Source organism: Chiloscyllium punctatum, chromosome 13 (assembly GCF_047496795.1).
Source record: "Chiloscyllium punctatum isolate Juve2018m chromosome 13, sChiPun1.3, whole genome shotgun sequence".
Classification (NCBI taxonomy): Eukaryota; Metazoa; Chordata; class Chondrichthyes; order Orectolobiformes; family Hemiscylliidae; genus Chiloscyllium; species Chiloscyllium punctatum.
Genome location: NC_092751.1, coordinates 28,415,274 through 29,568,706, shown reverse-complemented (window position 1 = coordinate 29,568,706; position 1,153,433 = coordinate 28,415,274). Strand labels below are relative to the sequence as shown.

The 1,153,433-nt window shown below is 45.2% G+C and overlaps 2 non-coding genes across 2 annotated transcripts; both read left to right on the top strand.

Annotated features, from left to right (window-relative positions):
- Window positions 1-167,091: 167,091 nt before the first annotated feature.
- trnas-uga (transfer RNA serine (anticodon UGA)) lies at window positions 167,092-167,173 on the top strand. Its single transcript has one exon. It is a non-coding gene; the product is annotated as a tRNA-Ser (tRNA).
- A 23,426-nt stretch (window positions 167,174-190,599) lies between these two features.
- Window positions 190,600-190,680, top strand: trnaf-aaa (transfer RNA phenylalanine (anticodon AAA)). Its single transcript has one exon. It is a non-coding gene; the product is annotated as a tRNA-Phe (tRNA).
- Window positions 190,681-1,153,433: the final 962,753 nt, after the last annotated feature.

The window sequence follows — 1,153,433 nt, the reverse complement described above, 5'->3', positions numbered from 1 at the left end:
CTCTGAACCTCAAACTCTTCACTTTAAAAGTGTGCTCTTTTGTTCTTGACCCTCTGACTAAAAGGAACATCTGCTGTCTATCCACCCTGTCCGTGTCGCTCATCATCTTATCCTTCTGAATCAATTCCCCCCCAGCCTTCTCTGCTCCAAAGTAAACAACCCGCGTTTATCCAGCCTCTTTCCATAGCTGATATGCTCCATCCCAGGGAACATCCTGGTGAATCACTTCTGCACCCTCTCCAGTACAATCACATCCTTCCTGGAATGTGGCTCCCAGAACTATATACAATACTCCATTTTGGCTGAACCAAAGCCCTGTATTGCTCTTATAATCTACACCCTGATTATGAAACGCAACACCCAAGGTCCAATTCTTAACTGGTCCATTAACCTGTCCAGTTACATTCAGGGATGTGTGGAGAAGCACACACTGAGGTTCCCAGTGTGCTGCCTTTCAATGAGTCCTTCCCTGGCTGGTTCCATCTCCCAAAGTGCATCACCTAATATTTATCAGGGTGACATTCTATCTGCCATTGATCTGCCCATCTGACCATTCCATCTGCATCTTCCTGTAACTAAAGGCTTCCCTCCTCACTGCTAACCACCCAGCCAATCTTTATGTCAAACATACACTTACTTATCACACCTTCCCTACTCTCCACTTAGCCCTCTCCACATTTAGATCTACATTTTGTTATGAATAACACAAACAATAAGGGACACAACACTGATCTCTGTGGTACACCCGGTGATACTGGTCTCCAGTCACACAAACAGCCTTCTCCCACCAGCCTCTGCCTCCTGCCAGTAAGACAATTTTCATTCTCACTTGTCAAGTTATCTTTCATATTGTGAGATTTTACTTTATTTTTCAGTTTCTCAGGTGGAAATTTGTCAAAGGCCTTCCGACAAAACTAAATAATCGACCTCCTCAAACTAATTCAATCAAATCCATTAGATGCAACTTCCTTCTGATAAAGTCATGATGAATATCCCTGATCAAACCTTGCAACTCTGATTGTAATTCGATTTCCTCCTTTTCTATTTTATCCAGTAGTTTCCTTAACTCGCTCGTTTATAGTTCCTTGGCCTATCTCTCCCACTCTTACTGTGAAGTGCAATCGTATGAGCAGTTCTCCAGTTCTCCGGCACCTCCCCTATGGTCAGATCCTTAATAAACTATTCAGTCAGGGTCGTTCCTCCTTTGACCCCAACAGCCGCCTGTGATACAACTCATTCAGACATGGAGATTGGTCCAAATTTGTACAGAACAAAACCTCAAATCCCTGCTCGTATTTTACATCAATCTGTTCAAGAGCTTTCCAGTCCATCTTCTTGAATTCTGTACCTGCCTCCTCCTTCTCCCAAGTAAAATAGATGTGAAGGTCTCATGTAACAATCCATCAATGTTCTCCAGCTTGACACACAGATTGTCCCTTTGGTTTCTAATGGACACTAACTGTTTGCTGATTATTCTGTTCTACTTGTCCGTGTAGAATATCGTGGGATTCTCCCTTATCTCGCCTACTTGTACTTCTTAATGTCCCTCTGTTATTAAGTCCTTTCGGTGTTTCTAAGATTCACTACAATCAACTCTCATGTTTTGAAACTCGAGATTACAGGCTGAGGTTCCCCATCAGACAATCTTGTCATTTTACGGAGTAATCTGGATAATACCTTTTAAAGTTCGTCTGTAGTCAATATATTCTTTCTTAGATTGGGACTCCGAAAGATACACAATATTCTATGTTTAGTCTCACCAACGCTTGATGCAACTGGTGCACGACATCCTCTATCTTCCAATTACATTCACATGAATGTAAACCTAATTTTTACTTTCCCATTTGCATATGTTCTTCCCAATACCTCTCGCTTTATTTTTTCTTATGAACTTGCTGTGTGAGTTCTTTAAAAAAACCTCATAAATATCCAACTATACGTTATCCAATGGTTCATTATTGCTTATGTCCACAAGAATCATCTTCAAACCATTCCAAAAATATGTTTGCCACTTCTGGTTTTCCTTTCATCGGTACATTCTCATACTCCCCAGTTATGTTATTACCTTCTAAATATCTAGTCGCATGTTCTTTGTAATCGAGTCCAACAGATACCTGACTGCGGATGACAAGATTACTGGTCTGTAGTTCCCCACTCTCCAAATTCATCCTTTCTTAAACTATTGGACAATATTTATAACCTTTGCCTTATCCAGATTGGCTAAATGCCTTTCGGGAATGTGTCGGAAAATAAAGTGAAAATCCGCGATGCAATCAACATGTCTATTGCTACTTCCTCTGAAATTCTTGTATGAAGTACATCTAGTCTGTCAGATTTATCAATACTCAATCCAGCTTTCTTTTCAAAGATGACCCCAACAATGATAAGAATGATCTTAGACTTTACTTACACAAGTCCCATGGACACTTGATATTTCTGGGAGAATTTCTGGACATCCTTCCATGAAGATAGACACAAAGAAACAGTTTCTTTTCCCTGCGGTTTCTCTGTTCTCTGCAATAAATTATCCTGAACACGCACCAACTGTTCCACATTTGACCTTATTTTTTTTTTATTCATTGATAGACGCTTTATGTTTTTCTTTCATTTGAACGCTTTTTCTTTTTTTGATTTTCTTCTCAGTTTCTTGGGCATCCTTTGCTGGTCCTTCATTTCTCTGAATCCACTGGCTTACTGCAACACTTGGCATTTTTCTAAGCTGCCTCCTTTCATCTAATAGGTAGATGAAGGTGGGGTTGAAAGTGATAGTCGGAGAGGAAAGAGGGTGGACCAGATTAATAGGAAGGAAGGTGGACACATAGGATCGTTCAAAAGGACGGTGCTGACTTGGGAGGTTGGAGTAGGATAAGGTGGGCTTAGGGGACTTGGGGAAATCCACTCTGATCCTCTATGGTTTAGAACATAAGACATTGGAGCAGAAGTATGCCCATTCAGCCCATCGAGTCCCCTCCGCCGTTCAATAACGGCTGATGGGCATTTCAACTCCACTTACCCGCATTCTCCCTGTAGCCCTTAATTCCTTGTGACATCAAGAATTTATCAATTTCTGCCTTGAAGACATTTAGCGTCCCAGCCTCTACTGCACTCTGTGGCAATGAATTCCACAGGCCCACCACTCTCTGGCTAAAGTAATGTCTCCGCATTTCTGTTCTGAATTGACTCCCTCTAATTTTAAGGCTGTTCCCAAGATCCTAGTCTCCTCGCCTAACAGAAACAATTTCCTAGCGTCCACCCTCTCCAAGCCATGTATTATCTTGTAAGTTTCTATTAGATCTTCCCTTAATCTTCTAAACTCCAATGAATAGAATCCCAGGATGCTCAGCTGTTATTCAGATGTTAGACCTACCATTCTAGGGATCATTCATGTGAATCTCTGCTGGACACGTTCCAGTGACAGTATGTTGTTCCTGAGATGTGGGGACCAAAACGAGACACAGTACTCCAAATGGGGCCTAACCAGAGCTTTATAAAGTCTCCGTAGCACAACAGTGCTTTTATATTCCAACCCTTTTGAGATAATTGACAACATTGCATTCACTTTTGCGAGGGTCCCAAGGCAGAAGAGGAGGCTTTCTTCCTCCAGGTTTCTGGTGGCGTGGATTTGGCGATGGAGCAGGCCCAGGATCCTCATGTACTTGGTAGAGTGGGAAGGGGAGATAAAGTGCTCAGCCATAAGGTGATGGAGTTGTTCAATGTGGCTGTCCCAGAGATGTTCTCTGAAATGATCAACAGGTTGACCTCCTGCCTCGCCAATGTAGAGAAGACCACACTGGGTTTAATGGATGCAGTGGATAGGGCGTTCTATCACTTGTCACCTATCACTTTCAACCCCACCTTCATCTACCTATCACAATCCCAGCTACCTTCCCCCTGCAGCACCCCCTTCTCATTTATCTCTCAGCACCCTTGGCCCATAAGCTTCATTCCTGATGAAGGGCTTATGCCCAAAACATCGATTTATATGCTCTTAGTATGCTGCCTGACTGTTCTTTCACAGCACCACACTCTGATCTCCAGCATCTGTAGTCCCCACTTTCGCCTCACACCTTCGTGGCTTGCATGATTCAGATTTATAACGGTTACTTCAAATAAAACAAAAACTGTCGTATCCTCAAACAGCATAAAAGAAAACCAATACATTGTGGAAACTGTTCCCATAAGGTCCTTTCTAGCAAAATTGTCAATTAGCTCTTCTGATCTCTCAACACCAATTCCTAAATAACCTGATCTCGAGATCAGTTCTCGACATAATGTTCCTGTAAACCATCTCACACCTGGTCATGAAATCCATTTTTCCCAGCATTAGGATTCAGTTAGGTTAACACAGTTCAGATAAAATTTAAGCAGTGCATTATTACTGCAGTACTCGAAAATGTGTATATCTCATTTCCTGTTTTATAACAGCTCCAGCATTTGTATTGCAGCTTTAACTTTGATATATAACTCCCATCAATGTTTTCTCCTCCTTGCTGTTTTTGTGCTTCACCTTACTAGATTCGGTGGAATCTGAGTGACATGGGCTCTGGGGAGATTAATGACAAAGATCATCTCACCACATCATTTATGATCTTCTCAAACGTTAATTTCTCCAGATCTCCCGTTATGCTGATGGAGTAGAGAAGGACAATGATCTTCCAAAAATGTTCTGTATTCCCCCAGAGAGCTGAGACAGCTCTAACCTGTGTGGGAACATTACAGCAGGCTGGTAAAGTGTTGCTGCTGCTGTACAGGGAGATCATATCTGGAGTAGTGTGTACTGAGTTAGCCTCTTCTGTGAAGATAGGATATTGTGATATTGGAAACAGCTCAGAGATGGTTCCCTCAACTGATTCCTGCAATGAAGGTGCTAGCTTATAACGAAAGGATGATCAGGTTGACCCAGTAGCCATTGGAGTTTACAAAAATTAAAGCTGATCTTATTTCAACATAGCTGACAGAAGGAGTCAACAAGTGAAGCGAATTACACAGATAATGGAGGAATCCATTCCATTCTCCAGCCTGTTACACAGGAACAACAGGAGGATATTCAGGCCTTCGACCCTGTTACACCAAAACATGACGAGGCTATTCAGCCCCTAGAGGCTGATATACATTTACAGAAGGAGACCAATCAGCCACTCGAGCCGATGACACTGGCCCCAGAGTAGGCCATGCTGCACCAGTATCCTGTTAAACAGCAACAGGATCAGTCCATTCAGCCTCCTCAAGTCTGTAACATAGCAACTGGAAGAGGTCACACAGTGACTGGAGATTGTTACACTGGGATAACAGGAGGCCATTCAGACCCACCGAGGGTATTTCAAGGAAAATGGATCGGATAAAAACTATCTGCGACTTCTTTCATGAGAAAGGAAGAGGTAATTTAGTCACGTGTCTGTTGCATGGGAACAAGAGAAGACCAATCAATCCCCTCGGTCCCATCTCTGGGATACATGAGGAGACCGTTCAGTATATCCACCTGTTATGGAGAAGTATGAGAAGACCCATCAGCCCCTCAAAATGTTACGCAGCAACAGGAAGATTCCATAATCTCCCAATCCTCTAAAGCATCAATAGGAGGAAGTCGTTCTGCCCTTGGAGGTGGCAACATGGGAACACCAGAAAGATGTCAGCCCATCGAGTTTGTACACCAGCAGGATGATGAGTCCAGTCAGCTGCACATGGCTCTTACACAGCAACTGGAGCAGATCTCTTAAAGCCTTGTGCTCATTAAACAGGAATTCAAAGAAAACATAAAGGTTTTCGAAAGGGAAGAACTCGTAATAATGTTATACATCAGGGACTAAAGTGTAACAATACACTAGTGTAATTTAAGGCAAATTTTTAGAGTCCATTGTTCAGGACATTTGCAAACTCAAACAATAATTCGTCAGAGTCAACATGGTTTTACGAAGGCTAAATCGTGTTTGAATTGTTTGCGTGAGTTATTTGAAGATGTCACTAACAAGATGGATAGTGGGAATCCTGGAGATGGAACATATCTGGTCTTCCTGAAGGCATCGGATATGTCGCTTCTCCCAAGAGTAAATGGTAAGATCAGACAACATGGGTTTAGGAATAATTTATTAGCTTGGATGGAGGATTGGTTATCCACCAAATATAGTCAGGTGGAATAAATATGTCATTTTCTTTTGGCAAATGCCAAATTTTGCGCCATTGATTTCAGTACTCATGCCTCAACCATTTGCAATCGATAGTATTACTGTACTCGGTTGACGGGATAGAAAATACAATGCCACATTTTCAGATGACACTAACATCAGTGGGAAATTACTTCGGAATGATGATGCAAGAGATTTTAAAACACGTGGATAGGTTGGGTGAACGGTCCAACATTTGGCAATGAAAATTAAAGTGAATAAATATGGGGCTATTCAAGTTGGCCAGTATAATAGAAAGACAAATTATTATCGAAATGGAGAGAAAATTCAAAGTGCTTAGGTGCAGAGGGATCTGGGTGTCTGCTTGCATATCACAGAAATCCTGCCTGTGGGTACTGCAAGTAAACAGAAATGCAAGGAGAATTTCAGTGTTTATTTATAAAAGGATAGTGTAGAAAGGTAGGGAGTGTTGGTGTAGCTATGCAAGGCATTAGCGAGGCTGCAACTGAAGTACAGTTTGGGTGTCCTGCAGAATGAGGTATTTGCATTGGAGGCAATTCAGAAGTGCTTCACTAGATTGATTCCATATTTGAAGTATTTGTCTTATGAAGAGAAATTGAGCAGTTTAGCCCTATACTCTCGAGAATGAAAGGAGATCTCATTGTGGTCTGTAAAATGCTAAAAGTAATTGAAAGTGTAGATGTGGAGTGGATTTTTTTCATGTGTTGCAATCTACAACAAGAGACTAGAGTTTTTGGGTGGAGAGATGGCAGGAAAGTTGAACAGAGGCCGTGTTGACATCAGCCTCATCGAGGGGTTGGATTCCTCACAGATGCTCTTTGTACTTATACAACTCTTCGTCTGTGTTTCCCAGGAATGGGAGAGGACTGGGTATCATACAGGAAGCAGGCACTCAGGATAAATCAGTTCGAGCGAACGTAACCAGTAGGGTCATACAGTGACCAGCGCTGGGTTCTCAACGATTTACAGTCTATATTAATGATCAGGAGGATGGAACAGATATACAGATGCTGAGATTGGTGATGTCCATAAGACCATAAGACATAGGGGTGGAAGTAAGGTTATTCGGCCCATCGAGTCCACTCCGCCATTGAATCATGGCTGATGGGCATTTCAACTCCACTTACCCCCATTCTCCCCGTAGCCCTTAATTCCTTGTGACATCAAGAATTTATCAATCTCTGCCTTGAAGACATTTAGCATCCCGGCCTCTACTGCAATCTACGGCAATGAATTCCACAGGCCTACCACTCTCTGGATGAAGAAATGTCTCTGCATTTCTGTTCTGAATTGACTCCCTCTAATTCTAAGTCTGTGCCCACGGGTCCTAGTCTCCTGGCCTAGCGGAAACAACTTCCTAGCGTCAACCCTTTCCAAGCCATGTATTATCTTGTAAGTTTCTATTAGATCTCCCCTTAACATTCTAAACTCTAATGAATACAATCCCAGGATCCTCAGCCATTCCTCTTTTGTTAGACTTACCATTCCAGGGATCATCCGTGTGAATCTCCGCTGGACACACTCCAGTGCCAGTATATCCTTCCTGAGGTGTGGGGACCAAAACTGGACACAGTATTCCAAACAGGGCCTAACTAGAGCTTTATAAAGTCTCAGTAGCACAACGGTGCTTTTATATTCCAACCTTCTTGAGATGAATGACAAAATTGCATTTGCTTTTTAAATCACGGACTCAACCTGCATGTTTACCTTTAGAGAATCCTCGACTAGCACTCCCAGATGCCTTTGTACGAATTTTCTCACCGTTTAGCAAGTAGTCCATGCTTGCATTCTTTTTTTCCAAAATGCAAGACCTTGCATTTGCTCACATTGAATTCCATCAGCCATTTCCTGAACTACTCTCCCAAACTGTCTAGATCCTTCTGCAGCCTCCCCACTTCCTCAGCACTACCTGCCTGTCCACCTAACTTTGTATCATCGGCAAACTTCGCTAGAATGCCCCCAGTTCCTTCATCCAGATCATTAATATAATGTGAACAGCTGCGGCCCCAACACTGAACCCTGCGGGACACTGCTTGTCACCGGCTGCCATTCCAAAAAAGAACCTTTTATCCCAACTCTCCGCCTTCTGTCAGACAGCCAATCCTCAATCCATACCAGTAGCTCACCTCAGACACCATGGGCCCTCACCTTATCAAAGGCCTTTTGGAAGTCTAGATAGACCACATCCACTGAGTTTCCCTGGTCTAACCTAATTGACACTACTTTAAATAATTGTTACGTCGCTGTGATAAGCAAGAGATTAAATTATCAAGAGAGGGTGGAGAGTCTACAGATAAATTCAGAGAGGTAAAGACAATAGATAATAGTTTGGCAGGTGGAATTTAACATGATATAACCTGTCATTCCATTTATAGGAATAATGGAAGACAGTATGTTACTGAAATGGAGAGGGATTACAGGACTTAATGATACTCTGTACTAGGGGTCACTTTGATCCGTTCAGACATGGGAGGTTTTGCTCCATCCCTGATCGCCAGCTCCCAGACACTCCAAGTGATCCCATTGCTCTCTGGACACATGGAATACTTTGAGGTGGTTGATTGGTGGTGGGGATGCTGTTTTGACACATGCATCAAGGGGACGGCCTTTATCCAAGATATATATATTTCTTTCTACGTGGAGACCCGATGACGATGGGAATGGCTGACTGCATCTGAATGAAGAGGCCGTGACTGCTGCCAGGACAGAGGGTATTCACCAACATGATGTACTGTGCATGGGTACACTGTAACATTAATAGAGAGAGAGCTCCTCCAGTTACTCCACCTCTCCCCATTGACATGGGTACTCTGCAGATGCCATGTACACCATCGGGAATCCCATTATACTGGATACACAAGGTAGCTTCCAGCTGTGGGAGAAACAATCTAATTTCCTAATCCACCATATATATCCTGCATCACCGAATGGTGACATCAATGTTGAGATACAGGGAAATGATGGATAGGTCACCTAGTCCTGCCTGGAAAATTCTGGATCATAGAAGCTGAATGAAGCAGTGACACTAACAGCCACTGGCAGCACCATCCTCCCCCTGTGTGAAGCTGAAGGACGTGTTGAAGGAGGTGACACCGCTCTGTGACCATCCCCTTGTTCAGACAGGGTCCCCTCACACTCTTCTCCTGGTTCAAGTGAAGCTTGGGAAGCTGTTCCTGGAAAACCCGATGTGGGTACAGCAGATCCCTTTCCCCAAACACACTCACTGCGTGGTTTCAGAGTTTCCCCACTCTGCAGCCTCTGCTCCATTTGTTGTTCATGTTACACACCCAGATGCTGTAACTACAGTCCCCAGGCTCCATTCAGAGTTGGGTCACCAAATCCTCAGGTCTCCCTGAATGTCTGAGGCAGCTCAAAGCACAACCTCCAGAAAACTATCCCAAGCACCTCCACTAAATATTCAATTACAGGAGTCAGTCAGAAACCCCTCAGTACAAGTGTTGTGGACCAGACCAGATCCCCCAGAATGTTTTAAGAAGGCCACTTAGACCCAAACCTTTCCTTATTTTGAATATAGATGTGAAGTGTGCATTCCAGATATGTTGTTACTGGTCAAACCACTCGAAATTGAGCAAAATATAATCTATTAAAATGTTTTAGTTAAAATACAATCAAAGAAAAGAACATCTTGGGATAATTTATATGTTGGAACTCTTACACAAACATTAGATACCATACCTTCTTGGTTAACACCGCTTGGCACAAAGATATATTCAAATTCAAATCCTTACAGCAGTTTTCCAATCCAGGAGGAAACAACATCAACAGAGATCTCAGAGAGAAAAGCAGCTGGAGATCATGTATTGAAACTTCCAACACTTTTGGGATCCCCAGCAGCTTCTGAATGCTTCAGCTAAAAACAAATTGAGAAACCTGATCTGGGAGAGCTGGCCACTGCCCTTCCCTTGTTGTCACCGTTTTAATGAAACCTAAAGCTTTCTCATTTATTTACTTAAACTGTTTTCAGACAGCAGTTCTGCACCTCTACCTTTAAAACCTCTCTTCAAAATAAAACCCAAGAGAAAATAACCTTTTCACAGTGATAGTATCCTCACAATTTCATCTTTAATAAAATCATCCATCAATACACAAAGGTGGATTCATTTTAGACCTCCTAATATTCCTCTATAAGTAGACTGAAATGCATATATATTACACTAACTCTGAGCATACAAATGTTCACAACTAGTTTCGATTTCAGTCATTTTACTCCTGCTACAGAATGCCTTTGTCTTTCTTCATCCGTCTCCACAACGTGTCAAAACGTAGGTTTTCTCGCCCTGTCACCTGTATAGTTTCAAACTGAATGGTAGCAATAATAAGCTCAATCGAAACAGATTGGTATTTCTCTCCCAAACTTCTCCAAAACCTTTCACGGGTCACGATCGGTGATCAAGATTTTTCTCATGTACGTTATTCACATTTTAAATGTTGAAATGTTGTAACGCCAACGTGAAGCTCAAGGCCTCCTTCCCCATTGGGGAATCAATCTGTTGATGTTTCCACTGGACACTCCAACCACACGTTACATAATGGAGCACTTCTCATCTCTCCAATAGTCCCTCTGAATTACATAACTCCTCATGTCTCAACATAAAAGAGTTACATACTTCTGTACCTCTTAATGCTCTAATCTCTTTACCTGCTACTCCTGGCCTATGCCAGTAAACCTGACTCTCACGGGTATATGTTTTAAGAAGATCTCGCACATTCATCTCAATCTCTCACAGAAACCATATTTTGATTTCAGAACTCAATCATCATCATCAGTCATTTCAGCTTCTAATCTTCCCATTGTTACTCTCTGCTCTTCCACGTGAGTTCTCACGACTGCAGGAAGTGAACTGTTGAACTTCTCCAAAATAAGAATCTCTCTAAGAGTGTCATTGGTTTGCTCTGATTTAATAACCTAACCACCTTTCAAAATTACTTTGTTTGATACTTTCAAACTCAATGTGCGTTTTATCAGCGACCCTTTTTTAGATTCCTGAAATGCTGTCTGTCGGCTTCTGGCCCAACCTCATATGGACTTCAGACGGCTTTCTTCACCACCCCATACTGGGCAGATACCGTCTCCAATAGGGATGCAAATACCTATCAGCTTTGTTTGGATATACTAAATCCACATGATCACTTGCCACTGCATTAGCCACTTTCTCAAATGAAATTCAAAAGGCTTCTCCATCCTTCTCATCAAATTTAGATAATGCCTGGATGTATTTAAACAGAACCCCTTTAGGGAATTAGTTCCAATAGGGTTGTTCAACCTCACTATCCTCCTCATTCCGCCAATCGTCTACCTTCATCTCTGCCTTCTGTGTCAACTTTCCTCTCTAACTGCTAACTGTTTAAATTGAAACTCTCTGCTTTTCTTCTCTCCCTTTCTCTCTTTCTTCTTAATTTCCTTTCCATTTTATTTCTACTTTTCATCATAATTCAAACTGTTTCAATTCCTTCTCATGTTCAAAGTGCCTCATTTGAAATTGAATTCTCACCATTTCCAAAGAGTCTGGTGGCGTTTCCACAAAACGCAATTGCCGAGCTATAGCTGAAATTGTCTGCCATTTTCTCACAGACAAACGCAACCCCAATTCCAGATTGTCTGTCAATTCCTACAGCTTTGCCTTCATTACCTTTTGTAAAACCCCCAACTTCACTTCTTCCACACCAAGAGAACTCTTAGTGACTGAAGGAATCTTTATACACAAAACACTGTTTAAACCAACCGAGTTCGGAACAAAAGATGCTAACAGCTACCATGCGCGACCTTTGAACCCAATAGCCTCCCGTTGCATAATCTCCAGTGTCTGCATGGGCTTATTCTGGATTATCTGGTTTCCTCCCACAACCCAAAGATATGCATGTCAGGTGAATTGGTCATGCTAAATTGTTTGTAGTTTTCAGAGATGTGTGGGTTAGGAGCCTTTGTCGGGGTAAATGTCTAATAATAGGGTAAACGAATGGGTCTGGGTAGGTTAATTCTCGGAGGGTCAGTGTGGACTTGTTGGGTCGAATGGCTTGTTTGCACACTGTAGGGATTGTAATTCTGAACAACAATTTGGTATTATCGATTTAAAACCAGACAAGAGTTCCCAGATTGCAAAAGACCAACCAGACTGCCTCAAACAATTTTAAGAAGGTAGCTTGGATGCCAAACTTTCCTTATTTTAAAGGTAGATGTGAAGTGGGCGTTCCAGATGTCATGCTACTTGTCGCACCACTCACCATCAGCAAAACACAACATACTCAAACACTCTAATGAAAATCCATACAAAATGAAGAAGAATTTAGATTAATTTAACTATTGGAAACCATGACTGAATAATGGATACAGTACCTTCTACTAATGAACTATTCCAACACACCAACATCCCATAACCACACCCCTTCGCAAAATGGAACATTCAGACATACATTCTTGCATACAGTTCTCCAATTCAGGAGGAAACAGCATCAGAGAGACTAGCAGCGAGGGATAAGTTATAGGCCGTTGTTACTACTATTTATGAAAAACCGTAAAAGCGTCGTCAGTTATTTACTTGAGCCATTTTCAGTAGGCAGTTTGGCCTTTAAGATCTCTTATATGAAAAAAAGAGAAATTAATCTTTTTTTAAGTGACATCATTGTCGCACACTTTAGATGGCTGGTCCTTTACTTAAGGGGCTTCCTCGATCGCAATATCACCTGAGAGGGACAGATACAAGTACAGAGCAAGTTACAAGGATGTATCTCATAACTTCTGAAACACCCCTGTCCATGGACCATCACATGGGACATACCGGGAAGTGAACAAGAGCCTGACACACAACATTTCACTGTTTTTGAGCTTCACAATGCTAGCACTCGATACACAAGAGAGCCAAAAACAAATGCCAGGAAAAGATACAGAGGGACAGGAAGATTCACATTAAAGACAGAAAGAGACAGTTAATTAACTGAAAAGATATTGTGGAAATATGGGGAAAAAGACAAGGCAGTGGGACTAACTGGAGAAGTGAGATCTTTGAGAGTAAAATTACAAGAACGAGAACATTGAATACAGGCATTGTCAGATCAGCTGGAATGGTTTGTTACATCAAATTCTGAATCTGCTTCACAGAACACCACAAACAATATAAACTGGGACAAGATGACAGCCCAGCATAAAGAGCTGTGCAGACCATGCTAGTGTGTTGCTCAGTAAACTGCACTATCTGCCCAGCATAGAGAGTATTGCAAACTTTACTGTCATATTCAAACTATACTCGCATCAGATTACTATAATGTTTACAATGAGAAAGTTTGCTGTGTGTGTGTTCATCAAAGACTGAGAGAGAGTCCATTTGTGCGCATGATTGGCGTGGTTGAATGTGAAACTCATTGTTTGAGAAGGAACGCACATGGAGGAAACTATTTTAAGTAAGAACAACTCTGTGTTAATCGACAGAGAGAACGCGGGAAGCTTCATGGACAAATGAGGTAAAGTGTTTGAGAATGTTAAAATAAAGGCATTTCCAGACACAATAGCAATATACATTGGCGTGCACATGAATGACATTTGGATGGGAGTTTGGTGTGTGGTCGAATCAGATTTGTTTCAGCAGGTGTGAAGCCGGGAGTGTCAGCAGCAGATTTTTGGCTTCATTACGACTGTACATCATAGCTCAAGGTTCAAACAGCAGCTGGACTAAACCAGTGAGATATATTCTGGGGTGGCGAGCATTTCAAGTCAGAAATGGTCAGGGTATGGTGTCATGAATCAGCTCATGGTCAAAGGGATCTCCTACAGTTGTGACTTGTCTGCTTCAGCCGCAGATATTGGCCAGGGATGGGATGGAAACAGTGGAAGGAAGTGGAGTTTGTAACCAGAGCAGTAGAGAGTGACCTCCCTGCTCTTAATATTTAAAAAAACAAAGGCAATGATACAGTAAATTGCAGTTCTCCGCTGGAACTGAGTAGGTCAACATAGAGAGTAACACTGCCAGCTCAGTGAGGGAGACAGTCATTGAACACATTCATTGATGTAGTTAGTAGTGGTTGTAGAGTGAATATATGGAATGAGAGTTTCAACAGAAAAATAATAGTGACAACATGTGTAGAAAATATAAAAGAACAGTAATATAGTCATAATCGGTTTTTAGAACAAAAACATCTGGACGTTGACACTTACCAGGAACACCAACGATAGCCAGGAAAGGATAATAAAAATATTGAATAATGAGAAGAGCGTCATAGATCCGCCATGATAATGGCCACCAAGAAAATGCACAAAGACGCCAAACATAATAGGATAAACTCCTGTCTATTGTTGGAACATGCCAGTCAAATGTTCCCAGATTCTGATCCATTTTTGGAACATTCCAGTCCAATGTTCTCAGATTCTGATGTCTCCTCCCCCTCTCTCTGGGTCTGCTGTTCCCTGTCAGTGCTGTTGGTGGTGCTCCCGCTCATGTTATGGGATAACACATTGAACGACGCCCATTTATCATTAAAAGATGGAAACTCTCCACTGGGACAATTAGAATCCATGGAGATTCGCATTAAGCACAATCACTGAACAAACATTGGGAAACTGGGCAAAGGCTACGACAACGGATGAATGGGCACTGCAAAACAATCAACAGACAGGAGGGTTCCCTCCCAGTTTGGGAACACATCAGCAATCCCGGACATTCAACCTCGGACCTTCTGGTGACCATCCTTCAAGGTGGACTTCAGGACAGGCAGCAATGAAAAGTGGCCGAGCAGAGGCTGATTACAAATTTCGGTTCCCATAGGGACGGCCTCAACTGGGGCCTTGGGTTCATGTCACATTGCAGGTGACCACCATTGTACTACACACACACACACACACACACACACACACACACACACACACACAGGCACTCCTATAAACACACATACATACGGACACATATGTACACAGACACGCACAGACACACAGACACACCCTTACAGATATACACACTCTCACAGGCATATGCTTAGAGACTTAGACCACTCGATACTCATGCACACACATATATACTCTCTCTCACTGATACTCAAAACTGCATGCATTCATGCAGAACTCTGAGCTCAAAAACTGCATCAATTTATGTAAAACTCTGTTATCTCACTTTTTAGATTAGAATCAATCTAAACATTATGGTATAGACAAAGAACACAGGGGCTAACACCTTCAAAATATTGCCTAACACTTGTTATTACTGCTAACCTGAGAATGCATCTTTAAAATAAAAAGGTTTTGTAATTTACACATGAAAGAAATGAAACTATCATGATATTCGTACAGATGAAAGACTCAACAGACAATCAAGGTATTTTTCAATGTATAATTTCAGTTACATCACACTATAAATTTTTGCGATAAATTCTGTGCCTTAGAAGTGTGTCCTCCACTATCACCTGATGAAGGAGTGGCGCTTTGAAAGCTAGTGTGCTTCCAATTAAACCTGTTGGACGAAAACCTGGTGTTGTGTGATTTTTAACATTGTACACCCCAGGCCAACACCGACATCTCCAAATTATGACTAAACCAACAGGCTCAGTTAACCAGTTCCACACATCATTTTCCATATCACTATAAAAGGGAACATTTACCAGGTTTGGATGGAATGGATGAGGGTTACTGAGGGATGGCCCAAAAATCTTTAAATCTTTTGAATCTTTTTTAAAAACTTGTATATGAGAGTATTAAAAGGCACTGCAGGTGTCTATATGTGTTCCACTCTGTTTATGAAAGGAGGCAGTTATAAAATAACAGATCGGTTGCAAAAGAAAAAGTCGGGTGGGCAAGATACCTTATCTCAAAGTATAATACCTATTGACCAGTGTGAGGCTCCTCCTGGTTTTAAGTGCCTTGTTATCAAATCCTTTCAAAACCTTGAGACAGAGCATTGAGATTGATGCTCAGCAACATTCCGAAGCAATTCTGTCCCTATGGGCCTCTTACAAAGGGATACGAGAAGGCCATTCAGCCTATATTAGCCTGTTGCAACTTGAAAAGGTGGAAATCTAAAATATTGGTGCATTTTGCCAACAGAATCATTGAAAACAAAGAGATGTGTCAATGCTGCGCTGTGAAGTGTTACTGAGAGGGCACCTGGAGTAAATAGTGTTGTCTGTGTTTCTGTAACTGAGAAGGGATGGACGTCCATCAGATACAGTTTAACGGCTGCTCGTAATCCACAGGTTGCTGTGTCATTTAAAGTCTCGGGTCTACACAAGGACAGGAGGAGGCCATTCATGCTTTCCAGTGTATTACAAAAGGACACGAGGAGCCTATTCCCGACTCTGTTACAGAAGGGCAGGAAGTGTTTCTTTAACTTTCTGTTACACATAAATACTAGTTTTAAATTAGTTTTGGAATAGTACAGACCTGATGAAAGCATTACGGTTCTAACTTTGAACAAGGCCAACTTTGAAAGTGTTACGCGAGCCGTGTAAAAGGCTGTTTGGAATACCCTAGTCACAGTAAAGGGATGGTTGGAAAACGCAAGGCCATCTAAACTTTGTTTCAGAGAGTCCAGAGCCAACATGTTCCCATTAGTAAGAGGGGCAAGTCTGGTGGGTGCAGGGAGTGCTGGATGGCTAGATATATTGATGGTCCGGTCAAGGTAAGGAAGGAGGGATATGTCAGGTAAACAGAGCTGAGATCAAGTGAATCCCGAGAGGTGTATAAGGGCAATAAGTGTATCGTCAATGTGGAAATTGGGTCAGAAAAATATGGACAAGAGATGGCTTTAGAAATACAGTTAACAAGGCATTGAAGAAATTATACAAATCCTTTAATGTCAAAAGATTAACTAGGGAGAGAATAGGGCCCCTTAAAGATCAGTAAGGCTACCTATGTGTGGAATCACAGGAGATGGGAGGGATACGAAACATGTATTTCTTCTCAGTATTTAATGTGGAGGAGGTTAAAGAGCGAGAGAATGAAGAAATATATAGTGATACCTTGAAAGTGTCTATATTACAAGGAGGTGTTGGACATTTTAAAACACATAAAGGTGAACAAATCCCTGGGACCTGAGCAGTTGTTTCCCAGATGTTTGTGGGAAGCTAAGAAAGAGATTGCTCAGCATTTTGCTGTTATATTTTTAACATTGATTTCCACAGGTGAGGTGTAAAAAGACTGGAGGGCTGCTAACATAGTGTCATTATTTAAGAAAGTAAGGAATAAACAGGTAGCCATAGATCGATGAGCCTGACGTTAATGGTGACTAAATTGTTGGAGGGGATTTCGAGGAAAAAAATCGATATGCATTTGGAAGGACAAGGACTGAAGAGGGGCTTTGTACATTGGAGATCACATCTCACTGACTTGGTGGAATGTTTTGAGGAAGTGATGAAGATGATTGATGAAGGCAGGAGAGTGGATGTTGTCTTTATGGAATTCAGTAAGAAAACCAAAATGTTCTACATGGTAGACTGGGTAGCAAGGTTAGACTGCCTGGGATCCAGGGAGAGCTCACCATTTCGATCCAAAATTTTCTTGAATATTGGAGACAGGGTGTGGCAGTGGACATTTGTTCATTAAACTTGGAGACCTGTGACCAGTGGTGCTGATCGCAAAGATCAATAGTGGGTCCACTGCCTTTTGTCACTTATACAAATCATTTGCATTTGAGTATACGAAGTATGGTCAGTAAGTTTCTAGATAATACCAAATTGGTAGGTGTAGTCGACAGTGAAAAATTAACTCTCAGACTATAATGGGACTTTGCTGAGGTGAACCGAGGAGTGGCAGATGGAGTTTATTTTAGATAAATGTGAGGTGTTGCAGTTTGGCAAGAAAAATCAAGGCAAGACATGTAGGTAGGGTCCTGTCGAAAGCTGCCAATCAAAGAGAACTCCATAGAAATTATTGAATCCCTACAGTGAGGAAACAGCCAATTCGACCCATCGAGGCCAAATGAACCTCTAAACAGTATCCTACTGGACAAACCCCTGCCCTATCACTCTGAGCCTGCATTTCCCATAACTAATCCACCTCGCCTGCACATTCCTGGGTACTATACGCAATTTAGCATGGCCAATCTACACTTATCTGTTTATCTTTATACTGTGGGAGGAAAACATAACATCCGGAGGAGACTCATGCAGACACGGGGAGAATGTGCAAACTCCACTCAGGCTGTCATTCAAGGATGGAGTTATACCCAGATCGTTGTGCTCTGAGATAGCAATGCTAGTCACTGAGCTACTGTGTCACCTTGTGGGGCAGGTTCTCCGTTCCTTGAAAGTGCCGTCACAGGTAGACAGCGCAGTGAAGAAAGCACTTGGTGATCTTCCCTTTTTGGTCCATGCTTTGAGTCTAAACATTTTCACGACGTGTTGCATCTGTACAGGACATTGGTTTGGCCACTTTTGTTATATTGCCCTTAATTCTGGTCTCCCTGCTGTCGGAAACATGTTGTCAAACTTGAAAGGTTGCAGATGAGAGTTAAAATAATGTTGCAGGTGTTGGAGGGTTGGCGTTACAGGGAGAGTTTGAATCGGTTGGGACTACTTTCAAGTGTTGAGGCTGAGGGGTGACCTTAAAGAGGTTTATAAAATCATGAAGGGCAAAGATAAGGCAAACAGTCCACACATTTTACCCAGGATAGGCGAGTCCAAAATTAGAAGACAAAGGTTTAAGGTGAGAGGGGAAAGATTTAAATAGGGACATGAGGGATAACATTTTCACACAGAGACTGCTGTACTGTATGGATTGAACAGCCAAATGAGGTGGTGGAGGCAGGCACAGTTACACCATTTAAAATGCAGTTAGATGGATACATGCATGGGAAGTGTTTAGACGGAGATGGGCCAAATGCTGGCAAGGGGGACGAGATTTATTTAGGATATTTGTTCGATGTGGGCGATCAGACCGAAAGGTATTTTTCCGTGCTGCACATTTCTGAGACTCTATTGCCTCTTGAGTGTATAACACAGGAACAGGAGGAGTCTATTCAACTTCTGAATTCTGACAGGCAACTTATTTGTTCAATTACTGAGAGTAAAATACAAACATATATCATTCAGATTTTGATGGTGTTTTACAAAGGCTTTTACTCAAGAGTAGCTGTAAGGAATGTGAAGAGGCCATTGAGGCCCTTGACTCCATTCCACAGGAGCAGCAGGTGAGCACAGAGATATTGGAACCTGTCAGTCAGTAGGAGGAGGGGAACATCTACTTTCGCAAACCTTGGATCAGGAGGCAGTCACTCAGCTGCTCAAGATTGGGACACAGGAACAGGACACAGTCATTCAACTGCTTGAGACTGTGACACAGGGACAGGAGGGAGTCACTCAGAGCTCGAAACAGGGGCACAGGGAAATCTGGAGGTTAGTGAGGCCCCATCATCCTGTTATGCAAGGACAGCAAGAGGTGACTCACTCCCCACCAGTATGAGACACTGGGAGAGAAGGGGAGTTTGCTTGGAACAAACAGAAATATATGAATATGTTACATTAGTGGTCCATTCAATCCTGCCCCAACATTCATGCAGTACACAGCTGATCTGATGGTGATTCCCTCATTCCATTTTACGGAGACTCCCCTCTCTGCAGCCTCTGCTCTGTTTCTTGGTCATGTTGCAGACTCAGATGCTGCAAGAACACTCACCATGACTCATCCAGAAGGATATGTCTAACAGGATGAGTCAGGATTTGAGGGGTCCAATGACAAGAATGAAAAGACAAAATAAAGGTATTGTCAGATATTTAGTTCTCTCACATTCGCAATCCAACTCACATAACCAGCCCATCCATTACATATTCAGGATGGAGCACTGCGTAGATCCGGCGAGTGTACAGCTGTATGCAACCCAGCAATGTCCAGAGTGAAACTCTGTGCAGTCCACACCAATGCTTGATCTATAATCCTGGACTAAATGTCCAGCGTGAGGAGCTGTGCAGACCGCACTGGGTCATTCATATATAAACCCAGGCTGTTTCATTGTTCGGCAACACTGCGTTAGATCACTGCCCAGTGTGGGGAAACATATAACCAATGCTGGAAGTGACAGAATATGCAGTTCCCATCCATTTACAGCTCCATATCTGTACTGTACCTTGACAAGGCGTGCTGCGAATGTGAAAATCAATGTGAGGAAGAGATATAAATGGAAACAATTTAAATACCAACAGTTCTGATTAAGACGCATATCTCTCTAGTATTTAAAGTTGAAATAACTGAGATAATATCCAATAAGGTTTTGTGAACGGTGCAAAGAATCAAGAGGGGGATGGTGATGTTATAGTGGTTGCACTATAAGCCTCCAAATAATCAATGGGAATTAGAGGAACAAATATTCAGAGAGACTGGCGAGACTTGCAGGAGCAATAGGGTTGTCATTAAAGGTGATGTTAATTTTTCTAACAGACTAGGACTTCCAGATGGTTCCAGATGGTTCCAGAACTTAGATGGAACATGAGTTGTTAAGTGTGCTCAGGAAAGCTTCCACAAGCAATATAGAGAGGTTCCTATTGGGGAAGGGACAAACTCGACCTACTGTTGAAAAATAAGGTCGGATAGGTGACGGAGGTAAATTGGGCGAGCATTTTGGGAATAGTTACTAGAGCTGTGTTAGTTTTAAAATAGTTTTGGTAGGGACAAAATTGGTCCACAGATACAAGTTCTAAATTGGGGCAAGGCGTACGTTGTTGGAATTAGACAGAGGATTGCAGGGGATGATTGGAGTAGTTTGTTTCGAGGCAAAACGATCCCAGGCAAGTAAGGGGGCTTCAAAAGTGAGATAGCTCGAGTTCAAAGTCTATATGTTCCTGTGAGGGTGAAGGGAAAGTGAGGCTGGAAGAGAGAACCCTGGATTACAAGAAATCTTGAGGCTCTGACCAGAAAAAAAATGAGGCATGGCTCAGGTACAGGCAGTTCGTATCAAGGGAATCCCGGGAGGTACACAGGGGATAGAGGAGTATACTGAAGAAGGAAATCAGCAGGAAGAAAAGGGAGTATGAGATAGTTTTGGCTGAGCAGATTAGGGTGAATCCAAATTCAGAATAGTAAAGAAAAAGAACAACCAGAGAGAGAATAGGACGTCTTCAAATCCAAAATGGGCGCGCATGTGTAAAACCTCAAGAGATGGGTGAGTTCCTCAATTCCCCATCTGTGTTTATCATGAAGAAAGACATGAAGACCTGCGACTTTTGGGAGGTTAGTTGTGATATCTTGGTACAGTCCATATCACAGTAGAGGTGCTGATGGGCATATTAGAATGCATAAAGTCTGATAAATCTCTTGGTCCTGACCAGATATTTCCAAGAACACTGCAGGTGGCGAGAGAAGACAGTTCAGGGGCCAAGGACCTGGAAGACTGTGTGGTAACAAATGTGCCCTTATTCAAGAAGGGTTGAAAAGAAAAGCCTGGGAAAGATAGACCAGTAAGCTTCATATCTGTTTTCACTAAACCGTTTGAGAAGGTTCTGAGATATTAGATATGCATGCATTTGGAAAAACAGAGTTTGACTTGGAGCAGTCAGCATAGCTTTGTGTGTAACAGATCGTGCCTTAGAACTTTTGTTAGAGTTTTTGAGGAAGTGACCAGGAAGGTTGACAAGGGCAGGGTGGTGGACATAATCTATATGGATTTAAGTAAGGCCTTTGATAAGGTTCCACATGGTAGGTCGATCTGGAAGGTTAGATTACATGGACTCCAATGTAAACTGGCAAATTGGTGACACAATTGTCTTGACGTTATGAAGCAAATGGCTATGTTGGAGGTATGCTTGACCGACTGGAGGCCTGTGACTAGTGGAGTGCCTCAGTGTTTGGTCCTGGGCCCATTGCTGTTCGTTGTCTTATACCAATGATTTGGACCAGAGTGCACAACGAAAGGTTAGTAAGTTTGCACATGACTCGAAATTAGGAGGCATCATTTACAATGAGAAACATTATCAGAAATTGCAGCAGTACCTTGGTCAGCTGAGGAAGTGGGCTTAGAAATAGAAATTTGTGTTTAATACAGATAAGTGTGACGTCTTACATTTTGGAAAGTCAAATCCAGGTAGGAGTTTAATGATGAATGAGGGGGCCTTAAGGAGTGTAGTGGAACAAAAGGACATTGGAGATCAGGTGCACGGATGTCTGAAATTTGAGTCACAGATACACTGGACAGTGAAGAAGGCTGTTGGCACATTGGCCTTCATCAGGGCATTGAGTATAGACGTTGGGACGTTATATTGCAGTTGTATAGGATGTTGGTAAGGCTGCAGTTGGAGTATTGTGTTCAGCTTTGTTCACCTTGCTGTAGAAAGGATATTATTGAACGAGAAAGAACGAAGAACAAATTTCCAAAAATGTTTCCTGGGCTAAAGGCTCTAAGTTATAGGCAGAGGTTGGACAGGTTAGAACTTATTTCTTTACAGCGTAGTATATCGAGGGGGTTCTTATAGAAGTGTAACTCTTATAAAATTATAGAGGCATGCATGGGGTGAATACTTCAATTTTTTTCCCAACGTTGGGGAATCGAGGATTAGAGGACATCCATTAATGTTTGGAAAGGAAAAAAAGTATATAAAAAGGGACCTGAGGGGCAACATTTTTACATAGAGTGTGGTATGCATACAGACTGAGCTGCCAGTGGAAGTGATTGAGGTGTGTACAATAACAACATTGAAAAGGCATTTGGACAAATACACAGATAGGAAAGGATTAGAGGGATACAGAACAAGGGCAGGGGAATGGGGTGAGTCTGGATGGACATTCTGGTTGCCATGGTCCAGTCATACTGGGAGTCTCGTGCAATATGTCTGCAAATGAGTGTGTTTTGGAGTGGAAACAGAGTGGGGGAGACTGAGAAAAAATGTCATTGAAGGATATGTTCACAGGTTTCAGAATGCTGAAATAAAGACATTTCGATAGTATCATGCAACACGGGTCGGTACTTTGAAGAATGATGAGTGAAAGGGATATTGCTGTGAGTTTAGACAATGGAGACTTTTGGATGAGCATTTGTTCTGCAGCTTTGTAACTAGGAGTGAGGACAGCAGAGTCTTCGCCTCACTGGGCTGAATCTAACAAAATACTGTCTCAGTGACATTTTCATTAAGTGTGACAGAGGGATTGTCTGCACGAGGCTGAACTACTTTCCTGGTGCTATCTTACCAAACTCATCTCATTAACTACCCACCCCACTCCATTGTGTCCCACTCATACAATGCCAGCCAGATTCTCCCACCCATCATGACTGGAGGTACTCAAAATCGCCCGGATGCCCCTCGATATTCCATGACCCCTGACACTGGGGCCATCTTTAAAAGGCCAAGGGGCACATGGTTGAGCTTTCTCAGTTTGCAGCTGCCCTGCACAGTTTACCCTGAGCATGGCAGATAAGGGGAAATTACATCACGTTTTTCGACAGGGGCACGGAGGTCCTGTTGGATGGGCTAGTACAAAAGGGGACCATTCTCTTCCCAGAGGGATCACACCACCAGACCCACCGAGCCTGGTCTGAGCTCACCACCCAGCTCAGTGCAGTATCTGTGGTCTGAGTAAATGTCCAGCAAAACAGGAAAAGCTTCAATAACCTTCCCCACTCTGTTAGGATAAGGGTCACCATATTCTCTCTGCTCCCTCAGACTCACTGTATGTCTGTTATAGCACCGGTTCCCGAACAAGGCTCATGCTCTTCCACTCTCACTACTGCATACCGCACCATCCCTATCTTTCTCTCTGCATCTCTAATGCCCCCCACAGAGTTATAGAATATTCTGGAGAATGCCAATTATGGAATTTTCCAGATCATGTTCCAAGTTTCAATAAAGCGGCTGTGCCCCAGTGTGTGACATGTAAGAGGATGGAGTAGATGTGTACGTTTTGCAAATCACACACAATTGAAATCCATCATGAGGCCATTCAGTACTTCAAATATGCTCCAACATTCAATACGTTTGGAGGTGAAATGATGGTTTTCTCAGCTCCACCTGACAGGAACTTTCAGTCATTCGACCCCCAGGCTCCAGTTACCGAGCAGACGATTCTCAGAAACTTTCTACCCCATGTTTCTTCTTGCATGTGTTCCGAAGGCATTTCCCATGGGGACAGACTCTCCTAACAATATATTTCATCTGCTTTATACATTCATACAATAGTCAGCATGCTTTCCACAGACCAATCAAAAACATGCACTTATTTTACGGTTATCGATATCCAATCACAATTAGTCATTCTGGTTATTTCACTTGTCTCACCTTATTGTATTCAGCCAAAGAAAGCTTCCAAACACTTGTCTCAATGTAAAATACAATTTCAAGCAGAGAACGTTTTTATCCTCAGCCGTTACCATGACCGTTATCTCAAATATACCTTTTTCCTTGTCATGAATGTTTCTCTTGCCCTTTGTCTGGGACTGATTCTGTGTGTAGCAGTTACACAGTCTCCCACTCAGTTGGCTGGATGGTTGGTTTGTGATGCAGAGGGACGTCACCAGCGCAGGTTCAATTCCCCACACTGACTGAGGTTACCATGAAGGGGATGCTCTCTCAACCTCACCCCATCACCCAAGGTGTGGTGACATTCAGCGTAAACCAATATGAGTGGTCTATCTAGTGAGAGCTCTTTGGGACTCTATTCTATCAATGTTAGCATTTTATTTTTTTTTAATTTTTTGACTGAAAAATAGATTTTTATTATTATATTAAAACAATAACAAAACAACACAAATAACTGAACAATATTTCACTCATGTGCATGTACATACAACATAAGTTAAAGTCTATAAATGGACAGAAGAAAAACAAAAATATACAATAAATAATAATAAATAATACAGCTCAGAATAAGAAAGCGATATCTCTTGTTCTTCGAGAGCATTAACTGATACACATTCATATGTTCACAATTCTTCATATTAGATTAATTAGACAACATCGTCATTGCTATATAAAAGACCTTTTTAGAATGGCAGATAAGCCTAATCGTGGTAATCCAAAAAAGATTGCTATACCTTATATAAATCTCTGCTTTCTGGCCCACCATAGAGGTGAAAACGTCCAAAGGGATATTCTCCATGGCGAGCTTACGATGAGCCAACAGACCCGGGGGTGGGGGGGAGACGGGGGTGTTTCAGACATCAGACACAACACAATACTTTTCCTAGCACAGGAAGTGTTGGGGAGATACTAAACGAGTATTTTGCATCAGTATTTACTGTGGAAAAGGATACGGAAGATATCACATGTAGGGAAATAGATGGTGACACCTTGCAAAATGTCCATATTACAGAGGAGGAAGTGCTGGGTGTCTTAAAACAGGTAAAGGTGGATAAATCCCCAGGACCTGATTAGGTGTACCCTAGAACTCTGTGGGAAGCTAGAGAAGTGTTTGCTGGGCCTCTTGCTCAGATAGTTGTAATATGGATAGTAACTGGTGAGGTGCCAGAAGACTGGAGATGGCTAACGTGGTGCCACTGTTTAAGAAGGGTGGTAAGAACAAGCCAGGGAACTATAGACCAATGAGCCTGACGTTGGTGGTGCTCAAGTTGTTGGGGGGAATCCTGAGGGACAGGACGTGCATGTATTTGAAAAGGCAAGGACTGATTAGGGAGAGTCAACATGGCTTTGTGCGTGAGCAATCATGTCTCGCAAAACTGATTGAGTTTTTTGAAGACGTAACAAAGAGGACTGATGAGGGCAGAGTAGTAGATGTGATCTACATGGGCTTCAGTGAGGCATTCGACAAGGTTCCCTATGGGAGACTGATTAGCAAGGTTAGGTCTCATGGAATACAGGGAGAACGAGCCATTTGGATACAGAACTGGGTCAAAGGTAGAAAACAGAGGGTGGTGGTGGACGGTTGTTGTTTTTTAGACTGGAGGCCTCTGACCAGTGGAGTGCCACAAGGATCGGTGCTGGATTCACTACTTTTTATCATTGACATAAATGACTTGGATGCGAGCATATGAGATACAGGTAGTAAGTTTGCAGATGACACCAAAATTGGTGGTACAGTGAACAACGAAGAGGTCACCTCAGATTGCAACAGGATCTTGACAAGATGGGCCAATGGGCTGAGAAGTGACAGATGGAGTTTAATTCAGATAAATGCGAGGTGCTGCATTTTGGGAAAGCAAATCATAGCAGGACTTATACACTTAATGGTAAGGTCCCAAGGAGTTTTGCTGAACAAAGAGACATTGGAGTGCAGGTTCATAGCTCCTTGAAAGTGGAGTCGCAAGTCGATACGATAGTGAAGAAGGCGTTTGGTATGCTTTCTTTTATTGGTCAGGGTATTGAGTACAGGAGTTGGGAGGTCATGTTGCAGCTGTACAGGATATTGGTTAGGCCAGTGTTGGAATATTGCGTGCAATTCTCTTCTCCTTCATATTGGAAAAATGTTGAGAAACTTGAAAGGGTTCAGAAAAGATTTATAAGGATTGGAGGATTTGACCTATAGAGAGAGGCTCAATAGTCTGAGGCTATTTTCGCTGGAGCTTCAGATGCTGAGGGATGACATTATAGAGGTTTTCAAAAATATAAGGGGCATGGATAGAGTATATAGGGAAAGTCTTTTCCCTGGGGTCAGGGAGTCCAGAAGTGGAGGGCATAATTTTAAGGTGAGAGGAGTAAGATATAAAAGAGACCTACAGGGTAACTATTTCACACAGAGGGTGGTACGTGTATGAAATGAGCTTCTGGATTAGTGGTGTTGGAAGAGCACAGCAGTTCAGGCAGCATCCAAGAAGCTTCGAAATCGATGTTTCGGGCAAAAGCCCTTCAACAGGAATAATTTATTCCTGATGAAGGGCTTTTGCACGAAACGTCAATATCGAAGCTACTTGGGTGCTGCCTGAACTGCTGAGTTCTTCCAGCACCACTAATCCAGAATCTGGTTTCCAGCATCTGCAGTCATTGTTTTTACCTATGTAATGAGCTGCCAGGTGAAGTGGGGGAGGCTGGTACAAGTGCAACATTTAAGAGGCATTTGGATGAGTATATTGAATAGGAAGGGTTTGGAGGGTTATGGGCCGGGTGCTGGCAGGTGGGACAAGATTGTATTGGGATATGTGGTCGGCATAGACGGGTTGGACCGAAGGTTCTGTTTCCATGCTGTCCATCTCTCTGACTCTATGACTTATATTAATCTGTTTTTGGTGCATCATACTGGTGAGAAAGTCCAAAGGGATATTCTCCATGATGAGCTTACAAAGACCCAACACATCCTGGGAGTTTCAGACATCCAACACATCAGAATATTATTTCCTAGCACAGAAAGTAAGGATACATTTTTTCACATGTGCATCTGCGTAAGATACTCTGGGCAGGCGCAGGAAAAGAGAAACTATCTCCAATTCGGTCCTCAAGACCCACTCTACTACACCGAACACAGTTTTCCAATATATCCAAAGCCTGCAGCAGGACCACATTCAATTAGTAAGAGTGCCTGTAGTCATTCTGTATTTAGGACATGTTGAAGATAATCCCACATTGAATTTTGAGAGAAAATCTGGTGGTAGATCGACCCTATGAAGAATTTGCAACTGCATAGAATAGGTCCTATTAGAGATCAAAATCCTTCGAGCATTTTCACAAATATCCTCCCATGTCTCTAAAGAGATCTAAAGCCCCCAACTCTCTCGCACAGACGTCACGAAGCTGCACAGTCTTGTCTGAGGGGACACTCTCCAACAAATGATAAAGGGTACTGACGTTAAGATTGTTTGTTCTAACTTTTGCAACAAACACATCGGCCTGGACCCAATATACCGGCCACAACAGCGGACAGCTGGAACTGACAACCGGAAGCGGCAGAGACAGGCCACTATAAATGCCGGAGGAAACATCACAGAAGCGCTTCACAGGAGGCTCCCAAGCACTGAGGATGTCACCTAGACAGGGGACGAAACGTTTGCGAGACAAATTCCCAGCTCGGTGAACAGTTGTTATTTTATCTAAGAACAACAGACTAATAAGGGTTCACTTTGTCTGAGAGGGCTTAATGTCTACCCATATTGACGCCGAGGCCTCAGCGGCCCAGGCACGAACATAGAATGATAAAAAAGCTTACTTGATAGCTTTTAATCGGTGGGGTAGTTGGAATTTTGTGAGCTTGATAAGGAATCGCTTATGGTGACAAATAAAAGAGCTAAACCAGCCATTAAGTATCCTAAATATCTGTCTGGGAAACATCAAAGAAAACATTCACAAGGGATATAGGAAATGAGGAAAGACATTCATTTTAATAACAGCTATCTGACCTAGCCAGGATATTTGAAATGACTCCCATCTTTGAAGGTCTTGTTTAATTTTGTCAAACAAATGGACACAGTTCACGTTAAATAAATGATCAAAGACAGATGTAATGAGTATACTGAAATAGGGAAACCACCCCAGTGACCATTTAAAAGGAAACCAGGATTTGCCCTCAGTATCAGGTATTTCCCTAAGACCTCCCATAGGCATGGGCACCAACTTTGTAAAATTAATCTTATCGCCCAGAAAGGCAACAAGCGAATTAATGCATTGCATCACATGACCTACCGAAATTGCGGGATTTGACAAAAATCATAAGACCCTCATCTGCATACAATGTAATCTTACATAACTTCTATCTCACCTCTGTGGCAGATATGTTGGCACCCCTACGGATGGCCTCCGCCAGTGGCTCAATCCCCAACGTAAACAACAATGGTGAAAGGTGTCAACCTTGTCGGCTGCCTGGAGAAATATTAATATTACTGGTTGGCCACACCATTAGTGAGAATCACAGCCAGAGAATCACGGTAAAGGATCCTCACCCACTTGATAAAAACTTTGCGTAGACCAAACCGTTCTAATGTACAGAAGAGATAAGGCCACTCAACCCAATCAAGTGCCTTCTCTCATCGAAAGAGATCAGTAATCACTGGACAGATTGTTGTTGACACTCTTGGATCATATTGAGTAAATTCTTAACATTGTAGGAAGATCTGCGGCCCTTTATAAAGCCTGTTTGGTCCTCTTTGGTAACGGAAGGCAGCAAAGTTTCCAGCCTAAATGCACGGGTCTCAGATAGGATTTTTGAAACCAACATTTAAATGTGAGATTGGCGTGTAAGCAGCACAATCCTCCTGGCTCTTCCTTTCTTCATCATCATAGAGATATGAGCCTCTCTTAAGGATGGAGGGAGGGGTTCGTGACTGTATGAGTGACAGAACATGTTAAACATCAGTCCTGACAATAGGTTTATAAATTATCTATAAACTTCACTAGGAAATCTGTTAGGAACGTGCACCTTTGTATTCTGAAGCTGCTTCACACCCTCCCGCACTGACAATGTTGCATTAAGGCACACCACTTATTCAGGGTTACTCCTGAAAAATGAAAAGTGACTCAATTTTAATCCATCTGTCCTCATAATGCTCAGTCTGAAATAATTCGGAGAAAAATCTTGGACAGGAGACACTAATCTTTTTGGAATTGAATTTAAAGATCCCAATATCTTCCCTAATTGAGGTAATGGCTTAGAGAGGCGCTCGTTTTCCTGGCAAGATTGAATAAATACCTGCCTGACTTATCACCATGTTCAAACTGCCTTTGTTTTGCAAAAGTAAGTTCCTTCTTGGCTGTCTGTGTGAGCGTGAAATTTACTGTAGACCGAAGCGTTGTGATCCTCTGCAGCTGAGCCACTGAGGGTCAATCACAGTATGCACTCTCGGCTGCCCTCAGCTTTGCCTCAAACCAGCGTTCCTGCTCCCCCTTCTGCTGCATCCTAAGGAATAATTATTCCCTTGAAATAAGCCTTAGCAATTTCCCATAGTATGGATGGGTTACTGGTTGAATCTGAATTAATGGCTAAGAAAGATCTGAATTCATTACAGAAATACTCAATGAACTAACTAGAATTAACAATAAAGGGATACATTCGCCAGTGTCTCGAATCTGTTATATTTCCCTCAATCTTTCTCAATAAGTATGGTCAGCAATGGTAATAAGTATGGTCAGAAATGGTAATTGTGCAGGATGCCTCCGAATCTAAGATTGTTGCAGGGATGGGGAAGAAATCAAACCTGGTGTGGCATTTCTGCGGGTTAAAGAAGATATTAAAAGCCCTACTTGTGAGGTAGATGTGCCTCCAGACATTCACCAGCTCTAGTTCTGCACACAAATCCACCAATTGGTTATATTATAACGAGGGTATTGAGGGGCCTTCGGACATTCTGTCCACCGTGGGTTCCATAAGACAGTTGAAACCTCCCTCTACGATAATGTGCCATGATGCAAGATAACTGAATTTGGAAAATGCATTTCCCAGGATTTTAAGAGGGTGCGCCGGGGTGGGGGTGGGGTGTCGCAATTACTTTTCAAAATATTGGATTATTTACCATAGTTCAAGGCTTGGGGGATTATGATTCTTCTGTGAGTATCAAATACAATCTAGTAATTTAAATGAAAGATTGTTCTTATCTGGTACGGCTTCTCCCCTACTCCTAGTATTTAAAGACGAAAATAAAAACCCGTTCAAACCCGCCCTGCTGTAACGTCAAATGTTCCTTGTCATCGAGGTGCATCTTCTGCAATAGGACAAAATCCACCCTCTCTTTTTTAAGACTAGAAAGTAAGTTTTCCTCTTGACTGGGCAATGGCGTCCCTTAATGTTCCAGGTGCACCATTTAAGCACATCATTTTCCAGAACACACTGTAGCAACATTTGAACTCGAGAGAGGAAGAACTCGAATTACTGATCATTAATAAACAAAGTCTTATAGAGCTTAAAAACCACACAGTCTAAAAGTATTACAACTGACAAGCTCTCAAAACTTTCCAAAACTAAACATAAAAAAACCCAAAAAACTAAAAAAATCAATAGGGGAATTTAAAATTTCCACAAAGTTTTTGCTTTCTCTGCAGAGTCAGACGAGTTCATGGATCCATTAAATGCAATACGGAGAATCGTTGGGTACCAGAGGGAATACTGATTTCCGAGTTCCCTTACTCTTCTCTTGATAGGTGTTAGACTTGGAAGCAGGTGAGCACTTTGGTGATAGCGATCACAATTCTGTTATGTTTACTTTATTGATATCAAGCGATAGGTGTATACCACTGGGCAAGAGTTACAGCTGGGGGGAAGGCAATTACGATGCGATTAGGCACGATTTAGGAAGCATAGGAGGGAGAAGGTAACTGAAGGGGATAGGCACATAAGAAATGTGGAGCTTATTCAAGGAAAAGCTACCGTGTGTCCAAGATAGGTATGTACCTGTCAGGCAGGGAGGAAGCTGTAGAGCGCGGGAGCCATAGTTTACGAAGGAAATGGAATCTCTGGTCAAGAGGAAGAAGAAGGCTTATTTTAGGATGAGATGTGAAGGCTCAGTTAGGGCGCTTGAGGTTATAAGGTAGCCAGGAAAGACCTAAAGGGAGAGCTTAGAAGAGCCAGGAGAAGACATGAGAAGTTGTTGGCGGATAGAATCAGGATAAACCCTAAGGCTTTCTATAGGTATTTAAGGAATAAAAGAATGACCAGAGTAAGATTAGGGCTAATGAAGGATAGTAAGGGGAAGTTGTGTGTGGAGTCAGATGGGATAGGGAAGCACTAAATGAATATTTTTCAACAATATTCACTCTAGAAAATGACAATGTTGTGAAGGAAATTACTGAGATACAGGCTATTCGACTAGTTGGGATTGAGGTTCACAAGGAGGAGGTATTAGAAATCCTGCAGAGTGTGAAAGTCCGTAAGTCCCCTCGGCCGGATGGGATTTATCCTAGGATCCTCTGGGAAGCCAGGGAGGCGATTGCCGAGCCTTTGGCATTCATCTTCAAATCGTCATTGTCTACTGGACTAGTGCCAAAAGACTGGAGGATAGCAAATGTGGTTCCCCTGTTCAAGAAGGGGAGTAAAGACAACCTGGTAATTATAGACCAGTGAGCCTTACTTTAGTTGTTGGTAAAGTGTTGGTAAAGATTATAATATATAGGTTTTATAATTAGCTAGGAAAGAACAATTTGATTAGGGATAGTCACCACGGTTTTGTGAAGAGTAGGTCGTGCCTCACGAACCTTATTTAGTTCTTTGAGAAGGTACCAAACAAGGTAGGTGAGAGTAAATCAGTTAATGTGGTGTGTATGGATTTCAGCAAAGCGTTCGATAAGGATCCCCATAGTAGGCTATTGTACAAAATGCGAAGTAATGGGATTATGGGAGATATAGCAGTTCGGATCAGTAATTGGCTTGCTGAAGGAAGACAGAGGGTCGTGGTTGATGAGAAATGTTCATCCTGGAGTCAAGTTAGAAGTGGGTCGGTGTTGGGTCCACTGCTGTCCGTCATTTTCATAAACGACCTGGATGTGTGTAGAAGGGTGGGTTAGTAAATTTGCAGATGGCACGAAAGTCGGTGGAGTTGTGGATAGTGAGTAAGGATGTTATAAGTACAGAGAGACATAGGTAAGCTGCAGAGCTGGGCTGATAGGTGGCAAATGGAGTTTAATGCGGACAAGTGTGAGGTGATTCACTTTGGTCAGAGTAACCGTAATGCAAAGTACTGGGCTAATGGTAAGATTCTTGGTCGTGTAGATGAGCAGAGAGATCTCAGTGTCCAGGCACACAGATGCTTGAAGGTTGCCACTCAGGTTGACAAGGTTGTTAAGAAGGCATACAGTGTTTTAGTTTTTATTAATAGAGGGATCAGGTTCAGGAACCATGAAGCTATGCTATAGCTGTACAAAACTCGAGCGCGGCTGCACTTGAGTATTGTGTACAGTTCTGGTCACTGCATTATAAGAAGGATGTGGAAGCTTTGGAAAGGGTGCCGAGGAGATTTACTAGGAAGTTGCCTGGTATGGAGGGAAGGTTTTACGAGGAAAGGCTGAGGGACTTGAGGCTGTTTTCATTAGAGAGCAGAAGGTTGGCAGGTGACTTTATCGAGACATATAAGATAATCAGAGGGTTAGATAGGTGAGCCTTTGCCTAAGAATGGTGACGGCGAAGATGAGGGGGAATAGCTTTAAATTGAGGGGTGATAGATATGGGACAGATGTCAGAGGTAGTTTCTTTACTCAGAGAGTAGTAAGGGTATGGAATGCTTTGCCTGCAACGGTAGTAGATTCGCCAACTTTAAGTACATTTAAGTCGTCATTGGACAAGCATATGGACGTACATGGAATAGTGTAGGTTAGATGGGTTTCAGATTGGTATGACAGGTCGGGGCAACATCAAAGGCTGAAGGGCCTGTACTGCGCTGTAATGTTCTATGTTCTATATCATCAAAGTATTTTTTTCTGAATCACCGCCGCCGAAACGTTCCGAAAGGACATAATCCTGGAGCCCGTGAATTAAAGCCATTGGATCCTTCCCCTGAGTTCTGGAAGCTTCCATTCGTCTTTGTTTATCCCCATAACTATGTAACCGCACGCGGACAAGGCGAGAGCGCTGGTCTGAGCCTGACCTGTGCACCGTAACCCAATGAACTGTCTTAGTCTTCACCCGACCCTCTTCAGTTTTGAAGTGAAGGAATCGCTGCAGCCAGTTCTCAAAAAATACTCACTGGCTGACCACGTGCTGTCTGGGCCAGCAGACTGACGATGTGAACATTCTTCATCCTGGCCCCTGTTCTCAAGGTCGTCATCATTTTCAATTAACATACGGACCTGTTTTCCAACCGTGACGATCCTCTCTTGTGAGGAATTTATCGCAGACTCTGTCATGCAGTTCGGCGCTTGACATCGTCTATTTTGTTTCCAAGGCTGTCAAGTTGCTGCTCATGTTTTTTGGAGCGCGTCTGAGAGTGGTAGTGGTTCTAGCCACGGCTGAACCTTTCTTTAATCATGCCTTCAATCATTTCTCATAACTTGGTGAACTCAGTGACCTGGTGAGTAACTGGGTCCATGGAATGAGCAGAGTGGGTTGCAGCTACAGCCTCATATATGCTCGATGCTTCTGATGGCTGCACCACTTGTTGGGACTGACTCGATCCTTTCCCATTTTTTGTCATTACCACTTGACAAACCGGGATCAGTAAAGATTCTATCACTCTTTTAGGGTTGAATTTTAAGTAATTTGATGGGATGGAGTGTGTTAGGGAACCACTTTGCCCGTGCTGTGATGCAGAGCCCAACAAAGCAGACTTTCCGGATCGCCACTATCTTGGATTCCCCCTTAACATTTTATCGATATCATCATTTCGGTTTGCATTATATTCCTGGATGTTCTGGAGCAGTGTGATTTTGTATCACTGTCTACATTTTCCCCTACACTGCAAATTGCTGCCCATTGCTCGATAATCCTTGAGTCTGTTGTTACTTATGAACCTCTGTCTGTGCCTCAAAAATATTTAATACCTCTTCCTCCAAAGCTCTGCGGGGAAGAGAGTTCCAAATACTCTCACCACTGAGAAAACAAAAATTAACCTCAACTGTGTGTGAGATCATTTTTGCCTCCTTACTTGACAAAAGGATATAATTAATTTGGAAGCAGTTTGGAGATGTTTCACTTCATGTATTCCAGGAATGAGGGTCTTATATTATGAAAGCTTTAACAGGTTACTCTTGGAATGAGAGGTGATCTTATTGAAACATACAAAACCTAGAGGAGAGTGATCAGATAGATACCCACTGGGTGTTTGTATCGTCCAAACCTCTTGTTGTTTTTATAGAATTTCTACAGTGTGGAAGCAGGATATTCCATCCATCAAGTCCACATTGACCTTCGTAACAGTATCCCCTCCGGACCTGCCCCCGTACTCTATCCATTAACCCTACATTTCCCATCACTGACCTGTCTAATCTACACATCACTGGGCACTATGGGCAGTTTAGCATGGCTAATCCACTATAAGCTGCACATCTTTGGACTGAGGGAGGAAACTGGAACACTGGTAGGAAATCCAAACAGACATGGGGAGAATGTTCAAAATTCAAATAGAGGGTTGCCAGAGGTTGGAATTGAACGCAGCTCCTTGGCGATGGGAGGTAGCAGTGCTAACCACAGATCCACTATGTGCATCCGTTAGTTCGATTAGTTACTTGTGGCTGACTTAAGAAATCTGCCTGACTTGTTCCTGTCACTGAACCTCAACCAGTCTGAGACCTTTATCATGGGCAATATTACCAACCTAGTTACATTTAAAGTTTGTTGTAAGCAGTGGAAGAGTGGGACTAGAAAAGGAAAGAGTGACACCCTCCATCCTCAGTCACAACTGGAGTGAGAAAAAAATCACAAAGTGGTATTTCATTCCAGTGGGAATTCTCTTTCCTAGAATTTGGTCTGGCCAGATATTTATATTATACTGAGGCTGGCTTTGTCTATAGACAGGTGAATCAGGGATAATGGTGCATGGAAAGCAAAGTGCAACTGGGACCACAATGAGATGAGCCACGACCTTATTTACTGGTGAAGTAGTGTCAAAGGGCCGAATGACCCCCTCGTGTTCCTCAGCCCTGTGTTCTGATGTTCCATTCAGACCTTCGGACCTGCTACACAGGGACAGGTCGAGGCCACTCCGATGGTTAGGTGCAGTTGTGGAAATGTACGTGGAAAATGCAGGCTGGGCCAGAGAGTGCTCCCGCCAATTCCCCCCCCCCCCTCCCCCCTACAATCCCTGCTTTCAGGCTTCCCCTCTCTGTAAGTTCTGCTCCAGATGAGGAGCATATTGCAGCCCCAGATTGGCTGGGAATAAAACCCCATACCCCCACGCAGGGTGAAAACAACAAATCCTCTGTCCTCCCTGAATGCAACATTGTACAACACGATTTCCATGAAAATGGCCCGTTACTTTCCAAAAGCATAGCATGTGAAATGAATAAATAGGAACAGGAGTAGGTCAATCGGCTCCTCAAGCTAACCCTGTCATTTAAAAAGTACATGGCTGATCTACTCCAGGGCTCAACTCCACTTTCTTGCCGACTCCTTGTATCCGTCCACACCTCTCTGGATTGGGGAATTCCAGACATCCACTACCTTCTGAGAGAAGACATCGGTTTGCATCTCAGATTGAAATCGATGTTCCTTATTCGGTATCTATATCCTCGAGTCCGACACTTTGCCCAGGAATGGAAACAACTTCTCAACATCTAATTTTTCAATCCCCTGCCGTGTCTTGTATGTTTCAGCAGTATCACTCATCATTCATTTAATGTTGTTAGATTTTCAGGCATCTCCAGAAGTACTTTGCATGATTTTACGGGCAAAATATAATTTCTCTTTCACAGATCCACACTGACTCTGCGTGAAGCTTTTCTAAATGTCCATTCTGGCCAGGTTTTCCAATCTAGACTGGTCCCATCTGCTTTCCTTTGACCCATATGCTTCTAAGTGTTTCCTAGTCATATATATGTCCAAATGATGTTAAATGTTGCAGCTGTACACGCAATCTACCACTCTTCCTCTGGCAGCCCATTCCATACCCACACCACACTCTGTGTAGAAATGTTGTCCCTTCATCCCTTTTAAATATTCCCTCTAACACCTCTCTATGCTTGAACCCCCCTCCAGCCCATGGAAAAATCTTGGCTATTCACCCTATCCATTCCTCTCATGATTTTATAAGCTTCTACAATGTCAGCCCACAACCTTCTACACTCTGTCTGATACTAACTTCAAGAACAAGCATTTAAAGATAGGCACTGCAAATTTGAAGTGATATTAAACATCTCAGGTAACCAATACTCAGCCCAATCTTCATACTGTTATTTGTTTTTCTCCATGTTACAATACTAAGGCGACATGAAACGCTTACTAGTGCCAATAAGAAGTTAAGCATCTGAATTCCTTTGTCTAAAGGGGATGATGATCACTCCAGTGAAAATGTATCTGTGGCCATATCTATATAATACCATATGGTCAACATTCTCCCTCCTGGCCTCCCTGTGACTGTGGTTGTGTCTTCTTTATCTTGCACATAATAGAGAGAACCCCTTTCCCCTATTTACACCTTAATGAAAACCCCTTTTACAGAATATTCTCATTCACCACTGCTAAAAGCCCGTTGATCTTTTGCCACTCCCTCTTTTCCCTGCCCCCCCCCCCCCCCCCCCCACCATTCCCCACTTCTGGCAAGGGATTAAAAGACTATTTTGCAATTAAATTCAGTTTTGAAGAAGTGTCACACTGGACTGGAAACGCTAACACTGTTTCCCTGTCTCTGCAGATGCTGACAGACCTGCTGAGTTTCACCAGAAATGAATAGGCACAGAAAAAAATTCAATTATTGATTGAAACTATGGATACTGGAAATGAGAGTACAAAAAATGCTGGAGATACTGGTAGCTTTATAGAAGATTATCTGGACCTGAAAGTTTAACACTGTATTCACTCCAGAAGATGCTGCAACACCTTTAGCAATTTCTTCAGCAATTTCTGTTTTTGAACAATTTCCAATGACGTATGTCAAAGATGCCCAAACATCTTGTCCAACATGGAGCACTGTACACTGGGAACTGAACAATAACGCATGGTGCAGATGTTCGTTGACTCTGAAATTGCATCAGATTGGCATCACTGGCACTACAGAGCTCTGAATCATGGTCAGGGAGAAAAACAGAGGGAAACACGTTCACTTCAAATACAGAAGATGGCATTATGGAAAGGAGAAGATTCAGATTAGTACCTTAAATTGATTGAGTTTATGCAACAAATTAGAGGCGTGGCACCAAGGATAGACTTCCAGCAGAATGAGAATATGAAATTGGAAGTATTTCCGCATCAGAAACCAGAGTAGGTCACTGAGTACAGGGCTGGTGGGTGAATGGGTCTCGGTGTGAACTGAGGGGCAGTCAGTAGAATTGAATTGCAAATATTGCGGCTAAAACTGGGTTATCATCTGATGCTGTAGATCACAGCAACAGAAGAAGCAGAATTGTTTTCAATGACAACCTGTAACATTTTCCTGACGATACTTCATCAGTCTACCATTACCATCAAGCCGATCCATGGTTCAGTGATGAGTGTTGGTGAACATGTTCGGGTCGGAATCACGTGCACCTAAGCCTGATGATAACCCATTAATGCGACCACACTTGACTGGTTACACTCCAAACAGCAGGACTAACATCTGATACAGAGGGAGAAATGATCCCAAGACTGACAAATCAGATCTCAGCTCTGTCGGCCTGTCAAATGCATGCATAAATGTCGAGAGACCATTAAACAACTTACTGGAAGAGAGGACTCCACAAATATCCGCACCCTAAATAATGGAACAGCCCTGTACGTCAGTGTAAAAGGTGCAGTATCTGCACCATCCTTAGCCAGAAGTGTTGAGTTGATTATCCACCTCACCCTCACCATGATGCCCACAGAATCAGAGATGGCAGTCTTCAACCAATTCAATTCACTGCGCGTGACATGAAAAAACAGCTGGACACTGTAGATAAGACCCTGACACCATTCCTGCGATAGGACTGAAGACTTGTGCTGCACAACAAGCCGTGCCCCGGGAAAGCTGTTTCATTCCAGCTCCAACTCTGACATCTCCCTGGCAATGTGGAAAATTACTCAACTGTATCCAATCCGCTAAGAGTACGATTACTGCAATCTGACCCTTTACTAGTCCTTCAGTCCCATCACGACAGTTAAATCGGTGGGAGTTCTACTTGACAGAGATGCCAAGCAACACAGAAATAATCTGCTCAGTGTGGTTTCCGATAGGTCCCCATGTAGAGATGGTGCTGTTTTGGAAATGTCACTGGATTACTAACCTAGACCAGGCTAATGCTCTGGCAGCTGGTGCAAATTAAAAACAATTAATAAAATACCAAGATCTAAAATCTGGTGTCAGTAATAGTGATCTTGTGTTCAATATCAGTTGTAAACTTCGATTTCCTTCCCCAATGTACTTTCAGGAAGTGAATCTCTCGTGCTTTCCTGGTCTGGCCTAAAAGTGACTCCAGACACAGAGACGTGTGCTAAACTCTTCAATGGTCTCTGAATCGGCCAAGCAAGACACTCAATTATATCAAACTGCACTGAGGTCTTAAAGGATAAACCCGTACCGAACACCAGGCCCCAGCCTCGTTAGAAGAAAAAGGAATGGGAAACACAATCCTGTCGACCATGCAGAGACCTCTTTCCTAACAGTTGAGAGCTTGTGACAATATTTGCAGAGCTTTCCCACACACTGCACTGAAACATGGTGACAGGAGTAGGTCATACAACACATTGAGCTTTCCCTGTGCTAGTTAATGGCCGAACATCGCCTCAGTGCAGTTTTCCCCATACAATAGTCATATCCCTTAATATATTTAAACTTTGTGATAGCCTCTCCATAATTTTGCTAAAAGCCATTTTCTCAAATATGATTCCTATTTCATAAATCTCTGTTGACTTTGACTATGCCCATTAATTTCAGTCCAATACTTTCTCTAAACTGTTTAGTTGCTAATTTCATTCTATTCCCCTTATCTCACCAGACTAAAGATCCCTAGTATTGCTAGGAAGTTTTCTTTTTGTTTTGTTTTCTTCTGTGAAGGCATAACTGAAGTATTTGCTCCATAGTTCTGCTATTTCCCGATCCTCAATTATCTGGTATCAAATTGTAGGAAAGCTGCACATTTCTTTTGCTTAATTTTGCCATGAACATATTTTCAGAAAATATCACAAGTTCTGTCTTATAAACTTTGTTAAGACATTCTTCAGAAACCTATCAATTCCTATTTTAAGATACTCAGTGATTGGCCTTCCACAGCCATACAATCACAGAAGCAAAGACTGTACTATCAGAAATACAGCACTCTCTAAATTAGTCCCAACTTCCGACACAATACCAGTAGCTGTGAATCTTAAGGCATTTCAATTGCACATAATAGTTTTGAGGTTACGATGACAACTCGCCTCTCAAGAAAAGCATTTCAGACCCTAACACACTCTGGATGAAAAGAAATCCTCAAATCGTCACTAAACCCCAAACCCTTCACTTTAAAAGTGTGGCCCTTTGACTAAAAGGAACAGCTGCTGTCCATCCACACTGTCCATGCTCCTCGTAATCCTATCCATCAGAATCACGTCCCCCTCAGCCTCCTCTCCTCCAAACTAAACAACTCAAGCTTATCCAGCCTCTCTCCATAGCTGATATGCTCCATCCCAGGGAACATCCTGGTGGATCTCCTTTGGACCCCGTCCAGTGCAGTCACATCCTTCCTGTAATGTGATTCCCAGAACTACACACAGTATTCCATCATGGCATCACCAAAGTTCCGCATAGCTCTTATAATCTGTGCCTCAATTAATCCAGGTTATGTTTACAGTCCCCTATGCTTTCCCAAATTGTGTATTAACCTGTCCATCACATTCAGGGATGTGTGGAGAAGCACCCTCTGAGCTTACGAGTGTGCTGCCATTCATTGAGTCCTTCCCTGCCTGGTTCCTTCTTCCAAAGGGTATCACCTCATATTTATCAGTGTTACATTCCATCTGCCATTGATCTTCCGAGCTGACCATTCTATCTGTATCTTCCCGTAATTTAAGGCCTTCCTCCTCACTGCCAACCAACCGGCCAATCTGTGTATCAAATACAAACTTACTAATCCCACTCTCCACCCCTCGTCCATATTCACAGCGACATCATTTATGAGTACCACAAATATTAAAGTTGAAAATCACACAACATCAGGTGAGAGTCCAACAGGTTTATTCGGAGGCACTAGTTTTCGAAGCGCTCCTTCTTCATCAGGTGATTGTGTGCTTTGATGAAGAAGCAGAACTTTGAAAGGTAGTGCCGCCAAATAAACCTGGTGGACTATAATCTGGTGTTATGCGATTTTTAGCATTGTCCACCCAGTCCAAAACCAGCACCTCCGAATCACAAATAATAAGGGACACAGCACTGATCTCTGTCGTATACCATTGGACACTGGCCTCCAGTCACACAAGCAGTCAACCACCACCTCGTGTCTCCTACCACTAAACTTTATTTGGATTAAATTTGGCAAGTCACTAATGAGTCCTACCTGTTCCCTGGTCATTCTGTTCCGCTGGACACACTTGTATATTATCTGGGAATTCTCCCTAATCTTGCCCTGCCAGCAGGTTTCCATGTCCTGCGTTACTTAATCCACTACGCGTGTTGAATTTCCTCCTTATTGCAGTCTTAAATGGTCTGTCCTTTATCCTGCCATTATTTCCCTTGATTGTGTGTTAGGCAGCCGGAGAAACATCCTGTTAATTTCCAACTTGTCACATGTTTTGTGAATTTTATACATTTCACAGTGACCAACCTCTCATTCTTTGAAACTCGAGAGAACACAGGCGGAGATTCCTCATCACGCAATCTCGCCAATTGAGGGATTAATCTGGGGAATGTCCATTGAACTTCCTCTGTGGTCTGTATATTCTTTCTCAGATTTGGTGACCAAAACTGTACTCAATATTCCAGGTACAGTACTCACCAACACGCTGTTAAACTGCTCCAACATGTCTTTACATCTATATTCTGACTCCCTTAAAGGAAGGCAATCCAAACTTTAACTTACTACTTGCATATAATCCTCCAAATACCCTTCACATTCATTGCATTTACAAACTCATTGCGTGAGTTCATATAGAAAGCCTTCTGATAATCTAGAATATGCCAATTGTACTTGTTCCCCATTATCTATGCTGTAGGAATCAACTTCAAACAATTCCAAAGCTTGTCAAGTATGATTTCCCTTTCAGAAATACATACTGATTCTCTCCAATGTTGCTGTTAATTTCTAAATAACGAATATCACATCCTATATAATAGACTCCAACAGTTTCCCCACAAATGTCAAGTTAATTGGTCGGCACTTCTCCACACTATCTCTTTTTCCCTTAGTAGATGCTGGGATCACTACCGTTCATCTATAGTGCTTGGATCCAGACTATGCAGAATGCACTTCGTAATAAACACAGTCATCGACAGTGCAACGAATACTTCTATCAGTGGTTTATTTCTGAAGATTTTGGTATGAAGTATATCTGGTTTGTCAATGTTAGCAATGCTCAATCCAGCTGTATGTTAAGTAGAGCCTTGTTACTGATATAAATTGACTTTATGTCTTTCGATCCACAAGTCCTATATGATGACGTCGTATTTCTGGGTGATTTTCTGGATCTTCCTCCATGAAGACAGATGCGAGCTAACTGGTTATTTGCTTGGCCATTCCCCTGTTATCCATAATAAGCTCGTCTCTCCTGATTGCAGATTTCCACATTTAACTATGCTTTTCTCCTTTCCTTTGAAATATAGAACATAGATTTTTGCAGTCTTTGTGTTCCTGTTTGTTTGCATGCATGGTCGCTTTTTGATTTCCTTACCCGTTTCATGGCCCTCCTTTTCTGGATCATAAATTTCTGAGAATTCTCAGGATTCCACAACGTGTGGAATTCTTCTGAAGTCACTTCCAGTGATTAATATAATCTTCAAATTATTATGCTAATCATTGTTAACTCACTTTCTCACTCTTGGGTGTTTTACCTGAAATAAATAGACATAATTTTTTCAGATTTTGTAGTATTTCTATAAATCTGATCCTGACCATATATATTCAGGAACACTGCAGCAGGACAGGAAAGAAATAGCGGGGGCCCTGGTTGGTACTTTTGTATCATCGGGAGCCAATGGGTGAGGTCTTGGAGGAATGGAGGGTAGTGAATGCTGTGCCGTTATTCAGGAAGGGCTACAAATACAAACCGGGGAACTTTCGACCAGTAAACATAAAATCTGTAGCAGGAAAGTTCTTGAGAAGATTCTGAGGGAGAAGATATACATGCATTTGGAAAGACTGGGCCTTGTGAATGGGGGATTATGGCTCACAAATTTGTTAGACTGCTTTGATGAAGTGACAAGTAACTTTGACAAGGGCATGGTTATATGTATAGTCCATATGGATTTCAGTCAGGCCTTCAATAAGGTTCCACATGGTACGCTGCTCTGGAAGGTTAGATCACATGGAATTGAGGGGGAGCTGGCAAATTAGGTCGAAAATTGTATTGATGATAGGAAGAAGAGGGTAATCGTGATAGGATGCTTGTCGGACTGGAGGCCTGTGATGAGTGGAATGCCTTAGGGGTCGGTGCTGGGACCATATATTCATATATTACACATATCTATGATTTAGATGAGAATGTACAGGCATGATTTATAAGTTTCAAGGTGACACTAAAATAGGTGGTATCGTGGACAGTGAGGAAGGTTATCAGAAATTACAGCAGTACCTTGATCAGGTGGGGAAGTGGGCCGAGAAATGGCAAATGGAATTTAATTCAGATAAGTGTAAGTTCTTGCATTTTAGAAAGTCAAATCAAGGCAGGAGATTCATGGTGAAAGGTAGGGCCTTAAGGAGTGTAGTGGAACAGAGTGACCTTGGGAATTCAGGTGCACGGTTCTCTCTAAGTGGAGTCCCAGGTAGACAAGGCACTGAAAAAGGCTTTTGACTCACTTGCCTTCATCAGTTAGAGCACTGAGTATCGGAATTAGGGAGTTATGTTGCAGTTATACAAGATGTTGGCGAGTCCATACTTGTGGCGTCATGTTCAGTTTTGTTCAATTTGCTCGAGGAAGGATGTTATTAAACTGGAAAGAGTGCAGAAGAAATTTACAAGGATGTTGCCAAGTCTCAATGGTCTGAGTTATAGAGAGAGGTTGAACAAGCTAGGAGTTTTTACTTTAGAATGTATGAGGCTGAGGGGGATCTGATAGTAGTGTATGAGGTAATGGGAGGCATGGATAGAGTCAATGCACTCAATCTTTTTCTTCCCCAGGATTGAGCAATCACTAAACTTGCTCTGAAGCAACTTTGGAGGAATTGTGACATTAATATGTTATATTTTACACGGCGTCAGCATTCAATGTGGAATGTGTGAACATTCTGGTCAAACATCATGTAAGCCCAGAGGTTAGAGGGTCAAGTTCACTCCAGTGAATTGGGAAAATACAATATAACATTCAGTAGGAGAACAATGGTTGTTAGACCCATATACACTTACCGCAGGGAGACAGGCCATTCGGCCCAAACTGGTCCATCCCGAAAAAAAGGTCCATTCACACTAACCCCATTTCCCCGCCATTTCCCGGTATGCATATGGGATGAGCTGACAGCAGAAGTAGTTGAGGCGGGTACATTCACAAAATTGGAAATGCATTTGGACAAATACACAGGTAGGAAAGGATTAAATTGATGCCCTCTAGGATTAAAAGGATACAGGGAAATGGCGGGGAAATGGGGTTAGTGTGAATGGACATTTTGTTCGGAAAGGACCAGCTTAGGCCGAATGGCCTGTCTCCGTGCTGTAAGATTATATGGGTCTAACAACCATTGTTCTCCTACTGAATGTTATATTGTACTTTCCCAATTCACTGGAGTGAACTTGACCCTCTAACCTCTGGGCTTCCATGATGTTTGACCAGAATGTTCAAACATTCCCCATTGAATGCAGACGCCGTGTAATATACAACATATTAATATCACTATTCCTCCAAAGCTGCTTCAGAGCAAGGTTAGTAATTAATGCTTCCGACCACAGAATAGACAATAGACAATAGACAATAGGTGCAGGAGTAGGCCATTCTGGCCTTCAAGCCTGCATCACCATTCAATATGATCATGGCTGATCATCCTTAATCAGTATCACCCAACCGAAATAATCTGCTCACTAGTTTGGTTCACAACATACTCTCCAACCTACCTGATATACACTAAAGGAATTTATTTTTCACAACATTAGCAGTCACTTAGTTAACTCAGTTTCGATGCAACTTGACACCATCCATTATTACTGCAGAACCCACGAGAATTTGTTACACATTCACAGGATGAGGGCTTAGCTGGATAACCAGCATTTACTGGCCATGCCAGACGGCATTAAAGGGTCCACAGCGTTGCCTTGGATCTGGAGTGACATGCAGGTCAGACCAGATAAGAACAGCCGTTTCCTTCCCTAAAGGACATCAGTGAACCAGATGAGTTTTTCCAACAATCAGGAATGGATTCCTGATCATCGTACACCCTTGATTCCAGATACTTATTGAATTCAAATTCCACAGTCTGCCATAGCAGGATTTGAGACCATGTCCCCAGAACATTACCTGGGTCTCTGGGCTAAGAGCTCAGCGATAATATCACTATGTCATAACTTCCCTTTCCATATAGTTGCATATATAATTTCCAGAGCATATGATGCAAAATATTTGCGCGATAGTTTTGGTTCAGATATATAACACAAGTTTGTTTCTCCTTGCTATTTGTAGGACCCACCCAAAGTCATTCTGTGGAATCTGAGGGACAGAGCCTGTGTCGTTATTAGTGATCGACTTGGATAAGACATTCGGGGAGGCTCACCTCTATACTGAGATGATCTGAAGACAGGTCCAGCAATATAGGACAAGCATGAATATCCATTCCGCTCTGTCAGGATAAGTGTCACCGGATATTCTCACTGCTCCCTCACACTCACTGTTTGTCTCTTATAGCACCGACCCTCGTCCAAGACTCACACTCCAAAAAGGCTCAAGCATGACCACTCCCGCAGTTGAATTCAGCACCTTCCCTCCCTTACATTTTCTGTCCCTGATGCAATAGCCCCGCACACTAATAACACGACATTGATACAACACTATGGGCAGACTCCCTCCGCCCACCTCACCATGTCACACCTTACCTAGTCCAGCACTAACAGCAGGACCATCCACTTCCACCCATACTCATTCCTTCCCTTTCTCCCATTCCAGGAGAAACAGCCTGGAATAGGACAGAAAGGGCCACGCCGGGTGGTGGAGTGCCAGATATCCGTTCCCTCAACCCCCTACCCTGATATGTGGGAGGATCCTGGAGAGAGCCGGAGAGGACAAGGAGGCCTTGGGTGGAGATTCGGAAACATCCACATCCCTCCAACCTAATAAGGAGCAGTGTTTAGTAAAGGGCAATTCTCAATTCAAACCTACTGTCAGTTCCAACCTCATCTCTCTCACTCGTAGAAGAACAGATATCCCATTGCACAGAGATGCAGGCATTGAAATACACAGACGTGTTGGTAAATACCCCAATATACTGACATACACAATGCATACAAGGAGATAAGCATGCACACATGGAGAAGCACACAAAGACATAAAAAGTCACACACAAATGGACACAAACACAAATAGAAACACACAGGCTGAAACAAAGACAGACAGACTTAGTCACACAAATAGAAAAATAACAAGTACGTGGGCACACACTTAAATACACATTAAGACACAGACACGAGTGCCATTAAGATAAATAAATAATTTTTTGATTTATAAGGAGATCAAGGATTCTGGGAGAAGGTAGAAGAATGATGTTGAGGAACATATTAGAAATGACTGAATGGAATATCAGACTCGATGGACCAAATGGTCTAATTCTGCTCCTTTTTTTAATGCTCGTCTGGTGTTCTGCTATCAGGTATTCTCTTCCTGAGACAGCAACAGCAACATATTTGATTGGAAACAGTCAGTGGTAATGTGGGAAAAGATTGGACGGCAGAAATGTTAATGTCTATTCCTCGTTATTGTACCACTATATCCGAAAAGGGGCAGTGGTTTGATATGAGGTTAACACAGTTTTGAAAAAATGTGTCCCACAATGAAAGAAGGATGTCCCTTTCCCTTTATTGTTGAGCTATCTGTGGTGTCCTCATCCTCAGGGAGCTGTGAAGACTCGGTTAATTTAGGTATTTTAGTTTGAGCTTGACTGATCTTTGCTGGACAGGAGAGTCAATGTTTATTGGGTACAGACAAGAAACGGATGGTCAGACACACTCAGATCAGCCATGAGTATTCTGAATGGTGCCACCAAATGGCCAACTGCTGCCCCTTTCCAATGTGTTGTTCCCTCAATCCACCCTCCCGGCCGTTACATAGATAGACTGCTGCTCTTACCCCATGTGTTGTTCCCTCAATCCACTCATCGATGCTTTTACAGAGATATACTGCTGTCCCTACCTCATGAGTTGTTCCCTCAATCCACCCCTCAAAGCAGTTGCAGAGATATACTGCTGACCCAACCCCAATCCACCCCTCAGTGCTATTAGAGGGTAGAGGACCATCCCATTCAGCCAGACTGGATCATTGCAATGAGATGGGAGGAGACCATTCTACCACTCTAAGGAATTACACAGGAATAAACGATGAAGTAATTCAGCTCGTTGAGTACATTTCACAGCCCAGGACGAGGCCATTCAACCCGACTGAACTGCTGCACAGGAACAAGGATGTTGTCACTAACAGGAAATAGGCAGTAGTGACATATGATTTTTTAAAATAAAACTGTAACTAGTTTTGACTCAGAGATCACTGTAGGGTCATCAATGATCAATAATCTATGTAAAATATCTGGATGAAGGGACTGAATGGATCAAAGCTGATGTACCTTGTACACCAAAATGATCATTCAATAGATCTTCAAATGGAGGGAGTGAATCTGCATTATGATGTAGACAGGGAAGGTTAGTGAGCAAACCATCAGCAGAAATGATATAATGTGAGTTGTCTATTTTAGTCGGGAACAATTTAAATGGAGAGAGATTGCAGAACTCTGTGATGCAGATGTTTTTCATATTCTTGGTACATGAATCATATGAAGTCTGTCTGCAGATGCAGCACGTGATTCAGAAGGTAAGTGGTATGAGGTTTAATTAGCAATATTTCACTGTATCTGTGCAAGGATTGCTGAGACCACATCAGATACACTGGGTGCAGTTATGATCCTCTAAACTAAAGAAAAGAATTCAATTCCTTTCAAAGATGTTCAAAGATGCTTCCCTTTACTCATTCCTGAAATGAAGGCCTTTTGTTATCGGGGATTATCTGTTTAGATCTGAGATGAGAAATCTTACTGAACCACGATTTTCAGAGAAGTCTTTCAGCTGGATACATATTTTCTCTTGTTAAGAAGACTAAAGCTAGATAATATATTTTTGAATGAGATGCATTGGTATTAAAACAAATATTATGAAGATATCAACCCATTTTTAAAAATTACGCAGATGCATATAAGCATCCCATCAAATCATAAAACGGACACATTATTTTCATTTGCTAATGCAAGGCACTGTGCACAACAACAGCAATGATGCTGCATACAGCATACAGTCTATTATCATCCATTCCAGGGAATGTACATGGAGAGTGCACATGGCCCAGTTTGGTGTTCAGTTGACATTCTTGTATTTTTCCACACAGAGACGGAGAAAAATATTACTTGCTTCTGGAGCAGCAACCAATTGGTCTCTCTCTCTCTCTTACTTTGTTCTGCCTGAAAACAAGGTGTAAGAGCAGAAAAATCCTGAGTCATCTTTACCACTCGTGGAGGATTCCTGATTAGGATTCATATGAATTTCTGTACAGCTCGAAGCAAAGGGAATTCAGACCAATCCAAATCCAACTGGTCCGGGAAGAAATCCGCATTCCCAGACATTAGTGTGAGCAGAATAAATTCAAAGCCAGAAACATATTTGAGACACTCTATCATTTTACCATTTGTTCACAGTTCAACTTTCTGTGTCTCAGATTTTTCTAGAAAATTACTCAGTCTGAGACCTATATCATTGGACACAGCACTCAACTGGTTACATTTAAAATTTGCTTTCACCAATAGAGGAGTGGGAAAAGACATGAGTGACCCTCCAACATTGGTCAGAACACGAACAAGAGATTCTCAAAAGGTTTTTAAGGTGTGAATTCCCTTCCACAGAAAATTGTGATGCCTGGATATTTCCATTTGTTCAAAATTGTCTATGTAAGGCATTTGAAAGACAAATGAATGTAGGGAAATGGTACTGACAGAAAAGTGCTGCTGAGACCTTAATCAGATCATAGTGCATGGTAGAGCCGTGACAAAGTGTCTGATGACCCACTCTTGCTCCACAGTCCCGTGTTACTATGGTGCATTCAGCCTCTCACAGCTCCTGCAAGGTGCAGATGGGGGCCAATGCTCCACAGTAACACAGGATTTCATTTAATCCCTCACATCTGTCACACTCAGATTGGGATGGATTGGAAAATATTATTTGGAAATCCAGGCCGGTTTTGAAAGACGCCTCTCGTCTGTTTACAGAGTGCCCCGTCTCTACAACTTGTGTTTCATCTGTTGGTCTGGTCTAGACCAGGATTCGTTATGCATAAAGCTCCATACCTCAATCAGAGATGACTCAAAAATGTTTTGCTCTCTCTGATTACAACATACAAATACAGTACATCCAGGAAAATTACAGCCGTTTACTTTGAAATTACTGGAAATGAAAGCATAAGGAATTCGGACGGTCAAGCCATTGTATACGACCATGGCTGATCTACTGTTCGCATTAACCCCTCCATAATGCCCAGTTCTTCACACTCCACAGCTCTCTGACAGGTCAAAGATTCATGTACCACCTCTTTAAATACATTCAGTGATGTAGCTCCCCTAACTCTCTAGTCCAGATAATCCCTGACATTGATTACCCTCTGTGAGAGGAAAACACTCTCTACACATACACCGTTACCTATTGATTTGGACAAGAGGTGAACACAGGGGCTCAGGAAAGAATGAATGGCCTTGATATCAATGCAGTAGTTGACTGAGGGTGTCATCGGGACCACCTAATTTTTTGAGCTTAATGGGAATCAGGTCTAACCTCCTCACTCTTTGGGGTCTTTCAGAGCACAAAGGAAGGTGTTTGTGGTCGGTGGCCAACAATCCTCTCAGTCCCCGGACATCTCTTCAGGAGATCCTCAGATTAACTTCCTCAGCACAAACATCTTCAGCTCCTTCGTCAACGTCTATGTGCCTCCATTCCCGTCACCCCTCATCTATCCCAAGATCAGAAGTGGAGTCATCATTGAAGATCACACAATATTCAGAACATTTTGTCCCCACTCAGCTCCTGAACGGGTCTGTGTCCATATTCAGCAAGACCCAAACAACATTCACGTTTGTGCTGTTAAAGTGTCGGTAACATACATGTAACAGAACGGCCAGGCACTGCACATTTCCACAGTTAAAAGCGGAGCTCATTCATCATCTCAAGCTGGTTACACGCGGATATGTGGAAACTATTCAGCCCATCGAAATGACTGATCAAGAAGAGGGACAGCCCATTCAATCCTCCTGCCTGTTCCACAGGAAGAGGAGGCGTTTGATCAGTAAATTGAACTGTTAAACAGGAGCAGGCAGAGTCCAGTAAGACCCCTAAACCTGTTCTATGGAACCAGGAGGAGACCATTCACCCCTCGAGACGCTTTTACATGAATAAGAGGGTGTCATTGATGCTCCAACCTGGAAAACGAATAGAGCAGAGACTGCACTCATAGATTGCTCACAATGTTCCTCGTGGCTCCATTGCCTGTGGAACAAATGATACTTTAACGTGTTTTGCCGGCAGTGAGGGAGGAAACCAAATGTTTTGTGCCAAGCCTCAAGGAGGCATCTTCCATCTCCAAGAAGAAAGACCCATGTTCTCCGTTGGGGTCAGAAGCTGGTGGGGATAGTTAACTGTTTTAGAATGAAGGTATTGTGGCTCTTGTTGCGATGGTGAATAACTTGAAGTTCTATGTATGATCACACACCAAATGCACTGTATTAATGTTGGAAGAGTTTAGTTAAAGACTGGCTCTCTCTCAATCGAAATGGGGAGTGGCGTGTAGTGAGAGGAACGTTCTCAAAATCTTTTAAGCCATCGAGAATCATGTAAACCAAGTTAAAAAAAAAAACATGGAATTTATCACCGTATTAGTTCTGTTTGGAATATAATGAATGACTGTCCATCACCTTACGTTTCAATGCAATCACCTCTTATTCTTCAAAGCGCTACAGAATAATCCTCATGCATTCCCGATGGTACAATCAACCCAACAATTAGTCTGGTGAAACTCCTTTATACTCTTTCTGCAAAGAAGATTATTCCTTATAGAGGAGAGAAAATCTGTGCGCAATACCCCAAATACTATCTCAACAACACTCTAGGGTTGATCACAATAATTCTGTTCCCTCACTTAGCTGTCTCAGCTTCTTTCCCGTGGTATAAAAAAACCATTCCTTCTCTCTGCACTGCGAATGATGTGGAATTTTGAAGTTTCTTGCATCTGTGCATCGGTCATTACCAGAGGTGTCGATGGAGATGCATATCACGTTCAGAGGGAGGCTCAATCAGAAAGAATTCACTTGAAACAGGGAATGGTCACCTACCTGAAAGAAAATGCCTTACAGGAGAATGGAAATCAGGCAGAGAAAGGGAGCTATCTTTCCTTTTGTTCTTCCCTCACGGGATGTGTGCAGCCGTGGTCAGGCCAGCATGTTATGCTGATCTTGGACTGAGTGGCTGATTCAGCTAATGCACAGGATAATAAAGAGTAAACCCCATTGCTGTGGGTTTGCAGTCACACAGATTCCTCAACATGGAAGGATAACCCATTGCCTTCTCTAAAGCAAATAGATATGCTTGTGTTGAAAACTCGTGGTGATGACTTCATTTGCATTCCATCAACTTCCTTCATGTGATACCAACAGATTATTAATCTGTGCCGTTTGATTATGAGTCAATGACTTGACCACCATGCACTGTCTGTCCATCTGACAGAGTCTGTGGAAAGGACAAATTAACCAGCTCAAGTGCAAATATTTTGTGACGTAAGCATAGTTAGAAGGGACTTGAAACGGTTATATCTGGATCTACAAAAGGCACAAACGATGGATTATTTAGTAGTTGCATTGAAGCTGAGAAGGTGACTGAAATATCCTGACAGTGGCCTTGGACAGGATTAGTGAGTGGGGAGAATATGTAGAAATGTAAATATGAATGAAGAAAAAAGATAATGGAGATTAGGAACAGTCTGGTTTCTCCTTGCGTATTGTTGAGTAACTTGTGAATAGTAATTTGCTAGTTATAATCAGTAAGAAATAAAATATTTGACTGGATCTGAAATTGATGACTTCCAAATTTTAAAATTTGAATATGAACAGCAATTCAGTTCAATTCAGTTTAATGGTCAGATGGAATGACTTACCAGGAACACCAACTATAACAAGGATGGGATAATAACCACCTTGAATAATCCAAAGGATATCTTCGACCCACGATGCTAATGATATCCAAGGCTGAGAAAGGTAGAAAAACCCCAGGATAAACTCCTGTCTGTTATTGTAATATTCCAGTCTAATGTTCTCAGATTCTGATCCATTAATGGGAACATCCCAGTCTAATGCCCTCAGATTCTGATCTCTCCTCCCCCTGTCTCTCGAGCTGCTGATCCCTGTTAGTCCAGTCATTGATGCTCCTGCCCATACTGGGATAACACATTGAACCGAGTCCTTAATTAATAGAAGAGGCAAACCCTCCAGTGACACATCGCGGATCCACGGAGACTGACATCAATCTCAGTCACTGAACAAATAGCTCCAGCCAACGCCTTTCAATTCAATATTGTTTTATTCAAATTTAAAACAATGTCATTTTCTGGATGGGATATGTGAGGGTGACTGATGGAAGAAATCTTGGGTCTGGTAGATCAATTGAGTGTAACCATTCAATCTGTCGTGGATGCAGAAGTAATGCCATAAGTTTATCAGAACGTCTCTGATTACAAATGGAAACATACATCCTGGAACTATTGATCAAGCATCATAATTTCAATAAAACATTGATACAATTTTTATAGTTCATGATCTGAGGCGAATGTGCGTCTGAGAAGCGTGGGGTTGTCACAGACAAGTAGCATGGATATGTTAACAGAGAATTGAACGTGACAAATGCAATTCACATTGTTATTCCAGGTTTAGAGAGAGGCAGATGAGGCCTGTGCTGTTGATGTTATCGATGTTAGTGAACTGTGATGAAATGTCATTTACTGGACTTCAATTACAGTGTGATTATGGCATTGTGGAGGAGACAGGAAACAGAGAGAATTGTGAGACTTGGCAGTTCAGACTGGAGGGAGGGGCAATAATATTCCTCAGTCATCAGTATTGGAATGTTATTCTTTATACCGCATATGAAGAACAGATTCAAGGATATATCTAAAGTGAGGAATGAGGAGTAAAATCTGTTTATTGAACACAAAATACGGGGACAAAATGATTTTCTATTCGTACTAAACTATGGGAAGTACAAAGAAATAAGATACACTCATGATATTGAGCTACATAAATTGAAATGTGTATTACAAAACCATGGAAGTGGTGTCTAATCTTTATCAATCATTATTTGGCTCACAGATAATATGCTGATTTACCCTCTGATAGTGATCCACCTCAGTGAGATTCTCTGGCGCAGTACCTCAGTATCGATCACGATTTACAGTTCCTGTTGTTGTTCACCCAGTCTATTTAAATTAAATCGCCTTATCACTGTAGAGAAAAAGAAAAATCACTCGGCCTTTTGGACTCTGTTTAACTGTCAGCAACTCAGCTATGTGATATTATTGGCGATAAATGCTCTGGGACCACAGCCAGAATCTGCACAATGCTCAAACGGTATGGCAATAGATAAAGGCCTTGCAGTCAGTGAGAATTTCTAAATAAAACTTCCAATTTCTGTCTGTTCCTGTCTATCTCCCCTCATGCTGTCTTCTGATCTATCCAACTCACCCTCTTTTAACATCCCTCCTATCACTCCCTGTTTCCAAATTGTGCAGTTGTACAGCTTGATGTTTTGGCCGTTTTGGAGAAATGGATAGAGCAGGGATAGGACCGATTGTTGTAGGGTCCGGGGTTTAGATGATTCAATAATAACAAGGAAGGTACTAACAGTGGGGCAGGGGTGGGGTTTGGGGTGGCATTGAAAATCAAAGACAGAATTACGTTGGTAGAAAGGATGCTTGATAAGGACTCGTCTAGTGAGGTCGTATGGGAAGATGTTAGAAACAAAAATGGAGAGGTCACCCTGTTGAAAGTTCTCTATTGCCCTCTGAAAAGTTCCAGAGATATAGAGGAAAGGATTATGAAGATGATACTGGATAGGAGCGAAAATAACAGAGTAGTTGTTATGGGAGAATTTAACTTTCCAAATATTGACTGGAAGTGCTGCAGTTCACTTACTTTATATGGGTCAGCTTTTGTCCAATGTGTGCAGAATTGTTTCCTGACACTGTGTGTCGATAGGCCAACAAGGGCCGAGGCCAAATTGGATTTGGTACTGAGTAATGAAACAGACCAGGTGTTAGATTAGGAGGTAGGTGAACACTTTGCTGATAGTGACCACAATTCAGTTATGTTTACCTTAGCGATGGAAAAGGACAGGTGTATACCGCAGGACAAGAGTTAAAGCTGGGGGAAAGGCAATTATGATGCGATTAGGAAAGGTTTTAGGATGCATAGGATGGGGAAGGAAATTGCAGAGGATGGGTACAATTTAAGTGTGGAGGTTTTTCAAACAACAGCTACTGTATGTCCTTGATAAGTTTATACATGTCAAGAAAGGAGCAAGTGGTCAAGTGATGCTGCTGTGGTTTCCTGAAGCAGTTGAATCGCTTGTCAAGAGGAAGAGGGAGGCTTATGTAAAGATGAAACGTGAAGGCTCAGTTCGGATACTTGACAGTTACAAGTCAGCCTGGAAGGACTTTAAAAAAGAGCTAAGAATAGCCAGGAGAGAGCATGAGAAGTCTTTGACAAGTAGGATCGTGGAAAACCCTCAAGCTTTCTATCAGTGCGTCATGAATAATAGAATGAACAAATGAAGATTAATGGCAATCAAGGACAGTAGTGTTAAGTTGTGTGTGGAGTCCGAGGAGATAGGACAGGCTGTAAATTAATATTTGAATCAGTATTCACAATGGAAAAAGAAAATGCTGTCGAGGCCAATACTGAGATACAGGCTATTAGACTAGACAGGATTGAAGTTCGTAACGTGGAGATGTTAGCAGTTCTGGAAAGTGTGAAAATAGATATGTCCCCTGGGCCAGATGGGATTTATCCTCGAACTCTCTGAGAAGCTAGGAAGGAGTTTACGCAACCATCTGTTCGGATTTTTACATCGCCATTGTCTACAGGAATAGTGCCAGAAGACTGGAGGACAGCAAATGTGGCCCTTTGTTCAAGACATGGAGAAGAGACAACCCTGGTAATTAGATACCCGTCTTACTTTGGTTGTGGGTAAAGTGTTGGAAAGGATTATAAGAGATAGGATTTACCATCATCTAGAAAGGAATCATTTGATTAGGAATAGTCAACAAGGTTTTGTGAAAGGTATGTCATGCCTCACAAATCTTCCCGAGTTCATTGTGAAGGTGAGCAAACAGGTGGATGAGGGTAAAGTGAGGTATGTGGATTTCAGTGAAGCGTTTGATAAAGTCCCTCATGGTAGGCTATTGAAGAAAATATGGAGAGCATGGTGTTGAAAAAGCCGAACAGATGAGGCAGCGTCCACGATGCATGCAAGTTGATGTTTCTCTTGGTAGCCTTTCATCAGGAATCAGTTTTCTGGTCTGCAGCGTCTGTAGTTTTCATTTTCTCCTCGATCCTCGGATGTTGCCTGACCTGCTGTGTGTTTCCAGCGACACACTCTCGACTCTGATCTCAAACATCTGCAGTCCTTACTATCTCCCAGAAAATATGGAGACGTGGAATTGTGGGCGATTTAGCGTTTGGATCACAAATCGGCTAGCTGAAAGCAGACAGAAGGTGGTAGTTGATGGGGAATGTTCATCCTGGATTTCAGTCACTAGTGGTATACTGCAAGCATCTGCTTTGGAGTGACTGCTGTTTGTCCTTTTGAATAACCTTAATGAGTGTATAGAAGGATGAGTTAGTAAATTTACGGTTGACAGTAAGGTCGGTGGATCTGTCGGCAGTGCTGAAGGATGTTGCAAGTACTGAGCTGTAATGTTCTATGTGCATGGACCTACAATGGGCTAAATAGCTTCCTTCTGTGATGTAACGATTCTGAGGTACTCTGGCCCACAATAAAAGCTTTAGGTGCCTGGAGAGACAAGCTGGTCCAGTAAAGGACACACACTGCATAATCATCCATCATCTCTTCCTGTTTTCTGACATACAGCGGCCTCAAAATATCAGTCCAAACAAAATAGATTGATTCAAATTCAAGCAGTCAGGAGGACGTTCACCCGAGGGTATTGCCGTCAGAGGATTCAATGAATAATAAGATTTCAGAATAACACAAAAAATAAAGCAATATCACAGCAGCATAATAATTTGCAGCAGAGTAAAGCTTACAGTTCCAAATATTTCCAAGTTCAGCATTGTGTTCAGTTTTAGTCACCTTGCTGTAGGAAGGATGGTATTAAACTGGAACTTTACAAGGATGTTGCCCGGACTCAAGGGTCTGAGTCATAGGGAGAGGTTGGATAAGCTGGGACATTTCTCTTCAGAGCGCAGGAGACTGAGGGGAGTGAAGTGCTTCGAGAAGCTCGTCATGGTCCACATCAGTTCCCATCTCCCAGCCTACCTCGATCCCCTACAATTTTCCTACCCGTGGAATGGGTCCATAGCGGGTGCCATATCCCTGGAACAGCTGGACAACAAGGACACCCACGTCAGATTCCTGCTCATTGACTATAGATTCACCTTCAACACCATTATTCCTTTCAGAATAATCACAAAACTTCCTGACTTTAGTCTCGGCTCCGCCCTCTGAAGTTGGATCCTCAGCTTTCTGACCCACAGTACACAATCAGTGAAAATAGGTAAGTGTGTCTCTTCCATGATAACATTCAACACTGAAATACCAAAGGATGTGTCCTCAGCCCACTAATATACCCCTGTACACCCACAACTGTATTGCCAAATTTGGAACAAATGCCATCTACATGTTCACTGAAGACACCATCATAGTAGGACAGGTATGTAATGATGGCAAGTCAAAATACAGAACGGAAATAGAGGACTTAATGATGTGCTGCACTGAGAGCATTCTCTAATTCAACGTCGGCAGAACTAACCAACTGATCAATGACTTCAGAAAGAAATGAGGAGAACATGCCCCCATCTGCATCAATGGAACTGAAGTTGAAAGAGTGGAAAGCATTAAGTTGCTTGGAGTGAGGATAACCGACCTCTCACGTAGATATGACAGCCGAGATGGCAGAAGAACGCCTCTTCTATCTCTGGCAGCTCAGGACATTTGACATGTCCACAAGGACCCTCACCAATTTCTACAAATGCACCACTGACAGCAAAGTATCTGGGTGCATAATGACCTGATGTGGCCACAGACCTGCCCAGGATAGTACGAGAAATGACAGAAGGTTGTGTGCATAGCCCATGCCATCACGGAAACCAACGTCCTATCCATTGTCTCCATTTACACAGCTCACTGCCGTGGAAAGTCTGACAGCATTTACAAAGACCCATCGTACCCTGGATCTCCTACAATCTCTTCCATCATGCAGACAATACAGAAGCTTGAACACACAAACCAGCGGCTCATGAACAGCATCTTCCCAGCCCATTATTAAACTGAGGAATGGACTCTCTAACTTCAAATAATGCTGATCTTGCACACATTGATGTTGCCTATTGCATGCCCTTTCTGGTGTAGCCTTTATGCCTCAGTATTGAATCCTTCACCCTGGGAAAAAGCTTGTCTCTGTCCACCCTGGTTACACCCTTCATGATTTTGCAAACCTCAATCAGGTCCCCCCTCAATCTAATTTTACCTAGTGAAAATAAACCTAACCTACTCAGCCTCTCTTCATAGCTAGTATTTCATTCTGATTAGTAGACAGATTAGTAAGTTTCAGTCACATAAGATACAGAATAAGCTAGTCACAAATGGCTTGAATGAAGAGGGATATTTTTCAAACTGGAGGATTGTGAGCAGCAGTGTGCTGTAAGAATCACTGCATTTCATCATTTATGTAAAGGATTTAGATGTGAATAGTGGGGCCATAGTTAGTAAGGTTACAGATGACATCAGAAAGGTGGTGTAGTAGATTATCTCAGAGTACAACAAGACCGCAATTAGATGAGACAAAGAGGCAAGGAGTAACAGATGAAATTTAATTTAGATAAATATGAAGCTTTGCAGTTTGGGAAGGCAAATCAGGGCAGACATTATATCATGGTCAGGTCCTGGGGCGTGTTGTGAAACAAAGGGACATAGGGCTGCAGGTGCATTGTTCCTTGAAAGCGGAGTCGCAGGTAGACAGTGTGGTGCAGAACACATTTGGCACATTTGCCTTAATCCGTCAGAGCATTGAGTATAGGAGTTGTGGTGGCATGTTGTATCTGTACAGGATATTGGTGAGGCCACTTTAAGAATACTGTGTACAATTCGGTTTTCTGCAGAAATAACTCACACGGATGTTCCAGGACTGGAGGTTTGAGCTTTAGGGAGAGGCTGGTTAGGTTGAGGTGTTTCCCCCTAGAGTGTCAGAGGCTGAAGGGTGACATTATAGAGGTTTATAAAACCATCAGGGGCATGGATATTCTGAACAGCCATGTTCTGCTCTCCAGGATTGGGGAGTCAAGAACAAGAGAGCATAGTTTGAAGGCGAGGGGGATTGATTTAGAATGGACTTGAAGATATATGTTTCACACAGAGAGTGGTGTGTACCGAAAGTGCTGTCAGAAGAAGTGGTGAAGGTGGTTACAATCTCACATTTAAAAGATCTGAAAGAAGAGGCATATTGGTCAAATGCTGGCAAATGGGACTGGATCAGATTTGATGTCTGATCGGAGTGAAAAGTTAGGACTAACGGGTCTGTTTCCGTTCTGCATGACTCTCTGATTCGATAAGAAAGATGACGAATAATTCTGAATGGCCCTTTCAAGTGGGAATTCTCTTCAATGGAAGTTTATCGTGCCTCTATGTTCACATTGATTGAAAGCTGCATTAGTTAAATATTTGACAGAGAAGTGAGTCATGCGCAATGGGATATAGACAGGGAAGTGGGGCTGAGACCACAACCTGATCAGCCACAATCTTATTGCCAGGTGGAGAAGGCTTAAAGTAACTAATGACCCACTCCTGCTCCTCAGTCCCATGTTTCTGTATTCCATTCAGCCCATCAAACCTGCTAGACAGGAGCACTTAGATGCTACTTACTGCTATAAACTGGTGCACAGAAACAGAGGAGACCATTCAGCCCTTCAAAAATGTCACACACGCTTTGAGGTGATTTGGGAAATGTAATTGGAAAACCCAGGCACGGGTATGAAAGAAGCCCCTCATCTCTTTTTACAGAGCTTCCCCTATTTGCAACTTGTGGTCCATTTGTTGGTCATGTTTAGACCCAAGTTCACTGAGAATACAACCCCCATACCTCACCCAGAGATGGCTCACAGAATCCTCTGGTCTCCCTGACTGCAATATGCAACAACAGAGCATTCATGAAAATAACACCCACTAACTTTCCAATAACAGAATGGGAGAACATCAGAAACAGGGGAAGGTCGTTCACTCCCCAAGCCTGCCTTGCTCTTCACTAAGATCATGACTGACCTGCTCGTGGCCTCAAATCCTCTTTCATACCCAATTCCTCATAGCCCTCACCTCTCTGACAGGGCAATATCCATCCACCTCCTCTTCAAATACTTTCAGTCATCTCACTCCCCAACACTTTTGAGAAGAGAAATCCTGACATTCAATACCACCTGTTTGAAGAAAACACTTGCTGCTCCTATATCATGGTTTATTGATATGAACAAAAGAGGTTGACACATCAAGGAGCTTAACAAAACTGAACTTACTGGGAATCAGAGTAAACTCTCCAGTGTTTGGAGTCAAACGTGGCACAAAGGAAGATGGTCATCATCTCAGTCCTGGGTCACCTCTGTGGGAGATCCTCAGGGTAGCTTCCTCTTCACAAACAGCTTCAACTGCTTCATCCATGTCTCCCTGCCCCCACCCTCCCCACCATAAGATCAGAAGTGGGGATGGTCGCTGAAGATTCCACTATGTTCAGAACATTTTGCCCCCCTCAGCTCCTGAACTGGTCTGTGTCCATGTGCAGCAAGACCCAGACACCACTCAGGCTTGTGCTGTTAAAGTGTCGGTAATATTCATGTAACAACACTGCCTGACACTGCACATTGCCACAGTAAAACAAGAGTTCATTCAGCACCACACGCTGGTTTCACAGGAATGTGAGGAAGCCATTCAGCCCATTGATATTATTGGAGTAGAACAGGGACAGCCCATTCAGTGCCTCCGGCCTATTACTCAGGAAGAGAAGTCTCGTGTGATGGACCACACCAGAGCTCCTCGAAAAGATTTGAAGGCAATAGCCTAGACTCTAATGTTTTCTTACTTTAAATGGAATGTAAAATGTCTGTTCCAGATGCAATGTAACAGCATCAAGAGAAAATTCAGAGAGAGTAACAGCCAGGAAACATTCCCTGAAGCTTCCAACTCTGTTGAGACCCCAATAGTTTCTGATGTTACTGAGAAACCAAAACCCAGAGATCCTAATCTGCGAAAGCTGGCCACACCCATTCAGGCTGCATTGAAATAAACCTAAGGCCTCCCTCGCTGTTTACTCAAAAGTCATAACTAGCCAGCTTGGTAACGATCGTTCAATCACTCTCTTAAAAGAAACCAGGACAAAATAACCTCGAAGAGCTACAGCATCATCACACTTGTCAGTACATTGAGCTGTCAAACAGGAACCAGGGGTAACCCAGTCAGGCCCTTGGCCCTGTCCAATTGGACGAGGAAGAAGCCATTCAATCCCTTGAGTCACTTACACAGGAACAGTCGGAGGCCATTCCCACCTCAATGCACTTACACAGGGGCAGAATGAGATAATTGATGCTGATTCCTGATGAATGTCATATTCCCGAAACGTCTATTCTCCTGCTTCTCGGATGCTGCCTGACCTGCTGTGCTTTTCCAGCAATCGACGCTCTACTCTGATCTCCAGCATCGGCAGTCTTAAGTGTCTCCAGATTGATGCTCTAACATGATGACCAAGTGATTTACATATATTGTAAAAAGCTGCGGTCCCAGCACGGATCCCTGCGGTACCCCACTGGTCACTGCCTGCCATTCCGAAATGGAGCCGTTAATCACTACCCTTTGTTTCCTATTAGCCAACCAATTCTCTATCCAATCTAGTACTTTGCCCCGAATACGATGCGCCCTAATCTTACTCACTAACCTCTTGTGTGGGACTTTATCAAAAGCTTTCTGAAAGTCCAGGTACACTACATCCACTGGATCTCCCTCGTCCATCTTCCGAGTTACATCCTCAAAAAATTCAAGAAGATTAGTCAAGCATGATTTCCCCTTCATAAATCCATGCTGACTCTGTTCTATCCTGTTACTATTATCCAGATGTGCCGTAATTTCATCCTTTATAATAGACTCCAGCATCTTTCCCACCACTGAGGTCAGACTAACTGGTCTATAATTTCCTGCTTTCTCCCGCCCACCCTTCTTAAAAAGTGGCACAACATTAGCCACCCTCCAATCCTCAGGAACCGACCCCGATTCTATTGAACTCTGGAAAATAATCACCAGCGCATCCACGATTTCCCGAGCCACCTCCTTCAGTACCCTGGGATGCAGGCCATCAGGTCCCGGAGACTTATCAACCTTCAGACCTAACAGTCTCTCCAACACCAAATCCTGGCAAATGTAAATTCCCTTAAGTTCAGGTCCTTCAGCCACTGTTACCTCAGGGAGATTGCTTGTGTCTTCCCCAGTGAACACAGATCTGAAGTACCCATTTAATTCCTCTGCCATTTCTTTGTTCCCAGTAATGTATTCCCCTGTTTCTGTCTTCAAGGGCCCAATTTTTGTCCTAACCATTTTTTTGCTTGGACATACCTAAAAAAGCTTTTACTATCCTCCTTTATATTCTTGGCCAGTTTACCTTCGTACCTCATTTTTTCTCTGCGTATTTCCTTCTTACTAATCCTCTGTTGTTCTTTAAAAGCTCCCAGTCCTCAGTTTTCCCACTTATCTTCGCTAAGTTATACTTTTTCTCTTTTAACTTTGTATGTTTCTTTACGTCCCTCGTCAGCCACGGCCGCCCATGTCTCCTCCTGGGATCTTTCTTCCTTTTAGGAATGAACTGATCCTGCAACTTCTGCATTATACACAGAAATATCCGTCATTGTTCCTCCACGGTCTTCCCTGTTAAGGTATTGCACCATTGAACTTTGGCCAGTTGCTCCCTCATAGCTCCATATTTCCCTTTATTCAACTGAAATATTGTCACTTCAGATTGTACCCACTCCCTCTCAAATTGCAGATTGAAGCTTATTGTATTATGGTCACTACTTCCCAATGGCTCCTTCACTTCGAGGTCACTGACCAATTCTGGTTCGTTACACAATACCAGATCCAGAATCGCCTTATCCCTGGTCGGTTCCAGCACCAGCTGCTCTAAAAATCCATCCCTGAGGCACTCCACAAAGTCTCTTTCTTGAGGCCCGATACCATCCTGATTCTCCCAGTCTACCTGCATGTTAAAATCCCCCATAACAACTGTAGTAACATCTTTGCGACAAGCCAATTTCAACTCCTGATTCAACTTACATCCGACATCCAGACTACTGTTTGGGGGCCTATAGATGACTCCCATGAGGGTCTTTTTACCCTTAGTGTTTCGAAGCTCTATCCACACTGACTCTACATCCCCTGACTCTAGGTCCCCCCGCGCAAGGGACTGAATATCCTCCCTTAACAACAAGGCCACCCCACCCCCTCTGCCCGTCAGTCAGTCCTTACGATAGCACGTGTAGCCTTGAATATTCATTTCCAAGGCCCTGTCCCCATGAAGCCACGTCTCAGTTATCCCCACAATATCGTATCTGCCAATTTCCAAAAGAGCCTCAAGCTCATCCACCTTGTGTCTAATGCTTCGTGCATTCATATATAGAATTTTTAATTTGTTACTGCTCTCACCCTTCCCCTCAACCCTTATTTCACTCAACTTTACAGCATGATGCCTTTTCCAGTTTTCTGCCTCCTTGATACAGTTGTTTTTCTTGACTTCTCTTGTTCTAACTACCCCTTCAATTTCCATTTTAAACATCCAGCTTGTCCCCTCCCCCCCGCTACTTAGTTTAAATGTAGCGGTGTTGCAGCAGAAAACCTGCCTGCCAGAATGCTGATCCCTGATCTATTAAGGTGCAAGCCGTCTCTCTTGTAGAATTTATGGTTACCATAAAATATACCCCAGTGATACAAGAACTTGAAACCTTGCTTCCTGCACCAGTTCCCCAACCACACGTTCAAGTCCATTATCTCCCGGTTTCTGGCCACACTAGCCTGAGGAACTGGAAGCAAACTGGAGATAACCACCTTGGACGTCCTGCTTTTTAGCCTTCTTCCTAGTTCTCTGAAGTCTCGCTGTAGTATGTTCCTCCTCTTCTTCCAAACACCAAACACCCAGAAAAGTTCGGCTCACCTTGTAATCTGTTAAAATATGAGCGACACAGATCTCCTACATTCCACTATTTAAACAAAAATTAACAAGTTAGTTTCTTAACTTTAATAGTGAACACTAAACAACAACTATTCACAAATACAAGCTCCTCTTTTCTTAACTACTTACTATCTGACTCCAACTCTGCAAAAATATTCTGTTCCAACAGCCTACATATTAAACATTACAATCTCAAGAGCACACAGTCTCCATCTTCCCCACTGTGTTCACTCTTGCAGCTGCTGATCTCCCTGGGTCATGTTTTTTATTGCAAGTAGTTTTACATGAACATGTGTCTTTGATAGAGAGTGTTTAAGATGGCCAGTTAGCACTCCTGCTCTACAGCAGTTACTCTGCTGTTGGATGGCAGTGGCTCTCCCTCTAGTGTTCAAATGCGGGGCTTATATACTTCCAATGATACAATAATTCTCACATTTGATTGCTTTCCAGGTACCCAAACGATAATATTCAAATTCCGTTGGCTTCTGGTATCCTGAACGTTATTTAAACTCTTTGGTTGTATTTGAATTGTTGTCAAAACAGCAACAAAAACTCAGGTATCATTTCCCAGCTAATTGTGACATATGGAACAATCTGACATTTAGCTGGCATCTGTGCTGTACTTTCTATTCAACAAAACCCATTCTGTCTTAAAGTGACCTGACATGCTTTCGGCTTCATAACACCTCCCCCCTGCAGAAAAAAACGAACCATCCAAATGAAAAGATGGCTTCGTTTCTTTTCATCTAATTCTTAATCACATTGTGATGAATTACAAAAGAATTAATCTCATTTAAATGATTCATATTAATTTTGCACACATATAAAACACTGGGATAAGTCAAATCTTATCAACACCTGTTCCTTTAAATCTGCGATAACACATCTGCTATTACATTTTAGGACCCACAGCATGTACATTGTGTAAGTTAAAAGTCGGTGTGATAAGACTGCAATGAAATACTCTCATATTCTGGTCTTTAAATATTCCAAAAAACGCGAGAGGTTTGTCGTTGTCCACAACCATCTCCGACAATTTGTTTGTCACATAAACATTAAAATATTGTCAGGCCAGTGCGAAACCTAATCATTCTTTTTCAGTCATGGAGGTGTTGTATTTTGTTTCTGGTGGATATTGAGTTTTTTCGACAAGTAGCCAATTGGCCATTCAATCCCATCATCATCTTTCTGTATCAATACATCTCCGACCCCGACATCCCGAGGGTTTCAGAATACTTGGTATATCTAAAACAGGTGCGGTGATTAATCCTGATTTAACATTCTCAAATACCTCCTGGCATTGTACTGTCCACCACAATTCTGTGTTCTTCTTTACTAAGTCCATCAGTGGTGCCAATACGCTGCTGAATTTTGGAACAAACTTCCGAGAGAATCCACTCACTTCCAAAAATTGAAGCATCTCTTTCTTCGAGGATGGTCGTGGAAATTCCTCAAAGCACTTCGTTTTTATGTTCCATGGGGTCAAACTTCCATGTCCAATGTAATATCCCAAGAACGTCACCTCTGCCTTCGTGAATTCTGTTTTCTTTGAGTTTATTACCAAGTTTGCTTCTTGTTATCGTTCAACATGCTCTGCCAACTGTAACATGTGAGCTTTCAATCACTTGCTAAAGGTCACTACATCATACAGATAAACTACACCATTTGTTCATCTGACTATAACTCTGTTCCTGAGTCACTAAACCTGGCTTTGAAGGGAATTCCTATCACTAGTGGCAATACTAATATTTCATTCCCACAGGAAATCGTCAAAATTTCAGAGTTTTCATCTGCCACGTGCTTCATTCTATGCTGTGCCCTTCAGGTGCTGTTCAGCGAACTCACCTACTCCATCTAATCTCTCCCACACCTCACATATATAATCCGAGTGTGAGATCTCTGACTTCGGTCCTGGCAATTTATATTCAATTAATTCCAAAGGACCTCTCATTTCAAATATTAACTCAATGGAAGTAAACTGAGTAGATTTATTTGGGCAAATAATTTTTGTCTAATGGCAAACAATTCAATGAGACACCTTCATTCCAATCATTCCGGTAATCCTGACAATACACTGTTAATATGGTCTTCAGCGTCTGATGTTAACTCTCCAAGGATCTCTGGGATTCAGGATGGGATGCCCTTGATGAAAACTGCTGTATGCCTAAGCCATCCATGACTTCCTTAAACAGCTGAGCGGTAAAATGACACCTTGGTCTGACTGAATCTCTCTGCGGAGCCCACAGTGAGTAAAGAAAGCCGCCAACCCCTTCACTTACCTTTTTACCTTAACAGTCCATAATAGAATAGCCTCTGGAAATCTCGTAGACACATCCATTATGGCTAGCAAATAATGGTTTCCACTTTTATTTTAGATAGGGGAGCGACACAACTAATCATAACCTCCGTAAAATGTTCTTCGAATGCAGGAATTGGGAACAAAGGTGCTGGTTTTATTACTGTCTGTGACTTACCTATCGTTTAGAATGTTTGACATGTGCAACAAAAAATAACCACGTCCTTGTGCATTCCAGTCCACTAGAAATGCCTCTGTACCTTAGCCTGAGTCTTCTGTACACCTAAGTGACCCCCTGCAGTTAGTTTATGTGCTAACCGTAACACTGTACGCTACCTCTAAAACAATCTGGTGCACTTCAGCCCATTTCCCTTCTGCAGTAACCTATCGGGGTCTCCATTTTAATTTTATGATTCTATATTTAAGTTAATAACGTTCGATAATATATTCTGATTCCTTTTCTGTGTGTGTGCATGTGTATGTGTGTGTGAATGTGTGTGTATATATCTGTTGTAAGTCCATTAGCCTTTCAGGACTAAACCCCTCTGCCTGACCCTCTGCCTGTTCAGGTTTTTCCTGCACCGTGACATCAAACAGGGGGTCAGTTCACTAATCATCAACTCCTTTGGCTTTTTATTTTGGTTTTCCTTCCTGCTCTAACTTATGACAGTGGAATCTTGTTACTATACAGTCTGGAAAAATCCTGGGTATTTTTCTTTTAACTCCCCAATTCCCTAGTTTTCCTTTTGCCTTCTCCAATACAAGGGGTGCCACTCCGACCTTGGATTCTGTTAAATCGTTCACAAGAATAAACTATATTCCTGGAAATGACACTCTGTTACTCACTGTCACTGTTACTTCCCCAACCTTGATTTGGCATTCCATCCTGATGTCACACAAGGGAATACTTAATTTCTAACCCCATTCCACAAATTGTTACGATCTTGATTAATATGTCAGAAAGAGTGAAAATACTTTCATCTCTCACTATTAGAGGCCCAGGGAAAGTGAGGGCTGCAGATGCTAGAGGTGAGAGTTGAAAAGTGTGGGGCTGGAAAAGCATAGCCAACCAGGCAGCATCTGAGGGGCAGAAGAGTTGACGTTTCAGGCATAAATTCTTCATCAGGAAAGTGAGAGGTGGGGTAAGGGAGGGGGAAGGGGGCCGAGAAATAAATAGGACAGTGGGAGTGGAGCTTGGAAGGCAATAGGTAGACGCAGGTGGGGTGTGATGGTGATAGGCCGGAGAGGAGGGTGTTGTGGATAGTTGGTAGGACAACTAGAACCATCATCAACGTTGACTTCACCAAATTCCAAATCTCCCCTCCCCAACTTCTGCCAGATAGAACCATTCAACCCAGCACTGCCCTCTTGAACCGCCCAAACTGGCCAGCTTCCTTCCCACCGACCGACTCCACCCTCCAAACCGAAATATCACTATTACTCCCACCTACATCTTCTTATCGCCTTCCCTCAAACTAGAACCATCATCAACGTTGACTTCACCAAATTCCAAATCTCCCCTCCCCAACTTCTGCCAGATTGAACCATTCAACCCAGCACTGCCCTCTTGAACCGCCCAAACTGGCCAGCTTCCTTCCCACCGACCGACTCCACCCTCCAAACCGAAATATCACTGTTACTCCCACCTACATCTTCTTATCGCCTTCCCAGTGACCCTCCCACCAGCCCAGCTACTACCCTCGTAATTATCTTTCAGCCCCATTGTCCCCCCACGAAATTCCTGACAATCGGTTTCTGCCTGATATTCGATTGGCCTGCTGTTTTGATGCTGACGGATCTTTAGTGCTTTTCCGGCGCCTCACTTCTCAACTATTCGAGACTGAGCAGATCCCATATCTCACAAAATTATAACTTCTTGTCCTTCTCCCCCTGATCTTTCTAAGTAAACTTTATCTACTGTGGCGAATTATTTCAGAGATCAGGTACCGACTCCATACCCAGACCCTGCCTCGGCTGTGCACTCTCCTGCAGCTCCTCGGCTCTACTTGGGGTCTCCTTTATCAGTTTCACTAATGCCACTGGGCTTAGCCTCTTCTACCGCATCTTTCCCCAAAGTGCCTTCCTTCAACGACCATCACAGTGTGTCCCAGCTTACTTCAATGAAAGCACCTTTTCCCAGTGCCCTTCTTAAAACATCAGCACTGTCATTTTATGTGTTCCACGCCCTTATATTGAGAACACCTGAGGCCTTTCACCTCCTTTCAACCCCTTTGGGCTTCTTTCTTCACCTGTGGTAAACTATTGTGCGCTAATGTTCGCTTTGCAATGTGTGAACTGCCTTTCTTCCAATTTCTATCCCTCATAGCATGAAAATTCTCCTGGAAGCTAAATTTAATCTCATGCACCAATTCATATTTACCTGCCATTTCTGCCGCGCTTCTCGCTTCTTGAACTTTCTGTTCGTGCACATGAATTTTTACCATCTCTGGAAGTGAGTCTTTCAACTTCTCCAGCAGAATAATCTCCCTTCGAGCCTCACAGGTCTTATCTATTTTTAAGTCCAGCACCCATCTATCAAAATGACTGTAGTTAATTCTTTCAAACTTAACATAAGTCTGACCTGGTTCCGTCTCTACTTTTATGAACCTCTGTCTATATGCTTCTGGTACCAATTCATAACCAATCAAAATAGCCAATTTGACATCTTGATAATCTCTTGACCCCTCATCTGACAGCGCTGCACATACCTCACCAGGTGTGCCCACCAGCTTAGTCTGAATGAGCATTACCCACCAGTTCACTGGACACGTCATTTGCCGAGTCATTTTTTTCAAATGAAATAAAAAAGGTTTTGACATTTTTCTCACTGAAATATGGCAAGGCATTAACATAGTTGTATACATCCCGACGTTCTCCCTTCATCTCCATCCTGTTAATTTGACTTTCTTGTCTAATTCCCAACTTCTGATTCTCAAATTCTCTCTCTCTCTTTCTTTTTCCTCTCCTTCACTTTTTTTCTCTCTCTGTTTCCGTCTCTTTCTTTATCTTCTAACTTCAGTTGCCATATTTGCAATTTAAGTTTTATCTAACTCGACTGCACTTGTCTGTTTCTCTGATACATCAAAGTGCTTTACTAACTCCATTACAATTTCAGCTTTCCTTTGGTCCCTGGTTAAACCCAATTCCAACCTATTTGCTAATTCTAAAAAATATCCTCCTTTTGTCTTTCTAAACTTTCTTGGCAAATTTGGGAACCTCTTTAGTAATGTTAAAAGCCTTTTCCCTCACTTTTAATTTAAACCACCACCAGTAAACAAAATTAAAAAGAATTTCTGACCGGTTTTATTTGAAGATTTAGGTCACTAATTGCAACGTGTTGGAATTTGCTGGGACATTTTGTACCAGAAATCTGTTCAAATCTGTCCAAGTCCCATACAGCAGGGCCCCAAACTGTGCAGACATCTATGTCGAGCACTTCTGTTAATTAAAACCACAAACCTAAAAAGCTCACCTCACCTCGTAATCTGTTAATACATGAGTGACAAAGAACTCCCAAGTTCCACTAATAAAAGAAAAATAACAGTTTGTATGTATGCAAGTTAGCTCGCTGTGCTCGAAGGTTTGTTTTCTGACGATTCGACACTATGACTAGGTAACATCATCAGTGAGAGTCTCTGCTGAAGTGCTGGTGGTATGTTGCGCCTCTCTATTTATAGGTCTTGGGTTCTTAAGATGGGTGATGTCATTTCCAGTTCTTTTGTTTTACAAGAGAATGTAGATAGGATCTAAACTGATGTGTTTATTGACAGACTTCTGGTCAGAATGCCATTCCTCTAAGAACGTCCTTGAGTGTCTTAGTATGTGTGTGCGTTGTCCCAATCAAAGTGGTGCACTTCTTTGCCTGTATGTATGGAACATAGTGATAATGGGTCATGTCTTTTGGTGGCCAGCTGGTGTTCATGTATCCTGGTAACACAACAACAGGACCAATTCAATGGCAGAAGAATGATTTTATATACACTGTTTAAATAATGTGTGTGTGCAGATAAGTAACATTTTTCATATGTGCTCAACACATTCTAAATGAACAACGGAGACACAGTTAACAAAAAGTGATGCATAGGATATATATAAATTGATAAATCATTAAAACGTCTTTTTATTCTCATCTAAAATGATATGTTCCCCTTCCCTCAACGTTCCCTGTTTTTCTGGAATTCTCCACTCCAATCTCTCATTCTTATCAGGATGTGTTATAAATTCTTGCTTCTGGTGTCCCAACTTATTTCAGTTAATCCCCTTTCTACCAGAATTCAATATATTGGCCTGTTGGATACTTTCCAAAGCTAGTGTCTGTCATATTATTGGAGATGAAAATTCTGGCATCAGACTCAGCATTTGAACATATTGCTTTGTTGTACATGCACGATACAAAGGACCACGGCACACAGGAATTGCCAAAACATTGAGGGATGTGCATCTACTTCTTTCGATGATCTAGTTTTCTCATTTTTCATATTTTCTCATCTATGTTGTCTCGCTCTTTCTCTCTTTGTATCTAGTTAAGAAATTTACTAATTTTTTTTTGCGTCTCCTCTCTCAAAGCTCCTTCTTTTGGTTTATATCTATTGGTCTCTTCTTGATGTAATGTGATTATAATTGAACAATGTAACTACAGTGACAGGTGGGAGGAGCTGGCCAGAGTTAATTGGAAAGGGAGCCGAGCAGGGCAGACCATGGAACAGCAAAAGCAGGAATTTCTGGGGATATTTCGGAGGATATCAGAAATTCTCCCAAAGGTGATGAAACGTACTCATGGCAGGACACGGCAACCATAAGGCATCAAACCAAAAGAGGAAACATACAATGTGGTGAAGATGATTGGGAATCCAGAGAATTCATTGGCTCGGAAACTTCATAAGGCTGGCATCACTGACACTACAGAGCTCTTTATCATGGTCAGGGAGAGAAACAGAGGAAACACATTCACTTTAAACACAGAAAATGGTATTACTCAAGGAAAAAGATTCAGACGAATTAAACAATTGATTAAAAACAGTTAATTGGTTTTGCAGAATGTCAGATTGAAAGCATGACCCGGGAAGAGACCCTCAGCAGAATGAGAATATGAAAATAGAAGTGTTACCACATCAGAAACCAGAGTAGGTCACTGAGTACATGACTGATGGGTGAATGGGTCTCGATGTGAACTAAAGGACAGACAGCAGAATTGCATTGCAGATATTGCAGCTCAAAACTGCGTATCGTATTTATGTAGCGCTGTAGACTACAGCAGCAGGAGAAGCAGAACAGCATTCAACCATAACCTGTAACTTTTAGCCTCGAATAATTTCCACAGTCTGCCATTACCATCAATACGATCTATGTTTCAGTCATGACTGTGAGTGAACATGACCGGGTCAGAACCACGTGAACCTAAACGTGATGCTAACCCATTAAAGCTACCACTCTTGACAAACAGATCTGATCGAAGCTCCGCAATCCTGTCACATTCTGTCATAAATGGTGATGGATGATTAAACAAATTTTTGGAGCAAAGGGCTCCACAAATATCCCCATCCTCAGTAATCGAACAGCTCTGCACATCAGTGTAAAAGACCAGGATGTGGTATCTGCACCACTCTCAGCCAGAAGTGTTGAGTTGATGATCCACCTCACCCTCGCCATGATACCCACAGAATCACAGATGCTCGTCTTCAACCAATTCAATTTGCTGTTCGTGACATGAAGAAACAGCTGAACACAGTACGTACGAAAAAGGCAATGGTCCCTGACACCATTCTTGTAATAGGACTGAAGACTTATGCTGCACAACAAGCCGTGTCCCTGGGGAAGCTGTTTCATTCCAGCTCCAACTCTGACATCTCCCTGGTAATGTGGAAAATTACTCAACTATGTCCAGTTCCTAAAAGGATTATAATTTCAATCTGGCCAGTTACCTCCCCCTCCGACCCACCACGACAGTCAAATTGGTGGGAGTTCTTTTTGACAGAGTTACCAAACAGCACAGAAATAACCTGCTCAATATGATTTGAGATAGGTCCCCATGTAGAGATGGTGCTGCTGTGGAAAGGTCACTGGATTACTAATCCAGACCAGGCTAATGCACTGGCAGCTGGTGGAAGTTAAACACAATTGACAAAATATTAAGATGCAAAATCTGGTGTCCGTAAATAGTGACCTTCAAGCCAATGTCGATTGTACTCACCAATTTGCTTCACAAATGTCCCATCAGGAAGTGAATCTCCCGTGCTTTCCTGGTCTGGCCTAAACGTGACTGCAGACACAGAGACATGTGATAAACTTTGCAATGGTCTCTGAATCCGCCAAACAAGACATTCTATTGTATCAAACTGTTCAGGGGTCTAAAGGATAAAACCAGAGAGGACACCTGGCCCCAGCCTCGGTATCGGAAAAAGGGAATGAGAAACACAGTCCTGTTGACCCTGCAGAGACCTCCTTCCTAACATCTGAGAGCTTGTGACTAACCTTGGGAAGCTATAAAGTAGGATGTGCAGTAGTCCATTTGGTCTGTCGAGTTTGCTACCCAATTCGATATAATGATACCTGGCCCTTTATTTCCATATCGTTCTCCTTCTCTCCCACCATTCCTTTACTGTCTCTAAATCCTTATTTATATTCAGTGTCTTGGCTTCCAGGTTCGAGCACATTCCCCAGGTTCACCAGTCACTGTGTGCAGACATTTATTGTCATCTCATTGCAGAATGGTCTGTCTGTACCTAATAGTGTGGACCCTTGTTTTAGACACCACAGCCAGGGGAATTATTATCCCTGCTTCCAATCAGTCTCACCCTGTCAGAGTTTTATATATCTCACTGAGATCTCCACCCATTTTCCTAAAACCCATGGAATACAGGCTCAGTCGCCCCAAACTCTGCTCCCACAACAAGCCTGTCATCATAAAGATCGGTCTGGTCATCCTTCACTGCTCTCCCTCAATGTCAGGTTTGTCATTTATTATGTACTGAGACCAAATCTGCAGAATACTGCACAGTGTTTGAGATAGGGTCTCACCAAAGCTCTCTACAGCTGTAGTAAGACACCCTTACTCCTGGACTCAAATCCCCCCTGAAATGAAGGTCAGCACATCATTGATCTTCCAATCTGGTTCTTGCTCCTGCAATATTGCTTTCAGTGACTGGTGTACAGGGAGATCCAGATCCTTTGGAATGTTACAGCTCCCCACTTCGTAGGTCTATGTATACTGGGCAGCGTGTGAATGCCATTCCCAGTATTGCCTTGTGGGTTCAGACCTCACTGTGCTGCAGGGACCTCGGAGGGCCGCGCAGAAGGAAACAACAAAAAGGCCCATACATTGCTTTTCAGATCAACATGTTTCAAACAATCCCTTTTCAAACGAAAAGCTGCCAATCTCTTGTTCCAACCAAAGGGCACACTGTCACATAACCCACCTTGCTGTCCATCTGCCACGTATTTGCCCATTCACTCCTCTTGTCTTAGTCACATTGAAGCTTTTTTACAACCTCCTCACCCACTCGCAATCCAACATCCTTTAGTTGTATCAGCAGGTTGGGATATATTGTATTTGATTCCTGCAACCAAATGTTTAATGGGTATTGTGAACAACTGGGACTTGAGCACCGATCTCTGTGATATCCCAGAAACCTTCCTCTGTTATTTTATTTAAATAATATTTATTTCCTGAATCTGGGTGTGACTGGCTGGGCCAGCATTTGTTGCCTGTCCCTCATTCCCCTTGAGAAGGTGGTGGTGAGCTGCCTTGTTGAACCGCTGCAGTCCACTGTGGATTCAGTGACAGTAACACCATTGAATGCCAAGGGGCAGGTTAGATTGTATTTTAGTGGTGATGTTCACGGTCTGGCATTTGTGTGACGTGACTATTACTTGCCACTTGTCAGCCTGGATACTGTCCAGATCTTGTTGTATTTGAACATGGACTGCTTCAGTATCTGAGGAGCCACAAATGTTGCTGAACATGGTGCAATCATTGGCAAACATCTCCACTTCTCACCTTAAAATGGAGGGTAGGTCATTGAGGAAGCAGCCCTGAAGATGTATGGGCCTAGGCCACTGCCCGAGGGACTCCTACAGATTTATCCTGGTGCTGAGTTGACTGACCTTTATCAACCATGACCATCTTCCTACGTGTCAGGTATGATTCTAACCAGCGGGGAGTTTGCCCCTGATGCCCATTGATTCCAGTTTTGCTAAGGCCCCTTGATATCACACTTGGTCAAAGACAGCTTTGATTTAAAGGGCTGTCACTCTCACCCCACCTCTGGAATTCAGCTCTTTTGTCCATGCTTGAACCACGGTAATGACATCAGGAGCTGAGTGGCCCTGGTGGAGCCCAAACTGGGCGTCATTGACCAGGGTATTGCTGAGCAGGTGCTGCTTAAAAGCACTGAGACCTTCCACCACTTTACTGATGATCGAGAGTAGACTGATGGGGTGGTAATTGGCCAGATTGGATTTGGTCTGCTTTTTATATACAGGTGATACTTGGGGTAATTTTCCATGTAATCGGGGAAATGTTGTTGTAACGGTATTGGAACAGCTTGGTGAGGGCAGTGACAAGGTCTGGAGAACAACATTTCAGTCAACTATTGCCAGAATGTTGTCAGGGTATGTACCCTCTGAGGTATCCAGTGTCTCCAACTGAACTGGATATCGTGTGGAGTGAATCAAATTGGCTGATGACTGGTAACTGAATTGTTGAGGGCCACTGGAGGAGGCCGAGATGGATCATCCACTCAGCACTTCTTACTGAAGATTGTTGCGAATGCATAAACGTTATCTTTTGCACTGAAGTGCTAGGCTCTTCCATCATTAAGGATGGGGATACTTGTGGAATGTCCTGCTCCGATGACTTGTTTAATTGTCCATAACTATTCTCTACTAGAAGTAGGACTGCAGAACTGAGATCTGCACCGTTGGTTGTGGGATCCCTTAGCTCTGTCTATGACGAACTGCTTATGCTGTTTGGTACGCAGGTAGTCATGGATCTTCATCAGGCAGACACCTCATTTTCAGGTATTCCCAGTGCTGCTGCTGCCCTCCTGCACACTCCATTGAATCAAGGTTGATCCTCTGGCTTGATGGTAATTGTTGTGAGGGGGATATGCCAGGCCATGAGGTTGTGCTGGAGTACAATTCTGCTGCTATTGATGACCCACAACATATTATCGAAACCCAGACTTGAGCTGCTAGATCTGTTCGAAGTCTGTCCTATTTAGCATGGTGACAGTGCCACCTAAAATGGTGGAGGTTATTCTCAACATGCAAGTGTGTCTTTATCTCCACAATGACTATGCGGTGGTCACTCTTATCCGACACTGTCATGGACAGATACTTCTGCAGCTGGCAGATTTTTAAGGCTGTGGTCAAATATGGCTTTTCCCTCTTGTGGGTTCCTTCACCACCTGCCGCAGACCGAGTCGAGAAGTTATATCCTTTCGGACCCAACCAGCTCAATCAGTAATGCTGCTGCTGAACCACTCTTTTTGTGGACATTGACATCCCTAACCCAGAGTACATTTTGTGCCTTTGCCACCCTCAGCGCTTCCTCCAAGTGTTGGTCAGCTTGGAGAAGTACTGACTCATCAGTTGGGAGAGGCTGGTACATGGTAATCAGCAAGAAGTTTCCTTTCCCATGTGCAAACTAACGCCATGAGAGTTCATGGGATACAGAGTCACTGTTGAGGACTCCCAGAACAATTCCCTTCAAACTGTATCCCACGGTGCCACCACTTCTGCTTTGTCTGTCCTGCTGGTGAGAGAGGAGATATCTGGGAAAGGTATGGGGTGTCAGGGATATAGTCATACTCACAGAATCAGACCTTAAATACAATGTCAGGCTGTTGCTTCACGTGTCTGTTTATTTCTATTCACTGTCTCCTGCCAGGTGTCCCATTCTAGAAGCGTGGCCATATGTTCACCCCAATCCACGAAGATTTGATTTTGCAAACTAGGCTTGGAGCTTTACCAAAATCTTTCTGAAAATCCACATGTTTTACATCCATTGCTTCTCTTTCATTTCTCTCCCAGTCTGTTTCTCAAACATAATTCCCATTTCATAAACCTGTGTTAGTGTTGTCTATGACCATTATTTTCAGTCCCAATAATTTCTCCCAAACGATTTACTTACTATGTTCTATGTTCCACGTACTATTTCGTTTTCCACGCCAGACTTGGTTTTCCTGGTATTGTCAGAAAGTTCTGTGAAGACAGAACTGAAGTAGTGGATTCATAGTTTTGCCATTTCCCTGTTTCCCATTCTCCATTCTCTGGTTTCAAACTGGAAAAAACCTGCACTGTTTTTCATACTTCTCACATTGACATAATTTGACAAGCTATAACAGTTCACTCTTATAACCTTTGTGAACATTATCTTCAGAAACCCATCAATTCTTGTGTTAAGCTGCTCAATCATTGACCTTCTACATCATACAATCACAGGAGCATAGTCTCTGTGCCAACAGAAATACAGCACGACCTATATTAGTCCCACTTTCCGACAAAAGGTTCATAGCCTGGAATGTTATGGCACTTCCAAGTGCTTGTCCAAGTACTTTTAACAGTCGAGAGGTTAACCTTGATAACTCCCCTATCAGAAAGTACTTTCCAGAACCCAACACCCTCTGGGTGAAGAAAAAGTCATCTTTAAATCCTCTCTGAACCTCAAACCCTTCACTTTAAAAGTGTGCTCCCTTGTTCTTGACCCTCTGTCTAAAAGGAACAGATGCTGTGTCTCCACCCTGTCGATGCCCCTTGTGAACTGATCCTTCTGAATCACATCCCCCGCAGCCTCTCTGTCAAAAGTAAAAAACCCGAGCTTATCCAGCCTCTCTCCATAGCTGATAGGCTCCATCCCAGGGAAAATCCTGGTGAATCTCCTCTGCAACCCCCTCCAGTACAATCACATCCTTCCTGTAATGAGGCTCCCAGAACAACATACAGTACTCCATCATGGACTAAACCAAACCCTGTATAACACTTATAATCTACTCCCTGATTAATAAACGCGACACCCAAGGTTCAATTCTTAACTAGTCCATTACCCTGTTCAGTCACATTCAGGGATGTGTGGAGAAACACCCTGTGAGCTCCCTAGTGTGTTGCCAATCATTGTGTACACCCCATGTCTGGTTCCTCCTTGCAAAGTACATCACCTCATATTTATCAGGATCACATTCCATCTGCCATTGATCTGCCCATCTGATCATTCCACTTGTATTTTCCTTTAAAATCAGAACTTCCTCCTCACTACAAACCACCCGGCCAATCTTTGTGTCAAACACAAACTTGCTTATCACAACTCCAACCCCTACACCCACTCCCCGTCCAGATTCACATCTATACCATTTATGAATGCTACAATCAATAAGGGACACAACACTGATCCCTGTGGTACACCAGGGGACACTGGTCTCCAAACACACAAACAGCCTTCTCCCACCATTCTCTGCCTCCTGACACTAAGACAATTTTCGCTGTGATGTTTCAAGTTATCCTTGATACTCTGAGATTTTACTTTATTTTTTCAGTTTCCCATGCGGAACTTTGTCAAAGGCATTGCATCAAAACTAAATAAGCGACCTCCTCAAACTAATTCAATCAACTCCATTAGTGTGACTTCACTCTGATAAAGTCATGATGATTATCCCTGATCAAACCTTGCCATTCTGATTGGAGTTCAATTTTCTCCTTCTCTATTTTCTCCAGTAGTTTCCCGAACAGTGATTTAATACTCGCTCGTCTAGAGTTTCCTGGTCTATCTCACCACCCTTACTGTGAAGTGCAATCATAATAGCTGTTCTCCAGTTCTCGGGCACCTCCCCTATTGTCAGATTCTAATTAAAATTTCCAGTCAGCGTCTTTCCTCCCTTGACTCCAACAGTATCCAGACCTGCAGATTGGTCCAATTTTATACCAGACAAAGCCTCAAACACCTGCTCGTATTTTACATCAATCTCTTTCCAAGAGCTTTCCAGTCCATCTTCTCGAATTCTGTACCTGCATCCTCCTTCTCCCAAGTAAAACAGCTGTGATGTTTACATGTAACAATCTATCAATGTTCCCCGGGTTGACACACTGATTGCCCCTTTGGTTTCTAATGGACACTAACTGTTTGCTGATTATTCTGTTCGACTTGTCGGTGTAGAATATCATGGGATTCTCCCTCATCTCTCCTGCTTGCACTTCTCCATGTCCCTCGGTTGTTGTCTCCGCTCTTAGTTTCTAAGTTTCACGAAAATCACCTCTCATCTTTTGAAACTCGAGATCACAGGCTGAGTTTCCACATCAGACAATCTTGCCATTTTAGGGATTAATCTGGAGAATACCTTTTGCAGTTCGTCTGTAGTATATCCTATCTTAGATTGGGACTCCAAACGGTACACAATACTCTCAGTTTAGTCTCAGCAACACTCTTTGCAGCTGGCGCATGGCATCTTCTATATTTCAATTACATTCACATGAATGTAAACCTAATTTTTCGTTTCCTATTTGCTTGTGTTTAGATTACATTGCATTACAGTGTGGAAACAGGCCCTTCGGCCCAACTAGTCCACACTGACCCGCCGAAGTGCATCCCAACCATACCCCTACATTTAAACCTTACCTAACACTACAGGCAATTTAGCATGGCCAATTCACCTGACCTGCACATCTTTGGACTGTGGGAGGAAACCGGAACACCCAGAGGAAACCCACGCAGACACGGGGAGAATGTGCAAACTCCACACAGTCAGTCACCTGAGGTGGGAGTTGAACCCGTGTCTCTGGCGCTGTGAGGTAGCAGTGCGAACCACTGTGCCACTGTGCCGCCCAATTCTTCCCAATTCTTTTCACTTTAACTTTTCTGATGATGTTAGTGGGAGAGTTCTTAAAAAAAAGATCCTCTTGAATATCCAACTATACGTTATCCATTAGCTCCTCATTGCCTACGTCCAAAAGAATCATCTTCAAACCATTCCAGAAAATGTTTGCCACTTATGGTTTTCGTTTCATCGATGCATTATCATCCTCCCTAGTTTTCCCATTACCTTCTATATATCCAGTAACACGTTCTTTATAATCGAGCCCAACAGACACCCGACCGCGGATGACAAGTTACTGATCTGTAGTTCACCACTCTCCATCTTCATCCTTTCTTAAACTGTTGGATAATATTTGTAACCTTTGCCTTATCCAGATTGGTTCAATATCTTTCGGGAATGTATTGGAAAACAACGTGATAATCTGCGATGCAATCAATACATCTATTGCTGATTCCTCTGAAATTCTTGTATCAAGGACATCTGATCGGTCAGATTTATAAATACTCAATCCAGCTTTCTTTTAAAACATGACCTCAACACTGATAAGAATGATCTTAGATTTTACTGACACAAGTCCCATGGTCACTTGGTATTTCTGGGAGAATTTCTGGATATTCTGCCTTGAAGATAGACACAAAGAAACTGTTTCTTTTCCCTGTGATATCTCTGTTGTCTTCAATAAATTATTCTGTCAGCACACTCGCTGTTCCATATTTGACCTTGTTTTTATTTTTGTTTCATACACTGATGTACTTTTTTTTTAGCAGTCTTTATATTTTTCTTTTGTTTGTATGCTTTTTCGCTTTTTGATTTTCTTTTCTTGGTCATCCGTTGCTGGGTCCTATATTTCTCCGAACCACTGGCTTACTACGGTACTTGGCATTTTTCTAAGCTAATTCCTGTGATCTAATAGATAGTTGAAGGTGAGTCTGAAAGGATTAGGTCGGAGAGGCGGGTGGACCAGATTGATCGGAAGGAAGATGAACACATAGGAACGTTCAAAAGGGGGGAGGATGCTGAGTTGGAAGATTGGACTGGGATAAGGTGGAGTTAGGGTAAATGGGGAAACTGGTGAAACCTACATTAATCTCCTGTGGTTGGAGGGTCACAAGGTAGAAGAGGAACCTTTCTTCATCCATGCTTCGGGTGGTTAGGGTTTGGTGATGGAGGAGGCCCAGGACTCTCACGTCATTGGCAGAGTGGAAAGGGGAGTTAAAGTGTTCAGCCACAAGGCAGTGGAGTTGGTCAATGTGGCTATCCCAGATATGTTCTCTGAAATGATCCACCTGCCTTACCAACGTAGAGAAGACCACACTGGCTTTAATGTATGTAGTAGATGAGGCGTTCTGTCTCCCTTCATCACCTATCACTTTCAACCCCACCTTCATCTACCTATCGCATTCCTAGCTCCCTCCCTCCTGCCACACCGCCTTCTCATTTATCTCTCAGCCGCCTTCATCCATAAGCCTCATTCCTGATGAAGGGCTTATGCCCAAAACGTCAATTCTCCTGCTCCTAGTACACTGCCTGACTGTGCTTTTGCAGCACCACACTTTTCGACTCTGATCTTCCAGCACCACACTCTTCGACTCTGATCTTCCAGCACCACACTCTTCGACTCTGATCTCCAGCATCTGCAGTCCCCAATTTCTCCTCACACCTTCAGGGCTTGCACGATTCAGATTTATGACAGTTACTTCAATTAAAACAAAAACTACCGTGTACTCAAACAGCATAAAGGAAAACCAATGCATTGCGGTCACTGTTCCCAAAAGGTCCTTTACAGCAAAGTTTTCAATTAGTTCTTTTGATCAGCCAACATCAATTTCTAAATAACCAGATCTCTAGCTCAGTGCTCGACATAATGTTAATGTAACCATTTCACACGTGGTCATGAGATCCATTTTCCCAGCCTTAGCATTCAGTTGGGTTAACACAGTTTAGATATAATGTAAACAGTACGTTATTACTGCAGTAGCCACAAATGTGTATATCTCATTTCCCGTTTTATAACATGTCCTACATTTGTATTGCAGCTTTCAGTTTGATATATTACTCCCATCAATGTTTCCTTCTCCTTGCTATTTTTGCACTCCACCTTACTAGATTCTGGAGAATCTGAGCGATGTGGGATTTGGGGAGATTAATGGCCGAGATCATCTCGCCACATCATTTATGATCTTCTTAAGCATCATTGTGAAATTTTCTCCAGATCTCCCGTTATGCTAGTGGAGTAGAGAAGGACAATGATCGTTCATAAATGCTCTGTATTTCCCCCAGAGAGCTGAGACAGCTCTAACCTGGGAGGGAACCTTACAACAGGCTGGTAAAGCATTGCTGCTGCTGTACAGGATCTTAGTGAGATCACATCTGGAGTAGTGTGTACAGATTTAATCTCTTCAATGAAGAAAGGATGTTGTTATATTGGAAGCAGCTCAGAGATGGTTCCCTCAGCTGATTCCTGCAATGAAAGTGCTAGCTTATAACGAAAGGATGATCAGGTTCATCCAATAGCCATTGGAGTTTACAAAAATAAAGGATGATCTTATTTCAACATAGATGACAGAAAGGAGTCAAAAACTGAAGAGAATTACACAGATCGTGGGGGAATCCATTCCGTTCTCCAGCCTGTTACACAGGAACAACAGGAGGATATTCAGGCCTTCGAGCCTGTTACACCAGAATAGGACGACACTGTTCAGCCCCTCGAGCCGGATGTATATTTACAGGAGGAGGCAATCAGCCCCTCGAATCTATAACACTGGACACAGAGTAGGCCATGCTGCACCAGTATCCTGTTACACAGCATCAGGATCAGTCTATTCAGCCTCCTCAAGTCCGTAACATAGGAACTGGAAGTGGTCACACAGTGACTGGAGATTGTTACACGGGGATAACAGGAGGCCATTCAGACCCACCGAATCTGTTGCAAGGGAAATGTGTTAGGATAAAAACTATCTGAGACTTTTTTCATGAGAAAGGAGGAGGTAATTCAGACACGTGTCTGTTGTATGGGAACAAGAGAAGACCAATCGCTCCCTTGGTCCCATCTCTGGGATACATGAGGAGACCATTCATTATCTCCACCGATTATGGAGAAATATGAGAAGACCCCTCAGCCCCTCAAAATGTTACACAGCAACGGGTAGATTCCATAATCCCCCAACCCTCTAACGCATCAACAGGAGGTGGTCATTCTGGCCCTGGAGATGACAACATGGGAACCCCAGAAAGACTTCATCCCATCGATTTTGTACACCAGCAAAATGATGAGTCCAGTCAGCCACACATACCGCTTATGCAGCAATTGGAGCACATCTCTTTTGCCTATCAAACAGGAATTCAAAGAAAACGTAAAGGTTTTCAAAAGGGAAGAACTTATAATAACTGAATACATTAGGGAGTAAAATGTAACAATAAAGTATTGTAATTTAAGGCAAATTATTAGAATCCATTGTTGAGGACATTTGCAAACATAAACCACAATCCATCGGACTCAACATGGTTTGCAAAAGATAAATCATGATTGAAGTGTTTTCTTGAGTTATTTAAAGATGTGACAAACAAGGTGGATAGTGGGAATCCTGGAGATGGAATATATCTGGTCTTCGTGAAGGCATCGGATATGTCGCTTCTCCAAAGAGTGGTAAGATCAGACAGCATCAGTTTAGGAGTAATTGATTGTCTTGGATGGAGGATTGGTTAACCAACAAAATGCAGTCAGATGAATTAAATGTATCATTTTATATTGGAAAATGCAATTTGTTGGGTGCCATAGATTTCGGTTCTCACGCCTCAACCATTTGGGATCGATATTATTACTCGGTTTACAGGATAGAAAATACTATAGCTACATTTTCAGATGACACTAACATTGGTGGAAAGTTACTTCGAAATGATGATGCAAGAGATTTAAAAACTATATGAATAGGTTGGGTGAATGGGCAAACATTTGGCAATGAAAATTAATGTGGATAAATATGGGGTTATTCAAGTTGGCCAGCCTAATAAAAAGGCAAATTATTATCTAATTGGTGAGAAACATCAAAGTGCTAAAGTGCAGAGGGATCTGGGTGCCTGCTTTCATATCACAGAAAACCTGCCTGTGGGTACTTCAAATACTGAGAAATGCAAGTATAACTTCATCCTTTATTTGTAAAAGGATAGAGTAGAAAGATAGGGAGTGTTGCTGTAGCAATGCAAGGCATTAGTGAGGCTGCAACTGGAGTACAGTTTGGGTGTCCTACAGAATGAGGTATTTCCATTGGAGGCAATTCAGAAGAGCTTCATCAGATTGATTCCATATTTGAAGTGTTTGTCTTATGAAGAGAAATTGAGCAGTTCAGGCCTTTATTCTCGAATTTATAAGAACGATAGGAGAGCTCATTGAGGTCTGTAAGATGCGAAATATAATTGAAAGTGTAGATATGGAGAGGATATTTTTTTCATCAGCCGTAATCTCCAACAAGAGACTAGAGTTTGACGATCGAGAGATAGCAGGGATGTGGAACAGAGACCGCGATGACATCAGCCATGATTGTATTCCATGGCGTAGCAGATTCGAGGGGTTGGATTCCTGACTGATTCTCCTCATTCATATTCAGCTTTTCCACTGTGTTACACAGTAATGAGAGAGGACTGTGTATCAAACAGGAAGCAGGCACTCCGGATAAATCAGTCTTAATCAGTTTGACAGAACGTCACCAGTGGAGTCGCACAGTGACCAGTGCTGGGTCCTCAACTATTTACAATCTATATCAATGATCAGGAGGATGGAACAGATATACAGATACTGAGTTTGGTCATGTTGCTGTGATAAGCAAGAGATTAAATTATCAAGAGAGGGTGGAGGGTCTACAGATAGATACAGAGAGGTAAAGGCAATGGAGAATAATTTGGCAGGTGCAATAGAACATGATATAACCTGTCATTTCATTTACAGGAATAATGGAAGGCAGTATGTTACTGAAATGGAGAGGGATTACAGGGATTAATGATACTGTGTACTGGGGGGTTCACTCAGCACCGTTCAGACATTGGAGGTTTTGCTCCATCCCTGATCGTCTGCTCCCAGACACTCCAAGTGACCCCATTGCTCTGCGTACACATGGAATATTTTGAAGTGTTTGGTTGGTGATGGGGATGCTGTTTCAAACATGTATTAAGGGGACGGCCATTATCCAAGATACATTCATTCATTTCTACATGGAGACCCGAAGACGATGGGAATGCTGTCTGCTTGTGAATGAAGGAACTGTGGCTGCTGTCAGGACAAGAGGTATTCACCAACATAGTGTACTGTGCATGGACACACGGTAACATTAACAGAGAGAGAGCTCCTTCAGTTCCTCTACCTCTCCCCATTGACATGGGTACTCTGCAGATGCCATGTACACCATCGGGAATCCCATTATACTGGATACACCCGGCAGCTCCCTGCTGTGGGGGAAACGATGTATTTACCTCATCCACCATATATATATCTTCATCACCGAATGGTTACATTGATGGCAACATACTGGGAGATGATGGCTATGTCACCCAGGCCTGCTTGGAAAGTTCCAGAACATAGAAGCTGAATGAAACTGTGACCCTAACAGCCACTGGCAGCACCGTCCTTTCCCCGGGGTGGAAGCTGCAGGATGCGTTAAAGGAGGTGACACTGCTCTGTGACCAGCTCCTTGTTCAATACATGTCCCCTCACACTCTGCTCCTGGATTAAGTGTAGCTTGCGAGGCTGTTAATGGAAAACTCGGTTGGGTCCAACAGATCCCTTTCCACACATACACTAACTGTGTTTTCAGAGTTTCCCCGCTCTGTAACCTTTGCTCCATTTGTTGCTCATGTTACTGACGCAGGTGCTGTAACTACAGTCCCCAGGCTCCACCCAAAGATGGGTCAGTAAATCCTCATGTCTCCCTGAATGTCTCAGGCAGCTCACAGCACAACCTCCAGCAAACCATCCCCAACCCCTCCACCAAATTTTCAATAAGAGTCAGTCAGAAACTCCTCATCTATAAGTGTTGTGGACCAGACCAGATCCCTGCAAAATATTTTAAGAAGGTCGCTTAGACCTTGCCTTATTTTAAAAATAGTTGTGAAGTTTGCGTTCCTGATATGTTGTGACTGGTCAAACCACTCGACATTAAGCAAAATATAATCTATTCAAATGCTTTAGTTAAAATACAATTAAAGAAAAGAACATTTTGAGATAGCTTATATGTTTGAACACTGACACAAACAATAGATCCCGTAACTTCTTGGTATACACTGCTTGGCACAAAGATACATTCAAATACAGATCCTTACATGCAGTTTTCCGATAGAAGATATATCAACATCAACAGAGATCTCAGAGAGAAAAGCAGCTGGGGATCATGTATTGAAACTTCCAATCCTTTCCGGGATCTCCAACAGCTTCTGAATGCTGCAGCTAAAAGCAAACCGAGAAAACCTGGTCTGGGAGACCTGGACGCTGCCCTTCCGTTGTTACCAATGTTTTAATAAAACCTAAAGTCTTTCTCAATTATATACTTAAACTGTTTTCAGACAACAGTTCTGCACCTCTGTCTTTATAACCTCTCTTCAAAAAAAAATCCCAATAGAAAATCACCTTTTTATAGTGATAGTATACTCACAACTCCACCTTTAATATAATGATCCATAAATATACAAAAAGGGATTCATTTTAGACCTCCTAATCTTCCTCTATGAATAGACTGTCGGGAATGGCGGGATTACCTTACACTGAAAGACTGAAGTGACTGGGCTTGTATCCCCTTGAGTTTAGAAGACTAAGAGGGGATTTGATTGAGACATATAAGATTATGAAAGGATTGGACATTCTGGCAGCAGGAATCATGTTTCTGCTGATGGGTGAGTGCTGAACCAGAGGACACAGCTTAAGAATACGGGGTAGACCATTTAAGACAGAGATGAGGAGAAACTTCTTCACCCAGAGAGTGGTGGCTGTGTGGAATGCTCTGCCCCAGCGGGCAGTGGAGGCCCAGTCTCTGGATTCATTTAAGAAAGAGTTGGATAGAGCTCTCAAAGAGAGTGGAATCAAGGGTTATGGAGATAAGGCAGGAAGAGGATACTGATTCGGAATGATCAGCCATGATCATATTGAATGGTGGTGCAGGCTCGAAGGGCAGAATGGCCTACTCCTGCACCTATTGTCTATAGTCTATTGACTGCAATGCATATATATTACATTGACTCTGAGCATACAAATGTTCACAACGAGATTCGATTTCAGTCATTTTACTCCTACCACAGAATGCCTTTGTCTTTCTTCACTCAAGTTTCCACAACGTGTCAAAACTTAGGTTTTCTAACCCTGTCACATGTATAATTTCATATTGAATGCCGGAAATAATAAGCTCAGTCGACACAGACTGGTATTTTTCTCCCTAAACTTCTCCAAAAACTTTAAGGGGTTACGATCAGTGGAAACTATTTGTCTCAAATAAGTTATTTGCAATTTAAATGCTGAAATGTTGTAACGCCAACACCAAGCTCAAGGCCTCCTTCCCCATTGTGGAACAAATCTGTTGATGTTTCCACTGGACACTCCAACCACACGTTACATAATGGAGCACTTCTCATCTCTCCAATAGTCCCTCTGAATGACATAGCTCCTCATGTCTCAGCATAAAAGAATTACATCCTTCTTTACCTCTTAATGCTGTAACCTCTTTACCTGCTACTCCTGGCCTATGCCAGTAAACCTTACGCTCACAGGGATATGTTCTAAGAAAATCTCACACATTCTTCTCAATCTCTCACAGAAACCAAACTTTGATTTCTGAACTCAATCATCATCATCAGCCATTTTAGCTTCTAACCTTCCCATTGTTACTCTCTGCTCTTCCACATGAGTTCTTAAATCTGCAGGAAGTAAATTGTTGAACTTCTCGAAAATAAGAATCTCTCTAAGGGTTATAGGTTTGCTCTGTTTTAATACCATTCCCAACCTTTCAAAATTTGTTTGATCCTTTCAAACACAACGTGCGTTTCACCAGGCATGCCATTTTAGATTCCTGAAACACTGTCTGTCAGCATCTGGCACAAGCTCATATGCACTTCAAACGTATGTCTTTACCTCCTCATACTCAGCAGATACCTCCTCTGATAGGGATGCAAATGCCTATCAGCTTTGTTTAAATCAACGAAATCCATATGTTCTCTGGCAACTGCATTTGTTTGGCCACTTTCTGAAATGATATTAAAAAGGCTCCCTCCATCGTTCTCATCAAATTTAGGTAATACCTGGATGTATTTAAACAGATCCCCATCAGACCTTTGGCTATATAGGGTTGCTCATCCTCACTATCCTCCTTATCCAGCCGACTGTCTGCCTTCATCTCCACCTTCTATGTCAACTTTCCTCTCTAATTACTAAATTTTGAAGTTGAAACTCTTTGCTTTTCTTCTCTCTTTTTTCTCTCTTTCGTCTTCATTTCCTTTTCTTTTATTTCTACTTTTCATCATAATTCAAACTGTTTCAATTCCTCTTCATGTTCAAGGTGCCTCATTTGAAATTGAATTCTAGCCATTTCCAAAGACTCTGATGGCGGTTCCACCAAATATAATTGCCGAGCTATAGCTGTACTTATCTCTCATTTTCTCACAGACAAACACAACCCCAACTTCAGCTTGTCTGTCAATTTCTACAGCTTCCCTTCATTACCCCTAGCTTTACTTCTTCCATACCCAGAGAACTCTTAGTGACTGAAATTGTCTTTATACTCAACACACTGTTTAAACCAACCGAATTCAACATCTAGAACCAAAGACATTAACAACTAACATACGGGACCTTTGAACCCAATAGCCTCCCAGTGCATACTCTCCAATGTCTGCATGAGCTTATTCTGGATTCTCTAGTTTCCTCCCACAATCCAGAAGTGTGCATATCAGGTGAATTGGCCATGCTAAATTGTTTGTAGTTTTCAGGGATGTGTGGGTTAGGTGCCTTAGTCGGGGTAAATGTGTAATAATAGGGTAAAGGAATGGGTCTGGGTAGGTTACTCCTCGGATGGTCGGTGTGGACTTGTTGGGTCGAACGGCCTGTTTGCAGACTGTAGGGATTGTAATTCTAAACACAATTTGGTATTATCGATTTAGAACCAGACAAGAGACCCCAGTTTGTTACAGACCAACCAGACTGAATCAAACTAGTTTAAGGAGGTAGTTTGGATGCCAACCTTTTCTTATTTTAAAGGTAGATGTGAAGTGGGTGTTCCAGATGTGATGGTACTCGTCAAACCACTCACCATTAAGCAAAACACAATGTATTTAAACACTCTAATCAAAATCCATACACAATGAAGAGGAATTTAGACTAACTTAACTATTGGAAACCTTAACGGAATAATGGATACAGTACCTTCTACAAATGAACTGTTCCAATATACTACAATCACCTAAACACACCCCTTGGCAAAAAGGAACATTCAGACATGCATTCTTGCATACAGTTCTCCAATCCAGGAGGAAAGAGCATCAAGTGAGCTTCCAGAGAGAATAGCAGCTCGGGATAATTTACTAAAACTTACACCCGTTCTGGGACCCCAAGCACCTGGTGATTGTTATTGCTACAATGAAAAGAAACCTAGAAAGCCTGGTCTATGCGAGCTGGCCATGGTTACCAATATTTATTAAAAACCCTAAACCCCCGTAAGTTATTTACTTGAGCCGTTTTCAGTAGGAAGTTTGGCATTTAAGACCTCTTACTAAAAATAAGGAGAAAATAACCTTTTATTAAAAAAGTGACAGCATTGTCAGGCAATTCAGATGCCTGGTCCTTTACTCAGTGGTCTTCCTCGTGTTACTGATCGCAAGGTCACCTAAGAGGGACAGCCACAGGTACACACCAAGTTACAAGGATGTGTCTCATAACTTCTGAAACACACCTGTCCATGAACCATCACATGGGAGACACCGGGAAGTGAACAACAGCCTGACACACGCCATTTCATTATTTCTGAGCTACACAATGCCAGCACTCTATACACTAGGGAGACAAAACCCAAGGCCAGGGAAAGATACAAAGGGACAGAGAGATTCACATTAAAGACAGAAACAGGCAGTTAATTAACTGAAAAGATGTTGTGTAAATATGGGGAAAAAGACAGGGCAGTGGGACTAACTGCAGAAGTGAGATCTTCGTGAGTAAAATTACAAGAATGAGAACATTGAATAAAGGCATTGTCAGATCAGCTGAAATGGTTTGTTACATCAAATTCTGAACCTGCTTCACCGAACACCACAAACAAACATAAACTGGGACAAGATGAGTGCCCAGCATGGAGAACTGTGCACACCATGCTAGTGTGTTGCTCAGTGAACTGCACTATCTGAAGAGGATTGAAAACTATACTAACATATGCTAACTATACTTGCATCTGATTACTGCCTATAATGTGAAGGTTTGCTCTCTCTGTGTGTTCATCAGAGACTGAGAGAGTGTGCGCGATAGGCGTGGTTGAATGCGAAACTCATTGTCTGAGAAGGAACGCACATGGAGAAAACAATTTTAAATAAGAACAACTGGCAGGCTTTTTGGTTATCAATAGGGAAAATGAGGGAAGTTTCATGGACAGATGAGGTAAAGTGTTCAAGAATGTTAAAATAAAGGCATTGCCAGAAAAATAGCAATATACATCCGCATGCACATGAATGAGAGATGGATGGGAGTTTGGTGTGAGGTCGAATCAGATTTGCTTCGGCAGGTTTGAAGCCTGGAGCGTCAGCAGCAGGTTATTGGCTTCATTAAGCCTGCACTTCATAGCTCAAGGTTCAAACAGCAGATGCAATAAACCAGTGAGATATATTCTGGAGTAGTGAGTAGTTCAAGTTAGAAATGTCAGGGAATGGTGTCAAGAATCAGCTCATAGTCAAAGAGATATCCCACAGTTGTGACTTGTCTGCTTCAGCTGCAGATATTGGCCAGGGATGGGATGGAAACAGTGGAAGGAAGTGGAGTTTGTAACCAGAACAGTCGACAGTGACCTCCATGCTCTTAACAGCAAAGTCAATGATACGATGCATTATGATTCTCCCCTGAAACTGAATAGTTCAACATGGAGATCCGTGAGTAACACTGCCAGAGCAGAGAGAGAGAGACAGCAATTGAACACCTTCATTGATGCAGTTAGCAGTGGTCTGTAGAGTGAATATCTAGATTGAGAGATTGGATTGGATTGGAACAATAATAGTGGCAGGAAGTGTAGACGATATGAAATAACTATAATACAGTCATAACTGGTTTATAAAAAAACAAAATCTGGACAGTGACACTCACCAGGAACACCAACGATAGCCAGGAAGGGATAATAAAAGTATTGAATAAAGAGAAGAGCGAAATAGATCCGCAATGATAATGACATCCAATCAAATGCAGAAAAATACCAAACATAATCGGCTAAGCTCCTGTATATTGTTGGAATATTCCTGTCTAATGTTCTCAGATTCTGATCCATTGTTGGAATATTTCAGTCTAATGTTCTCACATTCTGATCCATTGTTGGAACATTCCAGTCTCATGTTCTCAGATTCTGATCTCTCCTCCCCTTCTCTCTGGATCTGCTGATCCCTGTCAGTGCTGTCGGTGATGCTCTGCTCATGTTATGGGTTGAAACATTGAACGGAGCCCTTTTATCATTAAAAGATGGAAACCCTCCACTGGGATAATTAGAATCCATGGAGAGTGGCATTAATCGCAGTCACTGAACAAATAGGCTCAGTTAACCAGTTCAATAAATCACTTTTCATATACTGGATGCAATGGATGAGGGTTGCTGAGGGATGGACCATAAATCTTTCAATATTTTATATCTTTTTTTCCTTGTATATGGGAGTATTAACAGAACACTGCAGGGGTCTATGTATGTTTCCATTCTGTTTATGAAAGGAGGCAGTTATAAAATAACAGATTGGCTGCATAAAAAAGGGGGGGGGGAGGGGGGGGGGGCAAGTTTCTAGATACCTGAACACAAAGTACGGTGCTTATTGACCAGTGTGCGGCCAATCCTGGTTTTAATGTCCTGTTATCAAATCCTTTCATAACCTTGAGATAGAGCATTGGGACTGCTGCTCAGGAACAGGCCGAAGAAATTCTCTCCCAATGGGCCTCTTACAGAGGGAGAAGAGAAGACCAATCAGCCCATATTAGCCTGTTGCTACTTGAAAAGGTGGAAAGCTGGAATATTGGCACATTTTGTCAACAGAATCATTCAGAACAAAGAGATGTGTTGCTGCAGCTGCATAAAGTGTAACTGAGAGGGCACCTGCAGTACATTGTGTTGTCTGTGTTTCTGTATCTGAGAAAGGATGGACCTCCATCAGATACAGTTTAACGGCTGCTCGTAATCCATGGGTTGCTGTGTCTCGGATCTGTTACACAGGGACAGGAGGAGGCCATGCAGCCTCTCGAGTGTGTTTAGAACAACTGGAGGAGGCCATTAAGCCTCTTGAGTCTATTACAGAGGGACAGGAGGAGCCTAGTCAGACTTTCGAGCCCGTTTTAGAGGGGCAGGAGGTGTTGATTTAACTTTCAAATCTGTTTCGCATAAATATTAGTTTTAAATTAGTTGTGGAATAGGAAATACCTGATGTAAACATTAAAGTTCTAACTTTGAACAAGGCCAATTTTGAAAGTGTTAGGCGAGCCCTGTGAAAGGCTGATTGGAATACCCTATTCACAGGGAAAGGGATGGTTGGGAAATGCAAGGCCATCAAAACATGGTTTCAAAGAGTCCAGAGCCAACGTGTTCCTATTAGAGAGATGGGCAAGGCTGGTGGGTGCAGGGAGTGCTGGATGGCTAGATATATTGATGTTATGGTCAAGGTAAGGAAGGAGGCATATGTCAGGTAAACAGAGCTGAGATTAAGTGAATCCCGAGAGGAGTATAAGGGCAATAAGTGTATAGTCAACGGGGAATTCGGGACAGAAAAATGTGGACATGAGATGGCTTTAGAAATAGGGTTAACGAGGCATTGAAGAAATCCTACAAATCCTTTAATGGTAAAAGATTAACTAGGGGGAGAACCGGGCCCCTTAAAGATCAGTAAGTCTACCTATCTGTGGAACCACCCGAGATTGGAGGGATATGAAACAAAAAATTCTCCTCAGTATTTAATGAGGAGGAGGTTACAAGAGCGAGAGAATGAATAAATATACAGTGAAACATTGAAAGGTGTCTATATTACAAGGAGGTGTTTGACATTTTAAAACACATAAAGGTGAACAGATCAGTTGTATCCCAAATGTTTGTGAGAAGCTAAGAAAGAAATTGGTCAGCATTTTGCTGATGTATTTGTATCATTGATTTCCACAGGTGAGGTGTCAAAAGACTGGAGGGCTGCTAACATAGTGTCATTATTTAAGAAAGTAAGGGAAAAAAAAACAGGTAACCATTGATCGCTGAGCCTGACGTCAATGGAGACTAAATTGTTGGAGGGGATTTTGTGGGAAAGGATGTAAATGCATTTGAAAAGACAAAGACTGAAGAGGGCTTTGTACATTGGAGATCACGTCTCACTGACTCGGTGTAATCTTTTGAGGAAGTGATGAAGATGATTGATGAAGACAGGACAGTGGATGTTGTCTTTATGGAATTCAGTAAGATTACCAAAATGTTCTACATGGTAGACTGGTTAGCAAGGTTAGACTGGCTGGGATCCAGGGAGAACTCGCCATTTAGATCCGAAATTTTCTTGAATATTGGAGACAGGCATGATAATGGACATTTGTTCATTAAACTTGGAGACCTGTGACCAGTGGCGTGCCGCAAAGATCAATAGTGGGTCCACTGCCTTTTGTCACTGATACAAATCATTTACATTTGAGTATATGAAGTATGGTCAGTAAGTTTGTAGATAATTCCAAATTTGGTGGTGAGGTCGATAGTGAGGAATGATCTCTCAGACTGTAATGGGACTTTGCTGAGGTGAACCGAGGAGTGGCAGATAGAGTATATTTTAGTTACATATGAGGTGTTGCATTTGGGCAAGACAAATCAAGGTAAGACTTACAGGTAGTGCCCTATCGAAAGCTGCCAGTGAAGGAGAACTCCATTGAAATTATCGAATCCCTACAGTGGGGAAACAGGCTTTTCGGCCCATCGAGGCCACACCGAACCTCTAAACAGTATCCCACTGGACAAAAACCTGCCCTGTCCCTCTGAGCCTGCCTTTCCCAATTTAGCATGGCCAATCTACCCTTATCTGTATATGTCTATACAGTTGGAGTAAAACATAGCACCCGAAGGAAACTCACACAGACACGGGGAGAATGTACAAACTCCACACAGCGAGTCATTCAAGATTGGAATTAAACCCAGGTCGCTGCCCTGTGATGCAGCAAAGCTAGACTAATGGTGCAGGTTCTCCGTTCCTTGAAAGTGCCGTCAAAGGTAGACAGCGCAGTGAAGAAGGCACTTGGTGATCTTCCCTTTATTGGTGCGTGCTTTGAGTCGAAGCATTTGCATGACATGTTGCATCTGTACAGGACATTGGTTTGGCCATTTTTGTAATATTGCCTTTAATTCTGGTCTCTCTACTGTCGGAAAGATGTTGTCAAACTTGAAAGGGTGCAGAAGAGATTTAAAAGAATGTTGCAGGTGTTGGAGGGTTAGATTTTAGGGAGAATTTGAATAGGCTGGGGCTATTTTCAAGTGTTGAGACTGGCGGGGGGGATCCTTAAAGGGGTTTATAAAATCATGAGGGGCATAGATAAGGTAAACAGTCAATGTCTTCCCAGGATAGACGAGTCCAAAATTAGAAGACAAAAGTTTAAGGTGAGAGGAGAAAGATTTAAAAAGGGAAATGTGGGACAACATTTTCACACATAGACTGCTGTGTGTATGGATTGAACAGACAAAAGAGGTGGTGGAGGCAGGTGCAGTTACACCATTTAAAAAGCATTTGGATGGATACATGCATGGGAAGTGTTTAGTGGGAGATGGGCCAACTGCTGGCAAGGGGGACGAGATTAATTTAGGATATTTGGCGGTATGGATGACCAGACAGAACGATCTTTTTCCGTGCCGTACATCTCTGAGAGTCTGTTGACTCTTCAGTGTATAACACGGGAACAGGAGGAGGCCATTCAGCATCTGAATTCTGCCAATCGGCTTGTTTGCTCAATCACAGAGAGTCAAATACAAAAATACATCATTCAGATTTTGATGGTGCTTTACAGAAACGGGAAAAGGCCTTTAGTCAAGAAAAAGCTGTAAAGAATGTGAAGAGGCCATTCAGTCCCTCACCTCCATTCCACAGGAGCAGCAGGTGAGCACAGAGATATTGGAGCCTGTTACTCAGGAGCAGGAGTAGGACATCTACTTACACAAACTTCGGATCAGGAGGCAGTTATTCAACTGCTGAAAACTGGGGCACAGGGAAATCTGGAGGCTAGTGACGCCCGAGGATCCTGTTACGCAGGAACAGGAGGAGGTGACTCACTCCCCACCAGGATGGGACACTAGAGAGAAGGGGAGTTTGCTTGGAACAAACAGAAATATAAGATAAGTTGCATGAGTGGTCCATTCAATCCTGCCCCACCATTCACTAAAACCACGGCTGATCTGATGGTGATTCCCTCATTCCCTTTCACAGGGACTGTCCTCTCTGCAGCCTCTGCTCCATTTGTTGGTATGTTGCCGACACAGATACTGTAACAACAGTTACCATGACTCATCCAGAGGGTCGGGTCTGACTGGATGAGTCAGGATTTGAAGAGTCCAATCACAAGAATGAAAACATAAAATAAAGGTGTAGCCAGATGTTTAGTTCTCTCACATTCGCACTCTAACTCACATAACCATTACATGTTCAGGATGGACCACTGTGTAGATCCGGCTAGTGTCTGCTGAATGCAACCCAGCTATTTGCAGAGTGAAACTCTGTGCAGTCCACACCAATGCAGGATCTATAATCCTAGGTTAAATGTCCAGCGTGGGAGGCTGTGCAGTCCGCACTAGTTCATTCATATATAAACCCAGATTGTTGCATTATTCGGTAACACTGTGTGAGATCGCAGCTCAGTGTGGGGAAACTTGCAACCACTGTTGGAACTGACAGGATGTGCAGCTCCCATCCATTTACAGCTCCATATCTCCACTGTGCCTTGACAAGGGATGCTGTGATTGTGAAAGTCACTGCGAGGAAGAGATGTCAATGGAAACAATTTAAATACCAATAGTTCTGATTAAGGCGCGTATCACTCTAATATTTAAAGATGAAATAACTGAGGTAATATCCAATGAGATTTTGTAAATGATGCAAACAATCAGAGGGGTTGGTAACGTTATAGTGGTTGCACTATAAGCCTTCAAATAATCAATGGGAATTAGAAGAACAAATATGCAGGAAGACTGGCGAGACTTGCAGGAGCAATAGAGTTGTCATAACAGGTGATTTTAATTATCCTAACATAGACTGGGACTTCCAGAGGGTTAAGAACTTAGATGGAACGTAATTTGTTAAGTGTGTTCAGGAAAGCTTCCGCAAGCAGCATGTACAGGGTCCTACTCGGGAAGGGACAAACTTGACCTACTGTTGGGAAAGTAGGTGACGGAGGTAAAGTGGGGGAGCATTTTGGGAAAAGTGACCAGAGATGTATTAATGTTAAAATAGGTATGGTCGGGACAAAATTGGTCCACAGATTCAAGTTCTAAATTGGGGCAAGGCGAATTTTGTTGATATTTGACTGCGGATTGCAGGGCTTGATTGGAGTAGTGTGTTTCCAGGTAAAAGGATCCAGGGCAAGTGGGAGGGCTTCAAAAGTGAGATAGCTCGAGTTCAAGGTCTACATGTTTCTGTGAGGGTGAAGGGAAAGTGAGGCTGGAAGAGAGAACCCTGGATGACAAGAGATATTGAGGCTCTGACCAGAAAGAAAGGAGGCGTCACTCAAGTTCAGGCAGCTGGTTCCAAGGGAATCTCTGGAGGTACACAGGGGTTACAGACGTTTACTGAAGAAGGAAATCAGCAGGGCAAAAATGGGGTATGATATAGCCTTGGCTGAGCAGATTAAGATGAATCCAAATTCAGTATAGTAAATAAAAAGAACAACTAGAGGGAGATAGGACGCCTTACAATCCAAAATGGGCAAACATGTCTAAAACCTCAAGAGATGGGTGAGGTCCTCAATTTCCCCTCTGTGTTTATCATGAAGAAAGACATGAAGACCTGTGACCTTTGGGAGGTTAGTTGTGATATCTTGGTACAGTCCATATCACAGTAGAGGTGCTGTTGGACATATTAGAATGCAGAAAGTCAGATAAATCTCTTGGTCCTGACCAGATATATCTAAGAGCACTCCACAATGCGAGAGAAGGTAGTTCAGGGGCAAGGTCTCGGAAGACTGGGCAGTAGCAAATGTAGTGCCCTTATTCAGAAGGGCTGCAAAGAAAAACCTGGGAAATATAGACCAGTTAGCTTCACATCTGTTTCGGAAACCACTTGAGAAGTTTCGGAGATATAAGATATAGATGCATTTGGGAAGACAGAGTTTGACTTGGAGCAGTCAGCATAGCTTTGTGCGTGGCAGATCATGCCTTACAAATTTTGATCAAGATTTTTGAGGAAGTGACTTGGAAGGTTGACGAGGAAAGATGGTGGATATAGTCTATATGGATTTCAGTAAGGCCTTTGATAAGGTTCCATATGGTAGGCCGCTCTAGAAGGTTAGATCGCATGGACTCCAATGTAAAATGGCAAATTGGCGACACAATTGCTTAATGTTCTGAAACAAATGGCTATGGTGGAGGTATGCTTGTCGGACTGGAGGCCTGTAACTAGTGGAGTGCCTTAGTGGTCGGTCCTGGGCCCATTGCTGTTTGTTATCTACATCAATGATTTGGACCAGAGTGCACAACGCAACGTTAGTAGGTTTGCAGATGACACTAAATTATGAGACATCATTTACAGTGAGGAACGTTATCAGAAATTGCAGCAGTACCTTGATCAGCTGGGGAAGTGGACTGAGAAATAGCAAATGGAGTTTAATATAGATAAGTGTGGCGTCTTGCATTTTGGAAAGTCAAATCCAGGTAGGAGTTTAATGATGAATGATAGTGCCTTAAGACGTGCAGTGGAACGAAAGGACGTTGGAGATCAGGTGCAAGGTTGTCTGAAATTTGAGTCACAGATACACAGGACAGTGAAGAAGGCTATTGGCACATTGGCCTTCATCAACGCATTGAGTATAGAAGTTGGGACGTTATGCTGCAATTGTACAGGATGTTGGTAAGGCTGCAGTTGGAGTATTGTGTTCAGTTTTGTTCATCTTGCTCTAGAAAGGATATTATTGAACTAGAAAGTATGCAGGAAAAATTTCCAAAGATGTTTCCTGGGCTAAAAGCTCTAAGTTATAGGCAGAGGTTGTACAGGTTAGAACTTATTTCTTTACAGCGTAGGAAACCGAGGGGGTTCTTATCGAAGTGTAGCCCTTATAAAATCATGAGAGGCGTGCATGGGGTGAATACTTCAAACGTTTTTCTCAAGTTTGGTGAATCGATGACGAGAGGACATCCATTAATGTTTGGAAAGGATAAAAAATATAAAAAGGAAACTGAGGGGAAACTTTTTTACATAGTGTGGTACGCATATGGACTGAGCTGTCAGTGGAAGTGATTGAGGTGGGTACAATAACAACATTGAAAAGGCAATTTAACAAATACACAGATAGGAAAGGATTAGAGGGATACAGAACAAGGGCAGGGAAATGGGGTGAGTCTGGATGTACATTTTGGTTGCCATGGACCAGCTAGGCCAAATGACCAGTCATACTGGCAGTCTCGTGCAATATGACTGTAAATGTGTGTGTTTTGGGGTGGAGATAGGATGCGGGGGGGGGGGGGGGGTGGAGAGACTGAGATAAAATGTCATGGAAGGATATGTTCACAGGTTTCAGAATGAAGACATTTCGATAGTATCATGCAACACGGGTCAGTATTTCGAAGAATTATGAGTGAAAGGGATATTGCTATGAGTTCAGGCGATGGAGAGTTTTGGATGAGCATTTGTTCTGCAGCTTTGTAACTAGGAGTTAAGACAGCAGAGTCTTCGCCTCACTGGGCTGAATCTAACAAAAAACTGTCGCAGTGAATTTTAATTAAGTGTGACAGAGGGGTTGTCTGCACAAGGCCGAGCTAGTTTCCTGGTGCTATCTTACCAAACTCACCTCATTAACTACCCACCCCACTCCATAATGTCCGTCTCATACAATGCCAGCCCGATTCTCCAACCCATCAAGACTGGAGGTACTCACCATTGCCGGGATGCCCCGGATATTCTGTGACCCCTGACACTTGTGCCATCTTTAAAAAGCCAATGGGTACATGGATGTGCTTTCTCAGTTCAGAACTGCCCTGCACAGTTTGCCCCGAGCATAGCAGCTAAGGGGAAATTACACCACGGTTTGTCAACAGGGGCACGGAGGTCCTGGTGGATGGGCTAGTACAGAGGGGGAGCATTCTCTTCCCAGAGGGATCACACCACCAGACCCACCGAGCATGGTCTGAACTCCTCACCCAGGTCAGTGCAGTGTGCGGTTTGAAGAAATGTCCAGCAAAACAGGACAAGCATCAATAATCTTCCCCACTCTGTCAGGATAAGGGTCACCATATTTTCTCTGCTCCCTCACACTCACTGTATATCTGTTATAGCACCGACCCCCGAACAAGGCTCATGCTCCACCACTCTCACTACTGCATGCAGCACCTTCTCTCTCTTTCTCTCTTGCCTTTCTAATGCACCCCCCCCCCCCACACACACACACACACAGAGTTATAAAATATTCTGGAGAATGCCAATTATGGAATGTTCCAGATAATGTTCCAACTTATTCCCACTTACAGAAAAACGGCTGTGCCCCAGTGTGTAACATGTAAAATGATGGAGTAGAGATGTGCGTTTTTCAAATCACACACAATTAAAATCCATCATGATGCCATTCAGTACTTCAAATATGCTCCAACATTCAATACGTTCGGGGGCGATCCGATGGCTTTCTCAGCTCCATGTTACAGGAACTTTCAGTCATTCAACCCCCAGCTTCCTGTTACTGAGCAGACGATTCTCAGACACTTCATACCCTGGGATTCATCTCGCATGTGTTCAGAAGGCATTTCCCATGGGGACGGATTCTCCTTACAATATATTTCATCTGATTTATAAATTCATGCAACAGTCAGTATGCTTTCCACAGACCAATCAAAAACATGCACTTATTTTATGGTCATCGATATCAAACCACAATTAGTAATTCTGGTTATTTCACTTGTCTCACCTTATTGTATTCAGCCAAAGGCAGCTTCCAAAAACTTGTCTCATTATAAAATACAATTTCTAGCAGAGAACGTTTTTATCCTCAGCCGTTACCATGACGATTATCTCAAATATACCTTTTTCCTTGTCATGAATGTTTCTCTTGCCCTTTGTCTGTGACTGATTCTGTGTGTAACAGTTACACAGTCTCCCACTCAGTTGGCTGGATGGTTGGTTTGTGATGCAGAGGGAGGACACCAGGGCAGGTTCAATTCCCCACACTGACAGAAGTTACCATGAAGGGGATGCTCTCTCAACCTCACCCTGTCACTGGGGTGTGGTGACGCTCAGGATAAACCACCATGAGTAGGCTCTCTAATGAGAGTCCTTTGGGACTCTATTCTAACAATTCTGGCATTTTTATTTTTTTAACAAACATTTTTATTGAAAATGAGGTTTTTATTATTATATTAAACCAATAACAAAACAACTCAAATAACTGAACAAAATTACACCCATTTGCATGTACATACAAAACAAGTTAAAGTCTCTAATTGGACAAAAGAAAAACAAAAATAAACAATAAACAATAAATAAATAACATAGCTCAGCATAACAAAATGATTGTTCTCGTTCTTCGAGAGCATTACACATACATATGTTCATAATTCTTCATACTAGATTCATTAGACAATATCGTCATGGCTATGTAAAAGCCCTTTTTAGATTGGCAGATAAGCCTGTACCGCGGTAATCCAAAAAGGGTTGCCATATCTTATATAAATCTCTGCTTTTCGGTGCACCATACTCGTGAGAAAGTCCAAAAGGATATTCTCCATGATAAGCTTACAAGGACCCAACAGACCCGGGGGCTTTTCAGACATCCAACATAACAGAATATTCTTCCTAGCACAGGAAGTATGGGGGAGATACTAAACGAGTATTTTGTATCAGTATTTATTGTGGAAGACATAAAATGTAGGAAAATAGATGGTGACACCTAGCAAAATGAACATATTACAGAGGAGGAATTGCTGGATGTATTAAAATGGGTAAAGGTGGATAAATACCCAAGGATGTCTTGAAACGGGTCCCCAGGACCTGATCAGGTATCCCCTAGAGCTCTATGGGAAGCTAGAGAAGTAATTGCTGGGCCTCTTGCTGAGATATTTGTAATATGGAAAGTCACAGGTGAGGTGCCGGAAGACTGGAGGTTGGATAACGTGGTGCCACAGTTTAAGAAGGGTGGTAAGGACACGCCAGGGGACTATAGACCAGTGAGCCTGACGTTGGTCGTGGGCAAGTTGTTGGAAGGAATCTTGAGGGACAGGATATGCATGTATTTAGAAAGGCAAGGACTGATTAGGGATAGTCAACATGGCTTTGTGCGTGGGGAATCATGTCTCACAAACTTGATTGAGTTTTTTGAGGAAGTAACAAAGAGGATTGATGAGGGGAAAGGGGTAGATGTGATCTACATGGACTTCAGTAAGGGTTTTCATAAGGTTCCCCATGGGAGACTGATTAGCAAGGTTAGATCTCATGGAATACAGGAAGAGCTAGCCATTTGGATACATAACTGGCTCAAAGGTAGAAGATAGAGAGTGGTGGTGGAGGGTTGTTTTTTCAGACTGGAGGCCTGTGACCAGTGGAGTGCCACAAGAATCGGTGCTGGATTCACTACTTTTTGTCATTGACATAAATGGTTTGGATGCGAGCATAAGAGGTACAGTTAGTAAGTTTGCAGATGACACCAAAATTGCAGGTGTAGTGGGCAGCGAAGAAGGTCAACTCAGATTACAACAGGATCTTGACGAAATTGCCAATGGGCTGAGAAGTGGCAGATGGAGTTTAATTCAGATAAATGCGGTGTGCTGCATTTTGGGAAGGCAAATCTTAGCAGGACTTATACACTTAATGGTCAAGTCGCAGGGAGTGTTGCTGAACAAAGAGACCTTGGAGTGCAGGTTCATAGCTCCTTGAAAGTGGAGTCGCAGGTAGATAGGATAATGAAGAAGGCGTTTGATATGCTTTCCTTTCTTGGTCAGAGTCTTGAGTACAGGAGTTGGAAGATCATGTTACGACTGTACAGGACATTGGATAGGCCACTGTTGTAATATTGCGTGCAATTCTGGTCTCCTTCCTATCGGAAATATGTTGTGAAACTTGAAAGGGTTCAGAAAAGATGTATAAGGATGTTGCCAGGGTTAGAGGATTTGAGCTATAGGGAGAGGCTGAACAGGCTGGGGCTGTTTTCCCTGGAGCGTCGGAGGCTGAGGGGTGACCTTATAGACGTTTACAAAATTATGATGTGCATGGATAGGGTAAATTGGTAAAGTCTTTTCCCTGGGGTCGGGGAGTCCGGAACGAGAGGCCATAGGTTTAGGGTGAGAGGGGAAAGATATAAAAGAGGCCTACGGAGCAATTATTTCAAACAGAGGGTAGCACGTGTATGGAATGAGCTGCCAGGTGAGGTGGGGGAGGCTGATACAAGTGCAACATTTAAGAAGCATTTGGATGGGTATATGAATACGAAGGGTTTGGAGGGTTTTGGGCCGGGTGCTGGCAGGTGGGACCAGATTGGTTTGGGATATGTGGTCGGCATGGATGGGTCTGACCAAAGGTTTCCATGCTTTACATCTCTCTGACTCTATGACTTATACTAATCTCTGTTTTTTGGTGCACCATACTGGTGAGAAAGTCCAAAGGGATATTTTCCATGAGGAGCTTACAAAGACCAACAGCCCCAAGGAGTTTTCAGACATCAAACACAACAGAATAAGTTTCCTAGCACAGAAAGCAAGAATTTTTTTTCCCATGCGTAAGATACTCTGGGCAGGCCCAGGAAAAGAGAAACCGGGTCCATCTCCAATTCTGTCCCCAAGGCCCACTCTACCACACCGAACACAGTGCTCCAATATATATGAAGCCTGCAGCAGGATATTATGCAATGAGCAAGAGTGCTGTTGTCATTCTGCATTTAGGACATGCTGAAGATAATCCCACTTTGAATTTTGAGAGAAACACTGGTGTCAGATTGACCCTATGAAGAATTTACAACTGCATGCAATGTGTACTCTTGCAGATCAAAATCCTTTGAGAATTTTCACAAATATCCTCAAATGTCTCTGAAGAGATCTAAACCCTCAACTCTCTCGCACAGACGTCACGAAGTTGCATAGTCTTGTCTGATGGGATATTATCCAACTGACGATAAAGGGTACTGACAGAGAGTGTATTCTTAGCAAAAAGAACCCACTTCTCTGTATCGGATCTATCAGTCTCCGTTAATTTATTAAAAATCATATCTCTAATCTGGAAAAAAAAAAGAAGTCTCTACTATGTAGTCCATACTTAACGAGTTATTTGACCAAATGAAATCATTGTTTCTCCCTAAAGTAACACGTGGTGGCTCAGTGGTTTGCACGGCTGACTCACAACACCAGGGTCTCGGGTTTGGTTCCAGCCTTGGGTGACTGGCTGTGTGGAGTTCGTATATTCTCAACTGTGACTGCGTAGGTTTCCTCCAACAGTTACAAACGTGTGCAGGTTAGATGAATTGGCCATTGCTAAATTGCTCATAGTGTTCCAGGATCTGTAATTTGGGGCATTAATCAGGGTAAATATAAGATGGTAGGGGAATGGGTGTGAGTGGGTTACTCTTCAGAGGGTCGAAGTGGACTTGCTGGGCCCAATGACCTGTTTCCACACTGTAGGGATTCTACTAATTCTAAATCACTCAAGCAAGGTATCCCCCTCAGTGCCCACACTTTAAACCTGGAATCCATTATCCCCGGTTGACAACCCGGTATACCAATTATAGGGGTAAGAAACATGTTTTGGTCTGTATTGCCCTCGATCTGACGCATTGTCCTTAAAGTTTTAACAGTATTGATCATCATTAGTTTATGACAATACTCCATAAACGTTGTCATTTTATCTAAGAACAACAGACTAATAAGGGTTCACTTTGTTTGATAGGGCTCAATGTCGAGCCATATTGATGGCGAGACCACAGTGGCCCAGGCACTCACATAGGATGAAAAAAATCTAATTGATTGCTTTTAATCGGGGAGATGAACTCCCCAAAATCTGTGGGGCAGTTGCAATTTTGTTAGCTTGATAAAGAATCACTTATGGTGCCAAATAAAAGAGCTAAATCAGCCATTTTTTTCTAAAAATCATCTTAGATTACTTAAAGTTTGCAAACAGGCCCTTCGGCCCAACAAGTCCACACTGATTCGCCGAAGCGCAACCCACTCAGACCCATTCCCCTACATTTACCCCAACATTCATTTTAATAACAGCTACCCGACCTAGCCAGGATATTGGAAATGCCTCCCATCTTTGAAGGTCTTGTTTAATTTTGTCAAACAAATGGATACAGTTCACGTGAAATAAATTATCAAAGACAGATGCAATGAATATACTGAAATAGAGAAACCACCCCAGTGACCATTTAAAAGGAAACCAGGATTTGCCCACAGTATCAGGTATTTCCCTAAGACCTCCCATAGGCATGGCCTCCAATCTTATCGCCCGGAAAGACAACAAGCGAATCAATGAATTGCATCACATGAACTACCGAAATTGCAGAATTTGACAAAAAAACATACAATGTAATCTTACGTGACTTCTATCCTACTTCTAGGGCAGATATGTTGGCATCCCTACGGATGGCCTCCGCCAGTGGCTCAATTCCCAACGTAAACAACAATGGTGAAAGATGTTAACCTTGTCGGCTGCCTGGAGAAATAGTAATATTACTGGTTGGCCACACCATTAGTGAGAACCGCAGCCAGAGGATCACGGTAAAGGACCCTCACCCACTTGATAAAAACCTTGCATAGACCAAACCATTCTAATGTACAGAAGAGATCCGGCCACTCAACCCAATCAAATGCCTTCTCTCATCTAAAGAGATCATTAATCCCTGGACAGATTGTTGTTGACACTCTTGGATCATATTGAGTAAACTCTTAACATTGTAGGAATATCTGTGGCCCTTTATAAAGCATGCTTGGTCCTCTTTGGTAACGGAAGGCAGCAAAGTTTCCAGCTTAATGTACAGGTCACAGATGGGATTTTGAAACCAAAATTTAAAAGTAAGATTGGCGTGTAAGAAGCACAATCATCCAGGGTCTTCCATTCTTAAGCATCAGAGAGATATGAGCCTCTCTAAAGGATGGAGGGAGGGGTTCGTGACTGTATGAGTGATGGAACCTGTTAAACATCAGCCGTGACAATAGGTTTATAAATTATTTATAAAATTCACTCAGAAATCCGTCAGGAACGTGCACCTTTACATTCTGAAGCTGCTTCACACTTTCCCGTGCTGACAATGGTGCATTAAGGCACAACACCTATTCAGGGGTTACTCCTGGAAAACCCAGGTTCCTGAAAAATGACTCCATCTTAATCCATCTATCCGCAAAATGTTCAGGCTGAAATAATTCGGAGAAAATTCTCGGACAGGCTGCATTAATCTTTTTGGAATCGGAGGGAAGGATCCCAGTACATTCCCTAATTGAGGTAATGGCTTGAGGGGGCGCTCATCTTCCTGGCAAGTTAGGCTAAATCCTTGCCTGGCTTATCACCATGTTCAAACAGCCTTTGTTTTTCAAAAGTAAGTTCCTTCCTGGCTGTCTGTGTGAGCGTGGAATTCACTGTAGACCGAAGCGTTGTGATCCTCTGCAGATTAGGCACTGAGGGGCTATCACAGTATGCACTCTCGGCTGTCCTCAGCTGTGCCTCAAACCAGCGTTCCTGCTCCCCCTTCTGCCGCTTCCTGATGAATAACTATTTCCTTGGCATGAGCGTTAGTAGTTTCACAAAAAATGGATGTGTTACTGGTTGAATCTGTATTAATGGCTAAGAAAGATCTGAAATCTTTACAGAAATACTCAATGAACTAACCAGCCTTAAGAAAAAAAAAGGATCCATTCGCCAGCGTCTCAAAACTGTGAAACTGCTTCATGGTCAGAAATGGTAATTTTCCCAATTGTGCAGGATGCCACCGAATCTAAGATTGTTGCAGGGATGGAGAAGAGATCAACATTCGTGTGGCATTTATGTGGGTGATAGGAGAAAATAACATCCCTATTTGTGATGTGGATCTGCCTCCAGACATCCACCAGCTCTAGTTCTGCACAAGAACCAACTAATTGCTTACATTATGACGAGGGTATTGGGTGACCTTTGGACATTCTGTTCACTGTGGGGTACATAAGACAGTTGAAATCATCTACACTAATGCACCATGAGACAAGATAACTTAATTTGGAAAATGCATCTACCACGGTTTTAAGAGGGTGCACCGGGAGGCAATAACTATTCAAAATAATGTATTATTTCCCATAGTTCAAGGGTTTGGGGATTATGACCCTCCTGTGAATGTCTAATGTAATCTAGTAATTTAACTGGAAGATTCTTCCTATCCAATATGGCTTCTCCCCTACTCCTATTATTAATAAAACGAGAAATAAACCCGATCAAATCCGCCCTGCTGTAATATCAAATGTTCCTTGTCATCAAGGTGCATCTCCTGCAATAGGACAACATCCACCCTCTCCTTCCTAAGACTAGACAGTACATTTTTCCTCTTGACTGGACGATGGCTCCGCTTATTGTTCCAGGTACCCCATTTAAGCACATCATTATCCATCACACACTGTAGCAACATTTGAGCTCTAGAGAGGAAGAACCCGAATTACACATCACTGATCATAAATGAAAAAAGACTCATAGAGCTTAAAAACAACATGAACTAAGACTACTACATCTAACAAGCTCTCAAAACTTTCCAAAACTAAACACACAAAAAAAACCAAAAAGTGAAACAAAATCCAAAGTGCCAATGACCCTCCCCCCCACCTGCCCACCACCCCCCCCACCCCCACCACGCCCGTCTAGTGGGGACGGTTACATACCCCAAAGCTTCATCCTCTGCCTGCTACCAACATGACATTCAGGGCAATTAACGACAAAAATTGGGCTTCAACTGCCCTTTGGTTGGTATTTAGTCATCACAACTACCTTTGTAACCCGCTCCAGCTTGGGTTGCTCCCCAGACACAAGCAAGGAAAGAGAAAAAGTGTAGTAAGACTAATGAAGAAGTTATAAGTGAGTACTCTACCCATCCCCGACTATAATTTAACACTGGTTAATACCAGAAAAATCCAAGAAAATTTCCTTAAGAGAGAAACATGATTATCTAAACATCCATCTTACTTTAAAATGTCACAAAGTTTTCGCTTCCTCTGGAGAGTCAGACGAGTGTATGGATCCATTGAAAGCAATACGGAGCACCGCTGGGTATATTAAGGAATACTGACTCCGAGTTCCCTTACTCTTCTCTTGATATCATCAAAAGATTTTCTTTCCTGAATCACCGCCATTGAAAAGTCCTGAAAGATCATCATCCTGGAGCCCTCGTGAATTAAAGCCATCAGATCTTTCCCCTGGGATCTGGAAGATTCCATCTGCCTATGTTTATCCCCATAACTATGTAACCGCACAAGGACAGGGCGAAGACGTTGATCTGAGTCTGACCTCCGCACCATAACCCGACGAACTGTCTCAGTCTTGACCTGTCCCTTTTCAGTTTTGAAGTGAAGGAATCGCTGCAGCCAGTTCTCAATAAACTCACTGGCTGACCACCTTCCATCGGTTCCAGCAAACCGACGATGTGAACATTCTTCATCCTATCCCTGTTATCGAGGTCGTCATCATGGTCAGTTAAGGTATGGACCTGCTTCTCAAAGGCGAGGATCCTCTCCTGAAAGGAACTGATCGCGGTCTCTGTCGCTGCAGTTCAGCGCTTGGCATAATCTGTTCTGTTTCCAAGGCTGTCAAGTTGCTGCTCATGTTTTTGGAGCACGGCTGAGAGCGGATCTAGCCACTGCTGAACCCTTCTTCAATCATTACTTCAATCATTTCGCATAACTTGGTGAACTCAGTGACCAAGGTCTGGTGAGTAACTGGGTCTATGGAACGAGCAGAGTGGGTTGCAGCTACAGCCTCAGGCATGTTCGAATCTTCTGACGGGTGCACTGTGTGTTGGGACTTACTCGATCCTTTCCCATGTTTTGTCATTTCCATATGATAAAACGGGATTAGTAAAGATTCTATCGCTCTTTTAGTGTTGAATTTTACGTAAATGGCTGGGATGGGATGGGTTAGAGAACCACTTTGCCCGTGCTATGATGCAGAGCCCAGCAAAACAGACCTTCCGGATCTCCGGTATCTTGGATTCCCCCTTAATGTTTTATCGATATTATCATTTCATTTTGCATTATATTCCTGGATGTTCTGGACCGGTGTAATTTGCCACCACTGACTACATTTTCCTCTACGCTGCAAATTGCTGCCCATTCCTCGATAATCCTTGACTCTGTTGTTATTCATGAACCTTCTGTCGGTGCCTCAAAAATATTCAATATTTCTGCCTCCAACGGTCTGTGGGAAAGAGTGTTCCAAAGACACTCAGCACTTTGAGAAAACAAATATAAACTTTATGATCTGAGTGTGAGATTTTTTTTTGTGTCTCCTTATCTGAGAAAGGATATAATTACATTGAAAGCAGTTCAGAGATGTTTCATTTCACATATTCATGGGCTTATATTATGAAGGCTTTGACAGGGTACGCTTGGAATGAGAATAAAACATACAAGACCTTGATAAGTGTGGATTAGGTATGTACCCACTGGGTGTTTGTATAGGCCAAATTTGTAGTCATTGTCATAGAACCTCTGCAGTGTGGAGGCAGGAAATTCCGTCCATTAAGTCCGCACCGATGCAGTAAACTGCATCCTACCTGGACGTGGCCACCTACCTTATCCATGTAACCCTACATTTCCCATTACTAACCCACCTAACCTACACATCCCTGGGCACTATGGGCAATCCACTTTAAACTGCACATCTTTGGACTGTGGCAGGAAACTGGAGCACTGAGAGGAAACCAACACGATCACGGGGAGAATGTTCAAACTCCACATAGAGGGTTGCCCGCGGTTGGAATCGAACCCAGCTCCTTGGTGATGTGAGGAAGCAGTGCCACCCACAGATCCACCATACTCCTCCGTTTGTTCTGTTAGTAACTTGTGGCTGACGAAAGAAATCTGCCTGACTTCTTATCACTGAACCTAAGCCAGTCTGAGACCTTTATCATCGGTCATATCACCAACATGGTTTCATTTAAAATTTGCTGTGAGCAGTGGAGGATTGGGACGAGAAAAGGAAATAGTGATACCCTTCATCCTCAGTCACAAATGGAGTGAGAAGAAATTCACAAAGTGGGAATTCAGTCAAGTGGAAATCCACTTTCCTAGAATTTTGGGATGGCTGAATCTTTATATTATATCGAGGCTGGCTTCATCTGATTTTCCACAGACAGGTGAATCAGGGATAATGGTGCATGGAGAGAAAAGTGCAGCTGGGACCACAATGAGATGAGCCACGATCTCATTTACTGGTGGCGTAGTGTCAAAGGGCCGAATGGCCATTCCTATCCCATTCAGCCCTTCGGACCTGCAAATCGAGGCCACTCCGATGGTTAGGTGTAGTTTTGGAAATGTACTTGGAAAATCTAGCCTGGATCAGGAAGTGACCCTCACCTCCAATCCCTGTTTCAAGGCTTCCCATCTCTGTAACTTCTTCTCCAAATTTAAGCCATGTCCCAGACCCAGGTTCGCTGTAACTACAGCCCCCATACCCCACCCAGCGTAAACTCAAACTAATCCTCTGCTCATCCGAATGTAGCATTACATAACACAACTTCCAGGAAAATAACCAGTTACTTTTCAAAAGCATAACATGTGAAATTAGTAACAGTAGGAACAACAGTAGGCTATTCGGCCCCTCAAGCTTGCCCTGTCATTTAATACGAACATGGCTGATCTACTCCAGGACTCGACTCCACTTTCTTGCCGACTCCTTGAGGAGAGTGAATGAGTTATATATACCCGCTGGGTGTTTGTATAGTCCAAATTTGTTGTCTCTCCACACCTCTCCGAGTTAGGGAATTCCAGACATTCACTACCTTCTGAGAGAAGACATCACTTTGCATTTCAGACTGAAATCGATATTCCATAATCGGTATCTATGTCCTCCATTTCGGAACTCCACCCAGGAATGGTAAGAACTTCTCAACATTTACAGTGTCAACCCCTCTCTGTGTCTTGTATTTTTCAGCAGTATCACTCCTCATTCATTTAAACCCCAATGAATGATCGCCTCACGATTGTAGAGATTCTCATTAACACAAACCTTTCGTCCCAGGAACCCATCTTTTGAAACAACCCAGTTACTTATTGCACCAGCATGCTGACTTTATCTTTCATACTCAGGAAGACTCCAATCCCTTTGTACTGCTCCTTTTCTGGAAGTCCTCTCCATTAAATAACAGCCTGCCTTTGGTTCTCAGTGTCATCCACAAATTCGGATGTTATGTTGCACTCAACTCCCTCTTTCAGGCTATCAGTATAGATTGTAAATAACTGATGCCATCGGACTCAGAGCTGTGGTACTCCAGCAGATACACCTTTATCATGAAGATTCATTAATGCAGACTCTCTGATTTCTATGTGCGAACCAATCATCATCCCTTGTTAATACATTATCCATCATCCTACGACCTTCTGTCATGTGTAAGAACTTTTATTATGTAATACATTGTGGAAAATCTCTGGAAAGCCTGGTGTCAACCAGATCCCCTTTATGAAGTCTGCTTGTTACATTCACTGGCATCTCCAGAAATATTTTGCATGATTTTCCAGGGAAAAGTATAATTTCCCTTTCACAAAACCACTCAGACCCTGCGAGAATCTTTTCTAAATGTCCATGCTGGCCAAGTTTTCCAAATTAAGCTCGACCCACCTGCTTTCATTTGACCCATATGCCTCAAAATTTTTCCCATTCATATGTTTGTCCAAATGAGTTTTAAATGTTGTACCTGTGCTGGCATCTACCACACTTCCTCTGACAGCTCATTCCATACCCAACCATCCTCTGTGTAAAAAAGTTGCCCCTTCGTTCCTTTTAAATCTTTCCTCTTTCACCTTAAAACTGTGCCTTCTATGGCTGAACTCCCCCATGCCGTTGGAAAGATCTTGGTTATTTACCCTATCCATATCTCTCATGATTTTAGAAGCTTTTACAATGTCACCACCCAACCTCCTACAATCCATCTGATACTAATTTCAAGAACAAGCATTTAAAGATAAGCACTGAAAATTTAAACAATATTAAACATGACAGGTAAACAATACTCAGCCCAAACTTCATATGGTGATTTGTGTTTTCTCCATGTTACAATACTAAAGCAGCATGAAACGCTTACTAGCGCCAATAAGAAGTCAAACACCTGGATTCCTTTGTATAAAGGGGGCGATGATCTCGACAGTGAAAACGTATTTAAGGCCAGATCTATATAATGCCACATAGTCAACATTCTCCCTCCTGGCCTCCCTATGACCTTGTGCGGTTGTGTCTTCTTTATCTTGCACTCAATAGAGAGAACCCCTTTCTCCATTCACACCTTAATGTAAACCCATTTTACATCATCCACTCGTTCAGCAGTGCTAAAAGCCCGTTTATCTTTGCCGCACCCTCTTTTCCCTGTCATCCATCCCCCATTTCTGACAAGGGATTAAAAATCCCAGGTTCCAATCCTTTTCAGTTCTGAAGAAGTGTCACATTGGGCTTGAAGTGTTAATGCTTTTTCTCTGTCTCTGCAGATGCAGACAGAACTGGTGAGTTTCTCCAGAAATGAATAGGCACAGAACAAATTTTCACTAAAACAAATAACTATGGATTTTGGAAATAAAAATACAAAAATTGCTGGAGAAACTGGGAGCTTTGTAAAGGGTCACTGGACCTGAAAGTTTAACTCTGCATTCATTCCAGAAGATGCTGCAACATTTTCAGTAATTTCTTCAGCAATTTCTGTTTTTGGACTATTTCCAATGAAGGATGTCAATGATGCTCAAACATCCCGTCCAACCTGGAGCGCCGTACACTAGGGACTGAACGATAATGCATGGTGCACAAGTTCCTATATTCTAAAACTGCATAAGACTGACATCACTGACACTACAGAGCTCTTAATCATGGTCAGGGAGAATAACAGAGGGAAGCACATTCATTTCAAATACCTAAGTTGACATTGTGGAAAAGAAACGATTTAGATTATTACCTTAAATGGATTGAGATAAAGTAACAAATTGGAGGTGTGACACCAGAGAGATGCTCTCAGCAGATTGAGAATATGAAAATGGAAGTGTTACCGCATCAGAAACCAGGTTAGGTCACTGAATACAGGGCTGATGCCAAGGTCGTAATCACGTGCACCTAAACCTGTTGACAACCCACACGTGACTGTTTGCATTCCGAACAGCAGAAATAACTTCTGATGGTGAAGGGGAAATGATCCCAAGACTAACAGAACGGATCTAAGCTCTGCCGTCCTGCTAAATCCAAACATAAATGTCGATGGATTATTAAACAATTTAATGGAGCAGAGGACGCCATAACTATCCTCATCCTAAATATCGGAACGACTCTTAATCAGTGAAAAAAAGTCAAGGATATGGTGTCTGCACTACCCTCAGCCAGAGGTGTTGACTGGATGATCCAACTCACACTCATCATGATGCCCACAGATTCACAGTTGCCAGTCTTCAAGAAATTCGATTTTGTGTATGTGACATGAAGAAACAGCTGAACACAGTAGATGCAACAAAGGCCCTGAAACCATTCCTGCAATGGGACTGAAGACTTGTGCTGCACAACAAGCTGCGTACCTGGGGAAGCTGTTTCATTCCAGATCCAACTCTGACATCTCCCTGTGGAAAATTGCTCAGCTATGTCCAGTCCCCGAAGAGGAGAATAATTACAATCTGACCAATTACCACCTCGAACTCCTATCACGACAGTCAAATTGGTGGGAATTCTTTTGGACAGAGCTGTCAAGAAGTACTGAAATAACCTGCTCAGTGTGGTTTCCGGTAGGTCCCCATGTGGAGATGGTGCTGTTGTGGAAATATCATTGGATTACGAATCCAGACCAGGTCAATGCTCCAGCAGCTGGTGGAAGTTAGAAACAATTAATAAAATATTGAGTCCGAAAATCTGGTGTCAGTAATAGTGATCTTATGTCCAATGTTGATTGTAAACATCGATCTACTTCCCCAATGTACTTTCAGGAAGTGAATCTCCAGTGCTTTCCTAGTCTGGCCTAAAAGTGATTCCAGACGCACAGACATGTGATCAACACTTCAATGGTCTCTGAATCGGCCAAGTAAGACACTCAATCGTATCAAACCGCTCTGAGATCTTAAAGGATAAAACCGGCCAGAATACCTGGCACCAGCCTTGTTATCAGAAAAGGGAATGGGAAACGCAGTCCTATCGATCCTGCAGAGGCCTCCTTCCTAACACCTGAGAGCTTGTGACAACATTTACAGAGCTTTCCCACATACTGCACAGAAACATCGGGAAAGGAGGAGGTCATTCAATACGTTGAGCTTTCCTCATGCTACTTCAGGGCCGAACATCTCCTCAATGCAGTTATCCCCATACAATGCTCATATCCCAAAATATGTTTAAACATTGTGAAACATAAAACGAGAACGGATGTACTGCTTTCGGCCCATCAAGTTTGCTTCTCTATTCAATATACACGCGGTTCTTTGATAACGCTTGTGTATTAAGTACGATTTGACTGTTTTCTTTAAAGTGAACTGTCATCCCTGCCTCCAATCTGTCTCACACTGTCAGAGTTTGTTATATTTCCTCGGGCTGGTGAGGCCAGAAACAGGGCGATAATGGACTTAAACGTGTGGCTGGGGAACTAGCACAGGAAGCAAGGATGTAAATTCATGGATCACTGGGGTATTTTTTGTGGTAAGCATAAATTATACAAGAGAGACGGTTTGCACCTTAATAGGTTGGGGGACCAGCATTCTCGCAGGCAGGTTTGCTAATACAACACAGCTTCATTTATACTAAGTACCTGGGGGGAGGGGACAAACTGGATGTTTGAGAAGGAAATTGAAGGGAAAATTAGAAAAGGGGAAGTCAAGAAAGTCAACTGTATCAATGAGGCAGAAAACTGAAAATGGGATCATGCTGTAAGGTTGAGTGAAATAGAAGTTTTTGGGAAGGGTGAGGATAGTAACAAAATTAAAAATACTATATATGAATGCACGAAGCATTAGAAATAAGATGGATGAGCTTGAGGCTCTTTTGGAAATTGGCAGATACGATATTGTGGGGATAACTGAGATGTGGCTTCAAGTGGACATGGCCTGGGAAATGAATACTCAAGGCTACACGTGCTATCGTAAGAACAGACTAACGGGCAGAGGGGGTGAGGTGGCCTTGTTGGTAAGGGATGATTTTCAGTCCCTTGCACGGGGCGACCTAGAATCAGGGGATGTAGAGTCAGTATGGATAGAGCTTAGAAATTCTAAGGGTAAAAAGATATAAAACAGACCATCAGTCACTGACACCAATCTCGCCCTGTCTGATATAAACCAGACCGACAGTCCCTGACACCAATCTCCCCCTGTCTTATATCACATTTTTTCTTCCCTTTTCTTCGCTTTCTATATTCATACAGTCATCGCGCATACAAGCACAATCTTTGGTCCAACTTGTCCATGCCGGCCAGGTTTTCCAAACTAAACTATTCCCATCTTCTTGCATTTGGCCCATATGCCTCTAAACGGTCCCCATTCACATGTTCATCCAAATGTCTTTTAAATGTTGGAGCTGTACTTGCATCTGCCAGTCTTCCTCTGGCAGCTCATTCCATAAACACGTCACCCTCTGTGCAAAACAAAAATCCTTCTTCCTCCCTTTTAAATCTTCCCTCTTCCACCATAAACCTATGGCTCTATCAGTTACTTTACCTATCCTGTGGAAAAGACCTTGGCTTTTCACCCTGCTCAAGTCTCCCCTGATTTTGTAAATTACTATAATGTCACCCCAACCTCCTACAAACCATCTGATACTAACTTCAAGAACAAGCATTTAAAGATAAGCACTGCAAATTTGAAACAATGTTAAAAGTGACAGGTAAATAACGCTCAGCCCAAACTTCATCCTGTTATTTGTTTTCTTCTTTATGTTACAGAACGAAGGTAGCATGAAAATCTTAATAGTGCCAATAAGCCGGCAAGCACCTGAATTCCTTTGCCTGACGGCAGTGATCTCTACAGTGAAAATGTATCTCTGGACAGATCTACATAATAACACATGTTCAACATTCTCCCTCCTGGCCTCCGTATGACCTCATGTGGTTTTGTCTTCTTTATCTTGCACTCATTAGAGAGAACCCCTTTCCCCCATTCACATCGTAATTTAAACTCATTTTATACCATCTTCTCTTTTCACCACTGCTAAAAGCCTGTTTATCTCTTGTCACACCCTCTTTTCCCTGTCACCTACCCCCCACCTCTGTGGCAAGGAACTAAAATGCCCAGTTTCCAATCCTTTTCAATTCTGAAGGGTCACACTGGACTTGAAAAGCTAACTCTGTTTCTCTGTCTCTGCAGATGCTGCCAGCCCTGCAAAGTTTCTCCGTAACTTTCGCTGGACACGAAAGATGAACTCAGCTTTCACTTCACAAGATGCAGCCAAACCTCCTTAGTTTCTTCAGCAATTTCTGTTTTTGAACATTTTCCAAAGACGTGTGTTGAATCTTCTCAAACGCCCTATCCAGCAGTGAGCGCTGAACATTGGGAAGTGAACAAAAACGCAAAGTGCACAAGTTCATTGGCTCTGAAATGACATAAGGCTGGCATCACTGACACGACCGAGGTCTTAGTCATGGTCAGGGAGAAAAACATAGGAACAAACATTCACTTCAAACAAAGAAGATGTTATGATGGGAAAGGAAATGATTCAAATTAATATGTTAAAGGATCTGAGTAATGTAACATATTGGAAGCATGACATCAGGGAGAGACCCTCAGCAGAATGAGATTATGAAACTGGATGTGTTTGCACATCAGAAACCAGGTTAGTTTACTGAGTACAGGGCTGTGGGATGAATGGGTATGGGTGTGAACTGAGGGAAAGTCAGTAGAATTGATTTGCTGATATTGCAGCTCACACAGGGTTTTCAGCCGCAGCAGAATTGCATTCAAACACAATCAATAACTTTCCCCCCAGGGTAATGCATCGCTCTACCATTATCATCAAGCCGAATGATGGTTTAGTGCCGAGTTTGGGTGAACATGCCAGAGTCAGAACCATGTGTATCTAAACCTGATGACAACCCATTAAAGCTACCGCACTTGACTGGTTACATTCCAAACAGCAGATCTACCATCTGATGGAGAGGGGGAAATGATCCCAAGACTAACAGATAAAATCCGAAACTCTGCAGTCAAGGCACATCCAGTCATCAATGTCGATGGACTAATAAACAACTTACAGGAGGAGAGGGTGACACAAATATCCCCAGCCCTGTACATCAGTGTGAAAGACAAGGATGTAGTATCTGCACCATCCTCAGCCAGAAGTGTTGAGTCGATAATCCACCTCACCCTCGTCATCACAGATGCCAGTCTTCAACCAATTCGATTCGTTGCACGTGACATGAACAAAACAGCTGAACACAGTAGATATGACAAAGACAATGGGTCCTGACACCATTCCTGTAATAGGACTGAAGATTGTGGTGCACAACAAGCCGTGTCGCTGGGGAAGCTGTTTCATTCCAGCTCCAACTCTGACATCTGCCTGACCACGTGGAACGTTCTTCAACTATATCCAGTCGCATAACAAGGGAATGACTACAGTCTGACCATTTACCACACCTCAATCCCGTCGGGATAATCGCATTGGTGGGAATTCTTATTGACAGAGCTGACAAGCAGCATATGAATAATGTACTCAGTGTGGTTTCTGATCGGTCCCCATGTGGAGATGGCGTTGTCGTGCAAATATCACTGGATTACTGGTCCAGACCAAGATAATGCTCTGGCAGCTGGTGGACGTTGAAAACAATAAAGAAAATATCGAGACATAAAATCTGGTCCAGTAATATTGACCTTGAATCTAATGTCCATTGTAAACATCTGTCCCTTCCCCAATGTACTTTCAGGAAGTGAATCTCCCGTGCTTCCCGGTCTGGCCTACAAGTGTCTCCTGACAAACAGACATGTGCTAAACTCTGCAATGGTCTCTGGAAAGGCCAAGCAAGACACTCAATTGTATCAAATTGCTCTGAGTTCTTCAAGGATAAAACCAGACAGAACACCGGCAATGAGCTTTGGAGAAGGGAACAGGAAAGACTGTCCTTTCAACCAGACAGATGCTGCCTTCCTAAAGTTTAGGAGCTTGTGAAAACAATGACAGAGCTTTCCCACAGACTGCACAGAAACATCAGGAAGGGAGCAGGGCATTAGACACGTCTAGCTTCCCTGTTCTAGCACATGGAGACAAGTTTACTGTTATAACCCTGGTTAATGCATTCTTCAGAAACTCGTCAATTCCTGTCTTATGCTGCTCAATGATTGACCATCCAACCCATACAATCACAGAAGCACTGAATCTGTACTGTCAGAAATACAGCACGATCTACATTAGTCCCACTTTCTATACGAGACCCATAGCCATGTATGTTATGGCACTTCAAGGGCACGACCATGTATTTATTAACGGTTGTGAGGTTACCTGTGCCAACTGCCATCTCAGGAAGTTCATTCCTGACCCCAACAGCCTCTGGATGAAAACCAATCCTCAAATCCTCACTAAACATCAAACCCTTCACTCTAAAATGGTCCTCCCTTCTTCTTCGCCCTTTGACTGGAAGGAACAGCTGCTGTCTATCCATCCTGTCCATGCCCCTGGTAAGCTTATCCTTCTGAAGCACGTCCCTCTCAGCCTTCTCTGCTTCAAAGTAAACAACCCGACATGATCTACTCCAGACAAGGGAACATCCTGGTGAATCTCCACTGCAATCACATAATTTCTGTAATGTGGCTCCCAGAACTGAATATAGTATTCCATTTGGACTAACCAAAGTTACACATAGCTCGTATAATCTGTGCCTCCATGAATAGAGTCTATGTTTATGGTCGCTATGATTTGTCAACTTGGGCATTAACCTGTTTAATCGCATTCAGGGACATTAGATTAGATTACTTACAGTGTGGAAACAGGCCCTTTGGCCAAACAAGTCCACACCGACCCGCCGAAGCGCAACCCACCCATTCCCCTACATTTACCCCTTTACCTAACACTACGGGCAATTTAGCATGGACAAATCAACTAACCTGCACATCTTTGGACTGTGGGAGGAAACCGGAGCACGGGGAGCAAACCCACGCAGACACAGGGAGAATGTGCAAACTCTACACAGTCAGTCGCCTGAGTCGGGAATTGAACCCAGGTCTCTGATGCTGTGAGGTAGCAGTGCTAACCACTGTGCCACCGTGCCGCCCAATATGTGCAGGAACATCCTCTGAGCTTCCTAGTGTGCTGCTATTCTTTGAGTCCTCCCCTGTCTGGTTGCTTCTTCCAAAGTACATCACCTCATACTTATCAGGGTTACATTCCATCGGCCATTGATCCACCCATTTCATTATTCCATCTGTATCTTCCTGTAATATAAGGCCTTCTTCCTCACTGCCAACCAACCAACCAAACTTTGTGTCAAACGCAAACTGATTAATCACACTCACCCCAATCTCTTCCATATTCATAGCAGCATCATTTATCAATACTACAAATAATAAGGTTAAAAATCATAAAATACCAGTTTATAATCCAACAGTTTTATTCGGACGCACTAGCTTTCTCAGCGCTGCTTCTTCATCACGTGATCATGCTCTTCGAAAGATCGTGCCTTCAAATAAACTGTTGGAATATCTTCTAGTGTTTGTAACTTTTTTTAACTTTGCGCAAGGCAGTCCAGCACTGGCATGTCCGAATCACAGATAATTTGGGACACAGCACTGATCCCGTTGTTACATGATTGGATACTGGTATCCAGTCAAACAAAAAGACTTCTACCAGCAGACCTTCTGTCTCATGCCACTAAGTTGATTTTGATGCAACTTGGCAAGTCACTAATGAGTCCTACCTGTTCCTTGGTTATTCTGTTCCACTTGACGTACCTGTAGAATATCTGGGGATTCTCGCTAATCATGCCCTGCCAGCAGGTTTCCATGTCGCTGTGTTTGTCAGTCCTCTTCAAATGAAGAATTGCCTTCTTATTGCAGTCTGAAATGGTCTATCATTTACCTGCCATTATTTGCCTTAAATGTAGAGTAGACAGCCAGAGAAAAATCCTGTTTACTTCCATCTTCTCATATGTTTAGTAACTTTTCTAAATTTCACTATGATCACGTCTCATTCTTTGAAACTCTAAAGAACACAGGCTGAGCTTCCATATCAGGCAATCTCACTATCTGAGGGATTAATCTGGAGACTGTCCATTGCACATCCTCCATGGTCAGTATATTCTTTCTCAGATTGAGATACCAACACTGGACTCAATACTCTATGGACAGTCAAATTAACAAGCTGTGAAACTGCTTCAAAATGACCTTCCGACTTTGTTCTGATTCACTTAAATGAAGGCGAATATGACTTTAACTTTCCACTTCTATATATTTCTCCAATTACCATTTACATTACTTTATTTATGAATTCACTGCATGAGTTCTGATTACAAAAAAGCCTTCTGAAAATCGATCTATGCCATTTCTATGTTGCAATAAACAAGTTCTAATCGTTCTGAAGTTTGTCAAATATGAACATTCTGTCAGACTCTGTCAGTGCATTTTGATTCTCTCCAATGTTGCTGTTAATTTAGGAATATCCAATATCTGACCCTATATAATAAATTCCATCAGTTTCCCTACAAATGTCAAGTTAATTGGTATGCAATCCTCCACAAGACCTCTTCTTCCCTTTGCAGTTGCTTGAATCCCTCCCATTCATCGACAATGCTTGGAACACATTTACTAACTTCCAGCCTCGGCAGAATGTACAGGGAAAAAAAACAGTCATCGACAGCACCATTAATGCGTCTATTGCTGATTTATTTCTAATGTTTTGATCCGAAGTACAACTGGCTCATTATAGTTTGCAATGCTTAATCCAGCTACAATACTACTATGCTAGCCTTCAACAACTACCTTGTTACTGATATGAATTGAGTTTTTGTCTTTAGTTCCACAAGTTCCATGTGATCACTTAGTATTTCTCAGCGATTTTCCTATGTGATGACAGATGCAGAGTAACTGGCTGCTTTCTTCGTCATTTCCCTGTTCTCCACAATAACCTCTCCTCTCCCAATTACAAAATTCCACATTTGACCTTGCTTTTATTTTGTTTTCTTTGCAATACAGATTGTAGATTTATGTAGTCTTTATCTTCTTCTTTCACAGAATCGTTAAAAGCCCACAGCATGGAAAAGGCCCTTGGGCCCAACAAGTCCATCCTGCCCCTCCGAAGAGTAACCACCCAGACCCATTCCCATCCGATTCTACATTTTGAGAGTGATACAGCAAATCTACACATCGATTAACACTTTGGGCAAATAAGCATGGCCAATTCACCTAACGTGTAAATCTTTGGACTGTGGGAGGAAACCGGAGCACCCGGAGGAAACCCACGTAGACACGGGGAGAATATGCAAACTCCACACAAACAAATTTCTGAGAATTTTCCGGTTTCCACCATGTCTAAAATTCTTCTGAAATCACTTCCTACGATTAATATAATCTTTAATTTAACATGTTAGCCTTCATTAAGTCACTTGCCCTTTCCTTGGTGATTCTATCTTAAAGAAGTAGACATTTTATTTCACACATTGCAGTATTTCTGCAGAGCTTCTGGTCTTGACCAGGTGTATCCAAGAACAGAGCAAAAGACAAGAGAAGATATTGCAGGGGTCCTGGCTGATCTTTTTGCATCATCGCTGGCCACGGTGGAGGTCCTGGAAGACTAGAGGGTAGAGAACGCTGTGCCCTTGTTCAAGGAGAGCTGCGAAGAACAACCTGTGAACTGTAGACCAGTTAGCTTAACAACTGTAACAACTTGAGAAGGTTCTGAGAGATAACATATACATGCATTTGAAAAGACACAGATTCATAAGGACCAGTCAGCACTGCTTTGTGGATCGGATATCATGGCTCACAATTCTTTAGCGTTCTTTTGAAGACGTGACCTGGAATGTTGATGAGGTTAGGGTGGTAGACATAGTCTATCTAGATTTAAGAAAGGCCTTTGATAAGGTTCCACATGAGATGCTGCTCTGAATGGTTCGATAGCATGGAATCCAGGGGACTCTGGCAAATTGGATATCCAATTGGCTTGATGGTAGAAAGCAGAGGCTAATACTGGAAAGATGCTTGTGGAACTTGAGGTCTGTGACTATTGGAGTGTCTCAGGGGTTGGTGCTGGGCCTATTACTGTTTGTTATCTATATCAATGATTTGGATGAGAATGTGCAAAGCATGATTAGTAGTTAGGCTGATGACAGTAAAATAGGCAGGACTGTTAACAGTGAGGTTATCAGAAATTGCAGCAGGATCTTTATCAGCTGGGAAAGTGGGCTGAGAAATGGCAAATTGAGATTAACATATGGGATGTTGCTTTTTGAAAAGTCAAATCCAGGTTGGAATTTCGTGGTGAATGTTAGACCCTCAAGAATTGTAGTGGAACAGGGGGACCTTGGTGCTCAGATCCGTGGTTCTCTGAAAGTAGTTGAACGTAGACAGGGCAGTGAAAAAGGCTTTTGGCACACTGGCCTTCATCAGTCAGGGCATTGATTATAGACGTTCGAGAGTGATATTGCAATTGGACAGGACGCTGGTGAGACATGCACTTGGAGTATTGTGTTCGGTTTTGTTCACTTGCCATAGGAAGGATGTGATTAAATTGGAAAGAAGACAGAAGAAATTTACAAGGATGTTGCCAGTACTCAATGGTCTGAGTTGTAGGGAGAGTTTGGAGAGGCATTTTCCTTTAAGTGGAAGAAACTGAGGGGAAATCGTATAGAAATGTATAAGATCATGAGATGCGTCAATAAGGTGAATGCACTCATTCTTTTTCCCAGTTTTGATAATCAAAGACTAGAGGACATCAGGTTAGAGGTGAAAGAATAAAAATGATCCTGAGTGCCAAGTTTTTTTACGCAGAGGTTAGTAGTCATATGGAATTAGCAGAGAGCAGGTGGTTGAGGCACATTCATTAACAACATTTAAAAGGCTTTTAGACAAATACGCAGATAGGAAAGATTTAGAAGAATAAGGGACATAGGCAGGGAAATGGAATTAGCATGGATGGACATTTTGGTCGACACGGATCACTTTGGTGCAAAGGGCCTGTATCCAACCTACAGGACTTCATGATTCTAATACTCTAACGACAATTTCGTGTCTACCACTCCGTGTTCAAACATTCGAGATTGTATGCAGGCGCCGTGTAAAATGCAGTATATTAACCTCTCTAGTCCTCAGAGCAAGGTTATTAATGAGTCCTTCTGACCACACAACACCAAATCCAAAATAACCTGCTCTCTTGTTTGAGTCACAACATACTCTTCAACCAACCTGTTATACGCTTATGGAATTTACTTTTCACAACATTGGCAGTCACTTAGTTAACGCTGTTTAGATGCAATTTGAGATCATGCAATAATACAATATTTGCATCTCTAATTTACAGAGCATATAATGCACAGAATTTGCCCGAGAGCAAATAATACCCTAATACACTAACACTTGCTTCTCCTTCCTATTTGTAAGATCTACCCAAACTGATGCTGTGGAAGCTGAGGGACAGGGTCTGTGGAGTTATTAGTGATAGACCTGAACAAGCCATTCTGGGATGGTCACCTCGACGCTGACATGGTCTGATGAAATGACCAGTGTCACAGGACAAGCATCAATATCCTCCCCACTCTGCCAGGTTAACTTCAACCGTACTCTCTCTGCGCCCTCACACTCACGACCTGTTATAGCACCTATCCCCTAACAAGGCTCATATTTTATCTCTAAATAAGGCTCAGGCACTACCACTCTCACTATTGAATTCAGCACCTACCATCCCCCCTCCCCACCCCCCACCCCCACCCCGCGCACCCTCTCCCTCCACTATACTCCCAACACTAAGAACACTGTTCAAAGTTTGGGAGAAGATTTGTAGCTCGGGTGCTCGTTGTGGTGGTTCTGTTCGCCGAGCTGGGAATTTGTCTTGCAAACGTTTCGTCCCCTGTCTAGGTGACATCCTCAGTGCTTGGGAGCCTCCTGAGAAGCGCTTCTGTGCAGTTTTCTCCTGCATTTATAGTGGCCTGTCTCTGCCGCTTCCGGTTGTCAGTTCCAGCTGTCCACTGTAATGACCGGTATATTGGTCCCAGGTCGATGTGTTTGTTGATAGAGTCTGTGGATGAGTGCCATGCCTCTAGTAATTCCCTGGCTGTGAACACCAACTACCCACTAAACGACACGACCAGCTATCCTTAGTAGCTACACACACAGACGACAAGCAATATAAATTCGACTGGGACATCACTACTATTATAGGACAAGCCAAACAGATAACAGCCAGGGAATTCCTAGAGGCATGGCACTCATCCACTGCTCGTTGGATGCTGCCTGAACTGCTGTGCTCTTCCAGCACCACTAATCCAGTATTTGATTTTCAGCATCTGCAGTCATTGTTTTTACCTAACTCATCCACAAACTCTATCAACAAACACATCGACCTGGACCCAATATACCGGCCACTACAGCAGACAGCTGGAACTGACAACCGGAAGCGGCAGAGACAGGCCACTATAAATGCCGGAGAAAACAGCACAGAAGCGCTTCACAGGAGGCTCCCAAGCACTGAGCATGTCACCTAGACAGGGGACGAAACGTTTGCAAGACAAATTCCCAGCTCGACGAACAGAACCACAACAACTAATAACACTGCATGGATACAACACTGTGGGCTGACTCCCTCTGAACACCTCACTATTCCCCCTCGCCCTCCATCTGCACCGGCATTAACACAGGGACACACACTCCCACCACCTCTCCCTCCCCCCCCTTTCTCCCATTCCCACAGAAACGGACTGTAATAGGAGAGAAAGGGCCAAGCCAGATGGTGGAGCACCCGATATCTGATCCGCCTCCACCCTCCCCCCCAACCATGTGGGGAGGACCCTGGTATGAGCCAGAGAAGACCGGGACGTGTCGTATGGAGATTCCTTGACATCCATGTCCCTCCAACTGAGTAAAAAAACAATGTTCAGTGAAGGGCAATTCGCACTTTAACCATTCTGTCTGTTCTCACAATTTTCTCCCTCCCAAAACAACAAACAACTCATTGCAGAGCGATCCAGACACAAAAATATTTAGAGACATATGTAAATACGCTAATATACTGTCACTCACCGTACATACACGGAGATAGAACCGCACACGTGTAGTGGCATACGGAGACATAGACAGTTGCACACAAATAGACACAAGCACAAGTAAAACTCACAAGCTAATACACAGATGAACCGATGTCAGCACATAAATACACAAACACACAGATACATGAACAAACACACACAAGTGCACATACAGACTCACAGAGACACAGACACTAGTGCTTATAAGACAGAGATAGATAGGTTTTTGAAGAATAAGCATGTCAAGAGTCATGGAGAGTAGTCAGGAGAATGATGTTGAGAAATCTCTAATCTCTCTGGCATTCAGAGTCGATGGGCCGAATGTCCTAATTCTGCATTTTTAATGCTCGTGCGGTGTCATGCTATCAGTTATTCTCTTCCTGGGACAGGAACAGGGAATGAGTTTAATACATATTTGATTGAAAATGGTCAATGGTCCTATTGGACAGGTTTAGAGGGCTGAATGGTTTATGTCTATGCCTAATTAATATGTCCTTGTATTTCAAAAAAGGTGGCGATTTCATGTTAGGTTAACACAGTTTAAAATAAAAGGTTCCACACTGAAATAAGGTCGCCCCTTTAATTTTAGTGGTGTACTCTTGGTAGGGTCCTCATCCTCAGGGAGCAGTGAAGACTCGGTTTTTGAAGATATTCAAGGCTGACCTCGACTGATCTTTGCTGGACAGGAGAGTCAATATTTATTGGGAACAGACAGGAGATGGATGGTCAATCACAATCGGATCAGTCAGGAGTATTCTGACTGGTGGCGCCGAATGGACAACTAGTTCCCCTACCCCATGTGTTGTTCCTCAATCCACCCTTCGATGCGCTTACAGAAATATACTGCTGGCCCTACCCAATCTGTTGTTCCCTCAATCCACCCTCGATGCTGTTACAGGGATATACTGCTGCCACTACCCTATGTATTGTGCCCTCCATCCACCCCTCGAAGCTGTGACAAAGATAGGGGGCCATCTCATTTAGCCAGTCATTATCGTTACCATGAGACTGGAGGAGTATATTCTCCCTATTTAATAAGTTACAGAGGAAAATAGAACGAATCATTTTAGCTCATTGAGTACATTTTACTGCACAGGACGTCATGTAAACATCTGAGCTGTTACACAGGAAGCTATTGCTAACAGGAAATAGAGAATAGAGATTAATGCTTATTTTCACATTACAAAGCTGTAACTGGTGGAGTGCCTCAGAGATCACTATGGGATCATCAACAATCAGTACCTGGACCAAAGATCTGGAGGAAGGGTCTGAATATATCAAAGCCCAATTAGCTTAAACACCAAGCTGGTCATCCAGTATGTCATCAAATGGAGGTCGTGTGTGATCAATGTCATATAGGCAAAGGGAGATTAGTGAGCAAATCTTCACCAGATATAGCATAATGTGAATTGTATATTTTGGATGGAAGGATAAAACAATGGAAAATAATTTAAGTGGAGAGAGATTGCAGGCCGTATGCATGATCCTGCTACACGAATCAGATGTAGTTAGTCTGCACTTGTTGTAAGTGATTTGGAAGCTAAGTGGAATGATTGTGTTTCTGGCAAAGAGTTCCAGGTTTAATCAGTAATGTTTTACTGCATCTGTACCGGTAAAAGTGAGGAGTGCAGATGCTGGAGATCAGAGTCGAACAGTGTGAGGCTGGAAAAGCACAGCCAATCAGGCAGCGTCTGAGGAGCAGGAAAATTGGCGTCACGGGTATAAGTCCTTCATCAGGAATATGACCGAAACATCGAGTCTCCTGTTCGTTGGGTGTGCCTGACCTGTTGTGGTTTTCCAGCATCACATTTTTCGCGTCTGCGTCTGTACAGGGCGTTGCTAAGACCACATCTGGCACATTATGTGCAGTTTTGATCCCTTAAGCTAAAAACATTTCTTGAAGCTTATGAACAATGTTTTGTTCACACTTTTCTGGAATGAAGGCCTTTTGTTCTGAAACACTATCAATTTTGGTCTTAGATGAGAAATCCTTTAGAAGCATACACAATTTTGAGAAAAATCAGTGGGATGCACATTTTCTCTTCTCAGGGAGACAAAAACTATGGAATAAATTTTAAGAATAAAATGCATTGATTTTAGCACAGATATTATGAAAACATCAGCCGATTTTAAAAAATTAAGCATATGCATACCAACAAATCATCAAATTATAAAGCAGGAATTTTCTCTATTGCTAATGAAAGGCACTGTGTATAACAACAGCAATGATGCATTTGCATATCGTCCATTATGATCCATTCCAGAAACCGTTCACGACGAGCGCACACGGCCCAGTTTGGTGTTCAGTTGATATGATTGCATGTTTCAAGACAGAGAGGGAGAACAATGTTCCCTGCCTGAGAAGCAGCAGCCGACGGATCCCTCTATCTTTTTTTGTTCCAACTGGCAACAGTAAATCTCTGATTCACCTCTACCTGATTAGTCGTGGAATATTCCTGATGAGAGGTTCATTGGAATCTCTCTCCCATCTGAAGCAAAGGGAATTCAGCTAAATCCAACTATTCTGGGGAGAGGTCACATCACAAGTAGCTTGCCTGAGCAGAATGGGTGGCACAGCGGCTCAGTGGTTAGCACCACTACCTCCCAACACCAGGGTCCTAGGTTTGATTGCAGCCTCGGGCGACTGTCTGTGTGGAGTTTGCGTATTCTCCCCGTGTCTGTGTGGATTTCCTCCAGGTGCTCCGGTTTATTCCCACTGGTTCAAAAATGTGCAGGTCAGGTGAATTAGCCATGCTAAATTGCCCATAGTGTTCGGTGCATTAGCCAGAGGGAAATGGGACTGGATCAGTTAATCTTGGGAGGGTCGGTGTGGACTTGTTGAGCTGAAGGGCCTGTTTCCACACTGTAAGGAATCTAAACTAATGACTTCAGAGGACCGATTAACATTTGGGACAGTCTGTCATCTATCCATTTGTTATGAGTTCAAATATTATGAAACTCTGGAAAGCTTTCATTCTTCTGTTTGTCTTAAGATCTCTGTGTGTTTCACATTATTGTAGATGAGCCAGGCTGACATTTATAGCATTTGCCATATGACTAAACTTTGAAATTTGTTGTAATAAGTGGAGCAGTGTGACAGCAAAATGAAACACTGATCCTACAATATTGATTGGACCACGGATGACAAATTCTAAAAGGGCTGTTCAAGTGGGAGTTCCCTTCCCCAGACGTTTGTGGTGCCTGGATGTTTACATTTATTCAAAGTTGTGTCTGTTAAATATTTGATAGACAAGTGAATGTAGGAAAATCGTGCACGTGCAGAAGAAGTACTGCTGAGACAACAATCAGATCAGCTACGATCTTAGTGCGTGGCAGAGCAAAGACAAAGTGCCTAATGGCCCACTCCTGCTCCTCAGTCCGATGTTCCTATATTCCATTCAGTCCCTCACAGGAGTAGACAGAGGCCAATTGCTCGAAATACCTGGTCCACAGTAATACAGGATCTCCTTCTGTCCCTCACAATTGTCACACAATGTTTGGCGTGGGTTGAAAAATGTTAATTCAAAACCCAGGCTGGGCTCAAAAGACGCCTCTCATCTATTAATAGAGTGTCCCCTCTCTGCAACTTGTGCTTCATTTGTTGGTCATGGTGCAGATCCAGATTCACTGTGAATAGAGTCCCCATACCTGACCCTGAAATGACTCATAAAATGCTTTGCTCTCTGCAACTGTAACATCCAATAACGGAATGTTCAGGAAAAGTACAACTATTAACTTCCTAATTACAGAATATGAAAGCATAAGGAACAGGATCGGATGGTAATTCGGATGGCCAGGCCTGCCGTGCCATTGTATAAGATTATGGATGATCCAGTGTTGTTATCAACTCTGCTTTATTTCCCAATTTTTCACATCCCTAAATTCCATGGCAGGTAAAAAAAAACCCACCTACCTCATCTGTAAATACTTTCAGCGATATAGCTCCCCGAACTCTCTTGACCAGATAATTTCTGCCATTCACTGTCCTCTGTGAGAATGTTACACGCCCCAAACATACACAATAACCTATTTGTATGTTCAAAAGAGTGAACACAGCAGCTCATGTAAGAGTGACAGACCCTGATATCAAGGCAGGAGTTGACTCAGAATGGGATCAAGAAAAGTTGACTAAATTAAATTTAATAGGAATCAGCCACAGTCTCTCCCCTGGGGGTCAGCCATCGCACAGAGGAAGATATTCATGGTTGTGGACATCAATCCTTTCAGTCCCGGGACATCCCTACACGAGATCCTCAGGGTAGCTTCCTCGACACAATCATCTTGAGCTGCGTCATAAATGTCATTCCCCATCATTAAATCAGAAATGGGGATGATCACTGAAGATCACACAATGTTCAGAATATTTTCCCCCCTCATCTCCTGAAGCAGTCTGTGTCCATGTGCAGCAAGGCCCTGACAGCATTCCAGTTTGTGCTGTTAAAGTATTGGTAAAATTTATGTAATAGTAGGGTCAGACATTGCACATTTCCATAGTTAAAAGAGGAGCTCATTCAGCATCTCAAGCTGGTTACACATGAATATGAGCTAGCATTCAGCCCATCAAATTTACTGAACAGGAAGAGTGGCAATACATTCAATATTTCTGCCTGTTACATAGGAAGAGGAGGGGTCTGGTCAGCACATCGAACTGTTAAACAGGAACAGGTGGAGCCAGAACAGTCTCGAAACTGTTCCACGGGACGAGGAAGAGGCCATTCAGCCTCGCAAAGGCTTATAGAGGAACAGGAGGATGTCACTGATGCTCCAACATGACAAATCACAGGAGTAGATCTTGATGTTTATCGTGGCTCCATTGTCTGTGGAAAAATGGCTACTTTAACGTGGTTTGCTGGCAGTGAGGAGGGAAGCGAGATGTTTTCTGTCAAGTCTCAAGGAGACATCTTCCATCTCTGAAAAGGCAGACCAATGTTCTCCGTGGGGATCAGAAGCTGGTGGGATAGTTAACTGTTTTAGATTGAAGGTATTGTGGCTGATGTTGGGATTATAAATAACATGACATTCAGTGCAGGATCACTTAACAAATGCACTGCATTAATATGTGGAGTTTTCATTCAAAGTCTGGATTTTCTACTCTCTCATTGATATGGGGAGTGAGGAGTGGCTGGTGGTTGGGGGAATGTTTTCAGAGGTCCTAAAATTATCTAGAATTTCATAAAGTTAGCAAAAAAAAAGAGGCCGTGGGATCTCTCACAGTATCAGTGTCTGTTTAGAACATCATGTGTGATTGTCCATCCCCCTGAAGTTCCAACGCAATCCCATCTTATTCTCCCACAGTGCGACAGATTAATCTTCACTCACTCCTCATGGTACCATCATCCCAGGGATTAGTTTGCTGGAACTCCTTCGAACTCTCTCTGTGGTAACGAGATCATTCGTTATAAAGGAGAGAAAATCTGTGGACAATTTCCCAAATACTGCCTCAACAAAACTCTCAGGGATGATCACATTAATTACTTTCCCTCACTTCGCCGTCTCCATTGCTTTCTAATGGCATAAAAAGCATCATTCTCTATATGTTGCCACTGATGCGAAATTTACATTTTCCTTTCATCTGTATGTCAGTGTCAATAAAACCAGCACCAGAGGAGCCTATCAAGATGGACATCACTCTTGGGGACAGATTCAATGAGATGGATTACACCTAAAATAAGGAATATTCGCCTACCCGATGGAAATGAGCAGTAGCAATATGAGGCCCTGGTCAGACCAGCATGTTATCCCTATCTTCAACTGAGTGGCTGGTTCAGCTGTTCCACTGGACAGTAAACAGTAAACCACATTGCTGTGGGTTTGCAGTTACACGGAGACCTGACCAAGGAAGGATAACTCATTGACCTCTCTAAAGGACATGACGCAAGCAGATGGGCTTCTGTTTATTACATATAATGATGTTTTCTTTTAAATTCCATCAATTTGCTTCATGAGACATCAACAGATTACTATCTGTACCTCTACATGAAGAGTCAGTGAGTTGAGCACCACGCAATATCTTCCTGTCTGACAGATTCTGTGGAGAGAACAGGTTAAACATCTCAAGTACAATTCTCTTGTCATGGACATGTGGTTAGAAGGAACTTGAAACAAATGAATCCAAATTCAATAGTGACACAAATAAACAAGTTTATTCAGAAGTTGCACTGAGGCTGACGATTAGACTGTGACATCATAATAGTGGTACTGGACAGGATTGGTGAGTGGGGAGGATATGGAAATGTAGATCTGTGCAGGGCTAGAAGGTTCATGGAGTTTGAGAAGAGTCTGGTTCCTTCTCGCATATCAGTGAGCAATTTATTAATAGTAATTTGCTTTGTAGAATTTATCAGGAAAGGAATTTTTGATTGGAAATGAAGGCACTGATTTCCCCTTTCCCACAATTTACCTAACATGAGCAGAAACACAGTTCAGCCCGGTTTAATAGACAAAGGGAATGACTTACTAGGAAAACAACTATACCATTACCTGTGATTCTATCTTCTCCCTCTCAAATTGCAGAATAAATTCAATCATATTGTGATTATTGCTTCCTTCGTGTTCCTTCACTTTAAGTTCTCTTAAATAGTCTGCCTCATTGACACCACACTAAACCCAGTATTACCTATTCCTGAGTGGGCTCCACCACAAGCTGCTCCAAAAAGCCCTATCAAAGATACTCCACAAATTATTTTTCTTGCAAACCACTACCGCCCTGATTTTCCCAATCCCCAACCCCCCCTCCCCAGTGTATTAAAATCTCCCAGGACTACTGTACTTTGCCTTTTCTATGCATCTTTCCTATCTCCTGGTGTATATTGTGACGCAGCTCCTGAATAATTTTTGGAATCCTGAACATAACACCATTTATGTTTCTTTATTCAACCTTTGGGGATACTTAATTCTACCCACACTGATTCTGTGCCATCTGACCCTACTTTATATTATACAGTCAGAAAGTTGTACAGTCAGAGAGATGTACAGCATGGAAACAGATCCTTCGGTCCAACTCGTCCATGCCGACCAGATTACCCAACGTAATCTAGTCCCATTTGCTTATATCCTTCGTACCCCTTCTATTTACCAACCCATCCAGATGCCTTTTAAATATTGTAATGGGACCAGTGTCCACCACTTCCTCCAACAGTTGTTTCCATACACACACCACACTGTGCAAGAAAAAACTAGCTCTTTTGGTCCCTTTTAAATCTTTCCCTTCTCAACCTAAACCTATGCCGTCTAGTTCTCCCCCACCCCAGGGAAAATACTTTGTCTATTTATCCCATGCATGCCCCTTGTGATTTTCTAAACCGCTATAAGGTCACCTCTCAGCCTCTGACGATCCAGGGCAAACAGCCCCAGCCTATTCAACATCTCCGTGTAGGTCAAATAGTCCAATCCTTGTAAATATTTTCTGAATACTTTCAAGTTTCATAACATTCTTCCAATAGCAAGGAGACCAGGATTCTAACGATTGATTTATTTTCATTCTTACTCCCCCCACCAACCTATCTTTTCGTAGGATGCATACCCTTGAATATTGTCAATCCTGATCACCTTTCAGCACGTCTCTGCCAATTTCGATCTGCGCTACAATCTCATTTACCATATTTCATATGCGGCATATGTTCAGCTATAACACTCTCAGTCCTGTATTAACCGTGCCTCCTCTCAATTTCATTTGTCTGTCCAGTGTGCTTGAAGTTTGATTGTTTACACTTTCAATACACTGTGTCCTATTTGTGCCTGTGCTGGAGATTTTAATAAACTATCCTGCGTTCTGGACTCTTCCTCCTCTTTGAATTCGAATTTTCTAATTTCCCCTATAACTGAAACCTTACCCAAACCTAAAACATTTGCTGAAAGATCTGACCGAAGCCCTAGTTATGTGATTTGTTAGGATTCTGGTCCCAGAATTGTTCAGATGAAGACCAGACCATCAGACAGGTCCCTTCTTCCCCGGTAATGCAATATGTTTATGCAACACAAAATGCAGGGTCAAAATGACTTCTCATACATTCCTAAATATGGAAATTACAAACAGATATGAAAGTTAAAATACACTTATGACCTTGAGCTATATAAATTGAAATGTGAATTCCAAAACCATTGAAGTGCTGTGCAAACTTTATCAATCATTATTCGGCACACAGCTGAGATATTGATTTCCCCTTTGTCAGTGTTCCCCTTCACTGAGATTCTCTGGTCCAGTCCCACACACTGTATTTCGGGGGATTATCAGTTCCTGCCGCTGTTCGCCCGGCCTATTGAAGTTAATCTACCTTCTCCCTGGATCCATTCAATTGGTCTATTGGATTCCGTTTAATTGTCACCAACCTAGCTCTGTGATGTTATTGGAGTTAAATGATCTGGAATGACAGCCAATATCAGGACAGTGCTCACAGGGTATGGCACCAGACAAAGACTTGCAGTCCAGGGGAATATCGAAATAAAATGTCCATCTTCTGTCTATTTTCCTCATGTTGTCTCCTGATCTACCCAGCTTCGCTCTCTTCTCACACCCGTTTCTCCCACGCAGTCCATGCTTCCGATCCACGGTGTTGACCTCCCTTCACATTCTTTCTTTCTGTTTCATTCTCTCTCTCTCTGTCTCTCTCTCTCTCTCTCTCTCTCTCTGTATCTCCATTAACACTCTCTGCTTTTGGATAGTGCAGTTGGAGAGGTTGTGGATGTAGGATAGGCTAAATTGCCTCCATCTGTGCCATATTAATTCTGAAGGTCTCTGACCCACAATAAAGACTTTAAGTGCCTGTAGAAACAAGTTGGTCCTGCGAAGGACACAGTACACAATCATCCATTGTCTCTTCCTGTTTTCTGACATGCAATGTCCTGTAAATATCAGTTCAAACAAAATAGATTGACATTCGAGCAGTTGGGAGGACATTCAACAGACGATAGCGAAATCAGGATTTAATAAACAGTTCCACCATGCAAAATGTGGATTTGTCTGATAGCAGCTACTCCCAATTAGCAGCCCCTCGCTTCTTCCTGATGCGGATTTGCCTTCCACCAAGTTATTAAATTCCACAAGGTCCTGACTTATTCCACGATCGTAGCTATGTCAAACCTGAGGGCATTGTGATCACTGTTTCCAAAATGATCTTCTACTGAATGGTCAGTCACCTGGACAGACTCATTTTATAATACAAGTTCCAATATGGCCCCTTCCTGTGGTTGGACAAGCCCCATACCGCTGTAAGTAACTTTCTTCGATGCACTTAAGAAATTCTATCCCGTCTAAGGGATTCTCAGTCAATATTGGGGATGTTAAAGTCACTCATTATGGTAACTCTGTTTTTAATAACCGTTTCAATAATCGGCCGACATGTTTGTTCCTCAATCTCTCGGTGGCTGTTGGAGGGACAACAGTACAATCCTAACACATGCATCCATCATATCTTGAGCTCTTTTCATGTTGCCTCAGTAGAAGAGCCCTCTAATACGTCCTAAGTGCAGATGTAACAACCTCCCTGATTAGTAATGCAACTCATCCGCCTCTTTTAGATACTGCTCTATCTTATCTAAAACAACAAAACCCTGGAAAGTTGAGCAGCCAGTCCTGTCCCTTTCTCAACCAAGTCCCGATAATGTTTGCAACATCGTAATCCCATCGTAGTCCCATTCAGGCTCTAAATTCATCTGTATACCCATAACAATACTTGCATTGAAATAAATACACTTCAGCCAAACACATCACACACTGACTTGATATTTGGTTTGAGATTCCCTGAAGTATTTTCTGCTGCTATTTTCACGTGACAGGAGATTACAAAAGACTATCAGTAAAGCAGAAAACATTGTAGACAGACAATTCCAGTTTCGTCCTTTGTCACTTCAATTAGTACATTGCATTACACATGGTCCGATTTCGATAGAGTGCTGGATAATTATTTCACTTCAAACAACTGTCTCCAGCCACTCACTGCACATTCAGAAACTATTTCTGGACCCACTGGATTGATTGCTCTCTTGTCCCTCTCTCATGAAATCTCTGTAATATTTACATTGGAGTTATATGTACTCATTCAATCTCCAGATTCCTACAAGTCAGTGTCCTCACATTAAACTAAAATAACACTTGAGGTTGCCAGTCCCATTGTGTTCAGTGCCCTCTGCGTCTTTTCTGTTGGTTTTAGATGCACTGGTTTGCCTCCAATTCCTTCTCAGTCACTCTATTGTGGACCTACTGCTCTGGTTCCCACTCCCCAGTGCCACACTAGTTTAAATTCTCCTGAGTGACAACAGCAAACCTGCCTGCCAGGAGATTGCCGGCAGTACAGGTCCATTCCGTACTTCTTGTGCAGGTCCTACTGACCCGCGAATCCCAATGATCCACATATTGGAGATTGCTGCCAGTTCAGGCCCATCCCTTCTTTCTTGTGTGTATCCTACTAACCCGCGAATCCAAATGATCCACATATCGGAGATTGCTGCCAGTTCAGGTCCAACCCGTCCTCCTTGGATAGAGGGAGGATGAGGCAACCATAGCTGACTAGGGAAATCAGGGACAGCATAGAATAAATGAGAACGCATATAATGTGGCGAGGGGCAGTGGAAACCAGAGGATTGGGAAGCTTACGAAGACAAAACAGACAGCAAAAGAAATATGATAAGGATGGAGATTATTAAATATGAAGGTAAGGTAGCCACTAATATAAAGGAAGTCTGTAAGAGCTTCTTTCAATATATAAAGTACAAAAGAGAGGCAAAAGTGGACATTGGACTGCTGGAAAATGATACTGGAGAGGTAGTAGTGGTGAACAAGAAAAGGACGAGGAACTGAAAAGTTAGTTCACGGTGGAAGATACGAGTAATACCTTAACATTCAAGATAATGAGGGGCCAGAGCTGAGTATGCTGGCCACCACCATGGAGAGCGTGCTAGAAAAAACTGAATGGCCTGAAGGTGGTTAACTATCCTGGACCGGATGGACTACATCCCAGAGATATAAGGAAGATAGCTGAAGAGGGGGTGTAGGGATAGTGGTGATCTTTCAGGAACCATTACAGGAAGAAACGATCCCAGAACGTCGGAAACCCACGAACGTGACACTCCATTGTAACAAGGGAATGAGGAAAAAGACAAAAATATCCACAGTTAATAGCTTAAATTCGGTCGTGGGTAAGATCCTGGAATACGTTGTGAACAATGAGATTTCTGAATACTTGGAAGTGTTTGGTAAAATAGGTCAAAATCACTTGATCAAGGGAAGGTCATGCCTCACAAATCTGTTGGAATTATTTGAAGAGGAAATGAGCAGGCTTTACCAAGCACAGCCAATGGCTGTTATCCACCTGGATTTCAAGAAGGCCTATGACAAGGTGTCACAAAGGAGATGACTGAGTGTGATAAGGGTCCGTGGTGTTAGACGTAAGGTAGCGGCATAAATGGAAGCTTGTCTGTCTGGCAGAAAGCAGAGAGTGGGGATAAAATAGTCCTTCTCAGGATGGCAGTCGGTGACAAGTGGTGTTCTACAAGTCTCAGTGTTGGAATCGTAACTTTTTATTTGTTACGGTAACAATCTAGATGATGGAACTGAGTGTATTCTGGCTAAGTTTGCAGACGATACGTAGATAGGCAGATGGACTGGTCGTATTGAGGAGGCGGAGAGGCTGAAGAAGGAGATTAGCAGATGCATTCCAATGTTGGAAAGTGTGTGGTCATGTACTTTGGCATGAAGAATAGAGGCATGGTCTATTTTTTTAAATGAGGAGGACATTCAGAAATCTGAAGTGCAAAGGGACTTTGGCGTTCTAGTGCAGGGTTCTCTCAAGGTAAGCTTGCAGGTTGAGGCATTAGTCAGGAGGGCAATTGGCATTTATTATTGATGGCATTTATTATGAGAGGAATTGAATATAAAACAGGTATTACACGTCTCTGGTCAGACTACATTTGGAGTATTGTGCGAAAATTTGAGGCCCATATCTCAGGACAGACGTAGTGGCTCTGGAGCTTGAGCAGAATATTTTCTCGAGAATGGTCATAGGAATGAAAAGATTATCGTATGAGGAATGTTTGTGGGCTCTGGGTCTATCCTCGGTAAAGTTTAGAAGGATGAGAGGAAATGAAATGGAAGCACAGTGTACTGAAATAACTGAACAGAGTTGGTGTTGGTAAGATGTTTCCATTGGACCAGAGCTCGAGAGCAGAGACTTAGATGAAAGGGAACACCTTTTCGAAGAGTGATAAGGAGAAATGTCTTTACCCAGAGAATGTCGAATCTTTAAAATGTATTGCCACAGAAGGCAGTGGGGGCCAGGTCATTAAGTACAGTTGAGACGGATTTAGGTAGGTTCTTGATTATACAGGGATGAAGAATTACGAGGAGAAGGCTGGAGAATGGATTTGGGAAACCTATCAGCGATGATTGAATGATGGGCAAACTCGACAGGCTAACTAGCCTAGTGTCTGCTCCTGTGTCTTATAGACTAATATTCTAAACCTTAAGGATACACTTACATCTCTGAGAAGATGGATTCATGTTATTCATGAATGTCAGAAGCTGGTGGGAATAGTTAACTGTTTATGAATGAAGGTATTGTGGATGCTGTCGGGGTGGTGGATAAAATGACATTCAGTGCAGGATCACACACCAACTGCACTGTATTAATGTGGTGAGAGTTTATTCAAAACCTGGACCTCTCTGTCTCTCAATCACCGTGGGGAGTGGAGGTTAAGGTGGGCGGGCGTAAGGTCCTCAGAGGCACTTAAACAATCCAGAATCATGCATTCTGAGTGAAAGAGCAGACATGGAATTTAACACCTTCTCATTGTCTGTTTCGAATATAATTTGTAAATAATAATTTGCTAGTTATTATTTCTAAGGAATGAAATCTTTGGTTGGAACTGAAAAAGTTGACTTGCACCTTTCAAAAATTTACAAGTCATCAGCATCAATTCAGTTTAATCGACAGACTGAGTGACTTACCAGGAACACCAACTATAGCAAGAATAGGATAGTAACCAGCTTGAATAACCAGCAGTACATCTTCAATCCGTGATGCTAATGATATCCAAGGCTGGGAAAGCCAGTAAAGACCATTGGATAAACTCCTGTCCATTGTTAGAACATTCCAGTCTAATGTTCTAACAGTCTGATCTCTCCTCCACCTCTCTCTGGAGCTGCTGATCACTGTTACTGGTGTGGATGGATGATGGTCCCGCTCATACAATGGGATAAAACACTGAACACATTCCCTTATTGATATTAGAGAGAAACTCTCTAGGGATGCTTAGGATCCATGGAGACTGACATAATCACAATCGCTGAACAAATAGCTCCAGTTAACCGATTAGACTTCAATACTGTTTTATTAAAGTTCAAAATTACTTTGAACGTTTATGCATTCTGGGTATGATATGTGAGTGTGACTGAAGGGAGCAATGTTGAAGATGGCAGATTGATTGTGTGTAATCATTCAGTTTGTCTTGGATATGGAAGTAATGCCAGAGATTTAACGGAACATAAACATGCTTCTCTGCTCATAAATAGAGAAATAAATCCTGTAACTACAGACCAGTCATTGCAACATCTGTAAAACATTGAGAGAACATCTTTCGTCCATGATCTGGTGGCAAAATGCGCCTAAGAAAACATCGGTTATATTAAACAAATGGTATGGATATGTTAACAGAGAATTGTACGTGACAAACACAATTCAGATTGTTATTCCAGAATGAAACAGGGCAGGTTTGGGTCATGTTTTTGATGGTTTCCATGTTAACGAACTGTGATAAAGTGTCATTTCATGGACTTCAATTACGTTGTGATTATGACATTGGGGAAAGACAGAAGATGGAGAGGACTGTGTGGCATGGAGGCTTAGACCGGGTGGAGGAGCAATGATGTTCTCCAGTCACCAGTATTGGAACGTTTCACTTTATAACTCACACGAGGAACAGATTCCAGGATACATTTACAATGAGGAATTACCAGAGACAATATTAATGAAATGCACTCATACGATATAAAATCCACAAACTAAATGATTTTCTGCACATACCAATAAATGCAAAGTACAGAGATAAGGTTGATAAAAAGCACTCCTGATACTGTGTTATATAAACTGAAATGTGGATTACAAAACTAGGTAAGTGGTGTGCAAACTTTATCAATCATTATTTCACCCACAGTTGAGATGCTGATTCCCGTCTGTCAGTGATCCCCCTCACTGTGATTCTCTGGCCCAGTCTCTCACACAGTCTAGCAGGAGCGGGGGTGGGGAGGTGGGCATCATTTCCTGCTGCTCTTAGCACAGTCTATTTAAAGAAAACTCTGCTTTCTGCATGGAACCAATTTATTGGCCTAATGGGTTCTGTTTAGCTGTCAGTACATTATGTGTTATTATTGGAAATAAATCCTCTGGGCTAACCGCCAGTATCAGTATAGTGCTCATAGGGTACGGCGCCCAGACAAAAGGGCTTACAGTCCAGAGGAATTTCTAAATAAAGCATCTAACTTCTGTCAGTCCATATTGGTCACAAGGCGGTTTATGGTATTTTTATTATCCAAGCCTTCGATCAATTATATAAAGCTAACTTCGCGCAGTTGCTAGAGAATATAAGACAGAATCTTCCAATATCCTGTATGAGTTAGATCTGGTTAAAATGAATGTCCTTTCTTGTTTATGATGCCTCATGCCAATGCTCCCTTTGACGCTGCCCAGGCAGGCGCTACGGAGGCTTAACAGTTGGCTTTGATCTTTCATCTTGCGTCACAGAAGGCCTCCTCTTAAGCTGGACAAATTGCAGCTTTCACAGTGAATGTGGGCGTGTCGATGTTCCATAGTTTAAGAAATACCAACCAAGTTCCTTGCTTTCTGACGTGGCTGATTGGGCTTGTCAGGACCCATGGTCAATTTGGCAGGATATCGAGGCTTTCTAGGCTAATTGTCCCCTCATTAATCTGTTGTTCACGGACAAGATGAGGACTGTTATGGAGAATTGCAAAAACCGATTGTCCTTAACTCAGTGAAAGCGTGGAGAATGATGGGACAAGTTGAGGGCACTTTACAAAACAAAAACTTCGGCTTTCACTCCCATTGTAGGATTGGTAGGATTCCAGCCGGGATTTATGGATTCTGGCTTGAGGCTCTAGGAGTCCAGATGAGTTTCTTGTTTGGGAGAATTATTTGACGGGGAGGTCATGATGAATTTTGAGCAGCTGAGGCAGGAATATGAGGTATGTGGGAGGGACCTCTTTTCCTACTTTCAGCTTCAGGACTTTATACAGAAAAAACACTATATTAATGGTCCGTCTCTGTAAGTCAGACATGGAGACGAGAGTGCTTCAGAGTACGGGCACTCTCTCGTTCAGCACCTTCTGTCATCTGTTAGGAGGTAGTGTCTCGAAAGACATTGACCCTGTTACACCGGAACAGGAAGAGTTTATTCAGACCCTGGAGCTTGATATACAGTTACGGGAGGAGGCCAGTCAGCTCCTCGAGTCGATGACACTGGGCCCAGAGTAGGCATGCAGCACCAATACCCTGTTATGCAGCAATAGGATCAATCTATTCAGCCTCCTTAAGTCTGTAACATTGGAACTGGAAGAGAGACTGGAGATTGGTGCACTGGGATACCAGGAGGATATTTAGTCCCTTCGAGCCTGTTGCACGGGAATTGGAGAAGGATGCAAACTATAAGATTTCTTATGGGAAAGTAGGAAGAAGTTTACCTCACGTGTCTGGTGTATGGGAACAGAAAAAGGCCAATGATTCCCTCAGTCCTATATCAGGGATGCAGGAGAGACCGTTCAGTATCTTCAGCCTGTGATGGAGGAATATGATAAGGTGCTTTCAGCCCCTCAAACTGTGACACAGCAACAGGAAGATTGCATAAGCCCTTACAGCTCTTACGCATCAACAAGCAGACCATCGAGATGGTGATGTAGAACACCAGAAAGACATCAGCCCATCGATTTTGTGCACAAGGAAGGGAATGAGTCCATTCAGCGACTCAGACCTCTTACAGAGCAATCAGAGCAGGTCATTTCACGCCATGTGTCAATTTTCCAGGATTGGAGCGAACAAAGAGATTATAGAGCTGTAAGAATTTAGAATTATCACCTTCACGATGGAATATAGAGTAGTCAGAAAAATGTTGAAATTTAAGAAATATTGTTAAAGTCGATTATTCAGGAATTAATGACAAGAAATTTGAAAAGTCAAACCACAATCCATCAGAATCAACATGATTTGAATGATTGTGGTCCGAGAGATGATATATTTGGACTTCCAGAAGGCATTGAATAGCTCTGCAAAAATGATTAGTCTGCAGAATTATTTCGTTTACGATTAAAAGTAATTTTTCAGCTTGGATACAGGCTTGTTGAAGCAACAAAATGCAGTGAGATGGACAAAATATGGGTCATTTTCTATTTGGCAAAATTCAACTTTTAGGAAACCATATGTCTTGGTCCCCAGGCCCCAACTACTTAAAATCTATAGTCTTAAGTAGTTAAGAGGATAGAGCATGTTATAACCAAATTAACAGATTACACTAACTCAGGTGAGAAATTGCAATGAAGATGCAAGAAATTAGAAAATGTATATGGATAGGTTGGGGCAACAATTGACAGAAGAAATTGAACAACGAAAAGTATGAGAGTATCCGTTTAGATCAATGTCGCAGAAAGGCAAATTATTATCCAAATGGAGAGAGACTTCAGAATGATTAGGTACAGAGGGATCTGGCTGCCCGCGTCCATACTACAGAATACTCCGATGTAGGTACAGCAGATAATGTGAAAGGCAAGTGCACCTTTGGCACTTATTTCTAAAACACTGGATTATAAAGGGACATAGATGTGAGATCGCAACTGAGTACTGTGTGCAGTCTTGGTTTCCTGACTGTAGGAGGGATATATTTGCCATGGAGGCAGTTCAGAAGTGGTTTACTTGTTTTATTCCAGAGATGAGGAGATTGTCCTCTGAAGAGAGATTGAGCAGTTCAGGCCAACACTGCCTTGAGTATAGAAAAATGAGAGGAGATGTCAGAGTTCTGGACGATGTTAAAGGTGATTGACAATGTAGATGTGAAGTGGATATTTCCTCATGTGGGACAACCTTGAACTATCCTAAAACCATAGTTTTAGGATGAGGTGGGGGAGAAGTGAAACAGGGGTGAGGAGAACATACCTCTGTCACAGGGTTTGGAATCAGTGTAATTCACTGCCCCAGAGTGCAGCAGGTGCTGGGATATTGAGTAAGTGAAGGAATATGAAGAGCAGAAAGGAACGTGGAACTGAGGCCGCAATGACATCAGCCATGATTGCATTCAATGTCGGAAGAGGCTTGAGGGGCTGGATTGCCGAACTGATGCTCCTCGTTCTTATTCAGCGCTTTGAATGTATTACACATAAATGGGGAGGACTGGTTATCAGACAGGAAGCAGGCACTTCGGATAAATCAGCCTTAGTCAGTTTGACAGAAGGAGTCACACAGTGACCAGTGCTAGGTCCACAGATCTTTACAATCTGTATCAATGATCAGGAGGAGTGGAACAAATGTACTGTAACTATGTAATCTGGAAGTGTCAAGATGTGCAGCTCCAATCCGTTTGCAGCTCCATATCTCCATTGTATCAATGGATGCAGAATATCTCAAGAGGAAGGAGGAAAATGACTTAGGGTTAAGTAGGCAAAGATCAGACAAGGCTCTAGAGGGTTACAAGGTCGTCAGGAAGGAAGTGAAGAATAGTCTCAGGAGAGCGAGAAGTGGGCATGAAAAAGACTTGGTGAGTAGGATTAAGTTAAAACTTAAGATGTTCTATACTTTTGTGAGGAACAAGATGATGGCTTTAGTGAGGGTAGGGCTCATCAGGATCGTGGAGGGAACTTGCGCCAAGAGTCGGAGGAGGTAGGGGAACATCGAACGTAGAACACTACAGCACAGTCCAGGCCCTTCGGCCCTCAATGTTGCGCCGACCTGTCATACCAATCTGAAGCCTATCTAACTTACACTATTCCATGGACTTCCATATGCTTGTCCAATGACGACTTAAATGTACTTTTTTTGGCGAATCTACGACTGTTGCAGGCGAAGCATTCCAAAGCTCTCTCTTTAGGTCTTTCCTGGCTACCTTGTAACCCTCAAGCACCCTAATGGAGCCTTCATATCCCATCATAACAGAGGTGGCTTTCTTCCTCTTGACCAGAGATTCCACTTCATTCGTAAACCACCGCTCCCGTACTCTACAGCTTCCTCCCTGCCTGACAGGTACATACATATCTAGGACACACAGTAGCTTTTCCTTGAATAAGCTCCACATTTCTAATGTGCCCATCCCCTGCAGTTTCCTTCCCCATGATATGCTCCCTAAATCTTGCCTACTGGCATCGTAATTGCATTTCCCCCAGCTGTAACTCTTGCCCAGTGGTATACACCTATCCCTTGATATCACGAAAGTAAATATAACAGAATTGTGATTGCTATCACCAAAGTGCTCACCTACTTCCAAGTCTAATACCTGAACAGGCTCATTACCCAGTATCAAAACTAATGTGGCTTCGCCCCTTGTTGGCCTGTCTATTTACTGTGTCAGGAAGACCTCCTGAACACACTGGACAAAATCTTACCACTCTATAGTACCCGTACTATAGTGTTCTCGTTCAATATTTCAAAAGTTGAAGTTCCCCATTACATCTACCCTGTCTCTGTCACTCCTATCGAGAATCATCTTTGCTATCCTTTCCTTTACATTTCTGGAACTATTCGGAGGCCTATAGAAAACTGCCAACGGGGTGACCTCTCCTTTCCTGTTTCTAACTTCAGCCCATACCACCTCAGTCGATGAGTCCTCAAAAATCCTTTCTGCAACTGAAATACTGTCCTTGACCAACAATGTAACACCTCCCGCTCTTCTACGATATTCTCTGTTCTTACTGAAACATCTAAATCCTGGAACCTGCAACAACTATTCCTGTTCCTGCTGTAACCATGTCTCCAAAATGGCCACAACATTGAAGTCCCAGGTACCAACCCATGCTGCAAGTTCACCCACCTTATTCTGGGAGCTGCTGGCGTTGAAGTGGAGGCACTTCAAACCAACCTCTTGCTTGCCGGTGCCATCTTGTATCCCTAAAACTTGATTTTGGTTCTCAGTACACTCCACCCTTTCTGTACTCTAACTACAATTTTGGTTCCCATCCCACTGCTGGATTAGTTTAAACCCACCCCAATAGCCTTAGTGAATTCCAACCCCCCCCCCCCCCCCCAGGATATTGGTCCCCCTCTGGTTCGGATGAAGCCCATCCTGCTTGTAGAGGTCCCACCTACCCCAGAAAGAGCCCCAATTATCCAAGAATCCAAAACCCTCACTCCTGCACCATCCCTGTAGCCACGTGTTCACCTTCTCTCTCTCCCGATTCCTTGCCTCACTAGCACGTGACACAGGCAAGAAACCAGAGCCAACAACCCTGTTCATCTTAGCTCTAAGCTTCCATCCTAGCTCCCCGAATTTCTGCCTTAAATCCCCATCTCTCTTCCTATCTATGTTGTTGGTGCCTATGTTGACCACGACTTGGGGCTGCTCCATCTCCCCCTTAAGTATGCCAAAAACACGATCAGAGACAACACGAGCTCTGGCATCTGGGAGGCAACACAACAACCGTGAGTGTCCCTCCTCCCCACAGAATCTGTCCCTCTAACTGCTCAATGACAATGACAACCGCTCTGCTCCTCTTCCCCTTTCCCTTCTGAGCAGCAGGGACAGACGCTGTGCCAGAGCCCTCTACCCCACTACTTTCCCCTGGTACGTCCCCCCCCATAGTATCCAAAATGGTATATTAATTGTTGATGTGAATAGCCACAGGGGATCCCTGCACTGCCTGCCGGTTCCCTTTCCGTCCCCTGACTGTAACCCATTTGCCTTTTTCTTGTACCTTAGGTGTGACTACCTCCCTGTAACTCCTCTCAATAACCCACTCTTCCACCCGAATGATCCGAAGTTCATCCAGCTCCAGCTCCAGTTCCCGAACGCGGTTTTCAAGGAGCTGGAGTCAGGTGCACTTCCAGCAGATGTAGTCAGCAGGGACACTGGTGTTGACCCTTACCTCCCACATTCTGCAGGAGGAACATTCAACTGTCCTAACCTCCATTCCCACTAGTCTAAATTCCCAAAGAGACTGTTGGAAAAAAAAGGAATAAAAAACTCGTTAACTTTCCAAGCTGTGGCACAGGTACTTTGTTTTTGGTTAGAGGAGGAGGATGGGTGCTTTAATAGATTATAAGGCAAGGTGAGCTTCTCTGGGTTTTTGGTTTAATTCACAAATGGGTTCATTGCTGTGTCGTAACAGCACACTTGGAGCATTGTGTTCAGTTCTGGTCGCCTTGTTATAGGAAAGATGTAGAAGCTATAGTGAGGGTGCAGAGGAATCCCTAGGGATCAACAGAAATATTGGCACACACCACACGATCGAGTGAAATATTGAGGAAGTCACCACGCGAAAAATAAATACTGGCAGATTCTGCATGTCTGTATAAACGTCAGTGTGTCAGTGTTTGTGGTGTGACTGTACTGGTGCCTGTATATCTGTGTGTGCACGTGCATCAGTGTATTGGTATTTCTCTCTGTGTGCTTTCGTATCTGTGTGACTGCATCAATCTCTATGTGTGCCTGTGTATCTATATTCATATCTGTGTGTATCTGTGTGTCTCTGTGTGTATCCGTGTGCACAGCGGATCTGCCAGCCTCTGTGGTGTTTAAAGTGATGCAATGTCTGCCTCTGCTGGTCTTCACACTCCACTGCATTGATGGCAGTGGAGGGAGAAAACCATAAGGGATTCAGTCTAGGAGGTGGGGTCAGGGAGGTAGATCATAGCACCATCCAAACTGACAGTGCCATCTGCACATGCACAGACACACACACAGTTGGGTAGAGGGAGGATCATAATTGTACTGAGGACACTCAGAGTGGCAAATGCTCCTGAGTAATAGTTGTGCTCGCTCTGCAACGTGAAAGTGATTTGTCTTTGAAGATTATTCGTAACACAGAGTGGACACCTTAAAGAGTATTTCCACTGCAACTGCATCCAAGCAATTCTGACCAAATCATCGGTAAGGTGATGCGATGAATTTATTACACGTTCTTTAAATTGAAATATTCTGTAATTCACCCCAACAAGGTGTAAGTGAGAATCGATTGAAAAATCCTGAAACTGGCCCAGTGGTGATGGTAATATATCTAGGTATCAGACAAAGCTGCTCTGTGCATCCAGAGATATTTGCAAAACCAAACAGCCGTGCAATGTGAGAGATTCACAGTATTTGATGTCCCCTGATAGAAAAAAAACTGACACCTGTGCAGCGGCATGGGGAGACCAGCAGAGGGTGGCATTGTATGACTATAACCTTAACAGGGACAGACGTTGAGGTGGAGGAAAGGAGTAAAGGTTTATCTCAATTTCAATGGATTTACCCCCAAAATCACCGAGCCATCATTTCACAGAGATGCACACAAACATACATAGACACATTAAAACAACGACACGCATGTATACAGATATGGACACTTACACACAAACACATGCACACACATGCACACAGACACAGTGGTTTCTTTAAGATGGAGATAAGTATGTTTTTCATGAATAAGGGAATCAATGGTCAGTTGGTGAAGGCAGGAGAATGTGGCTGAGAAACATTTTTGCTGTGATCAAACGGCACAGCAGATCCAAGGGGCTAAATGGCCTAATTCTGTTCCAATTTCCTATTTTGTGAAGGGATTCATTTTGAAAGTCGAAGTTGAATGCAGATTATTGGGTCAAATGTAGGATTCATAGCAGTGTGGAGGAACAAACAAATCTTGGGGTCCATGTCTGCATGTCTCTCATTTGCCACCTAAGTTGATAGGGTTAGAACATAGAACATAGAACATAGAACAATACAGCACAGAACAGGCCCTTCGGCCCACGATGTTGTGCCGGACTTCTAACCTAGATTAAGCACCCATCCATGTACCTATCCAAATGCCGCTTAAAGGTCGCCAATGATTCTGACTCTACCACTCCCACGGGCAGCGCATTCCATGCCCCCACCACTCTCTGGGTAAAGAACCCACCCCTGACATCTCCCCTCTACCTTCCACCCTTCACCTTAAATTTATGTCCCCTTGTAACACTCTGTTGTACCCGGGGAAAAAGTTTCTGACTGTCTACTCTATCTATTCCTCTGATCATCTTATAAACCTCTATCAAGTCACCCCTCATCCTTTGCCGTTCCAACGAGAAAAGGCCGAGAACTCTCAACCTATCCTCGTACGACCTACTCTCCATTCCAGGCAACATCCTGGTAAATCTTCTCTGCACCCTCTCCAAAGCTTCCACATCTTTCCTAAAGTGAGGCGACCAGAACTGCACACAGTACTCCAACTGTGGCCTAACCAAAGTCCTGTATAGCTGCAACATCACTTCACGACTCTTGAATTCTGTTAAGAAGGCGTATGGTGTGTTGGTTTTCATTAGCAGGGGGACTGAGTTAAAGAGCCGCAAGATTATGCTTCAGGTCTATAAAGCTCTGGTGAGACCATATTTGAAATGTTCTGGTCGCCTCATTGCAGAAAGGATATGGAAGCTTTAGAACAGGTGCAGAGGAGATTTACCAGAATTCTGCCTGGACTAGAGGGTTTGTCTTATGAAGAAAGGTTGAGGGAGCGATGGCTTTTCTCATTGAAGCAAAGAAGGATGAGAGGTAACTTGATAGAGCTGAACATGATGGTGAGAGGTACTGACAGAATAAATAGCCAGAGACTTCTTCCCAGGGTGGAAATGGTTGTCACGAAGTGAGCATAATTTTAAGGTGTTTGGAGAAAGGTTTTGGAAAATGTCAAAGGCAGTGATCCCAGCCCCCCTCCCCCTCCCCTCAAACCGGGCCCCTGGTCCTGTGAGACAGCCGTGCTAACCACTGAGATACCATGGCCCCCTCCGCCTCCCCCCAAACCGGGTCCCCGGTATAGTGAGACAGCCGTGCTAACCACTGAGATATCATGCCCCTCTCCCCCTCCCCCAAAACCTGGCCCCTGGTACTGTGAGACAGCCGTGCTAACCACTGAGACACTATGCCCCCACTCCCCCTCCCCACAAACCGGGTCCCTGGTATAGTGAGACAGCCGTGCTAACCACTGACACACCATGCACCCCCTCCCACTACCCACCAAACCGAGTTCCTGGTACTGTGAGAGAGCCGTGCTAACCACTGAGACATCATGCCCCTCTCCCCCTCCCACCAAAGCCGGGTCTCTGGACCTGTGAGACAGTCGTGCTTACCACTGAGACACCATGCCCCGTCCCCCTCCCCCAAAACAGGGTCTCTGGTACTGTGAGACAGTCGTGCTTACCACTGAGACACCGTGCCCCTTCTCCCTCTCCCCCAAACTGGGTCCCTGATACTGTGAGACAGTCGTGCTAACAACTGAGACAACGTGCACCCCTCCCCATCCCCCCCAAACCAGGTCCCTGGTATAGTGAGACAGCCGTGCTAACCACTGAGACACCATGCCCCCCTCCCCGCTAAACCGGGTCTCTGGTACAGTGGAACAGCTGTGTTAACCACTGAGACACCATGCCCCCCTCCCCTCCCACCAAACTGGTTCCTTGGTACTTTGAGACAGCCGTGTTACCCACTGAGACACCATGTCCCAATTCCCCACCGCCACCCCTCAAACTGAATTCCTAATAAAGTGCGACAGCCATACTAAACACTGAGACACCATTCCCCCCTCCCCCTCCCCACAAACTGGGTCCCTAATACTGTGAGACAGCCGTGCTGACCACTGAGACTCATGCCTTCCTCCCCCTCCCCCCCAAACCGGGTCACTGGTACTGTGCGACAGCTGTGCTAACCACTGAGACACCATTCCACCCTCCCCCTCTCCCCCAGCCGGGTCCCTGATACTGTGAGACAGTCGTGCTCACAATTGAGACACCGGGCCACCCTCTCCATACCCCCAAAACCGGGTCCCAGGTAGGGTGAGACAGCCGTGCTAACCACTGAGACACCATGCCCCCTTTTCCCTCCCCACAACCCGGGTCCCTGGTACTGTGAGACAGCGTGCTAACAACTAAGACATCATGCCCCCCTCCCCCCCCCAAACGGGGTCCATGATACTGTGAGACAGCCGTGCTAACCACTGATACACCTTCGCCCCCTCCTCACTAAACCGGGTCTCTGGTACTGTGGAACAGCCGTGTTAACCACTGAGACACCATGCCCCCCTCCACTCCCACCAAACCGGTTCCTTGGTACTTTGAGACAGCCGTGTTACCCACTGAGACACCATGTCCCAATTCCCCACCCCCACCCCTCAAACCAGGTCCCGAGTACTGTGAGACAGCCGTGCTAAGCACTGAGACACCATGCCTTCCTCCGCCTCCCCCCCAAACCGGGTCCCTAGTACTGTGAGACAACCGTGCTAACCACAGAGACACCATGCACCTCCTCCCACTCCCTCCCAAACCCGGTCCCTGGTACTGTGAGACAGCCGTGCTAACCACTGAGACACCATGCACCCTCCCCCTCCCCCGTCCCCAATCCGGGTCCCTGGTACTGTGAAACAACCGTGCTAACCACTGAGACACCATTCCCCTGTCCCCGCCCCCTCCCCCAAAACGGAGTCACTTCTCTGTACTACTGGGGAAAATGTAAATAAAAGTGATGAGCATAGAGCTATGATGTCGTGGCCGTAACAGAGACGTGGGTTTCTCAGGGGTAGGAATGGTTGCTGGATGTTCCAGGGTTTAGAACATTTAAATATAAAAGGGAGGGGGAAAAAAGAGGACGGGGTGTAGCACTGCTAATCAGAGAGGGTATCACAGCTACAGAAGTTACCATTATCGAGGAGATTCTGTCTACTGAGTCAGTATGGCTAGAAATTAGGAACAGTAAGGCAGCAATCACCTCATTAGGGGGTCTTTTACAGGCCCTCCAATAGAAGCAGAGAGATTGAAGAAAGCATAGGTTGGCAGATTTTGGAAAAGTGTGAATGGAATAGGGTAGTTGTAATGGGTGACTAACTTTCCCAATATTGATCGGAACCTCCTTCCAGCAGATGGTTTGGAAGGAGCTGTTTTTGTAAGGTGTGTTCAGGAGGATTTCCTAACACAGTACGTTGACAGGCCAACGAAGGGAAAGGACATTTTGGATTTAGTGCTCGGCAATGAGCCGGGGCAGGTGTCAGAGCATTTTGGTGATAATGACCACAACTGCCTCACATTCTACATAGCTATGGAGAAGGAGAGATGCAGGCACAATGGGAGGATATTTAATTGGGGAATAGGAAACTGTGATACCATCAGACTGCGTTGCGAAGCATGGACTGGGAGCAATTGTTCCATGGAAAGAGCAGGATAGACAAGTGGAGACGGTTGAAGGAACAGTTGTTGCGAGTGATGCACAAATGTGTTCCTCTGAGACAGACAAGAAGGGGTAAGATAAAGGAACCTTGGATGACGAGAGTGGAGGAGCTTCTTGTCAAAAGAAAGAAGGCAGCTTACGTAAAGTGGAGGAAGCTAGGGTCTTGCTCAGCTCTAGAGGATGACAGGCAGGCGAGGAAGGAGCTCCAAAATGGTCTGAAGAGAGCCAGGAGGGGGCAGGAAAAAGGCTCGGCAAGAAGGATTAAGGAGAATCTAAAGGCATTTTGCACATATGTGAGGAATAAGAGAATGATCAGAGAAAGAGTAGGGCCGATCAGGGATAGCAAAGGGAACTTGTGTATAGAGCCTAAGGAGGTAGGGGAAACCCTAAATGAGTTTTTTTGCTTCTGACTTTACGAAAGAAAAGGGCCTTGTAGTGAATGAAACCATTGAGGAGCAGGTAATCCTGCTGCAACGGATAGATTGACGAAGCTGATGTTTTGAAAATTTTGACAAACATTAATATTAACAAGTCGCCAGGGCCAGACCAGATTTGACCTCGGCTGCTATGGGAAGCGAGAAATGTGATTGCTTCGCCGCTTGCGAAGATCTTTGCATCCTCGCTCTCCACCGGATTCGTACCTGAGGACTGGAGGGAGGCAAATGTAATTCCTCTCTTCTAGAAAGGAAATAGGGAAATCCCCGGAAATTACAGACCAGTTAGTCTCACGTCTGTCATCTGCAAGGTGTTAGAAAGGATTCTGCGGGATAGGATTTATGAACATCTGGAAGAGCGTGGCTTGATTAAATGCAGTCAGCACGGCTTTGTGAGGGGCAGGTCATGCCTCACGAATCTTATTGAGTTCTTTGAGGATGTTACTAGAAACGTTGATGGGGGTCGAGTCGGTGGATGTTGTGTATCTGGACTTCAGCAAGGCATTTGATAAGATTCCCCATGGTAGCCTCGTTCAGAATGTCAAGTGGAATGGGATACAGGGAAATTTAGCTGTCTAGATATAGAATTGGCTGGTCGACAGAAGACAGCGAATGGTTGTGGAAGGAAAATATTCTGCCTGGAAGTCAGTGGTGAATGGTGTTCCTCGGGCTCTGTTCTTGGGCCTCTACTCGTTGTAATTTCTATTAATGACTTGGATGAGGAGATTGAAGGATGGGTTAGCAAGTTTGCAGAGGACACAAAGGTTGGAGGTATCATTGACAGTATACAGGACTGTTGCAGGCTGCAGCACGACATTGCCAGGATGCAGAGATGGGCTGAGAGGTGGTAGATGGAATTCAAAGTGGATAAATGCGAGGTGATGCATTTTGGAAGATCGAACTTGAAAGTTGAGTACAGGACCAAAGGCAGCATTCTTGGCAGTGTGGAGGAACAGCAGGATCTTGGTGTGCAGGTACATAGATCCTTTAAACTTTCCACCCAGGTGGACAGTGTTGTTAAGAAAGCCGAAAGTGTTTTTGGCTTTCATTAACAGGGGGATTGAGTTTAAGAGCCGTGAGATCTTGTTGCAGCTCCATTTACTCATACCCCTATACTTATTCTCCCATTTCCTCATACTCCGACACTGAATTCTCCTGCTTTTTCATATAACGATACTAATTCTGCCATTTCCTCATATCCCAGTATGATTCTCTCATTTTCTGATGCCCGAGTTCAAATCTCGCATTTAGGAGTGCCCTACTCGAATTCTACATTTTAATGGTGACTTGCACCAAATATCTAATTTAGGTCCACTCCGCACCACTTCTTCCATTAACTATGTAGCTGCAATGATTCTCCCATGTCGTGGTCCACTGCTGTAATTCTCCAATTTGGGCGTTTACTGCATCAAATTCTCAAATTGCCAATTCTGCACTAATCCACCCTTTCGTCATGAACTGAAGAAACTCTCCCACTGAGTATTGCCTTGCCCCAACTCTCCTGTTCTGCTGTTTCCTGACAAACATCTTCCACATAATGGTTTACTGCTCAAAGTTTTTTCATTAATTACGCCCTGCAGCGAATGGCCACTTTCCTGCACTTTACAACATTTCTCCGACTTACTGATTCCTGCCTGTGTTCTCCCATTTAACTATGCTCTGTTCCAACTCTGCATGTTTGAAGCACCCCACACCAATTCTCGAATTCAATATTGCCCTGAAACAATTCTCATGTTCATTGATATCCAAACCAACTTCTCCCAGTCTGGGGTACGCGACTCTGACTCTCTGAGATAGTGGTGCCATACCCCAATTCGCTGTTAAAGTTCCACTGTACAATTTTTTCCATTTTGTGGTTCGTGCAACAATTGTCCCAAACACAGCTTCACTTCCGTGGACCATTCTCCCATTTTCGAATCCTGCACGAATCTTCTTTTCATCAGCAACTGCACCTCCACCACATTTAATATTATTCAGCACCAGTTCTCCCACGTCTTCCACCAATTCTCGACTTTCGTGACATCGGCACCAACTCTCCCATTATTGATGCCCTGTGTCAATTGTCCCATTGCATTGTTTCCTGACACACTTCCTCCACGTATTGGCTTCCCTGCTCCAAAGTTTTTTTTTCATTTCTTGGTGGGCGGAATCGAATCTCGACTTTACTGCTGCTTGCAAAATTGTTATTTCTCAATGATTCCCTCCCCCTATTCTCCCATTGAGAGGTGTTCTGCTAAATTTCTTTAATGAATAGGCAATTTGTACTAATTTTCCAGTGTAATGGCACTGTGCAGCAATTCTCCCATTTACTGATACCCAACAATTCTCCCACTGCCTGACACCCTGACACCTTTCGTGGAAATTTGATCGACTCGAATCAACTGCTTGCAAGAGCAAAGGAAAGGCTTTTTTTTCAACCTCTGCATGCAGAGCGGCCAATATACTTGGCAAAAGTGCCTTATGTACGGGCTGTGACCAAACTTCACATATTCGTGATCCTTATCACATGCTCAAGGACAAGTGTTGGGAAAGATTCGAGCTCATATTTTCTCATTCCCATGCCTTGGACATAATTGTCTTTATGTTTTCCGAAGATTTTCTTCTGAACTCGGCTGTTCACAAGGCCAGGTGAAACGTTTGCAAAGTTCCACAAAGACAAACTGACTCCTCGACGCAGAATTCAGGAAAGTATTTGCATATTTCAGCGAAGTATTAAATTTTGCAAAACATTCTCTGACAGATTTCACAGTAAATGTTAATTTTGTTAACTTTCCATTGCATTTTTCAATTTTTTGTCATTTTACAACAAGGACAACAACCAAAAAAAAAGCCAGATTGCTATATATCAAAAATAATTTATGGACACCAGGCATTTCCTCAGACACCACCTAACTCTAACAAAGCTTTGTGGTGGTCATTTCCATTTCCCTGGTTTGCCCGATACACAGCCCATCTTCACACGTCACATTCGTCAATGTCGCTGTAGGGTGCGGACAAGCAATCGGATCTTCCTTCTTTGGGGCCACTGATTGTTTAGCATTTCGTATCTTACTGCATTCATAAGCAAGTGGTGTAGGCAGGTACACAACTAGGGTCTTATTCAAAGAAATATGAGTAAGACCATTCCTACAACTAGTAGAACGATAAGGGTCCATTACCCACATCCTCCATAAGGGACGTGAGCCATCGGGAGGAGGAGTCATCTGCTCGTGGAGGCGGTAATTTAGCTGCCTTCATACCATTTATTAAACCAGTAATATCTTGGGACTCATCAGGAACATTAATACAGCACGAGGTACCTAACGTTTTGCAGACACCCCCTCTCTCGGCCATCAGGATGTCTAGTACTAATCGATTTTGTGTCACTGCTTCCTAACCACCATTAACTCAGTGTTAATGAGTGCTAGGCCTTCCTCTGTCTCATTTGCGAATACACCATATGCGAGGATGTTCTGCGAGTGTGTACCCATTCCAATGCAGAGGGATGCCCCTTCGACTTCTGCAATTGCTGCCTTTTAGGGCGAACACTGCTGTGTTGGTGGACAGTATCGCGGTGTAGCAGCACCCCTTTCTCCCGGGGGAGTGGTGGTACCCTTTCTCGCCACCTGCCCATATTATACCTGCCATCCTGATTCGATTAGATTACTTACAGTGTGGAAACAGGCTTTTCCGCCCAACAAGTCCACACACACCAGCCGAAGCGCAACTCACCCATACATTTACCTAACACCTAACACTACAGTCAATTTAGCATGGCCCATTCACCCTACCTGCACATCCTGGTGACTGTGGGGGGAAACTCATGCAGACACAGGGAGAATGTGCAAACTGCACACTGTCAGTCGCCTGAGGCGGGAATTAAACCGGGGTCTCTGGCACTGTGAGGCAGCAATGCTAACCACTGTGCCTATCATGCCGCTCATGGTCTGAACATTGATAAAGGAACAAGCAATGTTTATGGTCGTATCATTCGTGTATGTTGCTGTACAAGAGTCATTGTTCAAGTACAGCATCAAGGTACACTGTGAGACACCCAAAAGGAGTTTCCCCCGATTGGTGCAAATACAAGTTTCTCCCCTGCAATCCACTATCTGGAATGCTGTGGACGGTAGCGTGTCAGGCTTGGGGCTGTAGTTCGCCTGGAGTTCGGGTGGTGATACGAGATTTGCCCAAATTGCCCCGCACTATCACGGTCAGGCTAGTGGAAGCAGACAGCTGGCATTTCTCGCCAGGCTCTCAGTAATTTGCTGGGCAATCTACCTTTGGGCTGTGTGCAAACATATCCAACAAGTGTAGCCAACGTCTAATCTCTCGTTTTGTCTTATGACCAAAGCACATGCTCTGTTCCCTTCACGCAAACAATGACCCTTCGCAGCTCCCAACCTACTGGCGTCGCATTTATGCCATTTATATCCAGCAGGCAAATCCCCCTCCTGCTTTAAATTCGCTCTCTCGTCACGGCCGTCTCCCTTCAGGTTCGCGTTTATCAATAATTCCCTTTGCCCGACTTGGGGTTAGGTCCATGATCTGGTTGCCATGCCCCACTGCTCCTATCGTCTGTAGTACATTCTGCACTGCATCTCGGATGGCGGGGGTGGGGCGACTGCACCACTATATTCACCTGTCTATAGATGTCAGAGAAGGATCTATATATTCCACACCACGAGACTCCCTCATTGCTCTTCTGAGTCTTACTTTGATCATAGAATATCTATTTCCCATGTCAGGTGCCCCTTTTGCCGTGGTGGCTACTACTAAATGCCAGTCACCGGCGCGGCATGGATCCCTGCATAAATCTTAATTATCCAATTTATAGTCGTCCTTGTTACTGAACGGCTATGGGTCGCATGTAAAGATCCACTTCGTCCTATCAGTTAAGATTACCGTCAGCTGCTGCATCCCAGACGCCCCTGCCCATATGAATAGTCCTACTAGGGCGCTTGCTAACAGTGTGAACTGGGGCAGCCCCACACTTGCTTAAGTCTTCTAATAAATACTTGCTCTAAATTTGTTTTGGTGCTGTGCGATGTCTCCTCAGTCCCAGCTGCAAGTTTGTAAGGGCGGGCGTGTATCCACGTGGCTGTTCCGGCGACCTTAACAGCTGTCTGTGCTGTAAGACGTACTTGAAACGGTCCCAGCCACCTCTTCGCCTTCCTGTTTTCCCTCCTGAAGTCTTTCACCACCATTCAGGCTCCAGGTTATAGATCGTACATCTTCCCTTCTGCTGATTGGTGTAGTGCTGTCTTCAGTTGATTCGGTATTTGGGACAGAAGTGTAGAGTGTTTCATGCAGTAATACAACACCTCATCCTTACAGTGGCCTGTTATCTGGCTTTCCTTACGTCTTGGGACAATTCCTGTCTGTGACGGCCTACCAAACAAAATTTCAAACGGGCTAAGGTTAGCGCTCCCTCTCCTCCTAGATCCCATACACATTAGCACAATTGGAAGTGCCTTTGTCCATGTCATCCCTAGATCCTCACAGCATTTTCTCAATATATTTTTTAAGGTAGAATTTTCTCTTTCCGCTGCCCTACCGCTCGTTTGGTGGTAGGCACAGTGTTATCCCATGTTTATTCCCAAATACTCACTAATCTGCTGTAGGGCATTATGGACAAATGGTGTCCCACTGTCACTACTAAGCCTAGAGTGTAGGTTTGCTCGCTGAGCTGTAGGTTTGATATCTAGACGTTTCAGTACCTGGAATATGGAGGTTATTGGGCTAGTGTAGGTTAGGTGGGCTTGGATCGGCGCAACATCGAGGGCCAAAGGGCCTGTACTGCCCTGTATTTTTCTATGTTCTATGTTCTAGGTAACATCATCAGTGACGAACGCCAAGTGAAGAGAAGCTGTTGTCTCCTGCTTTCTAGTTATATGTTTGTCCAGGATGGGGTTGCTGGGGTTTGTGGTGATGCCATTTCCTGTTCGTTTTCTGAAGGGTTGATAGATGCTATCTAGATATATGTCTTTTTTTATCGCGTTGTGGTTGGAGTGCTAGGCCTCAATGAATTCTCTGGCATGTCTTTGCTTAGCCTGTCCCAGGATAGATGTGTTGTCCCAGTCGAAATGGTGTTTCAATTTCATCCGTGTGAAGGGCTACGAGTGAGAGAAGGTCATGTCTTTTTGTGGCTAGGTGGTGTTCTGTATCCTGGTGGCTAACGTTCTTCCTGTTTGTCCTACGTATTGTTTGTGGCAGTCCTCGCATGTAATTTTGTATATGACGTTGGTTTTGTCCATGGGTTGTACTGGGTCTTTTAAATTTGTTTGTTTTGTTTGAGACTGTTCGTGGGATTCCGAGAGGTCTTAATAATCTGGCTGCCACGTTTGAGACTTCATTGATGTATGAAAAGGTCGATAGTGTTTCTGGCTGTGTTAGGTCTACTTGTCGTGGTTTGTTCCTGAGGAATCTGTGGACGGTATTTTTTAAGTATCCGTTCTTCTTGAATACATTTTATAGGTGTTTCTCCTCTGTTTTCCGAAGTTCGTCTGTGCTGAAATGTGTGGTGGTTCGTTGGAATAGTGTTCTGATACAGCTTCCTTTTTGCGTGTTGGGGTGGTTGCTGGTGTAGTTAAGTATTTGGTAAGTGTTTGTCGGTTTGCTGTATATGCAGACACACCAGATAATTCCGAGAGGCCTCTTAGTCCAATCACAACGCCATAAACAAACACATAGATCGATTTACCATCTGTCAACCCCTCAGAAAACGAATAGGAAATGATATCACCACAAACCACAGGAATCCCATCCATTACAAACTTATAAATCGAAAGCAGGAGACAACATCTTCACTTCACTTCACTTCACTTGGAGATCGCCACTGATGATGTTACCTAGCCAGGTAATGAAACGTCTGGATAACAAACCTACAGCTCAGCGAGCAAACCTACATCCTAAACCTCAGCCGGAGCTATAAACCTTCACAAACCTTGGGACTACTAAGCCTCTCAGGCATGCTCAATCTCGCAATTATTTCAGTTAGGAAAGCTTTGGTTATGGCAGTGGCATTTTGTTTTGCCGTGTGGAACGCTTGCACCCATTTGGAAAACATATCAACTATTACCAGACAATACCTTCTTCCTTCGCAGGGTGTTAGTTCTGTAAAATCCAGTTGTAAATGTTCAAATTGTTCTTGGGGTTTCGGAAGTGCTACATGACTCATCTGTATTCCCCTCCCCACATTATTGTGGCAGAGATAACACATCATTCACAATATTTCTGGAAGTAATGAGTAAATCCCTCAGTGTACCAATGTGCTGAAATGCTGTCATATCGCCCCTCTTTTGACGCATGTTCCTTACCGTGTGTCAGTTTGGCATAGAATGGAAATAATGATCGTGGGAGAAAAGGTTTAACATTGGGGCCACATCATACCCGTTACCCCAAACTGAACTCTGCTTTTTCCCACTCAAACGTGTCTTCAAGCCTGGACTTCGACTGTGACTCCCATGCGTCTGCTGTTGGGGTAAGGATTTTTGTCATTCTCATGTCAAACTGATCATTTACTGGCTGCTGAGCTGCCGTCCTTGCCGCTGAGTCTGCCCTTGCATTTCCTTGAGAAACGGATTCGTTATTTTTCGTGTGGGCATCATATTTACACACAGCGATTGATTTAGGCAATAGGACCGCTTCCAAGAGGTCAGAAATCTGATCACGGTGTGTGGTGGGCTTTCCGGTGAAGGTCAAGAAGTCCCTGTATTTCCATAGGTTTCCAACATCATGTGCAACTCCGAATGTGTATATGCTATCGGTTAAATATTCTCTTTCTTCCCCTTGGCCAATTTACATGATTCAGCCAAGGCAACCAGCTCCGCTGCTTGCGCTGACAGTTGAGAAGGGAGTGATCCCGCTTTGAATACCTCATGGGTAGTTACTACAGCATACCCAATACAATTCTGGCCTATCTCCTTGCTCCTGAATGCTGACCCATCGACAAAAAAAACCGCCATATTTGGATTCTGAAGTGGTGAATTCTGCAAGTCTTGTCGAGGCAGCACATTTCATTAATTACAGCGATACAATCATGTGGGTCTCCGTCTCCTTCTCTAGTGAGAGGACTAGCAGCATTAAGGACGTTACATCGTTTTATTGCAATGTTAGGCTTCTCCAAGAACACAGTATTATATCTGAGTCAACGTGCTGCCGACGTATGTGCTGTCTTTTGCTCGGAAAGCAGTAAGGTTACTGCATGTGCGATCAGTTTGGTTAAGTCGCCATAGCCGATTATATCGCAAACACAGCGTGCAGGCATTTACGCAATCCTGCCGCTACGAGGTCTAGCTTAGCCGAAAAATAAGTTGCCAGCCTGAATTTTCCCCCATGATCCTGCGACAACACAGCTGTCATGCAGCCATGTTTTTCATCTACCATTTGACAGAAGGCTTGTTTGGATTCGGAATCCCCATTGTAGGTGTACTTTGAAACGTCTTTTTCAATTCAACTCGGCCGCTGGGATCCATTGCAACGGACCTTGGATCTGCTCCCCTTTTCTATGGGCCATGTCACTTCAGGGCGCCTCAAGATTTGTGTAATGTGGGATAAACGTTCTTCAGTAGGAGCGTAAATCCAAAAAGGATAGCAATTGTTTCCTCATGTGAGGCCTTGGAATTTGTTGAATTACTTGCACTCTGACTTGACCTTCCCTTGGTCTTCCCTTGTTCAGATATTAAGTGACCGAAGAACTTCACCTGTTGTTGCATAAATCGAAGCTTTGCGAGACTGGCTTTGTGCCCTTCCCTCGTGCAATGCAAGGGAATCCTTCTCGAATTGTTCCTCTGTCGGTGCTACTATGCACCAATCGTCTACAGATTGCAGAAGCGCAGACCCAGCGGTTAAAGCAAAAGTCTCCAGACTCCTGCATAGAGCTTCATTATATATGGTGGGTGACTCACAGTAACATTGACAAAGTCGTGTGAACTCATAAGACTTCCCTTTGAATGAAAAAGTGAACCAGAATTGACTATCTGTATGCACCATTCCACTAAAGAATGTATTTGCTAAATCCACAGCAGGGAACCATTTACTGTCCTGTGGAAATTGAGCTAATGCAGTATAGGGTTTGGGAACATTTGATGCGCACGGGACAACACTGTTATTGACTGGCTGCAGGTCTTGAACAAACCTCCATTCCTCCGGTTCACTTGAAATTTTTGCCTTTTTGATCAGAAAAATGGGAGTTCTCACCGGTGAGTTTACACAGGGGATTATCTCTCTAGCCTTTGGGAAGGATTGAAAGACTGGAGTAACTACGTCCATGGCCTCGGGTTTTAACGGGTATTGTGCTCTGCAAGGACGATACTCCGACTTCGTGGTTACACGTATTGATTCACAACCTCGTATATGCCCCACATCATGTTTGCCTTTTACCCATAATTCAGTAGGGACCGTTATTAATCTTGGGTCTGAGAAGTTTATCTTAGGGAAACGCCGGGCCAGCCTTCTAGGCTCTTCATGGCTAGAGGGGGTAACCTCGACTGTTCTATTGCCTGAGTTAGACAAATTAATTTCTTCCTATATGTCGACACATCTGCAATGAACCACATACCCACATCGTCCCAGAACATCCAACATTTCGTTCTTTATGCCTTTAGTACCCATGGCCGAAAATCCTGCCACCAGTCACTGGACACCTTCGCCAGTGACACGCGAGGAGCATAGCCTTCCACATCAAAAATATAGAGATAACTTGCCATCGCAGGTACTTTACATAAGTTCACACTGACTGCACATCTGCCATCCCTTCAATAAAATTTGCACAATAACAACTGACCAGGTTTAACCAATCTCCTGAACCAATACTTCTCTTATGGTTCCTCAGGGCTACCGTGGTGTATGTGTGCTGTGCAGTGCAGCATATTCCCGCAAAAAAAAAATCGGTGTTAATAGGATTAACATGGTTACCTGCTTCCAGGGCGAGTGAATTACTCACTGAACTCATTGCTCTCTGGCTTAATCGCCACTCAAAGACATACACCAGGGGTCGTGGGTTGAATTTTATAGTTTACACTTGTGAATCTTCCCTTTGAATTACCTGCAAGCCCGTCGGAGTACTGAGCAAATACAACCCCAGTCTCACTATGAGATCCCGAGCCATCAAATGTAAAGGACAGAATTCCGCTAACAGAATTGTCAATTAGAATGGATACACATTGCTGATTTCACACAATATAGGTGCGGTTAAACTCTCTCATATCACGTCGCCTGATGCCTCCATTGAGTTCAGGAACATTCTTTATTGCCGTCAAATCTCTGAACTGTCTTGATTTGAGGAGTGAATATGCTGGCTATGCATCTACCAAAAGGGTAACTGGTGTACCTTCCACATATAACATAGAGGTAGGTATCGACATATATGCATCATTGTTATATTGAACATATTGTCCACACTTCACAATCTCGATGTTCAATATAGAGTTGGGATACATCTCAGTGCCCGTTAGGTTAGTAGAAGTGATTAGTATTAGGGATTCTTCATTGCCAAGTATAAAGGAAAGAGGTTAACCTGTACCTTGTGGCCTGCCCACCTCAACCTCAGTCGTCCCCTGTCAGTCACCATGCTGTCCAGCCTCCAGGAGCGATTGAGGCTGTCTGTGCAGGCACTGTCTGGACCAGTGGTCCATTGCTCCGCAAACAAAGCACCAGCCAGATCGATCTCTGCAAGCGCACTTTCGCGATCCCTTCCTCTTTTGCGAACTCCACCTGTGCCTCTCTCTTTTCCCGCAGTTCCTCCTTCCAATGGCTGAACGACCATTTGCATCATAATAAGCTGAGGTTCATGTGATTGCTGTTCCATCTTTAATTTCCGATTATGGTTCTCTTGAGCCAGTAGTTTTTCAGCATGTATCACGTATTGTTCTATCGAATTCAACTTTCCCGTGTCCCAGGTAATACACGTATATTATTAGCTATTTTGTTGATTTGTACTTCATTCCATTGATGAAGCTGCTCCTCAGGTGTGCCACATACGGTGTGATCTCTGCCATCGTTATGTCCTTGGGGGGGTATCAGTCCACAATAGACGTTATCGACTTTCGTGAGGTGCTTAAGGTACTGGGACATTGTCTCGACTTCTTTAGGGATTCTTGCTTCAATTGATTGTGGGTACGATATGCTATTGGTGATTAAGCAGACCCTGAGGCGGCGACCGTTGACTTGGAATCTTCGTGAAGTGGATCTCGTACGGGGGCTGTAGCTCTTCGAGGACACCCATTAAGGTCAGGATCTGATCCAGTCTTAAGACTCTGTCCAGCTTCATTAGGTTGTTTTCCGTGTGTGTACTTGATCTATCTTTATTTCGAGATTTTCTTTCCCTGAAATCAGGCTCAGCCTTCAACATGTGATAAGCACTCCAATTCACAGGTTCTATTTTACCTTTCCGTTTCTCCTTCTCTCTCTTCTCCAACGGTGAACTCAGCATTTGCAACTGAATATTACTAAAACTTCCTTCCTCCAGAAAAATACATTCCTTGATTTACATTTTTAACTGTTTTACAGAAACTGGGACATAATTATTTAGCATATATTGTATTTTTTCTTGACCATTCCGCATTGTCTGTCGACCCTCTTTTTGTTCGCTCTTGCTGGAGCCGATTATCATGGATATTGGAAAAGTGTTCATCTCTCTCTCTCTCTGTCTATCTGTCTGTCGATCTGACTATCTCTCTCTCTCACGATACCATAATCTTCTCTTTGCCAATATAACTTACTTTTACCTCCGGAGCTCCCCTCTCATTGGGTGCAACCCTCATTGACTTGGTTTTCACAAACCAAGAACCAACGTAACCGGTACAGATTTGGCGACTCGAACTCTGCCCATGGTGGCTCCAAGTCTCAAACCACCGTTAATCTTGCTGTCTCTTAAACTCTCTAGAGACGGCAATCCTTTCCCTTGAGTTTTACTCGAATACCACGTGAGAGCTCACTGTTCCCTCTTCCCGGTTCGTCTATTCTCTTCGAACGAGTCTCTATGTCAGATTACTTTAGCCACAACTCTTACCCTGACCCTATTCGATTCGGAACGCGACTCTGGGGTGATCCACTTATTCCCAGTCCTCTCACTCAAAGGGGCCAATTCAGCGCTTGAGATGAAGTGAAAGACCTTCAAGGCAGTGGCGCGTACACCTTCTGGGAATCTTCAAAATCTTACCCAATCGCAGGGGCCCAGAACGAGCCCCCGAGTTTACTGCCGTGGAATTTCAATCGACTCGATGCAAATGCTACCAAGAGCAAAAAAAAAGATTATTTTTGAAATTTGCAGAATGGACCCGACACATTTGCAAGACGCCTCATAAAATGGAGCCTGACGGTTTTCACATATTCCCTTTATACTATATATCGCCTTGCCTTATCACACCTCAAGCCAGGAACCTGGATCAGGCGAGTTCCTTTCAACACATGGAGTTGCTTTTTCTAATTCATTGACTGCTGATATAATAGATTATTGGCCTTGAGAGTCAGCTGAAAATTAGGTTGAACTTTACATTTTTTCTGTCTTTTTGCAAAGTTAGGTCCATACTTCTTTTTTTCAACCATGCTTTCACAGATTTCACAAAAAATGATAATTTTCCCTTACAGGGGATCAGGCTGACAGTGACTCAAAAAGTGTGAACGGAATGAGGATGATAGTGACACAATGAGGGTGAGATGTCAGCGTGGTAGTGACGCAGATTGTGTGAGTGGATCAGGTCGATAGTTACGCAGTGAGGGGGGTCAGAGTGATAGTGATTCAGTAGGTCTGAGCGATCAGACCAATAGTGACGCAGTAAGTGTGAGGTGGTCAGGGTAATAGTGAAGCACTACGTGTGAGGGGTCCGTCTGACAGTGACACAGTAAGAGTGAGTGGTCAGGCTGTTAGTGACGCAGTAATTGGAAGGAGATCAGGCTGATAGTGATGCAGTAAGTGTTACAGTGTCAGGCTGATCCTGACGCATAAAGTGGGAGGGGACAGGGTGATAGTGACGTAGTAAGTGTGATGGGGTCAGGCAGAGACTGACGCAGTGAGTGTGAAACAGTCAGGGTGATAGTGAGGGAGCAAGTGTGTGTGGCCACGCTGGTAGTGACACAGTAAGTTGAGAGCGTCAGGCTGATAGTGGCCAATAAAAGTGAGGTGTTAGGGGAATAGTGACGCAGTAAGTGTGTGGTGTCAGACTGTTAGTGATGTGGTAAGTGTGAGGGGTCAGGCTGATAGTGAAGCAGTAAGTGTGAGGGGGTCAGGCTGATAGAGACGCAGCAAGTATGGTGGGGTCAGATGATAGTGTCACAGCATGTGTGAGGGGTCAGGCTGATAGTGATGCAGTAAGTGTCGGTGAGTCAGAGTGATCCTAATGCAGGAAGTGAGAGGGGACAGAGTGATAGTGACGCAATGAGAGTGAGGGGGTCAGCGTGATGGTGACAGAGTAAGGGTGAGTGTTCAGGCTGATATTGATGCAGTATGTTGAGGGAGTCAGGCTAATACTGGCCAGTAAGTGTTCAGTGACAGGGTGATAGTGATGCAGGAAATGTGAGGAGTCAGACTGATAGACACGGTGAAATTGTGAGGGGTCAGGCTGATAGTGATGCGGGAAATGTGTTGGGAGCAGAGTGATAGGAACGCAATAAGTGGGAGTGGCTCTAGATGATAGTGCCAGGTCAGTATGGGGGGAGGATGGTAGTGATCCAGATAGTGTGAGGTGTCAGGATGACAGTGAAGCAGACTCTGTGAATGTGTCATTGTGATGGTGACATGGCAAGTGTGATGGGGTCAGGGTGATAGTGACGCAGATGCTTTCAGGGGGTCAGGTTGTAGTGATGCAGCAATTGTGAGGGGTCAGGGTGGTAGTGACGCAGTGAGTGTGAGATGTCAGTGTGACAGTGACGCAGAACATTTGAGGGGCCAGGCTTATAGTGACGCAGTATGGGCAAGGGGTCAGGGTGACAGTGATGTAGATGCACTCACAGGGCCAGGTTGTAGTAAAGCTGTAAGTGTGAGTGTCTCACGCTGATAATGATGAAGTAAATACGAGGGGGTAAGGCGGTTAGGGATGTAGTATGTGTGCAGGGGTAGTGCTAGAAGTGACACAGTAAATGTGATTGTTGAAGCTGATAGTGACACATTAAGTTTAAGGGGATCAGGCTGATCTTGACACAGTAAGTGTGATGTTGTCAGGATGATCGTTAGATTGTAAGTGTATGGGGGCACAATGATCTTGACGCAGTAAGAGTGGGGAGTAAGGGAGATAGTGACGCAGTAAGCATGAGTGGGTAAGCCTGACAGTGACGCAGTATATGTGAGGGAATCAGCCTGGTAGTGGCGCAGTATGTCTGTAATGGTCAGGCTGATATTGATGCAGTTAGTGTGTTGGGGTCAAAGTGATAGTGACGCAATAGGTGTAAGTGGCTCAGGATGATAGTGACACAGTGGGTGTGAGATACCAGTGTGATAGTGACGCAGTAAGTGTAAGGGGTCAGGATGACAGTGACACTAAGTGTAAGGCCCTCAGTGTGATAGTGCCACAGCAAGTGTGGGGTGTCAGGGTGTAAATGACGTCGTAAGTGAGAGAGGGGCATTGCGATAGTGAAGCAGTAAATGTGAGGAGGTCAGGGTGAGAGTGACGCAGTAAATGAGAGAGGATCAGAGTGAGAGTGACGCAGTAAGTCTGAGGAGTCAGACTGATATTGATGCAGTAAGTATGAAGGGGTCAGGCTGAGAGTGACACAGTCAGTGTGAGGGGGGAGAGGTTTAGTTACACAGTAAGTGTGAGGCGTCAGACTGAAACTGATGCAAAATGTGTGAGTGGGTCAGGGTGATATTGACGCAGTACGTCTGAGGGGTAAGGCTAATAGTGACGCAGTAGGTTTTAGGAGTGAGGGTGACATTATCATGGGAAGTGCGAGCGCGTCACTGATAGTGACACAATATGTGTGTGGCTGTCAGGCTGATAGTGACGCAGTAAAATTAAGGATGACAAGGTGAAACTGGTGCAGTAAGTATGAGGATGGCAGATGGACAGTGATGCAGTAAGTGTGAGGGGTTCACGCTGATATTGAGGCATGCAACTGTGAGGGGCCAGGTTAATAGTGACGCTGTGTGCTGGCGGGTCCGGCTGATAACGACGCAGAAAATGTGAGTGTCTCAGTGTGACAGTGATGCATTACGTGTGATAGGGTCAGGGTGATAATGACAGAGAAAGTGTGAGGGCGTCAGGTTGATAGTGATGCTGTAATTGTGAGCTTGATCAGCGTGATAATGAGGGGCTCAGGCTAATAGCGACACAGCAATTGTGAGGGGGTCAGGGTAGTAGTGACGCAAAATGTGTGAGCGGGTCAGGCTAATAGTGATGCAGTACGTGTGAGGTGTCAGGCCGATAGTGATGCAGTAAAGGTAAGAGTGTTGGTGTGCTAGTGACGCAGTAGGTGTGAGCTGCTCAGGATGATAGTGACGAAATAAGCGTGAGGTTTCAGGTTGACACCCATGCAGTAATTGTGACGTGTTTGGGGTGACAGTGACGCAGACACTTTGAGGTTGTCAGATTGAGAGTGACACAGTAAGTGTAAGATGTCAGGCTGATAATGATATTCTAATTGTGATGGAGTCAGGATAATAGTGGTGCAGTGAGTATGAGTTGTCAGGGTGATAGTGACACACGGTGAGAGTGGGATAGAGTTATAGTGATGCAGCAAGTACGAGGAGGTCAGAGTGACAGTGTGCAGGGTCTGGCTGAAGGTGACGCAAGAAGAGTGAAAGGTTCAGTGCGATCTGGACGCACTAGGTTTGGGAGGTCAAGGTGATAGTGATGCTGTAAGCATGAGTGGGTCAGTCTGATAGTGACACAGTACATTTGAAGGGATCAGGCTGGTAGTGATGCAGTAAGCGTGAGGGGGTCAGGCTGATATTGATGCACTAAGTGAGAGAGTGTCAAGATAATGGTGATGCATGAAGTGTGAGCAGGTTAGAGAGAGAGTGACGCCGTTAGTGAGTGGGGTTTGGCTGACAGGGATGCAGTAGGTGCGCATGTGTCAGGGTGTGAGTGATGCAGGAAGTATGAGGGTGCCAGAGGGATAGTGATGCATTAAGAATGAGGGGGTCAGAGTGATTGTGACGCATTAATTCTGAGGGGATCAGAGAGATACCAACGCAGTAAGCATGAGGGGGTCAGGCTGTTAGTGACGCTGTCAGTGTGAGTGTTGAAGCTCATAGTGAAGCACTGGGTGTGATATGGTTAGTTTGATTGTGGTGCAGTAAATGTGAGAGGGTCAAGGTGATAGTGAAATACTAAGTTTGAGCAAGCAGTGTTGTAGTGATACGGTAAGTGTGAGGCGTCAGTCTGGTACTGACATAATAAGTGTGATGGAGTCAGGCTGATAGTGACACAGTAAGTGTAAGGAGTCAGGGTAATAGTAACATAGGAAGTGTAAGGGCGTGACTGATAGTGACAAAGTAAGTATTTGGCAGACCGGCTGATAGAGATGCTGTCAAAATGAGGGTCTCAAAGTGAAAGTGGCGCAGTAAATGTGAGGGCGCCAGATGGGTGGTGATGCAGTAAGTTTGAGGGGTTCACGCTGATATTAAGGGGGTAAGTGTGAGGGGTCAGGTCTATAGTGATGCAGTAAGTGTCGGCGGGTCAGGCTGATAGTGATGCATTCAAAGACCAAATATCCAAGGCTCACTGTAGTGCTGAATAGCGAGAGTTCTCAAGGCTAAGACAAAAATCAACAGTTCTCATCCTGGTCAAAAATCACAATGCTTCATTTTAAAATTGTCCTCTCCTGCTTCTAGATTCACCAATGAGGGAACAAAATTTAATTGCACCACCCTGTTTATCTCTTCAAATATTTTGCAACTCTCAATGAAATTACCTCTCTTGTTTTGAAACTGTTAAAAAAAAGACCGGATTTGCCCAATTTCAATTCACAGGACTAACGTTCATCCATGATATCAAGGCTAATCACCATTCGTGGTATTCCTCATATGGCATTAGTATCTTTCCTAAATTGAGGATTATAATTCCTCATACTGTAGTCCAAGTGCGGTCGAACTGAGCCACAAGACATTGGAAATAATGCTTTGTTCTCGTGCCCTGAAATCCTTCTGCAGCTTTCACAACAGACTTCTACAACTGCTACTGGACTTCAATGCCTTATTAAAAACCTCTCCAAGATGCAATTCTAAAAATCTGTACATCAGACTTTCTACTTCAAACCTTCGATAATAATCTCCACACATTTCCCTCCTGATAAGTGTGATAAAGTCAAATCGTTGCTATTTATTAAATCATGAGGGACATGGATAGGTTGACTCATCAAGGTGTTTTCCTGCTCGTGAGGAAGTCAAAATTTAGAAAACATTGTTTTAAAATTAGTGGGTAAGGATTTAAAAAAAAAGTCAGGGGCAACTTTTTCAGTCTTGTCCAGAATGAGCTGCCAGAGAAATTGTTGGAGACTGGTACAACTGTAACATTTAATGGCATCTGGATGGAAATATGAGTAACAAGATTTAGATGGATGTGGGCCAAATGTTGGCAAATCGGACCTATTAATTTAGGGTAACTGTCCACCATGGTCAAGTTGGAAAGAAGGCACACTTTCCTTGTTGTATTGTTCAAGGACTTGATGACTCTAGAACAACCGCAAAAACTTTGCAAATAATTCCGTCAAGACGATTTCAAGTTCCAAATCTTCGGTCAATCTTCCTCTCTTGTGCTCACAAGTTCATTACCTGATGTCAGAACTTACGGATTAGTTGCTGGATCCATTTCTGTAAATTGGTTCTGCATTCTTTCTAATTCCGACTTTTTTTACGAATGTAGCTAGTGTTTATGGACTTTGCATCAATATTTCTAATACCATATTCTGATGAATATTAAAACACAACAGCATATCTACTTTGGCACCAGATGATGAGCAATTGAGTCAAAATCGATCGGACGCAGTGAGACAATGATCCTCTCTTCGTGTGTTGTACATCCGTGACTCTATAATTCGACGAAGAATCATTCCCACAACTTCAGCTGTGTCAGGATCTAGTTTGCGGTGAAAGCCTGTCAATCTGCTAAGGTAACGTTCGTCTGGGTCTCTGCAAAGGATTTGGCGAAATCTTTGGGTCTTGACAATTAGTTCTTCAAACAAATTACGTATTTCATGAACTCAGTTCTTTTACTATGAAAATGGGCAATTTGGATGCAGCTGTGATGGCCGAGAGGTTAAGGCGTTGGATTTGAAATCCAGTGGGGTCTCCCTGCGCAGGCTCGAATCTTGCTCACAGCGTTGACTCTTTTAAAAGTCATTAATTCCTTTGCAGAATTTGGATTTCATGGAGCTTGAGCTTTGCATTCAATCAAAAGTAAATTTTCAACTGTGAAGAATCCGAAGTAATTTCAAGACGTCTAATTGAATGAATTATATGTCGAGAAACAAAAAGCCACCAACTTCCAACACGAATCAGTTTCCAAACATTTGTCGAATTATCGTGAAATTTGGATGTTCGGGAGTGAGGCGGGGGGTGGGGGGTGGGGGGTGGTGGTGGTGGAATTAAGCAAAACAAGAAGCAATGCAATACATTTACCTGCAGGTGATGAGTTTTTTTTTTAGGATCAGTTGAAAGTCAAGCTGAGAAAGTTCAACCTAATTTACAGCTGACTCTCAAGGCCAATTATCTATTATATCAGCAGTCAATGAATTAGAAAAAAACAATTCCATGTGTGGAAAGGAACTCGACTGGTCCAGGTTCCTGGCTTGAGGTGTGATAAGGCAAGGCGATATCAGCGGAGTAGAATTTTCTGGAAATATGATAAATGGAATGTTAACAGTCTTCTGCTGTCCACATTCTTAAGAAACTGTGCATTAAGAACTGAAATTGAAAATTAACGATGAAAATCAGACTTAGCCCTCTGCTTGTGGGGTAGCATTGTTCAGAACAATAGGTTGTTGTTGAGACTAAAATTGACCAAAATAATCGATGGGGATCTTATCCACGACCTCCGTTGGAGCAGTTGGTGTGGAGAGCTCAGCTTGAAGAACCAAATGCCAATTATTCATCTTGGCTGTCTGAATTGCTCAGTTAAACATACTCCCAGTTTAATGAAAAAACACCTTTGCTATCAGTGCTAGATGTTTTCATGTCAGCATGTTCCGATATGAGAAGACACTCCATGAAGTAGATGTGACTTAAATTTTGACTCCAACATCAGAGATGTTGACACATTTCTGCACCAAAACAGCACTACCATTGGTATCAAATCAAACTGAACAAAGGACTAGTTCCCTTAGACATTTCCTTTCTGTAGACTCTGCTAATGGACCGTTCAGGCCCGATGTAGGAATAGGGCTTTGTGACATCTGTTCGCAAGTGAATCACTTCATTCTTGCTCACGATCCATAAACCGTAATTCATTTTGAACTTCTTAGCCATCAGCATTATAAATGTTACATAATGCACAGGTTTGCTTCTCGAAAGAAAGAGCGAAATCTTATTCAATGCAGAAGCAAATTCAAGTTGTCCCTGGTCGACCAGAAGACAGATATCGCGAAACAAAGTGAATACAGAAAACAATCAATGTTTTCTGGGAGTCAAAAAGCTGTATTGGAAGAACGGAAACATATATTTGGAACTAAAGTCACATACCACTTCCAGACTAAATGTTCTTGAACCGTTATCTTAATTTGACCTTCATGTCCACCATTGCTGCAAAAATTATCTTAACAACTCAGAACTTTGTGTTCTTTGATATTGTCTCCTTCATGTTTCTCTTGATTTTGAAACTAAAACCGAGCAACAGTAATGCACACTATTTCACTTGCAAAGATCAGAAGGAGATCAATTTATAAGAGAACAGAAATAAAGCTACGTCTGTCTTCCGAGAGAAAACACAGTTACCATTTCGACTCCAAAAAGTCTTCTTCAGAAGTCTGCGCAATGAACTCGAAATAGTAGACCGAAAACGAAAAAAAGAAGCCATAATGCCGCGAATACACCACCCGCAAGCGCATCAAGTCCTACCCGAATATGCTGTATTACTACTCTCAACGTCAGTGGAGAACGGAACAAAGCTCATTCTGCAGTTGCCAACCTGGTATGACGGAGATTGTAAAGTCAGAAATATGATTAGGTAAAAAGCGGGATGAAAGCGGGATATCAGAAGTCTGAAAATAGCAAGTGCGTGTTTTGCTTTGAAGAAGGTTGGCAGTGATGAAAATGGAATTTAACTCCAGTGAGGGGGGGGGGGGGCTTCATTAATCCTCAGAATCGTTACAACACACAGGGACGCAATTCTTTTTGCTGGGTTTCTGTTCTGCCATTTTATAATCACGACTGCTGTCGGGTTTGGTTTCCATTCCAGGTTTAGGTGACTGCCTGATGGAAGTTTGCACATCCGCCCAGTTTCTGTGTGGTAGCTCTGGTTTGCTGCCACATTCTAAACATTTGCAGGTTATTTGGATTCGCCATTGAACGGACATGGTTACAGAGACAGTGATGTGGAGAGTGTCTGGATAGGACGGACTTCAGAGGATTTTTGTGAACTTAAATAGACAGAGTGGGGTTAGTCTGCTGTTTCCTGGGTGAGCTACACGGACAGAGATGGGTCAGGGTATTCTTCCCTGAGGGAGATACATTGACAGATTTGGATTAGTTGCTCTTACTTGTGTCAGTCACGCAGATACAGTAGGGTCAGTCTGCCCTTCCCTGGGCGAATTTCTTTCACAGAGTGCTGACAGTCTGCTCTTCCCTGCCTGAGTGAAACAGAAAGAGCGGGATCAGTGTTCTCTTCCCTCGATAATTTATGTTGACAGTCTGGCTTCCGTCTGCTCTTCTCTGGCGAGTTACATTGGTAGAGTGGGGTTAGTGTTCATTCATTGGGTGAGTGCCATTGACAGAATGGGATCAGTCTGCTCTTCCCTGAGTGAATTACATTTGTAGAGTGGGGTCAGATTGCTCTTCAGTGAATGACTTATATTGACCGTGTGGGATCAGTCTGCTGAGTTACACTGAGAGTATGGGGTCAGTCTGCCCATCCTTCGGTGAGTAACACTGACTGAATGGCGTCAGTTTGCTCTTCCCTCAGTGAGTTACATTGACAGAGTGGCATCAGTCTATTCTTTCCTGTGCGAGTTACATTGACAGAGAGGCATCAGTCTGCTTTTCACGGAGTGAGTTACTTGGACAGTATGGGATCAATCTGCTCTTTCCTGGGTGAGTTGCATTGACAGAATGCGGTCAGTCTACAATTTCCTAGCTGTGTTAAAGTGATCACGTGAGGTCAGAGTGCTCTTCCCTGGTTGAGTCACATTGACCGATTGGGCTTCATCTGCTCTTCCCTGGGAGAGTCATATTAACAGAATGGGGTCAGTCTGCTCCTTTCTGAGTGAGTAATATCACAGAGTGCACTCAGTCAGTTCTTCCCTGGGTGATCTACGTTAAGAGAGTGGTGTCAGTCTGCTCCTCCACGGGCGTGTTACTTTCTCAGAATCGTGAGAGTCTGCTCTTCTCTGTCTGAGTTTAACAGCAAGTATGGTTTCATTATTGTCTTCGCTGGATGATTCACAGAGACAGAATGGAATAAGTCTTCTCTTCTTTGAGTGAGTCACTTTGACAGAGTGGGGTCAGGCTCGTCTCCCTGCTTGTGTTTCATTGACAGAATCAGATCAGCCTGCTCTTTCCCTGATGGGTGACAGAGACAGAATGGGTACAGCCTGCTCTTCTCTGAGTGGTGTCAGTCTGCCATTTACTGGGTGAGTTACATATAAAGTGATGGGTCAGTCTGCTGTTCCCTGGATGACTAACATTGACAGAGTGGCGTCAGTCTACTCTTCCCTGGGTGAGTTACATTAACAGAGTGCGGTCAGGCCATAATTTCCTCGTTGAGATACAATGATCGTGTGATATCAGACTTCTGTCCCCTGGTTGAGTTACATTGACAGAGTGGGGTCCAGCTGCTCTTCCCTGGGTGAGTTACGTTTGCAGTTTGGGGTCGGTCTGCTCTCCGCAATCCAGGAACTCCATCTCTAGCGGTTTCTTGTCAATACCTCCATACTAAGGATTTGAGGAGTTAACAAAAGTAACTCGTCCCCTACATCTTTGGAATAATTAGTGATGGGCAGTGAATCTTATCTCATTGAAAGACAACTGTGTCCCAGAAATGCATTTCTAATAATTGCATGTTCAAATTCGACACTGCAAGCGGTCGGGAATAAATTGAGGAGAGGTGCAAGGAAGAATAATTAAAGTCAAATGCACTGATGGCTACGAGACAGAACACAAGATGTGAGTGTGGAGCTGATGGTGCAAGGCTCAGTGTCAGTGCTATTGGTTCAGCATTTATTGCTCACTGTTCGCAATGACTCACACACCACTGCTGTCAATTCACAACAATGAGCCTGTTCATCTTGGTTTGAAAATTCCTGCGTGTGTATTAACGTGGTTAATGGGACGTGAGAGAAGATGAGCACATCCTCTTTATTCTGTCAGTTTAAACAGACGAAAATATCTGTTGGATGCCAATGCAAGAGGATACTGTCTTTTTCTGTGCCTTTATAGTGGGGCATGCTCAGCATTGAAATGTCTGTTTTTGCGCAAGCAGAGTTTGATTGCCATTCATACTGAGCAACATTAATACAGAAAACGCGTTTTCGAATTCCTGTGATCAAGTGGTTCATGCATTGCACATATGGACGAGAAATCTGGCTTTGAACGTGGCTCCATGTATTAGCTGGTGAAAGCAGCTCCCATCACACTGGTGCCTGCTCATTGTATTGAAAGCTCGTTATTTCTCGCAAGTATTGTATTGCTGATCGAGAAACTCAGTGTCCTGTTTGAATTGCTGTACATTCTGATTTCGCGTTCTGGCTTCATTTTCCTGGTTTAAAACCAGTAGTGTAGGTTGCTCTTTTTAACTACTATTTTAACCTGGAAATTCTTCCCGCAGTTCCACAAGCACTTCTGCTTCTCATCCTCTTATTCTCATTCCTTCATTCCCAGTTTTGGGGAAATTAAGTGGTGAGGCAGGAGACACTGCAGCATTCCCTGGAAATGTTGTGGTAATGGCACTGACACCACGACATGATCACCCTCATTCTCTGCTGTCACCATTCATTCGTTGTAGACCAACAGTAAATGCATCGTTGTTCTTCTTCAGCTATCATGTAATTACTTTCTTTTTCTGTTGGATAAGGAACTCAACTTTAACTTCGAAAGGGTTTTTAGATTTTGAGGAAGAAATATCTCCTTGTCTCAGGTCGAAGTGACAGACGCATTATCCAGAGAATGTGAGACTACTTCGACCAACTCCAGCCAGGAGTCAGAAAGCCTCTCAGCAGTTCGAATCTCAAACTGTCTCTGAATGTCAGGCTTTTCAATAGCAGAAATGGGAAATGAGGGATATGATCAGCCAGAGAGTCGGAGAATGTGAAAAAGGCCCAGGAGGATACAGAGACAAATAGAGAAAAAACAAAGACACATATTGAAGCAGACACTGAAAGAAACAATCCTCCATTCGGCGTGACTGCTAAATAACGGAACCTAAAGGAAATGTAGCCAATAAAACATAGCCTTCCACCAGCTCAGGAAAATGAAAGTAGCATGACAGCTGATTAAGTCCTTTTAAGATTGTAAATTCGATGTTTGTAAGCTCAAGAGTGATTTTGATAAATATCCTGATTCGACAGGGAAGATTATCCTTTTCCCAAAAGTACAATCTAGAAATCTATAACTAACCTATTTCCTGTCCATCTTAAGAAAAAAACCTGTTTATCTCCACAGATGTTGCCAGGTGTACCGGGTTTCTCTATCAATTCTCGTTTTTAGTTCATATTTACAAAACCTGTACCTTTTTGATTTTTGATAACCTGGCACAAAACCAAGCATTACCAGGTTCGGGCCAGTGGTAAGAAATACTGGTACCATGATTCATTTGCACAATAAAACATGCATTCCCTGTCCGAGAATAGAACCAACACTATTGCAGTTAGAGTTCCAAATCCTAACTACAAGATTACACGGAATGAAGAAGACACTCTTGCACTTATTCTCAATGAAATGGATTTTCCATTTCATTTCTGATCAGATTCACTGCAGATTGGTTTCTTCTCGCATTCAAGTTTTGCAGAATGGAAAATCCCATTTGGCCCATTGGGCAGTCTGGTTTAAAGACATTCATCTGTTCTATTCCCAGTTTCCAGCTTTGATCCATAACCTTATGTGTTCTGATTTTTCCAGTGCAAATGGCAGTGAGGTTCTCGCTTTGATCTTAGATGACACAACAATGGGATTGAAGTTTGACATAGTCACACTGTGTTATTACCCACGTCGTGTCTCCCACAGAAAGAGACACACAGACAGATTCCCCGAGAGTGTCAGAGTTCTCAGGATTTGACCAGCTCCTAGTGCTTCACTTCAGATGTCCGCGCCAACATGCAAGTTCCACCTCCAAAAGGCAGCTTTTGGTTAAACCAAAGCTAGTTCTACAGAGAATGAGTGACGTTGATCTGAGCTAGAATTTGAATTGGACGAAAGAAACTGTAAATTCGAAAACCCAAACCCTTCCGTTCCTGACAGACAACAGGAATGGACTAGCACGTGATTTTAAATGCGAACCGACAATCCCCTAATTCGACATCAGGCGTGTTACCAATTCCGTAACTGACCCAAAGACCAGGTTTGGATGTGACAGTTTGTCTATTGGTAATGTAATCGTCCACATCAGGGAAACAGCATTCACAAGGTGAAAAATCAGCAAACATAATCACCGTCACTGTTTCACTTGGAAGGCCGCACTCTGTGAAACATTTCCTTTCACTGTACTTTCACACTTGAAGTTTTTTATATTCCAGAGCCTGAACTAATTCAGCGAGAACCCACTGGTCATTTCGAGCCCGTCATCTGGAATAAGGCGAGTTGAACGTTGCCTTTCTTGCTGCCAACTCATCAGCGCAGCTCAAAACGAGCTAGTGTTAGCATCAGTCTTTACTTATCTTGCTGCAATATATCTGCTGAACAACAGCAGATTATCACAGAATTGCCTTCATCACATTGAAACCAATGGTGATAATATGAACCGACTTGGAAACTTTGAGAGAGAAACACTGCTGACGAAGACGATTATGACGTGAAGAGCAGGCACTAGAGTTTGTTCAGGTCCCAAAGGCTACTGCAGTATCAATGGACATCCCTGCATACGAGTCTGTGTTTGCATTAACCAGAACAGGCTTTCATTCCCAGTCAGGAAATGAAGATTTAATTCTCTTCTTGTGAATTATCCGAAGGAAAACTAAATCCTGGTTGCACCCAGAACACACACACACGGATCCTGCCAGAACAATTCAGTGATCGATCAGCATCTGTCTGGAAGGACAATGGCAGCAAGTATAAGCGAAAGCTATCACCGCAATTACCCCTCCAAGGTTTTCACGTTTCCCAGTCGAAAATATTTCGCTGCTTCTTCAATGTCACTACTTCTAAATCCTTGCCTCAATGCATCATGCCTCTACCCCGCTACTGAGGACATCCAGAGTTCTGCGGAGTAACTCAAAATCTCAATCTCTCGAGTAATTAGGGATTGACGGTGCATCCCATCACATTGAGCAATGACTTTGTCCCAGTAATACGTTTCCAAAAGCTGCAGTTTCTAAGGGAACACTTGCAAGCTGTCGGGAATAAATTGTGATTCGGAGATGCTGGTGTTGGACTGGGGTGTACCAAGTCAAAAATCACACAACACCAGGTTATAGTCCAACAGGTTTAATTGGAAGCACACTAGCTTTCGGAGCGATGCTCCTTCATTAGGTGTTTGTGGAGGGCACGATCGTAACACATAATTTATACCAAAAATTTGCAGTGTGATGTAACTGAAATTATACGTTGAAGAATTGATTGTCTGTTAAGCCTTTCATCTGTTGAAAGAAGTGAAAATATCACTGTATTCTATGTGTAAATCACAAAACTCTTTTTTTTAAAGTTGCATTCTCGGGTTAGCTATTAACAATGGTAATAGCTAGACAATATGTTGAAGGTGTTAGCCCCTGTGTTCTCTGTCTATGACCTGATGTTTAGATTGATTCCAATCCAAAAAGTGAGATAACAGAGTTTTACATAATTTAATGCAGTTTTTGAGCTCAGAGTTCTACATGAATGTATGTAGTTTCTGAGCAAAGTGCAATGTAACTCTGAAAGTACCAAAAAAATTCATCACGCAAAATATATGTGTGCGTGTGGGTCTTTGTCTGTGTGTGTCTCCAGCGAAACCAAAAACTGACAACTCATGAACAGAAGCAGAACTGACAAAGAGTACCTATTTTCAGACACACGGACTCATGAATGCTGTCTGTGAGGCAGAGCGAGTCGTCTGGGTCATGAGCTGCTCACACAAATTGCAGCGAGGCAATTCCAAATGGTGCTTTCAACGTACTGGCGCCTTAGAGCACCAATACTTCCAGGAAAGTGCTCAAGTAACATGAATCAGAACTGACTAACAATGAACCATGGAAAGTGAAGATTACCAATTACAGTCTCGATTAGATGAGGTTAACAATTGGGCTGATGTCTCCACCGGATCGAGAGGACCAATCACCAGCCTCTCTCATCAGGACAGAAATTAAGGAAATTAGGGAAAAGTAACCAAGTTTCATATCGCAATTTCCCTCCTTTTCGCAACAACAAAAGAAAATTGCGAGCAGATTCAATGTAGAACCTAATTTCACATCAACAGGGAAATAAATATCTCCATTCACTTTCAGAGAAACGGTGAAAAATGCAAATTGTCTGGAATATGAAAGTTTGGCGCAGCCTGTTTTTGAGTCGCATATTATGCTGGTGGCCTTTCGAGCTGGAGGGGAACGTGACAACTACAGCAGAAGGGGAAACCAGCGTGGGCACTGACATGTTGGTTGTTTTCTGCTGTGCCACATCACAGCCGGGTTCGAAGAAATGACTGCTTTTTTTTCTGTTCAACTTTAACACAGCTCATCCCTGCAAAACGTTGCCAGCTTAATCCATTAGCACACGTGGCCGCGCAGGGATACAAACACAAGCCTTCTTAAGGAGTGGAATCTGAAATCAGAGTCTCAGATTGCTCAGCCACGCGAGCACACAGGCCAAAACCGGAAACCCAAGATCATGTACCTGATTATACCCTGCAGCATACTCACAGCAACTGTACCAGTTCTGCAGAATAACCGGTGGGAAGGAATTGCTCTGTCTGAGTGGTCGTGCTTGTTGTTCTCATCAGCAAATCTGGCTTTGAAATTGCTAACCCATATCTGCTGCCATGCTGAAACGGAATGCAATTCCGATTAGTCGCTGTGTGAAACTTTGTTCATTCTCTCTCCTCAGATAAAGTGATCACTGGAGATGATGAATTCTGCTCCTGCCAGAAACGCCGACTCTCCTGCTGCTCAGATGAACTGAAAAACTGGTTTAGCACTGGAATCCGAGAATGGCAGAACACGTAGCAAGAGTATTCGAAACCCAGAGCCAATAAGAGTTTCAACTTTCATTTTATTTCTCCATAATAGTGCATTATCCAGCAGAGCCATGAGCAACTGCCACCTGGCTGCAAGCTGAGTTAGAAACCTATGTGGGAATCAAGGACATGTGATTCACTTATTGTCGGTAAATCAAACAGTTCTCACTTTGAGGTGTGCAAACATTAGATCCTATACATATTCAGGGAAGGTCAAAGGCGATCTGAGATGTCAAAGAGGTGGTCACTGTTCGTGATTGTGCTTTGTTCGATTGTGAAAAGGTTTTACGCTTTAGTCACATTCACGTTTCTTGTTGATGACTGAATCAGACAAAAGGTGTTTCACTAGAGCTGCACGTGACTTGCATTCCTCTCCCTCGCTGTCATACTTTCCTGGAACTCTGTGAGAACAAGAAAACAAAATACATACTGTCATTCGGCAGCCTGTCTGTGATTTCCTCATTTTCAGTTACAACATGGCTTAGACTTCAGGCCACACGGTAATATTAGTAACAGTATGAGAACAAGAGTCTATAGTTCATCTGTGCCTGTAAATCTTTTCATTGTGAATGAACTGTATCCGTGTCTGCTGCTTCGAAACTCGAATATGTGAACTGCTCCAAACTATGATTGAGGATTTCTGGTTTTGGTTGACACACGTTGAGAAACGCCAGACAGCGTTCAAATGAAGCTTTCAGAGCACATTTTCGGATGCATTTGACAGAGACTAACATCATGAATCCAGTGTATCCTGTGATAGAAGGAAATGAATGCTCTCCTTGTTTCTGATACGGGACACCTTCGCATCTAAAGTAAATGCGGTACTGTTGTTACAGAAAGGATCAGTGCCCTGTAACTGAATCCTTAAAGTGGACATGAATGAAAAAAATAAAGAATACCATGTTGAAATATCCAGGAAATATTGGCTGAAAAGGCGCAGACAATTTTCCCTGCAGCTCCAAGACAGAGGAACATATGTAACTGCACTCTTAAACAGGATGGCCAGCAGTGATATAAACATCACCACATATGAAGGACCACTGCGAATAGAAATTTGAAAATGATATTCACGCAGCAGGTATTCAGAATTGTATTCTTTCCACCGCTACAGTAGTATTGGGCGAGTAAATTCAAAACAAGGCTTGCTGATAAGTATGCAATAAAGCCCCATCGATCATGATATGAAAGACTGTCGTCCGTAAAGAGGGAACAACAATGGTTCTTCTAAGCTTTGTACTGGGACACTTTCGCACAAACTGATACTGCTACTCTCCAGAAAAGATCAGGGCCCGCGGCATGCACTCTTAGAAATGGTGACCATCAGTGCTGGAAATATCCCTGCATATTCAGAACAAGGAAGAATACATATCGAATAAAAGCGTAGATGGCAATTAATTGGACTTGTATTCCCTTTCAACACAACAGCTAGAATGTGTGGGGATATACAGAGTAAGGTTTACTGACCAGGTCAGAAAGCAATTACCTCCACATATCTTGACACACAAGCCTATCTTTCTTTCTGTCCATTTTCTGTTTGAAGCGCTGATCCTTTCTGTAGGAGATGAAGATGATTACTGCTCCCCCGCAGGATCACAGTGGGTCAGAGACCCGATCGAGCTGCTCAGAACAGTTCGTGTTTCCCTAGAATCACTGAAACTGAGATTGATGACACGTAGACACGGTGTAACAGTTGCCAACAAATGTGGAGGGTTTTGAGACGGATTAGGACCCGCTCTAGGAAAAATACTGGATCCTAAGACTGGGGAGTAAGTGTTCAGGGAGAGGACTGGAGAATGGGGTTAAGAACGATATTAGCCAAGATCGAATGGCGGAGCAGACTAGATATTCTGGAAGCGCCAACCGTCCTCCTATGTCTCCCAATCTCTGGCCATCTGGTATCTAAGGAAATAGAAACAGAGTTATTTATTCAGTTGGAAGTCCTGGGCAAAGTGAGAGATAGAACAAGCATGATACAATTTTAGAGACTGGGAAAATGTTTGGAGAGGAAGCAATAAATGTGAAGCTGAATATAAGGTTTGAAGTCAGGACAAATTCAGTAAAAAGGAAGTTTGTAGAATGGCAGAGGGACATGGAGATGGAAAAAGAAGTGTCATCAGTCCCGAAATATCATTCGGTTTTCATTTTCAAGATGCGACCGGACCTGCTGAGAGTTTCCAGCAATTTCATTTGTTGATTCTGAAACAGAAGATGGGAGTGATCCTGGACTAATCAGCTCACCCATGTTCTAGGAATATTTGACTTACCCGTTCGATCAGATCACGTTTGTCCCACACTGAAACCTCAGACACCTTCCCCACCCGCGCCCTCGTTACTGGCAATAAACTGGTCATTACATAAACTTACATGAGCACACAACAAGAACAATTGCAAAACGTTCAGGGAGAGCTCCGTTCGGTTCCATCAGCACATTCTGAATCAGTTAATTGTTGTTCCGGACCCATGAGACATTAAGCCGTCTCTGTCAGACCACTAACAAATGGCCATTCGAGTTCTTTGTCTTTGAACACTTTGGTTGGTGCACGGATGTAGTGGAATCTCACGTTTTGAAATGGACATCATTCATAGTATTTTCAGCTGCACTGATAAAGTTGTCTCTGGCGCTTCCAGTAAAGTGCAGACAGTTTTCACTCAGAAACCGACATGTGATCAAAGCAGGAGGACATATGCGTCAACGAAAGCAACAAGAATGCTCCACCAGCGTTGCTTTGCAATTCTGCATGTGGAACGATGAGCTGGAGCTCTATTAAACAGAGAAAACGAATATTGTGGGGCTTGGACACACGACTCTCTGATTAAACACCTCACATTTCATCGAACTGAGGTATCCAGACTTGGCACACGACGAATTAGTTTGCTATTTCATTCTGAGCACAATTCACCTGACACAGCAATTTGCAAAGATCCAGCTCATTCCTCCCAATCACAAAGGACATAATTCACATCTTTCACTTTTTTTATTTCTTCAAAACATTACAATCTATTTAACACTTGTCCCAGCATTTAAGATTCAACCCGAATATTTTCATATGAAGTGATTTCCAGTCACTCTGGCAGACAGTAAATCAGTCGGAAAATTACCTCAGGAAACCCAATCATTTCCGTTTACAGTGTTGGGAATTTCCCAACTGCTGACGAGACAGAGTCCTCACAATCAACATTTTCTTCGTTCTTCCTGCCTAAACCGTTTACCACTTCTTATTTTCAAGACAGGAGTTTTGTTTATAACACGTTCCAAGAACAGGAGCAAATTTCCAATCTCCTGAAGCCGTTTCCAATTTAAAATGGAAGTTTAGTTCCTTTCCCACGGGAAGAGCAGTTAATGAGAAAGGAGTTTCCACGAGTTGAGTCCCAGGGTTTGGCAGGAAGACCTGATTGAAGCTGCAGTGTCCGCTTTCAGTTGGCATCGGGGGAATTGGAGAACATGGTGTCGTATTCTGCTGCGTGTAACCGTCTTGCTCCCTGTGGACTCGGGGTGAATCATGGATGAGTTTTCGGAAAAACACTGCCTTCCAATCTCTGGCCATCTGCTATCTCAGGAAATAGAAACATAGTTATTTGTTCAGTTCTATGTCCTGGGCAATGTGAAAGATGGAACAGGTTTGATACAAAATTGGAGACTGGGAAAATGGTTGGAGAGGAAGTAATAAAAGAGAAGCTGAATATAAAGTTGGAAGTCAGGAGACATTCAATAAAAATGAAGGGTGTGCAAAAGCAGGTGGAGATGGACATAGAAAAGAAGTGCCACTAGTCCCGAAGTCTTAAATCGATTTATATTTCCAAGATGCTACCAGACCTGCTGAGATTTTCCAGTAATTTCATTTGTTGGTTTAGAAACAGAAGATGGCAGTGATCCTGGACCAAACAACTCTCCCGTGCTTTGGGGATATTTGACTTACTGTGTCGATGTCCCACACTGAAACCTCACGATCCTGCCGCACCTCCACTCTCGTTACTGACAATATACTGTTCATTACGTTAAACACAAGAAGAACAATTGCAAAACGTTGAGGGAGAGTACCCTTCGGTTTCCATCAGAACAATCTGAATCACTTAAAATTGGTTCAGGGCCCATGTGACATTGATCCGTCTCTGTCAGACCTCTCGCAAGTGGCCATTCGCTTTCCGTGCCTTTGAACACTTTGGGTGGTGCACGGTTGGTTTGGAACCTCACGTTTTCAAACGGACATCATTCATTGTAGTTTCGGCTGCACTGATAAAGCTGGCTCTGGCGCCTCCAGTAAAATGGAAACAGTGTTCACTCAGAAACCGACGTGTGATCAAAAGCAGGCGGACAGATGTGTCAATAAAAGCAGCAAGAACATTTCCCTGCGAAGGGTTGCAATACTGGACGTGGAACGAAGAGCTGGAATTGTATTAAGCAGTGAAAGCGCCCATTGTGAGGCTTGCACCCACCACCCTCAGATTAAGCATCTCACACTGCACCGACAGAGATAAACAAGCACGTTGCGCTGTGGATTAGTTTGCTGTTACATTGCGAGCATAATTCATCAGCAATTTGTTAGGATCCAATTAATTCTTCCTAATCACAAAAATATCATTCACACCTTTCACTTCAGTTATTCCTTCAAAGCATTACAATCTATTCTGCACTTGTCCCGGGATTTAAGGTTCAACCTTAATATCTTCATATTTTTACCTTCACCTTTATGTCGCTGATGTGATTTTCAATCTCTCTGGCAGACAGTAAATTACTCGGGAAATTGCCTAAGGAAACCAAATCATTTCCGTTTACAGTTTTGGGTATTTCTCATCTGCTGACGAGACAGAGTCGTCTCAATCAACACTTTCTTTGTTCTTTCTACCTAAGACCTTTACCACTTCTTATTTTCAAGTCAGGAGTTTAACTTATAACTCGTTCCAAGAACTGGAGCAACATTCCAATGGCCTGAAGTCCTTTCCAATTTAAAGTGAAAGTTTTGCTCCTTTCACACGGAAAGAGTTGTTACTAAGGAAGGAGCTTCCACGAGTTGTTTCCCATGGCTTGGCAGAAAGTCGCTGATTGAAGCTGTAGTGGCCGCTTTCTGTTGGCATCGGGAGCTTGGAGAAAGTGATGTCGTATTCTGTTGCGTGTAAACGTCTCACTCCCTGCGGACTTGGGGTGAATCATGGATGAGTTTTCCTGGTTACAATGTCAATACATGGTCGCGGGAAATGATTGTGCTGAAATATTTGAGGCTTATTCCCTGGGTGGGCTCGAACCACCAACATTTCAGCCAACTGCGCTGACCATTTGAGATACAGAAACTGGCAACGCAGATAACCAAAAGCAAAGTTCTTGACGGGATATTAGGATCTGTCGGACAGCAGGAACTTGCATTGTTTTTAGAGACGGTCGCTAATTTTATCACTGAGAGGGTAAGCACACTGAGGAGCTGCAAACACACAAATTAAAAGGCATCCACACATGCGCAGTTCTCTCACATACGTCTCCACATAGTTGCCCACTGACAATGCTGGTATTTGAAGCCACGATTCGATAGAAACTGAAGCTTAAAATCCAGCACATTAGACGGCTCAACCACGCTACCACACAAAAGCCAACACTCAGATTTGTTATGACTAGTGTTTCCGCATGGATTCACTTCAGACACTTAGACCTCGCAAATCTTGTAATGAAATTGGCGTAATTTAAGAAGAAAGACCAACAAAAATGTACAGACAAGGAACAGGTCCTTCATCCATTCAAGCCTGAGCCGATCCAAATCTACTGTTTAAACCTGTTGCCCAATTCCTAAGCATCTCTATCCCTCTGCTCCCCACCTACTCATGCATCTGTCCAGACGCCTCTTAAATATATCTACCGTGATTACCTCTCCCGTCTCTGCTGGGAACGCGTTCCAGACACCCACCACCCGCTGTGTCAGGTAGTTGCCGCGTGTATCCCTCTTAAACTTTTCACGTCTCACCTTGAAAGCGTGACCTGTCGATATTTAATCCTTCAATGTGGGAAGTAAAACTTTTCTCTATCTACCCTGTCTGTACCCTTCATGATTTTGTAAACCTCAAAAAGGTCTCCCTCAAACTTTCCTTTTTCCTAATGAAAACAAACCTAACCTACTCAACATCTCTTCCTTGATTGCACCACCTATATGAGGCAACATCCGCTTAAACCTTTTACACGCCCTCTCCAAAGCGTCCACATCCTTTTGGTAATGTGGCGACCACAAATTTACACAGTATTCTAAGTGTGGCCAGACCAATGTATTGTTCAATTTTAACATGAATTGCCAGCCATTTTATTCAATACCCCATCCAATGAAGCCAAGCATACTCTATGCCTGCTTGACCACTCTATCCACCTGTGCAGCAACCTTCAGTGTATAATCGACCTGCACTCCCAGATCTCTCTGTCCATCAACTATTTTTCCCCCAAAGCTCTTCCGTTCATTGTATCACCCCATCTAGAATTAGACTGACCGAAATGCGTCACCTCACATTTGTCTGTTTTGAACTCCAGCTGCCACTTTTCCGCGCAACTTTCCAGTATATTTATATCCTCCTGTATTCTTTAATGGTCACTTATAATTTCTGCTAGTCCAGAAATCTTCGTGTCATCTGCAAACTTTCTGATCATTGCAACAGTGCTGTCTTCCAGATCATTTAAATATATCACAAACAACAGTGACCACAACACTGACCCCTGTGGAGCACTACTGGCCATCATTCTCCATTTCCAGAAACTCCATTCAACTGCCACTCTGTCTCCTATTGCTCAACTAATTCTTTATCCACCTTTCTAGAACACCCTGCACACCATGTTACTTTACGTTCTGTATTTGGTTACCATGGGGAACCTTATCTAACTCCTTACTGTAGTGCATGTATATGACATCAACAGCCTTTCCTTCATCTATCAACTTGGGCACTTCCCCGAAAAACTCTACGCCTCTCACTGATATGCACATCATTTTCTAAATATGAATAGATCCTATCCCTCATTACCTTCTCCAGCAACTTTCACAACACTGATGTTAGGCCCATTGTTCTGTAGTTATCCGGAATATCCCTACTATCCTTCTTTTACAGGGGACAATATGAGCAACGTTCCAGTCGGCCAGAATCTCACCTGTGCTGAAGGATGCCACGAAGATATCTGTCAGGGCCCCAGCTATTTCCTCTCTCACATCACTCAGGAACCAGGAATAGATCCCCTCCGTTCCTGGGGATTTGTCCACATTAATTACTCCTAGCCTGCCAAACACAGCTTCCCTACTTATGTCAACATGATCCAGATTAATCAAATGTCTTCCTCTAGACTCAACATTCATCATGTCCCTCTCCTCAGAGAACACTGATGCAAAATAATCATTCAGAATCATACCCACTCTCTCAGATTTGACATACAGCCTTCCTTAATTTTCCTTTAGTGTCCCAATCCTTTCTCTGGTTACCCGCTTGCTTCTTATATATGAATAATAGGCTTTAGGATTCTCCTTAATTGTGCTAGCGTGAAGTTGTTTTATGACCCCTTTTAACACCCTTGATTCCTCGTTTAAGACTTGTTCTACTCTTCTCATGTTCCTCCAGGGACCATTATGTTGTTAGCTGCCGAGGCATTATGTATGCTTCCCTTTTCCTCTTGGCGAGTTGTACAATTATCCTGTCATCAACAGTTCACCAATATTGCCTCTCAAATCCTTTGCCTTAAACGGGACATGCCTATCCTGCACTATATTTAACCTATCTTTGAAAGCCTGACACATATGAACGGTGGACCTTCCTACAAATAGTTGTGTCCAATCCACATTTCCGACCTCCTGCATAATTTTGATATAATTAGCTTTGGCCCAGTTTCGTACTCTTTCCTCAGGACCACTCTCATCTTTGTCAATGAGTATTCTAAAACTTACAGAATATTGGACACTTCCCAAAGAAATCACCCACTGCAACTGCTATCACCAGCCCTGGGTTATTCCCCAATATCAGTTCCAATATTGCATATTCCGTCGTCGGACTATTGATATACCGTTCCAGAAAACCTACCTGGAGGCTTCTTACAAATGGTATCCCATCCAGACCTCTGACGCTAAGAGTATCCTGGTCAATGTTGGGAAAACAGAAATCTCCAATCAACACTAAATTATTGCCTCTACGTCTTTCCATGATCTGTTTAACTATTTTTTTCTTGCACCTCACGCTCTCTGTAATACAGCCCCAAAAGTCTAACCTCACTCTTCTTATTTCGCTGCTCCATCCATAGTGTCTCACGACCCAAGCCCTACATGGTGTCCTCCTTTTGCACAGCCATGATATCAACCCTGACCAGCAATGCAACTCCTTCCCCTTTTACTTCCCTCCCTGTCCCGTCTGAAGCGTCTATATCCTAGAACATTTGGTTGCCAACCATGCCCTCCATCTCACTGCCAACTTGTTTACTCTTGTGGTTCCCAGCCCCCTGCCACATTAGTATAAAACCTCCCCAACTGCAGTAGCAAAACCTTCCGAAAGGACATACGTTACCGCCTGGTTCAGATGTAGATCGTCAATTTTCTTATAGTTCCACATTCCCCAGAACTGGTCACAAAATCCAACAAATCTGAAACCCGTCCTGCAGCACCATTCCTCATCTCACGTGTTCACCGTGCCGTTTTCCTATTCATTTCTACGCTGGCAGTCACATGGCACTGGCAGTAATTCCGAGATTACTACCTATGAGGTCCTCCTCTTTAATTTCTCTCCTAGCTCCTTGAATTCTCCCTGCAGGTCCTCATCTAGTTTTTGTTTTCGTTGGGGCCTGTATGCACCAAGACAGCTGGCTGTTCATGATCCCCTTTTCAAATGCACTTCAGCCGATGGGCGACATCCCTGGCCTGAGCACCTGGGAGGCAACATAACTCTCCAGAATTGCTGATGGTCCACAGTGAGTCCACCCGCAGCTCCAGAGTGGTCACGCTGTCAAACAAGTGCTGCAGCTGGACACACTTCTTGCAAGTGTAAGTTTAGAAAACCTTTACAAGGATTTGCAAGGTTTGCACTGCTTGGACATGAGAACGAAACTGAATAGGCTTCGTCAGTTTCCCAGGAGCTTCAGTGCTTAGAGATGGCCTCACAGAAGCTTATAAAATCATGAGAAAGACAGACAGAGTAAATAGTCAGGGAGCACTTCTTCACAAGACACGCGAGTTAAAGCTACGTAGCAAACGTTTAATGTGAGAGAGGAAAAATTTAAAAGGCATGTGAGGGACACATGTTTTTCACACAGAACTTTTGTGTGTGTGGAATGAATTGCCACATTTAGTGGCAGAGTCTGGTGCACTCACAACATTTCAAAGGCATCTGAATGGGTGTATAGACAGGAAGACCTCGGAGAGATAAGGCACAAATATTGGCAGAAATGTACGGATTAATTTCGGTTATCTATTCAGCAAGGGCAAGTTGGATCGCGGGATTTGTTTCCATGCTCGACAAGTCTGAGATGCTCCAGCCACCGGCAACAGTTTGAATTACACCATTTGCAAAAAAAACGCATGATGTTTGTAACTCAGCCAGCGAGTTTGGCTATTTTTTTTGGACGGTGGATGAGCCCAACCGATCCAGAGATGAAGGTTTTCCGGATATTTGCTGCCAATGACCATTCTTCTTGACACTTTCCCAAGTTCGCCATCAAAGATTTTGGCTGAAGAAAAATACCTCACATATCACATTACCCACTTTGCTCTCCAGCGAATCCAAAAACTGACAGCTCATATCGTGGAACAGAATCAAAACTGAGAAGGCAGTACCATGATCAGACACACCGAAGCTGAAGTGCTGTCTGTGAGGCACTGTGAGTCATCTCTGACATGAACTGCTCGCACAAATAACAGCGAGGCAATTCCAAACCTACTGGAGATTTAGTGTATTGCCAAGTCCCAGAAAGTGCTCAAGTATCATAAAACAAAACACAACAACGAACCATTAAAAGTGAACATTTCCAAGTATATCCGTGATTAAATTAGGCCATCAATGCGCTGGTACCCCCATCTGATCGAGAGAGCCAATGACCTTTCTCCCTCACCAGGACAGGAATGAAGGAAATGAAAGTATAGCAACGTTTCACATCGCGATTGCCCACCTTTTCGCCACAACATCAAAAAACGGCGAACAGATTCAATGCAGGATCGTCTTTCGAAATAACGGTGAAATAACTATGTGTATTCACTTTCAGAGTAAACGGGGAACAACGCAAGTTGTCTGGAATATGAATAACCAACATAGACAACTTTGGTCCCAGATTCTACTGATACACAGACTTTCTTATGAAAAGGTACCTTGGGTGATTGCCCTACACCCAGAAATCTTCTGGCTGCCTTCTGTTTGTCCTGTCAGATTAACCTTGTGCTGCTCTAATCGAATTTGTAGTTCTTGCCAATTGTCCGTATTGCTACTCGGGATAGCTGGTCGTGGCAACTCGTGATTGCCACACAAATTCTTTGCCAAAATTGGATAGTCCCGCAACGTGATTCACAGTGCACGAACTTTGCAACACGTATATGCCACGCCGCAATTTAAAAAGCACGCTTCCATTTATTAAAGTAAGTTTCTGGGAACTGACAGCCAGATTCCTCCTTACACTCGGAATTATGACAACACATAAACCAACAGCCTCTCTCAGAGACAAGTGACCAATGCCCATCTTGTGCCGGACAAACGTAGTTGACAAGATTGCACGCAGGGACTGCACAGAAAACTATCGAGGAGAAGCAGACAGACGACCATCGAGCTGCATTCATGCAGTTCAATTACCCTGTAAACCCCATGCACAGCTGTTCCTTGTAGGTACACACAGGGCACTGAGTGTCTCTGACTCCGGGACTTGGAACTCGGATTATATGACCGTCTGCAGCACTGGTTACTTCCTTGTGTGAGGTAACTCCCGATGGAACATAAGTAAAACACGATAGCTCATTGAGAAATACGTCCAAAATAGTACCCAAGAGACGTATTTCTGTTGTGTTTCTAGTCCTGTTCCTGACATGACATCCAGCATTGTACTTACTGTGTGCTTCCTGATGGTTCGGTGCATGCTTCCGTGATCGCATTGTGTGCAGTAATCTGCGCTTTAGCTGCAATTACGTGTGTTTGAAACCCAGGACCACCGGCCTCTATTTTGTTTTCCTCTTCTCGTGAGCAACTGCAACACAGTAAACGATCAATTAATATTGGGAAATGACATACACAGGGGTGTGAAAAGCTCAGTTTCCGTGGCAATTATTCAATGGTTAGAGACTACTTTGATTCAGGAGATAAGGATGGAAAGTGTGTTTGGGTAGAGATGAGGAACATTGAGGAAAGAGGAAACCAGCTGCTGTGGCTGACAAGAACACTAACAGTAACCAGAGTTTAAAAAAAAATGTACAGGAAAAAACACCACCTGTGAATGATAAAAGAAGGCAAGAATTACGGGAGACATTCATTTCCCTTCTTCCTCTCCCGTTTGAATTGTCAAGAAATTGTAAAGAAAAACAATCGAAAAGTCATATATGCCCCATCGAACAACGTGCGCCGTACCTTGATTACTGTAGATTAGAATACTTACAATGTGCAAACAGGCCCTTCGTCCCAGCAACTCCACACCGACCCGCCCGAGCCCAAATGCATTCCTCTCCTTTAACCCCGTCAATTTAGCACGGCCATTTCAACTAACCGGTCCATTTTTGGACTGTGGGAGAAAAACAGAGCAAGCGCACGCAGCCACGGGGAGAATGTGCAAACTCCACACATTCAGTTGCTTGAGGCGGGAATTGACCCTGACTCTGTGGCATTGTGAAACAGCAGCGCTCACGATGGTGTCAGCATGAGATGGGACTTATTTGCCGTCTTTAATTGGGAAAAATCTCTGTCATTGTGAGCATCTGGAAAGACCAGTTCCTTCGCCAGAAAAAGAAATGAATACGTCATTAACCTTTGTTTGTTTCATGTCCAAGAATACTCAGATCAATAGCTCCTTTGATTACCTCTGCTGGTCATGTTCGCAAAGAGATCTATCAAATTGCCAAGTGTGATTTTCCTTTCAATAAATAATTTTGACTCAATTTGGCTGCAAATATCTTTTCCTAACTTTGTGCTTTTCTTCTTTTACATTGGTGTCTCGCACCTTACAAATGACAGCAAAGGTATGAAAGGAGATGGAAGCATTTAACTCATGAAGTCAGCGGCAGCTTTCAATGAGATCACGGCTGATTTGGTCAATGCTCAAGGGTGCGGTGCTGTCTGTAGTCATGGCCGAGTGGTTAAGCAAATGCATTGCAGGAAGGTTCAAATCAAGCTGATACTAACAACGGCTCGTTTTGAGCAGCAAATTTGCAGTGAAGTGGCGGCGCCAATAAAAGGTGTCACTCATCTCGTCTAATTCCACATCCTGAGCTCGAAATGACCAGATGTCTCTCGCTGAGTTTCGGCAGGGTCTTGCTTAGACGACACCATGACACGTTTTCACTGGAGTGGATCATGAAATCGTGTCGTGACTGTGAATAAAATGATGGAAACTTCCAGCAGAGAAGGAGGCGACCCTGAAGCAGACAGTTGAGGACAAATGTTTATCCTTTGCCAGTGAAAGGCACTGCTTCACAAATTGGAAACTTCGAAGTGAAGCAGTGTTGGTGATTATCTTCGCTGCTTGTTCACCTTTTTAATTCTGATTCCGTGAAAGTCCATGGCATTACATATCAACATTCTGCCAAGCGTCGCCATGTCTCTTGGGCCAGTGGCGTAATGGGTAAGGTGTCCGACTTCAGATCCAGAAGATTGTAGGTCCGAGTCCCACCTGGCTCGAGGGAAATGTCTCACTTTAACCGTGGTCCACGTTGACGCTCCCCTGTGAATTGCTGCTCGGAAGTCGCTTCTGTGCTTCCTCATTTAAAACTTGCATTTGTCCTCTTGTCCATTTCACATTCCAGCTCACCACAACGGAGCCCTCTGTCCCTTTGGGGGTATCTTTCTGTGTGTCTCCCTTTGTGGGTGAAAATGAGCCTGAGTTCCTCCAAAGAGTTACAAGTCGCTGTGGAAGTGTCATACATCTGCCCCATTATTGTGCCATTTAAGAACACAGGATAAAGTCATTGACATTTGCCCTGGGAACATTAGAACACACGAGACTTTGGGCCAAAGTTGGAAACTGCGACTGGAATGCATGGCTCTCTGATTAGCCGCAATGCACACAGGCGGAATGGCCTTTTCCCACTTTGTAAATCTTCGAGGACAAGTTGAAAATAATCTGCAACGAAAATATTCAGAAAGGGTGTTTTGTTTACACCAAATACGATAGAATCAAAAAGCCTTTTCTTGTTATTTACTTGTGAGGATTCGGTACTCTCAGCACCGTGGCCCGGATCGTATTCCCGCTCATGGAGTGGTTGTATTGTTGAGCTAACATGTCGGTGTCCCAGTACTTCTGCCGATTTTCCGATGCGAGCAGGTCATTGGTTTTGTCCAAAACATGATGAATGTTCACATAATACAAATAGCTGCAGTTGCTGGAAATCTGAGCCAAAACGAAAATTGTTTGTGGAACGCAGAAATACTGGCAACAGAAACGTCGACTTTCCTGTTCCTCGGATGCTGCCTGACCTGCTGTGCTTTTCCAGCATTTTCTGATCTAAAATCAGGTTTCCAGCCTCTGCAGTCCACACTTTTGCCTAGTTCCTTCAGTGTCGCTGGTTTCCAATTCAAGAACTCCATCTCTAGCGGTTTCATGTCTGTACCTCCACGCTGTGGAGTTGAAGAGTGAAGAAAAGTAACTCACCCCCTCCATCTCTGGGGTAATTAGGGGCTGAAAGTGAATCGTATCACATTGAGTTATATCTACATGCGACTTAATCTCTGTCTTTTGTGGGGAACCATCTCTTTCATTGTAACCATCAGGAAAGACCATTTCGTTCGCCAGAAAAAGAAATGAATATGTCACTAACCTTTGTTTGTTTCATGTTCAAGAATACTCAGATAAATGGCTCCCTTGATTACCTCTGCTGTTCATGTTCGCAAAGAGAGCTAGCAAATTGCCAAGTGTGATTTTCCTTTCAATAAATAATTTTGTCTCAATTTTGCTGCAAATATCTTTTCCTAACTTTGTGCTTTTCTTCTTTTACATTGGTGTCTCGCACCTTACAAATGACAACAAAGGTATGAAAGGAGATGGAAGCATTCAACTCATGAAGTCAGCGGCAGCTTTCAATGAGATCACGGCTGATTTGGTCAATGCTTAACGGCGCTGCCCCGTCTGTAGTCATGACCGAGTGGAAAGGCGATGGATTAAAATTCCATTGGGGTTTCCCCACGTAGGTTCGAATCCTGCTGTCTACGCTATGAATGCTTTCCTGCTGGAACAATTTTCGCTTAAAGTTCAGAAAGCCTGTTTTGCAAACCAGTCCTGCAATTTGATTAGACTTGGGAAATTCGAGTTCTTCAGCAGAAATATTCCACATTAAAAACATTATCTCTGTTTCTATTTCCAGATACACTGCTCGATGCATCGGGTGAAACCCTGTATTCCTGATGAAGGGCTTTTGCCTGAAACGTCGATTTTACTGCACCTCGGATGCTGCTTGAACTGCTGTGCTTTCCCAGCACCACTAATCCAGAGAAGTTTAATGTGCTGGGTTTAAGATCCAGTCTCTATTGCGCCGTGGGTTCGAAACCCAACTTTGCAATAAAACAACTGCAGGCAGCTATTTATGACAGAACTACACAGGTCCTGATATTGTTTTATGGGTGTGTTTGTTACTCCTCGGGTCTCTCACCCTCTCTGCGATAAACACGGGGACATGAGCAACTGATTCTTTCAATAATGAGAACTAAAGCTGTCCACATCCTCTCGATCCCTGTGCGTTTGGATGTGTACACGCACAATTTTGCTGCCAGTTGCTGTGTCTCAAATGGTCAGAGCATTTGGCTGAAATGTTGGTTGTCCAAGCCCAAAAAGAGCACAGAGCCTCAAATATTTCACATCAAGCATTGAGATCGACCATGTACTGACAATACAACCACGAGAATTCATCCATGATTGACCCTGAGTCCGCAATGAGTGAGACAGTCACGTGCAGCAAAATGCGACCCCACTCTCTCCAAGCCCCTGCTGCCAACAGAAAGGGGCCACTGCAGTTTCAATCAGCGGCTTCCTGCCCAGCCCTGGCACACAGCTCATGGAAACTCCTTCCTCAGGAACGGCTGTTACCGTGTGAAAGGGTAAAACATTCTAAGTCAAATTGGAAATGTCTTCAGAAGATTGTTCCTGTTTTTAAAATATTTTATAATCAGAATTCCTTTCTCGAATATTAGAAGAGGTAAACTTTGTAGGCAGGTAGAACAAAGAAAGTGTTGATTGTGAGGACTCTGTCCCTTCAGCAGATGGGATTCCCTGCACTCTAATCAGAAATGATTTGGTTTCCTGAGGTATTTTCCCGATTGATTTGCAGTCTGCCAGAGTGTCTGGGAATCACTTCGGTGACCTAAGGATCAGGGTCAAAATATGAAAATATTAACAGAGAATCGAAAATCCCGGGGCAAGGCCTAAATGAATTGTAATGGTCTGAAGGAATAAATCTGAGAATTGAAAGACTTGGATAATGTGATTTGCAATGGGGAGGAATGAACGAGATTTGAACGTTGCCGTGTCAGCTGAATTAAACTCAGTATGAAATGATAAATTAACCAACACCAATCCTGTTCTGGTACGCTCAGTCGGTAGAGCTTGAGACCTTTAATCTCAATGGTGTGGGGTCGAGACCCACGCAGGGCGCTGTTGTTTGTTAATAGGTTTGCCGCTCTCCTTTAATGTTGCAAGAGCGAATTCGCTCGCTGAGGCACGTTTTGTTGACACATTTTTTCCTCCGTTTTTGATCATCTCTTGGCTTCTGAGTGAAAACTGTCTCCACTGTACTGCAGGTGGAAGAGACAAGGTTATCAGTTCAGCCGAATATGGTATTAAACGATGTCCCTTCCAAAACGTGAGGTTCCATTCCAAACGTGCCCCAACCAAAATATCCAGATACGTCGAATGCGAATGGCCACATGACAGTGACAGCTGCATGTCAAATGGTGCTGCAATAGAATTAACTGAATGAGAATGGTCTGATGGAAACCGAATGGAACTCTCCCAGAAATTTTCCCAATTCACTCGGTAAATGATGTTGTTGTGTACCCATATGTGTTCACGTTATGAACAGCTTATTGTCAGTAACAGGAGTGGGGATGATGCAGGATAGTGAGGTTTCCGTGTGGGTCAGAAGTGATTTGTTCGAATAGGGAAATCAAACGTCCACAGAGCAGACATAGCTGATTGGTCCAGGATCAGACTTTTCCCTTCTGTATCAGTACCAACAAAAGGAATTGCGGGAAAATCTCAGCAGGTCTGCTAGAATCTTGGAATGGAAAACCGAGTTAAGACTTCAAGACCAGTGACACTTATTACTCCATGTCCATCTCCGTCTACCTTTTTATTGAATATCTCCTGACTCTCAACTTTATACTCAGTTTCTCTTTTATTACTCCGTCCCCAAACATTCTCCCAGTCCCAAAATTTAATAGCAGAACTGTTCCATCTCTCACCTCGCCGAGTTATGAGAGGAGGACTTCGAAATGCACGATTAACTCTGTTTCTATTTCCTTAGATACTGGATGGTCAGAGACCAGAAGGCATCGGAGGACAGTTAGAGCTTTCAGCCCATCTAGTCTGCCCGCCATTCGATCATAACTCATATTGTTCCCAAAACAATTTTCAGCCTTCTATCTATGACACTTATCTCCCCTGAATTTAGGATCCAGTCTCTTTCCCAGAGTGCGAATGAAACTGTCCCAACTGTCTCCACATCTGCTGGCAGCTGTTACACCGTATCTGTGTGTGATCGAGCTCAGTTTCAGTCCCACACAGCAAACACGTATGTTCTGAGCAATGCAATCCCCGCTGCATGACAGATCGATCGGGTCTCTGACCCCACGGTTTTTCTGCGAGGCAGTAGTTAGCTGCTTCAACACCCACAGCAAAGACCGGTGCTTCAAAATGTGGGGACAAAGAACGATAGGCACAAGAGTTTGTACAGGTTAGGTCGAAAAGGTTATTGTCAACTTCAGTGGAGTCCCTGCTTCAGAGTTTGGGTTTGAATCGCCCAGGCCTGGATAAAATTCCCAAGTCAGGCAATGAAGATTTATTTCTCTTCTTGTGGCTACTCTGAATGAAAACCATTTTCTGCTTCAACAGAGAGCACAGACCCGGTTCTGCCAGAAGGAATCCAGTGACTGATTGCATCCAACTGGAATCTTAGAGTCATAGAGATGTACTGCAGGGAAACAGACCCTTCGTTCAAACCTGTCCATGCTGACCGGAAATCCCAACCCAATTTGGTCCCTCTTGCCAGCACACGGCCCATATCCCTCCAAACCCTTCCTCCTCATATAAAATTTCAAATGCCTCTTAAATGCTGCAATTGTACGAGCCTCCACCACATCCTCTGGCAGCCATGGCAGCACATACACCGAATAAATTGTCACTGCAAATCCCCTCTAAGGATCTCGCCTTTCTGAGCTGAAACTATCTCGCTGTTCATTCAATGTCGCTATGTCTAATTCTTGGAACTCCCTCTCTATCGACATCATATCAGGAAGTGTCAGAGAGTGTCACAGTCTCTCAGAGAGTGTCACAGTCCGTGAGCGAGCATCACAGTGTGTCAGAGTGTCATCATTTGTCCCAGAGTGTCACAGCTTCATAGTGAGTCTCAGAAAGTGCCAGAGAGGGTCATATTGTTTCACAGTGTGTCTCAAAGAGTTAGAGAGAGTCAGAAAGTGTCACAGTGTGTCTTAGAGAGTGTCACAGTGCATCTGAGAATATCACATTGTCTCAGAGAGTGTCACAGCGCGTCACAGTCGGTCTGAGAAATTCACAGTTTGTCTCAGGAAGGGTCAGAGAGTGTTACAGTGTGTCACAGTCTGTCAGAGAGTGTCACAGTCAGTCCGAGAGCGTTGCAGTGTGTCAGAGTGTCACAGTTTGTCCCGGAGTGCAACAGTGTCGCAAAGAGAGGGAGAGACAGAGAGTGACACAGTGTCTCAGCGAGAGACAGAGTTGGTTATTGTGTGTCTCCACGAATGTCAGAAAGTGTCACAGTGTCTTAGAAATTGTAACTGTGTGTCCGAGATTGTCATAGTGTGTCTCACAGAGAGTCAGAGAGGTCAGATTGTTTCACAGTGTGTCTCAGAATCAGAGAGAGTCAGAAAGTGTCACAGTGTGTCTTAGAGAGTGTCACAGTGTATCAGAGAATGTCACAGTGTGTCAGAGAGTGTCACAGTGTGTCCAAGTCGGTCTGAGAGTGTCACAGTGGGCCTCAGGAAGTGACAGAAAATGTCACAGTGTGTCACAGTCTGTCAGAGAGTGTCACAGTTTGTCCCAGAGTATAATAGTGTCTCAGAGAGAGAGACAGAGAGTGATACAGTGTCTCAGCGAGAGACAGAGTTGGTTATTCTGTGTCTCAGAGAGTGTCAGAAAGTGTCACACTGTCTTAGAAAGTGTTACTGTGTGTCAGGGATTGTCACAGTGTACCTCAGAGTCAGTCAGAGAGTGTCAGAGAGATAGTCAGAGAGTGTCAGAGAGAGGCAGAGAGAGTCCCAGTGTGTTCAAAGAGTGTCACAGTGTCTCTCAGAAAGTGTCAGGGAGAGTTAGAGAGTGTCACAGTGTATGACAGTCTGTCAGAGCATGTCACAGTCTGTCTGAGATAGTGTCAGAGAGAGTTAGAGAGAGACCGAGAGTGTCACAGTGTGTCTCAGAGAGAGTCAGATATGGTCCGAGAGTGTCACAGAGTATCACACTCTGTCAGAGAGTGTTATAGCCTGTCTCGAATAGTATCAGAGAGTGTCACAATTTGTCTCAGAGAGTGTCAGAGATTATCACAGTGTGTCTCAGAGAGTGTCAGAGAGACTCAGTGAGTGTCAAAATGTCTCAGAGAAAAAAGTGAGGGTCACAGTGCGTCAGTGAGGGTCACAGAGTGTCACAGTGTGTCTCAGAGAGCGAGGGAAAGCAGAAAGTGTCACAGTATGTATCAGAGTGTGTCACAGTGTCTCAAAGAATGTCATCGTCTGTCAGAGAGTGTCACAGTGTGTCAGAGAGTGTCACGGTGTGGCACAGGGAATGTTACAGTCTGTCACAGAGTGTTACAGTGTGTTTCAGAGAGTGTCAGAGAATGTCACAGTGTGTCTCAGAGAATGTCACCGTGTGTTTCAGAGAGAGACAGAGGGTGTCAGAGTGTGTCTCAGAGAGAGACACAGTCTGTCTCAGAGTGTGTCAGAAGAAGTCACAAAGTGTCACAATGTCTCAGACTATTTCACAATGTCTCAGAACGTGTCACTGTGTGTCAGAGAGTGTCCCATTGTGTCAGAGAGAGAACCAGAGAGTGTCACAGTTTATCTCCGAGAGTGTCAGACAGTGTCTCAGTGTGTCTCAAAGAGAGTCAGAGAGTGTCACGGTGTGCCTCAGAGTCACAGTGTGTCAGAGAGAGAGATGCAGAGATTGTCACAATATGTCTCAGAGTCAGAGATTGTCAGAGAGTGTTACTGTGTGACTCCGAGAGAGTCAGACAGTGTCACAGTGTGTCCCAGAGAGAGTAGGAGTGTCACAATGTGCCTCAGAGAGTGTCACAGTATGTCGGAGAGAGTGTCCGACAGTGTTAAAATGTGTGTCAGAGAGTGTCACAGTGTGTCAGATAGAGAGAGTCAGAGAGTGTCACTATGTTTCTCAGAGTCAGAGAGAGTCAGAGAGTGTCACAGTGTGTCTCATAGAGTCATAAAGTGTCACAGTGTGTCTTAGAGAGTGTCATATTGTATCAGAGAATGTCTCAGTGTGTCAGAGAGTGTCACAGTGTGTAACAGTCGGTCTGAGAGTATCACAGTGTGTCTCAGGAAGTGTCAGAGAGTGTTACACTGTATCACAGTATGTCAGAGAGTGTCACAGTGTGTCTCAGAGTGTCACGGTTTGTCCCAGAGTGTCGCAGTGTCTCAGAGAGAGACGGAGTTGGTTACTGCATATCTCAGAGAGTGTAAGGGAGCGTCAGAGAGAGTTAGAGTGTCACAGTGTATTTTAGAGAGTGTCAGAGAGAGTCAGAGAGTGCCACATTGTGTCTCTGAGAGTGTCAGAGAAAGTCAGAGAGTGTCACAGTGTGTCTCAGAGAGAGTCAGACAGTGTCACCGTGTGTCTCAGCGACAGTCAGAGAGTGTCACATTGCACCTAAGAGAGTGTCACAGTGTGTATCAAAGAGAGTCAGAGAGTGTTACTGTGTTGTCTCAGAGAGTGTCAAAGAGGGCCAAAGTGTGTCACAGTGTGTCTCAGAGAGTGTCATAGTGTATCAGAGAATGTCACAGTGTGTCAGAAAGTGTCCAGGTGTGTCACCATCCGTTTGAGAGTGACACAGTGTTTCTCAGGAAGTGTCAGAGAGTGTCATAGTGTGTCCCAGTGTGTCATAGAGTGTCACAGTCTGTCTCAGATAGTGTCAAAGCGAGTCAGACAGTGTCACAAGGTGTCTCAGAGAGAGAGAGAGAGTGAGACTGAGAGCGTCAGAGCATCTCAGCGGGAGATAGAGAGTATCACAGTGTGTCTCAGAGAGGGTCAGAAAGTGTCACAGTGTGTCAGTGATTGTCACAGTGAGTCAGAGAGTGTCACAGTGTGTCAGAGAGTGCCACAGTGTGTTTCAGAGAGTGTCTGAGAGAATCAGAGAGTGTCACAGTGTGTCTCAGAGAATGTCACAGTGTGTCACAGAGAATGTCACAGTGTGTCTCAGAGAGAGTCAGAGGGTGCCACAATGTGTCTCAGAGAGTGTCACAGTATGTCTCAGAGTGTGTCAGAGGGGGTCACAAAGTGTCACAATGTCTCAGGCAGTTTCACAATGTCTCGGAAAGTGTCACAGTTTGTCAGAGAGTGTCCCACTGTGTCAGAGAGAGAGTCAGAGAGTGTCACAGTTGTCTCCAAGAGTGTCAGGCAGTGTCTTAATGTGTCTCAGAGAGTGTCACAGTGGGTTAGAGAGAGAGAGAGTCAGAGAGTGTCACAAAGTGTCTCAGAGAGAGTCAAAGCTTATCACAGTGTTCGTCAGAGGGTGCCACAGTGAGTCAATAGAGTGTCAAAGTGTGTCTCAGAGACTGTCAGAGAGTGTCATAAAGTGTCACAGTGTGTCACAGTCTATCAGAGAATGTCACAGTGTGTCAGAGTCCATCAGAGTATGTTTTAGAGAGTGTCAGAGAGAGTCAGAGAGTGCTCCAGTGTGTCTCGGAGAGTGTCAAAGAGGGTCAGAGTGTGTCACAGAGAGTCAGAGAGAGTCAGAAAGTGTGACAGTGTGTCTTAGAGAGTGTCACAGTGCATCAGGAAATGTCTGAGTGTGTCAGGTAGTGTCACAGTATGTCACAGTCGGTCTGAGAGTGTCACAGTGTGTCTCAGGAAGTGTCACAGTTTGTTCCAGAGTGTCACAGTGTCTCAGGGAGAGACCAGAATGTTTACTGTGTGTCTCAGAGAGTGTCAGAACGTGTCACAGTGTCTTAGGAAGTGTTGCAGTGTCAGAGAGTGTCACAGTGTATTTTAGAGAATGTCAGAGAGAGTCAGAGATTGTCACAGTGTGTCTCTGAGAGTGTCAGAGAAAGTCGGATTGTCCCAGTGTGTCAGAGAGTGTCACAGTATGTCAGCGATTGTCACAGTGTGTCAGAGAGAGAGTCAGAAAATGTCACAGTGTGTCTCAGAGAGAGAGTCAGAGAATGTCGCAGTGTGTCACATTCTGTCAGAGAGAGTCACAGTGTGTCTCAGAGTGTCACAGTTTGTCCCAGAGTGTCACAGTGTCTCAGAGTGAGACCACATTGCTTACTGTGTGTCTCAGAGAGTGTGAGAAAGTGTCACAGTGTCTTAGAAAGTGTTACAGTGTCAAAGAGTGTCACAGTATAGTTTAGAGAGTGTCAGAGAGAGTCAGAGATTGTCACAATGTGTCTCTGAGAGTGTCAGAGAAAGTCAGAGATTGTCCCAATCTGCCAGAGAGTGTTACAGTATGTCAGCGATTGTCACAGTATGTCAGAGAGAGAGAGAGTCAGAGAGTGTCACAGTGTGTCCCAGCGCTTGGAAGGGAGTGTCAGAGAGAGTTAGGGAGTGTCCCAGTGCGTTTCAGACTGGCGGAGGGAGTCATAAAGTGCCACAGTGTGTCTCTGAGAGTGTCAGGGAAATTCAGAGAGCATCCCAGTGTGTCAGAGAGTGTCACCTGTGTCAGAGTAGAGTCAGAGAGTGTCACAGTGTGCCTCAGATTGATTCAGAAAGTATCTCAGTGTGTCTCAGATTGTGCCAGAGAAAGTCATAGAGCTTCCCAGTGTGTCAGAGAGAGTCACATTGTGTCTCAGACAGTGTCAGAGAGAGCCAGAGAGTGTCACAGTGTCACAGTCTACCAGAGAGTGTCACAGTGTGTCTCAGATAGTGTCAAAGCGAGTCAGACAGTGTCAAAGGGTGTCTCAGAGAGAGAGAGAGAGAGAGAGAAAGACAGAGAGCATCACCGAGTCTCAACAGGAGACAGAGAGTGTCTCAGTGTGTCTCAGAGAGGGTCAGAAAGTGTCAAGGTGTATCAGAGATTATCACAGTGCGTCAGAGAGTCTGTGAGAGAGTTATAGAGTGTCACATTCTGTCAGAGAGTGCCACAGTATATTTCAGAGAGTGTCTGAAAGATTCAGAGTGTCACAGTGTGTCTCAAAGAGAGCCAGAGAGTGTCACACTGGGTCACAGTCTGTCAGGGAGTGTCACAGTGTGTCTCAGATAGTGTCAAAGCGAGTCAGACAGTGTCACAGGGTGTCTCAGAGAGAGAGAGAGAGAGAGGGATAGAGAGAGAGAGACAGAGACCGTCAACGAGGCTCAGCGAGAGACTCTGTGTCTCAGACAGTTTCACAATGTCTCAGAGAGCGTCACTCTGTGTTAGAGAGGGTCACAGTATGTCAGAGAGATAGTCAGAGAGTGTCACAGTGTGTCTCAGAAATTTGCAGTAAGTGTCTCAGTTTGTCTCTGAGAATGCCAAACAATGTCACAGTGTGTCTCAGAGATTGTCAGAAAGTGTAAAAGTGTGTCAGAGATTGTTACAGTGTGTCAGAGAGTCTGTGAGAGAGTCAGAGCGTGTAACATTCTGTCAGAGAGTGCCACAGTATATTTCAGAGAGTGTCTGACAGATTCAGAGAGTGTCACAGTGTGTCTCAGAGAGTGTCAGAAAGTGCCACAGTGTATCAGAGATTGTCACAGTGCGTCAGAGAGTCTGTGAGAGAGTCAGAGCGTGTCACATTCTGTCAGAGAGTGCCACAGTATATTTCAGAGAGTGTCTGGCAGATTCAGAGAGTGTCACAGTGTGTCTCAGAAAGTGTCACAGTCTATCAGAGATTGTCACAGTGCGTCAGAGAGTCTGTGAGAGAGTCAGAGCGTATCACATTCTGTCAGAGAGTGCCACAGTATATTTCAGAGAGTGTCTGACAGATTCAGAGAGTGTCACAGTGTGTCGCAGAGAGTGTCAGAAAGTGTCAAAGTGTGTCAGTGGTTGTTACAGTGTGTCAGAGAGTCTGTGAGAGAGTCAGAGCGTGTCACATTCTGTCAGAGAGTATATTTCACAGAGTGTCTTACAGTATCAGACAGTGTTACAGTGTGTCAGAGAGGGTTACAGTGTGTCAGAGATTGTCACAGTGTGTCAGAGAGTGTCTGAGAGAGTCAGAGTGTAATAGTCTGTCAGAGAGTGTCTCAGTGTGTTTCAGAGAGTGTCTGAGAGTGTCAGAGAGTGTCACAGTGTGTCGTAGAGAGAGCGAGTGTGTCCCAGAGAGTGTCGGAAAGGGTCACAGTATCACAGAGAGAGACACAGTGTCTCAGAGTGTATCACAGTGTCTCAGAGAGTGTCGCAGTGTGACAGAGACGGAGTGGGAGAATGTCACTGTGTGTCTCAGACAGTTTCACAATGTCTCAGAGTGTGTCACTCTGTGTCAGCGAGTGTCACAGTATGTCAGAGAGTGTCACAGTGTGTCTGAGAGAGAGGGAGAGACAAAGAGTGTCACAGTGTGTCACAGAGAGTGTCAGGAAGGGTCACAATGTGTCTCAGTGAGTGTCAGAAAATGTCTCAGTGTGTCAGAGATTGTCACATAGTGTCAGAGAGTGTCTGAGAGTGTCAGAGAGTGTCACAGTGTGTTTTAGAGAGTGTCTGAGAGAGTCATAGCGTGTCACAATGTGTTTTAGAGATTTTCTGAGCGATTCAGAGAATGCCATAGTGTGTCTCAAAAATTTGCAGAAAGTGTCTCGTTTTGTCTCAGAGAGTGTCAGACAGTGTTACAGTGTGTAAGAGATTGTCACAGTGTATCAGAGAGTGTCTGAGAGAGTCAGCGAGTGTCACAGTCTGTCACAGAGTGTCACAGTGTGTTTCAGAGAGTGTCTGAGAAAGTCAGAGAGTGTCACAGTGTATCGCAGAGAGAGGGAGAGACAGAGTGTCACAGTGTGTCTCAGAAAGTGTCAGAAATGGTCACAGTATCACAGAGAGAGACACAGTGTCTCAGAGACTTTCACAGTGTCTCCGCGTGTGTCACAGTGTGACAGAGACGGAGTCAGAGAATGTGACTGTGTCTCAGTGACTTTCACAATGTCTCAGAGTGTGTCACACTGTGTCAGAGAGGATCACAGTATGTCAGAAGGAGAGTCAGCGAGTGTCACAGTGTGTCTCAGAGAGAGGGAGAGACAGAGAGTGCCACAGTGTGTCACAGAGCATGTCAGAAAGGGTCTCAGCGTGTCACAGAGAGTGTCAGAAAGGGTCACAGTGTGACAGAGAGTGTCACAGTGTGACAGAGACGGAATCAGAGAGTGTCACTCTGTGTCTCAGACAGTTTCACAATGTCTCAGAGAGCGTCACTCTGTGTTAGAGAGGGTCACAGTATGTCAGAGAGATAGTCAGAGAGTGTCACAGTGTGTTTCAGAAATTTGCAGTAAGTGTCTCAGTTTGTCTCTGAGAGTGCCAGGCAGTGTCACAGTGTGTTTCAGAGAGTGTCAGAAAGTGTCACAGTGTGTCAGAGATTGTCACAGGCTGTCAGAGATTGTCTGCCATTGTCGGAGAGTAACACAGTCATTCTGACAGTGTCACAGTTTGTTTCTGAGCGTGTCTGAGAGAGTCAGAGAGTGTCACAGTGTGTCTGAGAGAGTGTCAGAGAGTGTCATAAAGTGTCATAACGTGTCACAGTCTATCCGAAAGTGTCACAGTGTGTCAAAGATTGTCACAGTGTGTCAGAGATTGTCTGACATTGTCAGAGAGTGACACAGTCATTCAGACAGTGTCACAGTGTGTTTCAGAGCGTGTCTGAGAGAGTCAGAGTGTGTCACAGTGTGTCTCAGAGAGAGAGAGAGAGTATTACAGAGAGTATCAGGAAGTGTCACAGAGGCTCAGAGAGAGTTACTGTGTTTCAGAGAGTGTCACAGTGACTCAAGGAGTGTCACAGTGGGTCAGAGAGAGCGTCAGAGAGTGTCATTGTGTGTCTCAGAAAGTTTCAAATTGTCTCAGAGAGTGTCACTGTGTTTCAGAGAGTGTCACAGTATGTCAGAGGGAGAGTCAGAGAGTGCCACAGTGTGTCTTAGAGATTGTCACAGTGTGTCAGCGAGAAAGTCAGAGGGAGTCAGAGGGTGCCACACTGTGTCTCAGAGGGAGAATCACTGTGTGCCTCAGAGAGAGTCAGAGAGTGTGACAGTGCGTCTCAGAGAGAGTCAGTGAGTGTCACAGTGTGTCTCCACGAGTGTCACAGAGTGTCATAAAGTGTCACAGTGTGTCACAGTCTATCAGAGAGTGTCGCAGTGTGTTTTAGAGAGTGTCAAAGATAGTCAGGGAGTGCCACAGTGTGTCTTAGAGTGTGGCAGAGAGGTTCAGAGTGCGTCACATTGTATCGCAGAGAGTATCACAGTGTGCCTCAGAGAGTATCAGTGTGCATAGAGTTTGTCACAGTGTGTCTCAGAAAGTGTCAGGGAGTGTCAGAGAGTTTCACAGTGTATCACAGTCTGTCAGTGTCACAGTATGTCTGACATAAAGTCAGAGAGTGTCAGAGAGTGTCACAGGCTATCTCAGAGACTTTCAGATATGGTCCGAGTGTGTCACAGATTATCACAGTCTGTCAGAGAGTGTTACAGCCTGTCTCAAATAGTATCAGAGAGTGTCACAATGTGTCTCAGAGAGAGTCAGAGAGTATCACAGTGTGTCTCAGAGAGTGAGTGAGAGAGTCAGGGAGTGTCATCGTGTCTCAGAGAAGAAAAGGGAGTGACACAGTTTGTCAGAGAGTGTCTCAGTGTGTCTCAGAGAGTGAGGAAGAGACGGAAAGTGTCACAGTGTGTATCAGAGTGTGTCAGAATGTCTCAGAGAATGTCACCATATTTCAGAGAGTGTCACAGTCGGTCAGAGAGTGTTACAGTGTGTCAGAGATTGTCACAGTGTGTTTCAGAGAGTGTCTGAGAGAGTCAGAGAGTGTCATAGAGTGTCGCAGAGAGAGACAGAAAGTGTCACAGTTTGTCTCAGTGAGTGTCAGACAGTTTCACAGTGTGTCTCAGAGAGTGTCAGAAAGTGTCACAGTGCGTCAGAGATTGTCACAGTGTGTCACAGAGTGTCTGAGAGTGTCAGATAGTGTCACAGTCTGTCAGAGAGTGTCACAGTGTGTTTAGGAGAGTGTCTGAAGAGACAGATAGTGTCACAGTTTGGCTCAGAGAGAGATAGGAAGTGTCACGGTTTGTCTCAGAGAGTGTCAGACAGTGTCACGGTGTGTCAGGGAGTGTTACAGTGTGTCGGAGACTGTCTGAGAGAGTCAGAGTGTCACAGTGTGTCTCAGATTGAGAGAGAGACAGAGAGTGTCAGAGTGTGACAGAGAGAATGTCAGAAAGGTTCACAGTGTGTCACAGAGTGTGTCAGAAAGGGTCTCAGTGTCACAAGGAGAGTCTCAGTGTCTCAGAGAGTATCACAGTGTCACAGAGAATGTCACAGTGTGACAGAGAGAGACGGAGAGTGTCACTGTGTGTCTCAGACAGTTTCACACGGTCTCAGAGAGTGTCAGTCTGTGTCAGAGAGGGTCACATTATGTCAGAGGGATAGTCAGAGAGTGTCACAGTGTGTCTCAGAGAGTGTCAGTATGTCTCAGAGACTGTCAGAAAGTGTCATCGTGTGACAGAGAGTGTCAGAGAGTGACACAGTCTGTCAGAGAGTGTCACAGAGTGTTTCAGAGAGTGTCTGGGAGTGTTAGAGAGTGTTACAGTGTGTCACAGAGAGACACAGACAGAGAGCGTCACAGTGTGTCTCATAGGGAAAGAGAGACTGAGTGTCACAGACAGTATCAAAAAGTGTCACAGTGGCTCAGACAGAGTCCGTGTGTTTCAGAGAGAGTCTCAGTGACTCAAAGAGTGTCACAGTGACTCATACAGAGAGTCAGAGAGCGTCATTGCGTGTCTCAGACACTTTCACAATGTTTCAGAGAGTGTCACTGTGTTTCAGAGTGTGTCACAGTATGTCAGAGAGAGAGTCAGAGAGTGCCACACTGTGTCTCAGAGAGAGTATCACTGTGTGTCTCAGAGAGTGTCGGAGAGTGTCACAGTGTGTCTCAGAGAGAGTCAGTGAGGGTAGAGCTTGACACAGTGTACCTCAGAAAGTGTCACGGAGTGTCAGAGAGTGTCACAGTGTATCACAGTCTGTCAGAGAGTGTCACAGAATGTCTGAGATAAAGTCAGAGAGTGTCTGAGAGAGTCCGAGAGTGTCACAATGTGTCTCAGAGACTTTCAGATATGGTCCGAGTGTGTCACAAAGTATCACAGTCTGTCAGAGAGTGTTACAGCCTGTCTCAAATAGTATCAGAGAGTGTCACAATGTGTCTCAGAGAGAGTCAGAGAGTATCACAGTGTGTCTCAGATAGTGACAGAGAGCGTCAAACCGTGTCATAATGTGTCACAGAGAGCGTCATAGTGTGTCTCAGAGAGTGAGGGAGAGACAGAAAGTGTCGCAGTGTGTATCAGAGAGTGTCACAGTGTCTCAGAGAATGTCACCATATTTCAGAGAGTGTTACAGTCGGTTAGAGAGTGTCACAGTGTGACTCAGAGAGTGTCACAGTGTGGCACAGAGAATGTTACAGTCTGTTACAGAGTGTTACAGTGTGTTTCAGAGAGTGTCAGACAGAATTAAAGAATGTCACAATGTGTCTCAGAGAATGTCACAGTGTGTCTCAGAGAGAGTAAGAGGGTGTTACAGTGTGTCTCAGAGAGTGTCACAGTCTTTCTCAGAGTGTATCAGAGGGAGTCACAAAGTGTCACAGTGTGTCTCAAACTGTTTCACAATGTCTCAGAATGTGTCACAGTGTGTCAGAGATTATCCCAGTGTGTCAGAGAGAGAGTCAGAAATAATCCCAGTGTGTCAGAGAGAGAGTCAGAAATAATCCCAGTGTGTCTGAGAGAGTCAGAGAGTGTCACAGTGTGTCTCCGAGAGTGTCAGACAGTGTCACACTGTGTCTCAGAGAGAGTCAGAGAGTGTCACAGTGTGCCTTAGAGAGTGTCACAGTGTGTCAACGAGAGAGAGTCGGAGAGTGTCACAGTGTGTCTCAGAGAAAGTTAGAGAGTGTCACAATGTGTCACAGAGTCAGAGAGTGTCGCGGTGAGTCTTAGAGAGTGTCAGAGAGTATCAAAAAATGTCACACTGTGTCACAGTCTATCAGAGAATGTCACAGTGTGTCAGAGTCTATTAGAGCGTGTCACAGTATGATTTAGAGAGTGTTAGCGAGAGTCGGAGAGTGCTCTAGTGTTTTCCAGAGAGTGTCAACGAGGGTCAGAGTGTGTCACAGTGTGTCTCCGAGAGTCAGCAAATGTCACAGTGTGTCTTAGAGAGTGTGACAGTGTATCAGAGAATGTGACAGTGTGTCAGAGAGTGTCACCTTGTGTCGCAGTCAGTCTGAGAGTTTCACAGTTTGTCTCAGGAAGTGTCAAAGTGTCACAGTGTGTCACAGTATGTCAGAGAGTTTCACAGTGTGTCTCAGAGTGTCACAGTGTGTCCCAGAGTGTTGCAGTGTCTCAGAGAGTGACAGAGTTGGTTACTGTGTGTCCCAGAGAGTGTCAAAAAGTGTCACAGTGTCTAAGAAACCGTTACAGTGTGTCACAGTCTACCAGAGATTGTCGCAATGTATTTTAGAGAGTGTCAGAGAATCAGAGAGTGTCAGAGAAAGTCAGAGGTTGTCCCAGTGTATGAGAGTGTATCACAGAGTGTCATCGATTGTCGCAGTGTGTCAGAGAGAGAGTCAGAGAATGTCACAGTGTGTCTCAGAGAGAGTCAGAGAGTGTTACAGTGTGTCACAGTCTATCAGAGAGTGTCACAGTGTGTCTCAGAGAGTGCAAGGGAGTGTCAGAGAGAGTCAGAGAGTGTCACAGGGTGACTCTGAGAGTGTCAGAGAATGTCAGAGAATGTCACAGTGTGTCTCTGAGAGTGTCAGAGAATATCGCAGTGTGTCACAGTCTGTCAGAGAGTGTCACAGTGTGTCTCAGGGAGTGTAAGGGAGTGCCAGAGAAAGGTAGAGAGTGTCGCAATGTGTTTCAGAGAGAGTCAGAGAGTGCCACAGTGTGTCTCTGAGAGTGTCAGAGAAAGTCAGAGATTGTCCCAGTGTGTCATGGAGTGTCACAGTTTGACAGCGATTGTCACAGTGTGTCAGAGAGAGAGTCAGACAATGTCACAGTGTGTCTCAGTGAGAGTCAGACAGTGACACAGTGTGTCACAGTCTGTCAGAGAGTGTCACAGTGGGTCTCAGAGAGTGTAAGGGAGTGTCAGAGAGAGTTAAAGAGTGCCACAGTGTGTCTCTGAGAGTGTCAGAGAGTCAGAGAGTGTCCAAGTTTGTCAGAGACTGCCACAGTGTGCCAGAGATTGTCATAGTGTGTCAGCGAGAGTCAGAGAGTGTCACAGTGTGTCTCAGAGAGAGTCAGACAATATCACTGTGTGTTTCAAAGAGTGTCACAGTGTCATAAAGTGTCACAGTGTGTCACAGTCTATCATAGAATGACACAGTGTGTCAGAGTCTATCAAAGAGTGTCAGAGTATATTTTAGAGAGTGTTAGAGAGAGTCAGGGAGTGCTCCAGTGTGTCTCAGAGAGTGTCAAAGAGGGTCAGAGTGTGTCACAGTGTGTCCCAGAGAGTCAGAGAGAGTCAGGAAGTGTCACAGTGTGTCTTAGAGAGGATTACAGTGTATCTGTGAATATCACAGTGTGCCAGAGTGACACAGTGTGAATCAGTCGCTCTGACAGTGTCACGGTATGTCTCAGGAAGGGTCAGAGAGCGTCACAGTGTGTCACAGTACGTCAGGGAGCGTCACAGTGTGTCAGAGTGTCACAGTTTTTCCCAGAGTGTTACAGTGCCTCGGAGAGAGACAAAAATGGTTACTGTGTGTCTCAGAGAGTGTCAGAAAGTGTCACAGTGTCCTAGAAAGTGTTAGTGCATCAGAGATTGTCACGGTGTGTCTCAGAGAGTCAGAGAGTTTCAGAGAGAGTCAGAGAGAGTCACAGTGTGTCTCAGAGAGTATCACAGTGTGTCTCAGAAAGTGTCAGAGTGTCATAGTGCGTCAGAGATTGTCACAGTGTGTCGGAGAGTGTTAGAGAGATTCAGAGTGTGTCAGGGAGTTTCACAGTGTGTCTCAGAACGTGACAGAGAGTATCATTGTGTGTCTCAGAGGGTATCACAGTGTGTCTCAGAGAGAGGCAGGGAGAGACAGAGAGAGTCACAGTTTATCATAGTCTGTCAGAGAGTGTCACAGACTGTCTCAGATTGTGTCAGAGAGTGTCAGAGAGTGTCAGAGAGTGACACAGTGTGTCTCAGGGAGAGACGGAGAGTGTTAAAGAGTGTCACAGTATGTCAGAGAGGGTCACAGTGTGTCTCAAGGAGTATAACGGAGAGTCAGAGAGTTAGCGTGTGTCGCAGTGTGTTTCAGAGAGTATCAGAGAGAGTCAGATTGTGCTACAGTGTGTCTCTGAGAGTGTCAGAGAAAGTCAGAGAGCGTCCCAGTGTGTTAGAGGGAGTCACAATGTGTCAGAGATTGTCACAGTGAGTCAGAGGAGAGTGAGAGAGTGCCACAGTGTGTATCAGAGAGAGTCAGAGAGTATCACTGTGTTCCTTAGAGAGTGTCAGAGAATGTCAAAGAGTGTCCCAGTGTGTCGGAGAGTGTCACTGTGTGTCTGAGAGAGTGTCAGAGAGAGCCAGGGAGTGTCACAGTGTGTTGCAGTCTGTCAGAGAGTGTCACAGTGTGTCAGAGAGAATCTGTTTGTCTCAGAGATGGTCAGAGAGAACCAGAGAGTGTCACAGTGCGTAACGGTCTGTAATAGAGTGTCACAGTCTGTCCCAGATAGTGTCACAGCGAGGCAGACAGTGTCACAGGGTGCCTCAGAGAGAGAGAGAGAGACAGAGACAGAGAGAAAGAGAGAGCGTCACAACGCCTCAGCGGGATACAGAGAGTATCACAGTGTATCTTAGAGAGAGTCAGAAAGTGTCACAGTATGTCAGAGATTGTCAGAGTGTGTCAGAGAGTCTGTGAGAGAGTCAGAACGTGTCACATTCTGTCTGAGAGTGTCACAGTGTGTTTCAAAGAATGTCTGAAAGAATCCGAGAGTGTCACAGTGTGTCTCAGAGTGCGTCAGACAGTGTTGCAGTGTGTCAGAGATGTCACAGTGTGTCAGAGAGTGTCACAGTGTGTCAGAGAATTGTCTGAGAGAGTCAGAGAGTGTCACAGTCTGTCAGAGATTATCACAGTGTGTCAGAGAGTGTCTGGGAGAGTCAGAGAGTTTCAGTGTGTCTCAGAGAATGTCAGACAGGGTCACAGTGTCACATAGAGAGTCACAGTGTCTCAGAGAGTATCACAGTGCCTCAGAGAGTGGCACTGTCTGTCTCAGACAGTTTCACAATGTCTCAGAGAGTGTCACTCTGTGTCAGAGAGAGTCACTCTGTGTCAGAGAGATAGTCAGAGAGTGTCACAGTGTGTCTCAGACATTTGCAGAAAGTGTCTCAGTTTGACTCAGAGAGTGTCATAAAGTGTCTCGGTCTACCTCAGAGAGTGTCACGGTGTATCAGATAGTGTCACATTGTGTCACAATCGGTCTGAAAGTTTCACAGTGTGTCTCAGGAAATGTCAGAGAGTGTCACAGCGTGTTACAGTCTGTCAGAGAGTGCCACAATCTGTCAGAGAGCGTCACAGTGTGTCAGAGAGTCAGAGTTTGTCCCAGAGTGTCGCAGTGTGTCATACGGAGTCTCAGAGAGTGTCAGAGAGTGTCACAGTGTGCCTCAGAGAGTGTCACAGTGTGTCACAGAGAGAGTCAGCGATTGTCACAGTGTGTCTCAGAGAGATTCAGAGAGTGTCTCAGTGAGTTTCCGGGAGTGTGAGACAGTGTCACAGTGCGTCTCAGAGAGTGTCACAGTGTATCAAAGAGAGAGAGTCACAGAGTGTCACAATGTGCCTTAGAGACAGAGAGAGTAAGAGAGTGTCACATGATATCTCACTGAAAGTCAGACAGTGTCACAATGTGTCTCAGCGAGAGTCAGAGAGTGTCACAGTGTGTCAGAGAGTGCCACGGTTTGTCTCATAAAGTGTCAGCGAGTGTCATAAAGTGTCAAAGTGTGTCACAGTCTATCAGAGAATGTCACAGTGTGTCAGAGCCTATCATAGAGTGTCACATTATGTTTTATAGATAGTTAGAGAGTGTTACACAGTGTCTCAGAGAGTGTCAAACAGGATTAAAGTATGTCACAGTGTGTCTCAGAGAGTCACAGAGAGACAGAAAGTGTCACAGTGTGTCTTAGAGAGAGTCACGGTGTATCAGTGAATATCATAGTGTGTCAGAGAGTGTCACAGTGTGTCTTAGAGAGTGTCACAGTGTATCAGAAAATGTCACAGTGTGTCAGAGAGTGTCACAGTGTGCCTCAGAGAGTGTCACAGTGTGTCACAGAGAGAGTCAGCGATTGTCACAGTGTGTCTCAGAGAATGTCACAGTATATCAAAGAGAGAGAGAGTCAGAGAGTGTCACAATGTGTCTTAGAGTCAGAGAGAGTAAGAGAGTGTCGTATGGTATCTCACTGAAAGTCAGACAGTGTCACAATGTGTCTCAGCGAGAGTCAGAGAGTGTCACAGTGTTCCTCCGAGAGTGTCACAGTGTGTCAGAGAGTGCCACGGTTTGTCTCAGAGAGAGTCAGAGAGCATCACTGTGTGTCTCAGAGTGTCAAACAGGGTTAGAGTGTGTCACAGTGTGTCTCAGAGAGTGTCACAGTGTATCAATGAATATCATAGTGTGTCAGAGAGTGTCACAGTGTGTCTTAGAGAGTGTCACAGGGTATCAGAAAATGTCACAGTGTGTCAGAGAGTGTCGCATTGTGTTCAGTGAGTGTCACAGTTTCTCACAGAAAGTGTAAGGAAGAGTCAGAGAGTGTAACAGTGTGCCTCAGAGAGTGTCACAGTGTATCAGTGGATAACATAGTGTGTCAGAGGGTTTCACAGTGTGTCTTAGAGAGTGTCACAGGGTGTCAGAAAATGTCACAGTGTGTCAGAGAGTGTCGCAGTGTGTTCAGAGAGTGTCTCAGTTTCTCTCAGAAAGTGTAAGGAAGAGTCAGAGAGTGTCACAGTGTCTCAGAGAATGTCACCGTATGTCCAAGATGTCACAATCAATCAGAGAGTGTCACAGTGTGTCAGAGAGTGTCACAGTGTGACGCAGAGAATGACACAGCCTGTCACATAGTATTACAGTGTGTCTCAGAGAGTGAAATGGAATGTCAGAGAGAGTTAGAGTCTCACAGTGTTATTCAGAGAGTGCCACAGTGTGTCTCAGAGAGTGTCAGAGAATATCAGAGTGTGTCCCAGTGTGTCAGAGAGTATCACAGTGTGTCAGAGATTGTCACAGTGTGTCAGAGGAGAGTCAGAGAATATCTCTGTGTGTTTCAGAGAGCGTCAGAGAAAGTCTCTGTGTGTCTCAGAGAGTGTCAGAGTGGGCCAGAGAGTGTCACAGTGTGTCACAGTCTCTCATAGAGTTCACAGTCTGGCTCAGATAGTATCAAAGCGAGTCAGACAGTGTCACAACCTGTCTCAGAGAGAGAAAGAGAGAGAGAGAGACAGAGAGAGACAGAGAGACAGAGAGAGATAGACAGAGAGTGTCACAGCGTCTCAGCAGAAGACAGAGAGTGTCACAGTGTGTCTCAGAGAGATTCAGAGAGTGTCTCAGTGAGTTTCCGGGAGTGTGAGACAGTGTCACAGTGCGTCTCAGAGAGTGTCACAGTGTATCAAAGAGAGAGAGTCACAGAGTGTCACAATGTGCCTTAGAGACAGAGAGAGTAAGAGAGTGTCACATGATATCTCACTGAAAGTCAGACAGTGTCACAATGTGTCTCAGCGAGAGTCAGAGAGTGTCACAGTGTGTCAGAGAGTGCCACGGTTTGTCTCATAAAGTGTCAGCGAGTGTCATAAAGTGTCAAAGTGTGTCACAGTCTATCAGAGAATGTCACAGTGTGTCAGAGCCTATCATAGAGTGTCACATTATGTTTTATAGATAGTTAGAGAGTGTTACACAGTGTCTCAGAGAGTGTCAAACAGGATTAAAGTATGTCACAGTGTGTCTCAGAGAGTCACAGAGAGACAGAAAGTGTCACAGTGTGTCTTAGAGAGAGTCACGGTGTATCAGTGAATATCATAGTGTGTCAGAGAGTGTCACAGTGTGTCTTAGAGAGTGTCACAGTGTATCAGAAAATGTCACAGTGTGTCAGAGAGTGTCACAGTGTGCCTCAGAGAGTGTCACAGTGTGTCACAGAGAGAGTCAGCGATTGTCACAGTGTGTCTCAGAGAATGTCACAGTATATCAAAGAGAGAGAGAGTCAGAGAGTGTCACAATGTGTCTTAGAGTCAGAGAGAGTAAGAGAGTGTCGTATGGTATCTCACTGAAAGTCAGACAGTGTCACAATGTGTCTCAGCGAGAGTCAGAGAGTGTCACAGTGTTCCTCCGAGAGTGTCACAGTGTGTCAGAGAGTGCCACGGTTTGTCTCAGAGAGAGTCAGAGAGCATCACTGTGTGTCTCAGAGTGTCAAACAGGGTTAGAGTGTGTCACAGTGTGTCTCAGAGAGTGTCACAGTGTATCAATGAATATCATAGTGTGTCAGAGAGTGTCACAGTGTGTCTTAGAGAGTGTCACAGGGTATCAGAAAATGTCACAGTGTGTCAGAGAGTGTCGCATTGTGTTCAGTGAGTGTCACAGTTTCTCACAGAAAGTGTAAGGAAGAGTCAGAGAGTGTAACAGTGTGCCTCAGAGAGTGTCACAGTGTATCAGTGGATAACATAGTGTGTCAGAGGGTTTCACAGTGTGTCTTAGAGAGTGTCACAGGGTGTCAGAAAATGTCACAGTGTGTCAGAGAGTGTCGCAGTGTGTTCAGAGAGTGTCTCAGTTTCTCTCAGAAAGTGTAAGGAAGAGTCAGAGAGTGTCACAGTGTCTCAGAGAATGTCACCGTATGTCCAAGATGTCACAATCAATCAGAGAGTGTCACAGTGTGTCAGAGAGTGTCACAGTGTGACGCAGAGAATGACACAGCCTGTCACATAGTATTACAGTGTGTCTCAGAGAGTGAAATGGAATGTCAGAGAGAGTTAGAGTCTCACAGTGTTATTCAGAGAGTGCCACAGTGTGTCTCAGAGAGTGTCAGAGAATATCAGAGTGTGTCCCAGTGTGTCAGAGAGTATCACAGTGTGTCAGAGATTGTCACAGTGTGTCAGAGGAGAGTCAGAGAATATCTCTGTGTGTTTCAGAGAGCATCAGAGAAAGTCTCCGTGTGTCTCAGAGAGTGTCAGAGTGGGCCAGAGAGTGTCACAGTGTGTCACAGTCTCTCATAGAGTTCACAGTCTGGCTCAGATAGTATCAAAGCGAGTCAGACAGTGTCACAACCTGTCTCAGAGAGAGAAAGAGAGAGAGAGAGACAGAGAGAGACAGAGAGACAGAGAGAGATAGACAGAGAGTGTCACAGCGTCTCAGCAGAAGACAGAGAGTGTCACAGTGTGTCTCAGAGAGTGTCAGAAACTGTCACAGTGCATCAGAGATTGTCACAGTGTGTCAGAGAGTCTGTGAGAGAGTCAGAAAGTGTCACATTCTGTCTGAGAGTGCCACAGGGTGTCAGAGAGCGTCAGAGAAAGTCTCTGTGTCTCAGAGAGTGTCAGAGAGGGCCAGAGAGTGTCACAATGTGTCACAGTCTCTCATAGAGTGTAACAGTCTGGCCCAGATAGTATCAAAGCGAGTCAGACAGTGTCACAACCTGTCTCAGAGAGAGAGAGAGAGATAGACAGAGAGGTAGAGACAGAGAGCGTCACAGCGTCTCCGCGAAAGACAGAGAGTGTCACAGTGTGTCTCAGAGAGTGTCAGAAAGTGTCACAGTGTGTCAGAGATTGTCACAGTGTGTCAGAGAGTCTGTGAGAGAGTCAGAGAGTGTCACATTCTGTCTGAGAGTGCCACAGTGTATTTCAGAGACTGTCAGAGCGAATCAGAGAGTGTCACAGCGTGTTCTGAGAGAGACAGAAAGTTTCACAGTTTGTCTCAGAGAGTGTCAGATGGTGTTACAGTGTGTCAGAGATTGTCACAGTGTGTCACTCTCTGACACTCTCTGAGACACACAGTGATACTCTCTGACTCTCTCTGAGACACATTATGCCATTCTCTGACTCTCTCTCTGACACACTGTGACACTCTCTGAGGCATACTGTGACACTCGCTGACTCTCTCTGAGACACACTGTGCCACTGTCTGACTCTCTCTGAGAAACACAGTGACACTCTCTGACTCTCTGACTCGGAGACACGTTGTGACACTCTCTGACTCTCCATCGCTAACACACGGTGACACTCTCTGGCTCTCTCTGACACTCTCCGACACACTGTGTCACTCTCTGACAGACTGTGACACACTGTGACACTTTCTGTCTCTTTCTGACACGCTCTAAGACACACTGTGACACTCTCTGACACAGTGGGACACTCTGTCATTCTCCGACACTCTCTGAGATACACAGAGATACTTTCTGACTCACTCTGAGACACACTGTGACACTCTCTGACTGTCCTCTGGCACACTGTGACAATCTCTGACACACTGGGACAATCTCTGACTTTTAATGACATTCTCAGAGACACACTGTGACACTCTCTGACTCTCTCTGACACTCTCTAAAATACACTGAGACACTCTCTGATAGATTGTGCCACACTGTAACACTTTCTAAGACACTGTGATACTTTCTGACACTCTTTGAGGAACACAGTAACCAACTCTGTCTCTCTCTCTCTCTGAGACACTGTCACACTCTGGGACAAACTGTGACACTCTGAGACACACTGTGACACTGTCTGACATACTGTGACACACTTTGACACTCTCTGACACTTCCTGAGACACACTGTGACACGGTCTGTCTGACTGTGACACTCTCTGACACACTGTGAAATTCTCGGATAGACTCTGACACTCTCTAAGACACACTGTGACACTTTCTGACTCTCTCTGCCTCTCTGAGACACATTGTGACACACTCTGACCCTGTCTGACACTCTCTGAGACATACTGTAGCATTTCTGACTCTCTCTGACACTCTCTAAAACATACTGTGACACTCTCTAATAGACCCTGACACACTGTGACATTCTCTGCTAGACTGTGACACACTGTGACACCTTATGACACTCTCTGACACTCTCTGAAACACACAGTGGTACTCTCTGACTCTCTGAGACACACTGTGATACTCTCTGATTCTCCTCTGACAAGCTGCGACAATCTCTGACACACTGTGACACTCTCTGACACACTGGGCCGCTCTCTAACTTACTCTTACACTCTCAGAGACACACTGTGGCACTCTCTGACTCTCTCTGACGCTCCCTTACACTATCTGAGACAACTGTGACACTCTCCGACAGACAGTGACACACTCTAACACACTCTGACTCTCTCTGAGACACACTGTGACATTCTCTGACTCTCTCTCTGACACACTGTGATAATCGCTGACATACTGTGACACTCTCTAACATACTGGGACAATCTGACTTTCTCTGACACTCTCAGAGACACACTGTGCACTCTCTGACTCTCTCTGACACTCTCTAAAATACACTGTGACACTCTCTAATAGACAGTGACACACTGTAACACTTTCTAAGAGTGACACTTTCTGACATTCTCTGAGAGACACTGTAACTAACTCTGTCTCTCTCTGAGACACTGTGACACTCTGGGACAAGCTGTGACACTGTGACACTCTCTGACATACTGTGACATTCACTGATACACTGTGACACTTACTAAGGCACATTGTGACACTTTCTGACTCTCTATGACTCACTGAGACACACTGTGACACACTCTGACCCTCTTTGACTCTCTCGCAACACCCTCTATCACTCACCCCCACTCTCTTACACACCTCTCTCTCTCACCCGTTCTCTCTGTTTCACTTCACTTTTTCACTCACCTCTCTCTCTCTCAACCCTCTCTCTCATCCCTCTAACTGTCCCTCTCACCCTCTCTCTCACCCCGTCTCTCTCTCACCCCTCTCTCTCTTTCACCCGTCTCTTTCTCACCCCTCTCTCTCCTCCCCTCTCCCTCACATGACTCTCTCTCTCACTCTCTCTCTGTCTCTCACTCTTCTCTCTCTCACACCCTCTCTCTCTCAGCCCTCTCTCTCTCACACTCTCTCTCTCACACTCACCCTTCTCTCTCTCTCTCTCTCACCCCCTCTCTCTCACCCCTCTCTCTCTCACCCTCTCTCTCTCTCGCTCTCACCCCTCTCTCTCTCACCCCTCACTCTCACCCCTCTCTCTCACCCCTCTCTCTCTCATCACTCTTTCTCCCACCCTCTCTTGCTCTCACCCTTCTCTCCCTCACCCCTCTCTCTCGCCCCCACGCTCTCTCACCCCATCTCTCTCTCTTTCCCCCTCTCTCTCTCAGCTCTCTCTTTCTCTCTCACACATCTCTCTCTGTCTGTCTGTCTCATTCCTCTCTTACCCCGTCTCTCTTATACTCCTCCATTTTTCTCTCACCCCTCTCTCAGCCCTCTCATACTCTCACCCCTCTCTCTTACACCATTTTCTCTCTCCCCACTCTCTCTGCCCCTCTCTCTCATTCCACTCTCTCACCCTCCTCTCTTACACCTCTCTCTATCTCTCCTACCCCTCTCTCATCCCCCTCTCTCACCCCTTTCTCTCTCCCCCCCTCTCTCACTCACGCCCCTGTCTCACCCCTCTCTCTCACACACCCCCTCTCACTCCGCCTCTCTCTCTCCCCTCACACTCTCCACCCTTGCTCTGTTCCCCCCCTCTCTCTCCCCCGTCTCTCAGCCCCTTTCTCTCTTTCACCGCACTCATTCACACACTGCCTCTCTCTCTCCCCCTCTCTCTCTCAGCCCTCTCTCACCACGCTCTTTCCCCTCCGCTCTCGACCCCTCTCTCTCTCATCCATCTCTTACTCACTCTCTGTCTTACACTCCTCCCCCTCTCTCTAACCCCTCTCTCAGCCCTCTCATATTCTCACCCCTCTCTCTTACACTGTGCTCTCTTTCTCTCCCCCTCTCTATCATCTCACTCTCTCATTCCAAACTCTCACCCCTCTCTCTTACTCCCCTCTCTATTTCTCTCACCCATTACCCCTCCATTTCTCTCTCACCACTCTCTCAGCCCTCTCATACTCTCACCCCTCTCTCTCTTACACCACTTTCTCTCTCCCCCCTCTCTCTACTCATCTCTCTCATCCCACTCTCTCACCCCTCTCTCTCTCACACCCCCCTCCCTCTCACCCCTCTCTATCTCACCCCTCTCTCACTCACCCTCTCTCCCTTTCACCCCCCTCTCTCACACCCCTCTCTCTCTCTCACCCCATGCTCTCGCTCTCCCCTCTCGCTCACCGCTCTCCCTCACCCTCTCTCTCACCCCATCTCTCACACACCCTCTCTCACGCCCCCTGTTTCTCTCTCCACCTCTCTCTCTGCCCCTCACTCTCTCGCCCCCTCCCTCTCTCTCTCGCCACTCTCTCTCTCCACCCTCTCTCTGTCTCCCTCTCTCTCCCACTCTCTCTCTCCCTCTCTCTCTCCCCCTGTCTCTCAGCCTCTCTCACTCTTTCACCACCCTCTCTCACACACTGCCTCTCTCTCGCCCCCTCACCCGCATCCCGTCTCTATCTCTCCCCCTCTCTCTCACCCCTCTCTCTCTCACCTCTCTCTCTCTCTCCCCTCCGCTCTCTACCCCTCTCTCTCTCATCCCTCACTTACCCCGTCTCTCTCTTATGCTCCTCCCTCTCTCTCCCTCCCACTCTCTCTCATCCCACTCTCTCACTGCTCTCTCCTACTCCCCTCTCTATTTCTCTCACCCACTCTCTCTCACCTCCCTCTCTCTCTCACCACTCTCTCAGCCCTCTCATTTGCTCACGCCTCTCTCTTACACCACTTTCTCTCTCCCTCTCTCTCTACCCCTCTCTCTCATCCAACTCTCTCACCCCTCTCTCTTACACCCCTCTCTATCTCTCTCACCCCTCTCTCTCACTCACGCCCCTCTCTCTCATCCCTCTCTCTCTCACCCCTCTGTCTCACTCTTCTCTCACACACACCCCTCCCTCTCTCTCTCTCAAACCTCACTCTCTCTCGCTCTCACCCCCTCTCTCTCACCCCCTCACTCTCTCACCCCTGTCTCTCTCACCCCTCTCTCACTCGCCCTCTCTCTCTTTCAATCCCCTTTCTCACACACTCCCTCTTCTCATCCCTCTCTCTCTCACCCCATGCTCTCGCTCTCCCCTCTCATTCACCGCTCTCCGCCACCCTCTCTCTCTTTCACCCCGTCTCACACACTCCATCTCTCTAACCCCCTGTTTCTCTCTCTGCCTCTCTCTCTCCCCGCACTCTCTCGCCTCTCTCTCTCTCGCTCCTCTCTCCCTCCCCCCTCACGCTCACCACCCTCTCTCTGTCTCCCACCTCTCTCTCCCCCCTCTATCTCTCCCCCGTCTCTCAGCCCATTTCTCTCTCACCACCTCACTCTCTCTCCCCCTCTCTCATCGCCTCTCTCTCAACACCCTCTCTCACTCATCCCCCTCTCTCTCACCCCTCTCTCTCTCACCCTCTGTCTCACCCCATCTGTCTCACTCCCTGTCTGTCTCACCTACTCTCTCTCCCACCCCCTCTCTCTCTCTCACCCCCGTCTGTCTCTCCTCCTCTCACTCACCACACACTCTCTCTCCTGCCTCTCTCTCAACACCCTATCTCACTCGCTTTCACCCCTCTCTTTCTCACCCCTCTCTCAGCCCTCTCTCTCCCTCACGCGACTCTCTCTCTCATTCTCTCTCTGTCTCTCACTTCTCTCTCTCTCACCCCCTCACTCTCTCTCTCTTTCACCGCCCTCTCTCACACACTGCCTCTCTCTCGGCCCCTCTCTCGCACCCCGTCTCTCTCTCTCTCTCACACCCTCTCTCTCTCAGCTCTCTCTCTCTCTCACCTCTCTCTCCCCTCTGCTCTCTACCCTCTCTCTCTCTCATCCCTCCCTTACCCCCTCTCTCTTACACTCCTCCCTCTCTCACCCCTCTCTCACCCTCTCTCTCTCACCGCCCTCTCTCACACACTGCCTCTCTCGCGGCCTTTCTCTCGCACCCCGTCTCTCTCTGTCTCTCCCCCCTCTCTCTCTCTCAGCTCTCTCTCTCAGCCCTCTCTCTCTCTCTCTCACCTCTCTCTCCCCTCCGCTCTCTACTCCTCTCTCTCTCATCCCTCTCTTACCTGTCTCTCTCTTACACTGCTCCCTCTCTCTTTCACCCGTCTCAGCACTCTCATACTCTCACCCCTTTCTCTCTTACACCGGTCTCTCTCCCTCCCACTCTCTCTCATCCCACTCTCTCACTGCTCTCTCTTACGCCCCTCTCTATTTCTGTCACCCCTCTCTCATCCCCTCTCTCTCACACCCTCCCTCTCTCAGACTCCTCTCTCTCACTCACGCCCCTCTCTCTCTCACCCCTCTCTCTCACTCCTCTCTCTTTCACCCTCTCTCTCAGCCCTGTCTCTCTCACACCCTCTCTCACTCACAACTCTCTCTCTCTCACCCCTCTCTCTCTTGGTATCACTCCTCTCTCTCTCACTCCTCTCTCTCACCCTCTCTCTCTTTCACCCCCTTACACACTCCCTCTCTCTCACCCCTCTCTCTCTCACCCCTCTCTCTCTCGCTCGCACCCCATCCTCTCGCTCTCCCCTCTCTCTCACCCCTTTCTCTCGTACCCCATGCTCTCGCTCACCCCTCTCTCTCACCCCACTCTCTCACTCACTCTCTCTCTTTCACCCCGTGTCTCACACACTCCCTCTCTGTCGCCCCTGTCTCTCTCGCCACCTTTCTCTCTCCCCCTCTCTCTCCCCCTCTAACTCTGCCCGTTTCTCACCCCCATCACTATCTCACCCCATTACTCGCTCCCCCTCTCTCTCTCACCGCCTCTCTCTCAACACCGTCTCTCACTCCTCTCCCCTCTCTTTCACACCCCTCTCTCTCCCCGCCTCTCTCACCCTCTCTCGCACCCCCTCTCTCTCACCTCCTGTCTCACCTCGTCTCGGTCTCTCACCCCCCTCTCTCTCTCTCAACACCATCTCTTACACACACTCTCTCTCTCTCACCCCCTCTCTCCCTCACACCTCTCTCTCTCACCCGTTCTCTCTATCTCAACTCACTATCACACTCATCCCTCTCTCTCACTCTCTCTCAAACCCCACTATCTCACACCCCCTCTCTCTTTCTCTCAATCTCTCTCTCACCACCTAACCCTCTCTCCCACGCTTACCCACGCTCTCTCTCACCCACTCTCTCTCACCCACTCACCCGCTCTCTCTCAACAGCTCACACCCCCATCTCTCTCATCCCCTTCTCTCTCACACCTCTCTCTCTCACCCCTCTCTCTCACCCCTCTCTCTCACCCCTCTCTTTCTTTCACCCCGTCTCTCACACACTCCCTCAATCTCACCCCCTGTCTCTCTCGCCACCTCTCTCTCAACACCCTGTCTCACTCATCCCCTCTCTCTCTCACCCCTCTCTCTGTCTCACCCCTCTCTCTCACCCTCTCACCCCCCACTCATACCACCTGTCTGTCTCACCTCCTCTCTCTCCCACCCTTTCTCTCTGTCAACCCCTCTCTCTCCCACCCGCATCCCTCTCTCTCACACCTCTCTATCTCTCTCACCCCTCTCTCAGTCCCACTCTCTCTCATCCACCCTCTCTCTCACCCCTCTCTCAAAACCCTCTCTCTCACTCTCTCTCTCCCCTCTCTCTCTCACACCCATCTCTCTCTCACACCTCTCTCTCTCACCCCTCTCTCTCACCTCTCTTTCTCACCCTCTCTCTCTTTCACGCCCCTCTCTCACACACTCCCTCACTCTCGACCCTTTTATTCCTGATGAAGGGCTTTTGCCCGAAACGTCGATTTCGCTGCTCGTTGGATGCTGCCTGAACTGCTGTGCTCTTCCAGCACCACTAATCCTGTATTTGGTTTTCAGCATCTGCAGTCATTGTTTTTACCCTCTCTCTCTCACCCCTCTCCCTCACCCTCTATTTCTTTCATCTCATCTCTCACACACTCCCTCAATCTCGCCCCCTCACTCTCTCACCGCCTTTCTCTTGCCCCCTCTATCTCTCGCCCCTCTCTCTCTCTCACCCCTCTCTCTCTCTCTCTCGCCCCTCTCTCGCACCCCATGCTCTCCCACACCCTCACTCTCTTTCACCCCATCTGTCACACACTCCCTCTCTGTCGCCCCCTGTCTCTCTCGCTGCCTTTCTCTCGCCCCCTCTATCTCTCGCCCCTCTCTCTCTCACCCCTCTCTCTCTCTCACCCCATGCTCTCGCTCACCCCTCTCCCTCACCCTCTTTCTTTCACCCCGTCTCTCACACACTCCCTCAATCTCGCCACCGTCTCTCTCGCCACCTTTCTCTCTGCCCCCTCTATCACTCCCCAGTCTCTCACCCCCTGACTCTCTCACCCCATCATTCTCTCTCCCTCTCTAGCTCTCACCGCCTCTCTATCAACACGCTCTCTCACTCATCTCCCTCTCTCTCATCCCTCTCTCTCTCACCCCTCTCTCACCCTCTCTCACCCCATGTCTGTCTCACCTCCTCTCTCTCACTCCCCTCTCTCTCATCCTCTCTCTCTCACCACCCCTCTCTCGTTCACCCGTCTCTCAGCCCTCTCTCTCCCTTACCCGACTGTCTCTATTGCTCCCTCTCTGTCTCTCACTCCTCTCTCTCTCTCACCCTCTCACAGTCTCACCCTCTCTTCAGCCCTTCTCTCTCTGTCACCCTCTCTCTGTCTCACGCCCCCTCTCTCACCCCTATCTCCCTCTCACCCTTCTCTCTCAGCCTCTCTCTCTTACACCTCTCTCTCTCTCAACCCTCTCTCTCACCTCTCTCTCTCTTACACACACACTCTCTCTCTCGCTCTCACACTTCTCTGTCTCACACCTCTCTCTCTCACTCCTCTCTCTCACTCCTCTCTCTCTCTCACCCTCTCTCTTACACTGCCCTCTCTCACACACTGCCTCTCTCTCGACACCTCTGTGTCACCCCTTCTCTCTCTCCCGCCTCTCTCTCTCTCACTTATCTCTCTCACTCCGGTTTCTCTCATCCTTCTTTTACCCCACTCTCTCTTACACTCCTCCCTCTCTCTCACCCCTCTCTCAGCCCTCTCATACTCCCTCCCCCCTCTCTCTTACACTCCTCTGTCTCACCCTCTCTCTCCCTCTCTCCCCCCACGTCTGTCTCACCTCCTCTCTCTCACTCCTCTCTCTCACACCCGCTCTCTTTCACTGCCCTCTCTCACACACTGCCTCTCTCTCGACCCCTCTGTCTCACCCCGTCTCTCTCTCCCGCCTCACTCTCTCACTTATCTCACTCACTCCGGTCTCTCTCATCCCTCTTTTACCCCTCTCTCTTACACTCCTCCCTCTCTCTCACCCCTCTCTCAGCTCTCTCATACTCTCACCACTCTCTTTTTTACATTACTCTCTCTCTCCCTCTCTCTCCCTCTCTTTCCCTTCCCCTCTCTCTCATCCCACTTTCTCAAACCCTCTGTCTTACACCCCTCACTATCTCTCTCACCCCTCTCTCCCTCTCACCCCTCTCTCTTCCACACCCCTCTCTCTCACTCACGTCCCCTCTCTCACCCCTATCTCTCTCACCCTCTCTGTCTCAGCCCTCTCTCTCTCACCACCCTTTCTCTCTCACACCCATCTCTTTCTCACCATTCTCTCTCTCTCACACCCCTCTCGCACTCTCGTTCTCACATCTCTCTCTCTCACTCCTCTCTCTCTCACCCCCTCTCTCCCTCACCCTCTCTCTCTTTATCCCCCTCTCTCACACTCTATCTCTCTCTCAACCCCCCCCTCTCTCACACACGCTCTCTATCACCCCCTCTCACGCTCACCCTTTTCTGTCTCACCCCTGTCTCTCTCTTACCCCTCTCTCTCCCTCACCCCTCTCTCTCTCACCCCTCTCTCTCAACCTTCTCTCTCTCATGCCCTCTCTCTCTCACCCTTCTCTCTCTTTCACCCCTTCCTCTCTCACCCCTCTCTCTCAGCCCTCTCTCTCCCTCACCCTTCTCTCTCTCTCACCCCTCTGTCTCACCCCTCTCTCTCTCACCCCTGTCTCTCTCACCCCTCTCTCTCTCATCCCTCTCTCTCTCACCCCTCTCTCTCAACCCTCTCTCTCTCTCATGCCCTCTCTCTCCCTCATCCGACTCTCTCTCTCACTCCCTCTCTGTCTCTCACTCCCTCTCTCTCAACCCTTTTTCTTTCACACCCTCACTCTCTCTCCCCTTCGCGCTCTCTTCCCCCTCTCTCTCTGCCCCTCTCTCTCATCCCCTCACTCTCTCCCCACTCTTTCTCCACCTCTCCCTCCCCACTGTTTCTCAACTACTCTCTCTCTCATGCCCTTACTCTCTCACAGCCTCTCTTTCTCTCACCCCTCTCTCTCTGTCAACCCCTCTCTCTCCCACCGCATCCCTCTGTCTCTCACCCCTATCTCAGCCCCTCTCCCTCTCACTCCCCTCTCTCTCACCCCCTCTCTTCCTCACCCCCTCTCTTCCTCACACTCTCCCTCTCTTGCCCACTATCCCTCTCGCCCAACCGTCTCGCCAACTCTATCTCACCCACACTCTATATCTCACACTCTCTCTCTCATCCTCGCTCTCTCTCACCCCTCGCTCTGTCACGCTCCCTCTCTCTCAGCCCTCTCTCTCCCTCTCTCACCCCCTCACTCTCTCACTCCTTCTCTCTCTCACCCTCTCTCTCTCACACACCTCTGTCTCACCCCCTCTCTCTCAGTCCTCTCTGTCTCACCCCTGTCTCTCTCACACGGCCCTGTCTCTCACCCCTCTCTCTTATACCCCTCTCTCTCCCTCTCTCTCTATCCCTCTCTCCCATGACACTCCCTCAGCCCTCTCTCTCTCTCACCCTCTCTCTCTCTATCGCCCCTCTCTCTCACGCCTCTCTCTCACACGCCCTATCTCTCACGCTCTCTTTTTCACACACCCCCCCCGTACTCTCACCCCGCCTCTCCCCCACTCTCTCTCTCAGCCCTCTCTCTTTCACCTCTCTCTCTCGCCGCTATCTCTCTCCCCCTCTCTCACCCCTCTCTCTCTCACGCCCCTCTCTGTCACCCCTCTCTCTCGCTCACCCCTCTCTCTCACCCTCTCTCTCTCTCGCCCCCTCTCTCACCTCTCTCTCTCTCACACCATGCTCTCGCTAACCCCTCTCTCTCTCACCCCTCTCCCTCTTTCACCCCCCCACACACTCCCTCTCTCTCGAACTTTCTCTCTGTCACCCCTCTCTCTCTCACGCCCTCTCTCTCACTCCTCTCTCTCTCACCCCTCTCTCTCTCACCCCATGCTCTCGCTCACCCCTCGCTCTCACGCCTCTCTTTCTTTCACCTCCTCTCTCACACACTCCCTCTCTCTCGCCCCCTCTCTTGCCCCCTTTCTCTCGCCCCTCTCTCTTGCCCCGTCTCTCCCCTTCACTCTCTCTCCCCCTCTATCTCTCTCCCTGTCTCTCAGCCCCCTCTCTCTTACCCCCTCACTCTCTCACCCCATCAGCCTCTCTCTCCCCTTCTCTCTCTCCCCTTCTCTCTCCCACACCCTCTCTCCCTCTCATCCTCTCTCTCTCACTCACTTCTCTATCTCACCCCCTTCCCTCTCTCTCTCTCTCTCTCTCCATTTCTCCCTCCCTCCCTCTCTCCCTCACTCTCTCACTCTCCCCCCCTCTCACTCACTCCATCTCTCACTCACAGCCCTCTCTCACACACTACCTGTCTTACCCTCTCTCTCACCATTTGGGCTCTCTTTCACCCCTCTCACGCTCTCCCCTCACTCTCTCTCTCACCCCTCTCTCTTTCTCATCCCTCTCTCTCACCCCCCTCTCTCTCGCCATTAACGTTCTCTCTCACCCCCTCTCTCAGCCCCTCTCTCTCACCCCCTTCTCTTCCTCACACCTTCTCGCTCTTGACATTATCTCTCTCACTCCTCTCGCGCCCTCACACCCTCATTCTCTCTCTCACCTCCCTCTCTGACATGTTCTCTCTCCCTCGCCCCCTACACTCTCCCACTCTCTCTTGCCCACTCTCTTTCGCGCCCACTCTCTACTTCTGCCCCCCTCTCACTCTCTCTCTCGCCCACTCTCTCTCACCCACTCTCTCTCTCACCCACCCTCTCTATCGCCCAGTCTGTCTCTCGCCCATTCTCTCTCTCAGCCACTCTCTCTCACTCCCTCTCACTCTCACACCCTCTCAATCTCACTCCCTCTCTCTCATGCCCTGTCTCTCTCTCACACCCCTACCCTCTCACAGCCTCACTATCTCACCCTGTCTCTCTCACCCCTCTCACACCCATCTCTCTCCCGCCTCTCTCTCACACACACCCCTCTCGCGCTCTCTCACCCTCTCTCTCACCTCTCTCTGTCGCCCACTCTCTCTCTCTCCCATTCTCTCTCGTCCTCTCTCTCTCCCACACTCTCTCTCTCGCCCACTCTTCTCTTTCACCCACTCGCGCTCTCACCCACCCTCGCTTTCGCCCAGTCTCTCTTTTGCCCACTCTCTCTCTCGCCCAATCTCTCTCTCGCCCACTGTCCCTCGCCCACTCTCTCTCACACACTCTCTCTCTCGCCCACTCTCTCTCTCAATCCCTCTCTTTCTCACACCCTCTCACTCTCACACCCTCTCTCTCTCACTCCCTCACTATCTCACCCCGTCTCTCTCACCCCTCTCTCTCCCCCCTCTCTCTCTCCCCCCTCTCTCTCCACCCTCTCTCTCTCACTTCTCTCTCTCGCCCACTCTCTCTCGCCCACTCTCTCTCTCACCCACTCTCTCTCTCTCACCCCAGTCTCTTGCTCGGCCATTCTCTCTCTCGCCCACAATCTCTCTGCACACTCTCTCTCGTCCACTCTCTGTCTCGTACATTCTCTCTCACCCTCCTCTCTCTCTCTCACCCTCCTCTTTCTCTCACCGTATCTCTCTCTCTCTCGCCTCTCTCTCACCCCTCTCTCACCTCTCATTCACGCTCTCACTCTGTCAGCCTCTATCTCTCTCTCAAACCCCTCCCTTCCTCACCTACTCATTTCTCACCCAGGGGCAGCATGGTGGCACAGTGGTTAGCACTGCTGCCTCACAGCGCCAGCTGACCCAGGTTCAATTTCCGCCTCAGGCAACTGACTGTGTGGAGTTTGCACATTCTCCCCGTGTCTGCGTGGGTTTCCTCCGGGTGCTCCGGTTTCCTCCCACAGTCACAAAGATGTGCAGGTCAGGTGAATTGGCCATGCTAAATTGCCCGTAGTGTTAGGTAAGGGGTAGATGTAGGGGTATGGGTGGGTTGCGCTTCGGCGGGGCGGTGTGGACTTGTTGGGCCGAAGGGCCTGTTTCCACACTGTAAGTAATCTAATCTAATCACCCCTCACTCGCTCTTCCTCTCACTCTCTCTGCCCCGTTTTCTCACCCCCGCACTCTCTCCCATCTCTCTCTCCGCCTCTCTATCTCCCACGATCTCTCACACACGCTCTCCCTCTCACGCACTTACTCTCTCACAGCCCCTCTCTCTCTCACTCATCTCTCTGTCACTCCCTCTCTCTCCCACCCGCATCCGTCTCTCTCACCCCCTCTCTTACCCCTTTCTCAGCCCTTCTCCCTCTCACACCTCTCTCTCTCACCCCTTCTCTTCCTCACCCCCTCTCTTCCTCAGCCCCTCCCTCTCTTGCCCACTGTCTCTCTCACCCACTCTCTCTCTCAAACTCCCTCTCTCAACACCTCTCTCTCTCGCCCCTCTCTCTCACCCCCTCTCTCTTACTCCCTCTCTCTCACACTCTCTCACTCTCACTCCCTCTTTCTCAGTCTCTCTCTCTCACTTCCTCTCTCTCTCTCACACTCCCTCCCTCACACACCCTCACTATCTCACACTGTCTCTCTCACCCCTCTCTCACCCATCTCTCTCTCACTCTCTCTCTCGGCCACTCTCTCTCACCCACTTTTTCTCACCCACACTCTCTCTCGCCCACTCTTTCTCACCCACACTCTCTCTCGCCCAGTCTCTCTCGCCCACTCTCTCTCTCTTGCCCACTCTCTCACACCCACTCTCTCTCGCCCACTCTCTCTCTCTCTCGCCCACTCTCTCTCTCGTCCACACTCTCTCTTGCCCACACTATCTCTCGCCCGCGCTCTCTCTCACCCACTATTTCTCTCTTGCCCACTCTCTCTCCCGCCCACTCTCCCTCGCCCACTATCTCTCTCGCCCACTCTCTCTCTCGCCCGCTTTCTCTCTCGCCCGCTTTCTCTCTCTCGCTCATTCTCTCTCGAACCCACTCTCTCTCTTGCCCACTCTCTCTCCCCTCCACTCCCCCTCGCCCACTATCTTTCTTGCCCACTCTCTCTCTCACCCACACTCTCTCTTGCCCACTCTCTCTCTTGCCCACTCTCTCTCGCAAACTCTCCCTTGCCCATTCTCTCACTCTCTTCCACTATCTCCCTCTGCCCCCTCTCACTATCACCCACACTCTCTCTCACGTACACTCTCTCTCACGTGCACTCTCTCTCGCCCACTCTCTCACTCTCGCCCACTCTCTCTATCGCCCACTCTCTCACTCTCACCCACACTCTCCCTTTGCCCCCTCAGTCACTCTCGCCCAAACTCCCTCTCGCCCCCTTTCTCACTCTCGCCCACACTCTCTCACTCTCACCTGCACCACCCTCACTCTCTCCAGCCCTTTGTTCTCACTTGCACCCTCTGTCGCTTATTCCCATCTCTCTCGCTTATCCCCCTCACTCGCGCTCTCTCGCTCTTGCTCTATCTCTCTCTTGCTCTTCCTCAGTCATTCTCTCCCTCTTTTGCTCATCTCCTCTCTCTCTCGCCATCTCCCCCCTCTCTTGCTCCCCCTTTCTCCCCATCATTGTCCCCTCTCCCTTCCCGCCTCATATCCCCTCTCCTCCCCTCTCTCTCCCCATCCTCTCTCTCTCTATCATCCCTTCTCTCGTCCCCTCTCTCGTCCCCCCTCGCGTCCACTTTCTCTCCTGCTCTCATCCCCTCTGTCCCCCTCTCGTTCCCTCTCTCCCGCTCCCTCTTTCTCTCGCACCCCCACTCTCTCTCCCCTCTCTCTCTCTCCCCATATCTCTCTCAACCCTCACTCTCTACCCTCTCTCTCACCCCTCTCTCTCTCCCACTCTTTCTCTCACCCCCTCACCCGCTCACCTCCACTCTCTTGCCCCCATTCCCTATCTCGCCCACTCTCTCAACTCCACTCTCTCTCTCGCCCAATCTCTCTCACCAGCACTCTCTCTCTTGCCCACTCTCTCTCACCCCCACTCTCTCTCGCCCAATCTCTCTCACCAGCACTCTCTCTCTTGCCCACTCTCTCTCACCCCCACTCTATCTCTCCCACTATCTCTCCCTCCCCATCTCTCTCACCCCTCACGCTCTACCCTCTCTCTCTCACCCCTCTCTCTCTCTCCCCCCTTTCTCTCACTCCCTCACTCTCTCACCTCCACTCTCTTCCCCCCATTCCCTATCTCGCCAACTGTCTCTCATCCCCCACCCTCTCTCTCCCACCGTCTCTCTCTCCCCATCTCTCTCACCCCCTCACTCTCTACTCTCTCTCTTGTCCCCTCTCTCTCCTCCTCTCATCCCTTCTCTCCCTCTCTCTTCCCCTCTCTTTCCCTCTATCGTCCCCTCTCTCTCCCCCATCGTCCCCTCTGTCTCCCCCATCGTCCCCTCTCTCTCTACCTCTCTCATCCCCACTCTCTCCACCTCCCTCTCTCTCTCTTGCCCCCATTCTCCCCTCTCTCTCCCTCATTCGTCCCCTCTCTCTCCCTCTCTTATCCCCGCTCTCTCCCCCACTCTCCCATTCTCTCGCCAACACCGTCTCCTCCCTCTCCCGATATCGTCCTCTTTCAGTTACTCTCTCTCCCTCTCTCGCCCCTTCTCTCTCTCCCCCACTCTCGTCCCCCCTCTCTCCCCCATCATTCTCTGTCTCTCCCTCTCTTATCCTGGCTCTCTCCCACTGTCGTCCCCCCTCTCTCTCTCCTCTCTCTCCCACTCTCTCCCTCTCTCTCCCCCCATCGTCCCCTCTCTCCCTCTCTCGTCCCCTGTCTCTCCGCATCGTCCCCTCTCTCACCCTCTCTGGTCCCCTCTCTCTCCCCCATCGTCTCCTCTCTCTCCCCCATCGTCCCTTCTCTCTCCCCCATCCTCCCCTCTTTCTCTCCCATCGTACTTTCTCTGGCTCTCTCGACCCCTCTGTCTCCCCCATCGTCCCCTCTCTCTCTACCTCTCTCATCCCCGCTCTCTCCACCTCCCGCTCCCTCTCTTGCCCCCATTCTCCCCTCTCTCTCCCTCATTCCTCCCCTCTCTCTCCCTCTCTTATCGCCGCTCTCTCCCCCACTCTCCATTTCTCTCGCCACCATCGTCTCCTCTATCTCCGGTATCGTCCTCTTTTTCTCCCTCTCTCTCCCTCTCTCGTCCCTTCTGTCTCCCCAACTCTCGTCCCCTCTCTCTCCCCCATTGTTCTCTCTCTCTCCCTCTCTTATCCTGGCTCTCTCCCACTCGTGTCCCCTCTCTCTCCCCATCATCCCCTCTCTCTCCCCCATCGTCCCCTCTCTCTCTCCCCCATCGTCCCCTCTCTCTCTCTCTCCTCTCTCTCCCCCTCTCTCCCTCTCTCACGCCATCGTCCCCTCTCTCTCCCTCTCGTCCCCTCTCTCACCCCCCCATCGACCCTCTCTCACCCTCTCGCCCCCTCTCCCCCATCGTCCCCTCTCTCTCCCCCATCATCCCTTCTCTCTCCCCCTTCCTCCCTTCTGTCTCTCTCTCTCCGTACCCTCTCTCTCCACACATCATCTTCTCTCTCCCTCTCTATTCCCAACTCAATCCATCATTCGTCCCCTCTATCTCCCCCATCGTCCCCTCTCTCTCCCTCTCTCGTCTCCTTTCTCTCCCCCATCGTCCCCTCTCTCACCCTCTCTCTCCCCCTCCCCCCCATCGTCCCCCCTCTCTCCCCAAAAAATCCCTTCTCTCTCCCCCATCCTCCCCTCTGTCTCCCTCTCTCGTCCCCTCTCTCTCCCCACATCTTCCTCTCTCTTTCTCTCTTCCCCATTCAATCCCTCATTCGTCCCCTCTGTCTCCCCCATCGTCCTCTCTATACCCCATCGTCCCCTCTCTCATCCCCTGTCTCTCCCCATCGTCCCCTCTCTCTCCCTCTCTCGTTCCCTCTCTCTCCCTCTCTCGTCCCCTCTCTCTCCACCATCGTCTCCTCTCTCTCCCTCGCTGTCCCCTCTCTCCCTCATTCGTCCCCTCTATCTCTCCCTCTCTCTCCCACTCACTCTCTCATTCTCCCCTCCTCTCCCCATTGTCCCGTCTCTCTCCCTCATCATCCCCTTTCTCTCCCCCATCGTCCCCTCACTCTCCCTCTCACTCCCCTCTCTCTCCTACATCGTCCCCTGTCTCTCCCCCATCGTCAACTCTCTCTCCTTCTCTCGTCCCCTCTCTCCCCTCCCATTGTACCCTCTCTCTCCCCCCTCGTCTCCTCTCTCTCTCCCTCTCTCTACCCACTCTCTCCCCCTTCAGCCTCTCTCGCCCCCTCTCTCTCCCCAATCGTCCCCTCTCTCTCCCTCTCTCGACCCCTCTCACCCCCTCTCTCCCCCTCTCTCCATCATTTGTCCCCTCTCTCTCTCGCCCACTCTCTCTCTCTCACCCACCATCTCTCTCACCCACTTTCCCTCACCCACTCTCTCTCGCAACTCTTTCTCTCTCGCACACACTCTCTCTCGCCCAACCTCTCTTTCGCCCACACTCTCTCTCGCCAACTATCTCCATCTGCCCCCTCACTTACTCTCGCCCACACTCTCTCTCGCGTACACTCTCTCTCGCCCACTCTCTCTTTGGCCCAGTGCCACTCTCAACCACTCTCTGTCTCGCCCAAACTCTATCTCGCCCACACACTCTCTCGCCCACTCTCTCTCTCTCGCCCACTCTATCACACTCTCCCACTCTCTCTCTCGCTCACTCTCTCTCTCACCCACTCTCTCTCCCATACACTCTCTCTCGCGCCCACTCTCTCACTCTCTCCAACTCTCTCTCTCGCCCAGTCTCTCAATCTCTCCCACTCTCTCTCGCTCACTCTCTCTCTCACCCACTCTCTCTCCCAACCACTCTCTCTCTCGCCCATTCTCTCACTGTCGCCCACTCTCTCTCGCCCACACTCTCTCTCGCCCACACCATCTCTCGCACATTCTCTCTCTCTCGCCCACTCTCTCTCTCGCCCACTCTCTCTCACTCGCCCACTCTCTTACTCCCTCCCACTCTCTCTCTCGCTCACTCTCTCTCTCACTCACTCTCACTCTCACCCACTCTCTCTCGCCCACACTCTCTCTCGCCCACTCTCTCTCTCGCCCACTCTCTCTCACTCGCCCACTCTCTTACTCCCTCCCACTCTCTCTCTCGCTCACTCTCTCTCACTCACTCTCACTCTCACCCACTCTCTCACACCCACTCTCTCTCTCGCCCATTCTCTCACTCTCGCCCAATCTCTCGCCCACACTCTCTCTCTCGCCCACACCCTCTCTCGGACATTCTCTCTCTCTCGCCCACTCTCTCTCTCGCCCACTCTCTCACTCTCTCCCACTCTCCCTCTTGCCCAGTCTCTCACTCTCGCCCGGTCTCACACTCACCCACTCTCTCTCACCCGCATTCTCACTCGCCCACTCTCTCTCTCGCCCATTCTCTCTTTCACCCACTCTCTTGCGCCCACTCTCTCACTCTCTCCCACTCTCTCTCTCGCCCAGTCACACTCTCGCCCAGTCACACTCTCACCCACTCTCTCTCACCCACAATCTCTTTGGCCCAGTCTCACTCTCACTCACTCTCTGTCTCGCCCACACTCTCTCTCGCCCACACTCTCTCTCGCCCACACTCTCTCCTGCCCTCTCTCTCTCTCGCCCACTCTCTCACTCTCGCCCACTCTCTCTCTGGCCAACACTCTCTATCACCCACACTCTCTCGCACACTCTCTCACTCTCTCCTACTCTCTCTCTCGCTCACTCTCTCTCTCGCCCACTCTCTCACTCTCTCCCACTCTATCTCTCACCCACACTCTCTCTCGCCCACACTCTCTCTCTCTCGCCCAGTCTCACTCTCACCCACTCTCTCTTTGGCCCAGTCTCACTCTCACCCACTCTCTCTCTCGCCCACTCTCTCTATTGCCCGCGCTCTCTCTCGCCCACTCTCTCACTCTCGCCCACTCTCTCTCTCTCGCCCACTCTCTCTCTCTCACCCACTCTCTCTCGCCCAATCTCTCACTCTCGCCCAGTCTCACTCTCACCCACTCTCTGTCTCGCCCACACTCTCCCTTGCCCACTCTCTCTCGCCCAATCTCTCTCTCGCTCACTCTCTCTCTCTCCCACTCTCTCACTCTCGCGCAGTCTCACTCCCGCCCACTCTCTGTCTCGCCCACACTCTGTCTCGACCACTCTCTCACTCTCTCTCGCCCACTCTCCCTCTCGCCCACTCTCTCTCTCGCCCACTCTCTCTCTCTCGCCCAGTCTCACTCTCACCCACTCACTCTCGCCCACACACTCTCACGCCCACTCTCTCTCTCCCATTCTCTCACTCTGTCCCATTCTCTCTCTCTAGCCCACACTCTCTCTCCCACTCTCTCACTCTCTCACTCTCTCAAACTCTCTCTCTCGCCCACTCTCTCACTCTCGCTCAGTCACACTCTCGCCCACTCTCTCTCACCCACTCTCCGTTTGGCCCAGTCTCACTTTCACCCACTCTCTCAATCGCCCATTCGCTCTATTGCCCGCGCTCCCTCTCGCCCACTCTCTCACTCTCGCCCAATCTCTCTCTCTCGCCCACTCTCTCTCTCGCCCACTCTGTCTCTCGCCCATTCTCTCTCTCTCGCCCACTCTCTCGCCCACTCTCTCACTCTCGCCCACTCTCTCTCTCTCACCCACTCTCTGTCTCGCCCACACTCTCCCTTGCCCACTCTCTCTCGCCCACTCTCTCTCTCGCCCACTCTCTGTCTCGACCACTCTCTCACTCTCGCCCAGTCTCAATCTCGCCCACTCTCTGTCTCGCCCACACTCTGTCTCGACCACTCTCTCACTCTCTCTGGACCACTCTCTCTCTCTCTCGCACTCTCTCACTCTCTCCCACTCTCTCTCTCGGCCACTCTCTCTCTCGCCCACTCTCTCACTCTCGCACACTCTCTCACTCTCTCCTACTCTCTCTCTCGCTCACTCTCTCTCTCGCCCACTCTCTCACTCTCTCCGACTCTATCTCTCACCCACACTCTCTCTCGATCACACTCTCTCTCTCTCGCCCAGTCTCACTCTCACCCACTCTCTCTTTGGCCCAGTCTCACTCTCACCCACTCTCTGTCTCGCCCACACTCTCCCTTGCCCACTCTCTCTCGCCCAATCTCTCTCTCGCTCACTCTCTCTCTCTCCCACTCTCTCACTCTCGCCCAGTCTCACTCTCGCCCACTCTCTGTCTCGCCCACACTCTGTCTCGACCACTCTCTCACTCTCTCTCGCCCACTCTCCCTCTCGCCCAGTCTCACTCTCACCCACTCACTCTCGCCCACACTCTCTGACGCCCACTCACTCTCTCTCCCATTATCTCACTCTGTCCCATTCTCTCTCTCTAGCCCACACTCTCTCTCCCACTCTCTCACTCTCTCACTCTCTCCCACTCTCTCTCTCGCCCACTCTCTCTCTCGCCCAGTCTCACTCTCACCCACTCACTCTCGCCCACAATCTCTCACGCCCACTCTCTCTCTCGACCATTCTCTCAATCTCTCCCACTCTCTCACTCTCTCCCACTCTCTCTCGCCCACTCTCTCTCGCCCACACTCTCACTCTCTCCCACTCTCTCTCTCGCCCACTCTCTCACTCTCGCCCAGTCACACTCTCGCCCACTCTCTCTCACCCACTCTCCCTTTGGCCCAGTCTCACTTTCACCCACTCTCTCAATCGCCCATTCGCTCTATTGTCCGCGCTCCCTCTCGCCCACTCTATCACTCTCGCCCACTCTCTCTCTGGCCAACACGCTCGATCACCCACACTCTCTCGCACACTCTCTCACTCTCTCCTACACTCACTCTCACCCACACTCTCTCTCTCCCACCCTCTCTCTCTCTCGCCCAGTCTCACTCTCACCCACTCTCTCTTTGGCCCAGTCTCACTCTCACCCACTCTCTCTCTCGCCCACTCTCTCTATTGCCCGCGCTCTCTCTCGCCCACTCTCTCACTCTCGCCCACTCTCTCTCGCCCACTCGCTCTCCCTTGCCCACTCTCGCTCGCCCACTCTCTCTCTGGCTCACTCTCTGTCTCGACCACTCTCTCACTCTCGCCCAGTCTCACTCTCGCCCACTCTCTGTCTCGCCCACACTCTGTCTCGAACACTCTCTCTCTCGTTCATTCTCTCACTCTCTCGCACTCTCTCTCGAGCCCACTCTCTCTCTCTCCCACTCTCTCACTCTCTCCCACTCTCTCTCTCGCCCTCTGTCTCTCGCCCACTCTCTCACTCTCTCCCACTCTCCCTCTCGCCCACTCTCTTACTCTCGTCCAGTCACACTCTCGCCCACTCTCTCTCACCCACTCTCTCTTTGGCCCAGTCTCACTCTCACCCACTCTCTCTCTCGCCCACTCTCTGTATTGCCCGCGCTCTCTCTCGGCCACTCTCTCTCTCTCGCCCAAACTCTTTCTCGACCACTCTCTCACTCTCGCCCAGTCTCACTCTCGCCCACTCTCTCACTCGCTCACTCTCTCACTCTCTCATACTCTCTCTCTCGCCCACACTCTCTCTCGCCCACTCTCTCTCTCTCGCCCACTCTCACTCTGGCAAACACTATCTATCACCCACACTCTCTCGCACACTCTCTCACTCTCACCCACTCTCTCTCTCTCGCCCACTCTTTCTCTCTCGCCCACTCTCTCGACCACTCTCTCCCTCTCGCCCAGTCTCACTCTCACCCACTCTCTGTCTCACCCACACTCTCCCTTGCCCAATCTCTCTCGCCCACTCTCTCTCTTGCTCACTCTATGTCTCGATCACTCTCTCACTCTCGCCCAGTCTCACTCTCGCCCACTCTCTGTCTCGCCCACACTCTGTCTCGAACTCTCTCTCACTCTCTCTCGCCCACTCTCTCGCTCTCGCCCAGTCACACTCTCGCCCACTCTCTCTCACCCACTCTAACTTTGGCACAGTCTCACTCTCACCCACTCTCTCTCTCGCCCACTCTCTCTATTGCCCGCGCTCTCTCTCGCCCACTCTCTCTCCGGCAAACACTCTCTATCACCCACACTCTCTCGCACAATCTCTCACTCTCTCCTACTCTCTCTCTCACCCACTCTCTCTCTCTCTCCCAGTCTCTCACTCTCTCCCACTCTCTTTCAACCACACTCTCTCTCGCCCATTCTCACTCTCTCCCAATCTCTCTCGCCCTCTATCTCTATCGCCCACTCTCTCTCTCGCCCACTCTCTCTATTGCCCGCGCTCTCTCTCCCCCACTCTCTATCTCGACCACTCTCTCACTCTCGCCCAGTCTCACTCTCGGCCACTCTCTGCCTTGCCCACACTCTGTCCCGACCATTCTCTCACTCTCTCTCGCTCACTCTCTCTCTCGCTCACTCTCTCAGTCTCTCCCACTCTCTCTCTCGCCCACTCTCTCTCTCTCGCCCACTCTCACTCAGGCAAACACTTTCTATCACCCACACTCTCTCGCACACTCTCTCACTCTCTCCCACTCTCTCTCTCGCCCACTCTCTCACTCTCGCCCAGTCACACTCTCGCCCACTCTCTCTCACCCACTCTCTCTTTGGTCCAGTCTCACTCTCACCCACTCTCTCTCTCGCCCACTCTCTCTATTGCCCGCGCTCTCTCTCGACCACTCTCTCTCTCTCGCCCAGTCTCACTCTCACCCACTCTCTGTCTCGCCCACACTCTCTCTCGCCCACTCTCTCTCGCCCACTCACTCTCTCGCTCACTCTCAGTCTCGACCACTCTCTCACTCTCGCCCAGTCGCACTCTCGCCCACTCTCACTCTGGCAAACACTATCTATCTCCCACACTCTCTCGCACACTCTCTCACTCTCTCCCACTCTCTCTCTCGCCCACTCTCTCATTCTCGCCCAGTCACACTCTCGCCCACTCTCTCTCACCCACTCTCTCTTTGGCCCAGTCTCACTCTCACCCACTCTCTCTCTCGCCCACTCTCTCTATTGCCCGCGCTCTCTCTCGCCCACTCTCTCACTCTCGCCCACTCTCTATCTCTCGCCCACTCTCTCTCTCTCGCCCAGTCTCAATCTCACCCACTCTCTGTCTCACCCACACTCTCCCTTGCCCAAACTCTCTCGCCCACTCTCTCTCTCGCTCACTCTCTGTCTCGACCACTCTCTCACTCTCGCCCAGTCTCACTCTCGCCCACTCTCTGTCTCGCCCACACACTGTCTCGACCACTCTCTCACTCTCTCTCGCCCACTCTCTCGCTCACTCTATCACTCTCTCCCACTCTCTCTCTCGCCCACTCTCTCGCTCTCGCCCAGTCACACTCACGCCCACTCTCTCTCACCCACTCTCTCTTTGGCCCAGTCTCACTCTCACCCACTCTCTCTCGCCCACTCTCTCGATTGCCCGCGCTCTCTCTCGCCCAGTCTCTCTCTCTCCCACTCTCTCTCTCTCTCTCTCTCTCGCCCACTCTCTCTCGCCCACTCGCTCACTCTCGCCCACTCTCTCTCTGGCCAACACTCTCTATCACCCACACTCTATCGCACACTCTCTCACTCTCTCCTACTCTCTCTCGCCCACTCTCTCTCTCTCCCAGTCTCTCACTTTCTCACACTCTCTCTTTCAACCACACTCTCTCTCGCCCATTCTCACTCTCTCCCATTCTCTCTCGCCCTCTCTCTATCGCCCACTCTCTCTCTCGCCCACTCTCTCTCTCGCCCAGTCTCCCTCTCACCCACTCACTCTCGCGCACACTCTCTCACGCCCACTCTCTCTCTTGCCCATTCTCTCACTCTCTCCCACTCTGTCTCGAGCCCACTCTCTCTCTCTCCCACTCTCTCACTCTCTCCCACTCTCTCTCTCGCCCTCTGTCTCTCGCCCACTCTCTCACTCTCTCCCACTCGCCCTCTCGCCCACTCTCTTACTCTCGTCCAGTCTCACTCTCGCCCACTCTCTCTCACCCACTCTCTCTTTGGCCCAGTCTCACTCTCACCCACTCTCTCTCTCGCCCACTCTCTCTATTGCCCGCGCTCTCTCTCGCCCACTCTCTCTCTCTCCCCCACTCTCTCTCTCGACCACTCTCTCACTCTCGCCCAGTCTCACTCTCGCCCACTCTCTGTCTTGCCCACACTCTGTCCCGACCACTCTCTCACTCTCTCTCGCTCACTCTCTCTCTCGCTCACTCTCTCACTCTCTCCCACTCTCTCTATTGCCCGCGCTCTCTCTCGCCCACTCTCTCACTCTCGCCCACTCTCTCTCGCCCACTCGCTCTCTCTCGCCCACTCTCACTCGGCCACTCTCTCACTCTCGCCCAGTCACAGTCTCACCCACCCTCTGTCTCGCCCACACTCTCCCTTGCCCACTCTCGCTCGCCCACTCTCTCTCTGGCTCATCTCTGTCTCGACCACTCGCTCACTCTCGCCCAGTCTCACTCTCGCCCACTCTCTGTCTCGCCCACACTCTGTCTCGACCACTCTCTCACTCTCTCTCGCCCACTCTCTCTCGCCCACTCTCTCACTCTCGCCCAGTCACACTCTCGCCCACTCTCTCTCACCCACTCTCTCTTTGGCCCAGTCTCACTCTCACCCACGCTCTCTTTGGCCCAGTCTCACTCTCACCCGCTCTCTCTCTCGCCCACTCTCTCTATTGCCCGCGCTCTCTCTCGCCCACTCTGTCACTCTCGCCCACTCACTCTCTCTCGCCCACTCTCTCTCTCTCGCCCACTCTCTGTCTCGCCCACACCACACTCTCCTTTGCCCACTCTCTCTCGCCCAATCTCTCTCTCGCTTACTCTCTGTCTCGACCACTCTCTCACTCTCGCCCAGTCTCACTCTCGCCCAGTCTCACTCTCACCCACTCTCTGTCTCGCCCACGCCACACACTCCCTTGCGCACTCTCTCTCGCCCAATCTCTCTCTCGCTCACTCTCTGTCTCGACCACTCTCTCACTCTCGCCCAGTCTCACTCTCGCCCTCTCTCTGTCTCGCCCACACTCTGTCTCGACCACTCTCTCACTCTCTCCCACTCTCTCTCTCTCGCCCACACTCTCTCTCTCGCCCATTCTCGCACTCTCTCCCACTCTCTCTCGCCCACTCTCTCTCTCCCACTTTCTCACAATCTCCCAGTCACACTCTCGCCCACTCTCTCTCGCCCACTCTCTCACTCTCTCCCACTCTCACTCTCACCCACTCTGTCTCTCGCCCACTCTCTCTATTGCCCGCGCTCTCTCTCGCCCACTCTCTCACTCTCGCCCACTCTCTCTCTCGCCCACTCTCTCTCTCTCACCCACTCTCTCTCGACCACTTTCTCACTCTCGCCCAGTCTCACTCTCACCCACTCTCTGTCTCACCCACACTCTCCCTTGCCCACTCTCTCTCGCCCACTCTCTCTCTCTCGCCCACTCTCTCTCGACCACTCTCTCACTCTCGCCCAGTCTCACTCTCACCCACTCTCTGTCTCACCCACACTCTCCCTTGCCCACTCTCTCTCGCCCACTCTCTCTCTCGCTCACTCTCTCTCTCGCCCACTCTCTTACTCTCGCCCACTCTCTCACTGGCCAACACTCTCTACCACCCACACTCTCTCGCACACTCTCTCACTCTCTCCTACTCTCTCTCTCGCCCACTCTCTCTCTATCTCCCAGTCTCTTACTCTCTCCCACTCTCTCTTTCAACCACACTCTCTCTCGCCCATTCTCACTCTCTCCCATTCTCTCTCGCCCTCTCCCTCTATCGCCCACTCTCTCTCTCGCACACTCTCTCTCTCTCGCCCAGTCTCACTCTCACCCACTCACTCTCGCCCACACTCTCTCACGCCCACTCTCTCACGCCCACTCTCTCACTCTCTCCCACTCTCCCTCTCGCCCACTATCTTACTCTCGTCCAGGCACACTCTCGCCCACTCTCTCTCACCCACTCTCTCTTTGGCCCAGTCTCACTCTCAACAACTCTCTCTCTTGCCCACTCTCTCTATTGCCCGCGCGCTCTCTCTCCCACTCTCTCACTCTCGCCCACTCTCTCTCTCTCGCCCACTCTCTCTCTCGACCACTCTCTCACTTTCGCCCAGTCTCACTCTCACCCACTCTCTATCTCGCCCACACTCTCACTCGCCCACTCACTCTCGCCCACTCTCTCTCTCGCTCACTCTCTGTCTCGACCACTCTCTCACTCTCGCCCAGTCGCACTCTCGCCCACTCTCTGTCTCGCCCACACTTTGTCTCGACCACTCTCTCACTCTGTCTCGCCCACTCTCTCTCTCGCCCACTCTCTCACTCTCTCCCACTCTCTCTCTCCACCACTCTCTCACTCTTGCCCACTCTCTCTCTGGCCAACACTCTCTCTCGCCCACTCTCACACTCTCCCACACTCTCTCGTTCACTCTCTCTCTCGCCCACACTCTCTCTCTCTCGCCCATTCTGTCACTCTCTCCCACTCTCTCTCTAGCCCACTCTCTCTCTCCCAATCTCTCACTCTCTCCCAGTCACACTCTCGCCCACTCTCTCTCGCCCACTCTCTCACTCTCTCCCACTCTCACTCTCACCCACTCTGTCTCTCGCCCACTCTCTCTATTGCCCGCACTCTCTCTCGCCCACTCTCTCACTCTCGCCCACTCTCTCTCTCTCGCCCACTCTCTCTCGACCACTCTCTCACACTCGCCCAGTCTCACTCTCACCCACTCTCTGTCTCACCCACACTCTCCCTTGCCCACTCTCTCTCGCCCACTCTCTCTCTCGTTCACTCTCTGTCTTGACCACTCTCTCACTATCGTCCAGTCTCACTCTCGCCCACTCTCTGTCTCGCCCACACTTTGTCTCGACCACTCTCTCACTCTGTCTCGCCCACTCTCTCTCTCGCCCACTCTCTCACTCTCTCCCACTCTCTCTCTCCACCACTCTCTCACTCTTGCCCACTCTCTCTCTGGCCAACACTCTCTCTCGCCCACTCTCACACTCTCCCACTCTCTCTCGTTCACTCTCTCTCTCGCCCACACTCTCTCTCTCTAGCCCATTCTGTCACTCTCTCCCACTCTCTCTCTAGCCCACTCTCTCTCTCCCAATCTCTCTCTCTCTCCCAGTCACACTCTCGCCCACTCTCTCTCGCCCACTCTCTCACTCTCTCCCACTCTCACTCTCACCCACTCTGTCTCTCGCCCACTCTCTCTATTGCCCGCGCTCTCTCTCGCCCACTCTCTCACTCTCGCCCACTCTCTCTCTCTCGCCCACTCTCTCTCTCTTGCCCACTCTCTCTCGACCACTCTCTCACACTCGCCCAGTCTCACTCTCACCCACTCTCTGTCTCACCCACACTCTCCCTTGCCCACTCTCTCTCGCCCACTCTCTCTCTCGTTCACTCTCTGTCTTGACCACTCTCTCACTATCGTCCAGTCTCACTCTCGCCCACTCTCTGTCTCGCCCACACTCTGTCTCGACCACTCTCTCACTCTCTCCCACTCTCTCTCTCTCGCCCACACTCTCTCTCTCGCCCATTCTCGCACTCTCTCCCACTCTCTCTAGCCCACTCTCTCTCTCCCACTTTCTCACAATCTCCCAGTCACACTCTCGCCCACTCTCTCTCGCCCACTCTCTCACTCTCTCCCACTCTCACTCTCACCCACTCTGTCTCTCGCCCACTCTCTCTATTGCCCGCACTCTCTCTCGCCCACTCTCTCACTCTCGCCCACTCTCTCTCTCGCCCACTCTCTCTCTCTCTCGCCCACTCTCTCTCGACCACTTTCTCACTCTCGCCCAGTCTCACTCTCACCCACTCTCTGTCTCACCCACACTCTCCCTTGCCCACTCTCTCTCGCCCACTCTCTCTCTCTCGCCCACTCTCTCTCGACCACTCTCTCACTCTCGCCCAGTCTCACTCTCACCCACTCTCTGTCTCACCCACACTCTCCCTTGCCCACTCTCTCTCGCCCACTCTCTCTCTCGCTCACTCTCTCTCTCGCCCACTCTCTTACTCTCGCCCACTCTCTCACTGGCCAACACTCTCTACCACCCACACTCTCTCGCACACTCTCTCACTCTCTCCTACTCTCTCTCTCGCCCACTCTCTCTCTATCTCCCAGTCTCTTACTCTCTCCCACTCTCTCTTTCAACCACACTCTCTCTCGCCCATTCTCACTCTCTCCCATTCTCTCTCGCCCTCTCCCTCTATCGCCCACTCTCTCTCTCGCACACTCTCTCTCTCTCGCCCAGTCTCACTCTCACCCACTCACTCTCGCCCACACTCTCTCACGCCCACTCTCTCACGCCCACTCTCTCACTCTCTCCCACTCTCCCTCTCGCCCACTCTCTTACTCTCGTCCAGGCACACTCTCGCCCACTCTCTCTCACCCACTCTCTCTTTGGCCCAGTCTCACTCTCAACAACTCTCTCTCTTGCCCACTCTCTCTATTGCCCGCGCGCTCTCTCTCCCACTCTCTCACTCTCGCCCACTCTCTCTCTCTCGCCCACTCTCTCTCTCGACCACTCTCTCACTTTCGCCCAGTCTCACTCTCACCCACTCTCTATCTCGCCCACACTCTCACTCGCCCACTCACTCTCGCCCACTCTCTCTCTCGCTCACTCTCTGTCTCGACCACTCTCTCACTCTCGCCCAGTCGCACTCTCGCCCACTCTCTGTCTCGCCCACACTTTGTCTCGACCACTCTCTCACTCTGTCTCGCCCACTCTCTCTCTCGCCCACTCTCTCACTCTCTCCCACTCTCTCTCTCCACCACTCTCTCACTCTTGCCCACTCTCTCTCTGGCCAACACTCTCTCTCGCCCACTCTCACACTCTCCCACACTCTCTCGTTCACTCTCTCTCTCGCCCACACTCTCTCTCTCTCGCCCATTCTGTCACTCTCTCCCACTCTCTCTCTAGCCCACTCTCTCTCTCCCAATCTCTCACTCTCTCCCAGTCACACTCTCGCCCACTCTCTCACTCTCTCCCACTCTCACTCTCATCCACTCTGTCTATCGCCCACTCTCTCTATTGCCCGCGCTCTCTCTCGCCCACTCTCTCACTCTCGCCCACTCTCTCTCTCTCGCCCACTCTCTCTCTCTTGCCCACTCTCTTTCGACCACTCTCTCACTCTCGCCCAGTCTCACTCTCACCCACTCTCTGTCTCACCCACACTCTCCCTTGCCCACTCTCTCTCGCCCACTCTCTCTCTCGTTCACTCTCTGTCTTGACCACTCTCTCACTATCGTCCAGTCTCACTCTCGCCCACTCTCTGTCTCGCCCACACACTGTCTCGACCACTCTCTCACTCTCTCTCGCCCACTCTCTCTCTCGCTCACTCTCTGTCTTGACCACTCTCTCACTCTCGCCCAGTCTCACTCTCGCCCACTCTCTGTCTCGCCCACACTCTGTCTCGCCCACTCTCTCACTCTCTCCCACTCTCTCTCTCGCCCACTCTCTCGCTCTCGCCCAGTCACACTCTCGCCCACTCTCTCTCACCCACTCTCTCTTTGGCCCAGTCTCACTCTCACCCACTCTCTCTCTCGCCCACTCTCTCTAATGCCCGGGTTCTCTCTCGCCCACTCTCTCTCTCTCCCACACTCTCTCTCTCCCACTCTCTCTCTCGCCCACTGTCTCTCGCCCACTCTCTCACTCTCGCCCACTCTCTCTCTGGCCAACACTCTCTATCACCCACACTCTCTCGCACACGCTCTCACTCTCTCCTACTCTCTCTCTCGCCCACTCTCTCTCTCTCCCAGTCTCTCACTCTCTCCCACTCTCTCTTTCAACCACACTCTCTCTCGCCCATTCTCACTCTCTCCCATTCTCTCTCGCCCTCTCTCTCTATCGCCCACTCTCTCTCTCGCCCACTCTCTCTCTCTCGCCCAGTCTCCCTCTCAACCACTCACTCTCGCCCACACTCTCTCACGCCCACTCTCTCTCACGCCCATTCTCTCACTCTCTCCCACTCTCTCTCTCTCCCACTCTCTCACTCTCTCCCACTCTCTCTCTCGTCCTCTCTCTCTCGCCCACTCTCTCACTCTCTCCCACTCTCCCTCTCGCCCACTCTCTTACTCTCGTCCAGTCATACTCACGCCCACTCTCTCTTACCCACTCTCTCTTTGGCCCAGTCTCACTCTCACCCACTCTCTCACTCGCCCACTCTCTGTATTGCCCGCGCTCTCTCTCGGCCACTCTCTCTCTCTCGCCCAAACTCTTTCTCGACCACTCTCTCACTCTCGCCCAGTCTCACTCTCGCCTACTCTCTCTCTCGCTCACTCTCTCACTCTCTCACACTCTCTCTCTCGCCCACACTCTCTCTCGCCCACTCTCTCTCTCTCGCCCACTCTCACTCTGGCAAACACTATCTATCACCCACACTCTCTCGCACACTCTCTCACTCTCACCCACTCTCTCTCTCTCGCCCACTCGTTCTCTCTCGCCCACTCTCTGTCTCACCCACACTCTCCCTTGCCCAATCTCTCTCGCCCACTCTCTCTCTCGCTCACTCTCTCTCTCGCCCTCTCTCTCGCCCTCTCTCTCTCTCTCGCCCACTCTCACTCTGGCAAACACTATCTATCACCCACACTTTCTTGCACACTCTCTCACTCTCACCCACTCTCTCTCTCTCTCCCACTCTCTCTCTCGCCCTCTCTCTCTCGCCCACTCTCTCACTCTCTCCCACTCTCCCTCTCGCCCACTCTCTTACTCTCGTCCAGTCACACTCTCGCCCACTCTCTCTATTGCCCGCGCTCTCTCTCGCCCACTCTCTCTCTCTCCCCCACTCTCTCTCTCGACCACTCTCTCACTCTCGCCCAGTCTCACTCTCGCCCACTCTCTGCCTTGCCCACACACTGTCCCGACCACTCTCTCACTCTCTCTCGCTCACTCTCTCTCTCGCTCACTCTCTCACTCTCTCCCACTCTCTCTCTCGCCCACTCTCTCTCTCGCCCACTCTCTCTCTCTCGCCCACTCTCACTCAGGCAAACACTTTCTATCACCCACACTCTCTCGCACACTCTCTCACTCTCTCCCACTCTCTCTCTCGCCCACTCTCTCACTCTCGCCCAGTCACACTCTCGCCCACTCTCTCTCACCCACTCTCTCTTTGGCCCAGTCTCACTCTCACCCACTCTCTCTCTCACCCACTCTCTCTATTGCCCGCGCTCTCTCTCGACCATTCTCGCACTCTCGCCCAGTCTCACTCTCACCCACTCTCTGTCTCGCCCACACTCTCTCTCGCCCACTCTCTCTCGCCCACTCACTCTCACGCTCACTCTCTGTCTCGACCACTCTCTCACTCTCGCCCAGTCGCACTCTCGCCCACTCTCTCTCTCTCGCCCACTCTCACTCTGGCAAACACTATCTATCACCCACACTCTCTCGCACACTCTCTCACTCTCTCCCACTCTCTCTCTCGCCCACTCTCTCATTCTCGCCCAGTCACACTCTCGCCCACTCTCTCTCACCCACTCTCTCTTTGGCCCAGTCTCACTCTCACCCACTCTCTCTCTCGCCCACTCTCTCTATTGCCCGCGCACTCTCTCGCCCACTCTCTCACTCTCGCCCACTCTCTATCTCTCGCCCACTCTCTCTCTCTCGCCCAGTCTCGCTCTCACCCACTCTCTGTCTCACCCACACTCTCCCTTGCCCACTATCTCTCGCCCACTCTCTCTCTCGCTCACTCTCTGTCTCGACCACTCTCTCACTCTCGCCCAGTCTCACTCTCGCCCACTCTCTGTCTCGCTCACACACTGCCTCGACCACTCTCTCACTCTCTCTCGCCCACTCTCTCGCTCACTCTCTCACTCTCTCCCACTCTCTCTCTCGCCCAGTCTCTCGTTCTCGCCCAGTCACACTCTCGCCCACTCTCTCTCACCCACTCTCTCTTTGGCCCAGTCTCACTCTCACCCACTCTCTCTCTCGCCAACTCTCTCTATTGCCCGCGCTCTCTCTCTTGCCCAGTCTCTCTCTCTCCCACTCTCTCTCTCTCTCACTCTCTCTCTCGCCCACTCTCTCTCGCCCACTCGCTCACTCTCGCCCACTCTCTCTCTGGCCAACACTCTCTATCACCCACACTCTCTCGCACACTCTCTCACTCTCTACTACTCTCTCTCTCGCCCACTCTTTCTCTCTCCCAGTCTCTCACTCTCTCCCACTCTCTCTTTCGACCACACTCTCTCTCGCCCATTCTCACTCTCTCCCATTCTCTCTCTCCCACTCACTCTCTCTCTCACTCTCTCTCTCGCCCACTCTCTCTTGCCCATTCTCTCACTCTCTCCCACTCTCTCTCGAGCCCACTCTCTCTCTCTCCCACTCTCTCACTCTCTCCCACTCTCTCTCTCGCCCTCTCTCTCTCGCCCACTCTCTCACTCTCTCCCACTCTCCCTCTCGCCCTCTCTCTTACTCTCGTCCAGTCACACTCACGCCCACTCTCTCTCACCCACTCTCTCTTTGGCCCAGTCTCACTCTCACCCACTCTCTCTCTCGCCCACTCTCTCTATTGCCCGCGCTCTCTCTCGCCCACTCTCTCTCTCTCCCCCACTCTCCCTCTCGACCACTCTCTCACTCTCGCCCAGTCTCACTCTCGCCCACTCTCTGTCTTGCCCACACACTGTCCCGACCACTCTCTCACTCTCTCTCGCCCACTCTCTCGCTCACTCTCTCACTCTCTCCCACTCTCTCTCTCGCCCACTCTCTCGCTCTCGCCCAGTCACACTCTCGCCCACTCTCTCTCACCCACTCTCTCTCACGCTCACTCTCTGTCTCGACCACTCTCTCACTCTCGCCCAGTCGCACTCTCGCCCACTCTCTCTCTCTCGCCCACTCTCACTCTGGCAAACACTATCTATCACCCACACTCTCTCGCACACTCTCTCACTCTCTCCCACTCTCTCTCTCGCCCACTCTCTCATTCTCGCCCAGTCACACTCTCGCCCACTCTCTCTCACCCACTCTCTCTTTGGCCCAGTCTCACTCTCACCCACTCTCTCTCTCGCCCACTCTCTCTATTGCCCGCGCACTCTCTCGCCCACTCTCTCACTCTCGCCCACTCTCTATCTCTCGCCCACTCTCTCTCTCTCGCCCAGTCTCGCTCTCACCCACTCTCTGTCTCACCCACACTCTCCCTTGCCCACTATCTCTCGCCCACTCTCTCTCTCGCTCACTCTCTGTCTCGACCACTCTCTCACTCTCGCCCAGTCTCACTCTCGCCCACTCTCTGTCTCGCTCACACACTGCCTCGACCACTCTCTCACTCTCTCTCGCCCACTCTCTTACTCTCGTCCAGTCACACTCTCGCCCACTCTCTCTATTGCCCGCGCTCTCTCTCGCCCACTCTCTCTCTCTCCCCCACTCTCTCTCTCGACCACTCTCTCACTCTCGCCCAGTCTCACTCTCGCCCACTCTCTGTCTTGCCCACACTCTGCCTCGACCACTCTCTCACTCTCTCTCGCTCACTCTCTCTCTCGCTCACTCTCTCACTCTCTCCCACTCTCTCTCTCGCCCACTCTCTCTCTCACCCACTCTCTCTCTCGCCCACTCTCACTCTGGCAAACAGTATCTATCATCCACACTCTCTCGCACACTCTCTCACTCTCTCCCACTCTCTCTCTCGACCACTCTCTCTCTCTCGCCCAGTCTCACTCTCACCCACTCTCTGTCTCGCCCACACTCTCTCTCGCCCACTCTCTCTCGCCCACTCACTCTCTCGCTCACACTCTGTCTTGACCACTCGATCACTCTCGCCCAGTCGCACTCTCGCCCACTCTCTCTCTCTCGCCCACTCTCACTCTGGCAAACACTCTCTATCACCCACACTCTCTCGCACACTCTCTCACTCTCTCCCACTCTCTCTCTCGCCCACTCTCTCATTCTCGACCAGTCACACTCTCGCCCACTCTCTCTCACCAACTCTCTCTTTGGCCCAGTCTCACTCTCACCCACTCCCTCTCTCGCCCACTCTCTCTATTGTCCGCGCTCTCTCTCGCCCACTCTCTCATTCTCGCCCAGTCTCACTCTCACCCAATCTCTGTCTCACCCACACTCTCCCTTGCCCACTCTCTCTCGCCCAGTCTCACTCACGCCCACTCTCTGTCTCGCCCACACACTGTCTCGACCACTCTCTCACTCTCTCTCGCCCACTCTCTCGCTCACTCTCTCACTCTCTTCCTCTCTCTCTCTCGCCCACTCTCTCGCTCTCGCCCAGTCACCCTCTCGCCCACTCTCTCTCACCCACTCTCTCTTTGGCCCAGTCTCACTCTCACCCACTCTCTCTCTCGCCCACTCTCTCTATTGCCCGCGCTCTCTCTCGCCCACTCTCTCTCTCTCCCACTCTCTCTCTCTCTCACTCTCTCTCTCTCGCCCACTCTCTCTCGCCCACTCTCTCACTCTCGCCCACTCTCTCTCTGGCCAACACTCTCTATCACTCACACTCTCTCGCACACTCTCTCACTCTCTCCTACTCTCTCTCTCGCCCACTCTCTCTCTCTCTCCCAGTCTCTCACTCTCTCCCACTCTCTCTTTCAACCACACGCTCTCTCGACCATTCTCACTCTCTCCCATTCTCTCTCGCCCTCTCTCTATCGCCCACTCTCTCTCTCGCCCACTCTCTCTCTCTCGCCCAGTCTCCCTCTCACCCACTCACTCTCGCCCACGCTCTCTCACGCCCACTCTCTCTCTCTCCCACTCTCTCACTCTCTCCCACTCTCTCTCTCGCCCTCTCTCTCTCGCCCACTCTCTCACTCTTAGCCACTCTCCCTCTCGCCCTCTCTCTTACTCTCGTCCAGTCACACTCACGCCCACTCTCTCTCTCGCCCACTCTCTCTATTGCCCACGCTCTCTCTCGCCCACTCTCTCTCTCTCCCCCACTCTCTCTCTCGCTCACTCTCTCACTCTCACCCAATCTCTCTCTCGCCCTCTCTCTCGCCCACTCTCTCTCTCTCGCCCACTCTCACTCTGGCAAACACTATCTATCACCCACACTCTCTCGTACACTATCTCACTCTCTCCAACGCTCTCTCTCGCCCACTCTCTCACTCTCGCCCAGTCACACTCTCGCCCACCCTCTCTCACCCACTCTCTCTTTGGCCCAGTCTCACTCTCACCCACTCTCTCTCTCGCCCACTTTCTCATTCTCGCCCACTCACTCTCTGGACAACACTCTCTATCACCCACACTCTCTCGCACACTCTCACTCTCTCCTACTCTCTCTCTCTCCCACTCTCTCTCTCACCCACACTCTCTATCGCCCACTCTCACTCTCTCCCACTCTCTCTCGCCCACTCTCTCTCTCGGCCACTCTCTCTCTTTCGCCCAGTCTGAATCTCACCCCTCAATCTCGCCCACACTCTCTCACGCCCACTCTCTCTCTCGCCTATTCTCTCACTCTCTCCCACTCTCTCTCTCTAGCCCACTCTCTCTCCCACTCTCTCACTCTCTCCCACTCTCTCTCTCGCCCACTCTCTCTCTCGCCCACTCTCTCATTCTCGCCCACTCTATCTCTGGACAACACTCTCTATCACCCACACTCTCTCGCATACTCTCTCACTCTCTCCTACTCTCTCTCTCTCCCACTCTCTCTTTCGCCCACACTCTCTCTCGCCCACTCTCACTCTCTCCCACTCTCTCACGCCCACTCTCTCTCTCGGCCACTCTCTCTCTTTCGCCCAGTCTGACTCTCACCCCTCACTCTCGCCCACACTCTCTCACGCCCACTCTCTCTCTCGCCTATTCTCTCACTCTCTCCCACTCTCTCTCTCTAGCCCACTCTCTCTCCTACTCTCTCACTCTCTCCCACTCTCTCTCTCGCCCACTCTCTCATTCGAGCCCACTCTCTCTCTGGCCAACACTCTCTATCACCCACACTCCCTCGCACACTCTCTCACTCTCTCCTACTCTCTCTCTCTCCCACTCTCTCTCACCCACACTCTCTCTCGCCCACTCTCACTCTCTCCCACTCTCTCTCACCCACTCTCTCTCTCGCCCACTCTCTCTATCTCGCCCATTCTCACTCTCTTCTCTCATTCTCGCCCACACTCTCTCATGCACACTCTCACTCTCGCCCATTCTCTCACTCTCTCCCACTCTCTCTCTTTGGCCAATCTCTCTCTCTCACTCTCTCACTCTCTCCCATTCTCTCTCTCGCCCACTCTCTCACTCTCTCGCACTCTCTCTCTCGCCTACTCTCTCACTCTCGCCCACTTTCTCTCGCCCACTCTCTCTCTCGCCCAATCTCTCTCTCGCCCACTCTCTCTCTCTCGCCGAGTCTCACTCTCACCCACTCAATCTCGCCCATACTCTCTCACGCCCACTATCTCTACTCGCCCATTCTCTCACTCTCTCTCGCCCACTCTCTCTCGCCCACTCTCTCTCTCGTTCACTCTCTGTCTCGCCCACTCTCTCTCTCGCCCACTCTCTCATTCTCGCCCACTCACTCTCTGGACAACACTCTCCATCACCCACACTCTCTCGCACACTCTCTCACTCTCTCCTACTCTCTCTCTCTCCCACTCTCTCTCTCACCCACACTCTCTCTCGTCCACTCTCACTCTCTCCCACTCTCTCTCGCCCACTCTCTCTCTCGGCCACTCTCTCTCTCTTTCGCCCAGTCTGACTCTCACCCACTCACTCTCGCCCACACTCTCTCACGCCCACTCTCTCTCATGCCCATTCTCTCACTCTCTCCCACTCTCTCTCCAGCCCACTCTCTCTCTCTCTCTCCCACACTCTCACTCTCTCCCACTCTCTATCTCGCCCTCTCTCTCTCGCCCACTCTCTCACTCTCACCCACTCTCCCTCAAGCCCACTCTCTTACTCTCGTCCAGTCACACTCTCGCCCACTCTCTCTCACCCACTCTCTCTTTGGCCCAGTCTCACTCTCACCCACTCTCTCTCTCGCCCACTCTCTCTATTGACCGCGCTCTCTCTCGCCCACTCTCTCTCTCTCCCCCACTCTCTCTCTCGACCACTCTCTCACTCTCGCCCAGTCTCACTCTCGCCCACTCTCTGTCTCGCACACACTTTGTCCCGACCACTCTCTCACTCTCTCTCGCTCACTCTCTCTCTCTCGCTCACTCTCTCACTCTCTCCCACTCTCTCTCTCGCCCACTCTCTCTCTCGCCCACTCTCTCTCTCTCGCCCAGTCTCACTCTCACCCTTCATTCTCGCCCAGTCTCACTCTCGCCCACTCTCTGTCTCGCCGACACTCTGTCCCGACCACTCTCTCACTCTCTCTCGCTCACTCTCTCTCTCGCTCACTCTCTCACTCTCTCCCACTCTCTCTCTCGCCCACTCTCTCTCTCGACCACTCTCTCACTCTCGCCCAGTCTCACTCTCACCCACTCTCTGTCTCACCCACACTCTCCCTTGCCCACTCTTTCTCGCCCACTCTCTCTCTCGCTCACTCTCTCACTCTCTCCCACTCTCTCTCTCGCCCACTCTCTCTCTCGACCACTCTCTCACTCTCGCCCAGTCTCACTCTCACCCACTCTCTGTCTCGCCCACACTCTCTCTCGCCCACTCTCTCTCGCCCACTCACTCTCTCGCTCACACTCTGTCTCGACCACTCTCTCACTCTCGCCCAGTCGCACTCTCGCCCACTCTCTCTCTCTCGCCCACTCTCACTCTGGCAAACACTATCTATCACCCACACTCTCTCGCACACTCTCTCACTCTCTCCCACTCTCTCTCTCGCCCACTCTCCCATTCTCGCCCAGTCACACTCTCGCCCACTCTCTCTCACCCACTCTCTCTTTGGCCCAGTCTCACTCTCACCCACTCTCTCTCTCGCACACTCTCTCTATTGCCCGCGCTCTCTCTCGCCCACTCTCTCACTCTCGCCCACTCTCTATCTCTCGCCCACTCTCTCTCTCGCCCAGTCTCACTCTCACCCACTCTCTGTCTCACCCACACTCTCCCTTGCCCACTCTCTCTCGCCCACTCTCTCTCTCGCTCACTCTCTGTCTCGACCACTCTCTCACTCTCGCCCAGTCTCACTCTCGCCCACTCTCTGTCTCGCCCACACACTGTCTTGACCACTCTCTCACTCTCTCTCGCCCACTCTCTCGCTCACTCTCTCACTCTCTCCCACTCTCTCTCTCGACCACTCTCTCGTTCTCGCCAAGTCACACTCTCGGCCACTCTCTCTCACCCACTCTCTCTTTGGCCCAGTCTCACTCTCACCCACTCTCTCTCTCGCCCACTCTCTCTATTGCCTGCGCTCTCTCTCTTGCCCAGTCTCTCTCTCTCCCACTCTCTCTCTCTCTCTCACTCTCTCTCTCGCCCACTCTCTCTCGCCCACTCGCTCACTCTCGTCCACTCTCTCTCTGGCCAACACTCTCTATCACCCACACTCTCTCGCACACTCTCACTCTCTCCTACTCTCTCTCTCGCCCACTCTCTCTCTCTCCCAGTCTCTCACTCTCTCCCACTCTCTCTTTCAACCACACTCTCTCTCGCCCATTCTCACTCTCTCCCATTCTCTCTCGCCCTCTCTCTATCGCCCACTCTCTCTCTCGCCCACTCTCTCTCTCTCGCCCAGTATCCCTCTCACCCACTCACTCTCGCGCACACTCTCTCACGCCCACTCTCTCTCTTGCCCATTCTCTCACTCTCTCCCACTCTGTCTCGAGCCCACTCTCTCACTCTCCCACTCTCTCACTCTCTCCCACTCTCTCTCTCGCCCTCTCTCTCTCGCCCACTCTCTCACTCTCTCCCACTCTCCCTCTCGCCCACTCTCTTACTCTCGTCCAGTCACACTCTCGCCCACTCTCTCTATTGCCCGCGCTCTCTCTCGCCCACTCTCTCTCTCTCCCCCACTCTCTCTCTCGACCACTCTCTCACTCTCGCCCAGTCTCACTCTCGCACACTCTCTGTCTTGCTCACACTCTGTCCCGACCACTCTCTCACTCTCTCTCGCCCACTCTCTCGCTCACTCTCTCACTCTCTCCCACTCTCTCTCTCGCCCACTCTCTCGCTCTCGCCCAGTCACAATCTCGCCCACTCTCTCTCACCCACTCTCTCTTTGGCCCAGTCTCACTCTCACCCACTCTCTCTCTCGCCCACTCTCTCTATTGCCCGCGCTCTCTCTCGAACACTCTCTCACTCTCGCCCAGTCTCACTCTCACCCACTCTCTGTCTCACCCACACTCTCCCTTACCCACTCTCTCTCGCCTACTCTCTCTCTCGCTCACTCTCTGTCTCGACCACTCTCTCACTCTCGCCCAGTCTCACTCTCGCCCACTCTCTGTCTCGCCCACACACTGTCTCGACCACTCTCTCGCTCTCTCTCGCCCACTCTCTCGCTCACTCTCTCACTCTCTCCCACTCTCTCTCTCGCCCACTCTCTCACTCTCGCCCAGTCACACTCTCGCCCACTCTCTCTCACCCACTCTCTCTTTGGCCCAGTCTCACTCTCACCCACTCTCTCTCTCGCCCACTCTCTCTATTGCCCGTGCTCTCTCTCGCCCAGTCTCTCTCTCTCCCACTCTCTCTCTCTCTCACTCTCTCTCTCGCCCACTCTCTCTCACCCACTCGCTCACTCTCGCCCACTCTCTCTCTGGCCAACACTCTCTATCACCCACACTCTCTCGCACACTCTCTCACTCTCTCCTACTCTCTCTCTCGCCCACTCTCTCTCTCTCCCAGTCTCTCACTCTCTCCCACTCTCTCTTTCAACCACACTCTCTCTCGCCCATTCTCACTCTCTCCCATTCTCTCTCGCCCTCTCTCTCTATCGCCCACTCTCTCTCACACCCACTCTCTCTCTCTCGCCCAGTCTCCCTCTCACCCATTCAGTCCCACGCACACTCTCTCACGCCCACTCTCTCTCTTGCCCATTCTCTCACTCTCTCCCACTCTGTCTCGAGCCCACTCTCTCTCTCGCCCACTCTCTCACTCTCTCCCACTCTCCCTCTCGCCCTCTCTCTTACTCTCGTCCAGTCACACTCTCGCCCACTCTCTCTCACCCACTCTCTCTTTGGCCCAGTCTCACTCTCACCCACTCTCTCTCTCGCCCACTCTCTCTATTGCCTGCGCTCTCTCTCGCCCACTCTCTCTCTCTCACCCTCTCTCTCTCTCGACCACTCTCTCACTCTCGCCCAGTCTCACTCTCGCCCACTCTCTGTCTTGCCCACACTCTGTCCCGACCACTCTCTCACTCTCTCTCGCTCACTCTCTCTCTCACTCTCTCTCACTCTCTCCCACTCCCTCTCTCGCCCACTCTCTCTCTCGCCCACTCTCTCTCTCTCACCCACTCTCACTCTGGCAAACACTATCTATCACCCACACTCTCTCGCACACTCTCTCACTCACTCCCACTCTCTCTCTCGCCAACTCTCTCACTCTCGCCCAGTCACACTCTCGCCCACTCTCTCTCACCCACTCTCTCTTTGGCCCAGTCTCACTCTCACCCACTCTCTCTCTCGCCCACTCTCTCTATTGCCCGCGCTCTCTCTCGACCACTCTCCCACTCTCGCCCAGTCTCACTTTCACCCACTCTCTGTCTCGCCCACACTCTCTCTCGCCCACTCTCTCTCGCCCACTCACTCTCTCGCTTACACTCTGTCTCGACCACTCTCTCACTCTCGCCCAGTCGCACTCTCGCCCACTCTCTCTCTCGCCCACTCTCACTCTGGCAAACACTATCTATCACCCACACTCTCTCGCACACTTTCTCACTCTCTCCCACTCTCTCTCTCGCCCACTCTCTCATTCTCGCCCAGTCACACTCTCGCCCACTCTCTCTCACCAACTCTCTCTTTGGCCCATTCTCACTCTCACCCACTCTCTCTCTCGCCCACTCTCTCTATTTCCCGCGCTCTCTCTCGCCCACTCTCTCACTCTCGCCCAGTCTCACTCTCACCCACTCTCTGTCTCACCCACACTCTCCCTTGCCCACTCTCTCTCGCCCACTCTCTCTCTCGCTCACTCTGTGCCTCGACCACTCTCTCACTCTCGCCCAGTCTCACTCTCGCCCACTCTCTGTCTCGCCCACACACTGTCTCGACCACTCTCTCACTCTCTCTCGCCCACTCTCTCGCTCACTCTCTCACTCTCTCCCACTCTCTCTCTCGCCCACTCTCTCGCTCTCGCCCAGTCACACTCTCGCCCACTCTCTCTCACCCACTCTCTCTTTGGCCCAGTCTCACTCTCAACCACTCTCTCTCTCGCCCACTCTCTCTATTGCCCGCGCTCTCTCTCGCCCACTCTCTCTCTCGCCCACTCTCTCTATTGCCCGCGCTCTCTCTCGCCCACTCTCTCTCGCCCACTCTCTCACTCTCGCCCACTCTCTCTCTGGCCAACACTCTCTATCACCCACACTCTCTCGCACACTCTCTCACTCTCTCCTACTCTCTCTCTCGCCCACTCTCTCTCTCTCTCCCAGTCTCTCACTCTCTCCCACTCTCTCTTTCAACGACACGCTCTCTCGCCCATTCTCACTCTCTCCCATTCTCTCTCGCCCTCTCTCTCTATCGCCCACTCTCTCTCTCGCCCACTCTCTCTCTCTCACCCAGTCTCCCTCTCACCCACTCACTCTCGCCCACACTCTCTCACGCCCACTCTCTCTCTTGCCCATTCTCTCACTCTCTCCAACTCTGTCTCGAGCCCACTCTGTCTCTCTCCCACTCTCTCACTCTCTCCCACTCTCTCTCTCGCCCTCTCTCTCTCTCGCCCACTCTCTCACTCTTTCCCACTCTCCCTCTTGCCCACTCTCTTACTCTCGTCCAGTCACACTCACGCCCACTCTCTCTCTCGACCACTCTCTCTATTGCCCGCGCTCTCTCTCGCCCACTCTCTCTCTCTCCCCCACACTCTCTCTCGACCACTCTCTCACTGTCTCTCGATGACTCTCTCTCTCGCTCACTCTCTCACTCTCTCCCACTCTCTCTCTCGCCCACTCTCTCTCTCGCCCACTCTCTCTCTCTCGCCCACTCTCACTCTGGCAAACACTATCTATCACCCACACTCTCTCGCACACTCTCACTCTCTCCCACTCTCTCTCTCGCCCACTCTCTCACTCTCGCCCAGTCACACTCTCGCCCACTCTCTCTCACCCACTCTCTCTTTGGCCCAGTCTCACTCTCACCCACTCTCTCTCTCGCCCACTCTCTCTATTGCCCGCACTCTCTCGAGAACCACTCTCTCACACTCGCCCAGTCTCACTCTCACCCACTCTCTGTCTCGCCCACACTCTCCCTCGCCCACTCTCTCTCGCCCACTCTCACTCTCGCTCACTCTCTGTCTCGACCACTCTCTCACTCTCGCCCAGTCGCACACTCGCCCACTCTCTGTCTCGCCCACACTTTGTCTCGACCACTCTCTCACCTTCTCCCACTCTCTCTCTCGCCCACTCTCTCTCTCGCCCACTCTCTCATTCTCGCCCTCTCACTCTCTGGACAACACTCTCTATCACCCACACTCTCTCGCACACTCTCTCACTCTCTCCTACTCTCTCTCTCTCCCACTCTCTCTTTCGCCCACACTCTCTCTCGCCCACTCTCACTCTCTCCCACTCTCTCTCGCCCACTCTCTCTCTCGGCCACTCTCTCTCTTTCGCCCAGTCTGACTCTCACCCCTCACTCTCGCCCACACTATCTCACACCCACTCTCTCTCTCGCCTATTCTCTCACTCTCTCCCACTCTCTCTCTCTAGCCCACTCTCTCTCCCACTCTCTCACTCTCTCCCACTCTCTCTCTCGCCCACTCTCTCATTCTCGCCCACTCTCTCTCTGGCCAACACTCTCTATCACCCACACTCTCTCGCACACTCTCTCACTCTCTCCTACTCTCTCTCTCTCCCACTCTCTCTCACCCACACTCTCTCTCGCCCACTCTCACTCTCTCCCACTCTCTCTCACCCACTCTCTCTCTCGCCCACTCTCTCTATCTCGCCCATTCTCACTCTCACCTCTCATTCTCGCCCACACTCTCTCACGCCTACTCTCTCTCTCGCCCATTCTCTCACTCTCTCCCACTCTCTCTCTCTAGCCCACTCTCTCTCTCCCACTCTCTCACTCTCTCCCACTCTCTCTCTCGCCTACTCTCTCACTCTCGCCCACTCTCTCTCGCCCACTCTCTCTCTCGCCCAATGTCTCTCTCGCCCACTCTCTCTCTCTCGCCGAGTCTCAGCTCACCCACTCAATCTCGCCCATACTCTCTCACGCCCACTATCTCTACTCCCCCATTCTCTCACTCTCTCTCGCCCACTCTCTCTCTCGTTCACTCTCTGTCTCGCCCACTCTCTCTCTCGCCCACTCTCTCATTCTCGCCCACTCACTCACTGGACAACAATCTCTATCACCCACACTCTCTCGCACACTCTCTCACTCTCTCCTACTCTCTCTCTCTCCCACTCTCTCTCTCACCCACACTCTCTCTCGCCCACTCTCACTCTCTCCCACTCTCTCTCGCCCACTCTCTCTCTCGGCCACTCTCTCTCTCTTTCGCCCAGTCTGACTCTCACCCACTCACTCTCGCCCACACTCTCTCACGCCCACTCTCTCTCATGCCCATTCTCTCACTCTCTCCCAATCTCTCTCGAGCCCACTCTCTCTCTCTCTCTCTCTCCCACTCTCTCACTATCTCCCACTCTCTCTCTCGCCCTCTCTCTCTCGCCCACTCTCTCACTCTCTCCCACTCTCCCTCTCGCCCACTCTCTTACTCTCGTCCAGTCACACTCTCGCCCACTCTCTCTCACCCACTCTCTCTTTGGCCCAGTCTCACTCTCACCCACTCTCGCTCTCGCCCACTCTCTCTATTGACCGCGCTCTCTCACGCCCACTCTCTCTCTCCCCCACTCTCTCTCTCGACCACTCTCTCACTCTCGCCCAGTCTCACTCTCGCCCACTCTCTGTCTCGCCCACACTTTGTCCCGACCAAATTCCCACTCTCTCTCACCCACACTCTCTCTCGCCCACTCTCACTCTCTCCCACTCTCTCTCTCGCCCACTCTCTCTCTCGCCCACTCTCTCTCTCTCGCCCAGTCTCACTCTCACCCTTCATTCTCGCCCAGTCTCACTCTCGCCCACTCTCTGTCTCGCCCACACTCTGTCCCGACCACTCTCTCACTCTCTCTCGCTCACTCTCTCTCTCGCTCACTCTCTCACTCTCTCCCACTCTCTCTCTCGCCCACTCTCCCTCTCGACCACTCTCTCACTCTCACCCAGTCTCACTCTCACCCACTCTCTGTCTCACCCACACTCTCCCTTGCCCACTCTCTCTCGCCCACTCTCTCTCTCGCTCACTCTCTGTCTCGACCACTCTCTCACTCTCGCCCAGTCTCACTCTCGCCCACTCTCTGTCTCACCCACACTCTGTCTCGACCACTCTCTCTCTCTCTGTCGCCCACACTCTCTCGCCCACTCTCTCACTCTCTCCCACTGTCTCACTCGCCCACTCTCTCACTCTCGCCCAGTTACACTCTCGCCCACTCTCTCTCACCCACTCTCTCTTTGGCCCAGTCTCACTCTCACCCACTCTCTCTCTCGCCCACTCTCTCTATTGCCCACTCTCTCTCTCCCAGTCTCTCACTCTCTCCCACTCTCTCTTTCAACCACACTCTCTCTCGCCCGTTCTCACTCTCTCCCATTCTCTCTCGCCCTCTCTCTCGATCGCCCACTCTCTCTCTCGCCTACTCTCTATCTCTCGCCCAGTCTCCCTCTCACCCACTCACTCTCGCCCACACTATCTCACACCCACTCTCTCTCTTGCCCATTCTCTCACTCTCTCCCACTCTCTCGACCCCACTCTCTCTCTCTCTCCCAATCTCTCACTCTCTCCCACTCTCTCTCTCGCCCTCTCTCTCTCGCCCACTCTCTCATTCTCGCCCACTCTCCCTCTCGCCCTCTCTCTTACTCTCGTCCAGTCACACTCTCGCCCACTCTCTCCCACCCACTCTCTCTTTGGCCCAGTCTCACTCTCACCCACTCTCTCTCTCGCCCACTCTCTCTGTTGCCCGCGCTCTCTCTCGCCCACTCTCTCTCTCTCCACCCCACTCTCTCTCTCGACCACTCTCTCACTCTCGCCCAGTCTCACTCTCGCCCACTCTCTGTCTCGCCCACACTCTGTCCCGACCACTCTCTCACTCTCTCTCGCTCACTCTCTCTCTCGCTCACTGTCTCACTCTCTCCCACTCTCTCTCTCGCCCACTCTCTCTCTCACCCACTCTCTCTCTCTCGCCCACTCTCACTCTGGCAAACACTATCTTTCACCCACACTCTCTCGCACACTCTCTCACTCTCTCCCACTCTCTCTCTCGCCCACACTCTCACTCTCGCCCAGTCACACGCTCGCCCACTCTCTCTCACCCACTCTCTCTTTGGCCCAGTCTCACTCTCACCCACTCTCTCTCTCTCGCCCACTCTCTCTATTGCCCGCGCTCTCTCTCGACCACTCTCTCACTCTCGCCCAGTCTCACTCTCAACCACTCTCTGTCTCGCCCACACTCTCTCTCGCCCACTCTCTCTCTTTCGCCCAGTCTGACTCTCACCCCTCACTCTCGCCCACACTCTCTCACGCCCACTCTCTCTCTCGCCTATTCTCTCACTCTCTCACACTCTCTCTCTCTCGCCCACTCTCTCTCCCACTCTCTCACTCTCTCCCACCCTCTCTCTCGCCCACTCTCTCTCTCGCCCACTCTCTCATTCTCGCCCAGTGTCTCTCTGGCCAACACTCTCTATCACCCACACTCTCTCGCACACTCTCTCACTCTCTCCTACTCTTTCTCTCTCCCACTCTCTCTCTCACCCACACTCTCTCTCGCCCATTCTCACTCTCTCCCACTCTCTCACCCACTCTCTCTCTCGCCCACTCTCTCTATCTCGCCCAGTCTCACTCTCACCCCTCATTCTCTTCCACACTCTCTCACGCCCACTCTCTCTCTCGCCCATTCTCTCACTCTCTCCCACTCTCTCTCTCTAGCCCACTCTCTCTCTCCCACTCTCGCTCTCTTGCCCACTCTCTCTCTTGCCTGCGCGCTCTCTCGCCCACTCTCTCTTTCTCACTCTCTACCAGTCTCTCTCGCCCACTCTCTCTGGACCACTCTCTCACTCTCGCCCAGTCTCACTCTCACCCACTCTCTGTCTCACCCACACTCTCCCTTGCCCACTCTCTCTCACCCACTCTCCCACTCTCTCCCACTGCCTCTCTCTCACCCCCTCTCTCATTCTCGCCCATTCACACTCTCGCCTGCGCTCTCTCTCTCCCACTCTCACTCTCGCCCACTCTCTCTCGCCCACTCCCTCTCTTGCCCAATCTCTCTCTCGCCCACTCTCTCACTCTCACCCACTCTTTCTCGCCCACTCTCTCTCTCGCCAACACTCTCTCTCGCCCACTCTCTCTCTCGCCTGCGCTCTCTCTCGCCCACTCTCTAACACACTCTCTCTCTCGCCCACTCTCTCTCGCCCACTCTCTCTCTCTCCCACTCTCTCTCTCGCCCACTCTCTCACTCTCTCCCACACTCTCTCTTGCCAACTCTCCCTCGCCCAATCTCTCACTCTTTCCCAATCTCTCTCTCTCACTCTCTCTCTCTCTCTCTCTCTCTCCCACTCTCTCTCGCCCACTCACTCTCTCCCCCACTCTCTGTCTCGACCCCTCTCTCACTCGCGCCCAGTCTCACTCTCGCCCACTCTCTCTCTCGCCCACTCTCTCTCTTTCGCCCAGTCTCACTCTCGCCCACACTCTCTCTCGCGCATTCTCTCTCTCACCAACTCTCTCACTCTCGTCCAGTCACAATCTCGCCCACTCTCTCTCACCCACTCTCTCTTTGGCCCAGTCTCACTCTCACGCACTCTCTCACTCTCTCCCACTCTCTCTCTCGTTCACTGTCTCACTCTCGCCCAGTCTCACACTCACCCACTCTCTGTCTCGCCCACTCTCTCTCTTGCCCACTCTCTCTCGCCCACTGTCTCACTCTCGCCCACTCTCTCTCACGCAATCTTTCGCCCAGTCTCACTTGCCCACACTCTCTCTCAACCACTCCCTCTTGCCCACTCTCTCTCTCTCTCTCGCCCACACTCTCTCACACCCACTCTTTCACTCTCTCACTCTCTCTCTCTCTCCCACTCTCTCACTCTCGCCCACTCTCTCTCTTTCACCCCCTTTCAATCTCGCCCACACTCTCTCTCGCCCATTGTCTCTCTTGGCAACTCTCTCTCGCCCACTCTCTCACTCTCTCCCACTCTCTCTCTCGCCCACTTATCTCGCTCCCACTCTCTCTCGCTCACTCTCTCTCTCGGCCATTCCCACGCTGTGCGCCCACTCTCTCACTCTCTCCCACTCTCTCTCGCCCACTCTCTCTCTCGCGCATTCTCACACTCTCGCCCAATCTCTCTCTCGCCCACTCTCTCACTCTCACCCACTCTCTCTCGCCCACTCTCTCTCTCGCCAATACTCTCTCTCGCCCAGTCTCTCTCGCCTGCGCTCTCTCTCGCCCACTCTCTCTTGCCCACTCGCTCACTCTCTCCCACTCTCTCTCTCTAGCCCACTCTCTCTCTCCCACTCTCTCGCTCTCTCCCACTCTCTCTCTCGCCCACTCCCTCACACTCGCCCTGTCTCACTCTCGCCCACTCTCTCACCCACTCTCTCAATCTCGCCCAGTCATACTCTCGCCCAGTCTCTCTCGCCCACACGCTCTCTCGCCCACTCTCACTCTTGCCCACTCTCTCACTCTCTCCCACTCTCTCGCCCATTCTCTCTCTCGCCCATTCTCACACTCTCGCCCACTCTCTCTCGCCCACTCTCACTCTCACCCACTCTCTCTCTCGCCCACTCTCTCTCTCGCCAACACTCTCTCTCGCCCACTCTCTCTCTCGTCCATTCTCTCTCTCTAGCCCACTCTCTCTCTCCCACTCTCTCACTCTCTCCCACTCTCTCTCGCCCACTCTCTCTCTCGCCCACTCTCTCATTCTCGCCCACTCTCTCTCTGGCCAACACTCTCTATCACCCACACTCTCTCCCACACTATCTCACTCTCTCCTACTCTCTCTCTCTCCCACTCTCTCTCTCACCCACACTCTCTCTCGCCCACTCACACTCTCTCCCACTCTCTCTCGCCCACTCTCTCTCGCCCACTCTCTCTCTCTCTCGCCCAGTCTCACTCTCACCCCTCACTCTCTCCCACAATGTCTCACGCCCACTCTCCCTCGCCCACTCTCTCCCTCTCTCCCACTGTCTCTCTCTCACCCCCTCTCTCACTCTCGCCCATTCACACTCTCGCCTGCGCTCTCTCTCACCCACTCTCTCACTCTCGCCCACTCTCTCTCTTGCCCACTCTCTCTCTCGCCCACTCTCTCTCTCTCGTCCAGGCTCACTCTCACCCACTTACTCTCGCCCACACTCTCTCACGCCCACTATCTCTCTCGCCCATTCTCTCACTCTCTCCCACTCTCTCTCTCTCTAGTCCACTCTCTCTCTCCCACTCTCTCACTCTCTCCCACTCTCTCGCCCATTCTCTCTCTCGCCCATTCTCACACTCTCGCCCACTCTCTCTCGCCCACTCTCACTCTCACCCACTCTCTCTCTCGCCCACTCTTCTCTCGCCAACACTCTCTCTCGCCCACTCTCTCTCTCGTCCATTCTCTCTCTCTAGCCCACTCTCTCTCCCCCACTCTCTCACTCTCTCCCACTCTCTCTCGCCCACTCTCTCTCTCGCCCACTCTCTCATTCTCGCCCACTCTCTCTCTGGCCAACACTCTCTATCACCCACACTCTCTCCCACACTCTCTCACTCTCTCCTACTCTCTCTCTCTCCCACTCTCTCTCTCACCCACACTCTCTCTCGCCCACTCACACTCTCTCCCACTCTCTCTCGCCCACTCTCTCTCGCCCACTCTCTCTCTCTCGCCCAGTCTCACTCTCACCCCTCACTCTCTCCCACAATGTCTCACGCCCACTCTCTCTCGCCCACTCTCTCCCTCTCTCCCACTGTCTCTCTCTCACCCCCTCTCTCACTCTCGCCCATTCACACTCTCGCCTGCGCTCTCTCTCACCCACTCTCTCACTCTCGCCCACTCTCTCTCTTGCCCACTCTCTCTCTCGTCCACTCTCTCTCTCTCGTCCAGGCTCACTCTCACCCACTTACTCTCGCCCACACTCTCTCACGCCCACTATCTCTCTCGCCCATTCTCTCACTCTCTCCCACTCTCTCTCTCTCTAGTCCACTCTCTCTCTCCCACTCTCTCACTCTCTACCACTCTTTCTCTCTCGCCCACTCTCTCTCGCCCACTCTCTCACTCTCGCCCACGCTCTCTCTCGCCTGCGCTCTCTCTCGCCCACTCTCTCTTTCTCACTCTCTACCACTCTCTCTCTCTCACCCACTCTCTCTCGCCATCTCTCTCACTCTTTCCCAATCTCTCTCTCACCTACTCTCTCACTCTCTCATACTCTCTCTCTCGCCCACTCTCTCACTCTTGCCCACTCTTTCTCGCCCACTCTCTCTCTCGCCCACTCTCTCTCTCGCCCACTCTCTCTCTCTCGCCCAGTCTCACTCTTACACACTCACTCTCGCCCACACTCTCTCACGCCCACTATCTCTCTCGCCCATTCTCTCAATCTCTCCCACTCTCTATCTCTAGCCCACTCTCTCTCTCCCACTCTCTCACTCTCTTACACTCTCTCTCTCTCGTCCACTCTCTCTCGCCCACTCAGTCACTCTCGCCTACTCTCTCTCTCGCCTGCGCTCTCTCTCGCCCACTCTCTCTTTCTCACTCTGTACCACTCTCTCTCTCTCGCCCACTCTCTCTCGCCCACTCTCCCTCTTTCCCAATCTCTCTCTCACCCACTCTCTCACTCTCTCCCACTCTCACTCTCGCCCACTCTCTCACTCTCGCCCAATCTCACTCTCACCCACTCTCTGTCTCGCCCACACTCTCCCTTGCCTACTCTCTCTCGCCCACTCTCTCTCTCCCCCACTCTCTGTCTCGACCACTCTCTCACTCTCGCCCAGTCTCACTCTCGCCCACTCTCTGTCTCGCCCAAACTCTGTCTCGACCACACTCTCCATTGCCTACTCTCTCTCACCCACTCTCTCTCTCCCCACTCTCTGTCTCGACCACTCTCTCACTCTCGCCCACTCTCTCTCTCGCCTGCACTCTCTCTCGCCCACTCTCTTTTTCTCACTCTCTACCACTCTCTCTCTCTCGCCCACTCTCTCTCGCCCACTCTCTCACTCATTTCCAATCTCTCTCTCACCTACTCTCTCACTCTCTCATACTCTCTCTCTCGCCCACTATCTCACTCTCGCCCACTCTCTCTCGCCCACTCTCTCTCTCGCCCAGTCTCACTCTCACCCACTCACTCTCGCCCACACTCTCTCACGCCCACTATCTCTCTCGCCAATTCTCTCACTCTCTCCCACTCTCTCTCTCTAGCCCACTCTCTCTCTCCCACTCTCTCACTCTCGACCACTCTCTCTCTCTCGCCCACTCTCTCTCGCCCACTCTCTCACTCGCCTGCGCTCTCTCTCGCCCACTCTCTCTTTCTCACTCTCTACCACTCTCTCTCTCTCGCCCACTCTCTCTCGCCCACTCTCTCACTCTTTCCCACACTCTCTCTCGCCCACTCTCTCACTCTCACCCAATCTCACTCTCACCCACTCCCTGTCTCGCCCACACTCTCCCTTGCCTACTCTCTCTCGCCCACCCTCTCTCACCCACTCTCTCTTTGGCCCAGTCTCACTCTCGCGCACTCTCTGTCTTGCCCACACTCTATCTCACCCACACTCCCTCTCACCCACTCTCTCTCTCGCCCACTCTCTCTCTCGCCCACTCTCTCACTCTCTCCAACTCTCTCTCTCTCGCCCACTCTCTTACTCTCGCCCAGTCACTCTCTCTCGCCGACTCATCTCGCTCCCACTCTCTCTCGCCCACTCTATCTCTCGCCCATTCTCACGCTATCGAACACTCTCTCACTCTCTCCCACTCACTCTCTTTCACCCCCTCTCAATCTCGCCCACACTCTCTCTCGCCCATTGTCTCTCTTGGCAACTCTCTCTCGCCCACTCTCTCACTCTCTTCCACTCTCTCTCTCGCCCACTTATCTCGCTCCCACTCTCTCTCGCTCACTCTCTCTCTCGGCCATTCCCACGCTGTGCGCCCACTCTCTCACTCTCTCCCACTCTCTCTCTCGCCCACTCTCTCTCTCGCCAATACTCTCTCTCGCCCACTCTCTCTCGCCTGCGCTCTCTCTCGCCCACTCTCTCTTGCCCACTCGCTCACTCTCTCCCACTCTCTCTCTCTCGCCCACTCTCTCTCTCCCACTCTCTCGCTCTCTCCCACTCTCTCTCTCGCCCACTCCCTCACACTCGCCCTGTCTCACTCTCGCCCACTCTCTCACCCACTCTCTCACTCTCGCCCAGTCACACTCTCGCCCAGTCTCTCTCGCCCACACACTCTCTCGCCCACTCTCACTCTTGCCCACTCTCTCACTCTCTCCCACTCTCTCGTCCATTCTCTCTCTCGCCCATTCTCACACTCTCGCCCACTCTCTCTCGCCCACTCTCACTCTCACCCACTCTCTCTCTCGCCCACTCTCTCTCTCGCCAACACTCTCTCTCGCCCACTCTCTCTCTCGTCCATTCTCTCTCTAGCCCACTCTCTCTCTCCCACTCTCTCACTCTCTCCCACTCTCTCTCGCCCACTCTCTCTCTCGCCCACTCTCTCATTCTCGCCCACTCTCTCTCTGGCCAACACTCTCTATCACCCACACTCTCTCCCACACTCTCTCACTCTCTCCTACTCTCTCTCTCTCCCACTCTCTCTCTCACCCACACTCTCTCTCGCCCACTCACACTCTCTCCCACTCTCTCTCGCCCACTCTCTCTCTCGCCCACTCTCTCTCTCTCGCCCAGTCTCACTCTCACCCCTCACTCTCTCCCACAATGTCTCACGCCCACTCTCCCTCGCCCACTCTCTCCCTCTCTCCCACTGTCTCTCTCTCACCCCCTCTCTCACTCTCTCTATCTCGCCCATTCACACTCTCGCCTGCGCTCTCTCTCACCCACTCTCTCACTCTCGCCCACTCTCTCTCTTGCCCACTCTCTCTCTCGCCCACTCTCTCTCTCTCGTCCAGGCTCACTCTCACCCACTTACTCTCGCCCACACTCTCTCACGCCCACTGTCTCTCTCGCCCATTCTCTCACTCTCTCCCACTCCCTCTCTCTCTAGTCCACTCTCTCTCTCCCACTCTCTCACTCTCTACCACTCTCTCTCTCGCCCACTCTCTGTCGCCCACTCTCTCACTCTCGCCCACGCTCTCTCTCGCCTGCGCTCTCTCTCGCCCACTCTCTCTTTCTCACTCTCTACCACTCTCTCTCTCACCCACTCTCTCTGGCCATCTCTCTCACTCTTTCCCAATCTCTCTCTCACCTACTCTCTCACTCTCTCATGCTCTCTCTCTCACCCACTCTCTCACTCTTGCCCACTCTTTCTCGCCCACTCTCTCTCTCGCCCACTCTCTCTCTCGCCCACTCTCTCTCTCTCGCCCAGTCTCACTCTCACACACTCACTCTCGCCCACACTCACTCACGCCCACTATCTCTCTCGCCCATTCTCTCACTCTCTCCCACTCTCTCTCTCTAGCCCACTCTCTCTCTCCCACTCTCTCACTCTCGACCACTCTCTCTCTCTCGCCCACTCTCTCACTCGCCTGCGCTCTCACTCGCCCACTCTCTCTTTCTCACTCTCTACCACTCTCTCTCTCTCGCCCACTCTCTCTCGCCCACTCTCTCACTCTTTCCCACTCTCTCTCTCGCCCACTCTCTCACTCTCACCCAATCTCACTCTCACCCACTCCCTGTCTCGCCTACACTCTCCCTTGCCTACTCTCTCTCGCCCACCCTCTCTCACCCACTCTCTCTTTGGCCCAGTCTCACTCTCGCGCACTCTCTGTCTTGCCCACACTCTATCTCACCCACACTCCCTCTCACCCACTCTCTCTCTCGCCCACTCTCTCTCTCGCCCACTCTCTCACTCTCTCCAACTCTCTCTCTCTCGCCCACTCTCACACTCGCCCAGTCACTCTCTCTCGCCCACTCATCTCGCTCCCACTCTCTCTCGCCCACTCTATCTCTCGCCCATTCTCACGCTATCGAACACTCTCTCACTCTCTCCCACTCACTCTCTCGCCCACTCTCTCTCTCGCGCATTCTCACACTCTCGCCCAATCTCTCTCTCGCCGACTCTCTCACTCTCACCCACTCTTTCTCGCTCACTCTCTCTCTCGCCAACACTCTCTCTCGCCCACTCTCTCTCTCGCCTGCGCTCTCTCTCGCCCACTCTCTAACACACTCTCTCTCTCGCCCACTCTCTCTCGCCCACTCTCTCTCTTTCCCAATCTCTCTCTCGCCCGCTCTCTCACTCTCTCCCACTCTCTGTCTCGCCCACTCTCTAACTCTCGCCCTATCTCACTCCCACCAATTCTCTCTCTCGCCCACTCTCTCACTCTCGCCCACTCTCTCTCTCGCCTGCGCTCTCTCACGCCCACTCTCTAACACACTCTCTCTCTCGCCCACTCTCTCTCGCCCACTCGCTCACTCTTTCCCAATCTCTCTCTCGCCCGCTCTCTCACTCTCTCCCACTCTCTGTCTCGCCCACTCTCTCACTCTCGCCCAATCTCACTCTCACCAATTCTCTCTCTCGCACACTCTCTCACTCTCGCCCACTCTCTCTCTCGCCCAGTATGTCCCACTACCCGCCTCTCACTCTCACCCACACTCTCTCTCTCGCCCACTCACTCTCTCTCGCACACTCTCTCTCTCGCCCACTCTCTCTCGCCCACTCTTTCTCTCTCTCGCCCACTCTCTCTCATCCACTCTTTCTCTCTCGCCCACTCTCTCTCACCCAATCTTTGGCCCAGTCTCACTTGCCCACACTCTCTCACACCCACTCTTTCATCCTCTCACTCTCTCTCTCCAACTCTTTCGCTCGCCCACTCTCTCTCTCGCCCACTCTCTCTCTTCCGCCCAGTCTCACTCTCGCCCAAACTCTCTCTCGCCCATTCTCTCTCTCATCCACTCTCTCTCGCCCACTCTCTCACTCTCTCCCACTCTCTCTCTCGCCCACTCTCTCACTCTCTCCCAGTCACACTCTCGCCCACTCTCTCTTTCACCCAGTCTCTCTCGCCCACACACTCTCCCGCCCACTCTCACTCTCGCCCACTCTCTCACTCTCTCCCACTCTGTCTCTCGCCCACTCTCTCTCTCGCCCATTCTCACACTCTCGCCCAATCTCTCTCGCCCACTCTCTCACTCTAGCCCACTCTCGCACTCTCGCCCACTCTCTCTGTCCCCCACTCTCTCAATCTCGCCCACTCTTTCACTCTCGCCCGGTCTCACTCTCACCCAGTCTCTGTCTCACCCACACTCTCTCTCGCCCACACATCTCTCGCCCACACTCTCTCTCGCCCACTCTCTCTTGCCCACTCTCGCACTCTCTGCCACTCTCTCTCTCGCCTACTCTCTCTCTCGCCCACTCTCTCTCACCCCCTCTCTCACTCTCGCCCAGTCATACTCTCGCCCACTCTCTCTCGCCCACACACTATCTCGCCCACTCTCTCTCTTGCCCACTCTCTCACTCTCTCCCACTCTCTCGCCCCCTCTCTCTCTCGCCCATTCTCACACTCTCGCCCATTCTCTCTCGCCCACTCTCTCACTCTCACCCACTCTCTCTCTCGCCCACTCTCTCTCTCGCCAACACTCTCTCTCGCCCACTCTCTCTCTCGCCTGCGCTCTCTCTCGCCCACTCTCTCACTCTCGCACACTCTCGCTGCCCTCCACTCTCTCAATCTCGCCCACTCTCTTACTCTCGCCTGGTTTCACTCTCACCCACTCTCTGTCTCACCCACACTCTCTCTCGCCCACTCTCTCTCACCCACTCTCTCACTCTCTCCCACTCTCTCTCTCGCTCACTCTCTCTCACCCACCCTCTCACTCTCTCCCACTCTCTCTCTCGCCCACTCTCTCACTCTCTCCCACTCTCTCACTCTCGTCCAGTCTCACTCTCACCCACTCTCTGTCTCGCCCACACTCTCTCTTGACCATTCTCTCTCTCGCCCACTCTCTCACGCTCGGCCACTCTCTCTCTCGCCCAGTCTCTCTCTCACCCACTCTCTCTCTCTCGACCAGTCACACTCTCGCCCACTCTCTCAACCACTCTCTCTTTGGCCCAGTCTCACTCTCACCCACTCTCTCTATCGCCCACTCTCTCTCTCGCCAACACTCTTTCGCCCACTTTCTCACTCTCTCCCACTATCTCTCGCCCACTCTCTCTCTCGCCCGCTCTCTCACTCTCGCCCATTCTCTCTCTCGCCCACTCTCTCACTCTCGCCCACTCTCTCTGTCTTGCCCACTCTCTCTCTCCCGCACATTCTCACTCACCCATTCTCTTTCCCTTGCCCACTTACCCTCTCTCTCTCGCCCACTCTCTCACACCTCCACTCTCTCTCGTTCACACCCTCTCACGCCCACTCTCTCTCGCCCACTCTCTCACTTTCGCCCACTCTCTATCTCTCACCCATTCTCCCTCTCTCGCACACTCTCCCTCACCCACTCTCACTCTCTCCCCCAATCTCTCTCTCACCCACTCTCTCTCTCGCCCACTCTCTGTCTCGCCCACCCTCTCTCTCGTCCATTCTCTCTCTCGCCCACTCTCTAACACACTCTCTCTCTCGCCCACTCTCTCTCGCCCACTCTCTCTCTTTCCCAATCTCTTTCTCGCCCGCTCTCTCACTCTCTCCCACTCTCTGTCTCGCCCACTCTCTAACTCTCGCCCTATCTCACTCCCACCAATTCTCTCTCTCGCCCACTCTCTCACTCTCGCCCACTCTCTCTCTCGCCTGCGCTCTCTCACGCCCACTCTCTAACACACTCTCTCTCTCGCCCACTCTCTCTCGCCCACTCGCTCACTCTTTCCCAATCTCTCTCTCGCCTGCTCTCTCACTCTCTCCCACTCTCTGTCTCGCCCACTCTCTCACTCTCGCCCAATCTCACTCTCACCAATTCTCTCTCTCGCACACTCTCTCACTCTCGCCCACTCTCTCTCTCGCCCAGTATGTCCCACTACCCGCCTCTCACTCTCACCCACACTCTCTCTCTCGCCCACTCACTCTCTCTCGCACACTCTCTCTCTCGCCCACTCTCTCTCGCCCACTCTTTCTCTCTCTCGCCCACTCTCTCTCATCCACTCTTTCTCTCTCACCCACTCTCTCTCACCCAATCTTTGGCCCAGTCTCACTTGCCCACACTCTCTCACACCCACTCTTTCATCCTCTCACTCTCTCTCTCCAACTCTTTCGCTCGCCCACTCTCTCTCTCGCCCACTCTCTCTCTTCCGACCAGTCTCACTCTCGCCCAAACTCTCTCTCGCCCATTCTCTCTCTCATCCACTCTCTCTCGCCCACTCTCTCACTCTCTCCCACTCTCTCTCTCGCCCACTCTCTCACTCTCTCCCAGTCACACTCTCGCCCACTCTCTCTTTCACCCAGTCTCTCTCGCCCACACACTCTCCCGCCCACTCTCACTCTCGCCCACTCTCTCACTCTCACCCAGTCTCACTCTCGCCCACTCTCTCTCGCCCACTCTCTCTCTCGCCCACTCTCTCTCTCGCCCAGTCTCACTCTCACCCACTCACTCTCGCCCACACTCTCTCACGCCCACTATCTCTCTCGCCAATTCTCTCACTCTCTGCCACTCTCTCTCTCTAGCCCACTCTCTCTCTCCTGCGCTCTCTCTCGCCCACTCTCTCTTTCTCACTCTCTACCACTCTCTCTCTCTCTCCCACTCTCTCTCGCCCACTCTCTCACTCTTTCCCAATCTCTCTCTCACCTACTCTCTCACTCTCTCATACTCTCTCTCTCGCCCACTCTCTGTCTCGCCCTCCCTCTCTCTCGTCCATTCTCTCTCTCGCCCACTCTCTTTCACCCACTCTCTCACTCTCTCCCACTATCTCTCTCTCGCCCACTCTCTCTCTCGCCCAGTCTCTCTCTCACCCACTCTCTCTCCCTCTCGCCCACTCTCCCTCACACCCTCTCTCTCTCCCCCACTCGCTCTCTATCACCTACTCTCTCTCTCGCCCACCCTCTCTCTCGCCCACTTTCTCACTCTCTCCCACTATCTCAATCGCCCACTCTCTCTCTCGCCCACTCTCTCACTCTCGCCCACTCTCTCTCTCGCCCACTCTCTCACTCTCGCCCACTCTCTCTCTCGCCCACTCTCTCACTCTCGCCCACTCTCTATCTCTCACCCATTCTCCATCTCTCGCCCATTCTCCCTCGCACACTTTCTCTCACCCACTCTATCTCTCGCCCACTTTCTCTTTCTCGCCCACTCTATTTCTCGCCCACTCTCTCTCTCTCTCACACTCTCTCTCTCTCGCCCACTCTCTGTCTCGCCCACACTCTCTTGCCCACACTCTCTCTCGCCCGCTCCCTCTCACACACACTCTCCCTCTCACACACTCTCTCTCGCCGATCTCTCTCGCCCACACTCTCACTCTCTCCCACTCTCTCTTTCGCCCTCTCTCACTCTCGCCCAATCTCACTCTCACCCACTCTCTGTCTCGCCCACACTCTCCCTTGCCTACTCTCTCTCGCCCACTCTCTCTCTCCCCCACTCTCTGTCTCGACCACTCTCTCACTCTCGCCCAGTCTCACTCTCGCCCACTCTCTGTCTCGCCCAAACTCTGTCTCGACCACACTCTCCCTTGCCTACTCTCTCTCACCCACTCTCTCTCTCCCCACTCTCAGTCTCGACCACTCTCTCACTCTCGCCCACTCTCTCTCTCGCCTGCGCTCTCTCTCGCCCACTCTCTCTTTCTCACTCTCTACCACTCTCTCTCTCCCACTCTCTCTCGCCCACTCTCTCACTCTTTCCCAATCTCTCTCTCACCTACTCTCTCACTCTCTCATACTCTCTCTCTCTCTCGCCCACTCTCTCACTCTCGCCCACTCTCTCTCGCCCACTCTCTCTCTCGCCCACTCTCTCTCTCGCCCAGTCTCACCCTCACCCACTCACTCTCGCCCACACTCTCTCACGCCCACTATCTCTCTCGCCAATTCTCTCACTCTCTGCCACTCTCTCTCTCTAGCCCACTCTCTCTCTCCTGCGCTCTCTCTCGCCCACTCTCTCTTTCTCACTCTCTACCACTCTCTCTCTCTATCCCACTCTCTCTCGCCCACTCTCTCACTCTTTCCCAATCTCTCTCTCACCTACTCTCTCACTCTCTCATACTCTCTCTCTCGCCCACTCTCTCACTCTCGCCCACTCTCTCTCGCCCACTCTCTCTCTCGCCCACTCTCTCTCTCGCCCAGTCTCACTCTCACCCACTCACTCTCGCCCACACTCTCTCACGCCCACTCTCTCTCTCGCCAATTCTCTCCCTCTCTCCCACTATCTCAATCGCCCACTCTTTCTCTCGCCCACTCTGTCACTCTCGCCCACTCTCTCTCTCGCCCACTCTCTCACTCTCGCCCACTCTCTCTCTCGCCCACTCTCTCACTCTCGCCCACTCTCTATCTCTCACCCATTCTCCGTCTCTCGCCCATTCTCCCTCGCACACTCTCTCTCTCACATACTCTCTCTCTCGCCCACTGTCTCATTCTCGCCCACTCTATTTCTCGCCCACTCTCTCTCTCACACTCTCTCTCTCTCGCCCACTCTCTGTCTCGATCACACTCTCTTGCCCACTCTCTCTCTCGCCCGCTCTCTCTCACACACACTCTCCCTCTCACACACTCTCTCTCGCCGATCTCTCTCGCCCACACTCTCACTCTCTCACACTCTCTCTCTCGCCCTCTCTCACTCTCGCCCAATCTCACTCTCACCCACTCTCTGTCTCGCCCACACTCTCCCTTGCCTACTCTCTCTCGCCCACTCTCTCTCTCCCCCACTCTCTGTCTCGACCACTCTCTCACTCTCGCCCAGTCTCACTCTCGCCCACCCTCTGTCTCGCCCAAACTCTGTCTCGACCACACTCTCCCTTGCCTACTCTCTCTCACCCACTCTCTCTCTCCCCACTCTCTGTCTCGACCACTCTCTCACTCTCGCCCACTCTCTCTCGCCCACTCTCTCACTCGCCTGCGCTCTCTCTCGCCCACTCTCTCTTTCTCACTCTCTACCACTCTCTCTCTCTCGCCCACTCTCTCTCGCCCACTCTCTCACTCTTTCCCACTCTCTCTCTCGCCCACTCTCTCACTCTCACCCAATCTCACTCTCACCCACTCCCTGTCTCGCCCACACTCTCCCTTGCCTACTCTCTCTCGCCCACACTCCCTCTCACCAACTCTCTCTCTCGCCCACTCTCTCTCTCGCCCACTCTCTCACTCTCTCCCACTCTCTCTCTCGCTCACTGTCTCACTCTCTCCCAGTCTCACTCTCACACACTCTCTCTCTCTCCCACACTCTCTCTTGCCCACTCTCTCTCGCCCACTGTCTCACTCTCGCCCTCTCTCTCTCACGCAATCTTTGGCCCAGTCTCACTTGCCCACACTCTCTCTCCCACACTCTCTCTTGCCCACTCTCTCTCGCCCACTGTCTCACTCTCGCCCACTCTCTCTCACGCAATCTTTGGCCCAGTATCACTTGCCCACACTCTCTCTCAACCACTCCCTCTTGCCCACTCTCTCACTCTCGCCCACTCTCTCTCTTTCACCCACTCTCACTCTCGCCCACTCTCTCTCTTTCACCCACTCTCACTCTCTCCCACACTCTCTCTCACCCATTTTCTCTCTTGGCAACTCTCTCTCGCCCACTCTCTCACTCTCTCCCACTCTCTCTCTCGCCCACTCTCTCACTCTCTCCCACTCTCTCTCTCACCCACTCTCTTACTCTCGCCCAGTCACTCTCTCTCGCCCACTCATCTCGCTCCCACTCTCTCTCGCCCACTCTATCTCTCGCCCATTCTCACGCTCGCGAACTCTCTCTCACTCTCTCCCACTCACTCTCTCGCCCACTCTCTCTCTCGCGCATTCTCACACTCTCGCCCAATCTCTCTCTCGCCCACTCTCTCACTCTCACCCACTCTTTCTCGGCCACTCTCTCACTCGCCAACACTCTCTCTCGCCTGCGCTCTCTCTCGCCCACTCTCTAACACACTCTCTCTCTCGCCCACTCTCTCTCGCCCACTCTCTCACTCTTTCCCAATCTCTCTCTCGCCCGCTCTCTCACTCTCTCCCACTCTCTGTCTCGCCCACTCTCTCACTCTCGCCCAATCTCACTCTCACCAATTCTCTCTCTCGCCCACTCTCTCACTCTCACCCACTCTCTCTCTCGCCCAGTATGTCCCTCTACCCGCCTCTCACTCTCACCCACACTCTCTCTCTCGCCCACTCACTCTCTCTCGCACACTCTCTCTCTCGCCCACTCTCTCTCGCCCACTCTTTCTCTCTCTCGCCCACCCTCTCTCACCCACTCTTTCTCTCTCGCCCACTCTCTCTTACCCAATCTTTGGCCTAGTCTCACTTGCCCACACTCTCTCACACCCACTCTTTCATCCTCTCACTCTCTCTCTCCAAATCTTTCGCTCGCCCACTCTCTCTATCGCCCACTCTCTCTCTCTTCCGCCCAGTCTCACTCTCGCCCAAACTCTCTCTCGCCCATTCTCTCTCTCATCCACTCTCTCTCGCCCACTCTCTCACTCTCTCCCACTCTCTCTCTCGCCCACTCTCTGTCTCGATCACACTCTCTTGCCCACTCTCTCTCTCGCCCGCTCTCTCTCACACACACTCTCCCTCTCACACACTCTCTCTCGCCGATCTCTCTCGCCCACACTCTCACTCTCTCACACTCTCTCTCTCGCCCTCTCTCACTCTCGCCCAATCTCACTCTCACCCACTCTCTGTCTCGCCCACACTCTCCCTTGCCTACTCTCTCTCGCCCACTCTCTCTCTCCCCCACTCTCTGTCTCGACCACTCTCTCACTCTCGCCCAGTCTCACTCTCGCCCACCCTCTGTCTCGCCCAAACTCTGTCTCGACCACACTCTCCCTTGCCTACTCTCTCTCACCCACTCTCTCTCTCCCCACTCTCTGTCTCGACCACTCTCTCACTCTCGCCCACTCTCTCTCGCCCACTCTCTCACTCGCCTGCGCTCTCTCTCGCCCACTCTCTCTTTCTCACTCTCTACCACTCTCTCTCTCTCGCCCACTCTCTCTCGCCCACTCTCTCACTCTTTCCCACTCTCTCTCTCGCCCACTCTCTCACTCTCACCCAATCTCACTCTCACCCACTCCCTGTCTCGCCCACACTCTCCCTTGCCTACTCTCTCTCGCCCACACTCCCTCTCACCAACTCTCTCTCTCGCCCACTCTCTCTCTCGCCCACTCTCTCACTCTCTCCCACTCTCTCTCTCGCTCACTGTCTCACTCTCTCCCAGTCTCACTCTCACACACTCTCTCTCTCTCCCACACTCTCTCTTGCCCACTCTCTCTCGCCCACTGTCTCACTCTCGCCCTCTCTCTCTCACGCAATCTTTGGCCCAGTCTCACTTGCCCACACTCTCTCTCCCACACTCTCTCTTGCCCACTCTCTCTCGCCCACTGTCTCACTCTCGCCCACTCTCTCTCACGCAATCTTTGGCCCAGTCTCACTTGCCCACACTCTCTCTCAACCACTCCCTCTTGCCCACTCTCTCACTCTCGCCCACTCTCTCTCTTTCACCCACTCTCACTCTCGCCCACTCTCTCTCTTTCACCCACTCTCACTCTCTCCCACACTCTCTCTCACCCATTTTCTCTCTTGGCAACTCTCTCTCGCCCACTCTCTCACTCTCTCCCACTCTCTCTCTCGCCCACTCTCTCACTCTCTCCCACTCTCTCTCTCACCCACTCTCTTACTCTCGCCCAGTCACTCTCTCTCGCCCACTCATCTCGCTCCCACTCTCTCTCGCCCACTCTATCTCTCGCCCATTCTCACGCTCGCGAACTCTCTCTCACTCTCTCCCACTCACTCTCTCGCCCACTCTCTCTCTCGCGCATTCTCACACTCTCGCCCAATCTCTCTCTCGCCCACTCTCTCACTCTCACCCACTCTTTCTCGGCCACTCTCTCACTCGCCAACACTCTCTCTCGCCCACTCTCTCTCTCGCCTGCGCTCTCTCTCGCCCACTCTCTAACACACTCTCTCTCTCGCCCACTCTCTCTCGCCCACTCTCTCACTCTTTCCCAATCTCTCTCTCGCCCGCTCTCTCACTCTCTCCCACTCTCTGTCTCGCCCACTCTCTCACTCTCGCCCAATCTCACTCTCACCAATTCTCTCTCTCGCCCACTCTCTCACTCTCGCCCACTCTCTCTCTCGCCCAGTATGTCCCTCTACCCGCCTCTCACTCTCACCCACACTCTCTCTCTCGCCCACTCACTCTCTCTCGCACACTCTCTCTCTCGCCCACTCTCTCTCGCCCACTCTTTCTCTCTCTCGGCCACCCTCTCTCACCCACTCTTTCTCTCTCGCCCACTCTCTCTTACCCAATCTTTGGCCTAGTCTCACTTGCCCACACTCTCTCACACCCACTCTTTCATCCTCTCACTCTCTCTCTCCAAATCTTTCGCTCGCCCACTCTCTCTATCGCCCACTCTCTCTCTCTTCCGCCCAGTCTCACTCTCGCCCAAACTCTCTCTCGCCCATTCTCTCTCTCATCCACTCTCTCTCGCCCACTCTCTCACTCTCGCCCACTCTCTCTCTCGCCCACTCTCTCACTCTCTCCCAGTCACACTCTCGCCCACTCTCTCTTTCACCCAGTCTCTCTCGCCCACACACTCTCCCGCCCACTCTCACTCTCGCCCACTCTCTCACTCTCTCCCTCTCTGTCTCTCGCCCACTCTCTCTCTCGCCCATTCTCACACTCTCGCCCAATCTCTCTCGCCCACTCTCTCACTCTCGCCCACTCTCGCACTCTCACCCACTCTCTCTGTCCCCCACTCTCTCAATCTCGCCCACTCTTTCACTCTCGCCCGGTCTCACTCTCACCCACTCTCTGTCTCACCCACACTCTCTCTCGCCAACACTCTCTCGCCTACTCTCTCTCTCGCCCACTCTCTCTCACCCCCTCTCTCACTCTCGCCCAGTCATACTCTCGCCCACTCTCTCTCGCCCACACACTCTCTCACCCACTCTCACTCTTGCCCACTCTCTCACTCTCTCCCACTCTCTCGCCCCCTCTCCCTATCGCCCATTCTCACACTCTCGCCCATTCTCTCTCGCCCACTCTCTCACTCTCACCCACTCTCTCTCTCGCCCACTCTCTCTCTCGCCAACACTCTCTCTCGCCCACTCTCACTCTCGCCTGCGCTCTCTCTCGCCCACTCTCTCACTCTCGCCCACTCTCTCTGCCCCCCACTCTCTCAATCTCGCCCACTCTCTTACTCTCGCCTGGTCTCACTCTCACCCACTCTCTGTCTCACCCACACTCTCTCTCGCCCACTCTCTCTCACCCACTCTCTCACTCTCTCCCACTCTCTCTCTCGCCCACTCTCTCTTGCCCACTCTCTCACTCTCTCCCACTCTCTCTCTCGCCCACTCTCTCTCACCCACTCTCTCACTCTCTCCCACTCTCTCTCTCGCCCACTCTTTGACTCACTCCCACTCTCTCACTCTCGTCCAGTCTCACTCTCACCCACTGTCTGTCTCGCCCACACTCTCTCTTACCACTCTCTCTCTCGCCCACTCTCTCACGCTCGGCCACTCTCTCTCTCGCCCAGTCTCTCTCTCACCCACTCTCTCTCTCTCAACCACTCTCTCTTTGGCCCAGTCTCACTCTCACTCACTCTCTCTATCGCCCACTCTCTCTCTCGCCAACACTCTTTCGCCCACTTTCTCACTCTCTCCCACTATCTCTCGCCCACTCTCTCTCTCGCCCGCTCTCTCACTCTCGCCCATTCTCTCTCTCGCCTACTCTCTCACTCTCGCCCACTCTCTCTGTCTTGCCCACTCTCTCTCTCCCGCACATTCTCACTCACCCATTCTCTTTCCCTTGCCCACTTACCCTCTCTCTCTCGCCCACTCTCTCACACCCCCACTCTCTCTCGTTCACACCCTCTCACGCCCACTCTCTCTCGCCCACTCTCTCACTTTCGCCCACTCTCTATCTCTCACCCATTCTCCCTCTCTCGCACACTCTCCCTCACCCACTCTCTCTCTCTCCCCCAATCTCTCTCTCCCCCACTCGCTCTCTATCACCTACTCTCTCTCTCGCCCACCCTCTCTCTCGCCCACTTTCTCACTCTCTCCCACTATCTCAATCGCCCCCTCTCTCTCTCGCCCACTCTGTCACTCTCGCCCACTCTCTCTCTCGCCCACTGTCTCTTTCTCGCCCACTCTATTTCTCGCCCACTCTCTCTCTCTCACACTCTCTCTCTCTCGCCCACTCTCTGTCTCGCCCTCACTCTCTTGCCCACTCTGTCTCTCGACCGCTCTCTCTCACACACACTCTCCCTCTCACACACTCTCTGTCGCCGATCTCTCTCGCCCACACTCTATCTCACCCGCTCTCTCTCTCGCCCAATCTCTCACTCTCGCCCACTCTCTGTCTCGCCCACACTCTCTCTTGCCCACTCTCTCTCTCGCCCACTCTCTCACTCTCGCCCACTCACACTCTCGCCCACTCTCTCTCACCCACTCTCGCTTTGGCCCAGTCTCACTCTCACCCACTCTCTCTCTCGCCCACACTCTCTCTCGCCCACTCTCTCTCTCGCCCAGTCGCACTTTCGCCCACTCTCTCTCACCCACTCTCTGTCTCGCCCACAATCACTCGCCCACACTCTCTTGCCAATTCTCTCTCTCTCCCACTCTATCACTCTCTCCCTCTCTCTCTCTCTCGCCAACTCTCTCACTCTCGCCCAGTCTCACTCTCACCCACTCTCTGTCTCGCCCACACTCTCTCTTGCCCACTCTCTCTCTCGCCCACTCTCTCACTCTCGCCCAGTCTCACTCTCACCCACTCTCTGTCTCGCCCACACTCTCTCTCACCCACACTCTCTCTCACTCATTCTCTCACTCTCTCCCACTCTCTCTCTCTCGCCCACTCTCTCACTCTCGCCCAGTCTCACTCTCACCCACTCTGTATCTCGCCCACACTCTCTCGTCCACGCTCTCTCTCGCTCACTCTCTCTTGCCCACTCTCTCACTCTCTCCCACTCTCTCACTCTCGCCCACTCTCACTCTCTCCCACTCTCTCTCTCGCCCACTCTCTCTCTTGCCCACTCTCTGTCTCTCGCCCACTCTCTCACTCTCGCCCAGTCTCACTCTCACCCACTCTCTGTCTCGCCCACACTCTCTCTCACCCACACTCTCTCTCGCTCATTCTCTCACTCTCTCCCACTCTCTCTCTCTCGCCCACTCTCTCACTCTCGCCCAGTCTCACTCTCACCCACTCTCTATCTCGCCCACACTCTCTCGTCCACGCTCTCTCTCGCTCACTCTCTCTTGCCCACTCTCTCACTCTCTCCCACTCTCTCTCTCGCCCACTCTCTCTCTTGCCCACTCTCTGTCTCTCGCCCACTCTCTCATTCTCGCACACTCACTCACTCTCGCCCACTGTCTCTCTCTCACCCCCATTCGCTCTCGCCCACCCTCTCTCACCCACTCACCCTCTGCCCCCTCAATCTCGCCCATTCCTATTCGCTCCCTCTCTCTCTCGCCCACACTCTCTCACACCCACTCTCTCACTCTCTCACTCTCCCACTCTTTCGCTCGCCCACTCTCTCTCTCGCCCACTCTCTCTTTCACCCAGTCTCACTCTCACCCACACTCTCTCTCGCCCATTCTCTCTCTCGCCCACACTCTCTCTTTCACACAGTCTCACTCTCGCCCACACTCTCCCTCGCCCACTGTCTCAATCTCTCCCACTCTCTCTCTCGCCCACCCTCTCACTCTCGCCCAGTCACACTCTTGCCCACTCTCTCTCACACACTCTCTCTTTGGCCCAGTCTCACTCTCACTCACTCTCTGTCTCGCCCACACTCTATCTTGCCCACAATCTCTCTAGCCCACTCTCTCAATCTTTCCCACTCTCTCTCTCGCCCACTCTCTCACTCTCGCCCAGTCACACTCTCACCCACTCTCTCTCACCCACTCTCTCTTTGGCCCAGTCTTACTCTCACCCACTCTCTCTCTCACCCACTCTCTCTCTCGCCAGCGCTCTCTCTCGCCCACACTCTCACTCTTGCCCACTCTCTCTCTCCCACTCTCTCACTCTCTTACACTCTCTCTCTCTCGCCCACTCTCTCTCACCCACTCTCTCACTCTCGCCCACTCTCTCTCTCGCCTGCGTTCTCTCTCGCCCACTCTCTCTTTCTCACTCTCTACCACTCTCTCTCTCTCGCCCACTCTCTCTCGCCCACTCTCTCCCTCTTTCCCAATCTCTCCCTCACCCATTCTCTCACTCTCTCCCACACTCGCTCTCGCCAACTCTCTCACTCTCGCCCAATCTCACTCTCACCCACTCTCTGTCTCGCCCACACTCTCCCTTGCCTACTCTCTCTCGCCCACTCTCTCTCTCCCCCACTCCCTGTCTCGACCACTCTCTCACTCTCGCCCAGTCTCACTCTCGCCCACTCTAGTCTCGCCCAAACTCTGTCTCGACCACACTCTCCCTTGCCTACTCTCTCTCACCCATTCTCTCTCTCCCCACTCTCAGTCTCGACCACTCTCTCACTCTCGCCCACTCTCTCTCTCGCCTGCGCTCTCTCTCGTCCACTCTCTCTTTCTCACTCTCTACCACTCTCTCTCTCTCGCCCACTCTCTCTCGTCCACTCTCTCACTCTTTCCCAATCTCTCTCACACACTCTCTCTTTGGCCCAGTCTCACTCTCACTCACTCTCTGTCTCGCCCACACTCTATCTTGCCCACAATCTCTCTAGCCCACTCTCTCAATCTTTCCCACTCTCTCTCTCGCCCACTCTCTCACTCTCGCCCAGTCACACTCTCACCCACTCTCTCTCACCCACTCTCTCTTTGGCCCAGTCTTACTCTCACCCACTCTCTCTCTCACCCACTCTCTCTCTCGCCAGCGCTCTCTCTCGCCCACACTCTCACTCTTGCCCACTCTCTCTCGCCCACACTCTCTCGCCCACACTCTCTCGCCCACACTCTCTCGCCCACGATCTAACTCTCTCCCACTCACTCTCACCCGCTCTCTCTTGCCCACTCTCTTTCTCTCCCACTCTCTCTCTCGCCCACTCTCTCACTCTCTCCCACTCTCTCTCTCGCCCACTCTCTCTCTTGCCCGCTCTCTGTCTCTCGCCCACTCTCTCACTCTCGCACACTCACTCACTCTCGCCCACTGTCTCTCTCTCACCCCCATTCGCTCTCGCCCACCCTCTCTCACCCACTCACCCTCTGCCCCCTCACTCTTGCCCATTCCTATTCGCTCCCACTCTCTCTCTCGCCCACACTCTCTCACACCCACTCTCTCACTCTCTCACTCTCCCACTCTTTCGCTCACCCACAATCTCTCACGCCCACTATCTCTCTCGCCCATTCTCTCACTCTCTCCCACTCTCTCTCTCTAGCCCACTCTCTCTCTCCCACTCTCTCACTCTCTTACACTCTCTCTCTCTCGCCCACTCTCTCTCACCCACTCTCTCACTCTCGCCCACTCTCTCTCTCGCCTGCGTTCTCTCTCGCCCACTCTCTCTTTCTCACTCTCTACCACTCTCTCTCTCTCGCCCACTCTCTCTCGCCCACTCTCTCCCTCTTTCCCAATCACTCCCTCACCCATTCTCTCACTCTCTCCCACACTCGCTCTCGACAACTCTCTCACTCTCGCCCAATCTCACTCTCACCCACTCTCTGTCTCGCCCACACTCTCCCTTGCCTACTCTCTCTCGCCCATTCTCTCTCTCCCCCACTCCCTGTCTCGACCACTCTCTCACTCTCGCCCAGTCTCACTCTCGCCCACTCTAGTCTCGCCCAAACTCTGTCTCGACCACACTCTCCCTTGCCTACTCTCTCTCACCCACTCTCTCTCTCCCCACTCTCAGTCTCGACCACTCTCTCACTCTCGCCCACTCTCTCTCTCGCCTGCGCTCTCTCTCGTCCACTCTCTCTTTCTCACTCTCTACCACTCTCTCTCTCTCGCCCACTCTCTCTCGTCCACTCTCTCACTCTTTCCCAATCTCTCTCGCCCACACTCTCTCTTGACCACTCTCTCTCTCGCCCGCTCTCTCACGCTCGGCCACTCTCTCTCTCGCCCAGTCTCTCTCTCACCCACTCTCTCTCTCTCGACCAGTCACACTCTCGCCCACTCTCTCAACCACTCTCTCTTTGGCCCAGTCTCACTCTCACCCACTCTCTCTATCGCCCACTCTCTCTCTCGCCAACACTCTTTCGCCCACTTTCTCACTCTCTCCCACTATCTCTCGCCCACTCTCTCTCTCGCCCACTCTCGCACTCTCGCCCATTCTCTCTCTCGCCCACTCTCTCACTCTCGCCCACTCTCTCTGTCTTGCCCATTCTCTCTCTCCCGCACATTCTCACTCACCCATTCTCTTTCCCTTGCCCACTTACCCTCTCTCTCTCGCCCACTCTCTCACACCCCCACTCTCTCTCGTTCACACCCTCTCACGCCCACTCTCTCTCGCCCACTCTCTCTCATTCGCCCACTCTCTATCTCTCACCCATTCTCCCTCTCTCGCCCACTCTCCCTCACCCACTCTCTCTCTATCCCCCAATCTCTCTCTCACCCACTCTCTCTCTCGCCCACTCTCTGTCTCGCCCACCCTCTCTCTCGTCCATTCTCTCTCTCGCCCACTCTCCCTCGCCCACTCTCTCTCTCCGCCAATCTGTCTCTCACCCACTCTCTCTCTCGCCCACTCTCTGTCTCACCCACCCTCTCTCTTGTCCATTCTCTCTCTCGCCCACTCTCTTTCACCCACTCTCTCTCTCTCTCCCCCAATCTCTCTCTCACCCACTCTCTCTCTCACCCACTCTCTCTCTCGCCCACTCTCTGTCTCGCCCACCCTCTCTCTCGTCCATTCTCTCTCTTGCCCACTCTCTTTCACCCACTCTCTCTCTCCCCCACTCGCTCTCTATCACCCACTCTCTCTCTCGCCCACCCTCTCTCTCGCCCACTTTCTCACTCTCTCCCACTCACTCTCACCCACTCTCTCACTCTCCCACTCTCTCTCTCTCTCCCACTCTCTCTCTCGCCCCCTCTCTCACTCTCTCCCACGGTCTCTCTCGCCCACTCTCTTTCTCGCCCACCCTCTCTCTCGCCCACTTTCTCACTCTCTCCCACTCACTCTCACCCACTCTCTCTCTCACCCACTCTCTCTCTCACCCACTCTCTCTCTCGCCCACTCTCTGTCTCGCCCACCCTCTCTCTCGTCCATTCTCTCTCTCGCCCACTCTCTTTCACCCACTCTCTCTCTCCCCCACTCGCTCTCTATCACCCACTCTCTCTCTCGCCCACCCTCTCTCTCGCCCACTTTCTCACTCTCTCCCACTCACTCTCACCCACTCTCTCTCTTGCCCACTCTCTCTCTCTCCCACTCTCTCTCTCGCACACTCACTCACTCTCGCCCACTGTCTCTCTCTCACCCCCATTCGCTCTCGCCCACCCTCTCTCACCCACTCACCCTCTGCCCCCTCACTCTCGCCCATTCCTATTCGCTCCCACTCTCTCTCTCGCCCACACTCTCTCACACCCACTCTCTCACTCTCTCACTCTCCCACTCTTTCGCTCACCCACTCTCTCTCTCACCCACTCTCTCTCTTTCACACAGACTCACTCTCGCCCACACTCTCCCTCGCCCACTCTCTCAATCTCTCCCACTCTCTCTCTCGCCCACTCACTCACTCTCGCCCAGTCACACTCTTGCCCACTCTCTCTCACACACTCTCTCTTTGACCCAGTCTCACTCTCACTCACTCTCTGTCTCGCCCACACTCTATCTCGCCCACACTCTCTCTAGCCCACTCTCTCACTCTTTCCCACTCTCTCTCTCGCCCACTCCCTCACTCTCGCCCAGTCACACTCTCGCCCACTCTCTCTCACCCACTCTCTCTTTGGCCCAGTCTTACTCTCACCCACTCTCTCTCTCACCCACTCTCTCTCTCGCCAACACTCTCTCTTGCCCACTCTCTCTCTCTCGCCAGCGCTCTCTCTCGCCCACTCTCTCACTCTTGCCCACTCTCTCTCGCCCACACTCTCTCGCCCACACATTCTCGCCCACACTCTCTATCGCCCACTCTCTCTTGCCCACTCTCTCTCTCTCCCACTCTCTCTCTCGCCCACTCTCTCACTCTCGCCCAGTCTCACTCTCACCCACTCTCTGTCTCACCCACACTCTCTCTTGCCCACTCTCTCTCGCCCAATCTCTCACTCTCGTCCACTCTCTCTCCACAACACTCTCTCTCGCCCACTCTCTCTCTCGCCCACTATGTCCCTCTTCCCCCCCTCACTCACACCCACAGTCTCTCTCTCGCCCACTCACCCTCTCCCTCGCCCACTCTCTCTCGCCCACTCTTTCTCTCTTTCGCCCACTCTCTCTCACCAAATCTTTCGCCCACTCTCTCTCTCGCCCACTCTCTCTCGCCCACTCTCGCACTCTCTCACTCTCTCTCTCGCTCCCACTCTCGCTCGCCCACTCTCTCTCTCGCCCACTCTCTCTCTTTCGCCCAGTCTCACTCTCGCCCACTCTCTCTCTCGCCTACTCTCTCACTCTCTCACTCTCTCTCTCCCACTCTCTCTCACACACTCTCTCTCACCCACTCTCTCTCTTTCGCCCAGTCTCACTCTCGCCCACACTCTCTCTCGCCCATTCTCTCTCTCGCTCTCGTCCAGTCACAATCTCGTCCACTCTCTCTCACCCACTCTCTCTTTGGCCCAGTCTTACTCTCACGCACTCTCTGTCTCGCCCACACTCTATCTCGCCCACACTCCCTCTCGCCCACTCTCTCGCCCGCTCTCTCTCTCGCCCACTCTCTCACTCTCGCCCACTCTCTCTGGCCAACACTCTCTCTCACCTACACTCTCTCTCGCCCACTCTCTTAATCTCTCCTACTCTCTCTCTCTCGCCACCATCTCACTCTCTCCCACACTCTCTCGCCCACTCTCTCTCGCCCACTCTCTCACTCTCGCCCACTCTCTCTCGCCCACTCTCTCTCTCGTCCACTCTCTCTCACCCACTCTCTCATTCTCGCCCACACTCTCTCTTGACCACTCTCTCTCTCGCCCACTCTCTCACGCTCAGCCACTCTCTCTCTCGCCCAGTCTCTCTCTCACCCACTCTCTCTCTCTCGACCAGTCACACTCTCGCCCACTCTCTCAACCACTCTCTCTTTGGCCCAGTCTCACTCTCACCCACTCTCTGTCTCGCCCACACTCTCTCTTGACCACTCTCTCTCTCGCCCACTCTCTCACGCTCAGCCACTCTCTCTCTCGCCCAGTCTCTCTCTCACCCACTCTCTCTCTCTCGACCAGTCACACTCTCGCCCACTCTCTCAACCACTCTCTCTTTGGCCCAGTCTCACTCTCACCCACTCTCTCTATCGCCCACTCTCTCTCTCGCCAACACTCTTTCGCCCACTTTCTCACTCTCTCCCACTATCTCTCGCCCACTCTCCCTCTCGCCCACTCTCTCACTCTCGCCCATTCTCTCTCTCGCCTACTCTCTCACTCTCGCCCACTCTCTCTGTCTTGCCCACTCTCTCTCTCCCGCACATTCTCACTCACCCATTCTCTTTCCCTTGCCCACTTACCCTCTCTCTCTCGCCCACTCTCTCACACCCCCACTCTCTCTCGTTCACACCCTCTCACGCCCACTCTCTCTCGCCCACTCTCTCACTTTCGCCCACTCTCTATCTCTCACCCATTCTCCCTCTCTCGCACACTCTCCCTCACCCACTCTCTCTCTCTCCCCCAGTCTCTCTCTCACCCACTCTCTCTCTCGCCCACTCTCTGTCTCGCCCACCCTCTCTCTCGTCCATTCTCTCTCTCGCCCACTCTCCCTCGCCCACTCTCTCTCTCTCCCCCAATCTCTCTCTCACCCACTCTCTCTCTCGCCCACTCTCTGTCTCGCCCACCCTCTCTCTCGTCCATTCTCTCTCTCGCCCACTCTCTTTCACCCACTCTCTCACTCTCTCCCACTATCTCTCTCTCGCCCACTCTCTCTCTTGCCCAGTCTCTCTCTCACCCACTCTCTCGCCCTCTCGCCCACTCTCCCTCACACCCTCTCTCTCTCCCCCACTCGCTCTCTATCGCCCACTCTCCCTCTCGCCCACCCTCTCTCTCGCCCACTTTCTCACTCTCTCCCACTATCTCAATCGCCCACACTCTCTCTCGCCCACTCTCTCACTCTCGCCCACTCTCTCTCTCGCCCACTCTCTCACTCTCGCACACTCTCTATCTCTCACCCATTCTCCGTCTCTCGCCCATTCTCCCTCGCACACTCTCTCTCTCACCCACTCTATCTTTCGCCCACTCTCTCTCTCGCCCACTGTCTCTTTCTCGCCCACTCTATTTCTCGCCAACTCTCTCTCTCTCACACACACTCTCTCTCGCCCACTCTCTGTCTCGCCCACACTCTCTTACCCACTCTCTCTCCCCCACTCTCTGTCTCGCCCACTCTCTCTCTCGCCCGCTCTCTCTCACACACACTCTCCCTCTCACACACTCTCTCTCGCCGATCTCTCTCGCCCACACTCTATCTCGCCCGCTCTCTCTCTCGCCCAATCTCTCACTGTCGCCCACTCTCTGACTCGCCCACACTCTCTCTTGCCCACTCTCTCTCTCGCCCACTCTCTCACTCTCGCCCACTCACACGCTCGCCCACTCTCTCTCACCCACTCTCTCTTTGGCCCTGTCTCACTCTCACCCACTCTCTCTCTCGCCCACTCTCTCTCTCGCCAACACTCTCTCTCGCCCACACTCTCTCTCGCCCAGTCGCACTCACGCCCACTCTCTCTCACGCCCACTCTCTCTCACCCACTCTCTGTCTCGCCCACACTCTCTCGCCCACACTCTCTTGCCAACTCTCTCTCTCTCCCACTCTCTCACTCTCTCCCTCTCTCTCTCTCTCGCCAACTCTTTCACTCTCGCCCAGACTCACTCTCACCCACTCTCTGTCTCGCCCACACTCTCTCTCACCCACACTCTCTCTCGCCCATTCTCTCACTCTCTCCCACTCTCTCTCTCTCGCCCACTCTCTCACTCTCGCCCAGTCTCACTCTCACCCACTCTCTATCTCGCCCACACTCTCTCGCCCACGCTCGCTCTCGCTCACTTTCTCTTGCCAACTCTCTCACTCTCTCCCACTCTCTCTCTCTCGCCCACTCTCACTCTCTCCCACTCTCTCTCTCGCCCACTCTCTCTCTTGCCCACTCTCTGTCTCTCGCCCACTCTCTCACTCTCGCACACTCACTCACTCTCGCCCACTGTCTCTCTCTCACCCCCATTCGCTCTCACCCACCCTCTCTCACCCACTCACCCTCTGCCCCCTCACTCTCGCCCATTCCTATTCGCTCCCACTCTCTCTCTCGCCCACACTCTCTCACACCCACTCTCTCACTCTCTCACTCTCCCACTCTTTCGCTCACCCACTCTCTCTCTCGCCCACACTCTCTTTCACCCAGTCTCACTCTCGCCCACACTCTCTCTCGCCTATTCTCTCTCTCGCCCACACTCTCTCTTTCACACAGTCTCACTCTCGCCCACACTCTCCCTCGCCCACTCTCTCAATCTCTCCCACTCTCTCTCTCGCCCACCCTCTCACTCTCGCCCAGTCACACTCTTGCCCACTCTCTCTCACACACTCTCTCTTTGGCCCAGTCTCACTCTCACTCACTCTCTGTCTCGCTCACACTCTATCTCGCCCACAATCTCTCTCGCCCACTCTCTCACTCTTTCCCACTCTCACTCTCGCCCACTCTCTCACTCTCGCCCAGTCACACTCTCGCCCACTCTCTCTCACCCACTCTCTCTTTGGCCCAGTCTTACTCTCACCCACTCTCTCTCTCACCCACTCACTCTCTCGCCAACACTCTCTCTCGCCCACTCTCTCTCTCTCGCCAGCGCTCTCTCTCGCCCACACTCTCACTCTTGCCCACTCTCTCTCGCCCACACTCTCTCGCCCACACTCTCTCACCCACACTCTCTATCGCTCACTCTCTCTTGCCCACGATCTCACTCTCTCCCACTCACTCCCACCCACTCTCTCTTTTGCTACTCTCTCTCTTGCCCACTCTCTGTCTCTCGCCCACTCTCTCACTCTCGCACACTCACTCACTCTCGCCCACTGTCTCTCTCTCACCCCCATTCGCTCTCGCCCACCCTCTCTCACCCACTCACCCTCTGCCCCATCACTCTCGCCCATTCCTATTCGCTCCCACTCTCTCTCTCGCCCACACTCTCTCACACCCACTCTCTCACTCTCTCACTCTCCCACTCTTTCGCTCACCCACTCTCTCTCTCGCCCACTGTCTCTCTTTCACACAGTCTCACTCTCGCCCACACTCTCCCTCGCCCACTCTCTCAATCTCTTCCACTCTCTCTCTCGCCCACTCACTCACTCTCGCCCAGTCACACTCTTGCCCACTCTCTCTCACACACTCTCTCTTTGGCCCAGTCTCACTCTCACTCACTCTCTGTCTCGCCCACACTCTATCTCGCCCACACTCTCTCTCGCCCACCCTCTCTCACCCACTCACCCTCTGCCCCATCACTCTCGCCCATTCCTATTCGCTCCCACTCTCTCTCTCGCCCACACTCTCTCACACCCACTCTCTCACTCTCTCACTCTCCCACTCTTTCGCTCACCCACTCTCTCTCTCGCCCACTGTCTCTCTTTCACACAGTCTCACTCTCGCCCACACTCTCCCTCGCCCACTCTCTCAATCTCTTCCACTCTCTCTCTCGCTCACTCCCTCACTCTCGCCCAGTCACACTCTCGCCCACTCTCTCTCTCACCCACTCTCTCTCTCGCCAACACTCTCTCTCACCCACTCTCTCTCTCTCGCCAGCGCTCTCTCTCGCCCACTCTCTCACTCTTGCCCACTCTCTCTCGCCCACACTCTCTCGCCCACACACTCTCGAAAACACTCTCTCTCGCTCACTCTCTCTTGCCCACGATCTCACTCTCTCCCACTCACTCTCACCCACTCTCTCTAGCCCACTCTCTCTCTCTCCCACTCTCTCTCTCGCCCACTCTCTCACTCTCTCCCACTCTCTCTCTCGCCCACACTCTCACTCTCGCCCAGTCTCACTCTCACCCACTCTCTGTCTCACCCACACTCTCTCTTGCCCACTCTCTCTCGCCCAATCTCTCACTCTCGTCCACTCTCTCTCGACAACACTCTCTCTCGCCCACTCTCTCTCTCGCCCACTATGTCCCTCTTCCCCCATCACTCTCACCCACATTCTCTCTCTCGCCCACTCACCCTCTCCCTCGCCCACTCTCTCTCGCCCATTCTCTCTCACCAAATCTTCCGCCCAGTCTCTCTCTCGCCCACACTCTCTCTCACCCACTCACTCTTGGCCACTCTTTCTCTCTCTCTCGCCCACAGTCACTCACACCCACTCTCTCTCTCGCCCACTCTCTCTCGCCGACTCTCGCACTCTCTCACTCTCTCTCTCGATCCCACTCTTTCGCTCGGCCACTCTCTCTCTCGCCCACTCTCTCTCTTTCGCCCAATCTCACTCTCGCCCACTTTCTCTCTTGTCTACTCTCTCACTCTCTCACTCTCTCACTCTCTCGTCCACTCTCTCGTCCACTCTCTCACCCACTCTCTCACTCTCGCCCACTCTCTCACTCTCGCCCACTCTCTCTCTCGCCCCCTCTCTCACTCTCGACCAGTCACACTCTCACCCACTCTCTCTCTTTCGCCCAGTCTCACTCTCGCCCACACTCTCTCTCGCCCATTCTCTCTCTCGCCCACTCTCTCACTCTCGTCCAGTCACAATCTCATCCACTCTCTCTCACCCACTCTCTCTTTGGCCCAGTCTTACTCTCACGCACTCTCTGTCTCGCCCACAATCTATCTCGCCCACACTCCCTCTCGCCCACTCTCTCGCCCGCTCTCTCCAATCTCATCCACTCTCTCTCACCCACTCTCTCTTTGGCCCAGTCTTACTCTCACGCACTCTCTGTCTCGCCCACAATCTATCTCGCCCACACTCCCTCTCGCCCACTCTCTCGCCCGCTCTCTCTCTCGCCCACTCTCTCACTCTCGCCCACTCTCTCTGGCCAACACTCTCTCTCACCTACACTCTCTCTCGCCCACTCTCTTAATCTCTCCTACTCTCTCTCTGTCGCCACCGTCTCCCTCTCTCCCACTCTGTGTCGCCCACTCTCTCTCGCCCACACTCTCTCGCCCACTCTCTCTCGCCCACTCTCTCTCTCGTCCACTCTCTCTCTCGTCCACTCTCTCTCACCCACTCTCTCACTCTCGCCCACTCTCTCTCGCCCACTCTCTCACTCTCGCCCACTATCTCTCTCGCCCCCTCTCTCACTCTCGCCCAGTCACACTCTCACCCACTCTCTCTCACCCACTCTCTCTTTGGCCCATTCTCACATTCACCCACTCTCTCTCTCGCCCACTCTCTCTCGCCAACACTCTCTCTCGCCCACACTCTCTCTCGCCCACTCTTTCTCTCGCCCGCGCTCTCTCTCGCCCACTCTCTCACTCTCGCCCACTCTCTCTCACCCACTCTCTCTTTGGTCCAGTTTCACTCTCTCCCACTGTCTCTCTCTCCCACTCTCTCTCGCCAACACTGTCCCTCGCCCACACTCTCCCTCGCCCACACTCTCTCTCGCCCACTCTTTCTCTCGCCCACGCTCTCTCTCGCCCACTCTCTCACTCTCGCCCACTCTCTCACTCTCGCCCAGTCACATTCTCACCCACTCTCTGTCTCGCCCACACTCTCTCGCCCACACTCTCACTCGCTCACTCTCTCACTCTCTCCCACTATCTCTCTCGCCCACTCTCTCACTCTCGCCCAGTCACATTCTCACCCACTCTCTGTCTCGCCCACACTCTCTCGCCCACACTCTCACTCGCTCACTCTCTCACTCTCTCCCACTATCTCTCTCGCCCACTCTCTCACTCTCGCACAGTCTCACTCTCACCCCCTCTCTGTCTCGCCCACAGTCTCTCTCGCCAACCCTCTCTCTCGCCCACTCTCTCTCTCGCCCATCTCTCTTGCCCACTCTTTCTCTCTCTCACCCACTCTCTCACCAAATCTTTCGCCCATTCTCTCTCTCGCCCACGCTCTCTCTCACCCACTCACTCTTGCCCACTCTCTCTCTCGCCCACAGTCTCTCACACCCACTCTCTCTCGCCCAATCTCTCTTGCCCACTCTCTCACTCTATCACTCTCTCTCTCCCACTCTTTCGCTCGCCCACTCTCTCTCTCGCCCACTCTCTCTTTGGTACAGTCTCACTCTCAAGCACTCTCTGTTTCGCCCACACTCTCTCTCACCCACACTCCCTCTCTCCCACTCTCTCTCTCGCCCGCTCTCTCTCTCTCGCCCACTCTCTCACTCTCACCAACTCTCTCTCTGGCCAACACTCTCTCTCACCTACACTCTCTCTCGCCCACTCTCTTACTCTCTCCTACTCTCTCTCTCGCCCACTCTCTCACTGTCTCCCACTCTATCTCTCTCCCACTCTCTCTCGCCCACTCTCACTCTCTCCCACTCTCTCTCTCGCCCACTCTCTCACTCTTGCCCACACTCCATCTCGCCCACTCTCTCACACTTTCTCTGTCGCCCACTCTCTCACTCTCGCCCACTCTGTCACTTTCTCAAACTCTCTCTCTCGCCCACTCTATCACTCTTGCCCAGTCTCACTCTCACCCACTCTCTCTCGCCCACTCTCTCATGCCCACTCTCTCTCTCGTCCACTCTCTCACCCACTCTCTCACTCTCGCCCACTCTCTCGCCCACTCTCTCACTCTCGCCCACTCTCTCTCTCGCCCCCTCTCTCACTCTCGACCAGTCACACTCTCGCCCACTCTCTCTCACCCACTCTCTCTTTGGCCCAGTCTCACTGTCACCCACTCTCTCTCTCTACCACTCTCTCTCGCCAACACTCTCTCTCGCCCACACTCTCTCTCGCCCACTCTTTCTCTCGCCCGCGCTCTCTCTCGCCCACTCTCTCACTCTCGCCCACTATCTCACTCTCGCCCAGTCTCACTCTCACCCACTCTCTGTGTCGCCCACATCCTCTCGCCTACACTCTCTCTCGCTCACTCTCTCTTGCCCACGATCTCACTCTCTCCCACTCTCTCTCTCGCCCACTCTCTCACTCTCGCCCAGTCTCACTCTCACCCACTCTCAGTCTCACCCACAGTCTCTCTTGCCCATTCTCTCTCTCGTCCAATCTCTCACTCTCGTCCACTCTCTCTCGCCAACACTCTCTCTCGCCCACTCTCTCTCTCGCCCACTCTCACTCTCGCCCACTCTCTATCTCTCGCCCCCTCTCTCTCTTGCCCACTATGACCCTCTTCCCCCCTCTCACTCTCACCCACATTCTCTCTCTCGCCCTCTCACCCTCTCCCTCGCCCACTCTCTCTCGCCCACTCTTTCTCTCTCTCACACACTCTCTCACCAAATCTTTCGCCCACTCTCTCCCTCGTCCACTCTCTCTCACCCACTCTCTCACTCTCGCCCACTCTCTCTCTCGCCCCCTCTCTCACTCTCGACCAGTCACACTCTCGCCCACTCTCTCTCACCCACTCTCTCTTTGGCCCAGTCTCACTCTCACCCACTCTCTCTCTCGCCCACTCTCTCTTTGGTACAGTCTCACTCTCAAGCACTCTCTGTTTCACCGACACTCTCACTCACCCACACTCCCACTCACCCACTCTCTCTCGCCCGCTCTCTCTCGCCCACTCTCTCACTCTCACCAACTCTCTCTCTGGCCAACACTCTCTCTCACCTACATTCACTCTAGCCCACTCTCTTACTCTCTCCCACTCTCTCTCGCCCACTCTCACTCTCTCCCACTCTCTCTCTCGCCCACTCTCTCACACTTTCTCTGTCGCCCACTCTCTCACTCTCGCCCACTCTCTCACTCTCTCCCACTCTCTCTCTCGCCCACTCTCTCACTCTTGCCCAGTCTCACTCTCACCCACTCTCTATCGCACACACTCTCTCTCACCCACACTCTCTCTCGCCCATTCTCTCACACTCTCTCCCACTCTCTCTCTCTCGCCCACTCTCTCTCTCGCCTACTCTCTCTCACCCACTCTCTCTCTTGCCCACGATCTCACTCTCTCCCACTCATTCTCACCCATTCTCTCTCGCCCACTCTGTTACTCTCTCCCACTCTCTCTCTCGCCCACTCTCTCACTCTCGCCCAGTCTCACTCTCACCTACTCTCTCTCTCGCTCACATACTCTCTATCGCCCATGCTCTCTCTCGCCCACTTTCTCACTCTTGCCCACTCTCTCTCTCTCTCGCCCACTCTCTCTCGCCCACTCTCTCTCTCGCCAACACTCTCTCTCGCCCACATTCTCTCTCGCCCACATTCTCTCTCACACACTCTCTCTCTCGCCCGCGCTCTCTCTCGCCTACCTCTCACTATCGCCCACTCTCTCTCTCGCCCACTCTCTCACTCTCGACCAGTCACACTCTCGCCCACTCTCTCTCACCCACACTCTCTTTGGCCCAGTCTCACTCTCACCCACTCTCTCTCTCGCCCACTCTCTCTCGCCAACACTCTCTCATACCCACTCTCTCTCTCGCCCAATCTATCTTGCCCACTTTCTCACTCTCTCACTCTCTCTCTCTATCTCCCACTCTTTCGCTCGCTCACTCTCTCTCTCGCCCAAACTCTCTTTGGTACAGTCTCACTCTCAAGCACTCTCTGTTTCGCCAACACTCTCTCTCACCCACACTCCTACTCTCCCACTCTCTCTCGCCCGCTCTCTCTCGCCCACTCTCTCACTCTCGCCAACTCTCTCTCTGGCCAACACTCTCTCTCACCTACATTCACTCTCGCCCACTCTCTTACTCTCTCCCACTCTCTCTCGCCCACTCTCACTCTCTCCCACTCTCACTCTCGCCCACTCTCTCACTCTTGCCCACACTCTCTCTCGCCCACTCTCTCACACTTTCTCTGTCGCCCACTCTCTCACTCTCGCCCACTCTCTCACTCTTGCCCAGTCTCACTCTCACCCACTCTCTCTCTCGCCCACTCTCTCACTCTTGCCCAGTCTCACTCTCACCCACTCTCTATCGCCCACACTCTGTCTCACCCACACTCTCTCTCGCCCATTCTCTCACACTCTCTCCCACTCTCTCTCTCTCGCCCACTCTCTCTCTCGCCTACTCTCTCTCACCCACTCTCTCTCTTGCCCACGATCTCACTCTCTCCCACTCATTCTCACCCATTCTCTCTCGCCCACTCTGTTACTCTCTCCCACTCTCTCTCTCGCCCACTCTCTCACTCTCGCCCAGTCTCACTCTCACCCACTCTCTCTCTCGCTCACACTCTCTCTATCGCCCATGCTCTCTCTCGCCCACTTTCTCACTCTTGCCCACTCTCTCTCTCTCTCGCCCACTCTCTCTCGCCCACTCTCTCTCTCGCCAACACTCTCTCTCGCCCACATTCTCTCTCGCCCACATTCTCTCTCACACACTCTCTCTCTCTCGCCCGCGCTCTCTCTCGCCTACCTCTCACTATCGCCCACTCTCTCTCTCGCCCACTCTCTCACTCTCGACCAGTCACACTCTCGCCCACTCTCTCTCACCCACACTCTCTTTGGCCCAGTCTCACTCTCACCCACTCTCTCTCTCGCCCACTCTCTCTCGCCAACACTCTCTCATACCCACTCTCTCTCTCGCCCAATCTATCTTGCCCACTTTCTCACTCTCTCACTCTCTCTCTCTATCTCCCACTCTTTCGCTCGCTCACTCTCTCTCTCGCCCACTCTCTCTTTGGTACAGTCTCACTCTCAAGCACTCTCTGTTTCGCCAACACTCTCTCTCACCCACACTCCTACTCTCCCACTCTCTCTCGCCCGCTCTCTCTCGCCCACTCTCTCACTCTCGCCAACTCTCTCTCTGGCCAACACTCTCTCTCACCTACATTCACTCTCGCCCACTCTCTTACTCTCTCCCACTCTCTCTCGCCCACTCTCACTCTCTCCAACTCTCACTCTCGCCCACTCTCTCACTCTTGCCCACACTCTCTCTCGCCCACTCTCTCACACTTTCTCTGTCGCCCACTCTCTCACTCTCGCCCACTCTCTCCCACTGCCCCCTTCTTACTCGCTCCCACTCTCTCACTCTTGCCCAGTCTCACTCTCAACCACTCTCTGTCGCCCACACTCTCTCTCACCCACACTCTCTCTCGCCCATTCTCTCACACTCTCTCCCACTCTCTCTCTCTCGCCCACTCTCTCTCTCGCCTACTCTCTCTCACCCCACTCTCTCTCTTGCCCACGATCTCACTCTCTCCCACTCATTCTCACCCATTCTCTCTCGCCCACTCTGTTACTCTTTCCCACTCTCTCTCTCGCCCACTCTCTCACTCTCGCCCAGTCTCACTCTCACCCACTCTCTCTCTCGCCCAATCTCTCTATCGCCCATGCTCTCTCTCGCCCACTTTCTCACTCTTGCCCACTCTCTCTCTCTCGCCCACTCTCTCTCGCCCACTCTCTCTCTCGCCAACACTCTCTCTCGCCCACATTCTCTCTCGCCCACATTCTCTCTCACACACTCTCTCTCTCGCCCGCGCTCTCTCTCGCCTACCTCTCACTCTCGCCCACTCTCTCTCTCGCCCACTCTCTCACTCTCGACCAGTCACACTCTCGCCCACTCTCTCTCACCCACTCTCTCTTTGGCCCAGTCTCACTCTCACCCACTCTCTCTCTCGCCCACTCTCTCTCGCCAACACTCTCTCATACCCACTCTCTCTCTCGCCCAATCTATCTTGCCCACTTTCTCACTCTCTCACTCTCTCTCTCTCTATCTCCCACTCTTTCGCTCGCTCACTCTCTCTCTCGCCCACTCTCTCTTTGGTACAGTCTCACTCTCAAGCACTCCCCTGTTTCGCCAACACTCTCTCTCACCCACACTCCTACTCTCCCACTCTCTCTCGCCCCTCTCTCTCGCCCACTCTCTCACTCTCGCCAACTCTCTCTCTGGCCAACACTCTCTCTCAACTACATTCACTCTCGCCCACTCTCTTACTCTCTCCCACTCTCTCTCGCCCACTCTCACTCTCGCCCACTCTCTCTCTCGCCCACTCTCTCACTCTTGCCCACACTCTCTCTCGCCCTCTCTCTCACACTTTCTCTGTCGCCCACTCTCTCACTCTCGCCCACTCTCTCCCACTGCCCCCCTTCTTACTCGCTCCCACTCTCTCACTCTTGCCCAGTCTCACTCTCAACCACTCTCTATCGCCCACACTCTCTCTCGCCCACTCTCTCTCTCGCCTACTCTCTCTCCCCCCACTCTCTCTCTCGCCCACTCTCTCACTCTCGCCCAGTCTCACTCTCACCCACTCTCTGTCTCGCCCACACTCTCTCGCCCACACTCTCTCTCGCTCACTCTCTCTTTCCCACGATCTCACTCTCTCCCACTCACTCTCACCCATTCTCTCTAGCCCACTCTCTCACTCTCTCCCACTCTCTCTCTCGCCCACTCTCTCACTCTCGCCCAATCTCACTCACCACCCACACTCTCTCTCGCCCACTCTCTCTATCGCCCGTGCTCTCTCTCGCCCACTTTCTCACTCTCGCCCACTCTCTCTCTGTCTCGCCCACTCTCTCTCGCCCACTCTCTCTCTCGCCAACACTCTCTCTCTCGCCAACACTCTCTCTCGCCCACATTCTCTCTCGCCCACATTCTCTCTCACCCACTCTCTCTCTCGCCTGCGCTCTCTCTCGCCTAACTCTCACTCTCGCCCACTCTCTCTCTCGCCCACTCTCTGTCTCGCCTACTCTCTCACTCTCGCACAGTCTTACTCTCACCCTCTCTCTGTCTCGCCCACACTCTCTATCGACCACACTCTCTAGCCCACACTCTCTCACCCACTCTCTCGCTCTCTCCCACTCTCTCTCGCCCACTCTCTCACTCTCTCCCATTCTCTCTCTCGCCCACTCTCTTTCTCACACACTATGTCCCTCTTCCCCCCCTCTCACACTCACCCACACTCTCTCTCTCGCCCCCTCACTCTCTCTCGCCCACTCTCTCTCGCACACTCTTTTTCGCCCACTCTTTCTCTCTCTCGCCCACTCTCTCTCACGCAATCTCTCTTTCGCCCAGTCTCTCTCTCGCCCACACTCTCTCTTACCCACTCCCTCTTTCCCACTCTCTTAATCCCGCCCACTCTCTCTTTCCCACTCTCTCTCTCGCCCACTCTCTCACTCTCTCCCACTCTCTCTCTCTCGCCCACACTCTCTCTCTTTCCCACTCTCCCTCTGCCACCTCACTCACTCTCACCCACACTATCTCTCGCCCTCTCTGTCTCACCCCCACTCTCTCACTCCCACTCTCTCTCGCCCACGCTCTGTCACACACTCTCTCACCCATTCTCTCTCTCGCCTACTCTCTCTCTCGCCCTCTCACTCTCTCACCGAGTCTCTCACTCTCGCCCATTCTCTCTCTCTCACGCACTCTCTCTCTCGCCTTCACTCTCTCTCACCCATTCTCGCCCACTCTCTCTCTCGCCTTCACTCTCTCTCACCCACTCTCTGTCCCCCACTCTTTCTCTTGCCAACTCTTTCTCTATCGCCCACACTCTCTCTCGCCCACACTATCTCGCCCTTCCTCTCTCTCTCCCACTCTCTCTCGCCCACTCTCTCACTCTCTCCCACTCTCTCTCTCGCCCACTCTCTCACTCTCTCCCACTCTCTGTCTCGCCCACACTCTCTCTTGCCCACTCTCTCTCTCGCCCAATCTCTCACTCTCGCCCACTCTTTGTCCCCAACACTCTCTCTCGCCCACTCTCTCACTCGCCCACTCTCATTCTTGCCCACTATCTCTCACGCCCACTCTGTCCCTCTTCCCCCCTCTCACACTCACCCACACTCTCTCTCTCGCCCACTCATTCTCTCTCTCGCCCACTCTATCTCTCGCCCACTCTCTTTCGCCCACTCGTTCTGTCTCTCGCCCACTCTCTCTCACCCAATCTCTCTTTCACCCAGTCACTCTCTCGCCCACATTCTCTCTCACCCACTCCCTCTTGCGCACTCTCTTACTCTCGCCCACTATCTCCCTCTGCCCCCTCTCTCTCGCCCACTCTCTCTCTCGCCCACTCTCCCTCTGCCACCTCACTCACTCTTGCCCACACTCTCTCTCGCCCACTCTGTCTCAGCCCCACTCTCTCACTCCCACTATTTCTCTCGCTCACTCTCTCTCGCCCACTCTCTGTCGCACACTCTCTCACCCATCCTCTCTCGCCCACTCTCTCACTCGCCCTCTCACTCTCGCACCCACTCTCTCTCTCTCGCCTTCACTCTCTCTCACCCACTCTCTGTCGCCCACTCTTTCTCTTGCCTATTCTTTCTCTATCGCCCACACTCTCTCTCGCCCACACTCTTTCGCCCTCTCTCTCTCGCGCCACTCTCTCTCTCGCCCACTCTTTCTCTCAACACTCTCTCACCGACTCTCGCCCCCTCTGTCTCTCTCGCCCACTCTGTCTCTCTCCCACTCTCTCTCTCACCAACTCCTAACTCGCCCAGTTTCTCTCTCACCCACACTCTCTCTCTTCCACTATCTCTCTCTCCCTCACCCTCACTCTCGCCCACTCTCTCTCTTGCCCACCCTCTCTCTCTCCCACACTAACCCTCACCCTCACTCTCTCTCACCCATTCTCTCTTTCGCCCAGTCTTACTCTCGCCTATTCTCTCTCTCCCTCACTCTCGCCCACCCTCTTTCTCGTGCACTACCTCTCTGCCCCCTCTCTAACTCTCACGTGCACACTCTCTCGCCCACACCTGATCTTGCCCACTCTCTCTCTCGCCCACTATCTCCCTTGCCCACACTCTCTCACCCCCAATCTCTCTCTCGCCCACTCCCTCTCTCTCACCCACTCACTCTCACACCCACTCTCTCTCTTTCCCACTCTCTCACTCTCGCCCACTCTCACTCTCGCCCACTCTCTCACTGTCGCCCACTCTCTCCCACTGCCCCCTCTCACTCTCTCCCATCTCTCTCTCACCCACTCTCTCACTCTCGCCCAGTCTCACTCTCACCCACTCTCTCTCTCGCCTACTCTCTCTCTCGCCCTCTCACTCTCTCACCCAGTCTCTCACTCTCGCCCATTCTCTCTCTCTCACCCACTCTCTCTCTCGCCTTCACCCTCTCTCACCCATTCTCGCCCACTCTCTCTCTCGCCTTCACTCTCTCTCACCCACTCTCTGTCGCCCACTCTTTCTCTTGCCAACTCTTTCTCTATCGCCCACACTCTCTCTCTCCCACACTATCTCGCCCTTCCTCTCTCTCACCCACTCTCTCTCTCGCCCATTCTCTCACTCTCTCCCACTCTCTCTCTCTCGCCCACTCTCTCTCTCGCCTATTCTCTCTCACCCACTCTCTCTCTCGCCCACTCTCTCACTCTCGCCCAGTCTCACTCTCACCCACTCTCTGTCTCGCCCACACTCTCTCGCCCACACTCTGTCTCGCTCACTCTCTCTTGCCCACGATCTCACTCTCTCCCACTCACTCTCTCCCACTCTCTCTCTCTCGCCCACTCTCACTCTCTCCCACTCTCTCTCTCGCCCACTCGCTCACTCTCGCCCAGTCTCTCTCACCCACTCTCTCTTTGGCCCAGTCTCACTTTCACCCACTCTCTCTCTCGCCCACTCTCTCTATCACCCGCGCTCTCTCTCGCCCACTTTCTCATCTCGCCCACTCTCTCTCTCTCGCCCACTCTCTCTCGCCCACTCTCTCTCGCCAAAACTCTCTCTCGCCCACATTCTCTCTCGCCCACATTCTCTCTCACCCACTCTCTCTCTCGCCCGCGCGCTCTCTCGCCTACCTCTCACTCTCGCCCACTCTCTCTCTCGCCCACTCTCTGTCTCGCCTACTCTCTCACTCTCGCCCAGTCTCACTCTCACCCACTCTCTGTCTCGCCCACACTCTCTCTAGCCCACATTCTCTAGCCCACACTCTCTCGCACACTCTCTCACTCTCTCCCACTCTCTCTCGCCCACTCTCTCACTCTCTCCCACTCTCTCTCGCCCACTCTCTCACTCTCTCCCACTCTCTCTCTCGCCCACTCTCTTTCTCACACACTCTGTCCCTCTTCCCCCCTTCACTCTCACCCACACTCTCTCTCTCGCCCCCTCACTCTCTCTCTCGCCCACTCTCTCTCTCGCCCACTCTCTTTCGTCCACTCTTTCTCTCTCTCGCCCACTCTCTCTCACTCAATCTCTCTTTCGCCCAGTCTCTCTCTCGCCCACACTCTCTCTCACCTACTCCCTCTTGCCCACTCTGTTACTCCCGCCCACTCTCTCTCGCCCATTCTCTCTCTCTCGCCCACACTCTCTCTCACCCACTCTCCCTCTGCCACCTCACTCACTCTCACCCACACTATCTCTCGCCCCCTCTGACTCACCCCCACTCTCTCACTCCCACTCTCTCTTGCCCACGCTCTGTCACACACTCTCTCACCCACTCTCTCTCTCGCCTACTCTCTCTCTCGCCCTCTCACTCTCTCACCCAGTCTCTCACTCTCGCCCATTCTCTCTCTCTCACCCACTCACTCTCTCGCCTTCACTCTCTCTCACCCATTCTCGCCCACTCTCTCTCGCCTTCACTCTCTTCACCCCCTCTCTGTCCCCCACTCTTTCTCTTGCTACTCTTTCTCTATCGCCCACACTCTCTCTCGCCCACACTCATTCTCGCCCACACTCTCTCTCGCCCACTCTCTCACTCTCTCCCACTCTCTCTCGCCCACTCTCTCTCAACCACTCTCTCTCTCTCACCTTCGCTCTCTTCACCCACTCTTTCTCTTGCCTACTCTTTCTCTATCGCCCACACTCTCTCTCGCCCACACTATCGCGCCCTCCCTCTCTCTCGCCCACTCTCTCTCTTGCCCACACTCTCTCTCGCCCACTCTCTCTCGCCCACTCTCTCACTCTCTCCCACTCTCTCTCGCCCACTCTCTCTCGCCCACTCTCTCACTCTATCCCACTCTCTCTCTCGCCCACTCTCTCCCTCTCTCCCACTCTCTCTCTCGCCCACTCTCTCTCGCCCACTCTCTCACTCTCTCCCACTCTCTCTCACGCCCACTCTCTCACTCTCTCCCACTCTCTGTCTCGCCCACACTCTCTCTTGCCCACTCTCTCTCTCGCCCAATCTCTCAATCTCTCGCTCACTCTTTGTCGCCAACACTCCCTCTCGCCCACTCTCACTCTTTTCCACTATGTCTCTCGCCCACTCTGTCCCTCTTCCCCCCTCTCACACTCATCCACACTCTCTCTCTCGCCCACTCATTCTCTCTCTCGCCCACTCTATCTCTCGCCCACTCTCTTTCGTCCACTCTTTCTGTCTCTCGCCCACTCTCTCTCACCCAATCTCTCTTTCACCCAGTCACTCTCTCGCCCCCATTCTCTCTCACCCCCGCCCTCTTGCCCACTCTCTTACACTCGCCCACTATCTCCCTCTCCACCCTCTCTCTCGCCCACTCTCTCTCTCGCCCACTCACCCTCTGCCACCTCACTCACTCTTGCCCACACTCTCTCTCGCCCACTCTGTCTCAGCCCCACTCTCTCACTCCCACTCGTTCTCTCACTCACTCTCTCTCGCCCACTCTCTGTCGCATACTCTCTCACCCACTCTCTCTCTCGCCCACTCTCTCTCTCGCCCTCTCACTCTCGCACCCACTCTCTCTCTCGCCTTCACTCTCTCTCACCCACTCTCTGTCGCCCACTCTTTCTCTCGCCTACTCTTTCTCTATCGCCCACAATCTCTCTCGCCCACACTCTCTCGCCCACTCTATCTCTCGCCCACTCTTTCTCTCAACACTCTCTCTCGCCGACTCTCGCCCCCTCTGTCTCTTTCCCACTCTCTCTCTCACCAACTCCTAACTCTCCCAGTTTCTCTCTCACCCACTCTCTCTCTCTTCCACTATCTCTCTCTCCCCAACCCTCACTCTCGCCCACTCTCTCTCTTGCCCACCCTCTCTCTCCCCCACACGAGCTCTCACCCTCACCGTCTCTCTCACCCATTCTCTCTTTCGCCCAGTCTTTCTCTCGCCTATTCTCTCTCTCCCTCAGTCTCGCCGACCCTCTTTCTCGTGCACTATCTCCCTCTGTACCCTCTCTCACTTTCGCACACTCTCTCTATCGCCCACTCTCTCACTGTCGCCCACTCTCTCACTGTCGCCCAATCTCTCCCTCTGCCCCTCTCTCACTCTCGCCCACTCTCACTCTTGCCCACTCTCTCACTGTCGCCCACTCTCTCCCACTGCCCCCCTCTCACTTTCTCCCACTCTCTCTATCGCCCACTCTCTCATTCTTGCCCAGTCTCACTCTCACCCACTCTCTCTCGCCCACACTCTCTCCCACTCTCTCTCTCTCGCCCACTCTCTCTCTCGCCCACTCTCTCACTCTCACCCAGTCTCACTCTCACCCACTCTCTGTCTCGCCCACACTCTCTCGCCCACACTCTCTCTCGCTCACTCTCTCTTGCCCACGATCTCACTCTCTCCCACTCACTCTCACCCACTCTCTCTTGCCCACTCTCTCACTCTCTCCCACTCTCTCTCTCTCGCCCACTCTCACTCTCTCCCACTCTCTCTCTCGCCCACTCTCTCACTCTCGCCCATTCTCACTCTCACCCACTCTCTCTCACCCACTCTCTCTTTGGCCCAGTCTCACTCTCACCCTCTCTCTCTCTCTCGCCCTCTCTCTGTCTCGCCTACTCTCTCTCTCTCGCCCAATCTCACTCTCACCCACTCTCTGTCTCGCCCACACTCTCTCTCGCCCACACTCTCTCGCCCACACTCTTTCGCCCACTCTCTCACTCTCTCCCACTCTCTCTCTCTCGCCCACTCTCTCTCGCCCACTCTCTCTCTCGCCAACACTCTCTCTCGCCCACATTCTCACTCTCGCCCACTTTCTCACTCTCGCCCACTCTCTCTCTCTCGCCCACTCTCTCTCGCCCACTCTCTCTCTCGCCAACACTCTCTCTCGCCCACATTCTCACTCGCCCACATTCACTCTCGCCCACTCTCTCTCTCGCCCACTCTCTGTCTCGCCTACTCTCTCTCTCTCGCCCAATCTCACTCTCACCCACTCTCTGTCTCGCCCACACTCTCTCTCGCCCACACTCTCTCGCCCACACTCTTTCGCCCACTCTCTCACTCTCTCCCACTCTCTCTCGCCCACTCTCTCACTCTCTCCCACTCTCTCTCTCGCCCACTCTCTTTCTCACCCACTCTGTCCCTCTTCCCCTCCTCACTCTCACCCACACTTTCTCTCTCGCCCCCTCACTCTCTCTCTCGCCTACTCTCTCTCTCGCCCACTCTCTTTCGCCCACTCTTTCTCTCTCTCGCCCACTCTCTCTCACCCAATCTCTCTTTCGCCCAGTCTCTCTATCGCCCACACTCTCTCTCACCCACTCCCTCTTGCCCACTCTGTTACTCCCGCCCACTCCCTCTCGCCCACACTCTCTCTCGCCCACTCTCTCTCTCGCCCACTCTCACTTTTGCCCACTATCTCTCTCGCCCACTCTGTCCCTCTTCCCTCTTCTCACACTCACCCCCAATCTCTCTCTCGCGCACTCCCTCTCTCTCACCCACTCTCTCTCACCCACTCTCTCACTCCCACTCTTTCTCTCACCCACTCTCTCACTCCCACTTTCTCACTCACACGCTTTCTCTCACCCACTCTCTCTCATCCCCTCTCTCTCTCTCTCAACCACTCTTTGTCACCCCCACTCTCTCTTGCCCACTCTCTCCCTCTGTCCCCTCTCTCACTCTCGCACGCTCTCTCTATCGCCCACTCTCTCACTGTCGCCCACTCTCTCACTGTCACCCAATCTCTCCCTCTGCCCCTCTCTCACTCTCTCCCACTCTCGCTCGCCCACTCTCTCACTCTCGCCCACTCTCTCTCTCACCCACTCACACTCACACCCACTCTCTCTCTTTCCCATTCTCTCACTCTCGCCCACTCTCACTCTCGCCCACTCTCTCACTGTCGCCCACTCTCTCACTCTTGCCCAGTCTCGCTCTTACCCACTCTCTCTCGCCCACACTCTCTCTCACCCACTCTCTCTCTCGCCCACTCTCTTACTCTCGCCCACTCTCTCTCTCGCCCACTCTCTCACTCTCGCCCATTCTTTCTCTCGCCCACTCTCTCACTCTCGCCCATTCTTTCTCTCGCCCACTCTCTCACTCTCGCCCACTCTCTCTCTCGCCCACTGTCTTACTCTCGCCCACTCTTACCCGCCCATTCTCTCACTCTCGCCCATTCTTTCTCTCGCCCACTCTCTCACTCTCGCCCACTCTCTCTGTCTTGCCCTCTCTCTCTCTCCCGCACACTCTCACCCGCCCATTCTCTCTCCCTCACCCACTCACTCTCTCTCTCTCGCCCACTCTCTCTCACCCCCACTCTCTCTCGCTCCCACCCTCTTGCTCCCCCTTTCTCCCCCTCATTGTCCCCTCTCCCTCACACTGTCTCATCTCCCCTCTCGTCCCCTCTCTCTCCCTCTCTCTCTTCCCCTCTCTCGTCCACTCTGATGTCCCCCTCTCGCATCCCCTTTCTCTTCCCCTCACATTCCCTCTCTATCCCCCATCGCCCCCCTCTCCCTTGTCCCCTCTCTCTCCCTCTGTCACCCCCCCATCATTCCCTCTCTCTCTCCCTGTATCGTCCCCTTTCTCTGCCTCTTTCTCCCTCTCTCTGCCTCCCTTGTCCCCTCTCGCTCCCCCCATTGTCCCCTCTCTGTCCCTCCCTCATCCCCTCTCTCTCCCCCTCTTGACCCCTCTCTCTCCCTCCTTCGTTCCCTCTCTCTCCCCTCTCGTCCCCTCTCTCTCCCTCCCTCATCCCCTCTCTCCCCATATCGTCCCCCTCTCCCTCTCTCTCCCTCTCTTTCCCCCCATTGTCCTCTCCCTCTCTCTCTCTCTCTCTCCCTCGTCCCCCCTCTCTCTCATCCCCTCTTTCTCCCACTCTCTCTCACTCTCCCATCCCCATCATCCCCCCTCTCTCCCCGTATCGTCCCCTTTCTTTCCCTCCCTCTCCTTCTCTCGTCACCCTCTCTCTCCCCCACTCTCGTCTCCTCTCTCTCCCCCAAACGTCCCCTCTCTCTTCCTCTCTCATACCCGCTCTCGCGCCCTCTCTCCCTCTCTCGCCCCCCATCGTCCCCTCTCTCACCCTCATTCGTCCCCTCTCTCTCCGTCTCTTATACCCACTCTCTCCCCCTCTTGTCCCTTTCTCTCCCCCATTGTCCCCTCTTTCTCCCTCTCTTCCTTCTATCTCCGTCTCTCTCCATCTCTCTCCTCCATCGTCCCCTCTCTCCCCCCTGTCTCACCCCATCGTCCCCTCTCTCCCCCTCTCTCTCCCTCTCCCCCATCCTCCCCTCTCTCTCCCCCTCTCGTCCCTTCTCTCTCACCCCCGTCCCCTCTCTCTGCCCTATCATCCCCTCCCTCTCCCTCTCTCCCCTCTCTCCCTCCCCTCCCTGTCCCACTCCCGTCCCCTCTCTACCTCTCTCGTCACCCCTCTCTACCCCTTCGTTCTCTCTCTCTCTCCCTCTTGTCCCATCTCTCTTACCCTCTTTCTCCCCCCCTCGTCCCCTCGCTCACCCCTCTCATCACCTCTCTCCCCCTCTCTCTTCCCCTCTCTCTCCCGCCATCGTCCCCTCTCTCTCCCATCGACCACACTCTCTCCCTCTCTCATCTCCTCTCTCCCCCTCTCGTCCCCTCCCTCTCCCTCGCTTGCTCCCACTCTGTCCCACTCTCGTCTCCCCTCTATCCCTCATTCTTCCCCCCCTCTCGTCCACACTCTCTCCCCTATCATCCCCTCTCTCTCTCTCTTCTCCCTCCCCTCTCTGTCCCACTCTCGTCCCCTCTCTACCTCTCTCGTCCCCTCTCTCTAACACCTCGTCCTCTCTCTCTCGCCCTCTTGTCCCATCTCTCTTACCCTCTCTCTACCCCACTCTCGTCCCCTCGCTCCCCCATCTCATCACGTCTCTCCCCCTCTTTCTTCCCCCCTCTCTCCCTCTCTCTTCTCGCTCTCATCACTTGCTCCCCTCTCTCCCCCATCGTCCACTCTCTCTCCCCATCACCCTTTTCTCTCCCTCTCCCTATCGACCACTCTCTCTCCCTCTCTCAGCTCCTTTCTCTCTCCCACCTTGTCCCCTCCCTCTCCTTCACTTGCCCCCACTCTCTCCCACTCTCGTCCCCCCTCTATCCCTCTTGTTCCCCCCATCTCATCCACACTCTCTCCCCATCATCCCCTCTCTCTTTCTCCCCTCTCCCTCACCTCTCTGTCCCACTCTCGTTCCCTCTCTACCTCTCTCGTCCCCTCTCTCTACCCCCTCGTCTTCTCTCTCTCCCCCTCTTGTCCCACCTGTCTTACCCTCTTTCTCCCCCCTCTCGTCCCCTCGCTCCCCCTCTCGTCACCACTCTCCTCCTCTCACTTCCCCTCTCTCTCCCGCCATCGTCCCCTCTCTCTCCCTCTCTCATCTCCCCTCTCTCTCCCCCCTCGTCCCCTCCCTCTCCCTCACTTGCCCCCACTCTCTCCCACTCTTGTCCCCTCTCTATCCCTCATTATTCCCCCTCCCTCTCTCGTTCACACTCTCTCCCTCATTCGTCTCCTCTTTCTCCCTCTGTCTCCCTCTCTCTCCACCCATCGCCCCCTCTCCGTTCCTCTATCTCCCCTCTCTCCCCTATTGTCCGCTCTCTCTCTCTCTCTTCCCCTCTCTCTCCCCCATCATCCACTCTCTCTCACCCCATCGTCCCCTCTCTCTCCCTCTCTCCCCCATTGCCCCTTCTCTCTCCCTCTCCCTCCCCTTCTCTTTCCTTCTCTCGTCCCCTCAATCCACTCCTCTCATCACCTCTCTCTCCACGCTCTCCCCCCATCGTCCTCTCTCTCCCCACATCGCCCCCCTCTCTCTCCCTCTCGTCCCCTTGCTCCCCCATCACCTCTCTCCCCCCATCTTCCCCTCTCTCCCCCTCACGTCCCCTCACTCTCCACCCCTCTGGTTACCTCTCTCTCCCCTCTCTCTCTCTCCTCTCTCGTTCCCTCTCTCTCCTCCTCTCATCCCCTCTCTCTCCCCTTTCCCGCCCTCTCTCTCTCCTTCCCTCGTCCCCTCTCTATCCCTCTCTCGTCCCTCTCCTCACCTCTCTATACACCCATCTTGTCACCTCTCTTTCCCCTCCCTCGCCCCTCTCTTGTCCCCTCTCTCTCCCCCATTGCCCCCTCTCTCTCCCTCTGAACCCATCGTTCACAGTCTCTCCCCCATGGTCCCATCTCTCTCCCTCTCTCGTCCCCTCTGTCTCACCCTATCATCCCCACTTTCTCCCCCCATCATCCCCACTCCCTCCCCCCATCAACCCCCTCTCTCCTCACCGTCGTCCCCTCTCTCTCCCTCCCTTGTCCCCTCTCTCTCCCCTTTCCCCTCTTTCGCCCCCTCCATTTCCCCCTCTCTCTCCCTCCATCGTCCGCTCTCTATCCCTCTCTTGTCCCCTTTCTCCCCCTCTCGTCCCTGCTCTCCCCCTCTCCTCACCTCTCTCTCCACCCCTCTCGTCACCTCTCTTTCCCCCCTCTCGCCCCTCTCTTGACCCCCCTCTCTCTCCCATTGTCCCCTCTCTCTCCCTCTCTCCCCCTCTGCACCCATCATTCCCTCTCTCTCCCTCATGGCCCCCTCTCTCTCCCTCTCTCGTCCCCTCTGTCTCACCCCACCGTCCCCTCTCTCTCCTCCCATCAACCCCTCTCCCTTCACCCCATCGGTCCCTCTCTCTCTCCCTCTCTCTTCCCCTTTCTCTCTCTTCCCCTCTCTCCCCCCTGACCCCTCTGTCTCCCTCCCTCTTCCCCCCTCTCTCTCTTCCCCTCTCTCTCCCCCTCTCGTCCCCTCTGTCTCCCCCCATCATCCCCTCTCCCTCCCCCCATCATCCCCTCTCCCTCCCCCCATCGATCCCTCTCTCTCCCTCTCTCTTCCCCCTCTCTCACCCCCTCTCTCCCTCTCTCTTCCCTCTCTTTCTCTTCCCCTCTCTCTCCCTCCCTTGTTCCCTCTGTCTCCACTTTCCCCTCTCTTGCTCCCCTCCATTTCCCCCCTCTCTCTCCCTCCCTCGTCCCCTCTCTATCCCTGTCTCGTCCCCTTTCTTCCCCCTGTCTTCCCCGCGGTCCCCCTCTCCTCACCTCTCTCTCCACCCCTCTCGTCACCTCTCTTTCCCCTCTCTCGCCCCTCTCTTGTCCCCTCTCTCTCCCCCTCTGCACCCATCATCCCCTCTGTCTCACCCCATCGTCCCCTCTCTCCCCCCACCGTCCCCTCTCTCTCCCCCATCGACCCCTCTCTCTCCCTTCTCTCCCCCCACCGTCGTCCCCTCTCTCTCCCCCTCTCTCTCCCTCTCTCATCCCCTCTCTCTCTTCCCCTCTCTCCCTCTCTTGTCCCCTCTCTCTTCCTCAATCTCTCTCCTTCTCTCTTCCCCTCTCTCTCTCATTTCCCTTCTCTCTCTCCCTCTCGTCACCTCTCGCTCCACTCTCCCCCCTCCCCATCATCCCCTCTCTCTCCCTCTCTCGTCCCCTCGCTCCCCCATCACCTCTCTCACCCTCTCTCTTCCCCTCTCGCTCTCATCCCCTCCCTCCCCCTCTCGTCACCTCTCTCACCCCTCTCTTGTCCCCTCTCTCCCCTCTCTCGACCCCTCTCCCTCCCTCTCTCTCCCCCTCATCCCCATCGTCCACACTCTCCCCCTTTCACTCCCCCTCTCTCTCCCCCATCGTCCCCTCTCTTTCCTTCTCTCGTTCCCATCTCTCTCCCCCTCTCGTCACCTCGCCCCATCACCTCTGTCCTTCCATCGTCCCCTCTCGTCCCCTCACTCCACTCCTCTCATCACCTCTCTCACCCTCTCTCTTCCCGTCTCTCTCGTCCCCTCTCTCTCCCCCTCTCGTCACCTCTCTCTCCCCTCTCCCATCCTTCTCTCGACCCCTCTCCCTCCCTCTCTCTCCCCCTCATCCCCATCGTCCACACTCTCTCCCCTGCTCGTCCCCCTCTCTCCCCCCATCATACCCTCTCTCACCCCATCCCCATCTCTCCCCTCTCGTCCCCTCTCTCTCCCCCAATCGTCCCCTCTCTGTCCCTCGCCTCTCTCTCCCTCTCTCGTCCCCTCTCTCTCCACCCTCGTCCTCTCTCTCTCCCCCTCTTGTCCCACCCTCTCTTATCCTCTCTCTCCCCATCTCACTCCCCCTCTCTCTCCCCCATCGTCCTCTCTCTTTGCTTCTCTCGTCCCCTCTCTCCCCCTCTCGTCACCTCGCTCCCCCATCACCTCTCTCCCGCCATCGTCCCCTCTCTCTCCCCTCTCGTCGCCTCACTCCACTCCTCTCGTCACCTCTCTCTCCCCTCTCTCCCCTTCCTGTCACCTCTCTCGTTCCCTCTCTCTCCTCCTCTCATGCCCTCTCTCTCCCCTTTCTCTCCCCTCTCTCGCCCCCTCCCTTCCCCCCTCTCTATCCCTCTCTCGTCCCCTTTCTCCCCCTCTCATCCCCGCTCTCCCCCCTCCTCACCTCTCTCTCCACCCCTCTCGTCACCTCTCTATCCCCTCTCTCGCTCCTCTATTGTCCCCCCTCTCTCTCTCTCTCTCCCCCTCTGCACCCATCATCCCCTCTGTCTCACCCCATTGTCCCCTCTCTCCCCCCATCATCCCCTCTCTCACCCCCATCGACCCCTCTCTCTCTCTCACTCTCCACACCGTCATCCCCTCTCTCTCCCCCTCGCTCTCCCTCTCTCATGCCCTCTCTCTCTCTTCCTCTCTCTCTCCCTCTCTTGTCCCCTCTCTCTCCCTCTCTCTCGTCCCCCCTCTCTCTCTTCCCCTCTCTCGTTACCCCTCTCTTTACCTCTCTCTCCCCTCTCTCGTACCCCCCTCCCCCCTCATCCCCTCTCTCGCCCTCAATTTCTCCCCGTCTCACTCCCCCTCTCTCTCCCCCCATGGTCCCCTCTCTGTCCTTCTCTCGTCCCCTCTCTCTCCCCCTCTCGTCCCCCCGTTCCCCCATCACCTCTCTCCCCCCATCATCCCCTCTATCTCCCCTCTCGTCCCCTCACTCCACTCCTCTCGTCTCCTCTCTCTCCCCTCTCTCTCACCTCTCTCATTCCCTCTCTCTCCTCCTCTCATCCCCTCTCTCTCCCCTTTCTATCCCCTCTCTCGCCACCTCCATTTCACCCCTCTCTATCCCTCTCTCGTCCCCTTTCTCGTCCCTCGCGTCCCCTCTCTATCCCACTCGTCACCTCTCTCTCCACCCCTCGCGTCACCTCTCTTTCCCCTCTCTCGCCCCTCTCTTGTACCCTCTCTCTCCCTCTCTCCCCCTCTGCACCCATTGTTTCATCTCTCTCCCCCATCGACCCCTCTCTCTCTCCCTCTCTCTCCCCACTGTCGTCCCCTCTCTCTCCCCCCCACCTCTCTCTTCCCCTCTCTCTCTCTCTTCCGCTCTCTTGTCCCCTCTCTCTCCCTCTCTCTCTTCCTCTCTCTTCCCCTCTCTCTCCCCGTCTCGTTACCTCTCTCTCCCCTCTCTCGTCCCCTCTCTCCCCCATCTCGTCCCCACTCTCTCCCTCAATATCTCCCCCCTCTCTTCCCCTGCCTCTTTCACTTCCCCTCTCTCGCTCCCTCTCGTCACCTCTCTCTCCCCTCTCTCCCCTCTCTCTCTCCTCTCTCGTCACCTCTCTCTCCCTCTCTCTCCCCCTACCCATCATCCCCTCTCTCTCCCCGTCTCGCCCCCTCTTTCTCCCCCATAGTCACCTCTGTCACCCTCTCTGTCCCCTCTCTCCCTCTCTCACACCCCCTCTCTCTCCATCATTGGTACCCCTCTCTCCCGCTCTCGTCACCTCTCCCCCCTCATTTGTCCCCTCTCTCTCCCCCATCGTCCCCTCTCTCTTCCACACTCGTTCCTTCTCTCTCACTCTCCTCCCCTCTCGCTCCCTCGCCACTCTCTGCTTCTCTCGTCGCCTCTCTATCCCCCTCTCGTACCCTCGCTCCCCCCTCTCATCACCTTTCTCACCCTCTCTCTTCCACTCTCTCTCTCGTCCCCTCTCTCTCCCCCTCTCGTCACCTCTCTCTCCCCTCTCCCGTCCCCTCTCTCCCCTCTCTCGGCCCCTCTCCCTCCCTCTCCTACTCTCTCTCCCCCTCTCTCTTCCCCTCTCTCTCTCTTTTTCCCCCCTCTCCCCCCTCTCATCCCCTCTTTCTCCCACAATCTCTCCCCCTCTCTTTCCCCTCTCTCTCTGCCTCTCGTCGCCTCTCTCTCATCCCATAGTCCCCCCTCTCTCCCGTCCCCTCTCTCTCCCTCTCTCGTCTCCTCTCTCTCCACCCTCGTCCTCTCTCTCACCTCCTATTGTCCCACCTCTCCTACCAGCCCTCTCCCCCTCTATCCCCCCATCGTCCCCTCTCTCTCCCTCCTTCTCCCCTCTCTCTTGTCTCTCTCTTCCCGCATCGTCTCCTCTCTGGCCACCCATCGTCCCCTTTCTCTCCCTCTCTTCCCACATCGTCACCTCTCTCTCCCTCTCTGTCCCCTCTCTCTCCCCCATCGTCCACTCTCTCTCCCTCTCTCTCCCCTCTCTCTCCCTCTCTCTACTCTCTCTCTCCCCCTTTCGTCCCCTCACTCTCCCCACATCGTCCCTTCTCTAACCCATCGTCCCCTCTCTCTCCGTCTCTCGTCCCCTCTGACTCCCCCCATCATCTCCTCTCTCTCCCCTCTCACTCCCACCCCTCTCTCTACTCCTCTCGTCCCCCTCTCTCTCTCTCCTCCCCTCTCGTTCCCACCACTCTCTCTCCTACTCTTGTCCCCTCTCTCTGCCCCATCGTTACTTCTCTCTCCACCTCTCGTCCCTTCTCTCTCATCAAGTCCCTCTCTCTCTCCTCTCGTCCCCTCTCTCTCCCCCCATCGTCCCCCCTCTCTCCTGCCCGTCTTTCTCCCTCTCTCGTCCCCTCCCTCTCCAACCTCGTCCTTTCTCTCTCGCCCTCTCCCCCAGTTGTCCCACCTCTCTTTCCCTCTCTCTCCCCCTCTCACTCCCCTCTCTCTCCCCCCATCGTCCCCTGTCTTTCCTTCTCTTGTTCCTTCTCTCTCCTCCTCTAATCCCCTCTCTCTCCCCCATCGACCCCTCTCTCTCCCCTCTTTCTCCCCCATTGAGCCCTCTCTCTCCCCTCTCTCTCCCCCTCTCTCTTCCCCTCTCTCTCTTCCTCTCTCTTTCTCCCTATCTTGGCCCCTCCCTCGCCCACCTCTCCCCTCTCACTCCCACCCTCTCTCCCCCCATCGGCCCCTCTCTTTCCTTCTCTCGTCTCCTCTCTCTCCCCCTTTCGTCCCCTCGCTCCCCCATCACCTCTCTCCCCCCATCGTCCCCCTCTCTCCCCGCTCGTCCCCTCGCTCCCCCATCACCTCTCTCCCCCCATCGTCCCCCTCTCTCCCCGCTCGTCCCCTCACTCCACTCCTCTCGTCACCTCTCTCTCCCCTTTCTCTCCCCTCTCTCGCCCCCTCCCTTTCCGCCTCTCTCTCCCTCCCTCGTCCCCTCTCTATCCCGCTCTCATCCCCTTTATCCTCCCTCTCGTCCCCTGTCTCCCCCTCTCATCACCTCTCTCGTCACCTCTCTTTCCCCTCTCTCACCCCTCTCTTGTCCCCTCTCTCTCTCCCATCGTCCCCCTCTCTCTCTCTCTCTCTCTCTGCCCCACTCTCCCCCTATCGTCCCTCTCTCTCCCGCGTTAGTCCCTTCCCTCCTGCTCTCATCCACTCTCCCCCCTCATTTGGCCCGTCTCTCTCCACCCATCGCCCCCTCTCTCTCACCCATCGTTCCCTCTCTCTCCCCCTCTCGTCCCCTCTGTTTCACCGCATCGTCCCCTCTCTCCCCATCTCGTCACCTCTCTCTCCCCCCATCATCTCCTCTCTCACACCCCATTGTCCCCTCTCTCTCCCCCTCCCGTCTCAATCCCTCGTTCGTCCCCCCTTTCCCCCCGACCCTCTCTCTCCTCCAGGGCCCTCTCTCTCCCTCTCGCCCCCTCTCTCCCCCATCGCCCCCTCTCTCTCCCCCTTTTGTCCCCACTTGCTCCATGTCTCGTACCCTCTCTGGCCCACCATCGTCCCCACTCTCTCCCCACATCGTCTCCTCTCTCTCCCCCTCTGGTCCCCTCTCTCCCCCCATCGTCCCCTCTCTCTCCATCTCTCATCCACTCTCTCTCCCCCATTGTCCCCTCTGTCTCCCTTCACTCTCTCCCCATCATGCCCTCTCTCTTCCCCATCGTCCCCTATGTCACCCCAATCTCTCCCCCATCGTCCCCTCTCTCTCCCCATTGTGCCCTCTCTATCCCACCATTGTCCCCTCTCTCTCCCTCTCTCCATTCTCTCCCCTCTCTGTCCCCGACTCGCCCCCTCTCTCTCCCCCATCGTCCCCTCTCTCTCCCCTCTCTCCACCCCTCTCCATCCCCTCTCTCTTCCTCTCTCTCTCCCTCTCCATACCCCCTTCCCCATCGTCCCCTCTCTGTCCCCCCATCCCCTCTCTCTCCTCCCATCGTCCCTTTTCTCTCCCCTCTCTCTCCCCTCTCTCTCCTCTCTCTCCCCCTCCATCGTCCCCTCTCTCTCCCTCTCTTTCTCCCCGTCTCTCCCCTATCACCCCCCCTCTCTCCTTTTCTCCCCCTCTCTCCTCCTCTTGACCTCTCCCTCTCCCTCTCTCGTCCACTCTCTCCCCCATCATCACCTCTCTCATCCCACATCGTCTCCCCTCTCTCCCTCCCCTTTCAATCCCTTGTTCCCTCACTCCCCTCTCTCTCCCCCTCTCTCCCCCATTGTGCCCTCTTTGTCCCCCTGTAGTCCCCTCTCTCCCCCTGTCTCGTCCCCTCTCTCTCCCACCATTGTCCTCATTCTCTCCCCCATCGTCCCCTCTCTCTCCCTCCCTCTACCCTCTCTCACACCATCCTCCCCTCTCTCTCCCCATTGTCCCCTCTCTCTCCCTCTCTCTCCTCTATCTCCCTCACTCTCCCCTCTCTCTCCTCCCATCGTCCTCTCTGTCCCCCATCATCCCCTCTCTCTCCCTCTTTCTCCCCTCTCTCTCCCTCTCTCGCTCCCCTCTCTCTCTCCACATCGTCCAGTCTCTCTCCCTCTCTCTCCCCTCTCTCTCCCTCTCTCGCTCCCCTCTCTCTCTCTCACCACATCGTCCAGTCTCTCTCCCTCTCTCTCTCCCCTCTGTCTCCCATCTCTCTCCCTCCATCGACCCGTCTCTCTCCGTCTTTCTACTGCCCATCGTCCCCTCTCTCCCCTCTCTCTCCCCTCTATCGCCCCATCGTCCCCTCTCTCGTCTTCTCTCATCCCCTCTCTCGTCCCCTCTCTCTCTCCCATCGTCCCCCCCTCTCCCTCTCTCTCCCCTCTCTATCCCTCTCTCGTCCACTCACTTCCCTCCCATCGTCCCATCGGTCTCCCCTCTCTCTCCCCCTCTCGTCCCCTCCCTCTCTCTCTTTTGTCCCCTCTCTCTCCCCCCATCGTCCCTCCTCTCACCCTCTCTCTCACCCTCTAACCCTCTGTTGTCCTCTCTCTCTCCCCCATCGTCCCCCCTCTCTCCCTCTCTCTCCCCTCTCTCTCCCTCTCTCGTCCCCTCTCTCTCACCCCATCGTCCCCTTTCTCTCACTCTCTCTCCCGCCATCATCCCGTCTCTCTCACCCTCTCGTCCCCTCCCTCCACTTCTCTCGTACCTTCTCTCTCCCCCATCATGCCCTCTCTCTCCCCCATTGTCCCCTCTCTCTCCCTCTGTTTCCCCCCATCGTCCCCTCTCTCCCCCTCTCTCGTACCCTCTTTCTTACCATCGTGCCCTCTCTTTCCCCCAGTCGTCCCCTCTCTCTCTCCCTCTCTCTTCCCTCATTGGCTCCTCTCTCTCCCCCTCTCTCCCCTCTCTCTCCCTCATTAGATCCCCTCTCTCCCCCTCTCGTCCCCTCGCTCCGCCTCTCATCACCTCTCTCCCCCTCTCGTCCCTTCTCACTCACCCCTGTCCCCTCTCTCTCCCCTCGCTCTCTCTCTCCTCCCCTCTCGCTTCCTCCCCTCTGTCTCCTTCTCTCGTCCCCTCTCTCTCCCCCTCTCCCTTCCCCATCGTCATCCCCCTCTCATCACCTGCTCCCCCCTCTCTTCTCTCTCTCTCTCATCACCTCTCTCCCTCTCTCAACCCTCTCTCTCCACCCTCGTCCTCTCTCTCTCTCCCCCTCTTGTCGCACTTCTGTTACCCTCTCCCTCCGCCTCTCTCCGCCTCTCACTCCTCCACTCTTCCCCCATCGTCCCCTCTCTCTCCCTCCCGTCCCCTCGCTTCCCCCTCTCATCACCTCTCTCCCCCTCTCTCTCTTCCCCTCTCTCTCTCGACCACTCTCTCTCCCCCTCACGTCACCTCTCTCTCCCCTCTCTCGTCCCCTCTCTCCCCCTCTCATCCAATCTCTCTCCCCTCTCTCGTCCCCTCTCCTTCCCCCTCTCTCTCTCTCCCTCTCTCGTCCCCTCTGTCTCCCTCTCTCTCCCCGTCACCCCCATTGTCCCCTCTCTCTCCCCCTCTCATCCCCTCTCTCTCCCCCATCGACCATTCTCTCTCACCCCCATCCCCCCTCCCCTCTTGTATCCTCTCTGTCCCTCTCTCCTCTCCTCTCTCTCCCTCCCCTCTCTTTCCCTCTCTCGTCCCCTCTCTCTCCACCCTCGTCCTCTCTCTCTCTCCTCCTCTTGTCCCACATCTTTTGCCCTCTCTCTCGCCCCTCTCTCCCCCTCAATGCCCCCTTCTCCCCCCATCGTCCCCTCTCTCTCTCCCTCTCGTCCCCTCACTACCCCCTCTCATCACCTCTCTTCCCTCTCTCTTCCCCTCTCTCCGTCTCTCTCTCTTCCCTATCACCTCTCTCGTCCCCCTCTCTCCCCCTTTCTCCCTCTCTAATCCCCTCTCTCTACTGCCATCATCCCTCTCTGCCCCCTCTCTCCCCCTCTCTCTCCCCTCTCTCTACCCCCATCGTCCACTCTCTCTCCCTCTCTCATCACCTCTCTCCCCCTCTCATGCCCTCTCTTTCCCCCATCGCCCGTCTCTCTTCCCCATCGTCCCATCTCTCTCCCCCTATCGTCCCTTCTCTCTCACACCCATCCACTCTCTCCCCTCTCGTCACCTCTCTCTCACCGCTCTCCTCTCCTCTTTCTCCCTCCCCAACTCCCTCTCTCGACCCTCTCTCTCCCCCTGTCATCCCCTCTCTCTCCCCCCATCGACCATTCTCTCTCACCCCCATCACCCCTCTCCCCTCTTGTATCCTCTCTGTCCCTCTCTCCTCCCCTCTCTCTCCCTCCCCTCTCTTTCCCTCTCTCGTCCCTTCTCTCTCCACCATCGTCCTCTCTCTCTCCCACTCTTGTCCCACCTCTCCTGTCCTCTCTCTCGCCCCTCTCTCCCCCCTCACTGACCCCTCTCCCCCATCGTCCCCTCTCTCTCTCCCCCTCTTGTCCCCTCACTACCCCCTCTCATCAGCTCTCTCCCCCTCTCATGCCCTCTCTCTCCCGCCATCGCCCCTCTCTCTTCCACATCGTCCTCTCTCTCATCCCTTATCGTCCATTCTCTCTCACCCCCATCTCTGTCTCTCCCCTCTTGTCTCCTCTCTCTCCCTCTCTCCTCCCCTCTCTCTCCCTCCCCTTTCTCCCCCTCTCTCCTCCCCTCTCTCTCCCTCCCCCCTCTCTCCCTCTCTCGTCCCATCTCTCTCCACACTCGTCCTCTCTCTCCCCCCCTGACCCACCTCTCTTACCCTCTCGCTCAACCCTCTCTCCCCCTCTCACTCCCCTCTCTCCAACATCAACCCCTATCTCTCCTTCTCTCGTCCCCTCTCTTTCCCCCTCTCATCCGCTAGTTCCCACTCTCATCACCGGCTCCCGCCCTCTTCCCCCCCTCTCTCTCGTCCCCTCTGTCTCCCCCTCATGTCACCTTCTCTCCCCTCTCTCGTCCCCTCTCTCCCCCTCTCATCCCCTCTCTCTCTCCCCATAATTCCCTCCCTCTCCCCCATCATCCCATCTCTCTCCCTCTCTCGATCCCTCTCTTTCCCCCTCTCGTCCCCTCTCTCTCCCCCTACCGTCCCTTCTCTCTCACACCCGTCCACTCTCTCCCCTCTCCTCCCCTCTCTTTCCCCCTCTCGTCCCCCCTCTCTCCCCCATCATCCTCTCTCTCCTTCGCTCGTCCCCTCTCTCCCCTCCTCTCTTTCCCCTCGCTCCCCCCTCTCATCATCTCTCTCCCCCTCACCTCCGCTCTCTCTCTCTCTCTCGTCCCCTCTCTCTCCCCCTCATGTCACCTCTCTCTCCCCACTCTCGTCCCCCTCTCCCCCTCTCATCCCCTCTCTCTCCGCTCTCTCATCCCCTCTTCCTCCCCCTCTCTCTCCCCCTCTCCTCCCCTCTCTTTCCCCCTCTCGTCCCCTCTCTCTCCCCCTACCGTCCCTTCTCTCTCACACCCGTCCACTCTCTCCCCTCTCCTCCCCTGTCTTTCCCCCCTCGTCCCCTCTCTCTCCCCCATCGACCCTTCTCTCTCACCCCCATCCCCCCTCTCCCCTCTTGTATCCTCTCTGTCCCTCTCTCCCTCCCCTCTCTCTCCCTCTGTCAACCCTCTCTCTCCACCCTCGTCCTCTCTCTCTCCCCCTCTTGTCCCACTTCTGTTACCCTCTCCCTCCCCCCCTCCACCTCTAACTCATCCACTCTCTCCCCATCGTCCGCTCTCTCTCCTTCTCTCGTCCTCTCTCTCTATTGCCTCTCGTTCCCTCGCTCCCCCCTCTCATCACCTCTCTCCCCCTCTCTCTTCCCCGCGCTCTCTCGTCCACTCTCTCTCCCCCTCACGTCACCTCTCTCTCTCCCCTCTCTCGTCCCTTCTCTCCCCTTCTCATCCAATCTCTCTCTCCCTCTCTCGTCCCCTCTGTCTCCCTCTCTCTCCCTGTCACCCCCATCGTCCCCACTCTATGCACTTCTCATCCCCTCTCTCTACCCCATCATCCCCTCTATCTCCCCAATCATCCCATCTCTCTCTCTCTCCCACTCTCTCTCCCCCTCTCATCTCCTCTCTCTCCCCTCATCGACCCTTCTCTCTCACCCCCATCCCGCCCTCCCCTCTCGTCCCCTCTCTCTCCACCCTCGTCCTCTCGCTCTCCCCCTCTTGTTCCACCTCTCTTGCCTTCTCTCTCCCCCGTCTCTCCCCCCTCACTCCCCTCTCTCCCCCATCATCCCCTCTGTCTCATCTCTCTCGTCCCCTCTCTCCCCCCCCATCTCGTCCCTCTCTCTCCCCTCTCTCTCCACTCTCTCTCCACTCTCTCGTCCCCACTCTTTCTCCCTCTCTCTTCCTCTCTCGTCCCGTCTCTCCCTCACTCTCGTCCGCTACCTCCCCCGTCTCGTCCACACTCTTTCCCTCTCTCTCTCCCCTCTCGTCCCCACCTCCGCCCTCTTGTCCCCTCTCTTCCCCCTCTCGTCACCTCTCTCTCTCCCCCTCGTCACCTCTCTCTCTCCCCCTCGTCACCTCTCTCTTCCCCCCCCCTCCATGGTCCCCTCTCACTCTCTCTCTCCCTCTCTCTCTCCCCCTGTGCCTCCATCGACCCCTCTCCCCCCCCCATTCGTCCCCCTCTCTCCCCCTCTGGTACCCTCTCTCTCTCCCTCCATCGTCCCCCCACTCTCGCTCTCTCTCCCCTATCTCTCCCCCCATCGTCCCTTCTCTCTCCCCCTCTCGTACCTTCTCTCTCACCCCCGTCCCCCCCTCTCCATCTCTCGTCCCCTCTCTCTACCTCCCACATCCTCTCTGTCTCCCCCTCTTGTCCCATCTACATTACACTCTCTCTCCCCCCTCTCTCCCCCCTCACTCCCCTCTCTCCCCCATCATCCCCTCTGTCTCCCTCTCTCGTCCCCTCTCTCCCCCTCTCATCCCCTCATTCTGCCCCTCTCGTCACCTCTCTAGACCCTCTGTCTCACTTCTCTCGTCCCCTCTCTCTCCCCCCATCTCGTCCCCTCTCTCTCCCCTCTCTCTCCACTCTCTCTCCACTCTCTCGTCCCCACTCTTTCTCCATCTCTCTCCCTCTCTCGTCCCCTCTCTCCCTCACTCTCGTCCGCTACCTCCCCCGTCTCGTCCACACTCTTTCCCTCTCTCTCCCCCCTCTCGTCCCCACCTCCGCCCTCTTGTCCCCTCTCTCTCCCGCCCTCGTCACCTCTCTCTCTCTCTCTTGTCCCCTCTCTCTTCCCCCCCCTCCATGGTCCCCTCTCACTCTCTATCTCCCTCTCTCTCTCCCCCGCGCCTCCATCGACCCCTCTCTCCCCCCCCCCATTCGTCCTCTCATCAACTCTCTCCCCTCTCTCCATCTCTCTCCCCTCCCTCTCGCCTCTCTCGTCCGCTCTCTCTCTCCCTCTCTCCAACTCTCTCTCCCCATCATCCCTTCTCTCTCACCCCCGTCCCCCCTCTCTCCCCTCGAGTCCCCTCTGTATCCTCCACTCTCTCTCCCTTTCTCGTCCCCTCTCTCTCCGCACTCGTCCTCTCTCTCCACCTCTTGTCCCACCTCTCTTACCCTCTCTGTTCCCCTCTCTCCCCCGCTCACCCCCCTCTCCCCCATCGTCCCCTCTCTCTCCTCCTCTCTTCCCCTCACCCCCCTCATAATCTCTGTTCCCCTCTGTCTTCCCCTCTCTCTCCCTCTCTTGTTCCCTCTCTCTCCCTCTCTCGCCACCTCTCTCTCCCTCTCTCGTCCCCTCTCTCCCCCTCTCGTCCCCTCATTCCACCCCCTCTCATCACCTCTCTCTCCCCTCTCTCTCACCTCTCTCGTCCCCTCTCATCCCCTCTCTCTCCCCTCTCTCGTCCCCGCTCTTTCCCCTCTCTCTCCCTCTCTCGTCCCCTCTCTCACCCCCCATCGTCCCCTCTCTCTCCCATCGTCTCCTCTCTCTCCCTCTCTTTCCCCTCTCTCTCCCCCATCGATTCCTCTCTCTCGCCCCATCATCTCCATATCTCCCCCCGTCGTCCCCCTCCCTCCCACCATCGTCCTATCTCTCACCCCCTCTCATTACCTCTCTCTGTCACACTGTTTGTCTGTCTCTCTCAGCTCTCCCTCCCTCTCTTGCCTTCTCTGTCTCTCTCGTGCCCTCTCTTTCATCCCTCTATCTCTCATTCGCCTCCCCTCTCTTTTGCTGTCTGTCTCTCTCCCACTCTCTCTCTCTATCCCTCTCTCTGTCCCCCTCCCACACTCGCATCCTCTCTCTCTTACTTTTCCTATCTCTCTCTCACTCTTCCTCTCTCTCTCTTGCGCTCTCACCCTCTCTCACGCTTTCTCTCTCCCTCTCTCTTGCTCCCCTCGCTCGCTCATCTCACTCTCTCTCTCGCTCGCTCACTCGTGCTCTGCCTGTCTGTCTGTCTGTCTGTCTCTCTCTTCCTCTCTCTCAGTCCTCCCTCCCTCTCTCACCTCTTCTCTCTCACTCTTACTCTATATCTCTCTCTGTCATCTCTCTACCTCTCACTTGCCCCATTTCTCCATTTTGCTCTCCCCTATCTCTCGCTCCCTCTCCCTCTCTAGCGGCCTCTCTCTCTCACTCCCCCCTCTCTTTCTCTGTAGCCCTCTCTCTCTATCCCGCCCCTTCTCTCTCTCTCTATTGATCCTCTCTCATACGATCATCTCTCTCCCTCTCTCTCTCGCAGTCTCTCTCGTATCTGCCCCCTCTCTCCCTCCATCTTGACCTCTCTCTCTCTCGCCTCCTCTTTCTCTCGCTGTCTCTCTCGTGCACACTCTCTCCCCCTTGCTCACCTCCTTTCTTCATCTCTCTGCGACTCTTTCTCTCATTATGGCCTCTCTCTCTGTCACCTCTCCCTGTCGCCATCTCTCACTCTCCTCTATCACTCTTTCCCTCTCTCTCTCTCGACATATCTCTCCCTCCTTTGCGCTCTCATCCCATCTCACTCTCGCTCTCGCACCCTCTCTTCCTCTCTCAACCCCGTCGCCCTCTCTCATCTCTCTCTCTCTCGCTCTCCCTCACTCTCTGTCTCTCTCGACCCTCCCCCCCCACTCCCGTCTCCTCTCTCTCCCTACCCCCTCTATCTCTGTCTCTCTCAATCTCTCTCTTTCACACCCCCCCTCTCTCATCTCTGTCACTCGCTAGTCGCCTCTCTCTCACTCTCCCCCATCTCTCTCACAAACTCTCTCCCTCATTCCCGCTCTCTCATCCCCTCTCTCTCATTCTCGCAACCTCATTTCCTCTCTCACCCCTCTCCCTGTCGCTCTCTCGCCCATCTCTCTCTCTCTCTCACGCCCCTCTATCTTTCCCTTGGTCACTCTCTCCCTCTCTCTCTCTCACCCATTTTCTCCCTCCCTCCTTCTCGCTCTGTCTCATCCTCTCTTGCTCCCTCACGCTCGCTACCACCCTCTCTCTCTCTCCTGCCCCCTCTCTCTCGACCACCCCCCTCACACTCCTCTCTCCTTCTTGCCCTTGCTCTCTCTCACCATTTCTCTCTCTCGCCCTCGCTCTGTCTCTCATCCCGTCCCGTCTCTCTCTCTCGTCCCGTCTCTCTCTCCCTTTCTCTCTTGCCCCCTCCCTCACCCCTCTCTCAGTCTCACACTTTCTCTCGCCCACTCTCTCTCGCAACCCTCACTCTCATTGTCTCCTCCCGTGTATCTCTCTTTTTTTTCCTCACCCTATCTCTCTCTTGCCCCTCTCTCTCCCTGCATCTCACTCTCTCTCCACCTTCTCCCACTCTCGATCCCACTTCCTCGGTGACTCTCTCTCTCTCCACCTCCTTCCGTTTCTCTTCGGCTGAATCTCTCTCCCTCCCCCCCTGTCTATCTGCCACACACTGTCTCCCTGGTCCTTCCCTTCCCCTCTGACCCAGAGACGAGGGTGTTGGTGATGGGGCTGCGTGTGCGATGGTGGGGTTGGGATATGGGAGGAGGGGGGGAAATGTGGTAGAGATGGAATTGTAGAAGGGAGACAGAGGCGGCAAGAGAGAGAGATGAGGGGGAGGGGGAGAGGGAAGAATGGAGGCAGGTGGAGAAACCAGTTTTGGGGTGTGTGAGAGAGAGGGATGAAGGAGAATGAAGAGGAGAAGTGGTGGAAGAGAGAGAGGAAGAGAATTGAGGAGGAAGAGTGGGGGATAGGAAATGGGGAGGCCAGGTTGGATTGGGGGGATAGAGGGAGTTAAACCCAGCTCCTGAGCTCAGGGCGCGGTGCCCTCCCCTTCCCTGAAAACCAGGACTTGGAGCGGAGTCTGTCTTTCTCCAGCTCAGCTTCTCCAACACAAAGACGCACAACAACATCGGTCACTCTGCTGCTCGGCACGCTTTAATCAACATTTTTATTGGTTACAAATGGAAGTGATGGATACAGTCAGTGGGATGGTGCCATTTCTCACTGGCCCCTGAGTTGTGAGATACATTGAAATGTTTCCCTGTTACCCCCCTGTGGGATAAGGATGGACAAACCAGTGCTACCCTCAGTCTGTTACCATAGCGACAGGCTGCTCCATCGCTGAAACACTGAACTGAAATGAGAAAATCCCGGATGGATTGATTAATGAGGGAATTTGATGGATGGATGGATTTGGGTGAAGGGATATTTCAGCACATTCTTCAGCTGCTGCCTGAACTTAGTCTGGGTCACGGCATAAATCGCGGTGTTTGTGCAGCAACTGAGGAGCTGCAGCATGAAGCCCAATTCCTGCACAAAGGCATGGAGATACACAGACCGATACCCAATCCACCACATCCGTACCCATACAGAAAACAGCATTAACGTTGACCATAACAGGATGAAATTGGCCGAGATCACAAACAGTAAAACGATGGATTTTTTTCGGTTTCTCATTTCAGTGTCAGACTGAGCGTCCCCATTGGTGTGAGTGCGGAGTCTCCTGCGGGCTCTGCTGGTCACTAAAATGTGTCTGACGGTGAGAACATTGAGCAGCAGAATCAGGAGAAATGGGACACACGGGGCTAGAATGTGGTGGAGGGACTCGATTGTGACCCAGACAATGGAGAATAGAACAGCGACTGTTACATCACAAAACCAGGGGGCGTTCCACAGCAAATACCGAGCCTTGAACATAAAATACCAGGAAATGTTCTTTAAACAGCTCAGCACAGTCACTGCTCCCAGAACCACAGCCGCCGTTTTCTCACTGCAATATTTACTTTTCAGCTTCTGGCAACAAATGGCCACAAACCGATCAAAGGTGAAAGTGACGGTGAAACAGACAGAGCAGTCAGTGGCTGCATAAAGCAGGACGGCGTGGATATTACACACGGGGACGGAGAACTTCAGGAAATTAAACTGTTCCCGATAAACAATGGGAATGTGTCTCAGGATCAGGTCGAGGATAATGACCAGGAGATCCGCCGCTGCCATGGCCCCCAGGTAACGTCTGACACATGGAGACAATCCACAATCTTTATAAAGCAGGACGTAGATGGTCACTACGTTAACTGTGAGGAAGGAAAACAAACCCATTATCCATCAGCCTGGAGGCAAAGGGATCCGTTTGATCGGGGCCCAATGAGATTTTCAAATGTGTCCCTGTATTCAGGGATTTATTAAAATAATTGAAGCTGGAATAACAAATGGGAAGGTTGGAATTACTGACAAATATGTGACATAAACCACAAGAAACCCTCCCTCCCCAAACACACAGAGACACATCCATAAGGACAGATGGTTTCTAGAACATTCCCACACATTCGATCACTCGAGAGCAGACACAGGTCACTCCTTCCCAGTTCCTAATACGGAGGGTGGAAACATTGCTGTCCTGAAGGATTCTCTCCCAGTTTCCTGAAGACAAACGGAGTTTGGGAATTTCTGTGTTTTGGTCTAAATTGTTTTTGATCCTGTGTCGGGAAGAAATTTAAACGCAGGGAAAACGTATTCACCCCTTTAACTGCCTGAGGGGCCTTCGGAACAGTGTGTCCTTTTCCCTGGAACGGGATCTCTTCCCTCCGGATCTTATCGTTTGTTCAATTCACTGACGTCCGGCCGTTCACAAACAATGTCAGGGACAGAACGTTCCGGGGAATGTCAGTTATAGAATGTTGGGGACAGAACGTTCCGGGGAATGTCAGTTATAGAATGTTGGGGACAGAACGTTCTGAGGAATGTCAGTTATAGAATGTTGGGGACAGAACGTTCCGGGAATGTCAGTTATAGAATGTCGGGGACAGAACATTCCGGGGAATGTCAGTTATAGAATGTTGGGGACAGAACGTTCTGAGGAATGTCAGTTATAGAATGTTGGGGACAGAACGTTCCGGGAATGTCAGTTATAGAATGTCGGGGACAGAACATTCCGGCGAATGTCAGTTATAGAATGTCAGGGACAGAACGTTCCGGGGAATGTCAGTTATAGAATGTTGGGGACAGAACGTTCTGAGGAATTCCTTGAGCTGTCCATCACCTTTCACCCCTATCCACCCCACCAACATGGTGTACTGTGCAAAGGCCACATATCCATCCAGCGTGGGGAGCGGCACTGACCACATCATTGCATTATCAATAAACCGCAGATAGTCTGACCAGCACAGCAGGATGTGCAGTGATCGCACGGGAATTAATCTGTAACACAGGAACAGTTATCCTCCCAGCATGTAGGACTGTGTACACCACCCCAGTGCATTGATCTGTAACCCAGGAGCAGTTACCCTCCCAGCATGTAGGACTGTGTACCCCACCCAGTGCATTGATCTGTAACCCAGGAGCAGTTACCCTCCCAGCATGTAGGACTATGAACACCACCCCAGTGTAATGATCTGTAAACCAGGAGCAGTTACCTTCCCAGCATGTACGACTGTGTAAACCACCCTAGTACATTGATCTGTAACCCAGGAGCAGTTTCCCTCCCAGCAAGTAGGACTGTGTACCCCACCCCAGTGCAATGATCTGTAACCCAGGAGCAGTTACCCTCCCAGCATGTAGGACTCTGTACCCCACCCCAGTGCAATGATCTGTAACCCAGGAGCAGTTACCCTCCCAGAATGTAGGACTGTGTACCCCACCCCAGTGCATTGTTGTGTAAACCAGGAGCAGTTACCCTCCCAGCAAGTAGGACTGTGTACGCCACACCAGTGCATTGATCTGTAACCCAGGAGCAGTAACCCTCCGAGCATGTAGGACTGTGTACACCATCCCAGTGCATTAATCTGTAACCCAGGAGCAGTTACCCTCCCAGCATGTAGGACTGTGTACCCCACCCCAGTGCAATGCTCTGTAACCCAGGAGCAGTTACCCTCCCAGCATGTAGGACTCTGTACCCCACCCCAGTGCAATGATCTGTAACCCAGGAGCAGTTACCCTCCCAGAATGTAGGACTGTGTACCCCACCCCAGTGCATTGTTGTGTAAACCAGGAGCAGTTACCCTCCCAGCAAGTAGGACTGTGTACCCCACCCCAGTGCAATGATCTGTAACCCAGGAGCAGTTACCTTCCCAGCATGTAGGACTGTGTAAACCACCCTAGTACATTGATCTGTAACCCAGAAGCAGTTTCCCTCCCAGCAAGTAGGACTGTGTACCCCACCCCAGTGCAATGATCTGTAACCCAGGAGCAGTCACCCTCCCAGCATGTAGGACTCTGTACCCCACCCCAGTGCAATGATCTGTAACCCAGGAGCAGTTACCCTCCCAGCATGTAGGACTGTGTACCCCACCCCAGTGCAATGATCTGTAACCCAGGAGCAGTTACCCTCCCAGCATGTAGGACTCTGTACCCCACCCCAGTGCAATGATCTGTAACCCAGGAGCAGTTACCCTCCCAGCAAGTAGGACTGTGTACCCCACCCCAGTGCAATGATCTGTAACCCAGGAGCAGTTACCCTCCCAGCATGTAGGACTGTGTACCCCACCCCAGTACATTGATCTGTAAACCAGGAGCAGTTACTCCCCTCCAGCATGTAGGACTGTGTACCCCACCCCAGTGCATTGTTGTGTAAACCAGGAGCAGTTACCCTCCCAGCATGTAGGACTGTGTACCCCACCCCAGTGCATTGTTGTGTAAACCAGGAGCAGTTACCCTCCCAGCATGTAGGACTGTGTACCCCACCCCAGTGAATTGATCTGTAACCCAGGGGCAGTTACCCTCCCAGCATGTAGAGCTCTATACACCACCCCAGTGCATTGCTCTTTAACACTGTGTTAGATCCCTGCCCAGTGTGGGGAAACTTGCAGCCCGGGCTGGAAGTGACAGGATGTGCAGCTCCCACCCATTTACAGCTCCATATCTCCATTGTTGCCATGACAAGGGGGTGCTGTGGGTGTGAACATCACTGCCAGAGAGAGATGGCGTGGAAATCAGTTTAAAACTCACCACATGGGAGGGGATTGGGGTATAGACAGAGAGGGGAAGACTGAGAGACAGTGTCAAGGAAGGATATGTTCCCAGGTTGCAGATTGCTGAAATGTAGAAACTTCGATAGCATCCTGTAACATGAGCCAGTCTTCCTAGGAAAGATGGGAAAAAAGGATCCTGGTGTGAGGTCAGATGAAACAACAGCTGCTGTGTGGTTTTGAAATTACGTTTATGTAATTTTAATAAGTGCCTTTTTGAAACAGTACATTACTGTAGAGTTGGAGTAGGGTAATAAGCAGTTAAAGAAAGGGGGTCTCAGAGTTGTGAATAGTTGATGTAAAATGTTCAGTTTCAGAGTTAAAAAAATAAATAGATGTTTTTATTTAAACAGTGGAATTTGGGAGTCCTCTGTCACTCATATTTTAACAGTTTACAAGGCCAATTGACCATTTCTTTATGTTTAGTTTATATTACCAGATGAGCTCAATGTTGTGTCCTAACAATTGCTGTGTGTATCTGTGTGTCTCTGTATGGGGCAGGTCTGGCAGTCTCCGTGGTGCTAAAAGTGATGCAATGCCTCCATCTGCTGGCCTCCCCACGCCACTGCACAGACATTGGCAAAGGGTGAAAACCAACAGGGATTCATTCAGAGATGGGGAGGGAGAGGGCAGCTGCTCACAGCACCATCCAGACTGATGTCTTATCCATGGACTGATCTAAATATCCTTTAAATGTTGTAACTGTCCCTGCTTTCACCACTTCCTCTGGAAGTTCATTCCACACACAAGCCAGATTCGGTCTAAAATAATTACATCTCGTGACATTTGTGAATCATTTTTCCTCGCAAATTAAAATATCCCTCAGTTTTGAATCCCCAACTCTAGGGAAAAGACATCAGCCCTCCCTTCTGCTTCTCTGTAACCCCCATTATTTTATAAATCTCTGTAAAATTACTGCTTAATCTCATATTCTTCAGTGAAAAAAATCCCAGCATAGCTCAATCCCTCCTTTCCCAGCAACATCTAGGTTAATCTCTTGTGAATCCTCTCCAGCTTAATAATATCAAGGTCAGTAATATCAAAGTGAATAGTCAAGGTATTTTCTTAGGGTACGGGGAGACCAAAACTAGCGGACATCAGCTTAAGGTGAGAGGGGAAACATTTAAAAGTGACCTAAGGGCAGCTTTTTCACCCAGAGGGTGGTGTGCCTATGGAATGAGCAGGCAGGATGACCAGACTGGACACAGTATTCCAGTAGAGGTCTCACCAATACCCTGTACAACCACAACATGACGTCCCAATTCTGATACTCAAAGGTCTGATCAATGAAGACAAGTGTGCTAAACACCTTCTTAACCACGTTATCTATATGAGATGCAAATTTTAAAGAATTAAATCTGACGGCCTAGGTTTCTGTTCTACAACATTGCCAAAGGCCCTGCTTTTAATTGTATAGGTCCTGCTGTTGTTTGATTTACCAAATCCAATGCCTCGCATTAATCCAAACTAAACTCCATCTGCCACCCCTCAGCCCAGTGTGTGATATTACTGCCACCTCCCCCTCCTCCTTCAATTTTAAAATGCCCATCCCCCTCTCCAGAGTGCCTGCAAACTCCAGCCTTGAGTTTCACAAAGACCCTGAGCTTGGTTTGCCTTGTGTGGTTGGGGGGAGGAGGAACAGATTGCAAATACAGTCAGTGGGGAGGAGAGAATGGGCAATAATCAGCGGCCTGGTGTAACTTCATGGTTTTAGGAAGAGGGCAGTCGCACGTTAGAGGTGGGTAAGAGTGATCGGTATTTTGGGACCAGAAATTAAGCTCTTCCTTCGTCTCTGGTGTTCAGTAATAAATATCTATTTGAGACCCTTCGTTGGGCAGAGTGTGGCTGCAGGATTTCTTTCCTTAATATTGCAGACTTCAGATAATAGCAATTGAAGATGGTCATAGTTAATTTCGATAGCATAGCATATAGACTCAATATCCTACAGTTGAGACAAATATCTTGCATTTGTTTAATAATACAAAGTGTTTTTTGTAATTCAGTAATGGCAACCTGATTATAATCATCCACACCGAACTGAAAATGGGCACTAAAATATGACCCAAAATCTGAGTATGGTAGTTGTATTGGGTAGTGTCCCTGTCTCTGAGCCGGGCTCTGGATTTGATTCCAATTCCTGAACTTGTGTGGTAGTGTTCCTAGCTCTGGACTAGAAGGCCTGGATTCGAGTCTTGCCTGTTGCAGAGGGACATCCCAGCATGTCAGGACAGTCTGATGAACAAACACACGGGAGAATACTGTTACAGCTTTATGGGTATTGTCGAGCGATGCTAGGGGGAGGTGGCAGTAATATCACACACTGGGCTGAGGGGTGGCAGATGGAGTTTAGTTTGAATTAATGCGAGGCATTGGATTTGGTAAATCAAACAAGAACAGGCCCTAAACAATTAAAAGCTGGGCCTTTGGCAGTGCTGTAGTACAGAAAACCTAGGGCCGTCAGGTTTAATTCTTTAAAATTTGCATCTCATATAGATAGTGGGGTAAAGAAAGTGTTTAACACACTCGGCTCCACCAGGATAGGGGGGTCCAAAACAAGAGGGCATAGGTTGAAGGTGAGGAGGATTGATTTAGAAGGGACCTGAAGATAAATGTTTCACACAGAGAGTGGTGTGTGTACAGAAAGTGCTGTCAGAGGAAGTGCTGAAGGCGGGTACAATCGCACATTTAAAAAGTATCTGAGAGGAGGGATATTGACCAAATGCTGGCAAATGGGACTGGATCAGATTTGATATCTGATCGGAGTGAACAGATTGGACTAACGGGTCTGTTTCCGTTCTGCATGACTCTCTGAGTCTTAAAGAGGGATGACAAAAAATTCTGAAAGGACCTTTCAAGTCATAATTCTCTTCGCTGGAAGTTTATCGTGCCTTGATGTTCATGTTGATTGAAAGCTGCGTTAGGTAAATATTTGACAGAGAAGTGAGTCACGGATAATGGGATATAGACAGGAAAGTGGGGCTGAGTCCACAACCTGATCAGCCACAATCTTAGTGCCTGATGCAGAAGGCTCAACGCATCTAATGACCCACTCCTGCTCCTCACTCCCATGTTCCTGTGTTCCATTCAGCCCTTCAAACCTGCTAGACAGGAGCAGTTGGAGGCTACTTACTCCTATAACCTGGTGCACAGAAACAGAGGAGTCCATTCGACCCTTCAATACTGTCCCACACGGTTTGAGGTGATTTGGAAAATGTAATTGGAAAACCCAGGCTGGGTATGAAAGAGGCCCCTCATCTCTCTTCACAGAGCTTCCCCTCTCTGCAACTTGTGATTCATTTGTTGGTCATGTTGTAGACCCAAATTCACTGAGAATACAGCCCCCATGCCTCACCCAGAGATGGCTCACAAAATCCTCTGGTCTCCCTGACTGCAACATTCAATAACAGAACTTCCATGAAAATAACACCCACTAACTCTCCAATAACAGAATGGGAGAACATCAGAAACAGGGGCAGATCATTCACTCCCCAAACCTGCCTTGCCCTTCACTAAGATCGTGACTGATCTGCTCTCGGTCTGAAATCCTCTTCAATACCCAATTCTTCATAGTCCTCAACTCTCTGACAGGTCAATATCCATCTACCTCCTCTTCAAACACTTTCAGTCGTCTTGCTCCCTAACTTTCTTGAGAAGAGAAACCCTGACATTCAATACCATTTGTTTCAAGAAAACACGTGTTGTTCCTATACCATGGCCTATTGATATGAACAAAAGAGGTTGACGCAAGGGTTCAGATAAAAATGACTGGCCCCGATATCAAGGCAGTTGTTGACTTTTATTGACATCAAGGAGCTTAACAAAACTGGACTTAATGGGAATCAGAGTAACCTCTCCAGTGTTTGGGGTCAAACATGGCACAAAGGAAGATGGTCATCATCTCAGCCCTGGGTCACCTCTGTACGCGATCCTCAGGGTAGCTTCCTCTTCACAAACATCTTCAGCTGCTTCATCAATGTCTCCTCGCCCCCACCCACCCCACCATGAGATCAGAAAATGGGGATGGTCACTGAAGATTCCACAATGTTCAGAACATTTTGTCCCCCGTCAGCTCCTGAACTGGTTTGTGTCCATGTGCAACAAGACCCAGACTCCATTGAGGCGTGTGCTGTTAAAATGTCCACAACATTCATGTAACAGCACTTCCTGACACTGCACATTGCCACAGTAAAACAAGAGTTCATTCAGCACCTCACGCTGTTTTCACAGGAATATGAGGAAGCCATTTAGTCCATTGCAACTTTTGGAGAAGAACAAGGACAGCCGATTCAGTGCCTCCAGCCTATCACTCAGGAAGAGAAGGAGTCCAGTGTGATGGTCCACACCAGAGCCCCTCGAAAATATTTGAAGGCGGTAACCTAGACTGTAATGTTTTCTTATTTTAAAGGAAATATAAAGTGTCTGTCGCAGATGCAATGTGACTGGTCAAAATACTCGGTGTGAAGAAAACACCATTTATTTAAACACGGAAGATAAAATAAAACCAAATAAAGAGGAATTTAGAAGAACGTAATTGTATTCGGCAACTAAACAGAATAATCGATCTAGGAGCTATTACTAATGAACTAGTCCAACATAAGAAATTCCCATAAACACAGCCCTTAGCAAAAAGGAAATTTCAGGAATTGAAAACAGCATCAAGAGAAAATTCAGATAGAGTAGCAGTCAGGAGACATTCCCTGAGGCTTCCAACACTTTGGAGACCACTATAGTTTTTGATGTTACTGAGAAACCAAAACCCAGATATCCTAATCTGTGAGAGCTGGTCACACCTATTCAGGCTACATGTAGGACTGTGTACCCCACCCCAGTGCATTGATCTGTAACCCAGGAGCAGTTACCCTCCCAGTATGTAGGACTGTGTACCCCACCCCAGTGCATTGATCTGTAACCCAGGAGCAGTTACCCTCCCAGCATGTAGGACTGTGTAATCCACCCCAGTGCATTGATCTGTAACCCAGGAGCAGTTACCCTCCCAGTATGTAGGACTGTGTACCCCACCCCAGTGCATTGATCTGTAACCCAGGAGCAGTTACCCTCCCAGTATGTAGGACTGTGTACTCCACCCCAGTGCATTGATCTGTAACCCAGGAGCAGTTACCCTCCCAGTATGTAGGACTGTGTACCCCACCCCAGTGCATTGATCTGTAAACCAGGAGCAGTTACCCTCCCAGCATGTAGGACTGTGTACACCACCCCAGGGCATTGCTCAGTAACACTGTGTTAGATCCCTGCCCAGTGTGGGGAAACTTGCTGCCCATGCTGGAAATGACAGGATGTACAGCTCCCATACATTTCCAGCTCCATCTCTCCTTTGTGTCACGACAAGGGGGTGCTGTGTGTGTGAACATCACTGCCAGAGAGACCAGGCGGGGGAATCAGTTTAAATATCACCACATGAGAGGGATTTGGGGTATAGACAGAGAGGGGGAGACTTGAGACAGTGTCATGGAAGGATGTGTTCCCAGGTTTCAGAATGGAGAAATGTAGACACTTCGATTGCATCCTGTAACATGAGCCTGTCTTCCCAGGAAAGATGGGAAAAAGGGATATTGGTGTGAGGCCAGATGAGCATTCGTTCTGCATCTTTGTAACTGCAATTAGTTTCAACAGAGTCTATGACTCATTTGGCAGATCCTAACAAATAATTTATCTTTGTTTGATTTTCCTTCAGTGTGACGGAGGGATTGTCCACACGAGGCTGAGCTAGTTTCCTGGTCCTATCTTATCGGACTCACCTCATGAACTACCCAGCCCACCCCATAGTATCTCTCTCATTCAATATCCGCCTGATTCTCCCACCCATCATGGCTGGAGATCCTCACCATCACCCACGTGCTCCTGGATATTTGGTGATCCCTGACACTGGTGCCATTTTTAAAAGGCCAATGGGCACATGGTTGTTTTCTCAGTAAGGAGCTGCCCTGCATAGTTTACCCCGAGCATGGCAGATAAGCGGCAATTATACCATAGTTTGTTGACGCTGCATGGTGTGCATAGTGGATGGGCTAGTACAGTGCGGGACCATTGCCTTCCCAGAGGGGACTTTCCACCAGACCCACCGAGCATGATCTGTGCTCACCACCAAACTCGGTGCAGTATCTGCTGTCTGAAGAAATGTCCATCAAAACAGGACAAGCATCAATAACCTTCCCCGTTCTGTTAGGATAAGGGTCACTGTATTCTCTCTCCTCCCTCACACTCACTGTATATCTGTTATAGGACCTATCGCTGAACAAGGCTCATGGTCCACCACTCTCACTGCTGCATGCAGCACCTTTCCCCCACATCCCCATCTCTCTCTCTCTCTTTTTCTTTGTGTCACCCCTTCCATTACACTAATAACACTGCATGAATACAATACTGTGGACTGACTCTCCCCATCCCTCACCTACACCAGCACTAACAACAGGGCCACCCACTCCCACCCTCCATCCCGCCCCCCCTTTCTCCCATATCCGTTCCCACCCCCCCTCCCACCCCCCCCCCCCCCCCCAATGTGGGGAGGACCCTGGTACGAGCCGGAGAGGACCAGGACGTCTCGTGTGGAGATTCTGAAATATCCACGTCCCACCGACCAAGTAAGGAGCAATGTTCAGTGAAGGGCAATTCTCACTTTAAACCCACTGGCAGCTCCGTTTCCCCCCGGCACAACTTAGAAGCCGTGGCCCTGATGCCATCTCCCTTTTGTGTCGAGCTGGTACAAATGGAATCCCCACGGTCTCGGTGGGCAGGAGGGTGGGGTCACACCACATCGTCACCACCATCTCCCAGGAAGGGAGCACAGAGGCTCCCTCCTACACCTCCCCCTGTAAACAGCTCAGATACTGAAACTAATCTGTGATAGTTACTGCTCTCCTCACTTGTCCTGATATCTTCAATAATCTGTGCTCATATACACCCAGCGCTGTCTGCTCCTGCAGTCCCTTTATAATGGTACAGCCTGTTTCAAACTGCCTTTCAATGTCCTTCCTACCACAGTACATCACCTCACACTGCTCTGCACTGATCCCCATCTGCCCGAAAACTACTCCAACGTATCACTGTCCTGTCAGAGTTCCACACTGTCCTCCATAGACTTCAGAGTTCTTCCAGGTTCGGTGCCACCTACAAACATTGAGATTGTCATAGCGTCACAGTCCCCATGAAACAACTGAAATCCTGCCCCACACTCGCGAGTGTGAGCAAGTGAAATACTGATATATTCCCACGGATGGAATCGAATAATGACGTGCAGCAAAACTCCTGACACACACCAGATGGAGCGAATGAAATATTGACAAACCACAGAGCAAGAGAAATCCGGTTAGTTCCCACTTATCAATATTCATCAGGGTATAATGTGATGAAGTTGAAAGTTTGTACTGTACCTTTAAGAGAGAGGGTGAATGCTGTTCTGAACTGAGAGCTTACAAGCTCCTGTGGTATGAGAGGATGGCAGACCCAGAAACAGTATAATGCTATAGAGCTGGAGTCGGGTAATAAGCAGTTAAGAGAAAGGGGGTCCCAGAGTTGTGAATAGTTCATGTAAAATGTTCACTTTCAGAGTGAAAAAATAAATTGATGATTTTATTTAAACAGTGGAATTTGGGAGTTCTCTGTCCCTCATATTTGAACAGTTTACGAGGCAAATTGAGCATTTTTTAATGTTTAGTTTAAGTTACCAGATGAGCTTCACGCTGTGTCCAAACCATTCCCCTGTGTGTATCTGTGTGTCTCTGTGTGGGGCAGGTCTGGCTGTCTCTGTGGTGCTTAAAGTGATTCAATGCCACCCTCTGCTGGCCTCCACACGCCACTGCACAGGCCTTGACAGAGGGTGAAAACCAACAGGGATTCAGAGATGGGGAGGGAAAGGACAGCTGCTCACAGCACCATCCAAACTGATGTCTTATCCATGGACTGATCTAAATGTCCTTTAAACGTTGTAACTGTCCCCGCTTTCACCACTTCCTCTGGAAGTTCATTCCACAGACAAGCCAGATTCTGTCTAAAATAATTACCTCTCATGACTTTTGTAAATCTTTTTCCTCGCATTTTAAAATATCCCTCAGTTTTGAATCTCCAACTCTAGGGAAAAAATATCAGCCCTTCAGCTTATCTGTCCCCCTCACGATTTTATAAACCTCTGTAAAGTTACCCCTTAATCTCATCCTCTCCAGTGAAAAAAGTCCCATCAGACCCAGCCTCTCCTTATAGCTCACTCCTTCCAGTCCCAGCAACCTCCAGGTTAATCTCTTTTGAACTCTCTCCAGCTTAATATTATCAAGGTCAGTAATATCAAAGTGAATAGTCAAGGTGTTTTCTAAGGGTACGGGGACACCAAAACTAGAGGACATAGGTTTAAGGTGAGAGGGGAAATATTAAAGTGACCCTAGGGGCATCTTTTTCACCCAGAGGGTGGTGTGCCTATGGAGTGAGCGGGCAGGATGACCAGGCTGGACACAGTATTCCTGAAGAGGTCTCACCAATGTCCTGTACAACCTCATCATGATGTCCCAATTCCGATACTCAAAGGTCTGTCCTATGAAGACATGTGTGTTAAATACCTTCTTAACCACACTATCTATATGAGATGCAAATTTTAACGAATTAAACCTGACAGCCTAGGTTTCTGTAGTACAACACTGCCAAAGGCTCTACTTCTAATTGTATAGATCCTGCTCTTGTTTGATTTACCAAATCCAATTCCTCGCATTAATCCAAACTAAACTCCATCTGCCACCCCTCAGCCCAGTGAGTGATATTACTGCCACCTCCCCCTCCCCCTTCAATTTTAAAACACCCATCCGTCTCCAGGAGGCCTGCACACTCAGGCCTTGATTTTCACAAAGACCCTGAGCTTGGTTTGCCTTGTGTGGTTAGGGAGAGGAGGGACAGATTGTAGACACAGTCAGTGGGGAGGAGAGGCTGGACAGTAATCAGCGGCCAGGAAAAGGGCAGTCACACGTTGGAGGGGGCTAAGAGTGATCGGTGCTTTGGGATCAGAAATTAAGCTCTTCTTCCATCTCTGGTGTTCAGTAATAAATATCTATTTGAGACTCTTCATTGTGCAGAATGTCTGCAGGATTTCTTTCCCTAATATTGCAGACTACAGATAACAGCAATTAAAGCTGTTCATAGTTAACTTCGATGGCACAGCACGTGCACTCAATATCTTACAGTTGAGACAAATATCTTGCATTTGTTTAACAATACAAAGTGTTTTGTGTAGTTCAGTAATGGTAACCTGATTATAAGAAATCCACACCGAGCTGAAAGCTGACACTTAAAATATGACCCAAAATCTGGGTATGGTCGTGTAGTGTGTAATGTCCCTGTCTCTGAGCCAAAGGTCTGGATTTGATTCCAATTCCTGAACTTTTGTGGTAGTGATCCTAGCTCTGGACTAGAAGTTCTGGATTCAAGTCCTGCCTGTTGCAGAGGTATGTCCCAGTATGTCAGAACAAGCTGATGAACAAACACACAGGAGAATACTGTTACAGCTTTATGGGTATTGTTGAGTGATGCTTGCGTCCCTACCTCTGGGCACAAAGGTCGAGGTGTAAAGCTCACAGAAGTGTCTCATGATACATCTGAACAAACTGATTAAATGGAATTAGAATTGTGACCTGATGGAGAAGGAAGAGGTGTCAGTATGGCACTTCAGAATTTTGGCCCAGGATGACTGAAAGTACAGCCATTCGTGTTGATTGGAGTCACATTTCGCAGCAGTAAAGGTTTCTAAAATCAAAATGGTCATAGGTAGGGTGAATAGTCAGGGGTTTTTCCCCAGATTAGGGGCGTCCAAAACTAGAGGCATTGGTGGAAAGTGGGAGGGGAAAGGTTTTGATGAGACCTAAAGAGCACCTTTTCACACAGACGGTGATGTGCGTATGGAATGAGCTGCCAGAGGAAGTGGTGGAGACTGGTACAACTACAGCATGTAAAAGGCATCTGGATGCTGACAGACCTGCCGAGCTTTTCCAGCAATTGCTGTATTTAAAAATACATGCATTTTAACACGGATATTCTGAATACATTAAATATTTTATTTTTTTAATGACGCAGGGCCATGTAAACATATTTCAAATCGGCCGAGACCATTTTTCTGCTCAGGGTATTGCTCTGTGTGTGACAGCAGCAATGATGCACCTACATGGAACAGGGAATGTGATGGAGACATAGTTTGGACAATGTACAAGGAGACCTCACATGGTCCAGTTTGGGAATCACACATTACTGCGTGTTTCAACTCAGTGAGGGAGACAATGTAATCTGCCTGAGAAGGAATGGTCTATTGCACTCTCTCTCCTTCATTGTTCCTCATCACAGCAATGTGTGCGAGCTAAAAAAAACCTCGACAGTCATCGTTGCCGTTCTTATTTTTATGGAATCCCTGCAGTGTTGAACTAGGCCCTTCGGCCCAACAAGCCCATACCAACCTTCCCAACCCATTTCCCTATATTTACCCCTGACCAATGCACCTAACCTAGAATTCAGTGAACACTACGGACAATTTAGCAAGACCAATCCACCGAACGTACACAGTTTGTGGGAGGAAACTGGATCACCCATTAGAAGCTCACACAGGAAAGTGGAGAATGTACAAACTCCACAGAGACAGTCACCCAAGGCTGGAATCGACCCCAAGTCCCTGGTGCTGTGAGGTAGCAGTGCAAACCACCGTGCTTCCCTTTGGGTGCTCCCTGACCAGAATTCACTGGAATCTACTCACTGCCTAAAGCAAAGGGAATTCAGCCAAATCCAACTGTCCCATGATGAAATCCCATTGCTAGCAGCTGTGTGAGTACAATATCTTCAGAAGCAGAATAACGTTTTGGACAATCTCAATTTTTACTTTTGTCATGAGTTCCATTAATATCTGGACAAAGTTCTTTCAAATTAAAATTGCAAAAACTTTGTTAATCTGTGTGTCTGTGTGTTTGTGTGTTTCTTTGTCTGTAAGTGTGTGTGTGTGATTAGAAAGGGAAGTATTAGACCATAAGACATAGAAGTGGAAGTAAGGCCATTCGGCCCATCGAGTCCACTCTGGCATTTAATCATGGCTAATGGGCATTTCAACTCCACTTACCCACATTCTCCCCGTAGCCCTTAAGTCCTTGTGACATCAAGAATTTATCAATCTCTGCCTTGAAGACATTTTGCGTCCCGGCCTCCACTGCACTCCATGGCAATGAATTCCACAGACCCACCACTCTCTGGCTGAAGAAATGTTTCTGCATTTCTGTCCTGAATTGATCCCCTCTAATTTGGGAACCTCTTTAGTAATGTTAAAAGCCATTTCCCTCACTTTTGATTTAATCAACCACAAGTAACAAAACTAAACGAATTTTCCCACTGGTTTTATTTGAAGATCAAAGTCACTCATTGCAATGAGTTGGAATTTGCTAGGACCTTTTGTTTCCCCAAATCTGTTCAAGTTTGTCCAAATCCCATACGGCAAGGCCCCAAACTGTTATGACATCAATGTCGAACCCCTCTGTTAATTTAAACCACACACCCAGAAAAACTCACCTCACATCATAATCTGTTAAAACGTGAGCGACAGAGAACTCCTAAATTCCACTAATAAACAAAAAGTAATAATTTATATCTCTGCCAGTTAACTCACTGAGCTTGAAGGTATGTTTTCGGAAGTTTCGTCACCATGACTAGGTGACATCATCAGTGAGAGTCTCCGCTGAATCTCTGGTGGTATGTCCCGCCTCTCTATTTATAGGTCTTGGTTTCTTAAAGTGGGTGATGTCATTTCCGGTTATTTTAACAAGAGAATGTAGACAGGATCTAAATTGATGCGTTTATTAATGGACTTCTGGTTAGAATACCATTCCTCTAAGGAGATCCTTGCGTGTCTTCGTATGTGTGTGTGCTTTGTCCCAGTCAAAGTTGTGCCTTTCTTTGTCTGTATGTATGGAACATAGTGATAGTGGATCATGTCTTTTGATGGCCAGTTGGTGTTCATGTATCCTCGTAACATGACAACAGGACAGTTTCAATTGTCGAAAAGTGATTTTATACACACTGTTTAATCAATGTTTGTGTGCAGTAAAGTAGCATTTTTCACATGTCCACAACACATTGTAAATGAACAACAGAGACACAGTTAACGAAAAATGATGCATATGATGTATAAAATTGATAAAACATTAAAACATGATTTGATCCTCTCAACGTTCCCTCCTTTTCTGGAATTCCCTACTCTACTCTCTCATTCTAACCAGGATGTGTGCTCCAAATTCTTGATTCTAGTGTCCCAAATTATTCCAGTTCATCCCCTTCAATATATTGGCCTGCTGGGTTCTTTCCAAAGCTAGTGTCTGTCATATAATGGGAGATAAATATTCTGGCATCAGACTCAGCATTCGAACATATTACTCTGTTGTACATGCACTGTACCAAGGACAACAGCACACAGGCATTGCCAAACCATTGGGGAATGTTCGTCTACTTCTTTCGATAATGTAGTTTTCTCATTTTACACATCTCCAGATCTATATCCTCTCTGTTGTTCTCCCTTTGTATCTTGTTAAGAAATCCACCAATTATTCTTTGTGTCCCATCTCCCAAAACTCCTTCTTTCGGTTTATATCTAACACTCTCTTCAAGATGTAATGTGGTTATAATTAAGCAATGTAACTACAAGGACATTCGGGCGTAGCTGGCCAGAGTTAATTGGAAGGGGAGCTGAGCAGGAAAGACCATGGAGCAGCAATGGGAGGAGGTTCTGGGGATAATTCGGAAGATAATACCAGAAATGCAACGCCAAAGAACTTGAAACATACTCATGGGAGAACAAGTCAGCCATGAGTGATAAGGCATCAAACCAAAAGGGAAAACATACAATGAGGTGAAGATGATTGGGAATCCAGAGAATTCATTGGCTCTGAAACTACATAACGCTGGCATCACTGACACTACAGAGCTCTTAATAGTGGTCAGGGAGAGAAACAGAGGAAACACATTCACTTTAAACACAGAAGATGGTATTTCTCAAGGAAAAAGATTCAGGTGAATTTAATATTTGAATTAAGATCAGTTAAATGCTTTTGCGGAATGTATCATATTGGAAGCAAGACCCGGGGAGACAGACCCTCAGCAGAATAAGAGTTTGAAAATGGAAGTATTTCCACATCAGAAACCAGGTGAGGTCACTGAGTGCAGGGCTGATGGGTGAATGGGTCTCAGTGAGAATTGGGGAACAGACAGCAGAATTGCATTGCAGGTATTGCAGCTTGAAACTGTGTATTCATGTGGTGCTGTAGACCACAGCAGCAGGAGAAGCAGAACAGCATTCAACCACAACCTGTATCTTTTTGCCAGGGTAACACTTCAGTCTGTCATTACCATGAACACCATGGTAATGGAAAATAAGGCTCAGTGACGAGTGTGGGTGAACATGTCAGAGTCAGAATCACATGAACTTTAACCTGATGCTAACTCATTAAAGCTACCAGACTTGACCAACAGATCTGAACGAAGCACTGCAGTCCTGTCACATTCAGTCAAAAATGGTGATGGACGATTAAACAAATGATTGGAGGAGAGGGCTCCACAAACATTCCCACACTAAATAATGGAACAGACCTGCACATCAGTGTAAAAGAGAAGGATGTTTTATCTTTTATCTGGCACCATCTTCTGCCAGAAGTGTTGAGTCGATGATACACCTCACCCATATCATGATGCCCACAAAATCACAGATGCCAGTCTTCATCCAATTTGATTGGCTGCATGTGCCATGGAGAACAGCTGAACACAGTAGATACGACAAAGGCAATGGGCCCTGACACAATTCCTGCAAAAGAACTGAAGACTTGTGCTGCGCAACAAGCCGTGTCCCTGGGGGAAGCTGTTACATTCCAGCTCCAACTCTGATATCTCCCTGGCAATGTGGAAAATTACTAAGCTAAATTACGTCCCCAAAGACCGGAATAATTACAATCTGACCAATTACCACCCCTTCAGTCCCATCACGACAGTCAAATTGGTGGGAGTTCTTTTTGACAGAGCTGTCAAGCAGCACAGAAATAACCTGCTCAGTGTGGTTTCCAATAGGTCCGCATGTGGAGATGGTGCAGTTGTGGAAATGTCACTGGTAAATATGGGGAAATGGGTCTGGATGGGTTATTCTTCTGATTAGATTCCAGGCTGTAACTCACGCTGGGCTATCTGTTATTTTGTATATAAACCACACTCAACCCCTCGATTAGATTCCAGGCTGTAACTCACGCTGGGCTATCTGTTATTTTGTATATAAACCACACTCAACCCCTCGATTAGATTCCAGGCTGGAACTCAACCTGGGCTATCTGTTATTCTGTATATAAACCACCCTGAACCCCTCAATTAGATTCCAAGGCTGTAACGCACTCTGGGCTACCTGTTATTCCGTATATAAACCACCCTGAACCCCTCAATTAGATTCCAGGCTGTAACTCACTCTGTGCTATCTGTTATTCTGTATATAAACCAATCTGAACCTCTCAATTAGATTTCAGGCTGTAACGCAATCTGGGCTACCTGTTATTCTGTATATAAACCACCCTGACCCCTCAATTAGATTCCAGGATATAACTCACTCCGGGTAACCTGTTACTTTGTACATAATCCACCCTGAAATCAGCAATTAGATTCCAGGCTGTAACTCTTTCCGGCCTTTCTGTTATTCTGTATATAAACCACCCTGTACCCCTCAATTAGATTCCAGGCTGTAACTCTTTCCGGCCTTTCTGTTATTCTCTACATAAACCACCCCTTCAGTCTGTCCCTCACTCCTGGGTACCTCATATGCTGTATGTAAACCCGAAACCCCTCAATTAGATTCCAGTCTGGAAATCACTCCTGGGGATCTGTTATTGGATCTGTGTAGTGATCCTTGTTGGATGTTAGACCGAAGACAAGATAAACTAACTGGTCAAATGTTACATTGGGAGCAGGAACACAGAAAGCTGTTGGTTCATTTCTGTCCTGTTACATATCTCCAAGTTTCAGATTGGGGCTGAATTTCTGTCACAATGGGGAAAGTCTCAAAAGCTGTTTACTGTCCTGCATGAATGCATCATCATGACATGAATTCTCTTGCAAGATAGGAAATGGAGACAGCTTCTGGAAGGTGTCTGTATCCCTGTGTGTGTGATTCGATGTGTCTGTGATTCTGTGTGCATGTTCAATGTTTAATATATTTTCAAACTGTATTGATGTTGCCAGTCTCTCTTGCTTTTCCTTATTTATAAACTCAATGTCATCGTTTTGCTGATATAAAATGGTGGCTGTGGACAAATCTAAAATGTCTGCCTGACTGATTTGTGTCAGGAATACTTTCAGCAAGGGAGAGGGGGTAATGTGTCAAAAGCCATTTCCATTCATTGATGCCAGCCGAGATAGGAAATGGAGACAGCTCTTTGAAGGTGGTTAAAATGTAAATCCCAGAACCTTTTTACAGTGAATGTGGAGAGACAATGTGACATTCCAGTAAGGTCTGCCTTACTTTCCAAGGTCCTAATATATGAGAGAAACATAATATACAAAACCTGAAAGAGCTCAGCCACTGAATTGTAGATTTGGAGCATTGCATCAGAATAATGCCTGGAGAGGCGTTATCCCAAACTGAAGGGTTTCTCAATTCCCACACTGACCTTCTGTGGGTTCAAATTGGGAACCCATTAACTAGATTCAAGGCTGTAAATCACTCCGGGCTATCTTTTTATTCTGTCCATAAACCACACTGAACCCCTTGATTAGATTCCAGGCTGTAACTTACTCTGGGATATCTGTTATTCTTTATATAAACCACTCTGAACCCCTCAATTAGATTCCAATCTGTAACTCACTCGGGGCTATCTGTTAATCTATATATTAACGATTCAGAAACCCTCAATTAGATTCCAGGCTGTAACTCACACTGGGCTATTTGTTATTTTGTATATAAACCGCTCTGAACACCTCAAATGGATTCCAGGCTATAACTCACACCGGGCTATCTGTTATGCTGTACATAAACCACTCTGATACCCTCAATTAGATTCCAGGCTGTAACTCACTCCGCGCTATCTGTTATTCTGAATATAAAACACTCTGAACCCCTCAATTAGATTCCAGGCTGCAACTCACTCCGCGCTATCTGTTCTTCTGAATATAAAACACTCTGAACCCCTCAATTAGATTCCAGGCTGTAAATCACTCCGGGCTATCTGTTATTCAGTATCTCAACCACTCTGAACCCCTCAATTAGATTCCAGGCTGTAACTCACTCCAGGAATTCTGTTGTTCTGTATATAAACCACTCTGAACCCCTCAATTAGATTCCAGGCTGTAACTCACTCCGGGATATCTGTTATTCTGTATATTATCCACGCTGAACCCCTCAATTAGATTCCAGGCTGTGACTCTAACTCACTCCGGGCTAGCTGTCATTCTGTATGTAAAACACCCTGAACCCCTCAATTTGATTCCAGGCTGTAACTCACTCCGCGATATCTGTTATTCTGTACATAAACCACTCTGAACCCCTCAATTAGATTCCAGGCTGTAACTCACTCCGGGCTATCTGTTATTCTGCATATTAACCACTCTGAACCCCTCAATTAGATTCAAGGCTGTAACTCACTCCGGGATATCTGTTATGCTGTACATAAACCACTCTGATCCCCTCAATTTGATTCCAGGCACTAACTCACTCCGCGCTATCTGTTATTCTGTATATAAACCACTCTGAACCCCTCAATTAGATTCCAGGCTGTAAATCACTCCGGGCTATCTGTTATTCTGAATATAAAACACTCTGAACCCCTCAATTAGATTCCAGGCTGTAACTCACTCCGGGCAATCTGTTATTCTGTGTATAAACCACTATGAACCCCACAATTAGATTCCAGGCTGTAACTCACTCCTGGAAATCTGTTATTCTGTATAGAAATCACACTGAACCCCTCAATTATATTCTAGGCTGTAACTCACTCCGCGCTATCTGTTATTCTGAATATAAAACACTCTGAACCCCTCAATTAGATTCCAGGCTGTAAATCACTCAGAGATATCTGTAATTCTGTATATAAACCACTCTGAATCCCTCAATTAGATTCCAGGGTGTAACTCACACCGGGATATCTGTTATTTTGTATATTATCCTCGCTGAACCCCTCAATTAGATTCCAGGCTGTAACTCTAACTCACTCCGGGCTAGCTGTTATTCTGTATATAAAACACCCTGAACCCCTCAATTTGTTTCCAGACTGTAACTCACTCCGCGATATCTGTTATTCTGTATATAAACCACACTGAAGCCCTCAATTAGTTTCCAGGCTGTAACTCACTCCGTGCTATCTGGTATTCTGAATATAATACACTCTGAACCCCTCAATTAGATTCCAGGCTGTAAATCACTCCGGGCTATCTGTTATTCAGTATCTCAACCACTCTGAACCCCTCAATTAGATTGCAGACTGTAACTCACTCTGGGTTATCTGTTATTCTGTATATATTCCACTCTGAACCATTCAATTAGATTCCGGGCTGTAACTCACCCTGGGCTATATGTCATTCTCTATATAAACCACTCTGAACCCCTCAATTAGATTCCATGCTGTAACTCACTCTGGGATATCTGTTATTCTGTATATAAACCGCTGTGAACCCCTCAATTAGATTCCAGGATGTAACTCACCCCGGGCTGTCTGTTTTTCTGTATATTAACCACTCTGAAACTCTCAATTAGATTCCAAGCTGGAACTCACCCTGGGCGATCTGTTATTCTGCATATAAGCCACTCTGAAAACCCTCAATTAGATTCCAAGCAGTTACTCACTGTGGGCTATGAGTTATTCTGTATATTAATGATTCAGAACCCCTAAATTAGATTCCATTCTGTAATTAAATCTGGGCTATCAGTTATTCTGATATAAACCACTCTGAACCCCTCAATTAGATTCCAGGCTGTAACTCACTTTGGGAAATCTGTTATTCTTCATATAAACCACTCTGAACCCCTCAATTAGATTCCAGGCTGTAACTCACTCCGGGATATCTGTTATTCTGTATATTAACCACTCTGAACCCCTCAATTAGATTCCAGGCTGTAACTCACTCCGCGATATCTGTTATGCTGTACATAAACCACTCTGATCCCCTCAATTTGATTCCATGCTTTAACTCATTCCGCGCTATCTGTTATTCTGTATATAAACCACTCTGAACCCCTCCATTAGATTCCAGTCTGTAACTCACTCTGGACGATCTGTTATTCTGTATATAAACCACCCTGAACTCCTCAATTAGATTCCAGACTGTAACTCGCTCTGGGCTATCTGTTCTTCTGTATATATTCCACTCTGAACCATTCAATTAGATTCCAGGCTGTAACTCACTCTGGGATATCTGTTATTCTGTATATCAACAGCTCTGAACCCCTCAATTAGATTCCAGGCTGTAACTCACCCCGGGCTATCTGTTATTCTGTATATAAACCTCTCTGAAACTCTCAATTAGATTCCAGGCTGTAACTCACCCTGGGCTATCTGTTATTCTGCATATAAACCACTCTGAACCCCTCAATTAGATTCCAGGCTGTAACTCACTCCGGGATATCTGTTATTCTGTATATTTACCACTCTGAACCCCTCAATTAGATTCCAGGCTGTAACTCACTCCGGGATATCTGTTATGCTGTACATAAACCACTCTGATCCCCTCAATTTGATTACAGGCTGTAACTCACTCTGGACTATCTGTTATTCTGTATATAAACCACCCTGAACCTCTCAATGAGATTCCAGACTGTAACTCACTCTGGGCTATCTGTTATTCTGAATATATTCCACTCCGAACCATTCAATTAGATTCCAGGCTGTAACTCACCCTGGGCTATATGTCATTCTCTGTATAAACCACTTTGAAACCCTCAATTAGATTCCACGCTGTAACTCACTCTGGAATATCTGTAATTCTGTATATAAACCGCTCTGAACCCCTCAATTAGATTCCAGGGTGTAACTCACACCGGGATATCTGTTATTTTGTATATTATCCTCGCTGAACCCCTCAATTAGATTCCACGCTGTAACTCTAACTCACTCCGGGCTAGCTGTTATTCTGTATATAAAACACCCTGAACCCCTCAATTTGATTCCAGACTGTAACTCACTCCGCGATATCTGTTATTCTGTATATAAACCACACTGAAGCCCTCAATTAGTTTCCAGGCTGTAACTCACTCCGCGCTATCTGGTATTCTGAATATAAAACACTCTGAACCCCTCAATTAGATTCCAGGCTGTAAATCACTCCGGGCTATCTGTTATTCAGTATCTCAACCACTCTGAACCCCTCAATTAGATTGCAGACTGTAACTCACTCTGGGTTATCTGTTATTCTGTATATATTCCACTCTGAACCATTCAATTAGATTCCGGGCTGTAACTCACCCTGGGCTATATGTCATTCTCTATATAAACCACTCTGAACCCCTCAATTAGATTCCATGCTGTAACTTACTCTGGGATATCTGTTATTCTGTATATAAACCGCTGTGAACCCCTCAATTAGATTCCAGGCTGTAACTCATTCCGGGCTATCTGTTTTTCTGTATATTAACCACTCTGAAACTCTCAATTAGATTCCAAGCTGTAACTCAATCTGGGCTATCTGTTATTCTGCATATAAGCCACTCTGAAAACCCTCAATTAGATTCCAAGCAGTTACTCACTGTGGGCTATCTGTTATTCTGTATATAAACCACTCTGAACCCCTCAATAGATTCCAGGCAGTTACTCACTGTGGGCTATGAGTTATTCTGTATATTAATGATTCAGAACCCCTAAATTAGATTCCATTCTGTAATTAAATCTGGGCTATCAGTTATTCTGATATAAACCACTCTGAACCCCTCAATTAGATTCCAGGCTGTAACTCACTTTGGGAAATCTGTTATTCTTCATATAAACCACTCTGAACCCCTCAATTAGATTCCAGGCTGTAACTCACTCCGGGATATCTGTTATTCTGTATATTAACCACTCTGAACCCCTCAATTAGATTCCAGGCTGTAACTCACTCCGCGATATCTGTTATGCTGTACATAAACCACTCTGATCCCCTCAATTGGATTCCATGCTTTAACTCATTCCGCGCTATCTGTTATTCTGTATATAAACCACTCTGAACCCCTCCATTAGATTCCAGGCTGTAACTCACTCTGGACGATCTGTTATTCTGTATATAAACCACCCTGAACCCCTCAATTAGATTCCAGACTGTAACTCACTCTGGGCTATCGGTTATTCTGTATGTATTCCACTCTGAACCATTCAATTAGATTCCAGGCTGTAACTCACCCTGGGCTATATGTCATTCTCTATATAAACCACTCTGAACCCCTCAATTAGATTCCAGGCTGTAACTCACTCTGGGATATCTGTTATTCTGTATATCAACAGCTCTGAACCCCTCAATTAGATTCCAGGCTGTAACTCACCCCGGGCTATCTGTTATTCTGTATATAAACCTCTCTGAATCTCTCAATTAGATTCCAGGCTGTAACTCACCCTGGGCTATCTGTTATTCTGCATATAAACCACTCTGAACCCCTCAGGTAGATTCCAGGCAGTTACTCACTGTGGGCGATCTGTTATTCTGTATATAAACCACTCTGAACACCTCAATAGATTCCAGGCAGTTACTCACTGTGGGCTATCAGTTATTCTGTATATTAATGATTCAGAACCCCTAAATTAGATTCCACTCTGTAACTCACTCTGGGCTATCAGTTATTCTGATATAAACCACTCTGAACCCCTCAATTAGATTCCAGGCTGTAACTCACTTTGGGATATCTGTTATTCTTTATATAAACCACTCTGAACCCCTCAATTAGATTCCAGGCTGTAACTCACTCCGGGATATCTGTTATTCTGTATATTAACCACTCTGAACCGCTCAATTAGATTCCAGGCTGTAACTCCCTCCGGGATATCTGTTATGCTGTACATAAACCACTCTGATCCCCTCAATTTGATTCCAGGCTTTAACTCATTCCGCGCTATCTGTTATTCTGTATACAAACTACTCTGAACCCCTCAATTAGATTCCAGGCTGTAACTCACTCTGGACAATCTGTTATTCTGTATATAAACCACCCTGAAACCCTCAATTAGATTCCAGACTGTAAGTCACTCTGGGCTATCTGCTATTCTGTACATATTCCACTCTGAAACATTCATTTAGATTCCAGGCTGTAACTCACCCTGGGCTATATGTCATTCTCTATATAAACCACTATGAACGCCTCAATTAGATTGCAGGCTGTAACTCACTCTGGGATATCTGTAATTCTGTATATAAACCGCTCTGAACCCCTCAATTAGACTCCAGGCTGTAACTCACCCGGGCTATCTGTTATTCTGTAGATAAACCGCTCTGACTCTCTCAATTAGATTCCAGGCTGTAACTCACCCTGGGCTATATGTCATTCTCTACATAAACCAATCTGAACCCCTCAATTAGATTCCAGGCTGCAACTCACTCTGGGATATCTGTTATTCTGTATATAAACCGCTGTGAACCCCTCAATTAGATTCCAGGCTGTAACTCACCCCGGGCTATCTGTTTTTCTGCATATAAACCACTCTGAACCCCTCAATTAGATTCCAGGCAGTTACTCACTGTGGGCTATCTGTTATTCTGTATATAAACCACTCTGAACCCCTCAATAGATTCCAGGCAGTTACTTACTGTGGGCTATGAGTTATTCTGTATATTAATGATTCAGAACCCCTAAATTAGATTCCACTCTGTAACTCACTCTGGGCTATCAGTTATTCTGATATAAACCACTCTGAACCCCTCAATTAGATTCCAGGCTGTAACTCACTTTGGGATGTCTGTTATTTTTTATATAAACCACTCTGAACCCCTCAATTAGATTCCAGGCTGTAACTCACTCCGGGATATCTGTTATTCTGTATATTAACCACTCTGAACCCCTCAATTAGATTCCAGGCTGTAACTCACTCCGGGATATCTGTTATGCTGAACATAAACCACTATGATCCCCTCAATTTGATTCCATGCTTTAACTCATTACGCGCTATCTGTTATTCTGTATATAAACCACCCTGAACCCCTCAATTAGATTCCAGACTGTAACTCACTCTGGGCTATCTGTTATTCTGTATATATAATCCACTCTGAACCATTCATTAAGATTCCAGGCTGTAACTCACCCAGGGCTATCTGTTATTCTCTATATAAACCACTTTGAACCCCTCAATTAGATTCCAGGCTTTAACTCACTCTAGGATATCTGTAATTGTGTATATAAACCGCTCTGAACCCCTAAATTAGATTCCAGGCTGTAACTCACCCCGGGCTAACTGTTATTCTGTGTATAAACCACTCTGAATTTCTCAATTAGATTCCAGGCTGTAACTCACCCTGGGCTATCTGTTACTCTGCATACAAACCACTCTGAACCCCTCAAGTGGATTCCAGGCAGTTACTCACTGTGGGCTATCTGTCATTCCGTATATAAACCACTCTGAAACCCTCAATAGATTCCAGGCTGTTACTCACTGTGGGCTATCAGTTATTCTGTATATTAATGATTCAGAACCCCTAAATTAGATTCCACTCTGTAACTCACTCTGGGCTATCAGTTATTCTGATATAAACCACTCTGAACCCCTCAATTAGATTCCAGGCTGTAACTCACTTTGGGATATCTGTTATTTTTTATATTAACCACTCTGCACCCCTCAATTAGATTCCAGGTTCGAACCCTTTCCGGGATATCTGTTATGCTGTACATAAACCACTCTGATCCCCTCAACTTGATTCCATGCTTTAACTCATTCCGCGCTATCTGGTATTCTGTATATAACCAACTCTGAAACCCTCAATTAGATTCCAGGCTGTAACTCACTCTGGACTATCTGTAATTCTGTATATAAACCGCTCTGAACCCCTCAATTATATTCCAGGCTGTAACTCACCCCGGGCTATCTGTTATTCTGTATATAAACCACTCTGAACCCCTCAAGTTGATTCCAGGCAGTTACTCACTGTGGGCGATCTGTTATTCGGTACATAGACCACTCTGAACCCCTCAATAGATTCCAGGCAGTTACTCACTGTGGGCTATCAGTTATTCTGTATATTAATGATTCAGAACCCCTAAATTAGATTTCACTCTGTAACTCACTCTGGGCTATCAGTTATTCTGATATAAACCACTCTGAACCACTCAATTAGATTCCAGGCTGTAACTCACTTTGGGATATCTGTTGTTCTTTATATAAACCACTCTGAACCCCTCAATAAGATTCCAGGCTGTAACTCACTCCGGGATATCTGTTATGCTGTATATCAACAGCTCAGAACCCCTCAATTAGATTCCAGCTGTAACTCACTCCGGGATATCTGTTATGCTGTACATAAACCACTCTGATCCCCTCAATTTGATTCCAGGCTTTAACTCATTCCGCGCTATCTCTTATTCAGTATATAAACCACTCTGAACCCCTCAATTAGATTCCAGGCTGTAACTCACTCTGGACTATCTGTTATTCTGTATATAAACCACCCTGAACCCCTCAATTAGATTCCAGACTGTAACTCACTCTGGGCTCTCTGTTATTCTGTATATATTCCACTCTGAACCATTCAATTAGATTCCAGGCTGTAACTCACCCTGGGCGAAATGTCATTCTCTATATAAACCACTCTGAACCCCTCAATTAGATTCAAGGCTGTAACTCACTCTGGGATATCTGTAATTCTGTATATAAACCGCTCTGAACCCCTCAATTAGATTCCAGGCTGTAACTCAACCCGGGCTTTCTGTTATTCTGTATATAAACCACTCTGAATCTCTCAATTAGATTCCAGGCTGTAACTCACCCTGGGCTATCTGTTACTCTGCATACAAACCACTCTGAACCCCTCAAGTGGATTCCAGGCAGTTACTCACTGTGGGCTATCCATCATTCTGTATATAAACCACTCTGAACCCCTCAATAGATTCCAGGCAGTTACCAACTGTGGGCTATCAGTTATTCTGTATATTAATGATTCAGAACCCCTAAATTAGATTACACTCTGTAACTCACTCTGGGCTATCAGTTATTCTGATACAAACCACTCTGAACCCCTCAATTAGATTCCAGGCTGTAACTCACTTTGGGATATCTGTTATTCTTTATATAAATCACTCTGATCCCCTCAATTAGATTCCAGGCTGTAACTCACTCCGGGATATCTGTTATTCTGTATATTAACCACACTGAACCCCTCAATTAGATTCCAGGTTGTAACTCACTCCGGGATATCTGTTATGCTGTACATAAACCACTCTGATCCCCTCAATTTGATTCCATGCTTTAACTCATTCCGCGCTATCTGTTATTCTGTATATAAACCACTCTGAAACCCTCAATTAGATTCAAGGCTGTAACTCACTCTGGACTATCTGTTATTCTGTATATAAACCACCCTGAACCCCTCAATTAGATTCCAGACTGTAACTCACTCTGGGCTATCTGTTATTCTGTATGTATTCCACTCTGAACCATTCAATTAGATTCCAGGCTGTAACTCACCCTGGGCGAAATGTCATTCTCTATATAAACCACTCTGAACTCCTCAATTAGATTCCAGGCTGTAACTCACTCTGGGATATCTGTTATTCTGTATATAAACCGCTCTGAACCCCTCAATTAGATTCCAGGCTGTAACTCACCCCGAGCTAACTGTTATTCTGTATAAAAACCACTCTGAAACTCTCAATTAGATTCCAGGCTGTAACTCACCCTGGGCTATCTGTTATTCTGCATATAAACCACTCTGAACCACTCAAGTAGATTCCAGGCAGTTACTCACTGTAGGCGATCTGTTATTCTGTATATAAACCACTCTGAACCCCTCAATAGATTCCAGGCAGTTACTCAATGTGGGCTATCAGTTATTCTGTATATTAATGATTCAGGACCCCTAAATTAGATTCCACTCTGTAACTCACTCTGGGCTATCAGTTATTCTGATATAAACCACTCTGAACCCCTCAATTAGATTCCAGGCTGTAACTCACTTTGGGATATCTGTTATTCTTTATATAAACCACTCTGAACCCCTCAATTAGATTCCAGGCTGTAACTCACTCTGGACGATCTGTTATTCTGTATATTTACCACTCTGAACCCCTCAATTAGATTCCAGACTGTAACTCACTCTGGGCTATCTGTTATTCTGTATATATTCCACTCTGAACCATTCAATTAGATTCCAGGCTGTAACTCACACTGGGCTATATGTCATTCTCTATATAAACCACTTTGAACGCCTCAATTAGATTCCAGGCTGTAACTCACTCTGGGATATCTGTAATTCTGTATATAAATCGCTCTGAACCCCTCAATTAGACTCCAGGCTGTAACTCACCCCGGGCTATCTGTTATTCTGTAGATAAACCACTCTGACTCTCTCAATTAGATTCCAGGCTGTAACTTACCCTGGGCTCTCTGTTATTCTGCATATAAAAAACTCTGAACCCCTCAATTAGATTCCAGGCAGTTACTCACTGTGGGCCATCTGTTATTCTGTACATAGACCACTCTGAACCCCTCAATAGATTCCAGCCAATTACTCACTGTGGGCTATCAGTTATTCTGTGTATTAATGATTCAGAACCCCTAAATTAGATTCCACTCTGTAACTCACTCTGGGCTATCAGTTATTCTGATATAAACCACTCTGAACCCCTCAATTAGATTCCAGGCTGTAACTCACTTTGGGATATCTGTTATTTTTTATTTATCCACTCTGAACCCCTCAATTAGATTCCAGGCTGTAACTCACTCCGGGATATCTGTTATTCTGTATATTTACCACTCTGAACGCCTCAATTAGATTCCAGGTTGTGACTCACTCCGGGATATCTGTTATGCTGTACATAAACCACTCTGATCCCCTCAATTTGATTCCATGCTTTAACTCATTCCGCGCTATCTGTTATTCTGTATATAAACCACTCTGAAACCCTCAATTAGATTCCAGGCTGTAACTCACTCTGGACTATCTGTTATTCTGTATATAAACCACCCTGAACCCCTCAATTAGATTCCAGACTGTAACTCGCTCTGGGCTATCTGTTCTTCTGTATATATTCCACTCTGAACCATTCAATTAGATTCCAGGCTGTAACTCACCCTGGGCTATATGTCATTCTCTATATAAACCACTCTGAACCCCTCAATTAGATTCCAGGCTGTAACTCACTCTGGGATATCTGTTATTCTGTATATAAACCGCTCTGAACCCCTCAATTAGATTCCAGGCTTTAACTCACCCCGGGCTATCTGTTATTCTGTATATAAACCACTCTGAAACTCTCAATTAGATTCCAGGCTGTAATTCACCCTGGGCTATCTGTTATTCTGCATATAAACCACTCTGAACCCCTCAAGTAGATTCCAGGCAGTTACTCACTGTGGGCGATCTGTTATTCTGTATATAAACCACTGTGAACCCCTCAATAGATTCCAGGCAGCTACTCACTGTGGGCTATCAGTTATTCTGTATATTAATGATTCAGAACCCCTAAATTAGATTCCACTCTGTAACTCACTCTGGGCTATCTGTTATTCTGTATATAAACCACTCTGAACCCCTCAATTAGATTCCAGGCTGTAACTCACTTTGGGATATCTCTTATTCTTTATATAAACCACTCTGAACCCCTCAATTAGATTCCAGGCTGTAACTGACTCTGGACGATCTGTTATTCTGTATATAAACCACCCTGAACCCCTCAATTAGATTCCAGACTGTAACTCACTCTGGGCTATCTGTTATTCTGTATATATTACACTCTGAACCATTCAATTAGATTCCAGGCTGTAACTCACACTGGGCTATATGTCATTCTCTATATAAACCACTTTGAACGCCTCAATTAGATTCCAGGCTGTAACTCACTCTGGGATATCTGTAATTCTGTATATAAATCGCTCTGAACCCCTCAATTAGACTCCAGGCTGTAACTCACCCCGGGCTATCTGTTATTCTGTAGATAAACCACTCTGACTCTCTCAATTAGATTCCAGGCTGTAACTCACCCTGGGCTATATGTCATTCTCTATATAAACCAATCTGAACCCCTCAATTAGATTCCAGGCTGTAACTCACTCTGGGATAACTGTTATTCTGTATATTAACCGCTGTGAACCCCTCAATTAGATTCCAGGCTGTAACTCACCCCGGGCTATCTGTTTTTCTGTATATCAAACACTCTGAAACTCTCAATTAGATTCCAGGCTGTAACTTACCCTGGGCTATCTGTTATTCTGCATATAAAAAACTCTGAACCCCTCAATTAAATTCCAGGCAGTTACTCACTGTGGGCTATCTGTTATTCTGTACATAGATCACTCTGAACCCCTCAATAGATTCCAGCCAATTACTCACTGTGGGCTATCAGTTATTCTGTGTATTAATAATTCAGAACCCCTAAATTAGATTCCACTCTGTAACTAACTCTGGGCTATCAGTTATTCTGATATAAACCACTCTGAACCCCTCAATTAGATTCCAGGCTGTAACTCACTTTGGGATATCTGTTATTTTTTATTTATCCACTCTGAACCCCTCAATTAGATTCCAGGCTGTAACTCACTCCGGGATATCTGTTATTCTGTATATTAACCACTCTGAACGCCTCAATTAGATTCCAGGTTGTGACTCACTCCGGGATATCTGTTATGCTGTACATAAACCACTCTGATCCCCTCAATTTGATTCCATGCTTTAACTCATTCCGCGCTATCTGTTATTCTGTATATAAACCACTCTGAAACCCTCAATTAGATTCCAGGCTGTAACTCACTCTGGACTATCTGTTATTCTGTATATAAACCACCCTGAACCCCTCAATTAGATTCCAGAATGTAACTCGCTCTGGGCTATCTGTTATTCTGTATATATTCCACACTGAACCATTCAATTAGATTCCAGGCTGTAACTCACCCTGGGCTATATGTCATTCTCTATATAAACCACTCTGAACCCCTCAATTAGATTCCAGGCTGCAACTCACTCTGGGATATCTGTTATTGTGTATATAAACCGCTCTGAACCCCTCAATTAGATTCCAGGCTTTAACTCACCCTGGGCTATCTGTTATTCTGTATATAAACCACTCTGAAACTCTCAATTAGATTCCAGGCTGTAATTCACCCTGGGCTATCTGTTATTCTGCATATAAACCACTCTGAACCCCTCAAGTAGATTCCAGGCAGTTACTCACTGTGGGCGATCTGTTATTCTGTATATAAACCACTGTGAACCCCTCAATAGATTCCAGGCAGTTACTCACTGTGGGCAATCAGTTATTCTGTATATTAATGATTCAGAACCCCTAAATTAGATTCCACTCTGTAACTCACTCTGGGCTATCTGTTATTCTGTATATAAACCACTCTGAACCCCTCAATTAGATTCCAGGCTGTGACTCACTCCGGGATATCTGTTATTCTGTATATTAACCACTCTGAACCCCTCAATAAGATTCCAGGCTGTAACTCACTCCGGGATATCTGTTATGCTGTACATAAACCACTCTGAACCCCTCAATTAGATTCCAGGCTGTAACTCACTCTGGACTATCTGTTATTCGGTATATAAACCACCCTGAACCCCTCAATTAGATTCCAGAATGTAACTCACTCTGAGCTATCTGTTATTCTGTATATATTCCACTCTGAACCATTCAATTAGATTCCAGGCTGTAACTCACCCTGGGCTCTATGTCATTCTCTATATAAACCACTTTGAACCCCTCAATTAGATTCCAGGCTGTAACTCACTCTGGGATATCTGTAATTCTGTATATAAACCGCTCTGAACCCCTCAATTAGATTCCAGGCTGTAACTCACCCCGGGCTATCTGTTATTCTGTATATAAACCACTCTGAATCTCTCAATTAGATTCCAGGCTGTAACTCACCCTGGGCTATCTGTTACTCTGCATACAAACCACTCTGAACCCCTCAAGTGGATTCCAGGCAGTTACTCACTGTGGGCTATCTGTCATTCTGTATATAAACCACTCTGAACCCCTCAATAGATTCCAGGCAGTTACTCACTGTGGGCTATCAGTTATTCTCTATATTAATGATTCAGAACCCCTAAATTAGATTCCACTCTGTAACTCACTCTGGGCTATCAGTTATTCTGATATAAACCACTCTGAACCCCTCAATTAGATTCCAGGCTGTAACTCACTTTGGGATATCTGTTATTCTTTATATAAACCAATCTGAACCCCTCAATTAGATTCCAGGCTGTAACTCATTCCGGGATATCTGTTATTCTGTATATTAACGACTCTGAACCCCTCAATTAGATTCCAGGCTGGAACTCACTCCTGGATATCTGTTATGCTGTACATAAACCACTCTGATCCCCTCAATTTGATTCCAGGCTTTAACTCATTCCGCGCTATCTGTTATTCAGTATATAAACCACTCTGAACGCCTCAATTAGATTCCAGGCTGTAACTCCCTCTGGACTATCTGTTATTCGGTATATAAACCACCCTGAACCCCTCAATTAGATTCCAGAATGTACCTCACTCTGGGCTATCTGTTATTCTGTATATATTCCACTCTGAACCATTCAATTAGATTCCAGGCTGTAACTCACTCTGGGCTCTATGTCATTCTCTATATAAACCACTTTGAACCCCTCAATTAGATTCCAGGCTGTAACTCACTCTGGGATATCTGTTAATCTGTATATAAACCACTCTGAATCTCTCAATCAGATTCCAGGCTGTAACTCACCCTGGGCTATCTGTTACTCTGCATACAAACCACTCTGAACCCCTCAAGTGGATTCCAGGCAGTTACTCACTGTGGGCTATCTGTCATTCTGTATATAAACCACTCTGAACCCCTCAATAGATTCCAGGCAGTTACTCACTGTGGGCTATCTGTTATTCTGTATATTAATGATTCAGAACCCCTAAATTAGATTCCACTCTGTAACTCACTCTGGGCTATCAGTTATTCTGATATAAACCACTCTGAACCCCTCAATTAGATTCCAGGCTGTAACTCACTTTGGGATATCTGTTATTTTTTATATAAACCACTCTGAACCCCTCAATTAGATTCCAGGCTGTAACTCACTCCGGGATATCTGTTATTCTGTATATTAACCACTCTGAACCCCTCAATTAGATTCCAGGCTGTAACACACTCCGGGAGATCTGTTATGCTGTACATAAACCACTCTGATCCTCTCAATTTGATTCCATGCTACAACTCATTCCGCGCTATCTGTTATTCTGCATATAAACCACTCTGAAACCCTCAATTAGATTCCAGGCTGTAACTCACTCTGGACTATCTGTTATTCTGTATATAAACCACCCTGAACCCCTCAATTAGATTCCAGACTGTAACTCACTCTGGGCTATCTGTTATTCTGTATATATTCCACTCTGAACCATTCAATTAGATTCCAGGCTTTAACTCACCCCGGGTATCTGTTATTCTGTATATAAACCACTCTGAAACTCTCAATTAGATTCCAGGCTTTAACTCACCCCGGGTATCTGTTATTCTGCATATAAACCACTCTGAAACCCTCAATTAGATTCCAGGCTGTAACTCACTCTGGACTATCTGTTATTCTGTATATAAACCACCCTGAACCCCTCAATTAGATTCCAGACTGTAACTCACTCTGGGCTATCTGTTATTCTGTATATATTCCACTCTGAACCATTCAATTAGATTCCAGGCTTTAACTCACCCCGGGTATCTGTTATTCTGTATATAAACCACTCTGAAACTCTCAATTAGATTCCAGGCTTTCACTCACCCCGGGTATCTGTTATTCTGCATAAGAACCACTCTGAAACCCTCAATTAGATTCCAGGCTGTAACTCACTCTGGACTATCTGTTATTCTGTATATAAACCACCCTGAACCCCTCAATTAGATTCCAGACTGTAACTCACTCTGGGCTATCTGTTATTCTGTATATATTCCACTCTGAACCATTCAATTAGATTCCAGGCTGTAACTCACTCCGGGATATCTGTTATTCTGTATATTAACCACTCTGAACCCCTCAATTAGATTCCAGGCTGTAACACACTCCGGGAGATCTGTTATGCTGTACATAAACCACTCTGATCCTCTCAATTTGATTCCATGCTACAACTCATTCCGCGCTATCTGTTATTCTGCATATAAACCACTCTGAAACCCTCAATTAGATTCCAGGCTGTAACTCACTCTGGACTATCTCTTATTCTGTATATAAACCACCCTGAACCCCTCAATTAGATTCCAGACTGTAACTCACTCTGGGCTATCTGTTATTCTGTATATATTCCACTCTGAACCATTCAATTAGATTCCAGGCTTTAACTCACCCCGGGTATCTGTTATTCTGTATATAAACCACTCTGAAACTCTCAATTAGATTCCAGGCTTTAACTCACCCCGGGTATCTGTTATTCTGCATATAAACCACTCTGAAACCCTCAATTAGATTCCAGGCTGTAACTCACTCTGGACTATCTGTTATTCTGTATATAAACCACCCTGAACCCCTCAATTAGATTCCAGACTGTAAATCACTCTGGGCTATCTGTTATTCTGTATATATTCCACTCTGAACCATTCAATTAGATTCCAGGCTTTAACTCACCCCGGGTATCTGTTATTCTGCATATAAACCACTCTGAACCCCTCAAGTAGATTCCAGGCAGTTACTCACTGTGGGCGATCTGTTATTCTGTATATAAACCACTCTGAACCCCTCAATAGATTCCAGGCAGTTACTCACTGTGGGCTATCTGTTATGCTGTACATAAACCACTCTGATCACCTCAATTTGATTCCAGGCTTTAACTCATTCCGCGCTATCTGTTATTCAGTTTATAAACCACCCTGAACCCCTCAATTAGATTCCAGAATGTAACTCACTCTGAGCTATCTGTTATTCTGTATATATTCCACTCTGAACCATTCAATTAGATTCCAGGCTGTAACTCACACTGGGCTCTATGTCATTCTCCATATAAACCACTTTGAACCCCTCAATTAGATTCCAGGCTGTAACTCACTCTGGGATATCTGTAATTCTGTATATAAACCGCTCTGAACCCCTCAATTAGATTCCAGGCTGTAACTCACCCTGGGCTCTATGTCATTCTCTATATAAACCACTTTGAACCCCTCAATTAGATTCCAGGTTGTAACTCACTCTGGGATATCTGTAATTCTGTATATAAACCGCTCTGAACCCCTCAATTAGATTCCAGGCTGTAACTCACCCCGGGCTATCCGTTATTCTGTATATAAACCACTCTGAATCTCTCAATTAGATTCCAGGCTGTAACTCACCCTGGGCTATCTGTTACTCTGCATACAAACCACTCTGAACCCCTCAAGTGGATTCCAGGCAGTTACTCACTGTGGGCTATCTGTCATTCTGTATATAAACCACTCTGAACCCCTCAATAGATTCCAGGCAGTTACTCACTGTGGGCTATCAGTTATTCTGTATATTAATGATTCAGAACCCCTAAATTAGATTCCACTCTGTAACTCACTCTGGGCTATCAGTTATTCTGATATAAACCACTCTGAACCCCTCAATTAGATCCCAGGCTGTAACTCACTCCGGGATATCTGTTATGCTGTACATAAACCACTCTGATCCTCTCAATTTGATTCCATGCTATAACTCATTCCGCGCTATCTGTCATTCTGTATATAAACCACTCTGAAACCCTCAATTAGATTCCAGGCTGTAACTCACCCTGGACTATCTGTTATTCTGTATATAAACCACCCTGAACCCCTCAATTAGATTCCAGACTGTAACTCACTCTGGGCTATCTGTTATTCTGTATATATTCCACTCTGAACCATTCAATTAGATTCCAGGCTGTAACTCACCCTGGGCTATATGTCATTCTCTATATAAACCACTCTAAACCCCTCAATTAGATTCCAGGCTGTAACTCACTCTGGGATATCTGTTATTCTGCATATAAACCGCTCTGAACCCCTCAATTAGATTCCAGGCTGTAACTCACCCCGGGCTATCTGTTATTCTGTATATAAACCACTCTGAAACTCTCAATTAGATTCCAGGCTGTAATTCACCCTGGGCTATCTGTTATTCTGCATATAAACCACTCTGAACCCCTCAATAGATTCCAGGAAGTTACTCACTGTGGGCTATCAGTTATTCTGTATATTAATGATTCAGAACCCCTAAATTAGATTCCACTCTGTAACTCACTCTGGGCTATCAGTTATTCTGATATAAACCACTCTGAACCCCTCAATTAGATTCCAGGCTGTAACTCACTTTGGGATATCTGTTATTCTTTATATAAACCACTCTGAACCCCTCAATTAGATTCCAGGCTGTAACTCACTCCGGGATATCTGTTATTCTGTATATTAACCACTCTGAACCCCTCAATTAGATTCCAGGCTGGAACTCACTCCGGGATATCTGTTATGCTGTACATAAACCACTCTGATCCCCTCAATTTGATTCCAGGCTTTAACTCATTCCGCGCTATCTGTTATTCAGTATATAAACCACTCTGAACACCTCAATTAGATTCCAGGCTGTAACTCACTCTGGACTATCTGTTATTCTGTATATAAACCACCCTGAACCCCTCAATTAGATTCAAGAATGTAACTCACTCTGGGCTATCCGTTATTCTGTACATATTCCACTCTGAACCATTCAATTAGATTCCAGGCTGTAACTCACCCTGGGCTCTATGTCATTCTCTATATATAACACTTTGAACCCCTCAATTAGATTCCAGGCTGTAACTCACTCTGGGATATCTGTAATTCTGTATATAAACCGCTCTGAACCCCTCAATTAGATTCCAGGCTGCAATTCACCCCGGGCTATCTGTTATTCTGTATATAAACCACTCTGAATCTCCCAATTAGATTCCAGGCTGTAACTCACCCTGGGCTATCTGTTACTCTGCATACAAACCACTCTGAACCCCTCAAGTGGATTCCAGGCAGTTACTCACTGTGGGCTATCTATCATTCTGTATATAAACCACTCTGAACCCCTCAATAGATTCCAGGCAGTTACCAACTGTGGGCTATCAGTTATTCTGTATATTAATGATTCAGAACCCCTAAATTAGATTACACTCTGTAACTCACTCTGGGCTATCAGTTATTCTGATACAAACCACTCTGAACCCCTCAATTAGATTCCAGGCTGTAACTCACTTTGGGATATCTGTTATTCTTTATATAAATCACTCTGATCCCCTCAATTAGATTCCAGGCTGTAACTCACTCCGGGATATCTGTTATTCTGTATATTAACCACACTGAACCCCTCAATTAGATTCCAGGTTGTAACTCACTCCGGGATATCTGTTATGCTGTACATAAACCACTCTGATCCCCTCAATTTGATTCCATGCTTTAACTCATTCCGCGCTATCTGTTATTCTGTATATAAACCACTCTGAAACCCTCAATTAGATTCAAGGCTGTAACTCACTCTGGACTATCTGTTATTCTGTATATAAACCACCCTGAACCCCTCAATTAGATTCCAGACTGTAACTCACTCTGGGCTATCTGTTATTCTGTATGTATTCCACTCTGAACCATTCAATTAGATTCCAGGCTGTAACTCACCCTGGGCGAAATGTCATTCTCTATATAAACCACTCTGAACTCCTCAATTAGATTCCAGGCTGTAACTCACTCTGGGATATCTGTTATTCTGTATATAAACCGCTCTGAACCCCTCAATTAGATTCCAGGCTGTAACTCACCCCGAGCTAACTGTTATTCTGTATAAAAACCACTCTGAAACTCTCAATTAGATTCCAGGCTGTAACTCACCCTGGGCTATCTGTTATTCTGCATATAAACCACTCTGAACCACTCAAGTAGATTCCAGGCAGTTACTCACTGTAGGCGATCTGTTATTCTGTATATAAACCACTCTGAACCCCTCAATAGATTCCAGGCAGTTACTCAATGTGGGCTATCAGTTATTCTGTATATTAATGATTCAGGACCCCTAAATTAGATTCCACTCTGTAACTCACTCTGGGCTATCAGTTATTCTGATATAAACCACTCTGAACCCCTCAATTAGATTCCAGGCTGTAACTCACTTTGGGATATCTGTTATTCTTTATATAAACCACTCTGAACCCCTCAATTAGATTCCAGGCTGTAACTCACTCTGGACGATCTGTTATTCTGTATATTTACCACTCTGAACCCCTCAATTAGATTCCAGACTGTAACTCACTCTGGGCTATCTGTTATTCTGTATATATTCCACTCTGAACCATTCAATTAGATTCCAGGCTGTAACTCACACTGGGCTATATGTCATTCTCTATATAAACCACTTTGAACGCCTCAATTAGATTCCAGGCTGTAACTCACTCTGGGATATCTGTAATTCTGTATATAAATCGCTCTGAACCCCTCAATTAGACTCCAGGCTGTAACTCACCCCGGGCTATCTGTTATTCTGTAGATAAACCACTCTGACTCTCTCAATTAGATTCCAGGCTGTAACTTACCCTGGGCTCTCTGTTATTCTGCATATAAAAAACTCTGAACCCCTCAATTAGATTCCAGGCAGTTACTCACTGTGGGCTATCTGTTATTCTGTACATAGACCACTCTGAACCCCTCAATAGATTCCAGCCAATTACTCACTGTGGGCTATCAGTTATTCTGTGTATTAATGATTCAGAACCCCTAAATTAGATTCCACTCTGTAACTCACTCTGGGCTATCAGTTATTCTGATATAAACCACTCTGAACCCCTCAATTAGATTCCAGGCTGTAACTCACTTTGGGATATCTGTTATTTTTTATTTATCCACTCTGAACCCCTCAATTAGATTCCAGGCTGTAACTCACTCCGGGATATCTGTTATTCTGTATATTTACCACTCTGAACGCCTCAATTAGATTCCAGGTTGTGACTCACTCCGGGATATCTGTTATGCTGTACATAAACCACTCTGATCCCCTCAATTTGATTCCATGCTTTAACTCATTCCGCGCTATCTGTTATTCTGTATATAAACCACTCTGAAACCCTCAATTAGATTCCAGGCTGTAACTCACTCTGGACTATCTGTTATTCTGTATATAAACCACCCTGAACCCCTCAATTAGATTCCAGACTGTAACTCGCTCTGGGCTATCTGTTCTTCTGTATATATTCCACTCTGAACCATTCAATTAGATTCCAGGCTGTAACTCACCCTGGGCTATATGTCATTCTCTATATAAACCACTCTGAACCCCTCAATTAGATTCCAGGCTGTAACTCACTCTGGGATATCTGTTATTCTGTATATAAACCGCTCTGAACCCCTCAATTAGATTCCAGGCTTTAACTCACCCCGGGCTATCTGTTATTCTGTATATAAACCACTCTGAAACTCTCAATTAGATTCCAGGCTGTAATTCACCCTGGGCTATCTGTTATTCTGCATATAAACCACTCTGAACCCCTCAAGTAGATTCCAGGCAGTTACTCACTGTGGGCGATCTGTTATTCTGTATATAAACCACTGTGAACCCCTCAATAGATTCCAGGCAGCTACTCACTGTGGGCTATCAGTTATTCTGTATATTAATGATTCAGAACCCCTAAATTAGATTCCACTCTGTAACTCACTCTGGGCTATCTGTTATTCTGTATATAAACCACTCTGAACCCCTCAATTAGATTCCAGGCTGTAACTCACTTTGGGATATCTCTTATTCTTTATATAAACCACTCTGAACCCCTCAATTAGATTCCAGGCTGTAACTGACTCTGGACGATCTGTTATTCTGTATATAAACCACCCTGAACCCCTCAATTAGATTCCAGACTGTAACTCACTCTGGGCTATCTGTTATTCTGTATATATTACACTCTGAACCATTCAATTAGATTCCAGGCTGTAACTCACACTGGGCTATATGTCATTCTCTATATAAACCACTTTGAACGCCTCAATTAGATTCCAGGCTGTAACTCACTCTGGGATATCTGTAATTCTGTATATAAATCGCTCTGAACCCCTCAATTAGACTCCAGGCTGTAACTCACCCCGGGCTATCTGTTATTCTGTAGATAAACCACTCTGACTCTCTCAATTAGATTCCAGGCTGAAACTCACCCTGGGCTATATGTCATTCTCTATATAAACCAATCTGAACCCCTCAATTAGATTCCAGGCTGTAACTCACTCTGGGATAACTGTTATTCTGTATATTAACCGCTGTGAACCCCTCAATTAGATTCCAGGCTGTAACTCACCCCGGGCTATCTGTTTTTCTGTATATCAAACACTCTGAAACTCTCAATTAGATTCCAGGCTGTAACTTACCCTGGGCTATCTGTTATTCTGCATATAAAAAACTCTGAACCCCTCAATTAGATTCCAGGCAGTTACTCACTGTGGGCTATCTGTTATTCTGTACATAGATCACTCTGAACCCCTCAATAGATTCCAGCCAATTACTCACTGTGGGCTATCAGTTATTCTGTGTATTAATGATTCAGAACCCCTAAATTAGATTCCACTCTGTAACTAACTCTGGGCTATCAGTTATTCTGATATAAACCACTCTGAACCCCTCAATTAGATTCCAGGCTGTAACTCACTTTGGGATATCTGTTATTTTTTATTTATCCACTCTGAACCCCTCAATTAGATTCCAGGCTGTAACTCACTCCGGGATATCTGTTATTCTGTATATTAACCACTCTGAACGCCTCAATTAGATTCCAGGTTGTGACTCACTCCGGGATATCTGTTATGCTGTACATAAACCACTCTGATCCCCTCAATTTGATTCCATGCTTTAACTCATTCCGCGCTATCTGTTATTCTGTATATAAACCACTCTGAAACCCTCAATTAGATTCCAGGCTGTAACTCACTCTGGACTATCTGTTATTCTGTATATAAACCACCCTGAACCCCTCAATTAGATTCCAGAATGTAACTCGCTCTGGGCTATCTGTTATTCTGTATATATTCCACACTGAACCATTCAATTAGATTCCAGGCTGTAACTCACCCTGGGCTATATGTCATTCTCTATATAAACCACTCTGAACCCCTCAATTAGATTCCAGGCTGTAACTCACCCTGGGATATCTGTTATTCTGTATATAAACCGCTCTGAACCCCTCAATTAGATTCCAGGCTTTAACTCACCCTGGGCTATCTGTTATTCTGTATATAAACCACTCTGAAACTCTCAATTAGATTCCAGGCTGTAATTCACCCTGGGCTATCTGTTATTCTGCATATAAACCACTCTGAACCCCTCAAGTAGATTCCAGGCAGTTACTCACTGTGGGCGATCTGTTATTCTGTATATAAACCACTGTGAACCCCTCAATAGATTCCAGGCAGTTACTCACTGTGGGCAATCAGTTATTCTGTATATTAATGATTCAGAACCCCTAAATTAGATTCCACTCTGTAACTCACTCTGGGCTATCTGTTATTCTGTATATAAACCACTCTGAACCCCTCAATTAGATTCCAGGCTGTGACTCACTCCGGGATATCTGTTATTCTGTATATTAACCACTCTGAACCCCTCAATAAGATTCCAGGCTGTAACTCACTCCGGGATATCTGTTATGCTGTACATAAACCACTCTGAACCCCTCAATTAGATTCCAGGCTGTAACTCACTCTGGACTATCTGTTATTCGGTATATAAACCACCCTGAACCCCTCAATTAGATTCCAGAATGTAACTCACTCTGAGCTATCTGTTATTCTGTATATATTCCACTCTGAACCATTCAATTAGATTCCAGGCTGTAACTCACCCTGGGCTCTATGTCATTCTCTATATAAACCACTTTGAACCCCTCAATTAGATTCCAGGCTGTAACTCACTCTGGGATATCTGTAATTCTGTATATAAACCGCTCTGAACCCCTCAATTAGATTCCAGGCTGTAACTCACCCCGGGCTATCTGTTATTCTGTATATAAACCACTCTGAATCTCTCAATTAGATTCCAGGCTGTAACTCACCCTGGGCTATCTGTTACTCTGCATACAAACCACTCTGAACCCCTCAAGTGGATTCCAGGCAGTTACTCACTGTGGGCTATCTGTCATTCTGTATATAAACCACTCTGAACCCCTCAATAGATTCCAGGCAGTTACTCACTGTGGGCTATCAGTTATTCTCTATATTAATGATTCAGAACCCCTAAATTAGATTCCACTCTGTAACTCACTCTGGGCTATCAGTTATTCTGATATAAACCACTCTGAACCCCTCAATTAGATTCCAGGCTGTAACTCACTTTGGGATATCTGTTATTCTTTATATAAACCAATCTGAACCCCTCAATTAGATTCCAGGCTGTAACTCATTCCGGGATATCTGTTATTCTGTATATTAACGACTCTGAACCCCTCAATTAGATTCCAGGCTGGAACTCACTCCTGGATATCTGTTATGCTGTACATAAACCACTCTGATCCCCTCAATTTGATTCCAGGCTTTAACTCATTCCGCGCTATCTGTTATTCAGTATATAAACCACTCTGAACGCCTCAATTAGATTCCAGGCTGTAACTCCCTCTGGACTATCTGTTATTCGGTATATAAACCACCCTGAACCCCTCAATTAGATTCCAGAATGTACCTCACTCTGGGCTATCTGTTATTCTGTATATATTCCACTCTGAACCATTCAATTAGATTCCAGGCTGTAACTCACTCTGGGCTCTATGTCATTCTCTATATAAACCACTTTGAACCCCTCAATTAGATTCCAGGCTGTAACTCACTCTGGGATATCTGTTAATCTGTATATAAACCACTCTGAATCTCTCAATCAGATTCCAGGCTGTAACTCACCCTGGGCTATCTGTTACTCTGCATACAAACCACTCTGAACCCCTCAAGTGGATTCCAGGCAGTTACTCACTGTGGGCTATCTGTCATTCTGTATATAAACCACTCTGAACCCCTCAATAGATTCCAGGCAGTTACTCACTGTGGGCTATCTGTTATTCTGTATATTAATGATTCAGAACCCCTAAATTAGATTCCACTCTGTAACTCACTCTGGGCTATCAGTTATTCTGATATAAACCACTCTGAACCCCTCAATTAGATTCCAGGCTGTAACTCACTTTGGGATATCTGTTATTTTTTATATAAACCACTCTGAACCCCTCAATTAGATTCCAGGCTGTAACTCACTCCGGGATATCTGTTATTCTGTATATTAACCACTCTGAACCCCTCAATTAGATTCCAGGCTGTAACACACTCCGGGAGATCTGTTATGCTGTACATAAACCACTCTGATCCTCTCAATTTGATTCCATGCTACAACTCATTCCGCGCTATCTGTTATTCTGCATATAAACCACTCTGAAACCCTCAATTAGATTCCAGGCTGTAACTCACTCTGGACTATCTGTTATTCTGTATATAAACCACCCTGAACCCCTCAATTAGATTCCAGACTGTAACTCACTCTGGGCTATCTGTTATTCTGTATATATTCCACTCTGAACCATTCAATTAGATTCCAGGCTTTAACTCACCCCGGGTATCTGTTATTCTGTATATAAACCACTCTGAAACTCTCAATTAGATTCCAGGCTTTAACTCACCCCGGGTATCTGTTATTCTGCATATAAACCACTCTGAAACCCTCAATTAGATTCCAGGCTGTAACTCACTCTGGACTATCTGTTATTCTGTATATAAACCACCCTGAACCCCTCAATTAGATTCCAGACTGTAACTCACTCTGGGCTATCTGTTATTCTGTATATATTCCACTCTGAACCATTCAATTAGATTCCAGGCTTTAACTCACCCCGGGTATCTGTTATTCTGTATATAAACCACTCTGAAACTCTCAATTAGATTCCAGGCTTTCACTCACCCCGGGTATCTGTTATTCTGCATATAAACCACTCTGAAACCCTCAATTAGATTCCAGGCTGTAACTCACTCTGGACTATCTGTTATTCTGTATATAAACCACCCTGAACCCCTCAATTAGATTCCAGACTGTAACTCACTCTGGGCTATCTGTTATTCTGTATATATTCCACTCTGAACCATTCAATTAGATTCCAGGCTGTAACTCACTCCGGGATATCTGTTATTCTGTATATTAACCACTCTGAACCCCTCAATTAGATTCCAGGCTGTAACACACTCCGGGAGATCTGTTATGCTGTACATAAACCACTCTGATCCTCTCAATTTGATTCCATGCTACAACTCATTCCGCGCTATCTGTTATTCTGCATATAAACCACTCTGAAACCCTCAATTAGATTCCAGGCTGTAACTCACTCTGGACTATCTCTTATTCTGTATATAAACCACCCTGAACCCCTCAATTAGATTCCAGACTGTAACTCACTCTGGGCTATCTGTTATTCTTTATATATTCCACTCTGAACCATTCAATTAGATTCCAGGCTTTAACTCACCCCGGGTATCTGTTATTCTGTATATAAACCACTCTGAAACTCTCAATTAGATTCCAGGCTTTAACTCACCCCGGGTATCTGTTATTCTGCATATAAACCACTCTGAAACCCTCAATTAGATTCCAGGCTGTAACTCACTCTGGACTATCTGTTATTCTGTATATAAACCACCCTGAACCCCTCAATTAGATTCCAGACTGTAAATCACTCTGGGCTATCTGTTATTCTGTATATATTCCACTCTGAACCATTCAATTAGATTCCAGGCTTTAACTCACCCCGGGTATCTGTTATTCTGCATATAAACCACTCTGAACCCCTCAAGTAGATTCCAGGCAGTTACTCACTGTGGGCGATCTGTTATTCTGTATATAAACCACTCTGAACCCCTCAATAGATTCCAGGCAGTTACTCACTGTGGGCTATCTGTTATGCTGTACATAAACCACTCTGATCACCTCAATTTGATTCCAGGCTTTAACTCATTCCGCGCTATCTGTTATTCAGTTTATAAACCACCCTGAACCCCTCAATTAGATTCCAGAATGTAACTCACTCTGAGCTATCTGTTATTCTGTATATATTCCACTCTGAACCATTCAATTAGATTCCAGGCTGTAACTCACACTGGGCTATATGTCATTCTCCATATAAACCACTTTGAACCCCTCAATTAGATTCCAGGCTGTAACTCACTCTGGGATATCTGTAATTCTGTATATAAACCGCTCTGAACCCCTCAATTAGATTCCAGGCTGTAACTCACCCTGGGCTCTATGTCATTCTCTATATAAACCACTTTGAACCCCTCAATTAGATTCCAGGTTGTAACTCACTCTGGGATATCTGTAATTCTGTATATAAACCGCTCTGAACCCCTCAATTAGATTCCAGGCTGTAACTCACCCCGGGCTATCCGTTATTCTGTATATAAACCACTCTGAATCTCTCAATTAGATTCCAGGCTGTAACTCACCCTGGGCTATCTGTTACTCTGCATACAAACCACTCTGAACCCCTCAAGTGGATTCCAGGCAGTTACTCACTGTGGGCTATCTGTCATTCTGTATATAAACCACTCTGAACCCCTCAATAGATTCCAGGCAGTTACTCACTGTGGGCTATCAGTTATTCTGTATATTAATGATTCAGAACCCCTAAATTAGATTCCACTCTGTAACTCACTCTGGGCTATCAGTTATTCTGATATAAACCACTCTGAACCCCTCAATTAGATCCCAGGCTGTAACTCACTCCGGGATATCTGTTATGCTGTACATAAACCACTCTGATCCTCTCAATTTGATTCCATGCTATAACTCATTCCGCGCTATCTGTCATTCTGTATATAAACCACTCTGAAACCCTCAATTAGATTCCAGGCTGTAACTCACCCTGGACTATCTGTTATTCTGTATATAAACCACCCTGAACCCCTCAATTAGATTCCAGACTGTAACTCACTCTGGGCTATCTGTTATTCTGTATATATTCCACTCTGAACCATTCAATTAGATTCCAGGCTGTAACTCACCCTGGGCTATATGTCATTCTCTATATAAACCACTCTAAACCCCTCAATTAGATTCCAGGCTGTAACTCACTCTGGGATATCTGTTATTCTGCATATAAACCGCTCTGAACCCCTCAATTAGATTCCAGGCTGTAACTCACCCCGGGCTATCTGTTATTCTGTATATAAACCACTCTGAAACTCTCAATTAGATTCCAGGCTGTAATTCACCCTGGGCTATCTGTTATTCTGCATATAAACCACTCTGAACCCCTCAATAGATTCCAGGAAGTTACTCACTGTGGGCTATCAGTTATTCTGTATATTAATGATTCAGAACCCCTAAATTAGATTCCACTCTGTAACTCACTCTGGGCTATCAGTTATTCTGATATAAACCACTCTGAACCCCTCAATTAGATTCCAGGCTGTAACTCACTTTGGGATATCTGTTATTCTTTATATAAACCACTCTGAACCCCTCAATTAGATTCCAGGCTGTAACTCACTCCGGGATATCTGTTATTCTGTATATTAACCACTCTGAACCCCTCAATTAGATTCCAGGCTGGAACTCACTCCGGGATATCTGTTATGCTGTACATAAACCACTCTGATCCCCTCAATTTGATTCCAGGCTTTAACTCATTCCGCGCTATCTGTTATTCAGTATATAAACCACTCTGAACACCTCAATTAGATTCCAGGCTGTAACTCACTCTGGACTATCTGTTATTCTGTATATAAACCACCCTGAACCCCTCAATTAGATTCAAGAATGTAACTCACTCTGGGCTATCCGTTATTCTGTACATATTCCACTCTGAACCATTCAATTAGATTCCAGGCTGTAACTCACCCTGGGCTCTATGTCATTCTCTATATATAACACTTTGAACCCCTCAATTAGATTCCAGGCTGTAACTCACTCTGGGATATCTGTAATTCTGTATATAAACCGCTCTGAACCCCTCAATTAGATTCCAGGCTGCAATTCACCCCGGGCTATCTGTTATTCTGTATATAAACCACTCTGAATCTCCCAATTAGATTCCAGGCTGTAACTCACCCTGGGCTATCTGTTACTCTGCATACAAACCACTCTGAACCCCTCAAGTGGATTCCAGGCAGTTACTCACTGTGGGCTATCTGTCATTCTGTATATAAACCACTCTGAACCCCTCAATAGATTCCAGGCAGTTACTCACTGTGGGCTATCAGTTATTCTGTATATTAATGATTCAGAACCCCTAAATTAGATTCCACTCTGTAACTCACTCTGGGCTATCAGTTATTCTCATATAAACCACTCTGAACCCCTCAATTAGATTCCAGGCTGTAACTCAATCTGGGATATCTGTAATTCTGTATATAAACCGCTCTGAACCCCTCAATTAGATTCCAGGCTGCAATTCACCCCGGGCTATCTGTTATTCTGTATATAAACCACTCTGAATCTCTCAATTAGATTCCAGGCTGTAACTCACCCTGGGCTATCTGTTACTCTGCATACAAACCACTCTGAACCCCTCAAGTGGATTCCAGGCAGTTACTCACTGTGGGCTATCTGTCATTCTGTATATAAACCACTCTGAACCCCTCAATAGATTCCAGGCAGTTACTCACTGTGGGCTATCAGTTATTCTGTATATTAATGATTCAGAACCCCTAAATTAGATTCCACTCTGTAACTCACTCTGGGCTATCAGTTATTCTCATATAAACCACTCTGAACCCCTCAATTAGATTCCAGGCTGTAACTCACTTTGGGATATCTGTTAGTTTTTATATAAACCACTCTGAACCCCTCAATTAGATTCCAGGCTGTAACTAACTCCGGGATATCTGTTATTCTGTATATTAACCACTCTGAACCCCTCAATTAGATTCCAGGCTGTAACTCACTCCGGGATATCTGTTATGCTGTACATAAACCACTCTGATCCTCTCAATTTGATTCCATGCTATAACTCATTCCGCGCTTCCTGTTATTCTGTATATAAACCACTCTGAAACCCTCAATTAGATTCCAGGCTGTAACTCACTCTGGACTATCTGTTATTCTGTATATAAACGACCCTGAACCCCTCAATTAGATTCCAGACTCTAACTCACTCTGGGATATCTGTAATTCTGTATATAAACCGCTCTGAACCCCGCAATTAGATTCCAGGCTGTAACTCACCCCGGGCTATATGTTATTCTGTATATAAACCACTCTGAATCTCTCAATTAGATTCCAGGCTGTAACTCACGCTGGGCTATCTGTTACTCTGCATACAAACCACTCTGAACCCCTCAAGTGGATTCCAGGCAGTTACTCACTGTGGGCTATCTGTCATTCTGTATATAAACCACTCTGAACCCCTCAATAGATTCCACTCTGTAACTCACTCTGGGCTATCAGTTATTCTGATATAAAACACTCTGAACCCCTCAATTAGATTCCAGTCTGAAACTCACTTTGGGATTTCTGTTATTTTTTATATAAACCACTCTGAACCCCTCAATTAGATTCCAGGCTGTAACTCACTCCGGGATATCTGTTATTCTGTATATTAATCACTCTGAACCCCTCAATTAGATTCCAGGCTTTAACTCACTCCGGGATATCTGTTATGCTGTACATAAACTACTCTGATCCCCTCAATTTGATTCCATGCTATAACTCATTCCGCGCTAGCTGTTATTCAGTATATAAACCACTCTGAACCCCTCAATTAGATTCCAGGCTGTAACTCACTCTGGACTATCTGTTATTCTGTATATAAACCACCCTGAACCCCTCAATTAGATTCCAGACTGTAACTCACTCTGGGCTATCTGTTATTCTGTATATATTCCACTCTGAACCATTCAATTAGATTCCAGGCTGTAACTCACCCTGGGCTATATGTCATTCTCTATATAAACCACCCTGAACCCCTCAATTAGATTCCAGGCTGTAACTCACTCTGGGATATCTGTTATTCTGCATATAAACCGCTCTGAACCCCTCAATTAGATTCCAGGCTGTAACTCACCCCGGGCTATCTGTTATTCTGTATATAGACCACTCTGAAACTCTCAATTAGATTCCAGGCTGTAATTCACCCTGGGCTATCTGTTATTCTGCATATAAACCACTCTGAACCCCTCAATAGATTCCAGGAAGTTACTCACTGTGGGCTATCACTTATTCTGTATATTAATGATTCAGAACCCCTAAATTAGATTCCACTCTGTAACTCACTCTGGGCTATCAGTTATTCTGATATAAACCACTCTGAACCCCTCAATTAGATTCCAGGCTGTAACTCACTTTGGGATATCTGTTATTCTTTATATAAACCACTCTGAACCCCTCAATTAGATTCCAGGCTGTAACTCACTCCGGGATATCTGTTATTCTGTATATTAACCACTCTGAACCCCTCAATTAGATTCCAGGCTGGAACTCACTCCGGGATATCTGTTATGCTGTACATAAACCACTCTGATCCCCTCAATTTGATTCCAGGCTTTAACTCATTCCGCGCTATCTGTTATTCAGTATATAAACCACTCTGAACACCTCAATTAGATTCCAGGCTGTAACTCACTCTGGACTATCTGTTATTCTGTATATAAACCACCCTGAACCCCTCAATTAGATTCAAGAATGTAACTCACTCTGGGCTATCCGTTATTCTGTACATATTCCACTCTGAACCATTCAATTAGATTCCAGGCTGTAACTCACCCTGGGCTCTATGTCATTCTCTATATATACCACTTTGAACCCCTCAATTAGATTCCAGGCTGTAACTCACTCTGGGATATCTGTAATTCTGTATATAAACCGCTATGAACCCCTCAATTAGATTCCAGGCTGGAATTCACCCCGGGCTATCTGTTATTCTGTATATAAACCACTCTGAATCTCCCAATTAGATTCCAGGCTGTAACTCACCCTGGGCTATCTGTTACTCTGCATACAAACCACTCTGAACCCCTCAAGTGGATTCCAGGCAGTTACTCACTGTGGGCTATCTGTCATTCTGTATATAAACCACTCTGAACCCCTCAATAGATTCCAGGCAGTTACTCACTGTGGGCTATCAGTTATTCTGTATATTAATGATTCTGAACCCCTAAATTAGATTCCACTCTGTAACTCACTCTGGGCTATCAGTTATTCTCATATAAACCACTCTGAACCCCTCAATTAGATTCCAGGCTGTAACTCACTCTGGGATATCTGTAATTCTGTATATAAACCGCTCTGAACCCCTCAATTAGATTCCAGGCTGCAATTCACCCCGGGCTATCTGTTATTCTGTATATAAACCACTCTGAATCTCTCAATTAGATTCCAGGCTGTAACTCACCCTGGGCTATCTGTTACTCTGCATACAAACCACTCTGAACCCCTCAAGTGGATTCCAGGCAGTTACTCACTGTGGGCTATCTGTCATTCTGTATATAAACCACTCTGAACCCCTCAATAGATTCCAGGCAGTTACTCACTGTGGGCTATCAGTTATTCTGTATATTAATGATTCAGAACCCCTAAATTAGATTCCACTCTGTAACTCACTCTGGGCTATCAGTTATTCTCATATAAACCACTCTGAACCCCTCAATTAGATTCCAGGCTGTAACTCACTTTGGGATATCTGTTAGTTTTTATATAAACCACTCTGAACCCCTCAATTAGATTCCAGGCTGTAACTAACTCCGGGATATCTGTTATTCTGTATATTAACCACTTTGAACCCCTCAATTAGATTCCAGGCTGTAACTCACTCCGGGATATCTGTTATGCTGTACATAAACCACTCTGATCCTCTCAATTTGATTCCATGCTATAACTCATTCCGCGCTTCCTGTTATTCTGTATATAAACCACTCTGAAACCCTCAATTAGATTCCAGGCTGTAACTCACTCTGGACTATCTGTTATTCTGTATATAAACGACCCTGAACCCCTCAATTAGATTCCAGACTCTAACTCACTCTGGGATATCTGTAATTCTGTATATAAACCGCTCTGAACCCCGCAATTAGATTCCAGGCTGTAACTCACCCCGGGCTATATGTTATTCTGTATATAAACCACTCTGAATCTCTCAATTAGATTCCAGGCTGTAACTCACGCTGGGCTATCTGTTACTCTGCATACAAACCACTCTGAACCCCTCAAGTGGATTCCAGGCAGTTACTCACTGTGGGCTATCTGTCATTCTGTATATAAACCACTCTGAACCCCTCAATAGATTCCACTCTGTAACTCACTCTGGGCTATCAGTTATTCTGATATAAAACACTCTGAACCCCTCAATTAGATTCCAGTCTGAAACTCACTTTGGGATTTCTGTTATTTTTTATATAAACCACTCTGAACCCCTCAATTAGATTCCAGGCTGTAACTCACTCCGGGATATCTGTTATTCTGTATATTAACCACTCTGAACCCCTCAATTAGATTCCAGGCTGTAACTCACTCCGGGATATCTGTTATGCTGTACATAAACCACTCTGATCCCCTCAATTTGATTCCATGCTATAACTCATTCCGCGCTAGCTGTTATTCAGTATATAAACCACTCTGAACCCCTCAATTAGATTACAGGCTGTAACTCACTATGGACTATCTGTTATTCTGTATATAAACCACCCTGAACCCCTCAATTAGATTCCAGACTGTAACTCACTCTGGGCTATCTGTTATTCTGTATATATTCCACTCTGAACCATTCAATTAGATTCCAGGCTGTAACTCACCCTGGGCTATATGTCATTCTCTATATAAAACACCCTGAACCCCTCAATTAGATTCCAGACAGTAACTCAAACTGGGCTATCTGTTATTCTGTATATATTCCACTCTGAACCATTCAATTAGATTCCAGGCTGTAACTCACCCTGGGCTATATGTCATTCTCTATATAAACCACTCTAAACCCCTCAATTAGATTCCAGGCTGTAACTCACTCTGGGATATCTGTTATTCTGGATATAAACCGCTCTGAACCCGTCAATTAGATTCCAGGCTGTAACTCACCCCGGGCTATCTGTTATTCTGTATATAAACCACTCTGAAACTCTCAATTAGATTCCAGGCTGTAATTCACCCTGGGCTATCTGTTATTCTGCATATAAACAACTCTGAACCCCTCAAGTAGATTCCAGGCAGTTACTCACTGTGGGCGATCTGTTATTCTGTATATAAACCACTGTGAACACCTCAATAGATTCCAGGCAGTTACTCACTGTGGGCTATCAGTTATTCTGATATAAACCACTCTGAACCCCTCAATAGATTCCAGGCAGTTACTTACTGTGGGCTATGAGTTATTCTGTATATTAATGATTCAGAACCCCTAAATTAGATTCCACTCTGTAACTCACTCTGGGCTATCAGTTATTCTGATATAAACCACTCTGAACCCCTCAATTAGATTACAGGCTGTAACTCACTTTGGGATATCTGTTATTCTTTATATAAACCACTCTGAACCCCTCAATTAGATTCCAGGCTGTAACTCACTCCGCGATATCTTTTATTCAGTATATTAACCACTCTGAACCCCTCAATTAGATTCCAGGCTGTAACTCACTCCGGGATATCTGTTATGCTTTTCATAAACCACTCTGATCCCCTCAATTTGATTCCAGTCTTTAACTCATTCCGCGCTATCTGTTATTCAGTATATAAACCACTCTGAACCCCTCAATTAGATTCCAGGCTGTAACTCACTCTGGACTATCTGTTATTCGGTATATAAACCACCCTGAACCCCTCAATTAGATTCCAGAATGTAACTCACTCTGGGCTATCTGTTATTCTGTACATATTCCACTCTGAACCATTCAATTAGATTCCAGGCTGTAACTCACCCTGGGCTCTATGTCATTCTCTATATAAATCACTTTGAACCCCTCAATTAGATTCCAGGCTGTAACTCACTCTGAGATATCTGTAATTCTGTATATAAACCGCTCTGAACCCCTCAATTAGATTCCAGGCTGTAACTCACCTTGGGCTATCTGTTACTCTGCATACAAACCACTCTGAACCCCTCAAGTGGATTCCAGGCAGTTACTCACTGTGGGCTATCTGTCATTCTGTATATAAACCACTCTGAACCCCTCAATAGATTCCAGGCAGTTACTCACTGTGGGCTATCAGTTAATCTGTATATTAATGATTCAGAACCCCTAAATTGGATTCCACTCTGTAACTCACTATGGGCTATCCGTTATTCTGATATAAACCACTCTGAACCCCTCAATTAGATTCCAGGCTGTAACTCACTCCGGGATATCTGTTATTTTTTATATAAACCACTCTGAACCCCTCAATTAGAATCCAGGCTGTAACTCACTCCGGGATATCTGTTATTCTGTATATAAACCACCCTGAACCCCTCAATTAGATTCCAGACTGTAACTCACTCTGGGATATCTGTAATTCTGTATATAAACCGCTCTGAACCCCTCAATTAGATACAAGGCTGTACCTCACCCCGGGCTATCTGTTATTCTGTATATAAACCACTCTGAATCTCTCAATTAGATTCCAGGCTGTAACTCACCCTGGGCTATCTGTTACTCTGCATACAAACCACTCTGAACCCCTCAAGTGGATTCCAGGCAGTTACTCACTGTGGGCTATCTGTCATTCTGTATATAAACCACTCTGAACCCCTCAATAGATTCCAGACAGTTACTCACTGTGGGCTATCAGTTATTCTGTATATTAATGATTCAGAACCCCTAAATTAGATTCCACTCTGTAACTCACTCTGGGCTATCAGTTATTCTGATATAAACCACCCTGAACCCCTCAATTAGATTCCAGAATGTAACTCACTCTGGGGTATCTGTTATTCTGTATATATTCCACTCTGAAACATTCAATTACATTCCAGGCTGTAACTCACCCTGGGCTCTATGTCATTCTCTATATAAACCACTTTGAACCCCTCAATTAGATTCCAGGCTGTACCTCACTCTGTGATATCTGTAATTCTCTATATAAACCGCTCTGAACCCCTCAATTAGATTCCAGGCTGTAACTCACCCCGGGCTATCTGTTATTCTGCATATAAACCACTCTGAATCTCTCAATTAGATTCCAGGCTGTAACTCACCCTGGGCTATCTGTTACTCTGCATACAAACCACTCTGAACCCCTCAAGTGGATTCCAGGCAGTTACTCACTGTGGGCGATCTGTTATTCTGTATATAAACCACTCTGAACCCCTCAATAGATTCCAGGCAGTTACTCACTGTGGGCTATCAGTTATTCTGTACATTAATGATTCAGAACCTCTAAATTAGATTCCACTCTGTAACTCACTCTGGGCTATCAGTTATTCTGATATAAACCACTCTGAACCCCTCAATTAGATTCCAGTCTGTAACTCACTTTGGGATATCTGTTATTTTTTATATAAACCACTCTGAACCCCTCAATTAGATTCCAGACTGTAACTCACTCTGGGCTATCTGTTATTCTATATATATTCCACTCTGAACCATTCAATTAGATTCCAGGCTGTAACTCACCCTGGGCTATATGTCATTCTCTATATCACCCACTCTGAATCTCTCAATTAGATTCCAGGCTGTTACTCACTCTGGGATATCTGTTATTCTGTATATAAACCGCTCTGAACCCCTCAATTAGATTCCAGGCTGTAACTTACCCCGGGCTATCTGTTATTCTGTATATAAACCACTCCGAAACTCTCAATTAGATTCCAGGCTGTAATTCACCCTGGGCTATCTGTTATTCTGCATATAAACCACTCTGAACCCCTCAATAGATTCCAGGCAGTTACTCACTGTGGGCGATCTGTTATTCTGTTTATAAACCACTCTGAACCCCTCAATAGATTCCAGGCAGTTACTCACTGTGGGCTATCAGTTATTCTGTATATTAATGATTCAGAATACCTAAATTAGATTCCACTCTGTAACTCACTCTGGGCTATCAGTTATTCTGATATAAACCACTCTGAACCCCTCAATTAGATTCCAGGCTGTAACTCACTCTGGACTATCTGTTATTCGGTATATAAACCACCCTGAACCCCTCAATTAGATTCCAGAATGTAACTCACTCTGGGCTATCTGTTATTCTGTATATATTCCACTCTGAACCATTCAATTAGATTCCAGGCTGTAACTCACCCTGGGCTCTCTGTCATTCTCTATATAAACCACTTTGAACCCCTCAATTAGATTCCAGGCTGTATCTCACTCTGAGATATCTGTAATTCTGTATATAAACCGCTCTGAATCCCTCAATTAGATTCCAGGCTGTAACTCATCCCGGGCTATCTATTATTCTGTATATAAACCACTCTGAATCTCTCAATTAGATTCCAGGCTGTAACTCACCCTGGGCTATCTGTTACTCTGCATACAAACCACTCTGAACCCCTCAAGTGGATTCCAGGCAGTTACTCACTGTGGGCTATCTGTCATTCTGTATATAAACCACTCTGAACCCCTCAATAGATTCCAGGCAGTTACTCACTGTGGGCTATCAGTTATTCTGTATATTAATGATTCAGAACCCCTAAATTAGATTCCACTCTGTAACTCACTCTGGGCTATCCGTTATTCTGATATAAACCACTCGGAACCCCTCAATTAGATTCCAGGCTGTAACTCACTCCGGGATATCTGTTATTTTTTATATAAACCACTCTGAACCCCTCAATTAGATTCCAGGCTGTAACTCGCTCTGGGATATCTGTTATTCTGTATATTAACCACTCTGAACCCCTCAATTAGACTCCAGGCTGTAACTCACTCCGGGATATCTGTTATGCTGTACATAAACCACTCTGATCCTCTCAATTTGATTCCATGCTATAACTCATTCCGCGCTATCTGTTATTCTGTATATAAACCACTCTGAAACCCTCAATTAGATTCCAGGCTGTAACTCACTCTGGACTATCTGTTATTCTGTATATAAACCACCCTGAACCCCTCAATTAGATTCCAGACTGTAACTCACTCTGGGATATCTGTAATTCTGTATATAAACCGCTCTGAACCCCTCAATTAGATTCAAGGCTGTACCTCACCCCAGGCTATCTGTTATTCTGTATATAAACCACTCTGAATCTCTCAATTAGATTCCAGGCTGTAACTCACACTGGGCTATCTGTTACTCTGCATACAAACCACTCTGAACCCCTCAAGTGGATTCCAGGCAGTTACTCACTGTGGGCGATCTGTCATTCTGTATATAAACCACTCTGAACCCCTCAATAGATTCCAGGCAGTTACTCACTGTGGGCTATCAGTTATTCTGTACATTAATGATTCAGAACCCCTAAATTAGATTCCACTCTGTAACTCACTCTGGGCTATCAGTTATTCTGATATAAACCACTCTGAACCCCTCAATTAGATTCCAGTCTGTAACTCACTTTGGGATATCTGTTATTTTTTATATAAGCCACTCTGAACCCCTCAATTAGATTCCAGACTGTAACTCACTCTGGGCTATCTGTTATTCTATATATATTCCACTCTGAACCATTCAATTAGATTCCAGGCTGTAACTCACCCTGGGCTATATGTCATTCTCTATATCACCCACTCTGAATCTCTCAATTAGATTCCAGGCTGTAACTCACTCTGGGATATCTGTTATTCTGTATATAAACCGCTCTGAACCCCTCAATTAGATTCCAGGCTGTAACTTACCCCGGGCTATCTGTTATTCTGTATATAAACCACTCCGAAACTCTCAATTAGATTCCAGGCTGTAATTCACCCTGGGCTATCTGTTATTCTGCATATAAACCACTCTGAACCACTCAATAGATTCCAGGCAGTTACTCACTGTGGGCGATCTGTTATTCTGTATATAAACCACTCTGAACCCCTCAATAGATTCCAGGCAGTTACTCACTGTGGGCTATCAGTTATTCTGTATATTAATGATTCAGAATACCTAAATTAGATTCCACTCTGTAACTCACTCTGGGCTATCAGTTATTCTGATATAAACCACTCTGAACACCTCAATTAGATTCCAGGCTGTAACTCACTTTGGGATATCTGTTATTCTTTATATAAACCACTCTGAACCCCTCAATTAGATTCCAGGTTGTAACTCACTCCGGGATATCTGTTATTCTGTATATTAACCACTCTGAACCCCTCAATTAGTTTCCAGGCTGGAACTCACTCCGGGATATCTGTTATGCTGTACATAAACCACTCTGATCCCCTCAATTTGATTCCAGGCTTTAACTCATTCCGCGCTATCTGTTATTCAGTATATAAACCACTCTGAACCCCTCAATTAGATTCCAGGCTGTAACTCACTCTGGACTATCTGTTATTCTGTATATAAACCACCCTGAACCCCTCAATTAGATTCCAGAATGTAACTCACTCTGGGGTATCTGTTATTCTGTATATATTCCACTCTGAACCATTCAATTACATTCCAGGCTGTTACTCACCCTGGGCTCTATGTCATTCTCTATATAAACCACTTTGAACCCCTCAATTAGATTCCAGGCTGTAACTCACTCTGGGATATCTGTAATTCTGTATATAAACCGCTCTGAACCCCTCAATTAGATTCCAGGCTGTAACTCACCCCGGGCTATCTGTTATTCTGTATATAAACCACTCTGAATCTCTCAATTAGATTCCAGGCTGTAACTCACCCTGGGCTATCTGTTACTCTGCATACAAACCACTCTGAACCCCTCAAATGGATTCCAGGCAGTTACTCACTGTGGGCTAACTGTCATTCTGTATATAAACCACTCTGAACCCCTCAATAGATTCCAGGCAGTTACTCACTGTGGGCTATCAGTTATTCTGTATATTAATGATTCAGAACCCCTAAATTAGATTCCACTCTGTAACTCACTCTGGGCTATCAGTTGTTCTGATATAAAGCACTCTGAACCCCTCAATTAGATTCCAGGCTGTAACTAACTTTGGGATATCTGTTATTATTTATATAAACCACTCTGAACCCCTCAATTAGATTCCAGGCTGTAACTCACTCCGGGATATCTGTTATGCTGTACATAAACCCCTCTGATCCCCTCAATTTGATTCCATGCTTTAATTCATTCCGCACTATCTGTTATTCTGTATATAAACCACTCTGAGACCGTCAATTAGATTCCAGGCTGTAACTCACTCTGGACTATTTGTTATTCTGTATATAAACCACCCTAAACCCCTCAATTAGATTCCAGACTGTAACTCACTCTGGGATATCTGTTATTCTGTATGTATTCCACTCTGAACCATTCAATTAGATTCCAGGCTGTAACTCACCCTGGGCTATATGTCATTCTCTATATAAACCACTCTGAACCCCGCAATTAGATTTCAGGCTGTAACTCACTTTGGGATATCTGTTATTCTGTATATAAACCGCTCTGAACCCCTCAATTAGATTCCAGGCTGTAACTCACCCTGGGCTATCTGTTATTCTGCATATAAACCACTCTGAACCCCTCAAGTAGATTCCAGGCAGTTACTCACTGTGGGCGATCTGTTATTCTGTATATAAACCACTCTGAACACCTCAATAGATTCCAGGAAGTTACTCACTGTGGGCTATCAGTTATTCTGTATATTAATGATTCAGAACCCCTAAATTAGATTCCACTCTGTAACTCACTCTTAGCTATCAGTTATTCTGATATAAACCACTCCGAACCCCTCAATTAGATTCCAGGCTGTAACTCACTTTGGGATATCTGTTATTCTTTATATAAACCACTCTGAACCCCTCAATTAGATTCCAGGCTTTAACTCACTCCGGGATATCTGTTATTCTGTATATTTACCACTCTGAACCCCTCAATTAGATTCCAGGCTGTAACTCACTCCGGGATATCTGTTATGCTGTACATAAACCACTCTGATCCCCTCAATTTGATTCCAGGCTTTAACTCATTCCGCGCTGTCTGTTATTCTGTATATAAACCACTCTGAACCCCTCAATTAGATTCCAGGCTGTAACTCACTCTGGACTATCTGTTATTCTGTATATAAACCACCCTGAACCCCTCAATTAGATTCCAGACTGTAACTCACTCTGGGCTATCTGTTATTCTGAATATATTCCACTCCGAACCATTCAATTAGATTCCAGGCTGTAACTCACTCTGGGATATCTGTAATTCTGTATATAAACCGCTCTGAAACCCTCAATTAGATTCCAGGCTGTAACTCACCCTGGGCTATATGTCATTCTCTATATAAACCACTTTGAAACCCTCAATTAGATTCCACGCTGTAACTCACTCTGGGATATCTGTAATTCTGTATATAAACCGCTCTGAAACCCTCAATTAGATTCCAGGCTGTAACTCACCCTGGGCTATCTGTTACTCTGCATATAAACCACTCTGAACCCCTCAAGTGGATTCCAGGCAGTTACTCACTGTGGGCTATCTGTTATTCTGTATATGAACCACTCTGAACCGCTCAATAGATTCCAGGCAGTTACTCACTGTGGGCTATCAGTTATTCTGTATATTAATGATTCAGAACCCCTAAATTAGATTCCACTCTGTAACTCACTCTGGGCTGTCAGTTGTTCTGATATAAAGCACTCGGAACCCCTCAATTAGATTCCAGGCTGTAACTCACTCCGGGATATCTGTTATTATTTATATAAAGCACTCTGAACCCCTCAATTAGATTCCAGGCTGTAACTCACTCCGGGATATCTGTTATGCTGTACATAAACCCCTCTGATCCCCTCAATTTGATTCCAGGCTTTAACTCATTCCGCGCTATCTGTTATTCCGTATATAAACCACTCTGAACCCCTCAATTAGATTCCAGGCTGTAACTCACTCTGGACTATCTGTTATTCGGTATATAAACCACCCTGAACCCCTCAATTAGATTCCAGAATGTAACTCACTCTGGGCTATCTGTTATTCTGTATATATTCCACTCTGAACCATTCAATTAGATTCCAGGCTGTAACTCACCCTGGGCTCTCTGTCATTCTCTATATAAACCACTTTGAACCCCTCAATTAGATTCCAGGCTGTAACTCACTCTGAGATATCTGTAATTCTGTATATAAACCACTCTGAACCCCTCAATTAGATTCCAGGCTGTAACTCACCCCGGGCTATCTGTTATTCTGTATATAAACCACTCTGAATCTCTCAATTAGATTCCAGGCTGTAACTCACCCTGGGCTATCTGTTACTCTGCATACAAACCACTCTGAACCCCTCAAGTGGATTCCAGGCAGTTACTCACTGTGGGCTATCTGTCATTCTGTATATAAACCACTCTGAACCCCTCAATAGATTCCAGGCAGTTACTCACTGTGGGCTATCAGTTATTCTGTATATTAATGATTCAGAACCCCTAAATTAGATTCCACTCTGTAACTCACTCTGGGCTATCCGTTATTCTGGTATAAACCACTCGGAACCCCTCAATTAGATTCCAGGCTGTAACTCACTCCGGGATATCTGTTATTTTTTATATAAACCACTCTGAACCCCTCAATTAGATTCCAGGCTGTAACTCACCCCGGGATATCTGTTATTCTGTATATTAACCACTCTGAACCCCTCAATTAGACTCCAGGCTGTAACTCACTCCGGGATATCTGTTATGCTGTACATAAACCACTCTGATCCTCTCAATTTGATTCCATGCTATAACTCATTCCACGCTATCTGTTATTCTGTATATAAACCACTCTGAAACCCTCAATTAGATTCCAGGCTGTAACTCACTCTGGACTATCTGTTATTCTGTATATAAACCACCCTGAACCCCTCAATTAGATTCCAGACTGTAACTCACTCTGGGATATCTGTAATTCTGTATATAAACCGCTCTGAACCCCTCAATTAGATTCAAGGCTGTACCTCACCCCGGGCTATCTGTTATTCTGTATATAAACCACTCTGAATCTCTCAATTAGATTCCAGGCTGTAACTCACCCTGGGCTATCTGTTACTCTGCATACAAACCACTCTGAACCCCTCAAGTGGATTCCAGGCAGTTACTCACTGTGGGCGATCTGTCATTCTGTATATAAACCACTCTGAACCCCTCAATAGATTCCAGGCAGTTACTCACTGTGGGCTATCAGTTATTCTGTACATTAATGATTCAGAACCCCTAAATTAGATTCCACTCTGTAACTCACTCTGGGCTATCAGTTATTCTGATATAAACCACTCTGAACCCCTCAATTAGATTCCAGTCTGTAACTCACTTTGGGATATCTGTTATTTTTTATATAAACCACTCTGAACCCCTCAATTAGGTTCCAGACTGTAACTCACTCTGGGCTATCTGTTATTCTATATATATTCCACTCTGAACCATTCAATTAGATTCCAGGCTGTAACTCACCCTGGGCTATATGTCATTCTCTATATCACCCACTCTGAATCTCTCAATTAGATTCCAGGCTGTAACTCACTCTGGGATATCTGTTATTCTGTATATAAACCGCTCTGAACCCCTCAATTAGATTCCAGGCTGTAACTTACCCCGGGCTATCTGTTATTCTGTATATAAACCACTCCGAAACTCTCAATTAGATTCCAGGCTGTAATTCACCCTGGGCTATCTGTTATTCTGCATATAAACCACTCTGAACCCCTCAATAGATTCCAGGCAGTTACTCACTGTGGGCGATCTGTTATTCTGTATATAAACCACTCTGAACCCCTCAATAGATTCCAGGCAGTTACTCACTGTGGGCTATCAGTTATTCTGTATATTAATGATTCAGAATACCTAAATTAGATTCCACTCTGTAACTCACTCTGGGCTATCAGTTATTCTGATATAAACCACTCTGAACACCTCAATTAGATTCCAGGCTGTAACTCACTTTGGGATATCTGTTATTCTTCATATAAACCACTCTGAACCCCTCAATTAGATTCCAGGTTGTAACTCACTCCGGGATATCTGTTATTCTGTATATTAACCACTCTGAACCCCTCAATTAGTTTCCAGGCTGGAACTCACTCCGGGATATCTGTTATGCTGTACATAAACCACTCTGATCCCCTCAATTTGATTCCAGGCTTTAACTCATTCCGCGCTATCTGTTATTCAGTATATAAACCACTCTGAACCCCTCAATTAGATTCCAGGCTGTAACTCACTCTGGACTATCTGTTATTCTGTATATAAACCACCCTGAACCCCTCAATTAGATTCCAGAATGTAACTCACTCTGGGGTATCTGTTATTCTGTATATATTCCACTCTGAACCATTCAATTACATTCCAGGCTGTAACTCACACTGGGCTCTATGTCATTCTCTATATAAACCACTTTGAACCCCTCAATTAGATTCCAGGCTGTAACTCACTCTGGGATATCTGTAATTCTGTATATAAACCGCTCTGAACCCCTCAATTAGATTCCAGGCTGTAACTCACCCCGGGCTATCTGTTATTCTGTATATAAACCACTCTGAATCTCTCAATTAGATTCCAGGCTGTAACTCACCCTGGGCTATCTGTTACTCTGCATACAAACCACTCTGAACCCCTCAAATGGATTCCAGGCAGTTACTCACTGTGGGCTAACTGTCATTCTGTATATAAACCACTCTGAACCCCTCAATAGATTCCAGGCAGTTACTCACTGTGGGCTATCAGTTATTCTGTATATTAATGATTCAGAACCCCTAAATTAGATTCCACTCTGTAACTCACTCTGGGCTATCAGTTATTCTGATATAAAGCACTCTGAACCCCTCAATTAGATTCCAGGCTGTAACTAACTTTGGGATATCTGTTATTATTTATATAAACCACTCTGAACCCCTCAATTAGATTCCAGGCTGTAACTCACTCCGGGATATCTGTTATGCTGTACATAAACCCCTCTGATCCCCTCAATTTGATTCCATGCTTTAATTCATTCCGCACTATCTGTTATTCTGTATATAAACCACTCTGAGACCCTCAATTAGATTCCAGGCTTTAACTAACTCTGGACTATCTGTTATTCTGTATATAAACCACCCTAAACCCCTCAATTAGATTCCAGACTGTAACTCACTCTGGGATATCTGTTATTCTGTATGTATTCCACTCTGAACCATTCAATTAGATTCCAGGCTGTAACTCACCCTGGGCTATATGTCATTCTCTATATAAACCACTCTGAACCCCGCAATTAGATTCCAGGCTGTAACTCACTCTGGGATATCTGTTATTCTGTATATAAACCGCTCTGAACCCCTCAATTAGATTCCAGGCTGTAACTCACCCTGGGCTATCTGTTATTCTGCATATAAACCACTCTGAACCCCTCAAGTAGATTCCAGGCAGTTACTCACTGTGGGCGATCTGTTATTCTGTATATAAACCACTCTGAACACCTCAATAGATTCCAGGCAGTTACTCACTGTGGGCTATCAGTTATTCTGTATATTAATGATTCAGAACCCCTAAATTAGATTCCACTCTGTAACTCACTCTTAGCTATCAGTTATTCTGATATAAACCACTCCGAACCCCTCAATTAGATTCCAGGCTGTAACTCACTTTGGGATATCTGTTATTCTTTATATAAACCACTCTGAACCCCTCAATTAGATTCCAGGCTGTAACTCACTCCGGGATATCTGTTATTCTGTATATTTACCACTCTGAACCCCTCAATTAGATTCCAGGCTGTAACTCACTCCGGGATATCTGTTATGCTGTACATAAACCACTCTGATCCCCTCAATTTGATTCCAGGCTTTAACTCATTCCGCGCTGTCTGTTATTCTGTATATAAACCACTCTGAACCCCTCAATTAGATTCCAGGCTGTAACTCACTCTGGACTATCTCTTATTCTGTATATAAACCACCCTGAACCCCTCAATTAGATTCCAGACTGTAACTCACTCTGGGCTATCTGTTATTCTGAATATATTCCACTCCGAACCATTCAATTAGATTCCAGGCTGTAACTCACTCTGGGATATCTGTAATTCTGTATATAAACCGCTCTGAAACCCTCAATTAGATTCCAGGCTGTAACTCACCCTGGGCTATATGTCATTCTCTATATAAACCACTTTGAAACCCTCAATTAGATTCTACGCTGTAACTCACTCTGGGATATCTGTAATTCTGTAAAAAAACCGCTCTGAAACCCTCAATTAGATTCCAGGCTGTAACTCACCCTGGGCTATCTGTTACTCTGCATATAAACCACTCTGAACCCCTCAAGTGGATTCCAGGCAGTTACTCACTGTGGGCTATCAGTTATTCTGTATATTAATGATTCAGAACCCCTAAATTAGATTCCACTCTGTAACTCACTCTGGGCTGTCAGTTGTTCTGATATAAAGCACTCTGAACCCCTCAATTAGATTCCAGGCTGTAACTAACTTTGGGATATCTGTTATTATTTATATAAACCACTCTGAACCCCTCAATTAGATTCCAGGCTGTAACTCACTCCGGGATATCTGTTATGCTGTACATAAACCCCTCTGATCCCCTCAATTTGATTCCAGGCTTTAACTCATTCCGCGCTATCTGTTATTCCGTATATAAACCACTCTGAACCCCTCAATTAGATTCCAGGCTGTAACTCACTCTGGACTATCTGTTATTCGGTATATAAACCACCCTGAACCCCTCAATTAGATTCCAGAATGTAACTCACTCTGGGCTATCTGTTATTCTGTATATATTTCACTCTGAACCATTCAATTAGATTCCAGGCTGTAACTCACCCTGGGCTCTCTGTCATTCTCTATATAAACCACTTTGAACCCCTCAATTAGATTCCAGGCTGTAACTCACTCTGAGATATCTGTAATTCTGTATATAAACCGCTCTGAACCCCTCAATTAGATTCCAGGCTGTAACTCACCCCGGGCTATCTGTTATTCTGTATATAAACCACTCTGAACCCCTCAAGTGGATTCCAGGCAGTTACTCACTGTGGGCTATCTGTCATTCTGTATATAAACCACTCTGAACCCCTCAATAGATTCCAGGCAGTTACTCACTGTGGGCTATCAGTTATTCTGTATATTAATGATTCAGAACCCCTAAATTAGATTCCACTCTGTAACTCACTCTGGGCTATCCGTTATTCTGATATAAACCACTCGGAACCCCTCAATTAGATTCCAGGCTGTAACTCACTCCGGGATATCTGTTATTTTTTATATAAACCACTCTGAACCCCTCAATTAGATTCCAGGCTGTAACTCACTCCGGGATATCTGTTATTCTGTATATTAACCACTCTGAACCCCTCAATTAGACTCCAGGCTGTAACTCACTCCGGGATATCTGTTATGCTGTACATAAACCACTCTGATCCTCTCAATTTGATTCCATGCTATAACTCATTCCACGCTATCTGTTATTCTGTATATAAACCACTCTGAAACCCTCAATTAGATTCCAGGCTGTAACTCACTCTGGACTATCTGTTATTCTGTATATAAACCACCCTGAACCCCTCAATTAGATTCCAGACTGTAACTCACTCTGGGATATCTGTAATTCTGTATATAAACCGCTCTGAACCCCTCAATTAGATTCAAGGCTGTACCTCACCCCGGGCTATCTGTTATTCTGTATATAAACCACGCTGAATCTCTCAATTAGATTCCAGGCTGTAACTCACCCTGGGCTATCTGTTACTCTGCATACAAACCACTCTGAACCCCTCAAGTGGATTCCAGGCAGTTACTCACTGTGGGCGATCTGTCATTCTGTATATAAACCACTCTGAACCCCTCAATAGATTCCAGGCAGTTACTCACTGTGTGCTATCAGTTATTCTGTACATTAATGATTCAGAACCCCTAAATTAGATTCCACTCTGTAACTCACTCTGGGCTATCAGTTATTCTGATATAAACCACTCTGAACCCCTCAATTAGATTCCAGTCTGTAACTCACTTTGGGATATCTGTTATTTTTTATATAAACCACTCTGAACCCCTCAATTAGGTTCCAGACTGTAACTCACTCTGGGCTATCTGTTATTCTATATATATTCCACTCTGAACCATTAAATTAGATTCCAGGCTGTAACTCACCCTGGGCTATATGTCATTCTCTATATCACCCACTCTGAATCTCTCAATTAGATTCCAGGCTGTAACTCTCTCTGGGATATCTGTTATTCTGTATATAAACCGCTTGAACCCCTCAATTAGATTCCAGGCTGTAACTTACCCCGGGCTATCTGTTATTCTGTATATAAACCACTCTGACTCTCTCAATTAGATTCCAGGCTGTAATTCACCCTGGGCTATCTGATATTCTGCATATAAACCACTCTGAACCCCTCAATAGATTCCAGGCAGTTACTCACTGTGGGCGATCTGTTATTCTGTATATAAACCACTCTGAACCCCTCAATAGATTCCAGGCAGTTACTCACTGTGGGCTATCAGTTATTCTGTATATTAATGATTCAGAATACCTAAATTAGATTCCACTCTGTAACTCACTCTGGGCTATCAGTTATTCTGATATAAACCACTCTGAACACCTCAATTAGATTCCAGGCTGTAACTCACTTTGGGATATCTGTTATTCTTTATATAAACCACTCTGAACCCCTCAATTAGATTCCAGGTTGTAACTCACTCCGGGATATCTGTTATTCTGTATATTAACCACTCTGAACCCCTCAATTAGTTTCCAGGCTGGAACTCACTCCGGGATATCTGTTATGCTGTACATAAACCACTCTGATCCCCTCAATTTGATTCCAGGCTTTAACTCATTCCGCGCTATCTGTTATTCAGTATATAAACCACTCTGAACCCCTCAATTAGATTCCAGGCTGTAACTCAATCTGGACTATCTGTTATTCTGTATATAAACCACCCTGAACCCCTCAATTAGATTCCAGAATGTAACTCACTCTGGGGTATCTGTTATTCTGTATATATTCCACTCTGAACCATTCAATTACATTCCAGGCTGTAACTCACCCTGGGCTCTATGTCATTCTCTATATAAACCACTTTGAACCCCTCAATTAGATTCCAGGCTGTAACTCACTCTGGGATATCTGTAATTCTGTATATAAACCGCTCTGAACCCCTCAATTAGATTCCAGGCTGTAACTCACCCCGGGCTATCTGTTATTCTGTATATAAACCACTCTGAATCTCTCAATTAGATTCCAGGCTGTAACTCACCCTGGGCTATCTGTTACTCTGCATACAAACCACTCTGAACCCCTCAAATGGATTCCAGGCAGTTACTCACAGTGGGCTAACTGTCATTCTGTATATAAACCACTCTGAACCCCTCAATAGATTCCAGGCAGTTACTCACTGTGGGCTATCAGTTATTCTGTACATTAATGATTCAGAACCCCTAAATTAGATTCCACTCTGTAACTCACTCTGGGCTATCAGTTGTTCTGATATAAAGCACTCTGAACCCCTCAATTAGATTCCAGGCTGTAACTAACTTTGGGATATCTGTTATTATTTATATAAACCACTCTGAACCCCTCAATTAGATTCCAGGCTGTAACTCACTCCGGGATATCTGTTATGCTGTACATAAACCCCTCTGATCCCCTCAATTTGATTCCATGCTTTAATTCATTCCGCACTATCTGTTATTCTGTATATAAACCACTCTGAGACCCTCAATTAGATTCCAGGCTGTAACTCACTCTGGACTATCTGTTATTCTGTATATAAACCACCCTAAACCCCTCAATTAGATTCCAGACTGTAACTCACTCTGGGATATCTGTTATTCTGTATGTATTCCACTCTGAACCATTCAATTAGATTCCAGGCTGTAACTCACCCTGGGCTATATGTCATTCTCTATATAAACCACTCTGAACCCCGCAATTAGATTCCAGGCTGTAACTCACTCTGGGATATCTGTTATTCTGTATATAAACCGCTCTGAACCCCTCAAGTAGATTCCAGGCAGTTACTCACTGTGGGCGATCTGTTATTCTGTATATAAACCACTCTGAACACCTCAATAGATTCCAGGCAGCTACTCACTGTGGGCTATCAGTTATTCTGTATATTAATGACTCAGAACCCCTAAATTAGATTCCACTCTGTAACTCACTCTTAGCTATCAGTTATTCTGATATAAACCACTCCGAAACCCTCAATTAGATTCCAGGCTGTAACTCACTTTGGGATATCTGTTATTCTTTATATAAACCACTCTGAACCCCTCAATTAGATTCCAGGCTGTAACTCACTCCGGGATATCTGTTATTCTGTATATTTACCACTCTGAACCCCTCAATTAGATTCCAGGCTGTAACTCACTCCGGGATATCTGTTATGCTGTACATAAACCACTCTGATACCCTCAATTTGATTCCAGGCTTTAACTCATTCCGCGCTGTCTGTTATTCTGTATATAAACCACTCTGAACCCCTCAATTAGATTCCAGGCTGTAACTCACTCTGGACTATCTGTTATTCTGTATATAAACCACCCTGAACCCCTCAATTAGATTCCAGACTGTAACTCACTCTGGGCTATCTGTTATTCTGAATATATTCCACTCCGAACCATTCAATTAGATTCCAGGCTGTAACTCACTCTGGGATATCTGTAATTCTGTATATAAACCGCTCTGAACCCCTCAATTAGATTCCAGGCTGTAACTCACCCCGGGCTATCTGTTATTCTGTATATAAACCACTCTGAACCCCTCAAGTGGATTCCAGGCAGTTACTCACTGTGGGCTATCTGTCATTCTGTATATAAACCACTCTGAACCCCTCAATAGATTCCAGGCAGTTACTCACTGTGGGCTATCAGTTATTCTGTATATTAATGATTCAGAACCCCTAAATTAGATTCCACTCTGTAACTCACTCTGGGCTATCCGTTATTCTGATATAAACCACTCGGAACCCCTCAATTAGATTCCAGGCTGTAACTCACTCCGGGATATCTGTTATTTTTTATATAAACCACTCTGAACCCCTCAATTAGATTCCAGGCTGTAACTCACTCCGGGATATCTGTTATTCTGTATATTAACCACTCTGAACCCCTCAATTAGACTCCAGGCTGTAACTCACTCCGGGATATCTGTTATGCTGTACATAAACCACTCTGATCCTCTCAATTTGATTCCATGCTATAACTCATTCCACGCTATCTGTTATTCTGTATATAAACCACTCTGAAACCCTCAATTAGATTCCAGGCTGTAACTCACTCTGGACTATCTGTTATTCTGTATATAAACCACCCTGAACCCCTCAATTAGATTCCAGACTGTAACTCACTCTGGGATATCTGTAATTCTGTATATAAACCGCTCTGAACCCCTCAATTAGATTCAAGGCTGTACCTCACCCCGGGCTATCTGTTATTCTGTATATAAACCACGCTGAATCTCTCAATTAGATTCCAGGCTGTAACTCACCCTGGGCTATCTGTTACTCTGCATACAAACCACTCTGAACCCCTCAAGTGGATTCCAGGCAGTTACTCACTGTGGGCGATCTGTCATTCTGTATATAAACCACTCTGAACCCCTCAATAGATTCCAGGCAGTTACTCACTGTGGGCTATCAGTTATTCTGTACATTAATGATTCAGAACCCCTAAATTAGATTCCACTCTGTAACTCACTCTGGGCTATCAGTTATTCTGATATAAACCACTCTGAACCCCTCAATTAGATTCCAGTCTGTAACTCACTTTGGGATATCTGTTATTTTTTATATAAACCACTCTGAACCCCTCAATTAGGTTCCAGACTGTAACTCACTCTGGGCTATCTGTTATTCTATATTTCTTCCACTCTGAACCATTAAATTAGATTCCAGGCTGTAACTCACCCTGGGCTATATGTCATTCTCTATATCACCCACTCTGAATCTCTCAATTAGATTCCAGGCTGTAACTCACTCTGGGATATCTGTTATTCTGTATATAAACCGCTTGAACCCCTCAATTAGATTCCAGGCTGTAACTTACCCCGGGCTATCTGTTATTCTGTATATAAACCACTCCGAAACTCTCAATTAGATTCCAGGCTGTAATTCACCCTGGGCTATCTGATATTCTGCATATAAACCACTCTGAACCCCTCAATAGATTCCAGGCAGTTACTCACTGTGGGCGATCTGTTATTCTGTATATAAACCACTCTGAACCCCTCAATAGATTCCAGGCAGTTACTCACTGTGGGCTATCAGTTATTCTGTATATTAATGATTCAGAATACCTAAATTAGATTCCACTCTGTAACTCACTCTGGGCTATCAGTTATTCTGATATAAACCACTCTGAACACCTCAATTAGATTCCAGGCTGTAACTCACTTTGGGATATCTGTTATTCTTTATATAAACCACTCTGAACCCCTCAATTAGATTCCAGGTTGTAACTCACTCCGGGATATCTGTTATTCTGTATATTAACCACTCTGAACCCCTCAATTAGTTTCCAGGCTGGAACTCACTCCGGGATATCTGTTATGCTGTACATAAACCACTCTGATCCCCTCAATTTGATTCCAGGCTTTAACTCATTCCGCGCTATCTGTTATTCAGTATATAAACCACTCTGAACCCCTCAATTAGATTCCAGGCTGTAACTCAATCTGGACTATCTGTTATTCTGTATATAAACCACCCTGAACCCCTCAATTAGATTCCAGAATGTAACTCACTCTGGGGTATCTGTTATTTTGTATATATTCCACTCTGAACCATTCAATTACATTCCAGGCTGTAACTCACCCTGGGCTCTATGTCATTCTCTATATAAACCACTTTGAACCCCTCAATTAGATTCCAGGCTGTAACTCACTCTGGGATATCTGTAATTCTGTATATAAACCGCTCTGAACCCCTCAATTAGATTCCAGGCTGTAACTCACCCCGGGCTATCTGTTATTCTGTATATAAACCACTCTGAATCTCTCAATTAGATTCCAGGCTGTAACTCACCCTGGGCTATCTGTTACTCTGCATACAAACCACTCTGAACCCCTCAAATGGATTCCAGGCAGTTACTCACTGTGGGCTAACTGTCATTCTGTATATAAACCACTCTGAACCCCTCAATAGATTCCAGGCAGTTACTCACTGTGGGCTATCAGTTATTCTGTATATTAATGATTCAGAACCCCTAAATTAGATTCCACTCTGTAACTCACTCTGGGCTATCAGTTGTTCTGATATAAAGCACTCTGAACCCCTCAATTAGATTCCAGGCTGTAACTAACTTTGGGATATCTGTTATTATTTATATAAACCACTCTGAACCCCTCAATTAGATTCCAGGCTGTAACTCACTCCGGGATATCTGTTATGCTGTACATAAACCCCTCTGATCCCCTCAATTTGATTCCATGCTTTAATTCATTCCGCACTATCTGTTATTCTGTATATAAACCACTCTGAGACCCTCAATTAGATTCCAGGCAGTAACTCACTCTGGACTATCTGTTATTCTGTATATAAACCACCCTAAACCCCTCAATTAGATTCCAGACTGTAACTCACTCTGGGATATCTGTTATTCTGTATGTATTCCACTCTGAACCATTCAATTAGATTCCAGGCTGTAACTCACCCTGGGCTATATGTCATTCTCTATATAAACCACTCTGAACCCCGCAATTAGATTCCAGGCTGTAACTCACTCTGGGATATCTGTTATTCTGTATATAAACCGCTCTGAACCCCTCAAGTAGATTCCAGGCAGTTACTCACTGTGGGCGATCTGTTATTCTGTATATAAACCACTCTGAACACCTCAATAGATTCCAGGCAGCTACTCACTGTGGGCTATCAGTTATTCTGTATATTAATGATTCAGAACCCCTAAATTAGATTCCACTCTGTAACTCACTCTTAGCTATCAGTTATTCTGATATAAACCACTCCGAACCCCTCAATTAGATTCCAGGCTGTAACTCACTTTGGGATATCTGTTATTCTTTATATAAACCACTCTGAACCCCTCAATTAGATTCCAGGCTGTAACTCACTCCGGGATATCTGTTATTCTGTATATTTACCACTCTGAACCCCTCAATTAGATTCCAGGCTGTAACTCACTCCGGGATATCTGTTATGCTGTACATAAACCACTCTGATCCCCTCAATTTGATTCCAGGCTTTAACTCATTCCGCGCTGTCTGTTATTCTGTATATAAACCACTCTGAACCCCTCAATTAGATTCCAGGCTGTAACTCACTCTGGACTATCTGTTATTCTGTATATAAACCACCCTGAACCCCTCAATTAGATTCCAGACTGTAACTCACTCTGGGCTATCTGTTATTCTGAATATATTCCACTCCGAACCATTCAATTAGATTCCAGGCTGTAACTCACTCTGGGATATCTGTAATTCTGTATATAAACCGCTCTGAACCCCTCAATTAGATTCCAGGCTGTAACTCACCCCGGGCTATCTGTTATTCTGTATATAAACCACTCTGAACCCCTCAAGTGGATTCCAGGCAGTTACTCACTGTGGGCTATCTGTCATTCTGTATATAAACCACTCTGAACCCCTCAATAGATTCCAGGCAGTTACTCACTGTGGGCTATCAGTTATTCTGTATATTAATGATTCAGAACCCCTAAATTAGATTCCACTCTGTAACTCACTCTGGGCTATCCGTTATTCTGATATAAACCACTCGGAACCCCTCAATTAGATTCCAGGCTGTAACTCACTCCGGGATATCTGTTATTTTTTATATAAACCACTCTGAACCCCTCAATTAGATTCCAGGCTGTAACTCACTCCGGGATATCTGTTATTCTGTATATTAACCACTCTGAACCCCTCAATTAGACTCCAGGCTGTAACTCACTCCGGGATATCTGTTATGCTGTACATAAACCACTCTGATCCTCTCAATTTGATTCCATGCTATAACTCATTCCACGCTATCTGTTATTCTGTATATAAACCACTCTGAAACCCTCAATTAGATTCCAGGCTGTAACTCACTCTGGACTATCTGTTATTCTGTATATAAACCACCCTGAACCCCTCAATTAGATTCCAGACTGTAACTCACTCTGGGATATCTGTAATTCTGTATATAAACCGCTCTGAACCCCTCAATTAGATTCAAGGCAGTACCTCACCCCGGGCTATCTGTTATTCTGTATATAAACCACTCTGAATCTCTCAATTAGATTCCAGGCTGTAACTCACCCTGGGCTATCTGTTACTCTGCATACAAACCACTCTGAACCCCTCAAGTGGATTCCAGGCAGTTACTCACTGTGGGCGATCTGTCATTCTGTATATAAACCACTCTGAACCCCTCAATAGATTCCAGGCAGTTACTCACTGTGGGCTATCAGTTATTCTGTACATTAATGATTCAGAACCCCTAAATTAGATTCCACTCTGTAACTCACTCTGGGCTATCAGTTATTCTGATATAAACCACTCTGAACCCCTCAATTAGATTCCAGTCTGTAACTCACTTTGGGATATCTGTTATTTTTTATATAAACCACTCTGAACCCCTCAATTAGGTTCCAGACTGTAACTCACTCTGGGCTATCTGTTATTCTATATATATTCCACTCTGAACCATTCAATTAGATTCCAGGCTGTAACTCACCCTGGGCTATATGTCATTCTCTATATCACCCACTCTGAATCTCTCAATTAGATTCCAGGCTGTAACTCACTCTGGGATATCTGTTATTCTGTATATAAACCGCTCTGAACCCCTCAATTAGATTCCAGGCTGTAACTTACCCCGGGCTATCTGTTATTCTGTATATAAACCACTCTGACTCTCTCAATTAGATTCCAGGCTGTAATTCACCCTGGGCTATCTGTTATTCTGCATATAAACCACTCTGAACCCCTCAATAGATTCCAGGCAGTTACTCACTGTGGGCGATCTGTTATTCTGTATATAAACCACTCTGAACCCCTCAATAGATTCCAGGCAGTTACTCACTGTGGGCTATCAGTTATTCTGTATATTAATGATTCAGAATACCTAAATTAGATTCCACTCTGTAACTCACTCTGGGCTATCAGTTATTCTGATATAAACCACTCTGAACACCTCAATTAGATTCCAGGCTGTAACTCACTTTGGGATATCTGTTATTCTTTATATAAACCACTCTGAACCCCTCAATTAGATTCCAGGTTGTAACTCACTCCGGGATATCTGTTATTCTGTATATTAACCACTCTGAACCCCTCAATTAGTTTCCAGGCTGGAACTCACTCCGAGATATCTGTTATGCTGTACATAAACCACTCAGATCCCCTCAATTTGATTCCAGGCTTTAACTCATTCCGCGCTATCTGTTATTCAGTATATAAACCACTCTGAACCCCTCAATTAGATTCCAGGCTGTAACTCAATCTGGACTATCTGTTATTCTGTATATAAACCACCCTGAACCCCTCAATTAGATTCCAGAATGTAACTCACTCTGGGGTATCTGTTATTCTGTATATATTCCACTCTGAACCATTCAATTACATTCCAGGCTGTAACTCACCCTGGGCTCTATGTCATTCTCTATATAAACCACTTTGAACCCCTCAATTAGATTCCAGGCTGTAACTCACTCTGGGATATCTGTAATTCTGTATATAAACCGCTCTGAACCCCTCAATTAGATTCCAGGCTGTAACTCACCCCGGGCTATCTGTTATTCTGTATATAAACCACTCTGAATCTCTCAATTAGATTCCAGGCTGTAACTCACCCTGGGCTATCTGTTACTCTGCATACAAACCACTCTGAACCCCTCAAATGGATTCCAGGCAGTTACTCACTGTGGGCTAACTGTCATTCTGTATATAAACCACTCTGAACCCCTCAATAGATTCCAGGCAGTTACTCACTGTGGGCTATCAGTTATTCTGTACATTAATGATTCAGAACCCCTAAATTAGATTCCACTCTGTAACTCACTCTGGGCTATCAGTTATTCTGATATAAACCACTCTGAACCCCTCAATTAGATTCCAGTCTGTAACTCACTTTGGGATATCTGTTATTTTTTATATAAACCACTCTGAACCCCTCAATTAGGTTCCAGACTGTAACTCACTCTGGGCTATCTGTTATTCTATATATATTCCACTCTGAACCATTAAATTAGATTCCAGGCTGTAACTCACCCTGGGCTATATGTCATTCTCTATATCACCCACTCTGAATCTCTCAATTAGATTCCAGGCTGTAACTCACTCTGGGATATCTGTTATTCTGTATATAAACCGCTTGAACCCCTCAATTAGATTCCAGGCTGTAACTTACCCCGGGCTATCTGTTATTCTGTATATAAACCACTCTGACTCTCTCAATTAGATTCCAGGCTGTAATTCACCCTGGGCTATCTGATATTCTGCATATAAACCACTCTGAACCCCTCAATAGATTCCAGGCAGTTACTCACTGTGGGCGATCTGTTATTCTGTATATAAACCACTCTGAACCCCTCAATAGATTCCAGGCAGTTACTCACTGTGGGCTATCAGTTATTCTGTATATTAATGATTCAGAATACGTAAATTAGATTCCACTCTGTAACTCACTCTGGGCTATCAGTTATTCTGATATAAACCACTCTGAACACCTCAATTAGATTCCAGGCTGTAACTCACTTTGGGATATCTGTTATTCTTTATATAAACCACTCTGAACCCCTCAATTAGATTCCAGGTTGTAACTCACTCCGGGATATCTGTTATTCTGTATATTAACCACTCTGAACCCCTCAATTAGTTTCCAGGCTGGAACTCACTCCGGGATATCTGTTATGCTGTACATAAACCACTCTGATCCCCTCAATTTGATTCCAGGCTTTAACTCATTCCGCGCTATCTGTTATTCAGTATATAAACCACTCTGAACCCCTCAATTAGATTCCAGGCTGTAACTCAATCTGGACTATCTGTTATTCTGTATATAAACCACCCTGAACCCCTCAATTAGATTCCAGAATGTAACTCACTCTGGGGTATCTGTTATTCTGTATATATTCCACTCTGAACCATTCAATTACATTCCAGGCTGTAACTCACCCTGGGCTCTATGTCATTCTCTATATAAACCACTTTGAACCCCTCAATTAGATTCCAGGCTGTAACTCACTCTGGGATATCTGTAATTCTGTATATAAACCGCTCTGAACCCCTCAATTAGATTCCAGGCTGTAACTCACCCCGGGCTATCTGTTATTCTGTATATAAACCACTCTGAATCTCTCAATTAGATTCCAGGCTGTAACTCACCCTGGGCTATCTGTTACTCTGCATACAAACCACTCTGAACCCCTCAAATGGATTCCAGGCAGTTACTCACTGTGGGCTAACTGTCATTCTGTATATAAACCACTCTGAACCCCTCAATAGATTCCAGGCAGTTACTCACTGTGGGCTATCAGTTATTCTGTATATTAATGATTCAGAACCCCTAAATTAGATTCCACTCTGTAACTCACTCTGGGCTATCAGTTGTTCTGATATAAAGCACTCTGAACCCCTCAATTAGATTCCAGTCTGTAACTAACTTTGGGATATCTGTTATTATTTATATAAACCACTCTGAACCCCTCAATTAGATTCCAGGCTGTAACTCACTCCGGGATATCTGTTATGCTGTACATAAACCCCTCTGATTCCCTCAATTTGATTCCATGCTTTAATTCATTCCGCACTATCTGTTATTCTGTATATAAACCACTCTGAGACCCTCAATTAGATTCCAGGCTGTAACTCACTCTGGACTATCTGTTATTCTGTATATAAACCACCCTAAACCCCTCAATTAGATTCCAGTCTGTAACTCACTCTGGGATATCTGTTATTCTGTATGTATTCCACTCTGAACCATTCAATTAGATTCCAGGCTGTAACTCAGCCTGGGCTATATGTCATTCTCTATATAAACCACTCTGAACCCCGCAATTAGATTCCAGGCTGTAACTCACTCTGGGATATCTGTTATTCTGTATATAAACCGCTCTGAACCCCTCAAGTAGATTCCAGGCAGTTACTCACTGTGGGCGATCTGTTATTCTGTATATAAACCACTCTGAACACCTCAATAGATTCCAGGCAGCTACTCACTGTGGGCTATCAGTTATTCTGTATATTAATGATTCAGAACCCCTGAATTAGATTCCACTCTGTAACTCACTCTGAGCTATCAGTTATTCTGATATAAACCACTCCGAACCCCTCAATTAGATTCCAGGCTGTAACTCACTTTGGGATATCTGTTATTCTTTATATAAACCACTCTGAACCCCTCAATTAGATTCCAGTCTGTAACTCACTCCGGGATATCTGTTATTCTGTATATTTACCACTCTGAACCCCTCAATTAGATTCCAGGCTGTAACTCACTCCGGGATATCTGTTATGCTGTACATAAACCACTCTGATCCCCTCAATTTGATTCCAGGCTTTAACTCATTCCGCGCTGTCTGTTATTCTGTATATAAACCACTCTGAACCCCTCAATTAGATTCCAGGCTGTAACTCACTCTGGACTATCTGTTATTCTGTATATAAACCACACTGAACCCCTCAATTAGATTCCAGACTGTAACTCACTCTGGGCTATCTGTTATTCTGAATATATTCCACTCCGAACCATTCAATTAGATTCCAGGCTGTAACTCACTCTGGGATATCTGTAATTCTGTATATAAACCGCTCTGAACCCCTCAATTAGATTCCAGGCTGTAACTCACCCCGGGCTATCTGTTATTCTGTATATAAACCACTCTGAACCCCTCAAGTGGATTCCAGGCAGTTACTCACTGTGGGCTATCTGTCATTCTGTATATAAACCACTCTGAACCCCTCAATAGATTCCAGGCAGTTACTCACTGTGGGCTATCAGTTATTCTGTATATTAATGATTCAGAACCCCTAAATTAGATTCCACTCTGTAACTCACTCTGGGCTATCCGTTATTCTGATATAAACCACTCGGAACCCCTCAATTAGATTCCAGGCTGTAACTCACTCCGGGATATCTGTTATTTTTTATATAAACCACTCTGAACCCCTCAATTAGATTCCAGGCTGTAACTCACTCCGGGATATCTGTTATTCTGTATATTAACCACTCTGAACCCCTCAATTAGACTCCAGGCTGTAACTCACTCCGGGATATCTGTTATGCTGTACATAAACCACTCTGATCCTCTCAATTTGATTCCATGCTATAACTCATTCCACGCTATCTGTTATTCTGTATATAAACCACTCTGAAACCCTCAATTAGATTCCAGGCTGTAACTCACTCTGGACTATCTGTTATTCTGTATATAAACCACCCTGAACCCCTCAATTAGATTCCAGACTGTAACTCACTCTGGGATATCTGTAATTCTGTATATAAACCGCTCTGAACCCCTCAATTAGATTCAAGGCAGTACCTCACCCCGGGCTATCTGTTACTCTGCATACAAACCACTCTGAACCCCTCAAGTGGATTCCAGGCAGTTACTCACTGTGGGCGATCTGTCATTCTGTATATAAACCACTCTGAACCCCTCAATTAGGTTCCAGACTGTAACTCACTCTGGGCTATCTGTTATTCTATATATATTCCACTCTGAACCATTCAATTAGATTCCAGGCTGTAACTCACCCTGGGCTATATGTCATTCTCTATATCACCCACTCTGAATCTCTCAATTAGATTCCAGGCTGTAACTCACTCTGGGATATCTGTTATTCTGTATATAAACCGCTTGAACCCCTCAATTAGATTCCAGGCTGTAACTTACCCCGGGCTATCTGTTATTCTGTATATAAACCACTCTGACTCTCTCAATTAGATTCCAGGCTGTAATTCACCCTGGGCTATCTGATATTCTGCATATAAACCACTCTGAACCCCTCAATAGATTCCAGGCAGTTACTCACTGTGGGCGATCTGTTATTCTGTATATAAACCACTCTGAACCCCTCAATAGATTCCAGGCAGTTACTCACTGTGGGCTATCAGTTATTCTGTATATTAATGATTCAGAATACCTAAATTAGATTCCACTCTGTAACTCACTCTGGGCTATCAGTTATTCTAATATAAACCACTCTGAACACCTCAATTAGATTCCAGGCTGTAACTCACTTTGGGATATCTGTTATTCTTTATATAAACCACTCTGAACCCCTCAATTAGATTCCAGGTTGTAACTCACTCCGGGATATCTGTTATTCTGTATATTAACCACTCTGAACCCCTCAATTAGTTTCCAGGCTGGAACTCACTCCGGGATATCTGTTATGCTGTACATAAACCACTCTGATCCCCTCAATTTGATTCCAGGCTTTAACTCATTCCGCGCTATCTGTTATTCAGTATATAAACCACTCTGAACCCCTCAATTAGATTCCAGGCTGTAACTCAATCTGGACTATCTGTTATTCTGTATATAAACCACCCTGAACCCCTCAATTAGATTCCAGAATGTAACTCACTCTGGGGTATCTGTTATTCTGTATATATTCCACTCTGAACCATTAAATTACATTCCAGGCTGTAACTCACCCTGGGCTCTATGTCATTCTCTATATAAACCACTTTGAACCCCTCAATTAGATTCCAGGCTGTAACTCACTCTGGGATATCTGTAATTCTGTATATAAACCGCTCTGAACCCCTCAATTAGATTCCAGGCTGTAACTCACCCCGGGCTATCTGTTATTCTGTATATAAACCACTCTGAATCTCTCAATTAGATTCCAGGCTGTAACTCACCCTGGGCTATCTGTTACTCTGCATACAAACCACTCTGAACCCCTCAAATGGATTCCAGGCAGTTACTCACTGTGGGCTAACTGTCATTCTGTATATAAACCACTCTGAACCCCTCAATAGATTCCAGGCAGTTACTCACTGTGGGCTATCAGTTATTCTGTATATTAATGATTCAGAACCCCTAAATTAGATTCCACTCTGTAACTCACTCTGGGCTATCAGTTGTTCTGATATAAAGCACTCTGAACCCCTCAATTAGATTCCAGGCTGTAACTAACTTTGGGATATCTGTTATTATTTATATAAACCACTCTGAACCCCTCAATTAGATTCCAGGCTGTAACTCACTCCAGGATGTTTGTTATTCTCTATATTAACCACTCTGAACCCCTCAAGTAGATTCCATGCTTTAATTCATTCCGCACTATCTGTTATTCTGTATATAAACCACTCTGAGACCCTCAATTAGATTCCAGGCTGTAACTCACTCTGGACTATCTGTTATTCTGTATATAAACCACCCTAAACCCCTCAATTAGATTCCAGACTGTAACTCACTCTGGGATATCTGTTATTCTGTATGTATTCCACTCTGAACCATTCAATTAGATTCCAGGCTGTAACTCACCCTGGGCTATATGTCATTCTCTATATAAACCACTCTGAACCCCGCAATTAGATTCCAGGCTGTAACTCACTCTGGGATATCTGTTATTCTGTATATAAACCGCTCTGAACCCCTCAAGTAGATTCCAGGCAGTTACTCACTGTGGGCGATCTGTTATTCTGTATATAAACCACTCTGAACACCTCAATAGATTCCAGGCAGCTACTCACTGTGGGCTATCAGTTATTCTGTATATTAATGATTCAGAACCCCTAAATTAGATTCCACTCTGTAACTCACTCTTAGCTATCAGTTATTCTGATATAAACCACTCCGAACCCCTCAATTAGATTCCAGGCTGTAACTCACTTTGGGATATCTGTTATTCTTTATATAAACCACTCTGAACCCCTCAATTAGATTCCAGGCTGTAACTCACTCCGGGATATCTGTTATTCTGTATATTTACCACTCTGAACCCCTCAATTAGATTCCAGGCTGTAACTCACTCCGGGATATCTGTTATGCTGTACATAAACCACTCTGATCCCCTCAATTTGATTCCAGGCTTTAACTCATTCCGCGCTGTCTGTTATTCTGTATATAAACCACTCTGAACCCCTCAATTAGATTCCAGGCTGTAACTCACTCTGGACTATCTGTTATTCTGTATATAAACCACCCTGAACCCCTCAATTAGATTCCAGACTGTAACTCACTCTGGGCTATCTGTTATTCTGAATATATTCCACTCCGAACCATTCAATTAGATTCCAGGCTGTAACTCACTCTGGGATATCTGTAATTCTGTATATAAACCGCTCTGAACCCCTCAATTAGATTCCAGGCTGTAACTCACCCCGGGCTATCTGTTATTCTGTATATAAACCACTCTGAACCCCTCAAGTGGATTCCAGGCAGTTACTCACTGTGGGCTATCTGTCATTCTGTATATAAACCACTCTGAACCCCTCAATAGATTCCAGGCAGTTACTCACTGTGGGCTATCAGTTATTCTGTATATTAATGATTCAGAACCCCTAAATTAGATTCCACTCTGTAACTCACTCTGGGCTATCCGTTATTCTGATATAAACCACTCGGAACCCCTCAATTAGATTCCAGGCTGTAACTAACTCCGGGATATCTGTTATTTTTTATATAAACCACTCTGAACCCCTCAATTAGATTCCAGGCTGTAACTCACTCCGGGATATCTGTTATTCTGTATATTAACCACTCTGAACCCCTCAATTAGACTCCAGGCTGTAACTCACTCCGGGATATCTGTTATGCTGTACATAAACCACTCTGATCCTCTCAATTTGATTCCATGCTATAACTCATTCCACGCTATCTGTTATTCTGTATATAAACCACTCTGAAACCCTCAATTAGATTCCAGGCTGTAACTCACTCTGGACTATCTGTTATTCTGTATATAAACCACCCTGAACCCCTCAATTAGATTCCAGACTGTAACTCACTCTGGGATATCTGTAATTCTGTATATAAACCGCTCTGAACCCCTCAATTAGATTCAAGGCTGTACCTCACCCCGGGCTATCTGTTATTCTGTATATAAACCACGCTGAATCTCTCAATTAGATTCCAGGCTGTAACTCACCCTGGGCTATCTGTTACTCTGCATACAAACCACTCTGAACCCCTCAAGTGGATTCCAGGCAGTTACTCACTGTGGGCGATCTGTCATTCTGTGTATAAACCACTCTGAACCCCTCAATAGATTCCAGGCAGTTACTCACTGTGGGCTATCAGTTATTCTGTACATTAATGATTCAGAACCCCTAAATTAGATTCCACTCTGTAACTCACTCTGGGCTATCAGTTATTCTGATATAAACCACTCTGAACCCCTCAATTAGATTCCAGTCTGTAACTCACTTTGGGATATCTGTTATTTTTTATATAAACCACTCTGAACCCCTCAATTAGGTTCCAGACTGTAACTCACTCTGGGCTATCTGTTATTCTATATATATTCCACTCTGAACCATTCAATTAGATTCCAGGCTGTAACTCACCCTGGGCTATATGTCATTCTCTATATCACCCACTCTGAATCTCTCAATTAGATTCCAGGCTGTAACTCACTCTGGGATATCTGTTATTCTGTATATAAACCGCTCTGAACCCCTCAATTAGATTCCAGGCTGTAACTTACCCCGGGCTATCTGTTATTCTGTATATAAACCACTCTGACTCTCTCAATTAGATTCCAGGCTGTAATTCACCCTGGGCTATCTGTTATTCTGCATATAAACCACTCTGAACCCCTCAATAGATTCCAGGCAGTTACTCACTGTGGGCGATCTGTTATTCTGTATATAAACCACTCTGAACCCCTCAATAGATTCCAGGCAGTTACTCACTGTGGGCTATCAGTTATTCTGTATATTAATGATTCAGAATACCTAAATTAGATTCCACTCTGTAACTCACTCTGGGCTATCAGTTATTCTGATATAAACCACTCTGAACACCTCAATTAGATTCCAGGCTGTAACTCACTTTGGGATATCTGTTATTCTTTATATAAACCACTCTGAACCCCTCAATTAGATTCCAGGTTGTAACTCACTCCGGGATATCTGTTATTCTGTATATTAACCACTCTGAACCCCTCAATTAGTTTCCAGGCTGGAACTCACTCCGGGATATCTGTTATGCTGTACATAAACCACTCTGATCCCCTCAATTTGATTCCAGGCTTTAACTCATTCCGCGCTATCTGTTATTCAGTATATAAACCACTCTGAACCCCTCAATTAGATTCCAGGCTGTAACTCAATCTGGACTATCTGTTATTCTGTATATAAACCACCCTGAACCCCTCAATTAGATTCCAGAATGTAACTCACTCTGGGGTATCTGTTATTCTGTATATATTCCACTCTGAACCATTAAATTACATTCCAGGCTGTAACTCACCCTGGGCTCTATGTCATTCTCTATATAAACCACTTTGAACCCCTCAATTAGATTCCAGGCTGTAACTCACTCTGGGATATCTGTAATTCTGTATATAAACCGCTCTGAACCCCTCAATTAGATTCCAGGCTGTAACTCACCCCGGGCTATCTGTTATTCTGTATATAAACCACTCTGAATCTCTCAATTAGATTCCAGGCTGTAACTCACCCTGGGCTATCTGTTACTCTGCATACAAACGACTCTGAACCCCTCAAATGGATTCCAGGCAGTTACTCACTGTGGGCTAACTGTCATTCTGTATATAAACCACTCTGAACCCCTCAATAGATTCCAGGCAGTTACTCACTGTGGGCTATCAGTTATTCTGTATATTAATGATTCAGAACCCCTAAATTAGATTCCACTCTGTAACTCACTCTGGGCTATCAGTTGTTCTGATATAAAGCACTCTGAACCCCTCAATTAGATTCCAGGCTGTAACTAACTTTGGGATATCTGTTATTATTTATATAAACCACTCTGAACCCCTCAATTAGATTCCAGGCTGTAACTCACTCCGGGATATCTGTTATGCTGTACATAAACCCCTCTGATCCCCTCAATTTGATTCCATGCTTTAATTCATTCCGCACTATCTGTTATTCTGTATATAAACCACTCTGAGACCCTCAATTAGATTCCAGGCTGTAACTCACTCTGGACTATCTGTTATTCTGTATATAAACCACCCTAAACCCCTCAATTAGATTCCAGACTGTAACTCACTCTGGGATATCTGTTATTCTGTATGTATTCCACTCTGAACCATTCAATTAGATTCCAGGCTGTAACTCACCCTGGGCTATATGTCATTCTCTATATAAACCACTCTGAACCCCGCAATTAGATTCCAGGCTGTAACTCACTCTGGGATATCTGTTATTCTGTATATAAACCGCTCTGAACCCCTCAATTAGATTCCAGGCTGTAACTCACCCTGGGCTATCTGTTATTCTGCATATAAACCACTCTGAACCCCTCAAGTAGATTCCAGGCAGTTACTCACTGTGGGCGATCTGTTATTCTGTATATAAACCACTCTGAACACCTCAATAGATTCCAGGCAGTTACTCACTGTGGGCTATCAGTTATTCTGTATATTAATGATTCAGAACCCCTAAATTAGATTCCACTCTGTAACTCACTCTTAGCTATCAGTTATTCTGATATAAACCACTCCGAACCCCTCAATTAGATTCCAGGCTGTAACTCACTTTGGGATATCTGTTATTCTTTATATAAACCACTCTGAACCCCTCAATTAGATTCCAGGCTGTAACTCACTCCGGGATATCTGTTATTCTGTATATTTACCACTCTGAACCCCTCAATTAGATTCCAGGCTGTAACTCACTCCGGGATATCTGTTATGCTGTACATAAACCACTCTGATCCCCTCAATTTGATTCCAGGCTTTAACTCATTCCACGCTGTCTGTTATTCTGTATATAAACCACTCTGAACCCCTCAATTAGATTCCAGGCTGTAACTCACTCTGGACTATCTGTTATTCTGTATATAAACCACCCTGAACCCCTCAATTAGATTCCAGACTGTAACTCACTCTGGGCTATCTGTTATTCTGAATATATTCCACTCCGAACCATTCAATTAGATTCCAGGCTGTAACTCACTCTGGGATATCTGTAATTCTGTATATAAACCGCTCTGAAACCCTCAATTAGATTCCAGGCTGTAACTCACCCTGGGCTATATGTCATTCTCTATATAAACCACTTTGAAACCCTCAATTAGATTCCACGCTGTAACTCACTCTGGGATATCTGTAATTCTGTATATAAACCGCTCTGAAACCCTCAATTAGATTCCAGGCTGTAACTCACCCTGGGCTATCTGTTACTCTGCATATAAACCACTCTGAACCCCTCAAGTGGATTCCAGGCAGTTACTCACTGTGGGCTATCTGTTATTCTGTATATGAACCACTCTGAACCGCTCAATAGATTCCAGGCAGTTACTCACTGTGGGCTATCAGTTATTCTGTATATTAATGATTCAGAACCGCTAAATTAGATTCCACTCTGTAACTCACTCGGGGCTATCAGTTATTCTGATATAAACCACTCAGAACCCCTCAATTAGATTCCAGGCTGTAACTCACTATGGGATATCTGTTGTTCTTTATATAAACCACTCTGAACCACTCAAATAGATTCCAGGCTGTAACTCACTCCGGGATATCTGTTATTCTGTATATTAACCACTCTGAACCCCTCAATTAGATTCCAGGCTGTAACTCACCCTGGTCTATCTGTTATTCTGCATATCAACCACTCTGAACCCCTCAAGTAGATTCCAGGCAGTTACTCACTGTGGGCTATCTGTTATTCTGTATATAAACACTCTGAACCACTCAATAGATTCTAGGCAGTTACTCACTGTGGGCTATCAGTTATTCTGTATATTAATGATTCAGAACCCCTAAATTAGATTCCACTCTGTAACTCACTCTGGGCTCTCAGTTATTCTGATATAAACCACTCTGAACCCCTCAATTAGATTCCAGGCTGTAACTCACTTTGGGATATCTGTTATTCTTTATATAAACCACTCTGAACTCCTCTATTAGATTCCAGGCTGTAACTCACTCCGGGATGTTTGTTATTCTCTATATTAACCACTCTGAACCCCTCAATTAGATTCCAGGCTTTAACTCATTCCGCGCTATCTGTTATTCTGTATATTATCCACTCTGAGACCCTCAATTAGATTCCAGGCTGTAACTCACTCTGGACTATCTGTTATTCTGTATATAAACCACCCTAAACCCCTCAATTAGATTCCAGACTGTAACTCACTCTGGGATATCTGTTATTCTGTATGTATTCCACTCTGAACCATTCAATTAGATTCCAGGCTGTAACTCACCCTGGGCTATATGTCATTCTCTATATAAACCACTCTGAACCCCGCAATTAGATTCCAGGCTGTAACTCACTCTGGGATATCTGTTATTCTGTATATAAACCGCTCTGAACCCCTCAATTAGATTCCAGGCTGTAACTCACCCTGGGCTATCTGTTATTCTGCATATAAACCACTCTGAACCCCTCAAGTAGATTCCAGGCAGTTACTCACTGTGGGCGATCTGTTATTCTGTATATAAACCACTCTGAACACCTCAATAGATTCCAGGCAGTTACTCACTGTGGGCTATCAGTTATTCTGTATATTAATGATTCAGAACCCCTAAATTAGATTCCACTCTGTAACTCACTCTTAGCTATCAGTTATTCTGATATAAACCACTCCGAACCCCTCAATTAGATTCCAGGCTGTAACTCACTTTGGGATATCTGTTATTCTTTATATAAACCACTCTGAACCCCTCAATTAGATTCCAGGCTGTAACTCACTCCGGGATATCTGTTATTCTGTATATTTACCACTCTGAACCCCTCAATTAGATTCCAGACTGTAACTCACTCTGGGTTATCTGTAATTCTGTATATATTCCACTCTGAACCATTCAATTAGATTCGAGGCTGTAACTCACCCTGCGCTATATGTCATTCTCTATATAAACCACTCTGAACCCCTCAATTAGATTCCAGGCTGTAACTCACTCTGGGATATCTGTTATTCTGTATATAAACCGCTCTGAACCCGTCAATTAGATTCCAGGCTGTAACTCACCCCGGGCTATCTGTTATTCTGTATATAAACCACTCTATAACTCTCAATTAGATTCCAGGCTGTAACTCACCCTGGGCTATCTGTTACTCTGCATATAAACCACTCTGAACCCCTCAAGTGGATTCCAGGCAGTTACTCACTGTGGGCTATCTGTTATTCTGTATATGAACCACTCTGAACCGCTCAATAGATTCCAGGCAGTTACTCACTGTGGGCTATCAGTTATTCTGTATATTAATGATTCAGAACCGCTAAATTAGATTCCACTCTGTAACTCACTCGGGGCTATCAGTTATTCTGATATAAACCACTCAGAACCCCTCAATTAGATTCCAGGCTGTAACTCACTATGGGATATCTGTTGTTCTTTATATAAACCACTCTGAACCACTCAATTAGATTCCAGGCTGTAACTCACTCCGGGATATCTGTTATTCTGTATATTAACCACTCTGAAGCCCTCAATTAGATTCCAGGCTGTAACTCACCCTGGTCTATCTGTTATTCTGCATATCAACCACTCTGAACCCCTCAAGTAGATTCCAGGCAGTTACTCACTGTGGGCTATCTGTTATTCTCTTTATAAACACTCTGAACCACTCAATAGATTCTAGGCAGTTACTCACTGTGGGCTATCAGTTATTCTGTATATTAATGATTCAGAACCCCTAAATTAGATTCCACTCTGTAACTCACTCTGGGCTATCAGTTATTCTGATATAAACAACTCTGAACCCCTCAATTAGATTCCAGGCTGTAACTCACTTTGGGATATCTGTTATTATTTATATAAACCACTCTGAACTCCTCAATTAGATTCCAGGCTGTAACTCACTCCAGGATGTTTGTTATTCTCTATATTAACCACTCTGAACCCCTCAATTAGATTCCAGGCTTTAACTCATTCCGCGCTATCTGTTATTCTGTATATTATCCACTCTGAGACCTTCAATTAGATTCCAGGCTGTAACTCACTCTGGACTATCTGTTATTCTGTATATAAACCACCCTAAACCCCTCAATTAGATTCCAGACTGCAACTCACTCTGGGATATCTGTTATTCTGTATGTATTCCACTCTGAACCATTCAATTAGATTCCAGGCTGTAACTCACCCTGGGCTATATGTCATTCTCTATATAAACCACTCTGAACCCCGCAATTAGATTCCAGGCTGTAACTCACTCTGGGATATCTGTTATTCTGTATATAAACCGCTCTGAACCGCTCAATTAGATTCCAGGCTGTAACTCACACTGGGCTATCTGTTATTCTGCATATAAACCACTCTGAACCCCTCAAGTAGATTCCAGGCAGTTACTCACTGTGGGCGATCTGTTATTCTGTATATAAACCACTCTGAACACCTCAATAGATTCCAGGCAGTTACTCACTGTGGGCTATCAGTTATTCTGTATACTAATGATTCAGAACCCCTAAATTAGATTCCACTCTGTAACTCACTCTTAGCTATCAGTTATTCTGATATAAACCACTCCGAAACCCTCAATTAGATTCCAGGCTGTAACTCACTTTGGGATATGTGTTATTCTTTCTATAAACCACTCTGAACCCCTCAATTAGATTCCAGGCTGTAACTCACTCCGGGATATCTGTTATTCTGTATATTTACCACTCTGAACCCCTCAATTAGATTCCAGGCTGTAACTCACTCCGGGATATCTGTTATGCTGTACATAAACCACTCTGATCCCCTCAATTTGATTCCAGGCTTTAACTCATTCCGCGCTGTCTGTTATTCTGTATATAAACCACTCTGAACCCCTCAATTAGATTCCAGGCTGTAACTCACTCTGGACTATCTGTTATTCTGTATATAAACCACCCTGAACCCCTCAATTAGATTCCAGACTGTAACTCACTCTGGGCTATCTGTTATTCTGAATATATTCCACTCCGAACCATTCAATTAGATTCCAGGCTGTAACTCACTCTGGGATATCTGTAATTCTGTATATAAACCGCTCTGAAACCCTCAATTAGATTCCAGGCTGTAACTCACCCTGTGCTATATGTCATTCTCTATATAAACCACTTTGAAACCCTCAATTAGATTCCACGCTGTAACTCACTCTGGGATATCTGTAATTCTGTGTATAAACCGCTCTGAAACCCTCAATTAGATTCCAGGCTGTAACTCACCCTGGGCTATCTGTTACTCTGCATATAAACCACTCTGAACCCCTCAAGTGGATTCCAGGCAGTTACTCACTGTGGGCTATCTGTTATTCTGTATATGAACCACTCTGAACCGCTCAATAGATTCCAGGCAGTTACTCACTGTGGGCTATCAGTTATTCTGTATATTAATGATTCAGAACCGCTAAATTAGATTCCACTCTGTAACTCACTCGGGGCTATCAGTTATTCTGATATAAACCACTCAGAACCCCTCAATTAGATTCCAGGCTGTAACTCACTATGGGATATCTGTTGTTCTTTATTTCAACCACTCTGAACCACTCAATTAGATTCCAGGCTGTAACTCACTCCGGGATATCTGTTATTCTGTATATTAACCACTCTGAACCCCTCAATTAGATTCCAGGCTGTAACTCACCCTGGTCTATCTGTTATTCTGCATATCAACCACTCTGAACCCCTCAAGTAGATTCCAGGCAGTTACTCACTGTGGGCTATCTGTTATTCTGTATATAAACACTCTGAACCACTCAATAGATTCTAGGCAGTTACTCACTGTGGGCTATCAGTTATTCTGTATATTAATGATTCAGAACCCCTAAATTAGATTCCACTCTGTAACTCACTCTGGGCTATCAGTTATTCTGATATAAACCACTCTGAACCCCTCAATTAGATTCCAGGCTGTAACTCACTTTGGGATATCTGTTATTCTTTATATAAACCACTCTGAACTCCTCAATTAGATTCCAGGCTGTAACTCACTCCGGGATGTTTGTTATTCTCTATATTAACCACTCTGAACCCCTCAATTAGATTCCAGGCTTTAACTCATTCCACGCTATCTGTTAATCTGTATATTATCCACTCTGAACCCCTCAATTAGATTCCAGGCTGTAACTCACTCTGGACTATCTGTTATTCTGTATATAAACCACCCTGAACCCCTCAATTAGATTCCAGTCTGTAACTCACTCTGGGTTATCTGTAATTCTGTATATATTCCACTCTGAACCATTCAATTAGATTCGAGGCTGTAACTCACCCTGCGCTATATGTCATTCTCTATATAAACCACTCTGAACCCCTCAATTAGATTCCAGGCTGTAACTCACTCTGGGATATCTGTTATTCTGTATATAAACCGCTCTGAACCCGTCAATTAGATTCCAGGCTGTAACTTACCCCGGGCTATCTGTTATTCTGTATATAAACCACTCTATAACTCTCAATTAGATTCCAGGCTGTAACTCACCCTGGGCTATCTGTTATTCTGCATATAAACCACTCTGAACCCCTCAAGTAGATTCCAGGCAGTTACTCACTGTGGGCTATCTGTTATTCTGTATATAAACGACTCTGAACCCCTAAATTAGATTCCACTCTGTAACTCACTCTGGGCTATCAGTTATTCTGATATAAACCACTCTGAACCCCTCAATTAGATTCCAGGCTGAAACTCACTTTGGGATATCTGTTATTCTTTATATAAACCACTCTGAACCCCTCAATTAGATTCCAGGCTGTAACTCACTCCGGGATATCTTTTATTAGGTATATAAACCACTCTGAACCCCTCAATTAGATTCCACTTTGTAACTCACTCTGGGCTATCAGTTATTCTGATATAAACCACTCTGAACCCCTCAAATAGATTCCAGGTTGTGACTCACTTTGGGATATCTGTTATTCTTTATATAAACCACTCTGAACCCCTCAATTAGATTCCAGGCTGTAACGCACCCCGGGCAATCTGTTATTCTGTATATAAACCACCCTGAACCCCTCTATTAGACTCCAGGGTGTAACCCACTCCGGGATATCTGTTATTCTGTATATTATTCTCTATATTAGCATGGCCAATTCACCTGGCCTGCACATCTTTGGACTGTGGGAGGAAACCAGAGCACCCGGAGGAATCCCACGCAGACACGGCGAGAACGTGCAAACTCCAAACAGTTCGTCGCCTGCGGCGGGAATTGAACCCGGATCTCTGGTGCTGTGAGGCAACAGTGCTAACCACTGTGCCACCGTGCCGCCCAATTCTCTTGCACCTGCCAATGCTTTCAATATAATTCACAAAACACTGACAGCAAAATAGATGACATGATAGGATGTAGCAAACTGTTACACTCAGTACCTTCATGTTACAATGTAATAATATCCAGTCAGAAACATGCCCTGGGTCAGGGATAAAGCATCCCTGGGTCTGGAAGTGGGGACTGGGCAGAGAACGGGGTTTTCGTCTGTCACTGAGTTAGTTTGGAAATCTGTGCTGCACATGGACATTTCTCCACATTATATTCATTTTCTATGTGTGGGTGTGTGTGTGTGATGGAGAGAGTTTAAAATGAGTTTAACTTGCGTCTCTGCTTAGGGATTCCCTGTCTTCAGATATTTGACTGCAACATCATAGAAAGTGTGGGTATCTGTCTGTTTCTCTCCCATCTTTCAGAACACATGGAAACCTCCACGTAAAGCAGTTGAATCCTGTCTGGCTCAGCTCATTGTTAAGTTGGTCCATAGTGGGTAATTTCTCCTCTGCTTTCTCTCCTCTCGTATCCCGTTGCTCTGTCGATAAATCGCCCAATACCCTCAATTTGAATGCAATCTGCAACTCACTCCAGTCTATCTGTTATTCTGTATGCAACCCACCCTGAACACCTCGATTTGATTCCAAGCTGTAACTAACTCCAGGCTATCTGTTATTCTGTATATAACCCACCCTGAACACCTCGATTCAATTCCAAGCTGTAACTCACTCCAGGCTATCTGTTATTCTGTATATAACCCACCCTGAACACCTCGATTCAACTCCAAGCTGTAACTCTTCCAGGCTATCTATTATTCTGTATCTTACCCACCCTGAACACCTCGATTTGATTCCAAGCTGCAACTCACTCCAATCTATCTGTTATTCTGTATATAACCCACCCTGAACACCTCGATTCGATTCCAAGCTGCAACTCACTCCAGGCTATCGATTATTCTGTACATAACCCACCCTGAACACCTCGATTCAATTCCAAGCTGCAACTCACTCCAGGTTATCGATTATTCTGTATATAACCCACCCTGAACACCTCGATTTGATTCCAAGCTGCAACTCACTCCAGTCTATCTGTTATTCTGTATGCAAACCACCCTGAACACCTCGATTCGATTCCAAGCTGTAACTAACTCTAGGCTATCGATTATTCTGTATACAAGCCACCCTGAACACCTCGATTCGATTCCAAGCTGCAACTCATTGCAGTCTATCTGTTATTCTATATGCAACCCAACCTGAACACCTCAATTCAATTCCAAGCTGTAACTCACTCCAGGCTATCTGTTATTCTGTATATAACCCACCCTGAACACCTCGATTGGATTCCAAGCTGTAACTCACTCCATGCTATCTGTTATTCTGTATCTTACCCACCCTGAACACCTAGATTTGATTCCAGGCTGTAACTCACTCCGGGCTGTCTGTTATTCTGTATATAAACCACCCTGAACCCCGCGATTAGGTTCCAGGCTGTAACTCACTCTGGGCTATCTGTTATTTTGTGTATAACCCACCTTGAACACCTCGATTCGAATCCAGGCTGTAACTCACTCCAGGCTATCTGTTATTCTGTATATAAACTACCCTGAACCCCGTGATTAGATTCCAGGCTGTAACTCACCCTGGGCTATCTGTTATTCTGTACATAAATCACCCTGAACCCCACGATTCGATTCCAGGCTGTAACTCACTCCGAGCCATCTGTTATTCTGAATATAAACCACCCTGAACACCTCTATTGGATTCCAGGCTATATCTCATTCTGTGGCATCTGTTATTCTGAATCTAAACCACCCTGAACCCCTCGATTAGATTCCAGGCTATATCTCATTCTGTGGCATCTGTTATTCTGTATATAAATCACTGTGAACTCCTCAATTAGGTTCAAGGCATTAGCTCACTCAGGGCAATCTGTTATTCTGTATATAAACAAGCCTGAACCCCTCAATTAGATTCCATGCCTTAACTCACTCCAGGGTATCTGTTTTCTGTATATAAACCAACCCGAACCCCTCGATTACATTCCAAGCTTTAACTGACTCCGGGATATCTGTTATTCTGTAACATAAACCAGCCGGAACCCCTTGATTAGATTCCAGGCTGTAACTCACCCCGGGCTATCTGTTCTTCTGTATATAAACCATCCTGAACCCCTCAATTAGGTTCCAGGCTGTTACTCAACCTGGGCTATCTGTTATTCTGTATATAAACCACTCTGAACCCCTCAATTAGATTCCAGGCTGTAACTCACTCTGGGCTATCTGTTATTCTGTACATAAACCATCCTGAACCCCTCAATTAGGTTTCAGGCTGTTACTCAACCTGGGCTATCTGTTATTCTGTATATAAACCACTCTGAACCCCTCAATTAGATTCCAGGCTGTAACGCACCCCGGGCTACCTGTTCTTCTGAATATAAACCATCCTGAACCCTTCAATTAGATTCCAGGCTGTAACTCACCCCGGGCTACCTGTTTTTCTGTATATAAACAACCCTGAACCCCTCAATTAGATTCCAGGTTGTAACGCACTGTGGGCGACCTGTTAATCTGTACATGAACCACCCTGAACGCCTCAATTAGATTCCAGGATATAACTCACTCCGGGTTACCTGTTATTTTATACATAATCCACCCCGAAATGAGCAATTAGATTCCAAACTGTAACTCTTTCCGGCCTTTCTGTTATTCTGTATATAAACCACCCCGAACCCCTCGATTAGATTCCAGTCTGTCCCTCACTCCTGGGTACCTCATATGCTGTATGTAAACCCGAAACCCCTCAATTAGATTCCAGTCTGGAAATCACTCCTGGGGATCTGTTATTGGATCTGTGTAGTGATCCTTGTTGGATGTTAGACCGAAGACAAGATAAACTAACTGGTCAAATGTTACATTGGGAGCAGGAACACAGAAAGCTGCTGGTTCATTTCTGTCCTGTTACATATCTCCAAGTTTCAGACTGGGGCTGAATTTCTGTCACAATGGGGAAAGTCTCAAAAGCTGTTTACTGTCCTGCATGAATGCATCATCATAATATGAATTCTCTTGCAAGATAGGAAATGGAGACAGCTTCTGGAAGGTGTCTGTATTCCTGTGTGTGTGATTCGGTGTGTCTGTGATTCTGTGTGCATGTTCAATGTTTTATATATTTTCAAACTGTATTGATGTTACCAGTCTCTCTTGCTTTTCTTTATTTATAAACTCAATGTCATCGTTTTGCTGATATAAAATGGAGGCTGTGGACAAATCTAAAATGTCTGCCTGACTGATTTGTGTCAGGAATACTTTCAGCAAGGGAGAGGGGGTAATGTGTCAAAAGCCATTTCCATTCATTGATGCCAGCAGAGATAGGAAATGGAGACAGCTCTTTGAAGGTGCTTAAAATGTAAATCCCAGAAACTTTTTACAGTGAATGCGGAGAGACAATGTGACATTCCAGTAAGGTCTGCCTTACTTTCCAAGCTCCTAATATATGAGAGAAACATAATATACAATACTTGAACGAGCTCAGCCACTGAATTGTAGATTTGGAGCATTGGTTCAGAATAATGCCTGGAGAGGCGTTATCCCAAACTGAAGGGTTTCTCAAATCCCACACTGACCTTCTGTGGGTTCAAATTGGGAAAACATTGACAAGATTCAAGTCTGTAAATCACTCCGGTCTATCTTTTTATTCTGTCCATAAACCACACTGAACCCCTTGATTAGATTCCAGGTTGTAACTCACTCTGGACTATCTGTTATTCGGTATATAAACCACCCTGAACCCCTCAATTAGATTCCAGACTGTAACTCACCCTGGGCGAGATGTCATTCTCTATATAAACCACTCTGAACCCCTCAATTAGATTCCAGGCTGTAACTCACTCCGCGCAATCTGTTATTCTGAAAATTAAACACTCTGAACCCCTCAATTAGATTCCAGGCTGTAAATCACTCCGGGCTATCTGTTATTCAGTATCTGAACAACTCTGAACCCCTCAATTAGATTCCAGGTTGTAACTCACTCCGGGATATCTGTTATTCTGTATATAAACCACTCTTAACCCCTCAATTAGATTCCAGGCTCTACCTCACTCCGCACTATCTGTTATTCAGTATCTCAACCACTCTGAACCCCTCAATTAGATTCCAGGCTGTAACTCACTCCAGGATATCTGTTATTCTGTATATAAACCACTCTGAACCCCTCAATAGATTCCAGGCAGTTACTCACTGTGGGCTATCAGTTATTCTATATATTAACGATTCAGAACTCCTCAATTAGATTCCAGGCTGTAACTCACTCTGGGCTCTCAGTTATTCTGATATAAACCAATCCGAAACCCTCAATTAGATTCCAGGCTGTAACTCACTCTGGGATATCTGTTATCCTTTATATAAACCACTCTGAACCCCTCAATTAGATTCCAATCTGTAACTCACTCTGGTCTATCTGTTATTCTGCATATAAACCACTCTGAACCCCTCAATTAGATTCCAATCTGTAACACACTCTGGGCTATCTGTTATTCTGTATATAAACCACTCTGAAACCCTCAATTAGATTCCAGGCTGTAACTCACCCTGGGTTATCTGTTATTATGTATATAAACCACACTGAACCACTCGATTAGATTCCAGGCAGTTACACACTCTGGGCTATCTGTTAATCTGTAAATTAACAATTCAGAACCCCTCACTGAGATTCCAGGCTGTAACTCACCCTGGGCTATTGTTATTCTGTATATAAACAACTCTGAACACCTCAATTAGATTTTAGGCTATAACTCACTCCAGGCTATCTGTTATTCTGTATATAAACCACTCTGAACCCCTCAATTAGATTCCACGGCTGTAACTCACTCCGGGCTATCTGTTATTCTGTATATAAACCGCACTGAACCACTCAATTAGATTCCAGGCTGTAACTCACTCCGGGCTATCTGTTATTCTGTGTATAAACCACTCTGAACCCCTCAATTAGTTTCCAGGCTGTAACTCACTCCGGGATATCTGTTATGCTGTACAAAAACCGCTCTGATACCCTGAATTTGATTCCAGGCTGTAACTCACTCCGCGCTATCTGTTATTCTGTATATAAACCACACTGAACCCCTCAATTAGATTCCAGGCTGTAACTCACTCCGCGCAATCTGTTATTCTGAATATTAAACACTCTGAACCCCTCAATTAGATTCCAGGCTGTAAATCACTCCGGGCTATCTGTTATTCAGTATCTCAACCACTCTGAACCCCTCAATTAGATTCCAGGCTGTAACTCACTCCGGGATATCTGTTATTCTGTATATAAACCATTCTGAACCCCTCAATTAGATTCCAGGCTGTAACTCACTCCGCGCTATCTGTTATTTAGTATCTCAACCACTCTGAACCCCTCAATTAGAATCCAGGCTGTAACTCACTCCAGGATATTTGGTATTCTGTATATTAACCACTCTGAACCCCTCAATTAGATTCCATGGTGTAACTCACTCCGTAAATCTGTTATTCTGTATATTGTCCACGGTGAACCCCTCAACTAGATTCCAGGCTGTAACACTAACTCACTCTGGGCTATCCGTTATTCTGTATATAAAACACCCTGAACCCCTCAATTTTATTCCAGGCTTTAACTCACTCCGGGATATCTGTTATTCTGTATATTAACCACTCTGAACCCCTCAATTAGATTCCAGGCTGTAACTCACTCCGGGATATCTGTTATGCAGTAAATAAACAACTCTGAACACCTCAATTAGATTCCAGGCTGTAACTCGATCCGGGATATCTGTAATTCTGTATATAAACCACTCTGAACCCCTCAATTAGATTCCAGGGTGTACCTCACTCCGGGATTTCTGTTATTCTGTATATTATCCACGCTGAACCCCTCAATTACATTCCAGGCTGTAACTCTAACTCACTCGGGTTATCTGTTATTCTGTATATGAAACACCCTGAACCCCTCAATTTGATTCCAGGCTTTAACTCACTCCGGGATATCTGTTATTCTGTATATTAAAAACTCTGAACCCCTCAATTAGATTCCAGGCTGTAACTTACTCCGGGATATCTTTTATGCTGTACATAAACCACTCTGATCCCCTCAATTTGATTCCAGGCTGTAACTCACTCCGGGCTATCTGTTATTCTGAATATAAGACACTCTGAACCCCTCAATTAGATTCCAGGCTGTAACTCATTCCGGGCAATCTGTTATTCTGTATATAAACCACTCTGAACCCCTCAATTAGATTCCAGGCTGTAACTCACTCCGGGCTATCTGTTATTCTGTATATAAACCACTCTGAACCCCTCACTTAGATTCCACGGCTGTAACTCACTCCGGGCTATCTGTTATTCTGTATATAAACCACACTGAACCACTCAATTAGATTCCAGGCTGTAACTCACTCCGGGCTATCTGTTATTCTGTGTATAAACCACTCTGAACCCCTCAATTAGTTTCCAGGCTGTAACTCACTCCGGGATATCTGTTATGCTGTACAAAAACCGCTCTGATCCCCTGAATTTGATTCCAGGCTGTAACTCACTCCGCGCTATCTGTTATTCTGTATATAATCCACACTGAACCCCTCAATTAGATTCCAGGCTGTAACTCACTCCGCGCAATCTGTTATTCTGAATATTAAACACTCTGAAACCCTCAATTAGATTCCAGGCTGTAAATCACTCCGGGCTATCTGTTATTCAGTATCTCAACCACTCTGAACCTCTCAATTAGATTCCAGGCTGTAACTCACTCCGGGATATCTGTTATTCTGTATATAAACCACTCTGAACCCCTCAATTAGATTCCAGGCTGTAACTCACTCCGCGCTATCTGTTATTCAGTATCTCAACCACTCTGAACCCCTCAATTAGATTCCAGGCTGTAACTCACTCCAGGATATTTGGTATTCTGTATATTAACCACTCTGAACGCCTCAATTAGATTCCATGGTGTAAGCACTCCGTAAATCTGTTATTCTGTATATTGTCCACGGTGAACGCCTCAATTAGATTCCAGGCTGTAACTCACTCTGGACTATCTGTTATTCTGTATATAAACCACCCTGAACCCCTCAATTAGATTCCAGACTGGATCTCACTCTGGGCTATCTGTTATTCTGTATGTATTCCAATCTGAACCATTCAATTAAATTGCAGGCTGTAACTCACCCTGGGCTATATGTCATTCTCTATATAAACCACTCTGAACCCCGCAATTAGATTCCAGGCTGTAACTAACTCTGGGATATCTGTTATTCTGTATATAAACCGCTCTGAACCCCTCAATTAGATTCCAGGCTGTAACTCACTCTGGACTATCTGTTATTCTGTATATAAACCACCCTGAACCCCTCAATTAGATTCCAGACTGTAACTCACTCTGGGATATCTGTAATTCTGTATATAAACCGCTCTGAACCCCTCAATTAGATTCAAGGCTGTACCTCACCCCGGGCTATCTGTTATTCTGTATATAAACCACTCTGAATCTCTCAATTAGATTCCAGGCTGTAACTCACCCTGGGCTATCTGTTACTCTGCATACAAACCACTCTGAACCCCTCAAGTGGATTCCAGGCAGTTACTCACTGTGGGCGATCTGTCATTCTGTATATAAACCACTCTGAACCCCTCAATAGATTCCAGGCAGTTACTCACTGTGGGCTATCAGTTATTCTGTACATTAATGATTCAGAACCCCTAAATTAGATTCCACTCTGTAACTCACTCTGGGCTATCAGTTATTCTGATATAAACCACTCTGAACCCCTCAATTAGATTCCAGTCTGTAACTCACTTTGGGATATCTGTTATTTTTTATATAAACCACTCTGAACCCCTCAATTAGGTTCCAGACTGTAACTCACTCTGGGCTATCTGTTATTCTATATATATTCCACTCTGAACCATTCAATTAGATTCCAGGCTGTAACTCACCCTGGGCTATATGTCATTCTCTATATCACCCACTCTGAATCTCTCAATTAGATTCCAGGCTGTAACTCACTCTGGGATATCTGTTATTCTGTATATAAACCGCTCTGAACCCCTCAATTAGATTCCAGGCTGTAACTTACCCCGGGCTATCTGTTATTCTGTATATAAACCACTCCGAAACTCTCAATTAGATTCCAGGCTGTAATTCACCCTGGGCTATCTGTTATTCTGCATATAAACCACTCTGAACCCCTCAATAGATTCCAGGCAGTTACTCACTGTGGGCGATCTGTTATTCTGTATATAAACCACTCTGAACCCCTCAATAGATTCCAGGCAGTTACTCACTGTGGGCTATCAGTTATTCTGTATATTAATGATTCAGAATACCTAAATTAAATTCCACTCTGTAACTCACTCTGGGCTATCAGTTATTCTGATATAAACCACTCTGAACACCTCAATTAGATTCCAGGCTGTAACTCACTTTGGGATATCTGTTATTCTTTATATAAACCACTCTGAACCCCTCAATTAGATTCCAGGTTGTAACTCACTCCGGGATATCTGTTATTCTGTATATTAACCACTCTGAACCCCTCAATTAGTTTCCAGGCTGGAACTCACCCCGGGATATCTGTTATGCTGTACATAAACCACTCTGATCCCCTCAATTTGATTCCAGGCTTTAACTCATTCCGCGCTATCTGTTATTCAGTATATAAACCACTCTGAACCCCTCAATTAGATTCCAGGCTGTAACTCACTCTGGACTATCTGTTATTCTGTATATAAACCACCCTGAACCCCTCAATTAGATTCCAGAATGTAACTCACTCTGGGGTATCTGTTATTCTGTATATATTCCACTCTGAACCATTCAATTACATTCCAGGCTGTAACTCACCCTGGGCTCTATGTCATTCTCTATATAAACCACTTTGAACCCCTCAATTAGATTCCAGGCTGTAACTCACTCTGGGATATCTGTAATTCTGTATATAAACCGCTCTGAACCCCTCAATTAGATTCCAGGCTGTAACTCACCCCGGGCTATCTGTTATTCTGTATATAAACCACTCTGAATCTCTCAATTAGATTCCAGGCTGTAACTCACCCTGGGCTATCTGTTACTCTGCATACAAACCACTCTGAACCCCTCAAATGGATTCCAGGCAGTTACTCACTGTGGGCTAACTGTCATTCTGTATATAAACCACTCTGAACCCCTCAATAGATTCCAGGCAGTTGCTCACTGTGGGCTATCAGTTATTCTGTATATTAATGATTCAGAACCCCTAAATTAGATTCCACTCTGTAACTCACTCTGGGCTATCAGTTGTTCTGATATAAAGCACTCTGAACCCCTCAATTAGATTCCAGGCTGTAACTAACTTTGGGATATCTGTTATTATTTATATAAACCACTCTGAACCCCTCAATTAGATTCCAGGCTGTAACTCACTCCGGGATATCTGTTATGCTGTACATAAACCCCTCTGATCCCCTCAATTTGATTCCATGCTTTAATTCATTCCGCACTATCTGTTATTCTGTATATAAACCACTCTGAGACCCTCAATTAGATTCCAGGCTGTAACTCACTCTGGACTATCTGTTATTCTGTATATAAACCACCCTAAACCCCTCAATTAGATTCCAGACTGTAACTCACTCTGGGATATCTGTTATTCTGTATGTATTCCACTCTGAACCATTCAATTAGATTCCAGGCTGTAACTCACCCTGGGCTATATGTCATTCTCTATATAAACCACTCTGAACCCCGCAATTAGATTCCAGGCTGTAACTCACTCTGGGATATCTGTTATTCTGTATATAAACCGCTCTGAACCCCTCAATTAGATTCCAGGCTGTAACTCACCCTGGGCTATCTGTTATTCTGCATATAAACCACTCTGAACCCCTCAAGTAGATTCCAGGCAGTTACTCACTGTGGGCGATCTGTTATTCTGTATATAAACCACTCTGAACACCTCAATAGATTCCAGGCAGTTACTCACTGTGGGCTATCAGTTATTCTGTATATTAATGATTCAGAACCCCTAAATTAGATTCCACTCTTTAACTCACTCTTAGCTATCAGTTATTCTGATATAAACCACTCCGAACACCTCAATTAGATTCCTGGCTGTAACTCACTTTGGGATATCTGTTATTCTTTATATAAACCACTCTGAACCCCTCAATTAGATTCCAGGCTGTAACTCACTCCGGGATATCTGTTATTCTGTATATTTACCACTCTGAACCCCTCAATTAGATTCCAGGCTGTAACTCATTCCGCGCTATCTGTTATTCTGTATATAAACCACTCTGAACCCCTCAATTAGATTCCAGGCTGTAACTCACTCTGGACTATCTGTTATTCTGTATATAAACCACCCTGAACCCCTCAATTAGATTCCAGACTGTAACTCACTCTGGGCTATCTGTTATTCTGAATATATTCCACTCCGAACCATTCAATTAGATTCCAGGCTGTAACTCACTCTGGGATATCTGTAATTCTGTATATAAACCGCTCTGAAACCCTCAATTAGATTCCAGGCTGTAACTCACCCTGGGCTATATGTCATTCTCTATATAAACCACTTTGAAACCCTCAATTAGATTCCACGCTGTAACTCACTCTGGGATATCTGTAATTCTGTATATAAACCGCTCTGAAACCCTCAATTAGATTCCAGGCTGTAACTCACCCTGGGCTATCTGTTACTCTGCATATAAACCACTCTGAACCCCTCAAGTGGATTCCAGGCAGTTACTCACTGTGGGCTATCTGTTATTCTGTATATGAACCACTCTGAACCGCTCAATAGATTCCAGGCAGTTACTCACTGTGGGCTATCAGTTATTCTGTATATTAATGATTCAGAACCCCTAAATTAGATTCCACTCTGTAACTCACTCTGGGCTGTCAGTTGTTCTGATATAAAGCACTCTGAACCCCTCAATTAGATTCCAGGCTGTAACTAACTTTGGGATATCTGTTATTATTTATATAAACCACTCTGAACCCCTCAATTAGATTCCAGGCTGTAACTCACTCCGGGATATCTGTTATGCTGTACATAAACCCCTCTGATCCCCTCAATTTGATTCCAGGCTTTAACTCATTCCGCGCTATCTGTTATTCCGTATATAAACCACTCTGAACCCCTCAATTAGATTCCAGGCTGTAACTCACTCTGGACTATCTGTTATTCGGTATATAAACCACCCTGAAGCCCTCAATTAGATTCCAGAATGTAACTCACTCTGGGCTATCTGTTATTCTGTATATATTCCACTCTGAACCATTCAATTAGATTCCAGGCTGTAACTCACCCTGGGCTCTCTGTCATTCTCTATATAAACCACTTTGAACCCCTCAATTAGATTCCAGGCTGTAACTCACTCTGAGATATCTGTAATTCTGTATATAAACCGCTCTGAACCCCTCAATTAGATTCCAGGCTGTAACTCACCCCGGGCTATCTGTTATTCTGTATATAAACCACTCTGAATCTCTCAATTAGATTCCAGGCTGTAACTCACCCTGGGCTATCTGTTACTCTGCATACAAACCACTCTGAACCCCTCAAGTGGATTCCAGGCAGTTACTCACTGTGGGCTATCTGTCATTCTGTATATAAACCACTCTGAACCCCTCAATAGATTCCAGGCAGTTACTCACTGTGGGCTATCAGTTATTCTGTATATTAATGATTCAGAACCCCTAAATTAGATTCCACTCTGTAACTCACTCTGGGCTATCCGTTATTCTGATATAAACCACTCGGAACCCCTCAATTAGATTCCAGGCTGTAACTCACTCCGGGATATCTGTTATTTTTTATATAAACCACTCTGAACCCGTCAATTAGATTCCAGGCTGTAACTCACCCCGGGATATCTGTTATTCTGTATATTAACCACTCTGAACCCCTCAATTAGACTCCAGGCTGTTACTCACTCCGGGATATCTGTTATGCTGTACATAAACCACTCTGATCCTCTCAATTTGATTCCATGCTATAACTCATTCCACGCTATCTGTTATTCTGTATATAAACCACTCTGAAACCCTCAATTAGATTCCAGGCTGTAACTCACTCTGGACTATCTGTTATTCTGTATATAAACCACCCTGAACCCCTCAATTAGATTCCAGACTGTAACTCACTCTGGGATATCTGTAATTCTGTATATAAACCGCTCTGAACCCCTCAATTAGATTCAAGGCTGTACCTCACCCCGGGCTATATGTTATTCTGTATATAAACCACTCTGAACCCCTCAATTAGATTCCAGGCTGTAACTCACTCTGGACTATCTGTTATTCTGTATATAAACCACCCTGAACCCCTCAATTAGATTCCAGACTGTAACTCACTCTGGGCTATCTGTTATTCTGAATATATTCCACTCCGAACCATTCAATTAGATTCCAGGCTGTAACTCACTCTGGGATATCTGTAATTCTGTATATAAACCGCTCTGAAACCCTCAATTAGATTCCAGGCTGTAACTCACCCTGGGCTATATGTCATTCTCTATATAAACCACTTTGAAACCCTCAATTAGATTCCACGCTGTAACTCACTCTGGGATATCTGTAATTCTGTATATAAACCGCTCTGAAACCCTCAATTAGATTCCAGGCTGTAACTCACCCTGGGCTATCTGTTACTCTGCATATAAACCACTCTGAACCCCTCAAGTGGATTCCAGGCAGTTACTCACTGTGGGCTATCTGTTATTCTGTATATGAACCACTCTGAACCGCTCAATAGATTCCAGGCAGTTACTCACTGTGGGCTATCAGTTATTCTGTATATTAATGATTCAGAACCCCTAAATTAGATTCCACTCTGTAACTCACTCTGGGCTGTCAGTTGTTCTGATATAAAGCACTCTGAACCCCTCAATTAGATTCCAGGCTGTAACTAACTTTGGGATATCTGTTATTATTTATATAAACCACTCTGAACCCCTCAATTAGATTCCAGGCTGTAACTCACTCCGGGATATCTGTTATGCTGTACATAAACCCCTCTGATCCCCTCAATTTGATTCCAGGCTTTAACTCATTCCGCGCTATCTGTTATTCCGTATATAAACCACTCTGAACCCCTCAATTAGATTCCAGGCTGTAACTCACTCTGGACTATCTGTTATTCGGTATATAAACCACCCTGAACCCCTCAATTAGATTCCAGAATGTAACTCACTCTGGGCTATCTGTTATTCTGTATATATTCCACTCTGAACCATTCAATTAGATTCCAGGCTGTAACTCACCCTGGGCTCTCTGTCATTCTCTATATAAACCACTTTGAACCCCTCAATTAGATTCCAGGCTGTAACTCACTCTGAGATATCTGTAATTCTGTATATAAACCGCTCTGAACCCCTCAATTAGATTCCAGGCTGTAACTCACCCCGGGCTATCTGTTATTCTGTATATAAACCACTCTGAATCTCTCAATTAGATTCCAGGCTGTAACTCACCCTGGGCTATCTGTTACTCTGCATACAAACCACTCTGAACCCCTCAAGTGGATTCCAGGCAGTTACTCACTGTGGGCTATCTGTCATTCTGTATATAAACCACTCTGAACCCCTCAATAGATTCCAGGCAGTTACTCACTGTGGGCTATCAGTTATTCTGTATATTAATGATTCAGAACCCCTAAATTAGATTCCACTCTGTAACTCACTCTGGGCTATCCGTTATTCTGATATAAACCACTCGGAACCCCTCAATTAGATTCCAGGCTGTAACTCACTCCGGGATATCTGTTATTTTTTATATAAACCACTCTGAACCCGTCAATTAGATTCCAGGCTGTAACTCACCCCGGGATATCTGTTATTCTGTATATTAACCACTCTGAACCCCTCAATTAGACTCCAGGCTGTTACTCACTCCGGGATATCTGTTATGCTGTACATAAACCACTCTGATCCTCTCAATTTGATTCCATGCTATAACTCATTCCACGCTATCTGTTATTCTGTATATAAACCACTCTGAAACCCTCAATTAGATTCCAGGCTGTAACTCACTCTGGACTATCTGTTATTCTGTATATAAACCACCCTGAACCCCTCAATTAGATTCCAGACTGTAACTCACTCTGGGATATCTGTAATTCTGTATATAAACCGCTCTGAACCCCTCAATTAGATTCAAGGCTGTACCTCACCCCGGGCTATATGTTATTCTGTATATAAACCACTCTGAATCTCTCAATTAGATTCCAGGCTGTAACTCACCCTGGGCTATCTGTTACTCTGCATACAAACCACTCTGAACCCCTCAAGTGGATTCCAGGCAGTTACTCACTGTGGGCGATCTGTCATTCTGTATATAAACCACTCTGAACCCCTCAATAGATTCCAGGCAGTTACTCACTGTGGGCTATCAGTTATTCTGTACATTAATGATTCAGAACCCCTAAATTAGATTCCACTCTGTAACTCACTCTGGGCTATCAGTTATTCTGATATAAACCACTCTGAACCCCTCAATTAGATTCCAGTCTGTAACTCACTTTGGGATATCTGTTATTTTTTATATAAACCACTCTGAACCCCTCAATTAGGTTCCAGACTGTAACTCACTCTGGGCTATCTGTTATTCTATATATATTCCACTCTGAACCATTCAATTAGATTCCAGGCTGTAACTCACCCTGGGCTATATGTCATTCTCTATATCACCCACTCTGAATCTCTCAATTAGATTCCAGGCTGTAACTCACTCTGGGATATCTGTTATTCTGTATATAAACCGCTCTGAACCCATCAATTAGATTCCAGGCTGTAACTTACCCCGGGCTATCTGTTATTCTGTATATAAACCACTCTGACTCTCTCAATTAGATTCCAGGCTGTAATTCACCCTGGGCTATCTGTTATTCTGCATATAAACCACTCTGAACCCCTCAATAGATTCCAGGCAGTTACTCACTGTGGGCGATCTGTTATTCTGTATATAAACCACTCTGAACCCCTCAATAGATTCCAGGCAGTTACTCACTGTGGGCTATCAGTTATTCTGTATATTAATGATTCAGAATACCTAAATTAGATTCCACTCTGTAACTCACTCTGGGCTATCAGTTATTCTGATATAAACCACTCTGAACACCTCAATTAGATTCCAGGCTGTAACTCACTTTGGGATATCTGTTATTCTTTATATAAACCACTCTGAACCCCTCAATTAGATTCCAGGTTGTAACTCACTCCGGGATATCTGTTATTCTGTATATTAACCACTCTGAACCCCTCAATTAGTTTCCAGGCTGGAACTCACTCCGGGATATCTGTTATGCTGTACATAAACCACTCTGATCCCCTCAATTTGATTCCAGGCTTTAACTCATTCCGCGCTATCTGTTATTCAGTATATAAACCACTCTGAACCCCTCAATTAGATTCCAGGCTGTAACTCACTCTGGACTATCTGTTATTCTGTATATAAACCACCCTGAACCCCTCAATTAGATTCCAGAATGTAACTCACTCTGGGGTATCTGTTATTCTGTATATATTCCACTCTGAACCATTCAATTACATTCCAGGCTGTAACTCACCCTGGGCTCTATGTCATTCTCTATATAAACCACTTTGAACCCCTCAATTAGATTCCAGGCTGTAACTCACTCTGTGATATCTGTAATTCTGTATATAAACCGCTCTGAACCCCTCAATTAGATTCCAGGCTGTAACTCACCCGGGCTATCTGTTATTCTGTATATAAACCACTCTGAATCTCTCAATTAGATTCCAGGCTGTAACTCACCCTGGGCTATCTGTTACTCTGCATACAAACCACTCTGAACCCCTCAAATGGATTCCAGGCAGTTACTCACTGTGGGCTAACTGTCATTCTGTATATAAACCACTCTGAACCCCTCAATAGATTCCAGGCAGTTACTCACTGTGGGCTATCAGTTATTCTGTATATTAATGATTCAGAACCCCTAAATTAGATTCCACTCTGTAACTCACTCTGGGCTATCAGTTGTTCTGATATAAAGCACTCTGAACCCCTCAATTAGATTCCAGGCTGTAACTCACTCCGGGATATCTGTTATGCTGTACATAAACCCCTCTGATCCCCTCAATTTGATTCCATGCTTTAATTCATTCCGCACTATCTGTTATTCTGTATATAAACCACTCTGAGACCCTCAATTAGATTCCAGGCTGTAACTCACTCTGGACTATCTGTTATTCTGTATATAAACCACCCTAAACCCCTCAATTAGATTCCAGACTGTAACTCACTCTGGGATATCTGTTATTCTGTATGTATTCCACTCTGAACCATTCAATTAGATTCCAGGCTGTAACTCACCCTGGGCTATATGTCATTCTCTATATAAACCACTCTGAACCCCGCAATTAGATTCCAGGCTGTAACTCACTCTGGGATATCTGTTATTCTGTATATAAACCGCTCTGAACCCCTCAATTAGATTCCAGGCTGTAACTCACCCTGGGCTATCTGTTATTCTGCATATAAACCACTCTGAACCCCTCAAGTAGATTCCAGGCAGTTACTCACTGTGGGCGACCTGTTATTCTGTATATAAACCACTCTGAACACCTCAATAGAATCCAGGCAGTTACTCACTGTGGGCTATCAGTTATTCTGTATATTAATGATTCAGAACCCCTAAATTAGATTCCACTCTGTAACTCACTCTTAGCTATCAGTTATTCTGATATAAACCACTCCGAACCCCTCAATTAGATTCCAGGCTGTAACTCACTTTGGGATATCTGTTATTCTTTATATAAACCACTCTGAACCCCTCAATTAGATTCCAGGCTGTAACTCACTCCGGGATATCTGTTATTCTGTATATTTACCACTCTGAACCCCTCAATTAGATTCCAGGCTGTAACTCACTCCGGGATATCTGTTATGCTGTACATAAACCACTCTGATCCCCTCAATTTGATTCCAGGCTTTAACTCATTCCGCGCTGTCTGTTATTCTGTATATAAACCACTCTGAACCCCTCAATTAGATTCCAGGCTGTAACTCACTCTGGACTACCTGTTATTCTGTATATAAACCACCCTGAACCCCTCAATTAGATTCCAGACTGTAACTCACTTTGGGCTATCTGTTATTCTGAATATATTCCACTCCGAACCATTCAATTAGATTCCAGGCTGTAACTCACTCTGGGATATCTGTAATTCTGTATATAAACCGCTCTGAAACCCTCAATTAGATTCCAGGCTGTAACTCACCCTGGGCTATATGTCATTCTCTATATAAACCACTTTGAAACCCTCAATTAGATTCCACGCTGTAACTCACTCTGGGATATCTGTAATTCTGTATATAAACCGCTCTGAAACCCTCAATTAGATTCCAGGCTGTAACTCACCCTGGGCTATCTGTTACTCTGCATATAAACCACTCTGAACCCCTCAAGTGGATTCCAGGCAGTTACTCACTGTGGGCTATCTGTTATTCTGTATATGAACCACTCTGAACCGCTCAATAGATTCCAGGCAGTTACTCACTGTGGGCTATCAGTTATTCTGTATATTAATGATTCAGAACCGCTAAATTAGATTCCACTATGTAACTCACTCGGGGCTATCAGTTATTCTGATATAAACCACTCAGAACCCCTCAATTAGATTCCAGGCTGTAACTCACTATGGGATATCTGTTGTTCTTTATATAAACCACTCTGAACCACTCAATTAGATTCCAGGCTGTAACTCACTCCGGGATATCTGTTATTCTGTATATTAACCACTCTGAACCCCTCAATTAGATTCCAGGCTGTAACTCACCCTGGTCTATCTGTTATTCTGCATATCAACCACTCTGAACCCCTCAAGTAGATTCCAGGCAGTTACTCACTGTGGGCTATCTGTTATTCTGTATATAAACACTCTGAACCACTCAATAGATTCTAGGCAGTTACTCACTGTGGGCTATCAGTTATTCTGTATATTAATGATTCAGAACCCCTAAATTAGATTCCACTCTGTAACTCACTCTGGGCTATCAATTATTCTGATATAAACCACTCTGAACCCCTCAATTAGATTCCAGGCTGTAACTCACTTTGGGATATCTGTTATTCTTTATATAAACCACTCTGAACTCCTCAATTAGATTCCAGGCTGTAACTCACTCCGGGATGTTTGTTATTCTCTATATTAACCACTCTGAACCCCTCAATTAGATTCCAGGCTTTAACTCATTCCGCGCTATCTGTTATTCTGTATATTATCCACTCTGAACCCCTCAATTAGATTCCAGGCTGTAACTCACTCTGGACTATCTGTTATTCTGTATATAAACCACCCTGAACCCCTCAATTAGATTCCAGTCTGTAACTCACTCTGGGTTATCTGTAATTCTGTATATATTCCACTCTGAACCATTCAATTAGATTCGAGGCTGTAACTCACCCTCCGCTATATGTCATTCTCTATATAAACCACTCTGAACCCCTCAATTAGATTCCAGGCTGTAACTCACTCTGGGATATCTGTTATTCTGTATATAAACCGCTCTGAACCCGTCAATTAGATTCCAGGCTGTAACTCACCCCGGGCTATCTGTTATTCTGTATATAAACCACTCTATAACTCTCAATTAGATTCCAGGCTGTAACTCACCCTGGGCTATCTGTTATTCTGCATATAAACCACTCTGAACCCCTCAAGTGGATTCCAGGCAGTTACTCACTGTGGGCTATCTGTTATTCTGTATATAAACGACTCTGAACCCCTAAATTAGATTCCACTCTGTAACTCACTCTGGGTTATCAGTTATTCTGATATAAACAACTCTGAACCCCTCAATTAGATTCCAGGCTGAAACTCACTTTGGGATATCTGTTATTCTTTATATAAACCACTCTGAACCCCTCAATTAGATTCCAGGCTGTAACTCACTCCGGGATATCTTTTATTAGGTATATAAACCACTCTGAACCCCTCAATTAGATTCCACTTTGTAACTCACTCTGGGCTATCAGTTATTCTGATATAAACCACTCTGAACCCCTCAAATAGATTCCAGGTTGTGACTCACTTTGGGATATCTGTTATTCTTTATATAAACCACTCTGAACCCCTCAATTAGATTCCAGGCTGTAACGCACCCCGGGCAATCTGTTATTCTGTATATAAACCACCCTGAACCCCTCTATTAGACTCCAGGGTGTAACCCACTTCGGGATATCTGTTATTCTGTATATTATTCTCTATATTAGCATGGCCAATTCACCTGGCCTGCACATCTTTGGACTGTGGGAGGAAACCAGAGCACCCGGAGGAATCCCACGCAGACACGGCGAGAACGTGCAAACTCCAAACAGTTCGTCGCCTGCGGCGGGAATTGAACCCGGATCTCTGGTGCTGTGAGGCAACAGTGCTAACCACTGTGCCACCGTGCCGCCCAATTCTCTTGCACCTGCCAATGCTTTCAATATAATTCACAAAACACTGACAGCAAAATAGATGACATGATAGGATGTAGCAAACTGTTACACTCAGTACCTTCATGTTACAATGTAATAATATCCAGTCAGAAACATGCCCTGGGTCAGGGATAAAGCATCCCTGGGTCTGGAAGTGGGGACTGGGCAGAGAACGGGGTTTTCGTCTGTCACTGAGTTAGTTTGGAAATCTGTGCTGCACATGGACATTTCTCCACATTATATTCATTTTCTATGTGTGGGTGTGTGTGTGTGATGGAGAGAGTTTAAAATGAGTTTAACTTGCGTCTCTGCTTAGGGATTCCCTGTCTTCAGATATTTGACTGCAACATCATAGAAAGTGTGGGTATCTGTCTGTTTCTCTCCCATCTTTCAGAACACATGGAAACCTCCACGTAAAGCAGTTGAATCCTGTCTGGCTCAGCTCATTGTTAAGTTGGTCCATAGTGGGTAATTTCTCCTCTGCTTTCTCTCCTCTCGTATCCCGTTGCTCTGTCGATAAATCGCCCAATACCCTCAATTTGAATGCAATCTGCAACTCACTCCAGTCTATCTGTTATTCTGTATGCAACCCACCCTGAACACCTCGATTTGATTCCAAGCTGTAACTAACTCCAGGCTATCTGTTATTCTGTATATAACCCACCCTGAACACCTCGATTCAATTCCAAGCTGTAACTCACTCCAGGCTATCTGTTATTCTGTATATAACCCACCCTGAACACCTCGATTCAACTCCAAGCTGTAACTCTTCCAGGCTATCTATTATTCTGTATCTTACCCACCCTGAACACCTCGATTTGATTCCAAGCTGCAACTCACTCCAATCTATCTGTTATTCTGTATATAACCCACCCTGAACACCTCGATTCGATTCCAAGCTGCAACTCACTCCAGGCTATCGATTATTCTGTACATAACCCACCCTGAACACCTCGATTCAATTCCAAGCTGCAACTCACTCCAGGTTATCGATTATTCTGTACATAACCCACCCTGAACACCTCGATTTGATTCCAAGCTGCAACTCACTCCAGTCTATCTGTTATTCTGTATGCAAACCACCCTGAACACCTCGATTCGATTCCAAGCTGTAACTAACTCTAGGCTATCGATTATTCTGTATACAAGCCACCCTGAACACCTCGATTCGATTCCAAGCTGCAACTCATTGCAGTCTATCTGTTATTCTATATGCAACCCAACCTGAACACCTCAATTCAATTCCAAGCTGTAACTCACTCCAGGCTATCTGTTATTCTGTATATAACCCACCCTGAACACCTCGATTGGATTCCAAGCTGTAACTCACTCCATGCTATCTGTTATTCTGTATCTTACCCACCCTGAACACCTAGATTTGATTCCAGGCTGTAACTCACCCTGGGCTGTCTGTTATTCTGTATATAAACCACCCTGAACCCCGCGATTAGGTTCCAGGCTGTAACTCACTCTGGGCTATCTGTTATTTTGTGTATAACCCACCTTGAACACCTCGATTCGAATCCAGGCTGTAACTCACTCCAGGCTATCTGTTATTCTGTATATAAACTACCCTGAACCCCGTGATTAGATTCCAGGCTGTAACTCACCCTGGGCTATCTGTTATTCTGTACATAAATCACCCTGAACCCCACGATTCGATTCCAGGCTGTAACTCACTCCAGGCTATCTGTTATTCTGTATATAACCCACCCTGAACACCTCGATTCAACTCCAAGCTGTAACTCTTCCAGGCTATCTATTATTCTGTATCTTACCCACCCTGAACACCTCGATTTGATTCCAAGCTGCAACTCACTCCAATCTATCTGTTATTCTGTATATAACCCACCCTGAACACCTCGATTCGATTCCAAGCTGCAACTCACTCCAGGCTATCGATTATTCTGTACATAACCCACCCTGAACACCTCGATTCAATTCCAAGCTGCAACTCACTCCAGGTTATCGATTATTCTGTACATAACCCACCCTGAACACCTCGATTTGATTCCAAGCTGCAACTCACTCCAGTCTATCTGTTATTCTGTATGCAAACCACCCTGAACACCTCGATTCGATTCCAAGCTGTAACTAACTCTAGGCTATCGATTATTCTGTATACAAGCCACCCTGAACACCTCGATTCGATTCCAAGCTGCAACTCATTGCAGTCTATCTGTTATTCTATATGCAACCCAACCTGAACACCTCAATTCAATTCCAAGCTGTAACTCACTCCAGGCTATCTGTTATTCTGTATATAACCCACCCTGAACACCTCGATTGGATTCCAAGCTGTAACTCACTCCATGCTATCTGTTATTCTGTATCTTACCCACCCTGAACACCTAGATTTGATTCCAGGATGTAACTCACCCTGGGCTGTCTGTTATTCTGTATATAATCCACCCTGAACCCCGCGATTAGGTTCCAGGCTGTAACTCACTCTGGGCTATCTGTTATTTTGTGTATAACCCACCTTGAACACCTCGATTCGAATCCAGGCTGTAACTCACTCCAGGCTATCTGTTATTCTGTATATAAACTACCCTGAACCCCGTGATTAGATTCCAGGCTGTAACTCACCCTGGGCTATCTGTTATTCTGTACATAAATCACCCTGAACCCCACGATTCGATTCCAGGCTGTAACTCACTCCGAGCCATCTGTTATTCTGAATATAAACCACCCTGAACCCCTCTATTGGATTCCAGGCTATATCTCATTCTGTGGCATCTGTTATTCTGAATCTAAACCACCCTGAACCCCTCGATTAGATTCCAGGCTATATCTCATTCTGTGGCATCTGTTATTCTGTATATAAATCACTGTGAACTCCTCAATTAGGTTCAAGGCATTAGCTCACTCAGGGCAATCTGTTATTCTGTATATAAACAAGCCTGAACCCCTCAATTAGATTCCATGCCTTAACTCACTCCAGGGTATCTGTTTTCTGTATATAAACCAACCCGAACCCCTCGATTACATTCCAAGCTTTAACTGACTCCGGGATATCTGTTATTCTGGAACATAAACCAGCCGGAACCCCTTGATTAGATTCCAGGCTGTAACTCACCCCGGGCTATCTGTTCTTCTGTATATAAACCATCCTGAACCCCTCAATTAGGTTCCAGGCTGTTACTCAACCTGGGCTATCTGTTATTCTGTATATAAACCACTCTGAACCCCTCAATTAGATTCCAGGCTGTAACTCACTCTGGGCTATCTGTTATTCTGTACATAAACCATCCTGAACCCCTCAATTAGGTTTCAGGCTGTTACTCAACCTGGGCTATCTGTTATTCTGTATATAAACCACTCTGAACCCCTCAATTAGATTCCAGGCTGTAACGCACCCCGGGCTACCTGTTCTTCTGAATATAAACCATCCTGAACCCTTCAATTAGATTCCAGGCTGTAACTCACCCCGGGATACCTGTTTTTCTGTATATAAACAACCCTGAACCCCTCAATTAGATTCCAGGTTGTAACGCACTGTGGGCGACCTGTTAATCTGTACATGAACCACCCTGAACGCCTCAATTAGATTCCAGGATATAACTCACTCCGGGTTACCTGTTATTTTATACATAATCCACCCCGAAATGAGCAATTAGATTCCAAACTGTAACTCTTTCCGGCCTTTCTGTTATTCTGTATATAAACCACCCCGAACCCCTCGATTAGATTCCAGTCTGTCCCTCACTCCTGGGTACCTCATATGCTGTATGTAAACCCGAAACCCCTCAATTAGATTCCAGTCTGGAAATCACTCCTGGGGATCTGTTATTGGATCTGTGTAGTGATCCTTGTTGGATGTTAGACCGAAGACAAGATAAACTAACTGGTCAAATGTTACATTGGGAGCAGGAACACAGAAAGCTGCTGGTTCATTTCTGTCCTGTTACATATCTCCAAGTTTCAGACTGGGGCTGAATTTCTGTCACAATGGGGAAAGTCTCAAAAGCTGTTTACTGTCCTGCATGAATGCATCATCATAACATGAATTCTCTTGCAAGATAGGAAATGGAGACAGCTTCTGGAAGGTGTCTGTATTCCTGTGTGTGTGATTCGGTGTGTCTGTGATTCTGTGTGCATGTTCAATGTTTTATATATTTTCAAACTGTATTGATGTTACCAGTCTCTCTTGCTTTTCTTTATTTATAAACTCAATGTCATCGTTTTGCTGATATAAAATGGTGGCTGTGGACAAGTCTAAAATGTCTGCCTGACTGATTTGTGTCAGGAATACTTTCAGCAAGGGAGAGGGGGTAATGTGTCAAAAACCATTTCCATTCATTGATGCCAGCAGAGATAGGAAATGGAGACAGCTCTTTGAAGGTGCTTAAAATGTAAATCCCAGAAACTTTTTACAGTGAATGCGGAGAGACAATGTAACATTCCAGTAAGGTCTGCCTTACTTTCCAAGCTCCTAATATATGAGAGAAACATAATATACAATACTTGAAAGAGCTCAGCCACTGAATTGTAGATTTGGAGCATTGGTTCAGAATAATGCCTGGAGAGGCGTTATCCCAAACTGAAGGGTTTCTCAAATCCCACACTGACCTTCTGTGGGTTCAAATTGGGAAAACATTGACAAGATTCAAGTCTGTAAATCACTCCAGGCTATCTTTTTATTCTGTCCATAAACCACACTGAACCCGTTGATTAGATTCCAGGCTGTAACTCACTCTGGACTATCTGTTATTCGGTATATAAACCACCCTGAACCCCTCAATTAGATTCCAGACTGTAACTCACCCTGGGCGAGATGTCATTCTCTATATAAACCACTCTGAACCCCTCAATTAGATTCCAGGCTGTAACTCACTCCGCGCAATCTGTTATTCTGAAAATTAAACACTCTGAACCCCTCAATTAGATTCCAGGCTGTAAATCACTCCGGGCTATCTGTTATTCAGTATCTGAACAACTCTGAACCCCTCAATTAGATTCCAGGTTGTAACTCACTCCGGGATATCTGTTATTCTGTATATAAACCACTCTTAACCCCTCAATTAGATTCCAGGCTCTACCTCACTCCGCACTATCTGTTATTCAGTATCTCAACCACTCTGAACCCCTCAATTAGATTCCAGGCTGTAACTCACTCCAGGATATCTGTTATTCTGTATATAAACCACTCTGAACCCCTCAATAGATTCCAGGCAGTTACTCACTGTGGGCTATCAGTTATTCTATATATTAACGATTCAGAACTCCTCAATTAGATTCCAGGCTGTAACTCACTCTGGGCTCTCAGTTATTCTGATATAAACCAATCCGAAACCCTCAATTAGATTCCAGGCTGTAACTCACTCTGGGATATCTGTTATTCTTTATATAAACCACTCTGAACCCCTCAATTAGATTCCAATCTGTAACTCACTCTGGTCTATCTGTTATTCTGCATATAAACCACTCTGAACCCCTCAATTAGATTCCAATCTGTAACTCACTCTGGGCTATCTGTTATTCTGTATATAAACCACTCTGAAACCCTCAATTAGATTCCAGGCTGTAACTCACCCTGGGTTATCTGTTATTATGTATATAAACCACACTGAACCACTCGATTAGATTCCAGGCAGTTACACACTCTGGGCTATCTGTTAATCTGTAAATTAACAATTCAGAACCCCTCACTGAGATTCCAGGCTGTAACTCACCCTGGGCTATTGTTATTCTGTATATAAACAACTCTGAACACCTCAATTAGATTTTAGGCTATAACTCACTCCAGGCTATCTGTTATTCTGTATATAAACCACTCTGAACCCCTCAATTAGATTCCACGGCTGTAACTCACTCCGGGCTATCTGTTATTCTGTATATAAACCACACTGAACCACTCAATTAGATTCCAGGCTGTAACTCACTCCGGGCTATCTGTTATTCTGTGTACAAACCACTCTGAACCCCTCAATTAGTTTCCAGGCTGTAACTCACTCCGGGATATCTGTTATGCTGTACAAAAACCGCTCTGATACCCTGAATTTGATTCCAGGCTGTAACTCACTCCGCGCTATCTGTTATTCTGTATATAAACCACACTGAACCCCTCAATTAGATTCCAGGCTGTAACTCACTCCGCGCAATCTGTTATTCTGAATATTAAACACTCTGAACCCCTCAATTAGATTCCAGGCTGTAAATCACTCCGGGCTATCTGTTATTCAGTATCTCAACCACTCTGAACCCCTCAATTAGATTCCAGGCTGTAACTCACTCCGGGATATCTGTTATTCTGTATATAAACCATTCTGAACCCCTCAATTAGATTCCAGGCTGTAACTCACTCCGCGCTATCTGTTATTTAGTATCTCAACCACTCTGAACCCCTCAATTAGAATCCAGGCTGTAACTCACTCCAGGATATTTGGTATTCTGTATATTAACCACTCTGAACCCCTCAATTAGATTCCATGGTGTAACTCACTCCGTAAATCTGTTATTCTGTATATTGTCCACGGTGAACCCCTCAACTAGATTCCAGGCTGTAACACTAACTCACTCTGGGCTATCCGTTATTCTGTATATAAAACACCCTGAACCCCTCAATTTTATTCCAGGCTTTAACTCACTCCGGGATATCTGTTATTCTGTATATTAACCACTCTGAACCCCTCAATTAGATTCCAGGCTGTAACTCACTCCGGGATATCTGTTATGCAGTAAATAAACAACTCTGAACAACTCAATTAGATTCCAGGCTGTAACTCGATCCGGGATATCTGTAATTCTGTATATAAACCACTCTGAACCCCTCAATTAGATTCCAGGGTGTACCTCACTCCGGGATTTCTGTTATTCTGTATATTATCCACGCTGAACCCCTCAATTACATTCCAGGCTGTAACTCTAACTCACTCGGGTTATCTGTTATTCTGTATATGAAACACCCTGAACCCCTCAATTTGATTCCAGGCTTTAACTCACTCCGGGATATCTGTTATTCTGTATATTAAAAACTCTGAACCCCTCAATTAGATTCCAGGCTGTAACTTACTCCGGGATATCTATTATGCTGTACATAAACCACTCTGATCCCCTCAATTTGATTCCAGGCTGTAACTCACTCCGGGCTATCTGTTATTCTGAAAAAAAGACACTCTGAACCCCTCAATTAGATTCCAGGCTGTAACTCATTCCGGGCAATCTGTTATTCTGTATGTAAACCACTCTGAACCCCTCAATTAGATTCCAGGCTGTAACTCACTCCAGGATATCTGTTATTCTGTATATAAACCACTCTGAACCCCTCAATTAGATTCCAGGCTGTAACTCACTCCGGGATATCTATTATTCTGTATATAAACCACTCTGAACCCCTCAATAGATTCCAGGCAGTTACTCACTGTGGGCTATCAGTTATTCTGTATATTAACGATTCAGAACTCCTCAATTAGATTCCAGGCTGTAACTCACTCTGGCCTCTCAGTTATTCTGATATAAACCAATCCGAACCCCTCAATTAGATTCCAGGCTGTAACTCACTCTGGGATATCTGTTATTCTTTATATAAACCACTCTGAACCCCTCAATTAGATTCCAGGCTGTAACTCACCCTGGGTTATCTGTTATTATGTATATAAACCACACTGAACCACTCGATTAGATTCCAGGCAGTTACACACTCTGGGCTATCTGTTAATCTGTAAATTAACAATTCAGAACCCCTCACTGAGATTCCAGGCTGTAACTCACCCTGGGCTATTGTTATTCTGTATATAAACAACTCTGAACACCTCAATTAGATTTTAGGCTATAACTCACTCCAGGCTATCTGTTATTCTGTATATAAACCACTCTGAACCCCTCAATTAGATTCCACGGCTGTAACTCACTCCGGGCTATCTGTTATTCTGTATATAAACCACACTGAACCACTCAATTAGATTCCAGGCTGTAACTCACTCCGGGCTATCTGTTATTCTGTGTACAAACCACTCTGAACCCCTCAATTAGTTTCCAGGCTGTAACTCACTCCGGGATATCTGTTATGCTGTACAAAAACCGCTCTGATACCCTGAATTTGATTCCAGGCTGTAACTCACTCCGCGCTATCTGTTATTCTGTATATAAACCACACTGAACCCCTCAATTAGATTCCAGGCTGTAACTCACTCCGCGCAATCTGTTATTCTGAATATTAAACACTCTGAACCCCTCAATTAGATTCCAGGCTGTAAATCACTCCGGGCTATCTGTTATTCAGTATCTCAACCACTCTGAACCCCTCAATTAGATTCCAGGCTGTAACTCACTCCGGGATATCTGTTATTCTGTATATAAACCATTCTGAACCCCTCAATTAGATTCCAGGCTGTAACTCACTCCGCGCTATCTGTTATTTAGTATCTCAACCACTCTGAACCCCTCAATTAGAATCCAGGCTGTAACTCACTCCAGGATATTTGGTATTCTGTATATTAACCACTCTGAACCCCTCAATTAGATTCCATGGTGTAACTCACTCCGTAAATCTGTTATTCTGTATATTGTCCACGGTGAACCCCTCAACTAGATTCCAGGCTGTAACACTAACTCACTCTGGGCTATCCGTTATTCTGTATATAAAACACCCTGAACCCCTCAATTTTATTCCAGGCTTTAACTCACTCCGGGATATCTGTTATTCTGTATATTAACCACTCTGAACCCCTCAATTAGATTCCAGGCTGTAACTCACTCCGGGATATCTGTTATGCAGTAAATAAACAACTCTGAACAACTCAATTAGATTCCAGGCTGTAACTCGATCCGGGATATCTGTAATTCTGTATATAAACCACTCTGAACCCCTCAATTAGATTCCAGGGTGTACCTCACTCCGGGATTTCTGTTATTCTGTATATTATCCACGCTGAACCCCTCAATTACATTCCAGGCTGTAACTCTAACTCACTCGGGTTATCTGTTATTCTGTATATGAAACACCCTGAACCCCTCAATTTGATTCCAGGCTTTAACTCACTCCGGGATATCTGTTATTCTGTATATTAAAAACTCTGAACCCCTCAATTAGATTCCAGGCTGTAACTTACTCCGGGATATCTATTATGCTGTACATAAACCACTCTGATCCCCTCAATTTGATTCCAGGCTGTAACTCACTCCGGGCTATCTGTTATTCTGAAAAAAAGACACTCTGAACCCCTCAATTAGATTCCAGGCTGTAACTCATTCCGGGCAATCTGTTATTCTGTATGTAAACCACTCTGAACCCCTCAATTAGATTCCAGGCTGTAACTCACTCCAGGATATCTGTTATTCTGTATATAAACCACTCTGAACCCCTCAATTAGATTCCAGGCTGTAACTCACTCCGGGATATCTATTATTCTGTATATAAACCACTCTGAACCCCTCAATAGATTCCAGGCAGTTACTCACTGTGGGCTATCAGTTATTCTGTATATTAACGATTCAGAACTCCTCAATTAGATTCCAGGCTGTAACTCACTCTGGCCTCTCAGTTATTCTGATATAAACCAATCCGAACCCCTCAATTAGATTCCAGGCTGTAACTCACTCTGGGATATCTGTTATTCTTTATATAAACCACTCTGAACCCCTCAATTAGATTCCAGGCTGTAACTCACCCTGGGTTATCTGTTATTATGTATATAAACCATGCTGAACCACTCAATTACATTCCAGGCAGTTACACACTCTGGGCTATCTGTTAATCTGTATATTAACAATTCAGAACCCTTCACTGAGATTCCAGGCTGTAACTCACCCTGGGCTATTGTTATTCTGTGTATAAACAACTCTGAACCCCTCAATTAGATTTTAGGCTATAACTCACTCCAGGCTATCTGTTATTCTGTACATAAACCACTCTGAACCCCTCAATTAGATTCCACGGCTGTAACTCACTCCGGGCTATCTGTTATTCTGTATATAAACCACACTGAACCACTCAATTAGATTCCAGGCTGTAACTCACTCCGGGCTATCTGTTATTCTGTGTATAAACCACTCTGAACCCCTCAATTAGTTTCCAGGCTGTAACTCACTCCGGGATATCTGTTATGCTGTACAAAAACCGCTCTGATCCCCTGAATTTGATTCCAGGCTGTAACTCACTCCGCGCTATCTGTTATTCTGTATATAATCCACACTGAACCCCTCAATTAGATTCCAGGCTGTAACTCACTCCGCGCAATCTGTTATTCTGAATATTAAACACTCTGAAACCCTCAATTAGATTCCAGGCTGTAAATCACTCCGGGCTATCTGTTATTCAGTATCTCAACCACTCTGAACCTCTCAATTAGATTCCAGGCTGTAACTCACTCCGGGATATCTGTTATTCTGTATATAAACCACTCTGAACCCCTCAATTAGATTCCAGGCTGTAACTCACTCCGCGCTATCTGTTATTCAGTATCTCAACCACTCTGAACCCCTCAATTAGATTCCAGGCTGTAACTCACTCCAGGATATTTGGTATTCTGTATATTAACCACTCTGAACGCCTCAATTAGATTCCATGGTGTAACTCACTCCGTAAATCTGTTATTCTGTATATTGTCCACGGTGAACGCCTCAATTAGATTCCAGGCTGTAACTCACTCTGGACTATCTGTTATTCTGTATATAAACCACCCTGAACCCCTCAATTAGATTCCAGACTGGATCTCACTCTGGGCTATCTGTTATTCTGTATGTATTCCAATCTGAACCATTCAATTAAATTGCAGGCTGTAACTCACCCTGGGCTATATGTCATTCTCTATATAAACCACTCTGAACCCCTCAATTAGATTCCAGGCTGTAACTCACTCCGCGCAATCTGTTATTCTGAAAATTAAACACTCTGAACCCCTCAATTAGATTCCAGGCTGTAAATCACTCCGGGCTATCTGTTATTCAGTATCTGAACAACTCTGAACCCCTCAATTAGATTCCAGGTTGTAAGTCACTCCGGGATATCTGTTATTCTGTATATAAACCACTCTTAACCCCTCAATTAGATTCCAGGCTCTACCTCACTCCGCACTATCTGTTATTCAGTATCTCAACCACTCTGAACCCCTCAATTAGATTCCACGCTGTAACTCACTCCAGGATATCTGTTATTCTGTATATAAACCACTCTGAACCCCTCAATAGATTCCAGGCAGTTACTCACTGTGGGCTATCAGTTATTCTATATATTAACGATTCAGAACTCCTCAATTAGATTCCAGGCTGTAACTCACTCTGGGATAACTGTTATTCTTTATATAAACCACTCTGAACCCCTCAATTAGATTCCAATCTGTAACTCACTCTGGTCTATCTGTTATTCTGCATATAAACCACTCTGAACCCCTCAATTAGATTCCAATCTGTAACTCACTCTGGGCTATCTGTTATTCTGTATATAAACCACTCTGAAACCCTCAATTAGATTCCAGGCTGGAACTCACCCTGGGTTATCTGTTATTATGTATATAAACCACACTGAACCACTCGATTAGATTCCAGGCAGGTACACACTCTGGGCTATCTGTTAATCTGTAAATTAACAATTCAGAACCCCTCACTGAGATTCCAGGCTGTAACTCACCCTGGGCTATTGTTATTCTGTATATAAACAACTCTGAACACCTCAATTAGATTTTAGGCTATAACTCACTCCAGGCTATCTGTTATTCTGTATATAAACCACTCTGAACCCCTCAATTAGATTCCACGGCTGTAACTCACTCCGGGCTATCTGTTATTCTGTATATAAACCACACTGAACCACTCAATTAGATTCCAGGCTGTAACTCACTCCGGGCTATCTGTTATTCTGTGTATAAACCACTCTGAACCCCTCAATTAGTTTCCAGGCTGTAACTCACTCCGGGATATCTGTTATGCTGTACAAAAACCGCTCTGATACCCTGAATTTGATTCCAGGCTGTAACTCACTCCGCGCTATCTGTTATTCTGTATATAAACCACACTGAACCCCTCAATTAGATTCCAGGCTGTAACTCACTCCGCGCAATCTGTTATTCTGAATATTAAACACTCTGAACCCCTCAATTAGATTCCAGGCTGTAAATCACTCCGGGCTATATGTTATTCAGTATCTCAACCACTCTGAACCCCTCAATTAGATTCCAGGCTGTAACTCACTCCGGGATATCTGTTATTCTGTATATAAACCATTCTGAACCCCTCAATTAGATTCCAGGCTGTAACTCACTCCGCGCTATCTGTTATTTAGTATCTCAACCACTCTGAACCCCTCAATTAGAATCCAGGCTGTAACTCACTCCAGGATATTTGGTATTCTGTATATTAACCACTCTGAACCCCTCAATTAGATTCCATGGTGTAACTCACTCCGTAAATCTGTTATTCTGTATATTGTCCACGGTGAACCCCTCAACTAGATTCCAGGCTGTAACACTAACTCACTCTGGGCTATCCGTTATTCTGTATATAAACACCCTGAACCCCTCAATTTTATTCCAGGCTTTAACTCACTCCGGGATATCTGTTATTCTGTATATTAACCACTCTGAACCCCTCAATTAGATTCCAGGCTGTAACTCACTCCGGGATATCTGTTATGCAGTAAATAAACAACTCTGAACACCTCAATTAGATTCCAGGGTGTAACTCGATCCGGGATATCTGTAATTCTGTATATAAACCACTCTGAACCCCTCAATTAGATTCCAGGGTGTACCTCACTCCGGGATTTCTGTTATTCTGTATATTATCCACGCTGAACCCCTCAATTACATTCCAGGCTGTAACTCTAACTCACTCGGGTTATCTGTTATTCTGTATATGAAACACCCTGAACCCCTCAATTTGATTCCAGGCTTTAACTCACTCCGGGATATCTGTTATTCTGTATATTAAAAACTCTGAACCCCTCAATTAGATTCCAGGCTGTAACTTACTCCGGGATATCTATTATGCTGTACATAAACCACTCTGATCCCCTCAATTTGATTCCAGGCTGTAACTCACTCCGGGCTATCTGTTATTCTGAATATAAGACACTCTGAACCCCTCAATTAGATTCCAGGCTGTAACTCATTCCGGGCAATCTGTTATTCTGTATATAAACCACTCTGAACCCCTCAATTAGATTCCAGGCTGTAACTCACTCCGGGCAATCTGTTATTCTGTATGTAAACCACTCTGAACCCCTCAATTAGATTCCAGGCTGTAACTCACTCCAGGATATCTGGTTTTCTGTAACATAAACCACTCTGAATCCGTCAATTAGATTCCAGGGTGTAACTCACTCCGGGATATCTGTTATTCTGTATATTATCCACCCTGAACCCCTCAATTAGATTCCAGGCTGTAACTCACTCCGGGCAATCTGTTATTCTGTATGTAAACCACTCTGAACCCCTCAATTAGATTCCAGGCTGTAACTCACTCCAGGATATCTGTTATTCTGTATATAAACCACTCTGAACCCCTCAATTAGATTCCAGGCTGTAACTCACTCCAGGATATCTATTATTCTGTATATAAACCACTCTGAACCCCTCAATAGATTCCAGGCAGTTACTCACTGTGGGCTATCAGTTATTCTGTATATTAACGATTCAGAACTCCTCAATTAGATTCCAGGCTGTAACTCACTCTGGCCTCTCAGTTATTCTGATATAAACCAATCCGAACCCCTCAATTAGATTCCAGGCTGTAACTCACTCTGGGATATCTGTTATTCTTTATATAAACCACTCTGAACCCCTCAATTAGATTCCAGGCTGTAACTCACCCTGGGTTATCTGTTATTATGTATATAAACCACGCTGAACCACTCAATTACATTCCAGGCAGTTACACACTCTGGGCTATCTGTTAATCTGTATATTAACAATTCAGAACCCTTCACTGAGATTCCAGGCTGTAACTCACCCTGGGCTATTGTTATTCTGTGTATAAACAACTCTGAACCCCTGAATTAGATTTTAGGCTATAACTCACTCTAGGCTATCTGTTATTCTGTATATAAACCACTCTGAACCCCTCAATTAGATTCCACGGCTGTAACTCACTCCGGGCTATCTGTTATTCTGTATATAAACCACACTGAACCACTCAATTAGATTCCAGGCTGTAACTCACTCCGGGCTATCTGTTATTCTGTGTATAAACCACTATGAACCCCTCAATTAGTTTCCAGGCTGTAACTCACTCCGGGATATCTGTTATGCTGTACAAAAACCGCTCTGATCCCCTGAATTTGATTCCAGGCTGTAACTCACTCCGCGCTATCTGTTATTTTGTATATAATCCACACTGAACCCATCAATTAGATTCCAGGCTGTAACTCACTCCGCGCAATCTGTTATTCTGAATATTAAACACTCTGAAACCCTCAATTAGATTCCAGGCTGTAAATCACTCCGGGCTATCTGTTATTCAGTATCTCAACCACTCTGAACCTCTCAATTAGATTCCAGGCTGTAACTCACTCCGGGATATCTGTTATTCTGTATATAAACCACTCTGAACCCCTCAATTAGATTCCAGGCTGTAACTCACTCCGCGCTATCTGTTATTCAGTATCTCAACCACTCTGAACCCCTCAATTAGATTCCAGGCTGTAACTCACTCCAGGATATTTGGTATTCTGTATATTAACCACTCTGAACCCCTCAATTAGATTCCATGGTGTAACTCACTCCGTAAATCTGTTATTCTGTATATTGTCCACGGTGAACGCCTCAATTAGATTCCAGGCTGTAACTCACTCTGGACTATCTGTTATTCTGTATATAAACCACCCTGAACCCCTCAATTAGATTCCAGACTGGATCTCACTCTGGGCTATCTTTTATTCTGTATGTATTCCAATCTGAACCATTCAATTAAATTGCAGGCTGTAACTCACCCTGGGCTATATGTCATTCTCTATATAAACCGCTCTGAACCCCTCAATTAGATTCCAGGCTGTAACTCACCCCGGGCTATCTGTTATTCTGTATATAAACCACTCTGAAACTCTCAATTAGATTACAGGCTGTAACTGACACTGGGCTATCTGTTATTCTGCATATAAACCACTCTGAACCCCTCAAGTAGATTCCAGGCAGTTACTCACTGTGGGCGATCTGTTATTCTGTATATAAATCACTCTGAACACCTCAATAGATTCCAGGCAGTTACTCACTGTGGGCTATCAGTTATTCTGTATATTAATGATTCAGAACCCCTAAATTAGATTCCACTCTGTAACTCACTCTGGGCTATCAGTTATTCTGATATAAACCACTCTGAACCCCTTAATTAGATTCCAGGCTGTAACTCACTCTGGGCTATCTGTTATTCTGAATATATTCCACTCCGAACCATTCAATTAGATTCCAGGCTGTAACTCACCCTGGGCTATATGTCATTCTCTATATAAACCAATTTGAAACCCTCAATTAGATTCCACGCTGCAACTCACTCTGGGATATCTGTAATTCTGTATATAAACCGCTCTGAACCCCTCAATTAGATTCCAGGCTGTAACTCACTCTGGACTATCTGTTATTCTGTATATAAACCACTCTGAATCTCTCAATTAGATTCCAGGCTGTAACTCACCCTGGGCTATCTGTTACTCTGCATATAAACCACTCTGAACCCCTCAAGTGGATTCCAGGCAGTTACTCACTGTGGGCTATCTGTTATTCTGTAAATGAACCACTCTGAACCCCTCAATAGATTCCAGGCAGTTACTCACTGTGGGCTATCAGTTATTCTGTATATTAATGATTCAGAACCGCTAAATTAGATTCCACTCTGTAGCTCACTCGGTGCTATCAGTTATTCTGATATAAACCACTCTGAGCCCCTCAATTAGATTCCAGTCTGTAACTCACTCCGGGATATCTGTTATTCTGTATATTAACCACTCTGAACCCCTCAATTAGATTCCAGGCTGGAACTCACCCTGGTCTATCTGTTATTCTGCATATAAACCACTCTGAATCCCTCAATTAGATTCCAGGCAGTTACTCTCTGTGGGCTATCTGTTATTCTGTATATAAACACTCTGAACCACTCAATAGATTCTAGGCAGTTACTCACTGTGGGCTATCAGTTATTCTGTATATTAATGATTCAGAACCCCTAAATTAGATTCCACTCTGTAACTCAATCTGGGCTATCAGTTATTCTGATATAAACCACTCTGAACGCCTCAATTAGATTCCAGGCTGTAACTCACTTTGGGATATCTGTTATTCTTTATATAAACCACTCTGAACCCCTCAATTAGTTTCCAGGCTGTAACTCACTCCGGGATGTTTGTTATTCTCTATATTAACCACTCTGAACGCCTCAATTAGATTCCAGGCTTTAACTCATTCCGCGCTATCTGTTATTCTGTATATAAACCACTCTGAAACCCTCAATTAGATTCCAGGCTGTAACTCACTCTGGACTGTCTGTTATTCTGTATATAAACCACCCTGAACCCCTCAATTAGATTCCAGTCTGTAACTCACTCTGGGTTATCTGTTATTCTGTATATATTCCACTCTGAACCATTCAATTAGATTCCAGGCTGTAACTCACCCTGGGCTATATGTCATTCTCTATATAAACCACTCTGAACCCCTCAATTAGATTCCAGGCTGTAACTCACTCTGGGATATCTGTTATTCTGTATATAAACCGCTCTGAACCCGTCAATTAGATTCCAGGCTGTAACTCACCCCGGGCTATCTGTTATTCTGTATATAAACCACTCTATAACTCTCAATTAGATTCCAGGCTGTAACTCACCCTGGGCTATCTGTTATTCTGCATATAAACCACTCTGAACCCCTCAAGTAGATTCCAGGCAGTTACTCACTGTGGGCTATCTGTTATTCTGTATATAAACGACTCTGAACCCCTAAATTAGATTCCACTCTGTCACTCAGTCTGGGCTATCATTTATTCTGATATAAACCACTCTGAACCCCTCAATTAGATTCCAATCTGTAACTCACTCTGGTCTATCTGTTATTCTGCATATAAACCACTCTGAACCCCTCAATTAGATTCCAATCTGTAACTCACTCTGGGCTATCTGTTATTCTGTATATAAACCACTCTGAAACCCTCAATTAGATTCCAGGCTGTAACTCACTTTGGGATATCTGTTATTCTTTATATAAACCACTCTGAACCACTCAATTAGATTCCAGGCTGTAACTCACTCCGGGATATCTGTTATTCTGTATATTAACCACTCCGAACCCCTCAATTAGATTCCAGGCTGTAACTCACTCCGGGATATCTGTTATTCTGTATATAAACCACTCTGAACCCCTCAATTAGATTCCACTCTGTAACTCACTCTGGGCTATCAGTTATTCTGATATAAACCACTCTGAACCCCTCAAATAGATTCCAGGTTGTGACTCACTTTGGGATATCTGTTATTCTTTATATAAACCACTCTGAACCCCTAATTTGATTCCAGGCTTTAACTCACTCCGCGCTATCTGTTATTCTGTATATAAACCACTCTGAACCCCTCAATTAGATTCCAGGCTGTAACGCACCCCGGGCAATCTTGTATTCTGTATATAAACCACTCTGAACCCCTCAATTAGATTACAGGCAGTAACTCACTCCGGGCTATCTTTTATCCTGTATATAAACCACCCTGAACCCCTCAATTAGACTCCAGGGTGTAACCCACTCTGGGATATCTGTTATTCTGTATATTAGCATGGCCAATTCACCTGACCTGCACATCTTTGGACTGTGGGAGGAAACCAGAGCACCCGGAGGAATCCCACGCAGACACGGCGAGAACGTGCAAACTCCAAACAGTTCGTCGCCTGAGGCGGGAATTGAACCCTGATCTCTGGTGCTGTGAGGCAACAGTGCTCACCACTGTGCCACCGTGCCGCCCAATTCTCTTGCACCTGCCAATGCTTTCAATATAATTCACAAAACACTGACAGCAAAATAGATGACATGATAGGATGTAGCAAACTGTTACACTCAGTACCTTCATGTTACAATGTAATAATATCCAGTCAGAAACATGCCCTGGGTCAGGGATAAAGCATCCCTGGGTCTGGAAGTGGGGACTGGGCAGAGAACGGGGTTTTCGTCTGTCACTGAGTTAGTTTGGAAATCTGTGCTGCACATGGACATTTCTCCACATTATATTCATTTTCTATGTGTGGGTGTGTGGGTGTGATGGAGAGAGTTTAAAATGAGTTTAACTTGCGTCTCTGCTTATGGATTCCCTGTCTTTCAGATAATTGACTGCAACATCATAGAAAGTGTGGGTATCTGTCTGTTTCTCTCCCATCTTTCAGAACACATGGAAACCTCCACGTAAAGCAGTTGAATCCTGTCTGGCTCAGCTCATTGTTAAGTTGGTCCATAGTGGGTAATTTCTCCTCTGCTTTCTCTCCTCTCGTATCCCGTTGCTCTGTCGATAAATCGCCCAATACCCTCAATTTGAATGCAATCTGCAACTCACTCCAGTCTATCTGTTATTCTGTATGTAACCCACCCTGAACACCTCGATTTGATTCCAAGCTGTAACTCACTCCAGGCTATCTGTTATTCTGTATATAACCCACCCTGAACACCTCGATTCAATTCCAAGCTGTAACTCACTCCAGGCTATCTGTTATTCTGTATATAACCCACCCTGAACACCTCGATTCAATTCCAAGCTGTAACTCTTCCAGGCTATCTGTTATTCTGTATCTTACCCACCCTGAACACCTCGATTTGATTCCAAGCTGCAACTCACTCCAATCTATCCGTTATTCTGTATATAACCCACCCTGAACACCTCGATTCGATTCCAAGCTGCAACTCACTCCAGGCTATCGATTATTCTGTACATAACCCACCCTGAACACCTCGATTCAATTCCAAGCTGCAACTCACTCCAGGTTATCGATTATTCTGTACATAACCCACCCTGAACACCTCGATTTGATTCCAAGCTGCAACTCACTCCAGTCTATCGATTATTCTGTATACAACCCACCCTGAACACCTCGATTCGATTTCAAGCTGCAAATCATTGCAGTCTATCCGTTATTCTATATGCAACCCAACCTGAACACCTCAATTCAATTCCAAGCTGTAGCTCACTCCAGGCTATCTGTTATTCTGTATATAACCCACCCTGAACACCTCGATTCGATTCCAAGCTGTAACTCACTCATTGCTATCTGTTATTCTGTATCTTACCCACCCTGAACACCTAGATTTGATTCCAGGCTGTAACTCACTCCGGGCTGTCTGTTATTCTGTATATAAACCACCCTGAACCCCGCGATTAGATTCCAGGCTGTAACTCACTCTGGGCTATCTGTTATTTTGTATATTACCCACCTTGAACACCTCGATTCGAATCCAGGCTGTAACTCACTCCAGGCTACCTGTTATTCTGTATATAAACTACCCTGAACCCCGTGATTAGATTCCAGGTTGTAACTCACCCTGGGCTATCTGTTATTCTGTATATAAATCACCCTGAGCCCCACGATTCGATTCCAGGCTTTAACTCACTCCGAGCCATCTGTTATTCTGAATATAAACCACCCTGAACCCCTCTATTGGATTCCAGGCTATATCTCATTCTGTGGCATCTGTTATTCTGAATCTAAACCACCCTGAACCCCTCGATTAGATTCCAGGCTATATCTCATTCTGTGGCATCTGTTATTCTGTATATAAATCACTGTGAACTCCTCAATTAGGTTCAAGGCATTAGCTCACTCAGGGCAATCTGTTATTCTGTATATAAACAAGCCTGAACCCCTCAATTAGATTCCATGCCTTAACTCACTCCAGGGTATCTGTTTTCTGTATATAAACCAACCCGAACCCCTCGATTACATTCCAAGCTTTAACTGACTCCGGGATATCTGTTATTCTGTAACATAAACCAGCCGGAACCCCTTGATTAGATTCCAGGCTGTAACTCACCCCGGGCTATCTGTTCTTCTGTATATAAACCATCCTGAACCCTTCAATTAGATTCCAGGCTGTAACTCACCCCGGGCTACCTGTTCTTCTGTATATAATAAACCATGAACCCCTGAATTAGATTCATGCTGTAACTCACTCTGGGCTACCTGTTATTCTGTATATAAACAACCCTGAACCCCTCAATTAGATTCCAGGTTGTAACGCACTGTGGGCTACCTGTTAATCTGTACATGAACCACCCTGAACCCCTCAATTAGATTCCAGGATATAACTCACTCCGGGTTACCTGTTATTTTATACATAATCCACCCCGAAATGAGCAATTAGATTCCAAACTGTAACTCTTTCCGGCCTTTCTGTTATTCTGTATATAAACCACCCCGAACCCCTCGATTAGATTCCAGTCTGTCCCTCACTCCTGGGTACCTCATATGCTGTATGTAATCCCGAAACCCCTCAATTAGATTCCAGTCTGGAAATCACTCCTGGGGATCTGTTATTGGATCTGTGTAGTGATCCTTGTTGGATGTTAGACCGAAGACAAGATAAACTAACTGGTCAAATGTTACATTGGGAGCAGGAACACAGAAAGCTGCTGGTTCATTTCTGTCCTGTTACATATCTCCAAGTTTCAGATTGGGGCTGAATTTCTGTCACAATGGGGAAAGTCTCAAAAGCTGTTTACTGTCCTGCATGAATGCATCATCATAACATGAATTCTCTTGCAAGATAGGAAATGGAGACAGCTTCTGGAAGGTGTCTGTATTCCTGTGTGTGTGATTCGGTGTGTCTGTGATTCTGTGTGCATGTTCAATGTTTTATATATTTTCAAACTGTATTGATGTTACCAGTCTCTCTTGCTTTTCCTTATTTATAAACTCAATGTCATCGTTTTGCTGATATAAAATGGTGGCTGTGGACAAGTCTAAAATGTCTGCCTGACTGATTTGTGTCAGGAATACTTTCAACAAGGGAGAGGGGGGAATGTGTCAAAAGCCATTTCCATTCATTGATGCCAGCAGAGATAGGAAATGGAGACAGCGCTTTGAAGGTGCTTAAAATGTAAATCAAAGAACCTTTTTACAGTGAATGCGGAGAGACAATGTGACATTCCAGTAAGGTCTGCCTTACTTTCCAAGCTCCTAATATATGAGAGAAACATAATATACAATACTTGAAAGAGCTCAGCCACTTAATTGTAGATTTGGAGCATTGGGTCAGAATAATGCCTGGAGAGGCGTTATCCCAAACTGAAGGGTTTCTCAAATCCCACACTGACCTTCTGTGGGTTCAAATTGGGAACACATTGACAAGATTCAAGGCTGTAAATCACTCCGGTCTATCTTTTTATTCTGTCCATAAACCACACTGAACCGCTTGATTAGATTCCAGGCTGTAACTCACCCCGGGCTATCTGTTCTTCTGTATATAAACCATCCTGAACCCTTCAATTAGATTCCAGGCTGTAACTCACCCCGGGCTACCTGTTCTTCTGTATATAATAAACCATGAACCCCTGAATTAGATTCATGCTGTAACTCACTCTGGGCTACCTGTTATTCTGTATATAAACAACCCTGAACCCCTCAATTAGATTCCAGGTTGTAACGCACTGTGGGCTACCTGTTAATCTGTACATGAACCACCCTGAACCCCTCAATTAGATTCCAGGATATAACTCACTCCGGGTTACCTGTTATTTTATACATAATCCACCCCGAAATGAGCAATTAGATTCCAAACTGTAACTCTTTCCGGCCTTTCTGTTATTCTGTATATAAACCACCCCGAACCCCTCGATTAGATTCCAGTCTGTCCCTCACTCCTGGGTACCTCATATGCTGTATGTAATCCCGAAACCCCTCAATTAGATTCCAGTCTGGAAATCACTCCTGGGGATCTGTTATTGGATCTGTGTAGTGATCCTTGTTGGATGTTAGACCGAAGACAAGATAAACTAACTGGTCAAATGTTACATTGGGAGCAGGAACACAGAAAGCTGCTGGTTCATTTCTGTCCTGTTACATATCTCCAAGTTTCAGATTGGGGCTGAATTTCTGTCACAATGGGGAAAGTCTCAAAAGCTGTTTACTGTCCTGCATGAATGCATCATCATAACATGAATTCTCTTGCAAGATAGGAAATGGAGACAGCTTCTGGAAGGTGTCTGTATTCCTGTGTGTGTGATTCGGTGTGTCTGTGATTCTGTGTGCATGTTCAATGTTTTATATATTTTCAAACTGTATTGATGTTACCAGTCTCTCTTGCTTTTCCTTATTTATAAACTCAATGTCATCGTTTTGCTGATATAAAATGGTGGCTGTGGACAAGTCTAAAATGTCTGCCTGACTGATTTGTGTCAGGAATACTTTCAGCAAGGGAGAGGGGGGAATGTGTCAAAAGCCATTTCCATTCATTGATGCCAGCAGAGATAGGAAATGGAGACAGCGCTTTGAAGGTGCTTAAAATGTAAATCAAAGAACCTTTTTACAGTGAATGCGGAGAGACAATGTGACATTCCAGTAAGGTCTGCCTTACTTTCCAAGCTCCTAATATATGAGAGAAACATAATATACAATACTTGAAAGAGCTCAGCCACTTAATTGTAGATTTGGAGCATTGGGTCAGAATAATGCCTGGAGAGGCGTTATCCCAAACTGAAGGGTTTCTCAAATCCCACACTGACCTTCTGTGGGTTCAAATTGGGAACACATTGACAAGATTCAAGGCTGTAAATCACTCCGGTCTATCTTTTTATTCTGTCCATAAACCACACTGAACCGCTTGATTAGATTCCAGGCTGTAACTCACTCTGGACTATCTGTTATTCGGTATATAAACCACCCTGAACCCCTCAATTAGATTACAGACTGTAACTCACTCTGGGCTATCTGTTATTCTGTATATATTCCACTCTGAACCACTCAATAAGATTCCAGGCTGTAACTCACCCTGGGCGAGATGTCATTCTCTATATAAACCACTCTGAACCCCTCAATTACATTCCAGGCTGTAACTCACTCCGCGCAATCTCTTATTCTGAAAATTAAACACTCTGAACCCCTCAATTAGATTCCAGGCTGTAAATCACTCCGGGCTATCTGTTATTCAGTATCTCAACCACTCTGAACCCCTCAATTAGATTCCAGGTTGTAACTCACTCCGGGATATCTGTTATTCTGTATATAAACCACTCTTAACCCCTCAAATAGATTCCAAGCTGTACCTCACTCCGCGCTATCTGTTATTCAGTATCTCAACCACTCTGAATCCCTCAATTAGATTCCAGGCTGTAACTCACTCCAGGATATCTGTTATTCTGTATATAAACCACTCTGAACCCCTCAATAGATTCCAGGCTGTAACTCACTCTGGCCTCTCAGTTATTCTGATATAAACCAATCCGAACCCCTCAATTAGATTCCAGGCTGTAACTCACTCTGGCATATCTGTTATTCTTTATATAAACCACTCTGAACCCCTCAATTAGATTCCAATCTGTAACTCACTCTGGTCTATCTGTTATTCTGTATATAAACCACTCTGAAACCCTCAATTAGATTCCAGGCTGTAACTCACCCTGGGTTATCTGTTATTATGTATATAAACCACACTGAACCACTCAATTAGATTCCAGGCAGTTACACACTCTGGGCTATCTGTTAATCTGTATATTAACAATTCAGAACCCCTCACTGAGATTCCAGGCTGTAATTCACCCTGGGCTATTGTTATTCTGTATATAAACAACTCTGAACCCCTCAATTAGATTTTGGGCTATAACTCACTCCAGGCTATCTGTTATTCTGTATATAAACCACTCTGATCTCCTCAATTAGATTCCACGGCTGTAACTCACTCCGGGAGATCTGTTATTCTGTATATAAACCACACTGAACCACTCAATTAGATTCCAGGCTGTAACTCACTCCGGGCTATCTGTTATTCTGTGTATAAACCACTCTGAACCCCTCAATTAGTTTCCAGGCTGTAACTCACTCCGGGATATCTGTTATGCTGTACAAAAACCGCTCTGATACCCTGAATTTGATTCCAGGCTGTAACTCACTCCGCGCTATCTGTTATTCTGTATATAAACCACACTGAACCCCTCAATTAGATTCCAGGCTGTAACTCACTCCGCGCAATCTGTTATTCCGAATATTAAACACTCTGAACCCCTCAATTAGATTCCAGGCTGTAAATCACTCCGGGCTATCTGTTATTCAGTATCTCAACCACTCTGAACCCCTCAATTAGATTCCAGGCTGTAACTCACTCCGGGATATCTGTTAATCTGTATGTAAACCACTCTGAACCCCTCAATTAGATTCCAGGCTGTAACTCCCTCCGCGCTATCTGTTATTCAGTATCTCAACCACTCTGAACCCCTCAATTAGATTCCAGGCTGTAACTCACTCCACGATATTTGGTATTCTGTATATTAACCACTCTGAACCCCTCAATTAGATTCCAGGGTGTACCTCACTCCGGGATTTCTGTTATTCTGTATATTCTCCACGCTGAACCCCTCAATTACATTCCAGGCTGTAACTCTAACTCACTCGGGCTATCTGTTATTCTGTATATGAAACACCCTGAACCCCTCAATTTGATTCCAGGCTTTAACTCACTCCGGGATATCTGTTATTCTGTATATTAAAAACTCTGAACCCCTCAATTAGATTCCAGGCTGTAACTTACTCCGGGATATCTATTATGCTGTACATAAACCACTCTGATCCCCTCAATTTGATTCCAGGCTTTAACTCACTCCGCGCTATCTGTTATTCTGTATATAAACCACTCTGAATCCCTCAATTAGATTCCAGGCTGTAACTCACTCCGGGCTATCTGTTATTCTGAATATAAGACACTCTGAACCCCTCAATTAGATTCCAGGCTGTAACTCATTCCGGGCAATCTGTTATTCTGTATATAAACCACTCTGAACCCCTCAATTAGATTCCAGGCTGTAACTCACTCCGGGCAATCTGTTATTCTGTATGTAAACCACTCTGAACCCCTCAATTAGATTCCAGGCTGTAACTCACTCCAGGATATCTGTTATTCTGTAACATAAACCACTCTGAACCCGTCAATTAGATTCCAGGGTGTAACTCACTCCGGGATATCTGTTATTCTGTATATTATCCACCCTGAACCCCTCAATTATATTCCAGGCTGTAACTCACTCTGGGCTATCTGTTATTCTGTATATAAACCACTCTGAACACCCTCAATTAGATTCCAGGCTGTAACTCACTCCAGGATATCTGTTATTCTGTATATAAACCACTCTGAACCCCTCAATAGATTCCAGGCAGTTACTCAATGTGGGCTATCAGTTATTCTGTATATTAACGATTCAGAACTCCTCAATTAGATTCCAGGCTGTAACTCACTCTGGGCTCTCAGTTATTCTGATATAAACCAATCCGATCCCCTCAATTAGATTCCAGGCTGTAACTCACTCTGGGATATCTGTTATTCTTTATATAAACCACTCTGAACCCCTCAATTAGATTCCAATCTGTAACTCACTCTGGGCTATCTGTTATTCTGTATATAAACCACTCTGAAACCCTCAATTAGATTCCAGGCTGTAACTCACCCTGGGTTATCTGTTATTATGTATATAAACCACACTGAACCACTCAATTAGATTCCAGGCAGTTACACACTCTGGGCTATCTGTTAATCTGTATATTAACAATTCAGAACCCCTCACTGAGATTCCAGGCGGTAACTCACCCTGGGATATTGTTATTCTGCATATAAACAACTCTGAACCCCTCAATTAGATTTTAGGCTATAACTCACTCCAGGCTATCTGTTATTCTGTATATAAACCACTCTGAACCCCTCAATTTGATTCCACGGCTGTAACTCACTCCGGGCTATCTGTTATTCTGTATATAAACCACACTGAACCACTCAATTAGATTCCAGGCTGTAACTCACTCCGGGCTATCTGTTATTCTGTGTATAAACCACTCTGAACCCCTCAATTAGTTTCCAGGCTGTAACTCACTCCGGGATATCTGTTATGCTGTACAAAAACCGCTCTGATCCCCTGAATTTGATTCCAGGCTGTAACTCACTCCGCGCTATCTGTTATTCTGTATATAAACCACACTGAACCCCTCAATTAGATTCCAGGCTGTAACTCACTCCGCGCAATCTGTTATTCTGAATATTAAACACTCTGAACCCCTCAATTAGATTCCAGGCTGTAAATCACTCCGGGCTATCTGTTATTCAGTATCTCAACCACTCTGAACCCCTCAATTAGATTCCAGGCTGTAACTCACTCCGGGATATCTGTTATTCTGTATATAAACCACTCTGAACACCTCAATTAGATTCCAGGCTGTAACTCACTCCGCGATATCTGTTATTCAGTATCTCAACCACTCTGAACCCCTCAATTAGATTCCAGGCTGTAACTCACTCCAGGATATTTGGTATTCTGTATATTAACCACTCTGAACCCCTCAATTGGATTCCATGGTGTAACTCACTCCGTAAATCTGTTATTCTGTATATTGTCCACGGTGAACCCCTCAATTACATTCCAGGCTGTAACTCTAACTCACTCGGGCTATCTGTTATTCTGTATATGAAACACCCTGAACCCCTCAATTTGATTCCAGGCTTTAACTCACTCCGGGATATCTGTTATTCTGTATATTAAAAACTCTGAACCCCTCAATTAGATTCCAGGCTGTAACTTACTCCGGGATATCCATTATGCAGTACATAAACCACTCTGATCCCCTCAATTTGATTCCAGGCTTTAACTCACTCTGAACCCCTCAATAGATTCCAGGCAGTTACTCACTGTGGGCTATCAGTTATTCTGTATATTAACGATTCAGAACTCCTCAATTAGATTCCATGCTGTAACTCACTCTGGGCTCTCAGTTATTCTGATATAAACCAATCCGAACCCCTCAATTAGATTCCAGGCTGTAACTCACTCTGGGATATCTGTTATTCTTTATATAAACCACTCTGAACCCCTCAATTAGATTCCAATCTGTAACTCACTCTGGGCTATCTGTTATTCTGTATATAAACCACTCTGAAACCCTCAATTAGATTCCAGGCTGTAACTCACCCTGGGTTATCTGTTATTATGTATATAAACCACACTGAACCACTCAATTAGATTCCAGGCAGTTACACACTCTGGGCTATCTGTTAATCTGTATATTAACAAGTCAGAACCCCTCACTGAGATTCCAGGCTGTAACTCACCCTGGGCTATTGTTATTCTGTATATAAACAACTCTGAACCCCTCAATTAGATTTTAGTCTATAACTCACTCCAGGCTATCTGTAATTCTGTATATAAGCCACACTGAACCACTCAATTAGATTCCAGGCTGTAACTCACTCCGGGCTATCTGTTATTCTGTGTATAAACCACTCTGAACCCCTCAATTAGTTTCCAGGCTGTAACTCACTCCGGGATATCTGTTATGCTGTACAAAAACCGTTCTGATCCCCTGAATTTGATTCCAGGCTGTAACTCTCACTCACTCCGGGCTATCCGTTATTCTGTATATAAAACACCCTGAACCCCTCAATTTTATTCCAGGCTGTAACTCACTCCGAGATATCTGTTATTCGGTATATTAACCACTCTGAACCCCTCAATTAGATTCCAGGCTGTAACTCACTCCGGGATATCTGTTATGCTGTAAATAAACCACTCTGAACCCCTCAATTAGATTCTAGGCTGTAACTCGCTCCGGGATATCTGTAATTCTGTATATAAACCACTCTGAACCCCTCAATTAGATTCCAGGGTGTAGCTCACTCCGGGATTGCTGTTATTCTGTATATTATCCACGCTGAACCCCTCAATTACATTCCAGGCTGTAACTCTAACTCACTTGGGCTATCTGTTATTCTGTATATGAAACACCCTGCACCCCTCAATTGGATTCCAGGCTTTAACTCACTCCGGGATATCTGTTATTCTGTATATTAAAAACTCTGAACCCCTCAATTAGATTCCAGGCTGTAACCTACTCCGGGATATCTATTATGCTGTACATAAACCACTCTGATCCCCTCAATTTGATTCCAGGCTGTACCTCACTCCGCGCTATCTGTTATTCAGTATCTCAACCACTCTGAACCCCTCAATTAGATTCCAGGCTGTAACTCACTCCGGGCTATCTGTTATTCTGAATATAAGACACTCTGAACCCCAAAATTAGATTCCAGGCTGTAACTCACTCCGGGATATCTGTTATTCTGTATATTATCCACCCTGAACCCCTCAATTATATTCCAGGCTGTAACTCACTCCGGGCTATCTGTTATTCTGTATATAAACCACCCTGAATCCCTCAATTTGATTCCAAGCTGTAACTCACACCGGGATATCAGTTATTCTGTATATAAACCACTCTGAACCCCTCAATTAGATTCCAAGCTGTAACTCAGCCTGGGCTATCTGGTATTCTGTATATAAACAAGCCTGAATCCCTCAATTAGATTCCAAGCCTTAACTCTGTGTTTTGTATATTAACCACTCTGAACCCCTCGATTACATTCCAGGCTTTAACTCACTCCGGGATATCTGTTATTCTGTATATAAACCACCCTGAACCCCTCAATTAGATTCCAGGCTGTAACACATGCTGGTCTATCTGTTATTCTGTACATAAAACACTCTGAACCCCTCAATTAGATTCCAGGCTGTAACTCACGCTTGTCTATCTGTTATTCTGTATATAAATCACTCTGAACGCCTCGATTAGGTTCCAGGCATTTGCTCACTTAGTGTTATCTGTTAATCTGAATATAAACAAGCCTGAACCCCTCAATTCGATTCCAGGCTGTAACTCACTCTGGGCTATCTGTTATTCTGTATATTAACCACCCTGAACCCATTGATTTGATTCCACTTCCTGTCATGTAAAGCTCATGTTCCCAACACAATCTAATCTCAATAATGATCAATGTATCACTGGTCCTCCAATCTGCTGGCACTACCATCATGTTAACTTACTGATGTTTACGTGCATGATCAGCTGTAGCATCTGAACAATACTGCTTCAGAATTTCTTCTCATTTTACACAGAAACATTCAGCTTTTTCTATTCTTACTGCAAATCACCTTCCAGAATATTCTCTTGCACCTGCCAATGCTTTCAATATAATTCACAAAACACTGACAGCAAAATTGATGACATGATAGGATGTAGCAAACTGTTACACTCAGTACCTTCATGTTACAATGTAATAATATCCAGTCAGAAACATGCCCTGGGTCAGGGATAAAGCATCCCTGGGTCTGGAAGTGGGGACTGGGCAGAGAACGGGGTTTTCGTCTGTCACTGAGTTAGTTTGGAAATCTGTGCTGCACATGGACATTTCTCCACATTATATTCAGTTTCTATGTGTGGCTGTGTGTGTGTGATGGAGAGATTTTAAAATGAGTTTAACTTGCGTCTCTGCTTAGGGATTCCCTGTCTTTCAGATATTTGACTGCAACATCATAGAAAGTGAGGGTATCTGTCTGTTTCTCTCCCATCTTTCAGAACACATGGAAACCTCCACGTAAAGCAGTTGAATCCTGTCTGGCTCAGCTCATTGTTAAGTTGGTCCATAGTGGGTAATTTCTCCTCTGCTTTCTCTCCTCTCGTATCCCGTTGCTCTGTCGATAAATCGCCCAATACCCTCAATTTGAATGCAATCTGCAACTCACTCCAGTCTATCTGTTATTCTGTATGCAACCCACCCTGAACACCTCGATTTGATTCCAAGCTGCAACTCACTCCAGGCTATCTGTTATTCTGCATATAACCCACCCTGAACACCTCGATTCGATTCCAAGCTGCAACTCACTCCAGTCTATCTGTTATTCTATATGCAACCCAACCTGAACACCTCAATTCAATTCCAAGCTGTAACTCACTCCAGGCTATCTGTTATTCTGTATATAACCCACCCTGAACACTTCGATTGGATTCCAAGCTGTAAATCACTCCATGCTATCTGTTATTCTGTATCTTACCCACCCTGAACACCTAGATTTGATTCCAGGCTGTAACTCACTCCGGGCTGTCTGTTATTCTGTATATAAACCACCCTGAACCCCGCGATTAGATTCCAGGCTGTAACTCACTCTGGACTATCTGTTATTTTGTATATAACCCACCTTGAACACCTCGATTCGAATCCAGGCTGTAACTCACTCCAGGCTATCTGTTATTCTGTATATAAACTACCCTGAACCCCGTGATTAGATTCCAGGCTGTAACTCACCCTGGGCTATCTGTTATTCTGTATATAAATCACCCTGAACCCCACGATTCGATTCCAGGCTGTAACTCACTCCGAGCCATCTGTTATTCTGAATATAAACCACCCTGAACCCCTCTTTTGGATACCAGGCTATATCTCATTCTGTGGCATCTGTTAATCTGAATCTAAACCACCCTGAACCCCTCGATTAGATTCCAGGCTATTTCTCATTCTGTGGCATCTGTTATTCTGTATATAAATCACTGTGAACTCCTCAATTAGGTTCAAGGCATTAGCTCACTCAGGGCAATCTGTTATTCTGTATATAAACAAGCCTGAACCCCTCAATTAGATTCCATTCCTTAACTCACTCCAGGGTATCTGTTTTCTGTATATAAACCACCCCGAACACCTCGATTACATTCCAGGCTTTAACTGACTCCGGGATATCTGTTATTCTGTAACATAAACCAGCCGGAACCCCTTGATTAGATTCCAGGCTGTAACTCACTCCGGGCTCTCTGTTCTTCTGTATATAAACCACTCTGAACCCCTCAATTAGATTCCAGGCTGTAACTCACTCTGGGCTATCTGTTATTCTGTGTATAAACCACTCTGAACCCCTCAAATAGATTCCAGGCTGCAACTCACTCCGGGATATCTGTTATGCTGTACAAAAACCGCTCTGATCCCCTGAATTTCATTCCAGGCTGTAACTCACTCCGCGCTATCTGTTATTCTGTATATAAACCACACTGAACCCCTCAATTAGATTCCAGGCTGTAACTCACTCCTCGCAATCTGTTATTCCGAATATTAAACACTCTGAACCCCTCAATTAGATTCCAGGCTGTAAATCACTCCGGGATATCTGTTAATCTGTATGTAAACCACTCTGAACCCCTCAATTAGATTCCAGGCTGTAACTCACTCCGCGCTATCTGTTATTCAGTATCTCAACCACTCTGAACCCCTCAATTAGATTCCAGGCTGTAACTCACTCCAGGATATTTGGTATTCTGTATATTAACCACTCTGAACCCCTCAATTAGATTCCAGGCTGTAACTCACTCCGCGCTATCTGTTATTCAGTATCTCAACCACTCTGAACCCCTCAATTAGATTCCAGGCTGTAACTCACTCCAGGATATTTGGTATTCTGTATATTAACCACTCTGAACCCCTCAATTAGATTCCAGGGTGTACCTCACTCCGGGATTTCTGTTATTCTGTATATTCTCCACGCTGAACCCCTCAATTACATTCCAGGCTGTAACTCTAACTCACTCGGGCTATCTGTTATTCTGTATATGAAACACCCTGAACCCCTCAATTTGATTCCAGGCTTTAACTCACTCCGGGATATCTGTTATTCTGTATATTAAAAACTCTGAACCCCTCAATTAGATTCCAGGCTGTAACTTACTCCGGGATATCTATTATGCTGTACATAAACCACTCTGATCCCCTCAATTTGATTCCAGGCTTTAACTCACTCCGCGCTATCTGTTATTCTGTATATAAACCACTCTGAACCCCTCAATTAGATTCCAGGCTGTAACTCACTCCGGGCTATCTGTTATTCTGAATATAAGACACTCTGAACCCCTCAATTAGATTCCAGGCTATAACTCATTCCGGGCAATCTGTTATTCTGTATATAAACCACTCTGAACCCCTCAATTAGATTCCAGGCTGTAACTCACTCCGGGCAATCTGTTATTCTGTATGTAAACCACTCTGAACCCCTCAATTAGATTCCAGGCTGTAACTCACTCCAGGACATCTGTTATTCTGTAACATAAACCACTCTGAACCCGTCAATTAGATTCCAGGGTGTAACTCACTCCGGGATATCTGTTATTCTGTATATTATCCACCCTGAACCCCTCAATTATATTCCAGGCTGTAACTCACTCTGGGTTATCTGTTATTCTGTATATAAACCACTCTGAACCCCTCAATTAGATTCCAGGCTGTAACTCACTCCAGGATATCTGTTATTCTGTATATAAACCAGTCTGAACCCCTCAATAGATTCCAGGCAGTTACTCAATGTGGGCTATCAGTTATTCTGTATATTAACGATTCAGAACTCCTCAATTAGATTCCAGGCTGTAACTCACTCTGGGCTCTCAGTTATTCTGATATAAACCAATCCGAACCCCTCAATTAGATTCCAGGCTGTAACTCACTCTGGGATATCTGTTATTCTTTATATAAACCACTCTGAACCCCTCAATTAGATTCCAATCTGTAACTCACTCTGGGCTATCTGTTATTCTGTATATAAACCACTCTGAAACCCTCAATTAGATTCCAGGCTGTAACTCACCCTGGGTTATCTGTTATTATGTATATAAACCACACTGAACCACTCAATTAGATTCCAGGCAGTTACACACTCTGGGCTATCTGTTAATCTGTATATTAACAATTCAGAACCCCTCACTGAGATTCCAGGCTGTAACTCACCCTGGGATATTGTTATTCTGCATATAAACAACTCTGAACCCCTCAATTAGATTTTAGGCTATAACTCACTCCAGGCTATCTGTTATTCTGTATATAAACCACTCTGAACCCCTCAATTTTATTCCACGGCTGTAACTCACTCCGGGCTATCTGTTATTCTGTATATAAACCACACTGAACCACTCAATTAGATTCCAGGTTGTAACTCACTCCGGGCTATCTGTTATTCTGTGTATAAACCACTCTGAACCCCTCAATTAGTTTCCAGGCTGTAACTCACTCCGGGATATCTGTTATGCTGTACAAAAACCGCTCTGATCCCCTGAATTTCATTCCAGGCTGTAACTCACTCCGCGCTATCTGTTATTCTGTATATAAACCACACTGAACCCCTCAATTAGATTCCAGGCTGTAACTCACTCCGCGCAATCTGTTATTCTGAATATTAAACACTCTGAACCCCTCAATTAGATTCCAGGCTGTAAATCACTCCGGGCTATCTGTTATTCAGTATCTCAACCACTCTGAACCCCTCAATTAGATTCCAGGCTGTAACTCACTCCGGGATATCTGTTATTCTGTATATAAACCACTCTGAACACCTCAATTAGATTCCAGGCTGTAACTCACTCCGCGATATCTGTTATTCAGTATCTCAACCACTCTGAACCCCTCAATTAGATTCCATGGTGTAACTCACTCCGTAAATCTGTTATTCTGTATATTGTCCACGGTGAACCCCTCAATTACATTCCAGGCTGTAACTCTAACTCACTCGGGCTATCTGTTATTCTGTATATGAAACACCCTGAACCCCTCAATTTGATTCCAGGCTTTAACTCACTCCGGGATATCTGTTATTCTGTATATTAAAAACTCTGAACCCCTCAATTAGATTCCAGGCTGTAACTTACTCCGGGATATCCATTATGCAGTACATAAACCACTCTGATCCCCTCAATTTGATTCCAGGCTTTAACTCACTCTGAACCCCTCAATAGATTCCAGGCAGTTACTCACTGTGGGCTATCAGTTATTCTGTATATTAACGATTCAGAACTCCTCAATTAGATTCCATGCTGTAACTCACTCTGGGCTCTCAGTTATTCTGATATAAACCAATCCGAACCCCTCAATTAGATTCCAGGCTGTAACTCACTCTGGGATATCTGTTATTCTTTATATAAACCACTCTGAACCCCTCAATTAGATTCCAATCTGTAACTCAATCTGGGCTATCTGTTATTCTTTATATAAACCACTCTGAAACCCTCAATTAGATTCCAGGCTGTAACTCACCCTGGGTTATCTGTTATTATGTATATAAACCACACTGAACCACTCAATTAGATTCCAGGCAGTTACACACTCTGGGCTATCTGTTAATCTGTATATTAACAAGTCAGAACCCCTCACTGAGATTCCAGGCTGTAACTCACCCTGGGCTATTGTTATTCTGTATATAAACAACTCTGAACCCCTCAATTAGATTTTAGTCTATAACTCACTCCAGGCTATCTGTTATTCTGTATATAAACCACACTGAACCACTCAATTAGATTCCAGGCTGTAACTCACTCCGGGCTATCTGTTATTCTGTGTATAAACCACTCTGAACCCCTCAATTAGTTTCCAGGCTGTAACTCACTCCGGGATATCTGTTATGCTGTACAAAAACCGTTCTGATCCCCTGAATTTGATTCCAGGCTGTAACTCTCACTCACTCCGGGCTATCCGTTATTCTGTATATAAAACACCCTGAACCCCTCAATTTTATTCCAGGCTGTAACTCACTCCGAGATATCTGTTATTCGGTATATTAACCACTCTGAACCCCTCAATTAGATTCCAGGCTGTAACTCACTCCGGGATATCTGTTATGCTGTAAATAAACCACTCTGAACCCCTCAATTAGATTCTAGGCTGTAACTCGCTCCGGGATATCTGTAATTCTGTATATAAACCACTCTGAACCCCTCAATTAGATTCCAGGGTGTAGCTCACTCCGGGATTGCTGTTATTCTGTATATTATCCACGCTGAACCCCTCAATTACATTCCAGGCTGTAACTCTAACTCACTTGGGCTATCTGTTATTCTGTATATGAAACACCCTGCACCCCTCAATTGGATTCCAGGCTTTAACTCACTCCGGGATATCTGTTATTCTGTATATTAAAAACTCTGAACCCCTCAATTAGATTCCAGGCTGTAACCTACTCCGGGATATCTATTATGCTGTACATAAACCACTCTGATCCCCTCAATTTGATTCCAGGCTGTACCTCACTCCGCGCTATCTGTTATTCAGTATCTCAACCACTCTGAACCCCTCAATTAGATTCCAGGCTGTAACTCACTCCGGGCTATCTGTTATTCTGAATATAAGACACTCTGAACCCCAAAATTAGATTCCAGGCTGTAACTCACTCCGGGATATCTGTTATTCTGTATATTATCCACCCTGAACCACTCAATTATATTCCAGGCTGTAACTCACTCCGGGCTATCTGTTATTCTGTATATAAACCACCCTGAATCCCTCAATTTGATTCCAAGCTGTAACTCACACCGGGATATCAGTTATTCTGTATATAAACCACTCTGAACCCCTCAATTAGATTCCAAGCTGTAACTCAGCCTGGGCTATCTGGTATTCTGTATATAAACAAGCCTGAATCCCTCAATTAGATTCCAAGCCTTAACTCTGTGTTTTGTATATTAACCACTCTGAACCCCTCGATTACATTCCAGGCTTTAACTCACTCCGGGATATCTGTTATTCTGTATATAAACCACCCTGAACCCCTCAATTAGATTCCAGGCTGTAACACATGCTGGTCTATCTGTTATTCTGTACATAAAACACTCTGAACCCCTCAATTAGATTCCAGGCTGTAACTCACGCTTGTCTATCTGTTATTCTGTATATAAATCACTCTGAGCGCCTCGATTAGGTTCCAGGCATTTGCTCACTTAGTGTTATCTGTTAATCTGAATATAAACAAGCCTGAACCCCTCAATTCGATTCCAGGCTGTAACTCACTCTGGGCTATCTGTTATTCTGTATATTAACCACCCTGAACCCATTGATTTGATTCCACTTCCTGTCATGTAAAGCTCATGTTCCCAACACAATCTAATCTCAATAATGATCAATGTATCACTGGTCCTCCAATCTGCTGGCACTACCATCATGTTAACTTACTGATGTTTACGTGCATGATCAGCTGTAGCATCTGAACAATACTGCTTCAGAATTTCTTCTCATTTTACACAGAAACATTCAGCTTTTTCTATTCTTACTGCAAATCACCTTCCAGAATATTCTCTTGCACCTGCCAATGCTTTCAATATAATTCACAAAACACTGACAGCAAAATAGATGACATGATAGGATGTAGCAAACTGTTACACTCAGTACCTTCATGTTACAATGTAATAATATCCAGTCAGAAACATGCCCTGGGTCAGGGATAAAGCATCCCTGGGTCTGGAAGTGGGGACTGGGCAGAGAACGGGGTTTTCGTCTGTCACTGAGTTAGTTTGGAAATCTGTGCTGCACATGGACATTTCTCCACATTATATTCAGTTTCTATGTGTGGGTGTGTGTGTGTGATGGAGAGAGTTTAAACTGAGTTTAACTTGCGTCTCTGCTTAGGGATTCCCTGTCTTTCAGATATTTGACTGCAACATCATAGAAAGTGAGGGTATCTGTCTGTTTCTCTCCCATCTTTCAGAACACATGGAAACCTCCACGTAAAGCAGTTGAATCCTGTCTGGCTCAGCTCATTGTTAAGTTGGTCCATAGTGGGTAATTTCTCCTCTGCTTTCTCTCCTCTCGTATCCCGTTGCTCTGTCGATAAATCGCCCAATACCCTCAATTTGAATGCAATCTGCAACTCACTCCAGTCTATCTGTTATTCTGTATGCAACCCACCCTGAACACCTCGATTTGATTCCAAGCTGCAACTCACTCCAGGCTATCTGTTATTCTGCATATAACCCACCCTGAACACCTCGATTCGATTCCAAGCTGCAACTCACTCCAGTCTATCTGTTATTCTATATGCAACCCAACCTGAACACCTCAATTCAATTCCAAGCTGTAACTCACTCCAGGCTATCTGTTATTCTGTATATAACCCACCCTGAACACTTCGATTGGATTCCAAGCTGTAAATCACTCCATGCTATCTGTTATTCTGTATCTTACCCACCCTGAACACCTAGATTTGATTCCAGGCTGTAACTCACTCCGGGCTGTCTGTTATTCTGTATATAAACCACCCTGAACCCCGCGATTAGATTCCAGGCTGTAACTCACTCTGGACTATCTGTTATTTTGTATATAACCCACCTTGAACACCTCGATTCGAATCCAGGCTGTAACTCACTCCAGGCTATCTGTTATTCTGTATATAAACTACCCTGAACCCCGTGATTAGATTCCAGGCTGTAACTCACCCTGGGCTATCTGTTATTCTGTATATAAATCACCCTGAACCCCACGATTCGATTCCAGGCTGTAACTCACTCCGAGCCATCTGTTATTCTGAATATAAACCACCCTGAACCCCTCTTTTGGATACCAGGCTATATCTCATTCTGTGGCATCTGTTAATCTGAATCTAAACCACCCTGAACCCCTCGATTAGATTCCAGGCTATTTCTCATTCTGTGGCATCTGTTATTCTGTATATAAATCACTGTGAACTCCTCAATTAGGTTCAAGGCATTAGCTCACTCAGGGCAATCTGTTATTCTGTATATAAACAAGCCTGAACCCCTCAATTAGATTCCATTCCTTAACTCACTCCAGGGTATCTGTTTTCTGTATATAAACCACCCCGAACACCTCGATTACATTCCAGGCTTTAACTGACTCCGGGATATCTGTTATTCTGTAACATAAACCAGCCGGAACCCCTTGATTAGATTCCAGGCTGTAACTCACTCCGGGCTCTCTGTTCTTCTGTATATAAACCACTCTGAACCCCTCAATTAGATTCCAGGCTGTAACTCACTCTGGGCTATCTGTTATTCTGTATATAAACCCTCCTGAACCCCTCAATTAGGTTCCAGGCTGTAACTCAACCAGGGCTATCTGTTATTCTGTATATAAACCACTCTGAACCCCTCAATTAGATTCCAGGCTGTAACTCACCCTGGGCTATCTGTTCTTCTGAATATAAACAACCCTGAACCCCTCAAATAGATTCCAGGCTGTAACTCACTCCAGGCTATCTGTTATTCTGTGTATAAACCACTCTGAACCCCTCAATTAGATTCCAGGCTGTAACGCACTCTGGGCTACCTGTTATTCTGCATATAAACCACTCTGAACCCCTCAATTAGATTTCAGGCTGTAACGCACTGTGGGCTACCTGTTATTCTGTACATGAACCACCCTGAACCCCTCAATTAGATTCCACGATATAACTCACTCCGGGTTACCTGTTATTTTATACATAATCCACCCCGAAATCAGCAATTAGATTCCAGGCTGTAACTCTTTCCGGCCTTTCTGTTATTCTGTATATAAACCACCACGAACCCCTCGATTAGATTCCAGTCTGTCCCTCACTCCTGGGTACCTCATATGCTGTATGTAATCCCGAAACCCCTCAATAAGATTCCAGTCTGGAACTCACTCCTGAGGATCTGTTATTGGATCTGTGTAGTGATCCTTGTTGGATGTTAGACCGAAGACAAGATACACTAACTGGTCAAATGTTACATTGGGAGCAGGAACACAGAAAGCTGCTGGTTCATTTCTGTCCTGTTACATATCTCCAAGTTTCAGATTGGGGCTGAATTTCTGTCACAATGGGGAAAGTCTCAAAAGCTGTTTACTGTCCTGCATGAATGCATCATCATGACATGAATTCTCTTGCAAGATAGGAAATGGAGACAGCTTCTGGAAGGTGTCTGTATCCCTGTGTGTGTGATTCGGTGTGTCTGTGTATGAACGTTTATGTGTGATTTTGTGTGCGCGTTCAATGTTTTATGTTGTTGTGGTTCTGTTCGTCGAGCTGGGAATTTGTCTTACAAAAGTTTCGTCCCCTTTCTAGGTGACATCCTCAGTGCTTGGGAGCCTTCTGTGAAGCGCTTCTGTGCTGTTTCCTCCGGCATTTATAGTGGCCTGTCTCTGCCGCTTCCGGTTGTCAGTTCCAGCTGTCCACTGTAGTGGCCGGTATATTGGGTCCAGGTCGATGTGTTTGTTTGTAGAGTCTGTGGAGGAGTGCCATGCCTCTAGGAATTCCCTGGCTGTTCTCTGTTTGGCTTGCCCTATAATGGTAGTGTTGTCCCAGTCGAATTCATGTTGCTTGTCGTCTGTGTGTGTGGCTACTAAGGATAGCTGGTCGTGTCGTTTCGTGGCTAGTTGGTTTTCATGTATACGGATCGTTAACTGTCTTCCTGTTTATCCGATGTAGTGTTTTGTGCAGTCCTTGCATGGGATTTTGTACACTGCAGTAGTTTTGCTCATGTTGGGTGTCGGGTCCTTCGTTCTGGTGAGTTGTTGTCTGAGCGTGGCTGTTGGTTTGTGTGCTGTTATGAGTCCTAGTGGCCGCAGTCGTCTGGCTGTCAGTTCAGAAATGCTCCTGATGTTTGGTAGTGTGGCTAGTCCTTTGGGTTGCGGCATGTCCTCATTCCGTTGTCTCTCCCTTAGGCATCTGTTGATGAAATTGCGAGGGTATCCGTTTTTGGCGAATACCTTGTATAGGTGTTCCTCTTCCTCTTTTTGTAGTTCTGGTGTGCTGCAGTGTGTTGTGGCCCTTTTGAATAGTGTCCTGATGCAAATTCGTTTGTGTGTATTTGGGTGGTTGCTTTCATAGTTTAGGACTTGGTGAATTCTCCGTTCGGTGTTCTCTGTACCATCACGTCTAGGAATGGGAGTTGGTTGTCCTTTTCTTCCTCTCTAGTGAATCGTTTTATGTATTTTCGAACTGTATTGATGTTGCCAGTCTCTCTTGCTTTTCCTTATTTATAAACTCAATGTCATCGTTTTGTTGATATAAAATGGTGGCTGTGAACAAATCTAAAATGACGGCCTGACTGATTTGTGTCCGGAATACTTTCAGCAAGGGAGAGAGTGCAATGTGTCAAAAGCTATTTCCATTCATTGATGCTAGCAGAGATAGGAAATGGAGACAGCTCTTTGAAGGTGGTTAAAATGTAAATCCCAGAACCTGTTTACAGTGAATGCGGAGAGACAATATGACATTCCAGTAAGGTCTGCCTTACTTTCCAAGCTCCTAATGTATGAAGAAACATAATATACAAAACCTGATAGAGCTCAGTCACTGAATTGTAGATTTGCAGATTGGGATCAGAATCCTGCCTGGCTAGGCCTCATCCCAAAGTGAAGAGTTTCTCAAATCCCACACTGACCTTCTGTGGGTTCAAATTGTGTGTTGTCTACAAATCAAAGAAAGTAATGCACCTGCAATTGAACAAAACTCTTTCTGGAACTTTGTGTTTTTATTTGGTTTACGTATCTTTCAACAGGATTGAAGATAAATGAGACAGTGAGAGATAGGTAGCACTGTAACCAGAATGGCAGTGCAGTATAAAAGATATATTAATACTTTCAGTGAAAGGGGAAAACAGAGGAGGATAGTTCTCAAACAAGGAAAGTTGGGAGTCAGTAAAGTTGTGTAGTTTGTGACTGCATTCTGTTTATGTGAGTCAAGATTTGAAACCACTTGGCCAATCGTGCACTTTGTGACTCACTCCTAGTTACAAGTTATTGCATATAAAAACGTGAACATATCCCTCGATTAGATTCCAGGCTGTAACTCACTCCGGGCTCTCTGTTATTCTGTATATAAACGACCCTGAACTCCTCGATTAGATTCCAGACTGTAACTCACTCCGGGCTATCTGTTATTCTGTATCTAAAACTCCCTGAACCCCTCGATTAGATTCCAGGCTGTAACTAACTCCAAGGCATCTGTTATTCTGTACATAAACCATGCTAAACCCCTCGACTAGGTTCCAACCTGTAACACATTCCAGGCTATCTGTTATTCTGCAAATAAACCACCCTGAATCCCTCGATTAGATTACAGACTGTAACTCACTCTGGACTATCTGTTATTCTGTATATAAACCACCCTGAACCCTGCAATTAGATTCCAGGCTGTAACTCACTGCGGGCTACCTGTTATTCCGCATATAAACCACTCTGAAATCCGAGATTAGATTCTATGCTGTAACTCACTCTGAAATATCTGTTATTCGTACATAAACCACCCTGAACCCCTAGATTAGATTCCAGATTGTAACTCACTCCGGGGTATCTGGTATTCTGTATATTAATCACCCGAACCCCTCCATTAGATTCCATTCTGTAAATCACTCCGGGCTATCTGTTATTTTGTGTATTCACTACCCTGAACCCATTGCTTTGATTTCACTTCCTGACATGTTAAGCTCATGTTTCCAACACAATCTAATCTCAATAATGATTAATGTATCACTGGTCCTCCTATCTGCTGGCACTACCATCATGTTAACTTTCTGATGTTTACGTACATGATTACCTGTAGCAGTGAGTCGCAGGTAGACAGAATGGTGCTGAACACATTTGGCACATTTGCTTTAATCAGTCAGAGTATTGAGTATAGGGGTTGTGGTGGTATGTTACATCTGTACAGGATGTTGGTGAGGTCACTTTAAGAATACTGCGTACAACTCGGTTTTCTGCAGAAATGACTTACACGAATGTTCCAGGACTGGAGGCTTGAGCTTTAGGGAGAGGCTGGTTAGGTTGAGGAGTTTCCCCCTGGAGTGTGAGAGGTTGAGAGGCAACATTATAGAGGTTTATAAAATCATCAGGGGCATGGATATTTTGAACAGCTATGTTCTGATCCCAGGATAGGGGAGTCCAGAACAAGACAGCATAGGTTGGAGGTGAGAGGGCGAATGATTTAGAAGGGACCTGAAGGTAAATAATTCACACAGAGAGTGGTGTGTGGACAGAAAGTGCAGTCAGAGGAAGTGGTCAAGGCCGGTACAATCACAGGAGGAATATTGGCCAAATGCTGGCAAATGGGTCTAAATCAGATTTGATATCTGATCAGAGTGAACAGATTGGACTAACGGGTCTGTTTCCATTCTGCATGACTCTCTGATTCTATAAGATGGATGACGAATAATTCTGAAAGGACTTTTCAAGTCGAATTCTTTTCAGTGGAAGGTTATCGTGTCTCTATGTTCACATTGATTGAAAGCTGCGTTAGTTAAACATTTGACAGAGAAGTGAGTCATGCATAATGGGACGCAGACAGGAAAGTGGGGCTGAGACCACAACCTGATCGGCTACAATTTTAGTGCCTGGTGGAGAAGGCTCAAAGTATCTAATGACCCACTCCTGCTCCTCACTCCCAAGTTCCTGTGTTCCATTTAGCTCCTCAAACCTGCTAGACAGGAGCAGTTAGAGGTTGCTTACTCCTATAACCTATGGCTTTGAAAAGGTGGATGCTAGAAAATTGTTTCTGTTAGGCGAGGAGACTAGGACCCGTGGACACAGCCTTAGAATTAGAGGGGGTCATTTCAGAACGGAAATGCGGAGACATTTCTTCAGCCAGAGAGTGGTGGGCCTGTGGAATTCATTGCCACGGAGTGCAGTGGAAGCCGGGACGCTAAATGTCTTCAAGGCCGAGATTGATAGGTTCTTGTTGTCTAGAGGAATTAAGGGCTACGGGGAGAACGCTGGCAAGTGGAGCTGAAATGCGCATCAGCCATGATTGAATGGCGGAGTGGACTCGATGGGCCGAATAGCCTTACTTCCACTCCTATGTCTTAACCTGTTGCACAGAAACACAGGAGACATTTCAGCCCCCTCTGTACTATCCCACACGGTTTGAAATGAATTGGGAAATGTAATTGGAAAACCCAGGCTGGGTACGAAAGAGGCCCCTCATCTCTCGTCACAGAGCTTCCCCTATCTGCAACTTGTGCTTCATTTGTTGGTCATGTTGTACACCCAGATTCAGTGTGAATACAGCCACCATACCTCACTCAGGGATGGCTCACAAAATCCTCTGGTCTCCCTGTCTGCAACATTCAATAACAGAACATTCATGAAAATAACACCCACTAACTTTCCAATAACAGAATGGGAGAACATCAGAAACAGAGGCATGTTGTTCACCTCTCCAAGCCTGCCTTGCCCTTCACTAAGATCATGACTGATCTGCTCTTTGTCTCAAACCCTCTTTCATATCCAATTCTTCATAGCCCTCAACTCTCTGACAGGTCAATTTCCATCTACCTCATCTTCAAATACGTTGTCATCTAGCTCCTCGAACACCCTTGAGGAGAGAAATCCTGACATTCAATACCACCTGTTTGAAGAAAACACTTGCTGCTCCTATATCATGGTTTATTGATGTGAACAAAAGAGGTTGAGACAAGGGATCAGGTACAAATCACTGGTCCCGATATCAAGGCAGTGGTTAACTTCTGTTGACATCAAGGAGCTTAACAAAACTGGACTTAATGGGAATCAGAGTAACCTCTCCAGTGTTTGGGATCAAAGAAAGATGTTCATCATCTCAGTCCTGGGTCACCTCTGTGGGAGATCCTCAGGGTAGCTTCCCCTTCACAAACATCTTCAGCTGCTTCATCAATGTCTCCCCGCCCCCACCCTCCCCACCATAAGATCAGATGTGGGGATTTTCGCTGAAGATTCCACAATGTTCAGAACATTTTGTCCCCCGTCAGCTCCTGAACTGGTCTTTGTCTGTAACTAGCAGGATCCAGACTCCATTGAGACTTGTGCTGTTAAAGTGTCGGTAACATTCATGTAACAGCACTGCCTGTCACTGCCTATTGCCACATCAAAACAAGGGTTCATTCAGCACCTCACGCTGGTTTCACAGGAATATGAGGAAGCCATTCAGCCCATTGACACTATTGGAGATGAACAGGGACAGCCCATTCAGTGCCTCCAGCCTATTACTCAGGAAGAGAAGGAGTCTAGTGTGATGGAGCTCACCAGAGCCCCTCGAAAATATTTGAAGGCGGTAGCCTAGACTCTAATGATTTCTTATTTTAAAGGAATGTAAAGTGTCTGTTCCAGATGCAATGTGATTGGTCAAAATACTCGGTGTGAAGCAAAACACCATCTACTTAAACACGAAAGAGAAAATGAAACCAAAGAAAGAGGAATTTAGAATAACGCAATTCTATTGGATAACTTAAGAGAATAATACATCTAGGAACTAGTACTGATGAACTGTTCCAATATAGGAAAATTCCATAAACACAGCCCCTTGGCCAAAAGAAATATTCAGGCACAGATTGTCACAAACATTTCTCCAATCCAAGAATTAAAAACATTATCAAGAGGAATTTCAGAGAGAGTAGCAGCCAGGAGACATTCACTGAAGCTTCCAACTCTGTAGAGACCCCAATAGTTTCTAATGTTACTGAGAAACCAAAACCCATAGATCCTAATCTGTGAGAGCTGGCCACACCCATTCAGGTTGCATTAAAATTAACCTAAGGCCTCCCTAGCTATTACTCAAGTGGTCCTAACTAGCCAGCTTGGCAACAATCGTTCAATCTCTCTCATAAAATAAACCAGGACAAAATAACCTCTTAAAGCTGCGACATTGTCACACTAGTCAGTACAATGAGCTGTCAAACAGGAACCAGGGTTAACCAGTCAGGCCCTTGGCCCTGTCCAATCGGACGAGGTTGAAGCCAATCTCTCCCTTGAGTCACTTACACAGGAACAGCAGGAGGCCATTCCCACCTCAATGCACTTACACGGGGGCAGAATGAGGTAATTTTTGCTGATTCCTGATGAATGTCTTATTCCTGAAATGTCGATTCTCCTGGTCCTCGGATGCTGCCTGACCCGCTGTGCTTTATCAGCAATTGATGCTCTCCTCTGATCTCCAGCATCGGCAGTTTTAAGGGTCTCCTAATTGATGCACAATATGATGAACAAGTGGGGCAGAGGCTGCACAGACAGACTGTTCCACGTTGTTCCTCTTGGCTCCGTTGTTTATGATACACATGTGGGACATTAACATGGTTTTCTAGAGGTGGGCAGGGAAGCCATGTGTCTTGTGTGAAATCTCAAGAAGGCATCTTCCATCTCCACAAAGACGGCCTGGTGTTTTCTATGTAGGTCGGAAGCTGGTGGGAATGGCGATCTGTGTCAGACGGAAGGTATTGTGGCTGCTGTTTGGGATTGTGAACAACCTGACGTTCAGTACAGGGTTCACTCGCCGACTGCACTATAACATGGGGAGAGTTAATTAGGAAAGTCATGTTAGACTGATGAATGGACTCTCTAAGTTCAAATAATGCTGATCTTGTTCATGTTGACCTTGTCTAGTGCATGTCCTGTTCAGTGTAACCTGTATGCCTTACTCTGTCCAAGTCTATTTCCACCCTATGATCTGTCTGGCCATGCTTACTATGATCTTCCTCCACTGCTCATAAATAAAGTGTTTCCCTGTACTGAGATACACGTGAAAATAAATCAAACCAATAAATCCTGGGTAAAGTATGGAATTTCTGTCTCTGTCAATGTCTCTTTTGGAAATAAGAGATAGCTGCCACTCCTTGTGTTTCAGCATCACCATTTCTTCGTCTCTCACAGCTCTACAGATTAAACACTCAGTTTATTCACTCTATCCCCATGTTACCATCACCCGTGTCTGTGGTAAGGAGATCATTCCTTACAAAGGAGATCAAATCTGTACAGAGTGCCCCAAATGCTCTCTCAGCAAGTCTCTACAACAGCAGGAAGATGGCTTTACTTATGTACTCGGATCATCTTACAATGAAGGACAGCGTACCATTGTCTGCACCCATTACTGACACAGGGTTTGATTCGGAGCAGTCAGCATAGACTTGTGAGTGGGAGATCATGCTTCCCAAATTTCTTAGAGTCCTTTGATGAAGTGACCAGGACGTTTGATGAGGGCAGAGTGATAGACGTAGTCTCGATGGATTTCAGTAAGGCCTTTGATTAGGTTCCACATGGCAGGCTGCTCAGGAAGGTTCCATCTCGTAGAATGCGGGGGGAACTGTCCAATTGGATACACAGTTGGGTTGATGGTCGGAAGCAGAGGGTTTAGTGGAAGGATGTTTGTCAGGCCAGAGGCTTGGTCCATTGCTGTTTGTTATCTATGATTTGGTTGAGAATGTACAAGGTATGATTAGTAAGTTTGCAGATGACATTAAAGTAATTGGGAGCATAATCAGTGAGGACGTTTATCAGAAATTGCATCAGGACCTTAATCAGGTAGGAAATGGGCCGAGAAATGGCAAATGGAATTTAATATAGAAGCGTGAGGTCTTGCATTTTGGAAACTCAAATCAAGGTAGGACCTTCATGGTGAATGGGAGGGTCTTAAGGGTGCAGTGGGTAGAGGGACTTTGGTGTTCAGGTGCACGGTTCTCTAAGAGTGGAGTCACAGGTAGACAGGGCAGTGAAGAAGGCTTTTGCCACATTGGCCTTCATCAGGCAGGATATTGAGTATAGAAGTTGAGAATTTATGTTGCAGTTACACAGGACTTTGGTAAGGCTGCACTTGGAGTATTGTGTTCAGTTTTGTCACCTTGTTATGGGGAGGATGTTATTAAATTATAAAGAGTGCAGAAGAAATTTACAAGGACATTGCCAGGACACAATGGTCTGAGTTACAGGGAGAGATTGGACAAGCTAGGACCTTTTCTTTAGCGTGTAAGAGACTGAGGGAGTCCTTATAGAGCTGAATAAAATCACGAGGGGTATGGATAGGGTTAATGCTCTCAGTCTTTTTCCAAGGTGCAGAGAATCGAGGATTAGAGGGGATCGGTTTAAGGTTAAAGGAGAAGGAATAAAAGGGAACCTGAGGGGCCACTTCTTTATACAGAGGGCTGGTACGTGGATGAGTTGCCAGCAGATATGGTTGAGGGGGGTACATTAACAACATTTCAAAAACATTTTGATAAATATGTGGATAGGAAAGGACTGGAAGCGTATGGGCCAACTGCAGGAAAATGGGATTAGTGTGGATGGATATTTACAAGGTGGACTCGTACCCCTCTGTTAATTAAACCCAAACACCCAGAAAAGCTCGCCTCACCTTGTAATCTGTTAAAATAAGAGCGACAAAGATCTCCTACATTCCACTATTCAAACAAAAATTATGAAGTTAGTTTCTGAACTTTAATAGTGAACACTAAACAACAAGTATTCGCAAATACAAGCCCCTCTTTTCTTAGCCACTTACTATCTGACTCCAACTCTGTAAAAATATGCTGTTCCAACAACCCACATATGAAACATTAAAATCTCAAGACCCTACAGTATCCATCTTCCCCGCTGTGTTCACTCTTCCAGCTGCTGATCTCCCTGGGTCATGTTTTTTTCTATTGCAAGTAGGTTTACATGAACATGTGTCTTTGATAGAGAGTGTTTCGCATGGTCAGTTAGCACTCCTGCTCTACAGCAGTTACTCTGCTGTTGGATGGCAGCAGCTCTCCCTCCAGTGTTCAAAATGCTGGGTTCATGTACTCCCCATGATATAATAATTCTCATAATTTGATTGCCGTCCAGCTGTCCAAACAATAATATTCAAATTCTGTTGGTTTCTGGTATCCTAAGCATTATTTAACCTCTTTGGTTGCGTTTGGATGGCTGTCAAAACAGCAACCAAAACTCAGGTATCCATTTCTCAGCTAATGGTGACATGTGGAACAGTGTGACCTTTAGGTAGCATCTGTGGCTTTAATTTCTATTCAACAAACCCGATCTGTCTTAAAGTGCCCATACATGTTTTTGGCTTCATAACATCTTCCTGCTTCAGAAAATAAAATGAACAAGCAGAATGAAAAGATGGCATCATTCCTTTTCCTCTCATTCTTCATCCCAATTATGTGAAATACAAAAGTATTAATCTCAGTTATATCATTCATATTAATTCTGCACACCAATACAACACTGGTATAAGTCAAATCTTATCTACACTGCTTTCCTTTAAATCCCCGAAAACCCATCTGCTATCACATTGTAGGGGCCACAGGCTGTACATTTTGTGAGTTTAAAGTCGGTAAGGTAAGACTCCAATTAAATAGTCTCATATTCTGGTCTTTAAATATTCCAAAAAATGCGAGAGATTTGTCGTTGTCCACAACCATCTCTGACAATTTGTTTGTCATATACACATTTAAATATTGTCAGGCCACTGTGGAAGATAATCATTCTTTTTCAATAATGGAGATTTTGCATTTTTTTCTGGTGGATATTGAGTTTTTTCGACAAGTAGCCAATTAGCCATTCAATTCCATCATCCTCTTTCTGTATCAATACATCTCCGACCCCGATATCCAGAGCATCAAACAAAATTTTCAAATGCTTTCAAAATATTTGGTGTAGCTAAAACTGGTGTGGTGATTAATCCTGCTTTAAGATTCTCAAATGCCTCCTTGCACTGTTCTGTCCACCACAATTCTGTGTTCTTCTTTACTAAGTCCATCAGTGGTGCCCATACGCTGCTGAAGTTTGGAACAAACTTCCGATAGAATCCAATCAGTTCCAAAAATCGAAGCATCTCTTTCTTCGAGGATGGTTGTGGAAATTCCTCAAAGCCCTTCGTTTTTGTGTTCCATGGGGTCAACCTTCCATGTCCAATGTAATGTCCCAAGAACGTCACCTCTGCCTTCGCGAAATCTGTTTTCTTTAAGTTTATTACCAAGTTTGCTTCTTGTAATCGTTCAACATGCTCTGTCAACTGTAATGTGTGAGCTTTCAATCACTTACTAAAGGTCACTACATCATACAGATAAACTACACAATTTGTTCATCTGACCATAACTCTGTTCCTGAGTCACTAAACCTGGCTTTGAATGGAATTCCTATCACTGGTGACAATACTAATACGTCATCCCCACAGGAAATCGTCAAAAGTTCAGAGGTTTTATCTGCCACTTGCTTCATTCTATGCTGTGCCCTTCAGGTGCTGTTTAGCGAACTCACCTACTCCATCTAATCTCTCCATCACGTCACATACATAATCCGAGTGTGAGATCTCTGACTTCGGTCCTGTCAATTTATATTCAATTAATTCCAAAGGACCTCTCACTTCAAATATTAACTCAATGGAAGTAAACTGAGTAGATTTATATGGGGCAAATAATTTTTGTCCAATGGCAAACAATTCAATGAGACACCTTCATTCCAATAATTCCGGTAATCCTGACGGTACACTGTTAATATGGTCTTCAGCGTCTGATGCTAACTTTCCAAGGCTCCCTGGGATTCAGGATGGGACGCCCTTGATTTAAACTGCTGTATGCCTAAGCTATCCATGACTTCCTTAAATAGCTGAGCGGTAAAATGAGACCTTGGTCTGACTGAATCTCTGTGCGGAGCCCACAGTGAGTAAAGAAAGATACCAACTCCTCCACCTCCCTTTTTACCTTAACGCTCCATAATAGAATTGCCTCTGGAAATCTCGAAGACACATCCACTATGGCTAGCAAATATTAGTTTCCACTTTTATTTTAGATAGGGGAGCTACACAACTCTTCATAACCTACGTGAAAAGTTCTTCGAATGCAGGAATTGGTAACAAAGGTGCTGGTTTTATTACTGCCTTTGACGTACCTACCATTTAGAATGTTTGACATGTACGTCAAAAAATAACCACGTCCTTGTGCATTCCAGGCCACTAGAAATGCCTCTGTACCTTAACCTGAGTCTTCTGTACACCAATGTGACCCCCTGTCGTTAGTTTATGTGCTACCCGTAATACTGTACGCTACCTCGAAAACAATCTGGTGCATTTCGGCCCATTTCCCTTCTGCACTAACAATCGGGGTCTCCATTTTAATTTTAGCATTCCATCTTTAAGTTAATAACGTTGGACAATATATTCGGATTCCTTTTTGTGTGTGTGCATGTGTATGTGTGTGTGAATGTGTGTGTATATATCTGTTGTAAGTCCATGAGCCTTTCAGGACTAAACCCCTCTGCCTGATCCTCTGCCTGTTCAGGTTTTTCCTGCACCGTGACATCAAACAGGGGGTCAGTTCACTGCACATCAACTCCTTTGGCTTTTTATTACGGTTTTCCTTCCTGCTCTAACTTATGACAGTGGAATCTTGTTACTATACAGTCTGGAAAAATCCTGGGTATTTTTCTTTTAACTCCCCAATTCCCTAGTTTTCCTTTTGCCTTCTCCAATACAAGGGGTGCCACTCCCACCTTGGATCCTGTTAAATCTTTCACAAGAATAAACTGTATTCCTGGAAATGACACTCTGTTACTCACTGTCACTGTTACTTCCCCAACCTTGATTTGGCATTCCATCATGATGTTACACAAGGGAATACTTAATTTCTAACCCCATTCCACAAATTGTTACGATCTTGATTAATATGTCAGAAAGAGTGAAAATACTTTCATCTCTCACTATTAGAGGCCGAGAGAAAGTGAGGGCTGCAGATGCTGGAGGTGCGGGTTGAAAAGTGTGGGGCTGGAAAAGCATAGCCAACCAGGCAGCATCTGAGGGGCAGAAGAGTTGACATTTCAGGCATAAATTCTTCATCATGAAAGTGGGAGGTGGGGTAAGGGAGGGGGAAGGGGGCCGAGAAATAAATAGGAGAGTGGGAGTGGAGCTGGGTGTAAGATAGCTTGGAAGGCGATAGGTAGACGCAGGTGGGGTGTGATGGTGATAGGTCGGAGAGGAGGGTGTTGTGGATAGGTGGTAGGACAACTAGAACCCTCAAACTAGAACCATCATCAACGTTGACTTCACCAAGTTCCAAATCTCCCCTCCCCCACCCTCTCCCAGATTGAACCATTCAATCCAGCACTGCCCCCTTGAACTGCCCTAACTGGCCATCTTCCTTCCCACCTACCGACTCCACCCTCCAAACCGACATATCACTATTACTCCAACCTACATCTTCTTATCGCCTTTCCAGTGACCCTCCCACCAGCTCAGCTACTACCCCCGTATTTATCTTTCAGCCCCATTGTCCCCCCACGCCATTCCTGACAATCGGTTTCTGCCTGATATTCGATTGTTCTGCTTTTTGGATGCTGCCAGATCTTTTGTGCTTTTCTGGCGTCTCACTTATCAACTATTAGAGACTGAGCAGATCCCATATCTCACAAAATTATAACTTCTTGTCCTTCTCCTCCTGATCTTTCTGAGTAAACTTTATCTACAGAGGTGAATTCTTTAGAGAGATCAGGCACTGCCTGCATACCCAGCCCTTGCCTCGGCTGTGCACTCTCCTGCAGCTCCTCAGCTCTACTTGGGGTCTCCTTTACCAGTTTCACTAATGCCACTAGCTTAGCCTCGTCTACCGCATCTTTCCCTAAGTTCCTTCCTTCAACGACCATCACAGTGTGTCCCAGCTTACTTCAATGAAAACACCTTTTCCCAGTGCCCTTCTTAAACCATCAGCACTCTCATTTTATGTGTTCCACTCCCTTTTACTGAGAACACCTGAGGCCTTTCAACTCCTTTCAACCCCTTTGGGCTTCTTTCTTCACCTGTGGTAAACTATTGTGCGGTACTGTGCGCTTTGTAATGTGTGAACTTCCCTTCTCCCAATTTCTATCCCTCATAGCATGAAAATTCTCCTGGAAGCTAAATTTCATCTCATGCACCAATGCATATTTACCTGCCATTTCTGCCGCGCTTCTCGCTTCTTGAACTTTCTGTTCGTGCTCATGAATTTTTACCATCTCTGGAAGTGAGTCTTTCAACTTCTTCAGCATAATAATCTCCCTTCGAACCTCACAGGTCCTATCTATTTTTAAGTCCAGCGCTCATCTATCAAAATAACTGTAGTTAATTCTTTCAAACTTAACATAAGTCTGATATGGTTCCGTCTCTATTTTTATGAACCTCTGTCTATATGCTTCTGGTACCAATTCATAACCAATCAAAATAACCAATTTAACATCTTGATAATCTCTTGACCCCTCATCTGACAGCGCTGCACATACCTCACCAGCTGTGCCCACCAGCTTAGTCTGAACGAGCATTACCCACAAGTTCACTGGACACGTCATCTGCCGAGTCATTTTTTTCAAATGAAATAAAAAAGGTTTTGACATTTTTCTCACCGAAATATGGCAAGGCACTAACATAGTTGTATACATCCCGACGTTCTCCCTTCATCTCCATCCTGTTAATTTAACTTTCTTGTCTAAGGTTCCCCATGGTAGGCTTATGCGGAAAGTCAGGAGGCATGGGATAGAGGGAAATTTGGCCAATTGGATAGAAAACTGGCTAACCGGTCGAAGTCAGAGAGTGGTGGTAGATGGTAAATATTCAGCATGGAGTCCAGTTACAAGTGGAGTTCCGCAGGGATCAGTTCTGGGCCCTCTGCTGTTTGTAATTTTTATTAATGACTTAGATGAGGGAGTCGAAGGGTGGGTCAGTAAATTTGCAGATGATACAAAGATAGGTGGAGTTGTGGACAGTGAGGAGGGCTGTTGTCGGCTGCAGAGGGACTTAGATATGATGCAGAGCTGGGCTGAGGAGTGGCAGATGGAGTTCAACCCTGCCAAGTGTGAAGTTGTCCATTTTGGAAGAACAAATAAGAATGCGGAATACAGGGTTAATGGTAGGGTTCTTGGTCAGGTGGAGGAACAGAGGGATCTTGGGGTCTATGTACATAGATCTTTGAAGGTTGCCACTCAGGTGGATAGAGTTTGTAAGAAGGCCTATGGAGTATTATCGTTCATTAGCAGAGGGATTGAATTCAAGAGTCGTGAGGTGATGTTGCAGCTGTACAGGACTTTGGTTAGGCCACATTTGGAGTACTGTGTGCAGTTCTGGTCGCCTCACTTTAGGAAAGATGTGGAAGCTTTGGAGAGGGTGCAGAGAAGATTTACCAGGATGTTGCCTGGAATGGAGAGTAGGTCATACGAGGATAGGTTGAGAGTTCTCGGCCTTTTCTCGTTGGAACGGCGAAGGATGAGGGGTGACTTGATAGAGGTTTATAAGATGATCAGAGGAATAGATAGAGTAGACAGTCAGAAACTTTTTCCACGGGTACAACAGAGTGTTACAAGGGGACATAAATTTAAGGTGAAGGGTGGAAGGTATAGGGGAGATGTCAGGGGTGGGTTCTTCACCCAGAGAGTGGTGGGGGCATGGAATGCGCTGCCCGTGGGAGTGGTAGAGTCAGATTCATTGGCGACCTTTAAGCGGCATTTGGATAGGTACATGGATGGGTGCTTAATCTAGGATAGAAGTTCGGCACAACATCGTGGGCCGAAGGGCCTGTTCTGTGCTGTATTGTTCTATGTTCTATGTTCTAATCCCAACTTCTGAATCTCAAATTCTCTCTCTTTCTTTTTCCTCTCCTGCACTTTTTTTCTCTCTCTGTTTCCGTCTCTTTCTTTATCTTCTAACTTCAGTTGCCATATTTTCAAGTTAAGTTTTATCTAACTCGACTGCACTTGTCTGTTTCTCTAATACATCAAAGTGCTTTACCAACTCCATTACAAATTCAGCTTTCCTTTTGTCCCCGGTTAAACCCAATTCCAACCTATTTGGTAATTCTAAAAAATGTCCTCCTTTTGTCTTTCTTAACTTTCTTGGCAAATTTGGGAACCTCTTTAGTAATGTTAAAAGCCGTTTCCCTCACTTTTAATTTAAACAACCACCAGTAAACAAAATTAAACAGATTTTCCGACCGGTTTTATTTGAAGATCTAGGTCACTAATTGCAACGTGTTGGAATTTGCTGGGACATTTTGTACCTGAAATCTGTTCAAATCTGTCCAAGTCCCTTACAGCGGGGCCCCAAACTGTGGAGACATCTATGTCGAGCACTTCTGTTAATTAAAACCACAAACCTAAAAAGCTCACCTCACCTCGTAATCTGTTAATACATGAGTGACAAAGAACTCCCAAGTTCCACTAATAAAAGAAAAATAACAGTTTGTATGCATGCAAGTTAGCTCGCTGTGCTTGAAGGTTTGTTTTCTGACAATTCGACACTATGACTAGGTAACATCATCAGTGAGAGTCTCTGCTGAAGTGCTGGTGGTATGTTGCGCCTCTCTATTTATAGGTCTTGGGTTCTTAAGATGGGTGATGTCATTTCCAGTTCTTTTGTTTCACAAGAGAAGGTAGATAGGATCTAAATTGATGCGTTTATTGATGGACTTCTGGTCAGAATGCCATTCCTCTAAAAACGTCCTTGCGTGTCTTAGTATGTGTGTGCATTGTCCCAATCAAAGTGGTGCCCTTCTTTGCCTGTATGTATGGAACATAGTGATAATGGGTCATGTCTTTTGGTGGCCAGTTGGTGTTCATGTATCCTGGTAACACAACAACAGGACCAATTCAATGGTGGAAGAATGATTTTATTTTCACTGTTGAAATAATGTGTGTGTGCAGATAAGTAACATTTTTCATATGTGCACAACACATTCTAAATGAACAACGGAGACACAGTTAACAAAAAGTGATGCATATGATGTATAAAATTGATAAAACATTAAAACATCATTTGATTCTCATCTAAATTGATATGTTCCCCTTCCCTCAACGTTCCCTGTTTTTCTGGAATTCTCCACTCCAATCTCTCATTCTTATCAGGATGTGTTATAAATTCTTGCTTCTGGTGTCCCAACTTATTTCAGTTAATCCCCTTTCTACCAGAATTCAATATATTGGCCTGATGGATACTTTCCAAAGCTAGTGTCTGTCATATTATTGGAGATAAAAATTCTGGCATCAGACTCAGCATTTGAACATATTGCTCTGTTGTACATGCACTATACAAAGGACCACAGCACACAGGAATTGCCAAAACATTGAGGGATGTGCATCTACTTCTTTCGATGATCTAGTTTTCTCATTTTTCATATTTCCTCATCTATGTTGTCTCGCTCTTTCTCTCTTTGTATCTAGTTAAGAAATTTACCAATTATTCTTTGCGTCTTCTCTCTCAAAGCTCCTTCTGTCGGTTTGTATCTATTGGTCTCTTCTTGATGTAATGTGATTATAATTGAACAATGTAACTACAATGACATGTGGGAGGAGCTGGCCAGAGTTAATTGGAAGGGGAGCCGAGCTGGGCAGACCATGGAACAGCAAAAGCAGGAATTTCTGGGGATATTTCGGAGGATATCAGAAATTCTCCCAAAGGTGATGAAACATACTCATGACAGGACAAGGCAACCATGAGTAATATGGCATCAAACCAAAAGAGGAAACATACAATGTGGTGAAGATGATTGGGAATCCAGAGAATTCATTGGTTTGGAAACTACATAAGGCTGGCATCACTGACAGTACAGAGCTCTTAATCATGGTCAGGGAGAGAAACAGAGGAAACACATTCACTTTAAACACAGAAAATGGTATTACTCAAGGAAAAAAATTCAGATGAATTAAACAATTGAATTAAAATCAGTTAATTGGTTTTGCAGAATGTGTCAGATTGAAAGCATGACCCGGGAAGAGACCCTCAGCAGAATGACAGTATGAAAATGGAAGTGTTACCACATCAGAAACCAGAGTAGGTCACTGAGTACATGACTGATGGGTGAATGCGTCTCGATGTGAACTAAGGGACAGACAGCAGAATTGCATTGCAGATATTGCAGCTCAAAACTGCGTATTTATGTAGTGCTGTAGACTACAGCAGCAGAACCAAAACAGCATTCAACCACAACCTGTAACTTTTAGCCTCGAATAATTTCCTCAGTCTGCCATTACCATCAATATGATCGATGTTTCAGTAATGACTGTGGGTGAACATGACTGGGTCAGAACCACGTGAACCTAAACCTGATGCTAACCCATTAAAGCTACCACATTTGACCAACAGATCTGATCGAAGCTCCGCAATCCTGTCACATTCTGACATAAATGGTGATGGATGATTAAACAAATAACTGGAGCAAAGGGCTCCACAAAAATCACCATCCTCAGTAATCGAACAGCTCTGCACATCAGTGTAAAAGACCAGGATGGGGTAGCTGCACCAAACTCAGCCAGAAGTGTTGAGTTGATGATCCACCTCACCCTCGCCATGATACCCACAGAATCACAGATGCCAGTCTTCAACCAATTCATTTTGCTGTACGTGACATGAAAAACAGCTGAACATAGTACGTACGAAAAAGGCAATGGGTCCTGACACCATTTCTGCAATAGGACTGAAGACTTGTGCTGCACAACAAGCCGTGTCCCTGGGGAAGCTGTTTCATTCCAGCTCTAACTCTGACATCTCCCTGGCAATGTGGAAAATTACTCAACTATGTCCAGTTCCTAAGATGATTATAATTACATCTGACCAGTTACCTCCCCCTCAGACCCACCTCGACAGTCAAATTCGTGGGAGTTCTTTTTGACAGAGTTATCAAGCAGCACAGAAATAACCTGCTCAGTACAATTTCAGATAGGTCCCCATGTAGAGATGGTGCTGCTGTTGAAAGGTCACTGGATTACTAATCCAGACCAGGCTAATGCTCTGGCAGCTGGTGTAAGTTAAAGACAATTGACAAAATATTAAGATGCAAAATCTGGTGTCCGTAAATAGTGACCTTCAAGCCAATGTCGATTGTACTCACCAATTTGCTTCACAAATGTCCTTTCAGGAAGTGAATCTCCCGTGCTTTCCTGGTCTGGCCTAAACGTGACTGCAGACACAGAGACATGTGATAAACTTTGCAATGGTCTCTGAATCCGCCAAACAAGACATTCTATTATGTCAAACTGTTCCGAAGTCTAAAGGATAAACCCAGACAGAACACCCGGCCCCGCCTCAGTATCTGAAAAAGGGAATGAGAAACACAGTCCTGTTGACCCTGCAGGGACCTCCTTCCTAACATCTGAGAGCTTGTGACAACATTTACAGACTACATAGAAACATCGGGAATGGAGTAGGTCATACAACACATTGAGCCTTCCCCATTCCAGTTCATGTTCAAATACGTACACAATGCATTTTTTCCACACACTGTACACATCCCTTAATGTGAATTACTGTGGGAAGCTATAAAATAGGAAGTGCAGTAGTCCATTTGGTCTGTCGAGTTTGCTACCCAATTCAATATAATGATACCTTGCCCTTTATTTCCATATCGTTCTGCTTCTCTCCCACCATTCCTTTACTGTCTCTAAATCCTTATTTATATTCAGTGTCTTGGCTTCCAGGTTCGAGCGCATTCCCCGCGTTCACCAGTCGCTGAGTGCAGACATTTATTGTCATCTCATTGCAGAATGGTCTGTCTGTACCTAATACTGTGGACCCTTGTTTTAGACACCACAGCCAGGTTTCTATAATCCCTGCTTCCAATCCGTCTCACCCTGTCAGAGTTTTATATATCTCATTGATATCTCCACCCATTTTCCTAAACCCCATGGAATACAGGCCCAGTCGCCCCAAACTCTGCTCCCACAACAAGCCTGTCATCCTAGAGATCGGTCTGGTCATCCTTCACTGCTCTCCCTCAATGTCAGGTTTGTCCTTTATTATGTAATGAGACCAAATCAGCAGAATACTGCACAGTGTTTGAGATAGGGTCTCACCAAAGCCCTCTACAGCTGCAGTAAGACACCCTTACTCCTGGACTCAAATCCCCCTGAATTGAAGGTCAGCACATCATTGATCTTCCTCTCTGGTTCTTGCTCCTGCAATATTGCTTTCAGTGACTGGTGTACAGGGAGATCAAGATCCTTTGCAATGTTACAGCTCTCCACTTGGTAGGTCTTTGCACACTGGGCAGCGTGTGAATGCCATTCCCAGTATTGCCTTGTGGGTTCAGACCTCACTGTGCTGCAGGGACCTCGGAGGGCCGCGCAGAAGGAACCAACAAAAAGGCCCATACTTCGCTTTTCAGATCAACATGTATCAAACAATCCCTTTTCAAACGAAAAGCTGCCAATCTCTTGTTCCCACCAATGGGCACACTGTCACCTCAACCCACCTTGCTGTCCATCTGCCACGTATTTGCCCATTCACTCCACTTGTCTTAGTCACCTTGAAGCTTTTTTACAACCTCCTCACCCACTCGCAATCCAACATCCTTTAGTTCTATCAGCAGGTTGGGATATATCGTATTTGATTCCTGCAACCAAATGTTTAATGGGCATTGTGAACAACTGGGAACTGAGCACCGATCTCTGTGATATCCCAGAAACCTTCCTCTGTTATTTTATTTAAATAATATTTATTTCCTGAATCTGGGTGTGACTGGCTGTTCCGGCATTTATTGCCTGTCCCTGGTTGCCACTTGAGAAGGTGGTAGTGAGCTGCCTTGTTGAACCACTGCAGTCCACTGTGGATTCAGTGACAGTAACACCATTGAATGCCAAGGGGCAGGTTAGATTGTATTTTAGTGGTGATGTTCACGGTCTGGCATTTATGTGGCGTGAATATTACTTGCCACTTGTCAGCCTGGATACTGTCCAGATCTTGTTGTATTTGAACATGGACTGCTTCAGTATCTGAGGAGCCACAAATGTTGCAGAAGATTGTGCAATCATTGGCGAACATCCCCACTTCTGACCTTAGAATAGAGGCAAGGTCATTGATGAAGCAGCCCTGAAGATGTATGGGCCTAGGCCACTGCCCGAGGGACTCCTACAGATTTATCCTGGCGCTGAGTTGACTGACCTTTATCAACCATGACCATCTTCCTACGTGTCAGGTATGATTCTAACCAGCGGGGAGTTTGCCCCTGATGCCCATTGATTCCAGTTTTGCTAAGGCCCCTTGATAACACACTTGGGCGAAGACAGCCTTGATTTAAAGGGCTATCACTCTCACCCCACCTCTGGAATTCAGCTCTTTTGTCCATGTTTGAACCACGGTAATGAGGTCAGGAGCTGAGTGGCCCTGGTGGAGCTCAAACTGGGCGTCATTGACCCCGTTATTGCTGAGCAGGTGCTGCTTAAAAGCACTGAGACCTTCCACCACTTTACTGATGATCGAGAGTAGACTGATGGGGAGGTATTGGCCGGATTGGATTTGGTCTGCTTTTTATATACAGGAGATACTTGGGGTAATTCTCCATGTAATCGGGGAAATGTTGTTGTAACTGTATTGGAAAGGCTTGGTGAGGGCAGTGACAAGGCCTGTTTCAGTACTATTGCCAGAATGTTGTCAGGATATGTACCCTCTGAGGTATCCAGTATCTCCAACTGAGTCTGGATATCGTGTGGAGTGAATCAAATTGGCTGATGACTGGTAACTGAATTGTTGAGGACCACTGGAGGAGGCCGAGATGGATCATCCACTCAGCACTTCTGACTGAAGTTTGTTGCAAATGCAAGAACGTTATCTTTTGCACTGAAGTGCTAGGCTCTTCCATCATTAAGGATGTGGATACTTGTGGAATGTCCTCCTCCGATGACTTGTTTAATTGTCCATAACTATTCTCTACTAGAAGTAGAAGGACTGCAGAGCTAAGATCTGCACCGTTGCTTGTGGGATCCCTTAGCTCTGTCTATGACTAACTGCTTATGCTGTTTGGCACACAGGTAGTCATGGTTGGTGACTTCATCAGGCAGACACCTCATTTTCAGGTATTCCCAGTGCTGCTCCTGCCCTCCTGCACACTCCATTGAATCAAGGTTGATCCTCTGGCTTGATGGTAATTGTTGTGAGGGGGATATGCCAGGCCATGAGGTTGTGCGGGAGTATAATTCTGCTGCTATTGATGACCCACAACATATTATCGAAACCCAGACTTGGGCTGCTAGATCTGTTCAAAGTCTGTCCTATTTAGCACGGTGACAGTGCCACCTGAAATGGTGGAGGTTATTCTCAATATGCAAGTGTGACTTTATCTCCACAATGACTATGCGGTGGTCACTCTTACCCAATACTGTCATGGACAGATACTTCTGCAGCTGGCAGATTAGTAAGGCTGTGGTCAAATATGGCTTTTCCTTCTTGTGGGTTCCTTCACCACCTGCCGCAGACCGAGTCGAGAAGTTATATTGTTTCGGACTCAACCAGCTCAATCAGTAATGCTGCTGCTGAACCACTCTTTTTGTGGACATTGACGTCCCTAACCCAGAGTACATTTTGTGCCTTTGCCACCCTCAGTGCTTCCTCCAAGTGTAGTTCAGCTTGGAGGAGTACTGACTCATCAGTTGGAAGAGGCTGGTACATGGTAATCAGCAGGAGGTTTCCTTTCCTATGTGTAAACTTACGCCATGAGACTTCATGGGATACAGAGTCACTGTTGAGGACTCCCAGAACAATTCCCTTCAAACTGTATCCCATGGTGCCACCACTTCTGCTTTGTCTGTCCTGCAGGTGAGAGAGGAGATATCCGGGGAAGGTGATGGGGTGTCAGGGATATAGTCATACTCACAGAATCAGACCTTAAATACAATGTCAGGCTGTTGCTTCACGTGTCTGTTTATTTCTATTCACTGTCTCCTGCCTGCTGTCCCATTCGAGAAGCATGGCCATATATTCACCCCAATCCACGAAGATTTGATTTTGCAAACTAGGCTTGGAGCTTTACCAAAATCTTTCTGAAAATCCACATGTTTTACATCCATTGCTTCTCTTTCATTTCTCTCCCAGTCTGTTTCTCAAACATAATTCCCATTTCATAAACCTGTATTAGTGTTGTCTATGACCATTATTTTCAGTCCCAATAATTTCTCCCAAACGATTTACTTACTATGTTCTATGTTCCATGTACTATTTCGTTTTCCACGCCAGACTTGGTTTTCCTGGTATTGTCAGAAAGTTCTGTGAAGACAGAACTGAAGTAGTGGATTCATAGTTTTGCCATTTCCCTGTTTCCCATTCTCCATTCTCTGGTTTCAAACTGGAAAAAACCTGCACTTTTTTTCATACTTCTCACATTGACATAATTTGACAAGCTATAACAGTTCACTCTTATAACCTTTGCGTACATTATCTCCAGAAACCCATCAATTCTTTGTTAAGCTGCTCAATCATTGACCTTCCACATCATACACTCACAGGAGCATAGTCTCTGTGCCAGCAGAAATACAGCACGATCTATATTAGTCCCACTTTCCGACAAAAGGTTCATAGCCTGGAATGTTATGGCACTTCCAAGTGCTTGTCCAAGTTCTTTTAAAAGTTGAGAGGTTAACCTTGATAACTCCCCTCTCAGAAAGAACTTTCCAGACCCCAACACCCTCTGGGTGAAGAAAAAGTCATCTTTAAATCCTCTCTGAACCTCAAACCCTTCACTTTAAAAGTGTGCTCCCTTGTTCTTGACCCTCTGTCTCAAAGGAACAGATGCTGTCTGTCCACCCTGTCCATGCCCCTCGTTACCTTATCCTTCTGAATCACATCCCCCTCAGCCTCTCTGTCAAAAGTAAACAACCCGAGCTTATCCAGCCTCTCTCCATAGCTGATATGCTCCATCCCAGGGAACATCCTGGTGAATCTCCTCTGCAAACCCCTCCAGTACAATCACATCCTTCCTTATAATGAGGCTCCCAGAACGACATACAGTACTCTATCATGGACTAAACCAAGCCCTGTATAGCACTTATAATCTACTCCCTGATTAATAAACGCGACACCCATGGTCCAATTCTTAACTAGTCCATTACCCTGTTCAGTCACATTCAGGGATGTGTGGAGAAGCACCCTCTGAGCTCCCTAGCGTGCTGCCAATCATTGTGTACACCCCATGTCTGGTTCCTCCTTCCAAAGTACATCACCTCATATTTATCAGGATCACATTCCATCTGCCATTGATCTGCCCATCTGATCATTCCACTTGTATTTTCCTGTAAAATCCGAACTTCCTCCTCACTACCAACCACCCGGCCAATCTTTGTGTCAAACACAAACTTGCTTATCACAACTCCCATCCCTCCACCCACTCCCCCTCCAGATTCACATCTATACCATTTATGAATGCTACAAACAATAAGGGACACAGCACTGATCCCTGTGGTACAGCAGGGGACACTGGTCTCCAGTCACACAAACAGCCTTCTCCCACCACCCTCTGCCTCCTGACACTAAGACAATTTTCGCTGTAACTTTTCAAGTTACCCTTGATACTCTGAGATTTTACTTTATGTTTTTCAGTTTCCCATGCGGAACTTTGTCAAAGGCATTGCATCAAAACTAAATAAGCGACCTCCTCAAACTAATTCAATCAAATTCATTAGATGTGACTTCACTCTGATAAAGTCATGATGATTATCCCTGATCAAACCTTGCGACTCTGATTAGAGTTCGTTTTCTCCTTCTCTATTTTCTCCAGTAGTTTCCCGAACAGTGATTTAATACTCGCTTGTCTAAAGTTTCCTGGTCTATCTCTACCACCCTTCCTGTGAAGTGCAATCATAATAGCTGTTCTCCAGTCCTCTGGCACCTCCCCTATTGTCAGATTCTAATTAAAATTTCCAATCAGCGTCTTTCCTCCCTTGACTCCAACATTATCCAGACCTGCAGATTGGTCCAATTTTATACCAGACAAAGCCTCAAACCCCTGCTCGTATTTTACATCAATCTCTTTCCAAGAGCTTTCCAGTCCATCTTCTGGAATTCTGTCCCTGCATCCTCCTTCTCCCAAGTAAAACAGCTGTGATGTTTACATGTAACAATCTATCAATGTTCTCCGAGTTGACACACTGATTGCCCCTTTGGTTTCTAATGGACACTAACTGTTGCTGATTATTCTGTTCTACTTGTCCTTGTAGAATATCATGGGATTCTCTCTCATTCTCCTGCTTGCACTTCTCCATGTCCCTCGGTTGTTCTCTCCCCTCTGTGTTTCTAAGTTTCACTAAAATCACCTCTCATTTTTTGCAACTCGAGATCACAGGCTGAGTTTCCACATCAGACAATCTTGCCATTTTAGGGATTAATCTGGAGAATACCTTTTGCAGTTCGTCTGTAGTATATTCTATCTTAGATTGAGACTCCAAACTGTACACAATACTCTCAGTTTAGTCTCAGCAACACTCTGTGCAGCTGGCACATGGCATGTTCTATATTTCAATTACATTCACATGAATGTAAACCTAATTTTTCGTTTCCTATTTGCTTGTGTTTAGATTACATTGCGTTACAGTGTGGAAACAGGCCCTTCGGCCCAACAAGTCCACACCGACCCGCCGAAGCGCAACGCACCCATACCCCTACATTTACCCGTTACCTAACACTACGGGAAATTTAGCATGGCCAATTCACCTAACCTGCACATCTTTGAACTGTGGGAGGAAACCGGAACACCCAGAGGAAACCCACACAGACACGGGGAGAATGTTCAAACTCCACACAGTCAGTCACCTGAGGCGGGAGTTGAATCCGTGTCTCTGGCGCTGTGAAGTAGCAGTGCTAACCACTATGCCACTGTGCCGCCCAATTCTTCCCAATTCCTTTTACTTTAACTTTTCTTATGATGTTAGTGGAAGAGTTCTTTAAAAAGATCCTCTTGAATATCCAATGATACGTTATCCATTAGCTCCTCATTGCCTACGTCCAAAAGAATCATCTTCAAACCATTCCAAAAAATGTTTGCCACTTATGGTTTTCGTTTCATCGATGCATTATCATCCTCCCTAGTTTTCCCATTACCTTCTATATATCCAGTAACACGTTCTTTATAATCGAGCCCAACAGACACCCGATCGCGGATGACAAGTTACTGATCTGTAGTTCACCACTCTCCATCTTCATCCTTTCTTAAACTGTTGGATAATATTTGTAACCTTTGCCTTATCCAGATTGGCTAAATATCTTTCGGGAATGCATTGGAAAACAACGTGATAATCTGCGATGCAATCAATATGTCTATTGCTGCTTCCTCTGAAATTCTTGTATGAAGTACATCTGATCTGTCAGATTTATAAATACTCAATCCAGCTTTCTTTTAAAACATAACCCCAACACTGATAAGAATGATCTTAGACTTTACTTACACAAGTCCCATGGTCACTTGGTATTTCTGGGAGAATTTCTGGATATTCTGCCTTGAAGATAGAAACAAAGAAACTGTTTCTTTTCCCTGTGATTTCTCTGTTGTCTTCAATAAATTATTCTGTCCGCACACCCACTGTTCCATATTTGACCTTGTTTTTACTTTTGTTTCATACACTGATGTACTTTTTTTTGCAGTCTTTATGTTTTTCTTTTGTTTGTATGTTTTTCGCTGTTTGCTTTTCTTTTCTTGGTCATCCGTTGCTGTGTCCTATATTTCTCCGAATCCACTGGCTTACTATGGTACTTGGCATTTTTCTAAGCTAATTCCTGTGATCTAATAGATAGTTGAAGGTGAGGCTGAAAGGGTTAGGTCAGAGAGGCGGGTGGACCAGATTGATCGGAAGGAAGATGAACACATAGGAACGTTCAAAAGGAGGGAGGATGCTGAGTTGGAAGATTGGACTGGGATAAGGTGGAGTTAGGGGAAATGGGGAAACGGGTGAAACCTACATTAATCCCCTGTGGTTGGAGGGTCCCAAGGTAGAAGAGGAACCTTTCTTCATCCATGCTTCGGGTGGTTAGGGTTTGGCGATGGAGGAGGCCCAGGACTCTCACGTCCTTGGCAGAGTGGAAAGGGGAGTTAAAGTGTTCAGCCACAAGGCGGTGGAGTTGGTCAATGTGGCTGTTCCAGCGATGTTCTCTGAAATGATCCACCTGCCTTACCGATGTAGAGAAAACCACACTGGCTTTAATGTATGTCGTAGATGAGGTGTTCTGTCTCCCTTCATCACCTTTCACTTTCAACCCCACCTTCATCTACCTATCGCATTCCTAGCTACCTCCCTCCTGCCATACCGCCTTCTCATTTATCTCTCAGCTCCCTTCATCATAAGCCTCATTCCTGATGAAGGGCTTATGCCCAGGACGTCAATTCTCCTGATCCTAGTACTCTGCCTGACTGTGCTTTTCCAGCACCACACTCTTTGACTCTGATCTTCCAGCACCACACTCTTCGACTCTGATCTTCCAGCATCTGCAGTCCCCAATTTCTCCTCACACCTTCAGGGCTTGCACGATTCAGATTTATGACAGTTACTTCAAATAAAACAAAAACTACCGTGTACTCAAACAGCATAAAGGAAAACCAATGCATTGTGGTCACGGTTCCCAAAATGTCCTTTACAGCAAAGTTTCCAATTAGCTTTTCTGATCATCCAACACCAATTCCTAAATAACCTGATCTCGAGCTCAGTGCTCGACAAAATGTTAATGCCACCATCTAACACATGCTCATGAAATCCATTTTTTCCCATCATTAGCATTCAGTTGGGTTAACACAGTTCAGATATAATGTAAACAGGACATTATTACTGCAGTAGCCACATATGTGTATATCTCATTTCCCGTTTTTAAACATGTCCAGCATTTGTATAGCAGCTTTCACTTTGATATATAACTCCCACCAATGTTTCCTTCTCCTTGCTGTTTTTGCACTCCACCTTACTAGATTCTGGAGAATCTAAGCGATGTTGGATTTGAGGAGATTAATGGTAGAGATCATCTCGCCACATCATTTATGATCTTCTTAAGCATCATTGTGACATTTTCTCCAGATCTCCCGTTATGCTAGTGGAGTAGAGAAGGACAATGGTCGTTCATAAATGCTCTGTATTTCCCCCAGAGAGCTGAGACAGCTCTAACCTGGGTGGGAACCTTAAAACAGGCTGGTAAAGCAGTGCTGCTGCTGTACAGGGTCTTAGTGAGATCACATCTGGAGTAGTGTGTACAGATTTAGTCTCTTCAATGAAGAAAGGATGTTGTTATATTGGAAGCAGCTCAGAGATGGTTCCCTCAGCTGATTCCTGCAATGAAGGTGCTAGCTTATAACTAAAGGATGATCAGGTTGATCCAATAGCCATTGGAGTTTACAAAAATACAGGATGATCTTATTTCAACATAGATGACAGGAAGGAGTCAACAACTGAAGAGAATTACACAGGTAGTGGGGGAATCCATTCCGTTCTCCAGCCTGTTACACAGGAACAACAGGAGGATATTCAGGCCTTCGAACCTGTTACACCAGAATAGGACGAGGCTGTTCAGCCCCAAGAGCCGAATGTATATTCGAGGCCAATCAGCCCCTCGAATCTGGAACACTGGACCCAGAGTAGGCCATGCTGCACCAGTATCTTGTTACACAGCAACAGGATCAGTCCATTCAGCCTCCTCAAGTCCGTAACATAGGAACTGGAAGTGGTCACACAGTGACTGGAGATTGTTACACTGGGATAACAGGAGGTCATTCAGAATTTCAGACTCGATAGGCTGAATGGCCTCAACCTGCTCATTTCCCTCATGCTCCTGCGGTATTATGTGATCAGGCATTCTCTTCCTCAGACAGCAGCAGAGACTGGGTGTGATACATACTTGATTGGAAAGGGTCAGTGGGAATGTGGGATAGGTTTGGAGTCTGGAATGGTTAATCTTTATTCCTAATTATTCTGTCCTTATGTCTGAAAAGAGGTGGTGATTTGATGTTCAGTAAACACAGTTTTAAAATAACAGTTATCCCACAATGAAATAAGGACGTCCCTTTCACTTTAGTCTTGTGCTACCTGTGGTGCCCTCATCCTCAGGGAGCAGTGAAGACTCGGTTATAGAAGATATTCCAGGCTGAGATCTTTACTGGACAGAAGGGTCAGTGTTTATTGGGAACAGACAGGAAATGGATGGTCAGGCTCACTCGGACCAGCCATGGGCATTCTGAATGGTGCAGCCGAATGGGTAACTTCTGCCCCTACCCCATGTGTTCCCTCAATCCACCCCTCGATGCTGTTACAGGGTAAGGGACCACTCCATTAAGTCAGACAGGAGGAAACCATTCTGCCCCTCTCAGGAATTACACAGGAATATAGAATGAAATAATTCAGCTCGATCAGTACACTACACAGTCTAGGAGGAGGCCCTTCAACCCACCTGAGCTACTACACAGGAACAGGGAAGCTGTCACCAACAGGAAATAGAGAGTAGAGACAAATGTTTATTTTCAGGCTGTAACTGATGGAGTGCCTCAGAGATCACTGTGGGGTCATCAATGATCAATAATCTTTATCAAAGATCTGGAGAAAGGGGAGGGAATAGCTTGGAGCTCAATTAGCTCGTACAACAAGATGGCCATTCAATGTGTCGTCAAATGGAGGTAGTGAGTCTGCAATGTGTTACAGGCAGGGAAGGTTAGTGAGTAAACCTTCAGCAGAAATAACATAAGGTAAGTTATTTATTTTGGCATGAAAGTGAAACATGGTAAACAATTTAAATGGAGAGAGATTGCCGAACTCTGTGACACAGGAGGTTTCCATGTTCTTGTGACATGAATCATATGAAGTCAGATGCAGCAAGTGATTTGGAAGGTAAGTAGAAGAATGCTTTTTTGCCAAAAAAGCATCAGGTTTAATTGCAGGAATGTTTTATTGTATCGGTACAGGGCATTTTTGAGACAACACCTAATCCACTGTGTGCAGCTTTGATCCCCTAAACTAAAATAAAAAGATATAATTCTTTTCGAAGATTTTCAAAGAGGTTTCCCTTTACTCATTCCTGGAATGCCAGCCTTTTGTTTTGGGGGATTATCAGTTTTGATCTTAGCTGAGAAATTTTATTGAACCATCCATGACTTTCTGAAAAGTGTAGCAGCTGGATATATATTATCTCCTGTTAGGGAGACTAAAGCTAGAGAATAACTTTTAAGGAAAAGATACATTGATATTAACACACATACTGTAAAGACACCCCTGCCAATATTTACAAATTACACAGACACATGTTAGCATGTCATCAAATTATAAAGTGGGGACATTTTTGGGATTGGAAGGAATTGTGTACAGCAAGAGCAATGACGCACCTGCATATAATCCATAATCAGGTTTTCCAGAGAATGATCCAGTTTGGTGTTCAGTTGACATAATTGTTTGTTCCAACACAGAGAGGGAGTAAAATGTTCCCTGTCTGAGAAGCAGCAGCCGATTGATTTCTCTCTCTTACTTTGTTCCACGTGATAGCAAAGTGTGAGACCAGAAAATCCCTTAGTTATCTGTAGCACATGCGAAGGATTCCTGGTGAGGGTTCAGTGGAATCTTTCCACTGCCTGAAACGAAGGGAATTCAGCCAAATCCAAATGATCCAGAAAGAAATCCCACTAGCAGTAGCTTGTGTGAGCAGAGTAACTTCAAAGGCAGAATAATATTTGCGGCACTCTGTCATTTTACCATTTGTTATGAGTTCAACTTTCTGTGTCTCACATTTTTCTTGAAAATGACCTACTCTGAGATCTACGTCATTGGCCACCTCACTAAACTGGTTGCATTTAAGGTTGGTGTAACCAGTGGAGGAGTGGGACTGGAAAAGGACATAATGACCTTCCAACATTTGTTGGAACACAAATGAGAAATTCTCAAAGTGCTGTTGAAATTCCCTTCCCCAGAGGATTGTGGTTTCTGAATGTTTGCATTTATTCAAAGTTGTTTTTGGTATGTAGTAAAATGGCATACAGACAGAAACGTGCTGCTGAGACCAAAAACACATGGAGCAGTGATAAAGTATCTCATGGCCCACTCCTGCTGTTCAGTCCTGTGTTGCTATGTTGTATTCAACCCCTCACCGCTCCTTCAAGGAGCAGATGGAGGCCACTTGTCCCAGATACCTGGTCAACAGTAACACAGGATCTCATTCAGTCCCTCCAGACTGTCACACATGGGTTGGTGCAGGTTGGAAAATGTTATTTGGTTCAAAAGATGCCTCTGATCTCATTACAGAGTGTTTCCTCTCTGCAACTTGTGATTCATTTGTTGGTGATATTATAGACCCAGATTCACTGTGAATACGGTCCTCATACCTCAACCAGAGATGACTCACAAAATACTTTACAGTCTCTGATTGCAGAGTTCAATAAAAGAACGTTCAGGAAAATTACAAACATGAACTTTGCAATTACGGAATATAGAGGACAAACGGAACAGGATCAGGTAATTTGGATGATCAAGCCATTGTATACCATCATGGCTGATCTACTGTTGAAATTAACTCCTCTTTAATGCCCAATTCTTCACCCCGTAGCTCTCTGACAGGTCAAAAATCCAACTACCTCCTCCTTAAATGCTTTCAGTAATGTAGCTCCCCTCGCTCTCTAGCCCAGATAATTTCTAACAGTGATTACCTTCTGTGAGAGGAAAGCCCTCCCTACACATACATTGTCACCTATTGATATGAACAAGAGGCGAACACAGGGGCTCAGGAGAGAGTGTATGGCTATGATAACAATACAGTATTTGACTGAGGACGGCAAGGGGACCACCTATGTATTTGAGCTGAATGGGAATCAGGTGCAACTTTCCCACTGGACGCGGTGTTTCAGAACACAATAAGGTTTGAGGTCAGTCGCCAACAATCCTCTCAGTCCCAGGATATCTCTGCAGGAGATCCTCACGTTAGCCTCCTCAGCACAAACATCTTCAGTTGCTCCATCAATGTCTTTTCACATCATAAGATCGGAAGTGGGTATGATGACTGAAGATCACAGAATGTTCAGAACATTTTGTCCCCCATCAGCTCCTGAACCATTCTGCGTCCATGTGCATCAAGACCCGGACAGCATTCCGGTTTGTGCTGTTAAAGTGTCGGTAACATTTATGTAACAGCACGGCCAGACACTGCCAATTTCCGCAGTTAAAAGAGGAGCTCATTCAGCATTTCAAGGTGGTTGCACACAGGTATGAGCTAACATTCAGGAACAGGAAAAGTGACAGCACATTCAATACTCCTGCCTGTTACACAGGAAGAAGAGTGGTCTGTTCAGTGCATCGAGCTGTTAAACAGGAACAGGCAGAGCCCAATCAGACCCTTAAACCTGTTCCATGAGACCAGGAGGAGGCTATTCATCCCCACAGTTATACAGGAACAAGAGGGGGTCATTTATATTCCAACACGACAAACTAATGAAACCAAGACTGCACTGATAGAGGGGTCCATGATGTTAATCATGGTTCCATTGTTTGTAGAACGTTTGCTACTTTAACAATGTTTGCTGGCAGTGAGGGGGGAAGCCAAATGATTTGTGCCAAGTCTCAAGGAGGCAACTTGCATCTCCAAGAAGACACACCCATGTTCTCCATGGGGGTCAGAATCTGGTGGGAAAGGTTAACTGTTATAGCATGAACGTATTGTGGCTGCTGTACGGATTGCGGATAACGAGACTTTCAGTGTAGGACCACACACGGAATGCACTGTATTACTGTGGGGAGGGTTTATTCAAAGACTGATTCGCTGTCTCTCTCATGCGAAATGGGGATTGGGTGTGGAGTGAGGGGAATATTCTCAGAGGGTCTTAAACTATTGACAGTCATGTAACCCGAGTAAAAAAGAAGCCATGGAATTTTTCACCGTATCAGTGCCTATTTAGAACATCGCGAGTGACTGTCCCTCCCCCCAAGGTTCAATGCAATTGTCTCTCATTCTCTCACAACGCTGGAGATTAATCATCATTATCTCCTCATGGCACCATCATCCCAGGGATTAGTCTGGTGAAACCCCATTGCACTCTCTCTGTGGCAAAGCGATCATTCCTTATAAAGGAGAGAAAGTCTGTCCACAATATCCCAAATGGTGCCTCAAAAACACTCTCAGCAATGATCACAATAACTCTTTTTCCTCTTAGACATCTCCATTTCTTTCCTGTCGCGTAAAAAGACTTTCCTTCTCTCTACACTGCTGGAAAGAGATCATACTTTTATAATGATGGCATTGTTGTTGCTGTCGAGATTATGGATAACATGAGGTTCATTGCAGGATCACCCACCAATTGAACTGTACTAACGTTGGGACAGTTTATTCAAAAACCTGAACTCCCCTCTCTCTCTCTCCCCCCTCTCTCTCTCCTCCCTTTCTCCTCTCTTTCTCGGTCGAAATAGGGAGTGGGAGTGGTTATGTGGAAAGTTCTCAGAGGCTCTTAAACTATCGAGAATCATGTAATCTGCATGAAAAAAACCATGGAAGTTATCACCGTATCCGTGTCTGTTTAGAACATCATGAGTGATTGTCCATCCCCCTTAAGGTTCAATGCAATCACCTCTTATTTTCTCACTGAGCTTCACTCACTGGTCATGGTGCCATCATCCCAGGCATTAGTCTGGTGAAACTTGGGAGAAAGTCTATCCACAGTACCCCAAATACTGCCTCAACAGCACTCTCCTGGATGATCACAAAGCACCTTTTCTCTCACTTAGACATTGCTATTTCTTTACTGTGCCACAAAAAGCCATTCCTTCTCTATGAACTACGACTGACATGGAATTTGTAAGTCACTTACATCTGTACGTCAGCATCAATAAAGCCAGCACCAGAGATCCCTATGGAGATGTGCATCACACTCGGGGAGAATGTCACTGAGACTGAACCCAAAATCGGGGATGGTCACGGACCTGAATGGGAATGGGATGGAGCAATACAGAAAACAGGCAGAGAAAGGGAGCTCTCTTTACTTCTGTTCTTCTCTCACAGGATGGATGAAGGCCTGGGCACGGCAGCATGTTAGGCAGATCTTGAACTGGGTGTTTGGTTCAGCTGTTCCACTTTACAGTAAAGAGTAAATCGCATAGCTGTGGGTTTGTAGTGTTACAAAACAGGATAAATCTTTCTGCTTAATTTAAACCAGCGACAGAGAAAAGATTTATCCCATGCAGTATTTTGTTATAATTCGCGAGGACAAATCTATTTAAAGTTAAAATTAATAACTTTATTTCTTAAAGTATAACAGAGAATAATAAACGAATGACTATTTATAACTTCTTCCTCTAACCTGTCTTTTACCTTCCCCCTCCACAATACTAGTCCGATAAGACTCCTAATTAAGATTTACAAAACAAACCTTCTTATCTCAAAATCAGGAAGCTTTCGGTTCTTCTCCATATTCCTGACTTCTTTTCTTCTTGGGTATTCTGCTTCACCAGTTACTAATCAATAAAGGTACCTATAGGAAAGCTATTTTTCAGGCAGTCTTTGAACGCTGGTAGCTTGGCAGTTCTCCTCTCAACTGTTCAATTTTCCCATGGTCTTTTCCCGCTAAATTATTGGAGATTGTATTATTGGCTTTTAAGATTGTCAATATAATAAATTCATACTTGGTTGGAGGTGGGTATTTTGGGGTATAATTTAAAATGTTTTGCTGAATTTGTTTTTGTTTCGAGACAATGAGCTAATCGGGTTGTTCGACCAAATGTTACATTATGTCTATTTTTCAGAACACTTGGTGCTGTCAGATAGTTATTGCTGGCTTTTAATTCTCTCAATGGTACAGTACACCCATGTGTTCATCACAGAAGTCAGACCGAAACCTGACGAAGTAAGCATGACACATTGACTTCCCTAAAGGTCTTGAGGCAAGCATATTGGTTTTTATCAACAAGGTAAAAACAATGACTGCAGATGCTGAAAATCAAATACTGGATTAGTGGTGCTGGAAGAGCACAGCAGTTCAGGCAGCATCCAACGAGCAGCGAAATCGCCGTTTCGGGATTCCTGATGAAGGGCTTTTGCCCGAAACGTTGATTTCGCTGCTCGTTGGATGCTGCCTGAACTGCTGTGCTCTTCCAGCACCACTAATCCAGTATTGGTTTTTATAACAAATGATAATGGTTGCTTTTAAACACCCCAATTTCCTTCATGAGATACCAACAGACCATTATTCTGTGGCTCTAAATTATCAGTCAATGGCTTGACCACCATAAGCTGTCCTCCCGTATGTGCAGAGAACAAGTTAAACATCTTCAAGAGCAATTATTTAGTGATGGACATGTGGTTAGAAGGAACGTGAAACTATTGCATTCGGATTGAACAAAGGCACAAATGTTTTATTCAGAAGTTGCACTGAGACTGAGGACGAGACTGGGATATCATCATGGTGGTATTGGACAGGATTGGTGAGTAGGGAGGACATGGAGATATAAATCTGTGAAGGACAAAATGGATTATGGAGTTTGAGAACAGTCTGGTTCCTTCTCGCATATCAGTGAGTAATTTATAAATAGTAGTTTGTAGTAGTTTGATAGTTATAATATATAAGGAAAGGAATGTTTGTTTGGAACTGAAGGCATTGACTAGCACTTGCCAAAATTTATATATAATGAGCAGAAATTCAGGTCAACCCGGTTTAGTCGACAAATATAATGACTTGAAAGCTGAAAATTGTGTTGCTGGAGAAGCGCAGCAGGTCAGGCAGCATCCAAGGAGCAGGAGAATCGACTTTTCGGGCTGAAGCCCTTCTTCAGGAACTTATGCCCGAAACGTCGATTGTCCTGCTCCTTGGATGGTGCCTGACCTGCTGCGCTTTTCCAGCAACACATTATTCAGCTCTGATCTCCAGCAACTGCAGTCCTCACTTTCTCCTATTAAATATAATGACTTATTAGGAGCACCAACTATAGCGAGGATGGGATAGTAACCACCCTGAATAATCCAAAGGATATCCTGGAATCGCCATGCTAATTATATCCAAGGCCGAGAAAGCCAGTAAAGACCCGAGGATAAACTCCTGTCCATTGTTGGAACATTCCAGTCTGATGTTCTCAGATTCTGATCTCTCCTCCCCGTCTCTCTCTCTCTTTCGATCTGCTGATCCCTGTTAGTGCTGTCAGTGATGCTCCTCCTCATACTATGGGATAGCACATTGAACAGAGCCCATTTATCTTTCAACAATGAAAACTCTCCATTGTGATAATTAAGATCCATGGAGATTGACATTAATATCAGTCACTGAACAAATAGCTTCAGTTAACCCCTTTGAATTCAATATTGATTTTATGAAAATTCAAAAAAACGTTGAAAGCTACACATTTGGCATGGGATATGTGTGTGTGGGGGGCGGGGGGGGAGGGGTGAACAGTGGGAAGAAATATTTGAGATGGTAGATTGATTGTATGTAATCATTCAATCTGCCTTAGATATGCGAGTATGTCAAAGAATTGTCAGAACTTTAAAAAAAGTTTCTCCTTTGATAAATCGAAACATAGTCTGTAACGACTGATCAGTGATTATAATGTCAGTAAAATATGGAGAGAACTTTTCTAGTCCAGACTCTGACAGGAAAATGTGCATACAACAACATGAGGATAACAGACAAATGGCATGGATATGTTAACAGAGAATATGATGTGACACACAATTCAGATCGTTATTCGAAGATCAGAGAAGGCAGGTGAGGGTCATGCTGTTCATGTTATCGATGTCAATCAACTATGATGAAGTAAATTTCACTGGATTTCTATTGCAGTGTGATTATGATATTGGGGACATGGCTGCTGAGACTGGAGGGACGGAATATGATATTTCCCAACTATCAGTATTGGAATTTGATTCTTCTTAAAACATATGAAGATCAAATTCCGGGATACAACTCCAATGAGGAATGAGGAGAGCCAATATTAACCATACAAATAGAAGACATTGGAGCAGAAATTTGGCCATTAGGACATTTGAGCCTGCTCCGCCATTCCATGATGGCTGTTAAGCTTCTCAACTGCATTCTCCCGCTTTCTACCTGTAACCCTTGATCCCCCTTACAATCAAGAACCTATTTGTCTCACTCTTAAATATACTCAGTGACCTGGCGTCGACAGCCTTCTGTGGCGGTGAATTCCATAATTCACCACTCTATGGCTGAAGAGGTTCGTCCGTATCTCTGTTCTGAATGGTCTTCTCTTTACTCTTTCCCATCGGGGCCTAGTCTCACCTAACATTGGAAATATCGTCCCAAAATCCACTCTGTCCAGGGCATTCAATATCCTGTAAGTTTCGAGTCGACCTCCTAACATGTTCTGAACTCTATCATATATAGAACCAGAGCCCTCAGATGTTCTTCATATGTTAAGCTTTTCATTCCTGGGACCATTCTCGTGAATCTCCTTGGAAAACGCTCCGGGGGCAGTAAATCCTTCCTGAGATATGGGACACAAAAGTGTGCACAATAATCCAAATGTCGCCTGACCAAAGCCTTATACAGCCTCAGAAGTACATCCCCGCTTTTATATTCAAGCCCTCTTGAAATAAATGCCATCATTGTATTTGCCTTCCTAACTATTGACAACCTGCAAGATTACCTTTCGAGACTCCTGGACTGGAACTCCCTCGGCTTTTTGCACTTTTGACTTCTGAACCTGCTTGCTATTTAGGAAATAGTCCATGCCAGTATTCTTCCTGGCAAAGTGCATGATGTCACACTTGCCCACATTATACTCCATCTGCCACATCTTTTCTCACTCCCCTAACCTGTAGGAGAAAGTAAAGACAGAAGATGCTGAAGATCAGAGTCAAAACGTGTGATGCTAGAAAAACACAGCGAGTCAGGCGGCATCCGAGGAGCCGGAGATTCGGTGTTTCAGGCGTAAAGTCTTCATCAGGAACGAGGGGGTTGGGCGGAAGGGGGCTGAGAGATAAATGGGAGGGGCTGGGGCTGGGAGGAAGCTAGATGAAGGTGAGTGGTGATAGTGAAAAGTCAGAGTGGAAGGTGGAGTGGATAAATGGGAAGGAAGATGGACAGGTTGGACAGTTCAAGAGGGCGGTACTGACCTAGAGGGTTGGATCTGGGATAAGGTGGTGGGAGGGGAGATAAGGAAATTGGTGAAATTGCCTTTGATATCGTGTGATTGGAGGGTCTCTCGGTGGAAGATGATGCATTCTTTCTCCAGACGACTAGTGGCTAGAAATTGGCCATGGAGGAGGCCAAAAACTTGCATGTCCTTGTTGTAGTGGAAGGGAGAGTTGAAGTATTCAAGGATAGGGAAGTGGGGTTGTTGGGTGTGTGTGTCTGAGTGTGTTACCTGAACCGTTCTGCAAATTGATGCCCTGTCTCCCCAATGGGGAGGAGATCCGTTGCAATGGACAGAGTAGATGTGGTGTTTGGATGCACAGGATGTTCTTTGCCTGATGTGGAAGGATCCTTTGAAGCCTTGGATGGAGGTGAGGAGAGAATGTTGACATAGGTTTCATACCATTTGCAGTGGCAAAGAAGGTGTCAGGAGTGGAAGGTGGCTGGGTGGGGTTGGGGGGCGCGTGAACCTCACGAGGGAGTTGTGAAGAGAATGGTCTCTGCTGATATGGGTGGGGAAGGAATTATACCTCTGGTGGTGGGGTCTGACTGTTGGTGGCGGAAATGGCGGAAGATGATGCGTTGTATCCTGTGGTTGGAGGGATGGAAGGCGAACACCAGAGGTGTTCTCTCCTTGTTGTATTTGGAATGGTGGAGATCAAGTGCGGAGGTGCGGGAAGTTGAGGAGATTCGCTAGAGCACCCTTGTGCAGCCGAACTACCTCTTCAATGTCCCTCTATCTATCTTTGCACTTTTTGAAAACTTAGCCAGAATACCCTCAGTTCCTTCATGCAAATCATTAATGCATAAAGGGAAAAGTTGTGGTCCCAACATTGAGTCTTATGGAACACCACTGGTCCCTGGCTGCCATCCTGAGAAGGACTCTTTAATCCCAACTCCCTGCTTTCTGTCAGACAGTCATGCTACTATCCATGTTCGTACATGGCTTCTAACACCATGGGCCCTTATCTTTCTCAATAGCCTCCTGTGGGGCACCTTGTCAAAAGATTCTTACTGAGCAAGCGGATAACATCTATAGTTTTTCTTGGTCTAATCTGCTCGTTACTGCCTCAGTGAATTCTAACAGGTTTGTCAAGCCTGACCTCCTCTTGAGGAAACCATGTTGACTCTGTTCTATTTTACCAAAGACCTCCAAGTATTCAGAAATCCCATCCTTCACGATGGATTCCAGGTTGTTACCCATTACTAAGGTAAGGCTAATCCGTCTGTAATTTTCCATTTTCTGTTGAACTCCCTTATTAAACGGGGTGTGACATGAGCAATTTCCAGCTTCTTGGTCCTTTCCTGATTTTAGTCATTCCTGAAAGATTACTACTTATACTTGCACTACCTCCTCAGCTATCTCCCTTCCAAGACTGGGTGTGTAGTCCATCTGGTCCAGGTGATTTCTCCACATTCAGGCCATTCAGTTTTGTAACATGTTATTCTTGATGATGGCCACCATACTCAGCTCTGCCCTGTCACTCTCTTCAACTTTTGTGAAATTATTCATGTCTTCCACCGTGAAGACTGACGCCAAGTTCCTCGTTCATTTATTTGTTTCCCACTACTGTCTCTTCAGCATCATCTTCCAGTGTCCAATATGACTTTTACCTCTCTTTTGCCCTTTATATATCTAAAGAACCTCTTACAGTCTCCTCTATATTGCTGGTTCGGTTACCCCTATATTTAATCTTTTCCCTCCTTATTGTTTTGCCCTCTGTTGGTCTTTATAAGTTTTCCAATTCTCTCATTTCCCACTGCCCTTCACCACATTGTATGCTTGCCCTTTTGCTTGTATGCAATCCCTGACTTCCCTCGTCAGCCCTGGTTGCCTTATCCTCACTGTATCATGCCTCTATTCCTCAGCATGAAACTCTGCAGTGTCTCCTGAATTAATCTTGGAATCACCTGCCATTGCTGTTCCACTGTCTTTCCTGCTATACCCCTCTCCACATATCAGAGATTGCTGCAAGTTCAGGTCCTTCCTGTCCTTCTTGTTTAGGTCCTAGCGACTCGGGAATCCCAATGATCCACATATCAGAAGTGCTGCCTGCCCTGCCAGCTGTTTGGCCATGTATTTAACTGTGCTACCTTCCTATTCCTAACCTCACTCACACGTGACGTATTCTAGTGTCTCCAAATTCAAATATCCTTTCAACAGAACTCTCGCAAGGCCTTTTCTTTAAAGTGGATAAACTTGATAATAAAAACTTAAGTGTGACCTCAGGAAAGTGGATTCCACTGAATCAGTCCAATGCCCAGAGGATCTGATATCTATCCCCGACACTAAACCTGTTTGACAAGGTATACATATGGATTCGTGGTGCTGGAAGAGCACCACTGAACGGCTGTACTCTTCCAGCAACACTAATCCAGAATCTGGTTTCCAGCATCTGCAGTCATTGTTTTTACCAAGATATATATATGAACCATATAATTGCAGATGGAGGAGGATAAACAGAAAACTAGAAAATGTCAGAGCAGATGGATGTCATGCAGCTTGTTTACTCTGCTTTGCTATTCAATTGGACTTTAGTTATTCTGTTCCTTTCAATGGCAGGATCTTTACCCAGCGTCGCCAATGGGTCAGAAAGTGCCCAGTGTCATTGTGTGCACAGTCCTGCGAAGTGAGTGTCCAGTGCCAGGCAATGGGGTGTGGGGAGTCCCAGGGGTGGCACAAGAAAAGGCTGCATGTAGTGACGATGGACTGAGGGAATAAAAGGGATGGAATGGGTATCCAGGGACACTGCACACACGGAAGGGCCCGGGCAAGATTCCTAAACAACCAGGGAACTCGCGATGCACGGCTGCTTTTACAAAAACCTGTCATGTTTGCTAGATTTCTCTGTCGAACCAAAGCAAAAATACTGTAGATGGTAGAAATCCGAAGCAAACACAGAGACATACTGTGGAGAAATGAAAGAGTTAATGTTCCTAATGTAGACACGGGAAGAATTTCCAAAGCCCACACACACAGGGTCCAGAGATTGGAATTGAACCCGAGTCCCTCGCACTTTGAAGCGGCAGTGTTGTGTCACCGTGCCGCCCAATGGTGGATAATCGGAGTTAGAGACATAGCTACTGTTCTCTGTGATTGGGATTGAGAGTCCTGAATGATGTGTTGCCTACCTGGTACTTGGGTTTGGGATATATCATCTGGGCTACAGAAGAACTTGGATTGGGCGGGGAATGATCCAGTGGACAGGGTCTGTGTAGGTACCAACGGCTGGACAAATAAATGACAGTGAAAAGAGCGACTGATAATACAGGACTAAACTATCATATCGAAATGCTTGCAGCATAAGGAATAAGAGGCTTGTATAGGGAGGATGAGGCAACCAAACCTGACTAGGGAAGTCAGGTATAGCAGAAAAGCAAAAGAGAAAGGATATAATGTGGCAAAGTGCGGAGGGAAATCTGAGGATTTGGAAGCTTACCAAGATAAAACTGAGGGCAAACAAACTAAAATAAGGAGGGAGATGATTAAGTCTGGGGTAATGTTAAGGAAGACTGTAACAGGTTCTGTCGATATATAAAGTACAAATGAGCGGCAAAAGTGAACATTGGATTGCTGAAAATTGATACTGGAGAGATAGTAGTGGGGACCGAGAAAATAGCCAAGGAACTGAAGAATTACTTCGTATCAGCTTTAGCGATGGAAGACACGAGTAGTACATTAAACATTCAAGCGATTGAGAGGCCAGAGCTGAATATGTTGGCCACCACCATGGAGAACATGCTAGAAAAGAATTGAAGGTAGTTAAATAACCTTGACCAGATGGACTACATCCCAGCGTTATAAGGGAGATAGCGGAACAGAGAAGGGAGGCGATCGTGGTGATCTTTCAGGAATCACTCGAGTAATGAATAATCTCAGATCACTGGAAACCCACTAACGTGACACCCGTCTTTAACTAGGGAGTAAGGAAAAAGACAAAGGATCCACAATGAATAGCTTAAACTCGGTCGTGGGTAAGATCCTGGAATCCATTGTGAATGATGAGTTTTCTGAATACTTGGAAGTGTTTGTTAAAATAGGGCAAAGTCACTACAGTTTCATCAAGGGAAGGTCATGCTTGATAAATCTGTTGGAATCCTTTGAAGACGAAATGAGCAGGCTCGACCAAACACAGTTATCCACCTTGTCTTCAAGAAGGTCTTGGACAATGATTCACACAAGAGATGACTGAGTACGATAAGGGTCCATGGTGTTAGACGCAAAGTAGTGGCATTGGTAGAAGCTTGACTGTCTGGGAGAAAGCAGAGAGTGGGGATGAAATGGTCCTTACCAGGAAGGCAGACAGTGACAAGTGGTGTTCCATAAGGCTCAGAATTGGAATCATAATTTTTAATCATAGCGTTAACAGTCTAGATTTGGGAATTGAGGGCACTCTGGCTAAGTTTGCAGACGATACAAAGATAGGCAAATGGACAGGTCATATTGAGGAGGTGGAGAGGCTGAAGAAGGAGTTGGACAGGTAAAGAGATCGGCAGCTGCAATCCAACGTCGCAAAGTGTGAGGTCATGCATTTTGGCACGAAGAATAGAGACATGGTCTATTTTTTAAATCGGGAGAAAATTCCGAAATCTGAAGTGCAAAGGGAATTGGGAGTTCTAGTGCAGGGTTCTCTCAAGGTAAGATTGCAGGTTGAGGCAATTGTTAGGAGTACAATTGCATTTATTATTGATGGCATTTATTATGAGAGGAATTGAATACGGTTGTATTCGGCTCTGAATAGACCATATTTTGAGTATTGTGCGTAATTTTGAGACACATATCTCAGGAAGGATGTACTGGCCCTGGGGTATGTTCACAAGATCTTCACAAGAATGGTCGTAGGAATGAAAAGCTTATCGTATGAGGCATGATAAACACAATTCAGATTGTTATTCCAGAATCAGAGAGGGCAGGTATGGGTTATGTTGTTGATGTTTTCGATGCTAAAGAACTGTGATGAAGTATCATTTACTAGACTTCATTTACATTGTGATTATGACATTGGGGAAAAGAGAGAAGATGACGAGGACTCGGGGACATGACTGTTCAGTCTGGGCGGAGGAACAGTGATGTTCCCCAATTCCTAACATTGGAACATTACTCTTTATAACTCATATGAAGAACAGATTCAAGGGTACATCTGCAATGGGGAGTTAGCAGAGACAATATTAATGAAATGCATTTATGCAATACAAAATACAGGGAAAAGTGATTTTCTGTACAGACGGAAATATGCAAACTACAAAGAAATGCGGTTGTTAAAATGTACTCCTGATATGGAGCTATATAAATTGAAATGTGGATTACAGACTATGTAAGTGGTGTGTGATATTTATCAATCATTATTTGATCCACAACTGAGATCCTGATTTCCCCTCTGTCAGTGTAATAGAAAAGAAACAAACTTAACATTTTCTGTAAAACCTGAAAGAGAATACTATGCTAATTCTAAAACTTTTCTGAACGTTGCAAACACTTTGTTGAATTCTGCAGTCGAAGAGACAGCTTGTCTTTGCTGAACTTTGTACACATTCAACCTGGTGTGGCGAGCAGGCGAATTCAGCAGAAAAGCTAAAGAAAACATTATTGGTGTCATTCCTGACAGATAGGAAGATGGTCATTATTGTTGGAAGTCAGTCATCTCTGCTCCAGAACATTTCTGCAGCAGTCTCTCAGGATAATGTGAATGTAGTTTTGCTCGCTGAGCTGGAAGGTTCATTATCAGACGTTTCATCACCATACTAGGTAATATCTTCAGTGACACTTCAGATAAAGCCTCGTTCCAAGCATCTTCAGCTGCTTCATCAATGCGCTTCCATCCATCATAAGGTCAGACGTGGGGATATTTGACAATAACTGCACAATGTTCAGCACCATTCGCAAATGGTCAGATATGGAAGTAGTCCATGCCCAAATGCAACAAGATCTGGTTCATCTCCAGGTTTGGGCTGATAAGATTAGATTTAGATTTAGATTTAGATTACTTACAGTGTGGAAACAGGCCCTTCGGCCCAACAAGTCCACACCGCCCCGCCGAAGCGCAACCCACCCATACCCCTTACCTAACACTAGGGGCAATTTAGCATAGCCAATTCACCTGACCTGCACATCTTTGGACTGTGGGAGGAAACCGGAGCACCCGGAGGAAAACCACGCAGACACGGGGAGAATGCGCAAACTCCACACAGTCAGTCGCCTGAGGCGGGAATTGAACCCGGGTCTCTGGCGCTGTGAGGCAGCAGTGCTAACCACTGTGCCACTGTGCCGCCCATTAGTGGGGAGTAACATTCAAACCACACAGAAGCCAGACAATGACCATCACCAATAAGAAACAATATAACAACTTGGTATTCAGCAGCATTACCTTTACTAAATTGCCCACGATCAATATCCTGGGGGTTATCATTGACCAGAAACTCAACTGGACTCGCCACATAAATATAAGAGCAGATCAGAGGCTAGGAATACTGTGCGAGTAACTCACCTCCTGACTAACCAAAGCCTGTGCATCATCTACTAGGCACAAGTCAGAAATGAGATGGAATTCTCTCACTTGCCTGAATGAGTGCAGACCCAACAGCACCAAGAAGTTTGACACCATCCTGGACAAAACAGTCCATTTGATTGGCATCACATCCACAAGCATTCACTCCCTCCACCACCGTCTCTCAGTAGTTGAAGTGTGTACTATCTACTAGACACAATGCAGAAATTCCCCAAAGATCCTCAGACAGCATCTTCCAATCCCACGAACACTTTCGTCTAGAATGACAAGGGCTGCAGACTTATGCGAATACCGCCACTTACAAATTCCCTTCCAAACCAGTCAACATCCTGATGTGGAAATATATCGCCGTTCCTTCACTGTTGCTATGTAAAAACGCTGGATTAATCTCCTTAATAGCATTGCGGGCCAACACACAGCAGGTTGACTGCAGCGGTTCACGAAGGCAGCTCAGCGTCAATTTCTCAAGGGGGCAATGAGGGACGGGCAAGAAATGGTGGGACCATCCAGCAATGCCCGCATCCAAAAAAAGATTTTTAAAAAATAGTTCCAAGTTGAGCATCTCAATGGGAAAGGTTATCTGATTTGAACATGAACAGGAAAGCAGTGTTTCTTATACAGAACATTGTAGACTTTTTGTTATTAGGAGGGTGTTCAGTGTTCGATGACTTATTGTTGCTGTGTGCTGTGATAAATTGCATCTGTTTTGTTTAATTCATCAATACTGGCGTAACAGGATCAATCCTTCGAAAATACCAAACTGAAAATGACAATCATCGGAGAGACAATGTACTCCCGCCAGATGAGACTCACAGATCACTGTTTATATTCAACGTTTAATGGACTACTGGCTGACACTGAATACTCCAACCATTCATATGATAGGGGTTACCATTGAACAGAACGTGAAGTAAAATCACCATACAAATACAAGGCTTACAAAAGCAGGTCACAGACTTACAATTCTGCACTGAATAATAGACCCTACTACCTATAGAGCATGAGATATAGTCATAGATTTAGGCCATTCCACCTATTCTTTCACTCTGAAACTGCCATTTTGTCATTGTCTGTATGACTAGAGGAACTATCTTCTACACACTGACTGTATCAATCTTTGCAGTGATCAATCAGTTTCGATCGGATATCTCACCTCCCATTCTTCTAAATTCCATCGAGTACACACACTGCAGTGTATATGACAAATCACCATCCCCAGGATGGATCACCTCCAACACCAGCAGATCTTCCCCCAGAGATAGCGCCCAAAACAACTTCCAAATGATGTCTGAACATAGCCCATTACATTCTCAGCAGTATGTCTCCTCTCCTGTATTCTAGATCCCTTGAAATGAATGCTAACATTGCATTTGGTTTCCTACGTGTCAACTGAACCTGCACATTATCCAAAAAGAGAGGATGAGTGCTTCAAAATCCTTTTGTGCTTCAGATTCAATGGATCCTATTAGAACATAGTGTCTGCCTCTATTCCGCCTATCAAAGTGCATAATCTCACACGATTCCATATTGTGTTCCATCAGCCACGTGTTTGCCCACAGCCCGAAACTGTCCAAGCTTTAATGCAGCCTCCCCACTTCATGAATATCGCCTGCCGATCCAACCATCACTGTATCATCTCTAAACTGAGCAAAACTGCCCTCAGGTCCTTTGTTCAGGTGATTCATGTAAATGGCACTTCCTGACTCCCTAAGAACTGCCCACCATTGAAAAGACACAGCACTCAAGGTGGTTGACTACATTCAGGTTAAAGCAGTGGCTTGACTGGAATTATACCTGTAACATCTTCACTCCCTACACCACTGACGCCCAGTAGGAGCACACCCTGCCCCCGAATTGTTATGAATTTACCCCGTTATGGTGACACAAGACTTGATGCTGCACAATCCCAATCTAATGATATCACTCTGTCTCAACACTAACTGTGTGTTGCTCACAACAACCAATGTCACTGTGTGTTGATGATGATGGAGAGGGCTGGGGGAGGGAATGTCTATGATGAATGACGTGTGACTGTCAGTGTGAAACCTGCTCTGACAGCATCAGATGTACCTGTGCCTGCTATCACCACAGCAGACATGATCAGTCTTCCTGCAGGTCAAATCAAAGAAAATGACAGGCCTGCAGAGTATTCCTGGCTGAGCAGTCAGATCCTGTGAGGACCAACTGACAGAGGTATTTAAAAACAACTTCAACTTCTCCGTCCTGAAGCCGAAATCCCAACCCACTTCAAGAAGACCACCATCATCCTTGTAAGTGAGAAATCACATGCAACGTTCCTTAATGACTCCCTCACAGTGGCTCTGACTTCAATCAACATAAAGTGCTTTGAGACGCTGGTTATGGCCCACAACACCTTCAGTCTCCCAGCCTGACCTACTGTCCTATAATGTGCCGACTGTTGTAACGGGTCCACAACAGATCCCATATACCTGCCCTGCCCTCATCCATGGAACACCTGGACCACAAGAACGCCTACACCAGCCTCCTGGTCATTGACTACAACTCCACCTTCAATATCGTTATCCCCTCCAGACTCATCTCAATACTTTGTGACCTTGATCACAGCTCCACCCTCTGCAACTGGATAACCTGGTTTTGGACACACAGACCACAATCTGTGAAGATAGGTATCTGCACATTCTCCACAATAAAACTCAACACTGGAACTCCTGGAGGATGTGTTCTCAGCCCCCTGTTGTACTCTCCGTGCACCCACAGCAATGTCCTCAGCCCCCTACTGTACTCCCTGTATATCCACAGCTGTGCCCTCAGCCCCCTACTGTACTCCTTGTACACACCTGGCTGTGCCCTCAGCCCCCAACTGTACTCCCTGCACTCCCATGGCTGTGTCCTCATCCCATACTCTACTCCCTCTACTCCCAAGGCTGTGTCCTCAGCCCCATATCCTACTCCTTCTACTCCCATATCTCTGTCTTCACCCCCTACTTTACGCCCTGTACACACGCGGTTGTGTTGTCAAATTCCAAACAACGCCAGCTACAAGTTCGCTTATAACATTACCAAATCAGGAGGGATATCAAACAACGATGAGTCAGAATACAGAAAGGCGATTGAGGGCTGAGTGGCATGGTGTAATGATAATAATGTCTCTCTCAAATTCGGCAATAGTAAGGAACTGATCATTGAGTTCAGAAAGAAAGGAGAGGAACACACCGTCATCTACATCAGTGGTTGAGGAAGTGCAGAGCATCAACTGTCTTGGAGTGACGATAACTGACAACCTACCCTGGTCTTCTTGCATAGGTGTGACAGTCAAGAAGGTTCAATAACGCCTCTTCTTCCTCAGGAGGCTCAGTAAATTCAGCATGTACTACTTCGACAGATACACCATTGAGAGCATACTGTCTGGGTGTGTCACGGCTTCATACAGCAACGCTCTGCCCACGAACATAGGAAACTACAGAAGGTTAGGTTCACAGCCAATCTCCCATCCATTGACTCTACTTACACGGCTCGTTGCCGCAGAAAGGCTACCATCATCTAGAACAAAGAACATAGAACAGTACAGCACAGAACAGGCCCTTCAGCCCACGATGTTGTGCCGACCATTGATCCTCATGTGTGGACCCTCAAATTTCTGTGACCATATGCATGTCCAGCAGTCTCTCAAATGTCCCCAATGACCTTGCTTCCACAACTTGCTGGCAACGCATTCCATGCTCTCACAACTCTCTGTGTAAAGAACCCGCCTCTGACATCCCCTCTATAGTTTCCTCCTACCAGCTTAAAACTATGACCCCTCGTGTTAGCCATCTCTGCCCTGGGAAATAGTCTCTGGTTATCGACTCTATCTATGCCTCTCATTATCTTGTATAATCAGTCAGGTCCCATCTCCTCCTCCTTTTCTCCAATGAAAAAAGTCGAGCTCAGTCAACCTCTCTTCATAAGATAAGCCCTCCAGTCCAGGCAGCATCCTGGTAAACCTCCTCTGAACCCTCTCCAAAGCACCAAAATCTTTCCTATTATAGGGCGACCAGAACTGGACGCAGTATTCCAAGTGCGGTCAAACCAAAGTTTTATAGAGCTGCAACAAGATCTCAGGACTCTTAAACTCAATCCCCCTGTTAATGAAAGCCAAAACACTATATGCTTTCTAAACAACTCTGTCCACTTCGGTGGCCATGTTAAGGGGACTATGTACCTGCACACCAAGATCCCTCTGTTCCTCCACACGGCCAAGAATCCTATCCTTAATCCTGTACTCAGTTTTCAAATTCAAACTTCCAAAATGCATCGCCTCGCATTTGTCCAGGTTGAACTCCATCTGTCACCTCTCAGCCCATCTCTGCATCCTGTCAATGTCCCGCTGCAGCCTACAACAGCCCTCTATACTGTCAACGACACCTCCAACCTTTGTGTCATCTGCAAACTTCCTGACCCATCCTTCAATCCCCTCATCCAAGTCATTAATAAAAATTACAAACAGTTGAGGCCCAAGGAGAAAGCCCTGTGGAACACCAATCACCACTGACTTCTAGGCAGAATATTTTAATTCTACTGCCACTCGCTGTCTTCTGTTGGCCAGCTAATTCTGTATCCAGACAGCTAAGTTCCCCTGTATCCCATTCCTCTGGATCTTCTGAATGAGCCGACCATGGAGAACCTTATCAAATGCCTTGCTGAAGTCGATATACACCATATCCACAGCTCGACCCACATCAAAGTTTCTAGTCACATCCTCAAAGAACTCGATAAGGTTTGTGAGGCATGACCAACTCCTCACAAAGCCGTGTTGACTGCATTTAATCAAGCCATGCTCTTCCAGATGGTCATAAATCCTATCCCTCAGATTCCTTTCTGACACCTTGCAGAAGACAGACATGAGACTTACTGGTACACAATTGCAGAGGATTTCCCTATTTCCTTTCTTGAAGAGAGGAATTACATTTGCCTCTCTCCAGTCCTCAGGTACGACTGTGGTGGAGAGCGAGGATGAAAAGATCTTCGCAAGTGGCGAAGCAATTGCATTTCTCGTTTCCCAAAGCAGCCCTAGACAAATCTGGTCTGGGCCTGACGACTTGTCAATCTTAATGGTTGACAAAATTTTCAACACATCAGCTTCCTCTATGTCTATCCATTCCAATATACACACCTGCTCTTCAATGGTTTCATTCACTACAAAGTTCGTTTCTTTCGTAAAGACAGAAGCAAAAAACACATTTAGGGCTTCCCTTACCTCCTCAGACTCCACACAGAAGTTCCCTATGCTATCCCTGATCGGCGCTACTCTTTCTTTGACCATTCTCTTATTCCTCACATAAGTGTAAAATGCCTTTGTGTTCTCCCTAATCCATTCTGCCAAGCCTTTCTCGTGCCCCCTCCTGGCTCTCATCAGACAATTTTTGAGCTCCTTCCTCGCCTGCATGTAATCCTCAAGAACTGAGCTTGACCCTAGCTTCCTCCACCTTATGTAAGCTGCCTTCTTCCTTTTGACGAGCAGCTCCACCGCTCTCGCAGCTTACTGAGGGAAGGGAGACAGGAAATAGCTGGGGGATTAATAGATGTCTTTGTAGCATCCTTGAACACAACGGAGGTCCCGGAGGACTGGAAAGTTGTTGTTTAAGAAGGGTAGCATGCATAATCCACTTAATTATAGACCAGTGAGCCTGTCATCAGGGGTGGGGGAGCTGATAGAAAAGATTTTGAGGGATAGGGTCTTTTCTCATTTGGATGAAAATGGTCTTATCAGTGATAGACAAGATGGTTATGTGCAGGGAAGGTCATGTCTTACCAACTTAATAGAATTCTTTGAGAAAGTGACAAAGTTCATTGATGAGGGAGGGACTGTAGATGTCATGTACATGGACTTCAGGAAGGCGTTTGGTAAGTTTTTCCATGATCGGATTATGGAGAAAGTGAAGTCATATGGTGTCCAGGGTGTGCTAGCGACATGGATAAAGAACTGGCTGGGCAACAGGGTACAGAGCGTAGTAGACGAAGGCAGTTTCTCAAAATGGAGAACTGTGACCAGTGGTGCTCCATTTAAGATGTTTCCAGAAAGGTGCATGAATGGTCAGGAAGCAAAGGGATAAAGACCCTGAGAAAATATACGACGGAATTCGATAGAGGATATGGATCGGCGCAGAATTTGACCGACGAATGGCCTGTTGTACTGGAATTTTCTTAGTTCTAACATTACCAAAGACCCATCACATGCCTGTAAAGATCTCCCACAATCTTTTCCATCAGGCTAAAAGATACAGAAGCTTGAGAACACAGATCAGCTGGTTCAGTAACGGCTTCTTCCTGACTGTTATTAGACTGATGAATGGACTCTCTAATCTCAGATAATGCTGATCTTGTTCATGTTGATCTCACCTAGGGCATGCTCTGTGCAGCGTAACCTATATGCCTCTCAGACATGTTTTACAGCCATCCTTCAGTACATCCTTGCTTCCTATGATCTGCCGGGACATCTTGGTACAGGTCAAAATAAATCCTCACCTACCCCCCTCCCAGCTCCCTCCAGTGCTCACTCCCAGCTCTCTCCGGTCCTCACCCCCAGCTTCTCCCATACACCCTAGCTCTCTGTAACCCCATCCCCAGCTCCCCGTTCCCTTTGTCTCTCACTGTGTCTCTCACACTGTCTGTTTCCCTCTGTTTTCCTTTTCCCTGCCTTCTGTTTCTTTCTCTGAACTTATTATCTTCCCTGCTCCCTCTCCTTGTTTCCTTGTATTGTTTCCGTTCTCTCTTTGACTGACTGTCCATCTCGTTCCCACGCTGTAATCTCTCTCTTCTTCCCTTCGTATCTATCTCTTTCTCCCTCGTTGTGATGGTGATGCCTTCTCTATTCGTTTGAAGCCGGTGATGGCTCATTGGTTCGATGCTGGCAATATAATTAACTCAACTGGGTTTTGATATCGAAGACATAATTTAAAATTATCGGTTAAATTTCAATTGTTGTCAAAACAGCAACCAGAACATGGGTATCCATTTCACAGCCAATTGTTACATCTAACTATTTTAGAACATCCCGTCTCCCAATGTTCCGTACACTGGCAACTGAAAACATTCTAGTCACGTACATAATGGTCTGACATGGTAACTGCTCTGCCCAGGACTATAAGAAACTACAGACGGTTGTGTGCACAGCCCAGCTCATCATGGAAGACCACCTTCCGTTATTTATACTTCTGATTGTCGCAGAAAGGCTGGCAACATCAAAGATCTCTCCTAAACCAGTCATGATATCCTACAACCTCTTCCAACAGGGAGGAGACACAGAGGCTTGAAAACATGGACCACCATGCTCAGGAACACTTCCTTCCCTACTATTATTAGATTGATGAATTGACACCTCTATCTTTTCAAATAATATTAATCTTGCTAATTTCGATTTTGCTTTGCTCACCTCTTGTGAAGCTGTAACCATGTATGCCTCACTCTGTGTAAGTACCCCACGATCTCTGTTTTCTTGTTTACTATGATGTGCCTGCACTACTCGCAAACCAAACCTTTCCATTGTACATTTGACTAAAATAAATCAAATCAAATCAGATCAATCACGTGGACTGCATTGGCTCAAGGTCTTCTCAAGGGCAACTGTGAAAGTGAACTAATGCTGGCCCAGTGAGAGATACCCATATCCCGTTAACAAATATAAGAAGATGACCACACTCAGGGAATACTGACAAGGGGAATCAGATCGCTTAAAACATGGTCTTAGACAAATACAGGTTTTCCTCGCTATCTGAAAGCAACCGTCGGCTAGCTGATATGGTGTAAAGTGCAGTAGCACTAATTTATATGGGAAAAGCTTCGCGTTTCTTCGTAAAAGTGAAAATCCTCTTTAGATTTCTTTTGGTTAGCGAAACAAGGCCCTAATGTAAGTCATTCAGGAAGGGAAGTGGCGAAAAGCGAACTTTTGAAAAGCGGGGAATACCTGTATGTACATGGGCATGATATTCAGGAAGATGGGAATGGCGAAAAATAAATGAGGTGAATCTCACATTTGATTTCCAGCCCAGCTAATCATCATTCTCTTTGTTTCCTCTTTTTCTTCTATATCCCTCTTTCTCTATTGATTGCTCCTTCTCTTCAAAGCAAACTTCCCTGTCAATGGTATTAATCACACTCCTTTCCAGATGCTTTCAGTTCAGGAAAGTTCCCCAGCACTTTCTGTTCGTTTCTTTGCATTGTCTTGTATAATTTCAGATTTTCAGCATCCTCCTTTATTTGATTTCACCTTCAATTTTGTTAGTTCGTGGGACGTTGGCATCTCTGCCAAGGGCAGCATTTGGTGGCCATCACTAATTGCCCTGACTCTGAGGCCATTCCACTAGCCAATATAAAGTAAAGCACATTGTCATGGGTGTGAAGTCTCACTTAACCCAGACCGGGTAATAACATTAGTTTTCTTTACCGAAGGTGATCAGTGAAACAGGAAGGCTTTCAGACAAAATGTTGCTTTTATGGTTGTCTTTGAGAAATTCACTTCTATTCCAATTCTTATCAGTTTTATTGAAGTTCTGTCATCAGCTGTGGTGGAACTGAAACAAATTAATTGAAACAATATCTTTCGTTTAATAAGCTTTGCTTCTGAATTACATCCAGCGACATTTGTATATTCATATATTGTGCTAATCATGAAGTAACGTCTGAGACAAGAACATTTTTCTGTTTGAAATATTTGTAATCGGAAAAGTGGTCAGACGAGAGCTTGAAATATTAAGTCTGAATTTTACCAATGTGTAGGCAATGGATTGTTCAGCAACAACACTGATGCAGAGATGAAGATTGCGGATATTAGGAGCTGGTAGTGGACAGGTTTGGTGACAGAGAGAACAGGAGATATAAATCAGTTCAGGGCAAAAATGGGATCCCGAGGTTGTGCACAGTCTTGTTCACAGATGTTTGTGAGTGAGTCGTCTGCAATTCACGGATAATGAATGGAGACTGCAAGTGAAACTGAAGACAATAGTTTCTTTCTCTGAGAAATATAGACAACTGAAATTGCAACGAGGTTCAAACTTGTTTATGGGATTAATGAATGGTCAGATGTAGAGAACACCAACAATAGCGGGAATATTTAGTAGCACACCCTCCACCCCGCCCAGAATAATCATCAGCACTGCTGATATCCGATATGGTAGAAATTCCCAGCGGGGGAAATCATGAAAAGATGCAAGAGAAACCTCCTCTCCATTGTTGTAATGTTCGAGTCCACTATTCTCAGATTCAGATCTGCCCTCTCTCTGTCTACACAGCTGTTGATCCCTGTTACTGTTGGAATTGATGCATCTGCTCTTACACTGGGATAGCGCACTGAATGAAGCCCTTCACCAATAGGAGAGGGAAACCTTCCAGTGACACAGTTGCATTGCATGGAGACTGACATTAATCATAGTCACTGACCAACCAGTCCCAGCTTTCAATACAGCACATTTAGTTCACAATATAACTCGAATGGACTACGTGTTGACATCGCTGGCTATTGGTCAAATCTCCCATCACCAATTGCTCTAGTGAAGTCAGTTGTGAGGGAGAATGATGGATGTTATCTTCTCGTAGGCTAGATGATCCTGCTCTGTTGTCCGTTTACTATGCTGTAACCATCTCTCCCCAAATCCCTCCACCCCCACAAAAGAATCACAATCAGGATGTTGTTACTGTGCTGATCTCTCCTCCACGGGAACAAACGCTAGCAAACAGACTGTCATTCGGCACAGTTGCCCTGAACATAGACAGGAAGTGTGGACTTCTCTAAATGTAACTCTCACTGCTGTAATAAGGCAACTTTGGAACTTCCATAGGGAATATGCTTCTGTAATTTATTTATACAAATTGACAAACTTCTAAATGCAGTTTTATTTGCTGTAAAACCGTATTTTTTACGCAATTTGGCCTCAGTCCAAAACCAACAGTTATATTTACAATGAACTTATTCATTAAGACTTATGAATTAATGAGTCAGGTTCGAATGAACATGACATTGGCTGGGAGATAGGACAGAATGGGGATAGTGGCTGTGGAGACTGCAATGTTATTCCCCAGTCATCATCACTCTTTCTGACAAACAGAATTAAATCTAATGCACAACAAGGAAACAGCCAACATTTGGGAGATGCAATGCTGAATGACAATGTGAACTAAACAGGATAACTTTTAATGTGATAAAGTGAACTATATTTTATATACACACCATTTAATCATTGGGAATACAGTTCGATTAGGATCACTGGACCACAACATTAACTTTGATTTCTCTTCACAGATACTGCCAGACCTGCTGAGCTTGCCCTCTAAGTTCTGTTGTTTTTTTTTGTTTGAGATTGATTATATTGTTCAAATCTGGCAGGATACTTAAAATTAAAAGCAGATACTAATAACAAAATATGAGGCTATGGGGACAGTACAGCAGACTAAAGTAGAGAGACAGTCGTTCCAAGCTGGAAGAGAAAATGGGCTGAGTTGCCCACACTTTTGCTGTAAATAATTCTGTGATATGTAATCACAGCCTTTGGAGAGGGGGTAGACAAGCTAGTTCAACGAAGGACACGTCGTGCTCCACCATCAATAATTTATTCCTATTATCTCATGAAATTTCAGCTGCCTCTGAAATGTCTTTTCAAACAAAGTGGAGTTCCTGACATTTACAGGATATTCAGAAAAATATTCTTTTTTTTCCTTTGAATCTTAAAGAAGAAACAGATTTCGGCCGTAACACAGGTGTCACAGACACACCAACTATAATAGGAACAGGAAAGGACTCCATTGTCCATATATAACCAAATTCAGCATGGAACCCTGTTAAGAAACATGAAATATAGTGAGGCGGAAGCATGAAACACAAATAAAAATGATGGAGAAGCGCAACAGATGAGGAAGTAAACGCAGGGAGAAACAGAGTTAACATATCGAATATGATGTGACACTGTTCTGAAAAAGTCATATTGGAATCAAATGTTAATTCGGTGTATCTTTGCTCAGAGGGTGCCAGACCTGCTGAGGTTCCCTCTATCGATTTTTTTTTCGTTCTGAACTGTGACAAATTGACTGGTCTGAACGATATAAGCAAAGCTGCCATCTCAGTTGAATCTCGAGTAATTTGTAACCAAAAGAGAAAGTGCTGGAAAATCTCAGTAGGTCTGGCAGCATCTGTAAGGAGAGAAAAGAGCTGACGTTTTGAGTCTAAATGCCTCTGTGCAGAGAATTCATAATTAACGTTTCTAGTTCAGTGGCCCTTCCTCAGAACGGATGGTAGCCCTTAAAATGTTGATTTATATACAGAAGACGCTGAATTGCTGTTAATGTAGACTAATAGTAGCGAACAATAGAGGGTGAGTAATGGAAGGCTAAGTGATTACTAGGCCTGGTGGTATGGGTAGGCGGCATTGAGGAGTTCAGTCCCTAAAATTATTGAGTTTTTTTTTAGTGTGAAGAGCTACAGGGTCCGCCCACGGAAAATGGGGTGTTGTTCTTCCAGCTTGCGTTGAAATGTCCTGGAACACTGCAGCAAGCCTGACACAGAGATATTGGGCAGGGAGCAGGATGGGGTATTAAACTGGCAGGCAACTGGAAACTCAGGGTCTTTTGCATAGTTACAGCTTGGCTATACTGTGAAGTGTTCACCCAGTCTACCTTTAGTTTCCCCAATGTAGAGCAGATCACAATGGGAGCAACGAATGTAGTAGACCGGATTGTGGGAAATGTTGATAGGATGCTGCTTCACCTGGGAGGTATGTTTGGCCCTTGGATAGTGAGGAGAGACGAGATAAATGGGAAAGTGTTACACCTCCGGCAGGGGAAAGTGTAGTGGACCCGTGGTGGGGGGGTGGGGGAGGTGGGGGAGGTGTGGGCAATGAATAACGAGCGGACCAGGGTGTCCTGGAGGAAATGGTCACTTCAGAAGGCGGAAAAGGGAGAGGAGGCAAATATGTCTCTGGTGGTGGCATCTCGCTGGAGATGGGGGAATGCAGACTGATGATCTTCTGCATGTGAATGCTGGCGGGATGGTAGGTAAGGACAGGGAGAACTCTAACCCTGTTGCAGGAGGTAGGAGAGAGGGTGAGGGTAGAAGCGCAGCAGTTGGGTCAGAACTGGTTGAGAGCCCTGTCGACAAATGTGCTGGGGAACTCTCCATTGAGGAAGAAGGTATACATTTCAGAGGAAACATTTTTGAAGTTGACATCATCAGAAGCAATGCGGTTGAGAGGGTGGAACTGGGGGAATGTAATGGAGTCTTTGCAGGAAACAGGGTGAGAGGGTGCATACTCCAGGTAGCTGTGGGAGTCGGTGCTTTAATAGTGGATATCAGTGACCCGTCTATAGCCAGAAATTGAAGCAGAGGTGCCCAGGAAAGAAAGGGAGGAGTCAGAGATAGACCAGGTGAAAGTGAGGGAGGAATGCAAATTGGAAACGATGAACTTTTCCAATTCTGGACAAGAGAGAGGAGGAGCAGCTATGATATCATCTATGTATTGGATAAACAGTTGTGGATGGGCGCTGGAATAGAACTGGAACAAGGAATGGTCTACGCATCCCATGAAGGAACAGGTATAATTTGGGCCCACGTGTGCATCCATGCACCCCCTCTGTATGGCAGGAGCAGACTGAAACAATGGGTCTGCCCGGGCAGTTCTGTTTGTGGATTTTCAGGAGGACATAAAAGCGAGCTCTGCTTTCAGAGGGCCATCAGCTTCGGGACTGTTATGTGGGGGCGAGTGGGTGGGAATCTCCAGATGAAATGTTGTCAGATTTAGTTAATAACATGGACATGGCCTGATGTGCCATGGCAGGGTTATGGAACAGCAGGTGATATGTGAGGGTTTCAGAGAGCTGGCACTCAGCCTCTGAAATGGAGAGGTGAGTCCACCAGACTACAGCAGCACCACCCTTATCGGCACAGACTGAATAACACAGTCAGGGTTGGATCCATGCGTACAGCGTACAGTCTGCTTAGAGGGTGATAGGTTGGATAGGGTGACAGGGATGCAGAGAAATTAAAACAACCAGTATCCCATTGAAAGTTCTCAAAGAACAGATTGAGTAAACGCCAGAGGAATGGGTCTAGGTGGAGGGAGAGTGTGGGAGCTGGGGGAAGGGTCTGTGGGATGGGGAATGGACTCTTGCCCAAAGAAATGGACACTGAGGAGAAGACGGTGGAAGAGGAGTTTAACATTATGTCGTTCCTGAAATTCATTAAAGTGGGGCACAGAGGGATAAAGCTGAGACCTTTGCTGAGTACAGAACATTCAGCATTAGAGCGTGGAAGTTTCAGGAGAGATGGTGAATACACGTCAGGAGGCGGGCTGGGGAGAGGGGATGGACTCAGAGCACAGGGCATGGGTGGGGTGGCAGGTTCCAGAGGTTCATAGGCATCTCTAAGTTATTCCATCTTGTGGGCCTCATATATCTGGCAAGCACGGCGAATGAGCTGGAGAATGAAGTAGAATTGGGGAATGGTGCAGCCTTGAGCCAATGTGATGAGATGCTGTTGGACAGAGAAAATGTTGGTCTCAGTGGCACTGACATCGCACGATCAGTCCTCATAAAGTAACTGATTGATAATGATCTGAATCGTTATCTTATTGTAACGCCCTGATTTCATTGGGGTGACACTCAACCAGCAAGGTCTTACTTTTCTGAGACTTTAGACCAAATGGTGAAAACAAATGATGTTATTAATAAGACAAGTCCATCCATAGTTTTGGAAGGTACTAGCAATAGCAGAGTTTAGTTGTCATTCCCAATAACTGTAGGGAAGATGTTCATTGAGGAAATTACCAGCACAGAATTTCACCTGATTCCCGTTAACCACAGTTTGCTGAGGGTTAATGATGCTACATGAGTCAAATATTACTTTGATGCAAGGGAAGTTACTCTGATCTCATCTCTCATGACATTGGAAAATCAGTTAAATTGGTAAAGAGCAAAATGATAGAACATGGCTTATTGAACAATGTGGTTACTGTCCTCACAACGTTTAAGGAAAAACTAATGCATGGACGTCTGATTCTGAGGAGAGGTTTGTCCTATTTGTGATGAGGCTGTTTGGTTAAGCGTTGAGACACAGAGACAGAAAAATGTTCCACTCTCTATGGGGAACAAAACCACCCTGTTCACGGTGCATTGGATAGTGACACATACACACACAATTGTCTGTTCCGATTGAACATTGATCATCTCAATGTCATCATTCACTGATGACCAGTAGCAGCACAGAAGCCAGCAGTTCTCATCACCCCAGTTGGAAAACAAACAGGGAAAGGAATGGCCAGTGGACGTGGGGGTAACTAGGGTACTGGTGTAACTTACAGTGGGAGTGGGAGAAGAAAGATGCGAAGAGCTATCATCAGTGGAAGAGTATGTAGCAGCTGAAAGGGTAGTGCAAGGGAAGTAGGAGTGTAAAAAAAGAGTCGGAAGGCGGAGGAAGAATGGCTAATGAAGATTTAGTGACTGGGAAAAACTTGCTTTAGCAAAAGTGAGATTGGGTGAAAAACATGACTATTGAGGAAAATTGGGATCTGGTTCCACTGAAAATTAAAATTTGATGTACTTCATTTTCCAGCATCTGATTCTTGTTCAGATTGCACATTCACTCTGTATTTCTGTATGTCCATCAATTGCGGATGACTTTTTTTCGCCGGTATGGTGTCTCAACATTTTTGAATTTTTTAACATGCTAAATTGCCCGTAGTATTAGGTAAGGGGTAGATGTAGATGTAGGGGTATGAGTGGGTTGCACTTCGGCGGGGCGTTGTGGACTTGGGCTGAAGGGCCTGTTTCCACACTGTAAGTAATCTAATCTAATCTAATCTAATCTAATCTAATCTAATCTAATCTAATCTAATCTAATCTAATCTAATCTAAATCTAATCTAAGTAATATAATCTAATCTAATGTATTTGCTTCGAATTCAATGTAGACATGAGCAGTAGATTTGATCGCCTGCAGTTTGTCCATAACGTAGAATTTAATTGAGTATTTATCCTCATCACATTTACTGCTTCAAGCAATGAGTCTGTGTCCATCCTGCAGATGAAAAATTTCTTCAGCACTGACTATTGTTACGAAGAACAGTGCCACACAAAAGGTTCCAGTGCAATGTGCCAAACCCTAGTTCATCCTAAATTAGGTACAGGCTTTATGAATAAGACATGCTGAGTGGTAGAGTGTAAAAGGTTAATTCAAATCTCTGTCGAAAATGCTATTTGCAGCTCCCTCATAATAGGTGTGAACTACATCACTCTGTAAATGCCCCAAAATAACAAAAGCAAGAGACTGGAATTCTTAATTCCTCTTCTCTGAATAACATCTGGAGAAAAGGAAGGAGATCAAGGTTTGTTTGTGATATTCATAAATAATAATTGTGAGAATGTGGAAGATGGACGGCAGTGGAATGGTAACTAATATTGGGGATGACACAAAGATTAAATGGGTGGTTCACAATGAGGAGGAAATTGTTAGCCTAAGGACGACATTAACAGATGATTTCTATACCCAGATTATTGGCTGATGAAGTTTAACACTGATAAATGTGAGATGATGCACATCTGAATTAACAAGACAAGTGAATACTCAAACTGTGAAGTGTGAGGGCTAAATTTGCTCCTTTTGTCATTGCAGCAGGGAAGGTTGAGGAGGAAACCTGGTACAGTTCTACAAAAGCATCAGGGGAATGGAGAGGATGAACAGACGGCAGCTGTTTACCTTACTCAAAGGGTCAAAAACAAAGGGATACATACTTAAAGTGAAAATCAGCGGATTGAGAGAGGGTTTGTGAGTCAATTTTGAACTGAGAGGGTGGCACAGACATGGAATATAAAATTCCTACAGTGTGGAAATAGGCTCTTTGGCCCAACAAATCCACACTGACCCTCCAAAGAATAACCCACACAAACAGGTTCCTCCTATATTTACCCCTGACTAATGCACCAAACCTACACATCCCTGAACACTAGGGGGAATTAAGCATGGCCAATTCACCTAACCTGCACATCTTTGGATTGTGGGAGGAAACCGGAATACCTAGCATAAACCACGCAGACACGGGGAGAATGTGCAAAATGCATACAGACAGTCATCCAAGGCTGGAATCAATCCTGGGTCCCCGCGCTGTAGGGCAGGAGTTCTAACCACTGAGCCACCGTTCTGACCCTGGTGACATGTGGCTGGAGTGCAGTCCCTCGGCTGGTGATTGAGCAGATAATCTCACAAACTTTTTTAAAAGCCTTTGGATATGCGATTGCTGGTGCAGGCTCGCACTTTCATTCAATGATTCTATGTGGTGGCAGTCATGAACACTGATATATTCTGAAGCAATAGCTAATGGCAGTTCCTGGTTTGTTCCATTGACTGTGTCAGTAAGTGAGCCTCCAGTGAAGTGCTGGTGTTATCTCCCACTTTCTACTGAAGTGTTTAGGTTTCCTCGCCTTGGTAATGTAATTTTCTGTGTCGTTGATGTCATTTCCGGCCCTTTTTCTCAGAGGGTGGTAGATGGAGTCAAAATTGAATTGTTTGTTGATGTAGTTCCGATTAGAATGCCATACTTCTAGGAATTCTTGTGCTTGTCTCTGTTTGGCCTGTCCTAGAATGGATATGCAGACCGAGTCAAAGTGACGTACTTCCTCATCAGTACGTAAGAAATTAGTGTTTGTGTCATGTATTTTGTAGCTAATTGATGTTCATATATCCTGGTGACTAGTTTTCTGCTTGTTTTTCCGTTGTAGGGTTTGTTACAGTTCTTGCAAGGCTTATTGTTCCTGGAGCAGAACAGAGAAAGATTTGAATTTATTGTGGTGCTCAATAGTATGAATAAACAGTCAGAGTGAAAAATAATGTTCTATTAGTTGGCATTACAGCATCAAAGAATTCTAATTTCAAGGTTGTCAGCAAAAGAGCTAGGAGTGAAATAAGGAAAAACGTCTTTATTTAGCGAGTTGTTACGAACTGGAATTGACTGGCTGAGGAAGTTGTGGATGAAGAGTCAAAAGAGAACTGTGTATATATTTGGAAATTTTTAATTTAACGGGCAACAGAGAGAGGGCTGGCAAATGGGAGGTGCTTAGGAGACAGTTTTGGAACTGATTCATACATAATGGCCAATGGCCTCCTCATGTCCTTTAAGTTTTTTTCCTCTATCATGTGTCAGCTGTGAATAAAAGTCAGCGTCCAATTATTTCACAGTGTAAATGCTCGCAAATACCTGATTATTTGGTGCAGCATAAGCATTTAAAATGCAAGTATTGCAAGGTCAGCTTCATTATGAAGTCTAATTATTACCCAGAACATGAATATTTTACATGTTGTATTCCAATTGCTAAAACAAATATATCATTGCTTTGGCACAAAACCCTTTGGAAAGCTCTGACTTTTCACTAACGCGATATTATGTTCGTTGTTTTTTTTCACTATCCACATTTCATATTAAATATCATTCATTCTAAAAATTGGAAGTTTTCAAGTTATTGTTCACTGAAATTTGATAACACAAATAATTTATTTAGTTTAATATTCACAGTCCATGTTGAATTATTGCCATTTTAAAATTGTGGCAAATAGCTGAAGATCGTACATTTCAGTGAGAAATTAAACTGATTGATATATATAAATGTATAAGAACGCTAATTCTATTTGTATGTTCAATCTTCTGCTCACTCTGAATATGCAATCACTCAGAAGCCAATCACTTTAAAAATATTGGAGTGGCAAAACATTGCTTTGAATCCTGACATTGAATATCTAATTTTGATAACCACAAGAGTTATGTTCTTTCTTCGATAAAATAAAATGTACATGCTTTATTTCTGTTTTAGAAAATCTTGACAGGAGTTATATTTTAGTTCCATAAATATAGAATCAACAGAATTGATTGAAGAGATTATAATTCAGTTGAATGGTTATCGTTCACATCTTATTGTGGCCCAATTCATGATATATAGCAAACATCCGATTATTGTTCTGGTCAGTAAAGTCAACACCTTGCAATGAGCAACGCTGAAATTTGCTTCCAATTTATCTGAAATCATTTACCGTGTTATTGGACCTCACAGCTGCCTGAGACACAGAGAGACTCAGTGGCCTGTTCCAAAATCTGTGCATTGGGCTTCTAACGTGGTTCAGGGCAGTCAGTCAAACATTACTTCAAAACAAATAATTTGGAATCCTCCTTGGGCAGGGGGAGAATCCGCCAACAGACTATCACTGGTCTCAGTGTAGGTACAAATATTGTCCAGGTTAAATACTAATGGCTGACCAGCAACCAGGTTTTGAAATTCATTTTCAGTCAGAGCCTGGACCAGAGAGCAGACGTGTTGACATGGAGAGCCAGAATCACACCATTCAAGTTACCTATGGTGATGAAACCTGACCTGCCTCCCAGACTCCATACATCTGCACCCCGGACCAGACATGGGTGAAGACGTTAACAAGTTGACAATCTATGGCAGTGCCTTGTGTCTCACAAAGAAACCTCTAAAGCCATATTCAATACATGTCACCTTCACATTCTCCAGTATCAAAGTAAAATTGTACATCTCTGTGAATGGTCAGAGTTACTACATGGATCACACAGTCGAACGTATGTGAAGTAACCAGCAGCAAACGGCGATCCACAAATGACATTAATAACTGAACTTGGCGGATCCTGTCTGCTCTAAGTAACCACACATATTATACTGGCTTTCAGTAACTGTGACAATGCACACCAAAACAGGATGTTTTGGCCTTACACCTCTCCAAAGCTTCGTGATCTCACACAGATCACTCCCTCACACATTCAACAATTGATGAAAATCCACAAGCTGGGTGAAACTGGAAACAGAGAACAGTGCAGCACTGTACAGGCCCTTCGGCCTTTGACGTTCTGTCGACCTTTTATCCTACTCTAACATCAGACTAAACTACATACCTTTCATTATACTATCATTCATGTGCCTATCCATTTAAATATCCATAATATAGCTGATTTTACTACAACTATTGGCTGTTCATTGCACACACCCACGACTGTCTGTGTAAGGAACTTACCTCTGACATCTCCCCTGAACCTTCCTTCAATTACCTTAAAAGCACACCCCCTCGAGATAGCCATTTACACCCTGTGAGAAAGTCTCTGGCTAACCACTCTATCTATGCCTCTCATAATCTTGGACACCACTGTCAAGTCAAGTTCCATTCTTCTTCGTTCCAATGAGGAAAACAACCTAGCTCCCTCAAATTTTCTTTGCAAGACATGTCCTTCAGTCCAGGCAGCATCTTGATAAATTTCCTCAGCATTCTCATCAAAGCTTCCACATCTTTTCCATAACGAGGCAACCAGAATTGATCACAATATTCTAAGTGTGGTCTCACAAGAGCTCCATATATTTGGAGCATAACCTTCCAGCTCTTAAACTCAATCCCTCGGCTAATGAACGCATCAAACACCTTCTTAACAACCGTATTAACCTGGGTAGAAACTTTGTGGGAGCTGTGCTATGGCCCATATGATCCTCCATTCCTCCACAATGTAAGAATCCTGCCTCTAACCCTGTATTCTGCATTCAACTTCGACCTTCCAAAATGAATCGTATCCTGCTTTTCCATCTTGAACGCCATCTGCCAGTTAGCAGCCGAGTCCTGCATCTTGTGAATGTCCTGTTGCAAACTACAACAGCCCTCCACACTATCCACAATTCCACAAACCGGGGGTACATCATCAAACTTACTAACCTACCCTTCCACTTTGTCATCCAAGTCATTTATCAAAATCACAAACAGCAGAGGTCCCAGAACCGATCCTTATGGAACACCACTGCTCACCTAATTCCACACTGAATACTTCCCATTTACCACCACCCTCTGTCTTCCATGGTCTACCCAATTCTCTATCCAGACAGATAGGTCTCCCTGTATGCCATGGCTCCTTACTTTCTGAATGAAACTACCACGGGGAAGCTTATCAAACACCTTGTTAAAATCCATGGACTCCGCATTCACTGCTCTACCTTCTTCAGTGCGTTTAATCCCATCCTCAAAGAATCCAATAAGAGTTGTGAGGTATGACCTGCCCCTCACAAAGCCATGCTGACTATTTTTAATCAAACTATGATTTTTCAGAATCCTCTCCAATACTTTGCCCAATACTGATGCAAGACTGACTGGTCTGTCATTCTCAGGACCATCCCTGTTCCCTTGCCTGAACAAGGGAGTAACGTCTGCCACCCTCCAATCAACCGACGCTACTCAAATGGAGAGTGAAGACGCAAAGGCCATCGCCAAAAGCACAGAAAGCTCTTCCCTCTCTTCCTGAAGTAACCTAGGGTGTTTCCTGTCTGGCCGAGGGATTTATCTATCCTTATGTTTGTACTTCAATCAGTCTGTATTTCACCTGAACTTGTTTACTCCCTGTCTAACCAACTGATTGACTGCTTTCCATTTCAGGGCTCTGGACAGTGCTGCCTTCCTGAGCAAGTATGGTTCCCAATATCCTGTGTAATATGCAATGAAAAACATGGGAATGCCTTTCTCATGAAGGACAGATGCCAAAACTTTGACTCTGCTGTTCTTCTGATGCTGCCTGAATGGCTGTGCTTTGCCAGCGCCACACTTTTCGACTCTGATCACCAGGATCTGCAGTCCTCACATTCTCCATTCCTGAGGGCTGTCCTCTCTGCACACTGAACAGGCAATTAATCAGCAGAAACCCGTTGTATTTAGAGCTGACTGTTCAGTTCTGGAAAGCTGCATTTGACAAACACTTTTACTAAAAACGAAATTATAATTCAACAAATTTTCATTCAGTCCCAGAGTTACAGTTTTGGTTCATGAATTGGACAGCTTGATAACGAGCAGTGAATGACTGAAGAACTCCGAGGTACAGAGTATTCCAGGCGATATATTTCATGTTGGATGTGCTTTACTTTAATGCTGCTAATATTATCAGGCAGACGAATAAGACAAGGAAACGAGGTGACATGTGGAAGTGTGGCACTTTTGCCATTACAGAGATGTGTTTGAGGGAGGTCATGGCTAACAACTCAATATTCTGTGGTACCAGAACTTTTGTCAGGGCAGGAGAGGGGGTAAAAGAGGAGGTAGTGGTGCCTTATTAATTATGGAGTCAGTTACTGGCGTAAGAAGGGACGATATCTTGAAAGGATCTTCTAATGAGGCTTGGTTATTAAAGCTCAGTCTCAAAACCATGACAGAAACACTGCTTGGGATATATTGTAGACCCCCAGATAAAGGAAAGTACGGGAGCAGGTATATAACCAAGTTATTTAGATGTGTAAAAACAAAAATACGATCATTATATTCAGGTATTTCAATTCCAAACATTAATTCGGTCAGTGATAACTTCTTAAGCGGGGGCAGGTGCTTTGAAATTTATTCCAAAGAGCTTCTTATATCAACATAGAGCAGATACAACAATGAGCAGTGCAGTGCTGGGCCTCGCTGTGGGGAACAAAGCCACTCAGGTGTTCCAGGCAGAAGTGGGAGAGCATTATAGGACCAGTGACCGTGATATCACACATTTTGACTTTGCTAAGCAAAAGACCCCAAAACTGTTTGAAATATAAAAGCTTTTTGGATTGGGTAGACAGATTTTATGAAAAAAAAAGACAGGATCTGGGCAAAGTGCAGTTGCTTCTGGGTGAAATCGTAGCAGAACAAGGTGGGGCGAAGGTTGAGGGATCACTTGATTAAAATTGAATTGATGACAGTGTCGGCCCAGCATGTTACACCGAAGATAAAATTTAGGAAAACAAGCCCAGAGAACCTCAGATATCGACGCAAATTCCGAACAGGATGAAAAAAGAAAGAGAAGCTTAACGCAGATACCAAGTGAGTGGGCCAATGACGGTCCTAAAAGAATATTGCAAGTGGAGGGCTAAACTTAAAAACTCAGTAGAAGAGCAGAAGAAGGGTTGATAAAACTTTAGCATGCAAGATTAGCAAGAATCCAAAGTCTTTTTTTTTGGTTTATTAAGGGGAAGACGATAATGTGGGAAAGAATGAGAGTGTTAGGGTCTAAGAGGACAGCCTGTTCACAGAGCAAGAGAATATGTTAAATACATTCTACGAATCGGTCTTCAGTTTGGAGAAGCTGTTTCTGGATTCAGGGAGATTGACCGTTTGACCCTTGAGCAAATTGACACAGGTGCTGAGGAAGAATTGGAAGTTGATGCAAGATAGAGTGGGCAAATAACCAGATTAAAGACCACCAAGTCTCACATCAGTGAGGAGGAAACAATTGTAGAAAAATAGGAGGGCTGTTAAGGCTGGATCATTAAATATCTTCAAGGCTGAGACAGACAGATTTTTATACACGTGTTACAGGAAATCATAGGAAAGTGGAATGGGGGATTAGCAAAATAAATATAACCTAATCGAAGGAAAAGCAGACTCAGTGAGAGGATAGATATATTGTTTCCCCTTTGTCTAATGGAGTTCTTTTCCAATAGCCCTGTATTCACAAGAACATCAACCTCTCTCACTATGGAGTGAGACACAGTGTGGAATGCAATCGAGGGATTCAAGGAATTCATAAACGCGATACTAACAGACAGAAAGTATGAGAGGTCTGCAATAACACGGATTGCCTGTCGGGGTGAGGATTTGCATCGACACAGGCACCACTACCAGAAGGAAGACCTCAGCAAGACACCCTCCAAGGCTAAGCAGAGACCTGCACTGGAGAACAGGTAGTCAGGGGCCAGGTGTCAAGGAGTGCTGAAGGCCTAAAGACTATGAAACTATCGTGTCTCCTTCCTTCCCTTCCCTGACCAAAACTATGTGTGGAGGGGTAAAGAGACATGCCGTTGTAGCAGTACGGCTTTGACACGAAGGGCTTCGGAAAGCTCCAGCTCAGCAAAATGTACAGGGAAACTGAAATAAAGTCCTTTTAACGTTATTGCTACAGCAGTCGAGATGGCAGTTAGGGCAGTCTTACGTTCCTCGTGTAGGATGTGGGAGCTCACCGAGATTTTCACCGTCCCTGATGGCTACACGTGTGTCTGTGTACCCAGCTTCAGCTCCTGGGAGACCATGTTAGGGCACTGGAGCTGGATGGCACGGTGGCTCAGTGGTTAGCACTGCTGCCTCACAGCACTAGGGGCCAGGGTTCAAATCCTGGCTCAGGCAACTGTCTGCGTTGAGTTTGCACGTTCTGCCCGTGTCTGCATGGGTTTCCTCTGGGTGCTCCGGTTTCCTCCCATAGTTTCAAAGATGTGCAGGTTAGGTGCATTGGTCATGCTAAATTTTCCCGTAGTGTTCGGTGTAGGGTAGTGGGTCTGGGTGGGCTGCTCTTCGGTGGGTCGGTGTGGATTTGTTGGGCCGAAGGGCCTGTTTACACGCCGTAGGTAATCTAACTTAGGATGCACTCAGAGTCATCTGAGATACTGAGAACTTCATAGATAAGTGCTTTAGTGTGGTGGCCACGCCCAAGACACGCCCCTAGTTATGTCCCCCCAGTTATGTAATATTCCAGTCCAATGTTCATCGCCCTCAGTTCATTAGCTTTACCTGTCAGTCCTGTTGTAGTTAAATAAACACACTTTAATCCAACAGGCATACCTTGCTTCCTGTCATATTCTAGGTAGAGAGTGGCTTTGCGACCACCAGGAATGGCAAAGGGAGTAGGCAGAGAGTACAGAAATCTCCTGTGGCCATTCTTCTCGATAACAAGTATACCATTTTGGATTGTTGGGGGCGATGACCGTTCAGAGGAAACCAGCAGTAGCCAGGTTGGTGGTCCTACCACTGGCTCTGGGGCACAGCAGGAAAGCGGAAAGGTAAACAGGACGTTAAAGATAGGAGGGTCGATTGTTCGAGGGACAGATCAGAGATTCTGTGGCCACAAACGGGAATCTAGGATGGTGGGTTACCTCCCAGGTGCTCGGGTCCAGGATGTCTCCAAGTGGCTGCAGAACATTCTCAACAGGTTGAGTGAGCATCCAGAAATCGTTATGCACGTTGGCACAAATGGTACCCGTAGCAACAGGGACGATTTCCTGCAGCGTGATTGCAGAGAGCTAGGAAGAAACATTTAAAAAGAAACCTTGACAGTGGTAATCTCATGAGATGGAGATTACCGTCAGAGACTTGTACGAGAGGGGGCACCAATATCTTGGTGGCCAGTTTTGATAGTGTTACAAGGGTGAGTTTAAACTGGATTGGCAGGGGGTGATATCCTCAAGAGCAGGGAGGCAAGTGCGAGGCTGGAAGGAGATATAGTAATCAGAAATAGTAAGATTAGGCTGGAAAAAGACAGAGAAATGCCTTTTGGATTAAATGCATCTATGTCAATGCAAGAAGGCCTACAGGTAAGGTCGATGAACTCAGGGAGTGGATTCGTAGGTGGGACTGGGATATTATAGCCATTACAGAAATATGGCTAAGTGATGGAAAGGACTGACAGCTTAATGTGCCAGAGTACACGTGCTTTGGGTGAGACAGAGATGGCGGAAGGAGGGGAGGGCAGTTGCATTTCTGATTAAGGGGAGTTCCACAGCAGTAATCAGAGACAAAATAACTGATGGATCACCGAGTGAGGCTTTGTAGGTGGAGTTAAGAAATAGGAAGGGAATGATGAGGTGATTGGGGATGTATTATAGGCCCCGAAATAGTCAACAGGAATGAGAGTAACAAAAATGCGAAAAGAGAGGGGAGACCTGCAGGAGCAATAGGGTTATCATAATAGGAAATATAATTTTTAAAATACAGACTGGAATGGACAGAGCTAAGGGATATGATGGGATAGAATCGGATAAAAGCGTCAGGAAAGTTTCTTCAAGCAGTATACAGAGTGTCCTACTCGGGAAGGGGCAAAACTTGAAATTTTCTTAGGAAATAGGGCAGGAAAAGTGACTGAGTTAACAGTGGGGGAGCACTTTGTGACCAGTAAGCGTAGTTCTATTAATTTTCAAATAATTATGTAGAGGGGCAAAACTGGTCCTCAGGGTCATGTTCGAACTTGGGGCGTGGCTCAGGTCCAGGCAGCTGGGATCAAGGTAATCCCTGGAGGTATATAAGAGATACAGGAGTTTACTGCAGAAGGAAATCAGTAGGGTGAAAAGGGGACAAGAAAGAGCCTTGGCTGAGAAGATTAAGATGAATCCAAAAAGCTACTTTAAATATGTTAAAAGAAAACTCAATAACTGGATAGAAAATAGGACCCATCGAAGACCAATGTGGACAAGTATGTGTGGAACTATAAGAGATGGGTGAAGTCCTCAATGAATATTTCTATTCTATGTTTACCGTGGAGAAAGACATGTTCACTTGAGAACTTGAGGAAGTTAGTGGTGATATCTTAGGGACAATCCATATCATAGTAGAGGAGATTTTGGACGTACTGGAATGTTTGAAAGTGGATAAATCTCACGGTCCTTACCCGATATATCCAAGAACACCTCAAGGGGCTCCAGAAGAATTTTCGGGAACACTGGCCTATAATGTTGACCATCATTGACCACAGTGACGTCCCGGAAGACTGGAGGAGAGCAAATATTGTGCCCTTATTCAAGAAGAACTGAACACAAAAAGCCTTGGAACTAAAGACCAGTAAGGTTCTGAGGGATAAGATTTACTTGCATTTCGAAAGACAGGCTTTGATTAGGAATATAAAGTGTGGCTTTGTGTGAGGAAGTTTGTACCTGACAATTCTCTTAAAGTAATTGGATGATGTGACTAGGAAAATTGACTGAAGTGGGGCAGTAGACTTCAAAACATGTGGTGTTGAAAAAGCACAGCAGGTCAGGCAGTATTCATCAGGAACGTCCAAACCATCGATTTTCCTGTTCCTCTGATGCTGCCTGACCTGCTGTGTTTTTCCAGTGCCACACTTTTCGACACTGATTTCCAACAACTGTCGTGCTCGCTTTCTCCATGGACGGTAGATTTAGTCAATATGGATTTCAATTACACCAGAAAAGAATGAGGCTTTTCAGCCCCTGGAGCCTGATATACAATTACAGGACGAGGCCAATAAGCCCCTAGGGCCTATAAAACTGTAACCAGATCATGCAGCACCAGTATCCAGTTGCACAGGATCAATCTATTCAGCTACTTGAATCAGTAACACAGGAAATGGAAGAGGCCACAAAGTGACTGGACTATGGGGTATACTGGAATAAAACCAGGCTACATAGCCTCTCAGACTTGCACTTCCATTCAGTAAGTCAGGGGTGATTTGCACTCGGCCGCAATTTCTCTTTAATGCCCAATTCTTTGTAGCCCTCGACTCTCTCTCGGGTCAAAACCCATTGACATCCACTCGCACCCCCCAAACATTTCAGTGATGTCGCCTACCCTAACTGTCTGGCTCCGACCATCACTACTCCCTGAGAGAAGGAAACACTCCCCACCCATATACCTTGGCCTATTGACATGGATAGAAGATATGAACACAGCATAAAGTGACTGGCCCTGACATCACGGTAGTATTTGATTGAGCGAGATGTCAAAGAGACTGAACAAAATTGAACTTGATGAGAATCAGTTGTAAACTCCCCACTGGTTGAATCATTCAGAACACAATGGGGCTGGTGGACATCAATCCTCCCAGTCCCTGGATATCTCTGTGGGCAATCCTCAGGGTAGCTTCTTTGGCACAAACATCATCAACTGCTTCATCAATGTCTTTCCCTCTGTCATACGATCAGGGATGGGGATGTGCTGTGAAGATTACACAATGTTCAGAATAATGAGTCACCTCCTAGGGTACTAAAGTATCAAATCTGGACAACATTCAAGCTTGTGCTGTTAATGTATAGGTAACATGAATCAAAAGCTCTGCTGGGCACTAAACATTTCCACGGTTAAAAGAAAGAGGAACCCCTACAGCAACTCTAGCAAGTTTCACCCTAATATAAGAAAGCCATTCAGCCCATCAGATCGATTGGATAACAAGAGGTGCAATGCGTTCACTTACTCCTGCCTATTACACAAGAAGATAATTTAAAATAAAAGCAGGTGTCGGAATCCAAAATACACACGCAGGAAGCTGGAAGAACAGAATAAGCAAGGCAGCATCAAGACTTTGAGAAGTGAACACCTTGGATATAACCCCTCATCAGGACTGTGGATGGGAGTAAGGGGGTCGATAGATAAAGGGGTGGGTGAGGGAGGAGGAGGACGCAGAGTGGAGAGGTGGGGATAAGTGAACACAGGTAAAGGGTATCAGCGAGTTGTTGATGGGAGCGCTGAATACAGTTGGTAGCTGTGCAAAAGGTTGCTCAGAGGAATGGAAGGCAGGGGAGGGCTTGGGAAGGGAGTCGGGGGATTGGAAGGGAGGTTAATTGAAATTGGAGAATTCAATGTTGCGTCTCCGGGGTATAGGCTGCACAGGTGACAGGTGAGATCTTGTTCCACCAGATTATGGTTTGGTTCATTGTGGCAATGGAGGAGGCCAAGGATGGCCATGTTGGAAAGGGATTGGGAAAGAGAATTGAAATAGGACGTGACTGGGATGTCTTCCATTCCACCTAACGACCCCAACTTTCAGCTCCCAATGGGATTCATCCCCCCATCGCCCAACCAGGTTGTACCCACCACTTGTGTCCACATAGCCGTAACTCACCAGCCCCCTGATCTCGCCACCCCAAACCACTCCCTTCCCTCTTTATCTGCAGCTCCCCCTACCCCTAACCCAGTTCTGAAGAACGGTTATAACTGAAATGTTGACTTTCCCACCTCATGGTGCTGCCTGGCTTGCTGTGTTCTTCCAGCCTTCTGTTTGTCTCATATAACTCAGGAAGATAGAGTCTAGTCAGCACATCGTGCTGGAAGGCAGAAACCATGGGTTGCTCACTGAAGTCTTTGAACCTCTGTCTTCGGGCCAGGAGGAAGATATTCAGTTCCTCGAGACACTGACAAATGAACTGAAGAGGCCATTCAGCCCCTCCAAACTGTTAGACTTAAATAGGAGGATGTCATTATTGCTGCAACACGACAAACCAATGAGGCACAGACTGCACAGACAGACTGCTCCATGTTGTTCCTCCTGGCTCCATTGCTAATAGTACACACGTGCTATGTTAACGTGGTTTGCCGATCATGAGGATGGAAAGTGATTGGTTTGTCCCAAGTCCCAAGGATGCATCTTCTATCTCCGAGATGTTATGGACCAGGCTAGACCACTCAAAACACTTTTAAGCAGGCAGCCCAGCGCATGCCTTTGCAATTTGTTTCGGTAAGTGTACAATGAAAATTAGTCGGAGTAATTTAGCTAGGTTGACTACTAGATTTTAAAACAGACATAAACTTTATTCATAAAATTACACAATGAAACACAAAGAACAGAATAAAGAATCACGACAGTTTCAACCTGTTCAGCTAGACTTAATTATGCTATTCCGGATATACACAACTGTCCCAATAAGCAAACTCCCAATAAAAACCAGTATAAATGGAACACAAACTTCCAGATTGAAGTTGAACTTCAGAAAAGAGAGAGAGTTACCACACAGCTCCCAGTTGAACTTCCCAGTTCAAGACTCAACAGAAAACTGCTCAGGTAAGCTATTTCAACTAAAATAGCTCACCACTCTCTGTTCATTATACTGGTCAGTTATAAAGCATGACCACTTTGGCCTGAAGTCTCATCTGTTTCCATGTAAACAAAAGGCCTCTGAAAATCCTTTTCATCTCTGTACCAAACCAGACTGATCGGAACTTGGCCCCGTTTTTTTGAACTTCTGAAAAAAATCAAGGACAAAGTCTCCTTGAGCCAAGAAACAGCTTTTAGACAAAAAATGGACTTGCTTTGTGACATGTCTCTCCCACCCCTTAAAAAAAAGAACCACCAATTCTAAAAGGTGGCTGCATTTTTAACCCTTCCAAACCCAGTTAGTAGTCTCAAAACTGACAGATACACTATACTAATTGTAAACATTCAAACATGCACACACCCATGCAAATTCAGGCCGCAGTATACCCACTACCGAACACCTCTGTATCTCATTCGAGTCTCAATAACTCATCAGCTTTCACGTTTTCGTGACCTGCCACATACACAATTGTCAGATCGAATGGCTGCAACAACAAGCTCCATGTAAACAGTCTGGCATTTTTGTCTTTAAGATTTTCCACAAATGTCAATGGATTGTGATCAGTGTATACGATTGTCTCAGATGCATTGCTGGTAATATAAACACAGTTATGGTGTAATGCCAACAACAAATTTAAAGTCTTTTTCTCCACCGTGGAAGATTTCTGTTGATGAACGTTCGACTTCCCAGAAAAATACCCGATGGGTCTTTCTATTCCCTCATCATCCTCCTGCACCAACACCGGACCGACACCCACATCACTGGTAACGATAGCCACTTTGAAAGGCTTCATGTAATACAGTGTAGCTAATACTGGGGGCAGTGGTTCATACAGTTTTTAGGCTGCAAAATGCCCTTTGACAGTCCTCTGTCCACTGAGAGTTCTTGCCCTGGACAATTCGGTGAGTGGAGCAGCCACACTGCTTAAAGTTTGGCACAAATATTCAGAAAAATCCAGTCAATCCTAGGAACCGTAGTATTGCATATTTCTTCTTGTCGACGGTGTGGAACATTCCCCAACTACTATAGTTTTTGTATCTCATGGGGCCATTGATCCATGTCCAATACCGTGACCCAGGAATGTGACTTGGGCTTTCTCAAATTCACTTTTAGCTAGGTTTACCACCAAGCCTTCCTTCTGAAGCCAATCAAACAAGTCCGATAAATGCTGTTAATGTTCTTTCTATGAGTGACTAAAAATCACCAGGTCATCAATGTACATCACATGGTTGGGTAATACGGCAATGACCTTATTATCAGTCTCTGAAATGTGACTGGATCATTTTACATACCAAATGCAACAACTTTGAACTGATATAGTCCATTTGGCGTTATGAAAGCCGAAATTGCCTTTGCTTTTTCTGTCAGAGGTCCTTGCCAGGAGCCTCTGAGCAATTTCAACTTAGAACTATAAGTAGCTTCTCCCACTTTTTCGACACAGTTCTCCAAACATGGAATTGGACATGCATCAGTCTTTGTAACGAAGTTGACTTTGTGAAAGTCCACACATGACCGCTGGGTAACATCTGGCTTTGACACCATGACTATATATGAGCTCCAATCACTGTAAGTCACTTCGATTATGCCATCATGGAGCGTGTGCTCTATCTTCGTCTGAACCTGTACCAACTTTAGAGGGTAATGCCTTTAAGGATGTTGCTTATCAGAACAACATCTCCTGTGTCTACATCATGCACAATTATGTTCGTACTTCCCAGTTTATTTTAGCATATCTCTCCACGGTATTGCAATACCTCTTTCAGGTTACTATGCTTTTCTTGAGGAAGGTAACTCAATAATTTATCCCAAGTTTTGACAATTTTCTCATTGTTCAATTTGCTTTGAGGAATGTCCAATTCAGAATCCTCTGAACTCGGTTCTTCCTTCTGTGCTGTAATCATTAATACCTTCTCCTCTTGCTTTCCTTCCCTATCAAAATACCTGTTGAGTATATTCACATGGCACACTCTGTGAGATTTCTGCCTGAGTGGAGTCCGTACCAAGTAGTTCACTTCATTCAATTTCTTCCCAATTTGATAAGGTACACTAAAACTTGCTTCTACAGGCTCAACTGTTACTGGAAGTAACACCAATACCGTATTCCCAATTGCAAAATTGCAAATTTGTGATTTATGATCCACTTCCTGTTTCATTGTATGCTGCGATACTTTTAAATGCTGTCTACCCAACTCTCCAGTACTATTTTAGCTGCATTTTGGAATGGCAGGCAGTGTCCAGTGGGGTACCACAGGGATCCGTGCTGGGACCGCAGCTTTTTACAATATATGTTAATGATAGAGAAGATGGTATCAGCAATAACATTAGCAAATTTGCTGATGATACAAAGCTGGGTGGAAGAGTGAAATGTGATGATGATGTTAGGAGGTTACAGGGTGACCTGGACAAGTTAGGAAAGTGGGCAGATGAATGGCAGATGCAGTTTAATGTGGATAAATGTATGGTTATCCACTTTGGTGGCAAAACAGGAAGGCAGATTATTACCTCAATGGAATCAATTTAGGTAAGGGGCAATTCAGAGAGATCTGGGTGATTTTTACACCAGTCAATGAAGGTAAGCATGCAGGTACAGCAGGTAGTGAAGAAGGCTAATAGCATGCTGGCCTTCATAACAAGAGTGATTGAGTATCGAAGCAAAGAGGTGCTTCTGCAGCTGTATAGGGCCCTGGTGAGACCACCCCTGGAGTACTGTGTGCAGTTCTGGTCTCCAAATTTGAGGAAAGACATTCTGGCTATTGAGGGAGTGCAGCGTAGGTTCACCAGGATTATGAAAGGATTGGACACTCTGGCAGCAGGAAACATGTTTCCGCTGATGGGTGAGTGCCGAACCAGAGGGCACAGTTTAAAAATACAGGGTAGACCATTTAGGACAGAGATGAGGAGAAACTTCTTCAGCCAGAGAGTGGTGGCTGTGTGGAATGCTCTGCCCCAGAGGGCAGTGGAGGCCCAGTCTCTGAATTCATTTCAGAAAGAGTTCGATAGAGCTCTCAAAGATAGTGGAATCAAGGGTTATGGAGATAAGCCAGGAAGAGGATACTGATTAGGAATGATCAGCCATGATCATATTGAATGGCGGTGCAGGTTTGACGGCAGAATGGCCTACTCCTGCACTATTGTCTATTGTCTATTTAATCGTTCCCTAAAATTTGACGCATCGTCCAATTGTGTGGTCTCTGAATTCTGACTTATTAATTTTTCCTTAACTAATGGTAATGGTCCTTATACTTCTTGCCCACAAATTAATTCAAATAGTCTGAATTTGGTCGATTCATTTCGTGCGTCTCTGATCACAAATAGTTCAAAAGGAATTTCCTTACCGCAATCATCTGGATTATACTGACCATAAACCCTCAACATGGTCTTCATTGTTTGATGCTCATGCTCACTGTGATTCCGAATACTACATAGTAGATTTGAATTGCTTTATTCCCAAGTAATCAATCACCTGCTTGAATAGTTCGGATGTGAGGCTTGATCTGTCTAGATCTCTGTTGGTAGTCCGTACCTAGTTAAAAATAAGTTTTATTTTCTACAACTGTTTTAGCTGTGATGCTGCATAATGTGTCTGCCTCTGGAAATCGAGTTGACACATCCATTATTGTTAATAAATACTTATTCCAACTTTTTGTTTGAGATAGGGGACCTATAAAATCTGTCAAGTCTCTTGTGTAAGGTTCCTCAAGTTCTGGAATAGGTATTCAAGTTGTAGGTTTTATTAATGCCCGTGTGACATATTTGAGATGTTCTGGCAATATTCAACTACATCTTTATGTAGTCCAGGCCAGTGATAATATCTTTGTATTTCAGCCTGTAATGTCCTCACCCCGAAATGATCTCCAAGTTGTAGCTCATGCGCCACTCGCAGCACCTCCTTTCTATACCCAACAGGCAAAACAATTTGATGAATTTCTGTAGACGTCTGATCTGCTTTAATGTGTGCAGATCTCCATATCGGCATTAAGACATCATTTGTTAAGTAATAACACACAGGAATGCATTCATTCTCTTTCTTACTAAATATCTTTTGATATATATTTTGTAACTCCTCATTTTTCAGCTGTAACTCAATCAGCTTAGCAGAGCTAAAAATACGCTCATGTTTTCCTGCTTGCTCCTTCTCTGTTCCACTTATCTGATCAAAAAGAAACTTTCGGATAACTCTACGTCAGCTTCCTTATCTGTGCCTTTATCCTGCTTAGACCTGTGCATCTGTGATCTTCTGGTCATGCAATCAGGGGGAAATTTCTGGACAAACATTCTCCACGTCTTCACTTGCCTGCATCTCCACTGGCTTTTCAACTAAAATAGGCAGCACGACTACCAAATCAGCTATATTATTTGCAAGGACAAATTATATTCCTGGAGCTGAGAGTTAGGGGTCCAGTACTCCTACCACACATTCTCCACTCTTCTCTGGACTCTCTAGCCTCACTTTACATAACTGAGCACTTTTTGCCTCACTATGAATTCCTGTTACTAGCACATTTTCTGACAATAGTCTCTCAAGAGTGCATAAAGCCTCACCCCTTAGCATTACAGACTAAAGAGATCCTGTGTCAATTAATATCGGAACCTCCTTATCAATTACTCCTGGCCTATGTGAATAAACTCTTCCCTTTCATGTAAGTTTTTATGCAGATTTGACACGTCCACTGATCATCTTGTACACTCTGAGGCAGTTGCCTAACTCCCCCTATGCTTTATGTTCCGAGTCCAACAAAACTTCCAGGCTTGTCTGTTATCCTACAGCTGGTTTTCTCCCAGCCCAACAACACTGTGATTTTGTGTGGCCCACTTTATTACAATGAAAACACCATAGTATTTTAACTTCTTTGTCCCCTTCAAGGTTTTCTTTATTACTGTCATAAGTTACCCTTATAATCTGCACTGTGATCTACCTTTCCCTTTGCATGTGAGGATATCTATTTGCTCCAATTTCTGTCCCACAGAGACCAGAACCGGTTCTGGAAGCCAAACAAAGTTTATGGGCCAGTTCATAATCATCAGCCATTTCAGCAGCTAACCTTGCTGCTTACACTCTCTGCTCTTCAACCTGAGTTTGCACTACTTCAGGTAGTGAATTTTTGAATTCCTCCAAGTACTAACCTCTCTAAGAGCATGATTGCTTTGCTTGAATTTTAATGCTCATATCCAACTATCGAAATTAGTCTGTGTGATCCTTAAAAACTCAGTGGTTCGACCAGGATCCCTCATTAGATTCCTGAAAGGTCGCCTATACAGACAAAATGTTTTCTGTAACCTGCTCATACTCCCCAGATACTTCCTCTGATTGGGATGTGAATACCTCACCAGTCCTACCTACAAGTTTCGTTTGGATCAACAAAACCCATATTGCCTCTGGCCACTGCATTTGTTTCGCAAACTTTTCAATTTCTCATCAAATTGAGGCAATGCTTGAACATACTCAAACAAATTCTCACGAGGCTTCTGACTACCAGGGGCTCGCTCATCGTCACTCTCATCCTTACTAAGCACATACTCAGCCGTTATCTCCAGCCTTTTACACTGACTTCCCTTTTTATGAGTCAGTTTTTGCTATTCAAAAGCTCTCTCTTTCTCTCTCCCCTGTTGCTCTCTCTTTTGCCATTCTTTCTTATTACTCTCTGTTCTGCTGCTCTCTCTTTTCCCCCTCTTCTGCATTTTATCAAAAGGGCAGTTTGCTGCCCTTTCCCTACCTCTCGATGTTAACTCAAAATATTTCATTTGCAACTGAATTCTTGACATCTCTGATTCTGATGGTTTCTCCAGCAAGTTTAATTGACGAGCTACCGCTGTAATTATCTTTCCTTTCCTCACAGAAGCAGTCAGTTCCAATTCCAGCTTCTCTGCTAATTCTTGCAACTTGGTCTTAGTCACTTTTCGTAAAATTTCCAAAGTCACTGCATGCACACCCAGGAAACTTTTGGCAACTGAAATAGCCATTACTATTCTAAGCTTTGTCAACCCAATCAAACTAATACCCGAAATAAAGACACTAGCATCTCCCACTCGCTGTTAAAAATCCAGCAATGAGCTTACAATCTGTGATGGACGAGGCGCGAACACTCAAAACATTCTTAAGCAAGCAGCCCAGAGAATAACTTTGCAGTTTGTTTTGGTAATTATCCAATGAAAATTACCCGGAGTAATTTAGCTAGGGTGACTCCTAGATTTTAAATCAGACAAAAACGTTATTCACAAAGTTACACAATGAAACACAAAGAACAGAATAAAGAGCCCCTACAGAATTCAACCTGTCCAGCAAGACTTAGTTCTGCTATTCCAAATACACACAATAGTCCTAATAATCAGACTCCCTTGTAAAAACTTTATAATGGAATGCATGCTTGCAGGGAGAAGCTGAAGGGCAGAAAAGAGAGAGTTTCCACACAGCTCCCAGTTGAACTACCCAGTTCAAGACTCAACTGAAAACTGCTCAGCTCCGCTCAACTCAGCTAGCTCAGCTTAAAGAGCTGACAAAAACCCGTTCATTATGCAGATCACTTCTAAAGCATGACAACTTTGCCATGTAGTTTAATCTGTTTACATATAAATAAAAGGCCTCTGAAAATCCGTTTCGCGTCTGTATCTCACCAGACTGATCGCAGCCTGGCCCCGTTTTATTGACCCTCTGAAAAACATCAAGGACAGAGTCTACTTGAAGCAATGAACAGCTTTTCGCAAGAAAGAAGGATTTGTTTGTGACAGAGAAGACAGGCTAGTTTTCTGTATGGACGTCAGAAGCTGGTGGGAATGGCTAATACTATCAGAGTGTGGCTGATGACAGATTTGTGAACAACATGACGTTCAATGCAGGGTCACACACCAACTGTACATCCAGACGGTGAGAGTTCATTCAGAACCTGGAGCTCTTTCTCAAACAACATGGGGCTTCATAGAGCATTGTAAACTATCATAGCGTCATAGAATCCTATAGCACAGAGACAGGCCCATTTGTACAAACTGGTTCATGCTGATCAAAATGTCCATCCTTGCTAACCCCATTTCCCTGTGCTTGGTCCATATCCTTCTAAACCTTTCCTATCTAGATATTGTCCAAATGTGAAGACACGTACCATGGAAAACATGTTATATCTAATGCTATCCGTGTTTTGTTTTGGAAATAATGAGTGTTGATTCAATACACTCCAGTGTTAATGCAATCACTTTTTTCTCTTTGTAGCGTTCCAGATTAAACACTCATTTCCTTCACACTCTCCTCATGGTACCATCACCGCAGGGATTAGTCTGCTGAAACTCCATTACACCATTTATTTTTAGCAAGGAGATGATTGATTATAAATGAAAGAAAATACTGTCTCAAGTACACTCCACAACTGCAGGACGGTGTCTTCACTCTTATAGTGTAATCAATTTGTAATGAACCATGCTACTCATTTATTGTGCTGAGTCATAGAGTCATTGAGATGCACAGCATGGAAACAGATCCTGCGGTCGGACCTGTCCGTGCCGACCAGATATCCCAACCCAATCTAGTCCCACCTGCCAGTACCCGACTGCTCTGTAGGAATTCTGTTAGTGCCTCATGATCAAGTACATCCAGCTCCTTTTCACCAAGAGCACTTCCCATCATCTCGCCTTCTCATAAATACAAAATGAGAAGGATGGCACGTTTTCCAAATCATTTATTTGCCTTATAAAGCAAAGTCACACCAACAAAAACGTCACTATTGCTGTTGTGGTTCTGTTCGCCGAGCTGGGAATTTGTCTTGCAAACGTTTCGTCCCCTGTCTAGGTTGGGAGTCAGTGCTTGGGAGCCTCCTGTGAAGCGCTTCTGTGCTGTTTCCTCCGGCATTTATAGTGGCATTGCCATTGCCATTGCCATTGGAATTGATTGGAGATACTGAGGAGGCGATGATCTAGCTGTATTATCTCTGAATATGAATCCAGGGTATCAGGTAATGATCCAGACACCGAATCCAAATCCCACAATGGCAAATGTTGGAAATTGAATTCAATAAAATATCAGGAATTATGAATCAATTAAACCATTGTTTATTGTACTACCTGGCACCCTCATGGCCTTCAGGAAAGGAAATCTACTGTCCTCAGCTGGTCGGGCTTTCATGTAACTCCAGACCCACAGCAATGTGGTTAACTCTGAGTTGCAGTTTGAAATAGCCAAGCCAGCCACTCAGTTATATCAGTCACTTCAAAGCCTCAAAGAAATGAAACCGCATGGACCTCAGCACTGACACCTTACAGCCCACAGACTGCAGTGTGTCAGGAACGCAGCTCACCAAATCCTTCTTAAAGACAATGGGGAAAGGGGATCAAATGTTGGCCCAGCATCCCATTAATGAATAAAGAAAGATGATCCCACTCAGGGAAGAGACATAAATAACTTTAAACAGGGACTTTGACATATACCTTATATGGTCATGATTATCAGTAATATGGGAACAGGAGAAACATAAGCAAGGTTTAATTTTATTTTTTATTTCCATCACAGCTGATTATCAAAAATCCCTTTGTTTGCTTCTTTCTCTCTATCTGTCTCTTTCTCCATCTATTCAACTCTGTCCTTCTCCCCTTCAGAACAGATGTCAGTGTCACCAACATCAATCACACTATTTCCCAACTGTGTTCTGTTCTGATGTATGGTCATTACAATCGAATTGCCAATTCTATTTTTCTCCCGACGCGAGGGGGCTGCCAAATCTGTTCAGTTTGTCTGGCACTTTCTCGTTATTTGTTGTTTCTGATCTGTTGCATCATTCTTTGCTTTATTTAACCTTTAATTTTGTTATTACTTGGAATGTCTGCATCGCTGACAGGGGCAGCATTTGTTGACCTAACCAAATGTCATTTACTGCGAGGTCATTCTTTCAGGCGTACAGAACCAAGCACATTGCTGTGGGTCTCACATCAAACTTAAGCCAGACCAGATAATAATGCAAGATCTTTTTACCAAAGGAAATCAGTGAAATAGATAAACGTAGAGACAAAATGCTGGAAATATTATGGTTGCTATTTCCAATTCCTGTCTTTTATATTTACTTTCTGACATCATCTGTGATAGGATGTGGAACAGTCTCTTTCTGTGTCATAACCTGTGCATCTGAATTACATTTCTTCCGACATTACTGCTCTGAGAGAATGTTCCTGTCATTAAGTTATTTTAGTCAACAAGAACAAAGTTGTGATCGAAATATTTGCAACTGAAAGATTGCTTAGAGGAGGGGTGGAGCCATAACGTCTGAATTTTACTAAAGTATAGATAATGGTCTATTAAGCATTATCATTGATGCCAAGATGGTGACTGGGCATATAATCGAGCTGGTAGTGGATAGGTTTTGTGATGGACAGAATACCGAGACATAAATGGATTTTATTTATTTAAATTCGGTTTTGTGAACAGTCTCGTTCTCAGATGTTTGTGAGGGCGGGGGTGTGGGCGCTTCTGAAATTTGTGGGTAATCAATGTAATTTGCATTTGAAACTGAAGACAATAGTTTCCGTCTTTGTCAAATATAGATAACAGAATTAGCAAAGACGTTCGCCATGGTCGAAGAGATTAATAAATGGATAGAGATGAAGAAACTTACCAGGAACACCAACAATAGCGAGGATAGGATAGTAACCCGCCTGGATAATCATCAGTGCAGCATATATCCGAAATGGCAATGTTGACAAAGACCAGGAAAAATAGAAAAGACCCCAGGATAAACTCCTGTCCATTGTTGCAGCATTCCAGTCTAATGTTCTCAGATTCTGATCCATTAATGGATCATTCCAGACTATTCTCAGATGTTTAAATCTCCTTTTTCTGTCTCTGCAGCTGCTGATCCCTTTGAGCGCTGGAGTTGATGCATTTGCTGCTACAATGTCATATACCATGAGACGGAAAACATCCAATGACACAACCAGGATCCATGGAGACTGGCATCAATCACAGTCACCGAATAAACAGTTCAATTTAACCCCTTTCAATATGGTTCCTTCAGTTCACAAAAACTACTGGATTGGATTGAATGCTGGCACCGTTGGCTATTGATCACATCTCTCATCACCCATTGCTCTCGTGAAGTTAGTAGTGAGGGAGAATGATGCATGTTTTCTTATCGAGGCGAGATGATTCTGCTGCGTTGCCCGTTTGTAATACTGTAACTGGCTGAACCGCCCACCACCACAACCCTCAAAAACCATAATCTCCATACTGTTACCGGGCAGATCTCTCCTCGACTGGAACACGCATCAAACAATATCTTTACAGTGGATATATTTGCACTCCAATACATAGGGAATGTGAATTTGTCTGGGCATTCCTTTAATTGATCTAATAAGGCAGTTTTGTATCTTCAACACTCAATGTGCTTCAGCACTTTCTTTTAATATAAACTCAAAAACACCTTGACATACTTTATTAAGCGCAAGTTTCTTCACTTTATCCTCATGGTAACATCATGCCAGGGTTTAGTCTGGTGAAACTCTTTTGGACTGAATCGCTGACAAGATCATTCTTTATAAAGCTGATTAAACCTGTACACAATGCACCTAACAGTCTCTCAACAAAACACTATCATTGGGAAAGATACATTTACTCTGATACTTTAATCATTTTGCATGAAGAATCACATATTCTTTACTTCCTGCTGCGTAAAAATTCTGTTTGTGACTTATGACCAAGCACATCCAGGTCTGTTTCCAAGCACTTCCCAGCCTCTCACTATTTAATGAACATTAATGTGAATGATGATATTTGTTGTTCATATCTGAAATATTTTCTATTTTGCGAAGAGCTATTGCCCAAATACTGATCCTTCTGATACCCCAAAGCCTTCACTCCAGATAATTATATTATTCTCTTCATTCTCTCGATTATCCAACTTTTAATACATTCGGTGTATTCCACCCCTACCTACCCATGGATTCTAACGTTCCCCACTCATCTGTATTCAACCATGTCAAACGTCTGCTGAAAATTCACATACTTCATTTCCATTGGTTCTCAATTGTCGATGTCACAATGGACAACCTCCACAATATCCAGCAGGTTTATCAAAGATCAAGATCATTTCCCCTTCCTGAATCTAGATTCACTCTACCAAATCATGTCAGTATTTCTAAGTGTCTAGTTATCACATTCCTCACAAAAGGTTCCAATATTTTTCTCAAAGCTTATATCAAGCTAACCATTGTTTAGTTTTCTGTTTGCTCTCTCCGTTCTGTTTTAAATATTTAGGTTTACAATCGCTGCATTCCAGTCTGGAGGATCCTTTCCAGAATCTAACCAGCTTCGAAGAATAATCAGTAATTCTTTCACTAGCTCTACTGCCACCTCCTTAATACTCTGGGACGTAGCTCATCAGATGCAGCAATATACCAACGTTAAATTCAATGAGATTTTAAAAAATGTTACTTTTATTAATTCTAATTTCCTGCTGTTCCCCATTTTCACCAGTCACTCTGTTCCCTTGTATTTCTGAAAGTTTCTTTCTGAATTTTCCTCAGGGAGATGGACACAACATATCGTTCTCAGTGGACAGATGGTTTCTGTCAGCCAGTGAATATATCGGAGGACTGCATTCCGGTGGTTATGGATATGTTACTCACTCCTGCCTGGAAATTTCCAGAATTAATCCAGTTTAATTCATGATGAGCATCAGCACAGTCCTGTCACTGGTGTGTGAGCTGCACAGTATACTGAAGGAGGGGATACAGCTCAGTGACCACCTCAATTTTGAAACAAACTGGTTTCATACCTGACACCTGGTCCAGCTTAGACAAATATACCGGGAAATCCCAGGAGAGATAATGCACTGTCCTGCACCTCCCTATTTATAGAGCTTCCCTTCTGTGGAGCCTCATCTCCATTTGTTTACCATGGACCCAGACACTCTGTAAATGCAGTGTATAAAGTGCGATCACCAGACCCCGCAGCTGACTATACAAACCCGAGATAAGCATCCACAGTAACTCCACTGATTTTCCAATGACAGGAACAAGTCAATTCCCCACACGGAACGTGCACGCGCTCAGTGTTGAAAACTATTTCCATTCCAGATTTTCTCTTCCTAGCTAAGAAAGCCGTTCCATCTCTACACAGTCCCACAGTAACAGTTTCTCTCTCCAAAGAAGCAGTTGACAATGTAACATTACCTTTCTCTATATCTCAGCAACTATAAGGGCAGCACCAGCATTGCGAATGGATTTAATCATCACACTCAGAGAAGAGAGATACAGGGAACTTAACTCACTTTAAACAGTGACAAATCTAAATGGACGCGAAATTCAGGAATATAGGAAAATGGGGAAATGTGAGGATAACTTGCCATTTTGTTTTCCTTTCAGTTCATCATCAGCAGCCCCTTTGCTCACTTTTCATTTCATTTCCTCTTTTTCTTGCCATTTCTCCATCCATTCAATTTAAACCTTGCCCCCATCTCTCTCTCCAACCCAACCGTCCATGATACCAGGATAAATAATAATATTTCCCAGTTTGCTTTCAGTTGTGAAGCAGGGTCACTGGACTCAAACCGTTATCTGCATTTCTCCTGACAGAGACTTCCATACCTGCGAGATTCTCCAACACTTTCATACGCTGGAGAATTTTATTTTCGATCTGTAACAACTACCGTCCCTTGGTTTATTTCACCTTTAATGTTGTTGTTTCACGGGATGCCAGCATCATGGGCAAGGGCAGCATTTGTTGTCTTTCACTAATTGTCCTTGACAACGTGGCCATTTGTCAAGCCAAAATGGAGCCAACAATGTTGTTGTGGGTTTAAATTCACACTGAGCTCAGACTGAGTAATATTGTTAAGCTTCTTTAGCAAAGACAATCGGTGAAATGATAAAAATAATTCTTAACGGTTTCTGGATTCCACGAATGAAATTAGGTTTTATTCCAATTTTTGTCATTCGAATTTAAGCTCTGTCATCGGCTGTGGTAGGGTTTTAAACACTGCCTTGGAGTCACAGCCCATGCCTCTGAATTACCCGTCTAGTTACATGATCACTCTGATACTGAGTCCTTATTGCCTAGTCCGTATTCCCTAGTTCCTGCCAGAGAGGAATGGCGGTTAAATCAGTTTAACTACCAACAATCAAAATAATTTTTGGGAAAAAAGAGATAGAGAGATTGAGAGGTAATTTCCAGTAAGATCACAGTTTTCGGAATGCTGAAATGAAGACATTTCGACAGCATCCTGCAACATGAGCCAGTATTCCTAGGAATGATAGGTGAAGGGGATACTGGCTTCAATAAACATGAGGGAGAGTTTTAGATGAACATTTGTTCTGCAACTTTGTAACTAGGTGTGGGGTCAGCAGAGTCTTCGACTCATTGTGCTGAATCTAACAATAGTTTGTCTCAGTAACATTTTCATTGAGTGTGACAGAGGGATTGTCTGTACGAGACTGAACTAGTTTGGTGGTGCTATCTTATCGAACTCACCTCATTAACTACCCACTCAATCTCATTGTGTTCCTCGCATTCAATGCCATCCCGATTCTCCAACCCAACATGGCTGGAGGGACTCACCATCGCACTGATTTCCCTGACTATTCTATGATCACTGACACTGATGCCAGCTTTAAAAGGCCAATGAGCACACTGTTGTAATTCCTCAGTTTTTCGCCACCCTGCACAGTTGACCCCGAGCATGGCAGATAGGGGGAACTAACACCACGACATTTCAACAGGGGCACAGAGGTCCTCGTGGATGGGCTAGAACAGGGGGTCCATTCTCTTCCCAGAGGAGGCCTGAGCATGGTCGGAGCTCACCACCCAGCTCAGTGCAGTATCTGCGGTCTCTCTCTCTCTCTTTCTCTCTCTCTCTCTCTCTCACACACACACACACACTTTGAATGTGGAAAATTCCAGATCGTGTTCCAAAGAATTCCCATTTTCAGGTACAGGAACTTTCAGTCATTCAACCCCGCGAGGTCCTGCAAAAATATGCACTTATTTTATATCCAATCACAATTAGTAATTCTGGCTATTTCACTTTGTCTCACCTTATTGTATTCAGTCAAACACTGCTTCTAAACACTTGTCCCGTTACGAAATGCAATTTTGAGCAGAGAACTTTTTTCCTCAACTGTTATCTTGACCGTTATCTGAATTGTACCATTTTCCTTGTTATGAAAGTTTCTCTTGCCCTTTGCCCGTGCCTGTTTCTGTCTGTAACAGTTACACTGTCTTCCAATCAGTTGGTTGGACGGCTGGTTTGTGATGCAGATGGAGCCCAGCAGTGCAGGTTCAATTCCCCCACACTGACAGAGGTTGCCATGAAGGGGACACTCTCTCAACAATGGGCAATCGAGCATGGCCAATCCACTCTAAGCTGCACATCTTTGTACTCTGGGAGGAAACTGGAACATTGGGAGAGAACCCACACAGATACGTGGAGAATGTTCAAACTCACTTGAGGTTGGAATTGAACCCAGCTCCTTGGTGATATGTGGCCGCAGTGCTAACCACATATCCATCATAGTCCTCAGTTAGTTCTGTTAATTACTCGTAGCTGACTGAAGAAATCCAACTGGACTCTTCTGATAACTGAACCTGACCCAGTATTAGACCTTTATCATCGGTCATATCGCCAACCTGGTTACATTCAAAGTTTGTTGTGAGCAGTGGAGGAGTGGGACTAGAAATGGAAACAGTGACACCCTCCAACCTCAGTCAGAACCGGACTGAGGAGAAATTCACAAAGTGGGAATTCATTCAAGTCGGAATTCTCTCGCCCAGAAGATTGGGAGGGCTGAATCTTCATATTATATCGAGGCTGACTTTGTCTGATTTTCCATAGACAGGTGAATCAGGAATCATTGTGAAATCAGAGAAAAGTGCAGCTGGGAACACAATGAGATGAGCCATGACCTTATTGACTGGTGGAATAGTGTCAAAGTGCCGAATGGCCCAGTCGTGTCCGTTCCATTCAGCCTTTCGGTCCTGCTGTGCAGGAGCAGATTGAGGCCACTATGATGGTTTGGTTTAGTTTGGCAAATGTATTGGAAAATCCAGGCTAGGTCAGGCACTGACCCCCCTCCCCCATCCCTCTTTTCAGGCTTCCCCTCTCTGTAAGTTCTGCTCCTGATGTTGGTCATGTTACAGGCCCAGATTCGCATTGAATACAGCCCCCATGCTCCACACAAGGTCAACTCAGACAAATCCTCTGCTGTCTCTGAATGCAACATTTTACATTATGACTTCCATGAAAATATTCAATTATTTTCCAAAAACATAAATAGAAACGTAAGAAATAGGAACCTGCGCTGTCATTCAATAAGAACATGGCTGATCAACTCCACGGCTCAACTCCACTTTCCAGCTTACCCCTTGCATCCCTCAACTCGCTGAAATGTCACAAACCAATCCACCCATCTGTAAATACAATCAGTGACCCAACCTCCACAACTCTCGGGGTTAGGAAATTCCAGCCATTCACTACCTTCTGAAAGAAGACATTTCTTTACGTCTCAGTTTGAAATCGATATTCCTTATTCTGTACCGACATCCCTGACTTCGAGGCTCCGCCTGGTGTGGAACCACATCCTCAACACCGACCTTGTCAAGCCTCCTCTGTATCTTGTCCGTTTCAGTAATGACACTCTCATTCATTTAAACCACAATGAATAATCGCCTCAGCATTTTTGATGTATTCAATAATTTAATCCTTTCATCCCATGAACCAGTCTAATGAACCAACATTTCTGCATCAACATGCTGACGTTATGTTTCATGCAGAGAACACGCCACTACGTTGTACTGCTTCTTTTTTTGGGAGTCCTCTCCATTTAATAACAGCCTGCCTTTTGGTTGTCAGTGTCATCCTCAAACTCGAATGTATATTGCACTTAGCTCCTGCCGTCAGGAGCTGAGTGCAGCTCTTGTAAGCAGCTGTTGCCATCGGACTGATATTTGCGGTACTCCATTTTGTTCATAAAGATGAATGAATCCTGACTCTCCGATTTCTATGTGTTTACCAAGTGTCATCCCATGCTAATGCTATATCCATCATACTATGAGCTTCTGTCTTGCGTAAGAAACTTTATTTTGTGAAACCTTGTGGAAAATTTCTGAAAAGCCTCATGATTGCCAGTCCCGCTTTGTCAAGGCCACTTGTTACATTCTCATGGATTTCCAGAAAAACTTTGCATGATTTTACAGGCAAAATGTATTTTGCCTTTAACAAGATCATGCTGACTCTGTGTGAAGCTTTTCTAAAAGCACTGCAGTCTCTTCCTTAATAACAGACTCTCGCAGATTCCCAGCAATAATGGTGAGGCTAAGTGTTTCCTGCTTTCAGTCTCGCTCGTTTCTTGAAGACAGGCACCACATTGGAGGGTCTCCAGTTTCACTGGGTCACTCCTTTAATCCAGAGAGTTATGGAATATTTCACACAGAGCCACCAGCCACTCTGTGACCACTTCTTTTAAAACCAGCTATGAATTGCTGATGACCTGTTTACCCTTGGTCTTATCTGTTTGAGAAATGCCTTGTTCCTTCTGTTAGACACAGCTCAAGATCTTCCCCCCCCATTACCATTTTGTTTATACCATTGAAATATTTACAGCACCTTCACCCGTGAGGATCGTGTAAAATACTGGTGTAAATTATCTGTCTATTTCCTGTATCCAGTTCCCCAGTCACACCCTCCAAATGTCGCAAAAAACCTTCCTGACTTTCTTTCTACCAAAGATCACACACACCTCTTGAATTATTCTTATATAAATGGAAAAGCTCGTGCTGCTTGTTAATATATTTCTTGCCAATTTGCTTACATCACATCTTTTCTTTCATTTATTTCGCTTTCTATATTCATGCAATCATATCGCATACAAACACAATCTTTGGTCCAACTTGTCCATGCCGGCCAGGTTATACAAACTAAACTATTCCCATCTTCTTGCATTTGGCCCATATGCCTCTAAACGGCCCTCATTCACGTGTTCGTCCAAATGTCTTTTAAACGTTGGAACTGTTCACCTGGCAGCTGATTCCATAAACCAGTGGAAAAGACCTCGGCTTTTCATCTTGTCCATGCCTCCCCTGATTTAATAAATTTCTATAATGCCACCCCTCAACCTCCTGCACTCCATCTGATACTAACTTCAAGAACAAGCATTTAAAGATCAGCACTGCAAATTTGAAACAATGTTAAAAGCGATAGGTAAACAGCACTCAGACCAATCTTCATACGGTGATTTGTTTTCTTCTTTATGTTACAATACTAAAGCAGCATGAAAATCTTACTAGTGCCAATAAGCCGTCAAGTGACTTAATTCCTTGGTCTGATAGCGGTGATCTCTACAGTGAAAATGTATCTCTGGCCAGATCTATATAATACCACATGTTCAACATTCTCCCTCCTGGCCTCCCTATGGCCTTATGTGGTGGTGTCTTCTTTATGTTGCAGTCAATAGAGAGAACACATTTCCCCCATTCACATCTTAATTTAAACTCATTTTGTATCATCTTCTCGTTTACTGCTAAAAGCCTGGTTATCTTTTGCCACAACCTCTTTTCCCGCCACCTACCCCCCACCTCTGGAAAGGAACTGAAATGCCCAGTTTCCAATCCTTTTCAGTTCTGAAGAAGTGTCATACTGGACTTGAAACGCTAACTCTCTTTCTCTGTATCTGCAGATGCTGCCAGACCTGCTGAGTTTCTCCAGAAATAAATAGGCACAGCACGAATTTTCAATTAAACAAATAACTATGAATACTTGAAACAAAACTGCACAAATTGCTGTGAAAACTTGGAGCTTTGTCGAAAGGTCACTGGACCCGAAAGATGAACTTAGCTTTCACTTCACAAGATGCAGCGAAAACAGTTTAGTTCCTTCAGCAATTTCTGCATTTGGAACATTATCCAAAGACGTGTGTTGAATCTGCTCAAACGCCCTGTCCAGCAGAGAGTGCTGTACATTGGGATTTGAACAAAAATGCAAAGTGCACAAGTTCATTGTCCCTGAAACGACATAAGTCTGGCATCATTGACACGACCGAGGCCTTAATCATGGTCAGGGAGAAAAACACTCGAAAAACATTCATTTCAAACACAGAAGATATTGTGACGGGAAAGAAAATGATTCAGATTAATATGTTACATTTTTAACAAATTGGAGGCATGACATCAGGGAGAGACCCTCAGCAGAATGTGAATATGAAACTGGAAGTGTTCGCACATCAGAAACCAGGTTAGGTCACTGAGTACAGGGCTGATGGGTGAATGGGTCTCGGTGTGAGCTGGGGGAATGTCTGTCGAATTGATTTGCAGATATTGCAGATCAAACTGGGTTATCATGTGATCACAGCAGCAGCCGCAGCAGAATTGCATTCAATCACAATCCATAACTTTTCCCCAGGATAATCCATGACTCTACCATTACCATCAAGCCGAGTGATGGTTCAGTGACGAGTTTGGGTGAACATGCCAGAGTCAGAACTATGTGTATCTAAACCTGATGACAACCCATTAAAGCTACCACACTTAACTGGTTACATTCCAAACAGCAGGACTACCATCTGGTGGAGAAGGGGAAATGATCCCAAGACAAAGAGATATGATTGAAACTCTGCAGTCAAGCCACATCCAGTCATCATTGTCGATGGATTAATAAACAACTTACAGGAGGAGATAACTCCACAAATATCCCCAGCTCTGTATATCAGTGTAAAAGACAAGGATAAATACTATCTGCACTATCCTCAGCTAGAAATGTTGAGTCGGTAATCCACCTCACCCTCCTCATGATGCCCACAGAATCACAGATGGCAGTCTTAAACCAATTCGATTCGCTGCACGTGACATGAAGAAACAGCTGAACACAGTAGATATGATAACGACAATGGACCCAGACACCATTCCTGCAATAGGACTGAAGATTGTACTGCACAATAAGCTGTGTCGCTGGGGAAGCTGTTTCAATCCAGCTCCAACTCTGACATCTGCCTGGCCACATGGAAAGTTCCTCAACTATATCCAGTCCCATAACAAGGGAATGAATACAGTCTGATCATTTACCACGCCCTCAGTCCCGTCGCGATTATTACATTGGTGGGAATTATTTTTGACTGAGCTGTCATACAGCACAAAAATAATGTGCTCAGTGTGGTTTCCGATAGGTCCCCATGTGGAGATGGAGTTGTTGTGCAAATGTCACTGGATTACTGATCCAGACCAGGATAATACTCTGGCAGCTGGTGGAAGTTAAAAACAATTAACAAAATATCGAGACATAAAATCTGGTGCCAGTTATATTAACCTTGAATCTAATGTCCATTGTAAACATCTGTCCCTTCCCCAATGTATTTACAGGAAGTGAATCTCCCGTGCTTCCTCGTCTGGTCTACAAGTGTCTCCTGACAAATAGACATGTGATAAACTCTGCAATGGTCTATGGAACGGCCAAGCAAGACACTCGATTGTACAAAATTGCTCTGAGTTCTTAAAGGTTAAAACCAGACAGAACACTGGCAACGAGCTTTGGAAAAGGGAACGGCAAACACAGTCCTGTCAACTAGACAGATGCTGCCTTCCTAATGTTTAAGAGCTTGTGACACCAATGACAGAGCTTTCCCGCACACTGCACAGAAACATCAGGAAGGGAGCAGAGCATTAGACACTTTTAGTTTTCCCTGTTCTAGCTTATGGAGACAAGTTTACTTTTATAAAACTAGTTAATGCATTCTTCAGAAACCCATTAATTCCTGTCTTATGCTGCTCAATGATTGACCGTCCAACCCATACAATCACAGAAGCACTGACTCTGTACTGTCAGAAATACAGCACAATCTACATTAGTCCTACTATCCGATAAGAGGCCCATAACTATATATGTTATGGCACTTCAATGGCACGACCACATATTTATTAACGGTTGTGAGGTTACCTGTGCCAGCTGCCCTCTCAGGAAGTACATTCCTGAACCCAACAGCCTCTGGATGAAAACCAATCCTCAAATCCTCACTTAACATCAAACCCTTCACTTTAAAATGGTCCTCCCTTCTTCTTCGCCCTTTGACTGAAAGGAGCAGCTGCTGTCTATCCATCCTGTCCATGGTCCTGGTAATCTTATCCTTCTGAAGCATGTCCCCCTCAGCCTTCTCTGCCTCAAAGTAAACAACCCGAGCTGATCTGCTCCATCTAAGGGAACATCCTGGTGAATCTCCACTGCACCCTCTCCAGTGCAATCACATTCTTCCTGTAATGGGACTCCCAGAACTGTACATACCTGTACAGAACTGTACATTTGGCCTAACCAAAGTTCCATATAGCTCTTATAATCTGTACTTCCATGAATAAAGGCTATGTTTATGGTCGCCATGCTTTGTCAACTTGTGCATTAACCTGTTTAATCACATACAGGGATATGTGGCGCAGCACCCTCTGAGCTTCCTAGTGTGGTGCTACTCATTGAGTCCTCCCCTGTCTGGTTCCTTCTTCCAAAGTACATCACCTCATATTTATCAGGGTTACATTCCATCTGCGATTGATCTACCCATTTGATCATTCGATCTGTATCTTCCTGTAATATAAGGCCTTCCTCCTCACTGCCAACCAACAAGCAAAACTTTGTGTCAAACTCAAAATGATTTATCACTCACCCCAACACCTCCATAATCACAGCTGCATCATTTATGAATACTACAAATAATAAGGTTAAAAATCACACAACACCAAGTTATAATCCAACAGTTATATTCGCACGCACTAGCTTTCACAGCACTGCTTCTTCATCACGTGATTATGCTCTTCGAAAGGTCGTGTCTCCAAATAAACTGTTGGACTATCATCTAGTATTCTGTAATTTTTAAACTTTGCGCAAGCCAGTCCAGCACTGGCATCTCCGAACAACAAATAATATGGGACACAGAACTGATCCCTTTGGTACACGATTGGATACTGGTCTCCAGTCAAACAAACAGACTTCGACCAGCAGACCTTCTGTCTCCTACCACTAAGTTGATTTGAATGCAACTTGCAAATCACTACTGAGTCCTACTTGTTCCCTGGTTATTCTGTTCCACTTGACGTACCTGTAGAATATCTGGGGATTCTCCCTAATCTTGTCCTGACAGCAGGTTTCCATGTCGCTGTGTTAGTCAGTCCCCTTCAAATGAAGAACTGCTTTCTTCTTGCAGTCTGAAATGGTCTATTATTTACCTGCCATTATTTGCCTTAAATGTAGAGTAGACAACCAGAGAAAAATCCTGTTTATTTCCACCTTGTCATTTGTTTAGTGACTTTTCTAAATTTCACTATGATCACCTCTCATTCTTTGAAACTCTAAAGAACACAGGCCGAGTTTCCACATCAGGCAATCTCGCCATTTGAGGGATTAATCTGGAGAATGTCCATTGCACAACCTCGGTGGTCAGTATATTCTTTCTCAGATTGTGTCAATACTCTATGTACAGTCTCATTAGCAAGCTGTGAAACTGCTTCAGCATGACCTTCCAACTGTGTTCTGATTCTCTTAAATGAAGGCGAACTTGACTTTAACTTTCCACTTCTATATATTCCTCCAATTACGATTCACATTACTTTATTTAGGAATTCACTGCATGAGTTCTTATAAAAAGTCTTCTGAAAATCGAAATATGCCATTTCTATGTTGTAATAAACAAGTTCAAATCATTCTAAAGTTTTTCAAGGATGAAGACTCTGTCAGACTCTCAGTGTATACTGATTCTCTCCAATGTTGCTGTTAATTTCTAAATATCCAATATCTGATCCTATATAATAGATTCCATCAGTTTCCCTACAGATGTCAAGTTAATTGGTCTGCAGTTCTCCACACTATCTCTTCTTCCCTTTGCAGATGTTTGAATCCCTTCCATTCATCTACAATGCTTGGAACACATTGACTAACTTCCAGCCTCTGCAGAATGTGCAGGAAAATAAAACAGTCATCGACAGCACAATTAATGCGTCTATTGCTGATTTATTTCTAATATTTTGATACGAAGTACAACTGGCTCTTCAGACTTAGCAATGCTCAATCCAGCTACAATACTACTATGCTAGCCTTCAACTACTACCTTGTTATTGATATGAATTGACTTTATGTCTTTAGTTCCACAGGTTCCATGTGATCATTTGGTATTTCTCAGCGATTTTCTGGATCTTCCTCCGTGATGACAGATGTAAAGTAACTGGTTACTTTCTTGGCCATTTCCCTGTTCTCCACAATAACCGCTCCTCTCCCGATTATAAAATTCCTCGCTTTTATTTTGACTTCGCTTTTATTTTGTTTTCTTTGCAATACGGATTGTAGATTTATGCAGTCTTTGTGTTCTTCTTTCACAGAATCATTAAAAGTCACAGTGTGGAAAAGGACCTTGGGCCCAACAGGTCCACCCTGCCTCTCTGAAGAGTAACCGCTCAGACCCATTCCCCTCTGATTCTACACTTTGCGATGTATGCACCTAATCTACGCATCCCTGAACACTTTGGGCAAATAAGCATGGCCAATTCACCTAACCTGTAAATCTTTGGACTCTGGGAGGAGACCGGAGCACCTGGAGGAAACCCACGCAGACAGGGGAAGAATATGCGAACTCCACACAAACAAATTTCTGAGAATTCTCCGGTTTCCACAATGTCTAGAATTCTTCTGAACTCACTTCCTATGATTAATATAATCTTTTATTTATTATGTTAGCCTTCATTAAGTCACTTGCCCTTTCTTTGGTGATTCTACCTTAAAGAAACAGACATATTTTCAGACATTGCAGTATTTCTGTAGATCTCCTGGTCCTGATCAGGGGTATCCAAGAACACAGCAAGAGGCGAGGAAAGATATTGCGGGGGCCCTGGCTGATCTTTTTGTATCATCGCTGTCCACGGGGAAGGTCCCGGAAGTCTGGAGGGTAGTGAATATTGTGCCCTTGTTCAAGTAGTGTTTGTGAAGAAGAACCTGTGAACTATAGACCAGTTAGCTTAACAACTGTGACATGTAAGTTCCTTGAGAAGCTTCTGAGAGATAACATATACATGCATTTGAAAAGATACGGTTTCATAAGGAGCAGTCAGCACTGCCTTGTGCATAGGATATCATGGCTCACAATTCTTTAGCGTTCTTTTGAGGAATTGACCTGGAATGTTGATGAGAGTATGGTGGTAGACGTAGTCTATCTAGGTTTCAGAAAGGCCTTTGATAAGGTTCCACATCATAGGCTGCTCTGAAAGGTTCGACAGCATGGAATCCAGGGGGATCTGGCAAATTGGATACTCAATGTCCTTGATGGTAGAAAGCAGAGGCTAATACTGGAAGGATGCTTGTTGGACTTGAGGCCTGTGACTAGTGAAGTGTCTCAGGGGTCGGTGCTGGGCCTATTACTGTTTGTTATCTATATCAATGATTTGGATGAGGATGTAGAAGGCATGATTGGTAATTAGGCTGATGACAATAAAATCGGCAGTACTGTGAACAGTGAGAAAGGATATCAGAAATTGCAGAAGGACATTTTTTCAGCTGGGGAAGTGGGCCGAGAAATGGCAAATGGAGATTAATATAGATATGTGGGGGTTGTTGCATTTTGGAAAGTCAAATCCAGGTCGGAGTTTCGTGGTGAATGTTAGACCCTGAAGGAGTGTAGAGGGACAGAGGGACCTTGGAGTTCCGGTCCGTGGTTCTCTGAAAGTAGTTGCACGTAGACAGGGCAGTGAAAAAAGGCTTCTGGCACACAGGCCTTCATCAGTAAGGGCACGGAGTATGGAAGTTGGCGAGTTATATTGCAGTTGGACAGGACGCTGGTAAGGCATGCACTTGGAGTATTGTGTTCGGTTGTGTTCACTTTGCCATAGGAAGGATGTGATTAAACTGGAAAGAGGACAGAAGAAATGTACAAGGATGTTGCCAGCACTCAATGGGCTGAGTTGTAGGGAGAGTTTGGACCGACCAGAACATTTTCCTTTGACTACAAGAAACTGAGGCGAAATCATATGGAATTGTATAAGATCATGAGATGCGTGGATCAGGTGAATGCACCCATTCGTTTTCCCAGTTTTGGGAATCAAGGACTAGAGGAGATCAGGTTAGAGGTGAAAGAATAAAAAGGATCTGAACGGCAACATTTTTACACAGAGGTTGGCGCGCATATAGAATTAGCAGACAGCTAATTTGGTTGAGGCACGTATATTAACAACATTCAAAAGGTTTTTTCGACAAATACGCAGATCAGAAAGATTTAGAAGAATAAGGGGCAAGGGCGGGAACTGGAATTATCAGGATGGACATTTTGGTCGGCACAGACCAGTTTGATCCAAAGGGCCTGAATTCATGCTGCAGGGCTCCATGATTCTATGCCTCTAACAGCCATGGCGTGTCTACTACTTCATGTTCAAACATTCTATATTGTATGCTGGTGCCGTGTAAAATATAACATATTAACGTCTCTAGTTCTCAGACCAAGGTTAATAATGAATCCTTCTGACTACACAACACCAAATCCAAAACAACTTGCTCTCTTGTTTGAGTCACAACATAACTCTTCAACTGACCTGTTATACGCTTATGGAACTTATTTTTCACAACATTAGCAGTCACTTAGTTAACGCAGTTTTGATGCAATTTCAGATTATGCAGTAATACTGCAGCACCCACAATATTTGCATCTCTAATTTTCGGAGCATGTAATGCACAGAATTTGCACGAGACCATTGGTTTAGATACATGATACACCAATGCTTGCTTCTCCTTCCTATCTGTAAGATCCACCCAAACTGATTCTGTGGAATCTGAGGGACTGAGTCTGTGGTGTTATTAGTGATAGACTTGGAAAAGACATTCGGGGACTGTCACCTCGACTCTGACATGATCTGAAGAAATGACCAGCATCACAGGACAAGCATCAATATTCTCCCCACTCTGTCAGGTTAACTGTCACCGTACTCTCTCTGCTCCCTCACACACATTACCTGTTATAGCACCTACCCCCTAACAAGTCTCACACACTCCCACTCTCACTATTGAATTCATCACCTTCCGCACAACCCCCACCCCCACCCCCACGCGATCTCTCCCTTCACTATACTCCCAACACTAATAACCCTGCATGGATACAACATTGTGGAATGACTCCCTCCGGAGACCTCGGCATTCCCCCTCCCCCTCCACCTACACCAGCACTAATAGCAGGGCCACTCACTCCCACCATCACTCCCTCCCCCCCTTTCTCCCATTCCAGGAGACTGTAATAGGAGAGAAAGGGCCAAGCTAGATGGTGGAGCACCCGATATCTGATCCCTCCTCCACTCCTCCACCCCCCCAACCATGTGGGGAGGACACTGGTATGAGCTGGAGAGGACTGGGACGTGTCATCTGGAGAGTCCATGACATCCATGTCCGTCCAACTGAGTAAAAAAACAATGTTCAGTGAGGGGTAATTCGCACTTTAACCATTCTGTCTGTTCTCACAATTTCTCCCTCCCAAAACAACAAATATCTCATTGCAGAGTGATACAGACACAAAAATATTCAGAGACATATGTAAACACGCTAATATACTGACACTCACAGAGATAGAACCGCACACGTGAAGTGGCATAGAGAGACATAAACAGTCGCACACAAATAGACACAAGTAAAACGCACAGGCTAATACACAGATGAACCTATGTCAGCACATAAATACATAAACACACAGACACATGAACAAACACACACAAGTGGACACACAGACCCACAGAGACACAGACACTAGTGCTGACAAGACAGAGATAGATAGGTTTTTGCTGAATAAGCATGCCAAGAGTAACAGAGAGTAATCAGGAGAATGATGTTGAGAAATCTCTAAGTCAGTATTAAATGGCTTTCAGAGTCGAAGGGCCGAATGTCTTAATTCTGTGTTTTTAATGCTCGTGCGGTGTCATGCTATCAGTTATTCTCTTCCTGGGACAGAAGCAGAGAATGAGTTTAATACATATTTGATTGAAAAGAATCAGTGGTACTATTGGACAGGTTTAGAGGGCTGAATGGTTTATGTCTATGCCTGATTATTCTGTCCTTGTGTTTCAAAAGAGGTGGTGCTTTGATGTTAGGTTAACACAGATTAAAATAACAGGTCCCACACTGAAATAAGGTCGTCCCTTTCACTTTAGTGTTGTACTATCGGTAGGGTCCTCATCCTCAGGGAGCAGTGAAGACTCGGTTATTGAAGATATTCAAGGCTGAGCTCGAATGAGCTTTGCTGGACAGGACAGTCAATATTTATTGGGAACAGACAGGAGCCGGATGGTCAAACACAATCAGATCAGTCATGAGCATTCTGACTAGTGGCGCCGAATGGACAACTGCTGCCCCTACCCCATGTGTTGCTCCCTCAATCCACCCTCGAGGCTGTTACTGAGACATGCTGCTGTCCCTACGCCATGTGTTGCTCTCGTAATTCATGGCCAATGCTGTTACAGAGATACACTGTTGTCGCTACCCCATGTATCGTTCCCTCAAGCCACCCTTTGATGCGGTTACAGAAATATACTGCTGGCCCTACCCAATATGTTGTTCCCTCAATCCACCCTCGATGCTGTTACAGGGATATACTGCTGCCACTACCCCATGTATAGTGCCCTCCATCCACCCCTCGACGCTGTGACAGAGATAGGGTGCCTTCTCATTCAGCCAGTCATTATCGTTACCATGAGACTGGAGGAGACCATTCCGCCTATTTAATGAGTTACAGAGCAAAATAGAACTAATCATTTTAGCTCATTGAGTACATTTTACTGCACAGGAGTCCATTTAAACTGCGTGAGCTGCAACACAGCAAGCTGTTGCTAACAGGAAATAGAGAATAGAGATTAATGCTTATTTTCACATTACAAAGCTGTAACAGGTGGAGTGCCTCAGAGATCACTATGGGATCATCAACGATCAATATCTGTATCAAAGATCTGGAGGAAGGGACAGGATATATCAGAGCCTAATTAGTTTAAACACCAAGCTGGTCATCCAGTATGTCATCAAATGGAGGTCGTGTGTGATCAATGTGATATAGGCAAAGGGAGGTTAGTGAGCAAACCTTATCCAGATATAGCAAAATGTGAGTTGTCTATTTTGGATGGAAGGATAAAACAATGGTAAACAATTTAAGTGGAGAGAGATTGCAGAACTCTGTGATACAGACGGTATTCATGATCCTGGTACACGAATCATATGTAATTAGTCTGCACTTGCTGTAAGTGATTTGAAAGCTAAGTGGAATGATTGTGTTTCTGGCAAAGGGTCCCAGGTTTAATCAGGAATGTTTTACTGCATCTGTAGCGGTAAAAGTGAGGAGTGCAGATGCTGGAGATCAGAGTTGAACAGTGTGAGGCTTGAAAAGCACAGACAATCAGGCAGCATCCAAGGAGCAAGAAAATTGGCGTCACGGGTATAAGTCCTTCATCAGGAATATGCCCGAAGCATCGAATCTCCTGTTCGTTGGGTGTGGCTGACCTGTTGTGGTTTTCCAGCTTCACGTTTTACGAGTCTACATCTGTAGAGGGCGTTGCTAAGACCACATCTGGTACATTATGTGCAGTTTCGACCCCTTACCCTTAAAAAAAGGTCATTGAAGCTTATCAACAATGTTTTGTTCACACCTTCCTGGAATGAAGGCCTTTTGTTCTGAAACATTATCAGTTTTGGACTTAGATGAGAAATCCTTTTGAAGCAAATATAATTTTGAGAAAAGTCAGCTGGATACATATTTTCTCTTCTCAGGGAGACAAAAACTATGGAATACATTTTAAGAATAAAGTGTAATATTTTAGCACAGATATTATAAAGACATCAAACGATTTTTAAAAATTAAACATATACATCCCAATGATCGCTGGGATCAAGTCCAGCGAGGCAAGGGATCCAGTTGGACCGGTGCAGATATCAAGTGGATTTAGTGCAGGGATCCGGTACAATGACTGGAGAGATCTAGATCAATTATCACTGAGATCAAGTAGAGCGAGTGAAGGGATCCATTAGGACCAGCGCAGTGATCCAGTGGATTTAGCGCAGGGATTCAGTCGGATGACTGGAGGTATCGAGTTCAATGATCACTGGGATCAAGTCCAGCGAGGGAAGGGATCCAGTTGGACCGGTGCTGTGATCAAGTGGATTTAGCACCGGGATCCAGTATGATGACTGGAGAGATCTAGATCAATTATCACTGAGATCAAGTAGAGCGAGTTAAGGGATCCATTAGGACCAGCTCAGTGATCCAGTGGATTTAGCGCAGGGATTCAGTAGAATGACTGGAGGTATCGAGTTCAATGATCGCTGGGATCAAGCCCAGCGAGGGAAGGGATCCAGTTGGACCAGTGCTGTGATCAAGTGGATCTAGCACCGGGATCCAGTATGATGACTGGAGGGATCTAGTTCAATGATCACTAGGAACAAGTCCAGCTTCCTCATTTCCCCTCCCCCCAACTTATCTCACCCCACCCAATCTTTATAATCTGGCATTTCCATGACTGATGCGTCTAGCCTGCACATCCCTGGACATTATGGGAAATTTAGCGTGGCCAATCCACCTAACCTGTGCATCTTGGGACTGTGGGAGGAAATTGGAGACTGTAATTGAACACGAATCTCTGGTACTCTGAGGCAGCAGTGTTAACCACTGAGGTACCCAGTGTGGGCAACACAACTTGTCTGCATATTTCAGCGCTTGAAAAGTGGCATTTGAGCAGGGAGATTCCATAAGAGACAGACCTGTCATTGAGCGACAAGAGGGGGGCATTGAGATCTTGAATGGCTTGGTCAGGAACAGGAGCAGGACATGCACGCCATCGACACTATAATGTAGGAATACCAAGAGGACATTCAGACCAGCGAGTGTATAAAGCAGGAACAGAATGTGCCCAATCAGCTACTCATGTCTCTTACACAGCAATTAGCACAGATCTTTTACAGCCTTGTTCCTGTTACCCAGGAATTGTGTAAGGAAATGTAGAGGTTATAGAAAGCAAAGAAATTATAATAACCAAATTCATTAGGAAATGAAAAGTTGTGAGAAATCTATTGGTATTGAAGACAAATTGTTAGAGTCCATTAAAGGAATTAATAACAAGACATTTTCAAAGTCAAGCCAAAATCCAGCACAGTCAACATAGTTTTATGAAGAATAAATCATGTTTGAATGATTTGACTAGCTTTCTTAAAAATGCGACAAACAAAGAACAAAGAAAATTTACAACCCAGGAACAGGCCCTTCGGCCTTACAAGCCTGAGCCAATCCAAATGTACTGTCTAAACCTGTCGGTCAATTCCTAAGCTCTGTATCCCTCTGCTCCCCACCTACTCATGCATCTATCCAGACACATCTTAAATGAATCTACCATGCATGCTTCTTCCACCTCTGCTGACAACGCCCACCACCCATGTATGAAGTACTTGCTGCGAGTATCCCCCTTAAACTTTCCACCTCTCACCATGAAAGCTTGACCTGTCGTTATTGAATCCTTCGCCGTGGGAAAAAGAGCTTGTCTCTATCCGCCCTGTCTATACCCTTCATGATTTTGTAAACCTCAATCAGGTCCCCCCTCAATCTCCTTTTTTCTAATGAAAAATAAACCTAACCTACTCAACCTTTCTTCATAGCTAGCACCTTCTATACCAGGCAACATCCTCGAAAACCTTCTCTACGCCCTCTCCAAAGCGTCCACATCCTTTTGGCAATGTGTCGACCAGAACTGTACACAGTATTCTAAATGCGGCCGAACCAATGTCTTGCACAATGTTAACATGACTTGTCAGCTCTTATACTCAATACCTCGTCCAATAAAGGCCAGTGTACTATATGCCTTCTTGACCACTCTAGCCACCTGTGCAGCAACCTTCAGGGTACAATGGACCTGCACTCCCAGATCTCTCTGCCCATCAACTTTTCTCAAGGCTCTTCTGTTCATTGTATAATTTGCTCTCGAATTAGTCTTGCCTACATGCATCACCTCACATTTGTCTGGATTGAATGCCATCTCCCAATTTTCCGCCCAACTCACCAGTCTATCTATATCCTCCTATATTCTCTGGTAGTCCCTTATGCTTTCTGCTACTCCACCAATCTTCGTATCATCTGCAAACTTGCTGATCATACCAACAGTACCCTCTTCCAGATCATTTATATATATTACAAACAACAGTGGCCCCAATACTGACCCCTGTGGTACACCACTGGTCAGCTTTCTCCATTTCGAGAAACTCACTTCAACTACTACTCGGTCTCCTGTTTCTCAACCAGTTCTTTATCCTGGCTAGAACACCATGTGACTACAATTTCTCCATTAGTCTACCACGGGGAACCTTAGCAAATGCCTTACTAAAGTCCATGAGTATGACATCAACAACCCTTCCTTCCTCTATCAACTTGGTCACTTCCTCGAAGAACTCTATTAAGTTGATAAGGCACGGTGTCTCCTGCACAAAATAATGTTGCCTATCACTGATAAGCCCATTCTTTTCTAAATATGAATGGATCGTATTCCTCAGTACCTTCTCCAGCAACTTTCCCACCACTGATATCAAGTTCAATGGTCTGTAGTTACCCGGAATATCCCTAGTACCCTTCTTGTACAGGGGGACAACATGAGCAACCCTCCAGCCCTCCAGCACCTCACATGTATTCAAGGATGCCACAAAGATACCTGTCAGGGCCTCAGCTATTTCCTCTCTCACCTCCCTCAGCAACCTGGAATAGATCCCATCCAGTCCTGGGGACTTGTCCACCTTAATAACCTCTAGCGTACCCAACACATCTTCCTTACTTATGTCAACATGATGCAGACTAATCAAATTTCTGTCTCTCATCTCAACATTCGTCATGTTCCTCTCCTCAGTGAGCACTGATGCAAAGTAATCATTCAGAATCTCACCAATTCTTTCAGGTTCGACACACAGCCTTCCTTCATTATCTTTTAGTGGACCAATCCTTTCTCTAGTTACCTGCTTGCTTCTTATATAAGAATAAGACGCTTTGGGATTCTCCTTAATTCTGCTCATTAAAGCTATGTCATGACAACTTTTAGCCCGCTTGATTCCTCGTTTAAGACATGGGTAATGGGGCTCATCTAGATATATTATAACTTGATTGCCAGACAGCAGTGCGTAATGTGCCTCACAATAGATTAATATGCAAGACAAGACCACATGGGGAAAGGAAAGATTTATTTACTAAGAGAGATAATGGGATAAGAAATAAATAAGTACGATATGGAGCCGCTGGTTTTGGACTGGGTCGGACAATGTCAAAATTCACATGACAGTCGGTTAGAGTCCAACGGGTTTATTTGAAAACACAATCTTCCATAGCGCTGCTTCCTCATTAAGTGTTAGAGAGAGAGGAAGACCTTCGACCCAGAAGTTATAAGGAAAAGATCAAAGGATTGTACAACTCATGCACATGAATGGTATAAACCTAAGATGGCTCTTAAATCCTTAATCACTTAGAATCGAGGTGTAGGTTTTGATTGATTGATATGCAAATCGCAGACATTATCGCTGTAAAGGAGGTGACGCCTCCAATCAGGCAATGTATTTCAGTGGTCAGGTCTCGTTTGGAGTTTGTCTGTCTCTTCATCTGGAGTCAGACTGGGTTTGTTCCGAGTTCAGGAGTTTATAAAATGCCACATTGACTGACTGTCTCCAAATTGTATGTTTTTGGAACAAAATAAAGCGTATCTGCAAATACAAATTCAAATTCACGCTGCAGATTTGTCCGTGCATTCATGTGTGTGCGTGTACGTGTGTGTGAGGGGGTGTGCCTGTGTGAGGGGGAGAGAGAGAATGTGTGTACGTGAGAGAGACTGAGGGGGAGTGTGTGTGTGTGAGTGCGGGATGAATATATAGTGGGTATGGGTGTGCATGCATGTGACAGAGCATAGTGTGCATGTGCACATGTGAGACGGGGGAGTGCATGTGTGGAGCAGATAGGGCGTGTGTGCATAAGTTTATGTAACGGGGAGAGTGAGAGTGTGTGTTTGTCCAGGCGAAAACACAAACAAATACTGCAGATCCCTTTCCCCACCGGCACTCACTCCATGGTTTCAGAGCTTCCGTTCTCTGCAGCCTCTGCTCCATTTGTTGTGCATGTTACAGACCCACATGCTGTAACTACAGTCCCCATGCTCCATCCCGAGTTGGGTCACCAAATCCTCAGTTCTTTCAGAATGTCTGAGGCAGCTCACAGCATAACCTCCAGCAAACCATCCCCTGCACCTCCACTAACCTTTCAATAACAGGAGTCAGTCAGAAGCCCCACAGCTACAAGCCTTATGGACAGACCAGACCCCTCAAAATATTTTTTAAAAGGCAGCCGAGACCTTAACTTTTCCTTATTTTAACTGTAGATGTGAATTGTGCATTCCACAAAAGTTGCAACTGGTCAACCGACTCAACGCTAAGTAATATGTAATCCATTCTAACACTCCAATTAAAACACAATCAAACAGATGAACAAATTAAGATAGCTTCTCAATTGGAACACTTACTCAAACAATAGATACAGTGCCTTCTACTATTTAACTGTGCCAATACAGGAACATCCCATAAACATGTTCCTTGACACAAAGGTACATTCAAACACAGAATCTTAGGTGCAGTTCTCCAATCCAGGAAGAAGCATCTTCAAGAGAGTTTTCAGAGAGAGGAGCAGCTCGGGATCATGCATTGAAGCTTCCAACCCGCCTGGGACATCGAGCAGCTTCTGAATGCTGCAGCTAAAATGAAAATGAGAAGATCTGTTCTGGGAGAGCTGGCCACTGCCCTACAATTGTTACCACTGTTTCAATAAAACCTAAAGGCCTCGGAAGTTACTTACTTCAGCCGTTTTCAGTCGGCAGTTCGGCATCTCTGCCTTTAAGACTTCTCTTCAAAAAAAGAGATAATAGCATTTTCAAAATGACAGCATTGTCACATCTCCTCCTTTGACAAAATGAACCATTAACACACAACAGCAGCTTCTTTTTAAACCCATTATTCTTACTCTATTAGTGGACTACAATACATATATACGACATTGACAATAAGTATGCAAACATTCACAACTCCATTCTATTTCAGTCTGTATACTCATGCCGCAGAACGCCTTTGTCTTTCTTCATTCAAGTCTCGACAACTTGTCAGCAAGTACAGTTTCTTGTCCTGTCACCAGTATAACTTCCAAATCGAATGGCAGCAACAAAAAAACCTATATCTGAACAGATCAGATGTTTTCTCCCTAAATTTCTCTAAAGACGTTTAGGCATTATGATCGTATATAGATTTGTCTTGGGCAAGTTATTTGCAAGTTAAATGCTGAAATGTTGTGACACCAACAAGAAGCTCAAAGTCTCCTTCCCAGTTGTGAAATACTTCTGTTGGTGATTTCACCGGACACACCAACCACACGTTACATAATGGAGCAATTTGCATCTCTCCAATAGTTCTTCTGAATGACATGTCTCCTCATTTCTCAGCATCAAGACATTACATGCCTCTCTACCTCTTAATGTTGTACTGCCTTTTCCTGCTACTCCTGGCCTATGCTAGTCAACCTTACTCTCACAGGTGTATATTTTAAGAAGTTATCGTACATTCTTCTCAATCCATCATGGTATCCAAACTTTGATTTGTGGACGAACTCATAATCATCAGCCATTTCTGCTTCTAATCTTGCCATTGTAACTCTCTCCTCTTCTGCACGAGTTCTCACTATTGCAGGAAGTGAATTTTTGAATTCCTTCGAAAAAAGAACCTTTCTAAGAGTGTCATAAGTTTGCTCAGCTTTTTATACCCTTTCCCACCTTTCAAAATTACTTTGATTCTTTCAAACTTAATTTGCTTTTTTAGATTCCTGAAACACTGTCTGTCGGCTTCTGACACAAGCTCATATGCTTTCTTCACCTTATACTCCACAGATACCTCCTCCAATAGGGATACCAACAGCCTGCAATACACCCCATTGTCCATGGAGCACCACATGGGACAGGCTGGGAAGTGAACAACAGCCTGACATGCACCATTTCATTGTCTCTGCACTTCACCATGCCAGCAGTCGATACACTAGGGAGCCGGAAACCAAGGTCAGGGAAAGGTACAGAGGGACGGAGAGATTCACATTAAAGACAGAAACAGATAGTTAATTACCTGAGAACCTGTTGTGGAAATATGGGGAAAAACAGAGCAGTGGGACTAACTGGAGGAGTGAATCCTTCGAGAGAAAAATTATAAGCATGAGAACATTGAATGAAGGTATTTTCAGGTGAATTCAAATGGTTTGTTCAATCAAATTCTGAAACTGATTCACAGAACACTTCAAACAACGAACGCTGGGACAAGATGACAGCCCAGCATGGAGAGCTGTGCACACTATGGTCGTGTATTGCTCAGTAACCTGCACTATCTGCCCAGCATGGGGAGTATTGCAAAACTTGATTATCATTTGGGAATGATACACACAACAGATTACTGTCTAAAAGGGGAGGATTTCCAGTATAAGTGAAGATGTGTGTGTGCATGTGCATGTGCGCGAGTATGCATGTGTTTGTGTCTGTGTGTGTATGTGCGTCATGCACGTGGATGTGTGGGTGGGTGCGTGTGTGTGATGCATTTGGGTGTTGAATGCAAAAATCATTGCAAGAGAGTAAATACACATGAAGGAAAACAGATTAAATATGAACCACTGGCAGGGATTTGGATAAACGACACAGAGACTGAGGAAAGTTTCATGAACAGATGAGTTAAAGTGCTTAAGAATAGTAAAATAAAGACATTGCCAGACAAAATAGCGATATAGATCAGCGTGCACAGCAATGTCAGATGAATGGAATTTTGGTGTGTTTTCGAATCAGATTTGTTTCTGCAGGTTTCAATCTGAGAGTGTCAGTAGCAGATTGTTGTCATCATTAAGTCTGTATTTCACAGTTCGAGATTCAAACAGCAGATGAGTTAAGACAGTGAAGTACTTTCTGGAGCAGTGTGTAGTTAAAGGTAATAATGGTCAGGGCATGGTGTCAGGAATCAGCTTATGGCCAAAAGGATCACTAAAGTTGTGATTAGTCTGTTCCAAACACAACCTGCATGTTTCACCTACACGCACCAACCGGCCCCCACTCCCCACGCCCACACCCCCTCCCCCCCACCATGATTTGGAGATATACTGCTGTTGCTTCAGAATCGTTGGGTCAAATTTCCGGAATTCCCTCCCTACTGGCATTGTGGATAAACCCATAGCAAGTGGACTGCAGCAATTCAAGAAGGCAGCTCACCACCTTTTCAAGGGCAAATAGGAATGGGCCATTAATGCTGGACAGCCAGCGATGCCCAAGACCCAAAAATGAATGAAAAAAGATATTGGCCAGGGATGGGATGGAGCCCCAGGAAGAAAATGGAGTTTGTAAACATAATAGACAACAATGACCCCCACACTCCCAATATTTAAATAACAAGGGCAGAGAGACAATGGTTCATATCTGCAATTGAGTAGGTCAACATAGAGACCCATGCGTAATACTGCCAGATGCAAAGAGGGAGACAGGAATTGAACTGGATTCAAAGTCTCAACAGGAACACTATTGGGGGCAAGAAGCGTAGACTACACGAAAGAACACAAATTCAGCCGTAACTGGCTTATAGAAAAAAAATATCTGGACAGTGAGACTTACCAGGTACACCAACGATAGACAGGAGAGGATAATAAAAATATTGAATAATGTGAAGTGCACAAGAGATCCGCGATGATAATGACAACCGTCCATAATACATAGAAAGATAGCAAATCTGATAGGATAAACTCCTGTCCATTGTTGGAACATTCCAGTCTAATGTTCTCAGATTCTGATCCAATGTTGGAACATTCCGGTCTAATGTTCTCAGATTCTGATCCATTGTTGGAACATTCCAGTCTAATGTTCTCAGATTCTGATCCATTGTTGGAACATTCCGGTCTAATGTTCTCAGATTCTGATCCATTGTTGGAACATTCCAGTCTAATGTTCTCAGGTTCTGATCCATTGTTGGAACATTCCAGTCTAATGTTCTCAGATTCTGATTATTGTTGGAACATTCCAGTCTAATATTCTCAGATTCTGATCTCTCCTCGCTTCTGTCTGGAGCTGCTGATCCCTGTTAGTGCTGTTGGTGATTCTCCCGCTCATACTCTGGCATAACACATTGAACGGCACCCATTTATGATTAAAAGATGGGAACTCTCCACCGGGGTATTTAGAATCCATGGAGACTGACATTAATCACAATCACTGAACAAACAGGCTCAGTTAACCCCTTCCTTACATCACATCTCATATCACAATAAAAGGGAATATTTCCTCAGTTTGGATGGAATGGATGAGTGTTACTGGATGGACTATGAATCGTACATTTTTAAAATATTTTTCCTTGAATGTACGGGTACTGTAAGAGCACTGCAGGATTGTTCATGTACCACTCTGTCTATTGAAGGAGACAGGGTTTAAATGTCAGACTAGCTGCATAAGATATCTGGTGTGGAAATTTCTGGATACACTGACACAAGAAAGTGAGGATTGCAGATGCTGAAGATCTGAGTCGGGAAAGTGGTGCTGGAAAAGCACAGCCAGTCAGGCAGCATCCGAGGAGCAGGAGAATCAACATTTTCAATAGGAAAAAAGGCTTGAGGCCCAAGGGTGTTAAGAGATAAATGGGATGGGGTGAGGTTGGTGGGAAGGTAGCTGTGAATGTGATAGGTCGATGAAGGTGGTATGTCGGAGAGGAGGGTAAAGGGATAGGTGGGAAGGGTAATGGACGGGAGGACACATCAACAGTTCCGTGCTGAGTTGGAAGGTTAGATTTGGGATAAGGTGGGGGTCGGGAAATGAGAAAACTGGAGAAATCATCATTGATCACATGTGGTGTAGGGTTCCAGGGTGGAAGATGAAGCTTTCTTCCTCCAGGCGTCGGGTGGTTAAGGAGTGGAGGTGGTGGAAGCCCAGGACGTGCATGTGCATGGCAGAGTGGGAGCGGGAGTTAAATTGCTCAGCTTCGGTGCGGTGTGATTGGTTGGTGTGGGTATCCCACAGATGCTTTGTGGAGTGTTCCGTAAGTTGGTGTCCTGTCTCCCCAATGTAGACGAGTTAACATCTGAAGCAATGGATACAGTAGGTGCCATATGTGGAAGTGCAGGTAAAAATCCAATTGACGTGGAAGGTTCCTTTGGGGTATTGGACAGAGGTCAGGGAGAGGTGAAGGTGCACGTGTTACAACTCCTTCGGTGGCACGGTAATGTGCCAAGATGGCAGGGTGGGTTGGTGGGTGGTGTGGACCTGACAAGAGAGTCGCACCTGGAATGTTCTTTATTGACCACAGGTAGGGTGGGGAAGGAAATATAACCCTGGTGGTGGGGTCTGTTTGTAGGTGGTCCAGATGGGGGACGATGATGCATTGCATCTAGAGGTTTGGTAGGGAGGAAGATGAGGACCAAGGTGTTCTTTCCCTGTTGCATTTGGAAGGGTAGGATTCAAGGGCGGAGGTGCAGGATGTGGATAAGATGCGCTGGAGGGCATCGTCGACCATGTAGGAGGGAAAATTGCGGTCTTTGAAGAAGGAGACCATTTGGGATATACACTGGGTTCAGAGTGTGGTATTGGAAAAGCCCAGCAATGCTGGCAGCATCCGAGATCGCTTTTGCCTGAAACATCGATTTTCCTGCTCCTCGGATACTGCCTGACCTTCTGTGCTTTTCCAGCACCATATTATCGACACTAATCTTCAGTACCTGCAATACTCACTTTCGCCAACACACGAGGCTCAGGGACTTTCATAATACTGCCTTGAATTCAGTTTACCCTGCTTTAGAAAAGATATTGTTAAATTTGAAAGAGTGCAGAAAACTTTTACAAGTTTGTTGCAAGTGTTAGGAGTGGGTGATGTTGAGCTACACGGAGAATACGAATAGGTTGGGGCTATATTCCCTGGGGTGTTGAGTCTGAGGAGTGACCTACTGAGGTTTATCGCAGTGAATCCCAATTCTCCAGGGTTAGCAACGTCAAAGGCCAGGGAAATAGAACAGTTTTACTCACATTTGAAATGGACAATAACACGTGGGACAACACGTCACTGAACGATGGTGATAGATTGAAGAATGGGACTGGCCAGTGGAGTCAGAATTTGGAGGGTCCAACCACAAGAATGAGAACAAAAGTAAAAGCATTGCCATATCATTTGAAGTCATTAGTTCTATCACATTCTCAATCCACCTCAGAGAACCAGCCCAGACACCATAAACCCAGAGGAGATATCTGTTCAGCATGGAGCACTGTGCAGAACCATGCTCATGTATTGCTGAACACAACCCTGCAATTGGTCCAGAGTATAACACTGTACAGACCTCTGAAGTGATTGATCTATAAACCCAGATGAGATATGTGTTCAGTATGATACACTGTGCAGGCCGGACTGGTGTACTGTACAATAAAATCCCCAATCGACACAGAGTGGAAAGGTATGCAGGCCACAGCAGTGTATTGATCTATAAAACCAAATGAGACATGCGACCATGGTGTGGAACTGTGTCCACCACCCCAGTACGTTTCTCAGTAACACTGCATGAGATCACTGTGCTGCGTAGAGTATCCTGTAACATTAGCCAGTGCTTCCAGGAATAATTGGTGAATGGGATATTGGTGTGAGTTCAGGAGAATTTTGGATTAACATTTGTTCTGCAGCCATTGTAACTGGGAGTAGGGTCAGCACAGACTTCGACCCATTGGGCTGAATCTAACAATAATTTGTCTCAGTGCCATGTTCGTTGAATGTAATAGAGGGATCGTTCAACACCAGGCTGAGCTAGTTTCCTGGTGCTATCGTATCGAACTCACCTCATTAACAACCACCCCTCGCCATGTTGTCCCTCTCATTCAATGCCAGACTGATTCTAACACACATCATGGCTGGAGGAACTCACCATCGCTCGGATACCCCTGGATATTCTGTGATCCCTGGCTCTGTGGCCAGCTTTAAAAGGCCAACGGGCACATGTTTGAGCTTTCTCTATTAGGAACTACCCTGCAAAATTTACCCCGAGCATGGCAGATAAGGGGCAATTACACCACAGTTTGTCGACACTGGCACGGAGGTCCTGGTGGATGGGCTAGTACAGAGGGGGAACATTCTCTTCCCAGAGGGGCCACACCACCAGACCCACCGAGCATGATCTGAGCTCACCACCCAGTTGAGTGCAGTATCTGCAGTCTGAAGAAATGTCCAGCAATACAGGACAAGCATCAATAACCTTCCACGTTCTGTCAGGATAAGGGTCATCATGTTTTCTCTGCTCCTTCACACTCACTGTATATCTGTTATAGCACCGACCCCCGAACAAGGCTCATGCTCCACCACTCTCACTACTGCATGTAGCATCTTCCCCCTCTCTCTCTGCTTCTCTCACCTCCACTATACCCCCCACACTAACAACACTGCATGGATACAACACTGTGGACAGACACCCCTCCGAAAACCTCTTTATTCCCCCCTCACATCTACACCAGCACTAACAGCAGGACCACCCACCCCCCACCCTCCCTCCCATTTCAGAAGCCTGGAATAGGACAGAAAGGGACAAGCTGGGCGATGGAGTGCCCAATATCCGTTCCCTCACCGGCCATGTGGGGAGGACCCTGGTACGAGTTGGACAGGAACGGGACGCCTCGTGTGGAGATTCTGAAGCATCCACGTCCCACCGACCAAGTAAGGAGCAAAGTTCAGTGAAGGGAAATTCTCACGTTAAATCCATTGGCAGCTCCGTTTCCTCCCGGCACAACTTAGAAGCCGTGGCCCTGATGCCATCTCCCTTTTGTGTCGAGCTGGTACAAAGGGAATCCCCACGGTCTCGGTGGGCAGGAGGGTGGGCTCACAACACATCGTCATCACCACCTCCCAGGAAGGGAGCACGGAGACTCCCTCCTACACCTCCTCCTGTAAACAGCTCAGATACTGACACTGATCTGTGATAGTTACTGCTCTCCCCACTTGTCCTGACATCTTCAACAATCTGTGCTCATACACACCGAGGTCGCTCTGCTCCTGCACCCACTTTATAACAGCACAGCATATTTTCCTTCCAAACTTCATCACATCACACTGTCTTGCATTGGTCGTCGTATGAAATATACCTGAACTCTACACCAAATTGGCGTTGTCTTGTTGCTGTTGCACTCCATCCTCTACACACTTCACAATTCTTCCAGGTTTGCTGACATCAACAAGCATCGAAGTTGTCATAGTGTCACACGCCAGTCAAAATAACTGAAAGAGAATGTGGTGCTGAAAAAGCACAGCAAGTCAGAAAGTAAGGACTGCAGATGCTGGAGATCAAAGCGGAGAGTTGGTGCTGGAAAAGCACAGTAAATCAGGTCAGAATCGGGATTATACACAGGGCTGATGAAGGGCTTATGCCTACAATGCTAATTCTCCTTGTCTTCGGATGCTGCCTGACCTGCTGTGCTTTTCCAGCACCACACTCTCGGTTTTGATCTCCAGCATCTGCAGTCCTTACTTTCCCCTACAGAACAATTGAAATACTGACAGACTCACTGATGTGATCAAGGTGTATATTGATACCTAAGGAGCGTCAGAAATGACAACACACATCCCAAAGATCCAGAGAAGAAAACTGACATGCTGCAAACAGAGAAATAGAAATAATATTGTACACCATACAGAGTGGGTGAAATAGCGAGAATTTGCCACAGAGAAAGAGAAATACCGATTGAATCCCATGTTTGTCTAATGTCAGTGTATCTGTGTGTGTATTTATTTGTATGTCTGCATCTTCGTGTATGTAATAGTGCATGTAACTGTGTGTATTAGTGTGTGTGGGTGTACTTCTGTGTGGGAATGGTCTGGTCGTCCCCGTGTTGGTTAAAGTGATGGAATTCCACACTCTGCTGGCCTTTCCACTCCATTGCACAGACAGTGGCGGAGGGTGAAAACCATCTGGTAGGAGGGAGGGCAGCAGGTCACAGCATCATACAAACTGACACCAACATCAACAGTACACTGATAGACAGACAGACTCAGTCACAGACACAGACGCAGACACAGACTCTCTGTCTCTCTGTCTCTCTGTCTCTGTCTCTCTCTCTCTCTCTCTCGAGATTGGTGTGGAGAGATTGCAATTGTACTGAGGATCATATGGAGAAATATCTGTGCTCCACAGCATTTGTCTTCAGACGTCTGTTAGTGAACCATTGTGGAAGAAGATGAGATAATTTGATTGCACGTTCTGCACGTTCTGCTACTTGCATTTTATTTGCTCTACACTCTGACAAATGATAAGTGCGAAAGAATTCTTAATGACCCAATGGTGCCAGCAGGTCAATGCTAGTCATTTCCACCTCCTTCTCTAATATCTCAGGGACAGCATTGCAAGGGATCAGATAAACTCCTCTCTGTTGCCAAGGCTATTCTTTGAAGCATGAATGTGGGTGATTCACAGTTATTGATACATTCTCAAGCAAACGATGAGTTCTCTACTTTCCCCCTGTAGTTCAAAGATGTGCAGGTTAGATAGATTGGCCATGCTAAGTAGTCCATAATGCATAGGGGTGTGCAGCTTAGATAGATTAGCCATGTGAAACACAGGGTTAAAGGGATTGGAATGATTGTGGGTCACTCTATGGCTGGTCAGTGTGAACTAGAGGGAATGAATTACAAACTGAATGCATTCTATGAAGCCTACTGCTTGCAAAGTGGAGTTGGTGAACCAGCAAAGGATTATATTACATCATTTTAAACATACGAGCAAACAAGGCGTTATTCCCCATTTCAATTAATCACCTGTCCCCAAAACAAGAGAGATCCCATTACACAGTGTTTCAGAACAGAGCAGAACTCTCAAAATAGATTAAGAAGTTAGCCTGGACCCTAATGTTTTCTTATTTTAAACATAAGGTGCCGTGTTCCAGATCCAATTCAGTTGATCAAACTAATTACACAAATCACAGTTTATTTGAACACTATAGTATAAATATAATCAAAGAAAGATGAATATGGAATAACTCTACTCTATTGGAAATCTTAACGAAACTCAGTAAATCATTTTACCACTAAACAGTAACTGTTCCAACGTGGGAACAGCTCATAAACGCACTCTGGGCACAAAATTCAGAAAAACAAACTGCAGGACATGCAATTCCTGCAACCCAGAAAGGAAAATTCAGAGAGAGTAGCAGCAAGCGACATTTAGTACAGTTTTCAACCCTGGTGAGATCCCGGCTACAACTGCGGCAAACTGTCGACTATACGCCCTGCTTCTTTGAGACATTGACTGTACTCATTGAGGCTGCTTCTATTGTTCCAACTTGTAAAAAACTAAGGTCCCACAAACTATTTACTCTAGTTGCTCTGGAAGATTGCTCGGTAACTCTGCCTGAAAACTTAAATTTAAAAGAGTCCAGGATAAAATAATCCCTTAAATCTACAACAGACACATGCACAAACACACATGCAGACACTCATATATGAACAAACATGCAAACACAGTAACACAGTAGCGGCTTTGAGATAGAGTTTGGTAAACTTTTGATTAATAAGTGAATCAAGGATAATTGGGAGAAGTGAGGAGTATGTGGTTGAGAAACAAACCATCCAAGATCAAGCAGCAGAGCAGATTCGATGGAGCTAATTCTGTTCTCGTTTCTTATGATACTTTGATATCTGGAAATGGCTTTCTGAGGGTGCTGTGCAGACTGGCTTTGATAGATAATAAACCAAAATATAGTCAGTGGTAAAGTGGGGCATGTTTGGAAGCTGAATGTTTTATGTCTATTCCTAATTATTGTCATTTCCTGTTCCTCAAAAGCAGTGGTGAATTTATTGTGAGGTTTGCACATTTTGCACGTTCTCCCTGTGTCTGCGTGGGTTTCCTCGGGGTGCTCCGGTTTCTCCCACAGTCCAAAGATGTGCAGGTCAAGTGAATTGGCTATGTTAAACTGCCCATAGTGTTAGGTGCATTCGTCAGAGGGAAATGGGTCTGGGTGGGTTACTCTTCAGAAGGTCGGTATGGACTGGTTGGGCCAAAGGATCTGTTTCCACACTGTAGGGAGTTTAATTTACTCTAATTTAAACTAATCTGATCAAATATATTATAAAATAAGCGCCTTCTAATTAAGACTGAGTTAAGGATATTTTTTTTTTCTTGTCGATTTTCCCATTCCCAGGGAACAGTGAAGACTGGGTTATTGAAAGTATTCAAGACTGAGCTGAACTGACCATTGATAGACAACAGAGTCAGTGTTTATTGGGAACAGACAGGAAAAGGATGCTCAGACACAATCATATCAGCCAAGAGCATTCTGAATGTTGCAGCACGCCTGAGGGGGCGATTGGCCAACTAATGATCCTATCTCCTGTGTTGTTCTCTCAATCCACTCCTCAATGCTGTTACAGAGGGACAGAAAGACCACATTCAGCCAGGAAGGCAATAAGACAGCGGGAGACCATTATGCCCCTCTAAGGAGTTAGACAGAAATGAGGTGATGGTATTCAGCCATCCAGTACACACTACACAGCACAGGACGAGGCCATACAAACTGCCTTCGGTGCTGAGCAATCACAGCAGCCTCCTGAATATAACAGGAAGTAGTGCTTCGAGATTAATATTGGTTTGCAGGTTATAAAACAGATATATATTAATCTCTGAGTTACTCCACTAGTTACAGTTATTTGGATGACCCGATGGATTGAAGCTATATGAGCTAATTTATCAAGATTGTCATACAATGCTTCGTCAACTGGACGCAGGGAGTCAGCAATGGGATACAGACAGGGGTGGTTTAGTGCGAAAATCTTCAGCAGAAACTGTTTAATGTGGATTATGAGAGTGGGTGTTTTGTAAGAAGGATATAAAATCACTAACTGTTTTAATGGTGAGAGATTTCAGAACTCAGTGACACACAAGGATTTGTGAGTAATGTCGCATGAATCATGTAAAGTTAGTCACCATGTGTAGCAAATGATTAGGAATGTAAATGGAATGATGCTGCTAAGGGTATCGGGTTTAACCGTAGGAATGTTTTACTGCATTCGTACAGGGCATCGCTGAGATCACGCCTGATGCAATGTAAAATGTTTTGAATCCTAAACTGACAAAAATAAAGATTCAAACTGAGGAGGGGCACCATTCAGACCCAAAATGTTAACTTTGATTTCTCTTCACAGAAGTTGCCATATCTGCTGAGATTTTCCAGGAAATTCTGTTTTTGTTCCTGATTTACAACAGGAAGTTGTGTGTAGAATTTTATATTGATTTTCAGGTTGAAAAACCGAAACCAGTGGAATGCTCCAGGGATCGGTTTATATCTGTTATCCAACGTGCTTTTGGTTTCTGGAAAAATAGATTCATTTCATTTAGAAACTTCCAAAGATACTTCACTTTATTGTTTGTGAGTTAAAGGCTTTGTATTATGAAAGCTATGCATTTTAGGTCTCAGTGGAAGTGTTCTTGCTATTGTACTAAACAAGATCTTGAAAACCGTGCATCAGGTGAATACCTGATGGACATTTTCTCTTGTTTGGGAGACTAAAACTAGGGAATTCATTTTAAGAATAAGTATTCACTTTGACACAGATATTAGAAAGTCATTAACTTCTTTTTATAAAAGGTGAATGGATCACAGTCACAGAATAGAACATCATGGAACCACACCTTTTGTTCAACTAATACTACCAGCCTGCGTTTGGCCCATATCCCTCCAAACCTTTCCTATTTTTGTACCTACCCAAACATCTTTTAAATGTTGTAACTGTACCTGCATGCGCCACTTCCTTTGAAAGTGCATTACACACACTAATATCTCTATGTCAGAACAAATTACCCCGCATGTACTTTTGAAATTTTTCTCTTCTTACTTTAAAATATTCTCGCTGGTTTTGAATTTCTCCGTCCGAAGGAACAGAAACATGCCATTCACCTTATCAATATCCCTGATGATTTTATCATGTAACCCTTGGATTTTCTGCCCTCCAAGGAAATAAGATTCAATCCAATCTATCCTTATACCCCAATCCCTCCGTTCTTAGTAACATTCTGCTAAATAATTTTTAACTCTAACAAACTTAATAATACCCTTCCCCTGACTGAGTGATCAGAACTGGACCAAGTACTCCAAAAGAGGCCTTGTCAATGTCTTGTACAACCTCAATATTAAATACGGACACCTATAGTGAAACGTCTGAGTGACGAAGGCAAACGTGCTAAATGCCTTCTAAAATACTTTTTCCACGTGTGATACAAAGTTCAAAGAATTATGTACCAAATCCCTCGATCTCTATGGCCTGAAGTACTGCCTTGGACCGTATAATTATTTGTTTTACGTCATGCCACTTGTTTATTTTACCAAAATGCAGTACCTCACATTTAGTTTATCTAATCTCCATCTGTCACTCCTCAATCCATTGACATAATTGTACAATATCTCTTTGCAATCGCGGACAACAGGTCTCACTGCCCAATATAACCGCACTTTTAGTGTCATTTGTAAACGTACCAAGCATGCCTTTGATATTATCATCCTAACCTTTTACATCAATGACAAACGAAAGTCCATCCAATACTGATCCCGGTGGAACACTGCTTGTTATAAGCTTCCAGGCAAAATCAAAACCCTCTATTCTATCTCCTTCTGTAAAACTGAATTTACAACCAGTTGTCAAGCTTACCCGCAATCCCATGTGCTCTAGCTTTATTAATTGGTCTACCATGCAGAACCTTATCAAAGGCTTTGCTAATGTTCATTTAAACAACATCTACCATTCTGCTACAATCTTTCTGTTTACTTCATTTAAAACAAATTAAAATCATGTTTATAAGACATGATTCCTCTCATACAAAATCTTTCTGACCAACACAAATCAACCCTTCTCTCTCCATGCATGTAAATCTTATCTTTCAGAATCTCTTCCAACAACTTACTCATCACCAATGTCAGACACATGCTATCGTTTCCATGCTTTTCCTTCTGGCCTTTCTAAAGGTGCAGCATTAGCCACCCTCCAGTACTTCACTTGTGTGTATAAATGATTCAACTAGATCTGCTGGGTTCCCATAGTTTAAAAGAACAAAGAGCAAAGAAAAATTACGAAGAATATTTCAGCACAGGAACAGACCCTTCATCCCTCCAAGCCTGTGCTGATCCAGTTCTTCTATCAAAGCATATTTTCTAAGGATCTGTATCCCTTTGCTCCCTGCCCGTTCATATATTTGTCTAGATAGATCTTAAATGATGCTATTGTGTCCACCACTAACACCACTACTGGCAACGCGTTCCAGGCACCCCCACCCTCTGCATAATGAATTTACCACATATACCTCCCATCAACATATCCAAGCTCACGTTGAACTCGTGGCCACTAGAAATTCAGTACGCCACTCTGGGGAAAATAAAATCTTCTTGCTATCCACCCTATCTATACCGCTCATGATTTTGTAGACTTCATTCTGATTCCCCCTCCCTGACCTCTGTCTTTCTAATGAAAATAATCCTAATCTACTCAACTTTTCTTCATAGCATGCACCCTCCATACAAGGTAATATCCTAGTGAACCCCTTCTGTACTCTCTCCAAATCATCCACATCGTTTTGGTAATGTGGGCGACCAGAAATGTACCAGATATAATGCTGAACCATAGTCTTATTGAACTGTAACATGACCTGCCAAATCCTGTACTCAATACCTAGTTCGATGAAGGAAAACATTTCATATGTTTTCTTGACAAATCTATTGACCTGAATTGCCACCTTCAGGGATCAAAGAACTTGAACACCCAGAGATCTCTCTGTATATTAATTTTCCGCTGGACATTTCAACTTACTGTATAATTCGCTCTTGAATTGGATCTTCCAAAAAGCATGACCTCGCATTTGACAGGATTGAACTCCATTTGCAACTCTCAGCCCAACTCTCGAACCTACATATCTTTCCTTCCACAATGCCCTGGCATACACATGATCCGGTCCTGGAAAATGATCAATCCTTATGGTTCCTCAGACCTTGCACGCACAACAACACCCAAATCTCTCTGCGCTGGTCTTTTGTTTTCACAGTCTCCCTCCATATAAATAACCATTTATTTTTGCTATTCCTTCTGAAGTGCTTGATCACGCACTTTATTAAAATTAACTCTATCTTCCAAATACACAGTGCAGATTTCTTATATCCTTATCACACCTGCACTCCAACCTATCTTTACCATCATCCAATATGCATTGATTGCATTCTACACCCCCCCCCCCCAACAAAAACAACTTTAATACAGAGAATAATCAACTGGGAGTCCAAGGGCTGACATTTGTGGCACTCCACTTATTATGTCTCTCTGAACTCACACAGACATGTTCATCAAGACTCACTTCTTTGTGTCTTCACAAATGTTCAATCTCTGAACAATAACCCACAAGTTCCTAACTTGTGCAATATACGCTTTATATGGTACTTTATAAAATGCTTACCAAATCTAATTACACAATCTAAGGGTTCACTTTTATTATCACTGCTTCTCCTTTTCAGATAACTCTATTGAGTCTCTTTGATTCCATTACATTATTGTAGATCACACTATAATGGAAATGAGCACTTTCCTAATAATAGACACAAGGCTACCTGGCCATTATTTTCCTGCTTTCTGCATTTCTCCCTCCTTGAAGACAGGCATCACAGTCAGACTTTTGAATCCACTGAAATCCCCTTGGACTGCAGTGATATTTCAACAAATGCCAAGAATATGTCTGGAGTACATTGCTCTGAAATCCAGGAAATAGACCACTAGGTTTTGGTGGATAGTTTATCCGTAATCATTTCCTTTATCAAAGGGGTTGTCCTGAAGTAAGGCCTGAGATCCTTTGGGATATTCTCTGTCGAAACGGTGTCACAACTAATATAAAATAGTTGTTTGAGTGATTTAAAAGTTTCCGTTTTCCTGTGTGGAATTTTCCGATGTCATCTTCCAATTGTTCCAAAAAAGGTTTTAACTATATTTTTATTATTATTTTTATTTCCACATGCAGCCTCGTGCTGTTTTTGTTTATACTTTGCAACAATTGACCTTCCTAAATGAATTGTCCCCAATTCTATTCGCTTTACGTCTTTCAGCTTGTGGGCTCTAAAAATGTAGTCCCAAACCTCTGCTCTACCAGCAGTTTTCATCATTTGTGCGCCTTTGTTTTCATTGGGTACTCACCCTGACAATATTTGCTAATCATACAAAGTTTACCATCTCATCAATTCCTTTTTGATGTTTGCAACAATTGACCTTCCTAAATCAATTATCCCAAACTTTATTCGCTTTATGTCTTTCAGCTTGTGGGCTCTAAAAATATTGTCCCAAACCTCTGGTCTAACAGCAGGTTTCATCATTTGTGCGCCTTTGTTTTCATTGGGTACTCACCCTGACACTGTTTGCTAATCATACAAAGGTTACCATCTCATCAATTCCTTTTTGATGTTTTTTAAATTTTTTTCACGGAATTAGGGAATCATTGGCTAGGTCAGCATTAGTTGCCGATCCCTAATTGCACAGAGAGCAGTTATGAGTCAACCATATTGCAATGGGACTGGAGTCACATGTAGGCCAGACCAGATAAGGATGGCAGATTCCTTCGCTAAAGGGCTTTAGTGATCCAGAGAGGTTTGCTAAAAAATGACAATGGATTAATGGTCATCATGAGATTCTAAATTCTCGATTGTTTTTATTGAAATTAACTATCACCATCTGCCGCGTCAGGATTTGAACTCGGATCCCAGAACGTTATCGGGGTCTATGGATTAACGATCTAGCGATAACACTACAAGGCCATCGTCTCCCCATCATGTTTGATCATTGTGAAATGTTAATTAAATATCTGCCAACGTTATCAACTGAAATTCCTTTCAGTCTATTTTCCAGCTCATTGTTAGCAACAAGTGCTCACGCTATTGACTATAACATAAGAACTAGGAGCAGGAGTAGGCCGTCCAGCCCTTTGACCCTGCTCCATCATTCAATAAGATTATGGCTGATCTTTTTGTGGACTCAGCTCCACTTACTCAACCTCTCACTGTATCCGTTATTTTTTTTTCCATTTTTAGAAAAACATATACCTTACTTTAAAACAGTTTCCTGAATAGCGTCAATTACTTCACTGGGCAAAGAATTCCACAGAATAGCAACCCTCTGGATGAAGACATTCTTTCTTAATTCAGGCCTAAATCTGCTTCCTCTAGTCTTGCAGCTGTATCCTCTTATCCTAGCTTCACATGTCTGTGAAAACATACGGTCTATTTCTATCTGATCCATTCCCTTCATTATTTTATATGTTTCTATAAGATCTCCCCATTATTCTGAATTCTAACTAATATAATCCCAATCTACTCAGTCACTCGTCATAAATCAACCCTCCTCAACGCTGGAAACAACCTCCTCTGCACCTCCTCCAGTGCCTGTACATCCTTTCTTAAGTACGGAGACAAAATCTGCATTTTAACTGCAGATGTGATCTCACCAGCACCTTGTACAGCTGCAACATTACCTCTCTGCTTTTAAACTCAACCTTTTTAGCCATGAAGGAGAAAATTACATTTGCCTTCCTAACCACTTCTTGTACCTGCAGACCAAAAGACTGTAATTCATGCCTGATTCTTCTCAAACCTCCAAGGGGTTTTCCTATGTGGATTCAATTATGATCAGCTGACAATGAATAACATTGAGATTCAATGGATTGACAGAGAATAATTGTGAAAGTAATGAGTCAAAGTTGAAGACATCCCTGTCTGACAGGGAGCTTCACGTGTGACGCATTGGGTAGTGAATGAAAATACAAGCAGTGACACAGTACCATCAACTGTACAGGGGCTCAAATCATGGTCAAGGAGGGAAACAGAGAGAAACACATTCATTTTAAGTACAATTCTGGAAGGGAAAACAAATTTGAGGGATCTATGAGAAATGACTTGAGGAATGGTACTAATTGGAGACGTGATGCCAGAGAGAGACACTGATAAGAATGAGAACTTTAAAATGAGATATTATCATACCAGAAGCCATTGTAGGTCAACGATTATAGGGGTGATAAGTGAATTAGACTCCGTGTGAGTTGATGGACAAGCAGCAGAGTTGAGGATAAACTGAGGTTCATGGAGAGTATGAAGTGAGACGCCAATGAGACGATTATGAGAATAGTTGAGACTGGAGCAGACCGAGACATGGATGAAGTTTTCAGAAGCAAAGTGTCTAAGGCAGGGATGCATATCGAGGCTTCAATAGAGATTGGAAATGGGGTAAATTTTGGTGACAGATAGGAAAATTAGGAAGAAACTCAATCCACTTTAAAATAGAATTCTGAGATTGTACACAAACTTGTTCAGGCTCAGGTAAAAGCTGGGAGAGGAATAAAGTCAGTACATGTGGGAGATCACAGCAGAGTTTGATGATATGGGCTCCTGTGTTATAACAGAAGAATGATCTATGGAGCAGAAAGCAAAAATAGAAATGAATTTATAAAAAATAGAGCATGTCACTAATTCTATCATTGATATGATACTTAGAATAAGTACTTCACAAATTAAACAATGTTACAGCCTCCAAAAGATTGATCACCAAAACAAAAGCATGACCTGTGTAAGATACAGAGCACAGCTCCCTCATTGACTGTGTGCAGAGATGGGGGTGGGGGTGAGTGGTATTGAACATTTCAGTAAGGATGCTGGACTACAGTTATGCAGAAATTCGTGAGTTTACATCTTGAATCCTATCTGCAGATTTGGTCAGTCGTTTTTGTAAGTATGCAAATATCTTGTATGCTGCCAGAGGAAGATTACTCAGTTGAAACTTCAGATATTCAGGCTATCTTTTGTGAAAAGGTGATAAGCTGGCCTTGTTTACATGAGTGTGCTCAGGAGAGAGGAATGAATTTATAAAGTACTGGATATTATTCACAATGTGCATATGAAAATGAGGATGTAAATTATTGGTGGTTCCTCCTACAGTTTTAACATTCCTATTTATCTTTTGATATCATAGATGAGTTGTCTACGATTTTTTAAACACTATGTCAAAGAATGTGCAAACGGAGGCAGCCGAACTGGGAGCAAGCCATTCAGCTCCTTGTGCTTACCCTGATTGAATAAGGTCACGCTGAGCTGATTATAGCATTGAAACTGCATTCCCAACTAATCTGCAAATCTGTTCAACCCTTTCCTAACCTAGAACCTATCTACTTCTGCCTTAAAAGGTGTTTAGGGTCTCTGCTTCCACTAAATTTTCAGCTAGAGTAATCCAAAATACAACCACCTGCAGAAAGGAAAGTTAATTGCTGATTTGAATGGGTGATCCGTCATGTTTAACAAATGAACTATAAGTTTGCATGTTATACGTAAGTCGAAGTGTTCTATCCACAGCTAATCTGTCAGAATACAATAGGATGTTTATCAGACCTTAAGCTAACATAGTCTATTCAACAAATCAAGTCTGCTCCACAATTCATTACCATCATGGCTGACTGATGATCCTCAAATCCGCCTTCTTGGCTTATCCCCATAGCTCTTGATTCCATCACTGCTTAGAAATCTGTCCACTACCTGCTTCGATTAGACTTAGCGACAGGGTTTCAACAGGCCTATCATTCAGTAACCCTCTGACAGAGAAGGCACTCCTCACCTCCCTCATAAATATATGCTCTCTTTGACTGAGGCTATACCCTTTGGTCCTGGACTCTCCCACAAATGGAGCCAACCTTGTTGGCAATGAGCCTTTCAAGCCTACTGACAATCTGTTTTTGTTTTCATTGAGATCTCCTCTCATTCTTCCAAACTCCAATGAGTTTTTGACGAAGCTACTCAAGCTCACTCCATAAGAAAATACCTCAATTCTCAGGATTAATTCTGTGGAGCTTCTCCCATCTGCTACCAATATGTCTGTTATCTCCTCTACATATTTCCTTTGAAAATTAGACCAGAACCGTTCACATTTTTGTACGTTCAGTCTGCATAGAAACGTGTACATGTTTAGAATGATAATTATACACCACCACATTTGAAATAACTGCTATTAGTGCGTTCGAATTTCCTATAATTGCTGAATTGCATGCCAGCTTTTTAACTGTCAAGCCGAGGGCCTGAAATTCCTGAATCTTTTCTCTTGTAAATTAGATTCACTCTTCTATTTTACCTGACAAAGTTAACCAGTACAAGCTTTCCAACGCTATATGTCAGATGCCAACTTTTGGTGCAGTCACCTTATTTTTTTCTATCTCATGATAAACTCCTTGCATCATCCTCACCATTTGCCTTCCCACTTCTGTTTGTGTTACTCACAAATATGGAGGTAGTACTTTCATATCTATCACCCAACTCGTTGTGCGGTTAATAATTCCGGCCCCAGCACTGATCCTTGTGGCACTGCACTGGTTAAAGCTCATTATCCCAAAAATAGTTCCTAGATGCTTCTCTTTCAGCTACTCTGCAGACATGTTATACTCAATTCAACTATAAAGTGAGAGCAGGAATTAAACCCATGCTACTAGTATCATTCTGTTTGATAGACTAGCTATCTCGGCAACTGAACTTGCCAACACCCAGTGCCTGATACAGCTGAAACATTAACATCTACATTTATCTTCAATATTGCACACAATAACTGATACAATTCTGTGACGTTGCCTGCATAAAACGTTTTGCAAATAAAGCAGAAGTGCACGCAGCAGATTGCATTGCTTTATATAACTCTGTCATCGCTAATTTTGTTTTCTTTCTTCTATTGGACGATTTTGCAATTCCTCATCTCAGACATTTGCTTCATCTTGTTCATCTGACCTCCTCATTACGTTTGGCAAACCATAAAAATGTAATGGAGATGGATTATTTGCATAAACTTATGTGTGGGGGGCATGTATTCATATTCCCGTTAATAAGGGGATCAAGCATTTTCGAGGGTAGAGGAGAATGTTGGATACAAATTGGAAAGGAGTCAGTCATGATATTGTTGAATGTCAGAACGCGAGGGGCCAAATAGCCCACATCAGCTTCTAGTTTCTATGCATATTCCTGTACAATTACTTTCCAGATGACCTCCTTTTCATCAATATTACCTAGAACATGACACTACAGTATAGGCCCTTCGGCCTTCGATGATGTGTCGACCCACAGAGCCAACTTCAAAAAACCATCTAACCTATACAGATTAAAAATGATATGTAAACAATACTCAGCCCAGACCTCATACTGTGATTTGTTTTTCTCCATGTGACAATACCAAGGCAGCAGGAAACTCTTACTAGTGCCAAAAAGGCATCAAACACCTGAATTCCTTTGTCTAAAGGGGGTGATGGTCTCGACAGTGAAAACGTGACTCTGGCCAGATCTATGTAATGAAGGGAATTCTTATACCACACGGGAAGAATGCAGTTACTTTTAGCAGAGTGAAATGTAGACTGAGTATACTTTTTGAAATTTGGATCACTGTGTGAATTCAGGGCAAAGGGGGAGAGGTGTTTTCAATAAGGTTTAGTCCAAGAAGGAAACTTTCCAGAGTGAGATGTGAGTGGAAGTTGTAAAACAGCGTGAATGGAGAGGCCGAGCCACACTGAGACCAGAGGAAAAGCGGCAGCACAAAATGCACCTTGATGCTAGTGCAGGGAAGGTAGACTGGATCAAAGAGATTAAGGTGATGTGAGTAGGGACAATAATGTGAGAGAATATGCTTTGTAATTGGAGAGGGAGAACCCGGAATCAGGAAGGGGAGACGAACAGGGAAGTAGATGGAACAGCAATGGCAGGGGTTTCTGGGATAATTCAGGAAGCACAGCTGAAATTCATGCCTAGCATCTGCCAGTTGTCCCTGAAATAAACATCCTAAATCTGGCCCGATATCAATGCTCATCAATTTGTGATTGAATAGTATCTTTGAGAGCTTTAGTCAACCATGGGTGGTTCATCTCCTTATCAAGTCCTTCTTTTTGAGCAGAAACAAATAATTGCTGAGCATAATGGGATATCTGCTTGAACGTCTGTCCATGTATATCTACTGAACTTCCTCTTGGTTTCTATTCACATCACGCTTCTGACCAGATGTGAGTCAGAACTCCTCCATTTAATATCTGGTTCTTTTCAATCATTCAGAGGGAACTTCTGCATGTGGCTGAACATATGATCAGCGGAGGGTGACTTCTTTCTCCCAGTTTCTCCATCTCTTATGATTCTGTTTGATGACGCCATATTCCAGTAAGATGCCTCTGACGTGAGCACTTTTCCTTCAAACCAGAAATCTCCTAACTATGATGGACAGGGCCTTATGCTGTGACTGACCTGTCTCCCACATTGCCGCCCCCACTGCACTCTCATTCACTTGTACTGTTTCAAATCAGTCTCCACACAGTTGGAGGTCGGCACGGTGGCTCAGTGGTTAGCACTGCTGCCTCAGAGCACCAGGTACCCGGGTTCATTTAGAGTCTCGGGCAACTGTGTGGAGTTTGCACGTTCTCCCTGTGTCTGCGTGGGTTTCCTCCGGGTGCTCCGTTTACCTCACACAGTCCAAAGATGTGCACGACAGGTGAATTGGCCGTGCTAAATTGCCCATAGTGTTCGATCCATTAGCGCGAAATGGGTCTGGGTGGGTAACTCTTCAGAGGGTCGGTATGGACTTATTGGGCTGAATCTAATCTAATCTAAAAAATCCTGCCATTGCTGCTCACAATGCAGTATCCTTCACACCGGGGAGACAAAACAGAAACGGTTTTGAGGAACACTCCCACTCTGTCTGTAAGAATAACCCTGACCACCTCATTGCTTCCCATTTCAATAACCTACCTTGCTCTCATGCTAACGTTTCGGTCCTGAGCTGCTGCAATGTTCCAGTGAAGCACAACCCAAGCTCGAATAATACCTCACTTTACACTTCGGTACGTTACAGCCTGTAGAGGTTAATATTCAATTCGATAACTTCACAGCCTGACCCCATTATGACTGTTCTCCATTTTCATACATTCTCTCTCCTAGTCTGGCTATGACATTGTGTGTTTGTATCTTCTTTACCTTGCACTCAATAGAGAGAACCCCTTTCCCTCAATTCGCATCTTTCACACCATCCTCTCGTTCACCACTGTTAAAAGCCTATTTATCTTTTGCCACACTCTCCTTTACACATCACCCACTCCCCCACCTCTGTCAAGGGATTAAAAATCCCATTTTACAATAAATTTCAGTTCTGAAGAAGTGTCACACTGGACTTGAAACGCTAACTCGGTTTCTCTGTCTCTGCAGATTCTACCAGACCTGCTGAGTTTCTCCAGGGTTGAATAGGCACAGCACAAATTTTCAAATAAATAAATAATTATGGATACTGAAAATAAAAACACAAATATTTCTGGAGAAACTGGACCTGAAAGATGAACTCTGCTTTCATTCCAGAAGATGCTTCCAGACCTACTTAGTTTCTTCAGCTATGTCTGTTTTTGAACTCGTTCCACAGATGTCTGTCAAATTTGCTCAAAAGCCTTGTCCAATACTGAGCACTGGGTACCAGGGAAATGAACAGTAACACCAGGTTCACAGATTCATTGGCTCTGAACATGCATAAGGCTGCATCATGGGCACTACAGAGCTCTTAATCATGATCAGGGAGAGAAACAGAGCGGAACACATTCACTTTAAATATAGAAGATGTCATTGCGGGAATGAAAAAGATTCACATGAATATGTTAAAGAATTTAAGTAATGTGACAAATTGGAAGCGTGACACCATGGACAGATCCTAACAGAATGAAAATATGAAAATGGAAATGCCACCATATCCGAAATCAGGTAAGGTCACTGAGTACAGTGCTGATGGGTGAATGGGTCTCGGTGTGAATTGGGGGACAGTCAGGAGAATTGAATTACAGATATTGCATGTCAAACTGGGCATTCAGGTGATGATGTGGATCACATCAGCAGCAGCAGCAGAGTTATGTTCAATCACAATCTGTAACTTTTTTCCCTGGGATAATCTATCAATCTACCATTAACATCAAACTGATCCATGCTTCAGTAAGGCGCGTGGGTGAACATACCAGAATCAGAACCTAACCCTGATGACAAACCATTAAAGCTATGGTACTTGACCAGTTACATTCCAAATAACAGGATTAACATCTGAGAGAGAGGACAAAATTATCTAAAGACCAACAGATCAGATCTAAGTTTTGCAGTCCTGCAACATCCAATTATAAATGTCAATGGACTACGAAACAACTTACTGGAGGAGAGTACTCCACAAGTATCTCCATCCTAAATAATGGAACTGCTCTATACATCAGTGTAAAAGACAAGGATATACTGTCTAAACCATCCTCAGCCAGGAGTTTTGAGTGGATGATCCAATGGCAATGGCCCCTGACACCATTCCTGCAATAGGACTGAAAACTTGGGCTGCACAACAAGCCATGTCCCTGGGGAAGCTGTTTCATTGCAGCTCCAACTCTGACATCTCCCTGGCAATGTGAATAATTACTCTACTATATCCAGTCCGCTAAGAGGGAATAACTACAATCTGTCCAATTACCACCCCTTCAGTTCGATCATGATCGTCACATTAGTGGGAGTACTTTTTGAAAGAGTTGTCAAGCAGCACAGGAATAACCACCTCAGTGTGGTTTCTGATAGGTCCCCATGTGGCGACGGTGCTGTTGTGGTAATGTCACTGGATTACTAATCCAGATCAGGCTAATGCTCTGGCAGCTGGTGGAAGTTAAAAACAATTAATAAAATATCGAGCTCTAAAATCTGGTGTCAGGAATAGTGACTTTGAAGCCAATGTCAATTATGATTACCATTTTCCTTCCCAAGTGTAGTTTCAGGAAGTGAATCTCCCGTGCTTTCCTGGTCTGGCCGAAAAGTGACTCCAGACACACAGACATGTGATACACTCTTCAATGGTCTCGGAAACTTCCAAACAAGACACTCAATTGTAACAAACTGCTCATCATTCTTAAAGGATAAACCAGGTCAGAACACCCGGTCTCAGCCTTGTTGTTGGAAATGGGAATGGGAAACACAGTCCTGATGTCCCCGCAGAGTCCTCCTTTCGAACGTCTGAGAGCTTGTGACACGACTTGCAGAGCTATCCCACAGACTGCACAGAAACATCGGGAAGGGAGGAGGTCATTCAACCCATTGAGCATCCCCCATTCTAGATAGTGGAGAAAATCTCCTCAGTGAGATTTGCCCCGTACAGTGTTCATATCATTTAACATGTTTAAACATCGGGATATATAAAATGGGAACTGCAGCAGTTGCTTTGTTCCATCAATTTTGATCCTCCCTTCAATATACAGGCAGTACTCCGATAGCGCATGTTTATTGAACACAACTTGTCTGCATCACAATTCGTGAATTGTGCATTCTCTTTATAAAGAGATCTCCCATTCACTGCAACGCAATTCCATCCCCGGCACCAGCTGAATAGCCAAACCCAGCCTCAGGATCCTCTGTCTGTAAAATGCACACTCAGTGTGTTCACTAAAGCAGGAATGTAATCCTCTGCAAGCCTTCAAACTGAGACTGAAACTAGGAATTGTCGTCTACATTTAGATGGACCTTTATTTCAAACCAGAATTCCATGTCAGCATCATGTGGTCAGTCGGCTCACGCGCTTTCTGGCGAAGAGCTTGGTGAAAGGTACAGTGCTGTACTCAGTGACATTAGGGTGAAAGTGCAACATTTACAGCATTGTTTCATTACAATATATGATTTAAAGATTTTCTTAGACTATGCTCGTGTGTGTTAGATTAACTTAAATTTTTGGTTTTTACTGATTTATTTTTTGGGGGGAGTGTTTTGCCCCATCCCCACTTTTTCCCATAGACCACATTGTTGATATTGCATGATTTTCTACAACACGGTGTTCCACAGGAATACCACTACTGTGTTATTGGAGAAAAACATGGAATGATATCTGATTCTCTATCGTCACACGATACTCCTGCTCTCTGTCTATAACTTTAATTTCATGAAATCCTCATATATATTCAGTGTCTTGGCTTCCACAGCCTTATGTGTCAGAAAATTGACCAAGTTCAGCAGTCTCTGAGTGAAGATATTTATTCTCATCTCAATGCAGAGTGGCCTGTCTGTACTTAATGTTGTGGCTCCTTGTTCTTTGACGTCCCAGTCAGGGGAATTATTTTCCCTGCTTCCAATCTGTCTCACCCTGTCAGAGTTTTGTATATTTCACTGAGATCACCACTCATTTTCCTAAACCCCATGGAATACTGGCCCAGTCGCCTCAAACTCTGATCGCACACCAAGCCTGTCTTCCCAGAGATCAGTCCGGTCATCCTTCACTGCTCTCCCTCAATGTCAGATTTGTAAGGAGAGCAAAACCGCACAAAATACTGCACAATGTTCGAGATGGGGTCTCACCAAGGGCCTGTACAGCTGTAGTAAGACACCATTACTCCTATACTCAAATACTCCTGAAATGAAGGTCAATGGGCTATTTATCTTACAAACTGCTTTCTGTTCCTGCAATATTGCCTTCAGTGACTGGTGATCAAGAAGATCCAAAACCTTTTCAATGTTACAGCTACCCACTTGGTGGGACTGTGTACACTGGTCAGTGTGTCAGTGCCATTCCCAGTATTGACTTATGATTTTAGAACTCACAGCCCAGCATGGCCTTCACAGGTCGGCGCAGAAGGAAACAAAAATGCAGCTTTAGTTCCTTTATAGATCAACATTTTTCAAACAATCCATTTTCAATTGATCGGCTGTCATTCTATTGTTCCCAACAAAGTGCACAACGTCACATCTCCCCCCATTGCTCTCCATCTGCCACGTAGTTGCCCAGTCACTCCAGTTGTCTCAATCACGTTGGAGCTTTTTGACATCCTGCTCACCCACTCACAATCCAACATCATTTAATGCCATCAGCAGACTTGGGAATATTGCATTTGAGCCCCTCAATCAAAGATATGATGTGTATCGGGAATATCTGGTCCCAAACCCCGATCCTTGCTATATCCTCCAAGCCTTCCACTCTAAAAAAACGTTTTATTCCTCCTCACTGTCCCCGGCCAGCTCTCCCATTCTCAAACCATGACCATATATTAGCCCCAGTCCCATAGGATTCAAATTTGCACAACAGGCTTGGGGCTTTATTAAAAATCTTTCTGAAAATCCAATCGTAATGCATTGATAGCTTCTCCATAATTTTGCTAAAATTTCACTTTCTCAAATATGATTCCCTTTTCATAAATCTATGTTGACTTTGTCTATGCCCATTATGTTCTATTAGAATACTTTCTCTTGAACTGTTTAGTTGCTAATTTCATTCTATTCTCTTTTTCTCACCAGACTAAAGTTTCATGGTATTGCTAGGAAGCTGGTTTTTTGCTGTGGTATCTTCTGCGAAGACAGAATGAAGTAGTTGCTTCATAGTTCTGCCATTTCCCTGTTCTCCATTCTCCATTCTCTGGGTCAGACTGTACTGAGCTGCAATTGCTTTATCTTACCTTTCACACTGGCATATCTTTTGAAGCTATTACAGTTCACTCATATAACTCTCATTGATATTCTCTTTGGAAAAGCATCAATTTCTGTCTTAAACAGTTTAATTATGAGCATTCCATAATCATACAATCACAGAAACACAGTCCCACTTTCTGACAAGAGGCCCAGAACCAGGCATGTTATGCCACTGCAAAAACTCATCCAAGTACTTTATGTTTGTTGTGGAGTTACCCGTAACAACCATTCTGTCTCTTCTGGACCCCAACATCTTCTGGTTGACAATATATCTTTAAATTCTCTCTAAACCTCAAGCACTTCACTTGTTCATTTGTTCTTGACTAAAAGGAACAGTTGCTGTCTATCCATCTGTCCATGCCCCTCGTTATCTTATCCTTTTGAATCACGTCCCTCCAGCCTCCTCTGCTCCAAAGGAAACAACACGAGCTTATCCAGACTCTCTCCATAGCTGATACGCTCCAACCCAGGGAACATTCTGGTGAATCCCCACCAAACCCCACCCCCTCAGTGTAATGACATCCTTTCATGATGTGATATCCAGAACTGCACACTGCATACCATCTTGCCCGAAACAAGCCACTGTATAACTCTTATAATCTATGTCTACGACTCCTAAGCCTTTTTAGCTCGACTATTAACCTGTCCACTTACATTCAGGGATGTGAGGATAAGCACCCTCTGAGATTCCTAGTGTGCTGCCATTCATTGAGTCCTCCCCTGTCTGGTTCCTGCTTCCAAAGTGCATCAACTCATATTTATCAGCGTTACATTCCATCTGCCATCGATCTGCACTTCTGACCATTTCGTCTGCATCTTCCTGCAACAAAAGGCCTTCCTCCTCACTGCCAACCACCCGGCCAACTCTTTCCTCCACACTCTCATCTCCATCATCTATGGTAACCATAAATGATAAAGTTAAAAATCACACAAAACCAGCTTACAGTCCAAAAGGTTTATTCGCTAGTATTAGGTTTTGAAGTGCTGCTTCTTCATCAGGTGGTTGTACACTTTGAAAGCTTGTGCTTCCAATTAAACCTGTTGGACTATAACCTTGAGTTGTGTGATTTTTAACTTTGTTGAACCAAATCCAACACCAGCTCCTCCGAATCACAAATATTTGCTTGGATCCCTTCCATTCATCTAATATGCTTGGAACATATTTAATACTTACATTGGTGCCTTATTTCTGACATTTTGATGCAAAGTAAGTCTGTTTTGTCAGGCTTAGCAATGCTCAATTTAGTTACATTGTCAAGTACTACCCTGTCACTGATATAAATTGACTTTATGTCTTTAGTTCCATAAGCTCCATCTGATCACTTGGTTTTCTGGGTGATTTTATGGATCTTCCTCCAAGAAGACAGATGCAAAGTAACTGGTTATTTTCTTGGCCATTTCCTTGTTCTCCACAATAAACTCTCCTCTCCCAATTACAAATTTCCACATTTGACATTGTTTTTATTTTGTTTCCTTTGAGATATAGATAGTAGATTGATGCAGTCTTTGTGTTCCTGTTTGTTAGCATGTATGTTTGCTTTTAGATTTCCTTATCAGTTTCATGGCCCTCCTTTTCTGGATCATCAATTTCTGAGAATTCTTAGGTTTCCACAATTTCTGGAATTCTTCTGAAGTCACTTCCGATGATTAATATAATCTTTCATTTGTTATTTTAACTATCATTAAATCACTTGCTCACTCTGCGGTGTTTTTAAGTTCAAGAAAGAGACGCATTTTCCGACTTTGCATTACTTCTATAAATCTCCTCATCCTGTCCAGATATATTCAGGAACTCTGCAGGAGGACAGAGAAGAAATTACGGGAGCCCTGGTTGGTACTTTTCCAACTTTGCTGGCCAACTGGTGAGGTTCCGGTGGACTGGAGGATAGCGAATGCTGTGCCCTTGTTCAAGGAGGACTACAAAGTTAAACCTGGGAAATATAGACTGGTAGAATTAACATCTGTAGTAGGTAATGACTTAAGAAGATACTGAGATAAGATATACAAAGTAACCTCGATTTTCCAATTGAGATGGACGGAGCACTATTTCATTCAGATAATTGATTATTTGGTTAATTGATCTACTCTGGGACTTGGAGTTTACTGTGAAGTCTGCTCCACATTCAGAAGACAAGGCAAAAGCAATCGGCGCGTGAGACCCCACGCCACGTCTGCTCCCACCCCGCTCCCACCTTGGCCCATATGTGCCCCGCCCACCCCGAACCCTTTCCACGCCCACCCCACGTCCCTGTCTGCCGCCACGCACCCCCAAACTGCCTGATCGCACACCCCCACCTGCCCGCCAACATCCTAATCCGCTCCCACTTCGTGCCACCACCTGTCCACGCCCGCCCCAACCCTGACTTCTCCCACACCAATCCTGCCCCCCATCAGCCCAGAACCCTGTCCAACGCCACACCCGTCTGCCCATGCCCGTTCCTAACCCTGCAACACCAACATCGGTCCCCTAACCCCGCACAACCAAACATCCCCACCCATCGCCCAAACCCCATCCATACCCCCGCAAACCTGTAACCCTGCGCCCCCAACCCCGCACTCCCAAACCTCACACCCCCAACCATCCTCACTCATCTTCGGACTCCCGTCCGCACCCCCAACCGCCTCCCCTTGGGCAGGCGACTGTACACCAACAGAACTGCTGTTGCTGCTGTCTTTGTGGGGTAAGTCTTCAAATAGCACACACACACACACACATGCGCGCACGCGTTTTGGCAAGTTCCACCTTTGCTGTACAGGACAATGTTGGCGCAGTTATCTGGGGAAGGCGGATTTAGGGTGAACGTCTGTGTAGAACTCTAGGGAAAGTGTGGGGTGAGAGAGAGAGAGAAGGTGGGAGATCAGTCTTTTGGAGACGGTGCCTGGACTGTTCTTGGCAGTATTTTAGTAAGACAATTTTTTTAAAAAAAATCATTGTACCTACAAACAAAAGGCGCAATCAGGGTTGAAAGACATAATGTTTCTATCGAGATCTTGAGGTCCTCTTTGGATAATCCAAATTTCGGATAATTGATATTTGGACAATAGTGGTTCCTCTGTACATGCATTTGAAAGACAGGGTTTGATTAGTAGCTGTCAGCAAGGCTTTTGTGCATGAGAGATCATGGCTCTCAAACTTGTTACAGTGCCTTGATGAAGTGACAAGGAACAGTGATGTGGGCAGAATGGTATACATAGTCTACATAGATTTCAGTAAAGCCTTTGACAAGGTTACAGAAGATCTGCTCCTCTGGAATGTTTGATCACCTGGAATCCAGGGGGAGCTGGTAAATTAGATACACAGTTGACTTGGTGGTAGGAAGCAGAGGGTAATATAGGATAGATGCTTGTTGGACTGGAGGCCTGTGAATAGTGGAATACCTCAGGGGTTGGTGCTGGGGACATTGTTTATTTCTATATATGTGTGTGTATATTATATTTATGTTCTCTCATCTAGATCATAGATGTATGTAATATGTTTTATATCTATATATATAAAATTTACCTATTACATACATCTATGATCTAGATGAGAATGCACAGGCATGATTTGCAGGATTAATGATGACACTAAAATAGGCAGCATCATGGAGAGTGAGGAAGGTTATTAGGAATTTCAGAAATTTCAGCAGTACCTTGAACAGCTGGAGAAGTGGACTGAGAAATGGAAAATGCAGTTCAATAGAGATCGCTGTAAGTACTTGCATTTTACAAAGTCGAGTCAAGGTTGGAGTTTCATGGTGAGTGGTTGGGCCTTCAGGAGTGTAGTGAAGGAGAGGGACCTTGGAGTTCAGGTGCACGGTGCTCTGAAAGTTGATTCACAGGTAGACAGGGCAGTGAAGAAGGCTTTAATACACTGGCCTTCATCAGTCAGAGCACTGAGTATTGAAGTTGAGGAGTTACATTGCAGTTATACAGGACGCTGGTAAGGCATTATTTGAAGCGTCATGATCAGTTTTGTTCACTTTGCTATAGGAAGGATGTTATTAAACTGGAAAGAGTGCCGAAGAAATTTACAAGAATGTTGCCAAGGTCTTAATGGTCTGCGTTATGGGGAGAGGTTGGACAAGCTAGAACTTTTTACTTTAGAGTATATGAGACTGAGGGGTATCTTATAGACGCTTAAAAGATCACAGGAGGCATGGATGGAGTGAATGCACCCAGTCTTTTCTACCCAGGACAGCAATCACGGACTAGAGGGCATCAGTCTAACGTCAGAAGATAAGAATAAAAGGGAAACTGACGAGCAATGATCTTTACACACATCTTGGTATGCATATGGAATGAGCTGCCAGGGGAAGTGGTTGAGGTTGATACATTAACAACACGTAAAAAGCATTTGTACAAATACATGGAGAGGAAAGGATTAGAAGGATACAGGGCAACGGCAGGGAAATGGGTTGGTGTGAGTGGACATTTTGTTCAGAATGGTCCACTTTGAGCTGAAGGACCTGTGTCCGTGCTCTAGTACTCTATGACTCGAACAATCATTGCTTGTCTCCCACTGAATGTTATATTGTACTTTCCCAATTTACTGGAGCGAGCTTGACCCTCTACCCTCCAGGCTTCCATGATATTTGACCAGAATGTTCACACATTTGATATTGCATGTGGACGCCATGTAAGGAAATGCACCTCATTAACGTCACTATTCCTCAAGAGCTGCTTAAGACTAAGGTTAGTAATTAGTATTTCTTACCACACAACACCAACTCCGAAATAACCTGCTATCTAGTTTGGTTCACAACATACACTTCAACCCATCTGATATACACTTATGGAATTTATTTTTCACAGCATTAGCAATCATTTGGTTAACGCAGTTTAGATACAACTTGAGACCATCCAATAAGACTGCAGTATTCACAATACTTGCATGTGTAATTTCCAGAGCACATGATGTTCAGATTTTCTGCTACCGTTTTGGTTTAGATACATAAAACATCAGTGTTTGCTTCTCCTTGCTATTTGTAAGCTCTACCTAAACTGATTCCGTGAAAGTTGAGGGACTTGGTGTGTGTCATTATGGATAGACATGGACAAGACATTCGACGAGACTCATCTCGACGCTGGGATGATCTGAATATCCAACAATAAAGCATAAGCATTAATAACCTACCCCGCTCTGCCAGGATAAGTGTCACTGTATTCTGTCTGCTCCCTCACACTCACTGTATACCTGTTATAGCACCGACCCCCGAACAAGGCTCTAGCTCTATCTCCAAATAAGCTCAGGCACTAACACTCTCACTATTGAATTCAGCAACTTCCTTCACTCACTTTCTCCGTCACTTATGCAATAGCCTCCACACTAATAACACGACGTGGATATAACACTGTAAACTGACTCACTCACGACTTCTCATCATGGCACCCACCTGTACAAGCTCTAACAGCAGGGCCACCCTCACACCCTCCCTCCCTTTCTCCCAATCCAGGAGAATCAGCCTGGAATAGGACAGATAAAGGCCATCCCAGGTGGTGGGGTGTTTGACATGTGTTCACTCTCCCCTCCCCACGCCATGAGGGGAAGATCTTGGTAGGAGCCAAAGAGGACCGGGATGACTTGTGTGGAGATTCCGAAATATCTACGTCCCACCAACCGAGTAAGGAGCAAAGATCAGCGAAGGGCAATTCTCACTTTAAACCCACTGGCAGTTCCATTGTCAGCTCTCTCACTCTCAAAGAAAAAGTGATACCTCACTGCACAGAGATGCAGGCATAGAATTACATAGAAATATTGATAAATACCCCAATATACTAACATGTACAATGTGTACAAGGAGAAAAGCATACACACCCATTCAAGCACACAAAAACATATACAGTCACACACAATAGAAACAAACACGGAGTGAAATACACAGGCGGATACACAGACAGACGTAGGCAAACAAATACTCATATAACAAGCAGATGGACACACACACAGACACTTGTCTCATTAAGACACAAATAGATCAGTTTTTTGATTTATAAGGGGATCAACAATTCTAGGCAAAAGACAGAAGAATGATGTTGAGGAACAAATAAGAAATTAATGTACGGAATATCAGACACGATGGGTCTAATGGCCTCGTTCTGCTCCTTTTCTAATTCTCATGTGGTGTGATGCTATTAGGTATTCTCTTTCTGAGACAGCAGCAGAGGCTGGATTTGATAAGTATTTGATCGGAAAGAGACAGTGGGAATGTGGGACAGGTTTGGAGTGTGGAATGGCGTCTGTCTATTCCTAATTACTGTACCTTTTTAGCTGTAAAGTGGTGTTGATTTGATGTTGGGTTAACACAGTTTAAAATAACGGGTCTCGCAATGAAATAGTATTGTGCTCTCTGTGGTGTCCGCAGCCTCAGGGAGCAGTAACGACTTGGTTATTGAAGATATTCAAGGTTGAGCTCGACTGATCTTTGCCGGATAGGAGAGTCAATGTTTACTGGGAAGAGACAGGAGACGGATGATCAGACACAATCGGATCAGCCATGAGCATTCTGAATGGTGCAGCCGAATGACCATCTGCTGCCCCTACCCCATGTATTGTTCCCTCAATCCACCCTTGGGGCTGTTACAGAGATATACCGCTGCCCCTGTCCCATCTATTGTTTTCTCAATCCACCCCTCGATGCTGTTACAGAGATATACCGCTGCCCCTAACCCATCTGTTGTTCTCTCAATCCACCCTCGGGTCTGTTACAGAGATTTACCACTGTCCCTACCCCTTCTGTTCTTCTCTCAATCCACCCCCGATGCTGTTACAGAGATATACTGCTGCCTCTACCCCATCTGTTGTTCTCTCAATCCACCCTCGATGCTGTTACAGAGATATACTGCTGCCTCTACCCCATATGTTGTTCTCTTTATCCACCTTCAAGGCTGTTACAGAGATTTACAAGGATGTTGCCAGGGTTGGAGGATCTGAGCTGCAGAGAGAGGCTGAATAGGCTGGAGCAGTTTTCCCTGGGGAGTCGGAGGCTGAGAGGAGATCTTATAGAGGTTTACAAAATTATGAGAGGCATGGATAGGATAAATAGACAAAGACTTTTCCCTGGGGTCGGGGGGTCCAGAACTAGAGGGCATAGGTTTAGGGTGAGAGGGGGAAGATATAAAAGAGACCTAAGGGGCAACCTTTTCACGCAGAGGGTGGTACGTGTATGGAATGAGCTGCTAGAGGAAGTGGTGGAGGCTGGTATAATTGCAACATTTAAGAGGCATTTGGATGGGTATATGTATAGAAAGTGTATGGAGGGGTATGGGCCGACTGCTGGCATTTGGGACTGGATTGGGTTGAAATATCTGGTCGGCATGGACGAGTTGGATCAAAGTGTTTGTTTCCATGCTGTACATCTCTATGACTCTATGACTCTATGTAATTGGCCTCTTTCCTCATCTCTGGTGTTCGGTATTGATATCTATTTGAGGTACTTCAGAGCGTGCCTGCACGATTTCTTTCCATAATATTGCAGACTACAGATAATCACCATTTAAGATGAAAATCATAGCCAAGCAATTCAAGATGTTCATAGCTTATCTCGATAGCAGAGAGCATGAATTATCATCCTGTAGTTGAGTCTAATACCTTTTATTTGTTTAACAATGAGAACTGTTGCCTGTATCTTTCAGTCAAGTTAATCAGAACTTTAAAAATGCATGCAGAGCTGAAAGCTGACACTTAAAATATGATCCAAATTCTGGGCATGGTTTAAGTCTTGTGTGGTGGGAATGCCCCTGGCCTTATGCCAGAGTTCTGGATTTGATTTCAGACCATGAACCTGTTTTAAGGTCACAATCTCTGGATCAGATGATCTAGATTCATGTCCTACCTGTTGTGAAGGTGTGTCACAGCATGTCAGAACAGGCTGATGAACAAGCACGCAGGACAATCATGTTGCAGTTTTCGAGGCTATTGTTGAGTAGTGGTAGTGCCCCTACCTCTGAGGCTCTAGGTTCAAATCCGACAGAGATCTTTCATTATATGTCTGAACAAGTTGGATTAAAATGATTTTTGTATTGTGACTTGATGGATAAAGAAGAGGTGTCATTATTGAATTTCAGAATTTAGGCCCACGATGACTGAAAACACAATCATTCATGTTGATTGGAGTCGCATTTATACCTTCTAGAGGTTTATACAATTATGGGAAGGGTAAATAGTCAAGGTCTATCTCCCAGAGATAGGAAGACCAAAACTAATGGGCATAGGTTTAAGGTGGGAAGAGAAAGATTGAAGAGAGACCTAGAGTGAACTTTTTCACGCAAAGCGTAGTGTATGTATGGAATGAGTTGCCAGAGGAAGTTGAGGAGAATGGTGCAATTACAACATTTAAAAGGCATGGGTATTTGAATAGGAATGGTTCAGAGGGATGTGGGACAAATGTTGGAAAATGGGACAAGATTAATCCAGAATATCTGGCCGACTTGGATGAGTCAGAAGAACCGTTTCCCTGCTGTACAGGTCTACGATTCACATATTCAATTGATCAAGGTATCGTTATAATCACTGACTGTAAATCGTTAAGTCAACATTGTCCACGATACAACCAATCTTGATGTCAGCTGTAAATTTGCTAATCATGTCTTCTACAATTCTCATCCAAGTTATTGATATAAATGTCAAACAAAAGAGGATCCAACACTTTTTCTTGTGAATCACATCTGGTCCAAGGTTTCCAGTTTGAAAACAACCCACCACCTCCACCATGTCTCCTGCCATAAAGCAGACATACACCGAAACACACACACACAACCCTCCACCACTACCCTGTCTCCTGCCATTAAACTGATTTGCACAATAAAACACACACAAACCCTCCACCATAAACCTGTCACCAACAGTTATACACAGGAACACACACACACATCACCCTCCACCACCACCCCGTGTCCTGCATTAAACAGATATACACAAAACACGCACACATAACCCTCCTCCACCACCCTGTATCCTGCTATTAAACAGATAAACACAGAAACAGACGCACACACAAACACACATCTATATTGAGACACAGGTACAGTCATGTCTTTAATACAGAGATATATAATTTTTGATGAAAACATGGGTCCAGAGTTACATTGACGATGCAGGGGAATTGTGTTGAGAAACATGTCAGGCAGGTCCGAACAGCAAAGTAGAGCTGATGGCCCAAATGATCTTATTTCAATTTCCTATGCTGTGTGGCCATCAGATGGAAGGAATATTTTTTTGGAGTGTGCAATGGAGGCTGAGCTTGATAAATACTTTACTGAACAGTCAAAGCGATTATGGGATATGTTTGAGGAGCTGATTGGTCTACGTCTGTTCACATTTGTTGTGCTGTTATTTCTCAGAATCGGGGGCGACTTTCTGTGAGGTTAACACACTTTAAAATTAAAGAGTCTCCCATTAACTTTTGAGATAACGTTGTTCTGTTCTCCTTCAGACTGTGCAATCTGTGGCGCTGTCATCCTCAGGGAACAGTGAAGACTGGGTCATTGAAAATACTCAAGGCTGATCTTGACTGATCTTTGAAGGGACGCAGAATCAATGTTTATTGAGAACAGACAGGAAAGGGGTGTTCAGCTACAGTCAGTCCAGCCATGATGTTTCTAAACTGAGCAGCAGGCTTGAGGGGCCGATTGGCCAAGTGCTGCTCTTATCCCACATGTGATCCTCCCATTCTCCCCTCGAAGCTGTTACAGAGAGAGAGAGGTAGGCCCCTTTCAGCCAGTCAAATGCATTATAATCACAGAGGAGGAGACCATTCTGCCTCTCAATGGAGTTACACAGGAATAGAATATATTCATTCAACCCATTGACTAAGTTACATTGCACAGGAAGAGGCTATACAACCTTTCTGGGCAGCTACACAGGAACAGGGAAGCCCTGGCTAGCTAGCTAGAAATACAGAGTAGAGATAAGTTTCAGCTTGGAAAGCTGTAACTAGTGGAATTCCTCGGGGATCAGTGTGAGTTTATCAACAGTTTATAATCTAGGTTTATGCCTTGGATGAAGGGGCTGAATGAACTGGAGCTCAGTTTGTTCATACACCAGGACAAACAGTCAATAAGGAGTCAAGTGGAAGCAGAGCTTCTGCAATGGGATACAGACAGGGGAAGGCAGTGAGTAAACCTGCAGCAAAAACAAAGCAGTACAATATGGGTGACTGGAACTTTGTGTTTTGGGGAATTAACAAAACAGCAGTAAATAATTTAAATGGAGAGAGAATGCAGAACTTGGTGGTATACAGGGATTTGTGTGTCTTAGTAGATGAATCACATCAAGTTACTGTGAAGATGCGTCAATTGATTTGGAAGGGAAACGGAATGATGCTGTTTCGTGCAATGGGTATCGGGTTTGAACTTAGCGATATTTCCCTGCATCTGTAAAAGGCATTGCGGAGACCACATCTGACGTAAAGTTTGAAGTTATGATCCCCACAACTGAAAAAAAAGCGAAGTTGTTTTCAAACATTACAAAGATACTTTTCTTTACTCGGCCTTGGGATGAAGGCATTATGTTATGAAGGATTACCAGTTTAGGCCTGAGAACGAGAGATGTTCTTATTGATCATATAAAATCATGAGGTGCGTGCAGCTGGTGAATACATGATAGATATTTCCTCTTGTGTGGGAGAATAAAAGTGGGGATGTAATTTAAGAATAAGACAGATTCTGAGGCAGGGTCACTGGACCAGAAAGGTTAACTCTCATTTCTCTTCAGACATGCCGCCTGACGTGCTGAGCATTTCCAGCAATCTCAGTATTTCTTTAAGAATAAAACATCTTCATTTTAATGCAGATATTGTGAAGATATTAAACGTTTTATTTTTATATTACGCAGGCACATATAAACACATCTTCAGATCAAGTAGGGTAATTATTTGTTAATGAAATGATTCTGTGTATGACAGCACCATAGATGCACCTGCATGGCGCAGGGAATATGATGGCGTCATATCATTCAAACAATGTTCAAGGAGAGCTCATATGGTCCAGTTTGCGTACTGACAACATCTCTGAATCAATTTAGAGATGGAAAAATGCAACCCATCTGAGAAGAAACAGCTTGTTCCTCCCTTTCTCTTTCCCTGTCCCTCATCACAGCAATGTGTGCGAGCAAAAACAAAAACATAGTCGGTTTGATCACTCACAGAGGAGTCCGGATGAGGATTCATTGAAATCTCCCCACTGCTTGAAGGAAAGGGAATTCAGCCAATTTCATCTGCTCCGGGAAGGAATCACATTTTCAGAAGCTTGTGTGAGCAGAATAAATTCAGAAATAATTATTAAGATTCGATAGTTTGGTGGTGGTGGTGGTGGGGTTTGGGGGATGGTGTCAGACAGACAGGAGATTATGTGGCTGCAAATGGGAACCCAGGATTGTGGGATTGTGTGTAACCTCACAAATGCCAGGGTCCAGGATGTCTCAGAGCGGCTGCAAATCGTTCTCAAGAGGGAGGGGCAGCAGCCAGAGGTCATTGTGCACGTTGGTACAAATGACAGAGGTAGAAATAGGGATGAGGTCCTGCAGAGTGATTGTGGAGAACTAGGAAAAATAGATAAAAACCATGCCCATGGCATTGGTAATATCCGGTTTACTTCCAGTGCTACATGCTAGTGACGGTAAAAACAGGAGGACATAGCAGATGAATGTGTGGCTAAAGAATTGGTGCAGCAGGCAGAAATTCAGATTTTTAGATCATTGGTGGGGCAGAGGTAACCTGTTCAAGAGGGACTGGTTATACCTGAACTAGAGGGTGTCCAATATGTTGCCAGGCAAGTTTGCTGGTGCTACAAGGAAGGGTTTAAACTTGATTGACTGGGGCTGGGGATGCTATTGAGAGTGGGATCCTCAACAGTAGGGAGAAAAGTGCGAGGATGGAAGGAGATACAGTAATCAGAAACAGTAAAGTGAAGAGACAGGTCAGGCTGGAACACGACAGAGGGCAAGAAATCTGTTGGATTAAGTTGCATCTGTTTCAATGCAAGATGGCTGACAGCTAAGACCTATAAACTCAGGGCGGGGATAGGTACGTGGGACTGGGATATCGTAGCCATTACACAAACAGGGCAAAGGGAGTGACAGGACTGGCAGCTTAATGTACCAGGGTACAGCTACTTTAGGCAGGAGAGTGGTGATGTAAGGAGCAGAGGGGGAGTTGCATTTTTGATTAAGGTGAGTATCACAGCAGTGACCAGATATAAAATAACTGAAGGATCTTCCAGTGAAGCTTTGTGGGTGGAACTAAGAATTGAGAATCGAATGGTGACATTATTGGGGTTGTACTATAGGCCCCCAAATAGTCAATGGGAATTCGAGGAAGAAAAATATGTGGAGTGACTGGGGAGACTTGCAAGGTCAGTAGAAATGTCATTGCAGGAGATTTTAACTTTCCTAACATAGACTGGGACTGACACAGAATTAAGGTCTTCGATTGGGTGGACGTATTATGTGTGTTCAGGGAAATTTCCCCCAGCAGTATGTAGAGTAGCCTACTTGGGGAGGGGCAAAACTCGACCTACTCTTGGGATATAGAGCAGGACAGGTGATTGAGGTGACAGTGGGGGAGCACTTTGAGACCAGTTACAATTGTTCTATTAATTGTATAATAGTTATGGAGAGGGACAAACTGGTCCACAGCTGCAAGATCTAACTTGAGGCAAGGTGAATTTTGATAGAATTAGACAGAAACTTGCAGGGGCTAATTGGAGTAGTTTGTTTGCAGGCAAACAGACCTCCAGCAACTGGGGGGGGGGGGGGGGCATTTAAAAATGAGATAACAAGAGTTCAAGGTCTATATGCTCCCGTGAGGGTGACGGGCAAAGTTGGCATGAAGAGGGATGACAAGAGATATTGAGGCTTTAACCAAAAGAAGGAGGCGTGGGTGAGGTGCAGGCAGATGGGATCAAAGGAATCCCTGGACATATACAGGGAATACAGGAGTTTACTGAAGAAGGAAATCAGGAGGGTGAGAAGGGGGCACGAGATAACCTTGGCTGAGAAGATCAGGATGAATCCAAAGAGGTTGTTTAAATACATTAAAGAAAAGAGAATAACTACGGTGAGAATACGAACCCTCAAGGACCAAAGTGGATATGTATATGCAGAACTGCAGGAAATTCTGAAGGTTCTTAATTAATATTTCTCCTCTGTATTTATCATAGATAAATACATGAAGACTTGATGTGGGAGCTTATGGAAGTTAGTGGTGATATCTTTGGGGACAGTCATCAAAGTAGTGGAGGTGTTGGATGTACAGGTATTAGAATGTAGAAAGGTGGAGAACTCTCCTGGTTCTGATCATATATGTCAAAGAACACAGCAGGAGGCTAGAGAAGAAACTACAGGGACTCTGGCTAATATTTTTGCATCATCGCTAGCTACAGGTGGGGTCCCAGAAGACTGGAGGGTAGCGAATGTTGTTCCCTTATTCAAGAAGGGAAGGAAAGGAATAACTGGGCACTATAGACCAGTAAGCCTAAGAGAATTTGCTGATGACAGTGAGGGAAGTTTTCAGAAATTGTAGCAGGACCTTGATTAGCTGGGGAAGTGGGCCGAAAAATGGGAAAATGTAGTTTAATACAGACAAATGTGTGTTTTGCATTTTGTGAAGTCAAATCAAGGCAGGAATTTCGTGGTGAATTGCAGGGAGTTAAATGGTGTAGTGGAACAGAGGGACAGAGTACAGGTGCATGGTTCTCTGAAAGTAAAGTCACAGGCAGACAGTTGAGTGAAATGGTTTTTTGCACACTGGCATTCATCAGTCAGGGCATTGAGTGTGAAAGTTGGGAAGTTCTGTTGCAAGTTTCAGGATGTTGCTGAGGCCGCACTTGCATTGTTGTGTTCGGTTTTGGTCACATTGCTATCAGAAGGATGTTATTAAACTGGAAAGATTGCAGACGAAATTTACAAGGATGTTCACATGACCCAACAGTCTGATTTACAGAGAGAGGTTGGAGCAGCAATGACATTTTTCTTTAGAGCATAGGAGACTGAGGGGGACTGATGGTGCGGAAAGGTACAAGATAATGGGAGGAACGGATATGGTGAATGAACACAGTCTTTTTTTCCCAGAGTTTTGGAATCGAGGACTAGAGTGCATCAGCTAAAGGTTAGAGGGGAAATAATAAAAGAGACCAAGAAGGGGATATGTTTCACAGAGGGTGATATGCATATGGAATGAGCTGTCAGTGGTTGAGACATTTACATTAACAATATTTAAAAGGCAATTGAACAAGAACATGGAGAGGAAAGGTTCAGAAACATATGGGCCAATGGGTTTAGCGTGGATGGACATTAAGGTCAACATAGACTAATTTGGGGCAAAGCGCCTGTCTTCATGTTGTAGGACTCTCTGACGCTACAAGTAGAATAACATTTGGGCCAAACTCTCATTTTTCCTTTTGTCATGAGTTCCAATAATATTTGGACAACGTTCTTTCAAGTTAACATCGCAGAGATTTTGATTTCCAGGTTGTTTCTTCATCAAACGTGTGTGTGTGTGTGTGTGTGTGTGTGTGTGTGTGTGTGTGTGTGTGTGTGTGTGTGTGTGTGTGTGTGTGTGTGTGTGTGTGTGTGTGTGCTGCTCAGTATTTTTCAAAGGGAAAAATTAATGTACATGTTTTCAATACCCACTCATCATTCTTCTTTCGATTATAGTTTGAGTAACATTGTTTTAGTCATAAACATGTTGTTTTAGCAGATGAAAGAAATCTACCTGACTTGTTCCTAACACTGACCCTGACACACTCTGAGATCTGTATCATTGGCCATTCCATTAACCTAGTAATAATTGAAAATTTTGGGACCAGTGGAAGAGTGGGACTAGAAAACGAAACAGTGATCTAAAAACACAGTTAACTATCAACTCAGTGAGCCGAACGTCAGCATAGTGTAGGTTGTTGGAGGAGGTTTTGAGGGATATGTTTTACATGCATTTAGAAAGACAATGACTGGTTTGGGGTAGTCAACATGGCTTTGTGCCATGTAAATCAAGTATCATTAATGTGATTGAGTATTTTGAAGACGTGACAAAGAAGGTTGAAGAACGTAGTCTGATGTACATTGTTTACACTGGCTACAGCTAGGCATTTAATGAGGTTCCTCATTCTAACAGATTACTAAGGTTAGGTCACATGGAATTCAGGGAATGTTAACCAATTAAATATAAAATTGTCTTGAAGGTAAAGGATTGTTTTCCAGACTGGAGGAATGTGGCCAGGGGTGTCCTGAAAGAATCACTGCTGAGCTCACTGCTTTTCAACATGCAGATAAATAATTTGGATGTGAATATCAGAGGCATTGTTAATAAGTTTGCAGATAACATCAACAGAGTGGTGTAGCGGACAGTGAAGAAGATTATCTTACAGTACAGCGGCATCCTTGACCATCAAAGGGCCAAGGACTGGCAGATAAGTTTAATTTAGATATTTGTGAGGTTTTACATTTTGGTAAATTAAAGCAGGGTCGTGCCCTCGGGAATGTTACTGAACAAAGAGACCTACAGGTGAACGTTGACAGTTCCTTGAAAGTGGTGTCACAGGTAGACAGGATGGTGAAGAACACGTTTGACATGCTTGCCTTAATCGGTCAAAACATTGAGCATAGGAGTTGATATGGCATGTTACTCCTGTACAGGACGCAGGTGAGGCCACGTTAAGAATACTGCGCACCATGTTGGCTCTGCTGATGGGATGATGTTGAGAGGACGCTGAAATGATTTACAAGGATTTTTCGATACTGGGGGTGGGGATTGGGGGGGCGGGGGAGTTGAGATTCAGGGAGAAGATGAACAGGTTGAGGCTTTTCCCCTGGACAGGAGGAGGGTGAATGGTGACATGAAGTGGCTTATAAAATCTTGAGGGGCATGGATAGCCTGAATGGTCAAGGTCTTTTTCCCAGGGTTAGGGGAGGGCAGTTATTGACGGTATAGGTTGAAGGTCTGGGGGAAAGATTTAGAGCGGACCTTAGGAGTTACATTTTCATGCCAAAGGTGATGCGTGTACACAAAGTGCTGTCAGAGAAAATGTTGAAAGCGGGTACAATTACACATTTAAAATATATCGGAATAGGTATATAAATAGGAATGGTTCAGAGGGACATGAGGCATATGATGGCAGATGGGACTAGACCAGTTTGGGATATCTGGCCGATGTGGGCAAACTGGAATAAAGGATCTGTTTCCATGCTGTATGACTCTTTGATTCTATAAGAGGGATGGGGAAAAATTCTAAAAGGGCCTTTCAAGTGGGAATTCTCTTCCCCAGAAGTTTGACATTCCTCTTTGTTTACGTTTATTGAAAGCTTTGTTAGGTAAATATTTGGCAGAGCAGTGAGTCACGGATAATGGGATACAGACAGGAAAGTGGGGTTGCGACCACAACCTGATCAATCACAGTCGGTGCCTGGTGGAGAAGGGTCAAAGTGTCTAATGACCCACTCCTGCTCCTCAGTCCCATGTTCCTGTGTTCCTTTCAGCCCCTTAAACCTGCTAGACAGGAGCAGTTGGAAGCTGCTTACTGCTATAACATGGTGCACAGAAACAGAAGAGACTGTTCAGCCCCTCAAGTCTGTCCTACACGATTTAGGAGATTTGGAAAATATAATTGGAAAATCCAGGTTGCGTATGAAAGAGGCACCGCATCTCTCTATACAGAGCTTCCCCCCTCTGCAACTTGTGCACCATTTGTTGTTCATGTTGTAGACCCAGATTCACTGTGAATACAGACCCCAGACCTCACCTAGTGATTTCGCACAGAGTCCTCTGGTGTCCTTAACTGCAATATTCAACAACAGACGTACCAGGAAAATCACACCCACTAACTTTTCAATAACAGAATGGGAGAACATCAGAAACAGGAACAAATCGTTCAAACCCCAATCCTGCCTTGCTCTTCACTAAGGTCATTGTTGATCTGCTCTCAGTCTCAAATCCTCTTTAATGCCCGATTCCTCATAGCCCTCACGTCTCCGAGGGGTCAAACTCCATCTACCCCCCTTTAAATAGTTTCATAGAAGATAGAACATAGAACAGTACAGCACAGTACAGGCCCATCAGCCCTCGATGTTCCACCGATATTTTATCCTACTGTCCGATCAGACTAGACAACATACACTACATTGTACTATCCTCCCATGTGCCTATGTAAGAGTCACTTACATGTCCCTAATATACATGGCAAAATACCACTGCTGGCAGTGCATTTCATGCACCCACCATTCTCTGTGTAAGGATCTGACCTCTGAGATCTCCTCGAAACCTCACTTCAAATGATGCCCCATCGTGATAGCCATTTCTGACTTGGAAAAAGCCTCTGGCTATCCAATATATATATATGCCTCTCACCATCTTGTTTATCTCTATCAAGTCACCTCTCATCCTTCTTCACACCAATGTTAAAAGCCCTAACTGTCAACCTTTCTTCATAAGACCTACCCTCCATTCCAGGCAGCATTCTGGTAAATTTCCTCTACACCCTTTCTAAATTTTCCGTATCTTTCCTTTAATTGGATGACCAAAACTGGACCCAATATGTCAAGTGTGGTCTAACCAGGGCTCTATAGAGCTGCAGCATAACCTCACAGCTCTTAAAATCAATCACCCTGTTAATGAATGCTAACACCATTCGCCTTCTTAACAACCCAGTCAATTTAGGCCGCAACTTTGAAGGATGTAAGGATATGGACACCAAGATCCCTCTATTACTCCACACTGGAAAGAATTCTGCCTATAACCCTGCATTCAAATTCAAATTCAAACTTACAAAAATAATCACTTCACACTTTTCCAATTTGAACTTCATCTGCCGCTTCTTAGCCCAGCTCGGCATTATGTCAATATCCCGTTGCAACCTACAACAGCCCCCCACGCTATGTATCAATCTACAAACCTTCGTGTTATCAGCAAACTTACTAACCCACCCTTCCACTTCCTCATCTAAGTCATTTATAAAAGTTACAACGAGCAGAGGTCCCAGAATTGATCCCTGAAGAACACCATTGGTCCCTTTCAGTGATCTCGCTCCCTTAACTCTCTGTGCCAGAGAATTCCTGATATTCACTACCCTCTGTTTGAAGAAAACATTCTCTGCTTCTACACCATGACCTATTGATATGAACAAAAGAGTAAACACGGGGGCTCAGGTAAGAGAGACTGGCCCTGAACTCAAGGCAGTATTAGACTGAGGATAACATCAAGGAGTCTGAGCAAAATCGCACTTAATGAGAATCGATTGTGACCTCTCCACTGTTTGGAATCAGTCACATGCACAACGGAAGATGGCTATCACCAGCGGACATCAATCATCTCAGCCATGGGACACATTTGTAGGAGATCCTCGGAGTAGCTCCCTCAGCCCAGGCATCTCCAGTTGGTCATTATAGAATCCCAACAGTGTCGGAGGAGGCCATTGAGTCCAAACTGAGAAAGAGTGGGGATATTCACAGAAGTTTACATCATGTTCAGAACAAGTTGTCACTACTCAGCTCTTGAAGTAGAGAGTGTCCATGTGCAACTAGAACTGGACACCATTCAAGATCATGCTGTTAAAGCCTGGGTAACATTCATGTAACAGCAATGGCAGACACTGCACATTTCCACAGTAAACGGAGGTGCTCATTCTGCACCACAATCTGGGTTCACAACAATATGGGGAAGTTACTTAGCCAATCAAACTGATGGGCAGGACGTGTGGTAGCTCATTTAGTCCCTCCTCCCTATTACACAGGAAAAGAAGGAATCTACTTACTCCCACATGTCACTTACATGGGATCAGAAAGAGACCATTTCACACCCGGAGTCACGTACATAAGGAACAGCAAGACGTCATTCAGCTTCACAAGTCACTAATACAGGAACGGGAAGGTGTCAGAGATGCTGCAAAATCACAAACAAATGGAGCAGTGACTGAACAGGTGGACTGTTCCAAACAGGTCCACACGGCGAATTACTCATGCTACCTATGTGCTACTTTCACATGGTTTTCTGGTAGTAGGAATGAAGCCAACTTTATTAACCATTTTCCAAGATGTCTTCCATCTTCAAGAAAGCAGACCCATGGTCTCTATGGAGGTCAGAAGCTTGTGCAGAATTGTTAACTCTTTCAAAACGAAGGTATTGTGACTGCTGACAGGCTTGTGTACAAAGTGACATTTAGTACAGGCGACCGACTGTGTGGAGTTTGCACGTTCTCCCCGTGTCTGCGTGGGTTTTCTCCGGGTGCTCTGGTTTCCTCCCACAGTCCAAAGATGTGCAGGTCAGGTGATTTGGCCACGCTAAATTGCCCGTAGTGTTACGTAAGGGGTGGATGTAGATGTAGATGTAGATGTAGATGTAGGGGTATGGGTGGGTTACGCTTCGGCGGGGCGGTGTGGACTTGTTGGGCCGGAGGGCCTGTTTCCACACTGTAAGTAATCTAATCTAATCTAATCTAGTACAGTGTCACACAGTAACTGTGCATTCAAGTGCCCAGAGTTCATTCAGAGCCTGTACCTTTCTGTCAATCGACATGGAGGCTCTGCAGAGACATGCAAACTTTTGGGAATCAAACATCCAATGAATAGTGTGTAATTTTGACCCTATTCAGCTGTTTAGGATGTAATGAGTGTCTGTCCGTAACCATCAAGTATCAACTTCTTATTCTCTCACAGAGCTACAGGTTAAACTCATATTTCCTGCACTCTCTCCTTCTGATAACATCATGCCAGGGTTTAGTCTGGTAAAACTCCTTTGGACTCTCTCAGTGACAAAGAGATCATTATTTATAAAACAGACCAAATCTATACACAATGCACCAAATACTCTCTCAAAAAAACACTACCATTAGGAAAGATATACCAACTCTGGGACTTCAATCATTTTGCATGAAAAGCCACATATTACTTACTTCCTGCAACGCAATAATTCTGTTACTGACTTATGACCAATGTCATCCAGGTCCTTTTAAACAACAACACTTCCCAATTTCTCACCATTGAAAAGAAACATAAATGTGAATGAAGATATTTGTTCACATCTGATTCAGTTTTTAAAACTCGTGAACAGCTATTGGGCAAACACTGATTATTCTGATACCCAACAAGCCTTCAGTCCAGAGAAAAATCCCACTCCCTTCATTGTCTCCAACATCCAATTTATATACCATGTGGTATATATTTCACATCTAGATACCCATGGAATTTAACTTTCCCCACTCAACTGTATTCAACAATGTCAAACATCAGCTGAAAAAATAAATACTCCATTCCTATTGGTTCTCAATTTTCAATGTCACAGCGGACAATCTCCATAATTTCCAGCAAGTTAATCAAAGATAATTTCCCTTTCCAGAATCTAAGCCGCCTCTACCAAATCAGATCACTATTCTCCAAGTCTCTAGTTCTCCAATCCATTACAAAAGGTTACAATGTCTTTTTCTCACAGCTGATACTGAGCTATTTAGTTTTCTGTTTTCCCTCTATGTTCTGTTGTAAATATTTACGTTTACAATAGCTGCTTTCCAGTCTGCAGGATCCTTTCCAGAATATAACCAGCTTTGAAGAATAATCAGTAGTTCTTTCACGAGCTTTTACAATATATTTTAATGATATAGAAGATGGTATTAGTAATAATATTAGCAAATTTGCTGATGATATTAAGCAGGGTGGCAGGGTGAACGGTGAGGAGGATGTTAGGAGATTACAGGGTGACCTGGACAGGTTAGGTGAGTGGTCAGATGCATGGCAGATGCAATTTAATGTGGATAAATGCATGGTTATCCACTTTGGTGGCAAGGACAGGAAGGCAGATTACTACCTAAATGGAATCAATTTAGGTAAAGGGGCACTACAAGGAGATCTGGGTGTTCTTGTACACCAATCAACGAAGGTAAGCATGCAGGTACAGCAGGTAGTGAAGAAAGCTAATAGCATGCTGGTATTCATAACAAAAGGGATTGAGTATAGAAGCAGAGAGGTTCCTCTGCAGCTTTACATGGCCCTGGTGAGACCACACCTGCAGCATTGTGCGCAGTTCTGGTCTCCAAATTTGAGGAAAGACATTCTGGGTATTAAGGGAGTGCAGCGTAGGTTCACGAGGTCAATTCCTGGACTGGCAGGACTACCTTACGCTGAATGACTCGTACAACTGGGCATGCATACCCTTGAGTTTAGAAGACTGAAAGGGGATCTGTTTGAGACATATAAGGTTATTAAAGGATTAGACACTCTGGAGGCAGGAAACATGTTTCTGCTGATGATTGAGTACCCAACCAGAGGACACCGCTTAAAAATATGAGGTAGACCATTTAGGACAGAGATGAGGCGAAACGTCTTCACCCAGAGAGTGGTGGCTGTGTGAAATGCTCTGCTCCAGAGGGCAGTGGAGGCCCAGTCTCTGGATTCATTTAAGAAAGAATGGATAGAGCTCTCAAGGATAGTGGAATCAAGGGTTATGGAGATAAGGCAGGAACAGGATACTGATTAAGAATGATCAGCCATGATCATATTGAATGGTAGTACAGGCTCGTAGTGCAGAATGGCCTACTCCTGCACCTATTGTCTATTGTCTATTGAGCTCTAATACCACCTCCTGAATACTCTGGGATGCAGCTCATCAGATTTAGCAACTTATGAAACTTCAATTCAATTAGATTTTCAAACAAACATAGTCTTCATTAATTCTAATTTTCTGCAGTTTCTTATTTTTACCAGTCCCCCTGTTCCCTATTTCTGGAAGTTAGTTTCTGCACCTTCCCCTGTGGAGATGGAACCAATGTATTCTTCTCAACAGGCAGATGGTTTCTGACAGCTCTTGATACATCGGAGGACTGCACTTCAGAGATGGTGGATATCTTACCCACTCCTGCCTGGAAAGTTCCAGAATGGTAACAGTTCACTTCATGGTGAGATTCAGCACCCTGGTGCGAAGCTGCAGGTTATACTGAATGAGGGGACACAGCTCAGTGACCACCTCATTTTTGAAGCAAACTGGTTTTGCACTTTACACTTGGAATGGGTCCATTTTTAGACAAATGTTCCTGTATATCCAAAGGAGGAATGTGCAGTGCCCAGCCCCACCCTGTTTACAGAGCTTCCCTTCTGTGGAGTCTCAGCTCCATTTGTTTCCCATGCACACAGACACTCTGTAAATTAAGTGTCCAGAGTTGGTTCACCAGAGCATCGGGTCTTCCTGAATGAACGCAGCATGTGACGATACAAACCCGAGAATCCAATCCAATAAAACGCCACTGAATTTCTAATGACAGCAGCAAGTCAATTCCCCCAACCCATTCATGGTTGTAAGTGCCTCCCTCTCCTCAGTTTCTCTTCCGAGCTAAGAAAGCTGTTACGTCTCCACACAGTCCCACAATACCAGTTCATCTGTCTACAGAAGCAGTTGACAATGTAACATTAGGTTTCTCTGTATCTGAGCAACTTGACGGGCAGCACCAGTATTGCTGATGGAGTTGATCACCCCACTCAGAGAAGAGAGATAGAAGGAAAATAACTAACTTTAAAAAGGGACATCCCGAAATGATATGATATTCAGGAATATGGGAAGGCGAAATGTTAGACAAACCTTCCCATTCTATTTTCCTTCGAGTTCATCATCAGCAATCCTTCTGTTTGTTTTGCCTTTCTCTTGCTCTGTCTCTCATTTTCTGAACGTTTCTCAATTCATTCAACACAAACCTCCCACTCACCCTTCTAACCATCCCTGATATAAATAATATTATTTCCCAGTTACATTAGGTTTTGATAGGATCACTGCATTCGAAACATTATCTGTGTTTCTCTCGACAGAGAGACATGGCTACTGAGATTCTCCAAAACTTCTAGATGCTGCAGAATTTTATGTCAGATCTTCAATATCCATTTGTTTATTTCATTTTTAATGTTGTTGTTTCCCAGGATGCCAGCATTACAGGTAAGGGCAGCATTTGTTATCCATCACTAATTGCTATTGACTGTGAGGCCATTTGTCAAGAAAATATGGAGCCAACCACAATGTTGTGGGTCTGAATTCACACTTAGTCCAGACTGGACAAAAATCTTAAGGTTCTTTACCAAAGGTTATCAGCAAAATGAGGAAAAAGAAATCTGGTGGTTTATGGTTGCCATGAGTGAATTTAGGTTTCATTCCAATTTTTGTCATTCGAATTTCTGTTCTGTCACCAGCTTTTAGAATCATAGCCTGTGCCTCTGAAGTACACAGTCAGTGATATTCTTACTCTGATACAGTGTCCCTGGTGTAAAGTAACTGTAGAGACAAGAAAGTCTGTGGTCGAAATATTTGTAATGGGGTAGGAAGGTCAGAAGAGAAGTGAAGCCATAAAGTCTGAAGTTAACAAAGGGGTAGATGACAAGCTCATTCAGCAACAGCACTGAGACAGAAATGGAGACTGGGGATATTATAGAGGTGGAAATTGACCGTTTTAATGACAGAGAGAATCCAGAATGGTAAAACAGTTTAGAGTAAAACGGGGACTCAAAGTTCTAATCAGTCTAGTTCCTTCTTATATATTCATAAAGATTTCGAAATGCATGAAAAGGAAGTGGAGTTTATGACTGAAAGTTTATATTTGCTAAATATAAATAACCGAAGTAACAATAACCTTCACCATCATTTATAGAATTGACAGAGGTAGGCTTACCAGGAACACCAACGATAGCGAGGATGGGGTAGTAACCTGCCTGAATAATCATCAGTACGGCTTCTATCTGCAACTATAACCATGCCCAATCCAGAGAAAACCAGTAAAGACCAAAGGATAAACTCCTGTCTATTGTTGGAACATTCCAGTCTAACGTTCTCAGATTCGGATCCATTGTTGGATTATTCCAGTCTAATGTTCCCAGATTCTGATCCATTGTTGGAACATTCCAGTCTAACGTTCTCAGATTCTGATCCATTGTTGGATTATTACAGTCTAATGTTCTTAATTTCTGATCTCTCCCTCTCTCTGCATCTGCTGATCCCAATCTTGTTGAGGTTGACTCTGCCCCAAATCCTATGGCATAACAAGTTGAAAGAAGGCCATAATTATGGAGAGGGAAAGCCTCCAGTGACCCAGTTAGATCCAGGAAGATTGATATTAATCACAGTCACTGAACAATCAGCTTCAGTTAACCCATTTCATGACACCCCTGACATACCCCAACAATACTTGGACTGGATGGAATATTGACATCGCTGACTGTTGGGTGAATGGTACATCTCTAATTTTGAGGTGAGGGAGGGAGATGATGATTTCTCCTAAAAGCTCAATAATTGTACTTTGTTTTGGCCGGGTAGGAATTTCTGGGCACCTAACGACGTCTGTGTCTGATCACCAGGCCTGGGCATCCTTTCGGTTTATTTATTTATGTTTAACTTTTACATTTATTTGACCATCATTTAACGGCTTAAGTGGAGTTAGGCATTTTGAGAGGCTTCTACAGTGCCATTTATGGTGTAGATACAGTCCATTCCTTGTGGTCCTTGCAGCCGTGGCCTGGTCCTGTGGAGTGATGGTCATTTTCTCCCAGAACCAGGATTATTAGTTTTCCCTCTCGCCAGTTATTCTGGGGTTCTCAGCAGGGTTGGAAGGCAGTAAATCTCTCCCGGCTGCTACACTCTCTCTCTGTGAGATTTCTCTTTTGATTGTTTTTTGATGTTCTTTCCGCCTGGGTTGGAGAACTGTATGTGAGACAATCTATTTCCTGGATTTGTTTTTAGACAAATATGTGTTTCTGGGATGTTACCATATTGGTTGGTGAAAAATGTGTTGCTGGAAAAGCGCAGCAGGTCAGGCAGCATCCAAGGAGCAGGAGAATCGACGTTTCGGGCATAAGCCCTTCTTCATGAAGAAGGGCTTATGCCCGAAACGTCGATTCTCCTGCTCCTTGCATGCTGCCTGACCTGCTGCGCTTTTCCAGCGACAGGTTTTTCAGCTCTGATCTCCAGCATCTGCAGTCCTCACTTTCTCCCCCTGTTACCATATTGGATCAGTTCCTGTTAGTTAAATAACCTGTTATTCTGTTTAGATTTCCAAAAGAATTAAGTTATTCCAAGATTCTCTTACGTTCGTTATATTTTGTGTACTGTGCTTGAATAGATTGTGTTTTGCTTAATGTTATATATTTTGACCAATTAAATTGTAGCTGAAACACAGCACCTGACATTTACCTTTACAATAAGAAAACATTCGGGTCGAGACTACCGTCTCCTTGTACTTTGAGGGGATCTGCTCTGCTCCATAACAGAGGGACATATGTTCACGTTTTGCTTGGGCAATTACTTAATTCACAACATATTGCAGAAATATGGGGTTTGACAGCAGAATTGGCCCAGTAGAGGAGTGATAGTTATGTCGGGATTTATATCGGATACTCATTCCTCGTCATAGATCCAGCCCGGACACATATAAGGCAAGATGAGATATCTGTTGATCATGAAATACTGCGTAGACCAATAAACTGCTAGGTTACAGATCCACAATCCATCCAGGATCGAACAATGTTCAGAGCTTAACAAGTGAGCACTGGTGACATTTTTAAAAGGCCAATGGACACAGGTTTGAGCTTCCTCAGTTCAGAGCTCCTCTGCACAATTTCACCTGAGCATGGCATTTAAGGGGCAATTACACCACGGTTTGTTGACAGGGACACGGAGATCCTGGTGGAGAAGAGGTACAGAAGATGACCATTCTATTCCCAGAGCAGGCCACACCACCAGACAAACCGAGCATAGTCTGAGCTCCCCACCCAGCTCAGTGCAGTATTTGTTGTCTGAAGAAATTTCCAGCAATTCAGGACAAACATTAATAAGGATAAGGGTCACCATATTCTCTCTGCTCCCTCACACTCACTGTATATTTGTTATAGCACCTACTGCCGAACAAGGCTCACACTCCAAAACTCTCACTACTGCATGCAGCACCTACTCACCCTCTCACCTATGCAATACCCCTACATGGTGATAAATTCTTCTGGAAAATACTGTAACTAGAATTCTCTGGATAATGTCGTTTTTTACAATGTTCCAGATAGTTTCCCAAATAATTCCCAGGTTCAGGCAAATGTTTGTCCCCCAGTTTGTAACACATCTGTAGAAGGACATATTTTTAATCCCTCAGGATGAAAGTGCATAACGAGACCATTCATCCTCTCAAAAATACTGCATCATTCAGACAAACATAGTATCTAAACACTTGAAGACTCACTCCATTCTTGAAGACAGGAGCCACATTGGAGGTTCGCCAGTTTCACTGGAACATTCCTGTAATCCAGAGAATTGTGGAATATTTCGCACAGTGCCCCCAGTCACTTTGCAACCACTTTTAAAAGTCCAGCTATGAATTGCTGACGACCTGTCTATCTGTGTGTTTAAAAAATCCTTTTGTTAGAGACAGTTCAAGAACTTTCATCTGACTACGGTTTTGTTTATATTATTAAATTACTTTGTGCTCCGTATGTGGCTGAACACATGATCAGCTGAGAGTGATGCCATTCTCCCAGTTTCCCTGGCTCTGTCATTTCTGTTTGGGGATGTCACATTCCAGTGGGAAGCTTCCTACATGACCACCTTTTCTCGCAAATAAGAAATCCTCTCACTCTGATGGACTGACCCTTGAGCTGTGACTGCCCCATCTCCTTCACTTCTGCCCTCATACCTTCCCCTCTTTCCCAGAACAATGATAGATCTCCCCTTGCCCTCAATTCCTACTGCACTAGAATCCACTTTCACAGAATCATCCTCCGCTACTTCCACCACCTCCAGTCGAACAGCACCTTCAACACATCTTCCCCTCCCGTCCACTGTCAGCATTTCACAGTAACGATCCCCTTTCTGACAACCTCCATCACCTCGAACACTTCCCCCACTCCCTCATGGCACCTTACCATGCAATTGCAGAAGCTGCAAAACTTGCCCATTCACCTCTTCCCTCCTCACTGTCTAAGGCCCCAAACACACCATCCAGGTGAAGAAACATTTCACTTGTGCACTTTCAATCCAGTCTCCTGTCATTGCTGCTCAAAATGCAGTCTACCTTACACTTGGGAGACCAGAGACTGCTTTGAGGAACACTTCCACTCTAGGAATAACCCTGATGTTGTGATTGCTCCCATTTCAATAAATACCTTTCCCTCAAGTTAATGAGAATTCTTTGAAGAGGTAACAAGCAGTTTAGATCAAGGAGACAAAATGGAGTTAACAATGTAGACAACCAGTTTGCCTCTAATACGGTACCGCACAGGAGGCTGCAGAGTAAGATAAAGACCCATGGTGTTCGCGGCCAAGTACTAACATGGATAAAGGTATGGCTATCTGGCAGGAGGCACAGTGGGGATAAAATGGTCCTTCTCAGGATGGCAGCTGGTGACTAGTAGTGTTCCACAAGGGTCAGTGTTTGGAGCACAACATTTCAATTTGTAGTTTAATGATTTGGACTGCAGAACTGAGGGCATTCTGGCTACTTTTGCAGATGATGCAAAGATAGGTGGATGGGCAGGTAGTATTGAGGAGTCAGGGAGCCTGCAGGAAGATTTAGACAGTTTAGGAGAATGGGAAAAGGAGTAGTAGATGGAGAGTGTGGTGTCATGCATTATGGTATGAAGAATACAGGCATGGATTATTTACTAAATGGGAATAAAATTCAGAAATCTGAATTCAAAGAGACTTGGGATTCCAAGTACAGGATTCGCTGAAGATAAACTTGTAGGTTGAGTCATTAGTTCAGAAGGCAAATACGATGTTATCATTCATCTCAAGAGGACTACAATGTAAAGGTGGGGATTTTGAGGCTTTCTCAGGCTCTGGACAGACCACATTTCCAGGATTTACACTTCCTGATGAAGGGCTCGAAACCGCGATTTTCGTGCACTTCAGATGCTGCCTGACCAGCTGTGCTTTTCCATTAACACACACCCATGTCTGTGAGTATCTAAATGTGGGTGCAGTTCTGACAGTCTCTGTGGTGCTTAAAATGACACAATCTCTCCCGCAGCTGGCCTCTGCATCCAACTACAGTGACAGTGGCAGAGTGTGATAACATACAATGATTCAGTCTGGGTGGGAGAGAGGGCAGCAGCTCACAGCACCATCAACACACACGCACACACACGCAGACACAGACACAATGCTGGTAGATGGAGGGTTGCAAATATACTTCGGACTGTCAGAATGGAAATGCTCACCTCTGAGTAAACCATTTTGTACGGAGAGGATAAGAATTTATTTCTCATTCTGTGTCTTGCAATGCTTAAAATATGTGAGAAAGTATTGAAAAATCCTGACAAAGGCCTAGCAGTAATATCGCTCAATATTGATGAAACTGGTCTGTGTGTTCAAAGATATCATTCGAAAAACTAAACAGCAATGCAGTTTCAGAGATCGACAGTAAAGGATTTGTTATCTTATCAGAGAGTTAAAAAAAACTCTGCCACTGATGCAGTGGTGCGGGAAGGCCAGCAGAGGGTAGAATTGTATGAATCTAATCATAAAGCTCATTGGTTCTCACTGCTGCCTCACAGCACCAGGTACCCAGGTTCAATTTCACCCTCGGGAACTGACTGTGTGGAGTTTGCCCATTATCCCTATGTCTGCAATGAGTTTTCTCTGGGTGCTCCAGTTTCCTCCCAAAGTCCAAAGATGTGCAGGTTAGGTGAATTGGCCAAGCGAAATTGCCCATAGTGCCCGGGGGTGTGTAGATTAGGGACATTAGTCATGCAGAAAAGTAGGATAGTAGGGGGATGGGTCTGGGTGTGTTACTCTTTGAAGGATCAGTGTCGATGTGTTGGGCAGAAGGGCCTGCTTCCACACTGTAGGGATTCCATGAACTCTATGAACAACAGGGACAGACAGAGAGAGAGGACAAAGGAGACTGATTCCAATTTCAATGTATTTTCTTGAAAAACATTGCATGAAGATGCAGACAGAGGTGCACACAAACGTAGATACTGACACTAACACACATAACACATGCACACAGAGATGCTCACATGGATATGGACATTTACACACAAACACCACGAACACAACCCCACGTGCAGGCACACAGAATGTCTTTAATACACACATATAATATTAATAAGCGATCAATGGTCATTCGAAGACAGGATAATGGGATTGATAAACATTTCAGCCTTGATCAAATGCCATGGCAGAGTAGTTGGGCTGAATGGCCTTACTATGCTCCAGTGTCTCACGCTGATATGATCTTGTGGTGCCTTGGATTGTCTTCCCACAAGTTCAGTGGAGACCCAAATTGGTAAGTATGTGATTTAGAGAGTTAATGGGAATATGAGTAGGTTTGGGGGATTGAATGGTCAATATTTGTTCCTAATTATAATCTCCTTGTATCTCAAAAGAGTGGTGATTGGTTTGAGGATAGCACATTTTGAGAATAAGCACCTTCCCATTTCAGACTGAGACAGGGATGCTCCTTTCTCTTTAGGGTTGTGTGATCTGTGGTGTTCTCATGCCAAAGTAGCAATGAAGACTGGGTTACTGAATACACTCAAGGTTGATTTCCATAGATCTTTGATGAACAAGAGAATCCAAGTTTAGTGGAACAGACTGGAGAGGGATATTTAGTTACAATCACATCAGCAATGCACATTCTGAACGGTGCAGCAGGCTCGAGGGGCTGAATGGCTAGCTGCTGCTCCTAACCCATGTGTTGTTCTCTGAAGCACTCAGTAATATTACAGAGATAAAGGAAGTTCCCACTCAGCCAGTCAGCATCGTTACAATGAGACCATTCTGCCCTCTAAGGATTTATGCAGGAATAGATTGATGTCATTCAGCCTGCTAAGTACATCATACAATGACCTAAACCCAGACTTCAAACCCACCACAACAGACGGTGGAACTTGAATTCAATAAAACATTTGGAATTAGCAATCTAATGAAATATTGATGGTGGTCAATACTAAAAAGCCCTGGCTCACTAGTGTCCTTCAGAGAAGGAAATTTGCTATCTTCACTGCTCTGACTTACATGCGATTCCAGGCCGTCAGCTATGATAGACTCTCAAATGCCCTTTGCAATGGCCAAGCCAGCTATTCAGGCATAATACTACAAGTTCTCAAAGAAGTGAAACCAGACAGACCTGAGTACTTGTAGCCGATAGTATGTCTAAGTGCATGTGTTTAGAAAGGCAGTTCCCCAACATCTTCTCAAGAGCAACTCGGAAAGGGAAATAAATGCTGGCCCATTAATTAAGGAAAGATGACCACACTCAGGAAAGAGAAGTGGAGAGGATAGACCTCACGTGAAACATGGACTTGGAAACATACCTACATGTGCATGATACACAGGAATATGCGAAAAGTGAAAATTCATGAAAGTAATCTCACATTTTAATTCCATCGCAGCTGATTATCAATAATCCATTTTTAATCCCTCTATTTCTCCATATACTCCAATCATTCCACCAACACACATTACACAATTTCCCAGGTGCTGTCAGATCTGATACATGGTTAGTGGATTTCAAATGCTAGCTCTGTTTTTCTCTCGGCAGAGGCTGCCAAACCTACTCTGTTTCCCTCGCACTCTGTTTCTTTTTGTTTCTGATCACCAGTAACTTATTTTGTTTGATTTAACTTTTTTTGTGGGACATTGGCCCATCGAATCCACACTGACCGTCTGCACAGCATTTCACCCAGAACCACCTCATATCCTACTTCTGCACTTGCATTTGTTAACCCGTTTTCTAGCTTATACAAGCATTTTCCATAGCTAACACACCTAGCTGCACATGGTGGGTAATTTATCATGGCCAATACACTGAATCTGTTTGGACTGCAGAAGGAACCATGAGGAAACACTAGCAGACCCGTGGAGAATGTCAAAACTCAATACAGTGTAAACTGTGTTCCTGGTACTGTGAGACAGCTGTGTTCATCACTGAGATACCGTGCTGCCCTCCCTCTCCCGCTCGCCCCACCAAACTGGGTCCCTGGTACTGTGAGACAGCCGTGCTGACCACTGAGACACCATGCCCCCTCCCCCTCCCTCCCCACAAACCGGGCCATTGGTACTGTGAAACAGCCGTTCTAAACACTGAGACACATGGTGGCCTCCCCCTCTCCCCCAAACCGGATCCCTGGTACTGTGAGACAACCATGCTAACCACTGACACACCATACCCCCCCCCCCTCCCTCAAAACGGAGTCACTGTGCTTGGGGATACTGGGGAAAATGTAAATTTGAAATATAAACAGTAAACAGTGACAAAAAACCACAGATGAGTCAGGATCTGGAGGTTGAAACAGAGGCAGCATATTGAGTCTGATATGATCCTCTTCTGAAAAAACTCATATTGGACTCAAGAAGTTAATTATGTTTTCTCTCTTCTCAGAACCTGCGCATGTTTTCCTGCACTTTCAACTTAGTTACTCTTTTGGACTGTGGATATTTGTCTGATCTGAAAGGGAACAGTGAAGCTGCCATTTCTGTTGACGCTCAAGTTACGATTTTTGAATGAATAATTAAAAACTCTGTGCCTGACAACTCCCTAAATACCGATAGTTTATTGCCATTGTCATAATGCATCATGGAAATGATGAACTCGGTGGTCAGGACATCACATGATCAATCCTCTGAATATAACTGATTGAAATACTGATCCCAATTGTTATCAATGTCTTATCATGCTCCTGTTGTCACTGGCATCGTACTCATCCAGCAAGGTCTTACCTTTCTGATAGTTTGCATATAACTATGAAAACATAAAATATCTTTGTATTTTTTGACAAGACATATTCATCCGGGATTTTGAAGCCACCAGCAAGGGCAGACTTTATTTGTCATCCCCAAGGGCTCTGGAATAAGCGACACAGAGTTGCCCTGTTTTACCTCTTCAATCCGAACTGAAGCAGATTCAGACAGAGCTGTTTGTAGGGGCATTCCAAGATTTTTAACAAATACTTGTGAAGGAACAGCAAATTAGTCCCTAGTCAGGATGACATGCAACTTGGAAGATACTTTGCAGAGACTGATTTTTCGACTGTTCCCATTCCCAGTGCAGAATGTTCTCTAATTCCCATTAATCACAGTTTTGCTCAGGGTCCTTGATTCCACCCTCAGTCAAGTACTGCTTCGATTGAAAGGGAAGTCACTCTGATCTCACCTCGAATTACACGGAATATCAGTTGAAAGAATAAAGAGCAAAAGACAAGAACATTGTTTGTTTGAACAATGTCCTCGTAATATTCAAAAGAAAATTGATGCGTGGTCTTCATTAATGCATTATATCTACATGACATCACTTTTCAAACAATATTCAGTTTGGTGTGTATTTGTTCTTTTTATTTGCTTCCCATTCAACGTAGAAATGACAACATGAATTATCTTCTATAGTGTGTTTATAATCCAGAATTTAATTCAATCTTTATCATCATTGCTCTAGCTCTTTCCAACAAAATTAATGAATAAGCCCCTTGTCCATCCTACAGATGAAAGGGTTCTTTCAGCTCCGACTATTGCAACGAATGTTGTAAAGAATAAATTACAGGCCCACGTAAAATGGAAATGCTGCAGGGCAAGGTGCCAAAAGCTAGTCCAAGGTTAATGATGTCCAAGCATTATGAATAATACATGCAGAGGGGCGGAGTATAAAAGCAGAATTCAACTCCATGTCCAAAATACTGTTTGTGGCTCCCTTACAAAAGACCATAACTGATTCACGCTGTAAATTCACCAAAATTGGAAAAACAAGAGACTGGAAATCCCAATTCTGCAACCACATTGGTAGAACAGGAAGAAAATCAAGATTGTTTTTCTGAAATTCATAAATGGTGATGATAAGAATGTGGGAGATGGTGGGGTGGGGGGGAGGGCTGATATTGAGGATGATAAACAATGTTGTAGATGACACAATGATTAGCCAGTGGGTCACAATGAGGTAAAACTGAGATATGTGAGGTGCTGCACTTTGGAAGATGTAACAAGACAAGAGGGAACTCAAATCATGAAGATAGGTTACATTTGCTTTTGGAGCAGAGACGGGTGAGGGGTGAACCTGACAGAGGGGTTCTATAGCATGAGAGGTAAGGGACGAGTGAACAGACAACAGCTATTCCCCTTAGTCAAAGGGGAAATATCTTTGAAGTGAAAGAGAAGATACTCAGAGAGAGTATGTGAAATCTGTTTTGAACCCAGACATAATATGTGTCAAAAATGCATTGTCTGGGAGGGTGGTTCAGTAAGGTAACCTCACAAACTTTATATAGCACTTTTATCAGCACTGAGTGATGCAGACACGATGGTGTTGTCTTTATTAAATGATTCCATGTGGTGGCATCCATGAAAGCTCTGATATATACTGAAGCAGCAGACAGTTGGACTTGTTGGCTTGTTCCATCGAACTGTGCTTAGTAAGTGACAAGATTACTAACAAGCATCATCCCATGGAGTATCAGCACTTACTCAACTTCGGACAGCCCAGCCAAATCTGAAATCATCCAGGCTAATTCACATGCACAGTGCAAGAATTGCCCAACGACAGCATCAGCATTATTTCAGCTGTTTAACACAGTTATTTTAAATTCACCAATAACACAGAAACAGACTTCATTTCATTATTAGATAGACTTCTCGTGTAAGGTTGTTATTTCTTTGAAGACTAATGAATTCCTTCCCATATATTTGTAATGACAAAGAGTCTTTTATCCTGCGAGCTGTTCATCACATCGTGGCGCTTTGTTTAACACTCCATCCACCACCAGTAATATTTACTCCCAGTTAAACCGGCACATAAGATGCACTGCTGGTACACTCTCTCAACAGTCACTTGGATGGACCAACGTCAACTGGACTGGAAATTCTCAAGGGAAATTAATGCTGGTCTAGCTACATTAAAATCCCAAATGAACTAAAAAGACAACCCGATATTCTAATAATTATTAAACAATGAGGACATTTTATTGATCTGATGGGTTTGACGCTGTCATTGAAATTGTGTGATCTATTTCCGTGAAATCATTTCGTGCATATATTGAAAGAACAAAGCAGCTCAGTACACAGATACACGGTAACGCAGCATTTAAACGCAAAATGAAAGGGAATAGTAGGCTATAGGTCTTCAGGTAACTGGGAATAACGTAGATTGGTGTTTTCTCGCTGATGTATTTGTTTTGGGCTGGAGGGTCGGTTTGTATGATGTATGACTGTCACTGTAATTGTTGGAAACAGAGAATGTGGTCTCACTATTTCCATAGCTTGTGAGCGTCAAATAGTGAGGAATACAATCTCCAAGGGCACACAGGATTTGAAGCTATATCATTCTCCCTTACCTATGAAATTGTTAAGAACCCTATTTCTCCCTTTGTAACATTCCTGTTAGTGTTCCTGTACCACAAGAACCCCTGGGGTTTATCACCATAATCTGATCAGATATTAAACACAGGCAACAGAATGCTGGCCGTGCTAATGAAACGCACCTCACAAGAACAACTGAAATGAATCTGCATTGTTAAAGTTATCCATTCGACCCAATCTGATTTCTAAAGCAGTTTCAAGCGAGGTTTTCCCTTTGTCCTATGCTCGTGACGTCTCTACTGCATCTTGAATCTTTCCTGGGGGCTTTTGAGTGCCGTTTAAAAGTCACATATGGAAAGCTGTGCCCAATAATCTGAAAAGAAAAATCTTCATGTTCATGAGAAACGTGTCATTTTTTACCAGTATCTGAAGACAACAGAAATGTAGAAACTAGCAACAGGAATAAGGAACAAAAACAGCTCCATCATTCGATAAAGTCGTGGATGATTTGATTGTGGCCTCAATCACACATCACTCCTTTGCCCTTACAACGTTAGTGCGTCATTCTTAGTCAAGAATCTGTTTTAGGATTATTCAATGTCTTATACCTCATCGCTATCTGGGAAGAGAGTTCCACAAAGACACAACACTTTGAGAGGATTACATCAAATCACCATCTTCTTTACTGAGATATTCTTCAGTTTTACAGTCCATCCACTCATGGTAATCTCTCACACAAGCTGAAATATTGTTTCAGAATTCAATTTGTGAAAACTACTTGGAATATTCTGGAGTTAAACAAGATCACATGTTGTTTGCCTAAACCCCAGCAGATCCAGGGCCAGTCAGTTCAAGATTTCCTCCTGAAATAAACGATCCTCACAAGAATCTTCTCTGTACAGCATTTCATATTATTGTGGTCACAGCACTTTCGATGTGATTAAACCATTACCTTGTAGATCTGTAGAAAATATTCCCTACTTTTAAATGTATTCTATTTCAGAAACCTTCAACATTTAACTTACCACCCTAAAAAATTATGTGCACCTCAAGGTTTTATTTTGTAATCCAGGTGTCCAGTCCCTCGGTTCCTCTGTGCCTAAGCCAATCTCTCCATTGAAATAATACCCTGCGTTTCCATTCAACCTTCAAACAACTTTGAGCACAGACATATTTTCCAACTGTGCTCCATACACCAATATTTGGCTGTTCACTTGACCCATCTTAATCTCTTTATAGACTCATGTCGTCGTCATATCTTCATTCTCTCACATTTTCAAAAGTTTGTATTCTTCCAGAATACAGACAGAATATTTGGCCAAAGAAATTCACTCTGGCGACATTTCAAAGTAATTGACAATTAAATATTTTTTACTCAATGCCTTAGCTAGAAATTTGTGGTAATGCTGGAGTATTTTGCAGTCCCATCACTCAGTTCCCATTACTCGAAGTAGAGTCAGATGGTATGGAATATGTGTGGGCAGAATTGAGGAACCACAAAGGTGCAAAACCATAGTTGGATTTATGTACAGGCCTACGAATCGTAGGCAGCAGCTGGGGCACAAGACAGAACAGGAGATGGCAAGAAAAAAAAACATGTGTAGGAAAGGCAAAGGTACAGTGATTTGGGTGATTTCAATATGCAGGTGGACTGGGAAAATCACTGGCAGTGGTTTGCAAGAAAAGGAATTTGTGTAATGTCTACGAGATGGATTTTTGGAGCACCTTATGTGCAGGCAACAAGGGAATGGGCAATATTGGATTTAGTGTTGTGCAATGGGGCAGACTTGAGAAGGAAGCTTAAGGTGAAGGGACCCTTTGAAGGCAGTGATCATAATATGATTGAACCTACTCTTCAGTTTGAGAGGGAGAAGGTAGAACCGGAGTTAATATTACAGCTGAATAAAGGCACCTACCAAGACATGAGGGAGGAGCTAGGTAGAATTGACTGGGAGAGGAGCCGAGCAGGATAGACAGTGGAACAGTAATGGCAGAAGTTTCTCGGAGCAATTTAGGAGTCACAGCAGAGATTCATCCCGAGGTAATAGGTGCATTGTACCGGGAGGATAAGGTATCCATGGATGACTGGGGAATGCATGGATAGGGTAAAAGAAAAAGAGAAAGCAGATAACATGGCAAATGGCAGTGGGAAACCAGAGGATTGGAAAGCTTTCAAGGGCAAACAGAAGGCAACAAAATAAGAAATAAGGACGGAGAAGATTAAATATGAGGGTAAGCTATCCAGTGATATAAAGGACGATTGTAAGAGTCTCTTTAGATATATTAAGGGCAAAAAAGAGAAGCAGAAATGGATACTGGGGCACTGGAAAATGACGCTGGAGAGATAGTAGTGTGGAACAAATAATAGATGAGAAACTGAATAATTATTTCACGTCAGATGACATGAAACATATCCCAAATATTCAAGAGAGTGAGGAGGCAGAGCTCATTAGGAGAAATTGCTCGAATAACTAAATGGATAAATGAACTGGATCGGGGCAATAATGGTGATCTTTCAGGAATCTCTAGAATCAGGGAGGGTCTCAGAAGACGAGAAAATTGCGAACTTGACACCCTGTCTTTTTAGTAGATATTTTTATTGAAAACAGAAGATTTTTGAAATATTTTACAAAATTACAAAAATAGTACAAGCTCGTTTATTCTGCTTTACAATATAATAACAACACCAATATAGAATTTGTAAAAAAAAAACTACTAATCTATTCTACAAACTATCAAAACATGAAGTAGGATATCCTGCATTACTAACAATAGACAAAAGGAGAAAAGAAAATAAATAAGTAAATAAATAACCAGATACATATTTAAAGTAAATCTATATTAAGTCATAACAGAACCCGTATTGACACAGGATTCCTCCTCCCAGGAGCCCCCGACCAGCCAGAACCTTCCCCACGGCTAAGCAAAGACCCTGAACAATGTGGCCTATATATCTGTGTCAATGTAGTTCAAATCGGACTGCCATGTTCTCTAAAATAATTCCATTTTTTGGTGCACCATATTCATAAGTAAGTCAAGGGGGATATATTCCATGACTAACCTGTGCCAATTTGAAGCTCCTGCGGGACCTTCGTATACCAAATGCGATAAAATATCGTTCCTCGATCAAAAGGGAAGGATACTGAATAATTTCCTCCCGTGTACTTCCAAAAAGGGGATATCTGGGGAGCCCAAAAGTAGAGACATTGGATCCAACCCAATCTCCGTAACCAACTCTTTGCCAGGGCATTCGCTCCTCTGCCCCACTACCTGCTGATCTTATGGCAGGTCCACAGAGAATGCGTGAGATTACCAACGACTATTCTGCATATGGGACACATTGGAGATGCTCCTGCCTTGAACTTTGCAATCACTCAGGTGCCATCTGAGCCCTATGAAGTATCCTTAATTGGATAGCCTGAGTTCTGTTACAGATAGAGATCTTCCTGGCGTTTTCCCAGATGCCCTCCCACACGTCTAAGGAGATTTCTATCCCCAATTCTTGTCTCTAGGTTTTATATAACCGTTCCATGTCCTTCGATACTTTATTAAATAGTTAATGGTAGAGAGTACTGGGCACGGGCGGACGCATCGGCCGAAGCACTCTACTTTCCCTCTCCGATTTATAAGGATTAATTATCAATTTGCAAAAAGTCTCCTATTTGAAAATATCGAAAAAGGTCTTTGCTATGTAGCTCAAAATTCTGACGCAGTTGTTCGAAGGACGTCATGACCTCCCCATCGAACAGATCTCCCAAACAGGAGATACCTTTGCACTCCCAGGTTCTGAATACCGCATCACTCAGCTCTGACTGGAATCACAACGTTCCCACTATAGGAGCATAAGGGAGGGTTTTTTTGTAGTTTACCCGCATCCTGTCGCATTATCCTCCAGGCTTTGATTGTATTTAATACAATAGAATTTTTACAATAATCCGTAATAACTCTCATCTTGTCCAAAAATAGTAGATTGATGAGGGGATACTTTCCTAGGGAGGCTTCAATATGTAACCAGATTGACTGTGGTTCACAAGAGACCCAATCAGTTACGTAGGATAATAGAGAGCTTAATTTGTACTTCCAGAAATCCAGAAAATCCAGCCCACCCCTTACTTGTGGAAGCTGCAGCTTTTCTAATTTAATAAGGGGCCGTCTATGACTCCAAATAAAAGAGCCGAGCCAACCATAAAGCTTACGCAGCGCCTGTCTCGGCAGCAGCAAAGGGAGCATTCTCATAGCGTATAAAAAGCGAGGTAGGATGTTCATGTTGACCAAAGCTATTCTACCGAGCCAGGATATCAGGAGATCTTCCCAGCGTTGAAGGTCCTATCTTATTTTCTCAAATAACTGTGTATAATTGGTTTTATATAGCTGACCAAATGCCGGAGTATTAAAAATACCAAACTAAAGAAAACCTTCCAGTGACCACGGAAAGGGGAAACGGGATTCATCCGGAAAATTGGATATACCGGCAAGACCTCCCAGCACCCTCTCCAGTCTTAATGCCAACATTTTTGTGAGAACTTTAAAATCCACATTAAACAAGGGTATAGGTCTATACGTAGAACAGTCATCTGGGGCCTTTACCTTTTTTTAAGAATGAGCGAAATATTTGCTTCTCTCAGAGAAGACGAGAGGCAGCCCTGACTATGTGAATAATTATATATATTTATAAGTGGCCTGGCCAACTCCCCAATAAATTCTTTATAGAACTCAGCCTGGAATCCATCTGGTCTAGTCGCTTTGCCACCTTGGAGCAGCCTTATCGCCTCCTGTATTTTCTGGGTTGCCGGGGGGCATTCAAGAACAACACCTGTTCCAAGGTTAGGCCCGGGAGGGCCATATTTTTTTTTAAAAAAAGATTATATTCGTCGTTCTATCCTCACAGCTCTTTGAACTATACAATTTGAAACAGAACTTTCTAAAGGCTGCATTGCTCATTTCACGATCACAAGTCAGGGTACCAGCACTCTTTCCAATAGACGTAATGGCTTGGGAGCCTTTTTCTTTCGTGCAAGGTATGCTAGATACCTGCCAGGCTTGTCACCGTATTCAAATAATCTCTGCTTCGCAAATAATATATCCCTCTTTGCTGTCTGAGTCAGTGTGGCATACAAAGTTGCCCTAAGGGCTGTGATCAGCTGTAGTCTATTAATGGAGGGTCTATCCATATTAGCTGTCTCACCTATCTTCAGGCGAGCCTCGATCAGATGCTTTTGTTCTCCCTGGTGTCTTTTCCGGGTTACAGAATATGAGATGACCAAGCCTCGCACGTTTGCCTTACCAGTCTCTCACATCACCAAAGGGTTACCAGCCGTGTTTGAGCTGATATTCCAGAAGGTTTTTAATTCCTGAGAGAAAGATTTTATGAACTTACTATTCTTCAATAGGAAAGGGTCCATACGCCAATGTCGGGAAGCTATCTCGTCATCACTAGTCTTAGCCTCCATATATAATGCGGCGTGTTCTAAAATAGTTATATTACCTAGTTTACAAAACAATATTGAGTTCAAAAGGGTCGAGGGGGCAGGAGAATATCAATTCTGGTATGGCACATGCGTGGGTTAGAATAAAAAGTAAAGTCTCTACCCTGAGGGCGAAGACACGTCCACATACAAACCAGCCTTACCTCCATAATCAGATCCACCAACTGCCTAGATCTCAAAGATATGCCCACAGAGCTCTTAGGTATTCTGTCCACCTCGGGACGATGATACAATTAAAATCTCCCCCTATAATTGTGTGGCGCACCCCAAGAGCAACCAACTTGGAGATCACTTCCATTACAAATTTAAATGGTGCATCGGCGGGCAATAGAGATTCAAATTCCCATATTCCTCTCCATATATTAGGGCTTTAATTAATATTTACCATCCAGACTGATCTTTTATCTGGCTTCGCATTTGTAAGGGAAGATTCTTCCCAATACGATTGGCAACTCCCCTACTTTTTGAGCTGAAAGAGGAAAAGAACACCTGGCCAAATCCACCCTGTTGCAGCCTCGAATGCTCCTTATCAAGTAGATATGTCTCCTGTAGAAGGGCGCCATCCACCTTTTCTTTTTTTAAGACTTGATAATATATTTTTTTCCTTTTGATTAATGAGTGGCTCCCCTTGACATTGCAGGTGTACCACCTAAACGAATGACTAGCCACGATAGTCTAATCAAGTCCGAGACCCCACAGGAGGGAGAACCCCACCCAAAAGACATTGGATAAAAACCAAAAATGAATCACACATAAAATACTCTTTAAAACAGCTAAATCAAAACAACTAAGAACTATTCCTAAAAACAAATAACACAAAACATATTTAAAAGGAGACTTTCCCCCTTGTTCACAAGGGGCATTACTACCTTCCAATAATCCCACCATAACATCTCCCAGCCAGAGGCATGCCCTTGGCCCAGGCATTACAAAGTAGAGTAAATACATTCCAACATCTTATAAGACAGATGTTTGAAGTGTGCGAGCTAAACCACCATCACCTCGATACACTTAGCAAAACAACACATGATGAAAATGTATAAAATTACAAAATTACAATCCCAGCAAGTAATAAGCAACCAAATAAAAATAAATAAACACTCAGAAACGTCCCCCAATAATCAAATAAACCGCACGATAGATAAGAGTCCATAGAAAGGATAAGGAACTAGCACTCCCCCTCCCCCACCACCACGGAAAGATGGAGAAGAGAAAAAAGGAAGAAAGGAGGAGAAAAATGAAAAGAAAAGGGGGGCAAAATTAGGTCATTATCCATACAGTTCAAATCCTGCAGTTTATTTGAGAACATTTCGGAATTCTTTTCCTTTTTTCGGTGATATGATACAGATCCTCCATGACTGTAGCATAGCATTGCCGGATATCGCATGGAATATTGAATATTTAAATCCCTCAGACGCTTCTTCGCCTCAATAACTGCCTTCCTCTTGCGGACCACAGCCAGAGAACAACATTATCCTGGAGGCTTTATATATCAGGGCATGGCGATCCTTCCCCAACATTTGGTGGACTCAAGCAGCATCTGTTTTTCCCTCTAATGCTGAAGTTGAACTAGGACTGGGCGGGGGCGCTGGTCCGAGCCGGGCCGGCGCATAGCAACCCGGTGGGCCCGCTCAACCGGCAACCAGCCCAGCTCCACCTCCAGTTTCAGCAGCTGTGGGAGCCATGGCTCCAGGAAATCAACAAGCTGACGTTCCTCCTCCCATTCGGGAAGGCCCAGCAACCGAATATTTTTCCGATGACCTCGATTTTCGAGGTCATCAATATGATCATCTAAGGTCAGATCTCGATGTTCCAGAGCCCAGACCTGACCCATGGATGACTCATCAGTGGTCTCGGAGGCCAAGGCCCATTGCCCCGCCCCACCCCTCCCCCGACACGCTGCCCGAGTTTCTCGACCTCTCCGTCATGTTTCTGCATCATGACCGAGATCGACTCCCACCTGAACAGTGTCTCTTCAATGGACTCATCAATCTTCTCTCAGAGTTTAAGAAATTCCGAGATTAGGCTTGCCCTTGCAGGTCACGCCCCGGGGTGGACGCAGGCGTCTCTGTTGCTAAGGGGTAGTGGGGGGAAAGTCCCTGCCTGGGCTCTGCCCGTGGTGAACTGTGAGAGACTTTACCTCTGGTCATTTTAAAAAGCATCAGACTGCTAAAGTTTGATGTAGAATGGCTAGGGCTGCTGGGCAAAAGCTATTTTAGCAATTTAGCAGGTGAGGTGAGGGTGGGTACTTCAATTTGCCTGAGTTTTGGGCAGAGCTCTGCAGACTGAGACCTACTGGGCCGCCGCCATCTTGGATCTCACTGGCATCCTGTTTAAAAGGGAAATGAGGCAATAGACAGAAAATTAAAAACTGATCAGCCTAACCCGGGTCATGGGTACGTTCCTGGAATCCATTGTGATTGATGAGATTTCTGAATAATTGCCAGTGCCTGGTAAAGTACGGCAAAGTCAGTATGGTTTCATCAACGGGAGGTCATGCTAATGAATTTGTTAGAATGCTTTGAGGATGTAACAAGCAGGTTAGACTAAGGAGAACTAATGGATACTGTGTATCTGTACTTCAAGAAGGACGTTGACAAGGTGCTTCACAGGAGATGGCTGAGTAAGACAAGGGCCCATGGTGTCAGAGACCAGGTACTAGTGTGTACAGAAGCTTGACTGTCTGGCAGAAGGTAGAGAGTGGGAATAAAAGCGTCCTTCAAGGATAGCAGCCAATGACAACTGGTATTTTGCAAGGGAACCACAACTTTTTACTTTGTACATGAAGAATCTAGAAGAAGAAACTGAGGGAAATACTGTGTTTGAAATCTTATATTCAGCAAAAGAACTGAGACATCTCTTATAAACAATGATATTTGTTTATTGAACACAATTAATATTAGAACAATAAAATGTACAATACCGTAATGAAAAACACTACAATCTATCTTATTGTTTAACTGAACTTTGGATGATCACATATCACCCCACTAGAAGTTGACCAGATTCCACGTGGTGAAGTCTTCTTGTTCTTCTGATGGTCTTGTAGGTGTCTTGTCTTTCAGTGGTTTTTCTCGAGCTACCACTCTCTAAGCAGTTTTACGTTGATTCTTATCCTCCCAAGTCTTCACGCATTTTGGGAGGGTGTGAAGAATCTGCCAATGAAATGATCAGGTTCATTTACCCTGATTAATCAGATCCAACCTGGGGTTGTCACATTGATGGCCCAAAGGCGACATTCCATGGTCCCATTCTGGTCCAATTTCAGGTGTGTATTACAGGGTCTGGAGCTGTCAGGTTTGTTTGCAACCATTTGTGGGTAGCTGCAGCCTGTCTGCATTCTGTAGCATGTGGAAGAGCACAGACACTTTGGTCAAGGCTAGGTTCTTCTTCCCAGCATGTTTTAATCATTGTTCATTTTTGTCACTCCATGGTAAATGTATTATTGTCCATCGTAAGATTAATATTTAAGGTGGCCTTAAATACAGTGATGGCATTTCTTTTGCAATGACTTGAATGGATGGACTTCTGTGGCTCTACAAGACTCTGGTCAGACAAAATTTGGTTTGTTGTGTACCGTTTTGGGCCCCATAACTCAGGAAGGATGCACCACCCCGGAGCATGTTCAGAGTAGCTTCATAAGAATGGTCCTAGGAATTACAAGCTCAACATATGAGGTGTCTGGGTCTATAGGTGCTGCAGTTTATAAGGGTGAAAGGGGATCTAATAGAAGCATACAGAATACTGGTTGCCTGGTCAGAGTTGACATTGGGAAGATGCTTTCACATTGAGGAGAGAAAAGATCCAGGACATAGCCTGAGAGTCAAGAGATAATCTTTAGAATGGAGATAAGGTGGAACGTCTTCAGTCTGAGAGTGGAGAATCTATGGTAGAACGGCAGTTTCCTTCCCTAAAGGACATCAGTGAACCAGGTATGTTTTTCTTGGCAATCGATTCATAACCACCATCAGTCTCTTCATTCCAGATTTGAATTCAACCGCTGCCACTTGCTGTGGCAGGATTTGGACCCAGGTCACCAGAACATTATCTGGGTTTATCACATAAGAATTCAATGGTAATACCATGAGGCCACTAACTTGCCCAATCCTCCACAGTGTGACTAACATGTGCAGTATGACATGCACTGGGATGTGCCTTCATGTTATCCTTGACTTCCTTATCAAGGTATGGATGATTTTTCTCCGTTATGCAATTCCTCTTCAATCTTTAGTATCTCCCTAATTGTTTGCCAAATTTCTTCAGCTGTCCTGCCTTTGACTGTTCTTTGCTCCCCCCAGACCATACAGCCTTCCTTCCTTAGGTCAGTATAATTATCATTGCCTAACACTAAAACTCTCATGTATGACTCAGTCTTCACTCTTTCAATCTGAATGTGAAACTCCAGCATGTTGTGGTAACTTCTTCCAAGATAAAGCTCATTCACCAATCCTTCCTTGCTAAATAATATCAAATCTAAATTAGATTAGATGCCCTACAGTATGGAAACAGGCCCTTCGGCCCAACAAGTCCATACCGACGCTCCAAAGAGTAACCCACACAGTCCCATTTCCCTCTGAGTAATATACCTAACTCTATGGGCAATTTAGCATGGCCAATTCACCTGACCTGCACATCTTTGGACGGTGAGAGGAAACCCACGCAGACAGGGGGAAAATGTGCAAACTACACGCAGACAGTCCCCCGAGGCTGGAATCGAACCTGAGACCCTGGTGCTATACTAACCACTGAGCAATCGTGCTGCCCCATTCTCTGGTTGTTCCCATATCGTCCTGCTCTCAGAAATACTCTCTCATATACTCTATATTCAAGGATATCACTGTCCAGTTGATTAATTGAGCCAATTTGCATGTTCAAGCCACCCATAGTTACTGTTGTGCCCTTTTTACAAACCCTCACTCTTTTCCACCTCAGAAGTACTTTGGGGGGACAGTGGCTGAAAATTACTCTTCCCAAGAGGTTTCTCCTCTTGCTTTTTATTTGCACTGAGACGGATTTCAAATATTGTTTTTGCACAAAATACTTTGAAAAGGTCAGAGTTACCACTCACACGAACAAATGTTTATTTTCTTTTCACTAGCCACATTTCACAGTAAATAGCGAGGAATTAAGATGGCTAAAAGTGGTCATGAGATATCGTTAGCAAACAGGGTTGAGGAAAATCCCAAAGAGTTCTTTTCATAGATATGGAGCAAGAGGTTAACTAGAGAAATGTTTGGCCCACACAAGGACAAAGGAAGAAAGGATTAAGAGAAATTGGGTGAGATTCTTAGCGAGTACTTTGCATCTGTATTCACCAAGGAGAGGGACATGACGGATGTTGAGGTGAGGGATAGATCCCCGAATACTCTGGATGAAGTCGACATAAAGAGGGAGGAAGTTTTGGATACTCTAAAAGGTATTAAAGTAGACAAGCCTCCAAGTCTGGATGGGTTCAACCACAGGTTACTGAGGGATGTGAGTGTGGAAATAACTGGGGCTTTAACATATATCTTTGCAGGATGATAGACCATGGGTGAGGTCCCGTAGGACTGGAGAATTGCTAATATTGTCCCCTTATTTATAAAGGATAGCGGGATAATCCAGGTAATTGTAGACCAGCGAGCCTGACATCAGTGGTAGGGAAGTTGCTGGAGAAGGTACTGGGGGACTTGAGTAAGGCGTTTTATTAGGTTCCCCATGGTCGGCTGATGGAGACGGTGAAGTTACATGGGGTCCAGGGAGTTCTATCTAGATGGATAGAGAACTCGCTGGTCAACAGGAGACAGAGAGTAATAGTGAAAGGGGATTTCTCAAAATGGTGACCTATGACCAGTGTTGTGCAACAGCGATGCGTGCTGGGACCACTGTTGTTTGTGATATATATCAATGATTTGGAAGAAGGTATCGGCTGCCTGATTAGCAAGTTTGCAGATGACACCAAGATTGTTGGAGTAGCAGACAGTGAAGGGGACTGTCAGAGAATACAGCAGAATATAGATTGATTGGAGAGATGGGCACAGAAATGGCAGATGGAGTTCAATCTGTGCAAATGTGAGGTGATGCATTTTGAAAGATCCAGTAAACGGAAAAGTCCTGTGGAAAATTGACTTATAGCGAGATCTGGGTATTCAGGTCCATTGTTTCCTGAAGATGCCAACATAAGTCAGTAAAGTGGTCAAGGCGTCATATGGCATGCTTTACTTCATTGGATCAGGAGTTGAGTACAAGCGCTGGCAGGGCATGTTACAGTTGCATAGGACTGTGGCTCGGCCGCATTTGGAATACTGCATATAGTTCTGGTCACCACATTAACAAAAGGATGTGGATGTTTTGAATAGGGTACAAAGTAGGTTCACCAGGATGCTGCCTGGGATGGATGGTGCTGGTTATGAAGCAAGATTGAGTCGATTAGGACTATTTTCATGACAAAGTCGAAGGTTGAGGTCTACAAAATCAAGACAGATATACACAGGGTGGATAGCAAGAAGTTTTTCCCCCAGATTATGGAACTCAATTACTCGGGGTCATGAGTCCAAAGTGAGAGGAGAAAGGTTTGGGGCAGATATATGTGGGAAGTTTTTTACACAAAGGGCGGTGGCAGCCTGGAATGTGTGGCCAGCGGAGGTGGGTAGGGGCATGAACGAAAGCTTTATCTAAGATGTATTTAGACAGAAATATAAATGGGCAGGGAGCAGAGGGATAAAGGACCTTAGAAAATAGGTGGCAGGTTTAGACAATAGGAGGATCTGGATCAGCACAGGTTTGGAGGGCTGAAGGATCTGTTCCTGTGTTGTAATGTTCTTTGTTCTTTATCATTCATTCTAAAAATAGCAAGTTTTCAACTTATTGTATGCTGCAATTTAATAATATAAACGATTTATTTATTTGATAATGCATGTCAAATTATTATCATTTCTAAATTACAGTCATAGGGTCAAAGAGATAGACAGCATGGAAACAGACTGTCCGGTCCAACTTGTCCATGCCAACCAGATATCCCAACCCAATCTATTCCCACCTGCTTGCACTCAGCACATATCCCTCGAAACACTTTCTATTCATATACCCATCCAGACACCATCTCAATATTATAATTGTACTAACCGCCACCATTTCCTCTGGCAGTTCATTCCAAGCACGTACAATCCTCTGAGTGAGAAAAAAATGCCCCTTACATCTCTTTTACATTTTCTCCCTACCCAACCGAAACCTATGCCCTCTAGTTCTGGACTTCCCTATCCCAGAAGAAAAAAACCTTGTCTATTTACGCTATCCATACCCCTCATAATTTTATAAACCTCTATAAGTTCACCTCTCAGTATCCGACATTCCAGGGAAAACAGTCCCAGCCTGTTCAACCTCCAGCTATAGCTCACACCCCCCAACCTTGGCAACATGAATGTAAATCTTTTCTGAACCCTTTCAAGTTTCTCCTGATTAATCAGGTTCTGGGGATTTTTCCATCTTCATGCATTTCAAGACATCCAGCACTTCTTCCTCTGTAATATGGACATTTTTCAAGATATCACCATCTAGTTATCCGTATATCTACATCTCCCATGTCCTTCTTCTGAGAAAACACTGATACAAAATACTCGTTTAGTATCTCTCCCAACACCTGTGACTCCACGCAAAGGCACCTTGCTGATCTTTGAGGGCTCTATTCTCTCCCTGTTTATCCTTTTTATCTCATGTATTTGTAAAAACCTTTTGGATTCTCTTTACCTCTATTTGCCAAAGCTATCTCATGTTCCCCTTTTTGCCTTCCTGATTTCCCTCTTCAGTATACTCCTCCTGCCTTTATACTCTTCTAAGGATTCACTCGATCTATCCTGCCTGTACCTGTCATATCCTTCCTTCTTATTCTTAACCAGACCCTCAATTTCTTTAGTCTTTCAGCACTCTCTATACCTTCCATCCTTTCATTTTACCCTAACAAGATTATACTGTCTCTGGACTCCGGCTATCTAATTTCTGAAGGCTTCCCATTTTCTAGCCGTCTGCTTACTTGGGAATATTTGCCGCCATCAGCTTTTGAACGATCTTGCCTAATACCGTCAAAATTGGTCTTTCTCCAGTTTAGAACTTCAACTTTTAGATCTAGTCTATCCTTTTCCATCATTATTTTAAAACTAATAGAATTGTTGGCAAATAACTGAAGCTCACACATTTCAGATGAGAAATTAAATCGAGTGGTTATATTTAAATGTGTAAGAGTTATAATTCTATTTGATTGTTCAATCATTTGCTCACTCTGAATATTAAATCATGTAGGGGTCAACCATTTTGCAAATGATAGGGTGACAATGTATGCATTTGAATACTGATATTCAATGTGTAATTGTGATCACCAGCACAGTCAGACAACATGTCCTTTTTCGATACAAATAAAAATGTGATTCCTTACTTTTGTATCATAAAGATTGTTTGGTGTTTATATTTTAATTCTATCAATATAAAATCAACTTCATTGTTTTCAGAGATGATGCAGTTATTGTTCATTGAATAATTGTAGCTCATACTTTATTATTGCCCAATTCATAAAATGGCAAACTCCTGATCATTGTTCAGGTCAGCAAACCCATCACTTTGCATCATGACCGACATTAAAAGTGGATTCTAAAAGGCCTGAATTCAGGTACAGTGCTACTGGACCTCACAGCTGCATGTAGCGCTGACAGAGACCCTGTCCTGGTCCTGAATCTGTGAAGAGAGTTTCCAACCTGTGTCAGGGCAGTCATAGAAACATTCCCTCACAGAGAATCATTTGGAATCCACCTTGAGCAGGAGGAAACTAGCCAACAGTCTATCACTGCTCTCAGTGTAGGTACAAATGCTGTCTAAATTAGATACCAATGACTGACCAAGAACCAGGCCTTACAAGTTCATCATCAGTCAGAGCCTTGCCCATGGAGCAGATGTATGGACATGGAGTGTCAGAATCACAACGCACACATTACTTATGGTGATGACATCTGGCATGTCCCCCAGAGTCCGTACATCTGCACCCTGGACCAGACACTGGGTGAAAACGTTCACATTTGACAGTCTATTGCAGCATTTTGTGTCTTACAGTGAACCCTTTGAAACTACATCCAATAAATGTACCTTCACATTCAACAGTATCAAAACAAAATTATACATGTCTGTGGATATTCAGATACTAATTCATGGGTCACCCAGCAGAATGTATCTGTAGAAACCAGGAGCAAACAGCAAGCCAAAATCGTTTTATTAACTGAACTTGTGGATTTTGTCTGATCTAGATAACCACATATATTGTGCTGACACTTAGGTGAATGTAACAATTACATCAAAAATGGAAGTCTTGGTCTAACATCCCTACCCACCTTCCTGACCTCACACACCTCACTCCCTCACACACTCCATTCCCTCACTCCCTCACACATTCACCAACTGACGAAAATCCACAAGGTGAGTGAAACTTGCAACATAGAACAGTACAGCACAGTGCAGGCACTTCATCCCTCAATGTTTTGCCAGCCTTTTATCCCACTCTAAGATCAGACTAACCTATATAACCTTCAATGCACTAACTTTCATGTGCCTATCCAAGAGTCTTCTTAAATATCCCTAATGGATCTGACTCTACTACTACTGCTGGAGGAAAGCCCTAGCAGCTCAAACTTTCGTTGTAAGATATGCCCTCCAGTCCAGGAAGCACCCTGGTAAGTCTCCTCTGCACACTCTCTGAGGCTTCCACGTGTGGTTGAACCACAGCTTTATAGAGCAAAGAAATAACTTCGCTGCTCATAATCTCTATCTCCCTGATAATGAAAGGCAACACACCGTATTCCTTCTGAACAACCCTATCAACTTGGTGGCAACTTTGAGAGATCGATGGACAATGACCCCAAGATCCCTCTGTCACTCCACACAGCCAAGAATTCTGCCTTCAACCCCGTATGCTTTATGCAAATGCAACCTTTTAAAATAAATTGCTTCACATTTTTTAAAGTTGAACTCTATCTGCCACTTGTCAGCCCAGCTCTGCATCATGTCAATGTCCTGTTGCAAACTACAATAGCCCTCTACACTATCCACAAACCGACCAACCTTCATGATATTGGCAAACTTACTAACCTACTTGTCCACTTCCTCATCAAAATCATTGATAAAAATCACAAAGAGCATAGGTCCCAGAGCCGATCCCTGTAGAACAGAACTGGTCACTGAGCTCCAGGCTGAATACTTTCCAACTGCTTCCATCTTCTGTCTTCTGTGGGCCAGCCACCCCTGTATCCAGACAGCCAAATTTCTCTGCGCCCCATGCTTCAGTACCTTCTGAATGAGCCTACAATGGGGAACGCCTTGCTAAAATTATTGTTCACCACATCTACTGGTCTAGCTTCATCAATTTGCTTTTTACATCTTCAAAGATTTCAATAAGGTTTCTGAGGGATGACCTGCTCCTCACAAAGCCATGCTGACTATGTCTAATCAAACTATTGTTTTCTAAGTAATTGTAAATCCGGCCTCTCAGAAACGTCTGCAATACTTTGCACACACTGATGTAAGACTGACTGTTCAGTCAATCCCACAGTTATCCCTAATCCATTTGCTGAACAAGGGTGTATCATTTGTAACCTTCCAATCATCTGGCTGGCACTGCTCCAGTGGACTGTGAGGACGCAAAGATCATCACCAAAGGCACGCCAATCTCTCACGTCACTTCCTGGAGTAATCTAGGGTAACCCCATCTGGCCCAGGGGATTTACCTATCCTTATGTTTGTAATTCATCCTCAACTTTTCTACACCCTGTCCAACCAACTGATTGACTGCTTTCCATTTCAGTGCAATACACAGTGCTGCCTCCCTGAGTAAGTACAGTTCACAACATTCTGTGAATCATGGAATGAAAAAATAAAGGAATGCACCAATGCCTTCCTGATGAAGAATTTATGACCGAAAGATCGACTCTCCTGCCCCTCGGATGCTGCCTGACGTGCTGTACTTTTCTAGCACCACACATTTTGACTCTGATCTCCATCAACTGCAGTCCTCACTTTCTCCACTACTGAGGGCTGTCCCCTCTGTACACTGAGTGGGGACTTAACCATCAGAAACTCATTGTATGTGGAGCTGACTGCTCAGTTCTGGAAAGTTGCATTTGATGAATATGTTTTTTTCTAAAAAAAGAAATTACAATTCCGCATATATTCATTTAGTGCCAGAGTTAGAGTTGTGGTTCATGGTTTGAGCAGCTTGATAACAAACAGGAAATGACTGAAGAACTCCGAAGTACAGGGTATTCCAGGTATTATATTTCAGCTTAGATTAATGCTGGGAGTATTATCAGACAGGCTGACAGGTGCGATAAGGGAATGAGTTGACATGTGGAGGTGTGACAGTTTTACCATCACAGAGGCTCTTTTGAGGGAGGTTAGAGCTAACAACTCAATACTCTGTTGTACTGGAACTATAGACAGGACAAGGCAGGGTGTTAAAGAGGAGGTGATGTTGCTTTATTAATTAACAAGTCAGTTCCTGCTGAAAGGATGGACAATAGCTTAGAAGGGTGTTCAAATGAGACTTTGTGGGTTGAGGTTTGAATCAAAATGATGACACACACACTGCTTTTTTCAGCACATTTTAGCTTACATGTGGAACCAGTTCCTTAGGTCCAACAGATCCACACAGACCCTCTGAAGAGCAATATTAAGACTGACAAGTTGCCAGGCCCGAATCAAATTTGTCCTCGGCTGCTTTGGAAACGAGAAATGCAATTGCTTCGGAAACAAGAAATGCAATTGCTTCGCCAGTTGCGAAGTTCTTTGCATCCTCGATCTCCACTGGAGTCGTACCTGAGGACTGGAGAGAGGCAAATGTACTTCCTCTCTTCAAGAAAGGAACTAGGGAAATCCCCGACAATTACAGACCAGTCAGTCTCACGACTGTTGTCTGCAAGGTGTTAGAAAGGATTCTGAGGGATAGGATTTCTGACTGTCGAGAAAAGCATGGCTTGATTAAATGCAGTCAACACGGCTTTGTGAGGGGCAGGTGATGATGAGGATCGAGCAGTGGATGTGGTGTGTATGGACTTCAGCAACGCATTTGATAAGGTTCCACATGGTAGGCTCATTCAGAAGGTCAGGAGGAATGGGACACCGGGGAACTTAGCTGTCTGGGTACAGAATTGGTTGGCCTACAGAAGACAACGAGTGGTTGTAGAAAGAAAATATTCTGCTTGAACGTCCGTGACGAGTGGTGTTACACAGGGCTCTGTCCTTGGGCCTCTACTGTTTGCAATTTTTCCTATTGACTTGGATGAGGGGATTGAAGGATGGGTCAGCAAGTTTGCAGATGACACAAAGGTTGGAGGTGTCCTTGACAGTACAGAGGGCTGTTGTAGGCTGCAGCATGACATTGACAGGATGCAGAGATGGGCTGACAGGTGGAAGATGGAGTTCAACCTGGATAAATGCGAGGTGATGCATTTTGGAAGTTCGAATTTGAAAGCTGAGTACAGGATTAAGGATAGGACTCTTGGCAGTGTGGAGGAACAGAGAGATCTTGGTGTGCAGGTACATAGATCCCTTAAAATGGCCACCCAAGTGGACAGGGTTGTTCAGAAAGCACATGGTGTTTTGGCTTTTATTAACAGGGGGATTGAGTTTCAGAGTTGTGAGATCTTGTTGCAGCTCTATAAAACATTGGTGAGACCGCACTTGGAATACTGCATCCATTTCTGGTCGCGCTATTATAGGAAAAATGTGGATTCTTTGGAGACGGTTCAGAGGAGGTTTACCAGGATGCTGCCTGGACTGGAGGGCTTATCTTATGAAGAGAGGTTGACTGAGATCGGACTGTTTTCATTGGAGAAAGGGAGGAGAGGGGACCTAATTGAGGTATACAAGATAATGAGAGGCATAGATAGAGTCGAAAGCCAGAGACTATTTCCCAGGACAGAAATGGCTAACACGAGGGGTCATAGTTTTAAGCTGGTTGGAGGAAAGTACAGATGGGATGTCAGAGGCGGGATATTTACACAGAGATTTGTGAGAGCATGGAATACGTTGCCAGCAGCAGTTGTGGAAGCAAGGTCATTGGGGACATTTAAGAGACTTCTGGACATGCATATGGTCACAGAAATTTGAGGGTGCAGACACAAGGATCAGTGGTCGGCACCACATCATGGGCTGAAGGGCCTGTTCTTTGCTGTACTGTTCTATGTTCTATGCTCCAATTCAAAGTCCTTGCACTTAATAATAACTTGCTCTTGGGTGTGGAACTGAGACCCATCATTTCAATGCTCCATACTGTGAGTTGTGCACTGTTTTCATCATATTGTTATGAAAATGAACTGAATAAAGGGGGGGATTTTGTGTTTATTGGACAATCTAAAATTTCGTATTACGAAAGGATGTCGGACCTTCAGTAATAAGACTTTACTATTAATGGTTAGAACAATGCTGCAAACATTTACACAGAGATTTCCAGATCAAGTCACACACAAGTACGTTGGGCTGTTCTGATGCCGGTCATCAATGGAGCTGCACAAATCTGTTTGGATACTGACATTGTGGAGAAAACATACACTGGATATTTTATATGAGGGATTCAATGTAAGATGCCATGTGCTGCAGGAGTCCATCACCTTTATAAAACTTTCATTCAGGATTGGGTCCAAGGTACAGAACTACAGAGTTTAGGTCCCACACTGGAAGGGATATACTTCCAACACATGGCTGTTTACAGGTCATTGTTATAAATGTTGAATTGCATTTTGACCAGTGCCATGTGCTAGTCCATTGACCAGTCTGCCCCACACACATCTCCCTGTTGTTCAGGTATGTCTCTAAACAGTCTATTGTGAGGGATTGTGTGAGTAACTGTCCAGCTCCAGTTTGGAAGCTCTCTGGACAGATCTTGGAGATGGCCAGTGTTTTGGACGTCATGGTGAGGCCCAGTAACACTGTGTCTGAGTTCAGGCTTTTTCTCAATGTCATTTCCAACAGCTTTGCTGCCTGCAAGATGGTGTGTTCAGTGAACTGAACATGAATTGGCTGTTTACTACATTCACTGAACTGTAATAGTTAGGTTTGCGCTCTGGTACATCAATTATTGTTCACTTCAATTGCTTTCAACTGAAAAACAATGATGTTTGGTTTATTTAAAAATGTAAGAAATAAATTAAAATTAACTCTTCAATTATACAGAATGTAAAATTGACTTGTTGTATATTTCCCACAGACTAATCAAGCAACAATCAGATATTGTCTGTCAAGCAGGATTCTGTGAACAGGACTATGTCCCAGGCATCACTATCCTCTCTGGTAGGTTCTGTCCCACTGAAAGGTACAGGCATGCAGAAGAGGGCAGCTCCATGGCACATAGTCAATATAGAGTGGCATGGTGGCTCAGTGGTTAGCACTGCTGCCTCACAGCATCAGGGACCCAGGTTTGACTCCTGCCTTGGGCAACTGCCTGTGTGGAGTTTGTACATTCTCCTCGTGTCTGCGTGGGTTTCCTCCCACAGTCCCAAGAAATGCAGCTCAGGTGAATTGGCCATGGTAGTGGGTTACTCTTCGGAGGGTGGGCGTGGACTGGTTGGGCAGAAGGGTCTGTTCCCACACTGTACGAAATCTAATATAATCATAGTGCTCAGCATTGATGCTGGACCCTGTGGTGGCTTGACTGCTCTGCGGCAGGTTATGGGGACCCAATAAAAGGGAAACCTATAATTGACCACATCATCACTGATCTGCCTGCTGCAGATCACCCCTACATTTCATATATCGGTAACAATGTTCACTGCACAGTCCTTATGGGGAGCAAGGGCTCACCTCACATTTTGCAGACCCTCCTCACCATGTTATGTACTGAATTGTACAGACTTTAAACAGGTTTAGCAACCAATCACGATCATCCAAGAGGTACAATGGCCCATCAGCAGCAGCAGAATCATATTGTGTATAACTCATACAGTCTGCAGCTTCCTGGACCGACATACCTCCCACTGTACAATAACCGTCACAGCCCGACATACCTCCCACTGTACAGTAACCATCACGGCCTGACATACCTCTCACTGTACAGTAACCATCACGGCCTGACATACCTCCCACTGTACAGTAACCGTCACAGCCCGACATACCTCCCACTGTACAGTAACCGTCACACCCCGACATACCTCCCACTGAACAGTAACCACCAAAGCCCGACATAGCTTCCACTGTCTAGTAACCGTCACGGCCTGACATCCCTCCCACTGTACTGTAACCACGACACCCCGACATACCTCCCACTGTACAGTAACCGTCACAGCCTGACATACCTTCCACTGTACAGTAACCGTCACAGCCTGACATACCTCCCACTGTACAGTAACCAGTACGGCCCCCACTATATGGTAACCTTCAAGAACGGCACGATGGCTCAGTGCTTAGCACTGCTGCCTCACAGCACCAAGGTCCTAGGTTCAATTCCGGCCTTGGGTGACTGTGTGGAGTTTGCACATTCCCCCCGTGTCTGCGTGGTTTCCTCCCACAGTCCAAAGATGTGCAGGTCAGGTGAATTGGCAATTCTAAACTGCCCATAGTGATAGGTGCTTTAGTCAGAGGGAAATCGGTCTGGGTGGGTTACTCTTCGGAGAGTTGGTATGGACTAGTTGGGCCGAAGGCCCTGTTTCTACACTGTAAGGAATCTAATCTACTCTCCAAGGTTCAAGTCAGGAACATGATGGAATAATCACTTGTCTGAATGAGTACAGCTCCAACAGTACTCTAATCTGGATTTACTAGCAACCGGCAACACAGTTGTGTGGGGAGGAACATGACTGAATATTTTGAGGAAGTGACAAAATTGATTGATGAGGGAATGGGGCTGAACGTTGGCCGTTTGGATGTTAGCAAGGCCTTTAATATGCTTCCTTATGGCAGGCTCATACAGAAGGTGAAGTGAAAGGGGATCAGTTAGTAGGATGGATAGAGAACTGCTTGGTCTGAGAAGACAGTAGTGGTGGGTCAGTGCTTTTGTGATCTGTAAATAGATTGTCGGAGGTGCATATTGTGAGGATGATTGCCAGAGAATACAGCGGGACATAGGTCAGGCGCAGACTTGGACAGAGGAGGAGAGAAGTATAAATTGTATGGAAAAACTACTGATTGCATCAACATCCGAAGGAATCTAGGTGTACAGCTCCACAGTTCCCTGAAAGGGGTAACACGGGTGGAGAGGGTGATCAAGAAAACTGACGGCAAACTTGCAGACATGCATCAGAGCATGCTGTATGAAAGCTAACAGGTCATATTGCAGCTGTAGAGAAACTTATTTCGAGGTACATTTAGAATATTGTGTACAGTACTCTTTGCCACACAATGTTGAAGTGTTGGAAAGGGTATGGAAAAATTTTACCAGCATGTTGTCTGGTTTGGAGGGTATTAGTCAGAAGGAGAAATTGAACATATAGGGTTTGTGTGGACCTGGGCATCATTGGATATGGGGCTACCTGATAGATATTTACAGAATTATCAGAGGCATAGATAGAAGGACAGTTAGAGGCTTTTTTCCCCCCAGAGTAGAAGTATCAATTACTCAGGACTGTAGGTTTTAGGTAAAAGGGAGAAAGTTCAGGAGATGTGATAGGTAAGTTTCTTTTGCTGTTACAGACAGAATGTAAAGTGCCTGGAATGCAATGATAGAGGGGAAGAAGCCAATATAGCAAGGTTTAAGAGGGATCTTGGCACAAGTATAAGCAAGTAGGGAATAGAATGACATAACTTGGAGCAAAAACTTTTGTTTTAACTTTAGAACGGCATCATGCGTTAGTGCGGGCTTGCTGGGCTGAAAGGCCTGTTCCTGTACTGGACTGTTGTTAATGTCAAGATTTGAGCGCGGGAGAGGCGAGATCCTCACTGAATGATTACTGATGATCAACAACCACATTATTATAGATCCACCCCCTCATCAACTTGCTGCTTCATATCCTCCCCCACTGTGGGGAAACTCAATATGGAGAATTTGACACGAAAGTCAGACCGGTTACCTGGTGACTCCATCTCGGCGCTTGCTCCTGCAGACTTCTATCCTGAACAGCAACGTCTCGGGGACACTGCACAGAGAGAAGCTGCATGTACACACCCACCAATGATGGCATCTGACACATGCCAGCCTCACCATGCATTCCCAGCACATCCCGGACCCACTGACAGTACGCTTCAGTACTTCAATGCTGCAGCTCAGGGTATACTGACAACTCTCATTGCAATGCTGCTACAAGGACACTGTGCTCAGGAAACACACTCACAGCTCATGGCTTGTCCCTCTGGGCTGCTCACTCCGTGTTTGTACACAATCAATGCTGCTGCAAGGACACTGTGCTCAGGGGACACACACCCAGCTCATGTACTGTCCCTCTGGGCTGCTCACTCCATGTTTGTACACACTCACTTTGAACTGACTTGAATGCTCACAGAATTATTGCCTTGCCTTACCCTGCCTTTAGCAGCGTTTCCCCTCAGCTAGAGCTACCTGATTCACCCGTCTGCTGTGTTGTCTTGGTGTTTAGCAGGAACACAAACTCAGGAAGCTTGATATCATTGTCCACAGTCAGTCACGGTGCCCAGCACAGTGAGTCAGGGGGAGTCTCAGATCCCAGTGCAGGAGCTTGGACACGGTCAGTCACGGTGCCCAGCACAGTGAGACAGGGGGAGTCTCAGATCCCAGTCAGCGAGCTTGGACACGGTCAGTCAGCCTCTCGTGGTTGTTAGGGTCAGGATCCTTCCCCTGTGAGGGGGTGAGGAGTTGACTGTTAGGCTGCCCCATATCCCTCTTCGTTCTTTGTGACCTAGTGTGGGATGGTTCCTTCTGGAATGTGAGAATTACCAAGAAGGATTAGGGAAATGGAAGTGGTTGGTACAGCTGTTAGTGCTGGGACAGCTGGGGGGAAGGTGTTGAGGTGTCCTGAGTGAGGGAGTGGGCAGCATAGACACCAGGCAGAGTTGGGCAGAGGGGCAGAGAAGAGATTAAAGAGACTGAGAGAAGATGCTGCATTCAGTGAGAGTGGGAGAACATGAGCCTTGGTGAGAGGCGGGTGCAGTAACAGAGAGAGTGAGAGTGAAGTCACAAAGTGCAGATGGTGGCACTTACCCTGGTGCAGGGAGAAAGTCACTGACCTTCTTCCTATACTGCTAGATACTCACCCAGAAGGCTGGCACCTAACTGACCCAGGGATCAGCCTCTGACCAGGCTGGCAGGGTCTGATGTCATAGCTCCCCCTGCAATCCCTGGAGGAAGATAATGTCCCTCTCATGCACCATGTCATACACCAGGACCAGGGCCTTGCCCACAAAGTGGGGCCCCAGTTTACCCCTTCTGCCATGTCCAGGCCAATTTCGACTTCACAATCCAAGAGTAAAATGACTTTTTAAAGATGGCTCCTGGAAACAGGGAGGCTGGTAAATTCTTGGGTATCCAGGCAGAGGGCAATTCTTATGAAGAAGGGGAAAAATCATCACGTTAGTGTCAGATGAGAGGAAGACCAAGCAGGCAGGTAGAGTATAAGGGAGATTGGGGATGGTATCATGAGAAAATGCAATTCACCTTGTGGAGAGAAACACTCCATAAAACCCGATTAAAATGAGACTTGACCAAATCATAAGATGGGTTTGGCCTCTGTCTGTCTGAATCAAAATAGGGATGAAATATTGGGAGCAACAAACTTGGAAAGGAGAATTATACAGGAGATTCACTTCCTTAAAAAGGGGTAACACAATGTTCCAGACTGTTAAAAGGTGCCGGGGAAAATCCCCTGCCTTATACTTTACCTACATTATCAAATCCTCCCTGAATGCAGGGATGGTGCCGGAGGACTGGACAACGGCTAACACTGCAACTTTGTTTAATGTGGAGCAAGGGACTAACTGAATAGGTCGAGGCTAGAATTCTGAGACAGTGGATAAACTGTCACTGAGGAAATCCCAGGGACTCCAGGACAGTCGGCCTTGATGTTTTCAAGGAAGATCATGTGTAATTAATCTGACAGTGTCGGTTTGAAGCAGTTAGTTGTACCTGTATGTGACCTACTTGGATTTGACAAGAGATCCCATGGCAGACTGTTTAAAACCAGAAACTATGGGGTCCAGGTGAATGGAGCAAACAACCCAGAGAAATGCAAGGCAAGGCATTTGGGGACATCAACAAGAGAGAGGAAGACACAATAAATGAGAGTATGGTCAGTGTGGGCAGATAAATGAAGGTAGCTGGACAGATCAATAATCTTTTTAATGCAGCAATTGGCATGATTTCCTCTGTCAGCCAAAATACAGAATTTCAGAGCAGGAAGCTTAGGCAGGAACTGTGTAAATAATGAGTTCAGTCACAGCTTGGGGAATGTATACAGTTCTGGTCACCCGATCACATGGAAGGATGGAATTGGACTGGAGAGGGTACAGAGGAGATCCGTTACCCTGTGACAGTGGAAGTGCAGTTATGGGGAAAGATAGGGGAATGGAGGATGCTTAGAGGAGATTTGATTGGGGTGCACATATTGTCAGGGCCCTGGGTAGAAAGGGAGAGATCATTTTGCTCTTGTTGTAGAATTGCATTACAAACGGTGAATATTAAATGTAATTAATTGAAATATTAGCGAAGTGCTGAGGAAGGTTGTTATTTCATCCAGAGTATGGTCGAGATCTGGGAGTCACGCATGGAAGTGGAGTAGAGGGAGAAACTGTCAAACCATTTTAAAAACGTGCCGGGAGCTGAACTGGAAGGCCTATCGTCTCTGGGGAGAGAGAACTAGGGCTTCAAAAATAACATTACATCTTGTCCAATGTAGACAGTGTGCAGAGTGATTTCCTCTATACTGTACTATTTTATGAAGTTTTCCAGGGTTACCAGGATCAATACGCAGGAATGAGGGGAGAAAACAGGGAGGAGCAGTGTGTGAATTGATTGTCATCACAATAATACTGATCCCAATCTTTATACACTGTGTACTTTACTGATTTAGCCTTTTTATCCTTCCTGTGTAAATGGTAAACCCCTTTGATATATCCAGTTCTTGGTCGTTGTCACACTGGAGCCACATCTCCATTATGACAGCTCCATCTAACCTGGTTCATGTTATTTAAAACTACCATTTCATTGGCCTTGTTGAAACGTTAGGAAGGAATTCAGGGATGGCAGCAAGTGCAAAGTCCAGGATTGCTGTAGGGTCCAGAGGTGGTTAGAGAGATAGGAAGTTGTGTGAAAGTTATGGGATATTGCAGGGATATGGGTTGTTCTAGAGGCTGAAGAAGATTACAAGGACAAGAATAGTTTTAGGTTTCTGTTGAAGTGAAAATGAAGCTGGAGCAGCCAGATCAATATTCTGGCTACGAGAGCCTTGTAGAGAGAAACCCTCCCCGACAACTGATGAAAATGTTACCTGGACAATTTATCACATGATTTATTTATCTTTACCTCTCGGCTCCAGATATAAAAAAAATCTGTCCACTGTGCCTACATACTGCCAGTCTCTGAAACATCCTACATGTTCCATGACCCTTCCCACTTCTGTAAACCCAGTAGTTTCTACAAACATTCTTATTTGTGTAAAGGTCTCCATGCCCTATGAAGCTCCCTGTTTCAAAACCCCCTTCCTCCTTAGGAGAACGTCACACACAAACGGCATACCGAGTCTTTGGAACCAGTTAGTGATGAGGAAGAGACATTTTGGGTGGAGAACACTGAGATGGAGAGTTTGTAGAAAACAGGAAAAAAAGCTTGTATTGGTCCTGCAGGAGATTGATAACAGGAGGATCGACTGAAAGGTACAGGACTGCCATTGGGGAAATTTACAGAGACAGCATTGGTGAAATTGGAGGAGGTTTCAGAGACTAGGGGATTTTTAGGTGTTAGTTAACCTTAGAGATACATGGAGTGTTTTAACAGTGATTGGAACGAGGTCAGTCAGGTAAATCTCATTAATACGTGTTACCTGATTGGGACTGTTAACCGGCACTAATCAGGGAATCCTGGCTCATAAATAAACAGAATCATCAGGGGCTCTTAACTATAAGAGCCGGCTCTGAGCTAGCTTGGGTCAGTGCCATGGATCATGCATGAAGAAATAAAAGGTGATTTGGTAGCAGGATACCAGCCTCTGTGTAGTTATTTCAGTTTTAACAGCTGGCAGATATTACAGAGAGAGGGAGGGCTGGGGGAATTTCCACAGATCAGGACGGGTTTAGAATCTGGAGGTTGCAGAGACAGTGAGCTGTGTCGGGGCAGAAGGTGGTTACAGAATCAGGAGCATGGTTGGGACTAGAGGATGTTACACAGCTGGTTTGGCATTGGATTAGGTTACACAACAGGGAAAATTGTAGGAACTGGAGCAAAGAAAATAGATTGGCAGTGTTGTCAGTGCTGGAGAACGTTGGAGATATAATGAACACTGTAGTGGCTGGAGTTTATGGAGATATTGCAATCTGTCAGGGCAGGAGGAGGTTAGTAAGGCTGATCGTTGTGTGGATTGGAGGAGATTGCAAAGATTAGGTTTCTATGGATCAGATAGTTGCAGAGAAGGGGAGAGCTGTAAAGACTTGAGAAATATTTTATAGAGAGGAAAGGTTATTGGGGCTGGAGGAGATTCAAGAGAAAGAAGGTTTGTATGGCCTGTATGAGTTCCTGAGATAAGGACGGCGACATTGGCTGATGGAGATTTCGAATGTATCATACAGGATCGACGAGGTTATAAAGACGGGATATTTATGGATTTGGAGGACTCTCAAGACATCACACGAATGACACAGACGCCTTTTGGCACAGAAGGGTGTGATATGGTCGATCATGCCTACACCAGCTCTTCAACTGAACTCTTTGCTGAGTAATGATCTCCTCCTTCATTCACATCCTCACATTTGTTTTGTATCAAATATCATCTAATCGCCTCCTGTATGCTTCAGTCAAACATGCATCTATAACGCATCTAAGTGCATCTTAACTACTTGTGAAGATCTTTTTCCAGGAATAAATCCTTTTTCTAATTTCGACGCAGCCTTACTCCATCTTTTGATACGCTCGTTATGAGAGGCCCACAGGAGGATTCCGGGACAGCTCTATGGTGGCTCTCAGTTTTCCCATAATTCCCCTCTGCTCTACCATCTCCCCTCAGAACCTCCAGCATTCTTCGTGGCTCCCAATTCGATTCTCCATCTGACAATAATTCTATTGTTATTCACAAGAAGCAGCATTGGGGTTGTTTATCCTGCCGTTGCTATTTGAGGGACCATTCCTCAACTGGACCCAAGCCATCTCGTCTTTGCAGGGAGCCCATGGTTCAGTTTGTCATTTTCTGACCAAATTGGTGTTCCAGTCAAACCTTCCCAGCTTCATTCTTGCCCCATTGAAGGCTGCTCTCAGTCAATTAATGTTTCTCACTCTCAATTACTGTATATCATTCTCTACCATCATCCAGAACTTTACAATAAAATGATCGCTGTGCCCCAAAATCTTCCCCTACCCTCACTGGATCTACTTGCCCCACCTTTTTCCAAGGACCAGGTCCAACAGTACATGCTGTCTTGGGCTGGACACATATTCCTGCAGTAAGCTCTCCTCCATGTAATCTAAGAATACTCGAACTTCGTGACCCTGCAACACCAATAATGCAGTTAATATCAGTTAATATTTAACATCTCCGTCATTTTTTTTTTTGGTTTCTGGCCGACAGACAGTACCTCTCAGTGTAATTGTATATTTTTTGTTCTGTAGCTCCAGCCAAATTCATTCTGTCCTTGGATGGATCATCTTTGTCTTGAACTCCTAAACTAATGCTAATTTAAACCAGTACTTTTCCCTTCATCATTTCCCTTCACTTCTATCATTTTGGAATTCTTTATCCCCAGCAATATTTGACACCCAGGCCTGCCATTCCTTGAGCCAGATTTAGACACACCAATCTGCATCTGTAACTCCACACACGCCGAGTATTCATGCCTATGCAGAGAACCTCAGATTACGGCTTTCTTTCTTGCTCCATCTTCCACTGATAAACTTGTTGTTGTAAGTTAGTACCAAAAGTATCTCCCAGTATTTTGAGAATCCTGGTAGTCTCCTCTAATAATCCTTTTTGAATCCTAAGCACAGGCCAAGTTATTTTCAATCCCTCCCAAAAAACCCCATAAGAAATTCAGTCCTGGCTCTGTCACGTTAGCCCATCCACCTTGCACAATTGCTTCCTTCCTCAGAACCAATCCCAATGTCCCAGGGATGTGAAGCCCTTCCTGCTGCACCATCATTCCAGTCACACTCTCATCTACCTAAAACTCAGAGTTCTGCTCTCACTTTGACACGGCACTGGCAGTAACCAAGTGATTGCTACATTTGAGGTCCTGCTTGCTAACCATCCACCTAACTCCCTAAATTCTGATTCCCAGACCACTTCACCCTTCCTACTCAGGTCATTCCTACCAGCATGGACGTGACCTTGGGCTGCTCACTGTACCCCAGACGAATGTCCTGCAAGCACAGTGACATTCTTAACACCACAATCCTGGAATTACAGAAACACTGACGTCTTCTTCAATTCCCTGAATCTCCTGTGCCTATTGTTCCTCCTTCCTTCTCCCTCCGATCATGTACAGTCAGGCTGCTTGTGGGGCCACAGCCATGGCTCTGACTGCCCTCCCTTGAGCAGCTTACACCTTCATCAGCTTCGAGACTGGGAAACTGAATTGGGAGGGAGATATCACGGTATTCCTGGATTCCCTGTCTGTTTCTCTTCGATTGCCTAGTCCCCCATTCCCTTCCTTATTCCAGGCTGTCATGTTTGCAGGGTGATCTACTCTCTCTGTGTGCTATCCCCATAACTCTCAGCATCACAGAGTCTCTAGCACTGTCTGATCTCCAAGACCCCGTGTTCATCTAGGACACAAGCAGAGTCTATGACTTCCAATTGTAACAGAACACAATTTCCATCTGATAAACATGTCTTGCAATGTAGTAAAATGCAACAGTCTAGAATAACTTAATTATTTACTTAGAATGAAGTTAACATCTGGGAAATAACAATATGGTTAAGTCCCTTATTCCACTGTGGCTTACTGAGGGTAATTTACTATATTGGCTCAGAATTTCACATTCTCTCTTATTTCTGAGTTCAATCCTTACTTCAGAATTTGAAAAGATAACTTTGCTGACTTACAGCAATTAACTGACAGTCGTTAATAACGGTGTATTTATCAGCCAATGAACTTACAGCCTTTTCTGTGATGGCTCTTGCACTTCTTCCAAACTCAGTGCAGGCAGGTCCCAGCAGCAGAAAGTTATCTCTGTGACTCCCAGGTACGTGTAATCCTCCAGCTCCCACTCCACTCTGCTCCCTCACAGTGTCATCGTCTCTGCAACTCCCAGGGACGTGTAATCCTCCAACTCCCACTCCACTCTGCTCCCTCACAGGGTCACCGTCTCTGTGACTCCCAGGGACGTGTAATCCTGCAGCTCCCACTCCACCCTGCTCCCTCACAGGGTCACCGTCTCTGTGACTCCCAGGGACGTGTAATCCTCCAGCTCCCACTCCACTCTGCTCCCTCACAGGGTCACCGTCTTTGTGACTCCCAGGGACGTGTAATCCAGCTCCGACACCAATCTTCTCGCTCACAGGGTCACCGTCTCTGTGACTCCCAGGTATGACTCGGCCTTGGGCCTCAGTGCTGATTTATATCCTCCAACTTTGTTGCCTCTGTAACTCCCAGGTATGTTAGCCTCATGCTCCTGCTCCAAGTTGCTCCCTCGCATGGTCACTGCCTCTGTGACTCGGTGCTGGTTTCGAGCCTCCTGCTCTGCTTTTTCTCCAACTCCAAGTTCCAGTCGGTCCCGACCCTCGCTACTGATTAATATTCTCCCGCTCTCTCTCAGGTTCTCTGTCCTTGTGTCTCCCAGGTAATGGCAGGCCTCAAGCCTCAGCTGAGATTTATAACATCCCTTTCCGCACTGCTGTCTTACAGAATTACTGTTGTGCCTGGAAAACAGTGGAAAAGAGGAGAATTAGACAGAGCAGAGGGTGTCACAGTGATTGAGCGAGCTATATGGAATGGAACAGGTTATCTGGGGAGCTAGGCAGATCTGCAGCAACTGAAGAAGTTTTCTAGAAGATACAGCGAGAGTTGCAGATGCTGAAGAAGGCAAAGGACATAGAGAGATCGTGGCTTATTCACGACGAAGCTTTGTAAAGTCTAAAGGGCTTTTTCTGAGTTGATTACAGAGATGTGCAATCTTCAACAAATGCAAATTGATAGCCAGCAAGTGTCGTATGGTACTGGAGACTGTTGGATGTTACAGAGTTAGAAGACTTGCAGTAACTTGGGGGTAATATAAACTTTTGGAGCACTGGTGGTGTTCAAGGACCTTCAGGACATGAGGAGGTGCAGACAATGGGAGCATTCCAAATATTGGGATTATAGGGGCTGGAAGTCCCGAGATGTATAAGGAGGAAGAAAATTGCCAATTTAGCACACGCAACCATTGTAATTACAGAGATTTAGGAAGGGAACCTGTGCTATCATTGATTACAGTTATATGGAGTGTTACAGAAGCTGAAGGGGTTACACATTTTAAAAGGGAGAGATTTTGGGTGATCAGAAGTTTAAACAAGAATAAAGAAATTTCAGTGATCTCTAGCACAGATGTGAATGGAGGAGGTGAGATATCGTGAGGAACTGTCAGATTTATATGGCGGGGAGGATGTCAGATATGAAAGGGAGAGCTGCGTTGTCTGTATGCAGTTACAGATATGAGGAGTGTCATAGCGCCTGCTGGAGGGACACAGATAACAACAGTTCCAATGGCTGGTGCAGTGGCTCAGGAAGGCAGCTCACGACCACCTTCTCAGGGACAACTCCAAATTGCCAATAAATGCTGGCTCAGCCAACAAAGCTCATGTCCACCAATGAATGAAGGAATAAAAGATCTATAAGTAGTACTGAGGTCACTCAGGCAGGCCCTTTCAACAGCACTTCAGAAACCCAGAACCACTATTCCCTGGAAAGACAGGAGCTCCAGGTACACGGGAACCCCAGCATTTCCAAGGTGCCCTCCAAGACATGCTCCATCCTCCCAGCACTGTCTCTGTCCCTACACCCAAAGGACTGCAATGGGTCAGGAAGGCAGCTCCCCACCACTTTCTCCAGGGAATTACAGATGGAAAGGTAATGGTGAAACTCTGCTGTTTACAGTCAGACAGAAAAATAAATCCAGCAGTGGGTGTGAAATGACATTTCCGTTTCAGAACAACATGCTGAGCATGGAGAGAGGATATGTCTGATTGGCACAAGGCAGAGTGTGTGAAGAAAGGGGCCTTTTTCACAATGGGAACTGCTGGTGATGAGGGGAGCTCCGCACGTGTCAGTTTTGGGATGACACTCTACACATTATACCTTAAGAGTCTGGACAAAGAATATGAAGCGTACAAGAAATGGGTTTCCAAGAAAGATCCCAGGGATGAATTTTGTGTCATAGTGAAGTCTCTGGGTCTGCACTTGACGACGTGTAGGCGGCAGCGGCTGTAGAATCTCATTCAAACTTACAGAATACTGAGGGGCCTGGATGGAGTGGACGGGGGCAAGATGTTTCCACGAGCAAGCGAGACGAGGGGCCAGGGGCACAGCTTCAGAGTGAAGGGACAGCCCTTCTGAATAGAGATGTGGACGAATTTATTCAGCAAGAGGGTGATGGATATGTTTAACTCACTGCATCATGGGGCTGTGGATGCTAAGTAATTCAATGTATCGAATTCAGAGATAGCTCAGTTCTTGATGAATAAGGAGCTCAAGGGTTACCCGGAGTAAGTGAGAGACTGGGGTTGAGAAACTATTCAGCCATATTCAAATAGTGGAATAGACCCGATGGACCGAATGGCCTAATTCTGCTCCTATCCATGATGGTCTTATGGTCTGAGTTTTTTCCATAGGTTTCTAAGTGTGCAGTTATCATTTCTGGCATATTGTTTACCATACATTCCAGCACTTTCCTGATTATTGCTATCAACTCTTGGTTTCAGATATTCTGCAGAAAGCTACATCACAGACGAACTTGAGAATCATTGTGTATACATCTCAGAAAGATGGCATACAGGGCCAGCAGGACATAGAGAAGGCAAATGGAATGCTGGCATTGATTTCAAAGGGAATGGAGAATAAAAATAGGGAATGCTTGTAATAACTATAGAGGACTCCAGTCAGCCCACACTGAGAATACTGTGAACAGGTTTGGACCCCTATCTGGAGGGAAAATGCCCTTGCATTGGAGGCAGCCCAGAGAAGGTTCACCAGTCTGGTCTTCAAAATGGAGGGATATTGATGAGAAGAAGTGGAGAGGTTGAACTTGCAGTCATTAAAATTTAGAAAATGAGGCAAATTTATTGATACACCGAAGATTCTTGTGTTCTTACAGATTCGGTACTGAGACATTGTTCCCCTGAGCAAGGATCTGTAACCGGAGATAAAGGGGAATGGTTTGAGATCACTGTTAGTGGTTAGAAATCAGATAGGTTGACGGGCTTAAATATGTCAAGGAGATTTACAGGGTTATAAGTCCTGAAGGATTACAGCGATAGCGAGGAATATTGCGACTAGAGATTACACAGATCGGGTGGCCGTTGGAGCTTCAGGAGTCACAGAGACTGGGAATGTTCTCGGGACTGGAGATTACACAGATATTGGTGGTAGTTGGAGCTACAGAAGTATTAGGAGAAAGGGAGGATTGTAGGCACTGACTGTAGACAGTTGGGGTGGTAGTTGGAGCTGGAGGAGTTTATAGAGCCCGGGAGGATTGTTGGTGCTGGGAGTTACATTGACATAGACAAAGGTTGGAGCTGCAGGAGAGAGGGAGATAGAGAGGAGTGAACGGTCTGAATCAATTCATACAGCCAGGGAGAAGTGTAGGGATTGGAGGAGCCAGAGATACTGAGGGTTGTAGGTCTGAAGGAGCTCAGAGAGCTACTGAGGACTGAAGGCAGGTTTGCAGCATTCCCAACAGTTACACAGAGATGTGGAGTGCTGTTCTGGAGGAGGATACAGAAATCAACAGGGTTGCAGATTATGGAAGATATTACAAAGCCAGTGAGCTGTAGTATTGGAGGAGGTTACAGGGACAGATGCATTGAGGAGTTGGAGGCTGCTACTGGTGTTAAACATGCTGCAAGGGATCATATTCCTTACATCGATCAGGGGATTGGAAGCTCTGGAGATGAAGAATGAGAAATGCAATAACTGAAGAATATCATAGAGATGGGGAGGAAGAGTTGAGGGGCATTAATCACTCGGATGTGAAAGCAGAAGGTATCATTAGTTGGTTTGCAAAAGACATGAATGGTGAGGGTATTGTCCAAGGTGAGGGGGATGGTCTCAGGCTGCAGTATAAAGGTTGAGGCTGGGACAGAGTTTCAACAGAGTAATTTCAATTGATAACCAGGCAAGAGCACAGCAGGTAATGAGGGAAAACTGATGAATTAAGCTGCATTTATTTTGATGTAAAATGCCTGACAGGTCAGGCAGATGAACGCACGGCATAGATGGGAATATGGGACTGAGAAATCACAGGAATTACAGAAACACAGCTGAGGGACGGACAGGCCTCACAGATCATTGTTCCAGACGACAGATTCAACAGGAAGGATAGAAGGGGAGGCAAGGGAGGAGGGGAAGTGGAGTTTTTGATCAGTGAAAACATCACTGCAGCACTGAGACAGGATATTCCTTGGGATCGCCTAGTGAAGCTGTGTTCGTGGAACTCAGAAATAAGAATGAATAATCAGTTTGATATGACTGTAATACAGGCCCGCAGTAGTCAGCAGGAAATTGAGCAGCAAATATGTTGTAGATCTCAGATATCTGTAAGAAGGATGGGGATGTAATGGTCGGGGATTTTAATTTGACAAACCTAGACTGGGTCTGCCACAGAGTTCACAGCTGGGATGGGAGGGATTTGTTCAGTGTGTTCAAGAAAACTCTCTCCATCAGTATGTAACTGGCCTGACTGGAGAAAGGGATAAATCCTGACCTCCCCTTGGGGAACAAGGGAGAGAAAGGGGCTGAAGTGTTTGTGGGGGACCACTTTTGCAAAGTCACCACAATTCTATTAGTTTCAAAATACTGATGGAAAAGATGGAAAAGGACAGGCCTGGTTCACAAGTTAAAGATCAAAACTGGCCTTGCCCCGTCCAGAAGGTATTAGGCAAGACTGTCCAAAAGTTGATTCGTGGAGGCTATTTGCAAGTAAAGGAACGTGGGGCAAGTGGGATTCTTTCAAAAGAGAGATAAATTAAGATTTCAGGGCCAGCATATTCCTGTTAGTGTGAAGAACAATGCTGACACAAATGGGTAACACTGGATGACTGGGGATATTGAGGTTCTGGTCAAGACAAAAGCGGGCATATGTCCTATATAGCCAGCTGGATTAAGTCAATCCCTTGAAGAACATTGTGGGTGTAGTAATACTCTTAAGAGGGACACCATGAGGGCCTAAAGGGGAACTGACGGAGCTCTGGCAGAGAAGGTTGAGGAAAATCCAGAGAGATTCTACAAGTATATTAACAACAGAAGATTAACTCAGGACAGAATGTGACCCCTTAAAGTCATCTATGTGTGAACCCACAGGAAATGGGCGAGATCCAAAACAAACACTTCACGTCAGTACTTACTGTAGAAAGCACACTGGGGAAGCAGGGAAATAAACAATGATGTTTTCAAAAGAGTCCACACTGGAGATCTGGAGGTGCTGAAGGTTTTCAAACACGTTAAAATTAGACAACTCCCTGGGAACGACTCAAGTATATCCCAGGACATTGGGGTAAGTTAAGGGAGAACCTTACAACGATATTTCTATCACTGACAGGCACGGGTGGAGACCTGGGAGCCTGGAGGGTGGCTAATGTTGTGCCAGCATTTAGGAAAGGCTGCGAGGGAAAGCCAGGGACATAAACACCAGTTAGCTTGATGTCAGTGGTGCCAACGTTGTTGAAGCAATTCTGTGGGACAAGACTTCCATGCATTTGGAAAGGCAACGATTGATTAGGGATAGTCAGCATAGCTATGTGCATGCAAAGCCGTGTCTCTCAAACTTGATAGAGTTTGTTGAAGAGGTGACCAAGGAGATGGATGCAGGCAGAGCAGTGGACGTTGTCTATCCTGACTTCAGCAAGGCCTGAAACAGGGTTTAGCGTGGTGCACTGGTTAGTAAGGTTAGATCACATTGGATCAGGGCTAACGAGACAAACAGACACAAAATGGACTTGACAGTAGGAGACAGAGGGTAATGGGAGAACGTTGTTGTGCAGACTGGGGGCCTCTGACTCGCGGTGTGCCAAAAGGATAGGTACAGGGTCCACACATGTGCATTATTGACATAAACGAGAATATATGAATTATTGTTAGCATGTTTGTGGATAGTAAAATACGTGTTATAGTGGGCAGTGAATACAGTTATCAAAGGTGATCTTAACCAACTGAGCCAATGGGTCAAGAAATGAAAGATGGAGCTGATTTCAGGTATTGGATTTTGTTAAGACAAACCAGGGACGACTAACACAATTAATGCCAGAGCTCTGGACAGTGTTGTCGAACGGAGAGAGACCAAGGGATTCAGTTACATTGTTCCTTGGAAGTGGAGTCACAGATGGACAGGATGGGGAAAATGGATTTGGCACACTAGCCCTCATGGGTCAGTGCATTGAGTGCATGAGTTGGTACATCATGATACGGCTTTATCAGACATTGCTGGGTCTCCAGTTGGAGTACTGTGTAGAATTTGGATCCTCCTGCTTCAGGAATCATATTCTGAAACTGTAAATGGAGCAAAGATTGACGAAGATGATACTGATACTGGAGCGTTTGACAGAAACAGAGAGGCTGGATAAGCTGGAAAGGTGGATATGTGCAATGAGATAGATTTGGCAGATAAGGTTAATGAGAATCCAAAGAGATTCTACAGCATACAAGTACAAAAAAAGCTACTATAGAACCAATAGAGTCCCTCAAAGATCAATAAGGCCATCCATGTGTGGAACCACAGGAAATGGGCGCGACACAAAATGAATATTTCATGTCAGAAAGTATTGTGGACAAAGACTAGGAAACAAAAGGAAAGAAATAGTGATGTCTTGAAAAGAGTCCCCTTTACAGAAGAGGTGGTACTGGAGATCTTAGCATATAAAGGTAGAGAAAGTCCTGGGTCCTGAACAAGTGTACCCCAGAACATTGTGGCAAAGTCACAGTGGGGACCGTGGCAGAGATATTTGTATCCTTTTCCTTTGTATTTCCATTGGGTGTAGGTGGCTGAAGGGTGACCTTATAAAGGTTTATAAAAACATGAGGGGTATACGTAGGGTGAAGAACGAAGGTCTCTAACTCAGGGTAGGGGAATCCATAACGAGAGGGCATAAATATGAGGTGGGAGAGGAAATACCTAAAAGCAACAGGAGGAGAACATTTCCACACAGAGAATGGTGCACATATTGAATGAGCTGCCGCTGAAGTGGTGGAGAAAAGTACAATTCCATCATGGAAAAGACATTTGGGCAGGTACATGGAGAGGAGAAGGTTTGACCGGATAGGGACAAAACGCAGGCAAATGCAACTCGTTCAGGAACTGTGGTCAGCATGGACTAGTTGGATCGAAGGAACCGTTTCTGATCTGCATGGCTCTTTCTCCAGTTATTGGATGAGGAGACTACTGAGATAAGGGATGTTGTCGGCACTGAAGCAAGTTACAGCGATGGACATGGTAATCTAGAATGCAGTATATTTCAAATCTGTGGAGGGACTATCAGGAAGGGAGGAGGTTACAGAGACAGGGACTGTTATAGGAGTTAAACATTATTGAAGACACTGGTCCACGAGACATGGTATATGTACAGTGTTGGAGAGAGAACACAGAACAGAAAGATCCCAGGCAGCATTCCCACACACTCATGGGAAACCTGATTTCCCCTCTGTTATACTGATGTTCACTAAGACATCACAAGCCTGGATTGATAACTGTGACATTCCCGATGCTATCTCAATGCAACAAAACTTACAGTAGGGGTGGTGATTGACTTGGGGTGTGTCTGTACTGTGCTCCCCCTCCAGCACTGTATCTATGTCATGTCTTGTTAGCCGATCTTTGGAGCCTTCTCATTGCTCTCTTTGTGCACTGTGAGTGATCTTACCTCACTGCAGGATTTATTGAAGGCTCCAGATCTCCCTGCCCTTTGTCTCTCTAGCTGAACAACCATCTTCAATGAGGTGATAGACGAGGCACCCAACAGTTGGGAAGTCTATTGACTCAGGAACTTACTGATTACATGCAGGAGACAGAGAAATAGACAGGATGGAAAATTAGACTGATGCAGTGAAGGTTATACATGGAGAATAGCAGTGAGTCCCACAAATATCTGGAAAATCCCAGTCTCCATTCCTGGCCTGTGCTGTTGTGTCTCTCTGGAGTGGAGAATTCTGTTGGCTCAGGATCTGGAGTAGCTGCAATAGCAAGAGGCGCTGACAAAGGCAGCAATTAGACCCACACAGAGAGGGATACCACATGGAGAGAAGTTGAGTGATATCACCAGATTGCAGGAAGGTATCAGGATCAAAAAATCATGAAGGAAAAACAGGTTTCGCTCCATGATGCACTGGTATCAGTGTTCAGGGATGAATAGCCTGTGAGCAGGCGAGGTGAAGGCCGAGTGGCGTGATTGCTAGAGCATGTATCCAAAACATCAGCTAATGTACGGGGGAGGAAGGTTTTACCCCCACCAACAGAAATGGTGGAATTTGAAATAAATTATTTTAAATATAGCAATTGACAATCCATCAATACCATTACTGATCTACAATAAATCCAAACATTTCTCCTTTCAAGAAGGGCATCTGCCCATCCTTACATGGTCTGCATGACATCCCTACGGCAAAGTGCTTGCCTCTTAATTACCCTCTGAAATGGCCAAGCAAGTTACTTAGCTGAAGAGAAGTTTAGGGCTGGGCAAGAAAGTTTGGTCAGCCAGAGACATCCATATCCCATACTTGATTTTTTTAAAAAATCCATTCTGATGGTCCCACTGGAACTGAGCTGGGGCCAGTGTCCAGGCCAATCATGTCGGTAGATGTATTGTTAGGGATTTAAACTGACAGAGAGGATGCCGGGACAGCGTTCAGGTGAAACGAGCTTTCCAAATCTAAAGAGAAAAGGTGACGTATCAGAACAGCATAGGAATGTGGCCAGAGACAAGGAGAAAGGAACAGAATTGGACAGAGATTAACTAAAACTATATATCAGCGAATCGATTTGTGATAGGAAATTGTGGGAAAGAGTAAATTATGTTTTGTTTTGCAATGGACAAAGTCTCTTCAATAAGGTGGATGGATTTGTGGCACAGAGGTGAAAGAGATTTAAAAACCAGAGACACGTGGTTACAGGGCGAACAGAAGGTGGAAAATAAATATTTAATAGTTCACAAACTTGCAGAAACTCAGGCAAAATGGGTAACGCTAACAATAATGGATAACAAAGACATTACAGAGAAAGCATTTGGCCTCAGATCATGAAGTAGAGTCAGTCTGAATGTAAATTCTGGCTACTATTTGCCAAGGACACAAGGAGCAGAAGAGATTTAGCCATCGAACAACATTTCATTGTTCATCACTGCATTAAACAGGAACTCATTGGAACTTTTAATGAAGGTATTGTGATAATTTAGTGAAACTTCAACATTCATATAATCTTGACAATCATACTGACAGAGTGACATTCGAAGAGCAGATTGTAGATTTATTTTCAGTGTTTCTTTGAATAACACATTGTGTAACTGGCTCGGGACATAACTGTCTCAGAGCGAATGTTGTGTGATGAAACTTAGTGAATGAGTGATGTCACCTGGGGAGATCCTCCGGGAAATTGGGATAAAGGAATTACAGAAAGGACAAGCTACAACTAGAAACAAAAACAGCCAATTACACGGGTTTGAGCGGAGAACTGGCTAAGGTAAATAGGCGGAACAGACTGAAACATGTTGCCTGTAAAAAAACAGTGGAAAACATTTGAAGGAATAGTGGAAAATACTAAACAAAAGGAAATTCCATTGCAAAAGACAAAACCTAAGCAAGAAATTACCTCCCATCCCTACTCAGGACAAAATGGATCATATTAGATTATGAGGCTTAGAAGATCACGACAAAGGACTTAAAATCCTGAAATGAGAGAGATTTTAAGCAGTAAGTATTAGAGGGATTGCGAAGGGTCTGCTACCTGGAGGAGGGCAGTGGAAAGGCGAATCATTGTCAGGGCCTAATGACACGATATGACCAGGGAGAGGTGAAGGTGCTGGAGGTGGTGAGAGTGTTACAGAGAGTGGTCAGAGCCTGAACCGTGTTACAAAGCCAGTACGGATTGCTGCAGATGCGGATTGCAAAGGTAGGGAGGGACATCTGCATTTTATTTATTCATGCATGGGATGTGGGGGTCACTGATTGGACCAGTATTCTTTGCCCCCACTGCTAATTGCCCAGAGGGCAGATCAGAGTCAACTATATAGCTGTGGGTCTGTATTCACATGTAGGCCAGACCAGGTTAGAATGTTAGATGTTTTCACTAATGGAGGTAACTGAACCAGATGAGTTCTATCTAACTGATCAACAATATTTCCTCATCAATGTCTTGTTCAGACAACATGACATCCCAACTCCTACTCTAAATGTTCTAACCAATGAAGGTAACCATTCCAAACGCCTGCTTCACCAGCCTGTCTACCTGGGACACCGCTTTCAAAGAACAGTGTACCTGCATCCCTGGGTCTCTGACTGACAACACTACCCAGGGCCTGAACATTAACTGTACAAGTCCTACGCTGGTTTGTTTCACCAAAATGGAACACTTCACATTTATCTAATTAAACTCCATCTGCTATTCTTCAGCCCACTATCCCAGCAGCACTGTTCATAGTGTTGTATCGTAGATAACCTTCTTCACGGTCCACTTTACCACCAATGTCAGTGTCACCCAAGAATCTTACTTACCAGGAAACCAATATTCTCATCCAAACCATTTATCCAAATGACAAACAACTTTGGGCCCACTACACCGCTGGTCACATGCCTACAGTCAGAAAAACAACATGTCTCCCATCACCCTCTGACTCCTACCATCAAGCCAATTTTGTAAACAGTTCACTAGCTCCTCCTGAATGCCGTATGAACCCATTGAAGTTGAGAAAAATGAGAGGGAAACTGAATGAAACATGCAAGATTCTGAAGTGCTTTGATCGGTTAAATACTGGGAAGTTAGAAAATAGAACAGTGCAGCAATAGGCCCTTCGGCCCACCTTGATTTCATTCTCAACTCATCCCATCCGCATGTACATGGTCCATGTCCCTCTATTGTCTGCCCGTTCATGTTTCTGTCTAAATGCCACTTCAAAACTTTACTCACATTTCTGTTTCTATGACCTCGCTTATATATCCCTGTCCTAACGTTATATTCCTGTACCTGGTCGCCTGTCAGCCTCTGACACTCTCATAAAGCTATCCAACTTTTTTTCATTTTCTCTTAACGCCTTAAAAACACAACACAGGTAACATGCTGATAACCTCCTTTTGTACCCTCTCCAAAGCCTCCACATCCTTCCTATTGTGTGGAGATGAGAACTGCACCCAGTACTCCAAATGTGGCCAAACTGAAGTTTTATATAATTACAACATCAAATGAAAACCACTATACCCAACGTTGTGACCGATGAAGGCCAGTGTTCCATTTGCTTTCTGTCCCATCTGAAACACTTCTGTTGCCATTTTCAGGGAGTTACTGACTTGCACCAAGGTCCTTCTGTATATCAATGTCCCTCAGTATCCTAACATTCTTCTTGACTTTGACATCACCTCACACTTGTCCAGATGAAACTCATTTTACCATTTCTCTGCACGTCTTTCCAACTGATCCGTAACCTCCTGCAACCTTGGATCTCCTTGCTCATTAACCCCAACTTCACCAATTTTAATGTCATCTACAGTAATTATATTTGTCACTACTTTTCATTTCAATCTGTAACCAGAGGGCAGAAAATCCTAGCAAGGGGTCACCCATTTAAGATGGAGAATAGGAGGAATATATTCACTCACAGGTTAGTGACTCTGTGGGAATTTTTGACTGCAGGGCACTGTCAAGGCTGGGTCATTAAGAATATTCACAGCAGAGATTATCAGATTTTAATTAATCAAGGAAACAGGGGTTTTGTGTAATGGGCAGTAAAATAGAGTTAAACAGTATCAGATCAGCCATGATCTAATTGTAGGGAAGAGAATCCTCAATGGGCCAAATGGCCTAAATTCTGTTCCTACATCTCATGGTCTTAACTCAAACACAGTATCTACATTATAACATTATGGGTCTCTGCTCACAAAACTCCTTTACAATGGGATTATTAGATATTTATTATTACACAGCATTTCATTACAATAGACAGCTTTGTTGATGGCTCCTTGCTATGATGTTATAGAAAACCATCTTGAATAATATCCAGGATTCCATCCATTACAGCCCTGATACTCATTAGTTATCCAGTCGGGATGGAGACCACTGTCATACACAGTTACTGTCCTGCCCTTGCTACAAGTACATTCAGTGTCCTGACTGTAACCATATTGACATCACCATCACTGTCTGGTGCCTATAAAGGAATTCCTACTAACGGTTGCTGCTGCTTGCGGTTTCTCAGCTCCACCAAAATAGACTCCAAATTTTCATCTTCAGTTCCACTTGGTTATTTCTTTAATGAATTAACCTCATCCTTTCTTCACAACTTCGTGGATTTTTGCCTATCCTGCTGAGATCCCAACAAACGTTCCCAGCAAGGGTCATTCTGCAGCGACATCTCCGGAATGACAGTTCCATCATATCTGTTCACTGTCATTCTATCTGCCTTATGGCGAATACAGGGGGTCATTCCTCAGTAGTGGGGGGTTGAACGGATGGCTAGAGGTTGCAGAGATGGGGAGGCTTACAGGGGCTAAAGGATGTTAGATTTAAACAGAGTTACATCTGGTTAAGAATGTCAGTGGGACAAAGGTGTTTGGGCATTGGAAGAATTTATAGAGACAAAGAGAGTTGGATTAGATTCTGGAGATAGGGAAAGGGATGGATGTAGGGAGAGGCAGGCAAACTGAGAGACACAGACAGGGGTTGTTTCAGGGAGAAGAGTATAGTATACAGTAACAGAGATATGGAAGGATGTAGTGACTGAAGACGTTCATAGATATAAAGAAGGCTTCTAGGTTCTAGAGGCTACATAATTAGGAGGCAATGTAGAATGCCAGCTTACTGGGTTGGAGCCAGTTACAGAGATGGGGAGGGTTGCACAAACTGAAAGACGTTCCTGTGGTCAGGACGGTTAGTTGGGAGTGTAATTTAAATGCATTTAGTCCTAAGAATTGGAAAAGGATAAGGTGTAGAAACTGGATGAGCTGGCATTGAAAGTGTGTCTTTAAGGAACTGGAGAGTCACAAAGATTGGGGTTGGTGCTAAGATCAGGAAATCGCTAGGGACATCAAGGGATTACCCAACCACGGAAGAATAAAGGAGCTCCAGAGATTGGGGATGATATCAGGAAGAGGTTACACAGAGGGGGCGGGATTCAGGGGCTGCAGCAGTTTATGGAGATAGTGGAGGGTATGGAGCAGCTTACAGAGACATGAACGTTTTTAGGACAGTAATTAGATACACAGGCTTTAGTTAATGCAAGAATGGGAAGCTTAGTGGAACTGGAGGATCGAAGAAAGGTACGGACAGTAGTGATGGGTGCAGATATTAATGGATTATAGAGAGATTTGTAAATTAGAGAGACAATAGGCTTCAGATTCTGATAGACATTGCAGGAACTGGAGTACCTCCGCAAATGGGAGTTTGCAGTTATAGAAGGTGCTGAAGGGACAGGAAGCGGCAAAAGATATTGGGAGGGTTGAGGAAGCAGTTGATGGTAAGAGATAGGGAGGGATGCAGAGTTTCCAGTAGATCATACAGACAGGGAAGGTTCTAAGAGCAGGGGAAAGTTACAGAAATAGAGAAAGTGCCTGAAGAGAGTTCAGCAATCAGGAGGTTTCAAGATGCAGGACAATGTTGTAGAGACAGGGACAGTTGTTGGGATGGGAGGAGCATACAAAGATAAGGAGGGCTTTCAACACTGTAGGATAGTATGTTACAGAGTTGGAGAGAGTTTCATAACAAAAGGGAGTTAGAAAGATCAAGAGGATTTCAGGTTATTGGAGCACCTTTGACTGTAGAGTTTCTGCAGAGATAGGGAGAGATGTGGGGACTGGAGGAGATGACATAAAGAGCAAGGGTTTTAAGAACAAGGAGGACTTTTCAGAGAAACGGAGAGATGCAGAGATGGGACATGGTGAGAGACACCGTGAGAATTACGGAAGCTTATGAAGGTAACGGATAGAAGTAGTGTTGCCATAAGGGGAGGACGTTAAAGGTACAAAGATTTGTAGCGACTGAAGGAGATTACATGCACAGGGAGGGTAGTAGGGACCAGCAGAGTTTATAGAGATTGGGTATGTTTTAGAGAGGAAGAGATTATCATCATCATTAGGATTGTAGAGACTAAATTCCATGATAGGGACGGTAGAACTGGATGGTATCCACAGCCATGGAGGATTTTAACAGGTGGAGAAGGTTCCTAAGGTCAGGAGGTCCTTGGGAGATTACACAGATAGTGAGATTCTCAGGTAGGAGCTTGACACATTTACAAAGACAGGGAGGTATTTCAAGTCTGGAAGGGATTACACAGATCGGGACAGCTCAATGGACTGAATAATTTTTCACAGATAAGGAAGAGTTGGAGGAGCTGAAGGAGTTTGCACAGATGGGGACGGATGTCGAGGTTAACAGCAATTACATTGACTTGGAGGGTAGTATTGGTAGGAGGAGCGTACAGGGATAGACAGGACTGTCGGGGCTTACAGGGCTGATGGAATTTACTATCTAGTGGAGAAATTTAGGGATTAGAGTGTTAGTGATTGGAGAACCTGACAGAGACAGAGAGCATTGTGTGGACTGGAGCAGCTTCCAAACAGAGGAAGGATTATCGGGACTGGAGGATACTACAGAGATCATTAATACAGCATGGGCCAGGAGCGATGCATGCTGTCACCTGTGCTGTCTCAGTGAGGACCGGTCCAGCAGAGGGGAAAGCACAATCTTCACAAGATGGTGAGAATGAAGTCTAGAATGTTGTTGTTCCTTTGCCCAGCTCTGTATCTGTGCCCTGTCTTCTGGGTCTTAATACAGAAGGTCACTTTACACCTCCCTGAGCTGTTTAATGTGAATGACCTTACAGATTGCAGGATTTACTGAAGGTTCCAGACCTCCCTCTCCATCTCTCTCTGGCTGACCAAGGCTCTTCAATGAGGTGATGGATGAGACAGGAGTTAGGAACATCCTGATTACCTGCCTGAGACAGAGCAAACAACAGAATGGGAAATTATAGTGATCCAGTGTGGATAACTTATGTACAGTACCACTGAGTCCAGCAGAGATCTGGAAAATCGCAATCCCCATTCCTGGCCTGTGTTGCCTCGTCTCGGGAATGGAGAATTCTGTTGGCTCAGGATGTGGAGTAGCTGCAAGAGTGAAAGGTCAAACTGAGGCAACAATGAAACCCTCACAGTGAGGTATATCACATTGAGAGAGACTGAGTAATATCACCAGAGTGAAGGAAGGTTTCAGAATCACACAATGGTGTCAGAAGAAGTGGGTCTGATGCAGTGGGAACTGCTACCAGTACTCAGGGAGGAGTCAGCTACTTTATTGGGATGGTACAGTGGCATGGTCAATCATATATCCAAGTTAATGCAGAGTGCTTTAAACTGACACAGAAGAGGAGGGACAGGGTTCAGCTGAAAGGAAATTCCCAATTCCGTAGAGAAAGGTTGAAATATTGAAACATGGGGATGTGGCTGAGGACAAACAGAAAGAAATAGGAAGCAACTGAGTTTAGGTAAAATTGTACATCAGCAGATAATTTTGTGACAGGAAATTGTGGCAGAAAAGTAATTTACTGTTTCTTAATCTGAATGCACGAATCATTTTCCATAAGTGATATGCACGTGTGGCTTGTGATTTCTCCCTAATCGCCATCAGGGAGACGTGGTCACAGGGTGGGGCATTAATATTCCCGCCGACACAACCTTGTGGAAAGTCAGGCGGAATGGGAAGCTAGATGGGGAAATCTCAGTTAGTGATAACTTTGGGATTCCCAAGAAAATATGTGGCCTCAGATTATCAATCATTAAAAGACCAAATTCTGGGTTAGAAGAGTCAGAACACAGAAGTAGAATGGCAGTGTTAAAGCCCCTTTACAGCATTATATTGCGAGACACTGCATTAACAGGGAATTATTGGAATTTGTAACAAAGGCACTGGGATAATTGTGAGGGGATTCAATCTCCCGATTACATCCTCTCATTGGCGGTGTGCCACAGACGAGGCTGACTCTTTCCCACTCTCAGGGGGAGTCTGTAGGGGGGTGTACAGATCGATGTGGCCTTCCACGGACTCTGTTACACTTGGAGCAGACGGTGGCCATGGGAAGGGGTGGGTGGGTCTTTGGTATGGCTCGACACCTTCCCAATGCTCCTCCCTCACGTTGGATGGTCTTGGCCCAGTAATTCCCAGGATTTACCAGATTTGAATAAGGGATGCTTGGAAGACAAAATTTCCTAACAATTCTGAAGACATCAATGCTTCAGAAATAGGGAAGCATTTGTTAAAGGGATCACTCCGTGTCGAATAGTAAGAGGAAAACTGTCGGAAGAGGAAACATTTTCAGGGTTTAATGAAATGATAGGAACAGGGAGAGTTGAAGACTCTGAAGGTAGTGATAATGTTACAGAGAGGGATGAGGGCCTGAACAATGTAACAATGCCAGTGCGAAGTGCTGCAGCTGGAGGGGTTTGCGACGGATGTATGTATTTTTATTTATTCATTCATGGGTCGAGGATGTCACTGCCTGGACCAGCATACATTACACACTGCTACTTTCCCAGAGGCAACTCAGGGTCAGCCATATTGCTGTGGGTCTGGAGTCATATGTCAGCCAGACAGGGTAACAATGTCAGATGTCTTTCCCTCAAGGACATGAGTGAACTAGTGAAGTTTTTCCACTTAATCAACAATGTTATTATAGTGGCTTCACTAATGTCTTGTGCAGACACAACATGACACCGCGACTCAGACTCTCAGTGCTCTGCCCAATGATGGTAACCATCCCAAACACCTGCTTCACCAGCCTGTTTACCTGTGACACCACGTTCAAAGAAACTTGTACCTGCATCCCTACGTCTCTCTATTTGACAACACTACCCAGGGCCCGAACATAACAAGTGCAGTGCTAGTTTGCCTGAGCAAAATGCAACAGCGTGCTTTTCTCCACCTGCTAGCCCTAACCTCACTGGCCCAGCAGGACTGTTGAACCAATTGCACTGTTAGATAACTTTCTTCACTGTCCACTAAACCACGAATTTCAGTGTCACTCACACACTTGCTAACCATGACTCCTGCATTATCATCCAAAACGTTTATATAAATGATGCATAACAGTGACCCAACACTGAACCCCACGGCACACCATTGGTCACAGGCCTGCAGTTTGAGCAGCAACCCTCTATGAACACGCTGTGTCTCCTATCGTCAATCCTGTTTTGTATCCAGTTGGTGAGCACTCTCTGGTTATGTGTGATCTAAACTTATTCATCAGTCTGCCATGCAGAACCCTGACAAAGGCCTTGCTAAAGTCCACGGAGATATCTACTGTCCTGCCTTTATCTAATAATTATCTCCCTCCAGAAACACTCAGTCAGCATTTTTCACACACAAAGCCACGCTAATTATCGCTAATCTTTCCTTGCCTTTCCAAATGCATGATGACCCTTTCATTCAGAATCTCCTCCAACAACTTACCCACCTCTGCCATCAGTCTCACTGGTCTGTCGTGGCTGTCGCTGATACAAAAGTCTCTGTGAGGAGACTTTTAATTTCCTCCCTAGCTTCTCACAAGGTGTTGGGATACATCTGATTATGTCCCAAGGTTTTATAAAACTTTTTGCATTTTAAGACAGCCAGCACCTCCTGTTCTCCAATGTGCATTCTGTTCAAGACATCACGATGTATCACTCACCTGCACAACGATCACGCCGCATGTGCCTCCGCCCCACTCCGATCTCTGCCCCCACGCCCAACTTCACCCCCACGCCGATCTCCACCCCCACACCCAACTCCACCCCCATGCCCAACTCCACCCCCATGCCCAACTCCAGCCCCACACCAGGTCCCAGGTCCTCACTCTCAGCCCTGCCATATTTTCACCATTCCTCCAGACCTCCCCAGTTCTGAGGATGAAAGATCAGTCCTCAGCAGAGGTCTCACCTTTATCCCCTTACGCTCCCGGATTAACGAGTTCAACACGCGGCGAGACATCGAGCATTTCTTCTGCCGCCTTCCCCTCCATGCCTACTTCTTCAACCAGGATTCTCACCCACACTCGGAAGACCCCTTCTCCCACTTCCAACACACCCCATTCACCTGGACACCACGTACTGGCCTCTTACCCACCCTCAATCTCTTCATAACCAACTGCCGCCGCAATATTGACCACCTCAACCTGTCCACCCTTCTCACCCACTCCAACCTCTCACCCTCGGAACGTGCAGCCCTTCACTCCCTCTGCTCCAACCACAATCTCACTATCAAACCGAAAGACAAGGGAGACACGGTGGTAGTTTGGCGCACCAATCTTTACATTCTGAGGCTAAACGCCAGCTCGTGTACACCTCCTCCTACTGCCCCCTTGACCATGACACCACCTCCCACCACCAAACCATCATCTCCCAGACCATCCATAACCTCATCACCTCAGAGGATCTCTCATCCACCACCTCCAACGTCATCGACTCACAACCCAGCACCACCCATTTCTACCACCTGCCCAAAATCCACAAACCTGACTACCCCAGCCGACCCATTGTCTCAGCCTGCTCCTGCCCCACCAAACTCATCTCTGTATACCTTGACACGGTCCTGTTCCCCGTAGTCCAAGAACTCCCAACCTTCGTTCGGGACACCACGCACACCCTCCACATCCTCCATGATTTTCGCATCCCCGGCCCCCAACGCATTATCTTCACCATGGACATCCAGTCCCTATACACCTCCATTCCCTATCACGAAGGACTCAAAGCCCTCTGCTTCTTCCTTTCCCGCCGTTCCAACCAGGACCCTTCCACTGACACCATCCTTCGACTGGCTGAACTATTCCTCGCTCTGAACAACTTCTCTTTCCAATCCTCCCACTTCCTCCAAACCAAAGGAGTAACCATGGGTACCCGCATGGGCCCCAACAATGCCTGCCTCTTCGTTAGATGTGTGGAAAAGTCCATCTTCCGCAGCTGCACTGACACCACCCCCCAGCTTTTCCTCCGCTACATTGATGAATGCATCGGTGCCACCTAATGCTCCCACATGGAGGTTCATCAGTTCATCCACTTTACCAACACCTTCCACCCCGACCTCAAATTTACCTGGACCACCTCAGATTCCTCCCTCCCCTTCCTAGACCTCTCCATTTCTATCTTGGACGACCGACTCAACACGGACGTTTAATATAATCCGACTGACTCCCACAGCTACCTAGATTACTCCTCCTCCCACCCTGCCCCCTGTAAAAATGCCATCCCATATTCCCAATGCCTTCGCCTTCGCCGCATCTGCTCCCAGGAGGACCATATACAATACCGAACAACCCAGATGGCCTCCTTCAAAGACCGCAATTTCCCCTCAGACGTGGTTGACGATGGTCTCCACCGCATCCCCTCCACTTCCCGCTCCTCCACCCTTGAACCCCGTCCCTCCAATCGCCACATGGACAGAACCCCACTGGTCCTCACTTACGACCCCACCAACCCCCAGATACATCGTATCATCCTTCACCATTTCCACCACCTCCAAATGGACCCAACCACCAAGGATATATTTGCCTCCCCACCCCATCAGCATTCCGAAAAGACACCTCCCTCCGCGACTCCCTTGTCAGATCCACACCCCCCACCAAGCCAACTTTTACGCCCAGCACCTTCCCCTGCAACCGCAAGATCTGCAAAACTTGCGCCCACACCTCCGACCTCACTTCCCTCCAAGGCCCCAAGAGATCCATCTATATCCATGAGAAATTCACCTGCACCTCCACACACATCATTTACTGTATCCGCTGCACCCAATGTGGCCTCTTTTACATTGGGGAGACATGCCGCCTACTTGTGCAACATTTCAGAGAACACCTCTGGGACACCCGCACCAACCATCCCAAACGCCCCGTGGCTGAACACTAACTCCACCTCCCACTCCGCCAAGGACATGTAGGTCCTTGGCCTCCTCCACCGCTAGACTATGGCAACACGACGCCTGGAGGAAGAGCGCCTCATCTTCAGCCTAGGAACCCTCCAACCACAAGGGATGAATGCAGATTTCTCCAGCTTCCTCATTTCCCCTCCCCCCACCTTTTCTCAGTCCCAACCCTCAGATTCAGCACCACCTTCTTGACCTGCAATCTTCTTCCCGACCTCTCCGCCCCTACCCCATCTCCGGCCTATCACCCTCACTTTAATCTCCTTCCACCTATCGCATTCCCAACACCCCTCCCCAAGTCCCTCCTCCCTACCTTTTATCTTAACCTGATTAGCACACCCTCCTCATTCCAGAAGAAGGGCTTATGCCTGAAACATCGATTCTCCTGTTCCTTTGATACTGTTTGACCTGCTGCGCTTTTCTAGCAACACATTTTAAAGCTCTGATCTCCAGCATCTGCAGTCCTCAATTTTTTCAATGTTTAATGGACTGCAGAGGAGCTCAGAGAGAATGAATTATGGGGAGTGGAGGAGATTACAGACACAGACGGCTGTCGGTGTGAAAAGAGCTGGACAATAACCAGAATATAATCTTCACAGTGTGGAAACACGGTATTCGGCCCAACAAGCCCACACCAATCCCCGAAAGAGCATCCTAACCCCACCCATCCCTCTCCCTGACCGATAAACCCTGCATTTCTCGTGGTGAACTCACCTAAACCACATTTGCCTGAATACTACAGTCAATTTATGATGGCCAATCCACGTATCGTGCAAATGTTGGGCTATGGCAGGAAACCAGAGCACCCGGAAGAAACCCACACAGTAAGGGGAGGGGGAGGTGGGGAAGAACATGCAACGTCAAACAAACAGTCGGGCCAAGGCTGGAATTGAAGCCAGAATCCAGGCACAATGTGGCTGATTATACACAGCACTGCAGAGATTGGATTAGATCACAAAGTTCACAAGGGTTTATTGGAACAGGAGGAAAGTATATTCAGGAACAGGTGGTGTCCATGAGAGGGACTGGAGGAAGTTAACGCAATAGGGAGGGTTGTGGGTTCTCTCGACAATTAGAGGTAGGGACAGTTGGGAAGACTGGATGGAGTTAGTCATACTCAGAGTTGTGTACACTGGGTCAGGTTACTGAGTTAGCAAGGATTCTATGCACTGCCTGAGTTTATGGACAGAGGCAGTTGTGGGAATGAGACTTGTTACAACAATTGAGAGGATATTTCAAGCACATGGATGGTTTTAGTGGCTGCAGGATGCTCGATAGCTAGGTACGCCAGTACTGACTGGAGGTGGTCAAAGGTAAGGAACATTGTAATGATCAGAGTTAGTCACAGACACAGAGAAGATTGAAGAGAGAGAGGGGGCATGGCTACAGATCTCGGGAGCGTTCTAGTGGCTTCAGAACATTACACAAAGGGAGTGTTGGTAGGAACTGGAGGATTCTGTACAGATAGTGAGGTGAAATGGATGGTGGAAGGTTTGCGGTAATGAGGTGCTAGAGGACAGAATGGAGTGCTGTTGGGACTGGAGAAGGTTACAGTGACATCATGTGCTGGAGAGGCTGAAGGAATGTACACAGATGGGGAGGTCAGTAAGGGCTAGATGTTACAGAGTGGGCTGTAGCTGCTGGACAAGATGACAGACATAAGGATTTTTATAGTGTTTTGGTGATAGTGGTCATAACACTAGCTTTCAAAGTCATTTTGGAAAAATATAAGGATAGGGCAGAAGTTAAGACGCCAAATTTGTGGAAGCCCCTAATGGTTAGAATATCACCGTCACTGGGCATTATCACGATCACGAGACAGGATCTGGCAAACACAGACTGGGAGGAACTATTTGCTGTTGGGTTCATATTCAGAAAGAGGAACAATGTCCAAGTGATACAGGGAGAATTCAAGGCCAGTGTGTTCTGTGAAGAGTGAATGACGAAGGAATAACTCCAGTAAATACTGGTCAAGAGATATTCTGAGCTGGATAAAGGAAGTACAGTGCGATAAAAACAGGCAAGACCGACCAACGTATAGAGAGTGAAAGGGGATCCTTAAAATGACAGGCAAATAATGGGCATGAAATATCCTTGGCTGATACTGTTAAGGAGAGGCCACAAGGTAATTTAATGAGTATAGTTGGAGGAAGAGGATTCCCATGTAAACAGCGAGGCTGGTTGGAAAGTGACAATCTGTGCATGGAGCCAGAGGAAGTAGGTGAGTTCTTCAATGAATACTTCCCATCTGTATTCAAACAGGAGAAAGGCATTGAACCCGGGGATTTCAGTCGGGATGGTGATGTTCTAGAACATGTGAAGATCAAAAAGGAGGAGATATTAAATGTTTTCATAGGCATAAACGTGGAGAAATCCCCAGTGCCCAATGAAATGTATCCTGGGCTGCTATGTGAGGTGAGAGAGGAGATTGCTGGGGCCCTGGTGGATATATTTAATACTTTGCTGGACACAGGTGAAGTGCTGAATGACTGGAGGATCGCTAATGTGGTTCCTTTGTTCAAGAAGGGCAGCAGGGTTAGGCCAGGTAATTACAGAGCAGTTAGTCTGACAGCGGGTGGGGGGATGGGGGGATGGGGAGAAATTATTGGAAGCAATTGTGAGGATGAATCAACACTTCCAAAGCTAAGGGTCACCTCGGCAGTGGCATCACGGATTTGGTAGGGGGAGATACTGTCTGAGGAATTCAGTTCAGTTTTTTGAACTGTTGTCTAAAAATATTGATGAGGGCAGTTCAGACGGTGTGGTTTACATGGACTTGAATAAGACCTTTGACAAGGTCCCTCATGGAAGGCTGGTACAAAGGAAAAGATCAACTGGGATCCAAGGCAAGTTGGTAATTTGGATACAAAATTAGTGGATAGACTTATTCGTGTTGGAAATTCTTTCACCAGTGGGTGTACCACAGGGATCTGTGCAGGAACCATTGCTGGTTATTCTGTGGAATAATAACTCCGATGTGAAAGCAGCAGGAACCATTAGTAGGTGTGCAGATGACATGAAAGGTGAGGAGCATGGTCTCAGGCTACAATCAGATATCGATCAGATGATAAACTGGGTAGAGTAATGGCAGATGGAGTTTACTACTTCTGATCACCGTGAGGTAATTCACTGTGGGAAGTCTCATAAGTGAAAAATGTACATCATGAAGGGTAGGTCCTCCTGGAATAGCAAGTAATACCAGGACTTTGGTGGACAAGTCTCTGGATGTCTGAAGGTGTAGCACAAGTGGACCTGAACTGGGAGAAGGTGGGGGAGCCATATCTTGGTGGGACGAATTGTTAGAGCTGCTTGAAAGGATATAATCTAATCTGGCAGGGTGATTCACCTTAAACAGTCGTAAGGCCAGAAAGAAGATTGAGGTTGGTGCACGAGTTAAAGACAGCAATTTCAGCAGACAAGGCAGGCATGAACATAGCAGGGAATGGAGGGGGGCGGGGGAGCTGATGATTAAACTACGTTCATTTCAATGCAAAGGGCCTGACAGCTAAGGAAGCTGAACTCAGGGCATGAATTGGAACATGGGACTGGGAGATTATAGTTATTACAGGATCACAGCTGAGGGAGGGACAGGACTGGCAGCTCATTGTTTCAAGGTGGAGATGCTGCAGGAAGCATCGAAAGGGAGTAAAGAGAGGAGACGTGGTTGTGGGTTTTGATTGCATTAATCATTACAGCAGTACTGAGAGAGGATATTCCTGTGGGATCACCCAGTGAAGCTATGTTAGTGGAACTGAGAAATTAGAATTGGTCATCACTCTGACACGATTGTCTGACTGACCCCGAATAATCAGTGGCAGACTGACGAACAAACATATCAGGAAATCTCAAATATCAATCATAATAATAGGTTGGGGATTTTTAACTTTCCAAACCTAGACTGGGTCTGCCAGTGTTCAGTGTTTGCAAGGGAGGAATTTGGTAATTGCGTTCCAAAAACTCCCAATCAATATGTAAATGGCCTGAAAAGAAAAAGGGGAAAAACCTGACATCCCTTTGGGAAACAAGGTAGGAAAAAGGACTGAGGGGTGAGTGGGAAAGCATTTTGCCAAAGTGACCACAGTTCTATTAGTTTGAAAACAGCGATGGAACAGGACAGGCCTGGTCCACAAGTTCAAGTTATAAAATGGGGCCGGACCAATCTTGATAATATTAGCCAGGAACTTTCAAAAGGTGACTGGGGAGTCTGTTTGCAGGGAAAGGGAAGTCTGGCAAGTGAGAATATTTTAAAAGTGAGATATGTTGAGCGATCACCACCAGCATGTCCCTGTTTGTGTGCAGGTCAATGCTGACTGCATTCGGAAACACTGGCTGTCTACTGAGGGGCTGGTCAAGGAAAAGGGGGCACATGTCAGGTATAGCCAGCTGGATCAAGGGAATCCCTGAGGATCACAGGGACTTTAGGAATACACTTTGAGTAGCAATCAGAAATCAGGAAATCAGAAAGTGTACATGCAATAGCGTTGGCAGAGAACGATAAGGAGAATCCGAAAGTGATTGTATAAATATATTGAGTAAAAGAGTAACTCGAGACAAAATGGTGTCCCTTAAAAGTCAATGAGACCATTGATGTGTGGAACCACAGAATATGGCAATGACCTTCAACACATTTTTTCCCTCCAGAACTTACTGTGGACAAAGACTGGGCAACTCAGGGAACAAGAGTAACACGTTAGACCACAATTGGAGTATTCTGCAATTCCAGTCTCCCCGCTATTGGAAGCATGTTTTGAAATTTGAATGTGTTCAGAAAAGATTTACAAGATGTTGCCCGGGTTGGTGGTGAATAAGCTGGGGTTATTTTCCCTGGAGCATTGGAGACTGAGGGGTGACCTGACAGAGGTTTATATGAACATGGGGTGTATGGATTGGGTAAACAGTCAAGATCTTTTCCCAGGGGTTGGAGAGTCCAAAACTTGAGGGCACAGGTTTAAGATTAAAGGGAAGAGTTGAAACGGCACTGAAGGGACAGCTTTTTTATGCACATGATGATTTGTGTATGGAATGAGCTGAGAGAGAAAATAGCAGATACTGGTAATATGACAACATTCAAGAGATATTTGGATGGGTATATGAAAAATAATGGTTTAGATGTACATGGACCAAATGTTGGTAAATGGGATGGATTTATTTACATCTTCTGGTCAGCATGGACGAGTTGGACCGAAGGGATGTTTCCATGCTGTACATCTCTATGACTTGAAAAGAGTGCATGTTATAGAAGGTTTGAAAACACAAAGGTATGGAAAGCCCCAGGACCTGATTAAGTGTATCATAGGACACTGTGGGATGCTAGGGAAGAAAGTGTGAAGACCCGAGCAAAGATATGTTACTACTGACAGCCATGTGTGATGTGCTGGAAAGGCTGGAGGGTGGCATAATGGGCGGTGAAGGAGGTTTTTTGAGATTACAAAGGGATCTTGATGAAATGGGTGAATGGGCTGAAAACGGTAGATGGAATTCAATCTGAATAAATGCAAGGTAGTGCACTTGGTAAAACAAACAAGGGTAGAGCTTATACAATTTATGTTCGGGTCTCAGTTAGTGTTTTAGAGCAGAGGGACCTCCGGGTTCAGGTACATAATTCTTGAAGTTTGCATCACAGGATGGACAAGGCAGTGCTTGGCATGCCTGACTATTGCTCAGTCCATTGAGTGGAGGATTTGGGATGTCCTGCTGAGATTGCAGAGACATTTATGAGGCCTGTTCTTCAATACTCCATCCAGTTCTGGTCGCCCAGTTATGTAGAGGATATTATTAAGCTGCAGGGGGTTCAGATGAGACTTACCAGGATGTTGCGAGGTATGGAAGGTATGAGTTCTGAAAAATGGCTGGATAGGCTGAGTCTTTTTTCACTGGAGCCGGGATGTTGAGACGTGATGGTAGAAAAGTTTATTTTTAAAAATGAGGTATATAGATCGATTTAATGGTAGTTGTCTTTTCCACAGGATTGGGACTCTCAAGAGGAAGGACCACATTTTAGAGATTAGAAGAGAGAGATGTTAAAAAAAAAGACATGGGGCAACTTGTTACACAGATGGTGTTTTCATTGTGGAATGAACTTCCTCAGGAAGGGGTGAATGTGGGTACAAGTACAATGTTTAAAAACAGAGATACTAAACGAGTATTTTGCATCAGTTTTTACTGTGGAAAAGGATATGGAAGATATAGAATGTATGGAAATAGATGGTGACACCTTGCAAAATGTCCATATTACAGAGGAGCAAGTGTTGGATGTCTTGAAATGCATAAAGGTGGACAAATTCCCAGGACTTGATCAGATGTAGCCGTGAACTCTGTGGGAAGCTAGAGAAGTGATCACTGGACCTCTTGCTGAGATATTTGTATCATAGATTGTCACAGGTGAGGCGCCGGAAGACTGGAAGTTGGTAAACGTGGTGCCACTGTTTAAGAAGTGTGGTAAGGACAAGCCAGAGATTTACAGAGCAGTGAGCCTGACCTCGGTGGTGGGCGAGTTGTTGGAGGGAATCCTGAGGGACAGGATGCACATGTATTGCGAAAGGCAAGGACTGATTAGGGACAGTCAACATGGCTTTGTGCGTGGGAGATCCTGTCTCACAAACTTGATTGCGTTTTTTGAAGTAACAAAGAGGATTGACGAGGGCTGAACGATAGATGTGATCTATATGGAATTCAGTGAGGCGTCCGAGCAAAACGTGAGGACTGCAGATGCTGGATTTTCCTTCTCTATTACGTGCTGACTCTGTAAGCTACCTTTTGCAGATTGATAAACAAGAACTCCCTCAACTCTTTCTGGTGTCGGTGTGAAACCAAATAATGTTAGCCTGACAGCACGTCGGGAGCATACTGAAATTGTTAGACAGGATATGTCAATATACAATAACTGGCCACTCAGAAACACATTTGATTAAAGAGAATTTGTTTTTTAACCTGTTGTATTTAATTTGTTGGTGTGAATATAAATGGCAGAATTGTAAGGGTGCAGAAGGGGTGGAGTGGTACAGGGGATATGGTGTATTTGACTTATCGGATGCCTTTATGCAAGTTTCAATAAAGGCTAAAGAGTAACCTGGTAGAGAATTGGGCCCCTTAAAGAACAATAAGGTCACCCATGTGTGGAACCAGAGGAGATGGGTGAGGTATCCGACAAAACAGTGTTGTCAGTGTTTACTGTGGCGAAAGACATGGAAACTCGGGAACTTGAGGAAATAAATAATGTTGTGTTGGAAAGAATCCTCACCAGAGAAGAGAAAGTGCTGGAATCTGAAAACAAATAAAGGTAGATCAATCCTCAGTAGCTAATTAGGTCAATCCTAAAATATTAAAGAAGCTAGGGAAGAGATTACAGTGTCCCTAACAGAGATATTTATATCATCAACAGACACAGTGAGATGTTGGAAGGCTAGAGGTTGGCTAATGCTGTTCCATCACTTAAGGGCTGCAGGGAAAAGCCAGGAAATTACAGCCCAGTGAGCCCAGTGATGGGGAAGTTGGTGGAGGAGATTCTGAGAGAAAGGAGCTCCTTACAAAGGCACGGGCTGATCCAAGATAGTCAGCATGGCTTCGTGAGTGGGAAACCACGTTTCACAAACCGGATTGACTCTTTGAGGAGGTGGCCCAAGATACGTGAAGGCAGAGCAGTCAGCGTTGACCACATGGACGTTAGCATCTAGTCAAGTGGAAGAAGGAAGCTTACTTAAGGTTGAGGAAGCAAGGATCAGACAGGGCTCCAGAGAGTTACATTGGGTGACACGATGCCTCAGTGGTTAGCACTGCGACCTCATAGCACCACGGACTCCATTTCGATTCCAGCCTCAGGCGACAGTCTGTGTGGAGTTTATACATTCTTCATGTGTCGACGTGGGTTTCCTCCAGGTGCTCCTGTTACCTCCCACGGCCCAAAGATGTGCATCTTAGTTGACTTAGCCATGCTAAATTACCCATAGTGTACATGGATGGGTAGGTTTGGTGCATTAGTCAGTGCAAATGGAGAGTAATAGGGTGGGCGAATGGGGCTGGGTTGGATACTGTTTGGAGGGCTAATATGGAGGTGTTGGGTCAAATGGCCTGTTTCCACACTGTAGGGATTCTCTGAAGATACCAGGAAGGAACTGAGGAATTGACTTAGGGCCACTAGAAGGGGGCATGAAATAGCATTGTTGGGAAGGATTAAGGAAAACCGTGAGACATTCTCCACTTATGCGAGGAAGAAGAGCATGGTCAGAGTGAGGATAAGGCCAATCTGGGAGAGAGGAAGGAAATTGAGCCTGGAGTCACAGGAGGTAAGGGATTTCCTTAATGAATACTATGCCTCAGTATTCACTGCTGAGAGGGATCTTGTCATTTGCGAGGACAGCATGAAACAGGCCGATGCACGTGAACAGGTGGATGTTAAGAAGGAGGATGTGCTGAGAAGTTTGTGAAAGATAAGGATAGATAAGTCACTGAACCAGACTGAATGTGTCCAAAGATATTACAAGAAGCGAGGGAGTGGATTGCTGCGCTCCTGGTGATGACGTTTGCCCCCTCACTGTCCACTGGAGTCGGACCAGATGATTGGAGGCAGAAAAATATTATTCCCTTGTTCAGAAAAGGTAATAGGGATAATCCTGGGAATTGCACACGTGTCAGTCTTATGTCTGTGGTGTGCAGATTATTGGAGAGGACTCTGAGGGACAGGATTTATTATTCCTTGGAAAACCATAGTTTGATTTCAGATAGAGAGCATGGTTGTGTAAGGGGCAGGTGATGCCTTACAAATCTTATTGAATCTTTTGAGAATGTGACGAAACACCTTTATGGCTCATTCAGAAAGTATGGAGGCATGGGATACAGGGAAAGCTGTCTGTCTGGATACGGGATTACTGGCCCACAGAAGACAGAGGGCGATGATAGAAAGAAACCATTCGTCCTGGAGCTCAGTGCCCAGTGGTTTTCTGCAGGGAGTGGTTACAGGACCTCTGCTCTTTGTGATTTGATGAATAAGTTGGATGTGTGAGTGGAAGAACGGGTTAGTAATTTTGTCAATGACACGAAGGTTGGTGGAGTGGTTGACAGTGTGGAGGGCTGTTGTAGGTTGCAACGGGACATTGATAAGATGCTGAGAGGTAGCAGATGGAATTCAATCTGGAAAAGTGTGAAGTCATTCATTTTGGAAGATTGAATTTGAATGCAGAATTCAGGGTTAACGGCAGGATCCTTTGCAGTGTGGAGGAACAGAGGGACCTTGGGTTCCAAGTCCATAGATCCCTCAAAGTAGCCACCCAAGTTGAGAGCCTTGTTAAGAAGGAATATATTGTGTGGGATTTCATTAGTTTGGGGATTGAGTTTTCTAGCTGTGAGGTTATGCTGCAGCTGTACAGAGCCCTGGTTAGACCCGACTAGGAATATTGTGTTCAGTTCTGGTCCCTTCATTACAGGAAGGCTGTGGAAGCTTTAGCGGGGTAAAGAGGAGAGTTACCAGGTTGCTGCCTGTACTGGAGAGCATGGCTAATGAAGAAAGATTGAGGGAGTTAAGGCTTTTCTCATTGGAGTGAAGAAGGGGGAGGGGTGACTTGGCAGAGGTGAACAAGGTGATGACAGGCATAGATAGAGTGAATAGAGAGATTATTTTTTACCCTGACATAAATAGCTATTACAAAGGGTCATAATTTTCGGGTGATTAGCGGATGGTTCAGGGGAGATTTCAGAGGTAGGTTCGGTACATACAGAGTGGTAGCTGAGTGGAATGCACTGCCAGTGGTGGCAGTAAAATTAGATGCATTAGGGACATTTAGTAAACTTCTGGATAGGCACATGGATGATAATAAATTGAAGGGTATAGAAGTTAGAGTCATAGAGATGTACAACATGGAAACATACACTTCAGTCCAACCCGTCCATGCTGACCAGATATCCCGACCCAATCTAGCACACAGTCCAAATACCTCCAAACCCTTCCTATTCATATACCCATCCAAATACCTCTTAAAAGTTGCAATTATACCAGCCTCCACCACTTCCGCTGGTAGCTCATTCCATACACGTACCACCCTCTGTGTGAACAAGTTGCCCCTTAGGTCTCTTATATATCTTTTCCTCTCCCATCCTAAAACTATGCCCTCTAGTTCTTGACTTCCCATACCCAGGGAAAAGACTTTGTCTATTTACACTCTCCATGCCCCTATAATTTTGTAAACTTCTATAAGGTCACCCCTCAACCTCCGATTTTCCAGGGAAAACAGCCCCAGCCTTTCCGGCCTCTCCCGATAGCTCAAATCCTCCAGCCCTGGCAACATCCTTGTTACTCTTTTCTGAGCACTTTCACGTTTCCCAACATCCTTCCGATAGTAACGAGAACAAAATTGCACGCAATATTCCAACAGTAGCCGAACCAATGTGCTGTAGAGGCACAACATGACCTCCCAATTCATGTACTCAATACTCTGACCAAAAAACAAAAGCATGCCAAACGCCGCCTTCACTATCCTATCTACCTGCGACTCCACTTTCAAGGAGCTATGAACCTACACCCCAAGGTCTCTTGGTTCAGCAACACTCCCTAGGAGCTTACCATTAAGTGTATAAGGCCTGCTAAGATTTGCTTTCCCAAAATACAGCACCTCGCAATTATAGGAATTAAAATCTAAATGCTACTTTTTTATTGATCTTACAGTCGGATAAAAGAGTGCCATACTATCACCGCCGAAGCGTCTTGGCCGTACTGTTCTGTGTTCTATGTGGCGTATGGTAAACTGGGTAATAACCTCAGATCAGCGTAAAAGGTTATGGCGTTCAGGAGGAGCTAGTCAGTAGGACAGAAAATTGGGCTTGATGGTAGGAGACTGAGGGTCATGGGAGACATATTGTTTTTCAGACTGGAGGCATGTGACCAACGGTGGGGTGGGTCCAACAGTGTTTGTCATTGGGATAAATGGTTTGGATGGGAATATTGTTATGTAAGTTAAGTAAGTTTATTGGGTGACACTGAAATTGGTGGTAAACTGAACAGTGATGAAGGGTATCTGTGATGCAACAGGATGAACAGTACTGCTGGGATAGTGGGCTGAAGAATAGCTGATGGAGTTTAATGAGATAAATGTGAAATGTTCTATTTTGGTGAAACAAACCAGGGTGGGACTTGTACAGTTAATGTTTGGGACCTGGGGAGTTTTGTCAGTCAGTGACCCAGTGACCCAGGTACGCAATTCTTTGAAAGTGTGTCACAGGTAGACTGGTTGGTGAAGGAGAAATTTGGGATGGTTGCCATCATTGGGCAGAGCATTAGAAGTAGGAGTTGGGACGTCATATTGTACCTGTACAAGACATTGGTCAGGTCACCATAAAAGCATTGTTGATCAGTGGGCGAACTCATTTGGTTCATTGACCTTCTTTTGTGTAGAACATCTGACATTCTAACCTGGCCAGGCTAACATGTGACTGCAGAACCATTGCAATATGGCTAACTCTGAGCTGTCCTCTGGGTAATTAGCAGTGACACCCACATCCCATGAATGAATAAATAAAAATGCATATGTCCCTCCCTACCTCTGCAAACCCCTCCAGCTGCAGCAATTCATACTGGCTTTGTAACACCGTTCATGCCCTAATCACATTCTGTAACACTCTTACCACCTCCAGCACCTTCACCTCTCTCAGTTCCTATTGTGACATTAAACCCTGACACTGATTCCCCTTCCCATTGCCCAAGTCCTGCTTGCAGACCCTTTGAAATCCCTTTAACACTTACTCCTAAAACGCTCTCTCACTTCAGGATTTTAAGTACTTTTTGGTGATCTTCTAAGCCTCATAATCTAATATGATACATTTTGTCCTGAGTGAGGGACAGGTGTGAGTTTTTTTGTTGAGTTTTTGTCTGTTTCAGTGGAATGTTCTTTTGTTGAGTGATTTACACTGTTCCTTCAAATCTTTTCCACTGTTCATTTACAGACACATATTTAAGTCTGTTTCGGCTGTTTACCTTGGTCAGTTGTCATTCAAACCTATGTAATTGGCTGTTTTTGTTTTTAGGAGAAAGTGAGGACTGCAGATTTTGGAGATAAGAGCTGAAAATGTGTTGCTGGAATAGCGCAGAAGGTCAGGCAGCATCCAAGGAACAGGAGAATCGGCATTTCAATGTTTTTGTTTCTAGTTGTAGCGTGTCCTTTCTGTGATTCACTTTAAAACTTTACATTTCTTTAAACTGCACTTTATCACAATTTCCCAGAGGATCTCTCCACGTGACATTACTCAGTTACTAAGTTTCATCACACAACGGTCGCTCTGAGATAGTTATGTCCCGAGCCAGTTGCACAATTTGTTATTCAATGAAACACTGAAAAAAAATCTCTGAAGTCCTCCTCCAATATCAATGTTGTCAGTGTGACTGTCACAGATTATGTGAATATTGAACTTTCCCAAAATTATCACAAAGTGTTTGTTTAAAAATTCCAATGAGTTCCTGTGTAATGCAGTGATGAGCAATAGAATGCTGTTCGTTGGCTAAAACGTTTTTGCTGCTTGTGTCCTTGGCAAGTAGTAACCAGAATTTACATTCAGACTGACTCTACTTCATGATCTGAGGCCAAATGCTTTCTCTGTAATGCCTTTGTTATCCATTATTGTTAGCGTTGTGCATTTTCCCCGAGTTTCCACAAAGTTGTGATCCATTGAATATTTATGTCCACCTTTTGTTGGCCCTGAAACCACGTCTCTCTGGTGTCTAACTTCATTTTATCTCTGTGTCACAAATCAATCTGCCTTATTGAAGAGACATTATCCATTCCAAAAAAAACATAATTTACTCTTCCGCACAATTTTCTGCAACAAACTGATTCCCTGATATACAATATTACATAAACTCTGTCCCATCCTGTTTCTTTCTGCTTATCTTCAGTCACATTCCCATTCTGCTTCCATACTTCACCTTTTCTCTTTGCATTTTGAAAACTCCTTTCACCTGAACCCTGTCCCTGCATTCTCTTGGTCAGTTTAAAGCCCTGTCCATAAATCTACCGACATGATTGGCCAGGCCACTGGTCCCAGCAGGGTTCCAGTGGGACCATCCTAATGGATTATTTTTAAAATCGGGTATGGGATGTGGATGTCTCTGGCTGACCAGCCTTTCCTGCCCAGCCCAGGCTGCCTTCGAGCAGAGTAACTTGCTCGGCCATTTCAGAGGGTAATTGAGAGGCAAACACTTTGCTGAGGGTATGTCGTGCAGACCACATGAGGATGAGCAGATGTCCTTATCTAACGGACAAGTGTTTGGGTTTTATGTACATCTGCAATGGTGTCATATTTATTTATGGATTGCTAATTACTATTTTTAAAATTATACATTTCAAATTCCACCATTTCTGATGGTGGGATTCAAACCTTCTTCCGCTGAACATTAGCTGAGGTTTTGGATACATGCTTTAGCAGTAATACCACTAGGCCATCATTTCGCCTGCTCACAGGTTGATCATCCCTGAGCACTGATACCAGAGCATCATGAAGCTAAACCCACTCTTCCAACATGACTGTGTGTTCCTGAAGTCTTCCAGCACTCTCGTGATATCACTCAGTCTCTCTCTATGTGGTATCCCTCACTGTGTGGGTCTAATTGCTGCCTCTGTCAGTGCCTCCTGCTCTTAGAGTTACTCCAGATCCTGAGCTAACAGATTTCTCCACTCCAGAGAGATGCAACAGCGCAGGCCAGGGACGGAGTGGGACTTTACAGATCTCTGAGGGGCTCATTTCCTTTCTCCATGTGTAACCCTCACTGCATCAGTCTAACTTCCCATTCTGTCTATTTCTGTCTCCTGTAGGCACTCTGGGAGGTGCTGATTAAATAGACTTCCCAATTGCTGGGTGTTTCGTCCAATACCTCATTGAAGATGGTTGGTCAGCCAGGGAGACAAAGGGCAGCGAGATCTGGAGCCTTCAATAAATCCTGCAGTGAGGTAAGATTACTCACAGTGCACAGCGCAGAGAGCAATGAGAGGGCTCCAAACATCGCTAACAAGACATGACATAGATACAGTGTTGTAGGGGGAGCACAGTACAGTACAGACACACCCCAGACTCAATCACCACTTCTACTTTAATTTACATTTGCACTGTGACAGCGTGGGGAATTCATAGTTATCAATCCAGGCCTGTGCTGTCTTAGTGAGCATCAGCACAACAGAGGGGCAAGCAGGCCTCTGACGAGATGTTGGGAATGCTGCCTGGTGTCTTTCTGTTCTGTGCTCTCCCTCCAACACTCTAATAAGACTTACTACTCTGCAACACTGTACCTATGGCATGGCTTGTGCACCAGTGTCTTCAGTAATATTTACGTAAACGTACTGCATTCCAGACTACCGTCCGTATCGCTGTAACTTGCTTCAATGTCTACAACATGCTTTATTTCTGTACGTTTCAAATATGTGGAGGGACTATCAGGAAGGGAGGCGGTTACAGGGACAGGAACTGTTATAGGAGTTAAATATTACTGAAGACACTGGTGCACAAGCCATGCGATAGGTACAGTGTTGCAGATTAGTAAGTCTTATTAGAGTGTTGGAGGGAGAGCACAGAACAGAAAGACCCCAGGCAGCATTCCCAACATCTCGTCAGAGGCCTGCTTGCCCCTCTTTTGTCCTGATGCTCACTAAGACAGCACAGGCCTGGATTGATAACTATGAATTCCCCACACTGTCACAGTGCAAATGTAAATTAAAGTAGAGGTGGTGATTGAGTCTGGGGTGTGTCTGTACTGTACTGTGCTCCCCATCCAGCACTGTATCTATGTCATGTCTTGTTAGCGATGTTTCGATCCCTCTCATTGCTCCATGCTCTGTGCACTGTGAGTAATCTTACCTCACTGCAGGATTTATTGAAGGCTCCACATCTCCATGCCCTTTGTCTCTCCGGCTGACCAACCATTTTCAATGAGGTGTTGGACGAGACACCCAGCAATTGGGAAGTCTATTGAGTCAGCACCTCCCAGAGTATCTACAGGAGACAGAAATAGACAGAATGGGAAATTAGACTCATGCAGTGAGGGTTACACATGGAGAATGGAAATGAGCCCCTCAGAGATCTGAAAAATCCCACTCCGTCCTGGCCTGTGGTGTTGCATTTCTCTGGAGTGGAGAATTCTGTTTGCTCAGGATCTGGAGTAACTGCAAGAGCGGGAGGCACTGACAGAGGCAGCAATTAGACCCACACAGTGAGGGATACCACATGGAGAGAGACTGAGTGATATCACGAGAGTGCTGGAAGACTTCAGGAACACACAGTCATGTTGGAAGAGTGGGTTTAGCTTCATGATGCTCTGGTATCAGTGCTCAGGGATGATCAACCTGTGAGCAGGCGAAATGATGGCCTGGTGATAAAACTGCTAGAGCATGTATCCAAAACCTCAGCTAATTTTCAGCGGAAGAGCGTTTGAATCCTACCATCAGAAATGGTGGAATTTGAAATCAATAATTTTAAAAATAGTAATTAGCAATCCATAAATAAATATGACACCCTTGCAGATGTACATAAAACCCAAACACTTGTCCGTTAGATAAGGACATCTGCTCATCCTCATGTGGTCTGCACGACATACCCTCAGCAAAGTGTTTGCCTCTCAATTACCCTCTGAAATGGCCGAGCAAGTTACTCTGCTCGAAGGCAGCTCGTGCTAGGCACGAAAGGCTGGTGAGCCAGAGACATCCACATCCCATACCAGATTTAAACAAATAACCCATTAGGATGGTCCCACTGGAACCCGGCTGGGACCAGTGTCCTGGCCAATCATGTCGGTAGGTTTATGGGACAGGGCTTTAAACTGACCAAGAGAATGCAGGGACAGGGTTCAGGTGAAAGGAGTTTTCAAAATGCAAAGAGAAAAGGTGAAGTATGGAAGCAGAATGGGAATGTGACTGAAGACAAGCAGAAAGAAACAGGATGGGACAGAGTTTATGTAATATTGTATATCAGGGAATCAGTTTGTTGCAGAAAATTGTGCGGAAGAGTAAATTATGTTTTTTTTGGAATGGATAATGTCTCTTCAATAAGGCAGATTGATTTGTGACACAGAGATAAAATGAAGTTAGACACCAAAGAGTCGTGGTTACAGGGCCAACAAAAGGTGGACATAAATGTTCAATGGATCACAACTTTGTGGAAACTCAGGCAAAATGCACAACGCTAACAATAATGGATAACAAAGGCATTACAGAGAAAGCATTTGGCCTCAGATCATGAAGTAGAGTCAGTCTGAATGTAAATTCTGTTTACTACTTGCCAAGGACACAAGCAAAGGAAAAGTTTAAGCCACCGAACAGCATTCCATTGCTCATCACTGTATTACATAGAAACTCATTGGATTTTTTTAACGAACACTTTGTGATAATTTTGGGAAAGTTCAATATTCACATAATCTGTGACAGTCACACTGGCAACAGTGATATCGGAAGAGGAGTTCAGAGATTTTTTATTCAGTGTTTCATTGAATAACAAATTGTGCAACTGGCTCGGGACATAACTATCTCAGAGCGACCTTTGTGTGCTGAAACTTAGCAACTGAGTAATGTCACCTGGAGAGATCCCCTGGGAAATTGTGATAAATTGCAGTTTAAAGAAATATAAAGTTTTAAAGTGAGTCACAGAAAGGACACGCTACAACGAGAAACAAAAATCATTGAAACGTCGATTCTCCTATTCCTTGGATGCTGCCTGACCTGCTGCGCTTTTCCAGCAACACATTTTCAGCTCTGATCGCCAGCATCTGCAGTCCTCACTTTCTCTTAGAAACAAAAACAGCCAATTACATGGGTTTGAATGAGAACTGACCAAGGTAAAGAGGCAAAACAGACTTAAATATGTGTCTGTAAATGAACAGTGGAAAACATTTGAAGGAACAGTGTAAATCACTCAACAAAAGGACATTCCATTCAGACAGTCAAAACCTCAACAAAAAACTCACACCAGTCCCTCACTCAGGAAAAAATGTATCATATTAGATTCTGAGGCTTAGAAGATCACCAAAAAGTACTTAAAACCCTGAAGTGAGAGAGCGTTTTAGGAGTAAGTGTTAAAGGGATTTCACAGGGTCTGCTAGCAGGAGTTGGGCAATGGGAAGGGGAATCAGTGTCAGGGTTTAATGTCACAATAGGAACTGGGAGAGGTGAAGGTGCCGGAGGTGGCAAGAATGCTACAGTGTGTGGTCAGGACATGAACGGTGTTACAAAGCCAGTATGAATTGCTACAGCTGGAGGGGTTTGCAGAGGTAGGGAGGGACATATGCATTTTTATTTATTCATTCATGGGATGTGGGTGTCACTGCTAATTACCCAAAGGACAGCTCAGAGTTAGCCATATTGCAATGGCTCTGGAGTCACGTGTTAGCCTGGCCAGGTGAGAATGTCAGTTGTTCTACACAAAAGGAGGTCAGTGAACCAGATGAGTTCTTCCCACTGATCAACAATGCTTTTATGGTGACCTGACCAATCTCTTGTACAGATATATCATGCCATCCCAACTCCTACTCTTAATGATCTGCCCAATGAAGGTCACCATCCCAAACGCCTGTTTCACCAGCCTGTCTACCTGTGACACCACATTCAAAGAACTGTGTACCTTGGTCACTGGATCTCTGACTGACAACACTCCCCAGGGCCCAAACATTAACTGTACAAGTCCCACCCTGGTTTGTTTCACCAAAATGGAACATTTCACATTTATCTCATTAAACTCCATCAGCTATTCTTCAGCTCACTATCCCAGCAGTACTGTTCATCCTGTTGCATCACAGATACCCTTCATCACTGTTCAGTTTACCACCAATTCCAGTGTTACCCAAAAAACTCACTTAACTTACATAACAATATTCCCATCCAAACAATTTATCCAAATGACAAACACTGTCGTGATAATATGCCAATCTTTTATCCAACCACTAAGATTTTTTAAAAAGTGGCAATTAGAGTTTAATTCATATAAATGCGAGGTGCTGCATTTTGGGAAAGCAAATCTTAGCAGTTCTTATACACTTAATGGTAAGGTTCTAGGGAGTGTTGCTGAAACAAGACACCTTGGGGTGCAGGTTCATAGCACCTTGAAAGTGGAGTCACAGGTAGATAGTATAGTGAAGGCGGCGTTTGGTATGCTTTTGTTTATTGGTCAGAGTTTGAGTACATGAGTTGGGAGGTCATGTTGCGGCTGTATAGCACATTGGTTAGGCTACTGTTGGAATATTGCGTGCAATTTTGTTCTCCTTACTATCGGAAGGAGGTTGGGAAACTTGAAAGGGTTCAGAAAAGAATAACAAGGATGTTGCCAGTGCTGGAGGATTTGAGCTATCGGGAGAGGCTGAACAGGCTGGGGCTGTTTTCCTCGGAAAATCGGAGGTTGAGGGGTGACTTTATAAATCTTTACAAAATTATGAGTGGCATGGAGAGGGTAAATCGACAAAGTCTTTTCCCCGGGGTTGGAAGTCCAGGACTAGAGGGTATAGGTTTAGGATGAGAGGGAAAAGATATAAAAGAGACCTAAGGGGCAACTTGTTCACACAGAGGGTGGTACGTGTGTGGAATGAGCTGCCAGCGGAAGTGGTGGAGGCTGGTATAATTGTAACATTTATGATGTATTTGGATGGGTATATGAATAGGAAGGGTTTGGAGGTATATGGACTGGATGCTAGATTGGGTTGGGATATCTGGTCGGCATAGACGGGTTGGACTGAAGGGTATGTTTCCATGTTGTACATCTCTATGACTCTAACCTCTATACCCTTCAATTTATTATCATCCATGTGCCTATCCAGAAGTTTACTAAATGTCCCTAATGCATCTAATTTTACCGCCACGCTGGCAGTGCATTCCACTCAGCTACCACTCTGTATGTAACGAACCTACCTCTGAAATTTCCCCTGATCCATCCACTAATCACCCAAAAATTATAACCCCTTGGAATAGCTATTTATGTCAGGGTAAAAAAATCTCTCTATTCACTCTATCTATGCCTGTCATCACCTTGTTCACCTCAGCCAAGTCACCCCTCACCCTTTTTCACTCCAATGAGAAAAGCCATTAGCTCCCTCAACCTTTCTTCATAAGACATGCTTTCCAGTACAGGCAGCATCCTGGTAAATCTCCTCTTTCCCGTCTCTGAAACTTTCACATCCTTCCTGTAATGAAGGGACCAGAACTGAACTCAATATTCCAATTTGTGTCTAACCAGGGCTCTATAGAGCTGCAGCATAACCTCACAGCTTTAAAACTCAGTCTCAAAACTAATGAAATCCCACACAATATATTCCTTCTTAACAAGCCGATCAGCTTGGGTGGCTACTTTGAGGGATCTAGGGATTGGAACCCAAGATCCTTCTGTTCCTCCACACTGTAAAGGATCCTGCCTTTAGCCCTGAATTCTACATTCAAATTTAATCTTCCAAAATGAATGACTTCACACTTTTCCAGATTGAACTCCATCTGATACCTCTCAGCATCTTGTCAATGTCCCGTTGCAACCAACAACAGCCCTCCACACTGTCAACCTCTCCACCAACCTTCGTGTCATTGGCAAACTTATTAACTCACTCTTCCACTCACACATCCAACTTATTCATCGAATCACAAAGAGCAGCGTCCTGTTACGACTCCCTGCAGAAAACCACTGGTCACTGATCTCCAGGATGAATGGTTTCTATCTATCATCACCCTCTGTCTTCTGTGGGCCAGTAATCCCATATCCAGACAGACAGGTTTCCCTGTATCCCATGCCTCCGTACTTTCTGAATGAGATATAAAGGTGTTTCGTCGCATTCTCAAAAGATTCAATAAGATTTGTAAGGCATGACCTGCCCCTGGCAAAACCATGCTGACTCTCTAATCAAACTATGGTTTTCCAAGGAATAATAAATCCTGTCTCCCAGAGTCGTCTCCAATAATCTGCACACCACAGACATAAGACTGACACGTGTGCAATTCCCAGGATTATCCCTATTCCCTTTCCTGAACAAGGGAATAATATTTTTCTGCCTCCAATCATCTGGTCCGACTCCAGCGGACAGTGAGGGGGCAAACGTCATCAGCAGGTGTCATCCATTCACTCGCTTCGTGTCGTAACTTTGGACGCATCCAGTCTGGTTCAGTGACTTATCTATCCTTATCTTTTACAAACTTCTCAGCACATCCTCCTTCTTAACACCCACCTGTTCACGTGCATCGGCCTGTTTCATGCTGTCCTCACAAATGACAAGGTGGCTCTCAGCAGTGAATACTGAGACATAATGTTCAATAAGGACTTCCCTTACCTCCTGTGACTCCAGTCTCAGTTTCCTTCCTCTATCCCAGATTGGCCTTATCCTCACTCTGGCCATGCTCTTCTTCCTCTCATAAGTGGAGAATGCCTTACGGTTTTCCTTAATTCTTCCCAACAATGCTTTTTAATACCCCTTCTAGTTGACCTAAGTCAATTCCTCAGTTCCTTCCTGGTACCTTCAGAGAATCCCTACAGTGTGGAAACAGGCCATTTGACCCAAAACCTCCATATCAACCCTCCAAACACTATCCAATCCAGCCCCATTCCCCCACCCTATTACTCTCCATTTGCCCTGACTAATGCACCAAACCTACCAATCCGTGAACACTATGTGTAATTTAGCATGGCTGAGTCAACTAAGCTGCACATCTTTGGGCTGTGGGAGGTAACCGGAGCACCTGCAGGAAACCCACGTCGACACATGGAGAATGTATAAACTCCACACAGACTGTCGCCTGAGGCTGGAATCGAAATTGACTCCGTGGTGCTATGAGGTCGCAGTGCTAACCACTGACACACCGTGCCACCCAATGTAACTCTCTGGAGCCCTGTCTGATCCTTGCTTCCTCATCTTTAAGTAAGCTTCCTTCTTCCTCTTGACTAGATGCTAAAGTACATGTGGACAACGTCGACTGCTCTGCCTTCACGTATCTTGGACCACCTCCTCAAAGAGTCAATCCGGTTTGTAAAATGTGGTTTCCCACTCACAAAGCCATGCTTACTATCTTGGATCAGCCCTTGTCTTTGTAAATATAAGGAGCTCCTTTCTCTCAGAATCTCCTCCACCAACTTCCCCATCACTGGGCTCACTGGGCTGTAATTTCCTGGCTTTTCCCTGCAGCCCTTGAGTGATGGAACAGTATTAGCCAACCTCTAGCCTTCCAACATCTCACTGTGTCTGTTGATAATATAAATATCTCTGTTAGGGACACTGTAATCTCTTCCCTAGTTTCCATTGATATTTTAGGATTGACTTCATGAGCTACTGAGGATTGATCCACCTTTAATTTTTTTTTAAGATTCCAGCACTTTCTCTTCTCTGGTGAGGATTCTTTCCAACACCTCATTATTTATTTCCTTAAGTTCCCGAGTTTCCATGTCTTTCTCCACAGTAAACACTGACAAGACTATTTTGTCGAATACCTCACCCATCTCCTCTGGTTCCACACATGGGTGACCTTATTGATCTTTAAGGGGCCCTATTCTCTATCCGGTTACTCGTTCGCTCTTATTGAAGCTTGCATAAAGGCGTCTGATAAGTCCAATACACCATATCCCCGATACCACTCCACCCCCTCGACACCCTTACAATTCTGCCGTTTATATTCACACCAACAAATTAAATCCAACAGGCTCAAAAACAAATTCTCTTTTATCAAGTGTTTTTCTGAGTGGACAGTTATTGTATATTGACATATCCTTTCTAACAATTTCAGTTTGTTCCCGACGTACTGTCAGGCTAACACTATTTGGTTTCAGACCGACACCAGAAAGAGTTGAGGGAGTTCTTGTTTATCAATCTGAAAAAGGTAGCTTACAGAGTCAGCAAGTAATAGAGAAGGCAAATCCAGCATCTGCAGTCCTCACTTTTTCCTCGAACTCCTCACTGAAGTCCATATAGATCACATCTACCGCTCATCCCTCATCAATCCTCTTTGTTACTTCTTCAAAAAACTCAATCAAGTTTGTGAGACAGGATCTCCCACGCACAAAGCCATGTTGACTGTCCCTAATCAGTCCTTTCCTTTCGCAATACATGTGCATCCTGTCCCTCAGGATTCCCTCCAACAACTCGCCCACCACCAAGGTCAGGCTCACTGCTCTGTAAATCCCTGGCTTGTCCTTACCACACTTCTTAAATAGTGGCACCACGTTTGCCAACTTCCAGTCTTCCGCCACCTCACCTGTGACAATCTATGATACAAATATGTCAGCAAGAGGTCCAGTGATCACTTCTCTAGCTTGCCACAGAGTTCACGGGTCTACCTGATCAAGTCCTGGGAAGTTTTCCACCTTTATGCACTTCAAGACATCCAACTCTTGCTCCTCTGTAATATGGACATTTTGCAAGGTGTCACCATCTATTTCCCTACATTCTATATCTTCCATATTCTTTTCCACAGTAAAAACTGATGCAAAATACTCGTTTAGTATCTCTGTTTTTAAACGTTGTAATTGTACCCACATCCACCCCTTCCTGAGGAAGTTCATTCCACAATGAAAACACCATCTGTGTAACAAGTTGCCCCCATGTCTTTTTTTCTGAACATCTCTCTCTTCTAATCTCTAAAATGTGGTCCTTCCGCTTGAGGGTCCCCATCCTGTGGAAAAGACAACTACCATTAAATTGATCTATATACCTCATTTTTAAAAATAAACTTTTCTAACAGCACGTCTCAACCTCCAGGCTCCAGAGAAAAAAGACAGCCTGTCCAGCCATTTTTCAGAACTCAAGCCTTCCATACCCAGCAACAACCTGGTAAATCTCTTCTGAACCCCCTGCAGCTTAATAATATCCTCTACATAACTGGGCGACCAGAACTGGATGGAGTATTGTAGAACAGGCCTCACAAATGTCTCTGCAATCTCAGCATGACATTACAAATCCTCCACTCAATGGACTGAGCAATAGTCAGGCATTCCAAGCACTGCCTTGTCCATCCTGTGATGCAAACTTCAAGGATTATGCACCTGAACCCGTAGGTCCCTCTGCTCTAAAACACTAACTGAGACCCGAACATTAATTGTATAAGCTTGTTTGTTTTACCAAGCGCACTATATTGCATTTATTCAGATTGAATTCCATCTAACATTTTCAGCCCATTCACCCATTTCATCAAGATCCCTTTGTAATCTCAAAAAACCTCCTTCACCGCCCATTATGCCACCCTCCAGCCTTTCCAGCACATCACACATGGCTGTCAATGGTACAATTATCTTTGCTCGGGGCTCCACAATTTCTTTCCGATCATCCCACAGTGTCCTGTGATACATTAATCAGGTCCTGGGGCTTTCCATACATTTGTGTTTTAAAACCTTCTATAACAGGCACTCTTTTCAAGTCATAGAGATGTACAGCATGGAAACAGACCCTTCAGTCCAACTCGTCCGTGCTGACCAGAAGATGTAAATAAATCCATCCCATTTACCAGCATTTGATCCATGTACATCTAAACCACTATTATTCATATACCCATCCAAATATCTCTTAAATGTTGTCATAGTATCAGTATCTGCTACTTTCTCTCTCAGCTCATTCCATACACACATCACCGTGTGCACAAAAAAGGTGTCCATTCAGTGCTGTTTAAACCTTTCCCTTTAACCTTAAACCTATGCCCTCTAGTTTTGGACTCTCCAACCCCTGGGAAAAGACCTTGACTGTTTACCCAATCCATGCAACCCATGTTTATATAAACCTCTGTCAGGTCACCCCTCAGTCTCCAATTCTCCAGGTAAAATAACCCCAGCTTATTCACCAACAACCCGGGCAACATCTTGTAAACCTTTTCTGAACACATTCGAATTTCACAGCATCCTTCCTATACCGGGGAGATTGGAATTGCAGAATACTCCACTTGTGGTCTAACGTATTACTCTTGTTCCCTGAGTTGCCCAGATTTGTCCACAGTAAGTTCTGGAGGGAAAAAATGTGTCTAAGGTCATTGCCATATTCTGTGGTTCCACACATCAATGATCTCATTGATCTTTAAGGGACACTATTTTGTCTCGAGTTACTCTTTTACTCAATATATTTATACAATCACTTTCGGATTTTCCTTATCGTTCTCTGCCAACGCTATTGCATGTACACTTTCTGATTTCCTGATTTCTGATTTCTACCCAAAGTGTATTCCTAAAGTCCCTGTGATCCTCAGGGGTCCCTTGATCCAGCTGGATATACCTGACATGTGCCCCCTTTTCGTTGAGCAGCCCCTCAGTATACAGCCAATGTTTCCGAATGCTGTCAGCATTGACCTGCACACAAACAGGAACATGCTGATGGTGATCGCTTAACATATCTCACTTTTAAAATATTCTCACTTGCCAGAATTCCCTTTCCCTGCACATAGACTCCCCAATCACCTTTTGAAAGTTCCTGGCTAATATTATCAAGATTGGTCCGGCCCCATTTTATAACTTGAACTTGTGGACCAGGCCTGTCATTTTCCATCGCTGTTTTCAAACTAATAGACTTGACTCACTTTGGCAAAATGCTTTCCCGCTCACACCTCGGTCCTTTTTCCTACCTTGTTTCCCAAAGGGAGGTCAGGTTTTTCCCCTTTTTCTTTTCAGGCCATTTACATATTGATTGGGAGTTTTTGGAACGCAATTACCAAATTCCTCCCTTGCAAACACTGAACACTGGCAGACCCAGTCTAGGTTTGGAAAGTTAAAAAAGCACAACCTATTATTATGATTGATATTTGAGATTTCCTGATATGTTTGTTCGTCAGTCTGCCACTGATTATTCGGGGTCAGTCAGACAATCGTGTCAGAGTGATGACCAATTCTAATTTCTCAGTTCCACTAACATAGCTTCACTGGGTGATCCCACAGGAATATCCTCTCTCAGTACTGATGTAATGATTCATGCAATCAAAACCACGTGTCCTCTCTTTACTCCCTTTCGATGCTTCCTGCAGCATCTCCAACTTGAAACAATGAGCTGCCAGTCCTGTCCCTCCCTCAGCTGTGATCCTGTAATAACTATAATCTCCCAGTCCCATGTTCCAATTCATGCCCTGAGTTCAGCTTCCTTAGCTGTCAGGCCCCTTGCATTGAAATGAACGTAGTTTAATCATCAGCTCCCCCGCCCCCCTCCATTCCCTGCTATGTTCTTGCCTGCCTTGTCTGCTGAAATTGCTGTCTTTAACTCGTGCACCAACCTCAATCTTCTTTCTGGCCTTACGACTGTTTAAGGTGCATCACCCTGCCAGATTAGATTATATCCTTTCAAGCAGCTCTAACAATTCGTCCCACCAAGATATGGCTCCCCCACCTTCTCCCAGTTCAGGTCCACTTGTGCTACACCTTCAGACATCCAGAGACTTGTCCACCAAAGTCCTGGTGTTACTTGCTATTCCAGGAGGACCTACCCTTCATGATGTACATTTTTCGCTTATGAGACTTCCCACAGTGAATTACCTCACGGTGATCAGAAGTAGTAAACTCCATCTGCCATTACTCTACCCAGTTTATCATCTGATCGATATCTGACTGTAGCCTGAGACCATGCTCCTCACCTTTCATGTCATCTGCACACCTACTAATGGTTCCTGCTGCTTTCACATCGGAGTTATTATTCCATAGAATAACCAGCAATGGTTCCTGCACAGATCCCTCTGGTACACCCACTGGTGAAAGAATTTCCAACACGAATAAGTCTATCCACTAATTTTGTATCCAAATTACCAACTTGCCTTGGATCCCAGTGGCTCTTTATTTTTGGACCAGCCTTCCATGAGGGACCTTGGAAAAGGTCTTATTCAAGTCCATGTAAACCACACCGTCTGAACTGCCCTCATCAATATTTTTAGACACCATTTCAAAAAAACTGACCTGAATTCCTCAGACAGTATCTCCCTCCATCAAATCCGTGATGCCGCTGTCGAGGTGACACTTACCTTTGGAAGTGTTGATTCATCCTCAGAATTGTTTCCAATAATTCCTCCCCCCCCCCCCCGCTGCTGTCAGACTACCGGCTGTGTAATTACCTAGCCGACCCCTGCTGCCCTTCTTGAACAAAGGAACCACATTAGCGATCCTCCAGTCATTCAGCATTTCACCTGTGGCCAGCAAAGTATTAAATATATCCACCAGGACCCCAGCAATCTCCTCTCTCACCTCACATAGCAGCCCAGGATACATTTCATTGGGCACTGGGGATTTCTCCACCATTTTGCCTATGAAAACATTTAATATCTCCTCCTTATTGATCTTCACATGTTCTCGAACCTCACCATCCTGACTGAAATCCCCGGCTACAATGTCTTTCTCCTGTGTGAATACAGATGGGAAGTATTCATTGAAGTTCTCACCTACTTCCTCTGGCTCCATGCACAGATTGTCACTTTGGTTTCTAACAAGCCTCGCTGTTCACATGGGAATCCTCTTCCTCCAACTATACTCATTAAATTACCTTGTGGCCTCTCCTTAACAGTATCTGCCAAGGATAGTTCATGCCCATTATTTGCCTGTCATTTTAAGGATCCTCTTTCACTCTCTATACGTTGGTCGATCTTGCCTGTTTTCATCGCATTGTACTTCCTTTATCAAGCTCAGGATATCGCTTGACCAGTATTCACTGGTGTTATTCCATCGTCATTCACTCTTTGGAGAACACACTGGCCTTGAATTCTCCCTGTATCACTTTGACATACTTCCTCTTTCTGAATATGAACCCAACAGCAAATAGTTCCTCCCAGTCTGTGTTTGCCAGATCCTGTCTCGTGATCGTGATAATGCCCAGTGATGGTGATATTCTAACCATTAGGGGCTTCCACAAATTTGGCGTCTTCACTTCTGCCCTATCCTTATATTTTTCCAAAATGACTATGAAAGCTAGTGTTATGACCACTATCACCAAAACACTATAAAAATCCTTATGTCTGTCATCTTGTCAGCACTACAGCCCACTCTGTAACATCTAGCCCTTACTGACCTCCATATCTGTGTAACTTCCTCCAGCCTCCCCAGCACATGATATCACTGTAACCTTCTCCAGTCCCAACAGCACTCCATTCTGTCCTATAGCACCTCATTACCGCAAACCTTCCACCATCCATTTCACCTCACTGTCTGTACAGAGTCCTACAGTTTCTACACAGTTTCCTACCAACCCTCCCTTTGTGTAACGTTCTGAAGCCACTAGAAGGCTCCCGAGATCTGTAACCATGCCCCCTCTCTCTCTTCAATCTTCTCAGTCTCTGTGACGAACTCTGATCATTACAATGTTTCTTACCTTTGACCACCTCCAGTCAGTACTAGCGTTCCTAGCTCTCGAACATCCTGCAGCCACTAAAACCATCCATGTGCGTGAAATATCCTCTCAATTGTTGTAACAACTCTCATCCCCACAACTGCCTCTGTCCAGAAACTCAGGCAGTGCATAGAATACTTGCTATCTCAGTAACATGACCCAGTGTATACAACTCTGAGTATGACTAACTTCATCCAGTCTCCCCAACTGTCCCTACCTCTTATTGTCGAGAGAACCCACAACCCTCCCTGTTGCGTTAACTTCCTCCAGTCCCCCTCATGGACACCACCTGTTCCTGAATAAATTTTCCTCCTGTTCCAATAAACCCTTGTGAACTTTGTGATCTAGTCCAATCTCTGCAGTGCTGTGTATAATCAGCCTCATTGTGCCTGGAATCTGGCTTCAATTCCAGCCTTGGCCGACTGTCTGTTGGACGTTGCATGTTCTCCCCCCACCCCCCACCCCTTACTGTGTGGGTTTCTTCCGGGTGCTCTGGTTTCGTGCCGTAGCCCAACATTTGCACGATACGTGGATTGGCCATCATAAATTGACTGTAGTATTCAGGCAAATGTGGTTTAGGTGAGTTCACCACGAGAAATGCAGGGTTTATTGGACAGGGAGAGGGATGGGTCTCGTTAGGATGCTCTTTCGGGGGTTGGTGTGGACTTGTTGGGCCGAATAGCCTCTTTCCACACTGTGAAGATTTTATTCAGGTTATTGTCCAGTCCTGTCAACCATCCCTGTCTCTTGAACCTTGCCTCATCCCCAATACTCTCCTGATATGTGTAATCTCCAACAGCCTCTAAAACACTCCTTGCCTATGTAAGCTTCCCCAGTCCTTACCATGATCGATATGACTGTCACCTCTTCCTGCTTTTAGAATAATTCCTATAACTGTTGCCATTCGTTACATCACTCCCAATCACTGTTCCATCCTGAAACCCCCAAAACATTTATATCTCAGTAAACCCATCTGGACTGTCTATGCTTCCTTTTCACAGTCCCATTCTGAGACTTTGTCTATATCAAAAAAGTCATTAAGTGTAGGTAACCCTTATTATTGTAACCTCCCTCTAGCCTTACAGCAATGATAATCTGTCGAAGCTCTTTTCAACCCGACAGCCATCTCTGTGTCTGTAATCTCCTCCACTCCCCATAATACATTCTATCTGAGCTCCTCTGTTTTCCATTAAACATTGAAAAATGTGAGGACTGCAGATGCTGGAGATCAGAGCTTAAAAATGTGTTGCTGGAAAAGCGCAGAAGGTCAAACAGTATCAAAGGAGCAGGAGAATCGATGTTTCAGGCATAAGCCCTTCTTCTGGAATGAGGAGGGTGTGCTAATCAGGTTAAGATAAAAGGTAGGGAGGAGGGACTTGGGGAGGGGTGTTGGGAGTGCGATAGGTGGAAGGAGGTTAAGGTGAGTGTGATAGGCCAGAGATGGGGTGGGGCGGAGAGGTCGGGAAGAAGATTGCAGGTCAAGAAGGTGGTGCTGAGTCTGAGGGTTGGGACTGAGAAAAGATGGGGGAGGGGAAATGAGGAAGCTGGAGAAATTTGAGTTCATCCCTTGTGGTTGGAGGGTTCCTAGGCTTAAGATGAGGCGCTCTTCCTCCAGGCGTCGTGTTGCCATAGTGTAGCGGTGGAGGAGGCCAAGGACCTGGATGTGGGAGTGGGAGGTGGAGTTAAAGTGTTCAGCCACGGGGCGGTTGGGATGGTTGATGCGGGTGTCCCAGAGGTGTTCTCTGAAACGTTGCATAAGTAGGCGGTATGTCTCCCCAATGTAAAAGAGGCCACATTGGGTGCAGCGGATGCAGTAAATGATGGATGTGGAGGTGCAGGTGAATTTCTGATGGATATAGATGGATCCTTTGGGACCTTGGAGGGAAGTGAGGTGGGAGGTGTAGGCGCAAGTTTTGCATTTCTTGCGGTTGCAGGGGAAGGTGCTGGGTGTGGAGGTTGGGTTAGTGGGGGGTGTGGATCTGACAAGGGAGTCGCGGAGGGAGTGGTCTTTCCGGAGTGCTGATGGGGTGGGGAGGGAAATATATCCTTGGTGGTTGGGTCCATTTGGAGGTGGCATAAATGGCGAAGGATGATACGATGTATCTGGGGGTTGGTGGGGTCGTAAGTGAGGACCAGTGGGGTTCTGTCCATGTGGCGATTGGAGGGACGGGATTCAAGGGCGGAGGAGCGGGAAGTGGAGGGGATGCGGTGGAGAGCATCGTCAACCACGTCTGAGGGGAAATCGCTGTCTTTGAAGGTGGTCATCTGGGTTGTTCGGTATTGGAATTGATTCTCCTGGGAGCAGATGCGGCGAAGGCGAAGGCATTGGGAATATGGGATGTCATTTTTACAGGGGGCAGGGTGGGAGGAGGTGTAATCTAAGTAGCTGTGGCAGTCAGTCGGTATATCGTAAACGTCCGTGTTGAGTCGGTCGTCCAAGATAGAAATGGAGAATTCTAGGAAGGGGAGGGAGGAATCTGAGATGGTCAGGTAAATTTGAGGTCGGGGTGGAAGTTGTTGGTGAAGTGGATGAACTGTTGAACCTCCTCGTGGGAGCATTAGGTATCTCCGATGCATTCATCGATGTAGCGGAGGAAAAGGTGGGTGGTGGTGTCAGTGCAGCTGCGGAAGATGGACTGTTCCAATATCCAATGAAGAGGCAGGCATTGTTGGGGCAAATGCGGGTACCCATGGTTACTCCTTTGGTTTGGAGGAAGTGGGAGGATTGGAAAGAGAAGTTGTTCAGAGCGAGGACCAGTTAAGCCAGTCGAAGGATGGTGTCAGTGGAAGGGTACTGGTTTGTTTAGTGGGAAAGGAACAAGTGGAGGGCTTTGAGGCCTTCATGGTTGGGGATGGAGGTGTACAGGGACTGGATGTCCATGGTGAAGATAAGGCATTGGGGGCCGGGGATGCGAAAATCTTGGAGGATGTGGAGGGTGTGGGTGGTGTCCCGAACGAAGCTGGTGCGTTCTTGGACTAAGGGGAACAGGACCGTGTCAAGGTATGCAGAAATGAGTGCGGTGCGGCAGGAGCATGCTGAGCCAATGGGTCGGCCGGTGCAGTCAGGTTTGTGGATTTTGGTTAGGTGGTAGAAATGGGCGGTGCCGGGTTGATGGACGATGACGTTGGAGGCGGTGGATGAGAGATACCCTGAGGTGATGAGGTTATGGATGGTCTGGGAGATGATGGTTTGGTGGTGGAAGGTGGGGTCATGGTCAAGGGGGCAGTAGGAGGAGGTGTCCGCTGGCTGGCGTTCAGCCTCAGAATGTAGAGATTGGTGCGCCAAACTGCCACCGCGCCTCCCTTGTCTGTCGGTTTGATAGTGAGGTTGTGGTTGGAGCAGAGGGAGTGGAGGGCTGCACGTTCCGAGAGTGAGAGTTTGGAGTGGGTGAGAGCGGTGGACAGGTTGAGGCAGTCAATGTCGTGGCGGCAGTTGGCTGTGAAGAGATTGAGTGTGGGTAAGAGGCCACACTGGATGTCCAGGTGAATGGGGTATGTTGGAAGTGTGAGAAGGGCTCGTCAGAGTAGGGGTGAGAATCCTGGTTGAAGAAGACGGCAGATTAAATGCTCGATGTCTCGCCGCGTGTTAAACTCGTTAATCCGGGAGCATAGGGGGATGAAAGTGAGGCCTCTGCTGAGGACTGATCGTTCATCCTCAGAGCTGGGAAGGGCTGGAGAAATGGTGAAAATATGGCAGGGCTGGGAGTTAGTACCTGGGACCTGGTGTGGGGCTGGAGTTGGGCATGGGGGTGGAGTTGGGTGTGGGGGTGGAGATGGGCGTGGGGGTGGAGAATGGCGTGGTGGCGGAGTTGGGCGTGGGGGCGGAGATCGGAGTGGGGCAGAGACGCATGCGACGTGGTCGTTGTGCAGGTGAGTGATACATCATGATGTCTTGAACAGAATGCACATTGGAGAACAAGAGGTGCTGGCTGTCTTAAAATGCAAAAAGTTTTATAAAACCTTGGGACATAATCAGATGTTTCCAAGCACCTTGTGAGAAGCGAGGGAGGAAATTAGAAGTCCCCTCACAGAGACATTTGTATCAGCGACAGCCACTACAGACCAGTGAGACTGATGGCAGAGGTGGGTAAGTTGTTGGAGGAGATTCTGAGTGAAAGGATCATCATGCATTTGGAAAGGCAAGGAACGATTAGCGATAATTAGCGTGGCTTTGTGTGTGGAAAATGCTGACTGAGTGTTTTTGGGGGTAGACAAGTAATAGATAAAGGCAGGACAGTGGATGTCTCCGTGGACTTTAGCAAGGCCTGTGTCAAGGTTCTGCATGGCACACATAACCAGATCACACATACCCAGAGAGTGCTCACCAACTGGATACAAAATAGGATTGACGATAGACGACACAGCGTGTTCATAGAGGGTTGCTGCTCAAACTGCAGGCTTGTGACCAACGATGTGTCGTGGGGTTCAGTGTTGGGTCACTGTTATGGATCATTTATATAAACGTTTTGGATGATAATGCAGGAGTCATGGTTAGCAAGTGTGTGAGTGACACTGAAATGGGTGGTTAAGTGGACAGTGAAGAAAGTTATCTGAGAGTACAATTGGTTCAACAATACTGCTGGACCAGTGAGGTTAGGGCTAGCAGGTGGAGAAAAGCACGCTGTTGCATTTTGCTCAGGCAAAGTAGCACTGCACCTGTTATGTTTGGTCCCTGGGTTGTGTTGTCAAATAGAGAGACGTAGGGATGCAGGTACAAGTTTCTTTGAAAGTGGTGTCACAGGTAAAGAGGCTGGTGAAGCAGGTGTTTGGGATGGTTACCATCATTGGGCAGAGCATTGAGAGTAGGAGTTGGGATGTCATGTTGTGTCTGCACAAGACATTAGTGAAGCCACCATAATAACATTGTTGATTATGTGGAAAAACTCCACTAGTTCCCTCATGTCCTTGAGGGAAGGACATCTGTCATTGTTACCCTGTCTGGCTGACATATGACTCCAGACTCACAGCAATACGGCTGATCCTGAGCTGCCTCTGGGTAAGGAGAACTGGATAATGTATGCTGGTCCAGGCAGTGACATCCTCAGCCCATGAATGAATAAATAAAAATACATACTTCCGTTACTTACCGCTGCAAACCCATCCAGCTGCAGCACTACGTACTGGCTTTGTAACATTGTCCAGGCCCTTGTCCCTCTCTGTGACGCTATTACTACCTTCAGAATCTTCCACTCTCCCTGTTCCTATCATTTCATTAAACCCTGACAATGTTTCCTCTTCCTATATGTTTCCTCCTACTATTTGACACGGAGCGATTCCTTTAACAAATGCTTCCCTATTACTGAAGCATTGACGTCTTCAGAATTGTTAGGTATTTTGTCTTCCAAGCATCCCTTATTCAAATCTGGTCAATCCTGGGAATTACTGGGCCAAGACCGTCAAAAGTGAGGGAGGAGCATTGGGAAGGTGTCGAGCCACACCAAAGACCCACCCACCCCCTTCCCACGGCCACCGCCTGCCCCAGGTGTAACAGAATCTGTGAAAGGCCACATCGGTCTGTACACCCACCTACAGACTCCCCCTGAGAGTGGGAGACAGTCAGCCTCGTCTGTGACACACCGCCAATGAGAGGATGAAGTAGGGAGATTGAACCTCCTCACAATTATCCCAGTGCCTTTGTTACAAATTCCAATAATTCCCTGTTAATGCAGTGTCTCGCAATATAATGCTGTAAAGGGGCTTTAACACTGCCCTTCCACTTCTGTGTTCTGACTCTTATTACTCAGAATTTGGTCTCTTAATGATTGATAATCTGAGGCCACACATTTTCTTGGGAATCCCAACATTATCTCTAACTGAGATTTCCCCATCTAGCTTCCCATTCCGCCTGACTTTCCACAAGGTTGTGTCGGCGGGAATATTAATGCCCCACCCTCTGACCACGTCTCCCTGATGGCGATTAGGGAGAAATCACAAGCGACTCGTGCATATCAATTATGGAAAATGATTCGTGCATTCAGATTAAGAAACAGTAAATTACTTTTCTGCCACAATTTCCTGTCACAAAATTATCTGCTGATGTACAATTTTACTTAAACGCAGTTTCTTCCAGATACTTTCTTTTTGTCTTCAGCTACTTCCCCATGTTTCAATATTTCAACCTTTCTCTATGGAATTGGGAATTTCCCTTCAGCTGAACCCTGTCCCTCCTCTTCTGTGTCAGTTTAAAGCACTCTGCATAATTTTGGACATATGATTGACCAGGGCACTGGTCCCACCACTGTACCATCCCAATAAAATAGCTGACTCTTCCCTGAGTACTGGTAGCAGTGCCCACTGCATCAGACCCACTTCTTCTGACACCATTGCGTGATTCTTAAACCTTCCTGCACTCTGGTGATATTACTCAGTCTCTCTCCATGTGATATCCCTCACTGTGAGGGTCTAATTGTTGCCTCTGTCAGACCTTTCACTCTTGAAGCTACTCAAGATCCTGAGCCAACAGAATTTTCCATTCCAGACAGACGAGGCAACACTGGCCAGGGATGGAGACTGCGATTTTCCAGATCTCTGCTGGACTCAGTGCTACTGTACATGGGTTATCCTCACTGGATCACTCTAATTTCCCATTCTGTCCTTTGCTCTGTCTTAGGCAGGTAATCAGGATCTTCCTAAATCCTGTCTCATCCATCACCTCATTGAAGAGCCTTCCTAAGCCAGAGAGAGATGGAGAGGGAGGTCTGGAACCTTCAGTAAATCCTGCAATCTGTAAGATCATTCACAGTAAACAGCACAGGGAGGAGTAAAGTGACCTTCTGTATTAAGACCCAGAAGACAGGACACAGAAACAGAGCTGGGCAAAGGAACAACAACATCCTAGGCTGCATTTCCACCATCTTGCGAAGATAGTGTTTTCCCCTCTGCTGTATTGGTCCTCACTGAGACAGCACAGGTGATAGCATGCATCACTCCTGGCCCATGCTGTATTAGTGATTTCTGTAATATCCTCCAGTCCCAATAATCCTTCCTCTGTTTGGAAGCTCCTCCAGTCCACACAATGCTCTCTGTCTCTGTCAGGTTCTCCAATCACTAACACCCTAATCCCTAAATTTCTCCCGTAGATAGTAAATTCCTTCAGCTCTGTAAGCCCCAACATTCCTGTCTATCCCTGTAAGCCCCGACTGTCCTGTCTATCCCTGTAAGCCCAGACTGTCCTGTCTACCCCTGTAAGCTCCTCCTATCAATACTACCCTCCATGCCTTTAACTCTACATCCATCCCCATCTGTGCAAACTCCTTCAGCTCCTCCAACTCTTCCTTATCCGTGAAAAATTATTCAGTGCATTGAGCTGTCCCGATCTGTGTAATCCCTTCCAGACTTGAAATACCTCCCTGTCTTGTTGAAACTATGTCAGGCTCCTACCTGAGAATCTCACTACCTGTGTAGTCTCCCAAGGACCTCCTGACCTTAGGAACCTTCTCCACCTATTAACATCCTCCATGGCTGTGGATACCATCCAGTTCTACCGTCCCTATCATGGAACTTAGTCTCTACAATCCTAATAATGATGATAATCTCTTCCTCTCGAAAACACACCCAATCTCTGTAAACTCTGCTGGTCCCTACAACCCTCCCTGTTCATGTAAGCTCTTTCAATCACTACAAATCTTTATACCTTTAACATCCTCCCTTTATGACGACACTATTTATTTCCGTTACTTTCATGAGCTGCGGTAATTCTTACGGTGACTCTCACCATGTCCCATCCCTACATCCCACCATTTCTCTGAAAAGTCCTCCTTATTTTTAAACCCCCCTCTCTATGTCACCTGTTCTAGTCTCCACGTCTCTCCCTATCTCTGCAGAAACTCTACAGTCAAAGCTGCTCCAATAATCTGAAATCCTCCTGACCTTTCTAACCCCCTTTAGTTGTGAAGCTCTCTCCAACTCAGTAACATACTATCCTACAGTGTTGAAAGCCCTCCTTATCTTTGTATGCTCTTCCCATACAACAACTGTCCCAGTCTTTATAACATTGTCTTGCATCTTGAAACCTCCTGATTGCTGAACCCTCTTCAGGCACTGCAATTTCTCTATTTCTGTTACTTTCCCCTACTCTTAGAGCACTCCCTGTCTGTATGATCCACTGCAAACTCAGCAGCCGTCCGTATCTCTAACAATCAACTGCCTCCACAACCGTCCTGACATATTTTGCTGCTTCCTGTCCCTTCAGCACCTCCTGTAACTGCAAATTCCCATTTGCCAAGCTTACTCCAGTTCCTGCAATGTCTGTCAGAATCTGAAGGTCACCCTCTCTCTAATCTGCAAATCTCTCTATAATCCATTAACATCTGCAGCCACCACTACTGTCCGTACCTTTCTTCGCTCCTCCAGTCCCACTGCGCTTCCCATTCTTGCATTCACTAACGCCTTTGCATCTCATTACTGTCCTAAAAATGTTCCTGTCTCTGTGAACTGCTCCATACCCTCCACTATCTCCATAAACGTCTGCAGCCCCTGAAGCCCGATCCCCCTGTGTAACCTCTTCCTGATATCACCCCCAATCTTTGGAGCTCCTTTATTCTTCCCTGGTTGGAAATTCCTTGATGTGAAATTTCCCGTTCTTAGCACCAACCCCAAACTTTGTGACTCTCCAGTTCCTAACAGACACACTTTCAATGCCAGCTCATCCAGTCTCTACACCCATGTGTAACCTCCTTATCCGTCTCCAATTCTTAGGACTTAATGTATTTAAATAATCCCCACCCCCAACTAACCGTCCTGACCACAGGAACCTCTTTCAGTTTGTGCAACCCTCCCCATCTCCGTAACTGTCTCCAACCCAGAAACCCGGCATTCTCCATTGCCATCCTAATTTTGTAGCCTACAGAACCTAGAAGCCTTCTTACATCTCTGAAAGTCTTCAGACACTGCAACCTTCCATATCTCTGTTAGTATATACTAAACTCTTCTCCCTGAAACACCCCATGTCTGTGCTGCTCAGTCTGCCTGCCTCTCTCTTCATCCATCCCTTTATCGATCTCCAGAATCTAATCCAACTCCTGCTGTCTCTGTAAATTCTTCCAATGCCCAAACACCTTTGTCCCACTGACATTCTTGACTTGATGTAACTCTGTTTAACTCTAACATCCTTGAGCCCCTGTAAGCCTCCCCATCTCTGTAACCTCTACCCATCTGTTCAACCCCCACTGCTGAGGAATGACTCCCTGTATTCGCCAAAAGGCAGATGGAATGACAGTGAACAGATATGATGGACCCGTCATTCCAGAAATGTAGATGCAGAAAGACCATCGCTGGGAAAGTTTATTGAGATCTTGGCAGAATAGGCAAAAATCCACCAAGTTGTGAAGAAAGGATGAGGTCAATACATTAATGAGATAGCCATGTGGAACTGAAGATCAAAATTTGGAGTCTATTTCAGTGGAGCTGAGAAACCGCAAGCAGCAGCAACCATTAGCAGGAATTCCTTTATAGACACCAACCAGTGATGGTAATGTCAATATGTTTAGAGTCAGGACACTGAATGTACTTGTAGCAAGGGCAGTGCAGTAACCGTGTGACAGTGGTCTCCATCCCGACTGGATAACTAATGAGCATCAGGGCTGTAACGGATGGATTCCTGGATTGTATAAGAGATGGTTTTCCATAACATCATAACAAGGAGCCATCAACAAAACTGTCTATTGTAGATCAAATGCTGTGTAACAATAAATATCTAATAATCCCATTATAAAGGAGTTTTGTGAGAAGTGACCCATAATGTTATCATGTAGATACTGTGTTTGAGTTAAAACCATGAGATGCAGGAGCAGAATTTAGGCCATTTGGCCCATTGAGTATGCTGTGCCCTTCAATCAGATCATGGCTGACCTGATGATCTTCAATGCTACTTTCCTGCCCATTCCACAAAACCCTTGTTTTCCTGATTAATTAAAATCTGATCATCTCTGCTGTAAATATTCTTAATAACCCAACCTCGACTTCCCCCTGCAGTCAGGAATTCCCACAGAGTCCCTACCCTCTGAGTGAAGACATTCCTCCTTCTCTCCTTCTTAAATGGGTGAGCCCTTGCTGGAATTTTCTGCCCCTGGTTACAGATTCTCACACAATTGAAATGAAAGGTAGTGACAAAGATAATTATTGCAGATGAAATGAAAATTGTTGGAGTTGGGGTTAATGAGGAACGACATTTGAGGTTGCAGGAGGTTAAAGATCAGTTAGAAAGATGTGCAGAGAAATGACAAATTGAGTTTCATCTGGACAAGTGTGAGATGATGTCAAAGTCAAGAAGAAAGTTAGGATACTGAGGGACATTGATATACAGAAGGACCTTGGTGCAAGTCAGTAACTCCCTGAAAATGGCAACAGAAGTGTTTCAGATGGGAAAGAAAGCAAAGGGAACACTGGCCTTCATCGGTCACAACGTTGGGTATAGTGGTTTGCATCTGATGTTGTAATTATATTAAACTTCTGTTTTGCCACATTTAGAGTACTGTGTGCAGTTCTCATCTCCATACAATTGGAAGGATGTGGAGGCTTTGGAGAGGGTACAAAAGGGGTTTATCAGCACGTTACCTATGTTATGTTTTTAAGGGTGTGTTAAGTGTTAAGAGGAAATTAAACAAAGTCGAATTGCTTTGTGGAGTATCAGAGGCCGACAGGCAACCAGGTACAGGAATATAACGTTAGTACAGGAATAGATAATGTGGATAGTCAGAATCTATTTTCCCATGTGTAAGTTTTAAATACTAGAGCGCAGAGATTTAAGGTGATAAAGAGAGAGTTTAAATGAGGCGTGTGAGGCAAGTTCTTTTTCACAGAGAGTGGAAGTTGCCAAGCGAGGTCGTAGAAACAGAAATGTGACTAAAGTTTTCAAGTGGCGTTTAGACAGAAACATGAACGGGCAGAGAATAGAGGGACATGGACCATGTACATACAGATGGATGAGTTGAGAATGATATCAAGGTGGGCTGAAGGGCCTATTGCTGCACTGTTCTAGTTTCTAACTTCCCAGCATTTAACCGATTAAAGTACTTCAGAATCTTGCATGTTTCATTCAGTTTCTCTCTCAGTTTTCTCAACTTCAATGGGTTCATTCTCAATCTACTCCATCTTTTCTTATTATAAAATCCCTCCATTTCCAACATCAGCCGAGTGGACCTTCTCTGGCCTGCCTCCGATACAACGATATCTTTCCTTCGGGCACACACACTGTTCATAATATTCTAGGTGTAGTCTGATTTGTACCTTGCATCGTTTTAGTAAGACCTTCCTATATTTAGACTCCAGTCCTTTTGTAATAAATGGCAGCATTTGATTTGCATTCTCTATTACTTGATGACCCTGTAAGCTTTTTTTTTCAGATTGAGAAACAAGAACTCTCACAACCCTTTATGTTTCCAGTCTAAAAACAAATACTGTTAGCCTGACAGTAAGTCAGGAGCATGCTGAAATGAGTAAGAAACGACATATCAAGAAAAAAACTGAACTCTTAGAAATACATTTTATAAAAGTGAATTTGTTTTTGAGCCTGTTGAATTCATTTGTTGGTGTGAATATAAATGGCAGAATAGATAAGGGTGTGGTGGGGGGGTGTTGGTACGGAGGGTATGGTTTATTTGAATTTTCAGAAGCCTTCGTACAAGTTTCAATAAGGGCTAAAGAATAACTTGGTAGAGATTAGGGCCCCTTAAAGATCAATAAGGTCGCCTATGTGTGGAACCAGAGGAGATGGGTGAGATCTTAAACAAAAAAAAAGTCTTATCAGTATTTACTCTGGAGAAAGACATGGAAAGACATGGGAAATAATTTGCGATGTCTTGGAAAGAATCCTAAACAGAGAAGAGAAAGTGTTGGAATCTAAAAACAAATAAAGGTAGATCAATTCTCGGTAGCTAATTAGGTCGATCCAAGAATCTTGGGGGAGGCTAGGGAAGAAATCGCTGTGTCCCTAACAGAGATATTTATATTATCATCAGACACAGTGAGGTGTCGGAAGACTGGAGGGCAGCTAATGCTGTTCCATCGCTTAAGGACTGCAGGGAAAATCCAGGAAATTATAGCCCTGTGAGCCCAGTGATGGGGAAGTTGTTGGAGGAGATTCTGAGAGAAAGGAGCTACATATATTTGGTCAGGCAAGGGCGGCTTAGAGATAGTCAGCATGGCTTTGTGAGTGGGAAACCGTGTTTTACAAACCGGATTGACTCTTCTAGGGGGTGGCCAAGAGAGAGATGAAGGCAGAGCAGTCAATGTTGTCTACATGGACTTCAGCAAAGCATTTGACAACGTTCCAAGATATGTGGAACATCTAGTCAAGAGGAAGAAGGAAGCTTACATAAGGTTGAGGACGCTAGGATCGTTAGCCGTCTGTAGGGTTATATGGGTGCAGCACGGTGGCACAGTGGTTAAAACGGCTGCCTTATAGATCCAGGGACCCGATTTCGATTCCAGTCCCGGGCAACTTTCTGTGAGGAGTGTACACGTTCTCCCCATGTCTGCGTGGGGTTGCTCCAGGTGCTCCAGTTTCCACCCACTGTCCAAATATGTGTATATTAGGTGACTCAGCCATGGTAAATTACCCATAGTGTTCAGGGATGTGCAGGATCGACACATTAGTCAGGGGAAGTGGAGAGTAATAGGGTGGGGGAATGGTTTTGGGTGGGATGTTCTTCAGAGGGTCTGTATGGAGTTGCTGGGCCAAAAGGCCTGTTTTCACACTCTGGGAACTCACTGAAGGTAGCCAGGAAGGAACTGAAGAATGGACTTAGGACAGCTAGATTGGGACATGAAAAAGCTTTGTTGGGAAGGACTAAGGAAGACCATAAGACATTCTCCACTTATGTGAGGAACAAGAGGATGGTCAGACTGAGGGTAGGGCAGGTCAGGGATAGTGGAGGAAACATGCGCCTGGAGTCACAGGAGGTAGGGGAGGTCCTTAATGCATACTGTGCTTCAGTATTCACTACTGAGAGGGACATTATCATTTGTGAGAACTGCATGAAAAGGACTGATATATGTGAACAGGTTGATGTTAAGAAGGAGGATGTGCTGAGAATTGTGTAAAACATAAAGATAGCTAAGTCCATTGGACCAGATGGGATATGCCCAAAGTTACTACATGAAGCGAGGGAATGGATTGCTGTGCCTTTGGCGATGACCATTGCACCCTTACTCTTCACCGGAATAGTACCAGATGATTGGAGGGCGGCAAATGTTACCGCCTTGTTCAAGAAAGGGAATAGGGATAATCCTGGGAATTACAGACCTCACTTTCTTATGTCTGTGGTATGCAGATTATTAGAGAGGACTCTGAGAGAGCGGATTTATGACTCCGTAGAAAACCATAGTTTGACTAGAGATAGTCAGCATGGCTTTGTAAGGGACAGATCTCTTCTTCAAAAATCTTGTTGAACTCTTCAAGAATGTGACAAAACACCTTTATGGCTCATTCAGAAAGTACAGAGGCATGGGATACAGGATACCTGTCTGTCTGGATACAGAATTCCTGGCTTATAGAAGACAGAGGGTGGTAATAGATGGAAAGCATTCAGTCTGGAGCTCGGTGACCAGTGGTGTTCTGCAGGAATCGCTTGCAGGACCTCTGCTGTTTGTGATTTTTTAAAATATAAATGATTTGGATGTGGTTGTGGAAGATGGGTTAGTAATTTTGCCAATGACATGGAGGTTGGTGGAGGGGTGGATAGTGTGGAGATCTGTTGTAGGTTGCAGCAGGATATTGTCAGGATGCGGAGCTGGGCTGAGAAGCGGCAGATGGAGTTCAATCTGAAAAAGTCTGGAATGATTCATTTTGGAAGGTCAAACTTGAATGCAGAATATTGGGTTCAAGGCAGAATACATGGTAGTGTTGTGGAACAGAGCGATCTTGGGTTCCACATCCATCGATCCCGCAAAGTTGCCACCCAAGCTGATAGGGTTGTTATGAAGGAATATGTTGTGTTGGCTTTCAATTGCTGGGGGATTGAGTTTTAAAGCAGTGAAGTTATTCAGCAGCTCTATAGAACCTGGGTTCGACCCCACTTGTGATATTATGTTCAGTTCTGGTCCCCTCATTACAGGAAGGCACTGGAAGCTTAGGGAGGCTAAATTGGAGGTTTACCAGGAAGCTGCCTGTGGTGGAGGGCATGTCTTATGAAGAAAGGTTGAGGGAGGTTCGGCTTTTCTCATTGGAATGAAGAAGGGTGAGGGGCCAGTTGGTTGATGTGAACAAGATGATGATACTCATAGATAGAGTGAATAGTGAGAGACTTCTTTACATCATGATATACATGGCTATTCTGAGCGGGCATAGTTTTAAGGTGATTGGTGGATGGTTAAGGAGGGATTTCAGATGCAGGTTCTTTACACAAAGTGTGTGTTGGGGGTGGTGTGGAATGCACTGCCAGCAGTGCTGGGAGAGTCAGATACATTAGGGACATTTAATACACTCGTGAAAGGTATGTAGGTTAGTTTGATCTTGCTGTCGGATAAAAGGTTGGCATGGCATCATGGCCGAAGGGTCTTGTGCTGCACTGTTCTGTGTTCTGCCTTCCATATGGTAAACTGGGTAATAAACTCAGATCAATGTAAAAGCATACGGCATTCAGGAGGAGCTAGTGAACTGTTTACAAAATTGGCTTGATGGTAGGAGACAGAGGGTGATGGGAGACATGTTGTTTTTCTGACTGGAGACATGTGACCAGCGGTGAAGTGGGTCCACTGTTGTTTGTCATTTGGATAAATGGTTTGGATGAGAATATTGGTTTCCTGGTAAGTAAGCTTCTTGGGTGACACTAACATTGGTGGTAAAGTGGACAGTGATGAAGGTTATCAATGATGCAACACTATGAACAGTACTGCTGGGATAGTGGGCTGAAAAATAGCAGATGGAGTTTAATGAGATAAATGCGAAGTGTTCCATTTTGGTGAAACAAACCAGGATGGGACTTGTACAGTTAATGTTCGGGCCCTGGGTAGTGTTGTCAGTCAGAGACCCAGGGATGCAGGTACACAGTTCTTTGAAAGTGGTGTCACAGGTAGACAGGCTGGTGAAGCAGGCGTTTGGAATGGTTACCTTCATTAGTTAGAACATTGAGAGTAGGACTTGGGATGTCATGTTGTCTGAACAAGACATTGGTGAGGAAACATTGTTGACAAGTTAGATAGAACTCATCTGGTTCAGTTACCTCCATTACTGAAAACATCTGACATTTTAACCTGGTCTGGCCTACATGTGAATCCAGACCCACAGCAATATAGCTGACTCTGATCTGCCCTCTGGGCAATTAGCAGTGGGGGCAAAGAATACTGGTCCAATCAGTGACCCCCCACATCCCATGCATGAATAAATAAAATGCAGATGTCCCTCCCTACCTTTGCAATCTGCATCTGCAGCAATCCGTACTGGCTTTGTAACACGGTTCAGGCTCTGACCACTCTCTGTAACACTCTCACCACCTCCAGCACCTTCACCTCTCCCTGTTCATATCGTGTCATTAAGCCCTGACAATGATTCGCCTTTCCACTGCCCTCCTGCTAGCAGACCCTTCGCAATCCCTCTTATACTTACTGCTTAAACTCTCTCTCATTTCAGGATTTTAAGTACTTTGTGGTGATCTTCTAAGCCTCATAATCTAATATGATCCATTTTGTCCTGAGTAGGGATGGGAGGTAATTTCTTGCTGAGGTTTTGTCTTTTGCAATGGAATTTCCTTTTGTTTAGTATTTTCCACTATTCCTTCAAATGTTTTCCACTGTTCATTTACAGACACATGTTTCAGTCTGTTCCGCCTGTTTATCTTAGCCAGTTCTCCGCTCAAACCCGTGTAATTGGCTGTTTTTGTTTCTAGTTGTAGCTTGTCCTTTCTGTAATTCCTTTATCCCAATTTCCCGGAGGATCTCCCCAGGTGACATCACTCATTCACTAAGTTTCATCACACAACATTCGCTCTGAGATAGTTATGTCCCGAGCCAGTTACACAATGTGTTATTCAAAGAAACACTGAAAATAAATCTACAATCTGCTCTTCGAATGTCACTCTGTCAGTATGATTGTCAAGATTATATGAATGTTGAAGTTTCACTAAATTACCACAACACCTTCATTAAAAGTTCCAATGAGTTCCTGTTTAATGCAGTGATGAACAATGAAATGCTGTTCGATGGCTAAATCTCTTCTGCTCCTTGTGTCCTTGGCAAATAGTAGCCAGAATTTACATTCAGACTGACTCTACTTCATGATCTGAGGCCAAATGCTTTCTCTGTAATGTCTTTGTTATCCATTATTGTTAGCGTTACCCATTTTGCCTGAGTTCCTTCAAGTTTGTGAACTATTGAATATTTATTTTCCACCTTCTGTTCGCCCTGTAACCACGTATCCCTGGTTTTTAAATCTCTTTCACCTCTGTGTCACAAATCCATCCACCTTATTGAAGAGACTTTGTCCATTCCAAAACAAAACATAATTTACTCTTTCCCACCACTTCCTGTCACAAATCGATTCCCTGATATATAGTTTTAGTTAAACTCTGTCCCATCCTGTTCCTTTCTGCTTCTCTCCGGCCACATTCCTGTGCTGTTCTGATACGGCACCTTTTCTCTTTGGATTTGGAAAGCTCCTTTCACCTGAACCCTGTCACGGCATCCTCTCTGTCAGTTTAAAGCCCTGTCCATACATCTACCGACATGATTGGCCAGGACACTGGCCCCAGCACAGTTCCAGGGGGATCATCAGAATGGATTTTTTAAAAATCAAGTATGGGATATGGATGTCTCTGGCTGACCAAACTGTCTTGCCCAGCCCTAATCTGCTCTTCAGTTAAGTAACTTGCTTGGCCATTTCAGAGGGTAAGTAATAGGCAAACATTTTGCTGTGGGGATGTCATGCAGACCACGTGAGGATGGGCAGATGTCCTTCTTGAAAGGAGAAATGTTTGGATTTGTTGTAGATCAGTAATGGTATCGATGGATTGTCAATTGCTATATTTAAAATAATTTATTTCAAATTCCACTATTTCTGATGGTGGGGGAAAAACCTTCCTCTCCCGTACATTAGCTGAGGTTGTGAATACATGCTCGAGCAATAACACCACTAAGCCATCACTTCACCTGCTCACAGGCTATTCATTCCTGAACACTGATACCAGTGCATCATGGAGCTAAACCTGTTTTTCCTTCATGATTGTTTGATCATGATACCTTCCTGCACTCTGGTGATATCACTCAGTCTCTCTCCATGCGGTATCCCTCACTGTGTGGGTCCAATTTCTGCCTCTGCCAGCGCCTCTTGCTCTTCCAGCTACACCAGATCCTGAGCCAACAGAATTCTCCACTCCAGAGAGACGCAACAGCGCAGGCCAGGAATGGAGACTGGGATTTTCCAGATCTTTGTGGGACTCACTGCTATTCTCCATGTATAACGTTCACTGCATCAGTCTAATTTCCCATCCTGTCTATTTCTCTAGCTCCTGCAGGTAATCAGTAAGTTCCTGACTCAATAGCCTTCCCAACTGTTGGGTGCCTCATCTATCACTTCATTGAAGGTGGTTGTTTAGCCAGAGAGACAAAGGGCAGGGAGATCTGGAGCTTTCAGTAAATCCTACAGTGAGGTAAGATCACTCACAGTGCACAGAGAAGAGAGCAATGAGAGGGCTCCAAAGATCGGCTAACTAGACATGTCATAGATACAGTGCTGGAGGGGGAGCACAGTACAGAAACACCCCAGGTCAATCACCACCCCCTACTGTAAGTTTTGTTGCATTGAGACAGCATCGGGAGTGTCACAGTTATCAATCCAGGCTTGTGGTGCCTTAGTGAACATCAGTATAACAGAGGGGAAATTAGGTTTCCCATGAGTGTGTGAGAATGCCTCCTGAAATCTTTCTCTTCTGTGTTCCCCTTCCAACACTGTACATATACCATGTCTCGTGAACCAGTGTCTTCAATAATTTTTAACTCCGATAATAGTTCCTGTCTCTGTAACCTACGCCCTTCCCGATAGTCCCTCCTCATACTTGAAATATACTGCATTCTAGATTACCATCTCCATCGCTGTAACTTGCTTCAGTGCCGACAACTTGCCTTATCTCAGTAGTCTCCTCCTCCAATAACTGGAGAAAGAAGCATTCAAAACAGAAACGGTTCCTTCGATCCAACTAGTCCGTGCTGATCACGGTTCCAGAACGAGTTGCATTTGCCTGCGTTTTGTCCCTATCCCGTCAAACCTTCTCCTCTCCATTTACCTGCCCAAATGTCTTTTCCATGATGGAATTGTACTTTTCTCTACCACTTCAGCGGCAGCTCATTCAATATGTGCACCATTCTCTGTGAGGAAATGTTCTCCTCTAGCTGCTTTTAGGTATTTCCTCTCCCACCTCATATTTATGCCCTCTAGTTATGGATTCCCCTACCCTGAGTTAGGGACCTTCACTCTTCACACTACGTATACTCCTTATGTCTTTATAAACCTTTATAAGGTCACCCCTCAGCCACCTACACCCAATGGAAATAGAAAGATAATGATACAAATATCTCTGCCAAGGTCCCCACTGCGACTTTGCCTCAATGTTCTGGGATACACTTGTTCAGGACCTAGGGCTTTCTCTACCTTTGTGATCTGAGACCTCCAGCGCCACCTCTTCTGTAATGGGGACTCTTTTCAAGACATCACCATTTCTTTCCTTTTGTTTCCTCGTCTTTGTCCACAGTACATTCTGACATGAAATATTAATTTCGTGTTGCACCCATTTCCTGCGGTTCCACACATGGATGGCCTTATTGATCTTTGAGGGGCTCTATTGGTTCTTTCGTAGCTTTTTTGTACTTGTATGCTGTAGAATCTTTTTGGATTCTCCTTAACCTTATCTGCGAAATCTATCTCATTCCACTTATGTTGCTTTCCATCTGTTTTTGTCAAACCCTGCAGTATCAGTAACATCTTCGTCAATCTTTGCTCCATTTACAGTTTCAGAATATGCTTCCTGAAGCAGGAGGATCAGAATTCTACACAGTACTCCAACTGGAGACCCAGCAATGTCTGATACAGCCATATCATGATGTACCAACTCTTGTACTCAATGCTCTGACCCATGAGGGCTAGTGTGCCAAATCCATTTTCCCCATCCTGTCCACCTGTGACTCCACTTCCAAGGAACAATGTTACTGAATCCCTTGGTCTCTCTCCGTTCGACAACACTGTCCAGAGCTCTGGCATTAATTGCGTTAGTCATCCCTGGTTTGTCTTAACAAAATCCAATACCTGAAGTCAGCTCCATCTTTCATTTCTTGACCCATTGGCTCAGTTGGTTAAGATCACCTTTGATAACTATATTCACTGCCCACTATAACACGTATTTTACTATCCACAAACATGCTAACAATAATTCATATATTCTCGTTTATGTCAATAATGCACATGTGTGGACCCTGCACCAATCCTTTTGGCACACCGCGAGTCAGAGGCCCCCAGTCTGCACAACAAACTTCTCCCACTACCCTCTGTCTCCTACTGTGAAGCCCATTTTGTGTTTGTTTGGCTTGCTCTCCTTGATCCCATGTGATCTAACCTTGCTAACCAGTGCACCACGCTAAACCCTGTCCAAGGCCTTGCTGAAGTCAGGATAGACAACGTCCACTGCTCTGCCTGCATCCATCTCCTTGGTCATCTCTTCAACAAACTCTGTCAAGTTTGAGAGACACGGCTTTGCATGCACATAGCTATGCTGACTATCCCTAATCAATCGTTGCCTTTCCAAATGCATGGAAGTCTTGTCCCGCAGAATTGCTTCAACAACGTTGGCACCACTGACATCAAGCTAATTGGTGTTGATGTCCCTGGCTTTTCCCTCGCAGCCTTTCCTAAATATTGACACAACATTAGCCACCCTCCAGGCTACCAGCTGTCCACCCGTGGCTGTCAGTGATAGAAATATCATTGTAAATTTCTCCCTTCACTTACCCCAATGTCCTGGGATATACTTGAGTCGTTCCCAGGGAGCTGTCTAATTTTAACGTGTTCAAAAATCTTCAGCACCTCCAGATCTCCATTGTGGATTCTTTTGAAAACATCACTGTTTATTTCCCTGCTTCCCCAGTGTGTTTTCCACAGTAAGTTCTGACGTGAAGTGTTTGTTTTGGATCGCGCCCATTTCCTGTGGGTTCACACATAGATGACTTTAAGGGGTCACATTCTGTCCTGAGTTAATCTTCTGTTGTTAATATACTTGGAGAATCTCTCTGGATTTTCCTGAACCTTCTCTGCCAGAGCTCTGTCAGTTCCCCTTTAGGCCCTCATGGTGTCCCTCTTAAGAGTATTACTACACTCACAATGTTCTTCAAGGGATTGACTTAATCCAGCTGGCTATATAGGACATATGCCCCCTTTTGTCTTGACCAGAACCTCAATATCCCCAGTCATCCAGTGTTTCCCATTTGTGTCAGCATTGTTCTTCACAGGAATATGCTGGCCCTGAAATCTTAATTTATCTCTCTTTTGCAAGAGTCCCACTTGCCCGACGTTCCTTTACTTGCAAATAGCCTTCACAAATCAACTTTTGGACAGTCTTGCCTAATACCTTCTAGACTGGGGCAAGGCCAGTTTGGATCTTTAACTTGTGGACCAGGCCTGTCCTTTTCCATCTTTTCCATCGATGTTTTGAAACTAAGAGAATTGTGGTAACTTTGCAAAAGTGCTCCCCCACAAACTCTTCAGCCCCTTTCTCTACCTTGTTTCCCGAAGGGAGGTCAGGTTTTATCCCTTTCTCCAGTCAGGCCAGTTACATACTGATGGAGAGAGTTTTCTCGAACACACTGAACAAATCCCTCCCATCCAAGCTGTGAACACTCTGGCAGACCCAATCTAGGTATGGCAAGTTAAAATCCCCGACCATTACATCCCTATCCTTCTTACAGATATCTGAGATCTACAACATATTTGCTGCTCAATTTCCTGCTGACTACTGCGGGCCTGTAGTACAGTCATATCAAACTGATTATTCATTCTTGTTTCTCAGTTCCACGAACACAGCTTCACTAGGCGATCCCCAGGAATATCCTGTCTCAGTGCTGCAGTGATGTTTTCACTAATCAAAAGCTCCACTCCCTCTACTCTCTTGCCTCCCCATCTATCCCTCCTGTTGAATCTGTCCTCTGGAACAATGATCTGTGAGTCCTGTCCCTCCCTCAACTGTGTTTCTGTAATTCCTGTGATTTCTCAGTCCCATGTTCCCATCTATGCCGTGCGTTCATCTGCCTTACCTGTCAGGGTAAAAAGAATGACTGCAGATGCTGAAAACCAAATACTGGATTAGTGGTGCTGGAAGAGCACAGCAGTTCAGGCAGCATCCAACGAGCAGCGAAATCGACGTTTCGGGCAAAAGCCCTTCATCAGGAATAAAGGCAGTGAGCCTGAAGCATACAGAGATAAGCTAGAGGAGGGTGGGAGTGGGGACAGAGTAGCATAGAGTACAATGGGTGAGTGGGGGAGGAGATGAAGGTGAGAGGTCAAGGAGGAGAGGGTGGTCTGGATAGGTGGAAAAGAAGATAGGCAGGTCGGACAAGTCAAGGAGACAGTAACTGAGCTGAAAGTTTGAAACTAGGATGAGGTGGGGGAAGGGGAAATGAGGACGCTGTTGAAGTACACATTGATGCTCTGGGGTTGAAGTGTTCCGAGGCGGAAGATGAGGCGTTCTTCCTCCAGGCGTCTGGTGGTGAGGGAGCGGCGGTGAAGGAGGCCCAGGACCTCCATGTCCTCGGCAGAGTGGGAGGGGGAGTTGAAATGTTGGGCCACGGGGCGGTTTGGTTGATTGGTGCGGGTGTCTCGGAGATGTTCCCTAAAGCGCTCTGCTAGGAGGCGCCCAGTCTCCCCAATGTAGAGGAGACCACATCGGGAGCAACGGATACAATAAATGATATTGGTGGATGTGCAGGTGAAACTTTGATGGATGTGAAAGGCTCCTTTAGGGCCTTGGATAGAGGTGAGGGAGGAGGTGTGGGCACAGGTTTTACAGTTCCTGCGGTGGCAGGGGAAAGTGCCAGGATGGGAGGGTGGAGGACACACCAGATGGCCTCCTTCTTTAGAGACCACAATTTCCCTTCCCACGTGGTTAAAGATGCCCTCCAACGCATCTCGTCCACATCCCGCACCTCCGCCCTCAGACCCGACCCCTCCAACCGTAACAAGGACAGAACGCCCCTGGTGCTCACCTTCCACCTGACAAACCTTCGCATCAACCAAATCATCCACCGACATTTCCGCCACATCCAAAAAGACCCCACCACCAGGGATATATTTCCCACCCCACCCCTTTCCGCCTTCCGCAAAGACTGTTCCCTCCGTGACTACCTGGTCAGGTCCACACCCCCCTACGACCCACCCTCCCATCCTGGGACTTTCCCCTGCCACCGTAGGAACTGTAAAACCTGTGCCCACACCTCCTCCCTCACCTCTATCCAAGGCCCTAAAGGAGCCTTCCACATCCATCAAAGTTTCACCTGCACATCCACTAATATCATTTATTGTATCCGTTGCTCCCGATGTGGTCTCCTCTACATTGGGGAGACTGGGCGCCTCCTAGCAGAGCGCTTTAGGGAACATCTCCGAGACACCCGCACCAATCAACCAAACCGCCCCATGGCCCAACATTTCAACTCCCCCTCCCACTCTGCCGAGGACATGGAGATCCTGGGCCTCCTTCACCGCCGCTCCCTCACCACCAGACGCCTGGAGGAAGAACGCCTCATCTTCCGCCTCGGAACACTTCAACCCCAGGGCATCAATGTGGACTTCAACAGTTTCCTCATTTCCCCTTCCCCCACCTCATCCTAGTTTCAAACTTTCAGCTCAGTTACTGTCTCCTTGACTTGTCCGACCTGCCTATCTTCTTTTCCACCTATCCAGTCCACCCTCTCCTCCTTGACCTATCACCTTCATCTCCTCCCCCACTCACCCATTGTACTCTATGCTATTCTCTCCCCACCCCCACCCTCCTCTAGCTTATCTCTCCATGCTTCAGGCTCACTGCCTTTATTCCTGATGAAGGGCTTTTGCCCGAAACGTCGATTTCGCTGCTCGTTGGATGCTGCCTGAACTGCCTTACCTGTCAGGCATTTTTCATCAAAATAAATGCAGCTTAATTTATCAGTTTTCCCTCATTGCCTGCTGTGCATTTACCTGGTTATCAATTGAAATTACTCTGCTGAAATTCTGTTCCTTTCCTCAACCTTCAGACTGCAGCCTGAGACCATCCCCCTCACCTTGGCAACACCCTCACCTTTCATGTCTTTTGCAAACCTACTAATGATACCTTCTGCTTTCATATCCGAGTGATTAATGCCCCTCAACCGTTCCTCCCCATCTCTGTGATATTCTTCAGTTACTGCATTTCTCATTCTTTATCTCCAGAACTTCCAATCCCCCTAATCAATGTTAGGAATATGATCCTTTGCAGCATGTTTAACACCAGTAGCAGCATCCAACTCCTCAATGAATCCTGTCCCTGGAACCTCCTCAAATACGACAGCTCACTGTCTTTGTAATATCTTCCATAATTTGCAATCATGTTGATTTCTGTCACCTCCTCCAGAACAGCACTCCACATCTCTTTGTAACTGATGGGAACGCTGCAAACCTGCCTTCACAGTCCTCAGGAGCTCTCTGAGCTCCTACAGACCTACAACCCTCAGTATCTCTGGCTCCTCCAATCCCTAAACTTCTCCCTGGCTGTGTGAACTCATTCAGACCCTTCAACCTTCTCTCTCTCCCTCTCTCCTGCAACTCCAACTTTTGTCTATGTCAATGTAACTCGCCGCACCAACAATCTTCCCGGGCTCTATAAACTCCTCCAGTTCCAACTAGCACCCCAACTGTCTACAATCCTCCCTTTCTCCTAAAGCTCCAACTACCACCAATATCTGTGTAATCTCCAGTCCTGAGAACCCTCCCAGTCTCTGTATCTCCTGAAGCTACAACGGCCACCCCTATCTGTGTAATCTCTACTCGCTATATTCCTTACTGTCGCTGTAATCCTTAAGGACTGATAACCCTGTAAATCTCCTTGACATCTTTCAGCCCGACAACCTATCTGATTTCTAACCACCAACAGTGATCTCAAACCACCCGAACTTTTAACATCCTCCAGTCTGTACAACCCAGCTTTTCTCTGTTAGCTTCTCTGGTATCTGTATTCCCCTTTATCTCCGGTTACAGACCCTTGCTCAGGGGAACAATGTCTCAGTACCGAATCTGTAAGAACACAAGAATCTTCGGTGTATCAATAAATTTGCCTCATTTTCTAAATTTTAACGAATGCTAGTTCAACCTTCTCCGCTTCTTCTCATCAATATCCCTCCATTTTGAAGAACAGCCTGGTGAACCTTCTCTGGGCTGCCTCCAATGCAAGGGCATTTTCCCTCCAGGTAGGGGTCCAAACGTGTTCACAGTATTCTCAATGTGAGTTGGTTGGAGTCCTCTATAGTTGTTACAAGCCTTCCCTATATTTATTCTCCATTCCCTTTGAAATCAATGCCAGCATTCCATTTGCATTCTCTGTGTCCTGCTGGCCCTGTATGCCACCTTTCTGAGATTCTCAAGTTACTCTGTGATGTAGCTTTCTGCAGTATATCTGAAACCAAGAGGTGACAGCAATAATCAGGAAAGTGCTGGAATGTATGGTAAACAATATACCAGAAATGATAACTGCACACTTAGAAACCTACGGAAAAAGGGCAGTCCATCAGACCATCATGTATAGGGGCAGAATTAGGCCATTCGGTCCATCGGGTCTATTCCACTATTTGATTATGGCTGAATTGTTTCTCAACCCCAATCTCTCACTTACTCCGGGTAACCATTGATCTCCTTATTCATCAAGAAACGAGCTATCTCTGAGTTCGATAATTGAATTACTTAGCATCCACAGCCCCATGATGCAGTGAGTTAAACATATCCATCACCCTCTTGCTGAATAAATTCCTCCACATCTCTATTCAGAAGGGCCGTCCCTTCACTCTGAAGCTGTGCCCTTGGCCCCTAGTCTCTCTTGCTCGTGGAAACATCTTGCCCCCGTCCACTCCATCCAGGCCCCTCAGTATTTTGTAAGTTTGAATGAGATTCTGCCACTGACTCTGAAACCTCATCAAGTGCAGACCCAGAGACTTCACCTGCTCCTCATATGAAACGAATTTCATCCCTGGGATCTTTCTTGGAAACCTATTTTTCGTACCCATTCACTACCTTTTTCGAGACTCTTAATGTATAATGTGTAGCGTGTAGTCCCAACACTGACCCCTGCGGTGCTCCCCCCATCACCAGTTCCCATCGTGAAAAAGACCCTTTCCTTCACACTCCCTGCCTTGTGCCAATCAGACAAATCCTCTATCCATGCTCAGCAAGTTGTTCTGAAACGGAAATTTCAATTCACACCCACTGCTGGATTTATTTTTCTGTCTGGCTGTAAACAGCAGAGTTTCACCATTACCTTCCCATCTGTAATTCCCTGGAGAAGGTGGTGGGGAGCTGCCTTCCTGACCCACTGCAGTCCTTTGGGTGTAGGGACAGACACAGTGCTGGGAGGATGGAGCATGTCTTGGAGGGCACCTTGGAAACGTTGGTGTTCCTGTGCACCCGGAGCTCCTGTCCTTCCAGGATATAGTTGTTCCAGGTTTGTGAAATGCTGTTGAAAGAGACTTCCTGAGTGATCTCAGTTCTACTTGTAGATATTTTATTCCTTCATTCATTCATGAAGATGAGCTTTGTTGGCTGAGCCAGCATTTGTTGTTGATATGGAGTTGTCCCTGAGAAGGTGGTCGTGAGCTACCTTCCTGAGCCACTGCACCAGCCGTTGGAACTGTCATTATCTGTGTCCCCTCCAGTAAGCACTACAACACTCCTCACGTCTGTAACTGCACACAGACAATGCAGCTCTCCGTTTTATATCTGACATCCTCCCCGACTTATAACTCTTGTAGTTCCTCACAATATCTCACCTCATCCATTCCCATCTGTGCCTGACATCTCTAAAATTTCTTTATTCTTGTTTAAACTTCTGATCACCTCAACTCTATCCATTTTTAAATTTGTAAACCCTTAAGCTTCTGTAACTCTCCACATGACTGTATTCAATGACAGCACAGGTTCCCTTCCTAAATCACTATAACTACAATGGTTGCGTGTGCTAAATTGGCACTTTTCATCCTCCTTATCCATCTAAGGACTTCCAGCCCCTATAATCCCATATTTGGAGTGTTCCCATTCTCTGCACCTCCTCATGTCCTGAGGGTCCTTGAACACCACAAGTGCTCCAAAAGTTTATATTCCGCCCAGTTGCTGCAAGTGTTCTAACTCTGTAACATTCAACAGTCTCCAGTACCATACACCACTTCCTCGCTGTCAATTTGCATTTGTTGAAGTCTTCACATTTCTGTCAGCAGCTCAGAAAAAGTATTTTAGGCTATACAAAGCACCGTCATGAACAGCCACTATCTCTCTATTTCCTTTGCCTTCTTCAATGTCTGAAACTCTCACTGTATCTTCCAGCAAACTTCTTTAGTTGCTGCAGGTCTGCCTAGCTCCCTAGACAACCTGTTCCATCCCATACAGCCCGCTCAATCACTGTAACACCCTCTGCTCTGTCTAATCCTCCTCTTTTCCACTGTCGTCCAGGCACAACAGCAATCCTATAAGAGACCAGTGCGGAATGGGGTGTTATAAACCTCAGCTGAGGCTTGAGCCCTACCATAACCTGGGAGTCACAAATGGATGGAACCTGAGAGACAGCAGCACAAACCCGGAGAACATACATCCGCAACAAGGATCGAGGCCAACTGGGACTTGGAGTTGGAGAAACAGAAGAGCAGGAGCCTCGAAATCAGCACCGAATCACAGAGGGAGTGACCATGTGACAGAACAACCTGGAGCAGGAGCATGAGGCTTACTCACACCTGGGAGTTACAGAGGCAGCAAAGTGGGAGGATATAAATCAACACTGAGGATCAAGGCCTAATCGTGTCTGGGAGTCACAGAGACGGTGACCCTGTGAGAGAGCAGAGTGAAGTGGGAGCAGGAAGATTACACATACCTGGGAGTCACAGAGACGGTGACCCTGTGATGGAGCAGAGTGGAGTGGGAGCTGGAGGATTACACATACCTGGGAGTAAGAGAGACAACTTCCTGCTGCTGGGACCTGCCTGCACTGATTTTGAAAGAAATGCAAGAGCCATCACAGAAAAATCTGCAAGTTCATAGGCTGATAAATACACCGCTATTAGCAACTGTCAGTTAATTGCTGTAAGTTAGCAATTTTTTTTAACTTCTGAAATAAGGGTTGAACACAGAAATAAGAGGGAGAAGTGAAATTGTGAGCCAACAATAAATTCAAAGTTTGGGAGAAGATTTGTAGCTCGGGTGCTCGTTGTTGTGGTTCTGTTTTAGGTAGATGACAGTGTGACTGGAAGGATGATGCAGCAGGAAGGACTTCAGCTTCCTGGGACATTGGGACTGGTTCTGTGAAAGGCAGCAACTGGACAAGCTGGATGTGCTAACATGACAGATCTGGGACTGAATTCATTGTGGGCTGTGTGGGAGGGATTGAAACTAACTTGATGTGTGCTTAGGATCCAAAAAGGTATAGTAGAGGAGACTACCAGGATTCTCAAAATAATGGGAGCTACAGTTGGTACTAATTTACAACAACAAGTTAATTTGTGGAAGATGGAGTAAGAAAGGAAGCCTTAATCTGACGTACTCTGCATGAACATAAATACTCGGAATGTAGGGAGTTCCGGATGTAGATTAGTGTGTGGAAATCTGATGTACTGATCACCGACAGCTGGCTCAAGGAATGGCAGAACTGTGTGTTAAATATTGCTGAGTATAAAGGATTCCAAAATGATTGAAGGGAAGGGAAGAAATGAAGGTAGAAGTATTGGTTTAGATTAGCATTAGTTAAGGCGTCCAAGAGAAAGAGGATCCATCCAAGGACAGAATTTGGCTGGAGCTACAGAACAAAAAGTATGCAATTAAACTGTGAGGTGCAGTCTGTCTGCCAGGAACCAAAGAAATGATGGAGACAATAAATACGCAGGGTCATTTGAGAGCGATGACAATACTACAGATTAGTTATACTGAAAAAAATAATGTTTACAGATACAGACAGGGATACTGGTGGTGAAGGTTCACGAGGGTCAAGTGTTCCTGGATTACATGGAGGAGAGCTCACTGCAGGAGTATGTATCCAACCCAAGAGAGCATGTACTATTGGACCTGGTCCTTGGGAAAGAGGTGGGGCAAGTGGATCCAGTGTCAGTAGGGGATGGTTTTGGGGCGCAGCAATAATTTTATTGTAAAGTTCAGGATAGTGGTAGCGAATGAAATGCAATAATTGAGAGTGAGAAACATTAGTTGACTGACAGCAGTCTTCAATGGGGCAAGAATGAAGCTGGGAACTTTTCAACAAGGCCAGTGAAATGGTAGCTTTAAATAGTGTGAACCAGATCAGATGGAGATGGGGCTGCAGTGTGACCACGACAGACCTGGATCAGAAAATCTTTTCCCCATTTCTACAGGAAGGATAAACAGGCCAACACAGTGAAGTAGCATTGTGTATAAAGGATGGGATCCGTATTATTGTGATGCTCATCAATTCACACACTGCTCCTCCCTGCCCTCACCCCTCATCCCTGCGTATTAATCCTATCAGATATTGGTCACCTTTGCAAACTTCAGAAAATAGCACAGTATAGAGGAGATACCTCTATCCACTGTCTGCATTGTACAAGATGTAACGTTGTTTTTTAAAGCCCACGTTCTGTCTCCCCAGACAGTGGAGGACTTCAGGGGCAGATCCTGACACCTTTTTAAAATGGTTTGAGAGTTTCTGCCTTTACTCCGCTTCCATGTGTGACTCCCAGATCCCGACCATACTCTGGGTGAAATCACAACTTTCCTCATTATGTCTCTACTATTTCAAACACATACATTAAGTATTCGCCAGAGGTAACTGAGCTCTCCAACAGGAACAAGGTATTCTCTCCCTTTCTATCCAGGCTCCTGACATTATGTGCACCCCAATCAAATCTCCTCTCAGTATCCTCCATTCCAATCTTTCCTCATAACTGCACTTCCACTGTCACAGGGTAACGGATCTCCTCTATTCCCTTTCCAGTCCAATTCCATCCTCCCATGTGATGGGGTGACCAGAAATGCACACATTCCCCAAGCTGTGACTCATTATTTATACAATTCCTGCATAAGCTTCCTGCTCTGAAATTCTGCACTTTGGCTGACAGAGGAAATGATGTCATTTGCTCCATTAATGAGATTATTGATGTGTCCAGTCTACTTCATTTACCTGCCCACACTGACCATACTCTCATTTATTGTGTATTCCTCTCTCTTGTTGATGTCCCCAAATGCCTTGCCTTGCACTTCTCTGGGTTATTTGCTCCATTCCCCTGGATCCTATAGTTTCTGTTTTTAAACAGTCTGCCATGGGATCTCTCGTCAAATCCAAGGAAGTCACATGCAGTTACAGGCTAGTGCCTCAAACCGACACAGTCAGGTTAATTACACCCGATATTCTTTGAACAAATCCAGACCGACTGTCCTGAGTCCCTGGAACTTCCTCAGTGACCGTTTATCCACTGTCTCAGAATTCCAGCAGCGACCTATTCAGTCGGTCCCTTGCTCTACATTAAACAAAGCTGCCGTATTAGCCATTCTCCAGGCCTCCGGCACCATCCCTGCATCCAGTGAGGATTGGATAATGTAGGTAACTATAAGGCTGGGGATTTTCCCCGGCTCCTTTTAACAGTCTGGAACATTGTGTTGCCTCTTTCTAAGGACTTGAGTCTCCTGTATATTTGTCCGCTCCAAGCCTGTTGCTCCCAATATTTCATCCCTATTTTGATCCAGACAGACAAAGGCCTAACCCATCTTATGATTTGGTCAAGTCTCATTTTAATTAGGTTTTATGGAGGGTTTCTCTCCACAAGGTGAATTGCATTTTCTCATGATACCATCCCCAAACTGCCTCATTAACTACTCTCCCTGCCCGTGTGGTCTTCCTCTCATCTGACACTAACACGATGATTTTTCCCCTTTGTCACAACAACTGACCTATGCCTGGATATCCCAGAATGCACCGGCCTCCCTGTTTCCCAGAGCCATCTTTAAAAAGTCATTTTACTCTTGGATTGTGAATCTGAAACTGTCCTGGACATGGCAGAGGGGGTAAAACTGGGGCCCCACTTTGTGGCCAAGCCCCTGAATTTCTGGTGGATGGCATGGTGCAGGAGAGGGACGTTATCTTCCTAAAGGGCTGGCAGGGGAAGCTAGGACACCAGACCCTACCAGCTTCGTCCGAGGCTAACCCCTAGGTCAGTGAGGTACCAGACTTCTGGGTGAATACCCAGCAGTATAGGAAGTAGGTCAGTGACCTTCTCCACTCCACCAGGGTAAGTGCCACCATCTGAAATTCGTGACCTCACCCTCACTCTCTCTCTGTTACTGCACCCACCTCCCACCAAGGCTCATTTTCTCCCACTGTCAGTGAAGGCAGCTCCTTCTCTCAGTCTCTATGTAATCTCTTCTCTGCCCCTCTGCCCAACTCTGCCTGGTGTCTGTGCTGCCCACTCCCTCACTCAGAACACCTCGACACCTTTCCCCCAGTTGTGCCAGCACTAACAGCTGTACCAACCACTTCCATTTCACTAATCCTCCTTGGTAATTCTCACATTCCAGAAGGAACCATCCAACACTAGGGAACAATGAGCGATGAGGGATATGTGGCAGCCTAACATTCATCTCCTCACCCCCTCACAGGGGAAGGGTCCTGACCCTAACAACCACGAGAGGGTGACAGACCGTGTCCAAGCTCCCGGACTGGGATCTGAGACTCCCCCTGACTCACTGTGCTGGGCACCGTGACTGACCGTGTCCAAGCTCCCAGACTGGGATCTGAGATCTGAGACTCCCCCTGACTCACACGGGCATCTGAGATACAGGAGAGTCAATGTTTCAGCATAAGCCCTTCACAGAAATGGGTAATGAATTCATATGGTCAGTCCAGTTCAGGTTAACGGTAATCTCGGCAATATTGCATTTTGTGTGTTCAGTTATGGTGGTGGCATTGAACGTTAGACGATGTGGTTCAATTTTCCATTGGTAGAAGTAATCGTTGTCTGGCACATGTGTAATAGAAATGGTATTGTCATATTTTCAGGTCATGTTCCATTTGGATAAGGACTGCTTCAGTATCTGAGTAAATCACGAATGGCGTTGAACGTTGCATAATCATTGGCAAACATCCCCACTTGTGATTTTTCAGTCATTTATGAAGCAACTGAAAATTATTGGGCCTTGGGCAGAGAGCACTCTTATAGCTCACTGATGCTGTCCCTCTCTCTGAGTTAGGAAGCTTGCTTCTAGTTCCACCTTATCCAAAGGTGTCTAACAACATATGTAAATGGAATAATATTACAATATCTAACCCAAGGAGCTGAGTGAGGACTTGGTTAGCTCAATCAGTTGGACGGCTAGTTTGTAATGCAGGTTAATACTAACACTGTGGGTTCAATGCTGCACTGACTGAGGTGACTGAAAAGGGCTGTCCTACCCAACATCTCCCTTACTTGAGGCATTATGACTGTCCAGTTAAACTACAGCCAGTAGTCTTTGTCTAAAGAGAGAGCAACCCTATCATCTCGTAAGAGTATGCTACCTTATTTTCCATTTCTTATCTACGGGCTTACTCAAACATCAACACAGGGGAACTGCTGCGGAGCTGTCCTGGAGCGGAGATGGCTGCTCTCCTCCAACTCCAACCTCAACCACCTTCCTTTGTACCAGGTATAACTTCAGCCAGTGCAAACAATTCCTATTTGCTCCAGTTTTGCTGTTAATCCTGGATACGACACTTGGTCAAATACAGTTATGATGATGTTAAGTGCAGTCACTGTTGCCTCACCTCTAGAATTCAGCTGCGTGGTCTCTTGTTATACATCGTGAAACCAAGGCTTCAATGAGCCCAAGGGTTGAGAGCCCAAACTGAGCTTCAGTGAGCAGGTTGGTGCTGAGGAAGTGTTGCTTGATCCCACTGTGGGTGACATCTTCCATCCCTTTATTAATGATAGAAATGAGAGCAATGGGGCAGTCAATGATTGTCTGATGGTTTGTCTGTGTGTGTACAGGACACACCCGGATAGTTTCCCACATTGACAGGTTGATGCCAGTGCTGTATCCCAGCAGGAACAGCTTGAATGGAATGTGATCATAACCCCCATCCCTCCAGCTGTTTGGAATTACCACACACGGTGAATCGAATTATCTGAAGACTGCCATCTAGAGGACACTAAAATAGATCCTCCTATTGATACTTCTGTCTGAACATTGTTGTGGTCGTTTCAGCCTGAGCTTTTCTATTGTTGTGTTTGGCTCTTCCATCATTGAGGAAGGTGATATGTGGGGATCCTCCTCCTCCAGTGAGTTGTTTGATTGACACCACCATTCAACCTGACTGCCTGTGACAGGATTGTGGAGATTAGGTCTGATTTGTTGGTTAGATCTGTCTGTCACTGGCTGTTTATGCTATTTGGTCAGTAAGTGGTCCTGTTTGGTAACGTCACCTCATTGTGAGGTGTACCTGGTGCTGCTCTTGGCCAGGCCTGCAGTATTCTCCATTGAACAAGGTTTTATCCCCTGGCCTGATGGTCAGGGTAACGTGGACCATATGCCAAGCAGTGACAGTGAAAATTGTGCTGGAGTACTATTCTGCTGGTGTTGGTAATGACCCAAATCACCTCACACAGGCCAGTGCTGAGTTCTAGTTCTCTTCGAAATCTGTCTCGTTTAGCATGAGGATAGTATCTCTCACAGGTGCACTCACACATGTACACGCACACATACCATTCACCCCCAACCCCCCCCACCACCACGCCCCCCCCCCCCCCACACACACACACTATTCACAATGTCTCGAGAAATAATGTGTGTGGTAGTCATTGTTCCCAATGTGGGCATCGATCAATGTCTCTGCAGCCGTGGTGAAGATGAGGTCAAGTATATTTCTCCCTGTCAGTCATTCCCTCCCCACCCGGTGCGGACCCAGTCTCGCAGCTGTGTTCTTTCTGACATGACCATCCCGATCAGGAATGTGCTGCTGAGCACCTCTTGGTGGTGATTCTGAATAGCCCACCCAGTATACATTCTCCAGCTCATTCACTCTGTCAGTGCGTCTTCCAAGTGTTCAATGTAAAGGGACACTGATCCATCAGCTGAGGGAAGGGAGTCAGCAGGAGGTTTCCGTGTCTGTGTTTGATCTGACCCGTGAGTCTTCGTCATGTCACATTGTTGCTTGAGGAGTCTGTAGGACGCCTCTCCCACATTTAGCCCTAGCCCCCAGACGTTAGGAAGGAGGAATTTCCAGTGTCTGCAGGGCTTTTACTTTTCTGTCACTATCAATCGAAGGGCCTTTTCTGTGCTGTATGACACTCACTCTATAACTCTTGTGATTGGACAGTCCAAGGTCTCACTCCTTCAGTTCCTCCCAGTGCCTTGCGTGTTCCTCCCAGTGCCTTGTCTGTTCCACAGATTTCTAAAATATTTTCTCCATTTAAGACATTGTACAATTCAATTTATAAACTGTCTACGTGTATCTCTGTACCTTTCCCTGTCATCTCCTCCAGCCGCTACATCCATCTGTATCTCAGTAACCCTCCGTAGCACTACAACATTTATATCATACTATAGCCCCACCTATCGCTGTAAACTCCACCAGCCCCTACACCCCTCCCTATTTCTCTAAACTCCAGCTGCTTCATCTTTCCCCATATCCTGTGAATGAGTTCAAAATATCTCACTAACCTGTTCGAGCATGCACAGGGCACATTTCTGTAATACCTCCAGTCTAGCTTTCCTATCTCTGTAACATCTCGCACCTTGCTTTCTTCTCTCTGTACCATTTAGAGCCTTGCTTTCCTCTCTCTCTGTAACATTTCCATCCTTTTTATCCTCTCTCTGTAACATCTCCAACCTTTCTTTCCTACCTCTGTTGCATCTCTAACCTTCTAACCTTGCTTTCCTCTCTCTATAACATCTACAGCCTTACTTTCCTATCTCTGTAACATCTAGAACCTTGTTTTCCTCACTCTGTAACATCTCCTGCCTTGCTTTCCTATCTCTGTAACATCTTCGGACTTGCTTTCCTTCACACCTCAGTGAATTGGTTTTTACACACCTCGGTGAATTGGTTATATATTTGCTTCTGCATGTTCATCTTTCTGGGGCTCTTTAAAATATCCCCAGCATTGTGTCTGTCATCTTTTGGACCCTAACCTCGACCCATAATGCCTCATTTCAAGACACGTCCAAGGTATTGTCCCTCCTCACTGCAGTACCTGTTCCTTAATTAATAATGCATCACCACCTCCTCTTCAACACCCTCTCCTGTCCTGACTATAGTTCCAGTACAACAGAATGTTGAGTTGTTAGCCCTGACCCCTCTCAAACACGTCTCTGTGATGGCAAAAAAGTTCCATGTCAACTCATGCCATTATCGCAACAGTTTGTCTGATGATACGGCCTGTAAGCTGGAATATAACACCTGGAATACTCTGTGCCCCGGAGATCCTCAATCATTCTCTATTTGTTATCAGGCTGCCCAAACCATGAACCAAAATTGTAACTCTGGGACTGAATGAATATTTGTTGAATTGTAATTTCTTTTTTTTTTAAATGTATTCATCAAGTGCAACTTTGCAGAACTGAGCAATCAGCTACACATACAATGATTTTTGATGGTTAATTCCCTGCTCAGTGTGCAGAGGGGGCAGCCCTCAGTAATGGAGAAAGTGAGGACTGCAGTTCATGGAGATCAGAGTTGAAAAGTGTGGTGCTGGAAATGCATAGCAGGTCAGGCAGCATCCGAGGAGCATGAGAGCAGACGGTTCAAGCATGAGCTCTGTATCAGGAAGGGATTGGTGCATTCCTTTTTCTTTGATTCCGTGATTCGCAGGACGTTGGGAACCGTACTTGCTCAGGAAGGCAGCACGGTATATAGCACTGAAATGGAAAGCAGTCAATCAGTTGGTTGGACAGGGTGTAGACAAGTTGAGGTGAAATACAGAATGGTTGAAGCACAAACATCAGGATAGATAAATCCCTTGGGCCAGATGGGGTATACACGAGGTTACTCCCGGAAGTGATGGAAGAGATTACATAGAACATAGAACATAGAAAAATACAGCACAGTACAGGCCCTTTGGCCCTCGATGTTGCGCCGATCCAAGCCCACCTAACCTACACTAGCCCACTATCCTCCTTATGCCTATCCAATGTCCGTTTAAATGCCCATAAAGAGGGAGAGTCCATCACTGCTACTGGCAGGGCATTCCATAAACTCACGACTCGCTGAGTAAAGAATCTACCCCTAACATCTGTCCTATACCTACCACCCCTTAATTTAAAGCTATGCCCCCTCATAATAGCTGACTCCATATGTGGAAAAAGGTTCTTATGGTAAACACTTTCTAAACCCCTACTCATCTTGTACACCTCTATCAAGTCATCCCTAAACCTCCTTTTATCCAATGAAAACAGCCCCAAGTGCCTCAGCCTTTCCTCATACGATCTTCCTACCGAACCGGGCAACATCCTGGTAAACCTCTTCTGCACCCGTTCCAGTGCCTCCACATCCTTCCTATAGTATGGTGACCAAAACTGCACACAATACTCCAGAAGCGGCCGCACCAGAGTCTTATACAACTGCAACATGACCTCAGGACTCCGGAAATCAATTCCTCTACCAATAAAGCCAAGTATGCCATATGCCTTCTTCACCGCACTATTTACCTAGGTGGCAACTTTCAGAGATCTGTGTACATGGACACCAAGATCCCTCTGCTCATCCACACTACCAAGTATCCGACCATTAGTCCAGCACCCCATCTTTTTGTTACTCTTACGAAAGTGAATCACCTCACACTTACCTACATTGAACTCCATTTGCCACCTTTCTGCGCAGCTCTGCAGTTTATCTCTATCCCACTGTAACCTGACACATCCTTCCTCACTATCAACAACTCCAACGACTTTCGTATCATCCGCAAACTTGCTCACCCAACCTTCTAGCCCCTCCTCCGGGTCATTTATAAAAATGACAAACAGCAATGGTCCCAAAACAGATCCTTGCGGAACACCGCTAGTAACTGCACTCCAAGATGAACCTTTACCATCAACTACTACCCTCTGTCTTCTTCCAGCCAGCCAATTACTAATCCAAACCTCCAACTCACCCTCAATGCCATACCTCCGTATTTTTTGCAGTAGCCTATTCTGGGGAACTTTATCAAACGCCTTACTAAAATCCATATACACCACATCTACCGCTTTCCCCTCGTCCACCTCCTTAGTCACCTTCTCGATGAATTCAATAAGGTTTGTGAGGCACGACCTGCCCTTCACAAAACTATGCTGGCTAGCCCTGATCACATTATTCCTATCCAGATGTTCATAAATCCTATCCCTTACAATTCTCTCTAAGACTTTGTCCACAACAGAAGTGAGACTCACCGGCCTATAATTACTAGGGTTATCCCTACTCCCCTTCTTGAACAAGGGAACCACATTTGCTCTCCTCCAGTCTTCTGGCACTATTCCTGTAGACAACGAGGACATAAAAATCAAGGCCAATGGCTCTGCAATCTCCTCCCTTACTTCCCAAAGAATCCCAGGATAAATGCCATCAGGCCCAGGGGACTTATCTATTTTCAACCTTTCCAGAATTTCCAACACCTCTTCCCTACATACATAAAAGCCATCCATTCTAATTAATTGTGACTCAGTATTCACATTGGCAACAATGTCCTTTTCCTGAGTGAATACTGACGAAAAGTATTCATTCAGTATCTCTCAAATCTCTTCAGCCTCCACACACAACTTCCCACTACTATCCTTGACTGGACCTATTCCTACCCTAGTCATTCTTTTATTCCTGACATACCTAAAGAAAGCCTTAGGGTTTTCCCTAATCCTACCAACTAAGGACTTTTCATGTCCCCTCCTTGCTGCTCTTAGCTCTCTCTTCAGAACCTTCCTGGCAACCTTATAACACTCAATTGCCCCAATTGAACCTTCACACCTCATCTTTACATAGGCCGCCCTCTTCCCTTTAACAAGGGATTCCAATTCCTTATTAAACCACGGCTCCCTCATACGACCCTTTCCTCCTGCCTGACACGTACATACTTATCAAGGACACTCAATAGTTGCTCCTTGAACAAGCTCCACATATCAATTACGCCCTTGTCTTGAAGCCTACTTTTCCAAGCCACACATCCTAAGTCATGCCTCACCCCATCATAATTTCCCTGCCCCAGCTATAATTCTTGCCCTGCAGTGCACACTTATCCCTCTCCATCACTAGAGTAAAAGTCACCGAATTGTGTTCACTGTCCCCAAAGTGCTCACCTAGCTCTAATTCTAACACCTGGTCTGGTTCGTTACCCAGCACCAAATCCAGTATGGCCTCACCCCTTGTTGGCCTGTCTACATATTATGTAAGGAAACCCTCCTGCACACATTGGACAAACACCGACCCATCTAACGAACTCGAGATATAGCTTTCCCAGTCAAAACAGGAAAGTTAAAGCCCCCATAAAAACCACCCTATTACTTTCACTCTTCTCCTGAATCATCATTGCAATCCTTTCTTTTACGTTTCTAGGACTATTAGGAGGCCTGTAAAAAACTCCTAACAGGGTGACTTCACCTTTCCTATTCCTAACCTCAGCCCAAACTACCTCAGATGGCGAGTTTTCATCAATCGTCCTTTCCAGCGCTGTAATACTATCTTTGACACCAATGCCACACCTCCCCCTCTTTTACCGCCACCTCTGACCCTACTAAAACATTTAAACCCTGGAATCTGCAACAGCCAATGCTGTCCCTGTTCTACCCATGTCTCCATAATAGCCACAACATCGAAATCCCAGGTCCCAACCCACGCTGCAAGTTCACCTACCTTATTTCGTATACTTCTTGCATTGAAGTATACACACTTCAAGCCACTTTCCCGTTTACAGGCACCCTCCTTTGCGATTGATGCCATGTTCCTAACCTTCCTACACTCCAGGTCCTGCACCCTAAAGCTACAGTCTAGGTTACCAGGCCCCTGAAGAGTTAGTTCACTCCCTCCCCCCCGCCCCAAGAGCACTAGCAAACCTCCCGCCAAGGATACTGGTGCCGCTCAGGTTCAGGTGTAGACCATTCTGTTTATAGAGTTTCCACCTTCCCCAGAAAGAACCACAGTTATCCAGATACCGGAATCCCTCCCTCCTGCACCATCCCTGTAGCCACACATTTAACTGTTCTCTCTCCCTATTCCTCGACTCTCTATCACGTGGCACGGGTGACAAACCAGAAACAACAACTCTGTTTGTTCTAACTCTGAGCTTCCAACCTAGCTCCCTGAAAGCATGCCTAACATCCTCAGCCCTCCTCCTACCTATGTCGTTGGTGCCAATGTGGACCACAACTTCGGGCTGCTCCCCCTCCCCCTTAAGGACCCGGAAAACACGATCAGAGACGTCACATACCCTTGCACCTGGGAGGCAACATACCAAACGTGAGTCTCTCTCGCCCCACAAAACCGCCTCTCTGTGCCCCGAACTATCGTGTCCCCAATTACTATTGCTCTTCTCTTCTCCACTCTTCCCTTCTGAGCAACGGGGACAGGCTCCGTGCCAGAGGCCTGAGCCCCATTGCTTACCCCTGGTAAGTCGTCCCCTCCACAAGTATCCAAAACGGTATATTTGTTCTTGAGGGGAACGGCCGCAGGGGGTCCCTGCACTGGCTGCTTCCTCCCAGACCCTTCACTGTCACCCATCTGTTTGTAATCTTTGGAGTTACTACTTCCCTAAAGCTCCGATCTATGACCCCCTCTGCCTCCAAAATGATCCTACGTTCATCCAACTCCAGCTCCATTTCCCTAACACGGACTTGGAGCAGCTGGAGATGTGTGCACTTCCTGCAAGTGTAATCAGCAGGGACGTCCATGGCATCCCTTACCTCAAACATGGTGCAAGAGGAAAATTGCGCTGCCTTCACTGCCATCCCTCTAAAAGTAACCTTTAAAAAAATGGGTCTAACCAATAGAACAAGCAAAATGCAGCACTTACCTATTTACCATAGCAGGTCTTATTATTAGGTTAGAGGAGGAGGGCGGGTGGGAGGCACTACCTCTGTAGTGCCTCGGGTTCCTCTCCTGCGTACTTTTATAGGAAAAACACCTGCTTCCGGGTTCCAGCTGCCCCTGTGGTCTTCGTCACTTCCCCCTTCTGCTCCCGCTCTTTCTGTGAAGAGAGAAAAAATAAACACTGCTGCTCGCTACCGGTAAGTAATTTTAAAACAAGCTGTCTTACCTTAGCTGCTGCTCGCACTCAAAAATGAGATTGGTGTGCCTTTGTTGATGATCGTTGTGTCTTCACTGTCCACTCGAGTGGGGCCAGATGATTGGAGTGTGGCAAATATTATTCCCTTGTTCAAGGAAAGGAATAGGGATAATCCTGAATGATCGAACAGTCAGTCTTACATCATTGGTGGGCAAAGTATTGGAGACGCATCTGAGAGACAGGATTTACAGTTACTTAGAAAATGATAATTTGATTAGAGATAGGAGGTCCTGCCTCACAAACCTTATTGAATTATTTGAAGATGTGAAAAATTCATGTTGATGAAGGGAGACCAGTAGATGTGGTGAACACGAATTTTAGCAAGGCGTTTGATAAGGTTCCCCATTGTAGGCTCATTCAGAAGGTAAGGAGGCATGGGACGCAGGGAAATTTAGCTCTCTGGATACGGGCGTGGCTGACCCATAGAAGACAGAGGGATGGTAGCAGCTGGAATGTATTCAGCCTGGAGTTCAGTGACCAGTGGTGTTCCACAAGGATCGGTTCTAGGACCTGTGCTGTTTGTGATTTTTATAAATGACTTTGATAAGGAAGTGGAATGGTGGGTTAGTAAGTTTACCGAAGACGTGCAGGTTGATGGAGTTGTGGATAGTGCGGAGGGCTGTTGTAGGTTGCAACAGAACATTGGCAGGATGCAGCGCTGAACTCATAATTGGCAGATAAAGTTCAACCTTAAGTGTGAGGTGATTTGTTTTGGAAAGTTGCATTTGAATACAGAATACAGAGATAAAGCCAGAATTCTTGGCAATGGGGAGGAACAGAGGGATCTTGGGGTCCACGTCCATAGGTCCCTCAAAATTGTCAGCCAAGTTGATAAAGTTGTTAAGAAGGTGTATGGTGTGTTGGCTTTCATTAGCAGGGGAGTTGAGTTTAACAGCAGTGAGGTTAATGCTTAACTCTATAAAGCTGTGGTTCAAACACATTTGGAATATTGTGTTCAGTTCTGTTTGCCTCATCATAGGAAGGATGTGGAAGCCTTAAAGAGTGTGCAGAGGAGATTTGCCAGGATGCTGCCTGGACTGGAAGACATGTCTTAGAAGAAAGTTTGAGGCAGCTACGGATTTTCTCCCTGGAGCGAAGAAGAATGACAGCTGACTTGATAGAGGTGTACAAATGTTGAGAGACAAAGCTTGGATATGGGAGTCTAATCCCATGGCAGAAATGGCCATCTACCAGAGGCGTAATTTTAAGGTGATTGGAGGAAGGTTTTGGGGAGATGTCAGAGATAGCTGCTTTACACAGAGAGTGGTGGGGGTGGAATGCACGGCCAATGATAGAAATAGAGTCAGATACATTAGGGATAATTAAGAAGACTCTTGGATAGGCACATGGAAGCTAGTGTATTGAAGGTTATGTAGGTTAGTCTGATCTTAGAGTAGGATAAAAGCTCGGCAAAGTATTGAGGGCTGAAGGGCTCTTATTGTGCTGTACTGTTCCTTGTTCCAAGTTTCTCTCAGCTGGTGGATTCTCATCAGTTGGTGAATGTGTGAGGGAGTGAGGTGTGAGCGGTCAGGAAGCTGGAAGGGGCGTTAGGCCAAGACTTCCAGATATGGTGTGCATGGTTCCAGTCAGCTGAGTGCCAGCACAATATGTGTGGTTACCTGGACTAGACAAAATCCACCAAGTTTAGTTATTAAACTGATTTTTGGTTTATCGTTAGCTCCTGGTTTCTTCAGATACATTCTGTTTGGTGATCCATGTATTAATCTCTGACCATCCACAGACATGTACAATTTTATTTTGATACTGGTGAATGTGAAGGTACCTTTATTGGATATAATTTCAGAGGATTCACAGTGAGACACAAGATGCTGCAGAAAACTGTCAATTGTGAACATGTTCACGCAGAGTCTGGACCAGGGAGCAGATGTAGGTAGTATGGGGAACATGCCAGATGACAGCACCATAAGCAATACCATGTGATTCTGACACTCCATGTCCATACAATGCTCTCTGGGTCATGCTTTGACTGAAGATGAATTTGTAAGATCTGGTTCCTGATCAAACATTGGTATCCAATTTAGACGTATTTTTTAGACACTGAGAACATTGATAGGTCAAAACAAGGACTGCAGATGCTGGAAACAGGAGTCTAGATTAGAGCGGTGCTGAAAGAGCACAGCAGGTCTGGCAGCATCCGAGGTGCAGGAAAGTCGATGTTTCAGGCAAAAGCCCTTCATCAGGAGTGATGACTGATAGCGTGTTGGCTAGTTTCCTCCTGCCCAACATGGAATCCAGATGATTTACTTTGAAGGAATGTTTCAATGATTGTCCTGACCCAGGTTGGAAACTTTCTGGTAAGATTCTGGAGCAGGCCAGTATCTCACTCAGTGTCACAGGCAGCTGTGAGGTTCAGTAGCACGGTGCCTGAATTCAGGCCTTTTGGAATCCATTTTTAATGTCGGCCATGATTGCGACATGGTGGGTTTACTGACCTGAACAATGATCAGGAGTTAGCCATGTTTGTGATTTGGGCAATGATGAGATATGAACTACAGTTCTTCAACGGAACAATAATTGCATCATCTCTGAAAATAATTAGGTTGGTTCTATATTGATGGAACTAAAATGTAAACAGGTAACAACCTTTTATGATACAAAAGTAAAGAGTGTGCGTTTTGTTTTATACCAAAAAGAAAATCTTATCTGATCATTCTGGTGATCATAATTACACTCTAAATGCCAGTATTCAAATGCATACATTGTGGCTATATCATTTGCAAAGTGGTTGTCCTCTGACTGATTGCATATTCAGAGTGAGCAAGCGATTGAACAATCAGATAGAATTATCTTTCTGACACATTTAAATATAATCAATCGATTTAATTCTCACTGAAGTGTGTGAGCTTCAGCTATTTGCCAACAATTCTATTAGTTTTAAAATAGTGATGGAAACTGATCGATCAGATCTAAAAGTTGAAGTTCTAAATTGGAGTAAGGCTAATTTTGTTGATATTAGGCAAGAACTTTCAAACACTGTCTGGAAGCAGATGTTCGCAGATAAAAGGGCAGCTGCAAAGTGGGAAGCATTCAGAAATTAGGTAACGGATTCCAGAGACAGTATATTCCTGTTACGGTGAAAGGAAGGGATAGTAGATATAGGTAATGCTGCTTGACTAAAGAAATTGGGGGTCTGGTTAAGAAAAAGAAGGGAGCATATGACAGGTACAGATAAGGTAGATCGAGTAAACCCTTAGAAGAGTACAAAAGACAATATGAATATACTTAAGAGGGAAATCAGGAGGGTAAAAAAGGGGACATGAGATAACATTGGCAAATAGAATTAAGGAAAATCCAAAAGGATTTTACAAAGACATTAAGGACAAAAGGGTGAATAGGGAAAGAATAGCGCACCTCAAAGATCGGCTTGGAATCCTTTGTGTGGAATGCAGGCATTGGGGGGGATACTAAATGGGTATTTTGCATCAATGTTTACTGTTGGAAAGGACATGGAAGATATAGAACGTAGGGAAATAAATGGTAGCATCTTCGAAATGTTCTTATTACACAGGAGAATGTGCTGGATGTCTTGAAACGTATAAAAGTGGATAAATCCCCAGAATCTGATCAGGTGTATAGAGATCTCTGTGGCAAGCCAGGGAATGGATTGCTGGGCCTGCGACTGAGATATTTGTATCATCGTTAGTCATAGGTGAGGTGCCAGAGGACTGGAGGTTGATGAATGTGGTGCCAATGTTTAAGAAAGTTGGTAAAGACAAGCCAGGAAACTATAGAACAGTTAGCCTGACAGCGGTGGTGGGCAAGTTGTTGGGGGGAATCCTGAGGGACAGGATGTACATGTATTTGGAAAGGCAAGGACTGATTCGGGATAGTCAACATGGCTGTATGCGTGGGAAATCATGTCTCACAACCTTCTTTGAATTTTTTGCAGAAGTAACAATAATGATTGATGAGGGCAGAGGGGTGGACATGATTTATTTGAACTTCAGTAAGTTGTTCGACTAGGTTCCCCATGGGAGACTGGTTAGTCATGTTAGATGTCATGGAATAGAGGGAGAAGTAGCCATTTGGATCCAGAACTGGCTCAAACGTAGAAGGCAGAGGGTGGTGGTGCAGGGTTTTTTTTTATCAGACTGGAGGCCTGTGACTGATGGAGTGCCACAAGGATCGGTACTGGGTCCACTACTTTTCGTCATTTATATAAATGATTTGAATGTGAGCATAAGAGGTATAGTTAGTAAGTTTACAGATAACACCAAAATTGGAGGTGTAGAGAACAGCAAAGAAGATTACCTCGGATTGCAACAGGATCAGATGGCCCAATGGGCTTAGGAGTTTAATTTACATAAATGTGAGGTGCTGCATTTTGGGAAAGCAAATATTAGCAGGTCTTATACTCCGAATGGTGATGTCCTAGTGAGTGTTGCTGACCGAAGAGACCTTGGAGTACAGGTTCATTGTTCCTTGAAAGTAGAGTTGTAGATAGATAAGATAGTGAAGAAGACATTCGTATGCTTTCCTTTATTGGTCAGAGTATTGAGTACAGGAGTTGGAAGGTCATGTTGTGGCTGTACAGGAAGTTGGTGAGGCCATTTTTGGAATATTGTGTGCAATTCTGGTCTCCTTCCTATCGGAGGGAAGTTGTGAAACTTGAAAGGGTTCAGAAAGGATTTGCAACGATGTTGCAAGGGTTGGAGTATTTCAGCTGTAAGGAGAGCCTGAACAGGCTAGGGCAGTGTTCCCTGGAGTGTTGGAGGCTGAGGGGTGACCTTATCGAGTTTTATAAAATCATGAGGGGCATGGATAGGATAAATAGACAAGGTGTTCTCCCTGGTGTGGGGGAGTCCAGAACTTGAGGGAAGAGGTTTAGGGTGAAAGGGGAAAAATATAAAAGAGACCGAAGGGACAAAGTTTTCACGCCGAGGGTGGTACATGTATGAAATGAGCTGCCAGAGGAAGTGCTGGAGGCTGGTACAATTGCAACATTTAAAAGACATCTGGATGGATATATAAATAGGAAGGGTTTGGAGGGATATGGCCCGGGTGCTGGCAGGTGAGACTAGATTGGGTTGGGACATCTGGTCGGCATGGCTGAGTTGGACCAAAGGGTCTGTTTTCGTGCTGTACATCTCTATGACTCTCTGACTCTAATTTAGAAATGACAATAATTTAACATGCACTGTCAAATAAATAAATGGTTTATGTTATTAAATTGTAACATACAATAAGATGAAAACTTGCAATTTTTAGAATGAAAAAGAAAGAACGACTAACAAAGAAAATTCCAGTACAGGAGCAGGCCCTTTAGCCCTCCAAGCCTGAACCGATCCAGATCCTCTGTCTAAATCTGTCGCATATTTTCTGAGGGTCTGTATCCCTTTGCTATCTGCCCATTCTTGTATCTGTCTGGATATATCTTAAATGATGCTATTGCAAACATACTCCAAATATGGTCTGATCAGAGCCTTGTAAAACCTCATCAATCCATCTCTGTTTTAATATTAAAGTCCTCTCAAAATGAATGCCATCACTGTATTTGTCTTTCTGACCGGATAGACCACCAGAAACAATGAACACATGATGGACATTAATAAACTTACCACGGAGTTCTAAAAATGAACAATAATGAAAGCATGGTGGGAAATGGTTCCCAGCCTTGAATAAACTCTTTGCTAATCCATATGCTGCAGAATCCAGACAAGCTGCAGCTACCCACAGACAGTTTGCAAAAAAAACCTGACAGCTACAGACTCTGCAATACCCACCTGAAATTGGACTTCAATGGTACAATGGAATGTCGCCTTTGGGCCATCAATATGCTGACCCCTGGTTGAGTCTGATTTATCTGGGTAAATGAACTTGATAATTCCATTGGCAGATCCTCCTTACACTCCCAAGGGCTTGAAGACTTGCAAAAATACGAATCTCTCAAAGCCGTACAGAGTGCGGCAACTGGAGAATAACCACTGAGAAAGAAAACAACTCCAAGACCATCGGAAGAATAAGAAGGCATCACCACGTGGGGCCCGGCCAAGTTTTAGTGTGGTGGTACACAGTCAGTCAAAGTTAAGTTAAAAAAATAAGATAGTTTGCAGTATTTTTCATTACTTTATAGTAAACCTTATTGGACTAACATGGAGTGTGCTCAATAAACATATATTATTGTTTGTAAGAGTTGACTCAGTTCTTTTGCTGATTGGAAGAATTTAAGCAAACTGTGCGGCAGATGCAACACCTTTCTAACTATTGACTCAACCTGCAAGTTTACCTTGAGACAATCCTGTACTAGAACTCACAACTCTCTTTGCTCTTCAGACTTCTGAATTTTTTCTCCATTTATAAAATAGTCCATGCCTATCTCCCTCCTCACAAAGTGCATCGCATCAGGCTTTCCCAAGATGTACTCAATCTGCCACTTCTTTGCCCACTCTCCTACCCTGTCTAAATCCTTCTGCAGCCTCCCTGCCATCTCAATGCTGCCTATCCCTCTACCTACCTTTGTATCATCTAAAAACCTCGCCAGAATACCCTCAGTTCCTTAATGTAGATCGTTAATGCACAAAGTAAAAAGTTGTGGTCCCAACACTGAGCCATGTGGAACACCAGTTGTCATCGGCTGCAATCCCAAGAAGGACCTTTTTACCCCCACTCTCTACTTGCTGCCAGACAGCCAAGCTTCTGCACACACTCGTAACTTACCTCGAACAAAAAGGGGCCTTATTTTACTCAGCAGCCTCCTGTGCGGCACCTTGCCAAAGTCCTTCTTGAAATCCAGGTGGATAACATCCATTGACATTCCTTTCTCTCTCTTGCTTGTTGCATCCTCAAATAACATTTACAGATTTATGAGGCATGACGTCCTCTTGATGACCCCATACTGACTTTGCCCAATTTTACAATTCACATGCAAGTATTCAGAATCTCATCCTTCACAATGGATTCTCGGATCTTACACATGACTGAGGTTAGGCTCATTGGTCTGTCACTTTCTGCCTTTTTTCCTTATTCACTTTATAAAGAGGGTATCATGTTTGCAACTTTTTAGTCTTTTGAGCCTCTCCCTGATTCTAGAAATTCATGAAAGATCACCACAAATGTCTCCATTATTTTGTCAACTAACTCCCTTGCAACTCTGGGATATTGTCCATCTTGTCCAGTTTATTTACCTATTTACCTATTTTTTCGAGCAACTTCTCCTAATAAGCTCTGTCCCCTCGCTATCTTGAATTTTTGGGGATACTATTCGTGTCGTTCACTGTGAAATGTGACCTGAAATAATTGTTCAGTTTCTCAGCCATTATTTGTTCCCCATTACTGTATCTCCGGCGTCGTATTCCGCCACCAATGTCCAGTTCTGCCTCTCTTTTGTCCTTTATGTATCTAACAAATCTCTTACAGTCTTTTATTTTACTGGCTAGCTTACCCTCATATTTAATCTTCTTCCTCCTATTTCTTATTTTGTTCCCCTATATTGGCATTTGTAAGCTTCCAAATCCTCTGGTTTCCCACTGCCATTTGCCATGTTATCTGATTTCTCTTTTGCTTTTACGCTAACCCTGATTTCCCCTGTCAGCCGTTGTTGCCTCATCCTCCCTATACCATGCTTCTTTTAGCTTGGGATGAGTCTCTGCTGAGTCTCCTGAATTACTCCCAGTAGTCCTCACCACTGAGCCACCATGCCAAACAGCTCCAGCTCCCTAACACGGTCTCCTAGGAGCTGAAGCTGGGTGCACTGTCCACAAGTATAGCCATCAGGGGCGGTGAAAATTTCTGTGAGCTCCCACATCCCAAAAGAGGAACGTGCGACTGCCCTAACTGGCATCGCGACGGCTGTAAAAATAAAGTTGAAAGGACTGTATTTCAGTGTCCCTGTACATTTTGCTGAGCTGGAGCTGTCCGAAGCTACTCGTGTCAATGCCTTACTGCTTACTCTGCTACAACGGCATGTTTTGGTCAGGGAGGGAAGGAGACACGACGGTGATGTAGTGTTTAGGCCTTCAGCACTCCTTGACACCTGGCCACTGACTACCAGGTCCCCAGTGGAGGTCTCTGCTTGGCCTTGGAGGGTGTCACACTGAAGTCTGCCTTCTGGTAGTGGTGACTGTCAATGCAAATCTTCCCCCCAACAGTCAATGTGTGTTGTCGCAGTCCTCTCGTACTTTCTGTCTATTAGTATCGCATTTATGAATTCATTGAATCCTTCGATTGCATTCAAAACTGTGTCTCAATCCATAGCGACAGAGGTGATGTTCTTGTGAGTAAAGGGCTTTTGGAAAAGAATACCATTAGACATTGGGACAACAATATGTCTATCCTCTAACTGAGTCTGCTTTTCCTTCGATTAGGTTATTTTTATTTTGTTAATCCCCCATTCCACTTTCCTGCGAATTCCCACAACACTTGTATAAAAATCTGTCTGTCTCAGCCTTGAAGATATTTAATGCTCCAGCCTCAACAGCCCTCCGAATTTTCTACAATTGTTTCCCTCTCACTGATGTGAGACTTGGTGGTCCTTAATCTGGTGATTTGCCCACTCTCTCTTGCATAAACTTCCAATTCTTCCTCAGCTCCTGTGTCAATTTACTCAAGGGTCAAACCGTCACTCTCCCTGAATGCAGAAACTTCTTCTCCAAACTGAAGACCGATTCGTAGAATGTATTTAACATATTCTCTGGCTGTGTAAACAGGCTGTCCCCTTAGTCCCTAACACTTCCATTCTTTCCCGCGTTATCGTCTTCCCCTTAATACACCAAAAAAATGACTTTGGATTCTTGCTAACTTTGTTTATCTCTGCAGATACTTCCTCATCTGTGGCACTTCTTCACCATTTTTTATTTGTTTTTCATGTTTCTGTATCACTATATTTCATGTTTCTTGGCAGGGCTACATGCTGAATTTGGTTATATGTGGACAATGTAGTCCTTTCCTGTTACTATTATAGTTGGTGTGTCTGTGACACCTGTGTTACGGCCGAAATCTGTTGCTTCTTTAAGATTCAAAGGAAAAAAGAATATTTTTCTGATTATCCTGTAAATCTCAGGAACTCCACTTTGTTTGAAAAGACATTTTAGAGGCAGCAGAAATTTCATGAGATAATAGGAACAAATTATTGATGGTTGACCACTCTGTGACCTTCATTGAACTCGCTTGTCTACCCCCTCCCAAAGGCTTTGGTTACATAACACAGAATTATTTACAGCAAAAGTGGGGGAAACTCAGCCCATTGTCTCTTCCAGTTTGGAACGACTATATCTCTACTGTTAGTCTCCTGCACTGTCCCCATAGCCCTCCACATTTTGTTATTAGTGTCTGCTTTTAATTTTAAGCATCCTGCCGGATAAGAACACTATGATCAAGCTCAAACAAAAAAAAAGCAGAACTTAGAGGGCAAGTTCAGCTGGTCTGGCAGTATCTGTGAAGAGAAATCAAAGTTAATGTTTCTGGTCCAGTGATCCTAATCGAACTGTATTCCCAATGATTAAATGGTGTGTATATTAAACACAGTTCACTTTATCACATTTAAAATGATCCTGTTCAGTTCATATTGTCATTCAGCATTGCATTTCTCAAAAATTGCTGTTTCCTTGTTGTGCATTAGATTTAATTCTGTCTGGCAGAAAGCGTGATGATGACAGGGAAATATCATTGTACCCCCGCTCCCCCCCCCCCCCCGCCCCCAAGCAGTCTCCACAGCCACTATCCCATTCTGTCCTATCTCACAGCGAATGTCATGATCATTCAAACCTGACTCATTAATTCAGAAGTCTTAATGTATACGTTCATTGTAATTATCACTTTTGGTTTCGACTGAGGCCAAAATGCGTAAAAAAGTACGGTTTTACACAAATAAAACTGCATTTAGAAGTTTGTCAATTTGTATAAATAAATTACTGAAGAATATTCCCTAGTTGCCTTATTAGAGCAGTGAGAGGAACATTCAGAGAAGTCCACACTTCCTGTCTATGTTCAAGGCAACTGTGCCCAGTGACAGTGTGTTGGCTGGCGGTTGTTCCCGTGGAGGAGAGATCCGCACAGAAAAAACATCCTGATTGTGTATATTTTGGTGGGTGGAGGGATTTGGGGAGAGATGGTTACAGCATAGTAAATGGACAACCGAGCAGAATCATCTAGCCTACGAAAAGATAACATTCATCTTTCTCCCTCACAACTGACTTCACTAGAGCAATTGGTGATGGGAGATTTGACCAATAGCCAGCAATGTCGACATGTAGTCGAGTCCAGTTATATTGTGAACTGAATGTTCTGGATTAAAAGCTGGGACTGATTGCTCAGTGACTATGATTGATGCCAGTCTCCATGCAATGTAACTGTCACTGGAGGGTTTCCCTCTCCTATGGGTGAAGGGCTTCATTCAGTGCGCTATCCCAGTGTAGGAGCAGATGCATCAGCTCCAACAGGAACAGAGATCAACAGCTGTGTAGACATAGAGAGGACAGATCTGAATCTGAGAATAGCGGACTGGAACATTACAACAATGGAGAGGAGGTTTTTCTTGAATCTTTTCAAGTGTGACTTCTCTTCAGAACAGAAAAGGATTGGAAAATGGGCTTTTAAATCCCTTGACTGCGGTAGAGGAGGGGTGACGGGAAACAAGATGATGTAGAGGAGCAATGCCACTGACAAATTGACTTTTAGTTCTGGTAAAAGAGAATTAAATGTAAAATGAGTATTAATTAGATTGTGAAGGGGGAAATGGGTTCATTAATTAACTGCAAGACAAACGATTCACAAACAGGGCAAGTTCATTGGGAGACCAGGAGAAAGAATGTGTGAAGAATGGAGACCAGCCATAATGCGGTCAGGCTGTGCAAGTATGGAATTGAATAAAAATTCCACCAGGATAGAACGTTCCAAGGTCTAAAGTGAGGTGTTATTCGAGCTTGGGTTTTGCTTCATTGGAGCATTACAGCAACCCAGGACTGAAATGTTTGCATGACAGCAAGGTAAGTTTTTGAAATGGGAAGCAATGAGAAGGTCAGGGTTATTCCCACAGACAGAGTGGGAGTGTTCCTCAATACAGTTTCTGTTTGGTCTCCCCAATATAAAGGAAACTGCATTGTGAGCAGCAATGACAGGAGACTGGATTGAAAGAGTACAAATGAAATGCTGCTTCTTCTGGAATATGTGCATTGGGTTGTTAAGAAATAACAGATGTGTCCGCCATTTTTTCAAATGTCCAAATATATTTCTTCTTATATTTAGACCACCTAGTTCCACAGCTTGGAAAGTGTAAGTACTATAGGTGCGGGAGGCCAGAGTTAATAAACTTGGATCTGGATAAACACAGCAGACCAGACAGAATCAGAGGAGGAGCAAAGGTAATGTTTTGATCTTGGACCTTTCGTCAGGACGGGTGAGGGGGAGGGGAGCCCAGAAATGGAATGATGGGATATGAAAGGGCGGCGGGTAGGTATGGTGGTGGTAGGTACACGAAGGTATGAGGTTATTGTGATTGGTCAGTGGGAAGGGTGGATCAGGTACAGGTGGGTCTGGTCAGGGAAAAGAGACATGGGATAACGCTGTGGGTGGAGTGTTTTTGAATCGGCTTCAGTCAATATTGAGGCCATTGGGCTATCAGCTTCAAAGGTAAACTCTCTGGTGGTGTATCTCTGACAGTGGATTGGCTAAGGAAAGGCATGTCGCCGGGCGAGTGGGAGTGGGAATTAAAATGAATGGTAACTGGAAAGTCGGGTTGGTTGTTTCGTACAGAGCACTAATGCTCCACACAGAGCCTGATCATGGCCCACCGAGCTCATCTCCAAATCCCAACGTTGTCTCCTCTATGTTGTGGAGACCAAAGGGAGACTCAGGGACATAATCATGGAGCATCGGCTCTCTGCACGCTTTAACAAATTCAGCATTCCAGTTGCCATCCATTTCAATCACTCCCTTCCCCTTGCTCATCTGGCGACAGGCCTCCTCCACTGTCAGAGTGAGGTCAAACAGAAACTGGGGAACACAACTTGATATTTCAGCTGGAGACCTTACAGCTTAATATTGTCTTCACTGGCTTCAAAATCTCTCGACCAACAACTCTACCCCATGTCCCCTTTCCCTGACCTCACCAAAGCTGTGCATCTTCCCATTCGCATATCTGTTGCACCCTTCCCACTGACCAATCACAATAATTCCCTGCCTGCATCCCCCCTATCGCTATCCCACCTAGCCTTCCACCAGCCCCACAGCCCTCCCTGTATTTACTTCCCGGCTCCCCTTTCCCACCCCAATCCTGATGAAGTCTTTCAGCCTGAAACGTTGACTTTCCTCTTCCTAGGATGCTGTCTCACTTGCTGTGCTTTTTCAGCTTCATAGGTATTGGCTACATAGTTGCACGTTGAGACCTTATCAGCATCAGATTTTATTGTGCTTTTTATACATTCCTTGTCTGTTTACTGACAAGCTTATCTCAACATTGTCACAACAGGATCTAGGAAACAGTCTTTTTGTCACTAATGCTCCTGTCTGCTTCGAACTGATTTTCTTTGTTTTCACCGTACTTTCAATACTGCTGTTCGCAATGGCATTGTAATTGTAACTCTTATTATGCCGTAGCGTAACCACACTATTTCCAATATGCTTCACAACTTCCTTGTTCTTATGCTCCACACATCTATTTATAAACCAAAGATCCAATAAGTCCTTCTATAATTTCCTGTCTTCTGTGTCCCTCTCTCCTTAAACGGGGAGGTTACATTTACCAGTCCTCCCTCAGAGGCACAGAGACACACATACACAGACACACACACTCTCCCAATCACAGCCACACATACAGACACACACACAGTCACACAGACACACTCACACAGACACACACTCACTCACAAACACAGGCACGCTCACTTTCACACACACACACACTCACTCACACACACAGACACACACACACTCACACAGACACACGCAGACAGACACACACACTCACTCACACACACAGACACACACGCACTCACACGCACAGAGACAAACACACTTTCTCACTCAGACACACACACAGACACGCACACACTCACACACACACTCACACACACACTCACACACACTCTCTCTCTCACACACACACAGATCAATCATTGTTCGGCCATTCCATTTCAAATTATCCTGTTTCATTTACACTGTCACTTGCTATTCCTTCTTCCGAATATATCTGTTTCTTTCTCTACATTTGATTTTATTCTGTCTGTCAAGAAGACATTGGAGACAGGGGGGATGTCACTTTACTCCTCATCAGTCTCCACAGTCACTGTCTTCTATTCCTTTCTGTTTCTTAGCCATGAAAAATACATCCTGTGTCTGACCCTTGAATCCCGATAAACATGTTTTTTTTTAGATTCTTACAGTATGGAAACAGGCCCTTCAGCTCAACAAGTCCACATCGACCCTCCGAACTGTAACCCACCTAGATCAATTCCTCTACCCTATGATTCACCCCTGACACTGGGCAATTTAGCATGGCCAATTCACCTAACCTGTATATCTTTGGACTGTGGGAGGAAACCGTAGCACCCAGAGGAAACCCACGCAGACACGGCGACAATGTGCAAACGTCACACAGACAGTTGCCCAAGGCTGTTCAGGAAGCAAAACATTTACTTTTGGACTAAGGCTACAACAAACCTAAAAAAGAAACGGCATACAAATGTGCAATAAGATGTTTGCACCTTTGCAAGTAAATTATTGAATTACATTGTGTAAACGATAATTAACTGATAAAAGGTATAAGAGTATAATCCAGCAACAGCCGTAGCACTTCAAGAGAATAACATGCAATTACATTTAAACTTGAGGATTATGGACTAACATTCATTATGTCCGGAAAAAAAGATGGTGATTTTGTGAGAAATTGCATTTTCCCCATGATATGTAATTCCCAGTAGTTCACATACCAGTGTGGAGACCCCATGCTGGTTGAGAGGAAGCGCCAGGCTCTGAATGAATTCTCACCGTCTCAATGTGCAGTTGGTGTGTGTCTCTGCACTGTTCATATATCTATCAGCAGCCTTAATGCCTTACTCCTGAAATAGTTCGCTATTCCCACCACCTTCTGTCCTCTATAGGAGTACAATAATGTATTCTCGGAGATAGAAGGCATTTCCTTGAGACTTCGCACAAACTTTTCACTTCTCACTTTTCCCTCTCACGTTCAGCAAACCAAGTTAAAGTGACACATATGTACCACGAGCAAAGGAACCAGGAGGAAAACATTGAGCAGTCTATCTGAGTGGACTCTCTTCACTCTTTGTTATGTTCGGGCATCAAAGACATCTTCCTATTTCTGTACACATGGTTCGATAGGCTGAATGGCCACCTCCTGGTCGTCTGGAAGCAGCTCAAGGACCTGACTTGGCGACTCCGGTTCCTGTTTAACATCTCGATATGCTGACTACACTCCTTCACTCCTTGTGTAATAGGCAGGAGGGTCTGAATGGGCTATCCCTATTCTTGTCTAATAGTTTCAATGGATCGAATGGCGTCCTTGTATTCTGTTGAAACCACGTTTAGCGCAGAAGTATATGCTCAGAAACGGCGATTCTCCTGCTCGTTGGATGCTGCCTGACCTGCTGTGCTTTTACAACGCTATACACTCGAGTCTTCAGTCACTGAATGGTCTCCTCGGTTTCTGTGCACCAGGTTATCGGAGTAAATGAACTCCAAACGTCCCTGTCTTGCAGTTTTGAGGAACTGAATGGAACATAGGGACGTAGGGCTGAGGAGTAGGAGTGTGTCATTAGACACGTTAAGCCTTCTCAACTAGGCAGTAAGATTGTGGCTGATCTGGATGTGTTCTCAACCCCACTCCCATATCTGTAGTTCATTGTCCTTTACTGTCCAATATCTGACTGCCATTGCTTTGACTAAATGCAAACACACAGGCACCACCAACTTCTGGGGAAGAGCATTCCCACGCAAACAAACTTTTGTGAAATTATCCTCTTCCATGTTCAGACTGGGGCTGGATGGACCACTGTTTCATTTTCTAGTCCCGTTCCTCCATTGATCATGATAAATTTTAAATGTAACTCGGTTGGTGATATGACCAATGATATAGGTCTCAGACTAGGTCAGGTTCTTTGCTGGGGACAAGACATCTCGATATCTTACATTTGCAAAAATAATTCATCAAAGCAAAGTTACTCAAAGCTAAGATGGAAAAATAAATGGCAAACAGTTTGGACAAATACGTACATTAATATTTATCTTTGAACGCATACTGAGATGCAGTCTGTGCATACACACAGACACACACACTAAGACATACACAGTGTCTCACACACGCAAGTGCACACAGACACACACATACACATACCTAAATACAAGCAGGAAAAAAAGCTGCAAAATATCAGCTTGAAAGAGCTTTGTCCAAGCAATAGTTAAACTCAAGACAAAAGTAAAATAATGAAATGTTATTCTGCCTCTGCGGTTGTTCTGCTCACACAAGCAGGGTGTATTCCTGGAACAGTCGGATTTGCTGAATTAGCTTTGATTTTAGGTAGTGGGGAGATGCCAATGATTCCTCAACAGTAATCCTATATGAATGATAAAGATGACTGAACGTTTTTCACCTCTCATACATTGCTGTGAGAAGGAACAAGGAAAGAGAGGGAGCAATAAGCAGTGGCTTCTCCAGCATGTTGCATTTTCTCCGTCTCGGAGCAGAAATATACAGTAATGTTATCGCAACACCAAACTGGACCACGTGAGGCCTCCTTGAACATTCTCGGAACTGTAGGACTATGTCCCTGTTCTCTGCTCCATGTAGGAGTTTTAATGAAGATACGTTTGTATGTGTCCTCATATTTTTGTCCAATAAAATCATGTCTTCATAGTATTTGTTTTCTTATACTATGAAAAGAGTATATAACATATACATGTTGTTTTCTTAAATTTGAATCCTCAGTTCTAGACTCATATACCAGAGACAATGTCCATAGGCTATGCATCAGATACAATCTCCTCAATATCTTATACAGTTCAATACGAACGCCTCTTATTCTCAATCCTGAAGTGCTCTCGCCTTATAGAGGTTTAAAACATCATGAGGAGAAAAGAAATGGTGAAGATCCAAGAACATTTTCCTAGCTTAGGGCAGTCCACAATTAGAGCACATATAATGAAGGTGAGGGGAGAAACATATAAAAGGGACAAAAGTGGTAACTTTTCACAGAGTGTATAGAATGAACTGCCAGAGGAAATGTTGGAGGCTGGGACTGCTGCAGCATTTTTAGCCATTTGAATGAAGCCATTTGAGTGAACACGAAGGTTTTATGGGATATGGGACAAGTGCTGGCAAATGGCACTTGATTAATTTAGGACATCTGTTCGGCATGTACATGGTGCACCGAAGGGTCTGTTTTCGTGCTGTATGACAGAATAAGGCCTTCTTTCCAAGAGCAAGTGCAGTGAAACATATTCGCAAAATCTTCTAAAGCTATTGAGTATATTTATTTTTCAGTTTATGGAGTCATCACTGCCCACAGTACATCAGATGTTGACTCAGAAATCCTCTGTACAGATGCAGTAAAATATCCTGATAGCCTTTTCATGAAGTAATCATTCCAAATACCTTCCTAATTACTTGCTGCATCTGCATACTAACCCCGTGTGATGTATGTACCCGGCTGAACAAATGCCTTTGTACCACTGAGTTTTGTGATCTCTCTTCTTTGAATGAGATTACTGTTGTTTTCCCCTTCTGCCACAGCACAAACGTCGGTAGCCCATGTTATCCTGTTTCTGCTGAAGGTTTGCACACTAACCTTTCCTGTCTATATCACATTACAGACTCTCTACCTCCACTTGACATCTTATCGAATCTTCGTGTTTGAGCCAATTGATTTCCATCCAATCAGTTCCCACACGCAAATCATTGACAGATTCTAAATAGCTTTTGATGTTGCACTGATCTCTGAGGCACTTCACCAAGTTAAAGATTTCCAACCCGAAAATACACATTTCTCCCAACTATCTATTTCCTCATAGTTACCCAGGACTCCCCTGTTCCTGTGTAGCAATCTAGAAAGTAGGTGTGACCTCCTCTTGCGCTGCGTAATGTACTGAAATGGCTGAAGAGCTTCATCCTATTTCTTTATAATTACTTAGAGGTGCAGATCGATCCTGAATCGCTGAATGCTATCTTCCTCACCTTCTGTAACAGCATCGCGGGGTTGAGCGAGTGAACAATACATGAAGCAAGAGCAGCAGGTGGCCATTCAGCCCCTCGAGTCTGCTGCACAATTCAGAATGTCCATTGTTGATGTGATGGTAACTAAGCATCCCTTTCCTGTCTGTTCCAAACAATCATTGATTTTCTTGTTCATCAACGATCTATATAACTCCTCCTTGAGTGTTTTCATTAACCCAGTCTTCACTGATCCTTGGGCATGAGAAGACCACAGATTATACAATCCTAAAGAAAAAGGAACATTCCTTTCCCAGTCTGAAATAGGAATGCGCTTATTCTCAAAACGAGTTCCCCTCAAACCAATCATTATTCTTTTGATACAACGGTTAGGAACAGATATAGACCAATCAGCCCCTCAACCCTCCCCAAATTTCCATTAACCCTCAACAATCAAATACTGATCAGATTAACCTCCACTGAAGTTAAAGGAATTCCAGGTACAATATTTTCACAAGAGTTCAAGAAATTAGAACAGCGAACATTGAACAGTACAGCACAGTAAGAGCCCTTCAGCCCTCAATGGTGTGCTGACCTTTTATCCGACTCTAAGATTAAACTAAACTGCAGAGCCTTCATCCTATTATCATCTATGTGCTTATTCAAGACTTACTTGAATGTCCCTAATGTAGCTAATTCTACGACCACTGCTGGTAGTGCATTCCACACACCTATCACTACCTGTGTAAACAACCTGCCTCTTGACATCCCCCCAAAACCCTCCTCCAATCACATTAAAATTATGTTTTCCTCGTGTTAGCCATTTCTACCCTATGAAAAAGAATCTACTAATCCATTCTATCTGTGCCTCTCATCATCTTGCACGCCTCTATCAAGTCACCGTTCATCCTTCTTTACTCTAATTAGAAAAGCTAAAGCTCCCTCAAACCTCCTTCATAAGACATGCCCTATAGGACAGGCAACGTGCTGGGAACTGCCGTCTGCACCTTCTCTAAAACTTCCACATCCTTTCTTTAATGGGGCGAACAGAACTCAACACAATATTCCAAGTGTGGTCTAACCAGCTGCAGCATAACGTCGCAACTCTAAACACAATCCCCCAGATTATGAAAGCCAACACATCATACACATTCTTACCTTGAGGTCTTTGGAAACTTTGAGGAATCTACAGACGTGGACCCCAACATCCCTTTGTTCCTCCACACTGTCAAGATGCCTACCTTTAACCCTGTAATCTGCATTCAAATTCAACCTTTCAAAACTCTCTCCTGAATATGGGAAAATAGAGCAGAATCAGGCCACTTAGCCCATTGGATGTGCTGTGCCATTGGATTACAGCTGAACTGTTTCTCACCTACATTCTCCTGCCTTCGCCAAATGATCAGAGATTCCCAAATTAATGAAAAGCTTATTCAACTCTATCTTAAAGAAACTGTGTGCAGGAGTGTGTGTTTGTGTGTCCATATCTGTATGTATATGTGTTGTGTGTTTAACGTGTCTGTGTATGTTTGTGTGTATCTCTGTGAGATGATGTCCTGCCGTTTTTTGGGGTAAATCCATTGAAATTGAGATCAACCCCTCACCACCACCCCCACCTCCCCCCCCCCACCACACCTCTACGTCTGTCCCTGTTTAGTTTATAGTTATACAATGCCACCTTCTGCTCGCCTCCCCATGCCTTTGCACTAGTGTCAGGTTTTTTTTGTTTCTTTCAGAGGACATCAAATACTGTCAATCTTTCCCCTTGCATGGCTGTTTGGTTTTTCAAATAACGTCTTTGGAAGCACAGAGCAGTTTCGTCTGATACCTAACGATATCGTTCCTGAGATATTACCACCACCACTGTGTCCATTTCAGGATTTTCAATCTTTTCTCATTTATAATTTGTAGGAGTATATTAAAAAACATGTCAAAATAATGAACGTGAAATACATTCATTGCATTGACTTACAAATTGTTCCGGGTAAAAACAATGACTGCAGATGCTGAAAAGAAATACTGGATTAGTGGTGCTGGAAGAGCACAGCAGTTCAGGCAGCATCCAACGAGCAGCGAAATCACTGTTAAATCATTTTTTTTTACCTTTCAGCATCTGGAGTCATTGTTTTTACCTTGTTGATTTTAACCCCACTGCGAATCCTCTTGCAAGGATGCCTGCCTTGAAGAAGTTTTCCTCCTCTCTCTACAAGAATCTCAGGGAGTCCCTCTCCCACTGCAATGCTACTCTCTCCCCACACCCCCCCTCCTCTAGCTTATCTCTCCATGCTTCAGGCTCACTGCCTTTATTCCTGATGAAGGGCTTTTGCCCGAAACGTTGATTTCGCTGCTCGTTGGATGCTGCCTGAACTGCTGTGCTCTTCCAGCACCACTAATCCAGTATTACAAATTGTTCCGTCAATCTTGCTTGGATGCGTTTGCAATGGAAATACACTTTAATTTGCGCATTCTGTGTCATGAATAATCTTCAAAGACAAATCACTTGCACATTGCAGAGCGACCATAGACATAACTTTACATGAACATTCTCCACTCTAAGGGTCCTCAGCACGAATACAATCCTCCATATACCAAACTGTGGGTGTATGCATGTGCAGATGGTTCTGTCAGTTTGGATGACTCTCTGAGCTGCCTCCCTCCCCCTCCCTCCCAGACTGAATCCCCTGATGGTTGTCACCCTGCGGTGCTGTCAACGCAGAGAAGTGTGAAGGCCAGCAGAGAGGGACATTGCATCACTTTAAACACCAGAGAGGCTGACAGATCCGCTGTGCACATGGACACACAGATACACACATAGACGAATACAGGCACGCAGACAAAATGCAGAGATGAAAACAGACACACAAATACACAAAGAGACAAATACAGACACACAGAGATTAATACAGGTGCACAGGCGCACACAGAGATGAATACAGACGTGGAGCGACACACAGAAACAAATACAGGCACACAGATACACACAGAGACAAATACAGACAGGAAGATACACAACAGAGATGAACACAGACACGCAGATACACACAGAGACAAACACAGACCCGCGGCTACACACAGAGACGAATACAGACACACAGATACTCACACATGAACACAGGCATGAAGATGGACATAGCGATGAATTCACACACGCAGATACAGACATGAATACAAACACGCAGATGCACACAGAGACAGATGCAGACACGCAGATACACACAGAGACACGCAGATAGACAGAGAGACGGATAGAGGCACACAGATACACGTAAGAAGAATACAGACACGCAGATACAAACAGAGACAAACGCAAACACGCAGATACACACAGAGACGACTAGAGTCACACAGATGCCCACAGAGAAGAATAAAGACACACGGATACACACAGAGATGAAAACAGACACACAGATACACACAGAGACGAATTTAATGACACACAGAGATGGATACACGCAGGCAGATGCACATAGAGATGAATAAAGGCACGCAGATGCACATAGAGATGAATACAGACACGCAGATTCAGAGATGAATGCAGACACGCAAATGTACACAGAGACGAATACATACACACAGATACACAGAAAGACAAATATAGACACGCAGATACACAGAAGGCCAAATATAGACACGCAGTTACGCACAGAGATGAATAAAATCATACAGATACCAACAGAGATGAATATAAATACACGTATACACACAGAGTTGAATACAGATAAACTGATATACACAGAGACAAAAACAGACGTGCTGATACACACAGAGATACGCAGATGCACACAGAGACGAATAGAGACACACAGATACACGCAGAGATGGATGCAGACACGCGGATACACACAGAGTTGAATACGGACAGTCTGGTACACACAGAGATGAATACAGACATGCAGCTGCACAGAGACATAAATACAGGCATGCAGATACACACAGAGACACATACAGACATGCAGATATGCACAGAGACAAATGCAGACATGCAGATACACACAGAGACAAATACAGACATGCAGATATACACAGCGATGAATGCAGAAACGCAGATACACACAGTGAAAAAATCAGACATGCAGAGACACACAGAGATGAATATAGATGCACAGACACACACGGAGACTGATGCAATAGCAAATATACAGGCACACATTGACAAATTCCTGAAGAAGGGCTCATGCCCTAAACATCGATTCTCCTGCTCCTTGGATGCTGCCTGACCTGCTGCGCTTTTCCAGCAACACATTTTCAGCACACATAGACAAATGCAGATACACAGATGCACATGCACACACAGATACCCAGTCATCAATACAGACGCACTACACCCAGTGCCACACTGACGTTTAAATAGACATCGGGAATCTGCCAGTGTTTACTTTTCACGTGGTGACTTTCTCAATATTTCACTCACTCTGTGTGGCTTGTGTCGACCTTTCTGCTGTTCCATAGATAATTCTCTGCATTCTCTCTATAGCTTCCACCTCTTTCCTTTAATGAGGTGACTAGAACACGGTATTACAAGTGTGGTGTTATGACACGGCGATGAAACCTTCTGTGAATGAAATCAAACACTCAGAAAAGCTCACCTCACTCATAATCTGTTAAAGTCGAGTGACAGAGAGCTCGCAAATTCCGCTAATGAACAGGAAATAATATCAATGTATCCCTTAATTCTAAAAGTGAACATTGAACAACAACAGTTATTCCCAACTCGAAGTTTCCCTTTCTCTGAACTGTTTGTTATCTTTCTCCACCTTTAACAATATAATCTTCCAATTAAAGAAAAACTGTATTACAATTACTTAAACCAGACAGTGGCTGTAGTCTCCAATGCCCTCCTTCTTTCCACTGAATATCTCCCTGGGTCATGTTCTGTCTTTTAATGCAAGGTTATTTCGTTCAAAAAATGAATCTTACACAGAGAATGTTGTCCTTGGCAGAGTCTCACGATGGTAGTTTACTCTCTGTCTAACTTCCAAAATGCGTGCCTCTTTATTCCCTCAACATCAGCTCATCTCCTTGGTTTGATGTTGACAAAACAATAAATTTAAAATCGATTCGGTTTAGTATAGTGGGACATGATTTAAACTTGGTTGTTTAAATTCGAATAGTTGTTAAAAGAGCAACCAAAGCTCAACATATCTGTTTCACAGCCAGATGTTACATAGTTTCAGTACAGTAAACTATGAAAATATTAGCTAGTCATATGACAAGTACTTACAAGCTTTCAATGCAGAACAACATTCAACTTTATCACAGTGGGTTAAACAGTGGGATTATAGAGCGGCAGCATAACCTAATAGCTCTGAAACTGATCTCCCCGGCTGTGAAAGCCAACACATCATATGCTTTCTAAACAACAGCACCAACCTGGATGGCAACTTTGAGGATCTATAGACATGGACCCAAGATCCCGCCGTTCCAGATTTATCTCGATCTGTCACTCATCAGCTCAGTTATGTCAATGTCCTGTTGTAAACTAGAACAGCCCTCCATCCTAACCACCAACTCCACCAAAGTTCGTGACATCGGCGAACCTATGAACCCACCCTTCCAATTCATCATCTACTCTCTTATAAAAAATATCACAAAGAGCAGAGGTCCCAGAACAGATCACCAAGTTAGTCAGCAAGCTCCAGGCGGGATCTGTTCCATCTACCACCACCTTCTGTCTTCTGTGGGCCAGCCAATTCTGCATCAAGACATCCAGACCTCCCTGTAAGCCATGCCTCCTTATCTTGTGAATGAGCTTACCGTGGATTACTTTATCAATCACCTTGTTAAAATGCATACATACCACATCAAATGCTCTAATTCATCAACGTGTTTTGTCACACCCTTAAGGAATTCAATAAGATTTATGAGGCATGACGTGCTCCTCGCAAAGCCATGTTGACTGCTTCTAATCATTCATAATTTTCCAAGTATTCATAAATCCTGTCTCTCAAATCCTCTCCAATACTTTGCCCGTCACTGGTGTAAGACTGGTTGGCCAATACTTCCCAGGATTATCTCTATTCCCTTTCTTGAACCAGGCATGAACTTTTGCCAGCCTCCTGACATCTGGCACGACTCCAGTGGACAGTGAGGATGCAAAAGATCATCGCAAAATGCGCAGCAATCTCTTCTCACTTCCTATAGTATCATAGGGCATATCCTGTTTGGCCAAATAAATTTATCTATCCGTGTGTTTCTCAAATTTTTCAACACATCCTCCTGCTCTAGCATATTCGCCTGTTTCATGCTGTCCTCAGAAACGTCAAGGTCTCTCTCATTAGTGAATACTGAAGCAAATATTCATTAAGAACCTCCCCTACCTCCTCCGACTCCTGGCGTAAGTTCCCTCCACTATCCCTGATCGCCCTACCCTCACTCTGGCCATCCTTTTGTTTCTCATGTAAGTGTAGAACGTCTTAGGTTTTACCTTAATTCTACCCGCCAAGCCTTTATCATGCACACTTTTATCTCTCCTGAGTTTATTCTTCATTTCCACCCTGGTTACCTTGCAACCTTCTAGGGCACTGCGTAACCCTTGGCTCCTCAACCTTATGTAAGCTTCATCCTTCCTCTTGATTAGATCTTCTAAAGCGCCTGGAACAATGAAGATATGGAGCTGTAAATGGATGGGAGTTGCACATCCTGTCACTTGCAGCATGGGCTGCAAGTTTCCCGACAGTGTGCAGTGATCAAATACAGTATTACTGAGCAATGCACTCGGATGGTAGACACAGCTCTACATGCTGCAAGGGTAACTTCTCCAGGTTTACAGAGTTATTCACTGCACAGCCCCCCGTGGACTGATGTGGTCTGCACAGTCTGCACAGATTGCTGGTTTGTATTGAGCACTACACTAGCCTCATCTGCACAGTGCTTCACGCTGAATATATATCTTATCTGGATTATGATGTCTGATTCTGTGAGGTGGAGTTGGTATCGGGCATAACTGACCATTTGAGCTGATCTGTCAGCATATTTATTTGATGTTCTTACTCTTGTTATTGGACCCGTCAGCATCTGACTCCTCCAGCTAATCCCATTTCTCTGAGAAGAGCCGTGTTTATTCAACTTGTTGATCAAGTAATCATCCAAATATAACACGAGTATCTGTCTTTCTGTATCTTACCCTGGCCGTTGGTGCTAATATTCCTGAATCCCCGGGGATGTAATTATGAAGTTCAGAAAGAACATGCAAAGTGCACGGCTCATGCTCTTCTATACATCACGGCTGTGGATCCCATTTGGATCCTTAATGTATCAAGAGCTGGCACTGTGAAGCTCAGAAACAATGAAATGGTGTGTCTCGGGCTTTTCACTGCTTGGTGTGTCCCATGTGGTGCTCCATGAACAGTGGAGTGTGTGTTGGGCTGTTGCTCACTTCCTGGTGTGTCCCATGTCCTGCTCCTTGGTGGGCAGAGGGTCCCAGCAGCTTTGAGACACGTCTTTGAAACTTGGTCTGTGCCTGTTCACTGAACATCTGTGTTTGTCCCTCTCAGCTGATCATGCGGTCAATTACACGAGGAAGCCCCTCGAGTACTATTGTTAATTACCAGGCATCAAACTTGGAACTGGGACTTACTCCTGTTATTGGAAAGTTAGTGGAGCTGCTGGGAATGTTTTATTGGAGGTTGTGCTGTGAGCTACCTCAGACATTCAGGAAGACCTGAGGATTTGGTGACACAACTGTGGATGGAACATGGGGACGATAGTAAAAGCATCTGCGTCTGTAACATGAACAACAAATGGAGCAGAGGCTGCAGAGAGGGGAAGCTCTGAAACCACGCAATGCGTGTGTCTGGGGAAAGGGATCTGCTGGATCCAGCCCGGGGTTTTCCAGGAACAGCTACCCAAGCTCCACCTAACCAAGGAGCAGAGTGTGAGGGGACCCTGACTGAACAAGGAGCTGGTCACAGAGCGGTGTCACCTCCTTCAACACGACCTGCAGCTTCATATCAGGGGGAGGACCGTGCTACCAGTGGTTTTTGGGTCAGAGTTTCATTCAGCTTCTATGTTCCAGAACTTTCCAGGCAGGACTGGGTGACAGCTCCATCATCTCTCCAATCTCAACATCAGTGTCATCATTCAGTGATGGAGGATATATATGGTGGATGAGAGCAATAGGCCCGCTGGGAACATCGGGCAGCAGACAATCAGGGTGATGGAGCAACACATGCCATGTCTGCACGGCTCAGATTAAACCCTTCAGTACACACGGTATCACTAAGTCCTGTAATCCCTCTGTATTTCAGGAACATACTGCTTGGCGTCTTCCTGGAAGAAAATGACAGGTTATATATGACGTTAAATCCCACCTGCCAAACTTTTATCCATTGATTAACTTGTCCATATCCATTTACAGACTCTACAACTTCCACTGATTATTTATTTTCCTGCTTATATTATTTCCATTGGCAAACTTAGTTACAGTACATTTGTTCCACTTCTCTAGATCATTGATATAGATGGTAAATAGCTGAGGACCTGCACTGATCACTGTGTGACCCTACTGGTTACATTCTTTTAAACTGATTAAATCTGATTTATCCGGAGTGCCTGCTTTCTGTTGATTAACCAGCCCTCCCCTATTCCTGTGTAACACGTCCAAAGGACTGAAGAAAGACAAGGAACCTCAGTCAGCAATCCAGCTCCTCCAGCCAGCTCCACAATTGAATATAATCATTTCAGATGTCAGCCTGCTCCACCATTGAATACAATCATGGCTGATGCCAGTCTGCTCAAACATTGAATACAATCATGGCTGATGTCAGTCTGCTCCACCATTGAATGCAATCATGGCTGATGTCAGTCTGCTCCACCATTGAATACAATCATGGCTGATGTCAGTCTGCTCCACCATTGAATACAATCATATCTGATGTCAGTCTGCTCCACCATTGAATACAATCATGGTTGATGTCAGTCTGCTCCACCATTGAATACAATCATTTCAGATGTCAGCCTTCTCCACCATTGAATACAATCATGGCTGATGTCAGCCTGCTCCATCATTGAATACAATCATGGCTGATGTCAGCCTGCTCCATCATTGAATACAATCATGGCTGATGTCAGCCTGCTCCATCATTGAATACAATCATTTCAGATGTCAGCCTGCTCCACCATTGAATACAATCATATCTCATGTCAGCCTGCTCCACCATTGAATACAATCATGGCTGATGTCAGCCTGCTCCACCATTGAATACAATCATATCTCATGTCAGCCTGCTCCACCATTGAAAACAATCATGTCTGATGTCAGTCTGCTCCATCATTGAATACAATCATATCTGATGTCAGCCTGCTCCACCATTGAATACAATCATGGCTGATGTCATCTCGGTCTCAGTCCCAATTTCCGGCCTATCTCCATATCCCCTCAGTTACTCAATATCCCAGCATCCACTGCACTCTGGAACAGTCAATTACACTGATTTACAATCTTTTGATAGAAGTTCTCTCATCCCTGTTTTAATTCATCTCCACTTATCCTAAAACTATGATCTCTTGTTGTAGATTCCCCACATGAGGAAATACCCAATGCATGTCGACATTATCAATCACCTTTGGCATTGTCCAGTCCTCAGTGACATCTCCTCCCATTTTTCTAAACTCCTGAGAGTATAGGCCTGACCTGCTCAATCTCTCTTCAGAGGACAAACTCCATATCTCTGGAATAAGTCTAGTAAACCTCTTCTGAACTGCCTCTATGGTAATTACATCCCTCCTGCAGTCAGGACACCAAAGCTGTACACAGTACTCAATTGAGATCTCACAAATGCCTGGCATTATTGCAGCAGTACCTCCCTTGCTTTATAATCTATTCTTTCAGAAATAAACACCAAATTTGCAGTTGCCTTTCTCATTATCTGCTACACCTGCATCTGTGTCTTTTGCGATATGGATGAGGATACCAGATCCCTCTGTACCTAAGCACTACGTAGTTTCCCTCTGTTTGGATAGTAAGTTGCCTTTCTGTTACACTGACCTAAACGGCCGCATACTTTTCATTGTTTCATTTCATCTGCAACCTATCCTTAACCATTCATTACAATTTCTCAACTGAGTCAGTGTCTTCTGAAAAACTGATTATAGCATGTCCATCCCCTCAAATAGGTGATAGTATTTATTGTTAATAGTTGGGGCCTGGGGACTGAGCCCTATGGTATTTTTGGAAACAGAAAATGAACCAGTTATTCCAACTCAATGCAATTCTTTGTTTCGCCAAGCCTACATCCAAGTGAATACATTACTTCTAATCATATGCAATCTTATTCTGCAGATTAATCTTTTGTGCACACCTTATTCAATGTCTTCTGCAAGTCCTGATTTTACATCTCCAGGATCCTCATTATGCAGCTTGCTTCTCACATTCTTAAAGACTCAAATAAATAATGAAAATATGATTCATCTTTTGTAAAATTATGTTGATTCTGATGCATTGTGGCTTCACTTTGTAAACGTCCTTTCATTAATTCCTGAATAATCGATTTTAATAATTTTCTTAAATTCCAGCAGTTTTCTCACTACTTTATATTCCATCGTGAATGTGGTAAGCTTGTATTCTCACCTCTATATATACTCTTCATTCCCTCCAATCGTGTATAATTGACACATGGTGTGAAATGACCTACTCTGGTTGCTGTGTAAGAAGCATGAGTGGCTGCATGGACTCATTCTCTTCGCTGTGCACAAAATCAATGGGCTGATGTCAAAACAAAATCAAAACAAAACATAGATTAAACCGAGCTGAACCAAGGCAAATTAACTTAAATTACATGAAGTTACAGCACCCAGCACAATCCTACCAAAGCTTCCCATCACCGGTAGCATTAGTTGCCATACCTGTATTTGTTCAGAATTCTTCCTCTCAGAGCCCTCACTGTTACACAAATGCCCTGACCAATATAGCCAATAAAACCATGTGTATATGGTTGAAATAGTGCCACCACGTCCTATGACAATGTTCATTTCTTGGTTGCCCATACTCATAAGGAAGTCGAGGGTAATGGGCTTCATAACTAGCCTACCCCACGATCAGAGTCCTGGGAGGTTTCCTGGGACCCAGTTTATCAGAATGTTCTTCCTCACACAAAATGAAAGAATACGAAACAATTTATTCCCATGCAAGTCCAAAGAGGGAAGATTCAGCGAACACAAGAGGAGGGGCACCGGATTTGCCTTGACCTCGGTTCCCAAAACCCCTTCCAAAACATTTGCACCAATACCTATGAAGCTTGTGGCATGAGCACAAGCAATACGAAAGTGTATCAACATCTATTGTACATTTGGGGCATATTGGGGACTCTCCTGTCTTAAATTTGACAGGCTACTCGGGTGTCAATTAAACCCTGCGGAGTACCTTCAACTGCATAGCCTACATCCTATTGCAAATTGAAATCTTCCTTACGGTTTCCCAAATATCTTTCCACTCCTCTGGTGAGATCTCCACCCACAATTCCTGAGCCCAGATTCCTTGCAGCCGCTCTATATCATTTGAGACACTACCTCTAAATAAATGATAGAGGGTGTTGACCGAGAGACCACCTGTGGACCGAAGCTCTCTTCTCTCCATTTCCGACCTATGGGGACTAAACATGAATGTAGTCTTTTTTTCTATCTAAAGTTCCTCATCTAAAAGTAACGAAAGTGGCCCCTCCAAGATAACTCATATTTCTGGCTCAGCTGCTCTAAAACCACCATGACCACCACGTCAAATAATTCTCCCAAACAGGAAACTCCTCTGGACTCTCAGAGCCGAAAGTCATAATCCATCAATCCCAGCTGGGATCCGACCAATCCTACAATGGGAGTCAAAGGGGAAGATTATTTTTGTAAATTGCCCTCACTTTGTCGCATCATTTTACAGGCTATAACTATTTTATGGACAATTGGATTTCTGCAATGGTTCATACCAATCCTCGTCTTGTCCATGAACAACAGATTAATGAGGGGACATTTTGCCTGGGATGCCTCACTGTCCAGCCAAACTGACCGCAGGTCTTTGCAAGCTCAATCAGCCACATCCGATTGCAGGGAACCTCGTTGGTATTTGTTGAAGTCCAGAAAATTCACACCCTTAATCTCCTGCAGAAACTGCAATTTGGCGAGCTTCATAACAGGTCACCTGTGGTGTCAGGTAAACAAGCTTAACCAACTGTAAAGCCTCCATAGAACCGACCTGGAGAGCATCAAAAGGACCATTCGCATGGGATAGAAGAAACGAGGAAGTGCATTCATTTTAACCGGAGGTATTCTACCCAACCAGGATATTGGAATATCTTCCCAGAGCCGAAGGTCCTGTCTTACCTTCTTCAGCACTTGCACGAAGTTTGCTTTATATAATTGACAGAAGGCCAGTGTGATAAAAATGCCTCAATAGAGGAGACCTTCTTGTGACCATCTGAAAGGGAATCGGATTGCACCCCCCATGATCAGTTACTCGATAACACCCAACAGGCATGGCGTCCGATTTCATAAAATTGATGTTATACCCCGAGCTAGATTCAAATAAATCAATAACTTCTTTGAAATGGGGCAAAGATATCATCAGGTTAGTTAGAGAGTGAAGAACGTCATCTATGTAAGGATGATGTCATGCCTTCCTGACCCTACCACCCGTTCAGTTATAGTGGGGCCCCTCTGGGTGGCCTCTGCCAACGGCTCAATCACCAATAAAAATAATAACGGCGAAAGGGGCACCTCTGCCGATGCTAAAATTATACCATTAGACCTTATACCATTAGTGAGAACTCATGTCGCTGTTGCGTCACTATATAATTCTGCCATCCAACAGGCAAAGACACCTCCAAGGCAAAACAGTTCCAAGACATAAAAGAGGTACGGCCACTACACCCAAGCAAATGCTTTCTCTGCATCCAATGAGACGACCAAGCCTGGAATCGACCTTGCTGGCACACCCGAACCATATTTTGCACTCTCCTAATATTAACAGGGGACCTGTGACTCCTAATAAAACGTGTCTGTTCCTCTTTCACAATGAAGGACAAGATCTTCTCCAGCCTCAATGCTAGTATTTTCGACAAAATTTTAAATTCCACCTTTAATAACTGTATAGGCCTATACGAATAGGCAATCCTCTGGGGCTTTCCCTCTCTTGAGAATAAGAGACATGTTTGCTTCTCTCTGAGAGGATAGGAGGCAGTTCTGTCCACGAGAATAATTGAATATATCCAACATTGCTCCAGCCATCATGTCTATGAACTCCTAATAAATCTCATTCCACAAGCCATCTGGCCGGTCGGTCTGCCACTCTGGAGCTGCTTTACCGCATCCTGTATCTCTTGGATGCCACGGGGCATTCAAAAGAGACTCCTGCCCTGAAGTCATACCTGGGAGGTCCAGGGTCTTAAAGTGACTCCGTTTTCACCAATCTGTCCGCACAATCCTCTGACTGGAGCAACCCAGAGTAGAACTTACTGAATGCTGCATTAACCCTTTTGGGACGGCAGGTGATAGTACCAGCACCCTCTCTAATGGATGTAATAGATTGGGGCACTCTTCATTCTGGTCAAGTGCGCCAAATACCTTCTCAGTTTAGCACCATACTCGAATAACCTCTATTTCGCAATGGAAATCTCCCTCTTTGCTGTCTCGGTGAGCGCAATGTTCAGAGCAGCCCAGAGGGCTTAATCTGCTGCAACGTAGTTACAGACAGTCTGTCAAAGTATGCTGTCTCAGCTGCCTTCAGCCAAGCCTTGAGCATACGCTACTGCTGTCCCTTCTGCCGCTTCCGAGTCACCGAGTAAGAAATAATCAAACCCCTTGTATAGGCCTTGGCAGTCTTCCAGAACACAGATGGGTTAATGGCCGTACCCAAGTTAATGTCCCAATAAAAACTTCAATTCCCGCGAAAAGTACTCAATGAATTTGCTATCTTTCAGGAGGCAAGGATCCATGAGCCATTGCTGCGAGCCTGTCCCATCGCCATCGGCCTTAACATCCACGTTCACCGCTGCATGATCAGAATTTTGCAGGGCAGCATCGAATTTAAAAAGTCCAATGGGGCAAAAAATATGTCAATCCTGGTATAGCACTTACGTGGGTTAGAAAAAAAGGTGAAGCCCCTACCATCAGGGTGAAGACATCTCAAACGTCCACCAACGCAGCTCCCTGTTCAGGTCCACCAGCTGCCTTGATGGTGGGGAAATACCCGAGAGACCCCTTGACATCCTATCCACTTTGGGGTCCATAAGTCGGTTAAAGTCTCCCTTTTAATTGTACAATGTTCCCCAAGGGTCATCAACCTGGAGTGCGCATTTGAGCGGGTGTGGTGGGGCAATATTATACAATGTTCCATATTCCCCTCCATGTATTAAAGCTTTAAGGATCAGAAACCACTCACGTTCGACGTTAATTTGGTCAAACAACTGAAGTGGAAGGTTTGTATGAATGAGTGAAGCTACTCCTCTACTTTTCGAATTAAAGGATGAAATAAACACCGGACCGAACCTTCCCTGCTGTAACTTTAAGTGCTCCTCATCAGTTAGATGTGTTTTTTGCAGCAAGGCTACATTGACCCCTTCCTTTCTGAGGCTTGAAAGCATCTTTTTCTCTTAATCGGTGAGTGACTCTCCTTAAGGTTCCACGTGCCCCATTAAACAAGCGGTTAGCCATAACTATCTGAAGCAGCCCATGACCCATTAAAAATACTCCAATGGGGCAAAAAAATGTCAATCCTGGTATAGCACTTACGTGAGTTAGAAAAAAAGGTGAAGCCCCTACCTTCAGAGTGAAGACATCTCAAATGTCCACCAAGGCAGCTCCCTGTTCAGGTCCACCAGCTGCCTTGATGGGGCAGACTTGATGGAGAAGAACCCATTTATAGCACGTCAAGTGAAAGCAGTAAACAGTTCATACCAACTTGAAACTATAACTACAATAACAACCAAATCAAAACTTCTCACAAATATTTCTAAAATGAGCCAACATATAACACAAATAAGTGGAGAGATCCCCCCTTCCTGCAGAGGGTGTACGTATCACCCATTAATCCCCCATGGCTCTTCCGAGCTGAAGCCGCTGAAATCCAGGCCAAACAAATATTTCAAAAGTTGCATGCGTCTTACAACAAGAAAATTAAATACGTCCCATCCATACTTTGACCTCAGGCAGTCCGGGTGAAACAAAATGTAACCACCCCCACCATCCCCAAACCCACTTTCTCATTCGTCGGTACGTGAGAGAAATGAAAAGAAGTTGACGAGCTGGCCGTTTTCTTCTCGTTCTGGCAGCCCGACCAGGCTGATGTTCTTCTGATGGCCCTGATTTTCGAGGTCGTCGACCTACTCTACTAAGGCCCTTAGCTACCATTCCAGGGCTTCGACATGACCCGCCGAGGATTCTGCCATGGTTTCCAAAGCCGCGATCCGCTGTTCCACCTCGACGATGCACGGCCCGAGACGCTGGGTCTCCTGATCCTGCTTCTGCAGCTTGGCTGACATCAGTTCCAGCCTGGTTCAGGTCTCCTGCATCGCTAAATCAATCTTCTCTCGCAGGCTCTGAACTCTGAGGCCAGGCTCTACTTCACAGATAAGTCTCCTGGAGCGTTCGCAGAGGCCGACGTCACAGCCGCGGGTGTATCCATTGCTGAAGTGCACTGCTGGTTGTGATCCTCATGATCCTTTTCCCTTAGTTATTTTCCGTTAATCACTTAAAATGGCATAGAGCAATACTGGGGATCAAAAACCTTCGATTTTACCACAATAGGGAAGAAAGAGATGTTGAATGCATAACTTTGTCTGGGTTCTGGTGCAGAGCTCAGCAGGGCAGACCTACTGGATCGCCGCCATCTTGGATCTCACCCGAATAATCACTGTTAACAAACTTTTTTTGAAATGGTTTGAAGATGTTTCTTGTAGGGGGAGACAATGGAGAACTATTGGATGTGATATAGTTAGATATTCAGGTGGATGTTTAAGAGTTCAGAAAGTGAATAGTAAATAAAATTGAACCAACGTGGTTCAGGGGCGACTTTGGGAAACGGAAAGGTAAAAGCGAAGTTGGCCTTCAGTTAACGGAAATTGGAATATCGAAGTAAAGGCGTTCTACACAGACTGCATGCAGTGTGGATGAGATTATACCTGTGTTCTGTACTGTTTCAAAGAATGAGAGGTGATCTCAGGGAAACTTAGAAAATTCACCCACAGCAGACTGACTAATACAGGGGCATGGAAAAGTGCAGCAGGCAAAGTTAGGGGGAATCCAAGATGTTCTACAAAAACAAGCTGAACAGAATAACCAGGAAAAAATTAGGACCCATATCGAAACCAATGGGGTAATCAATATGTGAAACCGGGGAACATTGACAGACTGTGACATGAGAGCTTCACATCTGTTTTATTTGAGAAAGGAAGATGCTGGTACAGAATTCAAGAAGATGGACTGGGAAGTTCTCGAGCAGATTTATATAAGATGCAATTTCGGATTAATAGTTTTGGATGATGTAAAGTCCAGATGAGTTGTATCTCAGGAAGCTGTTGGAGACAAGAGAGGAAATGCCCTGACCTACACGTTTTAGTCGAATATTACCACACAACGGAGCTGCTAGAGGACTAGAAAACAGCTATGTGGTCCCAAGTCACTGGGAAGGTGGTAGCGATACACCAGTGTCTGGTGGTGTACCACAGCGAGAAGTGTAATGTATCTAATCACTTGTGGTATTCATAAATGATGTAAATATTAATGTGGAGGGGGTGGTGGGGGGTGGGGGCTGGGCGTAATAAGTAATTTTGTGTTTGACACAAAGATTGGCCATGTGTTTGGCAGAGGGGAGGAGAGCCTTATGTTACGGGAAGATACAGGTGGAGTTGTCAGATCAATGGCAGATGGAATGGAACATCGATAAATAGGATGTGATGTACTTTGGATGAAGGAACTACACAGGGGAGAATTCAATAAAGAGCAGAACACTAGGGAGGTCAGAGCGTGTTTCTCCACACATCCCTGAATGTGACTGAACAGTGTAATAGCCAGTTAAGAAATCGCACGGGACTGTAGGCATAGTGTTTATTCATCGAGGCGACATAATATGAGTTAAACATGTCATTGGTTAGGCGATAGATAGAATACTGTGTGCAGTTCTGGCAGCCACATTGCAGGAAGGGTTTTGGTTTCTCAGTAACATCAGAAGCTATTGGGGTCACCACAGAGTTGGAAGCTTCAGTGGATTTGTTTTCCTTCCTTAGTTGGAGAACTGCATCTGACAATCTGTATCTGATCTTTCCTTTTTGCCAAATATGTTTATGGGATATTACTGTATCAGAACATTTCATTGTTGATAGGCTAAGCCTTCAAATATTTTTGAGGAGCTCTGCGGTCTTCTATAACACGTGACTCCTTCTCTTCTTGTATAATTCGTTGGATGCACTTAATGGGCTATATCTACTCTTCTCCAATATTTTCATTGAGCTGAATGACTACCTCATATTCCTGTGAAGCCAGCGTGAGGAGCTGAATAATCTCTTCCTTTTAACTGTGGAAATGTGCAGTGTCCAGCAGCACTGTTACATGAATGTTACCGATACTTCCAACAGAACAAGCCTGAATGTTGTTTAGGTCGTACTGCACATTTTCACAGACTAGTTCAGGAGCTGAAGGGGGACATTTTTCCTGAATATTGTGTGACCTTCAATGAACACCCTCACTTCTAATCTTTATGGAGCAGCTGAAGATGTTTGTGCTGAGGAAGCTACCTTGAGGATCTTTCGCAGACATGTCCAGGGCTGCATGGATTTTTGTACACAAACCACAATCATTGTGCTTTATGCTTTAAATCACTCTAACCAGGGAAGCTTACAACTCATTCCCATTAAGCGCAATCCTGCTCAGGCTCCTTGAGACCATCCTTAGTTAAATGATGCCTTGATGTCAGGGCCGGTCACTCTTCCCTGAGCCCTTGTGTTCACGTCTTTTGCTCATATCAATAGTTCACAGTGTGGGGGTAATGAGTGCTTTTTGACCAATCAGAGTTGAGGGCTGGGAAGAATTGGACATGAAAGAGGATATTATACCTTATGATCTTATTGTGGGTGAAGACATGCTTGTGGGGTGAGGGGGGCGTGTGGATGAATGACATACCCCTGGTTGTGGGGTTCTCACATTCTATTATTGGAAAGTAGAAGGTGTTATTTTCCTGGAAGCTCTGTTATTGAATGTTGCCAGATTGTCTGGACCATCTCTGGCTGAGGTGTTGGGGCTGTATTCACAGTGCAACTGGGTCTACAACATGACCAACATATGAAGCACATGTTGCAGAGAGGGGAAGCTCTATAAAGCGAGATGAGCGACCTCTTTGATACCCAACCTGGGTTTTCCAATTACATTTTCCAAACCAGCCCAAATTGTGTGTGACAGTTTTGAGGGGCTGAATGGTCTCCTGTGTTTCTGTGCACTAGGGTATCGCAGTAAGTAGCCTCTAACTGTCCCTGTCTAGCAGTTTTGAGGGACTGAATGGAACACAGAAACATGGGACTGAGGAGCAGGAGTGGGCCATTAGACACTTTGAGCCTTCTCCAACAGGCACTAAGATTGTGGCTGATCAGGTTATGGTCACAACCCCACTTCCCTGACTGTATCCCGTTGTCCATGACTCACTTCTCTGCCAAATATTTAACTAACTCAGCTTTGAATCAATGTAAACAAAGGGGCATCTCAACCTTGTGGGGAAGAGAATTCCCACATGAAATGCCTGTTTAGAATGTCTCCTCATCCCTCTTATAAGAGTCATGCAGCATGCAAATTTGTCCATGCTGACCAGACATCCCAATCTGATCCAGTTTGTTTTGCCAGCATTTGGCTCATGTTCCTCTGTACTTCCTTATTCAGATACCCATCAAGATGCCAGACTCCACCACTTCCTCTGGCAGATGATTCCATATGCAAACCTCCCTCTGTATGAAAACTTTGCCTCTAAGTTCCATCTAAAATATTTCCCCTCGCACCTTAAACCTATACTTTCTATTTTTGGAATCCCCTATGCTGGGAAATAGTCCTTGTGTTTTTACAAAATCCATGCCCCTTATGATTTTATAAACCTCTATAAGGTCAGCCCTAAGCCCGTAATTCTGCAGGGAAAACCGCTTTACCCTATTCAGCCTCTGCTTATAGCTCAAACTCTCCAAACCTGGCAACATCCTTATAAATCTTTTCTGAACCCTTTCAAGTTTCGCAGCAACGTTCGTACAGCAGGGAGACCAGAACTGCACACAGTATTCCAAAATGTGGCCTCACTGACATCCTGTACAGCTGTAACATGACATCCCAACTCCGAAACTCAATGCTCTGACAAATGAAGGCAAACATGCCAAACACCTTGTTCACTATACTATTCACTTTGAAGGAGCGTTGCACTACATCTCTCCGTCTCGTTGCTCAGCAACATCCTCCAATAAATTTCCATTAAGTACCCCGATTTGCTTCCCAAAATGCAGCACTTCACATTTTTCTGAATCAAACACCATCTGCCAAACGTCAGCCCATGGGCCCGTCTGATCGAGGTCTCAATGCACTCTGAGATAATTTTCTTCATTACCCACAACACCGAAAATGTTGGTGCAATCTTCAAACTTGCTACCCTTACCACCTATGGTCACATCCACATCATTTATATAAATGATGAAAAGCAGTGGGCTCAGCATTGATCCTTCTGGCACACTACTGTTCACAGGCCTCCAGTCTGAAAAGCAATCCTCTACCAACTTCTGTCGACTTACTTCAATCTAATTTTTTATTCAATTGTCTTGGGTGCGCTGTATCCCATGTGACCTAACCTTACTAACTTGCCTAATATGCAGAATCTTGTCGAAGAACTTGCTCCAGTCTATATGGAAAGCATCTACAACACTGCCTTCATCAATCTGCTTTGTCATCTCTTTAACATAGTCAAATTAGTGTGACACGATTTCTCATGCAAATAACCATGGTGACTATCCCCAATCAAGCCTTGCCTTTGAACATGCATGCAATTGGCTATCCCTCAGAATTCCGTCCAACAACTCACCCACCACTGATGTCAGGCTCACCGGTCCAGATTTCCTTGGGTTGTTGAGTAACTGTTTTCTTTTCTACTGCCACTCCTCCACTGGTCACAGCAAATTATCGGTGTTACCATTTTGATGATATGGCTTATAATATAGGTCACACATTGGGTCATGGTCGTCCTAGGAAGAAGTCATGTAGATTTCCTTCTCTGTTAAAATAACAAATTCATGCCTAAAACAAAGTTCCTCAAGCAATGATGTAAAGATGAATGACAAACAGTGTAGAAATTACAAAAATGTGCTTTGATATTTCCATTACTAAAAGTAATGAAGAACAAAAACATATGCAGACACACACAGATACATACACAGGCACACATAGACAAACTCAAAGACACACACAGGCAAACACACACACAGAGGTGCACACGCAGACACACTCAACCTCACAAAAACACAGGAACACAAAAATTCGGACACACAGACACACATGCACCCGCAAATACACACACTAACACAGCCGAATGCACGTACCATAGTGCGTACAAAATTAGAGCAGTAAAAAGACCATTTGGCCCATCCAGTCAACTGAACAATTGATCATGGATGACATTTTTTTCAAGCCAGATCTACTACCCTCTCACAACAAGCCTTGAAACCATCTTTAATCATAACTTATCGAGTTATATCCTAGACTCTAAGATGTGTGTGTGTGTGCGGCACGCACATGCACGTGTCTATCTGTGTGTGTGTGTGTGTGTGTGTGTGTGTGTGTATGTCTCTTTGTGCGTCCGTTTGTGTGTGTGTGTGTGCATGTGTTGTCTGTGGGTGTGTGTGTCTGTGCGTGTGCATGTGTCTGTGTGTCTTTGTGTGCGTGTCTTTGTGTGTGTGTATTTGTGTATGTGCGTCTGTGCGTGTGTGTGTGTCTCTGTGTGTGTCTTCGAGGAGAAAGTGAGGACTGCAGATGCTGGAGATCAGAGCTGGAAATGTGTTGCTGGAAAAGCGCAGCAGGTCAGGCAGCATCCAAGGAACAGGAGAATTGACGTTTCGGGCATAAGGCCTTCTTCAGGAATGTGTGTCCGTGTGTGTATGTGTGGGTGCGTGTGTATGTGTATGTGTGTCGTGTACGTGTCTGTGTATGTGTGTGTGTGTCCTAATAGCAGGAGACAGCATTATCGAGGATGGTTGTTTTTCGGACTGGAGGCCTGTTGTTATGGACTGGGCCAGACCACTCAAAATATTCTTGAGCAGGCAGCGCAGACTATAACTTTATAATTTGTTTCAGTAAGTGCTCAGTGAAAATTATCAGGTTTTAACATAGACAAAAAATATTCACAAAACTACACAATGAAACACAAAGAACAGAATAAAGAACCCCTACAGAACTCAATCTATTCAAACTAGACTTAATTAGCTGTTCTGGAAGTACACAACCATCCCAATAAGCAACCCCCCCCCTTAAAAACAGTAGAAATGGAACAAATGATTGCACGTTAAAGTTAGAAGGGCAGAAGGAGAGGGGGAGAGAGACAGGGGAGAGAGAGAGAGAGAGAGAGAGAGAGAGAGAGAGAGAGAGAGAGAGAGAGAGAGAGAGAGAGAGAGAGAGAGAGAGAGAGAGAGAGAGCCTGTCCACAGAGCTAAACTGCAAACTGGTTCTGGACTGAACTGCTCACCTCGAGAGCTGACCACTCCCCTTTCATTATACCTTTAATCACAAAACTGTTCAATCTCTGTACCAAACCAATTACCTTGGAGCCGGGAACTATTTACGAAGCCTCTGAAAAAAAAAATAAAGGACACAGTATCTTTGAGAAAAGGAAGTTTTTAAAGAAAAGGGACCAGGTTTGTGACACTGTGCACAGTGGTGTTCCACAGGGACTTCTGCTCAATCCATTTTTGTTTTGACATTTAGACAAATGATTCAGATGAGAATTATAGAAGGCGTGGTTAGAAAGATTGTGGATGAAACCAAGTTTGGCTCTATAGTGGACAGTGAAGATTACACAGGAACCATGATCAAATGGCTTGATGAATCTGAAGAGTTGTACAGCACCGAAGCAAACACTTTTGACCAACTCGTCCATGCCAACCTGATTTCTGAAAGTAATCGTGCCCTACTTGGGGTAGTGCAGTGGCTCAGTGCTTAGTACTACTGCCTCACAGTACCAGGGACCTTAATTTGATTGCTGGCACAGCTGACTGACTGTGTGCAGTTTGCACATTCTCGCTGTGTCTGCGTGGGTTTCTTCCCACAGTCCAAAGTTACGCAGCTTATGTCAATTGGCCATGCTAAGTTGCACATAATGTCAGGTGCATCAGTCGGGGTGAATGTGTTGAGATGGTTCTGGGTGGGTAACCCTTCAGAGAGTTGGTGTGGACTTGTGCTACACTGTAGGGAATCTAATCTATTTGCCAGCAATTGGAACGTATCATTCTAAATCCTTCCTCTCAATATATCCATCTGGGTTCCTTTTTAATGGTGTAATTATACCTACCTCCATTACTTCTTCTGGCAGTTCATTATGTACACGCTCCACATTCTGAGTGATAACGTTGCCCCGATGTCACTTTAAAATCTTTCCCCTCTCAGATTAAATCTATGCCTTCTAACTGTGGACTTCCAAGCATGGGGAAAAGATCTTGACTATTCACCCCCTATCCATGCACTTCATGAATTTATAAACCTCTAGAAGGTGAAAATATGTCTCCCACCCAAGGTCTGTGCTTTCAGACATCCGGGGCTTAAATTCTGAAATTCAATACTGACACCTCTTCCATCTCGATCAAACCACAATGTTAAAATCATTTTAGTCAATGCGTTCAGACATATTATTAAACACCTCTAGTTGGATGAGTTGGCCTCCAGTTGGCCTATAGGGGCCAGAGGTAGGGACACTACCACCACTCCACAATAGCCCCAAAAGTTGCAGCATTATTCTCCTGTGTGTTCGTTCATCACCCCATTCTGACATGCTGCACCTGAATCCAGACAATCTGGTCTCGAGCTAGGGGCACTTCCAGGGAAGTTCAGAAATTGGAATAGAATCCAGAGCTCTGACTCAGAGGCAGGGATACTACCGACTGCACAAAATCTAAACCATGCCCAAATTTTTAACTTTAAATGCCAGCTTTCAGATCGGTATGGATTTTTTGAAATCAGGTTCACTCTACTGAATTACCCAGTTAAAATAATAACGTTCTTAAAAAATGCAAAGTACTTGCCTCAACTGTAGGATGTCGAGTTTATATGCTCTGCCTTCGAGATAAACTATGAACATCTTTAAATACTTGTCTATTATTTCCAGATTAAATGGCTATTATCTGTAGTCTGCAATATGATGGAATGACATCCTCCAGACACACACTGCACTGTGAAGGATCTCGAATAAATATCAACACGGAACACCAGAGACAAAAACAGAGCTTACTTTCTGGCCTGAAACACCCATCACTGTTTCCCATCTCTAACGTGTGACTGCCCTCTTCCTAAAACCATTACATGATACAAGGTAACTGATTACTTTCCAGCCTTTCTTCCCCAGTATTATCACTCACTGGGCTAAATTGCAGATGGGGTTTAATGTTGATAAATGCAAGGTATTGTACTTTGGTAAAACAAACAAAAAAAACACATATACAATTAAATGTTGAGCCATGTGTTGTAAAACAGATCAACCTGGGGTTTCAGGCATAATTCTTTAAAGTTTGCATCATATGTAGACAGGATGGTTATGAAGGTGTTTCACTTGATGTTCTTCATTGTGTAGACATAGTCATAGAGATGTACTGAACGGAAACTTGTCCATGTCGACCAGATACCCTAACCTCATCTTGTCAATTTTGCCAACACCTGCCCGTATCCATCTGAACCCTTCCTATTTATACACTCATCCAGATGCTTCTTTTTAAATACTTTACCTTAACCAGCCTCTGGCAACTAATTCCATACGCATACAACCCTCTAAGCATATAAATTACCACTGTGGTTCCTTTTAAATCTTTCCCCTCTCATCTTAAACCTATGCCCTCTAATTGTGGACTCGCTAACCCGGGGAAAAAACATTGTCTATTTACCCAATGCATGCCTCTCATGATTTTATAAACCTCTATAATTCACCTTTCAGCCCCTAATGATTCAGAAAAAACAGCCTCAGACTATTCCGGCTCTCCCTACAGCTCAAATCCTCCAGCCCTGGTGTCATCTTTGTCATTTTTTTATCTGAAACTTACCAAGTTTCACAACATCTTTCCGATAGGAATGAGACTAGAATTGTACGCAATATTGCAAACGTGGCCTAACCAATGTCCTGCACAGCTGCAACATGACCTCCCAACTCTTGCACTCAGTGGTTTGAACAATAAAGGAAAGCATATTAAACACCTACTTCACTATCCTATCTACCTGCAACTCTACATTCAAGGAAATATGACCCTGTACTCCAAGGTCTCTTTGTTCAGCAACGCTGTCCAGGACTTTATCATATATAAGTCATGCTCTGATTTGCTTTTTCAAGATTTAGCACCTCGCATTAATCTAAATATACCTCCATCTGCCACTCCTCATTCCATTGGCCCATCTGAACAAGATTCCATTTTACTCTGTGGTATCATTCTTAACTGTTCACTACACCTCCAATTTTGATGCCATCTGCAAATTTACTAGCGATATCTCCTATGTTCTCATTCGAATCATTTACATAAATGACGAATAGCAGTGGACTGTCCTTTGAGTACAGGTGTTGGGACGGTATTTTCAGGTTGCACAGGACATCCATGAGGCATGTCCTATAGGACTTTATACAGTTCTGGTCGCCCTGTTGTATCGAGAATATTACCAAGTTCGGGAGAGTTCAGAAGAAATTTATCAGGATATTGCTGGGAATGGAGTGTTTGCATATAAGGACAGACTCAACAGACTCGGACATTTTCTACTGGAGCGTAGGAGACTGAGAATTAACCTTTTAGAGGTTTGTAATATCATAAGAAGTATCGGTAATGTTGAATGGGAGGTGTCTTTTCCCTCGAGTAGGGGATTGTTTTAAGATAAGAGGAGAAAGTGTGTTAAAAGACATGGCGTCATAGAGCTGTATAGCATGGAAACAGACCCTTTGGTCCAACGTGTCCATGGCAACCAGATAGCCAACATTATTCTCCTCCCATTTGCCGGCATTTGGTCAATTTCCATCTAAACCCTTCCCATTCATCTGTCCATCCAGATGCCTGTTAAATGTTGTAATTGTGCCAGCCTCAATACCTTCCTCTGGAGGCTCATTACACATGGACCATCCTCTACATGAAGATATTGCCCATTAGAGCCCTTTTTTGTCTTTTCTATCCAACCTTAAAGCTTTGCCATCTAGTTTTTGACTGCACTACCTAGGGAAAAGACTTTGGCTATTCAATCTATCTGTTGTACCCACGATTTTACTAACCTCGAACATCAACCCTCCTCCTCTAATTCTCCAGGGAAAACAGGCTCAGCCTATTCAGCCTCTCCCTGTAACTCAAACCCTCCAATCATGGCAGTGTAAACCCTTCTTGAACCCTTTCGAGTTTGACAACATGCTTCCTACAGAGCAGGGAGACCAGAATTGCATCCAGTAATCCAAAAGTGGCCCGAACCAAGGTATTGTACAGTCGCAGTCCAGTCTCCTAACGCATATACACAATGCACTTGATCAATTACATATCAAATACTTTCTTCACTGCCCTATCCACCTGCTAATCCACTTTCAAGGAAGTGTAAATCTGTACTCTGAGATCATTTTGTTCAGCAACACTCCCCAGGTCTTTACCAGTAAGTGTATAAGTCCTGCCCTGATATGCCTTTCCAATATGCAGCATCTCACATTTATCTAAATTAAACTCTGTCTGCCACTCCTCGGCCCATTGGCCCATCTGACTAAGATCCCGTCGTAATCTGAAGTAACCTTCTTTGCTGGCCACTACACCACCAATTTTGGTGTCATCTGCAAACGTACTAACTGTCCTATGTTCATATCGAAATCATTTATATAAGTGACGAAAAGTAGTGGACCGAGCACCAATCCCCGTGGCACTCCACTGGTCACAGGCCTCCAGTCTGCAAAACAACCCTCCACCACAACCCTCTGTCCTCTACCCTTGAGCCAGTTCTGTATCCAACTGGGTAATTCTCCCTGTATTCCATGTGATCTAATCTTGCTAATCAGTCTCCATGGGGAGTTACGTCAAATGCCTAACGGAAGTCCATATAGATCACTTCCAGCGTCTGCCGTCATCAATCCTGTCCGTTACTTCTCAACAAAAGCAAAGTCAAATTAGTGAGACATGATTATCCACGCACACCCCGATTTCACTATGCATATAAAGGGCTTTTGTACAGATTGTCGATTTTCCTGTTCGTCAGATGCTGCCTGACCTGCTGTGCTTTTCCAGTAACATTCTCATCTAGACTCTGATCTCCAGCATCTGCAGTCCTCACTTTTGCTTATCCCTAATCAGTCCTTGCCTTTCCAAATGCATTTAAATCCTGTAGCTCATGATTCCCTCCAACACCGTGCCCACCACTGATTTCAGGCTCCCCAATCTATAGTTCTTGGCTTTTTCTTTCCATTTTGTTTAATAGCAAAACTTTAGTCAAACTCATGGCTTCCAGCATCTCACCTGTGGCTATTGATGATGACAACATCTCAGCAAGGGACCCAGCATCACTTCCTTAAATTCCTACAAATTTATTGAATCCACCTGATCAGGACCTGTGAGGTGCTTCATCTTTTACACAGCATGTGGTTCGTGAAGGGAATGTACTTTCTGAGGAAGTGATGGATTGTGGGTGAAGTTATACCACTAAAAACGCATTTGGTTATGTACAAGAATAAGAGAACATTTGGACAAATCTGAGCCAAGCGCAGGCAGGTGGGACTGGTTTAGCTTGGGATTATGGTCAGCATGGACTGTATGGGCCGAGATGCCTGTTTGCAAGTACTGTGTGTAACTCGATGAGTCTATGTGTGTTTGCATGTCCAAGTATGTGTCTGCATATTTCTGTTCGTGTTTGTCTATTCCTGTGTGTCTATATATGTCTCTGTTAACCTCTGTTTGCATGTCTATCTCTCTGAGCTTGTTACATGTGTTCCTGCATTAGTGTGTGGATCTCTGTCTCTGCATCTCTGTGCAATGGGAACTCTTCTTGTTTTTGGTGTGAATCACTGAAACTGGGTCAAAACCACTCTCCCTTCCTCTCCCTTTCCCTCTTTTCTTTAAAATGATACAAGCCCACACTCTTCTGGTCTGGTTTAGGTCTTTTCAATCCATTCTCACATGTAAGGTTACTCGTAAGAGTAAAACATTAATAATTCCAAGTTAAAGAAAGTGCATTAAAATTAATCTCATCGCCTTGGAAAGTGGCTCACTCGGAATTGCTTGGATATAATTGGAATGGAAATATTCTTTAATGTGTAAACTGTGTGTTGGAAATACTACCCAGTGAAAAACCATTTCCACATTGCAGAAACAGCGCAGATATTTCTCCACATGAACATGTTCCACTCTGAGTGCCTAAGTACAATGACAATCCTCTCCAAACCAACCTAGTCTGTGCATGTGCGTGTGTGTAAGTTCACCCGCGCGTGTATGCGTGTGTATGTGTGTGTGTATGTTTGGTGCAATCAAAATTCAGGTTGGATTGCGATGTGAACTACTGCCCTCCGTCTCTCCCTCCCAGACTGGATCCCTGATCGTTTACACACTTCAGCATCACGATTACAGTGGAGTGGGGGGTGGGGGATCGGGGTGGGGGTGCAACAGAGATTGACAACAGAAATCTCCGCAGCTCTGGAAGCATCTTTGGACAAAAATGAAAGTTGACATTTTACATTTAGTGATCCTTACTCAGTAATCATATTGGGGGATATTACATCACTTTAAACACCACATAAAGTGCCAGACCCGCCCCACACAGATACACATACGAATACAGACACATAGAGGCATTCACTATACATTGACAGTAATACAGACATGGAGAGTGTGTCAATATTTCACTCCCTCTGTCTGGTGTGTGTCAGTTCTTTTGGTGGAATCTGACTGTCGGACAATTTCAATATTTTCAGATACCAAACCTGAAGGAATTGTGAAATCTGTTGTGGACGGTGTGGAACTCCAACAGGAAAGTTATAAATTGGTGTAGTGTTCAGGTGTATAGCAGATGAGAATCAATACAGCGCAGTGAGGTGGTGCTCTTTAGTAGGAAGGACATTGAAAGACAATATAAAATAGGTTGTACCGTTGTAAAGGAGGTGCAGGGACAGAGGGGCCAGGGTGTATATGAGAACAGGTTATTGGAGATGTCAGGACAAGGGGGAGAGCAGTAACTATCACAGATTAATTTCAGTATCTGAGCTGTTTACAGGGGGAGGTGTAGGAGGGAGTCTCCGTGCTCCCTTCCTGGGAGGTGATAGTGACGATGTGTTGTGAGCCCACCCTCCTGCCACCGAGACCGTGGGGATTCCATTTGTACCAGCTCGACACAAAAGGGAGATGGCATCAGGGCCACGGCCTCTAAGTTGTGCCGGGGGGAAAATGAGCTGCCAGTGGGTTTAAAGTGAGAATTGCCCTTCACTGAACATTGCTCCTCACTTGGTCAGTGGGACGTGGATGTTTCAGAATCTCCACATGAGGAGCCCCCGTCCTCTCCGGCGCATACCAGGGTCCTGCCCACATGGAGGGGGGGAGGGGGTGAGGGAACGGATATCGGGCACTCCACCACCCGGATAGGCCCTTCCTGTCCTATTCCAGGCTGTTTTCCTGGAATGGGAGAAGGGGAGGGAGGGAGGGAGGGTGGGAGTGAGTACCCCTGCTGTTAATGCTGGTGTAGGTGGGGGGAGATATGGTGAGTTGTCTGGGGGGAGTCAGTCCACAGTATTGTATCCATGCAATGTTGTCGGTGTGTGTGGGGGGGTGTGGGGAATAATGGAGAGAGAGAGAGAGAGAGAGAGAGAAGAAGCTGCAAGCAGCAGTGAGAGCCGTGGAACGTTAACGTTGTTCTGGATCGCTGCTATAACAGATATACAGTTAGTCTGAGGGAGCAGAGAGAATATGGTGACCCTTATTCTGGCAGAGGGGGACGGTTATTGATGCTTGTCCTGTATTGCTAGACGTTTCTTCAGACCGCAGATACTGCACTGAACTTGGTGGGGAGCTCAGACAATGCTCTGTGGGTCTGATAGTGTGACCCTTGCTGTGAAGAGAATGGTTCCCCTCTGTACTACCCCATCCACCAGGACCTCCATGCCCCAGTCGACAAACTGTGGTGTAATTGCCCCTTATCTGCCATGCTCGGGGTAAACTGTACAAACCAGCTCCGACATCAAAAAAGCTCAACTGTGTGCCCACTGGCCTTTTAAAGATGGCACCAGTGCCAGGGATCACGGAATACCCAGGGGCATCAGTGCGATGGTGAGTACCTCCAGCCATGATGGGTGGGAGAATAGGGCTGGCATTGAATGAGAGGGGCACCATGGGGTGGGGTAGGTAGTTAATGAGTTCGATAAGGTAGCACCAGGAAATTAGCTCGACCTTGTGCAGACAATCCCTCTGTCACACTCAATGAAAATAGCACTGAGATAAATTGTTGTTTGATCCAGCCCAATGAGACGAAGACACTGTTGAGCACAATCCCAGTTATAACGCTGCAGCTGCTTGACCAATGCTCTCCATCACAGAGAAGGAGCTCAACGTCACCTTCCCCTTGGGAAATATGGCAGGGCAGGAGACTGAGGTATCAGTGGGGAAGCACCTTGAGACACATAATCATAATTCTATTAGTTTTAAGTTAGAGATGGAAAAGGATAAACCACGTCTAAAAGGTAACGCTCTAACTTGGAGAAAGAACAATTTTGATGATATTAGCAAGAACTTCCAAACTGGATTGGAACAGATATTCGCAGTTACGGGGCCAGCTGAGAAGAGGGAAGCCTTCAAAAAGGAGATGTCAAAATCACAGAGACAGTCTGTCCCTGTTAGGGTGAAGGGTAAGGCTGATAGGTGTAAGGAATGCTGGAGGACGGGAGAAATTGAGTATCTGGTCACGGATTAGAGGGAAGCATATGTCAGGTAGGGAGAGCAGGAGTCAAGATTTTTTTCAGTACTCATTCACGGCTTGAGGGTATCACTGGTTGGACCTGCATTCATTACCCATTACTAATTGCCCAGCCGGCAGTTACGAGTCACATTTCAACTCTCCCTCCCACTCTGTCGAGGACATGGAGGTCCTGGGCCTCCTTTACCGCCGCTCCCTCACCACCAGACGCCTGGAGGAAGAACGCCTCATCTTCCACCTCGGAACACTTCAACTCCAGGGCATCAATGTGGACTTCAACACTTTCCTCATTTCCCCTTCCCCCACCTCACCCCAGTACCAAACTTCCAGCTCAGCACTGTCACCGTGACTTGTCCTGAGTTATCCTATCTGCCTATCTTCTTTTCCACCTATCCACTTCACCCTCCCCCCGCCCCCGACCTATCATCTTCATCCCCTCCCCCACTCACCTATTGTACTCTATGCTACTTTCTCCCTACCTCCACCCTCCTCTAGCTTATCTCTCCACGCGTCAGGCTCTCTGCCTTTATTCCTGATGAAGGATTTTTGCCCGAAACGTCGATTTTACTGCTCCTCGGATGCTGCCTGAACTGCTGTGCTCTTCCAGCACCACTAATCCAGTTCCGAGTCACACACATTGTTGTCGGTCTGGAGTCACATGTAACTCAGGCAGTTTGCTTCTTTCAAGGCCATCAGCAAACTTGATGGGTTTTTCCAAAAATCGAAAATGGATTCATCATCGTCATTTGTCTCGTAATTCCAGATTGGAGTGACTATTGAGAAGGGTCTAAAGCCAGTAGGAGTATACATAAGAGGGAAATCCAGAGGCCATAAAGGGGACATGAGATAGTTCTGGAAAATAGGGTTAAGGAGAATCCAAAGTGACTCTACACATACATTAAGGACAAAAGAATAGCTCAGGAGAGTTTTGAGCCACTTAAAGATCAGAAAGGTTGCCGATGTGCAAAACCGCAGGAGATGGAGGCGATACTAAACAAGCATTGTGCGTCAGTATTGACTGTACAGAAGGAGATGGAAGCTAAAGAACTTTGGAAATAAACCGTGACATGTTGAAAAGTGCCTGTATTACAGAGAAGGAGATGTTGGAGTTCGTAAACCCGTAAAGGTGGGAAAATCTTCAGGACCTGATCAGATGTACCCGAGAACTCAGTGGGAAGCGAGTGAAGTGATTGCTGGGCCCCTTGCTGCGATATTTGTATCATTAATTGTCACAGATGAGGTACCGTAAGGTAGAAGGTGTGCGAACTTAGTGCGATTACTGACAACACTTAAGAAGGATCATAAGGAAAAGCCAGTGAGCCGGACTTCCGTGGAGCAAGCTGTTGATAACGATTATGAGGCACAAGGTTTGCATGGATTTTGAAAAGCAAGGACTGATAAATGATAGGTAACATGGCTCGAAGCATGGAAAGTTGTATCTCACTAAATTGACTGAGTATGTTTGAAGAAGTGACTAAGACGATTCATTGAGGCAGAGGTGTACATTGTTGATATGGAATTCAGTAAGGCATTTGACAACTTCCTGCATGGTAGATTGGTTAACAAGTTAAGTTCATATGGAATACAGGGAGAACTAGCTATAGGTATACAGAATTAGCCCGAAGGCAGGAGACAGAGGGTGGTGGTGAAGGATTGATTTTCGAACACGAGGGTTGTTACCATTGGTGTGCTACAAGGGTAAGTGCTGGCTCCACTGCGTTTCACTATTCACATAAATCATTTGGATGTGATCATTGCAGCAATAGTTGCTACGTTTGCAGATGAAACCAAAAATGATGGTGCAGTGGACAGCAAAGAAGGTTTACCTCAGAGTACAATGGAATCTTGATCAGATGGGCAGATGGGCTGACAATGGGAAGGTGGTTTTTAATCTAGATAAATGGGAGATGCTGCATTTTGGAAATGCAAATCAGGGTAGGACATGTACACTTCATGCTAACGTCCTGGGGAGTGTTGCTGAACAAAGAGACCTTGGAATGCAGGTTCATAGTTTCTTGAAAGTAGAGTCGCAGTTAGGTAGGATAGTGAAGAAGTCATTTGGTATGCTTGCCTTTATTGGCCAGTGCTTTGACTATATGAATTGGGTGGTCATCTTGCTGCTGTACAGCACATTACTTTGGCCACTTTTGGAGTACTGCATTCAATTCTGGTCTCCTTCTTTTTGGAAATATATTGTGAAACTTGAAGGGAGTCAGTAAAGATTTGCAAGGATGTTGCCAGGATTGGAGCTATAGGGAGATTGCGAGTAAATTGGTTTCTCACAAACTTTGATGATTGGGTTATTTTATTCCTGTAGCGTGAGGAGCATGTATAGTGTCCAAAGCCAAGGTCTTTTCCCCCAAAACTAGAGGGCATGGATTTCTGATGAGAGGGAAAAGATTTTAAAATGACCTAAGGAGCAACTTTTGTCCCACAGAGGGTGGTGCATGTGTGGAATGAGCTGCCAGAGGAGGTGGTGGAGGATTTTTACAATGATAACGTCTGAATGATATGTGGATGGGTTCATGAAGAGGAAGGCTTTACATCGACATTGGCCAAACGTGATTAGTTTAATTTGGGGTATCCCATCAGCATGGTCGAGTTCGTCTGAAGCATCTTATTCTGTGCTGTGCATCTCCGAGACTCTGACTCTATCTGACCTTGCACCAATATCGTATTAATTCATCATTCCCGGACATGCTAACCTATGTTGCGAGATATGATCGAAATGTCTTCATTACGGCATTCTGAAACCTGTAAACATATCCTTCCATAACACTGGCTCAGAGTCTGTCTCCCACTGTCTATTTCCCCAATCCCTCCCATTTGTTGGTGTTTAAACTGCTTCCCCACCATCTAGTTTTAATTGTCCAGTTTCAATGTGAATAACTGTCCTATATCTTTTCCTGCCCTTGATTGTTGCTCACTCAAGAACATCAGCTTCCAACACTAAGAAGCTTGGAAACAGTGTTCAAAAAAGCATTGCTTGCGTTTTCTTTGACTTCCCATTGTTCTGCCCTGTGCTCCATGTTGGATAATGGGGTTTTAACAGTTTTGAGGCACAACTTTGTAACTTGCTCTGTGCGTATTCATTGAACGCCTGTGTTAATTACTCTCTGCTGCTCATATGCTCAATAACACCAGGAATCCTCACAACTGTTAGTGATTCAGACCAGGCTTCTCATTTGCCTTTGACTGAAATTTGACTTAACTCTAGTTTTTGTACGTTCGGGGATTGTTTTCTGGAGGCTGTGTTTTAAGCTGCTGTGGAAATTCAGGAAGACCAGAGGCTTTGGTGATCCAACTCTTGATGAAACATGGTGACTGTAGTTACAGTATCTGGATCTGCAACATGACCAACAAATGGAGCAGAGGCTGCAGAGAGGGGAGTCTCTGTAAAATGGGATGAGGGAATCACAAACAGATCAACCATAGTTTTGAAAAATGTTGGAGCAGGATTGAATGGTTCGCTCATGCAACTTATTCAGATATTCCTGTTAGTAACATGCCAATTTCCCTTTTCTCCCAGTGTCGCAGACTGGTGGGTAGTGAGTCACCTCCTCCTGTTCCTGGGGAACTGAAATCTGGGGCCTCACTAGCCTCCAGGTTTCCCTGTATCCCAGTCTCGAACAATTGAGTGACTGCCTCCTGTTCCTGTGTTCCGGTATTGAGCAGTTAAGTGTCTACCTCTAGTCCCTGTGTCCCAGTCTCGAACAGTTGAAAGACTGCCTCCTGTTCTTGTGTCCCAGTCTCGAGCAGTTGAGTAACTACCTCCTGTATCTCCCTGTTCCTGAGCAGCAGTTTCAATGCTCTGAATGATGTCACAAGGTTAGGAAAGGACTTGATAACAGGGAATTTCAAATTTGGAGCAACATTACACAAAGATATCTAGAAACGTCTCCACTAAACATTTTATGCAGCTGTTGTTTTATTCCTGTCTCCTTTTATAAACAAGGTGAATCGTATACAACAGTGCAGTATTCCCACAATACTCCCACATACAGGGAAGACAGATTATAAAGATTGAAAGATTTATGGTCTATCCCTCAGCAACCCTCATTCATTCCATCCAAACCAAGTAAATGTTCCCTTTTATTGTGTTATGTAAAATGATGTAAGGAACTGGTTAACTGAAACTGTTTATTTGGTGACTGTGACTAATGTCAGTCTCCGTGGATTCTAATTATCCCAGTGGATGTTTCCATCTTTCCATGATAAAAGGGCTCCATTCAATATGTTATCCCATGGTATGGGCGGGAGCATCACCGATAGCACTAACAGGGATCGACTTCTCCAGAGAGAGGGAGAAATCAGAAACTGAGAATATTAGACTGGAAAGTTCCAACAGTGGCTCAGAATCTGAGAACAATAGACTGGAATGTTCCAACAATTGACAGGATGTCATCCTATTTTGTTTGGATTCTTTCCACATATTGGTGGCCATTAGCATCGCAGATCAGATATGCACTTTACATTATTCAATGCTTTTATTATCCTATCCTGGCTATTGTTGGTGTCCCTGGTAAGTTTCACTGTCCATTTATTATTTGCATTAACCATGTGCGAATGTATTACTGTTCTTTTCATTTACTGTACTCTGTAAGTATTCACGCTCCAAACCACAACAAACAACAGTGAACTTGTTCATTCTTTCTCTCCTTCTTTAGTTCTGGTACTGGGCATTGTTGGTTGACCTACTCACTTACTGGTATGAACCAAGATTCATTGCATCACTGCCCTTGCTATTTAAATATTGAAAGCCTCGAGGTCACTGTCTTCTGTTCTGGATGCAAACTCCATTTCCTTCCACTGACTCCATCTCATCCCTGGCCAATAACTGAGGCTGAAACAGACGAGTCACAACTACGGTGATCCCTTTGGCCCCAAGCTGATTACTGACAACATATCCTGACCATTCCCAATTTTAACTAGTGACAACTGCCGATTATACTTCACTGGTTCATCCCATCTGCTGTTTGAACCTTCAGCTATGAAACACAGTCTTAATAAAGCCAATGCTCTGCTGCTGCTTAACCAAATCTGAGTCGGCATTCCATGGCTTGTATCTAAACGCAGACCAAAATCCCATCATTCCTGTACGGATTGCTTTATATTGTTGTTGGGTCTGGCAAAGCCTTTACTTTAATATTCACAAGCACATCGTCACCTCTGTCTATGACACGTTCCTCAGTCTCCCTCTGTTAATGACACAAAGCCCTGTCAGTTGTTCACATTTAAGCTGATTTTCTCTATGTCTATTCTCTCTCAAATAGTAATTTACAAGTCTACTGCCACCAACACACACACACACACACACACACACACACACACACACACACACAATCTCTTGCCTTATATTTCGGCAGAGGAGATACAAAGCCATATATTTGTGGGAGCCCATTTACTGTCACTCACTTCCCGTACAAGACATTTCTGTAGTGCAAGTATAGTAGCAATATACTGGCAAAGGTTTGCAATGGTTCCCATGCTGGGCAGGTAGAACAGTTTATAGAGTAGTCCACGAGCATGGTGTGCAGAGCTCCCCATTCTGGCTGGTCCCTTGTCCCAGTTTATGGTGCCTGGGATGATTCTGTGAGGCAGATTCACAATTTGATGTAACTAACCATTTCAACTGATCCGGCAATAATTTTATTGAATGCTCTCATTCTTGTTATTGGACCCACCATTGTCTCACTTCTCCAGTTACTCCCACTCCCCTGTCTCCGTATCCATATTTTCACAACATGTTATCAGTTAATTAATTGTTTATTTTTCAGTAGCTTTCCCGGTGTTGTTTTCTTTGGCTCCCGAGTGAATCGAGTGCTGGAATTGTGAAGCTCAGAAACAATGAAATAGCATGTGGCGGGCTGTTTCTCCAAGTTGGAAAGGGGGTCCCAGCAGTATTAAGACACAGCTTTGAAATTTGGTCTGTGCCTGACCACTGAAAGCCTGTGTTTGTCCTTCTTACATGATTGTGCGGTTCATCACATGAGGAAACCCCTCGAGTAATATTCTCAAGTAACAGTCTCTTACTTGCAGCTGAGGGGCTTCTGACTGACTCCTGTTATGGAAAGGTTAGTGGAGGGGCTGGGGATGGTTTTCTGGAGGTTGTACTGTGAGCTGCCTCAGACATTTAGGGAGACCTGAGGATTTGGTGACCCACCTCTGGATTGAGCATGGGGAGTGTAGTTACAGCATCTGCATCTGCAACATGTACAACAAATGGAGCAGAGACTGCAGAGACGGGAAGCTCTGAAACCACATAGTGTGTGGGGGGAAAGGGATCTGTTAAATCTGCCTGTATTTTAACGAGGAGACACACATCCTTTCCCTCTCCCCTTTAAATACACCCATGCAAATTCACCGTCTCCTCCCCACACACAAACACACTCCCCCTCTCTCACATGCACACACACACACTCCCCTCTCTCACACGCAAACACACCCTCTCTCTCCCTCCCAAAGACTCACATACTCCCCCTCATTCTCTCACAAACACACACACTCTCTCTCCATCCTACAGACACTCCACCTTGTTTTCAAACACACACCTGCACGTGCACGCAAACACACAGACACATACACACACACATCTAATATCTAAGATGAATTTTCATTTGCTGGCTTTTATTTCCAGATGCATTATGTTTTCTCAAAAATATACAATTTGTAGACAGTCAGTAAATGTGATATTTTATGAACTCCTACTTTGGATATAAACCTAGTCTGATTCCAGGTGTAGACACATACTGAACCCAAACAAGACTACATGCCTAAAATACGTTGTCTTACTGGAAGAGTCACCTCCTTTACATTGATAATACCTGAAGGTATCTCCAGGCAGGGGTTGAAAGGAACTCTGGAATTTGCATATTCATCAATCAAAACCTGCATCTCCATTCGAACCGAATTAAGATTTAGCTGCCATCTTAGATGTGGTCAATTCATGTGCATGCGTTGTATAAGCCTTTCATCTTTTCCTAATAAATTTTGTGCCTAAGGTCTTCTCTCTCTAACACCTGACGAAGGAGCAGGACAATGAAAACTTGTGTTTTCAAATGAACCCGTCAGTCTATAACCTGGTGCCATGCGATTATTGACCTTACTCAACCCAGTCCAATGCTAGCACCTCCATATCATGGTTTTTATTGGTTAGCCAATTTTTTCTCCAAGCAAATATATTGTCTCAACCCTATGTGCTCTTTTTTTGCATATTAAGCTTTCATGAAGCATGTTCTGCATTGCATTCTTGAAGTCCAGATATAATAGATCTTTCAGATCCCCCTTATTCAACTTTTTTGTCATACTTTTTAATACGAAAAGATTAGGAAAATCATTCAAACATGATTCATCCTTAATAAAATCATATCGACTTTGATGGGTTGTGGTTTGACTTTCAAAGTCTCCTGTTGCTGATTCCTTAATAACAGATTCGAACAATTTGTCTTCAGTCCCAATCGTTTGCTTATAAGTTTCCGTTCCCGATTGAAGTTGGTTATTCTAAGTTCTTCCCTTTCCATAGCCTCCACAGTCCGTTTCAATTCCTGTGATATAGGCACGAGACTGTGAAAGATCAGCTCCAATTGCTGTGTGAGGGGCATGGGTGGCTGATTGGACTCATTCTGTTACTGCTTTACACACAAGAAGGGCTGAATGTCCTCCTGGTGTTCCTACACTATAGATTCGATGTCTTGCATGTCCTGCGCCTGTTCCTGACCAAGCTGCTTAAGATATCATTGTCCTCATCCTGTTGCACAATGACAAGTTTGGAGACTTATGGAATCTCTCTGCTGTTATGCCACATTTCGAGTGTTGAATTGTGCAGGCAGGTTGCGTTGTCCACAGTAGGTAGCTCAGTGGTTAGCACTGCTGCCTCCCAGCACCAGAGATCTGGTTCAGTTTCAGTCTCGGGTCACTGTTTGTGTGGATTATGCACATTCCCCTGAGCCTGCAAGGTGTACCTGTCGGGTACTGCAGTTTCCTCCCAAAGTCCCAAGATGTGCCAGTTAGGTGCATTAGACATGGAAAATGTTAGGTTGCAGAGATTGGGTTGGGAAGGGGGTTAGGGAGTGGGGTTTGTATGGTATGGCTTTCAGAGCAGCAGCGTGGAGTCGATGGGTCAAATGGTCTGCTTCCACACTATAGGGATTCTATGATTAACACCTTCATTGCAGAAATCAGTTGAGGGAATAATATCTGAGTTAATACCAATACCCTTTCTTAGTGAGGAGATTAAATCTGTACACATTACTCCAGAAGTGATCTCACTAAGATCCTGTGCAGCAGCAGCGACACTTTACCAGCTTGTTGTAAGGTTCATACTCAGGTTAAAGCAGGCTCAGCTGTCACGGGAATACACAATTTTGTTGAAAATGAATGGTGTGCTGATCTTCATTTCAGGATGTTTTGAGTACAGGAGTAAAGGTGTCTTACTGCAGCTGTACAGGCCCTTGTTGAGACCCCATCTAGAACATTGTGCAGAATTGTGTGCAGTTCTGGTCTCCTTACTTAACAAAGGACAAGCCTTACATTGGGGGAGAGCAGCGAAGGATGACCCGACTGATCTCTGGGATGACAGACTTCTTGTGGGAACAGAGTTTGAGGCGACTGTGCCTGTATTCCATGAGGTTTAGGAAAATGGGTGAACTATATAAAACTCTGATTGGAAGCAGGGATGATAATTCCCCTGGGTGGGATGTCCAAAACACGGGCTCACAGTTTTGGGTACAGCCAGGCCAAAGTGCGTTGAGATGAGACTAATTGCCTGCACTCAGAGATTGGTGAACTTGGGGAAATATTTCCCTGATCAGGCTGTGAAAGCTAAGGTACTGAATATAAATAAGGATTTCAAGACACAGAAGGGATGGGGACAGTGCAGGAGTTTGGTTGTGGAGGTACAGAATCAGCAATAATTACAGGCAGTTATCCAATAATGTGGCAGTTGTGTTCCTGTGGAACACCGTTATATAGAAAACGGTGCAATATCAATAATGGGGCCAATGGGAAAAAGAGACTTCGGTGCGAACCCCCAAAATTACCAGTAAAAATCAAAACAAAAATAATAGTCAGCCTAACACAAACAATCGCACAGGCTACATAAATATTTAAACTGTGTATTGTAAGGAGTTAGTGCAGTAAATGTCACACTTTAACACTACAGTCACTGACTACAGCACTGTACCTTTCACCAAGATCTTCACGAGAAATCGTGCGAGCTGACTGACCACGTGATGCCGATGCGGCATTCCAGTTCTCTCCAAGGTATTCCCCTTCCAGTTTGAAATAAAATTCCTTCTAAATGTGGGCCATAAATCCCACATTCAGGCTCAGTTTCAATGCTTGCAGAGCGGATTACAGACCATCTTTATCTGAACACACTGAGGGTGCATTTGGCAGACAGAGGGATCCTGAGGCTGGGATTTACTGTTCAGCTGGTGCCAGAGACGGACTCCCATAACAGTGAACGGGAGCTCACTTTATAAAGAAAGGGGCACAATGTTTTGCAGCGAAATTGCGTTTAATAAACTCACCTTTACTGGATAACTGCCTGTATATTGACTGCAGGATCAAAATTGATGGACCAAAGGGAATACAGCAGTTCCTATTTTATATGTTCCGATGTTTAAACATACAAAAGGATATGAACACTGTGTGGGGGAAACTGAATTGAGGAGATTTTCACCATGAACTAGAATGGAGGATGCTCAGTGTGTTGAATGACCTACTCCATTCCCGATGTTTCTGTGCAGTCTGTGGGAAAGCTCTGTAAATGCTGTCACCAGCTCCTAGATGTTAGGAAGGAGGTCTCTGCAGGGTCATTAGGATAGAGTTTCCCGTTCCAATACTGAGGCTGGTGCTGGGTGATCTGTGTTGTTTTATTCTTTAAGAACTCAGAGCAGTTTGATACAATAGAGTGTCTTGCTTGGCCGTTTCCGAGACCATTAAAGCGTTTTTCATATATCTGTGTGTCTGGAGTTACTTTTCAGCCAGACCAGGAAAGCACACGAGATTCACTTCCTGAAAGTACATTGAGGAAGGAAATTGGTGTTTACAATCGACATTGGCTTCAAGGTCACTGTTACTGACTCGAGGTTTTACATCTCGATATTTTATTAATTATAACATCCACCAGCTTTCAGAGCATTAGCCTGGTCTCGATTAGTAATCCAGTGATATTTCTACAACAGCACCATCTCCACATGGGGACCGATCTGAAACTACACTGAGCAGGTTACTTCTGTGCTACTTTACAGATCTGTCAAAAAGAACTCCCACCAATGTGGCTATTGCAATGGGACTCAGGGCGTGGTAAATGGTCAGACTGTAGTTATTCCCTTATTATGGGACTTGACATAGCTGAGTAAATTTCCACATTGCTAGGGAGATGTCAGAGTTGGATATGGAATGAAACAGCTTCCCCAGGGGCACGGCTTGTTGTGCAGCACAAGTCTTCAGTCCTATTGCAGGAATGGTGTCAGGACACATTGCCTTTGTCGTATCTATTGTGTTCAGCTGTTTCTTCATGTCACGTGCAGTGAATAAGATCGATTACAGACTGGCATCTGTGATTCTGCGGGCAGCATGGCGAGGGTGACGTGGATCATTAACTCCACACTTCTGGCTGAGGACGGTGCAGATCATACAACCATGTATTTTACACTGATGTACAAGGCTGTCCCGTTATTTAGGTTAGCGATATTTTTGGAGTCCTCTCCTCCAGTGAGTTGCTTAATAGTCCATCGACATTTACGTCTGGATGTGGCAGCATTGCACAACCTCGATCTGATCTGTTAGTCTTGGGATCATTTCGTCCTCTGTATCAGATGTTAGTCCTGCTGTTGCGAATATAACCAGTCAAGTGTGGTAGCTTTAATGGATTGTCATCAGGTTTAGGTGCACATGGTTCTGAACCTATCATGTTCACCCACACTCATCACTGAACCATAGATCAGCTTGATGGTAATGGTAGGCTGAGGGATTATCCTGGTGAAAATGTAGTTGAATACAATTCTGCTGCAGCTGTGATTCTACCGCACCACATGAATGCCCACTTTGAGGTCCAATACGTTCAATTCAATTCTACTGACTCTCCCCCAGTTTACACCAAGACCCATTCACACATCAGCCCTGTACTCAGTGTCTTAACCTGGTGTCTGATGTGGTAACACTTCCATTTTCCTATTCTTATTGTGCTGAGGGTCTCTTTCTAGTGTCACGCCTCCAATTTGTTACTTTACTCAAACCCCTTAACATATGCATCTTAATCTTTTCCATCCCCCCCCCCCCAAATGCCATCTTCTGTGTTTGATGTGAATGTGTTCCCCTCTGTTTCTCTCCCTGACCAAGATTAAGAGCTCTGCAGTGTCAGTGATGCCAGCTTTATGTAGTTTCAGATCAAGGAATTTGTGCACCTTGCATTATCGGTTACATCCCAGTGCATTCTGTGTGAGACAGAGAGTTTGAGCAGCTTTAACACACGTCTATGGAACTTGTTCAAAAACAGAAATTGCTGATGAAACTCAGCAGGTCTGGCAGCATCTTGTGGAGTGAAAGCAGAGTTAGTCTTTCAGGACCAGTGACCATTCTACAAAGCTCCCATTTTCTCCAGCAATTTATGCATTTTCAATTCCAGTATCCACAGTTATTTGTTTAATTGAAAACTTGTTCTGAGTCTATTCATTTCTAGAGAAACTCAACAGGTCTGGCATCAATTGCAGAAACATCGTTACTTTTTCAAGTCCAGTATGACACTTCTTCAGAACTGAAAAAGGATTGGAAAATGAGCTTTATAATCCCTTGACAGATGTGGGGAGTGGGTTGACAGGTAAAAGAGGGTGTGGCAAAAGATAAACATGCTTTTAGTAGGGGTGAACGAGAAGACCATGTGAAATAGCTTTAAATTAAGATGTGAATAGGGAAAAGGGTTTCTCTCTAGTGAGTGAAAGATAAAGAAGATACAACCACACAAGGTCATAGGGAGGCCAGGAGGGAGATTGTACGGAAATTGGAGAACAGTTATAATGGGGACAGACTGTGAAATTATGAAATTGTACATTAATTTCTAAAGGCTGTAATGTACGAAATTGTAAAGTGAGTTGTTACTCGATCTTGGGTTGTGCTGCCTTGGAACATTGCAGCAACCCAGGGCTGAAATGTTAGCATGAGAGCAAGGTAGGTTATTGAAATGGGAAGCAATGAGAAGGTCAGGGTTATTTCTACAGAGAGAGTGGGTGTGTTCCTCAAAACAATCTCTATTTGGTCTCGCCAATATAAAGAGACTGCATTATGAGCAGCAATGACGGGAGATCAGATTGAAAGTTTCCAAGTGAAATGCTGCTTCACCTGGAAGCTATGTTTGGGGAATCGGACAGTGAGGAGGGAACAGATGAATGGACAAGTGTTGCAGCTTCTGTAGTTGCATGGGATGGTGCGATGGAGGAGTGGGGAAACGTTCGGTGTGATGGATGGGGACACAGAGGGAACGGTCGCTGTGAAATACTGACCGAGGACAGGAGGGGAAGATGTGTTTGATGATGCTGTCCTGCTGGAGATGGTGGAAATGGCGTAGGATGAATATGTGAATGTGGATTCTCGTGCAGGAGGAAATGTGGACAAGAAGGAATCTATCATTGTTCTGGGGTGGGAGGGACGGATTGAGGGCAACACTGTGGGAGATGGGACAGTCATAGCTGAAGGCCCTGTCCACCAGAATTCGGGAATTTCTGGTTTGATGGAAAAGGAGGTTACGTTAGACGCAGCTCACAGGAATGTGGCATCGTCAAACAGAAACAACAGAGATGGAGAAACTTGGAGAATGGAGTCAGCCTCCGCTGATCTTGTGCTCTGCCACAGGCAGAAGTTCCTTCTGAATGATTGAAAAGAACCAGGCATCTAATTTGAGGATTTCTGCCTCACATCTGGTCTGAAGCATAATGTGAAAATAGACCCAGAGGAAGGTCAGTGAGTATACGAGAGCAGACATTCAAGCAGATATCCCAAACCGCTCAGTAATTATTGTTTCTGTTCAAAGAGATGAACTCGATAAGCAGGTGAAGCACCCATGGTTGACAAAGGCTGTCAAGAATACTATTGATAAGCATTAGTGGAGGGCCAGATTTAGGATGTTTATTTCAGGGACCAGAAGCAGATGCTAGGCACGAATTTCAGCAGTGCTTCCTGAATTCCCCCCAGAAACTGCTGCCATTGCTGCTCCATCCTCTTCCCTGCTCGTGTCCCCTTCCTGATTCCCGGTTCTCCCTCTCAAAAAACAGAGTACATTATCTTACATTATGGTCCCTCCCCACTTCACCTGAAACTCTTTGATCAAGTCTACCTACTCTGCAGTAGCATCAAGCTGCGTTTTGTGCTGCCACATTGCTCTGGTCCCAGTGTGGCTCGGTCTCTCCATTCATGCTGTTTTCCACCTCCCACTCACATCTCACTCCGGAAAGTTTCCTTCTTTGAGTAAACCTTATTGAAAAGACCTCTCCCCCTTTGCACTGAATTCACACTGTGATCCAAATTTCAAAAAGTATACTCAGCCTTCATCTCACTCTGCTAAAGGCAACTGCACGCTGACCGTGTGGTACAAAAATTCCCCTTCTTATATGGTTCAGGCCAGTGATGCGATTTCACTGTAGAGATAATCACCCCATTTGGACAAAGTAATTCAGGTGTTTGACCTCTTATTGGTACTCGTAACAGTTTCCTGCTGCCTTAGCATTATAACATGGAGAAAAATAAATCACAGTATGAAACTTGGGCTGAATGTTATTTACCTGTCATTTGGATACTGTTTCAAATTGGCAGTGCTTTATCTTGAAATGCTTGTTCGTAAAGTTAGTGTCAGATAGAATTTAGGAGGTTGAGAGGTGACATTGTAGAATCATTATAAAATCATGAGAGGTATGAAGAGAGTGACCAGCCAAGGTCTTCCCCACGGGATGGGAGAATTCAACCATAGAAGGCAGAGGTTTAAGGTGAAAGAGGGGAGATTTGAAATGGGCGAAGGGTCAATGTTTTCACAGAGTGGGTGGTATGTGTATATGGAATAAGCTGTTAGAGGAAGAGTGGGAGGTGCAAGAACAGCTACAACATTTAAAACTCATTTGGAAAAACATATGAATGGGAAATGTTTAGAGGCATATGGACAAAATGCAATCAGATGGGACTAGTTTAGTTTGGAAAACCTGGTCAGCATGGACAGGTTGGACCAAAGGGTCTGTTTTTGCGCTATATGACTGTATCAATCTAGAAAGCGAGGAAAAGGGGAGAAAAGATATGTAGTAAATTGGCAAGAAATACAAAAACAAGCAGCACGATCTTTTCCGAGCATATAAAAAAAGTTCAAGATGAGTGTGTGATCTTAGGTGAAATTAATTAGGAAAGTATACTGAGGATATTTGGAAGGTGTGACTGAAGAATTGGCTACAGGGAGCAGACAGATAATTTACACCCATGTTTTACATCTTTCCTCACAGGGGAAGGTACAATAAGTATTTCAATGATGTAAACAAAATGGTAATAGGAGGGAAGTTCCTGAACCCTCTCTAACAAAAGGAACAAGGATTTTTCTAACAGATAAGAGCAAGAGTAGACAGGCCAGCAGTAATTCATAGCTGGTTTTAAAAGAAGTGGTCACAGTCTTGTGGTCATGGCGCCCTCTCTATCAGATGTTAGTTCTGCTGTTTGTTAATGTAAGCAGTAAGTGCGTTAACTTGAATGGGTTGTCATCAGGTTTAGGGACACATGGTTCTGACCGTGGCATGTTCACCACACTCACTGAACCGGAGATCGGCTTTTCATCCTGTTTGGGTATCTTCATGATGCCATGCCTCCAATTGTCGCATTCCTTAAAAGCATTTAAAGTTTTCACCTGAATATTTTCCCCTCCAGTAATGCCATCTTCTATTTAAAGCGAATGTGTTTCCCGCTGTTTCTCTCCATGACCATGATTAAGAGCTCTGTCGTGTCGGTGATGACGGCCTTATGTAGTTTCAGAGCAAATGAATTTGTACACGTTGCATTATCATTCACTTCCCGGTCTATGGCGCTCCATGTTGGACAGGGCGTGTGAGCAGGTTTGACACACATGTTTGAAACTTATTTAAAAATAAAGTGCTGAAGACACTGACCAGTCTGACAGCATCTGTGGAATGAAAGCGGAGTTAATCTTTCGGGTTCTGTGACTGTTCCTCAAAGCACCCATTAATTCCAACAATTTTTGTTTTTGTTTCAGATTTCCTGTATCCAATGATCTTTGCCAATTTGAAAATGTGTTCTGTAACTTTTCATTTCTGAAGGAACTTAGGGGTCTGGCAACATCTGCAGAGACAGGGAAACAATGTTAATGTTTCCATTCCAGTGTAAATCTTCTTCAGACGTGTAAAGAGTTGGAAAGTGAGCGCTTTAGTATCTTGGCAGAGGTGGGAAAGTGTGTTTGGAAGCCCAGTGTGAAAGACAAATGGGCTTGAAATTGTGGTGAAAGAGACACAGGTATATAATGTGTGTAAATTAATGTTGTAAATATTAGAAATTGATTTTCTCTGTTGAATGGAACATAAACAGGACACGAACTTAGGGAGCCCACGAGGGAGAGTGTACGGAAAGTGGAGAACCACAATGGGTTCAGGCTGGGAATTTATGGAATTCAATATTAATTCCTACAGACTGTAACGCAACAAAGTGTAAAGTGAGCTGTTACTCGAGCGTGGGTTGTGCTTCATTGGAACATTGCAGCAGCCTGCATTTTCTTAGAATCCCTACAGTGTGAAAACAGGCCCTTCTACACAACAGGTCTGTACTGACTCTCCAAAGAGTATGCGAAACAATCCCATTCTCTACCATAATACTATATGTAGACCATTGACTATTGCACCTAACATCAACATCCCTGAACACAATCGGCAATTCAGCATGGCCAGTTCACCTAACCTGCACAACTTTGAACTGTGGCAGGAAACTAGAACACCCAGAGGAAATCGCACCCACTTCCCTGATGCTGTGAGGCAGCAGTGCAAACCACTGAGACACCGTGCCATCCAGGACTGAAATATTATAAGGCCACAACTCTATACGAGCAGAAATGAAGCCATTCAGACCATCAAGTCTGCTCCGCCATTCGATTACGAATTATAGATCTTCAACCCCATTTCCCTGCTTCCTGTCAGTTACCTTTGATCCCCTTGTCAATCAAGAACTTATCTGAGTCTCTTTTAAGTATACTAAATAGAACATAGAACAGTACAGCACAGAATAGGCCCTTTGGGCCATGATGTTGTCCTGAGATTTAATCTTAATGTAAAATGTAGTAATTTAACCTACATACCCCTCAATTCACTGCTATCCACGTGTATGTTCATCAGTCGTTTAAATGTCCCCAATGACTCTGCTTCCACCAACAGAGCTGGCAATGCATTCCATGCATTCATAACTCTCTGCGTAAAGAACCTACCTCCGACGTCTCCCTTTTACCTTCCTCCTAATATCTTCAAACTATGACTTAATGTACTAGTCAATCCTATCCTGGGGAAAAGTCTCTGGGTATTGACTCTATCTATGTCTCATTATTTTGTACACCTCGATCAGATCTCCTCTCTCCTCCTTGTCTCCAGAGAGAAAGGTCCAAGCTTGTTCAACCTTTCTTCATAAAGCAAGCCCTACAGTCCAGGCAGCATCCTGGTAAACTTTCTTTGCACCCTCTAAAGCCCCTGTATCTTTCCTGTAGTAGGGGGTCCACAACTGGACACAATATTCCAAGTGTGGTCTCACCGGGGACTTGTAGAGCTGCAGAAAAAAATTTGCGGCTCTTAAGCTCAATCCCCCTGTTAATGAAAGCGAAAACAGCATATGCTTTCTTGGCACCCTATCCACTTACATGACAACTTTGAGGGATCTACGCACTTGTGCACCCAGATCCCTCTGTTCCTCCACACTGCCAAGAATCCTGTATTTAATGCTATATTCAGGATTCGAATTTGACCTTCCAAAATGAATCACTTCGCATTTATCCAGGTTGAACTCCATCTGCCATTTCTCAGCCCAGCTCTGCATCCTGTCTATGTCGCGCTGCAGCCTACAGTAGCCCTCTATACTATCGACGACGTCTCCAATCTTTGAGAGATAAGCAAATTAACCCATCCCATAACCTCCTCATCCAAGTCATTTATAAAAACTACAAAGAGCAGAGACCCAAGGGCATAGCCCTGTGGGATCCCTCTCAACACTGTCCTCCAAACAGAATATTTTCCATCTACAACCACTGTCTGCCTTCTGCTAGCCAGCCAATTCTGAATCCAGATAACCGAATCTCCCTGTAGCCCACACTTCCTGACTTTATGACTGAGCCTTCCATGGGGAACCCTATCAAATGCCTTGCTGAAGTTCACATGCACCACGTCCACTGCTCAACTGTCGTCGACGTGTGTTGACACCTCCTCAAAGAAATCAATGAGATTTGTGAGGCATAACCTGCCCCTCACAAAGCCATGCTGACTGCTTTAATCACACAATGCTTTGCTATATAGTCATAAATCATATCCCTCAGAATTTTTTCCAAACTTGGCTGACCGCAGGCGTAAGATTGACTGGTCTGTAATTGCCAGGGATTTCCCTATTACCCTTCTTGAAATAAGGAACAACATTCGCCTCCTTCCAATCCTCCGGTCCGACTCCTGTAGAGAGTGAGGAGGCAAAAATCCTCACCAGCAGCTTAGCAAACGCCTTTCTCGCTTCCCGGAGCTGTCTAGGATAAATCTGGCCCTGGGGACGTATCTATCTTAATGTTTTCCAAAATTTCTAGCACATCAATTTCATCAATCTTGATCTGGACCAGCTCCTCTAAGTTTTCATTTACAGCAAGTTCCCTTTCCCTGGTGAAAATCGAAGCAAAAAACTCATTTAGGGCTTCCCCTATCTGCTTAGACTCCACGCATAAGTTCCCTACGCTATCCCTGATCGACTCTACCTTCTCCCTAATTATTCCCTTATTCCTCACGTATGAGAAAAATGCTTTTGGATTCTCCCTAATCCTTCTTGCCAAGCCTTTTTCGTGCCCCATCATGGCTCGCCTCGGTCCATTTCTGAGCTCCTTTCTAGCAAGCCTGTAATCCTCTAAAGCTGTGTTAGATTCTTGCTTCCTCCATCTCCCGTAAGCTGCCTGCTTCCTTTTGACGAGAAGTGTCTCTGTTCTCGTCATCCAAGGTTCCTTAATCTTACCCTTCTTACCAGTCTCAGGAACAAATTTGTGTATCACTCGCAACAACTGCTCCTTAAACCGTCTCCATATGTTTGCTGTGCCCTTTCTGTGGAACAATTGCTCCCAGTCTGTACTTCCCAACTCCTGTCTGATAGCATCATTATTTCCTTTTCACTAATTAAATATCTTCTTTCGGAAACTGCTCCTTTCACTCTCGCAAACTATGCTACATGTGAAGCATTTGTGATCTCTTTCAACAAAGTGCTCTCCCACCGTGAGTTCTGACACCTGTCCTGGCTCGTTGCCGAACACCAAATCCAAAATAGCCTCTCCCCTTGTTGGTATGTCTCCATACTGAGCAAGGAAACCATCTTGAACACACCTGACAAAAACGGCTTCATCCACACCATCTGCACTTCGGAGGTTCCAGTCGATATTGGAAAAGTTGAAATCACCCATAACAATAATCCTGCTACTTTTTCATTTTTCTGGAATCTGCCCGCCTATGAGATCTTCAATCTCTCTTCTGCTATTAGATGGTCTGTAGAAAACTCCCAAATGCGGCACCTGTTCCCTTGCTGTTCCTAACTTCCAACCAAACTGACTCAGTAGATAAATCATCCTCAACAACCTTCATTTCTGTAGCTGTGATGGACTCTCTGATTAGCAATGTTACACCCTCTCCTCATTTTTCACCCACCCCGTTCTTTTTTAGATAAGATTAGATTACTTACAGTGTGGAAACAGGCCTTCCGGCCCAGCAATTCCACACCAACCCTCCACAGAACAACCCACCCAGAACCATTCCCCTACATTTACCCCTTCATCTAACATTACGGGAAATTAAGCATGTGCCAGGTCACCTAATCTGCACATTTTTGGATTATGGAGGGAAACCGGAGCACACCCACGGGGAAAATGTGCAAACTCCACACAGACAGTTCCCTGAGTTGGGAATTGAACCCGGGTCTCTGGCGCTGTGAGGCAGCAGTACTAATCATTGAGACTTTGTGCTGCCCCAAAACATTTTTAAACGTTCTAAACCCTGGAACATCAAGCAACCACGCCTGTCCATGTGAAACCTACGTCTCCATTAAGGCCACGACATCGCAGCCCCAAGTACTGATCCATAATCTAAGTTTGTTACTCTTAGATCAGACATTCCTTGCATTAAAGCAGATGCACTTTAACTGATCCCTTTATTTCATCGCGTGAGAAACCTTCCTGATAGATTCAATATATCCTGTCACTGTCCCGTCTGCAACTAACCCCCTCTCAGACTTGTGGTCTTATTCCTACCCCCCTCTGCCAGACGCGTTTTAAACACGCCAGAATCACATGAGCAAACCTCCCAAACAAGCCATTTGTGCCCCCCCAGTTCAGGTGCAACCCGTCCTTCATGTACAGGGCCCACCTTACGCAGAAGGTATCCCGATGGTCTAGGTATCTGAAGCCCTCCCTCCTGCACCAGCCTCGCAGGCACGTGTAAAGCTGTATTCGCTGACTGTTCGTCATCTCACCAGCTCGTGACACTGGTAACAAACCTGAGATCACTACTCTACTCATCCTGCTCTTCAGCTTCCAAACTAACTCTCAGGAGTCACTTTTCAGATCCCCAGTCCCTTTCCTGGCTATATCGTTGGTGTCAAATGATCTGGTTTCCACAGCCTTCTGTGGTAAGGAATTCCACAATGTCACTACTCTCTGGCTAAAGACGTTTCACCTTATCCCCGTTCTAATGGGTTTTCCCTTTTCTCTACGCCTGTGTCCTCCTGCCAGTGCCAACGCCCTCCCAATTTTGTCTGTATCCAGGTCATTCAGTATTCTGTAAATTTCAATATGATCCCCCCCACCCCACCCTTCTAATCTCCATCGAGTATAAACCAAGTGTTCTCCAATGTTCCTCATGTGTTAAGCTTTTCATTTCTGGTGAACCTTCTCTTGACACACACCAAGGCTAATACATCCTTCCTGAGGTATGAGGCACAAACTACTGGAAATGTGGTCTGACCAGAGCCTTAGAAAGCCTCAGAATCCCCAGCATTATATCCTTCTCCTCTCAAGATGAATGACAACATTGTATCTGCCTTCTTAACTACTGACTCAACCTGTAAGTTTATCAAAGGCAAATCCTGCGCTTGGAATCCCAACTCCCTTTGTTCCTCAGATTTCTGATTTTTTTCCCCATTTAGTAAATAGTCCATGTGTATTCTTCATACCAAAGTAGATGACCTCACACTGCCCCACATTGTATTCCATCTGCTACTCCTTTTCCCACTCCTAAACTGACGAAATCTTTCTGCAGGCTCCCTGCCTCCTCAATATTACATGCATCTCCACCTATCTTTGCTTCATCTGCAAACGGAGCCAGAATGCCTTCTTTCCCGCCACTCAGATCGTTAACCTATAAAGTGAAATGTTGTGATCTCAACACTGAGTCTTGTGGAACACTGCAAGTCACCGGCTGCCATCCTGAGAGAGACAATTTTATCCTCACTCTGCAACCTGTAAGAGAGGCAATCTTTTATCCATGCTAGTACCTGTCCTCTGAGAACCATGGTTCCTTATCTTACTCTGCAGCCTCCTGTGGGGTACCATATCAGAGGCCTTCTGGAAGTTCAGATAGGTAACTCTATTGTCCAACCCGTCGTTACCTCCTCAAGAATTCTCATTATTTTGAGAGCAGTGTAGGTTCTTGAAATGGGGAGCAATCAGAATGTCAGTGTCATTCCTACAGACAGAGTGGAGGTGTTCATCAAATCAGTTTCTGTTTAGCTCAGTAATGTAAAGGAGACTGCATTGTCAGCAGCAATGACAGGAGATTGGATTGAAAGCGTACAAGTGAAATGCTGCTTCACTTGGATGGTGTGTTTAGAGACTTGGACAGTGAAGAGGGAAGAGATGAATGGGCAAAAGTTGCAGCTTTACATGGGAAGGTGCCATGGGGGAGTGGGGAAGTGTTCAGAGTCATGGAGCGTGCCACAGAAGGAATGGTCCTTGTGAATTTCTGACAGTGGACGGGAGGGGAAGTTGTGTTTGCTGGTGCTGTCCTGCTGGAGGCGGTGGAAGTGGCGGAGGATGATTCTGTGAATGCAGATTCTAGTGCAGAAGGAAGTGTGAACAAGGGGAGATCTATCATTGTTCTGGGGAGGAAGGACAGAGTGAGGGCAGAAGTGAGGGATATGGGACAGACACAGCTGAAAACTCAGTCCATCAGATTTAGGGGATTTCTCGTTTGAGAGAAAAGGATGAAATGTAGGAATCTTCCCACTGGAATGTGACATCATCGAACAGAAATGACAGAGCCAGGGAAACTGGGAGAATGGAGTCACCTTCAGATGATCATGTGTTCAGCCACATACGTAGGTGCCCCCCGAATGAAATAAAAGAGCCAGGCATTTCAAATGCAGATTTTTGTCATATATCTGGTCAAATACGGAGTGTGAAAATAGACACAGATGAAGGTCAGCAGGGTGGGGGGGGGGGGGGGGAAGAGGGGTGTGGGAACATTGAAGCAGGTACTGATTAATAACTCTCAGTAATGTTTGGCTCTGGTGAAAAAGATGATGATATGAATATGTGAAGATGAACCATCTATGATGAACAAATGCTGTGAAGTATGCTAATCAATCACAAACTAAAGAATTCAGATTGTTGAGCTCTAGCGTTGGCCACATTTGGGAAGTTTACTTTTGGGAAGTTTACTTTTGGAACAAGAAGCAGATTGTATAAAACAAAATGCAAAGAAAAAACATTTCAAAACTGGCAATAAATATGAAAAGAAACTAACCACAAGAGTTTTCCCATATCGAATAAAAAACATTCATGATGTGATGTGACCCTTGGAAGGAAGGTAGGAAAGAATATGTGGGACCCCTGTAGGATTTGACTGGGGAACTGATTTCAGGGAACATGCAGAGAAGTTAAAACATTATTTTACATTGTTCCTCGCAGGGGAAGGCACGAGGAGTTTCAATATTTTAAACAAAATTGTAGTCAGATGAAAGTTTTGCCCTGTCTCACAAAATGAACAAGGCTTTTCTCAAACAGAAAAGACCAAAGGTAAACAGCTCATCAGCAATTCAGAGCTTGTTTTGATAGAAATGGTTACAGAGTGACTGGTGGCACAGTGTGAAATATTCCATAACTCTCGGGATTACAGGAGTGTTCCAGTGAAACTGGCGAAACACCAAAGTGGCGCCTGTCTTCAAGAAGAGAGTGAGTCTTCAAGTGTTTAGGTGCTCCATTTGCTTGATTCGTGGAGCATATTTGAGAGGATTAATGGCCTCATGATGCACTTTCATCCTGAGTGATTTTAAAAAAAGTAAAACTCTGCTCCTTCCTCTGATGCGTTGCATACTGGGGGATAAACATTTTGCTGAAATTGAATTATTTTGAAAATTATTTGGAACATTGTACGACATAAACCAGAGAATTCTAGAAAGTGCGCTCATAAGAACATTTTCTAACCATGTGGGGTATTGCGTAGGTGAGAGAGAGAGAGAAGGTGCTGTATTGCAGTGGTAAGAGTGATGGAGCCTTATTCTGGGGAAGGCACTAACAGATATGCAATGAGTGTGAGAGAGTAGACAGAATACGTTGACACTTATCCTGACAGAACGGGGAAGATTATTGATGCTTTTCCTGTATTGCTGGACTTTTCTTCGGACCGCAGATACTGCACTGAGCTGGGTGGTGTGCTCAGACCATGGTCTGGGAAGAGAATGGTCCCCCTCTGTACTCGACCATTCAACATGACCTCCGTGCCTCTGTCGTCAAGCTGTGGTATAATTTCCCTTTATCTGCCATGCTCGGGTAAACGGTGCAGGGCAGCTCCAAACTGAGAAAACTCAACCGTGTGCCCATTGGCCTTTTAATGATGGCAGCAGTACCAGGGATCACTAAATATCCAGGGGCATCCGGGCGATGGTGAGCACCTCCAGCAATAATGGGTGGAAAGATCGTGCTGGCGTTGAATGAGAGGGACACCATGAGGTAGGGTGGGTAGTTAATGAGGTGAGTTCGATAAGATAACACCAGGAAACTAGCTCTGCCTCGTGCAGATATTCATAGAACATAGAACAATACAGCACAGAACAGGCCCTTCGGCCCACGATGTTGTGCCGAACTTCTAACCAAAATTAAGCACCCATCCATGTACCCATCCAAATGCCTTTTAAAGGTCGCCAATGATTCTGACTCTACCACTCCCACGGGCAGCGCATTCCATGCCCCCACCACTCTCTGGGTAAAGAACCCACCCCTGACATCTCCCCTATACCTTCCACCCTTCACCTTAAATTTATGTGCCCTTGTAACACTCTGTTGTACCCGGGGAAAAAGTTTCTGACTGTCTATCTATTCCTCTGATCATCTTATAAACCTCTATCAAGTCACCCCTCATCCTTCGCCGTTCCAACGAGAAAAGGCCGAGAACTCTCAACCTATCCTCGTACGACCTATTCTCCATTCCAGGCAACATCCTGGTAAATCTCCTCTGCACCGGCTCCAAAGCTTCCACATCTTTCCTAAAGTGAGGCAACCAGAACTGCACACAGTACTCCAACTGGGGCCTAACCAAAGTCCTGTACAGCTGCAACATCACTCCACGACTCTTGAATTCAATCCCTCTGCTACTGAACGATAATACTCCATAGGCCTTCTTACAAACTCTATCCACCTGAGTGGCAACTTTCAAAGATCTATGTACATAGACCCCCAAGATCCCTCTGTTCCTCCACCTGACTAAGAACCCTACCATTAACCCTGTATTCCGCATTCTTATTTGTTCATCCAAAATGGACAACCTCACTTGGCAGGGTTGAACTCTATCTGCCACTCCTCAGCCCAGCTCTGCAACATATCTAAGTCCCTTTGCAAACGACAAATGCCCTCTTCACTGTCTACAACTCCACCTATCTTCGTATCATCTGCAAATTTACTGACCCACCCTTCGACTCCCTCATCTAAGTCATTAATAAAAATTACAAACAGCAAGGACCCAGAACTGATCCCTGCGTAACTCCACTTGTAACCGGGCTCCAGGCTGAATATTTACCATCTACCACCACTCTCTGACTTCGACCAGTTAGCCAGTTTTCTATCCAATTGGCCAAATTTCCCTCTATCCCATGCCTCCTGACTTTCCGCATAAGCCTACCATGGGGAACCTTATCAAAGGCCTTACTAAAATCCATGTACACTACATCCACTGCTCTACCCTCATCCACATGCTTGGTCACCTCCTCGAAGAATTCAATAAGACTTGTAAGGCTAGACCGACCCTTCACAAATCCGTGCTGGCTGTCCCTGATCAAGCAGTGTCTTTCCAGATACTCATAAATCCTATCCCTCAGTACCCTTTCCATTACTTTGCCTACCACAGAAGTTAGACTAACTGGCCTGTAATTCCCGGGGTTATCCCTGTTCCCTTTTTTGAACAGGGGCACAACATTCGCTACTCTCCAGTCCCCTGGTACCAACCCCGTTGCCAGTGAAGACGAGAAGATCATTGCCAACGGTACTGCAATTTCCTCTCTTGCTTCCCACATAATCCTAGGATATATCCCGTCAGGCCCGGGGGACTTGTCTATCCTCAAGTTGTTCAAAATGTCCAACACATCTTCCTTCCTAACAGGTATCTCTTCTAGCTTAACAGTCCGTTTCACACTCTCCTCTTCAACAATACGGTCCCTCTCGTTCGTAAATACTGAAGAGAAGTACTTGTTCAAGACCTCTCCTATCTCTTCCGACAAAATACATACTCTCCCACTACTGTCCTTGATCGGACCTACCCTCGTTCTCGTCATTCTCAGGTTTCTCACATATGTATAAAATGCCTTGGGGTTATCCTTGATCCTATCCGCCAAGGATTTTTCATGCCCTCTCTTAGCTCTCCTCATCCCTTTCTTCAGGTCCCTTCTGGCTATCCTGTATCCCTCCACTGCTCTGTCTGAACCCTGTTTCTTCAACCTTATGTAAGCATCCTTCTTCTTTACTAGACATTCAACCTCCCTCGTCAACCAAGGCTCCCTCACACGACCATTTCTTTCCTGCCTGATAGGTACATACATATCAAGGACACGTCGTATCTGCTCCTTGAAAAAGTTCCACATTTCCACCACATCCTTCCCTGACAGCCTATGCTCCCAACGTATGCTCCTCAAATCTTGTCTTACAGCATCGTAATTTCCCTTCCCCCAATTGTAAAACCTACCTTGTTGTGTGCACCTATCTCTCTCCATAACCAAGGTGAAAGTCACAGAATTGTGGTCACCATCACCAAAATGTTCACCCACTAACAAGCCCACCACTTGTCCCGGTTCATTACCGAGTACCAAATCCAATATGGCCTCCCCTCTGGTTGGACAATCTACATACTGCGTTCGAAAAGCTTCCTGGACACACTGCACAAACACCGCCCCATCCAATCTACTTGATCTAAAGAGCTTCCAATTAATATTTGGGAAGTTGAAGTCGCCCATGACTACGACCCTGTGGCTTCTGCACCTTTCCAAAATCTGTTTCCCAATCTGTTTCTCCGCATCTCTGCTGCTATTGGGGGGCCTATAGTAAACACCCAACAAGGTGACTGCACCTTTCCTATTTCTGACGTCAGCCCATACTACCTCCAGAGGCAGATCCCCCTCAAACTTCCTTTCTGCAGCCGTTATACCATTTCTAATTAGCAATGCCACCCCCCTCCTTTTTTACCACCCTCCCTAATCTTACTGAAAGATCTGTAACCAGGAACCTCCAACAGCCATTCCTGTCCCTCATCTATCCACGTTTCCGTGATGGCAACAACATCGTAGTCCCAGGTACCGATCCACGCCTTAAGTTCACCCACCTTATTTCTGATACTCCTTGCGTTGAAGTATATGCACTTGAGCCCATCTCTGTGTCCGCAAGTAGTCCCTGTCAGTGCTACCTTCTCCACAGCCTCCCTACAGTCTTGGGCATCCTGACACACAGCTAGCTTACTTGCTGGACTACAAGTCCGGATCCCATCCCCCTGCCAAATTAGTTTAAACCCCCCCGGAAGAGTGCTAGCAAACCTACCCCCCAGGATATTGGAGCCCTTCTGGTTCAGGTGCAACCCGTCCTGTTTGTACAGGTCCCACCTTCCCTAGAATGCAGTCCAATTGTCCAAATATCTGAAGCCCTCCCTCCTACACCATCCTTGCAGCCACGTGTTCAACTGCACTGTCTCCCTATTCTTTGCCTCACTGTCACGTGGCACCGGCAACAACCCAGAGATGACGACTCTGTCTGTCCCAGCTTTTCGCTTCCAGCCTAACTCCTTGAGGTCTTGAATGACCTCCCCACCCCTCTTCCTACCTATGTCGTTGGTGCCAATGTGTACCACGACTTCTGGCTGCACACCCTCCCCCTTAAGGATTCTGAAGACACGGTCAGAGATGTCTCGGACCCTAGCACCCGGGAGGCAACAAACCATCCGAGAGTCTCGCCCATGTCCACAGAACCGCCTGTCCATCCCTCTAACTAGAGAGTCCCCTATAACTAGTGCTCTCCTCCTCTCCCCCTTTCCCTTCTGTGTCTCAGAACCACAGACCCCTTCACTGCAGCTTACACCTGCAAGGCTGTCCCCCCCAACAGTTTCCAAATCTGTACACTTATTTTTTAGGGGAACGACCACAGGGGAACCCTGCACTGCCTGCTTCTTCCCCTTCCCACCTCTAACTGTTACCCAGCTACCTCTGTTCTCCGGCGTAACTATGTCCCTGTAGCTTCTATCAATCACCCTCTCGAATAATCCTCAGCTCATCCAGCTGCAGTTCCAGTTCCCTAACTCGTTCGGTGAGGATCAGGATCTGACTGCATTTCCTGCAGACGAAGTCGGCAGGAGTATCGGTGGTGATCCCTACCTCAAACATCCTGCAGGAGGAACATTCCACCACCTGCGCTGCCATGACTGTACACTTTGTCTCCAAAAACAAGAACACTGAGTCACTTCCCTGTGGACTTTAAAGTTAGGTTAGAGGAGGCCCTACGAAAGTAGGACCTGGGGTCTAGAACGCACCCACTCAAGTACTAATCACTGACCTTCCCACCCAGCTATGCGCTCCAACATCACTTCCGCTGCCCGCTACAGGTAAGTAATTTTGAAACAAACTGTCTTACTTTAGCTGTAGTCTCCCGGGTTCGCTTTTATTCGGCCGCTGCTCCCACTCAAATGACCGTTGGTGATTAAATGGTGAGTATTTATACTCACTGTTCTCCTTCCCGGCTGCACCTCTGTTTGCCGTCACTTCCTCTGCTGCTCCCGCTCTTTTTGTGAAGAGAGAGAAAAAAAAACACCGCTGCCCGCTACAGGTAAGTAATTTTGAAACAAACTGTCTTACCTTAGCTGTAGTCTCCCGGGTTCGCTTTTACTCGGCCGCTGTCCCACTCAAATATAAGCAAACGTCCTCAGTCCTATTGCAGGAATGGTGTCAGGGCCAAATGCCTTTGTCATATCTACTGTGCCCAGCTGTTGCTTCATGTCAGGCGCAGTGAATTGAATTGGTTGAAGACGGGCATCTGTGATTCTGAGGGCATCATAGTGAGGGTGAGGTGGGTAATCGACTCAACATGTCTGGCTGAGGATGGTGCAGATACTGCATCTTTTACATGGATGCACCGGGCTGTTCCATTATTTGGGATGGGGATATTTGTGGAGTCCTCTCCTCCAGTAAGTTGTTTAATGGTTCATCAATTTTTATGCATAGACTTGACAGGGCGAGAGAGCTTAGATCTGATTTGTTAGTCTTGGGCTCATCTCTCTGTCTGTATCAGATGTTAGTCCTGCTGTTCATAGTGTAACCAGTCAAGTACGGTAGCTTTAATGGATTGTCATCAGGTTTAGGTGCACGTGATTCCGACCCGACCATGTTCACCCACACTCGTGACTGACCCATGGATCGGCTTGATGGTAATGGTAGATGGATGGACTATCCTGGGGGAAAAGTTACAGGTTGTCATTGAAATCTACAGCATCAGATGATAACCCAGTTTTAGCTGCAATATCTACAATTCAATTCTACTGACTGCACCCCACCCCCCCAAGTTCACCCCAAGACCCATTCACCCATCAGCCCTGTATTCAGTGCCCTATTCTGGTTTCTGATGCGGAAATACTTCCATTTTCATTTTCTCATTCTGCTGGAAGTCTTTCCTTGGTGTTATGCCTCCAATTTGTTACATAAACAATATCCATTTAAGGTACTAATCTGAATCTTTTCCTTTCAGTAATGCCATCTTCTGTATTTGAAGTGAACGTGTTTTCCTCTGTTTTTCTCCCTGACCATGATTCAGAGCTCTGCAGTATCAGTGATGCCAGCCTTATGCAGTTTCAGAGTCAAGGAACTTGTCACCATGCGTTACTGTTCAGTTCCCAGTGTACAACGCTCCATGTTGGACAGGATGTTTGGGCATCTTTGACAATATGTCATTGGAAATTGTTCAAAAACAGAAATTGCTGAAGAAATTGTGAAAGATGCAGAATTTTCTGGAGTGAATGCAGAGTTAAACTTTCAGGTCCAGTGAACCTTCTATAAAGGTTTTTTTTATTTTTATTTCCAGTATCCATAATTATTGGTTTAAATGAAAAATTGTTCTGTGCCTATTCATTTCTGGAGAAACTCAGCAGGTCTGTCAGCATCTGCAGAGAGAAAGAGTTAACGCTTCCAGTCCAGTGTGCCAATTCTTCAAAACTGAATACAGTTGCAAAATAGACTTTTAGTCCCTTACCAGAGGTGGAGGATGGGTGACAGAGAAAAGAGGGTGTGGCAAAAGAAAAATGGGCTTTTAGCAGTGGTGAACTAGAGGATTCTGTATAATGGGTCGAATTTAAGGTGTGAATGGGGGAAAAGGGGTTCCCTCTATTGAATGCAAGATAAAGAAGACAAACCACACAAAGTCAAACGGAGGCCAGGAGGGAGAATGTTGACCATGTGGTATTGCATAGATCTGGCCACAGGTACGTTTTCACTGTCGTCATCAACATCCCCTTTAGATAAAGGAATTCAGGCGCTTGACTTCTTATTGGCACTAATAAGCGTTTCATGCTGCCTTAGTATTGTAATATGGAGAAAAACAAATCACAGTTTGACTTTTGGGCTGAGTGTTGGTTACCTGCCATTTTTAATATTGCTTCAATTTTGCAGTGCTTATCATTAAACGCTTATTCTTGAAGTTAGTATCAGATGGAGTGTAGGATGTTGAGGGGTGACATTATAGAAACTTATAAAATCATGAGAGGTATGGATAGGGTGAATAGTCAAGGCCTTTTCCAAAGGGTAGGGAAATCCAAACATAGAGGGAATAGGTTTAAGGTGAAAGAGGGTAGATTAAAAAGGGACTAAAGGGCAGCGTTTTTACACAGAGGTTGGTGGGGGCATGGACTGAGCTTCCAGAGGAAGAGTGGGAGATGCAAGGACAGCTACAACATTTAAAAATCATTTGGGCAAACATATGGACATTTAGAAAAGCGTCACGCAGAGTCAGGGTGATTTTGTGAAAGGGAAATGATATTTTGCCGTGTACAATCATGCAAAGCATTTCTGGAGATATCTGTAAATGTAACAAGCGGACTTGATAAAGGGGATCTGGTAGACACGAGGCTTTCCAGAGATTTTCCACAAGGTATTACAAAACAAAAGTTCTTACACAAAACAGATGCTCCAGGACATCGGATACTGTATTAACATGGGATGATGTTTGGTTAACACAGAAATTGGAGAGTCAGAATTAATGGATCTTTATGGTGAAGGTTTACCTGCTGGAGTACCATAAATATCAGTCTGATGGCATCATTTACTTACACTCTACACTGACAGGCTGAAGGAGGGAGCTGAGTGTAATCTACATCAGAGTTTGAGGATGACACTGAGAATCAAAAGGCAGGCTGTTACTTAATGGAGAGGACTTCCAGAAAAGGAACAGTACAAAGGGTTTGAAGTCTTCCTATGTATGAAACATAAAGTCAGCATGATGATGCAGCAAGTAACTCGGTTGGTACATTAGGTGGTTTCCTGGGAAGAAAGGGTTGAGTTATTGAGAATCTCTGAGATGGTGAGGCGATAATTCATTGGGGTTTAAATGAATGAGGAGTGATAATGCTGAAACATACAAGACACAGAAGGGGTTGGAGAAGGGAGATGTTGAGAAGTGTTTTTTCATTCTTGAACAAAGTGTCGAACTCGAGGACATAGATACCGAATAAGGAACATCGATTTCAATCTGAGATGCAGAGTTATGGCCTCTCTCCGAAGGTAGTGAATGTCTGGAATTCCCTAACTCGGAGAGGTGTGGAGGGATACAAGGAGTCGGCAAGAGAGTGGAGTTGAGCCCTGGAGGAGATCAGCCATGTTCTTATTAAATGACAGGGTTAGCTTGAGGGGCCGATTGACCTACTCCTGTTCCTATTTTTTCATTTCACATGTTATGCTTTTGGAAAGTAACGGGTTATTTTGCTGGAAATCGTGTTGTACAATGTTGCATTCAGGGAGAGCAGAGGATTTGTTGTTTTAACTCTAGGTGGGGTATGTAGCTGTATTCCCAGCGTATCTGGGTCTGCAAAATGACCCACATCTGGAGCAGAAGTTACAATGAGGGGAAGCCTGGAAACAGGGATTGGGGGTGGGGGTGGTGGTCATTTCCTGACCCAGCCTGGATTTTCCAAGTACATTTCCAAAACTGCACCTAACCGTCGGAGTGGCTTCGATCGGCCCCTGTTTAGCAGGTCCGAAGGGCTGAAAGGAACATCAGAACATAGGGCTGAGGGACACAAGTGGGCCATTCGGCCCTTTGACACTACTCCACTAATAAATAAGGTCATGGCTCATCTCATTGTGATCCCAGCTGCACGTTTCTTTTCATGCACCATTATCCCTGATTCACCTGTCCATGGAAAATCAGACAAAGCCAGCTTAGATATAATTTAAAGATCCAGCCATTCCAAACTTCTGGGTAAGACAATTCCCACTTGACTGAAATCCTACTTTGTGTATTTCTCCTAATTCCTGCTCTGATGGAGGTTGGAGGGTATCACTATTTCCTTTTCTCGTCTCATTCCTGCACTGCTGACACATAATTTTAAATGTAACCAGGTTGGTGATATGGCCGATGATAAAGTTCTCAGACTGAGTCAGGTTCAGTGACAGGAACAAGACAGGAAGATTTCTTTCGTCAGCCACAAGTAACTAACATCACTAACGGATGTGCATGGTGGATCTGTGGTTAGCACTGCTACCTCCCATCACCAAGTAGCTGCGTTCAATTCCAACCTCGGGCAACCCTCGATGTGGATTTTGAACATTCTCCCCATGTCTGTGTGGGTTTCCTCCCAGTGTTCCAGTTTCCTCCCACTGTCCAAAGGTATCCAGCTTAGAGCGGATTGGCCATGCTAAATTGCCCATAGTGCCCAGGGATGTGCTGGTTAAATAGGTTAGTGATGGGAAATGCAGGGTTACATGGATAGAGTAGGGGTGCAGGTCCGGGGGGCGGGGGGGGGGATACTGTTATGAGGGTCAATGTGGACTTGATGGACGGAATGTCCTGCTTCCACACTGTAGAGATTCTATAAAAACAACAAGAAGTTTTACTATACAAACACCCAGTGGCTTTTTATCTGATCTCTCTCCTCTAGGTTTTGTATGTTTCAATAAGATCACCTCTCATTCCAAGAGTAACCTGTTAAAGCCTTCATAATATAAGACCCTCATTCCTGGAATACATGAAGTGAAATATCTATGAACTGCTTCCAATTTAATTATATCCTTTTTCAGGTAAGGAAACAAAAATAATCTCATACACAGATGAAGTTAATTTCAGTTTTCTCAGTGGTGATAGTATTTGGAACTCTCTTCCCTGCAAAGCATTGCATACAGAGATATTGAATATGTTTGAGGCACAGACAGAAGGTTCATAAAGAATAACGGAGTCAAGGATTATCGAGGAATGGCAGGAATGTGCAGTGTTGGGGAAATGCTGACAGTGGTTAAAAAAAATCACATTGCTCCAGAACATCCTGGAATATAATGCAAAATGAAATGATAATATCGATAAAATGTTAATGGGAAATTCAAGATGGTGGCAATCAGGAAGGTCTGCGTTGTCGGGCTCTGCATCACTGCACGGGCAAAGTGCTTCCCTAACCCACTCCATCACAGCCATTTACTTAAAATGCTTAGTTTTGGAAAGATTTGAGATTTGGCAGTTGTAGTAGTTTCAGTTTGTGTAGTTTTTAAGCTCTATAAGACTTTGTTTATTAATGATCAGTAATTCGAGTTCTTCGTCTCTCGAGTTCAAATGTTGCTACAGTGTATTCTGGGTAATGATGTGCTTAAATGGTGTACCTGGAGCATTAAGGGGAGCCATTAGCCAGAAAAGAGGAAAATATACTTTCTAGTCTTAAAAAGAGAGGATGGATGTTGTCCTATTGCAGGAGATGCACCTTGATGACAAAGAACATTTGACTTTCCAGCAGATCGCGTTTGATCGGGTTTATTTCTCCTCTTTTAATATTACGAGTTGGGGAGAAGCCATAATGGATAAAAAGAATCTTCCATTTAACCTACTAGATTGTATTTGATACTCACGGGAGGCTCATAATCCACAAAGCCTTGAACTATGGTAAATAATACAGTATTTTGAATGTTTATTGCACCTCCCCCCCACCCCCGGCGCACCATCTTAAAATCCTGGTAGATGCATTTTCCAAATTCAGTTATCTTGCATCGTGGCACATTATTGTAGAAGATTTCAACTGTCTTATGGACCCCACGGTGGAGAGAATGTCCTAATGTGCCCCAATACCCCCGTTATAATGTAAGCAATTAGTGGATTTGTGTGCAGAAAGAGAGCTGGTGGATATCTGGAGGCAGATCCCCATCACAAGTAAGGATTTTATTTTCTTCTTTAACCGGCATGAATGCCACACGAGGGTTGATATCTTCCCCATTCCTTCAACAATCTTAGATTCGGTTGCATCCTGCACAGTTAGGAATATTAACATTTCTGACCATGAAGCAGTATACTTTTTGATTAAGATTAAGGGCAATATAACAGTTTCGAGACACTAGCGGATCAATCTCTTTAGTATTAAGACTAGTTGGTTAATTGAGTATTTAGATTAGATTACTAACAGTGTAGAAACAGGCCTTTCGGCCCAACAAGTCCACACCGACCCGCCGAAGAGCAACCCACACAGACCCATTCGCTGACATTTACCCATTCATCTAACACTACAGGCAATTTAGCATGGCCTAACCTGCACATGTTTGGACTGTGGGAGGAAACCGGAGCACCCAGACAAAACCCACGCAGACACAGGGGTAATGTGTAAACTCCACACAAACTGTCACCTAAGGCAGGAATTGAAGCCCGGTCTCTGGTGCTGTGAGGCAGCAGTGCTAACCACTGTGCCACCCACTGCAATGAATTCAGATCTTTCTTAGCCATTAATTCAGATTTAACCAGTAAACCATCCATTCGATGGGAAATTGCTAAGGCTTCTGCCGAGGGATTAATTAATCCTTAGGATGTCGCAGAAGGGGGAGCAGGAACGCTGGTTTGAGGCAGAGCTGAGGCCAGCCAAGAGGGCATACTGTGATATACCCTCACAATGCTTCAGTCTACAGTGAATTCCACGCTCACACAGACAGCCAGGAAGGTACTTACTTTTGCGAAACAAAGGCTGTTTGAACATGGTGATAAGCCAGGCAGGTATTTAGTCTATTTTGCCAGGAAAACGAACGCCCCTCTTAAGCCATTACCTCAAATAGGAAAGGTACTCGGATCCTTACCTACAATTCCAAAAAGATTAATGTCTCCTGTCCGAGACTTTTCACCAAATTATTTCAGCCTGAAATAATTTGGGGATAGATGGATTAAGATGGAGTCATTTTTCAAGAACCTGGGTCTTCCAGAAGTAACCCCTGAATAGGTGTTGTGCCTTAATGCACCATTGTCAGCACGGGTGGGTGTGAAGCAACTTCAGAATGTAAAGGTACACGTTCCTGACGGATTTCTGAGTGAATTTTATAAATAATTTATAAATCTATTGTCAGGGCTGATGTTTAATATGTTCCGTCACTCATACAGTCATGAACCCCTCCCTCCATCGAGAGGCTCATCTCTTTTTCATGCTGAAGAAATGAAGAACTTGGAAGACTGTGCTTCTTACACGCCAATCTCACTTTTAAATGTTGGTCTCAAAATCCCTTCTGAAACCCGTGCATTAAGGCTGGAAACTTTGCTGCCTTCCATTACCAAAGAGGACCAAACAGGCTTTATAAAGGGCGGCAGATTTTCCTACAATGTTAAGTGGTTACTCAATATGATCCAAGAGTGTCAACATCAATCTGTCCAGGGATTATTGATCTCTTTAGATGAGGGAAGGCATTTGATTGGGTTCAGTGGCCGGATCTCTTCTGTACATTAGAATGGTTTGGTCTACGCAAAGTTTTTATCAAGTGGGTGAGGGTCATTTACCGTGATCCTCTGTCTGCAGTTCTCTCTAATGGTGTGGCCAACCAGTAATATTAATATTTCACCAGGCAGCCGACAAGATTGACACCTTTCACCATTGTTGTTTACGTTGGGGATTGAGCCACTGGCGGAGGCCATCCGTAGGATAGCAACATATCTGCCCCAGAGGTGGGATAGAAGTCACGAAAGATTACATTGTATACAGATGAGGGTGTTATGTTTTTTGTCAAATCCCGCAAATTCGGTAGGTCGTGTGATGCTATGCATTAATTCGCTTGTTGCCTTTCCGGGCGATAAATTAATTTTACAAAGTTGGAGGCCATGCCTGTGGGAGGTCTTAGGGAAATACCTGATACTGAGGCGAAATCCTGGTTTCCTTTTAAAAGGTCAATGGGGTGGTTTCCCTATTGCAGTATATTCATTACATCTGTCTTTGATCATTTATTTAACGTGAACGATGTCCATTTGTTGGACAAAATTAAACAAGACCTTCAAAGATGGGAGGCATTTCCAAAATCCTGGCTAGGTCGGATAGCTGTTTTAAAATGAATGTCCTTCTTCATTTCCTACACCCCGTGTGAATGCTTTTTTGATGTTTCCCAGACAGATGAGGCATGTGGGCGGCACTGTGGTACAGTGGTTAGCACTGCTGCCTCATACTGCCAGTGACCTGGTTCACTTCCCACCTCAGGTGACTGGCTGTGTGGAGTTTGTACATGCTCCCCGTGTCTGCGTGGGTTTTCTCTGGGTGCTCCGGTTTCCTCCCACAGTAGAAAAATGTGCAGGTTAGGTGAATTGGCCACGCTAAATTGCCCATAGTGTTAGGTGAAGGGGTAAATGTAAGGGAATGGGTGTGCGTGGGTTATGCTTCGGCGGGTCGGTGCGGACTTGTTGGGCCGAAGGGCCTGTTTCCACTCTGTAAGTAATCTAATCAAAGTTTTGTTTTTGAAAAAAAATGGCTGGTTTAGTTCTTTTATTTGGCACCATAAGCGATTCTTTATCAAGCTAGCAATATTGCAACTGCCCCAAAGATTGTGGGGAGTTGATCCCACTGATTAATAGCAATCAGTTAAGTTTTTTTTTCAACGTATTTGAATGCCTGGGCCGCTGTGGTCTTGGCGTCAATATGGCTAGACATTGAGCCCTCTCAGACAAAGTGAACCCTTTTAGTCTGCCGTTCTTAGATAAATTGACAACGTTTATGGAGTATTGTCAGAAACTAATGATGATCAAAACTGTTAAAGCATGAAGGACAATCCGTCAGATTGAGGGCAATACAGCCAAAACCATGTTTCTTAACCCCTATAATTGGTATACCAGGTTGTCAACCAGGGATAATGGATTCCAGGTGTAAACTGTGGGCAGCGAGGGGGATACCTTGCTTGGGTGATATGGAATTAGTATAAGCCCTGCAGTGTGGAATCAGGTCCTTGGGCCCAGCAAGTCCACTTCGACCATCTGAAGAGTAACCCACCCACACCCATTCCCCTACCATGCTATATTTACCCTGGTTAATGCCCCAACTTACAGATCCTGGAACACTACGAGCGATTTAGCAATGACCAATTCATCTAACTTGCACATCTGCGTGACTGTGGGAGGAAACCTACGCAGACACAGATGAGAATATACTAACTCCGCACAGCCACTCACCCAAGGCTGGAACCAAACCCATGACACTGGTGTTGTGATTCAGCAGTGCAAACCACTGAGCCACCACGTGTTAGTTGAGGGAGAAACAATTATATCATTTGGTCAAATAATTCGTAAGTATGGGCTACCTAGGAGAGACTCCTTCTGTTTTTTTTCCAAATTAGAGATTTGATTAAAAAATTACTTTGAACAGACACTTATAGGTCCGACACAGAGAAGTGGGTTCTTACTGCTAAGAATACGCTCTCTGTTAGTACCCTTTATCATTAGTTGGATAGTGTCCACTCAGACAAGACTGTGCAGCTTCGTGACGTCTGTGCGAGAGAGTTGGGGGTTTAGATCTCTTCGGAGACATGGGAGGATATTTGTGAAAATGCTCGAAGGATTTTGATCTGAAATAGGACCCATTCCATGCAGTTGAAAATTTTTCACATGGTCTATCTGACCCCAGATTTTCCCTCAAAATTCAAAGTGGGATTATCTTCAGCGTTTCCTAAATACAGAATGACTACAGACACTCTTACTCATTGCATGTGGTCCTGCTGCAGGCTTCGTATATATTGGAGCTCTGCGTTAGTTGTGCTAGAGTGGGTCATGGAGACCGAATTGGAGGTGAACCTGGTTTCTCTTTTCCTGGGCCTGCCCAGAGTATCTTACACAGATGCACATGGGAAAAAAATATATCCTTACTTTCTGGGCTCGGGAAAATATTATGTTGTTGTATGTCTGAAAACTTCCCGGATCTGTTGGGACTTTGTAAACTCATCATGGAGAATATTCCTTTGGAATTTCACACCAGCATGGTGCGACAAAAAAACAGAGATTAATATAAGTCATAGAGTCATAGAGTCATAGAGATGTACAGCATGGAAACCGACCCTTTGGTCCAACCCGACCATGCCGGCCAGATATCCCAAACCAATCTAAACCCACCTGCCAGCATCCGGCCCATATCCCTCCAAACTCTTCTTATTCATTTACCCATCCAAATGCCTCTTAAATGTTGCACTTTTATCAGCCTCCCTGACATCACCTGGCAGTTCATTCCATACATGTACCATTCTCTGTATGAAATAGTTGACTTGTAGTTCTCTATTATATCTTTCCCCTCTCACCGTAAACTTATACCCTCTCGTTCTGATTCCCCGATCCCTGGGAAAAGACTTTACCTATTTACCCTATCCATGCCCCTCATAACTTTGTAAAACTCTATAATGTCAGCACTCAGCCTCCGACGCTCAAGGAAAAACAGCCCCAGTCTGTTCAGCCTCTCCCTGTAGCTCAAATCCTCCAACGCTGGCAACCTCCTTGAAATCTTTTCTGAACCCTTTCAAGTTTCACAACATCTTTCCGATAGGAAGGAGACCAGAATTGCACGCACTATTCCAACACTGGCTGAACTAGTGTCCTGGACAGCCGCAACATGATCTTACAACTCCTGTACTCTATACTCTGACCAATAAAGGAAACGCCTTCATCACTATCCTATCTACCTGCAACTCCCCTTTCAAGGAGCTTTGAACCTGCACTCCAAGGTCTCTTTGTTCAGCAACACTCTGCGACCTTACCATTAAGTGTAAAATCCTGCTAAGATTTTCTTCCCCAAAATGCAGCACCTCTCATTTATCTGAATCAAACTTCATCTGCCACTTCTCAGCCCATTGGCTATTTGATCAATCTGAGGTGACCCTCTCCGCTCTCCACTACACCTCCAATTTTGGTGTCATCTGCAAACTTACTAATTGTACCTCTTATGCTTGCATCCAAATCATTTATGTCAATGACCAAATGTAGTGAATCCTGCATCGATCCTTGTGGCACTGAACTTGTCACAGGCCACCAGTCTGAAAAACAACCCTTCACCACCACCCTATGTTTTCTACCTTTGAGCCAGTACTGTATCCAAATGGCTAGTTCTCCATGTAATCCATGAGATCTAACCATGCCATTCAGTCTCCCATGGGGAACCTCATCAAAACCCTTACTGAAGTCCATATAGATCACATCTACCCCTCTGCCCTCCTCAATCCTCTTTGTTACTTCCTCAAGAAACTAAATCAAGTTTGTGAGACATGATTTCTCACGCACAAAGCCACGTTGACTATCCCTAATCAGTCCTTGCCTTTCCAAATGCCAGCACATCCTGGCCCTCACGATTCTCTCCAACAACTTGCCCATCACCAACGTCAGGCTCACTGGTCTATGGTTCCCTGGCTTGTACTTAACACCCTTCTTATACAATAAAAAAGCGTTAGCGAACCTCCAGTCTTCCGGCACCTCACCTGTGACTATCCAAATAACTCAGCAAGACGTCCAGCAATCACTTCTCTAGCTTCCCACAGAGTTCTGGGGTCACCTGATCAGGTCCTGGGGATTTATCCACCTTTTCCGCTTCAAGACATCCAGAACTTCCTCGTCTGTAATATCGACATTTTGAAAGGTGTCACCATCTATTTCACTACAATCTATAGCTTCCATATCATTTTCCACAGTAAATACTGATGCACAATACTCCTTTAGTATCTCCCCCATGCTTCCTGTGCTAGGAAAAATATTCTGTTGCTTTGGATGTCTGAAATCCCTATTGGGTCTGTTGGGTCGTTGTAAGCTCGTCATGGAGAATATCCCTTTGGACGTTCTCATTAGTATGGTGCACCGAAAAGCAGAGATTTATATAAGATATGGCAACTCTTTCTGGATTACCGCGATGCAGGCTTACTTGCCACTCTAAAAAGGTCTTTTTTATAGCCATGACGATATTGTCTAATGAATCAGATATTAGGGATTATGAACATACGAATGTGTATCAGTTGATGCTCTCGAAGAACGAGAGCTATCACTTTGTTATTATTTATTTATTATTTATTGTTTATTTTTGTTTTTCTTCTGTCCGTTTAGAGACTTTAACTTATTTTGTATATACATGCACATGGGTGTAATTTTGTTCAGTTATTTGAGTTGTTTTGTTATTGGTTTAATATAATAATAAAAATATCTTTTTCAATAAAAAATTTGCTAAAAATTGAAATGCTAATATGGATATATTAGAGTCCCAAATAACTCTCATTAGAGACCCACTCGTGGTGGTTTACGTTGAAGGTCACCACACGGGTCATAGGGTGAGGTTGAGAGAGGATCCCCTTCATGGTAGCCTCTGGGGAATTGTGGGGAATTGAAACTGCGCTGGTGGCCTCCCTCTGCATCACAAACCAACCATCCAACCAACTGAGTGGGAGACTGTGTAACTGCTACACACAGAATCAGTCACAGACAAAGGGCAAGAGAAACATTCATGACAAGGAAAAAGGTGGATTTGATACAAAAACGTTCTCTGCTCGAAATTGTATTTTATAATGAGACAAGTGTTTGGAAGCTGTCTTTGGCTGAATACAATAAGGTGAGACAAGTGAAATAACCAGAATGACTAATTGTGGTTGAATACCGATAACCATAAAATAAGTGCATGTTTTTGATTGGTCTGTGGAAAGCATGCTGACTGTTGCATGAATTTATAAATCCGATGAAGTATATTGTTAGGATAGTCCGTCCCCATGGGAAAAGCCTTCTGAACACATGGTGGAAGGAACCCGGGGTATGAAGTGTCTGAGAATCGTCTGCTCGGTAACAGGAACCTGGGGGTTGAATGACTGAAAGTTCCTGTAACATGGAGCTGAGAAAACCATCAGATCACCCCCAAACGTATTGAATGTTGGAGCATATTTGAAGTACTGAATGGCCTCATGATGGATTTTAATTGTGTGTGATTTGAAAAACGTACATCTCTACTCCATCCTCTTACGTGTTACACACTGGGGCACAGCCGTTTTCCTGAAACTGGGAATAAGTTGGAACAATACCTGGAACATTCCATAATTGGCATTCCCCAGAATATTCTATAACTATGTTGGGGGCATTAGAAAGGCAAGAGAGAAAGAGAGGGAAGTTGCTGCATGTAGTAGTGACAGTGGTGGAGCATGAGCCTTGTTCAGGGTCAGTGCTATAACAGATATACAGTGAGTGTGAGGGAGCAGAGAGAATACGGTGACCCTTATACTGACAGAGTGGGGAAGGTTATTGATGCTTGTCCTGTATTGCTGGGCATTTCTTTAGACCGTAGATACTGCACTGAGCTGGGTGGTGAGAGCAGGCCATGCTCGGTGGGTCTGGTAGTGTGGCCCCCTCTGGGAAGAGAATGGTCCCCTTTTGTACTTGCCCATCCACCAGGACCTCCGTGCTGCTGTCGACAAACCGTGGTGTAATTTCCCCTTCGCTGCCATGCTTGGGGAAAATGTGCAGGGAAGCTCCAAACTGAGAAAGCACAACCGTGTGCCCATCGGCCTTTAAAGATGGCACCAGTGTCAGTGATCACAGAATATCCAGGGGCATCCAGGCGATTTTGAGTACCTCCAGTCATGATGGGTGGCAGACTCCGGCTGGCATTGTATGAGAAGGACACTATGGAGTGGGGTGGGTAGTTAATGAGATGAGTTTGGTAAGATAGCACCAGGAAACTAGCTCGGCCTCGTGCAGACAATCCCTGTCACACTTAATGAAAATGTCACTGAGACAGGTTTTTGTTAGATTCAGCCCAGTAAGGCGAAGACTCTGCTGTCCTCATTCGCAGTTACAAAGCTGCAGAACAAATGCTCATCCAAAACTCTCTATCGCCTGAACTCACAGCATTATCCCTTTCACTCATAATTCTTCGAAATACTGACCCGTGTTGCATGATACTATCGAAATGTCTTCATTCTGAAACCTGTGAACATATCATTCCATGACATTTTATCTCAGTCTCTCCCCCCCCCCCCCCCCACCCACCCCGCATCCTATCTCCACCCCAAAACACACTCATTTACAGTCATATTGCACGAGACTGCCAGTACGACTGGTCATTTGGCCTAGCTGGTCCATGGCAACCAAAATGTACATCCAGACTCACCCCATGTCACTGCCCTTGTTCTGTATCCCTCTAATCCTTTCCTTTCTGTGTATTTGTCCAAATGCCTTTTCAATGTTGTTATTGTACCCACCTCAATCACTTCCACTGACAGCTCAGTCCATATGAGTACCACACTCTATGTAAAAAAGTTGCCCCTCAGTTTCCTTTTTATATTTTTTATCCTTTCCAAACATTAATGGATGTCGTCTAGTCATCAATTCACCCAACTTGAGAAAAAAGTTTGAAGTATTCACCCCATGCACGCCTCTCATGATTTTATAAAAGCTACACTTCTATAAGAACCCCCTCAGTTTCCTAAGCAGTAAAGAAATAAGTTCTAACCTGTCCAACCTCTGCCTATAACTTAGAGCTTTTAACCCAGGAAACATCTTTGGAAATTTGTTCTGCATACTTTCTAGTTCAATAATATCCTTTCTAGAGCAAGATGAACCCAATACTCCAACTGCAGCCTTACCAACATCCTGTACAATTGCAGCATAACGTCCCAACTTCTATACTCAATGCTTTGATGAAGGCCAATGTGCCAATAACTTTCTTCACTGTCCTGTGTATCTGTGACTCAAATTTCAGACAGCCGTGCACCTGATCTCCAACGACCTTTTGTTCCACTACACTCCTTAAGGCACTATCATTCGTCATTAAACTCCAACCTGGATTTGACTTTCCAAAATGCAAGACGTCACACTTATCTAAATTAAACTCCATTTGCTATTTCTCAGCCCACTTCCCCAGCTGATCAAGGCACTGCTGCAATTTCTGATAACTTTCCTCACTGTAAATGATATCTCCTAATTTAGTGTCATCCGCAAACCTACTAATGTTGCGTTGTGCACTCTGGTCCAAATCATTGGTAGAGATAACAAACAGCAATGGGCCCAGGACCGACCACTAAGGCACTCCACTAGTTACAGGCCTCCAGTCTGACAAGCATACTTCCATTTGTTTCAGAACGTTTCGCGAATTGTGTCGCCAATTTGCCAGTTTACATTGGAGTCCATGCGATCTAACCTTCTAGAGCGGCCTACCATGTGGAACCTTATCAAAGGCCTTACTGAAATCCATGTAGACTTTGTCCACCATCTTTCCTCGTCAACCTTCCAGGTCACTTCCTCACAAATCTCTATCAAAATTTGTCAGGCATGATCTGCCACGCACAAAGCTATGCCGACTGCTCCAAGTCAAACTCTGTCTTCCCAAATACATTCATATCTTATATCTCCGAACCTTCTCAAGTGGTTTCCAGAAACAGATGTGAAGCTTACTGGTCTATATTTCCCAGGCTTTTCTTTGCAGCCCTTCTGAATAAGGGCACTACATTTGCTACTGCCCAGTCTTCCGAGACCTTGCCCCTGAACTACCAACTCTCGCCTTGTGCAGTGCTCTATGATATATCTAGTCAGGACCAAGAGATTTATCAGACTTTATGCATTCTAATATGTCCATCAGCACCTCTACTGTGATATTGACTGTACCAAGATATCACAACTAACCTCCCAAAGGTCACAAGTCTTCATGTCTTTCTTCATGATAAACACAGAGGGGAAATTGAGGACCTCACCCATTTCTTGAGGTTTTACACATGCATGCCCATTTTGAATTGTAAGACGTCCTATCTCTCTCTAGTTGTTCTTTTTATTTACTATACTGAATTTGGATTCATCTTAATCTGCTCAGCCAAGGCTATCTCATACCCCATTTTAGCCCTGCTGATTTCCTTCTTCAGTAAACTCCTGTATCCCCTGTGTACCTCCAGAGATTTCCTTGGTCCCAGCTGTGTGTACTTGAGTGACGCCTCCTTTCTTTCTGGTCACAGCCTCAATATCTCTTGTCATCCAGGGTTCTCTCTTCCAGCCTCACTTTCCCTTCACCCTCACAGGAACATGCAGACCTTGAAATCGAGCTATCTCACTTTTGAAGCCCTCCCACTTGCCCTGGATCCTTTTATCTGGAAACACACTACTCCAATCAAGCCCTGAAATCCCCTGTCTAATTTCAACAAAATTCGCCTTGCCCTAATTTAGAACTTGAATCTGTGGGCCAATTCTTTTCCCTACCATACCTATTTTAACATTAATACATCTCTGGTCACTTTTCCCAAAATGCTCCCCCACTTTACCTCCGTCACCTATCCTGCCCTGTTTCCCAACAGTAGGTCGAGTTTGTCCCTTCCCGAGTAGGACCCTGTACATGCTGCTTGTGGAAGCTTTCCTGAACACACTTAACAAATTACGTTCCACCTAAGTTCTTAACCCTCTGGAAGTCCCAGTCTATGTTAGGATAATTAAAATCACCTATTATGACAACCCTATTGCTCCTGCAAGTCTCGTCAGTCTTCCTGCATATTTGTTCCTCTAATTCCCATTGATTATTTGAAGGCTTATAGTGCAACCACTATAACGTTACCAACCCCTCTTATTGTTTGCATCATTTACAAAATCTCATTGGATATTATCTCAGTTATTTCATCTTTAAATACTAGAGTGATACGTGCCTTAATCAGAACTATTGGTATTTAAATTGTTTCCATTTACATCTCTTCCTCGCAGTGACTTTCACATTCGCAGCATCCCTTGTCAAGGCACAGTGGAGATATGGAGCTGTAAATGGATGGGAGCTGCACATCCTGTCAGTTCCAACATTGGTTGCAAGTTTCCCCACACTGAGCTGCGATTTAACACAGTGTTACCGAACAATGCAACAGCCTGGGTTTATATATGAATGAACCAGTGCGGACTGCACAGCCCCCCCACGCTGGACATGTAGCCCAGGATTATAGATCCAGCATTGGTGTGGGCTGCACAGAGTTTCACTCTGCACATAGCTGGGTTGCATTCAGCAGACACTAGCCGGATCTACACAGTGCTCCATCCTGAATATGTAATGGTTATGTGAGTTAGATTGCGAATGTGAGAGAACTAAATATCTGGCTATGCCTTTATTTTTGTTTTAATTATTGTGATTGGACTCTTCAAATCCTGACTCATCCAGTTAGACCCGACCCTCTGGATGAGTCATGGTAACTGTTGTTACAGCATCTGGGTGTGCAACATGACCAACTATGGAGCACAGGCTGCAGAGAGGACAGTCTCCGTAAAATGGCATGAGGGAATCACAATCAGATCAGCCGTGGTCTTAGTGAATGGTGGGGTAGGATTGAATGGACCACTCATGCAACTTATCATATATTTCTGTTTATTCCAACCAAACTCCCCTTCTCTCCCAGTGCCTCATACTGGTGGGGAGTGAGTCACCTCCTCCTGTTCCTGCGTAACAGGATCCTCGGGCCTCACGAGCCTCCAGATTTCCCTGTGCCCTAGTTTTGAGCAGTTGAATAACTGGCTCCTGTTCCTGTGTCCCTGTCTCGAACAGTTGAGTGACTGTCTCCTGTCCCTGTGCCCCCGTTTCAAGCAGTTGAATGACTGCCTCCTGATCCCAAGTTTGTGAAAGTAGGTGTCCTCCTCCTGCTCCTGAGTAACAGGCTCCAATAGCTCTGTGCTCACCTGCTGCTCCTGTGGAATGGGGGTGAGGGACTGAATGGCCTCTTCTCATTCCTTACAGCTTTTTTCTTGACTAAAGGCGTTTCCCCGTTTCTGGAAAGCACCATCAAAATCTGAATGATGTAATTTTGTATTTGACTCTCAGTAATTGAGCAAACAAGCCGACTGGCAGAATTCAGATGCTGAATAGCCTCCTCCTGTTCCTGTCTTATGCACTGAATAGTCAATAGACTCTCAGAGATGTACAGCACGGAAAAAGATCGTTCGGTCTGGACATCCATACCGCCAAATATCCTAAATTAATCTCGTCCCCCTTGCCAGCAGTTGGCCCATCTCCCTCTAAACCCTTCCCATGCATGTATCCATCCAAATGCCTTTTAAATGGTGTAACTGTACCTGCCTCCACCACCTCTTTTGGCTGTTCCATCCATACACACAGCAGTCTCTGTGTGAAAATGTTGTCACTCATTTCCCTTTTTAAATCATTCTCCTCTCACCTTAAACTTTTGTCTTCTAAATTTGGACTCGTCTATCCTGGGAAGACATTGACTGTTTACCTTATCTATGCCCCTCATGATTTTATAAACCCCTTTAAGAATCCACCCCCCAGCCTCAACACTTGAAAATAGCCCCAGCCTATTCAAACTCTCCCTGTAACTCTAACCCTCCAACACCTGCAACATTCTTTTAAATCTCTTCTGGACCCTTTCAAGTTTGACAAAATATTTCCGACAGTAGAGAGACTAGAATTAAAGGCAATATTACAAAAGTGGCCAAACCAATGTCCTGTACAGATTTAACATGTCATGCAAATGCTTCGACTCAAAGCACGCACCAATAAAGGGAAGATCACCAAGTGCCTTCATCACTGCGCTGTCTACCTGTGACAGCACTTTCAAGGAACGGAGAACCTGCACCACTAGTCTAGCTTTGCTGCCTCACAGGGCAGTGACCTGGGTTTAATTCCATCCTTGAATGACTGGCTGTGTGGAGTTTGCACATTCTCCCCGTGTCTGCTTGAGTTTCCTCCGGGTGCTATGTTTTACTCCAACTGTAAAAAGATATACAGATAAGGGTAGATTGGCGAAGCTAAATTGCGCACCGTACCCAGGGATGTGTAGGGTAGGTGGATTAGCCATGGGAAATGCAGGCTCAGAGGGGTAGGGCAGGTGTTTGTCCTTTGGGATACTGTTTAGAGTTTCGGTGTGGCCTCAATGGGCTGAAAAGCCTGTTTCCTCACTGTAGGGATTCGATAATTTCAATGGAGTTCTCCTTCACTGGCAGCTTTCGACAGGGCACTACCTGTAAGTCTTACCTTGATTTGTCTGCCAAAATGCAACACCTCATATGTAACTAAAATATACTCTATCTGCCACTCCTCGGTTCACCTAAAAAGGTCCCATTATAGTCTGAGAGATCATTCTTCACTGTCGACTCCAGCACCAAATTTGGAATTATCTACAAACATACTGACCATACTTCATATACTCAAATGTAAATGATTTGTATAAGTGACAAAATGCAGTGGACCCACTATTGATCTTTGTGGCACACTACTGGTCACAGGTCTCCACGTTTAATGAACAAATGTCCACTATCACGCCCTGTTTCCAATATTCAAGAAAATTTTGGATCTAACAGGCGAGCTCTCCCTGGATTCCAGGCAGTCTAACCTTGCTAACCAGTCTATCATGTAGAACATTTTGGTAATCTTATTGAATTCCATAAAGACAACATCTACTGGCTTGTCTTCATCAATCATCTTCATCACTTCCTCAAAAGATTACACCGAGTCAGTAAGACGTGATCCCCAATGTACAAAGCCCTCTTCAGTCCTTGTCTTTTCAAATGCATTTACATCCTTTCCAACAAAATCCCCTCCATCAATTTAGTCACCATTGACGTCAGGCTCACTAATCTATAGTTACCTGTTTTTTTCCCTTACTTTTTAAATAATGACACTGTGTTTGCTGCCCTCCAGTCTTTTGACACCTCACCTGTGGAAATCAATGATACAAATATATCAGCAAAATGCTGACCAATTTCTTTCCTAGCTTCTCACAAACATTTGGGATACAACAGATCTGGTCCCAGGGATTAGTTCACCTTTATGTGTTTTAAAATGTCAAACATGTCCTTGTAATATAGACACCTTTCAATGTTTCACTGTATATCTATTCATTCTCTCGCTCTTGTAACCTCCTCCTCATTAAATACTGAGGAGAATTTTTTGTTTCATATCCCTCCAATCTCGGGTGGTTCCACACATAGGTAGTCTTACTGATCTTTAAGAGGCCCTGTTCTCCTCCTAGTTAATCTTTTACCATTAAAGGATTTCTAGAATTTCTTCAATGCCTCGTTAACCCTATTTCTAAAGCCATCTCATGTCCACATTTTTCTGGCCCGAATTCCCTGTTGACTATGCACTTATTGCCCTTATACTCCTCTCGGGATTCACTTAATCTCAGCTCTGTTTACTGGACATATGCCTCCTTCCTTACCTTGACCAGAGCATCAATATATCTAACCATCCAGCACTCCCTGCACCCACCAGCCTTTCCCATCTCACTCTCTGAAACCACGTTTTGATGGCCTTGCATTTACCAACCATCCCTTTCCCTGTGAATAGGGTATTCCAATCAGCCTTTCACAGGGCTCGCCTAACATTTTCAAAATTGGCCTTGTTCAAAGTTAGAACTTTAATGTTGACATCAGATATTTCCTATTCCACAACTAATTTAAAACAAATATTTATGCGTAACATGAAAGTTAAATCGACACTTCCTGCCCCTCTATAATGGGCTCGAAAGTCTGACTAGGCTCCTCCTGTCCCATTGTAATAGACTCAAGAGGCTTAATGGCCTCCTCCAGTTCCTCTAAACACACGTGAGAGGCTGCACGGCCTCCTCCTGTCCTTCTGTAACAGATCCGAGACACAGTAATCCGTGGATTGCTAGCAGCCGTTAAACTATATCTGATGGAGGTCCATCCTTTCTCAGATACAGAAACACAGACAACACAATGTACTGCAGGTGCCCTCTCAGTTACACTTTACGCAGCTGCAGCAACACATCTCTTTGTTCTGAATGATTCTGTTGACAAAATGTGCCAATGTTCAGCTTTCCCCCTTTTCAAGTAGCAACAGGCTAATATGGGCTGAATTGTCTTCTCTTCTCCCTCTGTAAGAGGCCCATTGGGAGAGAATTTCTTCGGCCTGTTCCTGAGCAGCAGTCTCAATGCTCTGTCTCAAGGTTATGCAAGGATTTGATAACAGGGCATTAAAACCAGGAGTGGCCGCACCTGGTCAATAAGCACCGTATTTTGTGTTCAGGTATCTAGAAACTTGCCCACCCTCCCCTTTTTTATGCAGCCGATCTGTTATTTTATAACTGCCTCCTTCCATAAACAGAATGGAACATACATAGACCCCTGCAGTGTTCTTTTAATGCTCTCATATACAAGGAAAAAAAGATATAAAATATTGAAAGATTTATGATCCATCCCTCAGCAACCCTCATCCATTCCAGCCAAAACCAGTAAATGAAAAGTGATGTTTTGAACTGGTTAATTGAGCCTATTTGTTCAGTAAGTGTGATTAATGCCAATCTCCATGGATTCTAATTATCCCAGTGGAGGGTCTCCATCTTTTAATGATAAATGGACTCCGTTCAATGTGTTATTCCATAACATGAGCGGGAGCATCACCGACAGCACTGACAGGGATCAGCAGATCCAGAGAGAGGGGGAGGAGAGATCAGAATCTGAGAACATGAGACTGGAATGTTCCAACAATGGATCAGAATTTGAGAACATTAGACAGGAATATTCCAACAATAGACAGGAGCTTAGCCGATTATGTTTGGTATCTTTCTGCATTTGATTGGATGTCATTATCATTGCGGATCTGTTACGCTCTTCTCATTATTCAATATTTTTATTATCCCTTCCTGGCTATCGTTGGTGTTCCTGGTGAGTGTCACTATCCAGATTTTGTTTTCTATAAACCAGTAATGACTGTATTATTGTTATTTCATATCGTCTACACTTCCTGCCACTATTATTGTTCCAATCCAATCCAATCTCTCAATCCAGATATTCACTCTACAGACCAGTACTAACTGCATCAATGAAGGTGTTCAATTACTGTCTCGCTCTCTGCTCTGGCAGTGTTACTCACGGATCTCTATGTTGAACTATTCAGTTTCAGGGGAGAATCATAATGCATTGTATCATTGACTTTGCTGTTAAGAGCATGGAGGTCACTGTTTACTGCTCTGGTTACAAACTCCACTTCCTTCCACTGTTTCCATCCCATCCCTGGCCAATATCTGCAGCTGAAGCAGACAAGTCACAACTGTGGGAGATCCCTTTGACAATGAGCTGATTCTTGACACCATTCCCTGACATTTCTAACTTGAAATACTCACCACTCCAGAATATATCTCACTGGTTTATTCCATCTGCTGTTTGAACCTTGAGCTATGAAGTACAGGCTTAATGAAGCCAATAATCTGCTGCTGACGGTCCCAGCTTCAAACCTGCCGAAGCAAATCTGATTCGAACTCACACCAAACTCCCATCCATCTGTCATTCATGTGCATGCGGATGTATATTGCTATTGTGTCTGGCAATGCCTTTGTTTTAACATTCTCAAACACTTTACCTCACTTGTCCATGAAACGTCCTTCATTCTCTCTGTTGATAAACAAAAAGCCTGCCAGTTGTTCGTATTTAAAATTGTTTTCTCCATGTGCGTTCCTTCTCAAACAATGAGTGTCGCATTCAACCACGCTTATCACGCACACTCTCTCAGTTTCTGATGAACACACAGAGAGAACAAACCTTCCCATTATAGGCAGTAATCTGATGCGAGTATAGTTAGCATATGTTAGTAAAGTTTGCAATACTCGCCAGATAGTGCAGTTCACTGAGCAACACACTAGCATGGTCTGCACAGCTCTACACGCTGGGCTGTCATCTTGTCCCAGTTTATGTTTGTTTGTGGTGTTCTGTGAAGCAGATTCAGAATTTGATGTTACAAACCATTCCAGCTGATCTGACAATGCCTGTATTCAATGTTCTCATTCTTGTCATTGTACTCACGAAGATCTCACTTCTGCAGTTCGTCCCACTGCCCTGTCTTTTTCCCCATATTTCCACAACATCTTTTCAGTTAATTAACTGCCTGTTTCTGTCTTTAATGTGAATCTCTCTGTCCCTCTGTATCTTTCCCTGGCCTTGGGTTTTGTCTCCCTGGTGTATCGAGTGCTGGCATTGTGTAGCTCTGAAATAATGAAATGGCGTGTGTCAGGCTGTTGTTCACTTCTCGGTGTGTCCCATGTGATGGTTCATGGACAGCTGTGTTTCAGAAGTTATGAGACACATCCTTGTAACTTGGTGTGTACTGTGGCTGTCCCTCTCAGGTGATCTTGCAATCAGTAACACGAGGAAGACCACTGAGTAAAGGACCAGGCATCTAAATTGCCTGACAATACTGTCACTATTTTTAATAAAAGGTTATTTTCTCCTTATTTTTAGTAAGAAGTCTTAAAGGCCAAACTTCCTACTGAAAACGGCTCAAGTAAATAATTTCCGGGGATTTTAGGGTTTTTAATAAATAGTAGCAACAATGGCCAGCTCGCATAGACCAGGCTTTCTAGGTTTCTTTTCATTGTAGCAATAACAATCACCAGGTGCTTGGGGTCCCAGAACGGGTGTAAGTTTTCGTAAATTATCCCTCGCTGCTATTCTCTCTGGAAGCTCATTTGATGCTCTTTCCTCCTGGATTGGAGAACTGTATGCAAGAATGCATGTTTGAATGTTCCTTTTTGCCAAGGGGTGTGTTTAGGTGATTGTAGTATATTGGAACAGTTCATTTGTAGAAGGTACTGTATCCATTCTTCCGTTATGGTTTCCAATAGTTAAGTTAGTCTAAATTCCTCTTCATTGTGTATGGATTTTGATTACAGTGTTTAAATACATTGTGTTTTGCTTAATGGTGAGTGGTTTGACGAGTACCATCACATCTGGAACACCCACTTCACATCTTCCTTTAAAATAAGAAAAGGTTCGCATCCAGACTACCTCCTTAAACTAGTTTGAGGCAGTCTGGTTGGTCTATTGCAAACTGAGGACTCTTGTCTCGTTCTAAATCGATAACACCAAAGTGGGTTTAGAATTACAATCCCTACAGTGTGCAAACAGGCCATTCGACCCAACAAGTCCACACCGACCCTCCGAGAAGTAACCTACCCAGACCCATTCCTCTACCCTATTATTACACATTTACCCCGACCAAGGCACCTAACCCACACATCCCTGAAAACTACAAACAATTTAGCATGGCCAATTCACTTGACATATACACTTTTGGATTGTGGGAGGAAACTAGAGAATCCAGAATAAGCTCATGCAAACCCTGGAGAGTATGCACTGGGAGGCTATTGGGTTCAAAGGTCCCGTATAGTAGTTGTTAGTGTCTTTGGTTATGGATGTTGAATTCGGTTGGTTTAAACAGTGTGTTGAGTATAAAGACAATTTCAGTCACGAAGAGTTCTCTAGGTGTGGAAGTAAAGTTAGGGGTTTTACAAAAGGTAATGAAGGGAAGCTGTAGTAATTGGCAGACAAGCTGGAGTTGGAATTGTGTTTGTCTGTGCGAAAATGAGAGATAATTACAGCTATAGCTCGGCAATTACATTTGGTGGAAACACCATCAGAATCTTTGGAAATGGCTAGAATTCAATTTCAAATGAGGCACCTTGAACATGAAAAGGAATTGAAACCGTTTGAATTATGATGAAAAGTAGAAATAAAAGAAAAGGAAATGAAGACGAAAGAGAGAAGAAAAGCAGAGAGTTTCAACTTCAAAAGTTAGTCATTAGAGAGGAAAGTTGACATAGAAGGTGGAGATGAAGGCAGACAGTCGGCTGGATAAGGAGGATAGTGAGGATGAGCAACCCTATATCGCCAAAGGTCTGATGGGGATCTGTTTAAATACATCCAGGTATTATCTAAATTTGATGAGAATGATGGAGGGAGCCTTTTTAATATCATTTCAGAAAGTGGCTAAATAAATGCAGTTGCCAGAGAACATGTGGATTTAGTTGATTTAAACAAAGCTGATAGGCATATGCATCCCTATCAGAGGAGGTATCTGCTGAGTATGAGGAGGTAAAGAAAGCCATTTGAAGTGCATATGAGCTTGTGCCAGAAGCTGATTGACAGTGTTTCAGGAATCTAAAATAGCATGCCTGGTTAAACGCACGTTGTGTTTGAAAGGATCAGACAAGTTTTGAAAGTTGGGGAACGGTATTAAAACAGAGCAAACCTATGACCCTTAGAGAGATTCTTATTTTGGAGAAGTTCAATAATTTACTTCCTGCAGTCATGTGGAAGAGCAGAGGGTAACAATGGGAAGGTTGGAAGCTATAATGTCTGATGATGATGATTGAGTTCAGAAATCAAAGTTTGGTTTCTGTGAGAGATTGAGAAGAATGTGTGAGAATTTCTTAGAACATATCCCTGTGAGAGTAAGGTTTACTGGCATAGGCCAGGAGTAGCAGGTAAAGAGGTTACAGCATTAAGAGGTAAAGAAGGAAGTAATTCTTTTATGCTGAGACATGAGGAGCTATGTCATTCAGAAGGACTATTGGAGAGATGAGAAGTGCTCCATTATGTAACATGTGGTTGGAGTGTCTAATGGAAACATCAACAGATTTATTCCCCAATGGGGAAGGAGGCCTTGTGCTTGGTGTTGGCGTTACAACATTTCAGCATTTAAATTGCAAATAACGTATCTGAGACAAATCGTTTTCACTGATCGTGACCCCTTAAAGTTTTTGGAGAAGTTTTGGGAGAAACTCTGTATGCTCAGAGTCAATGTAATATAAATGCATTGCAGTCAATAGACAATAGGCAATAGTTGCAGGAATAGGCCATTCTGCCCTTCGAGCCTGCACCACCATTCAATATGATCATGGCTGATCATTCCTAATCAGTATCCTCTTCCTGCCTTATCTCCATAACCCTTGATTCCACTATCTTTGAGAGCTCTGTCCAACTCTTTCTTAAATGAATCCAGAGACTGGGCCTCCACTGCCCGCTGGGGCAGAGCATTCCACACAGCCACCACTCTCTGGGTGAAGAAGTTTCTCCTCATCTCTGTCCAAAATGGTCTACCCCGTATTTTTAAGGTCTGTCCCCTGATTCAGCACTCACCCATCAGCAGAAACATGTTTCCTGCTGCCAGAGTGTCCAATCCTTTCATAATCTTATATGTCTCAATCAAATCCCCTCTTAGTCTTCTAAATTCAAGGGTATGCAAGCCCAGTCACTTCAGTCTTTCAGTGTAAGGTAACCCCACCATTCCCACCAGTCTACTCATAGAGGAAGATTAGGAGGTCTAAAATGAATCCCTTTTTGTATATTGATGGATCATTTTTTTAAAGGTGCAATTGCGAGTATACTATCACTATAAAAAGGTTATTTTATCTTGGGATTTTGTTTTGAAGAGAGGTTATAAAGACAGAGGTGCAGAACTGCTGTCTGAAAACAGTTTAAGTAAATAATTGAGAAAGCCTTTAGGTTTTATTAAAACATTGGTAACAATGGAAGGGCAGTGGCCAGCTCTCCCAGACCAGGTTTATTTCGGTTTGCTTTTAGCTGCAGCATTCAGAAGCTGTTGGGGATCCCGGAAAGGGTTGGAAGTTTCAATACATGATCCCCAGCTGCTTTTCTCTCTGAGATCTCTGTTGATGTTGATATCTCTTCTATCAGAAAACTGCATGTATGGATCTGTATTTGAATATATCTTTGTGCCAAGCAGTGTATACCAAGAAGATACGGTATCTATTGTTTAAGTGTTCAAACATATAAGCTATTTCAAAATGTTCTTTTCTTTAATTGTATTTTAACTAAAGCATTTAAATAGATTTATATTTTTGCTTAATGTCGAGTGGTTTGACCAGTCACAACATATCTGGAACGCACACTTCACATCTATTTTTAAAATAAGGAAAGGTTTGGGTCTAAGCGACCTTCTTAAAATATTTTGCAGGGATCTGGTCTGGTCCACAACACTTATAGATGAGGAGTTTCTGACTGACTCTTATTGAAAATTTAGTGGAGGGGTTGGGGATGGTTTGCTGGAGGTTGTGCTGTTAGCTGCCTGAGACATTCAGGGAGACATGAGGATTTGTTGACCCATCTTTGGGTGGAGCCTGGGGACTGTAGTTACAGCATCTGGGTCAGTAACATGAGCAACAAATGGAGCAAAGGTTACAGAGTGGGGAAACTCTGAAAACACAGAGTTAGTGTATGTGTGGAAAGGGATCTGTTGGACCCACCCGAGTTTTCCATTAACAGCCTCACAAGCTACACTTAATCCAGGATCAGAGTGTGAGGGGACACTGATTGAACAAGGAGCTGGTCACAGAGCAGTGTCACCTCCTTTAACACGTCCTGCAGCTTCACCCCAGGGGAAAGGACGGTGCTGCCAGTGGCTGTTCGGGTCACAGTTTCATTCAGCTTCTATCTTCTGGAACTTTCCAAACAGGACTGGGTGACATAGCCATCATCTCCCAGTATGTTGCCATCAATGTAACCATTCGGTGATGGAGGATATATATAGTGGATGAGGTAAATACATCGTTTCCCCCACAGCAGGGAGCTGCCGGGTGTATCCAGTACAATGGGATTCCCGATGGTGTACATGGCATCTGCAGAGTACCCATGTCAATGGGGAGAGGTAGAGGAACTGAAGGAGCTCTCTCTCTGTTAATGTTACTGTGTGTCCATGCACAGTACACTATGTTGGTGAATACCTCTGTCCTGACAGCAGCCACAGTTCCTTCATTCACAAGCAGACAGCATTCCCATCGTCTTCGGGTCTCCATGTAGAAAGGAATGAATGTATCTTGGATAAAGGCCGTCCCCTTAATACATGTTTGAAAACAGCATCCCCATCACCAACCAAACACTTCAAAACATTCCATGTGTACGGAGAGCAATGGGGTTACTTGGAGTGTCTGGGAGCAGACGATCAGGGATGGAGCAAAACCTCCCATGTCTGAACGGGTCTGAGTGAACCCCCCAGTACACAGTATCATTAATCCCTGTAATCCCTCTCCATTTCAGTAACATACTGCCTTCCATTATTCCTGTAAATGAAATGACAGGTTATATCATGTTACATTGCACCTGCCAAATTATTATCCATTGCCTTTACCTCTCTTGATAATTTAATTTCTTGCTTATCACAGCAACATGACCAAACTCAGTATCTCTATATCTGTTCCATCCTCCTGATCATTGATATAGATTGTAAATAGTGGAGGACCCAGCACTGGTCACTGTGTGACTCCACTGGTGACATTCTTTCAAACTGATTAAGACTGATGTATCTGGAGCGCCTGCTTCCTCTATGATACACAGTCCTCTCCCATTACTGTGTAACACAGTGGAAAAGCTGAATATGAATGAGGAGAATCAGTCAGGAATCCAACCCCTCGAATCTGCTCCGCCATTGAATACAATCATGGCTGATGTCATCGCGGCCTCTGTTCCACATCCCTGCTATCTCTCAATCGTCAAACTCTAGTCTCTTGTTGGAGATTGCGGCTGATGAAAAAAATATCCACTCCACATCTACACTTTCAATTATATTTCGCATCTTACAGACCTCAATGAGCTCTCCTATCGTTCTTATAAAATCGAGAGTATAGGCCTGAACTGCTCAATTTCTCTTCATAAGACAAACACTTCAAATATGGAATCAATCCAATGAAGCTCTTCTGAATTGCCTCCATTGGAAATACCTCATTCTGCAGGACACCCAAATTGCAGTCCAGTTGCAGCCTCACTAATGCCTTGCATAGCTACACCAACACTCCCTACCTTTCTACTCTATCCTTTTACAAATAAACGATGAAGTTATGCTTGCATTTCTCAGTATTTGAAGTACCCGCAAGCAAGTTTTCTGTGATATGCAAGCAGGCACCCAGATCCCTCTGCACTTAAGCACTTTGAAGTTTCTCTCCATTTAGATAATCATTTGTCTTTTTTATTAGGCTGGCCACCTTGATAACCCCATATTTATCCACTTTAATTTTCAGTGCCAAATGTTGGCCCATTCACCCAGTCTATACGCCCATTCACCCAGTCTATACATATAGTTTTTAAATCTCTTGCATCATCATTCTGAAGTAATTTCCCACCAATGTTAATGTCATCTGAAAATGTAGCTATAGTATTTTCTATCCCGTCAACCGAGTAATAATGTCGATCACAAATGGTTGAGGCATGAGAACTGAAATCTATGGCACCCAACAAATTGCATTTTCCAATAGAAAATGACACAGTTAATCCATCTGACTGCATTTTGTTGGTTAACCAATCCTCCATCCAAGCCAATAAATAACTCCTAAACTGATGCTGTCTGATCTTACCACTCACTCTTTGGAGAAGGGACGTATCTGAATCCTTCACGAAGACCAGATATATTCCATCTCCAGGATTCCCACTATCCACCTTTTTTGTCACATCTTTAAATAAGTCAAGAAAGCACTTCAATCATGATTTATCCTTTGCAAAACCATGTTGACTCCGATGAATTGTGGTTTACGTTTGCAAATGTCCACAACAATAGATTAGAATAATTTGCCTTAAATTACAATACTTTATTATTACATTTTACTCCCTAATTATTCAGTTATTATAAGTTCTTCCCTTTCTAAAATCTTGACGTTTTCTTTGAATTCCCGTTTGATGGGCAAAAGGGTTTTAAGAGATGTGCTCCAATTGCTGCATAAGTGGTATGTGTGGCTGACTGGACTCATCATCCTGCTGGGGTACAAAATCGATGGGATGAAGTCTTTCTGGGGTTCTAATGTTGTCATCTCCAGGGCCAGAATGATCACCTCCTGTTGATGCGTTAGAGGGTGGGGGATTATGGAATCTTCCCGTTGCTCTGTAACATTTTGAGGGTCTGATGGGTCTTCTCATATTTCTCCATAATCGGTGGAGATACTGAACGGTCTCCTCATGTATCCCAGAGATGGAACGAAGGGAGCGATTGGTCTTCTCTTGTTCCCACACAACAGACACGTGTCTGAATTACCTCCTCCTTTCTCATAAAAGAAGTCTCAGAAAGTTTTTATCCTTATCCAATTCTCTTGCAACAGACTCGGTGGGTCTGAATGGCCTTCTGTTATCCCAGTGTATCAACCCTCCTGTCACTGTGTGACTGCTTTCAGTTCCTATGTTACGGACTTGAGGAGGCTGAATGGACTGATCCTGTTGCTGTGTAATAGGATACTGGTGCCGCATGGCCTACTCTGGGGCTAGTGTTATAGATTCAAGGGGCTAATTGGCCTCCTCCTGTAAATATACATTCAGCTCCAGGGGCTGAACAGACTCGTCCTCTTCTGGTGTAACAGGGTCAAAGGTCTGAATATCCTTCTGTTGTTCATGTGTAACAGGCTGAAGAATGAAATTGAATCCTCCATTATCTGTGTAATTCTCTTCAGTTGATGACTCCTTCTTGTCATCTATGTTGAAATAAGATCTTCTTTCATTTTTGTAAACTCCAATGGCTATTGGATCAACCTGATCATCCTTTCGTTATAAGCTAGCACCTTCATTGCAGGAATCAGTTTAGGGGACCATCTCTGAGATGCTTCCAATATAACAATATCCTTTCTTCATTGAAGACATTAAATCTGTACACACTACTCCAGATGTGATCTCACTAAGATCCTGTACAGCAGCAGCAATACTTTACCAGCCTGCTGTAAGGTTCCCACCCAGGTTAGAGCTGTCTCAGCTCTCTGGGGGAATACAGAGCATTGTTGAACGATCATTGTCCTTCTCTACTCCACTAGCATTACAGGAAATCTGGAGAAAATGTCACAATGATGCTTAAGAAGATCATAAATGATGTGGCAAGATGATCTCTACCATTAATCTCCCCAAATCCCACGTTACTCAGATTCTACAGAATCTTGTAATGTGGAGCGTAAAAATAGCAAGGAGAAGGAAACATTGATGGGAGTTATATATCAAAGTGAAAGCTGCAATACAAATGCTGGACATGTTTAAAAATGGGAAATGAGATGTACACATTTGTGGGTACTGCAGTAATAATGTGCTGTTTACATTATACCTAAACTGTGTTAACCCAACTGAATGCTAATGCTGGGAAAAATGGATTTCATGAGCATGTGTTAGATAGCTGGCATTAACATTTTGTCGAGCACTGAGCTAGAGATCACGTTATTTAGGAATTTATGTTGAATGATCAGGAAAGCTAATTGGAAACTTTGCTGTAAAGGGCCTTTTGGGAACAGTGACCACAATGCATTGTTTTTCTTTTATGCTGTTTGAGTACACGGTAGTTTTTGTTTTATTTGAAGTAACTGTCATAAATCTGAATCATGCAAGCCCTGAAGGTGTGAGGAGAAAGTGGGCACTTCAGCTGCTGGAGATCAGTGGCGCTGGAAAAGCACAGTCAGGCATCGGATTAGGAGCAGGAGCATTGACGTTTCGGGCACAACCCTTTATCAGGAATGAGGCTTCTGGGTCAAGGCAGCTGAGAGATAAATGAGAAGGGGGTGTGGCAGGAGGCAGGTAGCTAGGAATGCGATATGTAGATGAAGGTGGTGTTGAAAGTGATAGGTGATGAAGGGAGACAGAACGCCTCATCTACTGCATCCTTTAAACTCAGTGTGGTCTTCTCTACATTGGCGAGACATACGTGGATCATTTCAGAGAACATCGCTGGAACAGCCACATTGACCAACTCCACCACCTTGTGGTTGAACACTATAACTCCCCTTTCCACTCTGGCAAGGACATGAGAGTCCTGGGCCTCCTCCATCGCCAAACCCTAACCACCCGAAGCATGGATAAAGAAAGGTTCCTCTTCTAGCTTGGGACCCTCCAACCACAGGGGATTAATGTAGATTTCACCAGTTTCCCCATTTCCCCTAACTCCACCCTTATCCCAGTCCAATATTCCAACTCAGCACACTCCCCCTTTTGAACGTTCCAATGTGTTCATCTTCCTTCCCATCAATCTGGTCCACCCTCCTCTCCGACCTAACCCTTTCAATCTCACCTTTAACTACCTATTACGTCAAAGGAGGCAGCTTAGAAAAATGCCAAGTGTTGCAGTAAGCCAGTGGATTCGGAGAAATGTAGGACCCAGCAACGGATGACCAAGAAGCTGAGAAGGAAATCAAAAAGTGAAACAGCATGCAAACAAAAGATAAACATAAAGACTGCTAAAGAGAAACATAAAGACTGATAAAAAAACATAAAGACTGCTTTAAAAAAACGTACATCAGTGTATGAAACAAAACTAAAACAAGGTCAAATGTGGAACAGTAGGTATGCGGACAGGGTAATTTATTGTAGAGAACAGAGAAATCACAGGGGAAAGAAACAGTTTCTTTGGGTCTATCTTCAAGGCAGAATATCCAGAAATTCTCCCAGAAATACCAAGTGACCATGGGACTTGTGTAAGTAAAGTCTAAGATCATTCTTATCAGTGTTGAGGTCATCTTTGAAAAGAAAGCTGGATTGAGTATTTATAAATCTGACAGATCAGATGTACTTCATACAAGAATTTCAGAGGAAGCAGCAAACGGCATATTGATTGCATTGCAGATTATCACGTTATTTTCCAATACATTCCGGAAAGATGTTTAGCCAATCTGGATATGGCAAAAGTTACAAATATTATCCAACAGTTTAAGAAAGGATAAAAATGGAGAGTGGTGAACTACCGATCAGTTAACTCCGCGGTCGGGTGTCTCTTGGGCTGAATTACAAAGAACGTGTTACTGGATATATAGAAGGTAATTGGAAAACTGGGGAGGATGATAATGCATCGATGAAACGAAAACCATAAGTGGCAAACATTTTCTGGAATGGTTTGAAGATGATTCTTGTGGACGTAGGCAATGAGGAGCTAATGGATAACGGATCGTTGGATATTCAGGAGGATCTTTCTTTAAGAACTCTCCCACTAACATCACAAGGAAAGTTAAAGTGAAAGGAATTGGGAAGAACGCATGCAAATAGGAAACGAAAAATTAGGTTTACATTCATGTGAATGTAATTGGAATATAGAAGATGTCGTGCACCAGCTGCATATAGTGTTGCTGAGACTAAACTTAGAGTATTGCGTACCGTTTGGAGTCCCAATCTAAGATAGAATATACTGACTACAGAGGAACTGCGAAAGGTATTCTCCAGACTAATGCATAAAATGGCAAGATTGTCTGATGGGGAAACTCAGCCTGTGATCTCGAATTTCAAAAGATGAGAGGTGATTGTAGTGAAACTTAGAAACTTAGGAACATAGAGGGGACTGAATAACAGAGGGACATGGAGAAGTGCAAGCAGTCAAGATTAGGGAGAATCCCACGGTATTCTACACGGGCAAGTAGAACAGAATAATCAGTAAATAGTTAGTATCCATTAGAAACCAAAGGGGGACAATCAGTGCGTCAACCTGGAGAACATTGATAGATTGTTACATGTAAACATCACAGCTGTTTTACTTGGGAGAAGGAGGATGCAGGTACAGAATTCGAGAAGATGGACTGGAAAGCTCTTGGAAAGAGATTGATGTAAAATACGAGCAGGGGTTTGAGGCTGTGTCTGTTATAAAATTCGACCAATCCGCAGGTCTGGATACTGTTGGAGTCAAGGGAGGAAATTCTAATTGGAATCTGACCACAGGGGAGGTGCCAGAGGACTGGAGAACAGCGAATATGATTCCACTTCACAGTAAGGGTGGTAGAGATTTGCCAAGGTAACTATGGACGAGCGAGTATCAGATCACTGTTCAGGAAACTACTGGAGAAAATAGAGAAGGAGAAAATCGAACTCCAATCAGAGTCACAAGGTTTGATCGGGGATAATCATCATGACTTTATCAGAGTGAAGTCACACCTTATGAATTTGATTGAATTAGTTTGAGGATGTCGCTTATTTAGTTTTGCAACAAGGCCTTTGACAAAGTTCCACATGGGAAACTGAAAAACATAAAGTAAAATCTCAGAGTATCAAGGATAACTTGAAAAGTTACAACGAAAATTGTCTTAGTGTCAGGAGACAGAGGGTGGTGGGAGAAGGCTGTTTGTGTGACTGGAGACCAGTGTCCCCTGGTGTACCACAGGGATCAGTGCTGTGTCCCTTATTGTTTGTAGCATTCATAAATGTGAATCTGGAGGGGGAGTGGGTGGAGGGGTGGGAATTGTGATAAGTAAGTTTGTGTTTGACACAAAGATTGGCCGAATGGTTGGCAGTGAGGAGGAAGTTCTGATTTTACAGGAAAATACAAGTGGAATGATCAGATGGGCAGATCAATGGCAGATGGAATGTGACCCCGATAAATATGAGGTGATGTACTTTGGAAGGAGGAACCAGACATGGGGTGTACACAATGACTGGCAGCAGACTAGGAAGTTCAGAGGGTATTTCTCCACACATCCCTGAATGTGACTGAACAGGGTAATGGACTAGTTGAGAATTGAACCTTGGGTGTAGCGTTTATTAAGCAGGGAGTAGATTATAAGTGCTATTCAGGGCTTGGTTTAGTCCGTGATGGAGTACTGTATGTCGTTCTGGGAGCCTCATTACAGGAAGGATGTGATTGTACTGGAGGGGGTTGCAGAGGAGACTCACCAGGATGTTCCCTGGGATGGAGCATATCAGCTATGGAGAGAGGCTGGATAAGCTCAGGTTGTTTACTTTGGAACAGAGGAGGCTGAGGGGGATGTGATTCAGAAGGATAAGTTAACAAGGGGCATGGACAGGGTGGACAGACAACAACTGTTCCTTTTAGACAGAGGGTCAAGAACAAGGGACATCACTTTTAAAGTGAAGGGTTTGAGGTTCAGAGAGGATTTAAAGATTACGTTTTTTCACCCAGAGGGTGTTGAGGTCTGGAATGTACTGCCTGAGTGGGGAATTATCACGGCTAACCTCTCAACTGTTAAAAGTACTTGGACGAGCATTTGGAACTTTCATAACAATCCAGGCTATGGGCCTGGTGTTGGAAAGTGGGACTAATATAGATCGTGCTGTATTTCTGTTGGTACAGAGACTATGCTCCTGTGCGTGTCTGATGTGGAGCTGAGCAGCTTAAGATAGGAATTGATGGGTTTCTGAAGATAATGTTCACAAGGTTATAAGAGTGAACTGTTATAGCTTGTCAAATTATGTCAATGTGAGAAGTATGAAAAAACAGTGCAGTTTCCTTCCAGTTTGAAACCAGAGAATGGAGAATGGGGAACAGGGAAATGGCAAAACTATGAATCCACAACTTCAGTTCTGTCTTTACAGAACTTTCTGACAATACCAGGAAAACCAAGTCTGGTCTGGAAAACGAAATAGTACATGGAACACAGAACATAGTAAATAAATGGTTTGGGAGAAATCATTGGGACTGAAAGTAATGGTCATAGACAACACTAACATAGATTTATGAAATGGGAATTATGTTTGAGAAACAGACTGGGAGACAAATGAAAGAGAAACAATGGATGTAAAACACATGGATTTTCAGAAAAATGTTGATAAAGCTCCCAGCCTAATTTGCAAATTCAAATCTTAGTGGATTGGGGCAAATATATGGTCATGTTTCTAGAATGGGACAACTGGCAGGAAACAGTGAATAGAAATAAACAGACACGTGAAGCAACAGCCTGACATTGCATTTAAGGTAAGATTCTGTGAGTATGACTATATCCCTGACACCCCATCACCTTCCCCGGATATCTCCTGTCTCACCAGCAGGTCAGACAAAGCAGAAGCGGTGGCACAGTGGGAATCAGTTGGAAGGGAATTGCTCTGGGAGTCCTCAACAGTGACTCTGTATCCCATGAAGTCTCAGGGCCTTAGTTTACACATGGGAAAGGAAACCTTCGGCTGATTACCATGTACCAGCCTCTCTCAACTGATGAGTCAGTACTCCTCCAAGCTGACCAACACTTGGAGGAAGCACTGAGGGTGACAAAGGCACAAAATGCACTCTGGGTTGGGGATGTCAATGTCCACAAAAAGAGTGGTTCAGCAGCAGCATTACTGATTGAGCTGGCCGTATCCTAAAGGATATAACTGATAGACTGGGTCTACAGCGGATGGTGAAGGAACCCACAAGAGGGAAAAGCCATATTTGACCACAGCCTTACTAATCTGCCAGTTGCAGAAGTATCTGTCCATGACAGTATCGGTAAGAATGACCACTGCATAGTTATTGTGGAGATAAAGTCACACCTGCACATTGAGAATAACCTCCACCATTTTAGGTGGCACTATCACCGTGCTAACTGGGACAGACTTCGCACAGATCTATCTGGGTTTCCATAACGTGTTGCGGGTCATCAATAGCAGCAGAATTGTACTCCAGCACAACCTCATGGCCTGGCATATCCTCCTCACAACAATTACCATCAAACCAGAGGATCAACATTGGTTCAATGGAGTGTGCAGGATGGCAGGAGCAGCACCGGGCATACCTGATAATGAGGTGTCTGCCTGATGAAGTCAGAAAACAGGACTACTTGTGCGCCAGACAGCATAAGCAGTAAGTGATAGACAGAGCTAAGTGATTCCACAAGCAACGGATCAGATCGAAGCTCTGCAGTCCTTCCACTTCTAGTTGAGAATAGTTATGGACAATTAAACAAGTCATTGGAGGAGGAGATTCCATGAGTATCCCCACATTTAATGATGGAAAAGCCCACCCCTTCAGTGTATAAGATAAGACTGATGCATTCGCAACAATCTTCAGTCAGAAGTGCTGAGTGGATGATGCGCCTCAGCCTCCTCCAGTGGTCCTCAGCAATTTAGTTACCAGCCATCAGCCAATTTGATTCACTCCATGCGATATCTAGATTCAGTTGGAGACACTGGATACCTCAGAGGGTGCATACTCTGACAACATTCTGTCAATAGTATTGAAACGTTGTTCTCCAGACCTTGTCACTGCCCTCACCAAGCTGTTCCAATACCATTACAACAATTACATTTCCCCGATTACGTGGAAAATTACCCCAAGAATCTCCTGTATATAAAAAGCCAAACAAATCCAATCCGGCCAATTACCAACCCATCAGTCTACTCTCGATCATCAGTAAAGTGTGCAAGGTCTCAGTGCTTTCAAGCAGCACCTGCCCAGCAATAACCGGGTCAATAACGCCCAGTTTGGGCTCCACCAGGGCCACTCAGCTCCTGATCTCATTACCTTGGTTCAAACATGGACAAAAGAGCTGAATTCCACAGGTGGGGTGAGAGCGATAGCCCTTTAAATCAAGGCTGCCTTCGACCGTGTGGTATCAAGGGGCCTTAGCAAAACATGAATCAATGGGTATCAGAGGGAAACTCCCCGCTGGTTAGAATCATACCTGACACAGAGGAAGATGGTCATGGTTGCTAAAGGTCAATCAACTCAGCTCGAAGTCTGTAGGAGGCCCTTGGGCAGTGGTCTAGACCCAAACATCTTCAGGGCTGCTTGATCAATGACGTTGCCTCTATTCTCAGGTCAGAAGTGGGGATGTTCGCCAATGATTGCACAATATTCAGCAACATTTGTGGCTCCTCAGATACTGAAGCAGTCCATGTCCAAATGCAACAAGATCTGGACAGTCTCCAGGCTGACAAGTGGCAAGTAATATTCACATCACACAATTGCCAGACCGAGACCATCACCACTAAAATGCAATCTAAACACTGCCCTTGGCATTCAATGCTGTTACTGTCACTGAATCCACAGTGGACTGCAGCGGTTCAACAAGGCAGCTCACCACCAACTTCTCAAGGGGCAACTAGGGACAGGCAATAAATGCTGGCCCAGCCAGTCACACCCAGATTCACGAAATAAATTAATTGAAAAACCAGATTTTTTTAAACAGAGGAAGGTTGCTGAGGTATCACAGATATCGGTGCTTGGGTCCGATCTGTTCACAATAACCATTAAACATTTGGTTGCGGGAATGAAATACAATATATCCCATCCTGCTGATAGACCTAAAGGATGTTGGATTGCGAGTGGGTGAGGAGGTTGAAAAAAGCTTCAAGATGACTAAGGCAAGTGGAGTGAATGGGCAAATATGTGGCAGATGGAGAGCAATGTGGGTAGAGGTGACGGTGTACCCTTTAGTGGGAACAAGAGCTTGGCAGCTTTTCGTTTGAAAAGGGATCGTTTGAAACATGTTGATCTAAAAAGCGACGTATGGGCCTTTTTGTTGTTTCCTTCTGCGCGGCCCTCCGAGGTCCCTGCAGCGCAGTGAGTTCTGAACCCACAAGGCATTACTGGAAATGGCATTCACACGCTGCCCAGTGTACATAGCCCTACCAACTGGGGAGCTACAACCTTGCAAAGGATCTGGATCTCCCTGTAAACCAGTCACTGAAAGCAATATTGCAGGAGCAAAAATCAGATAGGAAGATCAATGATGTGCTGACCTTCATTTCAGGGGGATTGGAATCCAGAAGTAAGCAAATTGAATTGGTTACTGCAGCTGAACAGAGCGTTGGTGAGACCCCATCTCAAACACTGTGCAGTACTGTGTGCAGGTTTGGTCTCCGTACCTAATAAAGGACAAACCTGACATTGAGGGAGAGCAGCGAAGGATGACCAGACCGATCTTTGTGATGACAGGCTTGTTGTGGGAGCAGAGTTTGGGGCGACTGGGCCTGCATTCCATGGGGTTTAGGAAAATGGGTGGAGATCTCAGTGAGATGTATAAAGCTCTGACAGGGTGAGATGGATTGGAAGCAGGGATAATAATGCCCCTGGCTGTGGTGCGTAAAACAAGGGTCCACAGTATTAGGTACAGACAGACCATTCTGCAATGAGATGACAATAAATGTCTGCACTCAGCGACTGGTGAACCTGGGAAATGCGCTCGAACCTGGATGCCAAGACACTGAAAATAAATACGGACGTAGAGACAGTAAAGGAATGGTCGGAGAGAAGGAGAACGATATGGAAATAAAGGGCCAGGTCTCATTATATTGAATTGGGTAGCAAACTCGACAGACCAAAGGGACTAGTGCACTTCCAACTTTATAGCTTCCCACAGTTAATCACATTAAGGGATGTGTACAGTGTGTGGGAAAAGTGCTTTGAGCAGATGTTTGAACATGAACTGGAATGGGGAAGGCTCAATGTGTTGTATGGCCTACTCCATTCCCGATGTTTCTATGTAGTTTGTAAATGTTGTCACAAGCTCTCAGATGTTAGGAAGGAGGTCCCTGCAGGGTCAACAGGACTGTGTTTCTCATTCCCTATTCCGATACTGAGGCTGTGGCCGGGTGTTCTGTCTGGGTTTATCCTTTAGACCTCGGAACAGTTTGATACAATAGAATGTCTTGTTTGGCGGATTCAGAGACCATTGCAAAGTGTATCACATGTCTCTGTGTCTGCAGTCACGTTTAGGCCAGACCAGGAAAGCACGGGAGATTCACTTCCTGAAAGGACATTTGTGAAGCAAATTGGTGTTTCCAATCGACATTGGCTTGAAGGTCACCATTTACGGACACCAGATTTTGCATCCTAATATTTTGTCAATTGTGTTTAACTTACACCAGCTGCCAGAGCATTAGCCTGGTCTGGATTAGTAATCCAGTGACCTTTCCACAGCAGCACCATCTCTACATGGGGAACTATCTGAAATCATACTGAGCAGGTTATTTCTGTGCTGTTTGATAACTCTGTCAAAAAGAACTCCCACCAATTTGACTGTCGTGGTGGGTCTGAGGGGCAGGTGACTGGAAGAGTGTAATTATAATCCTCTTAGGAACTGGACATAGTTGAGTTCTTTTCCACATTACCAAGGGAGATGTCAGAGTTGGAGCTGGAATGATACAGTTTCCCCAGGGACACGGCTTGTTGTGCAGCACAAGTCTTCAGTCCTATTACAGGAATGGGGTCAGGGACCATTGCCTTTATCGTACGTACTGTGTTCAGCTGTTTCTTCATGTCACGTACAGCAAATTGAATTGGTTGAAGACTGGCATCTGTGATTCTGTGGGTATCATGGCGAGGGTGAGGTGGATCATCAACTCCACACTTCTGGCTGAGGGTGGTGCAGCTACCACATCCTGGTCTTTTACACTGATGTGCAGAGCTGTTCGATTACTGAGGATGGGGATATTTGTGGAGCCCTTTGCTCCAGTCATTTGTTTAATCATCCATCACCATTTATGTCAGAATGTGACAGGATTGCGGAGCTTTGATCAGATCTGTTGGTCAAGTGTGGTAGCTTTAATGGGTTCGCGTCAGGTTTAGGTTCACGTGGTTCTGACCCAGTCATGTTCACTCTCAGTCATTACTGAAACATAGATCGTATTGATGGTAATGGCAGACTGAGGAAATTATTCGAGGCTAAAAGTTACAGGTTGTGGTTGAATGCTGTTCTGCTTCTCCTGTTGCTGTAGTCTACAGCACTACATAAATGCGCAGTTATGAGCTGCAATATCTGCAATGCAATTCTGCTGTCTGTCCCTTAGTTCACATCGAGACCCATTCACCCAGCAGTCATGTACTCAGTGACCTACTCTGGTTTCTGATGTGGTAACACTTCCATTTTCATACTCTCATTTTGCTGAGGGCCTCTTCCCGGGTCATGCATTCAATCTGACACATTCTGCAAAACCAACTAACTGATTTTAATTCAATTGTTTAATTCATCTGAATCTTTTTTCCTTGAGTAATACCATCTTCTGTGTTTAAAGTGAATGTGTTTCCTCTGTTTCTCTCCCTGACCATGATTAAGAGCTCTGCAGTGACAGTGATGCCAGCCTTATGTAGTTTCAGAGCCAATGAATTCTCTGGATTCCCAATCATCTTCACCACATTGTATGTTTCTTTTTTTGTTTTGATGCCTTATTACTCATGGTTGCCTTGTCCTGCCATGAGTATGTTTCATCTCCTTTGGGATGAATTTCTGATATCCTCCAAAATATCCCCAGAAATTCCTGCTTTTGCTGTTCCATGGTCTCCCCTGCTCGGCTCCCCTTCCAATTAACTCTGGCCAGCTCCTCCCACATGCCTTTCAAGTTACATTGCACATTTATAATCACATTACATCAAGAAGAGAGCAATAGATATAAACCGAAAGAAGGAGCTTTGAGAGAAGAGATGCAAAGAATAATTGGTAAATTTCTTAACTAGATACAAAGAGAGAAAGAGCGAGACAACATAGATGAGGAAATGTGAAAAATAAGAAAACTCGATCATCGAAAGAAGTATATGCATATCCCTCAATGTTTTGGCAATTCCTGTGTGCTGTGGTCCTTTGAACAGTGCATGGACAACAGAGCAATGTGTTCAAATGCTGGCTCTGATGCCAGAATTTTTATTTCCAATAATATGACAGACACTAGCTTTGGAAAATATCCAACAGGCCAATATATTGAATTCTGGTAGGAAGGGGATTAACTGGACTAAGTTGGGACACCAGAAGCAAGAGTTTATAATACACATCCTGATAAGAAGGAGAGATTGGAGTGGCGAATTCCAGAAAAGGAGGGATCGTTGAGAGAAGGGGAACATATCATTTTAGATGAGAATCAAATGATGTTTTAATGTTTTATAAATTCTTTACATCCTATGCATCACTTTTTGTTAACTGTGTCTCCGTTGTTCATTTAGAATGTGTTGTGCACATATGAAAAATGTTACTTATCTGCACACACACATTGATTAAACACTGTATATAAAATCATTGTTCCACCATTGAAACTGTCCTGTTGTTGTGTTACGCGGATACATGAACACCAACTAGCCACCAAAAGACATGACGCACTTTCACTATGTTCCATACGTACAGACAAAGAAGGGCACCACTTTGACTGAGACAAAGCACACATATATTAAGACACGCAAGGACATTCTGAGAGGAATGGCATTCTGACCAGAAGTCCATCAATAAACGCATCAATTTAGATCCTATCTACCTTCTCTTGTAAAACAAAACAACTGAAAATGACATCACCCATCTTAAGAACCCAAGACCTAAAAATAGAGAGGCGCAACATACCACCAGCACTTCAGCAGAGACTCTCACTGATGATGTTACCTAGTCATAGTGTCGAATCATCAGAAAACAAACCTTCAAGCACAGCGAGCTAACTTGCATACACACAAACTGTTATTTTTCTTTTATTAGTGGAATTTGGGAGTTCTTTGTCACTCATGTATTAACAGATTACGAGGTGAGGTGAGCGTTTTAGGTTTGTGGTTTTAATTAACAGACGTCCTCGACATAGATGTCTTCACAGTTTGGGGCCATGCCGTAATGGACTGGGACAGATTTGAACAGATTTCATGTACAAAATGTCCCAGCAAATTCCAACACGTTGCAATTAGTGACCTAGATCTTCAAATAAAACCGGTCAGAAAATCTGTTTAATTTTGTTTACTGGTGGTTGTTTAAATTAAAAGTGAGGGAAAAGGCTTTTAAAATTACTAAAGAGGTTCCCAAATTTGCCAAGAAAGTTTAGAAAGACAGAAGCAGGACATTTTTTAGAATTAGCAAATGGGTTGGAATTGGGTTTAACCAGGGACAAAAGGAAACCAGAAATTATAATGGAGTTGGTCAAGCACTTTGATGTATCAAAGAAACAGACAAGTGCAGTCGAGTTAGAAAAAACTTAAATTGCAAATATGGCAACAGAAGTTAGAAGATAAAGAAAGAGACGGATACAGAGAGAGAAAAAAGAGAAGGAGAGAAAAAAGAAAGAGAGAGAGAATTTGAGATTCAGAAGTTGGGAATTAGACAAGAAAGTAACATTAACAGGATGGAGATGAAGGGAAAACGTTGGGAAGTATACAACTATATTAGTGCCTTGCCATATTTCGGTGAGAAAAATGTCAAAACTTTTTTTATTTCATTTGAAAAAAATGACTCGGCAGATGACGTGTCCAGTGAACTTGTGGGTAATGCTAGTTCAGACTAAGCTGGTGGGCACAGCTGGTGAGGTATGTGCAGCGCTGTCAGATGAGGGGTCAAGAGATTATGCAGATGTCAAATTGGCTATTTTGATTGGCTATGAATTGGTACCAGAAGCATATAGACAGAGATTCATAAAAATAGAGACGGAACCAGGTCAGACTTATGTTAAGTCTGAAAGAATTAACTGCAGTCATTTTGATAGTTGGGTGCTGCACTTAAAAATAGATAAGACCTGTGAGGCTTGAAGGGAGATTATTTTGCTGGACATGTTTAAAGACTCACTTCCAGAGACGGTAAGAATTCATTTGCATGAACAGAAAGTTCAAGAAGCGAGAAGCGCGGCAGAAATGGCAGGTAAATATGCATTGTTGCATGAGATGAAATTTAGATTCTGGGAGAATTTTCATGCTATGAGGGATAGAAATTGGGAGAAGGGAAGTTCACACATTGCAAAGCAAACAGTAGTGCACAATAGTTTACCACAAGTGAAAAAAGAAGGCCAAAGGATTGAAAGGAGGTGAAAGGTCTCAGGTGTTCTCAGTATAAGGGCGTGGAACAATAAAATGACAGTGCCGATGGTTTAAGAAGGGCACTGGGAAAAGGTGGTTTCACTGCAGTAAGCTGGGACACACTGTGATGGGCGTTGAAGGAAGGCACTTTGGGGAACGATGTGGTAGTAGAGGCTAAGCCCAGTGGAATTAGTGAAACTGGTAAAGGAGACTCCAAGTAGAGCCGAGGAGCTGCAGGAGAGTGCTCAGCTAGGCAGGGGCTTGGTATGGAGTCAGTACCTGATCTCTGAAAGAATTCACCTCTGTAGATAAAGTTTACTCAGAAATATCAGGGGGAGAAGGACAAGAAGTTATAATTTTGTGAGATATGGCATCTGCTCAGTCTCTAATAGTTGAGAAGAGACACGCTGGAAAAGCACAAAAGATCAGGCAGCATCCAGACAGCAGGACAATCGAATATCAGGCAGAAACCCATCGTCAGGAATTTGGGGGGGCGCGGGGGGGGAGACAAGGGGGCTGAAAGATAAATACGAGGGTAGTAGCTGGGCTGGTGTGAGGGTCACCGGGAAGGCGATAAGAAGATGTAGGTTGGAGTAATAGTGATATGTCGGTTGGGAGGATGGAGTCGGTAGGTGGGAAGGAAGCTGGCCAGTTAGGGCAGTTCAAGAGGGCAGTGCTAGGTTGAACGGTTGGATATGGGAGAGGTTGGGGGAGGGGAGATTTGGAATTTGGTGAAGTCAACGTTGAGGGTTCTAGTTGTCCTACCACCTATCCACAACACCCTCCTCTCCGAGCTATCACCATCTCACCCCACCTGCATCTACCGATCCCCTTCCAAGCTATCGTACACCCAGCTCCACTCCCACTCTCCTATTTATTTCTCGGCCCCCTTCCCCCTCCCTTCCCCCACCCCCTACTTTCCTGATGAAGGATTTATGCCTGAAACGTCAACTCTTCTGCCCCTTGGATGCTGCCGGGTTGGTCATGCTTTTCCAGCCCCACAATTTTCAACTCTCACCTCCAGCATCTGCAGCCCTCACTTTCCCTCGGCCTCTAATAGTGAGAGATGAAAGTATTTTCACTCTTTCTGACATATTAATCAAGATCGTGACAATTTGTGGAATGGGATTACAAATTAAGTATTCCCTTGTGTAACATCAGGATGGAATGCCAATTCAAGGTTGGGGAAGTAACAGTAACAGTGAGTAACAGAGTGTTATATCCAGGAATACAGTTTGTTCTTGGGAACGCTTTAACAGGATCCAAGGTGGGAGTGGCACCCCTTGTGTTGGAGAAGGCAAAAGGAAAACTAGGGAATTGGGGAGTTAAAAGAAAAATACCCAGGATTTTTTCCAGACTGTATAGTAACAAGATTCCACTGTCATAAGTTAGAGCAGGAAGGAAAACCAAAATAAAAAGCCAAAGGAGTTGATGCGCAGTGAACTGACCCCCTGTTTGATGTCACGGTGCAGGAAAAACCCTGAACAGGCAGAGGATCAGGCAGAGGGGTTTATTCCAGAAAGGCTAATGGACTTACAACAGATATATACACACACATTCACACACACATACACAGAAAAGGAATCAGAATATATTATCGAACGTTATTAACTTAAAGATAGAATCATAAAATTAAAATGGAGACCCCGATAGGTTACTGCAGAAGGGAAATGGGCTGAAGTGCACCAGATTGTTTTAGAGGTAGTGTACAGTGTTACGGGTAGCTCATAAACTAACTGCAGGGGGTCACTTAGGTGTACAGAAGACTCAGGCTAAGGTCCAGAGGCATTTCTAGTGGACTGGAATGCACAAGGACGTGTTTTTTTTTTTGTTGCACATGTCAAACATTCTAAACGATAGGTAAGTCACAGGCAGTAATAAAACCAGCACCTTTGTTACCAATTTCTGCATTCGAAGAACATTTCACGTAGGTTATGATTAGTTGTGTCGCTCCCCTATCTAAAATAAAAGTGGAAACCATTATTTGCTAGCCATAATGGATGTGTCTATGAGATTTCCAGAAGCAATTCTATTATGGGCTGTGAAGGTAAAAAGGGAGGTGAAGGGGTTGGCAGCTTTCTTTACTCACTGTGGGCTCCGCAGAGAGATTCAGTCAGACCAGGGGTCTCATTTTACCGCTCAGCTGTTTAAGGAAGTCATGGATAGCTTAGGCATACAGCAGTTTAAATCAAGGGCATCCCATCTTGAATCCCAGAGAGCCTTGGAAAGTTAGCATCGGACGCTGAAGACCACATTTACAGTGTACTGTCAGGATTACAGGAATGATTGGAATGAAGGTGTCTCATTGAATTGTTTGCCATTGGACAAAAAATATTTGCCCCAAATAAATCTACTCAGTTTACTTCCTTTGAGTTAACATTTGTACATGAAGTGAGAGGTCCTTTGGAATTAATTGAATATAAATTGACAGGACCGAAGTCAGAGATCTCACACTCGGATTATGTATGTGAGGTGAGGGAGAGATTAGATGGAGTAGGTGAGTTCGCTCAACAGAACCTGAAGGGCATAGCATAGAATGAAGAAGTAGCAGATAAAACCTCTGAAATTTTGACGATTTCCTGTGGGGATGACGTATTAGTATTGTCACTAGTGATCGGAATTCCCTTCAAAGCCAGGTTTAGTGACTCAGGAACAGAGTTACAGTCAGATGAACAAATTGTGTAGTTTATCTGTATGATGTAGTGACCTTTAGCAAGTGATTGAAAGCTCACATGTTACAGTTGGCAGAGCATGTTGAACGATTACAAAAAGCAAACTTGGTAATAAACTTAAAGATAACAGAATTCACGAAGGCAGAGGTGACGTTCTTGGGACATTACATTAGACATGGAAGATTGACCCCATGGAACACAAAGACGAAGGGCTTTGAGGAATTTCCACAACCGTCCTCGAAGAAAGAGGTGCTTCGATTTTTGGAACTGAGTGGATTCTATCGGAAGTTTGTTCCAAACTTCAGCAGCGTATTGGCACCACTGATGGACTTAGTAAAGAAGAACACAGAATTGTGGTGGACAGTAAAATGCCAGGAGACATTTAAGAATTTTAAAGCAGGATTAATCACCGCACCAGTTTTAGCTGCACCAAATATTTTGAAACCCTCAGGATATAGGGGTCGGAGATGTATTGATTCAGAAAGATGATGATGGGATTGAATGGCCAATTGGCTACTTGTCAAAAAAACTCAATATCCACCAGAAAAAAAATACAACATCTCCATTACTGAAAAAGAATGACTAAGTTTCGCACTGGCCTGACAATATTTTAATGTTTATGTGACAAACAAATTGTCAGAGATGGTTGTGGACAACGACAAACCTCTCGCGTTTTTTCGAATATTTAAAGACCAGAATATGAGAATATTTCGTTGGAGTCTCATCACACTGACTTTAAACTTATACAATGTACATGCTGTGGGTCCTAAAATGTGATAGCAGATGTGTTATCGCGGATTTAAATGAACAGGTGTTGATAAGATTTGACTTATCCCAGTGTTTTATATGTGTGCAAAATTAATATGAATGATATAACTGAGATTAATACTTTTGTATTTCATCACAATGTGATTAAGAATTAGATGAAAAGAAACGAAGCCATCTTTTCATTCTGTTGGTTCTTTTTTTTTCTGCAGGGGGGAGGTGTTATGAAGCCGAAAGCATGTCAGGTCACTTTAAGACAGAATGGGTTTTGTTGAATAGAAAGTACAGCACAGATGCCAGCTAAATGTCAGATTGTTCCATATGTCACAATTAGCTGGGAAATGATACCTGGGTTTTGGTTGCTGTTTTGACAACAATTCAAATACAACCAAAGAGTTTAAATAACGTTCAGGATACCAGAAGCCAACGGAATTTGAATATTATTGTTTGGGTACCTGGAAAGCAATCAAATGTGAGAATTATTGTATCATTGGAAGTATATAAACCCAGCATTTGAACACTAGAGGGAGAGCCACTGCCATCCAACAGCAGAGTAACTGCTGTAGAGCAGGAGTGCTAACTGACCATCCCAAACACTCTCTATCAAAGACACATGTTCATGTGACCCTACTTGCAATAAAAAAACATGACCGAGGGAGATCAGCAGCTGGAAGGGTGAACACAGCGGGGAAGATAGAGACTGTGTGGTCTTGAGATTGTAATGTTTCATATGTGGGTTGTTGGAACAGCAGATTTTGACAGAGTCAGAGTCAGATAGTAAGTAACTAAGAAAACAGGGGCTTGTATTTGTGAAGCCCCTCTAGTGTTCACTATTAAAGTTAAGAAACTGACTTGTTAATTTTTGTTTAAATTGTGGAATGTAGGAGATCTGTGTCGCTCATATTTTAACAGATTACGAGGTGAGGCGAGCTTTTCTGGGTGTTTGGGTTTAATTAACAGAGGGGTTCGAGTCCACCTTGTAAATGTCCATCCACGCTAACCCCATTTCCCTGCAGTTGGCCAATATCATCCTAGACCTTTCCTATCCACATATTTATCCAAATGCTTTTGAAATGTTGTTAATGTAACCCCCTCAACCACATCTGCTGGCAACTCATCCATGTACCAGCCTCTGTGTAAAGAAGTGGCCCCTCAGGTTCCCTTTTTTTCCTTCCCCTTTAACCTTAAACTAATCCTCTCTCGTTCTCGATTCTCTAAACCTTGGAAAAAGACTGAGAGCATTAACCCCACCATCATGATCTTATTCAGCTCTATAAGGACTCCCTCAGTCTCCTTCACGCTAAAGAAAAGGTCCTAGCTTGCCCAAACTCTCCCTGTAACTCAGACCAATGGGTCCTGGCAACGTCCTTGAAAATTTCTTCTGCACTCTTTCTAATTTAATAGCATCCTCCCTATAACAATGTGACAAAACTGAACACAATACTCTCAGTGCGGCCTGACCAAAGTCCTGTGTAACTGCAACATAAATTCCCAGCTTCTCTATACTCAATGTCCTCCCTGATGAAGGCCAATGTGCCAAAAGCCTTCTTCACTGCCCTGTCTACCTGTGACTCCACTCTTAGAGAACCGTGCACCTGAAATCCAAGGTCTCTCTGCCCACTACACTCTTGAAGATCTTTCCATGCACCATGAAACTCCTACCTTGATTTGAGTTCCCAATATGTAAGACATCACCCATCTATATTAAATTCCATTTGCCATTTCTCGGCCCACTTCCCCACTTGATTAAGGTCCTGCTGCAATTTCTGATAAACCTCCTCACTGACCATGCTACCACTTACTTTAGTGCAAACTTACGAATCATAACTTCTACATTCTCAACCAAATCATAGACAACAAACAGCTCTGGACCCAGCCTCCGGTCTAACAAACAACCTTCCACTCAACCCTCTGCTTCCGACCATCAACCCAACTGTGTATCCAATTTGCCAGTTACCCCAGCATTCCACGTGATGGAATCATCCAGAGCAGCCTGCCATGTAGAACCTTATCAAAGGCCTTACTGAAATCCATAGAGACTCTGTCGACTGCTCTGTCCTCATCAACCTTCCTGGTCACTTCATCAAAGAACTCTATCAAATTTGAGAAGCATGATCTCCCACTCACAAGTCTATGCTGACCGGTCTGAATCAAACCCTGTGTAAGTAATGGGTGCAGTCAATGGTATGCTGTCCTTCATTGTAAGATGATTTGAGTACATAAGTAAAGCCATATTCCTGCTGTTATAGAGCCTTGCTGAGAGAGCATTTGGGGCACTCTCTACAGATTTGATCTCCTTTGTAAAGGATGATCTCCTTACCACAGACACGGGTGATGGTAACATGAGGATAGAGTAACGAAGCTAATTATTTAAGCTGTAGAGCTGTGAGAGACGAAGAAATGGTGACGCTGAAACACGAGGAGTGGCAGCGATCACTTATTTCCAAAAGACACATTGATAGGGTGAGAAATTCCATACTTTACCCAGGATTAATTGGTTTGATTTATTGTCACGTGTACCTCAGTACAGGGAAACACTTTGTTTATGAGCAGTGGAGGAATGTCATAGTAAGCAAGGCCAGACAGACCATAGGGTGGAAATAGACTTGGACAGAGTAAGGCATACAGGTTACACTGAACAGGACATGCACTAGACAAGGTCAACATGAATAAGATCAGCATTATTTGATCTTAGAGAGTCCATTCATCAGTCTAACGTGACTTTCCTAATAGTTTATATGCCTAAATTAACTATCCCCATGTTATTGTGCAGTCGGCGTGTGAACCCTGTACTGAACGTCAGTTTGTTCACAATCCCCAACAGCAGCCACAATACCTTCCCTCTGAAACAGGTAGCCATCCCACCAGCTTCCGCCCTACATAGATAACACCAGGCTGCCTTCTCGGAGATGGAACATGCCTTCTTGAGACTTCACACAACACATATGGCTTCCCTCCTCACCGCGCGTAACCCACGTTAAAGTCCCACGTGTGTATCATGAGCGTTGGCGCCACGAGGTACAACGTGGAGCAGTCTGTTTGTGCAGCCTCTGCTCCAATTGTTCATCACGTTAGAGCATCAATTAGGAGACAGTGAGGACTGCCGATGCTGGAGATCAGAGTAGACAGTGGTTTGCTGGAAAAGCACAGCAGGAGAGTCGACATTTTGGGCATAAGCCATTCATCAGGATCAGCATCAATTACCCTATTCTTCCCCCATGTAAGTGCATTGAGGTGGAAATGGCCTCCTACTGTTCCTGTATAAGTGGCTCAACTGGCTGAATGGCCTCCTCTTGTTCATGTGTAAGTAACTCAAGGGGCTGAATGGCCTCGTTCCGTTTCTGTGTAATTGACTCAGGGGACTGAATGACGTCTTCCTTGTCCAATTGGACAGGGCCAAGGGCCTGACCTTTTACCCCGGTTCCTGTTTGAAAGCTCGATGTACTGACAAGTGTGATGATGCTGCAGCTTTAAGAGGTTATTTTGTCCTGGTTTCTTTTAAGAGAGAGATTGAATGATCGTTACCAAGCTGGTTAGTTAAGACCACTTGAATAAACAGCGAGGGAGGCCTTGGGTTTATTTTAATGCAGCCTGAATGGGTGTGAGCAGCTCTCACAGATTAGGATCTTTGAGTTTGTGGCAATCTGTGACTGAATATTCAGTTTTGCCAAAGGCTGTCTTTATGGGATTTTCGTATATAGGAACAGTTCATTAGTAATAGCCCCACGATATATTATTCTGTTAACTTGTCCAATAGAATTAAGTTATTCTAATTTCCTCTTTCTTTGGTTTCATTTTATCTTTCGTGTTTAAATAGTGTTTAGCTTCACACCGAGTAGTTTGACCAGTCACATTGCATCTGGAACAGACAATTTACATTCCCTTTAAAATAAGAAAACATTAGAGTCTAGGTGACTGCCTTCCAATATTTTCGAGGGGCTCTGGTGTGGCCCATCACACTGGACTCCTTCTCCTCCTGAGTAATAGGCTGGAGGCACTTAATGGGCTGTCCCTGTTCTTCTCCAATAGTGTCAATGGGCTGAATGGCTTCCTCATATTCCTGTGAAAACAGCGTGAAATGCTGAATGAACTCTATTTTTACTGGGGCAATGTGCAGTGCCAGGCAGTGCTGTTACATGAATGTTACTGACACTTTAACAGCACAAGTCTCAATGGAGTCTGGGTCTTGATGCACATGGACACAGACCAGTTCAGGAGCTGACGGGGGACAAAATATTCTGAACATAGTGGAATCTTCAGTGACCATCCCCACTTCTGATCTTATGGTGGGGAGGGTGGGGGCAGGGAGACATTGATGAAGCAGCTGAAGCTGTTTGTCAAGAGGAAGCTACCCTGAGGATCTCCCACAGAGGTGACCCAGGACTGAGATGATGAACATCTTCCTTTGTGCCATGTTTGACTCCAAACACTGGAGAGGTTACTCTAATTCCCATTAAGTCCAGTTTTGTTAAGCTCCTTGATGTCAACAGACGTCAACCACTGCCTTGATATTAGGGCCAGTCATTTTTACCTGAACCCTTGAGTCAACCTCTTTTGTTCATATCAATAAATCATGATATAGGAGCAGTAAGTGTTTTCTTCAAACAGGTGGGATTGAATGTCAGGATTTCTCTTCTCAAGAGTGTTCGGGGAGCTAGATGACTGAAAGTATTTGAAGAGGAGGTAGATGGATATTGATCTGACAGAGAGGTGAGGGTATGAAGAATTGGGTATGAAAGAGGATTTGAGACCAAGAGCAGATCAGTCACGATCTTAGTGAAGGGCAAGGCAGGTTTGGGGAGTAAACGACCTGCCCCTGTTTCTGATGTTCTCACATTCTGTTATTGGAGTGTTAGTGGGTGTTATTTTCATGAATGTGCAATGACTAAATATTGCAGTCAGGAAGAACAGATGATTTTGTGATCCATCTCTGGTTGAGGTATGGGGGCTGTATTCACAGTGAATCTAGGTCTACAACATGACCAACAAATGAAGCACAAGTTGCAGAGAGGGGAAGCTCTGTGAAGAGAGATGAGGGGCCTTGATCATACCTGTGCCTAGGCTTTCCAATTACATTTCCCAAATCACCTCAAAGCATGTGTAACAGTCTTGAGAGGCTGAATGGTCTCCCCTGTTTCTGTGCAACAGCTTATAGGAGATTATGGCCTCCAACTGCTCCTGTCGAGCAGGTATGAGGGGCTGAATGGCACACAGGAACATGGGACTGAGGAGCAGGAGTGGGCCATTAGATACTTTGAGCCTTCTCCACCAGGCACTAAAATTGTGGCTGATCAGGTTGGGGTCTCAGCCCCACTTTCCTGTCTGTGTCCCATTATCTGTGACTCACTTCTCTGTCAAATATTTAACTAATGCAGCTTTCAATCAATGTGAACATAGAGGCACGATAAACTTCCAGTGAAGAGAATTCTCACTTGAAAAGTCCTTTCAGAATTTTTCATCATCCCTCTTATTGAATCAGAGAGTGATGCAGAACAGAAACAGACCCGTTAGTCCAATCTGTTCACTCCGATCAGATATCAAATCTGATCCAGTCCCATTTGTCAGCATTTGGCCAATATCCCTCCTCTTTCAGATACTTTTTAAATGTGCAATTGTAACCGCCTCAGCACTTCCTCTGACAGCACTTTCTGTACACACACCACTCTCTGTGTGTAACATTTACCCTAAGGTCCCTTCTAAATCATTCGCTCTCTCGCCTTCAACCTATGCCCTTTTGTTCTGGACTCCCCTACCCTGGGGAGCAGAACGTGGATGTTCAGAATATCCATGCCCCTGATGGTTTAATAAACCTCTATAATGTCACCCTTCAGCCTCTGACACTCCAGGAGAAAGCACCTCAACCTAATCAACCTCTCCTTAAAGCTCAAACTTCCAGTCCTGGAACATCTGTGTGTCAGTTATTTCTGCAGACAACCAAGTTGTACGCAGTATTCTTAAAGAGGTCTCACCAACATCCTGTACAGATGCAACATACCACCACAACCCCTATACTCAAATGCTCTGACTGATTAAGGCAAATGTACCAAATGTGTTCTGCACCACTCTGTCGACCTGCGACTCCACTTTCAAGGAACTATGCACCTGCAGCCCTATGTCCCTTTGTTTCAGAACACGCCCCAGGACCTTACCAACAATTGTATAATTCCTGCCCTGGTTTGCGTTTACAAAATGCAAAACCTCGTATTTATCTAAATTAAACTTCATCTGTCCATCCTTGCCCCTTTGTTCAACCTAATTGTGGTCTTGTTGTACCTTTAGATAATCTACTACACCACCTTTCTGCTGTCATCTGTAACCTTTCGAACTATGGCCCCAATATTCACATCTAAATCCTTTACATAACTGATGAAATGCAGTGTACTCAGTACTGATTCTAACAGCACACTGCTGCTCACAAGCCTCCAGTCTGAAAAATATCCCTCTTCCTTCAAGCCAATTGTGACTAGCTTCTTCTGTATCCCATGTGACTGAAACTTACTAATCTGTCTACCAAGCAGAATGAAATACTAGCTATGAAGAGGGGCTGAGTAGGTTAGGTTTATTTTCACTAGAAAACAGGAGAAGGGTATAGACAGAGTGGATAGAGAGGGGCTTTTTCCCAGGTTGAAGGATTCAGTAACGAGAGGTCGTGCTTTCAAAGTGAGAGGTGGAATGTTTAAGGGGGAATACACGCGGTACGTACTTCATACAGAGGGTGGTGGGCATTTGGAATGCGTTGCCAGCAGAGGTGGTAGAGGCAGGCACGGTAGATTCATTTAAGATGCGTCTGGACAGATACATGAGTAGGTGGGGAGCAGAGGGATAACAGATGCTTAGGAATTGACCGACAAATTTAGACATTACATTTGGATTGGCTCAGACTTGGAGGGCTAAGGGCCTATTCCTGGGCTGTAAATTTTCTTTGGTATTTGTTCTCTAAATGAACACCTTGCTGAAGCCCATATAGACAACGTCTACCAAACTGTCTTCATCAATCCTCTTTGTCACCTCTTCAAAAAATTCAACTAAATTAATGAGACATGATTTCCCATGCAGAAAGCCATGTTGTCTACTCTGAACAGCCCTTTCCTTCCCAAATGTATGTAAATGCTATCCCTCAGAATCCCCTCCAACAACTTACCCACCACTGACATCAGGCTCACCGGTCTATAGTTCCCTGGCTTTTTGGGTCACTGTTTCCTTTTCTCGTCCCACTCCTCCACTGCTCGCAACAAATGTTAAATGTGACCAGGTTAGTGATATGGCTGATGATATCGGTCTCAGACTGGGTCAGGGTCAGTTTTAGCAACAAGTCAGGCTAGTTTCTTTAATCTGCTAAAATAGCACGTTTATGATCCAGAGCAATGTTACTCAAACTATGATGGAAAGATGAATGGCGCAAACTGTTTGGGTATTGCAAATATATAATCAATGGCTTGGAAAGGATGGATGCTAAGAAATTGTTTCCGTTAGGCGAGGAGACTAGGACCCGTGGATACAGCCTTAGAATCAGATGGGGTCAATTCAGAACAGAAATGCGGAGACATTTCTTCCGCCAGAGAGTGGTGGGGCCTGTGGAATTCGTTGATGCAGAGTGCAGTGGAGGCAGGGATGCTAAATGTCTTCAAGGCAGAGATTGATAAATTCTTGATGTCACAAGGTATTAAGGGCTACGGGGAGAATGGGGGTAAGTGGAGTTGAAATGCCCATCAGCCATGATTGAATGGCGGAGTGGACTCGATGGGTCCTATGGCCTTACTTCCACTCTTATGTCTTATGGTCTAATATTTCCCTTTCTAAACACGCATACACAGACACACACACACACACTGACACACACACATACCGACACGCACACACACAGACACACACACACACACACACACACACAGACCCACACACACACACAGACACACACACACACACACACACAGACACACAAACACACACACACATACAAACACACACACAAACACAGGCATACACACACACAGATTAACAAAATTTCTGCAATTTTAACTTGAAACAACTTTGTCCAGATATTATTGTAACTCCTGATAAAAGTAAAAATTGAGATTGTCCAAAACGTTATTCTGCTTCTGAAGATATTGTACTCACACAGCTGTGAGCAATGGGATTTCATCCTGGGAGAGTTGGACTTGGCTGAATTCCCTTTGCTTTCGGCAGTGAGTATGTTCCAGTGAATTCTGTTCGGGGAGCACCCAAAGGGTAGCACGGTGGTTAGCAATGCTGCCTCAGAGCACTAGGAACTTGGGTTCGATTCCAGCCTTGGGTGACTGTCTCTGTGGAGTTTGCCCATTCCCCCCCCCCCCTTATCTGTGTGAGCTTCCAATGGGTGATCCAGTTTCCTACCACGAACTGTGTAGGTTCGGTGGATTGGTCACGCTAAATTGTCTGTAGTGTTCAGGGATTTTTAGGTTAGTTTCATTAGTCAGGGGTAAATATAGGGCTATGGGTTGGGAAGGTTGGTATGGACTTGTTGGGCCAAAGGGCCTGTTTCAACACTGCAGGGATTCTATAAAAATAAGAATGGTAACGATGACTGTAGATTTTTTTTTAGCTCGCGCACGTTGCTGTGATGAGGAACCACAAAGGAGAGAGTGAAAGAGGCCATTCTTTCTCGGGCAGATTACAGTTTCTACCTCTCTGAGTTGAATCACACATTAATATCATCCTCTCCCAAACTGGACCATGTGAGGTCTCCTTGTAGATTGTCAAAACTATGTCTCCATCACATTCGCTGTTCCATGTAGGTGCATCATTGCTGTTGTCACACACAGAGCCATATCCTTAGCAGAAAATGGTCTCGGCCGATTTGAAATATGTTTACATGGCCCTGCGTCAATAAAAAATAAAATATTTAATGTATTCAGAATACCTGTGTTAAAATGCATGCATTTTGTAACAAATACAGAAATTGCTGGAAAAGCTCAGCAGGTCTGTCAGCATCCAGATGCCTTTTACATGCTGTAGTTGTACCAGCCTCCATCACTTCCTCTGGCAGCTCATTCCACATGCACACCACCCTCTGTGTGAAAAGGTGCCCTTTAGGCCCCATCAAAACTTTTCCCCTCTCAATTTCAAACAATGCCCTCTAGTTTTGGACGCCCCTAAACTGGTGAAAAACCCTGACTACTCACCCTTTCCATGACCATTCTGATTTTATAAACCTTTACTGCTGCGAAATGTGACTTCAATCAACACGAATGGCTGTAATTTCAGTCATCCTGGGCCGAAATTCTGAAGTGCCATACTGACACCTCTTCCTTCTCCATCAAGTCACAATTCTAAATCCATTTTAATCAGTTTGTTCAGATGTATCCTGAGACACTTCTGTGGGCTTTACACCTAAACCTTTGTGCCCGGAGGTAGGGACACTAGCATCACTCAGCAATACCCATAAAGCTGTAACATTATTCTCCTGTGTGTTTGTTCATCACCCTGTTCTGACATACTGGGACATACCTCTGCAACAGGCAGGACTTGAATGCTACTATTCCTGAGCTAGGAGCACTACCACACAAGTTCAGGAACTGGAATCAAATCCAGAGTTCTGGTTCAGAGTCAGGGACACTACCCACTACACTACCATACCCAGATTTTGGGTCATATTTTAGTGCCCACTTTCAGCTCGGTGTGGATTTATTATAATCAGGTTCCCATTACTGAGCAACACAAAACACTTTGTATTGTTAAACAAATACAAGATATTTGTCTCAACTGTAGGATATTGAGTGTACTTGCTGTGCTATCAAAATTAACTATAAACATCTTTAATTGCTATTATCTGTAGTCTGCAATATTAAGGAAAGAAATCCTGCAAACACACTCTGCCCAATGAAGAGTCTCAAATAGATATTTATTACTGAACACCAGAGACGAAGGAAGAGCTTAATTTCTGACTCCAAAACACCGATCTTCTGCCCTCTTCCTAAAACCATGAAATGATACCAGGCCGCTGATTACTGTCCAGCCTCTCCTCCCCACTGACTGTGTCTGCAATCTGTCCCTCCTCTCCCTAACCACACAAGGCTATCCAAACTCAGGGTCTTTGAGATAATCAAGGCCGGTGTGTGCAGGCCTCCTGGAGAGGGAGATGGGCATTTTAAAATTGAAGGGTGAGGGGGAGGTGAAAGTAATATCACACACTGGGCTGAGGGGTGGCAGATGGAGTTTAGTTTCGATTAATGCGAGGCATTGGATTTGGTAAATCAAACAAGAACAGGACCTATACAATTAAAAGTAGGGCCTTTGGCAATGTTGTAGAACAGAAACGTAGGCCGTCAGATTTAATTCTTTAAAATTTGCATCTCATATAGATAGTGTGGTTAAGAAGGTGTTTAGCACACTTTTCTTCATTGGTCCGACCCTTTGAGTATCGGAATTAGGATGTCATGTTGTGGTTGTACAGGATATTGGTGAGACCTCTTCTGGAATACTGTGTCCAGTCCGGTCACCCTACCCGCTCATTCCATAGGCACACCACCCTCTGGGTGAAAAAGCTGCCCCTTAGGTCACTTTTAAATGTTTCCCCTCTCACCTTAAGTCTATGTCCTCTAGTTTTGGACTCCCCGTACCCTAAGAAAATACCTTGCATATTCACTTTGATATTACTGACCTTGGTATTATTAAACTGGAGAGGATTCAGAAGAGATTAACCTGGGTGTTGCTGGGAAAGAAGGGAGTGAGCTACAAGGAGAGACTGGGTGGGCTGTGACAGTTTTCACTGAAGCATATGAGATTCTGTGGTAACTTTACACAAGGGCTGATGTCTTTTCCCTAGAGTTGGGGATTCAAAACTGAGGGATATTTTAAGATGTGAGGAAAAAGATTTACAAAAGTCAGGAGAGGTAATTATGTAAGACAGAATCTGGCTTGGGTGTGGAATGAACTTCCAGAGGAAGTGGTGAAAGCAAGGACAGTTACAACGTTTAAAGGACATTTAGATCAGTACATGGATAAGACATCAGTTTGGATGGTGCTGTGAGCAACTGCCTTCTCCCTCCCCTCTCTGAATGAATCTCTGTTGGTTTTCACCATCTGCCAATGCTTGTGCAGTGGCGTGGGGAGGCCAGCAGAGGGTGGCATTGCATCACTTTAAGCACCACAGAGACTGCCAGACCTGCCCCACACAGAGACACACAGATACACACACAGCAATTGTTCGGACACAACATTGAGCTCAGCTGGTCATTTAAACTAAACATAAAGAAATACTCAATTTGTCTTGAAAACTGTTAAAATATGAGTGACAGAGAACTCCCAAATTCCACTGTTTAAACAAAAATATCAATTTATTCTTTAACTCTGAAAGTGAACATTTTACTTCAACTATTCACAACTCTGAGACCCCTTTCTCTTAACTGCTTATTACCCCACTGCAACTCTAGAGTAATTACATAAACGTAATTTCAAAACCATGCAGCAGCTGTTGTTTCATCTGACCTCACACCAAAATCCCTTTTTCCCATCTTTCCTGGGAAGACTGGCTCATGTGACAGGATGCTATCGAAGTGTCTCCATTTCAGCAATCTGCAACCTGGGAACATATCCTTCCATGACACTGTCTCTCAGTCTCCCCCTCTCTGTCTATTTCCTAAACCCCTCCCATGTGATGATATTTAAACTGATTCCCCCGCCATCTCTCTCTGGCAGTGATGCTCACACCCACAGCACGCCCTTGTCAGGGCAACAATGGAGATATGGAGCTGTAAATGGGAGGGAGCTGCACATCCCGTCACTTCCAGCCCGGGCTGCAAGTTTCCCCACGCTGGACAGGGATCTCACAGTGTTACTGAGGAATGCACTGGGATGGTATACACAGTCCTACATGCTGGGAGGGTAACTGCTCCTGGTTTACAGATCAATGTACTGGGGTGGTGTACACAGCTCTACACGCTGGGAGGGTAACTGCTCCTGGTTTACAGATCAATGTACTGGGGTGGTGTACACAGCTCTACACGCTGGGAGGGTAACTGCTCCTGGTTTACAGATCAATGTATTGGGGTGGTGTGCACAGTCCTACATGCTGGGAGGGTAACTGCTCCTGGTTTACAGATCCATGTGCTGGGGTGGTGTACACAGCTCTACACGCTGGGAGGGTAACTGCTCCTGGATTACAGATTAATGCAATGTGGTGGTGTGCATAATCCTACATTCTGGTAGGGTAGCTGCTCCTGGATTACAGATTAATGCATTGCGGTGGTGTGCATAATCCTACATTCTGGGAGGGTAGCTGCTCCTAGTTTACAGATGAATTCATGGGTGATCACTGCACAGGTCGCTGTGCTGGTCAGACTATCTAGTTGAGGTTTATAAATAATACAATGATGCAGTCTGTGCAGCTCCCAATGCTGGATGGATATTTGTTTCAGGTTTAGACATTAGTGTCCTGTTCTGTTCTGCACAGCTCTCAGTGCTGGACAGATATCTAGTCCGGGATTATAGATCAATGCACTGCTGTGGTCTGCACAGCTCCCCATGCTGGACAGATATCCAATCCAGGATTATAGATCAATGCACTGCTGTGGTCTGCACAGCTCCCCGTCCTGGACAGATATCTAGTCCGAGATTATAGATCAATGCACTGCTGTGGTCTGCACAGCTCCCCGTCCTGGACAGGTATCTAGTCCGGGGTTATAGATCAATGCACTGCTGTGGTCTGCACAGCTCCCCGTCCTGGACAGATATCTAGTCCGGGTTTATAGATCAATGCACTGCTGTGGTCTGCGTTGCTTCCCATACTGAATACTTACTGGAGGGACACAGCAATCCAGGCAGCATCAGCAGGTGTAGAATTTGATGTTTCAGGTGTAGCCCTCGTTCAGGATTATTACAGAATGGTTACACCTCCTGATGCTGTCAGGATTGCTGTGTTCTCACAGCTTCCTGCCTGTCTACTTTGGACTCTAGAATCTGCAGCTTTTCTGTTTCTATCACAGCTTCCCAAACTGGACAGATGTCTAGCCTGCGTTTGAAGATAAGTGCCCTGACATGATCTGCACAGTGTTCCACTCTGGCCAGATTGCTGGATTGTATTGACCAGTGTAATGGATGAATCTGGACAGATTGCTGGGTTGTACTGAGCAGGAAACTGGCCTGGTCTGTACAGTGTTCCACGGTGAACAGATATCTCCTCTGGGTGTATGGTGCCTGGGCTGGTTCTGTGAGGTGGATTGAGAATGTGTTATATCTCACCATTTCAGCTGATCAGGCAATGCCTTTAGTTCCCATTCCTGTGATTGGACCCTCCCTCTCTCACCCCATTAATGTTACAGTGTGTCCAGGCACAGTACATCATGTTGGTGGGGTGGGTAGGGGGGAAAGGTCATGGACAGGTCAAGGGGTTCCCCGGAACATTCTGTCCCCAACATTCTATAACTGACATTCCCCGGAACGTTCTGTCCCTGACATTCTATAACTGACATTCCCCGGAACGTTCTGTCCCCGACATTCTATAACTGACATTCCCTGGAACTTTCTGTCCCTGACATTCTATAACCGACATTCCCCGGAACGTTCTGTCCCCGACATTCTATAACTGAAATTCCCTGGAACGTTCTGTCCCTGACATTCTATAACCGTCTTTCCCCGGAACGTTCTGTCCCCGACATTCTATAACTGACATTCCCTGGAACGTTCTGTCCCTGACATTCTATAACTGACATTCCCCGGAACGTTCTGTCCCTGACATTGTTTGTGAATGGCTGGACATCAGTGAATTGAACAAACAATAAGATCCCGAGGGAAGAGATCCCGTTCCAGGGAGAAGGAGACACTGTTCCGAAGGCCCCTCATGCAGTTAAAGGGGTGAATACATTTTCCATGCGTTTACATTTCTCCACGACACAGGATCGACCACAATTTAGACCAAAATACAGAAATTCCCAAGCTCCGTTTGTCTTCAGGAAACTGGGAGAGAATCCTTCAGAACAGCAATGTTTCCAACCTCCGTATTAGGAACTGGGAAGGAGTGACCTGTGTCTGCTCTCGAGTGATCGAGTGTGTGGGAATGTTCTAGAAACCATCTGTCCTTATGGATGTGTCTCTGTGTGTTTGGGGAGGGAGAGTTTCTTGTGGTTGATGTCACATTTTTGTCAGTAATTCCGACCTTCCCATTTGTTATTCCAGCTCCAATTATTTTAATAAATCCCTGAATACAGGAACACATTTGAAAATCTCACTGGGTCCCCGATCAAACGGGTCCCTTTGCCTCCAGGCTGATGGATAATGGGTTTGTTTTCCTTCCTCACAGTTAACGTAGTGACCATCTACGTCCTGCTTTATAAAGATTGTGGATTGTCTCCATGTGTCAGGCGTTACCTGGGGGCCATGGCAGCGGCGGATCTCCTGGTCATTATCCTCGACCTGATCCTGAGACACATTCCCATTGTTTATTGGGAACAGTTTTATTTCCTGGAGTACTCCGTCCCCGTGTGTAATATCCACGCCGTCCTGCTTTATGCAGCCACTGACTGCTCTGTCTGGTTCACCGTCACTTTCACCTTTGATCGGTTTGTGGCCATTTGTTGCCATAAGCTGAAAAGTAAATATTGCAGTGAGAAAACGGCGGCTGTGGTTCTGGGAGCAGTGACTGTGCTGAGCTGTTTAAAGAACATTTTCTGGTATTTTATTCTCACGACTCGGTATTCGCTGATGAACTCCCCCTGGTTTTGTGATGTAACAGACGGTGTTCTATCCTCCAGTGTCTGGGTCACAATCGAGTTCCTCCACAACATTCTAACCCCGTGTGTCCCATTTCTCCTGATTCTGCTGCTCAATGTTCTCACTGTCAGACACATTTTAGTGACCAGCAGAGCCCGCAGGAGACTCCGCACTCACACCAATGGGGACGCTCAGTCTGACACTGAAATGAGAAACCGAAAAAAATCCATCATTTTACTGTTTGTGATCTCGGCCAATTTCATCCTGTTATGGTCAATGTTAATGCTGTTTTCTATATGGGGCAGGATGTGGTTGATTGGGTATAAGTCTATGTATCTCGATCTCTTTGTGCGGGAATTGGGCTTCATGCTGCAGCTCCTCAGTTGCTGCACAAACACCGCGATTTATGCCGTGACCCAGACTAAGTTCAGGCAGCAGCTGAAGAATGTGCTGAAATATCCCTTCACCCAAATCCATCCATCCATCAAATTCCCTCATTAATCAATCCATCCGGGATTTTCTCATTTCAGTTCAGTGTTTCAGCGATGGAGGAGCCTGTCGCTATGGTAACAGACTGAGGGTAGCGCTGGTTTGTCCATCCTTATCCCCCAGGGGGGTTACAGGGAAACATTTCAAGTTTTCTCACAACTCAGGGGCCAGTGAGAAAAGGCACCATCCCACTGACTGTATCCATCACTTCCATTTGTAAACAATAAAAATGTTGATTAAAGCGTGCCGAGCAGCAGAGTGACTGATTTTGTTGTGTGTCGTTGTGTTGGAGAAGCTGAACTGGAGAGAGACAGACTCAGCTCCAAGTCCTGGTCCTCAGGGAAGGGGAGGGGAGGGCACCGCGCTCTGAGCTCAGGAGCTGAGTTTAACTCCCTCCGTACCCCCACTCCAACCTGGCCTCCCCATTTCCTCACCCCCACTCTCTCCACCTGCCTCCACTCTTTCCTCTACCCCTCCCCTGCACCCTCTCTCTGTACTGCCATCTATCTCCCTTTCCCAATTCTGTCTCTACTCCATTCTTCCCCCTCCTCCCACTTCCCACATCTCTCTATCATCTTACAACCACCCCTCCAACCACATGCAGCCACAGCACCAACCACTACTACTCTCCCCAGTCTCTGGATCAGAGGGAGAGCGATGCGTCAGGGAGAAAGACTGCGTCACAGAGGGAGGGAGGGGCAGGAGGGAGAGAGATCTAGTCAGAGAGAAACAGGGAGGTGGGGAGAAAGAGAGACCGAGGTAGGGAGATCGAGATTGAGAGAGGTGGACAGAGAGAAGGAGCAGGGAGAGACAGAGAGAGAGAGAGAGGCAAGGGAGAGATAAGGTGAGGGAGAGAGAGAAATAGGGGAGGACATAATGAGAGAGGGGTCAGAGAGTGTGAGCCCGAGAAGGGGGACAGAGAGTGGGGGATGGAGAGAGTGGTGGACGGGGGGACAGGGGGGACAGAGAGGGAGGTGACAGAGAGAGGAGGGAGTGAGAGGGGGACACAGAGAGACGGGGGACAGAGAGAGCGTGGGGACAGAGAGGGGACAGAGAGAGGGGGACAGCGAGAGAGGGATACAGAGAAATGGGGGACAGAGAGATGGGGACAGAGAGATGAGGACAAAGAGAGGGGGACAGAAATGGTGGACAGAAAGTGGGGGACAGAGAGAGAGGGGGACAGAGAGAGACGGCCAAAGAGAAGGGGGCAGAGAGAGGAGGCAGAGAGAACGGGAGAGAGAGGGCGACAGAATGAAGGCAACAGAGAGAGGGGGACAGAGAGCAGGGGGATAGAGAGAGGGAGACAGGGAGTGGGGAACAGAGAGAGGGGACAGAGAGTGGGGGATGGAGAGAGGGGGATAGAGAGTGGGGGATGGAGAGAGGGGGGGACAGAGGAGGGGACGGGGACAATGACGGAGGTGACAGAGAGAGGACGGAGTGAGGGGGAGACAGAGAGAGGGGGACAGATAGAGCGTGGGGACAGAGAGAGAGGGGGACAGAGAGAGAGGGGGGACAGAGAGAGTGAGGGGACAGAGAGAGGGGGTACATAGAGAGGGCTTGGACCGAGAAGGCGGGACGGGGGTGGTGCAGAGAGGGGTGTCAGAGAGTGGGGGGACACAGAGGGGGACAGAGAGGGGAGGGACGGAGATGGGGGACTGAGATGGGGGCAGAGAGAGGGGGGAACAGAGAGAGTGGGGACAGGGAGAAGGGGGACAGAGAGTGAAGGGGAGAGACAGGGGGACAGAGAGAGGGGGGACAGATAGGGGGGCAGAAAGAGGGGTAAAGATAGACGGGGACAGAGGGGGCAGACAGAGCGGGGGGACAGAAAGAAGGGGGAAAGAGAGCGGGAGAGAAAGAGAGACGGCTGGGATCAAGAAGGGGGGAACGGGAGGGCGGGGCAGAGAGAGGGGTCAGAGAGAGGGGGAGACAGAGAGAGGAGGACAGAGGAAGAGGAGGGACACAGAGAGGGGGGACAGAGAGAGGGCTAGGACCGAGAAGCGGGGGACAGAGAGGGAGACTGAGAGAGGGAGACAGAGAAGGGGTGGGGGACAGAGAGAGGGGGACAGAGAGAGCGGGACAGAGAGAGAATGGGACAGAGAGAGGGGGCAGAGAGAGTGGGGACAGTAAGAGAGGGAAGACAGATAGACGGGGCCGCAGTAGAGGGGGGACAGGGGTACGGAGAGAGGGAGGACAGAGAGAGGGGGAAAGAAAGAAGGGAACAGAGGGGGCGGACTGACAGCAGGGGGAACAGAGAGCGGGAGAGACAGAGAGAGGTGGGGGGACAGAGAAAGTGGGGGTCACAGAGTAAGGGCAGCAGAGGTGGCAGAGAGAGGTGTACAGAGAGAGGGGAATGGGGGGGACAGACGGGGGGTTGGGACCGAGAGAGGGGGGGGGACAGAGAGAGAGGTGGGACAGAGAGAGAGAGTGGGACAGTGAGAGTGGGGACAGAGAGAGGGGAAAAGAGAGACGGGGGGCAGAGAGAGGGGGACAGAGAGCGGGGGGACGGGGGTCAGAGAAAAGGGGACAGAGAGAGGAGGGAACAGAGGGAGAGGGGTTCAGAGAGAGATGGGCAGAGGGGAAGAGAGAGGGGTGACAGAGAGAGAGTGGGGACAGAGAGAGGAGGACAGAGAGAGAGTGGGGACAGAGAGAGGAGGACAGAGAGAGAGTGGGGACAGAGAGATGGGGGTGCCAGAGAGAGAGGAGAAAGAGAGAGAGAGGGGGGACAGGGAGAGGGAAGGGCAAAGAAAGAGGGGAGAGAGAGAGAGAGAGGGGTCAGAGAGAAGGGGGACAGAGGGGGATTATCAGAGAGAGAGGGAGTCAGAGAGAGAGGGGGACAGAGAGAGAGGGGGACAAGAGAGTGCGGGACAAGAGAGTGGGGGGAGAGAGGGTGGAGTGATGGGGAGAGACAGGGGTTAGGGAGAGGGGGTCGAGAGAGGGGGGACAGACGGAGAGGGAGGGACAGAGTCAGAGGGTGACAGAGAGAGTGGGGACAGAGAGAAGGGTGACAGAGCGGGGGGTACAGAGGGGGGGGACAGAGAGAGGGGGACAGAGAGAGGGGGACAGAGAGAGGGGGGACATTGTGAGAGAGGGGTACAGAGATAGAGGGGTGGACAGAGAGATGGGGACAGAGGGAGAGGGAGGAACAGAGTGTGAGGGTGACAGAGAGAGTGGGGACAGAGAGGAGGGTGACAGAGCGGGGGGTACAGAGAGGGGTGAACAGAGAGAGGGGGACAGAGAGAGGGGGGCAAAGAGAGGGGGACAGAAAGAGGGGGGCAGAGAGAGAGGGGAATGAAAGAGGAGGAAAGAGAGAGGCGTACAGAGGGGACGGACAGAGACAGTGGGTACAGAGAGAGGGTGGGACAGAGAGAGGGAGGACAGACAGGGAGGGGACAAAGAGAGAGGGGGACCAGAGAGTGGGGGGAACGAGGTGGGGAGACATGGGGAGAGAGAGGGGGGTATAGAGAGGGGGAAGAGAGAGAGGGTGAACAGAGAGAGAGGGAGACAGAGAGAGAGGGGGACAGAGAGAAGGGGACAAAGAGAGGGGGAACAGAGAGAGAGGGGACAGAGAGTGGGGGACAGAGAGAGGGGGGCAGAGAGTGGGGGATGGAGAGAGTGGGGGACGGGAGGGGACGGGGGGACAGAGAGGGAGGTGATAGAGAGAAGAAGGGAGTGATAGGGGACACAGAGGGGGAGCAGAGAGAGTGTGGGGACAGAGAGTGAGGGGGAAAAAGAGAGGGAGAGAGAGAAAGGGGGGACAGAGAGAGGGGGCAGAGAGATGAGGACAGAGAGAACGGGAGAGAGAAGGAAGATTCTGCAGATATTTACAGTGATAGACTGGCTGATCAATTACTCTCTGTCCCTTGTCTGTCCATTTAAGGAGTGAGACCTTGGAGTGCCCAATCACGAGAGCCAAAGAGTCAATGTCATACACACAGAAGAAGCCCTTCTGCTGACTGTAATAAAAATAAAAGACCCTGTAGACGGTGCAAACTCCTCCTTCCTAATGCATTGGAGCTTATGCCAAAATTGAGAGAGATGTCTGCCAGACTGCTCAAGCAACAATGTGACATAACAAAACCTCACGTGGTCATTTCAAACACTGACACAGAAACATCCTGTTGACTTTCCTCCCTCAACCTCACGGACTCAGATCAAACACTGACATGGAAACCTCCTGCTGACTCCCCTCCCTCAGCCTCACGGTGTCAGATCAAACACTGACACGGAAACCTCCTGCTGACTCCCCTCCTCAGCTGGTGGATCAGTGTCCCTCTACATTGAACAACACTTGGTGGAAGCAATGAGAGAGTGACAGAGCTGGAGAATGTTTACTGGGTGGGCCATTTCAAACCCAACACCAAGAGGGGCTCAGCAGCAGGATTACTGATCGAGGTCGTCGGGTTCAAAAGGACATAACTGCTTCACTGCATCTGCATCGGGTCGGGGGGAATGACTGATAGGGAGAAACATCCTTGACCTCAGCCTCACCAACCTACCAGCTGCAGACACATTGTTCGATGACCATATTGGGAACGATGAACTACCGCACACAGTATTTCTGGAGACAAAGTTCCACTTTTACATCGTGAAGACCCCCTGTGCATTTGTGATACTATCATTGTGCTAAACAGGGCAGATTTCCAATAGATTTTGGAACTTTGCACTGGCCTGTGTGAGGCGGTTCGGGTCATTACCAGTAGCAGCAGGATTGTACTCCAGCATAAGTTTCACTATCACTGCCTGGTGTATGCTCCACTTTATCCTGACCATCAAGCCAGGGATACAGCCTTGTTAAATGGAGAATACAGGAGGGCCTGCCTATAGTAGCACCAAATACACCTCAGAATGAGATGAAGTTACTAAATTGGGCCACTTACTCACCACATTGTATAAATAGAAAATGATACACAGATCCATCCAATGAATCAGGACTCATCTCTGCAATCCTCTCATATATACTGTCTGGGTGAGTGGTGGTGGACAATCACACAACTCACCGGAGAAGGAGGATCCACAAATACCACCTTCCTCAAAGATTGAAGAGCCCAGCACAATAATAGAAAAGCTAAGGCTGCAACTTTCACAACAATGTTCAGACAGAAATATCGATGGGAGGATCAACTTTAGCCTCCTCCAGATGGCAGTCTTCAGGTAAACGATTTACAACAAGAAAACACACAGCTGAATTCGAGAGATGAGGTGACAGTGACTTCACTTTTAACATGATCATAACGGCATTTGACCAATTGTCATATCCAGGATTAACGGCAAACCTGGAGCAAATAGGAATCGTCTGCATTGGCAGAAGTTATACCTGGTACAAAGGAAGGTGGCTGGGGTTGGTGGAGAGCAACCATCTCAGCTCAGCCGCAGTTCCCCAAGGGAGGGGTTTCTGGGTAAGCCTGTAGATCAGAAATGGAAAGGTAGGGCACCATACCCCGACAGGATGATTGGGCTGCTCACTCGTTAGACAGAGACGACTAGCGATAGATTAACTAGACAGTCATCATGCCTCAAGTGAGGGAGAGCTTGAGTAGGACAGCCCTTATCATACACCACAGTCAGTGCAGGAATTGAACCCACACTGTTAGTATTAATCTGCATTACAACCAGCTGTCCAACTAACCAAGTCATCACTCAGCTCCATGTGGTAGGTATTGTAATATTATTCCATTCAGATATGTTTGTTGCTAAACACCTTTGGAGCAGGTGGAATTAGAAGCCAGCTTCCTAGCTCAGAGAGAGGGACAGCATCAGTGAGCTGTAAAAGTGCTCTATGCCCTAGGCCCAATAATTATCAGCTGCTTCATAAATGACCATCCCTACTCAAGTGAAGTCACAACTGGGATTGTTTACCAATGATTGGACAATATTCACCACTATTAGTGATTTACTCTGATACTGAAGCAATCCATATCCAAATGCAACAAGGCCCTGGAAATATGAAGGTGTGTGTTTAACAATGACAAGTCCCATTCCCATTGCACACATGGCAGACAACAACTACCTCTAATAATTGAAAATGGAATCATATCCTCTAATGTTCAATGTCACCACCATCACTGAACTCCCAACGACCAATATCCCGCAGATTACCGTTAACCAGAACTGGATTTACCATATATTTTCATTATCCATTCCTGTAAAGGCCTTATGCTAAAACGTCGACTCTCCTGTACCTCAGATGCTGCCTGACCTGTTGTGCTTTTTCAACGTCACACTTTGACACATATAAATTAATTGGCTACAAGAATATCTCAAGGGCTAGGAATCCTGTAGAAGTAACATACCTCATGATTTCCAAAAGACTGCACACCATCTATAAGACACACATTGAATGTGTGTGCGATGAAATACCCGCCCTCTCCCCATTTTCTCTGTGAATGCAGTTTCACCCCTCAACCACTGACACTCAGGAGCATCAATACCTGCCATCTACACGGTGCTCTGCAGAAATTTAACAAGGCTTCTTACAGCGTACCTCTGAAACCATGACCGTCAAGAAGGACAAGGGAAACAGACACATGGGATTATCATCATGTTCGCTTTCCATTCCAAGCCAACCACCATCCTGATTGGGAAGTATATTGCCATTCCTTTAGTGTCACTATTTCAAGGTCACCCCCCCCCCCCCCCCACCAATGGTATTAGAACATAGAACATAGAACAGTACAGCACAGAACAGACCCTTCAACCTACATCATTGTGCCGACCACTGATCCTAATGTATGCACCCTCACATTTCTGTGACCATATGCATGTCCAGCAGTCTCTTAAATATCCCCAATGACCTCGCTTACACAACTGCTGCTGTCAACGCATTCCATGCTCTCACAACTCTCTGTGTAAAGAACCCGCCTCTGACATATCCTCTATACTTTCCTCCAACGAGCTTAAAACTATGACCCCTCATATTAGCCATTTCTGCCCTTTGAAATAGTCTCTGGTATCGACTCTATCTATGCCTCTCATTATCTTGTATTCTTCAATTAGGTCCCCTCTCCTCCTGCTTTTCTCCAATGAAAGGAGTCTGAGCTCAGTCAACCTCTTTTCCTAAGATAAGCCCTCCCGGCCAGGCAGCATCCTGGTAAACCTCCTCTGAACCCTCTCCAAAGCATCCACATCTTTCGTACAATCGGGAGACCAGAACTGGACGCAGTATTCCAAGTGAGGTCGAACCAAAGTTTTATAGAGCTGCAACAAATCTCACGACTCTTAAACTCAATCGCCCGTTAATGAAAGCCAAAACACCATGTGCTTTCTTAACAACCCTGTCCACTTGGGTGGCCATTTTGAAGGATCTATGTACCTGCACAGCAAGATCCCTCTGTTCCTCCACACTGCCAAGAATCCTATCCTTAATCCTGTACTCAGCTTTCAAATTCGAACTTCCAAAATGCATCACCTCGCATTTATGCAGGTTGAGGTCATCTGCCACCTTTCAGCCCATCTCTGCATCCTGTCAACGTCCCGCTGCAGCCTACAACAGCCCTCTATACTGTGAACAACACCTGCAACCTTTGTGTCATCTGCAATCTTGCTGACCCATTCTTCAATCCCCTCACCCAAGTCTTCAATAAAAATTACAAACAGTAGAGGCCCAAGGACAGAGCCCTGTGGAACACCCACTCACATCCAGGCAGAATATTTTCCTTCTACTACCACACGCTGTCTTCTGTTGGCCAGCTAATTCTGTATCCAGACAGGTAAGTTCTCCATATCCCATTCCTCCTGACCTTCTGAATGAGCCTACCATGGGGAACCTTATCAATTGCCTTGCTGAAGTCCATATACACCACATCCACAGCTCGACCCTCATCAACGTTTCTAGTCAGATCCTCAAAGTATTGTAAGTCTAATTACAGCACATCGACTGCAGTGGTTCAATGTGGCAACTCACCCTCACCTTCTTAAGGGCAACAAGGGATGGACAATAAATACTGGCCCAATCATATTCCATGAATAAATGAAATGAAAATATTGTCCAGACCTGCCCAATGTTGGACACTGTGCTTTGGGTTTTGTGAGCTCAGGCAGTAACCTGTTTGTTTTAAACAGCTGAAGGGGTGGGCTGTTTTAAAAAATCTGTCAGTCTCTCAGAGGCATGGCCTACATACCGAGCATCACACAGACACTGCCTTTCACATCTCACGTTACTGAGCTCTGAGATAGACAGAAGCAATTCAAAATGTACCCAGATCTGACTGTAACATGTTTAAACACACAGTGATATTGTTGCCATGAAAATGATTATGAGTCAATATTAGCAGGGAGAAAGGGAGGACTGCAGATGCTGGAGATCAGAGTCAAAAAGTGTGGTTCTGAAAAAATAGCACAGCCATTCGTGTAGCCACCGAGGAGCAGGAGAGTCGACTATGTGTTCACAATGTTAATAAAAGGGAAAATAAATGTATATTTTCAAATTCCTTCTACTTAATCATAATTTGGTCTTGGGTGTGGTAATGAGACTCATCATTTCAATGCTCTTTACTGTGAGTTGGGCACTGTTTTCATCATATTGTTGTTATAAAAATGAACTGAATACATGGGTGGATTTTGTGCTTATTGGACAATCTAAAGGTTGTTGTTATGAAAGGATGTCAGACCTTCAGTAAAGAGACTTTGCTGTTAACGGTTAGAACAACGCTGCAAACGTTTACACAGAGATTTCCAGCTCAAGTCACACACAAGAACGTTGGTCTGGGATGATGCCGGCCATCAATGGAGCTGTACAATTCTGTTTGGATATTGACATCGTGGGGTTAACATGCACTGGATATGGTTTATGAGGGATTCAATGTAAGATGCCATGTGCTGCAGGAGCCCATCACCTTTATAACACCTTCATTCAGGATCAGGTCCAAGGTGCAGAATTACAGAGTTTAGGTGCCATACCAGAAGCGATATATTTGCAAGTCATGGTTGTTTACAGATCAGTGTTACAAATATTGAACTGTGCCATGTAGTAGTCCATTGACCAGTCTGCCCCACACACCTCTCCCCGTTGTTCAGGTATGTCTCTAACCAATCTGTTGGGTGAGTAACTACCCAGCTCCAGTTTGGAAGCTTTCTGGACAGATTTTGGAGATGGTCAGTGTTTTGGAGGTCATGGTGAGGGCCAGTAACACTGTGTCTGAATTCAGGCTTTTCCTCAAAGTCATTTCCAACAGCTTTGCTGCCTGCAAGATGGTGTGTTCACTGATCTGAACATGAATCGGCTGTTTCCTACAGTCACTGAATTGTGTAATAGTCAAGTGTGCAGCTCTGGTATTTCAATTATTGTTCACTTCAATTGTTTTCAATTGACAAAATATTGATGTTTGGGTGATTTTAAAATATGTAGGAAACAAAGTGATATTAACACTTCATAACACAAAATGTAAAAAAAAAGTGACCTGTTATATATATCCCACGAACTAATCAAAAAACAGTCAGATATTGCCTGTAAAGCAGGATTCTGTGAACAGGACTATGTCACTGGCAACTTCACCATCCTCTCTGGTCGGTTCTGTCCCACCGACAGGACATAGCCAGGCTGAGGGGGCAGTTCTTGGCATATAGTCAATACAGTGCTCAGCATTGATGATGGATCCTGTAGCTGCTAGACTGCTCTGCGACAGGTTATGGGGGAATCAGTAAAAGGGAAACATCATTGACCACATCATCACCGATCTGCCTGCTGCAGATAAACTTCTACATTTCATATACCGGTAAGAATGGGCACTGCACAGTCCTTATGGGGAGCAAGGGCTACCTTTACATTTTGCACACCCACCTCACCATGATATGGGTTTCTACTGGGACAGGCGTTAAACAGATTGAGCAACAAATGATGATGCATCTATGAGGTACAATGGGCCTTCTGGGAGCTTGGACGTGGTCAGTAACGGTGCCGAGCCCAGTGAGTCAGGGGGAGTCTCAGATTCCAGTCTGGGAGCTTGGACGTGGTCAGTCACGGTGCCCAGCACAGTGAGTCAGGGGGAGTCTCAGATCCCAGTCTGGGAGCTTGGACACGGTCAGTCACGGTGCCCAGCCCAGTGAGTCAGTGGGAGTCTCAGATCCCTGTCAGCGAGCTTGGACACGGTCAGTCACGGTGCCCAACACAGTGAGTCAGGGGGAGTCTCAGATCCCAGTCCGGGAGCTTGGACACGGTCAGTCACGGTGTCCAGTACAGTGAGTCAGGGGGAGTCTCAGATTCCAGTCTGGGAGCTTGGACGTGGTCAGTCACGGTGCTCAGCACAGTGAGTCAGGGGGAGTCTCAGATCCCAGTCTGGGAGCTTGGACACGGTCAGTCACGGTGCCCAGCCCAGTGAGTCAGTGGGATTCTCAGATCCCTGTCAGCGAGCTTGGACACGGTCAGTCACGGTGCCCAACACAGTGAGTCAGGGGGAGTCTCAGATCCCAGTCCGGGAGCTTGGACACGGTCAGTCACGGTGTCCAGCACAGTGAGTCAGGGGGAGTCTCAGATTCCAGTCTGGGAGCTTGGACACGGTCAGTCACGGTGCCCAGCACAGTGAGTCAGGGGGAGTCTCAGATCCCTGTCAGCGAGCTTGGACACGGTCAGTCACGGTGCCCAGCACAGTGAGTCAGGGGAAGTCTCAGATCCCAGTCTGGGAGCTTGGACATGGTCAGTCACGGTGCCCAGCTCAGTGAGTCAGGGGGAGTCTCAGATCTCAGATCCCAGTCCGGGAGCTTGGACATGGTCAGTCACGGTGCCCAGCACAGTGAGTCAGGGGGAGTCTCATATCCCAGTGCAGGAGCTTGGACACAGTCAGTCACGGTGCCCAGCACAGTGAGTCAGGGGAAGTCTCAGATCCCAGTCTGGGAGCTTGGACATGGTCAGTCACGGTGCCCAGCACAGTGAGTCAGCGGGAGTCTCAGATCTCAGATCCCAGTCCGGGAGCTTGGACATGGTCAGTCACGGTGCCCAGCACAGTGAGTCAGGGGGAGTCTCATATCCCAGTGCAGGAGCTTGGACACAGTCAGTCACGGTGCCCAGCACAGTGAGTCAGGGGCAGCCTCAGATCCCAGTCCGGGAGCTTGGACACGGTCAGTCACGGTGCCCAGCACAGTGAGTCAGGGGCAGTCTCAGATCCCAGTCCGGGAGCTTGGACACGGTCAGTCACGGTGCCCAGCACAGTGAGTCAGGGGCAGTCTCAGATCCCAGTCCAGGGGCTCGGACACAGTCAGTCACGGTGCCCAGCACAGTGAGTCAGGGGGAGTCTCAGATCCCAGTCCAGGGGCTCGGACACAGTCAGTCACGGTGCCCAGCACAGTGAGTCAGGGGGAGTCTCAGATCCCAGTCTGGGAGCTTGGACGTGGTCAGTCACGGTGCCCAGCACAGTTAGTCAGGGGGAGTCTCAGATCCCAGTCCGGGAGCTTGGACATGGTCAGTCACGGTGCCCAGCACAGTGAGTCAGGTGGAGTCTCAGATCCCAGTCCGGGAGCTTGGACACGGTCTGTCAGCCTCTCATGGTTGTTAGGGTCAGGATCCTTCCCTGCGATAGAGTGAGGAGCTGAATGTTGGGGAACCCCCTATCCCTCTTGGCTCTTTCTGCTCTTGCGCGGGCTGGTTCCTTCCGAAATTACCAAATAGTACTGAGGGGGGTTGGAATTATTTGTAACAGCTGGTACAGCTGGGGGAAATGTAGCGAGGTGTCCCGAGTGAGTGAGTAGACTCTTTCTGTCGGGCGCCTTAACTAATGCTAATCAAAACCAATACTTCCACCTTCATCCTTTCCCTTCCCTTCTATAATTTCAGAATCCCTGATGCTCAGCAATATTTAACACACAGTCCTGCCATTCCTTGAGCCAGCTCTCGGTGATCAGTCCATCAGATTTCCACACACCAATCTGCATCGAGAACTCTCCAAACTCCGAGTATTGATGACAATGCAGAGTATCTCAGATTAAGGCTTTCTTTCTTAGTCCATCTTCCACTGATAAACTTGTTGTTGTAAATTAGTACCAACTGTATCTCCCATTATTTTGAGAATCCTGGTACTCTCCTCTACTATTCCTTTTTGGATCCTATACACCCGCCAAGTTATTTTCAATCCCTCCCAAACACTGCACAAGGAACTCAGTCCCAGCTCAGTCACGTTAGCCCATCCTGCTTGTTCAGTTGCTGACTTCCCCAGAACCAGTCCCAATGTCCCAGGAAACCGAAGCCCTTCCTGCTGCACCATCGTTCCAGTCACACTCTCATCTACCTAAAACTCCGAGTTCTGTTCTCACTTGGACACGGCACTGGCAGTAACCAAGAGATTGCTACATTTGAGGTCCCGCTTGCTAACCATCCACCTAGCTCCCTAAATTCTGATTCCCAGACCGCTTCACCCTTCCTACCCAGGTCATTCCTACCAACATGGACATGACCTTTCACTGCTCACTGTCCCTCAGACGATTGTCCTGCATACACCGTTATATTCTTAACCCCACTATCCTGGAATTACATAAACAAGGACACCTTCTTCACTTTCCTGACTCCCCTGTGACTATCGATCCTCCTTCCTTTTCCCTCCCCACCTGTACAGTCAGGCTGCTTGTGGTGCCGCAGACATGGCTCCGACTGTCCTCCCCCGAACAGCCCGCACCTACATCAGCTTCCAAACCAGGAAAATGAATTGGGAGAGAGATATCAGGATATCCTTCCATTCCCTGAATGTTTCTCTTCGATTGTCTAGTCCCCTATTCCCTTTCTTCTTCTTGGCTGTCATGTCTGCAGGGTGATCTGCTCTCTGTGTGAGCTATTCACCTAACTCTCAGTATTACAGATGTCCCATAGAGTCTCTAGTCACTGTCTGAGCTCCAAGACCCAGTGTTCATCTAGGACACGAGCAGGGGCTATGACTTCCCAACGTAACAGAACATATTTTCCATCTAACAAACATGTCTTAAAATGCAACATGTCTGGAGTAACTTAATTAATTACTTAGAATTAAATTAACATCAGGGAAAAAAAAATATGGTTAACTCCCTTATACAACTGTGGCTTACTGAGGGTAAGATATATATTGGCTCAGAATTTCACTTCTCCCTCTTATTTCTGAGTTCAACCCTTATTTCAGAAGTTGAAAAAATAAATTTGCTAACTTCTATCAATTTACTGACAGGCGCTAATAACGATGTATTATCTGCCAATGAATTTACAGCCTTTTCTCTGAAGGCTCTTGCACATCTTCAAAACTCAGTGCAGGCCCATCCCAGCAGCAGAAAGTTATCTGTGTGACTCCCAGGGACGTGTAATCCTGCAGCTCCCACTCCACCCTGCTCCCTCACATGGTCACTTGTCTCTGTGACTCCCAGGCACGATTAGGCCTCGATCCTCAGTGCTGATTTATATCCTCACACTTTGCTGCCTATGTAACTACCAGTTATGTTAGCCTCATGCTCCTGCTCCAAGTTGCTCCGTCACATGGTCACTCCCTCTGTGACTCAGTGCTGATTTCGAGCCTCCTGATCTGCTGCTTCTCCAACTCCAAGTCCTAGTCGGCCTCGGTCTTTGCTACTGATTAATATTCTCTCGATCTGTGCTGCTCTCTCTCAGGTTCCCTCCCTTTGTGACTCCCAGGTAATGGGAGCCTCAAGCCTCATAAAAGATTTACAACATCCCATTCCGCACTGCTGTCTTACTGAATCGTTGTTGTGCCTGGATGACAGTGAAATAAGGAGGATTAGACAGAGCAGAGTTTGTTACAGTGACTGAGCGAGCTATATGGGATGGAACAGGTTAGCTGGTGAGCTAGGTAGACCTGCAGTGTCGAAAGCAGGTTATTGGAAGATACAGTAAGAGTTGCAGACACTGAAGAAGGCGAAGGAAATAGAGAGATAGTGGCTTGTTCATGACAGACCTTTGTAGAGTCAAAAGAGGTTTTTCTGTGCTGCTTACAGAGATGTGGAGACTTCAACAAATACGACTTGAGAGCCAGCAAGTGCTGTATGATAGTCGAGACTGTTGGATGTTGCAGTAACTGGGGGGATCATAAACCTTTGGAGCACTGGTGGTGTTCAAGGACCCTCAGGACATGAGGTGGTGCAGAGAATGGGAGCGTTCCAAATATTGGGATTATAGGGGCTGGAAGTCCTGAGATGGATAAGGAGGATGTAAAGTGCCATTTTGGCACACGCAACCATTGTAATTACAGAGATTTAGGAAGGGAACCTGTGTTATCATTGATTACAGTTATATGGAGAGTTACAGAAGCTGAAGGGAGAGATTTTATGTGATCAGAAGTTTTAACAAGAATGAGTGAATTTCAGTGATCTCTAGCACAGATGGGAATGGAGAAGGTGAGATATTGTGAGGAACTGTCAGATTTATATGGCGGGGAGTATGTAGGATATGAAAGGGAGAGCTGCATTGTCTGTGTGCAGTTGCAGACATGAGGACAAGCACCTGCTGAATGGGACACAGATAACAACAGTTCCAACGGCTGGTGCAGTGGCTCAGGAAGGCAGCTCACTACCACCTTCTCAGGGACAACTCCAAATCAATAATAAATGCTGGCTCAGCCAACAAAGCTCATGTTCACCAATGAATGATGGAATAAAAGATCTACAAGTAGCACTGAGGTCACTCAGGCAGGCCCTTTCAACAGCACTTCACAAACCCGGAACCACTTTCCCCTGGAAAGACAGAAGCTCCAGGTGCACGGGAACACCAGCATTTCCCTCCAAGGCACGCTCCATACTCCCAGCACTGTGTCTGTCCCTACACCCAAGGGACTGCAATGGGCCAGGAAGGCAGCTCCCCACCACCTTCTCCAGGGAATTACAGATGGGAAAGTAATGGTGAAACTCTGCTGTTTACAGCCAGACAGAAAAATAAATCCAGCAGTGGGTGTGAAATGAAATTTCCGTTTCAGAACAACATGCAGAACATGGATAGAGGGTTTTTCTGATTGGCACAAGGCAGAGAGTGTGAAGAAAGGGCAATTTTTCACGATGGGAACTGGTGATGGGGGGAGTACCGCAGGGGTCAGTTTTGGGATGACACTCTGCTCATTATACATTAAGAGTCTGGACAAAGAATGTGAAGGGGTATGAGAAATGGGTTTCCAAGAAAGATCCCAGTGATGAATTTTGTGTGATATGAGGAGCAGGTGAAGTCTCTAGGTCTGCACTTGATGAAGTTCAGGCGGCGGCGGCGTAGAACCTTGTTCAAACATACAGAATACTGAGGGGCCTGGATGGAGTGGACGGGGGCAAGATGTTTCCACGAGCAAGAGAGACTAGGGGACAAGGGCACAGCTTCAGAGTGAAGGGACGGCCCTTCAGAATAGAGATGTGGAGGACTTTATTCAGCCAGCAGGTGATGGATCTGTGGAACTCACTGCATCATGGGGCTGTGCTGCTAAGTGATTCAGTGTATCTAACTCAGAGATAGCTAGGTTCTTGATGAATAAAGAGATCAAGTGTTACCCGGAGTAAGTGAGAGATTGGGGTTGAGAAACAATTCAGCCATAAGCAAATAGTGGAATAGACCCGATGGACCGAATGGCCTAATTCTGCTCCTATACATGATGGTCTGATGGACTGCCCTTTTTCCGTAGGTTTCCAAGTGTGCAGTTTTCATTTCTGGCATATTGTTTACCATACATTCCAGCACTTTCCTGATTATTGCTGTCACCTCTTGGATTTAAATCAACTGCAGAAAGCTACATCACAGAGTAACTTGAGAATCATTGTGTATAAATCTCAGAAAGGTGGCATACGGGGCCAGCAGGACATAGAGAAGGCAAATGGAATGCTGGCATTGATTTCAAAGGGAATGGAGAATAAAAATAGGGAAGGCTTGTAATAAATATAGAGGACTCAGCCCACACTGAGAATACTGTGAACAGGTTTGGTCCCCTATCTGGAGGGAAAATGTCCTTACATTGGCGGCAGCCCAGAGAAGGTTCACTCGGTTGTTCTTCAAAATGGAGGGATATTTATGAGAAGAGGTGGAGAAGGTTGAACTTGCAGTCGTTAAAATTTAGAAAATGAGGCAAATTTATTGATACACCGAAGATTCTTGTGTTCTTACAGATTCGGTACTGAGACATTGTTTCCCTGAGCAAGGATCTGTAACTGGAGATAAAGGGGAATACAGATACCAGAGAAGCTAACAGAGAAAAGCTGGGTTGTAGAGACTGGAGGATGTTAGCGTTCAGGTGGTTTGAGATCACTGTTGGTGGTTAGAAATCAGATAGGATGTTGGGCTGAAAGATGTCAAGGAGATTTACAGGGTTATCAGTCCTGAAGGAGTTACAGCGATAGCGAGGAATATAGCGACTAGAGATTACTCAGATAGGGGTGGTCGTTGGAGCTTCAAGAGATACAGAGACTGGGAGGGTTGTCGGGACTGTAGATTACACAGATATTGGTGGTAGTTGGAGCTACAGACGTTTTAGGAGAAAGGGAGGATTGTAGGCACTGGATATTAGACAGTTGGAGTGGTAGTTGGAGCTGCAGTTTATCGAGCCCGGGAGGATTGTTGGTGCTGGGAGCTACACTGACATGGACAAAAGTTGGAGTTGCAGGAGAGAGGGAGATAGAGAGGGTTGAAGGGTCTGGATCAGTTAACACAGCCAGGGAGAAGTTTAGGGATTGGAGGAGCCAGAGATACTGAGGGTAGTAGGTCTGAAGGAGCTCAGAGAACTAGTGAGGACTATGAAGGCAGGTTTGCAGCATTCCCATCAGTTACACAGAGATGTGGAGTGCTGTTCTGGAGGAGGTTACAGAAATCAACAGGGTTGCAGATTATGGAAGATATTACAAAGACAGTGAGCTGTAGTATTTGAGGAGGTTACAGGGACAGGATGCGTTGAGGAGTTGGAGGCTGCTACAGGTGTTAAACATGCTGCAAGGGATCAATATCCTTACATCGATCAGAGGGATTGGAAGCTCTGGAGATAAAGAATGAGAAATGCAGTAACTGAAGAATATCACAGAGATGGGGAGGAACATATGAGGGGCATTAATCACTCAGATGTGAAAGCAGAAGTTTTCGTTGGTAGGTTTACAAAAGACGTGAAAGGTGAGGGTGTTGTCCACAGTGAGGGGGATGGTCTCAGGCTGCAGTCTGAAGGTTGAGGCTGGGACAGAATTTCAGCAGAGTAATATCAATTGATAGCCAGGTAAGAGCACAGCAGGCAATGAGGGAAAACTGATGAATTAAGCTGCATTTATTTTGATGTAAAATGCCTGACAGGTAAGGCAGATGAACGCACGGCATTGATGGGAATATGGGACTGAGAAATCACAGGAATTACAGAAACACAGCTGAGGGACGGACAGGACTCACAGATCATTGTTCCAGACGACAGACTCAACAGGAAGGATAGAAGGGGAGGCAAGAGAGTAGGGGGATTTGATCAGTGAAAACATCACTGCAGCACTGAGACAGGATATTCCTGGGGATGGCCCAGTGAAGCTATGTTAATAGAACTGAGAAATAAGAATGAATAATCAGTTTGATATGACGGTACTACAGGCCCGCAGTAGTCAGCGGGAAATTGAGCAGCAAATATGTCGGAGATCTCAGATATCTGTAAGAATGTTAGGGTTGTAATGGTGGGGGATTTTAACTTTCCAAACCTAGACTGGGACTGCCAGAGTGTTCACAGCTGGAATGGGAGGAATTTGCTCAGTGTGTTCAAGAAAACACTCTCAATCAGTATGGAACAGGCCCGACTGGAGAAATGATAAAACCTGACCTCCCCTTGGGAAACAAGGTAGAGAAAGGGGCTGAAGTGTTTGTGGGGGAGCACTTTTGCGAAGTCACCACAATTCTATTAGTTTGAAAATAGCGATGGAAAAGGACAGGCCTGGTCCACAAGTTAAAGATCAAAACTGGCCTTGCCCCAGTCCAGAAGGTATTAGGCAAGACTGTCCAAAAGGTGATTCGTGGAGGCTGTTTGCTAGTAAAGGAACGTCGGGCAAGTGGGATTCTTTCAAAAGAGAGATAAATTAAGATTTCAGGGCCAGCATATTCCTGTTAGTGTGAAGGACCATGCTGAGTCAAGTGGGAAAAATTGGATGACTGGCTATATTGAGGTTCTGGTCAAGACAAAAGGAGACACATGTCATATACAGCCAGCTGGATTAAGTCAATCCCTTGAAGAACATTGTGGGAGTAGTATTACTCTAAAGATGGAAACCATGAGGGAGTAAAGGGGAACTGACAGAGCTTTGGCAGAGAAGATTCAGGAAAATCCAGAGATATTCTACTAGTATATTAACAACAGAAGATTAACTCGGGACAGAATGTGACCCCTTAAAGATTAATGTATGTGAACCCACAGGAAATGGGTGTGATCCGAAACAAACACTTCACGACAGAATTTACTGTGGAAAACACACTGGAAAGCAGGGAAATAAACAGTGACGTTTTCAAAAGAGTCCACATTGGAGAATAGGAGGTGCTGAAGGTTGTCAAACACATTAAAATTAGACAACTCCCTGGGAACTAATCAAGTATATCCCAGGACATTGGGGTAAGTTAGGGAAGAAACTTACAACGATTGTTCTATCACTGACAGCCACGGGTGGTGAGCCCGGAGCCTGGAGGTTGCCTAATGTTGTGTCAGTATTTAGGAAAGGCTGCGACGGAAAACTGGGGATATAAACACCAATTAGCTTGATGTCAGTGGTGCCAACGTTGTTGAAGCAATTCCACGGGACAGGACTTACATGCATCTGGAAAGGCAAGGATTGATTAGGGATAGGCAGCATAGCTTTGTGCATACAAAGTCGTGTCTCTCAAACTTGATAGAATTTGTTGAAGAGGTGACCAAGGAGATGGATGAATACAGAGCAGTGGACGTTGTCTATCCTGACTTCAGCAAGGCCTTAGACAGGGTTTAGCGTGGTGCACTGGTTAGTAAGGTTAGATCACATGGGATCAAGGAGAGCAAGCCAAACAAACACAAAATGGGCTTGACAGTAGGAGACAGAGGGTAGTGGGAGAGGGTCGTTGTGCAGACTGGGGGGCTCTGACCAGCGGTGTGCCATAAGGATCAGTGCTGGGGTCACGCATGTGTATTATTGACATAAACAAGAATATATGAATTCTTGTTACTAAGTTTGTGGATAGCAAAATAAGAGTTATAGTGGGCAGTGAATACAATTATCAAAGGTTATCTTAACCAATTGAGCCAGTGGGTTAAGAAATAAAAGATGGAGCTGAATTTATGTATTTAATTTTGTTAAGACGAACAAGGGACGACTAATACAATTAATAGCAGAGCTCTGGACAGTGTTGTCGAACGGAGAGAGACCAAGGGGTGCAGTTTCATTGTTCCTTGGAAGTGACATCACAGGTGGACAGGGCGGGGAAAGCGGCTTAGGCAGACTAGCCCTAATGGGTCAGAGCATTGAGTAAATGGGTTGGTGCATCATGATACAGCTGTATCAGACATTGCTGGGTCTCCAGTTGGAGGACTGTATAGAATTCTGATCATCCTGATTTACGAAGCATATTCTGAAACTGCAAATGGAGCGATGATTGACGAAGATGTTACTGATACTGCAGGGTTTGACAGAACCAGAGAGGCTGGATAAGCTGGAAAGCAACATGGGTGAAATTAGATAGATTTGGCAGATAAGGTTAAGGATCATCCAAAAAAAAATTCTACAGCATACAAGTACAAAAAAGCTACTGGAGAGACAATAAGGCCCCTCAAAGATCAATGAGGCAATCTATGCCTGGAACCACAGGAGATGGCCGCGACCTGAAATGAATATTTCATGTCAGAAAGTACTGTGGACAAAGATTAGGAAACAAAAGAAAGAAACAGTGATGTCTTGTAAAGCATCCCCATTACAGAAGAGGTGGTGCTGGCGGTCTTAGAGCACAAAGGTAGAGAAAGCCCTAGGTCCTGAACAAGTGTATCCCAGAACATTGAGGCAAAGTGGCAGTGGGGAATGTGGCAGAGATTTGTATCATTATCCTTCATATTTCCATTGGGTGTAGCTGGCTGAGGGGTGACCATATAAAGGATTATAAAAACAGGATGGGTATACATAGGGTGAGTAGTGAAAGTCTCTACCCCAGAGTAGGGGAATCCATAAACAGAGGACATAAATATGAGGTGGGAGAGGAAATACTTAAAAACAACCAGAGGAGAACATTTCTACACAGAGAATGGTGCACATATTGAATGAGCTGCTGCTGAAGTGGTAGAGAAAAGTACAATTCCATCATGGAAAAGACATTTGGGCAGGTAAATGGAGAGGAGAAGGTTTGACGGGATAGGGACCAAACGCAGGCAAATGCGACTCGTTCAGGAACCGTGGTCAGCATGGACTAGTTGGATCGAAGGAACCGTTTCTGATCTGCATGGTTCTTTCTCCAGTTATTGGAGGAGGAGACGACTACTGAGATAAGGCATGTTGGAGGCACTGAAGCAAGTTACAGCGATGGATATGGTAGTCTGGAATGCAGTATATTTCAAATCTGTGAAGGGACTATCAGGAAGGGAGAAGGTTACAGGAACAAGAACTGTTGTAGGAGTTACAAATTATTGAAGAGACTAGTCCATGAGACATGGTATATGTACAGTGTTGGAGAGAGAACACAGAACAGAAAGATCCTAGACAGCATTCCCACACACGCATGGGAAGCCTGCTTTCCCCTCTGTTATACTGATGTTCACTAAGACATCACAAGCCTGGATAGATATCTGTGACATTCCCGATGCTGTCTCAGTTCAACAAAATTTACACTAGGGGTGGTGATTGTCCTGGGGTGTATCTGTACTGTGCTCCCCCTCCAACACTGTATCTAAGTCATGTCTTGTTAGCCAATGGTTGGAGCCCTCTCATTGCTCTCTGCTCTGTTCACTGTGAGTGATGTTACCTCACTGCAGGATTTATTGAAGGTTTTAGATCTCCCTGCCCTTTGTCTCTCTGGCTGACCAACCATCTTCAATGTGGTGATGGACGAAATATCCAGTAGTTGGGAAATCTATTTTTCCTGAATACCTGCAGGAGATAGAGAAATAGACAGGATGGGAAATTAGACTGATGTAGTGACGATTACACATAGAGAATGGCAGTGAGTCCCACAGATATCTGGAAAATCCCAGTCTCCATTCCTGGCCTGTGCTGCTGTGTCTCCCTGGAGTGGAGAATACTGTTGGTTCAGGATCTGGAGTAGATCTGTAAGAGTCAGAGACACTGACAAAGGCAGAAATTGGACCCCCACAATGAGGAATACTACATGGAGAGAAACTGAGTATTATCACCAGAGTTCAGGAAGGTATCAGGATCAAACAATCATGAAGGAAAAGCAGGTTTAGCTCCATGATGCACTGGTATCAGTGTTCAGGGGTGAATAGACTGTGAGCAGGCGAGTTGATGGCCTAGTGGTGTTATTGCTAGAGCATGTATCCAAAACCTCAGCTAATATACAGGGGAGGAAGGTTCGAACCCCACCATCTGAAATGGTGGGATCTGAAATAAATTATTTTAAAAATAGTAATTGACAATCTAAAAATACCATTACTGATGTACAATAGATCCAAATACTTCTCCTTTCAAGGACATCTGCCCATCCTCACGTGGTCTGCATGACATCCCCACAGCAAATGTTTGCCTCTCAATTACCCTCTGAAATGGCCGAGCAAGTTACTCAGCTGAACAGCAGCTCGGGCTGGGCAAGAAAGGCTGGTTAGCCAGACATATCCGTATCCAATACTTGACTTTTTAAAAAAATCCATTCCGAAAGTCCCACTGAAACTGTGCTGGAGCCAGTGAAATGGCCAATCATGTCAGTAGGGTTATGGACAGGACTTTGAACTGACAGAGAAGACGCAGGGACAGGGTTCAGGTGAAAGGAGCTTTCCAAATCCAAAGAGAAAAGGTGACGCATCAGAACAGCATGGGAATGTGGCCGTAAACAAGCAGAAAGGAACAGGATGGGACAGAGTTTAACTAAAACTATACATCAGCGAATCGATTTGTGAAAGGAAATTGTGGGAAAGAATAAATTACGCATTTTTTGGAATAGACGAAGTCTCTTCAATCAGGTGGATGGATTTGTGACACAGAGGTGAAAGAGATTTAAACACCAGAGATACGTGGTGACAGGACGAACAAAAGGTGAACAGGAATATTCAATAGTTCACAACCTTGCAGAAGCTCGGGCAAAATGGAGAACGCTAACAATAATGGATACCAAAGGCATTACAGAGAAAGCATTTGGCTACAGATCATGAAGTAGAGTCAGTCTGAATGTACATTCTGGCTACTACTTGCCAAGGAAACAAGCAGTAGAATAGTTTTAGCCACCGAACAGCATTTCATTGCTCATCACTGCATTACACAGGAACTGATTGGAATTTTTAAAATAAAATCATTGTGATAATTTCGGAAAACTTCAATATTTGTATAATCTGGGACAACACACAGTCAACATTGATATTGGAAAAGGAGTTCGGTTAATTTTTTTTCAGTGTTTCTTTGAAAAACACATTGTGCAACTGTTAAGGGACATAACTATCGCAGAGCGACTGTGTAATGAAACTTAGTGAATGAGTAATGTCACCTGCAGAGATCCTTCGGGAAATTGTGATAAAGTGCAGTTTAAATAAATATAGTTTTAAAGTGAATCACAGAAAGGACAAGCTACAACTAGAAACAAAAATAGCCAATGACATGTTTGTGAGAGGAGAACTGACCAAGGTAAACAGGCTAAACAGACTGAAACATGTGCCTGTAAATGGACAGCAGAATATATTTGAAGGAACAGTGTAAAACACTCAACAGAAGGACATTCCACTTAAACAGTAAAAACCTCAGCAAGAAATCCCCACTAGTCCCGCACTCAGGACATAAGGGATCATACTAGATTATGAGGCTGAGATCACCAAAAAGTACTTAAAATCCTGAAGTGAGAAAGTGTTTTAGGAGTAAATGTTAAATTGTTTGCAAAGGGTCTGCTAGCAGGAGGAGGGCTGTGAGAAGGGGGACCATGGTCAGGGTTTATTGACACGATAGGAACAGGGAGAGGTGAAGGTGCTGGAGGTGGTGAGAGTGTTACAGGGAGTGGTCCAGGGAGTGGTCAGGGTGTTACAAAGCCAGTACGGATTGCTGCAGCTGGAGGGGTTTGCAGAGGGACGGAGGGACATAGGTATTTTTATTTATTCATTCATGGGATGTGGGTGTCACTGCCTGGACTAACATTCTATGATCCAACTGCTAATTACCCAGAGGGTAGCTCAGAGTAAGCCATATTGCTATGGGTCTGGAGTCAAATGTTGGCCAGACCAGGTTAGAATATTTAATGCTCTTCCTTAAAGGAAGTAAGTGACTAGAGGAGTTCTTCCTCTTGATCAACAATGTTTTTATGGTGGCCCCACCAATATCTTTTACAGATACAACATGACATCCCAACTCTTACTCTTAATGCTCTCCCCAATGAAGGTAACCACCCCAAACGCCTGTTTCACCAGTCTGTCTACCTGTGACACCACATTCAAGAACTGTGTACATGCATCCTGGGGTCTCTAACTGATAACACTACCCAGGACCCGAACATTAATTGTACAAGTCCCACCCTGGTTTGTTTCACCAAAATGGAACACCCCACCTTTATCTAATTAAACTCCATCTGCTATTCTTTAGCCCACTATCCCAGTAGTACCGTCCATCCTGTTGTATCATAGATAACCTTCTCCACTATCCACTTTACCACCAATTTCAGTGACACACAAAACAATTACTTAGGAGGAAACCAATATTCCCATCCAAACCATTTATCCAAATGACAAACGACAGGGGACCCACTTCATCGCTGGTCACATGCCTCCAGTCAGAAAAACATGTCTCCCACCACCCTCTGTCTCCGACCATCAAGCAAATTTTGTATCCAGTTCACTAGCTCCTCCTGAATGCCATATCCTTTTTACACTGATCTGAGCTTATTACCCAGTTTACCAGAGAGAACACAGAACGCAGAACAGTTCAGCCCAAGACCCTTCGGCCATGATTTCATGCCAACCTTTTATCCGACTATAAGATCAAACTAACCTACATATTCTTCATTTTACTATTATCCATGTGACTGTCCAAGAGTCTATTAAATGTCCCGAATGTGTGTAATTTTACTCCCACCATTGGCAGTCCATCCAACCACCTACCATTCTCTATCCTCTTATCCATCCTCCATTCACCTTAAAATTATGCCGCCTTGTAATAGCCATTTATGCCATAGGAGAAAACGTCCCTCACTATTCACTCACTCTGTGCATCTCATCAACTTGTTCACCTCTACCAAGACACCCCACCCCCTTCTTCTCTCCAATGAGAAAAGCCTTATCTCCCTCAAATTTTGTCCATAAGAAATGCCCTCCATTCCAGTTAGCATCTTGGTAAATCTCCTGTGTACGCTCTCTAAAACTTGCACATCCTTCCTGTAAAGATGGGATGAGAAATGAACACAATATTCCAAGTGTGATCTCACCAGGTCGCTATAAAGATGCAGTAAAACCTCACAGCTCTTGAAATCAATCCCCTTGCTAAGAAAAGCCAACACAACATATGACTTTTTAGCAACCCTATCAACGTGCGTGGCAACTTTGAGCGATCTATGGACATGGACGCCATGATCTCTCTGTTCCTCCACAATGCCAAGTATTTTGCCTTTTAACGCTGTATTCTATATTCAGGTTCGACCTTGCAGAATGAACCACTTCACACTTTTCCAGATTGAACTCCATCTGCCACTTTCAGCCCAGCTCTGCGTCCTGTCAATGACCCATTGCAACCGACAACAGCCCTCCACATTCCCCACCACTCCACCAACCTTCATGTTATTGGAAAACTTACTAACCCACTCTCCAACATCCACATCCAAGCCATTTACAAAAATCACAAAGAGCAGAGTCCCAGAGCCGATTGTTACAGAACCCCACTGGTCACTGAGCTCCAGGCTCAATACTCTCCATCTGCCGCCATACTCTGTCTTCACTGGGCCATCCAATCCTGTATCCAGACAGACAGATTTCCCTGTATCCCAATTTTCCTTCTTTTCTGAATGAGCCATCAACATATTCTGCCATATCCTCAAAGATTTCAATAAGGTTTGTGAGGCGTGACCTGACCCCTCACAAACCCATACTGACTGTGGTTTATTTAACTATGGTTTTCCAAGTAGTCATAAATCCTGTCTTTAGAGTCTTCGCCAATAATCTGCACACCACAGACATTCGACCAAATCTGTAATTCCCAGAATTCTACCTCCGTAACATGGCTCGGACTTTACACATCTTCCCTCCTCTGCCATGTTCCCCAGAAGGGCACTGGCGGGTGGTGGGGATTACAGAGTCAGGGAGGAATATCAGGACAGGAGGATTTTGCAGACATTAGGAGGGTTGCAATGCCAAAAGGAGGCTTCAGTAATTGTGAGGTTTCATGGTGATGAAAGCATTTGGGGAGGGAGGGAGGGAGGGAGGATTGTAAGGAAATGAGAGGTTTCACAGTTTAGGTGTTTTGTTAGGGCTGTAAGTGGTTACTGAGTTGGGGAGGGTGTAAGCACTGGTGGATATTAAATAAACATGTGGTTTTGGTTGCAATGCAGGAAGAGGATTCAGGAAGCTGGAGAGTCTGGGGTCTGAACGAGGTTACACAAATGGGAAGAGTTGTCAGGAGTGGAGGTGTTTACAGAGACAGCAATGGTCTGATCTGGAGAAGAGGACCCAGATTGGGAGGGATGTGGGGACTGGAGGTGGTTTCACAGGGAGGGAGGACCAAAGAGCCACAGGAGGTTACAGAAATGTGGAGAGCTGTACGGCTGACGCGTTCATGAAGTTGGGAATGTTGGGAGGGATGGAGAAGTTTACAGGGATAAGAATGTTTGTAGGCCATGGTTGTAGGATGTTTGTATGATCACAGACAGGGAGTGTTTTAGGGAGCTGAGCAGATTACAGAGATAAAGTTATTTGTATTGACTGGGAGAACAAACAGAGATATGCAGGGTATCGTGACTGAAGATGTTTATAGACATAGGAAGGCTTAGGTTCTGGGGGTTATGGAGGCTGTGGAATCTGGATTTCTTTTCAGAGACTGGGATAACAATTTTGGTCAGAAACAGTTTCACAGATAAGGGAGCATAGCACAAACAGGAGGAAGTTGTAGTGGAGGGTGACGTTTAAACAGATAGTGGTGAAAGAGCTGGACAAGTTTATGGAGACGGGTAGATGGTGGAGACACAGGAGGAGCTTACATTGACATGGGGGCGATAGTGACAGGAGGGTGTTAAATAGATAGTGGGTTTTGTAGGGACTGGATTGGGAGAGGCATAGGCATGGAGTGAGTTCGACAGATCAGGATTACTGCAGAGACCTGAGAGGATTACACTGATAGGGATGGTGGTCGGGTCTCCACAGACTGTTGGTGTTTAGGGACTGGAAGAGATTTGGTAGATAGGGAGGGATGTAAGAGCTGCAGGAGCTTATGGAGAGTTGAAGAGTTGGAGCAGTTTGCAGAGGTAGTTTTCTCAGACAGGAGTGGGTTATAGATAGTGAGGGTTGTGTGGTCTGAGTAAGTCAAAAAGAGGATAGTTTTCGCGTCTGGAAGAGGTTACACTGACAGGGACAGTTGAAGAGACTGCAGCAAAAATGCATGGAGAAGGTTACACAGATAGGGAGGTGAGTAGGGACTGAAGGTGAATACACAGACATGGAGGGTTGTATTGTTAGACGGAGCTGAGAGGGATAGGGTCTGGTGTAGGGATTTACACAGATAGGGAAGGTTGTGTTTTTGGAGAAGGTTACACTGATACAGACAGTGTTAGGGAGTGTTTAGTGGACTACAGAAGAGCTCAGAGAGAATGTATTATGGGGAGAGGAGGAGATTACAGACACAGAGATGGTTGTCGGGTTGAAAAGACCTTCGACAGATCCTCAGTGCTGTAAGGCTGGAGGGAGATTATAACAGTACAGTTTTGCCAAGACTTAATTACTTCACTGAAATAGAGCAGGTCTCAGCACGTAACTGTCAAAGGGAAGTTGAGACAGTCCAGATGAGTTTTCAGAGATACAAATGTTTATGGGAGTTTCAGGAGGGAACAATGATTGGGAGTGCTGTACCAAATGGTAATAGTTATAGGGAGGGTTCTAAAAGCAGGAAGAGGTGACAGACATATCGATCTTTGTAAGGACTGGAGAAGGTTACATCACCAAGGAGTGTTTTGAGTCTGGGGGAGATTACAGTGTTAAGGAGAATATTGGGGATAAGGCAAGGTGTAAGAGACAGGGATGGTTGACAGGGCTGGACAATAACCTGAATGGAATCGCCATCGTGTGCAACCAGGCCATTCGGCCCAACCAGTCCATTCCAAAACTCTGAAGAGCATCCTACCCAACCCACCCCTCTACCAATACATTAAACCCTGCATTTCTCGTGGTGAACTTACTTAAACCACACATTCCTGAATACCACAGTCAATTTATGATGGCCAATTCACTGATGGTGCAAATATTGGACACACACACACACACACACATACAGCAAGGGAGAGACACGCAAACACACACAGTGAGGGAGATACCCGCAGACACACAGCGAGGGAAGGACACACATGCAAATCAAGGGAGGGACACATGCAGCGAGGAAGCGACGCACACACGGACACGCACACACGCAGCGAGGGTGGGACACGCACACTGCAGCAAAGGGGGGGACACGCATCCGCACACACACACAGACACAGCGAGGGAACGACACGCTCACACAGTGAGGGGAGGACATGCACACATACAGAGCGAGGGATACACACACGAGGGAGGGACACAAGCACACAGCGAGGGAGGGACAAGCACACACACAGCGAGGGGGGACACTCACTCTCACAGCAAGGGGGGACGTGCACACACACAGCGAGGGAGGGACATGCGCACACACAGCGAGGGAGGGACACGCACAGACATGCAGCGAAGGGACACATACACACACACACACACACATACACACACACACAGACACAGCGAGGGAGGAACACGCACACAGAGCAAGAAAGGGATACGCATACTCAATGAGGAAGAGACACGCACATCAAGGGAGGGACACACAGCGAAGGAGGGACAAGCACACACGCCACGAGGGGGAGGGCATGTGCACACAAATTGAGAGGGGGCACACACACGCAAAGCGAGGGAGGGACACGCAAACACACACACAGTGAGGGGAATACAGACAGACACACGGCGAGGGAGGGACACACACACACACTGCGAGGGACGGGGAGACACACACGTAAAGCGAAGGATGGACACACACACACACACACACAGCAAGGGAGAGACGCACACACACAGCGAGGGAGGGACAAACACACACACTTACAGTGACGGGAATACACGCAGACACACAGTAAGGGTGGGACACGCAAATACACTGCAAGGGAGGGGCACGCACACACCATGAAGGAGGGACAAGCACACACATGTCGCGGGGGAGGGCATGTGCACAGAAATTGAGAGGGGGCATACACACACAGCGAGAGGAGACACACAGACATGGCAAGGGTGGGACACGCGCACACAGCAAGTTGGTCACATGCTCATACACACAAGGGACGGACATATACACACACACACACAAACACAGAGCAAGGGAGGGACATGCACACACGCACACAAGGGACGGACACACACACAGAGCAAGGGAGGGACACATGCACATACAGCGAGGGAGGGACACGCACAGCAAGGGAGGGATATGCAAACACACACAGTGAGGGGGTTACCCGCAGGCACACAGCGATGGAGGGACACGGACACACACATACACACACACACACATATCAATAGAGCAAGGGAGGGAAGGACATGCACACACAGCGTGGGAGAGACATAAACACATGGCGAGGGGGAGGGCATGTTTACAGAAATTGAGAGGGGATATGCACACACAGCGAGAGAGGACACGCACAGACACGGCGAGGGAGGGACACGCACACATAGCAAGGGGGGACATGCACTCACACAGCGAGGGGAGAAGCGCACACACAGTGAGGGGATATACACAAAGTGCAATGGAGGGACACACACATAAACACACACACACACACACACACACACAAACAGAGCAAGAGACGGACACTCGCAAACACAGCGAGGGGAGACACACGCACACACAAGAGGGAAGGCCACACACAAAACGAGGGTGAGACACGCACATACACTGCAAGAGGGACGCACATACTCACAGCAAGTGAGGGACACACACAGTGAGGGAGGAACATGCGCAAGCACACAAATACAGACACACGCAGCGAGAGAGGGACACGCGCACACAGCAAGGGAGGGACACACACACAAACACGCAGCCACAGAGCAAGAGAGGAACACTCACAAACACAGCGAGGGGGAGACACACGCACGCACACACAGACACAAACAGAGCAAGAGAGGGACACTCGCAAACACAGCGAGGGGGAGACACATGCACACACAAGAGGGAAGGCCACACACGCGTGCACATCTAGAGGGACACACTCACACACACACACAGCGAAGGGGAGACACATGCACATGCAGCGAGAAGGGTCACACACAAACACGCACAGCAAGAGGGACACACACACACAGAGCAAGGGAGGGAGACACACTTCCACACACAGACAGAGGGAGGGACACGCACGTATATACACACACACACACACACACACACACACACGCAAAGAGTGAGGGAGGGACACGCACACACACAGGGAAGGAGGGACAAGCAGACACACGGCAAGTGGGAGGGCATGTGCACAGATATTGAGAAGGTGCACGCACACACAGCGAGAGGGGACACGCACAGGCACAGCGAGGGAGGGACACACGCACACACAGCAAGGGGGGACATGCACTCACACACAGAGGGAAGATGCACACACACAGTGAGGGGGATATCCACAAAGAGCAATGGAGGGACACACACACACAAAGGGATGGATATACAAACACACACACACACACACACACACACACAGAGCTAGGGAGGGAAGGACAGGCACAAACAGCGTGGGAGGGACACGCACACACAGAGAGGGACGGACATGCACATACACAGCGAGGGAGGGACACACACATACACAGTAAGTGAAGGACGCATGCGCACGCACACACACATACACACACAGCGAGGGATAGACACGCACACAGAGTAAGGAACACGCACACACAGTGAGAGGGACACACACACACACACACACGCACAGCGAGGGAGGGACACACACGCACACACACACACAGTGAGGGAGACACACACACACACACACACACAGGGAAGGAGGGGCAAGCACACACGCGGCGAGGGGGAGGAAATGAGCACAGAAAGTGAGAGGGGGCACACACACACAGTGAGAGGGGACAGGCACTGACACAGCGAGGGAGGGACACACACACACACACACACACAGCAAGGGGGGGACATGCACTCACACAGCGAGGGGGATATACACAAAGAGCAAGGGAGGGACACACACACACACACACACACAGCGTGGGAGGGACACACAGGCACAGTGAAGAATTGACACGCATATAGGCATACACACACACACACACAGTGAGGGAGGGACACGCGCATGCGCAAGCACACAAGGACAGACACACACAGTGAGAGTGGGACATGCACACACACAGCCAGGGAGGGACACAAACGCACGGAGGTAAGGACATGCACACACAGCGAGGGAAGGACATGCAAACACACAGCGAGGGAGGGATGTACACAAACACACAGAGTGAGAGAGGGACAGCAAGGGATGAACACGCACACACACAGGGAAGGATGGACAAGCAGACACACGGCGAGGGGGAGGGCATGTGCACAGAAATTGAGAGGGGGCACGCACACACAGCGAGAGGGGACACGCACAGACATGGTGAGGAAGGGACACACGCACACACAGCAAGGGGGGACAGGCACTCTCACAGCGAGGGTCGATGCGGACACACAATGGTGGGGATATGCACAAAGAGCAAAAGAGGGACACACGCACACAAGGGACGGACACACACTCACAAATTGAGAGGGGGCACACACATGCAAAGTGAGGGAGGGACACGCACAAATACACACACACACACACACACACGGAAGGAGGGACAAACACACACACGACAAGGGGGAGGAAATATGCACAGAAAGTGAGAGGGGGCACGCACTGACACGGCGAGGGAGGGACACACGCACACACTGCAAGGGGAGACATGCACTCACACACCGAGGGGATATACACAAAGAGCAAGGGAGGGACACACACACACACACACACACACACAGAGCGAGGGAGTGACACGCACACACACACACACACACGCTCACACAGCGTGAGAGAGACACACAGACACAGTGAAGAATTGACACGCATACATATACACACACACACTGCAAGAGGGACACACACACTCACAGTAAGAGGGGGACACACACAGCCAGGGAGGGACATGCACACACAGCCAGGGAGGGACACAAACACACGCACAGCGAGGGAGGGATGTGAACAAATACACAGAGTGAGAGAGGGACACGCACATAAACAGCAAGGGACAAACATGCACACACACAGGGAAGGATGGACAAGCAGACACATGGCGAGGGGGAGGGCATGTGTACAGAAATTGAGAGGGGGCACGCACACACAGCGACAGGGGACACGCACAGACATGGTGAGGAAGGGACACACGCACACACATTAAGGGGGGACAGGCACTCACACAGCGAGGGGCGAGGCGGACACACAATGGTGGGGATATGCACAAAGAGCAAGCGAGGGACACACGCTGACAAGAGACGGACACACACTCACAGAGCGAGGGAGTGACACGCGCACACACAGCAAGAGGCGCACACACACGCACAAAGCAAGGGAGGGACACGCACAAAGTGTGGGAGTGACATGCATACACGCACCCACACGCAGCGAGGGAAAGACACTCACATACACTGTAAAAGGGTCACACATACTCACAGCAAGAGGGGACACACAAACACAGCGAGGGATGGACACACACATGCTCAAGCACACAAACACAGACACACAGCGAGAGAGGGGCACGCACACACACAGCCAATGAGGGACATCGACACACACAAACACACACAGCAAGAGAGGGACACCGCACACCCAGCGAGGGGGGAGTCACACAACGAGGAAGGGCCAAGCACACACACGCACACCAAGAGGGACACACACATACACAGAGCAAGGGGGGAAAGTTACACATACACAGCAAGGGAGGGACACACACACACACACACACACACACACACACAGCAAGGGGGTAACTCTCACATACACAACGAGGGAGGGACACACACACACAGCAAGGGGGGACGTCCACACACAGCGAAGGAGAACACACACGTGCGCACAGCAAGGAAGGGACACACACAGCGAGGGAGGGACACGCAGCGAAGGGACACACACACAGACACAGCGAGGGAAGGACATGCACGCGCACATACACAGAGAGCGAGGGACACACATACAAAGCGAGGGAGGGACATGCTGAGACACGCAGCGAGGGAGGGAGCATGGACACACACAGCATGGAAGGGACACGCACACACACAGCAAGGGAGGAACACACAGCGAAGGATGGACAAGCACACACACCGCGAGGGGGAGGGCATGTGCACACAAATTGAGAGGGAGCACACACACGCAAAGCGAGGGAGGGGCATGCACAAATACACACACACACACACACACAAACACAGTGATGGAGAGACACGCACATACACACAGTGAGGGGGATACACGCAGACGCACAGCGAGGGAAGGACACACACACACTGCGAGGGACGGGGGCACACACACACGCAAAGCGAAGGAGGGACACGCACGTGCACACACACACACGCACACAAACACAGAGCAAGGGAGAGACACGCACACATATCGATGGAGGGACATACACACACAAGGGACGGACACACACTCCGAGAGCGAGGGAGTGATATGCGCACACACAGCAACAGGTGCACACACACACACACACACACACACACACACACACACACACACACACAAAGCAAGGGAGGCACACGCACGCATACACACAGACACACAGCAAGGGAGGGACACACACACAGTGTGGGAGTGACACACATACACACACCCACACGCAGCGAGGGAAGGACACTCACATACACTGTAAAAGGGTCACACATACTCACAGCAAGAGGGGACACACACACAGTGAGGGATGGACACGCGAATGCTCAAGCACACAAACACAGACACACACAGTGAGAGTGGGACACGCACACACATAGCCAGGGAGGGACATGGACTCACGCAAACACACTCACACACACACACACCGACAGCATGGGAGGGACATGCACACAGTGAGGGAGCAACATGCGCATGAGGAAGCACACAAACACAGACACACACAGCAAGGGAGGGACACGCAGCGAAGGGATACACACATAGACACAGCAAGGGAATGACATGCACGCGCACATACATAGACAGAGAAGGACACACACACAGCAAGGGAGGGACACGCTGAGACACGCAGGGAGGGAGAGAGCATGGACACACACAGCGTGGGAAGGACATGCACACACACAGCAAGGGAGCGACACACACACACAGCGAAGGAGGGACAAGCACACACGCTGCGAGGGGGAGGGCATGTGCACACAAATTGAGAGGGGGCACACACACGCAAAGCGAGGGAGGGCTACGCACAAATACACAGTGAGGGGGATACACGCAGACACACAGCAAGGGAGGGGTACACACAGTGAGGGACAGGGACACACACACACAAAGAGAAGGAGGGACACGCAAACACACACACAGTGAGGGGGATACACGCAGACACACAGTGAGGGAGGGACCCACACACTGCAAGGGACGGGGACACACACACACACAAAGCAAAGGAGGGACACACGCATCACACACACACATGCACACACACAGCAAGGGGGGAGGGCATGTGCACAGAAATTGAGAGGGGGCACACAGATGCAAAGCGAGGGAGGGACATGCACAAATACACACACACACACACACACACACACACACACAGCGAGGGAGGGACACACACACATATATACACACACACACACAAACACAGAGCAAGGGAGAGACGCGCACACACAGCGAGGGAGGGACAAACACACAGACTTATGGTGAGGGGAATACACGCAGACATACAATGAGAGAGGGACATGCACATACACTGCAAGGGAGGGACAAGCACACACATGTCGAGGGGGAGGGCATGTGCACAGAAATCGAGAGGGGGCACACACAGACAGCGAGAGGGGACACACACAGACATGGCAAGGGTGGGACACGCGCACACAGCAAGCTGGTCACACACACACACACACACACACACACACACACACACACAAGGGATGGACACATACATGCAAATCGAGGGAGTGAAACGCACACATATATACGCCACACAAACACAGAGCAAGGGAGGGACATGCACACGCAGCGAGGGAGGGACAAACACACAGACTTATGGTGAGGGGAATACACGCAGACATACAATGAGAGAGGGACATGCACATACACTGCAAGGGAGGGACAAGCACACACATGTCGAGGGGGAGGGCATGTGCACAGAAATCGAGAGGGGGCACACACAGACAGCGAGAGGGGACACACACAGACATGGCAAGGGTGGGACACGCGCACACAGCAAGCTGGTCTCACACACACACACACACACACACACACACACACACACACACACACACACAAGGGATGGACACATACATGCAAATCGAGGGAGTGAAACGCACACATATATACGCCACACAAACACAGAGCAAGGGAGGGACATGCACACGCACACATGCACACAACGGACATACATGCAAAGCGAGGGAGGGACACGCACATATAAACACAGAGTAGGGACGGACCCGTGCACACACAGCAAGGGAGGGACATACAAACACACACAGTGAGGGGGTTACCTGCAGACACACAGCGAGGGAGGAATACACACACAAATACACAGACACAGAGCGAGGGAGGGACACACACATACACACACACACACATACAGCGAATGAAGGGACACACACCTGTCAAGGGGAGGGCATGTGCACAGAAATTGAGAGGGGGCACACACACACACACACACACACACACACAGCGAGAGGGGTGGGGACACACGGACACGGCAAGGTTGGGGGACACGCACACGGCAAGGGGGGACACACACTCACACACACAAGGAACGGACATACGGACACACAAAGTGAGGGAGGGTCATGCACACATGCATACACACAGAAACGCAGAGCAAGGGAGGGACATGCACACACGCACACACACACACACACACACAAGGGACGGACACACACACAAAGCGAGGGAGGGACACGCTGAGAGACGCAGCGAGAGAGGGAGCATGGACACACACAGCGTGGGAGGGACACGCACACACACAGCAAGGGAGCAACACGCACACACACAGCGAGGGAGGGACACACAGCGAAGGAGGGACAAGCACACACACCGTGAGGGGGAAGGCATGTGCACACACAAATTGAGAGTAGGCACACACACGCACAGCGATGGAGGGACATGCACATACACACAGTGAAGGGGATACACGCAGACACACGGCGAGGGAGGGACACACAGAGTGAGGGACAGGGACACACACACGCAAAGTGAAGGAGGGACACGAAAACACACGCAGTGAAGGGGATACACGCAGACACACGGCGAGGGAGGGACACACACTGCGAGGGACGGGGACACACACACACAAAGCAAAGGAGGGACACACACACACACACACACACACACACACACAGAGCAAGGGAGAAATGTACACACAGCAAACACACATGGCGAGGGGGAGGGCATGTGTACAGGAATTGATAGGGGACACGCACACACAGCGAGAGGGGACATGCACAGACACAGCGAGGGAGGACATGCACTCACACAGCGAGGGAAGAAGCGCACACACAGTGAGGGGGATATACACAAAGTGCAATGGAGGGACACACACACACACACAAAGAGCAAGGGTGTGACACGCGCACACACAGCCAGAGGGACAGACACACATACACACACACACACACACAGAGCGAGGGTGGGACACACATACACTGCAAGAGGGAGATACATAGGCACAGCAGGAGACACACACACAGCAAGGGAGGGACACGCGCATGCGCAAGCACACAAATAGAAACACACACCGCGAGAGAGAGAGACACATATTGCGAGAGGGGGACACGTGCACACACAGCCAGGGAGGGACACACACACACACACACACACACACACACAAGAGAGGGACACGCGCACACACTGCCAGGGAAGGTCACACACAAACAAACACACACACACACACAAACACACACACAGCAAGAGAGGGATACGCACACACACAGTGAGGTAGAGACACATGCACACACAGACAGCGAGGGAGGGACACACACACACACAGACAGCAAGGGTGGGACCAAACACACACACACACACACACACGCACACACACAGAGACAGAGTGAGGGAGGGACACACACACGTGTGCACGCACAGCGAGGGAGGGACGGATGGTGAGGAGGACAATCACACACACACAGCGAGGGAGTGACGGACACACACACACACACACAGATACAGCGAAGGGGGATACGCACACACACACAGCGAGGGGGACCCACAAGCTCACAGCGTGGGAGGGAGACACACTTACACACACACACGCACACACACAGAGGGACACGCATGTAAACACACACACTCAGCGAGGGAGGGATATGCACGCACACAGCGAGAGAGAGAAACATACACACAATGCGATGGAGTGACACACACTCAAACAGTGAGTGAGGGACATGCAGTGAAGGGGGGACACACAAACACATACTGTGAGGACGTGACATGTACACACAAACAGCGAGGAAGGGACACACACACACACAGCGAGCGAGGGACTTGCTGAGACACACAGGAAGGAGGGACACTCCCACACACAGCGAGGGAGGGACATGCACACACGAACATGGAAGAAGGGACAAGCAGACACACGGCGAGGGGGAGGGCATGTGCACAGAAATTGAGAGGGGGCATGCACAGGCACAGTGAGAGAGGGCACACAAAGGGAGTGACGCGCACATACAGCAAGAGGGTCATACACATACACAAAGCAAGGGAGGAACACGCACACATACACACAGTTAAGGGATACACGCAGAAACACAGCGAGGCAGGGACACCCATACAGTGTGAGAGTGACACACACGCGCGCGCGCACACACACACAGCAAGGGTGGGACACTCACATACACAGGCACAGCGAGGGAGGGACACATGCACACACAGCAAGGGGGGACATGCACTCACACACCAAGGGGAGATGCGCACATACAGTGAGGGGGATATACACAAAGAGCAAGGGAGAGACACATGCACACACAGTGAGAGAGGGACATGCGCACACAGCGAGGGAAGAACATGCACAGACACAGCGACGGGGGGACATGCACACACACACACAGCAAGGGAAGGACACGCATACATACATAGAGAGGGAGGGATGGAGACACACACACACACACACACAGCGAGGGAGGGAGACGCACACACAGAGCGAGAGAGAGACACATACACACAACGCGAGGGAGTGACACACGCAACCACACATACACAAACACATACTGAGAGGGTGTGACACATAAACACACACAACAAGGAAGAGACACACACACAGCAAGGGAGGGACACACAAACAGCGAGGGAGTGAAACGTACACATACACACACACACAGTGAGGGACACACACACACACACACACACACACACACACATACACACACACCGAGGGAGGGACACGCGCACACAGCAAGGGAAAGACATGCCCACACACAGTGAGGGAGGGTCATACACAAACACACAGCGAGGAGGCATACGCACATGCGCAGCAAGGGAGGGACACATTCACACACAGGGAAGGAGGGACAAGCAGACACACGGTGAGGGGGAGGGCATATGCACACACAACGAAAGGGGACACGCACAGACACGGCGAGGGAGGGACACACACAGCAAGGGGGGGACATGCACTCACACAGCGAGGGGAGATGCGCAAAGGCAGTGAGGGGGATATACACAAAGGGCAAGGGAGGGACACACACACACACACACAGCAAGGGAGTGACGCGCACATACAGCAAGAGGGTCATACACATACACAAAGCAAGGGAGGAACACGCACACATACACACAGTTAAGGGATACACGCAGAAACACAGCGAGGCAGGGACACCCATACAGTGTGAGAGGGACACACACGCGCGCGCGCACACACACACAGCAAGGGTGGGACACTCACATACACTGCAAGAGGGACACACATACTCACAGCAAGAGGGGGACACGCACACTCAGCGAGGGAGGGACATGCGCATGCGCAAGCACACAGACTCAGGTACACAGCGAGAGAGGGACACACAAATACACGGCAAGGGAGGGACACGCACACACACAGACAGCGAGGGTGGGACCACACACACACACACACAGAGCGAGGGAGAGACACACACACATACACATAGCAGGGGGCGACACATGCGTACACAGCGAGGGAGGGCGACACACACACAGCAAGGGGGGGACATGCACTCACACACGCACAGCAAGAGGGACATACACATACGGGGGGGGAACTGACACATACAGAGCGTGGGACACGCACACACACACACAGCGAGGGAGACACACACACATAGACAGCGAGAGTGGGACCACACACACACACACAGCGAGGGAGAGGCACATGCATACACACAGCGAGGGAGGGACATACACACACAGAGCAAGGGAGGGACACACACAGACACAGATAGGGAAGGACACACACACAGAGCGAGGGAGGGACATGAACACACACAGCAAGAGAGAGACACATACACACAACACGATGGAGTGACACACACACAAACAGTGAGTGAGGGACACGCAGTGAAGGGGGGACACACAAACACATACGTTGACGGTGTGACTCGTGTATACAGACACACACACACACACACACACACACAGCGAGAAGCGCAGAGAGGGAGGGACACACACACACACACACACACACACACACACAGAGCGAGGGAGGGGCACACACACGGACACACACAGCGAGGAAGGGTCACACACACAGCGAGGGACACGGACCCACACAGCGAGGGAGGGACACACACACGGACACACAGCGAGGGAGGGACACACAGCGAGGGAGGGACACACACACGGACACACACAGCGAGGGAGGGACACACACGGACACACACAGCGAGAGAGGGACACACACAAAGACACACACAGTGAGGGAGAGGCACATACCCACACAGAGCGAGGGAGGGACATACACACACAGAGCACGGGAGGTGCACACACACATAGCGAGGGAAGGACACACACACAGAGCGAGGGTGAGACATGCACACACACAGAAAGAGACACACACACACACACACAGTGAGGGAGGGACATGCTCACACACACAGTGAGGGAGGGACGTTTCGTCCCCTGTCTAGGTGACTTCCTCAGGGAGCCTCCTGTGAAGCGTTTCTGTGATCTTTCCTCTGACACTTAAAGTGATTTGTATCTGCTGCTTCCAGTTGTCAGTTCCAGCTGTCCGCTGCAGTGGCCGGTATATTGGGTCCAGGTCGATGTGCTTATTGATTGAAACTGTGGATGAGTGTCATACCTCGAGGAATTCCCTGGCTGTACTCTGTTTGGCTTGTCCTATAATAGTAGTGTTGTCCCAGTCGAACTCACGTTGCTTGTCATCTGTGTGTGTGGCTACGAAGGATAGCTGGTCGTGTCGTTTCGTGGCTAGTTGGTGTTCATGTATACGGATCGTTAGCTGTCTTCCTGTTGGTCCGATATAGTGTTTTGTGCAGTCCTTGCATGGGATTTTGTACACTACATTGGTTTTGCTCATGTTGGGTATCGGTCCGTCGTCCTGATGAGTTGTTGTCTGAGCGTGGCTGTAAGTTTGTGTGCTGTTATGAGTCCTAGTGGTCGCAGTAGTCTGGCTGTCAGTTCTGAAATGTTCTTGATGTATGGCAGTGTGGCTAGTCCTTTGGGTCGTGACATGTCTTCATTCCGTTGTCTTTCCCTGAGGCATCTGTGGATGAAATTGCGTTGAGTTTGACCCCACCCCGCAGCTCACCAATAGGATAAACAACACACTGAGAAACCTACAAAAAAATACGGACAGATAACCAGGTTTGACCTACAGAGAATGAAACCTGAAAGCAACAACACGCCCAGATTCTATGGACTACCCAAAGTGCACAAACCAGACATCCCACTCTGACCCATAGCATCACTACCAGGGACACCATCACACAAACTGGCTAAAGAACGACAGCAGAAACTGAAACGCCTGATCAGCGGATCCAGACACTCCATACAATCAACACAGGAATTCTTGGACATCATCAGAAATACACACATAGACAAGAAAGAAACCATGGTCTCATTCGATGTAACGGCACTGTTCACCTCTATCGACAAAACCCTAGCCAGAGAAACAATAGCCAACCTGCTGGACATACAGAACAGACAACAGGACGTTGAACCTATCAACTAAGACTGTATACTCAAACTACAGGACCTGTGTCTCACAACACACTTCACATTCAACAACCAAATATATGAACAAATCAAAAGCACACCCATAGGCTCACCCATCTCTGGACTCACAGCAGAAGCGGTAATGCAAAGATTAGAACAAACAGTCTTACCGCAAATTCAACCCAAACTCTGGGTCAGATATGTGGATGATACCTTTGTAATCATTAAAAACACAGAAACAGAGAACACAAACCGGCTCATCAACGCCACACTCACAGGAATTCGATTCACTAGAGAGGAAGAAAAGGACAACCAACTCCCATTCCTAGACGTGATGGTACAGAGAACACTGAATGGAGAATTCACCACAAAGGTTTACAGGAAAGTCACACACAGAGACCAAGTCCTGAACTACGAAAGCAACCACCCTAACACACACAAAAGAAGTTGCATCAAGACACTGTTCAAAAGGGCCACAACAGACTGCAGTACACCAGAACTGCAAAAAGAGGAAGAAGAACACCTATACAATGTATTCGCCAAAAACGGATACCTCCACAATTTCATTAGGGATTGTCTGTATGGATTTGCTCGACGTCTGTCCTCTGATATTGATGACGTCTGTACTCTGATGCAGATGATGTGGTGTATATGGAGTTCATTAAGGTCTTTGACAAGGTCCCACACGGAAGGCTGGTCCAAAAGGGAAGATCCCATGTGATCCAAGGTAAGTTGGTAAATTGGCTCCACAATTGGTGGAGGGTTGGTTTTGTGATTGAAAGCTTTTGCCCATTGGGTGTCCCACAGGGATCTGTGCTGGAACCATCGCTGGATGTTACGTACATTAATCACTTGGATGTGAAAGCAGAAGGTAACATTAGTAGGTTTGCAGATAACATGAAAGGTGAGGGCGTTGTCCACAGTGAGGGGGATGGTCTCAGGCTGCAGTCTGATATCAATCAGATGATAAACTGAGCAGAGTAATGGCAGACAGAGTTTACTTCTGATCACTGTGAGGTAATGCACTGTGGGAAGTCTAATAAAGGAACGATATCCATCATGAATGGTAGGTCCTCCTGGAGTACTGAGGAATACAGGGACATTGGTGGGCAAGTCCCTGGATGTCTGAAGGTGTCAGCACAGGTAGACAGGGTGGGGAATACACCTGAACTGGGAGCAGGAGGGGGACCCACATCCTGGTGGGGAACGTTGCTGGAGCTGCTCGAGAGGATTTAAACTCGTCTGGCAGGGCTGTGTGACCACAAAGGGTCATAAGGCCAGAAAGAAAGTTGAGGCTGGTACAAAGGTTGAAGAGAGGAATATAAGGAGACAAGGGAGGGCAAGGACATAGCAGACAATGAGGGAAAACTGGTGGATTAAACTGCAGTTATTTCAATGCAAAGGGCCAGACAGATAAGGCAGATGAACCCAGAGCATGGATGGGAACATGGGATTGGGATCCCATAGATATTACAGAAACACAGCTGAGGGAGCAACAGGAGCAGCAGCTCAATGTTCCGGAGACAGATACGACAGGAAGGATAGAACAGGAGGGAAAACAGGAGGAGAGCTGGTGGGTTTGATTGGGGGAAAGATCCCAGCAGGACCTCGAGGGAGGATTCATGTAGGATCGCCCAGTTAAACGATATTAGTGGAACAGAGAAATAAAAATTGGTCATTAATTTTCTACGGTCGGACTACAGCGATAGGCAATGGGAGATGGAGGAGCAAATATGTCAGGAGATTTCAGATATCTCTTAGAATAATAGGGTTGGAATGATAGGGGATCTTAACCGTTCCAAACCTGGACTGGGATTGCTACTAAGTTAAGCATTTGGATGGAAGGAATTTGTTAAGTGTGTTCCGAAAACTCCCAGACATTATGTAAGTGGCCCAACTGGAGAATGGGGCTAAACCTGACCTCCCCTTGGGAAACAAGGTCGGGAACGGGACTGAGGTGTTAGTGGGGGAGCACTTTGGAAAGTTACCACAATTGTATTAGTTTGAAAATTGCGATGGAAAAGGACAGGCCTGGTCCACAAGTTAAAGTTATTCAATGGAGCAAGATAGTATTAGACATGAATTTTTAAAGTAGATCTGGGGAGGCTATTTGCAGGTAAAGGGAAGTCTGGTAAGTAGAAATATCTTAAAACCGTGATAAAAGGAGTGTTCAGCGCCAGCGTGTTCCTGTTAGTGTGCAGCTCAATACTGACTGAATAGGAAACACTGGCTGAGTTTCGAGGCTGTGGTCAAGAAAAAAGGGGTCACGTGTCAGATATAACTGGCTGACTCAAGGGAATCCCTTCAGGAGCATCGGGGCTGTAGAAATACACTTAGGGTGGAAATCAGAAATGTAAAAAGGGGACACGAGATCGCTTTGGCAGAGAAAGTTAAGGAGAATCTAAAGAGACTCTACAAGTGTATTAAGAGCAAAAGAAGAGCTCGGGACAAACCCGGTCTCCTTAATGATCAATGAAGGCAACGATGTGTGAAACTACAAGATCCGAAACAAATATTTCACTTTGGAACTTACTGTGGATAAAGACTGGGGCGCTCAGGGAACTAAACAGTGTTTGGCCTGACCACTATTGGAATACTGTGTGCAATTCTGGTCTCAATGCCATCGGAAGGATGTCGTGCAACATGAAAGGGTTCAGAAGAAATGACCACAGATGTTTCCAGGGTTGGAGGGTTTGTACTTCAGGGGAAAGCCTGAATAGGCTGGGGCTGTTTTCACTTGAACATGGGAGGCTGAGGAGTTAACCGATAAAAGGTGTTTAAAATCATGATGGTCATCGACAGGGTCAATAGACAAAGTCATTTCCCCAGGCGAGGGAAACTTTTCAAAGGGGTCTAAAGGACAACTGGCTCCCACAGAGTGGATGGAATAAGCTGCCAGAGCAAATCGTGGAGGCTGATAGAAATACATTTAAAAGGCATGTGGATGGGTGTATGAATAGCAAAGGTTCAGAGGGATATTGGGAAAATTGTGGCAAATGTGACTAGAAACATCATGCAGGAGTTGGTCTGAAGGGCCTGTTTCCGTGCCGTACATCTCTATGACTCAATGTCTTGAAATGAGTCCACATTATAGAAAAGGAGGTGCTGGAGGTTTTAAAACACAAAGGTAGAGAAATCCCCAGGACCTGATCAAATGGATCTCAGGACATTGTGGGAAGCTGGTGAAGAAATTGTAGGGCCCCTAGCAGAGATATTTGTACCATAGAGAGCTATGTGTGATAGACAGATAGACTGGAGGGTGGCATTGTGGAGCGTGAAGAAGGTTTTCTGAGATTACAAAGGGATCCTGATGAAATGTGTGAATGGCTGAAAAACTGTAGATGGAGTTCAATCTGATTAAACGCGAGGTAATGCATTTTGGACAACAAACACGTGCAGGACTTATACAATTAATGGCAAGACCTTCAGTAGTGTTGTAGAACAGAGGGACCTCAGGGTTCAGCTACATAATTCTTTGAAGTTTGCAACATGGAGAGACAGGATAGTTTAAAAAAAGGTGCTGGCCTCACTTGCTTTCATTGCTCAGTCCTTTGGATATAGGAGTTGGGAGGTCGCATTGAGATTATACAGGCCATTGGTGAGTCCTCTTCTGGAATACTGTATCCAGTTCAGGTCGCCCAGTTATAGGAAGGATATTATTAAGCTGGAAAGGGTTGGGAGGAGATTTACTGGGATGTGGCTGGGTACGAAAGGCTTCAGTATAAAGAAAGGCTGAATAGGTTGGTATTTTTCACTGAAACCTGAATGGTGACAGATGACCTCACAGAAGTTTATAAAATCATGAGGGGGATAGATAGAGTTAATGGGAGTTGTGTTTTCCCATGGACAGGGGAATTTCAAGACAAGGCACTACATTTGTCTGTTTAGTGGAGAGACATTTTTTTAAAAAAAGACATGAGGCACATTGTTACACAGAGGGTGGGTTGTGTGTGAAATGAACTTCCCAAGGAAGGGGTGAACATGGGGACAATTACAATGTTCAAAAGACATTTGGATTAGTACAGGAATAGGAAAGGTTTGAAGGGATATGATCCAAGAACAGGCAGGTGGGACGAGATCAGTTTTAGAGTATGGTTAGCGTTAACCGAACAGTGCGGTATGACTCTGACTATGATTATAATGTTGTGTCATTAATTAAGAAAGGCTGCAAGAGAAAGCCAGGGAACTACAGACTGATGAGCCAGACATCAGGGTGGGTCAGTTGTTGGAGGTCATTCTGAGAGGTAGGCCTTACATGCATTTGGAAAGATAAGGCCTGATTACGGACAGCCAGCATGGCTTTGTGCATGGGAAAACATGTCCCACAAACTTGACTGGAGTTTGCTCAAGATGTGACCAAAAAGATAGACAAAGGCAGAGCAACAGCCGTTGTTTCTGGCTTCAACAAGCCCTTGTTCAGGGTATAGCATGATACATTGGTTAGTAAGGGTAGATCACAAGGGATCAGGGAGAGCTAGCCAACTGGATACAAAATGGGATGACAGTGGGAGACAGACAGTGGTGGGAGAGGGTTGTTGTCCAGACTGGAGCCTCTGACCAGCAGTGTGCTGTAAGGATTGGTGCTGGGACCACTGTTGTGCACCATTTACATAAACAATCTGAGTGAAAATATAGGAGTCCCTGTTAGTATGTTTATGGATACCAAGATTAGTGGAAGAGTGGGCAGGGAATATAGTTATCGAAGGGGATGGTAATCAACTGGGCCAATGGGCCAAGGAATGAAAGATGGAGTTTAATTCAGGTGTTGGATTTATTTCAGACAACCAGGGAGGACTAACACAGTTAATGGTTGGGCCCTGGGCAGTGTTTAGAAATAAAGAGAGACCAAGGGGTGCAGTTACATTGTTCCTTGGACTGGCATCACAGGGCGACAGGGTGTTGAAAGCGGCAATTAGCACACTTGTCTTCATTGGTCAGAGCATTGAGTACATAAGATGGAGATATTGGTAACACTGTCGTCAATATTTCTCCTGGGAAGAGGAGGCCACGGGGTGACCTTATAAAGGTTTATGAAACCATGTATGGTCTAAGTAAGGTGAATTGCCAAGGGTAGGTGAGTCCATAGCAGGAGGCATAAACGTGAGGTGAGAGAGCAAGGATTTAAAGAGGGAGCTGAGGGGTAACATTATCCACAGAGGATGGTGCATAGACGGAATGGACTGCCAGAGGAAATGGTAAAAACAAGTACAATTACAACATGGAAAAGACCCTCGGGCAGGTACATGGAGAGGAGAAGGTTTGAAGGGATATGAGCCAAACACAGGCAAACGCAACTCATTCCATTTAGGGAACCTTGGCCGAAGAGTCATGCTGTACAGAAACAGACCCTATGTCTCCAGTTATCGGAGGAAGAGACTATTGAGACAAGGCATGTTGTAGAGACTGAAGCAAGTTACAGTGATACAGATGATCATCTGGACTGGAGGTTTCAAATATGTGAAATAATTGGTGAGAGGGGAGGAGATGACAGAGATAGGAACTGTTATAGGAGTTAGAATGATTGAAGACACTGGTTCTCAATACAAGCCATAGATACAGTGTTGGAGAGGGAATAGGGAACAGAAAGATCCCAGGCAGCATTACCACCCTCTCGTGGGAGGCCTGATTTCCCCTCAGTTGTTCTGATGCTCCCTCAGAAAGCACAGGCCTGGACTGATAACTGAGAACTCCCAATGCTGTCTCATTACAACAAAATTTGCAGCAGGCGTGGTGATTGAGCCTGGGTTGTGTTTGTACTGTGCTCCCCCTCCAGCACTTTCTCTCTGTCATGTCTTGTTAGCTGATGTTTGGATCCCCCTTATTACTTTCTGCTCGGTGCACTGGAATGATCTTACCTGGCAGCAGGATTTATTGAAGACTCCCGACCTCCCTAACTTTGTCTTTCTGACTGACCAACTATCGTCCCAACCAGCAGTTGGCAAGTCTATTGAGTCAGGAACTCCATGAGTACCTGTAGAAGACACAGAAATAGGCAGAATGGGAAAATAGACTAATGCTTTGAGAATGGCACTGAGCCCACAGAGATCTGGAAAATCCCAGTCTCCATTCCTGACCTGTGCTGCCTCATCTCTCTGGAGTGGAGAATTCTGTTGGCTCATGATCTGGAGTAGCTTCAAGAGTGAGAGACGCTGACAGAGGCAGCAATTAGACCCACACGGAGAGGGATACCACATGGAGAGGTACTGAGTCACATCACCAGAGTGCCGGGTCAAACAATTGTGCAGGAAGAAAGGGTTTTGATTCATGTTGCACTGGGATAAACAAACTGTGAGCAGGCGAAGTGATGGCCCAGTGGTATTATTGTGTGACAATTTATCCAGAAACTGAGCAAGTATTCTCTGGACACAGGTTCAAATCCCACCATTGCAAATGATTGAATGTGAAGTAAATGCTTCAAAAACGATGTAATTAAAACCCTGTAAGTGAGTATTAAACAATTGCTGATGTTAAGAAAAATCCATCGGGTACATTCCTGTCTTTAGTGAAGTAATCTAAGGTGGGACTGGGATATCACAGGTATTACAGAAACAACAGCTGAGGGAGGGACAGGACAGGCAGCTCAATGTTCCAGGGGACAGATGCTGCAGGAAGGACAGAAGGGGAGCTGAGAGAGGAGGAGAGCTGCTGGTTCTGATTGGGTGAAACATCCCAGCAGGACTGAGAGAGGATATTCCTGCAGGATCGCCCAGCGAAGTTGTGTTCATGGAATTAATCAATAACAATGGGGCTTCCCTTTCCTCTGATTGTTCGACAGACCCCGATAGCCCCGCCCTCCTGCACCTTGACCTTCTCAAGATGGCGGCCCGCGCTCCCTCTTCCCTCAAACAAATGGGGGCCATGACCCAGGGCCCCTTCCCTGATCAGAGACCGCCACCTCCTTACCCGGGCCTGGAGGGTCTTTTTCGAGTTATTTTTAACCTGTATCCAGGACTTGTGAAATCTCTCCGCTCCTTTCTCCCAGCGAGGCTCCCACACACCGTCTCTGAGCGCCGCTCTCTGAAGCTGATCGCAGCCGCTGCCGGAGAAAGCAACTCCATGTCTCACTTTCTGTGTCCTGATCAATGTGACACTGCGCATGCTCTGCATGGAAACCTCAGACGCACGCGCAGTTTGGTTATCAGTGAGTTTACAGAGATTATTCATATCTGCACAGTATCATGGGTGAAATAATAGACATTAACAATTGCTCTGTCGAATTACAGTCATTGAGATGATTAGTATGTAAATAAATTGTTTGGTACAACTTATCCATACTAGCCAGGTATGTAAATTACCAATCGTTCTGGGAGTTTGAAAATAAGTTTCTTACTCGAGTTGTGTAAACCGACCTGTGAATTATTCACGCCGACCTATGAATTATTCTCAGCTCGTCCCCCTACACTATTGCAGAATCACCCATGTGTTTATCTAAGGATTGTTTAAATCTCCTTAATGTACGTTATCAGATTTATATCTCAACAATTTCTTAAAAATCTCACATTGATTCATGGGAGAGGCTTAATGCTCCAATATGTAGTGAGAATGATCAATCCTGAAGGGTTCACTCCCGAGAATGCTTTGGCCCCGCTCCTCACTCACTCTGGTTCAACGACCGGCCCCTGCTCGGTCCTCCTGTTCCGCCCCTTCCTCCCAATTGCGGAGTGGATTCAGGCGCGAATCAGCAGGCTAAGGGACAAGGGAAGTTACAGTTGATGCCTTATGATGTGGTGAAAATATCCCGAATCTTGGATCGAGAGGCCTGAGTTCATTTCACAGCTTGTGCAGGTGTGTGTAATAACGACTTTATTAAGAAAAAACAAGGGAAGGCAGGAACAGTGTAAAAACAATAGAACATGCAAACAATGTGGTGGGGCTCTCAATGCTCTGGTGATTTTAGTCTTTACCATGTGTTTCAGGGCCCCAGTACATCCCAGTACAGACTGTGCCACTTCTCTTTGTGCACAGCCAGATACCACGATTGTGGGGCAAAGTGATGTGGTGGGGTACAGATTCTGGATTAGTGGTGCTGGAAGAGCACAGCAGTTCAGGCACCATCTGAGGAGCAGTAAAATCGATGTTTCGGGCACAAGCCCTTCATCAGGAATAATGGCAGAGAGCCTGAAGCGTGGAGAGATAAGCTAGAGGATGGTGGGGTTGGGGAGAACGTACCATAGAGTACGTGAGTGAGGGTGGGGATGAAGGTTATAGGTCGGGAGCAGTCGGAGGATGGAGTGGATAGGTGGAAAGGAAGATAGGCAGGTAGAACAAGTCAGGACAAGTCACTGGGACAGTGCTGAGCTGGAAGTTTGGAACTGGGATGAGGTGGGGAAGGGGAAATGAGGAAACTGTTGGAGGTTGCCCTGGGGTTGAAGTGTTGTGAGGCGGAAGAGGAGGCGTTCTTCCTCCAGGCGTCTGGTGGTGAGGGAGCAGCCGTGAAGGAGGCCAGGACCTCCATGTCCTCGGCAGAGTGGGAGGGAGAGTTGAAATGTTGGGCCACAGGGCAGTGGGGTTGATTGATGCAGGTGTCCTGGAGATGTTCCCTAAAGCGCTCTGCTCGGAGGTGTCCAGTCTTCCCAATGTAGAGGAGACCGCATCGGGAGCAATGGATACAATAAATGATATTACTGGATGTGCAGGTAAAACATTGATGGAACTGGAAGGCTCCTTTAGGGCCTTGGATAGAGGTGAGGGAGGAGGTCTGTGTGCAGGTTTTGCAATTCCTGCGGTGGCAGGGGAAGGTGCCAGGTTGGGAGGATGGGTTGTGGGGGGCGTGGACCTGACCACGTAGTCATGGAGGGAACACTCTTTGCGGAAGTCAGAAAGGGGTGGGGAGGGAAATATATCCCTGGTGGTAGAGTCTGTTTGGAGGTGGCGGAAATGTCGGTGGATGATTTGGTTTATGCGAAGGTTACTGGGGTGGAAGGTGAGCACCAGGGGCGTTCTGTCCTTGTTATATTTGGAGGGGTGGGGTCTGAGTGCAGAGGTGCGGGTTGTGGACGAGATGCGTTGGAGGGCATCTTTGAACACGTGGGAAGGGAAATTGTGGTCTCTAAAGAAGGAGGCCACCTGTTGTGTTCTGTGGTGGAACTGATCCTCCTGGGAGCAGATACGGCAGAGGCGGAGGAATTGGGAATACGGGATGGCATTTTTGCAAGAGGTAGGGTGGGAAGAGGTGTAATCCAGGTAGCTGTGGGAGCTGGTGGGTTTGTAAAAAATATCAGTGTCAAGTCGATCATCATTAACGGAGATGGAGAGGCCCAGGAAGGGAAGGGTGGTGTCAGAGATGGTCCAGGTAAATTTAAGGTCAGGGTGGAATGTGTTGGTGAAGTTGATGAGGTGACGCCAATGCAGTCATTAATGTAGCGAAGGAAGAGGTGGGGAGGGGTGCCGGTGTAATTACAGAAGATCAACTGTTCTACGTAGCCAACAAAGAGACAGGCATAGCTGGAGCCCATACGTGTTCCCATGGCTACCCCTTTGGTCTGGAGGAAGTGGGAGGATTCAAAGGAGAAATTGTTAATGGTGAGGACTAGTTCGGCCAAACGAATGAGAGTGTCGGTGGAAGGGTACTGTTGGGGACATCTGGAGAGGAAAAAACGGAGGGCTTTGAAGCCCTGGTCATCATGGATGGAGGTGTAGAGGGATTGAATATCCATGGTGAAGATAAGGCGTTGAGGGCCGGGGAAACGGAAGTCTTGGAGGAGGTGGAGGGCGTGGGTGGTGTCTCAAACTTATCTGGGGAGTTCCTGGATTAGGGGGGATAGGACAGTGTCGTGGTAGGTAGAGATGAGTTCAGTGGGGCAGGAGCATGCTGAGACAATGGGTCGGCCAGGGTGGTCAGGCTTGTGGACCTTGGGAAGGAGTTAGAACCGGGCAGTGCGGGGTTCCTGGACTGTGAGGTTGTAAGCTGTGGGTGGGAGATCTCCTGAGGTGATAAGGTTCTGTATGGTCTGGGAGAAGATGGTTTGTTGATGGCGGTGGTGGGGTCATGATCGAGGGGGCAGAAGGAAGAGGTGTCCTCGAGTTGGCGTTTGGCTTCAGCGGTGCAAAGGTTAGTGCGCCAGACTACCACTGCGCCCCCTTTATCTGCTGGCAAAATGGTGAGGTTGGGATTGGAGAAGAAGGATTGGAGGTCTGAGCGTTGTGAGGGTGAGAGGTTGGAGTGAGGGAGGGGGGTAGACAGGTTGAGGCGGTTCATGTCCCGGCGGCAGTTGGAAATGAAGAGTTCGAGGGCAGGTAATAGGCCAGCGTGGGTTGTCCAGGTGGATGCAGTGTTTTGGACGTGGGCGAAGGGGTCCTCGGAAGGTGGGCCAGAGTCCTGATTGTGAAAGTAAGCTCGGAGACGGAGGCAACGGAAGAATTGTTTGACGTCATGGCGTGTATTAAATTCATTGATGCATGGACGGAGGGGGATGAAGGTGAGGCCTTTGCTGAGAACAGATCATTCATCCTCAGTGACGGGAAGGTCTGCAGGGATGGTGAAAACTCGGCAGGGCTGGGAGCTGGGTTCTGGTGTGTGTATGGAGCTGGGAGTGGGGGCGGAGCCTGAAACTGGAGTGGGGGGAATGGAGGTGGAGTCATGAGCAGGGTTCCACCCCCATTCCCCCCACACTGACGTAATCATCCTAGGAAAAATACTTCCATTGTCTACCTTTCTAATCCTCTGAGCATCTTGTATGTCTCTTTCAAAATCCCTCTCGCCTTATTCTTGCCAATGAGAAGAGTTTCAACTCTCTCAGCCTTTCCTCACAAGACCTTCTCTCCAGACCAGGCAATGTTCTTGTAAATCTCCTCTGCACCTTTTTCCAATGTTTCCAGATCCTTCCGGAAATATGGGCACCAGAACTGAACACAATATTCCAAGTGTGGCTGCACCAGCGTTTTGTACATTTGCAGTATGGTATTTCAACTTCGGAACTCAATCCCGCCACGAATGAAACCTAACGCACCATTTGCCTTCTTAACAGCACTATCAACCTGGGTGGCAAATTTCAGGGATCTATGTATATGAACTCAAAGATCCCTCTGCACACCACACTACCAAGATTTTTTCCATTGACCCAGTATTCAGCCTTCCTGTTATTCTTCTCAAAGTGCATCACCTCACATTTAGTTGCATTGAACTCTATTTGCCGCCTCTCAGCCCAATACTGCAGTTTATCCAAGTCCCCTTGCAACCTGTAACATTCTTCCACACTGTCCACTACGACACTGACTTTAGTGTCGTCTGCAAATTTCCTAATCCATTCACCTATACCTGCAGTGGTCCCAAAACAGATCCTGGTGGCACATGACTAGTAACTGGACTCATCACGTTCGCCTCATACGCGAAAGGTCCCGAGTTTGAAATTGGGCAGAAACTGCTTTCTTCTTCAAGTGCAGCCTTTTACATGGACAAGAACAGAGCTTTCTTGCTTGCTTTCCCATCTGCAAACCTGCCTTCGAATTTGCTTGAACAAATCTGCTCTCATCGTGAGGCTTGTTTCTTTGCCTCTGCATTTTCTACAACAGCATACCATGTGGAACCTTGTCAAAGGCTTTACTTTTGTCCATGTATACCACGTCAAATGCCCTACCCTCATCTACAAGCTTGGTGACCTTCTCAAAAAACTCAATGAGCTTTGTGAGACATGACCTGCCCTTGACAAAACCAAGTTGACTACCTGAAATCAAATTGATGTTTGCCAGATGATTTTAAATCTTATCTCTTATAATCCTTTCCTAAACCTTTCCTACAACAGAAGTAAGGCTCACTGGTCTATAATTATCTGGATCATCTCTACTCCCCTTCTTGAACAAGGACACAACATTTGCAATCTTCCAGTACCAAATCTGCAGACAATGACAACTCAAATATCCAACCCAAAGGCTATGCTACCTTATCCCTAGCATCCCAGAGAATCCACGGATAAATCCCATCCAGCCCAGGGGACTTGTCTATTTTCACTCCTTCCAGCAGTGATAACACGTGTTCATAACTAACCTTGATAATTTCTAGTCTAATATCTCATACCTCATTCTCCTCCTCTACAATATTCTCCTTTTCCTGAGTGAAAACCGATGAGAAATGTTCATTTAGCATCTCTCCAATCTCCACAGGGTCAACACTCATCTTCCCATTCTGTCTGTGATTGGCCCTATTCCTGCCCTAATCATCTTTTTATTCCTCACATACCGATAGAAAGCTTTAGGGTTCTCTTTTATTCTGTTTGTTAAATACTGGTCATGTCCTCTCTTTGCTCTTTTTAACTGTCTCTTTAAATCCTTCTTAGCTGATCTGTAATTCTCCATCGCCTCATCTGAACCAACTTGCCTCATCAACACCTAAGCCTCCTTCTTCTTCGTAACAAGAGATGCAGTTTCTGCAGTAAACCACGGTTCCCTGACCTTATCACTTCCTCCTGCCTGACAGGGACATACCTATCAAGGACACGCAATATCTGTTCCTTAAACCAGCTCCACATTTCCATTGTCTACATACCCTGCATTTTGCTACCCCATCCGATGCATCCTAATTCTTGCCTAATAGCATTATAATTGCCCTTGCCCCATCAATAACTCTTGAACTGTGGCATGTACTTATTCCTTTCCATCGCTAAACTAAACTTAACTGAATTATGGTCACTCTTTCCAAAGTGCTCACCTACAACTAAATCAAACACCTAGTCTGATTCATTACCAAGGACCAGATCCAATGTGGCATCCCCTCTTGTCGGCCCTTCAATATACTGTGTCAGGAAACCCTCCTGTACACATTGGATAACAACTGATTCATCCAACGTATTAGAGTTATAGCCTTTCCAGTCAATTTTGGGGATGTTAAAGTCCCCCATAAATGACCACCCTGTTACTTTCACTCTTATTCAGAGTAATTTTGCTAATCCTCTCTTCCACCTCCCTGGAATTCTGCGGAGGCCTATTAAAAAAAAACTCCAAGCAGTGTGACCTCTCCTCTTCCGTTTCTAACCTTAGCCACACTACCTCAGGAGACTAGTCCTCATCAAAGGTTCTCTCAGCCACCGTTATACTCTCCTCGACTAACAAGACATGCATGGACCGATTGCAGAGCTTCAAACTCCATGAGGCAGCCATACTCTCTGACAGACAGACTCAGTCTGGAACCTTCTCTGTCCTTAAGACCTTATGCACTGCGTGTGCTCCTCCATTTCCCCTTTGCACGTTCCCTTTCCAACCCACCCCACCTGCATCACTCCACGAATGGTGCTGTCAAGGGCAGAAGTCTGTGGAATACCCTCCCTAACCTTCTCTATCCTCCTTTAAGATGTATTTTAAAATCACTCTCTTTAATGGTTCAATTCCCGCCTCAGGCGACTGACTGTGTGGAGTTTGCACGTTCTCCCCGTGTCTGCGTGGGTTTCCTCCGGGTGCTCCGGTTTCCTCCCACAGTCCAAAGATGTGCTGGTCAGGTGAATTGGCCATGCTAAATTGCCCGTAGTGTTAGGTAAGGGGTAGATGTAGATGTAGGGGTATGGGTGGGTTACGCTTCGGCGGGGCGGTGTGGACTTGTTGGGCCGAAGGGCCTGTTTCCATACTGTAAGTAATCTAATCTAATCTAATCTAATCTAATCTAATCTAATCAATGTTTTGATCATCCATGAAGCACCTTAGGAGATTTGCCGTTGTAAACGATTCCATACAATGCAAGTAGTTGTTATTGCTGTATATTAGGAGAAACAGGAATGATGCATTCAAAATTCTAACAAGAAAGTCACTGACATGTGTGGTGTGCAGGCCACCAAATAATAACATCACATTGGGATGGGCAATAAAGAAAGAAATAACTATTGCCTGTAAAAATGGTATGGTTATTATCATGGGTGATTTTAATCTACATGTAGATTGATCGAACCAGCTCAGTCAGAGTAGCCTTGAGTTTATTAAGTGTATCCATGATAGTTTTCTTGAACAGTATGAAATGGAACTAACAAGGGAGCAATCTATCCAGGATCTGGCCCTGTGTAATGAGACAGGAATAATTAATGACCTCAGAGTTAGTGATCCTCTTGAAAGAAGTGATCACTGTATGGTTGAATTTAGAATACATATGGAGAGTGTGAAGATAAAATCTAATACCTGGGTCCTGTGCTTCAACACAGGGAACTACAATAGAATGAGGGAGAACCTGGATAAAGTAGACTGGAAACAAAGATGTTATGGTGGGACAGTTGATGAGCAGTGGAAGATTTTCAAAGGCACTTTACAAAGTGTTCAGCAATGATATATTTCAGTGAAAAGGAAGGACTGTAAGAAAAGGCATACTCTGTGATGGGTATCTTAGGAAAGCGATCAAATTGAAAGAGAAGGCATGCAAAGTGGCCAAAAACAGCCTGAAACTAGAACTGGGAAAACTTTAAAGGTCAATAGAAAGCCACAGAAGAGCTATAAAGAAACATAAGATAGAACATGAAAAAAATAAACTAGCACAGACCATAAAGACAAATAGCAAAATTTTATATTGAATGAGTAAAGAGTGGCTAAAGTAAACTTTGGTCCTTTGGAAAATGAGAAGGAACATTTAATTATGGGATATCACAGTGGAGGAAATTAATATCTTGCCAAAAATTAGCAAAGAGACAAAGATAGGTGAGGAATTGGAAAGCATCATTATTACAGAACAGCTAGTGTTGGTCTGTTAGAGTTCATTGAACTAATGACAGAAAAGTCTTCTGACCCTGATGGAAAAAAACAATGACTGCAGATGCTTGAAACCAGATTCTGGATTAGTGGTGCTGGAAGAGCACAGCAGTTCAGGCAGCATCCAAGTAGCTTCGAAATCGACGTTTCGGGCAACCTGATGAAGGGCGTTTGCCCGAAACGTCGATTTCAAAGCTACTTGGATGCTGCCTGAACCGCTGTGCTGACCCTGATGGAATGCATCCCAGGGTACTAAAGGAGATGCCGGGAGAAACAGCAAATACACTGGCAGTAATTTTCCAAAATTCACTGGATCTGTGGCAGTCCCAGCAGATTGGAAAGCAGCAAAAGTGATGCCACGTTTTTAAAAAGGAGGCGAACAAAAGGTGGGGAATTATAGACAAATTATCTTGTTCTCTTTAGTGGGAAAGATGCTTGGGTCTATTATCAAGGAAGAAAGAGCATGGAATCTTAATAGAAATTGTCCCATTGGACAGACAGAGCATGGGTTTATGTAGGGCAGGTGTTACTTCACAAATCTTTTGGAGTTCTATGAAGACATTTCGAGCAAGGTGGACAACGGGGACCCAGTGGATGTGGTGTACCAGGATTTCCAAAATGCCTTCAACAAGGTGCTGTGCAAGAGGCTGTGGCATAATATAAAGGTGCATGGTGTTAGGAGTAGAGTATTAGCATGGATAGAAGATTGGTTGACTAACAGGAAGCAAAGTGTGGGGATAAATCAGTACTATTCTGGCTGGCAATCAGTGACTAACAGTGTGCCTCAGGGATCAGTGTTGGGACTGCGATTATTTAGAATTGATACAGATGATTTGGAGTTGGCGACCACATGTAGGGTGTCAAAGTTTGCATCTGACACTAAGATGAGTAGCAGAACAAAGTGTGTGGAGGACTGGGAAACTTTGCAGAGGAACAAAGATACAGTGAGTGAGTGGGCAATGGGCTGGCATTTGGAATATAATGTTCATAAATGTAAAGTCCTACTGTTTGGTTGGAGTAACATTAAAAAGAGATTATTACTTGATGTTTAAAAAGTTGCATCATTTGCTATGTAGGGGCACCTGAGTATCCTTGTTCATGAAGGTTGGTCACCAGGTACAACAATCAACTCAGAAAGCAAATGGAGTTTTGGCCTTCATTGCTGAAGTTATCGTGTATAAAAGCAGAGGTTATGTTCCAGCTGTATTGGGTGCTGGTGAGGCCACGCCTGGAGTACTGCATGCGGTTTCTGTCTCCTTACTTGCTCAAGGATGGACCGGCACTAGAGGGGGTGCAGAGGAGGTTAACTAGGTTGATTCCAGAGTTGAGGGGGTTGGCTTAACAGAGACTGAGTACATTGGGATTATATTCATTGGAAATCAGAATAATGGGAAACATATAAAATAATGAATGGAACGGATAAAACAGAAGTAGAGAGAATGTTTCCACTGGCAGATGAAGCCAGGACAAGAGGACAGCACCTCAAGATTACAGGCAGCAAAGTTAGGACTGAATTGAGAAGGAACTTCTTGACCTCGATGGAATTCATTGCCCAGGGAAGTAGTTGATGCTAGTTTAGTAAACGCTTTTAAAGCTAAGGTAACTTTTTTTAAAAAGAAATAACTAATTAATTAAGGGATATGGTGAGAACGTTGGTAAATGGTTCTGCGTCCACAAAATGATCAGCCATGATCATAATGAATGGCAGAGCAAGCTCAAAGGGAAGGACGGCCTTCTCCTGTTCCTAGTTCTTTTGTTGTTATATTTTGCATTCCTCCCGCACTCTTGACTTTCAGGTGCTGTTGTTCGATTAGGATGGACAAAATTAAAATTTACAGAACACCAGGTTATAGTCCAACAGGTTTATTTGGAAGCACTCGCTTTGCAGCTTCTTCATCAGCCGGTTGTGATTTTTAACTTTGTGTCTCACTCTTGTAACTGATAAACAGCAACAAAAGCCGTGAAGCAGTGCGCATGCTCCAGGCAACAATGTGCCCCTGGTGGTTAATGTCAGCGGAAGACCAATGGAAAGGCAGGGGCAGAGCTGGAGGACCTGGCGGGCCATTTGGTCCTCCGACCAATCAGAGTAAATGAGGGTTGGGACTAGACTATACCACGTGATCATCCTCACTGTGGGCGCGGATGGAGAGCATTTGGTCAGGAAAGAAATAAACAGCAGGACGTTGGACGGAAATGGTGTTGGTATGGGCTGAGCGGTTTTACAAACATTTGGTGCACATCCGAAAATACAAATTTGAAACTTACAGTCCCGTTTTTTCAGTAAACTGGAAAATAACATCATCGTGTGATCGCTGCCATCTTTATTCGGGGCAAAGATTCACTGGACACGTGGGCGGCCGCCAGCTTTGTCAGGGGCAAAGTTCAGTGGTGTGAATGTGCAGCCCTCCCTGGTAGAGAGTCATAGGGCAGGATTTACACAGAGCACATTCAAACCCAGAGAAATTGATATTTTCTTTTCTGGATTTGTTTCTTCATCCATTTAAATGATTTGGATGTGAATAGAGCCGGTACGGTTTGTAAGTTTGCAGACGACACCAAAATTGGAGGTATTGTGGACAGTGATAAAGGTTGTCTCAGAATACAATGGGATATTGATCAGATGGGCCAATGGGATACGGAGTGGCGGATAGGGTTAAATTTAGATAAATGTGAGGTGCTGTACTTTAGAAAAGCAAATCAGAGCAGGACTCACACTGAATTGTAAGATCTTGGAGAGTCTTGCTGAACAAAGAGACCTTGGAGTGCATGTTCATAGTTCCTTGAAAGTAGAGTCACAGGTAGATAGGATAGTGAAGAAATTATTTGGAATTCTTCCTTCGTTGGTCAGAGCATCGAGTAAAGGAGCTGTACAGGACATTGGTTAGGTCACTTTTGTTACATTGTGTGCAATTCTGGTCTCCCTCTTATCAGAAAGAGGCACTGAAACGTGGAATGTTTGAGAATTATTTTTTAAGGATGCTGCCAGGGTTGGAGGATTTGAGTTGCAGGGAGAGGCATAATAGGCTGGGGCCATTTTCCCTGGAGTGTCATCGGCTGAAGTGTGATGTTGAAGAGGATTATAAAATTGTGAGGGGCATGGATAGTGTAAATAGACAAGGTGTTTACCCTGGGTTGGTGGAGCCCAGAACTAGAGGAGAGAGGTTTAGGGTGAGAGGTGAAAATTCAAAAGGAGCCTAAAGGGCAACCAAAATTGTAACATTTAAAAGGCATTTGAATAGCAAGGGTTCAGAGGGATGTCGGTTAAGTGCTGGCAAATGGGAATAGTTTAGGTTAGAATATCTGGTTTGCATAAATGGGTGGGACTGAAGAGTCTGTTTTTGTGCTAGACATCTGACTGTGGGATCATAAAAGTGAACACTGCTCTGATTCACCTCTGCGCTTCTTGATGTCCACTTGTTCGTTATCCAGCTTCCTCAGTCTCACATGAGTGTATTTCTGCCATGTTTAGTATTTTACTACTACATTCACAGACCTTTTTGTAAATGGATTGTCCACTGCTGCCCGACTCCTGACCGTATCCTGTTCCATTGTCAGGTTATCTTTTCCACAATATCTTTGACAGTCAAGAATTCATTTTTCCAATAGGGAGTGGATTTTCCTTCCATTTCTGACAGTCAAATTCTGCACCATTTTCATTCCCTATAATTCATATTGCACTCCCTGAAACATCATGTGTATTTCTCATTCCACAGATACCAGTGATCATTGCCAAAGCCCTGTTGCCTGTGGAGAGGGTGATGTTTGACTTCCTTGTACAGCTGCAGTTTGAATGGTGAAGGCACTCCCACAACGTGGTTGGGTAAGAGACATTACAGATTATTCACTCAGCGATAGTGAGAAGTAGGAGATATCTGTACAAATCAACATGTGTTTAATTTCACAAAAATATTGAGAACTTTTGACATAAGGCCACAGCTGGAGAATATTATGTCCAGCGACCAAACCCATTGCCAAATCAGCAATTTTTCGGGAATACCTTAAAGGAAGAAAACAGATCTTACAGGGTGGGAATTCCAGACCATGTTGCCTTGGAATCTATAGAAACAGTGACACAGCTGAACTCAAAAATAAACACATCATTGGGAGTCTATACTAAAATGAGTTATTGAGATATGAAAGGGTGTGTGGTGCAGGAAGACAGGAATGATTACAGCCAGGAATTAAACCAAGGGTGTGAAAGTAAAATGTTGTTGCTTATAAATGGGAGCCTTTTGATGAATCAGCAAGTTCTGGTACAAGTGAGCACTTGGGCGGTAGAGTTTTCAATATTCTGGAGATTAAAGGGAGGATGATTGTGGGATACTTGCCAGGAGTGGGTTTAGATAATGAAATCTAGAGTTAACAAAATGAATGAATGAGAGTTTCAGCAAATGAGATGAGACTGTGGTGAGGTCAGGTGATATCATTGAAGTCGAAATAGTGGTCTTGGAGTGCAACTGGGCTATCACCCTCACCTCACCTCTGGAATTCAGCTGTTTGTCAGTTTGTGAATCAAGTCTGTAACAAGACCAGGATCTGAGTTGTCCTGGCAGAACCCAAACTGGGTTTCACAGAAGGTTATTGCTGAGCAGTTGCGTGACAGCACTGTTGATGACACCTTCCATCACTTCACTGCTGAGTGAGTGTCGACTGATGGAGGGAAATTGGCTGGGCTGGCTCTGTCCTGCGTTTTTGTGTTGAACATCCCTGGGAAATGTTCCACAATGTCAGTAGATGCCAGTGCTGGAATTGTCTTGGTGTGCAGCAATTTCTGGAGCACAGCCATCAGTATTATTGCCACAATATTGGTAGGGCCGATAGCCTTTACACTACTTCTCCATTTCTTGATCTGATTTGAAATAAGTTTTCAACCAAGTTGATTCACATCTGTGATGTCAGGGACCAATGTAATAGGCTCCTCCACTTGGCACTGCTGGCTGAAGATTGCTGCAAATGCTGTTGTCTTGTCTGTTGCATGGATGTGTGAGACCCCTCCATCAGTAAGGGTGGGGATATCAGTGATGCTTCCTGCAGTGAGTTGTTTAATTGCCCATCACCATTCCTGACGAGGTGTGGCAGAACTGCAGAGCTCCGATTTGATCCATTGGTTGTTGGATCACATAGTTCTATTTAGTGTTGCTTGCGCTGTTTGGCATGCAGGTTGGGTAGCTTCACCAGGTTGGCACCACATTTTTAGGTATGCCTGTTATTGCTCCTGGCATGCCCTGCGGAACTCTCCATTGAACTAGGGTTGATCCCCTGGCTTGCTGTTAATGGTTGAGTGGGGGATATTCCAGGCCATGAGTTTTCAGATTGGGCTGGAGTACAGTTCTGTTGCTGTTGTTGGCCCACAGTGAGGCGTAAGTTGCAGGGTCAAGAGGGCTGATTGTGTTGTTGTATTTTCCAGTGCATTGGTAGATGTAATGTGGTCCATCCAGTTTCATTCCTTTGTTGAGACTGTGCAGTGACTAATACAATGAGTGATTTGGTGGGCCACTGTCAGGAATGCAACTTTAAAAAAAAGGTTTTGTGATTTACACATGAAAGAAGTGAAACTATAATGGTATTCGAACAGATGAAAGACTCAACAGACAATCAAGGTAATTTTCAATGGAAAATTTCAGTTACATCACACTAAATCTTTGCTATAAATTCTGTGCCTTAGAATTGTGCACTGCACAATCACCTGATGAAGGAGCGGTGCTCCGAACGCTAGTGTGCTTCCAATTAAACCTGTTGGACTATAACCTGGTGTTGTGTGATTCTTAACTTAGAATATTACAGCACTACTAACAGGGCAGCATGTAAACAGGCTCAGTCCAGTTAATCAATACATTCGGAAGGATTTCCTCCAAGTTTGATTACACAACATTCGTCAAAACCGTCAACTTCAACCTGCAATGTTGTTATTAACAAAACCTTCAGGCTGACACAAAGCTCCCCACCCCACTGCAATGTGATAACTGGGCCCGGCCCAGGAATTGGAACTGGGACATTTGTATCTGTGATCTCAAAGGAAGCAAGCAAACACAATTCTGACAGATTAGTTCTCAGAGATGAGTAGCAAGTTTGAGACCACGCAGGTGGTCTGCCTTCTTGCACTTAGCTTAATTGCATTTCTTATTTACAGTCGTGTTTTGCAAAGTATAAAGAACCGGTTTGTTTTCCATGGTTGGGGACTTTTATTCTAGGTGATCACAGTTGCTGCCTCTCGCTCTCCAAGTCAAATCATAGGATCAATAACAAAACAATAAACTGCAGGTGCTGGAGATCTGAACCCCAGAAACAAAGTGCTGGAGAACCTCAGCAGTTCTGAGGGCATTGGTTGAGAGAAAAATAATGTTAAATTTCAATTTCAGTGACTCTTCGTCTGAATGGACAAATGGTCATGAGACTTGGAGTTTCCAATGTTTTATTCCCCTCAGAGATGCTGCTGGACCTGCGGTTCTCCAGCACTGTGCTTTCTATAGTGAACTTTGTTTACAAAACCGATCAGAAAAATACTAATCTCCAAAAGTGAAAGGTTCATTGCAAACATGAGCATAGTTTCCACACTTGAGTTACACAGGCACGTCTCAGTTTAAAAACACGATTTAACTCAAAATAATATTCCATCTCAAAATTAGCCACGTTACACAAGAAATAAAGCTCCTCCACCCAATGAGGCACTTCAGTACAACATCCTGCAGTGTTACACACAGCCACCTTTACCAAAGTATGATCACATGTCACAAATTTGAAGGCCAAGAGCATGTCTCTTTAAAGGGGCTGAAATAAAACTCTCAATTTTTGGAAGGATTTTTATTAAACCTGATTGAACATTTAAATCTCAGAGCATAATCGTTGCTTTTTTAAACAAAGTGTGTAGGAAACATCCCACATCTTGCTAAAGGTTCAGTTCAGTCTGATACATAGAGCCAAAGGTCAAACAAACATCACACTTTCCATTCACTTCTACAAAGGGCTGACATCACATTTCTTCAGGATTTAAAGTATTTTATAAATTGTTTGTAAAATTATTTGTCACGTTAACGAACTGGACAATAAATGTCATTGTATGCAATAAGAGTGAAGCCTGTGACAGCAGATTTAACTTTGGAGGGCAGTGTATGCACTTTCTAAATTCTGGGAGCACTTTGGGAGACTGCTCCCAGATGGTGATAGTGAGCATATTTGGAATGCACTGTTTATATTTGGGAATCCATGGGAGACAATCTGTGGTTCCAATAGTACTTGGCTTGTGTTGTTGGTGGACAGTAAGCAATTCATAAAGTTACTTATGTATTGTTGTTGACTCCCGGAATGGTATTCAAATCAGCCAGGTTGCCTTCAATAGTGTGAATGCATCTATTGTAAATATTTGGAATATCCCAGAACTGTCCAGGACTTGGCAAATTCAGGGGGGACAAAAAATCACATGGAGTAATTTGAAATTAAGAATCCAAGAGGACTTAACCACTGAAGTATTCAATTCAAATAGTTAAATGGAGTGCTCACATTTAAAATACCTGTTATCCATAGGAATGGATGGACTGACAGAATTGGGAACAAATTCCTGGCTGGGGAGTGTGAAATGTGCTTTGATAAAGTCACCTGCATTTACCGACAATGATCTGGCAAGCTCGGAAATTTAAAAAACAATTCGAGCTTCATTGCTGCTCCAGTCGGGTCCCAAGCTCTGTGGAAAAAATAACAATGTTCAGGTTTATTGCATATACTCTGAAAGACGTGTTCCTTCTACAGATACTGCAATTTTCCCCAATGAGCATAGTCCATCCAAATGAGGTTGCTAACTTTGGCCAACTCATTTCTTTCCGAGCCTCTATAACCTGAAGACTGACCAGAAGCAATTACTCCACATATGTGGGAACATTACCGATGAGGATTTTTTTCCTTCAGAATTGACTTCCATATATTCAGTGTCCAGAAAAGATAAAAAGCTTGTTACCTTTTATAGAGCAATAATTCAGTGGGAGTAAAATGCGAACCTTTTCTTGCTTAATAATCAAACTACCTAAATTTTAAAAATTAACACTTCTCAACAGTTCACTCGATCCTAATGAAATATTTTGTGCGAAACAAATCACATGATACATAGTTAGTCAGATAATAAAACAAGTTTGTTCATTGAAGAACCCAGAGGAAAAGGTAATGAAATAATGTGAGTTTGATAGACCTCAATCATCATTTCAGGTGCATTGTCTGCATAAATTCTCCTTTTCCTCCTCGAAGTATTCAACTTCTTGAATAATTGAGAGAATGAAGTCACAGTTGTACAACACAAAATCAGACCCTTCAGTCCAACTTGCCCATGCTGACAATTTATCCAAAATTAATCTCGTCCCATTTGCCAGCATTTGTTCCATATCCATCTTAAACCCTTTCTACTGATTGAGTTTATTTTACTTTATCAGCACTTCAAATAATGCCATTTTTTTTCTCCCAACATTGGTTAAAGAAATTATAAGTTCATTCATCCAAGTTAATTTTGTAATCTTTCACAAAGAAAAAAGTGAGAACAACATATAGCTCAGTGCAAAACAAAACACTGCAGCTGCGCAATATCTGGGAACACTCTAAAGGTAAGGCACTGATACTGCAAAAGTTTGTCAGCATGGTTTCAATTACTTACAATAATTTCTTAGCCTTCCCATAGTTAAGGTAAATGTGAGATATCTGAATTTCTTGAATTGGTTCCTATTGCACTTTGATCAACAAAAAATATTCTTGTTTTAAACTTCTCAGAGGAGAAAGTGACGACCACAGAAGCTGGATGTCAGAGTCGAAAAGTGTCATGCTGGAAAAGCACAGCAAGTCAGGCAGCATCCGAGAAGCAGGAGAGTTGATGCTTCAGGTATAAGCCCTTCATCAGGAATCACAGGCTTCAGAAAAATAACTGGCATAGATTTATGCCAATATATATGTAGAAGGGTCAGATTAGAGACTAATTTCAGATTTGGTAACATTCAGTGCAACAATTTAGTACGATATTTACATATGTACCTAAAAGAGAAGTTGTCTAAAATTACAAGCTCTAGGATGATTATAGGATTAAACCTGGAAATAAAGCTGGTGACCCAGAATGGCAAAGTGAAGTCCCATCGGTATCGCCTTGGGCAGTGTCAAGTAAGAATTTGAGAGCAGAGTTGCCACTTTGGCGTAACCTGCAGTCTGGCCAAATTGCAGCAAAAATCTCTTCAATTTTATCTGCAAACTATTGAATGCAAAATCCTCCTTGCACAATAATGAGGCAGCATTTTGGGATGTCATTTTTAAAATATGTTATTTTCAAATTACTCACAATTAAGAGTGATCACTTGGTGCTGTCTGCATAACACAGTACGAAAAGGAATTAATAGAAAAAACATTATAACCCAAATTCAGAGTCACTAATTCATTGATATTGCATGGGTCCAGCATTTATAAGTTGTGAGAGGCGATTTCGGTTCAAACAATTAAGATGTGCCTGACCCAACAGGCTTCTCTATAATAAAAGACAAGACATGCTTCTTTTGTAAGAACATTTTGTATACTCAAAAGTGGGATAATTTAAATTGTGCAAATGCTGACATTTTGTGAGCAGAGTAAAAAACAAGTCCTTGACTGATAAGACTATAGGATAGAAAAACAACTCGAGAGACATCACACAGACAGAGAAGAGTAAGTCCTTGACTGATAAGACTACAGGGTAGAAAAAAAGCAACTCTGGAGACATCTGTTGCAGACTTTGTGACGAGGGTGCAGAATGGAAAAATACTGACGGTTTAGAATGTGAACCTCGTGGCTCTTTAGAGCCAAAGAGGGGAGGGACTTGTGCTGTATATAATGAGAAACGTTGTAAGCCTCAGCGCGCCTTTTTCTCAGAAGGGTGCCCAACTCTGCAGACTTGCTAATAAAACTTTGTTTTCCTGAATTTGTCTAGAGCGATTATTAAGAAGCGATTTACGTTTCTAACAAACTTGGGGGCTCGTCCGATCAACACTCCGGCCGCGGGGGGAGCTGAGGAAGGACATCGGTGAAGGTGCACCCTGCCGAGTTCGGCAGACTCTGATTCCTTGCTTGTCGCCCCGCGCGGCTTGAGCTAGTGATATCCGGAAGGCTCAGGAACACAAAGGAGGGGTGTGGCCGAGGCAGTGGGGACGGTTAACGATCGAGTAATTTCGGTGCACCGAACCCAGGTAAGAAAAAACTTGCGGGGACCGTGTTTCCGGAGGACTGGGGACCTGCGGAGTGCCTGTAGATTTTTCTACAGAGGCGTGGGACTCAGGAATCTAGAGACCGGGGCTCGTCTGTGAGAGATTTTGCAGAGACCGTATTTGCGGAGGAACGTGGACCTACGGGGTGCCTGTGATCTGTTTCACAGAGACGTAGGGCACAGGAATCCAAAGACCGGGGGTGCCTGCAAAGGGACCTGGGCGATCACGGGACTGAAGGTCCGCAAATTGGCTAAATAGTGATAGATTATCGCGGGATAATACAAGGATCTCCGATTTTACAAAGTCCTCGGCAATGGGAAATAAGGGATCTAAGGCGAATAAGGGAAAGGTAGGCTTGAACGTAGACAATGACAAATACTCCGGGGTACCTGACGATAGTCCGTCAGGAAGAATGTTAAATAATTGGAATCAGGGTAGGAAAAATTGAAAATCTAGCAAAAAGATGGTGAAATACTGTCAAACGTGGTCCCAGAAACCTATTCAGGGAGACTCAGTGTGGTGGCCTAGATTCGGCACTGACAAAGACTGGGTCCGGCAAGCTCTAATTTTATATGTCAATTCAAAACCTAATGTTATTCAGGAAGAAAGTGATTACGCCCTTTGTTGGCTACCGGTCACAATATCTTGCAAAATGAAGGCCACTAATGAAGACTCGGAAGAGCAGAAAGAATGGGAACCTTTAGATCACTTACCGCCGCCCTACGTGACCCCATCTGCCCCACAAAATGATCCTTCGGGTGACGACGATTCAGGGGAAGGGGAAGAAGACGGGGAGGAATCACTAGCAGCCTCAGGAGTACAGACTAGATCTCAAGCTGAAAGGAGTCACAGACAAAACCCTGTCTCGATTGCAAGAATGAATCCACTCAGGGAAGTGCCCATGGGGGGCGAGGAAGGAGGGACGGGATATGTGAACGTTCCCTTGACGAGTACTGAAGTACGGAATTTCAGGAGGGAGATGAAGGGTCTACTAGAGGACCCCATGGGACTAGCTGAACAATTGGATCAGTTCCTGGGGATAATTACTTACACGTGGGAAGAGATGTGTTCCATCATGGGAACATTGTTCTCTAGCCAGGAGCGACAGATGATACGACAAGCTGCGCTCTTGGTCTGGGAGAGAGAGGGAAGAGCAGGAGGGGAGCAGAAATTTCCCCTCACCGACCCCGGGTGAGATAAGCAAACGGAAGAAGGACGGCGCAACATGAGGGACATGCGGGAATATTGGATAAAAGGAATAAGGCAGGCAGCCCCGAAGGGGCACAATTTTACCAAGGCCTTTGGGAATCATCAAAGCCCGGAGGAAACCCCTACAGACTTCCTAGACAGGATTAGGAAGAACTTGCAGCAGTTCGCTGGGGTGGACCCTGAGACGGAAGTGGGACAACAACTCATACGGGTAGAGTTTGTATCAAAAGCCTGGCCGGACATACGAAAGAAGTTAGAGAAGATGGATGATTTGGATAGTAAATCTCTAAGTGAACTACTACGGGAGGCGCAAAAGGTGTTTGTGAGAAGGGACGATGAGAAGCAAAAGAAGGCGACAAAGATAATGATGCAGACGGTGCAACAAGTGACAGCTGGAAGTAGGGAAAAGGGAGAGCCGTGGCAGGAACAGGAAAGGGGAGAGTCGTGGCAAGAGCAGAGGAAAAGGGGACCATGGCCGGAACAAAGGAAGAGTGGAGGAACACGAGACCGCGACAGGGAAACGAGGAGGATACTCAGATGTTACTACTGTAATGAAGAGGGACATTTTAAACGGGAGTGCCCCCGCTACAAGCGGGAAGTGCGGTCGTACGCCCTGATGGAGGAATATTAGGGAGGTCGGGGGTTCCTACTCTTGGGGCAAAAGGACTATCGACAGGAACCCATGGTAAACTTGAAAGTAGGACCCCAAGGGTCGGAGATCACATTTATGGTGGACTCGGGAGCCGAGAGATCAAGTATAATCCAAATACCCCCCGGCGCCCGAACAGGGAGAACAGTTATGGGGGTATCTGGCATTGGAGGAAAGACATTGCAAGTTCCAGTAGTGGAGGACGTGGAAATTGGGTATGAAAACAGAACTACTAAACGAGACCTCCTTCTACTGCCATCGGCGGGGTTTAATTTGTTAGGAAGAGACTTGCAGGTCAAACTAGGGATCAGAACGGTACCAAGTAACGGGGAAATGGTGGTAAAGTGGTTCTCCCTCACCGAAGAAGATGATCAACAAATAGACCCGGAAGTATGGTACCGAGAGGGGAACAGAGGGGGTCTAAACATCAAACCTCTCCAAATCACCATGTTGCCAGGAAGAGGCCCGGTAAGAAGGAAACAGTACCCGATTGCTATGGAAGGACGGGAAGGGTTACAACCTGTGACAGAAAGATTAATCACAGATGGACTACTGGAGGAATGTATGTCCCCTTTCAATACTCCAATACTCCCTGTGTGAAAGCCGGATGGGACGTATAGGCTGGTGCAAGACTTGCGGGGGTTGAATGAAGTAGTCCAGGCTAGATACCCGGTGGTACCTAATCCCTACACGTTAATGAGTAAAATTCCCCCCGAACATGAATGGTTCAGCGTAATAGATCTGAAGGATGCCTTCTGGAGTTGCCCCCTTGATGAAGAAAGTCGGAACCTTTTTGCCTTTGAATGGGAGAATCCCTTCACAGGACGAAAGCAACAGTTAAGATGGATGGTCTTGCCGCAGGGATTCACGGAGTCACCCAACTTGTTTGGACAAATACTGGAGCAGATCTTAGGAGGATTTCGGTGTAACGCAGAGAATCAATTGCTCCAATATGTCGATGATCTCTTACTCTCAGGACCAAAAGAAGAGGAGGTACGAGCAGACACCGTTGCCCTGCTGAACTTCCTGGGGAAACAGAGCCTACGCGTCTCCAGGACAAAACTCGAGTTCGTGGAGCAAGAAGTAAGATATCTGGGCCATCAAGTCAGTAAGGGGCATCGCCGTATCACGCCAGAACGAATATCAGGGATTACAGGTATGCCAATACCCAGGACGAAGAAGGAAATCAGACAATTCCTGGGGCTAGTAGGGTATTGCCGGATATGGATTGAAAGTTACACCACTCTAGTAAAATTTTTGTACGACAAACTGGGACAAGAAGGACAAAAGGTGGACTGGTCAGATGAGGAGGAGCAGCGATTTAATATTATTAGAAGTAAACTGATCCGAGCTCCGGTATTGGCTTTACCCACCCTGAAGGAACCGTTCCAGTTATATGTCAATAGCGTCGGCGGAATTGCCCAGGGTGTGCTTACCCAGCTGCGGGCAGGGAAACGTCAGCCGGTTGCATTTTTGTCAAAAATGTTAGACCCTGTGTCATGTGGATGGCCGACCTGTATACAGGCAGTGGCAGCTACGGCAATGTTAGTGGAAGAGGCACGAAAACTTACCTTTGGAGGAAGGATCACAGTATATTCTGTTAGTGCCATACTGGCTCAGAAGGCTCACCGCTGGTTAACAGACTCTCGCATCCTGAAGTATGAGACGATTTTGATGACTGGGGACGATCTCAATTTTGCAAAAGATCTCAGTTGCAACGCAGCCCAGTTTCTATACAGACGTCCTGTAGATGGAGAACAGGAGCATGATTTGTAGACTTGCAGACCAAGAGCCGAGAGGACCTGCAAGAAGCCCCGCTGGGTGAAGGACAGGAACTGTACATCGACGGGTCCTCCCTGTGCATCAGTGGGGTACGGTACAGTGGCTATGCTGTCATAGATGGTGCAACGAAACAGACGATCGAGTCCGGACGACTGCCCGGGAAGTGGTCAGCCCAATCCTGTGAGTTGTACGCCCTCCAGAGGGCCCTGAAGTTGTTGGAAGGGAAAGTAGGAACCATATATACTGACTCAAAGTATGCATACGGAATCGTTCATACTTTCGGGAAAATCTGGAAAGAGCGAGGATTGATAACTTCCCGGGGAAAAGGATTAGCTCACGAACAAATGATTAGCCTAACGTTGGAAGCCCTGGCGTTACCTACGGAACTCGCAGTAGTCCATGTACCCAGCCACCAGAAGGGGTCGACACCGGAAGCGGTGGGAAACCGGCTGGCAGATGAGGAAGCCAAGCGGGCAGCGGTCGAAAAATCCGTCCAATTGTTAAAGTTAATACCGTTGAGGGAAGGGCTCGATAAACGACCCGTCTTCACCCAGGGGGAGATTGATAAAATGGATCAATTGGGTGCCCGGCTAGATACTAACGGGAAGTGGACGGTTCCTGATGGGAGACAAGTACTGAACAAACAGATCACCCGGGGTATTCTGCACCGATTACACCATCAGACCCACTGGGGGGTGCAGGCCATGTGTGACACGATCCTGAGAGACTATGTATGCAGGGGGATATACACATTAGCCCAACAAGAGGTAGTCGGATGCCCCACTTGCCGGCGTATTAACCAGAAAGCCATGCGTTCTATGCCAGCCGGTGGTCAGCCCCTCACAATTAGGCCATTTCAGAGGATCCAAGTCGACTTTACAGAATTACCCCCAGTACAGAGATGGAAATATCTGCTAGTAATCGTAGACCATTTCACTCACTGGGTAGAGGCTTTCCCAACTGCCAAAGACGATGCACCAACCGTGGCCCGACTGTTGTTAGAGAATATAATCCCGAGATATGGCATAATGGAATCTATCGACTCCGACTGCGGGACGCATTTTATTTCTAAGCTACACCATTTGATCTGTACTGCCCTGGGTATCCAATGGAAATTCCATACACCCTGGCATCCTCAGAGTTCGGGTCGGGTTGAGAGAATGAATGGCACACTCAAGACACAATTGACTAAGCTGGTGTTAGAAACTAAGTTACCTTGGCCGAAGTGCCTGCCCATTGCCCTATTGAGGATACGTACAGCACCTCGCCGGGATGTCGGGGTTTCCCCCAATGAAATGTTGTTCGGATTACCATATTGGAGTAAGGTTGATGGATGTCCCACTCGACAAGGGGGAGATGTATTTGTCAGAAATTATTTACTGGCCTTATCCCGTTCTTTTGCAGAACTCCGGAGGAAAGGTCTCCTGGCTCAGACTCCGCCGCTCGACTTCCTCATGCATAAGGTGGAGCCCGGAGATTGGGTACTTGTTAAGACCTGGAAGGCCGAAAAGCTCCAGCCGCGGTGGGAAGGACCGTTCCTGGTTCTGTTAACAACTGAAGCAGCTGTTCGGACGAAAGAAAAAGGGTGGGTCCACGCATCAAGGATAAAGGGGCCTGTTCCGTCTGAAGAAGAAAGCACTTGGACATGCGAGCAAGGGGACAAGCCGTTGGTGGTAAAACTGAAAAGACAGCAATAATGAACTCTACTTGGACTGTATTGGTGGGGATATTGATCAGTTTACTCCTGTATGTGGGGGAGGGTGAGGGGAGATGTGACAAATGTCGGACTACGGTGAGGCTTGGGAGTCGGATCTACTCGGGATCATTTGTGTCTCACTCCCATGTGGACGATTGGTGTTACGATGTGAATGCACGGCAAGAATGTCGGGAGGATTGAAGACCCTATTATCAGGTGTATAATAAAGGATACGGTGGCAAAGTCCGTGGATACCCTAAAAATGACCGCTGGGTGTGTGTTAGCAAAACTGGGAAGTGGGGCCTATCCTCCGTGTTGCTCAGAGAGCAGGTTGACAGAGTCAAGGAGACCAGGGTACAGAACACTGATCAGGGGTTAGGGAAAGAGCAAGACGGTCAAAGAATGGTCGTGGTCTCTAAAGTGCCATCTGTATACGAAGAGGTAGAAGAAAGGATTGAGCTCCCTGATGTAACACAAAACCTGTTTATTGATCTTACCTCTAGGATAGCCACTGTTTTAAATGTTAGCAATTGCTGGGTTTGTGGGGGGCCGCATATGTCAGAACAATGGCCGTGGACTGGTCACAGCTTAGACATATGGGAATTGCTTCAAACCACTTGGACACATGTCAACGAAAGGAAAAGCCAGGGGTGAAGACTGACAAATAGCCCTGAGGGCCAGTTAGGTGTTGAAGGAAAGGGGACCGTGGAGGTAGGAATTAGTCCCTGTCAGGGTGTATTGGATGCGACCACACGAGTATGGTGGCCTGAGGATATTACTTGGTACATTGCAAACCGAGGTCATCAAAATTGCGTTCCATTACGTACTGATTCCTCCTCTGACGAACTAGGTGCTGATTCTTCCGATGGCATGATGAGACCCTGGGGTGGTGGTTGTCAGGGGAGTCGATGCTGGGATACTCCTGTCCAGACTCTGGCACGGGGCCAGGAGCCCGAATACTGGAATTGCAGTGGTCCTGGTCCTTATGAGGGCGTCCCTGTGGTAAAGGAGCTGTGGGATGACGTTGTGAGGCAGGGAGGGCCTGCTCCAGATGGCCTATTTTGGATATGCGGTAATCAGGCATACTCCACACTGCCCATGGGATGGGCTGGGGTATGCTTCCTGGGTCTAATACGACCTGAGTTCTTCCTATTACCCCGGGAAGAAGGCGATTATTTGGGAGTTAAACTCTTTGACTCCCTGCGTAGGTCGCCAAGGGATATCCAAGTCGGTGATTGGGGGGATGAGTGGCCACCGGCCCGGATTATTGAATACTACGGGCCAGCTACATGGGCACAGGACGGATCATGGGGTACCGTACTCCTATCTATATGTTAAATCGTATTATCAGGCTCCAAGCAGTCGTAGAGGTTATTACTAACCGGACTGCCCTGGCCCTGGAGCTGCTGGCTAAGCAGCAGGATCAGATGAGGGCTGCTATATATCAAAACCGACTTGCCTTGGATTATCTGTTGGCCTCGGAGGGGGGCGTGTGCGGGAAGTTTAACCTGACTAACTGCTGTCTAGAAATTGACGATAATGGTAAAGCGGTTTTGGAAATTTCCGATGAAATTCGGAAATTGGCCCATGTGCCAGTACAATCTTGGCGTCCTCTTAGTGGAATCGGATGGTGGGATGGTCTCCTAGGTGGTAGTTGGTGGCACACGGCGTTGCTGGTGGTTGGGGGGGGGTTGTGATTCTTCTTCTCGTATTACCCTGCCTATTCCCCTGTATTCAGTTTTTAATTCAGAAAAATATTTCCCGACTCCAGGCAGTGGTGGTTCCACAACATGGGACACGGGAACTTAAGGTGATGTTGCTGCGAAAGACCAAAGATTTCCCGGGCCCTTAAGGAGGGGGGGGGGCTTATCTTGATCAGGCACATCTTAAAAAGAGAAAAGGGAGGAATTGTGAGAGGTAATTTCGGTTCAAACTTTAAGATGTGCCTAGACCACAGACTGATCTATAATAAAAGACAAAACTTTTGATTCTTTTCTAAAACATTTTGTATACTCAAAATTAGAATAGTTTAAATTGTGCATGCTGACAATTTGTGAGCAGAGTGACTTCTTTTCTAAAACATTAGACTTTTGCATTTTTTAAAAACATTTGGTATACTCAAAAGTAAAATAGTTTAAATTGACCATGATGCTGACCATTTGTGAGCAGAGTAAAAACAAACAGGCCCTTGATTGATGAAACCATAAACACAGGCAGGGAAGGATGAGTCGTTGACTGATAAAGACTGCAGGACAGGGAAACGACTCGAGAGACATCTGCTACAGATTGATAAGACCGCTAGCACAGACAGAGAAGAATAAGTCTTTGACTGATAAGACTACAGGGGGAGAAAGGCAACAACTCTGGAGACATTTGTTGCAGACTTTGTGATAAGGGTGCAAGTTGGAGAATAATGATGTTTTTAAGAATGTGAACCTCATGGCTCGTTAGAACCAAGGAGAGGAGGGACTTGTGCTGTATATAATGAGAAACTTTGTTAGCCTCGGGGCGCCTTTTACTCAGAAGGGTGCCCGACTCTGCAGACTTGCTAATAAAACTTTGTTTTCCTGCATTTGTCTAGAGTGATTATTAAGAAGCGATTTTCGTTTCTAACAATGGATGACCGGGAAAATTGGGAATCGTCTCAGCGTGGTCTCAAATTCAGCTGATTATCCAAACTAAATAGACACAAGCATACCCACGCCTCCATGAAATCAGGTCCATGGGGACGGGGTCTGTAGGAAGGGATTTAATTACCCGCTGAAATGTCAACTCACTTCCTCAGTCACAATGTGGGCAGGTCATTCACCACTCCCCTATGTGAGAAGGAATCAGTCAGGAGACCAACCTGCAGAGTTGCAATCAGGTTTACAAATGATAGCAAGGGTCCGATTCTGCTGTTATTGCAGGTGTTCATCCCATCCAGCAATCAACAATGCTTGGATGCATGTTTCCAGTGGAGTACCACTGTTTCCTGATGTAGATCAATAATTCAATCATAGTTGTAGGAGTCACGTTTAGATGTTTACAGACGATGCAACAATTGGTCGTCTTGGCGACTATGATGAATAATATCAGGGATCGCAGGGATGTATCAATCAGGTGGAAAGGAAAAACGGCGAATGGAATTGAATCCAAACCAATAAGTGGTAATGAATTTAGAGAGTTGAAACAATAGCAGTGAGGATTCTGAGTGGTGTACAGGACCAAAGAGATTTTGGAGTAGATATTCACAGATCTCTGAAGATTGTTAGGCAGGGAGATCAGTTGTACGAGAGGCTCTTTGTTGACCACAGTGTGAGAATGATATTCGATCTTTAGCAAACGCCAATTTTGGAAACAACTGAAGGAATGAGCACAAGTGTGGTCAATGCAATAATCAACACTTTTCAAAATTGTAAAATAAAATGTGGAGGGCTCGAGTATAACTCTTTGCCCATCAAGACCGCTTCACCACTCAATGAATTTACCACTGCTTCCTCTCCAAGTCATGCTAGTATGTGCCTTGGAGGGTAATTCATAAATGGTGACGTTTCAGTGCATCTTCAACCTTGTCATTATAGTCTGTACAGTCTTTGAGATTTGAAGATTCTCTCAACAAAGCCTGGATGACTTACTTCAGTGAATATTCTAGGTGGTGCACTCTGCTGCAATTGCGCCTCAGCAGTGAAGTGAATAAATATTCAGGCATTGAACAATGTACAGAAAGTGACTGTATTGTCGTGGAGGGTTTCCAGTTCCTTCAGTGGTATTTCAGCGGCACCCACTTGGGCAAATGGAGAGAGTTCTGTTCAACATCTAATTTGTGCGTTGTGGACGATGTAGGCTTCACGGACACAAGGGTTGAGTTAATAATCAAACAAAGTCGACCGACGGACATATTTTTGTCGTCAACTTCTTTTATGCGCGATCAGGTTCCATTTCTCCTAAACACTAGCTGTCAGGACGATTACACGGAGGAATTCAGCTACAATGAAGCCATCAAATGACAATCGAATATGATTAGATTCTGATTTGTCAGAGTTATCATTGCTGTATTTGGTCTGCGGCCGAAATTCCAACCCATTTCATCACCAAAATGTCTCCATCTGTCTTAAGAATATGTCAGGACGCTGCAGGGGACAGCAGAGATTTACGAGGAAGTTGCCAACTCTGTATAAAATAGACCTTCGTGGAATGATTGGTTAGACTGGGATTATTCTCCTCGAAACAAAGGAGGTGGATTGGTGCTCTATAATCATATAACACGAATCATAAACGTTCAATATTCGTGGAATCTTGACAGGGTAGATACGGGCAGGTGGTTTGCCCCATGCTGTGAGGAGAGCACCAGAGGACATAATCTCAGAATTAGATATTGCCCATTTAATTCAGAAATGAGGAGTCATCTCTTTGCTCAGCGGCCAAACAATCTGTGCCATCAGTGTTGTTGGGTGTTTTCAAACTGTGCCAGATAGTTAATCAGAAAGATGATGAAAATTTGACGAGGTAAGTGGGCAGAAAGGAGTTAAAGATTATCAGATCAAACATGAGTTCGTTGAATGGTGGGGCAGACTCCATGGGCTGAATGGCAAACTTCCATTTGTTTAACATTTTGTCAAACGCCTTATTTTATTAGTAAGATCAGAATTGTGGGGGGATGGGATGAAGTGATAGAAAAGGTTTATTAAACAGATCAGACAGATCAAGAACAAGGCTCATAATCTCAGGAAGACGAAATGTACTGTGACCTGGGGATAACAAATCGCACTGGGAACAGCACAGGTGGCTGTATACATAAGTTGTGAAAGCTGAAGAAAGTTGGTAGACGTTATACAATTGGCAAGTCAGTGATCACGCTGGATGATGGATCACTGTATGATTCACACACAGCAGAAATTTGTGAAAGAATGAAAAGTTCGTTTCATTGCAGAAGTTTTCTGTGGTTCCAATTCCGAGACACTGTTTGAATTACTGATCAGATCATTGTGTGAAGTGTTAGGTTAAGATACTCATGCGCCGCCCCCCACTGGATAAACTTGTGCTCCCGATCTATTGTTATTTGTTTCTCATTCTTTCGATGCAAATTCATAGAAAGACTAGATGGAATGTGGGGCGGAAAGAAAAATGCGTTCTTTCTCATTACACCAAGTTAATCTACAATTGAATAGAATGACTGCTCTCACTCTTCATTTCGACTTTAATGTGATGCCGATTATTCGTGAATCTCCCGTGCAGTGAAGGGCAAGAACAAGATTCTCTATCCATTCTATACCAGACGTGTGAGGTGCCAATAATAACTGCTGGAGCGTTTTGTGAAGTTAGCAACCAGAGTGTGACGCAAACTCGTGAATGCGGAGCACAGTGGTGTAATAACCCACCACCACAATCATTCAGTCTTCTCAGCACATTTTGTAGAGTGGTGACATGTCACCTCATCAGGTTATATGTGGTGAAAGTGAAGGATGAGAAATTTGCAGAGCGGAATTAAAACCACACCATTGTGATTCTGCTTGCACCAAAATTATAATAACAGCAAATGCCAACAAATCGCCATGCTCGTCAGAATGAATAGCTGTCAGTGATACAGTCTGAGTCAGAACTGTGTCGGAATGAAACAGAGAACAAGAATTTTCCCTCATAATCACATCTACATTTGACTCATAATTTCTTCAGTCACTTTCTCTCTCACGTGAAGAAGCAGCCATGGAGAGGGAAATAAAGGCGATGTTGTGGCTCAATGGCCTTTCTCATATGGCTGAACCTGAATTGGATTAAATCGCAAGAAGCACTGTTTTTTTCGTTTCATTTTAATTTTGCTGCAACCCCACAATGTTCATTGTAATAATCACAAGTGAATTAGATTTATCTCATTGGAAGTATTAATGTTGTATTCAAATTTGCTCAGACTTTATTTCAGCTTTAGGAAAATACTGCTTAGAAAATCAGAGGGTTAAAGTGCAAAAGAAAATCCACCGGTTTGTTGCTCGTTGCTTTGGCAGATTTCACCGAGTATTAAATGGACCAAACATCATGGTATTTGTCCTCACATCCTTAACGCATGTGATTAAAGCAGTAAGTCGCTCTCCAAGCAACTGGTCACTTCCTATTCATTATGTAATATCGTCCCTTCACAATAAGAAAAATCCACTCAGTTCCATTCACAATGCTTCAGGTAGAATATTATGCCAAGTCTTTCGAAATCCAGAGGTTTTGGAATCGAATCATATTCAGCTGCACACGTTCACGAAATTCTTTACATTTAAAGTCAACCCACTTAGACATTGTTTCCCCGCAACTTCCGACCGACTACACCACACCCCTACACCTTTACCGAGCCACACGCTGTCTCTCTCCTTGTGAATTTTTTTCCTTGTATGTCACCAAATGTGCCTTTCCAAATATTTTGAAAAAGAGATTCTCGGAGTAACAGCGATTCTGCTCTCATCATTTCTTTGTCCTTCAAAGGTTTTATCAAAGATTTTGAATGCCTGACGTCTAGACGTTTACTCAATTGAAATATGGAATTTTCCTCCTATTTACTCTGTCCAAACATCTCATAACATGAACCCCCACCCCCCAGCCCCCAATTAAGTCTTTCTTGGTTCAGGGATAACTGTTCTAAATTTTCGAAGACAACAAGTGAATAAAATCTCATCCTCAGTACACCCCGTCTCAGCATCGTCTCTAATGGCTTTACACCCCAGTAAACACCTTCATAACCCTCTCCGAGAGAATCACAGAATCCTACAGTGCAGAGAGAGCATTTCAGTCAATCAAGCCGGTGTCGACACACTGAAGAGCATCTCACCCAGACCTAGCTCCCCTCCCCATTTCTTTATATTTCACCAGAAGTAGGGGCAACCGTCCCCATTATGATATCAAAAAAAGCTGTTGGGCTATAACCTGACGTCCTGTGACTTCTGGCATTGTCCCCGCGTTATCCATGGCTAATTCACTTAATTTACTTAATTCAATCCCTGGACACGAGAGGGCAATTTAACTTGGCCAATCAATATAACCCTCAGACCGAACAGCAATGCGAATTACTGAGCCAATGTTCCATCATCGTGAGCAAAACCTGTATCATTCTTAATGGCTTTATATCCTGGTAACTCAGCCTCATCAAAGCACATCAACCCAAATTCAATGTATCGAAACACTACTCTGTGCTTTACAATCTGATTCGTTCTGCGGGAAATGTTTCTGCACTCATATTTGAACACCTTTACGCTGTTCCTTCCTCACCTTCCTGCTTCCAATAAACACTTCAATCCGGAACAAGTCTGTCAAATGCTTTTCATTCCAACACAGTAAAAAGGTGCAGTTTGCAGAGATCACGTGTTTGTACTTTCACAGACACTCTGCCTCCCTGAGAGCTGCAGCCCTTTCCCCCACTGATTCAGGCAGCACTGTCCTTCCTGTGACATGCCCCATCGAGAATGGAAGGACAGGTATCAATACCCGCACTTGGAAATGGAGCGACAATTTTAAAAATATTTACATCGTGCCCAGTGGAGAATTGAGCCCTGTGACAAGCAGGGATATTAACCATTATACTACCGAGGACAAGAGTGTCAAAGGAGGCCCTTCCACCAATTGTGGCCACACTTGTCAAAAACAATGCCTAATGAACTGAATCCTATTTCAGAATGCTTACCCCACAGCCTGATTTGTCTTGGCATCAAAAGTTCACATCTGAATATTTGTTCAGGCTATAAGGGTTTCTGCCGCTCTGAACAATGCAGACAGTGTATTCCAAATTCCAACACCCCGCTGGCTGATAAAGCTTTTTCGTACATCTTCTCAAACCTTTCTGTCTTTCTCCTTAAATCTCTGGCCCCTGCTGATCGATCCCTGCATCAATGGCAAACTCTTTCAGTCAACCTTGTCCATACCCGAACTCAATCATGTCTTGTCTACATCTCCTTTACACTGCGACAAACACTCCACTCTGTCCTGTTTTACTTCCAAACTGAAACTCTTCAGCCCAAACAATATCCCGGTAAATATCTCCTGTCATGTTCTCAGTGTGATCACATCCCTGCTATAATGTGACTTGCAAGACTGCACACAACGCTCTTGCTTGAGGCTAATGAGCATTTGTTTTTTAAAATTCTGGATTAGTATGAGGGCGATTCTGGCTGGGCAGAGTTTATTACCCATTCCAAATTGCCCAAAGGGCAGTTGAGACTCAACCATATTGCTATGAGTCTGAAGTCACATGCAGCCCAGACCAAGTAAGGATAGCAAATTCCATCCCGAAATAACATCAATGAAATAGTTTTTTTTATCAACCATTGTCATTGGATATATAGTAGTCATTAGATTCTTCAATGCAGATATTTATTGAATCCAAATTTGACGATCATGGCATTGTGGGATTCAAGCCCGAGTACCCAGACTATTACCTCGGTCTCTGGATTATCAGTCCTATGAAATTACCACAAGACCAACACAGAATGCCACAAAGCTGATCTTGAACAATAAAATGTCTTTTCACCAAAACTGCCCTGGGTATTTTCCATGAGCCTGACGCTACAATTGTCTCTGTCCTATGTCAGTCAAAGCTGCTACATGGGGATTGATTTCACAACCATGGGATCCAAATGGATCGACTTGTTTGAAGGTCCCGATGGTGGGATTGGGGCACGTTCACCCAACAACAGTAACCGAAGCAGCAGCACAGACAGAACAGTATGAATGTGAAAGAGAGTGATTGATTGTGCATTGCCTCAGAGAAATGGGAGGAGGGATGGAAAGGAGGTTTAATGATCGTGGGAAGGATCGGAATCTCTGACAACGGGCGTGTTTGAATCCTGATATATGAAAGGCAGAGATGTAAGAGAGCAGAATTTGAAGGTAAAACAATTAATTTCTTAGCATGTGTCACAAAAAGGACAACGGAGAGAACAATTAGTGCCGTGATTTGGTTTCAAATCGAGGTTGCTGTGGTCACAATGCAAAATACCGACAACCACGATCACAGCAACCATTGAACTGGATGCTTGCAAGCAGCAATAAGTATACTAGCAGAGGAAATGTTCGGAAGAACAGCAAATGTACAATATCAGTACTCAGCGAACAGTGACAGATATGTGGGAACTGAGAATGAGCTGAATCTTTCAGTTCGATGTCCTCAGAGACTGTGGAGATCCCTTGAATGACAATGAGATCGATCGATTTCGACAAAACATCAAGGACTCGGGGGACAGTACAGGATATTGTTGAAATGTATGCTTCAATAGCATTTTAGCTTAACATCAGCACAGCCGCCCAGATCCAACCGGAAGTGGGGATGGGAATGTGCGCGCGGAGTTACTCTCTGGTTCCAGTGATGCAATAGGTGAGCGTCCTGTCCTTCTGTGATGGTATAGGGGCGCAAAAAATTCCTCGGTTGAGTGTGCTCCTGCTCAAGGGAATGGTTGTCCCCGTTTATACTATCATCGCGATTTCCGGTGCATCTTTCTAAGACAGCTGAGTGGCACAAGTGGAGCGTGTTGAACCCTTAACTTTGCAATGGTTTTGCTGCAAAGATGATTTTGCTGTTTGGATCTGTGTTTCCGACACTGGCGGTGGCAGCTACATTTGCTCGCATCAGCTCAGTTTCTTCCACACAGTCCAGACTTCAACCTGGAGAAGGTGCTGCTGGCAGTGATATTTTAAACTAGTCATCCTTGGGGGTTGGGACACCGGAAATTTTGATGTTTACGTTCGACAAATAAAACATGAAATACAAGCCTGACCTCAGGAACAGAGATCATGACTTTAATTTCCTGCAATCCCATTCATTCATGTCCCCGATGCAGGGGATTCAACCATCTTCACCCAGTCCTGCCTATGAGAGACTCCAGGACCAGAAAAACATGAGCTGACCCTTAATTCAAGAATCTCCACCGTGTGGCGAAGCAGTCTCATTGGCCCTTCCAGTCCACACGGTACAGCCGAAGCGCATTCCACCAGACCCCACGGTATTCCCTGTCCCATAAGCCAGCATTTCCCATTGTTGATCCCTGTAACTGGCACATCTTTGGTCAGAGGGAGAAATAAAAACGCAAACACAAAGAGAATGTGTAGATTGCCCACAGACAGACACCCGAGGCTGGGATCACATCCGGGTTTGTTGTGGAGCCAGACAGCAACGAACTAGGGGCAAAGATTAAATGTTGTCATCACCAGTGATACTCACACCCTGTGGGTGAATGAGGAAGAATGAAAACACATTCACAACATGGAAAACAGGATTTGTATCTGTGTGGACACAATTTAAAAGGATCGTTCACGCTGTGTAGAAAAAAAGGACACTGATACCACAGAGAGAGCAGGGCAATGTGGGAACTGCTGGAAGGGAGTTAATTAACCATAGAAATGGAATCTCATTTAATCAGTAACACTGGGGAGAGACCGTTCACCAGTCCCGTGTGTGGGAAGGGATGACTGAGCAAACCAACCTCCGGAGACTCCAGCAGGATTACATATCCCATGAGGTGTTCGATTATGATGTCAATGCGGCTGTTAATCCCAACCAGCTGCCTGCTCCATAGCGTCAGTCAGAGTCATACAACATGAAAACAGGCCTGTCAGTGCAACCGATCCATGCTGAACATACTGCCAAAGTAACCCATTCCCGTCTGCCTCCTCCTGTACCCGCTGAGTGGTGATAATGCCCTTGTAGCTTTATTACTGTGTTGTTTATCCAAAGCCCAGGTAATATTTTGGGGACAAAGCGTTCAGGTCCTGGCATGGCAGATAGTGGAGTTTGAATTCAATAAGCACCTGGAATTGAAGAGTCTCGTGATGACCTGAAAAAGATGTGTGGAAAAACCCATCTGATTCACTCATGCCAGTTCGGGAAGCAACCTGCCATATTCATCTGCTCTGTCCCACAGGAGACTCCAGACGGATAAAACTGTAGTTGACTCTTAAATGCGCTCTGGGAAATAACTGACGTACTAGGCATGAATACATTTATTTTTAAAATCCCACTTTCCCATTCATGTTTGGAATCAATTGTCCATTAAATGCTGCAAACATTCCCTCATCAATCACTTCCTCAGCAAGTTAATTACACCGTCCCTAAAACACCGTCCATAAAAAAATGCCGCACATGTCTTTTTTAAAAAAAAATCTCTCTTTTAATCTTAAACATATGCCATCTCGTCTTGACATTCCCCTCCTGCGAAAAGGCCGCCATCGTTAACTCTAAACTTGTCTCTCAATAATTCATAAACTTCAGTCAGGTCACCGTTCAAACCCCTAAGCTAGAGTGAAAACACTCTCAACTAGGAGAAAGTGAGAACTGCAGATGAGAGATCAGAGTCGGGAGTGTTGTGCTGGGAAAGCACAGCAGATCAGGCAGCATTTGAGGAGCAGGAGAATCGACGTTTCGGGGAAGAGCCTGGTGAAGGGCACTTGCGCGAAAAAAAAAATCCTGCTCCTGGGATGCTGCCTTACCTGATGTGGTTTTCCAGCACCCCGATCTCGAATCTGAAAATAGTCTCAGCCTATCCAGCCTTTCATTTTAACTCAAACCTTCCACAGGCAACAAGCGTATATACCTTTTGTGAACCTACACCAGCTGAATAATATCATTCCTACAAATGGGCGACCAGAACTGGACATAATATTCCAGAAGACGCCTCATCAATGTCCTGCAAAACTTCAACATAACGTCCCAACTACTATACACAAAGGACTGAGCAATGAAGGGAAGTATGTTAAATGCCTTTGAACCATCTTGTCTGTTGGTAATGCAAATTACAAGGAATTATGTACCTGCACACCTAGCTTCCATGCTCTCCAACATATGCAAAGCCATATTCTTTTTGCTGTACCAAATGCAATATCTTCCATTTATCCAGATTGAACTCCATGTTACATTTTTCAGTACAACGACTCATTGCATTAAGATCCTTTTGAAACTTAGATAATCTTCTCCACTGTCTACAATTCTGGCGTCGCCTGCAAACCTACGAAGCATGCCTGCTGTGTGTTCCACTGTGTAGTGGCCGTGAATTAGCAGTGTGCAGATCATACAACAGTTAGTCACGCAATTAACCATGAGGAAGAAAGCCGCAGACTGCAGGGAGATATCAAACAATTGGAAATAAAACTGGTGAAAGCAATTCATTCCAGGGAACTGGGTGATAATGAAGCAAAATTAAACATCAAACCAGCTGTCCACGCTCCAGTTATGTCACTCAGCTGTCTTAGCAAGATGCAATGTAGATTGCTGTTATTATAAACGGGAACAGATTTTCCATTCTGCCCCGCCTTTGACCAGAAGCACTCCCAACGTCGGAATTGCTTACGCCTCTAAACCGTCATAGAAACACCGTGCTTTCTCCGGTTGCATCACTTGAGCCATCGAGTATCTCTGCAATCTCATTCCCATCTTGATTTCATGTTGGTTATTTGCGACTGCGCCACTCAGTTTCTCTGATTCTGGGGCTGGGAAATGGGACTATGTGGCAGCACTGGTTACTGCCTTGTGTGGGGAAACTCGTGAAGTAACCGATGTTAAACTGCATTGCTATTGAAGTATACATTTCAACAAAAATTTGGTAAAAACAATGACTGCAGATGCTGGAAAACAGATTCTGGATTAGTGGTGCTGGAAGAGCACAGCAGTTCAGGCAGCATCCGAGGAGCAGTAAAATCGACTATTCGGGCAAAAGCTTTTCATCAAGAATTCAGGCAGAGAGCCTGAAGGGTGGAGAGATAAGTGAGAGGAGGGTGGGGGTGGGGAGAAAGTAGCATAGAGTACAATAGTTAAGTGGGGGAGGGGATGAAGGTGATTGGTCTGGGGGGAGGGTGGAATGGATAGGTGCAATAGAAGATAGGCAGGGAGGACAAGTCCGGACCAGTCATGGGGACAGTGCTGAACTGAAAGTTTAGAACTAGGGTGAGGTAGGGGAAGGGGAAATGAGGAAACTGTTGAAGTCCACATTGATGCCCTGGGGTTGAAGTGAACCGAGGCGGGAGATGAGGCGTTCTTCCTCCAGGTGTCTGGTGGTGAGGGAGCGGCGGTGAAGGAGGCCCAGGACCTCCATGTCCTCGGCAGAGTGGGAGTGGGAGTTGAAATGTTGGGCCACGGGGCGATTGCTGCCGGTGTCCCGGAGATGTTTCCTAAAGCGGTCTGTTTGGAGACGCCCAGTCTCCCCAATGTACCAGAGACTGCACTGGGAGCAACGGATACAATAAATGTTATTGGTGGATGTGCAGGTCACAAAAGCTGCACTGTCCCCGGAATCTTTGATGTTTTGTAGAAATCTATTGATCGCAGCCTTCAGCACATTAATGATGGAATCACCACAGCCACTGGGGGAACCGTTGTTAAACCGCCAGCCCATTCTGAGTTCCCAAATATCTGCAACTGTTCGCTAAGCACTGATATCGTGCATTTGGTGCGCTGCCTAACATTTCTTATGACACTGTACTTATTGCATACCTTTGGCGTGTTCCTCTGTGGGCTGCCGTGATCGTACAGTGGTTAACGCTCTGCGTTGTGGCCGCAGCAACCTCGGTTCGAATTCGAGTCACGGCAGTAATTGCTCTATGTGTTCCCAATCTTCTGTGAAGCCCACGTGAATCAGTTGTTCTAGTATTTTGATTTTCTCCAAGGTGATTTTTTTCCCTTCAAGCTCTGCCCTCTCACATCTCTGTGTTTCATATGTCAGAATTCAAATCCACCCGTTCTCAGAGATTTCTTCCCTCCTACGATCACTAACCGAACTTTCCATCCCATACCCGCATTTCGTTAATTTGGAGAAGCTGGTGTTGGACTATGGAGTACAAAGTCAAAAATGGCCCAACACCAGGTTATGGTCTTACAGGTTTAATGGAAGCACTAGCTTTCGAAGCGCTGCTCTTTCCTCATGTGTTTGCGGAGTCATTTCCTATTTCACTAAGGTATTGCAGAATCTAACACTGACTCTCAGATTGATACCGATCAGTCTGTGTGGCTGGGGTTACTGTTGCTGGGTGCCCCAACCCCACCATCGGGATCTGCAGACCATTTGATCCAAATGGTTACCACTGTTGTGAGATCAATGCTCATGTCGCAGCTTTTACTGATATGGACCAGATATTATTGGGGAGGTCAAGGTCAGAAAAATGACACAGAACATTATCGGGGAAAAGTGACTTCATTGCATAAGATCAGTTTCACTGCTTTTCTGCAATGGCCAAGCGCTATTACCACTGAACACTGAACTGTTAATTCAGACACTAGGGACCCGTGTTTGACTCCGACCATGCTCGGTGGTAGAATTGGGATTCAATAAATATCTGGAATTACGAATCTTATAACTCCTATATATCCATGTTCAATTGTTGAAAAACAACAAAACCATCTGACGTCATTTAAGGAATGAAACTGTCATTCTTACCTGCTCGGGCCTCCATGTGACTCCAGACTCACGACAATATGGTTGAGTCTCAACTGCCCGCTGTGCAATTAGGGATACCAATCAATACTGCTGAGCCAGCGACGCCCTCATGCTGTAACAGAACAGATAAAAAAAAAAGTTCATTCGTCCCTAGCGAGATTACTGTGTGCAGTTCTGCAATTCAGAGTACTGCATGGATGTGATCGCACTGGGAACGTTGCAGTAGAGATTCATTGGGATATTGTCTGGGCTGAAGAGTTTCAGTTGTGAGGAGAGATTGGACAGACTGGGGTTGTTTGTCGCCAAGCAGAGGAGATTGGAGAAGACATGACTGAGATGTACTAAATACTGAGGGATATGGATAGGATAGACTGAAAGAAGCTTTTGTTATTGATGGAGGGATCGAACACTGGGGCCAAGAGATTTCGGGAAAAGGCAGAAAGGTTTGAGTAGATTTGCGGAAAGGGTCAGAGAGGCGTATATCATTCTAACCTTAAAAAAAAAGAGATGTTAATTTGCGATGCCAAAACATGTAAGATTATGGGCTAAACGATGGAAAACGTGATTCAGGTCGTTAAGCAGTTGTGTTTGACAAGTGAGGCCACAACAAGCTAAAGGGCCTCCTTCGTAATGTTGTTGTCCTCCACAGTATCGTGGTTAGTGTCCACGCCCGTCACAGGCCTCATTTCTCCCCTGGGGGCATCGTCAAGTTTTAAACCTGTCGCTCTGTTCCCCAGTGGAGGTTATTCATGGCTGGCCTTCCATTCTCGATGGGACATGTCACAGGAAGGACAGTGCTGTCTGAATCAATTTGGGAAGGGCTGCAGCCCCTGGGGAGACGGAGTGTCAGTGAAAGTGCAAACACGTAACTTCAGCAAACTGCACATTGTGTTTGTGTTGCAATGAAAACCATTATATAGAGTTGTTCCTGACTGATATGTTTATTTAAAGCAGGAATCTGAGGAAGAAAACAGAATAAACCTATTCAGATCTGAGCGCAGAGACATTTCCAGCAGAACTACTGAGGTTGTACAGCGTAGAACCGCGTTTGGATGCATTGAATTCGGGTTGGTGGGCGCAGCTTGCTTTCACTGGGCGGAGTTCCCAGTGTGTAAAGCCGTTACACATGATACAGATAGTGGTCAATGTGATGGTACATTTGCTCAGTGGTTCACACTGCTCTTAAGTCTGTAGGTTAGGTGGATCGGCCATGTTATATTGTGCTGATGTGTCCAGGGAGTGAATTCAGTAAGTTAAGTGAATTAGCCATGGATAACGCGGTGATAAGGTCAGCAGTCACACGATGCCAGGTTTTATTCCAGCAGGTTTATTTGAAATCACAAGCCAGAGGGCTGCAGGGATAGAGACGGGAGCTAGGTCTGGTTGAGATGCTGTTCAGAGTCTCCCGAGAGACTCGATTGGCTGAACTGTACTTTCTGCGTTGTAGGGGGAATCTGTGATTCAATCAGAGAGGACACTGCCAGCATTTACTGGGCTGCTAAGACATTGGAGACGATGCTGACAGTATTTAGTGGGGATGGAATTTTATTTATTTGTGTTTTGGAAAATTTGAAACTAAACCAAGGAAAACCGAATGGAAGTTTTCCAGAGTATATGAGGTTTGGAGAGAGTAAATATGTGACAAATTGACTGTTTCAAGTTCATAAATTTCTGAAGGTCAAGATTTCAAAACCATCGATGTAGGACAAAGACATAATGGGAGTAGAATTTCTGTCACTCAGACAATCCGTTTCCAAAATATTTGGAAAGGCACATTTAGAGTCTCAGAAGCAGTGAGTTTCACCAGGTTAGAGATAGCCTGTGGCCAGGTAAAAGTGTAAAAGAGGGTGTGGGGGCTAGAAGGTGCGAGGAAACAATATCTAATTTGGACGACTTCAGGTGCAAAGGAATATCGGAAACGTCTGCAGCTGAGTAAGATTCAGCAAAAAAAAACTCATAGTTTTGAAAGATTTCTATTAATATTCCACATGAAGCATTATAAATGGAAATGAGCAGATTTTGTCTATTGTCTAGGACAGCTATTCCATAATGAATAGGAAGTGACCCGTCTCTTGGAGATCGATTTCCTGCTTTAATCCCATGCCTTAAAGATGGGAGGACGATCGCCATGATGTTGGGTTCATTTGATACCCATTGAAATCTGCCAAAGTAACTGAGCATCAAAACTGCCATCTTGTTTTGTAGTTCAACCTTCTGTTTTTCTCATCAGTATTTTCTTTAAGCTGAAATAAATTCGGAGCAAAATTGAATGCAACATTTAACGTGGAGAATCTTGCTCTTGCCCTTCATTGCACCGGAGATTTGTGATAAATCGATACCTCATCAAAGTCGAAATAAAGCAATTTGATTCTGTTGTAAGTTACATTGGGATAATGAAAAGGAGTGCAAACGTTTCTTTTCTCCTTTCATTCCATCTTGACGTTCTATGAATTTACATCGAATGAAAGGGGTACAAATAAGGAGAGATCAGGTGCAATAGTTTATCCAGTGGGATTGTGAATTTTAATGTAACACTCCACACAAAGTTCTGATCAGTATTCTTAACAGTCAATTGAATTGGAACCGCAGAAAACTTTTCCAATGAAACGAATTTTTCATTATTTCACAACCTTTTGCTATGTGAATCATACTGCGATCAATCATCCAGCGTGATCACCCAGTTGGCAACAATATTAGACCCACCAATTTTCTTTAGCAATCACAACATCTGCACATACCCATCCTCGGCGTGCCCAGTGCCACTTGTTGTATCCAGGTCACAGCACATTTCCTGGTCATGAAATTATGAGCTTAGTTCCTGATCTGTCTGATCAGTTTGAGAAACCTTTTCTATTACTTCATTCCATCCCCTCAGAATTCTAAAGGTATCAATCAAATAGGGCGTTAGACCAAATGATGTAGGAATGGAAGTCGGCCATTCAGCCCATTGAGTCTGCTCCACCATTCAACGAACTCATGGCTGATCTGATAATCCTCAACTCCATTCTCCAGCATTGCCACGACAAAGCTTCATCATCTTTCTGGTTAAATATCTGTCTGGCACAGTTTGAAAATACACAACAACTCAGCCTCAACAACAATTTCGGCAAGGAATTCCACCGATTCACTGGATCCTGAGCAAAGAAATTACTCCTCGTTTCTGAATTAAATAGGCAATATCTAATTCTTAGTTCATGTCCTCTGGTGCTCTCCTCATACCAGAGGGTGAACCACCTGCCCGTATCTACCCTGTCAAGATCCCATGAATATTGAACGTTTATAAATGTTACTATGTGATTATAGAGCTCCCCGCCCTCTCCTTTGTTTCAAGGAGAATAATCCCAGCCTAACTAATCATTCCACGAAGCTCCATTTCCTCCAGTGTTGACAACATGTTCATTAATCTCTGCTGTCCCCTTTAGCGTCCTTACATGTTATTAAGGCAGGTGGAAACATTTATGCGAAGAAACGGTTGAAATTTCAAGCACAGACGACAATTGGATCTTGAAATCAGACAGTGACTGGAATCAGATTGGTCCACACAAGGACGAAATAGAGTAATGATCACGTTGACAAATGAGAATTTAATCATATCTCATTGACATTCAATGACTTTACTGTAAACCAATTACCCCGTGTAATCGTCCACAGAGCTATTATTTCGGGGGAGAAAACTTATAGAAACTGGCTACATAAACACTTTGACAACAATAACATGCTCTTGAGACATTTTTTGATTATAAACTCAACTCTTTGTTCTGTGAATACTACATCGTTTGCAAGGCACAAATGAGACGTGGAATATAACTCTTTCCATTTGCCTAGATGGGTGTAACTTCAATAACACTTAAGGAACTGGACACCGTCCACGACAATGCAGTCACTTGAGTGTACCTTCTTCAACACCTGCAATATTCATTCCCTTCACCGCTAAGGCACAATTGCAGCAAAGTTCACCAACTATAAGATGCACTGGAGTAAGTCATTCGGGCATTTTTGACAACCTTCAAAGCTCAACAGCTGTACTGACTATAAGGACAAGGTTGGAAGATGCAACAAAACGCCACCGTTTTCAAGTTCCCCTCCAAGGCCCATAGCACCCTGACTTGGAAAGGAATCAGTGAGAAACTCATTAGTGAAACGGCCTTGATGGGCAAAGTTGCATACTTCAGCCTTCCATCTTTTATCTTACAATTTTAAGAAAAATGTTGACTTATGCCGTGACCAGACTTGTGCTCAGTCCTTTAGCTGTTCCCTGACCTGTTGGTTACTAAAGTTCTGCTATCAGCCACAGCCTGTGGTCAACAATAGAAAATATTTGAAAATCCACTCAATCAACTGACTCCCCTCAAGATTGGAGTGGTGTTGGAGAAGCACAGCAGGTCCGGCAGCATTTGTGGAGCAGGAAAAATGAACGTTTCAGTAAAAAACCTTCATCAGGAATGAGACTGGGAGCACATGGGATGGAGAGATAAATGGGAAGGGGGTGGGGTTGGGGACAAGGTCGCTGTGAGTGCTGTAAGTGGATGCGGGTGGGGGGTGAACATGATATGTCAGAGAAGTAGGTGGAGTGAATAGGTGGGAATGAAGATGCACAGGTGGGACAAGTCAGGCGGACGGAGTTGAGCTGGAAAGTGGGAACTGGGGTAAGGTAGCGGGAGGGGAAATGAGGCAACGGGTGAAGTCCAAATTGATACCATGGTGTTGAAGGGTCCCGAGGCAGATGATGAGGCTTTCTTCTTCCAGGCGTCGGGTCGTGAGGCAGTGGCGATACAGGAGGCCCAGGACATTCATGTCCTCGGGAGAGTGGGAGGAGGAGTTGAAATGTTTGGCCATGGGGCACTGGGTTTGATTCTTGCGGGTATCTTGGAGATATTCTCTGAAGTGTTGTGTGAGAACACATCTCCTGTCTCTAACTCAGAGGAGACCGCATCGGGAGGACCGTATACAAGAAATGGCATGTGTGGAAGTGCAGTAGAAACTTTGATGGATGTGGAAGCCTCAATTAGAGCCTTGGACAGAGGTGAGGAGGTAGATGTGGGTGCAGGTTTTGCAATTCCTGCAGTGACAGGGAAATTTGTATTTCCTTCCCCACCCCTATCCACTTTTCACAAAGACTCTTTCCTCCACGACGACCTAGTCAAGTTCACGCCCTCCAAAAACCCACCCTCCCCACACGGCACCTTCCCCTGCCATCACAGGAATTGCAAAACCTGCACCCACATCTTCCCTCTCACATCCTTCCAAGGCTCCATTGAGCCTTCCACATCCATCAAATATCCTTGTGCACTTCCACACATGTCATTTATTGCATCTGTTGCTCGCCATGCGGGCTCCTCTACATTGGGGCCAACAGACACATTCTCGGAGAGCACTTCAGAGAACATTTCCAGGGAACCCGCAAAATCCAACTCTAACGCCCCATGACCAAAAACATCAATTACCACTTCCCCGACTCTCCCAAGGACATGCAGTTCCTGGGTCTCCTCCACCCCCATTCCCTCACAACCAGACGCCAGATATTCCACCTCGGGACCCTCAACCCCAGGGCATCAACGTGGTCTTCACCAGTTTTCTCATCTCCCCACAGCCACCTTATCCGAGTTCCAAATTTCTAACTTGGCACCATCGTACTGACCTGTCCCACTTGTCTATCTTCCTTTCCACCTATCCGTTCCACCCTCTTCTCCGACCTATCTCCTTTAACCCCATCTCTATCCACCTCTTGCACTCTCAGCTAAATTCTTCCGAGACCCAGTCTTCCCGTTTATCGCTCCACCCTTGAGGCTCCCAGCTTTATTCCTGATGAAGGGCGTTTGCCCGAAATGTTATTTTTTTCTGCAACTCGGATGCTGCCTGACCTGCTGTGCTTCTTCAGCACCACTCTAATCTTGATTCTGATTTCCAGCACCTGCAGTACGCACTTCCGTCCATCTGATTCCCCTGCCTATTGATCTTGAATAGGCCGTTGCTAAAGTTCCAGCATCGTTTCCCTGCTTTTATATTCCCACCTGCGGTCAAGAACATCGAGACCACTTGATCCCTTGTCCAATCACCTTCAAACATTCGTGAATGTCTACTCTAATTTCTCTTTTATTACTTTAAACCACTCAGTATTCACACTTTTCTCATTGTGAGTCCTCAAATTCATTATCACCCACTTCACTGGATTGAATTCCTTTCAGCCCATTTTCTTGCCAATTGTTTCCAATCTCCCTGCAGTCTATGGCTTTCTTCCTCATGGTTAAAGACATAACTAATTGCTACCTGATTTGCAAACAGCTAAATGATGGCCAAGACAAATAAGTAAAAATCGTTGACCTCTATGAGAAAACAATAGAAATCATAGAAGCCATGGTTCATAAGCTTGCAGAGGACAGCAGAATTGGAGACTGTAAAGAAGGTGATCTAAGGTTCCAGAAGGATCTTAATCCATTGCGTCTTTGGGCTGAAAAATGTCACATGAAGTTCAATCTGATAAATGGAAGGTATTGCATTTTGCTGCATCAAATATTAGTAGTGCTTATACAATTAATGACCGGCATTGCATCGAGTTGTGGAACACGGAAGCCAGGAATGCAAGTACATAATTCATTTTAATTTGCTTCATATATAGACAGAATAGGTAAAAAATGTCATCTTGCCTTCTTGCTCAGTCCTTTGAGCGTAGGAGTCGGTACGTTATGTTGAAGTTGAATAGAACATTGGGTGATGCCTCTTCTGGAAAACTGTGTCCAGTTCTTGCCGCCCAGTAATAGCAAGGAAATTATTCAGCTGGTGTAGGTTTAGAACAGGTATACCAGCGTATGGCGAGTGGGGAAGGTTTGTGTTCTAACGAAAGGCTGGATAGGCTGAGACTACTTTCACTCGAGCACTGGAGTTTGAAAGGCGACCTGACAGAAATGTATAAATTATTGAGAGTTCGGCTGGAGTTAACTGTAACTGTCTTTTCTCCAAGGAGGGGCACTTCAAGACGAGAGGGCAAATGTGTAAAGTGAAAAGAGGGATTTACAATAAGACATGAGAGGCTTTTTTTTTTAACAGAGGATGGTTTATGTGTGCAATTCACTTCCTGAGGCAGTGATGAATGAAAGTACATTTACAATATTTACAGGATATTTGGATCGATAAATGAATTGGAAAGTATCAGTGGGATTAACAAAAGCTATTCATTCATGCCTAGTACATAATCTATTGCCCAGAGGGAAGTTCAGAATCAACCACGATATTATGGATCTGGAATCACATACCAGCCAGACCAGATAGGTATGGCAGTTTCCTTCCCTATCAGGCATTAGTGAATCAGATCTACTGATTCAACATCATTATTAGACTCTAGGTATTTGTTGAAATAAAATTCCAGCATCTGCCATGCCAGGGTTTGAACCCGTGTCCACAGAATTATATCTGGACATTCATATTAACAATGCAGTAATAATATCACAAGGGCGTTATTCACCCTCAGCAGTTACAAGAGCCATCAGATGCGACTCGTTTAGTTTGGCATTATGTTCAGTATGTGCTGGTAGGAGTGAAAGGCCTGTTTTCATGCTGTGTGAGTCTATGACTTTGACGCTATGAAACTGGCAGCTGGTTGGGATTAACAGCAGCGTTGACAGTTTAGTTGATCTCCTTCTGGGATTTGTAATCTTGCTGGTAAATCTGGAGGATCTTCTGCTCATTGAGCCCTTCCCATACACGGGACTGTTGAATATTCTGTCCCCAGTTTGACTGAGTAGATGAGTTTCCACTTCAGCAGGTAATTGAATCCCGCATTGCCCTGGTTTCTCTGTGATATCGGTGTCTTTGTATCTACCCAGGATGAACGATTGGTTGAAATCATATCAACGCAGACGTAAGTCCCGTTGTCCATGTTGTGAATGTGTTTTTATTCTTCCTGATACACGCACAGGGTGTGGATGTCGCTGGTCAGGACAGCATTTGTTGTTCATCCTGATTCGCTGCAGCCTCGCTGCTCGAGAGACATGGATTCGATCCCAGTCTCGTGTGATTGTGTGCAGTTTGCACATTCTCTCTTTGCTTGTGTGAGTTTCCTCCCACAGTCTGTAGGTGTGAAGGTTACTGGGATCAGTCATGGGAAATGAAGGGGAATGGAATAGGTATGGAGTGTGTGTCTGAAAGGATGTGCTTCAGAGGGATAGTGTCGACTGCAAGGGCTGAATGGCCTGCTTTCCCACACGGTTTTCATTCTCGGATTAAGGGTCAGCTATTTTGTTCAGGTCCTGGAGACACAAGTAGGCAGGATTGGGTAAAGATGGTAGCATCCCCTGTATAAGCGACATGTCTGAATGGGATTGCAGGAAATTAAAGGCATGTTCTCTGTTCCTGAGATCAGGATTTCATTCCAGGTTTTATTCATCGAACTTTAACATTACCAGTTCCGTGTGTGAGTCCCCAAGGATGAGTAGTTTATTATATAACCACAACACCACCTTCTCCAGGTTGCAGTATTTATTGGGAACAAGAAGCTGATTCTGAGCTGATGCGAACAAAAGCAGATGCCAATGTCAAAACCAATGATCCAAATACGAAAATGAAATTTCAAACCTTGCCACCCCAAAGTTAAAGTCTCCACACGATTTAGATGCGCCAATCGGCTGTCTCAGCAACATGTACTGTTTATGGTCATAATATTATAAATGGGGGCAAGTATTCCCTTCCGCCCCGGTTTTGACCAGGAGCTGTCCCAACCTTGGAAGTACATGCGCCTCTCTCCTGTCATTCCATCCCAGTTTCCAATTGGAACTTCGTGCATGCTTCACACAGTTTCTCTGATTCTGGGTCTGGAACTGGGATGATGTGTGATTGCATGCAGCAATTGGTCCTGCCTTGTGTGGGCAAAGTGATGAAGTAGCCAATATTCAAATATAATGCTATTGAAGCATACGTTTCAACAATATTCTGCACTCTGCCAAGAGTTGGAGAGTTTCGTTAATCCCATTCTCCTGTACTCTCATTCATGGAATCTCCACAGTCTCTGGGGACGCTAAAGTTAAAGATTCAGTTTGTTCTGCGTTCCCACATGCCTGTCGCTAAGTCCTGATATTGTACATTCTTCCTGACATTTCCTCTGCTACCATTCTGGTTGCAGTTTATAAGTGTGGTCTGTGGAATGCTATAACCGTTTAGTCGTTCGCATTCTGCATTGTGATTGCAGCGACCTCAGCTCGAATCCACAGCATGGCGGTCGGTTCTCTCAAAGTTTTACTTTTGGTGTAACACGGTCAGAAATTAATCGTTTTTACAAGACAATATTCTCCGAGGTGATGATCTGTTTTCCATCGAATTTTGCTCTCTGATATTTCTGCGTTTCATGTATCAGGATTTAAACGTTCTCGAAGATGTCTCTCCCTCGCACTCTCCCTAATTCTCTTTTCCGTCCCTCATCCCATTTGACTGAAGAATTGCACAATCTAACATACACTTTCACGTTGATACCAACCAGTCTGTGCCGTTGCTCTCACTGTTTCCCCAATCTCTTCATTGGCACCTTCAAATCATTCGATCCGTTTGGATACCTTGGCTATGAGATCTATTCTCTTTTACCAGCTTTTACTGACATGGACAAGAGATTATTGGAGTGTGAGGCTCAATAAAAGGGCATAAGGAATAATTGGGGGAAAGAGACTCTATTGGAAAAGATCCCCCATGAGGGCTCTCTGCGATAGCCCAGTGGTATTATCGCTGGATTGTTAAAAAAGCAAAGCCAGGTAATATTCTGGGCAGAAGGGTTGGATTCTCACCACACCACGATGATGATAGTATGTGAATGCAATAAATGCCTAGAATTAAGAGTACGTTGTCTGAAAAACCCATGTGTTTCACTGACGTCCTTGAGGGAAGGAAACTAACGTCCTTATCTGGACTGGCGTCCACGTGACTCCAAACCGGAAGGCAATAAGTGCTGCAGAGCCACCCCCGATGCTGTTACAGAATAGAAATATGTTCGGCTCAGTGCTAGAATTATCCAGGGATGAGATCGCACTGGGAACGTTGCAGGAGAGATTCACTCAGATAGTGTCGTAACTGAAATTGTACATTGAAAAATACCTTGATTGTTTGCTAAGTCTCCGATCTGTTAGAATGACCATGTGAGCTTCACTTCTTTCATATGTAAAGTGCAAAACCTTTTTATTTTAAAGTTTCATTCTCAGGTGAAGTTTAACAACTGGTGTCTGCCCCCATGTGCTGCTGTCTGTTCCATAATGTTTAGAATGATTCTAATTTATAAAAATGAGTTACCAGAGACTTACATGGATTCATGCAGTTTTTGAGCAAAGTACAATGTAACTCTGCAAGTACAAATTCACCCCACAGACGTATGTGTGTGTGCGTGTGTCTGTGTGCGCGCGCGTCCTTCCCTCGCTGTGTGTGTGTGCTTGTCTCTCCCTTGCTGTGTGTGTGTGTCCCTTCCTTGCTGTGTGAGTCCCCTCCCTCGATTTGTGTGTGTGTATGTCCTTCCCTCGCTGTATGTCTGCGTGTATCCCCCTCACTGTGTGTGTGTGTGTGTGTGTGTGTGCGTGTGCGTGCGCGCGCGTCCTTCCCTCGCTGTGTGTGTGCGTGTCCCTCCCTCACTGTGTGTGTGTGTGTGTCCCTCCCTCACTGTGTGTGATTGTCCCTCTCTCACTGTGTGTGTGTGTGTCCCTCCCTCACTGTGTGTGATTGTCCCTCCCTCACTGTGTGTCTGCGGGTATCCCCCTCACTGTGTGTGTGTGTGTCCTTCCTTCGCTGTGTGTCTGTGTGTATCCCCCTCACTGTGTGTGTGTGTGTGTGTCCTTCCTTCGCTGTGTGTCTGTGTGTATCCCCCTCACTGTGTGTGTGTGTGTGTCCTTCCTTCGCTTTGTGTCTGTGTGTATCCCCCTCACTGTTTGCGTGTGTATGTCCTTCTCTTGCTGTGTGTCTGTGTTATCCCCCTCACAGTGTGTGTTTGCGTGTCACTGCCTTGCTGTGTATGTCCAAAATTTGCACCATCAGTGGATTGGCCATTATAAATTGACTGTAGTATTCAGCAATGTGTGGTTTATGTAAGTTCACCACGAGAAATGCAGGGTTTAATGTTCAGGTGGAGGGTTGCGTCTGGGTCAGACGCTTTTAGAGGGTTGGAATGGACAGGTTGGGCCGAATGGCCTGGTTGCACACGATGGCGATTCTATTCAGGTTATTGTCCAGCCCTGTCAACCATCCCCGTCTCTTACACCTTGCCTTATCCCCAATATTCTCCTTAACACTGTAATCTCCCCCAGACTCTAAAACACTCCTTGCCTTTGTAAGCTTCTCCAGTCCTTACAAAGATCGATATGTCTGTCACCTCTTTCTGCTTTTAGAACCCTCCCTATAACTATTACCATTTGGTACAGCACTCCCAATCATTGTTCCCTCTTGAAACTCCCATAAACATTTGTATCTCTGAAAACTCATCTGGACTGTCTCAACTTCCCTTTGACAGTTACGTGCTGAGACCTGCTCTATATCAGTGAAGTAATTAAGTCTTGGCAACACTCACTGTTATAATCTCCCTGCAGCCTTACAGCATTGAGGATCTGAAGAAGCTCTTTTCAACCTGACAGCCATCTCTGTGTCTGTAATCTCCTCCACTCCCCATAATACATTCTCTCTGAGCTCTTCTGTAGTCCACTAAACACTCCCAAACACTGTCTGTATCAGTGTAACCTTCTCCAAAAACACAACCTTCCCTACCTGTGTAAATCCCTACACCGGTCCCTATCCCTCTCAGCTCCGTCTAACAATACAACCCTCCATGTCTGTGTATTCACCTTCAGTCCCTACTCACCTACCTATCTGTGTAACCTTCTCCATCCATTTTTGCTTCAGTCTCTTCAACTGTCCCTGTCAGTGTAACCTCTTCCAGACGCGAAAACTCTCCTCTTTTTGACTTACTCAGACCACACAACCCTCATTATCTATAACCTACTCCTGTCTGAGAAACCTACCTCTGCAAATTGCTCCAAACTTCAACTCTCCATTATCTCCTGCAGCTCTTACATCCCTCCCTACCTACCAATTCTCTTCCATTCCCTAAACACCAACAGTCTGTGGAGACCCGACCACCATCCCTATCAGTGTAATCCTTTCAGGTCTCTGCAGTAATCCTGATCTGTCGAACTCACTCCATGCCTGTGCCTCTCCAAATCCGGTCCCTACAAAACCCACTATCTATTTAACACTCTCCTGTCACTATCACCCCCATGTCAATGTAAGCTCCTCCTGTGTCTCCACCATCTACCCATCTCCATAACCTTGTCTAGCTCTTACACCACTATCTGTTTAAACGTCACTGTCCTCAACAACTTCCTCCTGTTTGTGCTATGCTCCCTTATCTGTGAAACTGTTTCTGACCAAAATTGTTATCCCAGTCTCTGAAAAGAAATCCAGACTCCACAGCCTCCATAACTCCCAGAACCCAAGCCTTCCTATGTCTATAAACATCTTCAGTCACGACTACCCTCCATATCTCTGTTTGTTCTTCCAGTCGATACAAACATCTTTATCTCTGTAATCTGCTCAACTCCCTAAAACAGTCCCTGTCTGTGATCCAGCCCTGGCCTACAAACATCCTTATCCCTGTAAACTTCTCCATCCCTCCCAACATTCCCATCTCCATGAACCCCTGTCAGCCCTACAGCTCTCCACATTTCTGTAACCTCCTGTGGGTCTATGGTCCTCCCTCCCTGTGAAACCACCTCCAGTCCCCACATCCCTCCCAATCTCGGTCCTCTGCTCCAGATCAGACCATTGCTGTCTCTGTAAACACCTGCACTCCTGACAACTCTTCCCATTTGTGTAACCTCGTTCAGACCCCATACACTCCAGCTTCCTGAATCCTCTTCATGCCATTGCAACCAAACCCACATGTTTCTGTAATATCCACCAGTGCTTACACCCTCCCCAACTCAGGAACCACTTGCAGTCCTAACAAAACACCTAAACTGTGAAACCTCTCATTTCCCTACAAATCTCACTCCCTCCCTCCCTCCCTCCTCAAATGCCTTCATCACCATGAGACCTCACGATTACTGAAACCTCCTAATGTCTGCAAAATCCTCCTGTCCTGATATTCCCCTCTATCTCTGTAACCCCCAGCACACTCCAGTGCCCTTCTGGGGAACATGGCAGAGGAGGGAAGATTTGGAAAGTCCGAGCCATGTTACGGAGGTAGAATTCTGGGAATTACAGATTTGTTCGAATGTTTGTGGTGTGAGATTATTGGGACAACTCTAAAGACAGGATTTATGACTACTTGGAAAACCATAGTTAAATTAGCTACAGTCAGTATGTGTTTGTGAGGGGTCAGGTCATGCCTCACAAATCTTATTGAATTCTTTGAGGATATGGCAGAATATGTTAATGGCTCATTAAGAAAATAAGTAAAATTGGGATACAGGGAAATCTGTCTGTCTGGATACAGGACTGGATGGCCTAGAGAAGACAGAGGGTGGCAGCAGATGGACAGTATTGAGCCTGGAGCTCAGTGACCAGTGCAGTTCTGTATCAATCAGCTCTGGGACTCTGCTTTCTGTGATTTTTATAAATGGCTTGGACAAGTATGTTGGAGAGTGGGTTAGTAAGTTTGCCAATAACACGAATGTTGGTGGAGTCGTGGGTAATGTGGAGGGCTGTTGTCGGTTGCAATGGGACATTGACAGGACACAGAGCTGGGCTGGAAGTGGCAGATGGAGTTCAATCTGGAAAAGTGTGAAGTGATTCATTCTGGAAGGTCGAATTTGAAAACAGAATACAGGGTTAAAGGCAGAATACTTGGCAGTGTGGAGGAACAGAGATCATGGGGTCGGTGTCCATAGATCCCTCAAAATCGCCACGCACGTTGGTAGGGTTGTTAAAAAAGCATATGTTGTGTTGGCTCCCCTTAGAAGGGGATTGACTGTTAGAGCCGTGAGGTTTTGCTGCATCTTTATAGCGTCCTGCTGAGACCACACTTGGAATATTGTGTTCAGTTCTGGTCCCCTGTTTACAGGAAGGATGTGCAAGTTTTAGAGAACGTACATGGGAGATTTACCAAGATGCTGCCTGTAATGGAGGGCAGTTCTTATGAAGAAAGGTTGAGGGAGCTCAGGCGTTTTTCCATTGGAGAAGGGGGCGGGGCGACTTTGTGGAGGTGAACAAGATGATAAGAGGCACAGAGTGAGTGAATAGTCAGAGACTTTTCCTCCTATTGCATAAATGGCTATTACAAGGGGGTGTAATTTAAAGGTGAATGGAGGATGGATAAGAGGATAGAGAATGGTAGGTGGTTGGATGGACTGCCAATGGTGGTAGTAAAACTAGACACATCTAGGACATTTAATAGACTCTTAGACCGACACATGGATAATAGTAAAACGAAGGGTATGTAGTTTACTTTGATCTTACAGTTGGATAAAAGGTTGGCATGAAATCATGGCCGAAGGGTCTTGGGTTGAACTGTTCTGCATTCTGTGTTCTGTCTGGTAAACTGGGTAATAAGCTCAGATCAGTGTAAAATGGTATGGCATTCAGGAGGAGCTAGTGAACTGGATACAAAATTACTTGATGGTTGTAGACAGAGGGTGATGGGAGACATGTTGTTTTCTGACTGGAGACATGTGACCAGCGGTGAAGTGGGTCCACTGTTGTTTGTTATTTGGATAAATGGTTTGGATGGGAATATTGGTTTCCTGGTAAGTAATTGTTTTGGGTGACACTGAAATTGGTGGTAAAGTGGGCAGTGAAGAAAGTTATCTATGAAACAACAGGATGGACAGTACTGCTGGGATAGTGGGCTGAAGAATAGCAGATGGAGTTTAATTAGATAAATGTGAGGTGTTCCATTTTGGTGAAACAAACCAGGGTGGGACCTGTACAGTTCATGTTCGGGCCCTGGGTAGTGTTGTCAGTCAGAGACCCAGGGATGCAGGTACACAGTTCTTTGAAAGTGGTGTCACAGGTAGACAGGCTGGTGAAGCAGGAGTTTGGGATGGTTATCTTCATTGGGGAGATCATTAAGAGTAAGAGTTGGGATGTCATGTTGTGACTGTAAAAGACATTGGGGCAGCCACCATTATAACATTGTTGATCAGTCGGAAGAACTCATCTAGTTCACTAACCTCCTGTTCCTATTGTGTCAATGAACCCTGACCGTGGCTCACCTTCCCACAGCCCTCCTCCTGCTAGCAGACCCTTTGCAATCCATTAACATTTACTCCTAAAATACACTCATTTCAGGATTTTAAGTACTTTTTGGTGATCTTCTCAGCCTCATAATCTAGTATGATTCTTTTTGTTATGAGTAAGGGATCAGTGGGAATTTCTTGCTGAGGTTTTTACTATTTCAATCGAATGTCCTTTTGTTGAGTATTTTGAATGGTCCCTTCAAATGTTTTACACTGTTCATTGACAGGCACATATTTCAGTCTGTTTAGCCTATTTACCTTGGTCAGTTCTCCTCTCAAACTCATGTCATTGGCTATTTTTGTTTCTAGTTGTAGCTTATCCTTTCTGTGATTCACTTCAAAACTTTATATTTCATAAAATTGCACTTTATCACAATTTCCCGAAGGATCTCTCCAGGTGACATTACTCATTCACTAAGTTTCATTACACGGTCGCTTTGCGATAGTTATGTCCCTTAACAGTTGCACAATGTGTTTTTCAAAGAAACACTGAAAAAAAAATTAACTGAATTCCTCTTCCAATATCAATGTTGACAGTGTGTTGTCCCAGATTATACAAATATTGAAGTTTTCCGAAATTATCACAATGCCTTTGTTAAAAAATTCCAATGAGTTCCTGTTTAATGCAGTGATGAGCAATGAAATGCTGCTCGTTGGCTAAAACTGTTCTGTTGTTTGTGTCCTTGGCAAGTAGTAGCCAGAATTTACATTCAGATTGACTCTACTTCATGATCTGAGACCAAATACTTTCTCTGTAATGCCTTTGTTATCGATTATTGTTAGCATTGCCCCTTTTGCCTGAGTTTGCACAAGATTACGAACCACTGAATATTTTTGTTCACCCTGTATCCATGTCTCCCTGGTGTCTAAATCTCTTTTATCTCTGTGTCACAAATCCATCGACCTTATTGCAGCAACTTTGTCCATTCAAAAACATAATAATATTCTCTCTTCCACAATTTTCTGTCACAAATCTATTTGTTGATGTACAATTTTAGTTAAACTCTGTCCCATCCTGATCATTTCTGCTTGTCTTCAGCCACATTCCCATGCGATTCCATTTGGATTTGGATTTGGATTTGAACCTTTTCCCTTTGGATTTGGAAAGCTCCTTTCACCTGCATTCTGTCTGTCAGTTTAATGCCCTGTCCATAAACCTACCGACATGATTGGCCAGGACACTGGTCCCAGCACAGTTCCAGGGGGACCATCCTAATAGACTTTTTTTAAAAATCAGGTATGGGATGTGTGAGTCTCTGGCTGACCAGCCTTTCTTGCCCAGTCCCAGAAGCCCTTGAACTGAGTAACTTGCTCGGCCATTTCAGAGGGTAATTGAGAGGCAAACACTTTGCTGTGGGGCTGTCGTGCAGACCACGTGAGGATGGGCAGATGTCCTTCTCGAAAGGACAAGTGTTTGGATTTGTTGTACATCAGTAATGGTTTCATACTTATTTGTGGATTGTTAATTATCATTTTTAAAATTATTGATTTCAAATGTCTCCTTTTCAGATGGCGGGATTCAATCCTGCCTCCCCTGAACATTAGCTGAGGTTTTGAACTCTGGCAGTGACCAGTGGGGTACCGCAGGGATCCGTGCTGGGACCGCAGCTTTTTACAATTTATGTAAATGATATAGAAGATGGTATCAGCAATAACATTAGCAAATTTGCTGATGATACAAAGCTGGGTGGTAGGGTGAAATGTGATGAGGATGTTAGGAGATTACAGGGTGACCTGGACTAGTTAGGTGAGTGGGCAGATGCATGGCAGATGCAGTTTAATGTGGATAAATGTCTGCTTATCCAACAGTGGTGGCAAGAACAGAAAGGCAGCTCACTACCTTAATGGTATCAAATTAGGTAAAGGGGCTGTTCGGAGAGATCTGGGTGTTCTTGTCCACCAGTCAATGAAGGCAAGCATGCATGTACAGCAGGTCGTGAAGAAGGCTAATAGCATGCTGGCCTTCATAACAAGAGGAATTGAGTATAGAAGCAAAGAGGTGCTTCTTCAACTGTACAGGGCCCTGGTGAGACCACACCTGGAGTACTGTGTAGAGTTCTGGTCTCCAAATTTGAGGAAAGACATTCTGGCTATTGAGGGGTGCGGCGTAGGTTCACGAGGTCAATTCCTGGAATGGCAGGATTGCCTTACACGGAAAGACTGAAGCGACTGGGCTTGTATACCCTTGGGTTAAGAAGACTGAGAGGGGATCTGATTGAAATGTATAGGATTATGAAAGGATTGGACACTCTGGCAGGAGGAAACATATTTCCGCTGATGGGGGAGTGACGAACCAGAGGACACAACTTAAAAATATGCGGTAGACCATTTAGGAAAGAGATGAGGAGAAACTACTTCACCCAGAGAGTGGTGGCTGTGTGGAATGCTCTGCCCCAGAGGGCAGTGGAGGCCCAGTCTCTGAATTCATTTAAGAAAGAATTGGATAGAGCTCTTAAAGATAGTGGAGTCAAGGGTTATGGAGATAAGGCTGGAACAGGATACAGATTGGGAATGATCAGCCATGATCATATTGAATGGCGGTGCAGGCTCGAAGGGCTGAATGCCTACTCCTGCATCTATTGTCTATTGTCTATACATTCTCTCACAATAATACCACTAGGCCATTACTTCACCTGCTCACTGGGTGCTCATCCCTGAGCACTGATACCAGGGCATCATGAAGCTAAATCCATTCTTCCGACACAATTGTGTGATCCTGACATCTTCCAGCAATCTGGGGCTATTACTTAATATCGCTCCATTTTCCAGATCTCGGTGGAACTCAGTGCCATTCTCCATATGTAACCCTCACTGCATCTGTTTCGTTTCCCATTCTGTTTATTTCTCTGTCTCCTGTAGGTACTCAGGAAAGTCCTGACTCAATAGCCTTCCCAGCTGCTGGGTGGGTCGTCCATCACCTCATTGAACGCAGTTGGTCTGCCAGAGAGAGACAAAGGGAAAGGAGATCTGGAGCCTTCAATAAATCCTGTAGTGAGGTAAGGTCACCCACAGTGCACAGAGCAAAGAACAATGAGAGGGCTCCAAACATCTGTGAACACAACATGACATAGACACAGTGCTGGAGGGGAGCACAGTACACACACACACACCCCAGGCTCAATCCCCACCCCAATGTAAGTTCTGTTATATTAAAACTCACTAATCTGCAACAGTGTATCTTTGGCATGTCTTGTGGTCCAGTGTCTTCAATAATTTTTAATTCCTATAACAGATCCTATCTCTGTAACCTCCTCCCTTCCCGATAGTCCCTCCACATATTTGAAATGTACTGCATTCCAGACTACCATCCCTATCCCTGTAACTTGGTTCAGTGTCTACAACATGCCTTATCTCGGTAGTGTCCTCCTCCAATAAGGTAAAAACAAGGACTGCAGATGCTGGAAACCAGTGTCTAGATTAGAGTGGTGCTGGAAAAGCACGGCAGGTCAGGCAGCATCCGAGGAATAGGAAAATCGGTGTTTCGGGCATAAGGCTTTCATCAGGAACAGAGGCCGGGAGCCTGCAGAGTGAGGAGATAAATGAGAGGGGGGTGGGGATAGGGAGAAAGTAACATAGAGTACTATAGGTGAATGGGGTGAGGAAGGTGGTGATCGGTCAGAGTGGAGGATGGGGGAAGGTAGCAAAGAGTACAATGGGTGAATGGGGGTGGGGATGGGGTGATAGGTCAGAGAGGAGGGTGGAGTGGATAGGTGGGAAGGGAGATAGGCCATTAGGACAGGTCATGAGGGCGGTGCTGAGCTGGAAGGCTGGAGGTGGGGTGAGATGGGGGAAGGGGAAATGAGGAAACTGGTGAAATCCACATTGATGCCCTGGGGTTGAAGTGTTCCGAGGCGGAAGGTGAGGCGTTCTTCCTCCAGGCATCGGGTGGCGAGGAAGTGGCAGTGGAGGAAGCCCAGGACCTGCATGTCCTCGGCAGAGTGGGAGGGGGAGTTGAAATGTTGGGTCACAGGGCGGTGGGGTTGATTGGTGCGGGTGTACCAGAGACGTTCCCTAAAGTGCTCTGCTAGGAGGTGCCCAGTCTCCCCAATGTAGACGAGACCGCATCGCGAGCAACGGATACAATAAATGATATTGGTGGATGTGCAGGGAAAACTTTGGATGTGGAAGGCTCCTTTGGGGCCTTGGATGGTGGTGAGGGGGGAGGTGTGGGAGCAGGTTTTGCAATTCCTGCAGTGGCAGGAGAAGGTGCTAGGAAGGGAGGGTGGGTTTTGGGGGGGGCGTTGAACCGACCAGGTAGTCACGGAGGGAATGGTCTTTGTGGAAAGTGGAGAGGGGTGGGGAGGGAAATATATCCCTGGTAGTGGGGTCCGTTTGGAGGGGGCGGAAATTGCGGCGGATGATTTGGTGTATGCGAAGGTTGGTAGGGTGGAAGGTGAGCACCAGGGGCGTTCTGTCCTTGTTACGGTTGGAGGGGTGGGGTTTGAAGGCGGAGGTGCGGGATGTGGAGGAGATGCGTTGGAGGGCATCTTTTACCACGTGGGAAAGGAAATTCCAATCTCTAAAGAAGGAGGCTATCTGGTGTGTTCTGTGGTGGAACTGGCCCACCTGGGAGCAGGTACGGCAGAGGCGGAGGAATTGGGAATAGAGGTTCGGAAGTTTGCAGGCGGTAGGGTGGGAAGATATGTAATCGAGGTAGCTGTGGGAGTCGGTAGGTTTGTAAAAAATGTCGGTGTCTAATCAGTTGTCATTAATGGGGATTGAGAGGTCCAGGAAGGGGAGGGAGGTGTCAGAGATGGTCCAGGTAAATTTAAGGTCAGGGTGTAATGTGTTGGTGAAGTTGATGAATTGCTCAAACTCCTCGAGGGAGCACGAGGTGGTGCCAATGCAGTCATCAATGTTGCGGAGGAAGACTTGGGGAGTGGTGCCATTGTAACTACGGAAGATGAACTGTTCTACGTAGCCAACAAAGAGACAGGCAGAGCTGGGGCCCATATGGGTACCCATGGCTACCCCTTTGGTCTGGAGGAAGTGAGAGGATTTGAAGGAAAAATTGTTAAGGGTGAGGACAAGTCCAGCCAAACGAATGAGAGTGTCGGTGGAAGGGTACTGTTGGGGACGTCGGGAGATGAAGAAACGGAGGGCTTGGAGGTCCTGGTCATGGTGGATGGAGGTGTCAAGGGATTAGATATACATTGTGAAGATGAGGCATCGGGGGCCAAGGAAACGGAAGGCTTGGAGGAGTGGAGGGTGTGAGTGGTGTCTCGAACGAAAGTCGGTCGTTCCTGGACTGGGGGAATAGGACAATGTCGAGGTAGGCAGACATGAGTTCGGTGGGGTAGGAGCATGCTGAGACAATGGGTCGGCCAGGGTGCTCAGGCTTGTGGATCTTGGGAAGGAGGTAGAACCGGACATTGGGGGATCCCGGACAATGAGGTTGGAAGCTGTGGGTGGGAGATCTCCTCCTGAGGTGATGAGGTTCTGTATGCTTTGGAAGATGACGGTTTGGTGATGGGAGGTGGGTCATGGTCGAGGGGGTGGTAGGAGGAGGTGTCTTTGAGTTGGCATCATGGCTTCAGCGGTGTCGAGGTCAGTGCACCAGACTACCACTGCACCCCCTTTATCTGCTGGTTTGATGGTGAGGTCGGTATTGGAGCAGAGGAAGTGGAGGGCTGCACGTTGTCAGAGGTTGGAGTGGGGGAGGGGGTAGATAGGTTGAGGCGGTTAGTGTCTCGGTGGAAGTTGGAAATGAAGAAATCGAAGACAGGTAATAGGCCAGCGCGGGGTATCCAGGTGGATGGAGTGTATTGGAGTCCGGCAAACGGGGTCCTCAGAAAATAGACGGGAGTCTTCATCGTAAAAGTAAGCTCTGAGGCAGAGGTGGTGCAAGAAGTGTTTGATGTCACAGCGTGTATTAAATTAATTGATGTGTGGACGGAGGGGGATAAAGGTTTGGCCTTTGCTGAGGACCGATCATTCGTCCTCAGTGAGGGGGAGGTCAGAGGGATGGTGAAAACTCGGCAGGTCTGGGAGCTGGGACCAAGCGTCGGTGTGGAGCTGGGGGAGACGACGGAGCCTGTAACTGGAGTGGGTGTGGTGTTAGGGGTAATGGGGATGGAGTCATGAGCAGGGGTGGTGTTACCCTCAGGGTTCTGGGGGCAGGGATGGTGACGGTGGGACCTGGGTGTGGTGTCAGCAGAATGCAGGCGAGTGGCTTTGGTGGGGGTGGAAGTGGTGGCAAACACGGCAGTGTGGGGGGGCGTGGAAGTCGCTGAGTGTGTGACATCAGCGATGATGTGAGGGGTGGAAGTGATGTCACTTGTGGTGTATGAGGAATTGTGAGGGACTGAAATTGCATTTACGTTATTTTAACCAATAATTTCCTGTCACAAATCTGTTTGACAATGTCGTATTTTAATTAATCTCAGTCCCTTATTGTTTCTTTCTTTTGGTCTTTATTCACATCTCCATAGTGTTCCAATATTTCAACCTTTCTCTTTGGACTTGGGAATTTCCATTCACCTCAGACCTGTCCCCCTCCTCATCTGTGTCCAATTATAGCACACTGTATAATACTGGTACCAGAGGAGCCTATCCTAATAAAATAGCTCAGTCCTCCCTGAGTACTGGTAGCAGTGCTCACTGGTCAGAACCACTTCTGATGATACCATTGTGTGATCCTGACACCTTCCAGCACACGGCTGATATCACTCAGTCTCTCTCCATGTGATATCCCTCACTGTGTGGGTCTAATTGCTGCCTCTGTCAGTGTCTCTTGCTCTTGCAGCTACTCCAGATCCTGAGCCAACAGCATTCTCCACTCCAGAGGGAAGCAACTGCACAGGCCATGGATGGAGACTGGGAATTTCCAGATCACTGTGGGACTCAGTGCCATTCTCCATGTATACCCTCCATTGCAGCAGTGTAATTTACCATTCTGTCTATTTCTTTGCCTCCTGTAGGTATTCCTGATATCCCTGACTCAGCAGAATTCCCAATATCTGTCTCATCCATCAACACATTGAAGACAGTTGGTCAGCCAGAGAGAGAAGGAGAGTGAGATCTGGAGCCTTCAGTAAATCGTGCAGCCGGTAAGATCACTCAGAGTAAACAGCACAGGGAGGAGTTAGTGGACTTTAATTCAGACCCTGAGGGCATGATGACGGAACAATGCTGGGCAAGGAACATGAGAAAATTCTCAGGCTTCATTATCACCATCTTGTCTGTAAATTCATCTGTTCCACAGAACCTTCCCTATGTCTCTCAGTTTCTCCATTGTCTGTTTCATCGATACCACTTCCTGTATGGAATGAGCTGCCAGAGGATGTGATGGAGGCTGGTACAATTGCAACATTTAAGAGGCATTTGGATGGGTATATGAATAGGAAGGAATTGAAGGGATATGGGCCAGGTGCTCTCTATCAGCCCCTACAATCCTGCTTATCCCTGTAAGCTCCTCATATCAGTACAACTCTCCAAGTTTCTGCCTTTGCCTTTAGTGCCGGGTTCTGTCACATCTCTCCTTAACTGAAGAAAAACAACTCTTCAGTTCCTTAAGCCATCCTGTTCAGTGTAGTCCTTTCCAGACCTGAAAAACCTCCCTGTCTTTGTGAATTTTTTGAACTCCGACTACCTTCATGATCTCTGTAACCTTCCCGTGACGGCAACAAAAAAGCTCTGTACCTTAGTAACCTCCTCCAGCTGTTAGACTCCTCCTTGTCTCTGGGCACAAAGCAGAATGACCCTGCCTCTCTCATAAATTAGTTTCTGCATTTCTAATGATGACTATGAACTCTTCCTGTCTCTAAAACGCACTCAGTCTCTGTAAACTCTGCTGGTCCCGATTGATGGAATTTCCTTCGGTAACGACAAAGCTTTATACCTTTAACCACCTCCAGACACGACCACACAGTTTATTTCTAAAACCTCTGAGTGAGAGAGTCATAAGGATGTACAAGTTTGAAACTGACCCTTCGGTCCAACCCATCCATGCCGACCAGATGTCCAAATTCAATCTCGTCCCACCTGCCAGCACCTGGCCCATATCCCTTCAAATCCTTCCTATTCATATACCCATCCAAATGCCTCTTAAATGTTGCAATTGTACCAGCCTCCATCACATCCCCTGGCAGCTCATTTCATACAGGAACCACCCTGTGTAAAAGTTGCCCCTTGGGTCTCTTTTATATCTTTCCCCTCTCACCATAAACCTATGCCCTCTATTTCTGGACTCCCCGACCCCAAGGGAAAAGACTTTGTCTATTTACCCTATCCATACCCCTCATAATTTTGTAAACCTCTGTAAGGTCACCCCTCAGCCTCCGATGCTCCAGTGAAAATAGCCCTGGCCTGTTCAGCCTCTCCCTGTAGCTCATATCCTCAAACCCTGGCAACATCCTTGTAAATCTTTTCTGAACCATTTCAAGTTTTACAAACATTTCCGATAGGAAGTCTACCAAAATTGCACGCAATATTCCAACAGTGGCCGAATCAATGTCCTGTACAGCGCAACATGACCTCCCAACTCCTGTACTCAACACTCTGACCAATAAAGGAAAGCATACCAAATGCCGCCTTCACTATCCTGACTACCTGCGACTCCTCATTCAAGGAACTATGAAACCACACTCCAAGGTCTCTTTGTTCAGCCACACACCCTAGGACCTTACCATTAAGTGTATAAGTCCTGCTAAGATTTGCTTTCCCAAAATGCAGCACCTCGCATTTATCTGAACTTCACTCCATCTGCGAGATCTCAGCCCATTGGCTCAGCTGGTTCAGATCCTGTTGTAATCTGAGGGAACATTCTTCGCTGTCCACTCCACCTCCTCCAATTTTGGTGTTATCTGCAAACTTACTAACTGCACGTCTTCTGCTTAACATCCAAATCATTTATGTTAACGACAAAAAGTAGAGGACCCAGCAACGATCCTTGTGGCATTCCACTGGTCACATGCCTCCAGTCTGAAAAACAACCCTCCACCACCACCCTCTGTCTTTTACCTTTCATCCAGTTCTGTATCCAAATGGCTAGTTCTCCCTGTATTCCATGAGTTCTAACCTTGCTAATCAGTCTCCCATGGGGAACCTTGTGGAACGCCTTACTGAAGTCCATACAGATTACATCTATCACTCTGCCCTCCTCAATCTTCTTTGTTACTTCTTCAAAAAACTCAATCAAGTTTATGAGACATGATTTCCCACGCACAAAGCCATGTTGACTACCCCTAGTCAGTCCTTGCCTTTCCAAATACTGTACATCCTGTCCCTCAGGATTCCCTCCAACAACCTGCCCACCGCCGAGGTCAGGTTCACCGGTCTGTCGTTCCCTGGCTTGTCTTTACCACCCTTCTTAAACAGTGGCACCACTTTTGCCAACCACCAGTCTTCTGGCACCTCACCTGTGACGATTGATGATACAAATATCTCAGCAAGAGATCCAGCAATCACTTCTCTAGCTTCCCACAGAGTTCTCAGGTACACCTGATCAGTTCCTGGGGATTTGTTCACCTTTAACCATTTCAAGACATCCAGCACTTCCTCCTCTGTAATCTGGACGTTTTGCAAGATGTCACCATCTCTTTCTCGACAGTCTATATCTTCCATATGCTTTTCCACGGTAAATACTGATGCAAAATATTCATTTAGTATCTCCCCATTTTCTGTGGCTCCACAAAAAGGCCGCCTTGCTGATCTTTGTGGGGCCCTATTCTCTCCCTAGCTACCCTTTATTCCTTAATATATTTTTTAAAAACCCTTTGGATTCTCCTTAATTCTATTTGTCAGACCTATATCATGTCCGCGTTTGCCCTTCTGATTTCCCTCTTAAGTATACTCCTACTTCCTTTATACTCTTCTAAGGATTCACTTGATCTATCCTGTCTATACCTGACATATGCTTCCTTCTTTTTCTGAACCAAACACTCAATTTCTTTGGTTATCCAGGATTCCCTATACTTACCAGCCTTCACTTTTACCCTGACAGGAATATACTTTCTCTGGACTCTTGTTATCTCATTTCTGAAGACTTCCCATTCTCCAGCCATCCCTTTACCTTCGAACATCTGCCGCCAATCGGCTTTCAAAAGTTCTTGCTTAATACCGTCAAAATTGGCCTTTCTCCAATTTAGAACGTCAACTTTTAGATCTGGTCTATCCTTTTCCATCACTATTTTAAAACAAATAGAATGATGGTCGCTGGCCCCAAGGTGCTCCTCCACTGACACCTCAGTCACCTGCCCTGCCTTATTTGCCAAGAGTAGGTCAAGTTTTGCACCTTTTCTAGTAGGTATATCCACATACTGATTCAGAAAATTATCTTCTACACACTTAAAAAATTCCTCTCCATCTAAACTTTTAACACTATGGCAGTCCCAGCCAATGTTTGGAAAGTTAAAATCCCCGACCATAACTACCGTATTACTCTTACAGATAGCTGAGATCTCCTTACAAGTTTGTTTGGCAATTTCCCTTTGACTGTTGGAGGGTCTGTAATACAATCCTAATAAGGTGATCATCCCTTTTTATTCTTCAGTTCCACCCAAATACCTTCCCGGGATGTATTTCTGGAAATATCCTCCCTCAGCCCAGCTGTAATGCTATCCCTTATCAAAAATACCACTCCCCCTCCTCTCTTGCCTCCCTTTCTATCCTTCCTGTAGCATTTGTATCCTGGAACATTACGCTGCCAGTCCTGCCCATCCCTGAGCCATGTTTCTGCAATTGCAATGCGATCCCAGTACCATGTTCCTAACCATGCCCTGAGTTAAGCTGCCTTCCCTGTTAGGCCCCTTGCATTGAAATAAATGCAGCTTAATTTATTTATCCTACCTTGTCCCTGCCTGTCCTGACTGTTTGGCTCACTTCTGTTCTCAGCTGAACCATCTCAGTTCAAGTTCCCAAAATCTTCCCTGTGATTGTTACCACGTCCCATCCCTGCATTCCTCAAAATCCCTGTAAAGTCCTCCCATTCCTAAAACCCACCCTGTATCTGTCAGCTGTTCCATCTTCCACAACCCTCCCTATCACTGTAAGGCAGCCCCCTCCCCGTCCCAGTTTCTACAGCCCGCTGCATCACTAAATGCCAGTAGTCACTGTGCATCTCTATAAACTTACTATCTATATAACCTCCTTCAGTCCCCACAGCCCTCCCTGTCTCCATAAAACCCTTCAGTCCCCACGAGTCTCCCTATCCATGTAACCTGAATCATTCCCAACAAACATCCCTAACTCCATAAACTCCAAAAGGCCCCACGACCCTCCCTATCTCCATAATCTCATCCAGACCCGATGACCCTCCCATTCAGAGTAACCTCCTTCAGTCCCCATGATCCTCCTGATCTGTGCAACCTCCTTCGGGCCCAACAGCCCTGCAGATCTCTTTGGCCCCTTTCAGGCCCCACAGCACTCCCTATCTCCATAATGTTCTTCAGTCACCACTGCACTCTCTGTGTCCATAATCTCATACAGTACCCACATCATTCCCTCCTTAATTCCAAAGTCTGTATTACCTGTTGAAACTGTAAGCTACCTTTTTCAGACGGAGAAACAAGAATTCCCATAACCATTTCTGCTGCCAGTCTGAAACCAAACAGTGTCAGCCTGACAGTAGGTAGGGAGCTGAAATATGTTTGAAATGATATGTCAATATACAATAACTGGACCCTTAGAAACACATTTACTAAAAAGACAATGTGGATTTGAGCCTGTCGAATTGTATTTTTATTGGTGTGAGTATAAATGGCAGAGTAGATACGGGTGAAGGAGTGGCTGTCCCGAGGATACGGTGTATATGAATTATCAGAAGCCTTTACACAAGTTTCAATAAGGGCTAAGGAGTAACTTAGTAGACAATAGGGCACTTTAACTATCAGGAGGTGGGTGAGATATTGGACAAGATAGTGTTGTCAGAAGTTACTGTGGAGAAAGACATGGAAGCTCGGGAACCTGGGGAAATAAATAGCGATGTCTTGGAAAGAATCCTCAACAGAGAAGAGAAAGTGTTGGAGTCTTAAAACAAATAAAAGTCGATTATCCTCAGTAGCTCATTATGTCTATCCTAGAATATTGTGGGAAGCTAGGGAAGAGGTTGCTGTGTCCCTAACAGAGATATTTATATTATCCACAGACACAATGAGTTACCGGAAGACTGGAAGGTGGCTAATGTTATGCCATCACTTAAGGGTTGCAGGGAAAAGCCAGGAAATTACAGTCCCGTGAGCCAGTGCTGGGGAAGTTGTTGGAGGAGATTCTGAGAGAAAGGAGCTACATATATTTGGAAAGGCAAGGGCTGATTAAAGATAGTCAGCATGGCTTTGTGAGTGGATAACAGTGTTTCACAAATCGGATTGACTCTTCGAGGAGTTGACCAAGAGATCGATGAAGGCAGAGCAGTCAGCGTTGTCTACATGAACTTCAGCAAAGCAGTTGACAAGGTTCCAAGGGATGTAGAACATCTAGTCAAGAGGAAGAAGGAAGCTAACCTAAGGTTGAGGAACCAAGTATCAGAAGCAGGGCTCTGGAGAGTTACATGGGGCAGCACGGTGGCTCAGTGGTTAGCACTGCTGCCTCACAGCACCAGGGACGTGATTTCAATTCCAGCCCCAGGCGACTGTCTGTGTGGAGTTTGCACATTCTCCCCATGTCCTTGTGAGTTTCCAACAGGTGCTCCGGTTTCCACCCACAGCCCAAAGATGTGCAGGTTAGGTGAATCAGGCATGAGTTTTTCAAGAAAGGGAATAGAGATAATCCTGGGAATCACAGACCTGTCAGTCTACTGTCTGTGATGTGCAGATTATTGGAGAGGACTCTGAGAGACAGGATTTATGATTCCTTGGAAAACTATAGTTTGATTAGAGAAAGTCATCATGGCTTTGTAAAGGACAGGTCATGCCTCACAAATCTTATTGAATCCTTTGAGAATGTGACAAAACACGTTTATGGCTCATTGGGAAAGTACAGAGCATGGGATACAGGGAAACCTGCCGGTCTGGATACAGAATTCCTGGCCCATAGAAGACAGAGGGTGATGACAGATGGAAATCATTCAGCCTGGAGCTCAGTGACCAGTGGTTTTCTCAGAGAGAGGTTACAGGACCTCTGCTCGTTGTGATTTTATGAATGACTTGGATGTGTGAGTGGAAGAGTGGGTTAGTAAGTTTGCCAATGACATGAAGGTTGGTGGAGTAGTGAAGAGTGTGAAGGTCTGTTGTAGGTTGAAACGGGACATTGACTGGATGTAGAGCTGGGCTGAGAAGTGGTAGATGGAGTCAAATCAGGAAAAGTGTGGAGTGATTCATTTTGGAAGGTGAGACTTGAATGCAGAATACAGGGATAAAGGCAGAATACTGAATAGTGTGGAGGAACATATGGATCTTGGATTTCATGACCTGAGATCCGTCAAATTTGCCACCCAAGCTGATAATGTTGTTAAGAAGGAATATGCTGTATTCGCTTTCATTCACTGGGGGATTGAGTTTTAAAGCGTGAGGTTATGCTACAGCTCTATGCAGCCCTGTTCAGATCCCATTTAGAATATTGTGTTCAGGTTTCGTCCCTTCATTTCAGGAAGGATGTGGAAGCTTTAGAGAGGGTAAAGAGGAGATTTACCAGGATACTTCCTGGACTGGAGGGCATGTCTTATGAAGAAAGGTTGAGGGAGCTAAGGCTTTTCTCATTGGAGTGAAGAAGGGTGAGGGGTGACTTGGAAGAGGTGAACAAGATGGTGTGAGGCATAGATAGATTGAATAGTGAGAGACCTCTTTATTCCATGGCATACATGGTACCAGGGGCATAATTTGAGGGTGATTGGAGGATGGGTAAGGGGAGAATTCAGATGTAGGTCCTTTACACAGAGAGTGGTGGGTGGGTGGAACGGGACATTTTAACAGACTCTTGGGTCGGCACATGGATGGTAGCAAAATTAAGGGTATGTAGTTTGATAGTTAGTTTGATCTTACAGTTGGGTAGAAGATGGGCATGGCATCGTGGCCGAAGGGTCTTGTGCTGTACTGTTTTGTGTCCTACGATCCGTATGGTAAACTGGGTAATATGTTCAGATCACTGTAGAAGGATATGGCATTCAGGAGGAGCTAGTCACCTGGATACAAAATTGGCTTGATGGTAGGAGACAGAGGGTGATGGGAGACATCTTGCCTTTCTGACTGGAGACATGTGACCAGCGGTGGAGTGGGTCCACTGTTGTTTGTCATTTGGATAAATGGTTTGGATGGGAATATTGGTTTTGTGTTAAGTAAGCTTCTTGGTTGACACTGAAATTGGTGGTAAACTGGACAGTGAAGAAGGTTATCTATGATACAACAGGATGGACAGTACTGCTGGGATAGTGGGCTGAAGAATAGCAGATGGAGTTTAATTAGATAAAGGTGAGGTGTTCCATTTTGGTGAAACAAACCAGGGTGGGACTTGTACAATTCATGTTTGGGCACTGGGTAGTGTTGTCAGTCAGAGACCCAGGAATGCAGGGAGACAGTTCTTTGAAAGTGGTGTCACAGGCAGACAGGTTGATGAAGCAGGTGTTTGGCATGGTTACCTTCATTGGGCAGAGCATTGAGAGTAAAAGTTGAGACGTCATGTTGTGGCTGTACAGGACGCTGGTGAGGCCACCATAAAAGTATTGTTGACCACTAGGAAGTACTCATCTGGTTCACCTCCGCCCTTGAGAGAAGATCATCTGACATTCTAACCTGGTCTGGCTTGGACGTGACACCAGACCCACAGCAATGTGGTTGACTCTGTGCTATACTCGGGGTAATTAGCAGTGGGGCAAAGATTGCTGGTCCAATCAGTGACACTCATCCCATGAATGAATAAATAACAATGCCTATGTCCCTCCCTACCTCTGCAAACAGCTCCAGCGACAGCAATCCGTACCTGCTTTGGAACATCATTCAGACCCTGACCCCTCTCTGTAACACTCTCACCACCTCCAGCACCTTCACCTCTCCCGGTTCCTTTTGTGACATAAAACCTTGACAATTATTCCCTCTTCCATCTGACCTCCTCCTGCGAGCAGATCCTTTGCAATCCCTTTAAAACTCACTCCTTAAATGTTCTCTCACTTCAGGATTTTAAGTACTTTTTCGTGATCCTCTCAGCCCGATAATCTAATATGATCCTTTTTACTTGAGTGAGGGACCGATGGGGATTTCTTGCTGAGGATTTTTCTGTTTCAATGGAATGTCCTTTTGTTGATGTTTTACACTGTTCCTTCAAATGTTTTCCACTGTTCATTGACAGGCACATATTTCAGTCTGTTTAGCCTGTTTACCTTGGTCAGTTCTCCTCTCAAACTCATGTTATTGGCTATTTTTGTTTCTAGTTGTAGCTTGTCCTTTCTGTGATTCACTTTAAAACTTTATATTTCTTTAAACTGCACTTTATCACAATTTCCATGAGGATCTCTCCAGGTGACATGACTCATTCACTCAGTTTCATCACACAATGGTCGCTCTGAGACAGTTATGTCCCTAGCCAGTTGCACAATTTGTTATTCAAAGAAACACTGAAATTTTTTTTTCTGAACTCCTCTTCCAATATTCCTGTTGTCAGTGTGACTGTCCCAGATTATGGGAATATTGAAGTTTCCCAAAATTATCACAATGTGTTTGTTAAAAAATTCCAATCAGTTCCTGCATAATGCAGTGATGAGTAATGGAATGCTGTTCGGTGGCTTAAAACTGTTCTGCTGCTTGTGTCCTTGGCAAGTAGTAGCCAGAATGTACATTCAGACTGCCTCTACTTCATGATCTGAGACCAAATGCTTTCTCTGTGATGTCTTTCTTATCCATTATTGTTCGTGTTACCCATTGTGCCTGACTTTCCACAAGGTTGTGATCCATTGAATATTTATGCTCACCTGTTGTTCGCCCTGTAACCACGTCTCTCTGGTGTCTAAATCTCTTTTATCTCAGTGTCACAAATCCATCTACCTTATTGATAAGACTTCGTCCATTTTTACAAAATCATAATTTACTCTTTCCCACAATTTCCCGTCACAAACCTATTCACTGATGTACAGTTTTCGTTAAACTCTGTCCCCATTTAGTTCCTTTCAGCAACATTCTCATGTTGCTCCATTACTTCACCTTTTCTCTTTGTATTTGGAAAGCTCCTTTCACCTGGACCCTGTCCCAGCATTCTCTCTGTCAGTTTAAAGCCCTATCCATAAACCTACAGACATGATTCGTTAGGTCACAGGCCCTAGCACAGTTCCAGTAGGACCATCCTAATGGATTTTTTATAAATCAGTTTGGGGATGTGGGTGTCCCTGGCTGACCAGCCTTTATTGCCTATCCCGAGCTGCCCATGAGCTGAATAGATTGCTTGGCCATTTCAGAGGGCAATTGAGAGGCAAACACTTTGCTGTGGGTATGTCATACAGACCACGTGAGGATGATCAGATTTTGTTGTCGCAAGGGCAAGTGGGCGGCACCGTTGCTCAGTGATTAGCACTCCTACCTCACAGCACCAGGGTCCCAGGTTCAATTCCAGCCCCGGGCGACTTGTGGAGTTTGCACATTCTCCGCATGTCTGCGTGAATTGCCTCCGGATGCTCTGGTTTCCTTCCACGGTCCCAAGATGCGCAGGTCAGGCGAATTGGCCATGCTACGTTGCCCCTAATGTTAGGTGTATTCGGTCGAGGGTGATGGGTCTGAGTGGGTTACTCTTGGGCCAAAAGGCCTGTTTCCACACTGTAGGTAATCTAAGGGATTGTGTTTTTTGTACATCAGCAATGGTTTCATATTTGTTTATGGATTGTTAATTGATATTTTTAAAATTATTGATTTTAAATTCCACCATATCTTATGATGAGATTCAAAACTGCCTCGCCTGAGCACTAACTGAGGTTTTGGACAAATGCGCTAACAATAATGTTACTAGGCCATCACTTCACCTGCTCAGTGGTTGCTCATCCCTGACCACTGATGCATGAAGCTAAACCCATTCTTCTAACATGATTGTGTGATCCTGTAGTCTTCCAGCACTCCAGTGATATCACTAAGTCTCTCTCTTTGTGGTATCCCTCACTGTGTGGGTCTAATTGCTGCCTCTGTCATTGTCTCTCGCTCTTGCAGCTACTCCAGATCCTGGGCCAACAGAATTCTCCACTCCAGAGAGACGCAACAGCACAGGCTAGGGATGGAGTTTGGGATTTTCCAGATATCTGTGGGGCTCATTTCCATTCTCCTTGTGTAATCGTCACTGCATCAGTCTAATTTCTCATTCTGTCTATTTCCCTGTCTTCTGTAGGTACTCAGGAAGTTGCTGACTCAATAGACTTCCCAACTGCTGTGTGTCTCATCCATCACCTCATTGAAGATGGTTGGTCAGCCAGAGAGACAAAGGGAAGGGAGATCTGGAGCCGTCAATAAATCCTGCAGTGAGGTAAGATCACTGATAGTGCACAGAGCAGAGAGCAATGAGAGTGCTCCAAACATCGCTAACAAGACATGATATAGATACAGTGCTGGATGGGGAGCACAGTATGGACACACCCCATGCTCAATCACCAAGTCGACTTTAACTTATGTTGCACTGAGAAAGCAATGGGAGTTCAGAGTTATCAATCCAGACCTGCGCTGTCTTAGTGAGCATCAGGACAACAGAGGTTAAAGCCGACTTCCGACGAGAGGTTGGGAATTCTGCCTGGGATCTTTCTGTTCTGTATTCTCCCTCCAACACTGTACTAAGACTCACTACTCTGCGACACTGTATCTGTGGCATGGCTTGTGCACCAGTGCCTTCAGTCATTTTAACTCCTATAACAGTAATTGTCCCTGTAACCTGTTCCATTCCCGACAGTCGCTCCACGTATTTGAGACACACTGCATTCCAGACTACAATCCCTATCGCTATAACTTGTTTCAGTGTCTACAACATGCCTTATTTTGGTACACGAATCCTCTTTAGCTGGATACAGAGTAATACAGCACGGAAACAGAACCTGTGGTCCAACTCCTCAATGCTGCCCATGTTACCTAAACTGAATGAGTCTCATTTGCCTGCATTTGGCCCTTATCTCTTCAAACCTTTTCCTCTCCATGTTTCTGCCCAAATGTCTTTTCCATGCTGTAATTGTTCTTGTTTCTCCCATGTGCCTGAGGCAGTCTGTTCTGTCTATGCACCATCCTCTCTGGATAATGTTCCCCCTCAGCTCCCTCTTTAAATCCTTGCTCTCTCTCACCTCCTGTTTATACCCTCTAGTTTTGGACTCACCTACCCTTGGTTATTCACTATTCTTAGGGTCACCCCGTGGCCTCCTCTACCCAAGGGAAATATTTAGGGCAATGTTACAAGTATCTCCAACGTATGTAACAAAGTGTTAGCCAATGAAGGCAAATCTGCCAAATGTCGCTTTCCCCACCCTGTCCACCTGTGATGCTACTTCCGAGGAACAATGTAACTTGCACCCCCTGGTCTCTCTCTGTTCAACAACCCTGGCCAGAGCCCTTCCATTAACTGTATTAGTCCTTCCTGGTTTGTCTTAACAAAATCCTACAGCTGAATTAAACTCCATCTTTCATTCCTTGGTCCACTGGCCCAGTTGGTCAAGATCCCCTTTGATAACCGTATTTACTGCCCACTACACCATTCATTTCATCATCAACAAACTTTCACACACTCACTCCTATATTTTCAACCAAATCGTTTATGTCGATGATGCACATCAGTAACCCAGCCCTGATCCTTTCTTCAATAATGGAATCAAACCATATTCTTGTCATAGAGCCATACAGCATGGAAACTGACCCTTCAGTTGATACCCACCATCATCTAAAACTAAACTCTTCCCAGCTGCCTGTTGCTGGCCCATATAACTCCAGCCCTTCCCTATTCACCTGTTTATCCAAATATCTTTTAAATTTTGTAATTGTCCCCACATTAACCCCTTTCTCAGGAAGTTCATTCCACACTCAAATCACCCTCTGTGTAGCAAATTGCCCCATATCTTTTTTTGAACATCACTCTCCTCTAACCTTAAAAATGTGGCCTCTCCTCTTGAGATTCCCCCCATCCTGAGGAAAAGGCAACTACCATTAAATTGATCTATGTACCTCATTTTTTTTTCATAAATCTTTATAGCATCATGTCTCAACCTCCAGGCTCCAGTGAAAAAAGACTCAGCCTACCCAGCCATTTTTCTGAACTCAATCCTTCCATACCCAGCAATATCCTGGTAAATCTCTTCTGAATGCCCTGCAGCTTAATAATATCCTCCCTGTTAACTGGGCGACCAGAACTAGACAGAGTATTGCAGAACAGGCCTTACAAATGTCTGTGCAATCTCAACATGACGTCACAAATCCTCCACTCAATGGACTGAGCCATAGTCAGGCATGCCAAGCACTGTCTTAGCCATCCTGTGATGTAAGCTTCAAGAGTTATGTACCTGAACCCAGAGGTCCCTCTGCTCTAAAACACTAACCGAAGCCTTAACATTAATTGTATAAGCTCTACCCTTGTTTGTTTTACAAAATGCACTACCTCGTAATTATTCAGATTGAATTCCATCTCTAGTTTTTCAGCCCATTCACTCCCTTCATCAAGATCCCTTTGTAATCTCAGAAAACATCCTTCACTGTCCATGATGCCACCCTCCAGCCTGCCAGCCCATCACACATGGCTGTCAGTAGTACACATACCTTTGCTAGGGGCTCCACAATTTCTTCCCAAGCATCCCAGTGTCCTGTGATTCATTTAATTAGGTTCTGGAACTTGCCATACCTTTGTGTTTTAAAACCTCCAGCACCACCTCTTTTATAACATGCACTCTTTTCAAGTCATAGAGATATACAGCATAGAAACAGACCCTTCGGTCCCCAACTCGTCCAGGCTTCCCAGAAGATCTAAATAAACCCATTCCCTTTTCCAGCATTTGGCCCATATACGTCTACACCCTTACTATTCAGATGCCCATCCAGATACCTTTTAAATGTTGTCATTGTATCAGTCTCCATTACTTTCTCTCTCAGCTCATTCCATACACCCATCACCATGTGTGTGAAGAAGCTGTTCCTTCAGTCCCGCTGTAAACCATTCACCTCTAACCTTAAACTTATGCCCTCTAGTTTTGGACTCCCCAACGTCTGGGAAAAGGCCTTGAATGCTTACCCTATCCATACCGCTGATGTTCATATAAACCTCTGTAAGGTCATCCCTCAGTCTCTGATTCTCCAGTGACAGTAACCCCAGCTTATTCAGCAACAACCCGAGCAATATCTTATTAATCTTTTCTGAGCCCTTTCAGGTTTCACAACATCCTTCCTGTAGCAGAGAGACTGGAATTGCAGAGAACTCCAGTCACATTCCCACGCTGCTCTGATGCTTCACCTTTTCTCTTTGGATTTGGAAAGCTCCTTTCACCTGAAGCCTGTCCCTGCATCCTCTCTGTCAGTTTAAAGCCCTGTCCATAAATCTACCAACGTGATTGGCCAGGACATTGTTCCACTGGAACTGAGCTGGGACCAATCTGAATGGATTTTTTTTTTTAAAATCAGGTATGGGATGTGGGTGTCTCTGGCTGACTATCCTTTATTGCCCATCCCTTGCTGCCCTTGAGCTAAGCAGCTGGCTCGCCCATTTCACAGGGTAATTGAGAGGCAAACACTTTGCTGTGGGTATGTCGTGCAGACCACATGAGAGTGAACTGTTGTCTTTCTCTGAAGGTCAAGTGTTTGGATTTTTATCAATACTTATTTATGGATTGTTAATTCCAATTTTTAAAACATATATTCATTTAAAATTCCACATGGTTAGAAGTTAGAAAGAAGAAGGGGTTGGTCACTTTGTTGGGACTGTATTGTAGACTGTTGTAGACCCAACAGATACCAGAGGAGCAGCTGTGTAGAGACATTGCAGATAACTATAGGAATAATAGAGGAGTGCAGGCTGGAGATTTTAATATTCCCTGTATTAACTGGGCCACCGAGAGTATAAAAAGACCTGGACGGAGGGCAGTTTTTCAAATGTGTCCAAAGAAGGTTCCTAAATCAATATGCTGAGGGCCCTGCTCTACTCAGGCAGGTGTAACACTGGACCTCCCCTCAGAAAACGAGGTCGGGCAAGTGACTGAACTGTCATTCAGAGAGCACTTTGGGTCCAGTGCCCACAACTGTCTTCGTTTTAACATAGTTATGGAAAAAGATCAGCAGGTCCACAGATTGAAGAGGAATACTGGAACAGGGCCAGGTTTGATGCCATTCTGCAGGATCTGGCCAGCGTCAATGCTGTGAATTTAAAATTGCACAACGTCCAGTTATAATCCAACTCTCTTTGGAAGGGCTGGTGATCACTGTAACAGATGAAAGGCTGAAACTAAATTTGTTTGATATTATATTCCATAACACTGCCATCCTGTTGCTATAAATTCTGTACCTTAGGATTGTGCTCCACAACCACCTGATGAACGAGCATGCTGTGAAAGCTAGTGCTTTCAAATAAACCGGTTGGACCGGAACCGAGTGTCGGGTGATTTTTAACTTTGTACATCCCCAGTCACCGGCACCTCCACATTATGATTCTAATCGATTGGGTGAGTCTGTTTGAAGGAAAAGGAACAACTTGCAAATGGGAGGCTTTTCAAAGTGTGATCTTAAGAATCCAGGGCCAGTAGGCCCCATTGGGGTAAAGGGAAAAGCTGGCAGGGTTAGGGATCCTTGGCTGATGAGGGATAATAAGGCGCCGTTCTTGAAATCAAGACTGCATGCAATGAGTTTAATATTTCCGTATCTATATATTCTTAAAGACACGATCAATCTGTGGAGACCCTACAATCCTCTCAGTCCCTGTAACACTCCCAATCTGCAGAAGTCATTCCAATGCCTGTGACTCTTCCAGTCCAGTTCCTACCAGACCCTCTATCGATGTGATATTTTTTCATTGCCAGCACCCACCCTGTCAATGTAAGCTCCTCCAGTGTCTCCATCCATCTTCTCATTTCCACAATCTTCTCCAGCTCTTCCATGTGTAAACATCACCCTCCCCTACAACCCTTCCCACTCTGACCAAACTGGAGGAGGTTACTAATGCTCCCTAATCTGTGAAACTGTCTCCAACCAAAATTGCTGTCTTTATCACTTGGAGAATCTGTCTGATTCCACACCCTCTTTATCTAAATAACTCGCAGAACCTAAGCCTTCCTGTGTCTATAAACATCTTCAGTCACGACTACCCTCCATACGTCTATTTGTTTTTCCAATCTGTACAACCGCCTTTCTCTCTGTACTCAGCTCCATTCACCTGAAACATTCCTGTCTGTGTAAAACACCCCATCCTACCAACATCCTTATCGATGTAAACTGCTCCATTCCTCCCAACCTCCCCATCTCCATGTCCTCCTGTTGGCCCGACACCTCTCCACATTTCTGTAACCTCCTGTGGCTCTATGCTCCTCCCTCCCTGTGAAAGCACCTCCAGTCCCCACAATTCTCCCAGTCTGGTCATCTGCTCCAGATCAGAACATTGCTATCTCTGTTACCTTATACAACTTTAGCATAGTCTCCTCTTTGTGTCACTTCATTCAGATCGCATCCTCTCCCGCTTCCCAAATCCTCTTGCTGCCATCATAACCCTTGCTATTTAGAACATGGAATAGCACATTCCAGTACAAGTCCTTTCGCCCTCAATATTGTGCTGACCTTTTATCATACTCTGAAGATGAAACGAACCGATATACCTTACATTTTACTGTCATTGATGTGCCTATCCAAGAGTTGCTTAGATGTCTGTAATGTGTCTGAATCTACTACCACGGCTGGCAGTCTATTCCACGCACCCACCACACTCTCTGTAAGTAACCTACCAGTCCCTTCCATGCCGACAGGATATCCCAACCCAATCTCGTCCTACCTGCCAGCACCTGGCCCATATCCCTCTGATATCTAAGCTAAACCTTCCGCCAGTTACCTTAAACATATGTCCCCTTGTGATAGCCATTTCGCCATGGGAAGTAGTCTCTGGTTATCCACTCTATCTATGCCTCTCATTCCCTTGTACACCTCTATCAAGTCACCATTCTTCCTCCTTCGCTGTGATCAGAAAAGCCCTAGCTTCCACAACCTACCTTCTATGGGAATGCCCTCCAGTCCAGGCAGCATCCTGATGAATCTCCTCTGCACTGTCTTTAAAGCTTCCACATCCTCTCGATAATGAAGCGAACAGAACTGTTCACAATATTCGAAGTGTGGTCTAACTGGGTTTCTGTAGAGCTGCAGCAAAATCTCACATCTCTTAAATTCAATCCCCCTGCTAATGAAAGCCAACACACCATCCGCCCTCTTACCAACCTGTCAACTTGGGTGGGAACCTGAGGGACACAGGATCCCTTTGTTCCTGCACGCTGCTAAGAATCCGGCCTTTAACCATGTAAAAGTTTTCTGTAGAATCCTCCAATCTAAAACTATCCCTATCTTTGTAAGTTCCTCCAGTCCCGACAACACTCATGAACTGTGAAACCTCCTCAAGTTCATATATTCCTAATGTCTGCAAAATCCTCCCGTCCTGATGTCCCTCCATATCTCTGTAACCCCCACCATCCTCCAGTGCTCTTCTGGGGAACATTGCAGAGGAAGGAGGAGTTGGAGAGTCTGGGCCATGTTACGAGGTATGAAGGGCTGCAGAACCTGGAGGATGGTACAAATGTCGGAAGGGACGTGGGACTTGCAGAATGTTAGAGGTTCCGGGATTCATTGAACCTGCAGGATGGGACAGGGGATGGCTTGTGGAACCTGGAGGATATTATGATTTGAACCTCAGATAATTTTTGATTGGACCATTCAGCCGATCTTACAGTCATAGAGATGTACTGAATGGAAACAGACCGTTCATTCCAACCCAGCCATGCCGACAGGATATTCCAACCCAATCTAGTCCCACCTGCCAGTACCTGGCCTATCTCCCTCCAAACCCTTTCTATACCTATATCCATCCAAATGATTCTTAAATGTTGCAATTGTACCATCTGTAAGATTGGCTGAAAGATCCAATCAAACATTACCTGTGGTTCAAATCATAACATCCTCCAGGTTCCACAAACCATTCATGGTCCCATCCTGCAGATCAGATATCCCAACCCAATGTAGTCCCACCTGCAAGCACCCGGCCCATCTCCCTCTAAACCCTTCCTATTCATATCCCCATCCAGATGCCTTTTAACTGTTGCAGTTGTACTAGCCTCCACCACTTCCTCTGGCAGCTCATTCCAAATATGTACTATCCTCTGCGTGAAAAAGTTGCCCATTTTTATCTTTTATATCTTTCTACTCTCACCCTAAACCTCGCCCTATAATTCTGGACTCGCAGACCCCAGGAGAAAAACTTTGTCTATTTACCCTATCCATGTCCCTCTTGATTTTATGAACCTCTATGAGGTCACCCTCAGCCTCCGACTCTCCAGGAAAAACAACCATCACCTGTTCAAACTCTCCCTATAGCTCATCCCTGGCAACGTTGTTGTAAATCCTTTCTGGACCCTTTCAAGTTTCACAAAATCCTTCCGATTGGAAGTAGAACAGAGTTGCCTGCAGCATTCCTAAAGTGGCCTAACCACTGTCTTGTACACCCGCAACATGACCTCCCAACTCCTGTAACTCAATACTCTGACCAATAAAGGAATGTATACCAAGCGCCTTCTTCGCTATCCTAACTACCTGTGACTCTACTGTCAAGGACCTCTGTATTTTATTTGAATAATTGCATAGACAGGTAGAGTGGCCTGAGGTCTTCTGGGTAATGCTAGTTCAGTCTAAACTGGTAGGCAGAGCCAGTGAAGTATTTGCAGCGATGTCTGATGAATGGTCGAGAGATAATGCATATGCCAAACAGGCTGTTTTAAGTGCTTAAGAATTGCTGATGAAATGGAAGCCACTACAATTCCCTTCACTGTACCATCGCTATCTGTCAAAGCTCCTTTAGGTCTATATCCTTGAATTGTTGAAACCTGCTCTCACCATTGCAACTCCCGTTATTTCCAAACATTGTTGAGTCTCTAAAAGCTTCCCTATCAGGTTAATCTCCTCCACTGCATACAACACTCCTAGCCTGTGTAATCTCTTCAATTCCTTCAGTTCCTATATACCTATGTATAGGTGTGACTGCTTTGTGGCCATTGTATCCTCAATTATATCTGCAAAAGGCTCTACTCACTGTTGCACATCCTATGCTCAAAAGTGAATCTGGTCTCTCACAAGACTCTCTATCACCCTCTCTCCTCCAGTCTCTACAAGCTTCCCTATCCCTGTTGTATCTTGCAGCATGCACACCACTCATTCTCTCTGACATACCGTCCAATGCATAAATTCATCTCTCCTTTTAACTGTTTCCAGTCTACAACTTCATCCCTGTCCGTGCACCATCCTCCAGTCCATATACTCCTCTCTATTGCTGCAGCATTCTCCAGCTTATATCATCTTCCATGTGCTGCAACATTCTCCAGTCCATACTCCCCACCCTTTCCCTGTAATATTCTCCAGTCCATACCATCCTCCCTGTCACTGTGATATTCTCCAGATCCCACAACTGTTGTTAAAAGTACCACATTCTGGAATCCTGTGAATGTTTCTACGCCCTAATCAACATAGTCCATGTAACGATCCACAACCCTATACACATCCCTATTTCTGGAATCTAATCAAAGACGCTTTATCTCTCTAACTTCCTCCAAACAATAAAATGTTTTCTCCTGCGAACATTCTGTAGCAACTGTAACTATGTTTAACCCTGCAACATTGTCGCGCCCCCAAACATCTCTCCCACTCTGTGACCTCTGACCATCCTCAAAGGCCCTCTCTCGGTGACACGCTCCATGCATTTGCAACAAGGCAGATGGAATGACAGCATTAACTGAAGGGAACAGATATGATCGAACTGTTATTGTGGAGGTGTGGCTGCAGAATGATCATGACAGCAATGTGATTATTGAGGGGTTGTACGGATTTAGGCAGAATCAGCACAAAACCAAACCAGGTCCTGTTTTGTTGTGAAGAAAGGATGCAGTCAGTGCATTAGTGAGACTGACAATTTAATCTGGGAATCAAAATATAGAGTCATTTTGAATGGACAGCTTCCAAATAGCAAGGGAGATCTGGAAGATCAAATCACAATCCATGCTCGTTGTTAAGTTGGGTGCAATATTTTCTTGGTGATAGTAGACAGAGGCATGTGCAGTGGTGAATTTCTGGTTGGACGTCTGTGGCCAATGCTGTTTCACAAGGATCAGTGCTGCGATGTCTGTGTGTAATTTATATCTGTGATTCAGATGAAAAGGTCAGCAGTTTGAGTGGTAATTTTGCAGACAACATTTGGAAAGGCATGTAATGATTAGGGATAGTTAGGGGAATTGTGGATAGTGAGGAAGAGTGTTCAAGGTTGCAGCACTTTGTAGATCAGCTGTAAGGTTGGGCAGAGATGTGGCAAATTGAATTTCATCGGGACAGGTGTGAAGTGATGCAGTTAGGAAGCCAAATGGAAGAGAGAAGTACACTAATTGACTAGTTGGAAACATTGATAAACAGAGAGACATTGAAAGCAAATCCATAGCTCCCTAAAAATAACAATACAACAGGATGTGGTGGTCGAGGGGGAGTATGGTATGCTTACCTTTATTGGGCACAGTATTGAGTACAGACGTTTGCATGTCATGTTGCGACTGAATGAAACTTCAGACAGCCATGTTTGGAAGGTTGCGTGTCGTTCTCATCGACACACCACAGGAAGGATGTGGAGGTTTTTGGTAGGTTGCAACAGAGGGTTGGCAGAATATTGCCTGGATGAGAATGTGTTGACTGTCAGGAGGTTGGACGCAGTTGGATTGTTTTGCGTGAGTATCGGAGACTGAGGGGTGACCTGGTACATGTATATACCATTATGAGAGTCAGGGATAGTGTGGATAGTTGGAATCCTCCTTCCAATGTAGAAATATCAAATACTAGGGCGCGTCGGTTTAAGGTGAGAGTGAGAAGTTTTAAGTGAGATGAATGAGGCCAGGTTTCTTTACCGAGAGGGTGGAAGCTGCTCAGGAGGTGGGAGAGGTGGCAACGAGAGCAAAGCTTTGAAGTGGCATTTAGACAGAAACATGAATAGGCAGAGAATAGAGGGATATCACCCATGTGCAGGCAGATGGGATTAGTTTAGAACAGCATCATGGTCAGTACAGCCATGGTGGGCCGAAGGGCCTATTACTCTGCTGTACTGTTCTAGTTTCTAACTTCACGGTATCCACCCTGTCAAAGCCCGTCCGAATCCTGGATGTTTCATTCAATTTCTTTCCCATTCTTCAAAACCCCATTACGTTCAAGGTCAATCTACTCCACCTCTTCTCATTGGAAAATACCGCCATCTCAGGATCAGCAGAGTGAACCTTCCCTGGCCTGCATCCAATGCAAGAATGTCTTTCCTTCGGGCACGCATCCTGTTCATTATAATCTGGGTGTGGTCTGACTTGTAACTTGCATCGTTTTAGCAAGCCCTCCCTATATTTAGACTCCATTCCCTTTGCCTTCTCGATTACCTGCTGATCCTGTAAGATACCTTTTTCAGATTGATACACAAGGATTCCCAAAATCCTTTGTTCAGTAAGTCTGAACCAAACGGTGTTAGCCTGACAAAAAGTCGGGAATGTGCTGGCATGTGTTATAAAGACTATGACAATAAATGATAACTGGATACTTAGAAACAATGGGAGATGTATGAATTTGTAAAAGGGAAATGTTTTTAAATCTGTTGGATTCTATATATTGGTGTGACCATAAATGCAGAATAGATAAGGGTGGGGGAGGCTAGTTGCGCTCGAGGGAAATTTGAAATTTCAGAAGCATTTTGACAAGTTTCAACAGGGGCTAAAACTTTGCTCGTGAGAGAATAGGGCCGCTGAAAGGTCAATGAGGGTGTCTGTGGAATCACTGCTGATTGGTGAGATACTGAACAAATATTTTGTGTTCGGATTTACTGGGGAGGAAGACATGGAAGCTCGGGAACTTGGGAAAATACATAGGGATGTCTTGAAAAGAGCGCACATTGGAGAACAGGAAGTGCTGGATGTCTTAAAATGCAAAAAGTTAGATGTATCCCAGCGCCTTGTGAGAAGCGAGGGAGGAAATTACAGGGCCCCTTCCAGAGATATTTGTATCATCGACAGCTACTACGGACCAGTGAGACTGATGGCAGGGGTGGTAAGTTGTTGGAGGAGATTCTGAGGGAAACGATCATCTTGCATTTGGAAAGGTAAGGACATATTAATGATCGTCATCATGGCTTTGTACATGGGAAATCATGCCTCAAACCTGAGTGTGGAGGGAGACAAGTGAGAGGTCAAAGCAGAGCAGGACACGATGTCCACATGAACTTTATCAAGGCCTTTGACAAGGTTCTGCATGGCAGACTGGTTAGTAAGTTTAGATCACACATGACCAGGGACCGCACACCAACTGGATACAAAACAGATTGACGGTAGGAGACAGAGCATGTTTATAGGGGTTACTGCTCAAACTGCAGGCCTGTGACCAACGGTGTGCTATAGGGTTCGGTGCTGGATCACTGTTGCGCATCATTTATATAAATGGTTTGGATGAGAGTAGAGGAATCCTGGTTAGCAAGTTTGTGAGTGAGACTGAAATTGGTGATAAAGTGGACAGTGAAGAGGGTTATCGAAGAGTACAATGGGATCAACAGTACTGCTGGACAAGTGAGGTTAGGAATAACAGGGAGAAATGCAAGAAAATTATTGTGGTAAAGCAGACCAGGCTGGACTTGTACAATTAATGTTCGGGCCCTGGGTCATGTTGTGAATCAGTGACCCAGGGATGCAGGTATACAGTTTTTTGAAAGTAGCGTCACGGGGAGACAGGCTGGTGAAGCAGGCGTTTGGGAGGGTTACCCTTCATTGGGCAGAGCATTGAGAGTAGGAGTTGGGATGTCATGGTGTATCTGCACAGGATATTAGTGAGGCCACCATATAAGCACTGTTGATTATCTGGTAAAAATCAACTTGTTCACATCCATTAGAGAGGGACATCTGGCATTCTTGCCTGGTCTGGCTCACATGTGACTCCAGTCCCACTGCTGTATGGCTGACTCTGAGCTGCCTCTGGGCAATTAGCAGTGGGGTAATGTATGCTGGTCCATCCGGTGACATCCTTAGGCCATGAATGAATCAATAAAAATACAGATGTCCATCCCTACCTCTGCAAACAGCTCTAGCTGCAGCAATTCATACTGGCTTTGTCACATTGTTCAGGCCTTTGCCCCTCTCTGTAACACCCTCACCACCTCCAGCACCTTCAATTCTCCCTGTTCTGATCATCTGATGAAACGCTGGCGTTTCCTCTTCCTACTGCACTCCTCCTGCTCGGAGATTCCCTAGTGATCTCTTTAACAAATGTGTCCACATTTCTAAACGTTGGCTTCTTCAGAATTGATAGGTTTTTTTCATCTCTTAATCAAATCCGTTAAGTCCTGGGCCAAGACCGTCCGAAGTGGGGAAGGAGCATTGGGAAGGTGTCGAGCACATCGAGACTTGTTGTGGGGAAAAATAGGAATCCAGGAGAAAATAGCACAAGGACCGCGCTGCCACACCAACGCCCCACCCACCCCATTCCCATGGCCACCAAGTGTAACAGAATCTGTGAAAGGCAACATCGGTCTGTACAGCCAACTCAGGATCCGCACCGACCCCAGAGTGGGAGAGAGTCAGCTTCGTCTGTGACCCACCGCCAAAGAGATGATGAGATAGGAAGGTTGAATCCCCTCACAATTATCCCAGTGCCTTTGTTACAAATTCAAACAATTCCCTGTTAATGCAGTGTCTAATACTGTGATATCATTCAGTATCTCTCCATGTGTTATCCTTCGCTGTGTCGGTCTATTTACTGCCTCTGTCAGCATTCCTCCCTCTTACAGATGGTCTGAGATCCTGAGTCAACAGTATTGTCCACAACAGAGAGACGCAGCAGCACAGGCCAGGGATGGAGACTGGGATTTTCGAGATCTCTGCTGGACTCAGCGCCATTCTGCATGTGTTATCCTCATTGCATCAGTCTAATTTCCCATTCTGTCTATTTCTGTCTCATGCAGGTCATCAAGATGTTCCTAACTCCTGTCTCATCCATCATCTCATTGAAGCTGGTTGGTCAGCCAGACAGAGATGGAGAGGGAGATCTGGAGCCTTCAGTAAATCCTGCAGCCGGTAAGATCCCTCACAGTAAACAGCACAGGGTGGAGGTAGTAGACTTCTATATTCAGACCTGGAAGACAGGACATAGATACAGATCTGGGCAAGGAACAGCAACATTCTAGACTTCATTTCCACCATCTTGTATGGGTCCTGGTTTCACCTCTGCTGTACTGGTCCTCAATGCGACATCACAGCGGATCGCAGGCATCAATCCTGGCCCGTGCTGTGTTCGTGATCTCTGCAATATCCTCCAGTCCCAATAATCCGACCTCTGTCTGGAATCTCCTCGAGTCCACGCCATTCTCTCGGTCTCTGTCAGGTTCTCCAATCCCTAACACTCTAACTCCTAAACTTCTGCAGTAGATACTAAATTCCTTCATCCTGGTAAACCCTGACAGTCCTGTCTATCCCTGTAAGATCCTCCCACCAATACCACCCTCCATGTCAATGTATTTGTCTTTAACCTCTCCCTCTGTCCCTATCTATGTAATCTTCTCCAGCTCCTCCAACCCTTCCTTGGCTGTGAAAAATTTGTAATCTCCTTATCCTAATCTAATACTTTGATCTTTATCTTGTTAAATTTCACCCTCATTCCTGATACCATACCACTCGCGACCACAGGAACCTCTTTCAGTGTGCAACCCTCCCCATCTGTGTAACTGTCTCGAATCCCAGCAACCTGGCATTCTCCATTGCCTTCCGATCTCTGTGACCTTCAGAACCGAGAAGCCTTCTTATAACTGTAAACGTCTTCAGTAACTACAATCTTCCATGTGTCCCCCCACTACTGAGGAATGACTCCCTGTATTCGCCATAAGGTAGATGGAATGACAGTGAACAGATAGGATCGAACTGTCAATCCGGATATTTAGCAGCAGAATGACCATCGCTGGGACGTGAAGACTGAAGGGTTGTTGGGATAGAGTTATAGAGTCGGAGAGATGTGCAGCACGGAAACCGACCCTTTGGTCCAACCCATTCATGCTGTGCAGATATCCCAACCCAATCTAGTCCCAATAGGCTAACTAGGCAAAAAGCCAACAACTTGTGAAGGAAGGATGAGATTAATGTATTAATGAGACAGTCATGTAGATCTGAATATCAAAAGTGGAGCTGAGAATAAGCAAACAGCAGCAACCGTTAGCAGGAATTCTTTTGTAGGCACCAGACAGTGATGGGAATGTCAATATGGTTTCAGTCAGGACACTGAATGTACTTATGGCAAGGGCAGTACAGTAACTGTGTGTGACAGTGGTCTCCATGCCGACTGATACAGCACTGACTATCAGTGCTGTGATGGATAGAATCCTGGATTGTTTGTGAGATGGTTTTCTATGACATATCATATTTGTAGATCAAATGCTGTGTACTAATAAATATCCAATAATCCCATTATAAAGGAGTTTTGTGAGCCAAGACCCATAATATTATGCAGGATATATTGAGTTTGTGCTGAGACCATGAGATGTAGGAATGGAATGAGGCCATTTGGCCCATTGAGTATGCTGTGTCCTTCAGTCAGATCATGGCTGATCTGATACTGTTCAACTCTACTTTCCTGCCTTTTCCACAAAACCCTTGTTTTGCTGATTCATTAACATCTGCAGGAGGTTACAGAACAGTTGGAGAGATAGACAGAAATGGCAAATTGAGTTTAATCTGGACAAGTGTGAGATGATTTCCAATTCAAGACGAATGTTAGCATACTGAGGGATATTGATATACAGAAGGATCTTGGTGCAATTCTGTAACTCCTAGAAAATGGCAACAGAAGTGATTCAGATGGGAAAGAAAGCAAATGGAACACAGGCCTTCATCAGTCACAATGTTGGGTATAGTGATTTGCGTGTCATCTCCACATAATAGGAAGGTTGGGGAGGCTTTGGAGGGGGTGCAAAAGGGGTTTGTCAGCATGTTACATGTGCTTTAGGGTTTTTAAGGGTGTGTTAGGTGTAAGTGGAAATTAAACAAAGTTGGATTGTTTTGTGAGAGTATCAGAGGCTGACAGGTGACCAGGTACAGGAATATAACATTAGGAACAGGGATAAATAATGTAGATAGTCAGAATCTCTTTTCCAATGTGTAAGTTTCAAATACTGGAGCACATATATTTAAGGTGAGAAAGAGGAAGTTTAAATGAGATGTGTGAGACAAGTATTTTTTTACGCAGAGTGGATGTTACCGAGGGAGGTCGTAGAAGCAGAAATGTGAGTAAAGTTTTGAAGTGGGATTTAGACAGAAACGTGAACAGGCAGAGAATAGAGGGGTATGGACCATGTGCAGGCAGATGGTATGAGTTAGAATACTATCTTGGACAGCATAGATGTGGTGGGCCGAAGGGCCTGTTGCTGTGCTGTACTGTTCTATTTACTAACTTCCCAGCATCTGCCCGATCAGAGCCCCTGAGAATCTTGGATATTTCATGCCATTTCTCTCTCATTATCTAAACTTCAATGGATTCAACCTCCATGTCCTCCACCTCTTCTCATTAGAAAATCCCTGCATTCCCAGGATCAGCCGAGTGAACCTTCTCTGACCTGCCTCCAATGCGACAATATCTTTCCTGCGGGCACTCACACTGTTCATAATATTCGAGGTGTGGTCTGACTTGTACCTTGCATAGTTTTAGCTAGACCTGCCTATTTTTAGACTCCATTCCCTCTGTAATAAATGTCAGCATTTGATTTGCCTTCTCTATTACCTGCTTACCCTGTAAGCTACCTTTTTCAGATTGATAAGCAAGAACTCCCTCAACCCTTTCTGCTGTCAGTCTGAAACCAAATATTGTTAGCATAACAGTAAGTCGGGAGCGTACGGAAATTGTTAGAAAGGATATGTCAAAATACAATAATTGGCAACTTAGAAAGCCAATTGATTAAAAGAGAATTTGTTTTTAAGCCTGTTGAATTTAATTTGTTGATGTGAATATAAATGGCAGAATTGTAATGGTGTAGGAGGGTGTGGTGGTACGGGGGATATGGTGTATTTCAATTATCAGAAGCCTTTACGCAAGTTTCAATAAGGGCTAAAGATTAACTTGGTAGAGAATAAGGCCCCTTAAAGCTCAATAAGGTCACCCATGTGTGGAACCAGAGGAGATGGGTGAGATATTAGACAAAATAGTCTTGTCAGTATTTACTGTGGCGAAAGACATGGAAGCTTGGGAAATTGGGGAAATAAATAGACATGTCTTGGAAAGAATCCTCACCAGAGAAGAGAAAGTGCTGGAATCTTAAAAGAAATACAGGTAGATCAATCCTCAGTAGTTCATTGGGTCGACCCTAGAGTATTAATAGAAGCTAGGGAAGAGATTTCAGTGTCTCTAACAGATACTTATATTATCAACAGGCACAGTAAGCTGTTGGAAGACTGGAGGTTGGCTAATGCTGTTCCATCACTAAAGGATTGCAGGGAAAAGCCAGGAAATTACAGCCCCGTGATCCCAGTGATGGGGAAGTTGTTGGAGGAGATTCTGAGAGAAAGGAGCTCCTTACATTTACAAAGGCAAGGGCTGAATCGAGATGGTCAGCATGGCTTTGTGAGTGGGAGACCATGTTTCACAAACCGGATTGACTCTTCGAGGAGGTGGCCAAAGATAGATTAAGGCAGAGTAGTCAACATTGTCCACATGGACTTTAGCATCTAATCAAGAGGAAAAAAGGAAGCAAGGATCAGACAGGGCCCCAGAGAGTTGCATTGGGTGGCACGGTGTCTCAGTGGTTAGCACTGCGACCTCATAGCACCGCGGACTCCATTTCGATTCCAGCCTCAGGCGACTGTCTGTTGGGAGTTTGCACATTCTTCCCGTGTCTGAGTGGTTTTCCTCCAGGTGCTCTGGTTTAACCCCCACAGCCCAAAGATGTGCAGATTATGTGACTCAGCCATGCTGAATTACCCATAGTGTTCAGGGATGTGCAGGTGTGGCGCATAGGTCAAGGCAAATGGAGAGTAATAGGGTGGGGAATGGGGCTGGCTTATTTACTTTTTGGAGGGTTGGTATGGAGGGGTTGGGCCAAATGGTCCATTTCCACACAGTAGGGATTCTCTGATGGTACCAGGAAGGAACCGAGGAATGGACTTAAGGCAACTAGAAGGAGGCATGAAAAAGCATTGTTGGGAAGGATTACGGAAAAACGTAAGGTATTCTCCACTTATGGGAGGAACAAGAGCATGGCTAGAGTGAGGATAGGGCCGGTCAGGGTTAGTGGAAGGAACTTGTACCTGGAGTCACAGGAGGTAGTGGAGGTCCTTAATGAATACTATGCCTCAGTATTCACTGCTGAGAGGGACCTTGTCATTTGTGAGGACAGCATGAAACAGGCCGATGTACGTGAACAGGTGAATGTTAAGAAGGAGGATGTGCTGAGAATTTTGTAATGGATGGATGCGTCCAAAGTTACGATACGAAGCGAGGGAGTGGATTGCTGCGCACCTGGTGATGACCTTTGCACCCTCACTGTCCACTGGAGTCGGACCAGATGATTGGAGGCAGGAAAATATTATTCCCTTGTTCAGGAAAGGGAATAGGGATAATCCTGGGAATTGCACATCTGTAAGTCTTATGTCTGTGGAGTGCAGATTATTGGAGAGGACTCTGAGTGACAGGATTTATTGTTCCCTGGAAAACCATAGTTTGATCAGAGATAGTCAGCCTGGTTTTGTCAGGGGCAGGTCATGCCTTACAAGTCTTATTGAATCTTTTGAGAATGTGACGAAACACCTTTATGACTCATTCAGAAAGTCTGAAGGCATGGGATTCAGGGAAACCTGTCTGTCTGGATACGGGATTACTGGCCCACAGAAGACAGAGGGTGATGAGAGATAGAAACTATTCGTCCTGGAGCTCAGTGACCAGTGGTTTTCTGCCGGGAGTGGTTACAGGACCTCTGCTCTTTGTGATTTTATGAATAAGTTGGATGTGTGAGTGGAAGAGTTGGTTAGTAGTTTTCCCAATGACACGAAGGTTGGTGGAGTGGTGGATAGTGTGGAGGGCTGTTGTAGGTTGCAACGGGACATTGACAAGACGCTGAGAAGTAGCAGATGGAGTTCAATCTGGAAAAGTGTGAGGTCATTCATTTTCGAAGATTGAATTTGAATGCAGAATTCCTGGTTAATGGTAGGATCCTTGGCAGTGTGGAGGAACAGATCCATAGATCCCTCAAAGTTGCCACCCAAGCTGATCGGCTTGTTAAGAAGGAATATATTGTGTGGGATTTCATTAGTTTGGGGATTGAGTTTTAAAGCCGTGAGGTTATGTTGCAGCTCTATAGAGCCCTGGTTAGTCCCCAGTTGGAATATTGTGTTCAGTTCTGGTCCCTTCATTACAGGAAGGATGTGGAAGCTTTACAGAGGGTAAAGAGGAGATTTACCAGGATGCTGTCTGTACTGGAGAGCATGTCGTACGAAGAAAGGTTGAGGGAGCTAAGGCTTTTCTCATTGGAGTGAAGAAGGACGAGGGGTGACATGGCAGAGGTGAACAAGGTGATGAGAGTCATAGATAGAGTGAATAGAGAGAGATTTTTTTTACCCTGACATAAATAGCTATTACAAGGGGTTATAATTTTCTGGTGATTAGCAGATGGTTAAGGGGAGATCTCAGAGGTAGGTTCGTTACATATAGAGTGGTGTATGTGGAATGCACTGCCAGCGGTGGCAGTAAAATTAGATGCATTAGGGACATTTAATATACTTCTGGATAGGCACATGGATGATAATAAAATGAAGGGAATGGAAGTTAGAGTCGTAGAGATGTATAGCATAGAAACAGACACTTCAGTCCAACCCGTCCATGCTGACCAGATATCCCAACCCAATCTTGTCCCACCTGCCAGCTCCTGGTCCATATCCCTCCAAACCCTTCATATTCATATACCCATCCAAATACCTCTTAAATGTTGCAATTGTACCAGCCTCCACCACTTCTTCTGGCAGCTCATTCCATACACGTACCACCCTATGTGTGGAAAAGTTGCCCCTTAGGTCTCTTTTATATCTTTCCCCTCTTATCATAAACCTATGGACTTCCCAACCTCAGGGAAAATACTTTGTCTATTTACCCTATCCATGCCCTTCATAATTTTGTAAACCTCTATAAGGTCACCCTCAGCCTCCGACACTCCAATGAAAAAAGACCCAGCCAGTTCAGCCTCTCCCTTGTGCTCAAATCCTTCAACCCTGGCAACATACTTGTAAATCTTTTCTGAACGCTTTTAAGTTTCCCAACATTTTTCCAAAAGTAAGGAGACAAGAATTGCACGCAAAATAACAACAGTGGCCTAATCAATGTGCTGTACCGTCGTAACATGACCTCCCAACTCCTGTACTTAATACTCAGACCCATAAAGGAAAGCATAGCAAACGCTGCCTTCCCTATCCTATCTACCTGCAACTGCACTTTCAAGGTGCTATGAACCTGAACCGCAAGGTCTCTTGGTTCAGCAACACTCCCTAGGACCTTACCATTAAGTGTGTCAGTCCTGCTAAGATTTGCTTTCCCAAAATGCAGCACCTCGCATTTATCTGAATTAAACTCTATCTGCCACTTTTTTTTTCTCTTACGGTCGGATAAAAGATTGGCATATCATCATGGCTGAAGGGTCTTGTTCTGTACTGTTCTGTGTTCTACGTGTCGTATGGTAAACTGCGTAATAAGCTCAGATCAGTGTAAAAGGTTATGGCGTTCAGGAGGAGCTAGTCAACTTGACAGAAAATTGAGCTTGATGTTAGGAAACTGAGGGTGATGGGAGACATATTGTTTTTCTGACTGGAGACATGTGACCAGCGGTGGAGTGGGTCCACTGTTGTTTGTCATTTGGATAAATGGTTTGGATGGGAATATTGTTAAGTAAGTTTTTTGGGTGACACTGAAATTGGTGGTAAACTGGACAGTGATGAAGGTTATCTGTGATACAACAGGATGAACAGTACTGCTGGGATAGTGGGCTGGAGAATAGCAGATGGAGTTTAATTAGATAAATGTGAATTGTGTCATTTTGGTGAAACAAACCAGGGTTGGACTTGTCCAGTTAATGTTCGGGCCCTGGGTCGTGTTGTCAATCAGTGACCCAGGTACACAGTTCTTTAAAAGTGGTGTCACAGATAGACAGGCTGATGAAGAAGGTGTTTGGGATGGTTTCCTTCACTAGGCAGAGCATTAACAGTCGGAGTTGGGACGTCATGTTGTATCTGTACAAGACATTGGTCAGGTCACCATAAAAGCATTGTTGATCAGTGGGAAGAACTCATCTGGTTCACTGACCTCCTTTTGTGTAGAACATCTGACATTCTAACTTGGCCTGGCTAACATGTGACTCCAGACCCACTACAACATGGCTGACTCTGAGCTGTCCTCTGTGTAATTAATAGTGACACCACATCCCATGAATGAATAAATAAAAGTACATATGTCCCTCCTACCTCTGCAAACCCCTCCAGCTGCAGCAAGTCAGACTGACTTTGTAACACCGTTCAGGTCCTGACCACTCTCTGTAACACACTCACCACCTCCAGCACCTTCACCCCCCCTGTTCCTATTGTGACATTAAACCCTTACACTGATTCCCTTTCCCACTGTCCAACTCCTGCGAGCAGACCCTTTGCAATCCCTTCAACACTTACTCCTAGAACATTCTGTCACTTCAGGATTTTAAGTACTTTTTGGTGATTTTCTAAGCCTCATAATCGAATATGGTCCATTTTGTCCTGAGAGAGGGGCCGGTAGGAATTTCTTGCTGAGATTTTGTCTGTTTCAATGAAATGTTCTTTTGTTGAGTGATTTACACTTTCTTCAAACTGTTCATTTACAGGCACATATTTCAGTCTGATTCGCCTCTTTGCCATGGTCAGTTCTCATCTCAAACACATGTAATTGGCTGTTTTTCTTTCTCGTTGTTGCTTATCCTTTCTGTGGTTCACTTTAAAACGTTATATTTCTTTAAACTGCACTTTATCACAATTTCTCTGAGGAGCTCTCCAGGTGACATTACTCATTCACTAAGTTTCATCACACAATGGTCGCTCTGAGATAGTTATGTCCCTAGCCAGTTGCACAATGTGTTATTTAAAAAAAAACACCGAAGAAAAGTTTTCCTGAACTCCTCTTCCAATATCACTGTTGTCAGTATGACTGTCCCAGATTATGTGAATATTGAAGTTTCCCAAAATTATCACAATGTGTTTGTTAAAAAATTCCAATGAGTTCCTGCTTAATGCAGTGATGAGCAATGGAATGCAGTTTGGCGAGCTAAAAATGTTCTGCTGCTTGTGTCCTTTGCAAGTAGTGGCCAGAATTTAAATTCAGACTGAATCTACTTCATGATCTGAGGTCAAATGATTTCTCTGTAATGCCTTTGTTATCCATTACTGATAGCGTTGCCCATTTTGCCTAAGTTTGCACAAGGTGGTGAACCATTGAATGTTTATGCCCACGTTTTGTTCGCCCTGTAACCACGTCTCTCTGGTGTCTAAATCTCTTTTATCTGTGTCACAAATCAATCTACCTTGTTGAAGAGACATTATCCATTCCAAAAAAACATAATTTACTCTTTCCTACAATTTCCTGTCACAGACCTGTTCCCTGATGTACATTCCCTGATGTAGTTAAACTCTGTCCCATCCTGTTCCTTTCTGCTTGTCTTCAGCCACATTCCCATGCTGCTCCCATACTTCACCTTTTCTCTTTGCATTTGGAAAGCTCATTTCACCTGAACCCTGTCCCTGCATCCTCTGTGTCAGTTTAAAGCCCTGTCCCATAAACCTACCGACATGATTGGCCAGGACCCTGGTCCCAGTACAGTTCCAGTGGGACCATCGGAATGGATTATTTATTAAATCAGGTATGGGATGTGGGTGCCTCTGGCTGACCAGCCTTTCTTGCCCAGCCCTAGCTGCCTTCGAGCTAAGTAACTTGCTCGGCCATTTCAGAGGGTAACTGAGAGGCAAACACTTTGCTGTGGGGATGTCTTGTAGACCACGTGATGATGACCAGATATCCTTATCTAAAGGACAAGTATTTGATTTTTTTTGTACATCAGCAATGGTTTCATATTTATTTATGGATTGTTAATTACTATTTTAAAAATTATTAATTTCAAACTCCACCATTTCTGATGGTGGAATTCAAACCCTCTTCCCCTGAACCTTAGCTGTGGTTTTGGACACATGCTCGAGCAATAATACAACTCGGCCATCACTTCGCCTGCTCACTGGTTGCTCATCCCTGAGCACTGATACATGAAGCTAAACCCATTCTTCCAACATGACTGTGTGATCCTGAAGTCTTGCATCCCTCTGGTGATACCACTGTCTCTCTCCATGTGGTATCCCTCACTGTGTGGATCTAATTGCTGCCTCTGTCAGCGCCTCCCGCTCTACCAGTTACTCCAGATTCTGAGCCAACAGAATTCGCCACTCCAGACGAATGCAACAGCACAGGCCAGGGATGGAGTGGGATTTTCCAGATATCTGTGGGGATCATTTCCATTCTCCATGTGTAACCCTCACTGCATCAGTCTAAGTTTCTATTCTGTCTATTTCTCTGTCTCCTGTAGGTATTTAGGAAGTTCCTGAATCAATAGACCTCCCAATTGCTGGGGGTCTCGTCCAACACCTCATTGAAGATGCTTGGTCAGCCATAGAGACAAAGGGCAGGGAGATGTGGAGGCTTCAATAAATCCTGCAGTGAGGTAAGATCACTCAGAGTGAACAGAGCAGGGAGCAATGAGAAGGCTCCAAACATCGCTAACAGGATATGACATAGATACAGTGCTGGATGGGGAGCACAGTACAGTACAGACACACCCCAGACTCAATCACCACCTCGACTTTAATGTATGTTGCACTGAGACAGCATGGGGAGTTCATAGTTATCAATCCAGTCCTGTGCTGTCTTAGTGAGCATCGGGACAACAGAGGGGAGAGTAGGCCTCCGACAAGAGGTTGGGAATGCTGCCTGGGATCTTTCTGTTCTGTGTTTTCCCTCCATCACTGTGCTAAGATTCACTATTCTGCAACTTTGTGCCTATGGCATGGCTTGTGCACCAGTGTCTTCAGTAATTTTTAATTCCTATAATAGTTCCTGTCCCTGTAACTGCCTCTCTTCCCGATAGTCCTCCACATATTTGAAATGTATTGCATTCCAGACTACCATCCTTATCGCTGTAAATTGCTTCAGTGTCTATAACATGCTTTATATTGGTACTGTAATCCTCTTTAACTGGATACAGAGTGATACAGCACGGAAACAGAACCTGTGGGACAACTCATCAATGCTCTCCATGTTTCCTATAATGAATGAGTCTCATTTGCCTGTGTTCGGCCCTTATCTCTTCAAACCTTCTCCCCTCCATGTACCTGCCCAAATGTCTTTTCCATGTTGTCATTGTTCTTGTTTCTCCCATGTTCCCCTGCCAGTGTGTGCACCATCCTCTGTGGATAATGTTGCCCCTCAGCTCCCTCTTTAAATCTTTGCTCTCTCACGTCCCGTTTGTACTCTCGACTTTTGGACTCCCTTACCTTTGGCTATTCACCATTCTTAGACCCAATCCTTCTGGCACTCCACTGGTCACAGACCTCCAGTCGGATAAGCAAACCTCCACCACCACCCTCTGTCTTCTACCTTTGAGCCAGTTCTGTATCCAAATAGCGAGTTCTCCCTGTATTCCATGAGACCGAATCTTGCTAATCGGCCTCCCATGGGGAACCTTGTCGAACGCCTTACTGAAGTCCATATAGATCACATCTACCGCTCTTCAATCCTCTTTGATACTTCTTCAAAAAACTCGATCAAGTTTGTAAGACATGATCTCCCATGCACAAATCTCTATCTCTAATTTGTCCTTGCTTTTCCAAATACATGTACATCCTGTCCCTCAGGATTCCCTCCAACAATTTGCCCACAACCGACGTCAGGTTCACTGCTCTATAATTCCCTGGCTTGTCCTTACCACTCTTCTTAAACAATGGCACCACGTTAGCCGACCCAAGTCTTCCGGCACCTCACCTGTGACTATTGATGATACAAATATCTCAACAAAAGGCCCAGTAATCACTTCTCTAGCCTCCCACAGGGTTCGAGGGTACACATGATGAGGTCCTGGGAATTTATCCACCTTTAGCATTTCAAGACATCCAGCACTTGCTCCTCTGTAATATGGACATTTTGCAAGGTGTCACCATCTATTTCCCTACATTCTATATCTTCCATATCCTTTTCCCCAGTAAAAACGGATGCAAAACATTCATTTAATATCTCTGTCTTTTAAACGTTGTAATTGTAACCACGTCCACCCCTTCCTCAGGAAGTTCATTCCACAATCAAACCACTCTCTGTGTAACAATTTGCCGCCATGTCTTTTTTTTGAACATCTCTCTCTTCTAACCTTAAAAATGTGGTCCCTCCTCTTGAGAATCCCCCATCCTACGGAAAAGTCAACTACCATTAAATCGATCTATATCTCATTTTTTTAAAAATAAACTTTTATAACATCACATCTCAAACTCCAGGCTCCAGTGAAAAAAGGCTCAGCCTATCCAGCCATTTTTCAGAACTCACGTCTTTCCTATTCAGCAACGTCTTGGTAAATGTCTTCTGAACCCCCTGCAGCTTAATAATATCCTCCCTATAACTCGGCGACCAGAACTCGACAGAGTAGTGCAGAAGAGGCCTCCGAAATGTCTGCATAATCTCAACATGACGTCCCAAATCCTCGACCCAATGACTGAGCAATAGTCAGGCATGCCAAACAGTGCCTTATCCATCCTGTGATGCAAACTTCAAGAATTATGTACCTGAAACCTGAGGTCCCTCTGCTCTAAAACACTAACCGAGGCCCAAACATTAATTGTATAAGCTCTACCCTTGTTTGTTTTACCAAGTTCACTACCTCACATTTATTCAGATTGAATACCATCTACAGTTTTTCAGCCCATTCACCCATTTCATCAAGATCCCTTTGTAATCTCAAAAAACCTCCTTCACTGCCCATTATGCCACCCTCCAGCCTTTCCAGCACATCACACATGGTTGTCAATGGTATAAATATCTTTGCTCGTGGCTCCAGAATTTCTTCCCTACTATCGCACAATGTCCTGTGATACACTTAATCAGGTCATGGGTCTTTCCATTCCTTTGTGTTGTAAAATCTCCAGCACCACCTCTTCTATAACATGCCTCTTTTTAAGTCATAGAGATGGGCAGCATGGAAACAGACCCTTTGGTCGAACTCATCAATGCTGACCAGAAGATAAAAATAAATCCATCCCATTTACCAGCATTTGGCCCATGTACCTCTAAACCCTTATTATTCATATCCCCATCCAGATAACTTTTAAATGTTGTAATAGTATCAGTGTCTGCTATTTTCTCTCTCAGCTCATTCCATACATACATCACCATGTGCATAAAAAAGCTGTCCCTTCAGTGCCATTTAAACCTTTCCCCTTCAACCTTAAACCTATGCTCTCTAGTTTTGGACTCCCCAACCCCTGGGAAAAGACCTTGACTGTTTACCCAATCCATACCACTCACGTTTATATAAACCTCTGTCAGGTCACCCCTCAGTCTTTGATGCTCCAGGGAAAATAACCCCAGCTTATTCAGCAACAATCCTGACAACATCTTGTTAATCTTTTCTGAACACTTTCAACTTTCACAGCATCCTTCCTATATCAGGGATACAGGAATTGCAGAGAACGCCAAATGTGGTCTAACGTATTACTCTTGTTCCCTGAGTTCCCCAGTCTTTGTCCACAGTAAATTCTGGAATAGAAAATGTGTTTAAGTTCTTAGCCATATCCTGCTGTTCCACACATCAATGGCCTCATTGATCTTTAAGGGACACTATTTTGTCTTGAGTTACTCTTTTATTCAATATATACAATCACTCTTGGATTCTCCTTATCATTTTCTGCTGAGGCTATTTCATGTAACCTTTCTGTATTCCTGATTTCTACCCAAAGTGTATTCCTAAAGCCCCTGTGATCCTCAGGGATTCCCTTGATCCAGCTGGCTATACCTGACATGTGTCCCCTTTTCCTTGACAAGACGCTCAATAGACAGCCAATGTTTCCTAATGCTGTCAGCATTGACCTGCACACAAACAGGAACATGCTGGTGGTGATCGTTCAATTTATTTCACTTTTAAAATATTCTCACTTGCCAGACTTCCCTTTCTCTGCAAAGAGACACCCCAGTCACCTTTTGAAAGTTCCTGGCTACTACGATCATGATTGGTCTGGCCCCATTTTTTAACGTGAACCTGTGGACCAGCCCTGTCCTTTTCCATTGCTGTTTCCAAACTAATGGAACTGTGGTCACTTTGATAAAATGCTTTACTCACACCTTAGTCCCTTTCCCGACCTTGGTTCCCAAGGGGAGGTCAGGTTTTGCCCCTTTCTCTTTTCAGGCCATTTACATATTGATTGGGAGTTTTCTGGAACACAATTACCAAATTCCTCCCTTGCAAACACTGAATACTGGCTGTCCCAGTCTAGGTTTTGAAAGTTTAAAAACCCCAACCATAACAGCCCTTTTATTATGGTTGATATTTGAGATATCCCGACATATTTGTTCCTCAGTCTGCCAGGGATTATTCGGGGTCAGTAAGACAATCGTGTCAGAGTGATGACCCATTCTTATTTCTCTGTTCCACTAACATAGCTTCACTGGGTGATCCCACAGGAATATCCTCTCTAAGTACTGCTGTGATGATTCATGCAATCAAAACCCACCACCACGCGTCCTCTCTTGCCTCCCCTTCGATGCTTCCTGTAGCATCTCCACCTTGAAACAATGAACTGCCAGTCCTGTCCCTCCCTGAGCTGTGTTTCTGTGATATCCCAGTCCCATGTTCCAATCCATGCCCTGAGTTCATCTTCCTTAGCTGTCAGGCCCCTTGTATTGAAATAAATGCAGTTTAATCATCAGTTCCCCCTCCCCCATTTCCTGCTATGTTCTTGCCTGCCTTGTCTGCTGAAATTGCTGTCTTTAACTTGTGCACCAAGCTCAATCTTCTTTCTGGCCTGACAACTGTTTACGGTCCAACACCCTGCCAGATTAGATTATATCCGCTCAAGCAGCTCTAGCAATTCGCCCCATCAGGATATGGGTCCCCCTCCCGCTCCCAGTTCAGGTATATTCCCCACCCTGTCAACCTGTGCTGACACCTTCAGACATCCAGAGACTTGCCCACCTGTGCTCCTCGGTACTCCAGGAGGACCTACCCTTCATGATGTACATTCGTCGCTTATGAGACTTCCCACAGTGAATTACCTCACAGTGATCAGAAGTAAACTCCATCTGCCATTACTCTGCTCAGTTTATCATCTGATTGATAGATGACTGCAGCCTGAGACCATCCTCCTCACCTTTCATGTCATCTGCAAACCTACCAATGTTTCCTTCAGCTTTCACATTTGAGTTATTATTCCACAGAATAACCAACAATGGTTGCTGCACAGATCCCTGTAGTACACCCACTGCTGAAAGCATTTCAAACACGAAGAAGTCTATCCACTAATTTTGTATCCAAATTATCAAAATGCCTTGGATCCCAGTAGCTCTTCTCTTTTGGACCAGCCTTACATGAGGTACCTTGTCAAAGGTCTTGTTCAAGTCCATGTAAACCGCATCATCTGCACTGCCCTCATCAATATTTTTACATACCATTTCATAAAAACTGAACTGAATTCCTCAGACAGTATCTCCCTCTACCAAATCCGTGATGACGCTGCCGAGGTGATCCTTGCCTTTGGAAGTGTTGATTCATCCACACGATTGTTCCCAATAATTTCCCTTCACCTGCTGTCTGACTATCTGCTCTGTAATTACCTGGCCAATCCCTGCTGCCCTTCTTGAACAAAGGAACCACATTAGCGATCCTCCAGTCATTCAGCACTTCACCTGTGGCCAGCAAAGTAGTAAATATATCCATCAGGGCCCCAGCAATCTCCTCCCTTACCTCCCATAGCAGCCTGTGATACATTTCATTGGGCACTGGGGATTTCTCCACCTTTATGTTAATACCTCCTACTTATTGATCTTTACATGACCTCACCATCTCAACTGAAATCCCCAGCTACAATGCCTTTCTCCTGTGTGAATAAGACAGGAAGTATTCATTGAAGACCTCACCTATTTCCTCTGGCTCCATGCACAGAGTGCCCCTTTGGTTTCTAACAGGCCTCGCTGTTTGCCTGGGAATCCTCTTGCTCCAACTATACTCATAAAATACCTTGTGGCCTCTCCTTTACAGTATCTGCCAAGGATAGTTCATGCCCATTATTTACCCGTCATTTTAAGGATCCCCTTGCTCTCTCTATACCTTGGTCAGTCTTTGCCTGTTTTCATCGCAGTGTATTTCCATTATCAAACTCATGATATCGCTTGACCAGTATTCACTGGAGTTACTGCCTTTGTCATTCACTCTTTGGAGAACACACTGGCCTTGAATTCTCCCTGTATCACTTTAACATACTTCCTCTTTCTGAATATGAACCCAACAGCAAATAGTTCCTCCCAGTCTGTGTTTGGCAGATCCTGTTCCGTGATAGTGATAATGCCCAGTGATGGTAATATTCTAACCATTAGGGGCTTCCACAAATGTGGCCTCTTCACTTCTGCCCTATCCTTATATTTTTCCAAAACGACTTTGAAACCTAGTGTTATAACCATATCACCAAAACACTATAAAAATCCTTACATCTGTCATCTTGTCTAGCACCGACAGCCCACTCTGTCTGTAACATCCAGCCCATACTGACCTCCCCATCTATGTACCTTCCACCAGCCTCTCCAGCACATGATGCCACTGTAGCCTTCTCAAGTCACCACAGCACTCCTCCATCCTGTCCTACAGCACCTCATTACCTCTAACCTTCCACAATCCATTCACCTCACTGTCTGTACAGAGTCCTCCAGTTCCTACAGCGTTTCCTACCAGCCCTCCCTATGTGTAACATTCTGAAGCCACCTGAACGCTCCCGAGATCTATAAACTTGCCCTCTCTCTCTCTTTAATCTTCTCTGTCTCTGTGACTAACTCCCATCACTACAATATTCCTTACCTCTGACCACCTCCAGTCACTACTAGCCTTCCGAGCTCTCGAACATCCTGCAGCCACTAAAACCATCCATGTGCCTGAAGTATCCTCTCAATTGTTGTAACAACTCTCAACTGCATCTGTCCATAACCTCAGCCAGTCCGTAGAATCCTTGCTAACTCAGTAACCTCACCCAATGTGTACAACTCTGAGTATGACGAACTTCATCCAGTCTCCCCAACTGTCCCTACCTTTAATTGTAGAGAGAATCCACAACCTTCCCTATTGCGTTAAACTCCTCCAGTCCCTCTCATGGACACCATCTATGTAAACTTCTCCTGTTCCTGACTATATTTTCCTCCTGTTCCAATAAACCTTTGTGACCTAGTCCAATCTCTGCAGTGCCCTGTATAATCAGCCTCACTGTGCCTGGAACCTGGATTCAATTCCATCCTTGGCCGACTGTCTGTGTGGACTTTGCATGTTCTCCCCCTGACTGTGTGGTTTTCTTCTGGGTGCTCTGGTTTCCTGCCATAGCCCAACATTTGCACGATACATGGATGGGCCATCATAAATTGACTGTAGTATTCAGGCAAGTGTGGTTTAGGTGTGTTCACCATGAGGAATGCAGGGTTGATTGGACAGGGAGAGGGATGGGTCTGGTTAGGATGCTCTTTAGAGGGTTGGTCTGGACGTGTTGGGCCGAATGGCCTGTTTACACACTGTGGAGATTCTATTCAGGTTATTATCCAGTCCTGTCAACTGTCCCTGTCTCTTGAACCTTGCCTCATCTCCAATACTCTCCTTATATGTGTAATCTCCAACAGTTTCTAAAACATTCCCTGGCGATGTACGCTTCTCCAGTCATTACCACGATCGCTATGACTGTCACCTCTTCCTGCTTTTAGAACAATCCCTATAACTGTTGACATTTGTTACATCACTCCCAATCACTGTTCCACCCTGAAGCCCCCAAAAGCATTTATACCTCCGTAAACCCATCTGGACTGTCTATACTTTCTTTTGACAGTCCCGTTGTGAGACTTTCTCGATATCAAAAAAGTCATTAAGAGTCGGTAACGCTTATTATTGTAACCTCCCTCCAGCCTTACAGCACTGAGGATCTGTCGAAGCTCTTTTCAAACAGGCAGCCATATCTGTGTCTGTAATCTCCTCCACTCCCAATAATACATTCTCTCTGACCTCCTCTCTAGTCCATTAAATACTCCCTAACACTGTCTGTATCATTGTAACCTTCTCCAAAAACACAACCTTCCCTATCTTTGTGCATCCCTACACCAGTCCCTATCCCTCTCAGCTCTGTCGAACAATACAACCCTCGACTTTTGTGTATTCACCTTCAGTCCCTACATCCCTCCCTATCTGTGTAACCTTCTCCATGCATTTTTGCTTCAGTCTCTTCAACTGTTCCTGTCAGTGTAATATCTTCTGGACCCGAAAGCTCTCCATCTCTTTAACTTTCTCAGGCCACACAGCCCTCACTATTTGTGACCTACTCCTGTCGGAGAACCCTTCCTCTGTGAATTGCTCCAACTTTTCAACTCTCCAAAAGCTCCTGCAGCTCTTACAGCCCTCCCTCTCAACCAAACCTCTTCCAGTCCCTAAAACGCTATCAGTCTGTGGAGACCCTAACACCATCCCTATCTGTGTTATCCTCTCAGGTCCCTGCAACACTCCTGATCTGTAGATCCCATTCCAGTGCCTGTGCCTCTCCCAGTCCTGTTCCTACAAGACTGATTAACAATGTAACATCCTCCCGTCACTATCACCCACTCTGTCAATGTAAGCTCCTTCTGTACCTCCATCCATTTACCCATCTCCATAACCTTCTCCAGCTCTTACACCCCTATCTGTGTAAACATCACTCTCCACTCGAACCCTTCCTGTCACAGGAACTTCGTCCTGTTTGTGCTATGCCCCCTTTTCTGTGAAACTGTCTCCAACCAAACTTGCAACCCCAATCTCTCAAGAAAGAATCCAGATTTCACAGCCACCATGTCTAAATAACCCCCAGAACCTAAGCCTTCCTATATCTATAAACATCTTCAGTCACAATGACCCTCCATATCTCTGTTTGTTCTGCCAGATGATACAAACTTCTTTATCTCTGTAATCTGCTCAGCTCCCTAAAACAGTCCCTGTCTGTGTAATCCAGCCCTGGCCTACAAACATCCTTTTCCCTGTAAACTTCTCCATCCCTCCCAACATTCCCATATCCATGAACCCCTGTCAGCCCTACAGCTCTCCACATTTCTGTAACCTCCTGTGGGTCTATGGTCCTCCCTCCCTGTGAAACCACCTCCAGTCCCCACATCCCTCCCAATCTGGGTCCTCTGCTCCAGATCAGACCATTGCTGTCTCTGTAAACACCTGCACTCCTGACAACTCTTCCCATTTGTGTAACCTCGTTCAGACACCAGACTCTCCAGCTTCCTGAATCCTCTTCCTGCATTGCAACCAAAACCACATGTTTCTGTAATATCCACCAGTGCTTACACCCTCCCCAACTCAGTAACCTCTTACAGCCCTAACAAAACACCGAAACTGTGAAACCTCTTAATTCCCTACAATCCTCCCTCCCTCTCTCCCCCCTCAAATACCTTCATCACCATGAAACCTCACAATTACTGAAACCTCCTTGGCATTTCAACCCTCCGAATGCCTGCAAGATCCTCCTGTCCTGATATTCCTCTCTATCTCTGTAACCCCCACCACCCTCCAGTACCCTTCTGGGGAACATTGCAGAGGAGGGAATGTTTGTAAAGTCCGTGCCTGGTTACGGAGGTAGGATTCTGGGAATTACGGTTTTAGTCGAATGTCTGTGGTGTGCAGATTATTGGCGAGGACTGTAAAGACAGGATTTATGACTACTTGGAAAACCATAGTTAAATTAGTGACAGTCAGCATGGGTTTGTGAGGGGTCAGGTCATGCCTCACAAATCGTATTGAATTCTTTGAGGATATGACAGAATACGTTGATGGCTCATTCAGAAAAGAAGGATGATTGGGATACAGGGAAATCTGTCTGTCTGGATACAGGATTGGATGGCCCAGAGAAGACAGAGGGTGGCAGCAGATGGACAGTATTGAGCCTGGAGCTCAGTGACCAGTGCAGTTCTGTATCAATCAGCTCTGGGACTCTGCTTTCTGTGATTTTTATAAATGGCTTGGACAAGTATGTTGGAGAGTGGGTTAGTAAGTTTGCCAATCACCTGAAGGTTTGTGGAGTGGTGGGGAATGTTGGAGGGCTCTTGTAGGTTGCAATGGGACATTGACAGGACGCAGAGCTGGGCTGGAAGTGGCAGATGGAGTTCAATCTGGAAAAGTGTGAAGTGATTCGTTCTGGAAGGTCGAATTTGAATACAGAATACAGGGTGAAAGGCAGAATACTTGGCAGTGTGGAGGAACAGAGAGATGATGGGGTCTGTGTCCATAGATCCCTCAAAATCGCCACGCACGTTGGTAGGGTTGTTAACAGGCATATGTTGTGTTGGCTCCCCTTAGAAGGGGATTGACTGTAAGAGCCGTGAGGTTTTATTGCATCTGTATGGCGGCCTGGTGAGATCATCACTTGGAATATTGTGTTCAGTTCTGGTCCCCTGTTTACAGGAAGGCTGTGCACGTTTTAGAGAGTGTACACAGGAGATTTACCAAGATGCTGCCTGTAATGGAGGGCAGTTCTTATGGAGAACGTTTGAGGGAGCTAAGGCTTTTCTCATGGGAGTGAAGAAGGGGGTGGGGCGACCTGGTAGAGATGAACAAGATGATGAGAATCACACAGAGAGAGTGAATTGTCAGAGACTTTTCCTGCTATGGAATAAATGGCTATTACAAAGCGGCATAATTTTAAGGTGAATGGAGGATGGATAAGAGGGTAGAGAACGGTAGGTGGTTGGATGGACTGCCAATGGTGGGAGTAAAATGAGATACTTTCAGAACATTTAATAGACTCTTGGATAGACACATGGATAACAGTAAAATGAAGGGTAGGTAGGTTAGTTTGATCTTACAGTTGGATAAAAGGTTGGCATGAAATCATGGCCGAAGGGCCTTGTGCTGGACTGTTCTGTGTTCTGTGTTCTGTCTGGTAAACTGGGTAATAAGCTTAGATCAGTGTAAAAGGATATGGCATTCAGGAGAAGCTCGTGAACAGGAAACAAAATTGGCCTGATGGTAGGAGAGAGAGGGTGATGGGCGACATGTTTTTCTGACAGGAGGCATGTTGACCAGCGGTGGAGTGAGTCCCCTGTTGTTTGTCATTTGGATAAATGGTTTAGATGGGAATATTGGTTTCCTGGTAAGTAAGGTTTTTGGGTGACACTGCGATTGGTGGGAAAGTGGACAGTGAAGAAGGTTATCTATGATACAACGGGATGGACAGTACTGCTGGGATAGTGGGCTGAAGAATAGCAGATGGAGTTTAATTAGATAAAGGTGAAGTGTTCCATTTTGGTGAATCAAACCAGGGTGGGACTTGTACAGTTAATGTTCGTGCTCTGTGTAGTGTTGTCAGTCAGGTACACAGTTCTTTGAATGTGGTGTCACAGGTAGACAGGCTGGCGAAGCAGGTGTTTGGGATGGTTACCTTCATTCGGGAGAACATTAAGGGTAGGAGTTGGGATGTCATGTTATGGCTGTAAAAGACATTGGTGGGGCCACCAAAAAACCATTGTTGATCAGTAGGAAGAACTCATCTAGTTCACTAACCTCCTTTAGGGAAGGACATCAAATATTCTAACCTGGTCTGGCCGACATGTGACTCCAGACCCACCTCAATATGGCTGACTCTGATCTATCCTCTGGGTAATTAGCAGAGGGGTCAAAGAACGTTGTTCCAGGCAGTGACACCCACATCCCATGAATGAATATATAAAAATACCGATGTCCCTCCGTTCCTCTGCAAGCCCCTCCAGCTGCAGCAATCCGTCCTGGCTTTGTAACACCCTGACCACTCTCTGTAATACTCTCACCATCTCCAGAACCTTCACCTCTCCCTGTTCCTATTGTGTCAATGAACCCTGACCATGGCTCCCCTTCCCACAGCCCTCCTCCTGAGAGCAGACCCATTGCAATCCATTAAGATTTACTCCTAAAGTACTCTCTCACTTCAGGATTTTAAGCACTTTTTGGTGATCTTCTCAGCCTCATAATCTAGTATGATCCCTTTTGTCCTGAGTGAAGGATCAGTGGGAATTTCTTGCTGAGGGTTTTACTGTTTCAATTGAATGACCTTCTGTTGTGTTTTACACTGTTCCTTCAAATGTTTTCCACTGTTCATTTCCAGCCACATATTTCAGTCTGTTTCGACTGTTTATCTTGGTCAGTTCTCTCACACGCATGTAATTGGCTATTTGTGTTTCTAGTTGTAGCTTGTCTTTTCTGTGATTCACTTTAAAACTTTATATTTATTTAAACTGCACTTTTTCACAATTTCCCGAAGGATCTCGGCAGGTGATATTACTCATTCACTAAGTTTCATCACACGGTCGCTCTGCGATAGTTATGTCTCTAGTCAGTTGCACAATGTGTTTTTCAAAGAAACACTGAAAAAAATTCTCCTAGTTCCCTTTCCAATATCAATGTTGTCCGTGTGATTGTCCCAGATTATACAATTATTGATGTTTTCCAAAATTACCACAATGCCCTTTTTAGAAAATTCCAATGAGTTCCTGTTGAATGCAGTGATGAGCAATGAAATGCTGTTCGATGGCTAAAACTGTTCTGCTGCTTGTGTCTTTGGCAAGTCGTAGCCAGAATTTACATTCAGACTGACTCTACTTCATGAACTGAAACCAAATGCTTTCTCTGTAATGCCTTTGTTATCCATTATTGTTTGTGTTGTCCGTTTTGCCTGAGTTTGCACAAGATTGTGAACCACTGAATATTTTTGTTCACCCTGTATTCATCTCTCCCAGCTGTCTAAATCACTTTTATCTCTGTGTCTCAAATCCATCTACCTTATTACAGCGACGTTGTCCATTTAAAAAAAAACACAACTTAATCTTTCCCACAATTTTCTGTCACAAATCTATTCGCTGATGTACAATTTTAGTTCAACTCTGTCCCTTCCTGCTCCGTTCTGCTTGTCTTCAGCTGCACTCACATACTGTTCCGATGCTCCATGTTTTCTCTCTGGATTTGGAAAGCTCCTTTCACCTGAACCCTGTCCCTGCATCCTGTCTGTCATTTGAAAGCCCTGTCCATAAACCTACCGACATGATTGGCCAGGACACTGCTCCCAGCACGGTTCCAGTGGGACCATCCTAATGGATTATTTATTGAATCAGGTATGGGATGTGGGTGTCTCTGGCTGACCAGCCTTTCTTGCCCAGCCCTCGCTGACCTTGAGCTGAGTAACTTGCTCGGCTATTTCAGAGGGTCTTTGAGAGGCAAACACTTTGCTGTGGGGATGTCGTGCAGACCATATCAGGATGGGCAGATGTCTTTCCCGAAAGGACAAGTGTTTGGGTTTTTTTGTAGATCAGCAATGGTCTCATACTTATTTGTGGATTGTTAATTACTATTTTTCAAATTATTCATTTCAAATTCCACCATTTCTGATGGTGGGATTCAAACCTGTCTCCCCTGAACATTAGCTGAGGTTTTGGGTACCTGCTCTATCAATAAATCCACTCGGCCATCACTTCACCTGCTCACAGGTTGCTCATTCCTGACCGGTTATACCAGTGCACGATGGAGCAAAACCTGTTTTTCCAAAAAGTTGTGTGTGATCCTGATATCTTCCAGCACTCTGGTGATATCACTTAGTATCTCGCGCTTTCTCTCTCTCTCTCTCTCTCTTTATTGAAGCTACACCAGAACCTGAGGCAACAGAATTCTCCACCCCAGAGAGACGAGGCACGTACCTGCCCAAATTGAACATTTCTCTACAACTTCCCCTGGGCGCTCATTCCATAACTGCACCATCCTCTGTATAGAAACTTTTCTCCTAAAATAGCTTTTAAGTCTTTCCTCTCCACCCCATATTTTTGCCCACTAGAACACAGAACATGACAGCGAAATACAGGCCCTTCGGTCTTCGATTTTGCACCAACGTGTGGAACCAATCTGAAGCCCAAGGAGCCAACACTATTCCAATTCTTGTCCAAATGCCCATCCAATGACCGTTTAAATGCCCTTAAAGTTGGCGAGTCTACTATTGTTCCAGATAATGCATTCCATGCCCCGACTATTCTGAGTAAAAAACCTACCTCTGGCATCTGTCCCATATCTATTTATTAATATTTATATCTACCTCAATGTAAAGCTATGTCCCCTCGTGGTAGGCATCGCCACCCAAGAGAAAATACTCTCACTGTCCAAACCACCTCACATGCTGATTATCTTATATGTCTCAATTAATTGACCTCAAACACATTCTTTTGAACAAATACAGTTTGAAGTCCCTCAGCCTTTCCTTTCATAAGACCTTCCCTCCATACTGGGTAACTTCCTAGGAAATCTACTCGGAATCATTTCTAAAGTTTACACTTCCATCCTGTAATGCAGTGACCTGAAAAAATGTGGCCACACCCAGACTTTTGTACAGCTGCAGCATGATCTAATGGTTCTGAAACTCAATCCCTCCACCAAGACAAGCTCACACACTGAATGGCTTCTTAAAAAACCCATAAACCTGGGTGGAAACTTTCAAAGATCTCTGTACATGGACATAGAGATCTCTCTGTTCATCTACACTACCAACAATCTTACCATTATCCCAGTACCCTGTGTTCCTGTTACTCCCTCCAGAGTGAATCACCTCACACCTTTCCACATTAAACTCCATTTGCGAACTTTCAGTCCAGCTGTGCAGCTTATCTAAACCTTTCTGTAACCTACAACATCCTTCGTCAATATCCACAACTCGACTGACCTTAGTGTCTTCTGCAAATTTACTAACCCATCCTTCAATGCCCTCATTCCGGTCATTTATATAATTGACAGCAACAGTGGACCCAAAACACATCCTGGCAGTACCCACCAGTAACTGAACTCCAGGATCGATATTTGCCATCAACTACTACCATCTGCCTTCTTTCAGTGAGCCAATTTCTGATCCAAACTTTTAAATCACCCACAATCCTATGCCTCCGTATTATCGGCAAAAGCCTACCATGGGGAACCTTAACAAACGCCTTACTGAAATACATATACACCACACCAATTGCTTTACCCTCATCCATCTCTTTGTTCATCTTCTTAAAGAACTCAATAAGGTTTGTGAAGGCACGACCTACCCTTCACAAAACCGTTTCGACTATCCCTAACCAACTTACTCATCTCCAGATGATTATAAATCCTATTCCTTACAAGCCTTTCCAACACTTTACCCAGAATCAAAGTAAAGCTCACAGGTCTATAACTACCAGGATAGTCTCCACTCCCCTGCTGGAGGTGGCACGGTGGCACAGTGCTTAGCACTGCTGCCTCAGAGCACCAGCGACCCGGCTTCAATTCCTGCCTCAGCCAACTGTCTGTGTGGAAATTGCACATTCTTTGCACGTGTTTGTGTGGGTTTCCTCCTGCTGTTCCGGTTTCCTCCCACAATCCAACATGTGCGGTTTAGGTGAATTGGCCATGCTAAATTGCCCATAGTGTTAGATGAAGGGGTAAATGTATATAAACACATTTATATAAATGTCTGTAGGTTCACCCCTCAATCTCTGATGCTCCAGGGAAAATAGCCCCAGCCTATTCAACAACAACCCTAGAAACATCTTATTAATCTTTTCTAAACCCTTTCGAGTTTCACAAAATCCTTCTGACAGCAGGGAGACTAGAATTGCATAGTGTACTCCAATTGTGTTGTAACGTAGTAATCTGAGTACCGCAGTCTTGGTGCACAGTAAGTCCTGGAATGAACAATTTGTTTAGCATCTTAGGCATATCCAGAAGTCATGCACATCGATGGCTTCATTGATCTTTAAGGGCCTCTACTTTGTCCTGAGTTAGTCGTTTACTCTTATTGTATCTATATTATCTAAAATCAGTTTTGGATTGTACTCGTCCTTCTTTGCCGAGGCGATTTCATGTCCCCTTTCTGCATTCCTGATTTCCATCCTACAGTCCCTGTGATCCTTAGGGATTCCCTTGATCCAGCTGGCTATACCTGACATGTGCCCCCTTTTCCTTGACCAGACCCTCAGGAGACAGCCAGTGTTTCCGAATGCTGTCAGCATTGACCTGCACACAAACAGGAACATGCTGGCACTGATCGCTCAGTTTAACTCACTTTTAAAATATTCTCACTTGCCAGACTTCGCTTTCCCTGTAAATAGACTCTGCAATCACCTTTTGAAAGGTCCTGGCTTATACGATCAAGATTAGACTGGCCCCATTTTATAACTTGAACTTGTGGACCAGGCCTATCCTTTTCCATAGCTGTTTCCAGACTAATAGAACTGTGGTCACTTTGGCAAAATGCTTTCCCACCACCACCTCAGTCCCTTTCCCTACCTTGTTTCCCAAAGGGAGGTCAGATTTTGCCCAATTCTGTTTTCAGGCCATTTATATATTGATTGCAAGTTTGCTGGAAATCAATTACCAAATTCCTCCCTTGCAAACGCTGAACACTGGCAGTCCTGGTCTAAGATGGAAAGTTAAAAAAACATCTACCATAACAGCCCTATTATTATGATTGACATTTGAGATCTCCTGACATATTTGTTCCTCAGTCTGCCACTTGTTATTAGGGATTAGTAGGACAATCAAATCGAAGTGATGACACATTCTTATTTCTCAGTTCCACGAACATAGCTTCGCTGGGTGATCCCACAGGAATATCCTCTCTGAGTACTGCTGGGATGAGTCATGCAGTCAAAACACATCACCACAATCCTGTCTTGCCTCCCCTTCGATGCTTCCTGCAGTCCCTCTACCTTGAAACAATGAACTGCCAGTCCTGCCCCTCCCTCAGCTGTGTTGCTGTAATAACTATAATCTCCCAGTCCCATGTTCAAATCCATGTCCTGAGTTCATCTTCCTTAGCTGTCAGGCCCCTTGCATTGAAATAAATGCAGTTTAATCATTAGTTTTCCGCCATTCCCTGCTATGTTCTTGCCTGCCTTATCTCTTGAAATGGCTCTGTTTAACTTGTGTACCAGCCTCAATCTTCTTTCTGACCCTTCGACTGTTTAAGATACAACACCCTGCCAGATTAGATTATATCCTCTTAAGCAGCTCTAACAATTCGCCCCATCAGGATATGGGTCCCCCTCCTGCTCCCAGTTCAGGTGCCTTCCCCACCCGGTCCACCTGTGCTGACACCTTCAGAGATCTTTGGGTTGTCCACTGAGGTCCCTGTGTTCCTCAGCACTCCGCAAGGTCCAAGCATTCATTTTGTCTGTCCTTCGCTTATCGTACCTCCCACAGGGTATGATCTCACATTATAGACAATAGACAATAGACAATAGATGCAGGAGTAGGCCATTCTGCCCTTCGAGCCTGCACCGCCATTCAATATGATCATGGCTGATCATTCCTAATCAGTATCCTGTTCCAGCCTTATCTCCACACCCCTTGACTCCACTATCTTTAAGAGCTCTATCCAATTCTTTCTTAAAAGAATCCAGAGACTGGGCCTCCACTGCCCTCTGGGGCAGAGCATTCCACACAACATTGATCAGAACTAAACTCTACTCAGATTACCATCTGATCGTCATCAGACTGTAGCCTGAGATCATTCCCCTCACTCTGAACAACATCCTCACCTCTCATGTCATCTGCAAACTGACTAATGATATCTTCTGCTTTCACATCGAAGTTATTATTCCCCAGAATAACCAGTGATCGTTCCTGCACAGATCCCTGTGGTACACCCGCTGGTGAAACAACTTCAAACACGGAAAAGATTATACAACAATTTTGTTACCAATTTGCCAACTTGCCTTGGATCCCATGGGCTCTTTCCTTTTGGATCTGCCTTCCATGTGGGAACTTGTCAAAGGCCTTAATGAACTCCATGTAACCTACATCATCTGCACTGCCTTCTTCAGTATTTTTAGACACCATTTCAAAAAACTAAACTGAATTCCTCCTACAGTATCTTCCTCTACCAAATCCGTGATGACTTATCCGAGTTGATTCTTGCATTTGCAAGTTTTGATTCATCCTCAGGGTGGTATCCAATGATTTCCCTCCCCCCACTGTCAGACTATCTGCTCTGTAATTACCTGGCCTATCCCTGCTGCCCTTCTTGAACAAAGGAACCACATTAGCGATCCTCCAGTCATTCAGCACTTCACCTGTGGCCAGCAAAGTAGTAAATAAGTCAACCAGAGCCCCAGCAATCTCCTCCCTTACCTCCCATAGCAGCCTGGGATACATTTCATTGGGCACTGGGGATTTCTGCACCTTTTTATGCCTGTGAAAATATTTAGTACCTCCTCCTTATTGATCTTAACATGTCCTAGAACCTCACCATCCTATCTGATATCCCCGGCTACAATGCCTTTCTCCTGCGTGAATACAGATGGGAAGTATTCATTGAAGACCTCACCTATTTCCTCTGGCTCCATGCACAGATTGTTTCTTTGGTTTCTAATAGGCCTCACCCTTTCCTCAGTTACCCTTTTATTATAACTATACTAAGAAAGTACCTTGTGGCTTTTCCTTCATGGGATCTGACAAGGATATTTCGCAGCCATTTCTAAGGACCCCGTTGCACTCCCTATCCTTGTGAATGGCTTCACCTGGTTTTATTGCACTGTGTTTTCTTCATCAAACTCATGATATCGCCTGATCTGTATTTGCTGGTCTTGCTGCCTTTACTACTCCCTCTTCATAAACACAATGGGATGGGGTCCTGTGAAATGAGTATCAGGCGTTAGGTAAGAAGTTAAAAAGCAGGACCTCAAGGGCAGTGATCTCTTGATTACTCCTGGTGCCACCTGCCCCAGTGAGGATAGACATAGAAAGATAGGCCGGGGGGTGGATGTATGCCTGAGGAGCTGTTGGAGGGGGCAGGGTTTTCAGTTCTTGGATCATTGGGATCTCTTCTGGGGTAGAGGTGACCTGTTATGGTGGGGATAGGTTAGACTTGAACCAGAGGGGCACCAGTATCACTGCGCGAAGATTTGCTCGTGTTACCCTGGGAGGTTTAAACTAGTTTGGCAGGAAATTGGGACTCTGATTAAGAGAGGGACCATCGAAAACTGAGGAGAAAATACATTAGCCATCAAGAGCAAGTTTCCTATTCAGGATATCCAGGGGCACAGACAAGGGAGGGAAAAGACTTCTGGTTTAAAGTTCATTTCTTTCAATGCATGAGGCCTGACTGGTAAGGCAGATGAGCTCAGAGCATGGATTAGCTCTGGGGACTGGGATATTATAGCTATAACTGAAACATGGCTGAGAGAAGGGCCGGACTGGCAGCTCAGTGTTCCAAGATACAGAAGCTACAGGCGGGACAGAAGGACATGTAAGTGAGGAGGGGAGTTGTCCTTTCGATAAGAGAGGATATAACACCAGTGCTTAGACAGGATACGCTAAAAGAGTCATCAAATGAGGTCACATGTTTAGAACATAGAAACAAACCTGTTTGTTGGGACTGTATTATAGACTCCCAAAAGCCGGCAGGTACTAGAGGAGCTGATGTGTAGAGAGATTGGAAATACCTGTCGGAATAATAGAGTAGTATTGGTTGGAGATTTTAATTTTCCCAGCATTGACTGGGTCACCCACAGGGTAAAAGGCCCGTACTGAGTGCAATTTGTCAAATGTGTCCAAGAATGTTTCCTAAATCAAGTTGCAACTCTAACAAGGTCCAACTCTACTCAGGCGGGTGCAACGCTGGACCTCCCCTCAGAAAATGTGGTCGGGCAAGTGACTGAAGTGTCAGTCAGAGAGCACTTTGGGTCCAGTGACCACAACTGTCTTAGTTTTAACATAGTTATGGAAACAAATAAGACAGATCCACAGATTAAGGTGTGAAACTGGAGCAGGGCCAGGTTTGGGGCCATTAGGCAGGATCTAGCACAGGTCGATCGGATGAATTAAAAATAACACAAAACCAGGTTATAGTCCAACAGGTTTTTCTCAAAGCACCAGCTTTCAAAGCGCAGGTGATCGGTTTAAAAGATGAAAACTTAAACTAAATGTGTTTAGTATTACATTCCATGGCACTGCTATCCTGTTGCTATAAATTCTGTGCCTTATGATTGTGCTCCACAACCACCTGATGAAGCAGTTCTCTGAAACCTAGTGCCTCCAAATAAACCTCCTGGACTGGAAGCTGGTCTTGTGTGATTTTTAACTTTGCCCATCCCAGTGACTACCGGCTCCTCCACATCATGGTACCGTCAACTGGGTGAGTCTGTTTGAAGGAAAAGGAATGACTGGCAAATAGAAGCCTTTTAAAAGTGTGATATTAAGAATTCCGGGCAAATCTGTCCCTGTTAGAGTGCAGGGAAAAGCGGGCAGGTTTATGGATTCGTGGCTTATGAGGGATATTGAAGTTCCGGTCTGGAAAATGAAGATGGTATACATTGTATTTAAGCTTTCTGTATCTACCTCACCTAACTCACCAGACTGATTGACACAATCAATCTGTGAAGACCCTCCATTCATCGCATGTCCCTGCAGCATTTCGATCTGTAGAACCCGCTCCAATGCCTGTGACTCTCCCAATCCAACTCCTATAAGATTCTCTATCTTTGTGACATCCAACCGTCGTCAGCACACACCCTGTCAATGCAAGCTCCTCCAGTCTCTCTATCAATCCGCCCATCTCTATAACCTTCTCCAGCTCTTACACCCCTATCTGTGTAAACGTCACCGTCCCCTACAACACTTCCCACTTTGACCAACTGTAAGAGATTACTAATGCTCCCTTATCTGTGAAACTGTCTCCAACCAAAATTGCCCTTGTTATCTCCTGGAAAATCTGTCCGATTCCACATCCTCCATGTCTAAATAACCTGCACAACCTAAACCTTCCTGTATCTATAAACATCTAATGTCACGACTACCCTCCATAAGTCTGTATGTTCTTCCCATCTGTACAACCGTCTTTACCTCTGTCATCTGCTCCGGTCCCTAAACAATCCCTGTCTGTGTAAACCTCCCCAACCTAACAACATCCTTATCGCTGTAAAGTGCTCCATCCCTCCAAATCTTCTTTGCTCAGTGAAACCCCTCCAACTCTCCACATCTCTGCAGGATCCTGCAGTTCCACAAAACATCCCTCTATGCGGAACTTCCACCAGAGACCACTACCCGCCATATTTCTAATCCCCTGCTTATCCCTCTATCTCTGTTCCCAGCTTCAGTCCCGACAACCCTACTTCCATATATAACATCATCAAGTCCTTGCAAACCTCCAGATCTGAGGAAACTCCAGCAGACATTGTCACTCCCTCATGATCTCTGACTGCCTACAGTGATTCAATAACATCTCCAGTCTCCGTGCTCCTGCCGATCATGGTGAACTGCTCCAAACCTCTCAACCCTCCCTGCCTGTGTTCATCATCAAGTTGATACAACTCGTCTCATGTCTGTAGTGCCCTGCAGACCCTACAATCCTCCCCGTTTTTGTGAATTCTGCCTATCACTATTACTGTCCCTATCTGTGTAACTGCCTCCAGTTACTACAGCCTCTTCACTGTGTAGCCCCTATCAGACCCTAAAGCCATGCTATCTGTGTAACCTCCTTCAGGTCTATATCCTCCAACTTGCTGAAACCTGCAGTCACCATTGCAATCCCCATTATTACTCAACATTGCTCCGTCTTTAAAACCATCCCTATCAGTGTGATCTCCTCCACTGCGTACAACACTCCCAGTCTGTGCAATGGGCGATGTGTGGTTTTATAAATGGGGAATTTTTTAAAAATCTGTTGGATTCTATATTTTCGTGTGACCATAATAGGCAGAATATGTAAGGGTGGGGGAGGCTAGCAGCAGTCGAAGTATATTTGAAATGTAGGAAGTATTTTGATAAGTTTCAACAGGGGCTAAATATTAGCTTGGGAGAGAATAGGGACCCTGAAAGGTCAATGATATGATGTATTGAACAGAGTTCACATTGGATAACAGGATGGTTTAAAATGAAAAAAGGTTGATAAAACCTTGGGACATGATCAGATGTATCCCAGCGCTCTGTGAGAAGCTCGGGAGGAATTTACAGGGCACGTCACAGAAATATTTGTATCATCAACAGCCACTACAGCCCAGTGAGACTGATGGAAGAGGTGGGTAAGTTGTTGGAGGAGATTCTGAGAGAAAAGATCATCATGCATTTGGAAAGGCAAGGATGGATCAGCGATAGTCAGCATGGCTTTGTGCATGGGAAACCATGTCTCACAAACTGGATGGAGTGTTTGTGGAGATAGAAAAGTGATAGATCAAGGCGGAGCAGTGGAAGATGTCCACATTAACTTTAGCAAGGCCTTTGACAAGGTTCTGCATGGCAGACTGGTTAATAAGTTTAGATCACACATAACCAGGATTCACTCACCAACTGGATACAAAACAGGATTGACTGTGGGAGACAGAGCATGTTCATAGAGAGTTGCTGCTCAAGCTGTAGGCCTGTGACCAACGGTGTGTCATGGGGTTCGGTGCTGGGTAATTGTTGTGCATCATTTATATGAACGGTTTAGATGATAATACAGGAGTCATGGTTAGCAAGTTTGTAAGTGAGACTGGAAGTGGTGGTAAAGTGGACAGTGAAGAGGATTATCTGAGAGTGGGCCAGTGAGTTTACAAATAGCAAGTGGAGAAATACACAGTGTTTCACTCTGGTAAAGCTGACCAGAGCTGGAGTTGTACAGTCAGAGACCCAGGGATGCAGGTAAAAGGTTCTTTGAAAGTGGTGTCACAGGTAGACAGGTTGGTAAAGCAGATGTTTGGGATGGTTACCTTCATTGGTCAGTGCATTGAGATTAGGAGTTGGGATGTCATGTCATGTTATATCTGTACAGGACATTAGTGAGGCCATCATAAAAATAGTGTTGATTACCTGGAAAAAGTTAACTGGTTCATGTCTGTCCTTGAGGGAAGGACATCTGATATTGTTACCTGACATCTGACACCATGGTTCACGTGTGACTCCAGACCCGTAGCAATATGGCTGACTCTGAGCTGCCCTCTGGGAAATTAGCTGTGGGGCAAAGAATGCTGACTCAATCAGTGACATCCTTATTGAATGAATGAATAAATATAAAATATGTGTCCCTCCCTACCACTGCAACCCCGTCCAGTGCAGCAATCTGTACTGGCTTTGTAACACCGTTCAGGCCGTTGCCCCTCTCTGTAACACTATCACCACCTCCAGCACCTTCACCTCTCCCTGTTCCTATCATCTGATTAAACCTTGACAATGTTTCCCCTTCCTACTGCACTTCTCCTGCTAGTAGACCCATAGCAATCCATTTAACAAATACTTCCATATTTCTAAAGCATTGGCTTCTTCAGAATTGTTAGGTTTTTTTTGTCTTCTGCGCATCGCTTAAATAAGTCTGGTAAATCCTGGGAATTACTGAGCCAAGACCATCCAAAGTGGGGGAGGAGCATTGGGACGGTGTCGAGCAGCTGGACACTTGATGTGGGGAAAAAGGGGAATCCAGGAGAAAACAGCACAAGGAGCGCGTTGTCACACCAATGTCCCAGCCATCCCCATCCCACAGCCACTTTCTGCCCCAAGTGTGGAAGGCCACATCGGTCTGTACAGCCACCCACAGACTCCCCTGAGAGTGGGAGAGAGTCAGCCTCGTTTGTGACCCACCGCCAATGGGATGGTGAGATAGGGAAGTTGAATCCCCTTTCAGTTGTCCTACTGTCTTTGTTACAAATTCCAATAATTCCCTGTCCAATGCCATGCCTCACAATGTAATGCTGTAAAGGGGCCTTAACACTGCCTTCACCTTCTGTATTCTGAGTCTTATTACCCAGAATTTGGTTTCCTAATGATTGATAATCAGAGGCCACATATAATCCCATTGTTATCCCCAACGATGAGAGTTTCCCATTCTCCTTCCCACACTGCCTGACTTTCCACAATGTTGTGTAGCCGTGAATATTAAGGCCCCACCTTTCTTTCACCCTGTGACCATGTCTCCGTGATGGTGATTAGATAGAAATCACAGTCACACGAGCATATCCCTTATTACAAATGCTTCGTGCATTCAAATTACGAAATAGTAATTTACTTTTGAAATCACAAATTCCTGTCACAAACCTATCTGCTGATGTATAGTTTTAGTTAAACTTAGTCTCTTCCTGTTTCTTCCTGTTTTTCCACAGCCACAGCCCCATGTTTCAATATTGACACTGGTCCCAGAAATGTACCATCCCAATAAAATAGCTGACTCCTCCCTGAGTACTGGTAGCAGTGCCCACTGCATCAGACCCACCTCTTCTGACACCATGGTTTGATCCTGAAATCTTCCAGCACTCTGGTGATATCACTTAGTCTCTCTCCATTTGGTATCCCTCACTATGTGGGTCCAATTGCTGCCTCTGTCAGCGTCTCTCACTCTTACAGCTACTCCGGATCCAGAGCCAAAAAAATCCTCCAATCCGTAACAGCACAGACCCGGTATGGAGACTGGAATTTTTGTGATCTCTGTTGGACTCAGTGCTACTCTACATGAGGTATCCTCACTGCATCAGTCTAATTTCCCATTCTGTCTATTTCTGTCTCATGCAGGTAATCAGGATGTTCCTAACTCCTGTCTCATCCATCACCTCATTGAAGACGCTTGCTCAGCCAGAGAGAGTTGGAGAGGGAGATCTGGAGCCTTCAGTAAATCCTGCAGCTGGTAAGATTACTCACAGTAAACAACACAGGGTGGAGATAGTGGCCATCTTTATTCAGACCTGGAACACAGGACATAGTTACAATACTGGGCAAGGAACAGCAACATTCGAGGCTTCATTCCCACCATATTGTGAGGGCCCTGCTGTCACCTCTGCTGTACTGGAACTCCCTGAGACTGCACAGGAGGTCCCAGGCATCAGTCTTGGCACATACTCTATGAGTGATCTCAGTAATATACTACAGTCCCGATAATCCTTCCTCTATTTGGAATCTCCTCTAGTACACACAATGCTGTCTGTCTCTGTCAGGTTCTCCAATCCCTGACACCCTAATCCCTAGAATTCTCCAGTAGATACTAAATTCCTTCATCCCTGTAATTGCCGAGCCCTGTCTATCCCTGTAAGCTCCCTCTACCAATGCCAACCCCCATGTAAATGTGTTTTGTCTCTAACCTCTCCATCCATCCCTATCTGGGTAAACTTCTCCAGCTCTTACAACTCTTCCTTACCTGTGAAAAAAATCGTAACCTCCTTATTGTTCGACTAATCTTGGATCTTAATCCATTTAAACTTCACCCTGTCCCTACCAACCCTCCCGACCACAGGAACCTTTCATTTTGTGCAACCCTCCCCATTTGTTTAACTGTCTCCGATCTGTGCAGCCTCCAGAACCGAGAAGCCGCCTTATATCTGTAAACATCTGCAGTCACTAAAACCTTCCTTATCTCTGTCAATATACACAATAATCTCCGACTGAAACACTCCCTGTCTGTGCCTCTCAGTTTGCCTGCCTCTCCCTATATCCATCCCTATCCCTATCTCCAGAATCTAATCCAGCTCCCTCTATCTCTGTAAATTCCTCCAATCTGCAAACCCCTTTGTCCCATGAACATTATTGCCCAGATTTATCTCGAAAATCCTCGAGTCCCTGTAAGCCTCCCTATCTCTGCAACCTCTATCCATCCGTTCATCCTTCCACTACTGAGGAATGTCACCCTGTATTCGCCATAAGGCAGATGGAATGACAGGGAACAGATATGATGGAACTGTCATTCCGGAGATGTAGCTGTAGAATGACCATCTCTGGGAAGGGAATATTGAAGGGTTGTTGGGATCTAGGCAGGACAGGCAAAGAGGCAACCAAGTTGTGAAAAAAGGATGAGGTTAATGCATTAATGAGATAGCCACGTGGAACTGAAGATCAAAATTTGGAGTCTATTTGGATGGAGCTCGGAATGAAGAAGCAGCAGCAGCAATCATTGGCTGGAATTCTTTTAAAGGAATCCAGCAGTGATGGGAATGTCAATATGGTTACAGTCAGGACACTGAATGTACATGTAGCAAGGGCAGTACAGTAACTGTGTGTGACAGTGGTTTCCATCCCGACTGGATAACTAATGAGTATCAGGCTGTAATGGATGGAATCCTGGATTGGATACGAGATGGTTTTCTATAACATCATAAGATGTTTATAAGATGATCAGAGGAATAGATAGAGTAAACAGTCAGAAACTTTTTCCCCGGGTACAACAGAGTGTTACAAGGGGACATAAATTTAAGGTGAAGGGTGGAAGGTATAGGGGAGATGTCAGGGGTGGGTTCTTTACCCAGAGAGTGGTGGGGGCATGGAATGCGCTGCCCGTGGGAGTGGTAGAGTCAGATTCATTGGCGACCTTTAAGCAGCATTTGGATAGGTACATGGATGGGTGCTTAATCTAGGATAGAAGTTCAGCACAACATCGTGGGCCGAAGGGCCTGTTCTGTGCTGTATTGTTCTATGTTCTATGTTCTATGTTCTATCATATCAAGGGGACTGCAACAAATTTGTCCAGTGGAGTTCAAATGCTGTGTAGTAATAAATATCCAATAGACCCATTTTAGAGGAGTTTTGTGAGGAAAGACCCATAGTGTTATAATGCAGATATTGAGTTCGAGTTAAGACCATAAGATGTCGGAGCAGGATGAGGCCATTTGGCCCATTGAGGATGCTCTGCCCTTCAATCAGATCATGGCTGATCTGATACTCTCCAACTCTACATTCCTGCCTTTTCCACAAAACCCTTGTTTCCCTGATCCATTAATATCTGACCATCTCTGCTGTCAATATTCTTATTGACCCAGCCTCGACATCCCCCCCTGCAGTCAGGAATTCTCACAGATTCCCTACCCTCTGAGTGAAGACATTCCTCCTCATCTCCATCTTAAATGGGTGAGGTCTTGCTGGGATTTTCTGCCGTCTGGTTACACAATTGAAATGAATTGAAATGAATTACACAATTCTCACACAATTGAAATGAAAGGAAGTGACAAAGGTAATTATTGCAGATGATATGAAAATTGATGGAGTTGGGGTGAATGAGCAAGGAGATTCAAGGTTGCAGGAGGTTACTGATCAGTTGGAAAGATGTGCAGAGAAATGACAAATTAAATTTAATCTGTCCAAGTGTGGGGTCATATCAAATTCATGAAGAAAGTTAGGATACTGAGGGACATTGATATACAGAAGGATCTTGGTGCACTGAGTGGTAAGGTCCTGGGGAGTGTTACTGAACAAAGAGACCTTGGAGTCCAAGTTCATAGTTCCTTGAAAGTATAATCGCATGTAAATAGGATAGTGAAGAAGGTGTATATTCTGCTTGCGTTTACTGATCAGAGCACTGAGTAGAGGAGTTAGGAGGTCATGTTGTGGCTGTACAGGGCATTGGATAAGCCACTTTTGGAATATTGCATGCAGTTCTTGTCTCCTCCCTAACGGAAGGATGTTGTATAAATTGCAAGGTTTCAGAAAAGATTTACAAGGATGTTGCCAGGATTGGAAGATTTGAGCTAAAGGGAGAGGTTGAATGGATTGGGGCTACTTGAGGCTGAGGGGTGACCATATAGAGATTTATACAATCATGAGAGGCATGGATAGGTTTAACAGACAAGGTCTTTTCCCTGAGGTAGTGGAGTCAGGGTGAGAAGAGAAATATATAAAAGGGACCGAAGGGGCAACTTTTTCAGGCAGAGGGTGATGCGTAAATGGAATGAACTGCTAGATGAAGTGGTGGAGACTGGTGCAATTACTGCATCTAAAAGGCATCTGGATGTGTATACGAACAGGAAGGGTTGAGGGGGATTTGGGCCAAGTGCTGGCAAATGAGACAAAATTATGTTAGTGTATGTGGGCAGCATGAACGAGATGGACCGAAGGCCCTGTTTCTGTGCTGTCCATCTCTCTGACTGTAAATGTTTTGTACTGTCCATTTCCAGCCATACACCTCACTGTGTCCCCTGTTTACCTTGGTCAATTCTCCTCTCAAACACATGTTGTGATTGTTGGGTGTGCTTTATGGTCACTTTAAAAATCCATCATCTCGCTGAAATCCACTACACTACAATTTCCCAGAGGATATCTCAGTGTGACATTACTCGTTCACTCAGCTTCTACACCCAACGGTCGATCTGAGATAGTCACGTCACTGGCCATTTACACAATATGTTATTCAAAGAAACACTGACACAAACACTTGAAGAGGAGTTCGGAGAATATCATTTTTGACAAAGATTGAAGTCTCCCAAAATGATCACATTGCCTTTGCATGAGACAGGAATTCATTGGAAAGTGTAACAGTGTTGAGCAATGAAATGCTGTCAGGCAGCCTCAAAACTGTTCTCCTGCTTGTGTTTTTGACACGTGTAACTCATAATCTGCATTCAGGTTGATTCAGCTGCATCATCAGATGCCAAATGCTTTCTCTGTAATGCCTTTGTTCCCCATTACTGTCAGGGTTATCCATCCTGCACTCCTCGAGACCCCTCAAGAATGAGTACGATTGAATATTTATGTTCCACCTTTTGCTTCTCCTCTAACCACATCTTCCTGGTGACTAAATCTTATTTATCTCTGTGTCACAAGTCTATTACCTTATTGCAGATACTTTGTCCATTCCAAAAAAGAACATTGTAATGGACTTTTTTCCCAGAATGTCCTGTCACAGCCTAATTCACTGATGTACAGTTTTAGTTAAACTCTGTCCCTTCCTGTTCCTTTCTGCTTGACTTCAGCCACATTCCCATGCTGTTCCAATGTGTCCCCTTTTCTCTTTGGATTTGGAAAGCTCCTTTCACCTGAACCCTGTCCCTGCATCTTCTCTGTCAATTAAAGCCCTGTCCATAAACCCACCGACATAATTTGCCAGGACGCTGGTCCCAACAGTGTTGTTTTGAATTCACTCCATGGGATGTTGCTGTCTCTGGCTGGCCAGCATTTCATGCCCACCCTCGAGCTGCCATTGAGCCGAGTGCCTTGTGAGACTATTAGAGAAGGCAGTTTAGAGTCAACCCCATTGCTCTGGGTCTGGAGTCATATGTAGGTCAGACCAGCTGCCTATCGCAGATTTCGTTCCTGAAAGGATATTGAACATTCAGATGGCTATCCCTGCCACTGTCATTAAATTCTGGATGAACACTCTAGTGAGAGTAACACTAGGCCATCACCTGTCCCACTGATAGCTCCCTCATCATGCCTGAGTACTAATCCCAGTGCACCATGAATCAAACCCCTTCTTCTTGACCATGGTTTGATCCTGACACCTTCCTGCAATTTGATGCTATCACTCAGTCTCACTCCATGTGGTATCTGTCACTATGAGAGTCTAATTGCTGCCAGTGACTGCAGCTTTTGTAGTTACTCCAGATCCTGAGCCAACAGAACTCTCCACTCCAGAGAGACGCAGCAGCACAGGCCAGGGATTGAGACTGGGATATTCCAGATCTCTGTGGTACTCAGCGCCATTCTCCCTGTACAACCCTCACTGCATCAGTCTAATTTCCCATTCTGTGTATTTCTGTCTCCTGCAGGTACTCAGGATGTTCCTGACTCAATAAACCTCCCAATTGTTGGATGTTTCATTCATCATCTCATTGAACACGATTGGTCAGCCTGGGGCAGGGAGATCTGGTTTTTTCAATAAATCCTGCAGCCAGGTCAGATCACTCACAGTGAACAGAGCAGAGCGAATTTAAGGGATCGAAGTTTAGTCCGGAAGACATGACACAGATATAGTATTGAAGGGTGAATACAGAGCATGATGGGTCAAGACTCAATCCACACTCTCTTGTTTACTTTCATCTCTGCTGTACTGAGCCTTCCTATGTCAATATAGGACGTTGACCGTTATCAATCCAGGCCTGTGCTGTCTTAGTGAGGATCGGGACAACAGAGGGGAAAGGAGGCCTCCCTTAAGAAGGTGGTATTGAAACCTGGGATCTTTCTGTTCTATATTTCCCCTCTCACACTTTCACTTGTCTTGTGATAGAGTCATACAGCAAGGAGACATACCTTTCAGTCCAACGCATCTGTGCCAGTGTCTTGAATGCTTGTAATTCCCAGAAAAGTTCCAATTTCTGTCACTTCCACCCCTCCCATAATCCTGCTGTTTATTTGAAACCTACTCCAATGCTGACGACGCTCCCTATGTATAATTTGCTCCAAACTCGGTAACGTGCTCAATCTCAGTAACCTCATCCTGCACTCAGTACAATAATCTCTATTTCTGTAGTTTTCCACAATAACTACAGTCCACCCTGTCTCTGTGAAATCCTCCAGCCTGTACAAAAATACTCACCTGTGTACTTGCCCCAAGCCCCAAGAGAACATGATATCACTGTAACCTTCTGCTGGACAGATCACATTCTTGCCTCCTGGCCTATAGCACCACATGACCTCTGTAACCATCTCCCATCCCGACCTGACTCGTTATCTGTGTAAACACCTCCAGACCTTTTTCCAGCTGCAACAACACTTCCCATCTCTGTGTGCTCCTCCCTGCCCCTCAAATACTCTCTCTTTGTGTAGCTCTGCAGTTTGGGATGGTTCAGTGGTAAGCACTGCTGCTTCACAGCACCAGAGACCCGGGTTCAATTCCCGCCTCAGGCGATTGACTGTGTGGAGTTTGCACATTCTCCCCGTGTCTGCGTGGGTTTCCTCCGGGTGCTCCGGTTTCCTCCCACAGTCCAAAAATGTGCAGTCCAGGTGGATTGGCCATGCTAAATTGCCCGTAGTGTTAGGTCAGGGGTAAATGTAGGGGTATGGGTGGGTTGCGCTTCGGCGGGTTGGTGTGGACCTGTTGGGCCGAAGGGCCTGTTTCCACACTGTAAGTAATCTAATCTAATCTAAAAGTAATCTAATCCCTCCTTATTGGTGTAACCTCTTCCTGAAAACCTCTCAACATGTGGAGACCCCACAATCCTCCATATCTGTGTAATCCAACAGGTTCCCGCATTACTCTCAATCTGTAGAACCCAATCCAATGCCTGTGACTCTCCCAATCCAGTTCCTGCAAGACTCACTCTCTGTATAACAGTCTCCCGTCACTATCACCCACCCTGTCAATGTAAGCTCCTCTAGTATCTCCATAACCTTCTCCAGCTCTTGTACCCTATCTAGTAAACGCCACCCTCATCTATAACCCTCCCTCCGGTAGGAACCGTTCCACAGATTCATCACCCTCTAGCTGAATAAATTCCTCCAGATCTCCATTCTAAAGGGTTGTTCCTTCACTCTGAAGCCGTGCTCTTGAGCCCTGGTCTCTCCAGCAGTGAAAACATCTCCCCACCCCCGTCCACTCCATCTAGGCCCCTCAGTATTCTGTAAGTTTGAATGAGATCCTGCCACCGCCGCCTCTGAAAATTCATCAAGTACAGACTCAGAGACTTCACCAGCTTCTGATATGACAAACATTTCATTCTGGGCTCTTTCTTGTAAAACTAGTTCATGTACCCACTCACATCCTTTGTCCAGACTGTTAATGTATAACATGTACAGGGTGGTCCCAACACTGACCTCTGCAGAGTTCCCCTCGTCACCAGTTCCCATCGTGAAAACGACCCCTTTATACCTACTCTGTCTTCTGCTAATTAGCCAATCCTCTACCCAGGCCAAGCATGTTCTGAAACTGAAATTTCATTTCACAAACCCTGCTGGATTTGTTTTCCTGTCTGGCTGTGAATAAGCAGAGTAGATAAAAGGGAAGAATGGTTTGTCAGGATTTTCAAAAACCTTTCAACAAGATCCCACTGAAGATGTGGATAAGCAAAATTGGCAAATGTGGGATTGGCGGGAATGTACTGGCATGGATTGGGAATTCTTTAACAGAAAACTAAGTGGGAATAAATGAATTAGTGCTTGACCCCCAACTAATCACAAAGGGATTCGATGCATTTGATGGATGGATAAAATCTACTGCTTCCATGTTTGTTGCTGACACAGAACGAGATGGGACAGTGACCCTGTGAAGGAGCAGAGTGGAGTGGGAGCTGGAGGATTACACGTCCCTGGGAGTCACAGAGATGGTGACCCTGTCAGGGAACAGAGTGCAGTATGAGCTGGAGGATTACACTACCTGGGAGTCACAGAGACGGTGACCCTATGAGGGAGCAGAGTGGAGTGGGAGCTGGAGCATTACACATATCTGGGAGTCACAGAGATGGTGACCCTGTGAGGGAACAGAGTGGAGTGGGAGCTGGAGGATTACACGTACCTGGGAGTCACAGAGATAACTTTCTGTTGCTGGGACCTGCCTGCACTGAGTTTGAAACAAGTGCAAGAGCCGTCACAGAAAATGCTGTAAGTTCATTGGCTGATAAATGCGCTGTTATTAGCGACTGTCAGTTAATTGCTATAAGTTAGCAATTTTTTTAAACTTCTCAAATAAGGGTTGAACACAAAAATAAGAGGGAGAAGTAAAATTGTGAGCCAATATAATAAATTACCCTCAGTAAGCCACAGTTGAATAAGGGATTTAAACATATTGTTATTTCCTGGATGTTAACTTCATTTTAAGTAATTAATTAAGTAACTCGAGACAAAATACATTTTAGGACATGTTTGTCAGATGGAAAATGTGTTCATAGCCCCTGCTCGTGTCCTAGATGGACACTGGGTCATGGAGCTCAGACAGTGACTAGAGACACTATGGGACATCTGTGATGCTGACATTAAGTGGAAAGCACACACACACAGCAGATCACCCTGCAGTCATGACGGCCTGGAAGAAGGAAGGGTCTGGGGGACTAGGCAATCAGAGAGAAACAGTCTGGGAATACAAGCATATCCTGGTGTCTCCCTCCCAATTCAGTTTCCCAGTTTGGAAGCTGATGAAGGTATAGACTGCTCAAGGGCGGGCAGTCAGAGCCATGTCTGTGGCACCACAAGCAGCCTGACTGTACAGGAGGGGAGGGAGAAGGAAGGAGTTGCAATAGGCACAGGGGAGTCAGGAAAGTGAAGAAGGTGTCAGCCTGCCTGTAATTCCAGGATAGTGGGGTTAAGAATGTCACTGTGTCTGCAGGACATTCGTCTGGGGGACAGTGAGCAGTCAAAGATCATGCCCATGTTGGTAGGAATGACCTGGGTAGGAAGGGTGAAGTGGTCTGGAAGTCCGAACTTAGGGAGCTAGGTGGATGGTTAGCAAGCCCGTCCGCAAATACAGCAATCCCTGGAATACTCCCAGGGCCGTGTCCAAGTGAGAACAGAACTCGGAGTTTTAGGTAGATGAGAGTGTGACTGAAACGATGGTGCAGCAGGAAGGGCTTCAGATTCCTGGGACATTGGAACTGGTTCTCGGGAAGTCAGCAACTGTACAAGCTGGATGGGCTAACGTGACGGAGCTGGGACTAAATTTCTTACGGGTTTTTTTTGGGAGGGATTAAAAATAACTTGGTGTGTGCTTAGGATCTAAAAAGAAATAGTAGAGGAGACTACCAGGAGTTTCAAAATAATGGGAGATACAATTGGCAATAATTTACAACAACACGGTTAACAGTGGAAGATGGAGTGAGAAAGAAAGCCATAATCTGAGGTAATCTGCATGGACCTGAATATTGGGAGTGTTCGGAGTTACAGAAGCAGTTTGGTGTGTGGAAATCTGATGTACTGATCACCGAGAGCTGGCTCAAGGAATGGCAGGACGGGATGTTAAATATTGCTGGGTATAAAATATTCCAAAATGATAGAAGGGAAGGGAAAGGATGAAGGTAGAAGTATTGGTTTAGATTAGCGTTAGTTAAGGAGTCCAAGAGAAAGAGGATCCGTCCAAGGACAGAATGAATTTGGCTGGAGCTACAGAACAAAAAGTTTACAATTACACTGTGAGGTAAAGACTGTCAGCCAGCAACCAAAGAAATGATGGAGAGCGATGACAGTATTTCACATTAGTTATACTGAGAAACTTAATTTATTCAGATATTGACTGGGTTACTGGTGGTGCAGTGTCCTGAGGGGCGAGTGTTCCTGGATTACATGGAGGAGAGTTCACTTCAGGAGTATGTGTCCAGCCCAAGAGAGCATGTACTGTTGGACCTGGTCCTTGGGGAAGAAGTGGGGCAAGTGTCAGTAGGGGAACGTTTTGGGGGGCAGCGATCATTTTATGGTAACGTTCAGGATGATGAGTAGAGACTGCTATGCAATAATTAAGAGTGAGAAACATTAGTTGATTGAGAGCAGCCTTCAATGGGGCAAGAATGAAGCTGGGAACTTTTCAACAAGGCCAGTGAAATGTTAGCTTTAAACAGTGTGTACCAACTCAGATGTAGCTGGGATTATGGAGATGGGGTTGCAGTGTCACCATGACTGGGAAATGGATAATTAAAGGTTTTCCCCATTTCGACAGGAAGGATTAATAGACCAACACAATGAAGTAGCATTGTGTTTAAAGGATGGAATCAGTAATAGTGTGATGCTAATCAATTCACACACTGCTCCTCCCTGCCCTCACCCTCATCTCTGCGTATTGATTCTATCAGATATTAGTAACCTTTGAAAACTTCAGAAAATAGCAGTATAGACAAGATCAATCTGTCCACTGTCTGCATTGGACAAGAGGTAATGTTGTTTTGTTAAAGTCCTAGTTCTGTCTCCCCGGATACTATAGGACTTCAGCTGCAGATCCCGGCAACTTTTAAAAATGGTTTGAGAGTTTCTGCCTCTACTCCGCTTCCATGTGTGCCTCCCAGATCCCGACCATACTCTGGGTGAAATTACAACTTTCCTCACCACTTTTCTGATATTTCAGCCAATTACATTAAATGTTCACCACTGGTAAAGCAGTTTATCAACAGGAATAAGATGTTATTTTCCTCTCTACACAGGCCCCTGACAGCATGTGCACCCCGATCAAATCTCCTCTCAGCATCCTCCATTCCTATCTTTCCTCAGAACTGCACTTCCACTGTCACAGGGTAACGGATCTTTTATGTACCCTCTCCAGTCCAATTCCATCCTTCCCTGTGATGGGGTGACCAGAACTGCACATCATCCCCAAGCTGTGACTGAACTCATTATTTATGCATTTCCAGCATGAGTTTCCTGCTCTGAAATTCTGCCCTTTGGCTGATAGAGGAAATGACGCTATTTGCTGCATTAACAAGATTATTGATGTTTCCAGCTACCTTCATTTATCCGCCCACACAGACTATGCTCTCATTTATTGTCCATTCCTCTCTCTTGTTGATGTCCCCAAATGCCTTGCCTTGCACTTCTCTGGGTTGTTTGCTCCATTCACCTGGATCCCATAGTTTCTGTTTTTATTTTTTTTTTACTAACCCCCACACTACCGCCTAATTGCGGTAGTGCTTATTTTTTCCCCAACACCCATGGTGTGTGTGTGCAGGTACGAGACACAGTGAAAGACACAAAGTGCACGAATCTTTATTCAATTTCCACCACCAGGAAGATAGGAAAAACACCCGAGTGGCCAGTGACAAGCACTGCCCTTCACATCAAAGGGTAATGCTGTGTGATCAAAACAGTGAAGGGGAGGGTAGGGACTAAATCAAAATAGAGTTGGAGGGAGAAATAATACACTCCAGTCCCTGTGGCGCCCACCTCTTCCTGAACGACTCCAGGGTGTTGGTGGACACCGCGTGCTCCTTCTCCAAGGACACCCTGGCTCTAACGTAACCCCGGAAGAGGGGCAGGCAGTCGGCCTAACGACCCCCTCCACGGCCCGCTGCCTGGACCTGTTGATGGCCAGTTTGGCCAGGCCCAGGAGCAGACCCACGAGGAGGTCTTCAGACCTGCCCTCCCTCCTCCGTACCGGGTGCCCGAAGATCAGGAGCGTGGGACTGAAGTGCAGCCAAAAGCAGAGGAGAAGGTTTTTGAGAAAATCAAAAAGGGAGTGCAAACGCCCACACCCAATATATACATGGTCCACGGACTCCACAGCGCCACAGAACAAGCAGTTGGGCTGGGAGTCCGTGAACCACCGCAACCTGCGGTTGCAGGGGACTGCTGCGTGCAGCACCCTCCACCCCAGATCCCCGAGAGAGAGGGGGAGGACTCCCGCGTAGAGAGCCTTCCACTGGGGATCTCCACCGCCCGGTGGCAAATGGGCACGCCAAGACGTGTCCGGGTGGTGGATGAGGGAGAAGAGGTGGACGGTGTGCAGCAGCAGTCTATACAGGGCCTTCCTTTTCACATCTTTGAAAGGGACAAAATTAAAATTCCGGAGGCGGCTCAGGTTGTGGGGCACAGGCTCCCGCGGGAAGTACGGGACCTTGGGGCCAATGTGAAATTCCGCCCGGGCCGAGTTTCTGTTTTTAAACTGTCTGCCATGGGATGGCTCATTAAATCCAATTAAGTCACATGCAGTTCCAAGTTACTGCCTCAGACTGATATGGTCAGATTAATTACACTCGATCTTCCTTGCACAAATCCAGACCGACTGTCCTGGAGTCCCTAAGACTTCCTCAGTGACCGTTTATCCACTGTCTCAGAATTCCAGCCTCGACCTATTCAGTCAGTCCACATTAAACAAAGTTGCGGTATTCGCCATTCTCCAGGCCTCCAGCACCATTCCTGCATCCAATGAGGATTGGATAATGTAGGTAACTATAAAGCAGGAATTTTCCCCGGCTCAATTTAACAGTTTGGAACGTTGTATTACCCCTTTTTAAGGATTTGAATCGCCTTTGTAATTCTCCACTCCAACTTTGTTGCTCCCAGTGTTTCACACTGCATCCCTACTTTGATTCAGACAAACAGAGGCCTAACCCATCTTATGATTTGGTCAAGTCTCACTTTAATCAGGATTTATGGAGGGTTTCTCTCCACAAGGTGAAGTGCATTTTCTCACGATACAATCCCCAATCTGCCTCATTAACTACCCTCCCTGCCCGTGGTTATCTTCTCATCTGACACTAACACGATGATTTTCCCCTTCGTCATAACAACTGTTCACTGACTGGATATCCTAGAATGCACCGGCCTCCCTGTTCCAGGTGCCATTAGTAAAAAGTCATTACACTCTTAGATTGTCAATTCGAAACACCCTGGACATGGCATAGGGGGTAAAACTGGGGCTTCACTTTGAGACCAAGCCGCTGAGGTTCTGGTGGATGACATGGTGCATGAGAGGGACATTATCTTCCTCCTGGACTGGCAGGCGAGGCCATGATACTATACCTTGCCAGCTTGGTTGGTGGTTGACCCCTGTGTCAGTGAGGTGTCAGCCTGCTGGGTGAATGCCCAGCAGTGTTGGAAGGAGGTCAGTGACCTTCTCCACTCCACCATTGTAATTACCACCATCTGCACTTTGTGAGCTCGCCCTCACTGTCTCTCTGTTACTGCACCCACCTCCCACAAAGGCTCATGTTCTCCCACTCTCACTGAATGCAGCACCTTCTCTCGGTCTGTACCAGCTGTAACAAACAATTCTACCTCCCTTAATATCACTTGGTAATTGTCACATTTCGGAAGGAACCACCCCACAAGAGAGCAGAAATAGCCAAGAGGGTTAGGGGGCTCCCAACATTCTGCTCCTCGCCCCCTAACTGGTGAAGGATCCTGACCCTAACAACTACGAGAGGTTGTCTGAACGTGTCCAAGCTCCCGGACTGGGATCTGAGACTCCCCCTGTCTCACTGTGCTGGGCACCGTGACTGACCATGTCCAAGCTCCCGGACTGGGATCTGAAACTCCCCCTGACTCACTGTGCTGGGCACCGTGACTGACCGTGTCCGAGCTCCCGGACTGGGATCTGAAACTCCCCCTGACTCACTGTGCTGGGCACCGTGACTGACAGTGTCCGAGCTCCCGGACTGGGATCTGAGACTCCCCCTGACTCACTGTGCTGGGCACCGTGACTGACTGGACAATGATATCAAGCTTCCTGAGTTTGTGTCTGTGCTAAACACAAAGACAATACAGCAGGCGGGTGAGCCTGGTAGCTCTGGCTGCGGGGAAACACTGCGAAAGACAGGGTAAGGCGAGGCAATAATTCTGTGAACATTCAAGTCAGCTCAAAGTGAATGTGTAAAAAAACGGAGTGAGCAGCCGAGAGGGACAGTCCATGAGCTGGGTGAGTGTCCCTGAGCACAGTGTCCTTGCAGCAGCATTGCAATGAGAGTTGTCAGTGCATCCTGAGCTGCAGCATTGAAGTGTAGAAGCGTACTGTCAGTGGGTCGGAGATGTGCTGGGATGGCATGGTGAAGCTGTCATGTGTCAGATGTCAGCATTGGTGTGTGTGTGGAGTACATGCAGCTTCTGTTCATGCAGTTTCTCCCGAGACGTTGGTGTCCAGGATAGAAGTCTGCAGGAGCGAGCAGCAAGATGGAGTCACCAGGTACCAGGTCTGACTTTCATGTCAAATTCTCTATATTGAGTTTAACCACAGTGGGGGAGGATATGAAGCTGCAGGTTGATGGGGGGGGGGGGGGGGATACACAATAATGTGCCTTTTGATCATCAGTAATCATTCAGTGAGCATCTCGTCACTCCCGCTCTCAAATCTTGTCTTAATGAACAGTCCAGTACAGGAACCCGCCCTTCAGCCCAGCAAGCCCGCACTGACACACGATGCCTTTCAAAAGTTGAAACAAAAGTTTTTTTGCTCCAATACCCTCTATGTCATTCTGTTCCCTACTTACTCATATTTGTGCCAAGATCCCTCTTCAACCTTGCTGTATTAGCTCCTTCCCCTCTATCAGTGCATTCCAGGCACTTCCACATTCTGTCTGGAACAGCAAAAATAAACCTTGCCGATCACATCTCCTGAACTTTCTCCCTTTTACCTAAAACCTACGGTCCTGAGTAATTGATATTTCTACTCTGGGGAAAAGCTTCTAACTGTCCTTCTATCTATGCCTCTGATAATTTTGTAAATATCTATCAGGTAGCCCCATAGCCAATGATGCCCAGGTGCAAACAAACCATGTGTGTTCAATTTCTCCTTTTGGCTAATACCCTCCAAACCAGACAAAATGCTGGTAAAACTTTTCCGTACCCTCTCCAACACTTCAGCATCGTGTGGCAACCACTACTGTACACAATATTCTAAATGTTCCTCGAACTAAGTTTTTCTACAGCTGCAATATGACCTGCTAATTTTCATACTGCATGTTCCGATGCCTGTCTGCAAGTTTGCCGTCAGTTTTCTTGATCACCCTCTTCACCCGTGTAACCACTTTTACGGAACTGTGGAACTGTACACCTAGATCTCTTTGGATGTTGATGCGGCCAGTAGTTTTTCCATCCATTTTATACTTCTCTCCTGCATTAGACCTTCTAAAATGCATCACGTCACAATTGTCCAAATAAAGTTACATCGGTGTTCTCTCTGTCCAAGTCTGCAGCTGACCTATATCCTGCTGTATTCTCTGGCAATCATCCACACAATCTGCAACTCCGCCAATCTATTTACAGATCTCCAGTCACAAAAACACTGTTCCATCACTACTCTGCCTTGTGTGACCAAGCAGTTCTCTATCCATCTTACGAACTGACCGCTGATCCCATTTCACTTCACCTTCTGTATGAGCCTGCCATAAGGAACCATATCAAAGGCTTTGCTCATGTCCAAACGGCCAACATCCAGCCCCATGCCCTCATCAATCAATTTTGTCACTTCCTCGAAACATTCAATCAAGTTTGTGAGACATGATCTTCCCCATGCAACTGTGTTGCCTGTTGCTAGTAAGTCCATACGAGAGTACTGTTGGAGCAACACTCATTCAGGCAAGTGATTATTCCATCATATTCCTGACTTGAACCTTGGAGAGGAGATGAGATTCCTTACAGTGTGGAAACAGGTCCTTTGGCCCAACCAGTCTACACCAACCCTGCAAAGAGTAACCCACCCACACCCATTTCTCTGTGACGAAAACAGTTCGCAATTTAATGTGGTCAATACACCTGACCTGCACATCTTTGGACGGTGCTAGGCAACCCATGCAGACACAGGGGAAATGTGCACACTCCACACAGTTAATTACCGAAGGCCAGAATCGAACTGAGGACCGTGGTGCTGTGAGGGAGCAGTGCTAAACACTGAGCCACCATGTCGCTCTTGATAGCACCCGTAGACTGGGAGGTAATTGGGCCGTGAACGGTTACTGTACAGTGGGAGGTATGTCGGACCGTCATGGTTACTGTACAGTGGGAGGTATGTCGGTCTGTGATGGTTACTGTACAGTGTGAGGTATGTCGGACCGTGATGTTTACTGTACAGTGGGAGGTATGTCGGGGTGTGATGGTTACTGTACAGGGGGAGGTATGTCGGGCCGTGATGGTTACTGTACAGTGGGAGGTATGTCGGGTTGTGATGGTTACTGAACAGTGGGAGGTATGTCGGGGTGTGATGGTTACTGTACAGTGGGAGGTATGTCGGTCTGTGATGGTTACTGTACAGTGTGAGGTATGTCGGACCGTGATGTTTACTGTACAGTGGGATGTATGTCGGGGTGTGATGGTTACTGTACAGGGGGAGGTATGTCGGGCCGTGATGGTTACTGTACAGTGGGAGGTATGTCGGGCCGTGACGGTTACTGTACAGTGGGAGGTATGTCGGGGTGTGATGGTTACTGTACAGTGGGAGGTATGTCGGGCTGTGATGGTTACTGTACAGTGGGAGGTATGTCGGGCCGTGACGGTTACTGTACAGTGGGAGGTATGTCGGGGTGTGATGGTTACTGTACAGTGGGAGGTATGTCGGGCCGTGACGGTTACTGTACAGTGGGAGGTATGTCGGTCCGTGATGGTTACTGTACAGTGGGAGGTATGTCGGGGTGTGATGGTTACTGTACAGTGGGAGGTATGTCGGGCCGTGACGGTTACTGTACAGTGGGAGGTATGTCGGGGTGTGATGGTTACTGTAGATTGGGAGGTATGTCGGGGTGTGATGGTTACTGTACACTGGGAGGTATGTTGGGCCGTGATGGTTACTGTACAGTGGGAGGTATGTCGGGGTGTGATGGTTACTGTTCAGTGGGAGGTATGTCGGGCCGTGATGGTTACTGTAAAGTGGGATGTATGTTGGGGTGTGAAGGTTACTGTAAAGTGGGAGGTATATCGGGGTGTGATGGTTACTGTTCAGTGGGAGGTATGTCGGGGTGTGATGGTTACTGTACAGTGGGAGGTATGTCGGACCGTCATGGTTATTGTACAGTGGGAGGTATGTCGGGCCGTGATGGTTACTGTACAGTGGGAGGTATGTCGGGCCGTGATGTTTACTGTAAAGTGGGATGTATGTTGGGGTTTGAAGGTTACTGTAAAGTGGGAGGTATGTCGGGTTGTGATGGTTACTGTACAGTGGGAGGTATGTCGGGCGTGATGGTTACTATACAGTGGGAGGTATGTCGGGTTCTGATGGTTACTGTACAGTGGGAGGTATGTCGGGTTGTGATGGTTACTGTACAGTGGGAGGTATGTCGGGGTGTGATGGTTACTGTACAGTGGGAGGGATGTCGGGGTGTGATGGTTACTGTACAGTGGGAGGTATGTTGTGTTGTGAAGGTTACTGTACAGTGGGAGGTATGTCGGGGTGTCATGGTTACTGTACATTAGGAGGTATGTCGAGCTGTGATGGTTACTGTACAGTTGGAGGTATGTAGGGATGTGATGTTTACTGTACATTGGGAGGTATGTCGGGGTGTGATGGTTACTGTACAGTGGGAGGTATGTCGGGGTTTGATGGTTACTGTACAGTGGGAGGTATGTCGGTGTGTGATGGTTACTGTACAGTGGGAGGTATGTCGGGCCGTGATGGTTACTGTACAGTGGGAGGTATGTCGGGTTGTGATGGTTACTGTACAGTGGGAGGTATGTCGGGGTGTGATGGATACTGTGCATTGGGAGGTATGTCGGGGTGTGATTGTTACTGTACAGTGGGAGGTATGTCGGGCCGTGATGGTTACTGTACAGTGGGAGGTATGTCGGGTTGTGATGGTTACTGTACAGTGGGAGGTATGTCGGGCTGTGATGGATACTGTGCATTCGGAGGTATGTTGGGCTGTGATGGTTACTGTACAGTGGGAGGTATGTCGGGCCGTGATGGTTACTGCACAGTGGGAGGTATGTCGGGCGGTGATTGTTACTGTACAGTGGGAGGGATGTCGGGCCGTGATGGTTACTATACAGTGGGAGGTATGTCGGGTTGTGATGGATACTGTACATTGGGAGGTATGTCGGGCTGTGATGGTAACTGTACAGTGGGAGGTATGTCGGGGTGTGATGGTTACTGTACAGTGGGAGGTATGTCGGGCCGTGATGGTTACTGTACAGTGGGAGTTATGTCGGGCTCTGATGGTTACTGTACAGTGAGAGGCATGTCGGGCCGTGATGGTTACTGTACAGTTGGATGTCTGTCGGGCTTTGATGGTTACTGTATAGTGGGACGTATGTCGGGCCGTGATGCTTACTGTACAGTGAGAGGCATGTCGGGCCGTGATGGTTACTGTACAGTGGGAGGTATGTCGGGTTGTGATGGTTACTGTACAGTGGGAGGTATGTCGGGTCGTGATGGTTATTGTACATTGGGAGGTATGTCGAGCTGTGATGGTTACTGTACAGTGGGAGGTATGTCGGGGTGTGATGGTTACTGTACAGTGGGAGGTATGTCGGGCCGAAATGGTTACTGTACATTGGGAGGTATGTCAGGACGTGACGGTTACTGTACAGTGGGAGCTATGTCGGGGTGTGATGGTTACTGTACAGTGGGAGGTATGTCGGGCCGTGATGGTTACTGTACAGTGGGAGGTATATCGTGCTGTGATGGTAACTGTACAGTGTGTGGTATGTCGGGGTGTGATGGTTACTGTACAGTGGGAGGTATGACGGACCGTGATGGTTACTGTACAGTGAGAGGTTGAGAGGTATGTCAGGACGTGACGGTTACTGTACAGTGGGAGGTATGTCGGGCCGTGATAGTTACTGTACAGTGGGAGGTATGACGGGCCGTGATGGTTACTGTACATTGGGATGTATGTCGGGATATGATGGTTACTCTACAGTGGGAGGTATGTTGGAGTGTGACGGTAACTGTACATTGGGAGGTATGTCGGGCTGTGATGGTAACTGTACAGTGGGAGGTATGTCGGGGTGTGATGGTTACTGTACAGTGGGAGGTATGTCGGGCCGTGATGGTTACTGTACAGTGGGAGGTATGTCGGGTTGTGATGGTTACTGTACAGTGGGAGGTATGTCGGGGTGTGATGGTTACTGTTAAGTGGGAGGTATGTCGGACCGTCATGGTTACTGTACAGTGGGAGGTATGTCGGGCCGTGATGGTTACTGTACAGTGGGAGGTATGTCGGGGTGTGATGGTTACTGTAAAGTGGGATGTATGTTGTGGTGTGAAGGTTACTGTAAAGTGGGAGGTATGTCGGGTTGTGATGGTTACTGTACAGTGGGAGGTATGTCGGGGTGTGATGGTTACTGTACAGTGGGAGGTATTTCCTCGTGTGACGGTTACTGTACAGTGGGTGGTATGTCGGTCCGTGTTGGTTACTGCACAGTGAGAGGTATGTCGGACCGTGATGGTTACTGTACAGTGGGAGGTATGTCGGGGTGTGATGGTTACTGTAAAGTGGGAGGTATGTCGGACCGTCATGGTTACTGTACAGTGGGAGGTATGTCGGGCCGTGATGGTTACTGTACAGTGGGAGATATGTCGGGGTGTGATGGTTACTGTAAAGTGGGATGTATGTTGGGGTGTGAAGGTTACTGTAAAGTGGGAGGTATGTCGGGTTGTGATGGTTACTGTACTGTGGGAGGTATGTCGGGGTGTGATGGTTACTGTACAGTGGGAGGTATTTCCTAGTGTGACGGTTACTGTACAGTGGGTGGTATGTCGGGCCGTGATGGTTACTGCACAGTGAGAGGTATGTCGGACCGTGATGGTTACTGTACAGTGGGAGGAATGTCGGGGTGTGATGGTTACTGTACAGTGGGAGGTATGTCGGGGTTTGATGATTACTGTACTGTGGGAGGTATGTCGGGGTTTGATGGTTACTGTACACAGGGAGGGTTGTCGGTCTGCGATGGTTACTGTTCAGTGGGAGGTATGTCGGACCGTGATGGTTACTGTACAGTGGGAGGTATGTCGGGGTGTGATGGTTACTGTGCAGTGGGAGGTATATCGGGCCGTGATGGTTACTGTACAGTGGGAGGTATGTCCGGGTGTGAAGTTGCATAATGTATGCGCTGTACAGAGTATGATTCTGCTGCTGCTGCTGGCCCTCTGCACCTCATGGCTGCATCATCATTAATTATTCAATCTGTTTAAATTCTATCCCATTCAGTACTCAAGGGGCTACATATCATAGTAAGGAGGGTCTGCAAAATGTGAAGGTAACCCTTGCTCCCCATTGTGCAGTGACCCTTCCTACTGATATTTGAGATGGAGGGGTGTATCCACAGCAGGCAGATCGGTGATGATGTGATCAATTATATATTTCCCTTTTGTTGATTCCACCATATCCTGCTGCAGAGCAGTCTAGCAACCACTAGATTTGGTTCCTTTCAGGATGGGAACAGGCCCTTCAGCCCAATCAGTCCACACCGACCATCTCTGACTAATGCACTGAAGACATGACCAATTCAACTGAGGTGCATATCTTTGGACTGTGGGAGGATGCCCACGCAGACAGAGGGGGAATTTGCAAACTCCCCACAGGCATTTGCCTGAGGCTGGAACCGAACCTGGGACCCTGATGCTGTGAGACAGCAGTGCTAACCACTGAGCCATTGAGCCACCACCCCACCCTATATTGACTATATACCAATGAGCAGTCGCCCTTTGTCTGGCTGTGTCCTGTCAGTGGGACAGAACCTACCAGAGAGGGTGGTGATGTTGCCTGGGACATTGTCCTGTTCACAAAATCCTGCTTTACAGACAATATCTGACTGTTGCTTGATTACTTCATGGGAAATATATAACAGGTCACTTTCACATTTTCTGTAATGAGGAGTTAATATCACTTTACTTCTTACATATTTTAAGATAAACCAACCATCATTGTTTTTTAGTTGAAAACAATTGAAGTGAACAATAATTGAATTACCAGAGCGCACACTTAACTATTACACAATTCAGTGACTGTAGTAAACAACCGATTCATGTACAGATCAGTGAACACACCATCTTTTAGGCAGCAAAGCTGTTGAAAATGACTTTGAGGAAAAGCCTGAGTTCAGACACAGTGTTATTGGGTCTCACTAGGACCTCCAAAACACTGGCCATCTCCAAAATCTGACAAAGAGCTTCCCAACTGGAGCTGGGCAGTTGCGCACACACTCCCTCAGAATAGACTGATTAGAGGTACACCTGAACAACAGGGAGATGTGTGTGGTTCAGACTGGTCAATGGACTAGCACATGGCACTGGTCCAGATGCAGTTCAATATTTATAACAATGACCTATAAACAGCCATATCTTGCAAGTATATCTCTTCTTGCGTGCCACCTAAACTCTGTAATTCTGCACCTTCGACCCGATCCTGAATGAAGGTGTTATAAAGGTGATGGACTCCTGCAGCACATGGCATCTTACATTGAATCCCTCATAAACCATATCTAGTGTATGTTGGCCCACAGTGTCAGTGTCTAAACAGAATTGTGCAGCTCTTTTGATGGCCAGCATGATCCCAGCCCAGCAACCTGTGTTTGACTTGAGCTGGAAATCTCTGTGTAAATGTTTGCAGCATTGTTCTAAACATTAACAGCAAAGTCTCTTTACTAAAGGTCCGATATCCTTCCATAATACCAACTTATAGTTAGTCCAACAAGCATAAAATCCATCCATTTATTCAGTACACTGTTATAACAACAATATGATGAAAACTCACAGTAAGCAGCATTGAAATGATGAGTCTCATTGCCACACCCAAGAACAAATTACAATTAAGTACAAGAACTTTGAAAATATACAATTATTTCCCTTGTATTAATATTGTTAACTAATAGTCGATTTTCCTGCTCCTCAGATGCTGGCTGAACGTCTGAGTTTTTTTTCAGAATCACACTTTTTGACTCTGATCTCCAGCATCTGCAGACCTCACTTTCTCCCTGCTAATATTCACTCATAATAATTTTCGTGGCAACAATATCACTGTGTGTTTAAACAGTTCCAGTCAGATATGAGTATGTTTTCAGTTGCTTCTGTCTATCTCAAAGCTCAGTAATGTGGGATGAGAATGCCAGTGTCTGTGTGATGGTCGGTATGTAGGCCATGCCTCTGAGAGACTGACAGATTGTTTCAAACAGCATATCCCTTCAGCTGTTCACAACATGCAAGGTACTGCCTGGAGCAACCAGCCTGAGCTCACAAAAACCCAAAACACAGTGTCCAGTATTGAACAGGTCGAGTCAAAATTTTTCTGTTAATTTATTCATGAAATGTGATTGGGACGGCATTTATTGATAGATAGGGAACTTAAAACAGTGACACTGAAGGATCGGCAATATACTTCCCAATCAGGATGGTAGATAGCTTGGAACAGAACGCGAACACGGTGGGGGTCCCGTGTATCTGCTTCCCTTGTCCTTCTCGATGGTCGGGGGTTTCAGAGGTACGTTGTAAGGAGCCTTGGTAAATTTCTGCAGAGCATTGATTAGATGGCAGGTATTTCTGCTACTGATCGTCAGTGGATGAGGGGTGAAGCTGCACTCACACAGGCAAATGGAAGTATTTAATCACACACACATTCAACATGTGTCTTAGCAATAGGTGACAGGCTTTTGGAAATTTTGAGGTGAGTTATTCCTGCAGAATTTCTAGTCCCTGACATATTCTTGTAGCCAATGAAGTTATGTGCGTCAAAAGGTGGCGCTGGAAAATTAAAACAGGTCAGGCAGCATCTGAGGTACAGGAGAAGTCAATGTTTTAGCATAAGCCCTTCACAGGAATAGGTAATGAAATCATATGGTCAGTCCAGTTCAGTTTAACGATAATCCCCGCAATATTGTTTGGTGTTTGTTCAGTGATGGTGGTGGAATTGAACGTTAGAGGATGTGGTTCAATTTTCAATTGATATCAGTAATCGTTGTCTGGCACATGTGTAATGGAAATGGGATTGTCACTGTTAAGCACAAACCTGCATATCTCCAGGTTCTGTTACATTTGGACAAGGACTGCTTCAGTATCTGAGTAAATCATGAATGGTGTTGAATACTGTCCAATCATTGGCAAACATCCTCACTTGTGATTTTACAGTCATTTATGAAGCAGCTGAAAATTATAGGGCCTAGGGCAGAGAGCACTCTTACAGCTCAATGATGCTGTCCCTCTCTCTGAGCTAGGAAGCTTGCTTCTAGTTCCACCTGCTCCAGAGGTGTTTACCAACATATCTGAATGGAATAATATTACAATATCTATCACACAGAGCTGCGTGAGGATTTGGTTAGCTCGATCAGTTGGATGGTTGGTTTATAATGCAGATTAATGCCAACACTATGGGTTCAATTCCTTGGGTGACTAAAGGACTGTCCTACTCAATCTCTCCCTCACTTGAGGTATGATAACTGTCCAGTTCAACTACCGCCAGTTGTCTCTATCATTCTGTAGGAGTATGGTGTCCTACCTTTACATTTCTGATCTACAGGTTTACCCAGAAACCCCGTCCCTGGGGAACTGCGGTGAAGCTGAGATGGCTGCTCTCCACCAACCCCAGCCACCTTCCTTTGTACCAGGTATAACTCATGCCAGTGCAGACGATTCCTATTTGCTCCAGGTTTGCCGTTAATCCTGGATATGAGATTTGGTCAAATGCAGTTATGATCATGTAAAAAGTGCAGTAACTCTCACCTCACCTCTCGAATTCAGTAGTGTGTTTTCTTGTTGTACAGCATTAAACCAAGGCTTCAATGAGCCCAAGGGATGAGAGCCCAAACTGAGCTTTAGTACTAACCGAACAGGTTAGTACTGAGGAAGTGCTGCTTGACCCCACTGTGGGTGACATCTGTCATTCCTTTATTAATGACAGGGATTAGAGCAATGGGGTAGTCACTGATTGTCCGATGTTTTGTCTGTGTGTCTACAGAACACACCCGGATAGTTTCCAACATTGTCAGGTAGGTCCCAGTGCTGTATCCCAGCAGGAACAGCCGGAATGGAATGTTATCATGGCCCACAGCCTTTGCCTTCTCCAATCCCTCCAGCTGTTTGTAGACATCACACAAAGTGAGTCGGATGAGCTGAAGACTGCCATCTGGAGGAGACTAAAATAGATCATCCCATCGATATTTCTGTCTGAACATTGCTATGAATGTTTCAGCCTTAGATTTCTATTGTTGTGCTAAGCCCTTCCTTCATTCAGGAAGGTGGTATTGGTGTATTCTTCTCCTCCAGTGAGTTGTGTGATTGTCCACCACTACTCACCCAGATTGTAGAGATTAGGTCTGATTCACTGGTTACATCTGTGTCTCATTTGCTATTTATACCATGTGATGAGTAAGTGGCCCAATTTAGTAACTTCATCTCATTCTGAGGTGTATTTGGTGCTACTATTGTCAGGCCTTCCTGTTTTCTCCATTTATCAAGGGTGTATCCCTGGCTTGACGGCCAGGATAACGTGAAGTATATGCCAGGCAGTGATAGTGAAAATTATACTGGAGTACAATTCTGCTGCTGTTGGTAATGACCCGAACCACCTCATACAGGCCAGTGCAAAATTCCAAAATCTATTGGAGCACAGTGATGGTGTCACATATACACAGGGGTCTTCACAATGTAAAAGTGGAAAATGTCTCCAAAAATACTGTGTGCGGTAGTTCACCATTCCCAATACGGTCATTGAACAATGTGTTTGCAGCCGGTAGGTTGGTGATGGTGAGCTCAAGGATGTTTCTACCTATCAGTCGTTCCCCCCTGACCCGGTGCAGACGCAGTGAAGCAGTTGTGTCCTTTTAAATCGACCACCTCGATCAGTAATGCTGCTGCTGAGCTCCTCTTGGTGGTGGTTTTGAAATGACCAACACAGTATACATCTGCCAGCTCTGTCAGTCTCTCAATGCTTCCTCCAAGTGTTGTTCAATGTAGAGGGACACTGAGGCAGGGGAGTCAGCAGGTGGTTTCCGTGTCAGTGTTTGATCTGACACCGTGAGGCTGAGAGTGGGGAGTCAGCAGGTGGTTTCCGTGTCAGTGTTTGATCTGACACCGTGAGGCTGAGGGAGGGGAGTCAGCAGGAGGTTTCTGTGTCAGTGTTTGATCTGACATAAGAGCTTCAAACCTCCTCCATACCTACCCCCTTTGCTATCTCTCTTTCCTTCCCCAAACCCTACGTTCCTCTCTATCTCTATAACCTCTTCCAAACCTTCCACCCATCCCATATATATAACTTCCTCCAGCCCCTACTGCCTTTGCTATCTCTATAACACCCTCCATGCACTGTACCCCTTTTATATCTCTCTAACTTCCTTCAAACCCGACACCCCTCCCTATCTCCTTAACCCTTTCCAAATACTGCACCCTTTCCTAGCTCTCTAAACTCCTCCAATCACTACTCCCTTCCCTATCTCTTCAACCTACTCTCGCCCCTGCACCACACTCTATTTCCTTAACCCATTCTAAACCCTGCTCTCCTCCCTATATTTCTGAACCCTCTAAACCCTATACTTCTCCCTACTTACTCAACCCCACCGAACCCTTTCCCTACCTCTCTAATCCCCTCCAATCCCTACACCCTTCCCTATCTCACTAACCTGTTCCAAACCCTATGCTACTCCGTATCTCTCTTAAACCATGCACGCCTCCCTATCTCTCTAACCCCTCCAAACCTACACATTTCCCTATCCGTCCAACCCCCTCCAATCCGTAACCCTTCTCTATCTCTCCAACCTCCTTCAAACCATATACTACTCCATAACTCTCTCAAACCCTGCACGCCTGCCTATCGCTCTAATCCACTCCAAACCCTACAACCCTCCCTATATCTCTAAGCCCTTCCCAAATCATATACAACTCCATATCTCTCTCAACCCGCTCATACTACCCGCTAATGTTTTATCACGCCTCATATTTACGCTTCCACTTCCGTTTTAAGTTTAGCCTTACACATATGGTAATTGCCTCCATTGACCCGCTCAATTTGTACCTGCTTTAAGCTTCTCTTTCCGATTTAATTCCCTTCTTACTGCAGCAACTGACTCCATAATGACTAATAATGCATCACCACCTCCTCCTTTACCCCTCTCCTCTGCTGCCTATAGTTCTTGCACCGCAGAATATTGAGTTGTCAGCCCTGACCTCCCTCATGCACATCTCTGTAATGGCAAAAATGTCACAATTCCACGTGTCAGCTCATTCCCTTATCACATCTGCCTGTCCGATAACATACCCAACATTAAGGGAAAGCACATCCACCCTGGAATATATTACCTGGAATACTCTGTACTTCGGAGTTCTTCAGTCATTGACTGCTCGTTATCAAGCTGCCTAATTCATGAACCAAAACTGTAACTCTGGGACTGAATGAATATTTGTTGAATAGTAATTTCGTTTTCAGGAAATGTATTCATCAAATGCAACTTTCCAGAACTGAACGGTCAGCTCTAAATACAGCGAGTTTCTGCTGATTAATTGCCTGCTTAGTGTTCAGAGGGGACAGCCCTTTGTAATGGAGAAAGTGAGACCTGGAGATGCTGGTGATCAGAGTTGAAAAGTGTGGCGCTGGAAAAGCACAACATATCAGGTGCATTTGAGGAGCAGGAGAGTCAAAGCTTTGGGCATCAGCCTTTCATCAGGAAGGCATTGGTGCCTTCCCATGTTTTCCATTCCATGATTAACAGGTTGTAGGGAACAATAAGTGTTCAGGAAAGCAGCACTGTATAGAGCCCTGAAATGGAAAGCAGTCAATCAGATAGTTGGACAGTGAGTAGACATGGTGAGGTGAAGTACAGACTGATTGAAATACACACATAGGGATAGATAAATCTCCTAGGCGAGACGGGATCCACCCTGGCTTCCTACAGGAAGAGAGCGAAGAGATGACTGTACCTTTGGAGATGATCTTTGCGTCCTCACTATCCATTGGAGTAGGGCAAGATGATTGGAGGGAGGCAAATGTAACTCCCTTGTTCAGGTAATGGAATAGGGATAATCCTGAGAATTACAGACCAGTCAGTTTACATCAGCATTGGGCAAAGATTTGGAGAGGATTCTGAGAGTCACAATTTATGATTACTTCCAAAGCAGTTTGGTTAGAAATGGTTAGCATGGCTTTGTGAGGGGCAGGTCATGCCTCACGAACCTTACTGAATTCTTTGAGGATGGGATCAAACACATTGAAGAAGCGAGAGTAGTGGATGTAGAGTACATGGTTTTTAACCAGGCATTTGGTAAATTTCCCCATGGTAGGTTCATTCAGAAAGTAAGGACGCATCAGATACAGGGAAACCGGCCTGTCTTGATGAAGAATGGACTGGTCCATAGAAGACAGAGGGGGATGGTAAATGGCAAGTATTCAGTCTGGAGCTCGGTGACCATTGGTGATCCATTGGGATCGGTTCTGGGGCCTCTGCTGTTTGTGATATTTATAAATGACTTCGATGAGGAAGAGGGAAGGTGGATTAGTAAGTTTTTCAAATTAACAAAGTATGGTGGAATTGTGGGTAATGTGGAGGTCTATTGTAGTTTGCACTGGACATTGACAGGAGGGTGAACTGGGCTGATAAGAGACAGTTGGAGTTCAACCTGGAAAATTGTGAAGCAATTCAGTTTGGAAGGTCAAATTTGAATGCATAATACATGGTTAAATGTAGTATTCATACGTTGTGGAGTAACAGTGGGATCTGATGATCCATGTCATAACTCTCACAAAGTTGCCACCCAGGTTGATAAGGTTCTTAAGAAGCCGGATGATGTTTTCATTAGCATGGGGGTTGAGTTTAAGCAGTGAGGTTATGCTGCAGCTCTATGGAACATGACCTGATAGAGGTGGACAAGATGATTAGAGGCATAGATAGAGTGTATAGCCAGAAGCTTTCACCCAAAACGGAAATGGCTATGATGAGTGGGCACGATTTTAAGGTAATTGGAGGAATATTTATGGGAGATGTCCGAGGTAGGTTCTTTACGCAGAGAGTGTGGGTGTGTGGATTGACACATGAATGATCGTATAATGAACGGTATGTAGGTTAGTTTGATCTTAGAACAGGATAAAATGTCGGCAGGACGTCAAGGGCTGAAGGGCCTGCACTATGATTCCTGTTTCACCAAGCTTGTAGGTTCTCATCAATTCTTGAGTGTGTGAGGGAGTGATGTGTGTGAGATCAGGAAGCTTTGACGAGGTATTAGGTCAAAACTTACATTTACGTTGTGCATTGTTACAGTTACCTGAGTGCCAGTACAATATGTGTAGGTCACCACATACCAAACAGAATCCGCCAAGTTCAGTTCTTAACGTGCTTCTTGGCCTGCCGTTTGCTGCTGTTTTCTTCAGATATATTCTGTTTGGTGAACCGTGTATTAATCTCTGGTCATCCACAGAGATGTAAAATTTCATTGTGATACTGGTGATAATGAAGGTGACATTTATTGGGTATGGTTTCAGAGGTTTCTTTGTGAGACTCAAGAAAGTGCATCAGACTCTCAACATTTTAACGTCTTTTCCCAGCATCTGGTCCAGGGTGCAGATGTATGGAGTCTGGGAGGTAGGCCAGGTGTCAGCACCATCAGTAAGTTGTGCGGTGTGATTCTGACACTGCATGTTGACACATCTACCCAACGGGCCAGGCTCTGACTGAAGATGTTTTTTTAAAAAACCTGGTTACTGGTTAGCCATTGATATCTAATTTGGACATTATTTGTAGCTACACTGAGACCAGTAATAGTCTGTTAGCGAGCTCCCACCTTTCCCAGGGTGGATTCCAAATCATTTTTTGTGAAGAAATGTTTGACTAACTGCCCTGACCCAGGTTAGAAACTCTTTGCACAGATTTAGGAGCAGGTCAGTGTGTCACTCAGCATCACAGGCAACTGTGAATTCCAGTAACGCTGTAAATGATTCCAAATCTTTTGGAAGCCATTTTTAGCGTAGCTCATTGCAAGGTGTTGAGTTTACTGACCCGAACAATAATCAACTATTAGCTATGTTTCGTGAATTGGACAAAAATGAGATATGAAGTATGATTATTCAACTGAGCAATAATCTCTGAAAACAATTGGGTCGATTCTATATTTATAGGAGTAATGTATAAACTCCTATCAATTTTTTGTAACACAAAAATAAAGAATGCACATTTTATTTTATATCGAATAAAGAACATGGTACCTAACTGTTGTGATCAGAATTATATATTCAATGTCAGGATTCAGAACAATGCATTGCCACTCCAACATTTTGAAAATGGTCGGCTTCTCAATGATTCCATGTTCAGAGTGAGTAAACGATTGGACAATCAAATGAAATTAGCGTTCTTATACATCTATATATAATCAATCAGTTAAATTTCTCAGTGAAATGTACAAACTTCAGCCAATAGCCAGCAATTTAGAAATAGCAATAATTCAACATGCACTGTGAATGATTTATGTTATCAAATTTTAGTGAAGAATAATTTGAAAACTGCCGATTTTTAGAAAGAATTATACTTAATATGAAATGTTGACAGTGAACAAAAAGGACACATTATGGTGTGAGGGAAAAGTCAGAGCTTTTCAAAGAGATTTGTGCCAAAGCAATGATATATTTGTTTTCGTTATCAGAAAATAACATTTAAAATATTCATGTTCTGAGTAATAAATAGACTACATGATGAGACTGACCTTGCAATATTTGCATTTTAAATGTTTATCCTGCACCAAATAATCAGATATTTGCGAGCACTTAAAATGGGAAATAATCCGATACTGATTTTTATTTGGATCAGAGACATGATAGAGTACAAGCCTTTAAAGTACAGGAGGAGGCCATTGGCCACTGTGTGTGCACCAGCTCCAGTAATGTTTCCCAAGCACCTTCCATTTGCCAGCCCTATCTCTGTAGCCCATTAAATTCATAATTTAAAAATATATATCCAATTCTTTATGGAATCGTCATCTACAAATCTCCCAGGCAGTCTAATCCAAATCCTAACAACTCTCTCAATAAAGAAGTATTTATGTATCTCAGTCCCAGCTCTTTTGCTGACCATTTTGAAATTAGAACTCCTTGATGCTGTAATGCCAACTAACGGAAACTGAGTTTTCCTGTTTTACTCTGCAGCTTTCTTCATACTTATGAGCACCACAATAAGTTCACATCTTTGTCTGTTCTGCTCCAGGAAGAATAAGCCTTGCAAGAACTGTAACAAACACTACATCGGAAAAACAGGCAGAAAACTAGCCACCTGGATGCATGAACAACAACTCATCGGAAAAAAGACATGACCCACTCTCACTAGGTCCTTACATACGGATGAGGAAGTATATCATTTAGACTGGGTCTGCACATCCATCTAGGACAAGCCAAACAGAGACACGCACGAGAATTCCAAGAAGCATGGCAATCCAACCGGAACTCTATCAACAAACGCATCGATTTTGATTCCATCTAACACTCTCTGAAGAAACGGACCAGGCATGAAATTACTAATACTGGAAATTACATCACTGAATCAAGGAAACCTAAACACTTAAATAGAAAGTGAGACATAAACTAGCATTTCACCGGACTCTCACTGATAATGTTCACTAGGATAGTGATGAACCATCGGAAAATGAACTCTCCAACTCAGCGAGCAAACTGACATTCAGAAGAAATATAATTTCTCTCGTCCTTTCTTTAACTAAATCTTTCATTCCAGTTAAGATTCTGACTATTTATAAGGTTATTGGTATTCTTCTGCAAAGTATTGTAGTGTCGGTCTGATTGTGTGTGTGAATGTGTGTGTGTGTGAGAGAGACAGAACAATCCTCTGTAATCTCGGAATTACTCCCCGTGCCATATGGAAAAGAGGTAAGGATAAGGACGGCGATATAGCTTAACATGTTATTAAAAGTCTAGTTCATGGTTGCTGGTTTCAGATTTTTGGATTATTGGGAATTCTTCCAGGACAGATGGGACCTGTACAAAAAAGACAGATTGCATCTTAACTGGAGGAGCAACAACATCCTTTTGGGGAGCTTTGCTCGAGCATGTCGAATGGATTTAAACTAATAAACCAGGAGTTTGGTAACCAAAGCAGCGAGTCAGAAACTGAGTAGAAGGTTGAGATGAATAGCACATCAGGCATGGACAGTCTAATGACCATGCTGAGGTAAGGAATCATATCAGTTCACATTGTGAGATGGAAGTTGGAATAAATGATAGAGATGAGGCTCAGGTTTATCAGCGATTCACAAATGAGGATGGCGAGTGTGGGGTATGTGAGGGATTGAGATGTGAGAGATCAGGAAGAAAATGCACAAGAAAATATTAAAGGGTAAATTTTGAAGGAATGGAGTGGAGTGGGGAATTCTGTGATAAATAACTGGCAGCAAAACACAGGAAAACTTGCTTTTTAGCGAAGTGAATATCTGGGAAGTAATTTATTATGCTTCAGAGAAATAGCACCCTCATAGCTAGAAGTCTGCATTATATTGAAGGAAAATCTGTGTCCATGACATTGCTGTAGCCATAATAATGGTGGTAAACAGCTGGAAAAATGCTCGTGTTGTTGTTAGACAATGCTTGCACTGAGCATGTGAAATACCCTGGATGTTCCCAGAGATGGCTTGGATGCTGGAACTCCATGAGATGATTCTGTTTTGTGATCTCGCCACTTACTGAGTCCAGTCAAAGGAACAAACCAGCAACTGCCATTGCTTATTGCTTCAGAATATATCGGAGCATTCATGGCTGCCAACGCATAGAATCATGAAACGAATTAAAGGCCTATCACGTCTGTGCCAGAAAGTGCACATCCAAAGGCTTTGTAAATGTTTGTGAGGTTACCTCCCTCAACGACCCTCCTAGACAATGCATTCCAGATTCATACCACTCTCTCAGTACGAAACACATTCCACAAATCCTCTCTCAAATCCCTGCCTTTCACTTCAAAAATGTGTCCCTTTGTTTTTGACCCTTTGATGAAGGGAAACAGCTTCTGTTTATTCATCTTCTCCTTGCCCTATACTCCAGTATACCTGTAGCAGGTTCCCTCCTCAACCTTCCCTGCTGCAAAGAAAAAACGAGCAAATTTAGCCCTCCCCATTCATAGTTTGAGTACTCACTTGTCCTATTACTTCTGACATGCATCATCCCACATTTATTAGTGTTACATTTCATCGGCCATTGATCTGGCTATCTGAATAATCTATTTATATTCTCCTGATTGTGAGCCACTCAGATCAGCTTTGTGTCATCCACAACATTGGTCAGCATTCCTCTGCCCCCCCCCTCCCCATTTTCCACATGCTCACCATCGTCATTTATGAATATCACAAACAAACCGTGATTTCCTTCCTGTTTCCCAGATGTTATTCAGAGGAAGATTTGAGAATTCCAGTCCGTTTTTTCTTATTTTGGCCAATTTACAGAGTGATTTGGTTAACATCGTTTATGAGGAAGCCAGAAATAACATTTTTGACACAGAGTTGAATTCACCTTTTACACTTTCCATGTTTTATTCATAAAGCTTGGAAATAATTTAGGATGAACTAGGGTTTGGCATATTGCATTGGAACATTAACCTTTTGGAGGCACTGCAACAGCCAGAGCTGGAGACATTTTTCATCTGCAGGATGGACACAGACTAATTCATTGTTTGTTTAAATCAGCTATTGTGATGAGGATAAATACTCAATGAAATTCTATGTTATGGACAAACTGAAGGAGATTAAATCATATTCTCATGTCTACCTTGAATTGGAAGCAAATACATACTGTAAAGAAAAATCAAAAATGTTGAAACACCACACAAGACAAGAAAAGAAATCCTCTGCACTTGATACAGAAAGATAGAGTACATGTATCATCTTAAAAGAATCAAGTGATAGAAAAGAAAGAACATGAAATCTTTTCTTAATTTTGAATGGAAAGCTGATCTCGATTTTCCTGAACAGTGATGTTTTCGCATCCAATCCCGCTTCCCCAAAAACAAGATTTTCCCTATCAATAAAACTTCATCGTTCATTCTTCCTCCTTCGTCCTACTCTTTCCTCACACTCCTACTTCCCTTGCACTACCCCTTCTGCTGCTACATGCTCTTCCACTGATGATTTCCCTTTACATCCTCCTTCTGCCACTCCCACCGTAAGTTACACCAATTCCCCAATTACTCCCACTTCATCTGACCATCACATTCCCTTTTTGCTTTCCAACTGGGATGATGGGAGCCGCTGGCTTCTGTTCTGCTATTGATCATCAGTGAATTTTGAGATTGGGATGATCAATGTCCAATCGCAATAGACAATAATGTGCATCTGTCACTGAGAGATGCACCGTGAACAGGATTGTTTTGTTCCCCATGTTCCAGAGTGGAGTGTCTTTCTGTCTCTGTGTCACAGTGCATAACCATACAGCCTCATCACAAATAGGATGAACCTTTCCTCAAAATCAGAAGTCCATACATCAGTTTTCCCTTAAACGTTGTGAGTACAGTGAGCACATGTTTCAAACAAGCCGTGTTTTACACTTTTGCTTTTTATTATTTTAATGGTTTACCTCTTTTGAGGTGAGATCAGAGTAACTTCCCTTGCATCAAAGTAGTATTTGATTCATGTGACATCACGGACCCTGAGTAAACAGGGGTCAATGGGAATCGGAGGAAATTCTGTCCTGGTAATTTCCTCACTGAAAGATGACACCTTCCCCAGAGCTTTTGAGAATGACAAATAAACTCTGCCCTTGCTAATACCTGCCAAAACCATGGATGACTTTGTCCTGTTGATAGCATCAACATTTATTATGTTTTCACAGTTTTGTCTAAAATCTCAGAAAAGTAAGACTTTGCTGATTGAGTGTCACTCCAATGAAATCAGGGTATTACAATAAGATTACGTTCATTTTCATTCAGTTACTTCCTGAGGACTGATCATGTGATTGCAGTGCCAGTGATATCAACATTTTATCTGTGCAAATGCATCACATCTCATTGGCTCAAGGCTGCACCACTCCCCAATTCTATTTCTTTCCCTGGCTCATTCGCCATGCTCATCAGATATATGAGGTGCACAAGATGCAATAACACAGAGATGTCTATGATCCCTTGGAACCTGCCTTCCCACCCGTGCTCTGCACTCGGACTGCATCCCCTCCCCCAAATGCACCTCCTGTCGTTCCTTCAGCCTCCGTTCTACCCTTCCACACTCTGATGTTGAATGTTATGTACCTAACAATGGTATCAGCGTTATCCCACTGAGCCCCGACTTTAATGAATTTCTGGTACGGCATGACGTTGAACTCTTCTCCCACCATCTTCTCCTCGGTGCCCATTTCTTTGGGCAAAGATTCTGTTCCCTGTTCCACAGACTCTTCGAATAGCTCCAATACTCTTCCTCCACCTGGACCTCTCCCTCTGCTGTTTGCTTGAACTCAATCTGTTCATTGAGAATGTTCGATGTGACATTGGTTGTCTTAATTTCTCTGCATCCCCTCACCCAATCCAACAAATCACCCTCTGAACAGGCTGTATGCCGTGTGCTTTGATCCAAACCTGACTTTGTTATTCAGCCTGTGCTGGTAAGGGTGATGCTGCTGTAGTCTGGTGGACTGACCTCTACATTGCAGAGACTGAGGGCCAGCTCTCAGTTATCTCCTCATATCACCTGCTAGTCCCGGCCATGACCACATCAGGCCATTGTATCAACTATGATAATTGACCACATTTCATCTTGTCATTCACACCGTACTTGCCCCCACCTAACGGCCCCCAAGCTGATGGTCCTCTGATAGCAGAGCTCACTTCTATCTCCTCCTGAAAATCCACAAACAGAGCTGCCCGGGCAGACCCATTGCTTCAGCCTACTCCTGCCACACAGAGGGGGTGCATGGATACACACGTGGGCTCCAGTCATACCTGTTTCTTCAAGGGGTATGTAGACAATTCCCTGTTCCACTTCTATTCCAGACCCATCCACAACTCTTTCTCCAATGCATACTTTACATCATTGATTCTGCTTCTCTCTCGTCCTGAATTTGAAAAACAAACATCGATTTCACTTCCAATTTGCATCCATCCTTCACTTTCACCTCGGCTTTATCTGACTCATCACTTCCTTTCCTCAGCATCTCTGTTTCCATTTCTGGGGATCGACAGGCCATTAATATCCAGTATTATCCAACTGACTCCCACAGCTACCTGGAGTATACACCCTCACAACCTGTTTATTGCTCATACTCCATTCCATTCCACCAATTTTTCTGTCTCCACCGCATTGCTTCTGATGATGTCAATTTCCAAAATGTCCACCTTCTTCCTCAACTGAGAATTTCCCAGCACTGTTTTCGAGAGGGCCCTCAACCAGGTCTGACCCACCTCTTGAATTTCTAATTTCATCGTCTCTCTACCCTCCTGCAACAGCGTGACAATTCCTCTTGTCCTGGCCTACCATCCCATCAGCATTCACATGAAGTGGATTATCAGCCACCATTTCCCCCACCTCCAGCAAGATGCCATCACCAGATACATATTTTCCTCCTCAAAATTGTCCGCTTTCTGGATGGACCAGGACAGCCTGGTTCACTCTTTATTCACTCCCATTACCCCCGCCCTCACTCCCACCACAGGCCCACTTCATTTGCCGCTGCCTAAAGTGTAACATGTTCGCACTTCTGTCCTCCTTTCTCACTATCCAAGGGCCCAACCACACCGTACCGATGAAGCAGCACCTTTCCGAAATTTCCCACAATTAGTCTACTCGATTCGCTTCTCACAATGTAGTCTTCTCTACATTGGGGAAACTAACGGTAGCCTGGGGGACCACTTCACTGAACATCCAAAGTGTACGTATACAAATGACCCTGAGATTCCAGTTGCCTGCCAGTTTAATACCGCATCCTGTTCCCTGGCCAATATCTCAGGCTTGATGCAGTGTTCCAGGAAACGTCAATGCAAACTGGAAGAACAACGCCTCATTTACCGTGTGAGGACCCTACAGCCCTTCAGACTCAAAATCAAGTTCAATTATTTTCGGCCCTGAACTCCCCAATGTCCTCACCCCCGACCAATAATACACCAGGCCTAGTTCTCACATCGCCTTCCATTACACACCCTCTACGTTTAGCCACTAACAATCTCCATTAACAGCTGTCCAGCCCCTTCTGCATATCAACCATTTTCCTAGCTACCATCAGTTCTGAGGAAGGGTCACTGAACCTGAAACGTTAACTGTGATTTCTCTTCACAGATGCTGCCAGACCTTCTGAGCTTTAGAAGCAACTTCTGTTTTTGTTTCAACATTTTCATGGCACGTTTTCACAATCCAATACGTCATCAATATTTAGAGCCTTGTCAAACATAGGAAGTTTGTAATTTTTCATTTAATGTCCATAACAAATTACTCGAGATCCAAGTGAGACAGGGGCTTTGCTGTTATCGTTCAGATCAGACAATTTGTCAGAGTTCAGAAAGAAAAAGAAATCGAAAGAGCTGGAGCAAAACTCAACAAATTTGGCAGAATTTGAGCAGAGATGCACAGAATTAACCTTTGACTTTTCAGAAATTTCACATCATAATCAATATGTTAACTCTGTTTCTATCTGCAGATACTTCTTCATGTTTTTATTTTGTTTCTCCACCATTTTCAGTTTGTATCTCATGTTTGCATATCATTTTATCTCATGTTTCTTGACAGGTCCATTTGCTGACCTTGGTTATATTTGGACACTGTTGTCCTATTACAGTTGGTGTGTCTGTGACACGTGTATTAAGGCCGAAATCCGTTTCTTCCATAAGATTCAAAGGGGGGAAAAAAACATGTTTCTGAATATCCTGTAAATCTAAGAAAACCACTTTGTTTTAAAACACTTTTCATTGCAACTGAACTTTGTGACATAATAAGAATCGATTTTTGTTGATGGAACAGTCTGTGTCCTTTATTGAACAAATTTGTCTCCCGCCCTCCGTAGGCTTTCAGTACATATCACAGAATTATTACAGCAAAGGTTGCGGAAACCCAACCCATTGTCTCTTCCAGCTTAGAATGAGCTGTATCTCTTACTGTTATTCTGTATACTGGCAACTGAAAGCATTATATTCGTGTGACATGGTAACTGCTCTGCCCAGGACCATAAGAAACTACAGGTGGTTGTGTACATAGCACAGACCATCACGGAAGGCAACCTTCCATCCATTTATACTTCTTATTGTCACCGAAAGGCTGATAACATAAAAAAAAACTCTCTCAAAAAGGTAATGATTTCCGACAACCTCTTCCAACAGGAAGAAGATAGAGAGGCTTGAAAACATGGACCAGCATACTCAGGAACACTTTCTTCCCTACCGTAATTCGACTGACGAATTGACATCTCTAACTTCAAATAATACTAGTCTTGCTAATAGCGATCTTGTTTTGCACATCTCCTGTGCAGCTGTAACCTTATATGCCTCATTCTGTTGAAGTACCTCATGAGCTGTGTTTTTTTGTCTACTCTCATGTTCCTGCACTACTTACAAAACAAAGCTTTCCATTATACATTTGACTAAAATAAATCAAATCAAATCAAATAAAACACGTGGACTACAGTGGCTGACAGTCTTCTCAAGAGCAGCTAGAAAAGCGAAGTAATGCTGACCCAGTCAGTGATACCCATATCCCATTAACGAATATAAGAAGATGACCACCGTTTAGGGCCGAGAGACAGGGAGATAAAATCGCTTTAAACATTGTCTTAGACATATACAGGTTTCCCTTCATTGAACAAGCCTGTTTCCCCCCCTCCATAGGCTTTCAATACATATCACAGAATTATTATAGCAAAGGTTGAGGAAACTCAACCCATTGTCTCTTCCAGCTTAGAATGAGTTGTATCTCTACTGTTATTCTGTATACTGGCAACTGAAAGCATTCTATTCGTGTGACATGGTAACTGCTCTGCGATTTTAAGTACAGTGTTCCTTTAATAAGCCGATATGTTGTAAAGTGAAGAAGCATTCATTTGTATGGGAAAAATTTCGGCAATCTTCGTAAAAGTGAAAATCCTCTTTGGATTTCTTTTGATTAGCGAAAACAGATTAGATTAGATTAGATTACTTACAGTGTGGAAACAGGCCCTTCGGCCCAACAAGTCCACACTGACCCGCCGAAGCGCAACCCACCCAGACCCCTACATCTACCCCTTATCTAACACTACGGGCAATTTAGCATGGCCAATTCACCTGACCTGCACATCTTTGGACTGTGGGAGGAAACTGGAGCACCCGGAGAAAACCCACGCAGACACGGGGAGAATGTGCAAACTCCACACAGTCAGTCGCCTGAGGCAGGAATGTCCTAATGTAGGTTATTTGGAAAGGGAAGCGGGGAAAAGCGAATTTTTCAAAAGCAGGGGATACCTGTATTTACGTGGGCATGTCATCAGAGAACTTGCAGCTGGCGTTGTTTGGAATTTGGCAACACAGCCGTGTGTGGACAGGGAGTATAGTAGGGGGCTGTGGACACAGCCGTGTGTGTACAGGGAGTACAGTATGGGGCTGAGGACGCATCCTTGGGGTATCCAGTGTTGAGTGTGATTGTGGTCGAGGTGCAGATACCTATCTTCACAGATTGTGGTCTGTAGGTCTGAAACCGGGGGATCAAGTTGAAGAGAGTGGAGCTGCGACTAAGGTCACGGAATTTTGAGATCAGTCTGGAGGGGATAACGATATTGAAGGTGGAGCTGTAGTCAGTGAGCAGGATTCTGGTGTAAGTGTCCTTGTTGTCAAGATGTCCCAGGGATGAGTGCAGGGATTGGGGTATGACATCCGTTCTGGACCTGTTACATCAGTAGGCAAATTATAAAGGTTCAGGTCAGGCTGGGAGACTGGAGCTGATGTGGGCCATAACCAGCCTTTCAAATCACTCCATGTTTATTGAGGTCAGAGCCACTGGGCGGTAGTCATTAAGGCACGTTACATGTGCTTTCTCACTTACAAGGATGATGGTGGTCTTCTCGAAGCAGGTTGGGACTTCAGCTTGTAAGAGGGAGAAGCTGCATTTGTATATGAATACCTCTACCAGTTGGTCCTCATAGGCTCTGAGTACACAGCCGGGAACATCGTCCAGGTCTGTCACTTCCCTTGTCTTGACTCTCAGGAAGACTGATCATGTCTGCAGAGGTGACAGCGGGCACAGATACATCCGAGGCTGTCGGGGCAGGTTTCAACCTGCCATCACACAGTCATTCATCATAGACATTCCTTCCCCCAGCTCTCTCCATCATCATCAACACACAGTTTGTCCAGACAGAATGCCATCAATAGACTGGGATTGTGCACAATAATGAAGTAAACTCACCACAAAACGGGGCAGGGTGTGCTTCTCCTGAGAGTCAGTGGAGTAGGGAGTGAAGACTTTGCAGGTTTAATTCCACTCAAGCCATTGCTTCAACCTGAATGGAGTCAAGCACCTTGAGTGTTGTGTCTTGTAGGTGGTGGACAGTCCTGAGGGAGCCAGGAAATGTATTACACATGGTCAAATTGGACAAAGGAGCTGAGGGCAGTTTTGCTAAGTTTGAAGATGATGCAGTGATGGTTTGCTGGGAAGATGATATTGAGGAAGTGGGGAGGCTGCAGAAAGACTTGGACAGTATTGGACTGTGAGAAAACATGTGGCAGATGGAACACAATATGAAATTGTGTGAGATTATGCTCCTTGATAGGCAGAATAGAGGCAGACACTGTGTTCTAATAGGATCCATTAAATCTGAAGCACAAAAGGATTTTGAAGCACTCGTCCTCCCTTATGGTTAATGTTCAGGTTCAGTTGGCAGTTACGAAAGCAAATGCAATGTTCACGTTCATTTCAAGAGAACAAGAATACAAGAGAGGAGACGTACTGTTGAGAATGTAATGGGCAATGGTCAGACAGCATTTGGCATATTGTGAACTGCTGAGGGATGACGGCTTGTCATATGAATGGCAGTGTGTGTACTCGATGGAACTTTGAAGAATGGCGGGGGGGGGGGAGCATCTGATTGAAACTGATCGATTACGGCAAAGATTGATACAGTCAGTGTGTAGAACATATTTCCACTAGACAGAGAGACAATGCTAAAACAGCACAGTGCAGAATTGTAAGTCTCTGATCTGCTCTTGTAAGTATAAGTTGATTTGACTTCACGTTCTGGTCAGTGGTAACCCCTGTGATATAGACTGTGGGAGGATTCAGTGTAGCCAGTAGTCCATTAATCTGTTGAATGTAAGCTACTATCTGTGAGTCTCACCTGGCGGGAGTACATTGTCTCTACTATGATTGTCATTTGTAATCTGGTCATTTTGAAGGATTGAGCCTGTTACACCAGTATTGTTGATTTTAACTGAAAAGGTGCAATTTATCACAGCACTTAGCAACAATATGTCATCGAATACGGAACACCTTTCCAATAACAGAAAAAGTCTAAAATATTCACTATTAGAAACACTGTTTTCCTGTTCGTGTTCAAATCAGATAATCTGTCCCATCGAGATGCTCAACTTGGAACTATATTTTTAAAAAATATATTTTTTGGATGTGGGCATCACTGGATGGGCCCAGCATTTCTTGCCCGTCCAGAGTTGACCTTGAGAAGGTGGTGGTGAGCTACCTTCTCGAACTGGTGCAATCTACATGCTGTGCGTTGACCCACTAGTGATGACGGAGGGAATTCTAGTGGTTTGAACCAGTAACAGGGAAGGAACTGCGATATATTTCCAAATCAGGATGTTGGCTGGTTTGGAGGGGAATTTGAAGTTGGTGGTGTTCCCAAAAGTCTACTGCCCTTGTTATTCTACATGGAAGTGTTCGTGAAATTGGAAGGAGTTCTCTGAGGATCTTTGTGGAGTTTCTGCATTGTGTCTCGTAGATAGTACGCACTGCTGTTCCTGAGCGACCATGGTGAAGGGAGTGAATGCTTGTGAATGTGATGCAAATCAAATGGGCTGCTTTGTCCTGAATGGTGTCAAGTTTCTTTAGTGTTATTAGGGCTGCACTCAATCAGGCAAGTGAGAATTATTACATCTCATTCCTGACTTGTGCCTTGTAAACGTTGGACAGGCTTTGGGAAGTCAGAAGGTGAGTTAATCGCGCAGTATTCCTAGTCTCTGATCTGCTCTTATCTGTGGCGAGTCCAGTTGAGTTTATGGTCAATAATACCTCCCAGGATTTTGATAGTGGGGAAATTTAGTGGGGATAAGGCTGCTGAATAACAAGTGGTTATATTGTTTCTTATTCATGATGGTCATTGTCTGGATTTCTGTGGCACGAATGTTACTTGCAACTTGTCAGCCCAAGCCTGGATAATCCCCACTCCCGACCTTATGATGGAAGGAAGGTCATTGTTGAAGCTGCTGAAGATGTTTGGACCTAGAACATTATCCTAAGGGACTACTGCAGAGATGTTCTGGAGCTGAGATGACTGACCTCCAACAACAATGTCCATCTTCCTATCTGTCAGGTATGACTCTATTAATGCAGTGTTGGCCTGAGATACCGTTTTTGCTTGGGGTCCTTGACGTCACATTTGGCAGAATGCAGCCTTGAGGTCAAGGGCTGGAATTCAGTTCCTTTTTCTATGTTTGAACCAAGGCTGTGATGAGGTCAGGAGCTGAGTGACCCTGGTGGAACACAAAATGGGCGTCCCTGAGCAGGTGCTGCTTGATAACACTGTTGATGACACCTTCCATCACTTTACTAATGATGGAGAGGAGGCTGATGAGGCGGGATTGGGTCAGATTGAATTTGTCCTGCGTTTTATGTACAGAACATACTTGAGCAGTTTTCCCCATTGTCCGTTTGTAACTGTACTGGAACAGCTTGTCTAGGGAAGCGGGAAGTTCTGGAGTACAAGGCTTTGGGACTATTGTCGGCATGTTATCGGGGTTATAGCCTTTGCAGTATCCAGCACCTTTAACCGTATCTTGATATCAGTGAATCGAATTTTCTGAAGACTGTATCTGTAATGATGGGGACCACGGGAGGAGGCCGAAATAGATCATCCACTCAAAACTTCTGACTGAAGATTGCTGCGAAAGCTTCAGCCTTAACTTTTGAACTGATGTTCTGGGATCTTCCATCATTGAGGATGGGGATAGTTGTGGAGACTCCTACTTCAGTGAGTTGTTTGATCATCCACCACCATCCATGATCAGATTAGGAGGACTGCAGAGCTTAAATCTGATGCATTCATTGTGGGATAGCTCAGTTCTGTCTGTCCCTTGCTGTTTACGTTATTTGGCACGCAAGTATTTCTGTTTGGAAGCTTCAGCAGATTAACATTTTATTTTTGTATATTCCTGGTTCTGCTCGTGGCATGCCCTCCTGCACTCTCCATTGAACCAGAGTTGATCCTCTGCCTTGAGGTATTGTTTGAGTGGGGGGATATGATGGGTCGTGACATTACAGTTTGTGCTGGAGTACAGTGCTGCTGCTATTAATGATCCACAGTGTCTTATGGATGCTAGTCTTGAGTTGCTGGATCTCTTCGAAATCAGTGCCATTTAGCATGGTGATAGTGCCACACAACACAATAGAATTTATTCTGAACGTGACCACGAGACTTTTACCGATACTGTCATGGACAGATACGTCCGCAGTTGGTAGATTGGTAAGGATGAGGTCATGTATGATTTTTTCCCCTCCTGTTCTTTCCCTCACCACCTGTTGCAGACCCAATCAAGTAGCTATGTCCTTTAGGACCCGACCAGCGTGATCAATAGTACTGCTGCCAATCCATTCTTGGTGGTCGACTTTGAAATCTCCAGGCCAGAATACACTTTGTGCCCTTGCCTCAGTCAGTGCTTTCTCCAAGTGTTGTTTAACATCGAGGAGCACTGATTCAGATGAGGAATGACGTTACGTGGTAATCAGTAAGAGAATTCTTTGTCCATGTTTAATCTGAAGTCATGGGACTTCATTAGGTCTGGAGTCAATTCTGGAGACTCCCAGAGCAACTACCTACCGACTATATCTCACTGAGCTGCCCCCTCTGCTGGATCGGTCCTGCCTTTGGGGAAGGACATACCCAGGGATGGTGATCGTGGTGACTGGGTTATTTTTGTAAGGTATGATTCCTTGAGTATGACTATGTCAGGCTGTTGCTTGAATAGCCTGTAAGGCAGTTGTCCGAGTTTTGGCACTAGCCCTTAGATGATAGTAAGGAAGACTTTGGAGGTTCTACAGTGATGTTTCTAATGTTGACGTTTCCAGCGCACACTTTGATGCCAGGTGGTCCAGTCGGTTTCATTTCTTTGAAACTTTGTAACCATTGGTACAACTGAATGACTCACTGGACCATTTCAGGGGGCGATTGGGAGTCAATGACGTTGCTTTGGGCCTGGATTTGCATATCAGCCAGACCAGGTGAGGTTAGAAGACTCCTTCATTGAAGGATATTAATGATCCAGATGGATTTTTCTAAAAATCAGCAATGATTTTATTTTCAAAGGTAGATTCATAATTCCAGGGATATTTTAAAATTATTGAATTGAATTACCACCATCTGCAGTGGTGGGATTCGAACTTGGGTCCAATGGACAGGAGCTGATTGATCTGGATTGGTGATCTATTGGTAACACCATGAGGCCCACTTGGAACCCATGCTGTACTAAACTGCTCTTTCTTGTGTTGCCCTGTTTTTCATTCATTGATTACGTTATTCTGGAATTTCATCCATCATTAAATCCTGATTGAAATACACAGTCATGAACGTCGTCTCGACTGCTTGAATTTCATTCAATCTGTTTGGTTTGAACAGACATTTCAAGGCAGCTGCACATCAGAAAAGAACAGGAAGTAAGAATGGCTGACTGTGCACTGTACCTGTCACCGGACCAGCATGTCTGGGTATGTCAGTTCGTCTGACCTTCGAGTAGGATAAAAGATTGGCAGGATGTCAAGGGTGGAAAGGTCTGCAACGTGCTGTTCTGTTCTGTGTTTTACGTTTCACCCAGCCTGTGGATTCTTCTCAATTGTTGAATGCTTGAGGGAGTGATATGTGTAAGATCAGGAAGCTGGGGAGGGGCGTTAGCTCAAAACTTCCAGTTATGTTGTTCATTGTTCCATTCACCTGAATGCCAGTATGTGCCAGTAGAGCCCTGTCAAACAGAGGAACTTTGTAATTTCTCATTTAACGTCCATAACAAATTACTCAAGATTCAACAGAGATAACAACTTTGTTGTTATCATTCAGATCAGACACTTTGTCACAGTTCAGAAAGAAGAAAGAAATCAAAAGAGCTGGAGCAAAACTCAGTAGATCTGGCAACATCTGAGCAGAGATGCAAAAAATTGACATTTGATTCTAATAGGACTTTTCAGAACCATGTCACATCATATGACATATGTTAATTCTGTTGCTCTCTGCAGATACTTCCTCATCTTTTTCGTTTCTCCAGCAATTTCTGTTTATATTTCATGTTTCCATTATCTCTATATTTCATGTTTCTTGACAGGTCTACACATTGAACTTGGTAATATTTGTGCAATATCGTCATTTCTCGTTCTCTTACAGTTTGTATTCCTGTGACACTTGAATTACAACCGAAATCTGCTTCTTCTTTAAGATAGAAAGTAAAAACAATTCTGAATATCCTATAAATCTCAGGAGATCTATTTTTAAAAAAAATATGTTTTAGAGGCAGCTGAACTTCATGAAATAATACCGATAGATTATTGATGATGGAACACTCTGTGTCCTTCATTGAATAAGCTTGTCTCCCCACTCTACAAATGTTTTCAATGCATGACACAGAATTATTACAACAAAGGTGGTGAAAGCTTAGCCCATTGTCTCTTCCAGTTTGGAATGAGTGATATCTCTACTATTATTCTCCTGTATTGTCCCCATGGCCCTGCACATTTTCTTATTAGTATCTGTTTTTAATTGTAAGCATCTTGCAAGATATGAACAATATGATCAACCTCAAACAAAAACAGACGTTGGAGGGAAAGCTCAGCAGGTCTGGCTGTATCTGTGAAGAGAAATCAATGTTAATGCTTCAGGTGCGGTTACTCTACTCAATCTGTATTTCCAATGATTAAATTGTGTGTATATAAAATAGAAAATATCTTTGTTGTGAACTATACTTAATTCTATCTGACGTTAAGAGTGTTGATGACATGTGGAATATCATCGTACTCCTCCTGCAGTCTCCACAGCCACTGCCCCCATTCTTCCCTAACTCCCAGCCAAACGTGACTCATTAATTCAAAAGTCTTAATGACTTTTGGTTTTGGACTGAGGAGAAAAAGCGCAAAAATTACTGCTTTATAGCAAATAAAACAGCTTTAAAATGTTTGTCCTTTTCTATAAATTAATTACTCCAGCATATTATGAATGAAAGATCCAACCTTTCTTTATTAGAGCAGGGAGAGGAACATTCAGAGAAAATCACACTTCCTGTCTATGTGCAGAGCAACTGTACCCAGTGACAGTGTGTTGGCTGGCGTTTCTTCCCGTGGAGGAGAGATCAGCACAGTAACAACATCCTGATTTTGTTTCTTTTTTTGTGGAGGGGCGGAGATTCGGGGTAAGATGGTGACAGCATTGCAAATGTACAACATGGCAGTCATCTAGCCTGTGTTAAGAAAACGTCCATCACTCTCCCTCACAACTGACTTCACGAGAACAATTGGTGATGGGAGATGTGATCAATAGCGAGCGATGTCATCATCCAGTCCAGTCCAGTTATATTGTGAACTGAATGCGCTGTATTAAAGCTTGAACAGTTTTCTCAGTGACTGTGATTGATATCAGTCTCCATGCATTGTAACTGTGTCACTAGAGGGTTTCCCTCTCCTATTGGTGAGGGGCTTCACTCAGTGCGCTATCCCAGTGTAGGAGCAGATGCATCAGCTCCTACAATAACAAAGATCAGCAGCTGCACAGACGTGGAGAGGACAGATCTGAATCTGAGAATAATGGACTGAATAATTAAACCAATGGAGAAGAGGCTTTCCTTGGGACTTTTCAAAATTTTTCTCTGTTGGGAATTTCTACCATATCGGATATTAGCGGTGCTGGTTATTATTTTGGGCGGGATGGAGGGTGTGTTAATAACCTATTCTCGCTATTGTTGGTGTTTTCTACCTCTGTCCATTGATTAATCCCATAAACAATTTTGAACATCATTGCAATTGCTGTTATCAATATTTGTCAAAGAAAGAAACTATTGTCTTCGATTCAAATTGCAGTCTTCATTCATCTGAAATGCAGACCACTCCCTTACAAACATCTGAGAACAAAACTGTGGACAACCTCAGGATCCCATTTGGCCCTGAATTGATTTATGTCTTGTGTTATCTCTGTCACGAACCCTGTCCACTACCAGCTCATAATATCCCCAGTCTCCATCTCTGTGTCAGTGCTGTGTCTGAACAAACCATTGTCTGCACGTTGGTAAAATTCAGACTTTATATTTCAAGCTCTATTCTGGCCACTTTTACAGTTACAAGTATTTCAATCACAAAATTGTTCTTGTCTCGGACGTTACTTCATGATTAGGACAATGTATCAGAGTAAGAATGTCGCTTGATGTAATTCAGGAGCAAAGCTTATTGAACGAAAGACATTGTTTCAAGCGATTTGTTTCAAGTCCTACCACAGATGATGGCAGAACTTCAATAAAAATGATACGAAATGAAATAAAGTGCATTTCACGAAAAAGAGCCATAAAACCCACATTTTGTCTGACAATCTTGCTGTTTCACTGGTGACATTAAAGAAGTCTAATGTTACTACCCGGTCTGGGTTAAGTGTGACTTCAGACCCATATCAATGTGCTTTCTTTTATAGTGGCTTGTGGAATGGCCTCACAATCAGGACAATTAGTGATGATTAATAAATGCTGCCCTTGGCAAAGATGCCGACTTCCCATGGAATAACAAATTTGAAGCTTAAACCAAATAAAAGAAGATGCTGGAGATCTGAAATTGCATAAGAAATGCAAAGCAAAGAACAGAAAGTGCTGGGAGCTTTCCTGAACTGAAAACAGTTGGAACATAGTGTGAACAATGCTGGTGACAGGGAAGTCTGCTGTGAAAGGGAGGAGGAGTGAGCTAAATCGAGAGAGATAGAAGAAAAAGAACAAACAAAGGGAATGATGATCAGCTGGGTTGGAAATAAAATATGAGATCCAACTCATTTATTTTCAACTTTTCCCATCTTCCTGAATATCTTGCCCATGCCGGTACAAGTATACCCCGCTTTTCAAATATTCACTTTTTGCCACTTCCCTTTCCGAAAAACCTCCATTACGTCCTGTTTTCGCTAAACAAAGGAAATCTGAAGAGGATTTTCACTTCTACCAAGAAAGATGATTTTTCCCACATAAATTAATGCTGCTTTGCTTTATGCCATATCAGCTTATGAAAGGTTTTGTAGGAACACTCTACTTTCAAATACCGAGTGTAACCTGTATATATCTAAGATCACGTTTAAAGTGATTTGATCCCACTTGTCTGTCTTCGCTGAGTGTCGTCATCTTCTTAAATTTATTAATGCGAAATAGGTATCTCTGGCTGGGCCAGCATTAATTCACTTATTTGATTGCCCTTGAGAAGACCTTGAGCCTCAATGGCACTTACACAGAGTGAGGCACTCAAGGTGACAGCTGCACAGGAGGTGTGCAAAGCAAGGTCGACTTTCGCAAGATTAATATTATTTGAAAAGTTAGAGATGTCAATTCGTCAGTGTAATTAAGGTAAGGAAGATGGTGTTCCTGAGCATGCTGGTCCATGTTTTCAAGCCTCTGTATCTTCTCCCTTTTGGAAGAGGTTATAGGAGATCATTACCAGTTTTGGAGAGATATTTGATGTGCCCGCTTTAGTTCACAATGAGAAGTATAAATGGATGGAAGGTTGACTTCCATGATAGTCTGGGCTGTGCACACAAACGTCTGTAGTTTCTTCTGGTCCTGGGGAGAGCGGTTACCGTCACACTATTATGCACATGAATAGAATGCTTTCAGTTGCCAGTATGCAGAGCGTGGGAGAAGGCAGTTCCAAAATATTTAGATGTAGCAATTGGCTATTAAATGGATATCCAACACTAGTTTCTGTTTTGACAACAATTGAAATTTAACCAATGTTGCCAACATCCAGCCAAAGAGACATTACATGCTTCAAAACAATAGAGAAGCCATCACCATCACAACGAGGGAGAGCTAGACAGACACGTATAAGGAGAGAGAAAACAAAACGAGGGAAACAGAATGACAGCCAGTAAAACAGAGAAAGGAAACAAAACAAAAAACAGTCACATGGACAGGGAGAAGGGGAGATAGTAAGTTCTGGGAAAGAAACAAAAGACAGAGAAAAGGAAACAGACAGTGTGAGAGAAATAGTGAGATACAAAGCACACAGTGAGCTGGGGGTGGGGTCACAGTGAGCTGGGGATGGGGTCACAGTGAGCTGGGGATGGGGTCACAGTGAGCTGGGGATGGGGTCACAGTGAGCTGGGGATGGGGTCACAGTGAGCTGGGGACGGGGTCACAGTGAGCTGGGGATGGGGTCACAGTGAGCTGGGGATGGGGTCACAGTGAGCTGGGGATGGGGTCACAGTGAGCTGGGGATGGGGTCACAGTGAGCTGGGGATGGGGTCACAGTGAGCTGGGGATGGGGTCACAGTGAGCTGGGGATGGGGTCACAGTGAGCTGGGGATAGGGTCACAGTGAGCTGGGGATGGGGTCACAGTGAGCTGGGGATGGGGTCACAGTGAGCTGGGGATGGGGTCACAGTGAGCTGGGGATGGGGTCACAGTGAGCTGGGGATAGGGTCACAGTGAGCTGGGGATAGGGTCACAGTGAGCTGGGGATAGGGTCACAGTGAGCTGGGGATGGGGTCACAGTGAGCTGGGGATAGGGTCACAGTGAGCTGGGGATGGGGTCACAGTGAGCTGGGGATGGGGTCACAGTGAGCTGGGGATAGGGTCACAGTGAGCTGGGGATGGGGTCACAGTGAGCTGGGGATGGGGTCACAGTGAGCTGGGGATGGGGTCACAGTGAGCTGGGGATGGGGTCACAGTGAGCTGGGGATGGGGTCACAGTGAGCTGGGGATGGGGTCACAGTGAGCTGGGGATAGGGTCACAGTGAGCTGGGGATGGGGTCACAGTGAGCTGGGGATGGGGTCACAGTGAGCTGGGGATGGGGTCACAGTGAGCTGGGGATGGGGTCACAGTGAGCTGGGGACGGGGTCACAGTGAGCTGGGGATGGGGTCACAGTGAGCTGGGGACGGGGTCACAGTGAGCTGGGGACAGGGTCACAGTGAGCTGGGGACGGGGTCACAGTGAGCTGGGGATGGGGTCACAGTGAGCTGGGGATGGGGTCACAGTGAGCTGGGGATGGGGTCACAGTGAGCTGGGGATGGGGTCACAGTGAGCTGGGGATGGGGTCACAGTGAGCTGGGGATGGGGTCACAGTGAGCTGGGGATGGGGTCACAGTGAGCTAGGGATGGGGTCACAGTGAGCTGGGGATAGGGTCACAGTGAGCTGGGGATGGGGTCACAGTGAGCTGGGGATGGGGTCACAGTGAGCTGGGGATGGGGTCACAGTGAGCTGGGGATGGGGTCACAGTGAGCTGGGGATAGGGTCACAGTGAGCTGGGGATAGGGTCACAGTGAGCTGGGGATAGGGTCACAGTGAGCTGGGGATGGGGTCACAGTGAGCTGGGGATGGGGTCACAGTGAGCTGGGGATGGGGTCACAGTGAGCTGGGGATGGGGTCACAGTGAGCTGGGGATGGGGTCACAGTGAGCTGGGGATGGGGTCACAGTGAGCTGGGGATGGGGTCACAGTGAGCTGGGGATGGGGTCACAGTGAGCTGGGGATTGGGTCACAGTGAGCTGGGGATAGGGTCACAGTGAGCTGGGGATAGGGTCACAGTGAGCTGGGGATGGGGTCACAGTGAGCTGGGGATGGGGTCACAGTGAGCTGGGGATGGGGTCACAGTGAGCTGGGGATGGGGTCACAGTGAGCTGGGGATGGGGTCACAGTGAGCTGGGGATAGGGTCACAGTGAGCTGGGGATAGGGTCACAGTGAGCTGGGGATAGGGTCACAGTGAGCTGGGGATGGGGTCACAGTGAGCTGGGGATGGGGTCACAGTGAGCTGGGGATAGGGTCACAGTGAGCTGGGGATAGGGTCACAGTGAGCTGGGGATAGGGTCACAGTGAGCTGGGGATGGGGTCACAGTGAGCTGGGGATGGGGTCACAGTGAGCTGGGGATGGGGTCACAGTGAGCTGGGGATGGGGTCACAGTGAGCTGGGGATGGGGTCACAGTGAGCTGGGGATGGGGTCACAGTGAGCTGGGGATGGGGTCACAGTGAGCTGGGGATGGGGTCACAGTGAGCTGGGGATGGGGTCACAGTGAGCTGGGGATGGGGTCACAGTGAGCTGGGGATGGGGTCACAGTGAGCTGGGGATGGGGTCACAGTGAGCTGGGGATGGGGTCACAGTGAGCTGGGGATGGGGTCACAGTGAGCTGGGGATGGGGTCACGGTGAGCTGGGGATGGGGTCACAGTGAGCTGGGGATGGGGTCACAGTGAGCTGGGGATGGGGTCACAGTGAGCTGGGGATGGGGTCACAGTGAGCTGGGGATGGGGTCACAGTGAGCTGGGGATAGGGTCACAGTGAGCTGGGGATGGGGTCACAGTGAGCTGGGGATGGGGTCACAGTGAGCTGGGGATAGGGTCACAGTGAGCTGGGGATAGGGTCACAGTGAGCTGGGGATAGGGTCACAGTGAGCTGGGGATGGGGTCACAGTGAGCTGGGGATGGGGTCACAGTGAGCTGGGGATGGGGTCACAGTGAGCTGGGGATGGGGTCACAGTGAGCTGGGGATGGGGTCACAGTGAGCTGGGGATGGGGTCACAGTGAGCTGGGGATGGGGTCACAGTGAGCTGGGGATGGGGTCACAGTGAGCTGGGGATGGGGTCACAGTGAGCTGGGGATGGGGTCACAGTGAGCTGGGGATGGGGTCACAGTGAGCTGGGGATGGGGTCACAGTGAGCTGGGGATGGGGTCACAGTGAGCTGGGGATGGGGTCACGGTGAGCTGGGGATGGGGTCACAGTGAGCTGGGGATGGGGTCACAGTGAGCTGGGGATGGGGTCACAGTGAGCTGGGGATGGGGTCACAGTGAGCTGGGGATGGGGTCACAGTGAGCTGAGGATAGGGTCACAGTGAGCTGGGGATAGGGTCACAGTGAGCTGGGGATGGGGTCACAGTGAGCTGGGGATGGGGTCACAGTGAGCTGGGGATGGGGTCACAGTGAGCTGGGGATGGGGTCACAGTGAGCTGGGGATGGGGTCACAGTGAGCTGGGGATGGGGTCACAGTGAGCTGAGGATGGGGTCACAGTGAGCTGGGGATGGGGTCACAGTGAGCTGGGGATGGGGTCACAGTGAGCTGGGGATGGGGTCACAGTGAGCTGGGGATGGGGTCACAGTGAGCTGGGGATGGGGTCACAGTGAGCTGGGGACGGGGTCACAGTGAGCTGGGGATAGGGTCACAGTGAGCTGGGGGTGGGGTCACAGTGAGCTGGGGATGGGGTCACAGTGAGCTGGGGATGGGGTCACAGTGAGCTGAGGATAGGGTCACAGTGAGCTGGGGATGGGGTCACAGTGAGCTGGGGATAGGGTCACAGTGAGCTGGGGATGGGGTCACAGTGAGCTGGGGATGGGGTCACAGGGAGCTGGGGATGGGGTCACAGGGAGCTGGGGATGGGGTCACAGTGAGCTGGGGATGGGGTCACAGTGAGCTGGGGATGGGGTCACAGTGAGCTGGGGATGGGGTCACAGTGAGCTGGGGATGGGGTCACAGTGAGCTGGGGATGGGGTCACAGTGAGCTGGGGATGGGGTCACAGTGAGCTGGGGATGGGGTCACAGTGAGCTGGGGATGGGGTCACAGTGAGCTGGGGATAGGGTCACAGTGAGCTGGGGATGGGGTCACAGTGAGCTGGGGATGGGTTCACAGTGAGCTGAGGATAGGGTCACAGTGAGCTGGGGATGGGGTCACAGTGAGCTGGGGATGGGGTCACAGTGAGCTGGGGATGGGGTCACAGTGAGCTGGGGATGGGGTCACAGTGAGCTGGGGATGGGGTCAAAGTGAGCTGGGGATGGGGTCACAGTGAGCTGGGGATGGGGTCACAGTGAGCTGGGGATAGGGTCACAGTGAGCTGGGGATGGGGTCACAGTGAGCTGAGGATGGGGTCACAGTGAGCTGGGGATGGGGTCACAGTGAGCTGGGGATGGGGTCACAGTGAGCTGGGGATGGGGTCACAGTGAGCTGGGGATGGGGTCACAGTGAGCTGGGGATGGGGTCACGGTGAGCTGAGGATAGGGTCACAGTGAGCTGGGGATAGGGTCACAGTGAGCTGGGGATGGGGTCACAGTGAGCTGGGGATGGGGTCACAGTGAGCTGGGGATGGGGTCACAGTGTGCAGGGGTGGGGAATGGGAGGTGCTGGGGGTGAGGACCAGAGAGAGCTCGGAGTGAGCTGGGGGAGGAAGATGAGGATTTACATTGACCTGTACCAATATATAGAGGCTGGTCAGAGTAAACAAGGATGTGCAGAACAATGGCTGTAAAACATGTCTGAGAGGCATGCAGGTTACGCTGCACACGGCGTGCGCGAGGCGAGATCAACATGAACCAGATCAGTATTATCTGAGATTAGAGAGTACATTCATCCGTCTAATAACAGTCAGGAAGAAACATTTAATGAGCCAGCTGCTCTGTGTTTTCAAGCTTCCATATCTTTTAGCCTGATGGAAGAGGTTGTGGGAGACCATTACTGGGGTGTGATGGGTCTTTGATAATGTTAGAACAAAACGTTCCAGCACAGGAACAGGCCATTTGGTGGTCCGAGCCTGTGCCGATCCAAATCCTCGATCTAAACCTGTCGCCTATTTTCTAAGGATCTGTATCCCTTTGTTCCCTGCCCATTCATGTATCTTTCCAGAAACATCTTAAATGGAACCACTGGTCACAGTTCTCCATTTTGAGAAACTCCCTCCCCCTACTATTCTATGCCTCCTGTTGCCCAGCCAGTTCTTTCTCCACGTAGCTAGCGCACCATGTGACTTTCACTTTCTCCATAATCCGACCGTGGGGGAATATACCAAACGCCTTCCTGAAGTCCATGTACATGACATCTACAGTATCTCCCTCATCAATCAACTTTGTCACTTCCTCAAATAATTCTATTGAGTTGTTCAGACATGACCTTCTCTGCACAAAACCATGTTGTCCATCACTGATAAGACTATTTTCATCCAAATGAGAGTAGATCCTATCCCTCAGTATCTTCTCTGGCAGATTCCCTACCCCTGACATCAGTCTGACCAGTCAATAATTGACTGGATTATCCCTACTACCTTTCTTAAACAAGGGGTTTAACAATTTTCCAGTCTTCCGCGACCTCGGCCGTGTTCAAGGATGCTACAAAGATATCTGTTAATGCCCCAGATATTTCCTGTCTCCTTTCCCTCAGTAATCTGGGGTGGATGTTGGCAGCTTTTCTGCGGCAACGAGCCATGTAAATGGAATCAATGGTTGCGATGTTAGAGTCCGTGTTGGTCAGAGCTGTGCACCCAACCTTCTGTAGTTTCTAACAATCCTGAGTAGAGCAGTTGCCATACCAGGCTGTTATCCACCGGGACAATACGCTCTCAATGGTCCATCTGTAGAAGTAGTGCATGCTGATTTTCCTGTATCACCTCAGGAAGGAGAGGCATTGTTGAACCTTCCCGACCGTCGGACCTATGTGAGAAGTTCAGGACAGGTTGTCAGTTATCATCACTCCGAGGGACTTGATGCTCTGCACTCCCTCAAACGGTTGAAGTGGATGGGGTGTGTTCCCCTCCTTTCTTCAAAAAGTCAGTGATCAGTCCTTTACGTTTGCTGTATTAGAGAGAGAGGTCATTATCAATACACCATGCCACAAAGCTCTCTATCGCCTTTCTACATTCTGACGCGTTGTTGTTTAATATCCGGACTGCTATAGTGATGTCATCAGCGAACTTGTAGCTGGCGTTGTTTGGAATTTGGAAACACAGCCGTGGCTGTACAGAGATTACGTAGGGGCTGAGGGCACAGCCGTGGGTGTACAAAGAGGACATTAGGGGGCTGCAGAAACAACTGTGGGTTTACAAAGAGTACAAATGTTGGTTTAGGGCGCAGCCGTAGGTGCACAGGGAACACACTAAGGGGCTTAGGTCACATCCGTGGGTGTACAGGATGGATCGTGGGGGGCTGAGGACACAGACGTGGGTGTACCTGGAGTACCATAAGGGGCTGAGGGCACAGACATGGGAGTACATGGAATTCTGTCAGGGGCTGAGGGCACAGACGTGGGTGTGCATGGAGGACAGTGGGGGGCTAAGGACACAGCCGTGGGTGTACAGGGAATACAGTAGGGGGTTGAGGGCACATCCGTGAATGTACAGGGAGTACAGTAGGGGGCTGAGGACGCATCCATGGATGTACAGGGAATACAGTAGGAGGTTGTGGGCACATCCGTGGATGTACAGGGAATACAGTAGGAGGTTGGGGGCACATCCGTGGATGTACAGGGAATACAGTAGGAGGTTGGGGGCACATCCGTGGATGTACAGGGAATACAGTAGGAGGTTGAAGGCACATCCGTGGATGTACAGGGCGTACAGTAAGGTGCTGAGGGCACAGCCATGGGTGTATAGGGAGGACAGTAGTGGGCTGATGGTACAGCCGTGGGTGTTCAGGGAGTATTGTCGGGTGTTGAGAACACATCCTTCAGCAGCTTTAGTGTTCATTGTTATTGTGGAGGAGGTGGTTTTAACCTATCTTCACGATTGTGGGTCAGAAATCTGAGTAGCCAGTTGTAGAGGATGGAACCGAGACCAAGGTCGCAGAGTTTTTGATTAGTCTGTAAGGGATAATGATTTTGAAGGTGGAGCTTTAGTCAATGAGCAGGAGTCTGGTGTAAGTGTCCTTGTTGTCCAGATCTTCCAGTGATGCGTGCAGTATCGGATATGGCATCTGTTGTGCACCCGTTACATCAGTTGGCAAATTATAGGGCAGCAGGTCAGGCTGGGAGACTGGAGTTGGTGTAGGCCATAACCAGCCTCTCAAAGCACTTCATGATTATTGAGGTCAGAGCCACTGGATGGTCGTCTATAAGAGCACGTTCCATGTGCTTTCTCACGAGGATGATGATACCCTTCTTGAATCAGATTGGGACTTCGGCTTCTGGAGGGAGAGGCTGAAGTTGTATGTGAATACCTCTGCTAGTTGGTACAAACAGGATCTGAATGCTCAGCCGGGAAAACTCTCCAGGCCCATCACGTTCTTTGATTTGACTCACTAAAAGACTGACCATGCCTGCAGCGCTGACAACAGACACAGGTATATCTGGGGCTTTCGCGGCTGGTGTCAACCCTCAGTGACAGTCACTCAGTCATTTATGATCGACATCCCCTCTCCACACCTCCCTCTGTCGTCTTCAACACACAATGACATTGGTTGGTGTGAGCACCATACAGTCACATTGAGACAGATTGCCATTAATAGACTGGGATCATGTGCCATCAAGTTCTGTGTCACCATAATGCGGTAAATTCAAAATAAAATAGTGAGCTGGGTGTCAGTGCCAGTGGTGCAAGGAGTGAAGGTATTGCAGGTGTAATTCCAATCATGCTGCTTTAACCAAAATTGAGTCAAGCATCTTGTGCATTGTGCATTTTCAATGCTGGATAGTCCTTAGGTCGTCAAGAAGTACCATTTACGTGAACCATCTTACCTGACGGCAGTTTTACTAGGTTTGCAGATGATACAATGATGATTGGATGGGCAGGTGATATTGAGGAAGTGGGGAGGCTGCAGAAAGACTTAGACAGTTTAGGACACTGGGAAAACACATGGCTGATGGAACACAATATGGGAACATGTGAGATGATGCACTTCAGTAGGCAGAATACAGGCAGACACTATGTTCTAAAAGGCTTCATGAAATCTGAAGCACAAAAGGAGTTTGGAGTCATCGTCCTCTCTTACGGTTAATGCGCAGGTGCAGTTGGCAGTTAGGAAAGCAAATGCAATGTTAACATTCATTTCGAGAGAGTGAGAATACAAGAGCGGAGTCATACTGCTGAGAATGTAATGGGCTATGGACAGACGGGATTTGGTGTATTGTGAGCTGTTCTGGGGTAGGATCTACGGGTGTTGGACATGATCTATCCTGGGAATGATGGCTTGTCATACGAGCGGCAGTTGAGGGCTCTATGTCTGTACTCAATGGAATTTAGAAGAATGGGGGGGGGGGCGTGTCGCAACTGATTGAAACTGAGCGATTACTGCAAAGATTAATATAGTTAGAGTATAGAAGATATTGCCACAAGTCTTAGAGACTATGACAAAATGAGACAGTTTCAGAGTGAAGAAATAGGCGGAATTGCCTAAATCTATTGCTATATAGCATGCCTGTATTCTCATGCAGTCTAGTATTCAGTGCAGAATTGTAAATCTCAGACCTGCTCTTGTAGCCGTTGTATCTGTATTTTGATTTGAATTCTCCTTCTGGTCAATGGAAACCCCTGTAATATGGACGGTGGGAGGATTCAGTGTTAAGCAGTAGTGGCAGTAAGATGTTGTATATAAGCTGCTATCTGTGAGTTACATCGAGGTGTTCAACTTGGAACTTTTTAAACTTATTTTTTTGGTTATGGGAATCGCTGAATGGGCCCACTATTTCTTTTCCGTCCCCAGTTACCCTCTTGAGAAGGTGTTGCTGAGTTGCCTTCTTATACTGCTGCAGTCCACCTGCTGTGAGTTGATCCACAATGCTACGAGGGAGGGAATTCCAGGGATTTGACCCAGCAACAGTGAAAGAATGGTGATATATTTCCAACTCAGGATGTTGACTGGTTTGGAAGGGAGTTTGAAGGTGGTGTTCGCCAAAACCGGCTGCCTTTGTCATTCTAGATGGAAGTGATTGTAGGATTGAAAGGTGCTGTCTTGTAGATAATACATACTGCTGCTACTGAGCATAGGTGGTTAATGGAGTGAATGCTTGTGGATGTGGTGCCAATCAATTGGGCTGTTTTGTCCTGGATGGTGTCAAGCTTCTTCAGTGTCATTGTGGCTGCACTCATTCAGGCAATTGGGGAGTATTCCATCTCACTCCTGACTTGTGTCTTGTAGATGGTGAGCATGCTTTGGGAAGACAAGAGGTGAGTTAAACGCACAATAGTCCTAGCCTTTGATCTGCTCTTATATTTATGTGGCGAGTCCAGTTGAGTTTCTGGTCATTGGTAACCCCAAGTGTATTGATAGTGTGGTGGGGAGGGGAATTTAGTGACAAATATGCTGCTGAATACCAAGTGGTTATATTGTTGCTTATTGGTGATAGTCATTGTCTGGCATTTGTGTGGTGCGATTGTTACTTGCCACTTATTAGCCCAAGCCTGGATATCGTCCAGATCCTGTTGCCTTTAGGCATGGAAAGCTTCCATAACTGAGAATTTGCAAATGGTGCTGAACATTGTGCAGTCATCGTCGAATATCCCCACTTCTGACCTTTTGATGGAGGGAAGGCCATTGATGACGCAACAGAAGGTGTTTAGACCTAGGTTTCATCCGGAGGGCAACTGAAGACATTGCCTAGTATGGTGATGAAACGTCTGAAAATGACCATTCCAGCTCATGGAGCAAACCTACGTCCACATTATCCTAATGGACTTCTGCAGAGATATTCTGGAAGTGTGATGACTGACCTCCAACAACAATAACCGTTTTCCTATCTGTCAGGTATAACTCCAATAATGAAATACTTGCTCGAAATATCCTTTTTGCTTGGGTTCCTTGATGCCACATTTGAAAGAATGCAGCATTGATTTTCAAGTGCTGGAATTCAGTTCCTTTTTCTATGTTTGAACAAAGACTGTGGTGAGGTCAGGAGCTGAGTGTCCCCGGTAGAACCCAAACTGGGCGTCACTGAGCAGGTTATTGCTGAGCAGGTGCTGCTTGATAGCACTGTTGATGAGTCCTTCTATCACTTCATTGATGATGGAGATTAGACTGATGAGGCAGTATTTGGCTGGTTTGAATTTGTCCTGAGTTTTATGTACAGAAAATACTTGAGCAGTTTTTTCTCATTGTTTCACTCTCTATTGCACTAGGGTTAATCCTCTGGTTTGATGGTAATGATTGAGTGGTTTATATACTGCGCCATGAGATTACAGATTGTGCTGGGGTATTGTTCTTCTGCTATTGTTGGACCACAGCGTCTTATGGATACTCAGTCTTGAGTTGCTAAATCTGTTTGAAGTCTGTGCCATTTAGCATGGTGATAGCGCCACACCACACTATAGTGTTTATTCTCAATGTGACCGTGAGACTTTGTCTCCTCAACGACAGTGCGGTGGTCAGTTTTACCGTTGCTGTCATGGACAGATGCATCTGCAGTTGGTAGATTGGTAAGGATGAGGTCAGGTATGTTTTTTTGCCCTCTCGTTCGTTCCCTCACTACCATCTGCAGACCCAATCAACTTGATATGTCCTTTTGGATACGACCAGCTTGGTCGGTAGTGCTGCTGCTAAACCACTCTTGGTGGTTGACTTTGAAATTCCTCAGGGAGAATAAACTTTATGCCCTTTTCACAGTCAGTGCTTTCTCCAAGTGTTGTTCAACATGGAGGAGTAATGATCCAGCTGAGGAATGACGTGACATGTTAATTAGTAAGGCTGCTTTGCCCACGTTTAATCTAAAGCCATGGGACTTCATTGGGTTTGGTGTTAATGTTGAGGACTCGCAGAGCAACTATCTCCAGAATGTATCGCACTGAGCTGCCCCCTCTGCTGGATTGGTCCTGACCTTTGGCCAGGACATATCCAGTCATGGTGATGGTGGTTTCTGGGGTATTTCTGTCAGTTATAATTTCATGAGCATGACAATGTCAGGCTGTTGCTTGACTAGTCTGTAAGGCCTTTGTTCCAATATTGGCACTAGCCCTCAGGTGTTACTAAGGAGGACTTTGCAGGTCCGAAAGTGATGTTTCCAAGTGATGTTTTCGTTGGTCAGATCGATAACTGTTGGTCCACCTGGTTTCATTTCTTTGAGATTTTGTAGCGATTGGTATAACTGAATGACACCCTAGTCCATTTCAGAGCGCGACTGAGAGTCATCACATTGCTTTGGGTCTGGAGTGAGGATACAAGATTACTTCATTGGAGGATATTAGTAAGCCAAATGGTTTTTCTTTTCTGACAATCGGCAAAGATTTCATTCTCATCAGTAGATTCTTAATTCCAGCTTTTTAAAAAAATATTGAGTTGAATTCCCACCTTCTGCAGTGGCGGGTTTCAAACCTGGGTCCACAGAACAAGAGCTGATTTTCGGGATTGATAATCTAGCGATAATACCATGAGGCCTACTTGGTGCCACAGGTTGTATTCATGTGCTATTTCTTGTGTTGCCCTGTTTTTATTTCATTGCCTGGGTTTTCTCTCGAATCTCATCCTTCATTAAATCCTAATTGAAATCCACCGTCATGAACGTCTTCTGGACTGCTCGAATTTCATTCAGTCTATTTTGTTTGCACAGACATTTCAAGGCAGCTGCACATCAGAGAAGAACAGGAAGAGATAATGGGTGATTGTGCACTGTACTTGTCACTGGACCAGCTTATCTGTCCAGGCACCTAAAGTATTTATTGTGGATCAGAGAACTGCCGAATTATTATAACATCGATGGAGGTCAGTCAACCCATTGTGGGGTCACAAGCTCTTCAACTGCACAACTGGAGATAGAGAGAGCGTGTGGAGATAGATGGCGTGAGAGAGAAATAACCCGGGGAACAGAAAGTGAATGGAGATAAACTGAGAGAGGGTAGAAAGTGGAGAGACAGACTGAGTGGGAGAGAAAGAGGTGTTAGATGAGAGTGAAGTCAGATAGATCAGAAGGCAGCATGAGGGTAGATCAATACGGACAGACAGAAGTTGGAAGTTTTATTTAGAAATTCCTCTGATCTGCAAGCCCTTTGTCTGTGTGACATTCCCTGTGACCACTCTGCTGATACTGGCTGTCGTCCCAGATCATTGTTTTCCAATAATATCAAGAGCTATGTTACTGACAGCAAAACAGAACCCAAAAGAACATAGATCAGTTATATGGCGAAGGTGGATTTTTAAAAAAATAAACTGTGCCATGAGCAGCAGGAAACGATAACCACACCCAACACTCCCACCCCACCTCCATATACTGTGTGAGAGACTGGGCCAGAGAATCTCAGTGAGGGGGATCACTGAAAGAAAGGAAATCAGCATCTCCGCTGTGGATCAAATAATGATTGATACAGTTTGCACATCACTTTTCCAGTTTTCACATCCACATTTCAATTTATATAACTCAATATCAGGAGTGCATTTTAACAAACTTATATCTTTATACTTTGCATATTTTTGTCTGTATAGAAAATCATTTTGTCCCTGTATTTTGCATTTTTAAAATATATTTCATTAATATTGTCTCTGCTAATTTCACATTGTAGATGTATCCTTGAATCTGTTCTTCATATGAGTTATAAAGTGTAACGTTCGAATACTGATAACTAGGGAACAGCAATGTTCCTCTTCCCAGTTTGAACACCCATGTCCCCCAGTCCTCTCCATCTTCTGTCTTTTCCCCAATGTCATAATCACAATGTAATTGAAGTCAGTAAATGATACTTCATCACAGTTCCTTAAGATGGACAACATCAACACCCACGCTTGCCCTCTCTGATTCTGGAATAACAATCTTAATTGTACTTGTCTCTGTTAACATATGCATGCTGTTTGATTGTTATAAACCCACATTGTCTTAGGCACATGTTGCCATCAGATAACGGACGGAAGATGTTCTCTTAACGTTTTACTGATTTTGCAATGACTGATCAGTAATTATCGAATTTATTTCTCCATTTATGAGTAGACAAACATGTTTATGTTCAGTTAAACCTCTGGCATTACCTCTATATCCAAGGCAGACTGAATGATTACACACAAATAATATGTCATCTCCAACATTCCTCCTTCAGTCACACTCACATCTCACACCCAGAATGCATGTATTCAAAGTTATTTTGAATTTTAGTAAAACAGTATCACAGTGAGAGAGGTTAGCTGGAGCTGTTTGTTCAGCGATTGTGATTATATGAGTCTGCATGGATCCTATGGGTCCCCAGAGAGTTTCAGTCTTCTATCAATCATGGAATGAGTTCAATGTGTCATCCCATAGTATTAGCGGGTGCATCATCCACACCAGTAACAGGTATCAGCAGCTTCAAGAAGAGAGGGAGGAGAGATCAGAATCTGGGAAGAGTACACTGGAGTCTTCCAACAATGGATCAAGATCTGAGATCATTCAAATGGAAATTTCCAACAATGGACAGGAGATTATCCTAGGTTCTTTTCTCGCTTTCCCAGCCTTGGATATCATTAGCATCGCAGATTGAAGATGTACTGATGGTTATTCAAGCTGGTTACTATGCTATCCTTGCGATATTTGGTGTTCCTGGTAAATCACTCTATATGTCTAGTGAAACGGTCTGAACTGAATTGATGGTCATGATATGTAAATTTTGGAAAGTTGCAAATCAATGTTTTCAGTTCCAATCAAAGATTCCATTCCTTACATATTATAACTAACAAATGATTATTTAAAAATTACACACCAATATGTGAGGATGAAACAAACTATTTTCCTTGATTCGTTTTCTCCTGCACAAGTTTACATTTCCATATCCTCCCCACTCACCATTTTTGTCCAGTCCACCAACATGACATCCCAGTCTCCTCCTCAGCCTCAGTACAATTCCTGAATAAACTATCATTTGTGCCTTTGTTAATCTCCGCATACAGCTGTTTCAAGCCCATTCTTACCATGTGTCCATTGCAAAATAATTGCACTTGAGATGTTTACATTGTTCTCTGCACAGAATTAGAAAGATGGGAAGACGGTGTATGGTGGTTACGTCACTGGCTCATAATCTTCAGACACAAAATAATAATCTGTTGATATCGGCTTGCCTCATGCCCATCAGTTAAGGCAATGGGTCATTCTTCTCTGGTCATGTCTCTGTGTGACTGCAAACCCACAGCACTGTGTTTTAATATTTACTGTCCTGTGGAACAGCTAACCAACCACTCAGTTCAAGGTCAACATAACATGCTGGTTTGACCAGGGCTGAATACATCCCTTGAGGGCAGATGGAAAGGAAATATAACCCCCTTCCTCTGCCTGTATCCCATATTCCTGCAGCTGAGTTACATTCAGGTAGGTGGCCACTCACACTTTTAGTCGTATTCTTTGTGATTGAGTCTGTCTCCGTGAGTGTTTTCCATCTCGATCGGCACCTCTGGTGCTAGCTTTATTGATGCTGACCTACAGATGGAAGGATGGTTTAAATTCCACGTCAGTGACTGTGCATTGTTAATGAATGGTATCCTGTGTCACATGAACGAAATAGAGCCGGCTAAGTGAGGGAAAGGAGTTATGTGACCAACTGTGAGAGCGTTGTTGAGGCAGTGTTTGGGTTATTGTGGACAGATTTTATCTCCTTTATATAGAGTGATCTCCTTACCACAGAGAGAATGAACAAGAGTCCCACTGGATTAATCCCTGGGATGATGGCACCATGAGGAGTGAGTAAAGGCTGATCTGTAGCGCTGTGAGATAATAAGAGGTGATTGCATTGAACCCTGAGAGGGATGATCAATCACTCCTTATATTCAAAACAGACAATGAGAAGGCGATAAATTCCTTGACTGTTGATTCATTCAGGACGCATGTTTCTGGATAGTTTAAGTGCCTCTGAGGACGTTATGCCTACCCACCCCAACCCCAACTCCCCACGGCGATTGACAGAGACAGAGAAGTCCAGGTTTTGAATAAACTCTCCCCACATTAATACAGTCCAGTTAGTGTGTGATCCTGCACTGAATGTCATATTATCTACCATCCTGACAGCAGCCGAAATATCTTCATTCAAAAACAGTCAACTATTTTTGGCCCTGGTGAGACCACACCTGGAGTACTGTGTGCAGTTCTGGTCTCCAAATTTGAGGAATGACATTCTAGATATTGAGGGAGTGCAGCGTAGGTTCACGAGGTCAATTCTGGAATGGCGGGATTACTTTATACTGAAAGACTGGAGCGACTGGGCTTGTATAATCTTGAGTTTAGAAAACTGAGAGGGGATCTGATTGAGATAGATAAGATTATTAAAATTTTTATTCCTGAACAGTCACGACCAATGGTTTCACAATCTCCTCCGCTAATTCCTTCAGAACTTTAGCTGTTATCCTTCCAGTCTGTGTAATTTATCCATTTTCAAACATTGCAGCTTCCCCAGTACCTTCTTCTCAGCGCTGATCACTACATCCATTCCTCACCCTTGACTCGCTTTAAGTTCTGGAATGTTCATAGTATCTACCATTGTGAGGATTGACAGAAAGTACCTATTCAGGTCATTCTCCAATTCTTTGTTTTCCATTTCCCTGCAGCCATTCTCAATTTCTGGTTGTCCAATATTCACTCTCCTCTTTTATATATCTTAACAAAACCCCTGCAATCTCCTTTTCTAAACCAAGCGAGATTACATGTGTCGTGTTCATCACTTTATTGCTTCTTCAATTGTCCTCTGCTGCTGTATAAAGGCTTCCCAATCTTAAATAGGCTGCGTGAGAACATTCCTGTTAACTAACTGTCGAAAATATACTAATGTAACTGTCCTAATCCTGTTGTCCATCATGGCATAGCGTGGTGACACAACACTGCTGCCTCACAGTGCCAGGGACTCGGGTTCAATTCCAATCTCTGGACCCTGTCTTTCTGGAAATTTTGCAATCTCTGCATTGGGAGAATTGCCACTTTTCTCTCTCCACAATATGTTTCTGTGTTTGTTTCAGGTTTCTGCCATCTACAGTATATTTCCTTGTGTTTGATGGAGAATGCTGCAAATATGACGGGTTTATTGTAAAAGTGGCTCTGGTCCTCAGGCTTCCTGAGTGCTTGGGAATCTTGCCCAGCTACTTATGTGAGTGCATGTCCCTGATTACCTATTCTGTCTCTTTCAATCCCTGAGTCCATCCGTCACTGCATGCAGCCTTTCATTGAGTCACCCCGGGATTCCCCACACCCCATCGCCTGGCACTGGAAGCTCCCTACGCAGTGAGCGCACAAAGACACTGGGCACTTTCTGACACGCTAGGGATCCGGGTTAAAGACCCAGCCATTAAAAGGAACAGAATAGCTAAAATCCAATTGAACAGCAAAGTAGAGTAAACAGGCTGACGGGCACCCATCTGTTATGACATTTTCAGGTCTTTTGGAGTAATTTCTGTTTATCCTCGTCCATGTACAAATAGATGCTCCATAAGTATATCTTGTCGCACAGGTATGGTGGAGGTGACAGATATCAGATCTTATGATCATTACGACGATTCGTTGGGCTCCACGTTCCTGGTTAATGAGATTACACTTAAGTTTTTATTGTCAAGTCTATCCATTTTAAAGTAAAGGTCTTGCTGGAGTTGTGCTGAAAGCATATTTGAATGTTGGGGAGACTAGATTATGCCACGTGCCAGTGAGGTTCGGAATAGGAAGGTAGTAAAGTTAAAAACATGGCCAAAGAGCTGGTAGGGTAGGCAGCACTTCCAATATGTGGATCACTGGGATTCCCGGGTCGGTAGGATAGACACAAGAAGGATGGGATGCAGCTGAACTGGCAGCAATCTCCGATATGTGGGTCATTGGGATTCCCGGGTCGGTATGAAATACACAAGAAGGACGGGATGGACGTGAACTGGCAGCAATCCCCTGGCAGGCAGGTTTGTTATTGTCACTGAGGAGGTTTTAAACTAGTGTGGTGATGGTGGGGGAGGGAGGGTGGAGCCAGAGCAGTACGTCCACAAGCACAGTGACTGAAGAGCAGTTGGAGACTAATCCCAGTACAGCTAAGACCAACAACAAACTTGCAGTGGGGAGTGAACACAATGGGACTGGAAGTCAGAAATGTGCTGATTTTAATGTGAGCAGTGTGACAGGCAAGACAGATGAATATATATAACCATGATACAAATATTACAGAGATTTGGTTGAGAGAGGGATCAGAAAACTATCAATCCAATGGGTCCAGAGAGAGTTGAAGAATGTGCAGTGAGAGGCTGGAGACGGTTGATTGAAGCAAAATAATTACCCAGCAGTTTATTGGAATTGGACAGTGTGGGATGCAATGTACAGATTGAAGGGACAAGGGAAGAAACTGAAATTGTCTGTTTACAATATTTTCTGCTTTACTGACAGTCTTTTGTAATTTCCTGTTACCAGAGAATAGACGAGGAGGAATTTACATCAGGGAAACTCAAACCAAATATCAGGTCAGGATCTGAAGGAGTTTGGCTGAAGTGTATTTATTTCAATGCAAGAATTGTTATGGGTAAGGACGATGAACTGGGAGCCTGAATCCATACATGGGGCTATGATGTTGCGGCTTTACAGAGACTTGGTTGAGAGAGGGGAAGGACCGGCCGTTCAAAGTATCCAGGGTTTCATTGGTTTAGGCGAGATAGAGAAGAAGCTAAAAGAGGTGGACGAGTTGTTTTACTGATCAGGGAGAATGCTACATCTGCACGTGAACAGGACATACAGGAGGGAACATTCACTGCAGCAATATGGGTCAAGCTCAAAAATAAGATGGATGTAAGCACTGTGTTACTATAATCTCTCCAACAGCCACGGAGGGATTGAGGAACAGATATGTATGTCGATTAAGGAAAGATGTATTTTAAAAAAAGTGGTCATCGTGAGTGACTTTAATATCGCCAATAATGACTGGAAGTTCATTAGAGCAAGGGTTTTAGACGGGGCAGAATGAATTAACTGCAGCAGTATGTGGATAGCACAATGAGAGGAAGAACCATACTGGACCTCGTCTTGGCTAATGAGCCTGGCCAGGTGACTGACCTTTCAGTGGGACATAATGTTAGAAACAGTGGTCACAGTTCCTTCAGATTTAAGATAGCTATGAACACGGATATGTCAGGACCTTGTGGGAATCTACTGAATTGGAGGAAAGCAAATTACGTCAGCATCAGACAGAGCTAGGACGTGTCAATTGGGAGGAGCTGCTATCAGGCAAATCCAATTTTGTAAGAGGGAACTGCTTGTTAAATCCTGACAGCAAAATCATCTCGGGAACGTTCTCCCAACTGCTCGAATTTCTATCTTTTTTTTTGAACAGATATTTCAAGGCCGCTGCATATCAGACAACATGAAGAGATAAAGAATGATTCTGCACTCTGTCCTTCTCAGGACCAGCTTGTCTCTCCAGGCACCTGAAGTCTTTATTGTAGGTCAGAGAACTTCAGAATTGATAGAGCACTGAAGGAGGCCATTTAGCCCATTGTACACCAACGAGCTCTCCAAAAGCACAATTTGTCAACAGAGAGAACAGAATGTGTGTGTGTCTGCGTGTGTGTGCGTGAGAGAGAAAACTCAACAGAGAAAAAAGGAAGTGAAGAGAGATAAAAGGAATGGAGAGAAAACGGAGCCACAGAGTGAGTGAGAGCAAGAGGTGTCAGACGAGTCTGAAGTTATATCAGAAGACAGCATGAGGAGACATATACAGAAATGTCACTTAGAAACTCCCACAGATGCAAGCCCTTTGTCTGGTCCGTACCCTGTGAGCACTATGCTGTCATCCCTGATCATTTATCGCCAATAATATCACAGAACCGGGTTGCTGACGCTGAACAGGGTCCAAAAGAACAATAGATTAGTTCCAGGGAGAAGGTGAATTCATTTAAATATTCTGGGCCAACAGGAACTTGTAGTCCCTCTTGACACGGTGTGAGAGACAGGGCGAGAGATTCTCAATGAGGGGGATCACTGACAGGGGGGAGATCAGCAACTCAGCTGTCGGTCAAATAATGACTGATAAAGGTTGAAAACCTCGTCCGTGGTTTTTAAATTCACATTTCAATTCATATAACTCCACATCGTAAGTGTATTTTAACAATCTTGCATCTTTGTAGTTTTCATGTTTTGGTATGTACAGAAAAGCTTGTTTTTTGTCCCTTTATTTTGTGTTGGGACCAGAGTCCGATTGAATCCTAACTAAGGCTGTAGACAGAGGTCTAAACTGATTAGGAGTTTGTGTGTGTGTTGGCAGGGTGGGGGGGTCCGTTATAGGGTTTAATTAGAAAAGAGGAGGTAAATGCACAGAGCTCAGGAAGGTTATTCAAATCTCCAGCACAGACGCAAATAAGACAGATTGTATGGAAAGTGTAAGCAATCTGACTTCAAGCACACTGGACAAACAAATAACAATGAGAAGAGGTACCGTTAATGCAAGATTGAATGGGTTATATCTGAATGCGAGCAGTATAAGGAATAGAGTAAATGAGCTTGTGGCACAGATTGAAATTGGTAGGTATGACGTGATGGGCATCACAGAGAAGTGGTTGCAAGGGATCAGGACATTCAAGGACATATATCCTATCGAAAAGATAGGTTGCAGAGGGAGTGGGTTTACATTATTACTAAGAAATGAAATTAAATCAATATTAAGAAAGGATTTAAAGTCAGATGGTGTAGAATCTGCGTGGGTAGAATTGAGGAATCAGAAAGATAAGACAACCACAGTTGGAGACTTGCACAGGCCTCCAAAGAGTAGTCAGGAGCTGGGGTACAAGATACACCAGGATATAGAAAAGATCTATAGGAAAGACAAAGTTACAATGATCATAGTGGAATGGGAAACCAGGTTGGGAGTGGATCGCAAGAAAAGGAATTTGAGGAATGTCTATGGGATGGCTTTTTGGAGCATCATGTGGTGGAGCCCACTCTGGAACAGATGACACTGGATTTAATGACGCAGGCTAGATAAGGGAGCTTAAGGTGAAAGAAAATTTCAGAAGTGGTGATTAGAACATTGTTGAATTTATTCTGCAATTTGAGAGAGAGAAAGTAGAATCAGAGTTAACAGTATTTCAGTTGAATAAAGGCAACTGGAGAGGCATAAGGGAGAAACTGGGTAGAATTGACCGGGACAGAGGTTCAGCAGGAAAGACAGCGGAACAGTAATGGCAGAAAATTCCAAGATTAATTCATACATGCTGAGCAATAAAGGCATGGTACAGGGAGGATGACGCAACCAGGGCTGACGAGAGAAGTCAGGGATTTCGGATAAGTAAAAGCGCAAGCAATATGAAGGGCAAAGGGAAACTGGAGAATGGGGCCAACAGAAGGCAAGGAAAAACAAATAAAGAGGGAGAAGATTAATTATGGGGGTAAGCTAACCATTAATATAAAGGAAACTTTAAGAGATTCTTTAGATATATAAAATGCAAAAGAGAGGTAAAGGTGAACATGGACCACTGAAAGATGATGCTGGAGAGATGGTAGTGGGAAACAAAGACATGGCTGAGGAACTTTGCATAAGTCTTCACAGTGGAAGACACGAGTAATTTCTCAAGAATTGATGAGACTGAGAGTGCAGTCCTTAATATGGTGGTCATCACCAAGAAGAGCATGTTAGAAAACTGAATGGCCTGAATGTGGATTGCTCATCTGGACCAGTTGGACTACACCCCAGCCTTGTAAGGGAGATAGCTGAAGAGTTAGTGCTAGCGTAAGTGGTAATCTTTAAGGAATGACTAAAATCAGGAAACGGCAAAGTGGCTGTATAATTGCTAACATGACACCCCGATTAATAAGGGAGTTAGGTAGAAGATGGAAAACTGCAGACTGATTTGCTTAACGTTGGTTGTGGGTAACATCCTGGAATCCATCATGAAGGATGGGATTTCTGATTATTGGAGGTGTTTGGTAAAATAGGACAGAGTCAGCATGGTTTCATCAAGGGGAGATGAGTCCTGCCAAACCGGCAAGAAAACAGTGAGGGAGTAATGAGCAGATTAGATCAAGGAGAACCAATAGATGTTAACCATCTGCACTCAAGAATCCTTTGACAAAGTGCCATGCATGAGGCTATTGAGAAAGGTATGGGCCCATGGTATTAGAGGCAAGGTGCTAGCATGGATAGCAGTTTGGCTGCCTGAGAGAAAGCATAGAGTGGGGATAAAAGTGTTCTTCACAGGATGGCAACCAGTGACATGTGGTGTTCCTCAACAGTCAGTGTTGGGACCACAACTTTTTACTTTGTGCATTCATTATCTACATGAAGGAACTGAGGGCATTCTGGCTAAGCTTTCAAACAGTGCAAAGATAGACAGAGGGACAGGTAGCATTGAAGAGGTGGTTCGGCTGCAGGAGGGTGGTGTCGTGCATCTCCTCAACTTCCCACACCTCCATCCGTGCACTCCACCCTTCCAATGACAACAAGTTAGAACCTCTCTGGTGCTCGCCTTCCATCCCACCAAACTCAGGATATAACGCATCATCCTCCGCCATTTCTGCCACCAACAGTCAGACCCCAATACCAGAGATATACTTCGCTCCCTACCCCTATCATCATACTGCTGAGACCATTCCCTCACAACTCCCTCGTTAGGTCCACACGCCCCCACCAAGCCACCTTCCACTCCCAACACCATCCCTTGACACTGCAAGAGATATGAAACCTGTGCCAACACATCCCTCCTCACCTCCACCCAAGGCCCCAAAGGATCCTACCACATCAGGCAGAGGACGTCCTGTGCATCCAAACACCTATTCTCGTCAGTCCATTGCTCCTGTCTCCTATACATTAGCGAGACAGGATGTCAACTTACAGAAAGGTTCAAGGAACACTCTTGGACACAGAAACCCAACAACCCCACTTCCCTGTGGCCGAATACTTCAACTCCCCCTCCCACTCCGCCAAAGCCCTACAAGCTTTTGGCCTCCTCCATTGCCAAATTCTAGCCACCTGACTTCTGGAGGAAGAACGCATCATCTTCTGTCTTGAGACCCTCCAAACACACGGTATCAAGGACAGTTTCACCAGTTTCCTTATCTCCCCTCCCTCCACCATATTCCAGACCTAACCCTCCAACTCAGCACCGCCCTCTTGAACTGTCCTACCTGTCCATCTACCTTCCCAAGTATCAAATCCACCTTCCACTCTGACCTATCAGTATCATCACCGACCTTCATCTAGCTGTCGCCTTCCAAGCTACCTTTCTCCCAGCGCCAGCTCCCCCCCCCCCAACCATTTATCTCTCTGCCCCCTTCCGCCCAACCCACATTCCTGATGAAGGCTTTATGTCTGAAACGTCGAATCTCCTGCTCCTCGGATGCTGCCTGACAGACTGTACTTTTCTATGACCCCACTTTTTGACTCTGATCTCCAGCATCTGCGGTCCTCACTTTCACCTGCTGAAGGACTTTCACAGGTTTGGAGAGTGAGCAAAGAAGTGGTAGATGGAGTACAATGTGGGAAAGTGTGGGAAAGCATTTTACCATGATGAATAGAGGCATGGACTATTTTCGAAATAGCGAGCAAATTCAGAAGTCTGAAGGGCAAAAAGACTATGGGGTTTAGTCCAGGAGTCTTGAAAGGTAAACTTGCCATTTGTCAGTAGTTAGAAAGGCAAATACAATGATGATATTTATTTCAAGAAGGCTTAAATATAAAAGCAGGGATGTACTTCTAAGGCTCTACAAGGCTTTGGTCATGCCACATTTGGATTTTTGTGCGCAGTTTTGAGTCCCATATCTCAGGAAGGATGCACTGGTCCTGGTGCATTTTCCAAAGAGATTCACGAGAATGGTGCCAGGAAATAAAAGCTTAAAATATAAAAAATATTTGAGGGCTCTGGGTCTGTATTTGGTAGAATTCAGAAGGATGTTTGGAGGTCTAATTGAAACTTACAGAATACTGAATGACCTGGGAGAGAGGGGATTTTGGGAAGATGTGTCCAATGCAGGAGAGACTAGTACCCGAGGGGACAGTGGAAAAGGAAGATCTTTTCGAACAAAGATAAGGAGAAACCTCTTCAGCCAGACAGCGGTGAATCTATGGAATTCACTGCTACGGAGGGCTGTCGAGTCCAGGTCAGTGAGTATATTTAGGAGTGAGACAGATAGGTTCTTGACTGTAAAGGGGATCAAGGGTTACAGGTAGGAAGTGTGAGAATGGGGTTGAGAAGCTTAACAGCCATAATTGAATGGCGGAGCAGGCTCAATGGGCCTAATGCCCAAATCTCTTTTCCTAATGTCTTCTGGTTGTGTGGTTAATATTGGCTATCCTCTTTCCTCATTGGCAATGTACCCTTGAGTTTGATCTTCATATGATTTATGAAGAATAAAATTCCAATACTGATGGGTGGGAAATATCATGTTCCCCCCCTCCACTCTCAGCAGCCATGCCCCGATATCATAATCACACTGCAATTGAAATCCAGTGAAATTTACTTCAATACAGTTGATTGACATCGATAACATTAACAGCAGGACCCTTAACTGCCCTCTCTGATCCTTGAATAATCATATGAATTGTGTGTCACATCATATTCTCTGTTAACATATCCATGCCATTTGTCTGTTATCACTCATGTTGTCATAAGCAATTTTCTGTCAGATTATGGACTAGAAAAGTTCTCTACATATTTTACTGACATTATAATCACTGATCAGTAGTTACAGACAGTATATTTCGATTTATAAACCAAGAAACTTGTTTAAGTTCTGACAATCCTTTGTCATTACTGCCATATCTAAGGCAGATTGAATGATTACATTCAATCAAACTACCATCTCAAATATTTCTTCCTGTTCACCCCACACACATATCCCATGCCAAATGTGTAAACTTTAAAAGTTCTTTTGAATTTTAATAAAATTATTATTGAATTCAAAGGGGTTAACTGGACCTATTTGCCCAGTGACTGAAATTAATATCAATCTCAGTGGATCCTAATTATGGCAGTGGAGAGTTTCCATGGTTGAAATATAAATGGGCTCTATTCAATGTGCTATCACATAGTGTGAGTAGGAGCATCACTGACAGCACGAACAGGGATCAGCAGCTTGAGAGAGAGAGCGGCAGGAGAGATCTGAATCTGAGAACATTAGACAGGAACGTTAAAATAATGATTCATAATCTGAGGACCATGGATTGGAATATTCCAACAATGGATCAGAATCTGAGAACATTAGACTGGAATGATACAGCAATGGATCAGAATCTAAGAACATTACACTGGAATGTTCCAACAATGGACAGACGTTTATCCTCGGGTGTTTACTGGCTTTCTTGGCCTTGGATATCATTAGCCTCACGTATCCTGGATATCCTTTGGATTATTCAAGGTGGTTACTATCCCATCCTTCCGATAGTTGGTGTTCCTGGTAAGTCATTATATTTGTCTACTAAACTGGGTTGAACTCAATTTCTGCTCATGATATACAAATTTTGGAAAGTGCAAGTCAATGTCTTCAGTTCCAAACAAAAAATCCTTTCCTTATAAATTATAACTATCAAACTACTATTTATAAATTACTCACTGATAAGCGAGAAGGACACAGAATGTTCTCAAACTCCATAATCCATTTTGTCCTTCATGGATTTACATCTCCATGTCCTCCCCACTCACCAATCCTGTCCAAAACCACCATCATGATATCTCAGTCTCGTCTGCAGGCTCAGTGCACCTTCTGAATGAACCATGATTTTTGCCTTTGTTCAATCTGGATGCAACAGTTTCAAGTGCCTTCTAATTACATGTCCATCACTAAATAATTGCTCTTGAGGATGTTTGACGTGTTCCCTGCACGTACAGGAAGACAGGTTATGGTAGTCAAGTCATTGACTGATAATCTAGAGCCACAGAATAATAGTCTGTTCATATCTCATGAAGGAAAGTGGTGGAATTTAAAAGCAACCATTATCATTTGTTATAAAAGCCCATCTGCTTGCCTGAAGTCCTTTAGGTAAGTCAATTTGTCAACCTTCCCTAATCAGGTTTCAGTGTGAGTTCAGTGATGAACATGTGGGTGTACTGCACCTTTAAACTACCTGACAGCACCAAGTCTTCTGAAAAATAGATATAATTTAACATTTGGTCGAACAATTCGATTAGCTCATTGTCTTGAGACAAAAACAAATTCAGCCAAACAGTTTAAATTATACCCCAAATGACCCACTTCCAATCAAGTTTGAATGTAATAGATTGATAATCTTAAAAACCAATGGCACAATCCAATAGTTTGGAGGTACAAGACCGTGGAAAATTGAACAGTTGAGAGCAGAGCTGCCAAGCTACCAGCATGCAAAGACTGCCTGAAAAATAGTTCTCTTAAACAAATATTCATTGATTAGTAACTAGTGAAGCAGAATCCCCCAGAAGAAAAGAAGACAGGACTATGGAGAAGAACCGAAAGCTTCCTGGTTTTGAGATAACAGTTTTATTTTGTAAATTTTAATTAGGAATCTTATCTGACTCGTATTGTGGAAGGGGAATTTCAAAGATAGGTTAGAGAAAAAAGTTGTAAATATTCGTTCGATTATTATTCTCTGTAAAACTTTAAGAAATAAAGTTGTTAATTTTTACTTTAAATAGTTCTTAGACTCTAGAAGTATCACACATTACTGCATTGGATAAATCTTTTCTGTGTTGCTGGTTTTAATTAATCAGGAGAATTTATCCTGAATTGTAACACTACAAACCCCCAGTAAAATGTGTTTTACTCTTTACTGTCCTGTGGAACAACTGCACCAGCCACTCAGTTTAAGATTGGTGTAACATGCTGCCCTGACCAGGGCTGCATACATCCTGTGAGAGAAGAAGAAAAGTAAAGATAGCTCCCATCCTCTACCTGTTTTCCGTATTTGTACAGCTCATTTTCTATTCAGGTAGGTGATCATTACATCTTTTAGGTGTATTCGATCTCATTGAAATGCTCCCCGAGTGTGATGCACATCTCCATAGGCAACTCTGGTGCTGGCTTTATTGATGCTGACGTCCAGATATAAGGAACTTATAAATTCCATGTCAGTCGTAGTGCATAGAGAAATAATGGCGTTTCATAACACAGGAAGGAAACGGCGATGTCTAAGTGAGAGAAAAGGATTATTGTGATCATCCCTGAGTGTGTTGAGGCAGCATTTGGGGTACTGTGGATAGACTTTCTCTCAAGTTTCACCAGACTAATCCCTGGGATGATGGCAACATGAACAGTGAGTGAAGCTCAGTGAGAGAATAAGGTGATTGCATTGAACATTAAGGGGGATGCACAATCACTTATGATGTTCTAAACAGACACTGTCACAGTGATAAATTCCATGGCTTTTTTTCACTCGGTTTACATGATTCTCGATAGTTTAAGAGCCTCTGAGAACATTCCACCCAACCATCCCCCACTCCCTATTTCGATTCAGAAACAGAGAGAGGTTCAGGCTTTTGAAAAAAGACTCTCCCAACATTAATACAGTTCAATTGGTGCGTGATCCTGCAACAAACATCATGCCATCCATAATCCCGACAGCATCAACAGTACCTTCATTATAAAAGAGTTAACTCTTCCCAGCAGCTTCTGACCTACATAGAGCACATGGGAGTGTCTTCTCGGAGATAGAAGATGCCTCCTTGAGACTTTACACAAAATATTTGGTTTCCCTTATCACTGCCAGCAAACCATGTTAAGGTAGCACACGTTCTACAAACAATGGAACCATGATTAACACCATGGAGCCCCCGATCAATGCAGTCTCGGTTTCATTGGTTTGTCATGTTAGAGTATCAATGACGCCCTCCTGTTACTGTATAACTATCTCGTAGGGCTGAATAGCCTCCTCCTGGTCTTTTGGAACAGGTTTAAGGGTCTGATTGAGCTCTGCCTGTTCCTGTTTAACAGCTCGATGTACTGACCAGACCCCTTCTCTTCATGTGGAATAGGCAGGTAGATTGAATGGGCTGTCCCTCTTCTTGTTCAGTAGTTTCCACGGGCTCAATGGCTTCCACATGTCAGTGTGCAACCAGCCTGGGATGCTGATTGAGCTCCTCTATTAACTGTGGAAATGTGCAGTGTCTGGCAGCGCTGTTACATGAATGTTACCGACACTTTAACAGCACAAACGGAATGCTGTCCAGGTCTTGCCGCACATGGACACAAGATGGTTCAGGAGCTGAGGGGGCACAAAATCTCTGAATATTGTGTGATCTTCAGTCATCATCCTTACTTCAGATCTTATGTTGGGAAAAGATATTGATATAGCAGTTTGTGTTGAGGAGGCTAACCTGAGGATCTCCTGCAGAGATGTCCAGGAACTGGTAGGACTGTTGGCCACCGACCACAAGCATCTTTCTTCGTGCTCTGAAAGACCCAGACAAGTGGGAGGTTACACCTGATTTCCATTTAGCTCAAATAAGTGGTTGGTCCTGATGCCATCCTCAGTCAAATACTCACTTGATATCAGAGCCATTCACTGTTTGCTGAGCCCCTGTGTTCACCTCTCGTTCATATCAATTAGGTGACGATGTATGTGTAGGGAATGTTTTCCTCTCACAGTGGGTAATCAATGTCAGGAATTATCTGGGCTAGCGAGTTATGGGATCTACATCACTGAAAGTATTTAATGAGGAGGTAGATGGATTTTTGACCAGTCAGACAGCTAAGGGATGTGTAGAATTGGGCATTAAAAAGGAGTTAATGCAAATAGTAGATCAGCCATGATGGTAGACAATGGCTTGATCGTCCCGAATTAGCTGATCTGGTTCCTTATGTCCTCATATTCTGTAATTACAAAGTTAATGGTTGTAACTTTCCTAAACGTTCTGTTATTGAACGTTGCAATCAGACAGATGTGAGTCTTCCCTGGGTGAGATATGAGGGTTGTATTCACAGTGAATCTGAGCCTGTATTATGACCAACAAATAAAGCACAAGTTGCAGTGAGAAGACACTCTGCAAAGAGACCAGAGGCGTCTTTCGATACCAGCCTGGATTTCCAAATAGCATTTTCCAACCCACACTAAACCGTGTGTGTGTGACAGTCTTGAGGCACTAAATGAGATGCTGTGTTGCTGTGGATCAGCTATTTGGAGGAAGTGGCCTCCAACTGCTCCTTGCAGGAGCTGTGAGTGGTTAGATGGAACATAGGAACATAGGACTGTGCAGCAGGAGTGTGCCATTAGACACTTTGTCACCGCTCCACCATGCACAATGATTATTGGTCATGCGATTGTGATCTCCCTAGCACTTTTCTGTCTGTGTACCATTTTCTACATTCACTTTTCTGTCAAATGTCAACAAATACAACTTTGAATAAACGGAAACATCCAGGCACCATAAACTACTGGGGAGGGAATTTCCACTTGGACAGCCCTTTGAAAATTTCTCATTTGCGTTCCAGCCAATGTTAGAGGGTCACTGTTTCCTTTTCCGTCTCACTCCTCCACTGGTTACAACAATCTTAAATGTAACCAGTTTGATGATGTGGCCAATGATATCAGTCTCAGGGTAGGTCATTTTCGAGAAAAAAATGTAAGACACAGAACGTTGAATTCATATCAAATAGTAAAATGACAGAGTGCTCCAAATGTTATTCTGCCTTGAAGGTTATTCTGTTCAAATAAGGTACTGGTTGTTGGATTTCTTTCTGGAACAGTTGGATTTGGCTGAATTCCCTTTGTTTCGGGCATATGAGAGTTTCCAATGAATCCTCACCAGGAATCCACCACAAGTGGCAAAGATAACTCAGGGATTTGATAGACTGAGACTTTGCTATCTTGTGGAACAAAGTAAGAGAAAGGGATCAATCGGCTGTTGCTTCTCAGGCAGGGAACAATTTTCTCCCTCTCTGTGTTGAAACATACAATAATATCAACTGAACACCAAACTGGACCATGTGTGCTCTCCTGGAACATTCTCTGGAAAACCTGATTATGGATTATATGCAGGGGCATCATTGCTCTTGTTGTACACAATTCCATTCAATCTCAAAAAATGTCCCCATTTCATAATTTGATGACACACTTACACGTGTCTGTGTAATTTGTAAATATTGATAGGTGTCTTCATAGTATGTGTGTTAATATCAATACATCTTTTTCTTCAAATATTTTCCTAGCTTTAGTCTCCCTGACAAGAGATAATATGCATCCAGCTGATGCACTTTTCTGAAAGTCATGGTGGTCCAATACGATTTCCAGGCTAAGATCGGAACTGATTATCCCCCATAACCAAAGGCCGGCATCCCAGGAATGAGAAAAGGGAAACCTCTTTGAAAATTTCAAAAATAATTATATCCTGTTATTTTAGTGTTAGGGGATCAAAACTGTACACAGTGCATCAGCTGTGGTCTCAGCAATGCTCTGTACAGATGCCGTAAAACATTCCTGCATTTTAACCATAACCTTTTGTCAAAAACAGCATCATTCCACTTACCTTCCAAATCACTTACTGCATCTGCAGACTGACTTCACATGATTCATGTCCCAGGAACATGGAAACCTCCTGTATCACAGAGTTCTGCAATCTCTCTCCATTTAAATTGATTACCATTATTTTATCCTTCATGCCAAAACAGACAATTGACGTTATGTTATTTCTACTGAAGGATTGCACACAAACCATCCCTGTCTATAATCATATTGCAGACTCAGTATCTCAATTTGACGACACAATGAATCTTGGTGTACGTGCTAATTGAGCTCCAAGCCATTCCCTCCCCTTCCTCCAGATCATTGATACAGATTATTGGTCATTGATGACCCCACAGTGATCTCTGAGGCACTCCATCAGTTAGAGCTTTGCAGCTTGAAAGTAAACATTTCTCTCTACTCTCTATTTCCTGCTAGTGACATATTCCCTGTTCCTGTGTAGCCGCTCAGGCGGGTTGAATGGCCTCGTCCTGGTCTGTGTAATGTACTCAACGATCTGAATTACTTAATTCTATATTCCTGTGTAATTTCTTAGAGGGGCAAAATGGTCTCCTCCTGTCTCATTATAACGATCATGTCTGACGGATTGGGGTGGTCCCCTACCCTGGAACAGCATCGAGGGGTGGATTGAGGGAACAACACAAGGGTTCGGGGCAGCAGTATATCGCTGTCACAGCCTCGAGGGGTGGATTGAGGGAACAACACAAGGGTTCGGGGCAGCAGTATATCGCTGTCACAGCCTCGATGGTGGATCGAGGGAACAACACATGGGGTAGGGGCAGCAGTATATCTCTGTCACAGCCTCGATGGTGGATTGAGGGAATAACACATGGGGTAGGGGCAGCAGTATATCTCTGTCACAGCCTCGATGGTGGATTGAGGGAATAACACATGGGGTAGCGGCAGCAGTATATCTCTATAACAGCATCGAGGGTGGATTGAGGGAACAACACATGAGGTAGGGGCAACAGTATATCTCTGTAACAGCTTTGAGTGGTGGATTGAGGGAACAACACATGGAGTAGGGGCAGCAGTATATCTCTATAACAGCATCGAGGGTGGATTGAGATAACAACACATTCAGAATGCTCATGGCTGGTCGATTTGTATCTGATCATCCCTCTCCTGTCTGTTCCCGATAAACATTGACTCTCCTGTCCAGCAAAGATCAGTCGAGCTCAGTCTAGAATATCATCAATATTCCCTATTCCCTGAGGATGAGGATACCACAGACCGCACAGCACTAAATGGAAAGGGTCATCTTTATTTCATTGTCGGACCCATTATATTAAAACTGTGCTAACCTCACATCAAATCACCACCTCTTTTCATACTTAAGGATATAATAATTATGAATAACCATAAACCATTCTGCCCTCCAAACCTGTCCCACATTCCCACTGACTCTTTCCAGTCAAATATGTATCAAATCCAGCCTCTGCTGCAATCTCAGAAAGTGAATACTTGACAGCATAACACCACATGAACATGAAAAAAGGAGCAGAATGAGGCCATTCGGCCCACTAAGTCTGATATGCCATTCAATAATTTCTTGTATGTACCCCAAACCCAATCTCCTGCCTTCTCCTTAGAATCCTTGATCCCTTTATAAACCAAAAAATGTGTCGATTTGTGTCTTAATGACACTAGTGCTTGTGTCTGTGTGTGCATGTGTGTATATATGTGTGTGTGTGTGTGTGTGTGTCCGTATGTGTATGTCCAAGTGATTGTTTTCTGTGTATTTGTGTGTCTACATCTGTGTACCTATGTATCAGCCTCTGTGTTTCTATGTGTGTTTGTGTCTATTTGTGTGCAATTGTATGTGTCTCTGTGTGTTGCAATCTGTGTGTATGCCCATCTCCTTATATGTGTTGTGCATGTTAGTATGTTGGGGTGTTTACCAATATGTCTGTGCATTTCAGTGTCTGCATCTCTGTGCAGTGAGGTATCGGTTTTTGTTTGGGAGTGAATGGACTGACGTTGGAACTGACAGTGGGTTTAAAGTGAGAACTGAATGTCGCTCTTTACTCAGTTGATGGGAAGTGGATGTTTCAGAAGCTCCACATGAGCCATCTTGTTTCTGTCCGGCTCATGCCAGGTTCCTCCCCACATGGCGCGAGAAGGGGGTGTGAGGGAACAGACATCAGGCACAGCACCACCCAGCTTGGCCCTTTCTGTCCCATTCCAGACAGTTTCTCCTGGAACAGGAGAAAGGGAGAGAGGGAGGGAGAGTGGAAATGAGTGACCCTGCTGTTAGTGCTGTTGGATGTGGGGCTGGGGGGAATGGTGAGGTGTCCGGAATGAGTCAGTCGACAGTTGTAAATTAATTTAGTATTATTAGTGTTGGGGGTATTGTGTAGGTGACAGAGAAAGTGAGGAAGAAAGTTGCTGAATTCAATAGTGAGTTTGGAAATGCCTGAGCCTTATTTGGAAATAGAGTGTGAGCCTTGTTCGGGCGTCAGTGCTATAACAGGTATACAGGGAGTGTGAAGGAGCAGATGGAATATGGTGACCCTTATCCAGACAGAGCGGAGAAGGTTATTAACGCTTGGCCTGTATCACAAGGTGACCCGTCCGGAATGTTTTGTCCAAATCTATCACCAATGACGCCACAGACCATGTCCCTCAGATTCATTTTAAGGAGAGCTTACAAATAACAAGGAGAAGCAAACATTGGTGTAATATATATCGAAACTAAAACTGTTGCAGAAATTCTGAGCGTCATATGCGCTGAAAATTAGACATGCAAATATCATGGATACTGCAGTCTTATTGGATGTTCTCAAGTTGCATCTCAACTGCGTTAACTAAGTGACTGCTCATGCTGTGAAAAATAAATTCCCTAAATGTATATCAGGTGGGTTGAAGAGTATGTATTGAACCAAACTAGAGATCAAGTTTTTTCGGATTTGGTGTTGTGTGGTCAGGAGGACTAATCAATGTCCTTGCTCTGAAGCAGCTTTGGAGGAGTTGTGACATTATTATGTTGTATTTTACACAGCGTCTGCATACAATATAGAATGTTTGTACATTTTGGTCAGTGATGGAAGCATGGAGCCGAGAGGGTCAAGTTTGTTCCAGTGAATTGGGAAAATACAAAATAACATTCAGTGGGAGATAAGCAATGGTTGTTAGAGTCATAGAGTCCTATAGCATGGAGACAGGCCCTTCGGTCCAAACTGATCCATTCCGACCAAAATGTCAATTCACACTAACCCCATTTCCCAGCCATTGCCCCGCATCCTTCAAATCTTTTCCTATCCTGTATTTGTCCAAATGCAATTTAAATTTTGTGAATGTACCCACCTTAACGACTTCTGCTGGCAGCTCATTCCATATGCGTATCACCCTGTGTGTAAAAAAGTTGCTCCTCAGGACCCCTTGTATTCTAACCCCTCTGACCTTAACCTGATGCCCTCTAGTCCATGATTGTCCAATCCCTGGAAGTAAAGGCTGACTGCATTCACTCTATCCATGCCTGTTATGATCTTATACCCTTCAATAAGATCCTCTCCCCAGTCACATACACGCAAAAGTAAACAGTCCGAGCTTTTCCAACCTCTCCCTCTAACTCAGAGCCTTGAGTCCTTGGCAACATCGTCGTAAATTTCTTCTGCACTCATTCCAGTTGAATAACATCATTCCTATAGAAAAGTTAACAAAACTGAACATAACGCTGTAAGTATGGCCTCATCAGTGCCCCGTAGTCTGCAGCATAGCTCCCCAAATTCGCTACTTAGTGCCCTGACTGATGAATGCCAGTGTGCCAAAAGTCTTCTTCATTGCCTTGTCTACCTCTGAATCAACTTTGAGAGAACCATGTACCTGAATTCCAAGGTCCCTCTGTTCAACTACATTCCTTAAGACCCAGCCATTCACCATAAAACTCCGATATTGATTTGAGTTTGTAAAATGCAAGAACTTGCACTGATCTGCATTAAAATCCATTTACCATTTCTCGGCTCACTTCCCCAGCTGATCAAGGTGCTGCTGTAAGTTCTGAAATTTCTGATAACCTTTGTCATTCTCTATGTAACCGCCTATTTGATTGTCACCTTCAAACTTAGAAATCATGCACGTACATTCTCATCTAAATTATATATATATGCAACATATAGTGGTGCCAGCATCGCCCCGATGCATCCATTAGTCCCAGGTCTCCAGTCTGACAAGCACCCTTCCACTATTACTATTTGCTTCCTCCCATCAAGCCAATTTTATATCCAATTTGGCAGGTCCTCCTCAATTTCATGAGATCTAAACTTCCAGAGCAGAGCACCATATGGAAGATTATTGAAAGCCTTACTTGAATCCATATAGACTACGCATACCACCCTGATCTCCTCAACGTTGCTGGTCACTTCGTCAAAGAATTCGAACAAATTTGTGAGCTATGGTGTCCGATGCACAAAGCCGTGCTAACTTTGATGATAGACCTTTGCCCGAAACGTTGATTTTCCTGTTCCTCGGATGCTGCTTGCTCTGCTGTGCTTTTCTTGCACCACTCTAATCTTGCTCCGAATCACACCCTGTCTTTCCTAAAGCACGTATATCTTATCTCTCAGAACCTTTTCAAGGAAGTTACCTGCTACAGATTTTAGGTTTAGTGGTCCATAGTTCCAAAGTTTTTCTTTTTAAGCCCTTCTTGAGTAAGGGCACAGCATTCGCTACTCCCCCAGTCCTCCGGGACCTCACCTGTTGGCCAGCGATTATGTAACAATATCAGCCATGGCTCCCGCAATTCCTTCTCTGTCCTCCTGCAGTGTTCCTGAATATATCTGGTCAGGACCAGGAGATTTATAGAAATAATGCAATGTCTGAAAAATATGTCTATTTATTTCAGGTATAAACACCAAAGAAAGGGAAAATGACACAATGATGTTTAACATAACAAATTAGAAAACGTATTAATGATAGGAAGTGGATTCGGAAGAATTTCAGTCATTGTGAAAACCTGAGAATTCGGAGAAGTTCACGATCTAGAAACAAGGGCCATGAAATTGATAAGGAAATAAAAAAACAGAACATGAATGCTAACAAACAAGAACAAAAACACTGCATAAATCTACAAGCTGTATTTCAAAGGAAACAAAGCAAAAGCAATGTCAAATATGGAAATTGGTAATCGGGAGAGGAGAGTTTATTGTGAAAAACAGGGAAATGACCAAAAAAAATAACCAGTTACTTTGCATCTGTCTTCACGGAGGAAGATCCACATAATCATTCAGAAATACCAAGTGATCATGTCGTGCTTGTGCAACTGAAGACATAAAGTCAACATATGTCAGTAACAAGGAGGTATTTGAGAATGTAACTGGATTGAGCATTGCTAAGTCTGACAAACCTAATGTACTTCATATTAAAATGTCAGACATATATCGGCAACAGAAATATTAATTGTACAGTCGATGACTGTGTTTCATTTTCCTGTGCATTCTGCAGAGGCTGGAAGCCATTGTGGATAAATGGAAGTTAGCAAACGTGGTCCAAGCACTATAGATTAATGGAAGGAATCCAAGCATCTATAAAGGGAAGAAGACATAGTTTGGAGAACTGCCAAACAATTAACGTAACATCTGCAAGTTGGAAACTGTTGGAATCTATTATACAGCATGAGATATTGGATATTTAGGAATTAACAGCAATAATGGAGAAAATCCATATGTATTCCTGACAGATGTCTAACTCGATGTGCTATTAGTTTTCAGACCCCAACAACCACCCTCTGAGAAAAGAAACAGGAAGTGACTTCGTCACAGGAAATAGCATCAGCAATACAAAGAAATCCAAACATATAAATGGAAAGCAAAAAATTTTAAGCATTGTTTCGTATGAGGTCCACTGAAGATGTTACCTCGTAAGATAAAGAAACGTCTGGAAATGAAGTGACCAAACCTACATCCATTGTGTAAAGTGTTGGTGACCCAATCTGAGAAAGAATATACTGACCACAAAAAAGTACAATGGACATTGTCCAGATTAATCCCTCGATGGCGAGATTGCCTAATGAGGAAACTCGGCCTGTGTTCTTTAGAGTTTGAACGAATGAGAGGAGGGTCACAATGAAACTTGGAAACTTCACAAAACATATGTCAAGTTGGAAAGAAACATGACGTTTCCCTGGCTGTCAGTTCCACATACAAGGCAAATAATTGCAGTTTAAGAGACAGAGCAACTAAGACCGCAATAATGAGGAAATTCTTCACTTTGTGAGAACTGCCTAAAACAGGGGCATAGAAAACTGCTGGTAGGGCAAGATTAGAGAGAATCCCCAGATATTCTGCAAATGTGTCAAGCAGAAAAAAATAACAAAGGAACAAGTAGGAGTCATTCGTGACTAGCCAAGTTGCATCCAAATCACCTTACTGTTAGGAGACAGAGGGTAGTGGTTGAAGGCTGTTAGTGTGACTGAGACAGGTGTCCAATGGTGTATCACAGGGATCAGTGCTGTGTCCCTTATTATTTGTGATACGGAGGTGTTGGTATTGGACTGGGGTGGACAAACTTAAAAATCACATACCACCAGGTGATAGTCCAGCAGGTTATTCAGAGGTACGAGATTTCAAAGCGCACAACCACTTGATGAAGAAGCAGCTGTTCGAAGCTAGTGCCTCCGAATAATCCTGTTGGACTATAACCTGGTATTGTGTCATCTTTAACCTGATTATTTGTGGTATTCATAAGTGATGCTGCTATGAATATAGACGGGGGTGGCGGGAGTGTGACAACTAAGTTTACGTTTGATACAAAGATTGGCCGGGTGGTTGGCAGTGAGGAGGAAGGTCTTATGTTACAGGAAGATACAGATGGAATGGTCAAATGGGTGGATCAATGGCAGATGGAATGTAACCCTGATGAATATGAAATGATGCACTTTGGAAGAAGGAACTGCACAGGGGAGAACTCAATGAATGGTAGCACACGAGGAAGCTCAGATGGTCCTTCTCCACAAATCCTTGATTGTGACTAAACTGGTTAATGCACAATTTGAGAAAGCATAGGGACCGTAGATATAACCTTTATTCATCAAGGCATAGATTATAAGAGCTATGCGGAAGTTTGCTTTTGCCAAGATGGAATACTGATTGCAGTTCTGGGAGCCAGATTACAGGAAGAGTGTGATTGTGGTGGAGAGGGCTCAGAGGAGATTCACCAGGATGTTCACTCGGATGGAGCATATGAGCTATGGAGATAGGCTGGGTAAGCTCGGGGTGTTTAGTTTGGAGGAGAGAAGGCTGAGTGGGCCGAGATTCAGAAGTATGGGATTACGAGGGACATGGATAGGATGGATAGATGGTAGCTGTTCCTTTTAGGCAAAGGGCCAAGAACAATGAAGCACATTATAAAGTGAAGGATTTGAGATGTGGAGAGGAATTGAGGATTTTTTTTCACTCAGAGGGTGCTGGGGTCAGGAATGCACTTCCTGAGAGAAGAATTGTCAAGGTAACTTCACAACCATCAGAAAATACACGGTTGTGAACATGAAATGCCATAAGATTCACGGCTACGGTCTTGTGTCGGAAAGTGGGGCTTATGTCGACCGTGCTGTATTGTTGATGGGACAAAGTCTGTGCTTCTGTGTTTGTATGGCTGTGGAAGATCAATGAGTGAGTAGCTTAAGATAGGAATTGATGGGTCTCTGAAGAGTATATTAACAAGGGTTTTAAGATTGAACTTGTAATATCTTCTGAAAATATGTCAATGGCAAAATTACGGGAAAAAAAAGGTGCAGCTTTCTGACAGTCTGATACCAGATAATTGAGGACAGGGAAAAGGCAGAACTGTGGAGCAAATACTTCAGTTATGTCTTCACATAAGAAAACGAAACAAAAAAGAAAACTTCCCAACAAAACTTGTGAACATTAGTTTGTTTAGAAAAAGGGAATAGAATGAAATTAGCACCTGAACAGTTTTCGAGGAAGTATTGGAACTGAAAGTAATGAGCACAGACAAAGTCAACAGAGATTGATCAAATGGGAATCATATTTGAGAAAGTGCCTTTAGCATAATTATGGAGAAGCAATCAATGAAATATGTGCATTTTCAGAAAGATTTTTGATAAAGCCTATTATGCAAATTCAAATCCTCTGGGATTGGGACTAATATGGTTTTAGAATGGGAGAGCTGTCAGGAAGCAGTGAGTTGAAATAAAAGAATGCATTTTTTGAATGGAAGGCTTGGATGATATAGCAAGGGTTGGGGTTTGGGCCCCAGCTATTCCCAATACACATCATATGTATGATTGAGTGGATCAAGTACAATATTTTCAAGTTTGCAGATGGCACTAAACAATATCAGATTGTGAGTGGGTGAGCAGAATGTCAAAATGCTCCAAGGTGATTGAGACAAGTGGAGTGTCTGGGCAAATATGTGGCACATGAGGAGCAATGGGGAGGGGAGGCGGGGGATATGTGATATTGTGACCTTTGATGGGAAAAACAGAACTGGAGCCTATCATTTGAAAAGGGATTGGTTGAAAAATGTTGATCTATAAAGGAACTTAAACTGCATTTTTGTTTCTTCTATGCAGCCCTCCGAGGTCAGTGTAGGGCAATGAGATCTGAATCATGAAGTCAGTACTGGGAATAGCATTGGCACGCTGACCAGTGTACACAGACCCAACAAGTGGGGAGCTGTAACATTGAAAAGGATCTGGATCTCCCTGTACACCAGTCACTGAAAGCAATATTGCAGGAGCAGAAAGCAGATAGGCAGATAAATCGTGTATTCACCTTCATTTCAGGGGGATTTGAATACAAGAGTAAGGGTGTTTTACTGCAGGGCGTTGGTGAGACCTCATCACGAACACTGTGCAGTATTATGTACAGTTTTGGTCTTCTTACCTAATAAAGGACAAACCTGACATTGAGGGAGAGCAGCGAAGATGACCAGACTGATCGCTGTTGTGGGAGCAGAATCTGGGGTGGCTGGGCCTGAATTCCATGGGCTTTAGGAAAATGAGTGGCGATCTCAGTGAAATATATATAACTCTGTCAGGACAAGACAGATTGGAAGCAGGGGTGACAATTCCCCTGGCTGGGACATCAAAACAAGGGGCCACAGTTTTAGGTACAGACAGACCACTCTGCATTGAGATGAGAATAAGTGTCTGCACTCAGAGACTGGTGAACCTGGGGAATTATCTCCCAGATCAGACTGGAAACCAAGGCAGTGAATATAAAAATGGATTTCTGGAAACTAAAGGGATAGGGAGAGAGCAGGGTATGGTATGAAGATAGAGAATCAAATATCATTACAGGTTGCTCTTCAATAACGTGGTAGCTGTGTTCCTGTACATCACATGTGTTGCAGAAAATCATGTAATATTAATAATGTGGCCTATGGGGAAAACAGAATAATGGGTAAACCGCAAAATATCAGTAAAAAACCAAAATTAAAGTTCGTCTAACACACACACCCTTGCACAGTCTAATTAAACCTTTAAATCATATATTGTAATGAAATAGTGCTGTAAACACAACACTTTCACAATACAGTCACTGGCTACATCCCTGCACCTTTCACCAAATTCTTCACCTGAAAGCGCGCAGGGCTGACTGACCACCTGATGCCAACATGGAATTCCATTTCTCCTCAAGATTCTCCCCCAGTTTGAAATAAAGTTCCTTCTAATTGGAGAGAACACTTCCCCGATTCAGGCTCAGGTTCAAGGCTTTGCAGAGCGGATTGCATTCTTGTTTTAGCTGAACACTCAGAGGGTGCATTTTGCAGACAGAGGATCCTGAAGCTGGGTTTTGTTGTTCAGCTGGTGCCTGGCAAGGAATCGCGCCACAGTGAGCGGGAGCTCACTTTATAGAGAAAAGGTGCACAATTCACGAATCGCATTGCAGTCAAATCAAGTTTAATAAACCCGTGTTATCAGAAAACTGCCTGTATATTGAATCGAGGAGCAAGATTGATGGACTGAAGGGACTACAACAGTTATTATTTTATATTTCACAATGTTTAAACATACTAATGGATATGAACACTGTGTCGGGAAAACTGCATTGTGGAGATTTTCTCCATGAACTAGAATGGGGAAGGCGCAATGTGTTGTATGACCTATTCCTTTCCCGATGTTTCTGTGCAGTCTGTGGGAAAGCACTGTAAATGTTGTCACAAGCTCTCAGATGTTAGGAAGGAGGTTGCTGCAGGGTCAACAGGACTGTGATTCCCGTTCCCTTTTCTGATATGGTGGCTGGTGCCGTTTATTCTAACTGGTTTTATCCTTTAAGACCTTGGAGCAGTGTGATTCAATTGAGAGTCTTGCTTGGCTGTTTCAGGGACCATTGAAGACTTTATCACATGTCTGTGTGTCTGGAGTCACTTTTAGACCAGACCAGGAAAGCACGGGAGATTCACTTCCTGAAAATACATTGTGGAAGGAGATCGATGTTTACAATCAACATTGGATGCAAGGTCACTGTGACCATCACCAGATTCTAGATCTTGATATTTTATTTTTTTATACTTCCATCAGATGCCAGAGCATTATCCTGTGTTGGATTAGTAATCTAGTGACATTTCCACAACAGCACCATCTCCACATAGGAACCTATTAGAAACCACACTGAGCGGGTTATTTCTGTACAGCTTCACAACTCTGTCAAGATGAACTCCCACCAATTTGTTTATCGTGAAGTGACTGAGGGGGTGTGAAATGGTCAGAATGTAATTATTCACCTATTAGGGGACTGGACATAGCTGAGTAATTTTCCAAATTGTCAGGGAGATATCAGAGTTGGAGCTGTAATGAAACATCTTCCCCAGGAACACGGCTTGTTGTGCAGCACAAGTCTTCAGTCCTATTGCAGGAATGGAGTCAGGACCCATTGCCTTTGTCGTATCTACTGTGTTCAGCTGTTTCCTCATGTCACATGCAGCGAATCGAATTTGTTGAACACTACCATCTGTGATTCTGTGGGCATCATGGCGAGGGTGAGTTGAATCATTCAACACCTCTGGCTGAGGATGGTGCAGATACTACATCCTTGTCATTTTCACTGAGGTGCAGTGCTGTTCCATTATTTAGGATGAGGATATTTCTGGTGTCCTCTCCTCCAGTAACTTGTTTAGGAGTACACCAACACTTATGTCTGCATGTGGCAGGACTGCAGAGCTTAGATCTGATCTGTTGGTCTTGGGATCATTTCGTCCTCTCTATCAGATGTTAGTTCTGCTGTTTGGAATGAAACCACTCAAGCGCTGTAGCTTTGATGGTTTGTCATCAGCTTTAGCTAAACATGGTTCTGACCGTGGCATGTTCACCCACACTCGTCACTGAACCATCGCTCGGCTTGATGATAATAGTAGACTGATGGAATATCCTGGGGAAAATGTGGCAGATTATGTTTGAATACAATCCTGCTTCTGTTGCTGCTGTTGTCTACAGCATCACGTGATAGCCTAGTTTGAGCTGCAATATCTGCAATTCAATTCTACTGACTGTTCCCCAGTTCACATCGAAACCCATTCACCCATCAGCCTTGTACTCAGTGAACGCACCTGGTTTCTGATGCAGTAACACTTTCATATTCTCATTCTGCTGAGAGTTCTCCTTAGTGTCATGCTTCAAATTTGTTACATTACTCAAACCCTTTAACATATTCATCTGAATCGTTTCCTTTCTCATAATGCCATCTTCTGCATTTGAATTGAATGTGTTTCCCTCTGGTTTTTCCCTGACCATGATTATGAGCTCTCTGGTGTCAGTGATGCCAGCCTTATGCTGTTTCTGAGCGAATGAAAATAAGCACTTTGCGTTATTGTTCAGTACCCAGTGTTGGGCACTCCGTGTTGGACAGGGCGTTTGAGCAGCTTTCACACACGTCATTGGAACTTGTTCAAAAACAGAAATTGCTGAAGAAATAAAGCACGTCCGGCGGCATCTTCTGTAGTGAATGCAGAGTTAATCTTTCGGATCCAGTGACCCTCTACAAAGCTCACAGTTTCTCCAGCAATTTTTATATTTATTTCCAGTATCCATAGTTATTTATTTAATTGAATTTTTTGCTGTGCCTATTCGTTTTTGGAGAAACTCAGCAGGCCTGACAGAATCTGCAGAAACACAGAAACAGAGTTGGCGTTACAAGCCCAGTGTGACTTGTTCAGAACTGAAAAAGGTTGGAAACTGGGCTTTGTAATCCCTTGCCGTAGATGGGGGATGGGTGACTTGGAAAAGAGAGCATGGCAAAAGATAAGCGGGTTATTAGCAGTGGTAAACGAGAAGATAATGCAAAATGGGTTTCAATTCAGGTGTAAATGGGGGAAAGGGGTTCTCTTGAACTGAGCGTAAGATGAAGAAGACACAACCACACAAGGTCATAGGAGGAACAGGAGGGAGAATGTTGACCATGTGGTATTAAATAGATCTAGATCTATACGTTTTGACAGTATACATCATCACTGCCTTCACACTATCGAAGTCAGGTGCTTGACCTCTTATTAGCACGAGTAAGAGTTTCATGCTGCCTTAGTTTTGTAACATAGAACAAAACTAACAGTATGACATTTGGGCTGTTTTCTTTTTACCTGTCATTTTTAATATTCTTTCCAATTTGTCGAGCTTATCGTTAAATGTTTGATCTTGAAGTTAGTATCAGATGGAGTGTACGAGTTTGAGGGGTGGCATTCTATAAGTTTATAATATCATGGGAGGAATGGATAGAGTGAATACCGAAGGTCTTTTCTGTAGGATCGGGGAGTTCAAACACAAATGCATAGCTTTAAGGTGGAAGGGAGAAACTTGAAAGGGACAAAGTGACAACATTTTTTTACACAAGGGTGATGTATCTATGGAAAGAGCTGCCAGAGAAACAGTGGTAGATGCTTGTACAACTACAATATTTCAAAGGCATTTGGACCAACATATGAATGGGAAACGTTTGAAAGCATATGGGCCAAGTGCAAGCAGATGAGATTAGTTTAGTTAAGAAAACCTGGTCAGCATGGACAAGTTGGACCAAATGGTCTGTTTGTGCACGATATGACTGTATGAATCTAGAAAGTGAGGAAAATGTACGAAAAGATATGATGTAATAAATCGGACAGAGATATAGAACATGCATCAAGAGCTTTCGTATCACCATAAAAAAAGCTTGAAGATGTGTGTGTGTGAGCTGAAGCAGAAGTGAAGTGAGGAAAGTACATTGAGGCCATTAGGAGGGTGTGACTGAAGAACCGGCCACAGGGAACAGGCAGATAATTTACACTAGTATTTTAAGTCACTGTTCGTGGGGAAAGTACGGCAAGCATGTCAATGGTATAAACAGTATGGTAATAGGAGGGCAGTTCTTGAACTGTCTCTAACAAAAGGAACAAGGTTTTTAACTAACAGATAAGAATAAGGGTAGGCAGGTCAGCAGTAATTCATAGTTAATTTTAAAAGAAGTGGTCACAGAGTGACTCGCGGCATTGTGTGAAATATTCCATAACTCTTTGGATTACAGGTGTTCCAGTGAAACTGGAGATCTTCCAATGTGGCGCCTGTCTTCAAGAAAGTAATGGGACAGAAGGCAAGAACAATTTAGCCTAACCATTATTGCTGGGAATCTGCTAGAGCCTGTTATTAAGGAAGGAATTGCAGGGCACTTAGAAAAGCTTAATGCAGAGTTGGCATGGTTTTATGAAGGGGAAACTATTTTTGTCCTGTAAAATCGAGTGTATCAAGATTAGAGTCATGCTGGAAAAGCATAGCAGGCAGAATCCAAGGAGGAGGAAAATAAATGTTTCGGGCAGGAGCCCTTCATCAGGAACACCTGAGAATGTGACAGGCAGGTTTGATGAAGGGAACTGGTCAACATGAGGCTTTCCAGAGATTTTACACAAGGTATCACAAAATAAACGCTCTGTCACAAGACAGAGACTCGTAGTATGATGAAAAATATATTAGCATGGGATGACAGTTGCTTAACACATAGAAATCAGAGAGTCAGGAATAATTGATCTTTATGATAAAGACGTATCTACTGGATTACCACAAATATAAGTCTGACGGCATCAGTTATTTACAATCTATACTGATAGTCTGAAGGTGAAAGCTGAGTGCAATATACATCCGAGTTTGTGGATGACACTGAGAACCAAAATGCTGGCTGTGTTTTTAATGAAGAGGACTCCCAAAAAAGGAGCAGTACAAAGGGATTGGAGTGTTCCTGTGTATGAATCATAACGTCAGCATGCTGATGCAGCAAGTAACTAGGTTGGTTCATGAGGCAGCTTCCTGAGATGGAAGGGTTGAATTATTGAATACATCTAAAATGGTGAGGAGATTATTCATTGCGGTTGAAATGAATGAGGGTGATATTACTGAAATGTACAAGATACAGAGGGAGCTTGACTAGGTAGATGCTGAGAAGGTGTTTCCCCTGAGTCTCGAACTCGAGGTGGTAGATACTGAATAAGGGACATCGATTTCAATCTGAGGTGAAAAATGATGAACTCTCTCAGAAGGTAGTGAATGTCTGGAATTCCCTAACACAGGGAGTTGTGGAGGGATACAGGAAATTTGGTAGGAAATTGGAGTTGAACCCGGAAGTAGATCAGCCATGTTCTTATTGAATGAGAATTCAGGCCTGAGGGGCCGAATAGCCGAGTCATGTTCCTACTTCTTAAGCTTTTATGTTATGATTTTGGAAATTAATTGGTTATTTTCCTGGAAGTCGTGTTGTACAATGTTGCATTCGTGTCAGGAGAAAAATTGACTGAGTTAACCCTGGATGGGATATGCGGGCAGTATTCTGAGCAATTCCAGAGCAGAAGTTACAGAGTGGGGAAGCCTGGAAAAAGGGATTGCGGCTGGGGGGTCACTTCCTGACCAAGCCTGGAATTTCCAAGTGTATTTCCGAAACTACACCTAACCATCGGCGTGGCCTCGATCTGCCTGTGTGTAGCAGGTCCGAAGGGCTGAATCGGACATCAGAATACAGGGCTGAGGGACACGAGTGGGCCAATCGGCCCATTGACACTACTCCACCAGTAAAGAAGGTCATGGCTCCTCTCATTGTGCTCCCAGCTGCACTTTTCTCTCCATTCAGCGTTATCCCTGATTCATCTGTCTACGGAAAATCAGACAAAGCCATAAAAAGATAATATAATATTATATAATATTAATATAAATATTCAAACTTCTGGGAAAGAGAATTCCCACTTGAATGAAATCCCACTTTGTGATTTTTTTTCCTCACTCCGGTTCTGACTGAGGTTGGGGGGTGTCACTTTTTCCTTTCCTAGTTCCACTCCTCCACTGCTCACAACAAATTTTAAATGCAACCAGGTTGGTGATATGACCAATGATAAAGGTCTCAGACTGGGTCAGGTTCAGTGATAGGAACAAGTCAGGCAGATTTCTTTCATCAGCCGCAGGTAACAAATAGGGCTAATGGAGCAGCATGTTAGATTTATGGTCAGTACTGCTGCCTCATATCAACAAGGAGCTGAACTCAATTCCAACCTCGTCCGACCCTCGATGTGGAGTTTGAACATTCTTCCTATGTCTGTGTGAGTTTCTTCCCAGTTCTCCAGTTTCCTCCCACAGTTCAAAGATATCCAGCTTAATTTGATTGACCATGCTAAATTACCCAGAGTGACCAGGAATGTGTAGGTTAAGTGGGTTAGTCATGGGAAATGCAGGGTTACATGGATAGGGTAAGGGGACAGGTCTGGATAGGATAATGTTCGGTGGGTTGGTGTGGACTCGATGGGTCGAATGTCCTGTTGCCACCCTGTAGGGTTTCAATGACAACGGCGTCAAGATTGGGCTATACAAACTCCCAGTTGGTATATACCTGATCCACTCGCCACAAGGCTTTGTATATTTCAATAAAATCAGCTCTCATTCCAACGGTAGCCTGTTAAAGTCGCCATAATATCAGCCCTTCATGCATGGAATAAATGAAGTGAAACATCTATGAACTGCTTCCAGTGTTACGATATCATTGCTCAGATACGAATGCAAAAATAAAGCTAATCTCACACACCGATGAATCAATTTATTTTTGTTTTCTCAGAGTGGAGTGAGTCTTATAAACACTCTTCCCCGCAGAACATGGGAGGCAGAGATATTGGATACATTTGAGACAATGTTCACGAATCACGAAGGAGTCAAGGATTATCGAGCAGCAATGTGCAGTGTTGGGGAAATTGTAGACAGTGGTTCCGAATGACACGGCTCCAGAAAATCCAGGAATTAAACAAAATGGATAAGATCGATAAAGTTTTAAAGGGGATCAGGATTGTAGCGATCTGAAAGGTCTGAAAGTAATGCATTATCCCACCCCACCACAGTCATTTACTTAAAGGTCAACAATAAAAGAGCTACAGAATACTGAATAATGCCAATTTGTCAAGTGGAAATGACAAAACAAGGGAAAGGATTGACTAAGTCCCAACACACAGGGCACGCGTCCGAAGCTGTCTGCATGCCTGTGGCCGCACCTGCAACCCCCTCTGCTCGTTCGATGGACCCAGTTACTCACCAGGTCTTGGTCACCAAATTCACCAAGTTACATGAAATGATTGAAGCTATCATTGAAGAAAGGTTCAGCAGGAGGCTAGAACCACTCTCAGCTATGCTCCAAAAAATATGAGCAGCAAATATGAAAGTTTTGGAAACAGAACAGATGAGGTCGAGCGTCAAACTACAGGGGCAGAGTCAGTGATCGATTCCTCTAAGAAGTGGATCCTCGCCCTTGGAAAACGGGTCCGTACCTTAAATAAACAATTTGACAACCTCGAAAACAGGGGCAGAATGAAGAATGTTCATATCATCGGTCTGCTGGAGACATAAGGTGTTCAGCCAGTGAGTTTTTTTCGAGAACTGGCTGCCGTGTTCCTTCACTTCGAAGCTGAAGAGGGACGAGTGAAGAGTGAGACAGTTCATCGGGTTATGGAGCGTAGGTCAGACTCAGACCAAAGCCCTCACCCTGTTCTTGTGCAATTACGTAGTTGCAGAGACAATGAAAGACTTATGGAATCTTCCAGAACACAGGGAAAAGATCCGACGAGGACTCCAGGATTATGTTCTACCAGGTCTTTTCAGCGGCAGATTCAGAAAAGAAAATCTTTTGATGATATCAAGAGAAGATTAAGGGAACTTGAGATTCAGTATTCCTTCATGAACGCAGCGGTGCTCCATATGCTTTCAATAGTTCTACGCACTGGTGGATCTTTCAATAGATCCATTGGCGCTCCAGAGGACACGAAAACTTTGTGGACGCTATAAAGCAGGCTGGATGCTTTAATAGATATCGATAATCATTCTTCTCTCGTTTTAAAGAACGTTTGTTGAATCTTTCTTGGTATTAAGTAATGTTAAATTACAGTCAGGGTAGATATACAATTTTAACTTGATTAATATTACTATTCGTTTTTCTCGTGCTTAGTTTGTGTGTCGGGTTCGGCTCAAGCTGAAGGGAGCTATGAAGCTGATCATGAAGACTGAATGCCTACATTAGGGAAGTTCAATCCCGATGTTTGTGATTAATTGCCCGGGATGCAGTATTGATAATGGAGCAGAAGATAAAGATTTGCGACGTGCAACTGCCCCCAGTGGGGGAGGGGGGAGGTGTAAATGCCCTTCCTGAGTGTCATTGACACTTTTTAGCCTGTTTTTGTTTGTTTTTATATGTATTTAGTTGTAGAACATTTTGAAAGCGTGTTAGTTGTTGTAGTTTTAGTTAGTTTTTTTTTTAGGCTCGATGAGTCTTTTTTCTTTGATGCTCAGCGATTTGTCATTCAAGTTCTTCCTCTCTGGAGTTCAAATGTTGTTCCAGTGTGTTATGGCTAATGTCATGCTTCAATGGTATATCTCGAGCATTAAGGGGACGCAGTTAAGAGGAAAAAGGTACTTTCTAGCCTTAACAAGGAGAGGGGTGACCTTGTCCTATTGCAGCAGATGCACCTCGATGACAAGAAACATTTGACGTTACAGCAGGGAGGGTTTGAATGGGTTTTTATTTTCGTCTTTTAATACTAGGAGTAGGGGAGAAGCCATACTGGATAAGAAGAATCTTCCATTTAAATTACTAGATTGTATTTGATACTCACGGAAAGATCTTAATCCCCCAAGCCTTGAACTATGGTAAATAATCCAATATTTTGAATAGTAATTGCGACCCCCCACCCCCACCTCGGCGTACCCTCTTAAAATCCTGGTAGATGCATTTTCTTGCATCATGGCACATTATCGTAGGAGATTCCAACTGTCTTATGGAACCCACAGTGGACAGAATGTCCGAAGGTCCCTCAATACCCTCGTTATAATGTAAGCAATTGGTGGATTTGTGTGCCGATCTAGAGCTGGTGGATGTCTGGAGGCACTTCTACCTCACAAGTAGGGCTTTTAATATCTTCTTTTACCCGCAGAAATGCCACACCAGGTTCGATTTCTTCCCCATCCCTGCAACAATCTTAGATTCGGTGGCATCCTGCACAATTGGGAATATTACCATTTCTGACCATACTTATTGATAAAGATTTAGGGAAATATAACAGATTCGAGACACTGGCGAATGTATCCCTTTATTGTTAAGACTAGTTAGTTCATTGAGTATTTCTGTAATGAATTCAGATCTTTCTTAGCCATTAATTCAGATTCAACCAGTAAACCATCCATTCTATGGGAAATTGTTCAGGCTTATGCCAAGGGAATAATTATTCCTTAGGATGTAGCAGAAGGGGGAGCAGGAACGCTGGTTTGAGGCACAGCTGAGGGCAGCCGAGAGGGCATACTGTGATAGACCCTCAGTAGCTAAGCTGCAGAGGATCACAACGCTTCGGTCTACAGTGAATTCCAAGCTCACACAGACAGCCAAGAAGGAACTTACTTTTGCTAAACAAAGGCTGTTTGAGCATGGTGATAAGTCAGGCAGGTATTTATTCTATCTTGCCAGGAAAACGAGCGCCCCTCTAAGCCATTACCTCAATTAGGGAAGGTATTGGGATCCTTACCTTCAATTCCAAAACGTTTGGTGTCTCCTGTCCAAGATTTTTCTCCGAATTATTTCAGACTGAGCATTATGAGGACAGATGGATTAAAATGGAGTCACTTTTCATTTTTCAGGAGTAACCCTGAATAAGTGGTGTGCCTTAATGCACCATTGTCTGCGCAGGAGGGTGTGAAGCAGCTTCAGAATGCAAAGGTGCACATTCCTGACAGATTTCCTCGTGAATGTTATAGATAATTTATAAACCTATTGTCAGGGCTGATGTTTAACATGTTCTGTCACTCATACAGTCACGAACCCCTCCCTCCATCCTTAAGAGAGGCTCATATCTCTATGATGATAAAGAAAGGAAGACCCTGGAGGATTGTGCTTCTTACACGCCAATCTCAGATTTAAATGTTGGTTTCAAAATCCATTCTGAGACCCGTGCATTAAGGCTGGAAACTTTGCTGCCTTCCGTTACCAAAGAGGACCAAACATGCTTTATAAAGGGCCGCAGATCTTCCTACAATGTGAAGAGTTTACTCAATATGATCCAAGAGTGTCAACAACAATCTGTCCAGGGATTATTGATCTCTTTTGATGAGGGAAATCATTTGATTGGGTTGAGTGGCCGGATCTCTTCTGTACATTAGAACGGGTTGGTCTACGCAAAGTTTTTATCAAGTTGGTGAAGGTCCTTTGCCACGATCCTCTGGCTGCAGTTCTCACTAATGGTGTTCCCAACCAGTAATATTAATATTTCTCCAGGCAGCCGATAAGGTTGACACCTTTCACCATTGTTGTTTACGTTGGGGATTGAGCCACTGGAGGAGTCCATCCGTAGGGATGTCAACACATCTGACCCAGAAGTGGGATCGAAGTCACGAGAGATTACATTGTATGCAGATGAGGGTCTTATGTTTTTTGTCAAATCCCGTAATTTCGGTAGGTCATGTGTTGCAATGCATGAATTCGCTTGTTGCCTTTCCGGGCAATAAATTAATTTTACAAAGCTGGAGGCCATGCCTATGGGAGATCTTAGGGAAATACCTGATACTAAGGCAAATCCTGGTTTCCTTTTAAATGGTCACGGGGGTGGTTTCCCTATTTCAGTATAGTCATTACATCTGTCTTTGATCATTTATTTAATGTTAACTGTGTCCATTTGTTTGACAAAATTAAACAAGACCTTCAAAGATGGGAGGCAATTCAAATATCCTGGCTAGATCGGATAGCTGTTATTAAAATGACTGTCCTTTCTCATTTCCGAGACCCCGTGTGAATGTTTTCTTTGATGTTTCCCAGACAGATATTTCGGAAATAGAATGGCTGGTTTAGCTCTTTTATTTGGCACCATAAGCGATTCCTTATCAAGCTAACAAAATTGCAACTGCCCCACAGATTGTGGGGGGTAGATCTCCCAGATTAAAAGCAATCAAGTAAGCTTTTTTAATCATCCTATGTTCGTGCCTGGGATTTATGGAGTATTGTCAAAAACTAATGATTATCAATACTGTTAAAACTTGAAGAACAATGCGTCAGATCGAGAGCAATACAGCCAAAACCATGTTTCTTACCGCTTTAATTGCTATACCAGGGTTGTCAACTGGGGATAATGGATTCCAGGTGTAAACTGTGGGCAGCCAGGGGAGTACCTTGCTTGAGTGATTTAGAATTAGTAGAATTCCTAAAGTGTGGATACAAGCCCTTGGGCCCAGCAAGTCAACTTCGAACCACTGAAGAGTAACCCACCCAGACCCATTCCCCTACCATTCTATACCTACCCTGACTAATGTCTGAACTTACAGATCCTTGAACACTTTGAGTGATTTAGCATTGGCCAATTCATCTAACCTGCACATCTTTGTGACTGTGGGAGGAAACCTACGCAGTCACAGTTGAGAACATACTAACTCCACATCGCCAGTCACCCAAGGCTGGAACCAAACCCGTGACCCTAGTGCGGTGAATCAGCAGTGCAAACCACTGAGCCACCACGTGTTACTTGAGGGAGAAACAATGATATCATTTGATCAAATAACTCGTAAGTATGAGCTACCTAGTAGAGATTTCTTCTGTTTTTTTTCCAGATTAGAGATTTGATTTTAAAAACACACACTTTTAACAGACTCTTATAGATCCGATACAGAGAAGTGGGTGCTTACTGCTAAGAATACACTCTCTGTCAGTACCCTTTATCAGTTGTTGGAGAGTGTCCCCTCAGACAAGACTGTGCAGCTTCGTGATGTCTGTGCGGGAGAGTTAGGGGGTTTAGATCTCTTTGGAGACATGGGAGAATATTTGTGAAAATGCTCGAAGGATTTTGATCTGTAAAAGGACCAATTCCATGCAGTTGCAAATTCTTCATAGGGCCTATCTAACACCACATTTTCTCTCAAAAATCAGTGTGGGATTATCTTCAGCATGTCCTAAATGCAGAATGACTACAGGCATTCTTACTCATTGTATGTGGTCCTGCTGCAGGTTTCGTATATATTGGATCACTGTGTTCGGTGCGGTAGAGTGGGTCTTGGGGGACCGAATTGGAGATGGACACGGTTTCTCTTTCCCTGCACCTGCGCAGAGTATCTTACGCAGATGCACATGGGAAAAAATATATCCTTACTTTCTGTGCTAGGAAATAATATTCTGTTGTGTTGGATGTCTGAAACTCCCAGGATGTGTTGGGTCTTTGTAAGCTCATCATGGAGAATATCCCTTTGGACTTTCTCACCAGTATGGTGCACCAAAAAACAGATTAATATAAGTCATAGAGTCATAGAGATGTACAGCATGGAAACAGACCCTTCGGTCCAACCCGTCCATGCCAACCACATATCCGAATACAATCTAGTCCCACCTGCCAGCACCCGGCCCATAACCCTCCAAGCCCTTCCTATTCAATATACTCATCCAAATGCCACTTAAATGTTGCACTTGTGCTAGCCTCCCCCACTTCACCTGGCAGTTCATTACATACACGTACCACCCTCTGTGTGAAATAGTTACCCTGTAGGTCTCTTTTACATCTTCCTACTCTCACCTTAAAATTATGCCTTCCACTTCTGGACTCCCTGACCCCAGGGAAAAGACTTTCCCTATATAACCTATCCATGCCCCTTATATTTTTGAAAGCCTCTATAATGTCACCCCTCAGCATCTGAAGCTCCAGCGAAAACAGCCTCAGCCTATTCAGCCTCTATCTATAGGTCAAATCCTCCAATCCTTATAAATCTTTTCTGAACCCTTTCAAGTTTCTCAACTTTTTCCGATAGGAAGGAGAGCAGAATTGCACGCAATATTCCAACACTGGCCTAACCAATATCCTGTACAGCTGCAACATGACTTCTCAACTCCTGTACTCAATACTCTGACCAATAAAGGAAAGCATACCAAAGGCCTTCTTCACTATTGTATCTACTTGCGACTCCACTTTCAAGGAGCTATGAACCTGCACTCCAAGGTCTCTTTGTTCAGCAAAAGTCCCTGGGATCTTACAATTATGTGTATAAGTCCTGCTATGATTTGCTTTCCCAAAATGCAGCACCTCGTATTTATCTGAATTAAACTCCATCTGCCACTTCTCAGCCCATTGGCCCATCTTGTCAAGATCCTGTCGTAATCGGAGGTGACCTCTTCGCTGTTCACTGTACCTCCAATTTTGTTGTCATCTGCAAACTTACTAACTGTATCTCATATGCTCGCATCCAAGTCATTTATGTCAATGACAAAAAGTAGTGAATCCAGCACCGATCCTTGTGGCACTCCACTGGTCAGAGGCCTCCAGTCTAAAAAACAACCCTCCACCACCACACTCTGTCTTCTACCTTTGAGCCAGTTCTGTATCCAAATGGCTAGTTCTCCCTGTATTCCATGAGATCTAACCTTGCAAATCAGTCTCCCATGGGGAACCTTGTCGAAACCCTTACTGAAGTCCATGTGGATCACATCTATCCCTCTGCCCTCATCAATCCTCTTTGATACTTCCTCAAAAAACTCAATCAAGTTTGTGAGACATGATTCCCCATGCACAAAGCCATGTTGACCTTGTCAAAGGCCTTACTGAAATCCATATCGACTATGTCCACCACTCTGCCCATGTCAACCTTTATGGTCACTTCCTCCAAAATTCTAACAAAAATTCTAAGGCATGATCTGCCACGCGCAAAGCTATGCTGACTGCTCCAAGTCAAACTCTGTTTTTCCAAATGCATGCATATCTTATATCTCAGAACTTTCTCAAGTGGTTTACCGAAAACAGATGTGAAGCTTACTGGTCTATATTTCTCAGGTTTTTCTTTGCAACCCCCCTTGAAGAAGGGCACTCCATTTGTTACCGCCCAGTCTTCCGGGTCCTTGGCCCCTGAACTGTCTTCTCTCACCACCTGCAGTGCTCTTGCATACATCTGGTCAGGACCAAGAGATTTATCTGACTTTATGAATTCTAATATATCCATCAGCACCTCTACTGTGATATGGACTGTACCAAGATATCACAACTAACCTCCCAAAGGTCACATGTCTTTATGATTTTCTTCATGATAAACACACAGGGGAAATTGAGGACGTCACCCATTTCTTGAGGTTTTACGCATGCATGCCCATTTTGGATTTTAAGGCGTCCTATTCTCTCTCTGGTTGTTCTTTTTCTTTTCTATACTGAATTTGGATTCGCACTAATCAGCTCAGCCATGGCTATCTCATACCCCCTTTTCGCCTTGCTGATTTCCTTCTTCAGTAAACTCCTCTATCCCCTGAGTACCGCCAGGGATTCGCTTGATACAAACTGCCTGTACCTGAGCCACGCCTCATTTTTTTTCTGGTCAGAGCCTCAATATTTCTTGTTATCGAGGGTTCTCTCTTCCAGCCTCACTTTACCTTCATCCTCACAGGGACATATAGATCTTGAACTCGAGCTATCTCACTTTTGTAGCCCTCCTACCTGCCCGGGATCATTTTACCTGGAAAC